The 1,153,433-nt window shown below is 44.7% G+C and overlaps 7 protein-coding genes and 2 long non-coding RNA genes across 10 annotated transcripts; 3 read left to right on the forward strand and 6 right to left on the reverse strand.

Moving 5' to 3' along the window:
• Positions 1–1,214: 1,214 nt before the first annotated feature.
• Positions 1,215–71,202, reverse strand: FOXN1 (forkhead box N1). Its single transcript, XM_066599602.1, has 10 exons — positions 70,828–71,202; positions 61,969–62,092; positions 39,687–39,835; positions 35,163–35,615; positions 31,966–32,091; positions 16,167–16,294; positions 14,319–14,415; positions 9,205–9,412; positions 6,101–6,595; positions 1,215–4,588 (listed from the first exon to the last, which is right to left on the reverse strand). Exons 2-10 carry the CDS (start codon positions 62,027–62,029, stop codon positions 4,338–4,340), a joined length of 1,968 nt encoding a protein of 655 aa, XP_066455699.1. The 5' UTR covers positions 62,030–62,092; positions 70,828–71,202; the 3' UTR covers positions 1,215–4,337.
• Positions 71,203–194,851: 123,649 nt separating this feature from the next.
• SLC13A2 (solute carrier family 13 member 2) lies at positions 194,852–248,775 on the reverse strand. The gene is made up of 12 exons (XM_066599604.1): positions 248,630–248,775; positions 232,768–232,896; positions 232,285–232,421; positions 230,429–230,736; positions 227,535–227,724; positions 225,742–225,864; positions 223,771–223,992; positions 221,364–221,464; positions 215,870–215,991; positions 204,501–204,662; positions 197,572–197,709; positions 194,852–195,362 (listed from the first exon to the last, which is right to left on the reverse strand). Exons 1-12 carry the CDS (start codon positions 248,729–248,731, stop codon positions 195,234–195,236), a joined length of 1,863 nt encoding a protein of 620 aa, XP_066455701.1. The 5' UTR covers positions 248,732–248,775; the 3' UTR covers positions 194,852–195,233.
• On the reverse strand, positions 221,907–676,696 carry LRRC75A (leucine rich repeat containing 75A). Its single transcript, XM_066599605.1, has 5 exons — positions 675,869–676,696; positions 616,550–616,678; positions 520,559–520,671; positions 403,707–404,702; positions 221,907–221,947 (listed from the first exon to the last, which is right to left on the reverse strand). The coding sequence occupies exons 1-4, from the start codon at positions 676,139–676,141 to the stop codon at positions 404,183–404,185; spliced, it is 1,035 nt and encodes a 344-aa protein (XP_066455702.1). The 5' UTR covers positions 676,142–676,696; the 3' UTR covers positions 221,907–221,947; positions 403,707–404,182.
• SLC46A1 (solute carrier family 46 member 1) lies at positions 299,203–327,398 on the forward strand. The gene is made up of 5 exons (XM_066599603.1): positions 299,203–299,514; positions 313,902–314,754; positions 320,154–320,237; positions 323,358–323,514; positions 326,205–327,398. Exons 1-5 carry the CDS (start codon positions 299,266–299,268, stop codon positions 326,260–326,262), a joined length of 1,401 nt encoding a protein of 466 aa, XP_066455700.1. The 5' UTR covers positions 299,203–299,265; the 3' UTR covers positions 326,263–327,398.
• LOC136624639 (uncharacterized) lies at positions 341,490–347,716 on the forward strand. The gene is made up of 6 exons (XR_010792364.1): positions 341,490–341,540; positions 341,619–341,688; positions 342,045–342,548; positions 344,620–344,664; positions 345,331–345,369; positions 347,684–347,716. It is a non-coding gene; the product is annotated as an uncharacterized lncRNA (long non-coding RNA).
• On the reverse strand, positions 362,982–364,363 carry LOC136624640 (uncharacterized). The gene is made up of 3 exons (XR_010792365.1): positions 364,303–364,363; positions 363,254–363,335; positions 362,982–363,020 (listed from the first exon to the last, which is right to left on the reverse strand). It is a non-coding gene; the product is annotated as an uncharacterized lncRNA (long non-coding RNA).
• A 148,116-nt stretch (positions 676,697–824,812) lies between the features above and the next one.
• On the reverse strand, positions 824,813–846,464 carry TMEM248 (transmembrane protein 248). The gene is made up of 7 exons (XM_066599607.1): positions 846,307–846,464; positions 836,140–836,316; positions 833,422–833,707; positions 832,773–832,923; positions 832,254–832,437; positions 827,217–827,360; positions 824,813–826,314 (listed from the first exon to the last, which is right to left on the reverse strand). Exons 2-7 carry the CDS (start codon positions 836,299–836,301, stop codon positions 826,294–826,296), a joined length of 948 nt encoding a protein of 315 aa, XP_066455704.1. The 5' UTR covers positions 836,302–836,316; positions 846,307–846,464; the 3' UTR covers positions 824,813–826,293.
• Positions 846,465–855,879: 9,415 nt separating this feature from the next.
• Positions 855,880–901,723, reverse strand: RABGEF1 (RAB guanine nucleotide exchange factor 1). The gene is made up of 9 exons (XM_066599608.1): positions 901,634–901,723; positions 894,398–894,580; positions 891,579–891,748; positions 879,676–879,842; positions 876,625–876,706; positions 862,933–863,065; positions 862,188–862,279; positions 859,256–859,512; positions 855,880–858,423 (listed from the first exon to the last, which is right to left on the reverse strand). The coding sequence occupies exons 2-9, from the start codon at positions 894,574–894,576 to the stop codon at positions 858,025–858,027; spliced, it is 1,479 nt and encodes a 492-aa protein (XP_066455705.1). The 5' UTR covers positions 894,577–894,580; positions 901,634–901,723; the 3' UTR covers positions 855,880–858,024.
• A 104,156-nt stretch (positions 901,724–1,005,879) lies between these two features.
• On the forward strand, positions 1,005,880–1,137,747 carry HIP1 (huntingtin interacting protein 1). 2 transcript variants are annotated; one of them, XM_066599609.1, is made up of 30 exons: positions 1,005,880–1,006,557; positions 1,043,770–1,043,833; positions 1,048,320–1,048,462; positions 1,051,057–1,051,113; positions 1,051,336–1,051,416; positions 1,054,621–1,054,697; positions 1,063,727–1,063,788; positions 1,079,115–1,079,255; positions 1,083,358–1,083,415; positions 1,086,577–1,086,652; positions 1,090,659–1,090,802; positions 1,091,666–1,091,763; positions 1,094,053–1,094,125; positions 1,096,559–1,096,742; positions 1,098,330–1,098,418; positions 1,101,617–1,101,733; positions 1,103,213–1,103,314; positions 1,106,956–1,107,088; positions 1,107,170–1,107,256; positions 1,114,031–1,114,120; positions 1,116,834–1,116,970; positions 1,117,648–1,117,758; positions 1,119,529–1,119,587; positions 1,125,102–1,125,195; positions 1,127,903–1,128,003; positions 1,129,661–1,129,766; positions 1,130,021–1,130,144; positions 1,131,883–1,131,944; positions 1,132,257–1,132,365; positions 1,136,615–1,137,747. In XM_066599609.1, the coding sequence occupies exons 1-30, from the start codon at positions 1,006,540–1,006,542 to the stop codon at positions 1,136,623–1,136,625; spliced, it is 2,808 nt and encodes a 935-aa protein (XP_066455706.1). In that variant the 5' UTR covers positions 1,005,880–1,006,539; the 3' UTR covers positions 1,136,626–1,137,747. The 2 variants fall into 2 exon arrangements, with proteins under 2 accessions (XP_066455706.1, XP_066455707.1); XM_066599610.1 differs by lacking the exon at positions 1,005,880–1,006,557 and adding an exon at positions 1,031,231–1,031,248.
• Positions 1,137,748–1,153,433: the final 15,686 nt, after the last annotated feature.

A 1,153,433-nucleotide genomic window follows, 5' to 3' on the forward strand; every position in this document is an offset into this window, starting at 1 on the left:
AATAGTGTGATTGGCTGAAGCCACGTGTGCTTTAGCCAATCACAGCCATTCAATGCTGTCATGGCTGCCGGCGTGTGTATTAGCTTTCTGGAAGCGGGGATTTCAAGCCCCGCATTCAGAAAGCTATGCTGCGCCGGGGACGAGGAGCGAGCAACAGCCTGCCGGAGCGAGCGACATCCTGCCGGAGCGCGACAGAACGCCGTGGGAGGTGAGTAATAAATTTTTTTTTTTTACACTTTTTTTTTTTGTATTACCGGCGCATAAGACGACCCCCGACTGCAGAGCAGATTTTTCGGGGTTCAAAAGTCGTCTTATACGCCGGTATATGCGGTATTTATGTAATTATGTTTTTTACTATCTATGTCCCCCCATGACATCATGTAAGACCTCTCGGGGACATTCACATGTTTTTTGAAATTTTTTTATTTGACACTTTCTCACTGTAGCTGGGACATCCATAGGAGCTCCAGTTACAGAGGAAAACAATCCCTGAAGTGACATTAGTCATTGGCACAGCTGGCCAGGTTCTAGTATGACCCTCCAATTCTGCTGTAGCAGGGAACCCCGGCGGTCACGTAACCCCCCGGCTCCCGTAGTAAAAGTTACATTTTTTACTTTCACTTTCTAGTACACAGTGCTCATTGAGCGCTGTGTCCTCGGGGAAGCAGAAGGCAGAAAGGGTTAACTACCCCTTCTGCATTCTCCTCTGGGTTATTAGCTGTCACGAACAGCTGATAACTTGTTCCTGCCTCTAATCTATTTACATATGGCTAAGATTTATGCCCAGGACCAGGCACCGTAAATTTACAGTGCCTGGTCTTAAATGGGTTAGTAAATAGAGGTAGTAAATAGAGATGAGCGAGCACGCTCGGATAAGGCAGTTACTCGAGTAACTGTATTCTTGTCTGAGCAGGCTCGGGGAGGGGGGGAGAGATCTCTCTCACTCTCCCCCCCCACCGCTCACCCGAGCCTGCTCGGACAACAATCCAATTACTCAAGATGCTCACTCGAGTAACTGCCTTATCCGAGTGTGCTCACTCATCTCTAGTAGTAAATGAAATTCTTCATAGTATGTTGGACATTTCAATAAACACAAACTGAGCTCTTTAGTCAAAGTATTCAACAACTGGGTTTGATGAACCCATCCATAGTACAAGACTGACTGGCTAAGTCATGCGAAAAACACAAAAATCCATAACAATGTTAAAATCCACTGCAGACAGATGAGTTTATTTCACAGACATAGAATTTTATACAAATGCAATCTATAAGTGAGACAGATTTGGGGCCTATTAACATCGGCTAGAATGGCACATAAATAGGATTGTGTCAAATTTAAAGAAATTCTGGTTGAATCAAAGCCAACGTTTCGACAATTCCCATTAATTGGATGACCTGTATCCTGCCCACTTATCCATCGTGTGAACTCCATCTGTGTTCTTTAATACTGCACATAAACAAATAGAACAATACAAATAATGGCACATTGTCCTCCTCCGACAGAGAACAATGCTGAGTGAAATAATGACATACTATTCATGAACTAACAGTGCAACAAGGCATTCCACCAAGAAGCAAGGAGTGCACAGCTGAAAGGGAAGCGCCACCTGCTTTATGTACGGCATATATATTCACATATATTCCTAGACAAGCTAGAAGTAACATGGATTTCTGCACAGAACTGAAATGCTTCTGAGTTCCTGGAAAGTTCTTTGCTTATATTAGGACTCTGAAATTTCCATTTCTGTCTCTTGTATGACATGAAGTCGTCTGCTTTTGCACCATTTTCTTTACAGTGAAATGAGTCTTTTGTACTAAAGTTTTTTCTCCTTTTGTTTTCCACGTCTTGATGAAATACCAGGGCTCTTATCACATGCAGGTTCTCCTCTATTCCGTTAGTCCGTAGAAAACATTCTGGTGTTGGACGTTACAGTGAAACACTAATCTCTGGAGCTTGATTTCAGAAGACTAGAGGGCGCCCATTTTCCAGGCGTCTTCATGCAACTTTATTTGTGTCTGGATGCAAGACACTTGATTTAATTTTGTTGACTGCAGTAACAGAACTCAGTAAAGGGAGGAGCGGAGACATTTTTCTGTTTATTTAACCCTTTCCAATCCACTGTCTGACGTCTTATGACATTATGATTTAAGGCTGTACAGCTATGATGTTGGAAGACGTCCGTCGGGGTTCTATTACTGTATATTGCCAGCCTCTCAGCTGACGGAGCCTATCCAACGTGTCACCTCATGCAGTACTGGCTTTAGCCAGCATATAGCACCGTTGTATAATAGCAAAAAAAGAGTAACCCCCTAGGAAAACCAGGATACAAATTGGATTGGAAAGGGTTAAGATCAGATAGCCACTTTTCTTAACTCGTTCAAGACCAGGGATTTTTACCTTTATTATTTTCAGTTTTTTGTTCCTGTCTTCCAAGAGTTTTTTTTACATTTTTCCATTGACATAGCCGCATAAGGGCCTGTTTTCTGTGGGATGACTTGTATTTTTAACAGAACCATTTAATGTACAATATAATGAACTGAAAAAATTTTAAGTGGGGAGAGAGAAATGAAAAAAAATGCACTATTTTTGGGGTGGTTTGTTTTTACACTAATCATGGAACTGTCAAACTGTTATATATAGTTTGTTCTGTGGGGTAGTACCATAGCGGTGATACCAAATGTCTACAGCTTTTTAATATTTATCTGCTTTTAACAAGTAAATATATTTGTTTTTAAACATAAAAGTTGCTTTGCATCCCAATATTCTGAGACCCATCGCTTTTTAGGTTTTCATCAATTGGCCTCTCTGAGGTCTTGTTTTTTGCAGGGTGAGCTATAGTTTTTATTTGTGCTATTTTGGGTTACATACAGTAGCATGTTTTTGATCACTTTTTATTACATTTTTTGGGGAGCCGAGATAACAAAAAACCCGCAATTCTGGCTTTCTGTTCTTTGTGCTTAATTTTTATTAGCTATTGTAATATTTTAATAGTTCTACAAACACAGTGATCTAAATTTGTGTCATTTAAAAAAAAAATATTTTAGATTTTTTTATGGGGAACAAAGGAAAATGGGGATATTGTGAACTTTTAAAATGTTAACTTTTTTTTTTTACTCTTGAAAAAACTTTTTAAAAAACTTTTAAAAAACATTTTTATATAATCCCCACGGGGGACTTGAACTTGTAATCACTAGTACATAGCTATTTTAAACATTGCCTATTAAGTCCTGCCAGATATCTCCGTATTACATTGCCATACAGAGGTATGCTGTATGGAGGCAGATGGAGTGCCTCTGTAGGAGGAACTGAAGGGACTCTGCTCTGTGTGCCTCTTTAGGATGCATTTGCAGATGGTGGCTTTGCTGGGGATTAACTCAACAGAAAATTTGGAACCATTTGGTGCAGATTCTGACGTGATCCAGAATAGACTTCACCTAGTCAATTGAAGGCATGACATTTTCTGCAGGTCTGTGTTAAAATCTGCACCAAATCCGCATTGCACCCTTACTGGTTCCATCCTGTATATGAGATCTTTGACAAGGTGCACAATGGCACGCAGCGATATTCTTTTATGTTAACCCCCTTGCAACCCAATTTGAGATTCACGGTTTCCTAGGGGGCCTTCTCTTTCTGCCATTATACAATGGCACCATCTGCTGGCTAGAGCCAGTACTGCGGTATGTGACATGCTGAAGAGGCCCTCGACAACACAGCGACCAATAATCTACAGTAAAAATACCCGGCCAAACGTCTTCCGACATCGGAGCTGTACAGCCTTTAATCAGAATGTCTTTAGACATCAGACAGTGGATTGGAAAGGGTTAAAATACAGAAACCAGCAGTCTCAGCATTCTGCATTGCCCTCTAAGAAGGATGGAAGGCATTATTGGTGTACCCAATGTATCCCTCTCATTTATGCATTTCAGTATTATTTTGACCTGCTTACACTTTTCTGTTAAGTTGCGCCATAATATATAATAGTATATTAATACTAAACCTGTAGGATGTCACATATATACATAAGTTAAATTACGATTTTGAGAACAAAAGAATGTGGTGTCTGTTGTTGTATTTGAGCTTTTTTAGCTTATTTATTTCTTGACCTATTTACTAAGCCTATACTTGTGCATTTCCTGTGCAATTTTACATATACTATAGTCTGTGCTTGGAGTAGGACATTGCTAGATGCCAATACCCTACATTGCATACCGTCCATCTTCTCTATAATAGAAGAATATTGCTTTTATCATTGATCTTTCATTATGCAAATGTAATATATATATAAATATTTGGGTACATTCTCTCATACTCAGTAAAGTCTATGAAGACAGCTGCTTTAAACAATTGCAACATGCTTGGATCCAGAGCCGTTGATGTAAGATGGCACCACAGTGTCCATCTCCAGGTATGAAGAATAAACAGTGGTGAGATGAATGTCACCCAATGCCATAGGTGAGTTACTGCTAGGGGAACTGATTCCATTGTCGCTGCAGTTTCCATTTTGCATGAAGTAATGTGGGGAGGAAGATATGAGATTTATTGGGTCCAGCGCCAGACTGTCATCCTTAAGTTCCTCCCATAGGTTTCCTGTCAATTAGAAGTCAGAAACATATTATAAACACAGTAAACTAGATGGATTTCGATATTCAAAAGAGATTTTGCCACTTTTTGCTATTGAAGACCTATCGTCAGGATCGGTTACCAATTGCAGATCCGAAATGATCCAGCACTCGGGATCTCCACTGATTAGGTGACTGTCCGACCAGCTGTTAATGCAGTGGGCCGGATATCTGCATTGGTTGTCAAGGCCAGGAGTGTAGTAGACAGTGTTACTGGGAGCAAAGCTGTCTATTACTCTTCTGGCCCTGACCACTGATATGAACGTCCAACCTCTGGTCAGGGCCAGAAGTGTAAGAAATGGCTGTGCTCCCAGTGATTTCAATTGGAGTGAAGCCATCTATTACACTTCTGACCTTGACCATTGGGGCCAGATGCCTGCATGGGTGGTCAGGACCTGAAATGTAATACATGGCTTCATTCACATTGATATTACACTTCTGGCCCCACTGCACTGATAATCAGCTGATCTGCTATTGATGATCTATTCAGAGGATAGGTCATCAATAATAAAAAGTGGCAAAACTCCTTCAAGGAAATACAAGTTTAAGATCATTAGCATTTAAATAATGGCAACCTGTAGCTTGCTCCAAGGAGGCTGATCTAAATGGGTGAAAGTGTACAGCTAAGTATGTCTCTGACATGTCAGTCAAGAGCACCAAACTAACTCATCAGTTAGTGAGTTAAACCCCATAAAGTTAGTAGATAGATAAGAAGGTTAACTGAAGCCACAACCCTTTGCCATATGCCCTATTACGGCATTCGGACGTCACACAAGGGCCCTCTGCCTAGGATCTCCCTCACTCAGCTAGAGCAGAGAACTGTTGCATATCTGTGGCTTCAGCTCTGATGTACAATAGCTGTCCATGCATTCCATGGATTGCCTTTTATTGCCTGTCGAACTTTACTAAACGTTTGGTTCCATACTGGACCAAGCTTTTAGCAAGGTTCAATCCAAAACAGGGTTCTACTGGTTTGGTTCTCTCAAAACTAGTCCAAAACACTGTCTAAAAGCCATAATTAATAGAGATGAGCGAATATACTCGTTTCGAGTAATTACTCGATCAAGCACCGTGATTTTCGAGTACTTCCGTACTCGAGTGAAAAGATTCGGGGGGCGCCGGGGGGCGGCGTAGCGGAGCGGGGGGGGTAGCAGGGGGGAGCCCTCTCTCTCTGCCTCTCCCCCCCACTCCCCGCTGCAACCCCCCACTCACCCACGGCGCCCCCCGAATCTTTTCGCCCGAGTACGGAAGTACTCGAAAATCGCGGCGCTCCGGCGAAAAAGGGGCGTGGCCGAGTAGGTTCGCTCATCTCTAATGATTAACATTAATGGTCTTTTAATCAAACACTCCCATTCTGCAATTTTTTGGGCAATCTACAACTGGACTTTGTTACATTATCGGTTTCCACATTGGCTTCCACCATTACATAGGTGTATGTCTTCACAATGACTCAGAGAAAGGGTATTAATTTACAGCATACCTTGAAGTTCAAAGTCCGTAAGAGAGGGGTTGAGGGCATCAATGTCATTGCTCAACTCGCTCTCGATCAGTTGGTCTTGCATGGTTCTGGTAGGGGAGTGCTCCATTAACATCTTTATGTTGTGAAGAGGAGGTGTGTGTGCAGGAATTGGAGAGTCCTGGGGATTAATGGGTTGAGTAGCCAGTTCACTTTGGTTCTGTGGTGGAGAAAAATGATTCCGTGGTATTGCATGAGGCTGTTGTATCATTGCTGGGGAGATCTGCGGGTATCCATGGGGGAGTGAAGTATAGCTCGGTGGTGGCTTTTTGCCATGCAAAGATTCAGAAACATTATGAATTGGTTGTAGTGATGCAGGCATGGCAGGGGAAATGTTCTGTTCATTTTGGATGGACATGTGCATTGCGGATGATGTGTTCATGATGCTAGAGGGGTTACAAACTAGGAGGGAAGATCTCAGTTTCTCTGTTCTTTCTCCTATCAGCTTGTCAAGATCCTCTGAGGAACAGATTAAAAGAAACCGGTGAAATAAAAGATGGCTGCATACATCACTCCATGCATAATATAGAACATCAGTTTCATTAGCTCCGTCCCAATTATCATTATCTGTTTTGAGCGAATAAAGGCCAATTTAAACGCAAAGACAATCTTTCAAACGATTGAAAGATTGAACGTTTTAGCGATTATTAATGTCCATTACCAGTTAATAATCTTCACTTGCGTGTAAAAGGACCTCTGGAAGCTGTTTGCAGAGCCCAGCATATAGGCTGGGCTCTGCACACAGCTGCATTGTTCTCACACAGGCTGCCAGCAGAATACAATGTAATCTCCCGGCTCCCATGGAGAACACAGCATGCGGTCTGTGTTATCTCTCTGTGGCTGAACTATGGATTTTAAGCTCACCTTAAAATCATTGTTCAGACAGAGAGCAATTATGCTCACTGATTGATAAGGCGGTGGGGTGATAACATGATCATTCTCTGTGATCTTTATTTCCTACAGCCACAGCCCCACTTATCCTACAAATAAACATATCTTTCATCCACATCTAGATGTTAGTCAACTGTTTTGTCATCTTTTTAATTTATTAATCTTTATCCTCTGAAACTCATGGTTTCTACTGTGTAAGAATTCTTTGGGATCAGACCCACAGGCATTTTATGAGTAATATATGTAGATTGCAGATTTAGGCATAAACAAGCACACACCTGTTGTTCAACATGCAGATACTAATAGTAAACTAATGCAATTCACCACATAGGTTAGAAGACAGTATGACAAACGCCCACCAAAGAGTAGCCATCCAGGATGAAAAACACTGCTGTTTATTACAATAGATTTGGCAGCAAGTGATAAGAGATTATCCATAAAAACATCACATTGGAATAATCCCTTTTTGCTTTCTCAGACTTCTGATTGGAGCACAAATTTCTAGTTCTACAGCAATATGGCACTTTGTTCAGGACTTTGGGAAAGTTATACGGGTTGTCGAGATTGGTGACCTTTCCTCAGGCAAATAAACCCTCGATTCCAATTAACTGTGATTCACCCATCACTGTTTAACATTTTATTTTATTATACCTACGTTAGCTTATCACTTTAAGTGTGTTTTTATGAGATATTCTTTAATGCTATTCAAATATATATATATATATATATATACGCGCACACACACACACACACCGTATATACTCGAGTATTAGCGACCCGAGTATAAGCCGAGACAATAAGTTTCACCACAAAAAACTGGAAAAACTTATTGACTCGAGTATAAGCTGAGCTATACTCGAGTATATACTAGGTAAAAAAAAAAACCCTCCATACTCACCTCCCAGCCGGGTCTGTGTCTGTGCGACAAGCTGCTTGAATTTTCCCCACTGTCATTCCCTGCCGTCCTCTCTGCTTGGCTTTGTCAGTGCTGTGTAAGAAAGCACTGTGATTGGATTGAGCGCCAGCCAATCACAACTGGCGCTCGATCCAATCACAGTGCTTGCTGACACAGCACTGACGGCAGGGGATTTGAAAGCCGAGCAGGGAGAATTCTAAAAGCTTGATTGGCTGTGAATGATCGAGCACCGGCTGTGATTGGCTGACGCTTGATCCAATCACAGCTCTTACTTACACAGCGCTGACAGCGGGGGATGACAGAGCTGAGCAAAGAGGATGGCGGGGAATGACAGCGGAAAGGATTCAAGCAGCCTGCAGCACCGCAGCCGGAGACACAGACGTCGGCTGGGAGGTGAGTATGGAGTTTTTTTTTTAAGCTTTCCCTGACTCGAGTATAAGCCGAGGGGGGCTTTTTCAGCACAAAAAAATGTGCTGCAAAACATATATATATATATGTCACAGCCGCAGCAGAGGATTGCGGAGTTCTCCCATTGTTTCCAATGGGTTCGGCGCTGCTGCCGCTGGCCCCATTGACAACAATAGGCGATATTGCTGATAGAAAGGACATGCTGTGATTTTTTTTCCTGTGTACCATCGCATCGTGGTGCCATGCAGGAAAATATTGCTAATGTGAATGAACCCATTCAAAAGAATGGGTTTCATATCTGTGCAAGATTTGTGCGTCTCGCAACGCACAAATCTCGCACGATTTTCTCGCCAGTGTGAAAGCACTCTAAAGCTGATGAAAATTTGAAAATTGCACGTTTTTCACACAAGAATGTATTATTTCACTGACTGACATTTTTACTCGCCTGTGTGAATACAGCCTTACATTATTATTATTATTATATACCTTTTTGTGATGTATTAATGAGTTTACAATCATATACACTGCTGTCTGGAAGGGGGGATTAACTTCTTTCTCATAGTGACCTCCTACAGTGGAGTCCGAAATACTAATTCTCCCGAAGACAGACTCCTGCCTTGTGTTTTGGTCTATCGGAGTACTTCGTTCTTTTTTTTCCCCCTTTGCATATTTGTATCCTGGTCTAAGTGGCTCCTGAGTTTTGGGGATTCCTCAGTATATATACCTTCCTAGACCTTTGGTGGAGTGGTGAAGGGACAATTGGTTGGTCACCTCCACCATTCCATTATCGTATTCCATGACCATCTCCAACGACTATTCGAACGATAGTTGTCCAATGTACAGTGACCCTTACCTGGCTTTGCCATGCTTTTCCTCACTGTTAGAGGATCTTTCCGTTTCCATTTCTGCAGCTCTTCTTGCATCTTATCAATCTTGGCTGGGTTAAGAGCCCACAAACATCCTTTTCGGGATGAACTTCCGGACTTATTCTCCACTTTTTCAAAACACTTGTTTAAAGACAGGTTGTGACGTACTGAATTCTTCCACCCATCCGGAGCAGTCTAAAAATTCAAGAATTTCCTGTAAGGTGCATGTTGATTTTACAATTCTCGGCACCCATAAAGAAAACATCATATACTAAGAAGACAAAGATACTATTATCAGATATGCATTATAATATTCTAAGATAATATTTATACGCAGCATAGTGTTTCCCCAAGACATAGGCTTTCATAATAGTCAGGGGCACATACACGATTTTTTAAGGGGTGTTCCCAATTACATTGGTGTCCATGGCAGTGGGAGCAAGCGTTTCCCTTTAGTTAATCTAAATAGTTCCAGAACTCTTATAGGAGTCAGGGATCTGATACAGAGCTCCAAACCCCCTGCTTCCCTTCTCACAACCATTTAGTGAAATGAGAATATCCTGTCTGCCTGCAGCTGATACATATAAAAATATGTGTTTTATGGAAAAGGAAATATGCAAAATAGCTTTCCTCTAGAAAGAAAAACTGTGTAGTTAGCTAGTTAGTAGAGATGAGCGAGCGTACTCGGTAAGGACAGATACTTGAGCGAGTATCGTCCTTACTGAGTACTTGCCTGCTCGCCCGCAAAGATTCGGGTGCCGGCGTGGGTGAGCGCTGTGTTGCGGGAGTGAGAGGTAGTGGGAGTGGGGGGTGTGGGGGGGGGGGGGGGAGAGAGAGATCTCCCTCCCGTTCTCCCCCACCGCTCCCCACCGCCCCGCCGACAGGTACTCGGTAAGGACGATACTCGCTCGAGTATCTGTCCTTCCCGAGTACGCTCGCTCATCTCTATTAGTTAGTTATCTCGCTTGGACGACGTGGGTCCATAATACTGATCTAGAATGACCCCGACCGAGAGCATGGTTCCATTCAGTGTTCTCCTTAAAGGACTCTACAGTAACCACGACCATGTATAGAAAACAGCTTTGATGGCTACGTTTTGTAGGAAGATAATTTTATAATGCGAGACTCTTAGAAATAAAACTATAATACCACAGAAAATATGAACCGAGCCCAGAATGGATCCACTTTGTACTTACCCAGCCCATAAATTGAATTGTCTCAGTCACACAAATGTCAAATACCATATATCACTTTTAATATAGTTGTGTCTGTTTTCCTACTTAATAGCAGACACATTTAATCTTCTATCAAGTGGTTTCCACCCCAGATAATTACATGGAATTTTCATTTCCATTAATGGACTGTAAATACTGAGAAAGTCTTAGATTTTTAGTAAATAATTGCTAAGGCCCGGGGCTGTTCACACAACTTGGGCCTTCAACAGAGGCTGGTTGGCAAATTTTAGCTTTGGGGCAAACAAACAACATTGGCCCATCAATAGTGAGCCATCTTCATCTTGTTTACCTCCACCAGCTGTAACATAAACCTAGCTCTAGTACCAAGTTCATTACAAAACTACAGCACCAGAAGCACTCTCTTATCATAAATACAGCACCAGAACCAACTTCAGTACAGAAATACAGCAACAGAAGCAAGCTTTCAACACAAATGCAACACCAGAACTCAGCTTATACCATAAATATAACACCAGTACCAAGCTTATAACATAAGTGCAGAATGAGAACCAAGCTCAGCACATAAATATAGCACAAGAAACAAGCACAATACAGGACTACCGTGGTCCAAATTGCCCCGATCCCGAAGTAATAAAAACTCACCTATCAATGCTCGCATACAGTCACTCAAAGAAGACTAAAAAGTAATGGACACAAGCTCCGAGAAAGTAATCGTTTCTCCTATGTAAGCACCCCCCCCCCCCCCAAAATAACTGTACACCTTATATGACCCCCTAAAAAGTATCACCCTTCTATGGCCCCCCGGAAGTAACTGTCTGTATACCTTCTGTAGCCCTCAGGAAGTACAGAAAATGCATCCTCCTCTGTGCCCAGCAGAAAGTGATTGTACCCTTTGTGCATATCTTTTTCCATTCCCTTACTACACCCCAAATAACAATTCAACCTATAATCAACAGCGCTGCAGCACGATACAACATGATATCAACTGCACTGACACTCGCAGCTCATTTAGTGGCGCTGCGTGCGCTCCTCCCATCTCTGGCCAGCCACTTCAGAGTACTTACGGTTTCACTCTGAGAGAAGGAAGTGGGAGGCCGGACACAGGAAGAGGCGGACACACTGTGCTACTGAATGTGCTGTGGATGTCAGCTCTGTTGATGAGATCTTTTACTCTGGGGAGGATTCAGACAGCCCTAAATGGGCGTGAAGGACTGTCTCGGGGAGTGCATGCTCCCTACTTGGTCCACCCAGTCAGCATTGGATTTGTGAAAAGGCGCATTGTCTTGTTGAAAGTATTGTTGACTATTCCAAGAGTATTGCTACATTTTGGCAGCAGATTATTGTCTATAATGTCAAAGTACTCCGCCGTGTTCATGGTTTTTACCACAACAACCAACAGACCAGTTTCCTTAATTTTACTTGAAAAAGTAGTGCAGTACGCCCTATTGGAGATATGAAGAGAGACTAAGAAGTGGCTGATTAGAAATTTGAATCACTTGATTGATTAAAACCTCCCCAGACCATAACAGAACCTCTGCCGTACTTAACCGTTGGCACGACACATTCAGACAAAAGACATAGTAACATAGCATGCTAGGCTGAAGGAAGACAAATGGCCATCCAGTTCAGCCTATTTCCACCCCCCCTTCCTTGTTGATCCAGAAGAAGGCTAAAAACCCAATGAGGCAGAAGCTTTTTTACCCCATTTTGTGGGAAACAATCCCCTCAACTCCATAATGGTAGTCAAAATAGTCCCTGGATTACCATCCTCCACACACAGGTGCATCTATATGATTTGAAGATGGAAGCAGTGCGATTCGTCACTCCACACAGCATTCTGCCATTGCTCAACTGTCTAATGACCACACTCCTTGCGCCATTGTAGACGGGCTGATGCATTGTGCTTTGTGATGAATGACTTCTGTGCAGCGGCATAACCAACATATCCAATGGCATGCAGTTCCCTTCACAAATTATGGCTGACACCTCCAAGCGTCTGCCTCTTCTGGAATAGGACACTTGACGTGCTAATAAGGCACAATCCATTCTACGGATACTCCCTTAAGAATCTTTATGTGTTAGCCAAAGAAGCGACAAAAATACTCTGTTTTTCTCTATAGGACCAGGAATGCCTGTATATTACATGGACAATGTATTGATTCTAATGAGTAATGTGTAATGCTTCATTTCCCCTGCTGGGGCACTGTATGGGTTTTGAACATTTGCTGCAAGGTTTTTTCACAGATTAAAGCTAATTTGGGGGGTCTGAATACCAGGACAAAAAGGGGCTGCTGCTAAGCAGACAACGCCTTACATCTCTAACCCCAAGGAATTGTCATAGCTTTCCTTGATTCCTGAACATAAAATTTATCCTAGTTTGCATTGATATTTACCCTGCTCCTATACTGCGGCTTAAAGGGGTTGTCCTGTCTCAACATGAATAAGGCCATACTAACATCCAATAGGTCCAGCATCTTGGATGCCTGACAATTAATGCCTGATGAGGTTTGCAAATGAATAGGCAACCATGTAATACGTGGTTGAGATGAGTTATACAGAGTGTGGGCCAATCTTTGTAGACTCTCTGCTTTGGCTAATCATTTTCTTAATTGTTTTACTAGGGAAGAAGAATGAAAAACAGCATGCCAGAACTATCAAATGACTAATAGTGGGGCTCCTAATTGTGTTACTAGGGATTGTTTTTTTCATTCTGGAGTCAGGTAGACCTAATATACAACTTCTATGGGGTGACCAAATGCTGAGAGAAGCAGATATAACTAAGGCTTGGTTCACATTTATATTTAACATTTTCGTTCTTCTATTCCGTCATGGAGAAGAAGTATTAAAAACAGCATGCCAGATCTATAAAATGATGGAAATCATTGGCACTTGACGGAACCCATTGACTATAATGACTTCTGTCCAGTTTCCTTTATCTTAGTTGAAAAAAATAGTATAGCATGCGCTATTGGAAATATGAACAGAGACTAAGAAGTGGCCGATTACAAATTTTAATCACTTGATTGCCCATAGCTGGAAAGTTAAAGGGATTGTATCAAGATAAATTATTATCATATATCCATAGGGTAGGTGACAAAAGTCTGATAAGTGGGGTCTCACCGCTGAGACTCTCACTTCTTGAGAAAAGGGTGCTGCGTCCTCCTCATTGCAGAGTCGCTGCACCCCTCGCAGTGAGAACGAGATTGAATGGAGATAATGCTAATGCATTTGCAGTGCCATTCCATTCAATGGAACTGCCAGAAATAGCAAATTTAAAAGTGCTTGGCCATTTCCAACGCCCCCATTGAAATGACTGAAATGGCAGCTGGGCACGGGTGCCCGTCGCTGCCATTATCCTAATAAAACTGCGGTTGGGGCAGAAGCTGAAATAACTAAATCTTTTAGTAATTTACAATTATGTTATTGAATGCCCTCTGTCATTCCAGGCAAGCTGAGATTTGTAGTGCTAGATCAACTAGAGACCATTGTCATTCTTTATGTATCGCCAAAAGCGCTAGTTAAGAAACTGCATCTGATTTTTGGCACAATGTACAAAAAGCCAGATGTGTCGTTTACTGCATGTTTTGTTTTTTTTTGTACTTGCTCTGGGTTATTAATTCCCTTTGGGGCAACAAATGTAATTATTACACATTCCTGACTGTTAATAGTTAATGAATACAAAGATGAAGAGGGTGCGCTAGAAGCGTGACTGTCAAGTCTTCTCGATGATTGTCATGAAAGTCTTCCAGACACAGGCATGGCTTCTTCACTGTTTGCGTAGGAGTCCTATTGGTTGTCGGCCTCATCTAGATGGCTGTGTATCAGACTTGTTATTCCAACTAAACTTTAACGAACAGATTATAGGGGAAGGTTTGGACGGGATAGACTAGTCATCATGATCTTACCTTGAAATAAGGAAAGTGCTCGGTCATAAAGTTGTAGATCTCGCTTACAGGAAGGCTGCCGGTTTTACTGTTCTTAAGAGCCATAAATATCAGGATGCTTTGGAGCAAAAAAACAGAAATCAATCTGTCAGCGTCACTGAATTACTATGTACAGAACAGGTCTTAAGCAACTGTACGGAGCTCCCATCTTTACTGACCCATGAAATAACAATGCTGGGGTACCTTGTATTAGAACACCACGTCGGGCCGTTCCTATATTATACCTCCAGGGAATGTATAATTGGGGTGGCCATTCTTGTCAATGGAATGAGCCCCTATTTATTCAACACTGTTTGGAAAGTGTCAAACTGTAGGGACATGCTCCATTACCAAGGGGAATAACATATTATTTATAGATTTCCAGGAGGAATAAGAGAGGAGCTGTATAGAATAAAAAAACTATTATTTTCAAAAACAGATATGTCAGGAAAGCTGACAGGTGCTCTTTAAAGATAATTAATGTGTCATCAGAAAATTACCAGTTTTATAAATCAAGTTTTCATGTTAAACGTAATTTGTAGACTTTTTGGTCATTTTTGTTAACAAAGATTTTTGTATATGATCTGTATTTTTTTTTTTTTAAATCCTGCATTTTTTGCTCTCCCTGGCTAAAGAGCTTAATGATAGACTGAGACTTCCTGTTCTATAGAGAAAACATTTCAGCAGTCGAGTCATTATCATTACTGGCAGGATTACAGAGAACACACGATCCACCATTCACAATAAGTGATGGTCACAGATCACCTCTTCCCTCTCCCTGCATAGTGACCTCTGCAGAGGTCACAGAACATACCTAGAACAGTCTCCCATACAAGTCATTGGGTCCCCCTCTGTCTATTGTGTGAATGCCCCATAAGGCTCCTATCTCTAAATGCTGTTAAAGGCAGCTTGGGTAAGACTGCTGAGTCCGCTGAGCTCTATCATTGGCTGCAGCAGCCTGTGACATTGCGTACACAGGATGATGCAGCATGTAAACAATAGTTCAGAGAGGAGACCCTGAGCTGCCTTTAGGAGAATTGCGGGGAGTCGGGAGAGGTATTAGATAAGATTTTGGAAGCTGGACAAGTGACCCATCTGCAGGCAAAAACCAAAAATTAATTTTGTTTTTGTTTTCAGCAATGCAAATGCTAAATAAAACAATGAGTCAACCTTGAAAACATTCTTGATAAAAAATCTACCCTTTTATGTATACAGCTCCCATGCAAACAAATGTCCTGTACATTACAAAAGAACTCTGTGAATAGCCTGGTCATGCAGTCACATTTTACACCCCTCTATGGTCTGAAGATTAGCTAGTAGAGGGGACAGCTGAAAAAGAGTTACACATGACCTGAAGATCAGACCATACACAGGGGCATATTTGGGCCCCTTTGACACCTATACAAGTATTTCTGTTATTCAGCTCAGAGTCAAACAATAAAAATATTGGAACCGCCAGATCTGAGCAATGCCAGATGGACCCACTGACTATATTGGAGTCCATTTAATTTCCAGCGTGCACGCCAAAATATTCCCACGTGAAATAGTGTAAAATGTTTAACATTTTTGGTCAAAATTGCGACTTTTTGATGTCACAATTCTATTGCAAGCCAGATCATAAATGTGTCCTAAAATGTTTAGTTGTGGTTAGTAACCATGGAGAGCTTTGGAGACACATTATTTTGCATAAGAGCTGCAAACCCCAAATGGTGTAATTTTTTTCAAAGCTGGTTCATTTTTATGATTGTAGCACTAAAACAACTGGTTGCAAAAGTGTGCATATCCATATTCTATATACAGTACATAGTGTTTTATAATAAGGTTTGCTACCTGTAGGAATAGATGGGTTTCGGGTACAAGGGCTGCTGGGATTCCAGGCCAGCTTGTGGTGCAATCCTCTGGTAAGGGTAATGTGATGTAGAAATGTATGTAACAGGATAGCTTCCTCCTGTGGAATACTGAAGGAGAGACAATGTATGGTTAGAACTGATGTATACAGCAAAGCTTGAAATGTAACATTTCACATCTCATCAATTCATTCTGCCCTCTAGTGAACTGAGAAATTGCATCTGTAGAATATTGGTTATAGGGGGTTCTGCCCTTAAACTTGTTGCAGTTTAAGTAGGACTGAAGACTGAATAATAGCAGATCTGAGAGTCCATAGATAAACATGAAATTGGCTCATCTGTGAAATTATGAATCTTACTTATTAATAACCATATGCTTGTATTCATCAAACACTTACAATAAATGCATTTATACAATAGTAGTGATATTCAGAATAACAGGACACCTTAAATCAATCACCTTAATATGCAGGACTTGATATCACTTGATATTATGGGTTTTGTAGCCAGTGAAACCTAAGGATCATTAAGCATTGCCCATTTGGTCCCACCCCTGAGCTGCTCACCAGCTGAAAATGGAAGCAATCAGTAAAGGCCCATTTACACTGGACGATTATTGCGAAAACGTCGCCCATCGGCAATCATTTTAGCGATAATTGGTGCGTGTAAATGGGGGCGGGGCACCTGCATTTCGGGCACCTTTCCCTGATCTTTAAAATCAAGCTCACTTGATTTTAGTAATCAGTTTTATCAGTAGTTCTCCAAGGGGGAGTGCCAATAGCATTGTTCCCCCCTTCCCCTGTGGAGAACAAAGGATCTGAGCACAGCTAATAGCCTGGGGCTATTAGCCTGCTTTCAGGGAAGGCTTCATTAACATACATAATTGGCATTTAAGTAGCTGAGAAGCTACTTGAATACCAATAATATTTTATGCAAAATAATCGCTCAAATCTGTAGCTCAAGCTGTCATTTCCTGCGGACATGAGGCTAAAAAGTAAGCATTACTTACCTGTCCGGACGCTGCGGATCTGCCCTCTGTCGCATCCGGATCTTCTTTCTTTGGCCAAGCAGATGTGCTTGGCACGCCGGCAGCGTGCTGCATGCATGCGCCGTGCACTCCATTTTTTTTAAACTCCTGCTCTCCCGCGCCGGAGAGCAGGAATTCAGCTGCGGGTGTGCCACGGATCCGGACGGCTTCCATAGGCTTCAATAGAAGCCTGCGGGAGCTGTCCCCGCGAGAGACCCGCACTAAAATGGAGCATGCTGTGGGTGTTTTCTCGCACACGCAATCCGCGCCTCAAGGGAAAATGACATCTGCAGGTATTTAACTACCTGTGGGTGTCCAATGCATCCCTATGGGGCGCGGATCACGTGTGCGGGTGACCAGCTGTTGATCTGTCCCCGTGGACATGAGGCCTAAGAGTTTAACTACTTTGTTATCTGCAGAATTGCAGGAACATTCAGGAAATCCTGCTGGCTATGAATCAGAGAAGTAACTTTTTCTTCAGTTTACTTTTACTACACTTTTATTTCTAGGTTTACTGTTCCTTTAAAAGCCTAAACCGTTGACCAGTTCGATTCACCTTGAAAAGATATAGAAAGGTGTGGAAAGGAGACAAAGGCAAATTATCGCCAGAGATTATCATTTTATATAACCACTGATTTATTACAGTCAGGAAATCTGGCTTCAAAGTACAGACATGCACTGCAGGTTTATGGAGGGTGGAATATAAGACCAATAAAATGGTTCTGCTCTGGTTTTTCATGAGGTTTTCCATGCAGGTACTTTTATTCTGCTTTAAAGTTAGCGTCATTGGATTTTGTTAAGACATTTCAAAGTCAATTACATTACACTAATTACATTTACAGCATTAAAAGTTTACACCTACTGATACACAGTGTCACTCAGTGGGTGTGGCGCATTGTGCCACTGACCAATTTCACTTTGGGTTATGTCTGAGTGTTGCGCCTGGGGGATTCCTGCTTTTCACCTTTTAACTCCTTTTTGAGGGATTTTATCTTCTCTGCTGGGGCCTCTAGGCTGTTACTTCAAGAGTAATCGTGCAGTGGAAGATGACACAGATAAGTCAAAAGCCCTGTAGTGCAGTACCAGAGGGACAGGCAGGTACATAGATGATATAACTGGCTGAGGTCAGAACAGGCGGAGTTCATGCAAAAATGGAAAGATAGGCACAAGGTCAGGCTAGACAAATCAAAGCCAAAGAACAAGCTGAGGAGTCAGGACAGGCAGAAGACAAGAAAGATGAGTGAATAGATCCCTGCCATTAGCCCTTACATGCTGGGATCAATGTTGATTGCAATATGTATGGACTTAACAGATGAAAGGAACTCCCTCTGTGACCGGATGCCTTTGCGATTGCCATGTAAATGAATAGAGGTAATACACTGCAATACAAAAGTACTGCAGTGTACTATCTGAGCATTTATTTGATTGCAGATTCAAGAAAGGTAATAAAAATATTAAAATTAAAAACACATAAGAAACAGTCTTTTTTGCACAATTTTCTTCAGATTTTGCTTAAAAAAAAAAGAATGAAAAAACACATTTGGTATCATCGCATCTAGAGTGATCCATACAATAAATTGAACACACTTCTTATCCTTCATGGCAAACCCTATAAAAAAAAAACTGAGCAAAATAGTTTTTTGTTTATTTCCCCTCCCCCCAAAAAATGCATAAATGTGATTTACAAAGTTCTATATACCCCCCAAATTATACCAATAATTGGGATTATTCACCCTAGAAAAAAACGGCTAAGGGGCCATCAAATAACTATGTATAAATATACTAGGAGACAATACAAGGATCTCTCCAATGATCTTAGCCAATCACAGACAGCTCTTGGCCATTCATAGAATTCCAGATGCCCACCGCAAATTCGGCAGCAATGACTGTCCATAGACACAATAGCTTAAAAGATTCTCCCCTGCCCACAAGCGGAAATCAACTGCACGGGAGAATCGCAGCATGTTCTATTCTATGCGGAAAATTGCATAGACGGCTTGCATTGCAGTCAATGGAAGCTGTCCGTCCCGTGATATTCCGCGCAGTGGGCACTGCGGAAGTACTGCGATAATCCTCATCACAGCCCACCGCCGGTGCGTCATGCCCTGCACTGCGTGCTGGCTCACCGGGCCAAGACGCTCGCGGTGGATCAGGAGAGGCGAATATGGGGTCTTTATGGGACGCCGGGTCTGATTCGACTGCGAGGTTTCGCTGTTGGATTCCGCCCTGGCTGTGGACATGAGGCCTTTGAATGTATTGTTTTTAAAATATGAAATGTTGATGTGGATACTTAGGCATCAAAGGCCTTGATAATGAAGGGGTTAAACATGCAGTTAGACAGCGCAATCATTTGTATGTCTGCACCTAGGAACACCGTCAGGGTCATTAATCACATACATTGTACATGAAGCTTCAATCACTTGCAGATATCTGCCCCTGGGTCCTTTTCCATTTGACAGGACTCCATAGACTTATCTTTTCATTCTACAAGTATAGTCTTAAAACATGAGGATAAAATGTCTCAAAAGAGCAATTTAAAGAGGTTGTCCAGTTATAAACTATTGATGGCCTTATCTGTAGCATAGATAATCATTAGTAGATGAGCAGGGGGTCTGCTGTCCATTACCCCCTTCTAGTTAGCTGTTCATTGGCTTAATGTACTTGTGCACTGAGCTATTTTCTGCATGAAGCAGACAGCTCTGTTCTTATTGTAGTGGCTGGGTTTGATATTGCAGGCCAAGTAAGTCCCCTTTGAAGTAAATAGGAACTTTGCCTGCAATACCAAACCTCACCACTGCAGTGAGAATGGGGTACATACTTTTTTATCACTTTTTATTTAGTTTTTTGGGGGTAACAAAAAACCTACAATTCTGGCATTCTCAATTTGGGGTACATACATCTCTGGAGTATTCCTATTGAGACCTCCATCAATCCAAAGAATGGGGTCTTATGTTCCCCACTGCTCCTCACTGCAGGCTTACTATACTCCTACAGTGAGGAAGAGATTGAATGGAGCAGTACTTTCAATAGAACTGCTGGATATTAGCAAAGTACAAGTGCTCAATAATTTCTGTCTACCCCATTAAAATGAATGGAGAGGTGACAATGTATACGCAGCAGCGCTCCATTCAGTTTGATATCACAGTGGGTTGGAGAAACGACCCCGCAGTGATGAGAGGACAGGGACATGGGAACCCTGTTCTCAGGATGAGTGGGGGTCTCATTGGTGAGACACCTGTTGAATATAAATTCACCCCCTATCCTGTGGATAGGGGATAACTTTAGATTTTTGGGGTAACACCTTTAACTAGTTAGATGCCATGGTCAAATCTGACAGCGCATCTAAATAGTGAGCTGGAGGGGGGCCTTCTGGATGCTAAAAAAAGTCAGGAGGAGACTACTATTTGGTGAACTTGAAGGGCTTTCCTTCAGAGATCTTGGAACCCTGCAGAGAACATCAGTGCCTGGCTCTTATCAGGAAATGTAATTTACTTTCTGGATCAAAGATTGCTAAAGCGAACAGGCAGAAATGCTCATCTATGCGCTGTGCCCAATTGGCTGTTTTCAGCTTTGGTCATGGTGGATGTATTCCATAGAAAGTGTTCATCAATCACAGCCGAATGGGCACAGCGCTCAGAGGAGCACGTCTGCACATTCATTTTAGCACTCTGTAGGGGTTTCAGCACTCAGACCATCAAAAATCAAAATTTGGACATGTCAGAAGTATATTAAAAGTAAGGTTCTATTTTAATTTACTGGTACCACCTCATTGACTGATCCTAATTTTTTACTGTAAAGACTTTTTGTTTTACAGCGTATTACCCGTGCGGGTTTTGCATGTGTAATACGTAATGTATTGCGTCCTGCTGTGTGCCCATCGTGTGGGAGATACGTGTGTGGTAAGTCGCTGGATGTGATTTTTCTCAGTAAGAGAAACCAAGTAATCTTGTAGATATGATACCTTTTAATGGCTAACAAAAATACATCATGTTATAGCGAGATTTCAGACCTCTTAGGATCATTCCTCAGGCATAATGAAATAGATCTGAATGGGGCATATATAAATACAAATGTACACACATGAAAAGGCACAGATATAGCGAGACTAATTTGCACTTAAAACAATACCAGACAAGATGAGCAGAGAAGTAAATACTTAATTTGTCCACTGTAAGGGAATGTGAAAGTTTTATCATCTCTAAATTTGTGTTAGGGGGGGTCACAGGCCATAGTAGTAAGCATGTGCTTTATTTTACACTTTATCAGTGGACTATTTAAGGATTTTATTTTTTTTATTCCTCTACTCGTCCTGTCAAGTCCAAATTAATCACATCATGTCTGTGCCTTGTCATAAGTATGTGTGTATATATACATATGCATGTCTCTTCGGATCTATTTCATTATGCCTGAGAAAGAACCCTGAGTAGGTTGGAAAGCTTGCTATACCATCATGTATTTTTGTTAGCCATTAAAAATGTATCACATCAACAAGATTACTTGGTTTCTCTTACTAAGAACAATCACATTTTATTTTACCCTGGTTCGTAAATTCTGAAGATATTTATAATGTATGGCCATATACTCCGTATTTTTAAAAAAATACCAAAGAGGGTACATCACTAAGTTTTACAGAAAACACTAAGCCGCACTGTTCCACAATGCAGAATGCTCTATAGGGGACTCTGCAACCTACAAGTAAATTACTTAAATCTCCCTTAGACGTGCAAAATGCTTTACTCATAAACAGCTTTATAATCTCTTTCCCTATTTTATAGGAACATACCAAACAAATCTGAAACATGTAATAATGATTCATTTAGGTTATTAGTCAGAAAACATGTCTCCCTGGATTGAAAATGCCCTACTGCCATCCTCAATGGAAAGAAACAATGCCCAGACTTGATAGCACATGCAAACCTTAAAATAGAAATCAGTGAGAACATTTTATGATCTTGTATGTAGTCTTGCCAAACACATGTAGTAGGTAATTTTTTTATATTTGATTGGGATACATTTAAGCAAATTGTATTTTATATATACTTCCCTACAGTACTGACTGTGGGACTAAGGAACAGACCCATTTCCATGATATATCTCTATATTTTTATAACCTAATAGGCCAATGGAATCCTCTTTGTATATTTTTTGTATTATACACAATGCCAAAAAAATAGGATTCATCACACGTCTCACTGCCCAGAAGAACTTATTTTCCCTAAAGCTCAAGTAAAACAAAGTTCTATGGAGTAAATGAGTTAAACGCTTTTGGGACATTTTGTACTTTTTTGCTGCAAGGCATTTCTGCAATAGGGTTTCCTTAAAAATTTGCAGCATCCATATCAAAGTAAATAGCTAGTTAAAGAATACCATGTATAGTGAAATCCATCAGACGGCATATTTGATGGTCAGTGTTCAGCCCCTCTCACTGCTCTCCTGAATGACCCTCTCTAGTTGAGTCATAAATCAGCTTCAAAGTTCTTTAGGGTAGGAGAGAGAGGCTGGAGACTGAGCCGTCAGATCACTGACAGATTACATTGTGAACTACATTCTGCTATCTATAAACTCTAACATTTTTGCTCCATTTGACTTCTACAGCTTTTATATATCAAAGCAGTTTTCCAAGATATATGTCATCTCTAAAATCAGGTCACCCTGTAAAAAAATAATAAACCAGCTCATACTCAGTTCTCCCCACTCCTTTCAATAACCCCTCTGGCAGCTCTCGGTCTCCTCACTGACGTATTGTTTATAGGCTGCAGTAGCCTGTGTACGGGACACCACAGGCTGCTGCAGCCAATGACAGATCAGAAATTAATTAGATTGTATGTCCCAATTTGGAAAACAGAGATGCAGAGCTTGCAAACACTTATACCCCAGGGCTGGGGAGTTTGCGAGCTGGCGATAGGGTTTGTTATAGCAACATGATGCCCTGGACACAGGCATATCGAATAGGCCATGTGAGTACAGTATTGGAAGTGGATCTGGTAATGTTATCATATGAGGATGTCTAGTGATGTCATATATGCACATGGAATATACTCCAGGCTATTGGCTGTTATGGACACTTCAAACTGGAGATATACATAATATATAAGTTGCTGGACATGGGCGGTCCTGATGGGAGGATGCTGGAACAGTGTGGATTGAATGGTCTACAGCCCAGCAAGTCTCGTTTGAAAGAATCTTATTGGCCATGTGTGTATAATTGAAAAAGGTTAATAGTAACTGAAACTCTGCATTTTTTATACATTGTTGGGATTTAATAAAGTATCCACTGGACATGTTGGCACTGATGGAGTTTTTGGAGTTGTACTGAGACTAGGAAGGATTGTCCTGGTAATTCGGTGCTCTGGTGCATTCCTGTGGTGAGCGATCAAAGAGGTGGACATCTGGTGCTGTCTATTTTACAAAAATTCTGCAATCACCCAGCTCTGTCATTGGCTGCAGCAGTCTGTGATATTTTATAGACAGGCTGCTGCAGCCTGTAAAGGTATATCAGCGAGGAGACCCAGAGCCACCAGTGGGGAATTGTAGGGAGCGGTGAGAGGCAAATACGAGCTGGTTTATTATTTCTTCACATGGGGGACCAGCTGAAATGCTTTTTAGCCAAAAATACATGCATTTAAGTAAAAAAAGGGTCCAAAGCTTTTAAATACCATTTAGCTATTATTTAGTTGCTTCTGTTTCCAGTATATCTGAGTGACCAGCATAGTTGCCATTACAGTTTCCACAGGACTTCTCAAATAGATTTCTTGGACTCCTCAGTGGAAAAACTACTTAGAGTATGTTCACATGACTGATTTTTGAGGCAGAAAAATTACATTCTGACTTCAAGAAAATCTTTGCGCTTTACCTGCAGAATTTCAACACGGATTGTAAATGGGAAAATTCAGTTTGGATTCTGAGCCAAAAATTGACGTACTGTATGAGCTACAGTGTGGATTCCCATCTAAAGCAATGGGAAGAGGAAATGAAGCTGATTTCACACACATTTTGGAAAACACATAGGAATTAGTGTGAATAACCAGCTGTAAGAGTAATGTTTTTTTGCCTCAACTAGGATCTGTGAAGGCGTGAAAGTGTTCCCCAACTCCAGTCCTCAGGGACCGCCAACAGGTAAGGTTTTCACTATTTCCTCAGTGTTGCACAGGTGATGTAATTATTGTCAGTGCCTCAGACATTGCCACAGGTGTTCTTACCATAGGATATCCTGAAAACATGACCTGTTGGTGGTCCTTGAGGACTGGAGTTGGGGACCCCTGCTTTGGATGATCTGGTGAATCCAGGTGATGTCCCAAAGATGTCGGTAGTGAGAAAAACTGAGATAGGCTGTTTGGTAGAGAGTGGCATCTTTGTGACTCATGGCGCCACAATCAAAAGTGAGACGGGTGCGTCCACAGATTCCTCTGACATAAGCGAACACTATGATAACTTCTGTGGTGGTCGAGATCCCTGATCTTGTCAAAACTCATTCTGTTCTGTTCAAGGAAGAACTCTAATTAGCTCACAACGAACGCAGTGACCACAATGCTGGATCGCGGCAGCAGCGAACAGGTAACTACACTTCCTTCTCTTATTTTAGTGTGGTGGGAGGTAAAGGGGAATGTTGTTCAGAAACCAGACAACCACTTTAAGCATACCCCACATCCTTTCAGGGAAGCCTACCTCATCTCGTTCTTCTCTGTCTACCCCTCTTCTACATTCCCGCTCAGGGGGGCTAAAACTTTTTTCTGCTTTCTATTGTCTTCATTTCCCCTTGGAACTCGACCCCTTCATACCCCCACACAACTTACACCTATCTGTACATATCTAGATATTAGCGGGTGAGCGGCTCATACAACTTTATATATAATACCCTATTTATCTAAAGGATTTCTAGACGATTGTACAGAACAAGCACTTATACCCTTTGTGTCACCCTTATTTCCTAATAGAGTGTAAAATCTTGGGAGAAGGGCCCGCGCTTCTATTGTTCGAATCGTCTATTGATCTAATACTGTATGTGATATCTTATTTTTGTCTGATCATGTTCCCTTTGATTTGTAAAGTACTGCAAAATATATTATAAATAAAGATGATCATCATCTGTGTGTTGACTTTCATCTCACTTCAAGCATTTCTTCATACTGTGGCATTTTCTCCGTGAGCCAGTGTATGTAGTTGCCGCACAGATGTAGAAACTGTTGTACCTCAAGAGATATGAAGGAGCCTCAATCCCCTCATGCTGCTGATTTGTGGGGATCCTTAGAGTCAGGCCCCCATTGATCAAACCCTGATGGACATCTTAAGGTAAGGCCAACAATCTTTTTGCTCCAGACAGCCCTTTTAAGTAGACAAATTTGCAATTTTGGAGCCTAGAAAACCTGAGCAATAACTTCTATGGTTATAAATAATTTAATTCTAACCTACTGAAGTTAGATCACATCCATACAGAGAGTAACTGGATGCTAGTAGCTCCAGGTCGTATTTTACACTAGGCACAAGAGGGCCAGTTACTTAGGGTGGAATTCTGCATGGGAGCGAACGCCGGCTCCTAACATATAACATTTTATTTATTTTTTTTCACCTGCTCCTGCCAGCCTTCCTATGAAATCTAATGTATTTTTTTGGCAGTAGGTGAAGTAAAGGACCAGGGCCGTGGCTCCTTGACTGTTCAGTACTGGTAGGCGAGGCAGCTTCAGCTGCCAGCTGCTCCACCCATCTGTACTTGCTCGAGAGGAAAGGAAGGTGTATTGCTTGCTTTTCTCCTCTCTGTATGCCTGTCTGGGTTGGAGAATGAGTGATTGCCAACCTGTGCTGTCTCAGTGTTGGACTGGGTCATTGAAGGATGCCCTAGCGGGCCCAGACACTGATGCAAGGGTTTCCCTGGAGTGGGTACAATGTACCTCATGGCTGAGAGAAGCTTTATCTTGTAGTTAGTGATAAGCGAGCATACTCGCTAAGGGCAATTGCTCGAGTAAGCATTGCCCTTAGCGAGTACCTGCCTGCTCGAGAGAAAAGGTTCGGCTGCTGGCGGCGGGTAGGGAGCGGCGGGGGAGAGCTGGGAGGAACGGAGGGGAGATCTCTCCCTCTCCCCCCACCCCGTTCCCCCTGTTCACTGCCACAACTCACCTGTCATCCACGCTGACAGCCGAACCTTTTCTCTCGAGCGGGTAGGTACTCGCTAAGGGCAATGCTCGCTCGAGCAATTGCCCTTAGCGAGTATGCTCGCTCATCTCTACTTATAGTCCATTCTTAGCCAGAAAATGGTTGGCTATTTTTTTTTCTTTTGCTGAACTGAATCAAGGTTTCTTCCAGAAATGTTATGTAACCTGCTTAAAAAAATGATCATCTTGATTTTCTGCATTTTCTTTTTGCATGAATACTAAATATTCGTGTTCACAGCAGGCAGGTTTTAGTACCGGAGCTTACACGATACACCTTGCAACGTGGTAATCTAGCACAGTATTTGAGAAATGTCCCCTAGGGTTGGAAGACTAGGGGATCCATGAGTGACAGCTTGTCAGGCTGCCAGTCTGCAGGTGGATTGATATTGGTAATATAAAAGATGAGCATGTTTTAGCTCATCCATGTTATGCTCCAGCCTTAGGCATTCTCTTGTTTGCTACATTTTCGCAACGGCTTATACCAACGTGCTGTAGTGAACCTGGCACCTGACTGTAAGAAGGGAGGAGGCCCCTTTTCTTCTTCACAATTATGAAATATGATTTTAGCAATACTGACTTCAGGACACCTACAATGCTGAACACGGTACCTGGAACAAGATGACAGCCGGTAGGCTGGGAGAAAACCCACGTGAATAAGCAGTTATTATTATGTACCCAGCTTGTAGTAAGAATACATTATAATACGGCCTCACCCAACAAGGATGTCCTGACATTTGAAAATTCTACAGCGAATACATTTTAATAACCACTCAGAGAGTAAATAGTTGGTTTACTTAGACAGAACGTACAGTGCATCAAATAGTGAATAAAGTATATTTTACTAAGCACTTAGGGAGTATTACTGGTTTACTAGTTGGCTATTTTGAGGCCATTTATGTAATACGGCGCTGTAACATTTAACATCATGAATCCAACAACAACAAAAAAATTCGGAACTTTATTTTTTAACTTCTATATCATTCTAGAAGCAAAGAAAGACTTGCATTCTATTACTCATGTGGAATCTGGCTCTGCCGTGTGCAGGCGGCCTAAGTCAGCACTTCTAGGGTATGATGACCTGCCGCTATTTATTTTTCCTCATATCGTACTGCTTGGCTGCTTTTAAGACCCCATTTACAATGATAGCTGATCACTCAAACGACAGTTTGAATGACAGTTTTGAGAGATCATCTTTGCATAGTCTATAGTAGCTAAGTAGCTACTAAAGAGCAGAGCTGGACACTTTCTCTATCACTCGGCAAACAATACAGCTGTTTTGCATAAGCAAACAGCTGCATTGTTCTCTGTGCTTACAGCTCATGCCCTGCTGTGAAGTACCAGCGGGACAGGAGCTGAAAGAATCTTATCAGCGCTGCCAACTGTGATAACAGCCTGCACCACTGGTAAGAGTTCGTCGCTCATTTCTAGAAAACTAGAATTGAGCGGGGAACGAATCGTGCATGAAAACTATAGGATGTCTGTCCTTTTAGACGCAACAGTTATCACACAAAAGACATCTTTGAGCGAGAATCGTTGTGTCTAAATGGGCCTTTAGCTACTCTCTATTAGGACAGAGCTGTGATCTGTGACTATGGTTTAACTTCAATTCCTAATCTGAAGTAGTCTGAGACACACCCCCTGTCTCATCATTATTTGTGTCTGCCACATCTGCAACCTAAACCAATGATTAGATAGGGTTTGTATCCCAGACTATCTCAAACTAGGCAGTGTGGCTAAAATACAGTCACAGATCACAGGGCTGTCCTAAAAAAATCAAGTGTTAAAAAGCAGCCCAGGAAAAAGATCTGAGAAAAAATAAATAGCGGGTTATCACTGAACCCCTGTCTGGAGGGTAGCTTTAAGGGTGGCTTCACATGAGCGTGTTTTTGTGCTATTACAACACATGCATTCCCTATGGTGTGTTCACATGTCCGTGTTTTACAGGTGTGGGCCTGCAAAAAGATAGGACATCCGTGCACAATAGGGAATGCACGCCTTACCTTCAATGGAGCCACGGCTGCTGCTGGCGGCTCCATTGAAGGCAATGGTCTGCTAGCACCCCTGAATTGTTTTTCAGGGAAAGGCTTTACATATAAGTAGAGATGAGCGAACGCGTTCGTCCGAGCTTGCTATTCGTGCGAATATTAGGGTGTTCGGGATGTTCGTTATTCGTAACGAACACCATGCGGTGTTCTGGTAAATTAAACTTTCTTCCCTGAGACGTTAGCGCTTTTTTTTGGCCAATATAAAGACAGGGAAGGCATTACAACTTCCCCCTGCAACGTTTAAGCCCTATACCACCCCCCTGCTGTGAGTGGCTGGGGAGATAAGGTGTCCGCCTGATATGAAAGTCTGCCCCTCCCGCTGCTCGCTATGGATGCATTCTATATGCGCTCAATGGGGCCAGCAGCAGCAGCGCTGACCCCATTGAGAACATATAGAAGACAAATCCTTCTTCTCTGGCACAGCTGTAACAGCTGTAGCAGAGAAGAACGATGTTTGCCCATTGAATTCAATGGAACCGGCAATACAGCCGACTCCACTGAATGCAATGGGCTGCCGGCGATCGCAGGATGAATGGTCGGAAAGGGGTTAAATATATAACCCCTTTCCTGCAATTCATCCAGAAATGTGTTACACTAAAAATATATACCGGCGTATAAGGCGACCGGGCGTATAAGACGACCCCCCAACTGTCACCTTATACGCCGGTAATACAGTGGAGCAAAGAATAAAAAGCATTACTTACGTTTTTAGATGATCTGCGGCGCTCCTGCAGGCTGTCACTCCCTCCTGGTCCACGGCAGACAAGCTTTCTCCACGAAAGACTTTAAATCCCTGCCTCCAGAAGCACATGTGCCTTCAGCCAATCACAGCCAATGACAATGATGTCATTGAATGGCTGTGATTGGCTGTGTTTCTGGAGGCGGGGATTTCAAGGCTTGAAATCCCCGCCTCCAGAAACACAGCCAATCACAGCCATTCAATGACATCATTGTCATTGGCTGTGATTGGCTGAAGGCACATGTGCTTCTGGAGGCAGGGATTTAAAGTCTTTCGTGGAGAAAGCTTGTCTGCCGTGGACCAGGAGGGAGTGACAGCCTGCAGGAGCGCCGCAGATCATCTAAAAACGTAAGTAATGCTTTTTATTCTTTGCTCCACTGTATTACCGGCGTATAAGGTGACAGTTGGGGGGTCGTCTTATACGCCCGGTCGCCTTATACGCCGGTATATATTTTTAGTGTAACACATTTCTGGATGAATTGCAGGAAAGGGGTTATATATTTAACCCCTTTCCGACCATTCATCCTGCGATCGCCGGCAGCCCATTGCATTCAGTGGAGTCGGCTGTATTGCCGGTTCCATTGAATTCAATGGGCAAACATCGTTCTTCTCTGCTACAGCTGTTACAGCTGTGCCAGAGGAGGACGATCTTTATGCTGACAGTGGTGGGGGGGGGGGGGCACTCTTGCCGCTATTGTGGCTTAATAGTGGGACCTGTGAACTTGAGATGCAGCCCACCATGTAGCCCCTCGCCTGCCCTATCCGTCACTGTGTCATTCCCATCACTTTCCTGAATTGCCCAGATTTTCACACATGAAAACCTTAGCGAGCATCGGCGAAATACAAAAATGTTCCGGTCGCCCATTGACTTCAATGGGGTTCGTTGTTCGAAACGAACCCTCGAGCATCACGGGAAGTTCGTTACGAATAACGAACACCCGAACATTTTGGTGTTCGCTCATCTCTACATATAAGCCCTTCCGTGAAAAACAAAGAAAAGTGGTGTTAACAAAAAAAACCCAAGAATTTTAGCATTAAAAAAAAAAACTTACGGTACCTGTCCGCCGCTGCCATGTCCCCGCGGGGATGAAGAACACATCTGCTGCATTCGGCAGATGTTTCCTTCATCTCTGTGAGGAAAAAAAATTGCTGCAGCACTTGCCACATTTGTGACAGATGCAGCAAAGGAATTCTTCATCCCTGTGGGGAATAAAGAATTCCCTTCCACAGCTGTCACAGATGACAGCTGAGGTAGGGAATCCAGCTGCCAGCATCCTGTAATTGTTTTTCAGGGAGAGGCTTTAAATATAAGCCCTTCCCTGAAAAACAAGGAAAAGTGGAGTTAACAAAAAAAACCCAAAACATACTCACCTCCCTTCAGCTGCCGGGGCTCTCTCTGCGCTGTTCCTTGCCCTTTAAAGCAGTTCTTTCAGCAGGGGGGGCTTGAAAATCCCCGCCTGCTGAAAGAGCTGCTTCTGATTGGCTGAGGCGATCAGCCAATCACAGGCAGCTCTCGCCTGTCTTTCATTCAGCGAGAGGTGCCTGTGATTGGCTGAGGTGCTCAGACAATCAGAAGCTGCTGTCTGTGATTGGCTGACCATATGAATTCTTTATTCCCTGCAGGGATGAAAAATTCCTTTGCTGTATCTGTCAGTGTTTTTCTTCGCAGAGATGAAGGAAACAGATGTGTTCTTCATACCCAAGGAAATACGGCAGCGGCGAACAGGTAAGTATTTACATTTTTTTTTTACACTAAAATTCTTGTTTTTCAGTGAAGAGCTTATATGTAAATCCCTTCCCTGAAAAACAATTCAGGGGTGCCGGCAGACCATTGCTTTCAATGGAGCCGCCGACAGCAGCTGGGGCTCCATTGAACGCAATGCACGGCCCTGCATTCACGCGTGTTTTTGCACATACATGGGTGCGCACCTATGTATGCACAAAAACTCGCTTGTGTGAAGCCACCCTAAAGGTTTGATTTTACCTTGTATGGTTTTGAGTCAAGAACTGATGAAATGGCTAATAAGTTTCAGATGTGTTCTTTTTTTTGCTCAATTATGCAGTGTTTCACGCATCTTATTGCATATCGTGTATGCATTTGCGCACCCGCATTGACTTCTATGGGGACCTTTGGGGTGCAAATATGCAGAAAAATAGAACATGCTCTATTTTTTTCTTAGCGCGACCAAAATGTTTGCGCAAAATAGGAAATGTGAATTAAAATCAATGGGTTCTATTCTCTGAATATTGAGTGCACAAATATACCTGTGTGAAGATAAAAAAAAAGTTTTAAAGGGGTAGTCTCATGAAGACAAGCATTGTTTATATGTACTATTAGGACATATGAACTTTGTCATGGGGTGAGTCCCCACTTAAGAGCCTCTACTCTTTGTGAACCGGAATGGAGAGTCCTGGCAGTTGCATTTTGGAAAAGGTTATCCCTTTAAGTAACGGATTGATTTTTTTTTGCCATTTCCTTTTGATGAGAAATATTTTTTTTTAGCTAGGAGTCTTTAATTTTTCCCACCGCCTCTTAGCTATCCGTTCAGTGCTGAAGTACTAGACTTTGTCTTTTCGTCTGTGAATTATTTGTTTATTCATAATTTACACTTGTGTGTATATATATATATATATATATATATATATATATATATATATATATATATATATCTATATATCTATATATATATATATATATATATATATATATATATATATATATATACACATATTCTTTTATAACTAAAAGCTCACTCACTGGTACACATGGATGCATTTCTTCCAAAGCTAACAAAAAGTCAGGTGAGTTTACATGTGGGATTTACCTGAGGAAATGTCTGTGGGGCACAATAGATCTGCTGTGTTGGGGATTGGGACCAGTACATCCTTTGTTCTTTTTCTTGCTGTCTCATGAGTAAAGATTGTGTCTTCAGCTTTACTTCTGACCCCAGCTGCGAATAGAATGACACATTTTAGCTTTATTATTTATTATTCTTATGTATAGATTTGTTATCACAGTCTTGAGAGTATTATGCAATAACTGCAAAGATAATGTTAACGGCAGCAGCAATACATGTAACATATATTGTGTATTTTATCGGTTCTTTGACACAGGAAGACAAAACTCTTAAATAGGTTTAATATGAACATGCTATATACGGTACACAAGGCAGACAGCACAAAGAAAAAGTTTGGAAAATTCCAAAAAAATAAAGTACAATGGCCATGTAGTTTTCAAATACTTATCCTAATAAGGACCCAAGCACACAACATTTTGTTGGCACTTACCATGTACTGCAGTATATGGAGGCACTGTAATCAATGCTTCTAGGGGAGAATACCTAGGTTGTACAGAATACAATGGACCATGCCACATATTTTTCTTGTGGATTCATAGGGAAGGTAATATGGAGACAGAATGCTATGAACACTGTATTATGTATCTCTACCACATGGATCCATAATAAGGTTGTATGTGTGCATGAGACCTTATAAGGTTATCTCAAGATTTTAAGATAAGCCCACAGTGTAGGTGATAAGTGTTTGGTTGGTGGGGGTCTGAGCACTGTGACCCTCGCTGATCATGACAATGAAGCTCCATCTCCCCTTCTTTGTATGGAGCATGCATGCTTCCATTGCATTCTCATCTATGGGACTGCCAGAGATTGCAAAGTGCCTTACTTGGCTTCTCTCCTGCAGTCCTATGGTGATGATTGGAATAGCAGCGTGCATGCTTGGATACATGGAATCCCCATTCTCCTGATTGGTGAGAGTTTAAGGGGTCAGACTCTTACCAATGCGACACTTATCTCCTTATCCAAGGGATAAGTTAAAATCTTGGGATAATATCTTTAAGAAGGCATTAAGAAATGGGTTCTAATATTTCTTAATATTTCCTTTAGAGGGGTTGCTCAGTTGTAAACTATTGATGGCCTATCCTATGGCTAGGCCATCAATAGTAGATTGGCAGGGGTCTGCTATCCGAGCCCCCCACTGGTTAGCTGCTCACTGGGCTGGCATGCTCAAGCACTAAGTTGATGTTGGCAGGAAGAGGGCAGTTCTATTCTCAGTACAATAGCCAGTCTTGGTATTGCAGGCCACTCACTTGATTGAGAACTTTGACTGTAATACCAAGCCTTGCCACTGTGGTGGGAACAGAGCTGTCTACTTTCTTCAGGAAGCAGCTCAGTGTACTAGTACATTGGCCTGGGGAACAGCTCATGAGTGGGAGTCCTGGGAGGCAGACCTCCACTGATCTACAATTGATGACTTATCCTAAGAATAAGCTATCACAAGTTTTCCAAACTTTCAACAAGGTATTTCAATCCTTACCAACAGGTCACATTTTACTGATATTATGTTTACCCCTTTGTTATTCTGTATGTGGCTTATTTTTACTACCATAAGCGAAACTAGAGCATTGCTAGTACTGTATGTACCCGTGCGATACTAAATACAGCAAGCATGCAGACCAATAGCACGTGCAAAGTAGCACAATCATAAAGACATGCAAACAGGACAGGATTTAGAAGAAAACACCCCAGAAAGTATAGCAAAACAATTCCCCACCATGCATAAGCCCTTCATACTTGCCCCAGAGAATGCTGACACAATGACCAGAAATGTCATCGATCTACCAGCACAGTACCAAGCCAGTGGCTATAAGACAATAGTGTAGCGACAACCACCTTCAAAAATAGTAAAGATGTAGAGAAGAAAAATCATATTATTTGACAGCATAAGATAGGTCTATTGTATGAAATCACCAGATTGTCATATTAAAGCCCTTTACATCAACTGCTTTTTCTGGTAAAGGAGACACTACTTTTTTTTAACTCTGAAGCCAATGGGTGTCTATATAATATGAGTCCGCTTCAGTGAGTAGAAAAAGGACTCCGCTGGAAGACATCCTCTATTAGCTTTATACACTCTATGTGGGCATATGGAAAGGATGTCTAAAACAGATAACTCTAGGAATATAGTTCAGTATTGCTTCACATTAAAGCTGCCTGTCCACAGGCGATAGTTCATTACGTTACCCGCTATGGAAAGGGCAGCCCCCTGTCCACAAGTGGAGAATCAATTCTCCGCTCGCGGGATTCAAATCATGGCATGCCGCGATTTGCCGCGATTCTCCGCGGTGAGCCTATCGGCTCACTGCAGCGAACTGACAGCTCTTCCCCCTGCTCCCCCACGGCAGAATATCGCTAGCGATATTCCGTCATGGCCGTGGACAGGGGGCCTAACGGGGTTGTACCAGAGTTACAAGTTATTCCCAAGTTATCCAAAGGATAAGGGATAACTTGTAGTTTGGTGGGCATCTCACCACTGAGACCCCTACCAATAGCAAGAACAGAGGTCCCATGTCTCCCATCCTCCTCACTGCACGCTTACTGCAACCCCGCATAGTGAAGAAGAGGTTAAATAGAGCAATGATCATGGAAGCATGCTGCCGCTCCATTCATTTTCAATGAGATTTCCAGAGATAGCTGATTGACAAATTCTTGGGTATTTTCATCAGCTGCATTGAAATGAATGAAGCGCAGACTGTGAATGCTCAGCCAGCACTTCATTCAATGTGATGTCACTGCGGCTGGGAGAGGCATTCCCACAGTGATGAGAAGAGGGGGACCCAGGATTCCGTCATTGCCAAGATCTCTTGGGATTCTCAGTGGTGAGACTCCACTGATCAGCAAGTTAACTTATAATTTTGGTACAACCCATTTAACATAATTTTCCCTGTTAAAGGGAATGTCTCATCTATCTCATTTTAATTTCAGAGGAGTGAGAGAGCAACTAACTCCCCCTTTCCAGAGCTGAGTGTGCATGTGTATGGGATAATAATGAGATGACTCAGCTCATATGCCCCAGTCTATACAGCAAAGCTAGCAAGTGACCTGCATAAAAAAAGAGACTGTCAGTCTATTATGTGCACTTAATTGTCACGTTTCTAATTAAAAAAAAGTAATTTAAAGCAATGTAATTTTTTAAGGGCACATTCCCTTTAACATAATAAGCTTACCATCATCTGTGAGCCTTCATCCCGGCGGCTGCTGTACTGTATAGAATTACACCATGATGTTTCACCAGCTATATCAGGAATGTGTGTGGCAAATGACTCATTATCTTCGGGACAGGTTGGACCACACACATTTTCAAAGTTGTCTATTCCATCCATGCTTTTGAAAGGTTTCTCCCCAAGCGACATTGAATGGAGACTATCTGGAAAAACGTCACCGAATTGTCTCTTGTAAGGATGAAACTGGGTTTTCTCTTTGATAAATTTTCCAAAACTAGTTTCTGTGTGGTCATCACAGCTGTACCTTCTGTATTCACCTCTTGGGGAGACTTTTCCTGAAAATCTCATAGCAATTTGGTCTTGGGGTGACAAGGACTGGTCAGGGCTCATGGATGAATCGGAGCTTTTTCTTTCAGTCTGACTGTTAGAGTCATGTGTGTTTCCACCATAATTGTCCTGAAACGGCCAAGAAACATGAGTGTTTTAGCAAAGTTTTATGATTAATATGATCTAATTAAAAACCACCCATTGCACATGTATAATGACATAAATTGCAATAAATTGCATGGTACTCTACATAAAGCTTTTTACGGCCAACCGATATACTTGACCATCTGAGGCATTGGTTTCCAATGCATTCGTTCACATGGGCAAATATACAGAGTGTAAAAACGTTGCACTATAAAAATGGAACATAGGTGGCCAAAATACGGTGGCGGCGAATATACGGTGGGTAAAAAGATATTTCTGGAACTATCTTTTGACTGATATATGGTGACGGCTCCCATAGACGCCTACGAGAGCTGGAAAAAAAAGGGAAGGGGAGGCATCTTAGCAGCGTGTAACGCTGCGAACAGCTTACAGGTGCCTCTATTTAGGCATTTGAAGGCATCCCGAGGATTTATGCTGAGCGAGGGTTTTCCAGGGTGCGACGTATTTTTTCGCTAAAGACTACGCTCACCGTCATGTGAAAGGACGTGAAAACGCTAATTATCTCTGTCCGTGATCATGGAAAATCGTCCATTCATGCAAATTTATAGCGCGGACGAAAAAAAAACATAAAAACGCATATTAAGTCAGTTTCTGGCATTAAAAAATTGCACATTTTTGCGCAAGTGGGAATTTCAGCAAATTTGCACCCAGACTGAGTCATTTCTGTATAACTTACACCGAAAACTGGCATACATTATACCAGAAATGAACGCCAGATAGGATGTGATGTACATTTCTGCTTAGGTACACCGAGGTGCCGAGATGCGTAAGAGCCACGCGTGTCTTTATGTTTTCGGCCAGTTTCACAAGGCACATATTTGCGCTTACAGTATGCAAAGAATAAAACCCATTGATTTCAATGGGATCGTTCTCATTTTCGGATTTGCACATTTCGGCCAGGTAAAAAAAAAAAATAGAACATATTCTATTTTTCTGGGAATTTGTGAACCAAAGGCCCCCACAGAAGTCAATGGGGAAAATGCAAATGTGTGCGCAATACGCAAGGACATGCACGAAACACTGCATAATTGCATATGGAAAAGAACACATCTGGAAAAGAACACATCTGGAACGCATTAGGACTAACCAGCCATTTCAATCGGTGCCTTACGGATGCAAACAGTACAGTAAAATACACCGATAGCGCTCCAAAAAGCATAATTCATTCTGCAAACAACGCTTATCTTTAGTTTTAAAGTTAAAATCTATTGCCTGTAAGGGAAATTCTTGTATAACAGAAATAAATGGAGGCAAACAAGCAGTACATGCATCTGATCAATACTAGTTGTGTATCTACTGCAGACTTCATACAGTAACTGTGTACATAGCCTTCAGCCGTCACATTATGCCCTAAGGCCAAGTAATCTACCTTCCTCTGCCAAATAGCCCGTTTCACAACAATGCTGTGTCTACAGTACATACATAAGCGTGTGCAAGTAGCAGAATAGTTTAGAGTGTCTCATTTGTATCTACAAGATATCAATTTGCATATGTACATGCATACGGTAAATGGACAAGTACACTAATTTGCTGTCCCGCTTACAGTTGCTAGTAAGTTGCACTACCTCCCTGTCGGTAATACTTTATACTACCGTGTTTCCCCGAAAATAAGACAGTGTCTTATATTAATTTTTGTTCAAAAAGCTTTAACTTTTTTACATGTATAGCTGCCTGGACACTATTTAAATTGACTTTTTAAATTAACTGTTAGCAGGGCTTAATTTTGGAGAAGGGCTTATATTTCAAGCATCCTCAAAAAGCCTGAAAAATCATTTTGCATACCAAAAATTCTGGAAAATCATGCTATGTCTTATTTTCAGAGTATGTCTTACTTTCAGGGAAACAGGGTATGTACATTACTGTGTTTGTAAATACTGCACTTTTATTTGTAAATTGCTACAAGTGCTTTGGTTTCTACCCCCAAGAAACGCTGCATTCCTTAAATTGTAATCTGGGTTGCCTTACCTTGTATACTAAATGACAGTTATGTTGTATGTATGTATGTAGTTATGTATCTCTGGGGTCATTATAAGATCGTACTGGCAATATATAGTTGATTGATCTAACTTCACCTGCAAAATGAAACTACCACATATTCCTGGATGTGCAGGTCATCTCTCAGCCAACCGGCGCCTAAGGCAGTGTATGTACTGTGCTTCAACCTTGAAATCACTGAAAATATGCATTCCAGTTCATCAGCCAGTCCTATATTGCTAAGCCTTGCCTAATTTAGGCATTTAAGAGTGGTTTCACATCTGAGGCAGGGATTCTGCTTTCTTGCTTCACTCAGGGAGCAGGGAAGGGGAATCCCCTCAGCCGAACGGTTGACGGAACCCAACAGCGCTGGGTAGACCCCATTGACTGTAATGAAGTCGACCTGCTTTCCGCTCAGCTGCCTGGCTTTAGTATGGAAGAAAATACACTGTATGCAGTGCTTTTTCTTCCAGTAGTTCAGCCAGATCTGTGACATAACCTCCTGCTGGAGGTTCCAATGCAGACGTGAAACCAGACAAAGGTAGGGTAGTAGTGTGCCTGTTACAGATCTGTTGTGTGTCAACTGTAAAGATCAACCGTGGAAGCTGGTGAAATCAAGTCACTTAAAGGGGTTGTCCCGCGCCAAAACGTTTTTTTTTTTTTCCATAGCCCCCCCGTTCGGCGCGAGACAAACCCGATGCATGTGTTGAAAAAAACAAACGGATAGTACTTACCCGAATCCCCGCGCTCCGGTGTCTTCTTACTTACCTTGCGAAAATGGCCGCCGGGATCTTCACCCTCGGTGGACCGCAGGTCTTCTGTGCGGTCCATTGCCGATTCCAGCCTCCTGATTGGCTGGAATTGGCACACGTGATGGGGCGGAGCTACGAGGAGCGCTCTCCAGCATGAGCAGCCCCATTCAACACGGAGAGGACCGGACTGCGCAAGCGCGTCTAATCGGGCGATTAGACGCTGAAAATTAGACGGCACCATGGAGACGGGGACGCCAGCAATGGAACAGGTAAGTGAATAACTTCTGTATGGCTCATATTTAATGCACGATGTATATTACAAAGTGCATTAATATGGCCATACAGAAGTGTATACCCCAACTTTGTTTCGTGGGACAACCCCTTTAATCTGGCCATGTATAGGATCTAATGTATATGGAGACAATTTGACTTTTTCGTGATATGTCTATTGAGGAATCAAGGGTGGAGCAGGTTGTATTGTAACTTATTTAATGCATAGTTCACCTGGTACTCGAAGAGTTTGGCCAAGGCAATATGTTCCATGGAGGAAGACCATGTGGCTGTTATAGGCACTTAGAGCGAATGGGCCCACCCTGGTCGGTCACATCACATTTCCTATTGGGTTCGCTTTTCTCTGTATACAACAACCTCAACTATATAGGATCCCCATTTACAATGTAAAGTCTGGTAATGGTATCAGATGGCACAGTAAGCAAATGGTGATCTTCAAAAATACTGGAGCTTCCCATGTGTTTCCTTTGTACTGTACCACTAAGTGCTATAACAGGTCTAGGAAGATGTATTGCATTTTCTGCTTGCTAGTTATAGCTTTGCTAATGACTCCTTTGGGATTTCTTTAGGGGTTAAAAAACTTCAACATCCAATTACACTTTTGAACTGTGACAGAATAAAATATCGATGGCATGTAAAGATTGGTGCTTTCCAACCAATTTTCTGAACATAGTTGCCTCATTTATCAAATCAATGTGTGTTAAGTAGCATTATTATGACCCTATTTACTAAGGCTTATTTGTCTATATGCCTAGATTGTCACTGTGCTGCTGGCACCGACAGGGAATCGGGAGCATGTGCTGCTTTTGGTAAACTTTCGGCTCTGTTCGAACTAATTTGGATTGAACCCAACTTTTTCCTAAAGGGAACCAACAGAACCAAACTTTTGAAAAGTTTGCTTATCACTATACTTCAGATTTCCAACTAAGATAGTGAACAATCATAGGCATTACAAAAAAAAAAATTTTTTTTTTCCTTTTTAGATCACAACCACACTCCTGATTTAATTTCTACTTACCAAGGATAAGCAAGATGTCAGTGATCCCGTCTGATCCTGTATGGCCTCATCTGTTTGGTGTATGGGAGAACCCTCGCTGTCTAAAGATCCTGATGTAAAAGTCATACTTGGCTGATCTTGCATCATTAAATTCTGATTGGATATAAAACCTGTAAAGAGAAGAAGGGTTAATAATAGACCATTAATATCCAACACCTGTGTAATAAATAACACATCCTATGTAATGTGCAGTATGTATAGGGAATCTGTGTCAATCCCCTTCTGCATAACTAGGAATCTATATCCAATGAAGTAAATACAATACATGAATGGATCATTTCCCCTGATGATTCTTGAGTTTTGGGACCTGCACCCCCATTGGGTATTAGCTCAAATACTATAAACTCTTTAATTCATGACCCTATTAAGTCATTTTTTTTGTTGCTTCAAAGCATTAAAAGGATTACAAATTTGTACAAATCATTGGGAGAGGAGGTTTCCCCGGGCTTCTGATCGACGTCTAACAATTTTAATAAAAATGCAAGTTCAAGTTGAGTTATGAAAAAAAAAATATTATTCATAGCTGACTTCACCTTAGGGCCTCGGGGGGGTATATGGACTACTGAATCGAGACTCGGTATGTAGAAGAGAGGTGTCATCTAGAGTTCAGCTATATTGCTGCATAGTATAATGTTGCAGTAAACCACTTAGCGTAAGATGAAAGTTGGAGAGAAGGTGGTAGAGAAGATCAGACCTGGGTGAAAGAGATGACGACAACGTCAGGTGTTCCTGGCGGAAGGATGCAGCCTCTACGAGGCGGGTTAAAGGGGTTGTCCCGCGCCGAAACGGGTTTTTTTTTTTTTCAATAGCCCCCCCGTTCGGCGCGAGACAAACCCGATGCAGGGGTAAAAAAAAAAAAACGTCCAGTACTTACCCGAATCCCCGCGCTCCCGCGACTTCTTACTTACCTTAGTAAGATGGCCGCCGGGATCTTCACCCACGATGCACCACGGGTCTTCTCCCATGGTGCACCGTGGGCTCTGTGCGCTCCATTGCCGATTCCAGCCTCCTGATTGGCTGGAATCGGCACACGTGACGGGGCGGAGCTACAAGGAGCAGCTCTCCGGCACGAGACGCCCCATTCGGAAGGGAGAAGACCGGACTGCACAAGCGCGTCTAATCGGGCGATTAGACGCTGAAAATTAGATGGCACCATGGAGACGGGGGCGCTAGCAACGGAACAGGTAAGTGAATAACTTCTGCATGGCTCATAATTAATGCACAATGTACATTACAAAGTGCATTAATATGGCCATACAGAAGTGTATACCCCCACTTGCTTTCGCGGGACAACCCCTTTAAGGTCAGGACTATCACTTTAAGGCTTCTTCAGACTGCTGTATTCGCGCACATTTTTACGCCCGTAAAACATATCCAGTAACCTGCTCGATCTTTCTGTCTATTGCACAGCAAGGCCTCCATAGAAGTCTATGGGAGGTACACAAATACGTGCACAAATGCGCAATGCACTAACCAATTCCATGAAAAACGGAACATATCTGGACTTCATAAGGCTAAATAGCCTTTAAATTTAAGGTGGGAACAGGTGAACTCTACGTGCAAAAAAGTACAGTACTATGCCTCAATACGTATGCAAAACAGCCTATATACAGCAAATATGTTGTGCCGAGGCAAGCGTATTTACGCATATGATCATCTGAATAAGCCCTCACATATTAATTCTGAGCTCCTGACAACAGGGTCACTTTAAAATCTGATCATCACTTGGGTCTGTATTGTTAAATAAACCCTTTGGCCGCTTTTACATGGACGAGAAAAACGCACAAGATTTGCGCATTGCGAGATGCACAAATCTCACATGAATATGAACCCTATTCTTTTGAATGGGGTCACGTACATGAGTGACTTTTTCCCGCATTAAAGTGCGTGAAAAAAAAACCGCACCATGTTCTCTCGGAACGCCAAGCCCATTGTTTTCAATCGGACTGTCAAAAACATTGCACGGTTTGCGAGGTGCGCGCGAGTGCGAAGCAATGCTAGGTTTCCCATTGAATACAATGAGAAACACTTGCCACAAAAACATTTGAGCCAAAAGCACCTCGCATCCACGGGAAAATCACACATTCCCCAGCCCGATATCAGGCCGAGTTTCACAGACTCATATCGTGCTCACCCATGTAAAATTCCCTAAGGCTGGGTTCTCACACGGTGGAATCCCGCCTGAAAACTCGTGGGTTTTGGAGTGGCTTAGCAGAACGCTTTTACATTGCAGCCGGTGCTCCCACAGAGGAGAGCTCAGCCGCAACAGAAAAAAAAAATTGACACGCTGCGGCTGGGGGAGCCGCGCTGCAGCGCCGGCTTCTGCCAGCTTTGCCCCGACGGATTGGCCGTCCTGTGTGGGCGAGATTTTTCACAAATCTCGTATACATGGCCGGCTAATCCCGGGATTAGCGGCCGCATGCGGATTTGCCACAGCGAAGTTCCGGATGGAATTTCCGCGGCAAATTCGCCCTGTGCGAACCCAGCCTAAAGGGGCTAAATATGTAAAATGTTGAAACGCTTTACAAAATGGAAAGACATATGCGCCTTTTCACGCTCGCAAAATAGCTTGCACAAATAGCTGACAATAGAACCGATTGGGTTTGCACAATATTTTAACACCTGCGAAAATATACATGACGTTCTATTTTTGTGCGCATTTGCACACCCTATGCACCATAGGAGTGTATGAGGAGGGGCAAATTCGTACACCGTCCGCACTAAATCACGCACTGAACTGTGCGATTTCGTGTTGTTAAATCGATAGCACTTGGGACTAATTAGGCTTCAATTATGGAGCATTTGTGTCCCGTGCTGATGGGAACGGGCCCAGCAGGATAAAAAAATACAGTAGAATGCGTGGATACGTGAACAAAAGCTCGTGATAGCGCTCTCTTAACTGCGCAATCACGTCATGCTCTTGCGAGTGTATATATATTTGTCTGCAGGATCCTTGTATCTGTGGCATAAATAGACATGCGGTGGAATTAGAATCTGCAGCGTTTTTTAAAAACGCTGCAAATGCATTACGGGAAATTTCCCCACCATGTGAAGGAATTTCTAGAAATCTCCTCCACTTGGTTTGTATTGTAAATACTGTAGAATCTGCACAGCAAAATCCTCTGCAGAAATCTGGCCAAGGCGTGAAGGCGCCTTAAGGCTGGGTTCCCACGGGGCGGATTCCCGACGCAAATCCCGCGGTTTGGCCGCAGCAAAAACCGTGAGATTTCCGCCGGGAGAACCGCCGCTGAAAAACCCACGGCGGCTTTGAAGCGGCCCGGCCGCTCGCTCTTACGCTGCGTCCGGCGCTCCCATAGAGGAGAGTGCGGCCACAGCGGAAAGAAAAAAAGAATGGACATGCTGCGGTCTGCAAAGCCGCGCCGCAGCAGCGGTTTCTGCCGGATTAGCCGCAGCGGATTTGCCGTCCCGTGTGGACGAGATTTCTCAGAAATCTCAGGGATTAGCGGCCGCATGGGGATTTGCCACGGCGAATTTCCGCACGGAATTTCCACGGCAAATCCGCTCCGTGTGAACCCAGCCTTATGGACTTAAAGACGCCGGAAATCCTGCACTAAAATTTAGGACAAAAACACATGGACTTATACACAACTGTGCGCGCTGCTATGCAGCATAGTTGCACATGAACGGGGTTTTTTTTTTTCTTCTCTAACTTTTCATACCGGATGAATGAATTTTTAATGCATGTCCATACAAATCATACACAACGACATGGCATTGTATGAAGTTTGAATTAAAATGGAAATGGCCATATCCTTCTGCAAGACAGATATGACTTGTATGGCAGGAAAGCCTAAAGCTGCTGTTTTAGTATTAAATGTCGGCAGCTGGAAATGCCTTTGACAAATGGCCTATATGGTTACCGCATTTTGTAAATGTTGCATGACTGCCCATTGCTCTGATTACCAGGTAAGTCGTCAGGGAGTATAGCAATGAGGATGAAGACGTGAGATAATGAAAGATAAGATGTGAGCTTGGTGATGCTGGATAATAGCAGCTGATTCATTAGTTTTGCATGGATGGGGAATCCTTGGCTGGAAGCCACACTGAGACAATATCTTCTTGTGTTTCCTAACTGATCACATAGGAAACAGTTCTAACCATGTAACACATGGTCACCTCCCGGCACCAGGCTGTCTGTAGTGACAAATTCAATCATTTATCTCACATGCAGTTTATTCTATACAGTCCTCTTATTGCATATTGTATAGTGTGATGACTTATATGCAGCACTATACTATATGGACATATATTAGTATAAAAATAATTCCCGCTGATTTATGCTTTGGTCACTGAGCACTAGGAAACAAACTTTTGAGAGTAGTGCACCAAAAGTTTGGGGCAGTTTCCCATTTCCTCTGCACTACTAGGGATTACCTAAGGGTGGCTTTACACAAAACAACTATTATTCAAACTATCGCTCAATTGGTTGTTGCATTTAAATACCAACGGGGTGACAAGTGATAATTCGCTCATTAGTTGCTAGTCGTTTAATTACAGCTCACCTAAAAATAGTTGCTGGTTCATTATCGGCTAGTGTAAACAGGCAATAATTTGTCTTTCAATGACTAGCCAATAAATCTTGCAGAAAGGTGTTTGCTTCAGACACCACAAACATGTACAATAATTGCTGTGTACATAAGCATAAGAACAATGGTTGTTCATACTCTAACAACTCACCGTAGCGACTATTTCCAGCAAATATGTGAATGATAGTTCTCCCGGGTAAATGTATCCTAACAGAGTGGGGGAAATTTACGTAGCAAATTGAGCCAAAAAGTGCAGTACTGCACATAAAAAGCATCTAAGTCATTATTTCTAGAAACAGTGGCTAAGAGAGGTCGTAAAAAAAAAAGTGCATTGTTTTTGGTGCAAATTAAGGTTTGCTCACATGAGCATTGGAGGTTCTGTTTAGAACTTTCATAGCCGATTTCCATTAAAAAACGGGACAAAATGGAGCTTTATTCCATCCACTCAAATCTGGCAAAATGTCAGCCAGGAACTGAACGGACCCCATTATAGTCAATGCGGTCCATTTGGTTCCATCATATGACGGTTACATTCAGTCTGACACTACTTTGTGCTGCCCACAGTGAGGACAGCATAACAAACATGACGGGTCCCTTTTAAAGGCAATTTTGCAGGTAAGCAGCTGTCTTAAAGGGGTTGTCCAGTTTTAAGCTATTGATGGTCTATCCTTAGGATAGGTCATTATTAATAATAGATTGGTGGAGCTCTATCGCCAGGGAGCCCTGCCAATCGGTTTATTTGGGCACTAAGCTGATTTCTGCAGGAAGCACATAGCTTTACTGTAGTGACCAGGCTTGGCATTGCAGGTATTGAAGTGAATGGGAACTTGGCCTGCAATACCAAGCCTGATTACTGCAGTGGGAACGGAGCTGTCTGCTTTCTGCAGAAATCAGATTGATGCACAATCATATCAGACCAGAGAACAACTCAACAGTGGGAATCCTGGGTGGAAGACCCCCACCGATCTACTATTGATGACCTAACCTGAGGATAGGCCATCAATCGCTTACAACCGGACAACCCCTTTAAGGTACCTATATGTTTAGCAACTATAGTTCAGATACAGTTGTTTAGTGTACAAACAACAGTCGTTCATTTGCTTTTACACAAAGCAATGATTGTTCATTAGCTGTTTGCAGAGATATCATCTATAGAGGGGATCTCCATGCAAATTTGTTTGCAAGTTGTTCAAATGCTAACGACTTTGACTTTTACTCCAGACTACTTTTGATCAATCATCAACTATTTTTTTGGAAGGCTGAAACAAAACAACTAGTGACTTATCGCTCATCACCCTGTCGGTGGACAAGTTTACCCCGAACAACTACTGTCTGAATTCTCTCTTTTGAGTGATTATTCGGCTGAGTTGTCCCACGTAAAGATACCTTAACCATGCGGCCATTCACAATCAACCTAAAGACCGCACTGAGTATCATGTTGTGTCTAAGGTGCCTGGGGCAGTATATAGCTTGCAGTCCAGACTCACCCGGGCTCTGATGGGGCCTAAGAGATCTCTCCGTCTCATTTGACCGTTAAAATCGAGACACAGTTGCGGGCCTTTTTATATATTTTATGGTGGGGCTCAGAAGTTTCATAGAACACCACTGGCTACGACCAACATTTCCAACCTATATTTTGAAAAATGACCAAATATCCTAATCCTGACCAGAAATGTTAAGACAAGGCAACAGATCCGGAACTGATATGACTAGATGTGTTTGACATGGAGCCACGAAAAGGACAACAACTGAATTTTAATTATAGATGAGTGAAGAATGAAGTTTTCATCAACGATACGTGAACTGCTCTATCTGTATGTCATTATCATCTCTATACTGTATGTAATGTTATGTAATTCCCATTTTATTTTCCATTCTTGTGCGATGAGATCAGTCGTGTCCTGAATACCAGCTGTGTAAAACCACAGCGTCACTAATAATTACAAAACCCAACTTCCTCTGGTTTATAGACACCATGCTAATTGCGTACAAATTAATGTTAATCACTACTCCCAACAGTGTGGATTTCTCTGGGTACATTTTTGGCATGAGAAAAACAGTTGCATACATTTACATAAAATATAGCCGTTTTTTAATGGCTGTTTTTTCAACTCAACAGGGGGTCGTGGCTAGCAACATGGCTGCTGTGGCATTCGCAAGACTGTCTAATGTTACTAGAAACAATAGACGGAATCTCAGGGCTCTGAAATATCATGTCGGTCATCGTAGCATCCCAATTTGTATAGTAATGAAAATAGTATGATGATGTGAAGTCAGTTTTACTACAGAGCAGATAAAGAAAATTGGCAATTTTACCTCTGTGGACATCAGGTTAAAAGAATATACATGGGGTGGAAAATAATATGGAAACACCATACAAAATGCATGGGATTTTAATCATTAGCACTGAGCTGCCCTTTTGACCCCTGCTTGGCTGAGAGCTTTCCCGACAAATTTGTATTTACTTCACCTCTTGCCCTGCTCTGGTGGTTTTGGGAGCCAGCTGGTAAAAGTAACCCCTGACTAATGGAACCTTGTTGCTTGGGTAGATGTTCACTTATGCCTGGCAGCATCTGTGTTATATTACATCCACTTATAATCGGTCTCTGCATGTTTTACTGAAATATGATTTATAATCCCATGTAATTTAAGGCATGCATTTCATATGGGGTTTCCATATTTTTGTTCACCCCCTGTACGCTATTATGACCAATTTCAGCTGAGTACATTTTAGCTCCATATTGGATCAGTATTAAAGATGAGCTGCGCGGGGGAGCGGTGAGTAGCGTCTGTCATCAGGAGTGAGCGGGGGGGGGGGGGGGGGAGAGATCTCCCCTCCGTTCCGCTCCGCTCTCCCCCGCAGCTCCCTGCCCACCGCTAGCACCCGAACGTTTCATCTCGAGCGGGCACGTACTCGGTAAAGGCAATACTCGCTCGAGCAATTGCCTTTACCGAGTATACTCGCTCATCTCTAATCAGCATATTGCAGACCGTAATACGGAGCTAATGTAAATCCAGATATCTATGGCTGTATTTTTCACTGCAGTTGTTTTTAAATTCTCTATGACTTTCTTTTTTCCATTTTTTGCCTTCGTCTTGCTAATATTTTCTATTGCGCACATATGGATCAGAATTTGGCCAATAGAAAACAAAGTATATAGAGCCAAAAACAGTTGAAATACTGCTGACATACATTGTAATATCATTTGTAGCATGTCAGGCCTAGTATTTATGATGCACCACAGAGTCAAAACCTAGGCTGTAGAACACATACAACCATAAATGCCAGGAGTTGTCAGGCTACTATACTGTAGCAAAGGTTAAAACAATGGATGGTGTTTGCCCCAAATGAATCCTGAGAAGTCTTATCAAAAAGACACATGTAACCCCTACCAAAATGGGGGTGTAATCAGGGGGCATGGCTAGCCGCTTAGCTTATCACCATCTATGATTTTACCTCCGTTATTCCAGTGACTCCTACAGTAATACCTCGCTCTCTTAGTGGCCCAAGCAGTAATAATGCTCCCTTGTGATGCCTTCATCAGGAATAATGCTTCCCCTTACTGCTCCCATCAGTAATGGTGTTCCCCCAGTCCCTCTTATACTGTATCTACTCACCTCTTCTTCTGTCCAAGCTGCTCCTCTCCAGTGGTCCTACCTTCCACTTCAGTCCTTCCAGACTTCCAGGTTGCATGGACACACGTGATCGTTGTGTCCAACTGGCCACAGCAGTCATATACTACATGTCCATGCAACTGGGAGTCAGAAAAGACCAGTCCGGACCAGAGGAAAAGCAAAGGAGGTGAGTACACAATTTTTACTTTATATCCTCACCCGGCCACCTTGTAAACTGGAGGCTTAGGGGGGTGTCTGTAGCAGCCGCTACTGGAGCGGTAGTTGCTGGCGGCCACAGGACGTGACTGGCCCACCAGGAATTTTCCTGGTGAATGGAATGGCTAATTGGCGCTTGGTGTCGCCGCACCCTGGTTGAGAATCACTGCTCTAAGTTCACATGTAATGCACAATACTATGGATATACTTCTGAACTAATGCTAGTAAAATATGCCTGTAGTATTAGGCCTCCTGCACACGGGTGAGTCAGACCCCGCATGCGGGATTCCCGCAGCTGAGTTCGACCCAGTGACTGGCTGGTGACCACAGCTTACCAGTCCGCCGTCTTCTCCTCTGCTGCTGATGTGCCAGCAGACACGTCGGCGCACATGTGCAGTGCAGTACAGAGGATGCCGCATCATCGGTTCCGTGACCATTCTCCAATGATGATTGCAGAATGGCTGCAGGACGGACGGCTTCCATTGACTTCACAAAATTGCAGCATGCTGCGATTGTTTTCTTCCGAGAGTGGAAAATCGCAATCGATTTTCGCTCGTGGGCAGGAAATCTCAATTTACCACAGCATGCTATGGGCTGGATTTGCTGCAGAATCCGGAGGCGAAACCCCTTTTCAGATTTCGCAATGCAAATCCTCCCGCAACCACTGCTGGCGACCCTGCGTACCTATCAGATGAATCTTCTTTTGTACTACGGATGTGCCGCCTGCACTCCAGCGCACATGCGCAGTATAGATCTCCCTGCGCCGTCGCTTAGGTGATGACGCGGATCCGTGACACTGCTGCAATGCTCATTGACTTCAAGGAAAGCCGTACCTGTGTATCCGTTCTGAAACAGATCGTCCGCAAATAAAATCCGCTTGTGTGCGTGGAGAGAGGAATCTCCATACACATCAATAGGCACATTGAGCAGCGGATGGCCCACGCCTGTGGACAAGCGCGGGATCCGCAATTCAATTTCCCCGTGTGCATGAGGACTTACTTTTAGAAATCTGAAAAAGTTCCAGAAGTTATAATTTGTTTGATGATTGTAATGTTTATGAAGTAAATAGAAAGGTCTGTTTTGTTGCCATTGGTTACAATATTGTGTCTTCACAAGTATTTGCTCATTGTTTCACATACTCATCCTATTCCATTATTATGTAAGAGAACATTATGAATACTGTATTACCAGTTCTGCTATGAGTAATACTTTGAAACCAAGATATGTAGATAAATGTGGATGATTATTATGTATACATATACCTGTCATGTTAATTATTTTTTATTGTCCATTGTGTGAAAGGAGTTTTCCATACTTTTACACTTATGATCTTTCCTTATGTTAGGACATCAATGTATAATAGGTAGAGATCCCACCCCTGTGACTACCAGCGATCAGAAGGTCGAAGGTGCCATGGCACTTGTAAGGTTGAACAGGCAAGGCTGCAGTATCAGCTACAGCCACACTTGTATGGACATGTGTATATTGACTTGCCTGCAGAGGCGTAACTAGAAGCTCTTGGGCCCCGATGCAAAATCTGTAACAGGGCCCCTTATCTGCCATGTGCTATTTTTAATACTGGTGGTCTTCTTATGTGATGGAGGGGCCTTTGGGCCCCCTAAGACTAGAGGGCCCAGTAGCGACTACTACCCTTGCAGCCAGGGGCGTAACTGTAGAAGATGCAGGGGATGCGGTTGCACCCGGACCCAGGAGTCTTCGGGGGCCCATAAGGTCTCTCTTCTCCATATAGGGAGCCCAGTACTATGAATAAAGCATTATAGTTGGGGGCCCCATTCCAGGTTTTGCATCGGGGCCCAGGAGCTTCATGTTACGGTTCTGCCTGCAGCCCCTATAGCTACACCCCAACGTACCTGGGTATTGTAGTTAAGTGGCTGCTGTGCTCTAGGGAGTACCACTGCCCATTCTCCCTGTTGATAGGTGGGGCTCCCGGGTGTGGGATTCCCATCGATCACATATTAATGGCCAATTCTAAGGCTACCATACTAACATTCTGTAAAACTCCTTAAGGGTGCGTTCACCTGTTCCGGAAACACAGCAAAACTGCAGGTTAGAGTAAGGCTGCCTGGCCATGGGCATTGCGTTTTAATGCAGCGGATTTCCGCCACATGAGCCAACGCAGGAGAACACTAAAGTCATTATGATAGGTTCATCGCGGCATGCTGCAATTTGCATACGCGAGTAGAAAATCGCGGCGGATTTGTACTCGTATATATCCTATGGAAAGATTTTCATGCACTACCCGCGTGCAGATTATCGCTGCTGATAACGCAATGAAATAACGCCCGTGGACAGGTGGCTTTACTGTTCAGTTACAGCAGAAAATCCACAACAGTTTTTTTCCTCTACATGTAAGCAGTATTTGCTTTAATCCCATTCACTTTAATAGTAAACATTTCTGCTGCATTTTTTCGGCAGCGCTTCCGCAATGTGTGAACGCACCCTTAATTATTTATAATACTTTTCGGACTATTAGATGCACTTTAAAAAAATAAAATAAAATAGATTCTATGGTGCAATCATCTGGTGTGCATAATATACAATCTGGGCAACTTTTGAACGAAAGTGTGAATTTAAAGTGGGACCTCACATCGGGAAACATTGTACCAACAATAGAGAAACATTAATTCAATTCAGAAGGCAATGATCTCTAGCGACCCCAAGGCATTGCTATGGTCATAAAAAGATTAGGTGCACAAACCCCAAGGCATATGTCCTTTCTCATGAACAAGCACAAAAAATGTATATACTGTGGTAACTTGGGGATTAGTCACTCATAGACCGCCATCTTTCCTTCTTAACATGGGTGTCAACACATCAGGAATTCACTCAACACCGTAGTTTTAGTAGAGAACTGGGTTTACAAGCCTTTTATTGCAGCAGTATTCACACGGTTGTAACAGGCATCACAGTGCACATGCCAAAACAATTTCTGGCTGTCTAGCCGCTTACTAACCTGTAGTTCTAACTATCAGGCCTAATGCCTCAAGGTATGCCAGCAATATGTCAAAATCCATACCATCCCATTTAGTGATCTCAGGGGTGTCTTCCCTGTCGAGACCTTGCCAGCCTCAAACACACATCCCCTCCAGAGGTCCCAGGGCAGCCAATCTTCATATGCTCCTCTCTGGGATCTTACTAGCCCTTATCCCAGATAGGGCAGTCTCCTCCAACATTGAGGAACTCTATACTGTGCAGCTCAAGGTATCTGGAGGTTTTATCTCTTCCAGACATACTCATACAGCTGTCCCTGCTGTCCCTGCTGATTAGCACAGAGAATGCCTGTTTTACAGCCTTCTGCAAACCATTCGGCATATTGCCTTGCCACAATACGTATAAACAATGCCACTTTGCCAGAACCAAAAGTTACCACCATTGAGTGATTAAATTTTACTTTGATACTGTTGCAGAATAAATTACCCTATACAAAGACTACTATTACCAGCAATACTATACCATTACATTACATAGTGATTGGATAATATTACTGTTACTAATTAAAAGCCACTGTTGAAAAAACAATATTACCCCCATGTAGTGACCATATAGGGGTAGATGCCAGTTATACGCAGACACTCTGCAGACTGTATAAGTAATTACAGTGCAATATAATCTGGTGATATCAGGTATGTTGAATCGTGGGAGTTCTTATATAAGAATTACCAAATAATATATAAAACAAGAAAAATGTAAATAAGGAATAGAATTAAAACATTACTTTCAAGATGGTAAAATAGGACGATCGCCCTGAAAAGAGCGGCTCCACGGAATTCCTACAGTGGGGTTACTGCTAGAATCCTGTATCAGAGGTCCTGAAACAAAACTTACTAGCACCAGCCTTCCTCTCACTCAGAGAGCCACAGAAAGCCTGAACATTCCTGCTGTGCCTGTCCTCCCATCATGCACTGCTCACAGGAAGTTGGAGGCTATTGATAGGGGAGGAAGTAGCCAATGACAGGCTAACGAAATTTGCCTCCATTTCTAATGCAATTGCAATGGTTGAAGCCTGGTTTGTCACCCAACCAAAGGAATTCTTTCTTGATGGGTTAAAGAAGTTGCAACACCTCAGTTAGAAGTGCATTGATATCCGAGGGGACTGAGTAGAATAACTGTGAAATTTCAGTCATATATCAATTTTCTGTGGTTAAAGCCAAGGAGTTATCAGCACCCCCTTGTATATTTTCTCTATAGAAGGGTGAAAAAGGGTGCAGCACTGTATACTGTATACATTAATTACTATAGACCCATGATGGTACTTGGTGATTCAAGCAGATGTGGGACTACCTCTTTAGAAATAACTCATTCTCTTTGTTACCAAATTGCTTTGGGGCCTTTCACACTGGCAGAATGTCTCCGCATTCTGCACCGCAAATCCACACCTTAATCTGCTATTTGCAAATTCCAAACCAAGATCCACAAGTCTCACTGCAGATTTTGAAGCGGAATTGCAGAACGAAGTCCTTTTCATTTTGCATCAAAATCCGTGCTGAGCCGTGTGTTTTGTGGTGTCACATGTATTGCAGCATGCATGCAAATTCCGCCCGTCTGAAAGGCTCTTTCTCCTAATTAGCTAATCATATTAATATTCGATATTCTCATAGTAAATTCAAAATAGAAAGTTTTCCCAGGTAGTAACTCCAACGTGACTGATAGTCTTCACTGATGACTGGAAATGCTGAGACCTGTCTGTGTGGAGGAGCATTACTGGATTGGTCATAAGGTTTGGCTCTGATGAGTGGTCCCATCCGACTCATTAGCATCAACTGCATAGTTTGCTCAGGATCGTGTTCTATCTTCCTTTCTTTACCGGGAAGGTGTGTTCCTTGTTCCACCCTAATTGTTTCTGTTCTTGGCTGTGGCAGCTTGTTTTATGCTGGGTGTGGTATAAACCCACATGAAAGTGCTGCAGACCCATCTTCTCCTGTTTTGCTTTCACAGTACAATATTCCTAAGAAGAACTATAGTACCTGCTCAGAACATCAATTATCCACCAATCCTCCGTCACTCCCACCAACCTGCTGGGAATTGCCTAAAACTTAAGCTCTGTAATTATCTGTGTTTTCAGGCAAACAATACAGAATGCTTTCTCCACGTAGCTGAATAGATATTCCCTGCTATGTGCCGACTAGTAGTCTGAGGAACCATATTACCCATGTTGTACCAGAGCTAAATTCGACATGTTACTGTTCTTTTTGTGCAATTTTATAATGCCATGGTCTGATCCTACAGTCTTCTATATGAGGTCTGCTACTAATTAAGCTACCAAATGTACATTAACATACAGAAGGAGACAAGTCAATGAAATTCTGAGACTGCAAAACTGCAGGATTAGGCTCCTTACACATCGACAATTTTGAAGTTGTGCCCAATATTCTGTCCAATGTACGGGAGACAGGACAAGAATAGGACATGCTGAGATTTTTGTTTTTGTGTTACTATTTGTCCGAGTAAATAAAATCCCATGTGCATACACCCATTCAAATGAATGGGCACTATCTCTGTCTGATTTTCAGACTTTTTTTCTGTCTTCTGAGACCCCCACCGATCCTAAGAACAGGGGTCTCTTGCCCCCTCTTCTTACCACTGTGAGCTTGCTGCACCCACCTGCAGAGACATCAAATTAAATGGAGTGGCGGTCATATATGCCCGGCGTTGTTCCATTCATTTCATTGCGGATGATGGAAATAGCCAAGTATAGGCACTCAAGTATCTCCGGCAGCTCAATTTAAAATAAATGGAGTAGCGCTACGCATGCACGACCGCTGCTCCATTCAATCTCCTCTTCGCTTCGGGGGTGTGTGCAGTGATCCCTCAGTGAAGAGGACAGGATCCTCATTCTCAGGATCGACGGGGATCTCAGTGGTGATACCCTCACCAATCATACTGCTTTCACCTATCCTACCGATGGGTGATAAGTTAATTGCTGTGCAACCCCTTTGTAATAAAAAAAGTTCAAAAAATATACAGAAAGAGCTCAAAACAGGTAAATGGGAAGTATTCATGTTCATATTCCCTTCCATGTAGTATCTGGGCAATTAATTAATTTACATATAAATAGGCAATCAAATTTTTAGAAGTTGGCCTGAATTGTAGGACAATACTAAAGGAAAATATAAAAATGTGTATATCACCCCCCTCCCCACTTGAAAAAAATTCCCACAGTTGAGTCGTATCTAGATTAGATGGTGATCATGTGGGATCTAACATTTTGGAAAGTACCAAGGTTTTATCAGCTTAAGTTCACTGAATATTAATCTATAACTAATTATGTTTTGAAAAGTGTAAAATATAATTTACCACTGAGTATAGAACAAAATATCACTGGAAGTAATTATAACCATTGTCTTCATTTACCGAGATGCAATGATTCAGATGCTGGAAGGAAAGTCCAATGATGAACAGAGGCTAAGGTGGAGACAGTGACTTTGTTGTGATCACAATCATAACTAGTGTCATATATGTATGTAATGTCTGCAAGATACACCGATGTATGGTGGTAGCACATTTATCACTATTGCCTTGAATCATTAAAGGGGTTGTCTCACTTCTAGCTGTTTTGTTGCTGGGAACAGACAGCTCTGTACATCGTGCAGTAGCCCGGGTCGCTACTGCAGGTTGAGTCCTACTGAAGTGAATGGGATGCAGCTTGCAGTACCAAACTGGACCACTGCGCAGTGTATGGAGCTTTCTGCTTCCTGCAGCAAAATAGCTTCAAGTGAGACAACCCTTTTAAGGTTCTGGATTCAAATCTGACCAAGGACAAAATCTGCATGGAGTTTGTATGTTTTCCCTATGTTTGCATGGGTTGTCTGAGTTATACAGTTTCCTCCCGCACTCCAAAACAGATATTTGTAAGTTAAAAGGGGTTGTCAATTTTTTAAAATTCAAAACCATATTGACCATGCAACAACATAACAGTCATATACTCGCCTCACCTGGTTCCCTGCATGTCCCGCGCCACTGCTCTGTTCTCTGTGCCGGGGGTTTGTTTACAGGCTGCAGTCAATCTGGGTATGGGACGTCACAGACTGCTACAGCTGGGTGTTAGTTAAGTGAACAAGCGCTGAGCTCTGTCATTGGCTGCAGCAGCCCATTAACAGGCTGCTGCAGCTTGCAAACAGTACATCATGGGGGAGACTATGCTGTGGGACATATGGGGAGCTGGGATAGGTAAGTTTATGACTGTTTGTTATGTTGTTGATACGTCTTAGACAACCCCTTTAATTGGCTTCCACAATTGACTGCCACTCCAGAATCTTCCAGGACTTCTTCTGAAACCGAGTCATGGTGATCAATGTCCTGTTGAAAGATGCAATGATGCCCAAGCTTCAGCTTCCTTACAGAAGGCATGATGTTTTCTCCTAGGATTTCCTGACACTTGATTGAATTCATCTTTCCCTCCACATGCTGCAGGTTTCCAATTCCAGAGGAAGTAAAGTACCCCCACAGCATCACCAAGCTACCACCATGCTTCACTATAGGCAGATTTCTCTTTCCAGGATATAAATCATTCCTCCACCTCAAGACACACTGCTGATGCATAGGTTTGAAAGTACCAGTTTTGTCTCATCACTCCACAGAACAGAGCTTCAGAACTAAGTATGACCCTTACTGTGTAAACAGAAACTTCAGTGGCTGCTCACGTCAGATCATGCTGCAGGGTTTTTTTCAGTCTCTCGAGAGCTTTTGACCACCTGTCTCTTCAGGAATCTGGTGGTAGCCTATGATAACATCTTTCTGCCATGTCCAGGTAGTGAAGGTAGGGTTCCTTTAACTGTGAGCTTGCAAACTGCTTAAAATGCATGTCTAGGAACATTTGGTGCCTTTGTTAGCTTTTTGTATCCTTTTTCTTGTTTGTGCAAGGCAATAATCTTTTCTCTTAACTTTTTGGACCACTCTCTTGATTTAGCCATACTTCTAACATGCAATCAAATGTCACAGTCAACAAAGCCCTAGCCAGTCCAGGTATGTGATATGTTTTATCTCAAGCACACCTGATGCAACTAAAGAAGCTCATGATTAGTTGCATCAGGTGTGCTTGAGACAACACCTGATTTACAAATGTGTCTTCTGAGGGATTCTATTGGGCGGGTTGAATAATTCTGTGACTTCAGTAGTCATTAAAAGTGGCATTTTGTGTTGAATTTGAAAAAAAAACACTTGTTATATTCATTGTGTGGAGTTATTTAAATTGCTCTTTCTTGATTGGCAAAGAAAATTTGGCAAAGAAAGCTAATTGGCTATGAGGATTAAATAATGTTGATTACCCCTGTATGTTGGTAGATGAATCTGAATCCATGTAACAAGCCCTTAAGCCTCTAGTCTAGGGCCTGAAGCATAGGACAAGCTCAATGTTATTGACTGTTGCTTTTCCAAATCTCAGACTCCGCTTCACTACATATTTATATTCAACTCCAAGTTTCTATTTCATGCAAATATACTAATGAACCGCTTATATAATGCTCTGTTGTTCGATTCTGTAATACACAGTGGCACTTTTGACCCTTTGGATATGATTTTGCGGATAGCTGCATAATATTTGACACTGAAGAGACATATTCCTGAAAAGGGTCGCACAATACGAAGACTATGAAGCTGAAAAAGTTTGTCTTCTAATCAAATTCCACTCTTCTGACAAGCTTAAACCTGACTTTTTGTATTGAAATTCATTCTAACTTCAAGTTCACATATTTCCTTACAAAATATTTTTAAATGATGGAAACCTAGTACTGTACTTACCAGCAACCCATATGATTAATAGCAATGCTAAATCACCTCAACAAGCATAGCTCATTGGTTAAGTGCACCCTATAGCAATGTGAACACGTTGGATGCACATTTTTTTCCTAACCTTTGGTCCAACTCTTGTGTCAAAGCCAGTTAAACACGGTAATTTTAATATAGACCTCTGTAATGCACACTATTTTAGGAAAGTGCTGCTTCATTAACTATATTCACATTGCCTATAGCAATGATTCTACTGTACATGGGTCCATGATGTAACGGAAGCAAAGCAAAAAATCACTGGACAAGAGACAACCATGAACCTTTGCCTAAATTTACTGTATAAGGCCAACAAAATTACTAATAGAAAGTCCTTTTAAAACCGTAATGTTTGGCCAAAAGTGATGTCTGGGTGTGTGATGCTCAACTTTGTAGCTGTACTACACAGACAATCCATTGGTTTGAATGAATATTGTGTAATGCTTAGTTTTCCCTGTGGTGGCACTGCATGCAAATTACACAATTATTGCCAGGTTCCAACCTACCCCCCCAAGAAATGCAGTTCAAGATGAAAAAGGGTCAGAGATAACTGAGGGTTTGGTGCAACCTGTTGGTAGGTGATGGGTCAAAGAAGCATGAAGTCAATGATATTGGTTTCTTTAAAAACACACTTTATTCTGGACCTGCTGATTCAGAATAAAGTGTGTTTTTAAAGAAATCAATGCTATCAACTGTACTTTTCTTTGAGCTAACACCTATCAACAGTTTGCACCAAAGTCTAAGTTCTCTTTGACCCTCTTTCATCTTATGTTGCAACGCTAACATGACCCATGGTCAACCAATGTACTAGGCCTGCAGCACCTATTTCTTGTTGACTGTTTTTAGACCTGATACACCTGGCATCATCCTGCATTAAAAGGGTTGCCCAGTTGTGAATTATCTATGACTTAACCTCAGGACAGAACATCAATAGTAGACCGGTGATGGCTGTCACCCAGGATCCCTGCTGGTCAACTGTAGTTGTGCAGTGAGCTAATTTCTGTAGTAAGCAGACAGCTCTGTTCTTACTGCCGTGGCCAAGCTTGGTATCGCGGGCCAAGTTCCCATTGAAATGAATTGGAATTTTACCTGTAATGCCAAGACTCGCCACTTCAGTAAGAATGGAGCCATCTACTTCCTGCAGAAATTAGCTCCCTGCATGACTGTGCTGGATCGGTGAACAACTGAGCAGCGAGGGTCCTGGGTGATGGACCCCTACCAATCTTCTGTTGATGATCTATTATGAGGATCGGTCATAAATAGTTTACAACTGGATAACCCCTTTATGTTATTCCCTTAGGGGTGCTCTGCCCAGTTCTTCTCCTCTTGTTTTAAAGAGTACAGGCACATTCATCTTCAGATTGCTTCTGCTCTGTCGGACGTTTTTGGCTTTTTCCGGCAGCTGAAGACAGCCCCATATAGGGCTATATAAGATGAAAGTGAAGGTACTCTTTAAGAAATCCATTCATAGACGTTCTTAAGATTATAGTTCAAAAATTTTTAAAAAAATGCGTGACAGACAAATCTACTTATATTAAACATCTCAACTACGGAATTAAAATTGGTTTAGCTTAACGTAATGTAAACTCTCAGATTAACACCCTTCATTAGCTTTGGCAAGTCATCTGATTCAGATCTCATACATTATTACTATTAGGAAAACGATCAGAGCCTTAAGGGACAAAGCCTTAGGATGAGTAAAGGAGGGGCCTTAGGTGGGGCCCTTTGATACCACAAATTTCACCCTTTTGATCTGCATGATTTATTGCCTTGTACTCCTGTTTAATTGTTTTAATATTAAAGCAGCACTTTGTTGGTTGGACAAACAACCTGTAAATGTTAGAGCTTAGACTGTCTTCTAATCAGTATACGTTTGCTAAATTCCTTCTAAGCTCCATGTTCTAGGAATTAGTATAAGTGTGTAGCAAAGTACGGGCTGGTGGACATATGTGCCTCCAGTTCTAGGTGCGAGGAGGGTGCCAACAAGTCCCTTTCCCTTGGCCAGGCCATCTTGTCCCTAGATGGGGAACTCTTTGCAGCAGTTGACTTAGCAGATGGAAGTTCAATATAAAGGCAACATAGCTGAACAACTGTTCTCAGATGTTTAGCTTTTCCATTACAGTCACTGAGATACGGATGCTAACTATATCACAGCACTCTAAAATGTAATTTCAGAATTATATGGCTGAGATAACCAATAAACCCATATACAGTCTATACATTTGACCCAACTCTCTACATTTGGAATCTGTGCATACTCATCCTTAATTGTTGCCCTTTGTTCTCAACCAAAATGTTCAGAGTTACTTCGTTGGACTCAGAGGCGTAACTTGAAGCTCCCAGGCCTCAATGCAAAGTCTGTAACAGGGCCCCCAAATATAATGCTCTATCCATTGTACTGGGCTCACTACATGGAGAAGAAAGGCCTTATGGGCCCCTTAAGGCTCCTGGGCCCGGGTGTAACCTCATCCCCTGCATCCTCTATAGTTACGCCAGTGGTTGGACTATATTTGCTGCCAGAAAACATTAAAGATACAATAGAGCCAAAAGACACTCTTGGTAAAATACATCTTGAAATCACAATGTGTTATTTATGGTTTTGCATAGGGCTGCAAGTGGACTAATTGTAATACCTTAAAGGTGATATCCAATTAAACGTTTTTAAAACTAGTAGCGATGTTATAAAATACCAAAACAAACCATACTCCCCTCTCTTCTCCCTGCATGAAACACTGCAGCGGGTCCCATCGAGATCTCTCTATTTGTTTATAGCAGAAGTCACATGACTGCTGCAGCCAACCAGAGGCCACAGCAGTTATTGCCTGTTACCCTTGCATCAGCACCCACATTCTGGGTACCATGATGCCAGGAGTTCCAAACACTGACTCTGTAGCCTCTGATTGGCTGCAGCAGTTATGTGACTTCTTCTATCCACAGAGACCAAGATCATCAAAGGGACCAGCCGCAGCTTTTCCCAAGGAGAGAAGAGAGGTAAGTATGGCTTATTTTGTTCTTTTATAACAAAGTCATTTGTTTATTATTATTTACTTTTTTTAGTCGGACAACACCTTTAACAATATCAAAACTATAGACAAATGACAGATATGCTTTCTAGGATACTGCTTTCTGAGTTTCCATAATTCGAAGAAAATGTGACATCAATCCAGAAGAAACTGCCAGCATTTGTACAAAGGTACTCAACTTTTATGTAGATTTTAGATTGTTCTGATATTCAGAAGTGGATTATTCACTAGAGTGTACTTGTACCTTTAAGCCTGTTCGGTTAGCCATGACTAACTAGGCTATGATTACGACTAAGGACGTGTACCTGCACCAGAAACACGTCAGCAGAAGCCGTCATGTTACGGTCGCTAATAGATATGTTTAACATGGCATAATAAAGTTTATGATTTTAACTTTCCAAGCTGCGAGTGAGCAGGCTTTTTCTAAAGCACATTTAACTCTGTGTGTCTCCTATCCCCCTTCCACTGCATAGGGTTCTATAGGCTGCAGCTGTAACCTTATCTTCTGTGTATGGACTTGTGTAAGGGCCCTTTTACATGAGACGATTGTCGGGGCATAAGCACTAGAGATGAGCGAACGTACTCGTTTCGAGTACTTACGCACCCGAGTACCGCCATTTTCGAGTACTTCAGTACTCGGGTGAAAAGATTCGGGGGGCGCCGGGGGGCGGGGAGAGGCGTGGCGGTGCGGGGGGTAGCAGCGGGGAACAGGGGGGAGCCCTCTCTCTCTCCCTCTCCCCCCCACTCCCCACTGCTACCCCCTGTGCCGCCACGGCGCCCCCCGAATTTTTTCGCCCGAGTACGGAAGTACTCGGAAATCGCGGTATTCGGGCGAAAAAGGGGCGTGGCCGAGCACGTTCGCTCATCTCTAATAAGCACCCAATATTCGTCCCAGCTATAATCGCTCCTGTGCTTTTACACAGGAGTGATCATCGCTCAGAGAATAGAGGTGGAGCGGTCCGGAGATCACTCCATTCACAGTAAACAGGAGGGCCTTAATAGATGAACAACTACCTGTTTATACAGTTTGTATGCTTGTAGAAACTGAACAACGAATGAGAAGCGAACAAATTATCATTCGTCCTTCAGTCGCTGCAAGCATTTACACTGAACAATACTACATTGTGGCCCCTTCACTCTGACAATTGGGTGGGACCCAGCAGTTGGACTTCACCAATCAGTAAGTCATGGTGATAAGCCCACTTTATCATATGAATACACCTTAAAAGCAGCTTATGAGTATAGCACACTGTGTCCTTCTCCTTCCCAATAATTAGTGAACAATGCATCCCAGATAAGCAATCATTTAGCCAATAACCATAAAGATACACAAAGAAAATATTACAACACAGGAAAACCAAATGTGTAGTACGTGTATCGTGTGCCAAATTTTACACCCAGGACCAGGGGCGTAACTAAAGGCTCAGGGGCCCTGATGCAAAACGTGAGCTGGGCCCCCCCTCTGTATCTGTACCCGTACCCATACCTAAACCATGCTGCACAGAGACATAACTTGAAGCTTCTGGGCCCCAATGCAAAACCTGTAACAGGGCCCCCAACTATAATGCTTTATTCATAGTACTGGACTCCCTATATGGAGAAGAGAGGCCTTATGGGCTCCCTAAGGCTCCTGGGCCTGGGTGCAACCGCATCCCCTGCATCCTCTATAGTTACGCCCCTGCCCAGGACATAGGTCCAAACTATATTTCAATAGCCCATTCTACCATAATTTAAACACAATGTATTTAAAACCAAGTGTCACAATTCTACTTTCCAAATGTCCTGCATGGTACACATCTTGTATTCTGTCAGGGGATCCCACTGTATGACATCGTTATGACTTAATAGGACAGATGAGAAGGATTGTCCAATGGACACCTTGTAGAAACTTTTTACAGTGCAATTTCCTTACATTAAAGTAATAGTTATCCCAGTGGTGGAAACTGATTTTTAGACCTGATTTGCTAGTTGCTACTGAAAACCCTTTGCAATATTGCTTGAACATATCGCCATATTGTTCTCATGCATGTGCTGTCAATGATAACTAGATTCTTTCTTTACCAGATTGTGTGTTCACCATCTCTTCTTCCAACTGAGAAAAGTTGTTCTTTTCAGTTTCCATGTGATCTTCTTAACACAAATTCGTTCCTTTAACATCCATTGATGTCTAAGCCACCTTTTCGTTCTGCGGAAAAAAGTAATGTATTTTATGGTATTAATGGTTCTACGTATAATGGAGTATTTCAATGATTGCACACCATCCAGACTTCTTCTAAAGATATAGGACGTCTATAATTAAGTCTAAGGCTGGCACATAATACCTTTTCGCTGACAAATTAGCTATAGATATTTAGGCCAAGTGATGGCCACAAAGTCTGCAATGTTACTGATACAGACTTAATTTTGCATAATTAAGTTCTCTATACAATGATATATTGATAGTAATACATCATATTATAATGGATTTGCATGAAGAGAGCAATGAAATCATATCCTTAAAGATGTCCACACTGCATGTGTTATGTTTTGATCGGTGACAAGTCCCAAACTTGTCATCAGTTCCATGAGATTTTTCATCAGTTGTCTATTTTTTGTCTTTCTATTAGTTAATTTTTGACCCTGTAATCAATGAGATGAAGGACGGTGAAAATGAGCATTATTATTTACATTCGTTATCCGACTGATCGCAATGTCACAATGCAATGAATCCTGCACTGAGCAGGGGGTTGGACCAGATGACCCCGGAGGTCCCTTCCAACTCTACCATTCTATGATTCTATGACAGAAGGTAGAGTAGGAAAATGTTGCATGCTATGCTTTCCTGTTTGTCGTAAATAGTATCCATCACCAGAATGGACACTACAGAAGAGTTTTTGCTTAAAACTGAATTCCACTGAAATCCATTATTATGTAATTGTAATGATTAAATGGCTGTACCAGTTATGGTTTGGGCAAATAGATAATTGACCCTGACCATCTACTATGTAGCTCCTCTACTACTCCACCATTGTTATGTGTCATGGCCCTATCTACACTTCCTACCTGGGGGTTAGTAACAAACATACATCTTAGCACTGGTACTTGTGGTGCTATTATTTGGACACAATACAGTACTGTTCAGTATTGAGCAAACCAAAACAGTTGAACCTTGTTTTGGGATGCATTTTGCTAAATGTTGAGTTTGGCAATAAACTGAACCTCAGTCAGTTTGTCTTAGCTGAACACGCTAAAAAGAAGAAAAAGGAAGATGATAAGGGAAGGAAAAAAATAAGTGAAAAAGGAGGAAGAAGAAGGAAAATGAATATTTTTCCCTTTCCCTTCCTTCTTTTTTCTTCTTTATTAACTTGGCTTAAAAACAGCTCAAAAGTAATTAGACACACTCCTGGGTAACCTAGAATGAGTGTTGTACAGGGCTTTTATAGCTCTTAGACAGAGTTATACCCCAGTTTTAGGGGTACAGCTGAAGTTCTGGTTTGAAGGTATTTAAACCAAACCTAAACTTTTGCCAAAATTCGCAGAACTAGCCAACGGAACAAAAGTTCGCTCATAACTAGTACTGTTATTTTAATATAATTTTGCACTGTTTTGTAGTAATTGAATGTTACTCTTGTGTAAGCATTACATGAAAGTAATATGTGGACACTGTATATTACTGGTATTTGGCACACATGCTGAGTCATGGGGCATCTACAAAACTTGATCAGGCCCTAATTGTAGAGAAGGTTTCCATTGAAGTCTCATTTTCAAGACATTTAGTATTTAATGATATGTACCATGCACAAGACACGAAGACATAGTGTGTAATATAGTTAAGGTTGTGGAATAATGACTAGAGATGAGCGAACCTACTCGGACACGCCCCTTTTTCGCCCGAGTGCCGCGATTTTCGAGTACTTCCGTACTTGGGTGAAAAGATTCAGGGGGCGCCGTGGGTGAGTGGGGGGTTGCAGCGGGGAGTGGGGGGGGGGGGGGGAGAGGGAGAGAGAGAGCTCCCCCCTGTTCCCCGCTGCTACCCCCGCTCCGCCACGCCTCCCCCGCCCCCCGGCGCCCCCCTCAATCTTTTCACCCGAGTATGGAAGTACTCGAAAATTGCGGTGCTCGATCGAGTAATTACTCGAAACGAGTATATTCGCTCATCTCTAATAATGACAAATATTACATATGATAAGTGAAAAAATATTACATCTTTATTAGTACACCTAAAGAATGCAGATAAAAAGACCTAAAACCACTAATGTGCATAAGATACAATCACCAGAAAGTGCACCAAAATACTTGCAGATTCACACTCCACTCCCTATCAATAAGCTCAGGGCTCTACAGGTAAATGCATGTATAAAAGACTACAGATACAACCAGTAACACGTAGATTAATATCTAACAAGATGTCAATTTGCTTTGATTTCATGGTCTTGCAGTAGGATTCAATACAAATAATACAGCAGACAAATCCATATGTACATAGAAGTGCCAAATGCTTTGTGGCAAGACCAGAGATGGAGAACAAGGTCGGCTCACATGATCATGTGAGCCAGCGTATCGCCACGTTAGGCAGCAATTTTTCAGTACGCATAACAGCGTATCTCACGCAGATTGTCATGCGCACTGTAATTGTGTATGTACAGCATTTATTACGCACCCTTAGAGAACAATAGGGCTCTATCACGTGGGATATGCGGTAAAGTAGAACATATAGGCAATGAATATACACAAGTGTGAATGGAGTCAGTGAAAAGTTTGTATTGAATCTTATTACAGGACCATGAATCTAAACTAAAAGCATTCTGACAAGTTATACTTTTATGTGTTACTGGTCGTATGTGTAGTCTTTAATACATGCATTTACCTATGGAGCCCTGAGTAGAGATGATCAAATTGAACCTGTAAAGCCCAAATTCAGGTTGAACTTTACTAAATGTTTGGCTTGGCGAGAACCCAATGATTCTATGAACCCAAACCTCAGGCAGTTCATTTAATCTAAACTAGAAGTTCATTAAAACGCCTAACACTAGTATCAAATACTGTCTAAGAGGAGGTGGGGGGTGGTAGTAGTGGTGGACCTTCAATGAATGTGGCTCAGTGGTTAGCACTGTTGCCTTGTAGTGCTGGAATCCTAGGTTCAAATCTGACCAAGGACAACATCTACATGGAGTTTTCCAATCCCATACAGATGTTGTCCTTGCTTAGATTAACCACTGAGCTACATCCATTGAAGAAACACCCATCCGCCCACAGCACTCAATGCTTGATAAGCAAATAGTGATGACTTAACTAAAGAAACTACATTCTATGGAAAGATTGGAAATGAAGCAAAACGAAGACAAATACATTAAAGTACATTTATACCACAATGATGATTGCTCAAAAGATGGCTTTTGAGCGATCATTTTGCATAAACTACTACTTGTTACTAATGCCTATTAGTACCAATTAGTAGCGTTTGAGCCACCAGGAGCTGTATTCAGGGAACAGACCACCCACTGTTCCTTGATTATATGCCCTTTGTTCTGCCATGGGGCTGACAGCTGAGAACAGCTGAGACAATGCAATCAGCTGTTATCAGTGCTCCCCAGGCAGAGCACAGCGTGCGGTCCTGTGAACAATGGATTTCAGGCAGAACTGAAATTCATCGTTTGGCAGAACAGTCAGATGGGCACATTTACACCCAATGATAATTATCGCTTAAAAGATGGTTTTTGAGTGAATTTTGAGCGATAATCGTTGTGTCTAAATGGGCCATTACTGCTTTCTATAAAAAATCCAGATGTTTATTCTGCATTTTTTCACTGATGAGGAGATAAGACAGCTGATGGTGCCTTTCATCCTGGCTGAATGGTATCTCTTAGAGGTTTTGAAGGGTCGGCTATATGTTGGATAATGTTCACATGGGAGGAATATATATTATTGTTTAGGTAAACCTTGATATAATGCTGATTAATATAATATGTTAATGAGCCTACTTTCTTGAATTTATGTTACTTTCTACTTTTCCTTTTCCTTTTGTTTGACTTGTAAGGGAGGATCTCCCATTGAAGATGTGTTTATGATGTTGTTTCTATATGCAAATAAAATTGAAATCTGTTAAACAAATGAACCACCCACACCCCTCATAGACCGTGTTCAATACTAGTTTTAGGAGTTTTACGAATGTTTGGTTTGAACTAATTCAGACCAAACCAATGTTTTTGAAAAAATTCAGTGAACCAACCAAATCTTTAAAACGTTCACTCATCTCTAGCCCTGAGCTTATTGATAGGGGGTGGAGTATTAACTTGCACATATATTGACGGTGATTGTGTCTTATGCCCAGTAGTGCTTTTACATATTTTTTATCTACATGTGATAGTTATCTACATGTAATAGTTTTTTAAAACTATTTCAGCATTTTTCATTATTCTGCAACAGTGGTTATATTGCACACTATTTCTTCTTGTCTTGTGCACTTGTCATTAAAGTGCAGCCACTGATGGAAGCTATAATATGGCAGTGCAAGACATTTTTTTTTCTTCTGATTAATAATATGATATGCATCACTTTAAAGGTACAATTAAACACATGTTACTGCGCTGCAAAACACAGGAAGATCTACATTGGTTACAACTGCGCCTGGAATTCTCAGTTTAGTGACTATGAGATGTCCAGCTGTAATCAGTGTAGCTCCTCCTGTGTTTTGCAATGCAGTAACCTGTGTGTGTTTGTGTAAAAGCAGCCTAACTGCAAACTTTCCAATTTCATTCATAGTTGATAAGCGGATGAATTGGCATACAATCAGAACTGAACACAAATGATGGATTCAATTCTGTAGTAGAAAGATAGAGCTAGTTTAAAGAACACTTTAAGTAAAGTTCAGTCGTAGTCAGTAGGACTTTTTAAACTGAATTGAAGAAGCTACGCAGATGAAAATTTCTTTAAGACTGTAAACAAGTTCGATTATTGACCTACTGCAATTGGATTCGACTGTAATTATACATAGCAGTAGCTTAATGCTAAGAAGATTCAATATACTGATGGCATTCCGAGAAGTTCCACACATTCTAGTTATGCGTACACTATGTAACTGTTCATGATAGGTGTCCTTTTAAAGGGAGTTCCCACCACACTGTCTTATGACCTAAAGATTCTAAAAATTGTACCTAAATCTTACATAGGTGCAGTTTGAATAAAGGGTAAAATCACTTCTGAAGTTTCTATTAGCAGTGAGTAAAAGGTTAATATACAACTACGCTAAGAAACATACTCTTTAGCGTCATGTGAAATAAAAGACTTTGCTAAAACAAACAGTAAATGGGATGTGAGTTTATCAGAAGAGCCAAATGATATTGTATTTTATAGTGTTTGATATATATACCAGGTAGGACCCTACCTATAGTATTTCTATTGTACAATAAGAGAAAAGTAATTTTTTTTTTGGCTTACTCTGTACAAGTCTCCTCTGAAAGACATGATATCACTATAGAGGGTGCAGAGCTAGCAGTCGCACCTAAGCACTATAATGTCTTATCACGGCCACTAGTAGTATGGTAGGTGGGTAACTTGTTAAAGATATTGCATTGGAGCCCAAGACCTTAAAGATTCTCGTCTGCATGGGTATAATGAAATGCCTTTTCTTAGGGCTCCAGCATGATATTGTATTAGCAGATGTCTGCTTCCTTCCCTTTTTGTCTGTTTCAAGATATCCCGAGATAAGCGTTGCGAGATGATCTGCTTTGAAAAACATATTTGTGTTTCTCTGTTGAGAAAGGTAATGCAAGTTTCCAAGTTTTCCCAAGTCAGTCACCTTACACCACTTGTCTCGGGATATTACGAAACAGGAAAAAAGGTAAGGAAGGACATATCTCGTACTTACGGATTGGTTACCTATAATAGATGAATTTATTGCTTAAGCTCTTATCACGGAAAAGCACAATTTTATTGAACGTAAGTGCCTGACTTGTGACTTAGTATGACTAAGGTAAGGATGTTGAAATAGACTGTTCTAAATATGATTTATGATCTGAGGAGGGAACATTATTTCTAAACTTAATTCTTAGAGTTTTACATTAATCTTTCGGACTGTAAATCCAGTAATATGATGGATTCTTCCGGATTATGGTTTGCATTAGAACACAATTTTCATTTCTGAAAACATTTAAGTTCTCTTCATTTTATGTTAAATATTAGCCACCTTTCTTTGATAAAGTATGTAAGTATTAGATGAAGTCTTACCGGTTGGGAAACTACTATTAAGCCTATAATGAGTTCTAAGTCATGGTTCAGGTGCCCCTGATGGCATATTTGGATTGGAATCCAGATAATAAGGCTAAATTAAACATGGTATTTATATATTGTATGGTTTGAGTGGCATCCTGGCAGATGTTTTTAAGGCTCTGTACACACTAGTGATATAGCTTCTGTTCGTGATGAAGATGTGATGCCTATGATGGATCCATTTTCAAACAGATCTCATTGAATTTTGATGGGTCTCATTGACTGCTAATTGGGTCTGTTAGGTTTCTATCAGGTTTATGGTGTTATTGAGGGCATGAATAACACTATTCTTGGTGTCAAAAATACTGTATGAAAAAATGCTGCAACGTAAGAATTAAAAAAAAACATTTTGCGACAAACCATTGACCCCAAAAATAAAGTCAATATTACTAACAACTATCTTCAACATAAAGAAGAACAGGGGGGCCTAGAAGTGACTATATGGCCCCATAGAGCCCTGATCTCATTATTGAGTCTGTCTGAGATTACATTAAGAGACAGAAGGGTTTGAGTAAGTCTACATCCACAGAAGATCTGTGGTTATTTTAACGAGATCCTTAGAACAACCTCCCTGCCGAGTGCCTACAAAAACTGTGTGCAAGCGTATTTAGAAGAATTGATGCTGTTTTGAAGGCAAAGGGTAGTCAAGTCACATCAAATACGGATTTGATTTAGATTTCTCTTTCGTTAATTCATTTAGCATTTTGTTAATTGGCCAAAAAACTATTAACACTTCTATTTTTGAAAGCATTCTAACTTTGCAGCATTTTTCCACACCTGCCTAAAACTTTTACGTAGTGCTATAGATGTATATATATAAGAATCTAGCTTGCCCTATTTACAGACCAAAAAGTGGTTCTTGATTCAACCATGCATGTAACAATAAGAGTTTTCAACTTGCTATATACATGTTCTGTGCTACTGTGCATTTACATCATGCTGACAATGAATAGGATCTTACGTAATCAGCTTCCTTTGATACTACTTTACTACTTTACATAACAATGGAATTATATGTCTCTTCTTATCCACTGCTACTTAAGTAAATGTTAGAGATTATCCTTGCCTTGTAAGGAGAAACTTATAAACATTCTTTGTTCAAACTGGCTATCAACTTTAAAAGTTTTTGGATGTAGGAATTCAGCATGTAACATGTATGTGGGGACAAGTTCGGGGGACTCATTAAATGTAACTATTCTTACACAACAACCAAAGCTATGACAGTATAGGTTTAGTTGATTTTTGGAAATTACCATTGCCAGAAATTACCATGTTTGATGATGATAAATTCCCAAAATGATTTTAATGTACTGATCTCAGAAAAGTTCCCACTGGTGTTCCCAAGGGGAATTTTCTGATGGTAATTACTATGAGTTGGCTTCAGATAAACTCCATTCTGCCTGGTTCTCAGTGCTCTCAGCGAGCAGAATAATGTAGCCTGTAGTGTTATTCTAGCTGGAAAAGAAACGGAATGAAACCTAACATTCTTTTTTGCTATTTTATTAAGTCATGACAATCCATTAGAATTTCTTAAAACAATCCCAATAGAAAAGGAAGTCATCACCGTAGTGCATTTTTGAAGTAACATTTCCAGTAGATTGTAATGATGCCAATTACTTCATTCATGTTTCATTCAGAAAATCAACAGCCAGTACATCTTTACCTTCATAGGTCATTCTGTAACTCAAATCACCAAATAGATTGCGCAAGTATACATTTATACACTGATACATTTGTCCAATGATCTTAAAGACATCGATAGATTTGGCACAGTAGATGGAAGAATAGTTGCTATCAAGGCATATTATTAGTTGCTTGTACAATGCATTGTCAGTCATGTCAATGAAAAACATCTTGAGACTGCTACGTAACAACTTGTTACTAAAGAGATCCTCAACCTGGGACTCCCAGCTAGCACCATGAGCAGATTTATAGTGTGGTCAAACTATAAATCTCAGCAGGTTGCTAAAGTTGAAGTTTCGCAAGCAAGCCAACCTATCATGTCTACAGACAATGTCGAAGGCTCTCAACCCTATCCTAAATACTACCATCTACTAGAATAAGCTGATCAGGTATATCTATTTATTAAGTTGCGCATTAAAAAATATATGCCCATCTGTCTATTGGGATGGCAGAGAGACTTTACAACATTATCATCTGCTACTTGAGGACATACAAAGGCAAATACTTGCTAATGTGTGTTTTTGCCTCTATTTACCTGCTGACATAATAATAGCTGAAAGTCAAAGCTATACAAGTTTTACATTGGGATACTGTATCTCTTTGCACTGACTCTTAGTTCATAAGTTCAATTACAGTATTGCTGGAGGCTCAGCTCATAGATTTCAGGAATTGCTTCTTGTGACCTTAGAGTAAAAGGTATGATGTCCAAGTACCAAAAACTTTGTCCCTGTTTGTCCTACTGTAAGTATCTAAAAAAGGGAACTCTGAGCTATTTCCTTGTCTACTCAGCCTTGTATGCGTAACAAATGTGCAAAAATGTGTAGAATTGCAAATCTTAATAGCTAAAACAAATCAGATTCAGTATACTGTATTTTGTGCAGTTTGATATTACTCTTTATACTGTAAAAAAAAACACAAACAGACAAAAAAATGCAAATACTTAATATATTAAAACACACAAAAAAACCCAAAAACTTTTTAAAGTCTTACCTTATTTTCTGTTCCTATATTCAGAGTTGCTTACTCCTTGTAGTGTACATTGCAAACTTGAGGATGGATCTTGCAGCTGAGTGTATCAAGGAGAAGGGTTGTATAAATACTGTATTCCAGTTGGGAATGTCACCCAATCTTTCCTTCGCATTAACTATCTGGGCAGTAGTAAGGCTCTTGTACTTGTACTCTTCTCTTTTACTTTGGCTTCTACGCATGAGTTGCAGAAAGTGAGTGGACGACGTAAGTTGTCTCCTGTTACTTTCCTAGTGAAGCACAACAGCGTGCTGCTGCTGTAGCCCAAGAATTAGATCAGGGGAATATGTCAGAAGCAGCGAGGATTCAGGTAGGAAAGAAGCATGTTGAAGTACATCTGAGATTACATCAGTGAAATAAAGCAAGCAGATGGCTGTGTGAGCCAATTATTATATCAGCTCTTGCCTCAGGCAAATCTGCATATAATATGAATAAAAAAGTGACTAAGGTACAGGTTCTTCAAGCTGCACTTCCAGTGAACAGAACAAACTGTATATTTAAGGCAGTGCACAAGACATTATATTATAATGAACACAACGTTTCACATTTTATGCTTTAAAAAAGACATTTTACGTATATGTAGCAGGGTATTACTTTACTACTCTTTGTCCAGCCAGATAGTATTGTTTAATAGTATTTCATTAACCGGTTACTGGTATGTAAGAGGGGCGAGCAGTATCCCACTACCCCTCTTACTATAGTGGCGCTCGGCTGCGTTAAACCCCAACCCCTCTAGTCTGGGATGCACGAGGAGTGGGAAAGGAGGGGAAGGTAAGTGCTGTGAAGCACTCAACAGGGGCTAAGCCCTGCCCCAGACGCAAACACTAGGAAAAGTTCTCAGCACCTCTGGCGCTTGATATAAAGGAGTGGAGCTGCATCACAGCTCTGTGTGGCACAGCTAAAGAAAGAGAAGCAGCACACCAGGGGCCCAGCAGAGAGTTATGCAACATACAGAGGGGAAAGGCGCTAGAGAGCAGCTTAAGTGATGGAGGCTGTCTCTGTACAGAACACAGCGTAGGCCATAGAGGAGACTGCTGTATAAAAACAGTGGCATTGGTGGCTGTATACCCTTGCTGGGAGCAACCAAGAGGACAGAAAGGACCTGAGGACCAGGTGAAGATGGAGGATCAAATGGGCCCTAATGACCAGGTGCTAGAGATAGAGAGATGAGCAAATGAAATCCAAGAGCAATCAGAAGAGCTGTAGTGCCAAACTAGAGGGAAAGCTGGATCGGGATGACAATACAGAGTCACGCATACGGTCAAGGGTGACGTCACTTCACTTCATGGCATTGGCAGCTGCGGTAAGTCAAGGTCATACCTCCCACCAACGAGATGTATATGGGGCCTCCAAGGTTATGTGTGCAAACCATTAAAGAGTGTCAGCAGGCTTGCTGCCAGGTTAGCAAAGGATATGAACACTGGTTGTTTGCACAATTAGGATATAATAGAGACTCAAGCAACTGATAGTGGATTATTATTGGAACATTAACTATAAGCAAACCTGGACATTTCTAAACAGTATGAGTAGAGTTTATGCAAACTGGTTCAAAAAATTGCAAGCAGTGGAGAATTATCTACTTAAACTGTGAGAAGTGGTCTTGTTTCTTATTGCACAGAAGGAAATATTAATGCTCATGTTAGATGTGAGGACACAACAAGCCCCCTAACGCAGTCAGCGAGAAAGTGTGTTGGTAAATCAGAGATAAATTGACGTTGAGCATCTTCTGCAAAGACACGCAGCTCCTATGGTGCATTATAGGTCTAGACTACAGGTAGTTGAGTTGGTATCAGACATATGAAGCAAATACCCAAAGCTACTCAGGTGACTTGTTGCTGCCCGGTTTGAGAGGTGATGTAAAGGCAATATACCTAAGCCTTGATTGTAACATTGCATGATATTTGATGCAACATTGTAGTGCTGACAATAAAACAACACATGCTTCCTCATCTGTCAGTACGGCGCCATCATGTAACATCTACCTGCTTCAGTTACTTTAATTTTGGTGTAAGTTAATTAGAGCAGGGGCACATTTTTAGGGAAGTCTTGCGAGAACGAAGGAGGAGATATATCTATGTGTGTTTGGTGCACTTTGGTGTGAGTGAGACCACTGAGGTATACAGATAATCGGAACCATCTACTGCTCCTAGGCTACGCCTGGCCTGGGAAAAGAATTGCTAGCATTCTCATTATTAGGAGATCATCGGTCTTTACCACCCAGCTCTACTGACAAGGGGAACATCTCCAAACACCAACAAAAGAATACACATCTCTCGGCTCTGCTTCACAGCTTATCCCACCATTATTGTATGCCGTGTTGGAAATGTTGAAGTTATTAAAGTTTGGTTTGGCAAGTAATGCCGTCAGAGTTATGTGGTCAAGACCCGTCAGACCCATCACCTACTCCTTCCACATTTTGTACATTGAAGGATCTTGCAACTGTGAGTTCACCTGGAACCACCTGCTGATGTATCCATGGATTGAGGTGAGCTACCACTCTGTCTGCTGCCCCGCTATCCCTGGACTATACTTCATATACATATATGTATAGTGCGTATAGAAGTTTTACATGTTCAACATGAAAAAAGAATATTCTGAACTCTTATTTAGTTCGACTGTGCAGGTCTTCAGTTAACGGCACAAGAGCTGGTGGAAACCCTGAAGGTAGAGAGTACATTGTACCACTGTGATGAAGGCATTATGCCTTATATGACAGAGTGGATGACTTGGGTGTATTTATGGTTCTTACTAAAATTATTAGCGCCCCAACTTGGTCATGTTAGAGGTGAGCAGATCATAACAGTGGTTCTGTTTCCCTCAGAAGAACATGGTTGTCTTGCTAGAGAGACCATTTAGCCTCTGTATAAGATTCTTGTAAGAGTTGGGAGGTATGCATTTCTCTATTAGTAGTGAAATGTAGGTCCCTCCAATCAGAAGACTCTTCAGCACGTTGAGAGGTATGCCTTTCTCTATCAACATTGAGGCGTACTTCCTTCCCTAAGATGACTTCAAGATGCTGGGAGGCATATCTTTTTCAGCAATTAAACAAACCTCTGTCTGTTGTGTCAACTCAAGGCTTCTAAGCATGGCAAGTCTGAATCTATTAAAAGACCGCAAGTCCTCTCTGTGTGAAGAAGACTCTGTTGATCTCTGGGATGCATGTCAAATCGCATTTTGCAAAAGATGGGTTCCCTATGGGAGCTACTTTCATTTTTTCTATGTAAGCGCATCTTTTTGATGGCCAGTGTATTTTTACTCAATTAAGACTTTCTGCATCAAGGCATTAGGAGCAAAACTTAGAAAAGCAAAAGAAATTTAAAAAGCCAAGTAATAAGCAAAATTAGCACCACTGTACAGGTACAAATAAAATTATTTCCTATTGCAAATTAGGATTATTTGTCAAATTTCCAAATTTCAGCTGTTTGCAAGAAAAACAATGAAAGGAGAACAATTTAAATCGCTCAGCACAACTAATATAACAAGTGGTTTCTACAAATTTAACACAAAATGCCACTTTTAATGACTGCAATATCAATTATTTAACCCCTAAATAGAATCCCTCATAAGGGACAACACACATTTGCAAATTAGGTGTTGTCTCAAGCACATTTGATGCAACTAATGAAGGGCTACATTAGTTGCATCAGGTGTGTTTGAGATAAAACACGCCAAATACCTGAACTGGTTAGGGGTTTGTTGACTGTGATATTTGATTGCATGTAAGTTAAGAGAGTAGTCCAATAAGTTTGGAGAAGTGATCATTAATTTGCGTAAACAAGAAAAAGGATACAAAAGCTAACAAAGGCACTGAATGTTCTTAGAAATACAGATGGAAGCATGATTCACAAGTTCAAAGATAAAAAAAACACTGGTTACATTACCTGGACATGACAGAAGAAGAAAGTTTTTACTAGCTACCACCAGATTCCTAAGGAGGCAGAAGGTTAAAAACTCTAAAATGAATGCCAAAGACCAGCAGCAAGATTTGACGGCAGCAGGCACTGAGGTTTCTAACATACTAAATGTTGAAAGCTTTCATGCCTGAACTCCAAGATGTTCACCTTTACTGACCCAAAAATCATATGAAAAACAGACTCTAATATGCTCAAAACCATGTTAAAAAGCAAAAGAAGTTTGGGATACTGTTCTGTGAAATGATTAAACAAAATTGGAACTTTTCAGACCTATGCAGCAGCAGTATGTCTGGAGGAGGAAGAACAAAGCATACCCTGAAAAGAACACCCTGCCCACAGAGAAGCATGGCGGTGGCTCAGTAATGCTCAGGGTTGGTATTGCTTCTTCTGGCACTAGAAACCTGCAGCGTGTGGAGGGCAAAATGAATTCAATCAAGTATGTGGAAATTTTAGAAGAAAATGTCATGCCTTCTGTGAGGAAGCTGAAGGTTGGGCATCATTGGATCTTGCCACAGGACAATGATCTCAAGCTTGCCTCAAAGTCCATCAAGACTTGGTTTCAGAAGGAGTCCTGGAAGATTATAAAGTTACTATCATAGTCACTTTACTTGAACCCCATAAAAATCTTTGGTGGGTGTTAGGGCTCTGGGTGTGGACCCACTGTGCTAACCAATAGAGATTTATATGCACCTGTACACCAATGAACCATAACATTAAAATCATCGACAAGTGAAGTGAAGAACATTGTTGAGCTTGTGTCAATGGTATGTCAAAGGGTGAGATATATTCCAAAGGGAATAGTCAGTACTTGAAGTTGATGATTTGGAAGCAGGAAAAATGGGCAAGTGTAAGGATCTGGGAGACTTTGACAATGGGTTATTATTATGGCATTCCATCATATCACAATCAGATGGAACTCGTGCAAGGAAATCACCCCTGTAAATATTTGTGTGTATTGATTTTTCATGCACAAAGGTTTCCATAGGCTTTAATTCTATGCGGTCTTGGTATTTTAGGTTTCTGTGAAACATACATATTGCAAATAAGTTATTCCCAAAGTAAGGAACAATTTAATAGCAATTTAGTAATGAGAAGTTATGAAAAACTGATAGTGTACAGAACTCTCCGGAGGTTCCAATAAAGGTACCTGAACAATTTGATGAATATCCAACTTCTCGTTTTATTTAGAATATTAAAATTTAAAATCCAGCTATGAATTCATGAATGGGTGAGTGAGTGCTGCCTCTGATTGGTTGAGTGCTGGGACCAATCAGAGGCAGCTCTCAGCTGTCATTCAATAGCTGAGAGCTGCCTCTGATTGGTTACAGTGCTCAGCCAATCAGAGGCAGCCCATTCCGCAGGCTGGGATTTTAAATCCCCACCTGCTGAATACTACTGAAAGCGGTTCAGGAGAAGAGCCGGCTGGATGTGGCTGAGCCTCGGCAGCTGCAGAAAGGTGAGTATAGATTTTTTTTTTACACTTTTTTAGGATGGTTTTCTCGGAAGGGCTTATATTTGAAGCCCTTCCCTGAAAATTAATACAGTGCCTGCCGGCAGCCCATTGCTTTCAATGGAGCCGGCTGTATTGCTGGCTTCATTGAATTCAATGGGAGAACATCGTTTTCCTCTGCCACAGCTGTGCCAGCTGTGGCAGAGGAAAATGATCTTTAGTATATGTTCTCAATGGGGTCGGTGCTGCTGCCGCCGGCCCCATTGAGCGCACATACACAGAACACAACGATTTGCCGCAGAACGCAGTTACATGCGTTCTGCGAATCGTTGTGTCCTATAATTTTCGCCGCATGCGTTTGTACGCATGAAAAAGTCACACATGTGACCGCTCCCATTACAAAGCCATGGGTCTATATAAATGCGGATCACAAACGCAGCTGTCACACGGGCGTACAAATGCCCATGTGACAGCCCTCAGGGTAAACCCCTTCATCAGTAGTGTGGGGATGACTTTACTCTCAGGGTAGGGAACTCATAACCCTAAATACTGGGTAACAGAGTCATGAGTTGGAGCAGAGTGGATGTTTAAGGGAGAAAAAGTTTTTATGGGGTGCCATTCAGTTAAAGGCCGCCAGGGCAGCCTGTTAAAATACAGCATTAGGAAATACAAAAGTATTGCATTATATTGTATAAGTGATCAAACATTTACCAGTTCAAGTCTCCTATGGGGACTTGTAAAGTAAAGTTTTTTTAAATTATAAAAGTAAAAAAGTATTAAAACTTAAATAGTCCTTTTCCCAGTCATTGCATCAAAAAAATAAAATAATCTAAAAGTTGATGTAGCTGCATCCATGAAGGTCCGTTTTATTAAAATAGCAAAATATTAATCCCGCATGATTGGTTAACTGTAAGATAAAAAATACACAATAGCAGAATTGCTCTGCCTCTAAGAAAAAATGGAATAAAAAACAATTAGAGATGAGCGAACGTACTCGTCCGAGCTTGATGCTCGGGCGAATATTAGGGTGTTCGGGATGCTCGTTACTCGTAACGAGTACCATGCGATGTTCGGGTTACTTTCATTTTCTTCCCTGAGAAATTTGCGCGCTTTTCTGGCCAATAGAAAGACAGGGAAGGCATTACAACTTCCCCCTGCAACGTTCAAGCCCTATACCACCCCCCTGCAGTGAGTGGCTGGCGAGATTAGGTGTCACCCGAGTATTAAAATCTGCCGGCCCGCGGCTCGCCACAGATGCGTTCTCACTTAGCTGAGGGAAAGTGCTGTTGATGCCGGGGCTGCTATAGGGAGAGTGTTAGGAGTGCTTTTAGGCTTCAAGAACCCCAACGGTCCTTCTTCTCTATATGCGCTCAATGGGGCCGGCGGCAGCAGCGCCGACCCCATTGAGAACATATAGAAGACAAATCATTCTTCTCTGCCACAGCTGTAACAGCTGTGGCAGAGAAGAACGATGTTTGCCCATTGAATTCAATGGAGCGGCAATACAGCCGCTTCATTGAAAGCAATGGGCTGCCGGCGTGCGCGGGGTGAATTGTCGGGAAGGGGTTAAATATATAAGCCCTTCCCTGCAATTCATCCTAAAATGTGTTAAAATAAAAAAAATTGTATACTCACCTTTCCGCTGCAGCCGGAGTCCAGCCGCGGCCGCTGTCAGTTCTCCTGAACTGCTTCTTGGCACTATTCAGCCGGCGGGGCTTTAAAATCCCCGCCTGCTGAATGATCTGCCTCTGATTGGTCACAGCCCTGACCAATCAGAGGCTGAAAACACTCACACACCCATTCATGAATTCATGAATGGGTAACTGCTGCCTCTCAGCGCTGAGCCAATCAGGGGCAGGTCTGACTCACATCCATTCATGAATTCATGAATGGGTGTGAGTGAGGCATGCCTCTGATTGGCTCAGCACTGAGCCAATCAGGGGGCAGGACTGACTCACACCCCCTTCACACCCACTGCAGGACGGCCACGCGGAGCTCCGGCTGCCGGCAGAAGGTGAGTATACAATTTTTTTTTATTTTAACACATTTTAGGATGGATTGCAGGGAAGGGCTTATATATTTAAGCCCTTACCGACAATTCATCCCGGGCTCGCCCGCAGCGCATTGCTTTCAATGGAGACGGCTGTATTGCCATCTCCATTGAATGCAATGCGCTGGACAGCTCCGGCCCGTTTCTAATGAAACGCAGCTAGGAGCAGATTTTCGGGCGATTTGCGGGCAACTTGCGCGCACCGGTCATGCGATTTGCGGAAGCGCATCCGTCATGCGATCCGCAAATCGCACGAAAAATCGCCCGTCTGACTAAGGCCTTAGTCAGACGGGCGTTTTTCGCGCGATTTGCGCATGCGTCCGGCGAATTTTTATCGGACACATGAGCGCTTTTTATGCGCTCGTCCGATAAATTATAGAACAGAAATCGCAGATCGCACCTATCTGCGATCTGCGATTCCTGTTCTCTTCTCTATATGTGCTCAATGGGGCCGGCGGCAGCAGCGCCGACCCCATTGAGAACATATAGAAGAGAAATCATTCTTCTCTGCCACAGCTGTAACAGCTGTGGCAGAGAAGAACGATGTTAGCCCATTGAATTCAATGGAGTCGGCTGTATTGCTGGCTCCATTGAATTCAATGGGCTAACATCGTTCTTCTCTGCCACAGCTGTTACTGCTGCGGCAGAGAAGAACGATCTTTATGCTGACAGTGCGGGGGGGGGGGGGCACTCTTGCCGCTATTGTGGCTTAATAGTGGGACCTGTGAACTTGAGATGCAGCCCAACATGTAGCCCCTCGCCTGCCCTATCCGTTGCTGTGTCGTTCCCATCACTTTATTGAATTGCCCAGATTTTCACACATGAAAACCTTAGCGAGCATCGGTGAAATACAAAAATGCTCGGGTCGCCCATTGACTTCAATGGTGTTCGTTCCTCGAAACGAACCCTCGAGCATCGCGATAATTTCGTCCCGAGTAACGAGAACCCGAGCATTTTGGTGCTCGCTCATCTCTAAAAACAATCAAAAGCTTGTATATTCTTCAAACTTGTACTAATACAAACTACAAGTTGCCCCGCAAAAAACTAAAAAAGTTAGGGGAGTCAAAATATGGCGGCATAAAGCAATTCTCTTTTTAATAACATTTTTTTAAGTATTACCATATAGAATAAAACTATATAAATTTGGTATTGCCCTAATTGTAGTGACCCACAGAATTAAGACATGTCATTTTTACTACACCATGAACGCTGTAAAAATAGCCCCCCCCCAAAAAAATGGTGAAATCGTGTTTCCCCCCATTTCATCCCACTTAGACATTTTTAAAAGACTTCTAATACATTATATGGTACATAAAATTGTACCATTGAAAAATACAACTTGTCCAACAAATACAAGCCCTCATGTAGATATGTCACCTAAAAAACTTTTAAAAGTTATGGTTTTTTGAGAGTGACAATACCAAAACTGCAGAATGTGACCTGGATGGATCAGTGACCCTTGGAAAAAGTTAAGTTCTATATTTTTCTCCTCATACGTTTAAGGGCTTTAAATGCTTTAAGGGCTTTTCTGTTTTCTTTTTTTAATTTCACAATTAACCTCCCTGCCCCACACACTATTTAATGAAACCACTTACGATGGTGCATGAATTCATGATATTACTGGGTCTTCTAGCCCAGGTGATGTTGTCTATACAGGTCATATGAGCAGGTAATGGAGAGACCAAAGCCTGTATACCGGACATCACTGATGGCATTCCTTTTCTGGGCGTGGATTCCCCATAGCTAAATGGGCACATGACTGCCACACCCAAGTAACCATAACAGTAAGGCAGAGGCGGCAGCATCAAAGGTGTAGAATAAAGTTTAAAATCCGTTTATTGCTTCCATATAGTAAAAGGCAATGTTTCGACTACATGTCTTTTTCAAGCCACACCCAAGTACCCAAACACTGGCTGGGAGGATGAGAGTGTCTCATGGCAAACAGCAGGGGAGTGGAGTAGTGGGTACATGTTTTATTTTTATATGATTCCCCTCACTGCCACCAATATTTTTGTGATCAGAAAACCCCTTTAAGACCTTCCACCATTTTTGTAGCCTGTCTATGGACCTTTTTATTTTATAAATGCTTTTTTGTAGGTGTGGTTTCTAGAAGTGAGTACAATATTCTAGAAGTGGTCTCACCAGAGTTCTTTACAGCAGGATCACAATCTCCCTCTTTCTACTGGTTATCTGTCTGAGGCACTAACAATAATTACCTTACCTGTGCAATACAATGGAAATTCTGAAAACCTGACCTGTTGTGGGAGGGGGTTCGTGAGAACTGAAGTTTTCGAAATACTACTCTAGGCCTTGTGTATATTTTCTTCGGTTTCTTTCAAAAAGCAGTTAGCCTATTGGTTACCTTCTGCTATCATTCAGGTATGCTACTTCAGCAAAGTAAATTTCATCATTTTCCAGTTTTTATTTGTACAATGTCTGGCAGAATTCTTGCATTCTGATTGACGGGATATATAGATAAAGTTTTTTATGAATATCCCATTACAGTGGTGTAAGTTCACTGCAATAAAAAAGGTTACACTAAATACATCCCATCTGAACAGACTAAATGCTTTCTCACTGCATATACAAGTAGATTTCTGTTGGCGTCTATCTATGTCGACATTTCATGTACCCAGAGCCACTGTCATCCTCCTGTAGATACGTGTGCTATACTCACCTACAACCTAACTACATAAATTTACCTGACTGGTCACGGAATCATGGCTTTCATCTAGAAATAGACCACCTGCTGGATCCCATTCAGCTGCGTGATAAGAACATATTTCACTCATTTTCCCATAGAGCAACTAAGATATAATTTATTGAAAGTTACACTTAATGTAATGTACATCTTATCTTCTGTCTCCCACTCATTGACAGAAAGTCCCTCTAGCCATTAACAAATAATATATTACTGTCACAGTTCAGCAAATTCTAAGCTCATGTTCAAACCCGAAAGGATTAATGTGCTTGGAAAAAGCATATGGACATCATGAAGGATAGTCCCCTGCTGGGGATCCCCTCTAGACAGTAGCTGCCACTCTAGGGGATTCAGTACAACTGCATATTCTTTTGACTATGCACTGTATAATACTAATTTTCTCTGGCAGCTATACATAAAGGAAAAACGTTTTGCTGCCTGCAGCTTTCCACTGGTGATAACAGCTGATATTGGAGGTTTGAGACCCACAGCAATCAGCTGATTATTAATGAGTCCTCAGTTACAGAACGTGGTTGGCAAGATAGGGCACTCCATTTGTGTAGGGCATTTCATGCGGAAGACAGTATATTAAAGGATGAGATTGGAGAACCTTTGTCTCATCTTCAAAGTATATTGAACTAACACAAAATTGAAATGCATTGTGGTGTATTTTTAAGGGGCTACCCAAAAGGGGTTAACACAGCCTCTATGACGTCCTCAGCCCCTAGGCATAGGGAATAGTGCTTAAGGGTCTTTCAGTCCACACACATTCACAGGTCCTACAGTCACTAGAGCTCGGCTGGAAGTTGGTGCAAGAGCTAGAGTATGGTGGCTAAAGATAAGTGCTCATGTGGAGATAGTCTAAAGGCCTAAGCAGAGAAGGTGTTGCCAGAGCTGAAAGATGTTGTGGACACATCTCTGAGTGAGAAGGGAGCATAGCAATTGGAAGGAAAGACACCAGGAGCCTCCCTGAACCTATCATGAATATCCCGTCATTGTGGGGGCACATGAAGTTCATGAAGGGCTGTAAATGGTAACCAAGCAGAGAAACTTAGTGGACATCGGTTAATGATGCATTTAGGTGGACCAGTGGATCCAACCCATTCCATGACAATATACTCTACACCAGTATTAAACCACCAACAACCTGAACAATGACTTGTTGACAACTAGGGTCCATGCACCACACATGAACCCTACCATCAGCCTGAAACAATTAGCACTGTGACTCATTGGACCACGGCACACGTTGCCAGTCCTTCGAGGTCCATTTAGCAACTTCACATGCCCAAGTGAGGTGCTGTGTCCTGTGTCATGGTGTTAACAAAGGTATTTTGGTGAGTCTTCTACTCCCATATCCCATAGAAGCTAAAGAACGCAGCACTGACCCACAGGATGTGTGTGTGGGTCCTCCTGCATTAATTGCGGATGTGCCTTCAGTGACGTATTCCTGGTACACAGGCAACACTATGGATCAAAGAATGTGAAATACCTGCACAACTTTGGAATGGAATGTCCTATCTATCAGTCACCAACTTTCGGACCCCGATAAATCAATTCGCCTTGCCTCACTAAGAAGATATTACCTCACAGCTTATACAGGTGCATGGATTCCCAAGCTATCACCTGAGGTAATGCCACTTCATAATAAATTTACATACTGCCATCTCAGGTCTTTTGTCACATCAGTGTATACCAAAAGAGTAGGTCAGTCCTACATATGAGATGTTCATATATAGATAACTTCAAATAAAAACAGTTATGACATGTATGTGCATCGATATAGATGGATTTATCAGCAATGTGTGAAGTTAACTCCTTTTAATATAATTTTTTTATCAAATTTGCAATAAATGTATATCTAAGATCTTTTCCTATAGAAAGTGTTCCCTCCTCACATTACTCACTGGGAGTAGAACCTGTTGTGTTATTCATCTGTCTGTGATATGGAATATAATAATTATGGTCAGTGAGGAAGTGTTTTGTGGTTTTATGTGTGTTCTTCTGCTCCAGAGAACAAATCAGTTACCACAAAACTATTAATCATTTTATATCCTCTTGTCAGTGTTTTCTTGCAGTCTTTCAAAACTGGAAAAACTCTTTACAGCATGGTAATCCCTTAATGAGTTTCACTTTTGTTATATCGGAGTGAAGTGTGGAAGTTAATGTTGGAAGACATTTTAGAGAAAACTGCTGTGCTGGAGTCATTGTAAAAGAGGACAACTCAAAAAATGTCTATTTAAGTTGCAAAGGAAAGAAAGATCATCACAGAAACTGTAAGAAATTGAATGATTTGTGCCAATTCCAGAAATAGAACCAGTCTTGCCCTATAACCTCCCGTTTTGGAGTGGAGCATAGCCCAATTACATGCTGCTTCAACTGATTGTCCCTCATAATTTGGGATCTTTAATGGTATTATTTAAAAAAATGATTATATAAATATTAATACTATCAATATTGTACTAGTGCAACCAACACAGTATTTAAAATAAATACATAATACTAAATCAGTATATTTCAACCCAAGAATATAACGAGAGGTGGTGAGATCTCCTTCAATGGAAGTGTTCAAACAAAGGCTGGACAAATATCTGTCTGGGATTATAATCTATATATTTAATCAATCCTGCACTGAGCAGGGGGTTGGACCAGATGACCCTGAAGGTCTTTCCAACTCTACCATTCTATGATATGAAAGATATTAGTCATTCAATACACACAATTTTTTTTATAGGATTTTCGGGAGTGGGATCTACCAAGACAGTCCTATTGAAGGCTCCAGCTGCAATCTGTCATCATGTGGGTATCTCATCTTCCCTGATATCTCTCTTCCATAGTTTTTATGTCTTGGTGGATTCTTTCTTTCTTTTTGCTAAAGTCACCAAAGTTTTCTGGCAAGCAATCCAAGTGGCTGTAAAGGTGGTGGATCTTGATGCTCATGTTACAGTCAAGATTTTTTAAATTGGAGAGCATGTCTTCTACTAATTCAGAGAAGATGTCTGCCTCAGGCTTCGGTCAGACGGGCGTTTTTTGCCGCGATTTGTGGATCACATGACGGATGCGCATCCGCAAATCGCGTGATCGGGGCCGAAAAATCGCCGGAAAAATCTGCTCCTAGCCACGTTTTGCTTGAAGCGGGCCGATTACAGGAGCGCTGTCCAGCCCATTGAATTCAATGGAGCCGGCAATACAGCTGGCTCCATTGAAAGCAATGGGATGCCGGCGATCGCAGGATGAATTTTCGGGAAAGGTTTAAAAATATAAGCCCTTCCCTGAAAATCATCCAAAAATGTGTAAAAAAAATAAATAAATAAATATATACTCACCTTGTCCCTGCAGACGGAGTTCAGCCACGGCCGCCGGCAGTTTTCCTGAACTGCTGTGAGTAGTATTCAGCAGGTGAGGATTTAAAATCCCCGCCTGCTGAATGGGCTGCCTCTGATTGGTCACAGCCCTCACCAATCAGAGGCAGCTCTCACTCACCTATTCATGAATTCATGAATGGGTGAGTGAGTGCTGCCTTTGATTGGCTCAGCGCAGGGACCAATCAGGGGCTGCTCTCAGCCAGCAGCCCATTGCTTTCAATGGAGCCGGCTGTATTGCCGGCTCCATTGAATTCAATGGGCAAACATCATTCTTTTCTGCCACAGCTGTTACAGCTGTGGCAGAGGAGAATGATTTGTGTAGTATATGTTCTCAATGGGGTCGGCGCTGCTGCCGCAGGCCCCATTGAGCGCATGTAGAGAACACCAGGAATCGCAGATAGGCGCGATCTGCGATTTCTGTTCTATAATTTATCGGACAAGCGCATAAAAAGCACTCATGTGTCCGATACCATTGCAAAGCAATGGTTCTATAAAATCGCAGATCACATGCGCATGCGCAAATCGCGCGTAAAATCGCCCGTGGGACCGAGGCTTCATGGTTGCCAAGAAGGCTCTTGACAAGTAAACAAATAAAGACCAGGCACTAGATTCACCCTTGTTCAATAAATTGATGAGATCTGAGAAATTTATGAGCCACCTAATATGGGAACCATCAAAAATCCCCAATTTGAGTTTTTTCATGCTCTGTCCAGGGAATTCATGTGACATGCAATCAAAGCACAAACCATCTTTGTCTAGTTCCTTCAAAAAGTGTTACAATGGAGGTGTTATGTCATCATATGTCGTCATAAGTAATTTAATGTTTCTTATAATAAATTACCAAAATGCCTAAAAAAATAAAGTCTAAAATGTAAGTACAGTAAACTATTTCTTTCTTCTTTAAAGGCTTTATGTAGGTTTTTGTGATAAAAAATAAAGTACACATTTAAAAATTCAACAATTGTGTCATCAGTGTTTCACCAATCTGAACATAAGTCATAATGTCCAAGGTACCATTTGAAACTGGCATCAAGAAAAAAAAAGGGAACAAGGAGATGACACACAATAACATCCCGTTTACCCATGTTGACGACTAGAGTTATTCATCGTGATCGGTTGGCAGGTAAAATTGGGCCAAATTTTACAGAAATTTTGCAAAAAAGTGGACTTTTTTGCGGTAAAACATGGGCATTGAAAGTTATGCATTTTCGAATTCTCCTTCAGATTTGCTGATACGAATTGCCAATTTTGCGAGCAGAAGAAAAATTGCAGCATGCTCTTTTTTACTGCAGAATCCTCGTGGATGGACTCCACTGATGTCAATGGAGGTGTCTGACCCGCAGTCCATACGACGGTGCGGGAAACACCAACAAAAAACTGTACTGTGCATGACGCCTGTGAGCCTCCACGGTCATCCACTGTACAGTTAAGTGAGGTATGCAGGGGCACCGGCCGAGCTCACACGGGCATGCGGGAGGCCCGCAGTGGATTCCGGCTGTGAGCTCGGCCAGTGACCTTGCTGACTAGGCAGATTCCTAGTGGGTTGTGTTTCTGCTTGGGACCAGTGGCCGCGCTGAACTGCTCACCGATCCTTCAGGGACAGCTGTCAAACCTATCGTTCAGTTTTGCTTTAAGACTTAAATTTTGAACAACTGCCAAAGGTCCCTTGTCCTTGCTGGATATCCACAAAGTGGAGAGCGTTTATTGGATTTCCGCAATACACCCCAGAAAAGCAGAGAGATAAGTTGATCAGAAGAGATAAAGGTTCCCACGCTCCAGGGGTACAGTATAAGACAATCAATTTATACAGAAGAGTACCAAAAAAATGGAACTGTGACTTTTTTTTTGTGACGGGATAGTTCAGTGTCCAAGAACCCCTCATAAATCCCAGTTGTACCTTGAATTTATCAAAGGTGTTGTATATAGAGTACATACTTACAATGTCTGGAACATTATTTTTGGTGGTACATAAAAGGAAAAAGAAGGTACAACGCGTTTCAAAAAGTAATGTTCTTCTTTGTCCAGCAGTGCTAACAACTGAGCCACCAGACTTGTTGATCTTCCCTCTCTTGTGAAGCAGAGCAGACAAGTGTGGTGGCTCAGTTTTTAGGACTGCTGCTTTGCAGTGCTGAAGTTTTAGATTCCAGTCTGACCCGGGGCAACATCTGAATGGGGTTTTAATGTTCTCTTTGTGTTTATTTGTGTTATTCTTCCCCTTCACTAGAGCAGAGCAGGCAGGTGTGGTGGCTCAGTTGTTAGCGCTGCACACCTACACACGCCTATCTCTGACTTTCCTGTGTAAAACGATTTTATGATGAGTTTTGCAAAAGATTAAGATCCATTTTAGCAAAAATTGGTACACTTTTGTCGCCCGTCTGATAACGACGGTCAACACTATTTATTACTATAGGGGGACAGTATAGCTCCTTGTTTACTACAGAGGGATAGTATGGTTTAATTTTACTATAGGGGGACAGTACGGCTTTTTATTACAAGTGTTGAGCGATTCATGAAATATTCAGGTCGGGACTGCCCAATACGATTTTTTTTTACATTATTGTGAATAAGACTCCCATTGACTTTGAAAAACTCCATCCAGATGTTGCCCTTGGACAGCTTTGAATCTTCAACTCCAGCACTGTAAAAAAGCAGGGCTAACATCTGGGCCACCCCACTTGTCTGCTCTGTGCCAGAGGCTGGGTCACTGAGCGTCCAGAAGGGGGCGGGGCAGTGCAGAAGATTTCTCTCCTCTCAGTCCCCCGCCCCTCTCCATTGAGACACACAGTGGCCGTTCGCTATGGAATGGCGGCTGTTTAAACTTAACGATGAGCTTCATCGTTCATCTTTTAGCAGCATAAGGGTGCCTACCCACTTGCGATTTTTTTTCCTGCGATGTTTTGCGTTTTTTCTCAAGAGCAATTAGTATAGAATGTGTTCTTGTCCATCTGGGGTTTTTTTTCCGTTTCGTGGGGTTTTTTCACTTAGGAACTGTCAGTTGCATATGTGTCCTTATTTTTCTCTTAATGCACCCATGATTGTCAATGGAGGGCTGCAATAAACGCGCAAAAAACGCGCGAAAACGCTGCGTTTTTCACGCGTGAAAATCGGCAACGCAAGTGGGTAGGCGCCCTAAAAGGTGAGCGATTAAGCTCATCGACAAGTTTAAAAAGCCGTCGTTCCATAGCAAACGGCCGCTGTGTATCTCAATGAACAGGGGCGGGGCCTTAACACCTAAGCTACAACACTTTCTTGTTTTGCTCCAGAGGACGGGAAAGAACAATACGAATTAACACAAAGAGAGCATAAAAACCTATCCAGATTTGAATTTACAGCTTCATTACGCCAATACAGCAGTGCTAACAACTGAACCAGCCCACTTGTCAGTTTTTGCTTTTGAATGGACAACTCTCATCATAATTTACCATTGTTCAGGTCGTATTAGGAAGTACAAAATTAAATAGCAGGGGCTGACTTGACTTTACAGTTTATCCCTTTATTGATCTTTGTTCTGGTGCTGTATTTATGTACTGAGCTTGTTTCTGGTGCTGTATTTATGTACTGAGCTTGTTTCTGGTGCTGTATTTATGTACTCAGCTTGGTTCAGGAGCTGTATTAATGTACTGAACTGTTCTAGTATTCATTATTACAATAATATATATTTGGAGTATTGTAATTGTTTTATTGGATTATTAGTTAAGAGATAAATTACTCCGGCGTGCAATGTCGCAGGCATTTTACCTGCATAATTTAATCCCCTAGGAAGGAAATCCCTGAAAGCGCCTCCTTCTGATAATACTGACACTGGCCACCATCACGTAACATAGTAACATAGTTCGTTAGGCCGAATGAAGACAATGTCTATCTAGTTCAGCCTGTCTATCCTTCTATGTTGATCCAGAGGAAGGCAAAAAACAGCAAGAGCAGAAGCCAATTAGCTCTTTTTGGGAAAAAAATTCCTTCCTGACTCCCTAATGGCAATCAGACTGTTCCCTGGATCAACCCCTAATAGTTCCTACCTGCCTGTAAACCCGAATTAACAATTAACGTGTTCTGTGCAGGCTGGTGAGATCTGAGTAGAAAAAGCTTTAGAAGTCTTATTTTATTGTATTTACCCAGAAGAAAACAGCCAATGATACTTTCAGCTCAAAAAGTCAAGCATGCATTACATGCCACTATTTTTTTCGGAGTATGGGAGGAGGGGGTGATATTGTATGTGGGCTGGTGAGGTTTATGTGCCAGTGCCGCTTTTTAATTCCAGTCCGGCCCTGGCCTGCATTTAATAGACAACTAAGCATTAAGGAGTGGGCTCAACTTCCAGCAGTAAGTAGTGCACCAGATGCCAAGCCACACAGTATAGCTAGAATATAGGCTTCCAACTGTATTGGCCTGGTAGAACGGATCCCCTCCTCAAAAGTGTCTATGCCCAGTGTTGTTCTGTCAGTGTCCCTTGTGTTGTGTGATTGAGGTGTATTGCATATTTGCAGCACTGAGAGGGTTAACTGTCTGGTATGTGAGCTGACTGTCTGGAGAATGCATCTGTTTGTTTGTCATGGGACATAACACAATGTGATATATGTGATTGCAAGATGAGCGCAAGAAGTTGTTCTGTTCTGGGCTTGCAGGAGTGAGTTAGTCTGTGGAGAGTCAGGTTGGTGGTCTGCAAGAGGACCACAAAGGCACCTTCAGCCTGTGTGGCTCAGAGTGGAAGAGGCTGAAAGAAGTTTGCAGCCTGCCCTGGGCCTGCTGTACCCAGGAGATATGAAAGGGCTCCTTCAGTACTGAGAAAGAGAGAGAGTGAGGAACCGCCATGTAGCGTACCCTTTCTATCAAATGTTAGCGTTGACCGGTAGAGTGTTGGAGAGAAGAGAGTGTGTTGCGGGATCAGGACCTACAGATAGTGGGACCGTGGCTTCTCCTGTCCACCCGTGAGTCCTGCGTGTCACACCACTCTGATGTTTGGCACTGTTTTTCTGCTGGTGTGTATTCTGAGGTTGTAATCAAGTTACTTTAAATAAAGCGACCAGTCACTCGTCCGTTTCCCAGAGGCTGTGTCTTAAAAGAATCTTGTGTGTGTGGATTTACTCCAACAACTAGGAATTCCCCCACGGAGGCCGCGCAAGGGTGAGTTTACGCCGCCATCCACGAATTCCCCCACGGCAGAAGAAACGGTGGTGTCATGCGTGACATAATAGACTAAAGTAATCCATTATTGGGTTCCCCGTTTATTAACCTGCCCTTGACCCTTGGACGTGTCACCGGTTACCCTCTGGGTGGGAGACAGTAGAGCCACCGTGACAAGGCCCCAAACTCTACCCTGCTGTCTCCTAGGCTGTGTCCCACTCCTCGGACACTGCACAAATATATCTATGCATATATATATATATATATATATATATATATATATGTATATTCATATATGTATTATTGTATATATAATATATATACACACATACACTTTTTTTCTTGCCATCACTGAAGTAATGGTAGGGAAGGGGCGCCGTTTTGCTATTTGCCTCAGACAGCATAAATGCTATTGGCACCCATTATTTGAGGGGTTAATATCAGGTAAGCTGAAGTTAGTACTCATAAGGCTACATTCACATGAGCGTGAATGAAGTCATACACATGTGTGATTTTTTCCCTCACAGTGACGCTGCGAGGTGAAGAAAAAAAAAAATTGCTGCTTTTCCTATTTTTTCGCATTCCTTCGACACAGTGCCCATTGTTTTCAATGGGAGAGACAGACACATCGCATGCCGTGCAATATGCGTGCAGATGCCACGTGATGTTTTCCATTGAAATCAATGGGAAACACTTATCGGTCCTCCGACGTGCATGAAATAAGTACTGGAGGATTGTAATTTCAGAGAAGTGATGCATCTGTGGGTAAAACGCATGTTGACAGGCACAATATTGGGCTGGGTTCTCGGCCTAATATCGCGTCTGGCCGGAAGAATGTAGCCTATAGGTGAGAACCTCCCTCCAAAATGGGGCAACTCTCGAACAGGACCACAAAGTTATGCCATTTCTTACCATTTCTCTAAAACTAGAGATGGTAAGGTGCTATTTTTGAATGAGTACCCCAAATAAACCCCCAAATAATTTTAAAGCATCAAATCAAAAAATAAATTTGCATATCTGCATATATAGCATATATTTTCCATATGTATTAATGAGATAGCAATGTCCAGTTTATACCAGCATGCAATTTCATAGTACAGGAGAGCGCACACAGCAGAGGGCCCATGAGCAAGAGCAGAATACGGGCCATTTGAATTTAATGGTTGTGGAATTCTAGTCCTACAGCACTTTTTTTAAGGCTCTTTATAAGCCAATCCACTAGAAATTATGAGCCATTCATGAGAATCATAAATGTGGTCTGTTATAAGGACTACTATTGTGGTGTCCTGCAGCGACCAAGACACAAGGCCCACGCTGAGGAGGCGGCGGGGTAGAGATGGCACTTGTCACTGTGGCTCTACCAGACTCCTCCCCGGAAGGACGCATACTACCTCGGCCAAGGCACTGCTAGCCCTCTTTCAGGCAATGCTGGGACAGCGGTTACCTGTACAGATGTGTAGTACACTGAAGAAGTAGTCACTTGTGATGCCACCGTTCCTTCACACCGTTGATTTTCCGGCGGAAGAAGTAATAAAGTCCACACACTGTTAACTTTGGAAACTTAATCATTCGGAATGGACAGTGACTGGAAACTTTACTTTTCACTTGTAGAATACACCTTTAAAGCCAGTGCAGGAAAGACAGTTTAGAAGACAGTCAGGGAGGAGGACACAGGATGAAATCGGGCCTACAGTTGCTCTCTGTATGACTCCTCTCCTGGACACACACACTCCGGGATGCAGAAAAACTCCGGAGGGGAACACAACACTCCGCAGATACTTACTCGAAAATTAGTAGCTTACTGGCTGCACGCAGGGCTCCTTCTCCTCTCTCACTCCATAAAGATGGTTCCTGGAATTGGGGACCTCAGGATACCTCTCTTCAGCTTTCATCTCTTCACTACATGAGGGTTGAAGGTACCCCCACTCTCACTCCTCTCTTAACCGTTGAAGCAGATAGAAGACCCAGACATTCCTCACTCACTCATATGTATAGTATTCAATCATCACATGACAAGATAATTGGTTACAATTTTCAGACATATCCCAGCCACTTTTAGACATTAACCTTTTACATGCTGCAGCTGTGCAATACACATAACTAGAGACAAGAAAATTTGCATAGTGCACCCACACTGAAGACATGACATGTACGACAATTATGGAGGGGCCAGATATATGTGTTTCAGGCCACTACACTATTATTTGTGTACCAAGATAGCTGTGGACTCCCTTGGCTGGCCAAGGCTGTTACTTTTGTGCAGGGTATAACTACACTGCCCTGCATGGATGTCACCAAAATATCTCACCGAGATGCAATGCCATTATAAACCAACATATACACATAAATAACACCAACAGATAAGGGATATACCAAAGACAGACTCCCTAACCAACATTGCAAGTGAATAATAAAGGCAACAGCAGCACTCACATGGATTCACTCCAGACCAGTCCCAGTCGTTCCACTGCAAGCAATGCAGCGAGGAGCAGGTAGATGCAGCAGCCCAGTTTAGTCAGGATCACAGCCAACTAATCAGTAGAAATATGCAGCAAAGACCAGGCAGCATCAAATGGATCTTCAAAACAATTTTCCAATCTTTATTCCTCCAACAAAGGTAAAACCTGCAACGTTTCGGTCACTATTGTGATGCTTGAGAAAGGTCACAATAGTGACCGAAACGTCGCAGGTTTTACCTTTGTTGGAGGAATAAAGATTGGAAAATTGTTTTGAAGATCCATTTGATGCTGCCTGGTCTTTGCTGCATATCCCTAACCAACATTGGCTTGGCAGACCTTATATAATAGCAGGGCGATTGAACCTAAGGAGCCTAGTTTGTCCCTAGATGGAGGATAGGGAAAGATGTACAGCAGATGGAAATGCTAACAGAACTAGGCTAAGGCACATAACAGGCAGGAGTCCACAGCCACACCAGACACCACAAACAGGACATGGTTCAGGTGTCCGCACACCAACAAACGAGGGGATTCAGGTGTCTGCAAACCAATAGATGGAGGGGATTCAGGCATCCGCACAAATATGGACAGAGGAGATACAGGTGTCTGTACATCTGCAGATGGAGGAGGAACAGGTACACCACGAGGAGGACATACACCTCAGACATCCAACCACCATCAGAGGAGGAAACAGAATTAGACTCAGGCATCAACCCATCAACAGATAGATGGAACAAACAAGAATCAGAAGTCCAATCACCACTTGAACGATTGGTACAAACAAGACAGGACCCATACCAAACATGGACATCACCAGACAAACACCCAAAAAGCATGCATGCACACAGAAGAATAACCCACACCCATGAGAGGCCGTGGCAGGAATAAATACACATCAGTTATGGTTAACTAGCGGGCTAGGGAAAACATCTCCCTGTGGGACAATCAGTCCACACACCACAGGAGATACTGAAACTGGGAAGAGGGGAACATTACACATTGAGGCATTTCAGATAGGCAACTCCCAATTCCTGATAAACAACTCCCCAGGGAACTTATGCAGTGACAGGAACGAGGCATTCAACAGCCCCTAAGCCACAGTCACGAGGACTAGGCTGACGTTGAGGCAGAACCCCAAGTTCCATTTACTGATTACGGAAGGTACGCTGCAACAAAGGCCTTCTGCGGACGTGCAAGTTGTACATATAATATACATTCTTGTGCCATAGAATACACCGGCACGGTACGCCAACTACAAAGTTGATATTTTCTATTGAACAGATTTGTACAACAACTGTTTACAATAAGATATTAAAACTTTTGATTGCTCTGTGATTATGGAATGTAGAACAACTGGTTTTTGCAGAGAACAGATTTTGCATTACAATTAGCTGCCACCCTTTAAATCAGTAACTTTGTCTACATAAGTTATTACAGGAACACTAAAATATATGTTCATATAGTGTAAATCAGGACTATTTTGATATTTCAGTTTGATTTACTTTTCATTAGTTTTTATTCATATAACCATAAATTTGCTTTTCAATACTCATCAATATCAATGAGACAAGCTTAGAAGAACAGGTTTAGGGAAAAAGGGGACAGGATTCCACAACACTGGCTCATGTACAGGTCAATGGAACCTAGGAGTTAGAGCCAGATGCTCTGTCTCCTAATGCACAATTATAAGCAGCCTGCGGCATGTACCATAGGCAGTCTATGCTGCTATTTGATAATTGTGAACACTCCTACAGTAAAATAATTTTTCTATATAATTGGAAGTACATTTTATGTAGAATATGTTTCCATACAAATTCAAATAAATGTCATTATTTCCTTACTACAAGGATGCAGGTTAGGTATTCTGATAATATGGCAGTTGACAGACGGAGGGGATCAAGGTTTTGCAGCAAACCCAAAACTTTACTGTTCATTTCATACATCCTCTCCATCCATAGAAGGCCACTGATACTTAAAATGTTGACAAATAGTTCCAAACAATGTAACATGTGAACTTAGTGACCACCACATGGCCAGCATCTTACACAAGGGCTTGCTGCCTGAAAGGATACCGTGAGAGGCGTAACTTGAAGCTCCTGGGCCCCAATGCAAAACCTGTAACAGGGCCCCCAACTATAATGCTTTATTCATAGTACTGGGCTCACCATATGGAGAAGAGAGGCCTTATGGGCCCCCTAAGGCTCCTGGGCCCGGGTTCAAGCGCATCCCCTGCATCCCATATAGCACACATGTCAAACACAAGGCCCGCGGGGCCACATCCAGTCCGCCACTCATTTTCTGTGGCCCGCCGGCTGTGCAGCAAGTTCCCTCACCCTCCGTGCTGCTGTCAGTAAGAAATCGTCTATCGGCTTGTTTTGTATAGCAGAGCAGACAAAGATAGATGAGTGCCAATAGCACATTGACAACGACTGCGAAGGGGGGAAGAAGCCTGCAGATAACATGATCTCTGGTGCGAGGAGAGCGGGGCTGAGGAGGAGGAGAAGCAGCTGCATGAAGAGAGCCAGTCAGCGCTGACCTTCTTTTACCAGCCCTCTCTCTGCTCATGGCAGCAGATCTAGGGATACATCAGGGGCCCAAGCATGCAGGAGGATAGAAGCCAGTATACCTGCCATTGGGACCACATTGGATACAGGTAAGTATACAGATTGTTATGTCTGGTATATAAAGATTTGTTTGCCTTGTGTATAAAAATGCTAAAGTGTCCTTGTATATATATGTGAATATATATGCATAATAGTGTGTGTGTATATATATATATAATATATGCATATATTTGCAGACGCACACTATTATACACATATATAATAGTGTGCGTCTATGTGTGTGTGGTGTGTGTGTATGCATACATACAAATATATAATATATGTGTGTATAAGGGCTCGGTCAGAGGAGCAGAGATCCGCATGGAAAAAAAACGCACCGCGTGTGTGAGCAAAAATCCGCACCTACCAGAGATAGAACATATGGGTGGCAATGGATGTGGCCATGCAGATTTTTACACACACACACACAATAGTATGCGTCTGTGTATAATATCTATCTATTTATCTATATATATTAGTGTGGGGGTCACTTTTTACTACTGCGGCCAATATAGGGGACACAATTACTACTGGACCCACCATGGGGGCAGTATTCCTACTGAGGCCACCAGTATAGGGACTAGTTACTAAAGAGGTCACTATGGGGGTTACTATTACTTCTGGGGCCACTATAGTAGCACTATGACTACTGCGGCCATTATGGGGATCACTATTGTTATTGGGTCACTATGGGGGTTACGGTATTATTGTACCTTGACGGCACCAGAAGTGGTGGGTGTCCACCAGGGTAAGGCTGTTTGACAGCCAGGTGACACCCCCTGTTTCTGATTGGCTGCAGGGCTGGTTTCACTTCCTCAGCCTCAGAGGTCCTGTGCACTGCGTTTTCGATATCGCATTGTCGCGCAGCCATTTGCCGCTAATGTGTTTGTGTCCCACGGCCATCTCCCCTTCCGAGCTATTGTGTGCATTGTCCTAGCTCTTGCCCCCACCCTCTCTCTCAGCGTAGCCTGTGGCGCCCTGCCAGCAGTGTTCTGGCCGCTACAGCAAATTTCTGCTGAGGCGGCCGTGCTCCTGCCCCCACTGCGACTGTAGGTTCCTGCAGGTTCCAAGTCCTGCCACGCCCCTGCTACTTACCCTGCTTTTACTGTAGCCGCCAGCGCCGTTCCAGTGGACTTCTCGCCACAAGAAGAATATTCTGCAGAGGCGGCTGTGCTGCTGCTGTGAGTGTAGCCGCCGGCGCACTCACAGCGCCGCTGTCAGTGTGGCCGACGGTGGCCTTACATGTCCCCTTACCAGGTCCCCGAGAAGTAAGACTGCAGTTAGTAGTCAGTGGCAGGACCTGTGAGCCTGACACCGGGGAGCACGACCTGCATCCAATCAGAAACAGGTGGTATCACCTGACTGTCCAGCAGCCTTCCCCTGGTGGTGTCAAGGTGCAATAATACTGGGGGTTATTTACTACTGGGGTCACTATGGGGACCTTATAACTACTGGGGCAACTATGGGGTAAGCCTATTACCACACGGGCCATTATGGGGTTCACTATTACTATACAGTCTTACAATTTGGAATCGGCCCTTTGAAGGCAGCCATAACGGTGATGTGGCCCTCAGGGAAAATGCGTTTGACACCCCTGCCCTATAGTTACGCCAATGGATACAGTCTATATCCTCACATCCTCAGTTAACTGTTCCAGTTCACTCCTGGGTCTCCGATTTCACTGTGCACGCTCCACTTCAGATACCAAGTCTTGAGTTATTGTTCAACCCACACCTAAGGGCCTTTTCCTCAGACAGACTGTTCACTTACTGACCTCAGTGGCAGTGAATGTCACATAAAAAGTACAACCAGTCTTTCCTGAAGTATTGCTATTTGGACATTGGCACTTTCTAGCAACTAATAGGCGTGATTGTTTATGGAGCAAGGCTCTCTCGCTCTGGCTCAGCAAGTCAGCGGATGAACGATAGTCAACGGTTTCGATTGACCAAGTAGTTTGGTTGTGATCAGGAAGTTCCAGAGATTTCTCTCACAGCTCATATACAGGCTGCAACCAAATTCTCAGCAGGCTTCTAGGGTTTTATCTTGTGGCTAACGATGTGGATCATACCCAACCTTGCTCCAACCTCACGCTTGCCCCACCATGGCAACACAACAACATCTTACATGCCACACCCCACCTTTTACTTCAAAACGGGCACAACATGTCCCACCGTTCATTCATCAGATGCAAATGCCCCATCTAGCACATTGACCTGGTGATGTGCACCTTCCCATAGCCACACGGTCTGGATATGAGACCAGGCATACAATATTGATGCAGGCCACCACAGAAACTATCATATATATCTAACTGCACGGTTAGTCACAAACATTAGCAGTTGCATAATAGCCATTGTTTGTACAGTATACATCAATAATAACTCTAGCAATTATACAAAAAATACACTTGGTGACTGAGATGTTAGAACTTTTTGGGGGTATTTGGGGATCATAGATTCTAAAAATGACGTTAGTTTTTCTCCATCAGGTCTGCTTATCAAAATCAGTAAATACGGCAGTTCCAGCAGCACTCCCAAACCACCAAAGCGGGGAGGTATCATGCGATGCACATGGAAGGGACGGATCAGGAGTCTTGATCCAAACATAGAGTCATGGAATGGTAGAGTTGGAAGGGACCTCCAGGGTCATCTAGTCCAACCCCCTGCTCAGTGCAGGAATGCAAATGTTATAATAAATACACAATGCCAGAATTGGATTTTTTTGAGCATCCTGTCACCCAAAAAATTGAATAAAAAGTAGTAATGTAGTAAAAAGATGTTACCAATAAAATCTACAGCTCACTCGCTGCGGGGTTCCAATGATTTCTCAAATACTGACCTTGAAGCGGGACTGGTTGATCCATGGAGACTAAATTCCCTTCTACACACCAGCTATACTAATCTCCCAATTGAATGTAAACACTCCATCATGGCAAAAGACACCATAGCCTCTTGGAAAATAACATGTAAAATGTTTGAACTGCCGTTTAGAATTTTCAAACATATAGATTTATGGAACGACCCAGAAGGGAGGGAAAACAAAATGTTTAAAGTATGGCGACATAATGGGATTATGAAAGTCCATCATCTCTTCCATTCAGAGACCCCTAGATACAAAACTTTTAGAGAACTATATGGGGAATATAATTTACCCACATCCCATTTTCTACCATTCGCACAAGTATGTAACTTTCTATGGGCAAGGCTAGTTGACATGATAAAAGAAACAATACTCAACCCAACTGATGTCCTGATAAAGAACCTTTCATATAAAAACTCAATTTCAAACTTATATACCAGACTTAGAGAGGGGTGGATGAAAGAAAGCGGCTCTGGGCTATTCAAAAAATTGGCCAAGATCTCCAGGATCCAGACCTACCTGAGGGTATAATAAAGAGTTGGAACTCTGTGAGGCAGGTGATATCCAATGAATGATGGCGGGAAACATACTTTAAACTAATCCAGGGGGCGATATACAGATTCGATAAGCCTCAGAATCCTGTCAGACTAGCTAGGCTACAAGCTTGCCCTAGATGTTCCCAACTAAACTCTGATTTCCTACATGGCATTTGGAAGTGTCCTAAGATTAAAAAATACCTGATTGGGGTCCAAAAACATATACAAGACATTGGGGGACAGACTTTACCACTGACGCCACAAATTTTCATACTCCATCAGCTACCAGATCAAACAAGAAAGGCCAAAATGACACACACAACTCTATTGATCAGCAAAAGGTGCCTTTTGAGCAGCTGGCTGCTAGCCAAACCCCCGGGGATAAATTATATTATTCAGCAATTAACCTTTTCCAATCCAATTTGTATTTTGATTTTCCTAGGGGGTTTACTCTTTATCTACTGTTATACAATGGCGCTATCTGCTGGCTAAAACCAGTACTGCATGAGGTGACACATTGGATAGGCTCCGACAGCAGAGAGGCTCGCAATATACAGTAAGAGAACCCCAACGGACGTCTTCCAACATCGGAGCTGTACAGCCTTAAATCATAATGTCTTTAGACGTCAGACAGTGGATTGGAGAGGGTTAAAACACCTGCTAAAAATGGAGAGAGTAGAGATAGAGAGATGCGGGGGGACCCAAGCCCCAAAAGTCTTTAAAAAGTGGAGGGAATTTGTGGAGAATTTTCTAGGTCCTAATGAAATCAAGGAGTGCATGTATCAATGTGTGAACACGACATGGTACTATAGCCAGTATGATATGAACCAGTTGGGAATTTTAAAGATTTCATGACATAATGTGGTAGGGAGTTGAGCGCGGAAGAGACACACTGTGGGTTAGTTTAGTTTAGTTTAATCAGTCATTAGTTATATGTTTTATTTCTGCTGTTATAGCTCTGTATTAAGAGTCAGGAGGTTTTGGGGGAGAGGGGTTAAGGGGAAAATGTAAAAATGGGAGATATGTATGGGAATATGACATTGTATTATAAGCAATAAACACCAAGTTGGATAATATACGATGAAAATGAGGAGAAAACGCTTCTGTAACAAAATTGTATATTATGAGATCAGAACTTTGTGTAATGGGTAAAGTATATTAGACATTAGAAAGTTCCATTGCGTGAAAAAAACGCAGCGATATCGCGTGAAAAAAAAAAGCGTATCAAGCCCTAAGGTGCCCAAAGGGTTTTGCATATCCAAGCGATTCTGACATTGTTTTTTCGCCACATATTGTACTTCATTTAGGTAGTAAAAATAGACAGATAGAATGGATACACCTGTTTGTTCCATGTTCAGAAACATACCCATTGTGGCCCCAATCTGCTTACTGGACACATGGCTAGGCCTATAATGGAGGGAACCACTCTTTGGCTTTCAGGACACACCTAAAATAAATTCCAGGCCCCATTGCTCACTTGTAGAGCCATCAAAATGACCTCATTTTGAAATTTAGACCTCCTAGCCCATTTATCTAGGTGTGTAATGAGCATTCTTACCCCACAGTATTTTGCAAAAATTATTATAAAGCAAGTGAAAAATAAATAAAAAGTAATTTTTTAAGCAAATATGTCACTTTCATGATAGTTTTCTCTGTTTCAAACAGGGCAAACTGGAGAGACGCACCCCAAATGTTATAGCACTAGCTCTTCCGTGATCAGCAATATACCCATTGTAGCCCCAATCTGCTTACTGGACGCACGGCTAGGCCTATAATGGAGGGAATGCCCATTGGCTTTCAGGGCACAACTGAATAACTTCCAGGCCCTATTGCTCACTTGTGCATAAAAAAAAACAATTGACTCCTTAAAAAGACTCCCCCCCCCGACCTTTGGTATTTCCTAAATCTTAGATAAAAGTAATAATGTAAAACTGTGTGATATGTCTGAAAACAGGGGTAGTTACCGAGACTGGTTGGGATGGGCACGTGGGGCAATAAAACCAGGTATCCTTCTTCCTCCCATGTTTGCTGCAAACCCAACACATTTTGGTGGGGTATTTCTTGACCTCAGTGGCAGGAATGGGGTGTACAAAGTGGTGCTCTGAGAACCTTTGCACCTCCACAGACTCATAAACGTGCATAGTTGCGGTGGTCTCACACAGAAGGTGCCCAACAAGCTGCTTGTAGAATTGCAGGAAAGTGAGTCTTCCCGGGTACTTTTTATAAAATTACCTAGGCATTATAGGTCAGGCACACATAGTTGTATGTGGAATCCGCTTGTGGAGGCCCACAGCGGATTCCAGCTGTGAGCCCAGCTGTGACCCTGCATATGGACATGCAATGTACTGTGCACGACTGCGTACTCACACAGGCAGTCATGCGCAGCACACCTTTTTTTTGTTTTGTTTTATATTTCCTGCACAGTCGCTTAGCAATGATGTGGGTACCTGCAGCCTGTACACAATGGGCTCTATGTTGCAGATATTTGCAGTAAAATAGAACATACAAATATTAAATCTTCCACCACAATATATAGCAATAGCTGTGGCCAGCTCGGTCAGTAGTCAGGCACATATCTCCTTCCACATATACTCATTCTTCTCCTTGTTAGGTCAGTCACTCTCAGAGCGGCATTCCCACACTTACAGAGCGTGGCAGGAAACTTACAAGGAGTATGTAAAATTGGCTGAGTAAAATGGCTACTCTCTTTTGTGGCGAGCACAGGTTAACCACGCTTTCCTGCGGACTGATTCCTTGGCTGGTGATCAATGACAGCATAACCTGACTGATTGGCCAGAATTTCTCCTCGTAGAGCAAATGGCCAATTCACCACTGAGCCTACTAATGCAGCACCACTCAGGAACTCTAAATCGCCCTCTGGCCCATGGATAGTCTCATGGCAGCTCCAATGAACCATGCTGCGGCTCTCCACTCAGACTACCTGTTGCTCTGTTCCCCTACAGCCCACCAGCACAATCCATGGTAACTCCACTCAGGCCTGATACACATTCACACTCTAAGCAAGCTCTTCAGGCACATCACATGGTCCAGCCACACACTTCACTTCTGGTGCCAAACTCACTCCAGGGCATTAACTGTCAACCAATGTTTCCATCCTTGTACTTTTTCCTTCCCCACAGTGGTCTCAATAGGACTGCCCCAGACATGCTGCTCATATCACACACACAGTGGACCCTGTTGTGGCCATACATATGTGGTCACTGACCAACACTCTAGAGAAGACAACAGATTAGCCGCTTGTTGTGTAAGCAAATTTTCAAAGGACAGATAAATAAAACACTCAAGCACGGACCTTCTCCAAGGAACAGCTGTAGAGCTACCAAAAATAATGCTGCAAAAGACAGAAGGTGTGCTGCTTGCTTTAAAGCAATGTCATAAATTTTGTGAAGGACAAAATCTTCCAGGTGAACAGAACAGCCAAACTCTGCCCTTATCCAAGGAAAATCTGTAGAGCTGCAGATGTTTCTTGTGCCTTGGAAAATTTTCATTTTGGGAGAATGAGGAGGAAGAGGAGTAAAACGTGGCAGAAACAGAAGGAGAGCAGCAGCAGTTCCAGCACCACCAGCACCTTGAGTGCACAGTGTGGTTTTTTATATAAATCTATGTTCAGTCATTTGTGAGTAAAAAGGTCCAGTGTGCTAACTAATCAGTGGAGTCTACCATGGGGGTGTAGAAGTTAGGTGAAATCCATGCCTGGTTCATCTCTATAAACGTTAGGCGATCCACATTGTCTGTGGACAGGCGGATGCTTCTGTCAGTTATCACACCCCCAGCTGTGCTGAACCCCCTTTCTGGCAGCCAGTAGGCAAGCACCTCTAAAGCACATTGGGTAAGCTCTGACCACTCGTCTAGTATAGAGATCCACAAGTCAGAGTGGCCAACGCCATGTCTGAGTACATCCTCATGGGATCTGACATACTCTTGGCCCATCATGGATAAGTGCTGCCTGTGACTCTGTTCTGTTACTGCAGGCTGCAATGGGCTGAAATAGCTTTGCCACACCTCTGTTATGTTCAAAAGAATTTCATTAGACAGCTACTTAAACAATAGACAAGACATAGTATCACAAAATATGAATAAAATGTGTCATCATGGTAAAGCTCTTAGATTGTAACATTCCATATCCTGTCAGGATAAGTATCTTTAAGTGTAAACACAGCTGTCATAGTTTTTACGTAACATATGAAAGATTGCAAAACAAAAACAGAGAGAATATGGGCAATATAGGAAGGGGAGAGCGGAAGAGGAATAGAGGAGGGGGCTTTGTCATGCCACCAACAATGACCCAAGTATTGTGAAATATTGCACAATCTAGGATTTAACCAGTCCCAAAGAAATCCACTCAATAAAATCTGGAGATGTCCGAATGGATATCCATGGTTGCCAGATGTTGTAGCAAAATGATAGAATTATTATCTTTGTCTGTTTGCATTTCCTCGCTTCATATGAAGGTATTCATTGCCTCTGTCCACATTACACTGTTAGGAACAATAGTGGAACGCCATAGCCTAGGAATGACTAATCTAACTGTTAGACTGAAGAAACCCCTTTTTGATATGAAAGATTTTACCAAAGAATATGGATAATAGTGCAGCCTCCAGAGTCATATTAGCTTTCGACACCCTCCCACATTGGTGATATAGCAGGGGGAGTGGACCCCTCCGGAAGGTCCACTCCCCCTTCCTCCCTGCTCCTGTCTTTTATTAACACACCTCTGTTAGACTTCCCATGCCACCGATGGAGCTGCTGCAGCAGCAATTCCTACTTGTCTGCCATGAGTCACAGAGCTGTGATCCATTGAATATGAACCCTCATCGCCATGGAGAAATGCTCTGCTCCAGCTAACAGTTTATACTGATACTGCTGCATTTTGAGGTCGCTCTCTACTGCCGAAATGAGATTTGGCAGAATGAAAGCACTCATATGTCTCAAAGTGCCTATGGCTGATGGCCCACATTCCTCAGGGTCAGGCCCAAGAGTGTCCTCTGGCTGGTCCGGCCCGGGGTGATGGATGGAAAGAATATTGCATAGCCCCTTTCCCTGGACTTATATTATCCCCCTCGTCTTCCTCTTGCTTTTCCTCCTCCATACTTATCCAATGGATAGAGAAACATATTGGAGAAGACATCTGTCTTTCTTGCCCAAAGTCAACTTCCCTGCAGTGTTGAGTAATGGCAGACTGGCCAGACAGTTGGGAGATCAAAGGGGTCTTGATGTCTTTCTGGAGAGGAAGGATATTACAGGATATAAATCTAAGGTTATTTGTTAATCCGGGTATACAGGCAGGTAGGAACTATTAGGGGTTGATCCAGGGAACAGTCTGATTGCCATTAGGGAGTCGGGAAGGAATTTTTTCCCCAAAAGGGCTAATTGGCTTCTGCTCTTGGGGTTTTTTGCCTTCCCCTGGATCAACAAAACAAGAGGTTAGACAGGCTGGACTAGATGGACATTGTCTTCATTCAGCCTTACGAACTATGTTACTATGTTACTATCAACATGTCATTGTCCCTGTGACCCTGTAGTGTCTGTTCCAGTAGGCAGACAACAGCGATGGTCAAACTGATCAGTGCGTTATCATGACAAACCACTTTGGTCGCTTCCTCAAAGCAGGCTAAAATGGGACAAAGATCTTTCATCTGCAGTCACTCCACAGGCATCAAGTGACCGATCTCCATGTAGCACCTGCTAACAAGATACATCATCTGGTACTCTGTGATTGCTCTCTGCTGCTGGCTTAGCCTCTGCAACATGCGCAATGTGGAATTCCACTGTGTAGACACATCACAGATGGGGTGGTTGGGTGGTAGGCTGAACTGTTGCTGCACCTTCACAACATGAGTTGTGGCTTGGTGTGAATGCTGAAAGTGTTAGCATAGTTTCCTGGCTTTTTCCAGTACTGGGTGTAAACCTGGTTATTGTTTAGGAAGCGCTGCACTACCAGGTTCATCACACGGACCAGGCTAGGTACGTATGTGAAATTTCAAAGGTAAAGGGACACTGGCAGGTTAGCCTAATTATCGCACACAACCTTGCCTAGCTTCAGATTGTGCAAGATCAGCCATGTGTGAGCTTGGGCCTGCAAAGTCATTAACAGCTCCTGTTAACCTGAGGCCAGGTTTTGCCAATGTGGAGGGTGTTGAAAGGTGATATGAAGAGGTGGAAGAAGGAGGAGGGGGTGAAGAGGGGACAGGCACAGATGAATGTCCTGCAAGTTTTGGGGGTATTGTGAAACTTGGACCACCATTTTTGGCTTCATGCCCCACCTGCAGGATGTTCACTCATTGTGCTGTTAAGGATATGTAATGCCTCTAGCCATGCTTGCTGGACCACGTGTCTGAGGTCAGTTGCACTCTGCCACTGACAGCGATCTGCAACACCACAGACACATTATCAATCATATAGCGGTGCGAGGCAAGAAATACCGTCTGGACATCCTGTACTGTGGGTTAGCATGGAACATCACGTTGTGGAAGGCGTCTGTGTCCACTAGCCTGAAGGGCTAGGGATAGAGGATTGGCTGATGGCCTGGAGCAAGCTGGAATATGAGGTAGATGTCAATGTCGAAGGAGGTGGTGATGGTGGAGACTCAACTTCTGCTTTACGTTTCCCACTCCAGGCTCTGAAGTCTGCAACCTGGTTCTTAATTGCGAAGAGGCATGAAGTAGCTATTGCCCCTACACAAAACTGCCTCCCTGTGCTCATAGGCTACTGCATGAACAGGGAGAGAGATGGAGGAAGAGGCCGCTACAGCAGTGGAAGGTGTAGGATAAGGCTGACTTTTTGCACTCGGGTCTAGGTGAGCTCTCCAAGGCAACAGGTGGTGGGAGTTGATGTGCCTGTTCATACACGTTGTGTTGAGCTTGTTTACGCTCTTGTGTTTTAAACACTAACTGCAAATCTTACAGATGACCACTCTTCTGTTATCAGCTGCGTTTCAAAGAATGTATAAGTCCTGTGAAAAGACCTAGCTGTGGGCCTAATATTGTTGCTGCTGCGACTAGTTGTAGCTGATGGTGACAGTATGGCCCTTACGTTTTTTTATGCGATGCTCTACTCTTTGTCTTAAAAGTTTGCTGCCCCTCAACACTTCTTCCTCCCCCTGCAAGCTGCTATCATGACTCTTCTACCTGTTCATGTTGGGTCAAGCGCCTCATGTTCTTCCACCTCTTCTTTCACTGTAGTAGACTAGTGTTAAGGCCTTTACATTGATTGTTTGTCTTCCCCATGTGAACTGCTTGTATGTGTTTATGTGTGTAGGTCTGGTGTTTGTTTTATGAAACCTGAGTGTGTCCTTGCCTTTGTCACCTTAACTTTTTCGGTGTTACGTGTTTACGTGTGTTTAGCCATCCAGGCTAAGCTCAGTTCCTCCCCACTTGATCATGGGAGGCAACTCCTTGGGGGAACACAGAGAAAGAGAGAGAGAGGCAGCATAGTAGAGAGCTGCTGCCACAAAGAGAAGGTTATCGAAGGTCGGGAGGTGAAGGACGATGTTGGATGCAAGTCAATGTGAAAGAAGTGTGTTAGCAGCAGCAGGAATAGAAACTGAGTCTTTTTCCACCCTGTATGCAGGAGATGGAGACAGGGCAGGCTCCTGGTCGCTGAGTCGCACAAGAGAGAGACTTTCTCAATGTGAGTGTAACTTGTCCCTGTGTAAAAAAAGAGTCAGGCAATCCGACAACAGATCCACCTTCCCTTCGTAAATAACCATCCGGAGTAACCCTCCCCCCCAGATAACTGAGACTGCGGGTGTATCGTGTTCAAGTGGAAGAGAGTCGAAACAAGTAGAAGTGATTCTGAATTGATTAAGAAAACTGTTATAGTACATGTGTCTCAAGATTTGCAAAGTATGAACTGTTTATAGAAGTTTGTTGCAAGAATTGAGTAAACTGTGTACCTTTGGTTTACTTCATCCGATCTGGTCTGAACTCTTTTATTTCATTGTCACCAGAACATTTCACTAAAAGGTAATGGCGTCAAATGAACATTCAAATTACTGCATTTTTAGTTGTTGTTAGAACTTATACCAATACGAAAACCGAACCAGGCTGTGTCGTGACCCTCTGGATAGGGACAGCAGAGCCACCATTGACAACTCACTAGTTCCCCGCTGTCTCCACACTTAAGGGTCTGCACTCGGCTACCACACAACCTCATTGTCATTCTCCTCCTGAGTAGACTTTATGTTACAGTGAGCTAGCATCTCCATTTCCGCATCCCCCTGAGTACACACTGCCTGTGGAAGGCTGACTCCGTACACTGACTCATCCTCAGGAGGATAACAAGAGAAAAATTCACATAAGCAAAGATCACAATAGTAAGGGGCGGTAAAGCCTGTACCCCTCACAGATCCCTTTCACAAGCTTAGAATCTATACTCAATGTGAAGCTGGTCATACACATTCAATAAAAATCATCAAAATCTGACAATTTTGGAAGGATCAAGCAACAATCTAATTTATTTTGGGGAATCCAGACTTTCCTGGTTTTGTTTTCAACATGCCGTATCCTTTTATCCAGTGGGAGTTTTGTAGGTTTGGCAGCAGCATGTCAGCCATGTCTATGATGGGGTTCAGAGAAATCTCATGTGCATTGCCACCTTTACTCATTGGAATCATAGAATGGTAGAGTTGGAAGAGACTTCCAGGGTCATTGGGTCAAACCCGCTGCTCAATGCAGGAGCACTAAATCGTCCCAGACAGATATTTGTCCAACCTTTGTTTGAGCAACTATTACTATAGTTTCTGAACTTTAAAAAGTGGTTCCTATCTATGAATGGAGTTAAGTTCTGTGAATCTTTATGTCTAGTGTAAAAGATATTCCTCCCCAACAATGACCTATGAGATATTCTAAAAGTTCGATATTGTCATCGAGAGGCTATCCTTGTTCCTCTGAGAGGTTACTGGTCCAGACTATCATTCTTGTACGGTAAACATTCTACAGAAGTACTTCTATTCTGGCTTTAACACTCTGTATTCTAAATATTTGTGGAAAACTAACACTTGGATATTCATGACCGTACATGAAATGTATGATGACATTGGTATAGTTTGGCATTAACATATAAGAGAAAAACGCCTCCAGATTTATCAAAGAGAAGATGTACAATGCACTATTTATTAAATGCGGCTCCCTTGGAGTTTCACAGAACACAATTTTTCTTAGTGGTTGAGTGATGTGAAACATCAATAAACAAGGTTTTGAGTCAGTGAATGAAAAATGTATTCATGAAGAAACAAAACAAGGCAGATTTCATTGATTTTCCTGCATTAGTTCAAAAGCATGTCAGTAAATTAACATTTTGGGCTGATATAAAGATTAAAAATGGTTATTTTTAGAAATATATTCTTTGGAATGATATAGTATTTGGAAAAAAGCAGGTAAACTGCATTTTACATTCAGAGTCAGGGTTAGACTGGCCCACCAGAGGGATTCTCCATTGAGCCCAAGCACTTATACAATAATAGGCTCCAAGAGTCCAGCAGAAGACAACCCTAAGGAGGTGATTTACAAGCAAATCAATTGCCGGAGTCTACTTCTTATGGGTCCATTCACAAAGAACCTATTAGATCTTATTGATGATATTTCCTGTGTGTGCTATGATAACTATAAAATAATCTTGAAGATATGATACCGTTTAATGGCTACCAAAAATACATGCTGTTATAGCGAGCTTTCAAACCTACTTAGGGTTCTTCCTCAGGCAGCATCCTGAGAGGTTTGAAAGCTTAATATAACATCATGTATTTTTGTTAGCCATTAAAAGGTATCAAAGCTACAAGATTACTGGGTTTTTCTTACTGAGAACAATCACATTTTGCTCTACTGGCTAACATGGTACCAAACTTTTTTCATGATAACTTTATTTACACTCAAGCCACGTGCCATCATCCAGCAAATCTGGGCAAGAGCTGGAGCCCACCATATCTGGGGTGGGGGTCTCACCCAGAGCTTCTTGTTACAGGTGACACAGCAGACAGGAGGACTGATGGACACGCAGAGCTGTGGAGAAAATCAGGACCTGGGATGATGCAAAAAGGGGTAGATTTCAGCAGTGGAGAATAAACTACATGCTAGTACTGAAGGATCTGTGATGATGTCAGACAGGTGGAGATCAGTTAAGGTCCTGTAATTATGGATTTTTGCGTGAGATGGTATAGCCAGGCAAACACTGGAGTTGTAGTTCTCACCTCTTCTGACTTCCCGTTATAATAACCTGGATGTGCTGGGATTTGTAGTTCTTTTATACTCTCTCCTTGTAATGTTTTCTAATATCACATAACTGCATGGGCATGCTGAAACTTGTAGTTCCACCTCATATTCCCGCTGTTATTTCTTCTGTTAAAGGGATATTCTGGGACTTTTTAAAATTTGTTCTATGGATCCTTGCTAATCAGTGGATTCATCACCTGTGAGTCACTTAGTGGCATTGTGTATTGTGATCACATATAAGCACCACAGCATCCTAGCTTGTGAAACTGCAGCTCTCCATAACATTGTTCAGGTCATGCTGGAAGTTGTAGATTCACATGGTAAGAACTTTGTGACCTGCTGACTTTGGGGATTTAAGTAATAAACTCAATTCCCCCGTTGTTTTCCAGTGTAAGCACTGAAAGCTGCCACTCAATGCATTGAGCGGAGCTGCTAAGTAGTCCGCCCATCACAAAATTAGAACGGCATTACTTAGCGTGCTACTTTCAGCAATGACCCCGGTGGAATGATGGAGGGAGGTAAGCATAGCACTCTAGCGACCCAAACTTGTCACTATAAAAGTATTGTATATAGTTCTATCAAATGGTTATGTTCCTTTTGGAAAAGTACTAAAATTGAGTTGGTGATTGGAGGACCATCCACTCGAAACCAGAGGGTACAGGACCCAGAGTCCTTATATAGATCCAACCTTTTCTGGAGAGTTCAGTTGCTATTGCGGTGGGTTCACACAAGCGTATGGTCACAGCATATTACTTGCACAGGTTTTTCATGCGTATTACCCTGTACCAATATCCCACTGACTTCCATGCTGCTACTTATATGAATTGCGCAAAATACATGCACAAGAAAAATTGCAGCATTTTCTATAAAGGTGCGTATTATATGTCCCTTCTCTACGGAAACTGAATTGATGAGAAACAAGGTGTACACTACTGTTGGCTAATAAATGGCTGTTGTAACAATTAGTTACTTGTTACTAACATTCAAAATACTGGAGTCACAATATTATTCTTAAAGGGGTTTTAATGTTTTAAGTTAATAATTAGAGATGAGCGAGCGTACTCGGCCACGCCCCTTTTTCGCCCGAGTACCGCGATTTTCGAGTACTTCCATACTCGGGCGAAACGATTTGGGGGGCGCCGTGGGTGAGTGAGGGGATGCAGCAGGGAGTGGGGGGGAGAGGGAGAGAGAGAGGGCTCCCCCCTGTTCCCCCACGCCGCCACGCCTCCCCTGCCCCCCGGCGCCCCCCGAATCTTTCCACCCGAGTACTGAAGTACTCGAAAATCGCGGTGCTCAATCGAGTAATTACTCGAAACGAGTACGTTCGCTCATCTCTATTAATAATGCTTGATCACTGTATAAGTTGAAAGTTCTATGCAGCAAGCAGGAGTTTGCGTGAGTAGCCCGAGTTGATGTGCCAACTCTGGCCAGGTCCCAGTGGGGGCTACTCTGCCTAAAAATAGTGGCTCCTGCGGCAGGTGGAATTACAAAGAGATTCTTGGTGAGAGCAATTGGTAGTTAGTATTAGTTCAATGTGACGCCAGTGCCTTTGAACCCATTGTCACAGTGAAATAAAGAGACACGTCTGAAGAGCTTTACTATAACCGAAGGCACACAGTTTACTTGAATTATATTAAATATCATACATTAATTCCTTAACCCTCTTCGGAAGTACAAAATAAACTGCCAGACTAAGTTAAGTGCTTGTTGACTAGGAGGATTATATGTGGAGGAATGGGGGGGAACAGTGCAGGCTCCTCTATGGACATGCTGACTCCTGACGAGGCAGGGACAAGTAAAACTCACAATTGGAGTGTCAAGGTCCTTCTCGTTTATCAGTAGTTCTTCCTGGGTATTTGTCTCTCTGGGCAAAGTTGATAAGCCTTCTGTCTGTCTTAGGCTGAGTTCACACAGGGCGGATTTCCTGCGGCTTTGCCGTTGCATATTCGCACTGCGGCAAAACCGCTGCGTCTGCAGTGCAATGCAGCACAAATGTGTTTTGGCAAAAAGCTGTTCTCACAGGACGGATTTATTCCGCAAAGCCGCAGTGCGGAAATGCAACTGTGGCGCGGTTTTTCAAGATGCAGCATGTCCATTCTTCTGTCTTTTCCGTGGTGGTTTTTTGGCCATAGACCTCTATGGACGCAGCAAAATCCGCTGCAAAAAGTAAAAAAGCTCTGTGGAAAAAAACCGCTTGCGGATTTTCCGCAAGAAAATCCGCAAGCCAAAATTAACCTTTGAAGCGGTTTTGCCACAGAAGCAGTTCTTCTGCGGCAAAACCGCAACGGAAAAACTGCGGCAAAACTGCAGCAAATCCGCCCTGTGTGAACCCAGCCTTACTGTTCTTCCCCTCTGTTGACTCCACGACTAGACTTTCTCCGGGGCTGGGCTCCTAGACTAACCTGGCCTAGGCTAGCCTGGACTAGACTTGCCTACATCCTCTTCTTTTCCATGTATACTCTGTTTACCTGAAAATAAGACATACCCTGAAAATAAGACATAGCATGATTTTCCAGAATTTTTGAGAATGCAAAATGATTTTTCAGGCTTTTTGAGGATGCTTGAAATATAAGCCCTACTCCAAAATTAAGCCCTGCTAACAGTTAATTAGAAAAAGTCAATTTAAATAGTGTCCAGGCAGCTATACATGTAAAAAAGTTAAACCTTTTTGAACAAAAATTAATATAAGACACTGTCTTATTTTCAGGGAAACAGGGTAGTAACACCTGTGCTAATGTCTGAGCCACTGAAAATAATTACATCACCTGTGCAATACTGAGGAAATCCTGAAAACCTGACCTGTTGAGGGATTGTGAGGATTGGGCAACACTGGTCTATATTGTCACACCCTGGTAGGTTATGTTAATTTTAAGAATCATCAATATGAATACTACCCTTTTTAGTATTTGAAGCACATGTTCAATTACAGATCTCCTTTCCTTCGTAAAGTGGCAGATGTTAAGCACCAGGGTATGCAGAAGTTCATGAAAAAGATCAAAGGGGAAGCATAGAGAAGTTTTTGATCTCTTTAAGGAGGTGGTGGTGGCTAGGGGAAAGGGTTTAAGACACACAAAAAGTAAGCAGAGAAAGTCTATTGTGGAGCTGATGAAGAAACTTTTAGTGTTCGCCATATAAAATTCTATGTGCAAAGTAATTTGCAATAAAGAACATATATCATGCCAATGAATTAAGTCTTTGCCTCTGCCACTCCCTTCCAAAAGCTCTTGTCTTTGTATCCTACCTCCAGATTCCACACCTTCTTCCCAATTTTATTTCCTTTTCTTTCATCCCCTTCAGTCAGTAATTTAGACACACCCGTCTGAAGTCATTATTCTTTTTTCTGCCCTGGCTGTCAAAAAATTTATTTCAGCATTCACATCATTAAACAGTGGCAATTTAACTAATAAAAATGGTTGTTCACACTCTGAAAACTTTGTTGTTTTCTGTGCACAAAGAATTGATTGGAAGGGATATGCCAAGATGTATTCTATAACTGAGTACATTATGAATACATGGCTATTCATATACTGTATATAAGAATCAGAAAGTATAGTTGCAAATTTGAAAGCAGTTTTTCACCGCAGACTAGAGGAAGCATACATGTTATTACCTGTAGTCTCCTCTGACTAACTGACAGGAAGACATGCACCATTTTTTTTTGGCAAAAGATATGGCTGGTAGCCAACTTCATTACACATTTCAATGCTGCAAAGAACCCAAAGCTGGAGAAGGCCAGTCACACACTCCCAAAATCTCTTGAATAATCAAGCCCCGTCGATCCCTAAAACAACTGTCATCCCTCCTAGCTGACTTTAGTGGTTACCTTGGCCAGAACCTTATTTGGAAACCTGACATACAGCTTGTGGTCATACAGCTAGTGATGCCACCCTGTAGAACAGCTTGTAGATTACTTTTTGTGACCAATGAGACCAATCTGGCCTTCTTAGAGTTTAGTGTCACAATCTGTCCCCCCAAAAACAGCTCCTTTTCACCTGTAATCCATATTCCACTGCCCAGTTTACACTGCATCATCCCATTGATCTGTCTTTTCTATATCTACAACTTTCCTCATGTAATGGCAACAACTTGAATGGTAACTAAGTTTTGATTTTGGCTAACAGTACCTCTACTCTGTACTCTTTATCTAACTCCACTGCTGACTAAAAGGATTGAAAATATACCCTGGTGGCTATCATTCTTTCTCTTTTGATTATGGTATCCTATATTTTCTTTACTCCTTCTTGGGCACTAAGCCCAGTGGTAAAATTACCAAAGCTTTTATTGGTGGCTCATTAAATGATCCCTCTATCCTACCCAACTTAATTTCTTTCCCCAACTTTCCCGCAAAACCTGTGGCCACTCCTCCGTCGATTTCAATTTCCTCAATCTCCTATCCCCCTTCAATTGGTAATTTGGAAAAAAAAGAAAACCTTTCCCAAAAATTAGGCTTTCCTCTTCTCAGGCTATCTATTTAACCATTCACTTAGGCAGTCTAGCCTCATAAGTGCTACCGGCCACTTGGCAGATACACAAAAACAATTACCCCTTCTCCCAAACTTTTTTTATGCACACTCAGTCTGTAGATGGCCTGCCCCACACTTGCAACATGTATGCTTAAATTTGAACTCAAACCCTCTGCTGCAATTTCTCTCATTGTATGCCCAGAAAATCAATATATTCTTTCCTGCCGCTCCACCATCTTACTGGTCAAACCTCCTGCTTCAGACTTATCCATTCCCATAAAAGTAAACCCCAAGTGCAGACTTTATTTGCGTAGAACACAATATCTTGATATTTACAATTTTTTTCGGAACACCTTTTTGTAATTTTTCCAACTTGAACCACTATAAATGGTTGCCTGAGCATCCAATAAGAGGTCCATATATTTTAGCAAATTCACACATTGCCATAGCTTTACCTCATCCATAACACTGGCGCACACTAAAAGTCTGTTCATCAACTCCACAATTTTCTTTGCAAAGACTTTCTTTGCTTCCTTTTTGTGTGGCTTAACCCCTCTTCACTAGCCACCACCTCCTTAGAAAGATCAAAAACCTGTCTGTACTTCCCTCTGATCTTTTCATGAATGTCTGCAGGAGATGCGCATACCCTGATGACCATTAGTAACAGTATCCTGTTGCCTTATCCCTAACACATTTCACACTTGAAGATTTCTTTTTACCATCCTCTCCACCAACACCTGCTTCTTGGATTTCCCTTTCATATAGTTCAAGCATTTGCACAGTACTTTCAATATCCTACCATCACCCAACACACACCTTCTCCCACTTCTTGTCTGAAGAACAAAAGTCAGACTCACCCAGTTCCTGAGATCCTGTCTCTATTCTAGTTGTTTGCACATCCCCAGCTTGATTCCTTCCCCAAAAAGTTTTACTTGCCCCACCAGTTTTATTTCTCCTACAAGACTCACTGGGTAAGTATCCATAACTAGAGCCTGGTAATTACCTTGGAGTGAAGCCTTATTAGCTCACTCATGCTGTGGGCAAAACACTTGGCTCTGAACTGATGCCCCCTTTTAGTCTTTGTGATAGGAATGCCCAATTTTAAACGGGTTGTCCAAGTTAAGGAAATCCATGTCCACAGGACACCATGCATAAAAGAAAAGTCAGCAGTTACTCACCTCTCCCCTCACTCCAATCTGTGCTCCCCTTCAGGACTTCCTGTGACATCACTTTTCATGCTGAGTCCATCTATGAACAAGCTACAGTAGCCAATGACAGTGCTCAGCGATCACGACTAAGAGCTGTCATTGGCTGCTACAGCAGGTTTACGGGATGTCGCAGCTGCCCGTAAATAGACAGTGGTGATTCGAGTTGGTGGAGGGGAAACAGGGGAGTGGAGAGAGGTGGGTAACTGTTGATTTTTTATTGTAATGCATAGGGGACCCGGTTGACAGGGATTTCCTTAATTCCGACAACCCTTTTAAATGCAGACCCATTTCTAGGGACGAGGTATGAAACATAGGGTGGGCTGGACTTAAGTAATATCTCCCCAAGCCTGGGTAAAACTGGCCAGTGGGAACAGTGGAACCCCCCTTGTTGGGTTGAAATTAAACATTACAAGAGAATGCTGATAAGTCTTTGACCTTTCCTGTTTGACCAACTTTTAGAAAAATAATACTTTTATCACAACAAAGTTTATTGTACATTTACGTGTCTGACCTAATTTTCCAAGTTCTAATTCGATAATTGAATTTTAAAGCCCTAAAACACACGGCATACTCATCTAAACAGTACAGTACATAAAGTAGAGAGCAGCACAGTACATGAGGTGCAAGCATAAAAGCAGAGCAGTGCAGTATATGGAGCATAGGTAGACAATAGTACATGACACGTGCCACGGATCAGCACTGTTTGTGGCATTGTATGTTGCATGTTGAATGTGATTTCATGTTACAATTGAAACTATTGTAACCTGAGGTCATTATAACTGGAGAAGCAACTGTAGTACCAAACCTTAGCCGTATAGGGAATGTGTCATCAGAAAATGACCTATTATATAAATTAATTTGTGTTAAATATATTTTTTAAAGTATTTTTGGTGTTTTCTTTAAACCTTTGGTCACAATCTATATTTAAAAAAAAAAAACATCCTAAAATCCTGCATTTTTCACATTGCCCAAAGAGCCTAATACTATGCTGCTACTTCCTGTTCTGTAGGGAAAGCTTTGCAGCAGTCATCTCACTGGCATCACAGGCAGGCCTACATTAAAAGGTAAACACCTATATGTAGATAACATAGGTAATTAGCTATGACTATTTTCCCCACTCCCTGCAAAATCACCTCTGCACAGGTCACAGAGCATGCCTAGAACAGTCTTCAATACAAGCCACTGGGTCAGCTCATGTTCGTTGTATGGCCCATGAAGCTCCTGTAAAACATGTCTTCTAACTACTCTAAGGCCGGCTGCACACGGCCGTGACGGGCTCCACCGCGTGAATTTCGCGGCGGAGCCTGTCACGGCGCCCCCCAGAGACCCCAAACTTACCTGCGGATCCGGCGTCCTCGCTCTCGGATGACGCGTCATGTGACACGCCGGCCACGTCACATGACACGCCCGGCCGCGTCATGAGACATGGCAGCTGCAGGCGGAGAGGTGATTTCACGCTATCTTCCGCTGTGCTACAGCGGAAGATAGCGTGAACGGACAGCTTCCATTGACTGCAAATAGAGCATGCCGTGGGTGAGGACGGGTGAATTCACGGTGCGGAATTCCGCGGTGGAATTCCGCACCGTGAGCATTAAGCTATTAGGTTCAATAGAACCTAATAGCTGCGGGCAACGCAGCGGATTTCCGCCGCAAATTACGCGCCGGAAATCCATTCGTGGGAAGGAGGCCTAAATGTTGTTAAATGTAGCTTAAGTAGGCAAGATAGCACCCCGTAGTCATGTACAGACAGCAGAATAAACATACAATCATAAAATAAAAACAGATTAGAGCAATGGAAAATGTTTCTCTATCTGGTTTTAATGAATAAAACTTTTTTGATGAGACTGTCCCATTAAAACACACAGCTATATCATTATTGTATCTGTTCTCCCTCCTATTACAATGGCCAGTCACAATCTTGCTACTTATTATGGGTACTGACCAGTCACGTCTGCTTCGTGCATGCAATAACTGCAAACCAAAATATAAACTCTCTAGCAATGTTCACACCACACTACCAGGAAAACCCTGCAGTAGGAGGAAAAAATAAGCAAAGGACGGAAACTTTCGCTAAGGGGAACTAGCGGGTGACAAATAGAGATGAGCGAGCATAGTCGCTAAGGACAATTACTCGATCGAGCATTGTCCTTAGCGAGTATCTCCCCGCTCGGAAGAAAAGGTTTGGCTGCCGTGAGTTGCGGCCATGAGCAGCGGGGGATCAGTGTGTGTGTGTGTGTGTGTGTGTGTGGGGGGGGGGGGGGGGCGGAGGGGGCTCTCCCCTGCCGCTCCCGGCAGCCGAATCTTTGCTCCCGAGCGGGCAAGTACTCGCTAAGGGCAATGCTCGATCGAGTAATTCCCCTTAGCGAGTATGCTCGCTCATCTCTAGTGACAAACCCTGCCTACTAGTGGATGGCCCGCGCTGATAAGGACGCATACACCCTCGTCCTGAGCAACCCTGATAAATGACAAAGGAAAATCCTTCATAAGAGTAAAGCAAAACCTTAAAGAATAAATCTCAGTAACAAATCTCAGAACTTATATAAACAGCCACTCAAAGAACCACGGAAATGAGATCCAGAGAGGTCCTCACTCCACAGCAGAAGGAGACTGCACTGAAATTGACCAGCACAGAACCTGGGCCATTAGGGAACTAAAAACCCTCCCTAATTGCCCCCAGGTGTACACCAATACCTGACACACCCATCAGAGTATCAAAAGCACAGTCAAGGTCAAACTGACACAAAATGACCATTGTATTTGTAACCACTAAGAGGCATCAGAACATGTGCGATGAACAACATGCGCATGGAAAAACACAGAAGTTATTACTGATTGCGGAAAGTGGTTTTCAAGTGAATTTGGGCTTTAAAATTATTTTCTTCTGACAATACAGTATTTCAGATCTCAATATTTTATTTTGCCATTTTCTGTAACTTTTTTAGAATTCTGACAGCAAAATAACTAAACTTAATTGTAAACTTCTGCTATTGGCAATAGACAGAGAATCCTGAAAATTTAAATGACAGTAGTAAGAATCAATGTTGCAGTTTCAAGCCCATCCTTCCATGCCTATAAACAAGCACACCCCTCCTAAACACATGCCACAACATTGTTAACCTATGTCTGCTTTCTGTAGAGAATGCTGTAGGGCACTGAAAGTTGGCATTTTGTATGGGATACGACAGGAAAAACTGGCTTAGTAAGAATCTACCAAAATATGCATGTTGTTGTCTGCACAGTCTACTCAATTGTTTCACATGTATACTATTGAATATCTGGTGCAGAATGGAGCATCAGACTACTTCCCATGTCCGTCCATCTTAAGATCCTTTCTTACAACTGTGAATGATAAATTGTACATTACTATATCCATAAAACACATTTGGAAAAATTAAAGAAAGATTTCTTGCCTACTGATTAGCTTAGTCCAAGTTCTCCAATATCCTCAGGTAGGTATGTCAACGCAAGATCTGTAAATTACTACATTAATTTACCTTTCTAGCATGTTTTTACAGTCTTTTTCTAAATTTATAAGAAAGCACAGGAATAAATCTCTCCGAAGGATTTATGGCAGGTTGTAACATCTGAGAAATCTGCAGCATGGAGAGTGGGGGCACCAGGCCAACATAAATTAGGAGACCATAAAACTCTCGCACACTTATCTGTGGACTAATTAAAGGAATGGTCCAAGTTATATTTTTTGTATTCCAAGTTATATTCATTAAGTGCTGCAGTGATTGGCTAAGCCTCAGCGCTCGAAAACCAATCAGAGCCAGCACTTCCTAGAGGCAGGATTTTTGAACCCCCTGACCAGGACGTGCTGGCTGAAGACTAAAAACAAGTGCCGCAGAACTCCCGGAGGAGAAGTGCGGCGGAGCGGACAGTGCCTGTTAGGTAATATATTGTTTTATTTTTTTAATGTAGTCAGGGCTTATTTTAGGGACAAACAGTTGGACTTCATTCTGTAAAAGTTGCATTGCACCGCACGAAAAACGTGATTTCATGCGATGCAACACAAAGGAAGGTTCCATTGGGAAACGTGGGCTACAAAACATCGCAAATCGTGGCTGTATAGAGCATGCTGCAATTTTTTTTCTCGTATGCAGCAGCCTACAAAACATCGCAAATGTGAAGGGACATATTAGAAAGCATGGGCTTCACATACATGTGATTTGTAGCTCCAGGCAGTTTATTTCACGATATGGCACCATTAATAATAATAATCTTTATATAGCGCCAACATATTCCGCAGCGCTTACAAAATCAAGGGGATACAATTGATGGAGAATAGGGGTGAGGGTCCTGCTCCAACAAGCTTACATACTACAGATAATGGGGGGATAACAGAAGGTAAAGGTGCTGGAGATGTGCACGGTATGGCGATGTAAAGAGTAAGGGACGCTATACACATAAACAATGGTCAGACTTAAGCCGTGTGATGGCTGAATCGGTATGACTGCAAGGGGCGGTTGATGGCAGCTAGCAGGGATTGCAGTCTGTAGGATGGGGAGTATGTTATCAGGCGGAGTACAGAGGGGTTTGGTTTAGGAGATATGATATGCCTTCCTGAAGAGGTGCATTTTTAGGGCACGCTGAAGTTTTGTAAGTCAGGGATTGCCCGGATAGTTTGGGGTAGTGCGTTCCAGAGGACTGGTGCTGCTCCGGAGAAGCCATTTAAACTAAGGGAAACTCAAAATGTCTGATATCGACTCTGTCAGATTTCCGTTCTCCTTTCTGTTATGCAATGAAAGAACAAAAATAAAATGATGTGCCGGATCTGTCAAAATAACAGAAACCTGTGGCGCCAGATGGAACCCATGGACTATTACAGTCAATGGGTCTCATTTGGTTTCCGTCATGGTTTGTGATATTTTTTCCCAGCATTTTAGATGGAACCTATGATGGAAACCATCCAAAGCAAATCTGAATAAGTAGCCTAAGGAACCCTTTATATCTGAATCCTAATTTCGGTCTTGCCACATTAGTTTTTAGTGTTCATGATGACTATTAATGATTGTATTTTAATCATGCATTTTCTGTTCAGGTGAGAGTTATATGGCAATTGTAAATAGAGAAGACAAGCAGACAAAATGTATCATACATGACGGTCTTGCCTAAGAATCTGATGTCAGTGTCAGTCACTCTCCTAGAATACATATCTGGTTAACATAAAATATCTGTGCTCAGTGGATAGGCATTTCAGGGTGTGTCACAGTCGTATACTGCTCACCATAGAGTTAAGCAATTGAATGCATATTGGCATGAAAAAAATATTTCCTGTTCAGTTAAAATCTAAACCCGAAATTACCATGATGGATTATGGCTGGTCTCTAGAGATGAGCGAATGTACTCGGTAAGGCCGATTTCGCAATCGAGCACCGCGATTTTCGAGTACTTCACTACTCGGGTGAAAAGTACTTGGGGGCGCTGTGGGTGAGCGGGGGGTTGCAGAGGGGAGTGGGGGGGGAGAGGGAGAGAGAGAGAGCTCCCACCTGTTCCATGCTGCTACCCCCCGCTCCACCACGCCACACCCCGCCCCACACTGCCCCCGAGTACTTTTCACCCGAGTAGTGAAGAACTCGAAAATCGCGGTGCTCGATTGCGAAATCGGCCTTACCGAGTACGTTCGCTCATCTCTACTGGTCTCACATCTGCATTGGAACCCCTGGTTAGAGGTTCCCCTGCTGATCCGACTCAAAATGTAGCACTTTTTCTTCCATCCAAAAGTCGGGCAGATGAGCAGAAACCGAATGGACCCCAATAAAGTCAGTGGGGTCAGTCTGGCACCGTTCCGTTCCGTCCTGAGATGGAGCCATTTGGCCATGGGTCTTCTCCTTTTCTGCTCCCGTGAAACCACCCTAGGATGATTTATTGCAAAATGAATTATTTAGTAATCCTATCAAACTTGCTAGGATGGTCATTTACACCCAACTATTAAAATATATGAACGATTGTGGTCTAGTCAGAACACTAATGTGACATTCATTCATCACATGTCTTGAAAGCAGCTCATTCCATTTAAGTGATTTGGATTGAGCTGCTATACCAGGAACTGTCACTATGAAATGTATGGCACTATACCTGGGATGCAATAAAGAGGCCACAGCACTCAAGCCATTCACTCCCATTGTACTGTGCGCTTCTGCGGAATCTGGGTACTCATTCCGTAGCCAAAATTTTGTAACAAATCTGTGATGTGTGAATACATCATAAAGGTGGTTTCACACACAGGTTTCAGTGGCAGCGGTTGTGGTAGTTTTTCATAGAGTTTGTTAAATTAAAGCCAGAAGTAATTCAAAAGGTATGGGAAATATAAAGGAAGGTCTTATACTTCTTCTTGCTGGATCCACTTTTGGTTTGGCTCACAAAATTGCACGAAAAACGACCTCAAAAACCTGTAAGTGAAACTATCCTAAGGATTTTTCTCTAACGTAGCTTTTACATTAGAGTGTAATTAGTATAATTTTAATGATTTTTCTTTAATTCCTTTGTTTATTTTTTATATCATTCACAATTCACACTAAATAACCTGCTAAATTAACTCTTAGGGATACGTAATACATGTACTTTTTGGTTTTTAGATAATGTGTTTCAAATGTTACATTATACTAAATAATCACATTAATTGTTACTTTTTCACATTTTTTAAATTCTTAATTACATTTTTTACTGCATCTTTATTTTAAATTCCATTAAAAGATTACTATTTCCATTCTTTATTTCTGAACGTATAATGTTCCATATGCTAATACATTATGCTTTGTGTCATTATGACATCCACAAGCTGACATACAGTAATGGTATTCCCAGGCTGAGTGTACAGAAAGCCCTGCATCCTCAGTCCTAGGCCCAGTGTTGTTCAACATTTTTATAAATGATCTGGAGGAGGTAATTGATGGGAAACTGATCAAATTTGCCGACAACACAAAGCTAGGAGGGGTAGCTAACACTAGGGAGAGAGAGTATTCAAAAATATCTAGAAAAGCTTGCACAGTGGGCGACGACTAACAGAATGGTATTTAACAAGGAGAAATCTAATGTCCTAGATCTGGGCAAGAAAAATGAAAAAAGCACATACAGAATGGGAGGAATTGGGCTAAGCAGCAGCACATGTGAAAAAGACTTGGTTATACTAATAGATCATAGACTGAACATGAGTCAAGAATGTGATGCAGCAGCCAAAAAGGCAAACACAATTCTGGGATGTATTAAGAGAAGCATAAAGTCTAGATCATGTAAGGTCATTATCCCCCTCTACTCTTCCTTAGTCAGACCTCATCTGGAATAATATGTCCAGTTCTGGGCACCCCACTTTAAAAAAGACATAGACAAACAGGAGAAAGTTCAGAGAAGAGTTACCAAGATGGTGAGCGGTCTGTAAATCATGTCCTATGAGGAAAGGTTAAAGGATCTGGGAATGTTTAGCTTGCAAAAAAAGAAGGCTGAGAGGAGACTTAATAGCTGTCTACAAATATCTGAAGGACTGTCACAGTGCAGAGGGATCAGCCCTATTCTCATTTGTACAAGGAAAGACTAGAAGCAATGGGATGAAACTGAAAGGAAGGAGACACAAATTAGATATTAGAAAAAACTTCCTGACAGTGAGGGTGATCAATGAGTATAACAGGTTACCACAGGAGGTGATGAGTTCTCCTTCTATGGAAGTCTTCAAACAAAGGCTGGACAAATATCTGTCTGGGATGACTTAGTGATCCTGCACTGAGCAGGGGTTGGACCTGATGACCCTGGAGGTCCCTCCCAACTCTACCATTCTATGATTCTATGACTAGTCACACCTAAGGAAATCCAAAGGAAGGAGACTATTTGACAACCACACACTTACTGTAGTTGACCTGTTCACTCATTAACCTTTTCCAATCCACTGTTTGACGTCTTGAAGACATCCGGCAGGGTATTCTTACTGTCTGCCCTGTTGTCGGGGGCCTCTCCAGCATGTCCCATATCGCAGTAATGGCTCTAGCCAGCATATGGCACCATTGTATAATGGCAGAAAGAGAAAGCCCCCTAGAAAAACCTGAATCCAAAATTGGATTGCAAATGGTTAATAGCATGGACTCAAGCAAGTGCCAGTAACATTCTCTCAAGGCTACTGTGGAGTGAGAGGAAAAGAAGGAGTCTGGGTGGAGCACCCCAGTGGAGAAAACTACGGCAGGGGTGCTACACTAAAGTGCTGTGTACTAGAGGAGGTGATAAATGTTGTGCAGGTGCTGCCAGCATAAAACACAGGTTGACCAAGTGTCAGGTTAGCGCTGGATGACGTTGCGAATGTAAATCAAGGACTCCAGCACTACCTGTAGGCAAGTGCCAACTAAGATGAAGAGCGAAGTCAGAGATGTAGAAAAAAGATGTATGCTTTTCTTTAAACCAGCAGGTAACTCATTTTAAGGTTTGCAGACCTCTTTATCAGAAAGCTGAGTAAACATATGATTCTGTGTAGGCAATTCTTGGTCCAATGCTGCATGAGTAATAGAGACCATGAGATGGCCAGCATAGGTGTCTTTGCCTTCTTCCATTTCTCCATTGTCTAATTCTGATGCACACGTGTCCAGTGCAACCACTTTCCGTAATGGAACATTGCGCATTTCTACACTTTTCTTTCATAGCTAGCATCAGGTTTTTCAACATTTTGTGCTACAGTAGCTCTTCCGAGAGATCAGAAGAGATGAAATGGCATTCACTCACTACATGCATCAATGAGCTTTGGGATCCCACTTATGAACCTGGTACCGGTTCACCAGTTGTCCTTCTCTAGATCACTTTTAGTAGGCACTAAACACTTCATACCAGGAACACCCTACAAGACCTGCCGTTTTAGACATTCTGTGACCCAGTTGTTTAGCCATCACAAGTTCATCCTTATCAATCAAAGTCACTCAGATCCTTACATTTGCCTGTTTTTTCAGATTCTAGCAAATCAACTTTCAGAACTGATTCTTCACTTGTTGCCTAGTGTATCTCCTCCTTGACAGGTCCTATTGTAATGAGATAATCAATGTAATTCACGCGTCAGGGGTTTTAATGTTATGGTTAATTGTTGTATGTTTGCATACTGTATGTCTCCCCTAATTTTTATGTCTCTCTTCTGAGATTTTATAGTTTGGAAACAATTGCGAAATATTTTGGTGGCATATTAGACATTAAAAAAAAATAAGCCTAGGGGACCACACCCAATAGATGTGTAATGTGTAGAGATAATTCACTTTCAGCCTACTTAACTCTTTAGCTACCAGAGGAGGCATGTAGTTGTCTAGTTTGTTACGTGACACATTTGCAGTTTCTGCCAGTGAAACAGAGGTTAAACTAGAAATACACAATTGTTCAGACAATGGATATACTTGCTGCACCTCTATCCATTTGTAAGATGGGCCTTGCCCAGGGCTCCACCCTTGTAATAAAAGTGCCATGAATACAGAGGACACACCCAACCTGGATGCCAGCACTATGTTTTTAGGTTATGTTAATGCAGAACTCAACAGTACAGATTGCCAAAAGGCTTCTTTGGAAATGTCAAGGTGCCTATTAAGAACCTTGAATTCTATGGTATCAATATTCATAGATGACCAAGATAGTGGAGAGTCGTCAAGGTCAACGCAACTGTATCGTAGGCTGTTGTCACTGCAGTGATTAAATATGTGTTATTCAGCCTCCTCGTACACAATCTCCCTGTAAAACATGTCCTCTCGTGTCTGCCGGTTTCATCATTCCTCCTTCCTCTTTTTATGTTCTAGTGAGGTAGTTAATTGAAGAACATGACATTATGTGAGATCCCTGGAATTCCACTGATGTCATTCATGAAATGTAGAAGAAGGTTGTCTTGTAAGAGGGGAGTAAAAAGTGACCTCCAGCAATGAGGTGTCTGGACATTTAACATGTCTTTCCCTTATCAATAAACCACTGACAAGATCCTTCCATAGTTAATATTTCTTCTAAGTTCATAGCCCATTTACTTTTTGCATATATATCATCACTCAATACTTCAGTGCCAGGAGTAAAGGTGGAGACATAATTTATTTAAATGGTTTAGGCAGCTCCCAGGCAATTAAGAATCATTGAAATCTTGGTGTTTTCAGGCCTGGGAAAGTCTAGATGATAATTCAACTACCAGTGGCTTCAAGCAACAACCACAAAGTCAATTGGCATCACCAATTATACGTACTGCCTCTGCTCTCCCATAGAAAGTGTGATGTCCTGGGATGTGTGGAAGGTGCTGGTTTCCACTGACAAAGTTTCTATGTTGCAGTTATATGCTTGTCCAGTTGCTAGTGATTCCCACAGAAGTGTGTTGCAGTCCACATATGCAAGTGAGCTATGAAGGACTGTTGCGGTTGTAACCAACGTCAACAACAAGTGGCTGTTACAACAAGGCAAAGAGAGTTTTGCTAGAGGTGCAAAAGAAATCATGAATGTGCCCCTAAATGACCTCCAGGCAGTTGGCCAGTAAATTGGGAAAAGAGGAAATGTGAGTTGTTTGTAGGTGGAACCTAGGCTTGCCAACCTGGCCAGTTACTTACTGCGCCAGCTGGTAATTAAGTCCAAAGACCAGTGCCGCTACTTATTTTTTCCGGCCATATTAATGGCCGGTAAAAAATGGTTGCCATCTGAGAGCATCTCTGGCCAGGCAGCAACCCAACAGCATCTAGTTTATCACTCTCTCTCTGTCTCTTTAGCTCCTATCTGGCTGCCGTAACTAGAGCTGTGACCTGTGACTTCTCCTCCTGGCATCTGTGTTCCTGCATGCAAGAAAGAGTATATGCAGAGGTTACTAGATGAAGAAAGCAAAGTTAGAGGACTGGTAGATGAAATAGTTAGGCTGACCGTTTGTGCAGAAGAAGCAATGGGGAGGCAATGGTTGTTAACAGAAAAAGAAGCTGCCAGATTATGCGCTCTTGCAGAAGATGCCGAGAGGTGACGGTCAGTGATGGAGGAAGTAGGCTGCAGACAAAAGGCAAAAACAAGAAGGTTCCTGAAAGAGAGGAGGTAGCCTGAAGTCTTCTTAAAACAGAAGGTAAACGAGAATGAGTACCTCAGAAGATAAGCTGAAACTGATCTAAGATGGGTACTGAAAGAACAAGTGGTTCAGTGCAAGCAAGAATGTGATGAGAAAATCTTGAGGTGGAAGCAAGTTTATAAAAATGAGAGGGAAAAAGCAAAAGGAGTTACTGGATGTATTGCTGAAACAAAAATTATTGGAAGGTGAAGTGCTCCAAGTGAAGACGAAGATGAAAGACGTCTTGAGGAAAAGGCTGTGATACAAAGGCTCGCCAAGCGCTTACAAACAGGTAAAATGCTTGCGGACTGTCAATCATGTTACTGTAAAGAATCTTAAGAGATTAGAAAGGTCTAAGAGTGTTGAAAAACTGAGTAGAAGAAATGAAGAATCTGTGGCAGAAACTGAGAAGTATGAGAATGGGGTTTTTGTGAAAAAGGCAAAGCATAGCCATAATCCCAAAATGCTGACACTTGGGTGTAAATCCAAGAGGTTAAGACAATCTGTTGTTCCAAAGCTGTGTGAAGATGCAACAGTGTCACCCCGCGCATCCTGCATGCTCCTTAGGCCTTGAGGAAGACATTCCGGTTGACACAGTAACACGCACTCTATATAAATTGCGGTTCTTTTATGCTAATTGTTTAACTGGAAACATCCAAAAAAAAACTACTAGGGCTGCTTGGCAACGTGAAATAAATGGGGTCATCCCTCTATTTAAATTGATATATATGGCCCAAAGCTGCCCCCCCAATTTGCTAAGATATGGGGCTGGTGGTTGACTGCCCTTATATCACATCAAGCGTATCTGACTCATTTCTTGGCCAGGGGGAAATTTGGAGGTCTCTCCATTTCTACTCCTCACTAGGCACAAGGATACTGAGTATAAATAGGTCATGGGAGAGATCTCTGTATTGTCCCCTAATATATTTATACATAGTTATTAGGTCGCCCCTCAGCTGTCTTTTTTTTAAACAAAATAATCCCAATTCTGATAACCTCTCCTGGTATTGTAGTCCGCCCATTCCATTTATTACTTTAGTTGCCCGCCTTTGAACCCGCTCAAGCTCTCATATGTCGCTCTTGAGTTTCAGTGACCAAAACTGTAAACAATATTCCATCTGTGGTCTGACAAGAAGAGGAACAATGTTCTCATCATGTGTCCCTATTAGAGATGAGCGAACGTACTCGTTTCGAGTACTTACGCACTTGAGTACCGCCATTTTCGAGTACTTCAGTACTCGGGTGAAAAGATTCGGGGGGCGGGGAGAGGCGTGGCGGTGCGGGGGGTAGCAGCGGGGAACAGGGGGGAGCCCTCTCTCTCTCCCTCTCCCCCCCACTCCCCACTGCTACCCCCCGTGCCGCCACGGCGCCCCCCGAATTTTTTTGCCCGAGTACGGAAGTACTCGGAAATCACGGTATTCGGGCGAAAAAGGGGCGTGGCCGAGCACGTTCGCTCATCTCTAGTCCCTATACTTCTTTTGATTCACCACATGATCTTTTTTGTCTTTGATTTATTGTACCTGAAAAATGGGGAAAAGTATGTTTAAAACTTTTATTGTTCTTTTTTTAATACTTGAAAGAAAATGATTAAACTTATTCTTACTTTTTTTTTCAGTGCCACTAGGGGACATGAACATGGGATTATCTGATCACTTGAACAGTATACTGCAATATTTTTGTACTGCAGTTTATTGCCCTTTTACCATCAGCCTATTTAGCCCTAACACCTTTCTGAGATTCTTTGCAGGCCTGGGAGCCTTCACAAGGCACCAGGCTGTCATGGCAACCCATCGACAAACCATGATGACATTGTGTGGGGCTGTTGGGGTGTTGGAGGGCCACCCCTCTGGCCAGCTGCTTAGATGCTGTGATCAGCATTGACAGTGGCATCTAAGCAGTTAAACAGCTCAGATTGAAGATACCACCGTTCGTGGCCATTGCAGTCAGCTAGTTACCAAATATGGAGCAGGCTCTGCTCCTGAGCCCCCTTCAACCCTTCCATATGACATAAGACCTACAGTTACATCATAGGTCATGAAGGGGTTAACTAATTTAATGTCAACACAGAACCCACTGTATATATCCACAAGATGTAAATAAAAACTTTGTGTGCAAAGGAAAGAAGGCTTCTCTAACGCCATTGGTGGATACACTGTAAATAAGCTATCAGAATTCTCTGCTGTACTGATGATGAGCAATAGAGATGAGCGAACACCAAAATGTTCGGGTGTTCGTTATTCGGAACGAACTTCCCGCGATGTTCGAGGGTTCGTTTCGAACAACGAACCCCATTGAAGTCAATGGGCGACCAGAGCATTTTTGTATTTCGCCGATGCTCGCTAAGGTTTTCATGTGTGAAAATCTGGGCAATTCAAGAAAGCGATGGGAATGACACAGAAACGGATAGGGCAGGCGAGGGGCTACATGGTGGGCTGCATCTCAAGTTCACAGGTCCCACTATTAAGCCACAATACCGGCAAGAGTGGGCCCCCCCCCCCTCCCAACAACTTTTACTTCTGAAAAGCCCTCATTAGCATGGCATACCTTTGCTAAGCACCACACTAGCTACAACAAAGCACAATCACTGCCTGGATGACACTCCGCTGCCACTTCTCCTGGGTTACATGCTGACCAACCGCCCCCCCTCCCCCCCACAGCGCACACCAAAGTGTCCCTGCGCAGCCTTCAGCTGCCCTCATGCCACGCCACACTCATGTCTATTTAGAAGTGCGTCTGCCATGAGGAGGAACCGCAGGCACACACTGCAGAGGGTTGGCACGGCTAGGCAGCGACCCTCTTTAAAAGGGGCGGGGCGATAGCCCACAATGCTGTACAGAAGCAATGAGAAATAGAATCCTGTGCCACCGCCATCAGGAGCTGCACACGTAGGCATAGCAATGGGGAACCTATGTGCCACACACTATTCATTCTGTCAAGGTGTCTGCATGCCCCAGTTAGACCGGGCTTTTTAATTCATAGACACAGGCAGGTACAACTCCCTATTGTGAAGTCCCTGTGGACCCACTGCCTGGGTGGGTGCCAGGAAGCCAACGGCGGTACATAGAAATATCCCATTGCATTGCCCAACACAGCTGAGGTAGTAATGTCGTGCGTAATACAGGTGGGCTTCGGCCCACACTGCATGCCCCAGTCAGACTGGGGTTCTTTAGAAGTGGACACATGTAGGTTAAACTCCCTGTGGACCCACTGCCTGGGTGGGTGCCAGGAAGCCACCGGCGGTACATAGAAATATCCCATTGCATTGCCCAACACAGCTGAGGTAGTAATGTCGTGCGTAATACAGGTGGGCTTCGGCCCACACTGCATGCCCCAGTCAGACTGGGGTTCTTTAGAAGTGTACAGATGTATTAAAAACTCCGTGTGCACCTACAGCATGGGTGGCTCCCTGGAACCCACCGGCGGTACACAAAAATATCCCATTGCATTGCCCAACACAGCTGAGGTAACGTCAGCTGTAATGCAGGTGGGCTAAAAATTAATTTGATTACACTGTAGGCGAGGGCCCACAAAAATTGCTGTATCAACAGTACTAATGTACATCCCAAAAATTGGCCATGGCCAGCCAAGAGGGCAGGTGAAACCCATTAATCGCTTTGGTTAATGTGGCTTAAGTGGTAACTAGGACTGGAGGCAGCCCAGTGTAACGAAAAATTGGTTCAAGTTAAAGTTCCAACGCTTTTAAGCGCATTGAAACTTATAAAAATTGTTCAGAAAAATTATTTGAGTGAGCCTTGTGGCCCTAAGAAAAATTGCCCGTTCAGCGTGATTACGTGAGGTTTCAGGAGGAGGAGCAGGAGGAGGAGGAGGAATATTAGACACAGATTGATGAAGCAGAAATGTCCCCGTTTTGGATGGTGAGAGAGAACGTAGCTTCCATCCACGGGTGCAGCCTACGTATTGCTTACGTATCGCTGCTGTCCGCTGGTGGAGAACAGAAGTCTGGGGAAATCCAGCCTTTGTTCATCTTGATGAGTGTTAGCCTGTCGGCACTGTCGGTTGACAAGCGGCTACGCTTATCTGTGATGATTCCCCCAGCCGCACTAAACACCCTCTCCGACAAGACGCTAGCCGCAGGACAAGCAAGCACCTCCAGGGCATACAGCGCTAGTTCAGGCCACGTGTCCAGCTTCGACACCCAGTAGTTGTAGGGGGCAGAGGCGTCACCAAGGATGGTCGTGCGATCCGCTACGTACTCCCTCACCATCCTTTTACAGTGCTCCCGCCGACTCAGCCGTGACTGGGGAGCGGTGACACAGTCTTGGTGGGGAGCCATAAAGCTGGCCAGGCCCTTAAAGACTGTTGCACTGCCTGGGCTGTACATGCTGCTCGATCTACGCACATCCCCTGCTACCTTGCCCTCGGTACTGCGCCTTCTGCCACTAGCGCTGTCGGCTGGGAATTTTACCATCAGCTTGTCCGCAAGGGTCCTGTGGTATAGCAACACTCTCGAACCCCTTTCCTCTTCGGGAATCAGAGTGGGCAGGTTCTCCTTATACCGTGGATCGAGCAGTGTGTACACCCAGTAATCCGTTGTGGCCAGAATGCGTGCAACGCGAGGGTCACGAGAAAGGCATCCTAACATGAAGTCAGCCATGTGTGCCAGGGTACCTGTACGCAACACATGGCTGTCTTCACTAGGAAGATCACTTTCAGGATCCTCCTCCTCCTCCTCCTCCTCAGGCCATACACGCTGAAAGGATGACAGGCAATCAGCCGGTGTACCGTCAGCAGCGGCCCAAGCTGTCTCTTCCCCCTCCTCCTCATCCTCCTCATGCTCCTCCTCCTCCTCCTGTACGCGCTGAGAAATAGACAGGAGGGTGCCCTGACTATCCAGCGGCATACTGTCTTCCCCCGCCCCCGTTTCCGAGCGCAAAGCAGCTGCCTTTATGGTTTGCAGGGAATTTCTCAAGATGCATAGCAGAGGAATGGTGACGCTAATGATTGTAGCATCGCCGCTCACCACCTGGGTAGACTCCTCAAAATTACCAAGGACATGGCAGATGTCTGCCAACCAGGCCCACTCTTCTGAAAGGAATTGAGGAGGCTGACTCCCACTGCGCCGCCCATGTTGGAGTTGGTATTCGACTATAGCTCTACGTTGTTCATAGAGCCTGGCCAACATGTGGAGCGTAGAGTTCCACCGTGTGGGCACGTCGCACAGCAGTCGGTGCACTGGCAGCTTAAAGTGATGTTGCAGGGTGCGCAGGGTGGCAGCGTCCGTGTGGGACTTGCGGAAATGTGCGCAGAGCCGGCGCGCCTTTACGAGCAGGTCTGACAAGCGTGGGTAGCTTTTCAGAAAGCGCTGAACCACCAAATTAAAGACGTGGGCCAGGCATGGCACGTACGTGAGGCTGCCGAGCTGCAGAGCCGCCACCAGGTTACGGCCGTTGTCACACACGACCATGCCCGGTTGGAGGCTCAGCGGCGCAAGCCAGCGGTCGGTCTGCTGTGTCAGACCCTGCAGCAGTTCGTGGGCCGTGTGCCTCTTATCGCCTAAGCTGAGTAGTTTCAGCACGGCCTGCTGACGCTTGCCCACCGCTGTGCTGCCACACCGCGCGACACCGACTGCTGGCGACATGCTGCTGCTAACACATCTTGATTGCGAGACAGAGGAGGAGGAGGAGGAGGGTGCTTTAGTGGAGGAAGCATACACCTCCGCAGATACCACCACCGAGCTGGGGCCCGCAATTCTGGGGGTGGGTAGGACATGAGCGGTCCCAGGCTCTGACTCTGTCCCAGCCTCCACTAAATTCACCCAATGTGCCGTCAGGGAGATGTAGTGGCCCTGCCCGCCTGTGCTTGTCCACGTGTCCGTAGTTAAGTGGACCGTGGCAGTAACCGCGTTGGTGAGGGCGCGTACAATGTTGCGGGAGACGTGGTCGTGCAGGGCTGGGACGGCACATCGGGAAAAGTAGTGGCGACTGGGAACTGAGTAGCGCGGGGCCGCCGCCTCCATGATACTTTTGAAGGTCTCCGTTTCCACAACCCTATACGGCAGCATCTCAAGGCTGATGAATTTTGCTATGCGGACGGTTAACGTTTGAGCGTGCGGGTGCGTGGCGGCGTACTTGCGCTTGCGCTCCAACAGTTGCGCAAGCGACGGCTGGACGGTGCACTGAACTACACTGCTGGATGGGGCCGAGGACAGCGGAGGTGAGGGTGTGGGTGCAGGCCAGGAGACGGTAGTGCCTGTGTCCTGAGAGGGGGGTTGCATCTCAGTGGCAGGTTGGGGCACAGGGGGAGAGGCAGGGGTGCAAACCGGAGGCGCTGAACGGCCTTCGTCCCACCTTGCGGGGTGCTTGGCCATCATATGTCTGCGCATGGTGGTGGTGGTGAGGCTGTTGGTGTTGGCTCCCCGGCTGAGCTTTGCGCGACAAAGGTTGCACACCACTGTTCGTCGGTCGTCAGGCGTCTCTGTGAAAAACTGCCAGACCTTAGAGCACCTCGGCCTCTGCAGGGTGGCATGGCGCGAGGGGGCGCTTTGGGAAACACTTGGTGAATTATTCGGTCTGGCCCTGCCTCTACCCCTGGCCACCGCACTGCCTCTTGCAACCTGCCCTGCTGATGCCCTTGACTCCCCCTCTGAAGACCTGTCCTCCTGAGTAAGCGTTGCACACCAGGTGGGGTCAGTCACCTCATCGTCCTGCTGCTCTTCCTCCGAATCCTCTGTGCGCTTACTGCCCTTACTACTACCTCACTGCAAGACAACTGTGTCTGATCGTCATCGTCCTCCTCACCCACAGAAAGTTGTTGAGACAGTTGGCGGAAGTCCCCAGCCTCTTCCCCCGGACCCCGGGAACTTTCGAATGGTTGGGCATCAGTGACGATAAACTCCTCTGGTGGGAGAGGAACCGCTGCTGCCCAATCTAAGCAGGGGCCCGAGAACTGTTCCTGGGAGTGTTCCCGCTCCTGAGCAGGTGTCATTGTAGTGGAGTGAGGAGGCTGGGAGGAAGGAGAAGCAGCAGACAGAGGATTCGGATTTGCAGCAGTGGACGGCGCAGAACTGCGGGTAGACGATAGGTTGCTCGAAGCACTTTCTGCCATCCAGGACAGGACCTGCTCACACTGCTCATTTTCTAATAACCGTCTCCCACGTGGACCCATTAATTGGGCGATGAATGTGGGGACACCAGAAACGTGCCTCTCTCCTAATCCCGCAGCAGTCGGCTGCGACACACCTGGATCAGGAGCTCGGCGTGTGCCCACACCCTGACTTGGCCCTCCGCGTCCTCGGCCACGTCCACGTCCTCTAGGCCTACCCCTACCCCTCAGCATGCTGTATTACCAGTGATTTGATTTCACAGGCAGCTAATAAATTGGCGCAAGACTGCAGGCCAAATATAATTTTTTCCCTTTTTTGAAAACGAAAGGCCCCACTGCCTCTAGTGAATGTATAATCTAAGTTTAATAACTGTGCTGTGTCCCTGCTAATGTGTCACAGAACGTGAGGGTAGCAGAGTTATTAACTGTGGCAGAGCAGGTATTTTTTTTCCCAATTAAGGAAAGCAAATGGCGAAGCCAGGAGTAAAACGTAGCTGGGTGCGTCTGATTTTTACAGGTTGCACACGCAGCCGACACGTGTCCACCGCCCTTAGGACGGACAGAGGCAGGACAAATAGAATTATTTTCCGTTTTTTTGCACCAAAACGCAGCACTGCGTATATTCTATGAACATGAGAAGTTTAATAACTGTGCTGTGTCCCTGCTAATGTGTCACAGAACGTGAGGGTAGCAGAGTTATTAACTGTGGCAGAGCAGGTATTTTTTTTCCCAATTAAGGAAAGCAAATGGCGAAGCCAGGAGTAAAACGTAGCTGGGTGCGTCTGATTTTTACAGGTTGCACACGCAGCCGACAAGTGTCCACCGCCCTTAGGACGGACAGAGGCAGGACAAATAAAATTATTTTCCGTTTTTTTGCACCAAAAGGCAGCACTGCGTATATTCTATGAACATGAGAAGTTTAATAACTGTGCTGTGTCCCTGCTAATGTGTCACAGAACGTGAGGGTAGCAGAGTTATTAACTGTGGCAGAGCAGGTATTTTTTTTCCCAATTAAGGAAAGCAAATGGCGAAGCCAGGAGTAAAACGTAGCTGGGTGCGTCTGATTTTTACAGGTTGCACACGCAGCCGACACGTGTCCACCGCCCTTAGGATGGACAGAGGCAGGACAAATAGAATTATTTTCCGTTTTTTTGCACCAAAAGGCAGCACTGCGTATATTCTATGAACATGAGAAGTTTAATAACTGTGCTGTGTCCCTGCTAATGTGTCACAGAACGTGAGGGTAGCAGAGTTATTAACTGTGGCAGAGCAGGTATTTTTTTCCCAATTAAGGAAAGCAAATGGCGAAGCCAGGAGTAAAACGTAGCTGGGTGCGTCTGATTTTTACAGGTTGCACACGCAGCCGACACGTGTCCACCGCCCTTAGGACGGACAGAGGCAGGACAAATAGAATTATTTTCCGTTTTTTTGCACCAAAAGGCAGCACTGCGTATATTCTATGAACATGAGAAGTTTAATAACTGTGCTGTTTTCCTGCTAATGTGTCACAGAACGTGAGGGTAGCAGAGTTATTAACTGTGGCAGAGCAGGTATTTTTTTTCCCAATTAAGGAAAGCAAATGGCGAAGCCAGGAGTAAAACGTAGCTGGGTGCGTCTGATTTTTACAGGTTGCACACGCAGCCGACACGTGTCCACCGCCCTTAGGACGGACAGAGGCAGGACAAATAGAATTATTTTCACTTGTTTTACAAGCAAAAGGCAGCACTGCGTATATTCAATGAATAATAACTGTGTTGTGGCCCTGCCTATACAATTCTTTCCCTGCAGTATCAATGGAGGGTGCAATGCTCTGCAGAGGCGATTTTCAGAAGCAAAAAAAATGCAGCACAGCTAACAGCAGCCTGGACAGTACTGCACACGGTTAAATATGGCCCTAGAAAGGACCGTTGAGGTTCTTGAAGGCTACACTCACTCCTAACACTCTCCCTGCCTATGCAGCACTTCTGTCCCTAATGCCGGGTGCAACGCTCTGCAGAGCCGATTTTGAGAAAAAAAAAATTGCCACTGCTAACAGCAGCCAACACACAGCTATCAGTGGCCCTAATAAGGACCTTTGGGGGGTCTTGAAGCCTACACTAACTACCAATTCTTTCCCTACAGCAGCTCCGGTACAAACAGCACTGTCCCTCATCTAACTCACACGGCATCTGAGGCGAACCGCGGGAGGGGCCGACTTTTATGTTCGGGTGACATCTGATCTTCCCAGCCACTCACAGCAGGGGGGTGGTATAGGGCTTGAACGTCACAGGGGGAAGTTGTAATGCCTTCCCTGTCTTTCAATTGGCCAGAAAAGCGCGCTAACGTCTCAGGGAAGGAAGTGAAAGTAACCAGAACACCGCATGGTGTTCGTTACGAATAACGAACATCCCGAACACCCTAATATTCGCTCGAATATCAAGCTCGGAAGAACACGTTCGCTCATCTCTAATGAGCAACTAATAATGTCAATATTTCAAAGCTCTTTATAAGGGGTTGAATACTGAAAATAATCAACATGTTACTCTACACTAACAATGTGCATTCAGAAGAGCTATTTTGCATACTTTCCTAAGGAGTTTTTCCTTAAAGTTTCTCAACCAGATGGATCTTCTCATGGAAAATCAATACCTTTGTTTGACCCGTTGCTTTACATTTTAAATTTATGTGCGCTTTTGTATTGTACATGTTCAACATATACTATATACACTTTTTTTGTACATAGCCTAAGGAATATTTTATGTAAATATATAATATAATAGTCTTTGAGGACTACAAATTATATTGCTGCTATTTGTAGTTGATTGCCTAATGCTGTAATAAAGTATAGCAATCTATCAACATAATAGATCAATGTCATATTAGCCATAAAATGTGTCAATATAAAGATGGTGTAATTATAATTAAACCTTTCAGGTTTAATTCAAATAAGCTCCATATAGTCATTATCACTTACGTTAAAGGGGTTGTCTTACTATTAAGTGGGGTTCCAGATAGGGGCAGAACCCTGTTGATCAGCTAGTGCTGACCTATCCTGAGGCTAAAGGCCCATTTACATGCAACCATTGTCATTTGGATGAACAAACCAACGACTCAACAACTTTTTTGCTTTCAAATGATGAGTGTTTACACGTAAAGATAATTGTTTGAAATCCTTGCCATTTCCCTCGTTTATTGGGTCCTTTGGGAGTGTTTATTTGTAAAGTGGACATAGATAAGATAAGTGGACTATTGTTTGCTCAGGTGGGCAGTGTATATGCAAAGAATCTCTAGGTGGTCGTTTTTTAATTAGTGCGAAGAAAAACCCATTGTCTTCTTTGGCAGTATGTGGATTGACTTTTGATGGAGTCATTGTGATTAGCTAGGCAAACAATCACCCCCTTTTCCCTCAAGTTGTTCGGAAGACTGAACAACTGAACAACTGCTGTTTAAACCTAAGGATAAGCGAATGAATTAGTGACTTTTTATGCAGGCTGAAACTCAGAGACCATCAACAAGGGAATGAATAGTGGATGATGGCTTCCCGTTTACACGTACCGATTATTGCTCACTTTCATTCATTTGAACGAATTTTGAGTGACAATTGTTGGACAATTAGTCATAAATGTTAGATGAAACACCAGTTTTAGCCTTTTTTTTAATACTTACTCTCTACTCATTCCTGCAAAAATCATTTTAGTGAATGAGAAAATGTGATCTTCACAAGATGGATGTGTGGGCTGGGCTGAAGGACCTATACTGTTTCTTATACTGAACTACTTGCATTGTATCTGAGATAAATGTATTATAATTAGAGATGAGCGAACGTACTCGTCCGAGCTTGATGCTCGGGCGAATATTAGGGTGTTCGGGATGTTCGTTATTCGTAACGAACCCCACACGATGTTCGGATGTTCGGGTTACTTTAACTTTCTTCCCTGAGAAATCTTTTCTATATGCGCTCAATGGGGCCGGCGGCAGCAGCGCCAACCCCATTGAGAACATATAGAAGACAAATCCTTCTTCTCTGCCACAGCTGTAACAGCTGTGACAGAGAAGAACGATGTTTGCCCATTGAATTCAATGGAACCGGCAATACAGCCGACTCCACTGAATGCAATGGGCTGCCGGCGATCGCGGGATGAATTGTCGGAAAGGGGTTAAATATATAAGCCCTTTCCTGCAATTCATCCAGAAATGTGTAAAAATAAAAAATATATATACACTCACCTGGTGCCGGCAGACGGAGTTCAGCGCGGCAGGCTGCAGTTCTCCTGAACTGCTCTGAACAGCTGTGAGTAGTATTCAGCAGCCGGGGATTTAAAATCCCCGCCTGCTGAATAAGATGCCTCTGAATGGTCACAGCCTGACCAATCAGAGGCCAGCCCTCACTCACACCCATTCATGAATTCACACCCATTCATGAATTCTTATATATTTAACCCCTTTCCGACAATTCATCCCGCGATCGCCGGCAGCCCATTGCATTCAGTGGAGTCGGCTGTATTGACGGCTCCATTGAATTCAATGGGCTAACATCGTTCTTCTCTGCCACAGCTGTTACAGCTGTGGCAGAGGAGAACTTGCTGTGTCGTTCCCATCATTTTCTTAAATTGCCAAGATTTTCACACATGAAAACCTTAGCGAGCATCGGCGAAATACAAAAATGTTCCGGTCGCCCATTGACTTCAATGGGGTTCGTTATTCGAAACGAACACCCGAACATCGCGGGAAGTTCGTTTCGAATAACGCGAACCCGAACATTTTGGTGTTCGCTCATCTTTAATTATAATCCCCCAAAAAATGCAGAAGTGGGTGGGGCTACGCCAAGAAAACACAAAGTTCTTTATGTTTATGGGGTTGGTGATAAGTATGTAAGGTGCTGAGAGGGGACATCTCAATAATATAAGTGAGAGTAAAAATAAAATAGAAAACTGGGCAAATGGCACAGCTCTTTGGGCAAATGATAGACTCTTGAGACCAGGATAATAATCTGACTTCTCTTTTTTGAATATAAAAACCTGCCCTTTGAGGTTTTCGGGGATACAGCCCCTGCTTCAAAATGGCTGGATGGAACACAACTTTGTATGCATGGGAGGCATAGTTGCATCCATAAATTAAAGAGCATCTTACGAGCTCCTGGTCTCAAAAGCCTGTCATCTGCCTAAAGATAAAGACCTGCAACATTTGCTTAGTTTTTCTGCTTTTATTTTTATTCTGAAATGTATTATAATTACAGATGAGTGAGCATACTCGCTAAGGGCAATTACTCGATCGAGCATTGCCCTTAGCGAGTACCTGCCCGCTCAGAAGAAAAGGTTCGGCTGCCGGCAGCGGGGGAGAGCGGGGAGGAACGGAGGGGAGATCTCTCTCTCCCTCTCTCCCCCCCCCCCCCGCTCCCCTCTGCTCACTGCCGCAACTCACCTCTCACCCGCACCGGCAGCTGAACCTTTTCTTCCGAGCGGGCAGGTACTCGCTAAGGACAATGCTCGATCGACTAATTTTCCTTAGCGAGTATGCTCGCTCATCTCTAATTATAATGCCCCAATTCCATGTCCAGAATGGCCTACCAGTGTACAGGAGAATCCTTTGGTGGGTCCAGACTCTAACAGAATAATGTCCTTCCCCCAATCACTTTTTTCTGTGGTATATTTCTTGTGGGTTGATTCACAGGTAATCTATTACATCTTATTGATGATATGTCCTGTGCAAATAACAGCGAAGTTACAGACATCATAGTTTTTAATGCCTTCCTTAAATCCTTCCTTTAAAAATTTACACCACCACCATGTATGAGGAAAGCTGCAACATAGTGGGAATAACTGAGATCTGGCTGGATGAAAGCTGTGACTGGGAGGTGAACTAATGCCTCATTTACACGGGATGAGCTGACAGGCAAATGGTATCTGACAGTGTGTCCCAGTGATGCTCGCTCCTGTTGTACACAGGAGCTAGTATTGCTGGCATCACTGAAAGCGTTCTTTCTCCACCCATTTACAATAGGCAGACACGGTTACAGTCTGTTCAGAAGGGATCATAAAAGCTGAAAAGAGGGAGGAGCTTGTCTTTATGTAAAAATTCTGTTTAAAGCTCGGGAGTAATATGGGAGGATATATGTTAGCGAGATGAATACATGGTGTCTATAATGGTAGAGACACAGAGAGATATATGGAAAGAGGGAAATACAGAGATAGATGAATAAATCATGTAGGAAAAATTGTAGAGGATGATGAGGAGAAAGCAAATCTATTAAATATATTTTTATTAAGTATATCCAATAGACAATGTGGTGCTAATATTCAAAAAGGGTCAAAAAGTGAACTTGTAAATCACAGGCCAGTAAGTTTTACTGCTATTGTGGGTAAGATGTTTGAAGGGTTTCTAAGAGACGCTATCCTGGAGTAACTCGAGGAAAAGAGCTGTATAACTCTGTATCAGCATGGGGTTATGAGTAGTCGCTCCTGTCAAATCAATCAGATCAGCATATATGACAAAGTTAGTTCTAAACTGGACCAAGGAGAGTCACTGGATCTTGTGTATCGAGACTTTTCAAAAGCGTATGAATACTGTGCCGCATAAAAGGTTGGTATAAAAAATGAGAATGCTTGGTCTGGGTGAGAATGTGTGTAAATGGGTAAGTAACTGGCTCAATGGTAGAAATCAGAGAGTGGCTCTTAATGGTACATACTCTGATTGGGTCATCATTACTAATGGGGTACCATTGGGGTCAGTTTTGGGACCTACTCTTTTTAATATCTTTATTAATGACCCGGTAGAAGGATTTTAAAGTAATGTAGCAATATTTGCAGGTGATACAAAACTATATAAAGTAATTAACACAAAAGATGACAGAATGTGGTTGCAAGTCGATATGGATAAGTTTGGAGCTTGGGAAGAAAAGTGGCAAATGAGGTTTAACACTGATAAATGTAAGGTTATGCACATGGACAGAGGATATACATGTTACCATTACACACTAAGTGGGAAACCACATCACTGAATGGCTGTGATTGGTTTATCGAGTGCCGGCTGTGATTGGCTGGCGCTTTATCCAATCACAGCGCTTCCTCACACACCGCTGACGGCAGGGGATTTCAAAACCAAGCCAGGGAGATGACAGTGGAGAGAAGACTGAAGCAGCTTGCCGTACCACTGGGGAGAGCATCGCGCCGGGGACACAGACGCTGGCTGAGAGGTGAGTATTGCGGTTTTTTTTAACCTACTGTATACTCGAGAAATACCTAGGCTTGTACTCGAGTTAATAAGTTTTACCAGTTTTTTTATTTATACTTGGGTCGGCTAATACTCGAGTACATTTCTCTAAACTTTCTTAGAATATGAGCATGCATAGAAGAAATTTTCAGCATATAAATCTGCACCAAAATCGTAAATAAAAATGTAATCACAATTTTGGTGCAAATTTTACTCATTGCATTGCAATGAATATAATGGGAGATGAAAATCTGCTGCTTTTCCATGACAGCTAGAATATGCTGTGGATTTCACAATCCTTGTATGACTAGAATCCGTTATTAGTAAATTCTGTTTATTAAAACACTATTCACCTACATTGTGCTGTACTTTGTGAATTTTGGTGCAACAATTTGGTTGTGTGGGAACTCACCTTTAGGCCTCCTTTGCACGATTGCTACAATGTTACAAATCGCATGTATGAGAAGCCCATGCTTTCCTATGAGTTCCTTCACACATGCGATGTTTTGTAGCATGCTACAAAATGACACAAAAACCTCACAGGTCTGGCGATATGCCCGTGACTCGTGAGGTTTTGTAGCCCATGAAGCCTTCCTCTTTGTTGTATCGCATCGCATGAAAATGCGGTTTTCGTGCGATGCGATGCAACTTTGACAGTAGCAAATGCTACTGTCAAAGCTATAATCTAAGCCCTAACTGCAGGGGAAAAAAATACACATACATCACCTTAGACGCGCTTTCAGCCCGGCCGCAGCTTCCCCCCAGGTCCCGGCACTGATCTTCTTCTCTTCTGGCCTGGGATTCAAAAATCCCTGCCTCCTGGAAGCGCTGGCTGTGATTGGCTGACACTTAGCCAATCACAGCAGTGGCGGGACTTCGAGAGAAGCTGCGGCGGTGCCCCGGACAGCGCAGGAGAGGTGATGTATACTTTTTTTTTTGCCTTTAGTCACAGGTTATTTTCGGGGAAGGGCTTATTTTTCAACCCCACCCCCCAAAAAAAATCCTCACATATGATGCTACAAAGTCACGCGACCTTGTAGCGCTACAAAATCGCGGTATTGCCGCGAGAAGACGCAGCGATATCGCACGGTGCAGCAATGCGATATTGCTGCGATTTTCTCGTGGCTATGCCGTGTTGCCCGTGTGAAGGAGGCCTAACGCTTTGATAAACTATCACCATTCACCCATATCTACTGAGATGCTCTGTTTCTTTGTCATTCTTTAGGTCTAGGTTAAATATAAGTGAATCGATGTATTAACATAATGAATATCTGCTATATTCTCTGTATCTAAAGATGCTAACCACGTTTGGTAATCCAACCATTTTTCATTTTTTTACAGTTCCTTCCATTGCTGGAAGATTTAAAGGGGTGTTCTAAGCAGCGTCCACTATCACAGCCAGGATACACTGGGGTCGGAGACAAAGCCACTGCTCTGACCCCTGTGTGGTCACCGACACTCGTAATCGCAGGCGCTCCGCTTCAAACCTGGTGTATTCCCGCTGTGACAGCGGGAGCGGTCTGGAAAACCCCCTTAACATTAAGAAGACCTTTAGCTATGGAGAAACAATGTGATTGCATTATAATAACTAGTTATTAAAATACTAAACTATGGTCATACAAATTATTAAATAGGATCAAGGTTCAAAATTTTCCTTTTGCCTGCTACAATGTCATATAACCTAATGTTACTGTAGTTCATTAACCTATAGGGACATTTTGGAAAAGAAGTCCACTATCCATATTTTTTCTCTAAGGGAAATCTGCAGCAGTGAGCAAATAGGAGATAATGGAAGTTTTTCAAAGGAAGCTGGCCATAAAATAATCTGTTTTTAAGTGTTATTATCCATAGTACTAGAGGTGGATGGCTCATTCTACAATAGTGATACTATCTCTTGTAGAACCCTCCCTGAGAACTAGAACTTCTCACAAAACTACAACCATTAGGGGTATGGAATCATGTTAGAGCTGGTAGAAATGACAATTAGCTACAATCTGCCAGTCTGCAAACTGAGAGAGATTTTCCAGCCAACAACATTCATCCTCTATGCGTGCTCTCAGTGTTTCTGGATCTCCCATAGAGTTGTATGGAGCTGCAGAACCTATGATGAGGCTTCGTTTACACAAGCGCTGTTTTAGCACAGTATAGGTGCGCAGAAAAATTGCGCCTATATTGCGCTACAAATCGCATGAATGGGCAGCTGCTCCAGGAGGAGTGAAAGAAGAACCCCCACAAGGCTTCTGGATTTCCCCATTGCAGGGCAAGAGAGAGCAGGGGTATGAAGGATTAACCCAAGGAATATCCCCATAGAGCAGACAGAGGGGGCGGGCTAGAGAGGGGGCAGGGCTATAGGGCTTCTCAAAGAGATTCCCCATAGCAAATATAGAGGGGTGTGGCTCGAGGGGTGGTGCCAGAGGGTGGATCCTCTAGCTCTGCCCCCTCGTCCCATGCTCTTGGAGAAGCCCTATAACCCTGCCCCCCTCTCCCTCCCCGCTATAGGGAAATCCCTTGGGGAGAGAGGTGGAGGGAGTCCCCTACTGCCCGCCCTGCTGCTGGGGAATTGCCCAGCAGCAGAGGCTGGAGAAATACCTTGCTGCTTACAGCAGGGCATTTAAAACATGCTGCCCAGAAGCACATTTTAAATGGCTCATTGTAAACTCCTGTTAGTCCCCGTAGGGATTAAGGGAACCCTTGGGGAATCCTTTCATCCCCGTGGGGACTAACAGGAGTTTACAGTGAGACATTCAAAATGTGATCCTGGGCAGCATGTTTTAAATGTCCCACTGTAAGCAGCAGGGTATTCCCTTAGTCGGCAGAAATCATCTTTTTCTGCACAGGAGTTTCCAAAGACTCCTGCTCCGATAAGAGTCAATGGAAACTCCTGCACAGCTCGCTTCAAAGATAGGTCAGGTCCTATATTTTCTCGCAGCACCTCAGATGTGGGCATTGTAGCCACACATGTCCTATCTTTGAATGGTGTGAGTATGTAGCCGTCAAAAATTCCTTCATGTGAACCCTTCTATAGGAAACCATTGGCTCTTATAAAAGCGCATTTTTCAAGCTCCTCTAATGCGCGAAAACAGCGCTTGTGTGAATGAGGCCTAAATCACAGCTCCATACAACTCCTTAATGCAGATGTGCTGTGGAGGAGAAACGGGAGATTCAAGACAACCATACTAAAAATCGATGGGAGTCTCAGTAGACTGACCCCTACCAATCTAACACTTCTTTTCATTAAAGGGGTTGTCCCGAGGCAGCAAGTGGGTCTATACACTTCTGCATGGCCATAATAATGCACTTTGTAATGTACATTGTGCATTAATTATGAGCCATACAGAAGTTATAAAAAGTTTTATACTTACCTGCTCCGTTGCTGGCGTCCTCGTCTCCATGGTGCCGACTAATTTTCGCCCTCCGATGGGCAAATTAGCCGCGCTTGCGCAGTCCGGGTCTTCTCCTCTTCTCTATGGGGCTCCGTGTAGCTCCGTGTAGCTCCGCCCCGTCACGTGCCGATTCCAGCCAATCAGGAGGCTGGAATCGGCAATGGACCGCACAGAAGCCCTGCGGTCCATGAAGACAGAGGATCCCGGCGGCCATCTTCAGCAGGTGAGTATGAAGACGCCGGACCGCCGGGATTCAGGTAAGCGCTGTGCGGGTGGTTTTTTTAACCCCTGCATCGGGGTTGTCTCGCGCCGAACGGGGGGGGGGTTTAAAAAAAAAAAAACCCGTTTCGGCGCGGGACATCTCCTTTAATGTTTTTGGCTCTTTAAGTAAACAGTATAAATACACATTGAATGTTATTTAGTAGCTTTATTTTGTTGATGTCTAGCTAATATTAATTTTTTTTACAAAATATTTGGCCTCAGATATCAGGAATCTCTTATTTTAAAATGTTAGCTGAGAATAAAAGTTTCCAGAAACTGCAATGGACAGTCAGCAACAAGTCTTTTCTTTCTGATAAATACAATGTGTCATACATGCAAAGTTTCCTTCAAGCTGTTCATTTTATCTTGAGAGGCCATGGTACTGTACAAGTAGTTTGGCGGATGCCAAAAAGAAGTGCAAAACAACCCCTTTAAGAATTCTTAAATCTTTAGTCCTATCTAAGGGCGAGCACCCACTGGCGTTTGCGTTTCCCGCGGGAAAAAAACGCAGCGTTTTCGCCGCGTGTCCCGCGGTTTTTTCGCGGCGTTTTCGCGGCGTTTTCGCGGCTTTGCCATTAATTTCCATGGAGAAAAATAAGGACACATATGCAACTGACAGTTCCTATTAGAGATGAGCGAACACCAAAATGTTCGGGTGTTCGTTATTCGTAACGAACTTCCCGTGATGCTCGAGGGTTCGTTTCGAACAACGAACCCCATTGAAGTCAATGGGCGACCAGAACATTTTTGTATTTCGCCGATGCTCGCTAAGGTTTTCATGTGTGAAAATCTGGGCAATTCAGGAAAGTGATGGGAATGACACAGTGACGGATAGGGCAGGCGAGGGGCTACATGTTGGGCTGCATCCTAAGTTCACAGGTCCCACTATTAAGCCACAATAGCGGCAAGAGTGGGCCCCCCCCCCTCCCAACAACTTTTACTTCTGAAAAGCCCTCATTAGCATGGCATACCTTTGCTAAGCACCACACTACCTCCAACAAAGCACAATCACTGCCTGCATGACACTCCACTGACACTTCTCCTGAGTTACATGCTGCCCAACCGCACCCCCTCCCCCCCACAGCGCACACCAAAGTGTCCCTGCGCAGCCTTCAGCTGCCCTCATGCCACACCACGCTCATGTCTATTTAGAATTGCGTCTGCCATGACGAGGGACCTCAGGCATACACTGCAGAGGTTGGCACGGCTAGGCAGCGACCCTCTTTAAAAGTGGCGGAGCGATAGCCCACAATGCTGTACAGAAGCAATGAGAAATAGAATCCTGTGCCACCGCCATCAGGAGCTGCACACGTGGGCATAGCAATGGGGAACCTATGTGCCACACACTATTCATTCTGTCAAGGTGTCTGCATGCCCCAGTCAGACCGGGCTTTTTAATTCATAGACACAGGCAGGTACAACTCCCTATTGTGAAGTCCCTGTCGACCCACAGCATGGGTGGCTCCCTGGAACCCACCGGCGGTACACAGAAATATCCCATTGCATTGCCCAACACAGCTGAGGTAGTAATGTCGTGCTTAATGCAGGTGGGCTTCGGCCCACACTGCATGCCCCAGTCAGACTGGGGTTCTTTACAAGTGGACACATGTAGGTTTAACTCCCTGTGGACCCACTGCCTGGGTGGGTGCCAGGAAGCCACCGGCGGTACATAGAAATATCCCATTGCATTGCCCAACACAGCTGAGGTAGTAATGTCGTGCGTAATACAGGTGGGCTTCGGCCCACACTGCATGCCCCAGTCAGACGGGTTCTTTAGAAGTGTACAGATGTATTAAAAACTCAGTGTGCACCTACAGCATGGGTGGCTCCCTGGAACCCACCGGCGGTACACAAAAATATCCCATTGCATTGCCCAACACAGCTGAGGTAGTAATGTCGTGCGTAATACAGGTGGGCTTCGGCCCACACTGCATGCCCCAGTCAGACTGGGGTTCTTTACAAGTGGACACATGTAGGTTTAACTCCCTGTGGACCCACTGCCTGGGTGGGTGCCAGGAAGCCACCGGCGGTACATAGAAATATCCCATTGCATTGCCCAACACAGCTGAGGTAGTAATGTCGTGCGTAATACAGGTGGGCTTCGGCCCACACTGCATGCCCCAGTCAGACGGGTTCTTTAGAAGTGTACAGATGTATTAAAAACTCAGTGTGCACCTACAGCATGGGTGGCTCCCTGGAACCCACCGGCGGTACACAAAAATATCCCATTGCATTGCCCAACACAGCTGAGGTAGTAATGTCGTGCGTAATACAGGTGGGCTTCGGCCCACACTGCATGCCCCAGTCAGACTGGGGTTCTTTACAAGTGGACACATGTAGGTTTAACTCCCTGTGGACCCACTGCCTGGGTGGGTGCCAGGAAGCCACCGGCGGTACATAGAAATATCCCATTGCATTGCCCAACACAGCTGAGGTAACGTCAGCTGTAATGCAGGTGGGCTAAAAATTAATTTGATTACACTGTAGGCGAGGGCCCACAAAAATTGCTGTATCAACAGTACTAATGTACATCCCAAAAATTGGCCATGGCCAGCCAAGAGGGCAGGTGAAACCCATTAATCGCTTTGGTTAATGTGGCTTAAGTGGTAACTAGGCCTGGAGGCAGCCCAGTGTAACGAAAAATTGGTTCAAGTTAAAGTTCCAACGCTTTTAAGCTAATTGAAACTTATAAAAATTGTTCTGAAAAATTATTTGAGTGAGCCTTGTGGCCCTAAGAAAAATTGCCCGTTCAGCGTGATTACGTGAGGTTTCAGGAGGAGGAGCAGCAGGAGGAGGAGGAGGAATATTAGACACAGATTGATGAAGCACAAATGTCCCCGTTTTGGATGGTGAGAGAGAACGTAGCTTCCATCCGCGGGTGCAGCCTACGTATTGCTTACGTATCGCTGCTGTCCGCTGGTGGAGAACAGAAGTCTGGCGAAATCCAGCCTTTGTTCATCTTGATGAGTGTTAGCCTGTCGGCACTGTCGGTTGACAAGCGGCTACGCTTATCGGTGATGATTCCCCCAGCCGCACTAAACACCCTCTCCGACAACACGCTAGCCGCAGGACAAGCAAGCACCTCAAGGGCATACAGGGCTAGTTCAGGCCACGTGTCCAGCTTCGACACCCAGTAGTTGTAGGGGGCAGAGGCGTCACCAAGGATGGTCGTGCGATCCGCTACGTACTCCCTCACCATCCTTTTGCAGTGCTCCCGCCGACTCAGCCGTGACTGGGGAGCGGTGACACAGTCTTGGTGGGGAGCCATAAAGCTGGCCAGGCCCTTAAAGACTGTTGCACTGCCTGGGATGTACATGCTGCTCGATCTACGCACATCCCCTGCAACATGGCCCTCGGAACTGCGCCTTCTGCCACTAGCGCTGTCGGCTGGGAATTTTACCATCAGCTTGTCCGCAAGGGTCCTGTGGTATAGCAACACTCTCGAACCCCTTTCCTCTTCGGGAATCAGAGTGGGCAGGTTCTCCTTATACCGTGGATCGAGCAGTGTGTACACCCAGTAATCCGTAGTGGCCAGAATGCGTGCAACGCGAGGGTCACGAGAAAGGCATCCTAACATGAAGTCAGCCATGTGTGCCAGGGTACCTGTACGCAACACATGGCTGTCTTCACTAGGAAGATCACTTTCAGGATCCTCCTCCTCCTCCTCCTCCTCAGGCCATACACGCTGAAAGGATGACAGGCAATCAGCCGGTGTACCGTCAGCAGCGGGCCAAGCTGTCTCTTCCCCCTCCTCCTCATCCTCCTCCTCCTCCTGTACGCGCTGTGAAATAGACAGGAGGGTGCCCTGACTATCCAGCGGCATACTGTCTTCCCCCGCCCCCGTTTCCGAGCGCAAAGCAGCTGCCTTTATGGTTTGCAGGGAATTTCTCAAGATGCATAGCAGAGGAATGGTGACGCTAATGATTGTAGCATCGCCGCTCACCACCTGGGTAGACTCCTCAAAATTACCAAGGACATGGCAGATGTCTGCCAACCAGGCCCACTCTTCTGAAAGGAATTGAGGAGGCTGACTCCCACTGCGCCGCCCATGTTGGAGTTGGTATTCGACTATAGCTCTACGCTGTTCATAGAGCCTGGCCAACATGTGGAGCGTAGAGTTCCACCGTGTGGGCACGTCGCACAGCAGTCGGTGCACTGGCAGCTTAAAGTGATGTTGCAGGGTGCGCAGGGTGGCAGCGTCCGTGTGGGACTTGCGGAAATGTGCGCAGAGCCGGCGCGCCTTTACGAGCAGGTCTGACAAGCGTGGGTAGCTTTTCAGAAACCGCTGAACCACCAAATTAAAGACGTGGGCCAGGCATGGCACGTGCGTGAGGCTGCCGAGCTGCAGAGCCGCCACCAGGTTACGGCCGTTGTCACACACGACCATGCCCGGTTGGAGGCTCAGCGGCGCAAGCCAGCGGTCGGTCTGCTGTGTCAGACCCTGCAGCAGTTCGTGGGCCGTGTGCCTCTTATCGCCTAAGCTGAGTAGTTTCAGCACGGCCTGCTGACGCTTGCCCACCGCTGTGCTGCCACACCGCGCGACACCGACTGCTGGCGACATGCTGCTGCTAACACATCTTGATTGTGAGACAGAGGAGGAGGAGGAGGAGGAGGAGGGTGCTTTAGTGGAGGAAGCATACACCTCCGCAGATACCACCACCGAGCTGGGGCCCGCAATTCTGGGGGTGGGTAGGACGTGAGCGGTCCCAGGCTCTGACTCTGTCCCAGCCTCCACTAAATTCACCCAATGTGCCGTCAGGGAGATGTAGTGGCCCTGCCCGCCTGTGCTTGTCCACGTGTCCGTAGTTAAGTGGACCGTGGCAGTAACCGCGTTGGTGAGGGCGCGCACAATGTTGCGGGAGACGTGGTCGTGCAGGGCTGGGACGGCACATCGGGAAAAGTAGTGGCGACTGGGAACTGAGTAGCGCGGGGCCGCCGCCTCCATGATACTTTTGAAGGACTCCGTTTCCACAACCCTATACGGCAGCATCTCAAGGCTGATGAATTTTGCGATGCGGACGGTTAACGTTTGAGCGTGCGGGTGCGTGGCGGCGTACTTGCGCTTGCGCTCGAACACTTGCGCAAGCGACGGCTGAACGGTGCGCTGAACTACACTGCTGGATGGGGCCGAGGACAGCGGAGATGAGGGTGTGGGTGCAGGCCATGAGGCGGTAGTGCCTGTGTCCTGAGAGGGGGGTTGCATCTCAGTGGCAGGTTGGGGCACAGGGGGAGAGGCAGGGGTGCAAACCGGAGGCGGTGAACGGCCTTCGTCCCACCTTGTGGGGTGCTTGGCCATCATATGTCTGCGCATGGTGGTGGTGGTGAGGCTGTTGGTGTTGGCTCCCCGGCTGAGCTTTGCGCAACAAAGGTTGCACACCACTGTTCGTCGGTCGTCAGGCGTCTCTGTGAAAAACTGCCAGACCTTAGAGCACCTCGGCCTCTGCAGGGTGGCATGGCGCGGGGGGGCGCTTTGGGAAACACTTGGTGGATTATTCGGTCTGGCCCTGCCTCTACCCCTGGCCCTGGCCACCGCACTGCCTCTTGCAACCTGCCCTGCTGATGCCCTTGACTCCCCCTCTGAAGACCTGTCCTCCTGAGTAAGCGTTGCACACCAGGTGGGGTCAGTCACCTCATCGTCCTGCTGCTCTTCCTCCGAATCCTCTGTGCGCTGCTCCCTGGGACTTACTGCCCTTACTACTACCTCACTGCAAGACAACTGTGTCTGATCGTCATCGTCCTCCTCACCCACAGAAAGTTGTTGAGACAGTTGGCGGAAGTCCCCAGCCTCTTCCCCCGGACCCCGGGAACTTTCGAATGGTTGGGCATCAGTGACGATAAACTCCTCTGGTGGGAGAGGAACCGCTGCTGCCCAATCTAAGCAGGGGCCCGAGAACAGTTCCTGGGAGTGTTCCCGCTCCTGAGCAGGTGTCATTGTAGTGGAGTGAGGAGGCTGGGAGGAAGGAGGAGCAGCAGACAGAGGATTCGGATTGGCAGCAGTGGACGGCGCAGAACTGCGGGTAGACGATAGGTTGCTCGAAGCACTTTCTGCCATCCAGGACAGGACCTGCTCACACTGCTCATTTTCTAATAACCGTCTCCCGCGTGGACCCATTAATTGGGCGATGAATGTGGGGACGCCAGAAACGTGCCTCTCTCCTAATCGCGCAGCAGACAGCTGCGACACACCTGGATCAGGAGCTTGGCCTGTGCCCACACCCTCACTTGGCCCTCCGCGTCCTCGGCCACGTCCACGTCCACGTCCTCTAGGCTTACCCCTACCCCTCAGCATGCTGTATTACCAGTGATTAGATTTCCCAGGCAGGAAATAAATTGGCGCAAGACTGCAGGCCAAATATAATTTTTGCCCTTTTTGGAAAACGAAAGGCCCCACTGCCTCTAGTGAATGAATTATCTAAGTTTAATAACTGCGCTGTGTCCCTGCTTATGTGTCACAGAACGTGAGGGTAGCAGAGTTATTAACTGTGGCAGAGCAGGTATTTTTTTTCCCAATTAAGGAAAGCAAATGGCGAAGCCAGCAGTAAAGCGTAGCTGGCTGCGTATGATTTAGCAATGTTTTTCACGCAGCTCACACGTCTCCACAGGCGTAAGGACGGACACAGGCTGGACAAATAGATTTCTTTTCAGTTTTTTCCCACCAACAGGCAGCACTGCGTATATTCAATGAACCTGCGAAGTTTAATAACTGCGCTGTGTCCCTGCTTATGTGTCACAGAACGTGAGGGTAGCAGAGTTATTATAACTCTTGGAGAGCAGGTATTTTTTTTCCCAATTAAGGAAAGCAAATGGCGAACCCAGCAGTAAAGCGTAGCTGGCTGCGTATGATTTAGCAATGTTTTTCACGCAGCTCACACGTCTCCACAGGCGTAAGGACGGACACAGGCTGGACAAATAGATTTCTTTTCAGTTTTTTCCCACCAACAGGCAGCACTGCGTATATTCAATGAACCTGCGAAGTTTAATAACTGCGCTGTGTCCCTGCTTATGTGTCACAGAACGTGAGGGTAGCAGAGTTATTATAACTCTTGGAGAGCAGGTATTTTTTTTCCCAATTAAGGAAAGCAAATGGCGAAGCCAGCAGTAAAGCGTAGCTGGCTGCGTATGATTTAGCAATGTTTTTCACGCAGCTCACACGTCTCCACAGGCGTAAGGACGGACACAGGCTGGACAAATAGATTTCTTTTCAGTTTTTTCCCACCAACAGGCAGCACTGCGTATATTCAATGAACCTGCGAAGTTTAATAACTGCGCTGTGTCCCTGCTTATGTGTCACAGAACGTGAGGGTAGCAGAGTTATTATAACTCTTGGAGAGCAGGTATTTTTTTTCCCAATTAAGGAAAGCAAATGGCGAACCCAGCAGTAAACCGTAGCTGGCTGCGTATGATTTAGCAATGTTTTTCACGCAGCTCACACGTCTCCACAGGCGTAAGGACGGACACAGGCTGGACAAATAGATTTCTTTTCAGTTTTTTCCCACCAACAGGCAGCACTGCGTATATTCAATGAACCTGAGAAGTTTAATAACTGCGCTGTGTCCCTGCTTATGTGTCACAGAACGTGAGGGTAGCAGAGTTATTAACTGTGGCAGAGCAGGTATTTTTTTTCCCAATTAAGGAAAGCAAATGGCGAAGCCAGCAGTAAAGCGTAGCTGGGTGCGTATGATTTAGCAATGTTTTTCACGCAGCTCACACGTGTCCACAGGCGTTAGGACGGACAGAGGCTGGACAAATAGATTTGTTTTCAGGTTTTTCCCACCAACAGGCAGCACTGCGTATATTCTATGAATAATAACTGTGTTGTGGCCCTGCCTATACAATTCTTTCCCTGCAGTATCAATGGAGGGTGGAATGCTCTGCAGAGGCGATTTTGAGAAGCCCAAAAAAAATGCAGCACAGCCAACAGCAGCCTGGACAGTACTGCACACGGATAAATATGGCCCTAGAAAGGACCGTTGAGGTTCTTGAAGGCTACACTCACTCCTAACACTCTCCCTGCCTATGCAGCACTTCTGTCCCTAATGCCAGGTGCAACGGTCTGCAGAGGCGACTTTGAGAAAAAAAAAAATCCCACTGCTAACAGCAGCCAACACACAGCTATCAGTGGCCCTAATAAGGACCTTTGGGGGGTCTTGAAGCCTACACTAACTACCAATTCTTTCCCTACAGCAGCTCCGGTATAAACAGCACTGTCCCTCATCTAACTCACACCGCATCTGAGGCGAGCCGCGGGAGGGGCCGACTTTTATATTAGGCGAACACCTGATCTCGCCAGCCACTCACAGCAGGGGGGTGGTATAGGGCTTAAACGTTGCAGGGGGAAGTTGTAATGCCTTCCCTGTCTTTCAATTGGCCAGAAAAGCGCGCTAACGTCTCAGGGAAGGAAGTGAAAGTAACCAGAACACCGCATGGTGTTCGTCACGAATAACGAACATCCCGAACACCCTAATATTCGCACGAATATCAAGCTCGGACGAACGCGTTCGCTCATCTCTAGTTCCTATGTTAAAAACGCAAACGCAATGCAAAAAAAACACCAGTGGACAGGAACACATGTTATCTCTATGCCTGTGCAGGAAAAACGCAAAACGCAAAACGCAGGTAAAAAAACGCCAGTGGGTGCTCGCCCTAAATGCTAGCCTACTCTCTGCAATTAGAAGCATTTCAGTACATTACACATGTATCTACATGATATCTAGATGATGCAAAACTGCACAGAAATTCTGAAGAAATTAGAAGATCCAACCTCCAGTCAATCCATTAGCTTTCATACTAAGTCATTAGGATTAAAAGGAAATCTTGGCACATTTGTGCAAGCTGCAATGCTGATCACAAAAAGCTGAAAAATTCATTAATTGCACCACACCTTGATTTTTTTTAGATTAAGCTCCAATCTTATGTCTCCAATGTTTTAGTTTTTGAGGAATGGTCCCAATTCTTGCATTCACAAAGGGATAGACCAGGTAGAAAACGCATATGGTCCTCCATGTAGAACTTTTGGGACAGTTCTAGCCATACTTTGGGCACTTCCTATTCATATAAAAAATAATCGGTATGAAAAATACATTATCTTTATACTATTCATAAATCATTAAGTTATACCATTCAGTCATATAATCCATATCTGCTCATCTCCACCCATCCTAATAGCTTTTACAAGAAGAGAAGCAATAGTTTTATTTCATCTTCAAAACATGCTGCTTATGCCTTAAATTGACTGGATACAAAATTGAGTTGTGTGAATGTGTCTAAGATAGGGAAAATAGATAGTGGGTGCCATAAGGAAAAGTCACTGCTGTAAAGGGAAAGGGATATGTTATTTGTATAGTGCCAACTTATTCTGCAGCGCTTTCAGGTAATTTTTTATTTATTACCCCCCAGCAAGATCATTAGGATACTCATTTTACCGACCTCAGAAGGATGGAAGGCTGAGTCAACCTTGAGCCGGCTACCTGAACCATGTGGGGATTGACCCTGCAACCTTCAGGTCATGAGTGAGAGCTTAGGACTGCATATTCCTGCCTTAACACAAATAAAATCTACATGAAGGTTAATATCTGAGCAGACCATGAGAACTCCGTTATCAATGCATCTGATTAGGTTCATCAATGGCAACATAAATATCCAATTACTAATGTCAGTAGAATACCGAGAAGTATAATTAAAGTGACAGATTGATTAATGAAACGTATGATCTCAAATTTTCAACTTTTAATATAGACTAAGTAAATTGATTTGGTTATATGAATATACACCCAAACACGGACGGGCAAGGGCGGGCATGTCAGAGATAATCCTTCACATGTGATGTCAGCTCTCTTTACCTGATAAACAAGATCCTAGCTCTAATTGCCGTTGTGTAGTAGAGAACAGAAACCATGTGCCAGGGAAATAAAACACACAGACACATATACAGATATCTCAATAAGACTGAAACAAGTGTGGGAAAATGAAAACAAAAATGTTGTTTGAAAGGTAATTTTGCATTGTAATTTTTGTTTTTTTCTTGATATAATACTTGTATGGCTTTACTATCTGATATATTTTACCCTCTCTTAAGAAATGCTTCTTCTGAAAATTATTTATACAGAATTCAATTTAAACTCACTACCTTTATCCACAAAGCCCTCCACAGCACAGCACCACCCTATATTGCCTCCCTCATCTCAATCCATCACCCAGCCCGGGCTCTCCGCTCTGCTAACGAAACCAGACTGAGCGCCCCTTTAATTCGAACTTCTCACTCCCACCTCCAAGACTTCTCCAGAGCAGCACCGGTCCTCTGGAACGCACTACCAAAGGCTACCCGAGCAATCCAGGACTCGCAGAACTTCAGGCGTGATCTAAAAACGCACCTCTTCAGGGAGGCATACCGCATTCCCTAAACAAACCCCTCTGTACTCCGCCTGATAACACGCTCCGTGACCTACTGACTGCAATCCCTGCTAGCCACCATCAACTGCACCTGCAATGAAGAATGAAGTGACAGCAGCAAAAATCAAGATGCAGTAAAACAGGTCCTTCTTTATTTCATCAAAAACTCATGCGACGTTTCGGCCATTGCAATGGCCTTTCTCAAACATGCGGTAATACCCATATACCCCCCTTATATATACATAAAATAGAGGTCCTATCAAAACAGATCATTGGTTGCAACACAGGCACTCCCTCTTACAAAGCTGTATCAAATTAGTACATAATTACCATCTTCTACTGTGTACACGTGCAGGCACCTCTTGGCATCCATCCTCCATCATGGCGACTGTATACATGTGCAAAGACTCGTCAATGTGTATGCCCCCCTCTCTACCACATCACTCACAAGGGGCATCTCCACCCATCAATGCGTGTCAGCTGCGAAGGCGGAGCAATACACACGCTCCAATGCAGCGCCGTTCCTCCACGCCAAAGCGGACCGCGTCATGATCACATGACTACGCCGCAACATATCGTGTCACCGTCACGTTACCGTGTCAGGGTGCAGCGTGCCCATGTCAGAAAGTCCTGTGTCTCTATCCGCGTCAAGGCGGGCTGCGTCACAATCATGTGACCGCATCACACTCACCTGACCCTGTTGGTTTAAACCACTCCTCCATCACGTGTTCTATGGACACGCCTACCTGCGTACCGCTCCGCAGGAGCATCCAGCATTATCTGCCCTAGACAAATGCACCGCCCATAAGCGTATGTTAAAAAAGGAACAAAGCCTCCCACAATCAAATAGAGCGCCCCCATTTGGACAACAAAATAATATAGATATTGCATAAATGAATAAAGTGTGTTACAATCCACAATAAGTTCGTCTATTTCAAAAGAATCCAAAAGAGTCCAGGTAGACTACTGCACCTGCAGTCATACCGATTCTGCCGTCACATGGCTAAATGTCTGACCATCGTCTATGTGTATAGAATCCCTCACTCTCCACCTCGCCATACCGTGCACATCTCCACCCCCCATACCGTGCACACCGCCAGCCCCTTTACCTTCTGTATCACCCCATTATCAGTAGTATGTAAGCTCATTGGAGCAGGACCCTCACCCCTATTGTATCAATCAACTGATTACTATGTAACTGTGGTTCTGTAATTTTTGTACTTTTGTCTTTCTGTATCCCCCCTGTCTATGTAAGCGCTGCGGAATATGTTGGCGCTATACAAATAAAGATTATTATTATTATTATAAATCTGAAAATTTAATTTACAAGTTATTCACCATGCATTAAATAAACTACTTAATACAATATGAAATACTTTATGCTGTGCATTGTTACAATCATGGCAATTTGTGTTGAGTAGACAAACAGTCAAACCCTGTTTTGTTTTATCCAAATCGACTAAAATAATCATCTGTTATTATTAGAGATGAGCGAACGTACTCGGTAAGGGCGATTTCGCAATCGAGCACCGCGATTTTCGAGTACTTCACTACTTGGGTGAAAAGTACTCGGGTGCGCTGTGGGTGAGCGGGGGGTTGCAGCGGGGAGTGGGGGGGGGGGGGAGAGGGAGAGAGAGAGAGCTCCCACCTGTTCCCCGCTGCTACCCCCCACTCCCCTCTGCAACCCCCCGCCCCACAGCGCACCCGAGTACTTTTCACCCGAGTAGTGAAGTACTCGAAAATCGCGGTGCTCGATTGCGAAATCGGCCTTACCGAGTACGTTCGCTCATCTCTAGTTATTATGGTTTAGTGGTTAGCACCATTGTGTTTCAGTGCTAGAGGCCTAGCCTCCAAGGTTCAAATCTAACAAAGGACAACATCTGTGTTACGTCCATGAGGCACTAAAGTGGCATGCCTCAGCACGGACGCAAGATAGTGTCCAAATGAAACCGCAAACACCTCTCATAGTATTTGCAAGGGCCAATTACACCTCTCCAGGTAAAGATGGAAGGACCCCTGTCCCTTACTAATCAGGGAAAGTTGGGAACCCCTGCCTAAAAGCAGGGTGATTGTTCTGATAAGGACAACCCCACTGTCTTCATCTAGGACCTGGCTATCCCTGATTAGGAACCTGGAGATATGTACAAAACACAGGACATGACACTGTTCACACACACTGAACACAGAACACGACAGTTCACACCTCATGTCTGGCCACCTGCACAGACATTCAGAACAAGTCGCTGTTCACACCAACACACCTGGTAATGCATACCACATAGAACAGGACTGCACATACACCACATGTCTGGCCACTTGCACAGACATACAAGACAAGTCGCTGTTCACACATACACACACGGCAATGCACATAGAGCACGAACCCCACCCAGAACTCACATGTATACAGATAGCAAACTATAGCTAGTCCAAGTGTCCTCACGCCAAGGGGATAGAGAGTCAACCACCGTGCTGACACAACAGGGAACAGTGTCAGGCCTCACCCATCTGACATGCATAAGACATCAGATGTCTGGAGGCCGCACCTGTAAAGGGATTGGGAGAAACCTGCGGGTGTATGCCCCTGTGCGGTCACCATACCACATACTACTCAATGCATGCACCCCAGAATGCAAGAATGGGAGGGACAACAGATGTCCAGACTGTCCTCAGGGAGGGAGAGAGACACTTAAGTCAAACATGCATAACACCAGCTCTGAGTGGGTTTACAACAGAGTAAAGCAGTAAAGCACTAACATGACCAGCATCTACTACAGAGATGCTGGTCTTTATGTGCAGCAGGTCAGAGGAGATTCGCTGGCAGAGAATACTACACCCAGCCAGCTCAATTAACTCTCACCTATGAAGCTGTGCTCATGGAAACATGTAGAACTACAGGTTGCAGACACACAACCTGATTGGTCAGATTTCAACCTAGAACCCCAGCATTGTAAGGCAACAATGCTAACCACTGAGCCACCTTCTTCTTGTGCCTTCTTTCATCTTCTTTCTCCTCCTCCAGAGGAGGAGAACGAGAAGAAACACAAAATGCAAACTCCATGTAGATGTTGTCGTTGGTCAGATTTGAACCAGAAGATCTTCTCTTCCTTCTTCTTCTCCCCCTCCAGAGGAGGAGAAAGAAGGCAGAAGAAACATGGGCTCACTCACAACTGTAAGTGTGCAATATCAGTACAACAGCAACAGTAACTGCTGTAGTATCAGTAATACCTCACAAAGGTCAACATCTTTGTGGAATGCAATACAACACGTGAACCTCACTTTGAGACTCACGCTCTTACGCTTGGCTTATGTCCGACAACCAATTGTACTTGCTCTTTATCCTCTAAACTTCACAAGTTCCCTCAAACTACATTTATGGAAACAAGCTTCTCCATAGGTGTAAGGGAAACCAATCTCACTTTGTCCGCTCTTTTCACATATCTGAAACTTACCTTTCAAAAACGTAACTTTGTGTGTTTCTATCATCTACTAAACTACCTAAACTAATTTCCATTTCAGTCGGTGGTTCCACCATAACTCCTCGTCAGCAAGCTCACTCTCTTGAATTTATATTTGAATCAGATCTTTTCTTCTCTCCTCATATTCAATCATATCACCTACAGCTCAGGAGGGGTGTCATCTCTCCTTAAGGAGGGCACCCAAAAAGTGTATAGAGACACCTAGGGGGTGTGTGGGTCAGGGGATCGTATAGTCTCTCCCCAAGGAGAGCACCTAAAAGTGGTGTGGGGACACATAAAAGATGAGTAAGGAGACTTATAAGGCCATGCTAACTCTTCTGGGTAATTTATGCAAATAATGAAGATGGAAAAATACCAGAGAAGGAGATACAACCCCCCCCTGACCCATGCCATAGGCCTCTCACAAACTAAGCCAGAAGCCTGCTGCACACTGATGAGGGGCAATCACCTCAAAACAGCAGTATGTGCATGGTTTTCTGGCTTAGTTTCCTTTTCCCAATCATTGTTAAGACTTGTTATAAAGTCACATTGATTTGAAAGAATGATGGCATCCTATAGGTGGCGCTGCAGAGGTATTTTTCTATCTTCCTTATTTGTATAATCTGCAGCTCCAAACATTTTGTCAATCCTCCCTTATTTTACTATGAAAGCAGTTTTGTTTCAATTTCTATAACTCATTACTGTTAAGTCTTCCCAGCTCTAAACTCCCAACTCTCCATTCTATCCTGAATACAGGAGCCAAGTTCATCTTTCTGCTCATTTTTGGGGGTCCATGGCTTTTTTCCAAAATGCAGTTTGCTCCAGGTATGATGTTTTATTTCAGGTACACAGATTTCTCTATAGGAGAGAAAACTGAAACACGCATCACAAATGTGTTATCAAAAAAGGCCCACAAAAAGCCTATGTGAAGGAAGCCTTAAAAGGAATGTGTCATTAGAGAATGACTTATTGTTTAAATCAAGCCTTTTATTAAACATATATTTATGATGATTTGTTTTGATTTTGAATGTTGCTATGTATGCTTTTAAAAGAATCCTAAAATCTTGCACTTTTCACTCCGGCTACTCTCCTACATACATTCATGCACGTGTTACCTTTCATTATGATGATGCCTCTTGCCTGTGATGATAATGAGACGATTTCTGAAAAGTTTTCTCTACAGAGCAGGAAGTATTACCCTATTATTGTTGCGGCGGTTCTGGGATCTAGTCTTTTTTTAGTATTCTGGTACAGGTCTTGTGTTTGCTTCTCCATCTTCTGACTCTGGTGGGAGTGGCATTGTGAGACTTGTTTGGTCTCACTTGTGGGTAATTTAGGGGGACAATTTAACCTGGCTTTGTGCTTAGCTCAGTGCCTTTTAATTTCCGTCTTCCTCTGACTATGGTTGAAGTCAGAGCTTGGCGCTGGAACTCCTGTTTGCCTAATTCTTCTCAAAGCTAAGTACTGTGGTCATTATCATTCACATCTTGTTTTTCTGTGGTTTTCTCCTAACCCACGTAGGCTCTGCTAGTAGCCTACGTACATGGTCAGGTTCGCCCTTGTCCGGGCAGGTCCCTTCCCTGGGTAAAGGATCTTTAGGGACAGTATTTTCCTTGTGTCAGTTTTCTTTATTGTTTACCATTATTTTTTGTGCAGTTGCAATCTGTTTAGTCACAGCTCATGAGTATTTCAGGGTTATGGATCTAGTGCCTGGTTGGAACGCGACATAGTAAACAGCCTACACTTATTCATTGGCATACCTTTACTTATATCTGTTATGGATCTCATTGAGGTTTTGTCAGACCAGCTAAGGGTGCTGGCAAGTGAAGTCGCTGAGATTAAACAGTGGTATCCGACTTTAGTGGCTCCAGGTAAGGAGCCTAAACTTGAGTTACCTGACTGATTCTTTTGAAATAGAGAGGAAATTGTTTCTTTCAGAGAGTCTTGCATGTTTTATTTCAGGTTACGTCCTGTTTTCTCGGGTGATGAGTTACAGAAGTTGGGCATTGTCATTTCCAGGAGCAGGGGGCTCCCCAGGTGTGGGCTTTTTCCTCGCCTTTCTCCTCTGAAGCTTTGTCCTCTATGGATAGGGTGTCACTGGCAGAAAGAAAACTCAGAGGATTTCTGTGCTGAATAATGAGCTGTCCTCTACTTCACCTTTTATGCCTGCTGATGAGGAGGGACCACTGCAACTGGGTCCATTAGTTGGCAATGTCAGAAAAGGAGAGAAGTTTCAGTTGAGAGGATAGTGCTTCTTATGCAATAATACTGGATATTTTTTTCAGAATTGTCCTCATCGTAGGTGTTGGCCGGAGGAACTAGGTGGTCTGGAGGTTGGAGGGAAGGTTCCTCGATGTCCGCAGATGGCATGGATGTCGTCCTCTAGACACAGAAAGCCTTCTTTAGGGTGATAGTGGTCCGATCACAGTTTTTCTAGATTGTGGAGCTGGTTTAACTTAATCCATCAGGAAACGGTCAAACACTTAGGGTTTCCGCCATTGACGCCTCTCCATTATCACAGAAGTGTTTAAAATTCTGTGTTCCAGGTGTGTGCTTAAAGATTGGATTATTCCATACAGAGACTATCACTCTATATATTATGGAGTCTCTACCAATGCAGGTAGTCTTAGATTTCCCTTAGTTGCATTTCCATAATCCTGTGGTGGATTGGGAAAAGAGAGCGATCTCTTAAGGTCTATTTACATGGGATGAATGTCAGGCAAACAATGCCCGACACTCATCCCTGTGTTTCCTCACTCCTGTGCTCCTGCACGGGAGCTAGTATCACTGGCTTGCTCACGGAGCTGCCAGCAGGGGGTGGGGCAGTACAGGAGATTTCTCTCCTTTCGCTCCCCCGCCCCTCTTCATTGACATAACACACTACTGAACAGCCACTATTTAAACTGAACGATGAGCAATGAAGCTCATCGCTCATTGTTTATGCAGCATAAAAGATCAGTGATGAGCTCATCACTTATCGTTCAGTGTAAATAGTGGCTGTTCAGTAGTGAATGGCCACTGTGTCATGTCAACAGAGAGGGGCGGGGGAGTAAGAGGACAAAAATCTCCTGCACTTCCCCGCCCCCTTGCTGGCCACTCTGTGAGCGAGCCAGCACTACTAGCTCCCGTATAACAGCACGGGAGCGCAGACACACAGGGATGAGTGTCGGGCATCGTTTGCCCAACAGTCGTCCCATGTAAATGGACCCTTAGTGTCCTTATTGTAAATCTTGTTGTATATCTGTAAACTTGTCTTCCATGTGAGTTGAACAATTGCCTGAATATATTGCTGATTTCTCTGATGTGTTTGCTCAAGAGGTGGCAGACAAATTACTGCCTCACAGAGAAGGGGATTGCTCTATCTCACACTGTAAGCTGCCAAAAAGCTGTATGTACAACCTAACTGCTCCTTAGAGACAGTTTCTTAAAGTTTATATCCCGGACAGTTTGAGAAAGGAGCACGTACGTTACTCAAATTCTCCACTGGCCGCTGGGGTCTTTTCGTCAAGAAAAAAGATGAGGGGCTTGTGGCCCTGTCTTGATTTCAGAGAGCTAAATAAAATCACCAAGCATAATCCTTACCCATTGCCTCTTATTCTGGACCAGTTTTATCAGTTGAATTGTGTCAACTGGTTCTTGAAATTGGACTTATGAGGGCATATAATTGGATTTGGAGTAAGAAGGGGGACGAATGGAAAAACACTGTTAACACACCCGGATGCCATTATGAGAACCTGGTGATGCCTTTTGGTCTAACAAATGCCTCTGCGGTTTTCCAGTCCTTTATTAATTAAGTTCTCTATAAATTTATTGGCCACTTTGTACTGGTATTGTTATGGTATACTAACTTTGATACGCCAGCTCGGGTTGCCCTGGATCTCACCCACAACCCTTGTCCCTGCCTGCTTGCCTCCACTCCTGGCTAACCCTTGGCGGGCAACTGGGCGGCGGTCCCTGCTCTCACTAGGGACCGAGAACGGACACTGGTGTATCAGATGGAAGGGTAGAATACTGACAGAAAAGGCAAATGAAAAGCAACCAACATGAACAAACTAATTAGAACCGAGGCAGATGGAAAAATCTGGCAGATAGTAGCAACTATAGCAGACAAGCTGATAGAGGCAGGAGACCTACAGAGGCAGACTAGCTAGCACACTGAGGGAAACCAATAACTAGCAGTGATTGCAAGTCTCTGCCAGACCTTTAAACAAAAGCCTCCGCCCAGGGGCAGAGGGAGGGAGACAGCCCACTCCCAACAGATCATAATGAAAGGGAGCTCGTGCACGGCAGCTGCACTCACAGGTGCGCGTGCACGGCGCAGCGCGCCACCAGCACCACACTGGCCAGGCACCCGGGGGACGCACCCCGACAGCGGGAACCCTCACACAGCTGCCCCAGGAGGACCAGCAGCTGCCGCATGGTAACAGGTATATCTCAATGATATTCTTATCTTTTCGCCAGATTTTGATTCGCACATTTGTCCTGTTTGTCAGTTTCATCAAGCATTGCGCGATAATAATTTGTTTGCAAAAAGGCAAAATGTGTTTTTTTTTCTGTGCAAGAAATCACATTTCTGGGTCACATTATTAACCCAAAGGGTTTCAAGATGGTTTCAGAGAACATCCGGGTGGTGCTGGACTGGGTGCTGCCAGAAAGTGTGAAAGCTCTTCAAAGGTTTTTGGAATTTGCCAATTACCATTGAAAATTTATTAGAAGATTTTCAGCGGTGGTTAAACCTCTGGCTGACTTGATGATGACATGTTGTTTTTCTTCTAAATGGTCCCCAAGTGCATTACGATCTTTTCATTCCTTGAAGAGATGTTTTGTGACAACTCATCCAGAACTTTCGTGGTGGAGGTTGACATCTTGGAGGTTGGGATTGGAGTGGTTCTTTCTCAGGGAACTAATACGTTGCAAAATCTTTGTCTTTGTGCTTTTTTTCACTACTACTAAGCAAAATTATGATATTGGTGAAAGAGAGCTGTGGGCAATTAGGTGGGCTTTTGAGGAATGGCATCATCTCTTCGAAGGTGCTCAACCTAAGGCAATTTTAGGTACCACAAAAACCTGATCTACTTAGAGTCAGTTAAAAGACTTAAACCGAGACAGGTGCGGTGATCACTATTTTTCTTGCGTTTTGACTTTGTAGTTACATATCATCCAAGCAGTAGAAACTTAAAAACCGATGCCTTTTCAAGGAGTTTTGTCATGGTTGTTTCGGACAAACCTCCTGCGTCCATTCTTTCTGAGGGGGTTGTGGTGTCTGCAGTTTCACTGAATTTGTAGGAACAGATCTCCCCTGCCGGGAGGTTGCTGCCTTTGCCAATACCTGTGAAACCTTGGACTCATTTGTCTATGGACTTTATTACGGATTTGCTGCCTTCTGAGGGTAATACTGTCATCTGGGTTGCGGTTGATCATTTTAGCAAAATGTGTCATTTTTTGGCTTTTCCTAGTCTTCCTAATGCTAAAACCTTGTCTAGATTTTTCATTAGTCATATTGTGAGATTACACTGGTTACGAGTAGAGATGAGCGAGCACAAAAATGCTCGGGTGCTCGTTGCTCGAGTCGAACTTTCCGCGATGCTCGAGGGTTCGTTTCGAGTAACGAACCCCATTGAAGTCAATGGGCGACTTGAGCATTTTTGTATATCGCCGATGCTCGCTAAGGTTTTCATTTGTGAAAATCTGGAAAATTCAAGAAAGTGATGGGAACAACACAGAAACGGATAGGGCAGGCGAGGGGCTACATGTTGGGCTGCATCTCAAGTTCCCAGGTCCCACTATTAAGCCACAATAGCGGCAAGAGTGGGCCCCTCCCCTCCCAACAATTTTTACTTCTGCAAAACCCTCATTAGCAAGGCATACCTTAACTAAGCACCACACTACCTCCAACAAAGCACAATCACTGCCTGCATGACACTCCGCTGCCACTTCTCCTGGGTAACATGCTGCCCAACCCCCCCCCCCCCGCATGACGCAGTGTCCACAGCGCACACCAAAGTGTCCCTGCGCAGCCTTCAGCTGCCCTTATGCCACACGCTGGCCTCATAGCCACACCACCCTCATGTCTATTTATAAGTGCGTCTGTCATGAGGAGGAACCGCAGGCACACACTGCAGAGGGTTGGCAGGGCCAGGCAGCGACCCTCTTTAAAAGGGGCGGGGCGATAGCCCACAATGCTGTACAGAAGCAATGAGAACTCCAATCCTGTGCCACCTCCGTTAGGAGCTGCAAACGTGGGCATAGCAATGGGGAATCCATGTGCCACACAGTATTCATTCTGTCAAGGTGTCGCATAGCTCAATCCAAACTGCAAGGGGAAAGCCGTCAGCGCTCTGCCCCCTACCCAAGTCAGTCAGTGCCTTTGTGCCAGACAGGTCAAACCCTGCAATGGGAACTAAGTTTGCACCAACAGCATAGGTGGGTCCTAGGAAACCCAAGACATGAACAAAAAATTGATCTGAGCGGCCAAACATGGCAGACTTGCACCGCGCCCACGGCATAGGCCTTGGCCCACAGATTCAGCAATCCTAGGCTGGAAGCGGACTTTCACTGCACCCAGGACATAGGCCTCTGCACAAATCTTAGTAGTTTGTCCCAATGCAGTGCCCCGGATAGTAGAGCTAATGTCAGATTAAATACAGCTGGGCTTTGGCCCACACTGCATGCCCCAGTCAGACTGGGGTTCTTTATAAGTAGACACAGGCAGGTACAACTCCGTGTGGACCGACAGCATGGGTGGGTCCCAGGAAGCCACCGGCGTTACATAAATAAATCCCATTGCATTGCCCAGCACAGCTGAGGTAACGTCAGATTAAATGCAGGTGGGCTTCGGCCCACACTGCATGCCCCAGTCTGACCGGGGTTTTTAATACACAGGCAGGTACAAATCCCTAATGTGAAGTCCGTGTGGACCCAAAGCATGGGTGGCTCCCTGGAACCCACCGGCGGTACATAAACAAATCCCATTGCAGTGCCCTGGACAGCAGAGCTAACGTCAGATACAATACAGGTGGGCTTCGGCCCACAGTGCATGCCCCAGTCAGACTGGTAATATGTACCTTAACAGTAACCGCGTTGGTGGGAATGTGGTGGTGACTGCTGACCTAGTAGCGCGGTTTTATTTAGTTGGTTTTCGGAATGTGGCCAGGATTAGGTGGGCCGTGGCGGGAGGATGGTGTGGGGGGGCTCTCTTGTTGTGTCGTTAAAGGTGAAATTCTTGGACTGCCACCAGACGGACCAATGCAAAGGTATTTGCCAAGAATGTTTTCATTGTTGGAGGAGGAGGGGGATGTTTTTGAGGCACTATGTGTCCTCTCCACGTGTCTGTGGTTATATGCACCTTAACAGTAACCGCGTTGGTGGGAAATGGCCTCGCCGCCATCATGTCTTTGGGAAGCCTCCGTTTCCACACCCCAGTGACATAGCATTAGCAGCGGTATAGGCAGAGCCCAGAATTAGTAACATTTCAGCGGTAGCATTAGGGACAGGCCCCAGTAACATATCACTAGCATCATTATAGGGGGAGCACAGTATTAGTTCCATTTCAGTAGTAGTAACAGTCCACACAGGTCCCAGTAACAATTACGAAGCAGCAGTATAGGGGGAGCACAGTCTTAGTTCCATTTCAGTAATAGTAGCACTGAAGACAGGCCCCAGTAACAATTCCGAAGTAGGAGTATAGGGGGAGCACAGTCTTAGTTCCATTTCAGTAATAGTAGCACTCAAGACAGGCCCCAGTAACAATTCAGAAGCAGCAGTATAGGGGGAGCGCAGTCTTAGTTCCATTTCAGTAATAGTAGCAGTCAAGACAGGCCCCAGTAACAATTCCGAAGCAGCAGTATAGGGGGAGCACAGTCTTAGTTCCATTTCAGTAATAGTAGCAGTCAAGACAGGCCCCAGTAACAATTCCGAAGCAGCAGTATAGGGGGAGCACAGTCTTAGTTCCATTTCAGTAGTAGTAGCAGTCAAACCAGGCCCCAGTAACAATTCCGAAGCAGCAGTATAGGGGGGGCACAGTATTAGTTCCATTCCAGTAGTAGTAGCAGTCAAGACAGGCCACAGTAACATTCCCGTTGCAGCAGTTTAGGGAGATAACAGTCTCTTTCACATTTCAGTAGTTGCAGTATAGACAAGGCCCCAGTTACATTTATGTAGCAAAAGTGTAGGCCAACCCCACACACCTTGCTGTACCATGAGTGCAGGCGAAGCCCTTAAAAATTACTAGGATTACACTGTAGGCGAGGGCCCAAAAAAATTGGTGTACCAACAGTACTAATATACCTCAGAAAAATTGCCTATGCCCAACCAAGAGGACAGGTGAAACCCATTAATCGCTTTGGTTACTGTGGCTTAATTTGTAACTAGGCCTGGAGGCAGCCAGGTTAAAATAAAAATTGGTTCAGGTGCAAGTTTCAACGCTTTAATGAGAATTGAAACGTATAAACATTATTTACAAAAGTAATATGACTGAGCCTTGTGGGCCTAAGAAAGATTGCCCGTTCTGCGTGATTACGTGAGGTTTCAGGAGGGGGAGCAGGAGGAGGAGGATGAATATAATACACAGATTGATGAAGCTAAAAGGTCCCCGTTTTTTATGGTGATAGAGAATGATGCTTCCATCCGCGGGTGCAGCCTACGTATTGTTTAGGTACCGCTGCTGTCCGCTGGTGGAGAAGAGAAGTCTGGGGAAATCCAGGCTTTGTTCATCTTGATGAGTGTAAGCCTGTCGGCACTGTCAGTTGACAGGCGGCTAAGCTTATCCGTGATGATTCCCCCAGCCACACTAAACACCCTCTCTGACAAGACGCTAGCCGCAGGACAAGCAAGCACCTCCAGGGCATACAGCGCGAGTTCAGGCCACGTGTCCAGCTTTGACACCCAGTAGTTGTAGGGAGCAGAGGCGTCACGGAGGATGGTCGTGCGATCGGCTACGTACTCCCTCACCATCCTTTTACAGTGCTCCCGCCGACTCAGCCTTGACTGGGGAGCGGTGACACAGTCTTGCTGGGGAGCCATAAAGCTGGCAAAGGCCTTGGAGAGTGTTCCCCTGCCTGCGCTGTACATGCTGCCTGATCTCCGCGCCTTCCCTGCTACCTGGCCCTCGGAACTGCGCCTTCTGCCACTAGCGCTGTCAGATGGGAATTTTACCATCAGTTTGTCCGCCAGGGTTCTGTGGTATAGCATCACTCTCGAACCCCTTTCCTCTTCGGGTATGAGAGTGGAAAGGATCACCTTATACCGTGGGTAAAGCAGTGTGTGCACTCAGTAATCCGTAGTGGCCAGAATGCATGTAACGCGAGGGTCACGAGAAAGGCATCCTAACATGAAGTCCGCCATGTGTGCCAGGGTACCTGTACGCGACACATGGCTGTCCTCACTAGGAAGATCACTTTCAGGATCCTCCTCCTCCTCCTCCTCAGGCCATACACGCTGAAAGGATGACAGGCAAGCAGCATGGGTACCCTCAGCAGTGGGCCAAGCTGTCTCTTCCCCCTCCTCCTCATGCTCCTCCCCCCCCTCCTCCTCCTCCTCCAAAATGCGCTGAGATATAGACATGAGGGTGCTCTGACTATCCAGCGACATACTGTCTTCCCCCGCCTCCGTTTCCGAGCGCAAAGCGTCTGCCTTTATGCTCTGCAGGGAACTTCTCAAGAGGCATAGCAGAGGAATGGTGACACTAATGATTGCAGCATCGCCGCTCACCATCTGGGTAGACTCCTCAAAGTTTCCAAGGACCTGACAGATGTCTGCCAACCAGGCCCACTCTTCTGTAAAGAATTGAGGAGGCTGACTCCCACTATGCCGCCCATGTTGGAGTTGGTATTGCACTATAGCTCTACGCTGCTCATAGAGCCTGGCCAACATGTGGAGCGTAGAGTTCCACCGTGTGGGCACATCGCACAGCAGTTGGTGCAGTGGCAGATTAAACCGATGTTGCAGGGTCCGCAGGGTGGCAGCGTCCGTGTGGGACTTGCGGAAATGTACGCTGACCCGGCGCACCTTTCCGAGCAGGTCTGACAAGCGTGGGTAGCTTTTCAGAAACCGCTGAACCACCAAATTAAAGACGTGGGCCAGGCATGGCATGTGCGTGAGGCTGCAGAGCTGCCGAGCCGCCACCAGGTTACGGCCTTTGTCACACACGACCATGCCCGGTTGGAGGCTCAGCGGCGAAAGCCAGCGGTCGGTCTGCTCTGTCAGACCCTGCAGCAGTTCGTGGGCCGTGTGCCTCTTATCTCCTAAGCTGAGTAGTTTCAGCACGGCCTGCTGATGCTTGCCCACCGCTGTGCTGCCACACCGCGCGACACCGACTGCTGGCGACGTGCTGCTGCTGACACATCTTGATTGCAAGACAGAGGTTGCGTAGGAGGAGGAGGGTGGTTTAGTGGAGGAAGCATACACCGCCGCAGATACCACCACCGAGCTGGGGCCCGCAATTCTGGGGGTGGGTAGGACGTGAGCGGTCCCAGGCTCTGACTTGGTCCCAGCCTCCACTAAATTCACCCAATGTGCCGTCAGGGAGATATAGTGGCCCTGCCTGCCTGTGCTTGTCCACATGTCCATTGTTAAGTGGACCTTGGCAGTAACCGCGTTAGTGAGGGCGCATACAAAGTTGCGGGAGACGTGGTCGTGCAGGGCTGGGACGGCACATCGGGAAAAGTAGTGGTGACTGGGAACCGAGTAGCGCGGGGCCGCCGCCGCCATCATGTTTTTGAAAGCCTCACTTTCCACAAGCCTATACGGCAGCATCTCCATGCTGATCAATTTGGCTATGTGCACGTTTAACGCTTGAGCGTGTGAGTGCATGGCGGCGTACTTGCACTTGAGCTCAAACAGTTGCGGTAGCGACGGCTGGACGCTACGCTGAGAGACATTGCTGGATGGGGCCGAGGACAGTGGAGTTGAGCGTGTGTGTGCAGGCCGGGAGACGGTCGTGCCTGTGTTCTGAGAGGGGGGTTGGATCTCAGTGGCAGGTTGGGGCACAGGGAGAGAGGCAGTGGTGCAAACCGGAGGTGGTGAACGGCCTTCGTCCCACCTTGTGGGGTGCTTGGCCATCATATGCCTGCGCATGCTGGTGGTGGTGAGGCTGGTGGTGGTGGCTCCCTGGCTGATCTTGGCGCGACAAACCTTGCACACCACAGTTCGTCGGTCGTCTGCACTCTCAGTGAAAAACTGCCAGACCTTTGAGCACCTCGGCCTCTGCAGGGTGGCATGGCGCGAGGGGGCGCTTTGGGAAACAGTTGGTGGATTATTCGGTCTGGCCCTGCCTCTACCCCTGGCCACCGCACTGCCTCTTCCAACCTGCCCTGCTGCTGCACTTGCCTCCCCCTCTGAAGACCTGTCCTTAGTAGGCTTAGCCATCCAGGTGGGGTCAGTCACCTCATCGTCCAGCTGCTCTTCCTCCGAATCCTCTGTGCGCTCCTCCCTCGGACTTACTGCCCTTACTACTACCTCACTGATAGACAACAGTGTCTCATCGTCATCGTCCTCCTCACCCACTGAAAGCTCTTGAGACAGTTGCTGGAAGTCCCCAGCCTCATCCCCCGGACCCCGGGAACTTTCCAAAGGTTGGGCATCAGTCACGACAAACTCCTCCGGTGGGAGAGGAACCATTGCTTCCCAATCTGGGCACGGGCCCGAGAACAGTTCCTGGGAGTCTGCATGTTCCTCAGAATGTGTCATTTTGATGGAGTGAGGAGGCTGGGAGGAACGAGGAGCAGCAGCCAGAGGATTCAGAGTTGCAGCTGTGGATGGCGTAGAAGACTGGGTGGTCGATAGATTGCTGGATGCACTTTCTGCCATCCACGACAGGACCTGCTCACACTGCTCAGTTTCTAATAAAGGTCTACCGCGGTGACCCATTAATTGTGAGATGAATCTGGGGACCCCAGAAACGTGCCTCTCTCCTAATCCCGCAGCAGTCGGCTGCGATACACCTGGACCAGGAGCTCGGCCTGTGCCCACACCCTGACTTGGGCCTCCGCGTCCTCGCCCCCGTCCACGTCCTCTAGGCCTACCCCTACCCCTCAGCATGGTGTATTACGAGTAGAGCAGAAACAGAACGCTGTAATTAAATGTGCCGCTTATTGGCCTGTGGTTCGAGGCTGACTTCGCTTACGGAACGCACAGCAGAGCCAGGAAACAATTATGCGCAAGCCTGTAGTGAGACCTAGGTGCGTATGACTGAGTTACTGGAATTCACAGCGCAGAAGCAGTCAAGTGGCCAAAGGCCAGTGGTAGGCCTTAAGTATTTTGCTTCTATTTTTTAAAATGGTGAGGTGAAAAACCAGACAGACACCGTATGCAGCATATATATTGTATACTGTTTCCCTGTGGTGGGATGACGGCGATCATGTAACGGGCACAGCAGAGCCAGGAAACAATTATGCGCAAGCCTGTAGTGAGACCTAGGTGCGTATGACTGAGCTACTGGAATTCACAGCGCAGAAGCAGTCAAGTGGCCAAAGGGCAGTGGTAGGCCTTAAGTATTTTGCTTCTATTTTTTAAAATGGTGAGGTGAAAAACCAGACAGACACCGTATGCAGTGTATATTATGTATACTGTTTCCCTGTGGCGGGATGATGGCGATCATGTAACAGGCACAGCAGAGCCAGGAAACAATTATGCGCAAGCCTGCTGTAACGCTTAGCTGGGTATTAATTACCGACTACTACCCCCAGCAGACACGCAGTAAACTGAAGACGGTCACAGGCCGCCCAAATATAGTATTCTTCCCCAATTTTTTTGAAAAAGCCCACTGTCTATATAGCCAGTATACCTCTTTCCCTGTACCACTGTCCCTGCCTCACCAGTACTGCCCCTATACTCTGTAAAATGACTGCAGACTGAGGATGCAATGCTCTGCACGCCCGATATACAAAAAAAAAAAAATTGTGCAACACTGCTAAAAGCAGCCTCAACAGTACTGCACACGGTCAGGTGTGGCCCTAAGAAGGACGGTTGGGGTTCTTGAAGACTGAAATAACACCTAACACTCTCCCTATAGGAGCTACAGCAAGACAGCACTGTCCCTGATCTCTCTCAGGGTGCATCTGTGGCGAGCCGCGGAAGGGGCCGATTTAAATACTCGGATGTCATCTGATTTGCCCAGACCCTCACTGCAGGGGGGTGGAATAGGGCTGGAACGTCACAGGAGGAAGTTGTAATGCCTTCCCTGTGCTTCTATTGGCCAGAAAAGCGTGCAAATTTCTCAGAGAAGGAAATGTAATGGAGTCGAGCACCGCGTGGTGCTCGTCTCGAATAACGAGCATCTCGAACACCCTAATACTCGAACGAGCATCAAGCTCGGACGAGTACGCTCGCTCATCTCTAGTTACTAGCCAATATCATGGGGTCCAGTTTATTTTTCCAGATTCTGGCATTTTATTTGCTCTTGGTTGGAAAATCAGCTCGCTTTTTCCTTGGAATATCATGCGCAGACTAATGGCCAGACAGAGAGATGTAACCAGAGTCTGGAACATTACTTACGGTGTTATGTCTCAGAGAATCGGGAGGATTGGTCAGGGGTTTTGCCTTTAGCTGAATTTGTACTGGACAGTAGATTGTTGGAATCTTTGGGGATGTTGCCTTTCTTTTGTATTTTTGGGTTTCATCCATGCTTTGGTCCCAGAGTAGGGGGTGCCAGAGAAGAATAAGTTCGCCTCTAACATCGAGGCAGAGTGGGAGAATATTTAAAAGAATCTTCGGGGGGGCGGTTCAAAATTTTAAGTGGGTGGCAGATAATAGTCGTTCTGAGGGGACTAATTTCTTGGTGGGAAACTTGATTTGGTTGTCGAGTAACAACCATAATCTATACCAGACTTGAAAATCTATGCCTGCTCATAGATTTTCTTTTCTGGTGCACAGGCAGGCAAAGTTGCATAAAATTTTTACAAATTTTGCAGAATTTTTCTCAAATGCACTTTGCATTAAAATTGGAATATAAAATGACATTTTTGGTAAAATCCCTTCATTGATTTTCTAGTAAAATGAGCATTTAAATTGCAGGTCCACTGGAAATCCACTCACACATCTCTGAGATACCCACTACTGGAAAATCAGTTTTGCAAAATAGATATTTAAATATTGAACATTGCAGTATTTTATCATTTTAAGCTTGGAATTTTAGTTTTAGGGTTCCTTCACACAGGCTGTTAAAGGCTGTGGTAAATCTGCAGCCTTTACAGTACAAGCCATGTGGACAAGATATAAAAAATCTCACCCGCATAGAGTGGAAAAATTCTGTATTAAGTATTTAAAATACCAATCTCCATATTCTAAATCTGCAATTTGTCAATTTATGCTGCACATTTTAAGTGTGGATTTCAACCTTTTGTACGGCAAAGGCTGAATTCCATGGCAAATCCACACCAAAATCCATGGCAAAATTCACTGCCATTTCATTGCAAAAAGCCCACAGCAAATATGGCCATTTAAAGACACCCTTAGATATTTTCAAATATCTGTAAATACTTTTAACATCTTAGTGACATGGCCCATTTTGGACCTATGGATGTTGCGATTTTCAGCATTGTTCATCTCCACTTTTCAAAAACTATAACTTTTTTATTTTATCGTTGATATGACCATATGAGGGTTTGCTTTTTGCATGGCGAGCTGTAGATTCCATTGGTACCATTTTTTGGGGTACATATAATGTACTGCATAACTTTTATTAATTTTTTTCGGAGGGCAGGGAGAAAAAAAAAACAATTCTGCAATTGTTGTACAATAACTTTCCCTTGACGGGGCCCTGTGAAAGCTTGTTTTTTGTGTGATAAGTTGTGTTTTTTTTACTGGTACCATTTTGGGGTACATATGACTTTTTCAATCACTTCTATTGTGTTTTGTTTATTGAACAAAAAAATACATTTTGGCTCAGTCTTTTTTTTAATGTTTGCTGTGCAGGATAAAAAGTCTGTTCCATTTACTTTATAGGTTATTATAAATACAATGACATCAAGTGTGGGTGTTTTTATACAAAGAAGTTGTTTTTTTTACTATATTTTTACCATTTTTTTTTACTGCCTGTATTTTTATTTTTTACATTTTATTAGGTCCCTATAGGAGACTGGAAGCTGTAATGCTATGATTGCACTGATAACACACTGCAGTATTTCTGCAAGAGTACATTGCAGTACAGAAGTATAATCGCTTCTCATAGCAATCACAGGCCACGGCAGATCAGGACACCATTGTCTGGATGCCGGTTGCCATGTCAATCCATTGGTCCGCCGCGATTGCATGGTAGTTGGCCGTTGATGTTGCAGAGGGAGGTACCCCCCCTCCTCTGTAAACCCTTTACATGCTGCGATCAACATTGATTACTGCATGTAAGGGGTTAAAAGTGGGGATGGGTGTTCTCATCGATCTCCCCTGTTGCAGCGGTAGGCTGTCTGTTGGTCACAGCCTTCTCCCGCTATGAATGGCTCAGATTCAGCTTCTGAGCCCGTGCCATCTGTAGGACATAAATGTATGTCCATTCGCATGAATTGCTTCCCAGCCAGAATGTACATTTACATCCTGGGACAGGAAGGGGTTAAATTAGCTGGTAACATCATATGCAAAATCCAGACATTGCTATGTATCCATGATGACAATGCTTATTGTCACCACTGTAATGAATAATCTCTGATATTTATTACCAGGAAAATAAGAAAGTCCATGAATGTGTATGATTGAGTGCGGGGTGGGGTCAGCTCATTAATAATTTTGCTGACACAGAGAATTAGTAAGATGTCATCTTGAAAGAGAAGAAAGAGGCTAAACCTGCAGTAAACCAAGATTTATCAACCTTATAAGTCCTACTTTTGACTTTCTCTGCATTATTGGTTTACTAGAACATTTTAATAGGAAATACACCCAAAAAAGAAGAGGATTATAAGCTCTTAAGAAATAACCTGTTCACCAGAAGAAAGTAGAGTCTGTTTAGAATGTCTAATTAAGTATATGTTTCTATTTTCCAGAACAAAAATAAAGTAATTATTAAAATATGTTGCGTCTACATTAGAGATGAGCGAACGTACTCGTCCGAGCTTGATACTCGTTCGAGTATTAGCGTGTTCGAGATGCTGGTTACTAGAGGCGAGCACCACGCGATGTTCGAGTTACTTTCACTTTCATCTCTGAGACGTTAGCACGCTTTTCTGGCCAATAGAAAGACAGGGAAGGCATTACAACAATCTGCAGTAATTTTACATAGTCCAGGGCCAGTAGAGGTGAGGCAGGGACAGTGAAAGAGATATACTGTGTATATAGGCAGTGGGCTTTTCCAAAAAAATTTGGGAAAAAACATTCTATTTGGGCTGCCTGTGACCGTCCTGAGTGTACTGCGTCTCTGCTGGGGGTAGTAGTCCTAATTAATACGCAGCCAGCTAAGTGTTACAGCAGGCTTGCGCAAAATTCTTTCCTGGCTCTGCTGTGCGTTACACATCACCGCTGTCATCCTGTCCAGAGGGAAACAGTCTGCAGTAATTTTACATAGTCCAGGGCCAGTAGTGGTGAGCCAGGGACAGTGAAAAAGATATACTGTGTATATAGGCAGTGGGCTTTTCCAAAAAAATTTGGGAAAAAACATTCTATTTGGGCTGCCTGTGACCGTCCTGAGTGTACTGCATCTCTGCTGGGGGTAGTAGTTCTAATTAATATGCAGCCAGCTAAGTGTTACAGCAGGCTTGCGCAAAATTCTTTCCTGGCTCTGCGTTGCCCATCACATCACCGCTGTCATCCTGTCCAGAGGGAAACAGTCTGCAGTAATTTTACATAGTCCAGGGCCAGTAGTGGTGAGGCAGGGACAGTGAAAGAGATATACTGTGTATATAGGCAGTGGGCTCTTCCAAAAAAATTTGGGAAAAAGCATTCTATTTGGGCTGCCTGTGACCGTCCTGAGTGTACTGCGTCTCTGCTGGGGGTAGTAGTTCTAATTAATACACAGCCAGCTAAGTGTTACAGCAGGCTTGCGCAAAATTCTTTCCTGGCTCTGCTGTGCGTTCCGTAAGCGAAGTCAGCCTCCAACCACAGGCCAATAAGCGGCACATTTAATTACAGCGTTCTGTTTCTGCTCTACTGGTAATACACCATGCTGAGGGGTAGGGGTAGGCCTAGAGGACGTGGACGCGGGCGAGAACGCGGAGGCCCAAGTCAGGGTGTGGGCACAGGCCGAGCTCCTGATCCAGGTGTATCGCAGCCGACTGCTGCGGGATTAGGAGAGAGGCACGTTTCTGGCGTCCCCACATTCATCTCACAATTAATGGGTACACGCGGTAGACCTTTATTAGAAAATGAGCAGTGTGAGCAGGTCCTGTCGTGGATAGCAGAAAGTGCATCCAGCAATCTATCGACCACCCAGAATTCTGCGCCGTCCACTGCTGCAACTCTGAATCCTCTGGCTGCTGCTCCTCCTTCCTCCCAGCCTCACTCCATTACAATGACACATTCTGAGGAGCAGGCAGACTCCCAGGAACTGTTCTCGGGCCCCTGCCCAGAATGGGCAGCAATGGTTCCGAATCCTCTCCCACTGGAGGAGTTTCTCGTGACCAATGCCCAACCTTTGGAAAGTTCCCGGGGTCCGGGGGATGAGGCTGGGGACTTCCGGCAACTGTCTCAAGAGCTTTCAGTGGGTGAGGAGGACGATGACAATGAGACACAGTTGTCTATCACTCAGGTAGTAGTAAGGGCAGTAAGTCCGAGGGAGGAGCGCACAGAGGATTCGGAGGAAGAGCAGCTGGACGATGAGGTGACTGACCCCACCTGGTTTTCTACGCCTACTGAGGACAGGTCTTCAGAGGGGGAGGCAAGTGCAGCAGCAGGGCAGGTTGGAAGAGGCAGTGCGGTGGCCAGGGGTAGAGGCAGGGCCAGACCGAATAATCCACCAACTGTTTCCCAAAGCGCTCCCTCGCGCCATGCCACCCTGCAGAAGCTGAGGTGCTCAAAGGTCTGGCAGTTTTTCACTGAGAGTGCAGGCGACCGACGAACAGTGGTGTGCAAGGTTTGTCACGCCAAGATCAGCCGGGGAGCCACCACCACCAGCCTCACCACCACCAGCATGCGCAGACATATGATGGCCAAGCACCCCACAAGGTGGGACGAAGGCCGTTCACCGCCTCCGGTTTGCACCGCTGCCTCTCCCCCTGTGCCCCAACCTGCCGCTGAGATCCAACCCCCCTCTCAGGACACAGGCACTACCGTCTCCCGGCCTGCACCCACACCCTCACCTCCGCTGTCCTCGGCCCCATCCACCAATGTCCCTCAGCGCACCGTCCAGCCGTCGCTAGCGCAAGTGTTGGAGCGCAAGCGCAAGTACGCCGCCACGCACGCGCACGCTCAAGCGTTAAACGTGCACATAGCCAAATTTATCAGCCTGGAGATGCTGCCGTATAGGGTTGTGGAAACGGAGGCTTTCAAAGGTATGATGGCGGCGGCGGCCCCGCGCTCCTCGGTTCCCAGTCACCACTACTTTTCCCGATGTGCCGTCCCAGCCCTGCACGACCACGTCTCCCGCAACATTGTACGCACCCTCACCAACGCGGTTACTGCCAAGGTCCACTTAACAACGGACACGTGGACAAGCACAGGCAGGCAGGGCCACTATATCTCCCTGACGGCACATTGAGTGAATTTAGTGGAGGCTGGGACAGAGTCAGAGCCTGGGACCGCTCACGTCCTACCCACCCCCAGAATTGCGGGCCCCAGCTCGGTGGTGGTATCTGCGGCGGTGTATGCTTCCTCCACTAAACCACCCTCCTCCTCCTCCTCCTCTTCCTACGCAACCTCTGTCTCGCAATCAAGATGTGTCAGCAGCAGCACGTCGCCAGCAGTCGGTGTCGCGCGGCGTGGCAGCACAGCGGTGGGCAAGCGTCAGCAGGCCGTGCTGAAACTACTCAGCTTAGGAGATAAGAGGCACATGGCCCACGAACTGCTGCAGGGTCTGACAGAGCAGACCGACCGCTGGCTTTCGCCGCTGAGCCTCCAACCGGGCATTGTCGTGTGTGACAACGGCCGTAACCTGGTGGCGGCTCTGCAGCTCGGCAGCCTCACGCACGTGCCATGCCTGGCCCACGTCTTTAATTTGGTGGTTCAGCGCTTTCTGAAAAGCTACCCACGCTTGTCAGACCTGCTCGGAAAGGTGCGCCGCCTCTGCGCACATTTCCGCAAGTCCCACACGGACGCTGCCACCCTGCGCACCCTGCAACATCGGTTTTATCTGCCAGTGCACCGACTGCTGTGCGACGTGCCCACACAGTGGAACTCTACGCTCCACATGTTGGCCAGGCTCTATGAGCAGCGTAGAGCTATAGTGGAATACCAACTCCAACATGGGCAGCGCAGTGGGAGTCAGCCTCCTCAATTCTTTACAGGAGAGTGGGCCTGGTTGGCAGACATCTGCCAGGTCCTTGGAAACTTTGAGGAGTCTACCCAGATGGTGAGCGGGGATGCTGCAATCATTAGCGTCACCATTCCTCTGCTATGCCTCTTGAGAAGTTCCCTGCAAAGCATAAAGGCAGACGCTTTGCGCTCGGAAACGGAGGCGGGGGAAGACAGTATGTCGCTGGATAGTCAGAGCACCCTCCTGTCTATATCTCAGCGCATTGAGGTGGAGGAGGAGGAGGTGGAGGAGCATGAGGAGGAGGGGGAAGAGACAGCTTGGCCCACTGCTGAGGGTACCCATGCTGCTTGCCTGTCATCCTTTCAGCGTGTATGGCCTGAGGAGGAGGAGGAGGAGGAGGAGGAGGATCATGAAAGTGATCTTCCTAGTGAGGACAGCCATGTGTTGCGTACAGGTACCCTGGCACACATGGCTGACTTCATGTTAGGATGCCTTTCTCGTGACCCTCGCGTTACACGCATTCTGGCCACTACGGATTACTGGGTGTACACACTGCTCGACCCACGGTATAGGGAGAACCTTTGCACTCTCATACCCGAAGAGGAAAGGGGTTTGAGAGTGATGCTATACCACAGGACCCTGGCGGACAAGCTGATAGTAAAATTCCCATCCGACAGCGCTAGTGGCAGAAGGCGCAGTTCCAAGGGCCAGGTAGCAGGGGAGGCGCGGAGATCAGGCAGCATGTACAGCACAGGCAGGGGAACACTCTCTAAGGCCTTTGACAGCTTTCTGGCTCCCCAGCAAGACTGTGTCACCGCTCCCCAGTCAAGGCTGAGTCGGTGGGAGCACTGTAAAAGGATGGTGAAGGAGTACGTAGCCGATCGCACGACCGTCCTCCGTGATGCCTCTGCCCCCTACAACTACTGGGTGTCGAAGCTGGACAAGTAGCCTGAACTCACGCTGTATGCCCTGGAGGTGCTTGCTTGTCCTGCGGCTAGCGTCTTGTCAGAGAGGGTGTTTAGTGCGGCTGGGGGAATCATCACGGATAAGCGTACCCGCCTGTCAACCGACAGTGCCGACAGGCTTACACTCATCAAGAGGAACAAAGCCTGGATTTCCCCAGACTTCTCTTCTCCACCAGCGGACAGCAGCGATACCTAAGCTATACGTAGGCTGCACCCACGGATGGAAGCATCGTTCTCTATCACCATCAAAAACGGGGACCTTTTAGCTTCATCAATCTGTGTATTCTATTCATCCTCCTCCTCCTCCTGCTCCTCCTCCTGAAACCTGACGTAATCACGCCGAATGGGCAATTTTTCTTAGGCCCACAAGGCTCAGTCATATAATTTTTGTAAACAATTTTTATACGTTTCAATGCTCATTAAAGCGTTGAAACTTGCACCTGAACCAATTTTTATTTTAACTGGGCTGCCTCCAGGCCTAGTTACAAATTAAGCCACATTAACCAAAGCGATTAATGGGTTTCACCTGCCCTCTTGGTTGGGCATGGACAATTTTTCTGAGGTACATTAGTACTGTTGGTACACCAATTTTTTGGGGTCCTCGCCTACGGTGTAATCCAATTAATTTTTTGCCCACCTGCATTAAAGCTGACGTTACATCAGCTGTGCTGGGCACTGCAATGGGATATATTTATGTACCGCCGGTGGCTTCCTGGGACCCACCCATGCTGTCGGTCCACACGGAGTTGTAACTGCATGTGTCCACTTCTAAAGAACCCCAGTCTGACTGGGGCATGCAGTGTGGGCCGAAGCCCACCTGCATGAAACATGACATTACCTCAGCTGTGCTGGGCACTGCAATGGGATATATTTATGTACCGCCAGTGGGTTCCAGGGAGCCACCCATGCTGTTCGTCCACACGGACTTCACAATAGGGAGTTGTACCTGCCTGTGTCTACTTATAAAAAACCCCAGTCTGACTGGGGCATGCAGTGTGGGCCGAAGCCCACCTGCATTTAATCTGACGTTAGCTCTGCTGTCCAGGGCACTGCAATGGGATACATTTATGTACAGCCGGTGGGTTCCAGGGAGCCACCCATGCTGTGGGTGCACACGAAATTCCCATTGCGGAGTTGTACCTGCCTGTGACTATTTATAAAAAACCCCGGTCTGACTGGGACATGCAGACACCTTGATAGAATGAATAGTGTGTGGCACATAGGTTCCCCATTGCTATGCCCACGTGTGCAGCTCCTGATGGCGGTGGCACAGGATTATATTTCTCATTGCTTCTGTACAGCATTGTGGGCTATCGTCCTGCCCCTTTTAAAGAGGGTCGCTGCCTAGCCGTGCGAACCCTCTGCAGTGTGTGCCTGCGGTTCCTCCTCATGGCAGACGTACTTATAAATAGACATGAGGGTGGCGTGGCATGAGGGCAGCTGAAGGCTGCGCAGGGACACTTTGGTGTGTGCTGTGGACACTGGGTCATGCGGGGGTGGGGGGTGGCAGCATGTAACCCAGGAGAAGTGGTAGCGGAGTGTCATGCAGGCAGTGATTGTGCTTTGTTGGAGGTAGTGTGGTGCTTAGCTAAGGTATGCATTGCTAATGAGGGCTTTTCAGAAGTAAAAATTGTTGGGAGGGGGGGGGGGCACTCTTGCTGCTATTATGGCTTAATAGTGGGACCTGGGAACTTGAGATGCAGCCCAACATGTAGCCCATCGCCTGCCCTATCCGTTGCTGTGTCGTTCCCATCACTTTCTTGAATTGCCCAGATTTTCACAAATGGAAACCTTAGCGAGCATCGGCGATATACAAAAATGCTCGGGTCGCCGATTGACTTCAATGGGGTTTGTTATTCGAAACGAACCCTCGAGCATCGCGAAATTTTCGTCCCAAGTAACGAGCACCCGAGCATTTTGGTGCTCGCTCATCTCTAGTCTACATGAAAGGGGTGATGGATTCCACTGCCAAGGGTTGCCTTCAAAAAAGATTTTAAGATGGCGAAGCATTTTAAAGAAATTGTATATTCTTATGTAGAAAGGTCGGATAAAATACAAGTGATAGACTTTCAGAAATGAGTTAGTCAACCAGATGACAAAAGATAAATCCCAACATGCACACAAGACCAATGAATGAGCAATTGAAGTGAACTCATGATGTACTCAAGTAATCCTAAGGGTAAAGGGTTTGTCTCACCAAAAGAAAGGATTAGCTATGAACAGGATAGGGATAATTGTCCAAGTGCTGAGCGAAGGGCCAACCACTTGGATCGCCATCAATCATTAGAATGTGGTTGTCCCACCAAAAGAAGTTGAAACCAATGAATACTTTGTAGTGAGTTCTGGGAGTGTATTAGCGAGCAGTGTATGCAGAAGTGAAGAGCAGTGAAGAAGTTGCTCTGCCACCTACAGATCAAAGCTGGTTGGTGTAGAATGGGTCCAGTAGACCTGACCAGCAGTGTCATCGCTAAAGAAGAATTATGACAGAGAGAGAATTTGGGGTCAGTCCCTCCCTGCAGCAATATCTGCATGTTGTCAAGATAGATCTGGATGTTATGCCTTGTTTCATCAGTTAATGGCTTGAGAAAGACCTTAATTAGGTTGAAACGTCGCCTATTTTTTAACTACGAAACAATAAAAATGTTCCTTTAACCGAGGAGTTTCACTTTGCATCACTTTATGCTGCCACTTCCTTGCTGTTTGTTATGGAATTTCTAAGGGGCCTATGTCCATAACCCGAAGTTGGCTTTGCATTTTTCTGATTATCTCAGAACTTTTTTGGTCTCCTCCCCTATAGAAGACATTTCCGTGGGGGTTATGTGAGTGCCATGGCTTCTTGCTATTTTCTGTTGTCAAGGTAGAGACAGAAAGTCCCTTGGCCATCAAGTTGACTATCAAGTGTATTCTTGTCATCAGGCAAGTAAAGGTTATTCTTGAGCAGTTGTTTTCTGCCTGTGACTGTCTTCTGTGTTCCTCTGGCCTGTTCATATTTGTGGACAAAGCCCCATCTATCACCTGCTCTACAGTATACTGTCAGGCATCCATTAGAAATTGTTGACTTTTATAATGTTTTCAATGGTAATGGGGAAAAAAAAGCCATTTCAAAGTTGTTTTTTGCAAGCTTTTCTTTACCTTGTACACTGTGCAGTTTAAATAACTTAATAATATTATGTACGTGAAGGAATGAGAAAGAGCAACATATGTGGTTATATGTAGCAAAATAATAGTCAGCACAGCAGCAGAGGGACTATAGTGCCCTAATTGAGTAATATGCTACTCCAGATATCTCAAATTGGAGTAGAATTTCACTTAGGTATCCCCAATGGACTCTGTCAAAGACATTCTTCGCATCGAGGAAAACAAGCAGACAAGGCATTCCAGTTTTTTTAATAACGTTAGCAATGTTTATGTTAGGGATTTGATGTGGATCTGCTGTGTCGCCCAACCAGTAGATGGAACAGACCGGCAAAGCAGACAGACAACTCTGGAAATCCGGATGCTCACCGCTGGAAGGCGTGACTTAGAATGCAAGGTGACCAGGGGATCTATCCCTATGCTGGAAGCAGGAGATGGAAAGTACCTGCCTATCAACAGCAGAGAATTCGCCCTGACAAGACAGCCCTGCACGGGAACCAAAGCGCTGATTAACCCTGTCAGTACTCATCCCAGGAAGCCAGGAAGTTAGATAACACCACGCCATCTGCAGAACCAAGGAGTGAGCAAGTTCAGGACCAAGCTGGAAGTACATGAGCAAACTGTAGACCAAGCATAAACTGCAAACACAGGAACAAACAGGAGCAACTGTGACACATGCATATATGAAGGTTCATACATCAACACTGCAGCAGGGGCTATCAGGTCGGAGGCCTCTATATAGTGGTGAAGAGATGACCAACAATTTGCAGCTGGAAGGAGGAGGAAGAACCAATTTAACCATGGCAGTGCTAGGAAAAAAGGCAATCACAGATTCAGAGAACGACGCCCACGTCTGCCAGACCTAACAGTTTATAAATCTATGGGTACTATCAACCAAGTACCTACTCTTAACAAATCCTACCTAATCTTCATAAAGCAGAGTCGGTAAAATATCCACCAACCTAGTGGCTAAAATCTTTACATATATTTTTAAGTCTGTGTTAAGTAATGATATAGGGCAGAAATTTCCAGGTCTATTTGAGATTTTCCCTGCTTTAGGAAGAGTAATAATCGCGTCATGTAACATTTCTTTGGAGATTCTACCCATTGCTTGTATATTGTTAAAATGAGATGATAAGACAGACTGAAAGACTTTATAGTAATCGCTTGTTAAACCATCAGGACCAGGAGTTTTAAGTGGCTTAAATAATTTAAGATAACATCATTGATTTCTACCACAGCTATAGGGGCAGATAATGTTTCTAACTGCTGTGCTGACATCTCAAGGAGCGAAAGGGAATATAAAAAGTTGGATATCTCCACAGTAGTGGGTTAGGAGTTGATGAATCATCTCGGAAATTATAAAGTGAAGCATAACATTTCGCTATAGTTTGAGGGTTGAATATTTTTTCATTTTGTGCATTACAAATATAAGATATTGTAGAGTTAGCAGCTCTAGATATGAGACACAATGCTAATAACACACTAGCTTTATTCTTTCGACTATAACACCTGGCTTTAATTTTCCGCAGTGCTTTTCTGTATTTATATAATTCTAGTTAATGTAACTGATCTTGGAGTTTATGTATCATGTCTGATCTAGCTGGGCAGTATTTTGCTTTGTTTAGTTGACTCAAGTGAAGAATATTATTTCAGAGATGTAATCTTAACTTGTTCGTCCCTCTATTACCTGCAGCTGCTAAGCTTATAAAGTGTCCTGTAATATAAGCTTTATGAACATACCATAGTGTGGATGGCTAAATTTTAGGCATGAAGTTGTTATGAAAAAAATCAAGGAGTGGTTAGGATTTTTTGGTCAATTATTTAGAGAAATGTAAAAAGTAATTGCTCAGTTTTCAAGGAATTGTAGGGGGTTATTGTATGTTTCAGGAATAAAAAAGGAGTTAGAAGTTTAGAAATGACCAAACTTTGAAACAACAGATTATCAGTGAAGAACATGTAGGTCTTGTGCATGTGTGAAAAAAGGTATAAACTTTTTCAGTAAAGTGTTGTAACCACCATACATCAAGAATTTTTTGTGCCAATTGATATGAATCAGTGAGTTTATCTGTCAATCTAGAAGCAGATGAGTCTAGAGATGAACATTTAACTCTGCTAAAATCTCTGTCAATCAGGATCAGACCCATTCTTATAATTGATTTTCTTGAAAAAAAGCACAATAAAATTTAGTTTGTTTTTTGTTTGTGGCATAAATGACTCATATAGTATAATTTCTATTATTTATTGTACAAACCAAAATCATTTATGTTCCCATTGAGTCGTTAAAAGTCTGAATTGGAGAAAAAGCTTAAAAGAATATATAAATTGGGTATTTCTGTACTCGCACTGACCCAACGAAGTAAGATAACCTGTTACTTTTACTGCATCATAAACTGCTAATGTCTTGCAGTTTTGGTGCACAAGGATGACCTGCAAATTATTAGACAGCTGGATTTCAAGTTATTGATGTACTTTTATTATATTCTTATGGTTAAATTCATACAAGACAAACAATTTCTTTACAGAAGTTTTCTGGTTTTTACCATGGTTTTGTTGTGATCTCACCTGCATTGTTAAAAAGGAAGAGTTCTGGAACATTTAGTAGAATTGCTTGTTTTAGAAGCCACCATTGTGATGCTGTACGTAAAAAATGCCAAAGTGGGAATAGGATATGCCAAAATATAGAAAAAAATCTTGTCATCCCATAGAAAACCCACAGCTTTTTGGGTAGTAAAAGCCTATACCCACCAAAGCAGAGAAAAGCCACCAAGTGTGAACCTACAAGCTTTTCGATAGTCTTTGTTAAATATTCATAAACTAAACTAAAATCCCTCTATAGCAAATTTCATATGCTGAGAATACAATGGCTGTAGAAATAGGTCACTGAAAATTCTAACCAAATGTAAAATTTTTAGTAGTCAGATAGGTAAGCACTAGGCAATGTATCTGGGTTAGCATCCTTTAAGAGTGCATTTACATGAGCGAAAAAGCTTGGACTGCTATCGCGTTTGCAATTTTTATGCGAGTGAGATGCGTTTTGTGAGAAAATCCCATAGCCCATTATTCCCTATGGGAGCAAAAAGGCATCGCATCACACTTGCATGATGCAATTTTTTTTTGCTCCCATAGGTAAGAATGGGCGATTCTTCAACAGAGAACATGCTATAATTTTTCACGCATACTGCTTCTTGTTGTAGAGCTGCAATTTAAAATTTGCACACGTAAACAAACCCATAAAAACAATGGGTTCTTTTCTCAAGCGATTTTCTGCACATCTATCAATGCGCAGAAATCGGGTGGGAAAATTGCCTGTAAATGCACCCTAACTTGTATGAAGTACAGGTCTACTTATCAATAGTGAAATTGCAGCCTGCACAGAAACTGTTAACAAGTACGCTGCTGTTGACGGATCTATATTTTGTTATTATATATGTCTGTATTTATTACTATGTAGGTGATCTAGATAAACAACACTGGGGGAAAAGGAGGGGAAAGTCTTAATAAACTACAACAAATTGAGAAGAGTGTATTATTGAGACACATACTGAATATTTTAAGATCCAGCAGCAGCATTGGCCCCGATTGTTGTCTCTTATAAGGAAAAAATGATTAAAGGGGTTGTCCCGCGCCGAAACGGGTTTTTTTTTTTCAACAGCCCCCCCGTTCGGCGTGAGACAACCCCGATGCAGGGGTTAAACAAGAACACTGGACAGCGCTTACCTGAATCCCCGCGCTCCGGTGACTTCTTACTTACCTGCTGAAGATGGCCGCCGGGATCTTCTCCCTCGGGCTTCTGTGCTGTCCATTGCCGATTCCAGCCTCCTGATTGGCTGGAATCGGCATGTGACGGGGCGGAGCTACACGGAGCTACACGGAGCCCCATTGAGAAAAGAAGAAGACCCGGACTGCGCAAGCGCGTCTAATTTGGCGATTAGACGCTGAAAATTAGACGGCTCCATGGAAACGAGGACGCTAGCAACGGAACAGGTAAGTGAAAAATTTCTTATAACTTCTGTATGGCTCATAATTAATGCACAATGTACATTACAAAGTGCATTAATATGGCCATACAGAAGTGTATAGACCCACTTTGTTTCGCGGGACAACCCCTTTAAAGGATAATTCCCATGCAAAATTCAAAAAGTTTCATTTAATTTCTATCACCAAGTCAAATATTACTGGGAAGGAGGGATTTTGTTGGACTTTGAGAAAAATCCTCTTTCATCCATTTTGATCTCTCAACCTTTATTCTTGACAGGGAATAAAATTTTGATGGATTCTGCCTCGTATGTTTACTTGCTAAGTGTAATTGCAGTAATGACCTGTCTGTCTGTATTTACTAGACAGGTGTGGCACTAAAATGGAAATTCTCAGAAGACATAAGACATCTCTATCTTGTCATTTCCACACGTACAGTAAGACATCTCAAGGATTTCATTATTTATGTAACATGTAAAATAGATATGTAAATTATACTTCTAAAATTATTTTACTTCTTGCAAAGATATGATAACATAGACATTCTACACAGATTTAGATCGTTCTCTGGGAAAAAGAAACTATGTTTTGTGTTACAAAATTGGTTATTGCTATATATTCCATAAATGGATCATCATTGAATCAAAAATGAAGAAAGTTTAAAGGGTTTTTCCCAAAATTTGAACTTTTTTCTCTATTGATGACTGACAGGTCAATAGATGATCTGCGGGGGTCCACTGCTCGGATCACCACCATTCAGCTAATCTCTAGTGTTGCTGTCACTGCGATCAGCACAGGAAGCAGAAAGCATGGACCATAGCGCAGTGGTCAGGTTGGTATTGCAGATGCAGCTCCTGTTAATTCAATGGGGATTCAAGTGGTGGACCCCTACCAATCATCTATTGATCGAATGGAGAAACAAAACTGGTAGCCCGACGCTGCTCTCCAATGAATTTCAACAGGCAGTGGCATAAGATTTATCCAGCTTTCTTTTTTTATTGTGTCAATTAAAACCAGCAGATATGCGTTTCAGGGTAGGCCCCTCCATCAGTCGAGTTGGGTTAGACATAACTCTTGGGGCTGGAGAATAAACTCAAAAGCGCTGGTGTTACCAGAAGGCACTGCGAGCCTACCAGGGAACACCAGGAGAAGTGAGAACAGTGCCTTCTGGTAACACCAGAGTTTGAATGGTTTAAGAAAAACAAAACAAAAAAAACCCCATTCATGTGCAACTATGCTCCGGTGACCGTAGTTGCGCATACGTCCAGCTGTATAAGCCCTAAGGCCTCCTGCGCATTGGCGGGTTGGACCCCACATGCAAGATTTCTGTAAGGGAGTTCGACCCGGTGCCCAGCTGGTGACCCCTGCATACCTGTCCAGTGTCTTCTGTCAGTGCTACAGATGTTCCAGTCGGCACTCCATCACGCATGCGCAGAAGCCACCAGTGCTAGCGATGACGCGGATCCCGCGATACTTTCGCACTACTCACTGCGGAAGTGCCAAGGGATGGATGGCTACCATTGACTCCATTGACAGCACGCTGTGATTTATTCTCCGCGAGTGGAAAATCGCAAATGAATTTAGCTTGTGGAGATGAAATCGCGATTTGCCATAGCATGCTGCGGAGTCTGGGGGCGGACACCCACCGCGGACTCCACAATGCAAATCCACCTGTGTGCAGGAGGCCTAAAGCTAACACAATCGTTATGGTCATATATGAAACTTCATCCTTAGGGCTCAGTCAGACGAGCGGTCATTTGCGCATTTCTATATGCGCAAAAAAAAGCAATAGAACCATTGGTTCCCAATGATGTGTTCACATGTCTGTCTTTTACAGGTGCAAAATCTTTGCACCCGCAAAAGATAGGGTGTGTGAGCAGCTGCAAGGTCTGTGCTGCACGTAAAATTTTACCACGGGGAGTCCCATCATCACTGAACATTGTGACAGCACTGTCACAGAGTTCAGTGACAAGGGGACTCCGCTCGACGATGAAGGAATCCCCTGCCACAGCCTTGGCAGAGGGTCTCAATCTTCTCCTATTGCTTTCAATGGGGTCGGCGCTGCAGCCAGACCCATTGAAAGCAATGGGCCGCAGGCAACCCCGGCAGGAATTTTCGAGGCAGGGTTTGAAATATAAGCCCTTCCCTGAAAATCATTCCTAGCTTGTGTAAAAAAAATAAAAATTATACTCACCTCTCTGCTGCTGTCGGGCTTGGCTAGTCATGATGCTTGGCTCCCCGGGACTGTACTGAAGTTCTTTTCAGCGGGCGGGGATTTTAAATCCCTGCCTCCTGAAAGGGCTGTGTCTGAATATCTGAGTGCTCAGCCAATCACAGGCAGTGCTCAGCTATTGAATTACAACTGAGCACTGGTTGTGATTGGTCATTAAAGTCAATGAATGGATGAGCACTGCCTGTAATTGGCTGAGCACTCAACCAATCAAACACAGCCCTTTCAGGAGGCAGGGATTTTTAAATCTTCGCCTGGAAAGTACTTCAGTACAGTGTCGGCATGGATGAGAGTACACGCGCCAGAGCGCTGATAGTATCAGAAGGGTGAGTATATATATTTTTTATTATTTACAGCACCGAGGGATGATTTTCAGGGAAGGGCTTATATTTCAAGCCCTTCCCCGAAAATCACTGAGGGGGTTGCCTGCATCCCATTGCTTTCAATGGGGCTGGCAGCTTTAGCGTGTGTCCCACTAAAAGCAATGGTCACAGAGCCATGGTCATGGGCATTTTGCTAATGAGTGGAGTGCTTTTTTTTTGCGCACATAGGTGCGCAAAAAGGAACAACGCTTGTCTGACTGAGCCCTAACACTGCTAGAGGTATTTCTAGAGTATTAATCTCAATTTTAATATGTATCAAAAATCTTGTTCTCGTCCTTCTCCAAGGATCATGGCCTTTATGGTGTACCTTCTTATACTATGTTAAATGCATATGTGAGAAGGGCGAAACCCTTTCAAAAATTCTACTGTGTTCTCAGAGGTTTCCCGCTTGTTATATCTAACAATTGTCTTGACTACCAGCTCTAGTGACGTATGCATGGCTATATAAATACTGTTGCTATAGATGTAGCAATCGTTAACATGACTGGCACATCGTGATAACTAGATTTACAGCCTTGTAGTACATTGTATTTACGATATCGTAAAATGTTACGTGTCAGCCTACGTGTGTGTTAGAGGAATGATGTCTAAAGAAGAAGGTATAATTTAACCCATTTACAAAGCTCTGTTGTAGTTGCATCTTAAATGAGCTATCCAAATTTAGACACAAGTTCATTAGATGGATATCAGAGGGCCAAAGAATCTTAAAGAAAGGCTAGAAAACATATATATTATTGAAGATCTCTGCTGTGAGAAACAGTTAAGGCCCATTTACACGGAAATATGATTGCTCAAAATTCACGCAAATTACAGTTTGAGTGACAGTTTTGAGTGATCCTCTTTGCATAACTCTAAGTAGCTAATTAGCTACTTAAGAGTTAATGCTGGCGGAGCAGGATACAACAGTTAGTGCCGAGAACAAAGTAGCTGTTTTGTATATGCAAACAGCTGCTTTGTTCTTGGAGTTTTCAGCTAAAAACTGCCAGCGGGATACCAGGTAAAACAATACTATCAGCGCCGACTGCCAAGAAAATCAGCGTGCGGCGCTGAGAAAAGTAATCAGTGATCACCAATGAACAAATAGTGTACGAACAGTGCACGATGGGCAGGCGTTTAGATTCAGCGATTATCGCTCAAAAGGCGGCTTTTGAATGAATTTTGAGCAACCGTTGTGTCTAAATGGGCCTTTACCCTAAAAAATTTATGACTGAGCAGTAATAGATCTAATTATTAATGAACTCTATCAAAAGTTTTGATCATTTTTGGGACAGCATGGTGGCTCAGTAGTTAGCATTGTTGCCTTGCAGCACTAGGGTCCTATGATCAATTCCCACCAAGGACAACAGCTGCATGGCGTTTAATGGAGTTTCTCCCTATGTTTGTGTGGCTTTCCTCTGGGTACTCTGGTTCCCCCACAAACTCCAAAAACATACTAATAGTTGAACATAAACAGTGAGCCCCAATGGTGACATACAGCTCTGCTAAATAAGTATGCAGTATATAAATGTGTAAAATAACTAATGGAGGAAGAATCTCATCTCCCAGGTGGACCTAAGGGCAGTGATTACTCTGAGCCTACATCCTTCTGGTGCCCCCCTCCAAGTTAGCGATTGCACATAGGCAGTCTTATTAGGTGTCATGTGAGAGGGAGGTCATCAAAATTGGAAGTAGTACTGCATGCCAGCCAGCAAAGGGAGCTTTGACATGTAGTAGCTAGTGCTAGCCACTTGTGGGAGCTTTGGTGTAATGTGGTATGTCTGACATTAGAGGGAGCTCCAGGGTTGAAAGAGCATCTGCCCTTGACATACAATGCGTCAAAAAGAAATGTTATTGAAAATTCTGCTAGAATTGTCTGGGTATTTACCAGATCTCAAGAATAAAATCCAATAGCCAATAAGTCAGACAGAAAGCCATGTGGAGGGCGTTTTTAATTTTTTAAATTCCCCGCTCTGTTTCATAGCAGGCTTGCATATGAATCGTCGCCCATACGCAATGTATTGCATATGGACAAAATTGAATATGCTGCCCATAGAAAAGAATAGGGCTCACGCCGCATGGTACACCAAGGATGGAGCATGCTGAGATCTATTTCTCGCGTGTATCTACATACTCATGTGAATAGATCAAGAAAGTCTATGTACTTTCACTGACTCCATTCGCCGTGCGTCACACGCCCGTACATCTCAGGCGTAATATGCAGTGAAAAGTGTGTAACATTCTTAATAAATCTTGCCCAATATTAATCCTTCCAGTATGGGAACCAGTAGGTAATGTACCTAATAAATAAGCATAATGTGAGCTGTACATACAGGTGTAGAAGAAAAACTTATGACAAACTCTTAATTAGGAGTAAACTTTGGCATGCATTGAACAGAAACGAGGATTATGAGTCGGACTGAAACTAAAATCATAATGTTTATTGTTGAAAGTGATTATTTCAATGGGATTTGTGCAACAGGACAAATGCACAAATCACTATGCCTTAAGCCTTAATTAAGAAACATTATATGATATTACGAAATAATGTCATGTGCCAATTAATTTAGCCTAATTTTCTCAACATTATTCTTCTGTAATTAAAATATATTAATACTCCTACAACTTGGTAGAATGTGTTGTTCCAATGATGTCACAGCCCCCCCTGCTGGTGATGTATGGGAGAACTATTGGCTAGCAGAATTTTAATTGCAAACATTATTGTGGTGTAAAATGAGTTACTTTCATGTGTTCATGGGATCTACCACCTTTACAAAATAAAGGAACTTTCTCCTTTTGACATATAGCAATCATTGGTATTATTGTATCTTGACGCCCCCTGTACGTGATAGGCTGGATAGCTTGTTGGGCACTCGGTCCTGGAAGCCACTAAGGCGGCCCTCAGTGGGCACAGAGACGGCGGGCGGCATGAAGTTGACAGCCACCTGCAGCACTAAGGTGATGGCCGGACGCCTTTCCCCACTGCGAACCACAAGCGCACAGTGGCCCAGCATTGCCAGATGTCAGCGGGGGATCAGCCGCTTGCAGCACTGAGGCCACGGGTGGCCGCATTTTCCTGTGGTGGAGCACAAGAGGTGAGAGCAGCAGCTGTGAGCAGGGGAGCGATCGACACGGAGCTGACAGTCCCGGCGCCGAACCACAAGCGGTGAGGGCGGCAGGTGTGAGCAGGAGACCTTGGGGTGTGGGTACTATTTCTTCTTAGGCTTACATTATTGGATGTTAATGCTGCCATGTTACAGTAGTAACATGGCAGCATTTACAGCTCATAATGTAAGCCTAAGAAGAAATGTTACCCTGACAATAAGCCTGCAGGGAACGCACAAATCAATCCACACTGTGCTACTAGGACCTACCAGCCTTCACCCAATAGGGAGCTAGGGGTTTGAGAGAGGAGTTCCTTCTATCAAACCCCTAGCTTTCGGTGGCGTCAAGATACAATAATACCACAATCATTTACATGACTGGCACATCATAATAATTGGGTTTACTGCATTGTAGTTCACATTGTAGTTGAGTTAAAGGGTCTTTCAAGAATCACAAATTATCCCCTATCTACGCAAGAACGGAGGTCCTATGTCCTCTACTGCTTGTCATTGCTGGGTCACTTCATCCCCACAGTAATGTCAGAATCTGCGGCTGCTGCTCCATTATTTTCAATGGGGCTGAAGGAAATACCCAAGCACTTACCACCCTCCTATCCCCTGCAGTCCCATTGAAAATGAATGGAGCGGCAGCATGCTTATTCCAATCAGGCTCCTATTCAATGGAGAGGGTGCAGTAAGCCTGCAGTAAGAAGGATGGGGACACGGAAGCCCCGTTCTTGGCATTGGTCGGAGTCTCAGTGGTGAGGTCACCACCAATCAGCAAGTTATCCCCTATCCTTTAAATATAGAGTTAATCTTTGCTACATATGTACTTTGTGATTTACCAAGGTTCTGTGAATTTGCAATTTCTAGATGCATTATTGTGCTTGACATGCCATCAGTGAGGTGAGCATTGAACTCTGCCGACCATAGATAAACCATAAAGTGGAAAAAATGCAAAGAAAAGGTGCTCAGTGTGACCAAGATAAAAAGATAAAGGAGTGACCTCAAATCCAGAAAGTAACATATACTAACAAATCTGTTGGGAGACTTAATGGATGGAAAAAGACCCCCTCCAATCCAGGAACGTTCTTCAGATAGAGTCGAGGATGAATGAAGGAATCCAAATATGCAAGTTTTCCAAAACTCTAAGGCCTCATGTTCACGGGCAAAAGAAGAATTAAAATCCGCAGCGGATTTTAACTCTTCTCCTGCACGCGGATCCGCATCCCATAGGGATGCATTGACCACCCGCGGGGTAGATAAATACCCGCGGATGGTCAATAAAAGTCATTTTTAAAAAAATGGAGCATGAATAAATCTGGACCATGCTCCATTTTCGTGCGGGTCTCCCGTGGGGACGGCTCCCGCGGGCTTCTATTGGAGCCTATGGAAGCCGTCCGGATCCGCGGGAGACCAAAATCAGAATTTACTCACCTGCTCCGGATCTTCCCTTCGCTGCGGCTTCATCTTCTCTCCGTCGCGGCCGGATGTTCTTTCTTCGTGCCGGCGCATGCGTAGGGCACGCAACCGACGTGCCCTGCGCATCCGCCAGGCCGAAGAAAAAAGATCCGGCCGCAACGGAGAGAAGATGAAGCCGCGGCGAAGGGAAGATCCAGAGCGGGCGAGAGGTGAGTTAATTCTTATTTTAAGCGCTCATGTCCGCGGGGCAGGAGGGACCCGCTACGGATTCTCCATGGAGAATCCGTAGCGGGCCTCATTTTCCCCGTGGACATGAGGCCTAAGGCCTCATGTCCACGGGGAAAATAAGAATTAAAATCCGCAGCATTTTTCCCGCACGCGGATCTGCGCCTTATAGGAATGCATTGACCATCCGCGGGTAGATAAATACTCGCGGATGGTATTTAAAAGTGAATTAAAAAATTTCTGGAGCATGAAAAAAAATGGACATGCTCAATTTTAGTGCGGATCACACGTGCGGGAGCTCATAGAGCACATAACTCAATTGATCTCCCGCATGAAAAATAAAAGACAATTACAGTGCATCCGCACTGCATCCGCAGCCCAAATCCGCGTTACAAATCCGCAGCGGATCTGATTTTCCCCGTGGACATGAGGCCTAAGGGTGGTTTCCTATCTGCGTTGGATCCTTCAGCTGGAGGCTCCGTCACAGATCCGGCAGCTTTTTCTTCTGTTCAAAATCCTGGCAGCTCAGCAGAAAGCAGACAGACTGCATTATAGTCCGGCACTGTTCGCTTCCATCCAAAGACAGAGACGTTTGGCTGCGGGGATTCCCTTTTCCTGCTGCCGAATGGAGCAGATAAACAGGATCCCCAACGCAGGTGTGAAACCACCCTAATAGCTGGATTTACATGCTTTTACATGCCATCAACGAGCAGAACATTGTACTCTCTGACCATAGATAAGATTTTTGTTAGTCTTTCTAGATGATTTCGATGGGATCCTATGACAATGCCATGGCTTATGTCATCCCCATTATCTTTTATCAGGGAAAGCAGTGATCAAAAAGAACTGGACTGGAATTGTGTAATCCTCTGTTTCCCAAATATAGTCAGAACTAGAGTTGTACAGAGCCGCTTATCTCCTCCTCCTTAAGGTGGCCATACATATCAGATGTATTCAGGGAGAATGCACCATTTTTGGCAGGACTCTTCCTTGATGACAGATATCGAGGGTCAAAAAGATTGTTTAGCTGGATTTCAACTGCCGTGTCCTTTTATTCTCAGTGAGATAAGTTTTGCCAGGATTGTTTGGCAACAGCTTTTCCCCTCTGTACATTTGGAACACACGTACGTTTGTCTAGGCCGAATGTACATGTCTATGGGGTGTTGACCAAGAGAACTGTCTGCTGAACAAGCCTTTGCCAGACACCTATCTAATGTGTATGTCTACCCTAAGAAAATTGTGCAGTCGGCAGTTTGGTCCATGTTAATGTATGTCTATGGGTAACTTTAGTACTGTCTGGCACTGCTGACCAAAAAGAATGAGGAGTCGGCTGCACTAACAATGCATTGTGCAAAAAATGATTTCTGCTTGTAACATCCTCTATTGCCTTCCATTGTTTAATAAGTACATTGCAAGCAGTATATGTATAAAACAGCACAGGACAATAAGGGACAGCACATTTGACAAATACTTTGGACCACACAAGCAGTAAGGACAGAGCACTACTGGGAGTGCAGATGGGGCAATCGCCCTGGACCTTTACCCACCAAGTGGTCTACATCACCTAGACCCCACCAGAATCTCCAACATAGTCACAAAAGACAAACATAGCAGTTTTAGCACCATTGCTATAAAATTATTTGTCATTGTGAGGGGTTAATTCAGGTTTATGCCTTTAAATTGATAAGTGTATTTCACAGAATACTTATGTGTTTATAATTTGCGTCTTCTTCTGCTAAAGGTTTAAGCTTATACGTGTAAGGGCCGACGCTTTAATAATAGACTACAGCGACTCCATTTTGTATCTTTTTGCTTGTTTGCTTTAATACATGTATCTGTATTAATTTCAACTTTTACCTAGAAAGATGTTAGATCCCAATTATAATGACCTTGAATATGTTCACATATGTCTTATCAGCTTTCTTTCTCTCTCACGTCTCCTTTCCTTGAGAAAGCTCACTCCCTTCTAGTAAGAAGCGTCCGAGAACATTTTGTTTTGATACAGTTGTCACCGGACATTCATGTAGGAGACGTCTTTGAAAGATATGTATTGTAATTAAAATCTGCAGATGTTATGTAGCCTTGGGCATGCCTGGGGCATGCGCAGTAATCAAATCAATACGTCAGCAAACCTTTTCTATATCTTCTGTAATTCTTTGAATAAACTTTCACTTCACTCATGGCAATCCCATCTTGCATGTGGCTGTCCATTTGTGTAGTCTGAGTACTCACCTCTAAAGACCAATTCGGAAGCAGACAGCATCAGCTCAACGGTCTGAGTTTGACCCCCCACATCATGCAGCCATCTTTTCCAATCTAAAGCTGCCATTGTGTGACCAGCTGACATGTAACCATGAAACCCTGAAGGCAGAATCTTCTCCTTGGTCACATAATGGACTTGATGAGAGAACTTTTCAAAAGTTCAGTTTGATTGGTTTGCCAAATTTGGGCAAAAAGTTTCGTTTGGTCCTAATCGGTTGAGAAGAAGAAGAAATCGTAGTGGATTCAGCCAAGACAAACTGCCTGAGGTTAGGGTTCACATCGAACCAAACCTTTAGCAAAGTTCAATCGAAACAGGGTTCGATTGTCTCGCTTCGCTCATCACTAGAGGTTAGTATAGTGTGTTTTTTACTGAATGTATCAGTAAGAAAGAGAAGGAACACTCAAACTTCATTGCCCACAGGTCTCTGCCACAATGGATCCTGGCTTTATGTCAGTTTGAGAAAATTGCATCCTGAGGGTAACAGGAAGGAATTTTGTCATGTGACCCTTTAAATTGTGCATTGTGTTCAATTTGACCACATTACAATGCCCCAAAGAATCCAAAATTCTCAACATTATTGAGCTATGGTATTCTCAGATGATGCAATGTTAGTGCATCTTGCATTGGCATACCATACATACACAGTGTGTACACATCAATATTAGGATATACTAGGACAACCGCTACATACTATAACGGATTATATTCTTTCATGTATTTTTATTCCTGTATTTAGATTGAGGTGCGAGCCTAGTATGCCAAATGAAGATGTTTAATTTAAATTTAACACCCCAATGCATGTATCATCAGTCTTGTAATATATTTGAGTTAAAAGTTTTTCTTTTACCACTAAAAATCAACTCGGAAGTGGCTGCCACTAGGGGTCTCCCTTACATCACCTTTGCAATCCCCTGCCTCTTCTTAGGCATTTGGCTTCTCTAGTAACAGGGACATGGGGACACTGCTAGTTACTACATACAGAAGAAGGGCAGCATTCACATGCTGTCTTGCAGCGGATTGAAGCAGGGCTACGTAAGGTTGCATGGGAAATGTGTGAGTCCTGGCCAGTACAGTACTGACAGAATACCTGCTTAGGAAACAACCCCCACCCAACCTATAAGTGGATGCAAACAGCAGGGCAACAGTAAAATAGGAAAATCTACATGCAAAACTAAATTGATAGAGCTCACACTGGGTGCAAACAAAAATGGCCAATGAAGACATGGGCAACTTTTTAAAATGTTTTGAAAACGCTTAAAAAAAATAAGAACCAATGTAAAAATGTAAACATTTATTTTAAGTTAAATTCATAAACAATGCTCTCTACAACATATCGTAACATCCGTTATAAGACATGTTCTCTTCCATCACTACTAGCATGGTCTACTGCTGCATTGCATTTCTTCATGTTCCTGAATACCTGCGGAATTGGGACATTCTGAACATGTAATTTGCAGCTCCACAGAAGAAGGCGCAGTAATTAGGCTGGTGCTTCCTGTGCCCATTTGTGAATGTCTTTCCATTCTAAGTCCAGAGTCCTGAACAGTCCTGATGAGATGGTGTTACAATATAGCAGGATACTTAGGGAATGAATGGGACTCTAGACGGGAATCCATTTCTGCATCTGGTTATATGTTTTCTCATTGGGTGGGAAATTGTTATGGCTTTACTGTGGAATTTGCCCAAGTAGGGAATGTACCCAGGTTAAACATAGCAAATCCCCAGCTGTTGATGGCCAATGTAATGACAAGAACTCCTATGATATTCAGCAAAAATCCTGCTTTCGCCTGCAATAAGGATACAAGAAGATCATATAGTTATAGAAGTGTCTTTTGTGTGTCAGGTTTATGTGAGTTTGCAATCAATCTACAAACTACATAAGAAAGGAACACTAAATTGTTACATTTTACTCATATTTAATACATATACAAAACGTAATTTTTTTTTCGTTTTTCACATCTATCTATCGTGTTTCCCTGAAAATAAGACAGTGTCTTATATTAATTTTTGTTCAAAAAGGTTTAACTTTTTTACATGTATAGCTGCCTGGACACTATTTAAATTGACTTTTTAATTAACTGTTAGCAGGGCTTAATTTTATAGTAGGGCTTATATTTCAAGCATCCTCAAAAAGCCTGAAAAATCATTTTGCATCCTCAAAAATTCTAGAAAATCATGCTATGTCTTATTTTACGGGTATGTCTTATTTTCAGGGAAACTGGGTATCTATCTATCTATCTTAACATCTAAGGAAACTAACATAAACAAGCTTATTTACTAATAGTTTCTAAAAGTTAAACAAGATAGTTTTAAAATGCGCCAGGTTTCTCACTCAATGATAAATCTGTTGAATTTTAATAGTGTTTAGTCTAAGTTTAAATCACTGATTAGTTTATGCCAAAAATTGCACCAAAATTGTGGAGGAATTTGCAACAATTTGGCAAAACCTTGGTGTGATTTAGGCCACGCCACTTGTTCAGACAAGTCGGAAAAAACATTGAAAGGGGCCTAAAAACACATGATAAATATGGTGCAAGCATGAAAGTTAGTTTCCTGGCATAACTATGGTGAAATCTATTGCATATACCATAGACATAGCTAGGGAAGTGCAGCCCGGTCACCAGAAACCAGGTGCTTAACAGAGAGAACGCCCCTGTCACACCCCTAGCTTCCAATTGGGTGAAGCCTACAAGGTCCTAGCAGCACAGTGTGCATAGCTTTTTGCCGGGCGTGCTGCCTCAGGGTGAGGATTGTTTTTCCACTTAGCCTTACATTCTGAGCAGTGAAGAAAGTAAGGCTAAGAAGAAAAGTAAGCCTCACGGTAAGGCAGCACTGCCGCAAAAAAAGCAATGCACACGCACCAGTAGGGACTCTCACCACTGGGTTCCACGGCACTTCAGAGGGATGCGTCACTGCCTACTGCCGGATGAACCCTCAGTCCCAGGCTGAGACTGCCTGCTGAGTCCATGCCGCCACCTGTCACACTGGATGCGTTCCGCCCGATCGCTGCATGAGCCCTCCGTCATGGACACGGCCTGTAAGTTTCGTCCTGGCTGCCTGCAGAGTGGATGCCGGCGCCTGTCATACCCCAGTTCCCTGCTGCTCTGTCCCATTCCTGCAGTGCTGGTGCACACAGCGGTGGCCGCCTCTCAGACAGTCTTCCCCCTGGTGCTGTAGCCTCCGTGCTGCCAGCCAATATCTGACACTGACATCAAGAGGAGGGGGTCTGCCTTGTGTGCCGCCGCTGGGGAAGAGCCTTGCACCTGGGCTGCATGGCTGCAACGCCAGGCCGATGTATGCTTCTCACTGTAAGCTATTGGATTTTCCTTTTGTGCTTACTAGGCTGCCAGGACCTGCAGCCCACGCCGCTGTGCAGCCAATCACGTACAGGGGGCGTCACCCCCCTGTTAATCTTGACTCCACCAGGACTTCCTGGTGGCGTCAAGATGCAATAATACCCTCCATTAAAATGGCTGCATGTCCTATCTTTTTGCGTTCCTCGGAACAATCGCCGCTTGCTTTTAATGGGACGGTAAAACACACAACACCCTGTACAATGTGCACGCGAGTGCGATGTTTCCCATTGTAAACAATGAGAAACACTTGCCGATCCTCTAACACGCCTAAAAGCCACGCCGGAGGATTGCTACTTTACAAAAGTGATGGGAGGCATTTTTGCCAGAAAAACGCTTTGTATCCGCGTAAAAACGCAAGTTGGCGAGCGCAATATTGGGCTCAGTTTCTTGGCCGATATCACACTTGCCTGTGTGTAGGTAGCCTAAGTCGAGATTTATGGGATTTCACACCCAACTCTCACTATGACCAAAGTGCTTAGCAGTGATTTCCCAACTACCTATACCTGCTGCGTAGACGTAACATGTAAATTGTCACAAATGTATACACAGGAATTCACACATATACTAAACATAAATCTAGTTTAGACTTTTCAAACCAGAAATTGTAGGTTCTTTGCAAATCAGGAGAGAAGATACATACCATATCAACAACCTTGAGCTGCCCATATGAGAAAGCGATGGCATTAGGAGGTGTGGCGACTGGTAACATGAATGCAAGCGAGGCAGAAAGAGTGCATGGAAGCATTATGTATAACGGATTGATATTAATTGCCTTTGCCTACAGGACAAAAAGAGAAGAGTTTTTCATTCTTTAAATATTATAGGTGCAGTCAAAATTATTCAACCCCCATTGGAAATTAGGTTCATTGGCCAAATTTACAAACTTTCAGATGTTTACAAAATCCAAACAATTTAAATAGCTCAACACAACTAACAGGCTTTTCTTCAAATTCATCACAAAATGTCACTTTTAACACTGGGTGTCATTGCCAGTTGTCTTTGATAGCTGAGACCTGCATGCAACAGTCGTGATCAGAGAGAACTCCAATTGCGGCTGCTAACACTTTAAATGTTACCGTTAATTCTAACAGTGGATCTTAAATTCCCCGATTGGGATTGCAATGTCCCGAACAACCCCCCCTTCCACAATGAGATCATGGGGAGCTGAAATGAATGTCAGCACATCTTAACAGAATGCTGGCCAAAATACAGTATACTGCAATACTATAGTATTGCAGCACACTATATAAGTGATCAAGCGATTACAAGTTGATTTCCCAATGGAAACTAAACAAAGGAGTAAAAATAAGTAAATAAAGATTCTTTAATTACTGAAAAAAATTAAAGATATTAAAGATGTAATCCTTCCCTTCACTTTTACAGTTGTCGCATCAACAAAACAATTAAAAATAGGTATGATTGCATTTCTAAAATTCCAGTTTATGAAAATAACACATTTTTAATGCTGCTTGGTGAATGCTGTCAGAAATAAAAATATATATATAATGCTGTCATTGTCACCCCATCACCAAGAAAAAAAATGAACAAAAAGTGATAAAAAAGCAAAGGCGCTGAATGTTCATATAAATACAGTTGGAAGCATAGTTGGCAAGTTCAAAGTTAAATGAACACTGGTTACACTGCCTGGATGTGCCAGAAGGAGGGAGCTATAACCAGATTCCTAAGGAGACAGGTAGTCAAAAACCCTTGAGTGAGTGCAAAAGACTTGTAACAAAATTTGATTGCAGCAGACACTGAGGTTTCTATTTGCACAGTGCATTACACTCATCACAGTGACATACTGTCTACTGTGTGTGCATACTATATCCGTATCCAGGGGCGTACCTAAAGGCTAAGGGGCCTGGGTGCAAAAGTTCAGCTGCCCCCCCCCCCTCCCCCTCCGTTTGTACCCGTACCTATACCTAACCTGTGCTAATTTACAAACATGATCTAGCCCCTTGGTGTAAGCCTTCTCATTAGGACTCCTTTCCTTGACTACGTAAAAACCTGTTGGTAATGTCTTAGGCTGCTTTCACACGGCCGCAAAAATTGCGCGAGATTTGTGCGCTGCAAGACATACAAATTGCACATGAATATGACCCCATTCTTTTAAATGCGATCATACACAGGAGCGATTTTTTTTGTTGTTGTTTGTTTTTTCTTTGCATCGCACGAGAATATGATGATGTGATGTGAGCTGGTTATAACACAACAACACCTCACATCCGCGGGGACGGCACACGTTGGCGAGTGTGATATGGAGCATAGTTTCACGGCCTGATATCAGACTCACTCGTGTGAAATTAACCTAAGGCCGACTGCACACGGCTGGATTTGCATTGCGGAATATGGAGCGGGCGTCCGCCTACATATTCTGCAGCATGTACTGCCCATAGCATGCTATGGAAAAGCCTTTTTTTCCTCTATACGAGCGTAAAGCAATTGTGATTTTCCGCTCACGGAGGAAAAATCACGGTATGCTCTATTTTAGTGCAGATTCTGCCCGGACGGCCTCCATTGAACTCAATGCAAGCCGTGCGACCCGCTGCCCTGACATTGCAGAAAAGTCGCGGGCACACGTGTCATCTCCTAGCGACGGCGCTGGAAAGTCAGTGATTAAAAGAAAAAAAAAACTGTACTTTATACCAGCTGCACATATATAATTATATACAGGAGATACACAGGTTACACCAGCATGGTACATACTACTATATACAGGAGGATATACATCCTGTATATAGTGATATGTCCCATGCTGGTGTAACCTGTGTATCTCCTGTATATAATTATGTGTATATATATATATATATATATATATATATATATATATATATATATATATATATACAGGAGAGGTATAACTTATACCAGCTGCACATATATAATTATATACAGGAGATACACAGGTTATACCAGCATGGTACATATCACTATATACAGGATGTATATCCCCCTGTATATAGTGGTATGTCCCATGATGGTGTAACCTGTGTATTCCCTGTATATAATTATATATATACAGCTAGTGTAACTTATACCAGTCATACATATATAATTACAATTCCTTCTCTACTCACCTCTGCAGCAGTGTCTGGGCAGCCTGTAATGGAAAGTCCCCCCCCCTCCTTTGATCACCTAACCAGGCTGATCACATGACCAGAGCCTGGTCATGTGATCTGCAGCCACAGGTCCTACTTCAGGTCCTGTGCATCCAGCGCTCCGGAGGTGAGTAGAGCCGCACTAGCCCCTTCCCCTGGTAATCGCTGGTCGGCAGAGACTGATAGACTGCAGCTGTGACCACTCACAGCTGCAGCCTATCAGTGGGAGGGCCACGCCGAGGGAGTCTGCAGCCTATAATTGGCTGCCGACTCCTCCAGTTGTAACAGCCCTCCCCTCTGCTCTTGCCGACCTGTGGCGCTGCCTCCCGTCTCTCTCCTCTCCCTCCTCCCCTCTCAGCCATCATGTGGCCGATAGCGCCGGTCCCCTGGGCCCCCTCAGCTGAAGGGCCGGGTTGCCGTTGCGAACCCTGCTTCCCCTCACCGTACACCAGTGTCCGTACCCATATCCAAGGCCCATTTACACGGAGTGAAGATCGCTCAAAAATTGCTAAAAAGCAATCGTTTGAGCGCTAATTGTTGCGTCTAAACGCGCGCCAATCGTGCACTACTGGCTGAACGTTAAATTCAGTCCAACCTAAAAATCGTTGTTCAGCCTTATCAGCAGTTCTCCGTGGGTAATGCTGATAGCATTGTTTCCTGCGGGAGAACAAAGAAACGGAAAGCAGATACGAGCCCTCGGGCTATTAACTGCTTTCAGCTAAGGCTTCATTTTCACACTTAATTGCTCTTAAGTAACTCCATAGCTACTTAAAAGTTTATGCAAGATGATCGCTCAAAGCTGTCAGTGAGGGCTCTTTCCCATGAGTGCATGTACGGCGACGGCGTTTTTATGTTTTCAGGCCTACTCCGTATAAGCACCTGAATAGGCTTTTTTTCGCAATCACGGCCAGCGTTTTCTCATCCATTCACAGGACCACGAGTGTCGTTTTTAGTGAAAAAGTACGCCGCACCCAAGACTTGGGTGCCGGCGGGGGTGAACGCTGTGTTGCATATATTCACCCGTGTGAACAACTGCATTGGAAACCAGTGCTTCACATGGGTACCGTATATGCGCTCGTGGGAAAAAATCCTCAAACTGTCTTTTGAGCGATCATCGCTCTGTGTAAATGGGCTTTTACGCTACACTAAAAGAATAGATAAAGCCTGAAGATACATGAAGAATAGTAAAATGTTGATATAAGGAATTTAAAAAAATATTCTATCACAGTTTTTAAAACCACATTGTAATATTTTCTAAATTAGTTAATAACTAGAGATGAGCGAGCGTACTCGGCCACGCCCTTTTTTCGCCCGAGCACCGTGATTTTCGAGTACTTCCGTACTCGGGCGAAAAGATTCGGGGGGCGCCGTGGGTGAGTGGGGGGTTGCAGCGGGGAGTGGGGGGAGAGGGAGAGAGAGGGTTCCCCCCTGTTCCCCGCTGCTACCCCCGCGCAGCCACGCCTCCCCCCGCCCCCCGGCGCCCCCCGAATCTTTTCACCCAAGTACTGAAGTACTCGAAAATCGCGGTGCTCGATCGAGTAAATACTCGAAACGAGTAGATTCGCTCATCTCTATTAATAACACATCTTTTACCAAGTACTATGTACAGTATTTCTTGATCATGTCAAGAGTTGCTATTACAAATCTGTTTATTGCTCACTTTGCAAAAATTTGCTATTAACACTAATTAAAAGCATACGAGTGGAATAAGATCGGACTTTTAAAGCACCGGCCTTAAAGGGGTTGTCCCGCGGCAGCAAGTGGGTCTATACACTTCTGTATGGCCATATTAATGCACTTTGTAATGTACATTGTGCATTAATTATGAGCCATACAGAAGTTATAAAAAGTTTTATACTTACCTGCTCCGTTGCTGGCGTCCTCGTCTCCATGGTGCCGACTAATTTTCGGCCTCCGATGGCCAAATTAGCCGCGCTTGCGCAGTCCGGGTCTTCTGCTGTCTTCAATGGGGCCGCTCGTGCAGAATGCCGGCTCCGTGTAGCTCCGCCCCGTCACGTGCCGATTCCAGCCAATCAGGAGGCTGGAATCGGCAATGGACCGCACAGAAGAGCTGCGGTCCACGGAGGGAGCAGACCCCGGCGGCCATCTTCAGCAGGTGAGTATGAAGACGCCGGACCGCCGGGATTCAGGTAAGCACTCTCCGGTTTGTTTTTTTAACCCCTGCATCGGGGTTGTCTCATGCCGAACGGGGGGGGGGGGGGGGGGGGGTAAAAAAAAACAAAAAAAAACATTTCGGCGCGGGACAACCCCTTTAATATTTTATTCCCATGGCACACAATATCTTCATATATTAGGTGCAGAAATGTACGCCAGGTCCAATGTGGTATATATCTCTGTTTACATCATTTTCTGGTGTAAATTATACATAAATGTGTCTGTCTGGGAAGCTACGCCCCCTATTCAGGAAAGTAGTGAGTGGCAGTGCAAACTGCCTAAAGTTGCAAACTTTTTGTACAAGCAAGTTTTGCGTGACATTTTGCAAGATTTTTTATACCTGAAACTGTTGGCACCCCATGATTACAAAATATATTTATCACCTGGGCAGGATACAAAGGGAGAGAGATTTATTAAACTACTTGTGCCAGAATTCTGTAATAAAAATGATCACACATTTATGTGGGAGTTGTACTTGTGCAGCGATTTGTAATTTTTTTTACCTTTTTGCTCCCTTCTAAAAACTTTTCTAAAAGTGGGCAAGGTCAGCAAAATGGGTGTGTGGCCTCTAGGTGGCTCAACAGATTTACTATAATTTACATCAGAAGCATGGGCGTAACTATAGAGGGTGCAGGGGATGCGGTTGCACCCGGGCCCAGGAGCCTTAGGGGGCCCATAAGGCCTCTCTTCTCCATATAGGAAGCCTAGTACTATGAATAAAGCATTATAGTTGGAGGCCCTATTACAGATTTTGCCATGGGGCCCAGAAGCTTCAAGTTACGCCTCTGATCAGAAGGTTGAATAAATTACAATAGAAATCCATAGCATTTTATGGCTGGTACAGATTTCACATTCTGGCTCACGGACTGGCCAGACATGTGCCAAATGTATTAATAAATTTGGCACACTCATTCCAGAGCACTTTGAACTTACACTGACATACTGTATAAAATACCGGTCTAAGTAGATTTTCCCCAAGATGTATATTCATTGTCTGTACTGACTGGGAGTGCACTAGGGAAAAAGCTTCTCTGAACAGGTTCTGCTGCTACATAGCCCATTGTTAAAGCGGTAGTCTTATTAAAGACATTGGTGGAAATCGTTAAAGTGACCCTCCAGTTTGCGGACAAAATTTTGTCCTGAGACTCGAGAGAGCAGATATATTACCTGCTGTTGGTCTTCTTTCCTGATGCCTCTATAAACCACTGTTTTGGATGGCACACACAATCTTTAGAATACCTTATTTCTACAGTGCATTGGTAGTGTTAGGCTAACAATGCACTATACCTGCTCTCTGATTGGCCTGCACTGCTCACATGATCAGTGGTGCACAGTGTGCATTAGGTATCTAGAGAATTGCACTGACCATTTTGGACAGCTGAAAACAGGATCCTGAATCAGAGGGACATCAGTTGAGAAGAATGACAGCAGGTAATATATCCTACCTCCTCCAGTCCAGGGATAGAATTTGTCCTGAAACTGGAAGCACTGGCATAACTATAGGGGATGCAGTTGCACCCAGGCCCAGGAGCCTTAGAGGGCCCATAAGGCATCTCTTCTCCATATAGGGAGCCCAGTACTATGAATAAAGCATTATAGTTCGGAGCCCTGTTACAGGTTTTGCATTAGGGCCCAGGAACTTCAAGTTTCGCCTCTGCCTAAGGGCGAGCACCCACTGGCGTTTTTTTACCTGCGTTTTGCGTTTTGCGTTTTTCCTGCACAGGCATAGAGATAACATGTGTTCCTGTCCACTGGCGTTTTTTTTGCGTTGCGTTTGCGTTTTTAACATAGGAACTGTCAGTTGCATATGTGTCCCTATTTTTCTCCTAATGCACCCATGAATGTCAATGGAAATTAACGGAAAACGCCGCGAAAACGCCGCGAAAAACGCGCGGAAAAAACGCGAGAAACGCGGCGAAAACGCTGCGTTTTTTTCCCGCGGAGAACGCAAACGCCAGTGGGTGCTCGCCCTTAGGGGTTAAGAGAAGTTGAGGAGCGCCAAGATAAAGTTTTGCACCTGGGCCCATGAGCCTTTAGCTACGGCCCTGAGCGGAGGATTGCTTTAAGATATGCTACCAATTTCCAGATGGTGGGGGTCTGACTGATGTACCTCCACTGACTACTATAATGAAATAACAGTGGCACTAGAAAATTACCATGCCACTTAATTTGCTGATGCTACCACTTGACTTGTTAGAGGCAGATCCGTAGACAGCCATTACATATAATGGTCATCCTACTAATAAAGTCAGAAAGGTGACAGGATGTCATTAATATTTTGATACGGAACTCTTACCATGGATGCCAGGATGGGTAAGAAAAGAGTTGTTGTGGCCACATTACTGGTACATTCGGTAAACGTAGCAACCAGCAGACATAAGACCAGGGCAATGGCTACAGGGGGTATACTCTCCAATGGTGTCAATTTCTGTCCAAGCCAAACGGATAATCCTGATTCCTGCAGGTATAAATAAAGTTCATGTTTAGGACATAATGCTATTGTATCTATTTGCTTATATAACCTAGACCCAAAGCCACCGGTAGAAGGGTGCCATGGCTAGTCTTTATATCTTAGACACAGCAAAGAAGTCAAGTTTAATGATGTCCTCTATAGTTTAATTGGTGATTGCTTTAGCAATGAATCTTCTACTATAAATAGAGATGAGCGAACACCAAAATGTTCGGGTGTTCGTTATTCGGAACGAACTTCCCGCGATGCTCGAGGGTTCGTTTCGAACAACGAACCCCATTGAAGTCAATGGGCGACCAGAGCATTTTTGTATTTCGCCGATGCTCGCTAAGGTTTTCATGTGTGAAAATCTGGGCAATTCAACAAAGTGATGGGAATGACACAGAAACGGATAGGGCAGGCGAGGGGCTACATGTTGGGCTGCATCTCAAGTTCACAGGTCCCACTATTAAGCCACAATACCGGCAAGAGTGCCCCCCCCCTCCCAACAACTTTTACTTCTGAAAAGCCCTCATTAGCATGGCATACCTTTGCTAAGCACCACACTAGCTACAACAAAGCACAATCACTGCCTGGATGACACTCCACTGCCACTTCTCCTGGGTTACATGCTGCCCAACCGCCCCCCCTCCCCCCCCACAGCGCACACCAAAGTGTCCCTGGGCAGCCTTCAGCTGCCCTCATGCCACACCACGCTCATGTCTATTTAGAATTGCGTCTGCCATGACGAGGGACCGCAGGCACACACTGCAGAGGTTGGCACGGCTAGGCAGCGACCCTCTTTAAAAGTGGCGGAGCGATAGCCCACAATGCTGTACAGAAGCAATGAGAAATAGAATCCTGTGCCACCGCCATCAGGAGCTGCACACGTGGGCATAGCAATGGGGAACCTATGTGCCACACACTATTCATTCTGTCAAGGTGTCTGCATGCCCCAGTCAGACCGGGCTTTTTAATTCATAGACACAGGCAGGTACAACTCCCTATTGTGAAGTCCCTGTCGACCCACAGCATGGGTGGCTCCCTGGAACCCACCGGCGGTACACAGAAATATCCCATTGCATTGCCCAACACAGCTGAGGTAGTAATGTCGTGCTTAATGCAGGTGGGCTTCGGCCCACACTGCATGCCCCAGTCTGACTGGGGTTCTTTATAAGTGTACAGATGTAGTAAAAACTCCGAGTGCACCTACAGCATGGGTGGGTGCCAGGAAGCCACCGGCGGTACATAGAAATATCCCATTGCATTGCCCAACACAGCTGAGGTAGTAATGTTGTGCTTAACCCTTTCCAATCCAATTTGTATATGGTTTTCCTAGGGGGCTTACTCTTTTTCTGCTGTTATACAACGGCGCTATATGCTGGCTAAAGCCAGTACTGCATGAGCTGACACGTAGGATAGGCTCCGACAGCAGAGAGGCTGGCAATATACAGTAAGAGAACCCCGACGGACGTCTACCAACAACGGAGCTGTACAGCCTTAAACCCTAATGTCTTCACAGGTCACACAGTGGACTGGAAAGGGTTAATGCAGGTGGTTTTCGGCCCACACTGCATGCCCCAGTCAGACTGGGGTTCTTTACAAGTGGACACATGTAGGTTAAACTCCCTGTGGACCCACTGCCTGGGTGGGTGCCAGGAAGCCACCGGCGGTACATAGAAATATCCCATTGCATTGCCCAACACAGCTGAGGTAGTAATGTCGTGCGTAATACAGGTGGGCTTCGGCCCACACTGCATGGCCCAGTCAGACGGGTTCTTTAGAAGTGTACAGATGTCTTAAAAACTCAGTGTGCACCTACAGCATGGGTGGCTCCCTGGAACCCACCGGCGGTACATAAAAATATCCCATTGCATTGCCCAACACAGCTGAGGTAGTAATGTCGTGCTTAATGCAGGTGGGCTTCGGCCCACACTGCATGGCCCAGTCAGACGGGTTCTTTAGAAGTGTACAGATGTCTTAAAAACTCAGTGTGCACCTACAGCATGGGTGGCTCCCTGGAACCCACCGGCGGTACATAAAAATATCCCATTGCATTGCCCAACACAGCTGAGGTAGTAATGTCGTGCTTAATGCAGGTGGGCTTCGGCCCACACTGCATGGCCCAGTCAGACGGGTTCTTTAGAAGTGTACAGATGTCTTAAAAACTCAGTGTGCACCTACAGCATGGGTGGCTCCCTGGAACCCACCGGCGGTACATAAAAATATCCCATTGCATTGCCCAACACAGCTGAGGTAGTAATGTCGTGCTTAATGCAGGTGGGCTTCGGCCCACACTGCATGGCCCAGTCAGACGGGTTCTTTAGAAGTGTACAGATGTATTAAAAACTCAGTGTGCACCTACAGCATGGGTGGCTCCCTGGAACCCACCGGCGGTACATAAAAATATCCCATTGCATTGCCCAACACAGCTGAGGTAACGTCAGCTGTAATGCAGGTGGGCTAAAAATTAATTTGATTACACTGTAGGCGAGGGCCCACAAAAATTGCTGTATCAACAGTACTAATGTACATCCCAAAAATTGGCCATGGCCAGCCAAGAGGGCAGGTGAAACCCATTAATCGCTTTGGTTAATGTGGCTTAAGTGGTAACTAGGCCTGGAGGCAGCCCAGTGTAACGAAAAATTGGTTCAAGTTAAAGTTCCAATGCTTTTAAGCGCATTGAAACTTATAAAAATTGTTCTGAAAAATTATTTGAGTGAGCCTTGTGGCCCTAAGAAAAATTGCCCGTTCAGCGTGATTACGTGAGGTTTCAGGAGGAGGAGCAGGAGGAGGAGGAATATTAGACACAGATTGATGAAGCAGAAATGTCCCCGTTTTGGATGGTGAGAGAGAACGTAGCTTCCATCCGCGGGTGCAGCCTACGTATTGCTTACGTATCGCTGCTGTCCGCTGGTGGAGAACAGAAGTCTGGGGAAATCCAGCCTTTGTTCATCTTGATGAGTGTTAGCCTGTCGGCACTGTCGGTTGACAAGCGGCTACGCTTATCTGTGATGATTCCCCCAGCCGCACTAAACACCCTCTCCGACAAGACGCTAGCCGCAGGACAAGCAAGCACCTCCAGGGCATACAGCGCTAGTTCAGGCCACATGTCCAGCTTCGACACCCAGTAGTTGTAGGGGGCAGAGGCGTCACCAAGGATGGTCGTGCGATCCGCTACGTACTCCCTCACCATCCTTTTACAGTGCTCCCGCCGACTCAGCCGTGACTGGGGAGCGGTGACACAGTCTTGGTGGGGAGCCATAAAGCTGGCCAGGCCCTTAAAGACTGTTGCACTGCCTGGGATGTACATGCTGCTCGATCTACGCACATCCCCTGCTACCTTGCCCTCGGTACTGCGCCTTCTGCCACTAGCGCTGTCGGCTGGGAATTTTACCATCAGCTTGTCCGCAAGGGTCCTGTGGTATAGCAACACTCTCGAACCCCTTTCCTCTTCGGGAATCAGAGTGGGCAGGTTCTCCTTATACCGTGGATCGAGCAGTGTGTACACCCAGTAATCCGTCGTGGCCAGAATGCGTGCAACGCGAGGGTCACGAGAAAGGCATCCTAACATGAAGTCAGCCATGTGTGCCAGGGTACCTGTACGCAACACATGGCTGTCTTCACTAGGAAGATCACTATCAGGATCCTCCTCCTCCTCCTCCTCAGGCCATACACGCTGAAAGGATGACAGGCAATCAGCCGGTGTACCGTCAGCAGCGGGCCAAGCTGTCTCTTCCCCCTCCTCCTCATCCTCCTCATGCTCCTCCTCCTCCTCCTGTACGCGCTGAGAAATAGACAGGAGGGTGCCCTGACTATCCAGCGGCATACTGTCTTCCCCCGCCCCCGTTTCCGAGCGCAAAGCAGCTGCCTTTATGGTTTGCAGGGAATTTCTCAAGATGCATAGCAGAGGAATGGTGACGCTAATGATTGTAGCATCGCCGCTCACCACCTGGGTAGACTCCTCAAAATTACCAAGGACATGGCAGATGTCTGCCAACCAGGCCCACTCTTCTGAAAGGAATTGAGGAGGCTGACTCCCACTGCGCCGCCCATGTTGGAGTTGGTATTCGACTATAGCTCTACGTTGTTCATAGAGCCTGGCCAACATGTGGAGCGTAGAGTTCCACCGTGTGGGCACGTCGCACAGCAGTCGGTGCACTGGCAGCTTAAAGTGATGTTGCAGGGTGCGCAGGGTGGCAGCGTCCGTGTGGGACTTGCGGAAATGTGCGCAGAGCCGGCGCGCCTTTACGAGCAGGTCTGACAAGCGTGGGTAGCTTTTCAGAAACCGCTGAACCACCAAATTAAAGACGTGGGCCAGGCATGGCACGTGCGTGAGGCTGCCGAGCTGCAGAGCCGCCACCAGGTTACGGCCGTTGTCACACACGACCATGCCCGGTTGGAGGCTCAGCGGCGCAAGCCAGCGGTCGGTCTGCTGTGTCAGACCCTGCAGCAGTTCGTGGGCCGTGTGCCTCTTATCGCCTAAGCTGAGTAGTTTCAGCACGGCCTGCTGACGCTTGCCCACCGCTGTGCTGCCACACCGCGCGACACCGACTGCTGGCGACATGCTGCTGCTAACACATCTTGATTGCGAGACAGAGGAGGAGGAGGAGGAGGAGGGTGCTTTAGTGGAGGAAGCATACACCTCCGCAGATACCAGCACCGAGCTGGGGCCCGCAATTCTGGGGGTGGGTAGGACGTGAGCGGTCCCAGGCTCTGACTCTGTCCCAGCCTCCACTAAATTCACCCAATGTGCCGTCAGGGAGATGTAGTGGCCCTGCCCGCCTGTGCTTGTCCACGTGTCCGTAGTTAAGTGGACCGTGGCAGTAACCGCGTTGGTGAGGGCGCGCACAATGTTGCGGGAGACGTGGTCGTGCAGGGCTGGGACGGCACATCGGGAAAAGTAGTGGCGACTGGGAACTGAGTAGCGCGGGGCCGCCGCCTCCATGATACTTTTGAAGGACTCAGTTTCCACAACCCTATACGGCAGCATCTCAAGGCTGATGAATTTTGCTATGCGGACGGTTAACGTTTGAGCGTGCGGGTGCGTGGCGGCGTACTTGCGCTTGCGCTCGAACACTTGCGCAAGCGACGGCTGAACGGTGCGCTGAACTACACTGCTGGATGGGGCCGAGGACAGCGGAGATGAGGGTGTGGGTGCAGGCCATGAGGCGGTAGTGCCTGTGTCCTGAGAGGGGGGTTGCATCTCAGTGGCAGGTTGGGGCACAGGGGGAGAGGCAGGGGTGCAAACCGGAGGCGGTGAACGGCCTTCGTCCCACCTTGTGGGGTGCTTGGCCATCATATGTCTGCGCATGGTGGTGGTGGTGAGGCTGTTGGTGTTGGCTCCCCGGCTGAGCTTTGCGCAACAAAGGTTGCACACCACTGTTCGTCGGTCGTCAGGCGTCTCTGTGAAAAACTGCCAGACCTTAGAGCACCTCGGCCTCTGCAGGGTGGCATGGCGCGAGGGGGCGCTTTGGGAAACACTTGGTGGATTATTCGGTCTGGCCCTGCCTCTACCCCTGGCCACCGCACTGCCTCTTGCAACCTGCCCTGCTGATGCCCTTGACTCCCCCTCTGAAGACCTGTCCTCCTGAGTAAGCGTTGCACACCAGGTGGGGTCAGTCACCTCATCGTCCTGCTGCTCTTCCTCCGAATCCTCTGTGCGCTGCTCCCTCGGACTTACTGCCCTTACTACTACCTCACTGCAAGACAACTGTGTCTGATCGTCATCGTCCTCCTCACCCACAGAAAGTTGTTGAGACAGTTGGCGGAAGTCCCCAGCCTCTTCCCCCGGACCCCGGGAACTTTCGAATGGTTGGGCATCAGTGACGATAAACTCCTCTGGTGGGAGAGGAACCGCTGCTGCCCAATCTAAGCAGGGGCCCGAGAACAGTTCCTGGGAGTGTTCCCGCTCCTGAGCAGGTGTTATTGTAGTGGAGTGAGGAGGCTGGGAGGAAGGAGGAGCAGCAGACAGAGGATTCGGATTGGCAGCAGTGGACGGCGCAGAACTGCGGGTAGACGATAGGTTGCTCGAAGCACTTTCTGCCATCCAGGACAGGACCTGCTCACACTGCTCATTTTCTAATAACCGTCTCCCGCGTGGACCCATTAATTGGGCGATGAATGTGGGGACGCCAGAAACATGCCTCTCTCCTAATCGCGCAGCAGTCGGCTGCGACACACCTGGATCAGGAGCTTGGCCTGTGCCCACACCCTGACTTGGCCCTCCGCGTCCTCGGCCGCGTCCACGTCCTCTAGGCCTACCCCTACCCCTCAGCATGCTGTATTACCAGTGATTTGATTTCACAGGCAGGAAATAAATTGGCGCAAGACTGCAGGCCAAATATAATTTTTGCCCTTTTTGGAAAACGAAAGGCCCCACTGCCTCTAGTGAATGAATTATCTAAGTTTAATAACTGTGCTGTGTCCCTGCTTATGTGTCACAGAACGTGAGGGTAGCAGAGTTATTATAACTCTTGGAGAGCAGGTATTTTTTTCCCAATTAAGGAAAGCAAATGGCGAAGCCAGCAGTAAAGCGTAGCTGGGTGCGTCTGATTTAGTAATGTTGTTCACGCAGCTCACACGTCTCCACCGCCCTTAGGACGGACAGAGGCTGGACAAATAGATTTGTTTTCAGTTTTTTTCCACCAAAAGGCAGCACTGCGTATATTCAATGAACATGAGAAGTTTAATAACTGTGCTGTGCCCCTGCTTATGTGTCACAGAACGTGAGGGTAGCAGAGTTATTATAACTCTTGGAGAGCAGGTATTTTTTTCCCAATTAAGGAAAGCAAATGGCGAAGCCAGCAGTAAAGCGTAGCTGGGTGCGTCTGATTTAGCAATGTTGTTCACGCAGCTCACACGTCTCCACCGCCCTTAGGACGGACAGAGGCTGGACAAATAGATTTGTTTTCAGTTTTTTTCCACCAAAAGGCAGCACTGCGTATATTCAATGAACATGAGAAGTTTAATAACTGTGCTGTGTCCCTGCTTATGTGTCACAGAACGTGAGGGTAGCAGAGTTATTATAACTCTTGGAGAGCAGGTATTTTTTTCCCAATTAAGGAAAGCAAATGGCGAAGCCAGCAGTAAAGCGTAGCTGGGTGCGTCTGATTTAGCAATGTTGTTCACGCAGCTCACACGTCTCCACCGCCCTTAGGACGGACAGAGGCTGGACAAATAGATTTGTTTTCAGTTTTTTTCCACCAAAAGGCAGCACTGCGTATATTCAATGAACATGAGAAGTTTAATAACTGTGCTGTGTCCCTGGTTATGTGTCACAGAACGTGAGGGTAGCAGAGTTATTATAACTCTTGGAGAGCAGGTATTTTTTTCCCAATTAAGGAAAGCAAATGGCGAAGCCAGCAGTAAAGCGTAGCTGGGTGCGTCTGATTTAGCAATGTTGTTCACGCAGCTCACACGTCTCCACCGCCCTTAGGACGGACAGAGGCTGGACAAATAGATTTGTTTTCAGTTTTTTTCCACCAAAAGGCAGCACTGCGTATATTCAATGAACATGAGAAGTTTAATAACTGTGCTGTGTCCCTGCTTATGTGTCACAGAACGTGAGGGTAGCAGAGTTATTATAACTCTTGGAGAGCAGGTATTTTTTTCCCAATTAAGGAAAGCAAATGGCGAAGCCAGCAGTAAAGCGTAGCTGGGTGCGTCTGATTTAGCAATGTTGTTCACGCAGCTCACACGTGTCCACAGCCCTTAGGACGGACAGAGGCTGGACAAATAGATTTGTTTTCAGTTTTTTGGCACCAAAAGGCAGCACTGCGTATATTCAATGAATAACAACTGTGTTGTCACCCTGCCTATACAATTCTTTCCCTGCAGTATCAATGGAGGGTGCAATGGTCTGCAGAGGCGATTTTGAGAAGCAAAAAAAAATGCAGCACAGCTAACAGCAGCCTGGACAGTACTGCACACGGATAAATATGGCCCTAGAAAGGACCGTTGAGGTTCTTGAAGGCTACACTCACTCCTAACACTCTCCCTGCCTATGCAGCACTTCTGTCCCTAATGCCAGGTGCAACTGTCTGCAGAGGCGATTTTGAGAAAAAAAAATTTGCCACTGCTAACAGCAGCCAACACACAGCTATCAGTGGCCCTAATAAGGACCTTTGGGGGGTCTTGAAGCCTACACTAACTACCAATTCTTTCCCTACAGCAGCTCCGGTACAAACAGCACTGTCCCTCATCTAACTCACACCGCATCTGAGGCGAACCGCGGGAGGGGCCGACTTTTATGTTCGGGTGACACCTGATCTTCCCAGCCACTCACAGCAGGGGGGTGGTATAGGGCTTGAACGTCACAGGGGGAAGTTGTAATGCCTTCCCTGTCTTTCAATTGGCCAGAAAAGCGCGCTAACGTCTCAGGGAAGGAAGTGAAAATAACCAGAACACCGCATGGTGTTCGTTACGAATAACGAACATCCCGAACACCCTAATATTCGCACAAATATCAAGCTCGGAAGAACACGTTCGCTCATCTCTAACTATAAATCATGATGAGCGAGATGTCTTTTTGGATTAGCTGAAAGGGAATGCATCCTCAGAAAATTATCTACTGAGTGGGTTTCTTCTTCATAATAATCCCCTTTATTTATATAGTACATACATTTATTGATGGTTCGGCCAGGACAAACATACTTTTAGCAAAGTTTGAAACAAAAGATGATTCGATTGGCTGGGTTGGCTCATTTGTGTCTATTCTGAAATTTGACTTTGGTTTCAGACAACCCCCTTAAGATGCGAACTAAACTCATATCACATGAATTATTAGATACAAATGTTTCTTTGATATGTCTTATATAAGTACCTGATACAACTCAGGGAAATTAACAACCGATTACAAATGCAAATATAACTTTTAAGACCACAATCACACAGAGCAAATTGTTCCTCTGCAGATTTGCTATGATCAGAGTGAAATCCACTGCACAATCCATATCACATGCAGATTTTGCCTAAACTCAATCCAATTTGATTCACTCCATTATTTTAATGGTCACATGTGCAGAATTAATCCCCAAAATTAAAGGGGCCTTCCTGTGACTTAAAATTGCTTCACAACCACTCTGTCCTTCCTGGTTGCTGCTGACCAAGACATGTGACTGCTGCATCCAATCACTGGCTAGAGAAGGTCACTGCTGTGACCAGTGATTAGCTACAGCAGTCACATGTCCTGCTCAGTAGCAACCAGGAAGGACAGAGTGGTTGTGAAGCAATTTTAAGTTGTGGGAAAACCCCTTTAAGAAATCTAGAGCATTTGTAACTTTTGTATTTAAATTAAGTTCATATTTGATCTCTAGGCTGATATTTTAGGATTACTGCTAATAAATATGCTATATTTTGATACACATGCTGTTCCTGAAAACTCTTTTAAATGTAAAAAGCCTTGTGGTTCAATAAATCTATACTAATGTACTATACACTATGTTGAGCTAAGCACTGGGACACTCATAGAAGGTGATGAAATGTGATTTTTTTCCCCGGCCTTCTTTCAATGCGGTTTTGGGCCGCCTTTGGTCTCAGTGATTGCAGTAACCTTCCTAGGCATGCTTTCCACCAAATTCTAATAGATGTGCAAAGGGATTTTCCTTCATGCCTTGAAGAGAGCATCAGATAGTGGTGTGGGGAAGGATGGGTGAGTTGGGCATGCACACCATAACAGAACCTCCTCCAAACTTCACTGTTGGGACGACACAAGAACAACTCTTCGGGAAACCACCACAAGTGCGGCCATCCAATTGGAAGATGGTGTGCTGTTCACAACACTTGCTTCTACTCATCTACAGTCCAAGAATGACGTTTCAAGCATCACTGCAGGCGTCTCTATGCATTTACTGCTGTGATGTCGGGCTAGTGTGCATCAGCTCCTCCATGGTAACCCTTCAAATGCAATTCCCTACGGATGGTTCTGAAGCTAATGGTTGTTCCAATGGCCTGTGAGACCTCCCAAGTGAGTGTTTCATCAGATGATGTGCATGATGTCTTCACAGCTCATACAAGGCTACATTGTTAACATTCTATCAGTTTACGAGATCTCCCCTAACGAGGCTGTACCGCACACACGCCAGATGGTTTTATTTCTGGATAACTTTGCTAACAGTGGACTGTGGAAGTCCAAAGGTTCTGCGATGTCCTGTACTGGTTGGCTGCTCAGGTGACATCCCAAGATTATACGCCATTGAAAGTTTGTCAACTCTACACCTCGTGGCATTTTGATGGTTTATGTACTTGGATATGCCTGTGTGAAACTCTCCTTCATCCCTAATGCTCACTCATCCGATTTGCATATCCCCTTCGTTTGACAGCAAAGGGTTGGTGGTTGGATGTCCCAATACTTTTTTTAAACAGAGTGTATAAGCTGTACGAGCTCGGGCTTCAAGGGCATTTCAGATTTTTGCTTCAGGTGATAAAACTGCACCATGTATGGTAGTCTCAATGATGCTACAGATGTAACAAAGTTTAACTTTAGTGTGATAACTCTCTGGGATAAGTCATCTTTCATTAAAGGAGATGTCCCGAGGCAGCAAGTGGGTCTATACACTTCTGTATGGCCATAATAATGCACTTTGTAATGTACATTGTGCATTAATTATGAGCCATACAGAAGTTATAAAAAGTTTTATACTTACCTGCTCCGTTGCTGGCGTCCTCGTCTCCATGGTGCCGACTAATTTTCGCCCTCCGATGGCCAAATTAGCCGCGCTTGCGCAGTCCGGGTCTTCTCCTCTTCTCTATGGGGCTCCGTGTAGCTCCGTGTAGCTGCGCCCCGTCACGTGCCGATTCCAGCCAATCAGGAGGCTGGAATCGGCAATGGACCGCACAGAAGCCCTGCGGTCCATGAAGATAGAGGATCCCGGCGGCCATCTTCAGCAGGTGAGTATGAAGACGCCGGACCGCCGGGATTCAGGTAAGCGCTGTGCGGGTGGTTTTTTTAACCCCTGCATCGGGGTTGTCTCGCGCCGAACGGGGGGGGGGGTTTAAAAAAAAAAAAACCCGTTTCGGCGCGGGACATCTCCTTTAAGCTATTGAAAAGCTATTGTTATCTTAATACAACGAAAGCCGTTGAAAAAACAATTAAAAGGGTAATTAAAGTGTGGCATAGAAAGCTATCTTAACATTTTAAGGTTTAAACCTTGCTATATTTGTACAAACGCAATAACTGGAATCCCACAAGCAGTTCATGTGTGTAGATGACTTACCTCACTGCCTTTAGCTAGGGCAAATCCTCCTCCCAAAAGAATAACAATGTTCCATGGCATTTTCTGGTTTACAATCGTCCAGTCCAAAAGTGCTCGGGGGCGTCGAAATTTACCCTTTTTACCTAATTTAAACACAGGAGCAAAAAAAAAAAATTAGATTTATAGATAATACTGCAAAAATATTGGCAGATACATTTTTGTACATTAAGTGTTTTATTCATGAGTTGATTAGGCAACCTATATTTGCCACTCTATTATTGATTTCCTATTGTTTATATAGGACTCACAATCTAAATTCCCTATCTCAAGTATTCACGTGTGTGCTTCAAGGGACATGTTTTTAAAGTATTGGAGGGAATCCAAGAACATGGAGGAATCCCACCAAAGTACAGGGGGGACATACAACTACCATGCAAATGAAGTCCTTGGCCAGACTTAAATCTAGGACCCAATACTGGAAAGTTCAGTGTATTACCCACAGACATAATCAGATGTGTGGTGTCCTTCACAAGGATCATGCAACACCTGCATTTAGTTGGCGCATTGGCTGGTGACTCCAGTATGCATGATTTATGTCTACATGTTGCCCTAAACTTTCTTTTGTAACTCAGCAAAATACGTAACACAAGTTGTTCAAATAAGGAAAAAATCTAAAGAGTAAGAAAGTTACTGCATGTAAGTACTCCAGTGTACATGTATGTTTGTAAAATCTGAATTTCTAAAGAATGGTAACAGGGCAGTGACATGAGGTCACTGGATCTAGTACTCCTGGATGATTCAAAAGTGAGGGCCACTCACATTATCTTCTGGATGTAAGGAGATACAAGTTGGAAACTTTGTACCACAATTAGATGAGTGTAGGAAAACCTTTTGGTACTATGGTGGTGCCTGTTGGCCAATGTGTTGGCAACCATCTTATAATCAGCCTAAGAAACTTCAATGGAAATGGGGTTATGGGATACATGATTTAAGGGTAGAATTGCATCAGAAATTGATAGGTTCAGTCAGTTTTTAAATACCTGCAACTGTTTTTGCGCTACACGCATGATTAGTATTAATAAAGTTCTGTTGAATTATGGGGTATAGAAAACACTAATTTCGTATCTTTTCAGGTACCATAATATGCCATTAACAACCCAGGACAAAATTAAATAACAGAAGATCACTTGCGGTAGCCGAGGCTTTCAATCGAGAACACCCATGAAGACAGCCAGCAAGTGCATGAACTGTTTCAGAAGTTCAGGAAAACTGGTAGTGTCCAAGTCATACTGGGAACTGCTTGCCCTGTATCCCATTACCCGCTTTCCATTGAAGTTACTTGGGCTGAATTCAATATGGCTGCCACCAAGATGGCCTGCAGACACCACTATAATGCCAAAAGGTTTTAGCCATCCATCTAAGTATTCTACAAAGTTTCCTACTTTTTACTTCAAAGCATGAGGGGGTACAAACTTTGGCAACCAGGTCCTCACAGATTCCTCCAGGGGTTTTATTTTTCTTGTAGTCCCCTGTTCACCCACAAAAGATCCTGTTACTTTCAAAGCCTGATACTGGTCTACTGTCAAATGGGCAATCTCCACTACTTAGTATCAATCAAACATCACATCAGTCATTGACACTGAGTGGTAGAGACAACCCACTCAACAGTTGACTAGTGTCAAGCCTCATAGGTATTGGGAGCTAGTGCAGGTGGACAGGGGTCTGCGAGAAAGATAAAAATACAGTCGTATCAAAGAGTGAAGATGCAGTTGTAAACCTATGCAGCCCATCCTGCTTGTCAAGGTCCTCTTTAAGGGTTGTTTTTTCAATTATGACATGAAAAGTATTTCCTTGCATCCTATAGGCGTAACAGCAATATCTTGAATTTATTTTTGTCATTTGGAACTCTCTTGATATATGACAGTATCATGAAATGCCAGCTGGTATACCAGGGCTGCCTATTCTTAGGGCAACATAGACTGGTGGTACAGAATAATCATACTTGTCAGCCAGATGACAGCAATAGCTGTCTCGGAGTGGGATCAAGATTGCAGATGGGGCAGGCAGTCATTGCAACCCTTAATCATAATTATGATTGTGACATCAAATTGTAGGTTAAGGACTAGAGTTGAGTGAGCATACCCTGCCGAGCTTGACGCTCGTTCGAGTATTAGCGTACTCGATGGTGCTCGTTACTCGAACGAGCATCAAGCCGTGTTCGACCCCGCCCCAGTTTTTGGCTCCTCCCCGCCTTGACGTGCCTGTTTTGGCTCCTCCCACCACGACGCAGCGCTCGTCATTGGCAAATTTTTTGTCTGACAGGCAGGAGAGAGAAAGAGAGAGACGGACGAACCTAGGAAAAAAAAGCTCAGCACCCGGCGTCCCACATACAAAAATGCTCGAGTCTCCCATTGTAGTCAATGGGGTTCGTTACTCGAGTAGAGCTCTCGAATATTACGAAAAGCTCTACTCGAATAACATGGACCCGAGCATTTGGGTGCTCGCTCCTCTCTATTAAAGACCAAACTGAATTCTTTAACCGGGAATTTGTTACAAAAAGTTCAAAACTTTGTACCCAGAGGGATTTATAATTCAGGGTCAAACACTAGAACTATTTAAAATATTTGCTGCGTTCACTGGGGGAAGGTTTATCTTGTTTCTACATCTGAGGACAGTTATATATGCCCTTTATAGAGAGATAATGCTTTTTTTTTTGCAAGTAAGCATTATTCCTATCTACGGAGATCTGACATCAGAACTTTATTGGTGCACACAGTAGAAGATTCTTTCAACACAGTTCACCTATGATAATAACTGATGAATAACAGGATATAAAATGCTAAGTCAAGTAAAATGTTTAATTCGTATAATCCCTTATCTGATCATTTCTGCAGAATCTGACACCATTTTATTACGGAGGATCAAGTCAATGACAATTCATAGAACAGGAAAGCTACCGTAAACAACTGCAGATAGAATTTGCGCTTCTTAAAGAAATATTAGGTTCTACCCTTCATACTCTGTATTACACGCAATATGGAGCCAAGGGGTGCAAGCATTATATTCACTATCCTACTAAAAGTAATTAGACACCTCAGAAAAGAATCAAAAGTAGTATCTATTTACATATGTTAATACTTAGTGAGGCTCCTTTGATACTAATGACGCTGGATACTGTCCGTGGCATACTGTACTTTCTAGTAACATCTGATACACTTCAGCTGGTATTTTCCGTCATTCATCTTGCAAACATCTCGCAAGTTCTCTCAAAGAAGATGCATCGACCCATGTATAATGATGCAAGGAAGCGCTCCCATTGGTCAGTTGAGCAATAGAAAAATGTTCCATGGAGTGATGAATTCAGCTACTCAATCTTCAAATTAGATGTTTGTACCTGGGTGTGGAGGAGCCTGGGTAACACCTTCTACCTGAGTGTGTTGTGCCAACAGGTAAGTAAGGTGGAGGGTCCGTTATAGTCTGCGGATTTTTTATGTGGCATGGTCTTTGACTGTTCGTTGTGGTGGCAAGGACTATGATGGTGTGCCATGACATTCTAGACAATAATGTGCTGCTGACAATATGGCAATACAGTTAGTCCCCTACTTGTGAACAGGTTCCGTTCCAGGAACCTGTCTGCAAGTCGATTTGTTCGCAAGTCCGAACAAATGCTTGTATGGAGCGGGATCGCAGGTGGATCCCGCTCCATACAACGTCGGGTGCCGGCTGTTTCTTACAGCGGGCACCCGGCGGCAGCAGTTCCGACGAGCCACGCCGCTTCTCGGAACTGTTAACACTTTAAATACCGCTCTGACAGCGGTATTTAAAGTGTTAACAGTTCTGCCGAGCGGCTCGTCGGAACTGCTGCCGCCGGGTGCCCGCTGTAAGAAACAGCCTACACCCGACGTTCAGGGGGCCCGTACAGCGTCCCACGATGAGATCGCGGGACGCTGTGTGGTTGCTAGGCAGCCGGGGACCTCCTGAAAGGCTCCAGGGCTGCCTATGCAGAGTGCCCATCAAGCGCACGGCTTGCTAGGCGCTCTGCATAGACAGCCCTAGGGCCTTTCAGAAGGCCCCCGGCTGCCTAGCAGCCGCGATCTGACCGGACAGGCTTCTATCAGGCTTGATAGAAGCCTGTCCGGTCCCTGCGCAGTATTATGTAATGCCATAGCATTACATCATACTGTGCAGAACAGATAGTTCGTATCTTGCGAAATTCGTAACTCGAATGTTCGCAAGTCGGGGACTATCTGTACTCTGGAAATGGTCAAACAAACATCTAACAAGACAACACGCCTTAATACAAATCCAACACTGTTTTATATTGGTTTGAGGATGTGGATATTCGACAATTGGACTGGCTGCACAACTGAACCCTGAACCTGAGCGCTACTAAACATCTTAGGGATGAACTAGAATGTCAAGTCAGGAAAAAAGAACAGCGTCCATCCTTTTTGAGAGAACTTGTCAGATGTTTGCATGATGAATGGGGGGAAGTGCCGGCTGGAAAGTATACCATATCCAATGTCATTAGGGCCAAAGGAGCCCCACTAAGTATGATCATATGGAAATAAATACTACTTTTGATTCTTGCCCAGGTGTCCAGTTACTTTTGGTACGATAGGAGACTGCTCCAAGTACTGCTTGAAGAGATACCAGGTCAGGGGACACACAGTCAGGGTCATATTTATATGGTAGCTCATGCTGCCCTTGGCACTAAGCATGAATATGCCTCTTTTAAATGCCCATTAACATTACCAATTATCATCATCATTGACTTGTTTCTGAACGATCGTAATGCCCACTGGTCAGTATTAAAGCACAAGGTCGACAATAAAACTGTCACTTATCATTGACTATCAATTGGGATGCCCTTACAAAAATGATCAAAGTGGATCCATTATATGTATTATGAATATTGTACACTACTCCAGTGTGAACAGAACCCATAGCTTTAAGGTTTATTTTGTGAAGAAAGAGTAGATTTCAACCCTTTATAGTACAGCAAAAAGTGGGTATTTGGAAGTATTTTCGGTCATTTTGCAAGCGTTCTTGTGTGTTTCTCATGGCAGGGCTTAAACATCTGGAATTTGGGGTTCTAAAGGTTAGTAAGTATGGCATTGATACTGGGTAAGGAATAAATCATAAGGACATGCAGTTACCACTTCTCTTGTCAATACTAATCCTGAGCACATACCTGGGCCGATTTCAATGTGGATAAGATGCTCCTTAGTTGCCATACCAAGAGTCAGCATATACCTAGAGCTGTATACGGGTAAGGCAGTGCGCAAGAACTTTTTCTGCAATGTTTTCTAAGGAAAAATGGTTTCACTACTTTAAATATGTTATTTTGGCATCTATGGAAAAAATTGGAAGAATGGCTGAATCACACTATTCTAGTCCATTCAACTTATTAAAACATTGGTGGAAATCTAAAATCTGCAGTAGTTATTGTTACTGTCAAAATGGATCCCTTGTTATATACCAGTATTAATGAAGTAAAATGTATGAGATTTACCTTCATGCTGGGGTTCCTGGCGCTTACGTGAGGGCAATTCAGACGGAAATAGAAACAACATGAGGGCTATGAATACTGCAACGGTTGCATCTGTGACATAGCTGAAAAACATATAAGGAGAGTTAAAGTTTAGGCCAGTTTCACACGAGTGTATTATTATATGTCTGTTGCACGAATGTATTACAGATGAAATTGCATTAATATTTCCCTCCAATATTTCCCTCCATTTGCTTTCATTGGTTTGACTTTCTACTTGGCAATTATGGATCTTCATTAGAGATGAGCGAGTATACTCGCTAAGGCACATTACTCGAGCGAGTAGTGCCTTAGCCGAGTATCTCCCCACTCGTCTCTTAAGATTCGGGGGCGGGCGGGAGGCGGGGGGTGGCGGGGGAGAGCGGGGAGGAACGGAGGGGAGATCTCTCTCTCCCTCTCTCCCCCCCCGCTTCCCCCTGCTCCCCGCCGCAACTCACCTGTCAGCCGCGCTGGCCCCCGAATCTTTAGAGACGAGCGGGAAGATACTCGGCTAAGGCACGTCTCGCTCGAGTAATGTGCCTTAGCGAGTATACTCGCTCATCTCTAATCTGTATTATTCCCAACAAAAAATAATTCCAGTGAATGCAAATACTGATCCAATACAGATGCAGTACAGGCGCATCCACATTTTAATCACTTTCCATAGACAGTAATGGGTATATTTTTAATCAAGAACAGACAAGGCTGTGAGAAACAGGCCCAATCACAGCTGAAGGGCCACAGCAGTTTTCTGAATTGACAGTTATGCTTTCATTAGGATGACAATAAGAGATAAATGGGGTGCTGTAATGACTCCATATGGTCAAACACAAAAGTCAAGTACCTTCCACAATTCCTGGTGGCACCAATTAGTACAATGGATTGGATGATATCCATATACTGAACATACAGGTACAGGGAAACCAACATAATACCATACTAGTTAGCATTTAATGAGATTTTCCTGGAATATGATACTGAGGGTCTATACCTAGGATACAGTAGGTCATCAATGTTAGATCAGTGTGGGGTACAAGCTTAGTGCTGATCGGGGTTCAACCTCAGGTTTTTCCACCGATAAACAGCGTGACCGTATGGATTTGCCATCAATGTTAAAGCCCTAAATACCGCACAAAAAATATTTAGTAAGGGGAAAAAACACACAAATGTGGAGAAGGAAGAACTTAAAGTCATATATTAGTAAAAAAAATGTATTAGCTCAGTGATGTGGGTAGTAATTCTATCAAATGACTAGTACATGCACTAGTGAAGTCATAAATTGCTTCTTCTTTGTCAAACATTGCTTTTATGTTTGTAACTAGAGATGAGCGAGCGTACTCACTAAGGGCAAATACTCGAGTGAGTATTGCCTTTTGCGAGTACCTGCCCACTCGTCTCAAAAGATTCGGGTGCCGGCGGGAGGTGGGGAGCGGCGGGGGAGAGCGGGGAGGAACGGGGGGGGGGGGGGGGGAGATCTGTCCCTCTCCCCGCTCCCCCGTGCTCACTCCCGCAACTCACCGCTCACCCCCCAAATCTTTTTTGAGACAAGCAGGCATGTACTCGAAAAAGGCAGTACTCACTCGAGTATTTGCCCTTAGTGAGTACGCTCGCTCATCTCTATTTGTAACCTTAGTTGTGGTGCATGAGTTCTCCTGGTTGGAATAAACACAGCCTATCTACTAGATGGGCTAGCAGAACCATACAACCAAGCCTTGAAGAGTATGCTTAGGACATTTGTACACAATGATCCAAAACAATGGGACAAACAGTTACCACGAGGTTCAGCAACCTAGGCCTGGCCACCTAGTGCTCTATCGCTTCCTTTATTTTTGGTTTTGCCACCTTGGAACAAAGTATTACAGCTGAGAAAAATGTGTTAACCCTTTCCAATCCACTGTCTGACGTCTGAAGACATTATGATTTAAGGCTTGTACAGCTCCGGTGTTGGTAAACATCTGTCGGGGTTCTCTTACTGTATATTGCCAGCCTCTCTGCTGACGGAGCCTATCCAACGTGTCACCTCATGCAGTACTGGCTTTAGCCAGCAGATAGTGCTGTTGTATAATGGCAGAAAAAGAGTAAGCCACTCTAGGAATACCAGGCTACAAATTGGATTGGAAAGGGTTAATATGTTTTGTTTTGTGAAATAATATCACTTACCATCACTGGTTTTATTGAGAGTCCCTGAAAAGGATTGTGAGAGTTTCCACTTATATAAAGTCACGCATAGCAATCAGAGGTAATGATCAAGAGACTGTGCAGAGAACATGATTATGGGTTTAAGGAATTTCTGGTTTTGCCCATGTAAAGATGCTTTCAATAAACACCATATTATTTTCAGCAAAGCACGGTCTATTGCTCCTTTGAAAATCACATTATTCACAGTACTTACTCTTTTCCACCTTTGTTAAAACTGATGGTTGCCCAACCGGGCATGAAGCCTGGGTGCCTTGTAAACCACAGAATAACCAGCAAGATGAACATAACTAGAACATTGATTTCTGCAAAGGTCATGGCTCCGAGCTTCTTGTGCTCCAAACAAATAACGCCATAGGCTCGCTTCTCTCTTTCCTTATCTTCAGGTTTTCCACCACAGCCAAAGTTTTTCTTAAATCTAGGAGGAGAACAATCAAATTGAGCCACAATATTATTGTATATAACAGTCAAGTCTTCTCTTGAGACCATTTCAGGTTCCTGGCATAAATACAAAATGTAAATTCGGCATGTAGCTAAAAAACATAGAAGAGGTCATTATAGATATGTCCATATTTTTATGGAGGTTTTCAGAATTAAAGATTTGGGGGGTGGGGGAGTAATGATCATGGAGGGAGAACATTTTTTACTTCTTATGGTCATTCATGCCATTGGGGAACATTATAGCCAGCCTCTCCCCCGCCTAAAATGGTTCTTCCCAGACACTAATAAACAACAGAACAGCAAATAGAGATAAATTAGACTAAAGGTTTATTGTCTGGGTAACAGTAATTTTATTGAAAAACTGAAAATTTAGAATCATGTGTGGTGGCCCAGAGTTGGGGTGTCTTTGTTATGTGTCAGGCTCATGTTTGTGTATCTGTGTGTACTTGTGTATCTGTGTGTTCTATGTTGATGCTAGCAAGCTTTGTACTGGCAAATCTGTCTTCCCTAACTTGTTGTTGTGTGTGGCATTGTGGGAGTTTAGGAGAATTTGGAAGACAGAATCGAGAGTTGGAGAAGTGCAAAGATGTAGTCGTTGGAGGAGAGCATGTCAGCAGGAGGTCTAACTTTCCGTGGGATATATCCCCTACAGACTGAAGCTCAGAGTAAAGGTTCCTGCTATGACAAGTTGGAAGAAGTAACTAGCAAGTAAGATAAAAGAGAGCTGTGTCTTGACCCACCATGTCAGGAGTGTACTCCTGGGGATCGCCTATCAGATAACTTGGACTGAAGACACCTAGATTTCAGGAAGAAAAGTGCCTCCTAGGAAAACGAGTGTGTGTGTGTTTAACAGAGTTGAATTAGAAGGAAGCCAGCCAGAAGTGTTATGTCTCAGACCGTCAACCTACTTTATTTTTGTAAAGTCAAAGTTGGATTATGTGAGTAAAGAAAAACTATCTCTTTCGACTGTGGACTCTGTTATTTAACTACAAACAACCGTTTGCTTGAAAGGAGGTACTGGCGCCACGTGACTCATTACCACCATTTACATCTGCCTGTTCTTTTTGCACTGAGCGCGAGCAAGCTGGGTCACGTTCCAATATTGTCGGGGGGAGATCACAGAGCCACCCATGATAACCATCTTGAGAACCCTGCATTCTCCTCCGCAACGGCCGGCTTTCCGCTTAGACGCTGCACATGTTTAGTGTTCAGCAATGTCTACCACAAAGCTATTGCCTGTTTTCCAATAATAGATGGAAAGAATCATCAATGTTTGAATGACTTTGCTTTAGTAAGGTCTAAAAAGTGATGTACACCATGGAACTAAGGCCCACAGTAGAAATTCAATTAGCCCCTCTTCTGCTATCTGTCAACCGATTTGCTCATTACTCCTCCTTAGCATTTTGGACCAAGTAAAAAGAAACCCTAAGAACTTATTTCTTATCTGAGATCCTATAGGGACTTGGGAAGTAATACAGCCCATACATGTAAAACCAGATATTTTTTGCATACAAATACCGCTAGGACTGGGCGGTGAAGCTGGTCTAATTAAAGGCTTTGCCGAAGTGATCTGAATGTCGCTGGGAAGAGGAGAGGAGAGCTAAATCATTTCCATTTTTTATATGGGAACAAACATATAGTCCAGTATATTATCCTAACTGAAAAGGTCAATTTAACATTATTTTTGGTTCTCACATTTAGTGATTAAAAAACAGCAAATACTTACTTAGTTCCCAGGAACAGAAACTGAAGCCATATCCAGGAGAGAGCAAGAAGTATAATCATCGTAGGGAAGGCAAATCCAAACCATGAAGCAAAATTGATTACATCATGGTTATCAGGAAACAGTCTGAAATACAGTAGAAAGAACACAGTACATTTGAGATGCATTATTCAAGAGCCAAACACCATAATGCACATTTTGTACTCAGAGTTGTATAGATATCATAGATAGTTTCTTAAATCTGGACCCCCCCTTCACCCTCAAAAAAACAAAAATGTAATGTCTAGAGATGAGCGAGCACCCAAATGCTCGAGTTCGTGTTATTCAAGTTGAGCTTTTCGTAAAATTCGAGAGCTCTACTCGAGTAACGAACCCCATTGACTACAATGGGAGACTCGAGCATTTTTGTATGTGGGACGTCGGGTGCAGAGCTTTTTTTTCCCCTGGGTTTGTCTCTCTCTCTCTCTCTCTCTCTCTCCCCCTGCCAGACAAAAAATTTGCCAATGGCGCGTGCTGCGTCGCGTCGGGGAGGGGCCAAGACAGGCACGTCACAGCGGGGAGGAGCAAAAGACTGGGGCGGGGTCGAACACAGCTTGATGCTCATTCGAGTAACGAGCACCATCGAGTACGCTAATACTCGAACGAGCATCAAGCTCGGCAGAGTACGTTCGCTCAACTCTAGTAATGTCATTAAATAAAAGCAGTTCCCATTCTGATGAACTCGGTGAAAATTATAGAAGAGATTATCGTGATAGAACAATTTAAAAAAAAAAAGATTTTCAGTAAAATTGTGCTTTTATCTAAAAGTAAGGCTCTGTCATGTGCTATACACAAAGTATAGAGCCTCTGATGTATGCAACTTTATGCCATACTATTGCATATGTTATGCCATTATAAAAAAAAACTGTGTATAGTGCTCAGTACTGTATTTTCCAGACTATAAGACCCCCTTTTTAGCTAGAAAATAAATCTTGCTAAAAAGTTCATGCATCTTTTAGTTCGCTGTCAGGGGTGCATTGCCAAACCACCTTGACCACATCCTTCATGACTGGGCAGAGCATTCGGAAATTGCTCTGGTCAGAACAAGGAATGAGGGCAAGGTGTCTTCCATGAGCGGCAACATCCTCCTTACTCCATCTGATTTCCCAACCTGGAACATTTTAAAGAGTGTATTGTGACCCACAGAGCCCAGCTTGTATGGCCTTCCACATCTCTCGAAGCCTCAACTTTAAGTGGGGCATGACTCACAATGTGGTTCTTTCTCCACCAAGAGCTCAAAGTACATGTTGATGGGCCTTTTGACAACGACATCCAGACTGTGGCACCAATGTTTAAAAGTTAATTAAAACTTTATCATCTTTGGGCCAACTCTCCATCCCCTTGTTTGCTAACAATGCCACTCCTCTGGTGAGGAGTGTACTGCATAAATTCTTTCTACCCAAAGGGTAGCAAATCCCTTTGCTTAGTAACATTGAGGATAAGATGAACAGGACTGGATCCTCTATCTCCCAGAGCCCCGTTGTATCTTTATTGCATGCACACCTTTGACTTTGTGGTAATTTGTGGTGTTGTCCATGTATCTTAGAGCAAAGTTTTAAAAAAGTATGAAATTCAACTAATGTACTGTTTTCAATCAATATTTTACCTTACCAATATAGATATGAAATCTAACACTCGTGAAAAGGAGGTCTCTCTGGAATTTCTTGATTACCTGTTACTATTTACATGGCATCATTTATATGTGATGGCTTTCAATTTATGCATTTCTGTTCCACTTGAAAAATACAAGTACCTACTCGTCCATCTGTCCTTTCATGACAAGGTTGGGTGTGGTGCCAGTTAGTGTTGCAATGCCACCAATGCTAGCAGAGTAACATACACAGAGGCTCATTCCTTTACAGAGTCTGAGGTGCTTCTGTAGTCTACGAGCTTGCTTCTCCTTTTTCAGTTTGTCATCGTCTAGATCAATATCAACTAATGTGGTGCCTAAAATACAAAGTTTGCAATTATATGTCCATTTAAAAAGTTTTGAAAAAAGTAAAATGGTATTTTAAAAAACCTATATATTTTAACACAGGAGGCTACTTCAGAGCTCACTTTCACTGCATATCCAATGCAAAAAAGTGAATCTTTACAGCAAATTTCCACCTAAAGCCTAATATTTGACATATTTTCTCCTTTGGTTTTCTTCCCACCTCGCTTGTTCAGTATATCATTTGCCGGCTCTATGTCTTCTCCTTTTCCCCTTGCTGTTGGAGTTGCTAAGAGTCTGGTCTTCTCCTTTTTCCATCTACACAGCCCCTACTGTATATACTATCAGCAGATTCAGTTTTCAGTAACATCTCTATACTGATGACACCCAATGATACACCACTTCCGAAGACATCACTCCTCTACTACTACCAATCACCAGTGATTGTTTATCTGCTGTCCCTGGCATCATGACCACCCTCTATCTGAAACTCAATCTTTCAAAAACAGAACTTGTGTTTTTCCCAAAAATGGATATTATTACCATTTCAGTGTGTGGTCCTACCATAACTTCTAGGTGGTTTGCCCACTGCTTTGAGGTCATATTTGACTCTGATCTTTCCTTTACTCCCCACACTCAATCTCTTGCTCACCCATATCACCTCGACCTCAAAATCATGTCCAAAATTAGCCTTTCTTTTTACTGAGGATACATCAAAGATTCTTATTGTTGCCATGATGCATCCTCATCTTATCATCTGGAACTTCACCTTACTAAACTCTCCCAGCTTCAATCCATTCTGAATGCAGCAATCAGGTTCATCTTTCTGTCAAACTGGTACATTGATGCCCTTCCCTGTGCCAAACTTTGACTGGTTGACTGTCCACTACAGAATACAATTTAAATGGTCAGTAACTTTTGAAACATCTTGAAAACTATCAATTTATACTATTTGCCTAGAATAATATTTTTGTGCTGAATAATCAATCTAAAGTGCTGGACTACTAGGGATCCCCCTTCCTCCTCAATTGCTGCAGATGGCAGAACGGAGAAGAGGAAGTGTAGGAAGGGAAGGAATCATTCTGCTCATTGAAGTCTATGAGAGCAGAGGGAAGATGAGGGAGAAGGAGAGAAGCAAAGACTTACACTCAAATATGCTTTTACAGCTAATGATGAGTTATTTACTGCTATTTATTCACATCTACACTTCTCGATACTACTGTACACTGTGTTACATGTTGCTGTTATGTCTCTTTCTGTGTGCCACAGACAGGTAGAGAACACAATTTGCAGTTTTCTGTGTGCAGTGTATAGAAGACAGCTAGAGATGAGCGAGCACGCTGAGTAAGGTGAGTTACTTGAGCGAGCCTCGCTCATCTCGAGTAACTGCCTCCTCCTCAGAACATGCTCGGGGGGGGGGGGGGGGGGGTAGCATGGGATAGCGGGGGGGGGGGGGGGAGACAGATATCTCTCTCATTCTCCCCCCCCCCACTCCCCTCCGCTAAAGACAGCATTACAGCTAGGCTCCTCTTAGCAGTTCAGAGAGAACTGAGAATACAGTGTGCAGAAGGATAAAATAGAGAACCATGCTAAGTACAAATCATGGAATCTCTAGGAATAGTGTTATTCCTCATGTACATACACACATGGCAGGTTATTCTGAAAAATCATCTGAAAAGTTAGGTATAATATAAACTCATCATTGTCATTCATAAAGCTCTTTACAGTGTTGCTCTGCCCTGTATGTCTTTCCTTATCTCTGTCTACTACCCTACCCATGCTCACCGTTCTGCTAATGATTTCAGACTAAGGCTTCATGTCCATTGGCAGATTGAATTCAATTGACTTCCATAGATTGTAAGCTCTTGTGAGCCGGGTCCTCACTCCTGTTCAAATTGTTGCTTTGTTTAATACTGTATGTAATTTCTGATTTTGTCCCTACATGTACCCTCTGATTTGTAAAGTGCTGCGAAATATGTTGGCGCTATGTAAAGATTAGTAATAATAATAAAAAATTGAAAGGTGGAGAAACAACCAGTGTTTTTTAAAGATGGCTTGGCTTCCTATTGCAAAAATGAGGGGCATAAAAAACTGAAAAATGCCAATATCTCTTTAGAGGGTTATTCCCACGAGTGTATATCGTCCGGCGTTTTCACAGCCGGCCGATACACGCTTCCATCTAAGCAATGCGGAGGGCATCCCACTCACCGGCTCTCTGCCTCTCTCCTCCACTCCTACGTTTCTAATGGGAGGGGGTGGGATAGGGGCAGAGCTAAGCTCCGCTCTGTCCCGCCCACTCCCATTGCTGGCTATGGAGAAGGGGCGGGGAGGCGGTGGGAGCTTAGCTCTGCCCCTGTCACGCCCATTCTAATTGCAAACCGCTCGGAGGGGAGGAGAGAAGTGGAGAGTCGGTGAGTGGGAGAGAAAGCGTATATAGGCCGGGCGTGAAAACCCAGCCGATATACACACGTCTGAATAAGCCCTTAAACATAATTACCAAACTACAATCTGATTTACTAATAAATGGCCAATTGTACATTTGGGGGGCAATTCTCTTTAAATTCGATCTGGCTAGTTATACAACCAGAACCAATGATTTACATCACAGATTATACATTTATTTAAACCCGCTGTTTTAGGTTTGTTTGCCATGATCTGTGCCAGATTTGAAAACCATGACTTATGTAATGTAGCATTGTTCATTTGTTCAAAACTCACTTTTCTCCTCTTTTATGGGTTCTGCATTTGTCAACGTTTTTTCTTGCATTTCAAACGCTTGATTTAAATTTCCATTTTGCTCATTATTAGGCGCTATTTTGACATCCCCATTTAGCTGGGTGACAGTTCCATTCTGCTGGCTCTCATTCTTCTCTGCTTGATCAGCAACTAAATCCTCTACTTTTACTTCAGAGCTATAAAGTTGCTCAAGCACAGCCTGCGCTATTGGTATCATCATGGCTGTTGTAGCAGTATTACTGATCCACATAGATAAGAAAGCTGTTACAATCATAAATCCCAGAAGCAACCTAGAAAAAAAGGAACAAGGACCATGAAGTTCATTCACATTAGTTTTCTAGTAGCCATCAGCTACTTTACATGAGTTTTAAAAATGTCAGCATTTTTCAAAAAACAGTGATCAACTGCTCCACATTTCATGGAGTTGATCCACAATGCTAAAGGCATTGCTTCAAGGGGTTCTGCTACTTCTAGCTGTTTTTAGACAGCTCCATACATTGTGCAGTGGCACAGGTTGGTACTACAGGCTGAGTTGCTATTAAAGTGAATGGAACTCAGCCTGCAGTACCAACCTGAGCCACTGCACAAGAATGGAGCTGTCTGAAAAGGGCTAGAAGTAGAAGAACCCCTTTCAAATTTTCTTAATTTTTTTCTTTTTCTAATTTAATGTAATAAATGTGAAAAAAATAGATTTAGAAAAAAAAACATTCTCCCACTCCTGCATATAACAATACCAAATATGTGTACTCCAATTAGGACCTAATGCACATGGGCGTATTTGCATTGCAGAATCCGGAGCGGGCGTCCGGCTCCAGATCCGCAGCAAATACTGCCCATAGATATGCTATTGCAAGTCACTTTCCCATGTCCACGAACGGAAATCAATTGTAATTTTCCGCTCGTGGATGGAAAATCGTAACATGCTCTATTTGAGTGTGGATGGCTTCCATCGAGCGCGCTGTTCGTCACTTTTCATTGATTATTACAATTACAGCTCCCTGTCATTTAATTAGGCTTGAACTAACAAAGTACCAAATAGAATTTACATGGGCCAAAATATCATTCATTGACTATATAGGGGGCATTAGGTTCCTTGGCGGGTATGTATTTGGTTGCCAAGTCCATTGAATGCACATGAATACATTTGAGTGTTTCAGGGGTCTTTGCTGCTATGCTCTCTCACTGGTTCAGCTGAACAGTTCTGCAGTGCTTCAGCAAGCGTATATCCGAAGGTCAAAACCAGCCAAAGATCATAGCAGCAAGTATTATTTTGAACTGTTCAGTTGAGGATCACTTGCATGTATTTATGTGCTTTCCGGAACCAATAAATGTTAAATGGGAGGGCAGAATGATCAAAAAAAGGTGGGAACCAATCAGCATTTAGTGGGAGGTGCATGCTAAACAAACACACACCTCCCTGCAAAGTTGTTGGTAGGTTGTTGAAAGACAATTATTACTATTTTTTAGGTGAGCTGAAACAAAGTCACTAGTGGACGAGTCCCACATCATGCAGTTGGTGGCCGTGTTTACACAGAAAAAGTGTTGTTGCTATTGAACAACTATTTGGAAAACCGGTGTCCTTGTAAAGCCACCCTAATAGATGAGTTTGCCGAATTCTCTAATACTACCTCATAAAATGAATGGGAGGGAATCTTCAAGTTCCTGGTTCAATTCATCTTTCCTCCCCCTATGGGTGTTTGTATACACACATTATATAAGTCCCAAAGATTATCTCTTTTATAACTCAACAGTAGCAACTACCCAGTTTCCCAAATGCAAATGTACCAAGAGCAACCACCCATCGTTCCTTAGTCAAATCGCATGGGACATAAACTCACAGAGCAGGTTTGACTCCAACAATCAGCAACACTCTCAATGCTATCCTCTTGTGCAAATTCCAGGTTTCAACTGAGATTGCCACCAGTATCCCTCCAACAAATAACATGTTAGTATCCTTCAGATATTGACTGCAGGTCTGAAATTAAAAAAAAGCAGCAAGATAAATTGGTTAATTTAACTGCATGGGATTTCCCAAACAGATTATAAATAGATGCTAATGGAATTTCGCCTACCTGCTGAATTTTGTGTTTGCCAAGACCATAAAATAATTATGCTTATACTACGCCGCGATGCCAAAGGCATCCAAAAAATTAGGCCAACAAAATCTATGTAGGTCAAAGCCATGGTTACATCAAGTGTGGTTTGACATCACTTGAATACCTATCATTAAGGCTGTCCGATGACAATGATGATAATGACAAATACCATTTGTTACATTAAAGAATTGTAACTGACGCATTGCATGAGAGAGGGTTCCTTACCTCTGTTGAGTCCATGATACCCATCATTGGAAAGAGGACCACTGGGAAGAGGGCTGTAACAGCCAACGGGAGTGCTTCTGTGCACCAAAATAGTGCCATTATAATGATCACATAGCCACAGCTTGCCTCCTGAATAAGAAGTTAAAGAAAAGTTAGCATAACATGATCCTGTAGGTATGAAACCCTTCCTATAAAAGACCAAGGATTCCTATAAAAGATCAAAGTATTGTGGGCTATTAGCCCATCATTGGTGAACATGTAAAGTTGGACTGAGCCAACAGAAGATCCCTCAGTGAAGGGTCACTAATATAGACTTTCTAAGACTAATAATATACTCATGAACAGGGGCGTAACTATAGAGGATGCAGGGGATCCGGTTGCACCCGGGCCCAGGAGCCTTAGGGGGCCCATAAGGCCTCTCTTCTCCATATAGGGAGCCCAGTACTATGAATAAAGCATTATAGTTGGGGGCCCTGTTACAGGTTTTGCATTGGGGCCCGGGTGCTTCAAGTTACGCCTCTGCTCATAAAGCTAAGAAACCAATGCAAAGCATGGAGTCAACGTCAGAGTCATGGAGTAGAAGTCAGATTCAGTTTTGGGTGAAGTTGGAGTCGATAGAAATGTGCGGAATAAAATAAAAATATTAAACATTAACCCGTTCCTGGTAAAGCCCCTTTTTGCTTTTTTTTCATCGTCATTTATAGGTACAGAAAGACAGGCTCGCCTAGGGTATTCAACCAGACCAAGCTAGGATCTAGTGAGAGAGATTGGTCTCTATGAGGAGTAATGAGAAGATATTGCTCAGGACTCCTTTATACAGATAGTCTTATTAAACTAAGGCAGTGTATGCTATTGATCTATTGGATAAACACGAACCGGGTTCCTATAGAGAGTAAGGCAGTGTACACCTCTAACATTCAGGTAGACACATGCAAGGTTCAGTTGAATTGAGGTTCCTGATGAAGTTGAGTTATTGACAGAAACGCGTCGAACTAAAAACCAAAGAATAGAATCGAGTTTAGGTGAACCAGAATTAAGAACCTAGAATAGGGATCTAGAACCTAGAAACAGTAAGGCATTCTAGTTTTCAATTGGGACCTTGTCATCGTAAATCCAATGTCGTTAACTAAGACCTGGATGATATTATGACCTATCTAGAATGAAATAACTAGTAATATTGAAATTGATCTGGTCAGATTTTGAGTCTATTACCTACATATCAGGAACGTTTGGACTCTATAATTGGAATTCGGATCAATATACACAAATTCATTTAGGATCTGAAACCCCTTATCTTGATAAGCAGACCTAATGGAGAAAAACTAATGTCAATTTCAGAATCAATGACCCCAAAATACCCCCCAAAAGTTCTAACATCTCAGCCACTAAAAATTGTGCGGCCAGTGCTGGATTCCGGGCAGGATGCCCTGCACGGAATCCGCATGTGCCATGGACATGAGGCCTTATACTTAGAAATAGCCATAAACTTAGAAAGCAAAATTTGACCATTTTGTCAGAATTCCTGTTGTTACTAAAATGAACTCTAGAACTAAATGGAAAAATGCAAATATCTACGTAAGGTAAAGAAGCAAACTTTGGCCACCACTTTAATTGTAAGGGGAGTGGGTGAGCCTTATGTTCTCCCTTACAATGCATGGACTATTCTTTATAAATGTAAATGGACCATATAGTTATCTAAGTGACTGCTGAGTGGTTTAAGATCATTTTCTTTTAAAGAAAAATCACTTGAGAAGATCCCCTCATTACAAACTAATGATTTACTAATATCTGGGCATTTTAACTTTTAGGTGGAAATGCTCTCTAATTCCTTCTAGCTCTCCATTTCTGGCATTGCAAGAGGAGGGGGTTTCAGCTTGGCATGAGGCTGCAGCTGTCAGAGCATGCTGGGATTGTGAATGCTACTAGACTGGTGGTTTCTAAATGACTAAGGTACTTGAAAGAGTGGATTAAATAAAAAGCATGGAAGAAATAAATTCATCAATCAATGTAACTTCCACTTAAAAATAACACCCAGTATTACATAGTATGTTAGGCTGAATGAAGACAATGTCCATCTAGTTCAGCCTGTTTCAACCACCTTGTTGATCCAGAGGAAGGAAAAAAGCCCGAAGAGGCAGAAGCCAATTAGCCCATACAGAGGAAAAATTCCTTCACGACTCCATAATGGCAGTCAGGAACTATCAAAGGTTGATCCAGGCATTATTCTAACTAAATATAAGACTTGGATTAACAACCCGCTGGTCACCTAATGTCTATATCCTGTAATATCCTTCCACTCTAGAAAGACGTCTAGTCCCCTCTTAAGCTCCTCTATGGATTTTGCCATCACCACGTCCTCAGGCAGAGAGTTCCACAGTCACACTGCTCTTACATTAAAGAACCCCCTTCTGTGTGGGTGATGAAACCTGCTTTCTTCTAGACGTAGCGGATGCCCTCTTGTTACCGACGCAGTCCTGGGTATAAAAAGATCATGGGAGAGATCCTTGTATTGTGCCCTGATGTATTTATGCATAGGTATTTGATCACCCCTTAGCCGTCTTTTTTCCAGGGTGAATAATCCTAATTTGGATAGCCTCTCTGGGTATTCCAGTTCTCTCATTCCATGTATTAATTTAGTTGCCCTTCTTTGTACCCCCTCCAGCACTGTAACATCTTTCCTGAGCACCGGTGTCCAGAACTGTACACAGTATTCCATGTGGGGCCTGACAAGTGCCTTATATAATGGGAGGATAATGTTCTCGTCCTTCGCCCCTATACCTCTTTTAATGCACCCCGAGACTTTATTTGCCTTTGCAGCAGCTGACTGGCATTGGTTGCTCCAGTTAAATTTACAATCCACTAGTACCCCCAGGTCTTTCTCCATATCACTTTCCCCTAGCAGTACCCCATTTAGTGTATATTGGTGACATCCGTTTCTTCTGCTCATATGCATATTGAATAATGGAGTTTGTGTATATCTAGAAAATAAATAGCTATGTTTTCCAGTTCATCACTGATTCATAATGCATTAGAGCCAAGGCCATTACTTTTATTGCAGCAATATAATGGTGCATTTGGAGGAAGTTTCAAGGTCTACAAAACTGATTTCTTTCAAATCCCTTTCATGCCAATCCAGTCAACAACCTGAGTAAGCTTATTTTCATTTTAATTAAGAAGTATTAAGGTTCAACTGCAAGGTGACGTGATTCTTAAAAGCTATGGATATTCACAATCAGGGCTTTTTTTTTTGCAGTAGGGTGTTATAAAAAAATTGGCACCATTTGGTTCTACAGCTTCTGTGTATCACAGTATATAGCAGAATGCTATTCATGGTGAACAAAATCTATCAATGAGCTCATTCTGCAGCCCCTCTCAGGCCTCTCTTTAATTTCTAAGTTGATTTATGACCAATCCAAAATGAATTATATATGTTAAACGGATTTCAAAAATGCAATGTTAACATAGCCTTAGGCCCAATGTCCATGGTCGGATTTGAATTGCGTGATCCATAGTTCAAGCCGCCCATAGGAAAACATGGGCGTCCGAAAAACAAAACGCAGCATGCTCCATTTCAGTGCGGTTCCCGCAAATGACATCGCGGTCAGTTCCACAGAAAGAGCAAGTAATTAAAAAAACAACTGTACTGTGCATGTCCAACAGCGAGCTGTGCGGACTATCAGTAGTAGGCATAACCCGAAAGAAAAGGGGTCTGTGCGGATGCCACCACCTGCACACACAGGTAAACAAGGTCTCCAACCGCAGTCAAGGGCCGGTACCATGCGGGGTTACGCACACGGAATCCAACCTACCTGTGGACATGAGGCCTAAGTTATAGTCCTCTCCTAGTCTCCTTGAACATGTAAATCAGTGATATGCTGTCAGAAGACATCACTTGAACTGTTCGCGGAGGAGGGGTTTGAGCTAACTCAATAGCAGGATGTTTTATTAGAAGTCCCAGAAGTCAGTACAACTCACAGAGAACACTTGTGTGGTTTAGCCTATTTCCACCGTTGTTTCATCAGTAGCTTATATACCTGGCATTTCCCAGGTTTCCATTTCTACAGCACATCCCTGGAGGCACTATTTTAGATTTCTTGGCATGACATATTTGGTCCATTCATCCAGTAATAACATTTGGATTCTGATTGTAGTCCTTGTGAGGATCACATTGAAAACCTTCCAGCAACAAATTAGAATGCCTTGCCTTGCTTTCTCTTAGAATTCTGGCCTCATGTTGTTCCTGGATCTCTGCAGCCCTTAATGTAGTGGCTCTTTCCTGCAATACTTTAAGTTGGTCCTCACCCTGTTCCATGGTTTCTGATACCCTTGATGCCCTGGGTTTTCCCTTATCTTTTTGAATTTCTGCTTCATACTTTTCTGACGTCTCTGCGGCCCTTGATGTCCTGGCTATCTCACTCTCTTTTTGGATTTGCGTCTCGTTCTTTTCCAAAGTCTCTGTAGCCCTTGATGTCCTGGGTTTTTCCTGTGTATTCTTAAGTCATTGGTCATATTCCTTGAGTGTTTCAATCACTTACTATAATTTAACTTTCTTTGCTTTGGGCTCAACTTATCTGATGGGTTTATGTTTTTTTTGGAGGAGGAATCCCAATCCACATGTCTAAATTATTTACCACACTGAATTATCTGAAAGCATCTTATTTTACCATAGATTATACATTTATTGAAACTGTGTTTGTTCCACATAGCAATCAATCATTATTCCTTAAGCTGTTTTAATAAACTGAAAGCTGTGCTGTGATTGGCTGCTATGAGCAACAAACAGTTGAAACCCCCTTAGTACTCTGGTATTTTAGGATGGATCATGAAGAGTATGTGTAGTATGTTTGGTTGAGATCCTTCAAGGCATGTTGGAGTCTGTAAAGAAATATAAACCATATACAAAACATTTAAAATTTGTGGCATTTACGGTAGTAGTAGAGTGGATAAGATTTTCAAAACCGTGTCCACACACTGCAGAAAAAATCCACACAAAATCCATGTGGAAATTGACCTACTTGAGTGGATTTTGGATCCACAGCATATCAATTACAGCAGCGTTTTTTTTCGTGCAGATTTTACCTCTTCAAATGAAGGGGTGAATTACGCACTAAAAACCACCTTAAAATCTACGTCAAATTCTGTACCGTGTGGATTTTCTGCTGTGGATATGCTGTGGAAACTCTATGTGAACATAGTTTAACAGGCTCTCTGATCAGAGAGCTTTATCCTCTCTGCTCCCAGCCGTCATCCTTGTGTTTAACCATCAACTCCTGTCTCAACCCTGTCACCCAATTGGTTCATCAAACACTGGCTCTGATTGGCTGAGCTGCGGCGCTCAACAGCCAATCACAGCCAGTGCTTCCTGGGGGCAGGGTTTTTCAAACTCCTGAACAGAAAGCGCTGAGGGAAAACTACAACCAATTCTACCAGGGACCTGAGGAGGTGTGCGGCAGAGTCGGACAGCGCCTCTTAGGTGATTTTTTTTTGTGCAGCTAGGGCTTATTTTCGGGTTAGGGCTTATATTTTCAATCCCGCCAAAAGAGAGCTACAAAGTTGCTCATGATACCAGGAGCATCATGGACAGTACAAAGGAATAAATGGAATTAAAAGATCCTCAGCCAGGTGAGAATTAACATGCAAATGAATCTGCTTGTGATAGTGTATATGCAAAAAATGGGAGACAATCTACCAGTATCATGTCATCACATCACTCCTTCCCCAAACTGGAGATGGTAGAGTGCAGGGATAGACTGTATTACTGTCAAAATGCTGGCTCCTTAATGGCTCACTCACACGGCGTATGTTGTCTGCATATTACGCATGTATTTTTCACATGCACAGTAGGCGGGGCAATTAGCCTAGTGAATACTATGGGGTCACTCACAACTGAGTTTTTTTTCATGTGCATGTCCTATTGTGGTGCCCATATGCACTTATAAAGGCCTCATGTCCACGGCCGGGTCGGATTCCAACTGAAAAATCGGCCCTGGGAGTGACCCCCAGAGACCAATACTTACCTCTCCGGATCCACCGCGAGCGTTTCGCCCGGCGAGCTGTCACGCATCCACAGTGCAGGGCATAACGCGCTGGCACTGGGCTATGATGCGGATTCCTGCGATACGTACATACTCCCAGAAGTGTCGTGGGACAGACGGCTTGCATTGACTGCAATGGAAGCCATCCATGCAATTTTCCGCACCAAATACAGCATGCTGCGATTCTCCCCTGCGAGCAAAAAATTGCAGATGATTTCCGCTCATGGGCAGGGGAGAATGTTTTAAACAGAGCGTGTCTATAGATGGACATTGCTGTGGAATTCGCGTTGGGCATCTGGACGCGTATTCCACAGCGAAAATCCATCTGTGGACATTGGGCCAAAGGCAATGGGAATTTAACATACACAGCAAATACACTTGTTCAGGGGCGTAACTATAGAGGATGCAGGAGATGCGGTTGCACCCGGGCCCAGGAGCCTTAGGGGGCCCATAAGGCCTCTCTTCTCCATTTAGGGGACCCAGTACTATGAGTAAAGCATTATAGTTGGGGGCCCTGTTACAAGTTTTGCATCGGGGCCCGGGAGCTTCGAATTACGCCTCTGCACTTGTTACATGTATAGTTGATGTGTACTACGTATTTTACGCACGTGAAAAACGTAATATGCGCGTGTCAGTGAGCCCTAAGTCAGTTAAGGGTGCTGCCTCAGGAACTTGTCTCACCTCGCCTCATATATGGTGCACCACTGAGCTGCAGGATAATATTGTGTCTTAAAAGTGTATTAAGGTGAAGTCCACACTATGCACAATAACCCTGAACTATCAGAGAGGGTTTCTAGAATGCAAAGTCCAAAGAGTTTATCTTTCATGTAAATACCTAGAGAATGGGCCAATCTACCTGATCAGTGATGATAACTAAAGGTTGCTGACGGTCTCAGAGACGTGGAAAAGTACTGCAAAATATTACAGTATCAAATAACTTTGTTCAAAGATGCAATACATTAGTGTATAAAACGGACACTTGGTAGGCTTTATCACATTTTCTAATGTTACTATTTGCCTTACTAATTGACTAGGTTCACTGTTTTCCTCGTTTATGCAAATGTGTTCACTGTTTTTTTCTCTTTTTGTTTGTGTGTAGTCCAGTAGATAAGAGTATACACAGCAATATTAACTGTTAGGCCCCCTGTTCATGGCCAAGGCGGAATATCACTAGCGATATTCTGCCACGGGCGAGGAGGGGGAGCGCTGACAGGTCTCTGACGTGAGCCTATATGCTCACCACTAAGAATCGCGGCAACCGCTACGTTTCTTCGCTCGTGGATGCTGGTGCTGCGCTTTTCATAGCAACCCTATGGAAAGCTTTAGAGAGCGTGATCCGCAGGCGATTTATTGTCCGCGGATCATCGCCCATGGACAGGCAGCCTTACCCGGATTAACTCGATTTTAGCACGGACCAGGAGGAGGTGAAATGAGCAAACTGCTAAAAGGAAGTGGGTCAGTGTGTGGCTGAAGCCACATGGCATGCAGGGGACCTGGGCTGCCTGTCCACGGGCGTTGCGGTATCCTGTGGTGGGGAGCTACCGCGAAATACCGCCGCCTGGGAGGAGGAGTCGGCAGACGGATCTCCGCTGTCAGCCTAGACAGACCGTGGAGAATTGCGGTAAATTCACAGCATGCTGCGAATTGCCGCCCGCGAGCGGAGAATCGCAATGATTCTCCACTCGTGGACAGGGGGAAGCGCTCTCCATAGTAACGCTATGGAGAGCTTTCACTGCGTTCCCCGTGGCCGGATTATCGCCACGGGGAATGCAATTGGAAGCTTTGGTGAGTCAGAGGGTGGAACAAGAGAGAAGTTGCCTGAGGAAACACTGCACATTGGACTAACTACAGTTCCATATACTGGTACCGTGTAGCAAGTCCCGGAAATTATACCCTTAGCCTAAGGAGAAAACAACTTTAGATATTCTGTGTGCAGTAGCCATGGGGGCTGAGAGGAACTTCAGCCCTGGTTAAGCCTGGGACACCTCTGGTGACTGTAGAGATTTGGTACTGTGATGAGCTGTTGTGATATCATGTCGATTTTGTGATAACTTTAGCCTTGTGAAAGGCCATGTTTTTTGAGACTGAGTTAGTCATGCAGGATCTTTAGTCTTGGAGAGATTTACTGTAGCTGGGATAGGCTGAGTTGTGAGAGATTTCTGCCCTGAGAGGAAGTATGACTAGTAGAGAAGAAGAAGGTTTATCCTGTGGCTCGTAAATGGCAGGTTATTCCAATGCTGGGAAACTAGTAGACTGATGATATTTAGAAAGAGAGTGGCAGCACAATGGACTTTTGGAAGTAAAGCCAGGTGTTTAAAGAGTATTTCTTCTATTGACTAAATGGTGTTGCATGTAACGTTGTGAGTTAAAGTTAACCTCTGACAAGCTAAAATTTGTCTCTGTGAAGTCAACATTGACCTTTGAGAAGCTGAAGTTGACTAGTTTTATTGTTTGTCAAGCCCAAATGTTTCTTCAAGCATGAGTTCTACTATGTGCAAGTCCACTGAACAACCGAGAGTTACTAGGAAACCATGATGCTATTCTGTATGTTTGCAACCACCAAGCCTACTGTGTCTTTGAGAATGCTCAGCAACTATCAAGTGTATTGTGCTAATGAGTTTAAACTGTAATCATTTGTCATTAGCGAACAGGGAAAGAATTGTGGGTGCTGGCTTAATTCCCATTAAAAATGAATGTGAGAGCTGTGCTGCTACTGCAATTCCTGCTCCTGTTATGGGTCCGTGGACCGGACGATCAGCTGATAGACGGGGGTACCAAGTGGCTCCCAGACAACTCCTTTAACTTAGACAATTAAAAAGAACTTTAGTGAGAACTATGTTTACATAGGAACTTCATAGGATACCGGCTTTCACCAAATCTCTCTCCTACTAGAGCTGCTCATGCTATAAATGCCTTTAGTGGGAAATGGAAATGTCTAGGATTGAAAACAGCTCAACCACAAGATAATAAGGACTCACAAGATATCACATCTGCATTGAAGGCTTTGTTTTGAGCTTCCCATGTGGATCTAGCACGAAATCCCAGAAGAAACAGTGCTGTCTCCTCTGCAGCCTGAACCAATGATTAGACATAGGGCCTGTCCCAAACTACTTCAGATTAGGCACTGTTAACTAAACTTTAGTCACAAATCACAGCTTTGTCTTAATAAGACTGAACGAAAGAGCAGATCTGAGGAAATATAAATAACAGGTAGTCATCTACCGTAGATAATGACTTATATATCAATTCTGAGCTCATGACTGGAGGGTTGTTTAGAAAAAAAACTTAATTTGGCCATAAAATTCTAGGAAGAATAAACTTAAAAAAAAATACTAGTTCCAACCTGCTCCCATACCCCCTCTCTACTGGTTCTCCACCAGTCCTCTGTTTACTTCCATGCCTACTTACAACACATCACTTGCTGATGCCATCTAATTGAGGCACTATGGATTACACATCACACAATCGACTGTTTGGCTGTTGCAGTCATGTGTGACCATTATGGATGATATGTTATCACACACTAATAAAACAATTACTGTATATACTCGAGCATAAGCTGACCCAAGTATACGCTGAGGCACCTAAGTTTACCACAAAAAACTGGGAGAATTAGGTGCCTCGAGTATAAGCCTAGCTAGACTAGGTAAAAAAACCCCACTATACTCACTTCAGGGCCGGCGTCAGTGTCCCCTGCGCAATGATCTCGCTGTCAGTGCGCAAAGCTGCTCTGTAATCCTCCACGCTGTCATCTCTCTCTGCTAAACGAGGCTTTGAATTTCTCACTGTCAGCAAGTAAGCGCTGTGATTGGATCGAGCGCCAGCCAATTACAGCCGGCGCTCGATGAACCAATCACAGCCATTCAGTGATGTCATTCACTGAATAGCTGTGAATGATCGAGCGCCGGCAGTGATTGGCTGGCACTTGATCCAATCACAGCACTTACTTGCTGACGGCCGGGAAGGTGGCAAATATCCTTTCAATAGTTTATAATGATTTAAAAGAGCATTGTTATAAGGGTTTTCTGAGACTCAAAAATTAAACAGAACATAGTGTAATAGCATTTAAAGCACCAGAGGGTGCAAAAACGAGTTATTTTATTATACTCACAAAGGTATAAAATTGAACAGCATATTAAGCACCATAAAGGCACAAAGGTCCATCTGAGTTTTGCAAGCTCAGCGAGCTTCTGAAGTAGGTAGTGGTGTTGTTTATGGCACATCGGTGGCAGACGGAAGTGGAGGCTGCATGCTTTTATAAAAGTAAACTTTACCTAACCAGAACTATGCAGATGACTTTTCACTCCATAGGAGGGCACTGGTACCTTAAATGTTACGAAAGCTCAACCAAAACTTCACATTAATAATATATCTCAATCTCGGACCGACAAGGCATTTCAGTCCCTCTTGTTCCTGTCCGTCTCCATCATAGTACTTCATACTTTATTTCCAGAAGTCCCCGGCATACACTATCATTGCAGCCTCAATGCATCGTACATGTCAGAGTACATTGAACAACCACACAGCATGCGGTACATTACTTCAATCGCCAATAACTTCCCTCTGTGAAGTGCCTTGCCACCCCAGTACATACATGTTACACAGTACATCATTTGATATTGCTAGTACTTAACAGTTTCCTAGAACATTATGCGCAAAACATCAGTTCTCATATCTCAGGTACATAGCGTACGACATCTGGCAGCAGCTAGTCACCTGTACATTAAATCCTGGACGTTGGCTTCTATCAAATCTACTTTACATGACATAGACCTTTACCCACCCTATAGGGACTGTGTCTCTTGAAATGAAATGCCAAACGCCGTTGATGCCATTTATATATGGAGGTCTCTCATTAATAAATCATGGCTTAACTTCGCCGTCACATCTGGCTCTAATATCAAATACAACTCTGTATTAACAGGTAAAGTCGCTACGCCCTCACATCTCAGTGACTGTCATAAAGGACACGCATCACATTACTTTGTCATAACATTATACATGAACATATAATAGCTACTAACCCTGCAAGGGCTTGCACCATGCATTAGCCCACGGGTGCCAAACTTCCCGGCATATCACAGTCCCTTAAAGTCCATATCCCCCACCCTGGACAGAGATGTTACTTTACACGGAACAAGTACACTTATATCCATGTGACATCCCTTCCACCAAGTATTGGCCTCGCCATAGCACTGGTCCATTTCTTATGCACTGATGGTCCTGTTACACTTCAACACTGATGCCTTGACTCCTGCCTGTGGGGTCCATTGCAAAAGGGATTCAGTCAATCCTCCATTCATACGTTTCTTCGGCCCCTAGGTTTTCAGGGCCGAAGAAATGGTAATTCATAAGAGAGGAGCTGGAGAGATAAGTACTGTCTTGTCACGGTAGCATTTACCAGGCTCTGGTCCCTGAGGGATGACAAGTAGCCAAGGCCAGAGTAGGATCGCAGGCCAGCTTCAACACTCATGTGGCAGGGAGTGCCAATAAAGGGGATGAGGGGGGTTGTAGTAGATATCACTCGTAACGCCACCATTCCCACATACCGTTATTCTATGCGGATAAACAGTAAGACTGGTGTGTAGCACCTCGGGTCCCTAGGAACGGTGAGGGCCTGGTATAACTTTTACTTGTGAATAAACTTGAAATAAAAGGTAATACAGGTACAATTCACTTTCAGCAGTTACAGGCTAAAGCTCAGAGGTAGGGAGGATACACGGGATCAATACGGCCCTACAGTCCACGTTATCTGTATGTCACCGGTCCGGGACTGAGAGCACTCCAGAGGAGGAAAGGGGGTAGGGGTCACTCCGCATACACTCAGACAGAAGCAATCATTAAAGTAGAAGCCTAAACTACCTCTGTACGGTGATCACAGCTATGGACGGCCGCACAGGAAAAGCCTGTGGTGTGAACAGGTACCTGGTACGGTGAGTTCCTGTATATGGAATTATTTGGGATTGCTCTCTCTCTCTCTCTGGGGAATTTAGTAACTCACTCATCTCATGCGATTCACATGCGGTACAGGAGTCTCTCATTCTCCTCCATATTAAGCACACGGAAACCAGAGGTGTCTCCCTTGCCCCTGCGGGTTCTCCACCGGATGGGGGAAGATGGAAGATCCTCAACTCCTGCAAAGGGAGCCTCTCCTTCTTCTCAATTTTCGACACAAGCAAGCTAAAGGTGCTTCCCTGTATCACTGTGAGTCCTCCAGCAGCATGGGCAGATGGATGATCATCAACCACCCTTTCCTGCTCTCAACCCCTCTCATTTATAACCTCACTTGCACCACATGATACATCTACATGGTGTTCTAGGCCACTACAACGGTTCACCCCTCTTACAGTTCTGCTACCAAAGGAGCAGAACTTGCAAAACTCGAGTCGGGCTGCAGCAGATGGACTTCTGAGCCTCTATTATGTTTTATGTGCTGTTTGATGATATACCTTTGTGAGTATAATACAAGGACTTGGTTCTATACACACTGGTGTATTATTTTGATTTGACTATTTAGTGATTAAAAGAAAAAGCATATGTGGGCAGTCTGAAGATCTGACAAAGAGTCTGGCTTCTTCTCTGGAGAGTGGAGGTGGAAATCACCATACATTCTGCACCCTGCCTTTTTTTGTGCATTAAGCGCAATTCGTACTTTGTGAACATAAACCTACTGAGAATCAGGACGTTCTCAAAGTGCTGCACTCTGTAAACAGCCATCTCCATTGGAGACTTATATATTAACCAAAATGTTAGTAGTCGTGGAATTTTTGCTAGAGATAGAGAAAAGTCACAATCACATTCTTCAGTAGCTTCCCGTCCAGTGCTGGAGCGAGCCCTGGTGCCTGCTACACCGAACTCAGGAGAAATCGGCTGGGGTTACATGCCGTTCGTTATGCACATGACTGCCTAGCCAATCACAGGCTTCAATGATCTAGCAAAATCATCACTGAAGCCTGTGATTGGCTGAGTGCTGATGAGCTCAATGAATGGCATGTGACGACAGTTGACATAGGTGGTGTCTGGGGTTCCAGTGTTGGACAATGAGACAACAAAGTTGGCTTTTTTCTTCCTTTTGACACATTCCACAGCAGTTCAAATTTCTTTTTAAGTCCCCAAAAATGCCTCTAAACTTCCTCTCTATAGTGATTTTTAGGCTCCTTTCAAATAAACATTTTCATTGTAGAGAGTCATGAACATTTCTAACGAATTAAAGGGGTTGTCCCGCGCCGAAACGGGTTTTTTTTTTTTCAACCCCCCCCCCCCCGTTCGGCGCGAGACAACCCCGATGCAGGGGTTAAAAAAGAACACCGGACAGCGCTTACCTGAATCCCCGCGCTCCGGTGACTTCTTACTTACTCGGTGAAGATGGCCGCCGGCATCTTCTCCCTCCGTGGACCGCAGGGCTTCTGTGCGGTCCATTGCCGATTCCAGCCTCCTGATTGGCTGGAATCGGCACGTGACGGGGCGGAGCTACACAGAGCCCCATTGAGAAGATAAGAAGACCCGGACTGCGCAAGCGCGTCTAATTTGGCCATTAGACGGCGAAAATTAGACGGCAACCATGGAGACGAGGACGCCAGCAACGGAACAGGTAAGTGAATAACTTTTATAACTTCTGTGTGGCTCATAATTAATGCACAATGTACATTACAAAGTGCATTAATATGGCCATACAGAAGTGTATACCCCCACTTGCTGCCGCGGGACAACCCCTTTAAGTGGAGGACCGATATGAAATGTTTAATAATTCAATGGGTATTTCCATTTCATAACCATGCAAATTTTAACAGAACACATGTAAGCTGCATGATACAACCTTCAATTAAATGCCCCGACCTGCAGAATCCAATTTCTCTAATAACCTAGAGCTGGGGTGCACAACCTGCAGTCTATGTGGCCTTTCTTTGCGGCCCTTCAAAATCAGAATACATAAATGCTTGTCTGAATAGTTCAGAAAGACATGGCTGTCAAAAGGCTGGCTCTGTTATGGGGTGAGTTATGGAGTCCAATGTGGTTAGCATCAGAGGCATTGTGTGGCTGACAATACTGGGAGTATACTGTCAATGTGCTATAAATGCCTCAGATGAGAATAGTACTTTAAGGCCTCTTTCACATGGCCGACAGGGATATGGCCGCAAGAAAATCGCACAATTTTGTTGTCCGTATGAAACCGGCCTAAAGAGCTTTTCTCACTATAGCAGTAGATTACGTCTGACTGCTGTGGCTCCCACCTCTGAGACTCCCATCGATCACGAGAATAGGAGTCCAGAGTACCCCATTTAAATGGACCAGTGGTCATGTACAGGGTTGGCGCCAGCACTTAGCAGACTCGGACTCCCTTTGTCTTGTTTGGTTGTGGGTCTCAGAGGTGAGATCCCCAGTGATTAGACACTCCTGGTATCCCTGGGTCTTGCTCCTGGCACCCCTAATAAATAGCTGATTTTGCTGGGGAAAGCCAATCCCAGCCAGGAGTTCTTACGGCAGGGGTGTCTGCAGGCAAAATGTAGTATTACATGGCAACAAAATGATGAGCATAAACTTCCCAAAAATGTTGAGCATTTTATTGGGCAGAGCTGTTTATTCAAATCTCTCCAAAGTAAATACCTCATAGCAATTTACAAGACGACTGCGTGAAACTTGCTTACCGTAGCGTCTCATTTTAGACAATGCAAAATATCATTAACATCATGATTTTACATCCCATATATTCTGTTAGATATGTAAATGCTTTCTGCTTTTAGTATATTTTCTTGGATGAAACTGTAGAACAGGGTTGTCAAACTCATTTTCAACAAGGGCCACATCAGCCTTATGGTTGCCTTCAAAGGGCCGATTGTAACTGTAAGACTATATAGTACTAGTGACCCCCATAGTGGCTGTAGGAGTACTATTATCCCCAATAGTGGTCCTCAATAAGTGTCCCCTATATTGGTGGCCACAGTAGTAATAGGGACCCCTCATAATGGCCCCAGTAGTGAGTGTCCCCTATATTAGTTGCCCTGTAGTAATAGTGACCCCCATACAGGCCCCCGTAGTAAGTATCCCCTATTAATAGTGGTCCTAGTATTAAAAGTGACCCACATAATGATGCCGGTAGTAATACGATAGCATATAGTGGCCCCAGTAGTGATAGTGTCCCCCAATAGTGGTCCCAGTAGTAAGAGTCCTGTATATTGGTGGCCCCGGTAGTATTGGTGACCCCCATAGTGGCCCCAGTAGTAATAGTGACCCCCATAATGGCCCCAGTAGTGAGCGCCCCCTATATTGGTGGCCTCAGTAGTAATAGTGCCCCCTATGGTGAATACATTAGTAATACTGTCCCCTATATTGGATCCAGTACAAATAAGTGACCTCTATAGTAGTCCCAGTAGAAATAACGACCCCCCTATTGGCCTCTGGCATTCTACACCTTTTCCCATGACATCTCCACTGCGTATGGGAAAGCGCAAGCAAACACCGGGGAGGAGAGGTCAGCAGTCGCAGACTCTGCACTGCTGCCGCCGGACCAGAGATGCGGGCTGGGTGAGTGGAATGCCTGTTAGTTTGTTGCACTGCCGGCGGGCCACATAAAATGAGGTCTGAAAATACCTCCTTAAAAAATCATTTATGCCAACTTTTACTATTTTAGTTGTTCACAGCAGTACATTGATTTATAGTCTCAATTGCATTATTTCTGTTTGCATGGTTTCCTTATGCAGATTGAATGCATCTGTTTGTGTTGTGTATACCTGAACAAAACACATGACTTCAGAACATAGGATTATATAGCAGTAGTGTCATCTGTTATCAGACGCATAAACTTAGTTCGTAACAAGAGGTGTACTTACAGTTGTTTGCACCACCAGGGGCAATGGGAGGAGAAATAGCGGGAGCAGAAAGATGATAAAATATTTTCTGTTTACCAGAATCCATTCGCAGACGCCCCCCATGTTGCCAAAAAGTAATTGTACTGAAGGGAAGACAAGTCTCTGGCATGCATCTATATATAGGGAGAGACGCTACTACGTAATTGTGGGCGTCTCTCATTAGTCTGGCAGTATAGCTATCTGCCAGTAAGGAAGGCGGTGACATCAGGAAGACTATATCATAATAATCACTCCGATAACAGGTAACAAACCATGTGAAAAGTTAATTGTGTCTCAGCCATAAACCACTGTCAATAATTTGTAGATATCTTCAGGTGCTGCGTCCTCTCTAGTCCCTCTGTCTTGCGTACCTTTAATTTCTATAGAGTTCATGAGGCTTGTTAGTGAAGTTGTTTTGCAGCGGAAAATAGAAAATAATTCCATAATTTCCCAGTGATAACTGCAACTTTTAAGTCCTACATTTTTAAATATAAAGTTTTTTACTTATAGAATAACTATAAATTTCGCAATGGCGACCAATGTTCTACTATTGCAAGGGCAGTAAGGAAGTCCGAGAAAATCTAAAACAGTATACTGCCATATAGCACTTAGATCAGTGGTGGCGAACCTATGGCATGTGTGCCAGAGGCGGCACGCAGAGCCCTCCCTGCTGGCACACATCACCATCGGCTGCTCACCACATTAGTGAATGCCTGCAGGGGCCACGGCTCCCCTGCAGGCATTCACTCATCAACTCGCTGCCATCAGCGCTGCTTTCTGCGCTGATCCCGGCGCACACTGTGACGTCAGTGTGCAGCCGGGATCTTCCTCCCCCATCCCTCGACGTCTCCTACTTGGTTCAGCGAGAGCAGGGGGAGGAGGCATCCGGCAGCACACTGACGTCAGTGTGCACCAGCGATCAGACAGAAGAGGAGCGGCGCTTCCAGGAGGAGGAGGGGTCTCAGGGGGGGACATTATTACTGATGGGGGATCGCTGGGGGTGGTGTATTATTACTGCTGGGGGGGCATTATTATTGCTGGAAGACCGCTGGGGAAGGGGGGGGGGCATTATTACTGCTGGGGGTCCACTGGGGAAGGGAGGGCATTATTACTGCTGGGGGGTGTCACTATTATTACTGCTGGAGGGGTGTCACTATTATTACTGCTGGGGGGCCGCTGGGCGGTGTCACTATTATTACTGCTGGGGGGCCGTTCTGGGGGGTGTCACTAATATTACTGCTGGGGGGTTACTATTATTCTGGGGGCCGCTGTGGGATGTCACTATTATTGCTTGGGGATCACTATTATCGCTGAAGGGGGGAGGGGTTACTATTACCGCTGCGGTATGTTTACATTTGGTGGAAATGGGCAGGGCTGTTTCAAAATAGACAGGGTGCAGAATTTGACTGCTTTTTGGATGCTTTTTCCACAGAAATTTCCGCTGAGGACATTCTGCAGTATTTCCGCATCCAAAAAGCAGTCAGAATCTGCACACTTTCTATTTTGAAGCGACTCAGTCATTTTTAGAACGACGGGGTAAAATCATACGTTGTAATAAGCCCCGCCCCCTGACATGTTGGCACTTTGCAGTAAATAGGTGGGTTTTGGGTTGCAGTTTGGGCACTCGGTCTCTAAAAGGTTCGCCATCACTGACCTAGATGATTAGTCATACAGTGTCTGGATCTATGTTCAATGGGCCCTAGCAGGTGCCAGGTCAGGGGCCGCAGGTGCAAGGATAGACCTAGGGGCGGAGGACTCTTGTACAGCCCAATCCTTAACTGGCTCCATCGTTGGGTTGACGCAGTGGTAGTCTTCAGGAGACTCTCCAATTGATAGTCTCACAGCTGTTGACTATGGGATCTCACCAGACTACGTCCAACTGCTCAATGTAGGCAAATTACAAGGGATAACTCTTCATCTATCACTAGTCTTCATACACTGTGACATTCTGAAGTGCATGTTGTGGCACCAGTCCTCTTCTATCTCCAAATCTCACAAAAGCCTATCTTTAAATTGAACATATATCCATTTACATTATAAGCAACAGAGCAGCAGGAAATATAAAACTGACAGACATCCATAAAATAACAGTATGGGCTCATGTTCACAACTGTGTTTTCACCGCGTATTACGCATGTGTTACACGGACGCGTGATACGTGATGAATGCAGTCAATGAAAGTTAATGGACTTTCATTGATTGATGCGCATGTGCGTGTAGACACTGTGTGTAGATACGCAAGAGAAATAGATTGCAGCATGATCTAAGATTGTATGCACATGTCAACATTGAAGAGGATACAGCACTCGCATGAGTGACGCAGCCCCTTCAATCATCCGATCGTAAGGGTTTCCTGGCAGCAGACTCCCCTCAATAAGATATTGATGGCCTATTCAGAGGACAGATCATCAATTTTTAAAAGCTGAATAGCACTGTTAATGTCTGAATTCCTAGTGGTCTAGGGCACTGAAGGGATCAATGTCTGTACTGTGGGGGTCTAGGACAGAGAAGGGATTAATATAAGCATCCTGAGTGATCTAGAGAAGATAAGAGTATTAAAAAAACAAACAATAGTGTAGACAAAGGGGCTGTAGTGCTGGATCCCGGGAAAGCTGCAGAGAGGTAAGCACTGCTCAGTTTACTATTTTACTACAGGCAGCCCTATTAAGGGGATATTTTTCAATAACTGGCCAACCCCTTTAACTGGTAAATTATTTGTACCCGAAAATGATGCCTACAAATCTGCAAAGGCAAAATTACAAAAATGTGCAGTCCTTAACATGAAAATCAGTTTATCACTTAAAGGGGTTGTTCAGAATGACAAAAATGTGGATACTTTCTGCCACTCAAGTAAACTGCACTACCACAGACAACCTGTGGACAGGTATATTGCTGTTTTTGAAACAAAGCAGCCATGTTTTGCATGTTAATCCTTGGAAACGCCTTTGGCTTAATACATATCAATTCTTGAAGGTCTCCTTTAAGAAACGGCAAGATAGCCTTTCCCTGCCTTTTACAAGGAAATGCTATGATGTTAAAGGGGTTATCCAGGCAGTGCCCCCGTCAGTATACTGGAGTTGGAACAGAAGTGCTGCTTCGACCCCTGTGTAGTGATCGGCACTCTTAATTGTAGGCGCAGCTCTCATTGAAATCAATGGCGGCCTGGGATCCCATTGATTTTAATGAGAGCTGAGCCTGCAATTACAAGCGTTGCCTACTACACAGGGATCGGAGCAGTGGCATCCACTCTGACCACGACATATCTTAGCAGGCTACATGATGAATAACCTCTTTATCATTGCAGTTGGTCAATACAGAAACAATGCTTCAGCATCTACAAACCCCAAACTCCACTGCACTGGTGGGTTGTGCAAACCCAGGTGTGAAAGAATTAAAATATTTAGGCCGCTCTCACACTGGATGCTTTTTACCGCGATTAGCTCAGCGTTCCGAACGACGCGCTAACCGCGGCACCACGCTCCCATTGATCTCAATGGGACCTCACAGGCCTGTGCTCAAACGTTGTCTTTTTAACGCCACGATTTTCGAGAGCTGTTGGCTCTATTTTTCCGCATTTTAGCGATTTTTAACTCACTTCACCTATCACAGCGATAGTAAAAATACAGTAAAAATAGTGACCCTCATAGTGGCCCCAGTAAATATAGTGACCTCCACAGTGGCCCAATTAGTAATAGCGACCCCCACAGTGGGCCAATTAGTAATAGCAACCCCCATAGTGGCCCAATTCATAATAGCGACCCCCACAGTGGCCCAATTAGTAATAGCGACCCCCACAGTGGGCCAATTAGTAATATCAACCCCCATAGTGGCCCAATTCGTAATAGCAACCCCCACAGTGCCCCTATTAGTAATAGCGACCCCCACAGTGGCCCAATTAGTAATATCGACCTCCACAGTGGCCAAATTAGTAATAGCGACCTCCACAGTGGCCCAATTAGTAATAGCGACTTCCACAGTGGGCCCAGTAGTAATAGTGACCTCCACAGTGGTCCCGGTAGTAATAATGACCCCCACAGTGGCCCCAGTAGTAATAGTGACCCCCCACAGTGGCCCGAGTAGTAATATCGACCCCCCACAGTGGCACCAGTAGTAAAAGCGACCCCCACAGTGGCCCCAGTAGTAATAGCGACCCCCACAGTGGCCCCAGTAGTAATAGCAACCCCCACTGTGGCCCCATTAGTAACAGGGTACCCCACAGTGGCCCCAGTAGTAATAGCGACCCCCACAGTAATAATATTAACCCCCTCAGTAGTAATAACCCCACAGTAATATTATCCCCCTCAGGAATAATATTATCCCCCTCAGCAATTTTAACCCCCCCCCCCTCCACCATAGTAATATTAACCCTCCTCGGTAATATTAACCCTCCCAGTAATATTAACCCCCATAGCAATATTAACCCCCCTCACTAATATACCCCCCCCAGAAATATTCCCCCCCCCTCAGAAATATGCCCCTCTCAGTAATAATAAGCCCCCCCTCAGTAGTAGTAAGCCCCCCCCTCAGTAGTAATAAGCCCCCCACAGTAATAATAACCCCCAGTAGTAATAAGACCCCCTGAGTAGTAATAAGCCCCCCTCAGTAATAATAGTTCCCCCCCAACCCATATACTTATCTCCTCCTTGCTGTCAGCGCCGATCCCCCTCTGCTCGCGTTGAGCCGGGGTGCACACTGATGTCAGTGTGTGCGCCTGGCATGTTTCCTCTCTGAGTCCTCTCCTGCATACCTAAAGAGCAGGGGACTTACGGAAGGAGGATCCCGGCTGCACACTGACGTCAGTGTGCGCCGGGATCAGTGCTAACAGCATAATTACCAGAGGGGAGCTGTAGCACCCCCGCTGGTAATCGCTACAGTGGTGAGCGGCGTCGGCACACTGCGGGCCACATAACATGAGGCAGCCGGCAGGATTCGGCCCGCATGCCTTGTGTTTGACACATGTACTTTAACCGTTTCTCATAGGGCATGATTTGCAGACCGCTCACCATTTAGCAACTCTTCTCTGAACTTGCTACAGTTTGTCTACGTCTTTTTTAACATGGGGTACCCAGAACTAGACACTGTATTCCAGATGAGGTCTGACTAAGGAAGAGTAGAGGGGGATAATTACCTCACGTGATCTAGACTCTATGCTTCTCTTAAAACATCCAGAATTGTGTTTGCCTTTTTGGCAGCTGTATCACAGTGTTGACTCATGTTCAGTCTATGATCTATTAGTATACCCAAGTCTTTTTCACATGTGCTGTTGCTTAGCCCAATTCTTCCCATTCTGTATGTGCTTTTTTATTTTTCTTGACCAGATCTAGGACTTTGCATTTTCCCTTGTTAAATAACATTCTGTTAGTCTACACCCATTTTTGCACCCACCCACTGCAAGCTTTTCTAGATCTTTTTGAATACTTTCTCTCTTTTCCCTAGTGTTAGCTAGCCCTCCTAGCTTTGTATCGTCGGCAAATTTGATCAGTTTCCAAATCAATTCCCTCCTCCAGATCATTTATAAAAATGTTAAACAACACTGGGCCTAGGACAGAGCCTTGTGGTACCCCACTTGATACATTCTTCCACTTGGATGTGCAGCCATTTATGACCACTCTTTGAGTACGATCACTCAGCCAGTTGTGAATCCACCTAACAGTTTCCTTGTCAATCCCATATTTGGTCATTTTTTCAATAAGTATGGTATGAGGTACTTTGTCAAATGCTTTACTAAAGTCAAGATCTACTATATCCACCGCATTTCCCTGATCAACCCAGTCAGTGATTCTGTCATAGAAGGAAATTAGATTCGTCTGGCATGACTTGTTTGTTACAAACCCATGCTGGCTCTGGTTAATTACTCCATTTTTATCCAAGTACTTGCATATATGCTGTTTAATAATTTGTTCAAAGATCTTTCCTGGTATAGAAGTCAGGTTCACAGGCCTGTAGTTTCCTGGATCCACCTTCTTCCCTTTCTTGAAGATAGGGACAACATTTGCCCTTTTCCAATCTTCTGGGAGTTCTCCTGTTCTCCAGGAATTTTCAAAGATTATGGCGAGTGCTTCAGCAATTACCTCCGCTGCTTCCTTTAGTATCCTAAGATGTAATTCATCTGGACCTTGAGACTTGAATTCATTTAAGTTAGCTAAGTGTTCCCTCGCCATCTCTTGGCTTATAGATAGCCTGCATTCTTTTATTCCCCCAATAGCACAGGGAAGATCAGTTGATGTTCCATCTACTTTGTGAGAGAAAACAGATACAAAATAGGAATTTAAAAGTTTGGCCTTCTCAACATCATTCTTAACCAATTCACCATTTTACATACACCAGGTGCTTTTTATAGGGACATCTGCTCTAAGGATGTGACTTGTCTGTGTTCCCTGGTGGTGCTGCTGTTGCTTGTCAGTTCTTGGGCATCTTTGTTTCCCACTTGCTCTGGTATCTGGCCAGTTCTGACACTCTACTACCAACACCGTGCACTGTGATTATGAGGCTTTATCTTCTCCCCTCATAGTTCTGATTGAGCATCGGTAACTCCATTCAGACTCTGACTAAACAGCACACACCATCTCTCTTCACAGGTGCATGCCTCCAAGGCATCCTGAAATCTGTGGGACAGTCCTGGATTTGGAATGCTGTCCCTCAGTCCCAGGTGGGACTCCTGGAGTCCCGTCCTACCATTGATTCCATCTGCAAACATCTGCACTGAGGTACCACACTAAGCACTCGAGGTTCTACCCCTGTTACATTTATTTGTCCACTTTTTGTATTTATTACTTTTGTTCATAATGGTCCCTACCCATATACGGACTGGTGTCATGACTAAACAACATCTTCCCCTTACCTGACTCCGTGGGTAGCACCCCAACTGGGGTATCACCATCTTACCCCGCCTGACCCTGCGGGCAGCACACAAAAAGAACTGCGAAATTCACCACTGCAGTAGTACCCCGTCCAGACCTCATTTCCACCTTCCAGGAGGAGCAGTAAAGTCACCGTGCTTAGCATCTTATTTTCCCCCACTGCTTACCTCTCCTAGGTCTGGGTCACTGCACTCTGCATAAAGCAGGAGTAGGCTGTCATAAAAATTTGCTACTGCTGTGCCTCTTTTCGTTATTCAAAAGTTGCGAGGTATGCAGGTGCATGGACTCGCTCAACTCATCATGCCAATTTTCTGTTCAGGTCAAACTCCTTCCGCAACCATACTAACCAGGGCTCTTGTGCACTTGGCTGGGGGATAAACGAAAAACAGGTTAAACTTTCCAGACAGGGTGATTTAAGGATGCAATGATTTTTAGTGGATTTTCATAACTTTTTTTATTTTTCCATCAATGCAGCTTTATGAGGGCTTGTTTTTTTGCTTTATGAACTGTAGTTTTTATTGGTACGATTTTGGAGTATATATGGCTTTTTAAAATTACTTTTAGGGCTTATTCAGATGATCGTATATTGGCCGGGTATTCACGCCCAGCCGATATACGGCGTCCCTCTCTGCAGAGGGAGGAGGCTGGAAGAGCTGAGAGCAGTGCACTGAGCTCCCGCCCCCTCTCTGCCCCTCAGCACTATTTAGAATGAGAGGAGGTGGGGCGGGTGCGGAGCTAAATTCCGGGACTTATCTCCGCCCAGTCCTGCCTCCTCCCATTGGAAATAGTGCCAAGGGGTGTTTTTACTGATTCCTTGAAGGTGCAGTGGGAGGCCAGCTGTCCGTCACAGCTGACTCCCACTGCAGATAGCACAGGCTCAGCTCCTGAGCCCATGCCATACACGGGAGATAAGTTTAAATCCTGTTGCATTAGGTACCAGGCAGGCAGGATGTAAACTTATGTCATATGGCATTAAGGGATTTAAAGGGTTGTGCACTTTTGACAAAAAAACAGATCAAGCAGATCTCAGTGACCCCTGCTGCGCCCCTGCAATCAACTGTTATCTGTAGAGAAACCTGGCAGTGTTAAGTTTCCCTACAGCGCCACCACAGTGGAATTTAAGTATTACACTGTGCCTATTCAAATCAATAAGTTGTCTGCAAGGAGCAGGACAAGACAGGTCCTCCAGAGTGAAGGACACTCTTTGTAGCTGCACTTTATTCTGGCAAAGAGATGAGGATCCTGAACAGGACTCTCTAATAGCGTGTATGTATGAAAATGGGTTTTCTAAACCAGAGAACTTCTTTAAGTATTCACTCTTCTGTATGCCGTATTAGAAATGTTTGTACAGGTGTGAGATTTAGGCCCCCTGCACACGGGCGGAAATTCTGCGGCGGGATTTCCTGCAGAATTTTAGCTCGTGGAAGCTGCCATAGGATTGCGTTAGAAAATGCAATCCTAGGCAGACGGCCGCAATTTGTCAGCGCGAAATCACGCGCAGAAAACAAATCGTGGCATGTTCTGTTTCTGTGCGGGGCTCCCCGGCAGCTGGCTCTGCTCTGCGCATGCGCTGGTTGGCCGGCAGCCGGCACATCAAAGAGCTGGAGCCGCTGGAGAGGTGAGTACCGCGCTGGTCCCTGCAGGGGCTCGGGTCGGGTCCCGCTGCGAGAATTCTCGCAGCGGGATCCGACCCGGCAGTCTGCAGGCTGCCTTACAGTGATTTCAGCCGATCTGCATATCAGAGAATCAGTAAAGATTTGCTCATGTCTACTGAACAATGTGAAGAAACTTTTCCATTAAGCATCAATGTAATAAAAAAAAAATAACGGACAGTTATATTGGCTTTAACTGATTGGCACAATCAATATAACTCAACAGAACTCTGTAAAGTTACTAGCTCTGATATGATGAAACATTGACTTCCTGCAAGACAGAAAGGCTACATGATGTGCCTCACTAATCTATTTATAACAGTGTAAGGATCCTAATCAAACAGGGAAGCTCATACTCAATATGCAAAGTCCAACACTTCTGTATCTTTAGAAAAGGAAGCACCATATAGTCATTCTTGGTCAAGTACTATTCGAGTGCAACTGGATGGAAAATCCAATTACGTTGCATGAGGTTATTCTGGGGTGAAGGCTGCAAAGTTTTATCCCTGAGGTGGGGATACTGGAGGCACATTGGTGAAAAAGCATATTCTGTTCAACTCCACTATTCTTCTCTCTAAACACCAGGGGACATAACTGATGCACGTAGTGAATGGTGTAATAGAATATATTTGTGGTGCACACAGTTATGTCACACCCTAGTGTCAATCTATGGTAAAATCAATCAATTAGTTTACAGTTATTGTTTTCTAGTGGTTTTTATCCAATGACTTTGCCCCCTAAGACTGGTCATCCATCTGGGATTTTTCTGCATATAGCCAACAGCTGTCTGAGAAGACCTTAAAGGCTCATTTACACGCAAAGACAATTTTTCAAGCGATTCAAAGATTGACAGTTTTAGCGATCATTTTGCATAAAGTGCTAATGGACACTAATGTCCATTAAGACCCTATGGCGCAACGATTATCGCTCAAAATTTGTTTAAACAATGGCATGTGAGCGATAATCGTTGCGTGTAAATACTACCATTGTTTACTCTTCGGCTGAACAATGCTTTTAAGGTGAGCTTAAAATCCATCCTTCAGCCAGAGAGTAGATAACACAGACCACACTCTGTGTTCTCCATGGTCTGTCGGAGATTACATTGTATTCAGTGGACAGCCGATGCAAGAACAAAGGAACTGTACGCAGAACTCAGACCACCTGCTGTGTTCTGCAAACAGTTCTCGGAGGCTCATTTACACACAAATGAAGCTGATAAAGTGCTAATGGACATTAGTGTCCATTAGCACTTTATACAAAATGATTGCTAAAACTGTCAATCTTTCAATCATTTGAAATATTATCTTTGCATGAAAATGAGCCTTTAATCATCCACAGGGCTGGCACAAAAAGGGCAAAGTCACAGATTTTTGTACAAGCACAAAAACTCCAGAAATCAGTATAGAACCCTTTATAAATGTGCCCATGGTGCAACTCTAATCTAATTTAGGCTTCTCTCAGACTTTGTTTTTCTTTCCATCTTGGGTTCCATCACACATGTCGAAATTGGCATTGAGACCGACCACTAGACGGAACCATTGGCTCTAATGTGTGAAAAGGAAAACATTGGTATTCATTTAACAAGGCTTCCTTCTCTGTCCATTATTTAAGAAGGATAGAAAAGTATAGTTGACTAAGCTTTTCTATCCTTCTTAAAAAGCAGTGGTCAGGCTTTGTATTATAAGGAAAGTTCCTAACCATTATAATCAGAAACCATAAATCAGCTCCGTGCACACGTGCTTTAATCTGCTGAGCAACTTATCAGCAAGAATCCTGGACAGCGGTACATCGCGATCTACTTTTGAGGGTTTAATCTGAGGATTGACGTGGTAAGTGGGCTGATGTATCTTGGCCAAAATCCAACTAATGCCTTGCATTTATTATCTATTATTCACATGCAGTATGGCTTTAAAATGCCAGGGGGAGCCCAGGGTGGCAGTACCAATGTGGTTCACTTTTTGAGGTGCAGGGCAACCCGACAAATTATTATGGCATCATTAATAGGTTGCTGGTCTACATGGTGAACTACATGTATCACTTTGTATCTACTCTGTGTTAGGGCTGGTAGGGGCAGATGGACAGAGGATCCCTACACCAGCCCTTTCCCGTGTCCCTACCTACTTGCAGCCCTGGGCTAAGCCCCAGGGAGACAACTGGGCGATGGTCCCTGCGCTGCACTAGTGACGGGGACCCATAGGAAGAGAGACAGGGATACAGGCCGGTAAGCACCGCGTAGCTGACTGGAAGCACAAATAAGCAAACCAGAGAGTAGTCGTTAAACAGGCGGGGTCAAACCAAAAGACACATGCAGAGTACAGGAGGACAAAACAGAGGCAGAGTCAAATGAAAAGCAGAAGTCAGAACACACTAAGGTCAGGTCAGATATTGCGGGTAAAGGCAGACAAGTCAAACCAAACACTGGCACTAGTGTCTGGGCCAGCAAGGTCTATATACAGAACTCCCCGCCCAAAGGGGCAGGACGAAGTCACATGACACCTGGAGGGGATCATAAAGCCGTCTCCCGACGGGGGCGCGCACCAGCCCGAGCACCACGCGGCCGACCAGCGGACAGACGCACCCGCGCACGACGCGCTGCCGGGACCAACCACCAGAGTGGGGAACCCCGGACAGAACTGCCAAACCGGGCCCCTGCAACACCCGGATGAACATCCCGCACCAACTGGACCCTGGCGCCCCCAGAAGTAACCCCATATCAAACACTCTGTGTGGGAGTATACACCAAGCAGCTACCCCCCTCTAGATTAAGAGGCTGTGTGAGTGGCTGTTTCATCGGTGTCCCTCACAGGTATAATTAGTTCCCTTATTTGGTAGTTTGTTACCTGCATGTTGAGGGAATGCAGTTTATCTGCCCTCCTTAGTTAGTAAGTATATGGCCATTTTCTGTGATTGTTTTTATGTTTTTATATTTCCCCTTCTGTGACATATTTAATCTGAGGATAGGAAATCAATAGTTAAATAATTAAAAGCTTGTTAACCCTTTTAGGCCCCATTTACAGGGGACAAATGTCGGACAAACGATGCCCGACATTCGTCCCCGCACATACTCGCTCCTGTACTGTTACACAGGAGCGAGTATCGCTGCCTCTCTGACAGATTTATGCAGCCTAAATGATGAACAATGATTGTTCAGTGTAAAGAGCAGCCATTCAGTACTGAACGGCTGCTGTGTTAAGTGAATGGAGAGGGGCGGGGCAGGGCGGGGAGAGAAATCTCCTCCAGCCGCCCTGCTGTGAGCCAACGATACTTGCTTCTGCGCAACAGCATTGGAGCGAGTACTTGCGGGGACAAGTGTCGGGCATCGCTTGCCCGACAGTCATCCCATCTAAATGGAGCTTTAAGTCCAAAAGGGCCCTTCTTCTAGTTGGGTTGCGAAATTAGTTACGAACAAAAACCTGTTTCTTTTATCTCAGTAGTTAAAGTACCTCATAATGATAATTTAGTTATGATCTGCTGTCTTATCTGTTGGACTCAGTAGCAGATTTTCCATAACCACCCTCTTGAGTAAATCCTGTTTCTCCACCAGTTCTTTGCTGTACTTCTTTAGTATACTCTACAGTCATGGCCAAAGGTTTTGAGACTGACACACATTTTGGTTTCCACAAAGTTTGCTGCTTCACTGTTTTTAGATCTTTTACTCGGATGCTACTAAGGTTATACTGAAGTTCAATTATACACATTTCAAAATAATAATAATAATAATAAACTATATTTGTATAGCGCCATCATATTCCGCAGCGCTTACATAGACAGGGGGGATACAGAAAGACAAAAGTACAAACATTACAGAACCACGGTTACATAGTAATCAATTGATGGAAACAATAGGGGTGAGGGTCCTGCTCCAACGAGCTTACATACTACAAGTAATGGGATGATACAGAAGGTAAAAGGGCTGGAGATGTGCACTGTATGGCGAGGTGGAGAGTGAGCGTTGTTATACACATAGATAATGGTCAGACATTTAGCCGTGTGATGGCAGAAACAGTATGACTGCAGGAGCGGTTTAAGATGGCTAGCAGGGATTGCAGTCAGTAGGTCAGGGAGCATGTTATCAGGCGGAGTACAGAGGGGTTTGTTTAGGGAATGCGGTATGCCTCCCTGAAGAGGTGCATTTTTAGAGCACGCCTGAAGTTCTGCGAGTCCTGGATTGCTCGGGTAGCCTTTGGTAGAGGTAGAGGACCGGTGCTGCTCTGGAGAAGTCTTGGAGGCGGGAATGAGAAGTTCAAATTAAAGGGGCGCTCAGTCTGGTTTCGTTAGCAGAGCGGAGAGCCCGGGCTGGGTGATGGATTGAGATGAGGGAGGCGATATAGGGGGGCGCTGCACTGTGGAGGGCTTTGTGGATAAAGGTAGCGAGTTTAAATTGAATTCTGTATTTAACGGGCAGCCAGTGCAGTGACCGTCACAGGGCAGAGGCGTCCGAGTAGCGGCTGGACAGGAAGATGAGCCTGGCTGCCGCATTCAGGATGGATTGGAGAGGGTAGAGTCTGGTGAAGGGGAGGCCGATCAGCAACGAGTTGCAATAATCGAGACGGGAGTGGATGAGATTTTAAACTTTTATTGACAGATTCATCAAGTTTAGGCAAAGACTAAAATTCTGGGCCCACTCCCAATTTTGTCTAAGATTACTGCCATGAATAAAGAATAGTATCTAAACATCTTCAAAGAGCAACTTCTCCCAACCAACCGAGGAGCAATTTGGTGATGAACAATGCTTTTTCCAGCATGATGGAGCACCATGTCACAAGACAAAAGTGATAACTATGTGGCTCAGTGAACAAAACATTGAAATTTTGGGTCAATGGCCAGGAAACTCCCCAGATCTCAATCCCATAGAGAACCTGTGGTTTATCCTCAAAATGTGGGGGACAAACAAAAACACAGAAATTGTGATAAACTGCAAGCACCGATTAGGAAAGAATTGATTGCCATCAGTCAGGATTTGGCCCAGAAGCTGTTCTACAGCATGCCAGGGCAAATTGCAGAAGTCTTGAAAAATAAGGGTCAACACTGGAAATATTGAGTCTTTGACTAAACTTGATGTATTTGGTAATTAAAGTTTAAAAATATATGAAATGCTTATAATTCTACTTCAGTATACCCTAACAACATCTGACTAAAAAAGATCTAAAAACACTAAAGCTGCAGACTTAGTGAAAATCAAATCTACGTCAGTCTCAAAAGATTCGGCCACAACTGTAGCAGTCTTTTAAAGTTCTGTTCACACCTATGTAATGGCATAAGGGAGTTATGACATAAGCGTGTCATGATCTTTTTTTCTACAGACGTCCAGAAACTCTGGTGACAAACAAATAATGCCAGTGTGAACAAAGACTACAACTAGACATACACATTGGTGGAAAATCAGCTAAACCCGTCAATTTCAGCAGGATCACACGATCATCTAATGTGTATGGGAGCCTCCCAACTCTCCCCTGATAGAAGATTGGAGATAAGAATCATTTGAAAAAGACTTGGGTATACTACCGTGTTCCCCCGAAAATAAGACACTGTCTTTTTTTTCCCCAAAAGAGGCACAGTGTCTTATTTTTGGGATGGAGGGGGCTATACTAACCTGGTCCGCGGCGTCCCGATGCCTCCCGATGGTCGTCGGTGGTGCTGCGGTAAACTGCGTCCTCCCCGTCTCACAGCTGAGCTTCTTCCTGGTGACGTGGCTTTGAATACCCCGCCTACAGCAAAGCGCGTGCTGTGATTGGCCAATCGAGCCCCAGCTAGTCAATCACAGCCGGTGCTCGATAAGCAAATCACAGCCACTCAGTGATGAAAACTGGGATAGGTCTTATAGTCAGGGTAGGTCCTATTTTCGGGGAAACACGGTAATAGATCACTGGTCTCATTCTCAGCGCATTTCAATTATAAAAATGTATGGTTTTGCCCATGTTCCATCTGCATCCCATTTTTTGGAGATTCAGATATAAAATATGATGGAGCCCTAGTATGGTTAGAATAACAAGGTGTATACAGGCCCTTACTCGCCTCTCTACATTCAAAACACAGTTTATTTATGTATGTGGGGAGGGGTAGGGAGAGATACTTCTGTCCTTCAGCCGACAGCTATCTGATATATGTGGCCAGCCTTAGTAATACTAGTTAATATAGAATCTAAATTCTGCTTTGAATTTAGATTCTATATTATCTATTAACCCTTTCCAATCTACTGTCTGACGTCTAAAGACGTTCTGATTGAAGGCTGTACAGCTACGATGTTGGAAGACGTCCAGCAGGGTATTCTTACTGTAGATTACTGGTCGCTCTGTTGTCGGGGGCCTCTCCAGCATGTCCCATACTGCAGTACTGGCTCTAGCCAGCAGATGGCGCCATTGTATAATGGCAGAAAGAGAAAGCTCCCTAGGAAACCCTGAATCCAAAATTGGATTGCAAAGGGTTAATGACGAACATGTAATTAGTTGGCCAATAAGTCTTGAGGAAATGTACTGGTAAACGACTTGCTGTTTATCTAGTTTGCATGTAGGTTTGATGTAATAATTCCAGAGAAGAAACTGATTACTCCAGGTCACGTGGTAGAACATTCCCCTGGAAGGCACATGTTAGCACACGAACCTAAATGTGATATGCCATTTAATATTATTAATTTATGACACATCTGCAGCATATTATCCTTTTTATGTGTTCCTTATCTTCTGTTTGTAATAGTGTTAATTTTTTAGATCAGTATAAAATAGTGGCTCTCAGTCAATAAAAAGTGTCATCATACTATATTGGCCAAAGTTATCCTACAGTTCCAAGCAATCAGGATAGATAATAATTAACTTCAGTTTCTTCTGGCTTCCCATACATATTGGTCATTATTAGACCTGGTTTCAATCCACGGAACCCACAGGAAGCAATACAGACTGAGGGCTCAGTCACACGAGCGTTTGTATGGCCGTTTGACAGCTGCGTTTGCGATCCGCATCTATATAGACCCAATGCTTTGCAATGGGAGCAGTCACATGTGCGCATCGCATGCGGCGAAAATTATAGGACACAACGATTCGCAGAACGCATGTCACTGTGTTCTGCGTAAATCAGTGTTCTGTGTATGTGCGCTCAATGGGGCTGGCGGGAGCACCCCGACCCCAGTGAGAACATATACTAAAGATCGTTCTCCTCTGCCACAGCTATTAAATGACGGCTGAGAGCTGCCTCTGATTGGTTACAATGCTCAGCCGATCAGAGGCAGCCCATTCAGCAGGCGGGGATTTAAAATCCCCGACTACTGAATACTACTGAAAGCAGTTCAGGAGAAGAGACAGCTAGACGCGGTTGACCCCTGGCAGCTGCAGAGAGGTGAGTATAGATTTTTTTTATTTTTTACACTTTTTTAGGATGGTTTTCAGGAAGGGTTTATATTTTAAGCCCTTTTACGAAAATTAATACAGCGCTTGCCGGAAGCCCATTGCTTTCAATGGAGTCGGCTGTATTGACGGCTCCATTGAATTCAGTGGGAGAACATCGCGCTCCTCTGTGACAGCTGTGGCACAGCTGTGGCAGAGGATAGCGGGCAGTGCTCTTTTTGAACGTACAAACGCCCATGTGACCGAGCCCTTTGGAGCGGATAAACGCTGCTAGCAGCGTTTTTTTCCACCATGCTGCCTGCTTAGGTCACGCAATTTTTTGAGCGCTCAGTTATGCGCACAAAAAATCGTGCGAAAAAACATCTGTGCGACTGAGCCCTGATAGCTGGAATCTTTTCACAGCCCGTGTCGTGGTTGAACAGCTTTAGGGCTTTTTCACACGAGCTTATAAAAGACGACGGCATTTTTACGCCCGCTCCATATACGTGCCTGAATGGGCGCTATTCCGCAATCACGGCCAGCGCTTTCTCATCCATTCACACGACCGTGAGCGTCATTTTTAGCAATAAAGTACGCCGCACCCCAGAAATCCCTCGCTCTGCCCAAATCCTCGGGATGCCTTCCAGTGGCTATATAGAGGCACCTGTAGGCTTTTCGCAGTGTTGGACGCTGCATAAATGCCTCCCCTTCCCTTCTCTTTCCCTGTTCCAATAGGAGTCTATAGGACCCGCCGGCGTATATTAGCCAAAAGATAGTTCCAGAACTATCTTTTGGATGAGCGTATATGCGCCGGCCGCGTATATGTTCTAGTTTTTATGCTGCCGGGGTATTTACGTGCCATATATTCGCCCATGTGAACGGATACATTGAAAATCAATGCCTCTTATGAGCGCGTATATACGCCCAGGCGTAAAAACGCGTCATATATGCGCTCGTGTGCAAAAGTCCTTAGGGCTTATTCAGACGGGCGTATATCGGTCGGGTTTTCACGCCTGGCCGATATACGCTGCCCCTCTCTGCAAGGGGAGGAGGTGGGACGGGACAGGAACTAGTGCACTGAGCTCCCGCCCCCTCTCCCTTCCTCCCCACTGTTTGCAATGGGAGGCCCGGGACAGGACTGGAGCTAACTTCCACCAATATACAGTAAGAGAACCCCGACGGACGTCTTTCAACATCGGAGCTGTACAGCCTTAAATCATAACGTCTTCAGAGGTCAAACAGTGGATTGGAAAGGGTTAATGGAAGCCGTCACTGCGGGATCCGCGGCAAAACGGAGCATGCTGCGATTTGTTTTCCGGAAAGGAAGGTCCAGAAAACAAACCCACATGCTTTCATTAAGTTGGGGGAAGCCATGATTGTCTACGGGCGGCTTGAGCCCCGGATCATATGCGTGAGTGCCCATGCACATCCTGGAATTCAAACCTGCCCGTGGACATGAGCCCTTACTGAAGATAAATGGCAATAGCATGTAGTTACTGTCTGGCAGAAACAGCAATATGGTTTCCTTGTTTCACACTGGTTGGACGTTACTGTGGTGCAGTCATGGGATAATAGAACATGCTATACATCAATCAAATAACACTTATGTATAATAAATGTACACAGACACAGAATTGCTGGATAATTAAATGGGAATGGTCTTCGTTATTAAGCTTAAATAGGTCTTGTCATAAAAAAAAAAATTCTATACTCACCTATTCCTCAACGGGCAGACTCCTTACCGCATCTTCTCCTCACTGATCTTAATCAATCCTCCATGTCAGCTCACCACAAGCCTTTGCTTCTTGTTATGAAGCCAGCATTCCTTGCATTCTTCTTCCAGCAGGTCAGTGAAGATCTCATCCCTGTGACGTAGCGTTCACTGTCTGGGAAGGAATGCTGATGTATTGCAGAGACAGTGCACATGCGCAGTCTCTGCAATAGCTTGGCACTCCCTGCCAGACTGTGATTTAGTGACGTAGCGTACATTGTCGGGCAGGAAGGAGACTGCCCAGGTCACAAGTAGCAGAAGAATCAGCCAGCCGTAGGTGAGGTGACCTGGAAGGAGAAGATTTGTTAAGTAGACGGGGGAGGAATAGGTGAGTATGGAATTTTTGTTTTTAATTACAGAACCCCTTTAAATACAGAAGTTTAAAATGAACTATTTCAAGACCATAACATATTAGCCATGATAGAGTCCAACCATAAGCTTAGACTCCCATAAACTTCCAGAGAAGTCCATTCCATCAAAGGAATGACTTTACCCCAGCTTCAAATAGAAGGGAGTGAAAAGTATAAAAACTGAAACATTGAAGAAGGGTGGTGGGAAAACCTTCACGCTGACAATCAAAGCTGATGGGCAATGACAGCCAACGGCCTTGAGCCCAGAATTATATATCAACTTCAGGTCACATAGTCTAACTGTGGGTCCCAATGACTTACTGTTGCCGGGAGAGCAGAAGAATCTGACTGCAGCAACCGAACTCAATAGGTCAAAAACTTTAACCTATCAGCCGATTATCTCCAGCGGAGAATGATCTGCCTAGAGATGACTAGAAGACAGCGGGAAAACACCTGGAAAATTCTGAAAGGAGTTCACAAGTAATGTTCAGGATCCCATGTGATACCCTCCTTAACCCCTTAAGGACATGGCCTATTTTGGGCTTAAGGACGCAACGATTTTTTTGTGGATTTTCTTTTCCATATTTCAAAAGTCATAACTTTTTTAATATTCTGTCAAAGCGGCCGTAGAAGGGCCGAACTGTCGTTTTTATCGGTGCAACTTTTGGGTACATTTGACTATATTGTAAAACTTTTATTATTTTTTTTATGATAACAGGGAGAGAAAACGCATCAATTCTAGCATAGATTATTATATATATTTTTTACAGCGTTAATCATGCAGCATAAATGACACAATCCATTCTTTCTGCAGGCCGGTACGGTTACAACGATACCAAAATTCTTACATTTTTTTTTAGGTTTTTACACTTTTCCGCAATAAAAACCTTTTTTTGGAAATCTTTTTTTTTCTAAATCGCTGCATTTAAAGTCCTGTAACTTTTTAATTTTTTTATGTACGGAGCTCAATGAGGGCTTATTTTTTGTGGGACGAGCTGTAATTTTTATTGGTACCATTTTGGGGTACATATGGCTTTTTTGATCACTTTTATTGTGTTTTTAGGGAGGCAAAATGCTAAAAATTAGCATTTTGCCTCAGTTTTTTAGCGTTTTTTTAACACTTTTTTTTCCCCGTACACAGTCAAAACCATGTGCAGCTTATTGTACGTGTCGTTATAGACGCGACAATACCAAATATGTGGGGTTTTAATTTTTTTTAACCTTTTTTTATGCTAATATGAGTAAAAGCATAAAAAAGGGTTTTTTTTAACTTTTTTTTACATTTTTCTTTTTTATTCATTTTTTTTATCTTTTTTTTTACACAATTTGAGTCCCTCTGAGGGGTTTGCAGCACAGAACTTATGATCACTGTGATAAGGCATGGCAGGGCTACTGCCCTGCCATGCCTTATCGCTTATACAGTGATCCTAGGCTATGCCACTGCAGGACACCAGTGTCTGGCATCCTGTTGCCATGGCAACAGGCTGGGCTCTCTGCGATTATATCGCGAGAGCCCGGTGACGTCATAGAGGGAGCTCGCTCTCTCTGTGAACCCTTCCCATGCCGCGATCTACATAGATCACGGCAGGGAAGGGGTGAACAGCGGGGGGCGCATCTCCGATGCTATCCCCAGGATGTAAGTTTATGCCCTGTTGCGGGAAGTACCCCGCTGCCAGGACGTAAACTTGCGCCCTGGAGCGTTAAGGGATTAAGGTCCGGGTTCCTGCCATGGGATTATAGAACATACTATGCATCACTAATATAACACTTATCCATACTAATACTATAAATGCAAATATAACTTTGTCTGTCTATTACCTTTTTCACGACTAAAGCGCTGAAGCGATTTGCTGAAACTTGTCCGGGATGATAGCTTGCATCCTGAGGAAGGACATAGGCTACATTTAATCCCGAAAATTTAAAGAGTTCTCTTGGAAGTGCGACAAGACAGATTTATTTGGTGATGCGCAGGTGCACCTCTGAGGCGGAGGGGGAAGGGGGTGCACATCATAAGTTATGCCTACAAAGACACAAGAGGCCAGACATCGTTGCTAGAGTATGCGATTATTAAGTATCGCAGAGAGGAGGGGAAGGGGGTGCATATTACAAGGTAGACCTCCCCAAACGGGCAGACGTCATTGCCGAACGTATGCAATTGTTAAGCTAGCAGGGATACACGAACGGATTCTAATCGCAGAATCTGCAATTGCCGTATGCGTGGAGGATCCGCGGCAAAACGCAAGCATTGGAAGGCATGTTGTTTTTAATTTTTCCTCCCATTGAAATCAATAGGAGTGATGCCTTCTATTACGCCTCCAGCTCTGACCCCAATGCGGACATTTGCGTCAGCTCTACTGATAACAGGCTGGAGGATCAACTGATTGGCGGGAATCCTGAGCAACGGATGTCCAACAATCGACTATCGATGATCTGTCCTATACATCTGAGTAATATGACAAGTTAGAGAGCAGAGAAAACTTAAATTGTCTATTTGCTGCACGCTAATACAGCATTTTCACACAATAAAGTACACAGGCCATTCAGAAAAATAAAAGGCACAAGGCATTCATAAAAGTACACAGTGGGTGTCCCATGAGTGTCCCCTCCTGACTTTTAGCTCAGAATGTTGCAGCACACAACATGACTCAGTAGTAAATGTCTCCCCCCAGTGGTCAGACTGAGATACACAAACATATAGTCTGCTGTAGTTATAATGGGGCATATTTTATATATTCTGTACATCAGATTTCTGGTCTACAAAAGGTGCAAATTATGGCACTCCAAGTTGCAATAAAAAAGAGTCTGCGATATTGCTCATAGTTTTCAATGGGGCCGGTGTCAGCCATGCCGACCCCATTGAAATCAATGGGAGAAGATCGGGAAAGGGATTTGGAATCCCCCATAGTGAGGAGAGAGAGGGGACGGCACTGCAGGGGATCTCTTACATATCTTCCCATATTTGGAGAGATATGGGGCAGGGCTAGAGGGCTTTCCCAGGGCTTCCCCAAGAGTGGGGCTAGAGAGGGGACGAGGCTAGAGGAGTTCTCATAGTGATTCTTTTCTAACCTAGAGAGGGGGCAGGGCTAAAGGGAAGCCCTGGGAAAGCCCTCTAGCTCTGCCCCCTATCTCTCCAAAAATCGGGAGATATGTAAGAGATCCCCTGTAGCACTGTCCCCCTCTCTTCTCACTATGGGGGATTCCAAAGCTCTTTTTCGATCTTCTCCTATTGATTTAAATGGGGCCGGCAACAATGAAAACAATGGGCGATATTTCAGGTTTTTTTTAATTGCAACTTGGAAATAGTTGCAATATATTGAAAATCATTGGTTTCAAAATCATGCATTTTCACTCACTCTCGCATCGCAGGTAAATCTATCACCAGTGGGTAAGAGCCCTAATAGCTATACAGTTGTGTTCTAACAAACTGATGTTATTGCTTGTTTTCTTGGCAGCATAACTATAATGCTAACAGGATAATTGCATTTAAATGAACCCCCTGCTTTTACCATCATATCATTTTATCCCAAATATTCTGTGTTGATTAATATATCTTTATAGCTCTTGGTGCTCTGTTTGTGATATAGAGCCCCAAATCAACTGCATAGACACAGGTTTAGAACATAAACTGCTGACTGCCTGCACTTACCACTAGAGGGAGCACGGAGCTTACTGAATATTGTCTTAGTGTCAGTGACTATGTAGTAAGTGTACTTTTGCATGTAGCAATAAATAGTTAGCAGGGGTGGTCAGTTTAAACATAAAGATAAATTGTTTCTTTGTGTTTAATCTGACCAACTGATAAGTTCTTTTTACAGGATCGTTCAGTTTACTGTATCAGTGAATGAGAACGACTGAACAATCGGTGTTTAAACCGAACGTTTAGCGAACTAACAAACGATAGTTTTCACACCAGGGGTCTGCAGTGTGATCAACTTTAGGGGTCTGGTCTCGGATCTGATTCATTTTAGGGGTCTGGTTTGGGGTCTGAACTAATTTTAGGGGCTGGTCTGCAGTGTGAATAAATTTCAGGTCTGATTAAGGGCTTATTCACACGACAGTTTTTATATTCAGCTTTTTGTGAGCCAAAACCAGGAGTGAGTCTAAAATATAAAAGACGTGCAAATCTTACCATTATACTTTCTCTCCACTCCTGGTTTTGGCTCACAAAAAACTGAACATGAAAACGGTTGTGTGAATAAGCCCTAATTGTAGAAGTCAGGTCTGGTGTCTGACTGAGTTTAGGGCTCTAGGGTCTTAATGAATTTTGGAGTCTAGTTTTTCCTCTAATAAATAATAATCTACAAAGTTTGCAAAATGTGAACAAGACGCCATCTTTACTGATGGTATTTAGCTATCAATTGCGATTTTAAGCTCGTGGAGGGAAAATCACAGCATTTTTTATTTTAGTGCGGATTCCACCATGGATTCAATGGAAGCCGTCCAACCCACGGCCCTTCCGCAGTCATCATTGCGGAAAGGCCACGGGATCCGCGTCACTGCCCAGCGACAGCGCAGCATTATCTGTACTGTGCATGTGCTGTGCTGTGTTCTTTATACCCCGCTCGGAGCGCTTGGCTGTATCACGGCTGGGCTCTCTGAGCAGAGAACAGCTAGATGCAGAAGACAAGCGGCCCTGCTTTTCTTCTGCATCCCCCGCTCGGAGCACTGGGCTGTATAACAGCTGGGCGCTCCGAGCGGGGAACAGCTGGATGCAGAAGATAAGCGGGGCCACCCTGCTTATCTTCTGCATTCTCCACTCAGAGCGCTCAGTTGTATACCAGCCGGGCGCTCCAAATGGGGAACAGCTGGATGTAGAAGAAAAGCGGCCCCTCTTGTCTTCTGCATCCCCTGCTTGGAGCGCTCGGCTGTATAACAGCCGGGCTCTCCGAGCAGAGAACAGCTAGATGCAGAAGACAAGCGGCCCAACCTGTCTTCTGCATCCCCCGCTCAGAGTGCTCAGCTGTATAACAGCTGGGCGCTCCGTGCAGAGAACAGCTGGATGCAGAAGACAAGCGGCCCTGCTTGTCTTCTGCATCCCCCGCTCGGAGCACAAGGTCATCGCTCAACGTTTGAGCGATCACCTTGCACTGTAAAAGCACACAGCGATTATCGCTCAAAAATCACTCAAAAGATTTTTTTAAGTGATAACCAGGCTTAAATGTGTTGTGAGTAAATGTCCTCTAGTGGTGGCTGCTGAGAGCCGGATCATTATCATTACCTGTCACACGCTAAGTGGACCCACTAAGTTAGATTAGTCTTAAAGTTAAACAAGTAACAGAGTCTAAGACATTATCCAGTTTTCATCCTAGGACTCCCTCTTAGGCCTCATTCAGACGAGTGCTGTCTGCACGCAGCATAGGCACACAGAACTCGCTTCTTTAAGAACCAATGGTTTTCTATAGAACCATTCAGATGAATGAATTTTAGACGCGCAAAATCCTTGCACTTAACAAAGATAGGACATGCGAGTGCAAGGTTGGATCTAAGCTCCGTGCTGCGTGCAAAGATAGGACTTGACCTGTCTTTGGTGCATGCTTTCCATAGACTCCTATGGGAGCTGGAAAGCACGCAACTCGCACCACGGATCACATGAATGGGCTACTTCAAGTAGCTGGAATTCACCCGTTCACGCGATCTTTAGTGCAGTATAACTGCGATCTTTTCATGCGCTTATACTGTGCTTGTCTGAACGAACACTTATGGTTATGCTCTTTTATGGAGTGAATTTCCAGGTCCAACAATGGCCTCCAATCAAAAAAGCTAACAGCTGGTAGGCGTCACTAGCGTTAAAGGATTAAGCTGAGATGATGTCATGCAGTTAAAGGGGTTGTCTCGCGAAATCAAGTGGGGTTATACACTTCTGTATGGCCATATTAATGCACTTTGTAATGTACATCGTGCATTAATTATGAGCCATACAGAAGTTATTCACTTACCTGCTCCGTTGCTAGCGTCCTCGTCTCCATGGTTCCGTCTAAATTCGCTGGCGGCTTGCTTTTTTAGACGCGCTTGCGCAGTCCGGTCTTCTGCTCTGAGCACGAGCCACTTCAGTGTGCTCGCCGCTACAGCTCTTCTGCGCATGCGCAGACGAGCTGTAGCTTCTCGGGAGCGCGCTGGAGCGGCCATTCTGCTACCATCCTCTGTTAGAGGAAGGTGCAGAAACTGGAGCTGCCCAGCCGAGAAGCCCAGCCCAGCAGAGCCGCCCAGCCCAGCCGCCCAGGTAAGTGATGGGTGACGGACTGACAGGGGTGACGCGTGACTGACTGCCGCTGTGGCCCCGGAGCCTACCGCTGGGTGACTGGTCGGCCGCGTTCAATCCCGGGGTCCGGTCGGCAGCTGCGGGGCGTCTGGTTGTCAGGGAGACACAGCTGGTAGCATCTCGGGAGCGCGCACGTCGGGCTACAGCAAGCGACGGGAAAAGAGCCGGCGGCCATCTTAGGGAAACTTTTTATAAGTTGCTGAAACGCTGGAACTGTAAGTACAAACCAGCTAGAAAAGTCATTTACAGGGGGGCTTAGTAATGTTTGCTTAATTAGGGGGACTGGGCAAAAAAAAATTTTCACTGCTTCCTCGAGACAACCCCTTTAAGTGGTTGTAGAAATGATCATACTGTCAAGGGCATAATTTAGCCAAAGATTGGGGCAGGTGACAGATTTAATTTTGGAAACAAACTGGATCACAATGTAGGACAACACAAACATACAACACAGTATGTCACTGGAATCCAGGAAAATTATTGCTCAGGAGACAGAATATATACTCACAGGTGACTGTGATATCACTAACAAGATGCAGTAAATCCTGTGTATCTCTTTTAATCTCCAAGAATGTGTGCTGTGAACAGCAGGTGGCAGCAGAGAGCTACAGTACAGCAAGACAAAGCTGGAGGCTGCAGCCTTGGGAAATGTGGCAACCAACCAACGAAGCAAACATGTAAACCCACTGCCATCTAATGAGCAGGGGTTGGATCAGTCAGCTACTGCAAGCCATACTGCTGCCTACTAGTTATTACATTGCCACTCAATGGGGAAGAGGCAATGGAACCTTTTTGAGAAGAGAAAGCCTTGCCAGGATCCCAAGAAGCTATTTTGGTCCATAAACCTGTACAGTTGACAAAATATGGAACTTCCAAAACATGTGGGGGCCCAACATGTGGAAAAAGAGATGGAGCACAAAAACAGAACATTAACAATAACTTTACTCAACGGCCGTTTCGATGATGCAGTCACTAAATGGAAATTAGTGGTGCATTCACTTGAAGTCTACCAACAGTTTAGAATGTTGCAACATAGTCCGGAACACTTTAGCAACTCTGATCTCAAATAAATGCCGGATCCGAAGCCCGCAGGGTGATAGGGGAAGGCAGGCATGACAGGGTTAACGGGAACGGAAAGGTTAACTCCATGGAAGTTACAGGGTGGGGGTCAGACAAGGGGGGAAGAAATGCATGAAAGAACTGGGAGGCGCTACATCCGAGGAGTAGCGGCAGTTGGAAGGAGAAGAAGACGGCAGCAGGACAGGGAATCCAATTTTGGATTCAGGGATTCCTGAAAGGCTTTCTCTTTTTTCTGTTATACAACGGTGCCATCTGCTGACTAAAGCCAGTGTGTGTGCGCCAGAGAGGCTCTGACAGCAGAGTGGCTGGCAATAGACTGTAAGAATACCCTGTCGGACGTCTTCTGACATTGGAGCTGTACAAGCTTTAATCAGAATGTAGGAAGACGTCAGACAGTGGATTGGAAAGGGTTAAGTTCTGCTAAAAACCAAGTGACTCTGACAGGTGAGCGATCTCTCGTACAGTGCCCTGTCGGCGGCCATGTGGACAATTATCACTTGAACTTGATGTTTCCACCGAGAATTTGTGCGATAATCACCCTGTGTAAAGTATACTAAACATTCTTTTATCAGATTAGCTGAAATGACTGGAGCTAGCTCAACTTCCATGGCCAAGTGTCTGGCTTTGCTAGTGAGAGCCTATGATGTGGGTCGAGAGGGGTATCATCTCTCCTTCAATGGAAGTGTTCAAACAAAGGCTGGACAAATATCTGTCTGGGATGATTTAGTGCTCCTGCATTGAGCAGGGGGTTGGACCCGATGACCCTGGAGGTCCCTTCCAACTCTACCATTTTATTATTCCTTAAAGAGAGCACCTGGAAGGTGTGTGAGGAGACTTATAACGCCATACATGTGCAGCATCCGAGAAGCAGGTCACGGCCTAGGAGACAGCGGGGTAGAGTTTGGGCTGTGTCACGATGGCTCTACTGTCTCCCACCTGGAAAGTAACCGGTGACACGTCCAAGGGCCAAGGGCAGGTTAATAAACAGGAACCCACTTAGGGTTTACCTGAGTCCTTTTTTATGTCTCATGACGCCACCGTTTCTTCTGCAGAGGGGATTCCTAGTTGGAGGAGTAAACCCTCTCTTCCGCAGCTTCCGTGGGGAAATTCTTAGTTGGCAGGGTAAATCCACACACACAGGGGTATTGTTTAAGACACAGCCTCAGGAAACGGACGGACAACTGGTCATTTTACTGGAACATTGGTTAACAGACTTCTTTTCAGTAGATGACAATTTAGCAGCGTCGACACTCACAAGCAAAAAAACATGCTGCCAAACTTCGGGGAATATTGGGCCAGGATATTAGGCCATCCTCTCAGCCTCTTCCATTCCGTGTCTGTAGGTTGAAGGTACCCACAGACAGCTGCCTTGTACGCCTCTTCTGAGAGCTCTCACTCCAGACTCTCTAGCATAGGGGTCCCCAACCCCGGTCCATCAGGGACCACCAACAGGTCATGTTTTCAGGATATCCTATGGTAAGAACACCTGTGGCAATGTGTGAGGCACCGACAATAATTACATCACCTGTGCAACACTGAGAAAATCCTGAAAACATGACCTGTTGGGGTTCCCTGAGGACTGGAGTTGGGGAACACTGATCTAGCATACCTTGCATACACATATATATAAAGTACAGTCACATGATCGACAAAGAGATACATAACCCAGACAGTCATCTCACATACCAGACAGTTAACTCATACAGCGCTGCAGCTATGGACTGCACATCATTCTGGCAACACAGAAGACAATGACAAGACAAATGCATGCATACAGTTATGGAGGGGCTCCGTTGTACTGGGTCACTACACATGCTCCTCTGGGAAATATTTGCATGTTTTTCCCAGAGGAGCATGCATAGCATCTGTATACAGCTCTGGGAAATTTGTCATTTATTTGCCAGGATGTCAAATGCAGATTCAACAAACCTATAATTACAAAATGCGTTTCCTGTCATCCAAGCGCCTTTGTGGAAATGGCTGCATGACATTTGTGATAAGGGAATCCGCTTCACAGCCCAGCGCCAGCGCGTCATGTGCTGCGCTGCGCATGCGTGCCAGTTCGCTGGGTGAGACACTCGCGGCGTATCCGGAGAGGTGAGTATAGGGTCTTGGGGGGGCGTCGGGTCTGATTCCGCTGCGATATTTTGCAGGCGGAAACCGACCCGGCCGTGAGCACGAGGCCTTCATGTTGTTCAAAGTTGTGAGTCCAGTCGCTACAAATTATTTACAGGCCTTACACAGCTAGCAGTGGTTTTCAGCAAACTGCAAAGTTAGTTGAAAAGTTAAATAAAACTACACAAAAAAAGAACTACCGTATACACTCGAGCATAAGCTGAGTTTTTCAGCACAAAAAAAAATAGGCTGAAAAGGCCCCCTCGGCTTATACTCGAGTGAGGTGTAAAAAACCCCCCAAAATAACGCAATACTCACCTTTCAGATGGCTACGCTGGGTATTATTGTGTTATGTCACCGCCGGAATACAGCACTGTAAAAAAAAAGTTAACGTCCCCAGTTTTGGATTGGCTAGGGGCGTCTTTCAACCATGAAGTGCCATCCTGAGGACCGCGGCAGCTGAGGGGGGACTGCAGCAGGGCCGCCGCCCTAAAGGGAGACAGCTGGAGCCGAGGGAAGAAAGCAGCAGGCGATTCCACTGCGGCACGGGGAGACAGCAGGAGCCGAGGGGAGAGAGCAGGAGCTGGCCTTACTCACCGCAGCTGGTGGGGAACGTTCTCTGAAGCCCAGGCAGAACACACAGCAGCCGAGGGGTGAGCCACTCAGACACTGGGTCTGTGACATTGCTGTCAAGCTCCCTAACACTCAGCTACACACGCCACATCCACTGGGTCTTCTCCCCGCTATCATCTCCCTGGCTCATTCAATTCCCCCGCCGTCAGCGCTGTGATTGGATCGAGCGCTGGCCAATCACAGGCGGCGCTCGATAAACCAATCACAGCCATTCAGTGATGTCACTGAATGGCTGTGATTGGTTTATCGACCGCCGGCTGTGATTGGCCGGCACTCGATCCAATCACAGCGCTGGCTCCTTCTCCTGCCGCACAGCCGCAGAGTAGCCGGTAGGTCTTCTCCTCCTTCCTCTGTTGGGAGTCCCCATCCCCCGGTGAGCGCTGCTGCCGGTCCTCCTGTCCTTCAGTACAGAGCGCCGCACAGTCTGCCAGGCCCAGGCACCCTCCGAAGCAATCCATGTGGATTAATTTGAGGAGTTGTTTAATCATTCAGTGTCATGGATGTCAACAGAACAGAGGGATAAGACCAAGACATTGAATGCACTGATGCCCAACCATTTTTCCTCCAAAGAGGTAGAGGAGAGTGGGTCAATGCACAGAGCAGTGTCGTAGCACAGTTAGGTGGTACTCGATGCAGAAAAGTTTTTTTGTCACCCCCTCCCAATCTTGAAATTATTAAAAGAAGGAAAAACATGATTTTTACCTTTATCATGATAAAAAAGGGAAAGGGCCGCTTCAAAACAGACAGGGAGGAACACACTGTGTTTTTTTCCTAGCTGATGCACTGGAGTGCGATTTGTGCAGATATTGATTGGACATAAAAACCGTACCCGCAGCTGATTTCATACTGTGCGGCACTCCCCCTCACTTCCTCCAAAGGCTTGCTGCTGTCAGCACTTCCCAGCTTCCGGTTCCCAGCAGCCTGTGGTGGCCTCACCTGACCAGACCGCGGAGAACTGGAAGCTGGGAGACACTGATGGCAGGAAGCCTATGAAGGAAGCAGGGGAGCGCTGCATTTTATGAATAGTTGTAGTAATAGTGTCCCCTATATCAGCCCTAGTAGTAATAGTGACCCCCACGGTGGCTTCAGTAGTAATAGCATCCCCTATATCAGACCTAGTAGTAATAGTGACCCCACAGTGGCCCCAGTAGTAATAGTGACCCCAACAGTAGCTCAAGTAGTAATATTAACCCCACTGTGGCCCCAGTAGCAATATTAACACCCTCAGTAATAATATTAACCCCACAGTGACCCCAGTAGTAATATTAAACCTCTTAGTAGCCCCAGGAGTAATATTAAACCCCTCAGTAGTCCACCCCAACCCATATATTTACTTCTTGTAGTCAGCGCTGCTCCTCCTTTTCTCGGCGCTGATTTCGGTGCACACTGACTGCAATATGTGTGCCCAAAACGCTTCCTCCCTTCTTCTCTCCTCCTGCGGTACTAAGGAGAAGAGGTCAGGGGAGGAGGATTCCGGGTGCATAAACTGACGTCAAAGTGTGCACACGGGATCAGTGCTGCTGAGTGATTATTGGCCGGGGAGCTGCGGCACCCCAGCCAGTAGTATTGTTGAGCTCCTTGGCTCCTGGGCCTGAGAGCGGGATGTACAAAGCTGCTGAGCACATGAGCGGCTCTGTGCAGTCCACTGCTGTGTGTGTGTGGGCAGGGGCTCCAACTGACACGGTAAGACAGATGAGATGTCCACTCGGACAAGACCTCTTACTGTCACCACCCTCAGTGATAGCACCCAGGGCGGCCTGCACCTGTTGCACCCCCCTTCCTATGCTACTGGCGCAGAGTCAGCTTTACACAGGCAATGTGTACTCAGGGAGATGTGGAAACTGGTGCTAGGTCCTGGTGCTCACTGTAACATACAGTCCAGGAGAAGAAGGATGACAAGAAGAAAAAGGAGATGGAAGAGGATGAGGTGCTTGACCGAATATGGACAGACAGGGAGAGTCATCACAGCCGCTTACACGGGAAGGAGGAAAAGGCAGACGTTGCAGGGCAGCTTCCTGCTATGACAGGGAGTTCGGTGTTGCAGAAAAGCGTAAGGGGCATAATATCACCATCAGCTACTAGTCACAGCAACAGCAACATCCGGACCCCAGCTAGGTCTGTTCACAGGACCTGGTAAGAGTGTAAACAACTTCAACACAACATGCATGAACAGCCACATGAATTCTCAAGACCCGTTCCTTGGAGAGCCCACCTGGACCAAGGGCAAAGAGTCAGACTCATCCTGCTCCCTCTTCTGCTGCTGTTGCTGTCTCTTCCTCCATCTCCCTCCCTGTTCATGCAGTAGCCTCTGAGCACAGACAGGCAGTTTTGTGTAGGGGCAGTAGCATGACTACTTCAGGCCTCTCCTCCGCAATTGAAAAATGGGCAGCAGGCTTCAGAGCCAGAAGTTGGAAACAAGAGCAGAAGTTGAGCAACCACCATCACCACTACCGTCCCTGGCATCGACATCTACCCCATATTCCAGCATGTCCCAGGTCAGCAGCCAGCCCTCCATCCCCCAGTTATCGGAACATAAAAAAATACCACCCCAACCATCCATGAGCACAGAGCCTGAACACGGACATTGTACAGCTGCTTGTAATGAAATGCTGCCCTTCAGGCTAATGGACACAGATGACTTCCGCAACAAGGTGCTGCATGCTAACCCAAAGAAGCAGATGCCAAGATGCCATTTCTTTGCCCAAAAGGCTGTCCCTGCCCTGCACCCCTATGTGAGTAATAACGTGTCGTTAGCATTGCCTGGCCCATGTGATGAACCTGGTAGTGAAGCACTTCATAAACAATCACCCTGATTTACAGCCTGGCAAAGGGAGGTGAGTGTGAAAAAAATAAAGATGGACAGGGGCGTAGCTAAAGGCTCAGGGACACAGGTGCAAAAGTTCAGCTCGCCGCCCCCCCCCACCACCACCACTTGTACCCATACCTAAACTATGGATAATATCTCCCTGTATATAGTGATATGGAGCAGGCTGGTATAGACTGGATACAGTATAAAGTATACCAGCTATACATATATGATTACATGATGTACATACCTGGTTACACTACATGGTCCGCTCCCGTGCTCCGCTATCAGTCACCACTGACCCGACCCGACAGTGCACTGAAAGACTGCAGTTGTGACAAATCACAGTCCGCAGTGGTACCACTCACAGCTGGCCTGTGGGCCACGACAGTAAAACAGTATGTGGCAGGTGCCCCGTGGGCCCCCATAGCTAAAAGGGCCGGGTCACAATTGCGACCCCTGGGATGCCTAGCAGTATGCCAGTGGGGATAGAGTCAGCAGAGCTATGGCTATGGAGCCATTCAGCTAGAGCCAATGATTCTATCCCATTACAGATTCTCTTTAATAGAAGTTAGTTAGTTATCTCGTTTGGACAATGAGGGTCCGTAGCGCCGATCTAGAATGACCACGACCAAGAGCATTGTTCTATTCAGTGTTGATGTTGGTGGAGGTACCGTTGCCTATCTGTTGCACCCACGAGCACCACAGACGACCAGGAGGCCTCCGCCATCCGGCAGGGGGTTGTCTCTCAATTTTCCTAGCAATTGCTGCGGTTAGAGCACCGTGGGCCGGGACAGCTTCTGACAAGTGTGCAACGTGACCAAAAAGTGCGAGTCATCTCCTTTTTATTGTTTTTGTGATTGACTCAAGCCCCGTGCAAGCCTGTATCTCGCTGTTTCTGATGAAGTTGAACCAACGGACACGGAGAATCTGGCGTTGGCATCGCATGTGAAAGGGCTCCAGACGCTCAGTGGCTTGTAACAGCAAGGTCCAAGTCTCTGAGTCGTACAATAATATTGGCATTACGCAGGTCTGGAAAAATCGAATCTTAGTCCTGAGTGTTATGTTCTGCCTCCACCAGAGTTTATCCAGGGACCTCATCGCCGAGGCTGCTAGCGCTATTCTCCACAGGATGTCTGGAAGCGCCCTTCCATCTGTGTGCTGAACACTTCCGAGGTACACGAACTCATTGACAGTGTCAACTCTGGGGCCGTTTACGTCTAGGTCCAGAGGGATTGCGCCGGCTACTAGATTTTGCTGCTTGTTTTTTTGCCAGGGGATGTGGAGCCCAAAACAAGATGCCTCAAAATCGAACTGTTCCAATGAGTGTCTCAGATTAATAAATGCGACATCCAAGAGTGCAACATTGTTGGTGTAGTCCAGGTCAGTGAAGTGGTACTCCGGAAGAGTGACCCCATTACATTAGACAATACGCTGAAGAATCCAGTCCATGGCCCTGCAGAAGAGTGTCGGAGCCAAGACGCAACCTTGTCGAACACCAGACGAGGTCTCAAAACTAGCAGAGGTTGAACTGTTGATACGGACTTTGGCGGATGTGCCCTGATGCATGCCTTTTAGTAGGTTTAGATGGGATGTGGGGAAGCCAATTCCACGCAAGGCCTTCCAGAGGGCTTCTCTGTCGACCGAGTCAAACGCCGCTTTAAGATCAACATATGCGACGAGGAGTGGTTTGTTAAATTCTCTATGTATCTCTAAGAGGAACCTAAGAGCGAGTATGGCATCCATGGTGGCGCGGCCTGCCACAAAGCCTTTTATGACCAACTTGCCGCCAATATAGAAGTTAAGTTTTATATCATCACTGAGTTTTCTCCCTATCCCCTTTCTTTGCCTCAATCTAACACGTTATTCCTGTTGTGCACATCATGAAATAATATTCATACAAATACTATAGATAGGGGGTTACTGTGTAAAAACCTCACAAAGCATACTAGCCTGTACTTAGTCATTTATTATGGCTCACAAAGTACAAATTAGCAAGTCAGTCCTATTAAAGTGGCTGTCAAGGACACTGTGCAAGCTGTCAAGCCACAGTGCAACATTGTATCAAGTCATAGCTTTTGTAACACATTCATAATGGGCGAAGCCTTAATTATGATAAATATCTGCCTCATTAGACAGGTCAGGTACGACAATGACCCAACTTTAATTGCCATTACAGAAATTGCACTAAGCAGCCTAATCAGAACAGCACTGTGAGTACATGCATTATTAATGATTATTAATTAGGAAATAAGTTCAAATTACTGCACCTTGCTGTGATTCTGTTTCTTGTATTTTTAGCATTGATTTTTCCATTACGCTGTTTCAGCATTTCTGATAACCGTTTCTTTTGAAGTTTATTTATAAAGAAAGCACTAATACAGTAAGAAATGCAAGCTGACTATGAAGCTTCTTTTAGGGCTGTAACAATTTGTGTTTTCAGCGTATTTTACTTGTGTTCTTAGAATAAATGCTAGTAAGGCTTCTTTCACATGAGCGCATATTAGCCGTCCGTTTTCACGACCGGATGATATATGCTACGCTGGGGGAGAAAAAACTGGTGAACGGTCGCACAAATCAAATGTTTGTGCGCCCGTTCATATGGCCTGGTAAGGCCGGCGCAAATGTGCCGAGCTCACTAGGCCATCGCCCATTTCCCCTCCCTCCCCATTGCAGGCTCACCTCTCTTTCCTCGCCGCTCGGTCTGTGCAATGGGAGGGGGCGAGACAGGGCGGAGCTAAGCGCCGATCCGCCCCGCCTCCTCGTATTGATGGCTATGGACAAGGGGCGGGAAGAGGGCGGGGACTTAGCTAGCTTTAAGGGGTTAAAAGTGATTGCTAGTAGTTCTGCCGACCAAGGTATTACGGGGCTGCAGCGTAATTTCCCTGCATTGCACTACAGCTGGCCGTGTGAATGGACAGAAAAATCGCGAATAATAGCTGCAATTTGGTCGGTCTATTCCTTTTTTTCCGATTTTCTCAATTTTCTCAGATGGTTGTGACTAGAGATGAGCAGGCATACTCGCTAAGGGCAATTACTTGATCGAGCATTGTCCTTAGCGAGTACCTGCCCGCTCGGAAGAAAAGGTTCGGCTGCCGGCGGCGGGTGGGGAGCAGCGGGGAGGAACGAAGGGGAGATCTCTCTCTCCCTCTCTTCCCCCCACTCCCCCTGCTCACTGCCGCAACTCACCTCTCACCCGCGCCGACAGCCGAACCTTTTCTTCCAAGCGGGCAGGTACTCGCTAAGGGCAACGCTCGATCGAGTAATTGTCCTTAGCGAGTATGCTCGCTCATCTCTAGTTGTGACTTTATTGCGCAGCTAACTTAGCTTTGATATTAACGCTCGTGTGAAGGAGGCCTAAGGGTGCTTGTACACCAGTGCTAATGGCAGCTGCTAACGCTTAATTTTTCCATTAATTGTCAGGCTGCATCGGGACTTGCAAATTTAATGCATGTATTTTGGAATGACAATCATTTTTGCACTGGGGTTTCATTAAGGGTGCATTCACACAAACGTATATCGGCTCGGTTTTCACACTGAGCCGATATACGTCATCCTCATCTGCAGGATGGGGGGGATGGAAGAGCCAGGAGCAGGAACTGAGCTCCCACCTCCTCTCTGCCTCCTCTCCACCCCTCTGCACTATTTTCAATGGGGAGAGGCGGGATTGGGTGGGGCTAATTCGCGGAACTTAGCCCCGCCCCGTCCCGCCTCCTTTCATTGCAAATAGTGCAGAGAGGCGGAGAGGAGGCAGAGAGGGGGCGGGAGCTCAGTTTCTGCTCTTGGCTCTTCCATCCCCCCCCCCCCCTGCAGATGAGGACGATGTATATCGGCTCGGCGTGAAAACCGAGCCGATATACGTTCGTGTGAATCCAGCCTAAAACTGTTGCACCTTTTCTCTTCTGCATATCAATGTATATAAAAAAATTTAGTCTAAGGGCTTATTCACACTTGTGAATATCGGCCGACGTTTTCACGGCCGTCGGATATACGCTCCCATCTGATACATTGGATCCAATGCATCGGATCACACAGGTGTATTCCTGCAGCTAAAAAGTGCCCGGCGGGCCAATATAGCGCTGGGCGCTTTTACGACGGGCAGCAAAGATAGTCCTGGAACTATTTTTTTGCCCAGAATACGTCGGCCATTGCATGGGCTCCTATGGGAGTCATGGCAGCGGCCGGGGAAGAGAGGTGGGAGGGAGTTTAGCAGCGTGATTGCTAAACTCCCTTTTCTCTCCTCCCCTCCAGCTGGCTGCGGACAAGGTACGGGGAGGGGGTGGTGCTTAGCTCTGCATCATCCTGCCCACTCCCATTGGAAACAGCCGGAGGGAAGGAGAGAGGAGGTGAGTCGGCGAGGGGGAGGGAAGGTAAGGCAAGGCAACGGCATTGCAGCCTCTGCGTATATACGCTGGGGTCCGTGCCATCTGAATGGGCGCACAAACGTTGGATTTGTGCGCCAGTTCACGTGTTTTTATGCTGCCGACGTAGAAACGCCTATGCTTGTGGGAAAGAGCCCTAAATCTCAATGGGAAATAGGAGATCCGCTAGTGAGACTGGACTGATGGCTTATGGCCCTTTTACACGGGACGACAGTCAGCTAAACGACTGCACGAGCGATGACATCACCGCTGGAGAGTGTTTAGACAGACAGACTTCGCCGCTGGATCGCTGGATTCTTGCTGGCTTCTCGCTCAGTGCTTTACCTTCTATGTGAGGTAGCGATAGTTTTTATGCTGACTGAAAGTCAGTGATAACGACTTGCACACAAAAAGTGAGCGTTTTTCTTGCATTTACCCTGCCCGATTATCGCTCAAATTTGATTGAACGAATTTGAGCCATCATTATTACGTGTAAATAGGCTATTAGTTTTCAACCCTTATCTCCTCTCCTCTGCATATTCCAAGATAAACTTTGTTTTGGTCATACATTAGCTGATAAGAAGGTGCAGGAGGTTGAATCTAAAGGCCCATTTAGACGGCACAAGTGTCGGGCAAATGATGCCCGACACTTGTCCCCGCACATACTTGCCCTCGTGCACCTGCAGGGAGCTAGTATCGTTGGCTCACAGCGGGGAGGCTGCAGGAGATTTGTTACGGCACTCTGCCCCCCGAGCGCCAGTTGGGGTGCCCTGATCTCCCGCACCCCCACTGTCCCTGCCTACTTGCCTCGGCCCTGGCTAACCCCAGGCGGACAACTGGACGGCGGTCCCTGCCCTGGCTAGGGACCTGGCGTCTGACAAGCAGGAAACTACCTAATGGGGGGAACAGAGTGCCGACAGAGGAGGCAGATGAATCAGACCAACAAAACTTACAAGGCTGGAGATGGAGCTCACAGGCAAACTGGCAGGGTGCTGGATAGCAACTAGTGCTGACTGGGCCAGACTAGATTAGAGGCAAACAGAACCAACAAAAACAGACTGAGTAATAGGGGACCAGAGGGAGCTGACCGAACACTAGGGACTGGCTGAGGAGAACCGCAGACAGACTGGCTAGGTGCATGCGGAACCAATAACTGGCAGTGAGCTCAGTTCACTGCCAGTCTTTTAACCACAAGGTTCCGCCCAGGGGCGGAGAGTGGGAGGAGGCAACTCCGCCCACTGCTGTCTAAGAAGAACGGAAGAGGGCGGGCGGCACCCTACGGGCGGACACGCCCATGCCGCCACCCACAGCTGCTGGGACAACCTCGACACAGGGCTCCAGGCCGCCGGAGCGACGCGCCGCGCTGTATGGTAACAAGATTTCTCTCTCTTCGCTCCCCCGCCCTTCTCCATTGACATAACATAGCGGCCAGTCAATACTGAACGGCTGCTATTTACACTGAGTGATCAGCTCATCGTCCATGGTTTATGCTGCATGAGCTAAACACTGATCGTTCAGTGTAAATAGCAGCCGTTCAGTATTGAACAGCCGCTCTATTAAGTCAATGGGGCGGGGGGGGGAGTGAAGACAGAAATCTCCTGCAGCCTCCCCACCCCCCTGCTGGCTGCTCTGTAAGCGAGCCAGCGATACTAGCTCATGTGCAACAACACGGGAGCGAGTGTATGCGGGGACAAGTGTCGGGCATTGTTTGCCCGACATTTGTCCCATCTAAATGGGCCTTAAGCCATCAGTCCAGCTTCACTGATAGATCTTCTACTGAGACTAGTGCTCCATTTAGACGGGACGAGCTGTTGGGCAATCGATGCCTGACACTCATCTCAGTGAAGTCACTCCTGTACTGTTACACAAGAGCAAGTATTGCTGGCAAGGCTGTAAGTGCTGCCAGCATGGAGGCGAATCGAGACGGGCTGCGTTCTCACCCCACCCTCCTGCATTCACTTTAAACAGACAGTCGTTCAGAAGTGAACGACCGCTGTTTAGATTGAACAGTGCTTTGTTCAGTTTTCTGCATGTAGAAACTAAATGACTGAACAATTCTTGTTCACTTGCTGCATGCGTTTACACGGACGAGTATCGCTCAAATTCCTGCGGGAGTGTGGGAATTAGAACAGTTGTGAATAATAATCGTCTTGTGTAAAAGGCCCTTAAGCCGCATCGATTTTCGGCCGTGTCATGGCCACAGCATGGCCGAAAATCCCGTGAACAAGAGGCGCCCATGACCAAGTCAGACGGCCGAGGCTGCGGAATACTTTCGGCAGAGGGTTGGGAGTTTAGCTCTGCTACACTCCCACCCCCTCTCCGCCCCTTGCTGGCTTACGACAAAGGGATAGGGCAGGAGCTTAGCAGAGCTAGTCCTTCCCCCTCTCTGCTCCAGTTTATAGGAGCTGCCAGCAGAGGGGAGGGGGCGGGACTTTAGCACATTAACTCCCGCCCCCTCCTATTGCAGACAGCCGGCAAGGGGCAGAGAAGGGGTAGGGAAGGAGGTGGGAGTTTAGCACCACCTCCCTTCTCCAGCAGCTGTCATAGGCTCTCACAGGAGTGTATGGCAGTGGCTGCCATATTACGGCCAGCGTAAAAACTATGCGCTATCTTTGCCAGAAGGACGTTTTTATGTATCGTCAATACGCCCATCTGAACTGATGCATTGGAAATCTTTGTTAGGTGCGATTATTTTGTACGTCTAAAATTCCTTCATCTGAACGGTTCGATAGGAAACCATTGGCCTCTAAAGCACTAAAACAGCGCTCATGTGAACGAGGCCTAAGAGAGCAATTATTGCTCCTGTATGAAAGCATAGGAGCGAGGATCATTGGGACACTTAAAGGGGTTGTCTGATTAAAAAAACATTTTAAATGATTAAAAAAAAAAGGCTGTATACTCGCTTGTCTTTGGTCCTCTGGAGAGCCAGCTTAGTAGCTACTGCTGCTCCATCCCTTGTTGCAGATAGTCACCAGAATTAAGGTGACTGCTGTGGCCAATCAGAGGAGACCTCCGTCAGACGTCTACAATGTGGGATGGACATGGAGCAGTGGGAGCTGCTCAGCTGGGTCCTGGGGTTGCCGAAGACAGGTGAGTATGTATTCTTTTTGTATTTCATCCCCTGTCCAGCCATTAATTACACAACCCCTTTAAGCGCTTGACAGACGTCCAGGGTTGCAAACCATCCAGGGATTCCTGGGCTGTCAGAATAAGGGCTCCTTCCCACGGACGGATTTCTGCCACGTAATATGCGGCGGAAATCCGCTGCGTTGCCCGCAGCTATTAGGTTCTATTGAACCTATCACCGTAAAATAACCCGTCCTCACCCGCAGCATGCTCTATTTACCGCGGGTGTATGCGCGGACGGCTTCCATTGCAGTCAATGGAAGCCGTCCGTCACGGTATCTTCCTCTGTAGCACAGCGGAAGATAGCTTGAAACCGCTTCCCCGCCTACCGCAGCCGCTTCATATGACGAGGCCGGCACGTCATGTGACTCTGTGGGCGTGTCATGTGACGCGGCCAGCGCGACACGCGCTCTATTGCGCATGCGCGACAAAGCGTCATGCGGGAGTTAGGACGTCGGATCCGCAGGTAAGTATTGGGGGCGCTGTGACGGTCCGTGTGAAGCCGGCCTAAGGCAATTTTATTTTAGTGTCTGTAAAAAATATGTGATTTGTCAGTGATTTTTTTTTAAGGCTATCGGTACTTAAGCAGGTTATTATGACTATAATTATCATTATTTTACAGCTCCCAGTAAATGCAGGTAATGCGTTCATGACCTTTAAACGTGTATCGCTTATAATCTTTATCATTTTCTAATGTGTCAATAAAAATGTTGTTTATGTTTTCTGGATAGGCTATCCAGAAAAAAAAAATCAGGTTGGCAACCTGCTGTCAACATGTTTAAAAGGACCTTAGTCTGCAGTCTCTATATACAGTGATATGTAGAAGCTGCAAAAGACAAAAGATGCAACATTTTTAATTCAACCGTATTGCAAAATTAATTGTCAGCTCAAAATACATGCATTTAAAGGGAACCTGTCACGTCCCCACAGCACCAAAAACTAAGCTATGGTACTGTTACAGAGTGTGACTTTAAAAGTATCTTTTAGATTGCGCGTGGCACGGAGAATCCAACTCTTTTCACAGTGCTGGAGGATCCATGGCAGAAATTCAAGGCAGACACCTAGATTTTCGCTGTGAATGCGCACAACAATTACCCTTTGTCAATCAATAGGGTTAATCTCTAGTTTTCCATGCATAATCCACAAGAATCATAAACCTCCTCATTAGGGCTTCTTCACATGACTGTGTTTCTGCACTGTGTTTCTGCAAGTAAATACAGGTGCGCTAAACACAGTGAATAGAGCCCAATGATTTCAATGGGTCCATTCCCATTAACGTGTTTTGCTATTGTGCGCGAGTTTGAAAAAAAAAGAGAAGATAGGTCCTGCCCTATCTTTCTCGCAGGTAGAAAAACTATGTGCGAGAGAGATAAGGCAAAATGGGACAAACACACATCCATGTGTTTAAAGGGGTTGTCCCGCGGCAGCAAGTAGGTCTATACACTTCTGTATGGCCATAATAATGCACTTTGTAATGTACATTGTGCATTAATTATGAGCCATACAGAAGTTATAAAAAGTTTTTCACTTACCTGCTCCGCTGCTGGCGTCCTCGTCTCCATGGAGCCCGCCTAATTTTCGCCGTCTAAAATGGTCGAATGGCCAAATTAGACGCGCTTGCGCAGTCCGGGTCTTCTGCTTTCTTCAATGGGGCTCCGTGTAGCTCCGTGTAGCTCCGCCCCTTCACGTGCCGATTCCAGCCAATCAGGAGGCTGGAATCGGCAATGGACCGCACAGAAGAGCTGCGGTCCACGGAGGAAGAGGATCCTGGCGGCCATCTTCAGCCGGTAAGTATAGAAGTCACCGGAGCGCGGGGATTAAGGTAAGCGCTGAGCGGTTTGTTTTTTAGGTCCCTGCATCGGGGTTGTCTCGCGCCGAACGGGGGGGGGGGGGTTGAAAAAAAAAAAACCAGTTTCGGCGCGGGACAACCCCTTTAAGCCCTCAAGATTAGTGGGGATTGTGGCAGGTGGGAACTGACTGATAGGAAAGTGATGATATGTTTTATGCCACCAGTTTACAAGATGGGAAAGCTCCTTTAAAGAGATTGGTGAGGATTAGGAAAACATGGCTGCTTTCAAAAACAGTGCCACACCTGTCCTCAGGTTGTTGAAACAGGTTAAATAGGCATAAATAGAGAAGACTTAAGGCCAATTTACACTCAAAGATAATTGCTCAAAAGATAGGTTTTGAGCGATTGTTTTGCTTAAACTGCTAATGGACACTAATGTCTATTAGCAGCTTATCACCTTCATTTGCATGTAAATGAGCCACCAGGACCTGTATGCAGAGAACAACAGGTGGTCTGTTCTCTGTATCAGCTCCTTTGTTCTGCCATGGGACTGCAAGCTAAATACAATGTAATCAGTGCTCCCGTGGAGAATACAGCAGCATGGACAGCAAACACAGCAAGCGGTCTGTGTTATCTTCTCTCCGGTTGAACTAAGGATTTTATGCTCACCTATAAATCATCGTTCAGCCGAAGAGTGAAAGATGGGAGCATTTACACACAACGTTATCGCTCAAACGATGGCTTTTGAGTGAATTTTGAACAATAACCGTTCTGTGTAAATGGGCCTTTTGATTAGGGAATGTGATAGGCCCCCTTAAAGCTGTCTTCGGACGGGTGAGAAAATCGTGCAAGATTTGTGCATTGTGAGACAAATATGAATCCCTTATTTTTTCAATTGGTCATACACATGAGCAATTTTTTTTCCCGCATCGTGTCACGGGAAAAAAGTCATGATGTGATGCAAGGTTTCCTTATTAAAAACAATGGGAGAAACTCTGCGACCCTCCGCTGCAGCTGTCAGCCGTGGCTGAGGATCGCTACTTCCCCAAAGTAATGCGAGGTGGTTTTGTTACAAAAACGGCTCACTTTTGTGGCAAAAGGGATATCAGGCCGTGAAGTTATCCTAAAGAGATGAGCTTGATGAGTATAAATTGTGCTCTATAGTGGGTGAGCAAACAGTGCAGTGACTGGCACAGGAGAGGGGGATCAGCGAAGCCGATGTACGAAAAGATGCGCCTGGCTGCTGCGTAAATGAAAAAGGTACATCTAGCTCGGACTAATAGAGTAGGCTACATCCCAAACTGTGTTACCTTGCTACTGAATCCAAACAACGACTGATATTAATATAATATACACTGAATGGCCACTATATTAGAGACACCTTCCCTTTAAAATTCGGAGTTCCTTGTATGAAAATTAGACACCTGATCCCGGACTTCAGCATAAAATTAAGCGGGCAAGTTTTCTGTGGATCAGTTTCAGTGTGAATCCACATTAGGCCACTTTCACAGCGGCTACAAAATAGCGCGATTTTAAAGCAATGCGACATTGCTACAAAAAGCATGTATGAGAAACCCATGGTTTCCAATGGGCTCTTTCCTATGAGCGATGTTTTGTACCTGGAACATTGCTAGAATACAAAATAACGGCATGCTCTATACAACTGCGATTTGTGGGTTTTTTTGTAGCCCGTGTTTCCTATGGATCCTTCCTTTCTGCTGCATCGCATCGCACGGAAATGAGGTTTTTGTGCAGTGCAATGCAACTTTTACATTAGGAAATTCCAATGTAAAAGTCCTAAAGTAAACCCTACCTGCATCCCAAAAGAAAATATATTATGTAAGAGGCGCTGTCAGCTCTGGCGCGCGTCTCCTTTTCAGCTCTGGCGCTTGTCTTTAGTCTTCTGCCAGCCCTTCCTGGATTGCAGTATGTCACAGAAGGGGAAATATAAAAACGAACAATCACTGTAAACGGCCATATACTTACTGACTCAGGAGGGCAAACATGTGCACCAACCTCAGCATGTAGGCAGCAAATGCCAAAGGAGGGAGCCAATCACACCTGTGGAGGACACCGGTGAAACAGCCACTCACACAACCTCCTAATATAGAGGGGGGTGGCTGCTTGGCGTATACTCCTGCACAGAGTAGATACAAAGTGCCAGACCATTCTGATACATGTAGTGCAGACCAGCAACCTATTAATAACGCCATGATAATTCAGCGGGTTGCCCTGCATCTCAATAAGTGAACCACATTGGTACTGCCACCCTGAGCTCCCCCGACATTTCAAAGCAATACTGCATGTGAATGATAGATAATAAATGCAAGGTATTAGTTGGATTTTGGTTAAAATACATGAGCTCACTAAACGCGTCAAGGCTCCTTGCGTGTTGTGAGTCCCTACACTAACATAAATACGTCACAGAAGGGGAAATATAAAAACAAGCAAACAATCATATATTAGGAGGCTGTGTGAGTGGCTGTTTTATCAGGTGTCCCTCACAGGTGTAATTAGCTCCCTCATTTGGCATTTTGCTATCTATAGAGACAGAGAGCCGGTGAGGGGGAGGGAAGTGGGGAACTGCTTAGATGGGAGCGTATATCGGCCGGCCGTGAAAACCCAACCGATATACGCTCGTGGAATAAGCCCTGAGGATGAACAAATAGAGCAATCCTGAACAAGACCTGGTCATCATTAGTAGACTAGCTGGGGAGTATTTCAAAAACTACGTACCTTGTGGGGTTTTCTCATGCAACAGTGTCAAAAGTATAGCAAACACTGGCGTAACTATAGGGGATGCAGAGGATGCAGTTGCACCCGGGCCCAGGAGCCTTAGGGGGCCCATAAGACCTCTCTTCTTCATATAGGGAGCCCAGTACTATGACTTAAGCATTATAGTTGGGAGCCCTGTTGCAGGTTTTGCATTGGAGCCCAGAAGCTTCAAGTTACGTTTCTGCATTAAGGGGTTAAGATAAACTTTTGGACCCGGGCCCATGAGCCTTTAGCTACACCCCTGATAGCAAGAGTAGTGTGATCGAGACTTAGGCCAGCCTCAACCACATGTCATGAGCCTCATTTCAACCAGATAGAAGTTAATTGGATAGTATTTTAATAGGATTGTTTCTCGAATTCTTGTACATTTTTACTAAGGCCAGGCTCACACAACCCTAAGCGAAATGCATGAGATCACAGCCTATATTGGAAAACAGCGGGCCAATATACACTCGTGAGAAAGAACCCTTAATCTAATTATGACCTGTTGTCCAGTGGTGAAACAAACCGTTGCTGCTGTGCAAACATGTCAGCACAGAGGGTTCAACGCCACCATGAAACGAATGCAGCTTACATGACACGATTTAACCTCAGCCACTGGCTGAAGTTTGTAAAACACATGCAGCTGATATGTGAAAGCTACAAGCGAACATGTCTCCCCAGCGAGCTGCTGAAGTTCGTCAATCATGTGCAGCTAACACGTGAAAGCAAAGTAGCAGAGCTGTGTGTGTGACGTGCATGTAGCAGAGCTGTGTGTGTGACGTGCATGTAGCAGAGCTGTTCCTGTGACATGTATGTAGCAGAGCTGTGTCTGTGACGTGTATGTAGCAGAGCTGTGTCTGTGATGTGCATGTTTACCGAGCTGTGTGTGTGACGTGCATGTAATAGGGTTGTGTGTGTGATGTGCATGTAGCAGAGCTGTGTGTGTGACGTGCGTGTAGCAGAGCTGTATGACGCACTAGTTAGTTTAGTTATCTCGCTTGGACGACGAGGGTCCATAGCGCCAATCTAGAATGACCACTACCGAGAGCATTGTTCCATTCGGTGTTGATGTCGGAAGAGGTACCGTTGCCTATCTGTTGCACCCACGAGTGTCACGGATGACCAGGGGGCCTCCGCCATCCGGCAGGGGGTCATCTTTCGATTTTCCTAGCAATTGCTGCAATTAGAGCACCATGGGCCGGAACAGCTTCTGACAAACGTGCAACATGACCAAAAAGTGCAAGTCGACTCCTTGTTATTGTTTTTGTGATTGACTCAAGCCCCGTGCAAGCCTGCATCTCGCTGTTTCTGATGAAGTCAAACCAATGGACACGGAGAATCTGGCGTTGGCATTGCACGTGAAAGGACTGCAGACGCTCAGTGGTATGCGACAGCAAGGTCCAAGTCTCCAAGCCGTACAATAATATTGGCATAACACAGGTCTGGTAAAATCGAATCTTAGTCCTGAGTATTATGTTCTGCCACCGCCAGAGTTTATCCAGGGACCTCATCGCCGAGACTGCCAGCGCTATTCTCCGCAGGATGTCTGGAAGCGCCCTTCCATCTGTATGCTGAACGCTGCCGAGGTACAAGAACTCACTGACAGCGTCGACCCTCTAGCCGTTTATGTCTAGGTCCGGAGGGATTGCGCCGACTCCTAGATTCTGCAACTTGGTTTGTTCCAGGAGATGAGAAGCCCAAAACAGGATGCCTCAAAATCGAACTGTTCCAATGAGTGTCTCAGATTATTAGCTGTGACATCCAAAAGCGCAACATCGTCGGAATAGTCCAGGTCGGTAAAGTGGTATTCCGGAAGAGTGACCCCATTACATTGGACACTACGCTGAAGAATCCAGTCCATGGCCCTGCAGAAGAGTGTAGGAGCCAAGACGCAACCTTGTCGAACACCAGACGAGGTCTCAAAACTAGCAGAGGTTGAACCGTTGATACGGCGGATGTGCCCTGATGCATGTCTTTAAGTAGTTTTAGAAGGGATATGGGGACGCCAATGCCACGCAAGGCCTTCCAGAGGGCTTCTCTGTCGACCGAGTCGAACTCCGCCTTAAGACCGACATAGGCAACAAGGAGCGGTTTGTTAAATTCTCTATGTATCTCTGAGAGGAGCCTAAGAGCGAGTATGGCATCCATGGTGGAGCGGCCTGCCGTGAAGCCTGACTGCTGGGGTCTCCGCTTGGAGGTCAGGAGTGGTTGTACCCTTGAGAGTAGAAAATGTGCAAAGACCTTGCCAGGAACCGAGAGGAGCGTTATCGGCCTGTAGCTAGTGCATGTTGTTTTTGGACCCTTTCCCTTGTACAGGGCGAGGATGATGCTTTACTTCCATTTGACGAAATTGCTGTGGATAACCATTCTATGCCTACGGATGCTCCTTTTCCTATTCAGAAAATTAGATACGGACGCGCCGCCGGCTCAGATGGCATTCCACCTGAACTGCTGAAATGTGCAATTGAGTTGATAAGCACTGCTTTACATCAACTATTTCTGCGCATCTGGTCTTGTGGGAAGGTCCCAGTGTATGGTGCACTGCACCACCAGAACCACTGGTACTAATTTCCTCATAATTACTAGTATAGGATATTAGGGAATTGCTCATAGCAAGTCCCTGATAAGCTAATTAAGGTAGATCAAAGGGGTACATTCGCATATTTGCTATTGAGGTGTGGTAAAAACTGCATCAAAACTGCAGATGCATTTTTCACAGATTTGTCCTGTAAAATCAATGTGTTTCCCTTATGAAAACCACATCTGCATCAAAAATAGTGTCGAAAGCGGATGCAGTGCTTGTGTTGTGATTTTGATGTGGTTTTAACCATACCTCAACTGTCCATGTACAAATCCATCCTGAAGTGCAGCTTCATTTTCACTTATGGATTAAATTGTGAAGAAGTGCTTACCTAAGCTTATATTCTGTTAACTCTGCAAGAGGAGGAACATCTCAGACAGAATGTGCTGTATCAGCAACTTCAGCGCCACAAAAACCTAACAGCAACGGTTGACTACTTGTTAGAAGAACTCCGGCAGAGGCATTTCTTAAAAACATTCCAAAATGGCATTGAACTGGTAAATATGAATTCATCGAGCTGCAGACTGCCGTGGTGAAATAACACAGGGACATTATTTGTCATCATACGCCAATCTTGCCTATTGCTACCAGGAATGTCTCCAAGTTGAAGCAGAAAGGCCTCATGTCCACGGACGGGTCGGATTCCGAATGCCTACAGCGGAATCCAACCCCGCCTGCGGCAGAGGACCCTGTCCGGGTCTTGTATATTCTGTACTGCGGACTCATGCGGAAGCGCTAGCCGGCGCGCCGGCGGGCATGTCCAGTACTTTTTTTTTAAACTGCTGCTTTTCCGCGGAATCCGAGGTTTGTCTGCAATTCAATTGCGGATGGGCTGCAGGTCTGACGGCTTCCATTGAAGTCCGTGTGGAACCGCATTGAAATGGAGCATGCTGCGATTTGATTTCCGCACCCAAAAGTCCACAAATCAAATCCGCATGCTCTAATTTAGATGCAGATACCCATGTTTCCCTATGGGCAGCTTGAACTGCGGATCGTCCACGTGGGTGTCTTGCACGGATTCCGCAATTCAAATCTGCCCGTGGACATTGGGCCTAAGGGTCCTTTTATATGGGACAACTGCCCAGTGCTTAAATGCCCAAGAGCTGTCCCAAAGATATACCCCACTATCCATTCCCCACAGTTATCCCACTAGCCGGTTGGTAAGGTATACAGTCCATCTACGGTATACGCTTATGGAGCTACAGATTATGCAGAATACAGTGATCCCTCGCTATATTGCGGTTCAATGATTGCGGCTTCAGTGCATCGCGGATTTTCGATAGACCAGATATAATTCTGTTTTCACTATATCGTGGAATTTTGCGGTACATACAGGAAATACAGTACGCCGCTAGCGCTTGCCAACGCAATATTGTACGCGGCACACTATTGGCAGATGGAATGTGTTCTGTATCGGGCGCTGATTGGCTCACTGACCGTAGCATCGGTCTGTTTGTTCACTTTTGCGATTGTTTGGCAGGTCACCCAGCAAATTGATTTGTGTAAATATAGTGCCGTTACTTCGCTGATTTTCACATATCGCGGAGGTCTCTAGAACGTAACCCCCGCGATAGACGAGGGATCACTGTAGTGTGATGACTGCTAACGGGCTGAAATTAGGTCGTTTTCCCAACGGCTGTCCTAATCTAGCCACAAATATCTTCTGCCTGGATCAAGAGTCGCCTAGTGTTGCAGCCAACAGCTCCTCCTTCTTTATGCTGCTTGCGGTTGCGGTTCCCAACCGCCTCCTGTCATATGTAGACACCACACCTTCCGCACAATCTGGGTATCTGTCACTGCCATCTGTAGGACTTGATCTGTCTATTTAAAAAGGCAAGCATGCAAACCCAGTTTTCCCATCCCTGACCAATCAGGTATTAATCTGTGTCTGATTCCCCCAGCTTTCCCGTCATCTCCTGTCCTGACCTCGGCTCGTATTGTACATGTTTGCTGCCTGTCCTGCCCCTCTATCTGTCTCATCACTATACAAGAACTCCCCCTGTCCTGACTGCGGCTTTGTATATTGTCCTGAGGATAGGTCATCAATAGTTTTTAACTGGAAAACCCTTTTAACTCCTTCATGACGCGGCCCCTTTTTCTTTCTCCATTTTCGTTTTTTCCTCCCCCCTTCAAAAAAATCGTAATTTCTTTATTTATCTATCGGCGTCGCTGTATGAGGACTTGTTTTTTGCGGGATGAGTTGTGTTTTTCAATGGTACTATTTACTACTGTACCATATAATGTACTGAAAAATTTTTTAAAAATTCCAAGTGGAGTAAAATGAAGGAAAAAAACAACATTCCGCCATCTTTCGGTGCGTCTTGATTCTACGGCGCACAAACTGCAACAAAAATGACATGATATCTTTATTCTATGGGTCAGTGCTATAACTACGATACCAAAAATTGTATAGTTTTTTTTTTTACTGCACTACTCTTTTTTTTCAAAGACATTTAATTTTTTAAAATTATTTTCTGCCGCCATCTTCTGCGCGCAATAACTTTTTTATTTTTCCGTCGACAAAGTTGTGTGAAGGCTCATTATTTGCGGGATGTCCTGCAGTTTCCGTTAGAAAACTGCAGGACATTTGAAATACATACAACTTTTTGATCGCTTTTTATTGTGTTTTTTCTGGAAGACAGGGTAACTGAAAAAGTGCATTTCTGGCGTTCTTAATTTTTTTTTTCAGACGATGTTCACCTTGCGGGGTAAATAATAAGCTACTTTGATAGATCGGACTTTTACGGACGCGGAGATACCAAATATGTATTTTTATTTTATGATTTAGATTATTTAATTATAAATATGGCAAAAGGGGGTGATTCAAACTTTTATTACTTTTTTTTTTTTACAATTAATGAAACTTTATTGATCTTATTTTTACTTTACTGGGGGACTACAACATGCGATGCTTTGATTGCTCCTGCAGTATGACATAATGCTACAGCATTACCTCATGCTGCCATTTGACAGGCAGTCTATCAAGCCACCCCACGGGGATGGCTTGATAGACAGTCTGCTAAGGCAGCCCTGGGCCCCGGCTGCCATGGGGTGTCTGTTTCAGAATTCCAGCAACCTGATTGGTGGATAGTGCTGAAGTGGGGCTGAAAATAAATATATGTGCAGGCGCGCCATATGGGATATTAGAGCATTGACCACAACACATAAAAAAGACAGTTTTCTGATGCGTTTGCGGTGCGAACAGCACCCTTAGGCCACTCTCACACAGGAGTTTTTTTTACAGCGTGTAGTGCGGTTTTTCAAACGCCTGTAAAACGCCTCTACTTATTTCAATGAGGCTTCTCAGATGAGCACTCGAGTGCAGCATGTCTAACGCCGCGATTTTCAAATGCTGTCTGCTCTATTTTAATGCATTTCAACAATTTTTAACGCGCCTCATCACCCGCTGCATTAATGGGTGCGTTTAAAAACACGGTCAAACGCATCTAAAAACGCAGTTTGAAAACGCTGTAAAACGCCAAATTTAAAAACATGGCGTATTGACAGACACCTGTGTTTGAGCAGCCAAAGGCCGGCTGCACACTGGCGTGAATGCAATTGCACGCACCTTAGCGCAATGTTTTTGCACTATGAAACAGGCCCTTTTGCGCGCGTATCGGCGTTATTTACTGTACTGTTCTTTTGCGTGCGGCAAACAAGCGCTTTGATTGACGGCTAGTGAGCTGAAGCATCCATAGGAGCCCCAGTTAGAGGGGCAAACACCCCCTGCAGCGACATCACTCACTAACAGAGCTGATCAGGGTCCGCTAAGACCCTTCGGCTCTGCTGTGACATGGGACGCCCAGCGGTCACGTGATCATCGGGTCGCACAGCAGAAGAGTTTCTCTCTGCACTACATAGCGTCTAAGGTCAGGCTCACATGGCCGTAGCAGATTCCAGCTGTGAGCCCGGCCATGACGTACGGCCGCAAAATTGTACAGTGCATGACCGTGTATTCACGCAGCCGGTCAAGCGCAGTCCGACAGTTTGGGTTTTTTTTTGTTCACATTTCTTACGCGTTTGCTTAGCGATGCCGCAGATACCCGTATGCTATGTCATTGTGTATGGGCTGCGGGTATATACGCGACCATAGATAACAATGGCTCTATATTGCGTATATCCATGGTAAAATAGAGCATACTGCGCTTTATTTTCCACTCATGGATTGCGCAATTCCGACACGCTAATGTAATCGGAACTGCGTAAGTCAATGCATTTGCGTATTACCGCGGATCATACGCTCGCCGAATCCACGGTTCAAATCCGGTCATGTGAGACCGGCCTTAAAGAACCATTAGACGCTGTGCGAGGCGGGGCCTATTAGGCTGAGTTACATGGAGGCCTTTGACAGGTTGCTATGGGAACCCATTGGTACCTAGTAGAGATGAGCGAATCTACTCGGCCACGCCCCTTTTTCGCCCGAGTGCCGCGATTTTCAAGTACTTCCGTACTCGGGTGAAAAGATTCGGGGGGCGCCGTGGGTGAGTGGGGGGTTGCAGCGGGAAGTGGGGGGGGGGAGAGGGAGAGAGAGAGGGCTCCCCCGTTGCCCGCATCTACACCCCCGCTCCGCCACGCCTCCCCCCGGCGCCCCCCGAATCTTTTCACCTGAGTACGGAAGTACTCGAAAATCGCGGTGCTCGATCGTGTAATTACTCGAAACGAGTATATTCGCTCATCTCTAGTACCTAGCCATCGCATTACGGGGTGACTAAAAGAGCCCCCATCATCTGCAGTTGCTATTGATCGTAGGATGTAAGGGGTTAAACTATCAGGCTCTGAGGTTTCTCCGCCTCTTTATATACATTATTGTATACGCCGCGGTCACCTATGTATTATTTCCGTATGCCTGCAGCGTTCACAGACTTCACAACACTTTATATGATTTTTAATTTACTGAAATGACTTTCTGGGAAAAATCCTTTAATTTTTCTGCCATGGCTGATAACAGCGAGCAGCAGACTGTACGTAGCCGCACATAAACAGTAGAGACACGTGACTGCCGGCAAGCAGTATATACAAGTACAGCTCTGGTTTGAGGGGGAGGAGACATGGCGGAGGGCAGGCAGCTGGGGAGCGATGGGCGTGGCTCTCCGTTGCTCCGCCCCTCTCTGCCTGTGGCCGCAGTGCGGAGGGAGCTTCCCTCCGAATGTATTCGGCTGAGCGTGATGTCTGACAACGACCTACATGACGCGGTGCAGCCGGACATGGGCGCTGCCGGCTCGGACAAGCCGCGGCCCCGGCGCTGCTACACGCGGAGGATGACGGTGGAGCCGGTGCTGTTCTTCGCCATGTTCTCTATGGCGCTGCAGGGTCCGCTCACCACGCAGTATCTGTGGGAGCGGCTGAGCCGGGATCTCGGCTACAACGGGAGCAGGAGCGAGGGCTGCACCAACAGCACCAATCCTATGGAGAAGGTGAGCAACCAATCAGCGCGCTGCTTCTATACTCCGCAAGACCTCGGGAGAATGAAAGGAGGAATCTGATTGGTTGCTACGGGCAACTGCTTCCCTTCTGATACTTAGGTGCCAGGAGAGTGATCTCACAGGGCAGAGGGGGGTATGGAGGGGTGCAGGGCACAGGGGGCACTGACTGCAGCAGGTGGCGTTCTGCCCCCACTAACATGTGGGATAACTTTAGGATTTGGCACAATCCCCTTTAAAGGGTTTTCCTTCCGCGAACCTTTATGGCCGGCGATGGGGTTTGTCACAAACTGCTATGGGGGCTTCTAGTAAGAACAAGTGTTCAAAAAAATCGCTCCAATGAGCGTAAACAAGCGAACAATATCTGCTCATTCAAGCGATAAATCGGCCTGTGTATAAGCCCCGGCCCCTCACACAGGCGCTGCTTTCCGCGATTAGCTCTGCGCTAATTACAGTATAGCGCTCTCGTTTCAATGGAGCCTCTCAGACAGCCGCTTGATTGCTGTGATTTCCATCGCCACGCGATCAGCCCTCTTTTTGGCGTTTAGCGCAGCTCATCACAGTGAAAGTAAAGTCGCGGCAAAACGCTGCGATTCAATTCACGAGGCTTTGCTGACCTCCTGTGAGGAAGGCATTGCCCCCTCCGCTAAATGCTGCATTTTCAGCGCAGCGCTAGACGCTATCGGTTGCTACCTTTGATTTCTGTTGGGCTTCTCAGACAAGCGTTAAAACGCAGCAGTTTTCAAGCGCCGTCCTGTTTTGATGCATTTCTGCGTTTTTAAAAACGCGATGCTTTGCTCATTGAAATGAATGTGGTTACCCCGTTTTTGACCTTTTTTTTTTTTTTCTCTCAGTTCCGCGTTAACGGCTTGCTTGGCTGCATTTATAATTGCGCTAAAAACAGTCAAACGCTGTCAAAAACGCAGTCAACGCAGGCGTTAAATGTGGCTGGGTATGGCCCACTGCCCACGGGCTTGGCGCGGCGTCTGCGCGTACCTGCCTACTTGATCTTCATCAGTGCTGCGGATGGTCCGCACAGCTCGCCGGCGGACATGTGCGGTACAGATTTTTTATTTTTTTTAACTCCTTTTCCGGCTGTCAAGTCTGATGCTTCCATTGACTTCAGTGGAAGCCGTCCATGCGGCACCGCAGGCAAATAGTGCATGCTGCAGTTTTTTTCCTTCTGTGAGTGGAAATCGCATTTGGTTTCCGCTCGTTTGCATGAAGAATCCCTTTTGCACGGCACGCTATGGAGGTATTTGCTGCGGAACCTGGAGGCGGTCGCCCGCTTCGGATTCCGCAATTCAAATCCGCTAGTATGCATTTACGCTTGTGCTGTATTCACACCGGGTAGGTCAGGGGCCATTTAAATTATAGAATTTATTATGGCATTGATCCGGCTAAAAATACCGGAAGAATAAGCGCTGCATGCAACACTGCTTCTTCCGTCCAAAAGCCGGGCAGCCGGTCGGAAAGGGGCCGGAGCCCATTATAGAGGATTAGGGGGGCCGGAGCCCATTATAGAGGATTAGGGGGGCCGGAGCCCATTATAGAGGATTAGGGGGGCCGGAACCCATTATAGGGGATTAGGGGGGGCCGGAGCCCATTATAGGGGATTAGGGGGGCCGGGCCATGGGGGTTGCTTTCTTGCTCTCTGAATGGAGCAGTGAAGCAGATGTGAAGCCCCCCTTGGTTTTAAAAAGTTGAATACCCTAATGAAAAGTAGCTCCTTGTAGGACAGTAGTGACTCTCCATGACACTACAGCGCATGCAAGAACAGTCCTATCCTTCACGCTGGCGAACGTAATTTTTGCCGCTATAAAATTGCACTTGTGATCATGAGATGTCTGAGCGTCAGCGATTGCTTTTTCGTGCAAAAACATTGCTGCCGCTTGAGATTTTTTTTTTCTTCTCGCGCTAGGCAATGGGAGTTTCCAATGCCGAAAACGCGTAACATGAAAACCGCAAGTTAATGCGTTACGATAAAATAAAGAGGCTCCATAGGGAAACATGGATGGATCTGGCTTGTGTTTATAATGGAAACCATGATGAAGTTGGGGAAAATAACTTTTAGGCTGAATTCGCACGGACGTATACATATAAGCGTGCGCAACTGCATTTTTTTACTATACTTTTTGCGCACGTAAATGATCAAAAAGCCATAGTACCGTATAGTGAAATATGTAATTGGTCAAATTGGTTCCATATGTCCTTGTGCAGGAAAATAGAACATGCTGCGTATGGTCTTTGCGTGACAGAATTGCGCACGCAAAATACATGCTAGTGAACGAGCCCATTGAAATCATTGGGTTCTAATTACCGTGGATTGCGTGAGCGAATACGATCGTGTGATTCCGGCCTTAAAGGGGATTCCCATCTTTACTTTTCGCAGCCGATGTTGGAAACTGCTGCTATGGTTAGCGGCCAACCGGCAGGAGCCTACGGGAGGAGCTGAGCGCTTCAGTCAAGTCGCATCATTGGCGCGAACAGGAGCTACAGAAGCGGTGTAGCACAGAGCGCTGCGCTATTTCTGCAGTTCTCATTCACTTAAATGAGGGCTATGGAAACGGCGCGCGATACTTTAAAAATGATTTCTTTTTTTTTGGGCAGCTCTAGAGTGCCCCAATCACAAACAGGCCCATGTTCCTCAGTTGCACGCAACCATGCAGAGCGACGCGTCATGTGACGCTAAAATTCCACATAGGTGTAATACCGCAATGTGTGTGTATAACTCCGCTACTTCATTACTGTACGTTATAGTGCTGTGTTCTCTGCTAGCTTCACACGAGCGTATGCTTTTTACGATCGCTTGCCTGCGCTGTGAATTCACGTGAATGGATGATTTTCCGCGATAAAGTCCCGAGTTATCTAGCGTTTTCTCATCCATTAACACAGCCATGTGTGACGTATTGTCAGGAAAAAAAATGTCGCAGACAGAAAATCCCTCACTCGGCATAAATCTCCGGATTGATTTCAAATGCCTAAATCGAGGCACCTGCAAGCTTTCCGCAGCGTTGGATGCTTCTAAACTTTTTTTTTTTTTTTTTTCCCCCCCCCTTTCTTTCTTTTTCCAGCTCCCATAGGAGTCTATGGGAGCCGCCAGCCTATATCGGTCAAATTTTTTTTTTTCTGCAATGTTTTTACGCACCATATATCTGCCCATGTGAACGAATGCATGGGAACCAACGTCTTAGATGGTCGCGTAAATTGGCCGGCCGTGAAAACGCGTCTGCATACGGTCATGTGAATAAAGCCTCATATACACTGCATCCGTATAGGACAACGTGACGCTTAGCACGTGACCTTCTAGTTGGGCTCCATTGCGGTTGTATAAATCATCTGTAGGTTGCTGTTTAGATACAGATACGTGTTTGTTTTCTTTCCTGGAGTTAATGACTATCTGTATGAAGCGTCCGTGTGCAGCGCTGTTGGCTGCTCATTTACATAGACTAATGGAAGCGGTCACATTCTTCGTATCTTTTTTTTTTTTTTTTTTTTTTCTGGGGGGGGGGGATGAATATCTGAGGGCAACTGTTTTTAACTATGCCCTTTAACTATGCCCATTGACTGGGGGTATCTTTATCTCTGAGGCCCCTTTTTACACGTCCTGATTATTGTGGAGGGCGCTCTTTAGATCGAGTGGTTTGAAGATTTTTGTCTAGGAACGCATACAGGGAAAGGCCGATCAGCTTTTTTTTTTTTTTTCCTGTGATGTTTTGCGTTTTTTCTCAAGAGCAATTAGTATAGAATGTGTTCTTGTCCATTTGGGGTTTTTTCCGTTTCGTGGGGTTTTTTCACATAGGAACTGTCAGTTGCATATGTCTCCTTATTTTTCTCTTAATGCACCCATGATTGTCAATGGAGGGCCGCAAAAAACGCCGCGAAAACCGCGCTGAAAACGCCGCGTTTTTCACGCGCGAAAATCGGCAACGCAAGTGGGTAGGCGCCCTTAGTCCGCTGCTCTATGAACGACAGCCTGAACGGAACGCTCTCCAGCTCGTTCACCTCTATTCACTGAACTATCATCACTCCTATGTGAGAGCACAGAAGTAGTCATTGCTGGGATGGCTGTTGGGTGCTTCAGTCTTCCCATGTAAAAGGGGCTTTAGACTTCAATGGCACTCTTAGCCTGGGTTCACACGGGGCGTATTCCCGCCGGAAATCCCGCGGTTTGGCCGCAGCAAAAAACGCGAGATTTCCGCCGGGAGAGCCGCCGCTGAAGAATCCGGGTCCATGGAACTGTTCATCTCTTTTGGACAGGGATTGAAAAATCCCTACTTCCTGGAAGTGCTGCCTCTGATTGGCTAAGCGTCAGCCGATCAGAGGCAGCGCTTCGAGGAGGCAAGGATTTTTTCAATCCCCGGCCAGAAAAGATGAACGACAGTGCCGGGGATCGGGAAGAAGCTGCAGTAGCGTCGGGCAGCACTTCTAAGGTTATGTGTGTGTGTTTTGTTTTGTACCTTGCAGTTAGGGCTTATTTTAGGGCTTTGACAATAGGATTTCCTACTGGCAAAGTTGCTTCGAACAAAACCCACATTTTCGTGCTATGCAATAGAGGAAGGCTCCATAAGGAAACATGGGCTACAAAGCCTGGCGAGTCGCGTTCATATTGCGGAACCCACAAGGTTTTTGTCTTGCAATGTCGCATGCTACAAAACATCAATAATGTGAAGGAACCCGTAGGAAAGCATGGGCCTCACATAGATGCAATTTGTAGCATTGTCGCATCGCGAGAAAATCTCCCGACTTTGTCGCCCGTGTGAAGGAGGCCTTAACCAGTCGAAGTGATTGGAGGTCCCCACAAAAATCACTTATGATTCAGATTGAAAAACTAAATTGCAGCCCTTTACCCTTAAAAATCCATCCTGGTGATTTTAGATTCTCCCCCCCCCCCCCCCCCCCCAGTAAGTACTAGTCCCTCAGTATATACGAGTCTGTAAATATCACCTTGGTTGGTTATTTCTTTCTATCAGAGGCTTCCTGGAGTCCTTCTCAGGTGGGTCATGTGACCTCATTCTGACCACCTGAGAATTACTTGGCTTCATGATCTCTGAAAAGAATAAAAAAGCCTGTTTAAGTCCGCATAAGGTTGGATTCTGGACGGCGGAATCTGACCCTGTGCCTATCCGGCGTCCATGCGTACCTGCTTCTTGTCGTCTTTTCCCGTACTGCGGATGGTCTGCACGGCTCGCCATTGGACGTGCGCAGTACATTATTTTATTTTTTTGTCATTGTGAAGGACTACGGGTCCATTGACATCAATGGAAGCAGTCCGTTCGGAGCCCGTGCAAAAACTGCAGTTAGCTTCCGCGAGTGTGCAGGAAGCAGCAGTTTTCCATAGGATGTAACGAACAGTATTTGCAAATCCTTATATCCAGCTGGCCTTATTCCTGTTTAATGGACCCCACCACACATAATGTCTAGAGGGGGACACAGAAGCTATCAGTTATTGGTGATTCGAGACCACTGTCAAAAGCTATAATGAAGCAGATGATAGTTCAGCCTCCTGACTGTATACTTACGGTCTGTAGTTTATTTGGGGGACTATAGAAGTTCATGATGGTGACCTCTCAGCAGGCAGAAATGGTACTGGCTCTAGCTGGTAATGTGATATTCTGATGCATCATGGGATTGATAGCACAGAATAGTAAGAGAAAAGCAGGGAGAAATCTTGGCATCAAGATGGTACCTGATGAGCATCAGACAGGTGGCTGCACTGCATGGAAGTGACTGTTCTGCACAGAGAAGTCCAAAGCGTGACAGTCAATCATTTGAGGTGGAAGGGGTAAAGATGGAAAAATGTGCTTTTGTCAGATTGGTTTTTGGTAACTTCACAGGGGATTTTCCGCAGACGAAGAATCCATTTATTTGGTACAGATTGCAGCGGGTTTATGAAGGTGTCATGTCTGCTGGGGACACGTGTCAAAATTCGCACTATATAGTGTGGATTTCTCTGCTTCAGAAAGCTTATACCACATCGTCTGCTCGTACCCTGAGGGGATTGATGATCTAAACTGATCTGTTCAGACAGAACCAGACTAAACTCTACAAAGAGCCTGTATCTGCTGATGTCGGCACCCGGGTGCTCCTGAGATGACGGCATCTATTAGTCAGCGTCCTGTCATCCTGCTCTATTAGACACGTGATAATATTGTAATGGTATAAAACAAGCTTTACCCCTTCACACATTACAGAGTGCCTTAAGGGTTTACTTAACAGGGGTTTTAGCCTATGAATCATTTCTATGCCAAAAGTCCTGAAAAGCTGTTAATGTCTTAAAGTAATCTACAGGGTTTCTAGAATATAAAAATGCCGTTCTCATCTTTAATTTTTCTTCCATCTGTCATGCTGGGGAAGGGCTCAGGTCCAGATCAGTCTCCTTCCCCTTCTGGCAGCTGACCACAAAGTCTCTTCTTACACTCCAATCCAGGTTTACAAACCTAACAAGCCTGGGAAGGTGGAGTTTTCTCAGCTATACTGCCATCCTTTCTCTGAGGGCTCCTTCACACTGGTGGGGAATATTGCGTAATTTTTCTCATGATGCAAAAGTGAGGGAAAACACATGATTATGTAACAATGATTTTAGGCCGCTTTCACACGGGTGATAAAATTGCACGATTCTTCTTGCGATGCAACAGCACTACAAATCGCATGTATGTGAAGCCCATGCTTTCCAATGGGTTCCTTCACATTAGCGATGTTTTGTAGGCTGCTCGTGGTATGCTGAATATTGTCGCAATTTGTGGTTTTGTATCCCATGTTTACCCATGGAACCTGTCGCTCTGTTGAATTGCACCAAACACTGTTTTCAGGCGGTGCAATGCAACTTTTGAAGTCGAAGTTCTACTGTCCCCCCAACCCCCCCCCCCCCCCCCTAAAATAAGCCCTGGCTACATTTAAAACCAAAATACATTACCTAATGAGCGCTGTCCGCTTCGCCGCACTTCTCCTCTCTTGGCGCTCCGGCACACTTGTCTGTAGTCTTCAGCCAGCGCTTCCTGGTGAGGGGGTTAAAAAATACCGCCTCCCGGAAAAGCTGGCTCTAATTCGCGGAGCCGTGCCGCTTGAGAACCAATCGCAGCTATTCAATGCAAATGCAATTGGTTCATGCAAAATCCATGGGCTCGTAGGCTGAGTGCCCTATTAGATTTAAAATCCATCCGTATACACCTTTTAAAGGGGTTGGACTAGAATATTAAGTTAATGCCTATCCACAAAATGGGGGTAACTTGGTGATCGGTGGGGGTCTCGCCATGGAGTTCCCTGTCAATCTCATGTCCTGCTCTGTTACTGGGGGGTCGCTTCTGCCTTGGCAGTAACGTCAATCTGAATGGAGCGATGGCCAAGCCTGCATGGTCAATGTTCCATTCCTTTCAATGGGAGTGGTAGACATACCTGAGCGAGTGCTTGATGGTCCCATGGAGAGTGGAGTGCTGGCGAACTTGTGCAACCAGTGCTCCATTCAGTCTCCTCTTCACTGCAGGTGATGCAGTAACCCCGCAGTTAGGAGGATGGATACGTGGGACCCTCATTCTTGAGGTCAGCGGGGGGCCTCAGCAGTGAGACCCCACCTATCAGTTATCCCATATGCACAGGATAGGGTATAACTTGATATTCTGGTACAACACTGTTACTACCATAGTAGCATCTCGTCACACTGACAGTCCCATAAAACTTCAGCCCAGCTGTCCTGTTGTATCCTGGTGCCAACGCGTCGTTCAGACTTAAACTGCCCCCCCACCACCATCATTTTTGCTATGTGGGAACATACCCTAATCCATTTCATTGCAGGTATGGCATCAGAGGAACGCGACCTGCTGTGTACTTTGGCCTGTAATGTGTCATTTTATTGTAGGCTTTATGGCTTGTTTATTAAAAAATTACTTTTTTAAATGAAGCACAATCCTCCCCCAGCCCCCGCTCCGTAATTAACCAACATCCATTTATTGCAAGGTGGACAATGAAAACAGAGTTCTAATAGGACTGCCATGTATTTACTTACCAGTAAGGGCTTATTCAGACGACCGTAAATGGAGGCAGTGAAAGTCTATGGACTTTTTCTTCCTGTACACTAGTGTGCGCCGACTGCAAATCCATACACAATTGAAATGAATGGCAGCATCCTCTCGTTCTCCACGTGTGATATGGAGCCCTTCTATGGGCTGTGTATGATGCGCTGTCCATACACAATACATTGCGTACAGGCTGCATTTCGATACGCATCCCCGCTCTGACCAGCAGGGAACTTAAAAATCAAGAAATCACACTGTGCATGTTCGTGACGCCAGATTCAAGGGCATGCAATGTGTGAAGAGTCGTTTACAGTCCAGAGAGGAAATATATCTTTTGGAAGGTGCGTAAAAGCCTCCAAACACATTAGACTTTAGTCGTCCGTATTCACGTAGAACAGTGGGTTCCAATACCTTTCTAATGTGTATGGGGGCTGCTTTGTTTTCCCACAGATTATGTTGAGGAAAGAAGAATTGAGGGCGTTGCATTTCAGCGCCAAATCACTTTCTGCAGAAGATGGGCCGCCACCATAGCCAGAGCAAGAATCTCCGGATTTTCATTTGAGCGAGCTGATGACGTCATCCCCAGCCTGTTTATGTGAAATGCGGAACGAGAACTACGCAATTGTCATGTGACACATCGAAGGATCCGTGTTTAAGCTGTCCGGCTTTTTTTGCATCGGCTGAAACTGTACGACAAAAGAGAAGCGCACGATTATCGTTCGTCATTGGCTCACGTTTAAACGGAGCGCTTTTTTTTTTCTGAACGGTAATGGTTCAGCCTAAACGGAGCTTTACCTCCCGAAACAAATGACCATTCAGCTGTGCTAAGTGTTCCTGTGTATGGGGGATCCGGTGAGCATGCTTTGCAATAGCCGCAGTTTGCTATGGATCATCCAGTTGGAATCCGCCGGTGTGAAGCCGGCCTGAAGAATAGTGTTTTCTCACGACTATCTGATACCGAGGATTAGTCACTCGACTAACAATGCATTGCTATATGGTAAACCAAAAGCTGAGTGTCTGGCTCCGGGTTTACGGCTTATTGTGCATACTAATTAATGTTTGTTATACAGCTTCTGTCACGTGGGACTAGTTATTGTGTTGACTAATGCAGTAAGCATGACAGAAGGGCACCAAAAGTCTCAGCGGTTCCTTCACAAACATTTTGTATGGAAGGTTCCAAAATGACAAGTCTTTTAAACCTCATAACTTGTGCAAAAAGCTCTGGGTCCTAGGACACACAGGGGTTAAAAACAAAGTGTACAAAGTTTTTGGCATCAGAGAAGCATTTAGCAAGTGCTTCCTGACAGCTTGGATACATGGATGATTAATAGCTTAATGTGATAGCTGGCTGTGACTCCCAAACCAGATAGGTGAGTATTTAACTTTAGCTTTACATTATAGACTAATAGCCTGACCGTGAGAGATGTACAATGTGCTTGAACTGTATCAGTAATTGGAAGTGGGAGGTTTGAATCTTGTCATCTTCAGGAAGCTATGTCAAGGTACTATAATATAGCATTCATCCTAAATTATATGGTATAGTCTAGAGTCCTAGATTACCTCTTGGTAATCTACAGTAGACTAGTAATTATTAGGAAATTTTAGTACAAGAGTTTCTGGTGGCGCACTGCGCCACACAGCTGTGCTACATGGTACATCCATTATGATCCCCACACATCTCACACACAGCTCTACTACATCTATCCTGATTCTCACACATTACACATACAGCTCTGCCACATGCATTCTGATTCAGCAGACTCCTAGATACAGTGATCAGCCCCTGGTCATGTGATCCCAGACTCCACCCACAAAGGTGATCACATGATGGTGATGTCATCACATGCCCTTTTAGCTGCTGTCTGTATATCCAGTATACAGTACTTTCTACCAAACTGCAGAATGGCTTCTCCCACAGTGGTGACAGTACCACAGGTCCTTCAGCCCACTGGATCTCTATGGTGGCGGTAGGACGGTGTCTTCTGTGAGGACCGCTGAGTTGTGTCTGAGATAACTGCTTAGTTGTATTCTCATTTTGGTATTTTTGTCTTGCCATTCCAAGAGTTTTAACTCTGGTCTTCTGTCGGTCAGGCTCTGTGTCTTTTAATGCAGTAGATCGCTGTTATGAAAAGAAACTATCGTTCATCCTCATATATAGATTAGATTGCGTCCGGCTGTTTACACAAGGAAATGTGTAACGAATTACTGGCTTTTTTTTTTTTTAAGTCCAGAAGCTCAAAAGCAGGCAGACCTCCTAGTCAATTGGGTCTGCCTGGCATTCTTTGGTTCCGTCCAAAAACAGAACCACTCAACCATGGGGATTCACCTCTCCTGCTTCCTGAAAGGAGCAGGAAAGCTGAATTCCCAGTGCAGGTGTGAAACCAGCCTTAGGCCCCTTTCACACGGCTGTAGGCGTTTTTACGCACGTCTACTTGTGCCCTAAAAAACGTGTGTGTGTGTGTGTACACAAATCTAATGTCTGTGCGCCCGTTCAAACAGCAGGGACCCCAGTGCATATCGCCTTCCTGTGAGCTGTTTGCAATGGAAGTAGGCGGGATGGGGGCGGAGCTAAGCAGCTGCCTCTTGTCTACAGCCAGCAATGGGAGGGGCAGAGCCTGGCTCCACTGCCTCCCATTGCAAACACCCGGAGGAGAAAAGAGTTTAGCAGTCACGCTGCTAAACTCCCTCCCTTCTCCGACCGTTGTCATTGGCTCCCATAGGAGTCTATGCGGCGGTCGATGTATTTCGGCCAGAAAGATAGTTCCAGGACTATCTTTTCGGCCTGGCGCTTTATTGGCTGGGTGCTTTTACGCTGCGGTAATACGGCCATGTGATCTGATGCATTGGTATCCAATGCATCACATCGTGGCGTATATCGTCCGGCCGTGAAAATGGCGGCTGATATACACTCGTGTGAAAGAGCCCTTAAATACTTAGATCTTGGGGTGAAAGCAGATGGTGCAGCTGGCTTAATGAGGCCAAACCACAGCTACTTGCAGCAGCCAATGGCCAAACAACTTACGGGCAAAAAACGTTTCACCATTGCCCACCATGCATGGGTGTGCCTTAACCGCATGGTGCTAGACGCTTTTGGCTTGTCCAACACTGAGCCCGTTTTTACGCAGTAGTTGTTGACAAAGTTCTGCGCTGCCAGAGTGGTAGTAAAAGTATGTATATTGCCTACATCTATCTAATCCTTGGACTTTCACAACTAGATAGGGACTTGAATGTGGCTTTATCAGTAAAGCCCAGTGTGACTCATCCACCCATAATTTTGCTAATGAGTAAAACATTTAACCACTTCAAGAAAATATTTTGCTTATTAATTGCTGATTTAGGAAATCTGTTCATACAGAACTACAGATAAGTGAACGACTTCAACTGATGTGCCAGTTCACCAGTCAATAAATACAATAATCTAACTTGCCCATCATTGCAGGGTTCCCCGAACGCCAGTCCTCAAGGAACCAACAGGTCATGTTTTCAGGATTTCCTCAGTGTTGCACGGGTGATGGAATTATTGTCGGTGCCTCAGACATTGCTGTGCTTACTATAGGACATTCTGAAAACCTTGAGGACTGAAATTGGGGAAACCTGCAATAATGGGCAAATTAGAGAATTGTATTTGACTGGTGAACTGGCCAATCAGTTGAAGTTCTTCACTTCTCTATAGTTCTGTATGAAGTTGCCCTGTGCCCTATAAACTTGTTTCATCATATAGTCCTGTGACCGTCTGAAAATGCTAAAGGGAAGGATGGAAAGTGCTTACTAAACACAAGATATTCTCTGCTAGAAGTGCATCTTAAACATGTCCAGCACTGCTAATATGGGGAATGCTACCTGCTGTCATCTGTACCTCTAGGGAAGATGGAAGACGGTAATTACCTTTTTTAATAAGAGTATTATAAAAACGGTCTTCACTGGATGCGATAGGAGCACCAGCAGGTCCAACCTTGGGCTGTTTGGGGATAAATTCATTTTTCAATAGCACCCTTAATATTAAAACCTGCTCGGCTCCAGTTGTCAAGCCATCACAGTCTGCCCTGCATCAAAGTCTCTCTGATATGAAGAACAGAACGGCCCAGCTCTGTTCTCTATACCCCGCTCGGAGCGCTTGGCTGTATAACAGCCGGGCGCTCCGAGCAGAGAACAGCTGGATGCAGAAGACAAGCGGCCCTGCTTATCTTCTGTATACCCCGCTCCGAGCATAAAGTGATCACCTTGCGCTGTAAAGGCACACGACGATGATTTCTCAAGACATCTTTTGAGCGATAATCATTGTCTAAACCAGGCTTAAAGGGGTTGTCCCGTGAAAGCAAGTGGGGTTATACACTTCTGTATGGCCATATTAATGCACTTTGTAATGTACATTGTGCATTAATTATGAGCCATACAGAAGTTATTCACTTACCTGCTCCGTTGCTGGCGTCCCCGTCTCCATGGTGCCGTCTAATTTCAGCGTCTAATCGCCCGATTAGACGCGCTTGCGCAGTCCGGTCTTCTCCCTTCCGAATGGGGCCACTCGTGCCGGAGGGCTGCTCCTCGTAGCTCCGCCCCGTCACGTGTGCCGATTCCAGCCAATCAGGAGGCTGGAATCGGCAATGGAGCGCACAGAGCCCACGGTGCACCATGGGAGAAGACCCGCGGTGCATCGTGGGTGAAGGTCCCGGCGGCCATCTTACTAAGGTAAGTAAGAAGTCGCGGGAACGCGGGGATTCGAGTAAGTACTGGAGGTTTTTTTTTTTATTTTTTTTTTTTTTTTTTTTTTTTTTTTACCCCTGCATCGGGTTTGTCTCGCACCGAACGGGGGGGCTATTGAAAGAAAAAAAAACCCGTTTCGGCGCGGGACAACCCCTTTAACATACCCCAAAAATGCCATTGTCACTAAATAATCAGTTCACCTGTCAGTGATCTCAATATTTTGGCCTCTGTCTATCTGACTAAAGAGTTAATTTTTTTTTCCGTCCCTTTTAATGTGATGTTAGTAGCACAAGAGTCGTAATAAATGTGCAAGCTCCATTGTACAACATATTTCATGCTGAGTCGGCATATAGTAAAATTGTGTGTTTGTACACCTCTGGTGGTAACTTGAAAGAAGCCGAAATATAACCTACACCAGTCTCTGAAGTTCAGGTGGTGACACATACTTGTACATGAAAGAAATGCCTAATGCACCAGACTTAGAAAGTCTCTTTAATAGACACTAACCCTTTTTTTTTTTTTTTTTTTTCAAACAACTTGTACTTCGATGATGGCCAGTACAGTGATGCTTACTTTTTTACGTCCAGAAAAATCCCTCTAAGCGTTGTATTTCTTCCTTCCAACTTGCTGTCTACTACCTGCAATCAGGTGACATTAGGATGGGCAGAAGGGGGTGGATAACATTTTGCTCATTGCATTGAAGAAGAGACTCGCACAGGTGTTGGTTGCAAGCTAATAGTCATTTTTTTGTTTATTTATTTTTTACCATGTTTAACTACAGAAATCGCATCTCCACTGCTCACTCCTGCTGTACACTCTCTTCTACAACATTAAGTCTGTTACATTTTAGAGATCAGAATGTGCAATTATCTGTGTGCACAGTATATAGAACATAGGACAGCTGGCCATTCCTACCAGTCCTGAGGATTGAGAATCTGATGTACACCGGGCAGAGGGGGAAATGGAGAAAATGCAACATCTAGAACGGCCAGACCTAGTGCTATTCCTTGTGTACACACACCCACACACGAGTGTAGCAAGAAGGAGCTAGGCAGAAGACCACTGAGGAAATGGGTTGAACCAGATATGGCATGGAAACGGTGCAGATTAGATGCTGCTGACCTAGTAACGCTGGTCAACAAAGGTTGTGTTGGCATAGGATGCTGATGTGTAGGGTAATGATGAGAAACTAAGGCTCTGGCGCAACCTGTTAGCAGTTGGTAGTTTCAACGAGAGTGAAGCAGATGGTATAGACTGAAGAAATCCTTTTATTTAGAGCTAACCGGTAATGTATTTGGAGGTAGTTGGACCTCTTCATCAGACAGCTAGATTGGCTATCCAACAGTGCTTCGATTCCTCATGTTCTGATGTATAAAACAATCATGGCTATTGATGGTCATTCATTTATAATATTGCACCTTGCTACTAATGCTTTATGGATATATGGTATCACCTCAGAAATTTGGCCTATGTAGAGATTTTCTTGATTCGGCCACCATTTACATCTCTGTAGAGCTCCGACCAACGTTCCTGATCCAGAATTCGATACACCTTGTTAGAGCGTCTAGTAGTTATGTTGGAACTGATCGTTATGCTACCTTTCCCATCAATATCTTCTAATGTTCTTCTTTTTTGTACATTGTATCTTGACGTATTTTCTGTTTGTAGGAAGTGGAAACCCTCACATCGCATTGGAGTCTTTACTTGAACTTGAGTGGGTTGCTGGTTGGCCTCTTCTCTGTCATGTTGCTTGGCCCTTGGAGTGACCACGTTGGACGTCGGCCGGTACTCATCGTTCCATTCATCGGACTGGCCTTACAAATTGTCGTCTACCTTGTGGTCATGTACCAGGAACTACACGTTGGTTATTTATTGCTCGGGCGCATTATTAGTGGCCTCAGTGGGGACTTCAACATGGTCCTCGCTGGCTGTTTTGCCTACATAGCAGATATCACAGATCGACCATCACGGACATTCAGAGTTGCCGTCTTGGAGGCTTGCCTTGGCATCGCTGGAATGATAGCCAGCATCATTGGTGGACACTGGCGGAAGGCGCAGGGCTACATTAACCCTTTTTGGCTAGCTTTCGCTGTGAATGTTTTTGCGGCCATCTATGTTTATTTTTTTGTCCGGGAATCCGTGAAGGACAAGAAACCATCCAAATTGTTTACTCTACGACATTATCAGTCGATTTTTCGCCTCTTTGGTTTGCCTGGAGAGAACGGCCGACGAAGCAAACTTTTCTTGTACAGTCTGGCTCTTCTGCTGGTGGTGACTGTTCACATGGGGGCCAAGGACTTGATGGTGATCTATGAGCTGAGCTTTCCTCTCTGCTGGGACTCTGACTTGATAGGCTATGGATCAGCAGCAGAGCACCTCACGTACCTCAGCAGCCTGGCAGGGTTGCGACTCTTCCAGCTGTGTTTGGCGGACAGCTGGGTGGCAGAGATGGGCTTCTTGTCGAATATCTCGGGCTTGGTGGTCATCTCCTTGGCTGTAACTACTCCAATCATGTTTACAGGTGAAGTATAATATATATGTGTCAAAGTCTTGGATAAGCATCTTGTTCTTAGAGACAGATTTGATAAGTAATTTCTCAATTTGGCATCCGTATACTGTCTGTATAAAGCATAACCTAACAGGGAAGCACCAAGTATACCCATAGTGTGAAACTCCCTTAAGTCATGTGATTTCAACCATGGCCACTTACCTAAGGCCGTCGCTGTTCTCTAGTGAATCAACAAGCGTCTTTTCATGGTTCGTTGTTTAAAGTGACCCTCCAGTTTCAGGAATTCTGTCCCTCGACCTCTTCTGTTGCCCCTCTGATCCGCTGGTTCCAAGCCCTTTTCTGGCTGTTCAAGATGGCTGCAGTAATTTTCTAACTACCTGTTGATTGGCCAGGGCTGATCACCTGATCAACTCTGGCCATTTGGAGAGCAGGTATAGTGCTTTAGTAGTCTCAACACTACCAATGCACTGAGGATTGTCTAAAGATTGCGTCAGCCCTATTGTAATACCAAAAACCAGGATCTGGAACCAACGACTGGGAGGGATGGCAGAGGAGAACTGCAGGTAATGTTAACACCCTTTCCGGTCCTGGACCAGGATTTTGTCCTAAAACTGACTATGGCTGCTACCGCACAAGGTTTGTGTGTTGTGAGACGCACAACTATGAACCCCATTTTTTTTTTTTTTTTTTTGGAATGGGGTCATGATCCTTTTCTTTTTTCCTTTTCTTGCACCACGGTCTGAAATAAATTTGCAGCATGTCCTCTGTTTAAGGGGAAAGCCTCACTGATTGTTCTTGCTGGCTCCATTGTAAACATCGCATGACGTGAGATGCGATGCAATATTTACCATATACAAAAATGCGCAGTAATCGTTACGTCTAAATATATGCTGTTTCCTTGATCGATTGTCTTCTCCAAAAAACTTACTTTATTTATTGTATCGTGTCTTTCCAAAATGACATTTAGTAAACCAGCACAACCCCCCCTCGGGCCTGTGTACACAGGACTGTGTATTAAAGCTCTATTACATAGTATTTAGGTCACACAAAGCTCGTTATTTGCCAAAGTAAACAGTCTTAATTTTGCTAATCTTTTTGCGTATTGTATTCTAGTTTTGCCCTTAATTTAAGTGGTCCACCTCCTTTATCTGCTCAGTCTCTGTGCTTCTACACTGAACCATTATCTAACTAGAATCACTGTTTGCTGATCAGCAAAAAAACTTTTTAAACTAATGTTTTAGTTCAGCTCGCTGTAGGAGTGAATAAGAACGGCTGAACGATCGCTGTTTAAACGCACGATTAGTCAGCGAGAACTATTTTTATACTTGTATGACCTAGTCAGTAAGCCAACGAAATAACGTTCGTTGGCCATGCTTACATGAACAATTACTTTTCACTCATTTAAACTTTTTTTTTGTTGTTGTAATAGGATGATCATTCTGTTTAAAAGGGCCTTTATACACAATGTCCCACACTAATATACATAATACTCCAAAGGTGGTCTAATGTAACTTGTAGAAGGGCAAAACGACGCTGTTTGTCCGTCCAAGCCCACTTTTTATGCATCCTATGATTTATTTGGCTTGGCAGCAGCTGCTTGGCACAGGTTGCTCAAGTTTTTCCTACTGTTATGCCATTTATTGTGTAATGAAGAAATGTCTTCTCACCCTAAAGGCCTAGACGTACATTTATCTGCATTGGAGAAGTGGTAAGGGCTCTTTTACACAGGCCAACAAATCACATAGACTTACGCAGCTGGAATCTGAACAATTATCGTTCAATGTAAATGTGTGCCCCGACTGAACGGCCAACAAGAATCTGTTCACTTCTCATTCATCGTTCAGTTAATGCATGCAGAAAACTAAACGGATCTGCCTGTGTAAACAGCGGTTGTTCACTTATGAACGACTGCCTGCTTACTGTGAATGGGCTGGAACGATTCTCGTTTTTGTTTTTTTTTTTGTTTTTTTCCCCCTGCCTCCACTCACTAACAAAAAAAAATAAAGGGTGATCAAAGTTATTCAATACATTACATGTACCTGAAATTAGTTCCTTAAAAAAAAAAAAAACTATAACTTGACCTGCAAAATACAAAGCCTCGCATAGCTACGGTGATGAAAATAACCGTTCAGTGTAAATAGCGGTTGTTCAGTAGTAAACGGCCACTGTGTATCTCAGTGGAGAGGGGCGGGAGAGCGAGAGAAGTCTCCTGCACTGCCCTGCTGGCCGCTCTGTGAACCAGCCTGCTCTGCTAGTTCCCGTGCAGGAGCACAAGAGGGCAGAGACACCGAGGCGAGCGTCCCAACATTCGTCCCGTGTAAATGCACCTTAACTCTGACAACCCTTTCATAAAACCACAATAAAAAGTGAGTTTTTCCAATTTTAACGTGACTGTTGGGTTAAACAGAAATGTCAGTCGGACCGGCTCCACTCTGCGCATGCGCAGGCTTGGCAGCAGCTGGCGCATAGCAGAGACGGAAGACGCCGGGAGCGGGTGAGCCGCAGGTCTCTGCAGGGGCACGGGTCCGCATCCCGCTGAGGGTATTCTCATAGTTGGATCCGACCCGGCTGTCTGCAGGCGGCCATAGTTCTACATATCCTACTTCCCCATAGACTGGAGAGACACAGCCTGATAACGTGCTGACAAAGGCTTTAGTGAGTATTGCTGAGTGCAGAATGTGGTTTTCCTGCCTGTCTGCGGTGGACATATAGTGTTAGGATGAAAGCCCCGAGCTGCTTACCCTTCTGGTAAGTAAACTCTGCCACAACCCGCTGATCCTGTTTAAGGAAGTGGCTGGCATCTTCAAGCACCTTGACTGTTCAGCGCAGGTGTAGCAAAAAGCGTTACAAAGGGCATTCTGTTGATTGAACTAGGACAAGCGGGCTGCAGACAGACTTATTCCGCTCCCGATACAGCATATAGATTTATTGGTTTATGTTCTAAGTATCCCTAGCTGTGGCAGCAGGCAGCCAAAATGTTACTTAAAGGCTATGGACACCTTTGACATATAAATGTTTTTTACATAAGTGCTTCCTGTAAGTTAAAATACCATGTTTCCCTTAAAATAAGACACTGTTTTATATTAATATTTGCCCCCAAAAGGTCTTATTTTTAGGGGGTGTCTTAATACTCACCTAGCAGGCGACATCTGGGTCTGTCCCTCACACTGGGCTGCGGCGCTCCGGCAGTCTTCAGTGCTGGGTACATTCTCTTCCTGGTAATGGGGCTTGAATACCCTGTCTCTAGCAAGAGATTGCTGTGATTGGTTAAGGAACACTGCCTAAGCCAATCCGAGCTGGCGCTTGATTAACCAATCACAGCCATTAAATGAATGGCTGTGATTGGTTCAAAGCAAGCTCTGGTCCGGCAGCAGCAGTGCAGAGGCTGACCGCTGACCTCTCCCTCCCCCGATCTGTGTGGACAGTCCTGTATGCATCACAGATGGTGAGGGGGAAAGTCCGAGGTCACAGACTTGGCAGTGGCTGCCAGACCACGGCTGCAGGCTGGGTGAGTGGAATGCGAGCAAGGATGCTGCCGAGCCAGAGACCAATAGGGGAGGGGGGGTTGCTACTGGGGTGAGTTGTTGTTCTTCCTGCTTACCTGAGCCCCCATAACAAATAGTGTTTAAAAAAATGTTACCCCACCCCCACACCATTTAAAAAAAAAAAGGGGGTTGTACTTCCTCCTCGGGAATAGAAAAGCTGAAGGAGAGAGATGCATTTAAAACTAAAACACTATTGTAACGCCATGCAACATGCTAATATATTACGCATGGTATAACTAGAAGATTCGTTTTTGGGGTAAATATTATTTGAACAAGCTGCCTTAAAACATGGCATATGACAATCAGTTAGGCCTCATGTCCACGGGGAAAATCGGGCCCGCTACGGATTCTACATGTAGAATCCGTAGCGGGTCCCTCCTGCCCCGCGGACATGAGGGCTGAAAATCAGAATAAATGAGAATAAACTCACCTCCCATCCGCTCCGTTTCTTCTCTGCGTCGCGGCCGGATCTTCTTTTCGGCCGGCGGATGAATTCCTCACGCCGGCGGCACGTCGTCGACATGCCGCGCGCATGCGCCGGGCACATCCGCCGAGCCGAAGCAAGGGAGATGCGGCCGTGAGGAAGAGAAGACCTTCCCGGCCCGCTGCGGGTGAGTAAATGCTTTTAAATTCCTATTTTAGGTCTCCCACGGATCCGGACGGCTTCCATAGGCTCCAATAGAAGCCCGCGGGAGCCGTCCCCGCGGGAGACCCGCACGAAAATGGAGCATGGTCCAGATTTTTTCATGCTCCATTTTTTTTTTAAATCCCTTTTATTGACCATCCGCGGGTATTTATCTACCCGCGGGTGGTCAATGCATCCCTATGGGGTGCGGATCCGCGTGCAGGTAATCCGCTGCGGATCCTAAATCATATTTTCCCCGTGGACATGAGGCCTAAAACTTTTTATTTTTTAACCTTATTTTTGCCCCCCTTTTTTTTTTCTTTCCCTCCCTTTAAAACCCTACAAAATGAATCTTTCAATTTTAAATACAAGAGCCCCATGTGTCCCGGGAAAAAAAAGAGAAAAAAAAAGCCAACTCCTTTAGGCTGCCTGTCCACGGACGATGATCCGCCGGCAGATCACACTGTGTGAAGCTTTCCGTAGTGTTGCTATGGAAAGTGCAGGGCCGGTATCCACAAGCGGAGAATCATAGGGATTCTCCACTCGCTGGACTTAAATCGCAGCATGCTACGATTCTCCGCGGTAAGCCTATCTGTTTCTGTTTGATAGGCTCACCACTGAGAGCTGTCAGCTCCCCCCTGCATTTTGGGTATAAAGCTGAAGTCTGTGTGTTGCACCTAATATGTTCGTCCTTCAGAGCTGTAATCCTATAGCACTGAACTGTCCTAAGTCTATGTGGACGTAGACCTACAAGACATTTTGGTGTCTTTTTATGTAGACTTAGTTGATTTCTCTTAGAAATGTTGAAGGAGCTGTCGGCTCTCCTGATCCTTCCGGTCTATAAATCCTTGTGTCGCCTTATACAATAACCGCGCTGGAGTCTCTCTTCTTAGAATTCTGTACCCCTCTGTTATCCCTCCTGGCAAGGTTTGAATAAACTGACAAATTTGTCAATATGGTGTGTCCTTAGTCTGATACTATGAACACTGATTGGAGAATGCCGGTGTGTAGGGACAAGTGTAACGCCCAGTTGTCAGTTTCCTCATACACTTCCCGGAGTAATAACAGAGGAACACCAAATGCAGAACTCTAGGAAAGCTCCTCCAGCACAACTTCATGGGGAATACTGTACAAGCATTGATTAAAACGGCCTTGTTAGGAGAGCTATGACTTACATGGTAAATGGTATGAAATAAGTTGTTTATGATCACATCTTCATGTCTTCGTTACTTTTCTTGCAGGTTACGGGCTGAGGTTCTTCTCCATGGCAACCACTCCAGTTATTAGATCCAAGCTGTCTAAACTGGTGGAAGAGGGAGAGCAAGGTGAGGATGCACCTGTCCCCGAGCTGTCTTATGTGAGGGGCATCTAAGTCATTAGCAATAAAGGGCACTTCTGGATGAGCACATGGAGAGAAACGGGTAACGGTCAAGTCAGGCGCTGCTTATCAAGGGGGGGGGGGGGTGACTATTAGTCAGACTTGTTAAAAATCATAGCTTTCTGTCTCCTATTGAGAGAAACGGGGATTAAGCTGCCCCAATTTCAGTCGATTGCATCCAATTCACAAATATCCAACACCCCGTACCAGAATGAGCGGGGCCCTCGAACTGTGAGGCATATGCAATATTTTATTATTGAACTAGTTAAAGGGATCACTTATCTGAAGTGTATAAGAGGACAAAGGTTCCTCATTCCCGTTAACCTCTGTCATCATAGCTGTTACTTCTGGAAAACCCAAGTACAACAACCCTTCGTGCTTCATATACGGCCTCATCAAGCTGTGGGATTCCCTGTCAGATGCTCCTGGATTGGAGAGGATGGCAGGGATAAAATATTGTAAGGACTGATTTGGCACTTCTGTAGTCTTTACTTCCTCAGTGTCGCTCCCGGCTGTATAGGGAAGTACTGCCGGCCCCATTCGCTTCTTAAAGAGATTCCTACTTTTAGTCCTATAAGCTAAGCCCATGGGCTGACAGTGGGTGACCGCTGAATCCGGGGATGTTCTACTTGCCTCCCCCATCGGTTTCCCAGTGTGAGCGCTGAAAGCAGTGCATTGAGTGGTGCGAAGTAGTCGCCCATTGTAAAATTGGAACTGGTGGACTACTTGGCATGCCGCTCAATGCTTTGAGCGGCGACTTTCAGCGCTGAGACCAGGGGATTGACAGGGGGAGGTAAGATAATACTTGCGTCCCCAGACTCCACGGGTCACCTACTTTCAGCCCAAAAACTTGGCTTATAGGGGTAGGTGACACGTTCCCTTTAATGTAGCTGTGCTGCACTGTGGCCCCTTCAATCTCAGGATCGGTAGGAGTCTCAAAGGGGGGGGGGGTTACCCGGGAAGATAATTTTCAGTGAAAATGAGCAGTTTGACAATGACAGTTTTGCTACAATCACTCGTCTCTATGCAGAATGCGTTTATTGGACGCGGTTTAGACAGCAGGATGTGCCGCTAATGAGTAAGCACATTCGTCTTATTGTGCGCTCGCACAGTAACTTATTTTGGTGCTGATTTTCAACAAATTTTAGACATGGACTTCCCAGCAGACTTCACCCTTTCAATTGCAGTTTGCTGGGGATCCGCACCAGTGGTAACGATTTGTGAACACACTAAAGGCCCGCGGGGTTTTGAACGATAGTTGTCCCGTGTAAATGCATGCAGAGACTGAATGAGAGCCGCCCAGTCATTCAGTTTCAGCATCCTCGAAAACCGAACGACAAGCTGTTCAGTACTGAATGAACGTTGCTTACAGTGAATGGAGGCTGCCAGAGAATGAATGCTCACCGTCTGCCCCATCTCCCTGCTGGCTGTGCTGTGAGCGATCCAGCGATACTCATTGCTGTGTAAGGGCTCATGCCCACGGCTGGGTTACATTCCACCTGCGAAATCTTGCAGCAGAATCAGACCTGACACCCCCAGAGACCCTATATTCGCCTGTCTGGATCCGCCGCGAGAGTGTCAGCCGGTCCGCGTGACGCGACAGCGCTGGGGTATGACACAAGTTCCTGCGATGAGGTGGAAATTGCATCGGCTGCCCCACATCTTCTTAAACTTCCCAGGACATTTCCTGTGTTGTTTCCCCCCCCCCCCCCCCCTCCTCCTCCTCATTGGGCGTTAGAACATGCACTATAGGCCATTTACACTGGACAATTATCGCTCAAAATTGGTTTGAGCGATAATTGTCCCGTATGAATGCCAAAAATTGTTACTATTCGTCCACTTCTCGTTATCGCTAACTTTCAGTCAGCATTAAAACCATTGTTGGATTGCGGGCTTCTGGCTGCTTGTAAACGCTCCCCACTTCACATAGAGGGTGAAGCGCTGAGTGAGAAGCCCACAATCCAGCGGTGAATTCTGTCTAAACGCTCTCCATGAGCGCTAACTACCTTATCGGTGACGTCAGCAGTTGTGCAGTCATTTAGATGACTGTTGTCCCGTGTAAGAGACATTAAAGGGGTTGTCTCGCACCGAAACGGGTTTTTTTTTTAATTTTTCCTTAAGCCCCCCCCCTCCTCCCAATTAGGCGCAGGACAACCCCAAAGGATGTGTTTAAAAAAAAAAAATTTTTATTACTTACCCGAATCCCCGCTCTGCGATGTCTTCCGTCTTCCTTCACCATGATGGCCGCCGGGATCTTCACCCACGATGCACCGCGGGTCTTCTCCCATGGTGCACCGTGGGCTCTGTGCGGTCCATTGCCGATTCCGGCCTCCTGATTGGCTGGAATCGGCACACGTGATGGGGCGGAGCTACGAGGACCAGCTCTCCGGCACGAGCGGCCCCATTTACCAGGAAGAAGACCGCACAGCGCAAGCGCGTCTAAAAAAGCAAGAAGACATCAGAATTAGACGGATCCATGGCGATGGGGACGCCAGCAACGGAGCAGGTAAGTGAATAACTTCTGTATGGCTCATATTTAATGCACGATGTATTTTACAAAGTGCATTAATATGGCCATACAGAAGTGTATACCCCCACTTGCTTTCGCGGGACAACCCCTTTAATTTACATCCATTTCAAGGCGATCTCCTCTTGAGCTAGAGAGGGGGAACTCCTCAGAAATAGTTTTTGACCGTGTCCAGCTATCCTCTTCAGGCAAACATCTTGGGGTGTCTTACAAATGGGCAATCCCAATACCTCATAACTCAATGACACCCCTTTGTGGCAGGCACCTAGGACTTAGTGTCTGGGGCATCCTTCTCTGAAATAGATGAGTGGGAGTCAGCAAGCCTTTTTCTGCCCACATAAAAGATCAATCGCTGTTGGCTTGGCTGATTGCCGATCATCATGCCATCTGACTATTCCAGCAAACGACGATTCATTTAATAGTCTTAATAGATTGTTCAGACCATCTAGAAAATGACCTCAGATTTTGAATAGTTTGCAGCACTGATTGTAATGAACCGGGTTCCTATGCTCACTGTGTCTCCATTGTTCTCATCCGCAGGGGCATTATTCTCCGTTGTTGCTTGTGTGGAGGGGGTCTCCTTCATCTTGGCCACCAGTATCTTCAATTCTCTGTATCCAGCTACGCTCTACTTCATGAAAGGATTCGCCTTCTTGTTTGGCGCGGTTGTCTTGCTGATCCCAGCCGGAATCATTGGGTAAAAATTTTTTTTTTTTCTTTAATCTTTTAAAAAAAAAGTGGTATTCCCATCTGAAGAAGCCAACACAAATCAGCTGCTTGTTGCATCAACATTTGGGTGTTATGGAAAGGGCATTCGCCTAGTAGGTGGTGGCTCCATGGGTGGAAGACACTTAAAGACACTTCCTGATACATGCGACACACTTTTAGGAGTTAGTAGATTAGGAATGCGCCAAGTAAATCAGCAGGATGAGTTTAGTTAACAAACAATCAATCACTCACCTGGTACAGAGCAAGGTAAATCTGGCTAGACATACCTCGCTGACACCCGCAGTCCGGGAAGGCTTGAAATAAATTCTTTTACTCCCGAATCCATGGATGGACACTGAGCCGCAGACATATAACAAGCAACACCAATAGTGGGTGCTTGAGACAAAATATGGTAAACCACAAGGAAAAAAAGAATATTTGTGCTCATGGGGAGAAAGAAGACTTATATACTCCAATATACTTTATTTAAATATTAATAACAGCAACGCGTTTCGGCGTTAAGATGAGCTTTTGATGAGCTTGAGAAAGGCGACATGTTATCGCCGAAGCGCATTGCTCTGTTAATATTTAAATAAAGTATATTGGCGTATATAAGACTTCTTTCTCCCATACTTTTAAGAGTGGTCACATGGTGGAATTTTCATGTAAATTCCACCCCAAAAAAAGCATCAATGTCTGTCTGTCTTGCACTGTTTTTGGCAGAGATCTGCACATGGAATTTTCCCTGTCAGTGGGCAAAGTCTGCAAGAACACTTGTTTCTGGGTCAGATCTGCACATGAATTTTGCCTATTCACAGGGCAAACTCTGCGTGTGTATCTGCACCAACACCCGCAGTTTGTGGTTTATTTTTTTTTTTTTTGGTTTTTTTTTTTTTTTTAAGAGGTGGAAAATTCTGCGGTGAAGTCTCCAGGGTGACTGTTCGTGCAATAAGATCGGTCTGAATATTTGCACTCTAGTTTTGGTATGGGGAAATCTGTCTGAGGCCGCCTGCAGACGAGCAGGTTGGATCCAGCGGAGAGAATTCTTGGCGCGGGACCCGACCCGAGAGCCTGCTGGGACGAGCGCGTACTCGCCCGCGCCTGGCGGCCCCGACTCTTTCATGTGCCGGCTGCCGGGCAGCCGGCGCATGCGCAGACCGGAGCCGGCGGCCGGTTGAGTAACGTGTCTGTGCGAGGCTCTGTGAGCCCCGCACAGAAATAGGACATGCCGCGGTTTGTTTGCCGCGCGAGATTTCGCGCGGCCAAACCGCGGCCGTCTGCATAGGAGTGCATAGTGTAATGCACTCCTATGCAGGCTTTCAGTGGCGGAAATACCGCGGGAAATACCTCCGCGGGATTTCCGCCTGTGTGCAGGCGGCCTGACTGCGGGGAAAATTTAGAAATGGAGGATTCCTGCTGGGTTTCTCTATGATGAGAGAATCCTTTTACTGAAATGTTATCGGAAAGATATTAATCCCAGGAAAACCCGTTTAAAGAGATGTCCTGTTCCTATACTGCATTATTTGCACCGGATTAAGGCTTTTTTTTTTTTTTTTTTAAATGGCTGCTTTTGTAAGGCCCGCCTCTATTCACTGTAAGCAGACAGTTGTCCAGAATCAAACGACTGCTGTTGACACAATGGCACGTCGGGACGATTATCATTCAGATTCCCAAGGGAGCCTGAATGATCATCATCCCTTGTAAAAGAGAGAGAACTCTAGGATCAGTACCAGGATGGGGCATCTAGCAGATCACCACAATCCAAGTCGTTTCATTACTTCTCAGTTGCTTGATCTGCAGACCACAATCTAATCCATCCTACACGCCCCTCCAATATTGTGTGACAGGGTAAATACATATTTGTAGTACATGCCTGATGCCTTAGCTGGACACATGGACTACATTATTTCCACTGGTATTTACTAAATGTCCTCCAGAAGTACATTTATCTGGTAGGGAAGTGCATAACCTTCAAAGTGACAATCCATCAGGAAACTGCAGGCGTCCTTTTTGTTTAAGAACGCCCCCCTTCCCTATAGATGGAAGAATTCTGCTAGATGGGATGATTCCAAAAGAATGGTGTGATGGTAAAGCTGGTTTATTCATACACTAATTGACAAGTCTGTAGTCCAGTTCTGCCCGGACACATCCTGGCATATCCTGTTATCGATTCCACTGCGCGGTGATGTGACGGTTCATGTCGTCCGGTATCCCCAACACTGCCCACATCGACCATCTGTAAGGAGCGGTAAGACTTTAAGGATGGTTCTATCTCTTCATGTCATTTTGCGGGTGTATGTAATTTATGCCGGAATCTGCTTTACCTTTGCACCATTCTTCTTGAATCGCCCATAACTACTAAATTTTGATATTACCATTTATACGCTTCCCCAGACCAACCATCGGTGAATCTTCATTCTGACATCGATGGGAAAAGTCTAAAAAATGTTCACAATCTAATTCCCGTTTCTGGTCTGTTCATGTGATCTAGATATTTTTAATGTGTTCCTCCCCTCTTTGGGTTGTCTTCTATTGAGGTCTATACCAATTCTTGTCCTCTCTAGTGCTATTATATAGCTGACACTTAAAGCTATGGTTGTCCAGCCCGGTGTACATAGACATGTTCTCCTGTTTCCAGTATTGGTCAGTAACCATTATTTTTTTCCTATTTATTGACAGGTTGGTTGAAATTTGCAGCCAGAAACCTCTCTACAGCCAGTTTGCAGAAATTTCCTGACTGCCTTAATGCTACGCAGCTGCACAACTGAGGGCGATGAATCCGCTGTGAAGGAGCCGATGATAAAACGGACTGTGTGACACCAAGTGTCACTTGTGATGGTTCTGGCCTCACCATGGACAAGCACTTGAAGACCTTACAAACCTGACAAATTTTTAGACTTTTTAACTAATAAACGTGACCATGTGGTCGGCCTACGCTGATGTATAACACACGGTATAATTTTTGTATGTAATGATTTAACCCTATACGGGCCAGAAGGCCAATTTAGGAAGCCAAGCAAAACTTGACCTTTCAGTTGAGTTTATAGTCTAAATCCTAAAATATGGTACTTGATTGTTGGCTTTAGTTGAGTCCTGTGGTCGTATATCTTGCGCCCCAGTAACATCCTAATGGCCCTTTCACACGGGACTATTCGTTCAGATTTCCGCGCCCCCGTCTCGTGTAAATGGGCCATGACACTTGGTGGTTGCAGGGCATTGTAGGTAAAAGTAAAACAAGTTCCTGGACTGCTATGTGAAGCAACAAATGGTCTTAACCCCCCACCCTCCATAAACTTATCACCACCCCACTTCACAGCACTGATGGCGATGTATTTGCTCACTTGCTAAGGAGTTACAGACCAGCCTCATGCATGAAACTTTTTGCCACTAAGACACTCTTCTTGTTGATCAACTTGCAGATGGAGCCGAACTAAATTCATCATTCACTAGCAAAGCGGTTATGACCACAAATTATATATTAATGCTGTGCCAACTGTCAGACTCCACTCTAATGTCCTAAAGTGATCAGTTTATGGTTTTTTTATAATTTTTTTTCTTTTTTAATAAGGTTTGTTTCTACTCTTTTGTCTTAAGTTAATAACTCTGAAGTCAGTTTTTGTAAACAAATAAGAGTTCTAGATGTAGCAATACCAGGAATTGTCCTCTGTGCACGCGAATACCGTCTGCTCATATCCTGCATGAGTATGTACGCCGCTGGGATAACGTCCTGCAGGATGACTCGAGCACTTCCTGTCCCAGTGCACTAAGCTGACACATTTCTGCAATAAGATGTGACTATATCCATTAAATCTGATGTATGTGAACTTCTTTCATTGTATCATAGACATTCCATTAAATCTGCTGCTAAATCTGCATGACTCTGAAGTGATGGATGTGACGTTTGACCTGCTTTTCAAAAGGTGTTTTCACATTTTACACTTGGGGTCCATTCGACTCAGAACCTGATGTGGTACAAGTAGAGATGAGCGAGCGTACTCGGAAAAGCACTACTCGCTCGAGTAATTTGCTTTATCCGAGTATCGCTGTGCTCGTCCCTGAAGATTCGGGTGCCGCTGCGGCTGACAGGTGAGTCGCAGGGGAGAGCGGGCGGGAGAGAGGGAGAGAAAGATCTCCCCTCCGTTCCTCCCCGCTCTCCCCTGCAGCTCCCCACTCCGTGCCGGCACCCGAATCTTAAGCCCTGAGCACAGCGATACTCGGATAAAGCAAATTACTCGAGCGAGTAGTGCTTTTCCGAGTACGCTCACTCATCTCTAGGTACAAGGTTTGTTTTTTTTTTCGTTTTTTTTACACAGCTCCCACTGACTTCTATGGATGTTACATAAATGGCAAAGCTCAGCAGGGCTGGGCTGTTTCAATCAACCGCATTGAGGGTGGCCAGGGCAGTGAAATTACTAACTCAAAATTACCTACAGATCCAAAGGTTGGACCGGCACCAGTTAGAGGTTTGTGGCATAAAGAGGTATGCCGATTTCAGACTTGGGTCAGTTTAAGACCAAATAAGGATTGGGGATTCCGCGAGTGTTTTGATCCGCGGTAATACGTGGATCAATCAAATGCATTGTATTATGCATTGCCGCTCACATTAGCGGGTCAGAATTGCGTGATCCGCTTTTGGTTAAATAGAACGCAGCATGTTCTCTTTTACCAGGGATATATGTGACGTAGAGCCAATTGTTCTCTAGGGTTGCGGCTATACCTGCAGCCCATACGAAATTATATTGCATATGAACTACAGGGATCCGCATCATCGCTAAGCGATGGTGCGGGAAATGTAAGCCAAAAGAGTGTACTGCGCATGACTGCCTACGTGAGTGTGCAATGCATTACGTGGCTGTACGTAGGGTCACAGACGGGCTCACAGCTGGAATCCACTGCAGGACTCCCACAGCAGATTACGCTTAGGCCATGTGAGCCTGTCCTTAAACCCTGTGAGTTGGCACCCCCATGGATTGGGCTTGTTTATTCTAACACCTCCTACAGGTACTTGATTGGATTGAGAACAAAGGAATTTGGAAGCCAATTGTCACTTTTGAACTTTCTCATGATTCTTAAACTATTTCTGACCAATTTACAAACCATTTTCACAGTGGGGCAGGTCACATCCTCCTCTGCCACTAGGGAATATCATGAGGGGGGTTGACACTTCATCTGTAACAATGTTTAGGTAGGGGGTACATATCAAAATAACAGCCACATGAATGCCAGAACCCAAGGTTACCCAATAGAACATTGCCCAGAGCCTCACACTGCCCGCACCAGCTTGTCTCTTCCACTAGTGCATCCTGGGCCAACTCTTTCCCTAGGTAAGCCATGTGCATCCAGCTGTCCATGATGTGATTCATCAAACTAGGCTACCTTTCTCAGTTCTGATGCCCCAATGCCCATTATAAGTGGTGCACAAGGGTCATCATGAGCACGGCAAGCTCTAATGCCAAGTGTGTTCTGACACCTTTCTATCATAGTGCACATTAAAGGGCCACTCCGGTGATTTCTTTTTCCATTAATTACATAGCTTATCTCCCCCCCCCCCCTGCCCCGCCTCGCGCCCCCCCCCCCCCCCAATTATAAGTGAACTAGTGTTACCTTGGTTACTTATTTCCTTCTTGCTGAAACCCCTGGCCTCTTCATGTGTTTTTTTTTTTTGTTTTTTTTCTTTTTTAAATCCTGACCAGCTGAGAACTACTTGGATGGTTGATAAGCATCTGAGGGGGTTGAACAGCATGGGGGTGGCTGCAATACACAGAGGAGACCTATAGAGTGTGACAGACAATCGGGTGAGGGGGCAGGGATGGAAAAATGTTTTTGTTAACGTGGACTTTTTTTTGAAAATTTTTTTTAAAGGGATTGCCTGCCTTTTTTTTTTTTCCTCAAAAACACTACCCATACTCTGGAAAGGTCACCAGTAGTTGATGCTTTAAAGTCCATCAGCTGATCGTCTGGCCTGCTGTCTAGTGCAGCAGGCAAGGTGTAATCAGCAGCCAGGAGGAAGTGCTTGTGCAGGCTTCACTACCATTGAATGCAATGGGAGAGCTGCACTGCTACAGCACTTCCTCCTCAGGATGGAATGTGACATCCTGACCAGCAATATTAACCCCTTCATGACCAATGACGTATCTATGAAGAGAGGTTGCATGGCAACCTCTCTTCATACAGTGCGGGCGTTAGCTGTTTATAACAGCTGACACCCGCGGGCAATAGCCGTGCGCGGCTATTAACCATTTAAATGCCGCTGTCAATTTTGACAGCGGCATTTAAATCCCCCGAACAATGTTTGGGGGTCCCGCACGGCCCCCCCCCCCCGCGGTGAGATCGGGGGAGCCGTGCAGGTGTCATGGCAGCCGGGGGCCTAATGAAAGGCCCCAGAGCTGCCTTAACAGACTGCCTATCAAGCCATCCCCGTGGGGTGGCTTGATAGACTGCCTGTCAAAAAGCAGTATGACGTAATGCTATAGCATTACGTCATACTGCAGGAGCGATCAAAGCATCGCATGTTAAAGTCCCCCAGGGGGACTTCAAAGTAATGTAAAAAAAATCAAAGTTTTTTTTAATTGAAGAAAAAAAAAGTTGTAAAAGTTTAAATCACCCCCTTTGCCATATCTATTATTAAAAAATCTAATTAATGTATTTGATATCGCCGCGTCCGTAAAAGTCAGAACTATCAAAGTAGCGCATTATTTTTTCTGCACGGTTGACGTCGTCCGAAAAAAAGGAACGCCAGAAATGCTCTTTTTTTTTAGTTATCCTGTCTTCCATAAAAAAATGCAATTAAAAAGCGATCAAAAAGTCTTATGTATTCCAAATTGGTACTACCAGGAACTACAGGACCTCCCGCAAAAAATGAGCCCTTGCTGAACTACGTCGACGGAAAAATAAAGTTATTGCGCGCACAAAATGACTGCAGAAAATAATTGAAAAAAATGACGTCTTTGAAAAAAAAGAGTCGTATAGTAAAAAAAAAAAAAAACTACATCTTTGGTATCGTAGTAATCGTACCAACCTATAGAATAAAGTATGTCTCTTTTTGCCGTTTGCGCGCCGTAGAAACAAGACGCACTAAAAGATGGCGAAACTTTTTTTTTCATTTTACTACACTTAGAAATTTTTAAAAGTTTTTCAGTACATTATATGGTACTTTAAATGGCACCATTGAAAAATACAACTCGTCCCACAAAAAACAAGCCCTCATACAGCGACGTCGATGGATAAATAAAAGGAGTTATGTTTTTTTATTTTTAAAGGGGGGAGGAAAAAACGAAAATGGAAAGAGAAAAAGCGCCGTGTCATTAAGGGGTTAATACATTCTGTACATAGTACACATTTTGGTATTCCACTTGGCGAACACTGTTTTGGGGGGGGAAAAAAAGACTTCTTTCTTATGTTGACATTTTTATCATTTAATGGTGACCAGATTTTCCCAGAGTTAAAGTGGGAAATGGGGGAGTGGTCAGGGGCGGGGCTTATCACGATGTATGATTTTTTTACCTCCATCGTTATAAAATGTACAGGCTGTTTTGAAAAGGCGGGGAGCAAATTCCTCAGCATTTCTGCATCCAAAAAAAAAGTCAAAAATCTGTACCATTGGTGTGGCTTTTGACTGAAAATTGTCCACGTACCCGCAGCTAGTTTCATACTAGGCAGTGCTCCTCCATAGGTTTCTCACTGTCAGAGCTCCCCGGCTTCTAAATTCCCAGCGGCCTGTTGTGGTCTCGTCCGACCAGACTCCTGGGAACTGGAAGCCGAGTAACGCTGACAGCAGGAAGTCTACGGAGGAGATGAGGGAGAGTGCCGTGTTGCATGAAATCAGCTGTCAAAATGCGCACCAATGGTACAGATATTGACTGTTTTTTTGGATGCAGAAATTCTGTGGAAATGTCTGCTCTGGACGTACCGCAACATTTCTGCCACGTGTAAACATACCGTAAGTCAGCGTGTGATATACTGTCATGTGCAGGGTGGTCCCAGTAGTTATAGTGTCCCCTATATAATCCCTAGAAATAATAGTGCCAGTAGTAAGTGACAACCCCCATAAGTAATAGTACACACACGGTAACTCAGGAACTAATAGAATTCCCCCTGAAACCCATTTGCTTACCACCTCCTGGTCTTCAGAGGGCCACTGCTGCTTTTCTCACCGCTGCTGCAGGTGAAAGTGTGTGCGCGCCTGCAGCAGCGCCTCCTTCCCTGCAGAACTAAGAGGTCAGGGGAGGAGTGGAGAAAGATTCTGGATGCACACACTGCTGTCAGTGTGTGCGTCCGTCCGCGGTGCTGCAAAGTGATTGCCAGCTGGTGCGCCTTTACGTAGAGTTGGAAAAGATAGTACTTGTCCTCGGCTGTTCCCATAGACTCCTATGAGAGCATCAGAATAGGGAAGGGGGAGGGAGTTTAGCAGCGGCTCGCGTTGCTAAAGTCCCACCCCTTGCTGGCAGCTCCCTTAGGCTTCTATGGGTGTATCTATTGCAGCGCTAAAGTCTCTGCTCCCCCCGGCCCACGGAATTCCGGGCTGTGGCTTATATGTCGCAACCCGGCCATGCAGATGGGAGATTTAGCTGCGATTTAGCTGCGACTTGGTCATGGCTTTCTCCCGTTCGTGTGATTTTATGTATGCTTTCATCCATTCAATTAATAGCTAATTACTCTCAAATATGAAGCAGGAGTTTATGGGCGTTTAAACATCAACTCAATCCCATTATTACTAGAAGGAATGTATCACCTACATCGTTTACAAATAAAACCCGACAGTGACACATTTTCTAATGTGTTTTCATTTTCTGATTGTAGTCTTTGTCTATTGTCTGTCCCTGACCATGGGGGCTGTCATCTTGCAGGAGCTACATGAGATATACTTTATAACAGCCTCCTGGGCCATTCACTTAAAGGACAACGGGGTTTATTTAATTTAATGGGAGACTTCCGGGACATGTTGCCTGACCTGTGAAGAGGTGAATGTGCAGGGAGGTGGTGTATAATCACAGCTGATCACCTATGGTGATAATTGGTGGATTCTGTATTATTAATGTATAAAGGCCCATTTAGATGCAACGATTATGGCTCAAAATTAGCTGAAAACCCATCTTTTGAACGATAATCGTTGCGTGTAACTGTGTCAATCTTTCACTTTTTTGCCGAATGATGAATTTCAGTTTGGCATGAAATCCATCGCCTGGCGGAACAGCTGATAAAAAGGACCGCAGGCTGTGTTCTGCCTGGGGAGCGCTGATTATATTGTCTCAGCTGTCAGCCCCAAGGCAGAACAAAGGGAATGTATTCAGGGAACAGTGGAGGGTTTGTTCGCTGAATACAGCTCCCGGCGGCTCACACTTTCCTAATTGGTACTGATTGGCATTATTACCAAGTAATAGTTTATGCGAAATGATTGTTCAAAATTAGAGATAAGTGAGCATACTCGCTAAGGACAATTACTCGAGTGAGCATTATCCTTAGTGAGTACCTGCCCACTCGGAAGAAAAGATTCGGGTGCCAGAGGGGAGCGGCTGGGGGGAACGGAGAGGAGATCTCTCTCTCCACCCCGCTCCCCCCTGCTCACTCCCGCAACTCACCGCTCACCCGCGCCAGAACCTGAATCTTTTCTTCCGAGCGGGCAGGTAATCGCTAAGGATAATGCTCGCTCATCTCTATTCAAAATCCATCTTTTGAGCGATCATCTTTGTGTGTAAATGCACCCTAAGTGTTTGCCTTTCACTGTATCCCTGCTTGTCTTGATAATGAGAGACTGCTGCAAAGTTTGTTCAAGTTTTTATCCCAGAACTGGAGGTATCAACCTATTATTAAGGTACTTTTACATGGAGTGAGAAATCCCTCGCCTGAGCAAGCAAGCAAACGATTAATGGCCATTTACACGGGACGAGTATTGCACAAAACCCGTTCAAATTAACAGATTTACGTGATAATCGTCGCATCTAAATCCATAGCCATTGTGCATTATTCGTTTACAGTTCGCTGGTCGCTCACTTTCAACCAGCATGGAAGTCATTGCTGGATCACTGACTTCTCGCTGAGCGGTAAGCCAGCGGTGATCTGCCTGTGTAAACGCTCTGCACGAGTGATAACAACCTAGCGGTGATGTCAGCGCTCGTGCAGTCACTTAGACGACTGTCATCCCATCTAAATGGGACATGACACAGTTTGGGCAGTCACCCTGCGTACCTGATTTCTCTGTATTGCGGATGACCGGTGGCCATTCACAATACAGTTTTGTTTTATTTTCATTGTCTGTATTACCTACGCCGTTGCTAAGCGATGACGCGGGTACCCACCGCCCATACGCAATGTTAATTGCTAGAGATGAGCGAGTGCACTCGGTTCGGGTGTTTTTGCACTCCAGCACCGCTTTTTCCGAGTAACTGACTACTCGGACGAAAAAGATCCGGGGGGCGCCGGGGGTGAGCGGGGAGTTGCAGAGGGAAGTGGGGGGGAGAGAGAGCTCCAGAGCTCCCCCCTGTTCCCCATTGCTACCCGCCGCTCCTCCACGCCGCCCCCTGAATCTTTTCGTCCAAGTAGTCAGTAACTCGGAAAAAGCGGTGCTGGAGTGCAAAAACACCCGAACCGAGTAGGTTCGCTCATCTCTATTAATTGCATATAGGCCGTGGGTTGGACGCCTCCATTGACATCGATAGAGGCTTTCCGCATGGAGTCCGCAGCAAAATAAAGCACGCTGCAATTTTTCTTCCGCTTGCGAAATACAGAATTCATATCCACAAGTGTGAAGAAAAAAAACAAATGTTAATGCCTTTCAACGCCTGCATTTTGCCGCATATCCTCTGTGCGGGTGGTGATTGCGGATCTTCCCCCACCCAAATGAGAATGAGTGATCCAGCGATTTTTTTTTTTTTATTTTTCTTTTTTTTTTAAATAAATGATAATCGTCCATGTAAAAGCGTCCTTAGACCTAGTGGTCAGTGTAAAAATGTAGAATTTTAGGATATTTTAAAAATACAGCTCATGAGACAATATTTGTTAAATATATATTTTTAAAGGGGTTGTCCCGCGCCGAAACGTTTTTTTTTTTTTTTTTCAATAGCCCCCTCGTTCGGCGCGAGACAAACCCGATGCAGGGGTAAAAAAAAAACCGTCCAGTACTTACCCGAATCCCCGCGCTCCCGCGACTTCTTACTTACCTTAGTAAGATGGCCGCCGGGATCTTCACCCACGATGCACCGCGGGTCTTCTCCCATGGTGCACCGTGGGCTCTGTGCGCTCCATTGCCGATTCCAGCCTCCTGATTGGCTGGAATCGGCACACGTGACAGGGCGGAGCTACAAGGAGCAGCTCTCCGGCACGAGCGGCCCCATTCGGAAGGGAGAAGACCGGACTGCGCAAGCGCGTCTAATCGGGCGATTAGACGCTGAAATTAGACGGCACCATGGCGACGAGGACGCTAGCAACGGAACAGGTAAGTGAATAACTTCTGTATGGCTCATAATTAATGCACAATGTACATTACAAAGTGCATTAATATGGCCATACAGAAGTGTATACCCCCACTTGCTTTCGCGGGACAACCCCTTTAAGGATTTGGGGGGATTTTTTAACATAACACTTGAATTATACAACAGGCCACTTTCTGATAACACATTTAATTCAAACATGTATCAACCATTGTCTATTGTCTAATCATGATAACCTAATTACCATTGTCTTCCAAGCCCTTTATTTGTCCTCTTATCACAGACTGGCTCAAGTAGCACAGGGAATTTAGGTATAGACCAGGTAGAGCTCAGATTGCAGCAGACATCTAGACACCATGGCATGAGACATCTCATTATATTCCTGGGCTGTTTGGGCATGCAGTTTCCATAAGGATTTAGAGTTTATTTCAATGATAATGAATTATTGGGACGGCACCACTTTGAATGGAGTCTTATGTGATGAGGATGATACAGAACATTGTTGTAACCTTGTTAAGGAAGGTTATATAAGCAACCACCCACCTGGACACTGATTTGAGATTTTCAGCTGGAGTTGGACTGCAGGTATGCTCCTTCATTGACTCCTGTATATTTCTCGTTCCTTCTACTTTCTTGAAGTTTCCTCCACATAATGTCACTTCTCCTATTTCTAGGCATTTATTCTATTGGAGGCAGACAACCGTTTGAGTTTCCTTGTGGACCTGCCCATAACTTGGACATGGACCTTCCACTATTTTTACCAGACTATGTAAGTCCGAATTTATCATCCAATATAGAAAGGGCTTAGAATGTAGGATTAATAGAAATTATTTCTGTAATAGTCATCAGTACACAGAATATAATCCAGCTACATTCTGTGCTCTTGGTGTAGATTATGTATCATACTGTCCAGGTATATATGTAATTACATAAACTTCTCCAAAGATCACATGATGTCACATCCAAACGAGGGTTATAGGGTGTAAAATCTGTAGAAGGGGAACATATAAAGGCTGTATGTTACGTTTTACATCTTGCATTCTATTTTATGCTAGTTATTCTCCATGGTGCGCCATTTCTGACTGTCAACTTCCAATAAGCAATTTTATTTTTCCCTAGAGCGAGTTGACGGTGTGCAACTGATGTGCGGTCAGTGGGTGGCCTATGGCCGATCTCTGAGTGTTACGTGATCTTCATTGTTCCCTTCTTGTTGTAATAATCAGCTATTTATCCATAGAGAAGGGAGATATAAAGAGAAACCACATTTTAAGGAGAACCGAGTCTGAGACCTCATCCAGACTTACACTGTAGTAATATGCAGAATGTAACAGAATTGTATCAATGCTTCAGGATTTATTGTTTTTTCAGCACAAGGAGGAATAATTTTCTTAAACAGGGAAAGTCTGCCCTGGAGATATCAGCTACTAATTGCTATAATATACTCACTATACTGTAGGCATGGGTTCACTTTTAGATTTGCTCTAGACTTTCCATAGTTGCCACAAATATGCACCAAAATCTATACCACATGTATCAAACTTAATCCGGCCCACCATGTCATTTTATGTAGCTCTGATAGACCTACCCAGGCACCCTATCTCCAAGGTCGGTGCTAAAGGGGTGGAAGGGAAGGAACCCCATCTTAGTGCATAGAGCTCCAATGCTATTTTAATCCTTCAGTGACTAAGCCTGTTTGCACCTTAATGACCAACTATTTTTTCCGTTTTTTTTCACCGTCTCATTCCATTGAACCATAACTTTTAATTTTTCCATAGACATAGCCATACGAGGTCTTGCTTTTTTTTTTGCAAGATACCGTATTTTCCGGCGTATAAGACGACCCCCAACTTTTCCAATGGGGAAACAACTTGTCATCCTATACGCCGGGAATACGCTGTAGAAAAAAAAATCAATACTCACCCCTCGTGGCGCTGCTGCAGGCTGATGCTCCCTCCTCCACGTCGACACAGCATTGCTTTCTGGATGCAGGGCTTGAATGCCCCGCCTCCACAAAGCTAATGCTCTGATTGGCTAACTCAGCGCGGCGCCAGCCAATGAAAGCCGACACTGCGTTAACCAATCACAGCCATTCAATGATGTCATTGAATGGCTGTAATTGGTTAACCCAGCGTTAATTCAAGCCCCGCATCTAGAAAGCAATGCTGTGTTCACGTGGAGGAGGGAGTGACAGCCTGCAGCAGCGCCGCGGGAGGTAAGTATTGTTTTTTTTTTCTACAGCGTATTCCCGGCGTACAAGACGACAATTTGTTTCCCCATTGGAAAAGTTGGGTCGTCTTATACGCCGGAAAATATGGTAAGTTGTACTTTTAAATGGCATCATTTTTGGGTACATATAATGATGTCCTATATAACTATTATTCATTTATTTTTAGGTGGTTTGGGGAGAAAAAAGAAATCCTGCCATTTTTTTTTTTGGATTTTATTTTTACGGCATTTTGTGTGCAAAATAATTAATGTGATAACCTTGTCCTCTGGGTGAGCCTGATTCCGGCTACACCAAGTTTATACAGTTTTTTTTATGTTTTGTTATTTTTGTATACAAATATACTTAAAATTAAAAAAAAAAAAAGATTTGATTTGTGACACTGCATTTCAGGAATCGTAGCATTTTTATTTGGTCATCGACGGAACTCGAGGGGAGCTTGTTTCTGAGGGGTGAACTCTAATCTTCAATTATCCAATTTTTAGTAACATGGAGCATTTTGGTTGCTTTTAATTCCATTTTCTTCTAGGGACAAGATTAACAAAATCTGTAATTCTGGCATGTCATTTTAACTGTGTTCACCATGCAGTATAAGGGCTGTTGTCGGCGGCTCCACTGAAAACAATGCTCTGCTGGCCCCCTGCATTCTTTTTCGCGGAAGGGCTTTACACAGGGGCGTACCTAAAGGCTCACGGGCCCGGGTGCAAAAGTTCAGCTGGGGCCCCCCCCCAGGTCCTATTTCCCCCTCGCCCAGTATCTATGTCTGAGGGCCAATGTCCACGTGCGGATTTTACTTATAAAATCCGCACGTGGACCCACACGGGAGATCCGTGCATCTTGCTGCCCATAGGGATGCATTAGCATCAGTAGGGCAGCTAAAAGCATGCAGATGGGATTCCTTCCCAGAGTGCGGGTCACACGCACAGGAAGAAATCACAGCATGCTCTATTTTCCTGCGGATCTGCCACATGGACGGCTCCCGCGGCTTCCATTGAAGCCTATTGAAGACGTTCGTATCCGCGGCATAGCTGCAGCTGTTGTTGTACTGTGCCATGGATACGCGGGAGAACAGGAGATTTTTTTAAATATTGGTGCACACGGCACTCTCCTGGTGTGCCGAGCACGTCCGCCAACCGGAAGAAAGAAAGATCCGACCTGCACAGAGGAGAGCCCCGCAGCGTCCGGAGAGGTAAGTATAATGTATTTTCTCTCTCCATGTCCGCGGGCCTGCACGGATTTCACTGCGGGATTCAGTGCAAGTGGGCATGAGGCCTAGGAGTGAGAGAGATAGGAGAGAGAGAGATGGAGATGGATAGATATGAGATAGATAGATGGATAGATAGATAGATGGATAGATAGATAGATGGATAGATATGAGATAGATAGATAGATAGATAGATAGATAGATAGATAGATAGATAGATGGATAGATAGATATGAGATAGATAGATAGAAATATATGCGATAGATAGATATGAGAGATAGAAAGATATGAGATAGATAGATAAATAGATAGGAGATAGATAGGAGATAGATTATAGATAGATAGGTGATAGATTATAGATAGATAGGAGATAGATAGATATAGATAGATATGAGATAGATAGAAAGATATGAGATAGATAGGAGATAGATAGATAGAAAGATATGAGATAGATAGATAGATAGAAAGATATGAGATAGAGAGATAGATATAGAGAGATAGATTATAGATAGGAGATAGATTATAGATAGATAGGAGATAGATTATAGATAGATTGATATGGAGATAGATAGATAGAAAGATATGAGATAGATAGATAGATAAATAGATATGAGATAGATAGATAGATAGATAGATAGATAGGGGATAGATTATAGATAGATAGATAGATAGATAGATAGATAGATAGATAGATAGATAGATAGATAGATAGATAGGGGATAGATTATAGATAGATAGATAGGAGATAGATTATAGATAGGAGATAGATAGATTGATAGAAAGATATGAGATAGATAGATATGAGATACATAAAAAGATATGAGATAGATAGATATGAGAGATAGATATGAGAGAGATAAATAGATATGAGATAGATAGATATGGAAATGGAAATAGATAGATATGGAGATAGAAAGATAGATAGATAGATATGAGACTAGGCAAGATAGATAGACAGACACATAGAAAGACAGACAGATAGATACATACATACCCTGGTGCCCGGACTACTTCTCTGCTCAGGAGAGCAACTGTACGCAGTGTCAGCAGGAACAGGAAGGAAGCAGCAGGGAGATGACATCTTCCCTGGCCACTCGATGTCTTGCTGTGCTGTGCCTGTGTGTCGGTAAGTCCTCTCTGCTTTTTCCCCCACTCTCTCCTCTTCCCCTGTCCTCTCTCCAAGTCCTGCCCCCTCCTACTCTCCTCCTGGCTTGTGCAGTCTGCCGGACCGCACTAACTTAGCAAGCGGCCACCGACAGTGCAAAGTGAAAGTCACCTGTATATGCTGCAGGGCGGCCTCTGGGCCCCCTCAAGCGCAAGGGCCGGGTCGCGGTTGCAACCCTGGCACCCCCTACCGCTACGCCTATGGCTTTACATATAAGCTCTTCCCTGAAAAAGAAAAAATTTATTTAAAAAAAAAATATATATATATACTTACCTGTCCGCCGCTGCCGTGACCCCTGCGGGGATGAAGAACACCCGACCCGAGAGCCTGCAGGGACGAGCGCGTACTCACCCGCGCCTGGCGGCCCTGCCTCTTTCATGTGCCGGCTGCGGCGCAGCCGGCCCATGCGCAGACCGGAGCCGGCGGCCGGGTGAGTGCGAGCCCCGCACAAAAATTGGACATGTCTTTCACCCCCACTAGTTAAAAGGATTCCCTGCTGCTACATCTGCCACAGATGTGGCACATGTAGCAGCGGAATTCTTCAATTCTCTACCGCAGCTGTCACACATGTCAGCTGCGGTAGAGGATTCTGCTGCCAGCAATTGATTTCAGGGAAGGGCTTTAAATATAAGCCCTTCCCTGAAAATCAAGTAAAAGTGGTTTAAAAAACGGGGCTCTAAATCAAACTCTCCCTGACAATCTTAGTCCGCCGAATAGTGCCTCCTCGACTGCCCCTATTTAAAGGGGAGCCGGCTGAGTGAACCTATAAGAGTGGAGGGACTCAGTGGGATATAGGGAGACGAATATGCCCAACTTTAACCTAACCCCCATCCCTTCTTTCCCTTTGTGTCTTAACCCCTGTTACTTCTTTATATATTGTTGCAGTCCAATTATTAGAACTGTATTTCTATAAACAATATATCTCCTATTTTTTGTGAATGAGAAAGGCTGCCTGCAGACGAGCGGGTCGGATCCGGCAGCGAGAATTCTCGCCGCGGGACCCGACCCGAGAGCCTGCAGGGACGAGCGCGTACTCACCCGCGCCTGGCGGCCCTGCCTCTTTCATGCGCCGGCTGCGGCATGCGCAGACCGGAGCCGGCGGCCGGGTGAGTGCGAGCCCCGCACAAAAATTGGACATGTCGTGGTTTGTTTGCCGCGCGAGATTTCGCGCGGCCGTCTGCATAGGAGTGCGTATTGTAATGCACTCCTATGCAAACTTTCAGTGGCGGAAATACCGCGGCGGGATTTCTGCCCGTGTGCAGGCGGCCTAAATGAGGAATTTTATCTCGTTTAAAATCCTTATATATGCAGGAGGTCTTGTACGGGCATAGTTTTTTTTTTTTTTATTGATATGCACCTAACCCACTGCTCATTTATTATCGACTACGTTATTTACTTTTTTTTTTATGCATCATTACTCTTTTGAAAATTAATAAAATTCATCAGAAACAAATTGAAATAGGGCTGATCCCTCTGCAGTATAACAGCCCTTCAGATATTTGTAGACAGCTATTAAGTCTCCTCAGCCTTCTTTTCTGCAAGCTAAACATTCCCAGATCCTTTAACCGTTCCTCATAGGACATGATTTGCAGACCGCTCACCATCTTGGTAACTCCTCTCTGAATTTACTGATTTTGCTGATGAATCCCATAACCAGGAAGTGATCTTCTGTGAGTGGCTGAGGACTGCAAGACGTGTGTCGGAGCTCCAGAGAGGAGCAGGAGGGACCTGGACCTTTTCTTTTCTTTTTTTATGTAATGCAGATAGGGCTTATTTTTGGGGGTTGGCTTATATTTCAAGCCTCCCCGAAAATCCCAAAAAATGAGGGTAGGGTGTATTTTCAGGGTACGTCTTATTTTCGGGGAAACAGGGTACATACAATCCAATAGATCACATGGATCAGGAGGCACATTTCAGCAGACAACGTGATGTTTTCCTTTTATAGGTCCCAGCATCTCGCCACATAAAGGAGCTGCAGACGCCGTCTTATGTTGAGGTTAGTAGACTGTTATATAATAATATACTATGTGATACATTTTTATCCTCCGTTTACCTGATGTGATTACTATTACAGGAAGAAGAGGCTGAAGTACAGCAGGAGGCAGAAGCTAAAGTGCAGCAGGCCGCAGTAGCCCATGAACAGGGTGAGTTCTGTCATTCTCATCTCGAAAGAGTTACATCTTCTACTGACATATTTGCCTCATCATATATTTACGCCATGACCCCCCTCTGTTGTGTAATATTACAATAATTGCTGACAATTCAAATTTTGCAGGGACAATCGTAAGAATTGTACCACAAAGGGGGTGATGTATGCACACGTTGGTATTTTGGGTGGTTCTCATTGGTTTGGAGTGTTCCTGTGGGTGGTTTTTAGATGACTCGAATTTGGAATTCAGAATGTTGTGTCGTCCATTGTGATGGGTGGTTTTTACTTTTAAATAAAATTATTTTTATCAATCTCATTTACACAGTTTTTGTTTTCTTTCATTTTTTTCAGAAACAAAACCAGAAACCGGGACGGAGCAGAACTACAATCCAAACGTGAAGTAAGTGTCCCTGTAATGTACAGCATAATGCATGAAGACGATGGAGGAGAGGTATCAAGATGGAGGTAAAAGAAAGTGGCGCAGTTGCCCATAGCAGGCAATTAGATCATGGCGCTTATATTTCAGAGGCCCTTCTTTCAGAACTTTTTATTTTTATTTTTTTAATGAATGGTTTTATAAAACTTTTTGAAAATATAACAAGAACATCCCTTAAAGAGAGCAACAATAGACATAGGGAAAAGGGGGTAGAGAGGAGAAGAACGAGAGAGAGAAAAACAAAACAGAACTTTCTTAATTACTTTGGGCTCCATTGCTCCCTTGCACTAGTTTTGATAAATCTCCCCCAATGGAGCAGTGACTGTTACCCCCTCATAATGTGTCATATTTCTTCTTTTTATTTATTTTTTCTCTTATAGATGGCTGAAGAATGCGATGAGAGCGCCGCGACCAACTGGGTATTTATCTCACATTGCACATGCCTGCTTGACAGCATGATATACAAATAGTCTGGGACAGGGGCATAACTAAAGGCTCAGGGTCTTGGGTGGAAAGGTTCAGCTGGGGCCACCCCCCTCCATCTGTAGTGGTACCCATACCTAAACTGTGCTGCATACAGTTGTAAAACAAACTTATACACATTACCTAGCCCCTTGGTGTAAGCTTTCTAAACATGGCTCATTTCCTGGACTATGTAGAAAATTGTTTGTAGACCCTTAACCCCTTGAGTGGCACGCCTGGAAATTTTCCGGAACGAGCTCCACTGCCGATAGCGATGTATCACTATGGGAGCTGCAGAGCACAATGCCACAAGCTGTGGCATTGTGCTCTGCCTGCACTGTCCCACAGAGAACAAAGCAAGGGCTTTGAAAAACCAGCAGAAGATATTGCCGATCTGCCGGCAATCTCCTGCTTTGTTTACAGGTTGCCATAGAGACCATCGGCTTGTCAGAAGCAAGCCGATGGTCTCTGTGGCAGGGAGAGCTAGTGCTTAGCTGTCAGAGGACAGCTAGGTACCAGCTCTTACAGCAGAGATCAGAGAACACCTCCGATCTCTGCTGTGTTAACCCTTTACATGCTGCAGTCTATGTGACTGCAGCATGTAAAGGGCTGTCACTGCAGCATGTAAAGGGCTGTCACCATCGGAACCCCGGAATGTGATCAGGGGGTCCTGATGGGTCCCTGTGGAAGTCCCCTAAAGGGACAAAAAAAAAAAGTAAAAAAAAAAAAAAAAAAAGTAAAAAAATTATTAAAAAAAATAATAAAAACACTTGTCTCCCTTTTACTTTGTAAAAAATCAAAAATACAATCACACATGTGGTATCCGCGTGCATCGTAATGACCCAGAGAAGGAAGTTAATACATTATTTAACCCCTTAATGATATGGCCCCTTTTTTTCTTCCCCATTTCTTTTTTTCCTCCCCCCTGTTTAAAAAATCACAACTTGTCCCGCAAAAAACAGGCCCTTATATGGCCATGTCAATGGAAAAATGAAAAAGTTATGGCTCTTGAGACGCAACTGCAAAATTAGTTGAAATTCAATGATTAGACCATTTTAAAAAACCTGCCCTGGTGGGTCTGACAGGGTGGTAGGAAACCCGCCACTCAAGGGGTTAAGCTGGGTTCATCATTATTGTTGAATTTTTGAACCACAGTTAGGCCACTCTCGCACATGCATTCAGTTAAACGCTGCTTGAAACCCGCGGCATTTTACCAAGGTTTTTTGAGCTGCGATTTTGAACGCATGGTACAGGGTTTGACAGTGCTTTTTAACAGAGCCCATCATTGTAATGGATGATGAGGTGCATTAAAAAAACACAAAAAAAAACGCTGAAAAATAGAACAGCACTTGAAAATCGTGGTGTTAGAGATGCCGCGTCCAGCGCAGGTCTGCGAGGCCCCATTGAAACCATTGGGAGCGTTGTATTGCGATTAGTGTGGCGTTCAGGATGCCGCGCTAATAGCAGTAAAAAGCTATTGTTAAAATCACATCACAAAACGCATATGGATTTAAACAATGCATGCATCTTGACTAGTTTTTTTTTAAACTGCATGCAGGTTTTTGATGTGTTTTTTCATTATGTGTAAATTGTGCAATCCTAAACAGGAAATAGTCAGGTTATACCAGCATGGTCTATATCACTATATACATGGTCCAGGCGTGTTTGACGCACGCTAGAGGATCGCGACTGTTTCCCATTGATTTCAGTTTGAAACATAATATCGCACTCGCATGCACATCGCACTGCATGTGAGTGCCATGCAATGTCTTTAAAGGTCCCATTGAAAACAATGCGCAATGCGATTTTTAACGTCGCAGAATCGCTGTGAAGGAAAAAAATGCTTATTTGAATAACTCTATTCGGAACAATGGAGTTCATATTTATGTAGCTTTTGTGCGTCTCGCAATGCAGAAAACTTGCGTGAGATTCTCACTCATGTCCATGTAGCCTCAATGATATTTCCTGTAAATTTCAAATAGAATAAAGTCCCAATAGTCCTAACCTATAATGTGTTTTCTGTTATAGAGCTGAATTAAGTGGACCTCAGTTTTGTCCTAAAATGAAGACCATGTAAGTTAGAAGAATCTGCAGAGCTGAATTCATACTGCTGGAGTATGATTGATACATGAGCTGACTGTGCTCTCTTCTGTTTTGTTTTATAATCCCCACCGCAATACTCTGTATAAGGCCTCCTACACACGGGGGCAGATTTGCATTGCGAAATCCGGAGCGGGAATCCGCCTCCGGATTCTGCAGCAAATCCAGCCCATAGCATGCTATGGAAAAAAGCGATTTCCTGCCTACGAGCGGAAATCAATTGCGATTTTCCGCTCAAGGGGAAGAAATTGTAGCATGCTGTGATTTTGTGCCCGGCCGGCTTTCATTGAAGTCAATGGAAGCCATCCGTACTGCAGCCATTCCACAATCATCATTGCAGAATGGTCACGGCAGCCTCGACACCGCCATAGCGACGGCATGGCATCTTCTGTACTGCACATGTGTGCTGGCACATCAGCAGCAGAGGAAAAGGAAACCCTTGAATTCTGCACCTCAAAATGCGACCATTGGGTGACCACAGTAGACTCATAGGATAGAGATCTTGTGGCAGAGTATCTTAAAATCATGGAAAAGCTGGTCATCTCATGACACCCATATCTGATCATATCTAGCCAAGAGGAAATGCATTGAAGGACACATCTGTATTTATATATGATCTGTCTTATGTTATATACACAGGGAGGAGGAGAAGGAGAAGAAGGTCATGGAGCTCCCCAGGTGAGGAATCAAGGCCTGTAACTTGCAGCCTGCAGGGAGTGTAGCAATGAGGGGATAGGATAGGGCGCACTATAGTTAGGGGTGGATCTTAAGTGAATCCCCACATACTTGTATTGGTAATGGTATTTTTCAATATATTTTAAAGCAAAACATTCTATGTGATTTGGGTTTTGCCTGAAGCTGCTCAGAAAACCAAAGAAATGTGAAAAATCACTTAAATTGGTTGTCCAGAGATAGTAGATTGTTCTTTACTCCTATAATAAACCAGGATCAACACCTTTTTACCGCAGTGTATTCTTCTTATCCTGGCTTTGCAAGTTGTACTTTGTAGAGAGTAATGAGAACATGTTTTCTTTCAGTCCTTTCTATATAACTAGATTGACCCGATGTTTGCTGCGCGCACATAAAATGTTTCAAAGGTGGTGGTTGTGAACTTCTAAATCTGCTTGGTTAGGTGATTATTTAGAGGGTCACTTTGTATTTGGAGCAGATATCTAATCTAAAAAAAGCCTACAGGTCTCTGTCTGTCTTTCTCTCTGTTTGTCTGTCTTTCTCTCTTTCTGTCTCTCACTCTGTCTCTTCACAGGAAATAAAGAGATGGATCAGCACTCCAGGGTTGTCTTCATAGTAAAAGGTATCTTTATTCCTCAGTACAACATAAAAACTGCAACATTTCGATCCGTCCTTGATGTTTTTCAAGCATGAAAGACAACCCTGGAGTGCTGATCCTTCTCTTTATTTCTTGTGAAGTTACTTTGGTGGATCCTTGGGTCTGGATCCCCTGCAGGATCGTGCACTTTTGGCCAGGTTGTGCTTTTTTGAATACTGGTTGTGTTGCTTTCCATACATCATTTTCTCACTCTGTCTCTCTCATTGTTTGTCTCTGTCTGTTTGTCTCTCTCGTTGTCTATCTCTCTTTCTGTCTATCTCTCTTTCTGTCTCGGTATTGCTCTGACTCTGTGTCTGCCTGTCTTTCTTTCTTTCTCTCTCTGTCTCTCACTCTCTCTCTCTGTCTCCCTATCGTTTTCTCTGGGTCTCTATCGCTCTCTGTCTGTCTATCACTTTCTGTCTGTCTATCACTCTTTGTCTCTCTATTGCTATCTCTCTTTATCTCTCTATCGCTCTCTCTGACTCTCTATGCTTTCTCTCTGTCTCTCTATTGCTATCTCTGTCTCTCTATTGCTCTCTCTCTGTTTCTCTATCACTCTCCCTCTGTCTGTTTCTCTAATGCTCTCTCTCTCTGTCTGTTTCTCTATTGCTCTCTTTCAGTCTGTCTCTCTATTGCTCTCTCTATCTGTCTGTCTCTCTATTGCTCTCTGTCTGTCTCACTATCTATTTCTCTTTTTCTATCACTCTCTTTCTCTCTGTGTTTCTATCGCTCTTTTTCTCACTGTCTCTCTCTATCACTCTCTCTGTCTCTATCACTCTCTCACTTTGTCTCTATAGTGCTCTCTCTCTGTCTGTCTTTCCATCATTGTCTTTTTATTGCTGTCTATCACTCTTTCTCTCACTATCTCTCTCTGTTTATATCACTCTCTCACTCTGTCTCTCTATCATTGTCTCTCTATCACTCTTTCTCTCACTCTCTTTATCGCTCTCTCTGTCTCTATCACTCTCTCACTCTGTCGCTCTATCGCTCTCTCACTTTGTCTCTCTATTGCTCTCTCTCTGTCTCTATCGCTGTCTCTTTCTGTCTCTCTATCGCTTTTGGTTGAGCAGTGTATAGTGCAGTTTGGCAGTGTATGCTGTGTTGCTTAGCAATGCTTCACTCATTCCAGTGCATGCCTGAAGCACAGCAGCGCTGCCCATAGATTTAACATTGTAACTTCCAACCCACCTGACAGGACCCTGCATGTATTAAACCTTTCCAATCCACTGTCTGACATCTAAAGACATTCTGATTGAAGGCTGTACATCTCTGATGTCGGAAGACGTCCGGCAGGGTATTCTTACTGTAGATTACTGACTGCTCTGTGGTCGGGGGCCTCTCCAGCATGTCACATACTGTAGTACTGGCTCTAGCCAACAGATGGCGCCATTGTATAATGGCAGAAAGAGAAAGCCCCCTAGGAAACCCTGAATCCAAAATTGGATTGCAAAGGGTTAAACTCCCATTTGATGATTTTATGGCACCGGTGATCATGTGTGTCATCTAATGACATCAACATCATACACCAAAGTTACAGCAAAGCGGTCAAAGTGTGGTGCAAGAAAAAGCATGTAGGCTTAATTATATTAGATGTCTTCAATGTTTCTGATTTTACTAAATTAACCAATTATTTCTGTTCATTTCTTGGTCATTTCTCTTCAACAGAAGAAACAGCAGGACAACCGGCATCCTATCCAGGTAAATGCAAGTATGGTTAATGCCTTTGATGTAAATACCTGTCTTCCTTGTCTCCTATGTAAAGCCTATTCTGCATCACTGTGGTATCACGAAAAGACTTCATGACATTCGTGCTTTCTTGTTTTCTTTCTTTCTTCAGAGTACGAGATCTACTGTCCTGATGAGGGGAATGATCTTTAAAATGTGAGTATCCAAAGTCCTTCTCAGAACATAACAGACCGTCCTGCTCCTCACGGAAAACAGACATTCCTAATATTCTTTTAGACAGACTGTAATATTCTTTTACACTCTTGGCCCGGAGTAATGAGCGCTGATGAACAAAATGTGGTTGTTCTCAGCAAGAGAAACCAAGTAATCTTGGAGATATGATACCATTTAATGGCTGATGAACAAAGCATGTTGATTGGTACTTGTTTACATTTCTATTAGGTTGTGCTCCTGGAAACCCATAGAACCCAGAAGCACAACCTAATAATTTCTTTATATGGGCCAAGAATTGCCGATATGCAGAAAGATGATCGTTAGTGCATCATTTGTCCCCATAGAGCCTCCTGCACATATCTGTGTTCATATGGGTGTTTTGCTGCAAGGCCCATTTATACACAAATGTAATCTTTCAAACGATTGAAAGATTAAAAGTTTGAGTGATCTTTTTGCATAAAGTGTTAATGGACATTAATTTCCATTAACACTTTATCATCTTCATGTAAATGGGCTTCCAGAAGCTGTTTGCAGAACTCAGTGTGTGACTAATCACACTCCCAGTGTGCACAGAGCTGCATTGTTCTTCAGGTGGCTCCCTGCAGAATACAATGTAATCTCCCAACTCCCGTGGAGAACAAGCATGCGGTCTATTGAGAAATACTTCATCATTTTGTGGCTGAACGATAGATTTTAAGATCACCTTAAAATGATCGTTCAGACGAAAAGTGCACGATGCCCGCATTTATATGTAATGATTATCGCTTATTTTCGGACGTTTGAAAACATTTTGAGTGATAATTAGAGATGAGCGAACGTACTCGTAATGAGTACTTACGCACCCGAGTACCGCCATTTTCGAGTACTTCAGTACTCGCGCGTAAAGATTCGGGGGGCGCCGGGGGGCGGGGAGAGGCGCGGCGGTGCGGGGGGGAGCAGCGGGGAACAGGGGGGAGCCCTCTCTCTCTCTCCCTCTCCCCCCCACTCCCCGCTGCAACCCCCCGCGCTGCCACGGCGCCCCCCGAATTTTTTCGCCCGAGTACGGAAGTACTCAAAAATCGCGGTATTCGGGCGAAAAAGGGGCGGGGCCGAGCACGTTCGCTCATCTCTAGTGATAATCATTACATATAAATGGGCCTTAAGTTTCAGATGCAGCTTTAAAGAGAATAAGACAATATGGAAGGTTTAACAATAATAGTTTATTCAAAATAAGTTATAATCGAGCTTAGTGATGAATAATTGTTCTTCTTTTGTAAATGATTCGTATACAATGGATAAAGATTACAACTTACATCACATCACTATCTGTATACAATGGATAAAGATGGCACCTTACATCACTTCATTATCTATATACAATGGTTACATCTTACATCACATCACTCAGAAGGCAGCATCATCTGAGTTGTATAACAACAGCCAGGAAGCTCGTTTCAATGCCGCCAAGAAAGAGAAATCTTCTCCAGGAAATTGGATCAACATGTGGAGCGTCCCAACTCCTGTCATAAAAGAGCTTGTATCTTAGCTCCAGAAAGTAGAACTTTTATACTTTGCTAGCACAGATGCCTATGTCTGATTCCTGACAATCCAGCCTTGTTTATTTGGAATACATAGAGTAACTAAGTGGAATCTTTTCTTGGTTATGATTACACAACAATTCCATAATCTAAGAAAAATACATAAAATTAATACAATTCACATAGGATGTAATATATAATTTTGGGTTTGAGAAACAGTGGGAGACCATCCAGTAAATATATCATACCAGGGGTATCCTGTTTCTGCTTGAATTTTAGTTGTTATACCTATTGTTCGTTTTAATGTAATTGTGGTTTGCTTTTGTAGTTCTCTTACTGATTGATTGAGTAACTTCTAAATGTTTCTTCAAATTTCTGTATCATGTTTTTAAAAATATTCCTCCATAATTGCTTGTTTGTCATAAAATCACATTATACCTGATCTTTTTCATGCAATATATATCTATATATCTATATCTATATATATAGCAGACTACATTGAGTATAATTCTATATATACACACTTGCATTAGAAGATGAATCATATTGTAAGGCAAAGTCACCGGATGGTTGCGTTAATCAAATCATACAAAAATCACTGGAGAGGTCCTACTCATAACTTTTAATATAATTCACAAAAATGCATGCACGATATATCAAAAGAAATTGTGCAGATTACGCATATATATGTACTTGTCCTGGGCCAGATAATTCACTAATTGACCGCATACTCTCAAACAGAAAATATTTTGTCCATAAAGCATAAGAGGGGACAGTCTGCTAGCGTGGCTAGTCTCGTGGCTCATACCTAATAGTATTCCCTATTATGCCTAATGGATAAAATATTTTCTGTTTAAGTATGAGGGAGGTGATAGTTTAGTAGGGTATTTGTATTGTATCATATTTTGAGATATCTTTAGTAGAGTTGAGAGAGAGAGAGAGAAAAAAAAAAGCAGCTCGGCACCCGGCGTCCCACATACAAAAATGCTCGTGTCTCCCATTGTAGTCAATGGGGTTCATTACTTGAGTAAAGCTCTCGAATTTTACGAAAAGCTCGACTCGAATAACACGGACTCGAGCATTTGGGTGCTCGCTCATCTATAGTGCTTATACATATGTGTATTCTGCGTCAATTTCTTTTGATAAATTGCCCTCGCATTTTTATTTTCAATTTAATTAAAACTTTTATTGTAAGTAAAAACTTAAATTGAACAATGTCAATACATCCTTATCATGACCCTATCATGAGACTTTGAGGGAGGAATAATGATAGCATCCACTGTGTCTGTAAGTTGAACAATTGGGAAACATCCATTCCCACCTGTTCCCATCCATTCCCACCCATGACACTTTATTTTTCATCATTTCCATATCAATAGAATTGAAAAAGCCTGCTCCAGTTCCATTTCCTCCCAACAAGGTATCATAGCATGCAGAGGCGTAACTTGAAGGTTCTGGGCCCCAATGCAAAATCTGTAACAGGGCCCCCAACTGTAATGCTTTATTCATAATACTGGGCTCCCTATATGGAGAAGAGAGGACTTATGGGCCACTGAGGCTCCTGGGCCCGGGTGCAACCGCATCCCCTGCACCCCCTATAGTTACGCCAATGATAGCATGTCTTTTTTTGCCTAGTGCACTTCTTTATGGAAGGAAATATTGAACTGTATTACTGTTTCCGGTGATTTTGGTGGATATATTTTGACAAGTAGCCGATATGTTGACCAATTTATCGTTATGTACAATCGGACTCATAGATAACACTGTTATGATTAGTATCCGACCAGTCCTGTTTGATTTTCACTTGCGTTTTAACATGTATGAATATTTTTAAAGGAAATAGTCATATTAAAAAGCTTATCTTCGCAACAAGGTTTTGCACTTTTTGCAGCCATAGCTGAATGTTCTTTGTCCAGTGATTTGCTTTACAGGTGAAATTGTCCTGTTGTCTTTGTTTTGTACTATTAGTCCATGACCAAGTTCATGTCTCATTTCCGTGCAGTGACTTAACATTTGTTAGTTCTCCACTCGGGGTAAGCACATTTACCAAATGGACCATAAGTAGCAGCACTCTGATGGCCAGGATACAAGACCATATTTAAATACATAAACAAGATATACCGTATATACTCGAGTATTAGCCGACCAAAGTATAAGCCGAGTCAATAAGTTTTACCACAAAAAACTGGTAAAACTTATTGACTCGAGTGTAAGCCTAGCTATACTCGAGTATATACTAGGTAAGAAAAAACAAAACGCAATACTCCCCTCCCAGCCGGCGTCTGTGTCCCCAGTGCGATGGTCTCCCCAGTGGTGTGGCAACCTGCTTCAGACTTCTCCTCGCTGTCATCTCCCTGCTCGGTTTTCAATTCCCCGGTCGTCAGCGCTGTGTAAGTAAGTGCTGTGATTGGATTGAGTGCCAGCCAATCACAGCCGGTGAGGAAATTCAAAGCTGAGCAGGGAGATCACAGAGGGGAGAATTCTCAAGCAGCTTGCCGCACCGCCGGGGAGACCATCACGCCTGGGACACAGACGCCAGCTGGGAGGTGAGTGTTGCGGGTTTTTTGTTTTTTTTTTACCTCACTCAAGTATAAGCCGAGGGGGGCTTTTTCAGCATTAAAAAATGTGCTGAAAAACTAGGCTTATACTCGAGCATATATGGTAATTATTCTCTGAGCTATACTCTTTCGGTGGGAACATATTCCCATTTTTCTTGACCTGGTTTCATTACAACTACAGGGATGTCTTTACCTCGAGCAATCAGCAATCACATCCACAGGTTCAGGACAGGTTTTTCCCACCCGCAGCCTGTACCCATAGATGTTCTTTCAGTAACCAGTTCATTTTCTCTATTGACCCTGCAGATAATAGGTAATATGGAATATCCATTCTAGATTATTTTCATTGCAAAATGCCTGTATTGTAGAATTCTTAAAATATGATCCATCATCACTCTGAATTTGCAAGGGGACACACCATCATATAATATTATGGTTTGTAATGTCTTTATTGTACTGTCTGCATTAGCCACTGTACATGAATGCACATCAGGTATCTACAGCTGTACATACATAATTACATCCACCATCTAACAATAGTGCTGCAACAAAATCTACTTGCCAAATCTAACCTGGTAACTTTCCTTTCGCTATTTGTCTCCTTAGGACTCATGCACATGGCCAAAAGCGTATAACACTGCAAGTCTCCAGCAGCGTTTTACACATTACAGCCCATATACTATGCCGGCAGAGACCGTGTATGGGCTGCATATGGCCCCGTGCATGCTCCTGAATCACAGGCTCATGGACCTGCGCCGTGTGATTTTTAAATTTTTTTCCCCATACACTGCCATTGACTCCATTCACCGCGTATCACTCGCTGAAAACACAATCATGTGTATGAGACCTAACTGTATGCGGTATTTGTCTTTGCTGAACATCCTGATATACAGGGCAGTTTAATATCAGTCCTTTTACCAAATCTAACCTGATGCGTTTTCTTTGAGATGTCCACATTTTTGATCTGCCCACTGAGCAAGTCCCCCCAATTCTGGATCTTTAATTGCCATCTAATTGAAATCTGCTACTGATATCCTTGCATTTTCATCAGTGTGATTATTGAAGAGCCTTTCCAGTGTATCTGAAGCACAATGAGCATCAACATGAAACATAGTAACTCATTTTTTGCACAATGGACCAAATGTCCTGTCACAATTCTTGTAAATTTTCCAATCATTCTTCGCCCATGTGGGTAACCACGTTGTCAAACCATTCGCGACTGACCCTGAGTCAGTATATAGATGGCACTCACCCAAGTTCTCTTGTGTTTTTGTACCTGTTCTATGAGTGTAATAGTATCCGGCACTGCTGCGATTAGGGGTATGCTCATTGAATTCTTGATAATCAACCATCATTCTCCAACTACCATTGCTCTCGCACACTGGCCATACAGGATGATTATACCCAATACCACTTGGTACAAGAAATCCAACAACTAATGAATCTTGAATTATATTGCTGATCTCTTTATCTCCCCTGAAAATGTGATAATGTTACATTTTAATCACTTTAGAAGCTGGTGGGATCTTCATTGGGGGTACTTTTATCTTTCCAGTCAACACTGGTTGAGCTGTTATAACAGACCAGACCTTTCATAGTTCATTTTAGTAATTTGGGATCCTGTGGATCATTTTTTAGAAATGTGAAATTTGATTTACTTATCACTTTATACAGATCTCATGTTAATAGTTAACATTTTTGTTTGGCGTGTTTCCCAACAATGCTATACAGTGCCATCAGAGGAGGAACAGACTCATTTGTCATCTGAGGAGTCTGAAGAAGAGGAGGTGGCACTTGCACCATCTTGAGACAAATGAGGCACCGTTACTATCTGGAGGATTCAATTGTCTCATGTAGGAGAAGGTAGAGGCCCTCTTTATCATCAGAAAATGGATGGCATGGTGAGGAAGAGGCCCTCATTACCCTATGAAGATGAAAATTGGAGTCATCCACCTAAGCGGGATGATATAAAGACCCCTATTAAATCTTGATGAGGAAACATCCTTGAAACAGAAAAGGAGGTATTATGCCAATACCATCAGGAAGAGTAATTATACTGAGGAGGAACCTCTATTATCAGGTACAGATACCAGGTTATCTACCACATGTACTATATTAGTATTACATTTTATATCCTATATCTGAAAAAAATCTAGTCTCTGGAGCCCATTGGTTACTTATCTGTATCTACAGGTTTTGCACAACTTTCTGTGCCCACATGAAACGGCATTTTATGGCTAGTGCCACAAGGCAATTCTGTCTGGGACTTGGGTCATGAGACCAGATTCACTTACTGCTAATGTAAGTGAATCTGGTCCCATTGTGGCCTACAAGTTGCCACATCCTGACAATTGCAGAATTCCAAACCTGCTGGATTTCCTGCCCTTGCCGGGTCATGATCACACAACTTTATAGTTACAGACCAACCACATTCACTTACCTCAGGTGAAGGGCTATAGTAGTGTGAGCTTTGTCCGCATGACATCTCATGGCCAAAGTGTCCATGTAGCACCGGCCTCTCACTGCAATAGGCCGACACATGAAGCTTCTTTTTCCTACTACTCATCTCTCTGATCATTAGAGGAAGAAGAGAACAAAGTTCTCATTAATTCATTGCTGAATTCCATTCCTTTTCTTCACAATGCAGTGCAGTTGCCCTCTACGGTTCAGACTCCTAAGGCCACTCTCTCACATGCGCCTTGTAATGCGGGATTTTGAACGTTGCAGTAGAAGGCTGCCATTGATTTTAATGGAAAACTTCGTATAGGGACTCCGTATAAAGAAAAAGGCCCGCGCTCTTTGGGACCTGAACACCAGAGTCAGGCTGTGGACACCACTAATTTCAAAGCTTTATTCTAACAAATCCTCTGTGCAACGCGTTTCATCGTTATCCACAACGACTTTATCAAGCACAATAACTCTAGCATCACACATTCACTATATATATAGATAACTCACCCCTCGTCGGCAGCATCCCATTTGTTGCGGTGATAATGGGGGTTGGCGTCCTAGGCGTCCGTCTGATGCAGGCGCCATGTCGGGATCAAATGACAGTATAGTTCTTCCGGGTAGGTGACGCGTGTAAGGTCTGGGTGGAGCTACATGTACTGATAATTCTATTTGCGCGGCTATTGGTTGCTGAACTGTCAATCAGGTGACGTCTGATGTTTACGCTATTTGCGTTAGATACGTACGAATAGTGTGTAGCCTTTATCCTAATGTTTGCCGCGGTGTGTATCTGTTGTATCCCTGGCAACCGAGTGTAAACGCTGCTTGCGTTAACTGCGTACGCATAGTGTGTAAGGTCCTTCATGGCTCGTACTGTGCTGTGTATCTGTTATACGACCAGGATAAATGTCTCTGGCCGTTTTTTGTTATTTTTATTGTTTTTATTAGAGCGCTTTTATGCGATCCTCATCTGTATATATATAGAGAAACCCCGATGATTTCTAATTATTTGTAATGTTATCCCGACATGGCGCCTGCATCAGACGGACGCCTAGGACGCCAACCCCCATTATCACCGCAACAAATGGGATGCTGCCGACGAGGGGTGAGTTATCTATATATATAGTGAATGTGTGATGCTAGAGTTATTGTGCTTGATAAAGTCGTTGTGGATAACGATGAAACGCGTTGCACAGAGGATTTGTTAGAATAAAGCTTTGAAATTAGTGGTGTCCACAGCCTGACTCTGGTGTTCAGGTCCCAAAGAGCGCGGGCCTTTTTCTTTATACGGAGTCCCTATACGAAGTTTTCTTCAAGTGGGTCCTGCTAGCCAGCAGGACACAGGAGCCCAGCAGCCGCAAGGACACGCCAGATTGTCTTAAAGCCGACGAGGATGTGGAGGTGCTGGTGAGACCTCTTTACAGGGGTGCTCGCCAGACACCGGGTGAGTCTAATTAAATCTTTTTTTACTCATCTATAGTAGTACTCTAATTCATCATTAGAGTAACTATATGGAGAATATATAGCTCCAAGCCAGTACGGGTAACGCCTCCCTGACATCTTTATTTGCATTGATTTTAATGGGGCCTTGCAGACCTGCACTTGAATACGGCGTAATCTAACACCGTAATTTTCGAGCACTGTCTGCTCTATTTTGCACATTTTCTTTCTTTTTAACGCACCTCATCACCCATCACAAGCATGGGGTGTGTTAAAAACAGCGGTAAAATTGTCACATTTTGCCAACATTATGTGTGAGAGTGGCTACAGGGTTTAATTAATCTTTTATGACATCATGATACAAGGTCGGAGCTGTCATTTGAGGATTCAGTCTTGAGTTGAGCTGTTTTCGCCAGATTGTTGATCATAGCTAAAACTCATCCTTTTATAGGAAAAAATGATTTAATGGACATTTATTGCTGCATACAATATTCTAATAATTGTCTAATCTGTTCCGGGCAGATACATCAGATCGAGCCTTTACACAGAATAGAGAAGATGGAGGTGAATGGGGCAAACCAGATGATCGTGTCCTTCATATACACTCATTGTCAAAAAAATGAAGCACCTAGAGGGAGTCGAATGAAACGTTCTCTGTGTGATTGTAACATTGATATAAATAAGTGTTTACAATATCAGCAAAAGGATAAGTTATTGCAGAAAACTGAAGGGAGGCTCTAGTACCCTGTTGTACCGCCCCTAGCTTGGATACAAGATGTGATACAGGTGGGCATGGAGGCTTTAGTACCCTGTTGTACCACCTCTAGCTTGGATACAAGATGTAATATGGGCAGGCATGGAGGATCTAGTACCCTGTTATACCACCTTTAGCTTGGATACAAGATATGATATGGGTGGGCATGGAGGCTCTAGTACCCCGCTGGGCCATCACTAGCTTTGATATAAGATGTGATACGGACCAGCATGGAGGCTCTAGTACCCTACTGGGCCGCCACTAGCTTTGATACAAGATGTGATACGGACCGGCATGGAGGCCTACAGGTTCCTTATGGCTCCTGTAACATATCGGTCCACATTTTCTGTAACGGAGCCTTTAGATTGTGCAAACTCATAGACTGTCAAAGTTGACATCCCAGATGGTCTCATACATGTTGGATTGGTGATAAATAAGTTATGCAGGCCAGTACGATTATATCAATGCCAAAGTTAAATAGTTTTTTAGTTTATTTTGACAACTTCTTACATGCTTCTTTATAAAAATGTATTTTTTTTTATCACTGCATGCAAAGGCCGATAATATTTTTCTTTTTTGTCAGCAGTGCTGTGTAAGGGTTTTTTGTGGGGGATGAGTTGTACATTTTAATAGCACCATTTGTAGATCCATGTGACGTTTTGATCACTTTCTATTCCGTTTTTTGTAAAGCCAGACAGGTAAAGCTATCTATTTTCACTGTTTTTGTATTTTTTTTTCATGGCATGCACTGTGCGGGTTAAATGTTCTAACTTTTTTCTCTGGGTCATTACAAATGCAGCGATACCATACGGGTGTTTTTTTTTTTTTAACCAATAAAGGCGGGACTTGGCATTTTTATTTTTCACTATTCTTCTTTTAGACTTTTTTAAAATTCTATCCCACTAGTGGACTTGATTATCACCATATTTTTTCATTGTTCAGTATAGTAGTGCATTGGAAAGCTGGCAGACCCAGAGGTTATATTCAGGTGCCACAGCAACCCATTGGGACCCTGCAATCACAATGTGGGGGACTGATGGGTGACAAAGAGAGGCCCTTCCCTCTGTTAGGCTTTTACATGCCGCGGTCACACTGAAGTTTCTTTAGTTCCCGGTGTCAGAAGAAGTGACAGGCTGTCTTCTGACAGCCGAGCACCGTCTCTCTCTTGCATAGGAGCCCTGATCCATGCTTCTCATGCAGACGTCATCAAAAGACTGTGCTGCAAAATAAAGCCCACTAACAGCCGTCATCAAAAGACGTATAGTCGGTCATTAAGGGATTAAGGCTGCTTTCACACCTGCGTTAGGGCACAGTTATGGGTTTCCATCTTTCTGAACTGCCCCTAACACAGGTGTGAATTCACCATAATACTCAATTCTCCGTTTCAGGAAACATGTGCAAAATATTGAATGCCTAGAAATACCTGACTAGGTGATCTGGTACTAGTAATTCTCAGTAGGAGTGTGTTATCCTCTGAGCGCTCTCAACTGTTACTGAATTAGGAAAGCATCATCTCCACTCAGAAAGAGGGTAGGAAGGATCCAATGGATGGATGTTCTTAAGGACAGAAATGTCCAAGAAGGTGGAGAAATATTGCGAAATGCGATTCTCAAGGCACAATGGTTAACAATCCCTAAAAGAAGGAAGAATGGGAAGCATTTAAAGAAACCAGGATGGATGAACTCAGAACTTGCACACATGTTAAAATAATCTAGAAGAAATATTGTTCCAGGGAAACACTGAGATTGGATGGGAGAAGATGTGATTTAGACAATAAGATTATGAGAAAAGAGGTCCAGTGAATCTTTCGTCTTGACAGCTGTCAACCTAGGGGATTGAATGAAACAATGTCATTCCCCCTGTTTATTCAATAATTACCCGGTCCATGGCCGGCATTATTTTGGTCTTGTATGTGATTTAATATGGTAGATATTTCCCTCTGTCTTATATTCCACCAGTGATTATCACTTCAGTTGCCTATCTTTGTACCCGCTCAAGCTCTGTTCTCTTTGTTGAGTACCGGTGCCCAAAACTATACACAATATTCCCTGTGTGGTCTGACCATTGATTTGTGAAGAGGTGGTAATAGGTGGCTGCTTCTTTGCTGAAGGGCCAGCAGTCTCAGGAAAAGAAGATAGAAGACTATTAAAGTTATTTTATTTTATTTTATTGGGAAATATGGAGTAAGGTTTGGGAGATTTCTGTGATTCCCATCACAGCTGCCCATGTAGCTATTTGTTCAGTTATTCCAAGCATAACCAGTAAATTTATAGCCTTGTGAAAATAACGCAGGCCTGGTTCGGGGTTCTTACTTCCAGAAGAAGAGGCGCATCCTTGATGGCGTTCTGTGAACAGGGATAAGAAGAATGAATTATGAATGTCTCTGTTGTGACTTATTTCCTATCTGTTATTTACAACCTCTCAAAACCAAAGCTATTGTCTTAGATCCAGATAGTATAAAGGCATACAGACGCATAATAGAGACCTTATTCTATAGGAGATCAGTACCTGCTTCCGCACGGGTTACTCCGTTTAGGAAACCTCCTTCCTGTACTTGAATTGTAAGTTTTGGTTTCTCTCTGGGAGGAGACTGGAAGAAAGGAAGAAGATAAAGAAGATCAAGCATTATCCAACTAGTTGTAACTAATAGGTAAAGATAACAAAATGTCATGTTTTGATCATTTTCCCTGTAGCAGGAGTTGTAGAATTACTGATTATTAGAGTCGGGTTATACATCAGGTTGGGTAGAGGAAAGAGCTGGAAAAGGACACTTAGCTATGTTCAGAGTAATGAGACCATAAAAAGTAATGACTCATCTAATGGAGATCCTCATCACCATTGCTGTGATCCGAGTTGGACAATATGGTAATACGTTTGCTATTCTGTGAACAGTGATAAGTAAAATGAATTAGAAATCATATATAACATTTCTATTATATATATTTACTATATGAAGACATTGCATGGGATCATTTCATGATAAATCCAGCAACAGTCCCATAGATCAAGGCAGAATAAACTGAGAATGATCAGAAAGCCTCCAGTGCTGGTAAACGCCGGACTAGGAGACGCAGCCTATGATTATCCAGCTAACCACATGTCATTGGAAACCACTCCTTCAAACCTCCTTTGTGTAGAATGTTACTCTACAACTTTAATTATGAACAGCATATATACTTAGATTTGGTAGCGGAAGTCATAGGGTGCTTTAGTTTTACGGAACAGCCAGGATTGAGTCTCATTTGCTTTGGCTGGCTCATTCCAGATGATGGTCTTTTAGTTGTGCTGCAGTTCTCTCTGATCATCTATGTGGATGGAGTTTGATGGCTACTAGATGGACCGTCCTCATTGTCCTCATCCTGGCTGAGCAGTGGGCTACCACATATCTGACAATATGCTGTCTCATCACCAAGACTTGTGGAGAATCCATATCTACGAAGACAGGAAAAACAGGGATTAGTAGGCAGGTATTGGCCAAGAAGACCAATTATTAGAGGATGAACTTATTTTATACTATAACAATTTGAACGATTTCATGAAATTTTTTTTTTTTTTTTTATAACCAAATGAAAGCTGCATTAATGTATTTTTCTGAAGCTGCTATATAAATTTGTACTGCCTAATATTTGTTATACTATTTATATAAAATATCACTTTACCTTTTTAGGCATCATTCACACATGTAGGCTGCCAGCAGATGGGTGGAAATTCCGCGGCGGGATTTCCACCGCTGGAAGCTGCCATAGGATTGCTTTAACAAACACAATCCTATGCAGACAGCTGCGATTTGGCTGCGCGAAATTTCGCGTGGCAAACAAATCGCGGCATGCTCACTGGCCGCCGGCACATGAAAGAGCCGGGGCCGCGGGAGAGGTGAGTGCCCGCGCTGCTCTCTGCAGACGCTCGGGTCGGGTCCCGCTGCGAGAATTCTTGCAGCCGGATCCGACCCGGCCGTCTGCAGGTGGCTGTAGTTGAACTTGTAATTGATTTGATAATTGTGGTACTGGTGGGCGCTCAGGGTGGACACGGATGACCTTTTCAGCATAGGACGTCCACAGTTGATCATGTCCATTTCCTTGCACTCCATCGATGAGCCAGCAGGCTGCATGACAAATCTCATGTGCCCATGTGTCTCTAACACGGTATAAAGGTAAACGTATACACAGTATGAAAGATACAATGTATCACAAGTGTCATTAATGTAAACCCCAAAGCAGCTCCATAACGTGTAGCGCGATTGTGAAACTTACCTGCAGAGTCACAGACGATTTCGGAGAGCTCAATAATTGAAGAACAATCCCCATCATCCAGTACATTACAACAGAGACCAGATGCTGCCATCAGATGTGTATTCCATTTTATTTGTGTGGAACCAGGTAGCTAAGGGAGCAAGTGAAACAAAAATCCATTAAATCTGCAATTTTTATCAAGTGGTGGTTAAAGTTAATTTTAAAAACCTTTTTCATCCCGAAATCAAGACCATGTGGATAAAACTTGGGAACCTCATTAGGGGCTTAGCTATAGGGATGCAGAGGTAGCAGGCCCATCCGGGCCCTGGTGCCTAAGAGGGCACAGCATGCCACATGTCAAGACACCCAAAATGGCACACGGTAGGCGAGAGGCTCTAATACAGATTTTATATTAGGGTTCAGAAGTGCCAAGTTGTAATTCGGACCAGATTTGGAGCCAACAATTGCTGCTAGGGAGAAATCCATAAAGACCACAAATTATGACTAGAGTTTAAGATGAATAGATGGACATCAAGATGTGTAACCCAGAGATTAAATACTGTACAAGATACCTTGTTCTCAAACATGGTTCGGTTGTATAGGTTGAACAGTTGTGTTCCCAGCTCCTGTTTGGTCGGGAAATGTGTAACATATGGGGATGTCACTGCCGTAATTTCATGGATAAAGCAGTTCTTGATGTTACATCTAGGTCCCCTGGAAAGAAGAAAAAAATTATATATCAATCAGTCCTTCATTATTTCAAACACTAATCCCAGGGAAGGGGGGGATCTGAATAAGAGGGGGAGCTTCCATAGGGGCATGAAGCAGCAGCTATAGGTACAGACCGGTGGAGGCAGGAAAGTGCAGCTCCCAGAAGGCGAATTACAGGAACATAAACTTCATATAACTTACCCTTCCTCTGAGGTGGGTTCATCTGTACATTCAAAGGGTTTGTTATCTGTATAGAAATATAAAGCAGTGAAGATGTTTAATTATGATACAATCAGTAGAGGAAGGTTTATATTAGCGAGTATTTATAATTCAGGAAGACAAATGCATTATAGTAAAGAACATCTTAGCTTTCCTCCATTTGGACACCCTGAAGAGGACCTAATATTAGATGTGACTTAGTGACTAACTCCATGTTATATTTCAGGCAAAATATATAATGAACTATGCCTGGATTTAGCAGAAGAATCATCATGAGAAGCTAATGTTTTAGGCTTATATTGGTCTCCGATGCAGACTAAAAAATAGAAAGTTTAATTAAACTTTTATTAAAAGTCATCTCTAAAGATCCAGATAATAGTTGTGGAAACTGACCAGTTATGTTGGTTGTTGGTGTTATTATGGTGCAATCATCCTCGTCATCGCTGTCACTAATGAACACTGGAGATCCGCACTGCTCTTAGCCATCGACGGCGTCTGTATCAGAAGTCCTGGGTCCTGTGAATAACATAAGAGTAGAGAGGAGTCAGCAATGTACTATGTCCAGTACTAGAGATGAGTGAGTATACTCGCTAAGACACATTACTCGAGCGAGTAGTGCCTTAGCCGAGTATCTCCCCGCTCGTCTCTAAAGATTCGGGGACTGGTGCGGGTGACAGGTGAGTTGCGGCGGGGAGCGGGGGGGGGGGGGGGAGAGAGAGAGATCTCCCCTCCATTCCTCCCCGCTCTTCCCTGCCGTGCCCCGCCCCCCGCCAACCCCCGAATCTTTAGAGACGAGCAGGGAGATACTCGACAAAGGCACTACTCGCTCGAGTAATGTGCCTTAGTGAGTATACTCGCTCATCTCTATCCAATACCAGAAATCAGGGTTGTTTCTATAAAACTCAGCTTATTACTCCTTACGTTTACGACTTGATGTTTCCTCACTTGTAAAATCATCATCTGAAATCACAATGACATCGTTGGATCTGTGAAATCACATATAGACCTATAAATGAGGGGATACAATTCTAATAGTGAAACCTCACAAGTCTTATTAACTGGATGAAATCATTGATATCAGTAGGTGAGAGAAGATGAAATAATGCAGATCCCGGGAACCAGCAGGGTCTTATATGTAGTAGATGCTGATGGACCTGAGCTCCGCACCAAGAAGATGTCATTGATCTTACCTGTAGACGTCATGGCTGGATGATGGTTTAGATGTAACTGATGAAGAGGGAAAAAATGAATGTATTAGCCAAATAATAGTAATAATCAAAAGAAAGCAAACGGCTTGAAACAAATCTCATCTACCAGGAGAATTCAAACTTGACTTTAGATGTTAGTGACCCGGGGTGCAAAACTACTAAACATGGATTACGCTGCTATAATCTTAAATCCATTTATTATAAAGGCATACAGCAGCGTAATAGAGTCCTTATAATATAGGAGATCAGTACCTGGTTTTCTGGGTGTTACCCCACTTAGGAAACCCCCTTCCTGTTCTTTATTCGGAAGTTTTGGTTTCTTTCTAGGATGAGACTAGAAGAAAGGAAGTAGATAAAGAAGATGAAGTATTTAACATCATGACTAGTATTAACCAACTAGTTGTAACTAATAGGCAAAAATAGCAAAATGTCATGTTCTGACTTCATTTTCCTTGTAAGAGTTAAGGACAGTTAGCCATAATCAGAGTAATGAGACTATAGAGAATTGACGGATCACCTGATGGAAATCCTCATCACCGCTGCTAGCGTCCGAATCGGACAACACAATAATACGTTTAAAACACTTTTTTGACGCCATTTCTGTAGCCACAGAATAGCACGATCCTCTCTCTATAACTCCTTCAACAACCCTCAATGGAATTATCCATTACATGGCATTTAGAACTGTCCGGTATGTTCTACGCCAGTTAAGTTTAGTGACAATATTAGTCATGTGACATTGATATTGTAATGTCATTGGTCAAATATTAATACATAAAGCAGATACAGGGGCAGCCTTAAGTTGAATAGTGCCGATTGTAGCACCTTCTACTGACTCCCCCATTATGGAGTATCATATGGGGCCCAAATAAAACCGTTATGCAATGTGCAGATACTGTAACACTTCCAGATTCCTGATGAACGCAGCATATTCTATGAAGAAGGAACACAACCGCATTCTGTGCCGCTGTCTTTCCATTGGTTCAGACGCCAACTGTGGCATCAGGGCTGCAGACCAGGGGTGGCCTTGTCAGTAGTGACAGGTAATCCACCCAATGTGACTGCACAAGTCACAAAGCCCGGAGTATGACTAGGAAGATTGTATGTGTATCAATTTACTGGTTAACATGTATATTAATGACAGAGCAATTATATTCGGATGAGGCCGTGTGTAGTGGGCGCAATGCAGGCATGACCTATAGATAGTAGCCTTGCTATATTAACATGTGCATGAGGCAGTTTACATACCGGACCATTGAATATTATTCTCAGTATCACTTATATGTAATTTTTGCAATTACCCAATATACTTTCTGGATCAGCTTCTCCTGGTTTCAAGATCTCTGCTTGCTGTTATTCAGTAGGATACAGGATCTTTACTTCCTGAAGACGAGGCGCATCCTTAATGGTATTCTGTGAACAGTGATGATAGAATAAATTAGAAATCATATATAACTTTTCTATTGTACATATTTACTACATGAATACATTGTCATCACTTACAATGGGCGCTGTTGCCATGGTGTGCGGGGGGCACTCAATCTATATTTGCCTATTAGTATGTTTTTGTAGTGTGGAAGGAAACACAGAAACACAAGGGAGAACATACAAACGCCATGCGGATGTTGTCCTTGGTCAGATTCGAACCTATGACCCCACCGCTGCAAGTCAAACATGGGGCCTACTATAGAAATAAATGTCTAAAATGATGGAAGGGAAAGACGTACAAGGCCTTACTGTTCTGGATAACAAAAAAACACTATGGGGGGCTTTTAATTTTTGTTATGGAGCCTCTTCTCTACACCAGTACATGGAAATAAAATATCACTTAACCTTTTTAGACACCATTCGCGCATGTAGTTGATATCATAATTGTGGTACTTGGTCACTGGCGGGCGCTCAGGATGGACACGGGGGACCTTTTCAGCATAGGACGTCCACAGTTGATCATGTCCATCTTCTTGCACTCCATTGATGAGCCAGCAGGCTGCATGACACATCTCATGTGCCAATGTGTCTCTAACACGGTCTAAAGGTAAAAGTATACACAGTATGAAGGATACAATGTATCACAAGTGTCATTATTGTCAACCCCAAAGCAGCTCCATAACATGTAGAGCAGTTTTATATTAACCCTTTCCAATCCACTGCCTGACCTCTGAAGACATTATGAGTTAAGGCTGTACAGCTCTGATGTTGGAAGACGTCCGTCAGGGTTCTCTTACTGTATATTGCCAGCCTCTCTGCTGTCGGAGCCTATCCAACGTGTCACCTCATGCAGTACTGGCTTTAGCCAGCAGATAACGCCATTGTACTACGGCAGAAAAAGAGTAAGCCCCCTAGGAAACCAGGATAAAAAATTGGCTTGGAAAGGGTTAGGTGCCTGTCTGTTAGGGACAGTAAAAAAAACTGGCAAAAATCCTCTGCCATTCTCTGGGTTTTTTTTGTGTATATCTTGGACAACCAGTGCTGCCTACTGACATTGGGGATGGAAGTGCTTGGTGGCATATAAAAATAAGCTTTTTAGGGCTTTAACATATGGCCATGTGAAAATTATGGCTACATAATGGGGCAAGAAGAAACTGTTGGTTTCTCGCGTGATAATACTACGCACAAGAAGAGATAGGACTTGCCCTATCTTTCTCGCATGTAGTTTTCCATACATGCAAGAAAGATAGGGCAGGCCTGCTTTTTTTTTTCTGACCCACACGCAATAGCATGGAGTTTGGATATTCAAAAAAAAAAAACCCAAAGCAGTGCATGCTCTAATACACTCTGTAACAACCCAGGGGTGCCGCGGCTCTGCGTCTAGTATGCTTGGATTCATAACATTATGTCACCACCCGCATATTCCAAAGGTGACATAATACAACGAATCCAAGCATACTAGCCGCGGAGCCTCGGCACCCCTGGCAGCCTCTCTGGATGAAGCTGGCTCTGTTGCCGCTGGCTCTCTGGATGAAACACGCCCCATCATTAAAGGGTTGTAAATGACTAGATTTTGTATATCGTGTAAACATTTTGGGTAGAGGTGCCCCTGTGAAAAAAAATCACATGTAAAAATTCATATTCAATGCAGAATATATAATATGTTGTGATAGGCCACGCCCCTAACCACACCCTGGTCACACCCCAACCACATCCCCTTTTGGTAGGGGCACCGGGCCGTAAATTCTTTTTTCCAGGGGTGCCCCGAGGCTGAAAAGGTTGGGAACCACTGTTTTAGAGCATAGCGACCCTGGGCTTTAACTGGTAGACCGCATCCTTTATTGCTAAGGTGTTGGACAAACGCACTTTCAGCCAACAGCTATCTCTCCCAATCCCCCTACACACATTGACGTTAAGCTCGGCCGAGCATGCATGGGCCTCTGTGTAGCGAGGAACAAAGCTGCTGCCAGACCTCCGGCAGTGGCTTATCTCCTGAGAACACAAGGATCGGGCAGTAGAAATCCAGCCATACACGTTAGATGATTGGCCAGTCCAGGCAGAATTGGCAAGTCAACAGAGTGATGCAGCAACAAGAAAGGCAAACACAATTGCTATAAACTAGACATCCAGTAGGTAGTGATATAAACCATACTGATATAACTTAGTATATCACTATATACAGGATGTATAGTCTATACCAGCTTTACATATATAATTATATACAGAAGATACCCAGGTTATACATCTCCTGTATATAGTGATATTGACCATACTGGTATATCCTGGTATATCACTATATACAGGGAGGTGTAGAGCTTATACTAGCTGTACATATAATTATATACAGGAGATACCCAGTTAGGTTGGTTTCACCCCTGCATTGGGGATATCACTTTTCTGCTCCATTCGGGGAGCAGGAAAGGGAATCCCCGTGGCCGAGTGGCTCTGTCTCAGACGGAAGCGACAGAGCCAGGCGGACTCATTGACTATAAAGGGGTCCGTCCGCTTTCTGCCCAGCCACCTGGCTTTTGGCTGGAGAAAAAGGCACTGCATGCATCGCTTTTTCTTCCAGTATTTTGAGGTGGATATGAGACTGAACTTCGGTCCGGAGCTTCCCACACAAATGTGCAACCGGCTTAACACCAGCATGGTCAATATCACTGTATGCAGGAAATGTATATACATCTGCTGTATATATTGATAACGACCATGTATATAGTGATACGGAGCATGCAGGTATAACCTGGGTATCTCCTGAATATGATGGCACGCTTTGCACACAATTAAAAAATGCATCAAAAACCTGCATGCGGTTTACAAAAATACACACATGCATTGTTTACATGCACATGCCGTTATTAATAGTGCATGCAGTTTCTTAAAACGTGTGCGGTTTTTGAATACTAAATGCAGTTTTTTAATGTGCTTTTTTAATTGTGGTTAACATTTTGTGCGCTACTGCGATGCATAAACATAGCGGTCATACATAATAATATTGCGTATAGGCAGCGTTGATTATGCACCCATACAGAACTATGGGCTTTCTCGGGCATAATACACCGCAAAATAGAATATGTTGCTTTCTTTTTTGCGCTTGTGTATCACGCAATTCCTACTCGCAAATGTGAGGGGATCTGCGTATGGCAATATATTTGATTGCCTGCGAATTACTGCATATCACATGCACGTACGCTACGCATATTCACGTAGTCCAAGAAATGTGTCATGTTTGGAAAGTTTATGCCAAGGGGCTAGATCAGGTAAGTAAATTCGTTTTGCAGCTGTATGCTGTGCGGTTTATATATGGGTACAGGTATGGGGTTGGGGGGACCAAGCTGAACTTTTGCACCCCAGCCCCTGAGCCTTTAGTTACACCCCTATCCTAGAAATGACTATAGCTGCAGGCTGAACTGCTTGTTTCTATCCGTTCAGCTCCCTCAGGGGTCAGTTTTTGGTTTACTTTACACTCTGTAGGTTTATTTTCATATGATGCATTTAGCTAACTGTGTACATAGGCCTTAGTGTCTAAAGAAATCTACAGAAACTACTCAACTAGGTCTATGAATGAGCTGCACTATGTGACCACAAGGTGGCAGGAAAGGACGATGCAAGAGGAATGGAAATAACACTTACAATTGATAAGAACCAGAAAACTCACATCAAACGGGGAAAAAGTTGCTGAATGTCTTCTGTAACCTCTTCGTGATACGGCCTATTTTGGACGTAAGGATGCAACAAGATTTGGGGATTTTCATCTCCACTTTTCAAAAGTCCTGACTTTTTTATTTTCTCAGTGACATAGAGGGCTTGTTATCTGCTGTTTTGTATTAGTGTACACTGCGACCAGTATGATTGGTATTGGTTTACCACAATAAAGAACGGATTTACTAAGTTTGTACCGAATACCTGGCCTGGATGTGGTTTACTGGTGTGGACCATCCATCTGGTGGAGAAAAGATGGCGACCCAATGATCTAACATTCCAAAAGTTGTCACAAGCTGTAATATTTATTGGTACCATTTTGGGGTACATATAACTTTTTTATCACTTCATTGTGTTTCTGGGAACCAAATTAACAAAAAAGCATTTTAGCTCTTTGTTTTCTTGCTTATTTTTTATTCTGCACAGCAAACACTAAACGAAAGTTCAATTCATTGTATGTGTCATCACAGATGTAACGATACTGCACATGTGGCTTTTTAACTAAAAAAGAGAAACTTTGCAAACAGTTGTTTTTTTAACATTTTCTGGGACTATTTCTTTTACATTCTTTTTTATATGTCCCTCTAAGGGACTTGAACCTGCGATCTCAAGATCACACAGATAATACACTGCAGTACTTCTATCACTGTTTCTTCCTATCACTGGTCATGGCAGGCCTAGACGCTATTGATTTGGCAAAACATGATTTCATAGCGGAGGGCAAATGATATCACTGAAGGAGCGCCGTTTCTCTGCTAACCTTCTAGACTCCATGATCAACAGTGATCGTGGCATTTAAGGGGTTAGCAGCGGTGATTGGTGTTCTCACTGATCCCCGCTGTTACAGCAGGAAGCAGGCTATCCGTCACAGCCAACTTCTGCTGCGGATGGCACGGGCTTAACTACTGAGCCCACACCATCCATAGGGCTTCATTATACATTACTTTTTGCAGTAACTCTTTCCCACCCAGGATGTACATAAACGCCCTGGAGCATATATATAATGTATAAAATATATATCAGTTTGTGATAAAGCTGATCATGACAGAGCAATAAACATAAATAACTGGTTATGATGGAACTCGGGCTGTTGTTAGTCCTCTGGCATCCATTCTTAAAGTGTAAATAGATGCTTTAACAACTTTTGATTGGTAGGCGTCCGGGTGCTGAGACCTCCACCGATCACTAATAAGAACGATCAAAAGTGAGTGCTGTGCCCATTCGGTTGTGTCTGGTTTTCCTTGTAGCAATATACTGGCTCCTTAGAAAGTTTATAGAGTCTGTACACCACTCACCAATACTAGCCAAATAGCCACAGCACTCAGGCCAACTTTACATGGGCAATTGCTAATTACGGCCTGATATCGCACTCGCCAACATGCGATTTGCCCAGGATGCGAGGCGTTTTCATATCAAAACCGCCTCGCATTACTTTGTGGAAGTAGCGATCCTCTGCCACAAAGGAGGATCACGAAGTGTCTCCTATTGTTTTCAATGGGAAGACCTCGCGTCCACCAAGCATGCTGCCGCCAGCCCCATTGAACACAATGGGCAGTGTGATTCAAGGGCACGCCCAAAGATAGGACGTGCCACGACTTGTTTCCTGCATCTCAATCGCCTGTGTATTCAAAAGAATGGGGTTCATATTCACGCGAGACTTATGTGTCTCGCAATGCACAAATCTGGTGCGACTTCTGGGCCGTGTGAAAATGGCCTTGGTCACTAGCGTACCACTAGGGATCACAATTGTGACCAGGACTCTCCGCTAGGGGGAAGCCTACGTGGCCCCCACCATAAGCTGTCTAACTGACAAGGGGTGGCTCCAAATGACACCCAGACAGGGGCAGCCGGCAGCTGATTACAGGCTACAGACTCTCCCGGCATATGGTCCTCCCTTCCACTGAGAGACTGCAGTTGTGATTGGTCACAACAGTGCACTGCCGGCCACGTGGTTGGTCCGGTCAGTGATGTCTGATAGTGGAAGAGTGGAGTGGAGCATGTGGTATGTCTGAGCTATGTCCTGCATGTAATCATATATGTATAGCTGGTATAAGTTATACCAGCTGTACATATAATTGTATACAGGAGATATCCAGGTTATACCAGCATGGTCTATATCACTCTATACAGGGGGATGTACATCTCTTGTATACAGTGATATGGAGCATGCTGGTATAACCTGGGTATCACCTGTACATGATTGCAAACTTTACACACAATTAAAAAAAGCATTAAAAAAACTGCATGTGGTTTAAAAAAAAAACAACAAAAAACCCACGTTTTGTTTAAATCCACATGCAGTTTTTAATAGTGTATGCAGTTTCTTAAAAACGCATGCGTTTTTTAATTGTTGCTTAAAAATGCAACCAAAAAATATGAACACAGCCTAAAGGCCGCCATCACACGGGCGTCAAAATCGCACGAGACTTGTGCGTTGTGAGATGTGCAGATCACGTACAAATATGAGCTTCTTTCTTTTGAATGGGGTCATACACATGAGCGATGCTTTCCACAATGGCACCATGATGTGATGTTGGAAACAAATCGCGCATATTCTATCTTGTGTGTACTCTCGCATCATACTGCCCATTGCTTTCAATGGGGCTGTTGGCAGCATCACATCATGTGCTCAGTGCACGCGATGTGAGGTCTCCCATTGAAAACAATGGGAGAAACTCTGCAAGCTTTCACCCGCAAAGTGATGCCAGCGTATTTTCACATATGCCTCACATCCTTGGGGATTTCACATGGTAGGGAGTGCGATATAGGGGCGGGATTCACAGCCGTATATCGCGCTTGCCCATGTGAAGTTTGCCCAAGGGGCTGCAAACATATTTTCATGTAGTCCAGAAAATGAGTCATGTTTAGAAAGCTTATGCCAAGTGGCTAGATTATGTATGTAAAGTTGTTTTGCAGCTGTATGCAACATGGTTTGGATATGGATACCGGTAGAGTGATGGGCGGAGCTGGACTTTTGCACCCGGGCCCCTGAGCCTTTAGTTGCTGTCCTACACTCTGTTGTATGCTTCTGTGCATTTGTGGTAGCAATTGATGGAGGTATCAGCACCTGGAACCCCAAGCCAAATTTCTGACAGCGCACTATGATATATTTTAGAAGTTTATAAAACATTTAGTTACACTGTAGTGGCCCAGTGCATGCTTTCTTGTGTGGATGCTCGGTGCGGGGCAGTCTTGTTGTGTGTGTGTTGTACAGCTGCAGCGGGTGAGAGGTTGATGTCTGCGGGGTGTGAGCTGACTGTCTGTGGGTGTCTCGGTTTGTGTCCTGTCATGTGGTATGAGAGAGGCTGTGGGTGTGAGTGATTGAGAGCGGGAAAAGGGTAGTTGTAGTTCTTCCGTCTTCTGGAGCTGAGAGAGCAAAGCTCAGAGATATATGAAGGCACCTTCAGTCCTCATGTGTTGAAGATAGAAGAGGAGGAGAGATTTCCTGAATGCTAGGATCAGCATGATCAGTAAGTAAGCCCAAGAGAGAGAGAGAGAGAGAGTGAGCGTGAGCCAGTCCTAAGGCTTTCCTACACAAGGCCCAGTGCAGAGGTACTCTTCTACTCAGTTGTTCACACCCAAGGGTCCTGAAGTCTGGGACCACTGGGTGGAGGTACGCATCTACAATCATCACATACACAAGCGTCTTGAAGTCTGGGGTTGCTGTGTGAAGCTACTCATCTTCAAGTCTGTCTGTATATATAGAGATATTCCTGATTCTTCCTGCACTTGGAGTACTGCCTTTTTATGCCTTGTAACGTTGGGGTGTTTATTCAAGTAAAGTTATTTCAGGACCTGACTGTTCCTGGGGACCTGAGGTACTATACTCCTGTTTGTGGCTCATTTATTGCCCCCCTCCCAATGTTTATGCCGAGGGGGACCCAAACGGTGGCATCATCCGTGACAACCACAATCCCTGTTCCACCATTAATTGGGCATCCCTATCCTAGGAGTATCCGGAAGAGGCCCAATGCTGCCCTGGCCTTGGCTGCATGCGTCCCTTCCGGAGGGAGCGTGGTAAGTGTCGCCATTACCAGCCAGCATTTTGCCCTCCCAGCTCTTCAGCATATGCCATGTGACCGGGGTCACCCTATAGAATGCTGCAGCCTACTCCTTCTTGGCGTTACTAGGAACAGGGCTGAATCTTCTGTGTGACACAGTTATGCCTGCAGTAATGCAGAGGTACTACCTAAAAAGAAAAAATGTCCTAACAATTTACAAATGTTTGAACTGCATGTTCCGACCATGACTATTCAAAATGGTGCTCAACCGCCAAAGCTCCTCTCTGGCTCACTCATTCCCACCAAAAGTCTCCTGCCAAGTATTTGGTGCAAAAAAAACGCACCCTGTCCAGGCACAAAGTAAGGAGGAGGACCCACCCCACCAAAGAGACTTTCAACAACTCCAAGGGGGAGGAGTAACCTGCCACTGCAGACGCCAGAAAACAGGATTTCTGCAGACCTCGCAGAGCCGAGATGTTGCATTCAGCAACCCCCACCAACCATTTAATCGCTGGTGTGGCTGCTGGTTACCCACCGCCTAGGCCACAATTATATTGGGACGATCCAGAGGACCCCCTGCAGCTGGACACTGCAAATACCCCCATGGCATCACCTCTGGCTGAACAAGAGGCTCCGGTTAAAGAAAAGTGGTGGCTTCACCTGGACCCCTCCAGGCAGCTAGGCCCCGGAGAACTGTTAATCGGGCGAGCACGTCCAGTATTCATCCCTGCAGTCCCGTCCACAAATATCATACAGCAAAGACCGGTGCACGGCTGATGCTGTACAGTGAAGAGGAACCGCTTCTTCCCTGGATTGTGATCCATCGGGCCAACAGGTTGGCCCGCTCTCTGATACTCACAGGGTTGCATTCTTTCCCAAGGGATTGTGAGGAGCCTGGGGTGCAAGTTTACTTCAGCACACGGGAACATTTCCACCTGTAGAGGGAGCTGCGTCCTCCACACACCTGTCCAGTGGGTTTTGAAGGATATCAACCACCCTGTGCGGCTACACCACCCCGGACTGAGAGGTGTTGTATTCGGGACCCTGTCAGCCCCTCATCATTGGCCTCCCTGGGAGTCCATTCCTGGGAAAGTACGTTGTTTCCCACTGGCTGGACCTCTGGCTCAGATGATGATGCAATCTGTGTGACCCAGGTGATCCGGCGGCGTGAGAGCCATGTTGAACTCTGTGCATAAGAGACTCTTTATGTAAGAGACATTGTTCCTGATCCCCAATTAAGCCCCTCTTTTGAAAAGACTCAAAGTTTTTTTCCTTTTCATAGTTTATGCTGTTTCATATTGAAAAGTTCATTGTTCTTATTGTTATGCAACGTTTAAGTAATGTGCAGATGGAAGTTACGTAATCATGCTTATTTCTCTGCTCTCAGTAAAGTAAATGTTTATGCTTAGTCTTAAAGGTAATATATTCATATCCAAAGTAAAATATATAGATATGCTAATTTAGAAATATGTAGTTTAGATCTGCCACTGTGTGCATGAAGCCGCGTGTATGGTATGTATGATTTATGTGTGTGACTGGAGGTTTTCTGTGTCCCCCATGTCGCGTTTCAGTGCTAGCTGCCTGTCTGGTCTGTCCCAGCAGGTGGGGCCTTCCTTTCACCTTGTTCTACTTTGTTCAGGGAGAGTGATGGTCATTCCACTAGTCTCTTGTTTTTCCTGCCAGTCGCCCTTTCTAATTTTTGTGGCAGTTACAGTGTGTTTTATCCTCAATAGAGAAAGTATGATCATTTCACTTATCTCAGTTCTTTAGTCTTTGGAGAGAAGTGTTCCTGAATTCTGTTCAGCCTAGTAGTAATTCTAAATGTACTGTACTTGCAAGTTATATTCCTTACATGCTGTCATAAACAAAAAGCCATACTCAGAAATGACACTTCTTGTAGTCTCAGTAAACCCGGAGTGGGTTAATCCTTCACATAGGTAACCAGGGGTAGGAGATGTGTTTATAGGTTTCGCCTTGCACACTTTGTGATTGCGCAGAGGCCTCTCAAGTGAACTGGAAGTCCCACACTGAAGATGAGACAACTCCAGATTCATATACTTTGCTTTGGAGGCGCTGGGGTCGGCTTATTTTCAAGTAGGGTGGAACTATAGTGGACCAAGGCATGCTTTCATGGCCCAATCCATGGTGTCGTACATGTATTTCTTGTTGTTTGCTGGGCTGTCTTGTTGTTCTGTTGTGTGTGTTGCACAGCTACAGGTGAGAGGTTGATGTCTGCGGGGTGTGAGCTGACAGTCTGAGGGTGTCTCGGTTTGTGTCCTTTCACGTGGTGTGAGAGAGGCTGTGGGTATGAGTGAATGAGAGCAGGAAAAGGGTAGTTGTTGTAGTTGTTTCATCTTCTGGAGCTGAGAGAGCAAAGCACAGAGGCATATGAGGGCACCTTCAGTCCTCATGTGTTGAAGATGGAAGAGGAGGAGAGATTTCCCAAACGCAAGGATCAGCATGATCAGCAAGTGAGCCCCCAGAGAGAGCGAGAGAGTGTGCCAATCCTAAGGCTTTCCTACACAAGGCCCAGTGCAGAGGTACTCTTCTACTCAATTGTTCACACCCAAGGGTTCTGAAGTCTGGGACCACTGGATGGAGGTGCGCGTCTTCAATTGTCACACATAAGCGTCTTGAAGTCTGGCATGGCTATGTGAAGGTACTCATCTTCAAGTCTGTCTGTATATATAGATATATCCCTGATTCTGCACTTGGAGTACTGTCTATTTATGCCTTGTAACGTTGGAGTGTTCATTCAAGTAAAGTTATTCCAGGCCCTGACTGTTCCTAGGGACCTCAGGTACTATACTCCTGTCTGTGGCTCGTTTATTGCCCCACCGATACCGATTCCAAGGGAAACCAGAACAGTGGTGTCACCCGTGACAACCACAATCCCTGTTCCACCATCTAATGGGCATCCCTATCCTAGGGGCGTTCGCAAGAGGCACAGCGCTGCCCTGGCCTTGGCTGCATGCGTCCCTCTTGGAGAGAGCATGGTAAGTACTGCTGTAACAAGCCAGCATCTTGCCCTCCCAGCTTCTCAGCATATGCCATGTGTCCGGAGTCACCCTACGGGACGCTGCAACACTTTACAAGATCCATGATTGACAGAACCCCATACCTCATAATGAGGTCCATGAAGTTTCTGTTTTCACGCCGAGCCGATATACGGTGTCCTTGTCTGCAGGGGGGGAGGATGGAAGAGGCAGGAGCAGGAACTGAGCTCCTGCCCCTTCCCCGCCCTGCGCCACTATTTGCAATGGAAGGGGCAGAGCTAAGCTCCGGGACTTAGCTCTGCCCCCATCTCGCCCCCTCCTATTGCAAATAGTGGCAAGGGGCGGAGAGGGGGCGGGAGCTCAGTGTGGCTACGAAGTGAGCGTGTGGCATGAGGGCAGCTGAAGGCTGCGCAGGGACACTTTTGCGTGCGCTGCGAATGCAGGGTCGTGCGGGGTGTTGGGCTGTATATAACCCAGGAGAAGTGGCAGCGGAGTGTCATGCAGGCAGTGATTGTGCTTTGTTGGAGGTAGTGTGGTGCTTAGCTAAGGTATGCCATGCTAATGAGAGTTTGTCCGAAGTAAAAATTGTTAGGGGGGGGGCCCACTCCTGCCGCTATTGTGGCTTAATAGTGGGACCTGGGAACCTGAGATGCAGCACAGCATATTACCCCTCGCCTGCCCTATCCGTTTCTGTGTCGTTTCCATCACTTTCTTGGGTTTTCCAGATTTCCACAAATGAGAACCTTAGCGGAGCATGGCTGATATACAAAAATGCTAGAGTCGCCCATTGACTTCAATGGGGTTCGTTACTCGAAATGAACTATCGAGCATTGCGGAAAGCACCCCAGCATTTTGGTGCTCGCTCATCTCTAATGCTTAACCATTACTTCATTCATTTGGAGACCTTTGGGACCTGCGTTCTCAGAATTCATGGTACAGATCCAACTACTTAGACCCCCAATCTGAAAGTCATTCTCAGTCCTGTGAATGGGGATAACGATCAAACTTGGCACAACCTCTTTAAGATGGTCATACACATGATTAATGGTGGTTGAATCCACTGATAATATAATGTGTACGTTGGCTCCCAACTTTTCCCCCTTATCTGCTGTCCGGAGAAAGGGTCGGTTGGTGGATTTTAACATGCTTAAAGGGGTTGTCCCGCGCCGAAACGGGTTTTTTTTTTTTTCAACCCCCCCCCCGTTCGGCGCGAGACAACCCCGATGCAGGGACGTACAGAAAGCTCACCGGAGCGCTTACCTTAATCCCCGCGCTCCGGTGACTTCTATACTTACCTGTGAAGATGGCCGCCGGGATCCTCTGCCTCCGTGGACCGCAGCTCTTCTGTGCGGTCCACTGCCGATTCCAGCCTCCTGATTGGCTGGAATCGGCACGTGACGGGGCGGAGCTACACGGAGCCGCTCTCTGGCACGAGCGGCTCCATAGAAGACTGCTGAAGACCCGGACTGCGCAAGCGCGGCTAATTTGGCCATCGGAGGCCAAAAATTAGTCGGCACCATGGAGACGAGGACGCTAGCAACGGAGCAGGTAAGTAAAAAACTTTTTATAACTTCTGTATGGCTCATAATTAATGCACAATGTACATTACAAAGTGCATTATTATGGCCATACAGAAGTGTATAGACCCACTTGCTGCCTCGGGACAACCCCTTTAATCCTTTTGTTCTCAAGGGAGATAAGCTGCCACCAGACATGCCTGACACAGCAGCTTACTCCCTCTACCTATTGATGACACATAAACACTTAGCAAAGCCGAGCATACATATGTATGCAAAGTTGGGAGTAATAGCTGTTGGCCAAATAAATATTTGGTTGACCAGTAGTATTGAGCGAATTTTTGAGAAGTTCGATTGGGCCGGTTTGCCAAATTCCAGCAAAAAGTTAGTTTCAGTCCAAGTTAGTTTGAACTTCAGCAATAATCTGTCAATTAGTCTTCAGCCCTTATTTTTCTTCTTCTGCTAATTTATGACCAGCCCCCAATTTCCTTGCCAACTGACTAGACCATTTTCCTTGCCCACCGACTAGACCATCAGGATGATTCCTTGCAATCATAACTTGTCTCTACAGAATTTGACACTTAGACAACTTTGACTTCTCTATTTCCCACCACCTGGCTTTATTTTTCAAACTTGCACGCAATGTCCCCATCCATGCCACAGTTACTAGTAATGCCACCCATACTTAGAAGTCTGATAGCATGTATGGTAACGTTGTTTGTGTTTGTCCCCCCCTTCATATTTTATCCATGATTTGGCTCCTATGATCAGCACGACACATCGGAGAGTCAGTACAGCTTGAACAGAAGAAGAGAACACCAGCTTCAACTGCAGTACAGAGAGTGAACCTGATATGACAAAGCAAGAACGGCTTACCACTGTCGCCAGTCTCTCCTCCGCAACCTCTATAACCTAATAAGTCTGGAGGTTAAGGACATCACAGAGTGACTTCTTCGGAGACATTCTCTATGAGTATAAGAGTTCTTTAGGGCTTTACGAGTAATAAGGCATTGGTGGCACTGGGGGTTGCGGGTGGAGTCATGTGGTTGATTAGAAGGCTCCATCAGGAACGCCTTCAGTGGTGTTCTGTAAACGTACCGGGGCTTCTAAATTACAAGCCCATGTGACACATTTACGGGATACCACCAGACCAGAAGACCTGGTAACATCACCTGTCAGATGCTGTTCCTGCACAGAATCCAACCCTGGCCGCGGCCGGTGAGCCCTGCATACCTGTATTCTCCTATCTGTGACGTCTCCACTTCTGGGTTTGTTGTACTGTGCATAGTCCTCACGGCTCGCCGTTGGACATGTGCAGTACAGTTTTGCTTTTTTTATATCTCCTGCTTTCTCATGGGATCCTTGGCATCACCACAGTATCAGCTGCAGGTGTGCCATGCAGCGGACAGCTTCCATTGACTGCAATTGAAGCCGTCTGTGGAGGAACTGCAGCAATATGGAGCACACTGCGATTTGTTTTCCAAACCAAAAGGTCCGCAAAACAAATCCGCATACTTTAATTAATTTGTGTACTCCCATGTTTCCCTATGGGCGGCTTGATTTGCTGATCTTCTGTTCAGGTGCCCCACGCGTATTCCGCAAATCAAACCCGCCCGCAAACATTGGGCCTTAGCCCTCTTTCCCATGAGCGTATATCGGCCTGCCGTTTTCACGGTCGGCTGATATATGCTGTGATCTGGTGCATTCTATTCCAATGCATCAGATCACATGGCTGTATTCTGTGACATAAAAGAGCCGACCGGCCAATATAGCGCCAGGCGTTTTCATGTCAGGCCCAAAAGATAGTCCTGGAACTATCTTTTGGGCCCGAATATGTCGGCCACTGCATTAGCTCCTAAGGGAGCCAATGACAGCAGGCGGAGAAGAGAGTAAGGAGGGAGTTTAGCAGCGTGACTGCTAAACTCCCTGCCTTTTCTCTCCTCCCCTCCGGCTGATTGCAATGGGAGGGGGCAGGATGGGGGTAAAACTAAACTACAGCCCCATCCCCATCCCTTGTTCACAGCCAGCAATGGGAGGAGGCGGGATGGGGTAACACTTAGCTCTGCCCCCTCACCACCCCCTTCCATTGCAATCAGACAGCAGGGGGCAGAAATTTCGTTGAGCTGGCAAGGGGGAGGGAAGAGCAATAGCATGGCAGCCGCGGTGTATATGTGCCAGGGCCCATGCCATCTGAACGGACACACGAACATTAGAGTTGTGCGCCCATTCACAAGCTTTTACGCCCCATGGTAGCGTATATCAGGTGGCCGTGAAAACGGCGTCTGATATATATGCTTGTAGGAATGAAGCCTCAGTTTCAGTAAAAACCCTTTAAATTGCTGCCAAAGGTTCAGTGAACAAGGCTTAATAAGGTTAATGATCATAATGAGCAATGTGGTTTTACGCCATATAAATCGGTTGGCAATAATCTGCGGTATCACTTGTTTCTCTGAAATAAGGTGACCGCTCAATTCCCTCACTTGAGGCATCAGAAGTATTTCATTGCATAGAGTGGATGTATTTGTAGTCTGTAGGAAATATCACTTCTGCTATCTTTATCATAATTAGTAATTTTTAAAAATATATATTTTTTTAGTCTATTAGTTCATTGGCTGAAATCTGTCTTGTCTTATCCCGACTCCAATACACCCCCAGGATGTTCCCCCACAAAGTATACCACAAAATGTATCCTACAAATGACTATAGCTGCAGGCTGAACTGCTTGTTTCTATCCGTTCAGCTCCTTCAGGGGTCAGTCTTTGGTTTACTTTACACTCTGTAGGTTCATTTTCATGTGATGCATTTAGCTAACTGTGGTAAGTAGTATACTACAATGGTACATAGGCCTTAGTGTCTAAAGAAATCTACAGAAACTACTCAACTAGGTCTATGAATGAGCTGCACTATGTGACCACAAGGTGGCAGGAAAGGACGATGCAAGAGGAATGGAAATAACAATTACATAGTAACATAGTTCGTAAGGCTGAATGAAGACAATGTCCATCTAGTCCAGCCTGTTTATCCTCCTGTTTTGTTGATCCAGAGGAAGGCAAAAAACCCCAAGAGCAGAAGCCAATTAGCCCTTTTGGGGAAAAAATTCCTTCCCGACTCCTAATGGCAATCAGACTAATCCCTGGATCAACCCCTAATAGTTCCTACCTGCCTGTGTACCCGGATTAACAAATAACCTTAGATTTATAGCCTATAATATCCTTCCTCTCCAGAAAGACATCAAGTCCCCTTTTAAACTCCTCTAAGGATTTTGCCATCACCACTTCCTCAGGCAGAGAGTTCCAAAGTCTAACTGCTCTAACAGTAAAAAACCCATTTCTATGTTGGTGATGAAACCTGCTTTCCTCTAAACGTAGCGGATGCCCTCTTGTTACCGTTGCAGTCCTGGGAGTAAACAGATCGCGGGAGAGATCCATGTGTTGTCCCCTCATGTATTTATACATGGTTATTTGGTCGCCCCTTAACCTTCTTTTTTATAGAGTAAATAGTCCCAATTTGGATAGCCTCTCTGGGTATTCCAGTCCCGTCATTCCATGTACTAGCTTAGTTGCTCTTCTTTGAACCCCCTCCAATACCGTAACATCTTTCCTGAGCACCGGTGAGCAGAACTGTGCGCAGTATTCCATGTGAGGCCTGACAAGTGCCTTATATAATGGAAGGATAATGTTCTCGTCCTTCGCCCCTATACCTCTTTTAATGCATCCCAAAACTTTATTTGCCTTTGCAGCAGCTGATTGGCATTGGTGACTCCAGTTTAGTCTACAATCCACTAGTACCCCCAGGTTTTTTTCCATATCACTTTTCCCTAGCAGTGCCCCATTAAGTGTATATTGGTAACATCCATTTTTGCTACCCATGTGCATGACCTTACAGTTATCAACATTGAACTTCATTTGCCATTTTCCTACCCAAGCCCTCAGCTTATCCAGGTCTGTTTGTAGCCGCACATTGTCCTCCGTGGAATTGATTATATTGTATAATTTTGTGTCATCTGCAAATATTGATATTTTGCTGTGCAGCCCCTCTATCAGGTCGTTGATAAATATATTGAACAGAGTGGGGCCTAATACTGAACCCTGTGGCACCCCGCTAGCGACGGTGGTCCAATCAGAGTACGAACCATTTATTACCACCCTCTGCTTTCTATCATTGAGCCAATTCTTTACCTAATTACACATGTTTTCACCCAATCCGAGCTGTCTCATTTTGTATATTAGCTAGAGATGAGCGAGCAGCAAAATGCTTGAGTGCTTGTTACTCGAGTCGAACTTTCAGTGATGCTCGAGAGTTCGTTTCGAGTAACGAACCCCATTGAAGTCAATGGGTGACTCGAGCATTTTTGTATATGACTGGTGCTCCGCTAAGGTTTTCATTTGTGAAAACCTTAGCAAATCACCAAAGTCATGTAAAAAACACAGAAATGGATAGGGCAGGCGAGGAGCAACATGCAGGGCTGCATTTCGGGCTCCGAGGTCTCACTATTAAGCCACAATACTGGCAAAAGTGAGCCCCCCCTCCCCCCCCTCGCACTGTCAGCATAAAGATCGTTCTTTATGATGTTAGCCCATTGAATTCAATGGAGCCAGCAATACAGCCGGCTCCATTGAAAGCAATGGGCTGCCGGCGAGCGTGGGATGAATTTTCGGGAAGGGCTTAAAAATATAAGCCCTTACCTGAAAATCATCCTAAAATGTGTAAAAATTAAAAAAAATGTATACTCACCTTTCCACTGCAGCCGGAGTTCAGCCGCGTCTGGCCGGCAGTTCTCCTGAACTGCTTTCTGTAGTATTCAGCAGGTGGGGATTTAAAATCCCCGCCTGCTGAATGAGCTGCCTCTGATTGGTCACAGCCTCACCAATCAGAGGCAGCACTCACTCACCCATTCATGAATGGGTGAGTGAATGCTGCCTCTGATTGGCTCAGCGCAGGGACCAATCAGGGGCAGCTCTCAGCTGAATGACAGGTTTTTTAAATCCCCGGCTGCTGAATACTACTCACAGCAGTTCAGGAGAACTGCCGGCCGGCCGCGGCTGAACTCCATCTGCCGGGACAAGGTGAGTATTTTTTTTTTTTTTACTTTTTACACATTTCTGGATGAATTTCAGGGAAGGGCTTATATTTTTAAGCCCTTCCCGAAAATTCATCACGCGCTCGCCGGCAGCCCATTGCTTTCAATGGAGCCGGCTGTATTGCTGGCTCCATTGAATTCAATGGTCAGTGCTCGTTTAATCGAGACAAGTACCGCGTGGTGCTCGTCTCGAGTAACGAGCATCTTGAGCACCCTAATACTCCCTGCATCAAGCTCGGACGAGTATGCTCGCTCATCTCTAATATTAGCCTATTATGTGGCACGGTGTCGAATGCTTTAGAGGAGTCCAGATATACGAGATCAATAGATTCTCCCAGGTCCAGCCTAGAGCTTACTTCATCGTACAAACTGATCAGATTTGTCTGACATGATCGACCCTTCATGAATCCATGCTGGTGAGGAGTTATTCCCTCGTTCTCCTTGAGGTGCTCATCAATGGCGTCTCAGAATCCCCTCGAAAATTTTTCCTGTTACTGAAGTGAGACTTACCGGCCTGTAGTTACCAGGCTCACTTTTGGTCCCCTTTTTGTAAATTGGAACCACGTTGGCAATGTGCCAATCCAATGGTACAACACCGGTCTTGATAGTGTCTAGAAATATTAGGTATAGCGGCCTAGCTATCTCATCACTTAGTTCTCTTAGTACCCTTGGGTGTATTCCATCTGGGCCTGGCGATTTATTGATTTTAATCTTCTTTAATCAGTTCCGCACTTCCTCTTGCGTTAGGTAGACATTTTGCGAGGGGTTTATTTTATTCCCCTGTATCTCGTGTGGCATTTCCTTTTCGTTTGTGAATACGCTTGAAAATAAACTATTTAATAGATTTGCCTTCCCTCCATCATCTTTAATGATATCCCCTGCATTATTTGTTAAAGGGCCAGTGCTCTCTGGTTGAAAAATAGTTTCGGGTTGTTTTTGCTCTCTTTGGCGATCAGTCTTTCCGCCTCCTCCTTGGCAATTTTGATCCTTTCTTTGCATATTTTATTTTTTTCCCTGTACAATTTTAGCGCTTCTTCGCTGCCTTGTTGCTTTAGTAGTTTGAACGCTTTCTTTTTTTCATTTATTGCCTCCCTTACCGTCTTGTCGAGCCACATTGGTTTCCTTTTAGTTGAGATTCATTTATTTTTGAAGGGAATGAACTGCCCACATGAGGTGATTAGGATCCTTTTAAACTTTTCCCATTTGTCCTCTGTACTGATATTTTTGAGGATGTTGTCCCATTTAATGTTACCGATAGTAGTTCTAAGCTCATCAAATTTTGCTTTACTAAAGTTTAGTTTTTTTGTCACTCCCTGATAAGGCTTCCTATTGATTGACAGCTGGAAGTTGATTATATTGTGGTCACTGTTCCCCAAGTGCCCCTCAACCTGTACCCCCTTTATTCAGTCCGGTTTGTTAGTTAGTACTAGGTCCAGAATGGCTCTCCCTCTTGTTGGTTCCTGCACAAGTTGGTTCAGATAATTATCTTTAATTACTCTCAAAAACTTATCACCCCTATGAGATTTGCAAGTTTCGTTCTCCCATGTTATATATGGATAATTAAAGTCCCCCATGATAATTACTTCATTGCGGTTTGACACCACTTCTGTCTGCCTTAATAGTAAGTTTTCAGTTTCTTCTGCTACTTTTGGTGGTCTATAGAAAACCCCTATCAGGATTTTGTTATTTTTTCCTCCCTGTATTTCTACCCACAGAGATTCCACCTGTTCGTCTCCTACACCTATATCCTCCCGTAGCCTTGGATTTAAGTTCGATTTGACGTACAGACATACCCCTCCCCCTTTCTGGTTCCTTCGGTTTCTTCTGAAGAGATTGTACCCCTGTAAATTCGCCGCCCAATCGCACTTATCATCAAGCCATGTTTCCGTTATTCCAACTATATCATAACTTTCATCAGTCATTCTCGCTTCAAGCTCACCCACTTTACCAATCAGACTTCGTGCATTTATGGTCATACAATTGATATCGTTATTTTTGTTCTTTAAATTCATTTTGTTGCTATATGTACTAATGGCTGACCTCACAGTTCTAACTGTACTAACCCCCCCCCCTCTCGACCCCCATTCCCATTTCTTTGACCCAGGTCGCTAGCTACACTGACTACCCCACTATTTCTCTTTTTGCCCTCCCCCCCCGGTCCCTAGTTTAAACACTCCTCCAGCCTTCTAGCCATCTTCTCCCCAGCACAGCTGCACCCTCCCCATTAAGATGCAGCCCATCCCTACGGTAAAGCCTGTAGCCGACAGCAAAGTCAGCCCAGTTCTCCAGGAACCCAAATCCCTCCTTCTTACACCAACTCCGGAGCCACTTATTCACCTCCCTAAGATCCTGCTGCCTTTCTAGTGTGGCCTTAGGTGCAGGCAGTATTTCCGAGAAAACTACCCTGGAGGTCCTCGCCCTAAGCTTGAACCCTAGGTCCCTGAAATCATTTTTGAGGGCCCTCCATTGACCGCTAATTTGTTCATTGGTGCACCATGACCGCTGGATCCTCACCAGCCCCTCCCAGTAATCTGTCAATCCGATCCGCGATGTGTCGAACTCGAACGCCAGGAAGACAACACACTGTTCGACGATCCTGGTCTTTATGGCAGATTGCTCTATCTGTCCCCCTAATAATTGAGTCCCCCACCACTAGGACCTGTCTAGCCTGCCCTACGCTCCCCGTCCCCTTCTCACTAGAACAGTCATCCCCCTGGCGTTCAGAGAGCATGTCGTGCTGCAGCGGTGCTGGCTCTGTAATGGCATCCCCCTCATCTGCCAACTTTGCAAACTTGTTGGGTTGTGCCAGTTCAGGACTAGCCTCCCTGGTTCTCTTCCCTCTATTCCTCTTTCTTTCTGTCACCCAGCTTCTTGCCTGCTCCCCCTGCTCTTCCGTACTACCATCCGCCCCCGCCTCTACCCCAGCGAGTGCCTGCTCAGTGAGCAGCAAACTCCTTTCCATGATGTCAATGGCTCTCAGTGTTGCCAGTTGCCCATTTAGATCCAGGATTTGGGCTTCTAAATGTTGGACGTGCACGCATTTTGCGCAACAGTATGCACCCTCGATCGGTTGATCAAGAACTGCATACATTGCACAAGTAGCACACTGGATGATATTGCCAGGCATGGAGCTCATCCTAATGGGGATCTATAATTTACTTGTGGAAGTAGTGAAGATAGACTTGTTCACACTCCGCTCACACGCTGTCGCCTCTGCGCAACTGCTCACACGCTGCCACTCACATGCTGCCTCCTTTGCGCAACCACTCACCCTCTGCCTCCTCTGCGCAACCACTCACGCGCTGCCTCCTCTGCGCAACCACTCACGCGCTGCCTCCTCCGCGCAACCGCTCACGCGCTGCCACCTCTGCGCAACCGCTCACACACTGACGCTCACACGCAACCACTCACACCCTGACGCTTGCACGCAACCGCTCACAGCTTGACGCTTGCACGCAACCGCTCACACACTGACGCTTGCATGCAACCGCTCACACATTGACGCTTACCCTCTGCTCAACCGCTCACACAACAAATTTTTTCCCCCCTCCTCACAAACACTTAGACCCACAGACACACACACTTACACTAGGTACGCAGAAAACACAACCAGGACATACTAGATACACAGAAGACAAACACTTAGATTCACACACACACACAGAGAAAATAATTATCGGCTCCTGCAGCTCCTCCACCTGCTCTCCTGCTGTTGTTCCGGGACCTGCTGGGACCTGCTCTGGTCCGCTTCTGCACTCCTCCTGCCGGCTCTTCCTCGGACTCCTGTCGCCTCTGGGCGCCGGTATCGGCTCCTGCGCTGCTCCGATGTCCCCTTCTGCCCCCCGCTCATGCCTCTGCCTCAGCGCGCTGCTCCTGGCGTCTGACGTGACTTCCACTGTCAGTACCAGTATTACAATTGATAAGAACCAGAAAACTCACATCAAATGGGGAAAAAGTTGCAGAATGTCTTCTTTAACCCCTTAGTGACACAGCCTATTTTGGACCTAAGGACGCAACAAGATTTTGGGATTTTCATCTCCACTTTTCAACTTTTTAAAGTTTTCTCATTGACATAGGGGGCTTCTTATTTGCTGTGTTTTTTAATGGTGCCATTTTGGGGTACATATAATATATAACTATTATTATTTTTTAAGGGTGGAGCATGGGATTTTGTTAAAAAGCCCATCGATTCTGTTTTTTTTGTTTTACATCATATGGTATAAATGACAGGATTACGTTTTATTCCTGGGGTGGTGCCATTATGACAATACCTAAATTATATATGTATAGATATATATTAGAAATGCAGTACCAGAAGTGGGCTCTAGGGGGCTTGAGAACAGGTTGTGAGAGGAAAATCTCCAGCACAGAACGTTTATTTCCTAATTAATCAGCCAACACCCGGATGAGTGCGGCTACAGTACAGAAAAGCTCATGAGTATCTGCACCCAGTATCCATTCTGGTCCATTGAAGACCAAGCACTGGGCTAGTGTGCAACTCCTGCTGCTACCTGAGAGAACCATGAGTCTGCCAAGGGTGGATGGCCCTTAGACTGGCATCCTTGATGGGTATGAAGTGATGGACTTCGAGTTTTGCTAAGGCATCAGGCCTCTTAGTTTAATGTAAAGCCTATGTTATGTAGCGTCCAGACGGCCAGGGACTTGTATATATTCATGTACACTGTGACGAACATCAACAATGTGAAGATTTTGTTATGACTGGTATTGATTTACGACAATAATAAACGAATTTACTGAGTTTGTACCAAATACCTGGCCTGGGTGTTGTTTACTGGTGTGCAACCGTCCAATAAGCTAACATCCCCAAAGTTGTCACAATAATATGTGCCATGTTTCCCTGAAAATAAGGCACTGTCTTATATTAATTTTTCCCCAAAAGAGGCACAGTGTCTTATCTTTGGGGGGCTTATACTCACCTAGTCCGCAGCGTCTGGGTCCCTGGCGCTGCTGATCTCCGGCAGCAATGCGGCAGGCTGCAGTGTCCTCGGCGTTCACACAGATCTCTCCTTCTGGTGATGGGCCTTTGAATACCCAGCCTCCAGCAAGCAAGTGCTGTGATTGGCTCACGAGCGCCATAGCTCAGCCAATCCGAGCCGGCGCTCGATGGGCCAATCACAACCATTCAGTGATGTCATTCACTAAATGGCTGTGAATGATCGAGCTCCGGCTCTGATTGGCTGGCACTCGATCCAATCACAGCACTCACTTTGCTGGAGGTGGGATATTTAAAGCCTCGTCATCAAAAGGAGAGTTTAGTATCAGTGCAGAGGACACAGCAGCCTGCCGCAGCCCCGGGACCAGTGCGAGAAACTCAGACGTTGCCGACTAGGTGAGTATTTTTTTATTTTATTTTTCATATTTTTTTCAATTTGCCAGGGCCTATTCTCAGAGGAGGGCTTATATTTTGAGCCCCCCCCCAAAAAAAAATTAGGGCAGGGCTTATTTTTGGAGGAAAAGTATATATATTTTACTTTTTTCTTCTTAACGTCTCCCCACATTTGTGCAATAAAGCCCCTTTTTTAATGTATTTTTTCCTGTTTGCATCACTGTATTCGAAGACTCATAACCTTTTTTTAATTTTTTCCTTGGACTGAACTCTGTGAAGGCTTTTTTTTTTTGCGTGACAGGGTGTAGTTTTTATTGGAACCATAGCGACAGAATAACTTTTTAAAACAGTTTTTTTTTTTTTTAAATCGTGGTTCAAAAATACAACAAAAAACATGAAGACAACCTAAGGGGCTATAAATGTTTTTTCATGTAGTCCAGGAAATGCTTGGAATGTTTATGCCAGGGGGCTAAATCACTTATGTACATTTATTTTGCAGCTGTATGCAGCACAATTTTTTATATATGGGTACGGGTACAGTGACTGGGGGGAGCTGAACTTCTGCACCTGAGCCTTTAGTTGCTTCCCTCCACTCAGTTGTTTGCTTCTGTCCATTTGTAGTAGCAATCAATGCAGGTATCAGCACCTGGAACCCCAACCATCAAAATCTCTGATAGCACACTGACATATTTTAGAAGTTTATACGAAAAAAAGGTTTGGTCCGGTGTTAGCCAGTAGAGCAAAGTGTGATTGTTCCCAGCAAGAGAAACCAAGTAATCTTGTGGATATGATACTTTTTAATGGCTAACAAAAATACATGATGTTAATGCAAGCTTTCAGACCTCACAGGGTCCTTCATTAAGGCATAATGAAATGGATCCATAGAGGCATGCATACATATACATACTCGAGCGAGTAGTGCCTTATGCGGGTACCTGCCCACTCGTCTCAAAAGATTTGGGTGCCGGCGGGAGAGAGCGGGGAGGAACGGGGGGGGGGGGGGGGGGGGGGAGATTTCTCTCTCACTCTCTCCCCCCCCCCTCCCGCTCCCCCCTGCTCACTCCCATGACTCACCGGTCTCCCCAGCCGGCACAGGAATCTTTTGAGACGAGTGGGCAGGTACTCGCATAAGGCACTACTCACTCGAGTAGTTTGCCTTAGGGCTCATGTCCACGGGCAAAATATGATTTAAGATCCGCAGCGGATCTCCCGCATGCGGATCCGCATCCCATAGGGATGCATTGACCACCCGCGGGTAGATAAATACCCGCGGATCGTCAATAAAAGGGATTTAAAAAAAAATGGAGCATGGAAAAATCCGGACCATGCTCCATTTTCGTGCGGGTCTCCCGCGGGGACGGCTCCCGCGGGCTTCTATTGAAGCCTATGGAAGCCGTCCGGATCCGCGGGAGACCTAAAATAGGAATTTAAAGTATTTACCATCCGGCGCGGGCGGAGAAGATCAGCTGTTCCTCACGGCCGCATCTTCCTTGCTTCGGCTCGGCGGATGTGCCCGGCGCATGCGCGCGGCACGTCGGCGACGTGCCGGCGACGTGCCGCCGGCGTCAGGAATTCATCCGCCGGCCGAAAATGAAGATCCGGCCGTGAAGAACAGCTGATCTTCTCCGCCCGCGCCGGATGGTAAATACTTTTAAATTCTTATTTTCGGCGCTCATGTCCGCGGGGCAGGAGGGACCCGCTGCAGATTCTACATGTAGAATCTGCAGCGGATCTGATTTTCCCCGTGGACATGAGGCCTTAGCGAGTACACTCGCTCATCTCTACTGCTGACCTGATGATCTCTTTACACTTATTCAGGGACCATAAAACCTTCATATCTATGTTTGTATTTCTGTTATAGTATTCTTTTAGGTGCAAATTATCTATCATGTATGCTATCTTACCAAAAGTAATTGGATATCTGGGCAAGAATCAAAAGTAGTATTTATTTACATATATTAACACTTAGTGGGGCTACTTTGGCCCTAATTATATCAGATACTCTCCGTGGCATACTATTTACTAATGTCTAATATACTTCAGGTGATATTTCTCTCCATTCATCCTGAAAACTTCTGGCGAGTTCTCTTAAAGAACATGCATCAGCCCATCTACAATGGTGCAAGGAGCCTCGTAATTGGAGAGTTGAGCTATGGATGAACATTCTATGAAGTGACTAATCACACTATTCAATCTTTAAACCCTTAGTGACGAAGCCTGTTTGCGCCTTAGTGACGGAGCCAAATTTTGGAAATCTGACATGCGTCGTTCAACGTAGCATAACTCCGTAAAGGCTTTACATATCCAAGTGATTCTGACATTGTTTTTTTGCCACATGTTGTACTTCATTTAGGTTGTAAAAAGAGACCAATATAATTTGTGTATATTTATTAAAAGTACCAATATTGGAAAAATGTTGAAAAAATTGTCATTTTTTCACATTTTCAACCGTAATATCTCAAATATGTCCAAACATACTGTACAAATTTTTGATAACATATATATTTCCATCTGTTTACTTTGTTCTGAATGCACACTTGAAAAACTTTTGTGTTTTTTTAACCATTTAGAAGATGTACAATTTTAACATTACTTTTCAGCATTTTGAGGAACACTTTGTTTTCCTGCACCAAGCCAAGTTTGCAAAGGCTCATAAGTGTCAGAATAATAGATACCCCCACAAATGAGCCCATTTTAAAAACTACACCCCTTAATGTATTCACTGAGGGGTGTCATAAGTATTTTGACCCCACCAGTTTTTTTCAGGAATTAATTCGATTTAGAGGAGAAAAAATAAAATTTCATATTTTTGCAAATATGTCATTTTAAAGACATATTTTTTTCCTATAGAGCCCATGAAAATGAGGATTTACACCCCAAAATGGATACCCCCGTTTCTCCCGTGTTCAGAAACATACCCATTCTGGCCCTAATCTTATGTTTGGATGCACAACGGGACCCAAAATGAAAGGAGCAGTCGGTGTCTTTCAGAACATAAATTTTGCTTGAAGGCGTTTTAGGCCCCATAGCACTTTTGTAGAGCTCTTGAGCGGCCAAAACCAAAAAGAACCCCCACAAGTGACCCCATTTTGGAAACTAGACACCTTAACGAATTTATCTAGGGGTGTACTGCCCATTTTGACCCCACAGTTTTTGAATGAATTCAAGCCAAGCAAAAGGAAAAAATTGTGATTTTCGTTTTTTTGTCAATTCTGTCATTTTAAAAACAGCTTTTTTTGTACAGCACACACATGAATGAAGACTTGCACCCCAAAATGGATACCCCTGTTTGTCCCGTGTTCAGAGACATACCCATTGTGGGTGTAATCTTATATCTGGATGCACAACGGGACCCAAAACGAAAGGAGTAGTCTGTGGTTTTCAGAACATAAATTTTCCTTGAAGGCGTTTTAGGCCTCATAGCACATTTGTAGAGCTCTTGAGCGGCCAAAACCAAAGAGAACCCCCACAAGTGACCCCATTTTGAAAACTAGACCCCTTAATGAATTTATCTAGGGGTGTACTGCCCATTTTGACCCCACAGTTTTTGAATGAATTGAAGCAAAGCAAAAGGAAACAATTGTGATTTTCGTTTTTTGAGCAATTCTGTCATTTTAAAAAGTTTTTTTTGTACAGCACACACATGAATGAAGACTTGCACCCCAAAATAGATACCCCTGTTTGTCCTGTGTTCAGAGACATACCCATTGTGGCCCTAATCTTTTGCCTGGATGCACAACGGGGCCCAAAATGAAAGGAGTAGTCGGGGGCTTTCAGAACAGAAATTTAGCATGAAGGTAATTTAGGCCCCATTGCCCACTTGTAGAGCCCTTGAGCGGCCAAAACGACAGATAACCCCCACAAATGATTCCATTTTGAAAACTAGACCCCCTAACGAATTTATCTAGAGGTGTACTGTGTATTTTTACACTACAATTTTTGAATAAATTTAAGCAAAGCAGTAGGAAAAAAATTAAAATTTGCATTTTTTTGGCAGTTGTATCAATTTAAAAACAGGTTTTTTTGTACAGCACACATAGGAATGAAGACTTTTACCCCAAAATTGATACCCCTGTTTGTCCCGTGTTCAGAACCATACCCCTTGTGGCCCTAATCTACTTAAAGGACACATGGCTAGGCCTATAATGGAAGGAGCACCCGTTGGATTTCAGGGTACAATGGAATAAATTCCAGGCCCCATTGCCCACTTATAGAGCCATTGAGCATCCAAAACGATAAAGAATCCACACAAATGACCCCACTTTAAAAACTAGACCCCTTAACGAATTCATCTAGTGGTGTATTGCGTATTTTGACCCCACAGTATTTGAATAAATCTAAGCAAAGCAGAAGGAAAAAATTACGATTTTAATTTTTTTGTCAATTTTGTAAATTTAAAAACTGTTTTTTTTTGTACAGTGTACATAGGAATGAAGACATTCACCCCAAAATGGATACCCCCATTTGTCCCGTGTTCAAAAACATACCCATTGTGGCCCTAATCTACTTACAGGAAACATGGCAAGGCCTATAAAGGAGGGAACACCCGTTGGATTGCAGGGCACAACTGAATAAATTCCAGGACCCATTGCCCACTTGTACGGAATAAAAATTGACACCTTAAAAAAATCCCCCCCCCCCCTCCACCATTTTCGGCGTTCCCCAAATCTTAGATAAAAGTAATAATGTGAACTGTGTAATATTTCCAAAGACAGGGGTAATTACGGAGGCTGGTTGGGATGGGTACATGGGGCAATAAAACCGTGTATACGTCCTCTCATGCTTTTTGGGGGTATTTTGTGACCTCAGTAGCGGGTATGGGGTATAAAAAGTGGCGTTTCGTGAGTCTTCGTAAGCTTGATGAGGTGCGGTGGTCTCACACAGAAGACTCTCAACAAGCTGCTCCAGGAACTGCAGGAAGGTGAGCGTTCCTAGGGGCTTCTTGTAAACTGCGTAATACAGGTAGCGGTCTGAATAACGCCGGGCTCACGCAGCCGTAGTTGGAATCCACTTGCGGAGGCCCGCAGTGGATCCCAGCTGTGAGCCCGGCTGTGACTCTGCGTATGGTCACGTAATGTACTGTGCATAACTGCCTACTCACACAGGCGGTCATGCGCAGTACACTTTTTTTTGTTTGTATTTCCCGCACCGTCGCTTAGCGATGACGCGGGTACCCGCAGCCCGTACACAATGTAGTTGCGTATGGGCTGCGGGTATATCCGCGACCATGGAGCACAATAGGCTCTATGTTGCGGATATCCGCGGTAAAATAGGACCTGCTGCGTTCTCTTTTCTGCGAGTGGATTATGAAATTCCGACCCACTAATGTGAGCGGAATTGTGTAATCCAATGCGATTGATCTGCGTATTACGGCGGATCAGACGCATGCGGAATCCATAATTCCTATCCGGTCATGTGAGACCGGCCTATGGTAGATCGCTACCTTTTTTTCACGTGACCGGGGACCACTCAACGAGGCCACCCGTCACTGCTCCAGGCTCTCGGTGACCGTTGGTCACTTGAAGCAAGGAGATTTTAAATTTCTTGGGCTCCCCGACTCCTGCGCATATGTCTGGTGTTTTGCCGGTGGTCGCATGCGCAGAATCCGGGAACGTTCACGGAAGAAGATTGCGTCGGGGTGCAAATACGGAGGCCTCCAGTAAAAAGTTTCATCTCCTCTCACCGATTGCATCGGTGAGGGGAGATAAACCTTCACCTTTTTTTAACTTTTACGTGATCGCCATTATCCATTGGATAACGGCGAACACGTGATCAGGAACCGCTCACTGTGGCTCTCCGTGAAATCTCCAGGCTCTCGACTACGTTTTGTAGCCAGGAGCAGGGAGATTTTAAATTACCACAGCTTTTGCGCATGCGCCTGCCATATTGGCGACGGGCGTGTGCGCAGAAGCTGGGGTAAGGTCCACGGATAAATCCGCGGGCCTTAGGTACGTCATTTCATCCTCCCTCATGGATATGATCCATGGGGGGAGATGAAACGCAAGTTTTTTTAAACTTTTTAAAAGTTTTTTAACCTTTTTTTTTTTTACTTTTTGCACTTTTTTTTTTTTACTTTTTACCCCTTTTATTATTTTATTTTTCTACTTTTTGCACTTTTTTTTTTTACTTTACATGATCACTGTCATCCATTGGATGACAGTGATCATGTCCCTTGTGACATTTGAATTTCCCGGGGCTCGAGCCCCTCTGTGCATGCGCCCGATGTCAATCATCAGGCGCGCATGCGCAGACGGGGATTTCAGGTCCCGGGACATCGCAGAGGACTGGGGGTGAGTATTTTCACCTCCCCTCATGGATCCGATCCATAAGGAAAGGTGAAACTTTACTTTTTTTTTACTTTATCAACTTTTATCAATGGATAGCGGCGGTCGCGGGCCCGGGGACCGCTCACAGTGGTCCCCGGTAACACCTCCTGGTTCCCGGCTACCTTCAGGAGCTGGGAGCCAGGAGATTTAAAATTTGCTAGGGGCTCCCGGGCTTCTGCGCATGACGTCATCGTCTGGCGCGCATGCGCAGAAGGCCGCCGGCGGGTCTGGGTGGACCAGATCTCCGGGGGACACCGCCGACAAGCCGGGTGAGTATTTTCAGCTGCCCTGATGGATCCGATCCATCAGGGCAGCTGAATATCTACATTTTTCACTGTTTTGTTTACTTTTTTGCGATCGGCGCTATCCATTGGATAGCACCGATCGCAATACCCGGGGGGACTGCCCGCATCCTGGGATGATCCTGGGATGACAGCTCCATGCTGTCGGCTACCTGCGGGCACCGACAGCATGGAGCTGTAACGTCCTCAGGCAAGTGGGCATTAATCCAAAGAGGATGCATAAAACCACGTCCTCTAGGATTAAAGCCCACTTTCTGAGGACGTAGTTTCCCGATGGGGCAGTTGTTAAGGGGTTAAATCAGATGGAAGGACCTGGGTATCAATGATGCTTGGGGAACTCCTTTTGCCTCAGTGTGTACAGCAGGGGTCCATTATGGTCTGCGGATGTTTTACGTGGCATGGTCTCGGTCCTGTGGTTGTAGTGACAAGAACCATGAACACAGAGGTGTACCATGACATTTTAGACAATAATGTGCTGCTGACAATATGGTTATACTCTGGCAATGGCGAGCCATACTGCCAACAGGACAACGTGACTCGTCACAAATCTAACATTCTTTTATGTTGGTTGGAGGATAGGGACGTTGCACGATTGGACTGGTCTACACAGAGTCCCGACCTGAACCCTACTGAACATCTTAGGAATGAACTGGAATGTCAGGTGAGGAAATATGAAGAGCGTCCAACTTCTTTGAGGGAACCCACCAGATGTTTGCATGATGAATGGAGGGAAATACCAGCTGAAGTGTATCAGACGTTAGTAGAAAGTATGTCATGGAGGGTATCCAGTGTCATTAGAGTCAAAGAAGCCCCACTAAGTATTAACATATGGAAATAAATACTATGTTTCAATCTTGCTCAGGTGTTAAAAATTACTTTTGGTAGGATAGTGTATGTAGGAAGAGAAACAAACCTCAGTAATGCAGAGAAACACTTTATGTTTATGAACTTAAATCTAGGTTATGAGAAATAACTACAATTAAGGCATCCTGGTAAATATATTTATTTTATTTGTCATATCCAAGTACATGATGTCTCTGTAAAATGTATAGAGTTTAGTAGAACAATATCATTATACCGTAGGAGAGTGAAAGCTATGAGAAGCTCTGCTTTGGAATGGCAGTACTATTGGCAATCATTCCGTTCCAGAGACTGGTAATATAGGTAGTAGTATCTGTGCTTTCCAATACACGGCAGGTATGAGCGACTCTCATCATACTAAATGTTGTCATGCTGTATACGTTTACCAGATACATCTGGATGCATATGAATTACAAGTCTGCATGCTTATGGGGAAATCAGAAAATACTCAGAAGTTTAATGTGTCTTTAACTCCATGTAAGACTTTATTGATGATCGATATAACTTAGCGATAAGATCATCCATTCAAGACAGATGTCATCAGTGCAGCTCTAATATTTGATGGATTTTAATGAAAGAAGTGAAAAAGGGTATTCCCATCATAAACATGTCTGGGATATCCTCAAATACCATAAATGCTTGATATGAGCAGATGCCAACTGTAGCACCCCTACCTTTTGGATGACCCCCAATAGCATCTTCAAGCTGGCCGCTTTCCCCATAAAGATGGTCAGTGGAGTGGAGGCTGTGCTTGCATGCAGCCCTCTCCATTGAAGTCTATGGGAGTAAACAGCAAAGTTCAACTTTTTCCGTAAAGGTCAATGGAGAGCGACACACAAGCATGACCATCTTTCCACTGATCTCTAGAGTGAGACCGTCTAGCCATTCTTCTCATAGCTGTAGGTTTGAGAAGTTTTTATAGTTATCCCATAAAATCCCTGCTAAAATTCTGCATGTGGCTACAAATAACCATAAGCTTTCCACTATGTCACACTCGCAGGAAGCTGAGATATGCTGAGTAATTAGGCAATGTCCCTACCAGGAGCATACATAGAAGTCAAGAAGACTCATAGCGAGGATCAAAGAGGCAGTTCCCATTATGGTGCTAAGTTTTATCATTCAAGACAGCACATTGACCTTACCCTCCAACCCTGTGATTCTCGATCATTGGCCCGAGGCCTCAATTATTTGGGTGTGTTGTACCCATAATTAACCTATTGCAGATATAAAAGACTTGAGCTCCCCAGAGTTCTAATAAACCAAACTTACAGCACAGTAGTAATCAGTGTTGTAAATTCAGTTCAGTAGAACTCTAGGGATCTTATCTATGGGTACAAGACAATTAGATCTTAAAGAGGACATGTAAACAGTTCGGAGCACCGAAAACCGCCTACAGCTACAGAACACTGATGTAGAGTTGATTCCAAAAGGTATCTGGTTATAGCTACTAAACAAAGCATACCTTTTAAAACTTATGCTGCATGCTATAATGGTGGTAAAACAGTCTGGTGGGCAGGCCGGACCATCTCTGCTGCCCCGAGTTCGTTGCATAACCCACCCTCTCTATGATGTGGATAATGTCTCCAACGTCATCCACAGGACCATCAAAATATCACAGTGGCGCAGGGAGATCACACACCGACACATGCATAGATAGCCCTCAGGTGGGCAGATTCATCTCTTTATCTGCGCATGCACCGGTCCATAATCGCCCTGCTCATGCGTGAGATTTTGGTTGTCCTGTGGATGATGTCTCTGAGGCAGACAGGAGCAGGTAGCGAATAAACTCCAAATGATTCAGTCCACCCACAGGCCAATCAACTTCCATTAGCATGCAGTGTGTGACATGTTAAAAGGCTGTTTACTAGTGTTGAGCAAACCAAACCAGTGAAAGCCTGTTTCGGGTCAAACTTTGCTAAAAGTTTGGTTCTGGGAGAAACTGAACCTCAGGTGGCTTGTCCCTTCTGAATGAAGAGGGGTAGGTTCTCTTGTGGGGTTTGAGATGAACTTGGGGAAAAGATTCTGAGCAAATCTAAACCTCAGGTGGTTCATCCCAGCCAATCATGGTAGTGGAGGAGGCAGAAGGGAGAATGGAAGCTCAGTGATTGTCGCCTTGCAGTTTTGGGGTCCTAGGTTTAAATCGGACCACAAGTAACATCTGCAAGGACTTTGTACGTTCTCCTTGTGTTTGTGTAGGTTTTATTTTCTCACACTACAAAAACATAGTAATAGGTGGCTAGACTGTTGTGTGCCAACGGGTACAGAAAATATCAAGTGATGTAAAGGGCTTTGTAATAAGCATGTGCTATATAAATAAAGGTGATTGTTACAAAGCATAGGCGGAACATACAAATTCCATGTAGATACTGTTGGATTTGAGCCTAGGACCCCAGTGCTGCAAGCCAACAGTCCTAACCGTTGAGCCACAGAAGAGCCGCCTTTACTACCACTAGCTTTTTTTCCCCCCCAGTAACGATAAACAGATACATTTTGGAATCAGTGCTTCATCAGTATTTTGTAGCTGTAGGCGGTTTTAGGTGCTCAGAAATGCTGACAAGCTCCCTTTAATGTGGAGTCAACTGGTGATCTTTAATTCGAATATTTAGGTGCACTTCTTGTTGCAGTCAATAACAAGAAATACACACAGTATAGAAATACAATATATTCAAAACGGTGCATTTATTCTTTAATTGAATATATTTCATTGTACATAGCACATTATAAAATTTTGTTGATGATTTATAATATAGCAAATGGTAAATATACGGTATATTGTTACATCCAGGAAAATGCATCCAAGGATATGTCTTTTTTTTCCCATGCAAAAGGCACAGTCACAAAAAATATCACTTCTTTTAAAATATGTTGGTAGAAGATAAAATCTCACACGTAATTACTCATCTTCACTTTCCTCAACACATAAATAATTATACCGGTATAAGATCCTTGACATTCTGATTACCGCTGCTCCGTCATTAATGCTTACATGAAACAGACAGAACAGAGGAGATGTTCTCACCCACCATCTTTTCACCACACTGAAGATGGTCAATTCGAACTACATAGATCACCCACATTGTAGACCTATCACACCCTAGGCTATATAGCATCCAAGACAGTGTGGTCGGCTGATGATAACCCCCTTCTCCTTGATGAATCTAAATAGGTGGGTCAAGACTCTTTATTAGAAATATGCATTTAATTCATGCAGCCTTTAACTTGTTTCCTACATTTGGGGGGTCCAGCTAATTCCTATGCATCTACATTCAAAGGTATCCATAAATCTCAGCAAAGTTCACCATACATGTAATATTGAAAGGCAGTGTAATTCAGAAATCAATTGTGCTGACTGATTCTAATAACTTTAGGGGAAACTTGAAGTTCAGGACTGGCTCCATGGCTCTTTTTTTCCCATACTCAACTCTCTTCCCCAGGACAGGCTTTGATTGACAGCCCAATGTCACCAATTGAGAATGAGTGGCGAGGATCGCCCACTTGATGAATCAAGAGCTCTTCGGGAGCTGGACCCAAGAAAAGCCCATGGAATAGAGTCAGTGGGGCTGCAGCTACAGAGCTATGTAGCCAGCCCGCTGATTTCATCCCTTGACAAGTCCTCTTTAAGTAGTCAAGTACTGCTCTTCAAGATCTCACTTACCCCTAGGAATACTTAAAAGTTTTCCCTGTTATAAAAATCCAAGAGTTGCATGCTCCAATAAAAACAGACCCTAAGGGTGGAATCACACATGCAGTTTTTGGGGTCAAAGCTAGGAAGGCATGGAAAAGGATAAGGGGAGTCTGATAGCTCTTCACTTTTGGTTCTATTCCTGCTTTGACTTAATAAACTACACCAACAGCGGCACGTGTGAGTCCAGTCTAATACATTCGCTGCATGTCTTTAAGTAAACAATACCACTTACCCTTAGAAAACGTACTTATATAAAACCTCTAGAGACACCAACGACCTCTAGATGAGTAAGGGTGTGAACAGTCTTATTAAAAGTAATCAGCACTTTAAAGTTCTGTGTAAAAATAGATACTTTTGTTTGGTCCACTTATCAGTTTCATGAGGATGGGTCTATCCAACTAGGTTCGTCAATGAAGCTTTCTACTGTAATGTATAAAACAGATGAATATGTAGTCTGTGATAGAGCTCTTATCACTAGGAAGAACTGAGTACCAATTACAGTTGTTACTGCTACATGTAGGGAATTTGGGGGAAGCAAATTCTATAAATTCTCCCTCTAAGTCTCAGTTATGGTATAATGGTCCAGATAAATGGAGGCCATAAAGCACTTTTTATAATCGGGTGGCTTAACGGGGTTTCCCTGGCAAAAACTATTGATGACCTATCCTCAGGATCCCCAGCAATCAGCTGATTCCATGCTCACCGCCAGTGTAGCAAGATGGATGTGCACCATAGGGGACGGGAGAGGAAGTACCCTAGCTGGCTTCACTCCCAGTTAAATCCATGGAAGCTGAAGCCGGCTATTATACTTCTGACACTTCCGACATCGGGGGCAAGCGTGGAAGTGTAATAGCTGCTTCAGCTCCCATTGATTTAATTGGAAGTGAAGCCAGGTAGGAAACTTCCTCTCCCATACCCTATGATGCACTACCGACCCGCTACACTAACAGCGGGCCATGCGATCAGCTCATCACCGGGGATCCTAATGATAGGTCATCAATACTTTTTGCCTGAAAAGCCCTATAATGTGGAAATAGCAGAGCTTATGTAGTGGTCTGAACATCTGATACCAGCTTTGGCCCCTGAGTATTGATCTTGGGCATATAGAATTAAAATCACTGACCGGTCAAATGAATAACATTATCTTGTGACAATTCCACTTTTCGAGGACTAGGATATAATAGGCAGTAAGTGCAGTCTGTTCTTAAAGTTGATTTGTTGGAAGCAGTAAAAAATGGGCAGGTGTAAGGAACTGAGTGACTTTAACAAGGGCCAAATTGTGATTGCTAGACAACTGGGTCAGAGCAATTCCAAAAAGGCAGGTTTTGTGGGGTGTTCCCAGTATGTAGTGGTTAGTACCTATCAAAATTCAACTAAGGAAGGACAAGAGGTGAATAGCGACAGGGGCGCTTGAGAATCAGAACTAAAGCGTGTATCAGTGGAAGTAGGTGGCCTGGTCTGATGAATCATGCTTTCTTCTACATCATGTAGACGGCCAGGTGTGTTTCTTACTTGCTGAAAAGATGCTACCAGGATTCCCTATGGGAAGAAGACCAGCCAGCGGAGGCAGAATGATGCTCTGCTGATGAACTCTGCCAAAATGCGAAAACTGTTCAGGAACATGAAGAATTCAAGGTGCTGACTGGACCTCAAAATTATCTAGATCTTAGCCTGCTTGAACATCTATGAGATGTGCTGGAAAGTATGATCCATGGAGGAGACACCTTACAACTTACAGGACTTAAAAGATCTGCTGCTACCATCTTTCTGCTAGATAGTTCAGCGGTCTTGTGAATTCAATGACTTGATGGGTCAGAGCTTCTTTAGTGGCATGAAGGGACCCACATAATATTACTTTGGTGGTTTTAATGTTATGCTTTCACTAATGTTTTAATGTAATGTAAGTAATAATTACCATCAGACTTCTCTTCTCTGTCCCTTTAAAGGCTATGGACACCTTTGCTCATTTTTTTCATATACGAGGAATATTTGTAATTGACTGTTATTACGAATTATTAACGGCTTCTTGTCTATGCTTGCTATATATTATAATATACTGCAAACTGGAGAACTAAGCTACTAGCAAAATATGTCAGTATGGCTGACTGAAGGGCTCCTAACCTCATAATAGGAGGGGGGTAAGGAGATGTTGAATCTGCAGCTTATAGCAGAATGAGGGGGGGGGGGGGGGATACTCAACCGGCAAAGATGTCCGTAGCCTTTAAGTGTTCTCACAAACCACTGCAAACTTTAACACAGAGTACTGTATATTAGCAATTTCCCCTGATATTAAAACGATATTTATAGCAGACTGTAGAGTCCCTTTAATTATTTGGACCTAAAACCAGACTGGGAGCATTGCCAAAGCAGTGATCTGTTTCCTCCATGATATCACATATGTCTGTGCATTCTTTTTTTTTCCCCATTAGTATTTTTATTGGAGAATTATCAAATTTATACATCTCAATGCCATATTCAAGTATATGAGCATTCTTTAAATGCACAGATATATGTGATATTTGCCCTAGAAAACCAAGTGTCTGAACATACCAAAGATACATTGTAAATTACCAACTGTGCCACAGTTGTGTGGGCTGAAAATCATACACTCATTGACAAAAAAAAATCCACCCAGATAGAAATGTTGGATTGCTGCAAACCTGGCATGCAGTTACATCTCAGGCTGATATATACATGATTACAGTTGTGGACGGATGAGACACTGGGTCTTGCCACCATAAGCCATAAAAGGGTTTCCCCCGTTGCCCTATAAAAAGGCTCTGAGAGGCTAGTTTTGTTTGGTGTACCTCTTGTTGACCATTAGACATGACTCTATGATGCACTCAAAGACATTTTGTCCAATTAACCGACTTTGATGGCACGTATCATTGGAATGAGAGAAGCTGAATGGTCATTTGGATGAATTGGCTGCCTTCTAGCCTGTCCTGACCAAGCTGTTAGATGTTAGGAACAATTGTTTTGTGAGGGTATGCACACACAATAAACAAGCAAACAGGCTCCAGACGGCCCTGACAGACCACCAGTAGAGAGGATCGTTTTATTTGCCAACAAGCATAAGCAGATCCAACAGTTTTGTTGTCCACCATCAAGCCGGTATCTGCCAGGACCATTTCCAGGCACTTAGGAGAAGGAAATTTGGTGTCATGGTGCCCATTACGTGTCCTAATATTAACACCCCAACAGCATTGCTTACATTTGCACTGGGTGTCATAAACAAGAAACATGGGCTGTTACTATATAGTCTTTAGCGATGATTCCAAGTTCTATTTGGAACCGACAGCGGTCATGTTCAAGGATGAAGGCTTCATGGTAAGCACTTAAATACTGTCTTTACTGTTGAGCAACACACTGCCCCAACTGCTGGTATGACGATGTAAGGAACAATCACATACTACAGTCAGTCACTTCTAGTAGTGTTCAAGGGACACTAACAGCTCAGCGATATGTTCAGGACATCCTTCAGCCACATGTGTAGCTTCTCATGGCAGGGCTTCCAGCGGGCTTTTTTTAGCGGAAGAATGCTTGCCCACACACATCAAGAATTTCCCAGGAATGCCTCTGCCAGGTTGCACACTTGATGGCTTGCCAAGTTGGCAGATTTATCACCAATTGAGCATTTATGGGACCATCTGGGACGCCAGCCTTGGCAACCTATACGCATGCAGGATCTAATGAGCTGCAGGATAACATGCAAAGCCTGTATGCCTCCATGCCCGACTGGATCTCATCATACACCCAGGCTAGAGGTAGTCTATCAGAGTACTAGAGCCTTCTTTGAATTGTAACATTTCCCCCACTCTAATATTGTAATCATTTACATAAATCATCATTATAGTAACAAATATAAAGTTTTTGTTGGATTCCAACAATTCCTTTTTGGTGCATTATGTTTTCTGTCAATGAGTGTGTTATACTATTCTAAGATTTGCCTTTACTTTGTAGATTATTTATACTGTAACATATGCTTTTGTAACATAAGTCTTTGTATTCTTCCAAGAAATACATAACGATGAACTGTCAATTTAATATTGTCACTAATGGTCAAAAAAACTCAAAATTTTCCATTTTTACATCAACCATTGTTCATTTGTCAAGATTTCTATTATCTGCAGATATTTTCACTACAGTGGTTTCACCTATAGGGAGGTTTCTAGAGATGAGCGAGCATACTCGCTAAGGGCAATTGCTCGAGAGAAAAGGTTCGGCTGCCGGCGCGGGTGACTGGCGAGTTGCGGCAGGGGGAGCGAGCGATGGTGGGGGGGGGGGGGAGAGGGAGAGAGAGATCTCTCCTCCGTTCCTCCCCGCTCTCCCCGCCCGCCGCCGGCAGCTGAACCGTTTCTCTCGACCGGGCAGGTACTCGCTAAGGGCAATGCTCGCTCATCACTAGAGGTTTCCTCTTGTGGGCAGACAGCTACTTTGTTTATAACTTTACAAACATTTTCCAATGATGTTTTCCATTCTTAAAGATCTATGAAAAAGGTTTTTGGTTCTTCAAAATATTTTCTGGTTAAAGTTTTTCTATCCTATCTTAACTTTTATTTGTACTGTTGAAAACTCTATAAAAAGTTCAGCACATAAAATGTTATTTATACCTGTATCATAAGTGCATCTGTGAGGTATAGAGTGGTCACATTACCCTTAGCAATTTGCAGAGAAACTCATTTTTTTTCAATGTTGGAAGTACAGACTGATGAATAGAAAACAGACTATATGAAGGTTAGTGTGCCCTGTCGTGGACCCTCTACCATGATTTCTTTACCGTAAATATGTTTTCATATGGAATGATGGCTTTGACTTGCTAAACCATGTGTGCCATCATATTAGCCTGTGTCTAAACCAATTGTATCACTTGATTCTACGTTTTTGAAATCAGAGGTTAACTTTTTTCTTAGGCATCCTCAAAAGGCAAAGTTTACAAACTATTGAAGGCATTTCGACATCTCTACATATTGTTCATCTGTTTTCCCTTCAAAATAAATACTATATAGTATTTTTAATATAATAAGCAAAGTATGGTTCACATAGTGTTTGGATCACCATCCAGCCTCTTGGTCCAGGAGTTCCATCTGAAATGCAGTAAACAGCTTTCAAACAGAACACTGGATTGCTCCATAGGCCATCATTACTGAAATGGAGATGAAAGCCACACTCTTTGGTCTCCTTTTCAGCTGACTACACTATTCTGTACGGAGACCTGATGAGATGGAGACCGAAGCTTTGAAGATTTATTTTCCATTTCAGTAATGATCATTTATGGAGCTCTCCAAGGTTCTATCTAAATGCAAGTTTGGCATTACTCGAACGAGTAGTGCCTTAGCCGAGTATCTCCCCGCTCGTCTCTAAAGATTCGGGGGCGGCGAGCGGCGGGGGAGAGCGGGGAGGAACAGAGGGGAGATCTCTCTCTCCCTCTCTCCCCCCCGCAACTCACCTGTCACCCACGCCGACTCATATGCTATGTGAATGAAGACTTATTGGAGAAGTTGGCAAACATTTCACAAACAATAAGTGGTTGTATGTATGTTAAATAACACATTTGCTACATTCCTAAGAGTTTTGGCCAACTTTGAAATAAGATTGAGGTATGATCATGAGCATGCCAGTAATTCAGAGCATGGATAGATAACTTAGCGGAATAATCTGACAGCATGCTTTGGTTCCTAAGAAAATAGTTGAATAGAAAGCGAAGTTCACTGACTGATCGTTTAGCTAACGAACGTACCAATAATGATCAAAATTGCATTGCATTGGAGAATAGTCAACATCTAATACATACTCGTAATCTGAAGGACAGACAGAAGAAAGTGTTTCCTCAACCTGTGGAGCTCCTCATTCTAATATCATTCAGTAAAATGTAATTTCTTAGTATGGTAAAGAATGTGAAAATAGAAGGTCGTTATACATTAGGAAGCATCTTATTAACTTTGGGGCTGCACACTCTTATCTTCTAAACTGCTAACCACTAGCTCATCTTCGGTCTCCGTTGACACATCTTGATTTTCTAGGTCACTTAACTGTCCCTCACCAAATTCTAAAATAGTTGGCAAGTTCCCCTGTTTAGGGCATCGTTTCTTGAGGCTAACTAAAAAAGGCTGTGGCAGGGAGAAGATGTCCACATTATTGCCAAGATCAATCCAAGTCATACTGGGGAACTTTTTAAGGTCCTTCAAAGCCTCAGTAATTTCCCTCAGGATGGATTTCGTCAAACGGTTTCCATTGAGTGCCAGAGTGGTAAGTTGTGGAAGGCCACTGAGGACAGGCAAAAGCTGTAAGAACATTTCATCTGTGAGTTCCGTAAAACAGAGTTCCACATTCTCCATGTCTTCTGAATTGTGCTGAAGATAAAGCATCACACGATCCAGGTCCTTCAAGGTTAGAGGAATGCCAGAAAGATCTACAGTGCCGTCTTGAGGTTTTGCCGATAGAATGGCTTTTAAGCTGCAAAAAGAAGAATCAATTAGGCCAAATTGTTCATCAGAATTGCTCACAATAACACACTAGCAGACATTTAAATAACAAAGACAGATTTTGCATGACGGTAAAACATGTGAAATGGATATTATGCAGTTACAAAAACATGGCTGGTTTCTTCTAGAAATAGTGCCACTCTTGTCCTTTCGTTGTCTGTGGTGTTGCAGCTCAGCCGCATTCACTTAAACAGAGCTTACTTGTAGGTGCAATACCAGATACAGCCTATGAACAAGAATGGCACTGTTTCTGTAATATATCAGTTAAAAGGGTATTCTGGTCATAGCAGGTTATCCTCTATCCACAGGGGGGATAATCTGCTACAATCGGAATACCCCTTTAACCCTTTCCAATCCACTGTCTGACGACATTATGATTTAAGGCTGTACAGCTCCAATGTTGGACGACGTCTGTTGGGGTTCTTTTACTGTAGATTGCCAGCCTCTCTGCTGTGGGAGCCTATCCAATGTGTCACCTCATGCAGTACTGGCTTTAGCCAGCATATAGTGCCGTTGTATAATAGCAGAAAGAGAGTAAACCCCCTAAGAAAACTAGGATATAAATTGGATTGGAAAGGGTTAAATGCTTTTTTCACAGAGACAGTTCCACAGGGGAATAACAGCTGATCGGTGGAACCCCCACCGATCCCGAGAATGGGGTGCAGTTAGTCTCCAAATGAATGGAGTGGCAGTCGCACAGGCGTCTTGCCACTCCTTTTCAATGAGAGGGCAGCAGATTGCTGGATGCTTGAATGCCTACACGACCGCCACTCCATTCATTTGGAAATTGACAGGACCCTAGTTCTTGGGCTAGGTGGGGTCCCGGTGGTTGGACCCCCACCAATCAGCTAGTTATACCCTATCCAGTGGATAGGGAGATTAACGTGTTACAACTTAAATACCCCCTTAAAGGAGATGTCCCGCGGCAGCAAGTGGGGTTATACACTTCTGTATGGCCATAATAATGCACTTTGTAATATACATTGTGCATTAATTATGAGCCATACAGAAGTTATAAAAAGTTTTTTACTTACCTGCTCCGTTGCTAGCGTCCTGGTCTCCATGGTGCCGACTAATTTTTGGCCTCCGATGGCCAAATTAGCCGCGCTTGCGCAGTCCGGGTCTTCTGCTGTTCTCTATGGGGCTCCGTGTAGCTCCGTGTAGCTCCGCCCCGTCACGTGCCGATTCCAGCCAATCAGGAGGCTGGAATCGGCAGTGGACCGCACAGAAGAGCTGCGGTCCACGAAGATAGAGGATCCCGGCGGCCATCTTCAGCGGTAAGTATTGAAGTCACCGGACCGCCGGGATTCAGGTAAGCGCTGTGCGGGTGGTTTTTTTAACCCCTGCATCGGGGTTGTCTCGCGCCGAACGGGGGGGGGGTTTAAAAAAAAAAAAACCCGTTTCGGCGCGGGACATCTCCTTTAAGTTTTTTAACCCTTGCACATTCTCCTTCAAGTTCTGTACAGCGGTCACAATGAACTGACCTATGTTAGTATTTGAATACATGTACTACACACACATAACTATACAGTATAAACTTGTCAAAGCCATTCACTGTGATCTGTTGGTTTGGCAGTCTAACGAAAGACTTAGTACAAGCTGTATTCACTGGATTATAATTATTTAGAGATATTCCAGCCTGAAGCAATTATCACCTATCCAGTAGGAAATGCTAGACTGGTGAGTGTCAGACCACTGGGATCCCCACAAATCGCCCCTCCCCCCACATGACAGCCTATACTCAGCTGTTTCTGTTAATCCTATAGATTGTGAATGGAGGATTAGGGTACATGCTCAGCAATGCTCTGTTCAAACTCCTCCTAGCCATGGTCTTGGCGATTGGTTAAGGTCCAAAGGTCAGGATTTATCCTATCTAGTGAAGGTTTCAGTCTGGAATACCCCTTTAAGTGTATGTATTGCACACCAAGAATTTAAAGCAGTCCATTATTTCTAGTCCTCAACATTTAACTCTAAATCTCTCACTATTTTAGTAATATTTCTATTGTAGATGTTTGTTCTACTCCAAGTTTATCTGGAATAACCATATTTTTGTGTGACTTTTTGAGTCCAACAATCAGTAATTGTATTCTGTGTGTTCATGGATCATTATATCCAACCAAGCATTGCTGGTGTTTGGTTAGATGGCACCATGTAGAGAATTTTTTTTTGTGTACCCCCTTTCAGTCAAAGGAAAAAATAAATAAAATATTTAACTTATAGATAGTCTGCCTGTATTCTGCTTATGCAGAAAGCAACAAGATAGCAGCATACTGACACCACCACAGCTCGGTGAATAAGTACGGTACCGAAGTCAAGCTCTCATAACATAAATACAATACCAGAACCAAGCGACTGGTCTGAGAGCAGTGCCTGGGAGTATCAATGGGGAGGAGACAGAGTTGGAAGAGTGATGATTCATGTAGTTCCACAAGACACTACTGCAAGAAGGAAGATGATCATCTATATAGGTGAGTCTGAAGGGGGGCAATCTCCCCAGCCTACATCTGCCTGGTGCCTCCGCCTACAAGCTGGTAGCCCGTGCCCTGTGTGACCGCATACATCACATTTAGCTAAGGCCGACCGAGCAACCAAGAGGTATATTTGGGGTACAAAAAATAAGGAAAGGTACACGAAACAAGGTAACGATGCACTTCAAAATCAATCTGCTATATCAGCTGAACCGGCATTGCTGTCAGTTCTTGGTCCCTTGAATGGTCTCTAGGTTACTTATCAGTGTCAATGGGGCATACACCCCAGTGCAAAACTATTTTTGCCTAGTTTTGAGGGCAAGGTATATGTTAGGATGTGATGCAAACTGTGGAGATGCATCCCTAAAGGGTATTGGCTTTTATTATTGCTGGAGCCATGATAGTAATGATGGATCCATTGTGTTACGGATCCTACATGCTTCTAATGGGTACCGTGAAAGCAATGAAAATGTTATTTCCCGTGATGCTATAGTCATATTGGTTATAAACTATCATTAGTACTTCCATTATAGTTTACAGCGCTGTAGTTATCTCTCTAGAAACAAAATGATTTTGCAGACTGCATAAAATAAGCAGCAGCCGCGTGTGTGAACACAGGAGAAGATAATCCTGTTAGATCACAGCTAAGCCGAGTTCATACCAATGATAAAAGGTTTAACCGTAAATGGAAAGTCAGATAAAATGGCTCAGTCTCTAGGCTGTTTACATGGCACCCGCTCCCGTATGAGTGATCTTCTCCAGAAAGAGTGACAATTGTACAGCTGGAGAACGACACTAAAAATGGCTGGGTAGAATATGTTCACATCTGAGTTCCTAACCAAAGGCACAACGTTCGACTGGATCTGCCATACTATTACCAATGGTACCCGACATGCCAGAGGAACCATTGTGATGTATGTTTCATACCTCATCCAATCAAAGACAATCACCAATGGGATTGGCTGATATGTTGGCCATTGTTCCACTGAATTCATCTTAGGATGGCTTTACCTGGAACAATAGTTGCTAAAGCGTAAGAACAACTGGTTGTGGAGTGCTTTTACAGACAGTGGTTGTTTACTTGTTCGAATTTGTGATGTGAATGAATACTTGGGAGCATTTACATGGCCTGAAATATCATTCGCCAACTAGGTAGGGAGTATAAGATTCTTTGGTGGACGTGTATTTGAAATTCTCTCCCTCCCCGATTCACACTCAATAGCTGCTGAATAAATATGTTCAAGTGGTCTTCGAGTGATCACTCATCGCTTCCGTCACTGGATCGACTGAACAGTCAGTGCTGCAGTCTTCTCGCCTGCATTAATGAGCATTTAGTGGGAGGGCAAAATGTCCAAAAAAGAGAGAACCAATCAGCGATTGCTGAAAGGTGCATGCTAAATAAGCACACACCTCCCTGGAAAGTTTTTGACTCCTTGTTGAAGGACAATGAATCAAGCAATGACTATAATTAGGTGAGCTGAAATGAAGCGATTAGCAATTAATTAATACATTTTTCACTTGTTATCCAGTTGGTGACCATGTTTACAAGGAACAGCTATCACTTATACCTCATTTAGACACAACGATTATCACTCAAAATTCGCTCAAAAGCCGTATTTTGAGCGATAATCGTGTCTAAATGGGTGGCCATCGTGCTCGATTCGCTCATTGTTAACTTTCAGTTAGCTGAAAGACAACGATGAGCCTTATCAGTGCCGCGTGCTAAGTTCTCAGCAGGAGAACTCCAGCTGTGTTCTGCATACCCTGCTTGGAACATACAGCAGGAGTATGCAAAAGACAGCGCTCCAGCTGTGTTCTGTATACCCTGCTCGGAGCGCTCAGCTGGATAACTCGAGCGCATAAATGTACACAACGATTATCGCTCAATAGGTTGCCTTTGAGCAAATCTTGAGTGATAATCGTTGTGTCTAAATGGACCTTTACATTCACTCTATCGAGCGACTATTCGGACAATAGTTGTTCTGAGTAAAGCTACCCTTGCATAGATACATTGTAGTATATCATAATGCACAGAAAAAAGAAGGCCCCATAGCAAAGATCAAAATAGCCCTAATTATGATGTTGGAGTTTTCCATCCAAGACAAAAAAGTCTAGTGTTATTTTCCACTGCACACTTTCTACAACTTTTGGGTCAGTTCACCACCGCCATGGTTCATAACAATGCCACAATTGTGGAAATGATAAACCTAGACATATTCTTGCTGCCTGGAGGCAAAGTGAATTGGACTAATCAAGTCTGGGCCCCCTCTCTACAAGAGCCATATTAAAAGTGCATGGTTTGCCGCTATGGTATGTATGCCCTTGCGTGCTTCACTCCTACCACTGATTAGCTGAGTTAATGATGCCAGTTGCCAATTGTACGCAGCGCAGGATTGATGCAAACATAGCAGAAGACCAGGCTGAAATGTGCCATATTCATTGTCATGGTGTTGGCTGCTCCATGACTTCTTACTTCTCTATGGGTCTGGGGTGAGATCAGCATGTCACAGTGGACCTTGTGATACACCCGGTGGTACATGCATGGTGTTATTCAACGCTGTACATCAAGTGAGTAACATCTCCTTTTGGAGCCAATGCTGATAGGCTGACTGGGTTATCTTTTAACCCAATGAGCCTTTCAGTTACAGTTGTAAAATAAATAAACCAACCCTGTAGCCCTAATGGTTCTGGTTAGAATACTAGTTAACTGGTCACATTATGCCAGTGTTTCTTTTCTAGTCTCAGTGTGTTAAGTGGAAGTTAGACAGTCAGTTCAGTATGCTGGTATAGTTATTGTCAGTATTCTAGGTAGTTGTCATCAGTTTAATCTTGGACTGGTTTCTGGTCTCTCTTCCACAGTAGGATCGCCTTTTTCAGGGCGGGTGCTCCACTTGAGGAACCAGTCCGGTTTGGGTGGTTCTAGTTAATTTATCTGTGAAGTCCTCCATATCTCCTTACATTTCATTCTTCTTTTACTAGTCAGTCCGTAAAAATCTGTAAAACCACCTATTCGTTTAGTTCCACCTTTGAGTTTTGTACTTGTCACATCTGGTTGTGCAAGCTAGTTGTGGCAGAACTGACATTCATTTGTTCCTCTCATGCTTATTTATCATATTACTGGAGAAGAATAAATTAAATTGAACTTTAACACTTTTGAGAAGATGTCAACTGCAATATAAATCTATGATATAGTATCTGGGTATTGATGTTACCATCATCTGATCAGAGCATCAACACTTCCCATGTTGCCTATGAGCAGCACCTTGTAAGATGTGCCCATTTCCCCTTTAAAGCAGTATGAATACATGGTTTTTTGCAGACTTTTCATCATAGTGACAGGTAATCATCCTTTGTGTTGTTACAATTCTGCTGCCTGTTTTCTTCCTTTTCTCTGCTCGCATTCTGTAATTGTTAATAGCTTTGAGTCCTACTGAGCAAAGAACACGAAAAATGATTATCATTACGAGAATATAAAATGAGTCCTATTAGAGACTCGGTATCTTTTCATCAATTTAGTGCAGTGTTTTGGGGATAATCAGCCAACTCTTTCTATGGACTGTCATTTCTAAATACAACTACACAATAAGGTATAAAAGAGGTCAGCGAGTGGAATTTATAGGAAAACTGAGGACGGAGGCAGAGAATGTCCTCTCCACTATCTGAAAGGGAGTTTTTGATGACGCACAGTTATTACACACAATTACACCCCAGTTCTTCTATCGTTACATAATGCTGTAATGTATGATGGATGAAAATGGAGGTAAGCAAAGCAAAAAGCAACCACTTTCACCGCGTTCTCAGTTACACTACAAGTTAAATGACTTTATTGGGCAAAACTAGTCGTGACTTATCCTCAGGATAGGTCAAAATAGCAGATTGGCAGGGATCCGCCGCTAGGGACCCCTGCCGATCAGCTGATGAGAAGGTTATGTGGACGGCCGTAACTCTCAAAACAATGTCTACCTCACAGTGGCCTATTTTAGAGGGCATCTCTCTCTCACTGAAGTGCAGGGGCGTAACTAAAGGCTCAGGGGCCCTGATGCAAAACGTGAGCTGCCCCCCCCCCTATCTGTATCTGTACCCGTACCCATACCTAAACCATGCTGCACAGAGGCATAACTTGAAGCTTCTTGGCCCCAATGCAAAACCTGCAACAGGGCCCCCAACTATAATGCTTTATTCACAGTACTGGGCTGCCTATATGGGGAAGAGAGGCCTTATGGGCCCCCTAAGGCTCCTGGGCCCGGGTGCAACCGCATCCCCTGCACCCTCTATAGTTACGCCCCTGCATGGAAGAGACCCTTTCACTTTTTTTTTTTTTTTACATTTTGTTAAGTTTGTGTCTTGTTAAAAAGAAATATTCAGGTTTTCCCCCATAATTCTGCACTCAATGCTGCATAATGAAAAAATGAAAACAGAATGTTAGAAATCTTTGTAGATATTTTAAAATGAAAAACTGACATTTTCTATTCAAACCCTCTGGTATGACATTTTTAATTGAACTCTGGGGCCTTACATTTCTTTTCATCTTTGAAATGTTTCTACACCCTGATTGGAGTCATCAATGGTAAATTCAGCTCATTGGACCTAATCTTAAAAGACATACCTGTTACGTCCGCCAAGGACGTGCTGGATCTGTAACCTGCTGATATGCACCCAAATGCCCAAAGTGCAACAACCAACATAAAAAGAATGGGTAATCTTTCCCTAACTACGTGACAATGGGGGAGAGGGCCCTGCCTAGCACGTGACAATGGGGGAGAGGGCCCTGCCTAGCACGGCAGACTGATCGCATCGATAGATATGGGCCTGCACTTGTTCCTGGGCCCTTAGTAACCCTGCGTGGACCAGGACGAAACGAACAGAAGAATAAACAAACAAATGCAAATAGGAAAAGTAAACCAGAATGCAGGACTTAGCTTTAGATGCCGAAGCAACACACTGGATAGTCCAAAAAGTAACAGAGCTGTCTACATAGTTCTCACTGTCAAGATTGACAGGGAGCAAATGAGAATACACAGCACTTTAGTATTAGCCCAGGTAAATACCCAGCTAATTACCCACAGATGTGACTACCGTATATCACACCTACTGAGCTAGAAGGTGCAGAACCAAGTCTAAAACCCGCACCGGATTTAGTCAATCTCGCAGTGATCTCAGCACTGCTGCAACAATACTCTGTCTATATAAGGTTTCACAGCTCACAATGCATGTCAGATCCAAAACCAAACCATGAGGAGGAAAGAACTCCCTGTAGAGCTCAGAGACAGGATTGTGTGGAGGTACAAATTTGGAGAGGCTACAAAAAATGTTCTGCCAGTAAAAGTTCCCAAAAGAACAGCGGCCTCCATAGTTCTTAAATGGAAGAAGTGTGAAACAAACAGGACTTTTCCTAGAGCTGCTGACCCACCAAAGTAAGTAATCAGGGGAGAAGGGCTTTGATAAGGGTGACCAAAAACTCAATAGTTTCTCTGGCTGAGCTCCAAATATCCTGTGTGCAGGTGAGAGAAACTTCCAGGTCAACCACCACTGCAGCCTCCACCAATCTTGGCTTTATGGCAGAGTGGTCAGAAAGAAGCCTCTTCTCAGTAAAAGACACATGAAAGCTGCCTGGAGTTTGACAAATAGCACCTGAAGGACTCTCAAACTGTGAGAAACAAGATTCTCTGGTCTAATGAAACCAAGATTAAACTTTTTGGCCTCAATTCTATGAGTTATGTCTAGAGGAAACCAGGGACTGCTCATCACCTGCCCAATACTATCCCTACAGTGAAGCCTGGTGGCCGTAGCATCATGCTCTGGGGGTATTTTTCAGCAGGTGGGACAGGAAGACTGGTCAGAGTTGATGGAAACCTGAATGGAGCAATGTCCAGAGATATTCTAAATGATAACCTGATCCAAAGCGCAAGGGACCTCAGACTGGGCAGAAGGTTCACCTTCCAACAAGACAATGACCCAAAGCACACAACCAAGACAACACAGAAGTAGCTTGGGGACAACTCTATGAATGCCCTTGAGTGGCCCAGCCAGAGCCCTGAGTTGAACCCAATCAAACATCACTGGAGAGACTTGAAAATGGCCATACACAGATGATCCCCATCCACCCTGACAGAGCCTGAGAAGATCTGCAGACAAAAATGGCAGAAAACCTCCAAAACCAGATGTGCAAACCTTGTGGCATCATACCTAAGAAGACTGCAGGCTTTGTCCGGAAACCCCCTTTTAACACAGCTTAGTCCCTATGGCATAACACATGTATTACTAACAATATTTTTAGACATTGGTTACTGAATAATGTGCTCTCATACAGAGGACCCAGTAAATGCATTAAGGGTCTAAAAGGTAGTAAAAGGACAGGGGGGATAACATTAAAGCCTTTCCTCAGCCAATAGACTCATATTTTCATGTCAACAAACTTCACACAGCCAACACTGATGGGTCTGTAGCGGCTAAAATTCAATGGCATTTTCGGGGGGAGAACACTACTGACGATCTACCCTCAGGATAGGACATCATTAGTCGATCAGTGAGGGTCAGGATCCCTAACGATCATCTGATTGAATTGACTGGAGCTCCCGGGTGAGCGCTGCTGTCACTTCAGTCCATACTAGGCACAGCGCTGTACATTGTATAGCAGCTGTACCTGGTTTTGCAGCTTAATCCCATTCTCTTGAATGGAACTGAGCTGCTTTCAGGCCATCTGACCGATTAATGTGACGCCACTGGCTTGAGAACAGGACACAGCGCTCACCTAAGCATGGCGGCCTCTTGAATCAGTTGATTAGCAGGAGTCTTGAGTAGTGGACCCCACCTATCAACTATTGAAGACCTATCTTGAGGATAGGTTATCAGGAGTGTAGACCCGGAAAACCCCTATAAGTGCAAGCAGTTTGCCTCTATTGGGTGCATATCACAGTTCAAAATAAACAGTTACTCAGCAGATTAAATACATGACAGAAGAAGGTTTAATTGCTCACAATATACCTGGATTAAGGACATTAGCCTGATCGAATTCCTTACAGCTCCTATAAACAATACTGTGGACAAATTCTAGTTTATTCGGACCCTCTGAGACTCTTACTTGTTGACTACGAACTTATAGCACTCCGCTACATTCCTCCTCCTTCTCTATCCCTTCATTCCTCCTCCCCTCCCATTCAGTGCGAGGCATCTCCTCTAACCCCTCTTTTTGACTTCTTCTCCCTCTTCCTCTGTTTCATACATTGGATCTATTTATATTTCTTGATGTTCTACTGATTTTAATCATCTGCCCTCATATAAATTACTTATTACTGTATCACTTCACAACCAAAATATGTAAATTGACATTTTGTGCCTGAAGAGTGTATGAAGTGGGCTCAGGAGCGGAGTCAGCTCGATACCCGGCGGCTATCAGCTGTGTTTCACAGCTCACAGCCATCTGCAACTGCCATAGAGTTAGATCTGACTGTGTCAGTTAACTACTTAGATGTCGCGGTCATAGATGACCACGCATCTAAATAGTGAGACAGAAGCGGGACTCCCTCCAGCACCCCATCAACACTCCCTGCAACGTGATCGCAGGGTGCCAATGGGCTAGCATGGTAGCCTGAAAACCTAGTGAAGACTCCCAGGACTGCCATGCATGGATGCCTATGATGCTCTGCCTGTGGCAATACTCTAGATCACTATATACTGCATTACCACTCTTTGCTGAAGTATTGCAGTATATAGTACAAGCGATCAAATGATTGCAAGTCCAGACTAAATAAAAAATGTATAAAAAGGTTTAAATCAAGTTTTTTTAAACGGTAAAAAATATTTATTTTAAAAGTTACAAAAAACTTTCCCCACTTTTCTCATAAAACATCTTAATAATTTAAAAATTCCATATCACAGTGTTCATGTGAAAATTATGCTGAATGACCTATTTTGGTGCGTATTAAGTGAATGGGTGGGTGCAAATACGTAAAATATTTGCACGCTATTTCAATGGGCCTGTCTATGTTCTTTTTTGTGTGCGCAAATATGCAATGAATTTGTGCCCATAAAAGCATGCCAGAACGGCTAGTAGCTAAGCTCCCACCCTGCGCCCTCCCATTGCTGGAAGCCGAGAAGGAGGGGAGAGGGGGCAGGAGCTTAGCGCACTAGCTCCCGCCCCATCCCACTCCCTTCCCTTGTCGAGTGCAGCGAGAGGGCGGAAAGGGAGAAGGCAATCCCCCTTCCCGAAGGCAATCAGGGCTCGCCGTATATGCGCCGGGCTGTCTGAACGGGCGCACAAACGGCAGATGTGTGCGCCTGCTAACACGATCTTACACACGCAAAAACGCCTACACCCGTGTGAATAAGCCCTAAAACTAAGCTTCTGTAACAAGGCTCATTGCCAGATCTAGAAAATGTTTCTAGAATGGATATTTATTGTTGCTTGTGCCTTCAAAGTTCCTCCTAAGGTCTCTACCCCCTTCCATGAAGAAGACAATATCTTGTTACCCTTGTGACCCACATGATCCACTAGAAAGTTTCATCACAAAGAGTTTCAGCTTGGACGGCGATGAAATAAATTCCCGACACACTTCAAGAATCTCTAATGAAAAGATACTCAATCCTAATAATATTAATAATGTGTTTAGACTGTCATCCAAATATTTCTCTGATGTCATCTGAAGATGCTGGTTAATTAGGAGGTGTCCGTGAAGTGCTGTCTACTCTGCTAATTTGATCAAATTTGCACATATCTCATCAAAGGAAAATTTGAGATGAAAGCTCGGGACGAAACCTGAGAAATATCAGGAACTGAGCCGTTTATCAGCAAAGCGAGCGCAGAATAGATGGCCGCGGGTGATAGAACAGCACACAGCATTGTTTCAGCTGCTCTGACACAGTCCAAAATCATATCGATGGGTTACCTGACTTTCCAAAGCAGCCATTGTGGACTCGGAAGGATGGAATAAAAGTTGGATTTCGCAAAACTTTGTGACGCATTTGTTTGAAACCAATCAAGGATGTGATAATATGAGTAAAGAATACATGGGAAGACGGATTTGTACATTTTTAGGAAATGTAGTTATAATGTGGTTATAATGGTTGTGGCTGTGATTGTTGCAATTCACAGTCTTGGGAAACCACCTGCTAATGGAGCTTAACCCCTTGGTGATCATCAATACGCCTTTGTACGGCACTAACTAATGGGCTTTAGACCTGCGCATACATCTTTTTAAGGGCTTATTCACATGGATGTTTATTGGCTGGGTTTACGCGTCCAACCAATATATGCTGCCCCACTCTGCAAAGGGTGAGGAGGCGGGACGGGGCAGGGGTTAGTGTGTTGAGCTCCTGCCCCCTTTTCCGCCTCTCACCACTGTTTGCAATAGGAGGGGCGGTGCTTAGCGCCGTTCTCCCACCCCTCCCATTGCAAACAGTGGCAGGGGGCGGGAGCTTAGCACACTAGCTCCCGCCCCACCTCGCCTCCTCCCCTTGCAGAGAGGGGCAGTGTATATTGGCCGGGTGTGAAAACCTGGCCAATATACGTCCATATGAATAAGCCCTAAGGTAGTGATTTGGCTGACTACTGATAGCCAGTCTCCTTCTATAACTGCCAGGAAAGGAGAAACGTCAGATACTGTCCATTTAGCCCCTTACGTGCCACAATCCATAGTAACTGTAGCTTGTAAGCAGATAACAAGGGGAGGGGGTTCCTTTCATCACCAACGGGCTCCCATTGGGCCTGACAAACGCCTCTGTGTCTGCCTTGTAACTCAGTCTATTAGACCCTGCCTCCGGCAAAGTCTAATAGGCTGATATCATAGGCACGGTAGAATGCAGTATATAAGTAATGCAGTGTACTATTCTAGCGATTGAACAGTAACATCTTCAAGTCCCTTTGAGGGACTAAAAAATAGTATCCTGAGAATATGTCATTAATAGTAAAGTCCTGACAACTTCTTTAACCCTTTTACGACCTATAATGTATATATCGGGTGTCACAAAGACAAGTATGAAGCGGGCTCGGGCGCTGAGCTCACTTCCTACCCAGCAGCTATCAGCTGTTTTTGACCGCTATCAGCCATTGGCAAGAACCGAAATATTTACCAAAATAACCAAGTCAGGAGAGACAACAGCAACTCTCTAAAGGGGTATTCTTGGATTTATACTCTACGCTCACCAATAGTCGATCAGCATGTAATACGCGGGTCTACAAGCCCATTGACTTCTATTGGGCCACTCACACCTGTGTTTTTATCACATGTATATTACGCTGCATGTCCTATTTTGGCGTATATTACGCACCAATATAGGCTGTGGGGATTTAACATACGTAGTAAATATGCATGTCACATGCGTAGTTTCTGTATGTACCGCATATTCTGCGCGTGATGAATAGGTGTAATACGCAGTCCCCATACATCTGTGTTAGTGACCCCCTACGTCCTGCTTCACACGAGCGTATGCATATTTGCACATGCACGAGCGCCCGCATTGTTGTGGAATTAATGTTGGTTTTTTTTGCACGCACATTGGCGTATTTTACTGTACTTTTTGCGTGCGCTAGGCATGTGCGTTTGAGCGTGCCAAAACCCCCCACTGATGCTAGGCGGCCATTGAAACGGCTAATTCGTTCAATGAATTCAAGATGTATTTATTCTACTGCACTATTAGGCCAGTTTCACGTGGGCGATAAAATTACGTGATTTTCCAGCGATGCGAAAGTGCGTGACATTGCTGGAATATGAAGCCCATTATTTTCAATGGCTTCCTTCACATGTGCGATGTTTTCCCTCATGTGATGTGGCGTGAAAGAAAAAATCGCGACATGTGCCATCTTGCTGCAATCAGCCTTTTTTTTCTCACCCATGTTTTCCTATGGAGCCTCGGATTTATTGCAACGCACCAACTTGCGATTTTCCCATGACGCGACGAGTTTTTAATATTAGAAACTCCTATTGTCGTCTATCGCGCGAGAAAATCGCGGGCAGCAGCGATCTGATGCGCAATGTTTTTCCAGTTAAAAGCATCGCTGACACTGAGACATCTTATGAGCAAATATGCGATAGTGCCACGATTTTCTCGCTCCGATATCACACTCACCCACGGGGACCTAATGCAGTGTTTCACTTGCGCATTCCGTGTGCATTCCCATTGACTTCTATGGGGGCTTTTGGTGCGCAAATGCACAAGAGAATAGAGCGTGCAGGCTTTCTTATTTTTTTTTTTCGTGACCGAAATGCGCAGGAAAATCTTCTCATGCGAATGAAGCCATTGAAATCAATGTGCTCTCTTCGTTGCGTATTGTGTGCGCAAATTTTGTGTGTGCATATATGCCCATCTGAAGTGCCTAAGGGAGTTATAGAAACCTTAAATAATGCTAAAATATACAGGAAATCATCAGAATTGCAAACATAGACGGTAACATTTTAAATAGGAGACAATTTACTGTTCATAACAAGCCGTCCGTTCAGATGAAGGATGGATGATTCAAACCGACTCGCAACTAAAGACAATCATTTGGACTTCACCGGATTGTACGTTTAAACATTACATGAAATGTGTCAAAGATATGAGGCATTCTGCATATTCATTCATAATATCCTTGCGTATATTAGACAGCAAAATGAAGCTGCCTAACACGTTGCACTTTTTTGTCTCACCACTAGGTGTCCTCGCATGCCCTGTAGAAAACCACCTGGTCAAAAAGTTTTTCTGTTTCGAATTATCAAGACCAAAACTCTGGATTTCACATCTACATATAGAGAGGAGTTTATCGTAGGGCCCTTTTACACGTAATGATTCTTGTTCAAAAAAGTGCTGAATCGTGCAAATCTGAATGATATTCGGTATGAACCCGGCCAACGACTGAGCACCAAACAAAAATTAGTTGGCCTGCCGTTCGTTGTTCATTTAATGCAGACCTAAAAATCATCGTTCAGTTGTTTGCAAGTCTTTACATGTAAAAAGCGATCATTCAAATGTTCCGATTCGCTGACACTGTCCAGTAGAAGACCAACGATCGCGCGAATGACGAAAATATGTAAACCATTATCTGCATGTGTAAGCCAACGGCATTTTAAAGCAAACAACTACAAGAGGGGGGAAGGACTTGTTATTTGTACAGCGCCAACTTATTCCACAGCGCTTTCAAGTATTTTGTTTATTACCCCCCACCAAGCTGGGTTCTCATTTTACCGACCTCAGAGGGATGGAAGGCTGAGTCAACCTTGAGCCGGCTACCTGAACCATGCGGGGATTGAACCCGCAAACCTCTGTCATCGTTTGCTCGTTCAAATGATTTCTTGCTTCGTGTAAAAAGACCCTTAGGTCTATTTCACGCGGACATTATTTTAGCACTCCGTTAAAAAAATTGCCGCTATCGGAGCGCTAAATTGCGTAAACGAAGAATAGCTGTGACCAAGTTACAGCTGTTCTCCGTGAGTTTACATGGCTGGCTGCGGCGTCTTGCAGTGCACTGACCCCGCAGCCCTGAAATCCCTCGGCCACCAGAACAATGAAAGGCATCCCTGCGGGGATGAAGGGAATCACCCGCTGTGGAGATGAAGGGAATCCTCACGAAGGGGGAATCTCTTAATTTCCCTCTGCCAGCTGGCTCACGAGTCGGCTGCCTCGTGCCGTTAAAGGATAGTACAAGTCCTAACCTTTGACAGAGAAAAATCCCGGCATCATAAAATCACACCTATTGCTCTATCTTTTGACGCACAATTTTTTTAGGCACCAACTCTGCGTCAAAATGACGTTTGCGTGATAGAGGACTTAAAGGCCCTTTTACACGCAACGTTTATCACTCAAAATGTGCTCAAAAGCCATCTTTTGAGCGATAATCGTTGTGAGTAAATGTCTGCCTATTGTGCACTCACCATGCACTTTTTATCCATTGTTGAGTTTAGCTCAGCTTAAAGTCCATTGTCCCGGATAAGACTGATAACATTCTTTCAGCTGCTGTCCCACTAGAGAACAATAGCGATGTATTTAGAGAACAGACCACCTGTTGTTCTCTAAATACATGCAAATGAAGCTAGTTAGCTTGTAATGGCCCAATTAACCCATTAGTAGCTAATGCAAAATGATGGCTCAAAACTGTCAGTTTCTGATGAATTTTGAGCAATCATCTGTGTGTGTAAATGCACCTTAAGGCTCCTTTTCATAGGTGTATTTGCGCGAGTGTTTGCACAAATCTTGCGTGCGCTATACGCAGAGAATACAACTCATTGTTTTCAATGCTCTATTGTGTTCACATTTGCGCACGAAGGTCCCCATAAAAATCTCTGGGGGGTGCACCAAGTACACAAGGCGATGCATGAAAAACAGTGCAAAACCACAGAGAAAAGAACATATCCCGACCTCGTTAGGCTAAATAGCCTTTTGAATCAACATGGGGGGTGTCAGCGCACATATGAAGAGGTCTTGTGTGCGCAAAGAAGTACCGTACAATGCACAGGCACAACAAATCATTCTTGTTCATAGTGCAAATCCGCTGCGCTGAAGTGTGCGCATCTGCACGTATGCCAGTGTGAAGGAGCCCTTAGAGCCCCATTACACAGCACGACTATTGTGCACGTAAATGCGAACAGCAGTCCCAATGATTATCCCTCCACTGCTTTCACACAGGAGCGATGATTGTTCACTGTATAACAGTGCCCTTAGCTACATCCAACCAGCCAAAGTACATACAAAGGTGTTATACAGAGGCGTAACTTGAAGCTTCGGGGCCACAATACAAAACCTGTAACAGGGCCCCCAACTATACTGCTTTATTCATACTACTAGGTCTACTATATGGAGAAGATGGGCCTTATGGGACCTCTAAGGCTTCTGGGCCGAGAAGCAACCGCATCCCCTATATCAGTGATGGCGAACCTTTTAGAGACCGAGCGCAAACTGCAATCCAAAACCCACTTATTTATTGCAAAGTGCCAACACGTCAGGGGGCGGGGCTTATCACGGCGTATGATTTTACCTCCATCGTTCTAAAAATGACCGGGCCGCTTCAAAATAGACAAGGTGCAGATTCTGACTGCTATTCAGATTCGGAAATACTGCAGAATGTCCTCAGCAGAAACGTCTGTGGAAAAAGCATCCAAAAAGCAGTCAAATTCTGCATCCTGTCTATCTTGAAACAACCCTGCCCATTTCCACCAAATGTAAACATACCCCAGCGATAATAGTGACCCCCAGCAATAATAATGACATCCCACAGCGGCCCGCAGTATAAGGCCGCCCACCCACTGGCGTTTGCGTTTTCCGCGGGAAAAAAACGCCGCGTTTTCGCGATTTTTCCGCGCGTTTTTCGTGGCGTTTTCGCGGCTTTTCCGTTAATTTCCATTGACATTCATGGGTGCATTAGGAGAAAAATAAGGACACATATGCAACTGACAGTTCCTATGTTAAAAACGCAAACGCAACGCAAAAAAAACGCAAGTGGACAGGAACACATGTTATCTCTATGCCTGTGCAGGAAAAACGCAAAACGCAAAACGCAGGTAAAAAAACGCCAGTGGGTGGGCGCCCTAATAGTGACCCCCCCAGCAGGAATATTAGTGACACCTCCCAGTGCGGCCCCCCAGTAGTAATATTAGTGGCGGCCCCCCAGCAGTAATAATAGTGACAGCCCCCCAGCAGTAATATTAGTGACACCCCCAGCAGCCCCCCCAGCAGTAATAATAGTTACACCCCCCCAGTGGCCACCCCAGCAGTAATAATAGTGACACCCCCCAGCGGCACCCCAGCAGTAATAATAGTGACACTCCCCCCCCCCCCAGCGGCACCCCAGCAGTAATAATAGTAACACACCCCACCGGCAGTAATAATAGTGACACCCTCCCAGCGGCCACCCAGCAGTAATAATAGATAGATCAATTTGGCTTTAGCAGATATGTTATAATGCCATAGATTTTAATGCTCAAGTAATATGCAAACTGCCAAGACACTAATATTACCTATTATTAGAATATTACCATTTCTTTCGTATTCTGTACACAGAAGCATATCTAGTGCAAGTGCAGAAGTAATACGGAATTACTGCAACATATCAAACTGCAAACAAAGTTCAGCTAAAGTTCTTCTTTCCAATAATGAACAACACATAGTAGAGAACATAGGACCATTGTGTGGAATACACCAAGGATCCAACCCCAGCTGGGGGTGAGATATTTAGAAGGAATTGCAAGTATGCTTGGATATAGATAACCAGGGTGGAGATAAGAGACAAACCCTAAAACTGTCATCTAGCAATTGGTTGTGTCCAAATAGTCAACTACTCCGCCATACGGAGGAGGAGGCCAATGGCTTAGGTCAAGTGCATAGTCCTCATATGACCTTCAGATGAGCTGAGGTCAAACAGGATTACTGCTGGTACAGGAGGACATACGACACTATATTAAAGCTTGTAACCCCTAAACATTGACTTCATATTTGCTCTCTGCGGCGACGATAAACCCTCCTAAGTACACGTGAAAGTCCAGGTGAAATCGGTTTTATCTTTGATTCCACAAAGCAGATAAACTTAATCCCTTCACTGCAGGAGACCTTAGGAAAGATGTAAAATGAGGTCAATCTAATTCAGCGCCTCTAAGGCTGGATGGGAGTTTGCACACTGTTTGGTAATAAGGTTTAGTGGGGAATACATTCAGGAGAGAATAATTGGAGAATGACTGTTTCATTGCCCACCGGTGAGTACTTACAGCTTCTTGCCCGAGTCCCATGTTAGAATGTGTAAACAAATGTGTCTTGGAATAGAGGTTACATATGCACCTAGAAGTAATGATGAAGTTCTTGCTTTGCAGCCACATACAGGGGAATATAATGATAAAGGAAGCATATAAACAGAGGGGTGCAAGCTATGTGGTCGCACGGGGGTGGGTGGGGACAGAAAATGACTTTCACCTGAGGGCTGTGACTACCACAAATGTTAAAGAGACTCTTTAAGCATAAGGTAGAGACTTTCACTCTGATTAGAGTGATCTATCTGCTGTGTGGATCTGTGCAGTACTTTTGGAGAAATTTGCATTTTTCCAGTAGCAGCAGATGCATAGAGGACTACCTAAAGTAGTCCTGATATTCATGAGCTGCTGGCTAGCTACACCCACCCCAACCTCCAGTCACTGGCTGACTGCTGTCTGCCTATTACTGTGCATAGAGAGAGAGTTATCATTCATTGGCTAAAACGTAGGGGAGGTGGGAGGTGGGCAGTGGCGTAACTATGGGTGAAGAGGATGCGGTCCCACCCGGGCCCTGCAGCCTTAGGGGGCCCATAAAGTCTCTTTTATCTATAAAAGCAGACTAGGACTATGAATGAAGCATCATAGTTGGGGGGCCGATGATAGATTTTATTTCGGGGCCCAGCAGCAGAGTGTGTGTGGCTAGCCTGCAGCTCATGAATATGCAGGACTAGTTCTGTGTCTGGATGCTACTAATAAAATTCAAGTTTCTTCAAAACTACTGCACGGATACATACAACAGACATGTCAGTCAGTGCAATCAGTGTCATAGGCACTACATTATGATGCTCTCATTGAGGACTTCAAAAAGATAGTGACAGATTCCTTATAAGTGGCTAGGGGATAACTTGACAATCGGTTGGGGTATCACCATTAAGACCCCCACCAATCTCGAGAACAGGTGTCCCATGTCCCTCTCTGCCTGTCACTGTGGGGTCACTTCTTCCCCCACGTTGATATCACAATGAATGGAGCGCAGGCAAGGCATACATGTTCAGCAATCTATATATTTCAACGGGGCTGACGGAAATACCCAAGTGCTTGCTGCTCAGCTATCTCCACAGTCCCATTGAACATGAATGGAGCATTAGTGGGCTTGCACGACCAGCACTTCATTCAGTCTCCTTCTGACTACGGGAGGTGCAGTAACCCTGCACTGAGGAGGACGGGGGACACAAGACCCCCATTTTCCACATCGGAGGGGTTTCAGCAATGAGACCCCCATTATCAGCAAGTTATCCCCTTATCTACTGGATAGGGGGATAACATGTAATCTTAGTATGACCCCTTTAATATTAAAGGGGTTTTCCACGTGTAATAGGATTTTTAAAAATTCAATCCAAATCTGCTCAAGTGGTTTACTAGAATTACAACATATCCCCTATACAAACTTGCAGATCAATGTGGGTCTTACTGTTGGGACTCCCAAAATCGCAATAACAGCGGCCCAGTGGCCAGTGTCCTACCCAGACAACCCCTTTAATTGTATAACTTTATTTACACAATAGAGCACTCTTTTCAGATGACTTTATTTAAAGTGTACCTGCCATTTCAGATGACTTTTTTTAAATTTTCAATAGGTTTTTATTAAAGTGTTAACAATTATTCACTTTTGCTCTTTCAGTAACAGTAACATACATTTAACTAGAACATATACAATATCTTTGCAAATCGTTCCATTTCAGATGACTTTTGAGAATAAACTGCAGCGTACACTATTGCTGTCCTAGGCACTTTTAGTGCTCACACCCCTTATTGGAGAGTCAAGCATGCATGGGATTTTGTTGGGGAGAAGGAATTAAGCTACTGCCAAAGTCCTCTTGCAGAGGCTTATCTCCCATGGGAACATACATATGGCAACAAAGCCAAGATTACTATATAAATATGATAATGGAACCAAGCTTATTACATGCATATGGTAAGAGAACTGTGCTCATTACACAGATATGGTACCAGAACCTAGCTTATTACTAAGATACAATAGCAGAACTAAGCTTACCACTTAAAACTAAACCAACTACATAGATACAATAGCATAACCTAGTTTACTACATTGAAACGCTTATAAAACCAAGCTAACTACATAGATACAATACCAGAGTCAAGCTTACTACAGAGAAACGCTTATAAGACCAAGCTTCCTAAATAGATACAGTAACAGAACCAAGCTTACTACATAGAAGTGCTTAAAAACCAAGCTTACTGCATAGATATGGTACCAGAACCAATCTAACTACATAGATACAATACCAGAATCAAGCTTACTACATAGAAATGCTTATAAAAACAAAGCTTACTACATAGATATGGTACCAGGACCAAGCTAACTACATAGATACAATAACAGAACCAAGCTTACAGTATCAGAGCCAAGATTATATTTGACTATTAGAAAAAAATATATCACTGCCATTGTAAAAAAAATCCGGCAAAAATAGCATGTAATAGACAATCAGTTGTGTCCTTTTTATGCAGTGAACTATATTTTGATGGTACAACTCTCATTTGTTACAGATTTTGAAAATAAGTCACAAACATTTGTCTATAAACAGCAATGTGCCTTTATTTACAGAGGTAGCAGCAGCAAAACTGAAGGTGTTCAGACCGCCCGGCGCTCTGTAGCTTACATTAATTGCGTAGTGCAGCCGCTGCTATTCAAAGTGAATGGCCGTGATGCTATGTAATTACTGTAGCCACTCTGCATCACAGCTCGGGGGCAACTCATTAGCAGAGGAGCACGCTAACGCACCATGCATTATTGCTGCTACATCACTACTCATAGCACTTCAGGATACATCCACAGTCCTGCATACGCCGTGTATTTTCTGGTGTGGATTTGCATGCTAAAAATCCGCAATGTATTACAAGTAGAGATGAGCGAGCGTACTCGTTAAGGACAGATACTCAAGTGAGTATCGTCCTGTTCGAGTACCTGCCTGCTCGCCCGCAAAGATTCAAGTGCCGGCGGGGGGGCGCCGGGGGAGAATGGGGGGAGGGGGGTTCTCTCTCTCTCTCTCTCCCACTCCCTCCTGCTCACTCCTGGAACACAACGCTCGGGCAGGTACTCGAAAAGGACACTATTCGCTTGAGTATCTGTCCTTAACGAGTATGCTCGCTCATCTCTAATTACAAGCAATGTGGATGAGATACCAGGAAATTCATCTACACGTTGCGGGAACAAGCTGCAGCTTAAATAGACCCGCGGTGCAGATTTCAAATCCCCAGCATATCAATTTATGTTGCGGATTTTCACTATGGATTTCATCTCCTCAGATGAGAGAGTGAAATCCACACTGAATCCTAAACAACGTATGATGCAAATCTCATGTAAGGCTATGTTTCACCTAGCTTCAGTGCCTGTCCAGGCTTCCCGACAAAATAACAAACAGTAGACAACTATACTATTATGTTTGGCCAAAATGCGGGAAACGAATGCTTGCTGCTTTGGTCTTCATTTCAGAAATGAGAGTCTTGGAGCCGTCCAGGATTTCATCTAAGTGCCGTTTTTGGCATGTCAGATGGAACACTTGACACCCCAAAACAGCTGTCTGTGTATGGATTCTGGCTTGACTTTCAATTCCCAGTCATTGTTACAAGGCTTGTATAAAGAGTCTAACATTGACTTGCAGAAATGCTACCTTCCAATAGGTGGTGCTGCAGAGGTATTGTTCCATCTCCCTTATTTGCAGATGGAACGCTTGGATGGGAAGCCTAGATAAGCACCGCAACAATGTATTAGTGTAGGAATGCAGTACCAGAAATAGCATCTAGGGGGCTTGGGAACAGATCTCAAGCACTGAAGGGGATTTAATTAATCAGCCAACACAGGGCTGGGTGTTGCTGCAGTACAGAAAAACTCATGAGTTTCTGATCACAGTGTCCAGAGCAAGCTATGATCCACTGCTGAGTGCCTGATGCTGGCTGAATAGACAAAAACCTGACAGGGGTGGATGGCTTCTGGTTTACACCCTGTAAGGCTGGGTTCACACAGGGCGGATTTGCCGCGGTTTTTCCGTTGCGGTTTTGCCGCAGAAGAACTGCTTTTGCGGCAAAACCGCTTCAAAGGTTAATTTTGGCTTGCGGATTTTTCAGCGGATTTTCTTGCGGAAAAATCCGCAAGCGTTTTTTTCCGCAGCGTTTTTTGCTTTTTGCCGCATATTTTGGTGTGGATTTTGCTGCGTCCATAGAGGTCTATGGACAAAAAATCGCTGTATCTTTGAAAACCGCTCCACAGTTGCATTTCCACACTGCGGCTGTGCGGGAAAAGTCCGCCCTGTGAGAGCAGCTTTTTTGCAAAACTCATTTGTGCTGCATTGCACTGCAAACGCAGCGGTTTTGCCGCAGTGCGGATATGCAACGGCAATCTGCGGCAAAACCGCAGCAAATCCGCCCTGTGTGAACCCAGGCTAAGGGTATGATGTGCCTGGACTTTATGCTATGCTTTTGAGGCACCCGTCTGTATGATAGACAGGGTTTAAACTTGATGGTATTTAGTGGCAAGACTGCCAGGGACTTGTATGTATTCGAGTACAATGTGACAAGTAACAACAGTGTGAAGATTGTGTTATGGTTGCTGTTGATCTACCACAATAAAGGAAGGATTTACTTAGTTTTTACTAAACTGGGCATGATTTACTGGTGTGCGACCATCCATCTGGTGGAGGAAAGATGGCTGCCCCCTACACTCCTGGACGCGCTATAGACTGGACCTTCAGTGCCTAGTGGCAGATACGGACCTGTGTGTACACAAAAATAGCACTATTTCTGGCCATTATATGATTTGTATCCCTATTTATCATCAGTTTGCCCCTCTGCAGACGCTATCACTGATTCTCAGTTTTCCCTGAGCTAGCGAGAGGAGACTAGCTGCTATGACGTCTCCCATACGCTGCACACATAGAAGAGCAGATTATCTTCTGTCTCTCTCTCTCTCTGTATATCACACACGGAGAAATAACAGCAGCATGGAGAACATTTTACAGTACAGCAATCCTGAGCAGTGATTTCAGCAGCTGTGATGTAGTGATCACTTACTATTAGCTGCAGCTTTGTCTATGTGAGTCTCTCTGCTTCTATCTCACTCAGTAGCAGTTCCCCCTCCCTCACCGCTCCATAGATTTTTACGGGCACCATGAAACAGCAACTCCTCCGCACACCCTGTAATCCGTTGTGATGTCTCCACTACTAGAGACAAATTTTACTTTACAACTGGCAGTGGACCGTAATTAGAAGGAAGGGAGACCCCTAGCAGGCAGCATTTTAGAATGACTTCTCAAGACAAAAACATCATTAGGTAAATGAAGTGATTCACACCTTTACTAGTTATTACACTGGCTATCACATAAGCAGGAGTTTGTTGAAAAGTCCATTAGGCCGCCTGCACACGGCAGAGCCGGATTCCGCATGTAGGTTCCCGCAGCAGATTCTGGCTCTGACCGCGGCCAGCGACCCTGCATAGCTGTGTTCTTTCATTTTCATCTGTACTGCGGATTGTCACGGCGAGCCGCCATCAGATGTGCGCAGTACAGATTTTTTTTTTAAATGTTTATTTTTCCCGCACCATCGCTAGGCGGAAGTGCCACCGGTCGGACAGCTTCCATTGAATTCAATGGAAGCGTTCCATGCGGAATCTATGCAAATATGGAGTATGCTGCGATTTTCCTCCACGAGTGGAAATGGCAGTTGATTTCCGCTTGCATGCGGAAAGAATTGATTTCCCATAGCATGCTACGGACGGTGTTTGCTGTGGATTCGCGGTGCAGATGCCCGTCGCGGATTCCGCAGCAAAAATCTACCGGCATGCAGGCTGCCTAAAGGAACTGCTATTTGGACAATGTATGTTGGCATTAAATACTATCTAGTAGTTTAATTAATCTATGGCGCAGCGTTCAAGGAGCAGGCCCACAATCTAGGAGATGGCATCATAGATATGGCTGATTATGTCATAGTGGCTCTATCATCTCCTCCCCTGAGGGTAGCTCAAGACCCGTCAAAATTACTGCTGGGGGAGGTCACAGGGAATGGGTAACTAGTAGAGATGAGCGAGCACCCAAATGCTCGGGTCCGCGTTATTCGAGTCGAGCTTTTCGTGCAATTTGAGAGCTCTACTCGAGTAACGAACCCCATTGACTACAATGAGAGACACGGGCACTTTTTTAAGGGGGGTGCCAAGCTTTTTTGTTTGTTTGTTTCTGTCTCTCCCTTCCTCGCGGGGAGGAACCAGAAGTAACACGTCACAGCGGGGAGGGGCAAAAAACTGGGGCGGGGTCGAACACGGCGTGATGCTCGCTCGAGTAGCGAGTATCATCGAGTATGCTAATAGTCGAGCGAGCATCATGCTCGGCAGAGTATGTTCACTCAACTCTAGTAACTAGCGGTTACCTTAAATCTTCTTGTCACTCGTGACGCCAGCGTTCCGTCCTCTATGGTGAAAATTGTTTTAGGAAATAACTTAGTCCCCACACAGGGATAACTTTTAGGACAAACCGGAAACGGTCGGTAATGTCTATTTACTGTAACTTGATAACAACATCCACTGTTCAATTGTAGATTTGGCACAGATACAACAGAAGGAGGTGGTGTGACAGTGAGGATACTTGTGGCAATACGGACAATACAGAGTCTAGTTATCTGTGAGATCCTGCTCCCGGCGACTCTCTTTCTCTTTCTCTAACTCTCTACTGGTTCACACTCATGCTTCCTGCGCCTTCATCCACCAAGCAATGATCCCTTCCTCACTCAGTGCTTAGTGGTAGCACTGACTCATCCCAGGTAGAATAATCCCAGGCCAAGCAGTAGGGAATCGCTCAGCTTCCTCCATTCTTCACACACACAGAGACTTCACTTGCTCACTTGTGCTCTCTGGCCAGCAGGATAGCAGAACACAGAGAAACACTGCTCCCCTCTCTCTCTACTCTCATACCTTGCAAGCAGAAATATATATCACAAGGTCACATGACATACAACATTATACATTTCTCAGACATAACCCAGGCGTTAACCCATTCAGTGCTGCAGAGGTGCAATACGCGTCAAATGCATGCTACATAGAAGACACTGACAATACAATTGTATGAGACAAACATATAACATTATGCAGGGGCCACTACAATGGCACTGTACCACTCTTTTATTTTGGCACTGTATGATACTGTTATTTATACCGTGTTTGACTATACAACATTTCAGCTGGTTAGTGTGCCAATTTCTATTTACAGCAAAATACAAAATGGTGAAAAGCAAATGAATATGACTATGGTATATTGTTTTTGCACCTATTTTGCCCTGATGCTAACAGTAGTAACAGTGGGAATATTCTGTCTGTAAAAATACAAAATTATTTAGTGACCTGTAAAGTAGGTAGAGCAGAATTTTGGAATTCTTCTGGATCTTATCTAGTCAATGGAGGAACCAAGTGGCACGTGACCAGCACAGCATCACATTACCAGCCACAGCAAGTACCATCTCTGCCTGCTGGGAGGACTGTGTAATTATCATAACCTTCTATAGTCTCCTAAATAGTTCTGGTGACTGAGATAGTGACTCCTTGAGAGCACATAAAGCCAAATAATTCTCAGGGTGTCACAATAAGATGACACAACCCAAATCAAGAGGAGGTTTCAAGGAACTTTCAGCTAGAAAGGAATAACTACACAAGATAATACTAGGTGACTTATATATACTGTGGGGACTACTCAAGGTAATACTAGTGGTCTTATATACACTGGGGGCCTAGTTACATAATTAATGGGGAAAAAAAATCACTGGAGTTATCCTTAAGGCCGAATGCACACGGCCGGGTTGGATTCCGCACGCGGGATCCTGAAGCGGAATCAGACCCTGTGCTGGCCAGTGACCCCCCAGCGTACCTGCTTGATTGTCTTCTGCGCAGTGCAGAGAATGCCGTGGCGGCGATGACGTGGATCCGTGGCATTTTAAAATTTAAATTTCCCAACCGATGTGCGCCGGACAGCTTTCAATGACTGCAATGGTAGCCGTTCATGCGAGTCCCACACCAAATTAGAGCATGCTGCGATTCTTCCTCCCTGAGCAAAAATCGCATGTGATTTCCGCTCATGTGCATGGAAGAATCATTTTACATTACATGCTATAGACGGATATTGCTGCGGAATCTGCGGCCAGACGCCCACCGCAGATTGCACAGCAAAAATCCACCCGTGTGCATAGAGCCTAAGGGTGCCTACCCACTAGCAATATTTTTTCTAGCAATGTGAGATCGAGTGCCTCACAGTACAGAGAAAACGCTGCAATATCGCTCATTGCTTTCAATGGGGCCGGCAGCAGCAGCTCCAGCCCCATTGAAAACATAGGGAGTACATTGCAGACCTCTGGCACAGCTGTGACAGCTAGGGCAGAGAATTCCCTTATCCCTACGGGGATGAAGAAATCCTCTGTCACCGCTGAGGCAGAAGTCTGTGATGCTATCCCATTGCTTTCAATAGGGTCAGCACTGCTGCGGCCCCAATGAAAGCAGTGGATTGCAGGCAATCCCCACAGCGATTATTTTCTGGGAAGGGCTTGAAATATAAGCCCTTCCCTGAAAATCAGCCCTAGCTGTAAAAGAAAAAAAATATATTATACTCACCTAGAAGAGCTGTCCGGCTCATCTCTCCAGCACAGCAGTCTTCTTCTGTTGGAGGCAGGGGATTGAAAAATCCCCACCCCAGAAAGCACTGATCTCATTGACTGTGTGCTCAGCCAATCACAGGCAGTGCTCAGCCATTCATCAATGATTGGCTGAGCGCTGTGACCAATCACAGGCAGCGCTTTTCTGTCATTTATTGGCAATTCAACTATTGAAAACCATTGGTTTCATAATCTCTCGCATCACAAGAAAAAATATTGCTATTGGGTAGGCACCCTTAATCACATTTAATTCTACTGTGTACATTTTCAAGAAAAAGAAATCCCAGGGAGGAAATACAATAGAAAGCTTTTAGGATTGACATCTAATGTAGTTTACTAGTTTCGTTAGGGAGCGCTATAAATCTTTTGCGGCAGACAGCAGATGTCTTGTAGGTACGTTAGGTCATTGCTTTAATAGAAGTCCTGTAATTTCTTCTCTCTTTTGCCAGAACTAGTATAAACAGCAGCAGACATGATACACAGACATCTAGAACCTCTCAATTAATCAGGAGGCTCATCGTGCATCCTTACCTGTCAGCTATGAGCTCAGTTTGAGTAATGGGAATTAACCAGCATAAATAAACCCAGCATATTTCATTGGCAGTTTTATTAATCACAGCAACCCAGGGGTTGAAATAAAACCACAACCCTTAGGCTATATTGAAAGGGAATTTATCTTTATGTTCTCGACTATAAAAAAAAAAACATTGGAAGTGGAAAAATTCTCCATATCACAGCAGGTGGTACTTTTTCATTTTATACATTGGTCCTCTCTGTGCCCAGGCATCACTCAGGCAATCATGTTGTCGGACTGGCTTGTGCGTGGCCCAGGGTCAGGGGCGTAACTATAGGGGATGCAACGGATGCGGTTGCACCCGGGCCCAGGAGTCTTAGGGGGCCCATAAAGCCTTTCTTCTTCATATAGGGAACCCAGTACTATGAATAAAGCATTATAGTCGGGGCCCTGTTACAGGTTTTGCATCAGGGCCCGGGAGCTTCAAGTTACGCCTCTGCCCAGGGTCCTTTGGGTTGTTCTCACACTATTTTTGGCTTTCTTAGAAATGTTGCATCCACAAATGCAACACTCAGCTGATGATAAATATTGATGGGTGTCATTCCACATAAGTGAAGAAAATGGATGATTACATACTGTTCTTGGAACATGAGCATCACCATTTGAAGTATTGAAAATGCTTCTAACTCATTGCTGTCACATGGGGTCTGTGCACTGGACAATGCTGCCAGCTGTCTCATTCATTCCCGAAGAATGCCCATGTCTTCTAAGAAGTTGCCCTATGCTTCTATCTGCTCCTATTCCCAAGAAAAAAATTTGACAGAACTTTTGGGTCCCCCCAGGCACCAGGGCACATATGCCTCGTGTGGTGCAGAGTGTTAAGGCAGCAGAAATGCAGTCCTAAGCTCTCGCTCATGACCTGAAGGTTGGACGTTCAATCCCTGTATGGTTCAGGTAGCCGGCTCAAGGTTGACTCAACCTTCTGAGGTTGGTAAAATGAGTACCCAGCTTGCTGGGGGGTAATAAAAAAATTACCTGAAAGCGCTGCAGAATATGTTTTATTTATTTATATATAACTGCTACCTCTGTACCTCCAACAACTAAGCTGTTAATACAACAAGATCAATTGTAAATGACACAAAGGAAAGAAATCCTATTTGAAGTAACAAGTACAAATGTAAAGAAGTAACAAAATTAGAGAATAATCTTCTTGACTACCATGTATGCAACAAATTAGTTCCAATTAACTGTAGCTACCAGCTAATTATTAACATGAGGATTCAGCCCATGTTTAGCACACGTCTTCACAGGGTATCACAATTGAATTTGTTTGACATGACGAATCCTCCTTCCTAGACTCGGCTAATATTAGCTTCCACCAAAAGCTTTTTTGATAAATGGTTTTCTGCCCATGTACACAATAATCACATCCCCACTTAATTAGTACAAGTAATCCCTTAGCAACCCAGGTTTCTATGAATAGAAGCAAGATGTTTATCTTTGCGCACCTGCTAATAAGACATAAAAATGGAACCTCCGAGCATAATAAGGTTAGGTCGGGTGAAGTACCAATGTAACCCATAACTAGTGCTCAGTGAGCTAATAACTATAGAGTCACATGAATTGTGTCTGGAAGTCACCAAGACATCGGCAAGGGAATAATGAATCATATTTCTGTGATGTATTCAGTATATTTTATGGGTCTATGTCTAGAACAATGTCACAGATTTCATAAAAGTGTCTGAAATACTGGTGAGGTGGCAGAGGATGATGAGCACACGTAAGCACTGCACTGGAAGTCAGCAACCTTTGATGTAGAAGAAAGAATTGATCTGCAAATGAGCAGTCCTGAAAGTTATATATACCTGCTTCCCCGAAAATAAGACACCTGTTTCCCCGAAAATAAGACAGTGTCTTATATTAATTTTTGTTCAAAAAGGTTTAACTTTTTTATATGTATAGCTGCCTGGACACTATTTAAATTGACTTTTTAAATTAACTGTTAGCAGGGCTTAATTTTGGAGTAGGGCTTATAGTTCAAGCATCCTCAAAAAGCCTGAAAAATCATTTTGCATCCTCAAAAATTCTGGAAAATGATGCTATGTCTTATTTTCAGGGTATGTCTTATTTTCAGGAAAACAGGAGTAAGTTTAAAAGTAAAAGTTGTGTCAACGTTTTTTTTCCCCCCCAGAAGTCAATAGTAAAAGCCTAAATGAGGAGCTTTGTAATTTATCACAGAAAAAAGGTCTCTTTTTCCAATTATCAGACGGATTTCCCCCCTCCCCTGCCTTATGCACTGTGCACTCTCTATTTAGGGGTAAAATCGGTCTACAGATATCAGCTTCATTAAGAGATCAGGTTATAGCTGCAGTGTACAGATTTTTATGGAGAGAGACGGAGGAGGACAAGTCGAGAGTTGCTACACAGTGAAACAGAAAGACACACAAAGACTCTGCTGCAGCTTCTAGTAAGTGTTTTATCTCAGTCTGGTGCTGGATTCACATCTACACTGCTCTGTACTGCCATATAATGCTGCTACTTCCATAGGTGTGTTACAGAGAGATAAGGAAGCATGAGCCCCTCTTCTCTGTGTGCAATGTATGGAGACATCATAGCTGCTAGTCTACACCTGCTATCTCAGGGTGAACTGACAATAAGAGACAGAACCTTCACTGCGGTAAGATAGAAAAGTGATGCTGCTTTCAGTTGGAACGATTATCATATAAGTGCAGACAACAACTGAACGATGAACGAGGAAAAATAACCGCTAACTCATTCACTTTCGGGCAATGAAACATTGAACGTCAAGCAAGTGAGAACTGCACGAATCTCAACGTGAATTGTGCAGTCTACACACACTGCCCGAGTGCGAATGAGCTGGTGATTTTCGTGTAAAAGGGGCATGAGTAGAGGCAGCAGCAGCTTCATGTATCTCTTTGACTGCGTCATGGCAAGTGTAAGGGCTCAGTCAGATGAGTGTTCTTTCCACGCATGAATAGGCGCGGGGAAAAAAACCCGTAGAACGCATGTATGAAATACACGATAGTAAAATTCGCACATAAATAGTACGAATAGGAGAGGATCACTATTCCCTGCTGCGGCTGTGACAGCTGCAGCAGGGGATTCCTTGGCTGTAACCTCCAGAGAAGGTCTGATAAACGTTCGCGTGAAAGAGCCCTGAGGACGCTGGGTATTCTCTCCAGTCTGGTTTGAATATACATGTTGGTGTGATCTTTCTGTCTGAATTCCTGTTGAATTATTGTCAGCCTTCTGTGTGACTATTATCTGACTCCGGATCTAAACCCTGACTGACTGCTGCAGGACATCTGTTTGACTCTTGTCTGAGCATCTGTCTAATGTCTGATTCCTGGTCTGATTTCTGTCTGACTCCTGTTTGACTCATGTGTGACTCATATTCTGAAGGTGTTTTTGGTCTCGTCGGCGACACTGCTTCTCTGTGAGGCCTTCTTCAGACAAGCGATTAGAGATGAGCGAACACCAAAATGTTCGGGTGTTCGTTATTCGGAACGAACTTCCCGTGATGCTCGAGGGTTCGTTTCGAACAACGAACCCCATTGAAGTCAATGGGCGACCAGAACATTTTTGTATTTCGCCGATGCTCGCTAAGGTTTTCATGTGTGAAAATCTGGGCAATTCAGGAAAGTGATGGGAATGACACAGTGACGGATAGGGCAGGCGAGGGGCTACATGTTGGGCTGCATCTCAAGTTCACAGGTCCCACTATTAAGCCACAATAGCGGCAAGAGTGGGCCCCCCCCCCCCCCCAACAACTTTTACTTCTGAAAAGCCCTCATTAGCATGGCATACCTTTGCTAAGCACCACACTACCTCCAACAAAGCACAATCACTGCCTGCATGACACTCCACTGACACTTCTCCTGGGTTACATGCTGCCCAACCCCCCCCTCCCCCCCACAGCGCACACCAAAGTGTCCCTGCGCAGTCTTCAGCTGCCCTCATGCCACACCACGCTCATGTCTATTTAGAATTGCGTCTGCCATGACGAGGGACCGCAGGCACACACTGCAGAGGTTGGCACGGCTAGGCAGCGACCCTCTTTAAAAGTGGCGGAGCGATAGCCCACAATGCTGTACAGAAGCAATGAGAAATAGAATCCTGTGCCACCGCCATCAGGAGCTGCACACGTGGGCATAGCAATGGGGAACCTATGTGCCACACACTATTCATTCTGTCAAGGTGTCTGCATGCCCCAGTCAGACCGGGCTTTTTAATTCATAGACACAGGCAGGTACAACTCCCTATTGTGAAGTCCCTGTCGACCCACAGCATGGGTGGCTCCCTGGAACCCACCGGCGGTACACAGAAATATCCCATTGCATTGCCCAACACAGCTGAGGTAGTAATGTTGTGCTTAACCCTTTCCAATCCAATTTGTATATGGTTTTCCTAGGGGGCTTACTCTTTTTCTGCCGTTATACAATGGCGCTATATGCTGGCTAAAGCCAGTACTGCATGAGCTGACACGTAGGATAGGCTCCGACAGCAGAGAGGCTGGCAATATACAGTAAGAGAACCCCGACGGACGTCTACCAACAACGGAGCTGTACAGCCTTAAACCCTAATGTCTTCACAGGTCACACAGTGGACTGGAAAGGGTTAATGCAGGTGGGCTTCGGCCCACACTGCATGCCCCAGTCAGACTGGGGTTCTTTACAAGTGGACACATGTAGGTTAAACTCCCTGTGGACCCACTGCCTGGGTGGGTGCCAGGAAGCCACCGGCGGTACATAGAAATATCCCATTGCATTGCCCAACACAGCTGAGGTAGTAATGTCGTGCGTAATACAGGTGGGCTTCGGCCCACACTGCATGCCCCAGTCAGACGGGTTCTTTAGAAGTGTACAGATGTATTAAAAACTCAGTGTGCACCTACAGCATGGGTGGCTCCCTGGAACCCACCGGCGGTACACAAAAATATCCCATTGCATTGCCCAACACAGCTGAGGTAACGTCAGCTGTAATGCAGGTGGGCTAAAAATTAATTTGATTACACTGTAGGCGAGGGCCCACAAAAATTGCTGTATCAACAGTACTAATGTACATCCCAAAAATTGGCCATGGCCAGCCAAGAGGGCAGGTGAAACCCATTAATCGCTTTGGTTAATGTGGCTTAAGTGGTAACTAGGCCTGGAGGCAGCCCAGTGTAACGAAAAATTGGTTCAAGTTAAAGTTCCAATGCTTTTAAGCGCATTGAAACTTATAAAAATTGTTCTGAAAAATTATTTGAGTGAGCCTTGTGGCCCTAAGAAAAATTGCCCGTTCAGCGTGATTACGTGAGGTTTCAGGAGGAGGAGCAGGAGGAGGAGGAGGAGGAATATTAGACACAGATTGATGAAGCAGAAATGTCCCCGTTTTGGATGGTGAGAGAGAACGTAGCTTCCATCCGCGGGTGCAGCCTACGTATTGCTTACGTATCGCTGCTGTCCGCTGGTGGAGAACAGAAGTCTGGGGAAATCCAGCCTTTGTTCATCTTGATGAGTGTTAGCCTGTCGGCACTGTCGGTTGACAAGCGGCTACGCTTATCTGTGATGATTCCCCCAGCCGCACTAAACACCCTCTCCGACAACACGCTAGCCGCAGGACAAGCAAGCACCTCCAGGGCATACAGCGCTAGTTCAGGCCACATGTCCAGCTTCGACACCCAGTAGTTGTAGGGGGCAGAGGCGTCACCAAGGATGGTCGTGCGATCCGCTACGTACTCCCTCACCATCCTTTTACAGTGCTCCCGCCGACTCAGCCGTGACTGGGGAGCGGTGACACAGTCTTGGTGGGGAGCCATAAAGCTGGCCAGGCCCTTAAAGTCTGTTGCACTGCCTGGGATGTACATGCTGCTCGATCTACGCACCTCCCCTGCTACCTTGCCCTCGGTACTGCGCCTTCTGCCACTAGCGCTGTCGGCTGGGAATTTTACCATCAGCTTGTCCGCAAGGGTCCTGTGGTATAGCAACACTCTCGAACCCCTTTCCTCTTCGGGAATCAGAGTGGGCAGGTTCTCCTTATACCGTGGATCGAGCAGTGTGTATACCCAGTAATCCGTCGTGGCCAGAATGCGTGCAACGCGAGGGTCACGAGAAAGGCATCCTAACATGAAGTCAGCCATGTGTGCCAGGGTACCTGTACGCAACACATGGCTGTCTTCACTAGGAAGATCACTTTCAGGATCCTCCTCCTCCTCCTCCTCCTCCTCAGGCCATACACGCTGAAAGGATGACAGGCAATCAGCCGGTGTACCGTCAGCAGCGGCCCAAGCTGTCTCTTCCCCCTCCTCCTCATCCTCCTCATGCTCCTCCTCCTCCTCCTGTACGCGCTGAGAAATAGACAGGAGGGTGCCCTGACTATCCAGCGGCATACTGTCTTCCCCCGCCCCCGTTTCCGAGCGCAAAGCAGCTGCCTTTATGGTTTGCAGGGAATTTCTCAAGATGCATAGCAGAGGAATGGTGACGCTAATGATTGTAGCATCGCCGCTCACCACCTGGGTAGACTCCTCAAAATTACCAAGGACATGGCAGATGTCTGCCAACCAGGCCCACTCTTCTGAAAGGAATTGAGGAGGCTGACTCCCACTGCGCCGCCCATGTTGGAGTTGGTATTCGACTATAGCTCTACGTTGTTCATAGAGCCTGGCCAACATGTGGAGCGTAGAGTTCCACCGTGTGGGCACGTCGCACAGCAGTCGGTGCACTGGCAGCTTAAAGTGATGTTGCAGGGTGCGCAGGGTGGCAGCGTCCGTGTGGGACTTGCGGAAATGTGCGCAGAGCCGGCGCGCATTTACGAGCAGGTCTGACAAGCGTGGGTAGCTTTTCAGAAACCGCTGAACCACCAAATTAAAGACGCGGGCCAGGCATGGCACGTGCGTGAGGCTGCCAAGCTGCAGAGCCGCCACCAGGTTACGGCCGTTGTCACACACGACCATGCCCGGTTGGAGGCTCAGCGGCGCAAGCCAGCGGTCGGTCTGCTGTGTCAGACCCTGCAGCAGTTCATGGGCCGTGTGCCTCTTATCGCCTAAGCTGAGTAGTTTCAGCACGGCCTGCTGACGCTTGCCCACCGCTGTGCTGCCACACCGCGCGACACCGACTGCTGGCGACATGCTGCTGCTAACACATCTTGATTGCGAGACAGAGGAGGAGGAGGAGGAGGAGGAGGGTGCTTTAGTGGAGGAAGCATACACCTCCGCAGATACCACCACCGAGCTGGGGCCCGCAATTCTGGGGGTGGGTAGGACGTGAGCGGTCCCAGGCTCTGACTCTGTCCCAGCCTCCACTAAATTCACCCAATGTGCCGTCAGGGAGATGTAGTGGCCCTGCCCGCCTGTGCTTGTCCACGTGTCCGTAGTTAAGTGGACCGTGGCAGTAACCGCGTTGGTGAGGGCGCGCACAATGTTGCGGGAGACGTGGTCGTGCAGGGCTGGGACGGCACATCGGGAAAAGTAGTGGCGACTGGGAACTGAGTAGCGCGGGGCCGCCGCCTCCATGATACTTTTGAAGGACTCAGTTTCCACAACCCTATACGGCAGCATCTCAAGGCTGATGAATTTTGCTATGCGGACGGTTAACGTTTGAGCGTGCGGGTGCGTGGCGGCGTACTTGCGCTTGCGCTCGAACACTTGCGCAAGCGACGGCTGAACGGTGCGCTGAACTACACTGCTGGATGGGGCCGAGGACAGCGGAGATGAGGGTGTGGGTGCAGGCCATGAGGCGGTAGTGCCTGTGTCCTGAGAGGGGGGTTGCATCTCAGTGGCAGGTTGGGGCACAGGGGGAGAGGCAGGGGTGCAAACCGGAGGCGGTGAACGGCCTTCGTCCCACCTTGTGGGGTGCTTGGCCATCATATGTCTGCGCATTGTGGTGGTGGTGAGGCTGTTGGTGTTGGCTTCCCGGCTGAGCTTTGCGCAACAAAGGTTGCACACCACTGTTCGTCGGTCGTCAGGCGTCTCTGTGAAAAACTGCCAGACCTTAGAGCACCTCGGCCTCTGCAGGGTGGCATGGCGCGAGGGGGCGCTTTGGGAAACACTTGGTGGATTATTCGGTCTGGCCCTGCCTCTACCCCTGGACACCGCACTGCCTCTTGCAACCTGCCCTGCTGATGCCCTTGACTCCCCCTCTGAAGACCTGTCCTCCTGAGTAAGCGTTGCACACCAGGTGGGGTCAGTCACCTCATCGTCCTGCTGCTCTTCCTCCGAATCCTCTGTGCGCTGCTCCCTTGGACTTACTGCCCTTACTACTACCTCACTGCAAGACAACTGTGTCTGATCGTCATCATCCTCCTCACCCACAGAAAGTTGTTGAGACAGTTGGCGGAAGTCCCCAGCCTCTTCCCTCGGACCCCGGGAACTTTTGAATGGTTGGGCATCAGTGACGATAAACTCCTCTGGTGGGAGAGGAACCGCTGCTGCCCAATCTAAGCAGGGGCCCGAGAACAGTTCCTGGGAGTGTTCCCGCTCCTGAGCATGTGTCATTGTAGTGGAGTGAGGAGGCTGGGAGGAAGGAGGAGCAGCAGACAGAGGATTCGGATTTGCAGCAGTGGACGGCGCAGAACTGCGTGTTGACGATAGGTTGCTCGAAGCACTTTCTGCCATCCAGGACAGGACCTGCTCACACTGCTCATTTTCTAATAACCGTCTCCCGCGTGGACCCATTAATTGGGCGATGAATGTGGGGACGCCAGAAACGTGCCTCTCTCCTAATCGCGCAGCAGTCGGCTGCGACACACCGGGATCAGGAGCTCGGGCTGTGCCCACACCCTGACTTGGCCCTCCGCGTCCTCGGCCGCGTCCACGTCCTCTAGGCCTACCCCTACCCCTCAGCATGCTGTATTACCAGTGATTTGATTTAACAGGCAGGAAATAAATTGGCGCAAGACTGCAGGCCAAATATAATTTTTGCCCTTTTGGGAAAACGAAAGGCCCCACTGCCTCTAGTGAATGAATAATCTAAGTGTAATAACTGTGCTGTGTCCCTGCTTATGTGTCACAGAACGTGAGGGTAGCAGAGTTATTATAACTCTGGCAGAGCAGGTATTTTTTTTCCCAATTAAGGAAAGCAAATGGCGAAGCCAGCAGTAAAGCGTAGCTGGGTGCGTATGATTTAGCAATGTTTTTCACGCAGCTCACACGTGTCCACCGCCCGTAAGGACGAACACAGGCTGGACAAATAGATTTGTTTTCAGTTTTTTCCCACCAAAAGGCAGCACTGCGTATATTCAATGAACATGAGAAGTGTAATAACTGTGCTGTGTCCCTGCTTATGTGTCACAGAACGTGAGGGTAGCAGAGTTATTATAACTCTGGCAGAGCAGGTATTTTTTTTCCCAATTAAGGAAAGCAAATGGCGAAGCCAGCAGTAAAGCGTAGCTGGGTGCGTATGATTTAGCAATGTTTTTCACGCAGCTCACACGTGTCCACCGCCCGTAAGGACGGACACAGGCTGGACAAATAGATTTGTTTTCAGTTTTTTCCCACCAAAAGGCAGCACTGCGTATATTCAATGAACATGAGAAGTGTAATAACTGTGCTGTGTCCCTGCTTATGTGTCACAGAACGTGAGGGTAGCAGAGTTATTATAACTCTGGCAGAGCAGGTATTTTTTTTCCCAATTAAGGAAAGCAAATGGCGAAGCCAGCAGTAAAGCGTAGCTGGGTGCGTATGATTTAGCAATGTTTTTCACGCAGCTCACACGTGTCCACCGCCCGTAAGGACGGACACAGGCTGGACAAATAGATTTGTTTTCAGTTTTTTCCCACCAAAAGGCAGCACTGCGTATATTCAATGAACATGAGAAGTGTAATAACTGTGCTGTGTCCCTGCTTATGTGTCACAGAACGTGAGGGTAGCAGAGTTATTATAACTCTGGCAGAGCAGGTATTTTTTTTCCCAATTAAGGAAAGCAAATGGCGAAGCCAGCAGTAAAGCGTAGCTGGGTGCGTATGATTTAGCACTGTTCTTCACGCAGCTCACACGTCTCCACCGCCCGTAAGGACGGACAGAGGCTGGACAAATAGATTTGTTTTCACTTGTTTTTCCACCAAAAGGCAGCACTGCGTATATTCTATGAATAATAACTGTGTTGTGGCCCTGCCTATACAATTCTTTCCCTGCAGTATCAATGGAGGGTGGAATGCTCTGCAGAGGCGATTTTGAGAAGCCCAAAAAAAATGCAGCACAGCTAACAGCAGCCTGGACAGTACTGCACACGGATAAATATGGCCCTAGAAAGGACCGTTGAGGTTCTTGAAGGCTACACTCACTCCTAACACTCTCCCTGCCTATGCAGCACTTCTGTCCCTAATGCCAGGTGCAACGCTCTGCAGAGCCGATTTTGAGAAAAAAAAAATCCCACTGCTAACAGCAGCCAACACACAGCTATCAGTGGCCCTAATAAGGACCTTTGGGGGGGTCTTGAAGCCTACACTAACTACCAATTCTTTCCCTACAGCAGCTCCGGTATAAACAGCACTGTCCCTCATCTAACTCACACCGCATCTGAGGCGAGCCGCGGGAGGGGCCGACTTTTATATTAGGCGAACACCTGATCTCGCCAGCCACTCACAGCAGGGGGGTGGTATAGGGCTTAAACGTTGCAGGGGGAAGTTGTAATGCCTTCCCTGTCTTTCAATTGGCCAGAAAAGCGCGCTAACGTCTCAGGGAAGGAAGTGAAAGTAACCAGAACACCGCATGGTGTTCGTTACGAATAACGAACATCCCGAACACCCTAATATTCGCACGAATATCAAGCTCGGACGAACGCGTTCGCTCATCTCTACAAGCGATGTTTTTGCGTAGTATAGTCGCGAAAAAAGATTGTGGCTATGCTGCTCTAAAGATCGCATGAACGGGTTAATTCCAGCTTCTTGAAGTAGCCTGTTCACATGAGCGAGGTGCATGCTTTCCAGTTCCTATAGGAGTCTATGAAAAGCAAGCAGCAAAGATAGGACAAGTCCTATCATTGCGCACACCACGGAGCTAGAGACGGACATAGCACTCGCAAGTCCCATCTTTGATTGTTGGGGAAACCATTAGTTCTATTTGGATGCAATCTTTTTGTTCGCCATGTTTGTTCTTTGTATGCCATTTGTGTTATCTGCGTTTGTACTAAATAAAAATATACATTTTATCTATCCATGTTTGTCATGGTATATTTTCATCCTTTTAAGACATTTATAAGGCCACACAGAATAAGCCCTGCAAGGACATAACAGGTCCTTTTAGGACATTAAATTTACACCTGTGTAAGCAACCTAAGGATGAGCCCTGCACAAATGTAACACACTGGTTAAATCTACAATAAATGCAATTTATACTAAAAAAGAAAAAAATTAAATCAACAAAAAATGCCATAAATACTATAAGGTTTTTTTTCTTAAAGCAAAGGCATCAAAATAAATAAACGTTACCAAGTAAGTCATGTATAGAGATGAGCGAGCACCAAAATGCTCGGGTGCTCGTTACTCGGGACGAAATTTTCGCAATGCTCGAGGGTTCGTTTCGAGTAACGAACCCCATTGAAGTCAATGGGCGACCTGAGCATTTTTGTATTTCACCGATGCTCGCTAAGGTTTCCATGTGTGAAAATCTGGGCAATTCAAGAAAGTGATGGGAACGACACAGCAACGGATAGGGCAGGCGAGGGGCTACATGTTGGGCTGCATCTCAAGTTCACAGGTCCCACTATTAAGCCACAATACCGGCAAGAGTGGGCCCCTCCCAACAACTTTTACTTCTGAAAAGCCCTCATTAGCATGGCATACCTTAGCTAAGCACCACACTACCTACAACAAAGCACAATCACTGCCTGCATGACACTCTGCTGCCACTTCTCCTGGGTTACATGCTGCCCAACCCCCCTCCCCCCTGCACGACGCAGTGTCCACAGCGCACACCAAACTGTCCCTGCCCAGCCTTCAGCTGCCCTCATGCCACGCCACCCTCATGTCTATTTATAAGTGCGTCTGCCAGAGGAAAAGCAGGCACACACTGCAGAGGGTTGGCACGGCTAGGCAGCGACCCTCTTTAAAAGGGGTGGGGCGATAGCCCACAATGCTGTACAGAAGCAATGAGAAATATAATCCTGTGCCACCGCCATCAGGAGCTGCACACGTGGGCATAGCAATGGGGAACCTATGTGCCACACACTATTCATTCTGTCAAGGTGTCTGCATGCCCCAGTCAGACTGGTAATATGTACCTTAACAGTAACCGCGTTGGTGGTAATGTGGTGGTGACTGCGGACCTAGTAGCGCGGTTGTATTTTGTTGGTTTTCGGAATGTGGCCAGGATTAAGTTGGCCGTGGCGGGGGATGTTTTTGAGGCACTACGTGTCCTCTCCACGTGTCCATGGTTATATGCACCTTAACAGTAACCGCGTTGGTGGTAATGTGGTGGTGACTGCGGACCTAGTAGCGCGGTTGTATTTTGTTGGTTTTCGGAATGTGGCCAGGATTAAGTGGGCCGTGGCGGGGGGATGGTGGGGGGGGGCTCTCTTGTTGTGTCGGTAAAGGTGAAATTCTTGGACTGCCACCAGACGAACCAATGCAAAGGCATTTGCCAAGAATGTTTTCATTGTTGGAGGAGGAGGGGGATGTTTTTGAGGCACTACGTGTCCTCTCCACGTGTCCGTGGTTATATGCACCTTAACAGTAACCGCGTTGGTGGGAAATGGCCTCGCCGCCATCATGTCTTTGGGAAGCCTCTGTTTCCACACCCCAGAGACATACCATTAGCAGCGGTATAGGCAGAGCCCATAATTCGTAACATTTCAGCCGTAGCATTAGGACAGGCCCCACTAACATATCACTAGCAGCATTATAGGGGGAGCACAGTATTAGTTCCATTTCAGTAATAGTAGCACTCAAGACAGGCCCCAGTAACAATTCCGAAGCAGCAGTATAGTGGGAGCGCAGTCTTCGTTCCATTTCAGTAATAGTAGCACTCAAGACAGGCCCCAGTAACAATTCCGAAGCAGCAGTATAGTGGGAGCGCAGTCTTCGTTCCATTTCAGTAATAGTAGCACTCAAGACAGGCCCCAGTAACAATTCCGAAGCAGCTGTATAGGAGGAGCATAGTCTAAGTTCCATTTAAGTAATAGTAGCAGCCTACACAGGCCCCAGGAACAATTCCGAAGCAGCAGTTCAGTGGGAGCGCAGTCTTAGTTCCATTTCAGTAGCTGCAGTATAGCCAAGGCCCAAGTTACATTTATGTAGCTAAAGTGTAGGCCAACCCCACACACCTTTCTGTACCATGAGTGCAGGCGAAGAACATAGAAATTGCTATGATAACACTGTAGGTGAGGGCCCAAAAAAATTGGTGTACCAACAGTACTAATGTACCTCAGTAAAAATTGGCCATGCCCAACCAAGATGGCAGGTGAAACCCATTAATCGCTTTGGTTAATGTGGCTTAAGTGGTAACTAGGCCTGGAGGCAGCCCAGTTTAACGAAAAATTGTTATAAGTTAAAGTTTCAACGCTTTTAAGAGCATTGAAACGTATAAAAAATTTTTAGAAAAATTATATGAGTGAGCCTTGTGGCCCTAAGAAAAATTGCCCGTTCAGCGTGATTACGTGAGGTTTCAGGAGGAGGAGGAATATTATACACAGATTGATGAAGCAGAAATGTCCCCGTTTTGGATGGTGAGAGAGAACGATGCTTCCATCCGCGGGTGCAGCCTACGTATTGCTTAGGTATCGCTGCTGTCCGCTGGTGGAGAAGAGAAGTCTGGGGAAATCCAGGCTTTGTTCATCTTGATGAGTGTTAGCCTGTCGGCACTGTCGGTTGACAGGCGGGTACGCTTATCTGTGATGATTCCCCCAGCCGCACTAAACACCCTCTCCGACAAGACGCTAGCTGCAGGACAAGAAAGCACCTCCAGGGCATACAGCGCTAGTTCAGGCCACGTGTCCAGCTTCGACACCCAGTAGTTGTAGGTGGCAGAGGCGTCACGGAGGACGGTCGTGCGATCGGCTACGTACTCCCTCACCATCCTTTTACAGTGCTCCCGCCGACTCAGCCTTGACTGGGGAGCGGTGACACAGTCTTGCTGGGGAGCCATAAAGCTGTCCAGGCCCTTAAAGACTGTTGCACTGCCTGGGCTGTACATGCTGCTCGATCTCCGCACTTCCCCTGCTACCTGGCCCTCGGAACTGCGCCTTCTGCCACTAGCGCTGTCGGATGGGAATTTTACCATCAGCTTGTCCGCCAGGGTCCTGTGGTATAGCAACACTCTCGAACCCCTTTCCTCTTCGGGAATGAGAGTGGGAAGGTTCTCCTTATAGCGTGGGTTGAGCAGTGTGTACACCCAGTAATCCATAGTGGCCAGAATGCGTGTAACGCGAGGGTCACGAGAAAGGCATCCTAACATGAAGTCAGCCATGTGTGCCAGGGTACCTGTACGCAACACATGGCTGTCCGCACTAGGAAGATCACTTTCAGGATCCTCCTCCTCCTCCTCCTCCTCCTCCTCAGGCCATACACGCTGAAATGATGACAGGCAAGCAGCATGGGTACCCTCAGCAGTGGGCCAAGCTGTCTCTTCCCCCTCCTCCTCATCCTCCTCATGCTCCTCCTCCTCCTCCTGAACGCACTGAGATATAGACAGGAGGGTGCTCTGACTATCCAGCGACATACTGTCTTCCCCCGGCTCTGTTTCCGAGCGCAAAGCGGCTGCCTTTATGGTTTGCAGGGAACTTCTCAAGATGCATAGCAGAGGAATGGTGACGCTAATGATTGCAGCATCGCCGCTCACCACCTGGGTAGACTGCTCAAAGTTTCGAAGGACCTGGCAGATGTCTGCCAACCAGGCCCACTCTTCTGAAAATAATTGAGGAGGCTGACTCCCACTGCGCCGCCCATGTTGGAGTTGGTATTCCACTATAGCTCTACGCTGCTCATAGAGCCTGGCCAACATGTGGAGCGTAGAGTTCCACCGTGTGGGCACGTCGCACAGCAGTCGGTGCACTGGCAGATTAAACCGATGTTGCAGTGTCCGCAGGGTGGCAGCGTCCGTGTGGGACTTGCGGAAATGTGCGCAGAGCCGGCGCACCTTTCCGAGCAGGTCTGACAAGCGTGGGTAGCTTTTCAGAAAGCGCTGAACCACCAAATTAAAGACGTGGGCCAGGCATGGCACGTGCGTGAGGCTGCCGAGCTGCAGAGCCGCCACCAGGTTACGGCCGTTGTCACACACGACCATGCCCGGTTGGAGGCTCAGCGGCGCAAGCCAGCGGTCGGTCTGCTCTGTCAGACCCTGCAGCAGTTCGTGGGCCGTGTGCCTCTTCTCTCCTAAGCTGAGTAGTTTCAGCACGGCCTGCTGACGCTTGCCCACCGCTGTGCTGCCACGCCGCGCGACACCGACTGCTGGCGACGTGCTGCTGCTGACACATCTTGATTGCGAGACAGAGGTTGCGGAGGAGGAGGAGGAGGAGGGTGGTTTAGTGGAGGAAGCATACACCGCCGCAGATACCACCACCGAGCTGGGGCCCGCAATTCTGGGGGTGGGTAGGACGTGAGCGGTCCCAGGCTCTGACTCTGTCCCAGCCTCCACTAAATTCACCCAATGTGCCGTCAGGGAGATGTAGTGGCCCTGCCCGCCTGTGCTTGTCCACGTGTCCGTTGTTAAGTGGACCTTGGCAGTAACCGCGTTGGTGAGGGCGCGTACAATGTTGCGGGAGACGTGGTCGTGCAGGGCTGGGACGGCACATCGGGAAAAGTAGTGGGAACTGAGTAGCCTCCATCATACTTTTGAAGGACTCCGTTTCCACAACCCTATACGGCAGCATCTCAAGGCTGATAAATTTGGCTATGTGGACGGTTAACGCTTGAGCGTGCGGGTGCGTGGCGGCGTACTTGCGCTTGCGCTCAAACACTTGCGCTAGCGACGGCTAGACGGTGCGGTGCGAGACATTGGTGGATGGGGCCGAGGACAGCGGAGGTGAGGGTGTGGGTGCAGGCCAGGAGACGGTAGTGCCTGTGTCCTCAGAGCGGGGTTGGATCTCAGTGGCAGGTTGGGGCACAGGGGGAGAGGCAGCGGTGCAAACAGGAGGCGGTGAACGGCCTTCGTCCCACCTTGTGGGGTGCTTGGCCATCATATGTCTGCGCATGCTGGTGGTGGTGAGGCTGTTGGTGGTGGCTCCCCGGCTGATCTTGGCGCGACAAAGGTTGCACACCACTGTTCGTCGGTCGTCAGGCGTCTCTGTGAAAAACTGCCAGACCTTAGAGCACCTCGGCCTCTGCAGGGTGGCATGGCGCGAGGGTGTGCTTTGGGAAACAGTTGGTGGATTATTTGGTCTGGCTCTGCCTCTACCCCTGGACACCGCACTGCCTCTTGCAACCTGCCCTGCTGCTGCCCGTGCCTCCCCCTCTGAAGACCTGTCCTGTGTAGGCGTTGCACACCAGGTGGGGTCAGTCACCTCATCGTCCTGCTGCTCTTCCTCCGAATCCTCTGTGCGCTCCTCCCTCGGACTTACTGCCCTTACTACTACCTCACTGCAAGACAACTGTGTCTCATCGTCATCGTCCTCCTCACCCACTGAAAGGTCTTGAGACAGTTGCCGGAAGTCCCCAGCCTCATGCCCCGGACCCCGGGAACTTTCCAATGGTTGGGCATCAGTGACGATAAACTCCTCTGGTGGGAGAGGAACCACTGCTGCCCAATCTGAGCAGGGGCCCGAGAACAGTTCCTGGGAGTCTGCCCGCTCCTGAGCATGTGTCATTGTAGTGGAGTGAGGAGGCTGGGAGGAAGGAGGAGTAGCAGCCAGAGGATTTGGATTTGCAGCACTGGACGGCGCAGAACTGTGGGTGGATGATAGCTTCCTCGAAGCACTTTCTGCCATCCACGACAGGACCTGCTCACACTGCTCATTTTCTAATAAAGGTCTCCCACGTGGACCCATTAATTGGGCGATGAATGTGGGGACGCCAGAAACGTGCCTCTCTCCTAATCGCGCAGCAGTCGGCTGCGATACACCTTGATCAGGAGCTCGCCCTGTGCCCACACCCTCACTTGGGCCTACGCGTCCTCGGCCACGTCCACGTCCTCTAGGCTTACCCCTACCCCTCAGCATGCTGTATTACCAGTGATGTCCCAGGCAGGAAATAAATTGGCGCAAGCCTGCAGGACAAATAGAATGTTTCCCTTTTTGGGAAACGGAGGGCCCACTGACTATATTCAATCAGATAAGATATGTGTTGCACAGAAATGCAGTTATATGAAGTGCAGCAGAGCGGAGACTTTTCACAGACAGCAAATAAATTGGCGCATATTCAATCAGATAAGATATGTGTTGCACAGAAATGCAGTTATATGAAGTGCAGCAGAGCGGTTACTTTTCACAGGCAGCAAATAAATTGGCGCAAGCCTGCAGAACAAATAGAATGTTTCCCTTTTTGGGAAACGGAGGGCCCACTGACTATATTCAATCAGATAAGATATGTGTTGCACAGAAATGCAGTTATATGAAGTGCAGCAGAGCAGTTACTTTTCACAGGCAGCAAATAAATTGGCGCAAGCCTGCAGGACAAATAGAATGTTTCCCTTTTTGGGAAACGGAGGGCCCACTGACTATATTCAATCAGATAAGATATGTGTTGCACAGAAATGCAGTTATATGAAGTGCAGCACAGCGGTTACTTTTCCCAGGCAGGAAATAAATTGGCGCAAGACTGCAGGACAAATACAATTTTTCCCTTTTTGGGAAACGGAGGGCCCACTGACTATATTCAATCAGATAAGATATGTGTTGCACAGAAATGCAGTTATATGAAGTGCAGCACAGCGGAGACTTTTCACAGGCAGCAAATAAATTGGCGCAAGCCTGCAGGACAAATTGAATGTTTCCCTTTTTGGGAAACGGAGGGCCCACTGACTATATTCAATCAGATAAGATATGTGTTGCACAGAAATGCAGTTATATGAAGTGCAGCAGAGCGGTTACTTTTCACAGGCAGCAAATAAATTGGCGCAAGCCTGCAGGACAAATAGAATGTTTCCCTTTTTGGGAAACGGAGGGCCCACTGACTATATTCAATCAGATAAGATATGTGTTGCACAGAAATGCAGTTATATGAAGTGCAGCAGAGCAGTTACTTTGCACAGGCAGCAAATTAATTGGCGCAAGCCTGCAGGACAAATAGAATGTTTCCCTTTTTGGGAAACAGAGGGCCCACTGACTATATTCAATCAGATAAGATATGTGTTGCACAGAAATGCAGTTATATGAAGTGCAGCACAGCGGAGACTTTTCACAGGCAGCAAATAAATTGGCGCAAGCCTGCAGGACAAATAGAATGTTTCCCTTTTTGGGAAACGGAGGGCCCACTGACTATATTCAATCAGATAAGATATGTGTTGCACAGAAATGCAGTTATATGAAGTGCAGCACAGCGGAGACTTTTCACAGGCAGCAAATAAATTGGCGCAAGCCTGCAGGACAAATAGAATGTTTCCCTTTTTGGGAAACGGAGGGCCCACTGACTATATTCAATCAGATAAGATATGTGTTGCACAGAAATGCAGTTATATGAAGTGCAGCACAGCGGTTACTTTTCCCAGGCAGGAAATAAATTGGCGCAAGACTGCAGGACAAATACAATTTTTCCCTTTTTGGGAAACGGAGGGCCCACTGCGTATATTCAATCAATAATATATGTCTTCTGGCCCTGCCTATACAATTCTCTCCCTGTAGTATTACTGCAAGGCGCAATGCTCTGCAGACAGCCGATTTTGAAAAGAAAAAAATATGCAACACTGCTAACAGCAGCCTGCACAGTACTGCACACGGATAGATGTGGCCCTAAGAAGGACCGTTGGGGTTCTTGAAGCCTACACTCACTCCTAACACTCTCCCTACCTAAGCACCACTTCTGTCCCTGTAGTATTACTGCAAGGCGCAATGCTCTGCAGACTGCCGATTTTGAAAAAAAAAAAATTGTGCAACACTGCTAACAGCACCCTCCACAGTACTGCACACGGATAGATGTGGCCCTGAGAAGGACCGTTGGGGTTCTTGAAGCCTACACTCACTACTAACACTCTCCCTACAGCAGCTCCGGCACCAGCAGCACTTTCCCTCAGCTAACTCACAAGACATTTGAGGCGAGCCGCGGGAGGGGCCGACTTTTATACTCGGGTGACATCTGATCGCCCCAGCCACTCACAGCAGGGGGGTGGTATAGGGCTTGAACGTCACAGGGGGAAGTTGTAATGCCTTCCCTGTCTTTCAATTGGCCAGAAAAGCGCGCTAACGTCTCAGAGAGGAAACTGAAAGTAACCGGAACACCGCGTGGTGCTCGTTAAGAGTAACGAGCATCCCGAACACCCTAATATTCGCACGAATATCAAGCTCGGACGAGTACGTTCGCTCATCTCTAGTCATGTACTAAATAATGTAAAATCACCTTAAAAAAGAAACATTTTACCTCCGTCCTAGAAGCATGGGGATGATGATGAAGATGCAGAAGGCCATAAATTAGTAAAGAGATTGGTTCCCAGATCACCTGTTTGACAGGACGGGTGCAGAACACAACTCTTACATAACTTCCATACAGAAGAAAAAATAGCGGTGATAAGGGCTCAAAAAAAAGAAGCTTTCAAAGAGTTTAGCTTGATAGCGAAAGAATGAAAGTGAGATGATGCTCCATGATGATAAGACATCACAGAAGGGATTAATGCAGTCTTGCTGTAATCATCATAGAGCGGAGAGAGTAAATTATCTGAGATAAGGGCGCTTTATCTTCAATCTATCTCCTACAGCAACACAGCAAAAAGTATGTAAGAAGGAACAGAGAATCAAATCATCTGCCTAGTGAAGCTTCTAAGCTAAAACACTATAAAAGGGCAACTATCACCTTTTGTTCCTATTCCAAAATTCAGTATCAGTTTGGTAATGAGTGTGAATTCTTTATAGATATATTTAACACCATCAAAACTTGGTATACATCATTATGCAGTGATATGTGAAATTAATAGACATCCATGGGGGGCCCCTATGAGCAGGTGGATTAAGCCCTTAGTGATGAAGCCTGTTTGCACCTTTATGACCAGGCCAAATTTTGGAAATCTGATATGTATCACTTTAACATATAATAACTCCGTAAAGGTTTTGCATATCCCAGTGATTCTGACATTGTAGTTTAGACATATATTTTTCTTTATTTAGGTGATAAAAATAGACCGATAGAATTTGTGTAGAAGTTGTAGAGAATTTTTTTTTAAATTGGCACTTTTTCAAATTTGCAACTGCAGTGTGTCAAATATGTGTAAACATTAGAGATGAGCGAGCACCAAAATGCTCGGGTGCTCGTTACTCGGGACGAAATTTTCGCGATGCTCGAGGGTTCGTTTCGAGTAACGAACCCCATTGAAGTCAATGGGCGACCCGAGCATTTTTGTATATCGCCAATGCTCGCTAAGGTTTCCATTTGTGAAAATCTGGGCAATTCAAGAAAGTGATGGGAATGACACAGCAACGGATAGGGTAGGCGAGGGGCTACATGTTGGGCTGCATCTCAAGTTCCCAGGTCCCACTATTAAGCCACAATACCGGCAAGAGTGCCCCCCTCCCCGCCCAACAATTTTTACTTCTGAAAAGCCCTCATTAGCAATGCATACCTTAGCTAAGCACCACACTACTTCCAACAAAGCACAATCACTGCCTGCATGACACTCCGCTGCCACTTCTCCTGGGTTACATGCTGCCCAACCCCCCCCCCCCCCCCCCGCACGACCCAGTGTCCACAGCGCACACCAAAGTGTCCCTGCGCAGCCTTCAGCTGCCCTCATGCCACACCACCCTCATGTCTATATATAAGTGCGTCTGCCATGAGGAGGAACCGCAGGCACACACTGCAGAGGGTTGGCACGGCTAGGCAGCGACCCTCTTTAAAAGGGGCGGGGCAATAGCCCACAATGCTGTACAGAAGCAATGAGAAATATAATCCTGTGCCACCGCCATCAGGAGCTGCACACATGGGCATAGCAATGGGGAACCTATGTGCCACACACTATTCATTCTGTCAAGGTGTCTGCATGCCCCAGTCAGACCGCGGTTTTTTATAAATAGTCACAGACAGGTACAACTCCGCAATGGGAATTCCGTGTGCACCCACAGCATGGGTGGCTCCCTGGAACCCACCGGCTGTACATAAATGTATCCCATTGCAGTGCCCTGGACAGCAGAGCTAACGTCAGATTAAATGCAGGTGGGCTTCGGCCCACACTGCATGCCCCAACCTGACCGGGGCTCTTAATTCATAGACACAGGCAGGTACAACTCCCTATTGTAAAGTCCCTGTGGACCCACAGCATGGGTGGCTCCCTGGAACCCACCGGCGGTACATAAATATATCCCATTGCAGTGCCCATCACAGCTGAGTTAATGTCATGTTTAATGCAGGTGGGCTTCGGCCCACACTGCATGCCCCAGTCAGACTTGGGTTCTTTAGAAGTGGACACATGCAGTTTCAACTCCGTGTGGACCGACAGCATGGGTGGCTCCCTGGAACCCACCGACGGTATATAAATATATCCCATTGCAGTGCCCAGCACAGCTGAGGTAATGTCATGTTTAATGCAGGTGGGCTTCGGCCCACACTGCATGCCCCAGTCAGACTGGGGTTCTTTAGAAGTGGACACATGCAGTTACAACTCTGTGTGGACCGACAGCATGGGTGGGTGCCAGGAAGCCACCGGCGGTACATAAATATATCCCATTGCACTGCCCATCACAGCTGAGGTAATGTCATGTTTAATGCAGGTGGGCTTCGGCCCACACTGCATGCCCCAGTCAGACTGGGGTTCTTTAGAAGTGGACACATGCAGTTACAACTCCGTGTGGACCGACAGCATGGGTGGGTGCCAGGAAGCCACCGTCGGTACATAAATATATCCCATTGCATTGCCCATCACAGCTGAGGTAATGTCATGTTTAATGCAGGTGGGCTTTGGCCCACACTGCATGCCCTAGTCAGACTGGGGTTCTTTAGAAGTGGACACATGCAGTTACAACTCTGTGTGGACCAACAGCATGGGTGGCTACCTGGAACCCACCGACAGTACATAAATATATCCCATTGCAGTGCCCAGCACAGCTGAGGTAATGTCATGTTTAATGCAGGTGGGCTTCGGCCCACACTGCATGCCCCAGTCAGACTGGGGTTCTTTAGAAGTGGACACATGCAGTTACAACTCCGTAAGGACCGACAGCATGGGTGGCTCCCCGGAACCCACCGACGGTACATTAATATATCCCATTGCATTGCCCATCACAGCTGAGGTAATGTCATGTTTAATGCAGGTGGGCTTCGGCCCACACTACATGCCCCAGTCAGACTGGGGTTCTTTAGAAGTGGACACATGCAGTTACAACTCCGTGTGGACCGACAGCATGGGTGGCTCCCTGGAACCCACCGACGGTGCATAAATATATCCCATTGCAGTGCCCATCACAGCTGAGGTAACGTCAGCTTTAATGCAGGTGGGCAAAAAATTAATTGGATTACACTGTAGACGAGGGCCCCAAAAAATTGGTGTACCAACAGTACTAATGTACGTCAGAAAAATTGCCCATGCCCAACCAAGAGGGCAGGTGAAACCCATTAATCGCTTTGGTTAATGTGGCTTAATTTGTAACTAGGCCTGGAGGCAGCCCAGTTAAAATAAAAATTGGTTTCAACGCTTTAATGAGCATTGAAACGTATAAAAATTGTTTACAAAAATTATATGACTGAGCCTTGTGGGCCTAAGAAAAATTGCCCGTTCGGCGTGATTACGTCAGGTTTCAGGAGGAGGAGCAGGAGGAGGAGGAGGAATATTATACACAGATTGATGAAGCTAAAAGGTCCACGTTTTTGATGGTGATAGAGAACAATGCTTCCATCCGCGGGTGCAGCCTATGTATTGTTTAGGTATCGCTGCTGTCCGCTGGTGGAGAAGAGAAGTCTGGGGAAATCCAGGCTTTGTTCATCTTGATGAGTGTAAGCCTGTCGGCACTGTCGGTTGACAGGCGGGTACGCTTATCTGTGATGATTCCCCCAGCCGCACTAAACACCCTCTCTGACAAGACGCTAGCCGCAGGACAAGCAAGCACCTCCAGGGCATACAGCGTGAGTTCAGGCCACGTGTCCAGCTTCGACACCCAGTAGTTGTAGGGGGCAGAGGCGTCACGGAGGACGGTCGTGCGATTGGCTACGTACTCCCTCACCATCCTTTTACAGTGCTCCCGCCAACTCAGCCTTGACTGGGGAGCGGTGACACAGTCTTGCTGGGGAGCCAGAAAGCTGTCAAAGGCCTTAGAGAGTGTTCCCCTGCCTGTGCTGTACATGCTGCCTGATCTCCGCGCCTCCCCTGCTACCTGGCCCTCGGAACTGCGCCTTCGGCCACTAGCGCTGTCGGATGGGAATTTTACCATCAGTTTGTCCGCCAGGGTCCTGTGGTATAGCATCACTCTCGAACCCCTTTCCTCTTCGGGTATGAGAGTGGAAAGGTTCTCCTTATACCGTGGGTCGAGCAGTGTGTACACCCAGTAATCCGTAGTGGCCAGAATGCGTGTAACGCGAGGGTCACGAGAAAGGCATCCTAACATAAAGTCAGCCATGTGTGCCAGGGTACCTGTACGCAACACATGGCTGTCCTCACTAGGAAGATCACTTTCAGGATCCTCCTCCTCCTCCTCCTCCTCAGGCTATACACGCTGAAATGATGACAGGCAAGCAGCATGGGTACCCTCAGCAGTGGGCCAAGCTGTCTCTTCCCCCTCCTCCTCATCCTCCTCCCCTCCTCCTCCTCCTCCTCAACGCGCTGAGATATAGACAGGAGGGTGCTCTGACTATCCAGCGACATACTGTCTTCCCCCGCCTCTGTTTCCGAGTGCAAAGCATCTGCCTTTATGCTTTGCAGGGAACTTCTCAAGAGGCATAGCAGAGGAATGGTGACGCTAATGATTGCAGCATCGCCGTTCACCATCTGGGTAGACTCCTCAAAGTTTCCAAAGACCTGGCAGATGTCTGCCAACCAGGCCCACTCTTCTGTAAAGAATTGAGGAGGCTGACTCCCACTGCGCCGCCCATATTGGAGTTGGTATTCCACTATAGCTCTACGCTGCTCATAGAGCCTGGCCAACATGTGGAGCGTAGAGTTCCACCGTGTGGGCACGTCGCACAGCAGTCGGTGCACTGGCAGATGAAACCGATGTTGCAGGGTGCGCAGGGTGGCAGCGTCCGTGTGGGACTTGCGGAAATGTGCGCAGAGTCGGCGCACCTTTCCGAGCAGGTCTTACAAGCGTGGGTAGCTTTTCAGAAAGCGCTGAACCACCAAATTAAAGACGGGGGGCAGGCATGGCACGTGCGTGAGGCTGCCGAGCTGCAGAGCCGTCACCAGGTTACGGCCGTTGTCACACACAACCATGCCCGGTTGGAGGCTCAGCGGCACAAGCCAGCGGTCAGTATGCTCTGTCAGACCCTGCAGCAGTTCGTGGGCCGTGTGCCTCTTCTCTCCTAAGCTGAGTAGTTTCAGCACGGCCTGCTGACGCTTGCCCACCGCTGTGCTGCCGTGCCGCGCGACACCGACTGCTGGCGACGTGCTGCTGCTGACAAATCTTGATTGCGAGACAGAGGTTGCGGAGGAGGAGGAGGGTGGTTTAGTGGAGGAAGCATACACCGCCGCAGATACCACCACCGAGCTGGGGCCCGCAATTCTGGGGGTGGGTAGGACATGAGCGGTCCCAGGCTCTGACTCTGTCCCAGCCTCCACTAAATTCACCCAATGTGCCGTCAGGGAGATATAGTGGCCCTGCCCGCCTGTGCTTGTCCACGTGTCCATTGTTAAGTGGACCTTGGCAGTAACCGCGTTGGTGAGGGCGCGTACAATGTTGCGGGAGACGTGGTCGTGCAGGGCAGGGACGGCACATCGGGAAAAGTAGTGGTGACTGGGAACTGAGTAGCGCGGGGCCGCGGCCGCCATCATACCTTTGAAAGCCTCTGTTTCCACAACCCTATACGGCAGCATCTCCAGGCTGATAAATTTGGCTATGTGCACGTATAACGCTTGAGCGTGCGGGTGCGTGGCGGCGTACTTGCGCTTGCGCTCAAACACTTGCGCTAGCGACGGCTGGACGGTGCGCTGAGAGACATTGGTGGATGGGGCCGAGGACAGCGGAGGTGAGGGTGTGGGTGCAGGCCAGGAGACGGTAGTGCCTGTGTCCTGAGAGGGGGGTTGGATCTCAGTGGCAGGTTGGGGCACAGGGGGAGAGGCAGCGGTGCAAACCGGAGGCGGTGAACGGCCTTCGTCCCACCTTGTGGGGTGCTTGGCCATCATATGTCTGCGCATGCTGGTGGTGGTGAGGCTGGTGGTGGTGGCTCCCCGGCTGATCTTGGTGCGACAAAGGTTGCACACCACTGTTTGTCGGTCGTCTACACTCTCAGTGAAAAACTGCTAGACCTTTGAGCACCTCGGCCTCTGCAGGGTGGCATGGCGCGAGGGGGCGCTTTGGGAAACAGTTGGTGGATTATTCGGTCTGGCCCTGCCTCTACCCCTGGCGACCGCACTGCCTCTTCCAACCTGCCCTGCTGCTGCACTTGCCTCCCCCTCTGAAGACCTGTCCTGTGTAGGCGTTGCACACCAGGTGGGGTCAGTCACCTCATCGTCCTGCTGCTCTTCCTCCGAATCCTCTGTGCGCTCCTCCCTCGGACTTACTGCAATTACTACTACCTGAGTGATAGACAACTGTGTCTCATCGTCATTGTCCTCCTCACCCACTGAAAGCTCTTGAGACAGTTGCCGGAAGTCCCCAGCCTCATCCCCCGGACCCCGGGAACTTTCCAAAGGTTGGGCATCGGTCACGACAAACTCCTCCGGTGGGAGAGGAACCATTGCTGGCCATTCTGGGCAGGGGCCCGGGAACAGTTCCTGGCAGTCTGCCTGCTCCTCAGAATGTGTCATTGTAATGGAGTGAGGAGGCTGGGAGGAAGGAGGAGCAGCAGCCAGAGGATTCAGAGTTGCAGCAGTGGACGGCGCAGAATTCTGGGTGGTCGATAGATTGCTGGATGCACTTTCTGCCATCCATGACAGGACCTGCGCACACTGCTCATTTTCTAATAAAGGTCTACCGCGTGGACCCATTAATTGTGAGATGAATGTGGGGACGCCAGAAACGTGCCTCTCTCCTAATCCCGCAGCAGTCGGCTGCGATACACCTGGATCAGGAGCTCGGCCTGTGCCCATACCCTGACTTGGGCCTCCGCATCCTCGCCCGCGTCCACGTCCTCTAGGCCTACCCCTACCCCTCAGCATGCTGTATTACCAGTAGTGCAGAAACAGAACGCTGTAATTAAATGTGCCGCTTATTGGCCTGTGGTTGGAGGCTGACTTCGCTTACGGAACGCACAGCAGAGGCAGGAAAGAATTTTGCGCAAGCCTGCTGTAACACTTAGCTGGCTGCGCATGAATTAGGACAACTACCCCCAGCAGAGACGCAGTACAGTCATGGCGGTCACAGGCAGCCCAAATAGATTTTTTTTCCAAAATTTTTTTGGAAAAGCCCACTGCGTATATAGACTGGATATGTCTTTCACTGTCCCTGCCTCACCACCACTACTGGCCGTGGACTATGTAAAATTACTGCAGGACGCAATGCTCTGCACGGCCGATATACAAAAAAAAAAAAAAGTGCAACACTGCAAAAAGCAGCCTCCACACTACTGCACACGGTTAGATGTGGCCCTAAGAAGGACCGTTGGGGTTCTTGAAGCCTAAAACCATTCCTAACGCTCTCCCTATAGCAGCTCCGGCATCAGCAGCACTTTCCCTGATCTCTGTCAGAATGCATCTGTGGCGAGCCGCAGGAGGGGCCGATTTATATACTCGGGTGACACCTGATCTCGCCAGCCACTCACTGCAGGGGGGTGGTATAGGGCTTGAACGTCGCAGGGGGAAGTTGTAATGCCTTCCCTGTCTTTCTATTGGCCAGAAAAGCGCGCTAACGTCTCAGAGATGAAAGTGAAAGTAACTCGAACATCGCGTGGTACTCGTTACGAGTAACGAGCATCTCGAACACGCTAATACTCGAACGAGTATCAAGCTCGGACGAGTACGTTCGCTCATCTCTAGTAAACATACTGCACAGATTTTCGATGAGATATATATTTCCACCTGTTTACTTTATTCTGGAAGCACATTTAGTTTTTTTTTTTTTTTTTTTAGCAATTTAGGAGATGTACAAATTTAACATTAATTATTACAAGTTTGAGGAACATTTTGTTTTCCTGCACCAAGCCAAGATTGCAAAGTTTCATAGGTGTCAGAATGATAGATGCCCCCACGAATGACCCCATTTAAAAAAATACACTCCTTAATATATTCACTGAGGGGGGTCAGGAGTATATCGACGCCACATTTTTTCAGGAATTAATGCAATTCGGAGGAGCAAAAATAAAATTTCAGATTTTTGCAAAAATGTCATGTTATTCAGTTGTTTCTATAGTGCACATGAAAGTGAGGATGTGCACCCAAAATGGATACCCCTCTTTTCTCCATGTTCAGAAATATACTCATTGTGTACAACAAGGTCCAAAAGAAAAGGAGCAGCCGGTGGCCTTCAGAACAGAAATTTAGCTTGAAGGTATTTCAGATCCCATTGCACACTTGTATAGCCTTTGAGCAGCCAAAACGATAGAAAAAGCTCATAAATGACCCTAGTTGCGGAATTTTGATGCACAAATGCGCAGGAAAATAGAGTATGCTGCCAGAATACACCCGTGTGAATCTGGCCTAAACCAAACGATTAACCAATAAGGCAAAGATAATTTTTATGCTTGCGTGAAATGAACGATGAAGATAAGGTCATGAATTATCATTCATAGTTCGATTGTTGACTACGTTTATCGATTATCGTTAAAATTTTATCGATCTAGCAATTTTTTTTGGTTTTGAACGATAATCATTCCATCTAAACGCACCTTTACTTAAGGTCAGCGCTGTCTAGAATGATAATGATTCGCGCCCCCCCCCCCCCCCCCCACGCGATGAGATTGGCTCCAGGGCTGTCATAGCAGAATGCCTATCAAACTATTCCCGTGGGGTGGCTTGATAGACTGCCTGTCACAATGCAGTATGATGTAATGCTAGAGCATTATATCATACTGCAAGAGTAGAGATGAGCGAACGTGCTCGTTTAGAGCAATTACTCGAACAAGTATCGCTTGGCGGGGGGGGGGGGGGCGGCGGCAGGTAGCGGGGGGTAGCAGGTGGTTACAGGGGGGAGCTCTCTCTCCCCTCCGCTCCCTCCCGCAACCCCCTGCTCCCCGGCGCCCACCGAATCTTTTCGCCCGATTAGGCAGTTACTCGAAAAAAGCGATACTCGTTCGAGTAATTGCTCTAAACGAGCACGTTCGCTCATCTCTATGCAGGAGTGATCAAAGCATCGCAAGTTGTAGTCCCACCAAAAGAAAATGTAAAAATAGGAACAATAAAGTTTTATTACTTATTTAAAAAAAAAAAAAAAAGGTATAATAGTTAAAAAAAAAATCCTTTTGCCATATTTACAATAAAAAAATAAATAATACAATAAAAACAAAAATACATATTTGGCATCACTGCGCCCATAAAATTTAAATCTATCAAAGTAATACATTATTTACCACACACGGTGAACGTTGTCCAAAAAAAATAAATAAAGAACACCAGAAATGCACTTTTTTGGCCACCAAAATCTAATAAAAAACAATCAAAGTCATATTATTCAAAAATACAAAGGAATTCAAAAGTACCAATGGAAACTGCAGATCATACCTCACAAAATTAGCCCTTGCACAACTATGTCAATGGAAAAATAAAAAAGTTATTGTGCACAAAAGATGGAAAAAAAATAATTGAAAAAAATAAAATATCTTAAAAAATATATATACAAGTAGTACAGCAAAAAAAAAATATATATAAGTTTGACATCGTAGCAATCGTACTGACCCATAGAATAAAGTTATCATGTCATTTTTGTTGCAGTTTGTGCACCATAGAAACAAGACGCACTGAAAGATGGCGGAATCCCACAATGAAATATATAGAAACACAAATTATATAAAAATCTGTGTACATCCATTAATGCAGCATTTGTAGGAAACCGTGTTATTTTCCCTGAAGCCATTGCATTTCCATCTTACTGAGAGAATTCTCCCCCGGGCAGTTGAAGTATATATGAATATCTTTATACATCCGTCATGTCAACTTTATGTTACCTTAATTTGTAAAAGCAGAGACTTCAATGGGAAACAAATTTCAGCGATCCTCCTAATTACTCTTACATGTAACTGCAGGCCAATCCTATTATTCACCATTCCGTTCTGCTTATCAAGGACTTGCTACAGAAATAATTACTTTTGGCACCTTTCATTAATTTTTTGGTGCCTTCCACCCCACCCACAAATTCTGTTTACTTCACTCAGTGACACCCGCTTTAACAAGTGGGAGTTTAGTACATTTCTCAGCTGAACACTAATTTTGCCTCTTGATGGTTGGCAGAGATGTGTGATTTACACAGCAAGGATAATTTCAGGATTCATTACGATCCGGAAGAAAATGTAACGGGGAATTTCCTCTCTGCGAGGAAGTCGAACGGTATATTGAAGCAGATCCAACGAGTGATGAAGGCAATTTCTAGCAATGCAGTCATCAAATATGTTTATGTGCCATTACCAAAGTGCTTAGTGATTTCCATTTCCAAATGTTTCACAATAACGGATGTTTTGTTGCCAATGAGTAACTACACTAATGATATGAACACATAAGTGATCATTAGTGAGCGCAGAATATTCCTAAAACACTGGAACGGTATATTGCTATATAACAGGGACAACATTGCGTCTTATCGAAATATTATTAGGGTGTTATTACGCAGCCCAATATAAGAAGCGCTGATCAACACGCATGTCGATCAGAGTTTTTTTATTCTTATTTACGTGGGCCGAGAATTGGCTTCCGGGGTGGAACAATCACTAATGCGATCATTCATCCCCATAGGCTGGCTGTACATCTCACTATGCTGACTAGCTAAGCATTTAAAAATGCCTAGTTCCTGCTTTTGTGTTCCCCTGGTGCGCAATGGGCATGCGTGTCAAATTCATTCATGAAGCAGGAAGCTAGGGCTCGAGGAAGAATGCTTCATCCGCAGAAGATTGTAGAGTGGATGGATCACGAGTCCGGGGCCAGGGCAGAAGAACTGGACAGATTCCTAAATCTAAGTATTTTACAAGTGGGGGCTAACAAATACCACTTGTTCATAAGTGGACAATTCCTTTAACTCCTGCTTAGAAGATTTAATGGGAAAGAACTAATCTATGTCCAAAGGCAAAACTATCACTATAGACATAAATCTAAAACATAACTTTTATTAAATCGTATCCTCTTTAAAAGGTAGATATAGGCAGGCAGGGGTCCATAATCACCTACAAAGATGGGATATACACATTAGCCGAGTGATACATTTAGGGTAATACGGGGCAAACGAGAATCGTAAGATTCTCAGCCTGTGTAAAAGAGCCATAATTAGAGATGAGCGAGCACGCTCGGATCAGTCAGTTACTCGAGAGAGCCTCGCTCTTCTCGAGTAACTGCATTTTTGTCTGAGCGTGCTCGGGGGGGGGGGGGGGGGAGCAGGGGGAAGCGGGGGGGGGGGGGGGGGTGGCGGGTCGTAGCCAAAGGGAGAAAGAGAGATCCCTCCGCTCACCGCCGCCCCCTCGAGCACGCTCGGACAAGAATGCAGTTACTCGAGAAGAGCGAGGCTCGCTCGAGTAACAGACTTATCTGAGCGTGCTCGCTCATCTCTAGCCATAATCAAAACTAATCAGACAATCTCCCTAATTACTTTACATGCCTTTAAAATACTCAATTAAACATACTGAGACGACAACATTCAAAATCCAATGATGGCCTGTATCAACAGACTTAATTTTAGGAATGCCACAATACAGAATATGCAACTGAAGTCATTGATGTAAACATCATTGTCATCTCTAATCATGGATCTGTCATCATGCTATGCAGTATACATGAATGCCATCTATCATTGCTGAAAGAGACGGGAGGAGGCAGGGGAGCACTTCCTTCATGAATACATGAATAATGATGAGTCCGTTATATTCTTTGATAACTACTATGAGTCAAATGACGATATTTTTTGTGCCATTTGGGCAAGTGGACCTCTCAGCATACTGTTCTACCTTTAAATAAGCACAGTAGGCTGACAGATCCACTTTAAAATCTTCAATAAAGTAGACTATTTGTCAGTAGATAAACTTATCTATGAATGAATAATGAACTCATAATTTAATCACTTTGAAAACTTCATCATTTCTTAAGCTTCTGGGTTTTATAAAAGGTATCACATTTCAATTACAGTGAAAGGAACTGCTAAAGATCTGAAATTAAATGTGTTATCAAAAAATTAATTTCCCACTTGCAGTTACAGCGTTATAATGACACTTTGTAATTTCCATTTTCGGCAGTAACTGTGGATATGAGATTTTATCTGCACAATAATCTTAAAGGGGTTGTCCCGCGAAAGCAAGTGGGGGTATACACTTCTGTATGGCCATATTAATGCACTTTGTAATGTACATTGTGCATTAATTATGAGCCATACAGAAGTTATTCACTTACCTGTTCCGTTGCTGGCGTCCCCGTCTCCATGGTGCCGTCTAATTTCAGCGTCTAATCGCCCGATTAGATGCGCTTGCGCAGTCCGGTCTTCTCCCTTCCGAATGGCGCCGCTCGTGCCGGAGAGCTGCTCCTTGTAGCTCCGCCCCGTCACGTGTGCCGATTCCAGCCAATCAGGAGGCTGGAATCGGCAATGGAGCGCACAGAGCCCACGGTGCACCATGGGAGAAGACCCGCGGTGCATCGTGGGTGAAGATCCCGGCGGCCATCTTACTAAGGTAAGTAAGAAGTCGCCGGAGCGCGGGGATTCGGGTAAGTACTGGACTTTTTTTTTTTTATAACATGCATCAGGTTTGTCTCGCGCCGAACGGGGGGGCTATTGAAAAAAAAAAAAACGTTTCGGCGCGGGACAACCCCTTTAAAGACATCAAGTTAAAGCTTTGGAACGATTGTATTCGTTTCCTGTTGTATGGCTACATCTCTGGGTACGAACAGAACATTTCCTGGCTTCGTCCTTGATTCTTGTCAATTAAATGGTATGTTAGTCATCCAAGAGCTACCCCCTGGTAAAATGATACCACCGTGACCTGCCAAGTACAGGAGTGCTAATACAATCAACTACAGGCGTATAGTAAGGAGGCATTGTGCTAGACCTTAATAATGCAACAAGTAGTGTTACTTCTGTGCAAGACCTGTTGATAGTGTCCTATATGGATGCAAGTATATATGCTTCACAAACGTGGATAATACAAAATATATACAGTATAGAAGAAACATAAAAATAGTGAATAAAGGGAAACTGACCCTGACCTCTCCGTTACAGGAAGACTCTACATAAAAGTGGGACAATCACCTTGATGAGGGCGACCCCATGACAGAAACCTAGGATGACCCTGGTCTTCTTTGGATGATGATAGTAGCAAACCTAAGATGATACTAGAATTTTTAATGACTAGTGCGGTTAACAAGATGTTAAACACCCCATTTAATTAGTAAACATGAGGCAGACTAATCTTAATGGAGGCGCAAGCCAGAGTCAGGAACTGCCAAGTGGACCAGAAATCCCTTTAGACAGGAATCAGACAGGATCCTTAGACAGGAGTCAGACCAGAGAGTAACCGACGTCCTCTGTAAGGAGGAGCCACAATAAATATACTTAAACTAGTCATGATTAGTTGCTGGTGCTGCCCCCCAGCCCACTGGCCAACCAATCTGCTCCTATACATGCATAGAAATGCTCCTGTCGGTGGTAGCCAATGGCAAAATAACAGTGATCATGTGCTGACAAGCAGGTCACTAGGTCCACAGCTGATGCCATGAATTCACCCCATTTCTGATGGAAATCGTAATGGTGAGCATGAATGCCATCTAGAAAGGTAATGCTATTAGCACTGGAACTAAAGCCAGGCTAGTCAGTGCAATTGCCTTTCCATAATTACTTACGGCTGCTAGACTTCGATAATTATCAAGAATACAGACAAAAGAAAGATTATACCTTCCTGCTGTGGTGTTAGAGGAGACGGTTGTGCGTTCTGCGGACAGCTAAAAATACCAACAAAATAGTCCTAGATTGCATCAAGCCAAAGACCTCACCAGAAGTCAAGATCACCAAGCAGAAACTATCATACTTTGACCATGTAATGTGAAAATTGAAAGTTGATCTCAACTGAACGGACAATTGAATTCAACTTTCTTGATTTCAGAAGTATAAGTTCATCCGGAAGAAAATGTAACTGGGAATTTCCTCTCTGCAAGGAAGCCGAACAGTATATGAAAGCAGATCCAACGGGTGATGAAGGCAATTTCTAACAATGCAGTCATCAAATGTGCTTATGTGCCATTACCAAAATGCTTAGTGGCTTCCATTTCCAAATGTCTCACAATAACGGATGTTTTGTTGCCAGTGAGTAACTACACTAATGAAAGGAACAAATAAGTGATCATTAGTGGGCGCAGAATATTCATAAACCGTTGGAAGGGTATATTGTTGTACGAAAGGGACAACATTGTGTCTTGTCGAAATAGTATTAGGGTGATATTACACGAGCGCTATTGGCCCCTGCTAGCGTTTTATAGATAAGTGCTGGGCTGAACATATGAGCGCAGATGCGACAGAAATGAGCTCTGATTAACATAAACTACATGGAAACAGCTCACCCATACTGTCAGCCATTCGAGACTTCAACTTCATCAGCAGGCTGGAAATAACATGAAATGAAGGCGCACAGACCACTTGTGGATCAGCAAGTCTTGTCGGTCCCAGAAAAGTAAAGATGAAGAAATCTGGTGCCAAGGATTAAAATTCCATGACTTTTATGTATTTATTTCAAAATGCATCTAAACACCCTACGCATTTCGGACAAACTGTGTCCTTACGGCCTTTTTACATGGGCCAAATTCTCAGCCCAATGTAAGGAGCGCTGATCAACACGAATGGTGATCAGGGTCTTTTTTATTCTTATTTACACGGGCCAAGAATTGGCTTATGGGGGCGAACGATCACTAATATGATCATCCATCCCCATGGGCTGGCTGTACAGCTCACTGTTCACACAGGAGGATGTACCACCAAGCAGTGAGAATTTTTAAGATTGCATAAATGAGCGAATCAACCAACCAACAAGTGTATATTTATTCATTGGCCGATCGATTGTCTCTTTACACAGTCCAATTGTCATAGGATGAAATATCATTCGGAGGAACGCTCAGGCCTGCTAATTGTCTTTCGTAAAATGACCATTACTCATAACTGTCTAGATAAAACATTGAAAAAGATACCACGCTATGGGCTGCAGGATGTCGCTCAAGGTTCATATGCTGGATTCTCATCTTAATTAATTCAAGCAGAACATGGAAGCATTCTCCGAGGAACAAGGAGAAAGGTTCCACCAAGATATGCAGCAGTTTGAGGGTCGCTATCAAGGACAACACAGCGAGAATATGATGGGCACCTACTAGAGATGAGCGAGCACCCAAATGCTCAGGTCCGCGTTATTCGAGTCAAGCTTTTCGGAAAATTTGAGAACCTCTCTCTCTCTCTCCCAGCAAAAAAAATTGTCGTTGACACGTGCGCTACGTCGCGGTGGGGAGGGGCCAAAAGAGGCACATCACAGCAGGGAGGAGCCAAAAACTGGGGTGGGGTCGAACACAGCATGATGCACGTTCGAGTAACGAGCACCATCGAATATGCTCATACTCGAACGAGCATCAAGCTCGGCAGAGTACGTTCGCTCAACTCTTGCGACTACATCTGTGGGCTCGTACGTAAAAGTGACCACAATCACACACAATCGTCAATCGAAAAGAACCAGACATTTTCATTAATTTTGAACTATATGGACATACTCTGCATTGTATAATGACTTTTGCTCAGGATTGTAAATAATTTCTTTTCTCACTGTATATGTCCTGGAAACATTCGAAAATTCAAATCATATATTTTTAATTATCGATATCCTGAACACAAAAGCAAACTTTTTTCTAAATGAAAGTTAATTTCCATTATATTTTACAATAAGCTAACAGGAACAAATAAAAATTTCTTAGACACAAAAAAATTGTTTTTTTTTTTGCTGCCTAGTAAATCGTCGCGTGTAAAAGGGCCTTAAGGCAAGCTAATAATTCCCTAGCTCCTTTAAAACTATTATGCAAGTTGATAAAAATTCTGGTTTCTTTAATGGCCTTTTTACATGGACCGATTAATCAGGCCCAAGCATTCCTCTGAATGCTCATTCGCCCGACCTATGAACAAAGGCTTGATAAATTGGCTGATCGGCTCATTTATGCAAGCATAACAATGCTTATTGAGGTCTACAATCAGCCTGGGGGACAAATGATTGCATCAGCGAGTATTCTTCCCAAAAAATAATTCTTGCCCTATGTAACAAAAAAAAAAGAACTCTGATCGACAGATATTCATTACACAGGGCCGAGAACTCAGCTTGAGAAATAAGACCATAAGATTACTACCTGTCAAAGTCTTGGCTCGTGCTGCTGCCACTAGGAGGTTCCTCCTGTATACAGCAGAATATGTCTAGTGTTGGGGAGAATAGTGGCTTCCACTATGGATTGTGATCCCATTTGGGGGAAATGGTGATGGGAGGATCGATAGATAGATAGATAGATAGATAGATAGATAGATAGATAGATAGATAGATAGATAGATAGATCCCCTCATTGGCTATTATGGATTTGTGCTGTAATTTGCACCAATTTCTGCCTAAATTATATTAAATTTCTTGGCTTGATGGTACTCCCAGCCCCGCTTGGCTAACCACACCCACTTTGCTTGTCACTTTTCCAAACCGGCTAGAGAAGTAAAAAGTTGCTCATATTTGCGGAAATAGAGCATGCACCAAAGTGTGAGGCTTTTTTTTTACACTGGCATGCATTGTTTAATAAATTCCCCTATTTATATGATAGTAGGGGTGGAGGAAAGGAGAATTCCCAGTGCTGAATGGCTCCATCTCACAATGGAACCAAAGAGCGCCAAACAGACGCCATTGACTATAATGGAGTCCGTACGGTTTCCGCTCAGCTGCCCAGCTTTTAGAGAAAAGAAAAAGAGCTGCAAGCTGGAGATTCCAACATATATATGTCAACCAGCCTTAGATATTCCAGTAAAAATGCAATTACTGGACACTTTAAAGGGATTGTCTGCAGTTTTTTCAAAATGGCCGCTTAGGTAACAGTATAAAGTAATAAAACAACCATTGATCATTCTGTAACTATCCCTCCACTCCAGGGCTGCCACAGTCCCCACTGTTACAGTGACATCGCATTCATCATTCAACTGGTTGCCTTAGCAGTCACGTGTGCATGGACAACAGCTGACCTCTAAAGCCAGCGATTGGCTGCAGCGGTCATCATGTGACCAATTCATGTGAGGTTATTGCTTCCTCTAAGATCCGGGACCAAAGTGGTGGCACTGGTACGGAGGGACAGCTGAGTCAATAGTTATTTTATTTTTTACCCCTACCTTCTTTGAGGCCATTTTTAAATATCCCAGACAATCTCTTTAGCTAGCCAATCACCCAAATTATTTCTTTTGTCCCTTCTGTCACTCTCTGTATTGGAAGCCACTCATGTAAATGTATGTAAATGTACAATCAAAAGACTAATCTACACATGACAACATAATTAAGCAATCTGGCTCCAGGAAGCAGATTTCTAGTTGTTACTCGGCCAAAAATATGTTTCTATTCACAGTTCTAACCATCAGATCGAGTCATGATTTTTGATAACCCCTCAGTTGTAATAAACTGCTATGTGTAAAGGTTATCGGAAGAAACAGACTTGATAGGTGGATTGATCTTCTATGACATTGGCCCTAGTGTGTTTTTGAGATAAGGAGTTTGAATCCCATGAGAAACAGGACTATATGGCCCTATACACTGAATGGCCGCTTCATTAGCGACGGCGGCCCACTGATGATTGGAGTTCCCTGTATAGATATTAGACATGTTATCCCGGAGTGCAGCATAAAATGAAGAGGGTTTCAGTGTGAATCCACATTAGGTCAGCCGACCACGAATGATCCGGATTCCGCATGTAGGTTCCCGCAGCAGAATCCAGCTGTGACCCCACATACATGCAAAATCTGCACTGCGGATGACCGCCAATGCTCGCTGTCAGTCATGTGCAGCACAGATTTTTTTTTAAACATTTGTATTTCTCGTGCTGTCGCTAGGCGATGACGCGGGTACCCGCAGCCCATCCGCAATGTTAGATAGATAGATAGATAGATTAGATAGATATGAGATAGATAGATTAGATAGATAGATAGATATGAGATAGATAGATAGATAGATAGATATGAGAGAGATAGATAGATAGATAGATAGATAGATAGATAGATAGATAGATAGATAGATATGAGACAGATAGATAGATCGATAGATATATATGAGACAGATAGATAGATAGACAGGAGATAGATAGATAGATATGAGATACATAGAAATATATGAGATAGATAGATAAATAGATATGTGACAGATAGATACATAAATAGATAGATATGAGATAGATCGATATGAGATACATAGAAATATATGAGATAGATAGATATGAGATAGATAGATAGATAGATAGATAGATAGATAGATAGATAGATAGATAGATAGATAGATATGAGACAGATAGATACATGGATAGATAGATAGTGATGAGATAGATAGATATGAGATAGATAGATAGATATGAGACAGATAGTTACATGGATAGATAGATATGAGATAGATCGATATGAGATACATAGAAATATATGAGATAGATAGATAGATATGAGATAGATAGATAGATAGATAGATAGATAGATAGATAGATATGAGACAGATAGATAGATCGATAGATAGATATGAGACAGATAGATAGATAAATAGATAGATAGATATGAGACAGATAGATAGATATGAGATAGATAGATACATAGATAAATAGATATGTGACAGATAGATACATAAATAGATAGATATGAGATAGATCGATATGAGATACATAGAAATATATGAGATAGATAGATATGAGATAGATAGATATGAGGCAGATAGATACATGGATAGATAGATAGTGATGAGATAGATAGATAGATAGATAGATAGATAGATAGATAGATAGATCGATAGATAGATAGATAGATAGATATGAGACAGATAGATAGGAGATAGATAGATAGATATGCGACAGACAGATAGATGGATATGAGACAGATAGATAGATAGATATGAGATAGATTGATAGATAGATAGATATGAGAGAGATAGATAGATAGATAGATAGATAGATAGATAGATAGATAGATAGATAGATAGATAGATAGATAGTGTAATTGTATTTGATTTCAGACCTGCTACAAGCAAATGCTGTAGGCAGTAGAACAGACTGTGCTCCATGATTAGACTCCGGGCCCGGGATGAGCTGGAAAGTCTCTGATTATCTTGTCGGAGCCAGCTGGACTTCCTGTCACAATTGGGAATGATTAGGAATGCATTCCAATCTGCTATGATTAATATTTCTAGCACATATTTCCTGTGGAGCTGCTCTTCTACATTTTACATTTGCAAGCCATTTGTCACCCCAATGTACAACTACATTTAAAGAAGGGAACCTGAAGAATGACTATTCCCTGAAAAAAAAAACTAACTCATTTATTGAACTCATTTCTTGAACTCCATTTGAAGTGAATAGAGTGGTGGCACACAGGCACTGCTGTCGAAACTTCAGGAAATGCCAGGGCTGGTATCTTGGGATTGATGGGGAACCCAGCATTGCCCCCCCCCCCTCCCCACCAATCAGCTTGCTGAGATGGAAATATCCCTTTAATTATCCCTGTACTGTGAAATGATTGCACTTATTACCTCTGTACTGTGACATCACTGGGTGCACTATGTTTGTATTATATTGCAATCAGGGCGGTTTCACATCTGCGATGGAGGTTTCACTTTCCTGCTCCATTCGGGGGAATCGGAAAGGGGAATCCCAGTGGCCAAACAGCTCCATCTCAGGCCAAATGGATCCCATTGACTATAATAGTCACTGGAAATGGCCATATACTTACTGACACAGGTGAGCAAACATGTTCCACAACCTCAGCATGCAGGCAGTCATACTGCCAAATGAGGGAGTGATTACACCTGTATCAGGATGGTCTGACACTTTGTATCTACTCTGTGCAGGAGTATACACCAAGCAGCCACCCCCCTCTATTTTAGGAGGTTGTGAGAGTGGCTGTCTCATCGGTGTCCTCCACAGGTGTAATTGACTCCCTCATTTGGCAGTTTGCTGCCTGCATGCTGAGGTTGGTGCACATGTTTGCCCTCCTGTGTCAGTAAGTATATGGCTATTTCCAATGACTGTTTGTATATTTCCTTTTCTGTGATACATTGACTATAATAGGGTTCATCCCCATGCCACCCAGCTGCCCGACCTTTGAACAGAAGAAAAAGGAGGTTCCAACGCAGATAAGAAACCACCCTTAGGGCGCCAACCCACTAGTGTTTTTTTTTTTCGCTGTGAATTTGCTGCGTTTTTTTCCAGATGTTAATGGGACTTTCTAATGTTAAATTCGCAACGCACAAGAAACGCAAAAATGGCAACTTGCGTTTTTTGTGCGTTGCAAATTTAACATTAGAAAGTCCCATTAACATCTGGAAAAAAAAAACGCTGCAAATTCGAAGCGGAAAAAAAAAACGCTAGTGGGTAGGCACCCATAGGCCAGTCTTACATGACCAGAATTGAATTGCGGATTCCGTGAGCATATGAGCCGCGGATTAATCAAATGCCATTGAATTATGCAATTCCGATCACATCAGCGTTTTGGAGTTGTGTGATCCGCGAGCGGAAAATAAAAGGCAGCATGGTTTATTTTACAGCGGATATCCACAATCATTGTTCTCTATGGTCACAGATATACCCACAGGCACGTCATCCCTAAGCAACGGTGTGGGAAATATAAATTAAAAAAAGGTGTAGTGTGGACCGCCTGAGTATGTAATCATGCGCTGTACAATTTTGCAACTGTACGCAGGGTCAGGCCGGGCTCACAGCTGGAATCTGCTGCGGATCTCTGCAAACGGATTCTGCTTACGTCCCCGTGAGCCCGGCCTTATTGTTGCTCCTGACCTGTTGGATCAGTTTGTTTATTTTCTCTGTTTTGACACAGGGTGTCTTGTTTTATGATAACACTTTATGCATTATCCCTATACTGTGATACACTGTGACTAATCATGTCCATTAGCCTTGCACTGTTCTTCCTGTTCTATTACTTCGCTTTGATCATTTCATCACATCACAATCTTTGCAGGGGCGTAGCTAAAGGCTCATGGGCCCAGGTGCAAAAGTTTATCTTGAGGCCCCCCAACTTCTCTTAACCTCTTACCACAGAGGCATAACTTGAAGCTTCTGGGCCCCAATGCAAAACCTGTAACAGGGCCCCCAACTATAATGCTTTATTCATAGTACTGTGCTTCCTATATGCGGAAGAGAGGCCTTATGGGCCCCTAAGGCAGCTGGGCCTGGGTGCTACCGCATCCCCTGCATCCCCTATAGTTACGTCAGTGGTCTTTAGCTATAAGTGGGTTTATTATCCTATGTAGGGATATTATTCTGTGTACTATTCATGTTTTCCCACAAATGACATTTATCACCTATAGAAAGGATAAGTGATAAAAATCTAATTTCTGGGGGCTCCAGAACTGGTATACCCACCAATCACCAGAATGGGGGCCCCAAGTAGCTTTTCCATTCTGCCTCACTGCATGACCGTAGTTAGGCTGGCTGCACATGACCAGATTTTAATTGCGGAATCCACGACCATCACCCATGTGGATGATCCACAGTATTCCACACCCAATGAAAAAGTAGAACATTTGCATGTTCATTCACATGAGCAGATAATGATTGCGATTTCCACAAGCGGATTTAAAATTACAGCATTCTCTATTTTTGTGCGGACTCCTCATGGATGGCTTCCATTGATGTCAATGAAAGCCATTTGACTCGCAGACCATACACAATATATTTAAAAAAAAACCTGTACTATGCACGACCGACGGTGAGCGTCCGCGGTCATCCGCAGTACAGGAAAAGAAGGTACGCAGGGTCACTGGCCATGGTCAGAGATGGATTCCGCTGCAGTCTCCCACCTGTGGAATCCAACCCGTTCGTGTGCAGGCGGCCTTAGGAGCATGCATGAATGTAGCAGAGGTTGTGCGTATACTCCGCTGCTACATTCATAGCCTATTGGACAGTCAAAGTATTCTTAGCATATGCAAAGGGAGCCATAAACTCATTTCAGGAGGTTGTGGTAGTGGCCTGCATCAGAAACCGTAAAATCAAGCGCAAAAATCGACCACAGATCAATCACAAAGTGCGGATTTAAAAGAATTAGACATGCTTCTATAAACTATTTCTATAAACTAGCTTGAGGTGTTATAGACAATTACTATATAATAGCAGTAAAATAATACGTCGGAAGGCAACAGCTACAGTAACGTTCAGTCAGTCAAAGGCTTTTGACTTCCTAACAACTACATTAGGCGTCAGCTTCACAAAGAATCAAGGCAGAATGCTCTAGGTACGGCATTTTTTTAGGCGGTTTGAGATAGACTCTGGAAAACTTGAAAAAACGTACATGTCTATTGTTTATACGAAATAAACGATTGTAAAAATATATATTTAAGGTGTTTTTTACAAACTAGAAAAAACACAAAAGAACTGAAAAAGAACTCTATGGCAATAAAACAAATTCACATTTATAACATTTTCTTTTTGCACTGTGTTTCATACACTAAAAGCCCAATTTCTAAAAAAGAGAACAACAATGGTATAAAAACCCTTATCGGTTTAAGAAAAAAAAAATCCCTTTACTTGGTTACAGCCGTTTAAGCAGCACAAGATGAAAATCACTAAAAAGTTTCTGGTCAGTAAGAAAAGGGGCAACTGTAGTGCCGCAGTGAATTTTTATGGCAGGTCACGCCTCTTTTACACAAAGCCACAGCCTCTGTATTCCATATTAATGCCCTTCAGTGACAAATCGTTTTGCCCCCAACACAACATTAGCCCCCACTGAGTCCAAAATTTGCCCCATTTGCAGGCCCCACAGTAATAATCTCTCTTTGCTGCCAAACATGTTGTAGGTCATGAATAGAAAAAGTTAAAATTCCTGGGACACCCCTCTAACCCATACTGTCCTGGCTAACTGGGGGGTAACTGGGACACGTACCACAGGCCAAGCATTATCCCTCCATTTAATATTTATTTCCAAGGTTATGTTCTCACTAGCGTTTTCTCAACTGATTAAATTTTGGTAAACATAGAAATCCGATAATGTAAGTTAAAAAGAAAGCATCTGTAAAGCTGTCCTAATACATCCGTTTTTCAGCATTTAAGTGGTGGTTGGTGATCCTTATCGTTATTTTCAGTTCTGCTACAAAGTCTTTATGGTACTTGATATTTCTGGACATCATACATTGTTTCTTCTATGTTGAAAATCTTCAATAAAAATAATTGAGTAAAAAACTCCATGCCGCCATCACAGATTTGAACCTACAACTCCAGCACTGCAAGGCAACAGTGCTAACAACTGAGCCACCATTCTCAAGTAGAAAGAGATGAATTAATGCAATGAGAACATGCAACCTCCATGCAGATGTTGTCCATAGTCAGATGTAAACCTAGAACCCCAGTGTTACAAGGTGTGGTGGCTCAGTTGTTAGCACTATTGCCTTGCAGTGCTGAAGTTGTGGGTTGAATGCAGAGCAAGGGTGGACACATTGCCAGTGTCGTCAATGGGGCCTGCGACAGCAGCGCTAGCCCCATTGAAAACATAGGGAGAATACCATGGACTTCTGCCACAGCTGTGGCAGAAGTGCAGAATGCTATCGCATTGCTTTCAATTGGATCGGCACTGCTGCCGATCCCATTGAAAGCTGTGCTTTCTGGCAAGCCCCGCAGTATGATTATCGGGGAAGGGCTTGAAATATAAACCCTTCCCCTGAAAATCATTATTAACTGGTTAAAAAAAAAGAAAAAAGTCTTTACTCACCTCTCCGCCGCTTAGACGCGTCCTCCGGCTGGCTCACGGACACTGCTGTCTAGCACTTTCAGCAGGCGGGGATTAAAAAATCCCCGCCTCCTGAAAGGACTGTGCTGATTGGCTGAGCGCTCATGGCCCCATTGAAAACACTGGCGATTTTCCAGCGTTTTTCTTGCGCTGCAAGGCGAGTGTTTTCACTTGCTCTCGCAGCGCAAGATAGAAAAACGCCAGTGGGTGTCTGCCCTAAGGGTGATGGCTGTATGCAGTTTTTCAAAGTTGATGTTGCTCTTAATGAAATGAAATTTGAACCTAGGGCCCCAGTATTGCAAGGCAACAGCGCTAACCACTGAGGCACATTGATCGACACTAGTGTGACAACACCCTTATATTCGAATATTAGAAATATAATATTTTATATTTTCTCCATGTAACGTCTTCTAATATTACATAACTAAAAGGGTGTTCTGGGACTTGTAGTTACTCCTATTAGATACTTCCACTGTAATTCTTCTGTTAACTTTTTTTATTTTTTCTATCGATCCCTGTCGATCAGCTGATTTTTGGAGCCACTGTCATTTAAGCCAGCACAGGAAACAAAGAGTGCTGACCACAGTGCAATGGCTTGATTAGGTATTGCAGGCACAGCTGCCATTGAACTCAATGAGGAGCTGCGCTGCACTACCAACCTGGGCTGCGGTGCCACAGTCACCACCATCTGCTTCCTGTGCTGACCACAGTGACAGCAGCACTGGAAATCAGCTGATTGGCAGGGATCCCAGGGCCTGCTGATGATCTATTGATGACCTGTCAATCATTATTTGAAAAAAATACTTCTTTAACAGAGCAAGTTACAAGGGGAGAATTTAACAAGTGGAACTACAAGTCCCACCATGTCCGTTGTGTTAAATGATATTAAAAAACATTTCTTGGAGAAGGTATTAAAGAAATAGAACTCCCAGAACATCCAGGCTATTATAATGGGAAGTCAGAAGAGGAGAGGACTACAACTCCCAGTATTACCCTGGCTACAAGATCTCACCAAAACATCCATTATCACAGATCCTTCACTCTCCATCATGGAGCTCCATGACATCATTGCAGGTCCTTCAGCACCAGCATACAGAGGTCCTGTTCCTCTCCTCAGCACTGCAGGTCCTTAAATTCCTTCTGTCTGCCTTGCAGACTTCCCAGTTCCTGCTCAGCCTGTAGCGAGAGGCTAAACCAGAATGGGTAATCCCAGGAAGTGGTGAGCCCTGGCACCCACCCGATGCTGGCGCAGAGCCTGGGTGATCAGACATACCTCCTGCCACCTGGGACTGCAGGACAGTGTCCCAAATCCAGGACTGTCCTAGAGATTCTAGGACTGTTGGGAGGCTCGGCTTAGAGGTCCAGTTGGCGGTCCTATCAGTGACTGACAAATGTCTGTGTATGACTGTGAATAGAGGGGTGTTGTCACTCTCACCAGTCAAGGTAGAAACCTACTGCAAACTGATAAGGGGCAAACACCTCAAAACAGCTGTCTGTGTATGGATTTCAGGCTTGGTTTGTTATTCCCAATCTTTGTTTCACAGACTTGTTAAAAAGTCGTACATTGATTTGAAGGAATGCTGCCATTCAATAGGTGGTGCTGCAGAGGTATTGTTCCATCTTCCTTATTTGCATGACTGGGAATAGAGATAGCTGTCGATCACTAATAGAGCCACCTACAGACTACTAAGCTCAGAACAAGCAGGACCTGAAATGCATAAAATACAAGTCATACTGTACGGCCAAAGGCCAGTTTGGGACTGCGGCCTCATGGAATCTGAGCGGAAATGGTTTTAAAAGGTCTATTGGGCGTTAAGTATTAGAGTATTGGCTTATTAGGTAGGTATTTAATAGATGTTCTTTGAGTTCACTACAGGGTCAGCTGTGAGCGGGCTGGAAGGTGCCGGAGGTTGCCCTGGTAATGGATGGTGATTGGTCTGAAGAAAATGGCGGGAAGAAGACTGAGGGATCCTTCTGTGAAGCTCGGGCCCTAGCAACAAGAGCTGATTGGTGGGAGTGATTGTGAGAGAAAGCTGATATAAGGAGGTGCTGACAGGGGCTTCAGTTTTATCTACAGCAATACAAGATAGTCCCTCCTGCCCGCCCTCTTGTTAGCTTCCAACTTGTGGCGACATGTTTAAATGGGGGAATGCCGTCCGCCTCCTGCGGGGGGTATAAAGATGGATTAAAGATTGGTTATTGGTATAGACTCAGTCCCCATGCCCCATGTTATATATGTTGGGTTTTTGAGTTATTAATATCTATAAGGTAACCCTGTTTAAAATAAATGCGGCGGCCTATCAAATCCATGCTGGCGTCTGTGTGTTTTCAATTCAGGTATATGTTTGGATATTAACCCCTTCCCTCCCCATGACGTAAGAGTACGTCATGGGAGCGGGGTACTTCCCGCAAAATGACGTACCCTTACGTCTTATGGATAGCGCGAGATCATAGCAGATCTCTCACTATCCCGCAGCGGGAGCTGGCTATCACTAGATGCGCCCACCCGCTGTTAACACCATTTACTTAGATCGCCGCAGGGAAAGGGTTCACAGAGGGAGTGTGCTCCCTCTGTGACTTCAGCCGGCTCTCGCGATATAATTGCGAGAGCCCAGCTGGTTGCTATGGCAACAGGAAGCCAAATACCGGCGTCCTGTATTGCCAGAGCCTAAGATCGCTATAATAAGCGATAAGGCATGGCAGGAGAGAAGTCCTGCCATGCCTTATCGTAGCGATCTTTAGTCCTGCAGTGTAAGTCCCTCAGAAGGACACAGATTGTGTAAAAATAAGAGCAAAATAAAGTAAAAAAAAAATAAAAAAATATAAAAAAAAAGTGAAAAAAAACCTTTTTTTATGCTTTTTCTCATATTAGCATAAAATAAAAATCCCACATATTTGGTATTGACGCGTCCGTAACGTTGACGCGTACAATACATTAAACATGCTTTTTATCCTGCACAGCAAAAAAAAAGCTGAGGCAAAATGTTAATTTTTAGCATTTTGCCTTCCAAAAAACACAATATGGCCGCCTGCAGACGAGCGGGTCGGATCCGTCAGCGAGAATTCTCGCCGCGGGACCCGACCCGAGAGCCTGCAGAGACGAGCGCGTACTCACCCGCGCCTGGCGGCCCCGGCTCTTTCATGTGCCGGCTGCGGCGCAGCCGGCGCATGCGCAGACCGGAGCCGGCGGCCGGGTGAGTGCGAGCCCCGCACAAAAATAGGACATGCCGCGGTTTGTTTGCCGTGCGAGATTTCGCGCGGCCAAACCGCGGCCATCTGCATAGGAGTGCGTATTGTAATGCACTCCTATGCAAACTTTCAGTGGCGGAAATCTCGCGGGAAATACTGTCGCGGGATTTCCGCCCGTGTGCAGGCGGCCTAAAAGTGATAAAAAAACGTATGTACCCCAAAATGGTACCAATAAAAACTACAGCTCATCTTACAAAAAATAAGCCCTCACAGAGCTCCGTCCACGGAAAAATAAAAAAGTTATAGGACTTTGAATGCAGCAATTTAGAAAAAAAAAATAATTTCCAAAAAAAGGGTTTTTATTGTGGAAAAGCCTAAAAAAAAATAACAATTTTGGTATCGTTGTAACGGTACCGACCCGCAGAAAAAAATGTAGTGTGTCATTTATGCTGCATAATTAACGCTTTAAAAAAAAAATCTATGGCAGAATTAATGCGTTTTCTCTCCCTGCGATCATAAAAAAAATAATAAAAGTTTTACAATGTAGTCTATGTACCCAAAAATCGTACCAATAAAAACTACAGTTCGCCACGCACAAAACAAGCCCTTATACGGCCGTGTCGACGGAAGAATAAAAAAGTTATGGCTTTTGAAAAATGGCATTTCCAAACTGACAGGTTCCCTTTCTACACAAAACAATATACACATTTAGGCCTCCTGCACACGGGCGGATTTGCATTGCGAAATCCGGAGCGGGATACCACCTCCAGATGCTGCAGCAAGTCCAGCCCATAGCATGCTATGAGAAAACGCGATTTGCCGCGCATGAGTGGAAATTGATTGCAATAGCCGTCCCATGGCCATTCTGCAATCATCATTCCAGAATGGGCGCAGGAGCCGCGTCATCGCTATAGCGACGGCGCGGCGTCCTCTCAACCGCGCATGTGCCAGCCGGCACTCTGGCGGGCACATTCTCAGCAGAGGAGGCCGCGTCATTGCCATAGTGGCGGTGTGGTGTCCTTTGTACTGCACATGTGCCGGAAAAAGACTGGCAGAGTGGTAAGCTGGGGTCAACGGACGGGCACCGAGTCGAACTCCACTGTGGGAATCCCGCGGCCTAATGCATCGTGGGAATCATGGTGCACGATGCATTAGGCCAATATGCAGACGGCCTAATGCAGTTATTGACCTCCATTCCTCCTGTAGGAGAACCCCTATCAGGAATATCTGTATTTTCTTGTATATTTTCAGGACCGTCCCTCTTCATGCTTCTACAGAAGAGAGAACACTGTAATCTTAGCAATGCGTCACATTTGCGTCATTCGTACCTGCTGTGTTTGATGTAATTCATGAGTTACAAGCACCTCAATTTCTCCTGACAGTTCTCTGAGTGGACTGGTGGCTAAGGTCATCTATAGGGAGCGAGGTCAGGTGCATCTGCCAGTGCGGTCCGCAAAAGCATCACTTCAAACAAAACAGTACTGACAGCTCTCATATTACCCATTATATGTATTCTAAGCAGCCCGTCCCATCTCCACATATTATCTCTCATGACACATCATCTGCTCACATCCAGATAACACAACAATGGCTCTGCATAACATCACTTAAGAAACACAATGCTACAAGCTGAATGTAACATTTTTAATCTTTTTGGAGAATTGTCCAGTTACTATAAAGATCAAATCACCAATTAACACCCTTTATATAATAAATGCTACATTATTTTTTATAACACTGGGTAGCAAAACACACTTTTATTTGGTTTCTGGGAAAGCGCTAGTTTTGTGTTGCCTAGGTCATATGTAGCTGGTAATGTGCTTTTATTGAGTCATGGCTTTTATTTTGTACCCATTGAGCCAATATTTTAGCTGGTCCTATATCCTATGCAGCATTTCACTGAATGCATTACATTAAATCGTGGCAGATTGCAAACAAACGTGTCATTGCACATGGAGCATGCATTTATTTGTTTTTGCAAGTCTAGAGCTGCCTGGAAATTTGAATTACTGTATACCTTCTACTGTCTACAGGAAACAATCCGACAAAGTATCTAAATTAATTTGCTCATGGTCTATACTTCAGAAAACCAATGCGGATTCTTTGTCTGATTGTGTCCTGTATATAACAAAGTATACTTCAGATTTCCAGGCAGCTCCAGACTTGCAAAAACAAACAGATGCATACACCATGTGCATTGACATGTTTGTTTGAAATTTGCCAAAATTGTGTGTAATTCGTGCAGAGATTTTGCTGCATATGATATAGGACCAGCTAAAATACAGGCTCAGTTAGCACAAAACCAAAGCTATATAAGCACATTATCAGTTGCATGTGACCTAGATAGCACAAAACTAGTGTTAAATTCCCAGGAACAAAAAAAAAATTGTTACTTAGGGCTCTTTCACACGAGCGTATATCAGCCGCAGTTTGCCCGGAACTATCTTTCCGTCCGGAATACGTTGGCCGCTGCATGGGCTCCTATGGGAGCCAATGACAGCGGTCGGAGAAGGGAGGTGGGAGGGAGTTTAGCAGCATGACTGCTAAACTCCCTCCCTCTTCTTTCCTCCCTTTCGGCTGTTTGCAATGGGAGGCGGCAGGACGGGGGCAGAACTAAGCTCTGCCCGCTCCACCCCCTCCCATTGCTGGATGCAGATAAGGGGCGGGGGGCATGTGCTTAGCTCCGCCCCGCCCACTTCCATAGCAAACAGGAAGGAGAGAGGAGGTGAGCTGGTGAGGGGGAGGGAAGGGGAGGCAATGGCATTGCGGCCTCGTCGTATATGCGTCGGGGCCCGTGCCATCTGAACAGGTGCACAAACGTTAAACTTGTGCACCCGTTCATGTGTTTTTACTGTGCTGGCGGGCGCACATAGAAACGCCTATGGCCATGTGAAAGAGGCCTCAGTCTTATCTGTTTATGAATAAATGTCAATGTTACTTTTTTTAGTTAGGTTTATTGATTTTATGCAAACAAGAATTAGGAAAAATCACAGGTTTTATAGCATAACAGAAATTTTTCGAATAAATCGTTTTTCTAGCCACAAACCCAAAGTTTTAAGCCACTGATAGATATTTTCTAAACATTTGTGACGTTAGACATCAAGAGCTAAGGGTTACTATCCAGGAACAAAATGTGTTACACAGTGCAATTTATTTCCACTCATTTATATAGCATCAACACGGACGAGCCCTTTCAGCACCACCTTTAATAAAATAATCAATCACACCCAATTGTATTACAACTAGAGATGAGCGAGCGTACTCGCTAAGGCAAACTACTCAAGCGAGTAGTGCCTTATGTGAGTACCTGCCCGCTCGTCTCTAAAGATTCGGGGGCCGGCGGAGGGCGGGGAGCAGCGGGTGAGAGCGGGGAGAAATGGAGGGGAAATCTCTCTCTCCCCCCTCTCCTCCTTGCTCACTCCCGCAACTCACCGCTCACCCCCGCCGGCAGCCGAATCTTTAGAGACGAGCGGGCAGGTACTCGCTTAAGGCACTACTCGCTCGAGTAGTTTGTCTTAGCGAGTACACTCGCTCATCTCTAATTACAACCAAATGTAACTTCCATTAAATGAAATAGTTCCACTCACCATACACCTTTATTTTGGATGCTGATTAGACATGAGCGAGTATACTCGCTAAAGGCAATTGCTCGAGCGAGCATTGCCTTTAGCGAGTATCTCCCCACTCGAGACGGAAGGTTCGGGTGTCGGCGCGGGGGAGCGGTGAGTAGCGGCAGTCAGCAGGAGGGAGCGGGGGAGAGAGAGGGAGAGAGAGTTCCTGCCAGCTGCAGGCACCCGAACCTTCCGTCTCGAGCGGGGAGATACTCGCTAAAGGCAATGCTCGCTCGAGCAATTGCCTTTAGCGATTATACTCGCTCATCTCTAATGCTGATCCTTTGGGGTGCTTTAGTTTATACAGCCAAAGATGGATTGGATCACTCTTGGATATAAACCTGTCTTCCTGGTAATCTCTTACATACCTGCCCCTACTAACTAGAAGCCCTGAAAGGGGTGATCTTGCTAAAAAAAAATCAATGCCAATGTTGACATGTGGAATTCTACCGCCGATTTCCGCAGCGGGAAATAAATTGCGGCATGTCCTATTTGCCACGGATTTACGCCACGGGAGGTCTCCATTAATATAGCCTTAATGGAGACCACGGAATTCTGCGATCACCAGCAGGCACTTTTTGTTTTTAATTGCGGTACTCCCACGGCGTAAATCCGCAGACGTATCCCGCGACGCTCGTGGGCATGAGCCCTAAATGACAAATTCAACTCTGCTATATCTGCAGAGAAATGCAAGAGGGAACCATATAAACAATACAAAGATTGGCTGCATCATTGGTATTACAGAACTGTAGAAATCTGGAGGGAAGTTCCATACCTGCATTTTTACTGAATACTCCATTCGGATTGTCTTTTTATGCTGGTGCTGTGAATTTTCTGATTATATCGGTTGGCTTAACACGCTGTTAACATTTACTGTTCTGAATAGCTATGTAAACAAGTGGGTTTTTATAAATGCATGCTCACTAAAGCCAAAAGCTGCAGAGCAAGCAGATGCAGTGTAAATGGCCCTTCTAAATAAGCTTACCTAGTGTTCTATAGAAAAAGGCTGCACACCTTCCAACTGGTTTGTGCTGTTTCAATATTTAGTCACTTAAAGGGACATTCCCATACCATTAATTGTCCTTTATCCACAGGATAAAGGATACAATGCTGATCCATGGGGGTCCAACTGCTGAGACCCCCACCAATCTAAGAATGCAGCCCTGGTGCATCCCGACAGCGGAGGTTGCAGAAGCGCACCATTCACTTCAGTGAGACTGCTAGAGGTAGCTGAGCGCGAGTTCTCTGCTGCCCCACATTTCAGGACACGACGAGGTTACGTTCTAGAGGGTAAATAATGAAAGTTTCATAGATGTGAGTCCCACTTCTGAGATTCACACATATGTCTAGTCCTGGTCCCCACTGCCCCCCGCCCTTGTTGAATGTGATGGTCAGGACATATGGAAACCGCCAACCTGACAATGCTATGTTATTTCCGTAACTCCCACAGAAGTCAATCAGAGTTACAGAAACAGCACAGCGCTGCGTTCTCGGTTGTTTCTGTAAGACTTGGCCACTGTATTTAGCCAGATGGGGGCCAGATCTACAGATAGATGTGAGTCTCAGAACCGTGAGTATGCCATGAAAGTCTCAGATGGGAATACCCCTTTTATGATGGCCGTTTGGTGTGGTTCAAGCTCACAATGTGGCTCTTCGACCAGAAAACATTGTATACCCTTGGCTTAGATTGACCTAAATCAAAATTGGGCACCGTCTTCTTGATCCTGTGTTAAGGCCCTTTTACATGTGACGATTATCGTTCTGGTTGTTTGAAACCCCACGCTCCCGGGGTTTCTCATTCCAATCATCTCAGATTTACTTGGGTTTATGTTTTCTTAAATTAGTCAGTTTCCCAGTCTGACAAATCCCTGTGTGATGATATTATGTAGACCCTTCCACACTAGCTCTTCATGAGAGGGACAGTATCACAGTTACTGCTGGTGATTAGAGGCTCCACGGTTATAAAGTAGCAGATCACAGCTCATCCTCCTGCTAGTATAATTATGGTTTGTAGTTTATTTAAGGGGAAATAAAATACAGAAGGTAATGGCAGTGTCCTCCCTGCCGGCAGAGATGGTACTGACTCAAATGACTCTGGGCAATTGATGCTGTGCTGATGCATCATGTGAGTGTAGGCATAAAGAGAAATCTCAACATCACGATGGTGTTTGATAATTATCAGACAGGAGGCTGCACTGTATGGAAGTGACTGCAATGTATATAGGAGACTCCAGAGTGTGAGGGGGGCAGTGATGGAAACATTGTTTTTGCTGAAGTGGCCGTTTAAAGAGACTCTGTCAGTTTCTATGAGCCTCATAGACTAAAGTTATAGCCTCATGGCAGTTGGAGTGCTGAGTCTAGGGAGGTCACTTTCATATTGACCTTCCTTCTCATTTTTCCCGGTCTCTACCAGCTTGGCTACATCTTGTTATATACAGTGGATTACTTATGCGTGGGCTAATAATGAGAGTGTAAGGGGGTGATGCGAAGGCATGAGAGAATATTCCTGCACCTGTGCTAATATTTTTTGGCACAAGTGATTTGAGAAAATATTCATTCGCAGGCGCAAAGCCCCGCCCCTCTCGCAAGAGTTACTGACAGCCGTATTTATTATATAAAGAATTAGAGCTGCACCACAAGGAGAGCGCAGTGGCAGCAGCGGAGGAAAAAGCAGCAGAGTGTGCTGCTTCATCAGTACCCCACAGGGCCGCAGGATTGAGGGAGGGGTTGGGGACAAGGAGAAAGGCCACAAAGAAAGTGGCAACGGACGGCGAGTGCAATGACCAGAGAGACAAAATGGTCTGACGATCTGGAGAGACAAAAATTACCACACACCCCGTGAACGAAAGGGTGTCTCCCTTCCCATAAGGGACTCAATCCCAGAATGCTGCTGACAGTACCATGGACCTGGGAACAGTGAGAGCTGCAAGAATGGCGTAAGAGCGGTCCAACATGACAGTTAATGTGTGCACACTAGGGACAGTGACTATGACAGACGAGCTCGGACTGATGGAGTATCTTTCCAGGGACTGTGATACGGGAAATGCAAGAATTTGGATGTTTCATGTTTAGTAAGATGGTGGAAATTATTTGATGGTCATCAAATGGGAGTTATAGGATGTTCACTGATATGATATGAAGTGTAAAACAGTGTGATGGGGGCAGGACACTGTAGGCATGACAGCGCTTGGCTCTTATAAGAGATGATGTTAGGTTCACGTGAGATTAAAGTTACTCAAGATCATATTTGCACCTTCAGTGCTTGTGAGCCCGCATTGGCATGGTGCTCCAAAATTTAGTGATGTGCACTGGCACCTATGGTGCAATACCTGCGAGGTTGACATGCCATGGGCCTTCGGTAATACGGAATACAATGATGAGTATGACGTACCACGAGGACAGCGGTTAGTGATGATAGATAAAAATACAAGTATGACATGTCTTGTCCTGCTGATGTAATCCCTTTATGTACAGTATAACGCCAAGGGAAGTAGAGGAGATGTATCCTGCACCTATGGTGCATTGATCCTGCATGTGTGGCGTATGGAGACTGTTCTATGGAGACACATGTTATAAGTGCTTCGAGATGACTAGTCCTTTTCTTATGAGCGTACACAGAATTAGTCCAGGGAGTGGCAGCTCAGGGGTTGGACAGCAAGGAAACAGGGAGGATCCTAAGTATGAGAGCAACATTCCTAAACCCAGCGCCCCAGGTCTCGTGAGCCCTTAGTTAATGAGGCCCATGGGAGCTTGGAGAGTCAATGGTAGTTGTGACAGAAGACCTCTAATGATTTCAGCTCAATGTCAGCGTGACCCCAGAGAAAGCTCCTTACAACTATATGCTTTAAATACTTGTTCCGCTTCTAGATATGCCTCAATAACAAGCACCCTTTTCCCTTAAAAAGCAACACAAAAGAGAGTTCTCGGCTTTCTTCGTTAATAGCAGAATTGCTATCTGAAAGTTGATCTTTTTTTCTACAGTTAGTCATCATCTTCCCTGATATCTTCTCTGTAACACGGGCCTGGAATTTCATGGATGAATGCACTGAATACATTATTTTTATGCCACAATAAAGTACAGTGTTTTTCATTTTAAATTATGAAGTCCCGTCAAGCTGCAAATCCCTAACAAAATCAAATCAGTTCATCCAAACTCCCTTTTAATTGTATTTAGTTATAGAAGTGGAATTGCACAGTCAGAAAACAGTTTAATAGTTCCAATTTAAAAGGAAATATTTCCAACAATCCATCTGCACATAGTGCAGCTTCTCCCACCATTTACACTCTCGCAGGTGGAAGTATCGGGATACGATGCAGCAGATGGAGTTACAAAAATATCCACTATTTATTTGCAAATGAAATTGAGCAAGGTTATAACAACAAGAAAACAGTTTACTTTTTACCATAGATTTTCCTACAGTACCATTAACTACGGCTAAGTAAATCCCAGGATTATTAATACTCTTATTCACAGTTCAAAATAATAATAATTTTGAAAACAGTAAGAATAATGATATAAAGAGATCAATATAGTGAAAGAGTCATACAGTCCGTACTTTAAGGGGTTAACGTTTTAGTACTAGCAACACAGTTCACGTGAGACACGGTATTCAACTCCGTCCGATGTGTTTCATTTGAGTTGATCCCAACCACTGAAACAGTTGAAGTCCTACGCAATAGTTCTTTTAGTTATTTGTCTGCATTCCTAATGGTGTGCACGACTACAGTTCAAATTGAGGTTGGCCTCACTTACTTACGTTCCGAGGGAGTATTGACTTTGACGAACTTTGGCTAATTTGGAGTTAGGAGCATTCCTCAACAATGGTTTCCAGAATCTTTATCACAGTCCTGATACCCCTCCAGGTTGGGACATAGTACAGTCTCTCAGGTGGCTTCAGGCAGTCTCCATTCTCCTCAGTCCTCTGCAGACTATTACACTGTTGCACCTTTCCCAGTAGCAGCTTCCCAGTTCCAACCACCACAATGTGGAATCAGGTCCCCTCTGGCAATCATAGCAGTGCCCCCAGCCCTCTGCACATCACAATGAGCTTTTGCCTCTCACAGTCCAGCACATCTCTTCCTTGTGTCACGGCTACAATTATTCATACATATGGGCTTTGAGTGGAAGTCAAGTGATCACTGCCTGCCAAACAGAAGCCACAGGATCACCACTTCCAAAGACTGGCATCATGGCACTCAGGATGTGAGCGCTGATGCCAGGAGAATGGGCAGTGATGCTGTGGCCTTTGATTGGCAGGCAGTGATCACCTGACTTCCGCCATCAGCGGGAGATCGCGGGGCTGCATCGCTAGGAGTGAGAATGGACAAGTACTGCTTAATTTGTTATTTTCATACATCTACACCTGACATTAAAATGTCAAAAAGTAACTGGCCAACCCTCTTTAAACTCCCTTAATTTATCTCAGACGTGTGACAATATAATCACGTGTTCCATGTTTTTTTTTCGGAGAGCACAAGATGAGTTGAGTGACTGTCCATTTTCTGTTTTCTGCCCTTATAGTTGCTCACTAATATCATTCTTCACCTCCAGATAAAGAGACCACTAGCTCAGTCTGTAATTATTGTTCTTCATAACACTGCTCGATTAAAAACCCGTAATGCAATTTGTTAAAATCACGGTCCACTGGGCTTGAAAATTGTCACGGTGAAATAATTAATAGAGTGAAGAAAACGCATTGTTACACAGTAACTCTGTCATGTTTCAGGCTGAGTCACACAATGAATTTACTTCTCTGAGTCTTTGAGATCGAAGCTACTGCAAACTTTCCTATAATTATTTCTTTAATTGTACTAATGAAGTTGTTCTCCTGGAGTCAGCTTTTTCTGAACATTGTACATTTTGCAGGACGATCCGGGCAAAAGATGAAATAACTGCGTCACGCACCCCCTGCCCCATGTGTAATACAATGGTGCAATTCAATACGTTTGTGCCTTTTTTCTGGCACAGCCACATTCAAAGAAATGGGGTTCAGGCTCTTTATCAAACTTCCTGGTGTTTTTTTTGCCACACCAACTTATTTACATTTTGCTCAATTAACAGACTTTGAAAGGTGACGCATCAATGGAATGAGAGAAGCGGGATGGTTGTTTCTAGGATTTGCCCACCATCTAGGCCATTCTGGCTGTTAGGAGGGGTTGGGAGCAGTGGTTACATGAAGTACGCATGCATGGCGAACAGGCTTTGGTCGGTCCAGACAGACCACCAGTAGAGAGGATCGCTTGAACTGCAGATAAGCACGAGCAGATCTAATAGTTAGTTAGTCCATCATCCAAAGACAGGTGGCGCCTTCATTACAGAACCCTGTCTCTGCCCAAACCATTTCCAGGAGCCTAGCATAAAGAAATTTAGTGTCACTGCGTCTATTACATCTCCTAACATTAACACCCTAACGCAGATATCTTTGTTTGCAGTGGTAACATAAGTATGTTAGGCTGAATGAAGACAATGTCCATCTATTTCAGCCTTTCCCCCCTTCCTCCTCCCCCCGTCCCCCTTGTTGATCCAGAGGAATAAAAAAAAAAACTGCGAGGCAGATACTTATTTAGTTCATTTGGAGAAAAAAATTGCTTCCAGTCTTCATAATGGCAGTCAGAATAATCCCTGGATCAATGTTTGAGTTCTACATAACTCCAAGACCCGGATCAACAACCCCGCTGGTCACCTAATGTTTATATCCTGTAATATCATAGCGCTCTAGAAAGACATTTAGTCCCCTCTTAAATTCCTCTATGGATTTTGCCATCACCATGTCCTCTGGCAGAGAGTTCCACAGTCTCACTGCTCTTACAGTAAAGAACTCGCTTCTGTGTTGGTGATGAAACCTGCTTTCCTCTAATCGTAATGGATGCCCTCTTGTTACCGTCGCAGTCCTGGGTATAAACAGATCATGGGAGAGATCCTTGTATTGTCCCCTCATGTATTTATACATAGTTATTTGATCACCCCTTAGACGTCTTTTTTCCAGGGTGAATAATCCCAATTTTGGTAGCCTCTCTGTGTATTCCAGTCCTCCCATTCCATTTATCAATTTAGTTGCCCTTCTTTGAACCCCCCCAAGCAATGCAACATCTTTCCTGAGCACTGGTGTCCAGAACTGTACACAGTATTCCATGTGAGGCCTGACAAGTGCCTTATATAGTGGAAGGATAATGTTCTCGTCCCTCGCCCCTATACCTCTTTTAATGCGCCTGGACTGTTATGGACTCTAACCATATTGTCTTTAACGACGATTCCAGGTTCTGTTTGGGAGCCGACTATGGTCATGTTCTAGTATGGAGGCCTCATGGTGAATGCTTCAATCCTTTGCTGTGGAGTAACACACTGCCCCAACTGCTGGTGTGGTCTGAGGGGCCATCGCATGCAATAGTAGGTCACCCCTAGTAGTAATATGAGGTACACTAACAGTTTAGGACATCCTGCAGCCACATGTGTTCCTCTTATGGTGGCTTTCAAGAGGCATCCAGCAGGATAATGCTCGGCTGCACACAGCAAGGGTGTCACAGGAATGTCTCCACAACATTGTCCCGCTTACTTGGCTGCCCGGTCCTCAGATTTATCACCAATCAATAAATTATAGGACCTACTGGAACGCCAGCTTCAGGCCTTAGTCAGACGGGCGTTTTTTCGCGCGATTTGCGGATCGCATGACGGATGCGCACCCGCAAATCGCGTGACCGGTGCGCGCAAGCCGCCCACAAATCGCCCGAAAATCTGCTCCTAGCCGCGTTTCATTAGAAACGGGCCGGAGCTGTCCAGCGCATTGCATTCAATGGAGACGGCAATAGAGCCGCCTCCATTTAAAGCAATGCGCTGCGGGCGAGCCCGGGATGAATTGTCGGTAAGGGCTTAAATATATAAGCCCTTCCTTGCAATTCATCCTAAAATGTGTTAAAATAAAAAAAAATTGTATACTCACCTTCTCCCGGCAGCCGGAGCTCTGCGCGGCCGTCCTGCAGTGGGTGTGAAGGGGGTGTGAGTCAGACCTGCCCCCTGATTGGCTCAGCGCTGAGCCAATCAGAGGCATGCCTCACTCACACCCATTCATGAATTCATGAATGGCTATGAGTCAGACCTACCCCTGACTGGCTCAGCGCTGAGAGGCAGCAGTCACTCACCCATTCATGAATTCATGAATGGGTGTGTGAGTGAAACCGGCCTCTGATTGGTCAGGGCTGTGACCAATCAGAGGCAGATCATTCAGCAGGCGGGGATTTTAAAGCCCCGCCGGCTGAATAGTGCCGAGAAGCAGTTCAGGAGAACTGACAGTGGCCGCGGCTGGACTCCGGCTGCAGCGGAAAGGTGAGTATACAATTTTTTTTTATTTTAACGCATTTTAGGATGAATTGCAGGGAAGGGCTTATATATTTAACCCCTTCCCGACAATTCACCCCGCGCACGCCGGCAGCCCATTGCTTTCAATGGAGCGGCTGTATTGCCGCTCCATTGAATTCAATGGGCAAACATCGTTCTTCTCTGCCACAGCTGTTACAGCTGTGGCAGAGAAGAATGATTTGTCTTCTATATGTTCTCAATGGGGTCGGCGCTGCTGCCGCCGGCCCCATTGGGGGCATATACAGAAGAGAACAGGAATCGCAGATCGCAGATAGGTGCGATCTGCGATTTTTTGTTCTATAATTTATCGGACGAGCGCATAAAAAGCGCTCATGTGTCCGATACCATTGCAAAGCAATGGTTTTATAAAATCGCCGGACGCATGCGCAAATCGCGGCTAAAAACGCCCGTCTGACTAAGGCCTCAGCTGCCTATAACTGTGCAGGATCTGCGCACTAATGTGCCTGCAGGATAACATGCGGAGCCTGCGTACCTCCATGCCTGACCATGCCATGCAAATTCTGCACACCGAATGCGAAGCAAATAGAACCCATTGATTTCATGCTCTATTTTTGTGCACAATTGCACAACAAAGGCCCTCGTCTGCCCGAAATCGGGCACTTAACTGCGTGATTTCGCTGAGTTAGACGAGAACACCTGGGCCTACTAAGTCTGCTAACCCGCCTACTAAGTCAGCTGACCGGCTTACTAAGTAAGCTGCCACGCCTATTCAAACATGGTGCTGTTGGGACTGCGCCGATATGAATGGTCTCGGCCGCCCTAGGGGTGCAATATGATATGATTGACCACATCACCTACAGAACTTGCAAATATATGAAAGCCGCAGGCTATGTTTAGATGACCAACTCCGCTTTGGAAAAATCGAATGCAGATTTCAATGGAATTTGCATTACAGCCACCGTGGATCTACACATGGACTAGTCATAGCCAATGGAATCCACGTCAAGAAGTGACATGCCACTTCAGATGTTCACTTAGGAAAAATGTGCAGATTTGCTATGGATTCAATGCAAAATTGGGCTGGATTCTGTGTCATGTCTGTGGCAACTTATGCCTCGTGAACATGGCCTCAGAGATGACCCTCCGGTAACAACTGAATTTTTAACAGTTGGATGGATATTGATTTTACGTGACATAATGTAAAGCAACAAACGATAGCGCTGTAACCATTCTGCAGGACACATTACCGACGGTAAAAGAAAGCCACATCACATTGTACGCGTACTCTTCTACCATTACATCTCACAGGATGCACCATGTGATTGCCAAAGGGAGACTTTTCTCTGTAAAATATCATTTGGGGTGTTTTTGGAACTTGTTACAAGGTTATAATTCCATTTACAAAATCAATAGAACACGAGTTGAGAATAGAAGCTATTGACTTTTTCTGCAAAGCAAATGCTCATGGAGCGAAATAAAAAAAAATGCAATGATACTCTCTGAGGTTAATATTTTATAGCAAAAATAATTAAGAAGCGAAATTACAATTAATTCTAGAACTGTAATAAACGTTTCATTAGAACAACTCCCTTTAATTAAAAGAACGGTTTTATTTTATTCTATTCTACAATCTTTAAAGAAGCACTCCGGGTTTTCTGTATTTGCCAAATTCGTCACAGTATCAGTGACCTATGAAGAATCCAGTTCTGTAGCTCACCCACTCCATTCTGCACTTTTCTTCTGGCCTCCAGGTCACATGACCAGCACTCTGACAACACTCTGTGTCCTGCAGTTAATGGGGCAGCTTTGTTTTAACTGTTATAAAGAAAAACTATTCCTTGACCGTTGCAATTAATCACAGTTCAGCTTTCAATTCGAAGAGCAGAGTATGAAATGAAAGCTGTGCTGTGATTGATTGATATGAGCAGGGAAGACAGTTTTTCTTTATGATAGTTGACATAAAGCTGACCAATTCAAATCCTGCACTGAGCAGGGGGTTGGGCCAGATGGCCCTGCAGGTCCCTTCCAAGTCTACCATTCTATGATTAACTGCAGGACACAGGGTGTTGTCAGAGTGCTGGTCATGTGACCTGGAAGGCGGAAAAAAAAAGTGCAGAATAAATGGTGAGGAGTGGATGGGGTACAGAACTGGATTCTTCATAGCACAGGTCACTGATACTGTGATGAATTTCTCAAATACAAAGAACCCGGAGTTCTGGTCATGTGAGCCTGAGGCTGGAACAAAAGTGCTGAATACACAAACTGGAGAGGATGAGCTACCGAACTGGATTCTTTAGAGTAGAAGCAAGTGATACTGTTAATGGATTCCTCAAAAAAAAAATAGACTGCTACTTTAAAAAAAAAAATAAAAACATTGGGAAATTTTGGGTGTTTTATCGGTTTAGGACATATGGAAAAAAGTAGATTAATTTTGAAAAATGAACTTTTCTTTCTTTCTGACAGAAGCATCTAGGAACATAAGAGGGGAGGAGACAGAACTAGGAGGACTAATGTAGTTCCACAAGATACTGATCCAGAGAAGATGAAGACCATCTGGCCAGTCGGACCTAAAGGGTGCGATCACCCCCAGCCTACATCTGCCTGTGCACCACCTTCAAGCCGGTGGCCAGCGCCCTGTACCACGGCACGGGTTGCATGTAGCTAAGGCTGACCAGGGTTGTGCAGATTATAAAGTCAATAAACTCACTTGGGGCAAACAGTCAAGAACAAGCTGCAGACATGCAGTAAAGATTTCCTCATTAATCTCGAGCTCAATTATACCCAGGTGTCTCATCAGCGATAACAGCCGAATTAAAAAGCACGACGCTCTGAAGGCACAAGCTGGAACATATTGCAGTACAGCTGGGCTGGGGTGGACTCAAGCCTTACTTTGTGTTTATAAGTTGAGATAATCTTTGCAAGTTCTTAATAGCAGCTCAGCTGTGAAGGAGTTTGATCATACTTTAAAACTCAAGGGTAAAACTAGGACAACACTTCTTTTACCAAAGAAAATAGATATTATTGTTCTTCGTAGAGTTGTTTTTTTTCCTGATTTTCTGTTCTTGTTTTGCCTGAAAGTTTACATCTGGGATATTTTGACTAATGGGTGCAGTAGGCTAGAAAGTTTTATAAACTGTGAATCTCAGTAACTGCAAAGAAATCAATAACTTTATGGAACTGGCTGGAAGGAAATTACAGCTAAAGTACAAAATGTTTGCATGGTAAAGAAGAGACTTTTAGGTTCTCTGTTTTTCAGGACACATTTACATATTTAAAGGAAAGCTGGGAATCTATATAGAGACATATATATATATATATATATATATATATATATATATAATTACACACATATACATATATATAAATACATATATATATATATATATATATATATATATATATATAGGCAAAAGCCCTCACTGACTGACTCGCCACTATTTCTCTAACTTCCTAGTGTCGTGTAAACCTAAAATTTGGCAAGACCATTCTTTAGGTCCTAAACAGGAAAACTTGATTATTCAATTCCACGTGGAAAAGTTAGTGCCCCCCTATGTAATGTACCTAAACTAATTCTAATGGAAAAAAAATTGGTACCGTGTTAGCCAGTAGAGCAAAATGTGATTGTTCCTAGCAAGAGAAATAATGTAATCTTGTAGATATGATACCTTTTAATGGCTAACAAAAATACATGATGTTAATGTGAGCTTTCAAACCTACGCCGGGTTCTGCTTCAGGCTTAAATGAAATAGATCCGAAGAGGCATGCATATTTATACACACTTATGACAAGACACAGACATAGATGTGATTAATTTGCACTTAAAAGAATATTACAACAGAAATACAAAACATCTTTAAACAGTCACTGATAAAGATGTAAAAGTTTTATGTTCCCTGAATTAGCGTTGGGGGGTCACCAAGTCAGCAGTGTTATCTGTGCTATAGATTTCTCATACAGCATTCTTGTATCTTGTCACCACCAGCAGAATGGGTGAAAAGCTAGTGATGGGCTGTATCCGCCCACATTCTGCTGATTGGCTGTGTGCAGCCAGGCCCTCAAAGGTCCCAGCAGTGTGGGGATTTACTTCATGCTGGGATGGCGTCTTAGGGTTAGGGGTTGTTTCAGTGTTAGGGATTACATTAGTAGTTGTTAATCCTTCCATGTCAGCTTCATTAACGTGGAAGTATTAACAGCTAATAATAGAACCCCAACATTGAAACAAACCCTAACCCTCCATGCCAGGCACACTGTCACCCAGCGCTGTCCCCAGAGTTTTCTTGCACTGTCCCCACTACGGTACAGCCTCCCTGTCCCCCTCTCTCCCTCACCCACTCTCACCCAGTGCTGTGCTGGTGTCACTGCTCCCCCACTTATGCTGTGTCCCCGCTCCCTTGCAGCCTTCCGCACAGTCTCCTCGTCCCTCCCTCCCTGTCACCCAGTGCTGTAATGCCGCTGCCACTCCTCCGCTCCTTCAGTGTCCGCCGCTGCTGCCCAGTGCAGGGAGGCCGCCAGGGAAGACGCTGTGCCGCTGCCGCTCCATTACTGTCTGCCGCTGCCTCCTTACTGTCCACGGACGCTGCCCAGTGCAGGGAGGCTGCCGCTGTGCTGCCGCGGAAGCTGGGTAAACTGCTCTTAGTGACTGCCAGGACCTGAGAGGGGGCGTGGCCGGTCTGTCAAGCAGCCTGTATTTTGTCACCACCCACACTTCCGGTGGTGACAGGACACAAGAATACCTTCTCATACTTCCCAGTCACGCATGAATCCTCGTGAACAATTTAACCCTTTGCAGTTTTGTTCACACTTGCAAGCAGGAACTGGGGATTCCACGAGCGGATGAAAAATTGCAGCATGCTCTATTGTACCGCAGATTCTGCACATATAAGCACCATTGATCTCTATGGATGCATTCAATCTGCAGTGCATATGCAATTACATTGTGTATTGCCACAGATTGTATGCAGGTTACAAGAAGACCAGATAACAAATGTTCTAAAAAAAGCAGGAATTTGTGGGCAGACAATGCAAGACAGAGTCTGGGGAGTAACACACCATCCAGACTGCTGTCTGCAACCTCTGCTTATTCTTCTGGGCTCTTCCTCAAGAAGGGTTGTGTTTTTTAAAGTGGTTTATACTACTTTCAAAATAAGTCAAGAGAGCGAGAAGGCTCACAGAACAGCTCTCACCATGACAGCACAAGAGAATGTCACCTGATTGATAGAACGGTGTTTCCAGGACATTTGGCAACTTTCTGATATGATTCCCTGCTTGCGTTTCTTCTTGCGCACGCATACACTACCCTACGCAATTCGTTTCGGCGGTCATTGGTAGGTCTTCCACTGCGAATATACACTCGTGGAATCCGACCCATTCGTGTGGGCCTAGCCTAATCTGCAATGCAACCGTAAATACAGATAAACTGCTGTGCCTGTATAATCTGCTGCACACAGTCTTATCCTGATGATCAGTGCTGGTCCCAGGTTTGCTGACAGTCCAGAAATTCCTGGACAGTCCTTAAAAATTGGGCATTTTTTGCAGTGTCTGTGTAAAAGAACAGATGCATCCATGTTTTTTTGAAACTATTGGTACTTGAGCATGTTATTATAAGTAATTATAGTAATTTTACAGTTCAGTTCTGATAATGAGATCATATCCGTATCTGACCTATAAATATGTATCACAAGTTATAATCTTTATCATTCATTATGGTTTTTCAATATGACCTGACTGTAATTAGAAGGTCCTGCAGCTGCTGGTACACACAGTGCACGAAGTGAATCCAACTGCATTGTTCACAGTTGATTAATGCTCCTTGTGACTCCTTACAGATCGCGGTGCAAGGCAGCATGTGTATCTTCTATCTTCTTCCCTTCCTCTCTGGTTCCTAAGATTCTGAAGCACCAAAGACCTGGAGGCATAGACAAAGATAGAAGATACACATGCTGCTGCGCACTATGATCTGTAAGGAACATAAAGAGGCACACAGCAATGTGGAGGCATACCTGACTTCTGAGTACTTTGGGGGGCCAAATTATACTAGGGACATCATTACTATGAGGACATACAATAGACTAACTACTTTAGATGGACAAAGGGGGTATTATAGTGGTGGCATGAAGGCACTTTCGCATGTAGCGGATTTTGGTGTGGATCTGCACCAAAATCCACCGCATATTCTATGGTCCACCTCAAAATCTGCGTCAAAATCCACATTTGGTGCCGATTTTGACATGTTTTTTGATGCAGATCTGCAGCTCGTTTGACCTTTCAATTGAAGAGATGGAGTCTACTGCCCCAAAATCCAAAGCCAATGGTGCAGATCTTCCACTATGGAAAACCCACACCAATTGAGCAATGTGCGAACATATGCTTAAGGAGGCTTATTACATAGGGCTTCAAAGACGACAATTATTGTGGAGGCTTAAAGGGGATATTGCAGTAGAAGCAAAAAAGTAACATTAGTATTGGGACATAAAAGAAGTTTATTACTTTAGGGGCACAAAGAAAGCATTATTGTCTAGACTTAATGGGGGCGTATTACCACAGGGGCACTACTGTTGGGCATAAATGAGGCTGATAACTTTGGGGACATAAAAGAGGTGTTATCGCCTGGGCAGAAAGGAAACTTATTACTTTAGGGGCATAAAAGGAGGCACTATTGCTGTTGAGAGGAACATTCCTGTGAGCAGCAGAATGGCAAGTTTATATGAAGAGACGACTTGTGACTGGAAGAAATCTTCAAATCTTCATGGTGATCTGGGCCCAGATAAAGAGGAAAAGGAAAAGTGGACAACTACAATCCACAAGACAATCCTTGTGATCAATGACTATAAGACTAAGTTCACAATTGTAGGAAAAAAGCAGATTTAGAATTGTGTTTTCAGCTTTTTATTGCGTTTTTTAACACCCAGCAATTGTTCCATTGCGGTTATCATGTGTTTTATGTATATTAGTACTAGTAAGAAAATATTCTGAATACAGTGTGTAGTCTGCATTTTTTTGTTTTCAGTTTTTCCTTGTCTATGGAGAAAAAGTACTACATTCAAAGATATTAAATATTATTCATTCACTATGGAGTGGCCCTGTCCTGACTGTATTATATGGGGCTTACGTAGTGGTAATATTAGTAATATGGCTCTTTGTGCAGTAGTTTTTATTCAGTAACACTATAGTGGAAAACTTAAGTCACCATGTAGTGTTAATAGTGTGATGCTATAATTTGGGCCTTGTAGAGTGGTATCATTGAAAATATTAGACTTTTATAGTGTGTTTTGTTCAGTAACAGTATCGTGACGATGCATATAGAGATGAGCGAGCATACTCGCTAAGGGCAATTACTTGATCGAGCATTGCCCTTAGCGAGTACCTGCCTGCTCGGAAGAAAAGGTTCGGCTGCCGGCGGGGAGCGGCTGGGGAGAGCGGGGAGGAACGGAGGGGAGATCTCTCTCCCCCCCCCCCCCCCGCTCCCCCCTGCTCACTGCCGCAACTCACCGCTCACCCCCGCCGGCAGCCGAACCTTTTCTTCCGAGCGGGCAGGTACTCGCTAAGGACAATGCTCGATCGAGTAATTGTCCTTAGCGAGTATGCTCGCTCATCTCTAGATGCATAATAACTGCTCCTGGTTTAGGGGCAACAATATTATAAGATAACTATATCTTTTAAGACCCCAGCAATGCCCCTGCCCCGGATCAGAGGCCACAACCAGGAACTCATAGTGCTGTTAGTGCCGTGACAATAAGTCATTGAGGTCAGAAACACATTTCTTTTTCTCGTAAGGGAGAGTACCTAGATGGTGAGTGATGAGAATCAAAAGGCCATTCATGCTCCTCAGGGTAATATGCAAATTAGAGAGATGGAATAAACCTCCACAGTGCCACCTATTGGAAGGCAGCATTCCTTTAGGTGGCACATTCCTTTAGGTCAGACTCTTTATACAAGCCTTGTAACAATGACTGGGAATTAAAAGCATAGTCAGACACTATGTACAGACAGCTGTTTCAGGGTATTTGCCCTTCATAGGGAGAAAATACTTTGCTCTCCCTAAGGAGAAAAGATACCATTTCTGACCCCCATCCCAGGCCTCTCACTAGCAAAGCCAGACTCCTACTGTACACTGATGAAGGGAAAAACCTCTGAAACAGCTGTCTGTACATGGAGTATGGCTTTGCTTTTAATTCCTAGTCATTGTTACAAGGCTTGAATGAATGCTGCCTTCCAATAGGTGGCACTGTGAAGGTATTATTCCATCTCCCTTATTTGAATAAGTCATTGAGTAATTGTCCTGTAAAAAACAGGGGGTCAGAACTGTATTAAAATGCTACTTCAAAACTTCATATGACCACCAGGTTTTAGCACAGCATATCATAAAGCAATTTTCACTATTTCATTTTTTATTTGCTTTTATTTTCATTTTGCAAGACTCTATCAGATACATAAATGGTAAGACAGCATTTCCAAGCAGGAAGAAGATCTCCAGTGACCTGATATCTGTCAGAATCTAAAAAAACAGCTGCACGTGCTAGGACTTCTATGGCCCTTAGGGAAAGTAGTAGTATTTCACCTTTTCAAACAGCCACCATGCAGTTATCTAATTTCTACAAAGGGAAATCCATTCGGAAAGGCTAAATGCTAATATGAAATTATGAATATTATCGGCTGACTATACAGGCTAGAAACCAGTTGGTGCCAGAAGCCTATAGATTCTGGAAGTGCTGCAATGATTGCAATCCATTTGCTACAGTAGAAAAGCCCTTTGGGCCCAATTATGGATGTGTCCTTTACAAGGTGCATTTAAGTTCTAAGGTCTCCTAATTGTCTTCTTGGGAATAGAATCAGCATCTGATACTGTGCCACATAAAAGGTTGGCATTTAAAATAAGAGAATAGGATAGAAAGCGGAAGTGGTTATTAATTGGACAGATTCTGATTGGGTTACCATTATTAGTGGGGTTCCACAGGGGTCAGTACTAGGCTTTATTCTTTTTATGACTGACTAGGGCAACGTCACATCTATGGATGAGCGAGCATACTCGCTAAGGCAAACTACTTGAGTGAGTAGTGCCTTATTCGAGTACCTGCAAGCCTGTCGCTAAAGATTCGGCTGCCGGCGGGGGGCGGGGAGCGGCAGGGGAGAGCGGGGAGGGACGGAGGGGAGATCTCTCTCTCACTCTCCCCTCCCCCCCCCCACTCCCCCCTGCTAACTCCTTCTTCAATCTTTTGATTCAGCGGTAAAAATCAGTGATCGAAAACTTTCGCTGATTGCACGTTTCGACTGCGATTTTTTCATATGCGCAAAAATTGCCATGTGAATGAATGCATTGCAATCCAATTCTTCACATAGTAACGATTTTCGACCAACGTCTTATCGTGGCTAAATAGCTACGTAAAAATGCTCGTGTGAATGAGGCCTTAATCATGCAGCATAAATGACATGATAATTTTTTTTCTGCAGGTCGGTACATTTACGATACCAACATTTTTTTAGGTTTTGCTTAAAATTAAAGCCCTTTCCCGAAAATCACTGCAGGGCTTGCCAGCAGCCCATTGCTTTCAATGGGGCTGCAGAAGCGCCAGCCCCATTGAAAGCAATGGAGGAACATTGCGCTCCTGTGCCACAGCTGTAACTGCTGTGCCAGAGGATCGCGATCTTCACTGTATGTTCTCAATTGGGTCGGCGCTGCTGCCGTCGGCCCCATTGGGCACAAACCTTGGTTTCACATCCAAAAAAAGCCAGAATGCCACAGTTACTTGCGTTTTTAAATGCGCTGCCCTATATTTACCACTGTGCATTTTTGTGCAGAGGTAAATATCGGTCATGTGACCGCTGCCATTGAAAATCATTGGTTCTAATAGATGCGGATCACAAACGCAAGTAACATGTGCAGCGAACAAACGCCCATCTGACTGAGCCCTGATAATGCATGCAGTACTTCTGTACTGCACTGCATTATCGCTCACATTGGCCTTGTATAACAGAATGGACCTTTATCCACAGCAGCTTGACACTGAACAAATTATCCTAGTATTTTTGCTTCAAACTTCTCCTTTCCATTATTCATATCTGTATCACCAGCCTGTAATAAGAATAAAGCATTTCCCAGGATGCACTAGTCCTTAACCTGTGACAGGAGAACTCAATAGACATTCCAGGAGAATAGTCAGGTTGGCAATCCCACGTTTCCACCAAATGCCTTAAGTGCTTTTGCTTGTACAGAGCACGTTCTGCTAGTGAAACCATCTGGTATTAAATACTCTAAGGGGAAACTCCGGTTCTGGCTTGCAGTTGATCCTTCTGTCTGTAATTTATGCTCATAGACAGATCAGTATAATTTGGCAGATGCTCCAAAACTTGCTGAGATTTTTCCTAGGCGCTACTGAGTGCTTCAATGAATTATGCACATTTCATATGTTATTGCAAAGTAGTGTGCTGTGTGGAGAACCGCACCACTATGAGCAGAAAAATACATTATACAGTCATTCATTACCATGGGGCAGGCAGTTCAGGGAAAACACTATATAACAAGGAACTGGTCTCCGATCACCTGATGGAAATATGAAGCTCAATGCATTTATGTAAAAGGGTTAATGAAAACCGTCCCTGTGAAATACCAGCAAAGTATTAATACGGTAACTATGTAATGTAATAAAAAAAAGATTTAATTTCCTTTATTTGCATTTTTTCTTTATTCGAACCATAGAAAAAGAATTACACAAATAAGCTACAAATCTTGAGCCACGGTGAAAAGAGCTACTTAATTCAAATACACTATGCAGCCAATTCGAGTTGATGGTTCTCGGCTGATAAGATGAAGCTTTTATTCATGAAGCTGATTCCCTGAAACTTGCTAACAATATTCTGCACTTTCCGCTGATAGAATTTTTATTTTTGCAGTCATTTGGGTCTGTGGAGCAGCTGCGTAGGGTCGGGATGCTTAGAGTTGACCTATTGTACGGTTTCTCCAACAAAGATGGCAAAATGCTTTTGTGTTCTCTAATCATAAACCAACCTCTCCAAGTACTAATCAGATTGTTTAATAGAAAAAGTATCACTAACCACAAAGAATCCAATTATTTCCTGGAACCAGAGTTATCCCCCGGGGAAATTAAGTATACAAGCTCGGATGCGCTTTCCAATGATCCCAATTTTGTTCTTTTGCATCTTTCTTGAATACAATTAAACTCGGTTGTGATAGGCTGCCAACTTCATCTTAACAGTACAAAAGTAACACAGCTCTGTTGGAGAGCAAATAGGAATTGAGTTTTGTGTTTCCAGATAACAGTACTTCTAAACGCCAATACTTTGGTCAGATCCATGAAATTATGGTAGAAGTCTAAAATCTACACATCTGATGGTTGGAATAACTGAGTCAAGAGTTGTTTCTTAGGTCCTTTCTCATGTTAGTTCTCTCCCAAATCCAACGACAAAAATACAATCCACTCATTGACACTATGTGTGAGATCTACCCTGTCTCCTTGAGAAATGCTGTGTTCTAATTTATACATTATCCTACCAAAAGTAATCACCTGGGCAAGAATCAAAAGTAGTATTTATTTAGATACGTTAATACTTAGTGTGGCTCCTATGACCCTATACTCTCCATGGTATACTTTCTACTAATGTCTGATACACTTCACCTGGTATTTCCCTCGATTCATCCTGCAAATGTTCTCTCAAAGAAGATAGATGCTGTTTATATTTCCTGATCTGATAGTCCAGTTCATCCCAAAAAATGTTCAGTAGGGCTTAGCTCAGGATATCTACAAAAACTTCTCAAACCTACAGCTATGAAAAGAATGGCTACATGGTCTCCCTGTAGAGATCAGTGGAAAGATGACCATGCTTGTGTGTTGCTCTCCATTGAAGGCTGTGGAAAAAGTTTAACTTTGCTGTTTACCCCCACAGACTTCAATGGAGAGAGGAGAGGGTAACATGCAAGCACAGCCTCCTCTCCACTGACCATCTTTATGGGGAAAGCGGCCAGCTTGAAGATGCTATTGGTGGTCATCCAACAGGTAGGGGTGCTACAGTTGGCATCTGCTGCTATAAAGCATTTATGGTATTTGAGGATATCCCAGACATATTTATGATGCGGATACCCTTTTTCACTTCTTTCATGTAAATCCATATTACAGCTGCACCGATGACATCTGTCTGGAATGGATGATCTTATCACTGAGTTATATCGATCATCAACGAAGTCTTACATGGAGTTAAAGACACATTAAACTTCTGAGTATTTCCCCATAAGCATGCAGACTTGTAATTCATATGCATCCAGATGTATCTGGTAAACTTATAGAGCATGGCAACATTTAATATGATGAGAGTCGCTCATACCCGCCATGTATTGGAAAGCACAGATACTACTACCTATATTACCAGTCTCTGGAACGGAATGATTGCCAATAGTACTGCCATTCCAAAGCAGAGCTTCTCATAGCTTTCACTCTCCTACGGTATAATGATATTGTTCTACTAAACTCTATACATTTTTAATAACTACAGAGACATGATGTACTTGGGTATGACAAATGAAATAAATATATTTACCAGGATGCCTTAATTGTAGTTATTTCTCATAACCTAGATTTAAGTTCATTAACATAAAGTGTTTCTCCGCATTACTGAGGTTTGTTTCTCTTCCTACATACACTATCCTACCAAAAGTAATTTTTAACACCTGAGCAAGATTCAAACATAGTATTTATTTCCAAATATTAATACTTAGTAACCCAGCCGTGTAAGAGTCATCCATATACACGGTCCCAAGCCCGGATAAGTGGGGAGGGTTAGGGAAAGACCTGGCGACCTACCCTGTAAAAACCTTGCCTTGGAAACCCTATGAAAGAGCTCTCAAATGATTCAGATATGATATCCGATGGCAGGACTTGGAGCCACTATTATGGAGTCAGAAGTGCTTATGGCAATGAAACAACTAGCCAAAAATAAAGCACCAGACATAGATAACATACTGGCAGTGCTACTGCTGCCCGTACTAGGGAAAACCATCATGGTGCTGGGCCAGGCAGTATGGGCAGCCACACAATGGCCACAGGACTGGAGAAGATCTGTCTTCATCACTCTATTAATGAAAGATGACCCCCAGAATTGCTCCAACTACTGATCAATAGCCCTCATTCCGCAGGCAAGCAGGATCCTTCTCAAAATTACACAGGAAAGACTGAGATCAATAGTTGAAGTGGCACTCCCTGATGAGCAGGTAGGATTCCGGCGAAGATGCGACACCCGCGACCATACTGCAAATCTGCGATGGACCATGGTTCAAAGCTCAAGAATACCAAAAGAATGTCTACATGTGCTTCATTGACTGCATCAATGCCTTTGACTGTGTCGACCATGACAAGCTATGGCACGCCCTACAAGAGCTGGGCGTATCGACACATCTAGTCCAGCTAATAAAATCACTTCATATCAGTCAAGAAGCCACTGTAAGAACACAGTATGGGGGCACAGATTGTTTTGGGATCGGCAAAGGCGTCCGCGAGAGCTGTATCCTCTCACCTTTCTTGTTTAACCTATATGTGGAAGTGATCATGCGTAAAATGGACCTAGAGGAATGAGTGGAAGACTTCATCTTCCTTGGCTCAAAAATTGACCAGGTTGGAGAATCTATGCCAGATATAAAACATAGGATAGCAATCGGGCAAAGTGCGATGCTAAACATGGACAAAATCTGGAAAAGTACAGATATCGGCGTAGCAACTAAACGCAGGATAGTGCAAATCACTGTTTTCCCCATGGTCATGTATGGATGTGAAAACTGGACTGCGAAAAAAAGCTGAAGGAGAATTGATGAGTTTGAGCTGTGGTGCTGGCGAAAGCGGCTGCGTATACTCTGGACGGCGAGAGTAACCAACAGAGAAATCCTAAATCGCATAAGATCCGATATATCACTGGAGGGCAAGATGGCCGACTCAAAATCACGGATTTCGGCCTTGTAATGTGAGCCGGGTCACTAGAAAAATCTAAAATGCTTGGACAGATCAGTGGCAAAAGAAGACCTGGCCGGCAAAGAACACAATGGCTGATACTGTCAAAGTTGGTACTAGCATGGATATCACACCACTGAAAGAAGCAGTGCAAAACCGAAAAACATGGATGGAGCTTGCCTTTAGGGTCGCCAAGGGCCGTGAACGACTAAACGGCTAATAGCAACAACAATACTTAGGGGTGCCACCTTTGGCCCTAATGACACTATATACTCTCTGTGGCACACTTTCTACTAACGTCTGATGCACTTGCGGTTGCTCTAACTGATGTGTCTGGATGGGCAACTTGTTGTTCTGTAACACGGATGAGCTATAATAGTAGATGACCTCTCCCAGCGCTATTGCTCTCTAAAGAGAAATAAAAAACCTAAAGTCCAGTGAGCAAAAGAACAAAAAATTGGACCAGTGAGCAGTGGAAAAACATCAACTGGTCAGATGAATTCAGATTACTATTGCTATTTATTGATGGGAGAGTCAGAATTTAATAAATTGATGGATCCCTCCTGCTAGGTGTCAACAGATCAGGCTGGTAGAATAGACTAATGGTATGGGGAACGGTAAGTGATGAATGGATGTCACAAGGAATTGTTGCAGTTCTGAAAGCCATAGAAGGTCCAATGCATTCAGTTCATACAGGGGGTGGACAAAAAATATGGAAAGAGCATACGAAATGGATGCCTTAAGTTACATGGGATTATAAGTGGAGGTAATATGACACAGGTGCTATGGGGCAGAAGTAAACATCTGCCCGAGCAACAAAGTTCCATTGGTTAGTGGTTTGAGCTACTCAGCTGCTGTTAATAGCTGGCTCCCAAAACCACTGAGAGCAGGGCAAGAGGTGAAGTAAACACAAATTTGTCTGGAAAGCTCTCAGCCAACCAGCGGTCAAAAGGGCAGCTCAGTGCTAATGATAAAAATATCATGCATTTCATAGGTGTTTCCATATTTTTGTCCACCCCCTGTACATTATAATGCAGCACCTTAAATCTATGGTAGTAAACAGCTGCTTTCCTGTAAAGCATTATTGTTTGTACTTACACTAATATCTCCACTTAACTTTAAATGAACAGTGTCAGGGCACATATTTATTGCTGTAACATACATATGAATGCATGAAGGTTTCCCACTATGTGCCCTCGGAATCTCATGCATCCGAATATAAGTAATATTCAGTTTTAGTGGCTCTACATTACTGCTAATCTGCTTTATTATATTAAAAAAGATTCTGCCCGTTCTCTAGGCTTCTACACTCCTGGCATAAAGATTTGCAGCTCATTGATATATGCAATGCTGTGAATGGGTCATATCACGAATACAAATTAGCTATAGGGCATAACAAATTATAGAGCACACACAGGCAACAAGTAGCTGATAAACACACGGTGAGCATTGTGAATCCATCTCCAAGTAACAATTCAAAATGAAATACATCATCATCTGCAGTATTTTAATTAAAAAGTAAGATTGGAAAAGTACAGTTTGTGAAGAATATGAATTAATACTGAACTTTTCTCTGGGAGATAGGTTAGAAGGGGCAACACACAGCAGGAAACTGTTTCTTAAAGGGGTGGTGCTAAGATAATTAATTCGATATCCACAGGATAAGGGGGATAATGATTAGAGATGAGCGAGCACCCAAATGCTCGGGTCTGCGTTATTCGAGTCGAGCTTTTCGTAAAATTCGAGAGCTCTACTCGAGTAACGAGCCCCATTGGCTACAATGGGAGACTCAAGCATTTTTGTATGTGGGACGCCGGGTCCCGAGCTTTTTTTTTTTTCTTCTTGGTTCGTGTGTTCTCTCTCTCTTTCTCTCACCTGCCTGCCAGACAAAAAATTTGCCATTGACGCACGCTGCGTCGCGGCGGGGAGTGGCCAAAACAGGCCCGTCACAGCGGGGAGGAGCCAAAAACTGGGTCGGGGCCGAACATGGCTTGATGCTCGTTCGAGTAATGAGCATCATCGAGTACGCTAATACTCGACCGAGCATCAAGCTCGGCAGAGTACGTTCGCTCAACTCCAATAACGATCTGATCGGTGGGAATCTGACGTATAGGACCCCCACTGATCACAAGCACATCCCTTGTGACCTCGGATGAATAAAGTGGCAAATAACTTTCTTACATGGCTTACACCCCATTTATCATGTATTTTTAGACACTTTTGAAAAATAGATGTAACACTGTGTACCAAAAATTGTGCCATGTCCACCAGTAGGTCGGATACAGACTATAGACCATATAGGGGTCCCATTTCCACATTTATCCTCACTTCCAGGTGGCTTCTCCCACCCCCGGTGACATCATTGAATGGAGCGCTGGTCACACACGTGAGGTCTCTCCCCCATTTATTTCAATGGGGCTGACAGAAATAGCCAAGCACTTTGTACCAAGATGGAACAGGGTAGAATACTGACAGGAAGGGCAGATAAAGAAAACCAACAGGAAATACACGCAGACCGAGGCAGATGGGATAACCTGGCAGATATAGCAAAAGCTGACAAACAGGAGACTGACAGAGGCAGGATGCTAGCACACTGAACAGAAGCCAATAACTGGCAGTGAATGAATCTCACTGCCAGCCTTATAAACAGAAGCCTCCGCCCAGGGGCGGTGAGAGGGAGGGAGCATGGAGCTGTACTCACAGGCGTACGCGCACTTCGCCGCCCGGACCCACGAGCACGCGCACCGCGCCGACCAGCCACCCGAGCCCCCGGCAGCCAGACAAAAAGCCTGGGGAATGCGTCCCAACTGCAGGACCCAGCACCCTGCCACCCCGGGAGGACCCGCAGCCACCGCATGGTAACAGTTATATTGAAAGTACAAAAAATTGTCTTCATGAAAATCAGCGCAGTTGATGGGCATACCCACCCAATCTTTCTGCATTCAGTGAACCCCTATCGTGGATGCGTGGACTGATGCAAAATCAATTCAGTTCCACTAAACATGGAATAGGCGGTCTACTGGCAAGTTCCTTTTGATTCACACATCCCCATTGACGGGGGAAACGACTTTATCACATAGTCCTGAAGGGCTGTAATTATTGTTTGTTGTGTTCGGTGTGCCCCATACGTGTTATAATTTTAGTATAAATATTAATAAAATTTGGTTTTAAATAATTTAGTCCATACTAAGGATGGTTGAGAATACCTGAGATGACTGATGATGTATAATGACGAGAGGGGATACGGAGTAACCAGGAAAGGAATAAATAAATTGCCTATGTACTGTTAAAATGTGAAAAATATGAAAATTAAAAATGACTCAGAGGAGTGTAGATGGCAGCGTTAACAGACATTAGTCATGTGCTGTAAAATGAAAGTAAGTAAGTGGTAACTATACTACAAAATGGGGAATGGAAAGATTAAAAAGTGAGGGATTAAAAATTGAGTATTAAAAAGTGAGTAAATAGTATATAAAAAATACATAACTATTTACGGCTATTATATCTTCTCTAGTACTTTGTTCGGGCCATTTAGCACAAATGTGTGGAGTCGGAATATCCAGTACTAGTGATGAGTGAGCATACTCGCTAAGGGCAATTGCTCGAGCGAGCATTGTCCTTAGCGAGTACCTGCCCGCTCGAGACGAGTGACAGGTGAGTTGCGGCAGTGAGCAGGGGGGGGGGGGAGAGGGAGAGAGATCTCCCCTCCGTTCCTCCCTGTTCTCCCCCGCAGCTCCCTGCCCGCCGCCGGCAGCCGAACCTTTTCGCTCGAGCGGGCAGGTACTCGCTACGGTCTATGCTCGCTCGAGCAATTGCCCTTAGCGAGTATGCTCGCTCATCACTATCCAGTACATTTCTTCAGATTGAAGTTTTGTAAGGTGACCTTGTGTGACCTTCTCTAGTGGTGTGATCCACATCAAAGTAGAATCCTTATTAAGTGCACTGGATGTGTTGTGATATGCTGTGATTTTGGAATCCATTCTGGATATTAAAATAGTGCTTGTTTATTGTCGTCCTAAGAGCATTTCCATTCCTTCAGATATATTTGAGGCCACACGGACAATCTAAAAGGTAGATTAAATAGCTCGAACCGCGACTGAGAAATTGTTTCAGACGGATAGATCTATTCTCACTCTCTCTAAAAATGTCCTTCCTTCCATGATGAATACTAAAACAACACTTACAATTCTGAATCCCACATTTAAGAAAGCCCTTTAAAAGTCCAGTTTTAACATTCTTCACTAGAACAAGAGGGATTTTTTGATTACAGAACCAAGATGAGGCAAAAATATTTTCCAAAGTTGTTTTTTCAAAAGATAACAATTGGCTGTTTAGAAACCTCACTAATGAGAAAAGGGTCACCCCTCAAGGTTCCCTTCCCAATGTCTTGAAATAATAGATTTTAGTTGAGAATGTTGTTAGTTAAAACTGGGGACAAAGAATGCCTTAGGGTTATTTCCTCTCGTAATCGCAGATCTCTGCAGGCATCTTCTGCGTCCTTGTGTTAAAACTCTTGAACAGGAAGATTCAACTAATTCTTTAGACCAGGGGTTCCCAAACTTTTTCAGGCATGGAGCCTTTTTTGAATCGAAAGTTACTCATGGAGCCCCAAGAAATGTTTAGTAAAAAAGAACTGGAGACAATATTATTTATTCTTTAACCCTTTCCAATCCTCAGTCTGACCTGTGAAGACATTATAATTTAAGGCTGTACAGCTATGATGTTGGAAGACGTCCATCGGGGTTCTCTTACTGTATATTGTCAGCCTCTCTGCTGTCGGTGCCTATCCAACGTGTCACCTCATGCAGTACTGGCTTTAGCCAGCATATAGCGCTGTTGTATAACAGCAGAAAAAGAGTGAGCCCCTAGGAAAACCAGGATACAAAATGAATTGGAAAGGGTTAAATCTTCAAAATGATATAACAACTAGTTAAGATATTTGAAAAATATTACAATGTTATATGTACACCCAAAGCTACTGTAAATTCTGCAGCAAATCTGCCCATATGGTAATAGTGACCCCCTATATTGGTGGCCACAGTAGTAATAGCATCCCCTATATTGGCCCCAGTAGTAACAGTGACCCATATTGCAGCGCCAGTAGTAATAGTGTCCCCTATATTGCCCCCAGTTGTAAGTGTCCCCTATATTGGCCCCAGTAGTAATAGTGACTCCTATTGCAGCCCCAGTAGTAATAGGCTCCCCCATTGAGGCCCCAGTAGTGGTAGTGCAGCCCATTGCTGCCCCAGTAGTAATTGGTTCCCCCATTGCCGCCCCAGTAGTAATAGGGTCCCCCATTGCTACCCCAATAGTGATATAGTCTGCCATTGCAGCCCCAGTAGTAATCAGGTCCCTCATTGCTGCCCCAGTAGTATTAGGGTACCCCATTGCTGCCCCAATAGTAATAGGGTCTCCAATTGCAGCCATACTCTTCAAATGCGCCATTGGTCCCCACACTACTCGACATTGTATCGGCATCCAGACAACCTGTACTGAGGAAATTAATATCCAGGACGTGCGGTAGGCATAGCAGCGTGGATCACATGACCGGAGCCGGCTCATGTTATCACGCTGCTATGCCGACCGCAGGTCCTGGACATTCATTTCCCCAGTACAAGCTGCTTAGACACCGCTACAACGGTGAATAGAGCGGGAAACTAGACCCTCCATCGGAGCCCTTGATAATCACTAGCGGAGCTCCAAGAGCTCCGCGGAGTATACTTTGAGAAACCCTGCTTTAGGGTATCCCTTTTCAATAGAACGCTGTTTTCAAATATTTGATTGTTTAATAAAAACCTCATCAGGTCAACGGGTTTGAAGAGTGTATATATTTGATATGGAATGACATATGCTTATATATGTATTATAAGTCATTCCAAAAATCCTCCCCTTAGATAGTTTATAAACCTTAAAATTATATCCAAAGGACTTTTCTAAATAATGGCCCTGGCATATGATCGCCATGGGTCCTGTACTGAGAAATCATTACTCTGCCTTTCAGTCCTGTTGGCTTAAATAGAAGTTATATCTAGTTTGCTTTGTTAAAGACCTTGATCAACTCTTTGCCTGAGCTTTCATTACACAGCTGACCAACTGTGTCTGTACTATGGAGGTCACAACCATGCAATACCTCATCGGGGGCATAATTAACCTAGTTTGTTCAGCAGTCTATGACTTCTAAATGTTTGCTGTAATTTGCTAAATCCCTAAGCACAAACATATATGTATAAATAATACTAAAAAAAACATCAAACTAAAGAAATAAAAGCAATATTATAACTGCAAAGGTATAAAAAAAATTGCACACAGAACTACTTAAATTAGCAACAACAAAAATGCACTGTAATATGCTAATTTTTTGTACCTTTTTTCAAAAGTCAATGGGGCACAAAACTACTTTGAGTACTTTATATGTCCCTGCGTTGGCTTATTTGAACTGCTGTGGTATTTCACCGCAATGATCGGATGGGCTATTGTTGTAATGTGATGATTTTCAGAAAATTCATTTCCCATTATGCAGTAAGAACCCATACAGATAATAAAACACATATTTAAAACCACTAAATACCAATAATATACACAATATAATATAAAGTACTTGTTGCGATTTTCTGCTAAATTTGTCATGGCTTACTGAATTTCCCAAGAGTGAAAAAATGAAACAGTTTAAGGCCGATTGTTACTCTGTATTTGATCTGTGCTTCGTGGACCGTAATACAAACCTAATGTAAATCTATGTATCTATTTAAATGGCCATATTTTTTAGAGTCGTGTTTTTAATTCAGCCTCCATATTTACATTCATTGCTATTATTTTCTTTTGCGCAAATACAGATCCGTATTTGTACAGAAGAAAATAAAACCAGCGACCACAAATAGGGAGACAAATACTTTGACGAAGCAGGAAGAAATGGGCATACTTGAGGACCGTAAATGGAGTGGTCAGCCAAGGAAACTTAGTGCAGCAGATGAAAGACGCATCATGCTCACTTCCCTTCGAAATTGAAAGATGTCCAGTAGTGCCATCAGGTCAGAATTGGCACAAACCAGTTGAACCGGGTACATCCACCTACTGTTCAGATAAGTCTGGCCAGAAGTGGTCTTCATGGAAGAATTGAGGACAAACAGTCATACATTTGATGTAGAAATAAGGACAAGTGATTCAACTGTGGACTAATACATAGGAAGTGGGGTATAGAGAAATGGCAGCAGGTGCTCTGGACAGAGGAGTCAAAATTTGAAATATTAGGTTGTAAAAGAAGGCAGATTGTTCGCTGAAGGGTGGGAGAGTGGTACAATAATGAGTGTCTGCAGGCAGCAGTGAAGCATGGTGGAGAGCAGTATAATGAGTGTCTGCAGGCAGCAGTGAAGCATGGTGGAGAGCGGTACAATAATGAGTATCTGCAGGCAGCAGTGAAGCATGGTAGAGAGCGGTACAATAATGAGTGTCTGCAGGCAGCAGTGAAGCATGGTGGGAGAGCGGTACGATAATGAGTGTCTGCAGGCAGCAGTGAAGCATGGTAGAGAGCGGTATAATGAGTGTCTGCAGGCAGCAGTGAAGCATGGTAGAGAGCGGTACAATAATGAGTGTCTGCAGGCAGCAGTGAAGCATGGTGGAGAGCAGTACAATAATGAGTGTCTGCAGGCAGCAGTGAAGCATGGTAGAGAGCGGTACAATAATTAGTGTCTGCAGTCAACAGTGAAGCATGGTAGAGAGCGATACAATAATGAGTGTCTGCAGGCAGCAGTGAAGCATGGTGGAGAGCAGTACAATAATGAGTGTCTGCAGGCAGCAGTGAAGCATGGTAGAGAGCGGTACAATAATTAGTGTCTGCAGTCAACAGTGAAGCATGGTAGAGAGCGATACAATAATGAGTGTCTGCAGTCAACAGTGAAGCATGGTAGAGAGCGGTACAATAATGAGTGTCTGCAGGCAGCAGTGAAGCATGGTGGAGAGCGGTACAATAATGAGTGTCTGCAGGCAGCAGTGAAGCATGGTAGAGAGCGGTACAATAATTAGTGTCTGCAGTCAACAGTGAAGCATGGTGGAGCCTCCCTGCAAGTTTGGGGCTTTATTTCAGCAAATGGAGTTAAGGAACTGATCAGGATTATTTGTGTGCTCTATGCTGAGAATTACAGGCAGATACTTATGATCATGCAATACCAACAAGGAGGCATCTGATTGGCTCCAGATTCATTGTGCAGCAGGACAACAATCCCAAAAATACAGCCAATGTCTTCTGTGTGAAGAAGAACAGGGAATCCTGTAAGTGATGATACTGCCCCACAGAGTCCTGATCTCAACATCATCAAGTGTTTCTGGGATCACATAAAGATATAGAAAGATTTGAGCAAGCCAACATCCACAGAGGATCTCTGGTTAGTTCTTCATGGTGTTTGGAACAACCTATCTGCCAACTTCCTTCAAAAACTGTGTGCAAGCACACCTAGAAAAATTGATGCTGTTTTGAAGGCAAAGGGCGGTCACACCACATATTGATTTGTTTTAGATTTATTTTTCGCTCTTCATTTTGCATTTTGTTAATTGAGAAAATAAACTATAAAAACGTCTATTTTTGAAAGCATTCTTAGTTTGCAGCATTTTTTCCCACATCTGCCTTTCGTACGGTACTATATATATAAATTAGTGTTAGCCCATTGATGGTTATAAAGAGGCTGCTCACACCCAGCGGCTACTTTATGACTTTATGGTCCTGTAAATAGTTTCTATGCAAAGTGCTTAAGATGGTTCACATAATACTTGTAGCTTCAGTAGAATGATGCGCATTGGAGGCAGTTGTGGTCATTAAGTATTTGTGCAGTTCCCCAGCATTTTATATGCTTTCATGAAACAGCAATTACTCTTGAGGTGGCGAATATCAGAAGCCATTTCAGTTTTCTTTATGTTCTAAAAAATTGCCAAGAAGTAATTAAAAAAGCAATTAACAAAGAGCAAACAGTTGATTCACGATCTCAGATGGTTTTAGCTCTTCTAGCTTGCAAAAGTGGTTGTTGACTTACGCTACATGTGTACTTTGGGGCATTTAATCCTAACAAGGAATTTTAATTAGCAATTACAAAGAGGATGAGGCCCTATGATTTTTGGTAATATAAATACTCTGAAAACCTAAAGGTGTCCATCAGGGGCGTAACTAAAGGCTTAGGGGCCCTGATGCAAAACATGAGCTGGGCCCCCCCCCCCCCCTCTATCTGTATCTGTACCCATACCTAAACCATGATGCACAGAGACATAACTTGAAGCTTCTGGGCCCCAATGCAAAACCTGTAAAAGGGCCCCCAACTAAAAGGCTTTATTCATAGTACTGGGCTCCCTATATAGAGAAGAGAGGCCTTATGGGCCCCCCAAGGCTCCTGGGCCCGGGTGCAACCGCATCCCCTGCACCCTCTATAGTTACACCCCTGGTGTCCATGCACAATAGAAAAAAGTAGGTTGATGGTTGAACAACTGATCGTTGGGTGAGCAATTGTTTTGCAGACACAGCTATACGCATTTTAGTCCAAACCAACTTTCATAGTCCTTCAAACTAGCCATACATGTTCAATGACATCAGGCGAAGCATGAACGATCTTTCTGGGAATGTTCTATCAAAGAATGATCGTTCATGGGTAAAATAAGTTTCATAAGAACTAAAAAAAAATCTTTTGTCAAAACTATTGGATTCAAAAATTTGAACCCGGCTGACCTTTTTTCCAGAAGATGACAGTGTGTCGTTGGTCAGATATAATGATTGTCCATTGTTAAGTTTCACTTCATGAGAGATCATTTTGGTTCAAATCATATGCGCATCTTTAAACATAGAGGTTGGGATGGCAGCTCTGCTCTTAGCCCAATAAATTATTCCTTTGTTTAGAGTTCTAAATGGTCATGTAGATTATGGATTATTAGCGCTGACCGATGTTGTTTCTCCTTAGCTGTATCACTGAGCATCCAAATGGTCTTTGCAGTTGGGAGGACTTCAAGAACATGGAAGCACACTGCAAAATAAAACGGTTAATATTTTACGAACTATCTCTAGTTTTACATCATGCTACTGTAAGGGACTCATCCCTAAGGGGTTAATGCTGCCTCTTAAAGGGACTAGTGGTGTGGCCAGGGGCGAATCCTCAAATTAGGCCTCTGGGTGGGGCAATGCCTTGGTTGTGGCAATGCCTTGGGACAGGATACGGATCCCCAACACACAGCAGGTCTATAAGATGCCTGGGACACTCACATGTTCCACGTCCAATGTTGTATACCTGATCCGTGCAGTAACTGTCTTGTTGGGGGGCTTTATATCGGGGAAACAGGACAAAAACTGAGAGGAAGGATGAGATCTCATCGCCACTCAATTAGAGAGGAAAAGACTGAACTACCTGTGGCAAAACATGTTTGTGGTCAGGGACACAGCATAGAGCAGATGAGAGTTATTATACTGAAGGGCAATTTCAGGTCACAGCGTCACGGAAGAATTTGGGAGTACAAATTTATGGCCATGTTTGATACCCTCAAGAATGGGATTAACCTCAGCCTGGGATTTTTGCATAAGTGCAAAATATGAAAGGTCTGAAGGAGGTCAAGAGGGATGTCCTCTTCCCAATCATAATTTTTTCTCTTTCTTTAAAATTTTATAAAAATTCTGAACTTGACTTGTAATAATGTTGCCATCCAATAGGTGGTGCTGCATCTCCTTCCATGTGAAGGTTGAAGGAGAGGTAAGACACGTCATAAAACTGTCCTGAGCTCAGTGGACTGATTTACGATTTATGTCTCGGCTCAGTTTATCTCTTGTTTTAGGTTTTCAGTGCAAAACAGTCTCAAATTTCTGTGTGAACATTTATTTAGATCAATAGCAATTTGCTCTCCTCCCCTCTGCATCTGAATGTTATAATTATGTGCCATCCAAACAAGTACTATTCATTAGCCTGACGAAGAGGGCAAGATATCCCCGAAAGCTTATGTGAAATGGTACCGATGTTAATGAAGAGTTTACCCACTTTTTTAGTGTTCTTTAAATCTTGTTTATGTTAATGTTTTATTCTCAGTGTTTATGCCTGTATTTTTATAGGAGGATGGTCTTCCAGATGGAGGAAGCAGAAATTGCTAAGGTGTCATGTTGAGTGGCATGGTTCTGTTCAGGTAGCCTTACAAGAACGCTGCATGTATCTATGGCCCCAAAAGATCTGTTGGTGGGTTAAAATTGGAGTGCACCAGAGGGGAGGAAACTCTCTGCACCCCTCATGCTGCTAGGTGCCATCTGATGGACCACAAAATGTATCGGGGGAATATTGCTGGACTGCAGCTTCTCAAAGGACAGTTTGCCCTACCATAATTTCGCTTCCTGCTTCATCTGGGGATCCTCCTTCATCGGTTCTGCCGGTTCTGCCTCGGTCAACAGTATTTGTTGATGAAGGACCCTCTCGTGGCTCCAGTACTGTTTTGACCATTTCAATAAACCGAGTTAAGTTTTAAGCAACATGTGGAACTACTGAGAGGTTTACATTATCCGCTCAACCTAGGATGGAGAGGAGAGCCCGGGAGGTTACACTCACACCCGCGGAACACACTAATCGGACCCAGGCAACTCAATACTACTACTGTAGGCAAGGTAAGCCCTGAACTCGAAGCCCAGCAGCGTATCCCTAGGGGCATGGAATGGTCCATCTTGACCATTTACAATATCCTCTGGGGCTGTATAGCACTACTTGGGAACTGCATGGCACTCCCTTGAAAATATATGTTCTCTATTTAATTAAGTAATCTATGACAATGCAGGCGAAAAAAAATCATTCACTTCTCAGCCCAATATACACAAATAATGACTCTGGGGGTATTACATAAAATCAGTACCCTACTTTTCAAGTGATCCTAGAGGAATTCTGGGACGATTTATTAGCAAAGAAACCCACTTTAAGGAGAAATCTCTTGCTAATACTTCAATACTACAGATCTGCTGTTTACAAAGGAAGATGAGGATGAAGACAGATTTATTAGCCTTTCAATGACAAATAAGCATAGTTTTGCACAAAACAATGCCCAATAATACACACTCTTCCGAATATCTTGTTTCTCCATACTATACGTTGACTTATCGTATACAAAACCGTTGCATCCAGATAACACACTGCATTCTTTAGTATTCTGCTAACAACCCATAGCATCATATTTGCTTGCTTTGAAAACACATGGTGCATATTAAATCTGTCAGCTGAGCAAGACAACCAGCCTGACATCTCTATGACTTAATTACATGATATGAGCCAAAAATATACAACTGAAGTGCAATATCAAGAATGGCTGCAGGTTGCAATCAACATTGGGACTGATGGCCAATATACCTGCAAGACCAACTGCAAAATGAGAGAAACTTAAAGAGCACTACCACTGAAAAAATAAAAATTGTCATATATTAGTAAATCAGAAGTTGGAGCAGCCTCCAAAGGTTCTGTTATGCTGTGACAGCCATTTTTGCAGCCCTATTGGCTGTCGTAAAAACCAACTCCTCTATTAGAAAGAAACACGATGAAGTAATTGTACTTGAAAGCTTATTTCAATGATATACATTCATAATACGTTGGCTCATCCCAATGTCTAGTGACATAAAATGTAATTGCCGATTAGCTGGTGGGTTCAGTGATGGCTTTATCACAAGGGCCTAGAAGCTTCAAGGAATACCTATACTCAATGGACAATTTTACGATTGGAGCTCCTCTGTGTGGAAATTTGCCAGAGTGCAGAATAAAATCAAGTGACTTGAGGCCCATTTAGACACAACGATTATCGCTCAAAATTCGCTCAAAAGCCGTCTTTTAAGCGATAATCGTTGTGTGTACCTGCACTGACATCGTGCAGTTTTTGTTAAGCCGTCGCTCATCATTGTCTTTCAGCATGCTGAAAGAGAACAATCAGCCTTATCAGGAATTCACAGCAGGATACAGCTGATACTACTGTTTCAGCTGTATCCCGCTCCCTGAACACAGGCTGGGTATGAAGAACAGAGCTGTCCATAACAGCCAGGCACTCAGAGCAGAGAACAGCTAGATGCAGAAGACAAGCGGGCCACCCCGCTTGCCTTCTGCATCCTCCGCTCGGAGCGCTTAGCTGTATAACAGCCGGGCACTCTGAGCAGAGAACAGCTGGATGCAGAAGACAATCGGCCCCACTTGTCTTCTGCATCCCCCGCTCTGAGTGCAAGGTGATTGCTCAACGTTTGAGTGATCACCTTGCGCTGTATATGGACACAACGATTATCGCTCAAAAGACATCTTTTGAGCTATAATCGTTGTGTCTAAATGGGTCTTAAGTTTTTTGTGATTCAGTTTCAACATAAATCCACATTAGAATGGGAAAATTGAGCAATTGGAGCAACTTTGAATGAGGTATGATCATCGGTGCTAGAGTAGCTGGAGTCAATACTTCATGCACAGCCATCCTTCTGGGGTTTTCTCACGTAATGGCACTGAGAATAAACCAAGAATGGTGTGATTGAGGAAAAACATACAGCAAAAGGGATCAGATGAGGATGTCAAGAATCATTTAGATGGACAAGCGGTACAGTGTCAATCAAATTGCAGCCAAATACAGTGCTGACGTTTCAGCCAATATGTCAGAACTAGAGATGAGCGAGTATGCTCGGTTAGGGAAATTACTCGAGCAAGCATTGGCATTTTCAAGTAACTGCCTGCTCGTCTGAAAAGATTCGGGGAGCAGTGAGGGTGAGCGGGGGAAGAGAGAGATTTCCCCCCGTTCCACCCCGCTCTCCCCCACCGCCCCCAGAATCTTTTCAGACGAGCAGGCAGTTACTCGAAAATGCCGATGCTCGCTCAAGTAATTTCCCAAACTGAGCATGCTCGCTCATCTCTAGTCAGAACACATATTTTATCATTCCTTAGTACAGATAGGCCATAACAACAGACGACCAGTTTGAATGCATCACTGTCTAAAAGAAACAAAGACCAGGCTCCAAAAGAGAACAGGAATTGGATCATTGAGCAATGGAAAAACATTGCTTAGTTAGATTAATCCAGATTTCTGTCGCACAATACTGATGAGCACAAGTCGATGACCCCCTTAAGTCAGGTGTCAACAGTGGAAGTACAGTAATACTGTGTGGAATATTCTTGGCTCACCCTGGGACCCCTAACACCTGTGTATGGCACCACTATGAAATGCTGCAGTTCTGAAGGCCAAAAGAAATCCAGCACATTACTAGAATTTTCCGGAAGGTTTTTTAATATGATCCTCACAAAGACTACAATCAACAGATGAATGTTATTATTGGACGAATCGACCAAATATGCAGCTACCGTTAACCCAAGACATTTTAAACTAAGCCTCCTGGAACGTCCTGCAGGAGTGGAAACCCAGGAAATGCTGGTTATATAAGCTAGTATTTATATAAAATATCTATTCCTATACATTGTGTGATTGCAATGTATGGTGACATGTGATATTGGTGGTTAGGAGGTGGGTCCAATCATAGTTTCTCAGGAGGACCCAGAAGCTTCAAGCAATACCAATATTCTATATGTCTTTGTTTGAATAATACAATGTATTTACTTTCCTATTAAAATAAATAGGAAATACAGTTAAAAATGAAATGCTACATGAAGTACCCCAGAGCTGGGGTCCCACAGCAGTGTTATTACTACCTTATGTGGAGTGTACATATGTATAGGTATATATGTGCATATGTGTGTAATTATGTATGTACCACATTAATTGGTCAATAAAGGGTTAATTTCTGGTGTTCCTACTACCAAACACTGTATGACTATACAAAATGCACCCAATCCTGCTCTATCACCTGTCAGTCACCCCTAGCTAGCCTGGGATTGGGTAGATAGGTTTCCACTAGTTTAGGATTAGTTAGAAGGGAGAGTATAAAAGACAGAGAGTGGGTGGGGTTAGCCAGTCTAGTTCAGGGGAGCCTGAGATAGAGACTGGAGAAGAACTAGGAGAAGATCTTACCACTCACTGGAAGTAGTCTAGTCCTGGAGATAGCTAGGGGAAGACAGCCAGAGATAGAGACCAAGAAGTTAGGAATAAACAGCTAACAGACTCCAGAGACAGTGTGGTGGGAAGTCAGAACAACCAAGTGTGAGTAACTAAATCAAGTTTGGGCTGTACTGTCAGTAGGAGAGAGAAACAGGGTGCAGCAGTGTTGAGTCAGCAGCTCAATCACCAGTTAACTCCTTACGAGCCAAATCTGCTAACGCAATCTATAGTGAATGATGTGCATGGAGTCTGTGATTTCAATGATATCACCGTAAGGAGAATGATGTAACTGTGGTGGTGATAAAGAACCAGCAAAATAATGTTGGAATTGTTTTCATCTAAAGTCTGCTTCCTGAAGTGCTTCCCACCACCTACAACTACTATATTGAGGTACCACACAACACTACAGGAAAGCCAGGACTACTTCTCCCATTATTGTTTAATTCTCCCATTTTTATATTTATTATTTTTTCCCGTAATGGGTCCCTACTTATATACAGACTTGCATCACGACAAAGTAACATCTTACCCTACCCGACTCCACGGGAAGCAGATTATAACGACTGCCTATATTTTATGTTTTGTTTGTTTTAATTATTTTTTTTACCATTGGCTGTAGCTCGGCCCAGTACACCTCCATTTTTGCCATCTGCCAGGGGGAGCAGTAGAGACCCGTGACTACCATCTTATTTTTACCCCACTGCTTAAACACCTCCTAGGTCTGGGTTGCTGCACTATACAATCAAGTGATAAGAATAGCAAAAAAGATAATTTCATGAGTTATCTCCGAATACATTGTACAGTTCCAATGCTAAAAGTAAAAGAACTAATTTTATCAGAAGCGTTAACGCCCTATTAACAATGAGATTGAATAACGAGGAAAGAAGAACCTCTTCAGCAGATAAAGTTCAGTAATAAAGGTTATTATAGGGAAAGAGGTTGTAACGACATGCAGGCAGGAGATGAACCAGCACATTGTAAGAGCTTGCTAAGAGCCTAGAAGAAGGAAGTGCTGATATAGGTTACATTAAATATCTGGGTCACTTAAAAGCCCAGGGCTCTGATAACAAGTCATGTGTATACAAAACAAGTTGGGAGGACTGCAGGAGACACAAGAAACAAGCAATGTGTTCAATGAAAACACATGCAGATCCCCCATATCAGGTTCACATCCATGAGTTGTCAAGATTTGCTGTTTCTGGAAAGGTGACTCACCAAGCCTGCGGCTTCCGCTTCACAATACCTTGACGTTTCCACTGTGAGTGAGGGCTGAGGTGGTAAGTCAGTTGTCTGCAAACTTTCTCCATGGCTCCAAGTGAATCTCCTTCCTGCAACAGGAATGAGAGGCAGGTTAAGGGAATATAGTCCATATATAATAACTTCAGGTAGTTTAGTAAAACAGATAGACTTCTTCTCTCGTTGCATAGCTAATATGTTGGAAGAAGAGCAAACGAGAGGTCATTCTGTGGTGGAATCCATCATAAACTCTAGGTGAAAGTTTTGGAGATTTGCACAAGTTTTACATAATTGACATCACAGGGAATATATTAAGAAGCCCAAAACATATTTTCATCATGCTATCAGATCTGAGGACAATTAAATGAAGACATTGGGGAAGATTTACTAAGACTAAATAGATAGACAGTGCAAGCCAAGAGTGTGCTTACATAGGCCAACTATCAGAGGTTAAAAATGCTTAAACGAGCGTGTTTGACCCATAGTTGTCCCATGTAGGGACAACACAGGACCCAATAGTACCATGTTTCCCGAAAATAAGACAGTGTCTTATATTAATTTTTGTTCAAAAAAGGTTTAACTTTTTTACATGTATAGCTGCCTGGACACTATTTAAATTGACTTTTTTTAAATTAACTGTTAGCAGGGCTTAATTTTGAGTAGGGCTTATATTTCAAGCATCCTCAAAAAGCCTGAAAAATCATTTTGCATCCTCAAAAATTCTGGAAAATCATGCTATGTCTTATTTTCAGAGTAAGTCTTATTTTCAGGGAATCAGGGTAAGTAGTGGCTAATTGTTTCATTTCCACTCACTGAAACGAAGCAACGAGTGCGTAAGTTCTCGCTCAGTAAACAGGCAGTCGTTTATCTATCTACACTTGAGTACCCGACAGTTGTCCCATGTAAAAGTAGCCTCAAGCCCCATTTACACACAATGATTATCGTTTGAACGAACAAAAGACTGAAAGAATTAACAACTTTTTTGCATAGAAGTGCTGAGCATTTAAATGTACACATACTCGTGTGCAATCCTCTCCATTTCCCTCAATACCTAAAGTAAACACTGTATATGCTGTTTGCTCAGGTGAGCATGTGTTTATTGGAGGAATCTCTGGCCAGCAGGGTTTTAATTAGTGTGAAGATAAGCCATTGTCTTCTGCCAGCAGGAGAAAACAAGCAGTCATTGTGTTTATGCCAGTCAAACAATCACCTCCTCCAGTTGTTCAGTCTTTCAAAGACTGAGCTAATGCCATTTAAATGAAGCGAAAAGCAAATGAAACTCAGTGATAAATGACAAATGAATGAATACTGCATGATAACTTCACATTTACACATAATGATTATCACGCAAATTCGTTCATTTGAACAAATTTTGAGTAATAATTGTTGCATGTAAATGGGCCTTTAGGCTAGACAGTCTTAAAATGTCCAACATTTTTATCACAGTGGCTGAATGACAAATCTGTTGAATTTTAAGACTGCCTTGGCTAACTTTATACCACCTATTAGTAGGCGTAATTTACAACAAAAAATGCCTCATTTTTTATGCACAATTTTTGTTGCACGCTGTCACATTTAGATCATGCCCCCTTTCTACGAAGGAATGCGTTATGTCAGACATAATGAAAAGAACCTCCAAAACTGTCTAAAACACATAGGAAATGTGGCACAAGACATGTTTGACATTTTTCTGGTGAGGTTTGCACCAAAAACTGTCAAATTTTCATCAATAAACAAGACCCATTGTATGATATTCCGTATTTATAAGTAAACTTTACCTGCAAACTAATGAAAGAAAAATATTAGAGGGACATTTATGACTAGGTTGGAAAGTTTTACATTACCTGCAAAGTCACTTGTAACTTTTTACCCATAGGAAGAAAAAAAAATAATCGGACCGAGACCACAATTTTTAATAATTACATACCTTCTCACTTTTTCCCTTAAGACACTTATCTTTTCCCACATAAGTTAACTTAGACAACAAAATGGATAAGTTTAATTCATGGAGGGCTATAGGTCGATTTGAGAGTTACATATTACATATTTAATGTACTCATCTCTCAAAATGTTTTTTTTTGTTTTAACATAATTGAAGAATGGTTTGTTCTGCTGACACATAAGTCATCTTGGAAGATTAATGCAAAAGGACTGGAATTTAGTCCAACCCTTGCATGAACTGAATCATATAGCCAAGAACTGATATCAACTTCGCTTTTATTGTGAGCCAGGAAATGACGCGTTTCAAGACTTGTTACAAGGCCTTTTCCTTAGGGTGCTTTTAGGCGAAATGATGATTGTTCAAAAAATCATTCAAATGAGCAAATGTGAACGATAATCATTGAGTCTAAATGCGAGCCAACGACTGAACAACAAACAAGAATTGTTGGCTTCTTGCTCGTTGTTCATTTTATGCAGGCATAAAAATCATCACTGCCTTGACACTGAATATATGGAACGACGGGACTGGAATACCAAGAGAGGCTATCAAAATTGGGATTATTTACCCTGGAAAAAAGAAGGTTAAGAGGCGACCAAATAACTATGTATAAATACATGAGGGGACAATACAAGGATCTCTACCATGATCTGTTTATACCCAGGACTGCGACGGAAACAAGAGGGTATCCTCTATGTCTAGAAGAAAGCAGGTTTCATCACCGAAACACAGAAAAGGGGTCTTTACTGTAAGAGCAGTGAAATTGTGGAACTCTCTGCCTGAGGACGTGGTGATGGCAAAATCCATGAAGGAATATAAGAGGGGACTGGATGTCTTTTTAGAGCGGAAGGATATTACAGCATATACTTTTTAGGTGACCAGCGGGTTGTTGATCCGGGTCTTACAGCAGGCTGAACTAGATGGACATTGTCTTCATTCGGCGTAACATACTATGTTACTATGAATGATTCTCATTGAACGCATCAACGATGAATCTGCCTTTTTAAACAGGCTGCACGAAAGCACAGGCTGTTCTCTTGTGCAAACGAGAATCATTCAGTCTAATAGGGGGTCTTAGATATGCTGGACTGTGATACAAATATTCCCTGGGAGACTTCCTGGAGTCACTTGCAAAGGAAGGAGTATCTGCAGATGACATCCGGAACTTCCTCAGAGAGCATTTGTGTCACAGTCCAGCATATTTGTCAGAAACTGCATATGCCAGGACTTGCACCCTTATCTTCCCTGCTGTAGTCTGTAACCTCACCATCATGACATTCGAAGTCTTGTTGTTCTGAGACTTCTCTAGCTGTGTGCTTTGCATATCCCTACTTATAGACTCTACCTGCTCTATGGCCATTTACAGTAGTTGTTGCTCTATTTAAGCCCTCAGCTTGGACTTCCTGTGCCTGAGTATTCTCGCTGTTAGTGCATTGTGCTCATCACTACTCTTTATCTCCAAAGTCAGCTTATACCTGACTATACCTGATCTTCAATCCTGTGTATGACTGTCTCTCCCATTGGATTCCAGACCCGAGCACTAAAATCGTTACACTATTTGAGGAAGAGGTGCACCTTGAAAAGCATTATTTGGTGGCTCACGATAAAAAAAGAGAAGTCATGTTCACTCTTGGGTCCATGAGTAAAGGCCCATTTAGACACAATGATTATCACTCAAAATTAATCAAAAGCCATCTTTCGAGCGATAATCACAGCGTCTAAACGCGAGCCCATTGTGCACTTTTTGTGCACTGTTCGTTCATCGCTGACTTCAAGCCAGCTTGAAAACCGTCGTTCCTGCTTATCAGGACCGCACGCTGAGTTTCTGCAGGTTGCGCTGGTAGCATTCTTTCAGCAGCTATCCTGCTGGAGAACAATGGACCTCCAGCTGTCATCTGCATTCAGCGAAAGGCTTCATTTGTACACTGATAAGCTACTAAGTAGCTCAGTAGCTGCTTAGTAGTTTATGCAAAATGATTAGTCAATGCTGTCAGTCAAACTGTCGTTTGAGCGATCATCTAAATGGGCCTTAAGGAGTATCTGCGGGTGACACCAGGAACTCCCTCAGGCAGCATTTGTGCCACAGTCCAGCATATCTGTCAGGAACCGGACATGCCAGGACTTGAACCCTGATCTTCCCTATTGTAATGTGTAGCCTTAGCAACATGACATTGGAAGCCTTGCTGTTCTGAGCCTTGTCTAGTTATGTGCTTTGTGCATCCCAAGATTTGTTAAGGACTCTACTCTATCAACTTATGGCCAATCACAGTAGTTGTTGGTTTATTAAAAACTTCAGCCTTGGACTTCCTGTGCCTGAGTTTCTGGCTGTTAGTGCGTTGTGCTCATCTTTACTCTAATCTCCCAATACTGCTTATACCCAACTGCTCCCTATCTCCAACTCTGCTTTTATCTGACTATGTCTGCCTCTCCTATTGGATTACAGACTCGAGAGCCAAGAATGTTACAGTATCTTAGGAAGAGGCATAAGCCTCAAAATGAGTCATTTGCTGGTTCACAATAGGAGCGAAGTTGGGTTCTCCCCTTGGCTCTATGATTCTGTTCATGAAAGGGTTCCTCTGAATTCCAGTGCTTTTTGCACTAATCTTCCAAGCTGTCATTGCACTCACTATTCTTGATTTACCGGACAGCAGAGATATGCTCATACACTCATCTGGTCAAACTCTGTTTTAGCTCATAGAAACTATAATTCCAGGTTTGCTCCACTTCTTACATTCACATAATAATCCATGACAAATATACATCAGGTGTATTTTCTTTTGGCATATGTCGGACTGTTATACTTTAATCTATTATAAAACATTTTCACTTACACTGTTTAATACATAAAAACATACCAAGTGGCTCCCCTACACTTATAGGCTGCTGGCTGACAGATCTGCAGACACTGTGATAACGATCTCCACAGTCTTTGTCTCTCTTTCTGCTACAGCATGTAGATGTGTGTTTGTGCACACATTATAGTGGTTTTACTAATTATTTGGTCTCTGAATGCCTGAATCATACTGGGGAAGCAGAGGAGCAGGTATTCAGATAATGTCTCCCTACTGATTGGACCACAGACTTTGCAATCAATGGGAAGTGGGGAAAGGAAGTACAGGGCAGTGAGCTACTGGTACAATGCTAGGCTTGCTTGATACCCTCTGCCTGAAAGTGGATTGCAAATTGCAAAACAGCAGAAAAATACCCTTCCCTGCAATTCATCCAGAAATGTGTAAAAATATATATACTCACCTTGTCCCGGCAGACGGAGTTCAGTGCGGCCGGCCTGCAGTGGGTGTGAAGGGGGTGTGAGTCAGAGCTGCCCCTGATTGGCTCAGCGCAGGGACCAATCAGGGGCAGCTCTCACTCACACCCATTCATGAATTCATGAATGGGTGTGAGTGAGTGCTGCCTCTGATTGGCTCAGCGCTGAGCCAATCAGGGGCAGCTCTGACTCACACCCCCTTCACACCCACTGCAGGCCGGCCGCGCTGAACTCCGTCTGCCGGGACAAGGTGAGTATATATATTTTTACACATTTCTGGATGAATTGCAGGGAAGGGCTTATATATTTAAGCCCTTCCCGACAATTCATCCCGCGATCGCCCGCAGCGCATTGCTTTCAATGGAGCGGCTGTATTGTCGGCTCCATTGAATTCAATGCGCTGGACAGCTCCGGCCCGTTTCTAATGAAACGCAGCTAGGAGCAGATTTTTCGGGCGATTTTTTGGCCCCGGTCCCGCGATTTGCGGATGCGCATCCGTCATGCGATCCGCAAATCGCGCGAAAAAACGCCCGTGTGACTAAGGCCTAAGGATGCATTTACACTTGTATTAGAGCTTTCTGCTGCAATTCCATCTGTCTGTTCCATTTTTGGAACAGAAAATCGGAATTAAAAGGTTTATGGGTTTTATTCTTCATTGATTTCAATAGGTTTTCAAAAAAACAGAAAGGTTTCAGTTTGTTTCTATTCCGTTAGGTTAGGTTTCAAGTGGTTTTTATGGAACAAGTAAGGCAGTCTGCACTGCTATTTGTTCTGTAAAAAATAAAATAAAATAAAAACCTAATAGAAAGGAAGCAAATTGGCAAACTGAAAGCTTTCAAATTTCTTGAGACCCATTGAAATCAAGAAGGGGGTGGGGGGAGGAGAAAGATCTTTAATTCTATTTTAATTATTTTTTTCTGTTCCAAAAGCAGAACAGAGATCCGGAAAGCCATAATGCAAGTGTGCATGTCCCTTTAAAACCGACTGTGTGCTTTACAATTCTATTAGCTTAATTCAAAAGGGCATATTAGACTGATAACAATACTGTACAGTAAACTATTCTGCTTATGATTAATGGTCTTTCAGCTATTTGGTGCTTATCTTACAGAATTGCTGTGGAAGAAAGAATGACTGAACTATATTATTGCAGATTATCTACATAAGCCGATTCCCAAAAGTTTTCAATTTCTGCTCATACCGTCATCCTTAAAATCAAAGAAAAACATTGCATAATATGTATATATAGTGCTGACATCTATAGTATCTGCGCAATAAAGACATCATTAATCTTACCTACGTGCAATTACTGCAGTTATTTGGGTGAGACCATATATTGCAGTTGATGTGTGAGAAAGATGGGGGTTAAAAATATGCAAAACCATATGCAGAATTGTTTTTTGGCTATGCACTTTTTAAAAGTAAAACATATACACTGTTATACAAAGATATCCTTATATATCCTTATAATATATGCCATAATTTTAGGCAGACCTCTAAGCATAGCGACCATCCAGTGCAAAAAACTTCCACCAGTCACTGATACCGTCACAATGTAGGAACACCAAAATCCTCTGTCCATCAATAATGTAGGGTATACTTAAAGGGAACCTATTGTGTACTTTATGCTGCTCTCACTGAGGGCAGAATAAAGTAGACATGCTGATTTCAGTAGTCTATCTATATGGGGTAGAGTGCAGTGGTTCTAAAGAACTTACAGTACGTTTCTGCAGCTTCCAGGACGAGAGGAGTCCAACTCATTCTTGAGGTGCTGCCACCCCTTCCATGATTGATAGTTCTCAGTATGCATAAAATAAAGGATCAGGGCAGTGGTCCACTAAATAACCTTAAAATCTATATGAGATATAGGATTATAGGGACTTACCCGGTACTCAGTGGAGTTCTCTGGAGGGGCACCCCACTAGTATCTCCATGTCCCGTCAGGCATATAACAATTGGAAGATGTTCCTTCGCAATCCTTCCCTCTATCCTGTGAATCAGGAAAGCTGCTTGGTGTTCTTGTGTCCTCTATAGAAGGACCCAATTGCAAGTAGCCCAGATAAAGCCGAAGAAAAACCACCTAGCGCTTCCAAGGACAGGTTGCAGAAATCTTTAGAAGATTTCTGCAACCTGTCCTTGGAAGCGCTAGGTGTTTTTTCTTCAGTTCTCAGTATGCAGTATAATTACTGAGGTGTAAAAAAAACTTCCAATCATGGAGGGTGTATGGGTTTAGCAACGCACCGTGAATAAACTGGTCTTATCTCTTGCAGAGAGCTACAGAAACAAGCTGTAAGTTCTTAAAAACCATTGTATATAACCCCATAAATGACAGACACCTGAAATCAGCATTTCGGTCACTACTTTATATTGCCCAGAATGAGAGCAACATGAGGTACAAGATGGGTTCTGTAGAAGTTATGTATAGCATATCTGTGCAAATGTAGCCATTAATCCCTTATTGCCACAGGATGCAAGTTGGGAAGGGGGTCCTGCAAATGGAAGTAAACTTATGTACTTTGGCTGACACAAGCTTGGAAGCTGAGCCCACTCCATCCACAGAGGAAGCTGCCTGTGAATAACAGTCGACCTCCCACTGCAACATGTGTTAGGTTTGGACTCATCACGAGAAAATATTTATTAGAGAGGTACTATTCCTGGCCAGAAAAACCATAGGCATGAGGTGGATGGCAAAGTGATTTCATATTGGATAAGATTAGTCGACACAATAATTCCCTACAGAAAAGTAGTATATCGGCATCGTGGATGTCCCGATAAATTCACAAAAGTTTGAAGCCTATGGATAAACTCACACTCCACAATTCAGGCAATATAAACATAGCAAGAAAGAAAGAAAGGACAATAAACACATAGTGAACCAAGAATGTTAGAAAATAATTTTTTTAAAATTTTCTTTATTATTATTACCTTATTTTCCATTGTTAATTGTATATTATAAAATAATACTGTATTGATGGAAATTTGTTATACGTCAAAAGCAAAGTATGAGTAATTGTATACATGTTATAATGTATGTTATATTGCTTCGTGATTTTGTAATAATGTAAAAAATAGCAAAGAAAATAAAAACAATTTCACACTTAATTAAAAATAAAAAATATTAAAAAACCCATGTGTTAGGTTGTGCTCCTGGGACCTGTAGTTGTATAGGTTTCTGGGAGCACACTTCCATAGGTGTGGGATGTTTGAGCTGACTGGGAGTGGAGTTCTCCAGCCAGCCAATCACCACCGGTCTGCTGCACATAAATACCAGCTTCTCTGGCTGGAGGGTGTTGGTTTCCCCATTTCCCTCCCAGTACCCTTGTGGTTGTATCCATGCATGTTTTTATGTAGGTATAAACAGTGACATGTTCTGTGTGTCTGTGCAGGTGGCTGGACATTAGGTGAACAGTCCTGTTCTGTGTGTATTGGTGTAAACAGTGACGTGTCTGTGTGTCTCTGTAAGTGCCCAGATATTATGTGTGAACAGTCCTGTTCCCTTGAGGGTTGGTGTGAACTCTGTCCTTTTCTGCTTGGACCGTTTTTCATCCAGGGCGAGCCAGATGACTAGGGTCTAGTATGGGGCAGTCCCTATCTTGCTAGAGTAGGGGCCCACGAGACTATGAGGACCCTTATCGTGGGCGTATGGGCTTAAGTATATTGGTCAAAATACGAACCAATACCTTGTACGTGTTGTAGCAATTCCATCTGTTTATGCGTGCAGGTATGCTAGGTGAGTGTTTTGGGTGTTTGTCAATCGTTGTGCCATGTCTGCTCATGAGTTCTGTTCACAGTTCACTAGTTCACTTTCTTTTGGTGTTTAATGCCTGTGCAGTTGCGTGAGTATCTCAGGTTTATGGATCCAGTGCGTCCTGTTTGGACGTGACACCATGCTTGGCATCATCACACCTGTAACAACCCATATAATAAATTAAACACACTTTTTATCCTGCACAGGAAACGCTATTGAAAAAAATAAGCAAAAGGAATCCAAAATGCTTTTTTGTTCATTTCACCTCACAATAAACACAATTTACCCCAAAAATCCAAATGTACCCCAAAAATTGTACCAATAAAAACTACAGCTCTTCACACACAAATAAAAACTCCAACAGAGGTAAGTCCATGGAAAAATAAAAGAGTTATGGGCCTTTGAATGCAGAAGTGCAAAAAACATTTCTTAAAAAAATATACCAATAAAAACTACAGCTTTACTACACTCAAAAATCAAGCCTTCGTATGGCCATGTCAACGAAAAAAAACAAAAAAGTTATGACTTTTGAAATGTGGAGATATAATTACCCAAAAAGTTGTTGACATATCCTTCAGACCAAAATAGGTCTCGTCCCTAAGGGGCTCAAATGGAATATGAGTACCATATTGCAGGGTGCCAAAATGGCTTGTAAAAATGTTGCAATACAGATCACTCTTGTACTAATCAACAGATGGGCCACGATGGAGAAACTACCTCAAATCCTTCAAAATCTAATGCAGAAGTCAGATCCTTAATGATATTTTAATAAAAGCTTGAGAGTGACCCCAGAGAATAATTTACCACTCCTGCATTCTAACACGGCCAAACCAAGAAGCTTCTCTGTAGTGGATGATACTTGAGACTTTTATTGATGCATATCAAGGCTTCTTCTTTAAACATAATTTAAAGCCGTGGGAGTACTTGAGATTTTGACTGGATAACAAATAACTCACAGGTCTCAATTTCTATCTAGAAAAATTATGATATCATTATAAATGCTTGACTTTACTAAAAATATCCTACATTTACACATAAGAGTATTAAAACATAGTATGCCAGAGTTGCTCTCAGCTGCATTTCCTGCTAAAAGACTCCAATTTGGCTTATATTCTTAGTCATGTTGTCAATGCCTGTTAAAAGGTCAAACGTTGACTTATAGGGTATTCACCTTCCTATAGGTGGTGCTGTGGAGGTACTTTTCCATACTGTATTTGCATACTTTTTTTTCCCAAGGAGCATAGCTTATGCAAAATTCCATATACCAACTTTGTGCTCTCCTCAAGAAGAGTAGACCAACACTGAAGGCCTGTCACCCAGTCAATCAGTACTGCAGTGACAAGGGGCACCCTGAAAAATCCTGTCTGTAAATGGTTCTCTTTTCCTTTTGGAGATGACTTTGGTTTGGCTTATATCCTTAGTCATGTTGTCAAGGCCGGCTGAAAGGTCAAATATTGACGTACAGGAAGACAACTTCCAATGACTGGTACTATGAAGGTACTTTTCCATTCCCTAATTGCATATTTTTTCCCAGAGAACACTGCATGGCTTATTTAAGAATCCCTATGCCAACTTGGTACTCTCCTCAAGGAGACACATTATTCCCTTAAGACTGCTAGAAATGTTCAATGTTATAGTGGGAGACACAGACAACAGGTCAGTAGTACTGGTAGTGGGGCAGCCTTATCATGTTAGGAATGTAGGAAGAGATTCTGGTAATGTTGAATGGTTACATCTGCAAAAGTAAAACCCAACGGGACATCTACATCTTCCATTGTAACATTCAACCCTTTAGTGACTGACCTATTTTTGGCTTTATTGAGGAAGCAGTTTTTTCACTATCTCATTCTAAGAGCCATAACTTTTTCCATTTTTTTTCCATTGACGGAGCTATGTGAGGGAGGGCTCGTTTTTCCCAGGATGAGTTCTAGTTTTTATTGGTACCATTTTGGGATACTTTCTTAAAATTCTTCTTACTGAGTGGGTTAAATATTGTGATAATTTTACAGGTCAGGTTCTTATAAATGTAATGATACCAATTATGTGTGTTTTCTACAGAGAACCTCTAGCTCACCAGATCGGCCCTCTCCCATCAGGTGCCCGAAGCAGTGCAAGATCACCAATCTACCAGCAGCAGGATATGGAACAACTCCAATACTGAGAGCTATGATTAAGACTACAGGTTAAAATGCGTAAAGGAATTCCATGAGAAGATGTTTTTATCACGTCTTGGTAAATAAAGAAATTGATTTTAGTTGCACATCCTGCAGAGTGCTGGAATTTTTCTATATCCTGCTGCTGGTAATAACGCTTTTTTTTGTTTTGTTTTTTCCGTTTTGTAAGGGAAAAAACGTGTGGGTTTTTTTTAAACTTGAGAATTTCTTTGTCGCACTTTGAGATTTTTTTTCTCAACATTTATTAATCCCACAAGGGGATTTGAAGATGTCATTGTTCAGTTGTTTGCACTACTTAGGTTCCTTTTACATGGGGTGATTGTTGGGCGCCTAAGCACCCAACAGTTGTCCTGATGATTACCGATCGTGTGCTTCTGCTCAGGAATGAGAATTGTTCAGTGAATGGAGGCAGAATGTGACGGAGATCTCTTCCAGCCGCCAGGCCGCCTCCGTGCACAGTAAACAGGCAGTTGTTTATAGATGAATGGCCGTGTGTTTTCATGGGCTCATCATCATTTAATTTTTATGCCTGCAGAAACTGAACGACGAACGATGAGCAAAAAAAATATTGTTTGTCGTTTGGTCATTGACAGTTTTTGCACTAAGCAATTATGGTTAAGTTTCACAAGACCCAGGGCCTTGTGTGGCAGAAATGCAGTCTAAGCTCTCACTCATGACCTGAAGGTTGTGGGTTTAATCCCGGTTTGGTTCAGGTAGCCGACTCAAGTTTGACTATGCCTTCCACCTGTCGGTAAAATGAGTACCCGGCTTGCTGAGGGGTAAAAGATGACTGGGGAAGGCAATGGCAAACCACTCTGCAAAAACCGTTTGCCAAGAAAACGTCATGTTGTGATGTCACCCGAGGAGCCAGTCATGACTCGGTGCTTGCACTCAGGGACTTTATCTTACCTTCACAAGATCTAGTGGTAAATGGAAGATAATTATTCCATGTAAAAGGGCCCTTTCTTCTTTAAATGACAAAATGGGAGGTTACTGTTAGTCCTGTTTCACACGGATGTCTTTGCGCACAAAATGTAAGTCAATGGATTTGTTCGCAAGCACATATCTTGTGTGCGTATTTCACTTGCGCTAAAAAAGCAGCAGGAAAAGAACACGTCTTGAACTCATTAACCCTTTCCAATCCACTGTCTGACGTCTCAAGACATTATGATTTAAGGCTGTACAGTTCCAATGTTGGAAGACGTCCGTCGGGGTTCTCTTACTGTATATTGCCAGCCTCTCTGTTGTCGGAGTCTATCCAACGTGTCACCTCATGCAGTACTGGCTTTAGCCAGCAGATAGCACCATTGTATAACGGCAGAAAAAGAATAAGCCCCCTAGGAAAACCAGGATACAAATTGGATTGGAAAGGGTTAATTGGCAATTTCAAGTAAAAATGAGTAAAAAACGCTATTGTGTATGAAAATACACAATGCACGATGCACAAAAACACAGCACAACTACGCTTACACTCGTGTGACATAGGCCTTAGGCTTTTTGCTACTGTACCAACCCATCCTTACCTTCAATCGCTCCTGCTATATACTTCAAAGTACACCCATGCTGGGCTAATCAAAACTTCAGTAAAATGGCATACCTGTGATTATTGAGGAGTGAAACCTATGGTGGGAACAACTCTGGAGAAACACTTCAACTTGCACTACTGTTAATTTTTTGGTAGGCACAATGATACATAATGAGCATAATGTTCTAGACAGAAAAGTGTGATCCCACTGGAGTCAGTGAACATCTCAGAGGGCACATAAACTGGCATAGAAAGTTATCTTAACTCGTTGAGTCTCAAGTTAAACTTTGCTACATCTGCATACTGAGAATCTAAAATATCAATCAAACCCTTTGGTTTCTGGATTAAATTTTGTCACGGGACTAAAGAAGGCAGTTATACTATCTGCTGTTGGTCTTCTGTTGCATTGCTTCTTTGATTTGCCAGTTCTGGCTCCTGTTTACAGCCATCCAAAAGAGCTGATGCAATTATCAGACTACCTAATCCCACAGGGCACTGATAGACTACTAATGCACTATACCTGCTCCCTGATTGGTCAGCGCTGCTCACATGATCAGAGAGCAGGGCAAAATGTGTATTAGTCAGCTAGGAAGTTTTAGCTACCATCTTGGATGGCTGAAAATAAGATCATGAATCAGTGGAACATCGGCAGAGAACAGCATCAGCAGCAAGTAATATACACCATTTTCCAGTCCCGGAACCGAAAATTCATTCTGGAACTGGAATGTTGCTTTAAGAAACTGTGAGTTTATTTGGTCAAAAGCATAATAAAAAACAATTGTTAAAGTAAAGAGAAACTGTAGCAATAAGTTACTTGCAAATTATTAATCTCAAGAAAACTACTGTGGAGGCTGTAAAAATACTCACAGCGAATGTACAGATTTCCAAATCCAACAATGTTACTATGGTCACAAGAACCCATTCACTGAGCGCCAATTATGCTGTTGCCTACTCTTGTATAAAAGGAAGACATTTCCAAACATACAAGTTTATTATGGAATTGTTGCATATGAATAAGGAGTCTTTCACACCGCAGGACGCAGCCAAACCCAAAACTGTGGAATTCCACACCAAAATCTGCAGATTTAACTGTGGATTTGATGCAGCATTGCAGGCAGATTTGAAGGCATTTTCAATTCTGCATCCAAATCTGCTGGTAGCCTGTGAATTTTGGTGTGGAATTTACCACGGCTTTCGGTGCGTCGTGCGGCCTTTCCCATCCCAGGTGAATGCTCCATAAAGGTTCTTTGGCTCAGTAGAGGTAAAACTAGGCATTACAATGAATATCACTGTTGCGTGTGCTGCTAGGCTCTGTGGTTCTGGGCTTCCTGACAGCACAGCCCTCACAGGGTTAATTGATTAAGCTGGGTTTATATGTGTGCACAGACCCAGGAGAGGGACTAGCAGGAAGTACCACACCCAGCCAGCTCAATCAATTAACCCTGTGAGGGCTGTGCTGCCAGGAAGCCCAGAACCCCAGATCCCAGCAGCACACGCAGCAATCACACTTATGGGTTGTGTCGTTTCTGGATGAATGACATTGTCGGATTCTTTGGAGCTCCCTAAACAGTCATCGCATGGTGTGAAAATGTTATTTGTCCTAAAACAATGCTCTGCTCGCCTGACCAGAAATGTTTCTACTTTGCAAACTGCAAAGGGAGATGGAAGTCATGGAGACCGTAATTGACTTCTTAATATTCTACTCAATCTCTCTTATGACTTCATGCATTGTAAAAATTTTCCATTACAATGCTACTTCCGTTGAGTTCATTGCTCAGCCATTTGTCCTCCTCCCCATAAAAAAAAAAACACCTTAATGTGTCCCTGGCACCTGCAGAATTGTCTGTCAGAAGAAACAGCAGACTGAGGTTAAAATTAAACCGAGAAATCAGAAGCTCTGAGTCACCGCAGACAGGAAGAAGGATAAAATGAATTAATGCTTCCTATTCAGGCTCTAATCTCCGTGCCGTGTCTATTATTAACCCATGTATTACTCTAGTTGCACCTGGAAAGTAAATATTGGTGAGCAGCAAAAATTTTCTGTCTTCAGCAAAAATGTATATGTTATGGATAATATAATATCCCATTGGGGAAGATACTGCATTGCTCTGAAAATTGTACAAATGACTGTGCTACAAATAAAGCACACCACAAGACAATGTTATGCTATGTTCTCTGCATCTCCAAAAATATCAGAATGGAAACGAACATCTCAGGTTATAAATATTCCCTCAATAGCTTAACACATTAACATAGAAGATATTTAATTACACAATGGAATTGTACACCTAAAAAATCTTAGGCCAATCCTGATGGGCATTGGCATCAATAGTCCTGGGTTGCATGCTGCGATCACCTTCTTTAAATCCCACCCAAAATTTTCTATGGTGTTCAAGTCAAGTGACTGATGGCCAATCCAGATTCCCAGCCTGTCTTGGAAGGCTGTGGGACATCAGAACTCTGTCGAGGAAGCTCCTTGACAAGAAGTTTCTGCTGACCCATTTCTAGAAGCCATTGGCACTCAAGGATTGCCCAATTCGGGAGCTGGTGGTAGGGTGGCATTTATTAAATTTTGATAGGATTCCCTTACAATAAAGTATTTAGGACTAATAGTAAACCAATGAAGCCCAATAAAGATGCAAAGAGGGCAATAAACAGAAAGAAATGTCTTCCAATAGGTGGTGCTGTGGAGGTATTGTTTGATCTTGCTTAATTGCATATTACCCAGAGGAGTGTAATTGGCCTTTTAAGTCTCCTCACTCACCGTTTAGGTCACATGTGTCAAACACAAGGCCCGCTGCCTCGTGTTATGTGGCCCGCGGCGTGCCGATGGCGCTCACCACTGTAGCGATTACCAGCTGGGGTGCCGCAGCTCCCTGCTGGTAATCGCGCTGTTACCGCTGATCCTCCACCCCTGAGTCCCCTGCTCATCAGTTCCATAGGACAGGACTTGGGGAGGAAGCATGCCGAGCGCACACACTGATGTCAGTGTGAATCCGGGCTCAGGGCAAGCAGAGAGGGAGCGACGCTGACAGGAAGAAAGAGGTGAGTATATGGGTTGGCTGCTTATTACTGAGGGGGGGGGGGCGGCTTATTACTGGAGTGGCGGGGGGCTGCTTATTACTGGGGGGAGGGTGCTTATTACTCGGGGGCTGCTTATTACTGAGGGGGGGCTGCTTATTATTACTGAGGTGGGGGCTTATTACTGAGCGGGGGCTTATTACTGACAAGGGGCTTATTACTGAGGGGGATTATTATTATTACTGAGGTGGGGGCTTATTATTGAGGGGGGGCTTATAATTATAACGTTGCTATGGGGGTTAATATTACTAATTGGGCCACTGTGTGGGTTGTTATTTTTACTGGGGCCACTATCAGGGTCACTATTAGGGATCATTCACACGGGTGTAATTGTATTTCGGTCGCACAAATACACTGCGTATTTGCGCAATCGAAAAGCGCTTATGCCTGTATATTTGCATACGCAAAAAGGAACGCAGGTGGGCCCACTGAAATGGTGCGCAAATATGCAGTGAATACACAGGTTTCCTGCACATTCACCACGTATTTGTGCGGCCCATTCACTTAATGGCTTATTGGGGTGCGTAGTAGGGAACTAAATAGGTCATGCTGTGTGAAAATATACATCATGTGAATGACTCATTGACATCAATGGCTTCTATTCACTGCATATTATGTACGCAAATATACTTGTGTGAACGAGCCCTTACTGTACTGTCTTAGACCCTCTGTACACAAGCGGAAATTCCGCAGCGGGATTTCCCGCAGAATTTCCGCCCATGGAAGCTGCCATAGGATTGCGTTAGAAAACGCAATCCTATGCAGATGGCTGCGATTTGTCTGCGCGAAATCTCGCAGAGCCCCGCAGAGAAATGTCACTCCCCGGCCACTGGCTCCGCTCTGCGCATGCGCCGGCTGCCTGGCAGCCGGCACATCACAACACCGGAGCCGCGGGAGCAGGTGAGTGCCGCGCTGGTTTCTGCAGGGGCTCGGGTCGGGTCTCGCTGCGAGAATTCTCACAGCGGGATCCGACCCGGCCGTCTGCAGGCCGCCTTACAATCTGCCCTTTGAAGGTCACCATAAGCCTGATGTGGCCCTCGGTGAAAATGAGTTTAACCCCCCTGGTTTAGGTGCTCCCCCTAAGGAGAAAAGATAAAGTTTCTGACCTGGTAGAAGGATTACACAGTAGAAAAGCAATATTTGCAGATGAAATAAAACTATGTAATTAACACAAGAGAGAACAGAATACACTTGCAAATGGACCTGGATAAGTTGGGGGCTTGGGCAGAAAAGTGGCAAATAAGGCTTAACACTAATAAATGTAAGGTTCTGCACATTAGCTGGGAAATACATGTCACCATTACACACTAAATGGGAAACCACTGGGGAACACTGACACGGAAAAGGACTTGGGGATTTTAGTTAGGTTTACAGTTAACTAGAGCAACGAGCTGCTGCCAAGGTAAATAGGATCATAGGGTAGGGGAGGGGGAGAGGTGTAGAGCACATGACGAGAACATTGTTCTTCTTCTTTACAAGTCACTGGTCAGACCACACATGGAATATTGTGTATAGAGGAAAGATGGTTTCTACACCGACACAGAAGGGGGTTCTTTACTGTAAGAGCAGTGAGACTATGGAAATCTCTGCCTGATGGACCAGATGGACCTTTGATTTTGATTTTCTTCATTAAGTTGAGTTTTAGTTGGCTGAGAGCCTGATGTTTCAGTTTAGTTTTGTTTAGGAAAAGTAATAATTTGGCGAATGTCTTTCTTGTGTCTTATATGCAATGTGAGCGGTTTCTGTTCATGTTTTTGTTACTGTTATGTTTTTCAATTTTATAATAAAAAGAGCTCCAGAATCTTCTGGAACTTCTTTAGAAACCAAACCTTGATGGGCTTTGAGGTACTTTTGGGATCATTGTCCTGTTGGAAGGTCCAATGATGCTTTAGCTTCAGCTTCCTCACAGAAGGCATGACATTTTCTCTTAGGAATTCCTGATACTTGATTGAATCCATCTTGCCCTCCACAAGCGGCAGGTTTCCAAGGCCAGAGGAAGCAAAGCAGCCCCAGAGCATCACGAGCCACCAACATGCTTCACTGTAAGCAACGTGTTCTTTTCATCATATGCTGCATTCTTCTTCGTCCAGGCATATTGCTGATCCACAGACCCCAAAAGATCCAATTTTATTTTGTTTCCTCCATAGAACAGAATTCCCAAACTTCTGTGACTTATCTTATGCAGTTTTGAGCATATTGCAGCTGACTTTTTTTGTGCTTTTGGGTCAGTACAGATGTACATCTTAAGAGTTCAGGCATGAAGACTTTCAACAATTACTTTGCACCTTAGTATGCAAAGGGAAACCTCAATGCCTGCTACCACAAAATCTTGCTGCAGGTCTTCTTCAGCCACTCAAGGGCTTTTGACCACTTGCTCTTTCGGAATCTGGTGACAGCCCAAGATAGCTTCCTTTTTCTGCCAGATCCCGGAAATGTAGCCAATGTTCCTTTAATTTGAAACTTATGAACTAATCTTCTAACTGTATCTCTAGGAACATGTAGTGCCTTTACTGTCTTTTTGTATCCTTGTTTTGTTTGTGCAAGGCAATGATCTCTTCTCTTAACTTTTTAAACCACTCTTTTTCTAACAAGCAATGACATATCGCAGTCAACAAAGCCCTAGTCAGTCCAGGTATTTGATGTGTTTTATTTCAAGAACACTTGATGTAACTAATGAACCCCTTGATTAGTTGCATCAGGTGTGCTTGACACAACACCCGATTTGCAAATGTGTGCTCTTATAAGGTATTCTATTCAAGGGATTGAATAATTCTGTGACTGCAGTAGTCATTAAAATAGTCCTTTCTTAACATCAAGTTTTTAATCAATTTTTGAGAGCAAATACAAAATATAAAACACTCTGAAAAGAGAATGTATTCAGGTGTAGACATATTAGCTTACAATCCTGTGTTTAATTTGGAAAACCCACTTTCTACATTAGTTGTGGTGAGCTATTTAAATTGCTTGTTTGATTGTTTTTCTGCAAACGGCTGAAAGTTTACAAATTGGGCAAAGAAACCTTATTTGCGAGGGGGTTGAATCATTGCAACTGCAACTGTACAATAAATATCAGCGTAAGCTCACGGAAGTGGAAAAACATAATAAATATTGCATATCAACTTTGTAAAAGTTCAAGACGGTACATTCCGAAGTAAGCGAGACATCAATGCAAAATGTTTAACAGCGACATCCTTTCTTGCAGAGAGAAGACTAATTAGTTTTTATCAATATTTCGCCAAGGGATATTTCAGAGTTTTGCAAGCCAGTTGTTTTACTAGAAAATCTATTATCACACAACAGTGACTTTAAGGAGAAGGTGATGACTGCTTTCTAACTGCAGAAAAATCTATATTCCCATCCACTGATACGAATCTTCCTAGCTGATACGAGAGTTGATGAAAGCACAGCTTGCATATAAGTAGCGTGACATGCTTGCTCTTCTGGGAAAAGACAGGTATGCCATATGCAAATCACAGAATCCCCACAACAGATCAATTATTCATTCTGCCAGATAACACTTTAGGATCGCCCATCTGGATCTATCAATTTGATGTCACTCATTGCTTCAGTGAGGGACTTTTGCAAAATCTGTGATTAGTTCCACATTAGCCGGAAATCTACATCCTGGATGTGGCACGACACACTCCAGATTCAGGCGTGAAATCTTATTTCAGAAAGGATAAATGAAATCTGTAGAAATATTTGCTGAACGGTTTCTTCCATTCAAGAAAAAAACACAAAAAAAAAAGTAAAGAAAAAAAAAAATAGGTAGGATTATCAGGGGAATGCGCTCCGGAAAAAAGCTAATTGTAAATCACCTAATTAATCAGCTGGGATAATGAAATATAAATATAGGATTTTTTTCTACAAGCCATCTCTATAGGTAGGAAAGAAAAATCAATATGCGTTGCCATTTACCAAGCTCTCAAGGCTGCACAAGGGTAGTAATTTATTCCATGGAGTTCTGATACAAAGATGAAAACAGGTCCATGTAGCTTGGCAGCGAGGCGATTACAATAGACATCCTTTCAGAAAGCAGGTAATGCCAAGCTCCTATGTGATGTATGGCATATAATGAAGGGTGTAATGGCCTTTGTTGTACACCGAATAAGTAGACCACTCAGAATGTTCTTAGAATCCATTATAGCAGCTGGGTCGCGGAGTAATATCTCTGAAAGGATTACCTATTTTTATGTCAGATGGCACTCTTGTTACATTAGAAGTGGGCAAAAATTGATGGTATCACGCCTGCCAATTTTCAGAGAGGACACGACCTTGCCCTTACTTAACACATTTTCTTTATGTAGAGATATACTGTTATGAGTGCCATCTAGTACCCTAATAAAACTACGCGCATTGCAAGATCACCAAGTAATGTCATACAGCACTAGCGTACTGCATATAGTGCACTGTTAGTGCTATTCATTGACCAGATACATAGTGCAAGCTACAATACTCAATTGTCCACATAAAGCCATGTAGTGCCCTTTAAAGCTATACTGTGCCTACCTGAACAGTGCCCATATTATGCCAAATACTGCCCCCATAAATCCTGACCCCGGAGCTATAATCTGTTCCACTTCTCAATAGGATGCGTATCTACACACATCTAATAATGCCGCACATTAGGGTGGATTCACACTAGCGTTTAACCCTTTCCAATCCACTGTCTGACGTCTAAAGACATTATGATTTAAGGCTGTACAGCTCCGATGTTGGAATACGTCCGTCGAGGTTCTTTTACTGTATATTACCAGCCTCTCTGCTGTCGGATCCAACATGTCACCTCATGCAGTACTGGCTTTAGCCAGCAGATCGCGCCGTTGTATGATGGCAGAAAAAGAGTAAGCCCCCCTAGGAAAACCAGGATACAAATTGGATTGGAAGGGGTTAATGTCCGTTTTGGCTTTCTGACTTAGTTTTGTTTTTCGAGCAGAGAGATGGAATTAAAACAAAATTAAATTGATTCATTTTTTGAGCACTATTGATTTCTGTGTGTTTTTAAAAACGGAAAGCAAATAAAAGACTTTCCATTTTCTGCCTTAGGTTTCCGGTTTTTTTTAAACAGAACAAAGAGCCCTGCAGTTTGCGTCAGGAATTAAAGTTGCAAGTAAACTATTGAATAGAGTTAGGGTGGCTCTACACAGGCCAACTATACAACTATCACTCATACAAATAATTTCCAATAAATCTTGTTATTTTGTATAGCACCGCAGCGCTTTCAGGTAATATTATTTATTACCCCCACACCAAGCTGGGTTCCCATTTTATTGACCTTGGAAGGATGAATCAAACTGGAGCCAGTTACTTGAATCATGCAGAGATTGAACTTGCAACCTTCAGGTTGTAGGCAAGAGCTTACACTCTGTGCCACACAAGTCTCTGTATGATAGTTGACCCCCTATAAACAGGATCTGGTGGTGCTGAGCAATAAATCACTCAGTAATTGCTAGTTGCTTTATTTCATCTTATAGAACTGAAGCTGCTAGTGAGCAACTCCTGCTCAGTGTAAACAGGCAGTCACTCATCTATGAACGACTGCCTGTTCATTGTGAATGGAGGCAAGCGAGTGGGAGAGATCTCCGGTGCTTGGGGATGGTCGGGCGCTTCTGTACTCTAAAGGCCTATTTACACCAGCAGATGATTGCTCAAAGATCGCTCAAATGACAGTTTGAGTGACAGCTTTGAGCGATCATTTTGCATAAAGTATTAAGTAGCTACTCAGCTACTTAAGTACCAATTAGGTGTGCAAATGAAGCCTTCCCTGAATGCAGTTAAAGGAGATGTCCCGCGCCGAAACGGGTTTTTTTTTTTTAAACCCCCCCCCCGTTCGGCGCGAGACAACCCCGATGCAGGGGTTAAAAAAACCACCCGCACAGCGCTTACCTGAATCCCGGCGGTCCGGTGACTTCAATACTTACCGCTGAAGATGGCCGCCGGGATCCTCTATCTTCGTGGACCGCAGCTCTTCTGTGCGGTCCACTGCCGATTCCAGCCTCCTGATTGGCTGGAATCGGCACGTGACGGGGCGGAGCTACACGGAGCTACACGGAGCCCCATAGAGAACAGCAGAAGACCCGGACTGCGCAAGCGCGGCTAATTTGGCCATCGGAGGCCAAAAATTAGTCGGCACCATGGAGACCAGGACGCTAGCAACGGAGCAGGTAAGTAAAAAACTTTTTATAACTTCTGTATGGCTCATAATTAATGCACAATGTATATTACAAAGTGCATTATTATGGCCATACAGAAGTGTATAACCCCACTTGCTGCCTCGGGACATCTCCTTTAATAGCCGAGGCTATTATCTGCGCTCAGATCCTTTGTTCTCCATGAGGAAACAATATAGTAACACAGTTTGTAAGGCCGAATGATGTCCATCTAGTCCAGTCTGTTTATCCTCCTGTTTTGTTGATCCAAAGGAAGGCAAAAAACCACAAGAGCAGAAGCCAAATAGCCCTTTTGGGGAAAAAATTCCTTCTCGACTCCCTTAAGGCAATCAGACTGTTCCCTGGATCAACCCCTAATAGTTCCTACCTGCCTGTATACCCGGATTAACAAATAACCTAAGATTTATAACCTATAATGTCCTTCCTCTCCAGAAAGACATCAAGTCCCCTTTTAAACTCCTCTAAGGATTTTGCCATCACCACGTCCTCAGGCAGAGAGCTCCACAGGCTCACTGCTCTTACAGTAAAGAACCCCTTTCTATGTTGGCGATAAAACCTGCTTTCCTCTAGACGTAGCGGATGCCCTCTCGTTACCATCGCAGTCCTGAGTATAAATAGATCATGTGAGAGATCCTTGTATTGTCCCCTCATGTACTTATACATGATTATTTGATCGCCCCTTAGCTGTCTTTTTTCCAGGGTAAATAATCCCAATTTTGATAGCCTCTCTGGGTATTCCAGTCCCGTCATTCCATGTATTAATTTAGTTGTCCTTCTTTGAACCCCCTCCAGTACTGTAACATCTTACCTGAGCACCGGTGACCAGAACTGTACGCAGTATTCCATGTGGGGCCTGACTAGTGCCTTATATAATGGGAGGATAATGTTCTCGTGCCTCGCCCCTATACCTCTTTTAATGCACCCCTAGACTTTATTAGCTTTTGCAGCAGCTGACTGGCATTGGTTTCTCCAGTTTAATCTACAATCCACTAGTACCCCCAAGTCTTTCTCCATATCACTTTTCCCTAGCAGTACCCCATATAGTGTATATTGGTGACATATCCATTTCTCCTGCCCATGTGCATAACCTTACATCTATCAACATTGAACTTCATTTGCCATTTTTCTGCCCAAGCCCCCAGCTTATCCAGGTCCTTTTGTAGCTGTACCTTGTCCTCCATTGCATTAATTATATTATATAATTTTGTGTCATCTGCAAATATTGATATTTTGCTGTGCAGCCCCTCTATCAGGTCGTTAATAAATATATTAAACAGAATGGGGCCTAATACTGAACCCTGTGGCACCCCGCTAGCGACGGTGGCCCAATCAGAGTATGAACCATTTATTACCACTCTCTGCTTTCTATCATTGAGCCAATTCTTTTCCCAAATACACATGTTTTCACCTAATCCGAGCTGTCTCATTTTATATATTAGCCTATTATGCGGCACAATGTCAAATGCTATCATTACTCCCCGTGGAGAACTTCTGATAAGAGTTAACAATGATTTTTAGGTTGGACTGAATTTAACTATCAGCTAGCATTGCCCCGAAAAGCACACGATGGGCGCACATTTACACACACTGATTATCGCTAAAACGATCGCCGATTTGCGATTTTTTAGCGATCATCGGCTGGTATAAATGGGCCTTAAGCTTTCAAGAATACCTGCTGTGCTACAAATAATGTAATTGCTTGTATCCCTTCATGGTAGATAAGAGGACTGGCTGCAGAATTCACTGGATACTTTCATTTGCTATCAGAGGGGTTTTCGCATTTCCACAATCCCTTTCTATGTGCTCTATTAGGGCATATTGAATTCATAAAAGGTCCTCCACTGATCAATGAGCCAGAATGATGAGCCTCTAACAGGCATATAATACTAAATTTCCTGTGTAGTGGTCACTGGTGTTGCTAGCTGTAGTCATTCACGACCCTCGGTGACCCTAAAGGCGAGCTCCCTTCATGTTTTTCGGTTTTGCACGACTTCTTACAGTTGTGTGATATCCATGCCAGTATCAGCTCTGACAGTATCAAGCCATCGAGTTTTTGGCAGCCAGGTCTTCTTTTGCCACTGATCTGTCCAAGCATTATAGAAGGTCACTGTAGGGGAGATGTACTGATGAAAGACAATTCTCCCAGGCCAAATATGCAGTTTAAGGCCAGCTTCACACCAGCATACGCATATTTGTACTTGCCTGAGCTCTGCATTTTTGCCAAATGATGCTTTTTTGCGTACATATCGGCGGATTCTACTCCAGTTTCTGTGCCCACAAGGCATGTTCATTTGCACATGGCAAACAAAGACACATCGATTTAAATGGCTAGTTTAAATACTCCAGATGTGTTCTTTTTCCAGATGTGTTTTACGCATCTGCTTGCGTATTGCATGCGCATTGTCCCCCTCCACTGACTTCAATGGGGGCCTTTGGTATGTAAGTACACAGAAAAATAGAGCATCTTCTAATTTTCTTTTGAGCAATCGAAATGCGCACACAAAACAGGGAAATGTCAATGAACCCATTAAAATCAATGGGTTCTATTCTTTGCATATTGCGCACGCAGATATGCTTGTATGAAGCTGGCCTGACTCGTATCAGAGGGGTTCTTGTAATCAGACAACCCTTTTTAATAACCTATTTTAGAAATGACAGCTCTCATGAAGCTAGACATTGTGATAAATAATGAAATAATACATGAAATATTAATGTCCTCTGCACGCCGTTAATACTCGTATGTTTCAAGCCATTGTAATACAAGATGATGCATTCCTTCACCAAGCAGCCTGTTTATCTGGCGGTAATATCAAGCATTGGTGACATTGCTGAAGGTTATCTATGTAAACCTAATAATGATACAGATGTATCAATATCCTGCTTCCTGGCCAATTTCCTGCCGTCCTATCATCATTACATGATCATAAACTACATTATCATGTTACTAGTAACGATCCACTACAGGAAAGTTGCAATATTTTGTACTCTTGCTTACACAGTGGAGAACTGCTTCCAGCGACTTTGGGAGAGGCAAGGTCATGCATGCTCCTCTGGGAAATTTAATATGCAAATTGGAGATGGTACAGTATCTCTACAGCGCCACCTATTAGAAGGCAGCATTCCTGCAAGTCAACATCTGACCTTTTAACAACCTCAAAACAATTTTGGGGGATTATAACCTAGAGCCAGAGTCTTCTCCGGAATCTTGTGGTTTTTGCACCTCATCAGTGTATAGTAAATTTCTGGCTAGCTGGTAAGAAGTCTATGATGTGGGTCAGGAGGGGGACAATTTTTCCTTGCAGAGCACATCTAAATGACACAATCAGCCAACAAGCATTTGTCGGCTCATCGTTCATCCATGTAAATGGCCCAATTGTTGTGTGAACGAGCATTCGTAGAAACGCTTAGGCCCATGTAGAGTCCTTAAGACTATTCTTTTTCAAGCATGAGATTAATGGATTCAGAGGTGTCTGGCATTAACTTATTACTATCTTCTTATAGGCATTGACCTCTGAATTTCTTCTAATTAGAAGAGCGGATGGATGGAGTGTTGGAGCTCCATACAAGGAGAACAGAACTGGTATTAATGGGTTGCATGGGTTCTGGAAATGTGTGGGAAGAGGGGAATGGGTGATGATGAACCTTGACCAATGGGCCTTTTTGTCCTCTCTACAATTGACCGTGCACCCAGAAGTCTTTCTGCATGTCATAGCCCCAATATGAAGAAGGAGTAGATCAGAATGAACATAGGAAACCAAGTGAAGATTGGAAGAGTCTTTTAGTTGAGGTCTAGTACAGATAATCCACAAATTTAAAGTTTGCCTACATTTTTCCAAGTGTAAGAACTGGGCTAAAGAAATACACTGCAGAGATTCTTAAGATTCTATATAATATATGCTTCATATCTACAACTCTGACCAACAAAACTGCTTGAAGATCCAAAAGCGGAATGTTAAATAAGTTACTGTAAATAACATTGAAATGAACTTCTGCGTTTCCTAGCATGAAGTGTAACAGAACTGTTGAGGTGCAAACCTCTGGAGTAAGGTTCTACATATTGGCATATCAATTGCAAATCACTCAACTCTTCACTTTGTAAAGCTGTAAAGTCTACCTTCAGAAACAGCACTCAATCCACATTGGCTTTAAAAGATTTATAGGAGGGTTTAATGAGCTTATAGATGAAATAAGCTCAACTTCTAATAGCAGAAGATAAACACAGCTCTTAGAATGAAAAAAATATAGGAATGGCAAAAACAACTGCAACTTTCTGCAACATGAAAGACAAGGATGCTATTTCCAAATACAGTATATACAGTATGTATTAGCTTAAAGGGATCATCTGGTTGTAATCTATTGATAGCCTATTCTTAGGATAGGCTGTCAACAGTAGATCAGTGGCGGTCCACTGCCTAAACCTGCCGCTGGTCAGCTGTTTGCTGGACCAGTATGTTCATGCACCTGACTGACTTCTGCAGGAAGCACAGAACTCCGTTCCCACCTAGTGGCCATGCTTGGTATTACACCCATTCACTTCAATTGGAATTTAGCCTGTAATACCAAGCCAAGCCACTGCAGTCGTAACGGAGCTGTCTGCTTCCTGCAGAAATCAGCTTGTTGCATGAGTACATTGGCCCAGTGTACAGGTGATCAGCATGGGTCCCAGTCAGTGGACCTCTGCTGATGGCTTATCCTGTGAATAGTAGGCCATCAATAGTTTACAACTCCTTTAAGAGGCAGTCAGAGGGATGTTATAAAAAAAAACAAAAAAACTTGCCTCATAATCATCCGCTACTCCAGGGCCACCACTCTGTCCTCCTGGCCAGTCTCTGTTTATATTGACTGCTGTGTCAACATGTTTGTATACTTATATGATCGCTGCAGCCAATGTCCTGCAAACTGCCCAGCCCAAACAGAATATCACCAGTAACAACCTATGTACAAGACAAGTACTATATGTTACCATGTTAACTGTAAAAGGAACATCACTGCGCCAGGATGCGGCAATGATGTCACAGGTCTGTGAGCTATAGCTCCGTTCATATCCGTTTTGTACAGGCTAACAGAGCTCTGATGTGAACATAGCCTAAAACACTCTGGACTGTAGACTCATACATTGCAGCAAGCTAGCAGACTGATTTGTTGCTAATGAATTAAGCTCACAGTTTGTTCTCATCTCCTCTGGAGTTCTGTCCAGGGGTGCCATCAGGCTTTCCATTTAAAATCCCCAAAGCAGCACCCCTGGACTGAACCTGGACAGAAGTATCTCTGCTATTAATTAAATCTGACCATTGGGTCTCCATTTAAGCAGGTTTGCATTTTTTCCCACATTTTGTACCAAAATGAATAGCTTGATCTGCTACGTAATTCTGCTATGTGGCAAGCTGTCCAAAGGAATCTTGTTCCTGCATGACAATGCCTCCGCTCACACTGCACAAGCGACCATGGCAAAACTGGTGGAGCTAGGCTTCCAGCTGGTTGACCACCCACCTTATTCACCAGATCCAGCTCCCTCCAACTATCATCTGTTTCCAAACCTGAAGAAACACCTCAAGTGTACCAAATTTCACACCATTTCTAATGCCATGGCTGCTACGGATGACTGGTTTGAGGCACAACCGAAATCCTTCTTTTTGCAAGGCTTACAGAACTTGGAATACCGATGTAAGAAGTGTGTTGACATCAGTGGAGAGGATGTGGAAGAAATGTAATCCAACGTGATTATCATGGCCACATAATGGATAAATATACACCCATGTGAAGAAGCCCTGGAGAGACACTGTATATTTCCTGTGTACCATAATGTCACACATTAGATATTATTGCAATTAAACCTCTTCAAATCATCACATTTTTACACACCAGATTCAGCACTAAACGCTCAACATTAACATACGTGGAACAGAGAGGCGTACTGTAATGTTCACTAAAAGCTGTGATGTGATTTGCATATCTACTGTCATGATATTCACACCAACTGTGTGAGACTCATACTGCTATAGGAAAAGACGTCTTCCTTATTTTAGTTATTATTTTTAATAATGTTTTCAGTCCCCATAGGGGCTGTGAACTGGCAATCATCTGGTTACTTAGACAATACACTGCCATACTTCACTATAGTAGTATATTGTATTCCTGCAGGCATTCTATTAGGAAGTGCCACATGCATATCTTAATAGGCAAAAGTACATGGTAGCCCCAAGAGCCTTCACAAGGCTTTGGGAGGCGATGACACTCGAATGGAACCCTGCAATCTTTTTTGAGAAAGTCAAACATGGCCATGATGGGAGAAACAAGGTGGACAGGAGGATGGAAATGGACAAGCACATCTGGACCATGCTGATTTCTCAATTTCCCAGTTACGGAAACAACATAGGCTTGCCGTTTGTATAATTCCCATTACACTTCTATGGCAGATACAGAAACAGTGCACTCAAAGCATCTTGGCTTTTTTAATCAACTCAACCTGCCCCATGCACGAGATATAGCCTGGCTACTGGTAGTAGGCCCCAAATTTAAGACAGCGGGGGGTCCCAGAGGTGGGACCTCTACTTACTGAACTTTTATGGCACGTCCTGTGGATATGTCATAAAAGTCTCAGATGGTAATAGGTACCAGTACCTGAAGAGCCCTGTGTGGGGCAGAGTGCTAGGGCAGCAGAAATGAAGGTTGCGGGTTCAATCCCAACTTGTGTCAGGTAGCCGGCTCGAGGTTGACCTAGCCTTCCATCCTTCTAAGGTTAGTAAAATGAGTACCCAATCTGGGGGGTAAAAGATGACTGGGGAAGGCAACAGCAAACTACCCCGCAAAAACAGTCTGCCAGGAAAACATCACAATGTGACGTCACCCTAGGAGTCAGTCATGATTCGGTGCTCGCCCCAGGGGACTTTACCTTACTGTATGCCAACCGGATACTTTCTTTTTTCTAGACAACTAATCAAAAAATCACAGAAAGCTACTTTTTTAATGGATACATTGAAAAACTATCATAACTAATAAATATTGCAAGTGAAGTTTTATGTGTCTGTAGTTGAAGAACACATTAGCAGGAATCCCTGTGAATGGTAAAATACTGATAATTACAATCACAATTAGCTGCACATGCTGCTTCAGCTTTACCTCTTCCCTCCCCAAATTCCCTTACGTCATAGGGATAGAGCAAGATCATAGCAGATCTCGCGCTATCCCGCAGCGGGAGCCGGCTGTCATTAGTAGCCGGCCTCCCGCTGCGAAGGTGGGGGGCATCAGAGATGCGCCCACCCGCCGTTAACCCCTTCCCTGCCGCGATCTAAGTAGATTGCGGCAGGGAAAGGGCTCCCTCTGTGACTTCAGCCGACTCTCGCTTTTTCTCATATTAGCATAAAAAAAAAAAAAATCCCACATATTTGGTATCGACGCGTTTGTAACGACACGTACAATAAATTGAACATGCTTTTTTTCCTGCACGGCAAAAAGCGTTAAAAAAACGCTAAAAAACTGAGGCAAAATGCTAATTGTTAGCATTTTCCCTCCCAAAAAAGGCAATAAAAGTGATCAGAAAAAATGTATGTACCCCAAAATGGTACCAATAAAAACTACAGCTCATCTCGCAAAACATAAGCCCTCATAGAGCTCTGCCCATGGAAAAATAAAAAAGTTACAGGACTTTAAATGCAGTGAGTTTCGAAAAAAATAATTTCCAAAAATAGGGCTTTTATTGTGGAAAAGTGGAAAAACCTTAAAAAATATAACAATTTTGGTATCGTTGTTACCTTACCGACCTGCAGAAAAAAATGTAGTGTGTCATTTATGCTGCATGATTAACACTTTAAAAAAAAAAGAAAAAATCTATGGCAGAATTGATGCGTTTTCTCTCCCTACGATCATAAAAAAAATAATAAAAGTTTTACAATATAGTCTATGTACCTAGTTCGCCACGCAAAAAACAAGCCCTTATACAGCCGCGTTGACAGAAAAATTAAAAAGTTATGGCTTTTGAAAAATGGAGATGAAAAAATACCAAAAATCGTTTGGTCCTCAACGCCAAAATAGACCATGTCTTTAAGGGGTTAAAAAAAAACTGATTTTTTTTTTCACAAACACAAAAAAGTTGCCTATTTTTCCAGGCTATTGGGAAATTAACGGATGGTCAGTGACGCTGCATAAAAATAGGGCTGTAGGATCTCAGCTCTCTATTTCTTCCTTTTTCTCTTTGGAGCTGCAGCACAATTGTCAAGTAAGACATGAGAGAACAAAAATTAACATATTTTTTATATTTTATGTCTAACCAGAATAAAACATTGAAAGGATTCTTCAAGATGTATGAATAATAGCTTCAGAACAAGCTGAAACATAGCCGCGCACTCCAGGTGTCAAAGCAATCCATGAACAGATCCTAGGAACCATTCTGTATGCGCTTCCTTATGTCTGCGTCTCATACTGATGGGCTACTCATGTACCAATCAAAGACATTTTTAACACACATCCTCAAACATTGGGAAAGGCAAATTAGGTACTCCAACCGTCACCACAAGAACACCAACAGATGCATGTCGTGACACATCTTAAACAAGAACAGACTTTTATCAGTTTCTTCTATGTGGGACTAAGCAAAAAGTGCTCCATAGTGTAACACCGCAATGTGAAATTAAACTGAAGAAATAAAAAATCGGTACCTGGGGCCATTTAAAAATGGCAATTCAGCAGGGTTCTTATAGCAGCAACCTTCCCGACAGTTGCATTATCCTCCAGTAAGGCCGGATTTGCATAGCTGAATCCACGGCCAGCATCCACATGGAGAATCCACAGCAAATGGCATGCTAAAAAAAAAGCGTTTTTTTCCTGCACACTCGCGGAAACGATTTAGGATTTCCGTGTGCAAAGGAAAAATCGCAGCATGCTCTATTTGCTGCGGACTCCATGCAGTCGGCTTCCATTGAAGTCAATGGAAGCCATCTGACCTGCGACCCATCTGCAATTAACATTGCGGATAGTCCGATGGTACCTGTGTCATCGAATAGCAATGGCGCGGGAAAAACAAACATTTAAAAAAAGGTCTGTATTACGCATGGCCAATGGCTAGCTTCTGCAGTCATGCCTGAAGAGAGAAGGTACACGGCGTAGCCGGCCAGGGCTGGAGCTGGATTACGCTTCGTGCTCCCGCATGTGGAATCCGGATCGCCCATGTGCAGCCGGCCTTAGAACAATAGAAGAGAAGAGAAACGGCAGGTGTTAGGTGCATTCAGACACAATTAAGAGACTGGGAGATTCACGTACTTCAATGCCTTCATCTTGCCTTTACCTTTGAAATCTTGAAGTCCAAAATATTGTCAACTTTATATTCTTTGTATACGACCTGCCATATCACCTGTGGAGGACTCAAAATTAGTGCAGAAGTGCAGCCTAGTTCTGAGTGCTTATTGTCTTGGACTCCCAAGATTTCAAAGGTAAGGTCAGATATAGGTGCCACTCCGGCGCTGAAACGAGTTGCCACTGACTCTCTTAATTTTGTCCAAGCGCACCTAACACCCACCATTTTTTTTCTTCTATGTGGGATGATTGTGAGACTTACAGTGAATATCATTGGCTGAATTTAACCCTTTGCAATCCAATTTTGGATTCAGGGTTTCCTAGGGGGCTTTCTCTTTCTGCCATTATACAATGGCACCATCTGCTGGCTTGAGCCAGTACTGCGGTATGGGAAATGCTGGAGAGGCCCCCAACAACAGTGCGGCCAGTAATATACAGTAAGAATACCCTGCCGGATGTCTTCCGACATCGGAGCTGTACAGCCTTCAATCAGAATGTCTGAAGACGTCAGAGAGTGGATTGAAAAGGGTTAAGAAAGTAGTAAAACTGGTAGGACTAGATTTGACCAGGCCAGTCAATATTGGAAATGTAGCATCCAAATAGCACAGTAGAAGGATTCCACTGGAGCTGGTTACAGACCACTACTGAGTGTAATGAATATCTATGGGGACATACATTACATATTGGTTCTTAGGATTTCTGCTCAAGAACCACTTCACAATATGCTGTATTAGAATTCTGTTGACTTTTTCCTTTTTTTGTTGGATCATTTGTGGAATTTGAATCACTGTCCAATCTAGATACAGAAATCACTTCATATACAGTAGATATGAGTCCAGTAGAAAGCAGTTACATTCAGCTAAAAGACTAATGGTCCATAAGACATATATTTCATATTTATGATACTTATGCATAAAAGACTTCTTATTGCTGCAAAGCCGACGGAGAAGACTAATCACATACTATCTGCAGATCTCATTTGCTATTATAGTAATGCATGTTGGCTGTTTTATATTTCATGATCCAGACCTGCAGCTGTCATTAGGCAATGAATTCCTTTCTGGATTCAATGTCTTGTAGGGATCTGGACTTGGTTGGTAAAAGTCAGTTTTATTCTGCTCCTATAACACAAAAGCCCAGTGGAAGAAAAGATCAGTGGCATTGGTTTTCATGACATTGGCCATCCATGATTTTTTATAATTGGTCATTTTCATATTTCAATTAATATATGATGCACTGGAATACAGACTGTTACATGATTAGTATCTGCCTCTGTGTTGAATAGTTGAAAGCTATAAAAACCTTTGTGCATCAAAAATTAACACACACATGTCTTACTAGGTCTCTGCAGAAAAAAATAATACACTTATCTGTTTTCTTTGCACTGAGTTTTCCTTCTCACACATTTAAAAAGCCTTATATTTTGCTTGCAGGCTCTCTTACATTCAGGTTTCTGGCTATAGGCATTTCCAGCACAGATCAACTGGTCTCTCTCATGAATGCATGCAAGCTCAGCTCCCCCTCCCCTCTCCTTTTTCTTAGGCTGTGTAGCATAACCACACCCACTCAATACTACACAGCTATCTCTTATCCTTTCTGAATACCTGCTGGTCCGTTCCCCCTTACTGCTAAGTTCAAATAATTCACCTGCAATTAAATTTTGGAAGTATATTAGCTGTACTTGTTCTGCTGTCCATCTGATCTGCTGCTTCCAGTCCCAATATTCGACCATCCAAGTCTGCTAGTGTAATTTCATATCTAGCTAATGCCCACTGTGCTCTGCTCTCTGACTGGCTTGTGCTGATCACATGAGCAGTACTGGTCTGTCAGAGAGCAGCTATAGTGAATTGGTAGTTTGGTACCAATACACTATGCGGATTAGATAGTCTGAAGACTGTGTGGGCCATGGGACCCAAAACCAGCAGATCACACAGATGGCATTGAAGAAAAAGTGTATATAATATACCCCTTCACCTAGGTCTGACTGGCAAATTTTAGCCTGGTGGGGAAAGCACACAGCACCGGCCTAGTAGAAGTAGCCGACCTAAAGAGGAAACGAGCGTATTTGCACAAAAGGTCGTCTAAAGTCAACCTATGGGCAGCTTCTGCTAACCATATGTGCAACATATTTGAGCCATGAACGAGGTTTAATCAGGTAGATTTGTGCGTATATCAGTCCATAGACTGTACGTTTTGTGCATGCAGGGCCAATTCACACACCCTACCAAGGTTTAAAAGGCTATTGGCCTAATAAGCTGTGAAGCAGTTGCTGCCATTCATTGTGAATGGTAGTGGTGCTATGCAATTAGCATAGCCGCACTGAGTTAGTTATTAGCAGACTAGCGCACTAACGCATCATGTGTTGGTACTGCTAGATCTGTATGTTATGAGCTTGATTCTGGGACTGTATGTATGTTATGAGCTTGGTTCTGGTAATTTATTTACCTACGGAGCTGTTCCGGTGTGGGCATGCAGCTACCTTGCTGCTTTCTGCACAAGCAGAACACAGTTCCTACTAGTGCAATTTATCTAGTTTTTTTATTATGATGGCATACAGTGGCACTGCAAAAAGATTCCGAACAGGGTGCCATCTAACCCAGTGCCAGCACTGCATGCCCTGATTCTAATATATATGTATCTTCAGGTACTTGAACCACATTGTGTCATGGTCAGTTTCTAGTTCTAATAGATCTATTTTTCTGTCCACGTCTCTAACGTATTCCTCCCTTTGATGCTTGATGACTGAACAGTTCCCGTAGAGTCAGCATGGGTTTAACGTGCAGAGAAGAGACTTTTATATGAATCATACCTTCCTCCCCTGTCTGCACAACAGACCCGCACTGTCTGCAGGGTATAAATTAGCCGGGAGAAGATGTTACCCGTCCAGATGGATAGTTTTGCCGAGAGATGGAGAAGAGAAAATCCCAAGAAAAAAATGCTGCATGCGTAGGTGCATAATTTTAATTTGCGCCACAGTAGACTGAGCACACGGAGAGACTTGTGTATGAAGCTCAGCACGTAGCAAACAATAGGAAGGAGATATAGAGGATCATTCTGGCTGCAGTGGAGGGATTAGTACTTCCATGAAGTTCAGTCTATACAATGCGCCCTTCTTGTAGATTATCCTTTTACTTCATTTTTCCGTTATGAACTGCAAACATTATATAACACTAAATAAGGTTTCAAGATAGCAATACTGTATACCATATTCCCATTTTATCAAGTACTTGTCCCCTCTGCAGACAACCTGGAGAGCTGGATTCTCAATGAGACTGCCTCGTATAGAGAAAATCTGTTTATTCTGTCGTTATTGTCAAAATCCTAAAATCTTATTTATTTGGGGTCCCGCAGGTAGACTGCAAGGAAGCTAGGGACATGCGACATTCCTCTAGCAGTACAGCTATATTCTTGACTAGCTCCTTCAAGTAACAGGCATAATTCCAGTAGTAACATCATTCTTAGGGCCGGCTTCACATGGGTGTATGCATTTTTGTGCACGCCTCAGCACAATGTATTTGAGCTATAAACTAGTCTTTTTAGCCCGCGTATTGGTGCATATTACTGTACTTTTGGAGCATGCAGGGCGTGTTCATTTGCACGCGGCAGACAAACAAGCCCCGATTTAAATGGCTATTTAGCGTAATGAGTTCCAGAAGTGTTCTTTTTTCAAGTGAATTTTGCAGTGTTTTGCAGAATTTTGCATTGCGCGTTTGTTCACCCCCCATAGACTTCTATGGGGGCCTTTGGTGCAATTGTATTAAAAAATATAATTTCAATAAAAATGATCTGACTAAAAAAAAGAAATCAATGGGAGCGATGCCTCCTATTACATTTATGGCTGCGCACTGCAGTCAAAGCCGGAAGTGTCATTGGAGGCATTGCTCCCAATGATTTCAATGGGACTGAAGCCATCTATTACAATTCCGACCCCAGAACAATGATGATGACGTTCGGTGCTATTGCACTGACAGTGGGCAGGAGTTTCAGCTGATCAGCAAGGATCCCAAGAGGTGGACCCCTACCGATCAACTATTGATGACCTATCCTGTGGATAAGTCATCGAAAGTAAAAGCCGAGAATACCCCTTTGAGCAGTTCCCTAATACACTCTAATGCAGGGCTTCTCTAAGTTTTCTTCCAGCAAACCATGAAGATGCCTTGGCCTCACCCTTTGTCAAAAGGATATGCCAGTACCAACTTCAGAGCCCCATTAACAGGCATTGTACTCCTGCCTCCTCTTCTGCTAGCGGGAATATAACTTTGTAAAGGGTCTTCTACATGACCGAATGATCGGGCAAGAACTTTCATTTGTCCAATCATTGGGCTCTATGAAACTACACCCGATCAGCCAATGAACGAGATCACACTAATTATATTATTAGTGTCATTATGGACGGGGATGTGCTTCCAAGAATTATGAAATTGTATGGGGGACATATAATCATGTTAATGATCGTCTGTCCACAATACGGAGTGCATTGGCTCATGTAAAAGCCTTTTAAATGAGAACTGGTCAAGTTGATTAACGCTGCTATACGGCTCAAACTGAGCTATGTAAAAGGACCTTATATCTAGAGCCAATTTGCATAGATGAATGTCTTGCGAGATTAAGCAATGTGTGATAAATCACAGGACAACAGAATCATCTTTCTGAACCAAGACACTTGGGAGGTACTAAATGGGGATCTACAGTGTGCAAGTATTGAGTTATATTTTATGCAGTAGTGTGCATAGAATCTGTGCTGGGTGCATAGCAAGAAGTATGTGTGCAAAAGACACATATTGTAGTTTTACTAGCAAGTTCTCAGACACTGAGCATGCAGGTCTGTCATAATAACTTATGAAATGTTTTACTGTGATAGAAGTATCACAAATGCCACAGACTGTGAATTCTTGACTTGTTTACCCTTGTGGAGGTGGGTATTATTGTATCTTGATGCCACCGGAAGTACTGGTGGAGTCAAGATACAGGGTGTTTGACGGAAGTTGACGCCCCCTGTTCATGATTCGCTGCACGCTCTCCCCTTTCTACAGGTCCTGTAGCAGGCCGCATTGCAGCAGCGCTGAATGTGATTGGCCCCGCTCCATGTCTGAGGTCCCACGGTGTCTCTCTGTGCTGCAGCCCATGTTTGCCCTTCCTCGGGCTCACAACTGCTGTAGCTGCCACCGGCCTCACAGCATCAGTGAAGTGCATGTGCTCCGCTCCCTTTTACTGGTCCATCGCTGACTCTCTTTTTTCACACTTCCCTTCACATTCCATAGTCGGCCGTGGAGGAAGGTGAGAGCCGGCGGTCCCCAGATGTGATCACTGGCCACGCATTTAGGCGACAGACAGCGCTCGGCACATGTCAGCACTGTAGTGCCACATGTAAGCGGTGCTGAGTGGGCGTGGTGCGCTGTGTGAAGAACGAAGCAGTTGTCCGGCAGTGGTGCCAGGGTCTATTTTCCCGACAAAACTGTGCATTCCTTTTTGCCCGGCCTGGAGGGTTAGGGTTAGGGATTGGTGTTCTGGTGAGGCTTACTTGACTAGCTGTACATGCTTCTATGTAATCCCCGTAACATGGAACCATTAACAGCTAATAAAGTAAGCCTCACCAGAACACCAATCCCTAACCCTAACCCTTCAGGCCAGGCAAAAAGCTATCCAGATGCTGCTAGAACCTTCTTGAATCTAGCCAATCAGAAGCTGAGGGTGTGACAGGGGCTTTCCCCTGTCAAATCCCTAGCTTCCGGTGGCATCAAGATACAATAATACCGTGGGGGTGTGAGGAGGTTGTCAATATATAACTTTTTGCACTGTAACAATAAAACAGAAGAGTTTGGAAACATCACTAAAGTGTTTCTCATTGTTCTCTTCTCCGATGCATCATAATAATTATTAGGTATAACTGATTAATAACACTGGTAGACCCCTTGAGTATCACCTAAATTACGTGATTACTTTAACGTACTGGTCATTAAATTCAAGGATTCACTTACTTTTTCTCCCTGCCTGCAGATGTTTACCCAATGTGTTCAAGAAGGCTACATCCATATGTGCAGATCTGCACAAAAAAACGCATCAAAATCCACAACAGTTGGTGCAGATTTTGACGGGGATCCTCAGCAGATTTCACCCTTTCAATTGATGGGGTGAATTTTGCTGTAGATCCGAATTTAGAAAATCCACCCAATTCCACTACATGTGAATGCACCGTAAAAGACATAAATGGCACAACTGTGTCTAGTTTAGTTAGATTTTGCTTGTCTTGAATTATGACTATGGTTGCCTGCACACGGGCAGGTCGGACCAGGGGTGTAACTATAGAGGGTGCAGGGGATGCGGTTGCACCCGGGCCCAAGAGCCTTAGGGGGCCCATAAGGCCTCTCTTCTCCATATAGGGAGCCCAGTACTATGAATAAAGAATTAAAGTTGGGGGCCCTGTTACAGGTTTTGCATTGGGGCCCAGAAGCTTCAAGTTATGCCTCTGGGCAGCATGGTTTAGGTATGGGTACGGGTACAGATACAGATAGAGAGGGGGGCCCAGCTCACCTTTTGCATCAGGGCCCTTGAGCCTTTAGTTACGCCCCTGGGTGGAACCCTGCATGCGGGATTCCCGCAGCGGAGTTCGCCCCAGTGCCCGGCTGGTGATCCCAGCTTACCTGTCCGGCGTCTCCTCTGCTGCAAATGTGCCAGCTGGAGTGCCAGCCGGCACACGCGCAGTTGAGAGGACACCTCGCCTTTCGCTATGGCGATGACGCGGCTCCTGCGGCCATTCTGCAATGATGATTACAGAATGGCCGCAGGACGTATGGTTTCTATTGACTTGAATGGAAGCCAGCTGTGCGTAGCCCACACAAAATCGCAGCATGCTGCGACTTCTCCCCCGTGAGCAGAAAATCTCAATCCCTTTCCGCTTGTGAGCAGGATATCGCGTTTTCTCATAGCATGCTATGGGCTGGATTTGCTGCAGAATCTTGAGGCGGAATCCTGCTCCGGACTTCGAAATGCAAATCCGCCCGTGTGCAGGAGGCCTTAGATGGCAATCAGTCTGAATTTTTTTAGCAATCAATGCAGAAATGCAGGTAATTCAATAGGGTTCACTTACTTTTTCTTGCAACGTTTATCAGCACTATAGGTAAGGATAGGAATGACACCTTGCTCTAATATACAGACATACTTAGTTTGCATTTAAGGAACATACACGTGTATATTTGCTACAGATGGCACACGCCGCACGGAGATAGATGCATTCTTGTTAAGTAAGCACGACGCGCTTTATAATAGCAGCTGATAATGAGGATATATATATTTCAATCCATTTGAATAGCGGTAATAGTATACCTCTGTGAAAGCATATATAAAGCAAGCATGAGATCACCTGCTTGTGCTCCGCCACCTGGCAGGCAGCGAATTCATTTCATTCCCTTTCATAATGACACAAGAAAGCAGGAGGCCAGCGGCGGACTGACAGATACATATAGCCTGTTTGCTTTCCTTGCCTCTTGAATGACTATGGGGCATATAGCAAAGCAAATAAAGTCACCACCAGTGGATTTTATGCCGCTCATTAATCATTGTAAGGGGCCTTTTGCATGGAATAGGCTGCACGATGCACCGTGGTAAATTCCCCACCAATCAGCAGGCTACCTGTGGATTTCGACTCAGAACAAAAAATGGCTTAAAGGCTATCCGTAATCCCACAACAAAACCCGCAATTAGGTCTTATTCACTTGAAAGCATTTGCACTGCGTACATAAATACGTTTATGTATTGCGGATCTTAGTATGCAACTCAGCAGATGCAGATTTTACCGCATTCTGCGGCGTAATTCCATGCTGCGTGAAACAATTTTAAAGGCTCATTTACACGTAACGATTATTACTCAAAATTTGTTCAAACCAAGAAATTTGAGCGATAATCGTTCAGTGTGAATGCAAAAAAAAACACTCACTTGTTGTTTGCAGTTGTTTAAAAAACCTTGTTGGCTCATGGCTTACGTGTAAATGCTCCCCGCTCAGCGCTTCCCATAGTTTAGATCCTTCTTTATATTTTCTCTTCCTGCTGTTGTGTTGCTCTTTTTACTTAAGTCCAACAAAATACACAAACTGATTAAGAATAATGTTGATACATATGGTACAATTCCTTTAATCAGTCATCAAAGTTAGGGCTCCTGCTCACGGATGGATATTTGCTGCAAAATCCGCGGTCGGCATCCGCACTGCAAATCTGTAGCAAATACCGCTCAGTACTTCCTAAGTAGAGATGAGCGAGCGTACTCGGAAAAGCACTACTCGCTCGAGTAATTTGCTTTATCCGAGTATCGCTGTGCTCGGGTCTGAAGATTCGGGTGCCGCTGCGGCTGACAGGTGAGTCGCAGCAGGGAGCAGGGGAGAGCGGGCGGGAGAGAGGGAGAGAAAGATCTCCCCTCCGTTCCTCCCCGCTCTCCCCTGCAGCTCCCCGCTCCGTGCCGGCACCCGAATCTTCAGACACGAGCACAGCGATACTCGGATAAAGCAAATTACTCGAGCGAGTAGTGCTTTTCCGAGTACGCGCGCTCATCTCTATTCCTAAGGAGATCCGCTGCTTCCTCCGCATGAGCGGAAATCAATAGCGATTTCCGCTCATGGAGGAAACATTGCAGCAGTCTCCATTTTCATGAAGTCAATGGAAGCCGTGTAACCCACGGCCATTCTGGAATGTCAATTCCGGAATGGCTGCAGATTTGCATCATCGCCTAGCAAAAGCGTGGGAAAATCTGTACTGCGCATGTATGCCAGCGCGATGGCTGTCCCATCCGCAGTACAGAAAAAGAAGAAAAGTGCAGGCCGTGGTCAGGACCGGATTCCGTGCGGGATTCCGCTGTTGGAATCTGGACCTGCCGTGTACAGGAGGCTTGATTGTGGATGAACCAGCAAGTCATTTTGTGGTGTTTAATGACTATTTATATCAGTAGACAAAGTGTTCAATTTCAATTTCTAACAAGTTCGAATTCCATTCCATTGAATCACCTGTGCCCCAATGCAAAATATGTAACGGGGCTTACCAAATATCAGGAGTTTTAATTTATAATACTGTCATCTCATATGGGGCAGGGAGACCTTTTGCCCCCCCCCCCCCCCCCCCTCAGGTTTCAGGACCTTGGTGCAATTCCTTATAGTTACACCCAAAAATGAAGGGTCATAAAGCTCTGCAAGACATGCATGCCTGCTTGGCATTGCTAGCCGGGGCTTACACATTGCAGTCACAAAACTTTAGTGTTCCATACAGATGAGAACCATGCGGCAAAGTGTAGCACGACTTGCCACACTTTCACAGAACATCCAGGTGAAGCAGATAAACACCATGTTTTTGCAGTGAAACCATGGCAATCCGCGGTCAACTGTGTTCAATTCTGCTGCACCGTTTTTGGTTGTGCATCCAACAATCACCCCCATGACTGAATCTGTGAACCCAACTTTTTATGCTCAGAAGTTCCACTATATTTTTGGAATCTGAGGTGGTTTGAGAAGATACGACATATAAGAAGATACATTTAAGAGGATCTTCACTTTAAATTTTCTCAGATTACATTGTAATCAGCTTACTTAGTAACCAAGCAAATTAAACAGGATTTAGTAAAATATGCACAAACACACAGCTAAGTACGTGATACCATATGACTCAAGGAAAGTAGGTTATTCTGACAGGGAAAAGAAGTATTCTGGCAAGCCAAGCAGCAGTAACCTTTTCATTAAGCCTGATGAGCCATTATTTTATAAAGACCTCTTCAAAAAAAGAGGCCAGAAGACATGCTGGTATTTGGAATACATGAAATGGCAAAAAAAGAGTCATGTTGACATTGTGAGAGCTTGTTACAAAAATCTGCCAAGACAAATTAAAATTAAACTAATTAAAAAAAGCCTGATGACAGAATATTTCAGGACCTGTCAGCTTAATTCATTAGTGTCACTGTAAGACCTTAGTCTTACCCAAAACATTCCCTCAAAAGCAAGTGAACTCATTAGTAAACTTGCATATATCAAATAAGAGATATGCAATTACTTGTGTTTATACTTTGAGTAATAACTGTTGGACTATTTAGTTAAGGCTGGCTTTACACGGGAGAACTATCAGCCAAAAAATAATTCAAAGGGCGATTTTAGCGATAGTTGTACCTGGCAGGGTATTGAGCAAGGAATCACTCATTAACTCCTAGTAGTGTCATTTTAGCTCAATGACTAGTGAGTAACTCTCGCTCAGTGTGAACAGGCAGTTGTTCATCTTTGAAGGATTACCTGTTCATTATGAATGGAGGTGAGCAGTGACATGACTGGCGCTCTTGTGTGAAAGCACCATGTAAAGCCACACTTCTGCCATCTTCTGCATTTGAGAATAGTAACCAATCTAGAACCTAGAAGAAGGACATTAATATGGCAGCGCTAGACTGGACTATGACAAAATCTTAGTACATGACCAGGAGCAGCCTAAGAAAGTAGAAACCTCTTGCATGCCAACACTATCTACAGCCCTTTACTCTTAGCAGTTGACTGCTATGGTTCCCTAGCAAAATTCAATATAGCAAGTATTCCAATTCAGTTCTCTGGAAGGAGAGGTTCTACTAGATTTGCCTGGCCAGAAGATCTTTCTCCATGCGCCATCATCTTTTGGAGCTACATGAATCGTCATCATCCTCCTGGCTCTGTCATCTCCCCTTTGAATTTCTGAGATGCCACTTTCAGTCCATTGGTGCTCCAACAACATGTTCACTTAGTTCTGCTACTGTATTTATGAACTTAGTTCTGGAATTTTATCTATGTACTCATGTTGGACCCTGCTGTATTTATGTAATGAGTTTGCTTTTGGTGCTCTATTTCTTATGCGCTTGGTTCTTCTGCTGTATTTATGTACTGAGCATGGTTCTGATGCTGTACTTATGCTATGAGCTTGGTCCTGGTGCTGTAGTTATGTTATAAGCTTGGTTCTAGTGCTCTATTTATACACTGAGCACGATTCTACTTCTGTATTTATGTTAGTAGCTCAGTTCCAGTGCTATATTATGTTAAGAGCTTGGTTCATGTGTTGTATTTACGTACTGAGCTTGGTTTTTATGCTGTATTTTGGTTTTGAGCTCAACTGTGGTGATATATTTCTGCTATGTTCTTGGTTCTTGTGCTGTATATACTGAGCTTGGTTCTGGTGCTGTATTTATGTCATAAGCTTGGTACTGAGACTGTATTTAAGTTATAAGCTTAATTCCTGTAGAATATGTATTAAGTGAGTTGTTCTGGTGTGAGAAGGCTGCTATCATTTGAATTTATGCACAAACAGAATACGGGCAAACTGACTATTAGTGCAATATATATATATTTATTCGTAACATTTCACTATTAGTGCAATATATATATATTTATTCGTAACATTTCAGCCGTAGCATTAGGACAGGCCCCACTAACATATCACTAGCAGCATTATAGGAGCACAGTCTTCGTTCCATATCAGCAATAGTAGCACTCAAGACAGGCCCCAGTAACAATTCCGAAGCAGCAGTATAGTGGGAGCGCAGTTTTCGTTCCATGTCAGCAATAGTAGCACTCAAGACAGGCCCCAGTAACAATTCCGAAGCAGCAGTATAGCGGGAGCGCAGTCTTCGTTCCATGTCAGCAATAGTAGCACTCAAGACAGGCCCCAGTAACAATTCCGAAGCAGCAGTATAGCGGGAGCACAGTCTTCGTTCCATGTCAGCAATAGTAGCACTCAAGACAGGCCACAGTAACAATTCCGAAGCAGCAGTATAGCGGGAGCGCAGTCTTCATTCCATGTCAGCAATAGTAGCACTCAAGACAGGCCCCAGTAACAATTCCGAAGCAGCAGTATAGCGGGAGCGCAGTCTTCGTTCCATGTCAGCAATAGTAGCACTCAAGACAGGCCCCAGTAACAATTCCGAAGCAGCAGTATAGTGGGAGCGCAGTCTTAAGTTATAAGCTTAATTCCTGTAGAATATGTATTAAGTGAGTTGTTCTGGTGTGAGAAGGCTGCTATCATTTGAATTTATGCACAAACAGAATACGGGCAAACTGACTATTAGTGCAATATATATATATTTATATATATATATATATATATATATATATAATTTTTTTTTTAATTATGATGGGTGGGTGTTAGAGATGAGCGAGCACCAAAATGCTCGGGTGCTCGTTACTCGGAACGAACTTTTCGCGATGCTCGAGGGTTCGTTTCGAATAACGAACCCCATTGAAGTCAATGGGCGACCCGAGCATTTTTGTATTTCGCCGATGCTCGCTAAGGTTTTCATGTGTGAAAATCTGGGCAATTCAACAAAGTGATGGGAACGACACAGCAACGGATAGGGCAGGTGAGGGGCTACATGTTGGGCTGCATCTCAAGTTCACAGGTCCCACTATTAAGCCACAATAGCGGCAAGAGTGGGCCCCCCCCCCTCCCAAAAACTTTTACTTCTGAAAAGCCCTCATTAGCATGGCATACCTTTGCTAAGCACCACACTAGCTACAACAAAGCACAATCACTGCCTGGATGACACTCCGCTGCCACTTCTCCTGGGTTACATGCTGACCAACCGCCCCCCCTCCCCCCCACAGCGCACACCAAAGTGTCCCTGCGCAGCCTTCAGCTGCCCTCATGCCACACCACCCTCATGTCTATTTAGAAGTGCGTCTGCCATGAGGAGGAACCGCAGGCACACACTGCAGAGGGGTTGGCACGGCTAGGCAGCGACCCTCTTTAAAAGGGGCGGGGCGATAGCCCACAATGCTGTACAGAAGCAATGAGAAATAGAATCCTGTGCCACCGCCATCAGGAGCTGCACACGTGGGCATAGCAATGGGGAACCTATGTGCCACACACTATTCATTCTGTCAAGGTGTCTGCATGCCCCAGTCAGACTGGTAATATGCACCTTAACAGTAACCGCGTTGGTGGTAATGTGGTGGTGACTGCGGACCTAGTAGCGCGGTTGTATTTTGTTGGTTTTCGGAATGTGGCCAGGATTAAGTGGGCCGTGGCGGGGGGATGGTGGGGGGGCTCTCTTGTAGTGTCGGTAAAGGTGAAATTCTTGGACTGCCACCAGACGAACCAATGCAAAGGCATTTGCCAAGAATGTTTTCCCTGTTGGAGGAGGAGGGGGATGTTTTTGAGGCACTACGTGTCCTCTCCACGTGTCCGTGGTTATATGCACCTTAACAGTAACCGCGTTGGTGGGAAATGGCCTCGCCGCCATCATGTCTTTGGGAAGCCTCTGTTTCCACATCCCAGAGACATACCATTAGCAGCGGTATAGGCAGAGCCCATAATTCGTAACATTTCAGCCGTAGCATTAGGACAGGCCCCACTAACATATCACTAGCAGCATTATAGGAGGAGCACAGTCTTCATTCCATGTCAGCAATAGTAGCACTCAAGACAAGCCCCAGTAACAATTCCGAAGCAGCAGTATAGTGGGAGCGCAGTCTTCGTTCCATGTCAGCAATAGTAGCACTCAAGACAGGCCCCAGTAACAATTCCGAAGCAGCAGTATAGCGGGAGCGCAGTCTTCGTTCCATGTCAGCAATAGTAGCACTCAAGACAGGCCCCAGTAACAATTCCGAAGCAGCAGTATAGCGGGAGCGCAGTCTTCGTTCCATGTCAGCAATAGTAGCACTCAAGACAGGCCACAGTAACAATTCCGAAGCAGCAGTATAGCGGGAGCGCAGTCTTCATTCCATGTCAGCAATAGTAGCACTCAAGACAGGCCCCAGTAACAATTCCGAAGCAGCAGTATAGCGGGAGCGCAGTCTTCGTTCCATGTCAGCAATAGTAGCACTCAAGGCAGGCCCCAGTAACAATTCCGAAGCAGCAGTATAGTGGGAGCGCAGTCTTAGTTCCATTTCAGTAGCTGCAGTATAGCCAAGGCCCAAGTTACATTTATGTAGCTAAAGTGTAGGCCAACCCCACACACACTTCTGTACCATGAGTGCAGGCGAAGAACATACAAATTGCTATGATTACACTGTAGGTGAGGGCCCCAAAAAATTGGTGTACCAACAGTACTAATGTACCTCAGTAAAAATTGGCCATGCCCAACCAAGATGGCAGGTGAAACCCATTAAGCGCTTTGGTTAATGTGGCTTAAGTGGTAACTAGGCCTGGAGGCAGCCCAGTTTAACGAAAAATTGGTTCAAGTTAAAGTTTCAACGCTTTTAAGAGCATTGAAACATATAAAAATTGTTTAGAAAAATTAGATGAGTGAGCCTTGTGGCCCTAAGAAAAATTGCCCGTTCAGCGTGATTACGTGAGGTTTCAGGAGGAGGAGCCGGAGGAGGAATATTAGACACAGATTGATGAAGCAGAAATGTCCCCGTTTTGGATGGTGAGAGAGAACGTAGCTTCCATCCGCGGGTGCAGCCTACGTATTGCTTACGTATCGCTGCTGTCTGCTGGTGGAGAAGAGAAGTCTGGGGAAATCCAGGCTTTGTTCATCTTGATGAGTGTAAGCCTGTCGGCACTGTCGGTTGACAGGCGGGTACGCTTATCTGTGATGATTCCCCCAGCCGCACTAAACACCCTCTCCGACAAGACGCTAGCCGCAGGACAAGCAAGCACCTCCAGGGCATACAGCGCTAGTTCAGGCCACGTGTCCAGCTTCGACAACCAGTAGTTGTAGGGGGCAGAGGCGTCACCGAGGATGGTCGTGCGATCGGCTACGTACTCCCTCACCATCCTTTTACAGTGCTCCCGCCGACTCAGCCTTGACTGGGGAGCGGTGACACAGTCTTGCTGGGGAGCCATAAAGCTGGCCAGGCCCTTAAAGACTGTTGCACTGCCTGGGCTGTACATGCTGCTCGATCTACGCACCTCCCCTGCTACCTGGCCCTCGGAACTGCGCCTTCTGCCACTACCGCTGGCGGATGGGAATTTTACCATCAGCTTGTCCGCCAGGGTCCTGTGGTATAGCAACACTCTCGAACCCCTTTCCTCTTCGGGAATGAGAGTGGGAAGGTTCTCCTTATAGCGTGGGTCGAGCAGTGTGTACACCCAGTAATCCGTAGTGGCCAGAATGCGTTGAATACGAGAGTCACGAGAAAGGCATCCTAACATGAAGTCAGCCATGTGTGCCAGGGTACCTGTACGCAACACATGGCTGTCTTCACTAGGAAGATCACTTTCAGGATCCTCCTCCTCCTCCTCCTCCTCCACCTCAGGCCATACACGCTGAAATGATGACAGGCAAGCAGCATGGGTACCGTCAGCAGTGGGCCAAGCTGTCTCTTCCCCCTCCTCCTCATCCTCCTCATGCTCCTCCTCCTCCTCCTGAACGCGCTGAGATATAGACAGGAGGGTGCTCTGACTATTCAGCGACATACTGTCTTCCCCCGGCTCGGTTTCCGAGCGCAAAGCGGCTGCCTTTATGGTTTGCAGGGAAGTTCTCAAGATGCATAGCAGAGGAATGGTGACGCTAATGATTGCAGCATCGCCGCTCACCACCTGGGTAGACTCCTCAAAGTTTCGAAGGACCTGGCAGATGTCTGCCAACCAGGCCCACTCTTCTGAAAAGAATTGAGGAGGCTGACTCCCACTGCGCCGCCCATGTTGGAGTTGGTATTCCACTATAGCTCTACGCTGCTCATAGAGCCTAGCCAACATGTGGAGCGTAGAGTTCCACCGTGTGGGCACGTCGCACAGCAGTCGGTGCACTGGCAGATTAAAGCGATGTTGCAGGGTGCGCAGGGTGGCAGCGTCCGTGTGGGACTTGCGGAAATGTGCGCAGAGCCGGCGCACCTTTACGAGCAGGTCTGACAAGCGTGGGTAGCTTTTCAGAAAGCGCTGAACCACCAAATTAAAGACGTGGGCCAGGCATGGCACGTGCGTGAGGCTGCCGAGCTGCAGAGCCGCCACCAGGTTACGGCCGTTGTCACACACGACCATGCCCGGTTGGAGGCTCAGCGGCGCAAGCCAACGGTCGGTCTGCTCTGTCAGACCCTGCAGCAGTTCGTGGGCCGTGTGCCTCTTATCTCCTAAGCTGAGTAGTTTCAGCACGGCCTGCTGACGCTTGCCCACCGCTGTGCTGCCACGCCGCGTGACACCGACTGCTGGCGACATCCTGCTGCTGCTGACACATCTAGATTGCGAGACAGAGGAGGAGGAGGAGGAGGAGGAGGAGGGTGCTTTAGTGGAAGAAGCATACACCGCCGAACATACCACCACCGAGCTGGGGCCCGCAATTCTGGGGGTGGGTAGGACGTGAGCGGTCCCAGGCTCTGACTCTGTCCCAGCCTCCACTAAATTCACCCAATGTGCCGTCAGGGAGATGTAGTGGCCCTGCCCGCCTGTGCTTGTCCACGTGTCCGTAGTTAAGTGGACCTTGCCACTAACCGCATTGGTGAGGGCGCGTACAATGTTGCAGGAGACGTGGTCGTGCAGGGCTGGGACGGCACATCGGGAAAAGTAGTGGCGACTGGGAACTGAGTAGCGCGGGGCCGCCGCCGCCATCATAGCTTTGAAGGACTCCGTTTCCACAGCCCTTTACGGCAGCATCTCAAGGCTGATAAATTTGGCTACGTGGACGGTTAACGATTGAGCGTGCGGGTGCGTGGCGGCGTACTTGCGCTTGCGCTCCAACAGTTGCGCTAGCGACGGCTGGACGGTGCGGTGCGAGACATTGCTGGATTGGGCCGAGGACAGCGGAGGTGAGGGTGTGGGTGCAGGCCATGAGACGGTCGTGCCTGTGTCCTGAGAGGGGGGTTGTATCTCAGTGGCAGGTTGGGGCACAGGGGGAGAGGCAGCGGTGCAAACCGGAGGCGGTGAACGGCCTTCGTCCCACCTTGTGGGGTGCTTGGACATCATATGTCTGCGCATGCTGGTGGTGGTGAGGCTGTTGGTGGTGGCTCCCCGGCTGATCTTGGCGCGACAAAGGTTGCACACCACTGTTCGTCGGTCGTCAGGCGTCTCTGTGAAAAACTGCCAGACCTTAGAGCACCTCGGCCTCTGCAGGGTGGCATGGCGCGAGGGGGCGCTTTGGGAAACACTTGGTGGATTATTCGGTCTGGCCCTGCCTCTACCCCTGGCCACCGCACTGCCTCTTGCAACCTGCCCTGCTGCTGCCCGTGCCTCCCCCTCTGAAGACCTGTCCTGTGTAGGCGTTGCACACCAGGTGGGGTCAGTCACCTCATCGTCCTGCTGCTCTTCCTCCGAATCCTCTGTGTGCTCCTCCCTCGGACTTACTGCCCTTACTACTACCTCACTGCAAGACAACTGTGTCTCATCGTCATCGTCCTCCTCACCCACTGAAAGGTCTTGAGACAGTTGCCGGAAGTCCCCAGCCTCATCCCCCGGACCCCGGGAACTTTCCAATGGTTGGGCATCAGTGACGATAAACTCCTCTGGTGGTAGAGGAACCACTGCTGCCCAATCTGAGCAGGGGCCCGAGAAAAGTTCCTGGGAGTGTTCCCGCTCCTGAGCATGTGTCATTGTAGTGGAGTGAGGAGGCTGGGAGGAAGGAGGAGCAGCAGACAGAGGATTCGGATTTGCAGCACTGGACGGCGCAGAACTGTGGGTGGATGATAGCTTGCTCGAAGCACTTTCAGCCATCCAGGACAGGACCTGCTCACACTGCTCATTTTCTAATAAAGGTCTCCCGCGTGGACCCATTAATTGGGCGATGAATGTGGGGACACCAGAAACGTGCCTCTCTCCTAATCGCGCAGCAGTCGGCTGCGACACACCTGGATCAGGAGCTCGGCCTGTGCCCACACCCTCACTTGGCCCTCCGCGTCCTCGGCCGCGTCCACGTCCTCTAGGCCTACCCCTACCCCTCAGCATGCTGTATTACCAGTGATTTGATTTCCCAGGCAGGAAATAAATTGGCGCAAGCCTGCAGGCCAAATATAATTTTTTCGCTTTTTTGCAAAGGGAGGGCCCCACTGCGGATATTCAATGAACAATACGTTTAATTAATAACTGTGGTGTGGCCCTGAAAAAGTGTCACACAACTTTAGTGTAGCAGAGTTATTAACTCTGGCAGAGCAGGTATTTGCCAGTCAGGAAAGACAATGGCGCAAGCCTGCAGTAAACCGTAGCTGGTTGCATTTGATTTTTGTACGTTCTCCACGTAGCACACACGTACACGGAGACCTTAGGACTGACACAGGCAGGCCAAATATAATTTTTTCCCTGCTTTTTTGCAAAGGGACGGCCCCACTGCGGATATTCAATGAACAATAACTGTGTTGTGGCCCTGCCTACACAATTCTGTCCCTGTAGTATCAATGGAGGGTGCAATGCTCTGCACAGACGATTTTTAGAAGAAAAAAAAAATGCAACACTGCTAACAGCAGCCAGCACAGTACTGCACACGGTTAAATTTGGCCCTAGAAAGGACCGTTGAGGTTCTTGAAGGCTACACTCACTCCTAACACTCTCCCTGCCTAAGCACCACTTCTGTCCCTAATGCCAGGTGCAACGCTCTGCACTGCTGATTTTGAGAAAAAAAAACAAAAACCACTGCTAGCAGCAGCCTGCACACAGGTAGATGTGGCCCTAAGAAGGACCTTTGGGGTTCTTGAAGCCTACACTCACTACTAACACTCTCCCTACAGCAGCTCAGGCACCAGCAGCACTGTCCCTCAGCTAACTCACAAGGCATGTGTGGCGAGCCGCGGGAGGGGCCGACTTTTATACTCGGGTGACATCTGATCGCCCCAGCCACTCACAGCAGGGGGGTGGTATAGGGCTTGAACGTCACAGGGGGAAGTTGTAATGCCTTCCCTGTCTTTCAATTGGCCAGAAAAGTGCGCTAACGTCTCAGAGAGGAAACTGAAAGTAACCAGAACATCGCGTGGTACTCGTTACGAGTAACAAGCATCCCGAACACCCTAATATTCGCACGAATATCAAGCTCGGACGAGTACGTTCGCTCATCTCTAGTGGGTGTTAAAAATGAATTCTTGCTCAGAGTGCCATCTAACCGAAGGCTACACTGCCTGTAATAAACTACGGTACATGTATCCTCATAAGTGTTGCTTTTAAAATGCGGAAAAAATGTTACCAGTCTTAGATGTTATCTCTTCTTTCGCCAAATACCCCTCAGCTTTGCCCAATGCTACTTTATTAATTAAATCTTTGCTTTACTTTTGATACAATATGGCAACCCTATAGAGGTTTATAAAAATAAATTAAAATACAGTAATATCTATAACATTAAAAAAGAACAACTATATTACTTCTGTTCAACAGACTTGCTTCTAATTAATGGAACTACAGTAAAACTAAATACATTCCCTTTAATCAGAAAATGTGTGCATCCAGTACATATATATATAAATGTATTTATACATTGTCACTGATAACATGAGTGCTTTTCAGCCCAAATCATGTATTTCCTTAATTAAACACTTCACTTGTATTACATTATTCTAAAAGCAGATAATATAAAGTACAATGTTTCCTTTTTCTACCGAAAGCCTCCAAATACCCTGCATTATTAAATTAACGCAACAGCAATTTCTTCCTTTTGAATATTGCATTGAATACGACCTTCTACTTTACAGACTGTCCTTCTGATTTCTCTGCACATGATTAAACTTGCATGTCATTAATAAATAGATAATGTGCTTGACATTATATATATTAGATCAAATATTCAATAAGCTTTACTAAATGTAGGAGAATTAGGAGCTTCATAGTAATCACTCGAGTCAGGACCTGAAATTAAAAAAAGATGGAAAAACAAAGCCATAAACATTTCAACGAAATGCCGATAGTCAACGCAATCATCTTCCCAATCACTACTTAAAGTTGGACATTCAAGAAAACAGACTGGAGAAGATTGTTGCCTTAGAACTTTGGTGCTGTTGGAACTTCCTACGAATTCCTTAGACCATCAAGATCACCAACAAAACACTCCTAGACCGCATCAAGCCAAAGTTCTCATTGTAGGGCAGAATTACAAAACAGAGACCCTCATATTTCGGCCATATAATATAAGCTAATTCATTAGAAACAGCGATCATGCTATAGGTGGTCAGCGGCAAAAGAAGAACTGGCCACCAAAGACCATGCTGACTTGATACTATCAAAGCCGACACCAACATGCAAATGATTGAACTGAAAGAAGCGGTACAAAACAGAACCGTGTGGAGAGGACTGATCCATAAAGTGTCAGAGAGCCTGCTTCAACTAAACGGATAAAGATAGATATAGTAATCACTGACTGTTGACTGCTTTGCGTATCCTGACTGTTAAATTCTATAGATCCTGTAAAGATCAACAGGAAGTGTAGAAAGTTATTTCCGATAGTATGGGTTAGGTGTAACTACAATGCTAGCAACTATTTATTAATGATGATATGTATTGTCAGATGTGGGATTTTCTAAGAGCTGTTATACCAGAACTCTTTGATCTATTTTACTTATTCTTTAAGTTCATCACTATATATAAAAGATTTGTAGAAATACAGCTAATGATCCAGTGAAGTGCAAAATGCATTCACTTAAATAGGAATTAGTAGCATGTTGTGTAATCCGATATAATGGATTGACTATTTTTTTCTGCTAATCACTTGTGTACAGAGATTGGCTCTTATGTTAATTGTATAGTGTTAACAACAACAAAAAAAAAAAGAATATAGTGTCAAATCCAACAAGGACGAAAGGGAAACCACAAGAACTAGGTAAAACAGAAAGAGACAGCATGCACAGCAGGGCAAAGGGCAAAGAAGGGTTGGGATCTATCCTTAATCTCAAAGAAGTTTAATCTGCCTAAGAAGCGGAGCACCCACCCTTGTAAAGGGCAATCCTGCAACAGGAACTTGGGGCTTCCCTGAAGCGCTCAGCCAATCATACTCAGAGCTACCAGCAGGCAGGGATTTTGATGATAGCTTAGAACTACAGAGCCGGAACAGTGGCAGAAGTCGCAGCTGAGTATTGAATTTTTTTTTTTTTTACACTATGAAGCCCTTCCCTGAAAAGCCATTGACGGCTGCTGGGGTTCAGCAACGACTTCTGCCGCTGTCCCCGGCTCTGTAGTGCTGCTGAGATATCAGCAGCTGGGGATTTAAAATCCCTGCTTGCTGGTAGCTCTGATTGTGATTGGCTGAAGCGCTTCAGCCAATCACAATCAGAGCTACCAGCAGGCAGGGATTTTCTTCAGCCAATCACAATCAGAGCTACCAGCAGGCAGGGATTTTAAATCCCCGGCTGCTGATATCTCAGAACTACAGAGTCGGGGACCAGCGCCAGAAGTCGCGGCTGAGCCCCGTTGGGTGTAACTGAAAGGAGGTAAGTATGCTTTTTTTTTTTACACTACTTTTCTTGGATTTTCAGGGAAGGGCTTATGTTTAAAGCCCTTCCCTGAAATCCAATGACGGGGATGACGGCAGCAGGATTCTCTACCGCAGCTGTCATGTGTGACAGCTGCGGTTGAGAATTGAAGAATTCCTCCGCTGCATCTGCCACAGATTTTAACTAGCGGGGGTGAAGGAAACTTCATGCCCGCGTGGGTCATGGCAGCGGCGGAGAGGTAAGTTTTTTTTTTTACACTAAAATGTTTCTTTTTCAGGTAAGGGCTTATATGTAAAGCCCTTCCCTGAAAAAGAATGCAGGGGTGCCGGCAGACCATTGTTTTCAATGGAGCCGCCGGCAGCAGCCGCGGCTCCATTGAAAACAATGCGTGCATTCCCAATGGTGGACGCATGTCGTATCTTTGCAAGCACGCACCTGCAAAGTACCGACATGTGCACACACCATAGGGAATGCAATGTTGCAAATACAAGCGTGTTTTTGTGCGTGCGTATGCACGCACAAAAACACATTCGTGTGACCCCACCCTAAACACAAGGATCTTCTCTGCCCCATGCATAAAAAAGCCATACTCCCCTTTTAAACCCTCTGACACTCCAGCGCTGCTGGCCCATTGATCCAGGTGAGCATGGACTTTTTTTAGTAAATCTATCACATATATATTTTTTTCTAAACCTGGAAAATCTCTTTTCTACCTCATTTAAATATTGTTATAACTACAGAATTTTTGTATCTAATGTTTTTACTGGTAAGCTAAAAGAAAATGAAAAATAGTTGGATTTAATGTGTCACATTGGGCCTTTTTTAGACAATCGACCGTGAGTCGCTCTGCATCTACCTAAGTTAAGGTAAAATGATTGAGTTTTGGTCTGGGCACAAAGAAACTCTCTGCTGATGGACAACTTGATTCTCTATTAAAATGGGAAAGACACATTTTTGGGGGGAAGTTAACATCTTCTGTATACCACAAATCCCTGCGATATAGGAAGGTAGAATGTAATTAAGGCAGCTGTAAAGAATAGTGATGTATTGTACATGAGGGAGAACAACAGACATCGAAAATCTATGTGAGCGATTTTCTGTACGTCTTCTTGATATGAAGTACCAGGCCTCATTGATTGCTTTAACATTACCAGTCTCCATCTATTTAATACAATGTGGCGCTCTCTCTCACAGTTACTTTACTTGTCACATGGGGAATTCAGCGATCAGCACAAATAGAAAGTGAAGCTGCTCATCGGAAAAAATGTCAGTGCTGGAAAGTCAATGTTGGAAACAGAAGCAATGATTTTATCATAATATGCAGTAAATAGTACATTTACCCAATGGCAGTCAGACTTCTATATGTATTAGTAGAAATAAGTGCAATAGGGTATTTTAATTTATTTTTACATTTAAATACAGGGTCTAATGAAAAAGACCGATCCAGCACTATATCTCAATACTGGTGTTCTATATTGAAATAACAATAGCATAGTTGAATAGGAAGGCATGGATGTGCTACATGATGCTTGGTGCACAATGCCTGGGGGCCCTAGAATATGGATTTCAATTTTGTGTTGTGTCCCTTGTAAGACGGAGAGAGTAAAACCCAACTGCAAAGTTTAGCAATAGCGTGTGAGAAGCAGAAATCAGCTTTTGACATTTCTCTATGTCTTGTGATATGGCTGTAGTAAGGAAATAAGGAAGATTGAACAATACCTCTGCAGTGCCACCTATTGGAAAGCCGCATTCCTGCAAGTCAATGTTAGACTCTTTATAGAAGCCTTGTAACAATGACTGGGAATTGAAAGCCAGCATCCGTACACAGACAGCGGTTTTGGGGTGTTTGCCCCTCATCAATGTGCAGTAGGTTTCTGGCTTGGCTAGCGAGAGGCCTGTGACGTGGGTCAGGAACACTATCTTTTCTTGGATGAGCGAGTGAGTAGACTTATAAGGCCATTCATGTATACTCGAAGTGGCCTTCTTCCGCTATGATAGGGGCAGATTATCCAGGTAGTCATTCACCACCGTCTGCAGGAGATTCAGGTACTGATCTGCATTGAGAGTTCCTGGAATGAACAAAGGTCCAACAAAGACTCTATGTATGTATTGTTATTGTTATTTCAATATAGGACACCAATACTGAAGTATAGTACTGGATCAGTCTTTCTTTTTACTATACTCTGTATAAAACAATACTAAGACTGTCCATAATTATTGGCTAGAACTTGCTTGGCCAGGTAGCAAGATCAGAGCCGAGTCAAGGGGTTAGTAGACTATGTTGACTCCTAGGATACCAATTGTGGGAGGTCCAATTAATTTTTTAGGAATGAAAAACTGACTTTCTTTGCACTATCGACTGCCCACTGTGTCCAAGGGGTTGATAAAGCTGTAAGTGCCATGGTCTGATAAGCCCCTCTACTAGTAAAAGAGCTTTTCATCCAACTTCAGCATAAACATACACTACCGTTCAAAAGTTTGGGGTCACCCAAACAATTTTGTGTTTTCCATGAAAAGTCACACTTATTCACCACCATGCGTTGTGAAATGAATAGAAAATAGAGTCAAGACATTGACAAGGTTAGAAATAATGATTTGTATTTGAAATAACATTGTTTTTACATCAAACTTTGCTTTCGTCAAAGAATCCTCCTTTTGCAGCAATTACAGCATTGCACACCTTTGACATTCTAGCTGTTAATTTGTTGAGGTAAGCTTGTGAAATTGCACCCCACGCTTCTAGAAGCATCTCCCACAAGTTGGATTGGTTGAATGGGCACTTCTGGCGTACCATACGGTCAAGCTGCTCCCACAACAGCTCAATGGGGTTCAGATCTGGTGACTGCGCTGGCCAATCCATTACCGATAGAATACCAGCTGCCTGCTTCTGCTGTAAATAGTTCTTGCACAATTTGGAGGTGTGTTTAGGGTCATTGTCCTGTTGTAGGATGAAATTGGTTCCAATCAAGCGCTGTCCACTGGGTATGGCATGGCGTTGCAAAATGGAGTGATAGCCTTCCTTATTCAGAATCCCTTTTACCCTGTACAAATCTCCCACCTTACCAGCACCAAAGCAACCCCAGACCATCACATTACCTCCACCATGCTTAACAGATGGCGTCAGGCATTCTTCCAGCATCTTTTCATTTGTTCTGCGTCTCACAAACGTTCTTCTTTGTGATCCAAACACCTCAAACTTGGATTCATCCGTCCACAACACTTTTTTCCAGTCTTCCTCTGTCCAATGTCTGTGTTCTTTTGCCCATCTTAATCTTTTTCTTTTATTGGCCAGTCTCAGATATGGCTTTTTCTTTGCCACTCTGCCCTGAAGCCCAAAATCCCGCAGCCGCCTCTTCACTGTAGATGTTGACACTGGTGTTTTGCGGGTACTATTTAATGAAGATGCCAGTTGGGTACCTGTGAGGCGTCTGTTTCTCAAACTAGAGACTCTAATGTGCTTATCTTCTTGCTTAGTTGTGCAACGCGGCCTCCCACTTCTTTTTCTACTCTGGTTAGAGCCTGTTTGTGCTGTCCTCTGAAGGGAGTAGTACACACCGTTGTAGGAAATCTTCAATTTCTTAGCAATTTCTCGCATGGAATAGCCTTCATTTCTAAGAACAAGAATAGACTGTCGAGTTTCAGATGAAAGTTCTCTTTTTCTGGCCATTTTGAGCGTTTAATTGACCCCACAAATGTGATGCTCCAGAAACTCAATCTGCTCACAGGAAGGTCAGTTTTGTAGCTTCTGTAACGAGCTAGACTGTTTTCAGATGTGTGAACATGATTGCACAAGGGTTTTCTAATCATCAATTAGCCTTCTGAGCCAATGAGCAAACACATTGTACCATTAGAACACTGGAGTGATAGTTGCTGGAAATGGGCCTCTATTCACCATTGTAGATATTGCACAAAAATCCAGACATTTGCAGCTAGAATAGTCATTTACCACATTAGCAATGTATAGAGTGCATTTGTTTAAAGTTAGGACTAGTTTAAAGTTATCTTCATTGAAAAGTACAGTGCTTTTCCTTCAAAAATAAGGACATTTCAATGTGACCCCAAACTTTTGAACGGTAGTGTAAATATATGGCTAAAAGAGTAAGTCTCTGTTAGACACCTGCAAAACACTGAACTAGTTGAAATCCAACATGTCCTCTATTTTTGTTTTAAGTCTTCTACTGGTGGGTGGTTAGGAGGCCCCCATGCATACTAGATAGTTAGCCAATTCCACCAAAATCAGCTGAATTAACTGACTCATCTATTGCCTATTGCTAGTTTAAAGGGGTATGCCTACGATTGACTTTTACACCTATCCATAGGATAGGTAATAAAAGTCTTATCAGTGAGGCTCTCACCGTTTAAACCCCCACCAAATCTGTGATGATTAGGCGTCTCATGGTCCCCTCTACTCCTTACTGTAGGATCACCGCATCCCCTGTAGTGAGGAGGAGACTGAATGGAGCAGCACAGTGCAACTCCATTCATCTTTAATAGGAGCCAGTAATAGCCAAGCACCTGTACTCAGCTATGTCCATCAGCCCCAGTGAAATGATAGGATATGTGATAAAAGTCAGTTTTAGGAATGCCCCTTTGAGAAAAACGAGGGATGGAATTGTGAGAGGATCTGCAGTAAAATTAATTTCTGACTTCAGACCAGATTACAAAAATTAATTCTTACCCCATACCAGACCCATACGATTACTGCAGAGCACAGATCAGATTCCAAAATTAATTAAAACCCTAGACCCGACCCTTAGAATTAATTCAGGCATCAGAGTAGACAGCTATTGTGCATTCCAACACCACACCAGACCCCTAAAATTAATCATACTCAAGACCAGCTCTGGAAATGAATTCAGACCCACAGCAGACACCTAAAATCACTTCAGACTCCAGAACAGACTCCTAAATTAATTCAGACCGTATTCCAGACCTCTAAAATTATTAAGACCCTAGACCAGCCCCTGAAATTAAAAGGACCTGAGACCAGACTCCTAGAATTAATACATAGATGAATGAAGGAGACATTTGCATTGTCCAATGCATTTATGACTTGGGGGTCCACACATATGTTATTCCTATTCTAGATTTTGACTGCAGGCCTCAAGTTGAGTCCTAAAATCCTGCATTTTTCAGACTGACCAGAGGATCTAATAGTCTGATACTTCCTGTTCTGTAGAGAAACCTTTGAAGCAGTCATCTCACTATCATCACAGGCAGGATTACCCTGGAAGCTAGCACCTACATGTAGGTTAGCACCTACACAGGATCCACCATTCACAATGGGTATAAGCTATGACCATCTACTCTTCTTCCTCGCAAAATGACATCTGCACATCTCTGAAACAGTCTTCCATACAAGTCAATGGGTTCCTTCCTGTCGATTCTGTCAATCGCCCATGAAGCATCTCTCCAAATGTTGTTAAGTATAGCTCAGAAAAGATGGCCGCCTCTATAGTCATGTATAGGCAACAGAATAAAACATGTAACAATATTACATGTTATTGTCACTAATTATTCAGAAGGGTTGTTGATCCAGGGATTATTCCGACTGCCAGACTTGGGGTTGGGAAGGAATGTTTTTTTCCATTAAATTAGGAAAATTAGCTTCCACCTCATTGTTTTTTTTACCTTCCTCTGGATCAACATTGGGGGGGTCATAAATAGCACTAGGTGGACATATTTTTTTCAGCCCAGCATTCTACTATGTTGACGTACAATGCATTTGGAAAGTCTTCAGACGCATTCACTTACTTTTACGTTAAGTTACATTGTTGCCAAGACTGACAGGGGGGTCACGCCCCCTGATGCTGATTGGCTGCAAAGCTTCTTAGGCAACAGGTGCTGGAAGGCCACTAAAGATTTCTTGAAAAGGGATACAGCGGCGGCCGACGCTGCAGCTGCGCACCCACATCTGCAAGGAAGTTTTTATGCGGCGGCCCCAGAGGCCGAACCTGGTGTCAGTGTAGAAGGGGTGCTCGGCGTCCGCTTCCCAGTTGGGAGTGGATGAGCAGCCCTCACGGAGCACACATGTGGCCGCCGGCACGGAGCTGACAGTCGGCGGCCGGGACGCAGGGCTAAAGTACCGGACGGGACGAAGGGCAGAGGCGCCGGATGTGTGGGATGGAGGGCTGAGGTGCCGTATGCGTTGGGTGGATGCCTCAAATGCTGGCCGGCACTGGGGTGAGACGCTGCACTGTCTGCATACATTTCTGCCAGCCGTGGATGGTTAGGCTGAGGGTTACAGTTCTTCTTAGGCTTAGATCATTAAATGTAAATGCTGGCATGTCACAGCGGTAATGTCACTATTTACAGGTAATAATGTAAGCCTAACAAGAACTGTAACCCTCAGCCTAACCATCCACGGCGGTAGAAATGTCTCCACAGGCTGCTAGGACCTTCCTAACTTGAGCCAATCGGGAGCTAGGGTTGTGAGAAAGGCGTTCCTCCTGTCAAACCCCTAGCTTCCGGTGGCGTCAAGATACACTAATACCATGGATGCTTATGCAGATTAATTTGACATTTTTTATATTCTCCTACATTTTGGACTAGCAGTGTTACTGTTGATTGCTACTCGCTTCTTTCACCTGCACTGAATTGCTGTTGTAATAATTTTTTACATTCTGTTTTCACTTTGTCATTTTGGGGTATGGAGTGCATAATGAAGGGGGGTAAAACTTGAATTTTTTTTTTAATTTACACAAGGCCACAACATAACAAAATGTGAAAAAAATGAAAGGGTCTGAATCCTTTATGTATATATTTCCTATTTAGGGATTTTTTTATGTAGTTCGTAATTTGAAATCATAGTTTCTGTTCCCCGGTGCATTTTCTTAAATAGATAATACAAATAATGTTTTATGGTAGGGTGAAATAGGGGACTTATGTCGCCTTAAGGCAATCGTAGAGTTTTTACATCATATCATGGTGTGACTCGGCCCACGTTTTTGGCATATTTGAAAAACGGTTGTAAAAATATTGATAAATCTTCCCCTTTGCGTTTAAAAACATTATTGTTTCTACCAATCAAGAATCAATGATTATTTACGTCAGTAAATATGGTGTTAATAAAGGCTTGGCGCTCGGAGATTCTGAGTCACATATCTGCAGCCTGTTCGCTATGGTAAAGACTATGATATTTTCTTATCTACGCAGTGCAGAGAGGAGTCAGCCCAAACACACACACCCACGCACTGGCTGATAGGCAAAGAGCCCAAACATTCACCCCCACACATATCTTTACACCAGGTGGGAAGCCAAATGAATCGTAGACCCTAGCACATGCACCTGGCAATGAGGAGAACGGCTGTCCCAAGAGATAGCAGGCACCAAATGAGATCTGCAAAATATCAATGCCAGTGACATCACGAACAGTCCAAAAAAAACCCCAACTTGCTACATCAGTAAATGCAACACTTTGACTGTACATTCCACTAAGACACATTGCATTTCACAATTTCTTCACACTGTATCAAATAAGGTGTGATTTTTAACAAATCCAAAGGAATGATTTATAGGCTGCGTAGACTGCAATACATTGTTTAATCTGTTGCAGATATCGGAAAACGTTGATAATTACACAGGAGGAATGACAGCTTGTTTAACCCCTTAAGGACCTGGCAACTTTTTTGGGGGGGGGGGAGATTTTCAACTCCACTTTTCAAAAGTCATAACTTTTTTTTTCTTCTATCAACATGGCCTTGTTTTTTGTAGTTTTTATTGGTACCATTTTTTGGATGCATATAGAGATGAGCGAGCGTACTCGGCCACGCCCCTTTTTCACCCGAGCGCCGCGATTTTCGAGTACTTCCGTACTCGGGTGAAAAGATTCGGGGGGCGCCGTGGGTGAGTGGGGGGTTGCAGCGGGGAGTGGGGGGGGGGAGAGGGAGAGAGAGAGAGGGCTCCCCCCTGTTCCCCGCTGCTACCCCCCGCTCTGCCACGCCTCCCCCCGCCCCCTGGCACCCCCCGAATCTTTTCACCCGAGTACGGAAGTACTTGAAAATCACGGTGCTCGATCGAGTAATTACTCGAAACGAGTAGGTTCGCTTATCTCTAGGTGCATATGATGTATTGTAAAACTTTTATAAATTTTTTTGGAGGGCAGGGAGAGAAAACACATAAGTTCTGCTATTTTTTTTACAGCGTTAATCATTAGAGTTGAGCGAACATAATCTGCCGAGCTTGATGCTCGTTCCAGTATTAGCGTACTCGATGGTGCTTGTTACTCGAACGAGCATCAAGTCTTGTTCGACCCCGCCCCAGTTTGTGGCTCCTCCCCGGTGACGAACCAAGAAAAAAAAAAAAAAAAAAGCTCAGCACCCGGCGTCCCACATACAAAAATGCTCGAGTCTCCCATTGTAGTCAATGGGGTTCGTTACTCGAGTAGAGCTCTCGAATTTTACGAAAAGCTCGACTCAAATAACGCGGACTCGAGCATTTTGGTGCTCGCTCATCTCTATTAATCATCTAGCTTAAATTTACATGGTAGATTTTTTTTCTGCAGGTCAGTATGATTATGACGATTAGAGATGAGTGAGTATACTCGCTAAGGGCAATTGCTCGAGCGAGCATTGCCTTTAGCGAGTACCTGCCCGCTCGAGACTGAAGGTTCGGGTGCCGGCGGCGGGCAGGGAGCTGCGGGGGAGAGCGGGGAGGAACGGAGGGGAGATCTCTCTCTCCCCTCTCTCCCCCCCCCCCCGCGCCCTCCAGCTGACTGCCGCTACTCACCGCTCCCCCGCGCCGGCACCCGAACCTTCAGTCTCGACCGGGCAGGTACTCGCTAAAGGCAATGCTCGCTCGAGCAATTGCCTTTAGCGAGTATACTCGCTCATCCCTAATGACGATATCAAAAAATTTTTTTACGTTTTTTTTCACCATAAAGCCCCCTTCTTTGGGGATGGGGAATTATTATTTTTACATTGCTGCATTTAAAGTCCCATAACTTTTTTGATTTATTCCAGGTCTGAGCTCTGTGAGGGCTTGTTTTTTGTACGACGAGCTGTAGTTTTTATTTGTGCCATTTTGAGGTACATTCGACTTTTTTTATCACTTTTACTGCGATTTTTGGGAGACAAACCAAAAAAGCATTTTGCCTGTTTTTGAGGGTTTTTTCTTACATTTTTTGCAATGCAGGATAAATAGTGTGTTTCATTTATTATACAGATCGTTACGAATACGATAATACCAAATATGAGGGATTTTTAAATTTTTATTTTATAAAAATAAGGAAAAATGCGCTAAAAGATTTAAAAAAAAATTTTTTGCACTGTTTTCATTTTATTTGTTTTTATACTTTTTATATCCCTGTAGTGGACTTCAACCACAACAGCTATGATTGCCATGATGAGGCATTGCAGGACTTCTCCTGTTGCCATGGAACCCATCGACCTTCAGTAATTACATTGCAAAAGTCCGATGACGACACAGAGGGAGCATGCTCCCTCTGGGAACTCTTTACATGCCACAATCTACATAGATTGCGGCATGTAGGGGGTTAACAGCAGGGATCGCTGTTCTTATGTATCCCCACTGTTGCAGTGCGAAGCCAGTTATCGGTAACAGCCGGCTGCCGCTGCGGGATGGCGCATGGTCAGCTTCTGATCCCGTGCCATCCACATGACATTATTTTACATCTTGGTGCGTTAAGTACCCCACAACCAGGATGTAAACTTACATCCTGTGGCGTTAAGGGGTTAAAGAGGTTGTCCGTAAGTTTGGGCATTTTTTCTATAGATGACCAATCTTCAGGATAGGTCATCAATAGATGATCGACGTGCGTCAGCCACACAGAAACAGTGCTGATCATTGGATTTCCAGTGCCACTGTCAGCATGGAAAGCGTAGAAAGCAGATTGTGCTATCCGTAGTGCAGCGACCCAGTTTGGTACTGCAGGCACAACCCCCACTGAACTCAATGGGATCTGTACCTGCCGTACCAAACCAGGCTACTGCAGAGTTGTTAACGCTATCTGCTTTCAGTGCTGACCACATTGACAAGTGGCACTGGGAATCAGCTGATCGGTCGGGATCTCAAGCAGTGGACCACCAACAACTATCTATTGATGCTCTACCGTGAAGATAGGTCATCAATAAAAAAAATGGCCAAAGTCCTGGACAAGCCCTGGACAGTTCCAGAATGATGGTGTAGACTTTTAATTCTATAGCTATGCTGTACGTAGTTTTAGTTTTTCTGGTTAGCCATAAAAGGTATCATACTTTAAAGGGATTGTCAAGGGTTAGAAAAACATGACTGCGTTCTTCCAAACACAATGTCACCCTTGTACGTGGTTTTGTGTCTTGTAATGCAGCTCAGCTACCATTTACTGCAATACCGAACACAACCCCACGTACAAGGGTAGTGCTGTGTTTGAAAGAAAGCAGCCATGGACAACCACTCTAATACTTATGTATTTTTGTCTTTTAAGTACAGCCTACCTCACAAAGGCCCGGTCAAGTTCTTCCTATTGCTTTCAATGGGGCCACAATGCAAGATGACGCAGCCAGATAGAACATGTGCTAAGTGCACGCGATGTGCTGCTCGATCTTACATTGAAAGCAATGGGAGAAACTCTGGGAACCCCCACCATTCATCCCCGAAGCGCCTCAAAGCCTCGGGGCTGTCACAAGTTGGGGAGCGCGATATGGGGCAGGATTCACGGTTACATGAAGTTAGCCTTAAAAACATAAACTGGACACATTAGTAAATGACTACTATAGTCAATGCAATGCAGCAATTGATTTAAGACTCCTTTTATCGCAGTGTTGTACCTTATTTAAATTCTGTACACATAACATCATCGCATTACAGGACTTTTTAGCTTTTTCTCCCCATTGAATAGCAACTCTTATCTTATTGTTGTACATGTCAACTCAGAGATTGTTGTTCATATGGACATTTCAGTCTATTCAAAGCCAATAATTGTAAGCTCTTTTTGGACTGACAGTCCGTCTTTTGGATGCCAATCACTCTGCCGCACATTCCTCTCAGACAAATGTTATATTGTTTAGTGTATGTGAGCTCTGCCCATTTTTAATTACCTCTTTTTCTACCATTTTTTGCCAGAGCTCCATGTTACTCCCTTGCATACTAGAGTATTTTGGGTCATGTGCTGTCCGTGCTAACCCATAGACTGCACATTGCCTCATTAGATGCCTATTGGGACATGTCCATTGATGGCGTTTCATGCAGACCATTAAAAAACTTATGGCATGTCCCATTCCTCTTCTTTTCACAGATGAGAAATTGGATGTGCCAATGCATGTCAATGAGCTTCTTCTGTGTAAATCGGGGAGCACATGGACTTGTGGAAATGTGCTGTCTGATGCGAGAAGCACCCAAGCCTCTTCGGCACAACTTGAACACACAGGTATATGAAATATTAGAAATGCATGTATGGTTATTGACCTTTCTAGCTATAGAATATCCATGTATTTCAGAATCATTATTCATGCCCCTTGTCTTTGAGGTTTTTATGATTTCTTACAGGTCATCCATGATATTTCTGCTGCAGTCAACAGCTTTATAAAAATATATTCCCCAAAAACAGTGAAAATCATAACGTGCCGTGAGGATATTCAGACCCTAAATTTATAGAAAATATATATAGTTTGTTTTTAATCCATTAATTAACGGAAATTAGTAGCGACTGCTGTGGGGCCCATGGGTCAGGGGGCCCAGGACTCCATGTCTCATGATTGCAAGTAAAGCCCTGCAAAATAATTTTCTCACATACCTATTTTTCGACAATATGGCTCTATTTCTGCCTCTTTTACTGCTGGTGATCCCACCAAGGACTTCCAGCCAGGACTGTTAGGACTAGAGCGTCTCTATGGAATACTGGCGAAGGAGTAAATTGGACATAACAGTGAGTGACTATATAGTCACCCAGTGGGGCAAATTTACTATTGAAAATTCGACAGTTTTCTGTTGCAAATTGTGCCAAAATATTGTCTTACATGCTTTGTGTCACATTTACTATGAGTTTTAGAAACTTTTAGACATTTGTTTTGCTGTGTTTGACAAAGGGGAAAATGGGGGCGCAGTCTAAGTGAAACATTGTACGCCAACTATTGTTTACAAAATTGCAATCAGAAATAGTGCAATTTTTGGTGAAAACTTAGTCAAATTCCCATTTTGGTCCATTTACGTAAATTTTAGCATAAATAATGGTGCATCTTCTAAGCTTCTTCTGCCTTCTCTATTGACTGTTTCCTGGCCTACATGTGTTTCTTCTGTACCATCTCTGGATAACCCCCTACCTCGTACACTAACAAACTGTCATATACTCACCTCTCCCTGCTCCCACTGTTTCTCTCAGTAGTCAATCAATGAGGTCTGTTATTGGCTGCAGCCCCTATGACATGTCGTAAATGGGGAGGGACTGCAGATGTCAACAGAGACCGGAGCGGGGCGTGGGGGGGGGGGGGGGGGGGCAAGCACCGCCATAAGTTACAGCAGGAGTGGCGAGAGATGAATATATAACAGCTTGTTATGTTAACGGACAGGGAAAGGGTTATCCAGAGATGGTACAACTCGGGCAACCCCTTTAAGGGAGTGACAAGGAGGATCATCACAAAATTGTGCTCCATGTTTTTTTACCACCCCCCCAGAGTATAATCCTGGATTCGCTATGTATATTACTGAACAGTCAGTCATATATAACAATGACTTTTCTTTCCAAAAGAAGCAATTTTTCTCCTGTTCATCCAGGGACTCTCTCAGTGTGATCGTGTTAGATAAAATCCTTGCTGCAGATAAACCTGTCATTTTCGAGAATCTTACACCAAGGGGATTAAACAGTTTAATCTACTTGGGAAAATAATGTATGCATATGAGATGACTGGCTCCAGTAATTTCCTGTTTTTCATTCCTCAAGGCAACAAGACTGCAGTGTATTTGCATGGAGGCAACCATCATGTTTAGTTCTCGTGACTCAAAACCGTATAGATACAAGATATCTCCTATATTGTCTGTTTCTGCTCCAGTACAAAAGAATACTATTTCTGATATTAATTGGTGGCCGAGCAAAACTGAGGATGAATTCTTCAGGTATGGGCATTTTGGATCCTACGGACTGACACTGAGTGGAAGATAGCGCTATGTGTCAATATTGGACCATACACACATGACATGGTCGAAGGTTCAACCCATATGTTAGTCTCCCTCTTACATTTTGTGAAGGAAGGCTGAACCTCAAAACATTCAATGACTTATTAGTGGTGGGCTCCACCAGAAGAACACTCGCCACTGCTGAAATCGCGAATGACCTACACTTGCACATGGACACTCACCTGTGCTCCGTAAATCCTCCATGGACATGATGGGAGGCTGAGCTGGAGGCCTCTTGTAGCATGCTGCCACACTCCATTCTCCTAGCTGAAGTCTGGGCCACCTGTCCTCTCCCAGCTGTGTTACACAGTGCACTATGTTTTCTTGCTTCTGCTGCCGCCTTTGGCGACCCAAGCACGCGGCTGAGAAGACCAGGTAGGATTCTTGCTCTACTTTCACCTCATATGCCAACATAGCACCTTATAGCAGAGCACTAGGGAGCTTGTGCAACACTAAAAGTGCCATTTAATGCACACTTTTCATTGCTTGTCCACCTAAATAATAGTACCTTAGTCCATAAATGATAGCATAAGCCATAGAGGTTCAAAATCCACTCCAAATTGCTCAGAGCAGTTCTTGTCTCTTACAACAGGCCTGTTAACTAACTGATTGTTTTCCTGCCAGTGTGCACCCTTAGTGTCTGTGTTGAGGCCAGCCTCACTTACAGTTCTGTTGCATGGAAATCATCGCTATTGCGACCCAGGTGATGTTGCAATGTGAGCTAGGATCAGAAGTGCTGCTCTCAACGGTGTTCTCTGTTCACAGCTTGGTAGCAGGCTGATATGTTCCTTAGGCTGCAGCAATCTTGCCCAACTCTCCTCTGTAGTCATCATTCTTTTGGTCTACTGGTCTGGTACTGTCTCCTCTCTCTAATCAGTGGTCAGCAACTCTTCTATCTTCCTCTCAGTCCCTATGCTCTCCTGCTGCACAGCAAAAATTGCTGATTTTAAGTTAGTGCCTCATTCACTCAATGAGCGTCTATTGTTTATGCTCAGTTCTGCTGCACCAAAATTTGATGCAAATTTTAGCATGCCCACAGTGATTTTGCTGGAATTTTTGGTGGATGTCACAGTTCATTTCTATATCAACTTTTTAACCCTTTAGGGAAGTCCCTTACATTTACACAATCAGGTACTGCAGTATGGTCTACTGCAGCAATAGCTGCCACATAACCAGGACCAATTCCAGTATAACACCCTGGGGATCCCACAGTGAAGCCCTTATCCTGAAGGATGAGGTAAAAGAGTGAAGACTGGGCTTCCTCAGGTGTCACCTCTGGATTTTGCCTAAGGTTAAACCAGTATGGGGCACAGCAGGGGTATTAGTATATCTTGACGCCACCAAGAAGTCCTGGTAGAGGCAAGGTTGATAGGGGGGGGGGGTGATGCCCCCTGTACCTGATTGGCTGCACAGTGGCCTGGGCTGCAGGTCCTGGCAGCCCACTAAGAAAATGGTAAATTTCCAAGGCCTTAATGTCAGAAGCTGACATTGGCCTGGGGCTGCAGCCAGGCAGCCCCAGGTGCAAGCTTCTTCCCCAGCGGTGGCATACAAGGTGGCCCCCCTCCCCCGGCAGCACCGAGGCAACAGCGACAGGGGCGGAGACAGTGCGACAGCCAGCCGGCGTTGTGTGAAGCAGCAGCAGAGCAGGAAATAGACAAAACCGTGGGGCACTGCAGTGTATCCAGCGGCGGCGTGGAGTGAGCAGGCAGCCGGGACGCAAGTGACAGTCTGTGGACGGGACGGAGGGGTTTATCCGGTGGTCGCCCGTGAGGCATCTGGTCTGACAGTCGGCCGGCATGCAAGACAGAGGCCCTGGGCAGGACAGATGGCTCATCCAGCGGTTGCGAGGGACACATGCCTGAGAAGTACCGCAGAACCGAGTGGTGAGAGTCCATGCTGCAGCATCAGCTTTGCTTGTTGCATGTCGTCAGGCTTACTTTTCTTCTTACCCTTACTTTCTTAAGTGCAGAGATTGTAAGGCTAAATGGATAAGTAATCCTCACCCTACGCCAGCACGGCCGGCAACAAAGTATGCAGATGCTGCTAGGAAGTCTTGACCCAATCGAGAGCTGGGGGTGTGAGAGGGGCATTCCTCCTGTCAAACTCTAGCTTCCGGTGGCGTCAAGATACACTAACACCCACAGCACGTTCCCATCTGCTGATCCTGACAGTGAAGCAGCAAAGTAAGATATCTGATTTGTGCAGAGCACACTGAGGAATAAGGGAGAGGAAGAATATATTTTCAAAAACATAAGGGGGAAGGAAAAAGACCCAAAATATGCAGGATACACATAACGTTTATGACCACACTGCATCTAATACATCTCTGCAACAGCTAAAAGGGTGATTGCACTTTCTTTATAACATTAGGTACTCTTTAGCAAGTGACCAGTGTACAAACCAAACTTAATAGTATTACGTGTATCACTGGTTAAAAACTTCTTCTACAGCTCCCGGCTGACTCTGTCACATTCGAATTGGAAAATAATACTCAGCTGTTTCAATACTTTGTATCAAATCAGGTCCCAAAAGATTAGGCGGTTACACAGACCTACATCACTGAGCAATTACCCAAAGCAGAACAAGTACATATTTCAATCGTCTGTGCAAATTAACAAACAATGCATCGGCACAAACACCATGTCTTCATTATGCAAATCTATTGAAAACTACGCAAGTTGCAATCAGCTACTTTTGTGTGAAAGAAAGGATCTGACAGAGAGATCTGTTTTCTTCTATAACACAAACATTAAAACACACCTATTACCTGCACAAAGTCGTTGCCGCTATATTGAGGAGTGAAATAATGCTCATCATATATATATCATGGAGCCATTATACACATCAAGGAGCATTAACATGTTCGTTCACAGTGAAGAGGGATCAGCCCTATTCTCATTTGTACAAGGAAAGACTAGAAGCAATGGGATGGAACTGAAAGGAAGGAGACACAGATTACATATTAGAAAAAACTTTCTGACAATGAGGGTGATCAATGAGTGGAACAGGTTACCACTGGAGGTGGTGAGTTCTCCTTCAATGGAAGTGTTCAAACAAAGGCTGGACAAATATCTGTCTTGGATGATTTAGGGATCCTGCACTGAGCAGGGGGTTGGACTCGATGACCCTGGAGGTCCCTTCCAACTCGCCAATTCCATGATTCTATGATATTCATTCATCACTCAATGCCACGTAAGAGTCACTATTCCATTGAATCTGTCCCTGATTCTGCTATAGTAAATACCCATAGGAGATGGCTGTTTTTACAAGAAATTTTGAGCCTGGGCACAAAGTAAAAATAGGATGCCGCCATATTGTTTAGGTAGGTGCTTAGAAAACATCATCTCCCATGTAGTATTGTAGTACAATGCAGCTAAACTGTAGGGTTTCTCCTTTCAGCAAAATTTTGGTTAATTTTAAGGGGTGATGTGCAAAATTTTGAATGCATCTGTGACTGGACAAGTGTGTGTGATCTTATTCATCATGTTTTGTCAGGCCTCAAGTATGCTTCCCTACTATGAATTTGTCTTGTAGAGATTAATCATTCGACAGCCATAGACTGCCACAGAGGGCCTTCGATTTTATAAGGAGCCTGATAAACATTTCTGGCCGCCTGCAGACGGCTGGGTCAGATCCCGCTGCGAGAATTCTCACAGCGGGATGCAGTCCCGTGCCCCTGCAGAGGCCTGCGGCTTACCCGCTTCCCGCATCTTCATCCTCTGCTCTGCGCCGGCTGCCTGCCAGCCGGAGCATGCACAGAGGGGAGTCGGCCCGTCACTACTGACGTTTCTGTGGTCGCACAGGGCATTGGCGGCATACCAGACAGATGTAGGCTGGGGCAATTACGCCCTTAGGTTCAGCCGGCCACATAACCTTTTTGCCTCCATATGGCAGCATCTTGTGGAGCTCCACAAATTACCCTCCTCATGGCTCTACCTCCTCACCTCTGATGGTCCAAGTCACCACTGCCAGCCCATTGGTGCCCCTGCAACTCAATTGCTTAGTTCTGCTACTGTATTTATGTACTGAGCTTGGTTCTGCTATTGTATATATGTATTGAGCTTGGTTTGTGGTGTATTTATGTTATGAGTTTGGTTCTTGTGCTCTATTTACATTTTGAGCTTGGTTCTGGTGCTGTGTTTATATTATGATCTTGCTTCTGGTACCATATGTATTCACCAAATTGTTCTGCTGTGAGTATGCTGTACAAGAAGAATACAAACTGCTTATTTGTGCAACATATAGTTTTTTTCTTATAATAGGGGTGCCAAAATAAATTCCATACAAGGCGCCATCTAACCTAAGGCACTGTACAGAGGTATACTATACTTCTAGAGGAGAATACAACGCGTCAAAGAGGCACACTGTGCATGTCCTGTGCATGAACCCTTATACCAAAAAAATTTCTTTAGACCAAGGGAATTGCTCACATATCGGATTAAAATCTGATGTGTTTTTCAGTGACAGATATCCAAGGCTCTAACCTTGGATTTCTGCCAAAGATTTGCGTTGGATGTTGAAAATCCATGTGAATTCCGACACGTGTAAACTTTTTGTTTTCGCACAGAGGATTGCCTACGCTGGATATCATTTGGAACAATAGTCTTCACAGGTTTTCGCAGGAATTGGTTGGAGATTAGATTAGTTATCCTACATGAATGGCGGGAATAACAACAAGCGTTGTCAGATCAGAAATATTTCAATGTACAGGATTTATTACTGCAGTTCAATGACCAAACCGGCTGTAAATATTTACAGCCACAGATATGGCTTATGTTTGGCATCTCCCCAGTTGGCTAATTACTTGCGAATACGAAACAGAGGCCAACAACAGCTTGTTCCTCAGACAAGTTTTCTCTTCTTTTCTACTTCGAAACTGCAATCTCTAAGTGCCCTCCCAATTGTTTTATTATAGCAGTAGAGCTGTAAGCAATGAAGTTAGTAGGTAAGCCAGATGCTGTCTCTGTACAACAGCACAGTAGATCATCCTCCGTTCTGTAGGCATTAGATAAGTGATGCCTATTACCTCAGTCTGAACAGATTGGATATTAACCTGTACAATCTTTTGCGAAGAGCAGGGGTGTCCAACAGGGACATATGTTTTTTTGCCTACAGAATTAATACCACCATTAAGCCAAGCTGTATGGGCATGTTAATGAGAAAGACAGAGAAGAGGACTTCTACTGTATGCAATGTATGTAACCAGCTAGAGAGGAGTAACCTAAAAGCTCCTGGACGCCAAACAAAATGTGTAACAGGCTCCCACCAAGAATATATCACTTACAATCCAGGTATCTTCTGGGACAGCCACAAATCAGAGCAGTAACCTAAAACAAAGGCTGGCAGGAGGTTTCGGCAATGATAAAAGTGACCTTTAGTCGAACAGAACAAGAGCACCTGAAGTAAGGAATAACTAAGATCAAGAGTATAGAGACGGTTACTGAGATTACAATTAATAGCTAGACTTCAATAGAGACAATTGCTATATCCGAATATTGCTTGTATATGTTGTGTTCAATATTGTATTATACAATATGATATAGTTGACTGTTCTCCTGCATCTCTTATATGTGGATCTCCTCAGAACATCATCTGGTAACAAAAGATACTGGAATACTTATCTAATAGGGAAAATCCAATAAATATGATAAGTTAAAGAAACAATTCTTCATTTCTGATTGCATAAAATTACAGTACCTCTGAATGAATGAATGAATGAATGAATGAGTAACTCCTTTCTGACTAGATTAGCACAAGGTGGTTACAGTTTAGTGCATTAGCCTTACTGTATATAACCTTAGGTATATAAGACATCCACCAGGTCTTTATTAAATCGAAATAATTAGAATAATAGAGACCTGGTAGGTGTCTTATATACCTAAATGAGTATTTTGTATCCATCTACACCATATTATAAGAGTTATCACAGATCCTAATAGGGAGTTGAGTAGTAAAACCATACTCCCACTACCCAAGTAAATAGAGTGTCAATATTCCTGTACTCTAATTTGCTATTTGGAATACTCCACTGAGCGATAATTATAACCATTCTTTTCTTGAATATGTTATTATACCGTGACCCAAGGGGATCCCAGTATTAAGGTGAGCACTGTAAGTGACGGTTGATCACCTGTTGGCAGCAGAAGTGTTACCAGTTTTTGAGTGGAGATTGATGATAAGTGCATAGGGGCTCCTTACAAGTGATGGTATGGCTCCCCTGTTGTACCATGTAAGTTGTAACCTTATTTTTTTTTCATGCTGATCTGTAATATAGAAGACCCGTTAGCTGTTTTAAACGCTCTCCTGAAAAAAAAAAGTTTTTTATATTATTGTTCTATCTACACTACTCTTTTTTGTAATGTAATGTATTACATGCTGCTACTTTTTTGCATAGCAGAGATAACAGTTAGGAGAGCAGAATCTCCTCTTCTCTGTGTGATGTGTGTGGCGACATCATAGCAGCTAGTCTCCATCCACCAGCTCAGGGAAAACTGAGAATTAGAGATAGAGCCTATAGAGGAAAAAACTGCCAACAAATGCAGAATATAATGCCCAGACATAATGTTACCCCTCATGTATACCAATGGCAACTGGTTCTGAAAAGACACCTGAAAGTTTAGGTACACTTTAAGCCAGTTTCACAGAATCATATTACAACTTTATTTAGGCTTCTGCATTGCAGTTCTAACATCAGAAACCTCTTAGTTCTACCGAACCAGACTTAGACTACCTTAGAGTTCTATGCTGATCTAATGACTTTAGACAATTTCTATTAACAGAGTGGAAGACTCCAGGTTTAATTTGCCTCATACATAAAAGTACTTCACTATAATCTGGAATCGAGCTATTTGTTCATTTAAGTCTCTGAATGCATATTCATAGGAATTCAAAAGTGGTTGATATACACATTGCTTGATATGTAGTAAAATGAACCCCTGCCGCTTGCCAGAATGCGTGGGCGCTGTGCTCCAGACAGAGCAGAGGTGAGACATGATTAGTATTGATGACTAATGTCTGAGCCAATTAACAAGCTCCCTGTCTGATAATTCATGAACTGCTGCTATATAAATTAAAGAATACTAATAATGGCTAAAACATTGTGATTGGCCAATGGAAAAACCCTTGATTTGTGATTAAATACTTATAGAATCAGCGGTAGCTGAGCTATATTACACGGCAGCTAATCATTTCATTCATAAATCAACTAAACTGGTGAAAGAGCTCATTTTGTTATATAATACATGGCAGTGGGCAATTTCCACTGAAGTGTATGTAAATACTGTAATAACTGTATAATTTGGGCAATTTGACTTCAACACACCATGATTCATTCAAACTTGTCTGAATTGATACTGATGCGGTTTTACTGACCTCTGCAGACAATCCTTCTTCATTTCTTACCTTCTCTTCTTTCTTGCCCAATCTAATAAATCCTCTTAAAGGCTATGTACACATCTGAACTCCTTTTTTACTCAATGTGTTTTTGGAAATTAAGACTTTTTGTAATTGGTTTTCATTTACAAGGTGCATTCACTGCCTTTCTACTGAACTATTACAAAGAGAGATCGTCTCAGCAGTGCTGGCAAGGCCCTCCAGCCAAAAATCTCAATGCAGCAGAGTCTTCAAACCAAGTATGAGGCTTTCTAAATACGTGAGAAGGAAAACCCAATACGAGACAACAGATAATTGCATCATTGTCTTCTGCAGGAGCTTAATAAGATAGGTATGTATTGGTTTTTCATGCACAAAGGTTTCCATGGCCTTTAAAAGTTTCATGTCAATAAAGGTGTAGTTCTGTGGCATACTCATACACTGAGAAAAATCCCAGTTACTTTCCCCTATGTCTTTACAAAGTGGTTCTGCAGCAGCTGACACAATATGCCACATACTGTAAATAACTAAGAATCTTATAAGTTTTTTTTAGAGTTTTGAGCATTAATTATATATGGTTATATAGATACATGCACATATATTAGGTGAGTTCTATGCATGCTGAATGGATGAATGCACACTGTTACATTCGGAATGAGTGCTGTGCCATTCAGAATCACTAGTTTTATTTTTCCATACAAAACTATGTATACTGTATAAACCAACACTACATAACTTCATCTACACTTTCTCAGACAAAAAGAACCAGCTTATTGAAATGGGAAAGCCTAAAAAGTAGATAAAAGCAGTTCAGTAGATTGCCTGTTTCCATATCTCCAATATCTTTTAATTATACCAGCCACATTGCAGTTCACTTTGTAGCAGTGGTGACTGGTATTGCAGCTCAATCCCATTCACTTAAATGAAACTGAGTTGAAGAAGGTCATGTGACCAATGAATGTGATGTCACAGGCCAAAGAAGAGCGGCCAGTGTACCTGCCCAAAGGCCCACAACCTCTTCAAACAGTTGATCAGCGGTAGCCCAGGGAGCCAGACCCTCATTGGTCTGATATTAACCTATGACCTATCATAAGTCCCAGAAAACCCTATAAAACTTCCTCATCACACTAGGCTACCAAGGATGCTGACATTAACTTTTTACTGCCCCAGACCATCAATCTCTTACTACCCTACATCATGAGGGAAACTAATATTAGCCTCTCACTAACTTAGACCACTGAGGAAGCTGAAATGAATCTTTCACTGTCCGTGACCACTAGGAATGTTTACATTAATCCCTTTACTGTCCTATACCACCAAGGATGTTGGTATTAAGCCTTTTTGCACCTTAGGCCATAGAGATATTGGATCATATTTAGCTGCTCTAATCTAATCTCTTCAGCCAACAAGCCACATTCACACAAAAATGTTACAAATATACCAAAAAACAAAACCTATGTGGTTAAATATTTCTAAGTTTGTGGTTTAGAAACATAGCCAGCCTTAGCTGTGTGCAAGCAGTGGGATCGCACATGGTGGCAACTACCAGCTTGTAAGGCGGCACCAGGCAGATGTAGGCTGTGGGTGATCACTCCCCTTACATATGCCTGGCCAGATGATCTTCTCTCTCTATATGGAAGTGTCTTGTGGAGCTACATGAATCATTCTCCTCCTGGCTCTGTCTCCTCCCCTCTGATTTTATGAGGTGTCATTGTCAGTCCATTGGCACCCCCACAACATACCTGCTTAGTTATTTTAGTATATTTTGAAAAATTTATAATGCTTGGACAGATCAGTGACAAAAGAAGACCTGGTCGCCAAAAAACACAATGGCTGATACTGTGAGAGCTGATACTGGAGTTGATATCAGCAGTGCAAAATCGAAAGACATGGAGGGAGCTACGAGTTTTTTTCTCTGGATGTATTTATATTATGAACTTGATTCTGGTATTGTATCTCTGTGCTGAGGTTGGTGTGTGCTGTATTTATGTGATGAGCTTGGTTCTGGTGCTGTATTTATGTTATGAGCTTGGTTCTGGTGCTGTATCTATGTTCCAAGAAAAGTTGAGGTGTTGATTCCAGTACATTATTCAATGAGATGTTCTAGTGTGGGTATGCTGCTATCTTGCTTCTTTCTTGACAAGTAAAATACAGACAGACTTCCTATCGGTGCAATATATATAGTTTTTGTCTTATGACAAGGTCTGCCAAACAAATTCCACACAGGGTGCCATCTAACCTAAGGCCAACACCGCTCAGAAATAACATATCCACGGTAACTTTTGATTCCATTAATACTACAAAATGCAAAATACAATTAGCAAAGTCTGGCAATTGAGATTATCCATACAGATGTGACCTCTATTATGAGTCACTGTGAGAGTCCTGAGCAGCTGCGGGGAGACGGTAACTAAATGGAAATTGGTTTGCAATAAAATTGCAATTTTTTTTTTTTTTATCGAAATGCTAAAGGGCATGAAAAATAAGTTGTAATTATGCTGTTTGCATCTGTAAATAAAGTTATTAAAACCAAACACTCCCTCATCTCTCGTCGTCGTAACACCTGCAGGAAACATCAGTTCAATGGAACATAATCTGTCTGCTGGCAGAATCCTCAGATGTTTAATTCATGGGCACAGTAATAAAGTTACTTATTTAGCTGCGGACTTCATAAACCAACATTGCACAGCTACCCACGCAGATTGCTGTATTCCCTGCAGCTTCTTTTTTTATTTACCTAAATCTTTCCTGTCGGCATCATCAAGACGTTCTTTTGATATCTTCTGACAGGTCGAACCGACTTTAGTGTGTCCGAAACAACCTGTGGGCTACAGAATCCTAAAAGAGAAAGCTGTGAGGCGCTCCAAGTCTCTTCAGCTCCCTTGGCAGCAACCTGAATTTAATTAATTTTTTTAAATGATGCGATCACAGCTTTAATTTGATAGCTAGCTTATGTATACTGTCAATCCTATATATACATTGAATATATACGAAGTAGGGTCACTTGGAAACATTTGTAAACTTCTCAAACTGGTCATACTGATTTAATGAGTTATAAGGGCTTCTGGGAATTTACTATTGATGATCTATCCTCAGGATATTCCTTAGTAGTGGTCTTCCCCATGTTTTACATTCGTAGCACACAGAATAGGTCATAGAGTGGATGACAAAATATGCCTCAAGTACCACCACCTCCTTTTTCTCCCAGTCATAGAAACACAGCAGTCATTCTGCATCAGTTGACCATGAGCAGCCAATCTCTACTTCACCCCATGCTAAATCCCCTACACCCTCCGAAGCAGTATCCATTGATCATTCAGTGTCATGGATGTCAACTGAAGAGGAAGATGAGCGTGGGCAAGTACTAGTGGTCAGCCCTCCACAGGCAATGTGGACTCAGGGCGATATGGAAATGGAAGTGCCATCTCTCTGTACTCACTGTGACATAGAGCCCACTGAGGGGAAGGAGGAGGATGAAAAGGAAGAGCACTAGAAACAGCTGTAACTCTAAAGGTGTTCCTTGGAGAAGGCCTGTGCTTGGCTGTTCTGTGCACCTTGTAGAAGTTGCTCTTTGATTTTAAAACAAGCAGCACACCTGCTGTCATGTGTAGCAAATTTTTTGGTAGCTCTACAGCTGTTCCCATGCTGGAGTGTGGTGTTCATCTTGCAGAATTTCTCCTCGTAAAATTGGCTGTCTCCCTTGGCACAATTTTTGATCTAGGAGACACTATGTAGACCTTCCTTTGTTTCAGTGACACCCCGGTGCTACAATTGATCTCTACACCACTGTACACTATTTTGACCAATTTTTGGAAGGAGCACAGTGTTCCCCAAGTGTGTGGCTGTATTCATTAAGGAGGGCCTAGTCACACGGGCGCGTCGGCGCCTGTACACAGGCGCCGATGCGCCCATGTGACTGAGCCCTTACTGCAGGAAAAAGATGGCCACACTTCAGGACGGACGACTCCCCGGAGCGCCGAAGAAAGAACACATATTTATTTCTCCGGGGCTGCATAGAGATGTTCGTCCTGAAGCGCGGCCGTCTTCTTCCTGCAGTAACACAGGCGCCGATGTGCCCATGTGACTAAGCCCTGAGGGTAAATTAGTGAACACAATTTTTACTCTCATTGACTGTAATAGGAGTCAGAATCGGCTGTCCCGATTCACAATGATTTTTCTAAAATTGGCCCAATATCGTCATGAACCAATTATTTCACTAGTCACTTATCACTAATCATCACTGTTCCTGGAGACCAGCATGTCCCAACTTGACCACCAGTTGGTTTCTATAACCCCCAGTGATCACAAGACCACCATAAAAATCACGGGATCGGTGATGGTTCCAGTTGCTGGATCCATAGCACGCTAACTTTTTATGACATATGATTGACATGCCATAAGTAAGTCTTATATGGTAAAACAGGTTTAATCTCAATCACATGTGCAAATTTCCATTTTCTAACCAAGATGATGTTATTTCTTAACAGACAGGGGGCACGGTTTATATTTTTCAATGCCCAGGACTGCAGTTTGTTTGGGTTGCAACTTCCAATTACGGACCTCATCCTAATTTTGCATTTCCTCAACAAGCTCCAAAATTGGTGCAGGTAGGCAGAATCACCCTGGGAAATATATTAGAAAGGATCACTTATACTTCTAGCTGTCAAATTCTCCAATTATATTCTTACAAGTTCATACTGAGAGTACTGAGTGCAGAAAAGTCAATACTATAGGACGGTTGGTTATAAATTGAAGCAAATTTGACGGTCCCATTACACATTGTATATGCAGCAGGCTCGCCAGTGCAAAAATGATGAATGTTTTAATTAACAGTCATTTTGGTGTAGACTAGAATAATGTCATGAATGAGAATGAATTCTTCAAAAATTATCAGTGCAGGACCTGCAGTACTTGGCATGCTGGGAAATCCGTTAAAAGCCCCTGCAGTGTGGAAGGATTGAATGAATTGTGTGCTTAAATCTAATTTTGAATACTTCTTGAAGGACAATGCTTTTGGAAATCAGATGATTACTATGTAAAGCACGGACACCACAGAGATCATAATAAAACAGCTGCATGTTATCAGGCCACACCATTTGGTGGAAACTGTGATCTACACGTAGGAACAAAAGCCGACTTCTACGGGGTGTATCGAACTTCTTTCACTTTTGGCATATGGTTAACGTAGGATTCCTCAGTAATATTGCCTGAAGATCATTAGATTTTGTTTCCACTGATCAGAAGAAAGCATGAAGTTTTTAAAGTCTCATAAAATTAGCTTTTCTTCGCAATTTTCTTTTCTTCTTAATTTCCTATTGGCATGCCCAAAATAATATTGAGGTCATCAAAACAACTATTGATCTGATATTAGCTGGTATCCTACTCTGTAAATCTGGTGCTGCATGATTACAGGGGCAGGGAAAAGTAGAATTATTATTCTACATGGAAGGTCCAAACTGTGACTGACGGGAAGGGAGGGGTTCGGCAACCTCATCCAACCATTTTATAGTCCCTCTGTTGTGCAATGCACAGTATCTTGAGGAGTTACTCACATGCTGTTTTTCTGGTATGTTGTTGTCATATCTGACCAGGCTTTAAGTAAATCAAAGACAGAGGACAGAGAAAGGCTGGAAGATGTAAAGTACACTGAAGGTTAAGGAGAAGATAGACATGCAAGACAACAGGTATGAAGAAGTAAGGATCTGTCCTTAATTATAATGAAGAACCAGCCTATAAGGCAGGGCACCCGCGCTGACAAGGGCGACCCCACAACAGAAACTTGGGGAACTTTCCTGCACATCCATTGACATAATAAGGCAGAAAGGGGCTAGCACCAAGGAAGGACAGGATAGACCAACTAGAATGCAAAACACACTGACTACAGGTTATGTACAAAATGGGCTGAGACATTACTAGAGATGGGGCAAACAGACTAGTACGAGAGACAAAGTGGACCAGCATCAAAGTAATACCCAGAGTTGCAAGACTAGAACGATTCATAGGAACAGGAGGAATCAAAATAAGAACCATTAGAGTGACATTCATAGAATGACATTGACGAATGACAGCCCAACCAGCCTACCAGTCCTAAAATAGAGAGAAAAAGTATACCCTCTGGTGCCCAGCACCAAAATGATAATGCATACGTGCTGATATCGTGGCATCACTTTGGACCCACGCATGTGCCTAGGGACCGTCAGTGCTAGCTCCATGACACTTTTTTTCTTCTTGTGAGTAAACTCAGATCTGGCAGGTACACAATATTGCCTCATTGAGTTTTGGGTTGCCAGGCCTCAGCATGCTGCTTGGAAATCAGTACTGGGCCTAGGATGCTGCTGATGCCAGATGGTTTAAGTACCAGTTAGAGTATTTATAGGTGTTATGACATGTTTTAAATAGAGATGAGCGAACGTGTCCGTTACGGACACATCCGCACCCGGACACCGGCTTTAGCGAACACTGCAGTGTTCGCGCGTAAGTGTCCGGGTGCCGCCGGGGGGCGGGGAGATGCGCGGCGGCGCGGGCGGCAGTAGCGGGGAACAGGGGGGAGCCCTCTCTCTCTCCCTCTCCCCCCCACTCCCCGCCGCACCCCCCCGCGCTGCCACGGCGGCCCCCGAACTTTTTCGCCCGAACACCGAGGTGTTCGCAAAGTTCGGTGTTCGGGCGAAAAAGGGGCGGGGCCGAACGTGTTCGCTCATCTCTAGTTTTAAACTTACACCCTATCCAAAGGATAGAGAAGTGTCTGACTGATGGGGTCCAATTGGTGAGACCAAAACCAATCACAAGAATAGGGTTCCCATGTCCCACTTTATGAATAGTGCAATGGTCGAGTGAGCAAGCTGCCTCTCCAGTCATCTCTACAGGAGTGGTGGAGATTGCAAAGTTCTGTACTCAGCTATCTCCACCAGTCCTATAGAGTTGAATGGAGCACCAGTGCACATGCTTGATTGCTGATTCATTCATACAGGTGGACACAGGACCCTCGCTCTTATCCTCAATCTTGTGAATAGGAGATAAGTTTAAAAACATAAAAAAACCAAAAAATGACAAGGGCAGAAGTTGATAGTCCAGTTGAGTCCAGATGCGCCCCGGCACATCCTCCGTTATTGATTCCACAGCAGCAGAGATACGTTGTTTAAGGTCATCCAATAACACCAACGGCGCCCACATCGAACACCTGTAAGGTGCACTGAAAACAAGAAGAGTTCTTCTATCGTTTCATGTCAGTCTGGCTGTTGTATAGCACTTCATGTAGGAAGAAACCAGCTTTATGTTTGCACCGTTCTGTTTGAATCACCCTGTCTATTCCCATGTGGCTTTACATAAAATAACTATCATCCAAATAATTACTCGCAAGAACAAATGCAAATGACAGTTGTTCTGTGTAAACATGGCCACCAACAGGGTGATGAGGGATAATGCGCTCACTACTCGTTAATCGTTTCAGCTCACCTACAAAGTAGCTGATTTAAAAAGTATTCTGGTGTAAAGTCACAGTCATTTATATTTTAACGACTTGCAAACAAATTTACATGAAGATCCCCACTAAGAATGATACCTCGGCAAACTCTAATGAACAATCATCGCTCTGCGGAAAAGCTTTCAAACAACTGTCATTCATACACTTCAGCAACTTTTCTGAGCGCCTATCTGAATGACAGCTATGCAGAGTAAAGGTACCCTAATCCAACTATGCATAGATTCATCCATTAAGTTACTTCTGGTATATAATATATGGCTATTTGGATTATCATTATATACTTTTTTGGGTTTATTTTAGATCAAATAAAATCCTGGTATTTGTATAGCGCCAACTTATTTTGCAGCGCTTTCAAGTAATTTATTTATTACCCCCCACCCAGCTGGATACTCATTTTACTGACCTCGGAAGAAAGGCTGAGTCAATCTTGAGCCGGCTACCTGAACCATGCGGGGATTGAACTTGCAACCCTCAGGTTGTGAGCGAGAGCACTCTGCACCACACGAGGCTCATAATGGTACATTCATTTATTCAGATTCACAGCTGAATAAATTAATGTACCATTTGGTCTACTGGATCAACTGCTATTTAAACAGTCATCTTGGTACATCTTGATTAGAGATGAGCGAGCCTAGTCGGTAAGGCAGTTACTCGAGCGAGCATCGCTCTTCTCGAGTTACTGCTTAGTGATCGAGCAGGCTCGGGTCGGCTGTGGGGCTGAGTGGGGGGAGCGGAGCTGAGGGAAGAGGGAGAGAGAGATCTGCTCGGATCACTAAGCAGTTACTCGAGAAGAGCGATGCTCACTCGAATAACTGCCTTACCGAGTAGGCTCGCTCATCTCTAATCTTGATCATGTCAGAGGTCTGCAAACTGGTTTATAAAGGCCATACAGTATGTGGCCGGCTTCACACAAGCGGATTCCAATTGCAGAATGCGCATGGAGGATCCGTGCCAAAACACGGGCATTTAAATACATGTTGAATCGTTTTTTCGCTCACACTCGCTCATATGAATTGCGGATTCTGCAACTGGAAGAAAAATCACAGTATACTCTATTTTGCTGCGGATTCCACGCGGACCCGCAGTCCATACACTATTAATATTGCGTATGGGCTGCGGATACCCACTTCATCGCTTTGTAGGAAATACAAAACGTTTTTAAAAAAACCTGTACTGCGCATGACCGATGACGAGCTGTGGTGGTCATTCGCAATACAGAAAATCCAGGCACGCGGGGTCGACAGCTGGGCTCACAGTCGGAATCCGCTGCAGGCCTCCTTCATGCAGAATCCAGTCCGCCTGTGTGAAGCCAGCCTAACTGTAGTGTAGAAGGAATGACAGCCAAATTGACAATATTATACCCTGCCCCGTAAATGCTTATGTATATGTGCCGTAGTTACATAAAAGAATGCCGTTTCCATAAACACATTTTTATGGCGCTCTCATCGCTAAAAACAACATGTTTACCTTCCTGACTTCAAACCTATCAAACATCACACTGAGATAAATATACTTTACGAACAGCATTCTGCAAAACCCGTGCAGGCTTGTCATTCAGAATCCCATCATCTACATTTCATAGGCTCTTAAAGAAGAAGTAATACATTTTTTTTACTGTGCAGAAATTCCAGTCACTACAGGATTTAGGCCTGCAAGTCCTACGGTCCCATGATTAAAGGGGTTGTCCCACGCCGAAACGGTTTTTTTTTTAACCCCCCCCCCCCGCCGTTCGGCGCGAGACAAACCCGATGCAGGGGTTAAAAAAACAAACCGGAGAGTGCTTACCTGAATCCCGGCGGTCCGGCGTCTTCATACTCACCTGCTGAAGATGGCCGCCGGGGTCTGCTCCCTCCGTGGACCGCAGCTCTTCTGTGCGGTCCATTGCCGATTCCAGCCTCCTGATCGGCTGGAATCGGCACGTGACGGGGCGGAGCTACACGGAGCCGGCATTCTGCACGAGCGGCCCCATTGAAGACAGCAGAAGACCCGGACTGCGCAAGCGCGGCTAATTTGGCCATCAGAGGCCGAAAATTAGTCGGCACCATGGAGACGAGGACGCCAGCAACGGAGCAGGTAAGTATAAAACTTTTGATAACTTCTGTATGGCTCATAATTAATGCACGATGTACATTACAAAGTGCATTAATATGGCCATACAGAAGTGTATAGACCCACTTGCTGCCGCAGGACAACCCCTTTAAGTTCTGTCCCGGGACAGGAAGGTGGAGAGGATACATTAACTGCAGGTTTCAGGTGGTGAAGATGATATTTTCTAATTAAATAATGTACTACTCTGTGATTGGCCGACGTAGATCATGTGATCAATGCTGACCAATCACAGAGCAGATAAAATGTATTGGTAGTCTTAAAGGGGTTTTCCAAGTTGTACAATTTCTTCAACCCTCCATGCAGTAAAATAACAAACAAGCATATACTCACCTCTCCCCATTCCTGCGTGTCCTGTGGTGCTTTTCATTCTCCCAAAGAGCTCCGCCCAATAAAAAAAAATGAAAAAATAGCAAGAGTGGCAGAAAAGGGCTAAAGTGTCAGATATTTATAAGTAAGTATGGCTTACACAGAAATATATAACTTTTTTACACAACGGTAGTGGCACATGACCTTTGTAAGTTCCATCCCATTTCCCTATGAAAACGCTGAGCTAAGAGAGCACAAAACAAGAAGTGTTGTCAAAGCAATGCCAGGCCAAAAGTGCTGCCATGTTAAAGCTTGACATTTTTAGGTGACGGTTACATGGCAACTCAGGTTGCTGGATTTTATGTGATCTGTCGGTCTTGGTGGTGGCAACTTGCATTAAGTTCTATTATATTGCAAGCTAGTAGGGCTATGCTGTGCTGTGGCTAATGTTGCCTTGTAGCCGTAGCCTTAGGTCTTGAAACCAGTACTGATAAGTCCTCACATGGGAATAAGGAAATGAGTAAATCTGAAGTATTGGCTGCTATCCTTTAATGCTTTTACTTCTTCTGTAGACACCAACCACTATGTATATGGTTTTATTGTACTGACCACCTCCATTGAAGTCAGTGGGGAAATAATGTCAAATTAATGTCATAAAAACATGGCATGATCTAAGTGGTACTTGAGCAATGAGAAAAATATATCTGCATTTTTCTCCCCAAAATTCTGCTGTCCATAGGCTCTCTGGTATTGCAGGTTATCTCCCTTCAAGTAAAACTGAGTTGCAATACCTGTTAAACCACATGAAGATCTTTTTGTCAAATCCAATGTAATTTCTCACAAAATCTGACAGTAAGCATTCAATCTTCCTGCAGTGCCACCACAGGGGAAATTAACGAGAGCTTCCAGACAACTTTTATTGAAGACCTATCCTCAGGATAGGAAAGTACTATATGCAACGCGTTTCTCAAGCCTGAAGAAAGCCAACATAGTATCACCGAAACGCGTTGCATATTGTCATTTGTATGTCCTTTGTACTCATTTTTTTTATTCTCTATGTAATATATTGAATATATATATTGTTTATACAACTACGGTTGTTTTTTTGTCTGAATTCCCTCTATATATGTTTCTTGTCGAGTACTTTTTGCATTGACCAAAAACTGCCATTTTTGGATTTGTCTTGCGGCTCTCCTATTACCCTAGGATGCCTATGTGCTCCTGACTCGTATCTTTTTTTTTTGCTGACCTGGACTTCAGGTATGGTGACAGCCTTCTTTAAGGGACTGTCCAACCGGGGTAAGTTGTCTTAATTATTCACTAAATATCTATTGCCGCTTGTACAAGGCAATATCCCAATATATTTCCCTTTTTTATGTCTATCCTCAGGATAGGTCAATAGTTGATCGGCTAGGTCCACAGCTTAGGACTCCATCTGATCAGCTGTTTAGAAACCTACTGTCACTGGCAAAACACATAGGGCAGAGCAGAAGAAGATAGCTCCAACTACTGTGTAGTGATCGGCGATGGTAATTAAAGGCACAACTCCCATATAAATTGGTTTTCTATGTAATGCAGAACAGGACAGGTCCTCCCCCCCCCCAAACCCCCCCCCCCCCCCCCACTCTTTGTAACTGCCCTCCAGTCTCATCAAAAGAAACAGAGGATTCTGCTGTATTATTTAAGAATTCCCAGATTGGTTACATGAAAGTGGGTATTTTGAAACTCAACAACTGCTTAACATTCTAACTTGGCTTTTTTGATAGTCCCATTCCTTCCTATGGAGTGGGACGGCACAAAGTCTTCTTGTTCTCACACCCTGGTCTTTTAGGGCGTTAAAAAGTAAAATGGGGTATGTTGAGGGACAATCCCTATATTTCATCTTATATAGGTGAAGAATCCCGTACATGGTTTCTTTCATGGCATGCTCATGGTTTATTATGGTGTGCTCATGGTTTCTCTCATGGTATTCATCCTTCTTGGTTACAGTCTCTATATTTCCCTTCAACCTCCGAGAATAATTATTGTTTCCACCAAGCTGGAACTTACAATATTTCTACAATAACATGAAGTCCCAGTCTTGTCATTTGTCATTCAGGTAGAATAATAGGCTTGATTTTGTTTTCACCTTATCTGCCTGTTCAGATAATGAGAGGCATATGGACGAGCTTCCAATTCGTAGACCGATAAAATCTCGAAATTAGGAGACTATAAATTAGGATAGATGACTGAATACAGAAATGAACAGCAATTCTACTCTTCAAAATAATCATTGCCCTCAACATCGCTTGTTCCTGATTACCGTGATTTTGTGGCACTTCTAAGGACTTAAACAAACAAAACATTAACTATCCACTCGGCGAAGGGGAAAACACCATATCCCTCCGAAATGATCACAACGGAATATTAATGTTATTATTCCTCATGTTGTTTTTCTCTCTCTTTCGCTTCGGGAACAGTAGATTGTAGTTTATTGTAGCTCTGTGGATGATATTGAAGACAAATTCCCCGAACTTCCCTTTGTACTGCACATTAACGGTGCTAAAACAAAATGATTTTCTGCTGTGGAATGCAACACTTTCCCATAAAATGTGCATAGCGGTGGAGCTCGGAGGCAGCGGTTTGGTGATCCAATAACTGTATAGTTCTGCTATAAATTTAAAGATATTCAATAATGTTTTTGTTTTTGCCTCACTTTTTCATTGTAATTGTGTCATTGCTCGATAGATGGAACCATTTTGAATATATTAGAGTTCAGTAGTTATGGTATTGACAGTAGAAAGCAAGCAGCCCTATCTACGTATCTGAAGCATTGGGTGAATGTGATTGGCAGCCATAGAATGGATAAGTGTTCGAGATTCAAAGACGCTTTATTGGCAGAACTAAATAGACAACGGTATTGCCAAAGCAATTAGAAAATAGGGATTAGGGGATGGTGGTGGCAGATTAGGGTTGGGGATTTAGAAGGGAGGCACTTCTGGGTTATAGGGGAACATGGCATATCATGTAGGGGTATCGTCATCCATGGTATATCACGTTCTTCTCAAGTCTATGGCAGGCACTCACTATTGTCCTGGTATGGCTGCTGTGTCTTCCTCTTCCCCCATCAGGATGTGTGGAAATTATCTTCCTCCACCATTGAGTTGAAGTTCAGGCAGGGATCAAAGAGTCTCCTAAAGTGCGCATTCCTCACTGCTAAGTATCTGGGGCATCGCAGCAGGAAGTGGGGCTCGTCCTTCATGGCCTCCTGAACGTACTGTTGGCACAGTCTGCTCTCCTTGGGCTTGTAAGTTCTGCCTATGCCATCCTGATTCGATGGCCAAGCTATGGGTGCTCAGTCTGTAGCGGCTTAGGATCTAGCATTCTCAAGGGTCTTGTAGGATTTCCAAATATGAGGCCCATTTGTAATCCTTCTGTGGCCCCTGATATATTGTCATTTTCCATGCTCTCATGGTATACCTCCAGTTACAAGAGTATTTCTTAAATTAGATATACACAGTTTGATAAGCAGCACTTGTTATGCTTATAGATGTGATTGTGTTGTGCTATCATATATTAGCAATATGGTCTGAGAGTCTAAGTGTAAAACTGTGATGGCTAGATGACTGGGTTGAAACACTGCCAAGATGGCAGTCTTGTCAGGGTCCCTGGAATGCAGTAGTAGTTGTTGTTGTTAGCCGTTTAATCGTTCATGACCCTCGGCAACCCTAAAGGCGAGCTTCCTCCACATTTTTCTGAGTCTGAGTCCAGTCATCTCATCCTCCAGTGATATATCGGGTCTTATGCATTTCAGTAGTTACTATCTGCCAAAAGTATTCCAAGGGAGGAGAAAAAATGAACAGGCAAAAGAGTCATGGGCACCTAAGGCTTAATGATGTGTGTGAGGAGCAAGACTCAAAAGCTACCGTAGCACATGGGACTATGAAGTAGCAGACAAGTCACAGTACTCAATATGACGACTCCTGTCCACCGCCTATAATAAAGATATGGGCATCAGAATTGGACAATGTATCAATAGAATAAGATGACCAAGTCTCATGAATCACTATTTCTAAACATCATTTTGATGGTAGGGTAAATATGCATTGCTTACCTGGCAAAGAGATAGAATCAGTGGGAAAAAAGTAAGATGTTCTGCTGGGAAACCTGGGGTCCTGGACTTTATGTGGATATTACTTTGACATATACAGTACCACCTACCTAAACACGGTTGCGGACCAAGTGCACCCCATTATGCCAACAATATTCTCTAATGACAGCGGCCGCTTTCAGCAGGATAATGCACCCAGAGGCACTGCCAAAATGTCTCAGATATGTTTTGAAGAACATGACAAAGAGTTCAAGGTTTTGATTGGCCTCCAAAATCCCTTCAAGTGAAACTGAATTGCAATGCCTGTTAAACCAGATGAAGAATGGAAGAAAAAAAAAGATCTTTTTTGTCAAATCCAATGTAATTTCTCACAAAATCTGGCAATAAGCAATCAATTGTCCTGCAGTGCCACCACAGGGGAAATTAACGAGGGCTTTCCAGGCAACTTTTATTGATGACCTATCCTCAGGATATGAAAGTACTATATGCAACGCGTTTCGGTGATTCTATGTCGCCTTTCTCAAGCCTGAAGAAAGGCGACATAGTATCACCGAACCGCGTTGCATATAGTACTTTGTACTCCATTTTTTATTTTTTCTATGTAATATATTAATTATATATTTTTATTATACAACTACGGTTGTTTTTCAGCAGAATTCCCTCTATATACATTTATTGTTAAGAGCGGGAATCAATTTTCCTCATCTTGCATTGACCAAAAACTGCCATTTTTGGATTTATCCTGCGGCTCTCCTATTACCCTAGGATGCCTATGTGCACCTGACTCGTATCTTTTTTTTGCTGACCTGGACTTCAAGTGCCGAGGTTTTCTACCCTATAGATTTAATGGTCTGATCTGATGGTCCTAATAAGCCAATAGGATCAGACGCAAAGGTGGTGGGAATATTCACACAGTGATTCTCAGATATGTTTGTTTGTTTGTTTGGAAACCGAATTTTAAAGAATTAAATTAAAGGTTACGTTTTAGGAATCTCTTCAGTGACCAATCGTATCAATTTATTGAAAGTATCATTTAAAAAGAAGAATTAACTGGGTATCTCTTACAAAGAATTATCAAGCCCAATGTTACTACATATTACCCCGTTTCCCTGAAAATAAGACATCCCCTGAAAATAAGACATAGCATGATTTTCCAGAATTTTTGAAGATGCAATATGATTTTTCAGGCTTTTTGAGAATGCTTGAAATATAAGCCCCGCTCCAAAATTAAGCCCTGCTAACAGTTAATTTAAAAAGTCAATTTAAATAGTGTCCAGGCAGCTATACATGTAAAAAAGTTAAACCTTTTTGAACAAAAATTAATATAAGACACTGTCTTATTTTCGGGGAAACACGGTATTAAAAGAGAGAAAAGTAGTAATAAGCTGGTACTGACCATCTGAAGGCTCAGCCCATGCATACCACTAGGAATAGGAATGTAAGATGCAGCACAATATGTCCACAGTTCTGTACTTCAGAAGTTCATAGCTTTGAGCATTAAAGGAAACAGACCACAGCATGAGCCGTTATTTTATCTCCCCATCAAAGATTGTTATTATTTTTCCACCTTTGAGAATACGGTGACTGAAGACAACAAACGTTATTACTGCAGTTTTATTTTACTTTTGCTTGTTTTAGATCCCAGTGCAGATCTATAGTTACAATACATTAGAAGAATGGCAGACACCAGTGGTATCAGAGATAGAGAATAAGAGAGAAGTCATTCTATGCCTCTTTAAATTGAAGAGATTAAAAACAAAAAAGTTTAGGTATTTTATATTATCTGGGTCAAAAGTAGATGCAATATGGTCATGAAATGCTGCTCACCAAGAAGTCATAGACTTCAACGGACAGAAGATGTTGAATGAAGGGCAAGCGTTGTCCAACACCTTCATAGTGGCTGTTCTTCCCAGAAGAACATGCAGTTTGTTTACAAACAGAGGCTGGACAGACATCTGTCTGGGATGATTTAGGATGCCTGTCCACGGGCGTGATTTCATGCCCTCTAAAGCTTTCCATAGCAATGCTTGTGGCACACTGTCCACGAGCGGAGAATCACTGCAGTTCTCTGCTCACGGCGGGCAATTCGCAGCATGCTGCGAATTGCCCCGATTCTCCGCAGTCAGAGATTCGGCTGCCTTTGGCTGTAAGGCTCCTAGCTGCAGCAGAGGTCCTCTCTCTACTCTCTTCATCAGGACATGCCATGCTCCACCCCTGAGCAAATCCTCCTTCTCTCAAGCCATCTCTGCCTAAATTCAGGAGAAAGTTGCCATTTTCTGTACAATTTCTTCAAGGCAGTTTCTCAAAAAACCCCTAAACTGACAAACATTGGGGGCAAGTTTTTTTTAACTTACTTTTGTCATTAAAGGGGATTTCAAGTTTTACAATTATCTCAGATCGACAAGGTGGGGAAAAGTATCAGATTTGTGGGGCTCTGAGTGGAACTCCCATCAATTATAAGGGCCCCGTGCCCCACTGTATAAACAGAACAGTAGTCAAACATGTGCGCTGCTGCTTCATTTAGCTCTATGGTACGGAGAAAGATAGCCGAGTACAGTGCTCAGCTATTTCTGGCAGTCTCATTGAGATGAATAGAGTGACATCGCAACTACTTAACCAACGCTCCATTCGTAACAGGTGACACAGGACCTTCATCATCACAATATAGAGATTGGAAAAAAGAGTTAGCATGATGTCCAGAAACAGTGCCACTCTGATCCCTGGGCTAAGTCTGGTACTGCAACTGTTATACACTTATATGGACCCTTCTTTTCTAATTCTGGACAATCCCTTTACCTTTCAGTTGTGGAAGAGTGTAAGATTTGGCAACAGACTGCCAGTGGACAGGTCAGAGGAAAAATGTCAGAAGGAGCTTAAGCTGGACATACACATTGGATAATAGTTGGCTGAATCTGCTGATATCAGAGGGATTTTTGACCTATCTTACTTATACGAGGTTCTCCTAACATTGGATTTCAACAAGTCTGGTACTTTGTTCTTGAGAGAAAAAATTGACCCATTTCCCAATTAAATAAATGTGCTTGTTGTTGGTGGATTCAGGAGGAAAAGCGGTTGGCCAACAGCTATCCAAGGTCTATGGCCAGCTTTAGCTGAATGCATCAGAGCCATATATAGTGGCTACACTGCCACAAAAGTGATACACTGTCTTCCTGCTTGAGAGAATATGGTGGTTGCTGGACATTGACTGAGAAGTCCCTTTCAGAGTTATATGACCCACTTCCTTCTCTTATAAAAGCATGAGGTGATTGGCTATATTCACTAGGTGGTCATTCCCTCCCAGTCAACCCTCCACACTTCTCTGAAATCTGCTGCAGCACAATTTTCCATATTCATTCAGGTACGGTTTCCTTCTAATACTGACTTATATCAGCTGCCATTTCCATGACTTGCATAATAATAATTGTATAAAAACTAATTACACTTGATTAACAAATTTCTAGGCTGACTTCAGTTGAGAGTCTATTAGCAGAAAATAGCCAAGAATTAAAGAGTTGAAACTCAAAATAACAAAGCCTAGAAGCAAAAGAGCGATGGCTCAACATTGGGTCAGTGGTAGAGAGTATCAAAATAATCTTTCCACAATTCAAAAATTCAAATTAATGGGATTGTGTTAGAGATGAGCGAACGTGTTCGGCTCCGTCCCTTTTCGCCCGAACACCGAACTTTGCGAGCAATTCCGTGCTCGGGCGAAAAAAGTTCGGGGGTCGCCGTGGCAGCGCGGGGGGGTGCGGCGGGGAGTGGGGGGGAGAGGGAGAGAGAGAGGGCTCCCCCCTGTTCCCCGCTGCTGCCGCCCGCGCCGCCGCGCCTCTCCCCGCCCCCCGGCGCCCGCCGAAGCTTTACGCACGGACACTGAAGTCCTCGGCAAAGCCGGTGTCCGGGTGCGTAAGTGTTCGTTAAGAACACGTTCGCTCATCTCTAGATTGTGTGGTTAAAAGAAAAAAATGTTAAATGGCTGGGCAAGTGATAATATAAAAAAGACTGCATATTCCCCTGTCTTCAGCCCCCCGTGACCTAGCTGTGCAGCTCCCGCTGCCTAATTCCCCATCATGGGCAGCCACTAGAAGCCACTATGACCAATCAGAGGCCGCAGCAAACTCCTGGCATCATGGAGCTCAGAATGTAAGTGCTGATGCCAGGAGTTCTGAAAGTGACACTGCAGCCTCTGGTTCACTACAGCAGTGACCTGACTTCCTGCAGCCGTCCGCAATGTGGAATGGGGCAGCAGGAGTCCCTCAGCTGGGGGAAAAGGGTGAAGACAAGTGAGCATGTAGTCTTTTTTATTTTATCACCTGCCTAGCCATTCCATTTTTTTTCTTATAATCCCACAACCCCTCTAATGAGGTTCCATACTCCATCTATACAGAATCTGGACATTTCTACTTTTAATTGCACTGTAAAGTTTGTTAATGCCAATGTAACATAATGTAACATGTCTCTTAACGCGGTATGAAAACTTTATGTGCCAGTTTATTTGCCCTTTCAGTTACTTGCAATGGATTTTGTTGTGTTAAGATACAAGAACAATAGCTTTTGAATGGCTTAAGACAGTAACCTGTTGCAGAAAGTTATCACAGTCATGTTGAATTTGGTTACAACCATATCATTGTACACACGGGATGTGTCATCAATAAGGTCTAATAAGTTATATGTGAATCAGTCAGTACAAAATAGTCCCTAATGGCAAATGAGTGACACCAAGTCAGCTCCAAATGGCAATGTCTTTCGCTGAACCTTTTAGGTCCATTATTGAGACAGGGCTTGAGCCCACGGGTAGATTCTGTGGTACACTGATGGGCAGCTCCAATTCAGAGTCTTAACAAGAAAACAAAGTAGACCATCCCATCTACACTCATTGACTGATACACCAAAAACTGGGAAAATCAGTGTGCATGGAAGTTTCAATTTCTTCCTTTCTTATTAGGTAGGTAAATGACACCACTGCTGTGACCCCTTCGTACCTTGACATGTGCACCCTCCCTTTCAGGCTTCTCTATGCGTGTCTTGGGTATTTTTTTTCTCACTGCTTTATATAAAACATTGCTGGAGATCATAGTAAGCCTTATAATGCATTATTATAAAAAAGCCATTATGTGTCTATTCTCAGAAAATTGTCTAATGAGAACAGAATAGGAAGAAAATCACTAAAAGCTACTCAGATAGTTGTATTCATTCCAAAGAGAAAAGGTAGAAACTTTTATGGCACTAAGGATTACTTGCTGAAGAGATTTCCAGCTATTTCTCCCTAAAGTTTTAAAGCATACCTGAGTTTTCTAAGATATAACGGATTCTCTTACCCTTTCCTTTGCTGCTGTTTGCACCCTGTTTAATATCTGCAAATTCTGATTTTGAGGTGTTCTTCCCCATTTTTCTGCGGTCCTGCTGTTTGCAATCCCCTTTCAGGGAGGAGGCGTGTAGCAAGCCTAGCATTCTGCTAGAATTTATGTCCTGACTTCCTTGGCTTTACTTCCCATTGTCAGTTTGTGCTGCTGGGACCTATAGTTCTTAGAGGTTCCAGGAGCACACTTCTGTAGTGGCCCAGAGTTCGGGACCCTCTTGTTCTGTGCTTGTCAACCCTGCATGGATTTGTCCTTGTGCATTCGTGTGAGTTTGTGTCTACGTGGTCATTGGTTTTTATGACATTTGTGGTGACCTTTTGGGGTCAATGTCTTGTGTTAGTGTCACTAATCTTGGTGGTGTCTGAATGACTGTCTTCCTAACCTGCTCTGTGTGATGTAATTAGTAGAGCGGTTGGGGTCGGAGTTGGTGTGTATGGAGGGAGAGAAAATGATGTAGTCAGAGGAGGAGGACATGTGAGCAGGAGGCTTTGGCTGAGACTCTTCTGTCTGGATAAGGCCCGGACTCGCCTCTTTTGGCTTTGAGATGCATCCCCTCAGGTGAACTGAAGTGAGCAGCAGTTCTTAGAAGACATCGGCGGAGAATGCTACACACTCCCCTGCTTAACTGCGGAGTAGAGGGACAGTACCGACTACAATACTTCATGTTGGAGGACAAGTCTGTTGTGAGTGCTTTGCCCCATGCATGTCACTAGGGCAGCAAGGAAAGGTCGTAAGAAGTAAGAAAAGATTGCTTGTGTTTGTCTCTCCATGTTGGGGGCGCTCTCCCCAGAACCTTCCATCAGATAACTGAGACTAATGACTACTGTATCTCGGGAAAAGAGTGTTTCCCATTTGATGCTCAATGCTTTGATATCTTCTTGGACTGTTTTGGGGATTCAGAAGTCTACATCCATTGATTGTGCATGCCATGATTGCCATTTGAGTCTCCCTCCGTGAGTATGTGTTGTGCTGCTGACTACAGTTTATACTCTTTGGAGTATTACATACAAGGGAAAAGAGTGTTTGTCTAACGCAAGTGTGTCAGATGGTGGTGAAAGCAAAAGTGCTGGAAGTATTGTACTTAAAGGGGTTGTCCCGCGGCAGCAAGTGGGTCTATACACTTCTGTATGGCCATATTAATGCACTTTGTAATGTACATTGTGCATTAATTATGAGCCATACAGAAGTTATAAAAAGTTTTTTACTTACCTGCTCCGTTGCTAGCCTCCTCGTTCCCATGGAGCCGACTAATTTTCGCCCTCCGATGGCCAAATTAGCCGCGCTTGCGCAGTCCGGGTCTTCCGCTTTCTTCAATGGGGCTCCGTGTAGCTCCGCCCTGTCACGTGCCGATTCCAGCCAATCAGGAGGCTGGAATCGGCAATGGACCGCACAGAAGAGCTGCGGTCCACGGAGGAAGAGGATCCCGGCGGCCATCTTCAGCCGGTAAGTATAGAAGTCACCGGAGCGCGGGGATTAAGGTAAGCGCTTAGCGGTTTTTTTTTTACGTCCCTGCATCGGGGTTGTCTCGCGCCGAACGGGGGGGGGGGGGTGTTGAAAAAAAAAAAAACCCGTTTCGGCGCGGGACAACCCCTTTAAGACTGTTGCAGTAATATGCTTGGAAAATCAAAGTTGAAAACAACCAGTAAAAACCGTGCGCCTCCGGTTTTAAAACTACAATTTGATTGTGGACACTTTTCTGGTTTTATTTACTCATTACTGGAAAGGGGCATTGGCGTCACGTGAACAGATAAGTTATCATTTCTCTACTCGCACGGCTGTTAGTTTCTACCCTTGTATGTTGCCAAGATAGACCGCGTTTTGGGATGTGATGAGAGGACATAGTAGAGCCATTGTGACCCACCATTTTGTTCCCCACTGTCTCCCTCCCCAAAGGTTTGACCCTGGCTGCTGCACTTCCACAGGTGTGGGATGATAGAGCTAGCTGGGCTGGTGTTTTCTCTAGCCAGCCCGGTCTACTGCATATATAAACCAGCCCCTCTGGCTAGAGGATGCTGGTTTCCCACTGCAAGTGGCCGGACATGGGAGGTGAACAATCCTGTTCAGTGTAAATGGTGTACTGTGTGGTATGCAATCCCTGGTGTTAGTGTGGTGTGAACTGTGTCTTGCGCTGCTTGGACCATTTACTATCTAGGGTGAGGTAGGTCCCAGCATGGGGCCGTCCCTATCGGGAAGATCGCCCCACTTGCAGGCAGGTTTCCTGGGGTTAGTTGTCTCGTTAGAATAGGGACCTGTGAGACAACAAGAACCCTTGTTGCAGGCTTGCAGGCTTAAGTGTTTTGGCCAAAACATGAACCAATATCTCGTACCTAATCTATTTAATCTGTGTACGCATGCAGGTATCCTAGGTGAGTGTTTCGAGCATTTGTCAGTCGTTAGGTTATGTGTACCCATGAGTCCAGTTCGCAGTTCACTTGCTTTTGGGGTTCTGTGTGTGCAGTTCTTTAGTTTACGGAGGAACTAGATGCAACAGGCGTAACAGCCATGCTGCATTGCACAGTCTTTTGTGCAATCAGCAGGGAGGCAGTATCTGTATGGTCACTCTTCTGGTTTCCCAGAATGAGTAGGCATTCAGAGACATCTGGCCAAATAGTTAGTAAATCCGCTATGTGTGTGTGTAATGTGTGCACACACATATAGACAAACACAAGCACACTGTAACAGCAGGAGAGGCAGATATTGTGGAGATCATTATCACAGTGTCTGCAGATCTGTCAGTCTGCAGCCTGTGAGTGCATGTGAACTGCCCGTGAAGACTGTTCTTCCCCCTGTTGTTATGGAAACGTCCTTGTTACTGTAGAAGATCCATACCCAATAACAGAGTGGATTGCAGAACAAAAATTCCTAGTGGCAGTCAGTTCAAACATCAATTGTAGAAGTTAACCTACAAAATGTTTAACACAAGTATATTGCACAAATGATGAGACTAAGTCAAACTACCGTGTTTCCCTGAAAATAAGACACTGTCTTATATTTTTTCCCCAAAAAAGGGCACAGTGTCTTATTTTTTGGGGGTGGGGGACCTTTTTCTTACCTGGTCCACGGCATCCGGATACCTCCCAATGGTGTTAGGCGGTGGCGCGGCATCCTCCTCGTCTCACAGATGCCTTCTGCTGGTGACAGGGCTTTGAATACCCCGCCTTCAACAAAGCGAGCGCTGTGATTGGCTGATCGAGCGCTGGCAGCCAATCACAGCCGGCGCTCGATGAGCCAATCACAGCAATTCAGTGATGTCATTCACTGAATGACTGTGATTGGCTCATCGGGCACCGGCTGTGATTGGCTGCCGGCGCTCGATAAGCCAATCACAGCGCTTTCTTTGCTGGAGGTGAGGTATTTGAAGCCCCATCGCCAACAGAAGGCAGCTGTGAGACGGAGGAGGGTCCCGGACACCGCCGCCGCTGACACCACCACCGCCGCTGCTGCCGCCGCCGCCGCTGACACCACCACCGCCGCTGACACCACTGCCGCTGCTGCCGCCGCCACTGACCATGTGAGTATTTTTTTTTTTGTAAAACCTGATAGGTCTTACTATCGGGGTAGGACCTATTTTTGGGGAAACACGGTAGTAGTTGAGCCTAAGTTGTCTAAAAAGTTAGTGCTCTGTAAGAAGAACATGTAACATGCAGGAATTTATACTAGTTCTTTGCATTAATACAGTAATACATTTGGAAAACTGTTGAGTGCATACCGTTTTAGGACAGTGGACATATCTTGCTAAGCTGATTATCAGGTCATGGGTGATGGGATCCACCAAATTTCGGAAACTTGCATATCGGTATAGAACATCATCTAATGATGTGGACTCCATGCCCAGATCCTAAATCAAAAAAGAGGAACAGTGAATAAATATGGATACAAAAGACCATGTATGAAGGGTTCAATAGTTAGTTTGTATCTTGAAACCACAAAGCAATTGAGCACATATATAGCTCTCACATCTTCATGTATGCTCACATGCAGAGGGGTAACTTGAAGCTCCTGGGCCCCAAGGCAAAACCTGTAACAGGGCCACCAACTATAATACTTTATTCCTAGTACTGGGCTCCCTATATGGAGAAGAGAGGCCTTACGGGCCCCCTAAGGCTCCTGGGCCCGGGTGCAACCGCATCCCCTGCATCCCATATAGCTATGACTCTGCTCACAAAAAACAGTCACACTTGCAGCCATACGCGGTCCCTGCCGGCAGAGCCGATGTTTACAAGCCCCCAGTAATACATGCTGGATTTGAGCTCTGTATGCACAGGATGCTGCTGCTTTCACTGGCATTCATGTGCCTGCACAATGGCATTCTCAATACTGCTTTCCCTTTCTACAATTCATTAGAGATCTCTTCTCATGCACATATAGAAACATATATTTGCCACTGAATCCTGTAATGTAAAAAAACCCATTACTAACTATATCTTTTTTATAGTATATTCTTGTATTGGAACGTGTACAAGGTATGTAGATGCATGCTAGTCAGAGGTACGCCAAACACCCTTTTGACATATGTTGGGTAAACAGAAATCTAGCATATATGTTGCAAGTTTTTGAAGTATATGTTATTGTTTCTCTGGGGGCCCTCAGAATAGGAAAGCGCACCTGACCACATATACCTGGCAGTCTTCAACTCAAAAGGTGGCTTCACACCCAGCATTTTCCAGATAATACACTGCAGTTTTTTAAGCCAAAGCCAGAAGTAGATCCAGCAGAAAGGATGAAGTAGAAGTTCTTCCTTCATAGTTCTTATTCTTTTGTAAATCGACTTTTGGCTTTGTCTAAAAAAAATAGCAAATTTCAAAAAATACTATGTGCGAAGCCCTACTTTGGGCATGTTCACATGGCAGAGTTCAGGGCGTATTTTCGAGCGGAATCCATGCCAACATCAGCTTGCAATGTGTCTTTTTCACTTGAATGGGAAACTGACGTTGCTGTTTTCATAACGGATTTTTTCCACTGCAGATATCAAATCAGCATTGCAGAAACTAAAGAAGTGACATGCCAATTCTTAGCGCTCAGTCAGAGGTGCGTTTTTTCATGCATAAATAGTTGAGTGAAAAAAAACGTAGAACGCATGTTTAAAAAGACGTGTGATCGAAGCTTCAGATGCGTTTTTAATTCACGCTTGTTGTATGGTCACATGATAGTAAAATTCACACATGGCCCCATTGAAAGCAATGGGAGAGGATCGCTATCCCCTGCTGCGGCTGTGACAGCTGCAACAGGGGATTCCTTGCATGTGAAAACCCCTGGATGTGACAACAGTGCCAACCCAATTGAAATCAATGGGAGACGATCGCGCTCCTCTGCCACAGCTGTGACAGTTGTGGCAGGGGATTCCTTCATCCCCGCGGAGAGCCCCCTCGTCACTGAACACTGTGATTGGTCAAAGCGCTTAGCCAATCAGAAGAAGCGCTTCCAGGAGGCGAGCATTTTTTAATCCCCGGCCAGAAGAAAAGGAAGAAGAAGAGTGCCGCAGACCCAGGGAGAACACGCGCCAGAGTTGAAAGCTCTTCTAGTTAATGTATTATTTTTTTCCCCCTGCAGCTAGGGCATATTAAAGGGCTTTGACAGTAGGATTTCCTAATGTCAAAGTTCCATCACTTCGCATGACCACTGCGTTCTCGTGCAAAGCGAAAAACGCTGTCCTATCTTTTGCAGGTGTGAATTTTTAGTGCTTGTAAAAAATGGACACGTGACCGCTTTCATTGGAAAGCATTGGTTCTAATAGAGACGTTTTTTAAACGTACCTATATATGCGTGAAAAAAACGCAAGTCTGACTGAGCCCCAAGGGCTCTTCCATGCTTGCGTTTTTCTTGCACATTTTTTGCACGCGATATCGCTGCGTTTTTTTTCATGCAAATGTCAATGGGACTTCCTAATCACATAAAAATCGCAAAGCACAAACTTTTTTTTGTGCGATGCATTTTTAACATTAGAAAGTCCCATTGATACTCGCAGTAAAAAAGCGCAGCGATATCGCGTGAAAAAAAAGCGCAAGAAAAACGCCAGTGTGGAAGAGCCTTACCGCATCAGAAATTCTGCATACTGATTTTAGCCCATTGACAAGCGCTAAATTCGTATGCAAATCCACTGTATACAACAGGGCAAATCTGTTGCAGAAATACATGGCTTAGATGCAGATTTCTGCTGTGCTTTTAGACACAGAATCTGTACAGAAAAATCCGATTCCGGCATGTAAACATATTCTAAGAATTAAGAAATATTCACTGACCTAATTTCAGGCCATTATATCTCGCAAGCCAATTAACCCTTTCCAATCCACTGTCTGACATCGAAAGACATTCTAATTGAAGCCTGTACAGCTCGATGTCGGAAGATGTCCAGCAGGGTATTCTTACTGTAGATTTCTGGCTGCTCTGTTGTCAGGGGCCTTTCCAGCATGTCACATACCGCAGTACTGACTCAGGCCAGCAGATGGCGCCATTGTATAATAGCAGAAAGAGAAAGCCCCCTAGGAAACCCTGAATCCAAAATTAGATTGCAAAGGGTTAAAGGTCCCTATTCCTTGCCACCCCAGATTTCAAACCACAGTGAGGGCAATGGCAGAGCAGTGAAATGTACAATCTAATATGCTGTTAGCAAGGCCATGCTATGCAAAATCTTGACTGATACTCTTGCGACCCTCAGTTTGGAGAAGTTGAGAAATTGTTCTAGAAAATCTGTAAAGCTGGTCGTAAGAATTCGTCATGCATTACAAGACACTGAAAATCCAGCAATATGCATATGCAGATGTACAGACCTGTATCTACTCTATTTTATGTATATGGCCAATGATGAACAGGCAGCCCCCGAAAGCAGCTGTCTGTGAGCTCTATATGCCAACACTGTAATAATGATCGTGTCATCATCATTTACTTTGTCATTTATTTCCCATCTTTTCCTTGACATAAACCGACATCTGAGCTGTAATGAAGAAACAAGCCCTTGGAAAGTCGGAAGCATCAACAAGCACCATAATAAATAACCACAAACCTTCAGAAGAATCAGGTTTCTGACAGATTTGTGCATGGCAGATAGCAGCAACCTAACCTTTGAAAATGTCACGTTATCAAGTCTGCCAGGCATGACACAAAGTTATAGCCGCATCTGAAAATAACAGTCCCAGCTCCTCGGTCCTGAATGCTGCACACTGATGTAGCATACATGGAGTACTGGAGCAGGGGCATAACTATAGAGGATGCAGGGGATGCGGTTGCACCCGGGCCCAGGAGCCTTAGGGGGCCCATAAGGCCTCTCTTGTCCATATAGGAAGCCCAGTACTATGAATAAAGCATTATACTTGGGGGCCCCTTTTCAGGTTTTGCATTGGGGCCCAGGAGCTTCAAGTTACGCCTCTGTACTGGAGGGATCCTATTCTACAGAGTTGGGCCTCATGCACACGGGCGGATTTTTGCTGCAGAACCCGGGGCTGGCTTCCGCCTTCCGGGTTCCACAGCAATAACCCTTCATAGCATGCTATGGGAAAATGATTTTTCATGCACACGAGCAGAAACCAATTCCAGTTTTCGCTCACGTGCAGGTCTGACAGCAAGCCACGCGCACCATCCACAGGCCAGAGAAGCCAGAAGAAGACAGGACTGTGCAGATGCCGGTGTAGAAGACGACAAGTACATAGGGTCACCCGCTGCAGTCAAGGCCGGATACCGTGTGGGATTCCACAGCTCTATTTTCATGGAAGCCGTCCAACCCGCGGCCATTCCGGAATGTCAATTCCAGGAATGGTCACAGGACCCGCATCATCATCTAGCGACAGGGCAGGGAAATCTGTCCTGCACATGTGCGACAGCGTGACGGCCAGACCATCTGCAGTACAGATAGAGAAGGAGAAATACAGGTACGCAGGGGTCACTGGCTACGGTCAGGGCCGAATTCCCTGTGGAATTCCACTTCCGGAATCCAGACCTGCCGTGTGACATAAAATAGACATAAGGCCTCACTCACACAAGCGACAAAGTTGCATGATTTTGTCGCGTTGCAACAATGCTACAAATGGCATGTATGTGAAGCCCATGCTTTCCTATGGGTTAATTCACACATGCAATGTTTTGTAGCCTGCGATATCCCGACACAAAAACCTCGCGAGTCTCACGCTATGTACGTGACTTGTAAGGTTTTGTAGCCCATGTTTCCCTATGCAGCCTTCCTCTCTGTTCCATCGCATCGCATGAACACACGATTTTTGTGCAGTGCGATGCAACTTTGACATTAGGAAATCCTACTGTCAAAGCCATAACCTAAGCTCTAGCTGCAGGAAAAAATAAAGACAGTATACATCACCTTGGAAGCGCTGTCAGCCGGCCGCATCTTCTCCCCAGGTCCCTGGCACTATTCTTCTTGATTTCTTCTGGCCGGGGATTGAAAAATCCCCGCCTCCTGGAAGTGTTGCCTCTCATTGATTGACACTTAGCCAATCACAGCCAGCGCTTGATGAACCAATCACAGCCATTCATTGAGCGCTGGCTCTCATTGGCTAAGCGTCAGCCAATCACAGCCAGCGCTTCCAGGAGGCGGGGATTTTTCAATCCCTGGCCGGAGGAGATCAAAAACAGTGCTGAGAACCCGGGGAAAAGATGCAGCAATGCCCTGGACAGCGCTTCTAAGGTGATGTATACTTTTAAAAAAAAACAATTTCTGCAGGTAGGGCTTATTCTCGGGGTAGCGACTTTATAGCACCACCTGTGACTTTGCAGCACTACAAAATCACGGTATCAATCTGTGAAAGTGCAGCAATATCGCACGGACCATCGATGCAATATTACTGCGATCTTCTCGCAGCGATGCCATGTCACCCATGTGAACGAGGTCTAAAGGGGGGGATAGATGTTCTGGATTTTGTCTTAAAATGTGACATTCTCTGGTCTAGTTACTGTGCGCCTGATTTACAAACCTTGTACACCTGTTTTTTTAATCTGTAGGCCAGGTCAAGCCATTTTAATTTTAGTCTAAATTTGTATTCATGATTTAGATGTACATATGATAAATCTACCCCAAAATATAACTATCTAATACTTTTTTTAACTCTTCTAACATTTTTAGGGAAATTTACTAAGATGAACTGTGCACCCGATAAATGACGAGGCTCTACTTTTCATAAAAGAGGTGAGGCCGGTGCAGAGAGCAGAAAAGTTCCAAGATTTTTGCCCAAGCGGACCTTGTACAAAATGTTGCGACTTTTCTACCCCAGTATTCTAGCATAAACCCTTTGTAAATGTCTTTGTTTGTGCTTTATTGTGAAGCCCTTCTCCTTAGGGCATGTTGGTTACTGTGAAGCCTTTTTAATTAAGGCAAGTTGAACTGACAAGGAGGACCTCTTGTATTAGCCGAAATCGAATTTTTAGAGCAGCTTTCAAGTTGGCACCATAGACATCAATAACATGCCATATAATGCACTTTCACAGCAGGTTACGCGAAGATGATAACTAACCATACAGAGGACTGAGCTCTCACTGCTATCAGCTTGGGGTTGTCTAAATATATTACTCTCAAGTTAGTAAAAAAGCAAGCTTGAAACAACCTCCCATGTATTTTCACATTACATGAAATAGCAGAAAATGTGTCTTAGAATCTTATGAATGTCAAATAAAAAAAAATTAAATAACTGCATGGGAAAACTAAGGATAAACTAACAAAGCAATAAGGAAATGATCCACAATAGTTCCTATAAGATGGTGTATGCGCCTTAGAAGTGACGTTCTAATCTAAGCGCTAATATAACTACATGTAATAGTATTCTGTATGTATCACTAGTAAAAGCAGAGAATTTTCTTCTCCCCAGGTAGCATAAGTAATTCAGTACATATCAGACTGATGTACTGACATTTCAATAGGGAATAGGAAAGCTTCATGCTTCTAGTCTACTTTTCTTGAGGGAACTTTTGAATGAGAGAGAGCAGGGACCCTCCTGTCCCCAGCAGATTGTTCGAACCAAAAGCAATGATCCCTTGTGTATACTGAAAACAGCACAACTCTGTACTATTCATTCCTCGCCTTACAGCTTAATTCTTTCCCATAGACACCTGTGAAGTGACTGGAATAGTTAAGTCATTCGCTCGGATAGAATTCCCAGACGCTTAATATATATATATATTTTTTAGCATAGCTATAACTGGTGGAGCCAGAAGTGGTGCTGCAAAAAAAATACTATTTTGCTATAATGTGAAACAAAAAAATAAAAATAAATTATTATGTAGTGTAAAAAAAACCTGTGGTCCTTCAAGTTACAATATTAATTGGTTCTGCAGAGGAGTAATGGGGGGGGGGGGGGGGGCATGTGCCCCAGGTGCAATGAAAGGGGGTGCGCCAGACCAACCTACAGTCAGGAGAAGCATTCAGCTGCTAGCTACAGGAAGTACAGGAAGAGATACATTTAGGGCTGAAAGACCTTTGATGTGATGATCAGATGACCAGTGACATGTGTAAGAGATCTGCTGGAGAATCTGAAGGACCTTTGATGGTATTATGAACATTTGATCAGTCATCACATGCATAGGAAGAATTAGACTCCAAGCTATGGTGTCAGGATAGAGTGCAGGGATTGAATATCCTGATGAGCAGGTGAAAGACACCTAATGCCATGTGGGGCATAAAAAAGGTTTTATTATCGTATGGGAGAAGGAGGGGGCACATAAATCTAAGAGATTGTGGACAAGAGAAAGGGAGGATCCATGTGGATCTGTGACTTTATCATAAGAAAATCCGTCGCAAAAATCAGCGGCAACCACACCGATTTCTGATGTGGACTTTCATTTAAAATTACTCTGTGAATATAGCCTAAGCAACTTTGTAGCACCACATGTGAGGATTTTCAGGGGGGCCTACCTCAAAAATAAGCCCTTGCTGCAGAAAAAAAAAAGTATGCATCACCTTAGAGGCGCTCTCCGGGGCTCCGCTGCATCTTCTTCCCCAACACTGTTTTTTATCTCTTCTGGTCGGGGATTGGAAAATCCCCGCCTCCTGGAAGCGCTGGCTTGATTGGCTGATGCTTAGCCAATCAGAGCCAGCGCTAGATAAATGGCTGTGATTGGTTCATCAAGCGCTGGCTCTGATTGGCTGTCAGACAATCAGAGGCAGCACTTCCAGGAGGCGGGGATTTTTCAAACCCCCGCCAGAAGGAATGAAAAACAACACATCAGAAATGAAAAAAAGCACATACAGAATGGAAGGAATTGGGCTAAGCAGCGGCACATGTGAAAAAGACTTGGGTATATTTATAGATCACAGACTGAACATGAGTCAACGATGTGATGCAGTAGCAAAAAAGTTGAACACAATTCCGGGATGTATTAAGACAAACATAGAGTCTAGATCACGTGAGGTATTTATCCCCCTCTACTCTTCCTTAGTCAGACCTCATCTGGAATACTGTGTCCAGTTCTGGGTGCCCCACTTTAAACAAGACATTGACAAACTAAAGCAAGTTCAGAGAAGAGTTACTAAGATGGTGAGCGGTCTGCAAATCATGTCCTATGAGGAACGGTTAAAGGATCTGGGAATGTTTAGCTTGCAAAAAAGAAGGCTTAGGTGAAACTTAATATCTGTCTGCAAATATCTGAAGGGCTGTCACAGTGCAAAGGGATCAGCTCTATTCTGATTTGCACAAGGGAAGACTAAAAGCAATGGGATAAAACTAAAAGAGAGGGGACACAGTTAAAAAAAAACAACTTTCTGACAGTGAGGGTGATCAAGGAGTGGAACAGGTTACCACAAGAAGTGGTGAGTTCTTCAATGGAAGTCTTCAGAGACGGACAGATATCTGTCTGGGATGATTTAGTGAATCCTGCATTGAGAAGGGGGTTGGACCCGATGAACTTGAAGGTCCCTTCCAGCTCTACCATTCTATTACAGAGTCCTAAACAAACAGGAAGTTTATGCTATTGTTCAAATGGTCACATGTAGCCAAAGCCAATTTCTTGGCACATGGTCTTGACAATATCCAAATCATCCAATTTCAGAGAACTACTGAAGGTGTAGAAGAATCACAAGTACTGAAGCTGTAGATCAGTGGCCCCCAATGTTTCTCACCTTACAGGCCACATTCAGCACTGGGAGTTGGCCACGAGCTACATTTTAAAAGGAGGCGTGGCTTAACATGGACTTTGCTTTGCCTTTTTTCAAATCTAGGCTGCTGTGCCTCAACCTTATTGCAGATTTCATTAACTCCTGTCTACTGGAGTTGATGGAATTTATAGGAATTTGGAAGGCTGGGGCACAGCAGCTCCAGAAGGGCTCAGTTATCAGGGCATTCTAATTCTAATCTGGAAGGCCAGGGAATTGCCAATAACTGCCACTAGCTTTCTCTGCTGCCCTGACTACCTCTAACTAGGCAAGTGGTAGGCCGCGAGTCTGAGCCGCTTACATTGCAGCTGTGTAATTACTCCGGTAGCGGTAAAGGGAAAATCCTGCTTCAGGGCCACAGGCAAGTAAAACAGTCGCTTGCCATAGCAATGTTGAAACCTGCTGGGTTGGAGGAAGGAGCTGCTCAGGGTGAGGGCCACCTCTTTCTGTGCTCAGGTCACCATTTGGACCTCCCATTGTGCAGGCGCAGCAGTCTCCAGTCTCTGTCCGAACTTACTTTCACTACCCGTTAGGCATCAGCTGCCTGTTAAAATAGGTGCAAGGGTTCCAGGTGTTGCAGACAGCCAGGAGCTACACAATTCATGGGCTGCAGATTGGGGATCCATGCTATAGAGGATTTGTAATTTACTTGTAACGTACAATAAGAATGTAACAATATCTAGTCAACTCCTGTGTTTCTTGTTATATTGTCACTAGCTACATGGGTAAGGTCTTTAGACATGGGAGCTCAAACTAAGGTTTGCTTCATCCTCCTTCTTAACTTGAATGGTGTGCACTCATGCAGGACTCTCCAGACACCAGCCTAAGGGCTCACTCACACGGGCATATTTTGCTAGCGCATAACATGCGTATTTTTCACATGCCTATTAGCCCATTGAATTCTATTGGGCTACTTACACCTATGTTCTTTCCAGTGTGTCCTATTTTGGTGCATATTAAACGGGTAATATGCACCAATATAGGCTATGGGAATTTAACGTATGCAGAAAATATGCATGTTACATGAATATTTGCTGTGTACTGCATTTTACGTACGTGAAAAAATATGGAATGCACGGGCAATGCATGCCCGTGCGAGTGGCAAATAAGAGTAAAATCCCTTAAGGCATTTTCAAATTTCTGTATTTCATAGATCTTCGATGTGGAGTAACCCTGCTAGATCTGGCGGTAGCCAACAGGTTGAGCGTAGGTCAATTAAGATTGTTTTGGGGCATTCACCACCTAGCCTAGCCTGAACATGCACCTTTGTTGGAGTGTAGTGAGCGAGTCCCCCCGGGATGGGTACCAATGTGGGTTAATATATTCTTTGTACAATGTTCTGGTACGGAATAAACAACCAACACCAGGGGCGTAACTATAGAGGGTGCAGGGGATGCGGTTGCACCCAGGCCCAGGAGCCTTAAAGGGGCCCATAAGGCTTCTCTTCTCCATATAGGGAGCCTAGTACTCTGAATAAAGCATTATAGTTGGGGACCCTGTTACAGGTTTTGCATTGGAGCCAAGAAGCTTCAAGTTATCCCTCTGTGCAGCATGGTTTAGGTATGGGTACGGGTACAGATACAGATAGAGGGGGGTGGGGGCAGCTCACCTTTTGCATCAGGGCCCCTGAGCCTTTAGTTACACCCCTGACCAACGCCATATATGTTCCTACAACAACAGCATTGCTTGCAGGTTTCCACTTCCACCCCTAAATGCATAAAGCAAAGTCCAAATCGAATACATTTTTGTAACCTTGGAATTTCACAAGTTTTTGGCTAAATCTGATATTGTTAGATATGAATATTACATCATTAGACAGGCTTTAACATATCAAGAGGGAGAAAGGAGGATAAACTTTTTGCAGCAGTAAGGCTTCATAGAATATAATTCCTTTTCACTGATATCAGTTGTTTTTCCAGGCGGAATAGATGCAAAGCAGAATGCAAAATGACAATAACACGGAGAAGCCTATTGTCAGATCTTGGGTACAGACTGTCCTCTGCAATTTATGGGCATCAGTCTTTTTTGCTTGTAGTTCTAGAGCGCTCCAAGGCAGCCTGAAGGTTTTTGATTAAATGAACTCTGGAGAGTTGTCAGACGCTAGGTGCCGAGTGCAGCATACAGGTCCTGCCATATTCCGCTCATTGGCATGCTGAATAGCACGGCCACACGCTGGTTTAATTTCTGACTATATTTTCTTTTATTGCGTCGGTTGGTAGAAGACATAAAACAAAAAAATTCTGATAGAACAGAGGGAAGACTGCAGTTAGCATCTACGGAGACTTTGAAGACTAACTACGGATGTAGCAATTGTTAACATGACCGGCACATCCTAACTGGATTTACAGCATTGCAGTACATTGTGGTGGAGTTATCATAATGCTTCAAATGTCAAGTTAATGTTTGCTACCTCTGTAGTTCCAGATCGCATTCTAGCAATGCAGCACTTTGCATAGAAAAGATGTCTGACAGCACATTGACCTATCACAAATGCCAATTTGCAGTTCATATAAGCCACTAATGCTGCTGATGTACTGACACAAAGGAATGGTCATTAATATGTGATTTCTGTAAGAGGTGAGAACAGACTGACATCTCACACATTCTCTCTACTGTACTGACCCTTGACTTAGGAGATCGAGGAAAATGCAGCAAGGGAAAGCTATTAAACTGACTGCATAAACTTATATGTCGTGTCTGATAAAGAATGTCAAAACTTTTGCACCTTAACCCTCTTTCCTACTCCATTAACGGGATGGCAATCTGTAGTCTGTAATTATCATCATTTACAGTTCGCAGTAATTGCTGCTAATGTCTTCACATTAGTATACGAGCTATACATGTCACGTAGAATCTTTATGGTTCATTAGAATTTTCCAGCATGTTTGCAACAGAATGTTGGCTGTCCGGATAAGTTGTCCAAAAAGAATAAAAATTCAGTGAGGGACCCTGCTACATGTCAAAAATAAAAAAAAGGGGGATGGAACTGATCTTAACAGCAGGGTGAACAGAGCCTAAGGGTATTATAACACATCTGTAATACGAATCCATAGTATGGAAGTGTTATAGATGACATTAAAACCGTATGTCATCAGTATTTGATCCATGTTTGCCTCTGTATTAGCGGTCAATGATTTTATTTTCTTACGGGGCAAACACCAATTCATATTCCCCTAAAAAAAAAAAATAATACCATTAGAAAGACAAAAAATAGGCTATTCTGCACTTTTTAAAAATGGAAGTGAATAATACAGCCATGTGTATAGATACATACCATGTTTCCCCGAAAATAAAACAGTGTCTTATATTAATTTTTGTTCAAAAATGTTTAACTTTTTTACATGTATAGCTGCCTGGACACTATTTAAATTGACTTTTTAAATTAACTGTTAGCAGGGCTTAATTTTGGAGTAGGGCTTATATTTCAAGCATCCTCAAAAAGCCTGAAAAATCATTTTGCATCCTCAAAAATTCAGGAAAATCATGCTATGTCTTATTTTCAGAGTATGTCTTATTTTCAGGGAAACAGGGTAGATATACATTTGCTCCATATTGTAGTCCGTAAAACACAGATCAAATACAGAGTTAAATACATTTATCTGAAACTTGCCTTATAACAGTAAGATGGCCAGGGTCAGGATAAACCCAAGTACCTAGTTCCTACTTAGAGATTGGAAACTTAGATAGCCAAATAGGTCCATTTATACGGAACGAATGTTGGGCAACCGATGCCTGACAATCGTCCCTGTGTGTCCTCGCTACCATGCTGTTGCATGGGAGCTAACAGAGCTGCCTCACGGAGCGGCCAGCAGGGTGGCGGGGCAGTGCAGGAGATTTATCACCTTTCGCTCCCCCCCGCCCCTCTACATTGACTTAACATAGCAGCTGTTCAATACTGAACAGCCGCTATTTACACTGAACAATGAGCGATCAGCTCATCGTTCATCATTTATGCTGCATTTGTGCAGGTGCACAGGAGCTAATATATGCAGGGACGAGTGTAGGGTATCATTTGCCCGACATTCGTCCCGTTTAAAAGGGGCTTAATGTATGACAAACTCTGCCTCATTTTTCTGTATCACATTGTGTTTTTCATTGTTACAATGTGTTTTCTTGATATTCTTGTTTGTGAAGCACTATGGAAGTTGATGACTTAATATAAGTAGATCATCGATAACATTAATGCTACTGAGAAGTCAAAAATATTGATGAGCTTGGGAGCTCGTTGATGCACGTGGGACACATAGGCTAGCCCACAAGGTCTGATCCCACAGAATAGTTACCTGATAGCACAAATTGCTGAAAAGGTTTCTGCTGACCAGGTGTCAGGACACACAGGGAATTGCAGCTTGCTGCGTATGGGGTAGAACAGACTGGTCAGAGAATCTCTTCTGACCCTTGCCCATCTTTGAAAGTGCTTAGAGTGGGCACATATCCAAACTAGACAATGTCACATTAGAAGAAGGTTGCCTGGTCTTTTGAATCGCGATTTCTTTTACATCATGTGGATTGTAGTTTGCATGTGCATTGCTTACCTGGAAGATGGCACCAGGATGCATTTTGGGAAGAACACAAGCCAACGGAGGCAGTGTGATGCTATGGACCTTGTCTTCCTGGGAAACCTTGGGTCCTGGCATTTATGTGGATGTTACTCTGACATGTACCACCTATCTAAATACTATACAAACCAAGTGCAACCTTTCATGGCATGGTATTCCCTAATGTCAGTAACCTTTTCAACAGGATAATGCACCTTACACACTGCAAAAATAGTTTGGAGGAACATGACAGTTCAAGGTGTTGATTGGCCTCCAAATTTCCCAAATCTCAATCTGATCAAACATGTTTTGGGTGTGCTGAAAAAACAAGTCCGATCCATGGTGGTCCCAACTCGAAGCTTACAGGACTTAATGGATCTGATAGGAATGTCTTAGAGCCAGATACCACGGGAGACCTTTAGAGGTTTTGTGGAGTCCATGACTTGAGGGTTCAGAGCTGGTTTGACAGCACCAGAGGGACCTATGTAAAATTAAGTTTTAATGCTATGGCTGATTTGTGTATATAATTAGTAATAATTCAAAAGTGATTGCATGCGTTGCTTCCAACAAAATCACCTTTAAAGGCCTTTGTCTATATATGTTGGGTTCCCCTTTAACCCCTTAGTGACCAAGCCTGTTTGTGCCTTAATGACCAGGCCAAATTTTGAAAATCTGACGTGTCATTTTAACATAAAATAGCTCCGTAAAGGTTTTGCACATCCAAGTGCTTCTGACTTTGTTTTTTCGCCACATGTTGTACTTCATTTAGGTGGTAAAAATAGACCGATAGAATTTGTGTATATTTATTAAAAGCACCAAAATTGGGAAAATTTTGAAACAACTGTCATTTTTTCACATTTTTAAATGGAATATCTCAAATATGTGCAAACATACTGTAAGAATTTTTGCTAAGATATATATTTCCATCTGTTTACTTTATTCTGGATGCACATTTGAAAAACTTTAGTTTTTTTAAAACCATTTAGGAGGCGTACAAATTTAACATTGATTATCAACATTTTGAGGAACACTTTGTTTTCCTATGCCAAGCCAAGATTGTAAAGGCTCATAGGTGATGACAGATATCCACACAAATGACCTCATTTTAAAAACTACACCCCTTAATATATTCACTGAGGGGTGTCAGGAGTATTTTGACCCTGCCGTTTCTTTTCAGCAGTTAATGCAATTTAGAGGAGGAAAAAATTTCAGATTTTTGCAAATATGTCATTTTAAAGGCAGTTTTTTTTCTACAGTGCACATGAAAATGAGGATTTACACCCCAAAATGGATACCCCTGTTTGTCCTGTCTTCAGAGACATACCCATTGTGGCTCTAATATTATGTCTGGATGCACAACGGGGTCAAAATGAAAGGAGCAGCCGGTGGCTTTCAGAACATAAATTTTGCTTGAAGGTCTTTTAGGTACCATTGCCCACTTGTAGAGCCATTGAGCGGCCAAAACGACAGAGAACCCCCACAAATGATCCCATTTTGAAAACTAGACCACTTAACGAATTCATCTAGGGGTTTACAGTGTATTTTGGAAACACAGTTTTTGAATGAATCTAAGCAAAGCAGAAGGAAAAAATTACGATTTTCATTTTTTGGCAATTGTATCATTTTAAAAACTGTTCTTGTTTTGTACAGCACACATAAGAATGAAGATCTGCAGCCCAAAATGGATACCCCTATTTGTCCCGTGTTTAGAAACATACCCATTGTGGGCCCGATCTGTTTATAGGAGACATGGCTAGGCCTATAATTGAGAGAACAAACAGCCTTTAGATTTCAGGGCACAACTGAATAAATCCCATGCCGCATTGCTCACTTGTGCAGAAAAAAAATGGACTCCCTGAAAATAAACCCCCTCCCTCTCTGCCATTTTTGGTGTTCCCTAAGGGCGCCCACCCACTGGCGATTTTTTTCCCTGCGAAATTCGCAGCATTTTTTTCTCTGCAGGGGTCTATGGGACTTGTAATGTTAAAATTGCGATCGCGCAAAATCGCAATTTACCGCGAAATCGCGATTTTGCGCGATCGCGATTTTAACATTACAAGTCCCATAGACCCCTGCAGAGAAAAAAATGCTGCGAATTTCGCAGGGAAAAAAAAACGCCAGTGGGTGGGCGCCCTAAATCTTAGATAAATGTAATAATGTAAACTGTGTGGTATTTGCGAAGACAGGGGTAATTACGCAGGCCCAGTTGCGATGGGCACATAGGGCAATAAAACCAGGTATCCCTCCTCCTCCAATGCTTCTTTGGGGGGTATTTCATGACCTTAGCGGTAGGGATGCAGTGTAAAAAGTGGCGCTCTGTGAGGCCTTGTAAGCTTGCGGAGGTGCGGCGGGCTCACACAGAAGGCGCTCAACAAGCTGCTCCTGGAACTGCAGGAAGGCGAGCATTCCCGGGGCTTCTTGTAAATAACATATTACAGGTAGCGATCTGAATAACGCCTGGCTCACACGGCCGTATGTAGAATCTGCTTGCGGAGGTCCACAGCCGCGTAACTGCGTGCTCACACAGGTGGTCATGCGCAGTACACCTTTTTTTGTTTATATTTCCTGCGCCATCGCCCAGCGATGACACGAGTACCCGCCGCTCTATGTTGCGGAATCTCCGCGTTAAAATAGAACATGCTGCGTTCTGTTTTCTGCGAGTGGATTACGTAATTCCGATTTGCTAATTTGAGTGAAATTGTGTAATCCAATGCATTTGATTGATTCGCATATTACCGCTGATCAAACGCATGTGGAATCCGTAATTTCTATCCGGTCATGTGATACCGGCCTAAGGTAAATCGCTACCTTTTTATCACATGACCAGGGACGAGGTCAATGAGGCCACCGTTCACTGCTCCAGACTCTCGGTAACCTTTGGTCGCTGGGAGAAAGTAGATTTTAAATTTCCTGGGCTCCCCCTGGCTCTTGTGCATGTGTTCAGCATTTGGCCGGTGGGCGCATGTGCAGAAGCCGGGAAGGTCCACGAAGGATGATTGCGTCGGGGTTCAAATGCGGAGGCCTCCAGTAGGAAGCTTCATCTCCTCTCACCAGTTGCATCGGTGAGGGGAGATGAAACTTCAACTTTTTTTTTTACTTTTACGTGATTGCCATTATCCATTGGATAACCGTGATCACGTGACCGGGGACCGCATACTGCGGCCCCCCCATGACTTCTCTAGGCTCTCAGCTACCTTTGGTAGCCAGAAGCAGGGAGATTTTACATTTACCGGACAATTCTTGACTTTTGTGTATGCGTCCTCATTTTGCTGACGGGCGCATGTGCCGAAGTTGAGAAAGGTCCGTGGATACAGATCTGATTGGGGGAAAATCTGGGGGCCTTAGTTATGTGATTTCATCTCCCCTCATGGATACGATCTGTAAGGAGAGATGAAACTTTAACTTTTTAAACTTTTTTAAAATACTTTTTAACTTTACATGATCACTGTTATCCGGTGAATTACAGTCATCATGTGACCGGGAACCGCATACAGCGATCCCCATCAACATCTCCCTGCACTCGGCTATCTTTGACAGCCAGGTGCAGGGAGATTTTAAATCTGCTAGGCTCTCCAGCCTAATGCACACGCACGCCACATCGGCGCATGGGCGGAAGCCCACTGCACGTCCAGACTGCCACGGGACATCATGGAGGATGGGGGAGAAAATTTTCAGCTACCCTCATGGATCCAAGCTGAAACTTTAACTTTTTTTTACTTCTTTTTGAGTTTTCCTTGATCGCCGGTATCCATTGGATACCGGCGATCACAGGCCCGGGGACAGCTTACCACGGTTCCCGATAATATCTTCTGCCTCCCGGCTGTCTTCAGCCGAAAGCCAGGAGATTTCAAATTTCCCAGGCCTCCTGACTTCTGCGCATGCGGCTGACGTAATGACGTCTTGCGCGAATACGCAAAAGATCGGCGTCAGGTCCTGGATGACCAGATCACTGTGGGACATCGCGGAGGATGGGGGTAAGTATTTTCAGCTGCCCTCATGAATCCGATCCATGAGGGCAGCTGAATCTTTAACTTTTTTTAACTTTATGTTTACTTTAATGTTTAATCACTTTTTATTCACATTTGTTGGGAGCCAGGATAACAAAAAAACCCTCAATTACGGCATTTTTTTGTGTACAGCCTTCACCATGCATGATAAATATTGTGATATTTTAATATTATGCTACACCAAATATGTGCAATTTCTTAATTGCTTAGATTTTTTATGGGAAAAATGTGGGAAAAACAGTTTTTTTCCCCCAACTTTTAATATACTTCAATTTTTTTACTTTCACTACTTTCCTTTTTTACAATTTTAGTTATTCTCACAGGGGACTTGAACTTGTAATCATTGGATCACTTCTACTATATACTGCAATACTTCGGTACTGCAGTTTATAGCACTTTTTGATGTTGTCTAATAAGCCTTGCCTCTCCCGCTGACTGTTTAGGCAGACAGTCAGCTTTGACCGTGGTATCTTAACACTTAACTCCTGTGACCAAAGCTAACTGATTGTGGCAGTTACCAGCGGCTGTCAACTGTCATAAACAGCCAATAGCTGACGGGTATGAAGAGAACTAGGCTCCCGAGCCTGCTCCATACACCATTCACAATCGGATGACATATTTACATTATGCGGTCAGGAAAGAGTTAAGGGAGCAACATGTTGTCATTGAAAATACATATTTGAGGATATAAATATTATTATGGAAGTACCAAACAGACTTTGATGAAACAAAGCCAATTAGAGCAGTTCTCAAGTTATAAACAGACAGGCATTGCATGGTATAATTATATATATATATATATATATACATACACATATATATATATATATATATATATATATATATATATTCCTGATAGTGCGACTAGCATTTTTAATTTCAAGTATAATGAAAACAAAGATCTGGTACCGTGTTAGCCAGTAGAGCAATTTCAAGTGCAACGTCTAGTATAGGAAATCAGAGACTCTAGGGAAACCTGCTCAATATTTGGATAGCTCCAACCACAAGCAGAGGAAATTCTATTAACTTCAATTCACTAATATTCCACATAATGTTTTCTGAAACCAGAGGACTTCTCTGACTTTAGTAAAAATGAAAGTCTGCATCCAGTGCATTACTTGTGCATAGAAAGTAGTCTAAGCGTGGGAATTTCAAGGCCTTCCTGAGTTCATAGTTAGTGGCTTACAGCCCATAAATTAAGGTCCATCACCCCCAGCTCTCTTTCTACATAAGCCAGTTAAGCAATCACTCAGAATTTGCAACTTTCTAAACTCAATTCAGTGACTTCTTTGTAACGATAACCATGCCTGCCATTGTACTTCAGTTTCTATAACACCGTGACATACAACTCAATATTGGAGATGACAGCGAGTCACCATCACAAAAATATATTCCTAGAACAATTTAGAAAAATATGTGCTGAAATACATAACAGACAGTCAGAATTAAGTTATCATTTCGTTACTCTACAGAAACTCTCAAAAATGTACATCCAAATGTCACCAGTAGTTTTATCCTCAGCCATTCCTGGGCATAGTCTAAATCTGCAGTCATCTATTACATTCTTCCAGATTAGAAGGAGATGGAAGGCGAGAGAAATGTATTTTCTATCAAATTTCAATGCCAAAAATAACTTCCTAATTCAGATTATAAATTTCTCTGCTTGGTAAGACCTTACAATCAATAATTTATGAACAAAGTAGGCACACAAAAATGGGGAAATATATGGAAATACCTGGATTCCTGCATTGATTTGTGGCCCGATTGCTATCTAAGGTTCTGGTCACATATCTGTTCCATTATGGAACAGAAGAATGGAAATAAAATGTTCATCAGATCTGTCCAAAATGAAGGATCCTTGATCAGACCAAGGGTCAGGGGTAGGCAGAAGACAAGAAAACTGCAGTCAAGTAATGAGTCAAGGTCAAGAAATCTGGGTGGTTCAGGCACAGATCAAATACCAGGAGGTAAGATAGAAACACACTTGCACCTTCACATAGTATAGATTCTGTTTACTCAAGCACCTACTAGTGGGGCCTTAAATAGCTAGAGGCCAATCTGGGTTGGCTGGGGATGGAAAATCTGAGTGCATGCTCTCACCCTTTAGGCAGTAGGCCATTCGCACGTGCAACCTATGGGGGCCAGGAAACTGACAGGAGATGTGGCGTCTGCTACAAACAACGTTCGAGACACGACACTGGCTACAACCCACAAACACCACCAGCCATCGTCAATGGCCATAACATTAAGCAACACAGAAACACCATCAACTAGAATGTGTTCAAAAAATATAAACATACTATCACTACTTCAAATGCCATTAGGTTAAGACATAATTCTAATCCAAATAGCAGTAACATCCTAAGTATATAACATATAAACATCCAAAAAGTTGATGAAATTCTTCTTCAAGTACAAATCCAACTGTAACTCATAGCAAGGTCTCATGAGACAAAGCATCATGGGACCTCAAGTCAAAGTGGAGTTTTCTATCATTTGATCCCACACAATTCTATTTTCCTTTCGAGAGCAAAGCCATAAGAACTTTATGAATTCCCAAAAAGACAACATTAAAGTGATGTGGGAATAGGGGATTTTTTGAGTAATAATTAAAGTGACAATTTCAATTATCTTCAAGGTTGTGATGAGACTCCAATAATTACATCACTAATTACAATTGTAAGGGTTTTTTCTTTTCAAAAACAGAAATCTCTTAAGTCATGAACAGAAAAGGCCACAAACTCTGTGTAGTTACTCTTGTTTTTTTTAATTTAAATGAATAATGACTTTTAATGTCCTACAATAAAGGATTAGTCTTAGGACAGATGAGAGTTTGCTCAACATCCTTGAGAAGGACATGTGATTTCCAGGCTGCCAATTGTACAACCTTGCTTTAAATTTTCCATTGACCTAAAACTACTAATTGTGTAACTTTCAAGGATTTATTTTTATGTTATAAGGACAACCAGCTGTGTAATGCTGCTGACAAGCCAAGTGAGAAAGACAAAAATGATTGGGAAAAGGAAGTTTTTGTTATATCGAAATGCAACAATTTTTACTCAGGCAAAGAGATGCATCGTTGAGGATATTTTCAGAGCCTGAAGAGAAGTCAAATACAGACCACACAATTCTGTCCCCCCAAATTTTGGGGGGTATCCTGTACTCTGAGGACCTCCTAGCAAAGCTTAAAGGAGACTACGAAAATTACCCTTTTCTGAGTCATCCTTAGAGGATGTGATGCTCTCTTACAAAGATGTTTGGTGGCAGGAACACCAACTATTTGTTCCCGAAGCTGGTCAACTCCAAGTCCTCAAACTACACCATGATTCCAATATTGACGGTCACCTTGGGGTCACAAAGACTTTAGAACTCTTGCTTTGTTCCTTGTCGTGGCCCGACTGCAGGAGGGATGTGAAGAGGTATGTCACCTCTTGTGAAGGATGTGCTCAGAACAAGATGTCACAGACTTGTCCTCTGGGTTTCCTACAACCTCTCCCAATCCAAGCCAGGCCATAGGGGTCTATATCTATGGACTTCATTGTGGATTTGCCTCACTCGAAGGGGATGACCAGCATTTTTGTTGTCATGGACCGACCTACAAAGATGACTCACTTCATCCCCATCAAAGGAATTCCTAGCACTGTGCACACCGCAGAGTTCATGATCGGGAGAATTTCAGACTATATGGAATTCCTGATGATGTGGTCTCTGACAAGTGGGTTCAGTTCACATCAAAATTGTGGAAACACTTTTGTACAGCCCTGGAAACCACCGTAAATCTTTTTTATGCCTTTCATCTCGAGTCTAATAGCCAGACCGAGAGGATGAATCAGACCCTGGAGCAGTATCTTTGCTGCTTCATTTCTCATCTCTAGGATGACTGTGTGGACTATCTACCAATGGTGGAGTTCACTTACAACAATGCCCAGCACAGTTCAACCACCCAAAGCCCATTTTATGCCAACTACGGGATGCACCCCTATTTCATTCCTGGCCTTCCTACCAAGACTTCTGTCCTGACGGTCAACCGCAGACTGGCTGCATTAGCAGATATTAAAAAGAAATTAAAGGAGGCCTTACAGGAAGCTCAGGATATCTACAAAGAAGTTGCAGACTGACACCAACAAGCAGCTCCTCCTTTCCAGGTTGGAGAAAAGGTATTGCTGCCCACCAAAAATCTAAAGACCCATGTACCCTCTCCAAAACTGGGACTGAGATTCATCAGTCCCTCTGAATTATAGCAAGGATCAACCAGGTGGCCTTCCATTTAAAACTCCCGGAAAGCCTCAGAATCCATCCTGTATCTCTGCTGAAGCCTTTTCAGGAGGACACTCTCACTGCAAGACAGCAACCACCTCCCACTCCTCTAAAAGTACAAGAACAGGATGAATTCCTTGTAGAAAAGATTCTAGATTCCCGAACGCACAAACGAAGACTTCAATACCTGGGGCAGTGACAGGGATATGGGCCGGAGGAGAACTCTTGGGAGCCAGATGAAAATGTGCATGCTCCAGAGCTCACTGGGGAGTTCCACAAGAGGTACCCTGGTAAACAGCGCCCTGGGATGTCTTGAGGTCATCCCCGAAGGAGGGGCCCAATGTCAGGAATTGAATGGGGAACTCCTGCGCTCCAGTCAGTGGCTCTCACTGCTGAGCTATCCAGCCTTTCAACAGTCCCCTTGCATGACTCTCAGCCTTGTTCCCTGATTCCAGTTATCTAGCTTCTGCCTCCTGGTCCTGATCCCAACTCTGCCTTTGATTACACTTCCTATATAAGTCTGGCCCTGCTACTCCCTAAGGCCTTAGTCACACGGGCGCATCGGCACCCGTACACCGGCGCCGATGCGCCCGTCTGACTGTCAGTGAGAAGACGGACGTACCTGCAGACGGCCGTCTCTCTGAAGCTCTGGAGGAAAGAACACATGACCGGCAATGGAGCCGGTCACATGTTCTTTCCTCCAGCGCTGCAGAGAGACGGCCGTCTGCAGGTACGTCCGTCTTCTCACTGACAGTCAGACGGGCGCATCAGCGCCGGTGTACGGGTGCCGATGCGCCCGTGTGACTAAGGCCTAAGTGTGAGATTATTCTGCTTCACAGCTTTTGATCCAGCTTCTATTTTGCCTGCTATTACTACAAGACTTTCCGATTCAGACTCCTGGCTTTCCTCCTGACTACATTACCCGCCTCATGCATTGTACTGCAAACTGAGACTTCCTGTTACCGAATCCTGGCTTCAATCTGACTGCTCTCTAGTGACCTGCATGTCTAATACACCCACAGCTCCTATCCAGGATCGCAGCATTCTTTTAAAGAGGTTGTCTGAGGTTTTTGGCATTTTTTTCTATTGATGACTTATCCTTGGGGTAGGCCATCAATAGATGATTTGTTGGGGTCTGCTTCTCGGGATCCCCGCGGATCAGCTGATTCCTAATGCAGTTTTCAATATGAACAGCACAGAAAGCAGACTGTCTTTCCATAGTGCAGCAGTGCTGGTTGGTATTGCAGGCACAGTTCCCACTGAATTCAATGTGAGCTGTGCTTGCAGTACCCAACTGGACTGCTGCAATGTTGTCAACGCTATCTGCTTCCAGCATTGACCACATTAACAGGGATGCCTGGAAATCAGCTGATTGGCAGGGATAGTGAGCAGCAGACCCCCACCAATCATCTATTGGTGACCTATTTTGAGTATAGGTCACCAATAGAAAAAATGACCAAAGTCCTGGGCAGCCCCTTTATGTCACAAAACACCTCATCTATAAAATTCTAAATCCAAATTTCAGTCAGAAAGTCATCTGTCTCTGAAAAATTCCATTTGTTTACTTCATCATCCTATTTTTAGCTAAGATTACATATTCCCTAGGGAAAATATCTCATTTTAGTTAATTTCTTGGCCAGGCTGCTTTGCAACAAGATCCTTAGTCCGCAGTTGTCTACTACGGCCACTTCTGCTATTTATTAATATTGCTATCAACATTTTGAATTAATAGCCTAATTCTAAAACTGGGATGGTAAGAAAATATTTAGTATATTAAATCGTCTTTTAATAGTATCAGCATGTAAACATTGGACTATAAATTCAGATTTTTGTTTTTGGCAGCGTCAACCTTGAAATATCTTTCCGAAAAATGGGAATGCCAGGAATGGGAAGGCCTTCTAGCTGTTCAAAACCAGCCTCCTGGATTTGGCCTAAAGACTGGGCCACATTGTGGAAGTTCATCATGAAACAAATGTAGTGCAAATAAAATAGAAACTTAGGTAAAAAACTAAGGGCTTATTGACATCTGTGTCGGAGATACCATAAAAAAACCACGGCAGATTTTTTTAAAAATCCAGGATGAAAGAGTGATGCATGCAAAGGGGGGCATAACGGAATCCAAATAGACCCATTTTGGGGTCAATAACATCAACTGCACAATTCTGGTTTGGCACGTCCTGGATGCGGGACTTTGGGTTTCACCATTGTTGGGCAACTGAAACAGAGCTGAACAACGGAAGCGAAAAGCACCAGTGCGAACAAACTCTAGGACATGGAATATGTACATTTTGCAGTACAAGCTTGTGAAAGACAACTTGGGCAGAATGGTGACAAATGATACCACAATTTGCAACAGTAGGCTCTATCAACGCACCATCTGCATGGAGTATGGAAACTACAACTTTTTTCTTGAAAAGGTTGTAGCTAAGTGGTAAAATCCTCCAAATTTACAATGTTGGTGCAAATTATTGGTGTACATGTACCACAGCCATTCCAACATGACTGGCATGCCTAGCAAGTGGTAGCAAATGTAATATGTCCCATTTTCATAAATTATCCCCAACTTCACCCTCTTCACGGACTCCTAAATCCATGCATTTATGGCAATTGATAAATCACCAACCCAACGTTTTGTCCACATTTTGATAAGCATATAACCTATGTTCTGAATATACAGTATACTGTGTACAGGGCAGATATCCTTATGATTAGTGATGAGCAAACTTCAAAAGTTCAGTGTGGCCGGTTCGCCGAACATTTGCAAAAAGTTTCGTTCAGTTCAAATTAGTTTAAACCAAACTGGAAGTTCACCAAAACCTCTATAACCGGTGTATAACATTGTCGAAGAGCCGTAAAAGCCCTTTTATGGCTCTTAGACAGTGTTATAAACAGGTGTTCAGGACTAGTGTTGAGAGAAATGGACCAGTAGAACCCTGTTTCGGATAAAAATGTGCTAAAAGCTTGATTCGAGTCCATGCCAAGCCAAGTTCAACCCGAAACAAAGTTCTACTGGTTCAACTTAAGATCAGAACTAAATTCAAAGTCTTCATCAGTGCTTTTTGTAACTGAACAACTTTTGTAAGAATTCTCACATCATTTTTGATGTACAAGAGCTTCCTGAGGGAATGGAGAGTACTTCTAATCACTGGAAGTGTTTAATAATCACCATGTGAAGATGTTCATTTCATGTTCATAGTAGAAAAAAATATGAAAGAGCTTGGAGTAAAAAAATGCTAGACTCTAATACACACAATTAATTACAATTAGGCACAGGATATTGGGCTGGCAAATGACAACGGGCTTTCAGCTTTCATTCAGGAATAGGATGAGTTATCTGAGCCAAGGGGGTGCAGCTGTCTCATCTAGCCTGGCTATCTACGGTCTTAAAACACAGCTATATAACATATCCATGTTGTGCAGAACTGTTATATGGCACCCATAGAAATTTATAGGCCTATACTGTAGCACAGTGAGAAAAAAAAGGTTTCCTAGAAGCCTTACTTTTAAAGGACTAAGGTTGCAGGGCTGGGAAACAGGACAGGCAAAGTAGGTATCTGCCAAGGGGTATTATTGTATCTTGACGCCACCAGGAAATACTGGTGGAGAAAAGAGTAACAAGGGGTGTTGACCCCTGTAGCTGATTGGCTGCCAACATTGCTCCCCTGCAGGTCCTGGCAGCTCAGTATAATAGTGCCGTCCCTGATTTAAGCTCCCCGCTGATGCTCATAGCAGCGTTCAGATGTTCAGCCAACTGAAGTGGATTAATGCTCTGCTGCTGACTCTGGCCCCGCCTGCTATCGGGGATGTGTTCCTGAGCTCCGCTGGTCCCAGCAGTGTGCTTATGTTCACCCTGCTGTCCGCTGCTTACACTGACCTTCTTCCTGCTGTCCCTGATGACTTGCTGTGCTCCTCCGGTCCTAGGAGAGTGGTGATGTTGAGGCGACTGCCTCAGCGCTCCTGCAGTGCAGTCAGAGTTGAGTGGTGAGCTCTGCAGCTCCCACTCACCCCCCCCCCCGCTATTGCCGCTCACTTGCAGCGCTCCACCGCTCCTCCGTTGAAGTGCTGCGCTCCTCCGCTGTACACACTCACACAGCCCACAATCTCAACCAGCTCTATTAAATGGGGGAGGACAGCAGGGAAGCCGGGGCCGGCTGCATGGAAGCCGCTTTCACCGTTGAAAGAGAAAGAATGCAGGGGCAAAACCCTCGCAACACCTTGGCGGCGGGGAATTCCAGGGTCCATGGGAGATTAGCTGAGATGCCTGCACAGCTACTAGCAGCGTGCATTGGCTGGCATACACATGCTGCTAGGAACTTCAATACTTGCGCCAATCAGGAGCTAAGGGTGTGACAGGGGTGTTCCTCCATGGAAGCCCTGTCAAACCCCTAGCTTCTGGTGGGGTCAAGATACAATAATACCCTACCAAGGTTGCTAACCTAAATGTTTCTTTTTTATGGACAACTTATCTGAAAATCATGTTCCTGGGACAATGATAGGGGCTAAATCTTTTTGAAACCTGTATGGACCCAATATTTAAAGGGGCTATCCAGTTGTAAACTATTAACGGTCTATCCTTAGGATAAGTCATTAATAGTAGATTGTGAGCGTCAAACACCTGGATCCTTGCTGATCAACTGTAAGATGAGCCTTCGTGCTTATGCACTGAACTGATTTCTGCAGGAAGCAGACAGCTCAGTTCTTACTGCAGTGGCTAGGCTTGGTATTACAGGCATTGAAGTGAATGGGAACTTGGCCTACAATAACAAGCCTGGCCACTGCAGTGAGAACGGAGATGTCTGCTTCCTGTAGAAATAAGCTCAGTGCATAAGCACAAAGGCCCAATTACCAACTGATCAGCAGGGGATCCCTAGCGTTGGATCCGGAATGATCTACTATTGATGGTCTATCCTTAAGATAAGCCATCAATATTTAAAACTGGATAACCCCTTTAAAGACTTCTTCACGTGACTGTATGCGCAAATACGTTTGCCTCAGCACGACATATGTTCGCATGAACAAGGTTGTTGAGGTTGATTTGTGCACGTGTCTGCACATAGTACTGTACTCTTTGCGCACCCACTGCCAGTTCACACGCGCGCGCAACACACCCCTTCTGGGGATTAAAAGGCTGTTTAGCCTATTTGCACCGGCCATGAATTTTTATGGGATTTTTGCTGCGCAAAAAACAGGAAAAAAGAGCAGGTGATATTTGGTAAACGTACAAAAAGTGCTTCTGAGAACTAACCCATTGAAATCATTGTATTGTATTCTCTGTGTTTAGCATGCGCAAAAACGTGCACTAACACATCCGTGTGTCTCTTCTTTAAGCTGGAGGTATGCTGACTGGGAAAAAAAAATTACTTTCACACACCAGTCTTCATCCAAAGTATGCTGGGGTAAAATATGCCAAATTAGAATTCACATGGCCATTTGCGTTTGCCAAAATCTCCTGATATCTTGTATATTCTGCCTATCGGCAGTTTTTTTATGCGCGTAAAAACACAGCGTATTTGTTCGTGTAAAAAAACTTGCAAAGTCCCATTGAGGGCTCCTTTAGGTGGGCGTATTTCAGCACATTTTTGCCTACAGAAAAATTCTGTAACACTTCTATTGAAGGAGAACTCACCACCTCCCGTGGTAACCTGTTCCACTCATTGATCACCCTCACTGTCAGAAAGTTTTTTCTAATATGTAATCTGTGTCTCCTACCTTTCAGTCTCATCCCATTGCTACTAGTCTTTCCTTGTACAAATGAGAATAGGGCTGATCCCTCTGCACTGTGACAGCCCTTCAGATATTTGTAGACAGCTATTAAGTCTCCTCTCAACCTTCTTTTCTGCAAGCTAAACATTCCCAGATCCTTTAACCGTTCCTCATAGGAAATGATTTGCAGACCGCTGACCATCTTGGTAACTCTTCTCTGATCTTGGTCCAGTTTGTTTATGTCTTTTTTTAAAGTGGGGTGCCCAGAACTGGACACAGTATTCCAGATGAGGTCTGACCAAGGAAGAGTAAAGAGGGATAATGACCTCACGTGATCTAGACTCTATGCTTCTCTTAATACATCCCAGAATTGTGTTTGCCTTTTTGGCTGCTGCATCACATTGTTGACTCATGTTCAGTCTATGATCTATTAGTATACCCAAGTCTTTTTCACATGTGCGGCTGCTTAGCCCAATTCCTCCCATTCTGTATGTGCTTTTTTCATTTTTCTCGCCCAGATGTAGGACTTTGCATTTCTCCTTGTTAAATACCATTCTGTTAGTCGCTGCCCACTGTACAAGCTTTTCTAGATCTTTTTGAATACTCTCCCTCTCTTCCCTAGTGCTAGCTACCCCTCCTAGCTTTGTGTCGTTGGCAAATTTGATCAGTTTTCCATCAATTCCCTCCAGATCATTTATAAAAATGTTGAACAACACTGCGCCTAGGACAGAGCCTTGTGGTACCCCACTTGGTACCTTATTCCACTTGGATGTGCAGCCATTTATGACCACTCTTTGAGTACGATCACTCAGCCAGTTGTGAATCCACCTAAGGGCGAGCACCCACTGGCGTTTTTTTACCTGCGTTTTGCGTTTTTCCTGCACAGGCATAGAGATAACATGTGTTCCTGTCCACTGGCGTTTTTTTTGCGTTGCGTTTGCGTTTTTAACATAGGAACTGTCAGTTGCATATGTGTCCTTATTTTTCTCCTAATGCACCCATGAAAGTCAATGGAAATTAATGGAAAAGCCGCGAAAATGCCGCGAAAACGCCGCGAAAAACGCGTGGAAAAATCGCGGGAAACGCGGCGAAAACGCTGCGTTTTTTCCCGCGGAAAACGCAAACGCCAGTGGGTGCTCGCCCTTACAGTTGCCTTGTCAATCCCATATTTGGTCATTTTTTCAATAAGTATGGTATGAGATACTTTGTCAAATGCTTTACTAAAGTCAACATATACTATATCCACCGTGTTTCCCTGATCAACCCAGTCAGTGATTCTGTCATAGAAGGAAATTAGATTCGTCTGGCATGACTTGTTTGTTACAAACCCATGCAGGCTCTGGTTATTTAGACGTCTCTTATAGTACACATAATACTGGTATTGCACATATTCATAAAAATACAGCTATATGAAGAAATTACACAGCACATAGCTTTTTATCTACTGCATTTAGTTTAAAAACTGGTATTAAATGGCATATATTTGTGACTAGCAGTATTGGCATGTCCCCAGCAGCTACACTGAACATTGTATCACTTTGTGGTGCAGATTATTTTTAACATTTTTTTTTTAATTTCATGTTAATTTATTTTTTTCATTCTGCCTTTTGAAAAAATAATGCTAACATGTTCACCCAGGCAGCGACTTTGTATAATAACTGAGTAATTGACCAGATCCAGCACTGTGTTGGATGGATTAGTTCTTGGCTGTGGCCCTCAGTTGTATGTGTATTGCATATAAAAAAAAAGAAGTGTATGCCGACAGGTCACAGTTGGCGGTTTTATAGATCAAAGTGGCTGGACTCCTGCCCAATGAAAACTGGCAGTGACTAAACTGGACTACATCCAAAGCGAACTATTGTGTAGCTTTTCCTTGGTGGCAAAAGTTAAATATATGCATGACTTGCATGTGAATAACATTCTCCCACTAGACGAGGCAATGTTTGTAGACATATATATAGAAGATCCAATGCAAAAACATTTGTGCACTGTTTCCAGTGCTGATTTTTAAGAAGAGGCTGCAGCACCACATATCGCTCATCATATTTGTAGACTAAGTGATTAATTTTTTTCAAAAAGTAGCAGTTGTGGGAACAAATCGATGTTTTGGGGGTCATTTCACACCTGCACTAGGGATTCTGCTTAAATGCTTCGTTAAGGGAGCAGGAAAAGGGAATGATTCGGCTGAACAGCTCCATCTCTGGATGGAACTGAACTGTGCCGGACAGACCCCATTGACCATAATGGGGCCTGTCTGCTTTCCGATCAGCTGCCCAGATTTTGGACAGTGTCCTTTATTCTGATCCAGATCTGTGACAGAACCTCTAATCGGAGGTTCCAATACCGATTTAAAACTGGCATTACATATTGATCCAATACATTTAGGGCTCAGTCACCCGAGCCCATTTTAAATGCATGTATAGGCACATTTTTTAAAACGGAGCTATTATAACCATTGCTTCCCAATGAAAGCAGTCACATGTCCGTTTTTTACATGCGTTTAAAATTCGCTCCTGGAAAAAATAGGACATGTTTTTCAATTCTCACAAAAACCCAGTTTTTGTGCAAATTGATGCAACTTTGATAGTAGGAAATCCTATTGCCACAGGCCTTAAATAAGCCCTAGCTCCAGGGAAAAATAAAGAATATTAATACATCACCTAGAAGTGCTGTCATCTCCGGCACATGTTCTCCCCAGGTCCATTTGGCTGTGATTATTATTTATAATTCTGCATTCATCATCTTGGTCTTATCACATGGTGAGAAGGAGGGTGGCTGGAACCTTTTTAAAGTGCTTCCAACGCCAAGGGACCCTGTCAAACTCCACAGGATAAGTCATCAATAGATCATCACTGTCACTGAGGATCCCTGCTGATCAGCTGATTACCAATGCCGCTGAGCAGGAAGAGGATTGCGCTGTCTGCAGTGCAGTGGCCCCGTTTGGTATTGCAGGCACAGCCCACATTAAATTCAATGGGAGCTGTGCCTTCAGTACCAGACTTGATCGTTGCAATTTTGTCAGCGTTCTCTGCTTCCAGCATTGACAGCGGGAATTAGATCATCAGCGGGGATCCTGAGCGGAGGACGTTTGCTGATGATTATTGATCGGTCATCAACAGAAAAAACCCTTTCCAATCCACTGTCTGACGTCTGAAGACATTATGATTTAAGGCTGTACAGCTCTGATGTTGGAAGACATCTGTCGGGGTTCTCTTACAGTATATTGCCAGCCTCTCTGCTGTCGGAGCCTATCCAATGTGTCACCTCATGCAGTACTGGCTTCAGCCAGCAGATAGTGTCGTTGTACAATGGCAGAAAAAGAGTAAGCCCCCTAGGAAAACCAGGATACAAATTGGATTGGAAAGGGTTAATTCTATGCTTGTAAAAGGGATTTGGAGCTCTGTATCACGGGTAAAAGAGCTCCAATACCTAGAATGATATATAAAGAAGTTAAGCAGCACTAAGTGTTGGATCTGGGAAACTGGATATTGCACTCGACCTGATCTGCACCATGGCAGAGATTTTTGTGTACATTCCTGACTTTTTTGCAGGTTTCATTATTATGCACCTTTCACAAAGCAGACATTCATCTAGTGTATTGATCTATTAATAACCTACTTCTGAAATCTCACTTTGTACATTGCTGTTTCAGCAGAATAAACAGAAGTATCTCCGTGAAGGAAGTACATGCAGTAATTTTAACTTCACATCCTTGAAACCCATCGTAAGCCGGTGTCAGGTGAACTCGTCTTATTGTTCGCACACTTTACCTTGGGAATCTGTAAGTCGAGCAAAGCTCAATTTTGTCAATGCAGCCGAGTTCCGTTTGGTACATATTTGATATCCTCTATTTTATGAGTTATTAGGGTACAATAAATAAATAAAACAAACTCAGCTCTGTTACCTCAATACATAAGGCTTCGCTCACATTGGCGTTTTTGGTTATTGAGCAAGAAAACAGGAACCCACTGGCCAAATGGCTTCATCCTATGATGCAACCAAATGATGCCGAATAGATCCCATGGACTATAATTCAGTTTCTGTTTGGCCGTCCCACTTTTTACAGGATGAAATAGTGCTGCACTATTGAATCCTGTATTTTAACCCCTTAATGACACAGGACATAAATTTATGTCCTGTGCATTCGGGGTTTCTATGGAGGGGAGTTGGGAGCTGATCCCACTCCATACAATGTGTTTCTCACAGGTGACACCTCGTTACCATCATGGCTGCTAATCCTGTAAATTCCGCCAGTTCTGACAGTGGCATGTAAATCTTCCGATCTTTTTTGTGGGGTCCTGATTGGACGCCCCTTCCCCGCAATAAGATCACGGGATGCTGTTTACTCGCCACGGCAGCCTGAGCTGCCTGGGGCTTTCTGGAGGCCTCCAGCGCTGCCATGGCTGATTGCCTAAAGATCGGAAAGTTTTATTAATTAGAAAAAATAAAAGGCATGAAAAGTTTAAACCCCCCCCCCCCGCCACACACACACACACACTTTCCCATATTTCAAAGTAACCAACTTTTTCCGAAGCCTTGCAACATGACTGGGGATGTAAGACAAACCAGAATGTGGTTATATCCCCTCATCAGTGTACACTCATGTTCTGGTCGGCTAGGTGAGTCCATCAATGTGAGTTCAGGTGTGAATGTAGCTGCTTGTGGAGAACACTACAAGAGTGTAGGGAGTCTTATATAGGACGTGCAATGCTTCCTGGGAAAAAGACATGCAAATGAGTCATGGCATAATCCTCCACAGTGCCAAGGGCAATAACACGACAACAGCTCTATGTACTGTACATGGATATTCTGGTTTAGCTTATACCCTGGTCATGTTTCAAGGCTTGTTAAAAGGTCACAGGATAATTACCATTCCAATTGGTGGCGCTGTGGAGTATTATTCCATCACACATTTGTATGGCTTTTGCATTAAATGGCCTATATAAGACTTCCCGCACCCTTGTAGTGTTCTCCATAGGGAGATCCATTATACTCCCTTCCTAGACAATCTTTAACCTTTTCCAATCCAATTTGTATCCTGGTTTTCCTAGGGGGCTTACTCTTTTTCTGCTGTTATACAATGGCGCTATCTGCTGGCTAAAGCCAGTACTGCATGAGGTGACACATTGGATAGAGTCCGACAGCAGAGAGGCTGGCAAGATACAGTAAGAGAACCCCGACGGACGTCTTCAACATCAGAGCTGTACAGCCTTTGTAATATACATCGTGCATTAATTATGAGCCATACAGAAGTTATTCACTTACCTGCTCCGTTGCTAGCGTCCCCATCGCCATGGATCCGTCTAAATTCGCTATCTTCTGGCGTTTTTAGACGCGCTTGCGCAGTCCGGTCTTCTCCCTGGTGAATGGGGCCGCTCGTGCCAGAGAGCTGGTCCTCGTAGCTCCGCCCCGTCACGTGTGCCGATTCCAGCCAATCAGGAGGCTGGAATCGGCAATGGACCGCACAGAGCCCACGGTGCACCATGGGAGAAGACCCGCGGTGCATCGTGGGTGAAGATCCCGGCGGCCATCTTAGTAAAGGAAGAAAGAAGTCGCTGCAGCGCGGGGATTCGGGTAAGTAATAAACTTTTTTTTTTTTTTAACCCATCCCTTGGGTTTGTCTCGCGCCGAACGGGGGGCCTATTGAATAAAAAAAAACAACATTTCGGCGTGAGACAACCCCTTTAAATCATAATGTCTTAAGACGTCAGACAGTGGATTGGAAAGGGTTAAATCAAGAGGGCTGACCGAATCCCTTTTGATGATTTTATTTCAGTTAATTCTAAAAAGCCAAATATAGGCACTTACCTACTAATGGAAGACAGACACAAATCTTAAAGGGGTTTTCTGAGGTATTTTTTTCTATGATTTTGGGCACCTGTTTCGGTGCTCCGGCATCTGACAGGTGACGTCACTGGACAAGAATACCTGGTGACATTTTTCTAATGCAAAACCCTGGTAGGTTTATGGGACACCACTGATGGCGTCCCTGTCGGGTCTTCTATTGACTGCAGCAGTAACGTGGGTAAATGAAATATATATGTGTCAATGGTTCAATAAAGGGCATTTAGGTGGGGTATAACTATTGTAGATATCATTCAGTCTATAAACCATACTCAGAACTAGGGGCAAGATATTGGACTTAGATCACAGCTATGAAGCAATTTGAGTTTTCACTTACAAGTAAGAAAACTTGAATAAGATGAAACCTATCAGACTTCTGTCCGTTTAAAGGGAGTTAATCACTGTATAAATAAAAAAGCTTCAGTTTTTTACCATTTGCAGCCTCTGAATGTAAAGAACGGTGTTCTCATTCACTGACAGCAAACTAGGTTCTTGAAAATTCCAGTGGATCAAAACACAAAGTAGATTAGGAAGATGTAACATTTTTCATTTACACAGTGATGAAGTTGTGTTAACCTAAAATCAAAAAACACATTTAAGCCATAACAGAGTCACTTCAAACACAGTTGGCATAACATCAGTTCTGGAATAGCTGGGAATAGAAACAGTAGGTGGCGCTATTCTAATATTAGTCCTGGATTATCGGGGGTAGAAATAGTAGGTGGTGCTATTCTAACCTTAGTCCTGGAATATTTGGGGATAGAAACAGTAGATGGCGCTATTCTAACCTTAGTCCTGGAATATCTGGGGGTTGTCACATCAGGTGGTGTTATTCTAACCTTAGTCCTGGAATATCTGGGGATAGAAACAGTAGATGGCGCTATTCTAACCTTAGTCCTGGAATATCTGGGGATAGAAACAGTAGGTGGTGCTATTCTAACCTTAGTCCTCAAATATCTAGGGGTTAGAAACAGTAGATGGCACTATTCTAACCTTAGTCCTGGAATATGTGGGGATAAAAACAGCAGATGGCGCTATTCTAACCAGTCCTGGAATATCTGGGGATTGACACAGCAGGTGGTGCTATTCTATGGAACCTTTTTTCTATTAGATCACAGAGGTGAGGGGGGAAAAAAACAAAGACATTATTCACAGAAAAAGACAAAAATACAATACCTGAAGGTCTGCAAAGCAGACACGGTCGCCATAGGCACGATCGCCATAAGGCAGACACAATCGCCATCGGCACAATCGCCGTAGGGCAGGCGCAATGGCCGTAAGCCCTGGAGATATGCAGTCAGGCAGACAATAAAGTGGAGGAGCAGCTTGTTCTTGGCAGGCTAATATGCAGTCACCCACTCAACCCAGCCCAGATTGGGGAGGAGTGACTGCATCAACTAATAGCCTGCACATGTGAACGATACCAAAGATGTCAGCCATAGATGGGTGGTGACCCACTATACAGGAATCCTTGCTGACCTTCAGGTATTGTATTTTTGTCTTTTTTCTATTAGAGTAAATACAAAAAATGTTAAGAATTTTGGGCCAGACATAACTATATACAATATTTTTCACGGGACAGCCCTTCTAACCATTGCCCAATATAATTAATTCATGTTTAACCCTTAATGCAAATTTCCTACAAACCCTTTTAAAATGTAACAAAAAAACATTGAATCCATTGTTCCAGCACTTGTATAGTCTGATTATAGCTGCAAACAGCATCAGTCCAATACAAATTGTGGAAAATGTCTATTTTATGGATAGTTCAGCATTAAAGATAACTATTATCACATGTGCATGGGGAAATAAATCAATCTAAAATTAGGAAAACAGGCCGCAGAAAAATGATAATACAAGGGTGGTTGCTGCAGATTATCATCAAACAATTATGAAGATTTCTGTGGATTCCAAGATGAAAGTTTAGTCTGCTGCAAGCCAAGTCTTACAAGACTGTTTTATTTCTTTTAGGGCTCCTTCACACTGGTGAGAAAATTGCGCATCGAAAACAATGGGCAATATCGCAAAAAGAAAGAGCATGCCGCGATTTGTTTTCTGCATGGCATCGCAACACCGTGTCATGCAGGAAGACATTGCAAATGTGAATGAACCCATTCAAAAGAATGGGGTTCGTATTTCTGCGAAATTTGTGAGTCTCGCAACGCACAAATATCGCACAATTTTCTAGCCAGTGTGAAGGAGTCCTTACTGAGAGCAAATAAACATAGTTGCCGGCACTTCGCTGTATTTTGTGTACTTTGAGGGCTTATTCACTTGTCCGTATATCGGCCAGGTTTTCATGCCCGGCCAAAATACGCTGTCCCTTTCTGCAGATGGAGATGGCAAGATGAATCGGGAGCAATGCACTGAGCTCCCGCCCCTCGCCACTGTTTGCAATGGGAGGGGCAAAATGGTGGCAGAGCTAAGTTCCGCCCCGTTCTACCCCCTCACATTGAAAAAAGTGTCGAGGGGCGGAGAGGGGGCAGGAGCTCAGTGCACTGCCCCCGGCCCGGCCCGCCTGCTCCCCCTGCAGAGATGGACAGCGTATATCGGCCAGGCGTGAAAACCAGGCCGATATACGCACATCTGAATAAGCCCTGATAGTAATAGTGCTGCAATGTATAAAGAAGTCATTCCTGTTTGATTCCATAATGGGTTAACCTCTTCCTGCTGCAGCCCCTTTTATTTTTGCATTTTCAATTTTCATCCCCACATTTAAAAAACATAACTTTTTTATTTTTCTAGATATATAGCTACATGAGGGCTTGTTTTTTTTAAAATAAGAGTTTATTTTTCACTGCTACCATTTAATGTACCATATAATATATTGGAAAATGTAAAAACTTTTAAGTGGGTTGCTATGGCAATGCAATTTCGCCATTTTTTGTGAGTTCATTATTACACTGTTCATGATCCAGTAAAAATGACAAGTTATCTTTGTTCCGTGTCTCAGTACGGTTACAGCAATATCAAATGTATATGGTTTTTAAATTGTACTACTCAAACATATTAAATACCTTCTCTTAAAAAAAAAGTTGCTTCCTGACAGCATCTTCTGAGGCCCCAATTTTTTAATTTTTCCATCAATGCAGCTGTGTGAGAGCTTGTTTTTTTGCGGGTGACCTTTAGTTTTCATAGCTAACATTTTGTTGGTATGTATTACTTTTTTGATTGCTTTTCATTCAATTTTTAATTTTTTCTTGGAGATAAGGCGACTAAGAAAGGGCAATTCTGACATCTTTTTTCTGATGGTATTCACTATGCGTGATAAATAATGTGATATTTTAGCAATTAGACTTTTACAGATGAGGTGATACCAATTTTGTATTTACGGTACCTTTCTTTTTGATGTGGCAACAGGGAAAAATATTTTCTTAAACTTTTAATACATGTTTAACCATTTCCAATCCACTATCTGACATCTGAAGACATTCTAATTGAAGGCTGTACAGCTCTGATGTAGGAAGACGTCCGGCAGGGTATTCTTACTGCATATTACTGGCCGCTCTGTTGTCAGCAGCCTTTCCAGCATGTCCCATATCGCAGTACTGGTTCTAGACAGCAGATGGCGCCATTGTATGAAAGGGAAAGCCCCCTAGGAAACCCTGAATCCAAAATTGGATTGCAAAGGGTTAATTTTCTATTTAAAAAAAAACAATCTTATTTTTACTATTTTTAGTATCTAAAATGTGAGCCGATTACAAAATCACTTTCCACAGTTTTTTTTAATAAGAAATGATTAAACTGAAGGTTTTAAAGGGGTTAAATAGCCTTTAAATTTGACAGCCTATCCTAGGGATAGTCCATTAATATGTAATTGGTGGAGATCCGCCACTCGGGATTCCTGCCAATTATGATATTCCTCTTAAATGTTTACATCTGAGCACAAACCCGTCAGTGCTCACAACGCTCCATTGGCTATAGTGGCCATTCTGAGTACTACAGACGTGTCCCATTCACGTCAAAGGGACAAGTCTGTAGTACTCAGAGCAGATGCTATAAATAATAAGGGGCTCCAAGTGCCGTGACCCCTTCAGTCAGTGGACTGGCAAGGATTCCAAGGGGTGGACACCCAACAATAAGATATATTGATGGCCCAACCTAAGAATAAGCCATCCATTTTTAAAGCTGTATAACCTCTTTAATCATACACTTGAGAATGACACCACTGGCCAAGTAAATGCAGAGCTTTAATCTCCCAGCTATCTGGACAATCTGTATCCACATGTTATTACACAGTGGAGTTCAACCCAGTGCCTGGCTGGTGACCCCTGCGTGACCGCATGCACATGGGCGGGTGGGACCCTGCATGCGGGATTCCCGCAGCAGAGTTCAACCCAGTGCCAGGCCTTCTTACCTGTCCGGCGTCTTCTCCTGTTCTGCAATGTGCCGACCGGCGCATGTGCAGTTGAGAGGACGCTGCGCCGTCGCCATAGCAATGACATGGCTCCTACAGACATTCTGAAATAATGCAGCTCCTGCGGTCCTCCTGGTATTTGTTTACAAACAACTACAATATTACCACTACAGCTAATGGGTTATCCCAGCAGTCATGTGCTGCGTTCTTGGCATCACCATCAGATGCTGGCAGCCATGATGCCAGGAGCACAACACATGATGGCTGCAGCAGTCACGTGGTTGCTGTTTCCTCACAAAGACTGGCAGTGTTGAGTCAGTATGAGCTTGACTGTGCATTATGGTCTTCTTTGACTCTGATGCTTGTGTCAGCTATTGCTGTACACCATGGGGCAATTAGGGAGGGTTTTTAGTTCCCTCCTTGCCTGGGTTCTGTGCTGGTCAATTTCAGTGCAGTCTCCTTCTGCTGTTTGTGGAGGACATCTCTGGATCTGGTTTCTGCGGTTCTTTCATTGGCACTTTACATAATTTCTGAGATTATTCTTTGAGGTTTTGGTTTATTCTTTTGGTGTTCTTTCCTTTGTCATTCATCAAGGTTAGTGAGTGGCAAAGGCATGAGGGTGGATGCGTCCTTAACAGGGTGGACCATCCACAAGTAGGTAGGGGTTGTCACCCTCTAGTTCTCCTTAGGGAACATTTCCCTCCTTTGCTTACTTTTTCCTCATACTGCAGGGGGTTCCTGATGGTGTGGTGTGAACATTGCTAGATAGTTTATATTTTGGTCTGCAGCTATTGCATGGACGAAGCAGACGTGACAGAGAGAACCACGAGAGCAGCAGTTCTGGATTACGGGGAAAGAGCAGGTTAGTGGTTGTTCTTTCATTGTTTTAAAACATTTACAGACTTCTTAAAACAAAAGTTCTAGGAGTCGGACAACCCCTGTAAGTCTACATGTGTTGCTCCCCGGTATTCTGCTGACAATTTGTAATGATCTAAAGAGCTTATGTGTATGATTTGATCTGGGTTATTCTCTTCGAAAACACAAAGAGTGAAAAAGAAGTAGACTGTCATAATTGGGATATATCATGTGGAGGTGGGAGTGAGAGGGAGTTCCATGTCTGCTGAGGTTTCCGTTAAACTCTAAATTGACATTAGATTACATTATTCTGACCACAGGTAGCAGTGCGGAGAATGCAATGGGCAAAAAAGAAGATAGTATACAACTGGAAGTGTGGAATCCTCAGTGACTCGGTGAAGCAGAGACGTCCATCACGTATTTATATCTCTGGAGAAAGAAGATGGGACTACCGGAGAAGAACAGCTGCTCAGACAGTGAGACAAGTGATGAATATTTTATCGATGAGGAATTCCTAACTCAGCAAAGCGCTTATAGTACTTTCAATCAGCAAGTTACCCAACTATGTGTTCTCTTTACGACTGTCACTTCATAAACAGAATAGGTTTCCAAGTTTTCTTTGCCTTCACAGATGAATAGCAAAATGTGTGAATTGCTTGGGCTACTGTATATGAAGCCAATTCGGATATTTATAAGTGTCTATTAAGCACTGCACATTCTAAATCGCACATGACCCACAAATCAAACCCTCAAATACCTTTGCATTGCCACTTTGTTTCATTGAATTGTAATCATTTTTTGCCACACAACCAAAGTCACTGTGTAAGTCTAGGCTCATACGAACCCATTCACAATGTTAATTGTGCTGTGACTCAGTCAATCAGAGCCAGCACTCAATGAATCAATCACAGCACAACTTTGTAGCAGCACTTGCGACTTTGTAGCGCTACAAAATCACAGTATCGCTGGGGTTTCTCGCATCCATATCATGTTGCACGTGTGAAGAAGACCTAAAGCTTACAGAAGCTAGATATTAGAACAATCCCATTGCCCTGAGTCTCTGAGAGTGGCGCAAACCATCATAGGTGGAAAAGATGGCGGTCCCCTTTGAGTGAGTAACCCCCAAGTTGTCACAATGCGTATAGTTTTGATACCCACAAGGGTAACTTCCTCTTTTCGGATAAACTCCTTACACTTTCCAAGATCTCTTATTGCAGGGAAAGAAATTGGGGAAAGGGGAGGAGGGGTGCTCTCATCTTTGTCACCTGAAGCTGGTCCATAGTAAGCAAGATATTGGACAAATTCCAAAGGGGAAAGCAGATAGACATTTGCCGTCCAAATCCAGCTTCCACTACCACCACCTGGGAAAGGAAGTACAGGAAGATGGACTGTTTAATATTCAATGTATTTATTCCTCATTACCCTACTATCCAATGCCAGGGGTGTAGCTAAACGCTCAAGGGCCCGGGTGCAAAAGTTTATCTTGGGGCCCCCCAACTTCTCTTAAACCCTTAATGCAGAGGCGTAACTTGAAACTCCTGGGCCCCAATGCAAAACCTGTAACAGGGACCTCAACTATAATGCTTTATTCATAGTACTGGGCTCCCTATATGGAGAAAAGAGGCCTTATTGACCCCTAAGGCTTCTGGGCCTGGGTGCAACTGCATCCCCTATAGTTATGCCTACAGTCATCCTAGGATTAGGGGAGTACAATATTTGCATTCGCCCGGCCCCCTGTCACTATCCTAAGCAGCACCATAACTTTATTTTATGGTGCTGTCTGGGGGTAAAAGGCTTTCTTTAAGTGGGGTAACCCATGTATAGCTACTACTATGAATAAAGCATTATGATTGGGGGTCCTGTTACAGGTTATTCATTTGGGCCCAGGAGTTTCAAGTTACGCCTCTGCGCTAAGGGGTTAAGAGAAGTTGGGGGCCCCAAGATAAACTTTTGCACGTGGGCCCATGAGCCTTTAGCTACACCCCTGACTGTATATATTTGGTGTCCGCAGGGTTAACTTAGTTTTATCCTGAAAGCTCTTTGAAATGGCTAAGAACTGGACTGAAACTATGAACCAAGTGTTTGGAAATAGAAATATGTACGTATATGAGAGGCCAGCCAATGTTGAAATGTGCTCCATTGTTCATCCTGGCCTCTGGGAAGTGAAGATCTTAAGAACTTGATGTAAGTATGTCTTCTGTCTTTTTCTCCATTTTATTTTATAACCACTTTTCTTTTGTCATTTTATTTTATCTTCTTTTTATCTTTTTGTAAGCACTGCATCTTTTGTATTAAAGCTTAAAACTTTAATAAGATTAGTCCTTTTTGCTCTGAACCTCAAAGTCTTTGATAATGTTAATCCCTCGAATGCTGGAGAATAATTTGTGTAAGGGGCTTCCATAGAGTGTTAAAAGCTTGCTATGTCAATGGACTGTGGGATGCAGCAAAAGTTCTGCCAAATTATTGAGTGAGCCTAAATTTGCACCAAATTTTAGCATGGCAGAACAAAGCATGCCCAAAAGACATTTACTGGTTGGATGTCACCTGGCATATAAAGAGATTCATTTTGTTATGTGCCAAAGGAGAACGCCGGGTGTCTAGAGGGGAGCAGGAGGTGTTGCTGGAAACTATTAGAAAGTGGTTCGACAGCCTGCAGAGGGACTGCGGAGTCTGAGGCAAAGGAAAAGCAGTGGGAGCACAGAGCCTGTCTGTGAGAGGATCTGCATGGAAAGTACAATGGGCAGCTTGGAGCCTGAAAGAAGAAACCAATTAACACCAAAAATTGCCCAAAGGGCAAGAAACACTCCAGTTTAATACTCTCATTAAAATCTAACTTTTATTGAACTAAATTAAAATACTAAGAAGCAAAAGAATTAAAAATACAAAAACGTACCTAGCAAACTTAGGAGCACCGAGCCACCTATAATGTATATCATTCACTGCTGCTGCAATATGCTGTATACTGTGCTTTATAGAGCTCTCTTAAATAGCGAGTAGCTATATAATATAGCTATTGTATTTTATAGATTTTAATGAGGGCATTCAACCGGGGTGTTGCTTGCCCTTTGGGCAATTTTGGTGTTAATTATGGTTAATAAGCCTGATGTACACCATGAGGCACTTTTTGTATACTAAAAGGAGAAAGGGATTGCACTATTACCCCCAACCCAGTCGGATATATGAACTGCAACCAGGAGCAAAGGACACAACACATTGGAGTTGCACTCCTGACCTAAGGCAGCCTTGGTCAGTGAAAACGGCAACTGTAAGGCCAGTCTGAGCTCTCATAATAAAGGGGTTGTCCGGTTGTAAACTACTCATGGTCTGTCCTCAGAATAAGTCATCAGTAGTAGATTGGCAGGGTCTATTGCCTGGGGCCCCCGACGATCAGCTGTTTGCTATGAAAGTGCGTTTCTGCACTGAGCTCATTTCTGCAGGAAGCAGACAGCTCTGTTCTTCCTCTAGTGGCCAGGCTTGGTATTGCAGGCAAAGTTCCCATTCATTTCCATGGGGACTTGGTCTGCAATACCAAGCCTGGCCACTACAGTTTGAACAGAGCTGTCTGCTTCCTGAACAATTCAGTTCAGTATACAGGTGCAAGCACCAAGAAAACAGCTGATCAACAGGGTGCTCGGGCAACAGGCCTCCACATCTACTACTGATGACTTATCCTGAGGATAGGCCATGAATAGTTTACAACTGGACAGCCAGTTAAGTGTACACATGAGTAACAGGCCTGTTACATAGGAAGGTGCAACACCAACAGGTTTGTACCATTTAGTGAAATTCCATGGCACGCTGTTACCGACTTAGCTAGTATGCAGGGGTGCAAGCCTATATATTAGCAACGCTTGCATTGGAGTTCAAACTTAGTGTCAACCTTTCAAGACAAACTGTGAATTGTGCTATTTCTGTTCAACAGGACTGATCTTGCCGCAGCATTGTTGACACATGGGTATTGTACCTAGTATTTATTAATAATCCTAGGATTTAGCTAGCTGGAGTTACCTTCCAGTATTTCCCCATATAAGTTGAATTGCTTACTTGCCATTATACCATCCTACACTTACATTTCTCTGCTCTTAAGAAAACATTTTATATTGTTGGTACTCCTTCTACTGCATCCTGAATCCTGCGTCGCAATGGAGATCTTCTGGCCTTACCAAAAGTGAGTATCTGGGGGGTATGGACTGTGTTGGAGAGTGATCTATGTTCAGTTTGCAACATGACAAAAGGATGGGTGCAAGATTGAGCGAGTGAAATAGAATAAGGGTTGTTGCACATCTGCACTTGGGGTTCCGCTTTCCTGCTCCGTTCGGGGAGCAGGAAAAGAGAATTCCTATAGCCGAACAGCCCTGTCTCAAGATCGAAGAGCACCCGACGGACTCCATTGACTATAATGGGGTCTGTTTGGTTTCTGCCCAGCTGCCCGGCCCTTGGACAGAAGAAAGAGCGCTGGATGCAGCACTTTTTCTTCTGGTCTTTCGAGCGACGGAACCTTCGGACGAAGATTCCATGCTAAGAAAGTTTGTATGTGACATCTTCGTCTTAACCTTCCTGTTGGTCATTACTGACTGGACAATGTCAGAGTCTACAGAGACACCCCTAAATGTCAAGCGTCACAACACAGAGTTCTAGGAAAAGATGCGCCAAAATTTTTATTTTACAGGAAATGCCAACATTCATTGAACACTCGTCCGGCGAACTGATAGGTCCTCCTTAAAGGAATACATGTGCATTTAAAGAACACACATTCCCATCATTAAAGGTCACAGATACGAATAAATTGCTAGATAGATCTAAAATAAATGGAAGACCTTTAGCTGTGCGCCGACCCAGAAGCAAGAGAACTATATGAAAAAAAAAGCGAATTATGAATCATAATCTAACACACTAGAAAGTGGAAATAAATAGCAAATCATAGAGAAGATAGCAAACCCATTACGGCGCAGTGATAAGCGGACATCCGACAGCTGGGCCCTAAGTGTGGTTCTGGCTCGGTTTACTGCAGTAGATGTAGCCCTCAATCACCATCAGAAATTCAGGCTGAGGCTAAATAATGTAGAGTCCGGGCGAAGGAAGGAAATATCCTCAGCGCAGGCTGGAAAATAACTTCGGATGCAGGAAAGGCAGCTGCATTAGGTAAGCCCTTGAGTAATGGACTCAGGAGAGTTAATGAAATTGTTTATGTGCTGCTGGATAAAGCCATATATACGCAGTTTACCCGTCTGTGCAAAGTGCTCATGTAAGAGATGCGATGCAGTTGTTTCTGGAAGGAAATGCATATGTCTATACGAGGTGTAAAGAGTAAAAAAAACTATAAATCTATGCTGGATTTTAGGGTTACTTCACTCAGGTGTCGTTGGGTGTATTTTTGCGCAACGCATGCTATACACCAATTTACTTTATTGGGTTTGTGTGTGGTCTGTATTCAGTAATTAAAAACTACAGTGATAGAAAATACATCCTTGTAAATGGAACTTGCAGAAAGTAAAGTTCACGGACTCAAGGCGCTACTCTTTTGACCAAGAAAATTGTCGAAACAACGGAATTAACCCATTATTCTTCTTTCCACAGTGCGGCAAGAACTCAGTTCCTAACATCTTCTTGCACTTTACCCTGCCATTTCTGAAGAAGGGGCTGTGTCCCTGAAACGCGTCGATACTGTCTGTTTTTTATGAAATCAATAGAAGAGGAATCAGGTTAATTCCATTGGTTCAACAATTTTCTGGGTCAAACGTTGCGCTTTGAGCCTACGAATATTATTTTCTGTGAGTTACATTATTGCGCCTCGTTAACTTTTTAATTCATACTCCTAGCAGAAGTTGTTCTACCCTTTTCTTCTTCTCTTTCAGTCTGTGTGAATGAGTCCTTACATCTTATTAACCTTTAAAGATTCACTGCTGTTTAGAAGTCTCAGAAGGTTTTGGACCAGTGTTTGAAAGTTGGCGCATGCCATTTTCCTTAGTAAATTTCTCCCACTGTATCGAAAAAAGTGATAGGCTTTAAAGGGGCCTTTAAAAATCGATGGCCTGTCCCCAGGATAGGTAATCAATAGCTGTTTGGTGGGGTCCACCACTTGGGATCTCCGATCGATCATCGAATTGAAGGGTCTGAAGTGCTCCTGTGAGGCCCACAGCCTCTTGACTGTTTACATCTAAGCATGCATGTGCTCATAATCAGAATGTTGAATTATTTAGAGGGGCCATTCTGAACACTATGTTTGTCCCATTCACAGGGGTGGACTGTGCCGGAAGCATATGGCCGTAGGATGTCTATCAGCGACAGACAGAAAAAACATTATTTGTAGTGTTTTGGGGTCAGGCTATGGACAATGAACCATCACCAGTTGTGTACAACTTAAAGGGATTTTGTCATTTAAAAAAAAATAAAAAATTATATTTGCCTGTTCCTTCCCTGTCAGTTTCCTTAGTACATCTTGTCCTTGCTGAGATTTTGCAGTGACCCGGGTTACCTCACTGCATGCTGAGCCCAAGTTGTTATGAAGACTGCATTCCTCAAATTCCTTCCGGACGGGTCAGTGAAGGTCACATCCGTATGCTGTTGCATCACTACCTGGGAAGGAATTGTAATCTATTTCAGAGATAGCTCGCATGAGCAATCTCTGAAAAAGATAGGCAGTCCTCCTGCTGGCCTGTGAGCTGTGACGTAACGTACATTGGTTGGCAGGCAGAAGACTGCCAACCAAATGTATGTAACCTCACAGGAAGGAGAAGAATCAGGCAGCTCAAGTTGAAGTGACCCCCCTAAGACTGCAGGAGACAGGAGAAGACAGGGGAGGTGAAGATCTGGTAAGTAGACTGACAGGGGAGGAATAGAGAAGTATAACATTTTTCTTTTTTAGTGACAAAACCCCTTTAGGATTGAATCGCTGGCTGGACAAAACCGATACACATACACCCAACCTTACCCAGCTCAGGTATCAAAAATGATTCAGAGTAATGGCAAAAATATCCATCTTCATATATCACCTCTGTACAAACTTTCAAGTCTAAATGTCAATGTTTCAGTCTGAATCAGACTTTTCAGCCTTCACAGAGGTGCTTTAATAAAGTGTATAGAGCTTGACACAAGTACAGTTAATAGGAAAATACTGTATTGTCCGTTTCTATCAATTTAACAGTGTAAGGCCTAATTAAAGGGAACCTGTCAAGTCCCCAATGGAGCCCAGGCTGCGGGTCCTACACCATAGTGACAGAGACGCTGACTTCAGCAGTCTGCTACTTTTACTATCCGCCTCAGGAGTTTTAGAAAACTTACATTTCAAAGTTTGCAGCGAGTCATAAAGATGAATCCAGAGCAGTTCATTACATTGCAGAGCCGTTAATTAATATTCATATATTCACTGCTCACCCTGCCAACCGCCCCACCTCAATGCCGATTGACCGATCTCTATATAGGCATTGTAAGTACTCTACAACCCCCTGAAGCTATAAGTGACAGATTACTGAAATCAGTGTGTCAGTCACTATGCTGCAGTCCTACCAACTGACCCAAATTTGACCGCACCGTCCCAGATTGAGGAAAGAGGGGTAGGTGTCATTAAATGGGTGCCGCAGAGGAAGCACTATAATTGGGACACTATTTTATAGTGGGGCCACTTTTATGTAGTGTGGCCACAAAGGGGGCATTATTATGTAGTGTAGTCAGAGGTAGCAGTATCACTAAAAGGGGCCACAAAAGGGGTACCATCACTATGAGGGGCAACAAAAGGGGCACCATCACTAAGTGAGGCCACAGAGGGAGCACTATAAATAATTGGAGCCCCATTATTAGTAAGTGGGGCCACAAACTGGGCAGATAAGAAAAACAAAAATGGATAAATTGTAGGGGTTACACGTGGCCAGGGGCATAACTATAGGGGATGCGGTTGCACCCGGGCCCAGGAATCTTAGGGGCCCATAAAGCCTCTCTTCTCCATATAGTAAGCCTAGTACTATAAATAAAGCATTATAGTTGGGGGCCCTGTTACAGAGTTTGCATTGGGGCCCAGAAACCTCAAGTTACGCCCCTGCACATGGCAGATCCCAAATTTCAAATATTGATGAGGATAGGTTATCAATATTTTAGTCCTGGAAACCCCCTTTAAAGTTAAACTATTCTATGGCCCCTGATAATTGCATTTTTCTGATGGCCATTCAATTTTATTGGATAGTAAGAGGTTAATGTGTTTCTTTTTAATGTCCCCCAGCGCCCTTGTGAACTACAGCAGTTGCTTCATCACCTGGATATTGCTATAGAGTTTCAAGGAAGGAAACCTACAGAAAAGGAAATGTCAAATGTTTTTGCAATTTCTATCTTGAACGGTCAGTGTATTATTGTGTATACATTATTGATGCATGTCGCTTAGAGACACCTTAAATACAAGATCATCAATTTCATTATGTATAAAAGGGTTTTATTATTAATCATCTGCCAATATGTATATCTACAGAAATCCCACCAATCACACTAGTGCAGCACTAAGGGATAGAAAAATGTGCGATAAAAGTACAGCCAACCTTCGGTTCCCACAAATAAGCTTTGAATTGGTGCTGTGCAGAAGACCGGATCTAATAGTAGCTAGGAATGTAATGCAAATGGAAAGAAAAAAAATATATTCATAATCTGCAAAATGTTTTGCAACTTAAGGCTGATTGAGACACAACGATTTTCGCTCAAAAATCGCTCAAAGCCATCTTTTGAGTGATAATCGTTGTGTCTAACTGCACTGATATCGTGCAGTTTTCATTAAGGAATCACTGATCGCTGATTATGTATCCCACTCCCTGAAGACAGGCGGGGTATGAAGAACACAGCGGTTCAGCTGCGTTCTGCATCCCCCGTTTGGAGCGCTCGGCTGTATAACAGCCGAGCGCTCTAAGTAGTGAATAGCCAGATGCAGAAGACAAGCGGCCCCGCTTGCCTTCTGCATTTCCCGCTTGGAGCACTCAGCTGTATAACAGCCGGGTGCTCTGAGCCGACAACAGCTGGATGCAGAAGACAAGCGGCCCCGCTTGTCTTCTGCATCCCCCACTTGGAGTGCAAGGTGATCACTCAATGTTTGAGCGATCACCTTGCGCTTTAAAAGCACATAACAATTATCGCTCAAAAGTCGCTCAAAACATTTTTGAGCGATAATCATTGTGTCTAAACCAGGCTTTACTTTGTGTGTCAAATCCTCGCAAGTTTGTATCTTTGGCTGCCTGTTAGGCCGGTCTCACACAGACCACTCACAAAAAATCGCGATATGTTCTAATTGCCGCAGAAAAACGTGTGGCCAGCTTCCATTGTAGTCAATGGAAGCCGACCGTCACACGATACTTCCGCTGTGAGCACAGCAGAAGTGTCGCATGATTACACATCACCGCCCACCGCCGGCCACATCACTTCCCACTACTGGTACATCATGCGCTGCAGTGCACTGCGCTGCGCATGCGCACCGGCTAGCTTCAGAGGACTCACGCGGCGGATCCGAAGAGGTGAGTATGGGGTCTTTGTAGGGCACCGTGTCGGACTCCACTGCGATATTCCACTGCCGAAGTCCGCCACGGCCGTATGCATGAGGCCTAGGGGCTCTAACACACTTGTGTTTTTCTTCCACATCTTTTGCACGCGATATCGCTGCGTTTTTTTCATACACATTTCTAATGTTAAAAACGCATTGCAAAAAAAACGCAAAGCACAAACTTGCGATTTTTGTGCAATGCGTTTTTAACATTAGAAAGTCCCATTGACATTCGTATTTAAAAAAACACAGCGATATCGCGTGAAAAAAACGTGCAAGAAAAACACAAGTGTGGAAGAGCTCTAACGGAGAGTTGCAAACAAAAAAACAAAACGCTCAGTGGCGTGCAGCTGCTAAGCGCTGGATCCCTAGAAGCCGGGCTGTTGTAAGGGACTCAGCTGCTCAGGTCAAAACTGCATTGGTACTTGCATGAGAGAAGGGGAAGAGCAGATTGGCATCGGGCCCACCTTACCATGCCATATCTCAGCCTGCTACTAATCAGAAGCTCTTTAACTGTGCAATCTGTTATTGTTCTTAGAACTCTGGACCTACAAATATTCAGCCGGTGGCCACCAGTATCTGCGGTAACACTCACATACAACCCATGCACAAGAGTGATGGATCATCGACTGCGATCTCAAAGCAGGGCCGTTGTTAGAGAAGGTGTAGCCCTAAGCAAAATGGGGCCCCAAATACTGACATACTGCGTTAACAACACAGTCACATTCAGGGTATTCAGGAGACGGCACACAGAGTGCTGCAGAGCTGAACTCTAGTACTTCCAGGGGTGTTAGGGGTTTACAAAAAATGTATTCATGTACTTCCTAATTATGAAATACTAGAGCTAAATATTACCTCCAAACAGTGATAACTATTACCACAGTACAGTGATTAAATATTACCTCCATACAGTGATAAATATTACCACCAAATAGTGATAAATACCTCCGTACAGTGATATTACCACCATACATTAAGTAAATATTGCCTCCAAACAGTGATAACTATTATCACCATACAGTGATAAATATTACCTCCATACAGTTATATTACCACTAAATATTAAGTAAATATTACCACCATACGATGATAATTACCTGCAAACACTGATAACTGTTACCACCATACAGTAATTAAATATTACCTCTATACTGTTTTTGAACACAACGCAGAATATAATCACCAACAATACCACCACACCGTGCCACTACCAGTACCACCACAAAGCGAGCATTAATATCAGAACATGCGGGGTCACAGGGGTATAGAAGACAGCAAAAAGCAGCTTCATGAATTGAAATGAAAACTTAAATGGGGTGTGATATCAGGCAGAGCGCCTTTAAGATTGCAATCAATACAAAGGAAAAACAGAGAGGGCTTCTGCTCACGGGGTCCGTATCCTGCACTTATTTCATTTAAACAAATAAATTTACCATCCAAGATTGTGGACTGAAAGAATTCCTCCTTTCTCCTTGACACTGCTAGGGGCGCCTCAAGGAGAGCCCCCACAATAGTAAGTTTTTATTTAACCCTTTCCAATCCAATTTTGGATTCAGGGTTTCCTAAAAGGCTTTCTCTTTTTGCTGTTATACAACAGTGCCATCTGCTGGCTACAGTCAGTGTGTGTGCGGAGTGGCTGGCAATGGATGGTAAGAATACCCTGTCGGACATCTTCTGACATTAGGGCTGTATAATCTTCAATCAGAATGTAGGAAGATGTCAGACAGTGGTTTGGAAAGGGTTAATACCTCTGAAAATATTACACTGTTCTAAGATCCTCTCTTTTCCCTCTGTATTCATTGTTTCTCCTGGCTCGCTCTAAGCACTCGGGAGCCTGGTGTTTTTCTCCTCTCCATTTGCATGGATTAAGGAAGTACAGACCCACCCATTGCTCAAGGGCGCCATCATCAGCTTGTGGTCACTTCTCTCCAAAGTGTGACCTTCACCTCGATTCTCGTTTTTTGGCACAAGCTTTTCCTTTTTGGAGCGCCGCCCACTTAACATTTGTTCCCTTCAAGATTGCGTCGCCCGGTACAGGTACAAACATCCCCTGGCACTCCTGGCAAACAGCTGGTTTTGAATGAGGGAACGGCGGTGGTGAGATAGTTCCCCTGAAAGTCATTGGAATGTTTATATATATATATATATATATATATATATATATATATATATATATATATATATATATATATATATATTATGTATAAACTTTTTCACACCCATTCACATCTTGTGTTGGGCAGCAACTCTTTCACTGCTGGAAAGGTGAAATGTTCCTCACACAACAGTGAAGACAATTTGGAGTTTAAGGGACCTTTCACACAGGACGGAATGTTCCATAAGGCCTCTTTCACAAGAGCATCATTTTGGTGCAGAGTTGGCATGCCAAAAAAAATTGTATCTAAAAGAATCTAGACAAACAATTTTTTGACGTGCCTATCTAGATTTCTCTTCGTCAGAGGATAGGATTTGTCTTACAGGTTACACCCGACAATTGTTGGGTAAACACGTGCACTAGCAACCGTCACTAGTGCTTGGGTAAGAGCACCCTAACAGGCCTGCAGGTAGTGATCACCTGCTCATTGCAAAACAATCAATAGAAAGAGTTTTCTGCCTTGCCTGTCCATTGAGGACAAATGCCTCTACAATAACATGGCAGTATACGAGAAGCCACTGATAAATCCTTGGTTTTTCAAGCTTCATTTGTATTCAAGTTATAAAAAAGTTATATCACCTGAAATCTCAATCTTTGCAATACTTTGTGAACACATTTTGATGATCTCATGTGCCATTCTTATGTTATGCAGGTTTGAAGACAACATGGTGAAGTCTACAGTGGATTTCACTGCAAAGGAGAGCAGAGCAGTGATGAAGTTCCGGTTTCTAAAAGGGATGTCGGCCAAAGTCATTCACGGTGGCATGGTGCAAATATTAGGCGACAAGCATCCTTCATACTGCACAGTGAAAAATTGGGTTGCCAAATTTAAAGCCAGGCACTTCCAACACAGATTATGAAGACCGTTCCGAAAGACCTCCAATGATGACCGTTCCAGGAACCATGGACACCATCCACAACGTGATTCTGGTAGACCAGTGAATTTCTGCTAAGACAATAGCTGAGGTTCTGAATATTTCCATAGAAAAAGTTGGGTCCATAATTTCTGATCATCTAGACATAAGTAAGGGGTCTAACAAGTGTCTCCCAAAATGTTTGGTAGCAGATCAAAAGTGTGCCCGAGCAAAAGCCTTAAGGCATTGAAGTCTAAAAGGCCTGGAAAGTTGACCGAAGGTGTTGTGTTCTTGCCTCATCCCACACAATTACCATCACCAAGAGCAGGTTAGCTGACCTGGGCTTCAAGGATCATTCTCTTTATTCATTTGATGTGGCACCCTTGGACTACCATGTGTTTTGAAGAAACACCCTAAACTTGCTTGCATTTCTGATGCAATTGCAGCTGCTGATGTCTGGTTTGATGCCCAACCAGAGGAATGCGTTGAAGAAGTTGCATTGATGCCCAGCCATTCTGCATGAGTTGGAGAAGTTGCATTGATATCCAAGGGGACTATGCAGAATAACTGTGAAATGTTATTGTTCTATGTCAATTTTTTGTGGTCAATGCCAATAACTGATCGGTACCCCGTTGTAGCTGAGAAGATTCCTGCAGGGAACGTAAGAAGCTGCCAGAGGGGGGAGGAGATTGCTTTTGTCCTGAGCTTGCCCCTAGTAACGCAGTTTACCATCGGCACCAAGGAAAACATGTTGAAGCAAAAAAAAAAATTTAAAAGGGTATTTTAAACTAGAAACACCATAAATTACTATATTAAAACAGCTATTAATAGCCCTTCTGGACTTCAGGTATGAATCATATAAAAATGATTAATTCGGTAATCCCTTTAAATTGTTTCTTTGAAAAAGTACTGACATTCCATACACAAGGAATCGTGCTAAGTGTAAACTTAGTTCTGCTACATTGAGAACCAGTTCTGCCGTTTCTGTATTGTACACAGCATGTGAGAGTTAGGGGTCAGGAGACGGGAAAGAATGATCAGAAAGGCACCACTGCATTCACATTAGCAAGGCTCTGCAGTTGGACATAGCACACAAAAGTTTCCAAATGAACTTATGTCTTTAAAAAAAAAAGGTTTGGTACCGTGTAGAGATGAGCGAGCACCCAAATGCTCGGGTCCGTGTTATTCGAGTCGAGCTTTTCGTAAAATTCGAGAGCTCTACTTGAGTAACGAACCCCATTGACTACAATGAGAGACTTGAGCATTTTTGTATGTGGGACGCCGGGTGCCGAGCTTTTTTTTTTTCTCGGTCTCTCTCTCTCTCTCTCTAATGATGCGTGCTGCGTCGCAGCGGGGAGGGGCAAAACAGGCACGTCACAACGAGGAGGAGCCAAAAACTGGGGCGGGGACGAACACGGCTTGATGCTCGTTTGAGTAACGAGCACCATCAAGTACGCTAATACTCGAGCAAGCATCAAGCTCTGCAGAGTATGTTCACTCAACTCTAGTACCGTGTTAGCCAGTAGAGCAAAATGTGATTGTTCTCAGGAAGAGAAACCACGTAATCTTGTAGATATGATACCTTTTAATGGCTAACAAAAAATCATGACGTTAAAGTGAGCTTTCGAACCTCTCAGGGTTCTTCCTCAGGCTTATGGAGTAGATCTGAAAAGGCATAAATTTATATACACATTTTACTCCTTTGCTCATCCTGTTCTGGCTTTGTTTTAAGTGCAAATTAATCACATCATGTCTGTGCCTTGTCATATGTATGTATATATATATATATATATATATATATATATATATATATATATATATATATATATATATGTGTGTGTGTGTGTGTATAAGTGTATGCCTCTTCGGATCTATTCCATAAGCCAAAAGGAAAAACCCTGTTTAGGTTTGAAAGCTCGCTATAACATCATGATGAAGCCTAAACATTGTATCATACAATGTGGTCATTATTATGACAACGGCCACCATAACTACACTTAGTTTTACTACTGATGATTACTTAGCTGCCTTGATTTTAACATTAACAGTTAATTCTGTATTTATTATGTAGTTTCAGGGGTTAATAAAAATAAAGTGTGTGTGTATATATATATATATATATATATATATATATATATATAATTTAGGGTATATAGGCAAAAGTCTACAATTAAATCTAGGAGTTTACTATTAAAGGGATTGTACCGGAATTGACCTATCCATAGTAAAGGTGATGAAAATGTGATTGGTTGGGGCCTCACCGCTGAGACCCCTATCAATCACTAGAGAAGAGATCTCGCGACCCCCCTCCTTCTTGTCACTGCGGGCTCGCTGTACCCCTGTAGTGAGGAGATTGAATGGAGTGATAGCCGCTCATGCACTGTACCACTCTATTCATTCCCACTACTGGAGACCGCCAAGTGCTTATAGTCATGTTTTTTTGTTATCCCCATTAAAATGAATAGTGCTGCACCTCGCATGTGAGACCACGGCTGCATTGAATCTGACATCACTGTGTTTAGGTGCAACGAGTCCGCAGTGACAAGAAGAGGGGGCATAGGACCCTCGTTTTCAGGATTGTTTGGGGTCTTAGTATTGAGACCCCCAGTGATCAGTATTTAATCTCCTCTATATGCATACATCAGTGATTCCCAACTGGTGTGCCATGGGAACCTCCCAAGGGTGTCCTATATGGCCAGCCTGCTAATTCTGCCTAAAGGCCGGTGTCGGTAATTATTTTTTTACCAGCCTATTAATGGTTGTTAAAAACTTATTAGGCAGTCTATGAAACTTCGGGCTGGGCAGCATCCCTACAAGCTGGCTGTCCTGTTCCAAGTCATTCATTACAGAAGCCCCGGATGCCACGCTGAAGCCATCGCCTGACTCCTCGCCCGTGATTTGTATGCGCTCTGTACATACACCTATTAGCTGTAGAACGGAATCGGGGGGAGACCAGCTGACCGCTTCAGCGTGGCTTCTGGAGCGACTGTAATGAGCAAGTTGGAACAGTATACCGGGCTTGTAGGGATGCTGCTTCACTGGAGCACAGTGGGGGGCAGCACTTGTTGTGAGACTGGCACTATGGGAGAATCTGAGGTTGGAGCCCTTTAGGGGTATCTATGGCAGGCAGTATGGGAGCATATGAAAGATGATGTGGGTGTCTAGGTCAGGCACTATGGGGGGTATCGGAAGCCTTGAGGTTAGGGTCCTTCAGGGGCATCTGTAAACCACTAATATTACAGGGGCCACAAACGGGTGCACTATTACTACTGGGGCCAATGGGAAGGGTGCCATTAGTACTGGGCCACTGAAAGGGGCTCTATTTCTATAGGGGCCAGTGGAATAACATATGCCATGATAAGCTATGCACCTAGCCATGCCCCTGACCACAGACCTACTTTTTGGTGGGGGTACAGCATGGGGAAAAAAATTCCCAGGGGTTACCCAAGGCAGAAAAAGTTAGGAAAACACATAGGTAAAAATCTGCTTTGGAACAACCTCTTTAAGACCTTGGTGGTGAAAAGCACAAATACCCATTCATTCAAAAAGAAGTCATCCAGATTTATCAGCACTGCCGCGGGGACTATTTCTTGCACTATTTAAAAGTTGCTATTAATTTGAGAAGCATGTGGCATGTTTTATTCCAAGTGTCACATGCCTTGTGATAAATTTTTTTAACACTGCAGCGGCTCTAAAATAGACACAACCTCTTCGATGCCTCTGATCTGTTGTGCATGTGTAGAAGTTCTATCTGTACACACTGCTAACGGTAGTCTGTTGTACCCAGACACACCCCGCACACCCCAGCCGCACCCCTTCTTAACCCTTTCCAATCCACTGTCTGCCGTCTGAAGACATTCTGATTGAAGGCTGTACAGCTCCAATGTTTTAAGACGGTACTCTTACTGTATATTAATGGATGCTCTGTTGTCGGGGGGGGGCTCTCCAATATGTCCCATACCGCAGTACTGGCTCTAGCCAGCAGAGTATAACGGCAGAAAGAGAAAGTCCCTTAGGAAACCCTGAATCCGAAATTGGATTGCAAAGGGTTAAAGGGAAAAATCAAAAGTGTCTTAGGGACCTTTCACACGGATGCAAATTGTTCCGCAGCACATAACTGTCACGGAAATCCCCAACAAAAGTTCAGAATTAAACTATTTTCAATTCTGCATCAAAATCCGCACATTAGCAATGCAGATTTTGGTGCCAACTTTTCTGTAAAAGGACAAATTGTACCGCGTCCTGAGGAACAATCCCGTCTGTATGAAAAGTCCCTTAAGGTGCTTTGACAATTTGCAAAAAGTTGGATTTTCATACAGATTTGCAGCAGAATTGTAGAAGATTTTGCTCTAAGCAAAATAACAGCGTTCGTACAGCACATCCGCTTCCATATATGCAAAATATACGCAGAGAAGCCCATTGATGTTAATGTATTCATTCTCAATAACTGTGTTTCGCCCGTGCGCAGAAAAAAATAGGACCTGCTCTATCTTTTTCTTTGCAGCGAAGGCCCCCATAGAAGTTTATGGGAGGTGCACAAAAGTGCAATACGCTGCTTAATTCCATTAGCAATAGAACCCATCTAGACCTCATTAGGCTAGGTAGCTTTTGTAAATCAGGGCGGGGGTGTTTGGCACACATATATGAACAGGTCCTGCATGCACAAAAGGTACAGTACTGTGCGCAGATATGCGCGCGAATCAAGCATGTTCATGGCACAACTAAGTTATACGGAAGCATGCTCAATTGCGCATACGGTCACGTGAAGCCGCCATAAGGGCTTATTCAGACGAGCCTATGCTCAAAAACACTTACCAGCGCGTATATTTTATGTGCGCAAAAAACATGTGCAAATACGGTAGCGTGATAAAACGCTAAGGAAGAATCTTGCTACGATATCTAGTTCATGGCTTGTAACGGCCTCCGTGCAGCAGCCCCCCAGCATGGACACTACGACATACCCTCCTGAACAATCCTAAGTGATTTCTGCTGCTGCGGAGACGATCCGCCACACACATGGCAGCTCGCCACCCTTGAGTTGTGCAGCCAGCGTAATAAGGTTAGTAAGCAGAAGGAGAGCTGGAAGTGGATGATAACCCGGCTTATTACACGTATCATGCAATCTAGTAGGCGGCTTCATGTTACCTAGTAACACTTATTTTATTAAGGGACGTCTGAGTAAACCAGAATGACAGCAGCACGTTCTACGGAGACGTGAGGGGAGGGGCTATGTACACAACGCTGCTATTATTTATTTATCGTATAGCGCCATCCGCTTTGTGAATAATAGGTGAGTTCTATCACTTATTTAAAGGGCTTGTCCAATAACCGGACAACTTTTCTGCAATAGCTCCAACTGCCTTAAAAAACAATTAGGGTGTTTCACGCGGGCGTATTTGTGGGCAATGGGCAGAGAATAATACCCTTTGATTTCAATGGGTTTGTTCTAATCTTACAATTGCGCACGTGCAGAAAAAAAATATCGGACCTGCTCTATCTTTCTGCACCAAACCTATGGGATGCGCAATTCTTTGAAAAAAAGAACACACCTGGAACCCCTTAGGCTAAAAAAACATTCAAAGTGGATCCTGTTTGTCTGCCGCGCGCAAATGAACATGTCCTGCGCCCCAAAAAAACTTGTATACAGCACAAATATGTTGTGCTGTGGTGTGCGCAAAACACCCATACGGCCGTGTGAATAGCGCCTTAAGGTGCTTTTAGATTGAATGACTGTCGTCCCAAAAATTATTCAAATGTGCGAAAGTGAACGATTATCGTTACGTCTAAACACGATCCAACGACCGAACAGCGAATGATAATTGTTCACTTTTCGTTCGTCATTCATTTGAAGAATTCTTTCTGCTGTGGAATTAAGGTCGTCTTGTGGAATTTTTTTTTGTGGATTTCTAACGTACAGGAGACGTCATTTCGTACCCAACGTCTGCGGAAGAGAACGCAAGTTGCGCAGAACGGATTCTGCAGTTAAAAATGCAGCAAAATTCGTACTAGTCGACAAAATCTGCATCTGCGAGGCATCCGTCCCTTAGGGCGCCTTCACACAGGCGAGACCAAGTCAGGTCTGACATTTTCGGGCACAACTCGAATCGCACAGCACATGGGCATTCTGTCCATGTGCTGTGTGATGTACGGGAGACCCCCCATCTGCATGTTCTAGTCTCGTGTGAGATGTGAAAATAGAACATGCTGCGACTTTTCTGTCTTGTAGCATCACTGCGAGAAAAAAAATCCTCAATGTAAAGACACCCATTATAAAAAATGGATTGTACTATCATGCAAATTTTGCACAAAACTCACACGATTTTCTGATACACCTACAAAATTGCGTGTTAAAAGATAGGACATAGGCGCGATTTTGTGACATTGAGATTTCTCGACATCACAAGATAGGACTTGACCTATCTTTTGACGGCACAACACTGGCAGCTCCATATTCTACTATAGAAGTCTATGTGAGCCGTCCGGCAAAGGGAGGGGGAAGGAGTATAACGCCCTTCATCTTAGGGGTTTGGTGTCAGTGCACTGCAAGACGCCTCAGCCAGCCGTTTTAAGTTTGTGAAAAATAGCCGCGACTTGGTTGCGCCACACAGGGGCTTTTTACCACATTTTGACCGCTGCGTTAATCGCGGTATAATGCTCCCACTGAAATCAAGCGGAGTCTGTTCTATATTTGTCTGTTTAGCGCACCTCGTCACCCATCACAATGATGGGGTGCACTAAAACATACTGTCAGCCACAGGAAGCTGTGGACAGAATCAAAAGTAGAATCGCGGCAAAGCGCCACATTTTATATCACAGTGCTTTACCGCGTTCATGCACAAGAGCAGCCTTAGGCTTTAATACAGTTTCTTGTGACATTATCGTAACCCTTAAAAAAACACGTAGAAAAGCCCACCATTTTTTAAAATTGGAAAACCATATAAACAAGTGCTTTTTAGGTGGCATTTCCTTGTTGCACAACAGAAAAACGTCTACGACTAAGGCTGGGTTTACACGGGACTGAAATCCCGCGAAAATCTTACAGAATGACTGCACGGAAATACCGCAAGATTTCCGTGGGAGAAATGCAAGGCCATGGGTTTTGGTGCGGCTTCGCCGCCTGCATACTGCTGCGGCCATCTCTTGCCATAGAGAGGAGAGAGGGAGCCACGGAAACGAAGAGAGAATTGACATGCCGCATCTTTGAATTATGCGCGACATGTCAGTGTCAGCGCGGCTTGGCTGCAATAGATGGGCCGCAACGTGAGGACGAGATTTTTGCAAATCACATCCAATTTGCTGGCTAATCCTGGGATAAAGAGTTGCAGGCGGAATTTCCGTGCGGAATGTCTGCACAGAAATTCTGCGGCAATTACGTCCCGTGTGAACTCAGCCTTACTGACAAACTAGAGAGAGGTCGCAGCAGGTAACCGGCACACATGACTCGCACTGCTATCTATAATGGCAGCACTGTTGTAGGCAACCTGCAAGAGTTTTAGTTTTTTTGCAACTGTTATATGGCAGTTCGTCTCAGGTCACAACACAACCACACTGAAAATCATCAGATGCTGTGTCACCGTGTGACATTGCAATCTCCATGTCACGCAGGCTTTATGCTGCTCTAGCCTAAGGCTGGCTTCACATGAGCATATATGTATTTGCATGCGCATAGCGTTTTTGTGGAAAGAACGCTGCTTTTTTGAGCACAATGGGATATTTTACTCTACTTTTTCCATGAGCAAGGCATGTGTATTTGCACGTGGCCAAAAAATATGCATCAATTGAAATGGCTAATTAGTCTAATGAGTTCCAATTGTGTTCTTTTTTCCTGCGCATCTATGCAGTGTTTCATGCATCTCCTAGAGTCTTTGCAATCCCCATTGACTTCTATAGCATGCTATGGAAAAACATTTTTTTCCTGCCCACGAGCAAAAAACGGGAACAAAATTGCAGCATGCTGTATTTGAAGGCGGATTTCGTGCGGATGGCTTCCATTGAAGTCAATGGAAGCCGTTCGACCCGCAGCCCTTCTGCATTCATCATTGCAGAAAAGTCACAGGATCCGTGTCATCGTCTCGTGACGGCGTGGCACTATCTGTACTGCGCTTGTGTGCCGGCTGGCATATCCGCAGTACAGAAAAGAAGAATCCGGACAGGTACGCGGGGGTCACCAGCCAGGCACAGGGTTGGATTCCACTGCGGGATCCCACATGCGGAATCCGACCCGCTCGTGTGCAAATGGCCTATGACCATTATCTCTGCCATACTGCCTTTGTAGTAGCTGTTCCTGCAATACTCACCCGGGCTGCTGCGCTATGGTCAGGGCTTTCTCAGCACTTTCTGCTTCCAGGGCTGACAGCATCCCCGGGAATAAGCTGATGATCAGGGATCCGAGCAGCAAGTCCCCTCCAATCATCTATTGATGGCCTGCTGTTCATCAATAGAAAAACTTTGAAAAGTCCTAGAATACCCCTTTAAACCTACAGTAGATTATGGGAGGTTCTCAATGGGGATGAGTTGTTATATTGGTGCTGTCCTCAATTTATTTGTATTTTCACAGCCGTTTTTAAAAAATGCAGCATGACTTATTTTTTTTTGTTTATCTTCTCCTCCAAATACGGATCAGTACGGTTGCAATGTCATCTGTCATTTGCACCTATTACGGATCTGTATTACAGACGTGTACAATACACTCATGGCCAAACTAGTATTTCTCTAACTTCTAACTTTTTACAACTATTTCATTAACTACACAAAACCTAACCATAAATCCGATGACCATGTAACATTACTGAGCAAATGTACACTTCCAGCATGTCTAGTAGTAGCTAGTAATACACAGATCATCATGTCAGGGTTGCCAGCACTCACCTGTCTCAGGTGTCTCAGCAGCTCAGTGGCCTCTTCCTGTCTCCCTTGTTTAACCAGCAGCATCATGTCCTGGATCATCTTGATCCTCCTATGATAAGGGGGTAGATTTGTGGCTCCGCTCTTTCCAAATTTATCCCCAGACTTCACCCCAAAAGACCAGAAGTCCCCTCTTTCCCTGGCAGGAGTGCTCCTCCGGGATCCCAGGGGGTGCTGCTGAGGGCTTTCCCCTCCAGCACTGGAAGCCTGGCAGACCTTGGTCTGCTTGGTGCCCATGATGGTGGTGATAATAATGATCCCTCAGGAGAGGCATCCGAAAAGATCCAGGTGGGGTCACACAGCAGGTCAAATGTGGAGATGAATGACCTCTTTAGAAGAGGCGGCTCTGCATGCAACAGGTCCGAAATCCACAGCACAATCACTCCAGCAGTGGCATCACAGAGATGAAGATCCTGCAGACTGGGAGATTCCAAAATTGCAACATTGTATCCAGCACTGTATATTTGTAAATATGTGTATGCTTCTTCAGATCTATAGCCTGATGATGAATCCTAAGAGGTCTGAAAGCTCACTGTAACATCATGTATTTTTGTTAGCCATTAAAAGGTATCATATCTACAAGATTACTTTGTTTCTCTTACTGAGAACGATCACATTTTGTATCTAGCAGACACAGTGGAGTTCCGCTCCTTCCTCCTGTTTAGGAAACACAAAGCTCTGCCCACCTACCTCCCAACCCCTCCAGGATGCACAACTTTCTACGACACATCCAGAAGTGCGAAGAACAGCAGCTGATGCCAGTGTTCAGACTACAAGCCAGCGATCAGCAATGTGCCCTCCAGCCAAGTCCAAGTGTCTGCTCCACACCAAACTGTTGCACGTCCTTCTGAAGCCCAAGGATCAGCAGCAGCAGAAGCTTTCTAATGACAGGGGGAGGGGGAAGCAGAGACACATCATTTGACACGCAAAAGTCTCAGCCTCTCAGCACAGACTCCCTGGCACTAGGAATCAATCCGATTAAAGTCTCAAGAGCCCAGGCGGCTGCTGCAACTTGCAGCTCACAGACAAAGAAGGGGGTGGCAGGGGGTTTCCTCTGGCTGCTGCCTAGGAGCTGGCACAGGCAGGTAGGGACTTGGGTGCCTATGAGCCTCTCCTGTAGGCAGCATCGCTTCCCATAGACACAGGGAGGGGGAAAAGAGCTGTGTCTCTTGTCAGGGAGAAGGCGTTTCCTGTGTGTGGAGCTGGCCACTCTCATGCTAGGAAGAGGTCTGCTGGGCATGTGCCAGGAAAAGCCCCTGGTAGATCCATCACTGATGAAATCAGGGAGCCCCTGCTGAGGATGGCTAAGTTGTCTCTTCTTAAAGGAGCCCTAGACTGCGGAGCTCGTCCAAAAGAGCTACTTACGGATGTGTGTCTAGATTCCTGGGGGCTGTCGGAGTTGTACGGATGAGCTAGAAAGTATTCATGCCATGCATGCAACGGCAAAATCAATGCAGATAGGGTAAACTTGCTAGCGGGGTGGGTTAAGAATGGGCGTTTGTGTGGCAGGTGCAGCGATTCTTCTATCTCGGACTCTTGGTGCCAGAGTAAAATCAGCCATGTATGTAACGGTGTATTTACACTGGCGATTTCCATGCATGATTTCAAGAATTACCTATTATTTGCTATGGCACGCAAGAAACGAATCGCACTGTATTTTCGTGGAAGCCTGTTCACACTGGCGTTTTACAGTGTTTTCGAACTGCGTTTTCAAACGCATTTAACAGCGTTCTTAAACACATTCCATCATTGCAATGGGTGATGAGGCGCATTAAAAAATTGCTGAAGCGCACTAAAATAGAGCAGACAGCATTTGAAAATCACCGCGCTCATCTGATAAGCCACATTGAAGTCAATGGAGGCGTTTTGCAGCCATAGAAAAAACGGCTGCGTGAAAGCTGGCTAAATGCGAGTTTGATGTGAGCGCAATGCGATTTTCGATTTTTTTTCTATTCAACAACATGTGATTTTCAGGCACGTTTTTCAATGGGCAGCACTTTCCAATCAAAGCAGAGTATAGTGTTTTAGCCTTCTTCAGATGGATGTATTTGAGCGTGGTTCTGAGCACATAATACAGAGAATAGAACCCATTGATGTCAATGCCTTTGTTCGCTTTAACATTTTTTGCGCGGTAATATCTTGTGTGTGCAAAAAAAGGGACTGCTCTATCTTTCTGCGTATTGTGTAGCAAATGCCCCCATAGAAGTGTATGGGAGGTTTGAAAATGTGCAATATTCTGTGCAATTCTATGAAAAACAGAACACATGGACCTAATTAGGCTAAATAGTCTTTTAGGTCAAGGCAGGGGTATTTTGCGCGTGCATGAAAACATGCCCCGTGTGTCCAAAAAAAAGTACAGTACTATGTGCCAATACATACACATATCAACCTTGTTCACTGTGTGAATATGTTGCGCTGAGGCTAGCGTATTTGCGCATACGCTCATCTGAATAAGCCCTTAGACTACTGATGCACTAAAGTGGAAGTGGGGTGACCATCTCTGTCTGGAACTAGAAGTTTAACCCTCTCCTACTTGTCTAAATATAAAAGGACACGTGTGTGTGTATATATATATATATATATATATATATATTTATATATATATACACTCTTAAGAACGGAATGAACTTGGAGGGGATTCTTTTGCATCAGTGGAGAATATGAGAACTCTGGCCTGGTGACCCCCTAACACCAATTTAGAGACCTTAAAACTTTCACATCCCTTATCAGTGGACTAATTATTTACTACTCTAATCATTCTGTTCTGGTATTGTTTTAAGTGCAAATTAATCACACCATGTCTGTGCCTTTTTTAAAGTTTTTATATGTATGTCTGTATATACATAAACCTCTTTGGATCTATTGCATAAAAGCCTGAAGGAGAACCCTGAGAGGTTCAAGAGCTTGCTATAACACCATGCCTTTTTGATAGCCATTAAAAGGTATCATATCTACAAGATTACTTGGCTTCTCATACTGAGAACAATCACATTTTGCTCTACTGACTAACACCGTACCAAACTTTTTTCGTTCAGTCTTTTCAATGTACATAGGGAAGAAAGAAACCCCCATTCTACCCATAAGAGGACCAGCAGCTATCAGATATTTATAGCATACTGTACACTTTCAATATGCCATAAATGTCTCAGATGCTAATACCCCTTTATGCTTTATTGCAGCTCTTGGGATTGGTTCAGTCTGACAAAGTGGCCTTCTGACCAGAAAAGATTGTGGCTTACCCATTTGGGACAATCCAAAATAAAAACAGAAAGCTGATTAGAAGAGAAACTGTGGTGTATTACATAGAATTAAATATTACTACAGTGATATGCCAAAAGTCCTGGGATAGCCATATGTAATTTGTTTATGAAGTAGCGTTATCTCAGGTGATGGCTTGGGAACACCCACACCTGTAAAAGAGGTGTTATCTTCTGAGTAAGGCTGAACACTGGGCAACATGCTCACAGCAAGAGGACTTGAATTATTGGAGTTTAATTGAGGCATGATAGTGGGTACCAGACGGATGGGAGATTCCATAGAATCCTAGAATGGTAGACTTGGAAGGGACCTTCTGGGTCTTCTGGTCCAACCCCCTGCTCAGTGCAGGATTCACTAAATCATCCCTGATGGATATTTGTCCAGCCTTAATTTGAACACTTCCATTGAAGGATAACTCACCACCTCCCGTGGCAACCTGTTCCACTCATTGATCACTCTCACTGTCAGAAAGTTTTTTTTCAATATCTAATCTGTGTCTCCTGCCTTCCAATTTCATCCCATTGCTTCTAGTCTTTCCTTGTGCAAATGAGAATAGGACTGATCCCTCTGCATGGTGACAGCCCATTTCTAAAGTTGTGCGGATAGTAACATTCCTCAATCCACAGTATCACTTGTATACGGGGAATAATGATCATGTCTGGGAGCATCTGACTAAAATTGTTCCTGCAAACAGAAAAGCAACTCTGGCAGAAATCACATCCAAATTAAATGCAGGAGGCCCCACACACATATTACGCAGGTTGGTGCAGTATTCTTTAGCTTCCATAGGATATGGTCCATCTAAACACGTCATTGGCCTGTACCCACTACGTTCCACTGCTTGCTGGCCATTTGCAGCCCTTCATGGACTTGAAGCAACCCCACAAATGATGAGATTGGCTCATTGAGTTTTTTCTGGAGAGCTCTTGGAATGGTGTGGCCTGCAGCCCAACCCCAATCAAGCATTTATGAGATGTGGTGAAGAGGTCTATTCATATTAGAGATCCTACGCCTCCAAATACCACAGAACTTTGTGTGGCTATCCAAACAGTATGGCTCAACATCACTCCAGACGTCTTATGCAACCGATACCACCTCGTTGCTGGGCTAGAGGAAGTCCTACAAGATATTAGTTCATGTCCAATGAACCTTGGGCATGTCAGTGTATATTCCAGTTTTTCTAGGGGTCAAAGCCTTTTCTCTTAGATTTTAGCAGGGTTTAGTTTCAAAATCCTAGTGGTCCGAGACCACCGCCCAAAGGAAAACTAAGACCTCACATATATTTATATGGCTTCCAGTGAATTTGATGTGGTACCATGCATGTGGTTTTGCTTTGCCTGCCCATCAGTTGACATAGTAAGGAAGGCATGACGTGGGAATTAACTTGGGTTTAGACACAGCAATTTGCCAAACTGTTCGGCCTAACCAAAAATGCTAATTGCTATGTGTAATTGGAAAACATAGTCCAATATACTAGACTGAAAAATGTTGTGACCTGTTAAAAAGAAAGAAACCCCATGATGAGGAAGAGCAGGTTTAATTGAGGACATCAGTCTGATTGGAGGGAAAATCTTGATGTGTAAACCCAACCGTACGTTTCACAGAGTGAAGAAGTCTAGTAAAAAGGAGGGCAGACTTTGATCTCCTGCCTCCGAGAGGGAAGCGGCTGCTGCTGCCACCTCTGACATAATAAACACGCCGTGATGTGCCAATCACACTTCCTCCAAACAACCATAAGTGACACCTTCTGGGGCTAATGGTTCGGGGGATGGGCAGTCTGCAATAAAAGGCAATTTCGCTGCTTGCAAAAAGAAAAAAGAAACTTTAATCTCATTAACTCATTCATCTTATAATATTAAAGTGCATATTTATAGCTAACCAGTTACATATATAAAGCACCGGAATATTCAGCAGGGCAGTTCACAGATTTTTAGCACATTTGATCTTGCAGCTCCCCCAAAAAAGTAAGTGAACCCTTCGCCATTACTTGCCCTTGGAAAGAAAAAAAAATAGATGCTGATAACAATGTTAGATCACTGCCGTTATGAAGTCGGGAAGGAATTTTTTCCCCCCAAATGGGCTAAATTAGCTTCTGCCCCATTGGTTTTTTTTTTGCCTTCCTCTGGATCAGTAAGGGGGGGTGGAAACAGGTCAAACTGGATGGACGTTGTCTTCCTTCCGCCTAACATACTATGTTTCTATGGTCTAATTTGTGAGCCTTGCTGGCAACTTACAATTGCAAGAAAAAATAAGTGAACCTTTTGTTAACATTGAATATATATAACATGGGGTGTGATTGCTATCTCAGTCACTATAAGGGATTCTTCAGAAGAGCGTATGCGCAAATACGCTCACCTCGGCCTACATATTTATGCAGTGAATGAGTTGCCTTGCCCACGTATTGGCACATTGTACTGTACGTGTTTGTGCACATGCGACACACCCTGGCTCTGATTTAAAGGGCTATTTAGTCTAATAAGGTCCAGATGTGTAGTCCTGTTCTCAGAATTGTGCAGCGTATTGTGCATTTGTGCACCCCTCATAGACTTCTATGGGGACATCTGCTGCACAAATATGCAGAAAGATAAAGCAAGTTCTATTTAATTTGCACGCGCAAATTAAAAAAATTATTAATGAGAACAAACCCATTGACCTCAATGGGTTCTATTTTCTGCATATTGCATACGCTAATTTCCGCGCACAACGCGTGGTGCAAATACTCTGACTGAATTAGCCCTAAGGGTGGTATCACATGAGTGCTAGCATCTACTGCTAACACTCATACTTACGACTCACTCACGCGGGCGTATGTTTGTTGCATATTACACATGTAATATGCCGTGCTAAGAGCCCACTTGTAAAAATTCGCAATTTTACGTTTTTCTGCTTGTAAGACATAGTCAAACACCACAAATTAGTTAATCACAGAATGGTAGAGATGGAAGGAACCTCCAGGACAGAGGCGTAACTTGAAGCTCCCGAGCACCGATGAAAAACTTGTAACAGGCCCCCAACTATAATGCTTTACTCATAGTACTCGGTTCCCTATATGGAGAAGAGAGGCCTTATGGGCCCCCTAAGGCTCCTGGGCCTGGGTGCAACCGCATCCCCTGCATCCCCTATAGTTACGCCCCTGCTCCAGGGTCATCGGGTCTAACCCTCTGCTTAGTGCAGGATCACTAAATCATCCCAGACAGATATTTGTCCAGCCTCTGTTTGAAGACTTTCATTGAAGGAGAACTCACCACCTCCTGTGGTAACCTGTTCCACTCATTGATCACCCTCACTGTCAGAAAGTTTTTTCTAATATCTGATCTGTGTCTCCTCCCTTTCAGTTTAATCCCATTGCTTCTAGTCTTTCCTTGTGCAAATGAGAATAAGGCTGATCCCTCTGCACTGTGACAGCCCTTCAGACATAGGTGTACTGTCAGGGGTCGCTTGGATCGCAATGGCGATCCGGATCCTTTCGCTTAATGCGGCCCAGAGGCACCCTTCCACCATATACAAGTACACTGTATGCGGCACGATTTAGGTATGGTACGAGGGGTGACCCGAGCTGAACTTTTGCACCCGGGCCCTGAGCCTTGAGGTACGTCCCTGCCTTCAGATATTTGTAGACAGCTATTAAGTCTCCTCTCAGCCTCCTTTTTTGCAAGCTAAACATTCCCAGATCCTTTAACTGTTCCTCACAGGACATGATTTGTAGACCGCTCACCATCTTAGTAACTCTTCTCTGAACTTGCTCCAGTTTTTCTATTTTAATAATTAATACCATTAGGGATTCTATTCATCCAGATAAAAGGATCCAAATGTGGACCATAGGAAAGAGCAAAAACAGTTGTTACAAAATGTCACAGAATACATACACTATCCTACCAAAAGTAATTGGACACCTGAGCAAGTATCAAAAGGAGATTTATTTATATATGTTAAACTTTAGTGGAGCCTCCTTTGGCCGTAATGCCATTGGATACTCTGTGGCATACTTTCTACTAATGTCTGATACACTTCAGCTGATGTTTCCCCCCATTCTTCCTGCATCTGGTGAGTTCTCTCAAAGTAGATGCATCGGCTCGTCCACATTGGTGGAAGGAGCATCATCATTGGACAGTTGAGCAATGAAAGAACATTCTGTGGAGTGGCGAATCACACTACTCCATCTTCACATCAGATGGACGTACCTGGGTGTGGAGGAGCCTGGGGAACGTGTTTTGCCTGAGTATGTTGTTATGCCAACAGTTAATTACATTGGAGGTTCTGTTATGGTTTGGGGATATTTACATGGCATGGTCTCGGGTGTGGTGGCAAGAACAATAAACACAGAGATGTGCCTTGACACTCAATTATGTGTTGCCGACAATGTGACAATACTCTGGAAATGGCTGGCAATACTAACAAGACAATGCGTCTTGTTACAAATTCAATGCTGTTTTACATTGATTTGAGGATATGGATGTTCCACAAATGGACAGTCTGCACAGAGTCATGACCTGAACCCTACTGACTATATTTGAAATGAACTGGATCATCGGGTTAGGAAATATCCTGTTTCCTCGAAAATAAGCCCTACACTGAAAATAAGCCCCACCCTGATGTTTTGGGGATTTTCTGGGAGGTTTGAAATATAAGCCGTACCCAGTAAATAAGCTGTATTACATTAAAAAAGGAATACTTACCTACCCTGTTTCCCTGAAAATAACACATACCCTGAAAATAAGGCATAGCATCATTTTCCATAATTTTTGAGGATGCAAAATGATTTTTCAGGCTTTTTGAGAATGCTTAACATATGAGCCCTACTCCAAAATTAAGCCCTGCTAACAGTTAATTTAAAAAGTCAATTTAAATAGTGTCTAGGCAACTATACATGTAAAAAAGTTAAACCTTTTTGAACAAAAATTAATATAAGACACTGTCTTATTTTCGGGGAAATGCGGTAGCAGGCTCGGTCCAGATCGTCCTGCTGCTGTCTACAGCTTTGTGATGCATCCTGCAATCCTCAATCGCCACAGAAGATCACTTCCTGGTTATGAGATTCATAAATCCCACCTCCAAGAAGTGATGGCTCTGATTGGTTCTCGAGCGCTGCTTAGCCAATCAATGCAGTGCTCGATGAAGTAATTCAATGACTGTGATTGGTTCATCGAGCGCTGCATTGATTGACTAAGCAGCACTCAAAGAACCAATCAGAGCCACTGTGGAGGCATGGCAGAATGTATGAATTGGCCAATCAATGCCGTGGCTCAATGCGTCAGAGCTCCAGAGAGCAGTGGGAGGGACCTGGTATAAGATATCCCCTGAAAATAAGACTTATCCCCTCTTTTGGGGCAAAAATGATATAAGACAGGGTCTTACTTTCATGGAAACATGGTATGAACAGCATCAATTTTCTTTGAGAGAAGTCGCCAGATGTTTTCAGGATGAATGGAGGGAAATACCAGCTGAATTGTATCATCCACACCCCGGTATGTCTATTGTCTATCTGATTTGGAGACGGAGTAATGTGATTCGTCAATTCATAGAACGTTCTTCTATTATTCAACTGTCCAATGACAACGCCCATTGCACCACTGCAGAAGGTCAATGCATCTTCTTTGAGAGAACTCACCAACTATGTGAAGCCTTTAAAGAAACTTGCAGGATGAATGGAGGGAAAAAACAGCTGAAGTATATCAGACATTAGTAGAAAGTATACCACAGAGAGTATCCAATGTCATTAGGGCCAGAGGAGCCCCACTACGTATTAACACAGGTAAATAAATACTACTTTTTATTCTTGCTCAGGTGTCCAGATGCTTTTGGTAGGATAGTGTATCTATACTTAAATGAAGATAACAACCAGCTCATAAATCACCGAGAACAAGTAAAGCCCTCACCGAAGTCACCTCATACGACAAGATGAGGAGAAGATAAACAAGATAGCAACCAGGAAGGAGAGGTATACCTAGCCGAATGTTTGCAAAGCAGGGACTGAGCCGAAGCGGCAAGAACAAACATTAGATCATGTCTTAAGTAGCCCAACCCTCTCTACCTCACGGTGAGGAGAATGCAGATTGTCAAGGGAACAAAAAACCCTGCTACTTTCTGACAGCTATTGGCTGCGCCTGCACAAAGATTCTGGTGCAATGACAAGTGTGCCAAAATTGTGGTGCAGCAATGCACTCCAGCTCAGGATTCTATCAGCTATGGCACAACTACATACTGATATCAGACTGATATGTACCGTTATTGCATGCCATCGCTGGTGGCTTGTAAGCAAGAGTTACAAGAGGACTGCTGCAGCTTCTGCAAGAGGGATTAACCCTTTCCAACCCACTGTCTGACGTCTGAAGACATCATGATTTAAGGCTGTACAGCTCCGATGTTGGAGGACGTTCATCGGGGTTCTCTTACTGTATATTGCCAGCCTCTTTACTGTCGGAGCCTATCCAACGTGTCACCTCATGCAGTACTGGCTTTAGCCAGCAGATAGCGCTGTTGTATAACGCAGAAAAAGAGTAAGCCCCCTAGGAAAACCAGGATACAAATTGGATTGGAAAGGGTTAAGGGCTAACGCCCACGGACAGATTTCTGCCACATTTTACGTGGCGGAAATCCACGTTCTATGGAACCTAATAGCTTTCTGCCTTGCAATGTTCACGATGCAGAATTCTACACCGGATTTCCGCAGCGTGAAAGAAATCGCGGCATGTTCTATTTGCCGCAGAAAAACATGTGGCAAGATTCCATTGAAGTCAATGGAAGCCGTCCGTCACACAATATTTCCGCTGTGAGCAAAGCAGAAGTATCGCGAGAATACGTGATACCGCCCAACGCCGGTGCGTCATGTGCTTCATATTCCGCTGGCAGAGTCCGACATGGCCGTGGGCATGAGGCCTAAAGAGGTGTGTACAGGTTTTAGCATTCCTTTAGAGCAATTGTCTTCTTTGTCAAAGAGTGTGACAACCCTGTAGAGCATTGTCTAGACTAGATACAGTTGCAGTAAACCCTCACCCTTAGATCTGTCTCATACGAGCATATGGTAATTGCGTATTACACGTGCAGGTTTCGCAAGCGTAATACGTTTTACCAATATCGCATAGCCGACCATGTTGCCTCTCACATGAATTGCGTAAGAAAAATCGCAGATAGTACATGGCGATGGGTGGCCTGCAGCCCATACGCAATGATGTTGCACACAGGCTGCATGCCACGCACGTATGTATATCTTGCAGTCTGCATGAGATACACTCGTGTGAGCCCGGGCTTCGTTTTTCAGCCTGCGGATGTAATTAAGAATGTTTCCAATTGCTCTCAGGATAGGAATACCTTGGGCCCGGTGATTGTGACACATAGGAGAGGTTGTATCAATAGACGCACATGATATGAATAATGCACAGTCTTTCCCTCAGTGTAGCCTACAACAGATTCATCAACAGGGAACACGACAAATGTTGGAAATCCTTGACTTGCATGTATCAAGGATAGCACAGAGGCTTCATAAAAAAGCATAAATACTGGTGTACAGACCTAGATAAATGTCCATACAAGTATGTTAGAAGGTTACACAACTTTTTTTTAAAGCAATTTTATATTATTGAGTATATCACAGAATAAAAATGCTTACATTTATACCATATTTTCCCCCAAATAAGACACTGTCTTATATTAATTAAGTTGCACAGTGTCTTATTTTCAAGGGGTGTCCTATAATACTTACATTCATTGAATGACATCATTGAATGGCTGTGATTGGTTAATCGAGTGCCGGCTTTCATTGGCTGATGGGGCGCTCGATTAACCATTTAGAGCATTAGCTTGCTGGAAGCAGGGTATTCAAGCCCTGCTACCAGGAAGAACTGCTCTGTCGGCGTGCAGGAGGACACGGAAGCCTGCAGCAGCAATGGAGACCAGCACAAGGGAGCTGAACGCTGGCTGCTAGGCAAGTATTGTTTTGGGGTTTTTTACATGTAGTGTAGCTAGGGCTTATTTTCAGGGGAAGGCTTATATTTCAAGGCCCCCTTCCCCTGAAATAAGGGTAGGGCTTATTATTGGGGAGAAACACAGTATTATTTCAGGTTGAAAGACCTGAAAGAGGCAGGAATACGCCGGTCTGTTACAGAAATTATCAGTTTAATTGCTTGTTAACATAAATTAGATTTCTATTATTGAGGCTGGATTCACACGAACATATATCGGCTCGCTTTTCACGCCGAGCCGATATACGTCGTCCTCATCTGCAGGGGGGGAGGATGGAAGAGCCAGGAGCAGGAACTGAGCTCCTGCCCCCTCTCTGCCTCCTCTCCACCCCTCTGCACTATTTGCAATGAAAGGAGGCGGAACAGGGCGGGGCTAAGTTCTGAGAATTAGCCCCGCCCCCACCCCACCTCTCCCCATTGCAAATACTGCAGAGGGGCGAAGGGGCAGAGAGGGGGCGGGAGCTCAGTACCTGCTCCTGGCTCTTCCATCCTCCCCCCCCTGCAGATGAGGATGATGTATATCGGCTCGGCGTGAAAACCGAGCCGATATACGTTCGTGTGAATCCAGCCTTAAGTATACAAAAGGTCATTACGCTCCTGCAATAATAATATTTTGGATTTAAGACAAGCAAAACGGAATACTGAAACAGAAAACAAACAAGGTAATAAAAGTCACCGATTAAAGGCCCATTTACACTGGACGATTATCGCTTTAAAAAAATCGCTAATCGGCGATCGTTTTAGCGATAATCGGTGCATGTAAATGTGCGCCCATCGTCAGCTTTTCGGCTGATCGTTAAAATCAGTCCAACATAAAAATCAGCACTCATTTGTATCAGTCGTTCCCCATGGGGAGTGCTGATAGCATTGTTTCCCCCTGGAGAACAAAGATCTGATCACAGATAATAGCCTTGGGGTATTAGCTGTGTTCAGTGAAGGCTTCATTGACATACATAATTGGTATTTAAGTAGCTGAGTAGCTACTTAAATACCAATTAATTTTTATGCAAAATGATCGCTCGAAGCTGTCGCTGAGGCTGCATTCCCACGAACGTATATAGGCTCGGTTTTCACGCCGAGCCGATATACATCGTCCTCATCTGCATGGGGGGGGGGGGGAGGATGGAAGAGCCAGGAGCAGGACCTGAGCTCCCGCCCCCTCTCTGCCTCCTCTCCGCCCCTCTGCACTATTTGCAATGAAAGGAGGCGGGATGGGGGCAGGGCTAAGTTTCAAGAATTAGCCCCGCACCGCCTCTCCCCATTGCAAATAGTGCAGAGGGGTGGAGAGGAGGCAGAGAGGGGGCGGGAGCTCAGTTCCTGCTCCTGGCTCTTCCATCCTCCCCCGCTGCAGATGAGGACGACGTATATCGGCTCGGCGTGAAAACCGAGCCGATATACGTTCATGTGAATGCACCCTTAAACTGTCGTTTGAGCAATCTTTGAGCAACTATCTGCTCGTGTAAATGGGACCTAAGGCAATCGTGTCTAAAAGATTCTGTCGCCATCATGTGGTAAATGAGAAAATTATTTGAATTTTCCAAACACGTTCAAGTTTTCAGCTGATGGCGGGTTTTTAGGAGCATTGGGGGATTAAAGTATGTGGGGAATTTACGACATAGTAGAGCGCATGGGGTGAAGTTCAAGGTCCCAAGCTGAAATAGTTTGAAGCGATGTATTCATACCAAAGTTTCCAAATGCCTAAAAATTTGTGTCTTGTACCATTTTCCCAGTTTGCAATTTCTTTAAAGCGGCACAGTTGTGAAACCCTCTCTGCCCATTGGGACAGAGAAAGTGCCTCAGATCTGCGCCACATAAGCGGGATTGGGAGCTCAGCAGCAGAAATCAGGAAAGTTAGTAGGTTTTTGTTAGAGGGGTACAAATAGGTGGAAGGTTTCCACGGAGGATATTTACTGGGGATAATTTGATGTGAGTTGAGCATATTTTGTTGATATGTTCTACTATTTGTGACAAATAAGGCGTAATCATCCGGCATTCCCACCAGATGTGTAGCAGAGAGCCACTATTAAGGCCACAACACCAACAGCAGTCTAAAGTCATAGGCTTTTATTTGGTTAGGCTAGCAGGCATCTTATACCATCTCGTAAGAATTTTATAGGAAATTTCCTGGATCCGAACACATCTACTAAATCCGTGAGAGTTGGTAAATATTTTGATGGTGTCTTCTCTGGAGAAGGTGGTTTTCAAGTCTCTCTCCCATTCCCTAAGGCAGGGGCCCCAAACAACGGCCCGCGGACCAGGACTGGGCCGTTGGGGGTTTTTTTGCCTGCCGTTGGCAGCTCACCCTGTTATTAATGAATATCGGCAGAGGTCGCTCCCCTGCCGATACTAGCAGCGTTGATCCCAGCGCACACTGTTACGTCAGGCTGGGAGTCTCCTCTCCACTCCCCTGATGTCTCCTACTTAGTTCCGCGAGAGCAGGGGGAGGAGGCAGCATCCGGCAGCACACTGACATCACAGTGTGCACCAATATCAGCACCACTAGCAGTGCCGAGCAGAGGGGTAGCAGCGCTTGCATGAGGAGGAAGGGGTAAGTTTATGGATCTTAGGGGGGGCGCTATTACTACTGGGGCTGATATAGGGGACTATAGTAATAGTGTCCCCTATATCGGCCCCAGTAGTAATAGCATTACTACTGAAGCCACTGAAACCACGTCCCTATATGACCAAAGCCCCGCCCCTGCCCGACCCCCACCGCGCCCTGGTCATGGAAAAATGGTCTTGCTTAAAGCTGGTCCCTGGTGCAAAAAAGGTTGGAGACCACTGGCCTAAGGTACTATGGTTTATTGGGAGCAGAATTTAGAAATAAGCCTTTATAACGTCTCGATGTCAATTTATGTGAGTGGGATGATGGTGACAAGTATGTTTCAAACCAGAGTGGGTCTCTAAGTTTGTCCCTATACTGTGCTTGAAATTTTTTGGTGGATTGAAAATTATCCAGCTTCTCCAGAAAAGTGAGTGCATAACTTTTGATTGTATGGTGATTAAACTTCAGGAACTGCTTTGTTGAGGATTTGAAAATTTCTAAAGTGCATTGATCAATTCAGGCATCAACAAGATCAGCTCTGCCGTAAATAACACCTCTTCAATGGGTCTTGAAGCTCTATGAGTAATCCCATGAGCTGCATGAACAAAGGTTAATAGGATCATGACTGACTTGCAGTCTTCGGAGGACAATCGCTTTGCTGAGAATCTTTTTATTATAGGCAATCTCCTTTCAAAAAACTTGTATATTATGGCTGTATTCACACTGTCAGGGCGCCCACCCACTGGCGATTTTTTTTTCTTTGCGTTTTGCGTTTTTTCTCAAGAGCAATTAGAATTGAATGTACTCCTGTCCACTGGCGTTTTTTTTTGCGTTGCGATTTTTAACATAGGAACTGTCAGTTGCATATGTGTCCTTATTTTTCTCCTAATGCACCCATGAAAGTCAATGGAAATTAATGGAAAAGCCGCGAAAACGCGGCAAAAAACGCCGCGAAAAACGCGGGAAAAACGCCACGAAAACGCAGCGTTTTTCACGCACGAAAATCGCAAACGCCAGTGGGTGGGCGCCCTCACAGAGTATCTCTTGTGTATATGTCCTCAAGAGAGAACATACTATAGAGGCAACTTATATAGTTGCTATGGGGTCCCTTGGAGAGAAGGGTCCAGCCTTTGGTTAGTCTCATCTCCTTTGCTACTGATTGGTGAGAGTAATTTTTATACTCACCTGCTCCCCAGTTCCCACGGTGTCCGTTCAGGGAGCAGGAAAGGGAAATCCCCTAATAGAAGTGCTCCGTCTTAGGACAAAACCAAATAGCACTGAATGGACCCCATTGACTATAATGGAAAAAAAGTCAGAAGAAAAGTCGGAAGAAAAAATGCTACATGCAGTACCCTTTCTTCCAGCATGTTGTGCCGGATCTACAGCGAAACCTCCAATCAAAGGTTCCAATGCAGATGTCAAACCACCCTCAGTTGGAAGCTGCAGTGTCAATCTCCAGAGGCCCTCCCTCTCCGATACTCACAAAGTCCAGCTGCAGCTCTTATTGGCTGAGTCTTCCTCTCTGCTCTCTCGGAAAGTGCCGAGTCACTGACTCAGCCCCAGGAACAGGACTTATCCTCTTGCCCTAAGCTTTCAGCCAGTGTACAGCTCAGGTCCTGTCAGTCCTCATATCAACAAAATTAGAGTGAGAAAAGTCATGTGACCCCTCTCATGAAGGTCCTAGCAGGGGCATAAAGTAAAGCAGTAATAATTGTATTCGTATTAGGACTCTAAGTGGTCATTCTGCTAAACTAATGAGAAAGAACACCTGTGTGGGTGTGGCAGGAAGAAAGAAAAATGTTGATTTCTGCCACACTCAGAGCTCCTGAGTCTCCACAAAGCTGGAGGAGACTGCCCATGCTGGAATGAGGGCATGTTAGATCTCAACAGGGAAAGACACCCCTGAGATCCCTCCCTGAATGGGATGGACTTTGATATGTTGCTGTGATACGTTGGGGCAGTAGGCTTGATAGTTAGGACTGAAGATGCTGTATTAGTTAGCAACTGGACAGCCAGGAATTGTTTTGGCAAGTGCACTGTGATGCCTGTTACGCCTGTTATGCCTGTTAAAGCTGCTGACGAGCTGCAGTAGCTGCAAGCCTGAGGTCCAGAGCGGACCAAACTGTGTCTGTCGCGAGTTTGACAGGGGAGGATGCCCCCTAGACACACTGGTTAGTTACGGTGACAAAGACACTGCAGGTTGTAAATGCAGAAGGAGAGTGAAGGAACTCTCAGGACTTTAAACCCAGTAGGGTAAATGATCTGTGTGTAAATGGAAATGCTAATGCTATGGCACTAAGCTGATGTAGTGAGGGACATACAATGTCTAGTCAGTGGTCAGTCAACCAGGTTTGGTTTTGTGTTCCAGATTTATGTGCAGTTTGGAAATACTGTGAACCATTGCTGTGTGCATTAAAACTGGCAGATGATAGAGATTTGAAGAAGTCCGTTTCTCAAGTGTCTCTGTGAGAGTGGCGCAATCCATCTTAGGTGAAGAAGATGGCGATCCTAGTTGGTGACTAATTTCTGAGTTATCACAAATATATATGTGCATTTTAGCTTTACAATATTGTCATTATAAGATATGGTGATAATTACTTTAAGAACCTTGGGAAAAACATTATGATGGAGTATTTCTTAAATGCATCCCCTTAATTCTCTTAATGGAGAAGCGTTGGACCATGATACATAAACATGCTGTTGGTACAACTGTGAATGTAAGGACAGCACCCAGGGAAGCACCAATTGTCAAGAAAGCTCTGGCTGTACAACACGTACATCTCACATTCATCCAGAGTGGCATAAACAGTCCAAGGACATTTTCTTGTTCTTCTCTTCTAATCACATTCATACAAATGATAAGAGTACGGCATGCTTCAGGCACACATCAATCTGTGCGTATTTTTAAGTTGGCAATTTTTTTGGCTATAGAACTATATAAGATATGCAGAGCGGCTCGTCTCCCACATGCTGTCACAATTCTTCATAAATTGAAGAAATTTTAGGGCTAGTACTCAAAAACAAAATGTAAGATTGATGAGAACATTTACATTTCTGACATTAAATTAATTTGACTTATAGGAACCCTCGTTTTACTTAAAAAGAGGATCCACATTATCAGCCAATTGTTCTATAGTTCCAATGCATCTAAAATGAAAATTGAAACAACTTTGCAAATAGTGTTGATTAGAGATCTCATACCAAGGCGCAACTTGTCATAACCAAAACTTGCAGGTCTCAAAAAAAAAATATCCAACCACAATTACTTTTTTTAGAAAGTTACTACATTTTGCACAATCTCACTCTAGTACCGTGATCCCCTAAAATAAGACACTGTCTTATATTATTTTTTAACGCCAAAAAGGGCACAGTGTCTTATTTTCAGTGATGTCATCCACTGAATGGCTGTGATTGGCTCATCAAGCGCCGGCTGTGATTAGCAGATGGCGGTGAGATTAGCCAATCACAGGGCTCGCTTTGCTGGAGGCGGTGTATTTAAAGCCCCATCACCAGCAGAAGCTGAGCAGGCAGACGGGGAGGACACTTGTGACAGCGCCGACGGAGACCACCGGGACGCCGCGGACCAGGTGAGTATTGATTTTATTTTATTTGGGGCACCTGAGCTAGGTCCTATTTCCGGGGGAGGCCTTACATTCAAGCCTCCCCAAAAACCAGATAGGTCTTACTATCGGGGTAGGACCTATTTTGGGGGAAACACGGTAGGTGAGTGATGTTAAAAATTGGAGGAACAACTTTCGACATATTTAAAGATGCAACAAATTTATCAACATCAAGAGATTCTGATAAATTTGTTGCAGATAATGGAAGCTTTTGGGAGAGTTTGTGATGCCGGCTTTCTGGTATCCTTTTTTTTTCTCCTTCAGTTTAAATTGAACATATTTATCAAGTGTCGTATGAGGTTGATGAATTGGTTGCATCTTTAACCCCTTCCCGCCCCATGACGTAAGGGTACGTCATCGGAGCGGGGTACTTCCTGCAAAATGATGTACCCTTACGTCATAGGGATAGCGCGATTTTTAGCATTTTGCATCCCAAAAAACGCAATAAAAATGATTAAAAAAACGTATGTACCCAAACATGGTACCAATAAAAACTACAGCTCATCTCGCAAAAAATAAGCTCTCACAGAGCGTTGTCCATGGAAAAATAAAAAGTTATAGGACTTTGAATGCAGTGAGTTTAGAAAAAAATAATAATTTCTAAAAAAAAAAAGGGCTTTTATTGTGGAAAAGGGGAAAAACCTAAAAAAATATAACAATTTTGGTATCGTTGTAACGGTCCCGACCCGCAGAAAAAAATGTAGTGTATCATTTATGTTGCATAATTAACGCTCTAAAAAAACCCGCAAACATCTATGGCAGAATTGATGCGTTTTCTCTCCCTACGTTCATAAAAAAAATAATAAAAGTTTTACAATGTAGTCTATGTACCCAAAAATGGTACCAATAAAAGCTAGAGTTCGCCACACAAAAAACAAGCCCTCATACGGCCGCGTCGACGGAAAAATAAAAAGGTTATGGCTGTTGAAATATGGAGATGAAAAAATACCAAAAATCGTTTGGTGCTCAACGCCAAAATAGACCATGTCATTAAGGGGTTAAATATGTCTAGAGATGTGGAGTACCTCTAGGCTACTGGAGTGAGATTGTGACTTAATAAACTTACAGAACTTGTGTCCGCCACTTCTTGTTGGAGCACTTCTCCTCTCAACACTACTGCATGTAAAATGTATTGGTTTCATTCAAGAATTCTAAGAACATCTGTTTGGCATTAAGGTGTCTGAATGATCAAAAGCAGGTGGTAAATTACTGTACTATGTGTGATTTACATAGGCGCCAGATGGATGTCCTGTCTCCAAAAGGTCCTATAGAATGAACCATGATCACTGATAAAAACACCCTTGGACAGGACCTACTGAAATCTCACAGCTCACTACATTGAATTTGGATTGTCCGTAGGTCTGATTGTTGCCAGGTATCTGACAAAGCACACACCGGTGTATGTTTGATTTTAGGCAAGTGGATCTGGAATGGCTAAAACCACTGTTAATCACTTTAAATTAAAGTTTGCGCATATATTAAAATAAAATAAGGTTATTATAATGAGATCGATAACTATACGTCCATGTTGCAGTCCTAAAAGGAGGTAATATCTTAGTTACAACTTTTAACATAACCAAATTGAACTCTATATAGATTTAATATTGATAGCTTAGTAGAAAGGAATTTAACGGAGAAGAGAAAGAGAAGGAAGAAGTAAGGGTCCATTCACACACGCATTTTGCATTAGCTACTAATGGGTTAATCAGCTTATTAGTAGCTAACTAGCTTCATTTGCATGTATTTAGCGGGTGGTCTGTTCTCTAAATACATCACTATTGTTCTCCAGCGGGACAACTGCTGAAAGAATGTTATAAGCGCTACCCGTAGAGAATTCAGAGTGCAGTCCATCTTATCAGGAATGATGGATTTTAAGCTGAGCTGAACTGAGCGATGGACGCAAAGTGCGCCATAAGTGCACGATGGGAGCACATTTACAAGCCAAGATTTTAGCTCAAAAGATGGCTTTTGAGCTATAATCGTTGTGTGTAAATGTACCTCAAGAGAGGAAGAGAAAGGGATAGAGAAAGAAAAGAAAAGGAAAGGGGGGGGGCGGGGTCAAAGATACATACCAGATGAGTAAATTTGGGGAAGGGGGGTGCCCGAAGGTATCACTAGTGGCATGAGGTTTAGATTAACAAGGCCTGAAAATCAGAGATGTTTTGAAACTTTAACCAAGGGTTCCACATTGCTATAAATCTCTCCGAGAGGTTTGAATCCTCAGCCAGCATCTCCCCTATTGACATGATCTCATTCAATTCCTATACCCACTCATGGGTAGTGAGTGTTTGTGGAGTCTTCCAATGCCTGGGGATAGCAGCACATGCTGCGATTAAGTAATGGCGTACGAGATCTTTTTTTATTGACGAGATAGATCCTGAGAGGACGGAGGGCTGGGCAATCAGAGGGGACGCTGTAATGGATCATCTGGTAACTCTTGTGTAGGTGGAGAACACTATGTTCAGAATGGTCTAAGTGAAGGACAGTTCCACCACGCGTGCAGCATGGTTCCAGTGCTCAAGTCACATGTCCAGCCATTCGGTGTAATTGATGAATAGATATGATGTAGCAGTGTCGGACATCGGTACCATCTTGCTATTAGCTTATAATTCTTCTCCTGAGCTTGAGCCTCGTGTGGTGCAGAGTGTAAGCTCTCGCCTACGACCTGAAGGTTGCAAGTTCGATCCCCGCATGAATCAGGTAGCCGGCTCAAGGTTGACTCAGCCTTCCATCCTTCTGAGGTCGGTAAAATGAGAACCCAGCTTGGTGGGGGGTAATAAAAATAATAATTACCTGAAAGCGCTGCGGAATAAGTTGGCGCTATACAAATACCATGATTTGATTTTTTTTTTTTTTTACAGGCCATGTACAGCTTGTGAGACAGTAGAAATGCCTTGCTCCACTCTCCTGTTTTTTTCAATGTGGCAAGCTCTTCTTTCCATACGCTCATAAAAGCAGGGTCCTGAGTAAATTGGTCCTTAATTAACCAGCCACACCGGATTGGAGGCTACTTTTGAATAAAGAAAGTTTCAAAGGGAATCAGAGGGGCTGTGAACGCAGAGTTGGATATGTTAGTGTTGAGATAGTGAGATAGTTGAGATAGTGTGAAATGTAAGAGAACCATGAGAGTAAGGGTGGCTTCACACGAGCGTGTTTTTGTGCGTGCATACACATGCACAAAAACACTCTGCTATTTGCAACAATGCATTCCCTATGGTGTGTGCACATGTCTGTGCTTTACAGGTGTGTGCCTGCAAAGATAGGACATGCGTGCACCACAGGGAATGCATGCATGGTTTTCAATAGAGCCGTGTCTGCTGACAGCGGCTCCATTGAAAACAATGCTCTGCCGGCACCCCTGCATTCTTTTTCAGGGAAGGGCTTTACATAAAAGCTCTTCCCCGAAAAAATAAATTTTAGTGTAAAAAAATAAAAAATATACTTACCTGTCCGCCGCTGCCGTGACCCCTGCGGGGATGAAGAACACATCTGCCACATGCGGCAGATGTTTCCTTCATCCATGCTAGTTAAAAGAATTCCCTGCTGCTACATCTGCCACATCTGTGACAGATGCAGCAGAGGAATTCTTCAATTCTCTACCGCAGCTGTCACACATGTCAGCTGCGGTAGAGGATTTTGCTGACGGCAATTGATTTCAGGGAAGGGCTTTAAATATAAGCCCTTCCCTAAAAATCAAGTAAAAGTGTTTTAAAAAACAACAAAAAAAAGATACTCACCTTGCTTTAGCTGCCAGGTCTCAGCAGCGTCTTCTCCTGCTGTCCCCTGCACTTTGGTGCTGATCTATCAGCAGGCGGGGATTTAAAATCCCCGCCTCCTGAAAGACCTGAATGTGATTGGCTGAGGTGCTAAGCCAATCACAGGCAGCTCTCGCTCGTCATTCATTCGGGGAGAGCTGCCTGTGATTGGTGTCCTGTTTCTGTTCAGAATCTGGTGCATTCTAGTGTCATCTGACTCAAGCTACCCCATGAAACTCCGTGTTGCAAGGCCAGAGAAAAACTCAGGATTATGGAAGAGGGGAGTCAGAGCGCCTCTTTGTCTGAATATAATTTTTTTTGCATACCAATCCCATGTGATGAGGAAGTCTGGGGCGAAGACAGCATTTAACGTCATTGTGGGGTCTGAATGAGGGTGATATCTATGATAAAGTTTTTAGAGAAATTCCCACAATGTCAGTTTCCAATTGGATCCACAGTTTGGACTCCCCATGAAAGTGCCAGTCATACAGTCGTAAGAGGACAGTAGCTGTTTGATAAAACTTAAGGTCAGGGAGCCATGCCCCTCCTGCAGTTTTAGGTTTTGAGAGAGTTCGGTACCTAATGTGACTGTATCTCCCTCCCCATATGAGTAAAGACAGATTGTAGGTGCTTGAAGAAGACCCTGTGGGGCTGGTTAGGCAAGGTCTGAAATAAGTACAGGAAATGGGGGATGACGTCCATCTTTGGAATATTTAATCAACCAAACCAGGAAAGGTACTTTTTGCCATAATTGTTCAAGTCTTTCATTGTGCAATCCAATAAGGAAAGATAGTTCAAAGCGTACAGAGAAGAGAGGTCTCGAGGGATTAGTATACCTAAATATTTGATATTGGAATTTCACCATTTGAATGGGAACTGCTGGGATAGGTGCTGAATTTCAGAGGATGGTAAGGTGATATTTATTTTAAAGTTACTGAGTTTCCCATATTTTGTACTTCTGCCAGAATAGATGGGAGGCAAATATGGGGCTGGGTGACATATAGAAGCAAATCATCAGCACATAGTGATGCCTTATACTGCTGGGAGCCAATGTGTACACTGGGATCTCGCCGCAGGGCTATAGTGTTCCATGACCAGTGCAAAGAGTAATGGAGATTCGGGGCATGTAAAGGAAGTATGTCTATCTATGTGAGTAATGCTCGGAGGAATCCCCAGTGCCCGTGGTCAAAGGCTTTTCCAGCATCTACTGAAATTAAACAAAAAGGGGGTTTAAGTTTTTTACCTTATCTAAAGCAGGGTTTTGTTGGTGTTATCTCTAGCTTCCTGGCCCCCACAAACTCCACCTGGTCTCCATGTATTAATGACAGGAGGATAGGATTAAGTCTGTTCACTAAGCATTTAGAGTATGGTTTAATATCTATGCTAATCAGAGAGCTGGGCCTGTAACGTACGCATTGCGAAGGATCCTTACCCAGTTTTGGATTTACAGAATGACTGCGGAGAGAGATTGAGATGGGAATGGTGAGATGGAATTATACACTTTGGTGAGGAAGGGAGTTAATTGCTTCCTAAATTTTTTATTGAAGCGAGAAGAGAATCCGTCTGGGCCTGGGCGTAGGTAGATTTAATGACTGTGTTAACTTCTTCCTCTGTAAAGTTCTGATCTAAGCATGTACTCGTCTCAGTATTGATTGTAGAGAGGGGGTTCTCACGAACGTATTCCTGCATTTTCCTATTTAAAGTGTTTAATGTTATATAGCTCTTAATAGTAATTTGGGAACATGTAAGCAATGGTCATCGGATTGTGGCTCTGTCTCCTGTGGGTGTTGTAAGAAAGGGGATGAAAGTGTGGGGTGTGCGAGGGTGCAGGAGTCTGGTGAGAGGTCGACCACATTTGTCTGCATGTTCGTAGCGGTTGGTAATGCGCGTATTTCTTATTAAGTAAGGTTTTAAGCTGTAGTTTGGTGTTAAGGAGATCTCTAAGGTCCGAGGGGGAATGGGCAGTTTTGTGAGATGTTTTTAAGTCATGTATTTTAGTCAGTAAAGAGGTTATTTTAAATGAGTTAGCTTTCTTCAGGCAGGTACCATGTTTGATAAGTATGCCTTGCATTACGCACTTTAGGGCTTCCCATTGAAATGGTAAAGATGTGGGATTGGAAGAGTGGTGTGCAAAGAATTCTGTAATCGTAGATCTAATTTACAAGGCACATACGGAGTCCTTTAGTAAGTTTTCATTTAGGTGCCACGTCCAAGGTTGTCTCAATGTACCTGGAATTTCTAAGAACAGGGAGACAGTTGCATGGTCTGACCATAGGATATTCCCCATAGATGCAGATGGTTGCCACGAAAGGGCATGGTGACTCAATAGAAGTAGATTGATGCGACTGTAGGATTGGTGTGCATGAGAGAAAAATGTGTAGTGCCTGTATTGAGGGTGAAGAGTTCACCAAATATCAACTAATTGTAGATTATGAAGGTGTTGTTTTACGGAGCGGGAGTTCGGTAGATAGCCTCTAGGATTTGTGGAATTAATTACAGGGTCTAGAGTGAGGTTAAAGTCGCCTCCAATCAGGGTGACTCTGTCAATTTGCGGAAGTGTGTCTCTTAAGGGCTTTTACCCACTAGCATTTTTTTTCCGCTGCGAATTCGCTGCGTTCTTTTTTCCAATTGTCAAAGGGACTTTCTAATGTTAAAAACGCAACTCACCAAGAACGCAAGTTGCATTGCATCGCGTTTTAAAGATTAGAAAGTCCCATTGACAATTGGAAAAAAAAAACGCAGTGAATTCGCACCGGAAAAGAAACGCTAGTGGGTAGTCACCCTAAGAGGCGAAGCTGATCGGTATTAGGGAGGTACAGGTTCCCAATTGTGATGATCTTGAGTCCTATTTGCACTTTGATAAAGAGAAAGCAGCCCTCTTTGTCTACCAAGCTGCCCATGACCTCGTGTTGGAAGGTCCTGTGAAGTCCAATGGAGACCACTCTGGATCTGAAGACCAGCTTGGCGCTGTAGAACTGCAGCATCCCGTAGGGTGCCCCTGGACACAGGGCATATGTTAAGGAATGGGGAGGGAAAGATGCTGGCTTGTCACAGCGGCACTTACCATGCACCCTCCAGAGGGACACATGTAGCCAGGGCAGCACTGGGCCTCTTCCGGACATCCCTAGGGTAAGGATGCCTAGAAAATGGTAGAAGAGGGATAGTAGTAGTCATGGGTGATGCCACCATTCCGATACACACTGGATTGACCTTCGGTGTAGAATAAATGAGCTGCAGACTGATATCACGTACCTCAGGTCCCTGGGAATAGTCAGGGCCTGGAACAACTTTACTTAAAACAAACTCCAGCAGTACAAGGCAAAATAGACAATCTTTCAAGTGCAGGCATTTAGACAGACTTGATTAGGAGTACCTCCACACGGCGATCCCAGGCTTCAGGACGCCCGTGTGTGAACAATTGAAGACGCGAACCTTCACCCATCGTTCCCAGACTTCAGGACGCTTGGGTGTGAACAATTGAAGAAGAGTACCTCCACCCAGCGGTCCCAGACTTCAGGACACTCGAGTGTGAACAGTTGATAAGAGTACCTCTGCACTGGGCCTTGGGGAAAACTCCACTTACTTCTCTCTCACACTCTCTCAAATTGGGGCTCACTCCTCTCTCATTCTAGGTCAGGCAATCCATGGAACCTCTTCTCTTCTTCCATTCTTCACTACATGAGGGTTAAAGGTAACCTCATGCAGCCGGCACTCTTGATCAGGAACCCAAAAGACATGGACCTCTTTCCGCTCTCAAACACTCATATTTATACTCTCACTCATACAACGTGACAGGACATAAATTGATACATTTACAGGCACTCTGCAGACTATTGCAAACACTTAAACCATCATGTATGACATTATGGAGGGTGCCAGGAAAGTATGTACTGGGCCACTACAGAACCATACTGGATAATAGCGATCATGAGTAGCAGGAATATGCCCTGTTTTGAAATATGTCTCCTGCTATATATTCACAGCAGGGATATGGGGCAGTGAAGCGCTTGCTTCTGTGTATGTGTTGGAGGGAGGAGAACAGCGGCGCATGCTGTTAACTTTGTATTGGCACCATGCTGACCTTATCTGCTGACAGAGAGGGGGCCTGTGGAGAGCTCAAGAATCTTGTAAGACTGTTCTCCCCAGCAGCTGCTGGGGTCAATTGGAGCCAACCTGTGCGCTTCTGTCACTGCTACTGCTGCTTAGGGTCTATCTTCAGTCACCAGGGTCTCAGTAAGCGGTGCCTGGGTCCGGAGCTAGTGTAGTGAGCTTCTTCACGGTGCCATGTCCAAGCCCCGCGCCGTCAAAAACCACAATTAACCCTTTCCAATCCAATTTGTATCCTGGTTTTCCTAGTGGACATACTCTTTTTCTGCCGTTAAAACGGCGCTATATGCTGGCTAAAGCCAGTACTGCATGAGGTAACACATTGGATAGGCTCCCACAGCAGAGAGGCTGGCAATACACAGTAAGAGAACCCCAACGGATGTCTTCCAATATCGCAGCTGTATAGTCTTAAATCATAATGTCTTCAGAGGTCAAACAGTGGATTGGAAAGGGTTAAAAAGGGGCTTCATAATTTTAGCCATGTAGCATCTCGATTCTAATATATGGCAGATCTGACAACTCGTGATAGTGCCTGACGATTTTGCTTGTAGATTAAGTAATTAATTGGAATATCTTATGATGCACCCGTTAAGGACGAAGCACCGTAAATATACAACAATTGGTCCTGGGCTTTAATCCTGGCCAATAAATGTTTCTGCTCCTGCAATCTAGTAGTGGCAGGTCAGATGTTCAACAGTCAGAGGACCCAGAGGAGAAGACAGAAGTGGTTTATAACTGATGCTGCCTTCTCTTTTGCCGGCTACATAGTGCCGAATGATCTCTAAGTAGAAATAAAGGTAGCGACAATGGGACCAGGTGAATACATGATCGCCAGTGACCACCCACATGGCAAGGTCTTTGGAGTCCAGCCATTGCATTGTCAAACTAGTGAATGCTTTCCCACGTAACTGGGGCTCCTGTGGATACTGCTGCTATGGATTACCCACAGTGAAAAATTGTGAAAATAAGAAAAATAAATAACAGTGTGAGTGTTCCCCAGGTCTCTAACATGATGCCATGGGGGACCATACTTGGTTAAAAAAATTTATTTTATTTTGTAATTTTTTTAACTAATTTTTGTAACAAATATATTTAGAGAAAAAATAAAACAACCGACCTCCCATGCCAATCTAAACCGCCACCATGTTTGCCCTGTAATCGGGGGGTATACAACTTATATGTCAAAACGCCCAAAACAAAATTGGAAACCCATTATTGTACTTTATTTTATGTACTACTAATTTTAAAATAAAAAAATAATTGAAAAAGACCTTTTTTTTTAACTTTTTGTACACATTACTCCTAACAAAACAAAAAAAGGAAAACATTTTAGTCAGACGGGCGTTTTTTCGCGCGATTTGCGCATGCGCATGCGTCCGGCGATTTTTAAAAACGATTGCTTTGCAATGGTATCGGACACATGAGCGCTTTTTATGCACTCGTCCGATAAATTATAGAACAGAAATCGCAGATCGCACCTATCTGCGATCTGCGATTCCTGTTCTCTACTCTATATGCGCTCAATGGGGCCGGCGGCAGCAGCGCCGACCCCATTGAGAACATATAGAAGACAAACTGTAACAGCTGTGGCAGAGAAGAACGATGTTTGCCCATTGAATTCAATGGAGCCGGCAATACAGCCGGCTCCATTGAAAGCAATGGGCTGCTCGACAGCGCTGGATGAATTGTCGGGAAGGGCTTAAATATATAAGCCCTTCCCTGCAATTCATTCAGAACTGTGTTAAAATAAAAAAAATATATATACTCACCTTGTCCCGGCAGCCGGAGTACAGCGCGGCCGGCCTGCAGTGGGTGTGAAGGAGGTGTGACTCAAAGCTGCCCCTGATTGGCTCAGCCTGAGCCAATCAGAGGCAGGTCTGACTCACACCCATTCATGAATTCATGAATGGGTGTGAGTGAGACCTGCCTCTGATTGGCTTAGCGCTGAGCCAATCAGGGGGCAGGTCTGACTCACACCCCCTTCACACCCACTGCAGGCCAGCCGCGCGGAACTCCGGCTGCCGGGAGCAGGTGAGTATATATATTTTTTTTATTTTAACACTTTTCTGGATGAATTGCAGGGAAGGGCTTATATATTTAAGCCCTTCCCGAGAATTCATCCCACACTCGCCCGCAGCGCATTGCTTTCAATGGAGCCGGCTGTATTGCCGGCTCCATTGAATGCAATGCGCTGGACAGCTCCGGCCCGTTTCTAATGAAACGCGGCTAGGAGCAGATTTTCGGACGATTTTCGGGCACCGGTCACGCGATTTGCGGATGCGCATCCGTCATGCGATCCGCAAATCGCGCGAAAAAACGCCCGTCTGACTAAGGCCTTAGTGTAAAAAGTTATTTTAAAAAAAGCCCTAATGTCACAAAAAAGCAGCAAAAATAATTTTGGCAGCCGAAGAAAAGAAAATGGGTCGTAAAAAACCACCGCATGCAGAAAAATCCCTAAAAAATGTTTGGTCCTTAGGTCCTCAAGGGGTTAATGCTCATTTTAGAACATCCAAGTTCTCTGCCCAATGGAACCAGTAATTAGGATCATTCACCCCCGTAGGTTGGCTGTACATCTCCCCATTCACACAGGAGTTGATCAGCGAGCATTTTTATGGCTACAGGAACTAAATGATCAGCTGAATCAGGAGTGTTTACTTGTTCTTCGTCGGCTAATCATTGGTCCTTCTACATGGTCCGCCTGTGGGGCATACATTGTACACATGACCACTCAGATAATCATAGGCTTCAGGGATCATTCTTCCATGGCCACTGAATCCTGTGATTGGTTGAGCGGTCATGTGCACAATGTACGGCATATGACTGGCTGCTGCTGGTCCTGAGTGGCAGGCATCAGGCCTCCAGCACTGGATGGTGCACCGCTGAAGCAGCGAAGCAGGTATTTTTTCCTTATTTTACACATTTCTGAGCCTGTGGTTTTTTTAGCCATGGAAACCCCTTTTAGGAGATACATTTGATTTATTATGTGCCCTATTGGAGGGCAGTGTAGGATAAGAGGGGGAAATGCGAAGATTGGGGAGACTATGTTTAAATCTAAGGGAGGGTGAGACAAACTAATATAGTCTTTGTGTAGTGGCCCAGAGTTGGGGCCCTACAACACTGTCATAGCTAACTCCTGTGGAAGTGTCTATGTACATCTGTTTATGGTTGTTGTATCATGTGTTTTGGCCTCATCTGGGTCATTAAGGGTTAATGTCTAGTATCTCTTCTGTTACACTGCATGTCTTTGCAGAATGTTTTCTAACTCGCTCTTGTACCTGTCAATCTTCCCCTGTCTAGTGTTGGGATTGGTTAGTGTAGCCAGTTACAGGAAAAGCGAGGGTGGAGCTAGTGAGTTGAAGTCAGGTGAAGAATGGAGAAGGAAGATGAAGCAAGGGAAGTGAAGCTCAAGAGGAACTGAGATGAAGTGAGGGAGGAGTAAAGTGGCTGTTCCAACTAAGTCTAAGTGCTGGAGGTCAGGGGTGGAGTCTTTTTCAACCCTTCTGGAATAAGGGCAGAATCTGGGCGGAAAGCAATCTTCCTGATCGTAAGTCTAACCTGTCCCGATGTAGCTAACAGTCAGTGTGTCTAATGGCCAGTCTGCACCACTCTCTTCATTCCTCCTCAACAAACCTCCTAAACTCAAAGCCTTCAAATTAGCCTAACAGCTCAGGTCTACTAGCGAGAGAGACGAGCCAGGACTGTGTTCTTTCCACGTGCATAAGAAGCGTTGAAGTTTCTACTGTCTGCTTAAACTGCCAAGGTAAATCTTGTTCTGTAGATTTGCATGAGTCAGTAAACTGTGTGCCTTCGGTTTTACTGCAACCTGTTTGGACTTGTCTCTTTATTTCATCGTTCCAAAGGCACTGGCGTCACATTAGACATTATACGATGTCAATCATCTTTGTGTAATCCGCCAACTGCGCGAGCCCCTGTTATATGCAGAGTAGCCACCACCGTGACCAGGCCAGAGTTAAAACAACCACTCCGGTTACTCCTGCAAGCTTCAGTTAATTGCATTTGTCCTATGAGGGAAGCATTTTGGTTTGTGCAAATCAAGTCATTGTAGATGTTTTTGTCATCTAGTCTGAAGAACATCTAAAGCATGAGGTTCTTAAGAGCCAAAGTATAGTTAGCCCATTAATTTTTATAAATGACCCAAGAATTAGAACAACCTCTGTACATAGAGAGCTAGGGCTAATCATTACTGTTAGTTAAGCGGGTGACAGACTTGTATAGTGTATGTAGACTGTAACGCATTGCGGGTTAACATAACCCTGTCCGAAGAGCCGAGGAGCAATCATCTACTCTTATGGGAGGAATCAGATGTCTCACAGTAAAGCTAATTAATCTCTGAGACATGACAGAAGTGAAATGATTGATTTGAAGAACATTTCTTCAGCCGTGTTCATTCTGTTATATCAGAAATTTCATTTTCACCAGCTATCAGAGGATGATGCAGGAATCAATATCTACTTTATATCTAATTTTCCCATGTAGAAAAAAAAAAAGAAGCCAACGTAGAAACTTCACCATTGTCCAAAAATACCTACAAAAAATGACATCATGAGGCATTTGGCTTGTTACTGGAAAAATGTACCCCTGTTTTGTGGACTTTACAGAATAGGCCACTGACATACCTATAGTGGATGCGGTTGCACACGGGACAAGGAGCCTTAGGGGTCTCTTAAGGCCTCTCTTCCCCATATAGGGAGCCCAGTACTATGAATAAAGAATTATAGTTGGGGGCTCTGTTACAGGTTTTGCATTAGGGCCCAGGAGCTTCAAGTTGCGCCTCTGGAATAAGCTATTATTTTTGCATACATGAAGACTAGTTAGGATGCATTTCCCTCACATTTTAGACGCCCCACTGTTCCATCCTGAGATTTATTGCTGAAATGGAGACCAATAAAGTCGCAGTTTGAGCAGCCTTCCATTTGTTTTCAGCATGTTTCCAGACAGAATAGTGAGGTGAAGGGAACTTGTCACATTAAATATGATGTCTGAGCTGTAGGCAGCATGTTATAGAACAGAAGGCACAGAGCAGACTGATATATAGTTCTATGGGAAAAAATTCTGTATACTTTCTGCTCTTTTTCTGTATGCTTAGGAGTCATTTTTCTATCCTTGCTGTTCTAGCAATAGTTATACAGGGTGATTCAAAAACAATGGTGGAAAAGTAAAGTTGAGTTCTTAATACATGAATTGACAAACAACAGCCAGAATAACATGAAAGGATAGCAGAACTCTCCTAGTTTTTATTGCACCTTACAGATGTTAGATGTGGGCACCACTGGTGACACTACAGATGTCAAGTTGGTAGTCCAGTTCTGCCCAGACGAAGCCCGAGATATCCTCTGTTATTGATAGCACTGCGGCACAGATGTATTGTTTTAGGTCATCTAATGTCACCAAACGCGCCCACATCTGTAAGGTGCAATAAAAACTTGAAAAGGAGTTCTTCTATCTCTATATGATATTCTGGCTTTTTTATGACTATTCATGTAGGAGTTAAAGGGGTTGTCCCGCGAAAGCAAGTGGGGGTATACACTTCTGTATGGCCATATTAATGCACTTTGTAATATACATCGTGCATTAAATATGAGCCATACAGAAGTTATTCACTTACCTGTTCCGTTGCTAGCGTCCTCGTCTCCATGGAACCGTCTAATTTCAGCGTCTAATCGCCCGATTAGACGCGCTTGCGCAGTCCGGTCTTCTCCCTGGTGAATGGGGCCGCTCGTGCCGGAGAGCTGCTCCTCGTAGCTCCGCCCCGTCACGTGTGCCGATTCCAGCCAATCAGGAGGCTGGAATCGGCAATGGAACGCACAGAGCCCACGGTGCACCATGGGAGAAGACCTGCGGTCCACCGTGGGTGATGATCCCGGCGGCCATCTTAGCAAGGTAAGGAAGAAGTCGCCGCAGCGCGGGGATTCGGGTAAGTACTATCCGGTTTTTTTTTTTAACACATGCATCGGGTTTGTCTCGCACCGAACGGGGGGCCTATTGAATTTAAAAAAAAACCGTTTCGGCGCGGGACAACCCCTTTAATCAGATTTACTTTTCCAGCATTCTCTTTAAATCGCCCTGTATATTGATCGTATTCCATATCCATTTAGCCTGTCGGACGGCACCAAGGCTTACAAAATCTATTATACTTTTCTATAAGCTAGGAAAGCATTTAATTTTAAAGTTCAAAATCCATGTCCTAGTACAGATCAGATAGTGGTCAAACAGCAGAAATGGAAATCTGGTCCATTACAACATTGTAGTAAAAATGAAAATGGTCTGAACAGCATTATATTAATGTAATACTTCAGTAATCGAATCCTCAATTCTGCAGAGGAAAATACAGATATGACCGCCTGCAGCCGCACATCAGCATTAGGCTTTATGGATCTTGTCTATAACCTGTATTAGAATAGGTCTTTATTATTATGGTGCATGTAATATCAGATTCAATATGTGTAAGTCACTCTATTTCCCATGTTTTATGAATAAACAAAGCTACTCACAGCCTTAGAGCGCCTGCACACGAGCAGAAATTCTGCGGCGGGATTTCCGCCCATGCAAGCCTGCATAGGATTGCGTTAACAAACGCAATCCTATGCAGACGGCCGCAGTTTGGCCGCGCTCTCAGAGCCCCGCACAGAAACGTCACTCACCCACTGCCGGCTCCAGTCTGCCCATGCGTCGGCTGCCCGGCAAGCCGGCACATCAAACAGCCGGAGCCGCGGGCGCGGGTAAGTACGCGCCGATGTCTGCAGGCGCTCGGGTCGGGTCCCGCGGCGAGAATCATCGCTGCCGGGACTGACCCGCCCGTCTGCAGGCGGCCTTAGGTAGTAAGAGAATACTATATGGGAAAATCATAATATAAAGAGCAAGATTTTACCACCTATAGGAAGCATGATAACTTCCACCAAGACTTGTGGCATAGCGAGGAGTATTCATTTGAGTCAGGGACGTAACTATAGAGGATGCAGGGGATGCGGTTGCACCCGGGCCCAGGAGCCTTAGGGGACCCATAAGGCCTCTCTTCTCCATATAGGGAGCCCAGTACTATGAATAAAGCATTATAGTTGGGGCCCTGTTACAGGTTTTGCATTGGGGCCCAGGAGCTTCAAGTTATGCCTCTGATTTGAGTCATACTGAAAGTAATACAAAGGTTGTAAGACGTTTTTTAATTTAATGATATAGCTAGTTTCAAATTGCACATGTTGGTAGAGCAACTCTTCCTCTATAATATACCACAGTAGCCCTTCTTCTTCACTGCAGGTAAATAATGAATTCCAAGCAGAAACAATGGGCCACCATTGAATTCTTGACAAAAGGGTTCAGGCTTTCCGACATACATAGAAGGCTACAAAATGTTTATGCAAATGACATCATTGACAAGAGCAGGCAATCGGCAAACTGGACTGGCCAGTGGTCAGGTAGTGGCCCAGTACTTGCTTTCCTGGCCCCCTCCATAACGTCATACATATATGTCTTATGTAGATGCTCTGTGCAAAACTGTCTTTTCATTCTGTTATGTGTATTGCACAGCTGTAGCAAATGAGAGGTTAATGTCTGCAAAGTGTGAGCTGACTGTCTGTAAATGTATCAAATTCTACCTTTTCACGTGGTATGAGAGAGGCTATAAATTTGAGTGATTGAGAGCAGAAGAGGAGTTTCATCTTGGCTTCCATCTGAGCTCCATCACGGAGGGTAAAGCACAGAGACACATGAGGGTACCTTCAGCCCTCATGTGTTGAAGACGGAAGAGGAGGAGAGATTTCCCGAGCACAAGGATCAGCATGAGCAGTGAGTGAGCCCACCCCAGAGAGAGAGAGAGAGCGGGATCCAGTACTAAGTCTTTCCTATACAAGGACCAATTAGGAGGTACTCTTCTCATTTGTCATGCACGCAGGCATCCTAAAGTCTAAGATCGCTGTGTGGAGGTACTCATCTTCAAGTTTGTCTGTACATATATGTCTATACCCCTGATTCTTCCTGCACTTGGAGTACCGTCTATTTATGCCTTGTAACGTTGGAGTGTTTATTCAAGTAAAGTTATTCCAGGCCCTGAGTGTTCCCAGGGACCTGAGGTACTATATTCCTGTCTGTGGCTCATTTATTCCCCCGCTGATGTTCATGCCAGGGTAACCCGGAAAGGTTGCATCAGCCGTAACAACCTCATTACCTGTTCTCCTGTTTATTGGGCACCCCCATTCTGGGGGTGTCCAGAAGAGGCCCAGCGCTGCCCTGGCCTTGGCTGTGTGCATCCCTCCGGGAGAGAGCATGGTAAGTGCCACCGTAACAAGCACGCATCTTGCCCTCCCATGGCGTATGTGTCCAGGGTCATCCTACGGGATGCTGCAGTCACTGTATAGCACTTTGGGGACAATGATTTGACGACCCAGAACACGTGAAAGTGGCTGTAAATGATTGAGTACAAGAGTGCATACCTGAATTTTTTCAAGAGGCTTTGTGAACGTTGGCACAAATTCATCGTTTGTGATAGAGACTATCTTGAGTAGTACCTTTTTATAGAGGAAGAGTACAATATGAACTACCTATGTCACTTAATAATAAAGTTCTGACTATTTTTGCATTACTATCAGTATAACTCATATGTAGCATTTTTGCAATTGGACTATAGGCATTTTATAACCCACTGATATTCTATATTTTTTTAACACCGGGCCAAAAAATAAAAATAAATCAGATTTTTCCTGGATATTAGGAACCTTACCACTGGCGTAACTATAGGGGATGCGGTTGCACCCCATCGCAGGAGCCTTTGGTGGCCCATAAGGCCTCTCTTCTCCATATAGGGAGCCCAGTACTATGAATAAAGCATTATAGTTGGGGCCTCGTTACAGGTTTTGCATTGGGGCCCAGAAGCTTCAAGTTACGCTTTTGTGTTAAGGGGTTAGGAGAAGTTGGGGGCCCCAAGATAAACATTTGCACCCGGGTCCATGAGCCTTTATTTTGAGCTATGTTTTGACGAAAAACTCTGGATTCTCCCATAGCCTCCTATGAGAGCTGAAAAAAAGAAAGGGGGGGGGGAGTTTACCCACGTCCAACACTGGGAAAGAAGACAGCTGGCTCTATGTAAGCATTAGCAGTCATTACGAGGATTTCTGCCGACTGACGGAATTCCGCTTCACAGGTTTTTTCCATTCGATACGTGTGAATGGATGTGAAAATGCTAATTAACCATGGCACTCGATCGCGATTACTTAGCGATCCATCGATTAATTAATTCTTCATTTCTATGATCTTCGGCTGCGTGCGGCCAGCGTGAAAACGCACACACTTGTGTTAATGAGGCCTTAGACAACACCACTGAAAAACTCATTTTGCTCAAGGAAAGTCTGCAGTCCTGCAGACTCGCGACACTTCCCCTTAATGACTGGTTAGCGCACGCCTGAGTATTGAACCACAGACTGCTGATACCATTCATAAACAAGCTCTCAGCCTGATGGAATAATTGGCTACTATTGATGAGACTGAAGAGCGTTGGGTTTAATCAATGGTTGTTGCATACCGGCTTTAAGATGATAGATGGGATTTGAGTGACGGGGAAGCATACACAGACACTGCGTGCTTCTTTAATACATTATAGTCTGCAGGTAGTGGATTTTTCCAATCGATAATCGTTACTTTGAAAGTCTGCTTGTATGTCTGAGATTGATCGGAGGTATCTGATTGGCTCCTCTAACAGTTCAAGGATAATCAGGATCCTGACTCTGCGTAAAGAAAGCTGAACATGGATGCATGCCTCCTCCATGGGAACAATCCTGATTACCCAACAATGCAGATCATCAGAAGAAACAGAAAGCAGTTTCCAAAGTTCGGTGTCAACAAAGGGTCCATTAACCCCTTCAGTGACAAGTTTACTATTACCATACTATGGCAGGGAAATCTGCGGGGCTTGCTACGTTGAGTATGCAGTAAAACCCTGGAAGATTTCAGATGACAGCTCAGTGCTCTGTACATTTCAGCACTAGAGCTGTCCACGGAAATCTTCCAGGGTTTAACTGCATGGTCAGTGCAGCAAGCCCCAGAGATTTTCTGGGTGTGCAACTAAAGGGGTTAAAGCAGGTGCGACGTTTCATGTGAGCGTAGCTTTTTGCAAGTATCAAGCTCCAAATTGCATGAGAAAGGCTATGCTTAGTCGAAATGTCGCACCTGCTTTAATGGAATAAATAGACCTTTTGTTGACACTTTGGAAGCTGCTTTCTACTTATTTTGAGGATCCTGACTCTTAAATTTGGCCACAGTCATCTCCCAGCAGTGTACATACATTGAGAGTTAGCTTCTAATATAAAAAAGCCTACAGTCACACTTTGACCCCTTTGCGTGACCTTTGGTGGATGATTTTGGTGTCATTCAATTTGTGACATCCTCACCACTGCCGTAAAATCATAATATTTGAGTTTGTCAGGCCAGGTCAAAGTTCCTATGGTAAGTCTAGCGGTGATTCGGCCAACAGGGCCACTAGGGAGAGTCAGGGCTCCTTCACACTGGTGAGGGTGATATCAGGCTGTGAATCACAAACCAATATTGCCCTTGAAATCCATGTGGAAACCCCTGGATGCAAGGCTTTTCATATGGAAACAACGTCGCATCTCTGCCGGGCTGAAGGAGTCCCCCGGGGCGGCTGTTACAGCCGCGGCAGGGGATTGCGATGTTCTCCTGTTGTTTTCAATGGGGCCAAGGCTGGTGCCGCTGCCGGTGTCATTGAAAGCAATGGGCGATATTGCAAAAGCATCACAACGCGGTGCCATGCAGGAAAACATCGCAAATGTGAATGAACCCAATTTATGTTTACGTAGCGAACTTCACGTCAATCAAACACCTAAAGTAATGAAAGATACTTTCAGAAAAGTTACTACTTCGTTCATTTTGGGGTATCATTACAATTATGATGGGAATCAGTGATAGCACCTTGCAGCATGTCAGTAGATGGTGTCAGGTCAAGGACTCATAGTATCAGTTTGTACTTGTTTTCATAAAAATAGCCAAGTCTTAGAAAAGACCTAAATTAGAAGACTAGATGACGGTCTACTAAGGCCCATAGGTAAAATGTTGTGTGGGGCCTCCAATGATATTGAAAGAGTACCTGCACTTTCACCTTCAGAGCACTTCTGCTCCGTCTGCCTTTCTCGGCATCTTTCAGCAGCTGAAGCCGCCCCATATAGAGCTTATATAGCGCTATATGGGGCCATCTTCAGCCGTCAAAAGGAGTCGAAAAAGGTCAACAGAGCAGAAGTGCTCTGAAGGTAAAAGTGCAGGTAAAAATGAAGAAAAGCAACTGTAGCTTAGAAAAAAAAACTGAAAGGCATGTGAAATATCCCAGCTGCAATAAGCTGAAAAATTACAACTAGTAGCACTATCACATTAGTCTTCCAAAAACTGAGCATCATACAATGCTCCAAAAATAAACATCCTCAGGAGGGTAATGAAGGCCCCTATCAAGCATACTATCATACCAATAGTAATTGGGCAGCTGAGCAAAAATTATTGGTAGTATTTATTTCCATATGTTTGGCCCTAATGACATTGGATACTCTCTTTGACATACTGTACTTTCTACTAATGCCTGATGCACTTCAGCTGGTATTTCCCTCCATGCATCCTGCAAACCTCGGGGGAGTTCTCTTACAGAAGTTGGACGCTGTTCCACTGTTCATGTTTCCAGATCCAACATTCCAGTTTATCCAAAAGATGTTCAGGAGGGTTCAAGCTGGGACTCTATGCAGCCAGTCCAATCGTGGGACATCCATATCCTCAAACTAAAGTAACACAGCGTTGGATTTTTCGACAAGGCGGACCATTGGAAGTGTGGCCGACCATTCCCAGAGTATTGCCACATTGTCAGCAGCACATTATTGTCTAGAATGACAAGATACATCTCCATATTACTGGTCCTTACCACTACTACCAATGGAGTGAGACCTCCACTCTACTTAACTGTTGTGCTGACACAACACACTCCGGCAAAAGGTGTTCCCCCAGCTCCTCCACACCAGGTACAAAAGTCTGCTGTAAATAAATACTACTATTGATTCTTGCTCAGGTGTCCAGATACTTTGGTAGGATAGTGTAGAAGCCCCATGACATTTACCCCTTTTACCCTCTATGTAAATCTGTTTTGGAATACTTAAAGAGGACCCGTCAGCTCTCCCGGCTTGTCTATTTCAGTCAATATTTGTAGTCATTATATAACAATTTTGTAGCATATTATTTTATAATTGTGTGTTCCAATGTGGCTCAATTATTCCTCCTGGAGATTTATGAATAACTTGAGTGTTATCAATCAGGGAGTGTCCCTGTATATTCTGTCAGTGTCTCATCAGTGCAGGGACACCCCAATTTTCAAGAGCAACTGTAACACCCAGTTATCAAATGATTCATAAATACTCAAGAGGAATAACAGAGGAACGACACAGTGCAATGTTCTACTCAGGAGGAATAATAGAGGAGTGGCACAGTGCAACTCTCTACTGAGGAAGAATAACAGAGGAATGGCATAGTGCAATGTTCTACTCATGGGGAATAACAGAGGAACGACACAGTGCAACGCTCTACTCGGGAAGAATAACAGAGGAATGGCACAGTGCAACGTTCTACTCAGGAGGAATAACAGAGGAACGGCACAGTGCAACGTTCTACTCATGGGGAATAACAGAGGAACGACACAGTGCAACGCTCTACTCGGGAAGAATAACAGAGGAATGGCACAGTGCAACGTTCTACTCAGGAGGAATAACAGAGGAACGGCACAGTGCAACGCTCTACTCAGGAGGAATAACAGAGGAATGGCACAGTGCAATGTTCTACTCATGGGGAATAACAGAGTAACAACACAGTACAACGTTCTACTCAGGAGGAATAACAGAGGAACAGCACAGTGCAGTGCTTTACTTAGGAGGAATAACAGAAGAGCAGGGCAGTGCAACATGCTACTTAGGAGGAATAACAGAGGAACGGCACAGTGCAAAGTTTTACTCAGGAGGAATAATAGAGGAACGGCACAGTTCAATGCTCTACTCAGGAGGAATAAAAGAGGAGCAGCACGGTGCAATGCTCTACTCAGGTGGAATAACAGAGGAACGGCACAGTGCAACGCTCTACTCAGGAGAAATAACAGGGGGATGGCACAGTGCAACGTTATACTCAGGAGTAGAGATGAGTGAACGTACTCGTTAAGGGCGATTTCGCAATCGAGCATCGCTATTTTCGAGTACCTGGCTACTCAGGTGAAAAGATTCGGGGGGCGCTGGGGGTGAGCAGGGGGTTGCAGAGGGGAGTGGGGGTGAGAGAGAGAGAGCTCCCCCCTGTTCCCCACTGCTACCCCCTGCTCCACCACACGGCCCCCCGCCGCCCCCCGAATCTTTTCACCCGAGAAGTCAGGTACTCAAAAATAGCGATGCTCGATTGCGAAATTATTCTACTTAGTGCAATATTCTACTCAGGAGGAACAACAGAGGAACAAAGTTCTAAGAAGGATGCTGCTGAATTGTTACTATCACCAGTTACTGAAGTAGATATGCCAGTAGTGGTCAGAGTTCCTCTATAACAGCCATATCGCTTTCTATATGCATTCCCCAATGAGTTATATACGGCCTGTATATGTTGCATATAGTATCAGTCATATCAATGTGATTTCTCATCCTTCTTTACTTCGAGTATCTTAGTAACAGCAAGGAAATAATATCATTTCCATAATTCCGTCAATTAAACAACCTCTTGGTTCTTCCCTCGATCACACGCTAACTCCGTGTTCCGTGACCTGTATGAAAGCACAAAAGGGCATAAAACTCTTCTGTGCTGTCTAATATTCTTATAATTGAATTGTGTCAATGTGTACGGTCTCCGAGAGGGGATTACAGTCTATGGATGGATGGGAGAATTATAAGCCTGGTAACAAATAAAGATGACTTGTGATTCTAGTCTAATTGATATTATTACCACATGTATCACACTGTTCCGCTGACTTAGACCGAGGACAAGAGTCTCTATTAATAATGACGGAGTAGAAGAAGGGAATGGAAGTAGCTCCATTTACAGCCTGCGGAGAAACGTGACTCATTGGTACAGCGGAGGACTAAACGCAGATACATAGATCTGTATTATTGCTGCAACGGGTTACACATGTTGTATGGAATATTATTGGATTATCGTTTGTTTTGCGACTCCGTAGAAAATCAGGCGCTGAGCATCCCAAAAATCCATTCTATTCAGCCTGTTCCTATATAGGTTGAGTATTTTTCGGATGCCTAAGGCAAAGTGTAAAACTGCTTCCAGGTGCAATCATCTAGCAATGGCATTACAATATAATACTACAGCCATGAGCAGTATACCCACCGCTACTGTGTGTGACCGGCTGCAGATCTCAACATGGCAGGTGGATTAAGCAGAAGAGATTTTAGAGGCCCTTAAGCAATGTGTCAAGAAGCCGTACACTCCACGTTTATGACATGGAGGTTAATTGATGACAGGTCCGTAACATACTGTGCATTCGGTTTGATAGCAGGAGGCAGATGGAAGTATTGTACGACTGCAGGAGGGATTGTATGCAGTCTGCAGGGCTGTAAGTAACGCTTGGGCTGCCCTGGGCACTAAGCTCTAATATGTGCCTATTAGGCTGCTTTCACACGACAAATCAGCGTGATTTTCTACAATGCTACAAATCGCATTATGTGAAGCCCATGCTTGCCAATGGGTTCTTTCATATGAGCGATGTTTTGTAGGCTACTACACTGCGAGATGTTTCCCTATGGAGCCTTCCTTTCTGTTGCATCGCACAAAAACGCGGTTATCATGCAGCACAACGCAACTTTTACCGCAGAAAATCCTACTGTTTATCTCTAAAATAAGCCCCAGCTGCTTAAAAAAAAGACAAAAAAACATCACCTAACAGCCACTGTTCGCTCCGCCGCATGTTTTCTCTGCAGGTTCCCGACACTTGTTTTCAGTCTTCAGGCAACACTTCTTGGACGGAAGTTTGAAAAACCCCACCTCCAGGAAGCGCTACCTCTGATTGGTTCTTGAGCACCGCAGCACAGCCAATCAAAACCAGTGCTCGATGAACCAATCACAGCCATTCAATGGTTTTTGAATCCCTGACCAGGAAGTGCTGGGTTAGAACTACAAGCCAGTCTGCCTGTACTGCCGAGGAGACACGCAGAGCCTCTTAGGTGATGTATTGTTTTTTTTTAATGCAGCTAGGGCTTATTTTCAGGGGAGGACTTATATTTAAACCCCTCAAAAATCCCAGCAAGAGAGCGCTACAGAGTTGTGTGACTTTGTAGCGACACAATATCGCAATATCGCCGTGAGAAAATGTGAAAGAGGCCTCAAAGGCGCACTTGTTATGCATCACTCATTTCTCATCAATTATTATGACTACTAGGAGTTATACCAGTGCGATTTTACGAATAGCAGTCCTGGAATATAGAAAGTGGGCCACAAAAATTAGCCCAGCACCGCACTCTTATGAAAGCTGTCCAAAAGAAAATCTGTGTTGCCCATAGCAACCAATCACAGCGCAGCTTTCATTTTACCGCAGCAGTATAAGTAATAGCAACCAATCACAGCGCAGCTTTCATTTCATTTCAGTTTCATTGCACGTATGCATTACTTGATCTACCATATATAACATAGGGATAGCATAACCAGCAACCATTTTACAGTTAAGCACAGGACAGAGAAGCTTCATCATGTTTACATGCCTATATAACACACGGTCTGTTAGGGACAGATATTCTACACAGGATATATTGCTGCTGGTGTGAAAGCCTGTATACCAGCAGATAACTTAAAGGGGTGGTCTCGCGAAACAAAGTGGGGTTATACACTTCCGTATGGCCATATTAATGCACTTTGTAATATACATCGTGCATTAAATATGAGCCATACAGAAGTTATTCACTTACCTGCTCCGTTGCTAGCGTCCTCGTCTCCATGGTTCCGTCTAAATTCGCCGGCAGCTTGCTTTTTTAGACGCGCTTGCGCAGTCCGGTCTTCTCCATTCAGCACGAGCCGCTTCAGTGTGCTCCCCGCTACAGCTCTTCTGCGCATGCGCAGACGAGCTGTCACTGCTCGGGAGCGCGCTGGAGCGGCCATTCTGTACCTTCCTCTGTTAGAGGAAGGTGCAGAGCTGCCGAGCTGTCCGGAGAAGGCGCCCAGCTGTCCTGTGATGGGCCGGGGGGCTGCCGCTGCGATGGGGGGGGCTGTCGCTAGGCCGGGGGGGCTGCCGCTGCAATGGGGGGGGCTGTCGCTAGGCCGGGGGGGGGCTGCCGCTGTGATGGTGGGGGGCTGTCGCTAGGCCGGGGGGGGGTGCCGCTGCGATGGGGGGGCTGTCGCTAGGCCGGGGGGGCTGCCGCTGTGATGGGAGGGGCTGTCGCTAGGCCGGGGGGGCTGCCGCTGCGCCGGGGGAACTAGCGCTGGGCCGGGGGGGCTGCCGCTGTGATGGGGGAACTAGCGCTGGGCCGGGGGGGGGGGCTGTCGCTGGGCCGGGGGGGGGCTGCCGCTGTGATGGGGGAACTAGCGCTGGGCCGGGGGGGGGGGGCTGTCGCTGGGCCGGGGGGGCTGTGATGGGGGGGGGGCTGCGCCGGTTACCTTCTGCCTGGCGGTGGGTGACAGGTCGGCGGTGTTCACTCCAGGGGTCCGGTCGGCGGCTGCGGGGCGTCTGGTTGCCATGGAGACACAGCTGGTAGCGTCTCGGGAGCGCGCACGTCGGGCTACAGCAAGCGATGCGAAAAGAGCTGGCGGCCATCTTGGGAAAAAGTTTTATAAGTTGCTGAAACGCTGGAACGGTAAGTAGAAACCAGCTAGGAAAGTAATTTACAGGGGTAATTAGTAATGTATGTTTAATTAGGGGGACTGGGCAAAAAAAAAAATTCACTGCTTCCTCGAGACATCTCCTTTAAATGGGCTTCTAATGGAGGCAGCAGGGAGAAAGTTGCTGCATCATGTTTATATGCCTACACGAAACGTCTGTGCATTGACAGAGGGTATACTTCTGCTGCTGTCACCGTATATAGCAGCAAAGCAGACAGACAAAATATACTTTGGCATGGAGAATATTGCAGTTCCCTGTTTGTGGTCTCAGACGTAGTTCAGGGTCGCCAGTCCAGCCACTACAAATTAAGAGCTTATGCAGCTAGCAGTGGGGTGTGGGGAATTCAATTACGCTGCTCCAAACAGGGACAGCCCACAAAGATACAAGTTATAGTATGTGGCCTTCTGTTCTCACATATTCTGGCTCCCAGGGATTGTGGCTTTCTTAGTTGGAGGTGCTTTATTGTATATATAAAATAAAAAGATATCCAAACAGGGAAACAGCAAATACACACAGTGTGTGTCAACAGCCTCAAACATCGTTCAAAGTCACCAGTCCAGCCACTAAGAATTATTTGCAGATCTTACGCAGCTAGCAGTGGTTTTCTGCAAACTACAAAGTTAGCTGATAAGTTACATAAAACTGCATGAAAAATAACTCCCCTGCCCCCTAAAAATACTATATATGAAATATTAAGAAAGCAGGGGATAGGGGACGTGCCGGTGGTGGCAGCGGTAGAGGACAGGTCAAATTGGCACTTCAAGAGGCTCCTACTGAAGCAACAGCTCCATGTTCTGCAGGAGGTAAGGTAAGCTCACTGTCATTCCTTAGAAATGGTTCTGCCCATGCGTTACATCCGCAGCACGCAGAACAGATCATAGAGTGAATGAAATAGCATGCCTCAAGTACCACCCCCTCCTCTTCCTCCCAGTCTCAGGCACACAGCAGTCTGTCTGCATGAGTCGGCCATGCGCATTCCCCCTAAACTTTACAGCGTGCAAAATCCCCCGAATTCTCTAAACCAGTCCACATGGATCAGTCTGAGGAGCCATTTGATCATTCAGCGTCATGGATGTTAACCCGGCAGTCCCGGTGCTCACTTTGCAATAGAGTCCACTCAGTAGGAGAAAGACGACAAAGAGGAAGAAGAGGTAGAAGATAATGAAACACACAATCTAACGTAGTGAGGCCGGGAGAGTCATCATAGCAGCTCATATGGGGAGGAGGAAGACACAGATATTGTGGGGCAGCACCCTGCCAAGACAGCGAGTAGGGTGCCACCACCTTCAGGTACTACTAGTCGCAGCAACATCAGCTAAGTCTGCTGACAAGAGTTGTGCAGCCTGGGCATTTGTTGAAACCCCACTTGATGACAGAAGAGTGGTCATCTTCAGAACTAAGAGTGGGAAATGGAGAGCAGAAGTTGAGCCACCACCATCACCACCACCTTCATCCACACTGATATCTACCCCATATTTTAGTGTGTCCTAGGTTAGCAGCCAGCCCTCCATCCCTCAGCTATCGGAACATAAGAAAAATACCACCGTAGCCATGCACGAGCACAGAGCCTGAACACAAGCATTGCACAGCTGCTTGTAATGAAATGCTGCCCTTCAGAAAACATATACATCTTCCTCAATGTGATGCTCCCTGCTAACCCACAGTACTAGATGCCCAGCTGCCATTGTTTTGCCAAGAAAAGCCAAGTGAGTAATAACGTGTCCCTGGTGTTGAAGGACGCTGTCAATGACAGCGTACACCTGACCATGGACCCGTACCACATGTGTCTGCTTTCATGTGGAGGTATACAATGTCTTTCTGTTGGATTCCATATCATTCGGAAAAAGAATATTAAGCAGGCTTGTTCGAGTTGAGAACAGTTTATCCTGTAAACCACTTGTAGGAAAAATAGTTCCTTAATATATCTGTAAATTGTCACCCTACAGAGGCAACATATGGCAGCATACAAAGTATCAAGGGCTTCATAGCACAGAGTGCAAGGGACTGTGTGTGCCTATGTAACGTCCCGCAGCAACCCAGATATGAGGCACATACTGAGGAGCTGGCAAGGTAGAGATGGCACTTCTCACGGTGGCTCTACCAAACTCCTGCCCAGAGGGACGCGTATGGCCTTAGCCAAGGCATCGCTAGGCCTCTTCCAGGCAATGCTGTGATAGCGGTTACCTGAATAAGTGCTGTGGTGGATCTGCAGAGTTGTCACGAGTGATACCACCATTCCTTTACTCCGTTGGATGTCCGACAGGCAAATAAGAAAGTTACCTGAATAAGTGCTGTGCTGGATCTGCAGAGTTGTCACGGGTGATACTATCAGGGTAATAAAAATATATTCTAAGTACAGCACCAATCGGGCCCACCCCACTTGCCCCGTTGCCGGCGGTAAGAAGAGACACCACACAGGGAGGTCTGGTATAATTCCTCACACGGGACATGGCTGCGCTTTGCCCACCTCGTTTTATTACAGATTACATGAGATCTTATACCCTTTTTCCCATCCCCACCAGGGGGTGATGGGCTCATAACCATATATGGGAAGTCCGGATTTTCAGCCTAAGACAGTGAAAATTATGTACATGGTTGAACATCTTGATATCTTGTTTCTGGGAAAATGGCCAAGTACACGCGTCCTTCATGTCTGGTTCTTCTTCTCTGAATTTCTAGAACATCTCTCTCAGCCTTCTAAAGCCTTGGAATATCTGATGTAAGGCGACATATAAGTTTTTTCTCTCATTTGGAATTGTATAGAACTTGCATACAGGTATAAAAGCATAAAAAACACATATGGCAATATATATATATACCCTCACAAACCCCCCTAAAAAACTTAATATGGAGATCAAGCATCAGACTTTGCACTCTTCCTCGGTCGTCTCTCCCTTGCGTCAGGGTTTCTCCACTGCCCGTAAGTCCCTACTCCTAAAAGGGAGGGATCCCTACCTCACCTCAGAAGGAGGCCATGGATTCCCTGGGCTTATTTCCGGGCATCCATACCCTCTATTTGTACAAGTTAACACCCCGCAGGGTGTGCCCTCGCCGGAACCTAAGGTCTTCTGCACTTTCCCTAGGCAAATGGGAAGTCCACTGACAGTCCATCTTATGAGACTGAGGCAGACACAGTACTAGTCCATCTCTCCATTCTTCTGGTAACATACGTGGTTGCCATTATCGGAACTGGCTCTTCATCTTTTTTCAAACAAGGGAAATTTTGGTCACATTAAAGGGATAATACACAAACAGGAAATTACATACCCCACCTCTTTCTGCTAAAACCATATCCAGGGCCACTCTATTTTGGAACGCCATGGATGCAGTAGGGCCCTAACTGGTTAGCTAACCCTTGTAAAGCATCTCTGGTGTAGTTTACAAACCTCTGCTCATTGTAATAGATATAATTCATCTAATCTACATTATTATTAACAGTGACAATAGAAAATAAGGACTCAAAACTTGCTTTAAACTGATCTCTAGAATTAAATTAATCTGGCACCCCCCTTGGCACTCCTATTGCATCTATGTGTACATGTGGATCAAGACTACCACCTGGAGCGTCAACTTCTCTCTTAGCACGATGCGGTGTTGGATTCTCACCCTCAGTGTAGGCTTCATATTGCACATTTCATTGTATTAATTTGTTCTGAAACAGGGGCTAGTGTACAGTAGTCAAAGGTGTGTGTTAGAGGAATTGTACCACATTATAGCATGTAAAGGATATACAGGATCATTAGTTTTTTCAGTGCGAAGTGTGGATCCAAGTGGGCTTTCCTTCGAGCTTGACTGCAGTTGGGTGAACAACATCTGGTAGGGACATTCAAACCGGGTTTCTCTCTCAAACTTTTTCACATAGACCCTGTCACCTGGTTTTAGATTGTGACACTCATCTGTAGGACCTGGGAGAAAAGCAGAGACTACAGAATACATTACTAACAATTCCTTGGAGAGACCTATGACAACATTAACAAGAAAATCATTCCCCAAACTCAGCTACTGTGGCATGTACCCTCCTAAGAAAAAGAAAAACTAATGGAAGACACTCAATTCAAAATTTACCCATTTTCTTCATTGCCTTTTGTATCTACTTTCCCCCTACTCCGTGGATGGTAGGGTGTGTGAAAAGCCTAGAATATACCCAAAACAGACATGATGTGTTGCATTATTTCACCTGTGAAGTGTGTACCTTTGCTTGACTCAATCACTTCCAGTGCCCCATATCTGCGGATTACCTCATTCATGAGCTTCTGTGCGGTTACCTGCTTATTTACTTTGGTAACAGGGTAGGTCTCCAACCTGAAAAGAAATCAACAACAAGCACATTTTCATGCTACCCAACAAGTAGGAGCTGAGTGTAGCCAATTTGCAATCCCTGAAATGGGTAGAGTGGCCCCGGCAAGTGTGATGTGGCAAATTTTACTTCTTCCCTGTTGCTTTACGGCAAAGATCATGCAAAATTGGACAAATGATGCAGCAGCTACAGAAAACCAAGGAGCCACCCGTCCTCGTTCAAGCATCAACATCATTGCTGCTTTGAGAGGTGCGTCTTTCCGTGCGTCAGCTGGGCCATTATGAGGCACAGGGACTATGGTAAGCAAGTTCTGTTGACTGTTCACCATACGCCGTCCCTTTTTAGTCAATTTGTCTTTTTCTTCCTTGCTGGCTTGTAACTGTAAAGTCTTTAGCATATCAAAGTCCAATGTTTTTATCAAAGTCCAAAATTATTATCAAAGTCCAAGTTTTTATCAAAGTCCAAGTTTTTATCAAAGTCCAAGTTTTTATCAAATTCTTCTTTTCTTCTTTTCTTCCACGGCTTGAGGGCCGCTGCTTTTGCTGTGTGGTCTGTGATGGCGTTGCCTCTCGCTTCTCCGGTGTAGGAATTGGTGTGAGCTTTCCACTTTGTCAGGTAGAAGTAGGGTCTCCATGAGACTGCACCGCTGCAACATTTTTAATTGGCTGTCCTGCTGAGGTAAAAAACTGTCTGGCCTTCCATGTTGGGCCTTAATCATGAGCTATGCCAAATGCATACCGGGAGTCAGTGTAAATGTTTGCCGTCTTACCTGTGGCCACTCCACACGCCTCCGTGAGTGCTTTTAATTCCGCTTCTTGTACTGCGACATGCGGAGACATTCTGCTTTTTAGGACATCTTGTTGTGTAACCACCGTATATCCAGTGTGGAGTCGTCAATCACCCTGGGTACCATCTATAAAAAACAACTCAAAATATGCATTATTAACAAGGGCTTTCAGTAACTTTTTTTTAAAACTTAAATTTTCTTGTTGCATCACTGCTAGACAATCAGGCTGGTATTCTATTTCAAATAGATCAGAATCTTGTTGCAAAAAATTTAAAAATTTAAAAATGACTTGCAAAAAAATTTAAAAATGGCTGATTTGCAATACCTAAAATGGCTGACTTGCAATACCTAAAATGGCTGACTTGCAATACCTAGATCACCTATGCCTTCTCCTCCCCCCCTTTAAACCAGGGTACTCAATTGGAACAATAGTAGCCGGGTTTAAGTTAGTATAACATTGTAAAAAGATTTGATGGATGCAGATAAGACCTGTAAGAAGTTAGCACCTATAACAGAAACATGAGTTACACCGGGGAAGAATAACCTACAAACACCTACTAATATTTGAAATGTGAGATCCCTTTAAGTGAATTCATTATTAGTCTGATCCTGCCTGCAATATCTTATAAAATCTGAGACAGGAGAGGAAAAAAAAAAACAACAAAACTTTTACTAGCTGTTCAAGATCCTCACCCCCTCCCTTGTACAAGAGGGATGAAACATTACTACGTACTATTACATCATCTAGCTCCACCCCTTCGATATTGGCTCCGTGCGTCCGTCTTCTCAGCTCCATTTCAGCGTAACAGTCCAAGCATCCACATCACAACCAAGCAAAGTCCCATGCATGGGGAGGACTTTTATCCCCAGTCAATTATCTGCATCACACATTCCACCACAGCCCGAACACGGGTCACCAACTCTCATCCATCCATGCTCTCAAGTCTGCTCCGTCACCCCCCTTGAAGGTGTACCAGTCCATACAGATGCACAGAAAAAGAAAAAAAAAAGTTTGACAAACATACATCATCAATTGAAAAACATTGAGGTGGGTGCTATCATTTTATAAAGTACATAATTCTATTGAGATGAGATTGTGAATGAGCGCTATCTTTGACAAATTATGTGAAAAAAAGTTTGCTGAGTGACTGAAATATTCTATATTTCTTATCTACTGAAGCTATTATATGCTGTATTAAACGCTGAAGTGTTTTAGAATCTCTGGGTATTTTTCAGCCCCCCTTGTGACCCTGACTGTTATCTCTCCGCGAATATGAAACACAGACTGAATAAGTTTTAGCTTAAACTATTGCCTGCATTTTGAAATCATAATTAACACATATCCTGGGACCTTGCAACATTCATTTTCAACCCCTGTATAAGTAAGAATATACATTAGAAATTACTATATTTCCCTGCCTACTAAGACAGTATAACTAATTAAATTCATTTCAATTCATTGCAAGCAAGCAAAGATATTAACCAAGGTTGTTATTGCATTTTCTCTCTCGCTGTTATCTTCCGACCTTGAAGACTGAACACAAGCTCGCAGCTACATGTCAACAAACTCTTCTCCCCTAAAAGCAAGCTCAGTTAACTATTTGCACTTACAGTATATATATATACACATATATATCCACCTAGTATGGATTATACATATTATCTATTATCTATCTTGTATTATACACATTTTCATCTCTTTCTTTGCCAACAAATCACATGCATTGTAACTTACTTATCGACTTGCTTGCTCCTTCAGCACTTTCTCTCCCCTACCTAACTGCCAATATAACCTTCAATAGACACTCTCCTGACGCCCTCTTGATCACTTACTGTACTTTTCAACATTTCACTTACGGATACTTTCTTAAACTAATAATGTGTACATACAACTTTCTCTGACTGTCTCTCTCTCTCTCCTCCTCCTCCAGCACTGTCTAGCAAAACCTGATCTTCCAAGGCACCTCTGGGTCCTAAAGACCTCCCTCCCAGACACCATTTTGTAATCTGCCATGCGGGTCGGTGTCACACATTTTCATTAGAGTTTTCTTACATTTTACAAATTCATCCACACGGCGGCAGCCCTTGAGGGGCTCTATCTTCTTTAATAAGATCTTACGCATATTAGAACATCAACAATAATAATAATAATAACACCCTCCATAGAATGCATCCCTCTTAATTTTCAAATTGTCAGCCCCTTATATACCGGCAGAACAACCGAAGGTCCCTTCTCCTTATGGAACCAGCCCCATAAAATGCATCTCTCTGAAATCAAATCGCTAGCCCCATATATAAGGCAAACCGACCGAGAGTCCCTTCTCTTGTGAAGCCTTATCTCACAAAATGCATCCCTCTCTGCTAAACCATTAACAACTAACTAAACTAAACTGAGGGTCCCTTCTCTTGTGAGACTAAATGAAAAGAAAGAGAGAAAAAAAAACTTCTGCAGATACACCAATCTCCACTATTATTAAAACGTTAAAACTTCAAAGTACAAATAAACTACAGACTAGTTTCTGGGTGACCGATTGGTGCGCATATCACGGTCAGTGGTCCATGACGGCAAACCCGGAGCCCACACGAGTTACCGTGTAGAACTCTTAACCCAACCCGTCCGGTCACAAACCACAGATAGTCAGTCCTGCTGCAAGACTCTTAGCGTAAAACACAACATAAATATATGCCGGTCTTACCTGGAGTTCTAAGTGAGTGCATCAGGCTCGGTTTGCAGCAGGACGGTTTCTCTGCGGCGTGGATCCGGGTGCAATGCGTTGTAAGCTCCGGTTTTGTCGCCGCACGTTCGGGCGCCATTTTTCAGGGTAAAATTTCTAAGTACAGCACCAATCGGGCCCACCCCACTTGCCCCGTTGCCGGCGGTAAGAAGAGACACCACACAGGGAGGTCTGGTATAATTCCTCACACGGGACATGGCTGCGCTTTGCCCACCTCGTTTTATTACAGATTACATGAGATCTTATACCCTTTTTCCCATCCCCACCAGGGGGTGATGGGCTCATAACCATATATGGGAAGTCCGGATTTTCAGCCTAAGACAGTGAAAATTATGTACATGGTTGAACATCTTGATATCTTGTTTCTGGGAAAATGGCCAAGTACACGCGTCCTTCATGTTTGGTTCTTCTTCTCTGAATTTCTAGAACATCTCTCTCAGCCTTCTAAAGCCTTGGAATATCTGATGTAAGGCGACATATAAGTTTTTTCTCTCATTTGGAATTGTATAGAACTTGCATACAGGTATAAAAGCATAAAAAACACATATGGCAATATATATATATACCCTCACAATACCACCATTCCTTTACTCCGTTGGATGTCCGACAGGCAAATAAGAAAGTCCACACAGAGCTGAATTAGATTAATCACTGGGAACGGGCAGTGACTGAAACTTTACTTATCCACTTGAAAACAACTTCCCACACCAGTGCAGGAAGAACATTTCTAAGAGGTCAGGGAGGAGAACACAGGATGAAACCAGGCCTACAATCTGAGTTATCTGTATTACTCCGCTCCTGCACACACACACTCCGGGACACAGGATGATACCGGGCCTACAGTCTTAGTTATCTGTATGACTCCACTCCTAGACACACACACTCTGGGACACAGGATGATACCGGGCCTACAATCCTAGTTATCTGTATGACTCCGCTCCTGGACACGCACACTCCGGGTCACAGGATGATACCGGACCTACAATCTGAGTTACCTGTATGACTCCACCGCTGGATATGCACACCGGAGGAGGACACAACACTCCGTTGACATTCACTTGCAGGTGAACAGTTCCCTGATCCCAACATCATAGTTGCGCTCGGCGCTACTGAATTTACAGGAAAAGAAGGCATAGGACTATACCCTGAATGGCCCCCCAATTCCTGTGAGAGGACTGCCCCCACCCCAACCTCCGAAGCGTCTTCCTCCACGAAAAAGGACTTCTGAGGGTCCGGCTAAGCAAGCACCGCAGTGGTGGAAAAAGCCCTCTTAAGTTGCTCAAACACCTCTGAAGCTTCCGAAGACCACAACGTCACGTCGACTCCTTTTTTCGTGAGATCAGTCAGCGGTTGTGCAATCACTGAAAAATTTCTGATAGATTTTCTGTAAAAGTTGGCAAACCCAAGAAAGTGCTGAAAAGCCTTCAAATTATCTGGTTTAGCCCATTGTGCGATTGCCACAACCTTGTCTGACTCCATACACACATCAGTTGGAGTAACGATATACCCAAGGAATGATACGCGTTTGATGTCAAATGAGCACTTCTCCAATTTAACATACAATTGGTACTCCCGTAGTTGCTCTAACACTAAATGGAGATGTCTGACATGCATGTCCGAATCCGAAGAGTACACCAAAATGTCATCCAAATAGACAACCATGAAAACCCCTAGATAATCGTGGAAGACTACGTTCATAAACCCCTGAAAAATGCAGGGGCGTTGCATAACCCGAAGGGCATAACCAGACACTCGAAGAGCCCCAATAGGATGTTGAACGCGGTCTTCCACTCGTCACCAGACTTAAAACGTATAAGATTATAAGCCCCCTGAAGGTCAAGCTTAGAGAACCAGCGTGCTCCCACCACGTGATTCAACAGATCAGGGATCAGAGGGAGCGAGCACTCTTTTTTATGGTGATCTTGTTTAAAGCCTGATAGTCAACACAAGGCCGCAAAGATCCATTTTTCTTTTCAACAAAAAATAGGCCTGCTCCAGCTGGTGACTTTGATGGTCTGATATGTTCCTTGGCTAAAGCCTCTGAAATATAGGATTTAAGAGCCTCATGCTCCCGACCCGACAGATTAAATATGGCCCCCTTAGGGATGGGACTATCCGGGACCAGATCAATTCTACAATCCCAATCGCGGTGTGGGGGTAATACCTCAGAAAGCTTCTTAGAGATCACATCTTGAAAATCCTGTAAATAGTCCGGAATACTAATAGTATGGGTGGAGCACAATGTAACAGGCACTAGATGATCCTTACAGGACCCTCCCCACCGAACTAGCTCCAGAGTAGTCCAATCGAACTGAGGATTGTGCGTCCTTAGCCACGGCAATCCCAAAACGATATCCACAGACATCTTCTCCATGACCAGAAATTAAATAACCTCTGAATGTAATGCGCCCTCCCTGAACCGAAGTTCTGGTGTCCTCCAACGCACTACCCCTGAGGACAGAGGGGTTGCATCGATACTGGTAAAGTGGATCGACGAACCTAACATGGTAAAACTTGATAACAGTGGTCTTATGAACTGCAAATGGATAAGGTTCGCGGCCGACCCAGAATTAATAAAGGCCTGTCCCACCCTATCAAAAGCCTTGTAAGACGCACTACAAGGCACCAGTAATTTAGGGAGTACCTGACCTCCTAGATGACCCTCCCGACAGTCACCTAGGAGCTGAAGTTTTCCTGCTGCTTCTGTATCCGCCTTTCCTGGCAGGATGCAATGCGATGACCAGCCTTGCCGCAGTAGAAACTGAGTTGGTTTGAAACCCGGAATCGCCTTGGTTCTTCAGGACTCAACTGGTCCACTTCCATACCATCAGCTCCCGGGGTTGATAATGGGGTACAGGCTGTAGAAGTCGCTAGAGACTTAGCACCACGTTATTGATGGTACTCTAGCTTAGCTTCCCTTCTAGACCTGAGTCTACTATCAGCTCTGACTGCCAATTTCATAGCCTGATTCAAAGTAGAGGGTGAAGGATGGGACAGCAATAGATCTTTTACTGCATCAGACAGGACTACCAAAAACAAATCTTTGAGCGCATAGTCATTCCATGCAGATTCACCTGAATACTGCCTGAAACTAGAACAATATTTTTCTGCCGACTGGCGCCCCTGGCGTAGGGCCAACAACTTACTGACTGCATAACCTGCACGATCGGGTTCATCAAAAATATTCCCGAGCTCAATTAAAAAATAGTCTACTGACTGTAGACAAGTGAATCATCCGGTAAAGAATAGGCCCATGACTGAGGCCCTTCTCTGAGCAGGGACATAACAATCCCCACCTGTTGGGGCTCGGACCCAGAGGAACGAGGTCGCAAGTGAAAAAACGTACAAGTTACAAGCCTCCCAGAAGACAAAGAATTTTTTCCGGTCCCCCAAGAACACCTCGGGTAAGGGGTATTTAGATTCAGGTACTGGATCAGCGGGCACAACCAACCGCTGCTCATGATGGCTGAGATGCCCCGACAGGTCCTGAACCATCCCGGCCAGGTCACGAATCTGACCGGTAATCGTGTTGTAGGACTCTATTCACACCGTGAACCCCACCTCAAAAAAACGCAGGAAAATATTTTCTTGGCCCAGTTATTATGTTACAGTACTAGTAGGGTGCACAGGTATGCACAGCGCAGAACTCCCTGACCCTCACCCACGCCAATGTACCTTCCTGGAGGTAGCCCCGAAGGTGGACAGGTCCAGGCCGCCAACACTGACCCTACGCTGCCTAGTGGCAGGACAGGAAGGAACCGCCGTACCTATGAGATGACAACGTACTAGTACCGACAGGCTAGGCCGATAGAGAAACTAACACGACAGGAAAGCCACAGAACACAGGTAGAACTGGATCGAGACAAGGTAACTGTCACTGCAGCAGGACCGAAGTCAGACACACAGGGAACGGATCCAATAACTGGCAACTGCTATCAGCAGCTGCCAGACTATGTTCATTAGTCTCTGCCCCTTGGGCGGAGACCAATCAAGCCGACTGACTGGAGCTCCCAGCCAGCCACTTTAACTCAGAGAGGTAGAGCGTGCGCGCCGGAGCAACACCGTCCCCGAATGCCAGCCTCATGGTAACACCACAGTTCCACCCATGGACATTGGGCCTAACATAGAAGGGATATAACAGCAGATGACTAGTTCTATTGCCATCTTCAAGAGAAAAAGAAAGACGAGACCTCAGTGGGCAAAAGAGTGCAAAAATTGTATCACTGAGCAGCAGAAAAACATTGCATGGTTAGATGAATCCAGGTTTCTGTTGCACCATGCTGATGGGAGGGTCAAAGTTTACCGCAAGAAGCATGAATATTGACCCCTTCCGGTCAGCAGCGCATGTTAGTGTAGTGTCCCAGAGTTAGTAGGGCCCCTCCATAATGTTATATGTCTGTCTCATGCCATTATCTTGTCAGTGTCTTAGTATGTGTAGTATGCATCAGAGTTATATGTATTGCACCTTTGCAGAATTAAATCGGTTAATATCTGGAAAATGTATCACTTTGTGTGTCATGTGACTATGTCCTATATATGTGTTTTAAAAGAATGCAAGTAAGTCAGTGAGTCAGTAAGTCAGTGAATCAGTGGCAGTGCAAGGAGTTCTTCTGACAAGTCTGCAAGTGAGCCACACAGACTGATTGGCCTGTGAGTGGAGAGAATGGAGGAAGGCAAGTTATTCCATTCTGATTGACATTGGACCAGCCTACCCAGGATATGCCGGTGCTACCACTAAGCATTCACTGCTTGGCAAGAAAAAGGCACCAGAAGCGTGAGTGTGGACCGGTAGAGAGTAGGGGAGAGAGTCACTGGGAGCAGGATCACACAGATAACTGAGACTGTGGGTCGTTCGGGAATACCCCGAGAATCCTCCCTGTCACAACACCTTCTCTGGTTGTATCTGTGCGTTGTTGTAAAGTAGACTTTGTTAAAGTTACAGTAAATGGACACTACTGACCATTACCAGTTTTGTCCAGAACATTTTCTTGTGTGTGGACTACTTTATTCTACCGTTAAGATTCACCGCAGAGGACAGAAGAGTAACCTCCCATTACTTTTCCCTGTGACCTTCCCCAGCAGTAACTTGGTCGGGGCTAACCCCAGGGGAGGAAATGGTAGAGCCCCGTGACAAGACCTTTATCTACTCCGCTGTCTCCTCAGCTGTGGGGCCGCTCTTCGGATGCTGCATCAGGGCTTCTATCTAATTTGCAACAACTATAAGATGCCATCCTGCCCACATAGGTCAGTATGCTTAGCCGCAATAAAATGTTGGCCGAAGATCATGACCATCTGAAGCATGGGATTTCAATGCAGACGTTCAGATGGACAATGTTCAGTCGCATAAAATTGGACGATCGGAAAAGATACATACACTGCAGATTCTGTTGGCTGAATTTTCACACAACCAGCAAAGATAGGTCTTGCCCTATCTTTTAACCCCTTAATGACGCAGCCCTTTTTTTTCCATTTTCGTTTTTTTCTCCCCCCTTTCAAAAAAAAAAACATAACTCCCTTATTTATCCATCGATGTCGCTGTATAAAGGCTTGTTTTTTTGCAGGACGACTTGTAGTTTTCAATGGTGCTATTTAAAGTACCATATAATATACTGAAAACCTTTTTAAAAATTCTAAGTGCAGTAAAATGAAAAAAAAAACGACATTCCGCCATCTTTCAGTGCGTCTTGTTTCTACAGCGCACAAACTGCAACAAAAACTACATGATAACTTTATTCTATGGGTCAGTACGATTACTACGATGCCAAACTTGTATAGGTTTTTTTTACTATACTACTCAAAGACATTTAATTTTTTTCAATTATTTTCTGCAGTCATCTTGTGCGCGCAATAACTTTTTTATTTTTCCGTCGACGTACTTGATCAGGGGCTCACTTTTTGCGGGATGTTCTATAGTTTCCATTAGTACTAATTCAGAATACATACGACTTTTTGATCGCTCTTTATTGCATTTTTTTCTGGGAGACAGGTTTACTGAAAAAGTGCATTTCTGGTGTTCTTTTTTTTCCGGATGACGTTCACCGTGCGGGGTAAATAATGTGCTATTTTGATAGATTGGACTTTTATGGACACAGGGATACTAAATATGGATTTTTATTTTATGATTTAGATTATTTAATTACAGATATGGCAAAAGGGGGGGTGATTTAAACTTTTATTACTTTTTTTTTTTTACAATTAAAAAAACTTTATTGATCCTCTTTTTACTTTACTTTTAAGCCCCCCTGGGGGACTACAACATGCGATGCTTTGATTGCTTCTGCAGTATGACGGAATGCTATAGCATTGTGTCATGCTGCAATTTGACAGGCAGCCTATTAAGTCACCCCACGGGGATTATCAAGCCACCCCCCGGCTGCCATGACACCTGCACGGCTCCCACCTATCCAACCACGGGGGGGGGGGGCATGCGGGGCCCCCGAACATCGTTCAGGGGATTTAAATGCCGCTGTCAGGATTGCAGCTATTGCCCGCTGTCAGAATTGCAGCTATTGCCTGCTGGTGTCAGCTGTAATAAACCAGCATATCCAATGGATAATGGCGGTCACGTAAAAGTCAAAAGACAGTTAAAGTTTGACGCTCCGTTCAGTTTGGGCCCTGTTGTGCATCCAGACAGAAGATTAGGGCCACAATGCATATGTTTCTGAACACGGGACAAATGGGGGTATACATTTTGGGCTGAACGTCTTCATTCCTATGTATGCTGTACAAAAAAAAACTATTTTTAAAATTACATAATTGCCAAAAAAACAAAAATCGTAATTTTTTCCTTCTGCTTTGCTTCAATTCATTTAAAACCGGTGGGGTCAAAATACGCAGTACACCGCTAGATGAATGCGTTAAGGGGTCTAGTTTTTAAAATGGGGTCATTTGTGGGGGTCCTCTGTCGTTTTGGTCGCTCACGGGTTCTATAAGTGGGCAATGGGGCCTGAAACACCTTCAACCAAAATGTCTGTTCAGAAAACCACCCGCTGCTCCTTCTAGTTTGGGCCCAGTTGTGCATACGGACAGAAGATTAGGCCCACAATGGGTATGTTTCTGAACACGGGACAAACGGGGGTATCCATTTTTGGGTGAAAGCCTCCATTTATATGTCTGCTGTCCAAAAAAAATGTTTTTAAAATCACATAATTGGTAAAAAAAAAAAAAAAAATCGTAATTTTTTCCTTCTGCTTTGCTTTGCTTCATTCAAAAACTGTTGGGTAAAAATTTGCAGTACACCCCTAGATTAATGCGCTAAGAGGTCTAGTTTACAAAATGAGGTCATTTGTGGGGGTTCTCTATCGTTTTGGCCGCTCGAGGGGTCTACAAGTGACCAATGGGGCCTAAAACTCCTTCAAGCAAAATGTCTGATCTGAAAGCTCCTTTCGGTTTTGGCCCCGTTGTACGTACGCACAGAAGATTAGGGCCACAATGGGTATATTTCTGAACACGGGACAAACGGGGGTATGCATTTTGAGGTGTAAATCCTCGTTTTCATGTGCACTATAGAAAAAAATTCTGTGTTAAAAATTACGTATTTGCAAAAATATGAAATTTTATTTTTTTTACTCTAAATTGCATTAATTCCTGAAAAGAAACTGTTGGGTCAAAATACTCCTGACCCCCCTCAGTGAATACACTAAGGGGTGTAGTTTTTAAAATGGGGTCATTTGTGGGGTTATCTATAATTCTGACACCTATGAGAATTTACAATCTTGGCTTGGTGCCGGAAAATAAAGTGTTCCTCAAAATGTTGATAAGTAATGTTAAATTTGTACGTCTCCTAAATGGTAAAAAAAAAAAACGAAAGTTTTTCAAACGTGCAACCAGAATAAAGTGAACAGATGGAAATATATATCTGAGCAAAAATTTGTACAGTATGTTTGCACATATTTGAGATATTACAGTTGAAAACGTGAAAAAATGACAATTTTTTCAAAATTTTCCCATTTTTGGGGTTTTAAATAAATATACACAAATTCTATGGGTCTATTTTTACCACCTAAATGAAGTACAACATGTGGCGAAAAAACAATGTCAGAATCACTTGGATATGTAAAGCCTTCACGGAGTTATGATATGTTAAGTGACACATGTCAGATTTCCAAAATTTGGCTCCGTCACTAAGGCGCAAACAGGCTTCGTCACTAAGGGGTTAAAAAGCAACCTTTAGTAATAAGTAGTAAAATATATTGTAGTAGCAATGAATTAAAAAGATCAGAGCCTCAATATAGTGTGAATGAGTGCAGTATATAAGACAACACCAGTCTAAAACAAACCATATCCTGTCTTGCTGATTATGGACAAATATCAAGGTCTCACCTCTCCTCTCCTCCCCGCTCGATCTTTGCAATGGTAGGGGGCGGGATGAGGGCGTAGCTAAGCGCCACCCACTCCCACCCCCTCCCATTGCAAAAAACGAGTGAGGAGGAGAGCAGAGAGAGAGCCTGCGAGCGGCAGAAAGGGGAAAGGGCTGATGGCATGGTGACCTCGGCGTGTATGCGCCGCGGCCCATGCTGTGTGAACGGGCACACTAACGTTATATTTTTTGCGCCCGTTCATGTGTTTCTACACCCCATATGGTAGCGTATGTCAGCCAACCGTGAAAACACCAGCCGAAATACCCTCGTGGGAAAGAAGCCTACCGCTGAAGACACCAGAGTTCTGCCATATAAAAACTAGCCTTTTATGTCATAGGAAAAAACACTGCAAAAATAATTTTAATAATAAAATGCAACAAATGGGTAAAATCCCTAAAAAGTGTCTGGTCCTTAACCCCTTAACGACCGGCCCATAGTCTTTTTACGTCCTCACTTGCTGGGCCTTATTCCCTGAGGACGTAGAAATATGTTTCCTGCAGGGGTTAAGGCCCTGCAAGCTGAGGACGTGACAGCTCCATGCTGCCGGCTCCCAGAGGTAGCCGTCGACCTGGAGCTGCCATTCCGGGCCGCGGGTCCCCTCCCCCGGTCACATGATCGCCGGCATTTACCGAATGCCGGCGATCATATAAAAGTTAGTAAAAAGTTTGAAAAAGTGAAAGATTCAGCTGCCCTGGTGGATCAGATACATCGGGGCAGCTGAAAGTACTCACCCACCTACGCCCCGATGACCGGCGGTGTCCCAGCCTCCAGGTCCCATCGGCGTCTTCTGCGCATGCGCGCCAGACGCTCAGAAGGGAAATTTAAAAATCCTTCTGCTGCCGGCTCCCATGTGTAGCCGAGAGCAGAGGGATGTCACCGGGAGCCGCTGTATGCAGTTCCCGGTCACATGATCGCTGCTATCCAATGGATAGTAGCGATCATGTAAAGTAAAAAAAAGTTTTAAAAAAGTTAAAAAAAAAGAAAAAAAAGTTTAAGTTTCATCTGCCCTCACGGATCATATCCGTGAGGGGAGATGAAATAACGTACCTAAGGCACCGCATTTATCCATGGACTTCACCACGGCTTGTGCGCACGCGCCCGCCGCCAAGATGGCAGACGCATGTGCAAAAGGCGCAGATTGCCAGGGTAATTTAAAATCTCCCTGTTCCTGGCTACCAAATGTAGCCGAGAGCCTGGAGATTTCACCAGTGCCCGCAAAACACGGTTCCTGGTCACGTGATCACCGTTTATCAATTGAAAACGGCGATCACGTAAAAGTAAAAAAAGGGAAAATTTCACCTCCAATCACAGATCAGATTCGTGAGGGGAGGTGAAATTACTTACCTAAGGCCTCCGGCGATGTCCCCCGACGGGATCTTTATCCACGGACCTTTCCCCAACTTTGGCGCATGTGCCCAATAGCAAAATGGTGGACGCAAGCGCAAAAGCTGTTGAGGGCCCTGGAAATTCAAAGTCTCCTTGCTTCTGGCTACTAAATGTAGCCAAGAGCCTGGAGCAGTGACCGAGGGCCGCAGTGAGCGGTCCCCGGTCACGTGATCGCCGTTATCCAATAGATAATGGCGATTACGTAAAATTTAAGAAACAGTTGAAATTTGATGCGCCTTTCCTTTTGAGCCCCGTTGTGCATACAGACATAATATTAAGGCCACAATGGGTATGTCTCTGAAAACGGGACAAAAGGGGGTATCCATTTTGGGGTGAACTTTTTCATTCTTATGTACGCTGTAGAAAAAAAAATGTTTTTAAAATGACACAACTTTCAAAAAAATTAAAATCGTTATTTTTTCCATCTGCTTTGCTCAGATTCATTCAAAAACTGTGGGGTTAAAATATACAGTACACCCCTAGGTGTATGTGTTAAGTGGTCTAGTTTTCAAAATGGGGTCATTTGTGGGGGTCCTCTGTCATTTTGGCCGCTCAAGGGTTCTACAAGTGGGCAATGGGGCCTAAAACGCCTTCACGCAAAATGTCTGTTCCAAAAGCCACCGGTTGCTCCTTTCGGTTTGGGCCCGTTGTGAATACGGACATAATTTTAGGGCCACAATGGGTATGTTTCTGAACACGGGACAAACAGGGGTATCCATTTTGGGGTGAAAGTCTTCATGCCTATGTGTGCTGTACAAAACAAACGGGTTTAAAAGTGACATGATTGCCAAAAAAATGAAAATCGTAATTTTTTCCTTCAGCTTTGCTTAGATTCATTCAAAAACCGTGGGGTCAAAATACACAGTACACCTCTAGAGGAATTCGTTAAGGGGTCTAGTTTTCAAAATGGGGTCATTTGTGGGGGTTCTATATCGTTTTGGTACATCAAGGGCTCTACAATTGGGCAATGGGGCTGAAATCGCCTTCAAGCAAAATGACTTTTGTGAAAGTCACCGTCTGCTCTTTTCGGTTTGGGCCCCGTTGTGCAAATGGACAGAAGATTAGGGCAACAATGGGTATGTTTCTAAACACAGCACAAACGGGGGTATGCATTTTGGGTGCAAATACGCATTTTCATGTGCATTATAGAAAAAAAAACCATCTTTTAAATGGCATATTTGCAAAAGCATGAAATTTTATTTTTTCTCCTCTAAATTGCATTAATTCCTGAAAAAAATCTGTGAGGTAAAAATACTCACGACCCCCCTCAGTGAATACATTAAGGGGTGTCGTTTTTAAAATAGGGTCATTTGTGGGGGTATCTATCATTCTGACACTCATGAGCCTTTGTAATCTGGGCTTGGTGCCGGAAAATAAAGTGTTCCTCAAAATGCTGAAAATCAATGTTAAATTTGCACGTCTCTTAAATGGTTAAAAAAAACTGAACTTTTTCTAATGTGCGCCCAGAATAAAGTAAACAGATGGAAATATATATCTTATCAAGACTTTGTACAGTATGTTTGCACATATTTGAGATATCGCAGTTGAAAATGTGAAAAAATGAAATTTTTTTCAAAATGTACCCAATTTTGGCGCTTTTAATAAATATACACAAATTCTATCGGACTATTTTCACCACCTAAATGAAGTACAACATGTGGCGAAAAAACAATGACAGAATCACTTGGATAAGCAAAACCTTTACGGAGTTATGCTATGTCAAAATGACACATGTCAGATTTCCAAAATTTGGTCTGGTCATTAAGGCGCAAACAGGCTTGGTCACTAAGGGGTTAAGGACCAAGACAGCCTCAAGGGGTTAAAAGCAGTGGGGACATAAGTGTTGGAGCTGACCACAGCAACCTGCCTAATCCCTGTTATTATTTCCTAATCAATGCTGGAGAGGGGAGATCTCTGCTGTCTCATCTGTACATGTTTTCAGAAGTGAAGTCAATTAACATATTAATCTGCATGTTCTAAATAATGGGAAAGGTCAAGCGGGTCGCAGCCTCTCTGCTAGAGCTTTCAAATTGCTTTCAAGACAAAATAGTAATTCCCTATTGGGAAATGATTTCTGGAGGAATTTTAGTTATAATTAGTAGCTCATATTAAAACAGATTAATGGCCATACTATGTATCAGCTACCATTAAAACCTCCTGTCTGAGGGTGCATTCCCACGAACGTATATCGGCTCGGTTTTCACGCCGAGCCGATATACGTCGTCCTCATCTGCAGGGGGGGGGGGGGGGGAGGATGGGAGAGCCAGGAGCAGGAACTGAGCTCCCGCCCCCTCTCTGCCTCATCTCCACCCCTCTGCACTATTGGCAATGGAGAGAGGTGGAACGGGGCGGGGATAATTTGCATAACTTAGCCCCGCCACATCCCGCCTCCTTTCATTGCAAATAGTGCAGAGGGGCGGAGAGGAGGCAGAGAGGGGGCGGGAGCTCAGTTCCTGCTCCTGGCTCTTCCATCCTCTCCCCCCGCAGATGAGGACGATGTATATCGGCTCGGCGTGAAAATCGAGCCGATATACGTTCGTGGGAATGCAGCCTAATGTCTGCATCACCAGAACAGCTTGACTCATCAAGTCATTGACTCCAGAAGACCTCGGAAGGGGTCCTCCGGAATTCCACCAAATTGTTCGTAGCAGATCCTAAAGGGGATACGTTATGAAAGTCTGATAGATGTGGGTGTCATCTCTGGGGCGTGCACCTACCTTTAGTTCTGTCCCGGCTGAAAGTGGTGTTTGAGGGCTTATGCCTCTTTCAGATGGGTGACGGTGATATCGCCTGAGAAAACCCAGCGATATCGCACAGAGGACAGATGCAATATCACTGCGATGTTCTCGAAGAGATATAGCGATTTTGTGACGTGACTTTGTAGTGCTCTTTTGCCGGGAAATAAAGTAGTCCATGCACAAAGTACACTTTTCTGAACAGGAACTGGGAATGTTCGGTTCTGCCTGTTTACTTAAACATGCATCAATGATAACAGTCCAACAATTCTTGCATTGGTGATGCAGGGATTATACATGGAGTTCATATCTTTACAGTCCCAGTTATCGCTAAGCGTTAACTCTCCCAGTAACTCTCTCTCTCACTTGTCAGTCACTCACATTCTCTCGCTTGCTAGCGGATCCTTTTTCCCTCTCCGGACTCATGCGGTTTCCATGTCTTTCTTGCAGTCTGGGTACATTCACTTCTTTTAGAGATAGAAGCTAAGGGCAATTTCCTTATAAGGCTAGGCCCAGGCAGGAACCACAGACCACCTCTCAAACTCCTCCATTTCTAATCCTCCGGCTCTTCTCTCTCAGAACTTCACTCTCTATTTTGGTTTCAGCTTCTCCCTTCTCTCTCTACCTAATTATGTGACCACTCTTTTATACCAGACCAGACAAAATGATACATTTTCCAGACATTACACAGACATTAACCCTTTCATGCCTGTATCCATCCAAAACACATAAACCTGATGCATTCCACAAGCAAGACAGTGCACAAGACAAACATAGAACATTCTAGAGGGGACCCCATTAACTCTGAGCCACTATAACTACACCTGCTTTGATTGACCAGTGTTGTCCACACGAGCAGTGTTGGCCAGTCAGAGTAGCATGTTGTATCTTAGACCAGCAATGCGAACTCCAAGCTCAGACAGTTGCTTTAAGGCCTTAGGGCTCCTTCACAGGGGTGCTTTGATTTTCGGTTGGCCCCATCACGGCTGCAGTGCAGCTGAAAAATCGCATGAACGTGAGGCAGCCGTGATGAAGTCACGGCTGCATCTCCCAATTATGTGCCCATTCGAACGGCCTGGGTGCGGCTAGTGTGCTAATCTCCCATCCAGTCCCAACTCTCCCTTTGCCAACAGCCGGCAATGGGCAGAGAGGGGGAGGGAAGGGGGAGGGAGTTTAGCGGAGCCGCTGCTAAACTCCCTTCCACCACCCTTTTTTGGCAGCTTTCATAGTCTCCCATAAGAGTCTAAGGCACTAGCCTATGATAAGTCCAGAACTATTTTTTCCAGCTAGCGTAAAAATGGATGATCAGAATGCGCACCGTATGCACTATCTTTTCCGGCCAGCCGTTTTTACATACCCGCAAATCGGCCATCTGAACTGATGCATTGAAATCTAATGCATCAGATGGTCACATATATCGGCCGGCTGTGAAAACGGGGCCAATATATGCTCGTGGGAATAAGCCCTAATTCATGCAAGCATATATATAAGCAGCTAATTTATGTGGGTTAAGAAATCACGACCAACTGAAGCATTGGATTCCAATGTATTCATTCAGATGAGTGATTTTTAGCCATGTACAAACATTGCGCCAGGAAAAATAGGACATCTTTTGGTGAGATGCGCTAGAGGCTCCCATAGTTTTGGTCTGTGAACACATTGCATATTTCATGGACTGAAACTGCATACTCCCATGTGAATGAGTATGCAGTATAAGTACTCCTTACCATGGCGCTCCATGCACTATGATGGGTTTCTCCCCTTCCACCTCTTTAGCACTGAGCTTCCTATCTTGGAGGGTGGCTAGGGGAACCAGGTAGGGCTGTCAGAGCTGTGCCGCCACCTGTGACTTGGGGGTATTGCCAGAGCCTAGAATCCAAGATGACACCCGCTCCCGGTGCTGGCACCGCCCCCTCTGCCAAGCACTGGATGCATCCTCCACGGAAAGTTGAGAGTCAGCCGCTGTCAGTCTCCTCGCCAGCTGGCCCCGCATAATATATGATGGCAACAAGGAGGCTGACAGTGCAGGAGCTGGGAAGGGGACAAGGAAGAGCGACGGAGGGGTAAGTGACACAAGGGGGGAGGGGAGATGATGGGCACCCATCCTTCTACCCAGCCAATCAAGTTGTGGGCATTGCTTGTGGGTGCACATTTTGTGTCCCCTCATTCTTCTGGTGAAGACAAGATACACCAGTACTGCAATGTAGCTTGATGAGGGGGCCGCACTGTCTACAAGCACATGGACAGAAGATCCACCCATGGGAATGGGCCCTAAGGACGTGTTCGTGCATGCGCAATACACAAAGAATAGAACCCATAAATTTCAATGGGTTCATTCACATTTCAGTATTTTGGGCATGTATTTCGGTCGTGCAAAAAAATGGAATAGAACATGTGCTATTTTTCTGCATATTTGCGCAGCAAAGGTCACCATAGAAGTCAATAGGGGGCGCACAAATGCACGCACAATACGCAAAGAGATGTGTGAGACACTGCGTAATTCTGCAGGAAAAAGAACACATCTAATAATAATAATCTTTATTTATATAGCGCCAACATATTCCACAGCGCTTACAGAACAGGGGAGAACAGATACAAAGATACAAAAACCACGGTTACATGTAGTAATTAATTGATTATGGCTAACAGGGATTGCAATTAGTAGGACAGGGAGAATGTTATCAGGTTGAATGAAAAGGGTTTAATTTAGGAGATATGGTATGACTCCCTGAAGAGGTGCATTTTTAGAGCACGCCTAAAGTTGTGTGTCAGGGATTGCCTGGATAGTTTTGGGTAGCATGTTCCAGAAGACTGGTGCAGCTTTAGAGAAGTCTTGAAGGCAGAAATGAGAGGTTTGTGTTAAAGGGGCAGTTAATCTGATTTTGTTAGCGGAGGGCGCAGGCTGGGTGGTGGATTGAGATGACAGTAGCAATGTAGGGCGGCGCAGTGCTATGGAGAGCTTTTAGGGAAACGTAGGGCTGACAAGGGAGTGAAAAATGTCAAAGAGTTGTTTAGGGTTGTGAGATAGTGAGGAGACGAGAGAGCCATTACATTTGGTGCGTCTATGTTTGCCACGCGCAAATGAACATACTTTGTGGACACAAACTATAGTAAAATATGCCTATGTGCGCACCAAAAAAGCATTGTTCGTTCCACAAAAACATTACATTAAGGCTCCATTCAAATGGATTTGCAATTAAAACCAAACCAAAAAGTGCAGTTTTAAAAATGTGTGCGTTGTTTGCCACATTTTACTAGAATTCTCGCAAAAACACACAAGGTCTTAGCGAAGCACTTTATGGTGCGGTTTTAATTGCAACAGAACCGTTCCATGTAAATGGAGCCTTAGGCGCACGAAAATTAGCCTATGCCCGTATGAAGCTGATCTTAACTGCGACCCAGTTGTCTAGCGATTGCGATTTGACCCTTGTCAAAGTTGTTTCTTACGCTTGCTCATTTTTCCTGTTTCAAACACAACACCTGACCATTCATGTGCTACCTTAGGGCTAGTTCACATCGGCGTCATTTTGACGCGATGTATGCACATCAAAAAATCTATTAAAAACAATTGTTTCCTATGGGTTCTTTTAGATGAATGATTTTTTGACTCGCCTAAAAAATCGTGCATCAAAAAATATTTCTCTCTGTCAAAAGATAGGACTTGTCCTATCTTTTGACAGAAAAATGCTAGTGGCTCCATTGACTTCAATGGAAGTCGATGTGAGCTGGCCGGCAAAGGGAGGGGGCGGGGAGTTTAGCAGTGCGGAACGGAGGGTGTTTAGCAGCACCGAGCGGAGGGAGTTTAGCATACGCCATTGCCACATGCCGCTATTGAGGCATTTACCTATCTGGCCGCCAAGGGATTTCAGGGCCGCAGCGTCAGTGCACTGCAAGATGCCGCAGCCAGCTGTGTAAAATCACGAAAAATAGCCGTGACTTTGTTGCCGCTATTCTTTGTTCATGTGATATTAAGCTCAGATAGGCCTTGTTTTTAAGCGTAGCTAATGGAGCGATAAAATGCTGTTCGTGTAAAAGAGGCCTTAGGCTGCTTTAACACATCTGAGAAAATCGCACAACATTGGTGCGTTGCCGGCTGATGCCGCCAGCTCCATTAAAGGCAATGGTCTGCAGGCACCCCTGAAGTGATTTTCAGGGAAGAGCTTTAAGTATAAGTTCTTCCTTGAAAATAATCCCTTTTAGTGTAAAAAAAAACAATAAATAAATAAAAATATATATACTCGCTCACTAAATGAATAACAGGCGTGAGCTGCCTGTGATTGGCTGAGCGCCTCAGCCAATCAGAAGCAGCTCTTTCAGCAGGCGGGGATTTTAATTCCCCACCTGCTCAAAGAACTTCATTGCAGAGTCGGGGACAGCGCAGAGAGGAAGCAGCTGAGCCCCGGCAGCTAAAGAACAGTGAGTATGTGTTTATTTTTATTTTTTACAGTACTTTAGATTGTTTTTTAGGGAAGGGCTTGTATTTAAAACCCTTTCCTGAAAAACAATTAATGGGTGCCGGCAGCTGGATCCTCTACCACAGCTGTCATCTGTGACAGCTGTGCTAGGGAATTCTTTATTCCACGCGGGGATGAAGAATTCCTTTGCCACATCTGTCACATCTGTGACAGGTGCAGCAGGGAATTCTTTATTCCCCTCGGGGATGAAGAAAACATCTGCCGCATGTGGCAGATGTGTTCTTCATTCCTGCAGGGGACATGGCAGCGGCAGACAGGTAAGTATATATATTTTTATCTATTTATTTTTTACACTAAAAGGGATGATTTTCAGGAAAGAGCTCATACTTAAAGCTCTTCCCTGAAAATCACTTCAGGGGTGCCGGCAGTCCATTGCCTTCAATGGAGCCCCCGGCAGCAGCTGCGGCTCTATTGAAGGCAATGCCTGCATTCCCTATGGTGCACGCATGTTCTGTCATTACAGGCACGCACCTGTAAAACACGAACATGTGAAGACACCATAGTGAATGCATTGGTTGTATAAGACGCGTGTTTTTGTGCACGCATATTTACACACATAAACACGCTCATGTGAAACTACCCTAATATGTGCTATTCTATATATAAAAAAAGGTTAATTGAACCCTAAACCATAAAACATATAAAAAAGTTAATTGAACCCTAAACCATTCCAAATACTAGTGTACAGATGGAAAAGTAACCGCCCCGAAAAGGGCAACCGCACACAGAAACATAAAGCCCTAAGTTTCCCTTAAAAAAACAGTGAGAGAAAAACAAGGGAAGTATGCAATGTCCAGGGTCAGGAGAAAACTGGATCTGATCCAAATAATGGATATTAGACAATAACAAAAGTATTTATTTCTATTGTTACGTAACTAGTATATTTGACGATGAGAGTGTCATACATGCATAGATATGTAAACATTTTTAATTGTGAAATTAGTACCCATAACACCAATTTATATAAATGATGAACTTACTCTTCTTATCCTACATGTTTCACTCCTAGGTTCAAATGGCGCATCAGGGACTACCAATGAAAAAACTTGTGTCACGGTCAGGCTGCATCAAAAATGATGTTTATAACCAAATCCTATATAATTTCAGATATAAATGTTATCAATAATGATGTATGTAATCAAATCTTCTATATTTTAAACTATGGATAAAATCTCATACTCTAGAGGCTCCTATTTTATATCTTCAACCAATATTCCTCACCTGAAGGGGTAGAAAAAAATAGATGTTATACCTGCTTCACCACCTAGGGTTCTAAGAGGTGGTAGTGAAAACCCCAAAAGAAAAAAAGGTATACAAACATTGTACTTATATATGCTGATCATGTAGTATTCCAGATATCTCAGTTATCAATAGATTAAAAACATCAAAACTATATATTGACTTAAAGAATCAAGTAAAGATGTCATAAAATAGAACTTTCAAGCATGTAATGGGTCAAGAATGGAACCCAGGACCTCCTAGTCAGTGGCTCTCACTACTAAGCCATCCATTCTGTTGTCAGTACCTTTGCCTTACTATTAGCCTTGTTCCATGATCCCAGTTATTTAGTTCCTGCCTTCTGGTCCTGACCCCGCCTCTGTTCCTGATTAGGCTCATTATAAAAGCCTGACCCTACCACTGTTTGATCAAGCTCCATGTTGCCTGCTCCTCCGCTATTCCTGCAAGACCTCCTGATACTGACTTCTGGCTTCCTCTCTGACTACGCTACTCACCTCATCCATTTGTACTGCAAACCGAGACCTCCCATTGTTGATTTTTGGCTTACCCTTGACTACTCTGCAGACCCGCGGCCATTACACCTATGGCTCCAGCCTTGTGCCCGAAACCACTACACAATATTATATATTATGCTATACTAGGACTGCATACACAAGTACCAAATGCCATTTGTTGCATATTATAGTGGCACAAAGACATATAAATAAAGTATACTCATATATGCTGCACTACACAATATTCCAGATATCCCAATTGCCAGTAGGCTGAATATATTAGAAACATATATAGACTTCAATGGTTCAGGAATTAAATAGAGATGTCATCAAATAGTACTTCTAAAGATACAATCTTAGCATGGTAGATACAGTGCTAAATTGGGACTTCACATATAAATGTCACAATACTGCATCATACCATGAATGCCACAAGTTCCATATTGTAATGATGGTCATAACCAGGATGAACAAATAGGGAAGGCATGAGTGAAACCAAACATAATAAATATAAAGGATACAGTTGGTACAACACCCTCACGTACCTTTAGGTATTACACAGGGTCTTCTTCTAATAGATAGATTCAGCCTAGAATGCTACTTCATGTTAAGTATGAGCGACAGAAATTGACCAAACAACCCCCCTTAATTCTCCCACTAAAACCACCTCATCATCACATGCCCACCCAGCCACGCCGCATATGCAATGAGGTGGCGCCTAGACAAAAATCAGATACAGTGCGTGAGATAGGGAAAATGCGTAATATCGTGAATTTTTTTAGTAGAAAGCATATGTTCCAAGTATCTTTATTGTGTGCGCAATTAAAGGACAAAAGTTTGCGCATGCGCTTATTTCCTTAGTATATATCACGGTAATAGGAAGGATAAGAGGAGTAAGGTCATCATTTGTATAAATTGGTGTTATGGGTACTAATTTCATATTTACAAATGTTTACATATCTGTTCATGTATTAGTTATGGAACGATGGAAATAAACACTTTCGTTTTTTGTCCAATATCCATTATTTGGATCAAATCTTGTTTTTTCCTGACCCTGAACATTGGGTACCTCCAACTTTTTTCCCCTCTCTGTTTTTTTTTTTTAAATTAAAGAAAAGGTAAGGTTTAATTCTTATGTGGGGTTGCTCTTTTCGATGCGGTTACTCTACTTTTCCATCTGTAGACTGGTGTTTGGGATGGTTTAGGGTGCAATTAAATTTTCAGAATGAATAAAAATTACATTTTAATACATCATACAGTGCACTCTTCTATTAGCCTTTGTAGTTATTGTGTCTGTAATTGGTATATGTTTGCCGCAAAGGGGTTTATATTCCGGGTAATTCTATGAGATTATTGTAGCAAATGGATAAAACTCCAATTCAAACAAATTGGTAAAGAAATATCAAATTATTAGAGCAAGCTGCAGATTTGTTGTGGTTTTCCCGCATTGAAGTGAACAGGCAAAAACATCAGAATCAAATACTACTTATCCGTAGAAGCATCACTAGGCAGAGAGGGTCATGGAAAAGCCTCTGCATGTGCAATAGTAGCACAACTTTCTGCTGCAGAAATACTTTTAACCCCCCTTTTAACTCCAAAATGCCATAATGGGGTCAGGAGCTGATTCACCTCATCTGCAGCAGGAGTAGCAATAACTGATAGCCAGGGTCCCTCTACAAAGGCCCGGATTGGAGATAATAGCCAACAGAGGGAGGGAGCTCACTGTTAGGTCATCAACTCTCTGCAGTGCAATAGGGAAGGGCTAATGCCTAACAATGACCTTCAGGTCTACCATGATTGGTACTGTCAAAGAAGATAGATACACATAATGCACTGAAATTCAGAAGTATTGCAGTGTATTATCTGAGCGATTATAGATTCATATGCAGAGATGAGCGAGTATACTCACTAAGGCTAACTACTCGAGCGAGTAGTGCCTTAGCTGAGTATCTTCCCGCTCGTGTCTAAAGATTCGGGGGCCGGCGGGGGGCGGGGAGCGGCGGGGGAGAGCGGGGAGGAACGGAGGGGAGATCTCTTTCTCCCCCATGCTCACCGCCGCAACTCACCTGTCACCCGCGCCGGCAGCCGAAACTTTACAGACGAGCAGGAGGATACTCGGCTAAGGCACTACTCGCTCGAGTAGTTAGCCTTAGCGAGTATACTCGTTCATCTCTATTCATATGTTCAAGTCGCCTACACTAACAGAAAAAAAAGTGAAAAAAATATAGTCCAATAATATGCAAGCAAAAATCCTTTTTAGGCCTTAGTCAGACGGGCGTTTTTTCGCGCGATTTGCGCATGCGCATGCATCCGGCAATTTTTTAAAACCCTTGCTTTGCAATGGTATCGGACACATGAGCACTTTTTATGCGCTCGTCCGATAAATTATAGAACAGAAATCGCAGATCGCACCTATCTGCGATCTGCGATTCCTGTTCTTTTCTCTATATGCGCTCAATGGGGCCGGCGGCAGCAGCGCCAACCCCATTGAGAACATATAGAAGACAAATCATTATTCTCTGCCACAGCTGTAACAGCTGTGACAGAGAAGAACGATGTTTGCCCATTGAATTCAATGGAGCCGGCAATACAGCCGCCTCCATTGAAAGCAATGGGCAGCCGGCGATCGCGGGATGAATTGTCGGGAAGGGCTTAAATATATAAGCCCTTCCCTGCAATTCATCCAGAAATGTGTAAAAATAAAAAATATATATATATACTCACCTTGTCCCGGAGTTCAGCGCGGCCGGCCTGCAGTGGGTGTGAAGGGGGTCTGAGTCAGACCTGCTCCTGATTGGCTCAGCGCTGAGCCAATCAGAGGCAGGTCTCACTCACACCCATTCATGAATTCGTGTGACTAAGGCCTAAAAATGCACATTTTTTGCTTACATATTTTTTTTACTCATTTTTTAAATAAATGGGCCACAAAATAAATTGAACACATTTTATCCAGCACAGCAAACAATGTAAAAAAAACAAAGCCAAAATACAGTTTTTGTTCATTTTGCTTCTCAAAAAACTCAATAAAAATGATCCAATACGATGCATGTATCCTAATATAGTATCAATAAAAACTACAGCATGTCAAAACAAACCCTTTATACAGCTCCATACATGGAAAAATAAAAAAGTTATAGCTTGTTGAATAAAATATTTTCTACATATGATGACACATTAGTAATTTCCACCTTTATTCTATTTTAGTCTATTTTATTGTATTTTGTTAAGTTATGTTCTTGGAAGTTGATAGGTTATAAGAACAGGAAGGAAGAAGGGGAGGAGAAAGAAACAAGGATATATAGAAACATATATACGTATAGGCGACAACTGAGGGTGGCTTCACACGAGCATGTGCCGTACATAGGTGCGCACAAAAATGCGCACCCACGTACGTGCACAAACACGCGTGAATGCAAGTCCGTGCCCATTGCCTTCAATGGGGCTGCGGCTGCTGCCAACGGCCCCATTGCAGGCAATGGGCTGCCAGCAACCCCTGCAGTGATTTTCGAGGAAGGGCTTTAAATATAAGCCCTTCCCTGAAAATCATCCCTGTTTGTGTAAAAAAAAAAATTATATATATACTCACCTCTCCGCCGCTGCCGTGTAGATATTCCCCACGGGAAGTCCTCTCGGCACTGATCACTGTGACAGCTGTGGCAGAGGATTTATTCATCCTCACCTGCTGAAAGAGCTTTAGAGCAGTGCAGGGAGAAGACATGTGCCTGAGTCCTGGCAACTGAGGAGAGGTGAGTATAATTTTTTTAATTTTTAACAAATTCTAGGGATGATTTTTCAGGGAAGGGCTTATATTTAAAGCCCTTCCCCGAAAATCTCTGCAGGGCTTGCCAGCAGCTTATTGCTTTCAATGGGACTGAAGAAGTGCCGGTACCATTGAAAGCAACGGGAGAAGATCGTGATCCTCTGACACAGCTGTCAAAGCTGTGACAGCTGTGGCAGGGGATTCTTTACTTCCCGCGGGGAGTCCTCTTGGCACTGATCACCGTGACAGTGCTGTCACAGTGTTCAGTGACAAGGGGTCTCCCTGCTGCGGATGATTGTTGCGCACCACGGACCTATGGTGCACGCATGTCCTATGTTTTGCAGGTACGTGTGTTTGCACACCTGTAAAACATGGACACGTGAACACACCATAGGGAACCAATGTTTCTAATAGAAGCGTGTTTTTGTGCGCATAACTGTATGCACATAAACACGCTCGTTTGAAGCCACCCTGACTCTATGGGTAAAACCCTAGTATACAAGGCGTTTGCATAACACCCTTACCTCCTATCTATATTTACTTCTGTTAGTAATATGCATAGTAATTACTGTATATTACACATATGAATCTTCCTGACAGGATGTGTGGAGAATACGTGAATATTTGTTGAAAATCTGGAACTGTTCATTAATGTTTTAACAATACACTTGAGACGCAACTTCCATATGTGAGTGAATACAAACCGTATTATATGATATTATTGTGGTACTGCCTTGTTTTGATATTATGAAAATGACAATAAAGAAGAGTTTTAAAAATATATATATATTTTCCAAAAGAAGGGTTTTTATTTAGCAAAAGTGGAAAACCTAAAAGAGCATATATATAATATAAACTGATATCATTGATGTAGTATCAACCTGCAGAGAATAGTTCTCAAGCCATATATACGACATGATGTGAGCAGTGAGAAACAATAGGTGTCATTTATGTTTTTTCATCCTGTCCTTTCCCAAAAATGTATAAAAGCTATACATTATATGTACCCACATCCAGGATTTCTGGTGCTTTTAACTTCTCTACATATGAAATATGTATACGCTGCCTTCTGTCTGAAGAAATGTCACAACTCTAATCTGATGAATAAATTATACACAGCATTATACAGAATTCTTATCTAAACAAAAGCTCTACGGAAGAATTAGTGCAGAACGTATATTACAAAAGTTGTATAACCCCACCTCTTACTTTACCCTTACCCATCAACATAAGAGTAACTTAGCTTGCTCAAGCTCCAAACAGGTAAGAAGTACAGTTGTGTAGGATATATATATATATATATATATATATATATCCAAGGAGAAATGCCTATTGCACCACCTGTGCCAGTAGAATTGAATGTGCCGGCCACATCCTGTTCTGCTAACCGTTATCAGAATATGCAGCTTGATACAAACACACGCTCATAACCTCAGGGCACATTTTTTACCGGCACATAACCCTCAGGCCTCATTTGACGACACGCTGCTCCCTCCGCCCCTGCCCCCTCCATCCAACACCAAAAGATGTAGTCGTTTTTCATCTGAAACCACGTGATGTCAGATGTCCATGACGAAAGAAACTCACGCAGGACCGGATGTAAAAAGACCATATTTGGACCACCCAATCCCATGCTTTGATTTCCAATCACGTATTGCTTCCTGCCTGCCCATAATGGGCAGTTAACCCCTAATGCTATAAAAGATGCTTTACGCCTACTAATAAACAGAGTCAAGGAAGACTTTCTACACTGACAGTCTTGTCTCCGTGTGATCTCTTCCATTGTGTGCACAGTCTCTGAACATAAATCTGGAAGGGTGCAAACATTCCTATTGATTACGCCGTGGACTCAAAATAAATCCACCACACAGTGGTATCTTGTGTAGCCCCAGGATATTGGGGGTATGTGGGAACATTTTACTATAAATTATATACACATTTGTAACAAGTATAGATGGTATAGAAATAGCAATTGTACCCAGGCCCCGTTGTCTGAAGGGCCTCAAAGGCCTCTCTCTTGCTCAAGGGGTTTATCTGGTTATAAAATGTTATTTTTTTCAAATTCAATCCAAATGAGTTGAAACAAAACAAACGGCATCTACCTGTCCTCAGCTACAGCCCCGTGGTCATTGTGGTCTTTGTTGTAGAGCAGACATTGCTGCAGCCAATCAAAGGCCGCACCCTCACTATTGTGAACTCCTGGAATCATGGCGCCCAGGATGTGAGCTCTGGTGCCAGCAGAACGAGTGGTGACACTGCGGCCGTTGAATGACTTTCACTGTTAATACAGACCGGGATCGTCAGGGAAGAACAGAGCTTAGTATTGTTCCTTTTATGATTTTACAGCATGGCCAGATGTTTAAAAAAATAGAATTTTTTTTTTATTTTAAGTTGGACAACTCCTTTAAAAATGAGTTTTCTAAGTTTGATTTTTTTTTTACATTCAGCTGCTCATGCCTTTGAACAATAAAGCAACTTATATTCACTTCTTCTGGATCCCCACACTTCCAGTGCCAATGCCGCCATTCCTTTTTCCCGCCAGGCCTGTTTACAAGCAGAGTCAGCCTGTGAACGGGACGACATAGGCCACTGCAGCCAATCATAGACCTCAGTGGTTGACCACTCAGGTCTGTGATTGGCTGCAGCAGCCTGTGATGGTTGACTGCAGTTTGTAAGCAAATCGCTAGCAGGGAAAATGGAGAGGAGGCGCTGGAGGAGTGGGGACCCTGGACAGGTGAATATAAGCTGCTTTACTGTTTTGGGGCATGAGTAGCTGGAAAAAAAAAATTAACTTGGAAATCCGTTTACGAAGCCACTAAATAGGACCATGTAGGCGAGGAGCTCGGTTACAGGTTTCGCAGTGGAGTCTTAAGTTCCGCTTCTGATTTAGAATTATATTGTGTGAGCTGATTTTTGTAAACCATATAACAAATGACTTGCTTAAGAATTGCGCTCGCTTCATGGAAATAAATGCTCTCAGATAAATTACATCATCCATACTAATTATATCCAGGGCCATTATGACAGCAATGAGTCACAGGGAGTTCCGCTGCTCATCCATCACTATGGCTCTAGCCCGGTTTGGTGGATGTCTATAACTAAACATTACAGATGTGCAAAGCTTTTAAAATTCAATTTCAAATCAATTTGCCAAATTCAGCTATGGCATTTGGTAACTAATCCATAATAATGGATTTGTCAGCTGGTGGCATATAACTTCATTACCCAATATAAATGGTACCTGGAGAAAGAGTTGTTGTTGCTCTCCATGTATTTCTCTTATAATTTATTCATTTCACATTTCATCAAGATTTCATTACTAGTTTATTATTAAAATTCTACTTAACCGCTTCGCGACCATCCACTGCCAATTTACGTTGCTGCTTGGTAGGCTCTGTGCAGAAGTCGCATAAATTTATGTTCTCTACTCCATGGGCGATTGTGTGTCCCAAAGTGGATGAAATGCCTGAAACAAGCTGTTACTAACAGCCTGTCGCTTGGGTGCCATCATTAGGACATGATTAGTTTAGAATCCGATGATGTCATCAGACTGACAGCCACTCAGAGTGCCTGCAAGGAAAGTTTTTAGTGTTGATGATAAAAAGGATAAAAAAGAAGAAATTTCCTTGTTTGATCTGGATGCACCCATTTTGACTGATTTAAAACCCGAAAGTAGGTTTCATCCTGTCGACGATAAAGGGAAATATGTGGAATTGTTTTATGAAAATGTTCTTAATGATTTTAAGAAAATGTGTAAGAAAAAAGATAATTTTTACAAAAAATCAAATTTAAGCAAATCACAAGAGAATCAATTAAAAAAGCTTTCAAAAGAAAAAAACATAGTTATAAGAAAAGCAGATAAGGGTGGTGGAATAGTCGTAATGGACTAGGATCAATACGATAAGGAGGCCCTTAGAATTTCAGAAAATGATAAATACTATGAGAAGATAAACTATGATCCAACGAAAGAGATTTCTGTAGCTTTTGGAGAACTGATAAAGAGTGCAGTAATCACAAATAGCATTTCGGAACAGGAAGCAAAATATATAAGTTGAGGTGTGGTGGAATGTCCCTATTTCTACCACATACCAAAAATCCACAAAGACATCTTTAACCCACCGGGTCGACCTATAGGGGTGGGTTTGAACTCGATCACTAATAGATTGTCTGAATATATAGATTTGCAGCTTCAGAGATATGTGGTGGAATTGACGTCTTAAGTAAAAGACACTGGGCACCTACTAAAAATCTAGGAGAATGTAAAATGGGACAACACATATATATGGTGCAGACTAGACGTTGAGTCATTGTATTCGAATATTCCACATGTGACAGGAATATGTAAAACAATGCTAGGATTACTTGGATGTCGAAAACCTTCCTAGAGTTTTTCTTTATTCAAGTGACACATACCGGATTTACAAAATTTGACCAGGTCATTAAGGCACAGACAGACACGGTATTTAAGGGGTTAAAGTGTAGCTAATAGAGATGAGCGAGCACGCTCGGTTAAGGCAGTTACTCGAGCGAGCATCGCTCTTCTCGAGTAACTGCATATTCGTCCGAGCAAGCTCAGGTGCGGTGGCTGGGGGGAGAGTGAGAGATCTCTCTCTCCCCTCCACTACCGGCTGCCGCTCCCCGCTCACCCCCGCCGCCCCCCCCCCCCCCGAATCTGCTCGGACGAGTATGCAGTTACTCGAGAAGCGCAATGCTTGCTCGAGTAACTGACTTAACCGAGCGTGCTCGCTCATCTCTATCAGCTAAACTTTAAGTAAACTTTTGGCATGTTATAGTGTTGTGTCAGAAGTTTTGATCTGTGGGTGTTCCCGGTGCTGAAACCCCCAACCAATGCTAAAACGAAGCGCTAAAAGCAATCTATCAAAAAACTGCATTATTAATCTGGCACGGTGAACGTCAGTGGGGAAAAAAAATACACAATGTCAAAATTGTGTTTTTTGGATCACCTCATCTCCAAGAAAAAATTTAATAAAAAGCAATTAAAAACTGATATGTACTCCAACATGGTACCAATAGAAACTACAAGATGTCTCGTAAAAAAACGAGCCCTTGGACAACTATGTGGACAAAAAAATGAAACAGTTATGGCTGTCAGAAGATGGCAGCAGAAAATAAAAAATCTTTGGAAAATAATAATATTTTTTAAAAGTAGTACAACAAAAGCTATATAAATTTGGTATCATAGTAGACGTACTGACCTACAGAAAAAAGTCCCTTTTGCTGCATTGTGTACACTGTAGAAAGATGGCGGAATTGGGCGATTTTTTCCATATCACTCTACTTTTTAAAAATTTCTGTGCATTATATAGCACATTAACCCCTTAATGACGCGGCCATTTTTCGTTTTCCATTTTCGTTTTTTCCTCCCCCCTTTAAAAAAATCATAACTCCTTTATTTATCCATCCACGTCACTGTATGAGGGCTTGTTTTTTGTGGGATGAGTTGTATTTTTCAATGGTGCTATTTAAAGTACCATATAATGTACTGAAAAACTTTTAAAAACTTCTAAGTGGAGTAAAATGGAAAAAAAACGACATTTTGCCATCTTTTAGTGCGTCTTGCTTCTACGGCGCACAAATGGCAACAAAAACGACATGATAACTTTATTCTATGGGTCGGTACGATTACTACGATGCCAAACTTGTTTAGGTTTTTTTTTACTATACTCCTCCTTTTTTTTTTTAAAGACATAAAATTTTTTTCAATTATTTTCTGTCGTCATTTTGTGCGCGCGATAACTTTTTTATTTTTCCATCGACGTAGTTGAGCAAGGTCTCATTTTTTGCGGGATGTCCTGTAGTTTCTGATAGTACCATTTTGGAATACATATGACTTTTTGATCGCTTTTTATTGCGTTTTTTCTTGGAGACAGGGTAACTAAAAAAGTGCATTTCTGGCGTTCTTCATTTTTTGTTTCGGACGACGTTCACCGTGCGGGAAAAATTATGTGCTACTTTGATAGATCGGACTTTTACGGACGCGGCGATATCAAATACATATTTTTAATTTATTATTTAGATTTTTTAATAATAGATATGGCAAAAGGGGGGTGATTTAAACTTTTACAACTTTTTTTTTTTTTCAATTAAAAAAAAACTTTATTGATTCTTTTTTTTACTTTACTTTGAAGTCCCCCTGGGGGACTACAACCAGCGATGCTTTGATCGCTCCTGCAGTATGACGTAATGCTATAGCATTACGTCATACTGCTTTTTGACAGGCAGCCTATGAAGCCACCCCACGGGGACGGCTTGATAGGCAGTCTGCTAAGGCAGCCCTGGGGCCTTTCATTAGGCCCCCGGCTGCCATGATACGTGCAAGGCTCCCCCGATCTCACCGCGGGGGGGCCGTGCGGGACCCCCGAACATCGTTCGGGGGATTTAAATGCCGCTGTCAGAATTGACAGCGGCGTTTAAATGGTTAATAGCCGCGATCGGCCGCTCGCGGCTATTGCCCGCGGGTGTCAGCTGTTATAAACAGCTGATGCCCGCACTGTATGAAGAGAGGTTGCCACGCAACCTCTCTTCATACATACCCCGACGCTCCATGACGTACCAGGTACGTCATTGGTCGTTAAGGGGTTAAATAGCACCACTGAAAAATACAACTCGGCCTGCAAAACACAAGCCGTCAGATGGCTAGCTTAACGGCCAAATGAAAGAGTAATAAATAGAGATGAGCGAACGTGCTCGTTTAGGGCAATTACTTGATTGAGCATCGCTTTTTTCAACTGCCTAATCGGGCGAAAAGATTCGGGGGGCGCCGGGGTGGAGTGGGGGGTTGCAGTGGGGAGTGGGGGGGGGAGAGAGAGAGGCAGTGGGGAGTGGGGGGGGGGGGAGAGAGCTCCCCCTGTCCCCCCCCCCCTGCCACCCCCGCTCCCCGGTGCCCCCCAAATCTTTTCGCCCGAGTAGGCAGTTACTCGAAATAAGCGATGCTCGATCAAGTAATTGTCCTAAACGAGCGCGTTCGCTCATCTCTAGTAATAAACCTGCATACCAGACAAGGAGAACCTAGGATGTAATAGGGACAGTCTACTGCATGGCCAGTACACAGGTAACATCTAACCTGCAAATAGTAAGTAAATGGTAAATTCATACCCCACTATTTTGTCTACTACAGCTTATTGGTTTTTTATGTTATATACAAACTCTTTGTGTTTTATTGTATTGATTCAAAGTCTTAAACAAATGTTTATTTAGGCAGTGATGGCGGATTGTATCACCTCTGTGCTACCGGTGTGTTACAATACGCTTGTCTGAAACTGGCCAAGATGTTGTACTGCTGAGGCCAGGGATCAGCTGCAGGGGTTAGACAGCTAGTGATTGTGCTGCCCGAAAGGAAACAGGAACCAGAGCAATGGAGGAGGAACAAAACTGAGATTTGGATTTTACATCATTCTTATACCTTAGGAAAAAAAGTACGGCTCCTGGCCAACCACTTTAATATATTGTTTTTGTGTCTGTTCGGCTTTTATTTGGAAATCTCTAATGTATCCAGGACATATAATGTGTATTGTATTAATGCGCATATTCTGAAATACAGCCGCACCAGATATAGAGTTACAGAATTAATGGGATTAATATTTCCTAAATAAAGTGGGATTTTGTTCAATAGTTTACATGTTTACTGCCTTTACCACGTTCTGTTCAGCACATTGCATACATTTTAGGCACCCCCTGTGTTCCTATGATTAGGAGATTAGTCACTTCGGTAGATATGTCTGCAGATATTGTAGAAGCTTATAAATCTTTTACATCTTTTAGACCAGCAGTATATGTAAGGCTGCCATACAAAATGCTACTATGGAGTCTATAGAGGAACGCATTGATATTGGCCACTTCTCCCTTGTCCATGTTTTGGTGTGGGGGTGGCTGTACATGGCCTTGATAGTTGCCCTAGTAATCCATCACAAGAGCAATTACAGATGACTCACTTGTCGGACTCGCTTGGTTTTTAGCTCACCTAACAACCAAGTAACTATCAGCCCGTGTTAACAGGCAGTTATTCAACTCTGTATGGAGGCGGGAGGCTGGAAGTGTCCGACTGTTGTCTCATGTGAAGCCACTCTATGACATAGAAAGACATTATTGTGTTTATTTATATATGTTTGAGCCTTTAACCCCTTAACGACTACCCATACGTCTTTTAACAATGGCTGCGTCAGAAGCCTGGTGCAGGTCTCTTGTGCCACAGAGGTTGGGTGCTTGGCTGTCGCATAGCAGCCTGGCACCTGCTCTAACGGCATTAACCGTTAAACAGTATCCCCACTGTTTAGTCCCTTACGTGCCACGATCAATGCGACTATGGGGTGTAAAATGCTGACAGAGGGAGGGGGGGGCTCCCTCTCTCACTCAGGAATACAATGATGAAAAAAAGTGAAAAACTAGTTGGTCATTAAGGCGCAAACAGACTTCGTCACTAAGGGGTTAAGAAAAGTTAACTGTGAAAGTGGCAGCAAGAAGGTCGGAGAATGTGTTGGCATGGGTGAAGTGGAAGAGGTGTGGGGGGGGGGAAGGAGGAAATATGAGGGTCCTAGCAGTCAGACTCCATTGACCTCAATCCTAGCAGTCAGACTCCACCAATTAGAAAGTTATCCTCATATCCTGTGGACAGATAGCACAGGTTAAGGATGCTCTAGGTCAGTGATGTCTGTTCACTGTACGTCTATAAGGGGTTGGCTGACAAATTTTAGCCTGGGGGGGGGGGAGTCAACAGTGGCTCTGATCCTTATGTACTTGAGCGATTATGCTGAAAACATACAAAGTCTGTGTTTTTTCAATACCTGTATCCAGTAATAAGAGCTTCTTAAAGTCAGCAAAACAAGCCGAGGCGGTGAGCAATAGAATATTGCATACTCCTGCTATTACATTGCACAATGCTGAGAACACAGTTCAGCCTCTGTGCACACTTGCAGAGCATACATTGTTTTAGCACAATGGTACTCCATAATTCATGCTGAACGTGCATCAGTTATGCAATCTGTACAACACAAAGTATCGAAATACAGTATATAAAAACAATGGACCAGGAAGCACAATATTTATATTTACCATAAAAATGTTACATGTTCTCCTTTTACTTATCTAATGTATCACGTTGGGAAAGTGTCATCAGAAAATGACTTATTCTATAAATCACATTTTTGTGTTAAACATATTTAAAGAACCTTTGATAATTTTTTTTTTTTTATTTTTGGTAACAATCTATATCTTTAAAAAAATCCTTAAATCCTACATTTTTCACACTGACCACAGAGCTTAAAACTAGTCTGTCCCGTTGTGATATGTAGAGAAAACCTTGCAGCTGTCGTCTCACTAACATCACAGGCAGGATTACACTGAATGGTAACACCTATAGGGTACTTTTGCATAAGCCAATAGCTGCCTAAATAATCCCTCAAACGAGCGATTACAGGTGGCCACTGGCCTGTGTAGGCACAGCACCCAACAGGGCACTGAATAAGAAGTCATTCAGGAGTTACTAGTCATTTCTTTTCAGTTCGCTGGAACGGGAACGACTGGTGAGTGACGTCTTGCTCAGTATAAACGGGCACTCGTTCCTCTATGAATGATTGCCTGTTTGCAGTGAATGGAGTGAATTAGCAAAAACAGCTGGTAGGTTGGCACAGCTTTACAAGAAGTAAAGTAGAAGTGGCAAGCCTGAAGAATTTATAATACACAGGATCCACCATTCACTAGTGGTGTAAGCTGTGGCTATCTAGTTCGCCTTCTTGAAAAATGACCTCTGCAGAGATCATAGACCATGCCTAGAGCAGTCTCCCATACAAGTCAATGGGTCCCCCCTAGTCCATGTAGGAATAGCCCATGAGGCTGCTGTAAAGCATATCTCTAAATTTGCACATAATAGAAATAAAAATTTCTACAATCAGAAAATAAAAACAGATTAGAAAAATGGAAAAAAAAATTCCATCTGGTTTTAATTAGTTAAAAAAAAACATTTGCTATATTCCCTTTAATTCAATTCCATGCAAACAAACAGTGTATGCATATGGGTGAAAGAGGGTTAAAATTTGGCCTTTTGTCTATGTTAAAATATTCCAATCTATTCTGTATTCTTCCAGCATACTTGAAGCCATTTACAGAACTGCCTTCATACAGAATTGTATAGCAGGGAATGAACTGAAAATTGCCTAGCAATAAAGATCATTTTTCAACATTTAAATGCTTTAATTCATTAATTTGTTCATTTAATAGATTTTTTCTGGGACTTGCCGGATATTACACAAAAGAAAACAAAAACACATCTTTACAGAGCGTCACAGCTCCAAATCCATTACTTTCCTTCACACATTTATAGAGATAAATGATAAAACTCTGACTGGGGGCTCACTGCATACTGATTTTGAAAGCTCCCCTTGGATACCACAGAATCCGCTCTATTCATGGCTGAGGGCAGACACGATTTTGTAATTTTCTTCTATGGCAGGAAGCATAGAAAAACAGATGAAGATATACTATATGCTGTAGTTTCTAAATGACGAGTTATGGCCCTCCTAATACTCAGGATTTTCTCCAATTGCCCAACAGTCATTTGACCTCGGTGAAAAGTTGTGATGCTTTTACTTCCCTCGTAGTGCTATGGACGAGAAACTGCATAAGAACCCATGAAAAGTCCTGAAAAGGCAGCCTATGCCTAAATAAATTAATCGGGGACATAACTAGAAAAGACTGAGCTCCATAGCAAACTTTTGAATGGGCCCCCACTACCAGCTCACTGTAAACGTAAGGACACAATTACCTACTTTAGGGATCCACTTTCCTGCTTCATTTAGGAAGCAGGAAAGGGGAATCCCCGTGGCCGAACGGTTCAGTTTTGGGATGGAACTAAAAAGTGAAAAACCTGGAGGGGCAGTTGGACTGCAAAAAGGAATTACATTGTGGAGTTGCACTCCTGACCTACGGCATCCTGGGTCAGTGGAAGTGGCAATTCTCACACAACAGAACGGTAAGTGGGGCCAGCCTCAGTAAAACCATCAGGTGTACACACCACTAGGGAACATTCAGTGTGGACAAAGCTAGTTATATTCCTGAAGGTTGAGAATGAAAATCCCAGAGACAATGAAAAATCACATCTCTATCTATACATAAATTTTTTTAGAGGCTCAATTCTGAGTTTTGCTATGGGCCCCATGAGTTCTATGTACGCCTCTGACTGTATGAGTAACCCCTTAATAACATGTGCATTTTTTATGAAAGTATCAGAGGGTAGTGCCCTATTATGGGGGGCATATGTGACTAGTGACTCACTACAGGACCATCGCCAGCTGACGATACAATACAGGAAGCATTGGCGTCTGGCACCTTAGTGCAAGGGGCCTAAGAGCATAGCACTACAATTTAACCTTTTCCAATCTAATTTTGAATTCAGGGTTTCTGCTGTTATACAACAGGGCCATCCGCTGGCTAAAGCCAATGTGTCTGCGCCAGAGAGGCTCCGACAGTGGAGTGGCTGGCAATAGACAGTGAGAATACCCTGGTGGACGTCTTCTGACATTGGAGCTGCATAAGCTTCAGTCAGAATGTAGGAAGACGTCAGACAGTGAGTTGGAAAAAGTTAAAGAATGTGAATAGCCAGTTGTCAGTTTATTCCTACATTTCCAGGTGGAATAACACAGGGGATAAATAAGGAGGAGGCAATGGAAGACAGGTGTTGATGGTGCAGAGTAGGGACTCATCTGTCCTGGACCGGTGATATTTTTATCTTCACTTCTGGTCCAGATACTGCCACAACAGTGATTTGTCTCCTGTCTCCTTCCATCTATCCTTAACCAATGCTCTGATCCCCAGGTGCCACCAGTGCAGGACCAACGGGCAACGTCTAATGACCTTGACTTACTGGCTCAAAATGCTGGTGCCCTGTGCCATTAGGAGCTGTTCTTTGGTCCAGTGCTGGTGGCTCAGAATACCTGGTTGGGTGGGCCAGAACCCCTTGAACTACTACAGCCCTATGGTGGTAGTTACACCAGTGAAATAGATATAACCAATGAAAATACATATTTACAAGAGGCGACAACTGAAGGACTTGACTGATATTTTTTTTTTACTTTAAGCATAAATATTTCTGATGATATTTGCAAACTTCAATTTGCATCTATTCTGCATCGGACCATGTTGTACAAGACTTTGCCCGAAACATGAATGCTTACTAATTTTTCAAAACAGAAGGAATAGTAGTTAATTCATCAGCAAGCATAAAAGCAATACTGAGTAGAAGCATATGGAGCAAGCAGTGAGGTATGTAGCAAGCTGTTAAACCTCCACTGAACAAGGAACAGGCAATTCTACGAAGTCGTACTTACTTGCGCATCTGGACACTAATTTATAAACATTTTCCTGAATGCAGCCTCTTAACAATCGACAGTTGAACACTGGAACATTTTCTGCTCCACAACATAAATAGAACACTTCTGCAACAAAAGACTAATGGATTGCCTGCTCCAATATTGAATTCCTATTTTGATGAGATTTGTTTGGTGAATGTTTGCCAATGTGATCCAACTACTGATTCCAAAAGAATATTTCAGCCTCAGGTTAAAATTTTATTCAGGCAGCCCAATATTCTGCAAGCATGTGTATATTCCAAATCAGTAAATTAAGGGCTGTCTGATCAGTTCCTCAAAACTCCAGGAAAGGGTTAACATAAAAGGGAGGCACAATGCTGCTGAAATCTAAAAATCAGTCATCTTGAATTGATATGAGCTGTATGTTCTGTGGGTATGGTTAGATAGATAGATAGATAGATAGATGATAGATAGATAGATAGATAGATAGATAGATAGATAGATAGATAGATAGATAGATAGATAGATAGATAGATGATAGATAGATAGATAGATAGATAGATAGATAGATAGATAGATAGATAGATAGATAGATAGACAGACAAGTGCGGAATATGATCCTAAAAAGGCCTCATGCCACGGCCAGGTCAGATTCCGACTGCGAAATATCAGACCCGGCGCCCCCCAGAGACCCATACTCACCTGTACGTATCCAACGCGAGTGTCTCCACCGGCAAGCCGGCGCACATGCCCAGTGCAGAGCATGACGTGACGATGCTGGGCTGCGATGCAAAGTGAGCACTGTGGAAGTATTGCGGGACCAATGGCTTTGATTGACTGCAATGGAATTGCGATTTTCCGCACAAAATAGAAAATGCAACGACTCTCCCTCACGAGCGGAAAATCACAGTTGATTTCCGTTCGTGGGCAGGGGAGAATCATTTAACATTGCACGTCTATGAACAGATATTGCTGCGGAATTACGCAGCGATAATCCGTACGTGGGCATTGGGCCTAATGAGTGGCTCTATACCACTTCAGTTGAGCAAACAATGCTTTACTGAATGTATGATAAAGAATATTATAGAACAGAATTATTTGGATACAATGCAAACAGTTTACTAACGTTTGACTAACATTATAACTTGGTCCGTACCCTACATATAGTTGCCTTAATACTGTGCATGCAATATAAAATAGGAGTCTCCTCTGAATTAACTTAGTCTTGCAAGAACTACAGTTAACCAAATCACTAAATCCGCTAACTGAAATATGCAGTCACTGTCCCCTGAAGAAATTATGAGCACAGTACCTTTGGGGAGGCTGTACAGTGCTGAAGTCAAAACAACCAATTTTACTGGTGAAGAGCCTTGGGATTGGTACTCACTGTTACACACTACCAAAACTTGAATATCTTGATACTGGCAGTCATAAATAGCAGAAAACAAAAAAGTGTGCTTACCACCTCCGCCTCATCCACCCGGCTTCAATAGTAGGCTTGGAATTCAGTTCTCAAGGCAGGATTGTGCAGTCCATCATGAAATTCAAGCAGAATAAGTCCCCAAAAGATTAGCCATCGGTAGTGTGAATAGACTGAGCCTTTATTAGAAAGTGTCACAGCATAAGTCACAAGAAGAGGACGCGTTTCGGTTTGTGAAAGACCTTGGTCACCTATAGACTCTTGCATAGACTGAAACACGTCCTCTTCATGTTACTTATGCTGTGACACTTTCTAATAAAGGCTCAGTCTATTCACACCAGCCTACTACCAAGGCTGTTGGTTTGACGCTCCTCTCTATCTTTATCAATATCAGTTACTACTGATCCTAGACTATACAGGGAATCTGGTTATCGGCTATATCTATGGCTATATAAGCCAAGACAGGAATGAGAGATTAGTAACTAGTTAGAGAGTTGTCTATATCCTAATTTTAGGCAGCTAATATATTCTAATAGTCTGTCACTGAGGGAAATACCAGGTACCCTGAAGAGAGATAGTGAATGGGGGTATAATGTGGAACTGAGTGACAGTAAAGAGATTAGGGTATTTATTGGAATACTTTATCTAATACAGGGGAGATTTATTACGTTATAGGGACTCCAATAGGAGACACCTTAGAAAGGCTCTCTCAACCATAAAATCAATTTATCTATGATCGATTGAGAAGCCTCTATGGGGTGATGCTGTGTGGTTATTATGCATGGCTCTCCCTTACCCCCACATGTTGGCTCAGTAAACATCAAAACATATAAGAACTAACACTTTGGGCTGTGTATATCAACTATTATGTTCTCAAAGACCGTTGGTGCTTAATACATTGAGATTAGAGATGAGCGAACGTGTTCGTCCGAACTTGATATCCGTGCGGATATTAGGGTGTTCGGGATGTTCGTTATTCGTAACGAACACCATGCGGTGTTCGGGTTACTTTCACTTCCTTCCCTGAGACGTTAGCGCGCTTTTCTGGCCAATTGAAAGACAGGGAAGGCATTACAACTTCCCCCTGCGTCGTTCCATCCCTATACCACCCCCCTGCAGTGAGTGGCTGGGGAGATCAGGTGTCCGCCTAATATAAAAGTCGGCCCCTCCCGCGGCTCGCCTCAGATGCCTTGTGAGTTAGATGAGGGACAGTGCTGCTGGTGCCTGAGCTGCTGTAGGGAGAGAAATAGCAGTTAGTGTAGGCTTCAAGACCCCCAAAGGTCCTTATTAGGGCCACTGATAGCTGTGTGTTGGCTGCTGTTAGCAGTGGCAATTTTTTTTTCTTCTCAAAATCGGCTCTGCAGAGCGTTGCACCCGGCATTAGGGACAGAAGTGTTGCATAGGCAGGGAGAGTGTTAGGAGTGAGTGTAGCCTTCAAGAACCTCAACGGTCCTTTCTAGGGCCATATTTAACCGTGTGCAGTACTGTGCTGGCTGCTGTTAGCTGTGCTGCATATTTTTTTTCTTCTCAAAATCGCCTCTGCAGAGCATTGCACCCTCCATTGATACTGCAGGGAAAGAATTGTGTAGGCAGGGCCACAACACAGTTATTAGTCATTGAATATACGCAGTGCGGCCTTTTGCTTGTAAAACAAGTGAAAATATTTCTATTTGTCCTGCCTCTGTCCGTCCTAAGGGCTGTGGACACGTGTCGGCTGCGTGTGCAACGTTTAAAAATCAGACGCACCCAGCTACGTTTTACTGCTGGCTTCGCCATTTGCTTTCCTTAATTGGGAAAAAAAATACCTGCTCTGCCAGAGTTATAATAACTCTGCTACCCTCAAGTTCTGTGCCACATTAGCAGGGCCACAGCACAGTTATTAAACTTCTCATGTTCATTGAATATACGCAGTGCTGCCTTTTGGTGGAAAAAAACTGAAAAAAAATCTATTTGTCCTGCCTCTGTCCGTCCTAAGGGCTGTGTGTACGTGTCGGCTGCGTGTGCAACGTTTAAAAATCAGACGCACCCAGCTACGTTTTACTGCTGGCTTCGCCATTTGCTTTCCTTAATTGGGAAAAAAATACCTGCTCTGCCAGAGTTATAATAACTCTGCTACCCTCACGTTCTGTGACACATTAGCAGGGCCACAGCACAGTTATTAAACTTAGATTATTCATTCACTAGAGGCAGTGGGGCCTTTCGTTTTCAAAAAAGGGAAAAAATTATATTTGGCTGCAGTCTTGCGCCAATTTATTTCCTGCCTGTGAAATCAAATCACTGGTAATACAGCATGCTGAGGGGTAGGGGTAGGCCTAGAGGACGTGGACGCGGCCGAGGACGCGGAGGGCCAAGTCAGGGTGTGGGCACAGGCCGAGCTCCTGATCCAGGTGTGTCGCAGCCGACTGCTGCGCGATTAGGAGAGAGGCACGTTTCTGGCGTCCCCACATTCATCGCCCAATTAATGGGTCCACGCGGGAGACGGTTATTAGAAAATGAGCAGTGTGAGCAGGTCCTGTCCTGGATGGCAGAAAGTGCTTCGAGCAACCTATCGTCAACCCGCAGTTCTGCGCCGTCCACTGCTGCAAATCCGAATCCTCTGTCTGCTGCTCCTCCTTCCTCCCAGCCTCCTCACTCCACTACAATGACACCTGCTCAGGAGCGGGAACACTCCCAGGAACTGTTCTCGGGCCCCTGCTTAGATTGGGCAGCAGCGGTGCCTCTCCCACCAGAGGAGTTTATCGTCACTGATGCCCAACCATTCGAAAGTTCCCGGGGTCCGGGGGAAGAGGCTGGGGACTTCCGCCAACTGTCTCAACAACTTTCTGTGGGTGAGGAGGACGATGACGATCAGACACAGTTGTCTTGCAGTGAGGTAGTAGTAAGGGCAGTAAGTCCAAGGGAGCAGCGCACAGAGGATTCGGAGGAAGAGCAGCAGGACGATGAGGTGACTGACCCCACCTGGTGTGCAACGCTTACTCAGGAGGACAGGTCTTCAGAGGGGGAGTCAAGGGCATCAGCAGGGCAGGTTGCAAGAGGCAGTGCGGTGGCCAGGGGTAGAGGCAGGGCCAGACCGAATAATCCACCAACTGTTTCCCAAAGCGCCCCCTCGCGCCATGCCACCCTGCAGAGGCCGAGGTGCTCTAAGGTCTGGCAGTTTTTCACAGAGACGCCTGACGACCGACGAACAGTGGTGTGCAACCTTAGTCGCGCAAAGCTCAGCCGGGGAGCCAACACCAACAGCCTCACCACCACCACCATGCGCAGACATATGATGGCCAAGCACCCCACAAGGTGGGACGAAGGCCGTTCAGCGCCTCCGGTTTGCACCCCTGCCTCTCCCCCTGTGCCCCAACCTGCCACTGAGATGCAACCCCCCTCTCAGGACACAGGCACTACCGCCTCATGGCCTGCACCCACACCCTCATCTCCGCTGTCCTCGGCCCCATCCAGCAGTGTAGTTCAGCGCACCGTCCAGCCGTCGCTTGGGCAACTGTTGGAGCGCAAGCGCAAGTACGCCGCCACGCACCCGCACGCTCAAACGTTAACCGTCCGCATAGCAAAATTCATCAGCCTTGAGATGCTGCCGTATAGGGTTGTGGAAACGGAGTCCTTCAAAAGTATCATGGAGGCGGCGGCCCCGCGCTACTCAGTTCCCAGTCGCCACTACTTTTCCCGATGTGCCGTCCCAGCCCTGCACGACCACGTCTCCCGCAACATTGTACGCGCCCTCACCAACGCGGTTACTGCCACGGTCCACTTAACAACGGACACGTGGACAAGCACAGGCGGGCAGGGCCACTACATCTCCCTGACGGCACATTGGCTGAATTTAGTGGAGGCTGGGACAGAGTCAGAGCCTGGGACCGCTCACGTCCTACCCACCCCCAGAATTGCGGGCCCCAGCTCGGTGGTGGTATCTGCGGAGGTGTATGCTTCCTCCACTAAAGCACCCTCCTCCTCTGTCTCGCAATCAAGATGTGTTAGCAGCAGCATGTCGCCAGCAGTCGGTGTCGCGCGGTGTGGCAGCACAGCGGTGGGCAAGCGTCAGCAGGCCGTGCTGAAACTACTCAGCTTAGGCGATAAGAGGCACACGGCCCACGAACTGCTGCAGGGTCTGACACAGCAGACCGACCGCTGGCTTGCGCCGCTGAGCCTCCAACCGGGCATGGTCGTGTGTGACAACGGCCGTAACCTGGTGGCGGCTCTGCAGCTCGGCAGCCTCACGCAGGAGGAGGAGGAGCATGAGGAGGATGAGGAGGAGGGGGAAGAGACAGCTTGGCCCGCTGCTGACGGTACACCGGCTGATTGCCTGTCATCCTTTCAGCGTGTATGGCCTGAGGAGGAGGAGGAGGAGGAGGATCCTGGCAGTGATCTTCCTAGTGAAGACAGCCATGTGTTGCGTACAGGTACCCTGGCACACATGGCTGACTTCATGATAGGATGCTTTTCTCGTGACCCTCGCGTTGCACGCAATACGTAGGCTGCACCCGCGGATGGAAGCTACGTTCTCTCTCACCATCCAAAACGGGGACATTTCTGCTTCATCAATCTGTGTCTAATATTCCTCCTCCTCCTCCTGCTCCTCCTCCTGAAACCTCACGTAATCACGCTGAACGGGCAATTTTTCTTAGGGCCACAAGGCTCACTCAAATAATTTTTCTGAACAATTTTTATAAGTTTCAATGCGCTTAAAAGCGTTGGAACTTTAACTTGAACCAATTTTTCGTTACACTGGGCTGCCTCCAGGCCTAGTTACCACTTAAGCCACATTAACCAAAGCGATTCACCTGCCATCTTGGTTGGGCATGGCCAATTTTTACTGAGGTACATTAGTACTGTTGGTACACCAATTTTTTGGGGCCCTCACCTACAGTGTAATCATAGCAATTTGTATGTTTTTCGCCTGCACTCATGGTACAGAAAGGTGTGTGGGGTTGGCCTACACTTTAGCTACATAAATGTAACTTGGGCCTTGGCTATACTAAGGCTACTGAAATGGAACTAAGACTGCGCTCCCACTATACTGCTGCTTCAGAATTGTTACTGGGGCCTGTCTTGAGTGCTACTATTGCTGACATGGAACGAAGACTGCGCTCCCGCTATACTGCTGCTTCGGAATTGTTACTGGGGCCTGTCTTGAGTGCTACTATTGCTGACATGGAACGAAGACTGCGCTCCCGCTATACTGCTGCTTCGGAATTGTTACTGGGGCCTGTCTTGAGTGCTACTATTGCTGACATGGAACGAAGACTGCGCTCCCGCTATACTGCTGCTTCGGAATTGTTACTGGGGCCTGTCTTGAGTGCTACTATTGCTGACATGGAACGAAGACTGCGCTCCTCCTATAATGCTGCTACTGATATGTTAGTGGGGCCTGTCCTAATGCTACGGCTGAAATGTTACGAATTCTGGGCTCTGCCTATACCGCTGCTAATGGTATGTCTCTGGGGTGTGGAAACAGAGGCTTCCCAAAGACATGATGGCGGCGAGGCCATTTCCCACCAACGCGGTTACTGTTAAGGTGCATATAACCACGGACACGTGGAGAGGACACGTAGTGCCTCAAAAACATCCCCCTCCTCCTCCAACAGGGAAAACATTGTTGGCAAATGCCTTTGCATTGGTTCGTCTGGTGGCAGTCCAAGAATTTCACCTTTACCGACACAACAAGAGAGCCCCCACACCATCCCCCCGCCACGGCCCACTTAATCCTGGCCGCATTCCGAAAACCAACAAAATACAACCGTGCTACTAGGTCCGCAGTCACCACCACATTACCACCAACGCGGTTACTGTTAAGGTACATATTACCAGTCTGACTGGGGCATGCAGACACCTTGACAGAATGAAGTGTGTGGCACATAGGTTCCCCATTGCTATGCCCACGTGTGCAGCTCCTGATGGCGGTGGCACAGGATTATATTTCTCATTGCTTCTGTACAGCATTGTGGGCTATCGCCCCGCCCCTTTTAAAGAGGGTCGCTGCCTAGCCGTGCCAACCCTCTGCAGTGTGTGCCTGCGGTTCCTCCTCATGGCAGACGCACTTCTAAATAGACATGAGGGTGGTGTGGCATGAGGGCAGCTGAAGGCTGCGCAGGGACACTTTGGTGTGCGCTGTGGGGGGGAGGGGGGGCGGTTGGTCAGCATGTAACCCAGGAGAAGTGGCAGCGGAGTGTCATCCAGGCAGTGATTGTGCTTTGTTGTAGCTAGTGTGGTGCTTAGCAAAGGTATGCCATGCTAATGAGGGCTTTTCAGAAGTAAAAGTTGTTGGGAGGGGGGGGGCCCACTCTTGCCGGTATTGTGGCTTAATAGTGGGACATGTGAACTTGAGATGCAGCCCAACATGTAGCCCCTCGCCTGCCCTATCCGTTTCTGTGTCATTCCCATCACTTTCTTGAATTGCCCAGATTTTCACACATGAAAACCTTAGCGAGCATCGGCGAAATACAAAAATGCTCTGGTCGCCCATTGACTTCAATGGGGTTCGTTATTCGAAACGAACCCTCGAACATCGCGGGAAGTTCGTTTCGAATAACGAACACCCGAACATTTTGGTGTTCGCTCATCTCTAATTGAGATACATCTATATTTACTGTACCATTAAAGATCATTGGTGCTCAACTTATAGAGACATATCTAGGTCCCTGAGGAGCTCCGGTGTGGAGCGAAACGCTTCGGCCCAGAACCAGATTCACTTTTTTGTGGAGCATTCATTAGCCTCTATCAACCTTTATGCCACAGTGATTATTATATCTCGATTACTGACATTCTCTTAGGTAGAACCACTATCTTTTTGCTGCAAGGAAGTGTCAAGAAAAAACTCCCTTATGCCTCAGGACGTTCCTGAGATCAATCACTTATGGTCTTATCTGAGTTTGGGCTAACCTCTAACGGTACCCATCATAGTCAGAGTAACTTTGGACAGTACATTCTCTAGTCCACACAGACACTGACTATACTTATTCACGTAGTAAGTGATCTATTAAGGACTTTGGGCGAACTTTTTAGTGGCACCCACCATGGTCAGATTAATTTTGGACAGTGCATTATTAGTCCATACATAAATTAGTTTGCTCATGCAAATAAGTGAGAAGTGACCAAAAGTGAGCTTATACCCTATATGCTCTATATCCGAGGTTCTATATCTTATATTAAAAAATTCTTTTGTACTATATGTGTCTGTTAGATTTAAATAATATTATTAAAAGTTAAGTTTTAAGGTCCAATTCAGTGAAGTGGTTCTAGTTTAAATTTGGACCATTCTTACCCCAGTGAAGAAAAATTCTCAGTCTATTCACACTACCGATGGTTAACCTTTTTTGGACTTATACTGGCAGTCAGTCTGTCTGCTCTCACTAGTGGTCTCTCTCCTGGTCACAGCTCAGCATTTATGGTTGGTCATTGCAGCTGAGGTTTCCTTTGATGATTGACAAACCTCTCTCTGGCACTTGCGTTGCAACAGCTGGGTAGCGCTACTCCAGGAATCCAAGTTGTGCTGTTTCTCTGGTGCAGGAAAACCCAGCTCTCCAGTATTACTGAGTCTGCTCACTACTCATAAGGCTCTCTGCAAAAACTGCTGAGTTACACCAGAGCCCGGGGACAATATCTATCTTTTATACCAAGCCCCTCAGCAAATCAACAGGCAAATCAAGTCCTGTAAATCCACAGCAGCAAAGTTAAAGTAAAAATACAGTCATATGACCTCTCTGAAGGTTCTGTAAGGACCAGGCACAATCTATGGACAGGTGTGGTGATGCCACGTTTTCTCATGCTTTTTTTTAGAAAAAAAAAATTTGTGCTTATAAACATATCAAGATCGTGTTCTTATGTAAAGTTTACAACACAATATCTGTAAAGCAAAAAAATCTTATCAACAAAAGCACAAATGAAGAGAAAAAAGGGGAAAAAGGAGACCAAAAGAACCATGCCTTATAATGAGATTATCTTCTTTCACCTTCGTAAAGCTAATGTTTAGGGATGAGCGAATATACTCGCTAAAGCACTACTCGCTCGAGTAATGTGCTTTAGCCGAGTATCTCCCTGCTCGTCCCTGAAGATTTGGGGGCCGCCGCAGCTGACAGGTGAGTCGCGGCGGGGAGCAGGGGAGAGAGGGAGAGAGGGAGAGAGAGATATCCCCTCCGTTCCTCCCCGCTCTCCCCCGCAGTTCCCAGCCCCGCGCCGGCCCCCAAATCTTCAGGGAGGAGCAGGGAGATACTCGGCTAAAGCACATTACTCGAGCGAGTAGTGCTTTAGCGAGTATACTCGCTCATCCCTACTAATGTTCCTTTAACAAAATACTCCATCTTACAAAAAATGCCTCTTTTTTCCCCACATCTGCCACCCCCAATGTGTATTCATATTCTTGATATAAATTGACATAATTTACTACCTCTACAGACTATTAGACCACGCGTGGCATCCAGTAATTGGCTGTAAATCCACCTATTTTTATGTTGAGAATCTTCCAGATTTAAATTGAGGTCTCCTTTCTCTGTTTCTTTAGTCAATTTGCCCATTACACCCGTCTGCCCTTTTTCCCGTTACACCCGTCTTTCCTTTTGCCCATTACACCCGTCTTCCCTTTTGCCCTTTACACCCGTCTTCCCTTTTGCCCATTACATCCGTCATCCCTCTCATCTGCTCTTTTTTGTGTTCATCTGGTCTTCCCTGAATTTCTTGTTGAGATTTCTCCTTTTCTAGGGACCCTTTTTCTGCTGTATACATTGGTTGCACCAGAGTGAATCCTTATATTTTGAAATTCATTACCTATCAAGACTCTTTTATTACTGGTCCCCTTTCTTTTTTAATTACTTAAATGTTTACACTGTTTGTACGTTTTGCTTTAAAGAAAATGTAATAAAACTTATGTAACCCACATTTAAAATGAGAAGGGCTAGCCCAACAGTAAAGAGTTTCCGACTTCCTGACACCCAATCTAATAGGTTAGAGACTATTCTTACAATGAAGTTAGAAAAGTTAGGTTAAAACTTTTAACTAGAACATCACAATCCATAATAGATGGCAAGTTCTGTACAATGTATCTCTCCCAGAGTAACTATGTGATGTCAATTAGCCATTGAACGGTCCTTATTAGGAAGGCAGAGCAGGTCAATGCCGGGATCTCAGTCTTAAGATGAAAACAAGGTGAGAAGAATGTGTAATCCTTCACCTTACTAAATCTGGTGTAAGTTATAGCACTTAATGAACAATTGTGGGAAAGTGATAATCCAGGGGGAGTTGTGATAGAGTAAGTCATAAAGTTCATACAGCAAAGATGCAGCAAAGCTCACGCACGTAATGACCGAGTCCAATTTAAAACTATTATTTTATCACTGTGGCATTTTATAAAATCTTCACAAGGCAGGGCACAGTCTTCTGTCTTTATTCATAAAGGTCAGGAATGAGTGTATCCAATATGACATCTGTCACTGTATTGAAAAACGAGGAAATGGTTTTAGTTAATAAAGGGTTAAAGATATATATTTTTTACTCTTGGCTTTTCAGAACCTCATCAGAATGCGAGACCAATCAATCAAAGAAATATTAATAAGCTGCCTGGAAAATCAGGAGATGTGGTGTATCTCGTGAAGGGTCATCAGTCATATGAGTTCTTCGTCCTATTGTACCTGGCACAGAAGATAACAGGCTGGAAGGTCAACGCTAATACCAAGGTAATCAATTTAAAATAACAGAGTTAAGAAGTTCAACTTGTCCCAGGAAAGAAGGAACCTTGAAGAAATGGCAAGTGGTGAGCGATTCACGCATCTTATGTCCGGGGAAGAAAAATATCAAGACGATTTAGCCAGCTCAGGGCTTTTGAAACTGTGGGATGTTTATCCAGGTACTCCAGGGACTTACAAAAAAAGCTAAAGCCAGGGAAAGGCACAAAATAACAAACTATCCAGTACTCTCTAGTTACATGTCCCAATAGTCCAGTGCAGACACCCCGGTCCCTGCTGCTCTGTTCCAGGAAGCTCCTCTATTCAACAGTCACATGACCGCTGCTGCTAATCAATGGACTCAGTGGCCCCGTGCCATTCATGCATTCCCTGCCCTTAGCCTCTCTTGTGTAAGTCTTAGCAAACCACATTAAGGCCTCACAAAGTGTATTTTCGATGCATTTCTTTAGCCAAAACCACAGTGGAAGGCTTATTCTTCTCCGTATTCACGGTTTGGTATAAGAATGTTAGGGACCTGGATAAACAAAGATGGCCACACCGATTCTCCAGCTACTTAATGCACACTGTATATTAGTATGCATTGGTGGTCTAAGACAGTGTTCCCCAACTCCAGTCCTCAGGGACCCCCAACAGGTCATTTTTTTAAGGATTTCCTCAGTGTTGCACAGGTGATGTAATTATTGTTGGTGCCTCAGACATTGCCCCAGGTGTTCTTGCTATAGGATATCCTGAAAACATGACCTGTTGGTGGTCCCTGAGGACTGGAGTTGGGGACCCCTGGTCTAAGACACTACATGCTGCTCTGACTGACCAGCACTCCTCATGTGGACAGCATTGGTCAATCAAAGCAGTTGTACTTAAACTAATGTACATCAGGTAAGAAATTGTTGCGACCCAAAGGGTCACTTTAAGGATGAGTCTACAAGTTTTCTGTGATGACAGCAGTGGTTTATGGCTGAAGTGTTTGCGCATAAGTTGTCACACCTGGGGCGTCAATACAAGTACAGCGTTTTCCTGCATAAGGGCTTGTTGTGTCGCACTGTGTGACAGAGCTGAGACAAGGTTGAACTAACACTGTTCCTGTGTGTGTAGATGAGCCACCATTGTGGTCCATATCCCGGTTAATGCAGTGCCACCCATGGAAAAAGTTGATTTTCGCTAGTGCGTAATCTAGTAGCATCAATATATGGTCCTATAAGTACGTTAGTTCTTATGCCACAGCCCGGAATTCCATCAGGCGGGGGAGAGAGATTACTGCTGATAAAGTCTCTCCCCTCCCTTTGCCGCCTGATTGAGGCAATAGAAGCTCCCATAGAAGACTATGGGAGCTGCCAGGAAAGGATGGGGTAGGGACTTCAGCAGCACTTGCCATGATAATTTCCCTCCCCTCTCTCCCCAGCCTGTGAGCTGCCAGCAAAGGGGGGGAGGTGGGAGGGAGTTTAGCAGTGGTTCACATAGCTAAAGTTCCTCCCCCTCCCCTTGCCGGCAGCTCATAGGCTGGGGAGGGAGGGAAGAGACTTTAGCAATGTGAACCACTGCTAAACCCCCTCCCACCGCTCCCCCCTTCCCTTTTCCGACGGCTCTCATAGGCTCCCATAGGAGTTTATAGGAACCGGCTACCTCTTCCTGGCAAAAGAGAAAGTTAGAATCCAATGCTTCCGATGGTCGCGATTTTTGGCTATCATTTTATCACGGCAAAATAAGCGATAAAACGCTCGTGTGAAAGAAGCCTCAACCTGTGCGCTAAATGCACATACTATAAACTGAAGGTTTTTGTTAATGCAATATGGATCAGTAGATATATCCCAGAAAGAACTCTAAGATGTGACCAAAAATAGTTAAAAACTTATGAAACCTGTTTATGATTATGGGATACAAGAGCAGGGAAACAGTACAAAGAAAGCAGCGATAAAGTATACAGATATTTACTCAGCAAAAGCTATTCATAATAACAAAGACAAGTACATGTGTAAATCATGGGTGACATCAGCAAGAGGTTTGCCAATCAGCCATTTGATATATGAGGTCTCAAAACAATATGAAGAATCTAAGCACATCCCCAAAGTGAAGGAACAATCCAAGGCCAAGTTGCAGATGCACGAGCCATGAAAATGTGTAATTAGTCAACATGCCATGATATAGTTTTGAAGATCATAACAGCATATGACAAAAAAGTTAGTACTGTATCAGCTAAGAGGAAAGGTGATTAAGAACAAACCTGTTACGTGTGCTACTGGAATCTGTAGTTCTAAGCTTCCTAGCAGCACAGACCTCACAGGGTTAATTGATTGAACTGGCTGGGTGTGGTACTTCCTGCTAGCCAATCTCCTGGGTCTGTGCTCACATATAAACCCAGCTCCTGGTCAGTCTCTATTCTGGTGTTCAGGGTGAGCAATCAATTAACCCTGTGAGGTCTGTGCTGCTAGGAAGCTTGGAACTACAGATCCCAGCAGCACACGTAACAAAACCCTTAAACTGGTCTTCCTACCTCAGACTTTTATAGCATAGTGGTAGAAAGCCCATCCCAGGATGGCGACTGTAATATATAGATATATAAATATCCATGCTCAGGATTAGTGTTGTGCGATTAGTGAACTAATTGGGTCAAGGGTGACCAACCAGATTAAAAAAAAATAATTGTAAATAGGGACTCGATTCCAACTTCCACTAAAATCAATAGGAATAAAGATTGGGTTCTCTAATTTGGCCTGACGGCGGTAGCAGTGGAGGTCCAGTGGCTAAAAATCCCCATCAAGGTCAGATTCGAACCTAAAACTCCAGGGTTGCAGGGCTGCACCACGAAGCCAACACACCTCCCCTTCCTGTTCGTAGCAGAGGTCTGATCTGATCTGATTCAGCAAAAATCTGCCCAATTTTATGGCTCAGCCAATCACGACGAGCAACACTATTCCAGAGCTGCTTGCTGCAGCCTTGCAGCTCACTGTTCTTCACTTTCGTTGGCTCTTTGTGGTCTTATTCTCTCTGTTTGCGCAGCTCAGCACTTCTCTTCACTATTATATATTCGATGACGTACCGTGATTTCACAGAACTTAAGTTTGCAACTTGTTAAAGATTTTTCCACTTTGTGAAACCGTCAGCAGATGATTGATGAAAAAGCGTACATTTTACGATGTAGGCTTGTGTGTCTGATTGAGAGGGGGAGCTTTGCGCCGTTTGTGTGAATGTAGATGATGTGAGGCATGAGTTTGTAATATAGGGTGAAAAGTAGTCCGGCACCAAAACCTTATGAAACAAAATCTTTTGATTGCCCCTAGCAACCAATCACAGCACAGCTTCCAGTTATTATACTGCACGGGTCAAATGAAAACTGCGCTGTTATTGATTGCTATAGGCAATACAGACAGATCTTCTTATAGACAGCTCCCATAAGAGTGTGGTGCTGGCCTAGTTTTCCATGGCCCACCCAGTAGATGCTATGGTGATGATAAGCAAGCATGAGGCATAGCATGTAGTTACATAATGCATCCACATGAGGGCAGAGTGGTTTGGATAACAAACTGCACCACTTTATTTTTCTGATGCATATGTATTAGGTCCACCTGATATGCCATAAAAGTCAGATAGGTGTGTCCCATTCAGATCAGCAGATGGAGCTAAGCCACTTTCAGATTATACAAATCTTTTTGCACTAACTAGTGATAATAACAGAGACAAGTTAACCAGAGCGGCCTGAACCAGACTGTTTCCCCCAAGCGGGGCATCCACCCTGAAAAGGGCAAACCCACTATGGGAGATAGAATGGAAAATAGGTCCGAGACTAACTGGTGACTAATACACTAAGCAGTAAGCCTTAGAGACTAAATAAACCTGAATATAACCATGAACTATACAAAGGAAACCTCTGGCACAGTATGTGGCCAGTACACAAACAGCGTAACCGATGCCCTTAAACTATGAGGCCAGTTTACATACTTAAAAAATAACCACTAATAAACGGACTGGGTTACCAGACAACCCAGCCAGCATATCAGCAGTGGCATTACAGAGAGATGTTAGTCCCTCAGTGTCCATTGCTGAATGATAGCGCGCATGCGCCACCTGGCACATCACATGGCCCAAGGTATTGTGCTCACATCACTCTGGACCTGGCCGAGAACCCAGAAGTAACGGTGCCATTGGCAAAAAAAACTGTTCTTACAAAAAGTGTCAGCATGCAACAAGTGTAGATTATGACACCCATGTTTAAACCTGTATGATGTGTTACAACAACTGGAGAGCCACAGGTTGCAGAACCTAAACTACCGTATATATGCTTATGTTATGCTTGGTTGATGTTATGTATGGGTGGGGTCACATTCTTTTTTATCAAAACTTCAGTTCCATTTTTAGGGCTCTTTCACAGGGGACAGAATATTCTGCCATGTGGAAAAAATCTGCACCAAAATCCATATGTCCATCAATATGTCCAAATATCCATATTGATGCAGAATTGAAAAAGGCAGAATTCAGCTGGAAATCTGCATGAAAATCTGCATTTAGTCCTGCAGAATTTAATGCAGGTTCTAACAGCAAAATATTCCGCAGCATCCTGCAAAATAATCTGTCCCATGTAAAGGCACACTTCTGCTGTAAATGAACATACAGTTCATTGAAATTGATGGTGAAGAGTAAAGTTACAATAAGGGATGAAGAGGTAGCAGTTACACCATGATATCTGAGTGGCCCAAAAGTGCCACAAAATACCAGTATTACAAAAGACACTTGGTAGTTGGCGGAGTCTTGTTATAGATTGTAGAGCCCAGTGTGGTGCAGAGTGCTATGGCTGCAGAAATGCAGTCCTAAACTCTCGCTCACGGCCTGAAGGTTACAAGCTTAATCCCTGCATGGCTCAGGTAGCTGGCTCAAGGTTGACTCATCCTTACGAGGTTGGTAAAATGAGTACCCAACTTGGTGGGGGTATAGTGGCCCGAAGTCTATATATCTGGCCCCTCCATAATTGTCATACATGTCATATCTTTAATGTGGATGCACTGTGCAAAGTGCCTTTCTTCTGTTATGTGAATTGCACAGTATAGAAGAGGTTAATGTCTGAAAGTAGCTGGGACATGTCTGGAAAAAGTAACAAGTTTGTCTCGTCAAGTGATTGTGAGTTAGGTGAAGTCGTCTTCTGTCATCTTCAACGGCTGAGAAAGGAGGCAGATTGCTGGCCACATGGGGGTACCTTCAACCCTCATGTGGTGAAGTGATGGAAGCGGTGAAAAGGTACCCTGATGCGCTGCAGCCCAGGAACCACCTCTGAGGAGTGAAATGAGTAAAGGAGTCCACCGTGCAGTGTCTACTTCAAGAAAATCTGAGTGTCAGCGGAGTGTTGTGTCCCCCCTCCGGAGTTATTCAGAGTCCCGGAGTGTTTGTTTTCCAGGAGTGGAGCATTACAGATAACTTAGACTGTAGGCCCGGTTTCATCTTGTGTTCTCCTCCCTGACCGTCTACTGAAAAGCTGTCTTTCCTGCACGTGCAAGTAAGCTGTATTTTCTGCAAGTATACAGTAAAGTTCACCGGTCACTGCCCGTTCCCAGTGATTAAGTTTTCAAGTTCAATTCGTGTGTGGACTCTCTTTATTCTACCGCTGGAGAATCATCAATATGAAGGAATGGTGGCGACACGCGTGACAACTCATCTAGTCCACTACACTTATTCAGGTAACCGCCACTCGGTGGGTACTATTGTACCTTGTCACTACCGTAAGCTAGGGGTTTGGCAGGGCTTGCATGGAGGAACACCCCTGCCACACTCCAAGCTCCCGATTGGCGGAATTCTTGAAGGTCCAAGCAGTGTGTGTGTATAGATTTTTGCTTCTCCTGGAGGGTTAGGGTTCATTTTTGTGTTAGGCTTGAAATGAAACTAACCCTAGCCATAACCCTTCATCCCAGGCAATCCATGTGGCTAGGATCTTACCGGTCATCTCACCTAATCTCCCCTACAGCCTGTAACCCCCCCGCCATTAAAGGGGTTGTGACACAAATCAGATTTTTATGCTTTAGCAGCCATTGTTCCCTGGTCTGCCTAATGGACACAGGGAACCCACGATCAATGGCTGCTAAAGCATAAAAATCTTACACTTACCTTTGTTCCTGATGTTGTTCTGCAGCGGGGTTATCTCCCAGCAGGCTCCTCTTCATCCTCTGATGAGCCGCCCCCTCCTCTGGGAATCTGCGCATACTCAGTGGAGAGGTTCCCTCTGACAGGAGTCAGGATGGGCCGCGTCTCCACTGCGCATGCACAGAACTCCGACTTCAGCCAGGACAGACGGGCCGCCCACAGCAAGCACTGCTTCTGACGTGCTTGCTGTGAGCGGCCCGTCTGTTCACCTCGGAAGTGGCTGACGGACGGAGCAGAGGAAAAAGCGGTCATTTTGACTGCTCCTGCTCTGCTTCTAGAAGCCACCAAAGAAGATGCCCGACGGAGAGGACATGCCTGGCGATCGGTCCTGGCCAGGCAAGGTGAGTAAAAAAATTTTTTTTTTCGTGTCAGAACCCCTTTAAGCTCTTCCAAGGCCCTTCACCCTTCATCCATGCCATGCAGGCAGCAGCCCCCGATGCAGCTGCGCATACCCCCAGCTTGAAGCGGCTTTCCTGCCGGGGCTTCAGAAGGTACAATAGTTCCTGGTGCCCCACAGTGACCAACACACGAGGCCCACACTGAGGAGCTGGCGGGGGTAGAGGTGTAACTTGTCATGGGGGCTCTACTAGACTCCTCCCCAGAGGAATGGATGGAACCTCAGCCAAGGCACCGCTAGGCCTATTCTAGGCAACACCGAGTGCGTACTATTGTACCTTGTCACCACCGGAAGCTAGGCTTTTGACCAGGCTTGTATGGAGGAACATCCCTGTCACACCCCTAGCTCCCGATTGGCTGAATTGCTGAAGGTCCTTGATGGTCCTAGCAGTGTGTTTATGGATTTTTGCCTGTCACTGTGTTGGCCAGCGCTGTGCTATGTGACAGAGCCGTGCTCCCTGTGTGTTCGCACCGCTGTCCTCCTCCTGTCTGTCATTTCGGCAGCCATGTGACTGTTCTCCCCGGCCTCTTTGTAAATTCCCTAATCGGGCGGCTGCTGTCAGTCACTGTCCCACACCGCTGTGGGCTCCCTTCTGCTGACCATGCTCTGCGGTGAAACACAGAGGAGTGGGGCTGTCTTCTGGGGCACCGGCGAGGAAACCGCTTCAAGCTGGGGGTATAAGCAGCTGCAGTGGGGGCCGCAGTCTGCATGGCATGGATGGAGGGCCAAGGGCCACGGAAGAGCTTAATAGTGGGGGGTTAAAGGCTGCAGGGGAGATTAGGTGAGATGGCCGGCAAGCTCCTTGTAGCGTAGATTGCTTGGGATGGAGGGTTACGGCTAGGGTTTGTTTCATTGTAAGCCTAACACGAAAACGAACCCTAACCCTCCTGGACAGGCAAAAATCTATACACACACTGCTAGGACCTTCAAGAATTCCGCCAATTAGAAGCTAGGGGCATGACAGGGGCTTTCCTCCATGCAAGCCCTGTCAAACCCCTAGCTTCCGGTGGTGACAAGGTACAACAGTAGCGGGGCACCACATGGGGTAATGAATAAATTATCTGAAAGCAATGCGGAATAAGTTGGCGCCATACAAATAACAAGATTTATTTTTATTATAGAATGTTTAAGGCTGTTCAAGTTGTGGGCTGCAACTAAAATGCCTTTCCTATGCAACAAAATAACTAACAGGAATATTTTTGCCTCTTCCTGCTCTGGGTCTCCCCTGTGTTGTCACGTTTACAGGCTGCCCCAGGATGTCACAGGCGCTGCCACCAATGACAGCTATTGGATACAGCGCTGTAAACTGGGCGGTACTGCAGTCTGTACACAAACAGGCGCGGAGCACTCAGCACCAGCACAGGACACAGTGGGAGAGGTGAATATTTTCCTGTTATTTTACTACAACTCAGACATCCCCTTTAAGTTATGCCTCCGTAGGTGAAGTGCATTTGTGGTGGTGAAAAGGCTGGAAAATCATGACACCGACACGGTTCTTTCCTTCCCACATATATAGCCTGTAGGGAGACCTGTCTATAAAACACCTCCACAATACATGCCCCACTACAATTATACTGCTGACACTTTATAGCCAAACCTGAAAAAGGCTGCCAGCCTGTCTGTTTACCGCCATCTGTCTTTGCTGGGCCCTCTCCCGGTAGAGGCTGTGAAAATAATGAGCATGCAAACATACTATTAGATCACGCATCGTGCTGTCTTATTCTCACCGGGTGTCGGATGTATTCCTTTATCATTCCGGCTTTAGTTTATAGAGAAATCGAAGCCGTACCCTTGGGGTAAATCTATTCCTGAAGTATTTTGAAAAGGTCAAAGTAAACTTTTCGCTTTTTTTTTTACCACATGTTGTCTTTTCTCCACTATAGCGAAAAATACAAATAATTTATGTTGCCAACAGAATTTGACAAATAACAAGAATTTCGTAAGCCAACGTTGTAACCCAACACCCCATTCTGATTAAGGGTGGATTCACACACAGAACATTCTATGGGGAAACGCTATGGTTTTGTGGCAAGTTTTTAAGCAGTTTTTTGAAGCGAAGCCAGAAGGAGATTAACAAGGAAGAGGAAATATAAAGGAAGGATTCATATTTCACCTGCTGGATCTACTTCTGGCTTTGGCTCAAAAAACTGCATCAAAAACATTAACACAGTAATTGACATGCTGTGGATTTAAAATCTGCACCGCAGGTCAATTTACACTGTGGACGTTTTTCACAGCATGTATGACATCTCTTGAAATCTCATCCACATTGTTTGTATTGTAAAACACTACAGACGTTCTACAGACAAAAATGAAAGCCTAAGGCTTGACTCACACGGATGTATTTGTGCGCGCAAAATTTACATGCGCAATAGTCAGAGAATAGAACCCATTGATTTCAATGGGTTTGTTCATATGTGCAAAATCATCCTCCAAAAACGAAGCATTGGAGTCAATGGGGGGGGGGGGTGCAAATGGGTGTCCAATACATAAGGAGATATGTGATATGCTGTGTTATTCTACTGGAAAAGAGATTTGTCGTCTCTCCTTAAGGAGAGCACCCAAAAAGTGTGTGGAGAAACCTAGGGGGTGAGTGGGTCGGGGGATGGCATTGTCTCTCCCCAAGGAGAGCACCCAGAAGGGGTGTGAGAAGACACCTGAAAAGGAAATGAGGAGACCTATAAGGCCATGCACACTCCTCTGGGTAATTTATGCAAATAAGGAAGATGGAACAATACCTCTTCAGTGCCACCTATTGGATGGCAGCATTCCTTCAAATCAATGTACGACTTTTTAACAAGTCTGTAAAACAATGATTGGGAATAGAAAACCAAGCCAGAATCCATACACAGACAGCTGTTTCGGGGTGCTTGCTGCTCATCAGTGTGCACTAGGTTTCTGGCTTGGCTGGTGAGATGCCTGTGATGTGGGTCAAGAGGGGTGTCAACTCTACTTAGGAGACATGCACCTTGAATCATTAGACTAATTAGCTATTTTAAGTGGCGCCTCTTTGTTTGACGCATGCAAATGAACTGTTCAAAAAGTACAGTAAAATATGCTGATGCTTGTGCGAAATAGCCTCGTTCAGTGTGCTGAGGTGCAAGCAAATGTGCACATGCTCATGTGAAGGGGGCCTAAGGCTGCCTTGACATAGGTAGTATCCACTGCGGAATTTCCATTAGTGAAATGGAAGTGGAAATTCCGCAGTGTTTACAGTACAAGCCATGGGGAGAGGATTTAAAAAATAGTGCACGGAAGGCCCCCGTCTGCCCGAAATCACACAGGGCACTGCGTGATTTTGCGGACTTAAACAAGAACACCTGATTCTACTAAGTCAGCTGATCCGCTTACTAATGTCGAGGGTTAATTTGTTCAAACAGACTGGTCAGTTATGTTGTCGGTTCCAAATTGACCTAAGCAGGAGGAGCGCTCCTTTGAGAGTCAAAGTACTGACCACACACGGTATATGGTGAAGTAATGAACTCTATTTTATTGTCTGTATCTCTTGGCTTTTATAGCCAGCCCCTTCTCGCAGGACGGGACGTGTGGCTAAACAGGGAATAACCTCGTGATTTCCATACATCTTAAACTCATGACTTTTACATCTTACAATAAACTTATGACATAATCATTCAATAAACTTTAGACGTGTGATATATGACTCAGACAAACACATCTTTAAGAAATTGCTGATAATTCTACTATAGTTATGAACATCTGCTCTTGTGACTTAATCCTTGTGATATATGACATTAAGAAATAGCTGATTTCACATGTAAGAGCTAGCAACTTCTTTGCGGTTAGGCTATGTCTTCCGAGACATCTGGCCTTAGAACTTCCTGATTCCACTTAGATCAGACGTTTGGCCTATTACTCAATAGTCATGAGTCCTTCAGAGCAGAATAGAATATTTGCAGTATTCAACCTTCTTGATTCAAATAGATTACTAAGCAAAATATATTAACTCCTTTTTGATTAGCGACATTTATTAATTTCTTTACAGCCCCTCTTGGCCCTTATCATTCCCCCATTTTGGACATCAGGAAGTCACACACAGGAATGACAATTATGGGGAATTTTGAGGCTGAGTTGATCCAGAGGAAGGCGAAAACCCTTTTAGGAAAAAGCCAATTATCCTTGTATAAAAGGGAAAAATTCCTTCCTGACCCCAAATATGGCGATCGGAACAAATCCCAAGATCACAGCCGACATCTGACTTTTTAAAATGTATTATTGTTTTCATGAATCTAAACAAATCTCTTACCATTTGTTTGTGTGAAATATAAAGTGTATGTTCGACCGTATCACAATAGGAACAATATTCATATACATTAAGAAAGGTATTTTCCTGAATGACATTGCTCTCCTCCACATCACCATCGTTATGCACTATTGAATATATATCGCGAAGTGTCTTTATTGGAGTGGGGATAGACAGTAAGCAAGTCCGTAAAATATCTTCCCCACTCCGCAGGTTGGGCATGCACATGTGGGAAATATTCAGTACGTCTTTTGCAAAGTATTCCCACATGTTGGGGTGTCCTTCTGCCCAAACAGTCCATCTTCTTCTTACATCGACAGTTGATGAAGAATTGTCCCGAAAAGAGAGTAGTCCAAGAAAACAAAGGGTAAATAATACACCTATCCAGACTTCAATGCTGGTGTCCAGGTTGCCATCCTCCTCCCCCACCCTGGGTTGGGCTTACTCTCCACCCCCCTCGTGGTGCTGAGGCGTTGGAACTTTCTTGCAGTGTGAGGCATGGATCCAAGTGGGTTTGCCTTCTAGCTTGACCGAGGTGGGAGTGGTTAACAGCACTTGGTATGGTCCGTCAAAGCGAGGTTCCAAAGTCTTTCTGACGTGTCTCTTTACCACCACCCAATCTCCGGGATTCAGAGAGTGGGATCCTTCCAAACTATCAGGGTCTGGAATAGAAGAGAAGACTAGGTCGTGTGTTATTTTTAGCTTTTGGCATAAGTCCTGCACAAAGGAAGTAACTTTATCATGACCCAGGGATAGAGCTTGGGGGTGATACAGTCCTAGCCTGGGCACGGAGCCAAAGAGAATCTCATAAGGAGACAGTCCTGTTTTCCTATTTGGTGTGGTCCGTACTGAGTAGAGGGCCAGAGGTAGGCACTCGGGCCAAGGTTTTCCTGTTTCAACCATGGCTTTCTGTATCTTAAGTTTGAGGGTGCCATTGAGCCTTTCTACTTTTCCGGAGCTCTGCGGATGATAGGGGGTGTGAAACGCCTGTTCTACTCCTAAGGCGGACATGACTTCCTTCATCACCTCACCAGTGAAGTGAGTACCACGGTCGCTCTCAATGGTCTCTGGTACCCCAAATCTGCACACTAACTCTGACACAAGTTTCTTTGCAGTGGCCTGGGCAGTGGCCTTCGTGACCGGGTAGGCCTCAGCCCACCCAGAAAAGAGGTCAATGCATACCAGGACATACTCATACCTTCCTGACCTGGGCAGCTGGATGTAATCTATCTGTAGTCTCTGGAAGGGGTACAAAGGTCGCGGAGTGCACTTCCGAGGGGTCTTTACTACTTGACCGGGGTTGTGTAGTGCACAGATTTCACAAGCCTTGACGTATGCCTTTGCCATCCTGTCAAATCCCGGAGCGTACCACATTTTCTCCACCAGGGCTACCATGGCATTACGAGAAGCGTGCACCTTTCCATGAGCCAAAAGGGCCATACTAGGATAGGCAGCCGCAGGTAAACACATACGGAAACCCATCATCCAACCTTCATTTCCTTTTACTGCCCCTGCACTTGCCCAGCGCTCCTGCTCTTGCCCTGAGGGGAGTAGGTCCACCTCCTTCTGTGGTGGGACAGAGAGGGTCTGGTCCTTGGCAGGGGGATCAGAATCCTCCTCCGCTGGGCAGGACCTGGTCTGAACTCTGCACACGGGTGCCCTCCAGTCCAGCAGGGCTGCAGCCTTAGCTGCTCCGTCTGCCTTCTCGTTGCCTCTGCTTTCCAAGGAGTCCCCTTGGGTGTGTGCCTTTACCTTTATTATGGCTACCTGCTTCGGGAGCATGATAGCTGACATTAAACTACTTACTGCCTCACCATTCTTTATCGGTCTGCCTTGAGCTGTTAGGAAGCTCCGCGCGCGCCAAATCGGCCCATAGTCATGCGCAACGCCAAACGCGTACCTGGAGTCCGTGTAGATATTAGCAGTGACTCCCCGGGCTAACTTGCAGGCCTCGGTCAGAGCGCACAGCTCCGCTTCCTGTGCTGACATATGTGGGGGCATGGCGCGGCCTATCAGTACTTCATTCATTGATACTACAGCAAACCCTGTCACAAATCTGCCCATCTCATTCTGGTATCGTGATCCATCCACAAACATTTCAAGGTGGGGGTTCAGGAGAGGCTTGTCTGTGACATGAGCAAATCCAGCTGTCTCCTGCTCCATCAGAGCAGCACAGTCATGCTGGTGCTCGGTGTCAAAAGCTTCCTCTTCGCCTAGGGAATTGACAAAAAGTTGATCCCCTGTGCTTACTCCCCCTTTTGAATCAGTGTCACCTAATGGCAGTAAGGTGGCCGGATTCAAAGTTGTGCAACGTTGAAATGAGACATTGGATGAAGAGTGTACTGCAAGTTCCATTTTGACCTGTCTAGCAAGAGAAAGATGTCTACGGCTCACCTGTGTCAGAATTCCATGTACGTCATGGGGCGTGAGGACCACAAGAGGGTAGTCTAGGACCACCTCAGAAGCTTTCTCAAGTAGTGCTTGTACAGCCAGAACTGCTCTTACACAGGAGGGTGAACCCCTGGCTACTGCATCAAGATGTGCACTGTAGTATGCTACAGGGCGCTTTTTGTCACCATGCTCTTGTGTGAGGACGGCAGTAGCATGTCCCGCCATCTCAGTCACGAACATCTGGAAGGGTTTATCATAGTCTGGCAGACCCAGTGCTGGAGCACTGGTAATCTGTATTTTCAGCTGATGGAAAGCTGACTCGGCTTCCGGAGACAAAGCAAATGGCTTAGAACTCAGGCAGTCGTACATAGGCTGCATGGTCATGGAGGCAGAGCGAATCCACGGCCGACAATATGAAACTAACCCCAGAAATGTCCGCAACTATGCATGGGAGGCGGGGAGTGGCATGTCCTCCACCACCTTGGTACGTTCTGGCGTGAGGTGTTTTGTACCAGGACCTAGGCAGTGACCAAGAAACACAACATGAGATTTGCAAAACTGTAATTTGTCTTTACTGGCTTTACACCTGCTGTCTGCAAGAAAACAAAGGAGGCTGAGTGAAGCCGCAACACAGGTGGGTCTGTCCGGTGCACAGAGTAGGAGATCATCAACATACTGAAGCAGGGCCACACCTGGTGGGACCGTCCATGCATCAAGTACAAGCCTCATACATCGGGTGAATTGATTTGGGCTGTTTTGTGCCCCTTGTGGTAGGACAGTCCAGCAGTACTGTTTTCCTCGGAACGTGAAGGCGAACAGGTACTGGCAATCGGGGTGGAGCGGGACGGACATAAATGCATTGGCGAGATCGATCAAGGTGTACCAACAGGTTCCGGAAGGTATGGTGGACAACAGAGTGTAAGGATTGGGGACCAAAGGTGTTTCTAGGATGGTCACCTTATTGATTTCTCTTAGATCGTGAACCATCCGGTAGGTATCAGGTTCACCTTTCTTCCCTTTCTTTTTAACCAGGAAGAGTGGTGTGTTAGCGGGTGAGACGCAAGGTTTTAAAGCATTCAAGGCACATAACTCTGTAATAGTGGAGGCTATTGCGTCTTCCTGTGCCATGGCTAGGGGATACTGGCGGATCATGGGGGCTTTTTCCCCATCTTTGAGATATACCATGACTGGGGGTACGTGGAGATGGCCCAAGTCTGTCTTCCCTTTTGCCCAAAGGGTCTCTGGCACTGCTGAGAGAACCTGTGTATCTTCTGGGGTCAACACATATACAGTACAAGAAGGAGGCGGAGTGACCAAGTCTGCTGCCATGAGACAGAATACTTGGTGGTCGGCCGCAGAGGTACTGACATGAGCCTCACCGGAAGGATGGAGCTGAATACAGCACCCCAGGGGTCCCATCACATCGGTTCCCATGATGCAATCCCCAGCGGGTGACACCAGGAAGCGAGTGAGGACACGTGACCCTTGAAAAGAGACTTCTATGGGCTCGGTCTCACGCATGGGTGTTGGTTCACCGGACACTCCAACGGCTATGGCTATGGAGTCTGAGAGGGGAATACTAAGGTCATTGACTTGTGAGGTACTGACACATGATTTAGTAGCCCCTGTGTCAATTAAAAAGGGCACCTCCTTCCCCTGGATTTTTAGAGGCTGAAAAATTTGTGGCCCACGTGCGTCAGTAACTATAAGGGACACGGGGGAAGGAGTGCCAGACCTTCATTGGTAATTGGTATACCCGTTGTTTCCCTGTGGGCGGGATGATGTGGTAGTGGCCGTACTTCCCTGTTGCCCCCTTTCGTCTGACATGTTCTGTCTAGGGCGTTTAGGGGCTCTACAATTACGGGCCAAGTGTCCAGTCTTCCCGCCTGGGGTCGTTAAGTCGGACTGTGTCCCCCTCCATGGTGTAATGTTTAATCATAACACACTTTGCGTGGTCTTCTGTGTCCATGACAAATCCTACAGCTTTCTTATATAGATCACGCGGTCTGGCCTGTCGCCAATCGGGGGTACATGCTTTAACGCGTTCAGACAGGCGCTTATCTATTCCTTGCATAAAGGCTTCACAAAAAGCAGCATTACGTATTGCTTTTGGACAATCATATAAACCCAGATCTCTGCCAACTTCCTCTAAACGGCCAAAGTAACATTCAATAGACTCGCCCTTGTTCTGTCTACACTGGGTTAGGGCTGTACGTCTCTCTTGGGCTTTATCCTTAAACCAGGTTTTAACCTTGTCCACATATTGAGTACCACTAGGTAATGTCTGGGGGTCATCTGGGCGATCTTCAAGACCACAAAATTGAGCAATACTATTGTAAAGGCCCAGAGGACATTTTACATTCATAAGACATTCCATGTCTGTCCAAGTGGCAGAGTAGTTTTTCTGTATGACTTCCAACTTTCTATGGAAAGCTGCTGGCTCTGTCTGGGGATCGGGCAGTTGCTGACACAGTGCCATCTGGTCTGTGGCGCTCCAGGGTCGCCATGTAGTGACTGTAGACCCGGGAGTTGGTCTATGTGCGTCCGTAGGTCTGTCATTAGAAGACGATGGTCTGTCAGTGTCCTCTTGTCTGACCGTGCCCAATGGTGGACTCGGTCTGTTTGGTTCTCTATAATGGGTAGTGGAGGTTGTAACTGGGAATAAGGGAATCGGTTGTCTACACTGATCCCTGGGACGTGGAGTCCCACATACTGTACAGAGTTCTTTAAAACAGGCATTCTGTTGACCACAACGTGGACAATCCCAAGCCGGACCTCTATTTACTTCAGGGCCCGGGGATCTTGATTGAGGGCTGTATGGAGGTGTATCCATCTGGGCAGTAGCCTGTGGATACGTAGGAGGCAAGGGTGGCAAATTGGGATACAGAGAATTAAAGGGATTATTAGGAGACATTGGTGGAGCGGCCGGGACGACAGGAGAGACTAATGGAACCGTAGGGGTTTCCATGGGAACGTCTATTGGTGGCCGGGGCATAGGACAATAAACTAAAATGCCCTCGCCTCGGGACTCGGAGTCCCAGTGTTCGTCTTCTGCTGTTTTAGAGCAGTCCAGAATAGCCTTCATGCCTTTTTCCAAACCCTTTTTTCTTATTTCCTTTCTATGCTTATCCTCATATTGTGACCAAAATTCATAATTGAATGTTCCCGCCTTCTTAAGGCCTATACGTTTGTAAACTTTATAGGCTTGTCTGCAAATGTCCTCCCCTTCTCTATCTTTAATTATCTCAATAGGAGTCTGATATATCTTAGATTGTTCAGACCCCATCTTGACCACTTCCGACTATTCTTCACTAAGTATACAGGACGTATATTTCACACAGTAAACTAAGATAATCACTGAGACTATCTGGGAACACACAGTTCCCTGTCCCGGAATAGATTTACAGAACTAAAACGTGGTCAACTTCAAACACTAGGATTCAGGGGAGACCAGACTTCGCCTCTTAGGGAACTTTTAGTAATATTATAACAGATCCAGAGTAACAATATGACTGCCAGAAATGAGACTATAACAATAACAATTATTTCAATCTCCAATACAGACAACATGACTCTTTAAGTCCCAATGAGTGAGTTCTTCCGTCTAGGACAGTTAAATGAACTTATTCACTCTAAAATATGGACGGGGCAGAAAATATAGGAAACAGGCAACAACATACCTCTAGTCCGTTAGAGACACAGAGATCAAAAGAATCCAGACTGTATAATAGTAAGATAAGCTCTTACCTGTACACCGGTGTTTTAGTCTGGGGTCTCCGGATCCAATATCCACGTCAACGGGCCAGGAGTTTGTTTCAGTCTACTGGTTGCGATGTCCCGTAAAGGTAAGCCCCGCCCCACGTTGGGCGCCAAGAACTGTCGAGGGTTAATTTGTTCAAACAGACTGGTCAGTTATGTTGTCGGTTCCAAATTGACCTAAGCAGGAGGAGCGCTCCTTTGAGAGTCAAAGTACTGACCACACACGGTATATGGTGAAGTAATGAACTCTATTTTATTGTCTGTATCTCTTGGCTTTTATAGCCAGCCCCTTCTCGCAGGACGGGACGTGTGGCTAAACAGGGAATAACCTCGTGATTTCCATACATCTTAAACTCATGACTTTTACATCTTACAATAAACTTATGACATAATCATTCAATAAACTTTAGACGTGTGATATATGACTCAGACAAACACATCTTTAAGAAATTGCTGATAATTCTACTATAGTTATGAACATCTGCTCTTGTGACTTAATCCTTGTGATATATGACATTAAGAAATAGCTGATTTCACATGTAAGAGCTAGCAACTTCTTTGCGGTTAGGCTATGTCTTCCGAGACATCTGGCCTTAGAACTTCCTGATTCCACTTAGATCAGACGTTTGGCCTATTACTCAATAGTCATGAGTCCTTCAGAGCAGAATAGAATATTTGCAGTATTCAACCTTCTTGATTCAAATAGATTACTAAGCAAAATATATTAACTCCTTTTTGATTAGCGACATTTATTAATTTCTTTACAGCCCCTCTTGGCCCTTATCACTAAGTTGTGCGAAGCACAAATCTCGCACAAATACGAACTCTGTTCATTTGAATGGGGTCATACACATGAGCGCTTTTTTTCGCGGCATGTTGTATTTTGAACGTCGCACCACGCACTGTTTTCAATGGGGCCAACGGTAGCATCGCACCACATGCTAAGTGCGCGCAATTCTATGCGAGGTGTCTCAATGAAAACAATGGGAGAAACTCCGCTATCCTCCGCCGCAGCTGATAGTCATAGCGGTGAATCGCGACTCCCCCGAGGTGATGCAAGGCGGTTTGGGCATAAAAATGCCCGGCATCCGTGGGGAATTCACATTTAGCGAGTGTAGGGCCCAGAGTTATTGGGGCCCCTTCATAGTGTTATATGTCTGTCTTGTGCAATTGGGTATTATTGTATCTTGACACCACCAGGAAGCTCGGGGTTTGACAGGGCTTGGATGGAGGAACGGCCCTGTCACATCCCTAGCTCCCCATTGGCTGTCCTGTCTAAGGTCCTAGCAGCAGCGTGTGTAGGGATTTTTGGCTGGTTAGTATTAGGGGTAATTGTCCTGTTAGGCTTACATGATTACTAGTACATGCATCCATGTAACATGGAAGCATTTACAGTTAGTAATGTAAGCCTAACAGCAAAGCAATCCTTAAGCCTAACAGTCCACGGCAGCCAAAAATCAGTACACAGCATGGAGCAATGTGTTTGCCACTAGCAGGCGCCCCCTTCCATCTCTCCTGGCCAAGCGGTCAGTCCAGACAGAAGGGACAAGGGCAGGGGGTAGGAGCAGCTGCAGCGGGGAAGGGCCGGACTCCACTGTTGTGCCGCTGCTGCTTCACCATACACGGCATGTGCTGCCGCTGGGGAGAGAAGGGCAGCGCTGATGAGTAGGACCGTGGAAGGGGACAGAAGCCACACGGACAGCGTTGATCAGCCTGGGGACAGAATGACAGCAGTGTTCTAAAGCAGCAGCAGCGAGGAAGGGGAGAGAAGGAAGCTGGCTGGTTAACACAGAACTGCAGCGCAGGGAGAGTGGGAGATTTCCTGCAGCAGCGGGGAGGACAGCAGCAGGCTGCCGGGGATATTCATACTTACAGTAGAAGCAGGGAGGACAGCAGCAGGTGCCCAGGGATATTCATACTGCCTTTCCAGGACCTGCAGGGCACCCATTTCAGCAGCCAATCGGGTTCAGGGGGCGTCACTTGCCTGTCACTGCTCTCTCCAGCTGTACTACATGGTAGTGTCAAGGTACAATAATACCATGCAATTGTCTTGTCAGTGTCTTATGTGTAGTGTGCATTTGCTATGTGTATTGCACCTCTGCAGCACTGAATGGGTTAATGTCTGGTTATGTCTGGAAAATGTAGTATGTTGTGTGTCATATGACTATGTTTGATATATGTGTTTGCAAAGTGGATGCAAGGGAGTCTAGCAGCAGTCGATAGTAATGAGTAGTTGGAGTCTGCGTGTCTTCTTGCAAGGGGTCTCCTTCTATTCTACTTGGAGGAGATAGCAAGTCAGCAAGTGTCAGCGAGTAAGCCACACAGACACTAGTCGGCGCGTGTGTGTGTGAAGAATGGAGTAAGCTGAGCGATTTCCTTCTGCTTGAGGGTGACTACCCACTACAGTTTTTTTTTCACTGCGAAATTAGCAGCGTTTTTTTTTTTCTGCAGGGGTCTATGGGACTTGTAATGTTACAATCGCGATCGCGCACAGTCGCGATTTCGCAGTAAATTGTGATTTTGCGTGATCGCGATTTTAACATTACAAGTCCCATAGACTCCTGCAGAAAAAAAAATGCTGCGAATTTCGCAGTGAAAAAAAACTGTAGTGGGCAGTCACCCTGACCTGGGATATGCCAGTGTTACCACAAAGCACTGAGTAAGAAGAAAGGACCATTGCTTGGCGAGAAAAGGCACAGGAAGTGTGAGTGTGGCCTGGTAGAGCGTAAGAGAGAGAGTCGCTGGGAGCAGTATCTCACAGATAACTAGGACTATGGATTGTCCGGATTACCCCGAGAGTCCTCTCTGTCACACCACCTTCTCCTGTTGTAAAGTAGATTTAATAAGAGTTGCAGTAAATGGACATTACCGATCAGTCCTGGTTTATCCAGAAGGTTTCCCTGTGTATAGACTAAGTTATTTACTTCACCAAGATTCACCACAGATGATGGAACGGTGGCGTCATAAGTGACGAAGAACCTTGAGGCAACTCCTGCTACTTTTTCCCTGTGCTCTCCTCCAGCAGTCAGGTCCCGAGCTACCCCCAGGGAAGGAGATGGTAGAGCCACCGTGACAAAATCAGCCTTATCCACCCAGCCATCTCCTTGGCTCTGTGCCCGCTCCTCGGACGCTGCAGTGAGCGCAATATTTGTTCGTGATTTACAGCCTGATATCGGACTTGCCCCGTGTGAAGTTAGCCTATGGGTACATTCAGATTTTGCTGATTTGCTGCGGACTTTGTCCCAGATTATAGTGAATTCTGCTACAAATCCACTCCAAAATCTGGGACAAAATTAGCATCAAATCAGTGATGTGTACACGCTCTAAGGGCTCCTTCACACAAGCGTCATTTTAGCACTCCAATAGCTGCGCTAAATCGCATGAGCGAAGAATAGTGGCTATTCTACGTGGGTTTACATGGCTGGCTGTGGTGTCTTGCAGTGCACTGACACCGCAGACCCAAAATCCCTCAGCTACCAGAACAATGAAAGTCATCCCTGCAGGGAAGAAGGGAGTTCCCATGGAGATGAAGGGAACCCCCATGGAGATGAAGAGAGTTCCCATGACTCCCTTCATCTCCACGGGGACTCCCTTCAACCCTGCGGGGATTCCTTTCATTGTTCTGGCAGTGGAGATGAAGGGAATCCCCGCAGAGATGAAGGGAGTCCCTGGGGACTCCCTTAAGCGGTTCCCTTCATCTCTGCATAGATTCCCTTCATCCCCGCAGTGTTAAACTCTAAGTTCTATCTTTTGATAGAGAGAAATCTCGGTGTCAAAAAAATATTTTGATCCTCAATTTTTTGGAGCGTTAAAAAAATCGTTCATCTGAAAGAACGCAAATGGAAACCATAGGTCCTTTCAGATGCGATTTTTTGACACTGCGTCAAAATGATGCTCGTGTGAAAGAGGCCTAAGGCTATATTCATACGGGCCGCATGCAGTGCTTTTTTTTCCCGCTAAAAGCAGGACAACTGAGCGGAAAGCGAATGGACCCCATTATAGTCAATGGGGTTCATTCGGCGCTGTTCGGTTCCGTCATAACACAGAGCCATTCGGCCAGGGGATTCCCCTTTCCCGTTTCCCGAATTGTGCAGGAAACCACAATTCCCGAGACAGTTGTGAAATCACCTTTAATCTTAGAACAACCTCTTTAAAAGGGAATCCAAACTGCAGGCATCATGTTATAGTTCAGCAGGAACTGAGCAGACTGATATCTAGTTTTATGGGGAAAGATTCTGTATAACTTGTATTTTATTCATTTAAACCTCTGCACATTCTAAGTTGAACAGTCCAATGGGTGGACCCAGGGGCATAACTATAGAGGATGCAGGGGATGCGGTTGCACCCGGGCCCAGGAGCCTTAGGGGGCCCATAAGGCCTCTCTTATCCATATGGGGAGCCCAGTACTATGAATAAAGCATTATAGGGGGGGGGGCCTGTTACAGGTTGTGCACTGGGGCCCAGAAGCTTCAAGTTACGCCTCTGGGCGGAGCTATCAGTGATTGACAGCTATCTGTACATAAACAGGCAGCAGGAGCAAACAAACAAACTCATGGACAGGCCATGAATGATTTAAAACTAGATAACCGCTTTAACCTCTTAAGGACAGGGGTGTTTCATCCAAAAAGAGCAGACACTTTTTAGGGATTGTACCCATGTTGTTTTATAGCCCTATTTTTTTTCTTTAGCTGCCTAAATTATTTTTGCTGCGATTTTTTTGTCTGTGACATATAGGGCTATTTCTTTTTAAATATCTTCTTTCACTTACTTTTTTTAGCTTTATTAGGGGGAAAAAGCTTTAAAAAAAAAAGTTTTTAATTTGTAGTTTATTTTTTAAATTTGCATATTTATGCTAAAACGCTAAAATAAAGAACAAGAATGGGTTCATCATTTTGTTTCAGATGTTTTGATATATAGTTTGTATAGTCTTCAGAATTAAGAATACATATGGCAGCAGTTTTGTTTGGCGTCAGGTCGTTTTCTTTTTTATATGTATATTTTTATTGTATTTTGTAATGTTTTTTGTATCTTTTTTATTTTAATTAGCATCTATGTCTCCATGATGTAATATAAGACCACTGGGGGTTATTCACGTTGTATTTTTTTTTTTAGTTTACACTTTTCCACTGTAACTTGAGCATCCATAGAAGCACTAGTTACAGGGCAAAACATCCCCTTAGTGTGACAGTAGTCACTAACAGAGCTGCTCTGGGTCTTCTAAAACACTGCAGCTCTGTCATGGCAGGGGGCACCCGTCGATCACGTGATCATGGGGTGGAATAGCAGAAGTGACACTTCCGCTTCCTCTATTAACCACAGACCAACTCACACTTCTCCTCTGGGTCCTCGGCTGTCACTGACAGGCAAGGACCTGACCTGCTCCTGCTATATTGCAGGAGAAAAAGCTTTAATCTTGCACCGTATTTTTACTTTTGGCCGGGATTAAAGCCCAGGACCAAGCACTGTAAATTTACGGTGCTTGGTCCTTAATGGGCTGTGAAAAGGTCACATAAGGATATGACATTGTTAAACTAATAAGCTCTAATACCTTACTATGATACAAAATAAAGATTTATTGGTGCCAATATTATGTAGGATCCCCAGGGTTCAAAACAGCATTATTGATTATTAAAATGTGTGATTATTATTTGTAAATGATGCTGCATTTGTGGCCACAATGTATCAGACCTCCAAGATTGGGTCTCCAACCTGTTTCTTGCTGTAAGTAAAAAACGAAAAATATGTTATCTGGGTTTGAAGAATATTAGAGATGAGCGAGCATACTCGGCCACGCCCCTTTTTCACTACCGTACTCGGGCAAAAAGATTCGGGGGGCGCCGTGGGTGAGTGGGGGGTTGCAGCGGGGAGTGGGGGGGAGAGGGAGAGAGAGAGGGCTCCCCCCTGTTCCCTGCTGCTACCCCCCGCTTCGCCACGCCTCCCCCCGAATCTTTTCACCCGAGGACGGAAGTACTCGAAAATCGCGGTACTCGATCGAGTAATTACTCGAAACGAGTATGTTCGCTCATCTCAAAAGAATATGCATTTCATAAGGGAAGCAGATCATGAACCTCCTCCGTTGAGCAATATGTGTTTCCTTGTCACACTGAACCAAGTGGAAAGATGAACAAACTATAGATAAGACTCTTCCATTTGATATGGAAATTCTGATCTAGAAACCTGCAGATGGCTGTTATGGCACCACAACCCAACACAACCAGGTCGGGAAATGGCAGTTTTCTATGAATACACTTGGTTTTCTTACATAATAGCTTGGTGTTTGGGCATCAATTTACCACAAACTACAACAATTGAGTGCAAACATTTAGATGTTATTATGGTTGTTGCCAGAGGCGTAACTTGAAGCTCCTGGACCCCAATGTAAAACCTGTAACAGGGCCACCAACAATACTGCTTTATTCATAGTACTGGGCTCCCTGTGTGAAGAAGAGAAGCCTTATAGGCCCCCTAAGGCCCATGGGCCTGGGTTCAACCGCATCCTCTGCACCCCCTATACTTATGCCCCTGGTTGTTGCCTATCTAAAGCTTGATGAACCATTTCCAAATGCTGATTTGCACATTCCAGGTTTTCATAGCCTAAGATTACCTACAGTTATGGTATTATTAGCAAATTAAATATTTGCGGATATCTAGAATACAACCTCGGGCAAACATCTTGCAGAAGCCAGTGCACCTGTTTCTGTGCTGATCTTTGGTCTATGTCAGGCTACATTCATTCAAGCAAGTGTGATATCAGGCCGGGAAATGTGGCCTGACATCGCACTGGTCAATGTGCGTTTTGACCACGGATGCAAGGCAGTTTTCACTGTTTGTGGTGCATTTATTATTTCCCTTTTGACTTGCAGCTAACATCTGGCTGCGGTTTCTTTTGCCTAAAAAAAAAAAACAGGAAAAACTCTACTAAAAAGTTGCATTTTTTCTAAAGATGCTGCATTGTGAAATCCCCCATAACCAGTGACCTGTATAAGTACTTCAATTGTCTTGCAAAACATGCAAACTGTGATCCCTCTAGTGAAATCACATTACTTAACATAATACAAAAGGGAATTAAGGGTGCCTTTACACGGGTCGGAATTAGCCCCCAGGACGCGCCCAAATCTTCAGCTGCGGAACTCCACACCAAAATCAGCAGGTCTAACTGCGGCTTTTTATATAGAATTGCAAGCAGGTTTAAAGCCATTTCCGTAGGTAGCCTGCAGATTTTGGTGCATGATTTACGCCCATATACAAGTCACTCTTCCGACCTCATCAGTGCAAACAATCTTGAGAATTTGTAGAAAATCTTGAAAATCTGTTAAAGGTTTTAAGGGACTATTCACGCAGGATGGAATTAGCCGCAGGACGCAGCCAAATCTACAGCTGCGGAATTCCACACTAAAATCTGCAGGCCTAACTGCGGATTTTGATGTAGAATTGCAGACGATTTTAAGCCATTTTCAATTCCACATCAAAATCCACAGGCAGCCTGCAACTTTTAGTGCAGAATTTACCGCAGATTGCGGTGCGTCGTGCAGCCTACTCCATCTTGTGTGAAAAGTCCTTAAAAAAGACTTGCTCACCATCTTAATTTTATCCCGGGGTCCTATGTTATGACTTTCTCAAGTGTTTTTTTTTAATATACTGTTAATTGGGGAAATTGCAGGAGATCGCGGACTGCGTTTTTTTTCCACACAGATGTAGTGTGGATTATCCGCGCACAAAAATTTTGCAACCTCACTTGCCTAATTGATTTTAACCTTCAAATCCGCAGTGAATCTGCAAATGTATTTGCGGATGCACTGCGGATCGTAAGCTCCTGTAGAGATAAATGGAGTACATCTGCGTGTGATCCGCGGTAAAATGGAGCATGCTGCGATTTATTATTCGTGTGTGGCCTTCGCAAATCAAATAAAAACAAACCCGCAGGTGTTAAATGAAGTGCGGATGCCCAATGCTTCCCTATGGGTAACTTGATTTATGGATTTCAGGCGCGGATTCCGCAAATCAAATCCACCCATGGACCTCGGGCCTTAGGGTACGTTCACATACAGTGGATTTTGGCTGCACCAAAATCTGCAGCGTGTTTTTAGCCCTTTTCTACGAACAACGCACCTTAGAAAAGATACTCCTATTCTTGCTGTGACAAGTATCACCTTGTGAAGGGAGTCTTCTTGGTTGAGATCGCTGCCCTCTTCTACAACAGTTGGGTTACTAAGGGCATTGACGACAGAAATTCAATAACAGAACATACCTGCCCCACCCCAAGGGTTGTTAGGAAAGGTCAGCAGTCCACAAAATTGGACAAAATGAAACATCCACAATTATATGATGTAAATGCATTTTTTTGGATAGAATTATATAAACCCGATCCCTGTCAACCGAGACAACAAAAACTGTCAAAACGAGCTGTTTAAAATTAATTAAGCTAATAAGAATGTTCAAGCTGTCTCTCTGACTTGTGAACAAATCCAGGGTGTGAATATGCTGGTGATGTGTCATTATTAAATGTCACCATCACTGCTGGTCGGTGACAATGCTGGCCACCTTAGTTCTGACATAGTCACCTGCTATCTGTGCGATCTATTGCTAGGCAACAGCCAGAACATATCCAATCTAAAGACAGGCAAATTAGGAGGAGTTGTGGTTTTGCTGCAAAACCCGGCAGATATGTAAATGATTAGAGTTGTGTTGTGTATAGATGAATGGTCTTTTCACCTGAGGCTCTAAAAGTGCTTCCACCCCTGGCCTATAAGAAGGCTCTCAGCGGCTCCTTGTGTGTAGTGACCTCTTCTTCCACTTGTGTGGAGCTTGTTGACCACTAGACGCCTCTACGACACAGAGAAGAAATTTCACTCCGTTACCCGAGTCTGAGAGGGGGGTAATATTGAGATGTGAGAATCTGGATGGTTGTATTAATGAATTGCCACCACCGGGGCCGTTCTGACCAGAATGTTAGGAGGTGTTGGGAGCAGTGGATGTGTGAGGGCACACAAGGTGACCGGGCTCAGGACCCCCTCGACAGACCACCAGTAGAGAGGATTATCTTACAAACACAAGCAGCTCAAACTATTTCGTTGTCCAATATCCAGAGACAGGTGCCATCATCATTACAGTCCCTGTGTCTATCGGAACTGTTGCTAGGCGCTTGGCTGAAGGACATTTGGTCTCACAACGTCCATTATGTGTATTGCCTTTGACACCCACCATCACATCTGTTTGCAGTGGTGTTGTGAATAATAAAACTGGACTGCTATAGAGTGGAACTGGGTTGTCTTCAGTGAGAAATCCAGGTTTAGTTGTGACACTGACGATGACTGTATTCATATCTGGAGACCTTGGGGTGAGCGCCTCAATCCTGCCTTTGCTGTGGAGTGGCAGACTGCCCCCACTGTTGGCATCAGGGACTGGGGGGCCATAGTATATGACAGCCACATGTGTTCCTCTCATGGTGGCTTCCAAGAGGCATTTTCCAGAAGGATAATGCTGGGCCGCACACAGCCAGGGTGTTACAAGAATACCACCACAACATTACCATACTTTCATGGCCCGCTCGGTCACCAGATTTATCACCAATACAACAAGCTAGAGGCGGTACAACAGGGTACTAGAGCCTCCATGCCCGCCTGTCTCATATCTTGTATCCAAGCTAGAGGCGGTATAACAGGGTACTAGAGCCTCCATGTCCGCCCATATCACATCTTGCATCCAAGCTTGAGTCAGCCCAACAGAGTACTAGGGTATGGAGGCTGTCCACCTGTAGCACATCTTACATCCAAGCTAGAGGCAGCCCAACAGGGAACTAGAGCCTCCATGCCTACCCATAGCACATCTTATATCCAAGCTAGAGGTGGTACAACAGGGTACTAGAGCCTCCATTGAAGGAGTTAGTTTTTTATAAACTATCTTTTTACTTCATCATTGTAATCACTTATATCAACATTACAATCACACATATAAACTCCTTCTAGCTGTTTTTTTTGACAATGATTGTACTTAACAATGACAAGTACTATATTACAGAAGATGTGTAGATCATTGTCAAAGTCTTTCTCACTCGTCCCTCTAGTATTTACAGCAGGAGGCCCAGTGATTCACAAAAGAAATATTTGCATTTGGCGCAGACAATGATTTCTGTGTATAACCGAGTGGAGTTGAGCAAGGGGAAGATGGGCCATGAGCTGTGTACTTGTGGAACATTGGATAGGCTGCACTGGTTTACATAAATCTCATGTCAACACGGATAGGAGAAATTGAGCATAATATAATCAAACAAGAATGGGAGATCTGAGCCAAAGGTTTAATTACTAAGACGCATACTTTCCTATTGCATTTCCTCCTGTATTGTATGTTATAAAGGACTGACACAAAGTGTGGTTCAATATACTTCAACATATACTTTGCAAAAACAAACAATGATTTAGGGGACATTTCTGAGCATCGTATTGTAAGGGGTCCCCCAACAAGCATAGGAATGGCTCCCGCAGCCCTCCCGGTCTGTGTTTACAGTGCTAAAGCCAATCAGAGGTCACAGTTTATAATCTGCATGTACCATTGATTTATGGAAAGTTGCTTAAAATCAGAGGTGCATTTTAGGCCCCCGTTACATCATTCAGAGTCTCCAAAGCAGTATGAAATACCGGATAAAATAGCAAGCATGCTGCACTATTTAGTTTGGGAACATTTTGGCCAACATGCTGGAAGCCGGACTGACTCCATTATAGTCAGTGCGGTCCGTCTGGCTCCACTTGAATACGACATGTACTGGATCTGATGGTTTCGGTATTTTTGCTGTTCAGCTCAGAGGATGAATCCGAACAATGGAAATCCAAACACATTTTTAAAAGAGGATTTAGGAGGGTTTTTTTCCCCCCATAATCTATATATTAACTAGTATTAGCCACTTTAAGACCAAGCACAGTAAATATACGGTGCTTAGTCCTGGGCTTTAATCCCGTCCGATGGCAAAAATACAGTGTGAGATTAAAGCCTCTGCTCCTACAATTGAGCAGGAGCAGGTGGGGTATTGGGCTGTCAGACACAGCATAGGACCCGGAGGAGAAGGGAGAAGTGGTTTTTAACCACTTCTGGCTTCTCCTTTCCAGGCTGCATAGCACTCGATGAGCGCTATGTACTAAAAAGTGAAAGTGGAATTACTGATTCCTTTATGCAACCCAGCAATCACGTGACCACCGGGATCCCATGTTATAGCAGAGCTGCAGGTCCTAGCAGACCGTGATCAGCTCTGCCAGTGACTATTGTCACTACAGGGAATGTTTTTCCCTGTAACTCGGGGCTCCCATGGATGTCCCAGCTGCAGTGGAATAGTGTGAGAGAAAAAAAACACACACAATGGGAATGACCCTTAGAGGTCTTATATGACATCATGGGGGAAATAGATGGTAAAAGAAATAGAATTTTTTTTTTATTTTTTTAAATTACAGAATAAAATAAAAATATATGTATAAAAAAGAGAATGACCCACCGTCGACGCCAACCAAAACAGTCACCGTACGCACCCTGTAACCCGAGACTATAAATTATATATCAAAACGAGGAACCCATTCCCATACCTTATATTAACGTACATATATTAATTTAAAAAATAAACAACTATAAATTTAAAAAATCTTTTTTTTCAGCTTTTTACCCCTCAATAAAGCAAAAAAAAAACTGAAAAAAAGTGGAAAATATATAACAAAATAGTCCTATATGTTGTGGAAAGGAAAATGCAGCAGAAATAATAGCTGATGAAAAAAGAATAGGGCAGTAAAACTACCCCATGGGTAAAATCCCTAAAAAGTGTCTGGTCCTTAAGGGGTTAAAAAACCATTTCCATGAATAGTATCAGCTTTCCATGTTATCTAGTGTGAGCGAGGAGAAGCAGTATCAGTCTGACTGTTATTTCTGTATGACATGATGTAATTTGATGTGATTTGCTTATTACTGTTTATCTCTGGAGATTGCTTAAATTCCTGGTTTGAGATGGAAGCATGGAAAGCAAGAACAAGGTCAGGACAGGCGGCAGCAGCTGCGGGCCTGAGAGACAGAAGCAGATCATGCTGTGTGCAGGCCCTCAACATATTACATTCTGCAAGATATACTGGAGTCATTACAACTCGCAGTCCGTGAGAAGCAGAAGCACGAGCCCCTTAACCTGTTGTGTCTATGGATGCACCGTAATGAGAACATTCTCTGAAATACAATCTGGAGGAAACCCAGGAGAAAGGGATTTTAGTTTACTGAAATTACGCAACAAGCTGCGATTTGTTGCTAAGTGTACGGACACTGAAACACATATGGTATGTGTCAAACTTGAATCCGGCCCACCACCTCATTTTATGTGGCCCACAAGATCCAGATGCAGAAGAACCTCTTCTAGATCAGAGGGACCCGAGCTGTGACCTTCTGGAACACTGTGGACTCATTTGTGACCAGGATCGCGTCCGTCACTGCAAGCTAAGGTGCATGCAGACTGAGGGCTGTGGCTGTTACTGCAGCCCTCGGAGCCTTTAGTGTTCACTCCCTTGTCTGCTTCTACCGTTGAGCCTATCCTGCAGTATAGCGCTACTTTCTGGGACTCAGACCATAAGGCAGGTGCTCGTCACCATCCTGCAGAGGACAGTCTGTTCCGGCCTGCCTGTTTATATCCTGTAAGCCTGCTGCACAGATCAGAGAGGATGTTGTGTTATACTGCTGTTTATTCCCGTGAGCATGGGCTCTGCTCTAAGGATTTTTTTGGAATCTTTTGCCAGATTCTGCTAACTCCCATAACCTTTCCTTTTCTCGGACAACCTAGCAGTTTAGAATCAAGTGTTTGTGTTGGAGGAGGACTTGTGCCCCAATTTTTCTGGATTAGGACCTTGTTCTGGTCTGTCTGTTCTTCCCCCAGTTTAACATATCCTTTAAAATACATTCCTACAATTACAAATGGGCCTTTAAAGGCAACCATAATGCTGATGTGGTCCTCGGTAACAATGAGTTTGACACCACTGCTCTAACAGTTGTGCTCAGAGCCATGTGTGATTGACCATCAAGCAGATTCTTTGGTTTCTAAGTGTCGCATTCTGGCATTGGATTGGAGTCTTGGTCGTAGCCAGCAAGGGTGGGCAACGTGGTCAGGCAAGCTGGGGGTTGGTACTTGGAGAGGGCAATGCAGTACAGAGGATTTAAGCAGAGAAGAAGTCAGGAAACAAGCCAGCAGTTGGTATATGGAGCGCAATCTTCTTTAGAGGGAGCTGGTATGTGGAAGAGCTGGTTTAAAGGCTGAGGATTCCATAAACACACAAGGACTTTTTCTGACTACGTCTTTGCTTAAATCCTCTGTACTGCCCCGCTCTCTCCATGTACCAACCCCCAGCTTGCCTGACCACGTTGGCCACCCTTGTTGGCTTCGACCCTAGACTCTAATCCAATGCCAGAACGCGATAGGGCCAGGTTTATATAGGGAGACTAATTAGGGAAAACACATGGTGGAGCCAGTCAGGGAAACACGGGAGCATGGAACTAGGAGCAAGGAACAAGGGCAAGGTTTAGTATAGGAGCTATGAAGAGGACTGATAACTCAATCAGAAGAGGGACCACCTGGAGTATAGGAGCTCCCAGGTTCAACTCCTGATACTAGCTTTCGCCAACTAGTTTATAGTAAAGAAAAAAATGACTACCATTTACTAAAATGTCTCGGTCTATTTATTTCCTTGGTTTCCCTCGGTCAGCATCAGCTTAGCCTATTAATTTGCTTTATAGTTTGAGATATCCATGGATAGGTCTGGCTGTTCTTCATGGTGGCAGAACAATGTAGTTTTGTAAATAAGCATAGGACTGTGACGCCTGGAGAATAACAGCTCTATATTCTGTGACCTTCTTTGGCAGGAAGCTCATGCAGAGAACTGTATGAAATGGGATTCAGTAAGCCATGGTGCCTGTCAACGTAATCTGCTGCCACACAGATGATAAATATAAGTGTCAACAATACAGTAGCTTTCGAAAAGGAGCATTTCTGTCACGGATTCCAAGGCTTAGAGCATGTGACACAGGGGCAGACCACAGGGTCGACGTATTCCCGACTCTGCGTTCTGCACTTGTTGCAAGATGGAGCCTAAATCACACCCAGACATAGTCTTGCAAACACTTCACCACCAACACTGACCATTTTACTGCAAAGCAGTCTGGACACCTAGGCTCTACTCACTGACTGGATACGAAACCTGACAGCTCTCAAGCAGCCCAAATTGCCACACTTATCGGGGTCTATGGGTTGTTTATAGAACTTCAAGGACGAACTAATAAAGATTTAAGACTTCCTTCCAAAAAGATAGTAGTGCTAGGACATGGTGGGGGATGGACAGTTCCTTGCATTTTCATATTTTTATGTCTTTCAAACCCAAGAAGATCAGTGGAATCCATGGTCTCAGAATACTGTTACGGATAACGAATTGTGGATCCACTGGACCAACCAACCAAGCCTAGACAGGACCTGGTTTGGTAGGCAGCTGACTCCTCAGGTAGAGGGCCTGCAGCCAGGAATTCAGTACAAACTCAGGACTCATACAGAACTCAGAATAGAGAGATGGATTACATACTCGCAGACAGACAAAACACCCAAAACACTCACCAGCATACCCATACAAATAAACAGATGGAATTGCTTTAATAAGTACGAGGAATTAGTTCATGGATTGGCCAAGTCACTTAAGCCGTGAGCCCACTTCAAGGGTCCTCATTGTCTCGTGGTCCCTACTCTAACGAGACAACTAACCCCAGGATACCTACCTACAAGCAGGGCAATTGCCCCGATAGGGACGGCCACGCACTGGAACCTAAGGACCTAACTAGCCATAGATGTCAAATGATCCAAGCAGCAAAAATATACAGGTATAGAATCAGAACTGGCGACAATGTCAGCACAGACAAATCAGAAGGCCTTAAAAGAAGCAAGAACACAAGACTGCTCACACTGCAAGAGGAAAACCAGCAGACACGGACAAAGAAGCTGGTATACATAAGCAACAGACCTGAGAGATTGGCCCACTGGAGCAAACCACACCCAGCACAAGCAACCACACCTGTGAAGTTGAGCTGCTGGGAAAACATGTAGAACCACAGATCCCAGCAGCAAGCTCTAACACATATAGTCCTCTGCAATCTGATAATTTGGGGTTTGTACCCTCAGAGTCTTAAAGGCTCCACAAACCGCACCTTTGACCTCCCACACGTGACATCAGGAAGGGTCGGGTGAGTGTATGCATAAAATCCACAGATGGATATACAAGTCAATATTTCAGCTGTATTTTCCTAGGAGGAAAACTATGACTGCCATATTTTATATTGTGATTTTACCCATCCATAGACACCAGACACCATATAGAAAAGATTGTTAGTTGATGGGATATGTGCTCCAGCTTGCTCCCATGGACACACAATGGAGAAAGTGGCTGCATTATGTTCAGCAGTGCTTTACGATTCTGAACATATAATTATCTTCATGCTATACCTCACCAGTGAACCATAATTCCAGTTATTCATTCCTCCTTTTGTAGTAATAGAGTAGTTAACCTCAGAAGTGGTTGTCTATCTGTGTGAATGGAGGGAAACAATGCGGAGCACTTCGCTCAATAGCATCATTTCCTGTGACTGCTGGTAAGTACTTTAGTGAGAGACGAAAGACCATAGTAATGTTATTGGTGTTTCCTGGGCAGCAACAAAAAAGAGAGGATGGGATCCCTATTCAGGTGAGCAGGAAGCCAATGAATATCAATGAGCCTGGGCAGAATGCAAACATAATGCCCAGTATCAGACATGATATCAGCGGGGGTGAATCTACTGCATAACAATTCCTCCTGTGGGTAATGTCACCATTCTTCATTTCTCTTAGAAATGCTAGTAGATATATATTAGTAGCTACATACTTCAATGTTGCAATATCACTATGTTTCAGGTTGTTGGCCAAACTTAAAATTTATGATGTACTAAATATTTAAAAAATTTTCTCCATAAGACTTGTGGCACATATTTGAATGGATGGAAACATGCTTGCTTGTGCCTTAGCGCTCTTGGGCCAATGGGGTTACCTCTGAGTTGGTGTTACAACTCACAAGATTCATCCTCACACACACTTATTTCTCCTTTGACAAAGAGATATTCCTGTAACTCACTGGAACTGCCATGGGCAGTAAAATGGCACCGCAATATGCCAACCTTTTCATGGCAAAACTGGAGAGTGACTTTCTGGCCTCCTGCTCCAGCAAACCACTAGCCTACTTCCGCTACATTGATGACATCATGATCATCTGGACCAACACTGAACAAGAACTGAAAAAATTCCATGAGAGATTCAATGCATTTCATCCCACCATAAACCTGACATTAAGCTGCTTGTATATTGAAATCAACTTTTTGGACACCACCATAAAAATTTGAAACAACTCAAAACAGACATCCCTATACAAAAAACCGATAGATCAGCCCACATACCTCAGATGGGACGGCTTCCACCCTAAACACATCAAAAAGTCCATCGTCTACAGCCAGGCCATCAGATACAATGGGATCTGCTCCAACCCAACAGACAGAGAGGAACATCTATACCATCTTAAAAGAACATTTATAAATCAGGGCTACCATCCCACCTCAATTGATGACGAAATCACCAGAGCCACCAGGATACCCAGGAATCAACTACTCTGATATACAGAGAAGGAAAGAAACAATCGTGTGCCTCTAGTAGTGACCTACAATCCGGAACTAGAGGTACTAAGGAAAACTGCAAAGAAACACCATCATACCCTACACAAGGATGACTGTCTGAAAACCATATTCCTGGACCCTCCCCTTCTGTGTTACAGGCAACCTCCAAATTTGAAGAACCTTATAATCAGGAATGCATTTCCCTCCAACACACAACGAGGAACTTATCCCTGTAATGTAAGGAGCTGCAAGAGCTGCTCACATGTACTGAGTGCGAACAGGATACAGATCCCCAACACACGGCGATTTTCGGCCGGCATGTATCACAGCATTACCGTTGCGGTAAAACGCTTGTAAGAAACTAACGGGTGTCACACGGGTGTAGGTGCAGGTGCACAATCGGCATTGTGAATTTGCATGTGCATATGTGTGTTTTAGGGCCCCTGCAGATGAGCGATTTTGTGCGCGTTTCTGAGCGCACAAAATCTCCCGTGAAAACCGCAGATAGTAGAAGCAAAAATATACGTGATGTGCTCTACTTTTGTGCATATTTGCGCACCCAAGGCATCAGCGGAGTTTGAATTCAATTGCCTGATTTTTCGGTGTTGATCGATAACATCGGGGACTAATTTGGCCTAATAGCCAATAAAATCAGTGCTGGGGCCCAAGTGAATGAGTGGTGCTTGTGCAAATGCATAAAGACTAATTCACTGCACAAATATGTTTTGTAGGCGTGAGCGTTTTTACACCTACGCTTTTCTGCAGGTTCCCTTACATGCGCAAATTGTGCGCATTTGCATGCACAAAAACAACACGCATGCATACACCTATTGATTGCAATTAAGTTAATTAGTTCAATGTGAGCTATTTTAGTGTGCAAATGTGCAGGAAACTAGAGGATGTTGTGCATTTCATTGCGCTAACTAAATAAGCGTGCAAAATACGCTTATGTGAACGAACCCATGGATATAAATGGGTTCTATTCACTACGTATTTCGTGCGCAAATTTTACATGGGCAAAATGCTACACCAATACATCCATGTGACACAAGCCTAAGGGTTTGTACACATTTATGTACTTTGCGCGCACATTTCAGCCATGCAAAAAAAAACCCATATATATAGCATGTTCTATTTTTCTGCGTATTTGCGAACCACAGGTCCCCATTGAAGTCTAATTCATTAGTTGAATTAGCCATTTCAATGGGTGCGTCTTTGTGCCCTGAACGCAAATAAATATGCCTTGCGGACGGAAAAAGTACAGTAAAATATGCCAGAATGTGCGCAAAAAATTTTGCTCATTCTGCAAACCCGTTGCATGCCCAATTGTGCATATGCTTGTGCGAAGGAGCTCTTAGGCCAGGTGTGTGCAAAGTAAGTTAAAACGAAAGCGAACAAGGTTACCAAACACATGATTGGCCAGCGCCATTTCTGTACTGCAGCTCTGATTCCATATATGACAGTTCCGAATATCTGCTAATACTCTTTATTTCTGCAAAGCTTGTCGGACGACTGAGGCTGAATATCATTAATATAATGTGATTGTCATATGGTTGGGCTCATGTCCACGGGCGTTTCTTCACCACGTATTACGCGTGCGATGCTCGGCATATAATACGCAGTGAATGGCATCAGTGAAAGTCAATGGACTGTCGGTGATGACTTCACCGTTACGTGTAAATACTGCGTGTAGATACGTTCAAGAACTAGATCGCAGCATGCTCTGTTTCTCCGCTCACCACGCAGCGTTAGCCCTATGCTTTTGTATGCAGCACTGTCCGTACGCAATACATTATGTATAGGCGCTGATTCATACGCACCCCTGCTATGAAGCAGATACTTGGGCATGCGCCGTACACATGCTGCCCATATGGAGAGACCCGCTGCGTTTACCATACACCCGTGGACATGAAGCCTTACTGACATGTCAGGCAGTCTATGTTAGTCCGCTTTCACACGGCAAAGAAAATCAGGCTGATTTGTGCGCAAGACCTAGGAATCTCGCACGATTATGAGCCCCATTCTTCTGAATGGAGTCATATACATGTGCGATGTGGTGTGTTAAAAAAAACATAGCATGTTCAAACTTTTCGTGTTCCTCGGAACTCATTAACCATTCAATGGGAGCTTTAATGCCTCACATGCGAGAGCGACGTGAGGTTTCCCTTTAAAATCAAAGGGAAACACTTCTGATACTTTGTCGCGCAGGAAACTTCAATACAGGCGCGATAGCATACCGTCGCGCCCTGTATAGTGCTTATACATCGCGCTATTGCGAGCGACTATGCCCGTCGGGGGTCGATTCTGTTCCATACAATGCAGGTGCTGGCTATTTCTTACAGCCAGCGCTCACCCGCACCAGCTCTGATAAGCAACGCTGCTCATCGGAGCTCTTAACAATTTAAATGCTGCTGTTAATTCTGACAGTGGGATTTGAATGCCTCAATCGAATTTCAGGGGTCTCAAATAACCACCTGCAATGAGATTGCGGGTTGCCATACGGTTGCCATGGCAGCTGGAGGCATTCTGAAAGGCAGCCCTGGGGCAGATTGCCTACCAAGCCATACCTGTGGCATAGCGTGATATAATGCCTGTCAGATCGCGGTATAATGTAATGCCATGGCATTCACAGCAAAAAACGTAAAAAAAACCCAAATTGCTTATTTTGTTCGTTTTACCTCCCAAAAAGCGGGAAAAAAAAAGTGATCAAAAAAGCCATATGTACCCCAAAATGGTACAAATAATAACTACAGCTCATGTAGCAAAAATCAAGCCCTCACAGAGCTCCGTCCATGGAAGAAAAAAAGTTATGAGACTTTCAATACAGTGATGAAAAAATGATTATAATTTTTTTTTAAAGTGTTTTTATTGTGCAAAAGTGGAAAAAGCCTAAAAAAATTATAATTTTGGCATCGTTGTAATTGTACCGACCTGCTGAAAAAAAGTCTTGTGTCACTTATGCTATATGACTGATGAAAGAAAAATATAAAATAAAAACCAATGGCAGAATTGATGTGTTTTCTCTCCCTGCTCTCAAAAAAAATGATAAAAGTTTTGCAATACATAATATGCACGCAAAACTTTTACCAATAAAAACTACAGTTCGACACGCAGAAAACAAGTCCTCAGACGGCCATCTATAAAAAAGTTATGGGTTTTGAAAAGTGGAAATGAAAATTCCTCCAAAATCGTTGTCCTTATAGCCAAAATAGGCCGTGTCCTTAAAGGGTTAATATAAACACAACAAGATATTGCATAACCTTTGTAATTATTTCCCGTGTGGATTTAGGGACATGAAAATAACTGTGTTACAGAATGGACTCTTACATCTCCCAGTGATCTACAGCATATAAATGAAAGATAGACCACAGCGACATCTAGTGGACAATCATGGAGTTGTCAAGCAGATTTCTCACTGCATAAGGCTGCCTGCAGACAAGCGGGTCGGATCCAGCAGCGAGAATTCTCGCCGCGGGACCCGACCCGAGCGCCTGCAGAGACGAGCGCGTACTCACCCGCGCCCGGCGGCCCCGGCTCTTTCATGTGCCGGCTGCCAGGCAGCCGGCGCATGCGCAGACCGGAGCCGTCGGCCGGGTGAGTGACGTATCTGTGCGAGGCTCTGCGAACCCCACACAAAAATAGGACATGCCGCGGTTTGTTTGCCGCATAGGAGTGCGTATTGTAATGCACTCCTATGCAGGCTTTGAGCGGCGGAAATCCCGCGGGATTTCCGCCCGTGTGCAGGCGGCCTAAGGCTGGATTTATCAGCCCGAGAAAATCGCGCAATTTTCATCTGATGCGATAGTCAGTAAAGAAGCAGATTAGGAAACCAATGATTTACAGTGGTTCCCTTCCTATTAGTGATGTTTTCTCTATGTTGAGAGAACAAAAAGTCTCAGCATGTTCTTTCTTTCTGCGATGTGCGATTTTGAAAAATCTCCCATGTTTCCCTATGGAGGCTTCTCTTTATCGCATCGCAATGCAACAAACTTGCATTGCAATGTGAATTTTACATTAGAAATGACTTTTGTGATAAAAAATAAATTGCACGTTTTTATCGCGGGCGGCAGCAATCTGATGCGAGATTATTCTAAAGCAAAAGCTTTACTGGCGCCCAAAAATCGTGGGAACAAAGATGTGATTTTGTCGCGATTTTCTCGCGTCAAAATCGCGATCGCACGTGTGAAACTAGCCTTATACTGACTAGAGATGAGCGAACATACTCGTCCGAGCTTGATGCTCGTTCGAGTATTAGGGTGCTCGAGATGCTCGTTTCTCGAGACGAGCACCACGCGGTACTCGTCTCGATTAAACGAGCACTGACCATTGAATTCAATGGAGCCGGCAATACAGCCAGCTCTATTGAAAGCAATGGGCTGCCGGCGTACGCGGGAGGCAGGCTGCAGTTCTCCTGAACTGCTCTGAACAGCTGTGAGTAGTATTCAGCAGCCGGGGATTTAAAATTCCTGCCTGCTGAATGAGATGCCTCTGATTGGTCACAGCCTGACCAATCAGAGGCATCCCTCACTCACACCCATTCATGAATTCATGAATGGGTGAGTGAGGGCTGCCTCTGATTGGCTTAGCGCAGGGACAGCTGAGAGCTGCCCCTGAGCCAATCAGAGGCAGCCCTCACTCACCCATTCATGAATTCATGAATGGGTGTGAGTGAGGGATGCCTCTGATTGGTCAGGCTGTGACCAATAAGAGGCATCTCATTCAGCAGGCGGGGATTTTAAATCCCCGGCTGCTGAATACTACTCACAGCTGTTCAGAGCAGTTCAGGAGAACTGCAGCCTGCAGCGCTGAACTCCGTCTGCCGGGACCCGGTAAGTATATATATTTTTTTTATTTTTACACATTTCTGGATGAATTGTAGGAAAGGGCTTATATATTTAAGCTCTTCCCGACAATTCATCCCGCGTACGCCGGCAGCCCATTGCTTTCAATAGAGCCGGCTGTATTGCCGGCTCCATTGAATTCAATGGGTTAACATCGTTCTTCTCTGCCACAGCTGTTACAGCTGTGGCCGAGGAGAACGATCTTTACGCTGACAGTGGGGGGGGGGGGGGGGTCTCACTCTTGCCGCTATTGTGGCTTAATAGTGGGACCTGGGAACTTGAGATACAGCCCAAAATGTAGCTCCTTGCCTGCCCTATTCGTTTCTATGTCGTTTCTATCACTTTCTTGTGTTTTGCAGATTTTCACAAATGAAAACCTTAGCGAGCATCGGCGATATACAAAAATGCTCGAGTCACCCATTGACTTCAATGGGGTTCGTTACTCGAAACGAACTCTCGAGCATCACTGAAAGTTCGACTCGAGTAACGAGCACCCGAGCATTTTGGTGCTCGCTCATCTCTAATACTGACTCATCCAGACACCCCCATTTGAGCAGTAGATGAAAAAAGTTACATTTAAAAAAATCTTTCTGTTGCCACTAGGGGGAGCTCACTGCATAGTAATCTATTATGAATCCTTATGAAACTGAGAACTTCCCACAGCTGCCGATAGACAATATTTAAAGTAGTATTCCTACCACGGGTGTTTATGGCACATCTGGGACCAATGCCTATCAGGAATGTAATGTGTGAATGAAATACAATTATTGGATTTTCTTGCTTTGGATATATACTGTTTGTTAATATGGTACCAATGAAAACGACGACTTGTCCCACAATAAATGGTGGAAAAACATAAATGTTACGGGTTGTTGAATGTGATAATGCAAATACAATTCTTTTTAATTTTTTTTAAAGAGTTTTTAATGTCCAAAAGTAGTAAAATTTATTTTAAAAATATACAAATTTGGTTTTGCCATAATCGTATTGACCAAATAAATAAAGTCGCAACAAATGGAGGATCTACAGTTTGATAGAAGCACACCTCCCAGGATGCACCGACATTTGCAGACTGATGGCACGCTTCGAGGTGTAGTAAGTTGAACTCCCCCACCAGCAGTATTTTACCCCTAGTCCTTTCCCCCTCCACTGGCATTTGCCCCATCACTCCCCTCAGGTCTGTATGTGATGTTGGAGCTGTACTAGCTCCTCTCTTACCTCCACTGCAGAGTGTCCCTCCGTCCGTCCAATATATTTTATTAAAAGATGGATATAATATAATAATAATCTTCATTTGTTCAGCGCCAACATATTCCGCAGTGCTTACATAGACAGGGGGGATACAGAAAGACAAAAGTACAAACATTACAGAACCACGGTTACATAGTAATCAGTTGATTGATACAATAGGGGTGAGGGTCCTGCTCCAACGAGCTTACATACTACGAATAGTGGGGTGATACAGAAGGTAAAGGGGCTGGAGATGTGCACGGTATGGTGAGGTGGAGAGTGAGGGATGCTATACACATAGACAATGGTCAGACTTAAGCCGTGTGACGGCAGAATCGGTATGACTGCAGGGGCGGTTTATGATGGCTAGCAGGGATTGCAGTCAGTAGGTCAGGGAGCATGTTATCAGGTGGAGTACAGAGGGGTTTGTTAAGGGAATGCGGTATGCCTCCCTGAAGAGGTGCGTTTTTAGAGCACGCCTGAAGTTTTGAAAGTCCCGGATTGCCCGGATAGCCTTTGGTGGTGCGTTCCAGAGGATCGGTGCTGCTCTGGGGAAGTCTTGAATTAAAGGGGCGCTCAGTCTGGTTTTGTTAGCGGAGCAGAGGACGCGGACTGGGTGGTAGATTGAGATGAGGGAAGCAATGTAGGGCGGCGCGGTGCTGTAGAGGGCTTTGTGGATGAAGGCAGTGAGTTTAAATTGAATTCTGTTTTTGACAGGCAGCCAGTGCAGTGACTGGAACAGGCCAGAGGTGTCCGAGTAGCTACTGGACAGGAAGATGAGCCTGGATGCTGCATTCAGGATGCATTGGAGAGGGTAGAGTCTGGTGCAGGGGAGGCCGATCAGCAACGAGTTGCAATAATGGAGCCAAGAGTGGCTGAGGGGATGAGGGCAACAGTGAGCTTCTTCAGCGTGTCCACGGTGAGAAGAGGGCGGATTCTTGTGATGTTCTTGAGGTGCAGCTGACATGTTCGGGCCAGAGATTGGATGTAGGGAGTAAAAGAGAGATCTGAGTCGAGTGTAACCCCAAGGCAGAGGGCATGCTGTCTGGGAGTTATGGTGGCGCCGCACACTGAGATGGAGATGTCAGGATGAGGTCGGTCAGTAGAGGGTGGAAACACCAGTGGGTCAGTTTTAGAGAGGTTTCGTTTTAGGTAGAGAGAGGACATAGTGTTAGAGACAGCAGACAGGCTGTCGATGGCGTTCTGGAGGAAAGGTGCAGAGATGTCACAGGAAGAGGAGTATAACTGGGTGTCGTCAGTATAGAGGTTGTATTGGATGCCAAAACTCCTGATGGTTTGTCCAATAGGGGCTGTGTAGATGGAGAAAAGGAGGGGGCTGAGGACCGAGCCCTGGGGGACCCCAACAGTAAGGGGAAGGGAAGAAGAGGTAGAGCCAGCAAAGGAGATGCTGAATGAGCAGTCAGATAGGTAGGAGGAAAACCAGGAGAGAGCAGTGACCTTTAGGCCAATGGAGCAAAGCACACTGAGGAGAAGTTTGTGTTCGACAGTGTCAAAAGCTGTGAAGAGGTCGAGGAGGATCAGTAGGGAGTAATCGCCCCTCAATTTGGCTGTCAGGAGGTCGTTTGATACCTTTGTAAGTGCAGTTTCTGCCGAGTGTAAGGGTCGGAAGCCAGACTGTAGGGGATTGAGAAGAGGGTTCTCTGATAGGTAGCTTACAAGGTGGGAGTAAACCAGGCGTTTCAATAGTTTGGAGATAAAGGAGAGAATAGAGATGGGTCAGTAGTTGGCAGCATCAATCGCGTCAAGAGTCGGCTTCTTTAGCAGTGGGGATATGATGGCGTGTTTGAAAGAAAAGGAAAAGATGCCAGAGGTCAGAGAGAGGTTGAACATAGTGGTGAGATGGGAGATAACCACTGAGGAGAGGGATCGGAGGAGGTGTGAAGGGAGAGGGTCACTAGCGCAGGTGGTGGGGCAAGCAGAGGAAAGCAATTTAGAGACTTCTTCCTCTGTCGTTGGTTGGAGTACAGGCAGTGAGCAGGAGCTAGATGTAGTGCTGACAAGACTAGGGTCAGGGCTAGTCGGGGCGTTGGGAAGTTATTTCCAGAAGGATGTCAATTTTCTTTTTGAAGTAAGCAGCCAGCTCTACAGCACTGAGATCCGTCACCGGGGGCTGCGGTTTAGGGCTGAGAAGGGAGTGAAAAGCATCAAAGAGCCGTTTAGGGGCTAGTGTGATAGTGAGGAGATGAGAGAGGTGAAGTAGACTTGTTTGGCATGGTGGAGGGCGAGGTTGTAGGTTCTGAGCATGAATTTGCAGTGGAGAAAGTTCGCGGACGTTTGCAAATTTCTCTAAGCCGTTCAGCGCTTCTTGAAACGCATTTGAGGCATGAGTCAGGGTTGCCGCGGTCTGTATCGGATGGCTTGGGTCATGGGGGGTGCAGCTTCATCCAGGGCATGTTTGAGAGCGGTGCTGTAGTGTGCGGCAGCCAGGTTGGGGAAGGAGATGAGAGAGATAGTGGACAGAAAGGACTGTAGGGATTCAGCAAAGACTGAGGATAAGACTGGATTCACCGAACGTATACACATTTGCGCATCAGAGGTTGCGTTTTTTACACGTGCTACTGTGGTTTTCACTGTACTTTGTGTGCGTACAAATTGTGCATATTTGCATGTGCAAAAAAACTCGCAATCACCGTCTCGTACACTGAAATGTCTAATTAGCGCAATTAGTTTCATATGTTCTATTTCTCTGCATAAACGTGCAGGAAAATAGAATATTCAGCGTTTTTTTTGCGCGACAGAATTGCGCATGCAAAAAACACACGTGAACGAAGCCATTAAAATCAATAGGTTGTAATCTCTGCGTATTGCACGCAAATTTTTCATGCACAAACACATCTATGTGAATAAGCTCTAAGATGGATATTATCACGCTAGGAGTTCGGCCTGGTTTGGTAGGCTGAGCTGTAAATAAGTTGAGCGCCCGTACTTTCAGTGTTGGACTTTCCTTGTTTCTTGTGTCATTAAAATATTCATGGGCTCCACTTTAATGTGATAACTAATGCCGGGTGTCACATTGCCAGTCATCAGTGAAGTGCAGCCCTTCCGAAGATGCTGTTACACAAGGAGCAAGGTGCTTCTTAGAGCGGATCATCATGTTATACTCTCCTTGCAAGGCCATTTGTGCTTTGCTATATCTCCCTCATTACCGAGGCTTATTACATACAACTAAAAACATTTTTGCTACAATGATGTTTATTACATGTATTATAGAAATGCATTGGGAAATTTACAAGGAACAATAAATGTATATATATATATATATATATATATATAGTGGCAACCTGGGGGTTGCTCGCTTACAGGATCACCATCTTTTCCATTCAGGATGGTGGCCATAGAGGCTCAGGAGACTCGGATCACTTGAAATTCTGGCTTCCACTGACTTTACTCCACATATCGCAGCAAACACTTGTGGTACATACACAATCTCAGGGTTCACAACCCACCGGGGTCTTTGTCACTATTCCCCACCCAGGGCGTCTAGAGGGCGTCCTCCTCCTGTCAGACCTTGTGACGGGCCCAAACTGGTTCATGTCAGACCTCAGGTTCCCAATTCCTGTTGTTGCCTCTGCAGCCTCTCTATCTGGCTGGCAGCCAGCTTCTCCATCAGTGTGGCAGGAACTGATCTTTTTACGTTGCTTCCTGACATACCCTCAGGTGTTTTCTTTTTCTCTCATTCTCTTGATCAGGTACAAGAATGCCTGTCTACAGGCCATTCTGTGTACTACCCTACTACAGTAAATTATATATATATATATATATATATATACACATACATACAGGAAGTGCACAAAAATATGGAAACACTGTATAAAATGCATGGGATTTTAATCATTAGCACGTAGCTGCCCTTTGAACCTCTGCTTGGCTGAGAGCTTTCCCACTAAATTTGTGTTTACTTCACCTCATGCCCTGCTCCGTCTGGTTTTGGGAGCCAGCTGGTAACATAAATATTAGCTGGAACTTTGTGTTTGATAGTTAACATGTTGATAATACTGTACTATATTCTGAATGTCACAGTTGCCTCTATTTGTTGCAGTACTTCCGACTCCAGAAGAGACAGATTGAGGGTATGACCATATGGAGCAGCATTGATGTGACTGCGACTGGTGTAACACAGGCAGTTAGCTTGGGATCAGCAGAAGATAAGCAATGCATTGTATTTATAATGTCACCTTCCTATCTAGATAACTAAATATATATAAACTGCAATTCAAAAGATATAAAACAAAGATTGTAAAATGTGGTTATAAAGGTATAAAACATCCACGTCTAGTTGTTACTGATGGGAAGATTCGTATCTTTTTTTCTACTGAGTAGAATCAGTGCAGTAAATAAAGGATGATGTAAGTCGGACAATTACCAGACTATAAGGAAAGAATAGCACAACTGCTCCATCTGTCTCCGGGTGTCACACGCTATCATTTCTATCCGTGTGCCAAGACAAAATTCACACACTGCTTGAAAGTAATGTTTTCTATACGACATGCACAGATGGCTCCTTACGGATTATATTAATGGCGGAACCAGCATAAAGTTATACGGATACTAGTCATGATCTGTATAGACTGATGCTGTTACAATACATTTTAAGGCTCGTTTCACACGGATGATTTTCTGCAGCTAAGTTACATGCGTCAAAAAACCGTGACTAATGATATTATGTTGATGGCATTTACCATCCGCTGATATAATATGGCCAGCTCTAGATAGTAAATAGGATATGAGCTTTGATGGATCAAGCAATAGTAAGACCAGGGGTTGCCTTCAGCAGACCACCACTAATAGCGCTAACAATGCCCTTATGCGAGTCATGTGATGAGTGTCACATCATAGACCAGCTGACGGGAGTGACATGGCCATCTTGGATGGTGGCACATTGGGGGTTCTTTCCATTTTTTACCTTGTAAATAGTATGCTTCATATTATATCAAATGCTTGTTTTGATTGTCTACTATGTGGCTGATGGGCATTGTGGGCAGAGGGCTATGGATATGGCACATAATTAGTGATATAATATGGCCAATATCCAGGTAAATGTATCCTGTCCAGCCGCTACTCGGACGCCTCTGCCCTGTGCCAGTCACTGCACTGGCTGCCCGTTAAATACAGAATTCAATTTAAACTTACTACCCTAATCCACAAAGCCCTCCACAGTGCAGCGCCCCCTATATTGCCTCCCTCATCTCAATCCATCACCCAGCCCGGGCTCTCCGCTCGGCAAACGAAACTAGACTGCACACCCCTCTAATTCGAACTTCTCACTCCCGCCTCCAAGACTTCTCCAGAGCAGCACCAGCCCTCTGGAACGCATTACCAAAGGATACCCGGGCAATCCAGGACTCCAAAAAATTCAGGCGTGCTCTAAAAACGCACCTTTTCAGGGAGGCATACCCTAAACCGACTCCTCTGTATGCCACCTGATAACATGCTCCCTGACCCACTGACTGCAATCCCTGCTAGCTGTCATAAACTGCCCCTGCAGTCATACCGATTCTGCTGTCACACGGCCAAACATCTGACCATTGTTTGTGTATAGAATCCCTCACTCTCCACCCCGCCATACAGTGCATATCTCCAGCCCTTTACCTTCTGTATCCCCCCATTACTTGTAGTATGTAAGCTCGTTGGAGCAGGACCCTTCCCTATTGTTTCCACCAACTGATTACGATTGTAACCGTAGTCCGGTAATTTTTTTTTTGTACTTTTGTCTTTCTGTATTCCCCCTGTCTATGTAAGCGCTGCGGAATATGTTGGCGCTATACAAATAAAGATTATTATTATTTATTATTATGCACTTTATTGACTAGCATATGATAATGTCATCGGGGAGTGCCTTATTAGTAGGTGTGTAGTGGCCCAGAACAATAGGGCCCCTCCATAACAGTATGCATGCATTTGTTTATGGTATTGTCAGTGTCTTCTGTGTTGCATGATTGATGTGTATTGCATAGCTGCAGCACTGACAGAGTTAACTGTCTGGTATGTGAGATATCTGTCTGGAAATGTATATTTTGTTTGTCATGTGACCTTGTGATATATATGTGGATGCAAGATGTATGAGGTCGGTTCTGTTCTTGCGAGGAGTGTTGAGAGTTCTGCAAGGGAGCCACACAGGCACCTTCAGCCTTGTGTGGCCCAGAATGGAAGAGGATGAGAGATAACCAAAGCTTACACTGGGCTGACTTCACCCAGATGCCACTGTTGCCATTGGGCATGGAAACAAAGAGAGAGAGAGAGAATATGAGGAGCCGCCATAAAGCACCCCTTTTCCAAATGTGAGTGTTGACCAGTAGAGTTGGAGAGAAAAAAGAGTGTTGCTGGGATCAGGACCGACAGATACCAGGACTGTGGTTTATCCTGTCCACCAGTGAATCTTCCCTGTCACACCACTTTGAAGTTGGCACTGTTTTTCCTGCTGACGTGTATTACCAAGTTATTGCAAGTAAACGAGCTTCACCGACCGTTCCCGGTTTGGCTCAGGAAGTTAAATCCCTGTGTGTGGACTGTTTTATTTCCAACATCAACTGGATTCACCGCAGAGGATGGAATGGTGGTGTCACGTGTTACAAAGAGGACTAAGGTAATCCATCAGTGGGTTTCCCTGTTTTCATACCCTGCCCTCAGCCCCTTGGACGTGTACCTGGTTACCCTCCAGGTGAGAGGCGGTAGAGCCACCGTGACAAGGTCCAAACTCCACCCCGCTGTCTCTGAGGCTGGGGCCCACTCCTCGGATGCTGAAGGTGCAAATGCACATGCTATGCAACGTGCTGGCAGGCATTTGATCGACCCTGGAACCAGAATCGAGCCTACATCTAATGGACGTATGCACACTATGACTCCAGTAACGCCGAACCTTAAACAGATCAATGTGTACGAGGGGGTGCTGATAAGTCTTTGGCTTTACCCAGAAACGAGATAGGAAGATGAAACTTTACATTTATTCCACATACTCTTCACTGATGCCAACACACTTCTTACATCAGTATTCCAAGTTCTGTAAGCCTTGCAAAAAGAAGGATTTCGGTTGTGCCTCAAACCAGTCATCCGTAGCAGCCATGGTATCAGAAATGGTGGGAAATTTGGTACCCTTGAGGTGTTCCATCAGGTTTGGAAACAGATGATTGTCGGAGGGAGCTAGATCTGGTGAATAAGGTGGGTGGTCAACCAGCTGGAAGCTTAGCTCCACCACTTTTGCCGTGGTCGCTTGTGCAGTGTGAGCGGAGGCGTTGTCTTGCAGGAACAAGATTCCTTTGGACAGCTTGCCGCGCCTTTTGGCCCTTAGAGCTGCCTTCAATTGGTCCAAAAGTTCAATGTAATACCTTGCATTGATGGTGGAACCATTTTGAAGGTAGTCCACTAGCAGCACGCCCTCCTTATCCCAGAACACAGACGCCATCACCTTAGTGGCTGATTTTTGCACCCTGAACTTCTTTGGGCGAGGGGAACCACTGTGCCTCCACTCTTTTGACTACTCCTTGGTTTCAAGGTCATACAAATAAATCCAGGTCTCATCCATAGTGACCAATCGATCCAGGACATTCTTATCAGTCCGGAAACGCTGACAAATGGACCGGGAAGTTTTCACTCAATGCTTTTCTGATCGGTTGTCAAACATTTGGGGCCCACTTTGCAGATAGCTTCTTCATGTTCAAATGTTCATGGATAATGACACAAACACGTTCACCAGAAATCCCCATGATGTCTGCTATTCCTTCAGCTGAAATTGGTCGATTCTCCAGTATGAGGTTGTGCACAGCATCGACGATCTCCGGAACAACAACCTCTCTCTCGGTCGTCCAGGACGTTCCTCATAATTGGTGCTGAAGTGGCCCGTTTTAAATTTGGCAACCCAGTTCTTAACTGTAGACTATGAAGGGCATTGATCCCCCAATGTCTGTGACATATCACCATAAATATCCTTCGCGGACTTTCCTTGCAGAAACAAGAATTTTATCGCTCCTCTACTCTCCTTTGCTGTGAATATCGCCTTAGACTCCGCCATTTTGTTTTCCCGTGTGCCTAGATCACTTTTGCCATAAGCTACAAGCACAAAATTTTGAAAACATATATTAGACACATAAGGCTTTCATGTGATGTAACATTCGTTACCATAGAAACAAAAAAAGAACACAAAGCCAAAGACTTATCAGCAGCCCCTCATATATATCGGGACAAATAACTATCATGCATTGCTTATTAATGAAACTTTCTATACTTGTGTATACATGCCAGTTGTAAAATATCAGTGTTATCTCTTAGATACACGATGATACTATGTATATAACTGAGGAACTGAAGCTTTAACCCTTTCCAATCCAGTTTCCCCGCCACTTGCACACTCCCCAACTCTTATTTATTTTGGGTGGGAAAGAGCTTTGTGGATTCCTTGGAATTACTCAACAGAAACACATAAAAATGCCATGATAGTTGTATTAGCAATTTTTGGGAAATTAGATCACGCGAACGTTGTTTTCGCGCAGTACAGCCACGTAAAAAGACTGCGCGACCGAGTTAACTCCTGCTACTTGTAGTAGCCCGTTCACACGATCCGTGGTGCGAGGTGCCACAGAATGTATAGGATACATGATGGCCTAAACTGGCATATACTTGGTATAATTATCATTCCACTGGAGTACGTTTGGATTTTAGAGTGGCCCACCAGCCATACGTGATATGCCTACGACATGAATTGTAGATAAGGTGAATGATTTAGGGCCATATAAGCATCTCAGTGGATTATTATAGCACATGAGTGTCAAATTCCAGGTGTTCTCGTTCTGTAAACAGACTGATAAACATTTGGATGTTGAATTAGTAACAGCTGTTTACTGTATTCCCTGCACATAGGGTGCAACAGGCCATAGACAAGAAGTTTCTGTTGGGATCACCCTTGTCAGGGCAGGTGTTCCAAGCCTGAGGCTTTATTCACACGAGCAGTTTATCGTGGCAATAAAACACTGGCCATCTGATGCATTGGATACCAATACATCAGTTCAGATGGCCGATTTCCCAGTGCGTAAAAACGGAAAATCGATCTTCACACGGACGGCAGCGCCTGAGTGAAAGAGCGCTGATAGTGGGGGCTGTTTTGGCAGGAACAGAGAATGGAGAGCTTGGGCTTGCCCCTCCTCCCTCCCTCAGGATTATACACTATACATGAATTTTAAGTTACTAAAAGTTAAGTTTTAAGGGTAGTCGATCATGCAAACTGATTATTTTTTGACTTTTTACTTAATTTTTTACAGTAGACCAAGAGCCAGTTTAATTTGTAAGAAGCAACAGTAGCTTATAGTGATATATTTAATTTAGATAATCTCTGCAGACAAGATTTCTAGAGGTTCCTTCCGCACATCTCGGCAGTATGAAGAAACTGTTGGTTGGCAGGTTTGCTGACCAAGCTGTGAAAAGGTGTAAATCCAAGAAAGTGATGCAATAGATATTATGTCTGAGGCAGAGTCCATTAATAGGAAATTAAGTCATGAGTCAGTGATAAGTTACGAATATTCAATCTGATGGAACTCATTATCCAACCCGTCTAAGGCTGCGCTAGAGAACAGGGCTCAGAGCTGCTGAATAGAATATTTTGTAAGAAAAGCTTTTTTTAAGGCCAATTTAAGGCAATCTTTTAGGGTGCATTCACACGAACGTATATCTAGAGGATACCGTGATTCACAAGAAAATGCAATGGAGCAAAGGAGGAAAAAGAAAAGAAAAACAACAAGGCTGGCTACACACAAGTAGAACAGTATTTACGTGCACATTTGCGTGCTGGCCGTTGCATTTTTACTGTATTTTTTTGCATATGCATACCTTGAATATTTATGCACACACACACAAAAAAAAACGGAACGCACAAGCATGCTCTCCTTGACTTCACTGTGCAATTAAGTTTAATATGGGCCATTTGTGCAAAATACGAACGATAATAGGACAGTGATTTATTTTTGTGACCAAAATACACACGCAATAAAACGCACGTGACCGAACCCACCAAAATCAATATTCTGTTCGCGGTGTATTGCGTGCACAAAATTTTGCACACGTCATACGTAGTGCAAATGCATTTGTGTGAATAAGCCCTCAAAAAGGTGGGAAAAAAAAGGAGTACTACAAAAACTATAAGGTTTGTAAGTAGAGATGAGCGAGCACCAAAATGCTCGAGTGCTCGTTACTCGAGTCGAACTTTCAGTGATGCTCGAGAGTTCGTTTCGAGTAACGAACCCCATTGAAGTCAATGGGCGACCCGAGCATTTTTGTATATGACTGGTGCTCCGCTAAGGTTTTCATTTGTGAAAAGCTTAGCAAATCACCAAAGTCATGTAAAAAACACAGAAATGGATAGGGCAGGCGAGGAGCAACATGCAGGGCTGCATTTCGAGCTCCGAGGTCTCACAATTAAGCCACAATAGTGGCAAGAGTGAGACCCCCCCCCCCCCCCCCCCACTGTCAGCATAACAATCGTTCTCCTCTGCCACAGCTGTAACAGCTGTGGCAGAGAAGAACGATGTTAGCCCATTGAATTCAATGGAGCCGGCAATACAGCCGGCTCCATTGAAAGCAATAGGCTGCCAGCGAGCGCGGGATGAATTTTCGGGAAGGGCTTAAAAATATAAGCCCTTACCTGAAAAAGAAAGATTTTAGTGTAAAAAAGAATAAAAATGCAGGCATTCTCTTCAATAGAGCCGCTGCTGCCTGTGACTCCATTGAAGACAATGGTCTGCTGGCACACCTGAATTCTTTTTCAGGGAAGGGCTTTACATATAAGCCATTCCCTGGAAATGAATTTAAAGGGATTTAAAAAACAAAAAAAATAGATACTCACCTCCTTTCAGCTGCCAGGGCACAGCAGCATCTTCTCCTGCTGTCCCCTGCACTGTGGTGCTGAACTGCTGTCATTCAGCTGAGAGCTGCGCTGAGCCAATCAGGGGCAACACTCATTCACCCATTCATGAATTCATGAATGGGTGTGAGTGAGATCTGCCTCTGATTGGTCAGGCTGTGACCAATCAGAGGCAGCTGATTCAGCAGGCGGGGATTTTAATTCCCCGGCTGCTGAATACTACAGAGAGCAGTTCAGGAGAACTGCCAGCTGGCCGCAGCAGAACTCCGTCTGCCGGGACTAGGTGAGTATATACTTTTTATTTTTACACATTTCTGGATGAATTGCAGGGAAGGGCTTATATATTTAAGCCCTTCCCGAAAATTCATTGTGCGATCGCCAGCAGCCCATTGCTTTCAATGGAGCCGGCTATATTGCCGGCTCCATTGAATTCAATGGGCTAACATCGTTCTGCCGGGACAAGGTGAGTATATTTTTTTTTAACTTTTTTACACATTTTAGGATGATTTTCAGGTAAGGGCTTATATTTTTAAGCCCTTCCCGAAAATTCATCCCGCGCTAGCCGGCAGCCCATTGCTTTCAATGGAGCCGGCTGTATTGCCGGCTCCATTGAATTCAATGGTCAGTGCTCGTTTAATCGAGACGAGCACCGCGTGGTGCTCGTCTCGAGTAACGAGCATCTCGAGCACCACAAAACTCGAACGAGCATCAAGCTTGGACGAGTATGCTCGCTCATCTCTATTTGTAAGGCTTTTCATATTTTACTGCTAACTTTCAGCAAACAAAAAAAAAATGGCTTTTTGCAAACGAGACAATGGGAGTTGTGCCAGAATTTTGGCGGAAATGCACTTTTTTTGGCACACATCAATTCAGACAAATTTACTATGGATTCTTGCAAAAAAAAAAGTTACATCTGTCAAGTGTCTAACATCATGTGTGAGGCTGAAAGAAAAAGCCATATCCAGTTCAGCCAATTATCCCCCAATGTTGAGCCAGAGGAAGGCCAAAAAAATAAAAATAAAAAACAATGTAGAAGCCAATTTTCTCCATTTAATTGAAAAAAAGAATTCTTTCCCAACTCCAATCTGGCAAACGGAATAATCTCAATTGCCACAATAAATTGATTCTCGAGAAAAGTGGTTGTGGCTCGCTGTTTTGTCAGAATTTATAGACATTTATGACATGCAACTTTTTAAACAGTTGCAAAATTGGTCACATTCTCACTCCAGCAGCTGGGTGCCAGACAAGGTGACTGCACATCTCTAGACATACTTAAGGAGGCACCTGTAGTCAGGGAAGACATATTAGAGCTTAAGCAGGTTCAAAGATGGAAACTAAAGTAATAAATGGGTGGACTACAATACCCAGAGAGGTTATCAAAATTAAGGTTACCTAGTTTAGAGGAGAAGGAAAAAAAAAAAAAAAACATCTGAGGGGCGACCCAATATCTATGTATAAATATATCTGGGACAATACAGAGATCTCTCCCATCATCTACTGTACCTATACCCAGTACTGTGACCGTAACAAGGGGGCGTCCTCTACATCTAGCGGAAACAAGGTTTCTACACCAACATAGATGGGGGTTCTTTACTGTAAGAGCAGTGATACTATGGAACTCTCTGCCCGAGTACCTGGTCATGGTAAATTCGATAAGAGTTTAAGAGGGGCCTGGACGCCTTTCTTGAGTGTAACAATGTTATATCACAGATTACTTCAGAAGGGTCGGTGATCCGGGGATTATTCCGATTGCCAGTTTGGAGTCATGAAGGAATTTTTTTTCCTTAAATAGGGAAAATTGGTTTCTATCTCATTGTTCTATTTTTATTTTTTGCCTTCCTCTGGATCAACATTGTGGGATAATAGGCTGAACTGGATGGACATATGCCCTTTTTCAGCCTTGAATACTATGTACAGTAAATTGGAGAGGGGAAAGGTGGAGGGGGGGGGGGGGGGGGGGGGTGAACTGCCAGAAAAGTGGCATCAAAGTCCCCTGATGATAAATTCCTCCTAATATGTGAAACCAGGCTTAGAAGGCATACCGATACATCAAGAGGTTACTGCTAACGCTCTTAAAGGGAACTTCTCATGTACTTTATGCTGCTTTCACTGCGGTCAGCATAAAGTAGTGACAAACATGCTGATTTCAGTTCTCTGTCACTTATGGAGTAATGTGCAATGGTTTTAAAGAACTTACAGATTGTTCCTGCAGCTCCTAGCAAGGGAAGTCCAATGTGTTCATGAGATGTCGCTAGCTTCTGCCCACTCCCCTCTGATTGCAGGTTTTTCTTAGTATGCAGTGCAATAGAAGACTGTTAATCACTGCAGGTGGCTATTACCAACAGTGCCTCATGAATATACTGGACTTATCTCCTCTTGCGGACTGCTGCAGGAACAAGCGGTAAGTTCTTAAAAAAACACTTCCCATTATCCCATAAGTGACAGATCGTTGAAATCAGCATGTCCATCACTTCTATATGCTGCCTTCAATAAGAGCAGCATAAAAAGGCCATAAGTTCCCTTTAAGGGAGATTTTAGTCAACGGTTAAAGTTGGCATGAATCACGAAAGAAAAATATTCTCCAAGAAAATATTTTTACGTAAGTGTTTTAATGTCTTGTGACCGATCGTCTTTATTAGCAGATATACAGTATATGAATTGAAATGCAGCAGTCACAGTACCAGGAATAGTTTTATTCAGAAAACCAAAAAAAAAAGAGCATTCCTCATGAATCGTGAGGACACATGGTTCCCAGCAATCCACGTCCAGACAAAATAACAGTGACAAAAATATAAAAAACTAAACAAACAGAAGCAGATGTGATTGGTCATGAGAATGATTCACGGAAAGTAACCTAATAGAAAAAAAAAAGTAAATATGGAAGATAGCTGGCGATGGGTCGACGGTGGCAGGTCTACAATGTCATACATGCTCCCAATAAGACCCATAAAGCTGCATGAGATGCGTAGTGAAAAATCATCAAATAAGCACATCACCTACCAAGCTATAATAAGACAGCATAGTTGTGGAGTGGCGGAGAACCAGGAGACCCTCCATCATCCTGCACTGAGCAGGAAGTTGGACCCGATGACCCTGGACCCTTCCAACTCTACCATTCTACGAAAGCCCGCAGAACAGTACTTGTATGATGGTAAACCCAATTAAAGAGAAATATTCATTTTACTACATTCTACATCAGAAACTGCATCCCACAATGTGTTTCGGGGTCCCCAATGGGCTATGCGATACATTCCGTTGGGATGCTAACAATAGCATTTAGACCTTAGCTACTTAGTCTTACAAGAAGTAGTGACAATAAGAGTCCCGACAGCGCTGTCAGAGCCGATTAGCTTTATTTTCACGTAACAAGGTCTAGTCATTTAGAACGATTCTCAATGCATCTTGCTTATCCCCCTACTTGAAGACGACATCTTGAGGTCTTGACGTTTCGGAATAATTAGCATGACGACACTTAAACATAGATGCTGCCCGTGAAAATCAGCTGCGCTATGTATTGAATTCACACGGAGAACAGACAAAAAGGTACTTAAAAGATATACAGAATCCAAAAAACAGACGCGTCATGAAGAACGGATGCTTTTAATATAGAGCTACCAGAATACAGGCCTTCTCCATGCAGCAGCCAGATTTCTTCCTTTCAAAACAAATGATTTTTTTCCCCAGATTTTTGAAAACAAAGTGCAGTTTTGCTTGAGATCAGGATCTCATTCATTAGACATACCCACCAATCAGGCAACTCGCACTGCTGACTAGAAACATCCACTAAACATATCTACACGAGGAAACGAGAGCTAGTCCACAGGTACACAGGGGGATGGGGGGGTAAGGGGGGCAAAAAGGCAAGTCCCTGCAATGCAGAACATTTGCACCAAGCTTCTTCAAATGTACCTATTTATATAAATATGTACAAATCAATTACAGGCACTTGAAATGTCTTTGGTTGGAAGAAACCAACATTGCAAATATTGTGTTCCTCCTTCCACCTCTAGAAGGACACATTCTCCTGGTGGGGTCAACAGGCAATGACTCCGGTTGTATCTACGGATGGTACAAGGGGATGTTATGCTTCAGAGAGGGCAACCTGCAAAATACAAGAAAACATCTCTTTAGGGTCATCTGGCAGAAACAAAACCACTGAAATAGAGAGAGAGATCTGCCCCCCGCTGACACCCAAATCTTTGCGGGCGAGCAGGCAGATGCTCGGTAAGGACGATACTCGCTCGAGTATCTGTCCTTACCGAGTATGCTCGCTCATCTCTAGTATTTACCTCTTACAACTATTTTTGATTAAACTATAGCAGATGTGTTGTAGTTTCTGGGTTTTCTGTCTCCTTTTAAAGAGGCCGTCTCAACAAAGCCTTTATCTATAATGCAGTCGTGGCATGTCCCAAAGTGTGGGGCAGCAGAGGAAGCGCGTGCACACCTCCATTCACTTCAATGGGACTGCCGGAGATAGGCGAACACTTGAATTCAGCCATCTCCAATGGTTTCCGTGAAATGGGGTACTGCCTTCACCTTCCTTGCAGGATGCTCCAGAGCCCTGTTCTTGGGATCTGTGGAGGGTATTGGCAATCAGACCCCAACTGATCAGCAAGTAATCCCCTGTCCTGTGGGTGCTATAACATGAGCACTAGCGCTTGTAATTTTGCCAACTGCCGAGATAACCCAGCAATTAGCGCTTGTGCACCCTGGACCAACCAGAGCATGTATTGGCACCCCAATTCTTCCATGCGTGATTTATACAGAGGAGCACATGATGGTCTTCACCACTTGCCCTGAACACTTTCCCTGCTTGTCACATATGATGAGCTCCATTCAAGATTTGTATCCCTCACCGGCGTCCCCTCCGATCTCCCATCCATTCCCGATTGCACCTATATGGACCGTTTGCCATTCATGTAGTCTTTTGCAAGTGAAACATTTCACTTCTACATATTAATAAATTGAAAGCTTGGCAACACCTGAGAACACACAGAAAATTACCTTTTCAGGGCAGAAGTCTGGGTTGTTTTGCCTCAACTTGCTTGGGCGACCCCTGATGACTGCATAGCAAAACATGGTGATAACCATCACAAACAGAAAGTAACTGGTGTCCATCAGATGCAGATTAATTAGAGAACGGTCATCCTGTTGTGAAAAAGAGAACCTGTGGTTAGCAGTAACCTTTGAGAACAAACGGCAGCATTCAGAGGATTTTGGAACACGTCAAATAGAAAAAAAACAGAAAAAAAAAAAACTGACTTATTGCATGATCGAGTGATAAGGAGTGCTGGTTCAGCCCAACGAAGGCCTACATATCTTCTAGCAGTAGTGTGCTCACATCTACTGTAACGAGCTGTCGTTTGCAATCTGACTGTGAATCCGGCTACATGTCCAAAAGATAAATATATTAGGCCGACCCCTAATAACCATGTGGTTTACATTTAGCTAAGGGCTCGTGCCCACGACAATGTTTGTACCGCATTATCACGCGTGCGTTGCCTGGACACGTGCTACAAAGTGAATGGAGTCAATGGACCTTCACTGATCCATGCATACCGACGTATAAACCCTGCGTATCAATACGTAAGAAATAATCGCAGCGTGTCCGTTTCTCTGTGTTCATATGCAGCCCGAGCCCAAATCACTTGTATGGGCTGTCTATGATACGCTGTTCATACGCAATACATTGCATATGGGCAGCGGTTTCATACACATACCCGCTCTGAATAGAGCAGGGAATTTAACGAGTATGGCAGAGAGCATGAGGCCTAAATATGACAAAATTACCATATACTGCACAACTACCATGTTTCCAGAAGATAAAACCCTGTCTTACATTAATTTTTGCCCCAAAAGAGGCGCCAGGTCTTATTATGCTTACCTAGCGGGCTTGGTCCACTTCCCTCCAGCTGCTCTTTAGAGCTCCGCAGGTTTCCTGCAGCCCTCCGTCCGCCTACAGATCATTTCCTGGCTACGGGATTCATAAATCCCACTTCCCAGAAGTGATGGCTCTGATTAGTTCGTGCTTATCAGCCAATCAATGCAGCGCTGGATGAACCAATGCGATTGCTTTATCAAACGCTGCATGGTTTGGCTAAGCAGCACTCAAGAACCAATCACAGCCATTGCATTAGTTCATAGACAGCTCGAGAACCAAATCACAGCCATTGCTTCCTGGAGGCGGGATTTATAAATCCTGCAACCAGGAACTGATCTTCTGTGGGCGGCTGAGGACTGCAGGAAGCCTGCCGAAGCTTCGGAGAGCAGCGGGAGGGACCTGGACCAAGCCTGCTAGGATACTTTTTTATGTAATGCAGCTAGGGCTTATTTTTGGGGTAGGGCTTATATTTCAAGCCTCACCTAAAAATCAAGGTAGGGCTTATTTTCATGGATACAGGGTAGGTGTAAAGGGTCTATTAGCACATTATAAATAGAAGTCTATGTATTACACCCTAGACCATTCATTTTGATGGCCAATATGTACTAGTGTCTCGCTCTCCTGTAGCGGCCACCCACACCAAGAATGGTTGACAACTGGATACAGATGTGGAAGATCATATAACATTCATGGATGTCTGTCAATCATACAAACCTAATCTTGGGCGAGGGGGAAGAATCCTTTAACAAGATACAAGTTTGAACTTGAGAAAATGTAATTAAGAAGAAAAAAAAAAATGTTGGACAAAGAGCTCTCCTTAAATCTATGTTGCTGAACTTGGCCATCCAGACGAGACTTTGGCTTTTTATCAAATCCTGAGTTGTGACACCAGAGCCAGACCCAATCTAGTGTCCCACTTCAGTCTTTAGTCACAGTCTGGTACTCAAGGACTTTGTGACCGGATGCAGGACATGTGTTTAATGAGCGTACGAGAGATCAGCAATCTCTTCAATCCAATGTAAATTATCAAGTAACTTTTCTTCTTCAAAGCTTAGAATTAAAGCAGCGTTCCCCAAAATTAATAGTGCACCGTGTTCTCAGAAAATAGACCTTACAATGAAGCAGATAAACTTAAAGGGATTGCCTGGGACTCTTACCATCGATGATTGATTCTTGGAATAGGCCATCAATAATCGACCAGTGGGGTTTGCCACTTGGGATCCCAGCCGATCAGCTGTTCGCCTGGTTGCTTTCAGTGTGAGCAGTGCTGGGAGCTGATAGCGCTGTCCATATTGCAGTGGCCCAGGTTGGTATTGCAGGCACAACTGCCATTGATTTCAGTGGGGCTGTGCCTGTAGTACCAACCCGGGGTGCTGCAATAGATTTACTGGTGATGACCATTCTCAGGATAGGTTAGCAGTGTTTGCAGTCCAGGATGACTCCTTTAAGTTTCTTGCACTACAACTTTGTAACTTTATCCCCTTTACTTCCCCTTGAACCCAGAATGGCTCCTGTTTTCTGAGCCTGCAGGCCACTTGTGGTCCGTCACGTCATTTTATGTGACCGGTGAGGTACAAGCGCTGAAAGCCTGGCTCTTAACTTTACTCGGAGGATGCAGCCAACATTTGGCAGAGGCACCGGTGCCAGCACAGGGAGGGGTGCATCTTGGATTCTGAGCTCCGGCACACCTCCACACCGTCCTGTTCAACAACTCACTGGTGGTGGCTCAGCTCTGACAGCCCTAGCCAGGAACTGTAGCCGCCCCTCCAATGTAGGAAGCTTAGTGCTAAAGAAGTGGGAAGGGGTGGCTATTATCTAACCTGAACCCAAATCACTGGTTGAATTACATTTTAACCATTTCAATGGTTGTTCTTGCATTTTGTTATGCGTTTGCTGTTATCTTCAGAACATTATTCTGTTATTCCAGTTATTCTGTTAAGTAGTAGTAATATTTATACAGTCTTACAATTACAAATGGCCCTTTGAAAGTAACCATAAGGGCTTATTCAGACAGGTGTCTGACAGTCGGGTTTTCACGCCCGGCCGATATATGCTGTCCCTCTCTGCAAGGGTAGGAGGCGGGCCAGGAGCTCAGTGCACTAGCTCCCAGCCAGGCCGCCTCCTACCCTTGCAGAGAGGGACGGCGTATATCGGCCGGGCGTGAAAATGATTGATACCCCCGGTTTATGGGAATAAGACAGGGTTCTAATGTTTGCCCGAATCACTTCACTCTGTCCACATCCTTTGCCAACCTCTAGGCTGAATGTGGTGGTCATGTGTCATTTTTCAACCGTACTGGAACTGCAACCCAAAAAATATTACAGAATAAAACAAAGCCATTATAATTATACGGCACTAAAACAGGCAGTCTGCTCACAAACAGTAAGCCTCCCGGGAGAGCGTGCAACAGGAGTCAGAGGACTAGAAACCATGGCAAAATACTAATTGGTCAGTGCAGCATCGCATCCTTCTGTTCTTCACATTTAGAAGAGCTTAAGGATGGGATTTCGATTAGATTTGACACCAATATCTGATAGTTGTTGGTCCAACTACTGGGACCCTCCATGTCGTCACCTAAAAGAAAGGAGGGGGGGGGGGGGAATAACATTTTCAGTTGCTTGTTTCTAAACTTTCTCTACTCCCAACTTCGTGTTATGCTAGTAATTGCATTGCAGCCTTTTGACTTTTTAATAGTGCTATACTACAGTCTGGACAGTGCTAGATCAGGGGTGGTGCTAGTTTTGGGGGGAAAAAATTCTAGGTGACATAACCACATTTTAAGATGTTGATTACAGCGGACTGGGAGTAAAAAAATGAATAAATCACACAACTTTACAAAATCAGGACAAAAATTAGATCCCATACAGAAAACCACATGAAACTGGAAAAAAAAAACAAAAAAAACGTTCTATACTAATCAGTGGTCACAGTAAACGGTCCAGGCATCAATCACCAGCCAACTATAAACTCAAACATTTCTCAATATATTAGTTACTGTAGCTTCCTAGGCAAGGAAAACCCCAAGAGAAGAGCCGAACAGTCTTACCAGTTCTTGTATTGGTATGAAGAGCAAGTTAAAGCGGTTGTCCCACTTCTGCAGGAAGCAGACCGCGCCACACACTATTTAGCTCCCAGATTGGTACTGCTGGCAGTTTCCTATTCCCACTTTACAAACTGCGCCGTTTGATACCCTCGGCCCAATAAGCCAATAATCATCCCTTTTTACACTGCTGATAAATGGGCCCCTTTTACCCCTGATAACGAGTGATATATGAGCAGACAGACTATTGTACACCTTATGTACCCACCAAGCCAACCACGTCACGGCTCTTCCTTTATGGGCTATGCACTGCCAATGTTGAAAGTAGGAGGTGGTCATAAAATGACTCGACTGTGTACTTACCGTGATTGTCACTAGGTCTTCTGGCTTGCTGACGCCCTGTAAACAGATCACATGGGCTTCTACATCAAGCCCCATTTACACAGGACGAATGTCGGGCAAACGATTCTCGACACTCGTCCCTGTGTTTCCTTGCTCCTGTGCTAGTGAAGCAGGCTGGTTCACGAAGCGCCCAGCAATGCAGGAGATTTCTCGCTCCCCCGCCCCCCTCCATTCACATAACACAGCGGCCGTTCACTACTGAACGGAGGCTGTTTAAACTGCACGATGAGCTTCATCGCTGATCTTTTATGCTGCATAAATGATGGACGATGAGCTCATAGCTCATCGTGCAGTTTAAACAGCTGTCGTTCAGTAGTGAATGGGCACCCTGTTATGTGAATGGGGAGGGGGGCGAGAGGAGAGAAATCTCCTGCACTGCCCCCCTGCTGGCCGCTCTGTGACCCAGCCAGCTCTGCTAGCTCCCATGCAGGAATACGGGAGCAAGGAAACACGAGGATGACTGCCGGGAATCGTTTGCCTGACATTCGTCCTGTGTAAATGGGGCTTTAGAAGCCCACGTGAAGCGCCGCCCTGTTTATGGGAAGTCACAGGATGACATGTCAAGGTCTCCTATTGGCTGCAGTGGTCACATGCGTAAACAATGTCATCACTGCAGCCAAAGTGGTGAGGAACATTGGCTTTTTTAAAAATATATAATACATCCCACCAATTAAAAACAGAAAGCTCCTTTAAGAAACTTCCTAAAAGATATACCCACCTCTGGAATAATAACTGTGAGCTTGGGGTTTAAAGCATGGTAGACCTTTCCAATAGCTCCCTTATAACACCAGAAAGGGTTATAGTCCTGCGCATACTTTGTCCCGGAGTCTCGGGCAGTGGTGAAGATTTTGTACCACGCGGTGGCATTGCTGTAGGTTTCAGGAATGCAATGAGGGGGTTGTCTAAAAAAAAAAAAAAAAAATTTAACTTTCAATAAAGCGGCCATCATTGTGTCTTCTGTAAAGCACAACCTTTTATCCAAAATAGAGCCAAAAGCATTAAATGTGTCACAGGAGAACAAAGTATACTGGAAAGGTGATTAAGCCGTCTGTAATGAATGAACTGTATGTGAATAAAACAATCTGTAATTCGAAGAGGAGGGCTTAAGTGCAGACTAGGAGCTTAGTGAAGCGCAGAAGAGTCGAGAGGCTGCAGAACTAAGATTTGTGACCTTTAGGGCATAAAAGTTCCTTTATATGAAAAGAACTCCATATGCATCGGGTCCTGAGGTACTTACACGGTGACGGGAAACACGTTGCTCATGGCCGTTACGGTCATACATGTGGTAAATACCACCTGCTCACAATGTCCGTGGAGAATACAGTCATCGGAGTTCCAGGCAGCCGGCAGAGTAAACGTTATATTCATCTCCTCGTGGGACTCTCTGCCTGAGAAGGGGAAAAGAAAAATGGTGCTCAAACAGTCATAAAAACAAAAAGGTCACGCAGATCAGTAGCAATCCGGAATCGGGGATACAAGTTTTACATGGAGAGTTAAATAAAAGGCAAAAAAGGTACAATACAGAAGAGAAAGCAAATTATAAGCGACTGTCAGAGGAAAGCATTACGGCATATAGCAGGGTCTGTGGGTCTCTCCATTGAGACTGGTATGTTCTAAAGGCCCTTTAATCCACCAATCAGTGAGTCCCAGAGTCCGGACGCCACCAACAAGAACGCCACGTGCCTCGTTTTATACAACTAAAATGTACACTGTACAAAGTAAAATTGGTTCTTTTTTGAGAACAGAGCCTTCATCATCACTCGGTAGTTACATTTCTCAGTATACATGGCCTAACAAACCAAATTTTGGCTTTCGTGATGAATAGTAGTAGACAAAAAAAAAAAAAGTTAAAAAATGACCTTCAACACACAAGATCTTACGGATACCTGAAAGACCAATCTGATGACCAAAAACTGTGGAGCTGAGGTGGGTGATGTTTCGAGAGTATCCCCCAAAAGGCTTCAGTGGATCCAATGTTAGGGTAACAGTGACAGAGATATTTATGGGTCCGGTGTCCTCTAGAGCTTGTGGCGTCTGTGTGGAGGAGCGGGCCTGGCCAGTGGTCACCGTACTCTCCGGCGGGGTGGTATCATTCAAGAGGTGCTTCAAAGTTTCATTCTCAGATATACAAAAGTCCAGGTTGTTAAACCTCAGAAGGAACGTATTCCAGTCCTGTGGACAGTAAGGCATGCACTTCATACATGAATGAGTATACAGCATGGAAACACATAACTTCCTTAGGTCAAGCTCCCATATATTCGGCCATCCGACTCCCCCCCTCCCCCTTTGGCGTGAAACACCAGAGGAAACGAACTCCAGTTTCTATGGGATTGTTCGGCACATCAGTTTTCGCTTTCCTTGCACAGGACAGAAACATATACATATTTATCTCCTATCGACAAAACAGGGAATAGATGTCTGATAACCGATGATCCGACCACCGGGTGGAGATGCAGAGATCAAAATACCCCAAATGCCCCAATATAAGTGTCATGGTGGTGCACGAGCTCGACGGCCGCTCCATTCACTTCTATGTATAAAATAAGAAACCAATAAAATCCCACGCTCAGTGTTTTACAGAAAATACTAAAAACCTAAATAGCAAATATCAAAAGGTGTGTGTAGGGGGGGGGGGGGGGGGGGGGAGGGGCTATTTCCAGAGATTCCACATTGGTATTCAGGAATGCCAGAATTAAAGGCATATTCTCAGTCAACACAAAGCTGAATCCTCGTGTTGATGGAGAACGCCATTGTAATTTTGGCATTCCAGGATACCAATGGGAAGGGATCACTGGAATCCACCCCCCCCCCACCCCCTTCCCAACAGAGTGAGGGCCTTGATATTTGCCATTCAGGTTTTTAGTATTTTATTTTAAACACTTTAAGCACAGTATTTTATTGGTCTTTTTTTAATGGTTTTATGTTTTATAACCAAGACTTGGATTCCTTCCATGTTCTCTTCTACGTGGATGTCCGGGTGACAATGTGTTATTTATCTACAAGCCTCCACAGACCACGGGTGTAGCGGCCCACCAGGAGGTGGGGCCACCAGCATCAGGCTAGTCTGTTCCTGCTATCTTATATTTCCTGAGCCCTGGCTTGCTTTTAAATATTTATTCACTGCTATGTGTCAGAGAGAGATAGTCAAGTGCATCAATCCTCTTTCATACCGCAGACGTTAACCCTTTCCAATCCACTGTCTGACGTCTGAAGACATTATGATTTAATGCTATACAGCGCCGATGTTGGAAGACGTCCGTCGGGGTTCTCTTACTGTATATTGCCAGCCTCTCTGCTGTCGGAGCCTTTCCAACATGTCACCTCATGCAGTACTGGCTTTAGCCAGCAGATAGCACCGTTGTATAATGGCAGAAAAAGAGTAAGCCCCCTAGGAAAACCACAATACAAATTGGATTGGAAAGGGTTAATGGAGTGGCCAATGTGCGTACGCACCACCATGTCATTCACAAGGGGCATTCAGTGTGTGCCGATCTTAGGATTGCTGTGGTCCCAGCTGTCAGATCTGGAGCAATCAAACATTCGTCCTTCTCCTGTGGATAGGGGATACATTTTTTTAGTGGGAAAAACCCTGTAATCCAATAGGTAAAGGGGTAGAAAATACAGATAGCAAGTGAGGCCTTTGTACTGCTAGCCATTATGGCCACGGTACTCTTCCTTTGTTCCCATTCTCTAGATCAGAAAGGGGAACATTTTCAAAACTCTGCTCAGTCTAGCTGGAATTATCACCTTAACTACTGAAATTCCTAAATCTATTTCCATCATTTCAGATTTTCTGAAGTTAAAGTGCAAAAAAAAAAAAAAAAAAATTTGAAAAATCTAAGTGTCAAATCAATTGAGAAGGCAATCTTATGAAATAATCTCATTGCATCCAATCATTCACTTCTTATTTTAAGGGGTTGTCCGGTTACTGACGATTTTTCTACTATAGATACAAGGGTGTTAAAATAAAAAGAACAGTACTTACCCATCCTCTACCACGGGAATCAAGCGCCGCTATTGCCTAGTGCCGATTGTGGAAATGACATCACAGGAAGTGAACCGACTGCTGCAGCCAATCAGAAGCTGGAGCATATCACCACTAGTACTCCTGGCATCAGCTCTCACATCCTGGGAGCCATGACGCCAGGACTTCAGAATGGTGACCCAGCAGCCTCCGATTGGCTGCAGCAGTCAGGTGACTTTCTGTGATGTCATCTCCACAGCAATCATTGGGAAGATGCTGTGACAATGGTGCTGGATCCCTGCGGCAGAGGACAAGCATGAACCGTCCTTTTTGTTATTTTAAAGACACTTGGGAGCTATGGCAGAAAACTTGTTGGTAATGGACAACCCCTTTAAAAGTATAGCCTATAAATTTGGTAGAATATCAAATGGTTTTTTTTTTCCCCTTTTAAGGCCTACTTGTAGCCCAGTCCCCTCTTACGCCATTTTTTTTGCATCTTATTTGGTCTTAAAAGGATGAAATCCAACACATACAGCTGTTGCTTCAAAATCGGCCATGTAAATGTTTCCAAAGGGTCTACACAGACTTCTTATATCTCAATGTATTGAAAGAGTATAGTTCCCAGTAAAAAACACTGTACCTCAGTCATCTCCGGTGACTTAATTTCCTTCATCTTGAAGAAGTAGCCAAGTGTGAGGAAAGCTATGGCCATACCACTGACACTGACCATAAAGACCACCAGAGGGGGCCGACTACTGATGCACAACTTCAGGTTCTCCAGGGGATGCAGATTCAGCAACATTATGATGTAGAAGCCCTGGGAAAGGACATAGAAGTCTATCACTGGGACGCATATACCTCGTGCTTAGAGCAGATCAATCATCCTTCTCCTACATGAGTATATAATTATACAGTATACCACGTATGAAGCTTTTTCAGCCTTCATGTACATTTACCCTACAGAATAATGGAGTCACGCCAGTATAAACTTTTACATGTGTAGAACAGGTATAAGGGAACACAGATGTGAACCAGGAACGGCAAGGCTAGACAGGCTGGATCACGCTTTCGGCACTGGCACACCACAGGTAACCAGATATTATTGCAGGGCTTCGCCTGTTTGCTTAATTTAACCCAAAGTTTGCAAGTCAAACATTAAGGACTTCTTACATCCCAATCATACTAGATCTCTGCATACCTATGTTCTTAATGGAGACCATCGGCATCATAGTGAATTCGAGCGTGCAATCATTTGGTGGTCCATCAGATGACATATTTTGGAGGTACTCACCTCTAGTAACATGGTATCTGTGAGGAATATCTTGGTGCCTCCTTACGGCATTGTATTACCATGTGTTGCTGTACCAGCTCCATGCACATGACCCTTCTGTGTGTATGAAGCCTTATGGTGGTCATACACCTCACACTGATGCCCCAATTGACACCTAGTATTCCCCAACACCCCCCCATGCACACGGGCCTAAGGGTTTTTTTTTTTCCTTTAAAGTGGTTTATACTACATTTCAAAACAGTAGTATAAACCAGCTGTGCCTAGAGAGCAGTATCCCGTTCTGAAGGCTCTCAGAACCGCTCTCACCACAAGAGATTGTCGCCTGAGCGATAGAAGCGTGTTGGGTTACTTTTCTGATGTCAGTCCCTGCTCGTGAGCTTTCTTCCACGTGAACGATACACTGTCCATCTGCTTGCATACGCGGCCATTCGCAATTAGTTTTCGCGATCATTCGCAGGTCTTCCGCTGTGGATATCCACACTGGGAATCCGACCTGCTTGTGTGAGCCCGGGCTTATATTGAGGTTCACAATATGCAGGACTAAATGACATAATTGCTAGTAGATGTTCTCATCAGTAACAATATGGATTGTAGACACACCACCGCTAACCGGAGCTGGGAACATGGTAAGCTTTCCAATGGTAAAATATGGAGCGTTACAAGCTGGACGCACCTACCGAGTTTCCCCAAAAATAGGACCTACCCTGATTTTCAGGGAGGATTGAAATAGAAGCCCTCCCCAGAAAATAAACACTGATCTAGTAGGCGGCATTCGGGTCCCTCTCGCTAGCCTTCGGCACTCCAGCAGTCTTCCGTATAGTCCTAGTGAATTACAACATTGAATGGCTGCGATTGCTTTATTGAGCGCCGTGGCTCAGCCAATCACAGCAATCTCTTGCTGGAGGCGGGGTATTTAAGCGCCGTTACCAGGAGCACAATCCTCTCTCAGCGCTGAGGACTACATGGAAGACTGTTGGAGCGATAGAGACCAGCGAGAGGGACCTGAACGCCGCCCGCTAGGAAGTATTACGACAACCTCCGAAAATAAGACACTTTTTTGGGGGGCAAAGTTGTTTTTTTATCTAAAGACAGTGTCTTATTTTAGGGAAACACGGTACTATTCATACCATGGAGAGCTACAAGAGATAAGGACGGCACAGTCAACTCCATGCGAACCTCACAGGCAGAAGAACAATGAAAGGGAACCAAGCGGGATGGAGGGGCTTACTGAAAACATCCTGCAGGACAGAACATCTTGAGATGCCAACAACTCATCTTCATCAATGGCTGAAGATAGGCACTGTGGTCCCTCCACCCGCTCAACTCTGTAGCGGAACCAACAGACTTCATTTCTGGTATGTGAAAAAACGCACCAATATCCCCTACAGGTGTATGTGCATTTCTTATGACGGTATTACATCCATGTTCACTGCATTTTATACATTTGCGCAAAAAAAAAAAAAAAACATACAAGGTTTAATTTTTTTTTCCCACATTGTCACCTCACAAGTGTAAAAAATACCCAAAACACAGCGAATATGTACGCACATTTGCTGAATTTTTAACTGATTCTTTAAAAGCTTTAAGGAGTGATTTTAGCCCGCGATACGGACCCGAGCGGGGCATGTGGCCATTTAAAAAGTAAATAAAAATTAATCCATGCAAAAAAATGCATATCTGAATACAGCGATGGAAATCAATGGTGTTGTATGCTGTCCGTGTAATGTGCGTAAAAAATATGGACAGCATACAACACTATTCAATTGTATTGGTGTATTTACGAAAAGGCATCTTTTGCGCAAAAAAACAAACAAATTGCGTATGCCATTTTGGTCTATCACTCCCATAAAGACGCAGGAAATACAGTTAGAAACATAGTGAATACGCTTTTTTTTTTAAAACACATACTACCATAAAAGAAAGGATAAAAAATAAAAAAAAATTTAAAAAAAGTCCTTCGATGGAGATTCCGTGTAACTAAATATTCGCACTCTCTAAAGACATTTAAAGGGGTTGTCCCGCGGCAGCAAGTGGGTCTATACACTTCTGTATGGCCATATTAATGCACTTTGTAATGTACATTGTGCATTAATTATGAGCCATACAGAAGTTATAAAAAGTTTTATACTTACCTGCTCCGTTGCTAGCGTCCTCGTCTCCATGGTGCCGACTAATTTTCGCCCTCCGATGGCCAAATTAGCCGCGCTTGCGCAGTCCGGGTCTTCTTCTTTTATGAATGGGATCGCTCGTGCAGGATGCCGGCTCCGTGTAGCTCCGCCCCGTCACGTGCCGATTCCAGCCAATCAGGAGGCTGGAATCGGCAATGGACCGCACAGAAGCCCTGCGGTCCATGAAGGCAGAGGATCCCGGCGGCCATCTTCAGCAGGTGAGTATGAAGACGCCGGACCGCCGGGATTCAGGTAAGCGCTGTGCGGGTGGTTTTTTTAACCCCTGCATCGGGGTTGTCTCGCGCCGAACGGGGGGGGGGGGGGGGGTTTAAAAAAAAAAAAAAAAACCCGTTTCGGCGCGGGACAACCCCTTTAAGTATCTGGGATTTTCAGGGTCCAGAAGGTAATACTACAGCCGAGCCGGTCACACGTCCCACAGTCATCCTTACTCTCTGGCGGTGTGGCGGTACTTGGTTGATGACCGCCTTGAGCTACAGGACTCCTTGTTCAGCCAAGAGTGTCCCCCCAGATCTGGCCAACACGTGAGCCGCCCGCTGCGGACCAGAAAATCGCAGCAGCTTCCCTTTTTACCATTGTTTCTGCGCAGATCGCTTCCCTTGAAGTCGATGGAAGACGTCCGATCCGTGGACCTTCTGCAGCGACATTGCGGGAAGGTCGCACATTCTGCTTCATCCCCTATGACGACGCGAGAAAAGCAGTTGTTTTAAAAAGAATTTTCAAAAATCTGTACTGCGCACGTCCGACGGCTCGCGATGCCGACCATCCGCAGTACAGATGAAAACGAAAGTGACGAGGTACACGGGGACGCCGCTGGATTCCACCCATATATTTTCTATACTGTGTCACCACACCCATAGAAAGGAATCTTTAACCCCTTCCCACCACAGGACATAAGGTTACATCATGGCAGGCTGGTACTTAGGCCTCATGTCCACTGCTAAAATGAAATAAAAAATCTGCAGCGTTTTTCCCGCACGCGTGATCCGCACCCCATTAGGGATGCATTGGACACCCGCAGGTAATTAAATACCTGCGCATGTCATTTTCCCTTGAGGCGCGGATTGCATCTGCGGGAAAACACCCGCAGCATGCTCCATTTTAGTGCAGGGCTCCCGCAGGCTTCTGTTGAAGGCTATGGAAGCCGTCCGGATCCGCGGCACACCCGCAGCTGAATTTGTGCTGTGCGGCGCAGAAGAGCAGGAGTTAAAAAAAAAAAAAATGGAGTGCCCGTCACGCTGCCGGTGTGCCAAGCACATCCGCCGGGCCGAAGAAAGAAGATCCGGACACGACGGAGGGAAGATTCGCAACATCTGGACAGGTAAATTTAATCTTTTTCGCCTCATGTCCGCGGGAAAGGAGGGACCCGCTGCGGGATTCTACATGAAGAATCTGCGGCGGGCCTGATTTTCCCCGTGGACATTGAGGCCTTAAAGCGACATGACGTAACCTTATGTCATGTTGATCTCGTGAGATCTGAAGAGATCCCGCGGCATCCAGCTATTACTGATAGCCGGCCTCCAGCTGCAACAGCGGCGGTGCATCAGGACAGCGACCCCAGCTGTTAACCCCTTACTCACCGCGATCTACAAAGGGATATTAAATACAGAATGCCTATTAATTCAATGGGCGATGCAGGGCTGAAAATCGGCCAAAGTTAGAACATGCATCACTGCTCCATCATGTCTCTCATACACTGCATACAGAGATCCCGCTCCCCTCTCACTCATATCCAGAGAAGCAGCAGCATGGAGGACATTGCACAGCAGTACTGGGTCCAGCACTGGTCAGGAGATTTCGTTTGTCTCTCTGCTTCCTCCTCTACTTTCCATAGACTTCTATAGGCAGCATGAAACCCAATTCCATAGTAAACGGATCCCTCTTGGATTTTTGCTGCACTTCAGAGTAAATAATCCGTGAGACAGAAGAGAAGAAATGGCCGATAAGTGGCTAAAAAGTTTTTCTCTTTCTTCTTCAAACAAAGGTAAGTTCCGCGGTTCCTTCTATTCATCTGCTCTATTGTTATAGTGACAAACCTGTTGAAACAGCCTGGTTAGTCCTGCACCAGGGTGTGCCAGCGGGCTCCTATGTGGCAATTGGGTCATTTTTAAAACAACCTGCCAAGGGGTTTTCTGTGTAATGGTTTTAACACAAGATCCACAGAATGAAGAGTGTATAAAACACAAATGTCCCTTCCATGCGGCGGAAGACGCAGCGGACACCGGCCAGACCGGAAGAGACATTATTACTGCATGTAGTGTTATCTGGGCGCCCAGCAACGATCCACGCGCCAGTCGGCCTCCAATAAAGATGATCAGATAACGCTATACCATCTCATGTTCCCGTATAGAGGCCGGCCGCTTACAGCCCGCGCGTCGCTGCTCAGCGCCAACCTGTTTACATAGCTGTCTTCTGTCTGGTTACCGAGAGCTCAGGAGGAATTAATAGATCAGGTTGTTTAAATAGTCACCTTTTATTGTTTATATGCATTGTCACATGTGCTCCACTGAGTACACGGATGCGGGGATCGGCAGCGGCAGTAGACACAATGTCTCTGCAAGCTATGTAGAAGGTGTTGAGCAGCCCACATGATCTAATAGGGCAACCATAGAATACATATGTGTGTGCGTGGAATCGAGGGTGCCATCCAGGTATCATGGCAGCTGAAGGGCTTTCTGAAGATCAGACATGTTTTTCTGCCTATTAAGACATGCTTGCAGCACATCTTAATAGGTCACTTGCAGAAATGCTAGTAGATGGTACCAGTAGAATCCACAGAACCCTCATAAACCCCACTGACAAAAAAAAAAATATATTCTGACCGCCATAACTTTTTCTAAGATCTATTTTTAAGCAGTAACGCAAAAAAAAACCCTGAATCAATTTGGTAGGATGGCAATTGTACCGACCGACCCACAGAATACTTCTGCTGTACTGTGTATGCCATAAGAACAAGACCCCCGTAATCTGCATCTGATAACATGTGGCACCTGCCCCGTATCCCTCCCCGGATTTCTTTCAGAGTCATTTAAATACCACTTGCACCAAATTGTACTATAATCGAAAAAAAACAAACTGAGTAAGAGCCATTCATCTGGAAATGTGAGAAATCAAGAATTAGAGGAAGGAAGGAAGCATCAGACATCAGAGTATTGTGTGAAATACAACTGTCCAGGAAATGACATGGCTGATATCAGTTATGTGCAAGCAGGCTACCAGCAGACAGCCAGCGGCCCGGGGCTCTTCATTTCTGGGTCATGTCATTAAATCTAAGTGTAATGTGAGGACGTGCCGCCCTCCGCTGCCACCAGAAACCTAGAAGAGCTGGAAAAATACAGCAAATGCAGGAAGTACACCTGTCCACAGGTGAGGAGGGCAGCCAGCTACCCCACTAAGCATTACAGCCAGCCTAGTAACCTCCACAAGGGAGATCTGCCCTCTAGTCCACAGCTGCTCTTGCTGATTTGCTGTGGATTTTGGCCTCTCTATTGAAGTCTATGCAGGAATCCGCAAGTTTTCCGCCCTAATTCCATTGCTGGACATACTCAAAATCTGAATTCCACACCGCAGGTCAATTTCCGCACGGATTTGGCGCCGTTTTTCAGAGCATGAGGACAGGATCTTGACAAAAAAAAAAAAAAAATTGCACTGTCTGTACCGCTTGTCCCGTCCCACCGCAGCTTTCGGGCACTGCCACCGAAGCGCATTACTGCTGTAGCAACACTGCGACCAGTAACTGGCTGCAGGGGGCGCATGCTCATTGTACAATTCCCCACTGAGGCAGTCGCAGGGTCAGCAGTGATCCTGCCATGGTTGGTGAAGCCTGTGAACGTGGCCACTCAGCCAATCACAATGTAAGGGACCGTCCGTCCGCGGGATCTAGGCTCCACAACTACAAGGCGAGCCTCTGGATCCGGCGGCTTTCTTTAGTGCTCATATTTTCCTGACTCGTCCTGGGCTGCGCCTGCACTTTAGTGCTATTACACGAGGTTACGCTGGTAGAGCAGCGCTGACTACTACGTGAATGCTAGTGACGGCTGCTGGTGGCGGTGCAGCTTTAGGGAATGTTTACACGCAGCGGAAATGCTGTGGAAATCCAAAGTAGATTCAAAGTCCGCAGCGTCAGGGCAGGTTGACGCAAAATCATATCCGCAGCTGTTCTCAGAAGATACGGCGGTTCCTTCACCTCCAAAGTCTGTGACTGTCAGCGCTGTGCGGCACACGATGGCATGTAGTAGACGTAGTGCTGCCGGTCAGGTGATGCAGAAGTAGCACTACCTGAGCAGCAGCGCTGTGCTCACTATAAGCTGCTGGGGAGCGCTGACAGACGAGGACAGCGCCGTGTCTTCTGAAATCAGTTGCAGAAAAGCCGTGGATTACAAGTCAAAATCCGAACGAGTTGGATTCTGCGTTAAGACCGTACATTATCAATCAACTTAAAAGCATGCCACACAGCACCCCCGAAACAGCTGTCTGCGTATGCAGTCTGGCTTAAGGCCCATCTACATGTGACAAGCTGTTGGACAAACACTCATCCCCATGTATACTCGCTCCTGCGCTATTACACAGGAGCAAGTATCGCTGACAGCGTGGCCAGCAAGGTGGCTGGGGAGCGTTCCCGCCCGCCTCTGTTCACTGCAAGCAAGCATTCATTCAGTCTCTGATCGAATCGCCGCGTGTAAAAGGGCCTTTAGTTTTCAGATTCTCAGCCATTATTACAAGGCTTGTATAAAGAGTCTAACATTGACTTACAGGAATGTTGCCATCCAATAGGTGGCGCTGCAGAGGTCTTGTTCCATCTTCCTTATTTGCATACATTTCCCAGAGGAGCATAGGTGGCCTTGTAATTCTCCTCGTTCACCTACTAAGCATCTCCTTAAAGGAGATGTCCCGCGCCGAAACGGTTTTTTTTTTTTTTTAAACCCCCCCCCCGTTCGGCGCGAGACAACCCTGATGCAGGGGTTAAAAAAACCACCCGCACAGCGCTTACCTGAATCCCGGCGGTCCGGCGTCTTCATACTCACCTGCTGAAGATGGCCGCCGGGATCCTCTGTCTTCATGGACCGCAGGGCTTCTGTGCGGTCCATTGCCGATTCCAGCCTCCTGATTGGCTGGAATCGGCACGTGACGGGGCGGAGCTACACGGAGCTACACGGAGCCCCATAGAGAAGAGGAGAAGACCCGGACTGCGCAAGCGCGGCTAATTTGGCCATCGGAGGGCGAAAATTAGTCGGCACCATGGAGACGAGGACGCCAGCAACGGAGCAGGTAAGTATAAAACTTTTTATAACTTCTGTATGGCTCATAATTAATGCACAATGTACATTACAAAGTGCATTAATATGGCCATACAGAAGTGTATAGACCCACTTGCTGCCTCGGGACATCTCCTTTAAGGAGAGATGATACCCTTCCTGACAAACAGCATGGCGGCGCAGTTCGCAGTGGCAACATGTGAACACGGGCTAAGCACATCCTGCAGCCCCATTACATACATGTGCGCTAACATCTATATATAGCGGGGCGGGATTATTATCCATATTGCATAATCCGGTTAATCTACAAGTATTGGCAGCAGTGGCCCCACCCAACCCTCCCGTCTAGATTAGTATCCCATTAGCATTGACTCTTATAACCCAGATCCGCAGCGTCGGGGCGTTCGCGCCGCCACCTATCATTCTGGTGCTGCCGACACGTGAGCACATCTACAGGCACACCAATGCCGATCAGATACAACACGCCGGGGACAGGCCCCTCCTCCAGCTGGGACATCACAGCCGCATCCTCTCATGCATACAAGTGCGTGGAAAAGTAAGTGAACCCTTTGCAGTTCCCTGGATTTCTGCAGACTCCTCCTCAACCTTCTACAGAACTTACCTGCACCTAGACAAAGTTTGAGGAGACGGAGGGGGAAGTAGCGGTCGTTCCATCCAAGGGTGCGGAGGGGGTTTACTCAATAAGCCCCCGGCACATTAGGCCGCTTTCACACAGCCGAGAAAACCGTGCAAAATTTGCATGTCGCGAGACGCCCAACTATGAACCCTACTCTTACGAATGGGGTCAAACACGATTGCAGAAAGAAAATTGCGCCATGTCCTACCTTTGGGCGTTCCCTCGAATCAATGGGGCCGGCGCAGCGTCCTACGGTGTGGGAGGGGCACGCCACTGCGATGTTACCCCCTTGAAATTGTAATTAGACACTCTATGGGTAGAGCATGCGATGAATTATATTGCGTGACGATACATACACAACCGCGCTGCGCATATGTTGGCGTGAACGAGCCCTTAGTAGTTCACTCAGAACACGCGTCTATCATTGTTACTTCCCGCGGCCGTATACGTAAGACACCGCGTGTACTACGCAGCATTTTACCGCTGTGTGAGACGACTATCGGCGCGTACTGCGGCGATCAGACGCGGCACATGACCACATATCTCACGCTCGCCATCATGCACAGTATGACTATTTTTTAAATTCCCCGCACGGTCTCATAGCGGCGCTGCATGTTATACGCCGCACAGTGTTTAATAGGCTACCACAGAGGACAATGGCGCGGTACGCCAGTAATACGCAGCAAAATAAAAAAATGGCGCGTTTTTTCACGCAAGTATTATACGCCATGTATATTCACAGATGTGAACGGATCAGCGTGCCTACAGGTGAAGCGCCCGCGCTCGCTAGAAGAGATGACCCCCCCTTGTCTTGTGAGTCTCCTCCTGTAACCCGGCACCGATCCATCATTAACCCCTTCATCACCAGGACCGCTGAGGCCAAAAATGTCCGCATCAAAATGTAATATTTCCAAAACATTCTAAAGGGTTAATTTCTTTAAGTGGATGCCCATTTTTTCCCCTACTGTTTGCGGCACAGCCTGCGCCCTCTTACGGTACCCGGGCAGGACGGGTGGCACTCAGATCTGCTCTTTATATGGAGAACGGGCAGCGTAGGAGAACAGTCGCAGTTTCTGCACCATCTTCAATTTGTAATTCAACGGAGCCGAACGTTGGCGGACGGCGCCGCTGGCGATAATGGGGTGTATTCGCTTTCCATCCGGTATGTGAGCGGTAGAAAAAGCGCTGCATGCAATAATCAGAATTATAAATATATATATTGGATGCAAAAGGGTTAAACAAGAGAAGCCCTCCGCAGGGGCGCCCACCCTACTGCCCCCATTACCAGGTTCTTGCCACGGTAACGGGCACATGCCAACCTCATCTCCCAGGCTGGCACTGAAGCAGAGCTGTTACACGTCCGGGCAGGAGGAGGGTTACTGTGGCACTGGGCACCTGCCATATCATACACAACATAGTATCACACTGCCCTGCTCACCTGAGAGGGCGCCCCCTGGTGTCCGCTGTCCCCCTGGTCCCTGTCTCAGGCGGCCGGTGTCGGGGCCCCGGGCTCGGTCATACCGCTGAGCTGCGCACTCTCCTCCGTTCTCCTTCACTTCCTCACTTTCTGTTTCCGGAGGTAACGCAGCGACCTGTCACACGCAGCCCCGCCCCCTTCCCAGCTAGGGTTTTTTTTTTTCTTCCCGCCCTCCACAGCTTTATTAACAAAACGGCATTGTGGACAAAACACTGATAACGACAGTTGACGTCTTTCCGACTTTTTTACGGCACTTTTTTTTTTTGCCTCTCAACTTTATTTGAAATAAACATTGTAAATTAGCCATAAGGAATTCAAGTCTAAAACATTTTATAAATGTAATTTGCCTTTGGCATTTAACTCCTTACTGACCAGCTTATTTATGGCCGTAATGACAGAACATTTTTTTTTTCCAGTTTTTTTCCATAGTCGTGCAAGGGCTTTTTTTTGTGGAACAGGTTGTTTAATCGCACCATTTTGAGATACGTATAATGTGATTTAAAATTTTTATACTTTTTTTTTGGAGTGGGGGTGGTTGAAGAAAAAAACCTGCAGAATCGTTTTATCGGACTGATAGTCCGAGTTTAAAAAATAGTTGGATGTCCTATTTTTGTGTGATTCTTGGTGAGGAATCACCCATTATTTTCTATGGGAATGTAAAAAAAAGCGGATCGCAGATCATGAGATTTGCACGCACATGTAATGCATTTTAACACGAGGACCAAAAAAAAAACCCAAAAAAGGAAGTGCCAGGCAGTTAAGAACATGACAGATGGATGTAAATTGCACATAAAAAAATCTGCAAGCGACCTGGGATACTTCACCGTCTCGGTGGGCGTTATTCTCGAGTAGCATCAGTTGACCAGCTTTACGAACAGGGCAATTAAAGTCCCAGAACTACTGCGCCATCGGTTCTCGCTGTCGCTCGTCAGAGGTCGCTGTTGATGAGGACTCTTTCGCCGAGTAATCTTTCATCCCTCCCTCACCTTACTTAGGGTGTTCACCGTCCTGTAGGAGCTCCTTATACAATCACACAGGACGCCAGAAACGCTCATCTCATTTCCCACACTTTCACTGCTGTTGCTACTACTTATAGCGCTCCGTCACGTGCCCTCTCCCCACAACACGGGAATCGGCAACATGGACGCTTGAAGGGGACAGCATTTACAAAATTGAAACAAAGCACAATAATGTAGGCAATGTTAACGCTCCCACCATTGTTGTAGTGAGGGTTACGGCACCCCCATTACATCTACATGAACTATAGGGTGCTTTTACACTGCAAGATTTCTGCCAGGAACGAGCACAATCAACTTTTTAACAAAATGATTGGCACTAGAGATGAGCGAACCTACTCGTTTCGAGTAATTACTCGATCGAGCACAGCGAATTTCGAGTACTTCCGTACTCGGGTGAAAAGATTCAGGGGGGCGGCGTGGCGGAGCGGGGGGTAGCAGCGGGGAACAGGGGGGGAGCCCTCTCCCCCCCCCCCCCCCACACTCACCCACGGCGCCCCCCGAATCTTTTCACCCGAGTACGAAAGTACTCGAAAATCGCGGCGCTCGGCCGAAAAAGGGGCGTGGCCGAGTACGCTCGCTCATCTCTAATTGGCACTCATTCTGCTCCATTTACATGGGCATAGCTATAGTGGGTGTAGAGGTAGCAGTCGCTACCGGGCCCTGAAACCTTAAGGGGCCCAAAGGCCCCTCTATCATATAAGGAAACAGCTGTATTATAAATGGCACATGGATGGTTGCATTGGGGCCCCCCTACATTTAGCCTCTGCCTAATCTTTTAAGATTCTAGCAATGTCCTTGCGTGATAGTGTTGGCCTTCTTAAGAGACCCAACAATGCAGAAGAAACTTGTGGGAGGGCCACCATGTTGAAGTTTTGCACCCGGCCCACAAGTCTTTAGCTACACAACAACACTGCTATCATTTAGGCTGAATGCCCACAGAGGATTATCACTGCGGAAATCATGGCCAGACACCCGCCGCGAATTCCACGGCAATAACAGTCCATAGACATGCTGTGTTAAATGATTCTCCCCTACCCTGAGCCGAAATGAACTGCGATTTTCCACTCGCGGGGGAGAATCACAACATGTTCTATTCTGTGTGGAAAAATGCATGGACGGCTTCCATTGCAGTCGATTGAATCTGTCCCGCGATTCTTCCGCTGTGAGCACTGTGGACATATCGCAGAAATCTGCATCACAGCCCAGCGCCGACGCATCATGCACTGCATTGCGCATGCGGGCTGGCTCGCCAGACCAGACACTCGCGGTGGATCCGGACAGGTGAGTATAGGGTCTCTGGCGGGGGCGCCGAGTCCGATTCCGCTGTGATATTTCGTAGGCGGAATAGGACCTGGCAGTGGGCATTAAGCCTTGGGCACATGTAGTTGCATTGTTATTGGCAGCACATTGCTTTTTACACAATGCAATGTGCTGTTGACAACAGATGATTTTTGGTGCTCTGTAAGGGACGTGAACCACCTGCTAAATGAGCATTTTCTTATTTGTTGGCTGAATGCCAGCCCCTTCAAAGCAAGCAATGATTGGAAACAAATATCCATCCACCCAATTATCTGCCCGTGTAAAAATGCCTTCAGTAAAAATAGGTCATTATTGGCTCAGATGGCATTTTGTGACGTCCCGTCATTCTGCAACCTTCTATCATTTTAGTGATGGGTTAATTACATACAATACAATTACTGATCACAGTGAAGTAGATACAGCATAATCATTAATACCATTTATAACATAAAATGCAGTATTGTAAGGTCCTCACCTTTCTGCCTAGCCTTACTTCTTCATATGAAAACCAGTTATGGACAAATAGTGGTATATTGGGGAAGGTGAGAGATTGGGCTCACTCTTCTCTGGGTGGGTGCTCCAAATTTTTTAAGATTGCACTAGATTCTACTAGGGTTTTTTTGGTAACATTTGTCTGCACATTCATCGCAAACAAACATTCCATTGTTTATTAATGATGTTACTAGATAGTCATTAAACTTTATAATTAGCTACTTTATCTATTGGATCAGTAACTGAGTTGTCAGATTTTTCCCCCCTACATTTTGTAGAACAAAGACCTCCAGCCCAGACCCAGGACCGGCTTGGGGGTCACACCTACTTCCTACAATTGGGACAACTACCTGTATTCCTTTGCTTCGGGAGGTAGTGAGCTGATACTTCTCTTTCGTGTCTTCTACATACTGTTCTACAAAGTCATTGCTGGCTTACATCTGCTTTTCCAAAACTGTTTAAGACTATGGAAAACTTTGCACATGGAAAATCAATATACACATATATTAAGCCCCTGCTGGAAAAAAATGATGCACTTATCGTTTTTTTTTACTTTAAGGTTTCCTTCTGATTTACGTAAAAAACATAATGCTCGCTTTGCCTGAAATCCCTTTACTGAGATTAGTGGCCGAGTGGGGTTACCCAGCACCATTTAGCTGGTCTCTCATCAACCAGTACCAGCTCAGCTCCGCCCCCTCTGTCAGAGGCTGTGTAGCCATGCCCACTACGTACTACACAGCTATCCCTCCTTTACCATTTCATAGCTGGTGAAAGATTGTTGGTGGAGAAGCAGATCAGCAGTTGATTACAACACAGTGCTATATCTAGATCAAATGACAAGGTGGTGGGAAATGAGCTGGGCTAAAAACATAGCCTAATTGCACTACCGGTATGAGCGGCTGATGTAGATGGAGAGCAAGGCATGACAAAATAGTAGTAGTACAAGGTGCAGGATGCTGGGGCATGGAGGGGCCTAACACTGTCATACTGCTTTCTCCCTCCAGACATATCAGTTTTTTTTGTTCTCTTTTACTACTTATGACTTTTAGTGAATGTAATAAATATTTCTCAAGCTCACGAGGATGGAGGGTCTGTATGCCATCTATTATACTGGGTTACTATGTTAAAAGATTATAAAGCTACTTTGATTTAGATGTACATGTAATCCCTTGTATACTTTGCCCTTGCACTTCATTGCTATACTCTGATATCTGTACAGGGTTTGCTCTCTCTATATATATATATATATATCTTACCTAAGAATACCTGCTTCATTATGTTGCTTTAGATAGATTTGGCACTTGCACCTTCATTTGTAATGCTGATTAAGGCTGAGCTGCATATACTTACCCTGTATAATTATCCTCTGTGAAATGTGGGTGCAGTTCGCTCCTGCTTGGCTTTCACACAACTATATCCTGTCCTGTTAATATGGGTTTTTTTATTCTTTAGGCCAAGGTATGTGCTTTTTATTAACAATTTTTTAACTTTAGGCCTCCTGCCCATGGACAGCCCGGACCCTGCATGTGGGATTCTCGCAGCGGAGTTCGACTCTGTGTCCCAGCAGCGACACCTGCGTACCAGTCCGGCGACTTCTTTCGGCGCTGCGGATGTGCCGCCGGGCTCCATCACGCATGCACAGTAGGTGCTGGCGCTAGGCGAAGAAGCGGATCCTACGACACTTCTGCAGTGCTCACTGCAGAAGTGCCGTGGGACGGACAGCTTCTATTGACTTCAATGGAAGCAGTCTATGCATAGCCCACACAGAATCGCAGCATGTCGCGATATCCCCTGCGCGAGTGGAAAAATCACAATCCATTTCCGCTCGTAGAGATGAAATTCTGTATTTCCATAGCATGCCAGGGGATGGTATTTGCTGTGGAGGCGGACGTCCACTGCGGACTCTGCAATGCAAATTCACGTGTGTGCAGGAGTCATTAGAGATATAGAAATAATGAGGGGAAGAGAGAAAGAAAGAAAATATACAGTTAGGTAATTCAGTAACCATTAATGGGATGTACCCTGTAATAACAGACAATGATAGGAGGGACAGAGGAGAGAGGACAAAATAAAAGAATGGAGGTGTAAGAAGAGGGGACCTCGCACCAAGTGAAAGGATGGTAAGGGTAGATAGGAGAGTAAGGTGGCACCAGAGGGGTTTTAAATATTTACTTATGTAATAATAGTGCCATAAAGTCCAAAAAGACACATTTTCCCATGGTGTTATGTAATATATAACATTTATTTTATATTATGCTTTGTTTTGCCATTGTCCGTTTTGACCTGCGTGTATCTCTATTGGTTCAGTCAAATAGGTGTTAAGCGAATTGGTGCAACACCAGTAATAAATGTGCCCCGATGTACTTGTGCAAAAGTGATGAGAAACTTTTTGTGTGTCCGTAAGAAAGTAAACTTTTAGGGCGGCTTTAGACATCCTGTAAGTTCTGCAGAATTTACACTACAAGCCATGTGGAATCGAGCTCTAAAATTTCCTACTCACGGAGCAGAACATTTCCTGAGCCATGAACGCTTTACTGGAACCGTCCTCATTGATTGACATCCTCCAGGGCTTAGGAAGTCAGCTCAGAAATCCCAATCATGCTCGATTAGGCTCCCTTCACTTGTACAGACTGGGTCTGACAGGACTTTGACAGCGCTGTGCGAAAGCCCCACTTGCAGAGCTCAGCAGTGCTTTTGCAGGATTTCTGCGCTGCTAGGGATGAAGGCATGATCCCAGGGGGGATGTCAATCAACGAGCACTGGGCACACTTACAGCAGTGACTTCGTGACATGGAAAGGCTTCGGCATCGCCCTGCTGACTCCATGGATGTCATTTGCATTCGGCACGTAAACGAAATAAAAGTGAAAGTCCGTGCTGAATGGCACATGAGCTATTTTTCACAACACGTGCATTTAGACACAAAGATGATCGCTCAAAAGATCAATTTGCATAAGACTACTACTTGGTACTAATGCCTATTAGTACCAATTAGTAGTGTGTGAGCCGCCAGGAGCTGTAGTCAGGGAACAGACCACCCCCTGTTCACGGAATACATTCCCTTTATTCTGCCATGGGGCTGACAGCTGATACAATGTAATCAGCTGTAAGCAGCTCTCCCGGGCAGAACACAGCATGCGGTCCTTGTCATCAGCTCTTCTGCTAAACGATGGATTTCATGTTGAATTGAAATTCATCATTCGGCAGAGAAGTGAAAAATGGGCAAATTTACACGCAACGCTTTGGAGCAAATTTTGAGCAATAATCGTTGTGTCTAAATGGGCCTTTAAGCAGCTTACAAATGCTATAGCATCATGCCGCTCGTTATATGCTGAAAAAACTGGTGAGAACTTCCCTTTAAGAATGTAAAAAGAAAAACTCAACAAAGTCAGCCTTCTTCATTTATTATGGATCGGACATCTACTTCCAGCATGCCAACAATCACTTCTTGCTTACATGTTAAATTGCTTAGGCTGCTTTCACACCAGTGTTAGGGTCAGTTCAGGGTTTCAGCATCCTTGCTACGTTTTAGGAGGGAAAAAAACCAAAAAAACTGAAGAAAAAAAAAACTGTTCTGTTTTTTCCCCCCATTGATTTTAATGGAATTACAAAAAAATGGAAAATAAATAGAAAGGCTTCCATACTGTCAGGTTTCCGGGTTTTTTTTGTGGATGGTAAAACGCTGCAGATAGCGTGATTTTCCCTTCAAAAAAATAAAAAAACGGAACAGAAGCAAACTGAAGCCTTTCCGTTTTTTTTTGTTAAATCCCATTAAAATCAATGCGGGGAACAAAAAAACGGATCAGTTATCTTCCTTTCTATTTCAGTTTCTGTCCTCCAAAAGGCAGAGCAGAGAGACGGCAACCCTGAACTGACCCTAACGCCGGTGTGAGAGCCGCCTTACATGGCCAATACACAGAAAGGTATCATCCTAACAGCTTAACATACAGTCTCTTTATATATACATTTGTACAATTTCTACAGCCAGCTACTTGCAGCGTTCTCATGGGAGTACTACAACATAATACACAGGGTAGCAGCACACCAGGAGTGTGAGATTTGGTAGATCAAATATCAGAATGGATATGTATATGGACACCAACCAAACGATAGGATAAATGTAATCTTCTGCCGTACCTACTGAAGTCAGTCTATAACGTAGAGGAAATGGAGCGACACCTATGTGATCAGCGCTGCTCCTCTCCCACTCAGCGCTGGGGTCATGGGAACAGGACATAGTACCCAAGAAATCCATCTGTACAACCCATAGAAAAATAAATATATAAGTGTAATATGTTAGCGTTACCCATAAAGATGAATGGGGATCCTCAGCTCACATATTAGGAAGCTGCAATCACAGCAATTGCCACATTTCGGAACAGTAGCCAAATCCCTCCGTTTGGGAAATGGGAGCATTGTGGCCAATTGGAGTAGCAGGAGAGGGGATATCAAACTCCTGATAGCGGCTTGCACAAACTCATCACGAGTTTACAGCCGCTGTGGGAATCTAGTTTCCACTATTAGGCCGGTTTCAGGTAGAAACATTTTAACTCCGTATTGGGTCCGTGATTTGCAGCCCATAATAAGAGGCTAATATAAATCTAGGAGTCCATTCACACGGCCGTGTCTGGGCAGGCTCACACGAGCGTCATTTCATTGCGTATTATGCGCACAATGTCCGCGCACATAATACGCGGCGAATGGATCAATGAAAGTACATTGATTTGCTCTGACCCACTCACCGCAGCGGTTTCGTTTTATTGTGTATAAGAAGTATGTAAAAAAAACAACAAAAAAATGAAAAAAAAAACAGACCTTCCATTTTTGGAACAACATTCTGTCCCGGGACCAGAGGGTAAGGGAATATATTACCTGCAGTTGTTTTTTGTTCAGTTCTGCCAGTTTCAGATGTCATTTTTGGGCGGCTAAGATCACCTTTTCTTTTAATTACACTATACACTACTCTATGATTAGCCAGTGCTGATCACGTGGGTGATCACAAAGCAGGTATAGCGCGTTGGAAGTCCTAACCATACCAGCTCACGATAGGCAATTACCATGTTTCCCTGATAATAAGCCCTCCCCTGAAAATATGCCGTAGCTACACTACATCTAAAAAAAAAAAAACAATACTCACCTAGCAGCCGGCATTCGGGTCCCTTGCGCTGGGCTGCGGAGCGGCTGCAGGTGTCTGTGTCCTCCAACACGCCGACAGAGCAGTTCTTCCTGGTAGCGGGGCTGGAATACCTCACCTCCAGAAAGCTAAAGCTCTGATTGGTTAATAGAGCGCTGTGTTAATGAAAGCCGGTGCTCGATTACCCAATCACAGCAATTCAATGGTGTCATTCAATGAATGGCTGTGATTGGTTAATCGAGCGCCGGCTCTCATTGGTTAATCAAGCGCCACGTCAACAAATCAGAGCATTAGCTTGCTGCAGACGGGGGATTCAAGCCCCGCTACCAGGAAGAACTGCTCTGTCGGCGTGCTGGAGGACACAGAAGCCTGCAACAGCGACGGAGATCAGCGCGAGGACCGGAACGCTGGCTACTATGTACGCATTATAAGACACCCACAGCTAATAAGACACTGTGCCTCTTTTGAGGCAAAAAGTAATATAAGACAGTGTCTTATTTTTGGGGAAACATGGTAGTCTAAATATGGAGGCGGCCATCTTGGTTGGGGGGGGGACAAAAATCAACTACAGGTACTATACCCCCCTCTAAATTTAATTTGGTCTCGGGACAGAATTTTGTCCTGAAACTGGAGGGTCGTTTTAAGGTATATTTATATAGACCGAAAATTCAGCTTATAGTACTGAACAAATCCCGTCTACATGAGCCGCAGTTTTCCTGCACAAAAACTGACCCGCAGTGCAGATTTTTACATTTTTCCACCAAATATGGAGCCGGCCAGAATCTAATCTCTCAGCTTTATATAGTCAGCGATTTGATTAATCAATACAGGAGAAATGCTGTAAATAGAATGATCTATAAAATGAATACCAAAGGCAAACCTTCACTTCACGTACCAGATCTGTGCCCGTAATCTAGCTCCGAGCCGCACACTGAGGCTTTAAGACAAGCTTCCTTTATACTGTATAAAAGCCAAGTTCAAACTAGTGTAAAACCACCGTGACCTACTGAGGGAAAACAATAGACAAAGAGGAGGGCAGGGAGACCTAAACCGTGCGGTCACATGCGTCGCAGAAAGACCGACGCTCTAGCAGTCTGCATGTACTACTAGCATGACGGCAATGTGCACTGTAGCGATGAAGAAACTTAAAGAAACCTCAAGTTTTAGGAAAGTTTTCTCTTCAAAGTGACATACTTTGATCTGACAATTGGTAGGTTAGACTATAGGGGTTGGGTGTTTGCCTCTTCTGTGGGCCAAGTGTAGGGAATACATTCGGATAAATGCACAAGAGAATGTAAGCAGTGTTCTAAAAAGTTACAATCCCAGTGATTAGTTATAGCACATACCTTTTATGTAAAACCTGAAGCACTGAAATGGTTAAAACTAAAAAGTATCTTCCTTCACCGCTTAAGGCCTCATTTATCAAAATTGTCTCGCAGTCAGCCCGGGTTCACACAGCTGACTGGTTGCGGGTTTTCCAAAGAAGAAAAAAACTGCACCAATCTGTGAGGATTTGCTGCTGATTTAACTTTTCAATTAAACTTTTCCATTTAAATCTAAGGGGTGAAAGCCGCTGCGGATCCACTGCTGAGGAAAATCCACAACAAAACGCATCCTTAGGCCCAATCTCCACGTGGTGATTTTAATTATAAAATTTTAATTATAAAATCCGCACGCGTCTCCCGTGTGGGAGATTTGCAGCTCCAGAGGCCCAGAGAGATGCATTAGCATCCGCAGGGCAAATAAATGCATGCAGATGTGATTTTTTTTCTTGCGTGTGGGTCGCACGCACGAAAAGAAATCGCATCATGCTCCATTTTCCAGCGGATCTCCCGCATGGACGGCTCCCGCAGCTTCCATTAAAGTCAATGGAAGTCGTCCGGACCCGCAGCACAACCGCAGCTGTTTTTGTGCTGTGCCGCGGATCCGTGGGAGAGCTGGAGAGAAGAAAAAAAAAGAAAGAAAAGTGTGCATGGGGTGCTGAAGAAAGAAGATCAAGCAGCGACGGAGGGGAGACCCGCAGCGTCCCAACAGGTGAGTATGCTATCATTTTTGGCCTCATGGCTGCGGGCACGGATGGAAACCGCTGCGGGATTCCACCGTGCGTAGCTGTGAACATGAAGCCTAGGGCTATGTTCACATGGGAAAGATTTACCGTGGATTTTCCTGCAGATCTGCAGCAGATTTCACCCTTTCAAAGAAATTCAGCTTGAAGAGGTGAATTCTGCTGCAGATCTGCACCAAAATCCGTGCAGCAAATTAGCTACATGTAAACAGATCCTAAACTGATCTGTGGTGCGGAATTTAAATCTGCATGAAAAATCCACAACAAATCTGCATTATTACTGTGGATTTTACCCATGGAAATACTGTAGATTTTTGGTGCAGAAAATCAGCCCAAAATCTGCCCCAAGACGGTTTTTGTCTTTAGCAACCAACTAGAGCTCAGCTTTCATTTCTTAAACTGCCTTTTTAACAATGAAAGCTGAGCCCTGATTGGCTGCCATGCTTAACAAGGGCTCTTCGAGTTAAGCAGTTTTGATAAATGAAGCCCACTGGGTCTTACTATTATGACGACATGTGCAAAGTATCTTTACTTTAAATTCCTAAAATCCCTGCTGCAAAGCACACTAGAAGGGTACGTTCACACGTTGCGGATTTTCCTTAGTGAAAATCTACAGCAAACACTATGGCAAAATCGACAATATTAGTGCGGATTTTGCTGCCGACCCGCAGCAGACTTCACCCCTTCAAATGCAAAGGTGAAGTCTGCTGCAGATCCGTAGCAAAAACAAGTGTCAAAATCCACACTGATGATGCGGTTTTTTACATTGTTTTTAATACAGATTTCCCGCCATGTGTGAACGCACCCTACAGTATATAAATATGATGGGTTAATACCAAAGGAAACATTTTAAAACAACAGGACGGCAGCACAATATTCCGAGGGTACACCAGATGTTAATATTAAATGGCGCAAACCGTATTTAAACTTGACGAGACGTTTAATAGGAATGATCTATAAAATACTCAGATACGCACTTGGGTACCATACTTGTGGTTCAATACATATATAGGGTAGAAGTGTCCACAGCTGACTGAATTTCACTAAAATTGACACCTAGGTTTCTATTCTCTTATGGTAACCAATGGAGCGGGATCCATAAAGGTTCTTCGTAAGGGGGGGGTACACTAGACCGGTCATAAACACATTTACGGTCCATGACTGCAGAACTCTTCTACATGGTATTTCTTGTAAGAGGAAATGGATAAATTAGCGTATTGATGATGATCAATTCCTGAGTTAGTAATATTGCCTCTGGAAAAAATATCCATCATGAAACACTGTAAGGTCAGGCGAAGAGGGGAGCGGATTTCCTAACGAGTGAGATTTGCGCAGTTGTCTACAGACAAGCAATCACAAGAGGACAAAATAATGATATAGTTCCCAACTTATGAAGGAGACAGCGGTAAGACCCAATGATGTTACCATCCGGGAAGTAGAGAAAATATAGACGTCTATTTAGGGTTTAAAACTCATTAGTGGTTGGTAGTTCCATCCGAATACAAGGAACACAAGATTGCTCCGCCCGTCTCATGATAATAAATAGATTAAATCGAAAGTCCCAGCAAACCTCGAGCCTACGTATGGACGTCATTAAGTAATTGTGACCTTTCAGGTCCATGATAATCTGATGCAGTGCGTCTCCAAAAAGGAGTTCAGCGAGCGATGAGGATTACCCTGCGTAGACCTGCGGCTGCAGCGGAGGGGGCAGGCGGTCGTCCTCCACGTTCTCAGAATCAATAGAGGCCAGAGCCTGGCTGTTAGCTTTTATGTGTAGTGGGTATTTTTCGACAATATCCTGGACTTCGCGGGTTACGTCTTCCGTCCAATCAATCAAGTCCTTCTCCAACTTCTTGGCCTCCGTCACAATGCGCTCCTGTCTCTCCGACAGCTGGGAGAGTAAGTCTAGGTTCCTGTGCATCTGTTTCACCCCTGGGCATGTGTCTGCGTCCCAGATATCGGAGTCTTGTTTTTTTGGAGAGGCTTGGCCAGACATGTATCTGTTGAACTCTTCCTCGCTTAGGTTTAGAGACTGGCCATCCAGCTTCTCAATGAAGGCTATAGCACAGCACTGTAGAGGAGACAGAAGCAACTATCATCAGGAGCGTGTACATCACCATCTTAATATGGAAGTGTAATTCTATTTTATGGTACCTAGGAGAATATATATATATATATATATATATATATATATATATATATATATATATATATATATATATATATATATAAAACAGAACTATAGGATAGAGTGAAATGTAAACAGACAAAGTAAACTTCAAAAACTATACCCATAAATAGGGCTGGACAATATGGTTTAAGGCTAAAATCTTGATTCCTTTCCAAACTTTTCTCAACTCTTGATTTTTTTATGCTAAACTATCTAGAAGAATACCAAGGAACTTTTTTTTTGCATTAGGCAAATCACATGCATAGCAATTCTTTAATATCTACAGATATTAGAATTATGAGAGACAATGCTGAGACCGACATACTAAAGGGGTTGTCTGACTTAATTTAGAATTTTGCACCCCCTACCCATAACTATATTTTAGCATTATACTCACCGTGGAGCCGAAGTGCCGTCACGGCACTCTGGCACCTGACCCATGACTTCACTGGCTTCCCAGATCTCTCTCTCGCATACTGTACCTCTAACCCGACATCCACCACACATTTGATCCTCCCCTACCGCAGCCCTCCCAGTCCAATATTAGCCCTGCCCACAAGCGCAGAACTAATGTTAATGTCACGATTTTGATCGAAATCAATCTAGTCCTACACTAAAAGAGCAAATTAATCAAGTTAATTCCATTAATAGCCCCCAGCCTTACCCACAAATAAATACACACGTTTACATATTCCAGTATCACAATCTATCCATCCCAGAGATGGTCACTCACCAGGTTAGTGAAGTAGTACCCGTCCTCCCCAGTCATCAGTCGGCTTGGATTACAGAATCTGGTGATGTACTGGATGTTGGATTGGAGACGTGGAGGATTTGCTTTAAGAACTATGTAGATAAGTGTGGGGAGGAAGTCGTCAGCAGAGGCAGGTTCATTTTTCGTGATCCTAATGGCATTGAAGATTTGTTTACTACACCCGGTGATACATGCAAGCTTGTCACGAGGAATCCGTTTTGAGTCCATTTCTATGATGTCTACGTAATAAGGAAACAACGAAAAATAGGGTTTCAGAGCTGGGTGACATTAAATATGAGTGTTAGGGCTCACGCAGACAGGTGTGTACATGAGCCCCTGTACAACTTCTGAAAAGTCAGGCTGAAATTGACATAGGAACATTCTTAAAGCCTACCGCATACCTAACCTTACAGAATAAGCTGTCATGTGCAAGTACATGAGGAACAACACTATTTAAGGCCATTATACGACTTATATATGGAGTTTTTAAGCAATTTTCCCAGATTCTTGGTCCTCCCAGAGCAGATAGGCGCAGACTAGCCGCTATAATGTCTCCAATACACATCACAAAAGGAAGACATCCTGCCCCCCTATGTCTCATACGCAGAGAAATAGCAGCATGTGAAACGTCATAAAGCAGTGCTGAGCAGTATAGATGTAATACCAGTAGTAGTAAGGCAGTAAGACACTATTAGTTGCAGAAGCATCTCTATGTTTCTCAGCTTCCTTCTGACTCTGCTCCTTCTCCTCTCTCTCCATAGACTTCTATGGGCAGCATGTAATCTGATCTGTCAGTTCAACTTGTCTACCATGATGGATTTTATCAGGTTTTCAGAATGGGTGAACAGTTTAGGAGGGAGAGGAAGAGAGCCAGGGAAGTTGAGAAAGAACCATGTTTCTCTGGTTAGATATTTCAGCAAGTGACTAACATATGCCCGTAGTATTGATTTATACAAAGTTTGTAGAAAGCTCAGTGACACTTAAGGCCCATTTAGACACAACGATTATCGCTCAAAAGCCGTCTTTTTGAGTGATAATCGTTGTGTGCAACTGCACCGACATCGTGCAGTTTTCATTAACCAGTCGCTGATTGTTGTCCTTCAGCATGCTGAAAGAAAACGATGAGCCTTATCAGGAACTCACAGCGGGATACAGCTGATACTATTGTTTCAGCTGTATCCCACTCCCTGAAGACAGGCGGGGTATGAAGAACAAAGCTGTCCTGCTGTGTTCTTCATACTTCACATGGAGCGCACAGCTGTATACCAGCTGAACGCTCTGTGAACAGCCAAGGTATGAAGAACACAGTAGTCCGGCTGTGTTCTGCATACCCTGCTCGGAGCGCTCAGCTGTATAACAGACTGTCGCTCAAAGTGGAGAACAGCTAGATGCAGAAGGCAAGCGGCCCTGCTTGTCTTCCGCATCCCCCGCTCGAAGCACTAAGCTGTATAACAGCCAGGCGCTCCGAGCAGAGAACAGCTGGATGCAGAAGACAAGTGGCCCAGCTTGTCTTCTGCATCCCCCACTCGGAGCTTAAAACGTTTGAGTGATTACCTTGCACTATAAAGGCACGCGACGATTATCGCTCAAAAGACATCCTTTGAGCGATGTTTTGTCTAAACCAGGCTTTAATATGTAGATTGATTAATATCGTAAAGATAAAAGAACTTTACAAGCTTTTTGGGTTTTGCTTGTCCCCTGTAATGTTTCTAGACCAAGATGATTTGCAGTCTGGACAACCCCTAACAGCTAAAATGGGGGTGGTCCATACTACATACAGAGGATACTTTATGAGGGAACATCCAGACTACACAGTCCGACTACAGTAATAAGGGTGGTCCAAATTACATAGCTCGACTGTTCCAGACGGGGATCAAGACAATACAGGTAGACTGCTGTCATAAGGAATATGTCATATTGCACGGGCATACTACTGTCATAGCAGGAGGTGAAGGTTTCATTTATATAGACTTTATAGCGCTCGCCTGACATTAGCTTTCAAGTTATTTATGCTGTATATACAAGTCCAACTTTTGTTGTTTTTTTTTGCACCCTCTTTCTTCTGTGTACATATTGGACAAATAAGCCTGAGGTTCCACAGGTTTCACTTCAGAAGTCTTTTCAAAACTTGTAAATTTAGGCACTGGGAGGGGAAAATAAAATTTACCTTTCTCAGCAGCAAATCTTTGAAAAAACTTTCATTCCTGTATGATCTCCTCTCACCTGCCCCTCTTTATGGAACGCTCAGCAGTTTTGCTGATGCACGTCTGCTGACATACCTGCCTTTAACCCTTTCCAATTCACTGTCTGATGTCTGAAGACACTGATGTCTGAAGACAATATGATTTAAGGCTGTACAGCTCCGATGTTGGAAGATGTCCATTGGGGTTCTCTTACTGTATATTGCCAGCTGCTCTGCTGTTAGAGCCTATCCAATGTGTTACCTCATGCAGTACTGGCTTCAGCCAGCAGATAGCGCCATTGTATGACTGCAGAAAAAGAGTAAGCCCCCTAGGAAAACTAGGATACAAATTGGATTGGAAAGAGTTAATATCAATTAGTTGTGGTGCTGCATAATAAACTGCTATCTGATGCTCAATCTGCTGATCAGCTTAGGTCCACTATGGCAATCTGCTATAATCGTAGGGGGCAGTTGCGTCCATCTGAAGATTTCCACTGGAGAAAATGTAATGCTATATGGCAGCTATCCAAATGAATGGCCAATCATATAATCCATGGATGGATGGATGGATGGATGGAGTCTTGCAGAGTGGGAGCCGTTGACATTTCAGAGGTCTCCACTCTGGCTTATGGACAAAGAATTTACCCCTTTTGTGACATTCATAACGGGGCATTTGGCAAAGGGTTGCTTAGTAAGACCACCTCTCAACAATAATTTTTGTCTTACACTGACCTGTTATGGCCTTTACTACCATATCGGAGACTTCCGGTATATCTTCATTTACAGGAACACAGAGCATTTGTGGTGTTACCCAATGTAAAGCCCTAAGGAGCAAACACAAAGGATAGTATGTGAGCACTCGGACTGAAAAAGCACAAAAGAAAAAAAAAAAAAATCATTTGCAAAAAACCCTGCGGACAGAGGTGGTGTTTTTTTTTTTTTGCTAGTGCATTATTTGGCTCAGTGGTTTTTTATTGTAGGGAAAGCCAGCCGTACGTTTGGGGACGTTTTTGCATGAACAGGTCTATAGGAAAAAAAGAAATGTTAAAAATATGTCTAGAAAAAAAAAACTATCGTAAAAATGCCACACGAAAATGGATCTAGAAAACATCGTGTAACAGTTTAACCCTTTCCAATCCCGTCTGACGTCTAAAGACATTCTGATTGAAGGCTGTACAGCTCTGATGTCAGAAGACGTCCGGCAGGGTATTATTACTGTCGATTACTGGCCGCTCTGTTGTCAAGGGGCCTCTCCAGCATGTTCATACCGCAGTACTGGCTCTAGCCAGCAGATGGTGCCATTGTATAATGGCAGAAAGAGTAAGCCCCCTAGGAAACCCTGAATCCAAAAATGGATTGCAAAGGGTTAATAAAAAAACAAAAAAAACAAAACTGTTTTTTATGCATGAATTTTTTAGAGCCAAATAAATGCCTGTAAACAAAGGGGGAGCCTTCCTGGGCCTTACATTATCCTCACCTGATTCTCTTCTGCACGGTTAGGTCTTTCTTCTCATCATCAGTGGTCTCTGGACAGAATACATGCTTATACAGGCGTGTCATGATGAACTTCTCAATTTGATCCATTGCTTCCTCCACTTTATTGGGTGGCACTAATTTGGAAAAGATGGCAGCAGCGTTACACATCGGTTACACAATTGCGAGCAAGAATATCTACCTAGAAACTAATGAACCTCATTAAAGTCTATGGCAGATCTGTAGAGCAGGTTCCTCAGTCATAGATAAACGGAATGAATGGAAGTCTGTGCACTTTGCAAATCGATTGTAAGAAGTTAAAGGGGTTGTCCCGCGGCAGCAAGTGGGTCTATACACTTCTGTATAGCCATAATAATGCACTTTGTAATGTACATTGTGCATTAATTATGAGCCATACAGAAGTTATAAAAAGTTTTTCACTTACCTGCTCCGCTGCTGGCGTCCTCGTCTCCATGGTTGCCGTCTAATTTTCGCCGTCTAAAATGGCCTAAAGGCCAAATTAGATGCGCTTGCGCAGTCCAGGTCTTCTCCTGTTCTCTATGGGGCTCCGTGTAGCTCCGCCCCGTCACGTGCCGATTCCAGCCAATCAGGAGGCTGGAATCGGCAATGGACCGCACAGAAGAGCTGCGGTCCACGGAGGTAGAGGATCCCGGCGGCCATCTTCACCGGTAAGTATAGAAGTCACCGGAGCGCGGGGATTCAGGTAAGCGCTGTGCTGTTCTTTTTTTCAGTCCCTGCATCGGGGTTGTCTCGCGCCGAACGGGGGGGGGTTTGAAAAAAAAAAAAAAACCCGTTTCGGCGCGGGACAACCCCTTTAATTGATTGTTACTAGCCATGTGCTTTAAGTTGGGGCTACATGGGTACTATGGCTGTGACACACTTGCATTTACATTAGGCCTGAGCTAAACTGAGACATTTTTTTGTAGCGTAGCTTTGCAGTCACGGAGTGCCCTCAGGTGCGTGCAACTCACAGAGTTCACCTGGACTGCAGCTTCATAGTTAAAACTGGAAGGTCGCCCTACAAAGTCTCCACATAACTCCAGCCTTAGAGTTTATTCACACGTCCGTATTTTGGCCGCGTTTTCACCCCCGGCCGATATATGGTGTCCCTTTCTGCAGGGGGAGGAAGCGGGCCAGGCCAGTAGCAGTGCACTGAGCTCCCGCCCCCTCTTTGCCCCTCGCTACTGTTTGCAATGGGAGGGGCTAGGACGGGGGCAGAGCTACGGTCTGCCCCGTCCCGCCCCCTCCCACTGCAAATAGTGGCGGAGGGCAGAGAGAGGGCGGGAGCTCAGTGCACTGCTACCGGCCTGGCCCGCTTCCTCCCCCTGCAGAAAGGGACACCGTATATCGTCAGGGCGTGAAAACCCGGCCAAAATACGGACGTGTGAATAAGCCCTTAGGTTGTATGGCAATACTGCAATCTCTGGTAGTGTGATGGGCGTCTCAAAGTCACCATGCAGCTCTATCTTTAATTGCAAAACTGTGCAACACTCAATTAACTTTATACAATCAATTAAAAATGGTGCCAACTTGTAGGTTGGTGTGTTTTTTGACCACTCCTGGACCAAACACGCACCACTACATATGAACCTCACTCTGCGTGATTGGTACCCTATACAAGCCTTATCTATGTGCAGGTATAGTACCAATTTGCCAACTTCCAATCAATGGTAGGTATGCGGTTGACTGATCAGCAATGCTATGCACTTATGTTACCTACCTTATATAGCATTTTGCCTTCCAGCACACAGCTGAGAATTGGTGCTTATAGCTGCCCTCTTAACTTTTTATCAGTAATTATGGTCTTATTATGGCGATATGTATATATTTTTTAACATGAGAAACTCAGATGAAACTCCATAGCTTGTAAATCTAAGTGAGGATCAGGTTCACCTTATGGAGCTAATCCGTCATTTTAAAATTGTGACGTAAGCCAGACTTTAAACCAGAGGAGCTAAACTGTCCACTGCAGACTTATATGCAGCCACCGACTGAACCCAGCCCAGATTGGGGAGGAGCGACTGCAGACTAACCTAGTCTGCAATGTGAACGATACCACAGAAGCCAGCCAATAGATGGGTGCGTCCCACAATGCAGGATTACAACTCACACTGACAGATGATACACACTAATAAAATGCGGGTGTTAGTTAGCATTTTGGCCAAGATACAGAGGCTGATGGGCCGACGGCAAGGCCAGACCGCGTCCGTCAGAACCTACACTATCTCACTGTAAAGTGAAATATGTTTTTGTGTTCCCCCTCACCTCTGTGATTTTAATTTAATTTACTTTACAGTGAGATAGTGTAGGTTCTGACATACGTCGTGTAGCCTTGCCTTTGGCCCGTCAGCCTATGCATCTTGGCCAAAATGCTAACTAACACACACATTTTATTAGTGTGTATCAATATTTTCTTTATGCAGTTTCCTATAGACTTCTGGGGGAGCCCAAGATGTCAGCCAGTGTGCCCCACTGTTTAGATACAAGGCAACCCACTGCCATGTCAGTGTGAGTTGTAATCCTGTATTGTAGGACGCACCCATCTATTGGCTGACTTCTGTGGTATCGTTAACATTGCAGATTTAGTTGCATGCAGTCGCTCCTCCCCAATCTGGGCTGGGTGGAGTCGGTGGCTGCATATACACTACCGTTCAAAAGTCTGGGGTCACCCAAACAATTTTGTGTTTTCCATGAAAAGTCACACTTATTCACCACCATGCGTTGTGAAATGAATAGAAAATAGAGTCAAGACATTGACAAGGTTAGAAATAATGATTTGTATTTGAAATAACATTGTTTTTACATCAAACTTTGCTTTCGTCAAAGAATCCTCCTTTTGCAGCAATTACAGCATTGCACACCTTTGACATTCTAGCTGTTAATTTGTTGAGGTAAGCTTGTGAAATTGCACCCCACGCTTCTAGAAGCATCTCCCACAAGTTGGATTGGTTGGATGGGCACTTCTGGCGTACCATACGGTCAAGCTGCTCCCACAACAGCTCAATGGGGTTCAGATCTGGTGACTGCGCTGGCCACTCCATTACCGATAGAATACCAGCTGCCTGCTTCTGCTGTAAATAGTTCTTGCACAATTTGGAGGTGTGTTTAGGGTCATTGTCCTGTTGTAGGATGAAATTGGTTCCAATCAAGCGCTGTCCACTGGGTATGGCATGGCGTTGCAAAATGGAGTGATAGCCTTCCTTATTCAGAATCCCTTTTACCCTGTACAAATCTCCCACCTTACCAGCACCAAAGCAACCCCAGACCATCACATTACCTCCACCATGCTTAACAGATGGCGTCAGGCATTCTTCCAGCATCTTTTCATTTGTTCTGCGTCTCACAAACGTTCTTCTTTGTGATCCAAACATCTCAAACTTGGATTCATCCGTCCACAACACTTTTTTCCAGTCTTCCTCTGTCCAATGTCTGTGTTCTTTTGCCCATCTTAATCTTTTTCTTTTATTGGCCAGTCTCAGATATGGCTTTTTCTTTGCCACTCTGCCCTGAAGCCCAAAATCCCGCAGCCGCCTCTTCACTGTAGATGTTGACACTGGTGTTTTGCGGGTACTATTTAATGAAGATGCCAGTTGGGTACCTGTGAGGCGTCTGTTTCTCAAACTAGAGACTCTAATGTGCTTATCTTCTTGCTTAGTTGTGCAACGCGGCCTCCCACTTCTTTTTCTACTCTGGTTAGAGCCTGTTTGTGCTGTCCTCTGAAGGGAGTAGTACACACCGTTGTAGGAAATCTTCAATTTCTTAGCAATGTCTCGCATGGAATAGCCTTCATTTCTAAGAACAAGAATAGACTGTCGAGTTTCAGATGAAAGTTCTCTTTTTCTGGCCATTTTGAGCGTTTAATTGACCCCACAAATGTGATGCTCCAGAAACTCAATCTGCTCACAGGAAGGTCAGTTTTGTAGCTTCTGTAACGAGCTAGACTGTTTTCAGATGTGTGAACATGATTGCACAAGGGTTTTCTAATCATCAATTAGCCTTCTGAGCCAATGAGCAAACACATTGTACCATTAGAACACTGGAGTGATAGTTGCTGGAAATGGGCCTCTATTCACCTTTGTAGATTTTGCACAAAAACAGGCATTTGCAGCTAGAATAGTCATTTACCACATTAGCAATGTATAGAGTGCATTTGTTTAAAGTTAGGACTAGTTTAAAGTTATCTTCATTGAAAAGTACAGTGCTTTTCCTTCAAAAATAAGGACATTTCAATGTGACACCAAACTTTTGAACGGTAGTGTAAGTCTGTAGTGGACAGTTTGGCTCCTCTGGTTTAAAGTCTGGCATGCTGCATATTGGTAGGTTCTACGCCCATTGTGCGGGTCTTATGGCGATCGTGCCTGCTTAGTGGCTATCATGCCGGTCTTATGGTGATCGTGCCTGCTTAGTGGCTATCGTGCCACTCTTTTTTTTTTTTTAATTCGTTTTTTTTATTAACATGTGCATTGCAAAATACAGATTACAGATAAATAATAAGAGCAGTGTTAGATATATGGTATACATATGTAATTTGCTATGAATAAATCAATACTGCCTCGCTGCTGTATTTCTTAAGTTGTATAAACAATTTCAACGGTAAACTTTTAACTTTTTAAACAACTTTGCTCTGTTTTGTTCTTGCTTCGATAGAGGTAGAATGCAGGACTGTAGGCGCTTCTTATTAAGGAAGAGGAGTGTAGGAAAGGGAAAAGAGAAAGAAGGGGGAGAGGGGGGGGGTAGGGAGGGCTTATGGTTGGTTAAGGGGTGGCGGGGAGTGGTTTGTGTGGTGGGGGTTCAGGGTTCACTCCATTAACAGGGTAGAGTGGGCGTCTAACCAGTTCCCCCATATTTTGTGAAATTTGGCTGGGCAGCCTCGGTTTTGGTAAATTATTTTTTCGTAGGAGATGACTGTGTTCACCAGCTGGATCCAGTGTGAGACCGAAGGGACCTCAATGGCCATCCATCTCATAGCTATTACTTTTCGTGCCAGGAATAATGCTTTTTCAAGAAAGATGCGGGTGTAGTGTGGCCACATCTCCTCTTCCAGCAGGCCGAACAATGCTACTTTGGGGTCTAGGTCAACAGCTAATGGAGACGGTAATAGTGAATTTGTAAGGTCGGTTATTTTTGACCAATAGTCGTTGACTGGTGGGCATTCCCAAATTAAATGCCAGAAGTTCGCCTCTGGTTGGCGGCATCTGTGACAGGAGCTTGAGGGTGTATTGCCCATTTGGTGTAGACGACTGGGGGTGAGATAGGCTTGGTGGATTATGTATAGCTGAATTAATTTATTGTTTATAGCCGGGGAGACGGACAGGTGGGATTCAGAGATGTCCTGCCATTCCTCAGGTGTAAGAGATGGGATGGCTTGTTTCCATTTGTCGTACACTGGAGGTGGGTTGGGGTCTATTTTGGCCGAGAGAAGGTGCGTGTATAGGGCAGAGATTAGTCCCTTAGGTCCTTGGGACTTGAGAATACCGATTGTGGGGAATTTGGATATGCGGGTTGAAGTGGGCGGGAATTGGGAATTTAATGCGTGTCTTAGCTGGAAATACCGGAATAGCTGAAGCCGCGGAGATTGTAGCCTGTCGCGTAATTGTGTGAATGTAGGGAGTGTTTCTTCTGTATATATGTCGCCCAGTGTGTGTACTCCCTGGGCCATCCAGTATTGTGGGTCTGGGACTGAGTGTAGTGCAGTAAGACCCGGGTTATCCCAAAGAGGGAGCTCGGGTATTATGTTTTTGTATTGCTGTAGCATCTTTACTTCCCTCCATACGCCAAGAGCTAATTTATGGAGCGGGACTGTGTCGGCAGGGTTGGTGCACTCTGGAAATTCTAAAAAATTTAGAAGATTATTGCCTTTTACTTGTTTTGCAAGTTGTTTATCTGCTATAGGCAGTTCCTTGTCCAGTACCCAAGCTCGTATGTTTCTCAGTTGTCCTGCCAGATAGTAGAGTCGAAGGTCCGGGAGGGCCATTCCTGCTTGTTCTTTGGGCCTTTGTAATGTGGTCAGGCCTAGCTTGGAGCGGGAGGAGTTCCATATAAATGTGATAAGAGAATTTAAGGATTGGAAATAGCGCTTGGGGACTCGTACCGGCATGTGTTGCAGTGTGTATAAACATTTGGGCTGGATAGTCATTTTAATAAGATTTATGCGTCCGGCTACAGAGAGCGGTAGCTTGGCCCATCTCTTCAGTTTGTGTTTGACATTGTCTAGAAGTGGGGTTATGTTTTCTGCTATGGCGTTGTTATGGTCGTGTGTCATGAATATCCCTAGGTATTTAAATGATGAGACCGGTTTTAGTCCGTACCTGGTGACACAGGGTTTTTTTGGGTTGAGGTCGGTGTAGAGGAGTGTTGATTTGGACCAATTGACATACAGTCCCGAAAAGTAGGAGAATCTGTCTTTGTGAACCATAGCTTGAGAGAAGGAGTGTATTGGGTCCGATAGGAAGAGTATTGTGTCATCCGCATATATTCCCACTTTACTCTCGAGGTCTGCCCATTTAATGCCCTTCACTTCGGGGGTGCTTCTCAGGCGGATCGCTATAGCTTCAATGGCTATGGCGAACAGGGCCGGGGACATCCCTGTCGGGTGCCTCTTGCCAGTTGAAATTCAGTCGACGGGATGCCATTTACGATTACATTTGCGCACGGGGATTTATATATGATTTTAATCCATTGTTGAAATATAGGTCCAAATCCAAATCGGACCAGACAGGCCTCCAAAAAGACCCACTCCAGCGAGTCAAAAGCCTTTGCCATGTCTAATGAGACCAGAGCCCAGGGCATGTTGTATTGCTTTCCCAGCTGGATAGCCGTTTGGACTCTGCGGATATTTATCGTCGTGGACTTCCCTGGCATGAATCCCGTCTGGTCCGGGTGGATGATGGAGAGGATTACCCGATTCAGCCTGGTAGCCAGGATTTTAGTTAAGATCTTATAGTCTGTGTTTACCAATGAAATTGGGTGATAGGAGCTACAGTCTATAGGGTCCTTCCCCGGTTTCAGTATCACCACTATGGAGGCTTTATAGAATGAGGGCGGGAGTGATTTATCTGTTTGGGCCTGGTTTAGTGTTTCCAATAGTAGCGGGGCTAATTGTTCGCTATATTTGCGGTACGTCTCTATCGGGAGGCCATCAGGGCCGGGTGACTTGTTGAGGGCCATGTCCTGAATTGTCTGTTGAATCTCTTCTAATGTGATTGGGGCTTCCAGGAGCTCAACCTGTTCCGCAGACAGGGTTGGGAAGTTTAAGTCCTCTAGGTAACTTAGAATGTCTGTCAGGGTGTTCTGGGAGAGGGAGCTATATAGGTTAGTATAGAATTCCCTAAAACAATTTGTAATGGATACGGCATCGGTCAGCTCCGCTCCGTGTTGGTTCCTAATTTTAAGGACCGTGTTAGTGTTGTTTTTGCGTCTAATGAGGTTAGCAAGTAAGTGGCTGGACTGGTTTCCCAATTCAAAATAATGTTGTTTGGTAAAAAATAATTTACGCTTAGTTTTGGCATGTATCTGGTGTTTGTGGAGGCGGAGCAGACCGAGCCAGGCAATTTGGTTGGCGTCTGTAGGGTTAGTTATATATGTTTTTTCGGCCTCCATTGTCTGATCCTCCAGCTCTTTGTCGGTTTGGGATGTCGACTTTTTAATATGTGAAATAGCTGACTTAAGAAATCCTCTAATGTAAGCTTTGAGAGTGTCCCATTTCAGGGCAGGGTGAGTATTGTCGTTGTGAGCATCTAAAAATAAGGGATATATGAAAGGGTGTTTGATCATCTGATCCGATCAGCTTCAACCAGAATGGGTGGAGTCTCCAGGTAGGGACTATGTTTTGTTGGGGAAATTTCAATGTTAGTAATATAGGGCTATGGTCGGATATGCCTCTTGGGCAGTGAGTAATGTTAGAGAGGGACAATGCCAGTTCTGCAGAGGTAAATACATAATCTATCCTCGTCAGCGCGTTATAGCCCGGGGAATGACAAGTAAACTCCCGTGTATCGTTGTGTTGGTACCGCCAAAGGTCGATCCAGCCGACACTTTCGATTAATTGCTTCAGGGAGGAGCTTGGAATTGGGGTTATGTTGGGAGGTGTGTGGAATCTGTCTATATTGGGGTCCATTACCTTATTGAAGTCGCCCATACATATTATCCCTGCCAGTGGGTATTGATGTGCGTATGTTATAGCGGTTTGGAGAAGATGGAGGTTGCTGTGTGGGGGGTTGTAAATAGACAGGATCACATAGGGTTTGGAATCTATTTCGCCATATATAAATATGAATCTCCCCTCGGGATCTCTACGGACATTAATAGGATTCCAGCGTAGCGACCTATGTACTAGGACAGAGACGCCTCTGGAAAAGGAGGTGTGAAAGGAGTGGGCTATCCACTGTACCCATGGTTTCGCCAAAGTATCAGCCCTTTCTTTAGTGAGGTGGGTCTCTTGTAAGCTTACAATATGTGGATTGATTTGCTTAATGTATGAAAAGACTGCCCTTCGTTTAAGCGCAGTTCCCAGACCCCGGACGTTCCAACTAAGGCATTTTAGGGACATATCTGATTACGTGGGTAGGTTCTATAAGTGTTACATCTATACCCATAGAATGGGGAGGGGGAAAGGTTGTTGGCATGTATGGGGGAAAGAGTTGTGTTAGCGCAGACCTGCAAAAAATATTAATACAGAGCAGTGAACAACAGTTTAAACTTTTAACTTTTGGCATCCCGCTTAAATTTCAGCATGGATGTCAAAATCAATATATGGAAAATTTACAAAACAGTTTAGCTACAATCTATTTAGAAGTAGCAGATGTTATATTGTTAGGGGGGGGAAAGAAAGAAGTATCCCGGTGGCCTATAGAGGTTGGTATCTATTCGCTAGGTCCCAAAGGCGGTTTGGAAATGCCCTGGTCCTGCATTTCACCATCTATAAGTCAGGGGGGTATCAGCCGCTTGGATTATAACTAGGCTCAAGTCCTTCTATAAATGCGGCGGGGTCAATTGTCCTTCGATGGCTCTGGGTGCATATCCAGCCATTCCATAGCCTCAGCGGGGGATTGGAGGAAGATCACTTTTCCTTGAGTTACGATGCGCAGGCGGGCTGGATATGCCATAGAGTATGGGATGTTTCGTCCCTTAAAGGGGTTGTCCCGCGCCGAAACGGGTTTTTTGTTTGTTTTTTTAACCCCCCCCCCCGTTCGGCGCGAGACAACCCCGATGCAGGGGTTAAAAAAACAACCCGCACAGCGCTTACCTGAATCCCGGCGGTCCGGCGTCTTCATACTTACCTGCTGAAGATGGCCGCCAGGATCCTCTGTCTCCGTGGACCGCAGGGCTTCTGTGCGGTCCATTGCCGATTCCAGCCTCCTGATTGGCTGGAATCGGCACGTGACGGGGCGGAGCTACACGGAGCCGGCATTCTACACGAGCGGCCCCATAGAAGACTGCAGAAGACCCGGACTGCGCAAGCGCGGCTAATTTGGCCATCGGAGGGCGAAAATTAGTCGGCACCATGGAGACGAGGACGCCAGCAACGGAGCAGGTAAGTATAAAACTTTTTATAACTTCTGTATGGCTCATAATTAATGCACAATGTACATTACAAAGTGCATTATTATGGCCATACAGAAGTGTATAGACCCACTTGCTGCCTCGGGACAACCCCTTTAAGTTTTCTTTTTGCTTCTGTGAAGGTGGCTCTTTGTTTTTGTAATTCAGCGGAGAAGTCCGGGAATATAGAGATTGTTGCATTATTGTATTTTAATGGTCCCTTCAGCCTAGCTTGGCGCAGTGCGGTGTCTCTATCTCTGCAGTTTAAGATCCTTGCTAGGAATGGACGCGGGGGAGCTCCCGGTTGTGGCGGTTTTGCTGGGACCCGGTGGGCTCTTTCCACTGTAAGTTGAGCGGAAAAGGTGTCGTCGCCCAATAGGGTTTTTAGCAGGTTTTCAGTGAATGTTTCTGGATGGGGTCCTTCTGATCTTTCGGGTAGGCCTATTATACGGAGATTATTGCGGCGTGACCGGTTTTCCAAGTCGTCCATTTTGGACTGGCAGAATTCTGTGGCTCGTGTGGCTTTTTTGACGGCCGCGGAAAGCGGGCGTAGGGAGTCTTTTGCGTTGGATATGTGGTCTTCCATCTCCTGTATTTTACCTCGCATGTTCTGTAGGTCTTGCTGTAGCAGGGAGACATCAGATTTTATTTCTTCTATTTTGTTGGTAAGCGAGGATTTGCAAATGTTTATTGCGTCTAGGATTTGTCGCATGGTCGGTTCTGAGGGGTGTCCCGTTTCGTCATTGGGCTCTCTCATCTGAGCAGGTCGTGCCGCTTTGGGGGTATGCTCGGGGGTCTCAGTGCGGGCGTATTCTTTCAGCTTATCGGTAGCCGACCCGCTTTTAGCCCGAGTGCTCATGATGGAGGATATTAAGTCAACTATTGTGAGGTGGGTTAGCTGACTATACTAGCAAATTGATGCTTTCCTTATAGGTTTTAGATATTTTGGCTGTAGGGTCTGAATGGGTGTATAGTTGAGACTGCTGTTAGAGAATATGGGTCTTTGTCTTCTCCTGCCTGATGTAGTGCAGTATGAGAAATATCAAGGCTGTTGTTTGTAGTAGAAGCCAGGTGGCGGTTTTAGCGATTTAGTGCGATTTTTTTAGAGTCTTAGATGTTGTTAACTGTAGAGCCTTTGTGGGTTATGCAGCTATAGTGTCTGTTAGAAAGTAATGCTCCCGCAGTTTGGGCTGCAACCATGCAGGATTTATCTGGTTTGGGGTCGTTAGAGAGGTAGGGGGACCACGCCAATCTCGCGTGGCGACACCACCTATCAAAGGCGGCACCGATCCGTCCAGGCGCCTCAGGCGTACAATTCAAAATATGGGGGACGCCTTTAATGGTCAGATGGACCGGGGTCCGTATGGATTTTGGAGGTGTTTAGGCAGTCCTTTCCTCTCTCCCCCTCCAGGACATCAATATATACGTGGAGGTGTGGGCGGCTGGGGTTAGAACGGGTTGTAGAGTTCTGGGCTGACTGCCCAATATATCGCTCCCAAGAGAGACGATACTGGGCAGATGTGTTGTCCCCCAGCCCCCGCAGGTTACTCACAATTCCGCTGCCGGCTCCGCTGGGCCGGGTCCGGAGGACAGGACAGGGTCTTCTGACGTGTTGAAGTCCTAAGAGGGCCGAGCGCCGCGGTCCGGTCGCCAGTCAGCGCTTCGTGGAGCAATCGGCGCCGCCGGTATGGTGTTATGGGCAGCGGAACGGCTGAGCAAGCCGCGGCCCCCCACGCAGATGCAGCGGTGGTTAACGAGCCCCGGGAGCTGAAAGGCCGGCCGCGCTCCCCGTCCAAGGAGGGGGGAGGGTGTTTCGTTCTCCCGTCAGCTGCTGGGGGATGCCTACGTGGTCCGGAGACAAGCGCCTGTACAGCTCGTGACTCCGGTCAGGGACCGGTACCAGGAGGCTCCTACTTAAAGGCTAGAGGGCGGGCTCCCCGATCGCAGGGGGAGCAGGCACGTCTCGGCTCACCGCCGAGCACGGAGCACCGACAGCGGAGGATCGGATGCGGTGGAGCGGCCGGCGCCGCGGCCGCGGCTCGGGTTGCACCGCGGCGGCTCGGCTCACGGTGCAAGGAGGCGGACCGCACCGCTCCTCAGGTTAAGGTCCGGGTCGGGAGCTTCCACCCCGCTAGGGTCGCGGCCAGCCGGCGGCAGCAGGGGAGATGAAGGAGAAGCGGTCCGGAGTGGACGCGGCGCTCCGGTAAGTCAAGGGTCTTGGAGGGGGTGAAGGAGGACGGTCCGGTGTGTAGGCAGGGGGTCAGCGAGATCAGCGGCAGGCGGCGGGCGGGAAGGGTAGCAGGGCGTTGGCGCGGCCTCACCTCCGTCCCGGCCCGCGGTCTTGTAGAAAGGGCTAGGTGGGTATAGTTGCTCCCAGCTGCGGTCCGATGGTTCCTGCAGGATCTATGGGTCCATAGGCGATGTTTTAAGCATCAAAGGTCCGTGAAGGCCAGGATTTTATACGGATTTTGGCAGTTTCCCCGGAGAGCTCTCCTCACTTGCGGCTTTCCATGTTGGCCGCCATCTACGCCCCCATCGTGCCACTCTTATGGCTATCGTGCCTGCTTTGCATCTTATCTAAAATTATGACGTGTTCAATATTACATGCAGGTTTCTTTCACAGTATGAAGGGGGCATAAAATACTACACTTCCGTGCACTTCTGGTTGTATATATATAATCTACTTCACCAGCTCTGGCAGTTCTGGACTTGTTTTTTATACTATATCATATATCTAGTCTATGTAACATCTGCATGTTATTCTAGCTTCCGCAGCATAAATCATCTAAAGCCAAGCAACTATCGATTCGTATAAGCAGGCAGTTCTTCATCTGTGAACGACTGTCTGTTTAGGGTACTTTTACACAGGACAGCCGTCCAAACGATTATCATTCCTGTTTCCTGTGTAAATAACTTCCGGACGCCCGCCTCCATTCAGAGTAAACAGGCAGGCAGTCATAGATGAACCACTGCCCATTTAACCCTTTCCAATCCAATTTGTATCCTTGTTTTCCTAGGGGGCTTACTCTTTTTCTGCCGTTATACAACGGCGCTATGTGCTGGCTAAATCCAGTACTGCATGAGGTGACACGTTGGATAGGCTCTGACAGCAGAGAGGCTGGCAATATACAGTAAGAGAACCCCGACGGACGTCTTCCAACATCGGAGCTGTACAGCCTTAAATCATAATGTCTTCAGATGTCAGACAGTGGATTGGAAAGGGTTAAATGGGCCGACAGTCACTTCATTTTTAGTGAGCTATAATACCAAGTGACTCCAACAAGCGAAGAAATTCTCGCTCACTTGTTCTGTCGGGTCCTGCGTTCACACAGGACAGCAGCCACCCATAATTATTGCTCTTTTGAGCAATTACTCAGGCGACTATTGGACGGTGTAAAAAGTACACTTACTCTGAATGGAGGGCGGCGTCCGAAAGAGATCCGCCACCATTCAATGCAATTATCACTCCTATGTGATAGCACAGGAACGATAATCATTGGGACAGCTGTTGGACACAAAAATGCTTGAAAGCCATTCAATGTAGAAGTACCCTTTGGGGTATGTTCACACGTTACAGATTTTGGTTTGGAGCCGCATCAAAATCAGCTATATATTTTGTGCTGTAGATTTTGGTGCAGATTTGTACAAAAAGAGTATCAAAATCTGCACCATTTGGTGCAGATTTTGATGTGGATCCACTTTTTAAATTGAAGGGGTGAATTCTGCTGCAGATCTGCACCAAAATCCACAACGATGCTACATATTTTGACATGGTCTTTGGAGCAGAAACTGATGGATTTTTCACTATGTGTGAACGTACCCTTAGAAGGACACCATGGAAGTAGTGTCATTTTGGACCTGGAATACTAATGTGTTAACACGGTAGTCAAATGAGTCATGACTATGCATATCCAGTGACATTAGCCACAAACTATTAGCATCTATCATAATGAGTTACCCAAGAAATGGAGTAATACAGTAAGATATAAGCTAATTAAACCTCATCCTATGGAAATCACAGCAAAGCAGCAAGTGAAACAAATCATGAAGCCCTTAATTCAGTGCAACCTCAGTCTTGTTGTTGGAGAATAGGAAGTTGTGCTGCGTCATTCGGAGACGGGAAGGATAACATTACCTTTCCAGTACATCTGCAGCTTGTCCGCGGTGTTCTGGTAAAAGTCCTGGGTGAACTCGGAGAGCTCATCAATATTTGACTCCTGGAAAGAAAGAGAAAAACAGGACAATGTATACACATATGGAACTTCTGCTGGTTTACATTACACTTGGTGAAACCGGCGCTGGTTCCGTCCTGGTTTCCATCTTCTTTGCAAAAAACTACTTGGGATGGAAACCAGGAGGCACCTTAACCCCTTGAGTGGCGGGTTTCCTACCACTCTGTCGTGCCCACCAGGGCAGGTTTTCTAAAATGGTCTAATCATTGAATTTCAACTAATTTTGCAGTTGCATCTCAAGAGCCATAACTTTTTCATTTTTCCATTGACATGGCCATATAAGGGCTTGTTTTTTGCGGGACAAGTTGTGATTTCTTAAACAGGGGGGAGGAAAAAAAGAAATGGGGAAAAAAGAAAAAAAGGGGCCATGTCATTAAGGGGTTAAATAATGTATTAACTTCCTTCTCTGGGTCATTACGACGCACATGGATACCACATGTGTGATTGTATTTTTGATTTTTTACAAAGTAAAGGGAGACAAGTGTTTTTATAATTTTTTTACTTTTGTTTTTTTTTTTAAATTTTTTTTTTTTTGTCCCTTTAGGGGACTTCCACAGGGACCCATCAGGACCCCCTGATCACATTCCAGGGGTCCGATGGTGACAGCCCTTTACATGCTGCAGTCACATAGACTGCAGCATGTAAAGGGTTAACATAGCAGAGATCGGAGGTTTTCTCTGATGTCTGCTCTAAGAGCAGGTACCTAGCTGTCCTCTGACAGCCAAGCACCAGCTCTCGCTGCCACAGAGACCATCAGCTTGCTTCTGACAAGCCGATGGTCTCTATGGCAACCTGTAAACAAAGCAGGGGATTGCCGGCATATCGGCAATATCTTCTGCTGGTTTTTCAAAGCCCTTGCTTTGTTATCTGTGGGTCTGTGCAGGCAGAGCACACTGTCACAGCTTGTGACATTGTGCTCTGCAGCACCCATAGTGATACATAGCCCGGAAATCTTCCGGGCTATGTCACTATGAGCAGTGGAACTTGTCCCGGAAAATTTCCGGGCGTGCCACTCAAGGGGTTAAGGGAGAAGATGTGAGATGGAAAACCTCTTTGGTCCCTGTTTCACAAAGTTTCCGTCCCGGTCAGTGGGTAGAAGCGCTGGAGATTTTCTATCTAATGTAAAAGACTGACCGGGACAGACACTAAGACGGAGACCTCACATACTCTCCCCTGTGCTGCCGCCCAGGTTTCATCCTGGCTTTTGTCTCTTTTGAGCTTTTTTCCATTTTTGTTTTTTCCTCCTCTCTTTTAAAAAATCATAGCTCCTTTATTTATCCATTGATGTCGCTGTATCAGGGCTTGTTTTTTGCGGGACGAGGTGTATTTTTCAATGGTACTATTTATTGTATCTTATAATGTACTGAAAAACTTTAAAAAAAAATTCTAAGTGGAGAGAAATGGGAAAAAAAAGACATTTCACCATCTTTCATTGCGTTCTGTTTCTATGGCGCACAAACTGCAACAGAAATGACACGATAACTATATTCTATGGGTCCGTATGATTACTACAATACCAAACTTGTATTTTTTTAAGATATTTAATTTTTTTAAATAATTTTCTGTGTCCATTTTCTGCGCACAATAACTTTTTTATTTTTCTGTCGACATAGCTATGTGAGGGCTCGTTTTGTGCGGTATGTCCTGTCGTTTCCGTAGATATCATTTTTGCGTACAAATGATTTTTTGATCGCTTTTTATTACATTTTTTCTGGAAGACATGGTGACCAAAAAAGTGCATTTCTGGCGTTTTTTTTTTTCCGGACAACGTACACCATGCGGGCTAAATAATGCATTACTTTGATAGATCGGACTTTTACTGACGCAGCGATACCAAACATGTATTTTTGATTTATTATTTTGATTTTTTTATTGCAAATATGGCAAAAGGTTTTTTTTTATTACTTTTATTACTTTTTTTTTTAAATGATTACTAAAACTTTATTAATCTTATTTTTACACTTTCTTTTAGTCCTCCTAGAGGACCACAACCAGCGATGCTTTGATCGCTCCTGCAGTATGACGTAATGCTATAGCATTACGTCATACTGCTTTTTGACAGGCAGTCTATCAAGCCACCCCACCAGGATGGCTTGATAGGCAGTCTCCCAAAGCGGCCCTGGGGCCTTTTTGAAGGCCCCCGGCTGCCATGACATCTGCACGGCTTCCCCGATCTCACCGCTGGGGGGGCCGTACCCCCTGAACATCGTTCGGGGGATTTAAAGGGTTAATAGCTGGGGATTTAAAGGGTTAATAGCTGGGGATTTAAAGGGTTAATAGCTGCAATTGGCCGTACGGCCGATTGCGGTTATTGCCAGCGGGTGTTAGCTGTAATACACAGCTGACGCCCGCGCTGCATGGAGGGAGATAGTGGCGCTAGCTCCCTGCATACACGTCCTGCAACGGTAGGATGTAAAAACACTATGGGGCCGTCACTAAGGGCTTAAAAGGGATTCTCGGAGAACTGCTATTTGCAAATAGCTTCCCCATGGCAAAAACATAAAAGATGATCCTCGCCTCTCTCAGCTCCATAGAAGTTCCTTGCCGGCAGCCAGTGCTTCCTGGAGGTGGGGCTTTTCAAACTCCTGACCAAAAAGTGCTAAGGGAAAACTACAAGAAAGTCTGCCGGAGATCTGAGGAGACGTGCGGTGAAGCCAGACAGCGCCTCCAAGGTGATGTATGTTTTTTTGTTGTTGTTTTTTTAATGCAGCTAGCTAGGGCTTATTTTTGGGGTGGGGCTTTTATTTCAATAGCTTTCGCTATGTTAAGCGTATGATAGCTTTTTAGTACTTTAATATAACTTTTTGTGACAAGTTATCGCAGCGAAGTTAAAATCTGCTACATCTGTACGTTCTGGCTGGAAATTGTGAGGACTGAGTGGTAAATGTACTGGCTATGTATTAACGTCACTGCCTAAAATAAACAGAATGAACGTGTCAAGGACAAAGACATACCTTCTTGTGGTGTACGGCTTCTAAGAAGACTTTGCACTGTTTGTAGACATCATGTCCCGCTTTATGGTAGGTCTTTAAAAATTCAATAAAATCCTTAGATACCCGATCGGTCTCAATGCTGTACTGGCGAGTGAGGGAAGGGCTGGGGGCTTTCGCTTCTTTCATATCTGTTTCCAAAAAAGAAGATGAAAAACATTTTAGTGAGATTCTTTGTGAACAATACTTTATAGAAACGTCACCCCAAAAGATTTGGATCTAGAAAGGAAAACTTTATTATGCAATTCTTCAGCTCTGTCACATCTGCACTGGAAGCTTCGTTTGTGGCCTCCGGCACAGATCTGCCCAAACATGCTGGAAACTAGTACGGCGTGCTGCGCCATTTCATCTAGGAAAATGCCAGAGGGTATGACAAAAGTCAGACAGACCCCATTTCAGTCAATAGGGTCCATCGAATGCTGTTCGGTTCCATCATCGGCCAGGTCCATTCTCTGCAGGGTTCCATTCTCTTGCTCTCATGACAGAACAAGGAAATGAAAACCCAAATACGGATGTGGAACGGGGCTTTAAAGCCCATTTACAAGCAAAGATGATCGCTCAAAACTTGTTCAAAAGATAGGGAGATTAACAGCTTTAGCGATCATTTTTGCATAAATTGCTAATGGGCACTAATGCCCATTAACAGCTTATTGCTTTCATTTGCATGTAATGGAGCCTCCAGGAGCTGTATACAGAGAACAGCAGGTGATCTGTTCTCTACATACAACTTCTTTGTTCTGCTGCGGGGCTGCAAGCTAAATACAATTTAATCAGCACTCCTGTGGTGAACACAGTATGCGGTTTATGCTATCAGCACTCTGGCCGAAGGATGGATTTTATGCTCATCTAAAAATCATCCTTCGGCTGAAAAGTAAACGATGGTAGCATTTACACGACTGTCGCTCAAAAGACATTGTTTAAGCGATAATCGTTGCATGAAAATGAGCCTTTACACGTTTTACCTCTCTTTTTGCCTAGATACAATTAGCTGTAGTAGAGTTTCATGCCATATTTCAAACACTTACACGAAGGGTCCAATATACCGAACCCAAGGTGTGGCCAATATTGCACCTCATCACTATAACAGCATAGCACAGTTATTACAGTCTGTCACCTATCACGGCACTGGTCATACTATCTGATGACTTCCAAATGTGTCCCTTCAATGAGAAGCAGTATCCCTCAGAGCTGTGTACCCTGCTTGTACCAATGAGGGCCAAGAACACCAAAACAGCCGTGTGAAGTCCCTCTGCCTTTTAAAGGAGTCCTTGGTTTGGCTGTTATGAAGCAGTCTACTTCCTTTTGGAAAAGAGCTAATTGCATACATAACTTTTTTTACCCCGATGGAGCACTGACTGAAAATAAGTCTCTATATACACCACAAAGCCCCATAAAGTAATTAGTGCACAAGTTCTGGGGTGTAGTTTCCCTGTTTCCTTGTTTCCCTGCAAGGCTCAAGGGGACTACTTGCATGTGGAGATATAATGAAGACTACTTCATTATGTGTGCCTGCCCGATGCAGTGAGTGGCAGGTTAGTGGGTGCAGAGTGAGGGGGAATTGCAAGTATAACAATTGAACCCTGGAACTTACATGCACTTATACATGCATTACTTTATTTTATATGGCTCACTTTAAAGGGAACCTGTCAGGACCTTGGAGCCCCGTACACTATGTAGAGGGTCCTGGGAGCTGCTTTTTATACTCCCCGTGCTCCACGGTCCAGTACTGTGTTCCCAAGAAATCAGCATGCGCCTAGCATGACTCTTTGGAAGGCTCTGCAAGAGCTCTCCCATAGAGGTCAATGAGAGATGTGTGTGTGCACAGAGCCTTCTAAAAAGAGTCCAACTCTGTGCACAAGTGGATTTCTTGGGGGCACAATACTGGAACAGGGGACCCAGTGAGCACCATATATACTCGAATATAAGCCTAGTTTTTCAGCATCTTTTTTTTATGCTGAAAAAGCCCCCCTCGGCTTATACTCGAGTGAGGTAAAAAAAAAACAAAAAAAACGCAATACTCACCTCCCAGCCTGCGTCTGTGTGTCGCACCCCCTCCCCCAGCTATACTCGAGTATATACTAAATTAAAGAAAAAATGTGATACTCACGTCCCAGCCGGCGTCTGTGTCCCCGGTGTGATGGTCTCCCCGGCGGTGCTGCAAGCTACTTGAGAATTCTCCCCGCTGTCATCTCCCTGCTTGGCTTTGAATTTCCCCGCCGTCAGCGCTGTGTAAGTAAGCGCTGTGATTGGATCGAGCGCGGGCTGTGATTGGCAGGGAGATGACAGTGGGGAGAAGTCTGAAGAAGCTTGCCGCACCGCCGGGGAGACCATCCCGCCAGGGACACAGACGTTGGTTGTGAGATGAGTACTGCGTTTTTTCTTTACCTAGTATATACTGGAGTATAGCTCGGCTTATACTTGAGTCAATAGGTTTTACCAGGTTTTTGTGGTAAAACTTATTGACTCGGCTTATACTCGGATGGGCTAATACTCGAGTATATACGGTATATTTAGAAAAAATTAAAAAAGCATCACCCTCCCACCACCCTCGCCTTTAAATCTCATAACATAGTTTATGTGGCTCAAAGTTCTTGACAGGTTCCCTTTAAATATACCTTTATTGCAACTGTAACTCTTTACAAGCACACTTCACTCTCTTACCTGATTATTTTTCTTTCTCATCTCTATCTAAAAGCCCAGAACATTCCAGAATGAATGCATAAAATCCCAGCACCTCCTTAAAAATGTAGCTTTTATATCTTAATCCGGAAAAATCACGATGTATTTACCGTAGCGCCATAATACACACACCATGGAAATGGTTTTTATGGATTAAGACATAAAAGCTACATTTTTAAGGAAGTGCAGTCATTTTGGAGTAACACAATTACCAGCAGGCCGCTGGGGGTTCCTTGCACTCCTGTGAATTAAAGAATAGGTCAGCTGACTTCTTTCTATTTGATATACTGACTCCCAGAACATTGCATACCAAATACAACGCCCCACAACTCCAGTAAATGGAATTTTGTTGCCAATTTCTGCTCGATCACATTATTTATCTAACCTGCAGAAATTCACCTCTCCGTTCTATTTCCATGTCACTAAGTGTGAGAGAGTATAGTGGATGGGACGCCATAAGCCGCATGCAATATTTTCTTGTCTGGTGAAGACAGACTTCTATCACATGGTGGATGAAACTAGATACATGTGATACGCAGACAAGAACCTAATCCCAGGCTACAGTCACAGGTGTTACATTCACCAGAAGCAAACCGGACGGCGATTTTTCAAGAAATCAGAAGTTGAGACTTGGATTTCCATTACTGACATGCCAGTGGATGGCAATGCGGATTAACACATTGTAATTCAATGGCTCTAATCTGCGGATCTCCCATACAGAATTAGCAGCAATAATGAACATGCGGTGGATTTTATAATTAGTTCGCTGCATCAGGTATGAGATATATTACTCACTTGTACTCGATCCTACCAAATGTAGTTGGAGAGATGAGCAAGGATTAAAAAGTAGTAGTTATTTCCATATGTTCATACTTAGCGGAGCTTCCTTTGGTCCTAATGACATTGGATGCTCCCCGTGGCATATTTTCTACTAATGTCTGATGCACTTCAGCTGGTATTTCCTTCCATTCATCCCACAAACATCTGGTGAATACTCTCAAAGATGATGGATGCTGTTCATATTTCCTGACCCGACGTTCCAGTTTATCCCAGAGATGTTCAGTAGGGTTCAGACCGGGACTGTAAAGCCAGTCCAATCGTGGAACATCCATATCCTCAAATCAGTGTAAAACAGTGTTGGATGTGTGACCAGGCACGTTGTCATGTTGGAAATATTGCCGACCATTCTCAGAGTATTGTCACATTGTTGGCAGCACATTATTGTCTAGAATGTCAGGGTACACCTCCATCCTTGCTACAACAACCAATGGACGAAGACCACGTGATGTAAACCATCCCTAGACCATAACAGAACCTCCTTTCTACTTTGGCACAACAAACTCTGGCAAAATGCGTTCCCAGGCATCCTTCACACCCAGGTTTGTCCATCTGATGTGAAGATGGAGTAGTGTGAATCATCACTTTATAGACTGTTCTTCCATTGCTCAACTATCCCACAGACACTCCTTGCACCATTGTAGACGGGCTAATGCATCTTGGGAGAACTCAGCAGAAGTTTGCAGGATGAATGGAGTGAAATACCGGCTGAAGCATATCAGCCATTAGTAGACAGTATACCCCGGTGAGTATCTGATGTCATTAGGGCCAAAGCAGCCCCACTGAGTATTAACATATGTACATAAATAGTACTATGACTCTTGCTAAGGCATCCAATTACTATTGGTAGGATAGTGTATTAAAGGGCTTGTACCAAAATATAAAGTTATTCCCCATCCACAGCACTTGGCACTTGAAATCAATGGAACAGTGGTGTGTATGTGTGACTTGCCGGTTCCTTGACGTGGGACTGTCAGGACCCCTCGCCGCAGGATCAATGGAGGCCCCAGAAATCAGACTCCACTGATCATTAAGATGTCTACAGCATAGGCGATAACTTTAGATTTTGGTACAACCCCTTTAACCGCGGCACGTCAGTCGATTGTGTCAGGATTTAGGCGTAGAATCCTTGACGTCTGAACAAGGCCGAACAATGACAACATACACAGGCACAAGGTTTAAACAGAGACACATATGTTATTATTCACCCACCTCTGAGCTTGTCATAAAGCACTTGTATATCAATGGAAGGGTAATAAAGTAAAACACGACAATGACATTAAAACAATGAATGATTAAAACAAATGAGAAACAAACAAAGGAACAGCAAACTAAAAGACAGCAAGTAATTAAACGTCAAGAGAAGCACATGCGATGCACAGACACTGCAAACAGCATATAAAGTGGTCTTACGCACACATGGGGGGTGGGGGGTGGGATTGGTGGTCTGGATTCCCACACTATCACTACCGGTAGGAGTATTGTAGGGATCTGACAATAAAGCTGCTATGTAAGTGTGCCCTGCCCTTACAGCTATATTCACACACTAACAGTATATGGACACACCCAGGTATTTTATATCACAACTAGAGATGAGCGAGCATACTCGTTAAGGCAATTTACTCGAAAGAGCATCGCCTTTTTCGAATACCTGCTGGCTCATCCCTGAAGATTCGGGGGAGGCCGTGGGGGTGAGCGGGGGGTTGCAGAGGGGATCGGGAGGGAAAGAGATCGATCTCTCTCAGTCTCCACCCCGCTCCCCTCCGCCGCCCCCGACTCTTCAGGGACGAGCCAGCAGGTACTCGAAAAAGGCGATGCTCTCTCGAGTAAATCGCCTTAACGAGTATGCTCGCTCACCTCTAATCACAATCTATTAGTCTTACAGACAAATGCATTTTCCTTCCTAAAAGGCTTTTCTAAACCAAAGCAAAGCCACTATAAAGTGAAGCCCCACCTTGCCGTATATCCTGTGTATAGGGACTACTCAGGTTTATTTTAGGCATCTATCCCTTGCAACGTCCTTTTACTACTTTTTAACGGCAATGTCACTGCTGCAGAGTATTCACATAACCCACTCGATGTACATGATACCTGCCGAAGATCTCCGGTCAGGACTGAAACGCGTCGTTCCCACTAATAACAACTTTTTAGAACTCCATAATCGTACAGCAGCTGAAAATGGGAAAATGCCTTGAAAAGCGCCTCAGTGTTGTGCCTACCTTGAAGCTTACCGCACTTTTAGAAGACTTTCTAGAATAAGCTGCCGTGTGTACGTGATGAACAACACTATTTCTGGCCATTATAGGACTTGTATCCTGTATTTAATCAGCATTTTTCCCTCTGCAGGCTGCAGCTCTAATTCTCAGTGTTCCCTGACCTGGTGGGTGGAGACTGCGGCTATGAATGTCCCCATACCCTGTACATGGAGAAAACAGCAGATTCTGCTCTCTGCAGCACACAGAGACAAACCATCATCCTAACGGACATTATACAGCAGTATTGAGCAGCGTAAATATGATTCCAGTAGTTGTAACACAGTAAGTCACTATTAGCAGCAGCTAGGTCTCTGTGACAGCTTCTCCTTCCCCTATCTAGAGATTTCTATGGCCAGCATGAGTCATCAACCTCCTCCACTAAAAAAAAAAATGTAATTTTAGGTAAAGGTTTTTCAGTTTTACTATTTATAACATTGGATGTCACATTAAAAGGGGCTTTCCAGGTAAATACTATTGATGACCTATGATAGGGCATCAATAATTTAATCGCTGGGCACCCACCACTGGGGATCCCTGGTGATCAGCTAAATGATCGTCCCTCTGTCAAAGCAGCAGAGCTATCCGTTGTCATCAGGGTTGAAGCAGAAAGTCTAAAAGACGGCTTCACTCCCATTAAAATCAATGGGAGTGCTGCCTCCCATTACACTTCTGGCTCTTCATTGCAGTGTAGGAGCCAGAAGTGTTGGAAGAATTACAGAAGGCTTCCTGCTCCAACTTGGATGATGATGTCCGGCCCCGCTGCACAACAGGCTGGATGATCAGCTGATCACTGAGGATCCCGAGTCACGGGTACCTGGCGATTTAGTATTGATGACCTATCTTGAGGATACAAGTTGTCTCAAAGTGTGGTGACCATATAAGCCCAACCTAAATTGGTTCAGTGGTTCCATCCCAAGATCCTTGAAGATCTTATATTGATATCAGATGATAATGCCCTAGGGGGCGCCTCATTTTTCAGTTTTTGTCATGCTGTAACTAAACGTCTACAGGAAACAGTGCCACCAACTGAAACAAAGTCAGCACAAACTTTGGACACTCCATTCAGCCCCAAGACAGTCAATTAGTGAGTTTCATGAGTTCTATAACCATTGCTAGTCCATTCCATCCCTTTTCTCCTGCTTGACAGTGCTCGAGATTTCCCTTAGGCTTTGTTCACACAAGCGACAAACTCGCATAATTTTCTAGTGTTGCAACAATGCTACAAATCGCGTGCATGTGAAGCTCATGCCTTCCTATGGGTTCCTTCACAATTGTGATGTTTTGTAGCATGCGACATTGCCAGTCAAAAACCTCGCGGGTTTCACGATATGCACGTGACTCACGAGGTTTTGTAGCCCATGCTTCCCTATGGAGCCTACCTCTCTGTTGCATCGCATAAAAACGCATTTCATGCGATGCGACTTTGACAGTAGGAAATCCTACTGTCATAGCCCCAAACAAATCCCTAGCTGCAGACGAAAAAACCCCACATACATCACCTTAGAAGCGCTGTCCGGCTCCGCTGCGCCTCTTTCTCCCGGTCCCCGACACTGTTGTTCATTATCTCTTCTGGCCGGGGATTGAAAAATGTTCGCCTCCAGAAAGCACTGCCTCTGATTGGCTGAGCGCTCGATGAATCATTTAATGGCGGTGATTGGTTCATCGAGCGCTGACTCTGATTGGCTAAGCATCACAGCGCCCAGCCAATCAGAGGCAGCGCTTCAGGAGGCGGGTATTTTTTAATCCCTGGGCAAATGAGATGATGAAGAACAGTGTCTGGGACCAAGAAGAAGATGCAGCAGAGCAAGACAGCGCTTCTAAGGCGATGTATAATTTTTTCCCCTGCTGCTAGGGCTTATTTTCGGGGTAGGGCTTATATTTCAAGCCACCCTCCCCCACTCAAACCCCAACCCCCCAAAAAATCCTCAAAAGTAGTGCTACTAAGTCACGCGACTTTGTAGCGCTACAAAATTATGGTAAAGCAGTGATTTTGTGTCGTTTGTGTGAAGGAGGCCTTATGCAATGAGTTTTGGTTTGTGAATACACTGCAGCAATGAAGAAGGAACAGATATTGTTGAAGAGTACTGACAACTCCGGAGGCAGTATATCATCACATTTGACATGGATTATACTGAAATGACGACAAGGTGGAGCTACACTTTTAATACAGTTTAAAGAGCTAACACACAGACACACTCCAATCTGCTACACAACAGCACCAACACACTAAATCAAGCAAGTAGCACTGGCTAAGCTATGTTACCTTCAGCAGGGGAGGTCAGCTCCCAGGTAGGGGCAAAAAGCCCCTTGAGGTCCCTGAGAATATCGGTGCTGCGCTCCCTCCCGCCCGCCTGCAGCAGCACCGGCTTACCAGACTTGTCTTCAGTGTCTGAATTATTTCAGGATCACATCAGATAGCCAAAAAAGGTCAAATGACCGGGAAGGGGAGAAATCAGGACAAGGGAAAATAAAAATGCAGAAAACAAGTTAATTGTGATTAATGAATGAAACACAAAGGTGCAAAATACAGCAATCCAGTACCAAGCAGCACCATGCAGCCGTCATCTGTAGGGATGGATTCCAGTTCGAGTTCCGCTAATCAGATTAACATTCCAAGCGACACGGGTTTATGGGACAGCGCCATAGTGCTAACACATCATGACCCCGCCAATGCAGGCAGGATGACTAAACGGACTAAAGGCCAAGGGGGCCTGCTGGCCAGGACTCCCAGGTTGTACTCTACCCGCCACACACTATTTGAGGTGCTCAACTATATTTTTGCAGAGCTGCAGCACCTTCTTCCCTGTGTCCACCATAAGGAGCTGTTGTTGTGGGTACAGAACTCATATAGATTCCACAGTCATAGTATAGCCTCCTGTCTGCTGCTTATCAGTCACCATCTTGATGTTAAAATTTGCCCCTGCTTTCTCCTTCCCTATTCTGTGTTATTAACCCCATGATGCATTAGCAAAGTATGACATGATTAGCCAGTACCATCTCTGCCTACTGGGAGGACACTATAATTATCACTCTTCTGTACAATCACCTAATTAAGCTACAAACCATAAGTATATATCTAGGAGGCCGAACTGTCATTTCCTTTATTAGAACTGTGTGACAGAAACCTTTAATCATCATCAGTGACTGTGATAGACGTTTGTGTCCCCCTCTGAAGAGGAGAGTGTCCTTCACACAGGAATTATGCTAACCTTCTGAGGGGAACATAAGTAATTCTCAGGAGGTCAGAATGAGATCACATAACCCACCTAGTCAGAAGTAGTGCAGGAAAGGAATTAAGTAATCAAGGTAATAGCAGCTGACTAGATAGATTATATATATATATATATATATATATATATATATATATATATATATATATATATATATATATATATATATATATATATATATATATATAATCTCTAACACACACACACACACAGGGGTTAGATACAGAAATGAAAAGAATTTCTCCAGAGTGCCTTTTTAATAGGTAATGCTTCATTTTCTTTAAACAGTACCTTCCGGTTTAACAAATGTTTGACATATCATAAAGACATTAGTTTTGATTGGTGAGGGTCTCAGTAGCTCCCGATCACTTAACCCTTTCCAATCCACAGTGACGTCTAAAGACATTATGATTTAAGGCTGTACAGCTCCGATGTTGGAAGATGCCCATTGGGGTTTTCTTACTGTATATTGCCAGCCTCGCTGCTGTCGGAGCCTATCCAACATGTGACCTCATGCAGTACTGGATTTAGCCAGCATATAGCGCCGTTGTATAACAGGAGAAAAAGAGTAAGCCCCCTAGTGAAAACAAGGATACAAATTGGATTGTAAAGGGTTAAAGTGCCAAAAGTGTTCAACCGAGTGCTGTGCCCCTTCATTTCAGTTACGCATGTCCCTCCAAGAAAGCGGTATACGGATCTATAGAAAGATTTTCTATGAATCAGCCCGCCGCTTGCTTCTTTCTCTGAGGAGAGCTTAGTAGAGCAGTGAGGAGGAGTTTCGATAGGACTAGCATCAGTAGTAGTATGAAAAAACACCTTTCCAGTACCTTTAAGCCAGTTGGTAGTCAGCTGCACTATATACACCCGCCTGTTTTGGTGACACTAGAAAACCTAAAACACATTTCCGCTACGGTGGAATTGATAATAGAGAATATGCCGGGACGAGTCTGGGACTACCGACTTGACATCTACCGTGTGACCAGTGGGGCACATATCGAACATCTGTAAGGTGTATTAAAAACTTTTTCTTCTCTCTTTTCAGGTCATTTTATTATCTGAAGTCGGCTTTATTTTTGCACGGTTCTTTCTGAATCCCCTTGTATTTCTCACCTTTAACTTGTGCAATGTGTTGTGGGCTCAGTCCTGGGCTGCGTGCTTGTTTAAATCATACACTCACCTTCAGTATAGGAAAACATGTGCAAGGTCACAGCTACTGTTTTAGTTGGCTGCTTACTGGTGTTTTTTCCTTAACCCCTTTAGCCCGGCTCCACACGAGCAATCGTGATTTTGTAGCGAGCGATTTGCATCTTATTCACTGCGAAATTATGAGCGCCAGCAATATTTTTTGCTTTAGAATAAACTCGCACCGCGTGACAGATTTGCCTGATTTATCATCGCATAAGTCAAGGGGACTTTGTAATGTTAAAATCGCGTTACGTTGGAATAAAAAGAAGCCTCCATAGGAATACATGGGAGATGAAGAATAGCACATCGCAGAAAGATAGAGCAAGACACGATTTTTTGCAACTATATAATGTACCGAAAAGCTTTTTAAAAATTTTAAGTGGAGTGAAATGGGAAAAAAAGGAGTTCTGCCATCTTTGAGGACTCTTGTTTCTATGGTGCACATACTGTAGCAAAAAAATGACATGATAACTTTATTCTATGGCCGAGTACGATTACTACGACACCAAATTTCTATCGGTTTTTTTTATTTTTTTTTTTGCTGTACTGCTTTTAAAATATGTTTTGGAAAAAAATATATATTTTCTGCCGCCATCTTCTGACAGCCATTACGGTTTTATTTTTCCGTCGACATAATTGTGTGAGGGTGCGTTTTCTACAGGACGCGCTGAAGTTTTTCTGACGATGTTCACCGTGCGTGGTAAATAATGCGATGGTTAGATCGCTCCTGCAGTAAGATATAATACCATAGTATTACATTATACCGCGATCTGACAGGCAATTTATCAAGCAATGCCACAGCTATGGCTTGACAAGCAGTCTTCCATTGCAGCCCTGGGGGCTTTCAGAAAGCCCCTGGCTGCCTCAACAACCGAACGACACCCCATGAATTAAAGGCATTTAAAGGGTTAACAGCAGCAATCAGTGGTGGTGCTGATCAGAGCTGTTACAGGCAGGCTTCGGCTTTAAGAAATAGCCAGCCCCTGCTTTGTATGGAGCGGGATCAACCTCCCCTTCCCCCCATCCCTCTCCATACAAACCCTGAACCGCTAATACATAAATGTATTTTCTGTAGCGTCATCTGTAGAGGGGGCATACTCTACATTTTTAGAAATGCTCTGACGAAAGGGGGAAATTTATAAGAGGTCATCTATGTGTAGGACACAATTTATTTTGACAGCGGTGTCTTATTTATAAGAGGAATGTAAAATACTTTTAAGGTAAATACTAACGACAACGTATCTTCAGGTTAGGTCATCAATAGTTGATAGGATTGGGTCCACCACTTGGGACTCTGGCCAATCAGCTGATGGGGTGCCCACTGTCAGCACCACTACACACAAGGATATAGAGCAGAAGCTACTGCTCCGACCCGTGTAGTGGCCAGCGCATGTAAATGTAGGGGCAGCTCTCATTGATTTTAATGGGGATACGCCATTAGTTACAAGCGCTAGTCACTACACAACAGCTTCTGCTCCATAGCCGTGTGCAGTGGCACTGACAGCAGGCACCCAATCAGCTGTTGGACCGTGGACCGTGAGTGGCGGACCCCATCTGATCAACTATTGATGACCTTGAAAATCCCTTTAATATACACTCGAACAGAAGAAACCAGGAGTAGCGCATTAGAATAGTCAGATTCTGCGCGATGCGGTGTATTGCTTTTGATAACTGTGGTTACCTTTCTTCGGCACACTTTTGGATGAGGCTGAAAAGAATTTCTTCACTGTTGTCACTTTTCTTGCCTTTTCATTAGACTTCTTTTCTTCAAACTTGGTAAAGCCAAGAGATGTTTGGCCTCCCTGCGCTCCCTGGCTGCTGGCATAAGCCTCCTCTTCTTCTCGCTGCAAGCTGTAATGGCAAATGTCAACAGATCAGATTTAAGTCCATGAAATGTTAAGCTAGTATCGTTTGTGGGGATTACCAAGTATGTTATGTGGATTTAAGAACTTATGTGGAAAAGGTCAGACATCTATCAAAGTGGAGCTCGCATATATTGATAGGGAAGAGTAGTAGTCAACAATCTAGTCCTGGGCTCGGAGATCTCCTATATAAGGACGTCTGAGCACTTCTACTGGTCTGTTTTTTAAACCTTGTATATCAAAAAGGTGTAAAATCCCTTTAAACCGCAGGAGATACACTGACCCACTAGGATTTAGTGCGCTCTCTGAACTAGATCAGCTGATCAGCGGCGCAGCTATCCTTAAGCCTGGTTTAGACACAACGATTATCACTCAAAAGATGTCCTATGAGCGATAATCGCTGTGTGCCTTTAAGCACAAGGTCATCGCTCAAACGTTCAGCGATCACTTTGCGCTCCGAGCGGTGGATGCAGAAGACAAGCAGTGTGTCCCCAATTGTCTTCTGCATCCAGCTGTTCTCTGCTTGGAGCGCCCGGCTGTTATACAGCTGAGCGCTCCAAGCGGGGTATGCAGAGCACAGCTGGACCGCTCTGTTCTTCATACCCCGCCTGTGTTCAGGGAGCGGGATGCAGCTGAAACAATAGTATCAGCTGTATCCCGCTGTGAATTCCTGATAACTGATCGCTAATCTTTCAGCATGCTGAAAGACAACAATCAGCGATTCCTTACCGAAAACTGCAGGATGTCAGTGCAGTTAGACACAACGATTATTGCTCAAAAGACTGCTTTGAGTGATTTTTGAGCGAAAATCGTTGTGTCTAAATCAGCCTTTAATGAAGACTTTATTATAATGGAAATCGTTCTCTAAACATAGCATTCGGCTGAAGGACATTACATGTATGGCCTTTGACACCCACCGTCGCCTCTGTTTGCAGTTGTGTCATGAACAATGAAACTGGATGCTACAGAGTGGAATCAAGTCGTCTACAGCGATGAATTCAGGTTTAGTTTGGGAATGGAGGATAACCGTGTTCGTGTCTGGAGACCTAGGGGCCGGCCCCTCAATCCTGCGTTTGCTGTGGAGTGGACCACTGCCCCCCGCTGGTGTGATGGTCTGAGGAGTCATCGCATATGACAGTCGGGGCACCTCTAGTCGTGGTAGGAGGGACAATAACAGCTCAGCGATATGTTCAGGACATCCTGCAGCTATATGTGTTCCTCTCCTGGCGGCTTCCAAGAGGCATCCAGCAGGATAATGCTCGGCCGCACACACAAGGGGGTCACAGGAGCCTCCACAACATTGTCGCACTTCTTTGGTTGCCCGGTCACCAGACTATGTCAAATAAAACATGTATGGGACCATCTGGGATACCAACTTCAACAGCCTACAAGTTTGCACAATCTAGAGGCTCAGTTATAGCAAACATAGATCAATATGCTGCAGGATACCATGCAAAACATGTATGCCTCTATGCCTGCCCGTATCACATCTTGTATCCAAGCTAGAGGTGGTACAACAGGGTACTAGAGCCTCCATGCCTTCCTGTATCACACCTTGTATCCAAGCTAGAGGAGGTACAACAGGGTACTAGAGCCTCCATGCCTTCCTGTATCACACCTTGTATCCAAGCTAGAGGAGGTACAACAGGGTACTAGAGCCTCCATGCCTTCCTGTATCACACCTTGTATCCAAGCTAGAGAAGGTACAACAGGGTACTAGAGCCTCCATGCCTTCCTGTATCACACCTTGTATCCAAGCTAGAGGAGGTACAACAGGGTACTAGAGCCTCAATGCCTTCCTGTATCACACCTTGTATCCAAGCTAGAGGAGGTACAACAGGGTACTAGAGCCTCAATGCCTTCCTGTATCACACCTTGTATCCAAGCTAGAGGAGGTACAACAGGGTACTAGGGTGTCCCTTCAAGGGGTCAGTTTTCTGCAATAAAATGATCTTTTTGCTCTGATATTGTAATCACATATCAACCTTAGGCCTCCTGTTCACGGGTGTTGTGGTATTCCGCGGCGGATCTCCCCCGCGGGAGCCGCCGCCCGGGAGCAGGAGCCGGCAGACGGTTCTCCGCTGTCAGCCTATCTGACAGATAGGCTGACCTCGGAGAATTGCGGCAATTTGTAGCATGCTGCGAACTGCCGGCCACGAGCGGAGAATCACAATGATTCTCGGCTCATGGACAGGGGGACGGCGCTTTCTATAGCAATGCTATGGAAAGCTTCAGACGGTGTGAAATCACGTCTGTGGACAAGGGGCCTTACAATCACAGAGAAAGTTTCATTCGGGCAGCTTGAACTGCGGATCCTCTGCGTGCATTCCGCAAATCAAATCCGCCCGTGGACATTGGGCCTTACTAAAACAGACACCATTTATTAGTCTATTTATCAATTTCCAGGAGGAATAACAGTGGAACAGCACAAGGCAGTTCTGAACACAACCATGATCGGCAATTGTTATTTCATGAAGAATAGAAGTATTGACTTAAACATCGGCGTCAGGATTGATGGGTCTTCTCTAAGTGATCTTGATGTTGTTATGGAGTCAGTAATCCCCTTTAACAACGTAAGGACCCTCTGCCCTAAATATACAAGAGGGGGTTACACGTGTGTGGAGGAGTACAAGTATACCGTTCCGCGAGCTCCCAGTCCTCCTGGATCTGCTTCTGCCGCGCCTTCTGGTATTCCTCCCTCCAACACTTGGAGCAGAAGCCTTGCCACGCCGGGTTGCCATAATAGCCACATCCTTTCTTACAGAGCAGTTCCGACTGGTCCACGTGGATGGCTCGCCGCTCGGATTTTAGGCTCATCTTCCTGAGTAAGACAAAAGTAAAATCTAAATGACTAAAGCAAAATGAATAAGACCGGCAGTAAAAATACCAATTAAACGACACAAAAAGAAACGTGTGAAAGTCCTTTAAAACGACCCGATTTTTGGGTCTGCATGTTTCTACAAACGCTCGTTCACCCAACAATCAGGACATGTAAAAGGACAAACAATCAGCTGATGGATTGAACGCTGGTACCTCGGCGGATCATGTTATACAAATGCTCCCTAGTCAGCCACACCTTCCCATGTAATTGGGAGATACGCAGGTAATCAATGACAAACGAGATAAACAATCGTGTTAAAGGGGTTTTCCCAATTTTTACCACCCAGAACGAGTAACACCGGAACATAGGTTTTGTACTTCAAAAAACTCTAGCTCGTTCCTCCATTGCCATTTTAATCAATGAGACCACTTTGTTTTGGTCCTGGACGAGAGGCACCATCACTTCTGATTATGTCTTGCGGGGATCATTACCCATCAGCAGTAGGGATTGGCTTGCATTGCACAAACTGGTGAGAACGGCACATATGCAGCACCCGCTCTATTGATGCACATGTGAGTGTGTTGTTCCGGACTGCACATGCGCATTGCTGACGATGCGCCCGCAAGGTAAAGAATGCTATGTCACTAGTGACATAGCGCACATGGGACCTCCGAAAAGAGAACGACACTGGGGTTGCGGGGTGTCAGATCTACATCAGGAAGGAAAATCGTGCAGGAAAATACAATGGCTGCTTGGTGGCAGTGCTGCAAAAGGTACATTGTGCTAATACTCTTCATAGCGGGACAAACCCTTTACTGACCGGTTGTCCCCTTGGAGCAGATAGTCTACCTACGTAGATATAAGGAACAGGCGCTGGGTGGATTATATGACCCTGTGAAAGGACTTGGCCGTAGTACAGCATTAGCAAAAGTTCTTGGTGGATGCAGAACTCCAAAAAAGTTACTTTTTCCTACTTCCACAAATGTAACATTCCACGAAGGAGGGAATAGAGAGGGGTTCGAGTTCTACAAGTGGAAGAGTAAAATGCGTGAGGGCGCCTTCACACTGGCGAGAAAATGACACGATGCCAGAGTAAATGAAAGCGCAGTATTATGAAACCAATGATTTTCAATGGTCTCCTTCACATGTACGATGTTTTCACTCATGTGATGCACGGCCGATCTTTCTGCATTTTTTTCTTTATCTCTCATGTCTCCCTATGGAGCCTTCTTTGTATCGCATTACAAAGCGCGAACGTACGATTTTCATGCAATCCTACTGACTTTTGCGCTAATAAAATTGCGGAAAAATCGTACAAGAAAATGACAAGTGACAGCGATGTTTTTGCAAGAAAATGAAGCGCCGACGCTTTAAAAAAAAAAAAAAGAATCGCAAAAAAAAAAAAAGCATGATTTTGCAGCGATTTTCTCACGGCAAAATCGCGGTCGTTAATGTGAAGCAGCCCTGAAACAGTAACAATCGTACTTCATTACACCAGGCACACCCGCCGCAGCAACGAGCTGCAGGTCTCACCCGCTACACAACATGCTCTACAACCGTTATATAACATAGATCCATAGTGAATGCAGAAGAAAGTATTACCGGTAGCCCTACATTCCTGTAGGATGCCTACTGCGCTGGTAGACTACGTGTAGATGTACCTGACTCAGACGCTCCGTCATCACTAAGTATAAAGCACACGCTGGCGGGTCATTATTATGGAGGATGTGATTACTGTAGCCAAGAGAAACAGTAACCAGGGATTAAAGAAGGGAAACAGTCGCCATGCAGTGCAGCCTGTTACACGTAAAGGAGGAACACAAGCACCCCGCCAATCAATGACAGCCATGTAAGGGGTTAAAATGGAAACTAACTTATAGTGCTGTCAGTGAAATCATAAAAAAATACCGCACCTGCGTCCTGAACATAACTTAGTTTATAGTGCCGTAGAGTGGTGAGGGGTTCTAACGGCCGGGACTGGAGGGCTCCCTCTTCCAGGCCGTTAGAGCCGAAGTCTGACCACCGAGCGCTGCTCTTGCTGGCACAGGCCTCATGCGCCAACCTTAGGGCGCTTTACATGGAAGAATCATCATTCAAACAAATCGTTTAAATGAGCGAAAGTGAACGATTATCGGTCTAAATCCACGTACAACTGAGCGACCAATGAGGATTAACGAGTTAAAAACCGAACCGGCCGGTCATCTATCTACTTTGAATGGAGCAGGTCCGGTCCGCCTGCATTCATGATCTATGTAAAAGCCCATCGCTGGGACACCCGCTTGGCATCTGCACCCAACAGATCGTGCCGTGTAAAAGGGCCTAAGCCACAATTCGTTGCCAAGTGCTGTTTTTTCTAAGCGCATGGACACCAACTCCATCACCGAAGAACTAGAAAGCCAAAAATGTCAAGAAGAGGCAATGACAAGCGGCAGGAATGAGACGTCTTCTGGGAATGAAGGTCCGGAGTTCCTGCAGCTCCTCAGGAGCAGAGAGAAAAAAGTGCGATAAATATAAGCGCAAAAATGACTTAGCAAGAAAACTGATCAGATTTTCACTGACCCACATCGCACTACAGCCTAACGCAGCCTCGTCGCCCTGCAAACAGCACCTCATGTCTCAGCTTCCTAAACGATCACTTAAGCCAACCTTCATTTTTGGGGTATTGGAGGCACGCAATTTAATCTGTACATTTAGCATATAAGTAGGGGCTTGCTCACACCGGCAGCATGGGGTCCGCTCTCCTGCTTAGTTAAGGGGGCAGGAAAACAGAATCCAGTGCTGAACAGCACTGTCTTATGACGGCGGATACATGGATCGCACTGATACAGCGCGGCACACAGCGCTACTCTGTCCTCTAGTTAACGGAACTCAGCGAGTGAGAGGAATGGATCCGCTGATGTGAAGCCCAGAAATCAGGACCAACATTTCCAAAAGTTTGTGTTTTCACAGTTAAGGCTTTGTGTTAGTTTATACAGCACTTTTTTGGGGTTAAATGTATGGAAATGTACGGCTTTATGTTTCCTAAGGACTCTACAGTGAAAAAGCGTACAAAAAAACCCCACAAACATGAGGAAGGTCAAACAAAGTTGACGGCATGAACTTTCAAACTGCGATTGATCAATCTACGGGTGAAGCAAACAATAAGTACTTGTATGAACACATATACGCCCGACGGGTGGTGATGCCGCGCTCACATCTGCAGTGCAATCAATGAGAACCGCACTTACAATTACGAGCGCCGGTCACTATACAGGGGTTGGAGCAACGCTTCTGCTCCGACCCAGTGAATCCTGGCGGCCACTTCCGGCATAATCCCTATAAGCGTGATGCGAGCAGGTGCGGCGGCCTGGGCCCAGCGGTCTGAGGCCCGGCGGTCTAGGGCACTGTTCACACTGCGGCTTATTTACTAATACCGTCCAAAAGGTAGATGGAAAGAGACTAAACCGTCCTAAAGTGCACCAGATGCATCACAGCAGCTCTGCGGCATGATTAACCTGTCAAAGTTTCGAACCGTCTATGTGTTGGCTTTGGCCACTGTCACACACACAGTTTTTTACCGCCTGAGGACGTGGTGATGGCAAAATCAATAGCGGACTATAAGAGGGACTAGACACCTTTCTAGAGCGCTACGATATTACAGGATATAGACATTAGGGGACCAGCAGGGTTGTTGTCCCGGGTCTTGGAGTCGGGTGGTAACTATCAAACGTTGATCCACAGATTATTCTGACCGCCATTATAGAGTCGGGAAGGAGTTTTTTCCCCCATAATGGAGTAAATTGGCTTCTGCCTCATTGGGTTTTTTTTGCCTTCCTCTGGATCAACAAGAGGGGGGTGGAGACAGACTGAACTGGATGGACATTTGTCTATTTTCAGCCTAGCATACTAGGTTACTACGCAGCGTGACACAACGCTCCCACTGATTTTAAAGGTCTCTCAGACTTTCACTCAAATGCGGCATTTCTAACGCCACGATTTTTGAGCGCCGTCTGCTCTATTTTTGTGCGTTTTCCAGTTTTTCAATGCGCCTCATCGCCCTTCACAGTGAAAAGCGGCATTTTCTGAATACATGTGTGAGAGAATAGCCTTAGTTTACACCAAAAATTGCACTAAAATTTTGGCACGATTTGCGGCAATTTAGGGCACACCCCTTGGAAAAATAGGGTGAAAGCGTCTAAAAACACATGGGGAATGTAGCGCAAAGCATGAAACTGGTGTAATTGGACAGAAAACTCATATTTTAGATAGAAGTCAGCCACAATGTGTTTAAGCCGAAGGTCTAATGTACGCGCTGGGAACGTATCCGCAGTGGGGCATCCGCCCCATAGAGGACAGAACGGGGATCTTTTTGGCCTCCGTTGTGCCGGTTCACCTTTTTATGTATGGAAAAGCGTAGTTTATGAACACTTTCTTATGAAGAGGCGTAGCACAAAATAACCACCTTCAGCCCAACGATTCGCCTTACGTGAGACCCCTTAGTGATGCTCCATCCCGGGACTTCTGGGCATTTACAAAGTGATATGTGACAACAGCGGTGGAGGGCCGTGACAGCACCATGGACAGAATAGCATCACAGCAGCGGCTGATTGGCCAGCATGGTCATGTGATAGGCCTGCACCATGGACAAGATAACATCCAGTAATCAGCGACTCAGAGCCGTGTGTCACCTGCTGCGGCATCATCACCCTGCTATGTAAACAAGGGTGACACCGAAGAGGTAAGTACATTACGTAGGTTGTTTTCATTTTATCCGACACATACGAGTTCCCCAAAAGACACGCAGGCTACGGGGAAAACAAGGACCAATCATCCGCGTGCCGAATTACATCACGTTTCCACATAGTGACATGAAGCGCTCATTTCTGTTTGGGATTTTGCCCCCTGATAGGGCTACATCCGCGTGCGGATCTGCGCCAAAATATGCAGTAGATAGATGTGGATTTTGCCGCAGTTTTTAGAGGTGGAGTTCACGCTGAAAATTCCGGATTCCGGCACAGAATCCGTCTATTAAACCACGGCAGAAATCCACAGCGATTCTACTGCAGTTTTTGCCGCTGCTCCGCACGTGCATGTAACCCTGTCAGTGGGCAAAACGCAAGTGACAAATACCCAACGCATTTCCATGCACATCTGTGGAAAAAGGGACGCGTCATTTGGGGATCAGCGTGAAAACGCGCCAAAAATTCTGTCAGTGAATTCTGCTAATTGCCAGGGCTAAAGCCGCGTGCTTATCGCCACCGCAGAACAGTTGTGGATTCCTGCAGCGGAATCCACCTTGTAAACATAAGGCCGCTCTTTACCGCAGCGTTTCAAGCGCCACTAATCGTAGGTACAACGCCTCCATTGATTTCCATGGGGATCTGTAGACCTGCGCTCGAACGCGGGGTTTCTAATGCCGCAACGCTCAAACGCTGTCTGCTCTATCATTACGCTTTTTAGTGAGGGGCCTGCGGCGCCCACCGGAGCACTGCGCCCATTCAGATGCCCTCACTGCCCGTCAGCTCCTCGCGGCTGCTGAAGACGAAGGCACAGTGGTCTATAAAGAATGTCTACAGTCCTCTATGTGTCTACTGTTGTTGGGAGGCGCCAGCAAGCAACGAAGGGGCCCAGTGCTCAGGTGAGAGCTGCAGCCCCTCGCTCTAGCAGTCTGTGGGGGGCTCCGCAGCGGGACCCTCACCGATCAAAGCTGATATGTTGTTCTGGCATGTCAGAAGTTTGTAAAAAGTGCAGTTCCAGTTAGGGCCCGCCCACGCTGCCCCCAAAGCCCGCCCACGCAGTACTCCAAGTAACATATGTACCCACAGGGTGTATCGGAGCCGCGGGCTGTAGTGGGTTACACACAGTGAGCCCCTGGATACATGCGGGTGTGTTTAACAAGGGTTACGGGAGTTCATGTGTGAGATTGTAAAGCGTCACCAAGTGCGTGCGATCCAAAAACGTATATATTTGCAACGTTTTTTCTTTGTCCAAAAGCCGGGTGGAAAGCGGGCGGACCCCAATATAGTTCATGCACCCACCCGGCACGGTGCGATTCCCTCCCGAGATGGAGACGTTCAGACGCAGGGTTTTCCCTTTATAACTCCCCCAAAAAAAGCGGAAAAACGGAATCCCCAGTGCAGCAACGGCGCCGGAAGAACAGATTTAAGGAAAAAAATCTGTACTGCGCATGTCGGACCGCGATCCGCCGGGACCGTCCACAATACAGATATTTACAGGCACGCACGGACGGCGGACGGTCACAGGCGGGTGTGATATCAGGCTGCGATCCTCCACTGTGGCTGATCGCTGCTGGCATCGCACTCGCCCGCCCCTCGCTCGCCGGGGGCATCTTTGCCGACTCTACTGATAACGATGGGCGTTGCGTTCCGAGGGATCGGCAAAACAAAAGACGTGACGCAACCGTCTCCAGCAACGCGATGCGGGGAAAAAAAATTAAGAAAATTAAAAACCGCTCCTGTCTACGACTCCACTCGGACGGGTTGGTATTCGTGCGTCGCATCACGCAACAATATGGCTGGTGTGAACGCGCCTTCGGATGGATCGCTCAGCCCCAGTAGATAAATACGGACTTAGATGAATAAATATTTACAGGACGTTTTCAAATTTTCCTAAATTCCCGTGAAATGTGCAAAAAAGCTGCATTGAATTAATATATATTATATCCCGGAGCGCGAACCTTTCTACCAAAACGGGACGACTGACTCCGCAGTCCTGACAGGACCGTTAATATAAGAAGAAGTGTCATGGCGCACTCGCTGCCGCGGAGAACGGCGAGGGCGGGCGTCCCAATATATCGGCAACACAGCAGCCATATGGAGTCATGGCGGTTACCGTCCGGCGCGATGGAAGCAATGCTAAGACCCATAGAAGTCCCTGGCAGGAGGGGCAGTCCCCAAGCAGGTGACACTGTTATGCCGGCACTGTGACTACATGACACTTGTCACTACAGCTGTGGGGTAAACACGTGACGCCGGGAGGTGACCCGTCCTATAGGTGGTCCTATCCCGCCCCTCCCCCTCACACACTGACCCCTCACCACATCCCACAGCTCACCTGGTCCCAGCTCAGGCTCCCTCAGCTCCTATACGTCTCCCCTCTCAGTCCGGAGCGTTACACAAGCCAGGCCTGACGTGCTGACGTCACACGCCGCTGCGTCTCAAGCCTCGCTACAGATTACACTTCCGGTTCTGCGCACTACTGTGTTATTGTTGTCATTGTAGCTACAGTGTAAATACAAGCCGGGCTGGCCTGGATCCTTTTTCTCTGGCTCTGCTGATATATAGTAGGGTTAAATTAAGGGGATCTGGGGTCTGTATTAAGGTATGAATTGATCACAAAGTTAAACAAAATACATTTTTGAAAAGTATAAAGTTTTACCAATATTAGTGGTTTTATGTACCCAAAAGTGATGACTGGTTCCATGAAATAGGGCGCTGACTGACACCTACAGTTAGGCTCCGCTACAGGATGTGAGCAGCAATGTCGGGAGAACGAGCAACGACCCTGCAGCGGTCACCTGACTTCTGGTGATGGTGGCACAGGGGTCAGTAGCGCTCTATTTATTATTTTAGTTCAGCCAGCCCTATTAGTCCCTTATCATCCCAGGACGTATGTTTACGGGGTTCCCGCAAATGGATGTAAACTTATGTCCTATGAATGGCACGGGATGAGAAGCTGAGCCCGCACCATCTGAGACTGACAGCCGGCCTTCTGCTGCAACAGCGGGGATCGGTGAGAACACTGATCCCTGCTGCTAATCCCTTACATGCCACAATCAGTGTTGATCATGGCATGTAAAGGGTTCATGGAGGGCGCTCCCTTTTGGAAGTCATCAACCCTTCCCTATGTAATTAGCAAGGGCCGATGAGTTGACATGGTAACTGGACGCCAGGCAATGGTGTCTGGGTCTGACATGGTCTATGATCACTATTAGCAATAATACAGTGCAGTACAAAAGTACTGCAATGTATTATCATAACGATCAGCGGTTCACAGGTCTCCAGCACAGTATCCCAGATGTGGTCTCGGCAGAGCTCTATAATGTGGGATCACAATCTCCCTCTTTCTACTGGTTATCCCTCCATCTGTGCAGCTGAGCATCCTACTTGCTCTCTCCTGACTGCACTGTGAAATCATTTTGAAGCTGTCAGAAATCAGAACTGCTAAATCTTTCTCCTCTGAAGTCCTGGATAACACAATAAGGAGTGTCAACTCTATTGTACACTCATTAGCAAACAGACAACCCTTACCTATTAAGTCTTCTCCAATGAAGATTAGGACCGAGGACAGACCCTTGTGGTCACCGCTTGTAACCCGCTCCTGTTCAGATTACATCCTGTAACAACAATGCTCATATCAATCACGGTTCCTGCTCCATTCCTTAGGCTGCCTTCACACGGCCGAGAAAATCGCATGATATTTGTGCGATACGTGACACAAATCTCGCATGAAACTGCAGAATTATGAAACCGATGATTTTCAATGCTTTCCTTCACATTTGCGATGTTTTCACTCGTGATGTTGCGAGGAAAGAAAAAAATGCGGCATGCTCTATTTTTCTGTGTTTTGCTTTTTTTCTGTCTATGGAGCCTCCTTTTTATCACAAAGCAGGAACTTGCGATTTTCATGCGATGTGTTTTTAACATTAGTACTGTCAGTGGGCGTACAATCACCCGATTGGTCAGGGTCCCGAGAGGCGGACCCCAGCCTATCCCGAGGATATGTGATCCATAGAATTCTCCCTGGGAGGTTGCAGCCATGGGAGCATCAGTCTTGTTGAGTTTAGGTTGAGTTTACATGGCCAAGGGCTGTGTCCAATAGCCGTGCTTATTGTTTTTGCCACTACGAACCCTTTAAGTGCCGCAGTCAATTTGATCGTCATTCAGGGGTCCCAAACAACCCTTCCCTTTTGATGAGATCGTGAGTTGCCATTTGGTAATTTTCATGGCAGCCTAAGGGTCTTCTGAAGACCCCAGGGCTGCCTTGAATGATTGCCTATCAAAGTGTGCTTGTGGCATGTCTGGATAAATTGCCTGTCAGAATACAGTATAATGCAGTACTATGGTATTGCATTATACGGTATGAGCAATCAAACCATCGCAAGTTCAAGTCCTCTATGTGGACTAAAAAAAATGTCAAAATTAGTTATTTAAAAAATACATTAAAATTAAATAAAAAATGTTTGTAGTCGTCTCATCAAAATATAAAGTCACTGTGTCCGCAAAAGTCCAGACTATTAAAGGGCCACTCCAGCAAAAACACATTTATCCATACCCTTCTCCCTCACCTGCTTGCCTGTCACATTCTGGAGGTCTCCTGTGCATTCCAGTCACTTTAATTCCTGTCTCTTGCTTATCAGACACTATCTTGACGGTGAGATTTTTTACTTTCATTTAATTTGTTAGATCAGGGGTGGACAACGTAATTATCATTACCTTCTATAGCCACCTATATAGACTAGTGGTGGAAAACCTATGGCACTTGTGCCAAAGGCGGCACGCAGAGCCCTCCCTGCTGGCACATGCCGCTGCAAACCACGATAGTGATTACTGGCTGGGATGCTGCAGCTCCCTACCGGTAATCACTGGCAGCGCTGATCCTGGTGCACACTCTGACGTCATTGTGCAGCCGGGATCCTCCTCCTAAGTCCTGTCCTACTTAGTTCTGAAGAAGAGGACGAAGGAGGAAACGTTCCAGGTGCAAACACTGATTTTAGTGTGCACCCGGGCTTAGCGCCGAGAAGAGAAGGAGCAGCGCTGACTACAAGGAAGAGGTAAGTATATGGGTTGGGGGGACTATTACTACTGACTATTGAAGGGGTTAATACTACTATTGGGGCTACTGAGGGAGTTAATATTACTACTGGGGCTACTGTAGGGTTAATATTACTATTGAGGGGGTTATTATAATTACTGCGGCTACTGTGGGGTTAATATTGCTACTGAGGGTCACTGTAGGGGTCACTATTGTTACTGAGGCCACTGCGGGGGACACTATTACTACTGGGGTTACTGTGGGGGTCACTACTGAGGCCACCGTGGGGGTCACTGGTATGGAGGCCACTGTGCGGGACACTATTACTACTGGGGTTACTGTGGGGGACACTACTGAGGCCACTGTGGGGGTCACTGGTATGGAGGCTACTGTGGGGGACACTATTACTACTGAGGCCACTGTGGGGGACTCTATTACTATTGGGGATACTGTGGGGGACACTTACTACTGAGCCCACTGTGGCGGACACTTACTACTGAGGCCACTGTGGAAGACACTATTACTACTGAGGCCACTGTCGGGGTCACTATTACTACTAACGCTACTGTTGGGGACACTATTGCTACTGAGGCCACTGTGGGGGACACTATTACTACTGAGGCCACTGTGGGGGACACTTAGGGTTGACACCTTTGTCATGAAAAAAATACCGACCATGGTAAAAGAAAAGGTGGCGTGGCTTATTACAGCATATTATTTAACCTCCGGGCACCCGATGGCCTCTAGTGATTGCAGCCTCACTGGCTGTTGCATCACTTGACACAGTTACCCCAGTAGAAATAGCGACCCCCCTGCAGTGGCCCTAGTAGTAATAGCAACCCCCACAGTAATATTAACCCCCCTCAGCAGTATTAATCCCCCCAGCAATATAAATCCCCCCCCTCAGCAATATTAACCTCCCCAGCAATGTAAACCCCCCTCCCCTCAGCAATAGTAGTAATTGCCTTAGTAGTATAAGTCCCCCCCAACCCATATACCGTAAGATGTGCCCCGTACTTCCCACCCAAAAGTCTTGGGAAAAAAATGTACACAAAAATAAGCCCTTGCTACACTACACTACACCTAAAAAAACAAACACCAATACTCAGCTGGTCTGGTGAGGCCACTACAGGCCGCTGGGAACCAGACCCTGGGTAGCACTGACAGCGGGAAGCCTTTGGAGGAGGTGAGGGGGAGCGCCACATAATATGAAATCACCTACGGGTGTGTAACTGATTTCTAGTCAAAATTCGCACCAATGGTACTTCATGGCTCCAGCTAGGAAATAAAACACAGGGCGTTCCTCCCAGTCTATTTTAAAATGGCCCTGTCGTTTTTATAATGATAGAGGTAAAAATCATACGTCTCGACAAGCCCCTTCCCCAGACATGTTGGCACTTTGCTATAAATAAGTGGGTTTTGGGTAGCAGTTTGGGCGCTCGGTCTCAAAAAGGTTCTCCATCACTGCAATAGACCATAAGTACCCAGTGAGGAGGATGAGCTGTGGTCTCCTTTATTATAACTGTGTGACAGGAGCTGTGTGATCATTACCAGTGATGGTGACAGGAGTCTCTATGTCCCCATACAGGAAGTTGCAGTGGTAGATCCATATAATCGCATCATGCAGACTTTTAAATGAACTCTGAGCTGGTCAGAATTGAGATCACATGACCATCTGAGGAGAAAAAAGGCCAGGAGTTTCAGCTAGAAAGAAATGACTAAGCAAGGTAAAACTAACCCACTTATATATATATACTGGGGGATAGCTACATCATGAGTAAATTAAAATAAAATCACCGGGGTGGCCCTTTACATTATCAATTAATCCTGTATGGTGAATGGTATCAGAAAAAATATGTGTAATGTTGGAATTGGGGTTTTTTAGTCACCCCATATCCAAGAAAAATTTTTTTTTTTAAAGGAATCAAAAAGTCATATTAATGGTATTAATTAGAGATGAGCAAACGTACTCGTCCGAGCTTGATGCTCAGGCGAATATTAGGGTGTTCGGGATGCTCGTTACTCGTAACGAGTACCACGCGATGTTCGGGTTACTTTCACTTTCATCTCTGAGACATTAGCGCGCTTTTCTGGCCAATTGAAAGACAGGGAAGGCATTACAACTTCCCCCTGTGATGTTCCAGCCCTATACCACCCTCCTGCTGTGAGTGCCTGGCGAGATCAGGTGTCACCCGAGTATAAAAGTCGGCCCCTCCCGCGGCTCGCCACAGATGCGTTGTGACAGAGATCAGGGACTGTGGTATCGTGTTGGAGCTGCTGTAGGGAGAGTGTTAGGAGTTAGTGTAGGCTTCAAGAACCCCAACGGTCCTTCTTAGGGCCACATCTAACCATGTGCAGTACTGTGGAGGCTGCCTTTTGCAGTGGTGCACATTTTTTTTTTTTACAAATCGGCCGTGCAGAGCATTGCGCCCTGCAGTAATACTACAGGGACAGAAGTGGTGGTTAGGCAGGGAGAGTGTTAGGAGTTAGTGTAGGCTTCAAGAACCCCAACGGTCCTTCTTAGGGCCACATCTAACCGTGTGCAGTACTGTGGAGGCTGCTGTTAGCAGTGTTGCACTTTTTTTTTTTTCCAAATCGGCCGTGCAGAGCATTGCGCCCTGCAGTAATACTCCAGGGACAGAATTGTGTAGGCAGGGCCAGAAGACATATTTTATTGATTGAATATAGGCAGTGGGCCTTTCCTTTAAAAAAAAAAGGGCAAAAATTCTATTTGGCCTGCCTCTGACAGTCCTCAGCGTTCTGGGTACGTGTGTGCTGGGTGGAGAACGTAAAAAAAATCATACGCAGCCAGCTAAGTTTAACAGCAGGCTTGCGCCAATTTATTTCCTGGATGGGAAATCACCGCTCTGCTGCAGTTAATAACAGTGCAACACTGCAGTTCTGTGACACACCGCAGGGCCACACAACGCATTTATTATTGATTGAATATAGTCAGTGGGCCTTTCCTTTAAAAAAAAAGGGCAAAAATTCTATTTGGCCTGCAGGCTTGCGCCAATTTATTTCCTGGCTGGGAAATCACCGCTCTGCTGCAGTTAATAACAGTGCAACACTGCAGTTCTGTGACACACCGCAGGGCCACACAACGCATTTATTATTGATTGAATATAGTCAGTGAGCCTTTCCTTTAAAAAAAAAGGGCAAAAATTCTATTTGGCCTGCAGGCTTGCGCCTATTTATTTCCTGGCTGGGAAATCACCGCTCTGCTGCAGTTAATAACAGTGCAACACTGCAGTTCTGTGATACACAGCAGGGCCACACAACACATTTATTATTGATTGAATATAGTCAGTGGGCCTTTCCTTTAAAAAAAAGGGCAAAAATTCTATTTGGCCTGCCTCTGACAGTCCTCAGCGTTCTGGGTACGTGTGTGCTGGGTGGAGAACGTAAAAAAAATCATACGCAGCCAGCTAAGTTTAACAGCAGGCTTGCGCCAATTTATTTCCTGGCTGGGAAATCACCGCTCTGCTGCAGTTAATAACAGTGCAACACTGCAGTTCTGTGACACACAGCAGGGCCACACAACACATTTATTATTGATTGAATATAGTCAGTGGGCCTTTCCTTTAAAAAAAAAAGGCAAAAATTCTATTTGGCCTGCAGGCTTGCGCCAATTTATTTCCTGGCTGGGAAATCACCGCTCTGCTGCAGTTAATAACAGTGCAACACTGCAGTTCTGTGACACTGCAGGGCCACAACACATTTATTATTGATTGAATATAGGCAGTGGGCCTTTCCTTTAAAAAAAAAAGGGCAACTATTCTATTTGGCCTGCTTCTGACAGTCCTCAGCGTTCTGGGTACGTGTGTGCTGGGTGGAGAACTTAAACAAAAATCATACGCAGCCAGCTAAGTTTAACAGCAGGCTTGCGCCAATTTATTTCCTGGCTGGGAAATCAAATCACTGGTAATACAGCATGCTGAGGGGTAGGGGTAGGCCTAGAGGACGTGGACGCGGCCGAGGACGCGTAGGCCCAAGTGAGGGTGTGGGCACAGGCCGAACTCCTGATCCAGGTGTATCGCAGCCGACTGCTGCGCGATTAAGAGAGAGGCACGTTTCTGGCGTCCCCACATTCATCGCACAATTAATGGGTCCACGCGGGAGACCTTTATTAGAAAATGAGCAGTGTGAGCAGGTCCTGTCGTGGATGGCAGAAAGTGCTTCGAGCAACCTATCGTCCACCCACAGTTCTGCGCCGTCCACTGCTGCAAATCCGAATCATCTGGCTGCTGCTCCTCCTTCCTCCCAGCCTCCTCACTCCACTACAATGACACATGCTCAGGAGCGGGAAGACTCCCAGGAACTGTTCTCGGGCCCCTGCTCAGATTGGGCAGCAGTGGTTCCTCTCCCACCAGAGGAGTTTATCGTCACTGATGCCCAACCATTGGAAAGTTCCCGGGGTCCGGGGGATGAGGCTGGGGACTTCCGGCAACTGTCTCAAGACCTTTCAGTGGGTGAGGAGGACGATGACGATGAGACACAGTTGTCTATCGGTGAGGTAGTAGTAAGGGCAGTAAGTCCGAGGGAGGAGCGCACAGAGGATTCAGAGGAAGAGCAGCAGGACGATGAGGTGACTGACCCCACCTGGTTTGCAACGCCTACTCAGGACAGGTCTTCAGAGGGGGAGGCAAGGGCAGCAGCAGGGCAGGTTGCAAGAGGCAGTGCGGTGGCCAGGGGTAGAGGCAGGGCCAGACCGAATAATTCACCAACTGTTTCCCAAAGCGCACCCTCGCGCCATGCCACCCTGCAGAGGCCAAGGTGCTCTAAGGTCTGGCAGTTTTTCACAGAGACGCCTGACGACCGACGAACAGTGGTGTGCAACCTTTGTCGCGCCAAGATCAGCCGGGGAGCCACCACCAACAGCCTCACCACCACCAGCATGCGCAGACATATGATGGCCAAGCACCCCACAAGGTGGGACGAAGGCCGTTCACCGCCTCCGGTTTGCACCGCTGCCTCTCCCCCTGTGCCCCAACCTGCCACTGAGATCCAACCCCCCTCTCAGGACACAGGCACTACCGTCTCCTGGCCTGCACCCATACCCTCACCTCCGCTGTCCTCGGCCCCATCCACCAATGTCTCGCACCGTCCAGCCGTCGCTAGCGCAAGTGTTTGAGCGCAAGCGCAAGTACGCCGCCACGCACCCGCACGCTCAAGCGTTAACCGTCCACATAGCCAAATTGATCAGCCTTGAGATGCTGCCGTATAGGGTTGTGGAAACGGAGTCCTTCAAAAGTATGATGGCGGCGGCGGCCCCGCGCTACTCAGTTCCCAGTCGCCACTACTTTTCCCGATGTGCCGTCCCAGCCCTGCACGACCACGTCTCCCGCAACATTGTACGCGCCCTCACCAACGCGGTTACTGCCAAGGTTCACTTAACAACGGACACGTGGACAAGCACAGGCGGGCAGGGCCACTATATCTCCCTGACGGCACATTGGGTGAATTTAGTGGAGGCTGGGACAGAGTCAGAGCCTGGGACCGCTCACGTCCTACCCACCCCCAGAATTGTGGGCCCCAGCTCGGTGGTGGTATCTTCGGCGGTGTATGCTTCCTCCACTAAAGCACCCTCCTCCTCCTCCTCCTCCTCCGCAACCTCTGTCTCGCAATCTAGATGTGTCAGCAGCAGGACGTCGCCAGCAGTCGGTGTCGCGCGGCGTGGCAGCACAGCGGTGGGCAAGCGTCAGCAGGCCGTGCTGAAACTACTCAGCTTAGGAGATAAGAGGCACACGGCCCACGAACTGCTGCGGGGTCTAACAGAGCAGACCGACCATTGGCTTGCGCCGCTGAGCCTCCAACCGGGCATGGTTGTGTGTGACAACGGGCGTAACCTGGTGGCGGCTCTGCAGCTCGGCAGCCTCACGCACGTGCCATGCCTGGCCCACATCTTTAATTTGGTGGTTCAGCGCTTTCTGAAAAGCTACCCACGCTTGTCAGACCTGCTCGGAAAGGTGCGCCGGCTCTGCGCACATTTCCGCAAGTCCCGCACGGACGCTGCCACCCTGCGCACACTGCAACATTGGTTTAATCTGCCAGTGCACTGACTGCTGTGCGACGTGCCCACACGGTGGAACTCTATGCTCCACATGTTGGCCAGGCTCTATGAGCAGCGTAGAGCTATAGTGGAATACCAACTCCAACATGGGCGGCGCAGTGGGAGTCAGCCTCCTTAATTATTTTCAGAAGAGTGGGCCTGGTTGGCAGACATCTGCCAGGTCCTTGGAAAGTTTGAGGAGTCTACCCAGGTGGTGAGCGGCGATGCTGCAATCATTAGCGTCACCATTCCTCTGCTATGCCTCTTGAGAAGTTCCCTGCAAAGCATAAAGGCAGATGCTTTGCGCTCGGAAACGGAGGCGGGGGAAGACAGTATGTCGCTGGATAGTCAGAGCACCCTCCTGTCTATATCTCAGCGCGTTGAGGAGGAGGAGGAGGAGCATGAGGAGGAGGGGGAAGAGACAGCTTGGCCCACTGCTGACGGTACCCATGCTGCTTGCCTGTCATCCTTTCAGCGTGTATGGCCTGAGGAGGAGGAGGAGGAGGAGGATCCTGAAAGTGATCTTCCTAGTGAAGGCAGCCATGTGTTGCGTACAGGTACCCTGGCACACATGGCTGACTTCATGTTAGGATGCCTTTCTCGTGACCCTTGCGTTGCACGCATTCTGGCCACTACGGATTACTGGGTGTACACACTGTTCGACCCACGGTATAAGGAGAACCTTTCCACTCTCATTCCCGAAGAGGAAAGAGGTTCGAGAGTGTTGCTATACCACAGGACCCTGGCGGACAAGCTGATGGTAAAATTCCCATCCGACAGCGCTAGTGGCAGAAGGCGCAGTTCCGAGGGCCAGGTAGCAGGGGAGGTGCGGAGATCGAGCAGCATGTACAGCACAGGCACTGCAACACTCTTTAAGGCCCTGGACAGCTTTATGGCTCCCCACCAAGACTGTTTTACCGCTCCCCAGTCAAGGCTGAGTCGGCGGGAGCACTGTAAAAGGATGGTGAGGGAGTACGTAGCCGATCGCACGACCGTGCTCCGTGACACCTCTGCCACCTACAACTACTGGGTGTCGAAGCTGGACACGTGGCCTGAACTCGCGCTGTATGCCCTGGAGGTGCTTGCTTGTCCTGCGGCTAGCGTCTTGTCAGAGAGGGTGTTTAGTGCGGCTGGGGGAATCATCACAGATAAGCGTACACGCCTGTCAACCGACAGTGCCGACAGGCTTACACTCATCAAGATGAACAAAGCCTGGATTTCCCCATACTTCTCTTCTCCACCAGCGGACAGCAGCGATACCTAAGCAATACGTAGGCTGCACCCGCGGATGGAAGCATCGTTCTCTATCACCATCCAAAACGGGGACATTTCTGCTTCATCAATCTGTGTATAATATTCCTCCTCCTCCTCCTCCTCCTGAAACCTCACGTAATCACGCCGAACGGGCAATTTTTCTTAGGGCCACAAGGCTCACTCATATAATTTTTCTAAACAATTTTTATACGTTTCAATGCTCTTAAAAGCGTTGAAACTTTAACTTGAACCAATTTTTCGTTAAACTGGGCTGCCTCCAGGCCTAGTTACCACTTAAGCCACATTAACCAAAGCGATTAATGGGTTTCACCTGCCATCTTGGTTAGGCATGGCCAATTTTTTCTGAGGTACATTAGTACTGTTGGTACACCAATTTATTTGGGCCCTCACCTACAGTGTAATCATAGTAATTTCTATGTTCTTCGCCTGCACTCATGGTACAGAAAGGTGTGTGGGGTTGGCCTACACTTTAGCTACATAAATGTAACTGGGGCCTTGTCTATACTGCAGCTACTGAAATGTGAAAGAGACTGTTATCTCCCTAAACTGCTGCAATGGGAATGTTACTGGGGCCTGTCTTGAGTGCTACTATTACTGAAATGGAACTAAGACTGCGCTCCCCCTATACTGCTGCTAGTGATATGTTAGTGGGGCCTGTCCCTAATGCTACCGCTGAAATGTTAATAATTCTGGGCTCTGCCTATACCGCTGCTAATGGTATGTCACTGGGGTGTGGAAACAGAAGCTTCACAAAGACATGATGGCGGCGAGGCCATTTCCCACCAACGCTGTTACTGTTAAGGTGCATATAACCACGGACACGTGTAGAGGACACATAGTGCCTCCAAAACATCCCCCTCCTCCTCCAACAATGAAAACATTCTTGGCAAATACCTTTGCATTGGTCCGTCTGGTGGCAGTCCAAGAATTTCACCTTTAACGACACAACAAGAGAGCACCACCACCATCCCCCCGCCACGGCCCACTTAATCCTGGCCACATTCCGAAAACCAACTACATAAAACCGCGCTACCAGGTCCGCAGTCACCACCACATTACCACCAACGAGGTTACTGTTAAGGTACATATTACCAGTCTGACTGGGGCATGCAGTGTGGGCCGAAGCCCACCTGTATTGTATCTGACGTTAGCTCTGCTGAGTAGGGCACTGCAATGGGATATATTTATGTACCGCCGGTGGGTTCCAGGGAGCCACCCATGCTGTGGGTCCACACGGAGTTGTAACTGCATCTGTCCACTTGTAAAGAACCCCAGTCTGACTGGGGCATGCAGTGTGGGCCGAAGCCCACCTGCATTAACCACGACATTACCTCAGCTGTGATGGGCAATGCAATGGGATTTATTTATGTACCGCCGGTGGCTTCCTGGCACCCACCCATGCTGTGGGTCCACAGGGAGTTGTTACTACATCTGTCCACTTGTAAAGAACCCCAGTCTGACTGGGGAGTGCAGTGTGGGCCGAAGCCCACCTGCATTAACCACGACATTACCTCAGCTGTGATGGGCAATGCAATGGGATTTATTTATGTACCACCGGTGGGTTCCAGGGAGCCACCCATGCTGTAGGTGCACACGGAGTTGAACCTACATCTGTCCACTTGTAAAGAACCCCAGTCTGACTGGGGCATGCAGTGTGGGCCGAAGCCCACCTGTATTGTATCTGACGTTAGCTCTGCTGAGTAGGGCACTGCAATGGGATATATTTATGTACCGCCGGTGGCTTCCTGGCACCCACCCATGCTGTGGGTCCACAGGGAGTTGTTACTACATCTGTCTACTTGTAAAGAACCCCAGTCTGACTGGGGCATGCAGTGTGGGCCGAAGCCCACCTGCATTAAACACGACATTACCTCAGCTGTGATGGGCAATGCAATGGGATATTTTTATGTACCACCGGTGGGTTCCAGGGAGCCACCCATGCTGTAGGTGCACACAGAGTTTAACCTACATCTGTCCACTTGTAAAGAACCCCAGTCAGACTGGGGTTATGCAGTGTGGGCCGAAGCCCACCTGTATTAAGCACGACATTACCTCAGCTGTGATGGGCAATGCAATGGGATATTTTTATGTACCGCCGGTGGGTTCCAGGGAGCCACCCATGCTGTGGGTGCACACGGAATTCCCATTGCGGAGTTGGACCTGGCTGTGACTATTTATAAAAAAACGCGGTCTGACTGGGGCATGCAGACACGTTGACAGAATGAATAGTGTGTGGCACATAGGTTCCCCATTGCTATGCCCACGTGTGCAGCTCCAGATGGAGGTGGCACAGGATTGGATTTCTCATTGCTTCTGTACAGCATTGTGGACTATCGGCCCGCCCCTTTTATGGGGGGGTCGCTGCCTAGCCATGCCAACCCTCTGCAGTGTGTGCCTGCTTTTCCTCTGGCAGACGCACTTATAAATAGACATGAGGGTGGTGTGGCATGAGGGCAGCTGAAGGCTGGGCAGGGACAATTTGGTGTACGCTGTGGACACTGTCGTGTGTGTGTGTGTGGGGGGGGGGGGGTTGGGCAGCATGTAACCCAGGAGAAGTGGCAGCGGAGTGTCATGCAGGCAGTGATTGTGCTTTGTTGGAGGTAGTGTGGTGCTTAGCTAAGGTATGCATTGCTAATGAGGGCTTTTCAGAAGTAAAAGTTGTTGGGAGGGGGGGGGGCCCACTCTTGCCGCTATTGTGGCTTAATAGTGGGACCTGTGAACTTGAGATGCAGCCCAACATGTAGCCCCTCGCCTGCCCTATCCGTTGCTGTGTCGTTCCCATCACTTTCTTGAATTGCCCAGATTTTCACACATGAAAACCTTAGCGAGCATCGGCGAAATACAAAAATGCTCGGGTTGCCCATTGACTTCAATGGGGTTCGTTACTCGAAACGAACCCTCGAGCATCGCGATAATTTCGTCCCGAGTAATGAGCACCCGAGCATTTTGGTGCTCGCTCATCTCTAGTATTAAAAAAAGTCCATGGTGTCCCATTTCATGAGTCGATGAATTGAAGCTCGCTATCACTGAAGAATTCAATTAGACTCCAGTTCAAATGTGTACGGATGTGTTAGATCATGTGGCTTCACGTTACCATGCTGTGCGTAATACACGATTTTAAATTACGCTCGCGTGAGCCTGCCCCAACTGGTTTTGTATTTGCATTGCATTAAAAATGATGTAACTACTTCTGCACCACCCTGCATTTGTTATAATAGTCTGTGAGGGTGGCATCACATCAGCGTTGGAACCTACGATCAGAGGTTCTGGCGCAAATCCATCTCAAAATACCGGAAGGAAAAGCGCTGTATTATAGTCAGTTGGGTCCATCGGCGTGGTTCTGTTCCGTACTGAGACAGAGATGTCCGACTACGGGAATCCCCTTTCCTGTTCCCCGAATGAAGCTGGAAAGCTGAACCGCAGGTGTAGGTGTGAAAGCACCTTGACTATTGGGCATTGACTCGAATGAGTGATCGTCTTCCAAGAAATCGGATCAGAACAGGACATACTGCGACTCCTTTATAGGAACCGTCGGTCCATGCAATATATGCATGTCTGTATAGCCCCATTGATGGTCAGTTGCAAATACTGACAGCACACTGATATGAAAGTTGCCCTTGTGAATAAGCCTTAACCCTTTGCAATCCAATTTTGGATTCAGGGTTTCCTAGGGGTTTTTCTCTTTCTGCCATTATACAATGGCGCCATCTGCTAACTAGAGCCAGAACTGCAGTATGTGACAAGCCGGAGAGGCCCCTGACAACAGAGCAGCCGGCAATATACAGTAAGAATACCCTGCCGGACGTCTTCCGACATCAGAGCTGCATAGGCTTCAATCAGAATGTAGGAAGACGTCAGACAGTGGATTGGAAGAGGTTAATGTGTTGTCAGCTGGTAGCTTGTAGCTTAGCCCCAGTCAAGTGAATGGAAATGAGCTGCATCGCCAGACACAGCTCGTGGACAAGAGTGGTGTTTCTGAAACAATCCCACATAACCCCTTCAACCCCTTCCCACTCCAGGGCGTAAGTTTACGTCTTGGCAGCAGGGTACTTCCCGCAACAGGGCATAATCTAACGTCCTGGGGATAGCGCGAGAACACTTATGATCTCGCGCTATGCTGCAGCGGGAGCCGGCTGTCAGTCATCGGAGATGCGCCCCCCGCTGTTAACCCCTTCCCTGCCGCGATCTATGTAGATCGCGACATGGGAAGGGTTCACAAAGAGGGCAGAGAGCTCGGCCTGGCGTCCTGTAGTGCCATAGCCTGTGATCGCTGTATAAGCTTATACGGCATGGCGGAGCAGTAGCCCTGCCATGCCTTATCACAGCGATCATCAGTGCTGTGCTGCAAGTCCCTCAGAGGGATTCAAATTGTGTAAAAAAAAAAAGATAAAAAAGAAAAAAATAATAAAAGTTTTACAATATCGTCAATGTACTCAAAAGTGGCATCGATAAAAACTACAGTTCACCACGCAAAAAACAAGCCCTTATACGGCCGCGTCGACGGAAAAATAAAAACGTTATGGCTTTTGAAAAATGGAGAAAGAAATCCGCCAAAAATCGTTGCGTTCATAAGCCCAAAATAGGCCATGTCATTAAGGGGTTAAAGACGTCTGTTAAACCCCCTCAAATGTATAGAACACTTGTAAAGAATATATCACTGAGGAGAAAGATAAAAGAGATTCCACTAGATGGCGCTGGTCACTCTCCAGTTCAGAAATACTTTTTGACAGTTCAATAGAAAGACTTTATGGAAAGGTTTTAGAAACCGTAACTTTATTCTTGTATGATATGTTTATTAAAGTTTGATAGCCCAGAGATAAGGATAATTGGGAAAGGAACATAGTGTACAGTACATCACAAGCTAACTACAAACGTTATGTGATTGTTCCCTGCAAGAGAAACCAAGTAATCTTGTAGATATGATACCTTTTAACCTTTTCCACTCCAATGCCTGACCTGTTCCGACATCATGAGCTTGCTCTATAGCTCCGATGTCGGAACAGGTCCGCAACTGCAGTGCAGGAGTGCATCCACACCCGATCGTCAGACACATCGGGTGCAGATGCACTCCTGCACTGGTCCTCGCCCCCGAGGAGAAGGCAGAAAGGGTTTTTAACCCCCTCTACCTTCTCTCTTACACCTTACATAGCGCTCAATTAGCGCTATTTAATGCAGAGAGAATGGGGAAGTAACACTTCCACATTCCGCCTGGCGATCATGTTACAGCTGGGAGCCTCCCGACCTCAGCTCTCACTCACAGCCTAGGTCGGGAAGATGAAGAGAGAATGCAGAAGTGTTACTTCCGCCCGGTGATCATGTGACCACCGGCACTCACCTGATCTCGGCTATCAGTCACAGCCAAGATCAGGAGGGTGAAGAGAGAATGCGTAAGTATTACTTCTACATTCCCCCGGCGATCATGTGACCGCCGGCACCCTCCTGATCTCGGCTGTCAAAGATCAGACAGGTGACGGGAAAATGCCAAATAAATTCAAATAAATTGGAGCTGGGGAAAATGGAGGGAGGAAAAAATGAATTGGAAAGAGTTAATGGCTAACAAATACATGATGATATAGCGAGCTTTTGAACCCCTCAGGGTTCTTCCTCCGGCATAATAAAATAGATCCGAAGAGGCATGATTTTATTTTCCACCAGAACAGGAGGAGTAGAGAAATAAATAAATAGTCCACTGATAAAGATGTGAAAATTTTATGGTTTCTAAATTAGTGTTAGGGGGTCACCAGGCCAGCAGTGTTATCTGTGTTATAGATGTCTCATACTTCCCAGTCATGCATGAATCTTCTTGAAGAATTTAGACTTATGTTGAAAGTGTCAAACGTTTTCATAAGTTTGTACTCCCAAATTCTTCCACGGCTTTGTGACTTGAAATTGACTTTTAATGTGGTGACTTTCATGTGTTCTATGTTGTAACTTTACAAACAGCCAATAAACAGTATATAATGTGCATCCCGGAGCATGCAGTAGCTCCCCCTGTCTGCAAGAAATTACAGGTTTTAGGCCAGAAAAGATATGACCATGTAAGAGTAATCTAGCTGATATTTCTGCCCATTATTCCCAGGGGTTAATAAAAATCACTTAACGTCTGGACATTTTACTCTGAGGTTAATATAGTTTACCTTAAAGACTCGTGAAAGTGGTCTGAACTGGACAGGCTGCTAGAACCAGTTTGTGGAGGGGATGTGAAATAAACAATATATGCAAACATCATAGAAGTCCTTGTTTATGATTTGCAAGACAATGCACTTCTATTACTTCCAATAGTTGTAGGATTATTATCACTACTTTGTATTTCTTTACATAAGAGCTTGGAAACATCACTTGAGTGTTTCACGTGTGTTCTTCTCCAATACATCGAATAATAATTAGGCATACCTTATTGATAAGGCTACGATACCCGTTGAGTATCACCTATATTGAACGTATACTCTAACAACCACATGTATCTTGGCTCATAATGCAGTGCACAATATAGACCCACGTTGTGCTGTGTGAAGTGCTGTATCTCAGATCAAGTTTTCCTTAAGAAGCAGTGACAATATTGTGGATGTCATGAGAAAAAGTTAGTAACCCTCTGGTTTGGGGTTAAAATTTTGTCCAGGGAATATATTACCTGCAGTTGCTTCGCCCACCTTGTTTTCAGCCATCGAAGATGACTGCAGTAATTTTCTAGCTACCTATTGCACACTGTGCGCTGCTCTCTGACTGGCCAGTACTGATCATCTGAGCAGCTCTGGCCAATCAGAGAACAGGTATAGTGCATTGGTAGTCTAATACTACTCCTGCACTGTGGGGATTAGGTACTTCAAAGATTGCATTGGTCATCCTGGACAGCTGGAAACAGGACCTTATTCTTAAGGATCCGAGGGACGGCAGAGAAGAACAACTGCAGGTAATACAACCCTTCAGTCTTGGGACGGAATTTTGTCCCAAAACTGGAGGTTTGCTTTAAATTATTCTAAGCCTATGGCTGGGTTCCCACATGGCGTATTCCTGGTGGAAATTTCGTGGTTTTCGCCGGGAAGGCGCTGCTTCAAAACCCACTGCACTTAGCTGTGGGTTTTGAAGCGGCTTGGCTGCACGTTTTTCCGTTGCGGTCGGCGCTCCCATAGAGGAGAGCACGGCCAAAGCGACTGATTCACCATCCTGTGTGGAGAGATTTCTGAGAAATCTCGTCCACATGGCTGGCTAACCCCGGCAAATTTCTGCGGCAAATCCGCCCTGTGTGAACCCAGCCTATGTAAAACCATAGACAATATATCGTATTATGATTAGTTGGGCCAAATGACAAACTTCATTCTCCTACATCATCACATTTCAAAATCGCTTCCATCCTGCTGATTGGGAATCATTTAATGGATATTCCAGGTTAACATATTTATTGTATATCTATCTATTTCCCTGTTCAATAGATTTGATAGACTTCATTGTACTATCAGTAGGCACCATATATATCCTTCGACCAAGGCCAAAGACCCACAAGCATATTCCATTGTCTGGCTGAGTGTCCCACCTGACTGCAGGTATTCTGACCTGAACTTTTAGCATCATAGAAATACATTAGAGATGAGCGAACACCAAAATGTTCGGGTGTTCGTTATTCGAAACGAACTTCCCGCGATGTTCGAGGGTTCGTTTCAAATAACGAACCCCATTGAAGTCAATGGGCGACCAGAACATTTTTGTATTTCGCCGATGCTCGCTAAGGTTTTCATGTGTGAAAATCTGGGCAATTCAAGAAAGTGATGGGAACGACACAGCAACGGATAGGGCAGGCGAGGGGCTACATGTTGGGCTGCATCTCAAGTTCACAGGTCCCACTATTAAGCCACAATAGCGGCAAGAGTGGGGCCCCCCCCCTCCCAACAACTTTTACTTCTGAAAAGCCCTCATTAGCATGGCATACCTTTGCTAAGCACCACACTACCTCCAACAAAGCACAATCACCGCCTGCATGACACTCCACTGCCACTTCTACTGGGTTACATGCTGCCCAACCGCCCCCCCTCCCCCCCACAGCGCACACCAAAGTGTCCCTGCGCAGCCTTCAGCTGCCCTCATGCCACACCACCCTCATGTCTATTTAGAAGTGCGTCTGCCATGAGGAGGAACCACAGGCACACACTGCAGAGGTTGGCATGGCTAGGCAGCGACCCTCTTTAAAAGGGGCGGGGCGATAGCCCACAATGCTGTACAGAAGCAATGAGAAATAGAATCCTGTGCCACCGCCATCAGGAGCTGCACACGTGGGCATAGCAATGGGGAACCTATGTGCCACACACTATTCATTCTGTCAAGGTGTCTGCATGCCCCAGTTAGACCGGGCTTTTTAATTCATAGACACAGGCAGGTACAACTCCCTATTGTGAAGTCCCTGTCGACCGACAGCATGGGTGGCTCCCTGGAACCCACCGGCGGTACACAAAAATATCCCATTGCATTGCCCAACACAGCTGAGGTAGTAATGTCGTGCATAATACAGGTGGGCTTCGGCCCACACTGCATGCCCCAGTCAGACTGGGGTTCTTTAGAAGTGGACACATGTAGGTTAAACTCCGTGTGCACCAACGGCATGGGTGGCTCCCTGGAACCCACCGGCGGTACACAAAAATATCCCATTGCATTGCCCAACACAGCTGAGGTAGTAATGTCGTGCGTAATACAGGTGGGCTTCGGCCCACACTGCATGCCCCAGTCAGACTGGGGTTCTTTAGAAGTGGACACATGTAGGTTAAACTCCCTGTGGACCCACAGCATGGGTGGGTGCCAGGAAGCCACCGGCGGTACATAGAAATATCCCATTGCATTGCCCAACACAGCTGAGGTAGTAATGTCGTGCGTAATACAGGTGGGCTTCGGCCCACACTGCATGCCCCAGTCAGACTGGGGTTCTTTAGAAGTGGACACATGTAGGTTAAACTCCCTGTGGACCCACAGCATGGGTGGGTGCCAGGAAGCCACCGGCGGTACATAGAAATATCCCATTGCATTGCCCAACACAGCTGAGGTAGTAATGTCGTGCGTAATACAGGTGGGCTTCGGCCCACACTGCATGCCCCAGTCAGACTGGGGTTCTTTACAAGTGAACACATGTAGGTTACACTCCGTGTGCACCTACAGCATGGGTGGCTCCCTGGAACCCACCGGCGGTACACAAAAATATCCCATTGCATTGCCCAACACAGCTGAGGTAGTAATGTCGTGCGTAATACAGGTGGGCTTCGGCCCACACTGCATGCCCCAGTCAGACTGGGATTCTTTAGAAGTGGACACATGTAGGTTAAACTCCCTGTGGACCCACAGCATGGGTGGGTGTCAGGAAGCCACCGGCGGTACATAAATATATCCCATTGCATTGCCCAACACAGCTGAGGTAACGTCAGCTGGAATGCAGGTGGGCTAAAAATTAATTTGATTACACTGTAGGCGAGGGCCCACAAAAATTGCTGTATCAACAGTACTAATGTACATCCCAAAAATTGGCCATGGCCAGCCAAGAGGGCAGGTGAAACCCATTAATCGCTTTGGTTAATGTGGCTTAAGTGGTAACTAGGCCTGGAGGCAGCCCAGTGTAACGAAAAATTGGTTCAAGTTACAGTTCCAACGCTTTTAAGCGCATTGAAACTTTTAAAAATTGTTTAGAAAAATTATTTGAGTGAGCCTTGTGGCCCTAAGAAAAATTGCCTGTTCACCGTGATTACGTGAGGTTTCAGGAGGAGTAGCAGGAGGAGGAGGAGGAGGAATATTAGACACAGATTGATGAAGCAGAAATGTCCCCGTTTTGGATGGTGAGAGAGAACGTAGCTTCCATCCGCGGGTGCAGCCTACGTATTGCTTACGTATCGCTGCTGTCCGCTGGTGGAGAACAGAAGTCTGGGGAAATCCAGCCTTTGTTCATCTTGATGAGTGTTAGCCTGTCGGCACTGTCGGTTGACAGGCGGGTACGCTTATCTGTGATGATTCCCCCAGCCGCACTAAACACCCTCTCCGACAAGACGCTAGCCGCAGGACAAGCAAGCACCTCCAGGGCATACAGCGCTAGTTCAGGCCACGTGTCCAGCTTCGACACCCAGTAGTTGTAGGTGGCAGAGGCGTCACGGAGGACGGTCGTGCGATCGGCTACGTACTCCCTCACCATCCTTTTACAGTGCTCCCGCCGACTCAGCCTTGACTGGGGAGCGGTGACACAGTCTTGGTGGGGAGCCATAAAGCTGTCCAGGCCCTTAAAGACTGTTGCACTGCCTGGGATGTACATGCTGCTCGATCTCCGCACCTCCCCTCCTACCTTGCCCTCTGTACTGCGCCTTCTGCCACTAGCGCTGTCGGCTGGGAATTTTACCATCAGCTTGTCCGCAAGGGTCCTGTGGTATAGCAACACTCTCGAACCCCTTTCCTCTTCGGGAATGAGAGTGGGCAGGTTCTCTTTATAGCGTGGGTCGAGCAGTGTGTACACCCAGTAATCCGTTGTGGCCAGAATGCGTGCAACGCGAGGGTCACGAGAAAGGCATCCTAACATGAAGTCAGCCATGTGTGCCAGGGTACCTGTACGCAACACATGGCTGTCTTCACTAGGAAGATCACTTGCAGGATCCTCCTCCTCCTCCTCCTCCTCCTCCTCCTCAGGCCATACACGCTGAAAGGATGACAGGCAATCAGCCGGTGTACCGTCAGCAGCGGGCCAAGCTGTCTCTTCCCCCTCCTCCTCATCCTCCTCATGCTCCTCCTCCTCCTCAACGCGCTGAGAAATAGACAGGAGGGTGCCCTGACTATCCAGCGGCATACTGTCCTCCCCCGCCTCCGTTTACGAGTGCAAAGTAGCTGCCTTTATGCTTTGCAGGGAATTTCTCAAGATGCATAGCAGAGGAATGGTGACGCTAATGATTGTAGCATCGCCGCTCACCACCTGGGTAGACTCCTCAAAATTACCAAGGACATGGCAGATGTCTGCCAACCAGGCCCACTCTTCTGAAAGGAATTGAGGAGGCTGACTCCCACTGCGCCGCCCATGTTGGAGTTGGTATTCGACTATAGCTCTACGCTGTTCATAGAGCCTGGCCAACATGTGGAGCGTAGAGTTCCACCGTGTGGGCACGTCGCACAGCAGTCCGTGTGGGACTTGCGGAAATGTGCGCAGAGCCGGCGCGCCTTTACGAGCAGGTCTGACAGGCGTGGGTAGCTTTTCAGAAAGCGCTGAACCACCAAATTAAAGACGTGGGCCAGGCATGGCACGTGCGTGAGGCTGCCGAGCTGCAGAGCCGCCACCAGGTTACGGCCGTTGTCACACACGACCATGCCCGGTTGGAGGCTCAGCGGCGCAAGCCAGCGGTCGGTCTGCTGTGTCAGACCCTGCAGCAGTTCGTGGGCCGTGTGCCTCTTATCGCCTAAGCTGAGTAGTTTCAGCACGGCCTGCTGACGCTTGCCCACCGCTGTGCTGCCACACCGCGCGACACCGACTGCTGGCGACATGCTGCTGCTAACACATCTTGATTGCGAGACAGAGGAGGAGGAGGAGGAGGGTGCTTTAGTGGAGGAAGCATACACCTCCGCAGATACCACCACCGAGCTGGGGCCCGCAATTCTGGGGGTGGGTAGGACGTGAGCGGTCCCAGGCTCTGACTCTGTCCCAGCCTCCACTAAATTCACCCAATGTGCCGTCAGGGAGATGTAGTGGCCCTGCCCGCCTGTGCTTGTCCACGTGTCCGTTGTTAAGTGGACCGTGGCAGTAACCGCGTTGGTGAGGGCGCATACAATGTTGCGGGAGACGTGGTCGTGCAGGGCTGGGACGGCACATCGGGAAAAGTAGTGGCGACTGGGAACTGAGTAGCGCGGGGCCGCCGCCTCCATGATACTTTTGAAGGACTCAGTTTCCACAACCCTATACGGCAGCATCTCAAGGCTGATGAATTTTGCTATGCGGACGGTTAACGTTTGAGCGTGCGGGTGCGTGGCGGCGTACTTGCGCTTGCGCTCCAACAGTTGCGTAAGCGACGGCTGGACGGTGCGCTGAACTACACTGCCGGATGGGGCCGAGGACAGCGGAGATGAGGGTGTGGGTGCAGGCCATGAGGCGGTAGTGCCTGTGTCCTGAGAGGGGGGTTGCATCTCAGTGGCAGGTTGGGGCACAGGGGGAGAGGCAGGGGTGCAAACCGGAGGCGCTGAACGGCCTTCGTCCCACCTTGTGGGGTGCTTGGCCATCATATGTCTGCGCATGGTGGTGGTGGTGAGGCTGTTGGTGTTGGCTCCCCGGCTGAGCTTTGCGCGACAAAGGTTGCACACCACTGTTCGTCGGTCGTCAGGCGTCTCTGTGAAAAACTGCCAGACCTTAGAGCACCTCGGCCTCTGCAGGGTGGCATGGCGCGAGGGGGCGCTTTGGGAAACAGTTGGTGGATTATTCGGTCTGGCCCTGCCTCTACCCCTGGCCACCGCACTGCCTCTTGCAACCTGCCCTGCTGATGCCCTTGACTCCCCCTCTGAAGACCTGTCCTCCTGAGTAAGCGTTGCACACCAGGTGGGGTCAGTCACCTCATCGTCCTGCTGCTCTTCCTCCGAATCCTCTGTGCGCTGCTCCCTCGGACTTACTGCCCTTACTACTACCTCACTGCAAGACAACTGTGTCTGATCGTCATCGTCCTCCTCACCCACAGAAAGTTGTTGAGACAGTTGGCGGAAGTCCCCAGCCTCTTCCCCCGGACCCCGGGAACTTTCGAATGGTTGGGCATCAGTGACGATAAACTCCTCTGGTGGGAGAGGAACCGCTGCTGCCCAATCTAAGCAGGGGCCCGAGAACAGTTCCTGGGAGTGTTCCCGCTCCTGAGCAGGTGTCATTGTAGTGGAGTGAGGAGGCTGGGAGGAAGGAGGAGCAGCAGACAGAGGATTCAGATTTGCAGCAGTGGACGGCGCAGAACTGCGTGTTGACGATAGGTTGCTCGAAGCACTTTCTGCCATCCAGGACAGGACCTGCTCACACTGCTCATTTTCTAATAACCGTCTCCCGCGTGGACCCATTAATTGGGCGATGAATGTGGGGACGCCAGAAACGTGCCTCTCTCCTAATCGCGCAGCAATCGGCTGCGACACACCTGGATCAGGAGCTCGGCCTGTGCCCACACCCTGACTTGGCCCTCCGCGTCCTCGGCCGCGTCCACGTCCTCTAGGCCTACCCCTACCCCTCAGCATGCTGTATTACCAGTGATTTGATTTCACAGGCAGGAAATAAATTGGCGCAAGACTGCAGGCCAAATATAATTTTTGCCCTTTTTGGAAAACGAAAGGCCCCACTGCCTCTAGTGAATGAATAATCTAAGTTTAATAACTGTGCTCTGGCCCTGCTAATGTGTCACAGAACGTGAGGGTAGCAGAGTTATTAACTCTGGCAGAGCAGGTATTTTTTTTCCCAATTAAGGAAAGCAAATGGCGAAGCCAGCAGTAAACCGTAGCTGGGTGCGTCTGATTTTTAAACGTTGCACACGCAGCCGACACGTGTCCACCGCCCTTAGGACGGACAGAGGCAGGACAAATAGAATTATTTTCAGTTTTTTTCCACCAAAAGGCAGCACTGCGTATATTCAATGAACATGAGAAGTTTAATAACTGTGCTGTGGCCCTGCTAATGTGGCACAGAACGTGAGGGTAGCAGAGTTATTAACTCTGGCAGAGCAGGTATTTTTTTTCCCAATTAAGGAAAGCAAATGGCGAAGCCAGCAGTAAATCGTAGCTGGGTGCGTCTGATTTTTAAACGTTGCACACGCAGCCGACACGTGTCCACCGCCCTTAGGACGGACAGAGGCAGGACAAATAGAATTATTTTCAGTTTTTTTCCACCAAAAGGCAGCACTGCGTATATTCAATGAACATGAGAAGTTTAATAACTGTGCTGTGGCCCTGCTAATGTGGCACAGAACTTGAGGGTAGCAGAGTTATTATAACTCTGGCAGAGCAGGTATTTTTTTTCCCAATTAAGGAAAGCAAATGGCGAAGCCAGGAGTAAAACGTAGCTGGGTGCGTCTGATTTTTAAACGTTGCACACGCAGCCGACACGTGTCCACCGCCCTTAGGACGGACAGAGGCAGGACAAATAGAATTATTTTCAGTTTTTTTCCACCAAAAGGCAGCACTGCGTATATTCAATGAACATGAGAAGTTTAATAACTGTGCTGTGGCCCTGCTAATGTGGCACAGAACTTGAGGGTAGCAGAGTTATTATAACTCTGGCAGAGCAGGTATTTTTTTTCCAAATTAAGGAAAGCAAATGGCGAAGCCAGGAGTAAAACGTAGCTGGGTGCGTCTGATTTTTAAACGTTGCACACGCAGCCGACACGTGTCCACCGCCCTTAGGACGGACAGAGGCAGGACAAATAGAATTTTTTTCACTTGTTTTACAAGCAAAAGGCCGCACTGCGTATATTCAATGAATAATAACTGTGTTGTGGCTCTGCCTATACAATTCTTTCCCTGCAGTATCAATGGAGGGTGCAATGCTCTGCAGAGGCGATTTTGAGAAGAAAAAAAATATGCAGCACAGCTAACAGCAGCCAGCACAGTACTGCACACGGTTAAATATGGCCCTAGAAAGGACCGTTGAGGTTCTTGAAGGCTACACTCACTCCTAACACTCTCCCTGCCTATGCAGCACTTCTGTCCCTAATGCCGGGTGCAACGCTCTGCAGAGCCGATTTTGAGAAGAAAAAAAAATTGCCACTGCTAACAGCAGCCAACACACAGCTATCAGTGGCCCTAATAAGGACCTTTGGGGGGTCTTGAAGCCTACACTAACTACCAATTCTTTCCCTACAGCAGCTCCGGTACAAACAGCACTGTCCCTCATCTAACTCACAAGGCATCTGAGGCGAGCCGCGGGAGGGGCCGACTTTTATATTCGGCGGACACCTGATCTTGCCAGCCACTCACAGCAGGGGGGTGGTATAGGGCTGGAACAACACAGGAGGAAGTTGTAATGCCTTCCCTGTCTTTCAATTGGCCAGAAAAGCGCGCTAACGTCTCAGGGAAGGAAGTGAAAGTAACCCGAACAACGCATGGTGTTCGTTACGAATAACGAACATCCCAAACACCCTAATATCCGCACGGATATCAAGTTCGGACGAACACGTTCGCTCATCTCTAAAATACATGATGCTCAGAGTTCGAATCAGGTTCCCCGCGGTCAGGCAGGAAACTCATCCATATTGCAGACACATAAGTGTGGCTGTAATACGTTTGTGTTAAATCAGCTTGTAAGGTGTTATATTAAATCCATGAGAAAAACCTTCAGGCTGGGTTCACGCAGTGCGGAATCCCGCCAGAAATCTTGCGGTTTGGCCGCAGCGAAAAGCACTGTTTCAAAACCTGCGCCACTTAGCTGTGGATTTTGGAGCGGCTTGGCCGCATGCTTTTCGGCACTCCCATAGCGGAGAGCGCGGCCACAACAGAAAAAAATTGACATCCTGAGGCCGGGGAATCCGCTTTGTCGCAATGGATTGGCCATCCCGTGGAAGCGAGATTTTTGACAAATCTCGTCCACATGGCTGGCCAATCGCGGGATTAGTGGCCACAGGCGGATTTGCCGCAGCGAAATTCCGGCCGGAATTTCCGCGGCAAATCCGCCCTGTGTGAACCCAGCCTCAGCGTGCCTATGAATACCATAGGAAGCATATGACAATATAGTATTGGAGCCATATTATGTGTATATACTGTAACAACAGGGCACATATGATGAGGAGCACTGTGATGTCTCTCAACTTCCGCTCTCTGGCATCCTCACACATGGCCATTTTCTCCTACCCTTCCATCTCTGCATTATAATAAACAGGTGGTTCTTTCTAATGGTCTGTTACTGCCCCCTTGAGATGGAACTTGGCCGGTACAACCAAAAAAATGTACCCTTAAGGAAACGGGGAGGAGTTGCAAAACAAGTATACTTGCACGATAAAGATAATGGTTCCACATCTGCATGGAATTGACGGTTCTCAATGAGAGGCGCAGCACTTGCACAGCAGAACCAGCTACCATACAGAAGACTTCTGGGTCTCTCTCTGCTTTAGCGTGCTTTTGCCATTCGACTGTTGGGGATTCCACTTTCCTGCTGCGTTCAGAGAGAAGAAAGGGGAATGCCAGCCGCCAAATGGTTCCAACTCTGGACGAAACAGAACGGCACGAGGCGGACCCTGTTGACTATAATGAGGTCCGCCTGCTTTCCGCCCCGCTGCCCGGCTTTTGTACGGAACAAACACACTGATTCAGAAGGATCACGATTTCATAAGACATTGATAACTGAAGACGTTTGAATACCTGCAAGCATTTTCGAGTTATGGCTCATGTCATGTTGAGTATCGATAAAGTTGTTATGTTGAATTATGTGGTATGGAAAACACTATTATTTTGTGCTACATACAAAGTATTATTGTTTCTTAGGATTTAGCTAGCTATAACCAAAACCGTCCTCGAATGCCACGGTTCAAAGGCCACCAAAATCCACCATCAATTCCCACATCCAAACACATTTAGCCACAAGGGCTACCACTAAAAATAAAATAAAAGTAATAGAACAAATCATGCATACCAAATGTATGCATAGAAATGTAAACTGCAATAATGCAAATGCAAAAACAGTTCCAGGGTCAGGTCACATATATGGCAGCAAAAATCCATCCTATCACTAGCCTAATATATAGCGAGCCAGAAAACCCTGGAACATCTGCCATATATGCTTTAAGTAGCCATATTGTAAGTCATTTATAAAATAGATTTTTTTAAGTAATACAATGAAAAAAAAACTATACGTTTGTTATTGCCAAAAATTGTACTTACGGGCAGAATCCAGTGGACACTTCACTTTTACCGCACCATGTACGCCATAAAAACAAATATACACCTCAAATGGTACAATTGCATTTTTATTTTACCCCACTTTTTAAAGATTCTTTGATATATTATATGGTACATTAAGTGATGCCATTAAAAGGATTGTCCAGTTGCAAACTGACATTTAAAGAAAACTAGATCCAAATGAGTTAAAACAATAAGACAAACCGTACTGACCCATCCTCAGCCACAACGGTCCAGCTTCACAGCCCCATACTCCACCCAGTCTGTTTGGATAGTGGAAGTCAGGTGATCGCTGCCTGCCAATCAGAAGCCGCAGAATCATTTTTCCCAACTTCTAGCATCATGGTGATGTCTGGCATCCTGGAGAACAGGAAGATCGCGGGGATGCAGTGCTGGACCGGTGGGGATTGAGGATGGGTAAGTGTCAGTTTGCAACCGGACAACCCCTTTAAAAAATACAACATACCCTCATATGGCCAAACGATGGAAAAATAAAAAAGTTATAGGCGGAGAGGAAAAAAAAGAAAATCAAGAGTCTCTGGTCCTAAAAGGGGTAAATGAAATCTGTCAGCAAGATTTTTGTCAAGCACAGCTATAGGTGGAAAATGTGAAGGGGAGTAAATACATATTCCTAATTGTTGCCTGACTGTAGATGATGGGAAGAATAAAGTCAGTCGTGTTAGATACTTTATTCTACTGCGAGATAAGCCGCTGTTCGAACTATCTGGTAGCTGCTTATCTCCATTTTCCCTATAGAATGAATATTCACACTGGACACTTTATACGACAATCAATGTAGGGCTAATTCTACAATAACAGGGATATCGGGCGTTATGGGACGCTCTGTGCTAGGGCTGCAGTGACCGGCTGCACCAGCAGGGGGAAGCAAATCCATGCAGTGCGATAAACTACCATTCTCGCGTACAGTAATCATGTCAGCAGTAGATGTGAGAGAATAATATTCTGTGTGTAATTTATGCATTTTTTTTACAATCTTTGTATCACTGCTAAGGGGCAATAATGACTTAATTATGGCACAATTATATCATGAATATGAACATAGCTTACAGCGGGGTTGCACAACTTGGCAGTAGGTAGAGGACAAAATTAAAATCAGCAAACCTCTTGGGGCCACAGATTGACTTTTAGGGGCTCATTTTGTAAGTAAGTCACTAAAAACTGATCTATTCTGTTATTGTAAATGTAAGGTCACAGACCTTCTAAGCATCTTAAAAGGGCAGGTGAGTATATTGCATATATCTACCATATATAGTCGAGTATAAGCCTTGTTTTTCAGCACATTTTTTTGTGCTAAAAAGCCCCCCTCGGCTTATACTCGAGTCAGGGAAGGGTTATTTAAAAAAAAAAACCTCCATACTCACCTCCCAGCTGGCGTCTGTGTCCCCAGCGGTGGTGCGGCAAGCTGCTTGAATTCCTGTGTTCCTGGCAGTGATGCGGCAAGCTGTTTGAATTCTCCCGGTTGTCCTCCCCCGCCATCTTCTCTGCTCGGCTCTTCCATCCCCTGCCGTCAATGCTGTGATTGGATCGAGCGCCAGCCAATCACAGCCGGCATTCGATCATTCACAGCCAATCACTGAATGACTGGCGCTCGATCGAATCACAGTTCTTACTTACACAGCGCTGACAGCGGGGGATTGAAAGCTGAGCAGGGAGATGACAGCGGGGAGAATTCTAAGCAGCTTGTTGCACAGACGGCGGCTGGGAGGTGAGTATGGAGGTTTTTTTTTAACCTAGTATATACTGGAGTATAGCTCGGCTTATACTCGAGGCAATAAGTTTTACCAGTTTTTTTTGGTAAAATGTAATGACTCGGCTTATATTCGGGTCGGCTAATACTCGAGTATATACGGTATATCTATATGTATTATATCCGCTTACAAAGATTTTTCGACAGTGGCACTTGTGCCGCTGTTTGCACCGCCGCTTCCGGGGCCTAAAGGGCATTCCCTGAATTGAATGACAGTCATGTGACCGGCCATGCAGTGCAGCAAGGGAAAGGATAGTGGGCCTCAGCTGCTCAAGGAACACAAATGGTGATATTGGTACATGACACCAGCCTGTAGCAGATCGGAGTGATGGGCAACTTTGTGGTTGCACTCCTACTTAGTCTTGCGACATAAAGTTGATGGGGTAGTAATCTCTGTCCTTGGAGGGCGGTGTAGTGTAGCTTAGTGCATATGTTTCTAGTGGGAAGGAGCTCCAGGGGACGAGGGTAATGGTGAAACAGTTGAACTTACGTTTATTCGGAGATAACTGGCAAATACAGTCTCCTATCCAGAATTCAGAGGTTAGATGAAATAAACAGTTTCTTGCTTTTCCTTTCTGTTTCTTGTTCCTTACTTTGTTCTGTAAGCTACACCTCTCATTAAGGGGGCCTTCACACTTGTGATCGAAATATCGCTGCGTTTTTTTAACCCAAATGTCAATAGGACTTTCTAATGTTAAAAACGCATCGCACAAAAATCGCACGTTTGTGCTTTGCCACTTTTGTGCAATGCATTTTTAACATTAGAAAGTCTTATAGACATTTGCGTTAAAAAAAACGCAGTGAAATCGCGATTGTGAAAGCACCCTCACCACCGCACTACTACTTGGTTACTCGCTAAATGTTAACCTGTTTACTCACTAAACAGATACTGACTACTAACTGCATATGGAGATGTTGGGGAGAGGGGGGGGGGTTGGTAGAGGATGGGAAGACAAGGAGGTGTTTTAGAGAGGTTGAGTTTGAGAGAAAAGGAGGACATGGTGTTAGAGACAGCAGACAGACAGTCAGAGATGTTTTGGGGGAAAGGTGCAGAGATGTCACAGGAAGAGGTGTATAACTGGGTGTCATTGGCATAGAGGTGATGTTGGAGGCCAAACCTGCAAATGGTAAGCCCAATTGGGGCTGTATAGATAGAGAAGAGGAGGGGGCCAACGACTGAGCCCTGGGGGACCCCGACAGCTAGAGAAAGTGGAGAGGAAATAGAGCCAGTGAAAGAGACCCTGAAAGAGCAGTCAGAGAGGTAGGAGGAGAACCAGGATAGAGCAGTGGCCGATAGAGCAGAACATAGTGAGAAGCAGATTATGGTCGACAGTGTCGTATGCAGCGGACAGGTCAAGGGGAATTAGTAGGTAGTAGTCGCCCCTCATCTTGGCCGTTAATAGGTCATTAGATACTTTTGTGAGGCTGGTTTTGGTCAAGTATAGAGGGCGCAAACCGGACTGGAGGGGGTTGAGGAGGGAGTTTTCAGAAAGAAAGCAAGTAAGGCAGGAGGAGACCAGGCATTCAAGTAGTTTGGAGATTAAGGGGAGGTTAGAGATAGGTATGTAGTTGGCGGCATTAGTTTGGTCAAGGGTCGGTTTCTTTAGGAGAGAGCATATGATGGAATGTTTGAATGTGGAGAGGAGTGCTGCCTGGAGACTTTTTCCTCTGTCGTTGGTTCGAATACAGATAATGAATGGGTGATGGGTACGTTGCCGAAAAGGCCACGATCATGGCTAGTTGTGCAATGTTTGGGGAATTATTTACGGATAGGTCAAATTTGTATTTGAAGTGGTGGCTAGCTCTCCAGCACTGAGGTCCGTCATAGGGGCCTGTTTTTTGGGGCTACGGAGGGAATGGAAGATGTCGAAGAGTCGTTTGGGGTTGTGGGATAATAAGGAGATGAGGGAGGTGAAGTAGACTTGTTTGGCATGGTGGAGGGCGAGGTTGTAGGTTTTAAGCATAAATTTAAAGTCTGTAGGCTGTTTAAATTTATGCCAAAGCTGTTCGGCACACCGGAACACCGCCAGATAAAGCACGTTTGGTGCATGAGCCAGGGTTGTCAGGGTCTGTGGTTGACAGCTCTTGTCATGGGGGGTGCCGCTTCATCCTGGGCACATCTGAGGGTGGTGGAATAATGTTCGTGAGCCAGGTTGGGGCATGAGAGGAGAGAAATGGGAGACAGGAAGGACTGTAGGATCTTGGTGAACTGTTGGGTGTGGATGGTCTGGAGGTGCGATAGATGGGGTGTCTAGGGAGATGTTAGGGTGCCTAATGGACAGGGATAGGAGATTGTAATCTGAGAGTGAGGAGTTAGTAAAGTGGGAGGAGGAGCAGAGATGGAGGAAGACTAGGTTGAGAGTGTTACCGTCTCTGTGAGTGGGGGAGTTGGAGAGTTGTGATAGGCCGAGGAAGTAGGTGAGGGTTAGAAGTTGGGAGGCAGGTGGAGAGATGGGGTTGTTTTTGGGGATGTTAAAGTCCCCGAGGATGAGTGGACACGACTGGAGTTCACACAACAGGAAGTGAGGGAGCCAGGCAGCAAAATGGTCTTGGAACAGTCGGGTGGAGCCCCGGGCCAGTAGATAACTGCAACACATAGAGGGAGTGAGCGGAAGAGTCGCAGGATATGTACTTTGAAGGACGAGAAGGTGAGGGAGGGAGCCGGGGGAATAACCTGGAAGGTGCAATTTGGCGATAACGGATTGGGAGTTCCAGAGGGCACAGTCCACTGCTAATTTTCATAAAGCACGGGAAGAACTTTGGCGGGAATATATCAAGATGGGAGTTTCAGTTGAGAAAACAAAATAAAAGTACCGCAGCATCCCTCGTTCACATGCACATACATAGGTATAATGCATTTATAGGACAAAAATACCATGGTGTATTTTCTTTGAATCGTAAGTGTCATGGGCGATTCAAAAGCTACACTTCTGAAGAACAATTCATCATGCTGACAGCTTTCATAAGTGAACATATTGCTAGAGGTGGCAATGAAGAGGACTTGTATTGCTTAAGACCAGTTTATGTCCCTCCTTTTCTAAACTCCACTCTCTACAGTGCAGCATCTGCCAATTCTGTACTTTCATGATAATGAACGGTGTCATAATTGAATATTTTTTAAATATTTTTTTCTCTATTGAAGTTATTTTGAAATAACATAATTAACATAGCATAACAAACTTGAGAGGTAACATCCTGTGTCTAGTACAAAGACTCAGAAAACATCAAGACATGTAAACAAATGAGTATTAAAGAGAATGCTTACTTCCTAGATAAATAGATGAACGTCCAAAAAAAATCATTGGAGAAAGACTAAAAGTAATAATAACAAGAGCTAAGGTGACTTGTCCACCATTGAACACTATAAAAGACAAGAAGAGGCAGGGTCAAACAAAATAAAGCAGTAAACCATATTTTTTCCTATGACGTATGGGCCCGACACAGCAACGGACCCCCGCCCGTAAGACAAAAATGATGTAGATAATGTAGACTTTATGGGAATTTTTAGCCAAATATGCTGTCCAAGGTTGTCAGGAAGAGAATGAGGAGGCTTTAGTATTAGTAACATATCTATGAGAATATAGTTCTTCCAAATGATACGTAAGATTAATGGAGTTAATACCTGCATTCAAAGAAGGTGCAATCATTAGACGGGAATGCCAAAAAAATGTGGGCAATAAACTCCCACCTCTTCATTCAGTTCTTATCTGTAAACAGAAAGCAAAGAGCCGACGCTACAAAATTACATGATATGGTATAAACAAAATAAAAAATCATGTTTCAAAAAGAATGCATGAGCGGTCAGGACCACCACATATAAAAGTAAGTACCCTCGAAGCCACATCCTCCCCAGCATGTCTCAGGAATAGATTGTTCATTTCAGCACGTCTAGTATGAGTTAGATACCAGCTCAAAAATATTTTTATGTAAGGATTCCCAGTGCCTGATTCCAAGGAAACCTTTTTAGTCCAAGACAAAGTTGGCTTCCAATCTTTCAGGTGGAACTGATGCTTGAAATCCTGTTCCCATAGTTGGATATGAAGAGATTTACTTTGAGAGGCTAAGAAAAAACAGTCAGAAAAAATAGAGCTGATCTTCGATACAAGAAGATAAGGAAAAATAAATAAAAGTGGACCTGGGGAATGTAGCTTTGTGAACATCTTGGGATCGAAGGGCATGTTGCAGTCTTAAATTGGCAAAAAGCGTACTAACAGGTATCTGGAATGTCTGACATAGTGTAGGAAAATCTAATATAGTTATTCCCATATAAATTGCCAATTTTTCTTATGCCCGGAAAATTCCAGGCTCCAAATTCAAAATCTGTGAAGATGGAGGATCAAAAATTTAGAGGAAGAACCAAGATCAGAACCAAAGCTGATGATGAGGAAGCATAATGCTGCCAGACATGGGGTGAGATTTGCAAACTCCGTAAAAGTGAGATGGTAACAAGGAGGATTTAACCCCTAAAGAGAAATTAGACCTAAGAAAGAAATTAGAGGGGATCCGAAAGAGTTATACTCAATCGAAAACCCATTTTTTTATTTGAAGATGTCCACCAATGCTTAATTTGGTCCAGAATTGCTGTTTGGAAATAAAGTTTACTGTCAGAGGCTTTCATACCTTCTATTTAATAGGGTTTAGCAAAAATGGAAAATGTGATTTCAGCATGAGTGCTGCCCAAAATATAATTATTGAGAATAGTCTGGAGTTTAGTGAAGAAGTTTGGGATAGGAATCGCAACCATTCTAAAAATATAAAGGATGCATGATAAAGCCATCATTTTAACTGTTGCTATCCTTCCTAACCAAGAAATAAAGGTTTTATGAAAAAATTATTTAAGAATTATGGAACGTAATTAAGAATGGGAAAATCCTTTTTGGTGAATGTATAAGAGCTAGGGCTTGTTATATGAATCTAAGTAAGGTGTAGAGTGATCATTCCATACGTATAGGAAGGAATCAATTATATGCCGCTTTGTTTTGTCGTCAACCCCTACAACCCAACAATTGGGATTATGTATGATTTACCCTATAGTATGAAATTTTCCCCAAATCAGAAAGTATAGATTAGGCCTGTTTTAAGAGGGGATATGATTTATTACAGCTAAAATGACGTCATCAGCGTACAGTCCTATTTTGTGTTCCTGATGTCCTAATGTTATACCTTTAATGTTCTTAGTTCTGACTTGCTCGACTAAAGGTTCTATGGGGAAGGCAAAGATGAGAGGTTAAAAGAAGCCAAATTTTCCCAACGTAACCACTAAATATCCCTAATGGATACGGTCAAACGCCTTCACTGTATCCAAAGCCAAGAATAGAGAGGGTATTCGGCAGGTTGCAAAGGGAGCTAGTCTCTGTGAAACAAAACTTACTTGATCTGTATCATTTAACGTTGGGAGAATTAATTAAGAGTTGAATGAATAAAATTTAACATTGGTGTTCAATAGGGATATAGGACAGAAATTAGCTGGGGAAGTAATTTCTTTAGCAGGTTTAGATATGGTAACGATAAAGGCGTCTAACATTTCTGAATGAAATATTGAAAATTTGGAACGCATAGCGCTCCAATACAAGATACGCCCTTCTGAAATGTGATTGAGCGTCCCATCTAGTAAAGTGCTCCTTGTGTGTATATATATATATATATATATATATATATATATATATATATATATCAATTTAAACATGTGTAACTAAGCTTGAAAAAGACATTATATGTCGAAACGCGTAGCTTAAACAATAAAAAAGTATTTTTTTATGGCGCAGGAATTTTTTCATTTTATACTATAATATTTATCCTGCCGACCGTGCCTGCAAGCACGAGCCCTGGAACTCCCTGGACGCCGCTCCTGGTATACACAGCCAAAGGAGAAAAAGAAACCCTGATACCACAGATCAGGACAACAGGTGCCGAAGGGTTAACTCCTCAAACTACGGTTTAACCCTTCGTGCACCAGGTAAGTCCTGCATATTATGCTATTTTAGCAAGTTTTTATAAAGCATGAGAGGCGCATCGATAATACTAATTACATTTTTTATTTCTGAATGAAAGCAATACCTATTCATTGCCTTATTAAACACCGTCACCAAATAGAGGGCTAGAAGTGAAGAGCATTTTTTGCAATAACCATTGGTGAAGCTGTCCAGATTTGGGGCTTTGAAGGGTACACATATAAACTGAACAATGGATACAAGGGATTGGCCTGAGGTAATCCGTCCCCTCTACACGAATTGGATATGGGAGCCATTTCCACTCCTTTGGGCGGAGTACTTCATGCTCATTTATGCCTCCAGCCTACCATCCGGGCTACGGGCCATTTTTTTCATCTCTGATTTATCATTCATCTTTTCTTTTGATGAGCAATTACTAAGCAGGCAGGACATTAAGTCTAGGGAGACACTAAAAGAAGGAGCAGTTTTAGTATCAATGCCAGCTCCAAATAATATTGGATGCTGAAAGCTCCTGTCACTGATACTCCGCGAACGATCTAGGCTAGCAGCAGATGGTGATAAAGACATCACAGACCTATAAGTCCTCATGGTGATTATCCATGTAGTGAGCAATGATCTTTAAGCACTAATTCTGCAACAATAGGAGTGGCTCCTTCCCATTTGACTGTATAAGGCATATACGGGATACCTGCAATCCCTCATGTAGGGTTGTTAATGATTAGACACCAGAACACTGTTGCTATCTGAGCAATCGATTTTGACTCTAGCGATAGGACAAATGAGTAACGGCTCCTGAGGAACTATCGTATTGGTAGGGAAACGCGTTGAACCGAAAACATATATCAATTTTAACCGAATATACATCTATTTGAACCAAAAACTATTGAAGAGAAGTAAATGAAATAATATAAGTTGAAATAAACTTTGATTATCCTAAATTGGAATATTTCCATTGGGAGTCAAAATGATATTAAATCTACGAGGAAAATAATCTAAGTCACTCGTAGATATGTACTTGAATGGTAATTAAAGGGGGTTTGTCATTAAAAGAAAAATTATCTAAACTTACCTATTCCTTCCCTGTCTGTCTCCTTATCACATCTTCTCCTGGTTGAGCTTCTCCAGTGCCCCAGGTCAGCTCACTGCAGGCTGGGACCAGCTTGTTAAGAAGGCTGCTCATCAGAAACTCCTTCCTGCTGGGTCAGTGAAGGTCAGGTCCCTGTGCTGTAGCTTCACTGCCTGGGAAGGAATTGTAAACTATTTCAGAGACAGCTCGCATGAGCAATCTCTGAAGAAGATAGGCAGTCCTCCTGCTGGCCTGTGAGTTGTGACATATTGGCAGACTGGTAACCTCACAGGAAGGAGCAGAATCAGGCAAGTGGAGGTGAAGTGAGCACCCAGACTGCAGGAGACAGGAGAAGATAAGGGAGGTGAAGATCTGGTAAGTAGACTGATGGGGGAGGAATAGATAAGTAGAGCATTTTTCTTTTTTAGTGACAGAACCCCTTTAAGGATTCACGTATGCGAACCAGAGATTACCAACTAGACAAATAATTGCTCTCTAGCTACGGACACCCACAAATGTGATAGTCCGTAGCATGTTACTGTAGCCCATTATTTTAAATGTAAATTAATAAAAGATAACAGGGATAGAAGATTAATATTCTGGAGGTAGTTTGAAGTGTCTTTCGATTAGGGATGATGTGTATTTCTATCTTCTTTATAGAGGGATGAGTAATATGAGGCCAATGCATTGACAATTTCTTGAGGATAGGTGATTTTGTGACCGGCAGCATCTAAAAGGTATCTAATCCTTTCCTTAGATTTAAGACTCTTACGTTATTTGGCCAGCAATGCCCCAGTGCATAAAATTGCGGGTTCATTTTTTGAGAACAATACGAAGACTCTGAAATTTGGCACACAATTTAAATATCTCTTCAGATCTATGAAGCATAGGATTATCTTTGTTTAGAGAGTAAATAGTTTTAATTTGAGCAGTAAGGGAAGTTAATTCTTCCTCTCTCTTCCTTTTAGCTCTAGAACGAAATGTTATAAATAAACCTCTCATATAGGCTTTGTGTTCATTCCACACTGAGAACACATTAGAAACTGAGTTAATGGTGAAAAACATTTCTAATGCGGATTTTAGATTAGATTCATATTCTGGGTGGGAAATGACATATTCACTTACTCGCCAGAGCAAGGAAGGAGAAAAATGGGCCATTTACACAGGACGATTATCGCTCAAAATTCATTCAAACAAATGAATTTGAGTGAGAATCGTGCAGTGTAAATGCACAAAAATCGCTCACTTTTCCTACACAGGCTTTTAAGATGACTTCTTAGTCAGCTTAAAAACGATCGTTGGATCGCAGGCGTATCGCTCCCTGCTCAGCACTTCATATAGAAGGTGAAGTGCGGAGCAAGAAGCCAATGAGAAACCCGCAATCTAGTGGTGAACTCTGCCCGAACACTAACGACCTTAGCGGTGATGTCTACGCTCGTGCAGTCATTTACGCAACTGTCGATCCGTGTAAGAGGGCCATAGGGAAGCCTCTCTCATAATGACGAAAACACTGGGGCATGATCTGACCAAGTGATGATTTTGAACTTGGTCTGTATAACCTCCCTCAATCCCCTGGCATCCAAGAGAAACAAATTGATTCTTGAGTAAGAAAAATCAGGCGAAGGCAAAAAGGTATAATTTATCTCATGAAGACAGCTCCAAGCATCACAGAGTTCCTCACTTGGCAAGCAAGGCTAAAGGGGAAGGTAGGGTGATCAATGAGTGGAACAGGTGGTGAGTTCTGCTTCAATGGAAGTGTTCAAACAGAGGCTGGACAGACATCTGTCTGGAATGATTTAGTGATTCTGCATTGAGCAGGTGGTTGGACCCTATGACCCTGAAGTTCCCTTCCAACTCTACCATTCTATGATTAAATTTAGAAGACAAATCCAAGAATGGATCCACAACTGAATTGAAGTCGCCCACACTTATTATAGTACCCCTTCACAGCTTAGCTGTTTCTCTCATGTGAGAAAAATCTAGCTTGTGGAAAATATACATTCACTAAAGTGAAAGGGGCATTATAAGTTTACGTCCTGGCAGCCTGGTACTTTCACATATGATCCCGCGCTATCCCGCAGCGGGAGCCGGCTGTCAGTCACAGCCGGCGTCCCGCTGCAACAGCGGGGGGGCATCGGAGATGCGCCCCCCGCTGTTAACCCCTTCCCTGCCGCGATCTACTTAGATTGCGGCAGGGAAGGGGTTAACAGCGGGGGCGCATCTCCCTCTGTGTCTCCGGCCGGAACTCGCGATGTCATCGCGAGAGCCCGGCCTGTCACCATGGCAACAGGACGCCAGACACTGGCGTCCTGTATTGCCTATGCCTATAATCGCTGTACAACCGATAAGGCATGGCAGAGCAGTAGCTCTGCCATGCGTTATGACAGCGACCATCAGGGCAGTGGTTAAAGTCCCTCAGAGGGACACAAACAGTGTAAAAAAACAAACATTAAAAAAAGAATTTAAAAAAAAATGCAAAAAAAGAGTAAAAAAAACATTTTTTTATACTTTTTCTCAGATTAGCATAAAAAAAGGTAAAAAAAAATTAAATCCCACATATTTGGTATTGTCGCATCCGTAACGACGCGTACAATAAGTTGCACATGCTTTTGACTGTGCACGGAAAAAAACGATAAAAGAAACGCTAAAAAACTGAGGCAAAATGCTAATTTTTAGCATTTTGCCTCACTAAAAACGCAATAAAAGTGATCAAAAAAGCCGTATGTACCCCAAAATGATACCAATAAAATCTACAGCTCGTCTCGCAAAAAATAAGCCCTCACAGAGCGCCGTACATCAAAAAATAAAAAAGTTACAGGACTTTGAATGCAGCAATTTAGAAAAAAAAAAGATTTCCAAGAAAAAGGGTTTTTATTGCAGAAAAGTGGGAAAACGTACAAAAAATGTAAGAATTTTGGCATCGTTGTAACCGTACCGGTCCGCAGAAAAAATGGAATGTCTCATTTATGCTGCATGATTAACGCTGTAAAAAAAATTAAAAAATCTATGGCAGAATTGATGCGTTTTCTCTCCCTGCTATCATTAAAAAAAAAAAAAAAATTTTTACAATATAGTTAATGTACCCAAAAGTGGCACCGATAAAAACTACAGTTCGCCACGCAAAAAACAAGCCCCCATATGGCCGCGTCGACGGAAAAATAAAAAAAATATGACTTTTGATAAACGGAGAAGAAAATCCGCCAAAAATTGTTGCGTCCTTAAGCCCAAAATAGGCCATGTCATGAAGGGGTTAATCTCACAAACAAGGATTATAAAGCGACCCAAAGGATCTAGGTATAAGCTCTGCTGAGAAAATGCTACCGAGTTACTGATTGCAATTAATACGCCTTGTTTTTTCTTATCGGGATTCTACAGAAAAAAAATATATGGGAATTTAGGATGAGAGCACTTCGGGTGCCTGTCTTTTATAAAAAGCGTTTCTTGGGCAAAAAATACATCAGCGTGTAGCTTGAGGGCCTCACGCCAGAACAAACTGCATTTAATTGGGCTGTTCAAACTCTTAACATTCAAGGAGGAAACATTAATAGACATGGCATAAAATAACAAAGAAAAGCTGCGCTGCCTTCACGGCGGACAGAGAGCGGCTAACACGTAGCATAATGACAAACCTCTCATTAAAATAACAAAATTAAAAATAACAAAAGAACAAATTAAAAAAACTGAAAAGCAATATAATAGTGTTCACCTGGTGCCCATTGCACAAAAGGTGAATATTATTTGGGGGTGTTGACATGTCCAAACATCATGAATAGCTCCATAATGCCAGTAAGTATTAAGTGAAAAGAAAAAATGTGAAAAGTGCACAAAAATAGCATTATCATTCAAGTTCTTATCAGTTCTAGTATTGCCAACTGTAGGTCATTCTTGCATAATCCAAGATAGAGGCCTGAGTTGTTGAGGAAAGTGTTGCACAGTCAACAGGGATGTCCCACTTTTCTGGGAGGGACAGTCCGTCCGTCACAGATGCCGCTACATAGAACACACTATTTCTTGAGACGAGAGGCTCATTAGGGAAGCCCCATTTATATTTAATATTGGCACCATGAAGAGCCGAGGTAACTGGTGAAAATTGCCTACGGAGTTGCAAAGTTGTTGGAGAAAGAACAGGTAACATCTGTATAGCATTGTATGGGCCTGGTAAAGATCCTCTTCACCTTCCTTCACTTGAAAGCTTTTATTTGCTTTGGTAAAAATGGATTCGAGCTAAAATGTCCCGTGGTTTAGCCTCTGAGACGGAGAGTGCTTAAATGGGTTTTGTCATTATAGAAAAAAAAAATGTATACTCACCTATTCCTCCCCAGGCAGACTATTTACCACATCTTCTCCTCACCTCACCTCCGGCTGGCTGGATCCTCCTCTTCTTGTTATGCATTCCTCGCATTCTTCTTCTTCCTGCAGGTCAGTGTAGGTTGCATCCCTGTGACGTAGCATTCACTGGCTAGGAAGGAATGTTGATCTATTGCAGAGACAGCAGACTTGCGCAGTCTTTGCAATAGCTTGTTACTCCCTGTTAGGCTGTGAACAAGTAACATAGTGTACATTGCCGGGCAGAAGAAGAATGCCTGTGAAATGGATGCTTTGTCACAGGAAGCAATGGAATCAGCTAGCTGAAGGTGAGGTGACCCCCCTGGGACTGCAGGAAACAGGAGAAGATGAGGTAAGTAGACTGCCTGAGGAGGAATAGGTGACTATAGAATTTTTTTTTTTAATGACAGCACCCCTTTAAGGAATTCTGTGCGCTCTGACAATAGTATATTCTGGTGGAGATAGAGATGGAAGTTTAGTCTGAAAGACCTGGAGTAAGTACTGAGGAAGATCAGCAGGAGACACAGATTCCAGGATCCCACAAAATTTTATATTGTTTTTTTATGACCTATCTTCAAGATCTATAACGTTTTTGTGTAAACGACAGACCTTTTCTTTTAGGGTATCATGAGCATCTACCAATTCCTTGTGAGTTGTGAAAAATTTGCCCATTTTTTGTTCAACATCTTCTAGTGAGATGGTCGATATTGGATGTAAGTTGGTTAAAAAAATCTTTGCACATCTTGAGAAATGTCTTTCTAAAGAGATAAAAGCAGCTCTTTTGATATGCTTGTTAAAGGAGTATCTGTACCTGGATATGATTGTAAGTTACAGTCAGGATTCTCCTTATTCAGGGCATGCAAAATAGGGCAGTAAAACGCCACATGGGTAAAATCTCTAAAAAGTGTCTGGTCCTTTAGAACCAAAACACCCTGGCCCTTAAGGAGTTACATAACTTAACATTTTGGGTGTTGCACTTCCATCACGTCCCGGAATGGCCTCGGTCATATCGGTAGTGCAGAAAAAAAGAAAAAAAATGCATATATCCATGCGCTCAAAGGTGTAGGAGGAGTAAACACAAAGTTGAAGTGTATGAGATGGCTAAAATCCAAACTTAGTCCACAGGCGGTGGTGGAACTTACTCAACTCCCCCCCCCCCCCCCCTACAAGCGGAATGGCTCATCAGATATCAATATCTATTAGTTCAAGGCAAAAGCTATAGGTACTACTGAGGAAAACCTAAACTTATTCCATAAGGTGGGAACAGAAACAGGTTCATGGTGTCCCTGATCGGGGCAGCATGAACCTGATGATGGGTTCCCTTTAAGTTCATTGTCGAAATTCATCTGTTCTACGGTTGTCGTCTTTCATAAAGGGAAACCTGTTGAGGGAATGTAAAAACCACCACAACGAATGCTTACATTGATTAGAATGTGATAGCATGAAATAACATGTCAAGACTTAAGAACTAGTACACTAAATTGGGGTGGCATTAACATAGATTAAGCAGATTTATCAATGTATTTATACAATTTTACTAGAGTAAATGCATTAAAACATGTTCGGGCTCAAACGCTTATATATGAAGCCCATATGGCCCTTTTCCCAACAACAATAAATGTATTGTGAAAAGTGTGTGTGTGTGTGGTGGTGGTGGGGGGGGGGGGTCAGAATCACAACTCATTTATGAACATTTTTTTGCCAGTTTTCTACATATAAGGGCTCCTGCACACTGGCGAGAGCAATATTGGGCCATGATTCACGGCCCAATATCGCCCTCGCAATCCTTCTGAAAACCCCTGGATGCGAGGCGTTTTCACATAGAAACAGACTCACATCCCTGCAGGGATTTCCTTCATCCCCTTAAGAGATCGCAATGTTCTCCCATTGTTTTTATTTATTGTTGGCACACCCTGTGAATGCTATATATCGCCCCAATTCACAACTCTTTTCATATTTGTTCTCATATACTGTACATCTGAATAAAATGGCATTAACATGAGTTTATTAACTATTTTACCGTAGGGCATTAAGCACGAAGTTTAGAAACAGATGATGAGTCTGACATTTACAATGTATAGTAGAGCAATTCAGTTGTGATACGATGAAGAATAATGTCATTCGGCGGTGGTGGTGGTAGGTGGAGGTCAGCAGAGACAGCCAGTGTTCTGGATAATCGGCCATTGTCTGGACATGACACTGCTGCAGCATTTATTGTCAGCATTGTGCCTGTAACTCTGAGTGACACGCATAATATATGGAAGTGTAACGCCCAATATGTTAAGTTATTTAACCCCTTAATAACCAGGATGTTTTGGTCCTAAAGGACCAGACACTTTTTAACGATTTTACCCGTGTGGTGGGTTTACTGCCCTATTTTCTTGCAGCATTTTATTTTTCCATGATATATATAGGGCTATTTTTATATATAGTTTTACAGAATTTTTTTTGTTTTATTAGAGGTAAAAAGCTAAAAAAAAAACCTTATTAATGTGTTCATTCATTTGACTATGGTATTGCAGATGCGCTTCCTTCCCACCCACTATATGTTACGTTCATGCAGGTCTTATTCACCTAGCCTACACAAACGCAAACTATAGAAGACTGATAGGCTGAAGGGAAGGATAAAGAGATATATTGCACTTGTTCGGACACCGTTCACACCAAACGACTGAATGTGCAAGCAACAAAGTGAAAACGGGGACATAGAACCTACACCAACATCTGGCAGCCACATACTTACCAAATGCTAATATACAAAGGAAGATGAAAATATAAATAACTAGAAAGTATTAGTACTTTGGCCAATGTACATAAGCTCACAAGCCCACATTAAGAGTCCTCGTTATCTTGTGAGTCTCTACTCTAACAAGATAACTAAACCACAAAAAGGGACCCCTGTCTCGATAAGGACAGCTCCATGATGGAACCTAGGGACCACCTGTTTCACCCTTAATAGGAATAGGCAAGAACACCAGATGAGGACATAACACACACCTGATATCTGCACACCTACAAACAGACAGAGAACAAGACACTGTTCACACCAGGTGTCTGCACACCAACAGACAGATACTGAACAAGACACTGTTCACACCAGGTGTCTGCACATCTACAGACACTGAACCAGACACTGTTCACACCAGGTGTCTGCACACCAACAGACAGACACTGAGCAAGACACTGTTAACACCAGGTGTCTGCACATCTACAGACACTGAACCAGACACTGTTCACACCAGGTGTCTGCACACCAACAGACAGATACTGAACAAGACACTGTTCACACCAGGTGTCTGCACACCAACAGACAGATACTGAACAAGACACTGTTCACACTAGGTGTCTGCACACTTACAGACAGACACTGAGCAAGACACTGTTAACACCAGGTGTCTTCACATCTACAGACACTGAACCAGACACTGTTCACACCAGGTGTCTGCACATCAACAGACAGACACTGAACCAGACACTGTTCCCACCAGGTGTCTGCACACCTACTGATAGATACTGAACCAGACATTGTTCACACCAGGTGTCTACACACCAACAGACAGATACTGAACCAGACATTGTTGACACCATGTGTCTGCACATCAGCAGACAGACACTGAAGCAGACATTGTTCACACCAGGTGTCTGCACACTTACAGACAGACACTGAACCAGACATTGTTCACACCATGTGTCTGCACATCTACAGACACAAGGGAAACCCACCAAGAACTTCCTGCATGCATTCACAGACACACATAGTTTAAATTTCCATTCCACACACATAAGGGGTAGAGCGTCAGACATCACCTATCTAACAGAGAAGGGACAAAGGTATCAGACATGACCCATCTGACAGCACAAGGGTGGCAAGGATATGAGCACTAAAGCCAGGAGCACCGATGGTGATGCTGCGGCCTCTGATTGGCTTTAGCACTTCAGAGCACTTTGCTGAGAGAAGGAGAAAGGAGGAAGAGTCTGGCCGGGTGTGCATGCTGTGCTGCTGTGCACAAGAAATTAGGTTGTGCATGGCTCTGGACAGAGTTTTCGTGGATGACAGCTTCAGCGGCCAATTGATGGGCCACAATTGTGCTTTGGGAGGCCAAAGAGGGGGCTCAGTTATGTTATGGGTCAGAGTCACAGAGGGACCACAATTATTGTGTCGACAGGGCCACAGTTACTTTATGGGGGGGGGGCACAGGTGTGCTGTGGGGGGGGGGGGGGGCACAGAGAGAGCCCCAATTCTGTGTGGGAAGCCTCAGAGGGTTCACAGTAAGGGGTACCACTGTGACTTGATCACACAGGGGCCCACATAATCCTGAAGCCAGCCCTGCAGGGTGTCCTGCTGTTGGAATACACAGGGTTTTTTGAAGTCATTGGTATATCAGTGTGGATGTTCAAAACAAAAGACATCCTTGATAGCCTTACTCCGCTCATATATTATATGAGGCTCCTGAAAAGATTTCCATTGGACATGTCATAAATATCTAAGTCAGGGTTCAACAATTTGTAGAAGTCCAAATTCCAACCTATATGCCACGTATGGTCTATTTAATAACTTGCAACACCAACTTGCAAACTTAGGGGGGTCGCTATATGATGTGCATAGTTTGCAGTCACACATGCTGTAAGGCCTGAGACGGACTAATGACTCCTATGCTACATCTTTGAATACCAGTGTTTACTATCACTGCACTTTGACATCATTTTGTATATGTTGATTGTACTGTAACATCACTTTGATTTATCAGTGTGGGTCTTATCCTTGTGAGAGCACTAAGTTTATTATCCCTATTCTGTTATGATATGCCTCCATTGTGATTCCCATACAGTGACATCACAAGGTGCAATAACTGTTTCATATGACTTCACAGTGTGCATTTACCTATAATGTGGCATTACTGTTACAGTGTGCAATAACCTATGACTTCAGTGTATTTTGCTCATATCCTTTGATATCATGATGTTTGATACTGTTGTTTTGTGACATCACTTTGGACATCATCCCTTTATTGTAATATATATTGTGACCATGATTACTGTATTGTGATATCACTGGTTGTAGTAAACGTTTCTATTACTTCACAGTATTTCTACACATACTGTGACATCACTGTTTTTTATCCCCCCGTGACATCACTGTGACCATGATATTTCTGTACTGTTACTTTACACTTGTCATTAGCTCTGTGGTGTGACATCACTGTTTATTACCCCTCTACTGTGATGTCACCATGACCATTATTTCTGTACTGTTACTTTACTTTGGTGGTTACTCTTGTATTGTGACACCACTCCTTTTATTATCTTTGTAATGTGACTTCTTACTGTGAAAACAACATAACCCGTGATCTACGACATAACTGTACACAGCACTAGTCACATTGTCGCAAAACAGGCTCAGGCCCAAACACTTGCAGTCAGTGCCCCCAGTACCAGTCAGTAGCCCCTAAACACTACCAGCCACAGTGGTCACTCTCAAACACCGCTGGCCATGATGTGCTGTCAGCCTTATACTCTGCAGGTGACTGATGAAGGGAATCTTACAGTTTGTGTATGGCAGTTACCATTGAATCAATGTTGGCATAACATATAAGTGACATGCCGCGGCTGGTGGACGGGCACAGATTTGGGGTTAAATCACAGTGTAAGCCCACATGAAGCGGCAAGCAGGCACACTGGCATTTGTTGATGGACGCCGAGATGTTAACAGCTCCTTCCTGTTAATTGGTTGCAGTAATGGGCAGCCCAGTAAGTAACTCTGTTTGGTAACTTATCCTGCACAGAGGATGCTGGTTATACTATTCTGTATCCTGGTCTTGAGTAGTGGTAGAGTGGTTATTCTGAGAATTGAAGTTATATGTCAGTTTATATCTCTCATCCCTGTGTTCAGTTCTGCTCCTTTATTGTATCTTCTCTCAGGTATTCCTTGGGAGTTTTTGGACTTATCCTTTTTGGCCTATACCTTGTGTTAGTCCCTACCCCTTATTCTATCTTGGGTCATTTAAGGAAAGCCCCAGGTTCCTACAGCAGGATTGCCCTTTTCAGGGTGGGTGCTCCGCATGTTAGGCAGTTAGGTCACTTTTATATCAGTTATAGGTCCCATCCCTTCATTGTCTGTTACTCTGGTGTATATCTCATCTCTTTGGCACTTTCTTATCCTTGGGGTCCCTATCCCGTCCTGGTCGGACGTGACAACAAAGGGTGTTACTACTGTGGATATGCTAGTAGACAAGAACTCAGCAAGTAATTCTAATACACTGTCATAGTGATTCAGTGTATGAATAAGGGTTCTATTTAGTAATACTAAATGTCATTGTTTGCTTGATGCTAATGTCTCCCTTTAAAGACGTAGTCATTCATCTGCTTTATTATTGACGTGAAAACAAATCAAAGTCCATTAAAGATTGTTTTATGGGAGATGGAGCGTCCCAGGGAAAGGAAAATGAAGATGCAGAGAATATAATAAAAAGCTGGTACAATATAAACTTGACCTTTTCAGACTCTGGATTTAAAGAGGTCCTATTTAAGGGCTCATTCACACAGGCATATGCAATTCAGTTCCATACGTATTTAGTGCATATACGTTTTTTTTAATGTGTGTATTCACTGCATTTTTTACTTGCACAAAAAAATAAAACACAGGAAGGACCAATCGGTGTAGCTTTTTATTTACATTGTCTCCTGGCTTCATGCATAAAAAAGCGCAGTGAACACGCATGTAAATTGCATTTGCTTTGTTATTTTTTAATGCTGCTTTAGACTTCAATGGGTGATTTTTGTCTAGAATACGGACCAAAATAGTATTCACACACAGAAAATATACTACTAGTCAAAAGTTTTAGAACATCTCAATTTTTCCATTTAGTTTTGACATTAACACAATTCAAGTCGAGCAAATAACGTGAAATCATTCAAAGGTTTAAAAGTAAGTTAAAAACAAAAATATTATGAAATTTTAACCTGAAATGCAACGATAGTCTGAATTTATGATTTTAACCAAAGGGCTTTTTTCATGGAACACGTGGAAGACAGCGGCTCTGCAGCACAGAAAGCAAATTATGGTTTGAAATTGGATGCAAACTATTCCTACAGGTGTTGCAATGTTTGTAGATGACTTTCAAACCCTCTGATTCTATATAACCAGTGCTGGAATAGACTGCATTACAACATCCTCTAGGGCAGGATTTGGACAGGTTTGCTCTTCAGGATAGAGAACATTGTTATCACAATGGCAAGAAAATGGCAATTAACCAAAGTAAACAGATAGACAATCACAACTCTTAGAAGTGTAGGCCTGTCCACATAGAGAACTTGCCAAGAAAGCCAGTCAGTACCATTAAAAGACACTTGGAAACAGGTGAAAACACTGACAGAAAGAGGTCTGGCAGGCCAAAGGCTACTACAAAATTAGATGACAAGTTTTTGGGAGTCAAATGTTTGCGTGATCCATGCCTTATAGCTCAAAGTCTTCAAGCACAGCTAAATGCAGCCAAAAATTAAGGAGTTTCCATTACAACTGTGAAGAGAAGACTTCTATCTGCAGGTGCGACAGATAAAGCATTGGTAAGAAAGCCACAGCTAAGATTGCAAAGTAAAAAAAAAGGCTTGCCTGGGCCAAGCAGCACCTCTAGTGGACAACTGAAGAGTGGAAGAAGGTCTTATAGGCTGATGAATCCAAATTTGCCATCCTTGGTATATCAAGCAGGGCTTTTGTACGATGTTGAACGTACCTGGTTCCTGAGTAACACTAACTATCAAACATGGAGGACAAAGTGTGATGTGGTAAGTATCTTTCCCTGGTCCTAGAGTTGGCGACTTGCACAGGCTGACTGGCACACTGGAAAAAAGGGCTACCACAGCATTTTTATATGCCACGTAATACCCTCTGGTGTACGCCTAGTTGCTGTGGATTTCAAATTACAGCAAAACAATAATCCAAAATGTACTTCTAGGTTATGTCATAACTTCTTAATAAAACAAGAAGCTGGTAGGTTTCAAAGAATAGAATGACCTGCACAGTCTCCAGACTTAACCCCATTGAGCTTGTTTGGAATGAACTGGACAGAAAGGTGTAGGCAAAGCAACCTACAAGTGCAGCACATTTGTGAGAACTTCTGCAACAATGTTGGGAAGAAATTTCTGAACAATATCTGAATGCAGTTGTAGAAAGAATGCCTGGATTGTGTAAAGCTGTTATGTCAGCTAGAGGTGGCTACTTTGAAGAGTCAAAAATCTAGATTTGATTTGGTGAAGCAAAGTTAATCCATTATGTTTATCCATTTTAGGCTGCTTACACATCTGTCGTAGAACCTCCATTGCTGAAGCAGCACAAGATACTAGAGGAAAAAGCACTGCATGCTGTGCTTTTTCATCCGGTAAAATGCTGGACAGCTGACGGGAAACCAAACGTACCCCGTTATAGTCAACGGTGTCTGTTCGGTGCTGTTAAGTTCCATCACAAGACGGATCCATTCGGCCAGGGGCTTTCCCATTACTGCTTCCATAAGCAGGATAACGGAATCCCCAACGCAGATGTGAAAGCAGCCTTAACTTGTTTATTTGTTCTAATCTTTCATTTCAAAGTACATTTGAAATATTAATGTAAATAATATCAATAAAAACCGGAAAAATTCAGGTGTTCTAAAACTCTTGACTGGTAGTGTATGGACGTAAAATACACAAGTCAGAGTACACCAATGCATGCTGTCCATATCACACACATAAAAATATGCATGTAATATGGTTCGAAAATATCGCAGTGTGAATGAGCCCTAAAACGTTTCCATGAAATAATTATATACGCTATTCTACCAAAAGTTATCAGACACCTGAGCAAGAATCAAAAGTAGTATTTATTTACATATGTTAATACCAAGTGGGACTCCTTTGGAGCTAACGACATTACATGCTCTCCATAGCATACTTTCTACTAATGTCTGATGCACTTCAGCTGGTATTTCCCTCCATTCATCCTGCAAACATCTGGTGAGTTGTCTCAGAGAAGACGAACACTGTTCATATTTCCTGACCCGACGTTCTAGTTAGCCCCGAAGATGTTCAGTAGGGTTTGTGTCGGGACTTCTGTGCAAGCCAATCTAATCGTTAAACATCCATATACTCAAAGTAATATAAAACAGAGTTAGATTTGTGACAAAACGCATTGTATTGGAAGTATGGCTCACCATTCCAGAGTATTACCACATTCTTGGCAGCACATTATTGTCTAGAATGTCATGGTACACCTCAGTGTTAATGGTTCTTGTCACTACAACCAAAAGATTGAGACCATGCCATGTAAAACAATCCCAGACTAATGGAACCACTGCTGTACCGAACTGTTGGCACAACACACTCAGGCAAAATGCATTAACCAGGCTCCTCCACACCCAGGTACATGCATCTGATTTGTAGATGGAATAGTGTGATTTGTCACGCAATAGAACATTCTTCAATTGCTGAACTGTCCAATGACGACGTTCCTTACACCATTGTTGATGGGCTGATGCATTTTCTTTAAAAGAGAACTCATCAGATGTTTGCAGGATGAATGGAAGGAAATACCAGCTGCAGTGTATCAGACGTTTGTAGAAAGTTCAGTATGCCACAGAGAGTATCCGATGTCATTAGGGCCAAAGGAGGCTCCACTAAATATTAACATATGTAAATAAATACTTTTGATTCTTGACAGGTGTCCGATCCCTTTTGGTAGGATAGCGGACAGTAGTCTTCAAAAGTTTAAGCACCTATTTTTAAAACATATCATCTATAGTTTCTAAGTGAAAAGATCCTCTGATGGTAATGATTATAGAGATGAGCGAGCACCAAAATGCTCGGGTGCTCGTTACTCGAGACGAATTTTTCGCGATGCTCGAGGGTTCGTTTCGAGTAACGAACCCCATTGAAGTCAATGGGCGACCCGAGCATTTTTGTATATCGCCGATGCTCGCTAAGGTTTTCATTTGTGAAAATCGGGGCAATTCAAGAAAGTGATGGGAACGACACAGCAACGGATAGGGCAGGCGAGGGGCTACATGTTGGGCTGCATCTCAAGTTCACAGGTCCCACTATTAAGCCACAATAGCAGCAAGGGTGGGGTGGGGGTGGGCCCCCCCCCAACAACTTTTACATCTGAAAAGCCCTCATTAGTAATGCATACCTTAGCTAAGCACCACACTACCTCCAACAAAGCACAATCACTGCCTGCATGACACTCCGCTGCCACTTCTCCTGGGTTACATGCTGCCAAATCCCCCCCCCCACGACCCAGTGTCCACAGCGCACACCAAACTGTCCCTGCCCAGCCTTCAGCTGCTCTCATGCCACGCCACCCTCATGTCTATTTATAAGTGCGTCTGCCAGAGGAAAAGCAGGCACACACTGCAGAGGGTTGGCACGGCTAGGCAGCGACCCTCTTTAAAAGTGGCGGGGCGATAGCCCACAATGCTGTACAGAAGCAATGAGAAATCCAATCCTGTGCCACCTCCATCTGGAGCTGCACACGTGGGCATAGCAATGGGGAACCTATGTGCCACACACTATTCATTCTGTCAAGGTGTCTGCATGCCCCAGTCAGACCGCGTTTTTTTATATATAGTCACAGGCAGGTACAACTCCGCAATGGGAATTCCGTGTGCACCCACAGCATGGGTGGCTCCCTGGAACCCACCGGCGGTACATAAAAATATCCCATTGCATTGCCCATCACAGCTGAGGTAGTATTGTCATGTTTAATGCAGGTGGGCTTCGTCCCACACTGCATGCCCCAGTCAGACTGGGGTTCTTTAGAAGTGGAAACAGATGCATTTACAACTCCCTGTGGACCCACAGCATGGGTGGGTGCCAGGAAGCCACCGGCGGTACATAAATATATCCCATTGCAGTGCCCATCACAGCTGATGTAATGTTGTGCTTAATGCAGGTGGGCTTCGGCCCACACTGCATGCCCCAGTCAGACTGGGGTTCTTTAGAAGTGGAAACAGATGCATTTACAACTCCCTGTGGACCCACAGCATGGGTGGGTGCCAGGAAGCCACCGGCGGTACATAAATATATCCCATTGCATTGCCCAACACAGCTGATGTAACGTCAGCTGTAATGCAGGTGGGCTAAAAATTAATTTGATTACACTGTAGGCGAGGGCCCACAAAAATTGTTGTATCAACAGTACTAATGTACCTCAGAAAAATTGCCCGTGCCCAACCAAGAGGGCAGGTGAAACCCATTAATCGCTTTGGTTAATGTGGCTTAATTGGTAACTAGGCCTGGAGGCAGCCCAGTTAAAATAAAAATTGGTTGAGGTGAAAGTTTCAACGCTTTAATGAGCATTGAAACGTATAAAAATTGTTTAGAAAAATTATATGACTGAGCCTTGTGGGCCTAAGAAAAATTGCACGTTCGGCGTGATTACGTGAGTTTTGAGGAGGAGGAGCAGGAGGAGGAGGATGAATATTACACACAGATTGATGAAGGAAAAAGGTCCCCGTTTTGGGTGGTGATAGAGAACGATGCTTCCATCCGCGGGTGCAGCCTACGTATTGCTTAGGTATCGCTGCTGTCCGCTGGTGGAGAAGAGAAGTCTGGGGAAATCCAGGCTTTGTTCATCTTGATGAGTGTAAGCCTGTCAGCACTGTCGGTTGACAGGTGGGTACGCTTATCCGTGATGATTCCCCCAGCCACACTAAACACACTCTCTGACAAGACGCTAGCCGCAGGACAAGCAAGCACCTCCAGGGCATACAGCGCGAGTTCAGGCCACGTGTCCAGCTTCAACACCCAGTAGTTGTAGGGGGCAGAGGCGTCACCGAGGACGGTGCTGCAATCGGCTACGTACTCCCTCACCATCCTTTTACAGTGCTCCCGCCAACTCAGCCTTGACTGGGGACCGGTGACACAGCCTTGCTGGGGAGCCATAAAGCTGTCAAAGGCCTTAGAGAGTGTTCCCCTGCCTGCGCTGTACATGCTGCCTGATCTCTGCGCCTCCCCTGCTACCTGGGCTGCGGAAATGCGCCTTCAGCCACTAGCGCTGTCGGATGGGAAGTTTACCATCAGCTTGTCCACCAGCGCCCTGTGGTATAGCATCATTCTCGAACCCCTTTCCTCTTCGGGAATGAGAGTGCAAAGGCTCTCCTTATACCGTGGATCGAGCAGTGTGTACACCCAGTAATCCGTAGTGGCCAGAATGCGTGTAACGCGAGGGTCACGAGAAAGGCATCCTAACATGAAGTCAGCCATGTGTGCCAGGGTACCTGTACGCAACACATGGCTGTCCTCACTCGGAAGATCACTTTCAGGATCCTCCTCCTCCTCCTTTGGCCATACACGCTGAAAGGATGACAGGCAAGCAGCATCTGTCCCCTCAGCAGTGGGCCAAGCTGTCTCTTCCCCCTCCTCCTCATGCTCCTCCCCCTCCTCCTCAATGCGCTGAGATATAGACATGAGGTTGCTCTGACTATCCAGCGACATAGTGTCATCCCCCGCCTCCGTTTCTGATTCCAAAGCGTCTGCCTTTATGCTTTGCAGGGAACTTCTCAAGAGGCATAGCAGAGGAATGGTGACGCTAATGATTGCAGCATCCCCGCTCACCATCTGGGTAGACTCCTCAAATTTTCCAAGGACCTGGCAGATGGCTGCCAAACAGGCCCACTCTTCTGTAAATAATTGAGGAGGCTGACTCCCACTGCGCCGCGCAAGTTGGAGTTGGTATTCCACTATAGCTCTACGCTGCTCATAGAGTCTGGCCAACATGTGGAGCGTACAGTTCCACTGTGTGGGCACGTCGCACAGCAGTCGGTGCACTGGCAGATTAAACCGATGTTGCAGGGTCCGCAGGGTGGCAGTGTGCGTGTGGGATTTGCGGAAATGTGCGCAGAGCTGGCGCACCTTTCCGAGCAGGTATGACAAGTGGGGGTAGCTTTTCAGAAAGCGCTGAACCACCAAATTAAAGACATGGGCCAGGCATGGCACGTGCGTGAGGCTGCCGAGCTGCAGAGCCCCCACCAGCTTACGGACGTTGTCACACACGACCATGCGCGGTTGGAGGCTCAGCGGCGCAAGCCAGCGGTCGGTCTGCTCTGTCAGACCCTGCAGCAGTTCGTCGGCCGTGTGGCTCTTCTCTCCTAAGCTGAGTAGTTTCAGCACGGCCTGCTGACGCTTGCCCACCGCTGTGCTGCCACGCCGCGTGACACCGACTGCTGGCGACGTGCTGCTGCTGACACATCTTGATTGCGAGACAGAGGTTGCGTAGGAGGAGGAGGAGGGTGCTTTAGTGGAGGAAGCATACACCCCCGCAGATACCACCACCGAGCTGGGGCACGCAATTCGGGGGGTGGGTAGGACGTGAGCGGTCCCAGGCTCTGACTCTGTCCCAGCCTCCACTAAATTCACCCAATGTGCCGTCAGGGAGATATAGTGGCCCTGCCCGCCTGTGCTTGTCCACGTGTCTGTTGTTAAGTGGACCTTGGCAGTAACCGCGTTGGTGAGGGCGCGTACAATGTTGCGGGAGACGTGGTCGTGCAGGCCTGGGACGGCACATCGGGAAAAGTAGTGGCGACTGGGAACCGAGTAGCGCGGGACCGCCGCCGCCATCATGCTTTTGAAAGCCTCCGTTTCCACAAGCCTATACGGCAGCATCTCTAGGCTGATCAATTTTGCAATGTGCACGTTTAACGCTTGAGCGTGCGGGTGCGTGGCGTCGTACTTGCGCTTGCGCTCAAACTGTGGCGCTAGCAACGTCTGGACGCTACGCTGAGAGACATTGCTGGATGGGGCCGAGGACAGCGGAGGTGAGGGTGTGGGTGCAGGCCAGGAGACGGTACTGCCTGTGTCCTCAGAGGGGGGTTGGATCTCAGTGGCAGGTTGGGGCACAGGGGGAGAGGCAGTGGTGCAAACCGGAGGCGGTGAACGGGCATCGTCCCACCTTGTGGGGTGCTTGGCCATCATATGCCTGCGCATGCTGGTGGTGGTGCCTCCCCAGCTGATCTTGGCGCGACAAAGGTTGCACACCACTGTTTGTCGGTCGTCAGGCGTCTCTGTGAAAAACTGCCACACCGTAGAGCACCTTGACCTCTGCAGGGTGGCATGGCGCGAGGGGGCGCTTTGGGAACCAGTTGGTGGATTATTCGGTCTGGCCCTGCCTCTACCCCTGGCCACCGCAGTGGCTCGGCCTGTGCCCACACCCTGACTTGGGCCTCCGCGTCCTCGCCCGCGTCCACGTCCTATAGGCCTACCCCTACCCCTCAGCATGGTGTATTAGCAGTAGTGCAGAAACAGAACGCTGTAATTAAATGTGCCGCTTATTGGCCTGTGGTTGGAGGCTGACTTCGTTTACGGAACCCCAGGAAATAATTTGGTGCAAGCCTGCTGTAACACTTAGCTGGCTGCGTATTTATTTGGAGAACTACTACCCCCAGCAGACACGGACCCAGAACACTGAGCAGAGTGACAGGCAGGCCAAATAGATTTTTTTCAAATATTTTTTTCAAAAGGACCACTGCGTATATTCAATCTATAATATATGTCTTCTGGCCCTGCCTACATAATTCTGTCCCTGGAGTGTGTGTCACGGAACTGCAGTGTTGCACTGTTATTAACTGCAACAGACCGGTGATTTCAGAGCCAGGAAATAATTTGGCGCAAGCCTGCTGTAACACTTAGCTGGCTGCGTATTTATTTGGAGAACTACTACCCCCAGCAGACACGGACCCAGAACACTGAGCACAGTGACAGGCAGGCCAAATAGATTTTTTTTCAATATTTTTTTCAAAAGGACCACTGCGTATATTCAATCTATAATATATGTCTTCTGGCCCTGCCTACACAATTCTATCCCTGGAGTATTACTGCAGGGCGCAATGCTCTGCACGGCCGATATACCAAAAAAAAAAAAAAGTGCAACACTGCTAAAAGCAGCCTCCACAGTACTGCACACGGTTAGATGTGGCCCTAAGAAGTACCGTTGGGGTTCTTGAAGCCTACAATAACTCCTAACGCTCTCCCTGCCTCCACACTTCTGTCCCTGGACTATTACTGCAGGGCGCAATGCTCTGCACGGCCGATATACCAAAAAATAAAAAATGTGCAACACTGCAAAAAGCAGCCTCCACAGTACTGCACACGGTTAGATGTGGCCCTAAGAAGGACCGTTGGGGTTCTTGAAGCCTACACTAACTCCTAACACTCTCCCTTAGCAGCTCCGGCACCAACAGCACTGTCCCTCAGCTATCTCACAACGCATCTGAGGCGAGCCGCGGGAGGGGCCGATTTTTATACTCGGGTGACTCCTGATCTCGCCAGCCACTCACAGCAGGGGGGTGGTATAGGGCTTGAACGTCACAGGGGGAAGTTGTAATGCCTTCCCTGTCTTTCAATTGGCCAGAAAAGCGCGCTAACGTCTCAGAGATGAAAGTGAAAGTAACCCGAACATCGCGTGGTGCTCGTTACGAGTAACGACCATCTCGAACACGCTAATACTCGAACGAGTATCAAGCTCGGACAAGTATGTTCGCTCATCTCTAGTAATGAACTTAAATCTCACATATTTGTACACATTTAGTGCATTATTCATGTTTATTTGCTTAATTTGCTATAAAGAAAAACTCATAAAAACCTGGCATGTCAAACAGCTTGTGTCAGTCAATACAAAGTCAGGATTTTGCCTCTGTGAATGCTTTCCGTGAATGATTCTAGTTGCGAAATATTTTGTAGTCATCTTGCATACACAGAATGTGTCATAGCCACCCACAGACTTTTAAATACACAGGGGCACATTTACTAAGACCAGCAATTTATACGTGCAATGCCTGCTAGAGTGAGCTGTGTCAGATTTATTAAAGAGCAATTCATAATTTGACTGAGGCAATATAACCCAAATTATGGTATCCCTTTACTAAAAGGTATAATCTTTATATTGAGATGCATTTAAAAGGGGTATTTAAAACCCAGTATTCCCCACATGGTGCTCTAACAGATATTAGCTATAGTCCATATGTTCTAGATAGCTAGGTATATAAAGAAATCCTATCTTCTATTAATGCGTACTACGGTAGCAGCAACTGTTGAGTTTACTGAAATTAAAAAGCAACAAACACAGCCATTTAGCCCCAAACCCCTGATGACGCCACTTAGGTGGTGAAACATGTTGAGGGGACTGTTGGTGCTTTTTAATAATGCCTGAACGGTGGCGTCACCCGTGACAACTCCTTCACCTGTCCTAATGTTTAGTGGGCATCCCCATGCTGGGGGTGTCCGCAAGAAATCCTATCTTCTATTATTGCGCATTACCATAGGAGCAATTGTTGAGTTTACTTAAAATTAAAAAGCAAGAAACACAGCCATTTAGCCCCAAACCCCTGATGACGCCACTTAGGTGGTGAAACATGTTGAGGGGGCTGTTAGTGCTTTTTAATTTTAGTAAACAATTGCTGCTGATACTTAATAATAGTTAGATAGGATTTCTCCTACTTTATGTACCTAGCTATCTAGGAAATATGGAAGATAGCTAATATTTGTTAGAGTAATATGCTGTGGATGCTGTTTTTTAAATACCCCTTTTTATCACATACCAATAAAGGTTATAGCTTTCAGTAAAGGGATACCATCATTTGGGTTATATTGCCTCAGGCAAATTGTGAATTGTCTATTATATTCTGGTTTCCCTGGGGTCTTGTAATACATGTATTAAAGGGGGCGGACTTCTTAATAAATTTGGTTTATCTCTGGCTGTGCATGTGCCAGAAAAGTCAAATCTATGCTAATTATGGTCTTGTGAAAATTTCCATTATAATTTATGCCAGTTTCTAGTTAATTATGGTGAATCTGTGGGGCCACTGGTGCCTTTAAGCTCTGCTCACTTTTTGAAAAGTGTCAACTACAGAAAAAAAAGGGCAGAAAAGAGTCAAATTTTTGCACAAGCATGGACAGGACCAGGGCTTTGTCTTATAACAGTTTGTTTTTCTCTCCAACATACTGTTGATGATTGTCGCCAGAATGTGATCCTTGTTAAGATTGTGACTTATGTTAATAGAAGGCAAGTAAGGTTTTCTTCTGAATAATCTTGTACTCAGATTGTGTGAATTTGAGCATCACTGCACAGTGAGGCCTCGGTCACACGGGCGTTTTTTCGCGCGATTTGCGGATCGCATGACGGATGCGCATCCGCAAATCGCGTGACCGGGGGCCCAAAAATCGCCCGAAAATCTGCTCCTAGCCGCGTTTCATTAGAAACGGGCCAGAGCTGTCCAGCGCATTGCATTCAATGGAGACGGCAATACAGCCGGCTCCATTGAGCGCATATAGAGAAGAGAACAGGAATCGCAGATCGCAGATAGGTGCGATCTGCGATTTCTGTTCTATAATTTATCGGACGAGCGCATAAAAAGCGCTCATGTGTCCGATACCATTGCAAAGCAATGGTTTTATAAAATCGACGGACGCATGCGCAAATCGCACGAAAAAACGCCCGTCTGACTGAGGCCTTAGTCACACGGGCGTTTTTTCGCACGATTTGCGGATCGCATGACGGATGCGCATCCGCAAATCGCGTGACCGGGGCCCAAAAATCGCCCGAAAATCTGCTCCTAGCCGCGTTTCATTAGAAACGGGCCAGAGCTGTCCAGCGCATTGCATTCAATGGAGCCGGCAATACAGCCGGCTCCATTGAGCGCATATAGAGAAGAGAACAGGAATCGCAGATCGCAGATAGGTGCGATCTGCGATTTCTGTTCTATAATGTATCGGACGAGCGCATAAAAAGCGCTCATGTGTCCGATACCATTGCAAAGCAATGGTTTTAAAAAATCGCCGGACGCATGCACATGCGCAAATCGCGCGAAAAAACGCCCGCCTTACTGAGGCCTGAGGCCTAAGGCTGCATTCAGATGGCCAAGTGCGCGTTGCAACTTGCAACAGCATAGTGACGTGCGCTGTCCAATGTGTCGGAGAGTGGGCATTGCATGGACCAGAATAGGAAAAGTTATGCTTTTTTTACATAGACCATTGGTCCATGAAAAAAATTGCTCATTTGCATATCCCTATATATCTTAAAGGGGTGTTCTCATCTTGGCTTTTCATAGCCGAGATGGAAAACTGCTGCCATGTTTACTGGCCACTTGACTGGAGCCTACGGAAAGAGTCAAGCACTTAGACCAGTGCTGTTTCCGTAGCTTTCATTGAAGTGAATAGGGGCTATGAAAACAGCATTGCATGCTGTGTTACGCTGTTTGGATAGCCCCCATTCACATCAATGTCACCTATGGAAACAGTACTCGGCTGAAGTGCTTGGTTCTTTCTGACAGCTGGTCGGCACAGTGAGCAGGTTTTCCCATCTCAGCCATAAAAAGCCAAGATGGGAACATGCCTTTAATGTGTCCAGGTCCTGTCTGAATTTTCTAAGTTACAAACTCAAACAGAACTTAGATGAAAAAATCATGCATATGAATGGGCCCTTAGATGATACCACTACTGCAATGGTAGCCAAATATTCCTGCATGATCTCGGTGGCAGTGAGGAACTTTTGCTTTCCACACCAGACCATGTTGTGTGCAGTTCTATCACATATTTTTCTGGGTCTTTTGTATCTAATAGTAAAGGGGTTTTCCAGACAAAGACTATTGATGAGTTACACTCAGGATATCAATAGTTAATTGCCGGAGGCGGAGACCAATAACTGGCAGTGCAGCGGACCGGATGTGTGTCATAAGAGATGGCAGCGGAAGTGCCTTAGCTGGCTTCTCTCCCATTGAAAACAATGGGAGCTGAAGTGACTATTAGACTTCCTCTGCTGTCCCCTATGACGCAATGACAGCAGGCCAGATGATCAGCTCATCGCCAGGGATCCCCAATGATTATCTGATTGTGAGCTTAAGTCATCAATGGGTTAAGCCAAAAAAAAACCCTTTTCTCTTAAGTTTCTCTTAACTTCCATTTCTCAATGCCATTTTGTACAGTGTAAATTGTAACCATTTAGATATCCTCCTTATGGTCTTATTCTGCTTTGTAGTAGTCAGTTACCGTTATCTTCTTACAGAATCCCATGGCTGAACCCATTTAACAAGCGTTTGTCCAAACGTTTGGATGCAGCTATATATGGTATTATACTACATATGGCAGCAGGACTAAGAAAAGCTGCAAGGCTGGAAATACAAAAGTTGTGAAGTTTAGTGTGAAAACATGTAATGATATGCAGTTATGTTGTAGTAGGGTTTGGAAAAATAAATGTGTGTCTATAGCAAATTGTTTACCCATAGCATCTATTGCTTCAAAACTGATTAAAGGGGTTGTCCAGCTGTGAGCTGGATCGGCATGTTCCAGAGCAGTGGACCCCCAGTGATCAGCTGTTGTCTAGGCTGCTGTACTTAGGCACCAAGCTGATTTCTGCAGGAAGCAGATAGCACCCTTCTTGCTGTAGTGGCCCTTGCTTGGTATTATAGTCCTTTTGATTTCAATGGGAAATTGGCCTGCAGTACCCAGTCAGGCCACTGCAGTAAGAATGGAGCTGTTTGCTTCTGGCACAAATCAGCTTTGTGTCCAAGTGCAGTGCCCTGGAAAAATACTGATCAGTGAAGGTCCTGAGCAGTGAACCCCCACCAAAAAATATAACTTTTAAAGATTAATACAAATAATATTTATATAGCGCCAACATATTCTGCAGCACTTTACAAATTAGGAAAAGCATACACAAGATAGGTAATAACTTGCAGTAATAAACCAGTGCGCATCTTGAACAATAGAGGTGACGGTCCTGCTCGCAAGAATTTACAGACTATAAGCAAGTATACACATAGGGTGCTATACATATAGCTGTGTGAGTCTATCATGAGCTGTGTTTGTGAAAAAGCTGATAAAAAGTGCAATAGGGTGTGTGGGGATGCAGTTGGAAAAAGAGGGTCAGGCTTCCAAGGAGGAATGTAGAGACAGAGTAGTTGGAGAAGAGTTTAGATTAGGGAATGTGTCAGACTTCTCTAAGGGCATGCTTAAGGCTGTGGGTGTTGGGAATTAACTGGATTGTCTGAGGTAGCGCATCCCAGAGAATTGGTGCAGCTCAGAAAAAATCTTGGCGACAGGAGTGGGAGTTTCAGATTAGAGAAGAATTTAGTCTGAGCTCATTAACAGAGGTGAGGGAGCGGGTAGGGAATTAAACACAGATGAACCAGGAAATATGGGGCGGTGCAGCATCATAGAGAGCCTTATGGATGAAACTCATGACTTTAAATTGTATTCTATATTTGATAGGCAGCCAGTGCAGTGACCGGAAGATGTGCCTGGCAGCTGTATTCAGGATGGATTGGAGAGAGTTCAATGATGGGAAGACCGATTTTTCAGGTGACATGTCTACATGAGGGCATTTGTTTTTTACGGGATGACTTCTATTCATTGGCACCATTTAGCGTACCATACAATGTATTGGAAGAGGTTTTTTTTAACCCCTTCCCGCTGCAGGGCGTAAGTTTACGTCCTGGCAGCAGGGTACTTCCCGCAACAGGACGTAAACTTACGTCCTGGGGTTAGCGCGGGATCATATGTGATCCCGCGCTATCCCGCAGCAGGAGACGGCTGTCAGACACAGCCAGCGTCCCGCTGCAACAGCGGGGGGGCATCGGAGATGCGCCCCCCGCTGCTAACCCCTTCCCTGCCGCGATCTAAGTAGATTGCGGCAGGGAAAGAGTTCACAGAGGGAGCAGACTCCCTCTGTGTCTCCGGCCGGCTCTCGCGATAAGATTGCGAGAGCCCGGCCTGTCACCATGGTAACAGGACGCCAGACACTGGTGTCCTGTATTGCCTATGCCTATGATCACTGTATAAGCGATAAGGCATGGCAGAGCAGTAGCTCTGCCATGCCTTATGACAGCGATCATCAGGGCAGTGGGTAAAGTCCCCCAGGGGGACACAAATGTTGTAAAAAAACAAAGATTAAAAAAATGAATTAAAAAAAAAGTAAAAAAAGAGTAAAAAAAAACATTTTTTATGCTTTTTCTCAGATTAGCATAAAAAAAGGTAAAAAAAAAATATAACCCCACATATTTGGTATTGTCACGTCTGTAACGACGCGTACAATAAGCTGCACATGCTTTTGACTGTGCACGGAAAAAAACGCTAAAAAAACGCTAAAAAACTGAGGCAAAATGCTAATTTGTAGCATTTTGCCTCACTAAAAACGCAATAAAAGTGATCAAAAAAGCCGTATGTACCCCAAAATGGTACCAGTAAAAACTACAGCTCATCTCGCAAAAAATAAGCCCTCACAGAGCGCCGTACATCAAAAAATAAAAAAGTTACAGGACTTTGAATGCAGTGATTTAGAATAGAAAAAAGATTTCCAAAAAAAAGGGATTTTATTGCAGAAAAGTGGGAAAACCTTAAAAAAATGTAAGAATTTTGGTATCGTTGTAATTGTAACCGTACCGGTCCGCAGAAAAAATGGAATATCTCATTTATGCTTCATGATTATCGCTGTAAAAAAAAATAAAAATTCTATGGCAGAATTGATGCGTTTTCTCTCCCTGCTATCATAAAACAACAAAAAAAAAGTTGTACAATATAGTCTATGTACAAAAAAAAGTGGCGCCGATAAAAACTACAGTTCGCCACGCAAAAAACAAGCCCTTATACGGCCGCGTCGACGGAAAAATAAAAAAGTTATGGCTTTTGATAAACGGAGAGGAAAATCCGCCAAAAATTGTTGCGTCCTTAAGCCCAAAATAGGCCATGTCATGAAGGGGTTAAAGTCGCGCAAAGTGGGAAAACACCCACGATTGTACCATTTTGGGAATTTCTTTATTTTTATGGCATTCATAGTGCAGTAAAAATGGCACGTTGTCTTTATTCTGTGGGTCGGCACAAGTACTGCGATACCAAATTGATACAGTTTTTTTTATATAGTAATACGTAAAAAAAATACCTTTAAAAAAAACAAACTATTGCTTTCTGTCACCATCTTTTTACCCTAATAACATTTTTATTTTTCTGTTGATGGGGCTGTGTGAGGGCTATTTTTTTCCCGATGTGGCCTATTTGTATTGGTAGCATTTTGAGGAACATATGACTTTTTGATTAGTTTTTATATAATTTATTCTTCGAGTGACTAAAAAAAACGCAATTCTGCTGCCATTATGTATTTTTTTCTTATGGAGTTAATCAAGTAGGATAAACAATGTGATAATAAATTGGAACATTACAGATATAGCAATACCAATTTTTAGATTTTTTTTTATTTTTTAGAGGTGATAACTGGGAAAGGGGTTGTGTTTTAACTTTTAATATTTTTTATTTTTTTAATTAAACAAATAAATGGAACAATATTTATTTTATCATTGCTTCACTTATTTTTACTCTTTTTTAATTAGTCTTCACAGGGGACTTGAACTTGCCATCGTTTGATCGCTTATATAGTAGAATGCAATAGTATGGTATTGTTTTATACTGTATTTTAACTGGCTGCCTATTAAAGACCTGCCACAGACACATCTTTAATAGGAAAATGATCATGGCAGCCCTGGGGGCCTTTAGAAGTCCTCAGGCTTCCATGACACCTGGATGGCAACCTCCACGATCTTATCGTGGTGAGCAGAGGCGTAACTTGAAGCTTCTGGGCCCCGATGCAAAATCTGTAACAGGGCCGGCAACTATAATGCTTTTTTTCATAGTACTGGGCTCCCAATATGGAGAAGAGAGGCCTTATGGGCCCCCTAAGACTCCTGGGCCTGGGTGCAACCACATCCCCTGCACCCCCTATAGTTACGCCCCTGGTGGTGAGCCATTCAGGACATTAAAATCCAGATTTCAATGCAGAACTGACAGCAAAATTTAAAAGGTTAACAGCCACACTCAGAGTTAACTCTGACAATACTGTTGCAAGCGGGTGTTGGCTGTCAAAGACAGCCAATACCCACTGTGTATGAAGCGGGTTCGACTCCCGAGCCCGTTCAATACACAGCATATGCTGTGGACCGCTATTTACTTCCTAACTGCACAGGTGTATGTGCATTTAGGACATAAATATTCATATGCGTCTTACGAAGAAATTAATTAGACTCTGTTCATGTAGCGTCTTTCCTTTAAGCGTATATGCCCAGGAAGCTTCTCAGATCTACAGAAATGTATCTATGGGCCCACATTCACCCAGTAGAGGCCAAAAGATGTGTCCTTTTGCACTCCGAAAAATAAAACACTTAATGGCACACAGCAGAGTCTTCCATCAGAGGTATACTTTGTGGAATACTCCGAAGTATATGACGGATGTAACACTCACACATGATGTGAACAGAGCCTCATTTAGTTAGCTCCTCATATTGGCTTCCAACAATGTCCAATTCAACTTTCAAACCAAAGTTTCTATTATTCAGAGCCAATCATTCTGTGATGACAGATACAATAATTGTGTTTTGAGCATTCTTTATTGGTTGAATTAATGTAATTATATAGAATTTCTTGTCCTTTATAGCCCGCTTGGCACAACAAATAATAGATTCTAATATAAAATATCCATTACAGATAATGAATATACAGCACAATGGTCCGAGGCAAGTAAGAACTTCCCACAAATATGGGGATAGTCAGAGAGAAATAAACGAAAAAGGGTCAGTTCATATCTCCGTTTTTTCAATTGACATATATTCAATGGGAATATTCCCCAACCTATACCTCCCATGAAAAGCTGAAAGTTGTGTTGCCGTGTAAGCATACAGTGGCATGCATCTAGCCATTGGCTCTAGAGATGAGCGAATCTACTCGTTTAGGGCGTTTTTTCACTCGAGCACCGCTTTTTCCGAGTAACTGACTACTCAGATGAAAAGATTCGGGGGGCGGCGTGGTGGAGCGGGGGGTAGCAGTGAGGAACAGGGGGGAGCTCTCTCTCCCCCCCCCCCCCCGCCACTCACCTCTGCAACCCCCCACTCACCCCCGGTGCTCCCCGAATCTTTTCGTCCGAGTAGTCAGTTACTCGGAAAAAGCGGTGCTCGAGTGAAAAAACGCCCTAAACGAGTACGTTCGCTCATCTCTAATTGGCTCCTATTTAAATAAACTATATACAGAATGTCCACAGAATGGATAAAAGAGGCAAAAGAGGTCTTTCCTGCATTGCATGAGGGTATGTATGTGGAGCATACTTGTTCTGCTAAAATAATCAAAGGGAACCAGTTTAAGACAAACCTTTACATGGGGCGACTATCTTAAATTCTTGCTGGAAACAGCAAATTCAGCATGTAATCATCCTATGTACTCTGCCTGTTTTTTTTTTTTGCCTTCCTCTGGACCAACAAAGGGGGGGGGGGGGGGAGGACTGAACTAGATGGAGATTGTCTTCATTCAGCCTAATAGACTATGTTACTACCGTATGTACTATGTTACACATTGCCTGTGGAGGGCTGACTGCTTGCACTGATCCACCCTCATCTCCCTCTTCGGAGGAAAGAATGGTTGGCAGCAGGCATTCAATGTCTTGGTCTTCTCCCTTAAATTGTTTGGACTACCCAGATAACATCCATGACGCTGAATGTTCAAACAGCTCCTCAGATTGATCTATGTGGACTATTTTGGAGGATGTAGGGGATTTGGCACAGGTTGAAGTAGAGAGGGGATGCTCATGGTGATTGGGGCAGACTGACTGTTGTGTGCCTTGAACTGGGAGGAAGAGGAGGTAGTGGTACTTTAGGCACGCTGTGTCATCCACTTTATGACCTTATCACCTATTCTGGGTGCTACAAATGTAACCCATGGGCAGAATCACCTTTTAAGGAATGCAGTGGGCTTGCCTTGCCTTCTACAGAACGCCGAGCTGCTGCTTTAGTGGGAACCACTTAAAGTGCCAACTTGGCCCGTACTCTACCACTTCCACCACCACTACTGACATGTCCCCTCCCTATTGCTTTTTCATGTTTCCTTTTTACTTTTTTTACTTAATCCTTTTTTGGTTTGCTTTTTAGTGTAGTTTTATGGATCTTTTCAGCTAACTTTGTAGTTTGCAGTAAATCACTGCTAGTTGCGTAGGGCCTGCAAATAATTCTTAATGGCTGGACTAGTGTCTTTGAATGATGTCTGAGGCCGCTGACACGCACTGTTTGTGTTTGCTGTTTCCCTGTTTGAGTTTCCTTTTGTTTTATATTAACTTAAAAACCACTGCCAACTAAATAAGCCACAATCTTTATGAGGAACGATATGTGAGAACAGAAGGCCATACAGTGCAGTGTGTATATTTGTCAACTGTCCCTGTTTGGCGCAGCCTAAATGAACTCCCCAAACTCCACTGCTAGTTGTGTAAGGTCTGTAAATATACTCATTGTAAAAAAATCCATCCCCTAGCAGGAGTTATCGAAGTTTCATGAAACTTTCTTTGTGTGATTGTAACGTTGATATAAGTAAGTGATTACAATATCAGAGCAAAATGATAATTTGTACCCTGATGTACCGCCTCTAGCTTGGATGTAAGATGTGATACTGTCAGGCATGAAGGCTGTAGTACCCTGTTGTTCCACCTCTAGCTTGGATACAAGTGTGATACAGACGGGCACGGAGGTTCTAGTACAGATAGTCCCCTACTTGCGAACATTCGACTTACGAATTTCGCAAGATACAAACTATCTGTCCTGCACTGTGCAGGGACCGGACAAGCTTCTATCAAGCCTGATAGAAGCCTGTCCGGTCAGATCGCGGTTGCTAGGCAGCCGGGGGCCTTCTGAAAGGCCCTAGGACTGTCTATGCAGAGTGCCTATCAAGCCTGATAGAAGCCTGTCCGGTCAGATTGCGGTTGCTAGGCAGCCGGGGGCCTTCTGAAAGGCCCTAGGGCTGTCTATGTAGAGTGCCTATCAAGCTGTGTGCTTGATAGGCACTCTGCATAGGCAGCCCTGGGGCCTTTCAGGAGGTCTCCGGCTGCCTAGCAACCACACAGCGTCCCGCGATCTCATCGTGGGACGCTGTACGGGCCCCATGAACGTCGGGTGCAGGCTGTTTCTTACAGCGGGCACCCGGCGGCAGCAGTTCCGACGAGCCGCTGTCAGAGCGATATTTAAAGTGTTAACAGTTCTGACAAGCGGCGCGGCTCGTCGGAACTGCTGCCGCCGGGTGCCCGCTGTAAGAACAGCCTGCACCCGACATTGTATGGAGCGGGATTCACCAACGATCCCGCTCCATACTAACATTTGTTCGACTTGCGAACAAAATGGACTTGCGAACAGGTTCCTGGAACGGAACCTGTTCGCAAGTCGGGGACCACCTGTACTCTGTTGTACCGCCTGTAGTGATGTGATACGGGCAGGCATGGAGGCTCTAGTACCCTGTTGTACCGCCTCTAGCTTGGATACTAGATGTGATACGGGAAGGTATGAAGGCTCTAGTACCCTGTTGTACCGCCTCTAGCTTGAATATAAGATGTGATACAGATGGGCATGGAGGCTTCAGTACCCTGTTGTACCACCTCTAGCTTGGATATAAGATGTGATACTGGCAGGCATGGAGGCTCTAGTACCCTGTTGTACCACCTGTAGTGATGTGATACGGGCAGGCATGGAGGCTCTAGTACCCTGTTGTACTGCCTCTAGCTTGGATACAAGATGTGATACAGGCAGGCATGGAGGCTCTAGTACCCTGTTGTACCGCCTCTAGCTTGGATACTAGATGTGATACGGGAAGGTATGAAGGCTCTAGTACCCTGTTGTACCGCCTCTAGCTTGAATATAAGATGTGATACAGATGGGCATGGAGGCTTCAGTACCCTGTTGTACCACCTCTAGCTTGGATATAAGATGTGATACTGGCAGGCATGGAGGCTCTAGTACCCTGTTGTACCACCTGTAGTGATGTGATACGGGCAGGCATGGAGGCTCTAGTACCCTGTTGTACTGCCTCTAGCTTGGATACAAGATGTGATACAGGCAGGCATGGAGGCTCTAGTACCCTGTTGTACCACCTCTAGCTTGGATGTAAGATGTGATACATGGAGACTCTAGACCCTGTTGGGCCGCCTCTAGCTTGGATGTAAAATGTGACACGGGCAGGCATGGAGGCATACAGCATCTGTATGGTATCTCGTGACATATCGGTCCACATTTGCTGTAACTGAACCTCTAGATTACGTAAACTTGTAGGTCATCCCAGATTATTCGATACAGGATCTATTAACGATAAATCTGGCAACAAGGCAGGCCACGGAAGTGTGACAATGTTATGGAGACATTCCTGTGACAACCTTGTGTGTGTGGCCGAGCATTATCCTGATGGATGTCTCTTGGAAGCCGCCATGAGAGGAAACACACATGGCTGCAGGGTGTCCTGAGCTGTCATTGTCTTTTGTACCACTACTAGGGGTGACTGACACCAGCAGTGGGGGCAGTGTGCAACTCCACAACAAAGGCAGGATTAAGGCACTCACCTTCAAGTCCATAGCAGTCCAGTTTTGTCATTCACAACACCACTGCCAAAGGCGGCCATTGTACATGTCAAAGGCACTACATGTAATGGGAGCTGTGGAAACCAAATGTCCTTCCGCCAAAGCTACTAGAAATGGTTCAGACAGACACGGAGCCTGTAACGATGGTGTCACCTGTCTCTGGATGGCGGACAACAAAACAGTTGGAGCTGCTTGTACTTGTTGGATGATCAAATGACCCTCTCTATTGGTGGTATATGAACAGTATATCTTCTATATTTGTCAACTGTCTCTGTTTTGCATAGCATAACTGAATTCTCCTCACCCTACTGCTAGCTGCGTAAGGCCTGCAAATAATTTGTAGTGGCTGAACCCACAACTTTGAATGATGTTTGATGCCACAAACTGTGAAGTGCAATATTCTCCAAAGTGTATTTTGTCTGTCTTCTTTGCTATTATATATGGTGACAGCAGCAAAAATATCCCCTCTCCCAATGTACAGACCACGTTTCGTATAGGCATATAAACATGTTGTAGCTTCTTTCTCTGCTCCCTCCAATAGAACCGTGTTTAAGTTCTCTGTTGGCACACAGGCTAGAATATATGTCCCTATTAACAACAGACCGTGTGTTATATAAGCATATAAATGTGATGTAGCCTCTCCGTCCTGTGCTTAGCTGTAAAATGGCCGCTGGTTACACTGTGCCTATGTTATATATGGCTAGGTCATGTGATTCAAGCTTCCAATGAAACTGCTGCTCAGCTGCTCAAATGTAAGCTGGAAAACACATTTGGTGATATCATCAAGGCTTTCTGGATTCTGATTCGCTGCTGATTCTGACTACTCGAACAGGCATTTTGGTTAATTCGGTTTTCAAGCAATTTTTGCAAAAAATCAGGTCAGACTTATCCGATTTGTTAGTGAAATGAATATGAATCCATTTCTATCCATTGCATAGCCATTTTATGCCTCTTTCATACATTGTCATTTTCTTTTAAAATAAGAATTTACAGATATTAAATAGTTGCTCAAAAAGGACCTTGATGGGAAAACATTCCAAAGAAGAGATTGAGAGAGCAGACTCACCGAGCCGGAGTCGAAGTGGCCTGTTCTCATTTGTTCTTACTTATTGTTTAGGATTCCTGTACCCTTGTGTTCCGAGAATTCAATCATGTACACTGCCACTTCGTCTGGAAGAAATCTGCTGATTGTTAAATCAAACAAACAACTAATTTGAAAACTCAAAGAAATACCTAGGAAAGCAAATCTTTAAGCTTTCACTAAAGACCCATTTAGACGCAACGATTATCGCTCAAAATTTGCTTAAAAGTTGCTCAAAAGCCATCTTTTGAGCAAAAATCATTGCCTGTAAATGTGCCCATCTTTCACTTTTCTGCCGAACGATGATTTTCAGCTCGGCATGAAATCCATAATTTGGCAGAACAGCTGACAAGAAGGACCACGCCCTGTGTTCTGCCTAAGGAGCGCTGATTACATTGTCTTAGCCGTCAACCCCCTGGCAGAACAAAGAGAATTTATTCAGAGAACAGCAGGTGGTCTGTTCCCTGAATACAGCTCCCAGTGGCTCACACGCTACTAATTGGTACTAATAGGGATTAGTACCAAGTAGTAATTCATGCAAAATGATCGCTCAAAAGCCATCTTTTGAGCCATCATCTTTGTATTTAAATGCACCTTTACAGATTCCATTTGGCTAAAATCAGTTATACTTTATCACATAACTGATCCACACGAGCACCATTAACCCTGTGTGGAACACAGGAGTGATATCTAGGCGGTAGTCTGTTGGATGGCTGTCGGGAGTTTATGCAGTAGACAGTCGTCCCGTTTAAAGGGACCTTGAAGGAGAAAGACAAATGAAGGACATGAGATGAAAATTGAGCTTTATTATCTTACAGACAATGTTCCAAACTACCGGCGTCAGCAGCTATACAAAGATGTAGACAGTTAAGAGTAGTGGAATGGACGGGACATAGTAACTCTCGGGTGTCACAGGCTGCTCATACTCATCTCTCCAGTTCGCCAACATCATGCGGTACTGTTGGGTATCCATCGTAGACAGCTGCCTTAAAGTGACCACACAGGAAGAAATCCACAGGGGTCAGGTCTGGGGAACGTGCTGGTCAATTGTCCACAAAAATACCTACCCATTTTTATTTTACTAATTGCATCAATTCTTTTGTGGCATTTTTTTTAATTGCCATCAGTGAATAAATGCATTGTTATGCTAATTCCTCTTAATTTGATTTCCTTCAATTACTTTCGCACTGGAACAAGCGGCTACACACACACATACCCTACCCATTTCGGTCCAGTGAATCTATAGTCTCTCATATGCTGGATGTATGCCAAAAGAGTGTCCTTTTGGCATATGCCCGGTTCATGGGGCCCCAGTAAGGAAAAAATGAGTTGTGAACTATTCTACGTCCGTTCCTCTGCCATTACTGGTTTGAGGGGTTGTAGGTTTTAAACTACACAAGAAAATAAAGCATTGGATAATCCAATTGGTTTCATTTCTTATTGAAGCATGAAAACACCAGCTCATGTTGTAAGCGTCTCCGGAGGCTGTTGTGACCTCTGCGCTCATCCTCCGAGTCGGCATTAGGTCATGCGGACCACTGGGACACGGATAAAAGGCAACAGACGGTGTGTCATCCAGTAAGGGGGGAAGATAGAGGACGTCATCATTCTGATCCAACTGACAAAACAATCGCTGGACTGTGTCCTTGTTAGAAAACATGGAGAGAACAAAAGAATGATAAAAGAACATGGTTACGTTATGGATGGACATTAGGCTTCTTTGATGAATTGCAAAAAATAGAACAGTTTTTAGTAAATTGCCCTATGTATAGATATTGCTGTAACATAATTTGTTATGGCGCCCCGGGGTGTTTGATTTTCCACTATTGGTTAGGTCATCAATACTTCATCGGCTGGAGTGTTAGCACCACAACATACAGAGGTACAGAAGTGGTTACTCATGGACCGGTTCCACAAGGCCAATTTTGTCGCAATGTAATAGTGCGACAAATCGCATGTATGTAGATTCATACTTTCTTATGGGTCCTTCCACACAAGAGATGTTTTGTAGCCTACATTGCGAGACTACAAAATCACGGCATGCACTATACAGCCGTGATTTACGATATTTTGTAGCCCATGTTTCCCTATGGACCCTTCCTTTGTGTTGCATTGCAACGCACCGCAATGTCATGGGGTGCAATGCAAATTTGGCAGAAATCCTACTTTAAATGCCCTAAAATAAGCCCTAGCTGCATAACCCCCCCAAAAAAGCACATACATCACCTAAAAAGCACTGTCAGCTTTGCCGCGTCTTCTCAATGAATGGTTGTGATTGGCTTATCGAGCGCTGGCCAATTAAAGGCAGCGCTTCCTGGAGGCAGGGATTTTCCAATTCCTGACCAGAAGAGATGCCTGAAGACAACCGACGGGGACCGGGGAGAAGACGTGGCAGAGCGGACAGCGCTTATTAGGTGATGTATGTGTTTTTTTTACTTCTGCAGCTAGGGCTTATTTTCGGGGTAGAGCTTATATTTTAAGCCCCGCCAAAAGTCCTTGCACATGGTGCTACAAAGTCGCCCGATTTTGTAGCACCACCGATGCGATATTGCTGTAATTTTTTCATGACGATATCGCGTCGCCTGTGCGGAAGTGGCCTTAACTGCAGGAGCAGCCCCCATTAAAATCGATGTCAGCTGCGCCTGCAGTTCTGAACGCCATCCAATGCACAGGAGTTGAAGCTAACTGCTTTCTGCCCTGTGTATTGTGGCAATGACAGAGGGCACCCAATCAGCTGATCAGCCAGGGCCCTGAGCGGTGAACTCCAGCCAATCAACAGTGTTAGAAGCAGACAGCACTGTCCGTATTGCAGTGGTCTGGTTTGGTACTGCAGGCACAGCTCTCATTGAATTCAATTTGAGGGGATCTAGCAGTATCAAGCTGAGCCTCGGCAGTGTTGACAGCACTATCTGCTTCCAGCACTGTCCGTACAGACAGTGGGCCTGGCCATCAGTGAGGATAGGTCATCAATAGTAAAAGTCCTGGACAACCCATTTTATTGTGAACACTGATAAAGAAATGCAACAAATCTTGGTTGAACATTGACTTATGGGGAAAATACCTTCAATAGCTGGCGCTGCAGAGGCATTGTACCATTCTGCATTTGCATACAAAATTTCCCAGAGGAGCATTGTATAGCTTATAAGTCTCCTCACTCTGACTAGGTGCTCTCCACAAGGAGAAACAGTACCTCCCATGATCCACATCACACGGTTCTCACCAAGCCAGCCCAAAACCCACTGATGGAAGGCAAAACCCCTGAAACAGCTGTCTGTTCTTGCTTATCTTTTCACGAAAGATTCTAGTTTGATTATACCCTTAAAGCTCATTTAGATGGGATGAATATCGGGCAAACGATGCCTGACACTCATCCCCGCACATACTCGCTCCTGTGCACCTGCACGGAAGCTAGTATCGCTGGCTCACAGTGGGGTGGCAGGAGGAGATTTTTCTCCTCGCGCTCCCCCGCCCCTCTCCATTAACTTAACATAGTGGACGTTCAATACTGAACAGCTGCTATTTACACTGAGCGATCAGCTCATTGTTCATCGTTTATCCTGCATGAATGATGGACGATGAGTTGAACGCTCATCATTCAGTGTAAATAGCAGCCGTTCAGTTCTGAACAACTGCTATGTTAAGTCAATGAAGAGGGGCGGGGGAGCGTGAGGACAGAAATCTCCTGCAGCTGCCCCGCCCCCATGCTGGCTGCTCTGTGAGTGAGCCAGCACTACTAGCTCCCATGCAACAGCACAGGAGCGAGTGTATGCAGGGACGTGTGTCGGGCATCGTTTGCCCAACATTTGTCCCGACTAAATGGGCCTTACGTCGTGTTGCAAGATTTATAGATAAGCTTCCTTGCTTGATTCAAGGACATATATACCATAGAGATAGACCATGCGGCTGCTATGTGGCCCTTGGAGACAGGGTGTCCTGTAATATTAGGTCCATCCCCTTTACTGAGTGTCTGGAACCAGTTCAGCACTCCCTTCTCTAAAGGAACTGATTTGCTTGAAAACAGGGTGGTTGGGAAATGTCTTAAGGGTCATGGAAAGGGAGTGGAGGGGAAGACAAACACCAGACGCTTATGTCTTGGGTGCTAAAATCTAGCACCTTAATAAGGGGCCCATTTTAATCTATTCTATGGGGTCCCCTCTCATCTATGTATGTCACTGTTTTAGTTGATAATATAGCAAAGAAATACTACATTCTTACATAAGGCACGAAATACCAGTATTTTTGGAAACCAGCCAAGCCAGGATGCTTGACAAGTGGGATTCAGACAAAAAAAGATAGGATATACTGTAGTCAGTTCCTGATGACTAATGCTTGGTATATACGGCTTCCTTACCTACCAAGGATTTTGCTCCCTCCATGATACTGACTTCATAACATGTAAATAGCAGGAAAGCCGAAAACAATATAAATAATAAGAGCCAAGTAGTTATATTGTTTGTTCTTCCTTAAAAAGCCCTGCAGGTCTCCTGAAGAATAATCCAACAACACTGGTAGTTTGGCTCATAGTCATCATCCCATTGATAATGATTGGGTGGTTTAAGAGACTATGAAGGTATGATCTGTGGGGGTGCCAGACCACGAACCACATGAATCTACTGCATGACACAAACTGTAGGTGTCTCCGCAGAGCATGTAAGTTCCTGCATAAGATTTCACAAGAATCATGAATGACAAAAGTCTGGGTGTTATGCAATACCAACGCTTCTTGTATAAAGGACCAGTCTAATCTTCCTCACAGAATTTTATATTAAAGGGGTTTTGCCACGTTTTACTATTGATGACCTATTCTTAAGATAGGTTATCAATATCAGATCATCGAGAGCCGCTCAGGATCCCCATCAATCAGTTGATCCTCCATAGGACACATCCGTCTGTCTAGAAATATTAAGGCCCTGTGCGACATCAGATCCCTACTGTTTGGAGTCATCAAAATATACATCCACCAAGGCCTCTCTTACTTAGGTGCTTTTTACAGTGAATGAAATCAATGGGGCCTCGCAGACATGCGTTCGATCGTGGAGCTGGACGGTGATTTCCGGCACCATGATTTTCGAGCACTGTCTGCTCTATCTTTGGCCATTTTACACCACACAATAGGATTTTAGATACACTTAAAATTAGATATTAACTCATTAGGGTTTCCAAGATGCACAAATAGAAGCAAAGTTTTGGACTTTTGTCCTTCTTCAGGCTTAACACCAGAGAAATATAACTGATGGCTTTTCTCATCCCGCGCTAGGCGCATACGCCATGCTGTTTTTTCTCTGCATAGGAGTTACTTTGACATTTCTGTTCTCTCTGTGGATGAATAATCTTACTTATCTGCAGTTATATTTCTCTGCAATGAGCCTGAAGAAGGACAAAAGTCCAAAACTTTTCTTCTATGTGTGCATCTTGGAAACCCTGATGAATTAATAAAGCTTACCTATTTTAAGTCCATCTAAAATTCTAGGCTGTTGTGTATTTCCTACTTATTGGATAAGCTGGTCCTCCAGCTGGTGGTCATCCAGCGGGGCTGGGCAACCACATCGGTGGTCAGGGCCAGAAGTATTAGGGGCAGCTTTACTCCCATTGATTTCAGCTGGAGCAAACTGTCTATTGCACTTCCATTCCTGACCACCGATGTGTACATCTGGCTTTGCTGCACTGACAGCGGGCTGAAGGATCAGCCAATCGGCAGAGATCTGGAGTAGCAGATCCCCATCAATCTCTATTGATAAAAGTGTCAAAACCCTTTTAAACATTTGAGAAAATTGATTTCCTTTGTGGCAATGACAACTTATAGTCATTGGATTCACACTGATAATAACATAAAAGGGAATATCTACTTATACAATTTCCTATTCTTCAAAATGTCTCCAAACCAGATATTCATTGCAAACAAGAGGTGAGCTGCGATCATTTACAGTAATAGCAAGGGCATGTAAAACAGCAATTTATTGTCACGTAGTGGATACATTCAAGCAGTTTTCTGGGGTTTTTCAAAAAGTAGGTAAAGGCAGGGAATATAATAAAATAAACTATGCATTACTAAAGTACTAAATGTTCCATCACTCTGCCGCAGCCCCCTGCTTCAGTCCGGGAAGGTACTGCAGGGGTCACATGCTGTTTATCACTCACATGACCACTGCAGCCAATCACTGGACAAGCATCACTGCCGAAGCCAGTGATTGGCTGCACTGGTCATATGAATAATGAATGACATGTGACTGCTGCAGAACCTTCCTAGACCAGAGCCTCGGGGACCCATAGGGTTGCTTTACATGGTACAACTATTGCCTAAACAGCCGCTCAAAATAGTCACTAAAGACTGCAAATGACTGCTGTTTGCTTGCTTCTACACAGAGTGACTTTTTTTTTTCAATTTCATGATTGCTGAACGAAATGTTAGGGAGCATTTACACAGGCTGAAAAATCATTTGTCAATCTGAGTTGACATGAGCTCCTTTGGTGGGTGTGCATTTGAAATTTCAGACCCCTCCCCAATCTGCGCTCATTGGTTGCTGGTTAGGATTAGAAAGACATGGCTGTGAAGGAGGGTGCAGTGATGGGTTGGTTGCAATGGTGTTGCAGGGGCAGGTCTCATGATGGCGACTCACTTCAGGCCTCAAGAGTACCCACAGCCCTGATTGAAAAAGACTGATTGGGTTCACTCACCAAATACGTCATCACCAACGGTGTTGTAATTGGCCAAATGGGTTGTGACTAGAGATGAGCGACTATACTCCCTAAAGGCAATTGCTCGAGCGAGCATTGCCTTTAGCGAGTACCTTCCCACTTGAGACCAAAGGACAGTGAGCAGGGGGAGCGGAGGGGGAGAGAGGGAGAGAGAGATCTCCCCTCCGTTCCGCCCCGCTCTCCCCCGCAGCTCCCTGCCCGCCGCCGGCACCCGAACCTTTGGTCTCGAGCGGGCAGGTACTCGCTAAAGGCAATGCTCGCTCGAGCAATTGCCTTTAGCGAGTATACTCGCTCATCTCTAGTTGTGACTAGTTGTCTAGTTGTGACTAGAGATGAGCGAGCATACTCGATAAGGCAAACTACTCGAGCGAGTAGTGCCTTATTCGAGTACCTGCCCGCTCGTCTCTAAAGATTTGGCTGCCGGCGCGGGTGAGAGGTGAGTTGCGGCGGTGAGCAGTGGGAATGGGGGGAGAGAGGGAGAGAGAGATCTCCCCTCCGTTCCTCCCCGCTCTCCCCTGCCGCTCCCCGCCCCCTGCCGGCACCCGAATCTTTAGAGACGAGCGGGCAGATACTCGAATAAGGCACTACTCGCTCGAGTAGTTTGCCCTATCGAGTATGCTCGCTCATCTCTAGTTGTGACCACATACTGACCAGCGACTACGGAATGCAGGTGGAAGTTCTATTTGAACAACCGTCTTCCTCTCTCAAACTGTCAGGTGATGCAGCATAAGATCAGCAATGCGCTCTTGGCGCTGGTCGCCCTTGAGTCCTTGCAGCATAGCTGTGAAGGAGGAACCCATTGGGTGAGTATCAATTACAGCAGTCTTTGTTAATTCGTCCAACTCGTAGCACCAGGCGTAGCTTGAGATCTACAAACTGGACAGGAGTTTACCCTCACTTCCCACCAATTGTTTCTATTTCTCTCTGGCACATGTAGTCCTGCCCCTCTATACATACACAGCTCATCCAGCGATATTTAGAGTGGTTTCACACCTAAAGTGGGGGTTCCGCTTTCCTGCTCCATTCGGGGAGCAGGAAACAGGAATCCCGGCAGCCATATGACTCTGTCTAAGGACAGAACCGAACAGACTCCATTGATTATAATGGGGTTCATCTGGTTTCCACTTAGCTGCCCGGCTTTTGGACGAAAGAAAAAGCATTGCATGCTGGGCTATTGCTTCCCTTATTTTGAGCCGGATCTGTGACGGAGGTTCCAACACAGAGGTGAAACCAGCCTTAGCCCTATGCTGCATCACCAGACCTGCACTTTAAAGACACAGCATCCAATAAATATAATACAAGGTGTTTTGTGGTCTTCAACAAAACAACAAAATTGTTTCAAGAGCAGAGCTCCTTTACTACAGCTGCTTTCTTCCAGGAACAGCGCCACACCAGTCTACAGGTGGTGTGTGGTATTGCAGCTCAGCCACATTCATTTTAGTGAAGATCAGCTGCAATAAAACACACAACCCATGGACAGATGTGATGTTGCTTACGAAGGAAGCAGACATGTGTTTTTAATCTTGGACAACCATATTAAGTATTTTAGAGAACTAATTAATTTGCAAATTTAATAAATGAAAAATCCAGAAATAATTTCAGGATTAAACTGAGAACACTTTGTAATAGGTCCTTGGATGCAAGAAGGCAAAATCTTTTCAATAACCTTGTTCTTGGTGGCACGGCCCTGCATTATACTGCTCCATTCTTCTAGACAGTGAATCTTATGAATTAGGTATCTATCACATAGCATTTGAGGCCGACTTTATAACTGAAGAGCACAGAGTATGCTCTCCCCGAAAATAAAGAAGACAGGCAGACTAAGAGCTTCTTAATGGTCCCACTGGACAGACTAAATCCGGCTCATCGAATGTCCTTTAATAATTCATCAGAAGAGCTTAGGCAGCATCCTGTAATAACAATGTATATCAGTGTCTCTATTAATTCTACAATCTCCAGCTCAACCAGTTCCTTCATTGTTTTCATGGTTTTCCTTTTTCACTCTCAGCATTTCTGTGCTATGAGAGCTGACCTCTTGTGTTGGGAACTCTCCTTGGCACTCACAAGACAAGTTGGGAGATACAAGCAGCTGCAAGTGAATGGGATCTTAAAAGTGGGGTAGCCCCCCCTTCCACGTCCGCACACAGCCCCTCAGTATCCAACATGCAGCTGGCAATTTATTATTCAGCTGAATGTAAGGGCCGGAACTGTGGGTTTACGGCTCTTTTTGCCAACAACGGCAGATCTTTCCCCTGATGTATTAACACTGCGCTGCCAAAAAATAAAGAGTAATATATTATCCCATGAAATACCATATGTCGCACTTTCCCAGAATGGTTAGCGTACCTGTGGCATGCAAGATTATGTCCAAGAAACAAGCAATGGACCAAGGTAGGGGGAAAGTTGGGTAGGACGAAGAAGAGGGGCAAAAAAGGTAATGCAACAAGAAGAGATGGAGCGGAAGAGTTGGTCTGTTATGTGACTCGGACTGCCAAGTTATGGTTTATAGCAGGTATGACCGGTAGTGCACACATTCTTGAAAGCTCATCACGCAATAGAGTCATGTGGTGCAAAATACCAAGGTGCCTTTTAAAGAGGACGATCAGCAGTAGATCAAGAATATAAGGAAAGAATATACAGAAGAGCTATATGCTAGCCAATCTGAACACCAAAAAGATGATGATAATGGCCAGATGGACGTAGAACCTAATATTTTGGAAGAAGAAATAGCATGAGGCAACTGCCAAATAAGAAAGCCCCAAAAATTGATAGGATAACTGTGGAGCTTTGGAAAGCAATACCAGTCAGTACCCTCACAGCCTTGTGCCAACAGATATGCTTCACTTGTAAATGGCCAAAGGATTGGACAAGATCAGTATTCCTCTCACTACCAAAGAAAGGTGATGCCTGAGATTGCTCCAACTACCACGCCATAGCACTGATCTCCCACACCAGTAAGATCCTATTGAAGATTATTAAAAAGCAGTTGCAGTAGGTCATTGATCGGGAACTGCCTGATATCCAAGTTGGTTTTAGGAAGGGGGAAGGTACTAGAGATCACATCACCAACATCAGATGGATCATGGAAAAGACTTTATGGTGATACAAACTGGTTCAGGATTGGCAAGGGTATGACAGAGGGCTACAAATTGTTTCCATTTCTCTTCAACCTTTATGCTGAGGTGATCATGAGGAAAGTAGACCTGGACTTGCCCAACATTGGAGTGAAGATCAGAGGAAGGACCATCAACAACTTGAAATATGCGAATAATACGACTGTCGGCTGAAAGAGAGGAGAACCTGATAAACATAATTTTGAAACTTGAGGAAGAAAGTGAAAAAATTATCGAATGTCCTGCACCTTAACATCAAGAAAACAAAGATCATGACAACAGCAGCTAATAGAAAACTGAAGCTTAAAATTAACATTGAAGAAATTGAAGCAGTTCAGGAATTCATCTTCCTTGGATCAAAAAAAAAATCGACCGCGATGATGAATCCATGTCAGAAACGTGGGATCGCATTGGACTGCTCTGAAATAGTTGGCATGAATAAGATCTGGAAGAGCAGAGATGTCACTCTAACTGCCATCTACTACTAGTTTGTGCCATCATCTTTCCTATGAAAATGTATGTGTCCGAGAGTTGGAGACTAAGAAAGGCCGCCAAAAGGAGAATCGATGCATTCAAAATAAGGTGCTGGCGGTAATTATATAAAATACCATGGACAGCCAGAGTAACAAAACCAGAAGAAAGGGCCAACAAAGAACACGCTGGTTCGACACCATCAAAATGCATATGTTACGGCACTCTGACCCCCGAGCGCCAGGTGGGGTGCCCTGAACTTCCCGCACCCCACTGTCCCTGCCTACTTGCCTCGACCCTGGCTAACCCCAGGCGGACAACTGGACGGCGGTCCCTACCCTGGCTAGGGACCTGGAGACTGAAAGGTGGAATCTAACTAGCGGGGGACAGAGTGCCGACAGGAAAGGCAGATGGAGTAACCAAACAGAAAATACAAGCACAAGGCAAAACTGGAAGAGGCTGACAGGCAAACTAGAAGCTGACTGAGACAGGCTGCAGACAGGACTTACTAGGAGCTGACAGAACCAATAACTGGCGGTGAGCTCAGGTCACTGCCAGCCTTATAACTGTGAACCTCCGCCCATGGGCGGAGAGGGGGAGGAGACAACTCCCCCACTCACAATACAAGAGAGAGGAAGTGGTGCGGGCGGCGCCCTACAGGCAGACCCTCCCACGCCGCCGCACACCGGCCGCCCCCACATCACCGGGAGAGCCCTGACCTCACAGCTCTGGGACGCCGGAGCCAAAGCCGGAGCAGCGCGCGCCCACCGCGGGACCCCGCGTCTCGCTGCATGGTAACAGCATATCAATATAGAAATAATAATAAGCTTTATTTATATAGCACCAACATACTTCACAGAGCTTAAAAAACAGGGGAGAGAAGATGCAAGAAACAAAGATACAAAACCACTGCTACATGAAGTAATCAACTGATGGAAACAGTAGGGGTGAGGGTCCTGCTCCAATGAGCTTACATACTACAGATAATGTGGTGATTCAGAAGGTAAAGGGGCTGGAGATGTGCACGGTATGGCGACATAAGCCGCGTGGTGGCTGAATTGGTATGACAGCAGGGGGCGGTTGATTGCGGCTAGCTGAGATTGCAGTCTGTAAGACAGGGAGTATGTTATCAGGGGGAGTACAGAGGGGTTTGGTTTAGGGGATATGGTATGCCTTCCTGAAGAGGTGCATTTTTAGAGCACGCCTGAAGTTTTGTGTGCCAGGGATTGCCCAAAAATTTTGGGTAGCGTCTTCCAGAGGACCTGTGCTGCTCTGGAGAAGTCTTGGAGGCGGGAATGAGAAATTCGAATTAAAGGGGTACTTAATCTGATTTCATTAGCAGAACGGAGGGTGCAGACTGGGTGGTAGATTGAGGTGAGGGAGGCAATGTAGGGCGGCGTGGTGCTGTGGAGGGCTTTGTGAATGAGGGTAGTGAGTTTGAATTAAATTCTATATTTGATGATCAGCTAATGCAATAACTGGCACATGGTAGAGGCGTCCGAGTAGTGGCTGGACAGGAAGATGAGCCTCGCTGCAGCACTCAGGATGGATCGGAGAGGGGAGAGTTTGGAGCAGGGGAGGCCGATCAGCAATGAGTTACAATAATCGAGCCGGGAGTGGATGGGGGCAACAGTGAGCGTTTTTAGCGTGTCCACGTTGAGAAAGGGGTGGATTCTTGTGATGTTCTTGAGGTGTAGCTGACATGTTCGAGAGAGAGATTGGATGTAGGGGGTAAAGGAGAGATCAGAGTAAAAAATAACCACAAGACAGCGGGCGTGCTGTATGGAAGCTATGGTGGTGCCACACACTGAGATGGAGATGTCAGGATGAGTTCAGTTAGCAGAGGGCGGAAACACCAGTAAGTCAGTTTTTGAGAGGTTCAGTTTTAGGAAGAGAGGACATAGTGTTTAGAGACAGCGGACCGGCAGTTGGTGGCATTCTGGAGGAATGTTGCTGTGATGTCGCGGGAGGAGGTGTATAACTGGGTGTTGCCAGCATAGATATTGTACTGAAAGCCAAAACTGCTGATGGCCTGTCCAATATGGGCTGTGTAGATGGAGAAGAGGAGGGGGGCCGAGGACCGAGCCCTGGGGGACCCCAACAGCAAGGGGAAGAGGAGGGGAGGTAGAGTCAGCAAAGGAGATGATGAAGGAGTGGTCAGATAGGTAGAACGAGAACCTAGAGAGAGCAGTGTCCTTTAGTCCAATGGAGCAAAGCATACTGAGGAGGAGTTTGTGGTCAACAGTGTCAAATGCTGTGGAGAGATCAAGGAGGATCAGTAGGGAGTAGTCACCCCTTGATTCGACTGTCAGGAGATCATTTGACACTTTAGTCAAGGCGGTTTCTGTTGAGTGTAGAGGGCAGAAGCCGGACTGTAAGGGATCAAGAAGAGAGTGTTCTGATAAATAACTTATAAGGTGGGAGTAAACCAGGCGTTCTAATAGTTTGGAGATGAAGGGGTCTGTATATATTGTGGGGTATTATCATCAAACACACTAAAGTATAACACACAACATACAGGTATATCCCCTAATTGGGGATTGTTCCTGCCAACAAACTCTAACCATTGTATATACGTGAGGGGCCTGTATTTTAGGCCCTCCTGAGTGCTCATTACTTATAGCTCAGTTCTCCAGGACACTATATTAGGTCCTGGGGTTTTTGGTGATTTCTGTTTGTCCAGCCCTATATTTTAACGGTAATTAATAGAGATGAGCGAACGTACTCGTCCGAGCTTGATATTCGTGCGAATATTAGGGTGTTCGGGATGCTCGTTACTCGTAACGAGTACCACGCGGTGTTCCGGTTACTTTCAGTTTCCTCTCTGAGACGTTAGCGCGCTTTTCTGGCCAATTGAAAGACAGGGAAGGCATTACAACTTCCCCCTGTGACGTTCAAGCCCTATACCACCCCCCTGCTGTGAGTGGCTGGGGAGATCTGATGTCACCCGAGTATAAAAGTCGGCCCCTCCTGCGGCTCGCCACACATGCCTTGTGAGTTAGCTGAGGGAAAGTACTATCGTGCTGGTGCTGCTGTAGGGAGAGCGTTAGGAGTCAGTGTAGGCTTCAAGAACCCCAACGGTCCTTCTCAGGGCCACATCTACCTGTGTGCAGGCTGCTGCTAGCAGTGTTTTTTTTTTTCCTCAAAATCGGCAGTGCAGAGCATTGCACCCGGCATTAGGGACAGAAGTGGTGTATAGGCAGGGAGAGTGTTAGGAGTGAGTGTAGCCTTCAAGAACCTCAACGGTCCTTTCTAGGGCCAAATTTAACCGTGTGCAGTACTGTCCAGGCTGCTGTTAGCAGTGTTGCATATTTTTTTTTTTCTAAAAATCGTCTGTGCAGAGCATTGCACCCTCCATTGATACTACAGGGACAGAATTGTGTAGGCAGGGCCACAACACAGTTATTGTTCATTGAATATACGCAGTGGGTCCTTCCCTTTGCTAAAAAGGACAAAAAATTATATTTGGCCAGCCTGTGTCAGTCCTAAGGTCTCCGTGTACGTGTGTGCTGCGTGGACAACGTACAAAAATCAGACGCAACCAGCTACGGTTTACTGCAGGCTTGCGCCATTGTCTTTCCTGACTGGCAAATACCTGCTCTGCTAGAGTTAATAACTCTGCTACACTATAGTTGTGTGACACTTTTTGAGGGCCACACCACAGATATTAAACGTATTGTTCATTCAATATACGCAGTGGGTGCTTCCCTTTGCAAAAAAGGAAAAGAAATTATATTTGGCCTGCCTGTGTCAGTCCTAAGGTCTCCGTGTACGTGTGTGCTGCGTGGACAACGTACAAAAATCAGACGCAACCAGCTACGGTTTACTGCAGGCTTGCGCCATTGTCTTTCCTGACTGGCAAATACCTGCTCTGCTAGAGTTAATAACTCTGCTACACTATAGTTGTGTGACACTTTTTGAGGGCCACACCACAGATATTAAACTTCTTGTTCATTGAATATACGCAGTGGGTGCTTCCCTTTGCAAAAAAGGAAAAGAAATTATATTTGGCCTGCCTGTGTCAGTCCTAAGGTCTCCGTGTACGTGTGTGCTGCGTGGACAACGTACAAAAATCAGACGCAACCAGCTACGGTTTACTGCAGGCTTGCGCCATTGTCTTTCCTGACTGGCAAATACCTGCTCTGCTAGAGTTAATAACTCTGCTACACTATAGTTGTGTGTCACTTTTTCAGGGCCACACCACAGATATTAAACTTCTTGTTCATTGAATATACGCAGCGGGGTCTTCCCATTGCTAAAAAGGAAAAGAAATTATATTTGGCCTGCAGGCTTGCGCCAATTTATTTCCTGCCTGGGAAATCAAATCACTGGTAATACAGCATGCTGAGGGGTAGGGGTAAGCCTAGAGGACGTGGACGTGGACGTGGCCGAGGACGCGTAGGCCCAAGTGAGGGTGTGGGCACAGGCCGAGCTCCTGATCCAGGTGTGTCGCAGCCGACTGCTGCGCGATTAGGAGAGAGGCACGTTTCTGGCGTCCCCACATTCATCGCCCAATTAATGGGTCCACGCGGGAGACCTTTATTAGAAAATGAGCAGTGTGAGCAGGTCCTGTCCTGGATGGCAGAAAGTGCTTCGAGCAACCTATCATCCAGCCACAGTTCTGTGCCGTCCACTGCTGCAAATCCGAATCCTCTGTCTGCTGCTTCTCCTTCCTCCCAGCCTCCTCACTCCACTACAATGACACCTGCTCAGGAGCGGGAACACTCCCAGGAACTGTTCTCGGGCCCCTGCTTAGATTGGGCAGGAGTGGTTCCTCTCCCACCAGAGGAGTTTATCGTCACTGATGCCCAACCATTCGAAAGTTCCCGGGGTCCGGGGGAAGAGGCTGGGGACTTCCGCCAACTGTCTCAAGAACTTTCTGTGGGTGAGGAGGACGATGACGATGAGACACAGTTGTCTTGCAGTGAGGTAGTAGTAAGGGCAGTAAATCCAAGGGAGCAGCGCACAGAGGATTCGGAGGAAGAGCAGCAGGACGATGAGGTGACTGACCCCACCTGGTGTGCAACGCCTACTCAGGACAGGTCTTCAGAGAGGGAGGCAAGGGCATCAGCAGGGCAGGTTGCAAGAGGCAGTGCGGTGGCCAGGGGTAGAGGCAGGGCCAGACCGAATAATCCACCAAGTGTTTCCCAAAGCACACCCTTGCGCCATGCCACCCTGCAGAGGCCAAGGTGCTCTAAGGTCTGGCAGTTTTTCACAGAGACGCCTGACGACCGACGAACAGTGGTGTGCAACCTTTGTCGCGCCAAGATCAGCCGGGGAGCCACCACCAACAGCCTCACCACCACCAGCATGCGCAGACATATGATGGCCAAGCACCCCACAAGTTGGGACGAAGGCCGTTCACCGCCTCCGGTTTGCACCGCTGCCTCTCCCCCTGTGCCCCAACCTGCCACTGAGATCCAACCTCCCTCTCAGGACACAGGCACAACCGTCTCATGGCCTGCACCCACACCCTCACCTCCGCTGTCCTCGGCCCCATCCAGCAATGTCTCGCACCGCACAGTCCAGCCGTCGCTAGCGCAAGTGTTGGAGCGCAAGCGCAAGTACGCCACCACGCACCCGCACGCTCAATCGTTAACCGTCCACATAGCCAAATTTATCAGCCTTGAGATGCTGCCGTATAGGGTTGTGGAAACGGAGTCCTTCAAAGCTATGATGGCGGCGGCGGCCCCGCGCTACTCAGTTCCCAGTCGCCACTACTTTTCCCGATGTGCCGTCCCAGCCCTGCACGACCACGTCTCCCGCAACATTGTACGCGCCCTCACCAATGCGGTTAGTGGCAAGGTCCACTTAACTACGGACACGTGGACAAGCACAGGCGGGCAGGGCCACTACATCTCCCTGACGGCACATTGGGTGAATTTAGTGGAGGCTGGGACAGAGTCAGAGCCTGGGACCGCTCACGTCCTACCCACCCCCAGAATTGTGGGCCACAGCTCGGTGGTGGTATCTGCGGCGGTGTATGCTTCTTCCACTAAAGCACCCTCCTCCTCCTCCTCCTCAACCTCTGTCTCGCAATCTAGATGTGTCAGCAGCAGCAGGACGTCGCCAGCAGTCGGTGTCGCGCGGCGTGGCAGCACAGCGGTGGGCAAGTGTCAGCAGGCCGTGCTGAAACTACTCAGCTTAGGAGATAGGAGGCACACGGCCCACGAATTGCTGCAGGGTCTGACAGAGCAGACGGACCGTTGGCTTGCGCCGCTGAGCCTCCAACCGGGCATGGTCGTGTGTGACAACGGCCGTAACCTGGTGGCGGCTCTGCAGCTCGGCAGCCTCACGCACGTGCCATGCCTGGCCCACGTCTTTAATTTGGTGGTTCAGCGCTTTCTGAAAAGCTACCCACGCTTGTCAGACCTGCTCGTAAAGGTGCGCCGGCTCTGCGCACATTTCTGCAAGTCCCACACGGACGCTGCCACCCTGCGCACCCTGCAACATCGCTTTAATCTGCCAGTGCACCGACGGCTGTGCGACGTGCCCACACGGTGGAACTCTACGCTCCACATGTTGGCCAGGCTCCATGAGCAGCGTAGAGCTATAGTGGAATACCAACTCCAACATGGGCGGCGCAGTGGGAGTCAGCCTCCTCAATTCTTTTCAGAAGAGTGGCCCTGGTTGGCAGACATCTGCCAGGTCCTTCGAAACTTTGATCAGTCTACCCAGGTGGTGAGCGGCGATGCTGCAATCATTAGCGTCACCATTCCTCTGCTATGCATCTTGAGAAGTTCCCTGCAAACCATAAAGGCAGCCGCTTTGCGCTCGGAAACAGAGCCGGGGGAAGACAGTATGTCGCTGGATAGTCAGAGCACCCTCCTGTCTATATCTCAGCGCATTCAGGAGGAGGAGGAGGAGGATGAGGAGGATGAGGAGGAGGGGGAAGAGACAGCTTGGCCCACTGCTGACGGTACCCATGCTGCTTGCCTGTCATCATTTCAGCGTGTATGGCCTGAGGAGGAGGAGGAGGAGGAGGAGGAGGATCCTGAAAGTGATCTTCCTAGTGCGGACAGCCATGTGTTGCGTACAGGTACCCTGGCACACATGGCTGACTTCATGTTAGGATGCCTTTCTCGTGACCCTCGCATTCAACGCATTCTGGCCACTACGGATTACTGGGTGTACACACTGCTCGACCCACGCTATAAGGAGAACCTTCCCAGTCTCATTCCCGAAGAGGAAAGGGGTTCGAGAGTGTTGCTATACCACAGGACCCTGGCGGACAAGCTGATGGTAAAATTCCCATCCGACAGCGTTAGTGGCAGAAGGCGCAGTTCCGAGGGCCAGGTAGCAGGGGAGGTGCGTAGATCGAGCAGCATGTACAGCCCAGACAGTGCAACAGTCTTTAAGGGCCTGGCCAGCTTTATGGCTCCCCAGCAAGACTGTGTCACCGCTCCCCAGTCAAGGCTGAGTCGGCGGGAGCACTGTAAAAGGATGGTGAGGGAATACGTAGTCGATCGCACGACCATCCTCGGTGACGCCTCTGCCGCCTACAACTACTGGGTGTCGAAGCTGGACACGTGGCCTGAACTAGCGCTGTATGCCCTGGAGGTGCTTGCTTGTCCTGCAGCTAGCGTCTTGTCGGAGAGGGTGTTTAGTGCGGCTGGGGGAATCATCACAGATAAGCGTACCCGCCTGTCAACCGACAGTGCCGACAGGCTAACACTCATCAAGATGAACAAAGCCTGGATTTCCCCAGACTCCTCTTCTCCACCAGCGGACAGCAGCGATATGTAAGCAATACGTATTATGCACCCGCGGATGGAAGCTACGTTCTCTCTCACCATCCAAAACGGGGACATTTCTGCTTCATCAATCTGTGTCTAATATTCCTCCTCCTCCTCCTGCTCCTCCTCCTGAAACCTCAGGTAATCACGCTGAACGGGCAATTTTTCTTAGGGCCACAAGGCTCACTCATCTAATTTTTCGAAACAATTTTTATATGTTTCAATGCTCTTAAAAGCGTTGAAACTTTAACTTGAACCAATTTTTCGTTAAACTGGGCTGCCTCCAGGCCTAGTTACCACTTAAGCCACATTAACCAAAGCGATTAATGGGTTTCACCTGCCATCTTGGTTGGGCATGGCCAATTTTTACTGAGGTACATTAGTACTGTTGGTACACCAATTTTTTGGGGCCCTCACCTACAGTGTAATCATAGCAATTTGTATGTTCTTCACCTGCACTCATGGTACAGAAAGGTGTGTGGGGTTGGCCTACACTTTAGCTACATAAATGTAACTTGGGCCTTGGCTATACTGCAGCTACTGAAATGGAACGAAGACTGCGCTCCCACTATACTGCTGCTTCGGAATTGTTACTGGGGCCTGTCTTGAGTGCTACTATTGCTGAAATGGAACGAAGACTGCGCTCCCACTATACTGCTGCTTTGGAATTGTTACTGGGGCCTGTCTTGAGTGCTACTATTGCTGACATGGAACGAAGACTGCGCTCCCGCTATAATGCTGCTAGTGATATGTTAGTGGGGCCTGTCTTGAGTGCTACTATTGCTGACATGGAACGAAGACTGCGCTCCCGCTATAATGCTGCTAGTGATATGTTAGTGGGGCCTGTCTTGAGTGCTACTATTGCTGACATGGAACGAAGACTGCGCTCCCGCTATAATGCTGCTAGTGATATGTTAGTGGGGCCTGTCCTAATGCTACGGCTGAAATGTTACGAATTCTGGGCTCTGCCTATACCGCTGCTAATGGTATGTCTCTGGGGTGTGGAAACAGAGGCTTCCCAAAGACATGATGGCGGCGAGGCCATTTCCCACCAACGCGGTTACTGTAAAGGTGCATATAACCATGGACACGTGTAGAGGACACGTAGTGCCTCAAAAACATCCCCCTCCTCCTCCAACAGGGAAAACAAACATTCTTGGCAAATGCCTTTGCATTGGTTCGTCTGGTGGCAGTCCAAGAATTTCACCTTTACCGACACTACAAGAGAGACCCCCCACCATCCCCCCGCCACGGCCCACTTAATCCTGGCCACATTCCGAAAACCAACAAAATAAAACCGCGCTACTAGGTCCGCAGTCACCACCACATTACCACCAACGCGGTTACTGTTAAGGTACATATTACCAGTCTGACTGGGGCATGCAGAGACACCTTGACAGAATGAATAGTGTGTGACACATAGGTTCCCCATTGCTATGCCCACGTGTGCAGCTCCTGATGGCGGTGGCACAGGATTCTATTTCTCATTGCTTCTGTACAGCATTGTGGGCTATCGCCCCGCCACTTTTAAAGAGGGTCGCTGCCTAGCCGTGCCAACCTCTGCAGTGTGTGCCTGCGGTTCCTCCTCATGGCAGACGCACTTCTAAATAGACATGAGGGTGGTGAGGCATTAGGGCAGCTGAAGGCTGCGCAGGGACACTTTGGTGTGCGCTGTGGGGGGGAGGGGGGGCGGTTGGGCAGCATGTAACCCAGTAGAAGTGGCAGTGGAGTGTCATGCAGGCGGTGATTGTGCTTTGTTGGAGGTAGTGTGGTGCTTAGCTAAGGTATGCCATGCTAATGAGGGCTTTTCAGAAGTAAAAGTTTTTGGGAGGGGGGGGGGGGGGCCCACTCTTGCCGCTATTGTGGCTTAATAGTGAGACCTGTGAACTTGAGATGAAGCCCAACATGTAGCCCCTCGCCTGCCCTATCCGTTGCTGTGTCGTTCCCATCACTTTCTTGAATTGCCCAGATTTTCACACAAGGAAACCTTAGCGAGCATCGGCGAAATACAAAAATGCTCGGGTCGCCCATTGACTTCAATGGGGTTCGTTACTCGAAACGAACCCTCGAGCATCGCGAAAAGTTCGTCCCGAGTAACGAGCACCCGAGCATTTTGGTGCTCGCTCATCTCTAGTAATTAATAAAAATTAGATTATTTTTTTTTTCGCGTCTTTTCTGTGAAGGGAGATGAAGGGGAGGTTGGAGATGAGTCGGTAGTTGGCAGCATCGGTCGAGTCAAGAGTTGGTTTCTTTAGCCGTGGGGATATGATGTTTTGGCATGTTTGAATGAGGAGGGAAAAATGCCAGAGGTCAGAGAGACATTAAATATAGTGGTAAGATGGGAGATAACCACCGGGGAGAGGGACCAGAGGAGGTATGAGGGGAGGGGGTCACTAGTGCAGGTGGTGGGACGAGCAGAGGAAAACAATCTGGTGACTTCTTCCTCTGTTGTTGGTCTGAGTACAGAGAGTGAGCAGGAGCTGGATGCAGTACTGACGAGACTAGGGTCAGGGCTAGTCTGGGATTGGAAGATTATTTCCTAATGGATGTCGTAAATTTTCTTTTTGAAAGCAGACATCTCTTCAGCACTGAGATCTGTCACCGGGGGCTGCAGTTTTGGGCTGAAAAGGGAGTGAAAAGTGTCAAAGAATTGTTTAGTATTGTGAGATAGTGAAGAGACTAGAGAGGTGAAGTAGACTTGTTTGGCATGGTGGGTGGCGAGGTTGTAGGTTCTGAGCATGAATTTGAAGTGGAGAAAGGCTGTGGACGTTCACGATTTTCTGCACAGCCATTCAGTACACCTAGAGCACTGCTGGATGAAGCGTGTTTGGGGCGTGAGCCAGGGTTGCTGAGGTCTGCATCGGAAGGCCTGGATCACGGGGGGCGCCGCTTCATCCAGGGCCTGCTTGACAGTGGTACTGTAATGTGCGGGAACTAGGTTGGGACAGGAGAGGAGAGAGATATGGGACAGAGAAGACTATAGAGACTCAGCAAAGTTTTGGGTGTGAACAGCCTGAAGGTTCCTGTATGTGCAATAGGTACGTGAGTGGGTCTGGGGAGATACTAGGAAGCTTGACAGAGAAAGAAAGGAGGTTATGGTCCGGGAGTGGGAGAGGGGAAAAAGTGAAGTGGGAAGCAGAGCAGAAACGGTGGAAGACCAGATCAAGAGTTTTGCCATTCTCGTAAGTGGGAGAGGCTGTGAGTAGTGAGAGACCATGGGGGGAGGTGAGCAATAGAAGCTGAGAGTCAGATGGGGAGATTGGGTCATTTGTGGGGATGGTAAAATTGCCTAAGATGAGGGTTGAGATTTTACAGGATAGGAAGTGAGGGAGCCAGGCGGCAAAGTGATCCAGGAAAAGTCGTAGCATATGTACCTCAAATGATGGAATAGTGAGGGAAGGTATGGAGAGAGAAGAGCACCTACTCCTCCACTATGCCTGTTTTCCGGTCTTGGGTTGTACGAGAACTGCAGGCTGTTATAAGACAATGCAGCAGGGGAGGCCGTGTCAGACTGCTGTATGTACGTTTCTGTGAGAGCTAGCAGATTTAGAGATTTAGTAGTGAAAAAGTCATGGATGGTGGGGAGTTTATTGCATGCTGACTGACAGTTCCAGAGCGCACAATTAAAGGAGTCAGTAGAGGGTATGCATGGGCTTGTAGTTGGACTTGAAAGGTGTCTAGGTGAGGCAGGTAGGGGGTAATAGTTAGGAGCAGTGGAGGGTGGACCAGAATTGGGAGAGATATTCCCTGCTGCTAGCAGCAGCAGGATAACGAGGGTTAGCAGATGGTTAGGAGATTTATGAGGGCGATAGTTATGTTTTGCAGTGGCATTAGGGGGTCATTATGTGCATCAAGCAGTTCTTGATAGAGAAGCATGGAGAATGTTCACCTATAAAATCACCAAAAGGTCGGACACGACTAAATGGATAGATTAATTGAATATAATTTACTTTTATGAGTTAAATGTGTTCAATGGGGAGGGGGCTGCTATTGATGTTGCTGGGGTGCATGTGCAGCCATTACCAGGTAGACTTCAAGCAACTACTTGCAAAGGGATTTCCCAGAAACAGTATTGAAGAACCCAACGAGAACCTATTGGGGTCTGTTTGTAACTGTTTGGATCTGTCATTACTTCGTTTTTAGTGTGGATAGAGCCGTAAAGGGGTTTTCCAAGTTATTACTTTTACACAGTTTTGTGCCCTTGTGCCCAAAGCTATATAAAAGTAATATACTCACTGTGACGCCAGACAGGTGATTTCACCCCGCCAGAAGACCGGGTGATTGTCACATCCATGCGGCTCACAAGCACCACGCTCAGCACGGACGCAGGGTGAGGTTCACAACTACTGCAGTTGATACTTCTTTCAACTAAAGAATAGTGCGCACCACAACAGGAGTATGTAAACCAGAAAGAAAAGACCATGCAACACAAAAAGTACTACTCTCAGCACAGCACCAGACAACGTACAGACAACTGGAAATAGACGCACAATACATTATGCTGAACAGCAACACTACTCCAGGGAGAAAGGAAGCCAGGCCCTAACCAAGCAGAGGGGATGAAGGGTCCCTGCCTAGAAGTGGCGTATTTGCCTCAGTAGAGGCGGCCCTACAGTCTTCATCCTGGGCCCTCATTGCCCCTATAGAGGCCCCCAAAGAGATAAACTGAACAGCAAAGAAATACAGAAATGAAAACAGAGATATAACTGAAAAGGAACCCGCAGCAACATATCTGCAAGTGGAAATAAACCCAGCACAGAAGAGCTCCAAACTCCAAGTACTCCACTATGGAACGGAATAAGCAGAGGACTAGTGCAGCAATTAGAGAAGCACACCTCTACTCTTCTCCAGACTTGACTAATCTAGCATGCATCCATGCAGCAAAGAAAGACAGCACCAGCAGTCTCTGCACATGGTCATTAACCCTTGTCCGGCATAACAAGGCAACAGGTCTTGACCTGCATTGAGGCCACCATGCCATGACGCTGTTGCGACCAACAAGCTGCGACTGTGATGTCCAGAAAACTTGTCACATGGGCTTTTAATGTAGAAGCCCCTGGCAGGTTTACAGGACAGCATCCAACGTCCCTGTTGGGCCTTCTATTGAATGCAGTGGTGACGTGGGTAAACAACCCATATCACTACTACAGCCAAAGTAAACAGAGACTGGAGCAGTGGCCAATGGCGGTGGGGGGAGTAGCACCAAGCGGAAGGTGAGTATAGAGGGGTTTTTTTTAAGTTATGTGTCTGTCCCCCCACTGCCACCAATGTTTGATGTTCTCAGAAAACCCCTTTAAAGAGAAAGCGTAATGTAAAGTGTCCAGGCAGCAGGTTATGACAAGGTGTTCACATGTGGAGGATTTGCTACGGATTTTCAGAAGTGGAAAAAAAAACAGCAAATCCACCAAGTGTGAACCCACCCTAATTGCACACAGTGGTTTGCTTGAGGCAGGGATTGCAGGAGATGGTAGATTTGCATGGTATACTGAGAAACAGAGCATGCTGTGATCTATTTGTTGCGCGTATCGACACACAGTGTCCACACACACATGTGCACGGAACAATGTAATTCCATTGACTTTCATTGACTCCATTCACCACTTATTAGGCATTGCACACGTAATACACAGTGAAAAAATGCCATGAACATGAGCCCTAAGAGCTGATGTGCAGACAAATGTTTAAGGGCAGGCGTTTTTGTGCACACAAAACCGCAGAGAATAGAACTCATTGATTTCAATGGGTTCCCTCACATTCTGCGTTTTTGCCCTCAATTTTCTGGCGTGAAAATATACACAACATGCTCTATTTTTGTTCGCACCCAAGGCACAATAGGAGTCTATGGGGTACACAAATGCCCACCCCAGCCGCATGAAATTGCACACTGAACTGCACAATTTTGCGGTGTTAGAGCTCCCATAGCACTTCTGACCCGGTGGTCGATCACAGACTGACGGCGATAGCTGAAACCCAGAGGAAATTGAAGGAGGAGACCTTGCAGAAAGCCCAGGATGCCTACAAGAGAGTTGTGGACAGACATTGCCAAGTAGCTCCCCCTCCTTCCAAGTGATAAGGTGGGTTTATCCACCAAAAATTAAAAATGCCATGTACTTTCTCCCAAGCTTGGACAAAGATGTGTCGGTCCCTTCCAAATCACAGCAGGGATCAGCCAGGTGGCCTTCTGCTTAAAGATCCTGGAGAGCCTCACAATCCATCCTGTTTTCCATGTCTGCCTGTTAAAAGCATTTCAAAAGAACAATTTCACTGGAAGATGGTAACCACCTCCGCCTCCCGTAAGAGTACAAGGGCAAGATGAGTTGCTTGTAAAAAAAGATCCTGGACTCCCCAAGGCACCGAGGCAGACTGCAGTACCTAGTGCAGTGGCAGGGATATAGGTCAGAGGAAAATTTTTGGGAGCCAGTCTCCAATGTCCATGCCCCTAGGCTGACAATGGAATTCTATGACAGTTATCCAGGAAAACCAGCCCCTAGAATGTCCAGAGGCTATCCTGGAAGGAGGGGGCAACTGTTAGGACTGAAACCTGGGACCTCCTGTGCTCCAGGCAGTTTCTCTCCTCAGTGAGCTATCCAGCTTGCTGGACAAGGTCCTCTACTGATCTTAGTGATATCCTACCTCCTGTTAAATCCACTTCCTGTCTCCCTGTCCTAGCTACACCCTGCTCCAGATTAAGCCCTCTACATAAACCTGGCACTGGCCCTTGTGTGATTATTGTGCTCCAAGCCTTGCTCAAGCTCTACTTGCTGACCCCCTGGCTTTCTTTCTGACTACGCTACCTGCCTCTTCCATCTGTTCTGCGAACTGAGACCTCCTGTTACTGACCCCTGGCTTCCCTTCTAACTATGCTACCTGCCTCCTCCAGCCGTACTGCGAACTGAGACCTTCCATTGCTGACTCCTGGCTCTTCCCTGACTACTCTCCAGACCTGCGGCTACTACACCTTAGGCTCCACCCTAGTGCCTGAAACTGCTACACAGCCTCTGCTCAACTAAACCGATGAGCATCTTTATCTCCACTCGGTTGAGCTTCCAAAATGAGATGATCCTAAACAATCTCCTGACAGATGGCTGCACAATTACACCGTTTTTCATGCATGTTCATGAGGAGTTCCATTAGACCTTTGGTGCGCAAATGCGTTCAAAAATAAAACATGTCACATATTTTTTGCCCGATGGAAGATGAGTAATGTGTGTGAACCCATTGAAATCTTTGGAACTGTTCATAATTCCCTCCACCTTGACTCTGATTATCAGTTGAATAACAAACTGACTTTTTTTCAGTTGTAAAAACTCTACTCTTCCTATCACACATCATATAAAATACTAGTTAGTAATCCTTAGCAAACGGGCTTTCCTCAGGCTGCATTTACAAGTCCATTTATAGACTGTATGGAGCATCTGGTGTGAACGTTGAATTATTCATGTCATTCATATTGCTATCTGTTCAGCCATTCATTTTATTAACAGGATGATTCAGACAGTAAAAAGGAGCTCTACTTGTGACACAGTTTTTGGAATGAGTCTGCATGTAGGATGAATGTGTTACACCGAATGTGTTACACCAGCAAATGCCCTTTGCGAAATTACATGGGCTTGTTACATAACCATAACGGAAGACAAATGTGAAGTAAAAAACAAAAACATATTAGCAACACCTATTACGGTGTCCTCATCTGCATGTGAGACGGGCACATCCATTCTCTCCTTCTCAACTCCTCACAGACCTAAGAACATGTAAGCAGTGGTTACTGGGTTCCCCTTTAAGAAATGGTCGCAGAATAATGGCTGTTGAATAGTTGACTATTTTCTTCAAAGCAGTGGCACAAACGCGTGATGGTTACAAAAACATGAAGAGGCACAGTAAGCTTGGTGGTTGCAGGTCACACTTGGTGGTGCAAAGTACTTGAAAGTTGCAGAAAGTAATTTCTTTGTTCACTTATGAGTGCTCTTCTAACGGTGCTGAAGGACCATGTAACGTTTGACAAATCCATCGAGAGTCAGGCTACTTCAAAGTGACATCCTGCTTTCACCCATCCACATTGCTGCTTTATGTCTCTAGAAGGCTGCCCACTCGTACATTCTAGGCATTTCTCGCATGGTCACATTAATTACTTCAAGTTGATCTGACCTCTATAGGTCCTTGCGACCAACAGGCAACTACATTTCAAAGGATTTACTCGCAAATTCCCTCAGTTTTGAGCATGCAAATGTACACTTCATTCAACTCTCTTCCCAGACTGGTGTGACTCAACTAACTGTTGCAAGAATCCTTCATCGCTTCATCTTCACACACCTTCTGTTGCAGCTGCAGTTTGTATGGGTGCCACTTGTGTGTCTCGAGGATCCTTATGGCAGTTGGTTGACTCACACCATGCTCTAGTGCCAGTCTCCTGTTGCTTCTTGTGGATTGGACAATAGCTAGCATGGCTATTGGGACCATTGGACTGGAAGCACTGCTTGGACAACTAGTTTTCATTCCTGGACACTACAAGGTTTTCCTGAATGTCTCAGTTACTTGACAGTTTATGTTCTCACCGTCCGTCTTCCTGGGTGCTCTTCAGTGAACCTAGGCACCTCACATAAACTTTTGTTACCATCAGGATTGTTACGTTCATGTGGGGTAGTAAGCACACGAACATTACCAAGGATAGGGAACACCAAGTGAAACAACCACTGATTTATAACTATCCCTATCTTCTACAAAGGAAGTGTTACGTTCATGTGGGCAAGTGAGCCCCGGGCCAACATGAACGTTACCAGGGATAGGGAACACCAGATGAAACAACCACCGATTAACACCTCTCCCAATCTTCTACAAAGGAAGATGACCAAGGACCTACCTGAGCAGGGACATTGCTCCAATAAAGGGCAGCCCAGTGGTCTTCAGATCTGGGTCCTTGCTGTTCCTAGAAACCCACGCACCCAGGTAGGACACATACACGTGCCATCACCGACAGAACAAGTGGAAAGGATAAGAAGACACTCAGAGCCATAATCACACCATACAGCAGCCAATACACAAACACTAGTAGCAGATGTTAATGCTATAAATGCCAAGTATTTGTTGACATTTTGGCCAAAATATGGAAGCTAGCGGGCCATGTCACAGCTTCTGGCTATACCACTAGTCCCTACACTAACTAGGAATCCAGCGACATAAGAAAACCACAAGACACAAACCTTTCTTGCAGCCACCACACATAGAACCTGCTCACACAACAGAGAGAGAGAAATGAGAACAGAGAAATCTGAACACACCCACACCTGGGAAGACAGCTTTATGTGTACTGGCCTGGAGTGATTGGCCGGCTGGAGACACACACATGCCCAGCCATCACAATCCCCTACACCTGAGCAGGAAAGCTCCACAGAACCTGTAGTACAACAGATCTCAGGAGACAGCTGTGACAAGGATGATCTCAATTTTGTCTTGGTTCTTGTACCTGAAAAGACATGTGATTAGTGTTTTCCATACCACATAATTCAACATAACAACTTTATTAATACTCAACATGACATCAGGCATGACTTGAAAATGGTTGCAGGTATTAAAGAAATGACTCAAATTATCAAATCACTTGTCTTATGAAATTCTACCCTTGAATCATGTATCCCATGATCCCCTTTCCATTGAAATCTCTTTGGCTAAATTCAAGATGGCTGCCAGCACGATGGCCAACAGACACCACCATAATGCCAAAAAGTTTTCCCCCATTTATCTCAATGTTTTACAAAGTTCTTTACCAATACCTCTTTTTGTTCAGAAGATGTACCAGATGACTCTGACTTTTGAATCACCCTGTATATTCATATTATGCATATGCAGGAATAACAGTATAAAATCAATAAACATTTTGTTAAAGCAGTACCATGTCAGATTGGAATGCCCAGGGCCCACCAGTAGAATTCATTCCAAGGGCCCCTGTATAGCTATATGCAAATATTACCTGATCTCCATTCACAAATTCCTCGCCACTCCATTTTCCATATACTTTAATAGAACGTGGTTGCATTTGGCCCTATCCACACTAAAATATATGGAGAATGCAGTGGGCCAGAATTACTAGACCCCATTCATCCAGTATGTGCAGATCCTATGTACAGCTCATACAGGGATATGTAGACAGTTGAATCATAGTACATCATCTTCGGATGGCCGCACTTGGGTGTGGCAGTTGCCTGGGGAGCAGTTTCAACGCGACTGCAGCACCCCAACAGTGAAGTTTGGAGGAGGTTCTGTTATGGCGTCGGGGTGTTTCTCTTGTTAAGGACTAGAGCCATTAGTAACAGTGAAGCCTACCCTCAAAACTAATGGGTACAGAGACATTCTGTGCAATGTGGCATTACCTACCCTGTGGCAATATTTTGGTGCAGCTTTGTGTCCCTACCAACATACAGTGCTGGGGTTTGGTTTGAGTGTCTGCTAACTTTATTGGCCAGCCCAAAGTCCAGATTTCTACCCCATCGAGCATCTTTAAGATGAACTAAAACTTTGTATCTGTACATTCCCAATACGTTCATGATCCCCTGCATCACTATCTGATGCTCTCGTTGGGAAGACCATCTATCTATCTATCTATCTATCTATCGTTCGGTTAATAGGTATAAACAATAGTATTTACGAACATTAACCCTTTCCAATCCACTGTCTGACGTCTAAAGACATTCTGATTGAAGGCTGTACAGCTCCGATGTTAGAAGACGTCCAGCAGAGTATTCTTACTGTAGATGACTGGCCGCTTATTGTCAGGGGGCCTCTTCAGCATGTCACACACCGCAGTACTGGCTCTAGCCAGCAGATGGCGCCATTGTATAATGGCAGAAAGAGAAAGCCCCCTAGGGAACCCTGAATCCAAAATTGGATTGCAAAGGGTTAATCCAAATGGCATAAGCAATTCTCGGGGACAAAACTAATTGAGGCTGATTGACATGCTTGAGATTGGTGCTCGTTACAACCGGCTGAGGATTCAACCCGTATAAATGCACCCTTTAGCTGATGTTGCTAAGACTATTGTCTGCCAAAAATGTGATTTGTCAGGTTGCATTTTTTTTTCACCCGTTGGCAAAACATACAATTGTATGGAATTTGGCCAGTCATTTTCCACTTTGGTCATTTTATTTTATTTAGGGTAGTTTCACGCGCCTTGTTTTTAGAAAAGTTTTTCCTCCTATTTATTGCACCTGTTTTGGGCCAAAAAAAAACTGCAGCCGATACAAATAGTGCCCTTTCTTTCACTTCTCATGTGTTTTTGGGTCAGTGGTATTTTTTTAGTTGCAGCAGTCTGTATGTTTGGATTTTTATTTACTAGCATTTAAGCACAGGCTTTTTTATGGGGCAAAAAACACAGGAGAAAAACATGTACCAGTTAAAAAGCACCAAAAAAAATGTGTGAAGGAGTCCTTAAAGGGGTTGTCTACTGTAATTGTAAAATTAGCTTCCTCATAGCATAAATTAACAAAGGAGCTAATACTCATACTCCTCTCTCCTGGGCTCCCCGCATGTCCCCTGCCCCCACTGACAAGTCTGACAGCTGCATTTAGATGTCATAAATTTTCTCCCAGTGATAAAATTGCAAGGTGCTGTTCGGGTATCATTGCCTTGTAAAGACCCACAGGGCTGCCATGTAGTTCTGCCTACTAATATGTGCTTGTGGCACATCTTAATAGAATGCCTGCAGAAATACCATATACTACAATGCTAAAGTATTGCAGTATATTGTATAGGTCATCAAACAATTGCAAGTTCAAGTCCCAACAGAAAAGTGAAATATTTTAATTATTACCAAAAAAATAAATATTAAAAATTTGAAAAAAACTTTTCCCATATTTATAATAAAAAAAGACAAGAAAGCACATTTGGTATTGCATCGTCTGTTAAAGTTCAATCTATTAAAATAAAGCATTATTTATCCTGCACGATGAATGCCATCAGAAGAAAAATTACATAACATCAGAACTGAGCTTTTTTTGTTACCCTGGCTCCAGGGAAAAATCGAATAAAGAGCAATCAAAAAGTTGTGTACGGAAAAATGGTATCAAGAATCACAGGTTGCCCCACAAAAAACAAACCTTCACAGAGCTACATTGACATAAAAATATAAAAAAGTGGCAGAAGATGGCGACCAAAAAGTAATTCTTTGAGCTCATATTTGCACAAGTGAACCCACAAATGTTTATGCAAATCTGATGTATTTTGCAAAAAAAACCCAACACATTGCATCGCTGCATTGGCTATTTTCATGCGCCTTAAAATTGCATGTTTTTTCAAAACTAAGGCTAATTTCGCACTGGCGAGTGCGATATCCGGCCGTGAAACTCATGCGATGTATCTGTGGATGCGAGGCATGTGTTAAAATTGCCTTGTATCACTTCAGGGAAATAGCGATCCTTTGCGGAGTGTTTTCTATTGTTTTCAATGGGTAAACCTTGCTTCGCACTCACGTAAACCTTGGGCGCTGTGTGATGCTGTGCCTGCCCTATTGAAAACAATGGGAGATGCGTTTTGAGGGAACGCCCAAAGATAGGACATGGCGCGATTTTTCCCCACACCACGATGCAGGAAAAATCGCTCATGTGTATGACCCCATTCAAAAAAAATGGGGCTCATATTTGTGCAAGATTTGTGCATACCATAACACACAAATCTCACTTGATTTTCTCGTCTGCGTGAAAATGGCCTAAAGATAGAAAAAGAGCATCACATTTGCATGAAACTTGCATTTACATGTGAGTGAGATGCAATTTTTTTCTGGCAGCCTTATGGCAGTTTCACACAGCCGTGTGCGCAACTACGTTCGCTGCTAGAGAGCACAGTTGTGCATGAAAGCTACATACTACATCTGGGAAAGATAGGGCAAGTCCTATCTTTCTCGCTCATACTATTAACAGGCGAGAATCCCGCTAATTAAAACAAAACCATTGAAATCAATGGTTTAATTTTGCCCCATTATGCAGCCATGATAATTACGGCCGCATAATGGGACAAATAGACACCCATCTGTTTAAACCCTTGGGAAATAATGGGCGATTCTCAAGGTGTACCTGCACTTACACTTCAGAGCACTCCCACTCCGTCGGCCATTTTTGGCTCCTTCCCGCAGTTGAAGACATCTCCATATAGCAGTATATGGGACCATCTTCAGCTGCTGGAGGGGGCCAAAAATACACCCAAGGGTTTTAAGGGAACTAAGTGATGTGATAGCCAGACCGCTATTTCTTATAATTATAGACACTATCAAGACTGGGGTTGTACCATTGGATTGGCACATTGCCAATGTGGTTCCAATATATGAAAGGGGTCCAAAAGAGAGCCTGATGACTACAGACCGGTAAGTGTCACTTCAATAACTGGAAAAATATTCAAGGGCTTTCTGAGAGATGCCAAACTAGAATACCTCAAGTAAAACAATGGTATAGCTCCTCATCAGCATGGGTTCATGAGGGGTCGATCATGTCAGACCAATCTGATCAGCTTCTACGATGAAGTAAGTTTTAGGCTGGGAGAGTCTATTGATCTCATATATCTGGATTTCTCTAAAGCATTTGACACCGTACCACATAATAGGCTGATAAATAAAATGAGGCAGATCGGATTGGGAGAAAACGTGTGTAATTGGGTAAGGAACTGGCTCAGAGATAGAAAGCAGAGGGTGGTAATAAATGGTTCGTACTTTGATTGGGCCACTGTTGCTAGCGGGGTGCCACAGGGTTCAGTATTGGGCCCCATTCTGTTCAATATATTTATTAACGACCTGATAGAGGGGCTGCACAGCAAAATATCAATATTTGCAGATGATACAAAATTATGCAAGATAATTAATACAACGGAGGACAATGTGCGGCTACAAACAGACCTAGATAAGCTGGGGGCTTGGGCAGAAAAATGGCAAATGAAGTTCAATGTTGATAAATGTAAGGTTATGCACATGGGCAGCAAGAATGGTTGTTACCAATATTCACTTAATGGGGTACTGCTAGGGAAAAGTGATATGGAAAAAGAACTGCGGGTACTAGTGGATTGTAGACTAAACTGGAGTAACCAATGCCAGTCAGCTGCTGCAAAAGCCAATAAAGCCTTGGGGTGCATTAAAAGAGGTATAGGGGCGAGGGACGAGAACATTATTCTCCCACTATATAAGGCACTTGTCAGGCCTCACATGGAATACTATGTACAGTTCTGGTCACCGGTGCTCAGGAAAGATGTTACAGTGCTTGAGGGGGTTCAAAGAAGAGCAATTAAATTACTAAATGGAATGAGGAGACTGGAATACCCAGAGAGGCTATCAGAATTAGGATTATTCACCCTGGAAAAAAGACGTCTAAGGGGTGATCAAATAACTATGTATAAATACATGAGGGGACAATACTAGGATCTCTCCCATGATCTGTTTATACCCCGGACTGCGACGGTAACAAGAGGACATCCGCTACGTCTAGAAGAAAGCAGGTTTCATCGCCAACACAGAAGGGGGCTCTTTACTTTAAGAGCAGTGAGCCTGTGGAACTCTCTGCCTGAGGACGTGGTGATGGCAAAATCCATGGAGGAGTTTAAGAGGGGACTAGACGTCTTTCTCGAGTGGAGGGATATTACAGGATATAAACATTAGGTGACCAGCGGGTTGTTGTTCGGTGTCTTACATTTAGGTAGAAAATATCAAACGTTGATCCAGGGATTATTCTGATTGCCATTATGGAGTTGCGAAGGAATTTTTCCCCTGAATGGCCTAATTGGCTTCTGCCTCTTGTTTTTTTTTGCCTTCCTCTGGATCAACAAGGGGGTTAAACAGGCTGAACTAGATGGACATTGTCTTCATTCAGCCTAACATACTAGGTTAAAAAGAGCCGACGGAGCAGGAGCGTTCCTAAAGGATCAAGTACTCTTTAAACAAGAATTACCCAAAACTAGGGCGTGTGGTCATTTTTATTTTTCCGAAAAATTGATCATCTGAATAAAAGGATTGAGGGCTTGAACACACGACCGTGATTTCCTCAGAAAATCACGCCTGCAAAATGTGACGAAACAAAAGCATTGATTTCAATGGTTTCGTTTTGACTAGCACAATTCATATTACTATGTACGAGAAAAGATAGGCCTTGCCCTATCTTTATCACACGCAGATAAAGCAGGACCCATCGTTCGTTTTTCTCTTGCGCGCAATAGTGCGGCATTTGAACAGTTAAGAAAAAATACAAATTTTTACTGGTTCACGCGCAAATACGCTCCGTTGCGGTGAGTATATTTGTGCATGCCCCCGTGTGTTTAAGCCCGGAAATACATGTGTCCGCTTCATGTGCAAGTTCTATCTATATTACAATTGGACAGAAATCGCTAGTGTGAAAGCACGTGAGAAAAGGTGTTAGATTTTTTTAAAGGAGTACAGCAAAACACTATATAAGGCCTTATTCAGACGAGCGTGGACGCAATTACACTTGGCGGCACGCAGCATAGTTGCGCCTTAACGAGGGGAATCCCTTCCACTTTGCCGGCTATTCAAACTCCACACCAGAACGCAGGAGTTTGAAAATAACCGCGGGAAGATGGGTGCTGCCTAGAGATGAGCGAGCATACTCGGTACGGGTGTTTTTGCATTCCAGCACCGCTTTTTCCGAGTAACTGACTACTCAGACGAAAAGATTCGGGGGACGCCGGGTTGCAGAGGGGAGTGGGGGAGGGGGGGGGGGGAAAGAGAGAGAGAGAGCTCCCACTTGTTACCCCCGCTCCACCACGCCGTCCCCCGAATCTCTTCGTCCGAGTAGTCAGTTACTCGGAAAAAGCGCTGCTCGAGTGCAAAAACACCCGAACCGAGTACGCTCGCTCATCTCTAGTGCTGCCCGATCTTTCCCGAACGTAGTAGGGCGGGTCCTATCTTTTCTAGGCTGTAAAATTAATGGACGAGAATCCCGCTAGTGAGAACAAAACCACTGAAATCCTATTGCTATCAGTGATTTCGTTTTGTCCCACTATGCAACGGCCGCATAAGGTGAGAAAACCACATTTGTCTGAATCCACCCTCAGAGCTTCTTCACACAAAACACATTTGCGCTGTGTATTACGCGTGAAGAATTTTCACAATTTGAACATGCACAATACGCAGTGAATAGAACCCATTGATTTCAATTGACTAGGTCACATGTGTGTTTCAGTCATGCAAAACCACTCACAGTGTGTCTTTTTTTTTGTGCATATTGCATATGTTAAACTTAAAGGGGTTTTCCAGGGAGAATACTACTGATGACCTATCCTCAGGATAGGTCAATAGTTGATCGGCTGGGGTCTGTTGCTCGGGATCCCGACCGATCATGCTGTCAACACAGCTACTACACAGAGGTTGAAACTGAAGCAGCAGAAGTCTCTGCGCCGACCTCTGTGTAGTGGCCGCGCTTGTAACTGCAGGCTGGAGTTTTTTCGAAATCAACGCAAAATGTGCCTGCAGTTTCAAGCGCCAGCCGCTAGACAGAGGTCGGCACGGAGACTTCGGGATCCTGACCACGGATGGATATTGGCTGTGGAATCCATGGAAAGGTTGGAAAAAGAAATGTGAAAAATAAAATCTGTACTGCGCATGGCTGACAGCGAGCTGCCAGGTCCATCTGCACTACAGATTACCCGGTGTCAGACCAGGTACGTGCGGACGCCGCTGCTGGCAGAGCCGGATTCCGCTGCGGGATTTCGCATGCAGAATCCAAGTTCTGCAGTGTCCAGGGGCCTTCCACTAATTCTACTCTCTACCTTTATGTATTTGTGACGCTGACACCATGTGCCCGCTCAGCTGATCGGTCACGGTCCTGAGTGACGGACTCTGGCCAATCAACTATTGATCCTGATGATAGGTCATCAATAATATTCTCCCTGGAAAACCCTTTTAATTGCCCATTGAAATCAATGAAAGCATGCTTATTAGAGATGAGCGGGGGTACTTGCTAAGGCAAATTACTCGAGCGAGTATTGCCTTTTGCGAGTACCTGCCCACTTGTCTCAAATGATTTGGGTGCTGGCGGGGGTGAGCGGTGAGTTGCAGGAGTGAGCAGGTGGGAGCGGGGTGGGGGGAGAGAGATCCCCCCATTCCTCCCCGCTCTCCCCCGCCGCTCCCTGTGAGCACCCGAATCTTTTGAAACAAGCGGGCAGGTACTCGCAAAAGGCAATACTCGCTCGAGTAATTTGCCTTAGCAAGTACGGTCGCTCATCTCTAATGCTTATGTTTTTTTTGCGCGCACAAATACGCAGGGCATGTGTTGGCAAAAAACCCCCAGTAAAATATGCACACACCCACTAATACGCAGTGCAAATAGACGCGTAAATACGCTTACTCCCGTGTGAAGGCGGACTAAATTTGGTGTTGCTGTATTCCTACTGACTAAAGTTATTGTAATTTTTTACCATAGTGTGTGCGTCATAAAAACAAGACCACCCCAATAAAAGACGCAACCGTGTCCTTTCCAGTTCTACTAGGCATTTTTAATAGTTCTTCAGCACTTTATACGTACATTAAAAAATACAATTTGTCCTGCAATACAAATGATCAGAAATTTAAAAAAGTTATGATTTTCTTTTTTTTTTTTTTTTTTAAATGGGGAGGAAAAAACAAAATTGGAAATAAAATAATCAAAAAACGAGAGTGTCCTGAAAAGGTTAATTTTCCCTATGATGAAGAGGAGGACTCTGCATAATGAATGTGAGTTGATAATCCGTCCATGATGTGACCATGATGATGCTGATGGTTGGCAGTGTGCGGACCCCGTTGTAGAGCTGTCGCAGCTAATCCCCTAATCCCGGCGGCGGCGGCGGGGCGCTCTGTTCTCCCAGCGCTGCAGCCGCGTCCTCCCCCCGCACCATTCTTATTTTAATGCCGGGTCACACTCGCTCTGCCCGGGCTGGGGGGGTCTCTATCCCACAATCCTCTCCCCTGGCTGCCGTCTCCATCCTGCGCCCCTCCTCTCCGGGGCTGTCTCGGCCTCTCCCCCAGCAGCAGGAAGAGAGTTGTCCGTCTGATGCCAGGCTGGGTGACTTCTGGCGGTGCCAGGCTCCATCTCTCCTGTGTGTGTCTCTGTAGGCATCGATCTGCTGCCAGTCTGCTCTGCCCCCTCTCTGGACTGTCTCAGCACCAGCTGCCCATTGCCTGCTTGCTACAGATGCTCCTTATTTGTGCCCTCCTCTCTCTGTCTCCATCTCTTTCCTCTTCACTTGTGACCACTTTATACCTCCCCCCCTCCTTTTTTTTTGCACAACACTTTTAGTTCTGTGTTGCCCCTTTAACTGGTGTGCCCCCTCCCCTGTAGCCTGGTGCTTGGGCTGTGCCCCCTCCCTTCTCGGGTGATGATGTTGCTGCTTCCAGCATTGTGATAACTCCTAAACTGCATTTTTGGGCACTGGAGGTGGAGCTTGTACCCAGCAGCAAGCAACAAGGGGGTCTGCAAGTGGCCTGCGAAGGAGCTCATTGGAAAGATGGACCTTAGCAAAATGGTGAGTATATGAGAAGTGTGTCCTCCTTGTATGTAGAGCTCCGCTGGGAGAGCACATGGAACTTTTTGTGCAAAAATGTAGATGATTGCTGCTCTGAAGGACCAGGAGGGGGCAGGGATGGTGTTCCTATAGAAGAACATATATAAACAAATGGTCCCCTTTGCTCTGGCCAAGCCTCTTCCTAGCATAGAAAGTTGGAGAACCACATGTGTCTGGTAATGCAAGGCTCCAGGACCCGCAAAACCTTAGATATTCAGTAGCTATCGGATGCTGGTTGCACCATCTGCTTCGAGGAGAGACTATTTATCCCGGGAATTGGCGCAGTGATGATGGCAGTAAAGTTGTTACTGTACGTGATGAGTCTCGGTGTCCTGGATGTCCCTATTGTTAGTTCTTTTCTCTGTGGCTGTCTGTTACTTTCTGAGTGAATGTTGCTGATTATTTACAAACACTGGAGTGCAAACTGTTACATTTTGTTATGATACTTTGTTTCATCTTTTAGTTCTTTTCTGTCTGGTTTGTTTTGCTTCTTCACAATCAGCATAGTGTTGTTGTTTGCTGCACTATTATATCGCCCGTAACTCAGGCTATAATCGCGCTATTCTTCACATCCCCCATCAGGGGTTCAGTCGCTGTTTTTGTCGCCCCTTTAATAGTGTAGTTTGTATGTTATTCATGCTGTGAAAATGATGGCAACTCCGAGGGACCCTGATTAAAGTCAGTTGGTCTGTCTGTGGCTGTTGGATGGCATAACCGTCACAGCGTCATGACTTCCGTTATCTACGGAAAAGAACCAACACAAGTATGGACAGAGCTTTAAGGCTGTATTTACGCAAATGATTTTCACGTACAAGTTTTGTCTGATTACGAGATGGGCGGAACGTCCACGGAAAAAGAGCCCATTATTTTTAATAGGTTAGTAAACATGAGCGAATTTTCTCTGGGATCGAGAGTTCGAGATGAAAAAAATCGCGGTATGTCCTATTTTTGGGCGATTCTTGTTCAAGAATTGCCATTATTTCCTATGGGAGCATTGGAAAATTGCATCACACTCACATGCCATGTGCATTTGCATGTGAGTATGATGGTTTTTTTTTACCATTTCAACTATTGGAACCACATGGGTTTTTTTTTTTATTCACGCATGTCCATTGGGGCAAATGATGTATTTTTAGCGCCAAAATACATCACAATTGAAGAACAATAGAGTGCAATGTAGGTCAGATATACACTGACGTATATCGCAATCGCCAATGTAGATATGGCCTAAGGGACCTTTGACGTGGTCAGAATTGTTCTACATCATGCTGGCCTGTGGAAGATCCCACACCAAAATCCACATGGCTATCGTTCAGATGTTGATGCGGAATATAAAATGATTTAGAGGGGTTTTCCAAGGTCTGATGCATTGGTGGCAGTTGGAGGATGGCTGTTATTAAGAAGAATCACCAATACTCATCTCCCCGCTGCAGCGCCGCCGCTCCCGTCCTCCAGTTTGTTTACTTGGTCTGCAGCAGTCACGTGGGTTGAGTACCCAAGTGACCACTGCAGCCAATAGGAGGCCCGCCGGTGACGTCCTGTAAACCAAACGGAGCAATCTACATTTGTGTATAGCATCCCTCACTCTCCACCTCGCCATACCGTGCACATCTCCAGCCCCTTTACCTTCTGTATCACCCCATTACTTGTAGTATGTAAGCTTGTTGGAGCAGGAGCCTCACCCCTATTGTTTCCATCAACTGATTACTATGTAACCAGGGTTTTGTTTTTATTCCCCCTGTCTTATAAGCGCTGTAGAATATGTTGGCGCTATTTAAATAAAGATTATTATTATTACATTAGAAGCCCATGTGACAGGCTTACAGGACGTCACCAAGTCAGAAGAACTGGTGACGTCACCTGTCAGATGCCTTAGTACCAGGGTGCTGAAGCTGCATTCTAGCACCACAATGAGTATATTGATTTTATATCGTTTTGGGCACAGGGGTGTGGAGGGGGGGGGGGCACAGGGGTGTAGAGAAGGGGGGTGGCATATATTGTATTTCAGCTGCACTTCAGTAGCGGGGAGCGATCCCAGCGACCTCATTGGTTGTTGGGTACCCCCCCCCCCCCTTTGGAGATGTGCACGAGTGCTACTTCACGAGACCCGCGGGGGGTTAGGGTTTAGGGTTAGGTTTAAGGTTAGGGCTAGGTTTAGGCTTAGGTTTAGGGTTAGGGTTAGGTTTAGGGTTTAGGGTTAGGTTTTGGATTAGGGTTAGGGTTTAGGGTTGGGGTTAGTTGCCGACCCTCCTACGGCCCTGCTGCTGCTTATTTAACTGGCCGGCCACTCGTGCACATCTCCAAAGGGGGTGTGTACCCAACAACCAATGAGGTCGCTGGAATCGCTCACAGCTACTGAAGTGCAGCTGAAATACCAAATATGCGGGGGGGGGGGGGGGGGCGGACTAATTAGACTGTACATACTGTTCAATCAGGGCGCGGGCGTGTTCCCCTCTGATGTGAACGTTCCTGGCATAGCAGAAAAGGACAACAGAATGTGCAGATATACACGTAATAGCGCTCCCCATACAGTGCAAATACGTCACACTATCGCGGGCATATCCATGCCTACGCTCGTCTGCAGGAGCCCTTAGGCTGGGTTCACATGGGTTGGATTTGCAGCGGAAATTCTGTGCAGTAAATGCGCCCGTGACTCCTAATGCCAGGATTAGCCAGCCATGTGGACGAGATTTTGCGAAAATCTTGTCCACACGGGGCGGCCAATCCATTGCCAGGCGGAATTCGTAATGCGGTGCGGAATTGACAGCCACAGCGGCCTCACTCCTCTCAAAGGGGAAAGAAAGCTGCAACGGAATGCCGGCGGCTGAACCAATCCAAAACCCACGTTGAAATGGCGCGGGTTTTGAAGCTGTGTCTCTCCTGCGGATATCTCGCAGCTTTTTGGTGCGGCTACGAGATTTCCATGGGATTTCCGTCCTGTGGGAACCCAGCCTTAGGGCTTAAACACTTGACAGTGTTTTTGTCACGGCCGCAATACTTAACGAAGTGAAACCATTGCTTTCAATTGTTTTGTTTTACGTAGCAGGATTCTTGCTTGTTAACACTATGCGCAAGAAAATTTAGGACTTGCCCTATTTACTTGCACATAGTTTTTCTATGTGCGAGAAACGATGGTCATGTGTGCGCAATACCAGTTCTTGCATTTCCACAGAACTGCTAGAGATAGCTGAATGCATGTACTTGGTTATCTCAGACAGTACCTTAGAGATGTATGGAGCAGTAGTGTGCATGCAAGACCACTGCAGTATTCATATAAGATCACTTGGATCACAGTGTTGGACCCAAACTCATCAGATGCTAATCACCTATCCGGTGGATAGGTAATAAGCTATTTTCGTAGAACAGCTCCTTTAAAGTGGTTGTACCATAATTCATTTTCATCACCTATATCCAAAGGATAGGTAATAAAAGTCTGATTGGTAGGGGTTTCACCATTATGACCCCCCACTGATCCCAGGAACAGGAGTTCCGTGTCCACCTCTTCACATCACTGCCGGCTCACTGCACCCACCCACAGTAATGTAGAGTTTGAATGACGCGGCACCACGCAGACGCAACTGTTGCTCTATTCAGTCTCCTCCTAATTCCAGAAGGTACAATGAGCCTGTAGTGAGGAGGAAAGGGAGACATGGGTCCACCATTGTTGGGATCGGTGGACTTTTTTGATGAGAACCCCACCAGTCAGACTATTATTGCCTACCATATGGATATTCGATATAAAACAATTGTGCTACAACCCCTTTAAGGTAACCTTAGATAACTGATGGTCTAACTCTCTTTCGACTGACAGCTACTGTATTCCTCCTGACCCCCCATACACATGAACGCCTGGCTCAGCATTGTCAAAAAAAATTTTCAGAATTCGATGGGTTGGCCAACCTTCATCTAATGTGTATGGGCACCAATACAGCAGCCATACTTTATAACACACACATTCATAAAGCCACAGTACCTCGGATCTCGGCTGAAGAACAGCTGTTAACAGTTTTAGAGATTTAGCCTGGAAGCAAATGAAATGTATTTGTGAATCCTTCAGAAAGCCTTTAAGAAGGTTGTGTCATTCCAGAGTTACTCCAGTCTCCAAACCCGAAATGGATAGTTTTGTTGGGGAAAGTTGGCTCATTTTCCCTGCAGTGGGCGCTACTGGGTAGACATACTACATTCGACCATTTATATGAAACACCATTCGTGTAGCGGATCTGCATTCTGGTGTGCAGAGGGGGTTCCCAGCGGTCCCATGTTTTATCAGACTATCCTGAACTAATCTCTAGCATCATAAGTAAACACATCATTGTATAAAGAGCCCAGGAGAACTTTTGCCTATGGCTTCATTGAGATCAGAGCGCGACCTGCATGTGTGCACTTTATGCTTTAAGGCCCTTGTACAGGGAATGATTAGCATTCAAAAAAGCATTCAAATGAGCAAAAATAAATGATAACCATTCAGTGCAAACGCAGCCAATGGTCGAACAGCGAATGATAACATAGGCGAGATTCTCGCACGTGATTTGTGCGTTGCGAGACACACAAATCTTGCAAGAATATGAACCCCACTTTTTTGAATGGGGTCATACACAAGGGTGTAACTATAGGGGATGCAGTTGCACCCGGGCCCTAGGACCCTTAGGGGGCTGATAAGGCCTCTCTTCTCCATATAGGGAGCCCAGTACTATGACTACAGCATTATAGTTGGGCCCAATTACAGATTTTGCATTGGGGCCCAGGACCTGCAAGTTATACCTCTAGTCATACACATTAGTGATTGTTTTCCTGCATCGCATCATACCGCTTATCTTTGGGCGTGCCCTCGCATAATATCGCCCATTGTTTTCAATGATGGGCAGCAGCATCGCACTAGGTGCTAGGTGCATGTGAGGTCTCCCAATTAAAAACAATGTGGGACGCTCTGCGATCCCCAGGCCCTACAGATGGGTATATGCGTTTTTGTGCACGCCTCAGTGCAATGTATTTGCGCCATGTATGAGGCTTTTTCTCGAGCGAATTGGCGCGTTTTAATGTTTTTTTGCACACGCAGCGTTTCTTTAGTTGCACGCAGCTAACTAACACAGCCTGATTTAAATGGATATTTAGCCTAATGAGTTCTAGATGTTCTCTTTTTCTCGCTGACTTCTGCAGCAAATTGCATGGGTATAGGGTGCACATTTTTGCACTTCCCATACAATTTCATAGGGACCTTTGGGGTGTAAATGCTCACAAAATACAGCAGGTCCTATTTTTTTTTGCTCCCGCACAGAAAGGAGATGTGAATGTACCCATTAAAATCAATGGCTTCTATTCTCTGCATATTGCACATGCAAACTTAGCGTGCTCAAATATGCGTTAAGGAGTCCTTCGGGTACAGCCCTGAGGGTACAGAGGGATGTTTTTTTCATATGGATGAATAGAAATTAATGCCACACTTTCGATCCTAATAAGGATATTTAACCCTTTACAATCCAATTTGTATCCTGGTTTTCCTAGGGGGCTTACTCTTTTTCTGCCATTATACAATGGCGCTATCTGCTGGCTAAAGCTAGTACTGCATGACATGACACGTTGGAGTGGCTCCGACAGCAGAGAGGCTGGCAATATACAGTAAGAGAACCCCGATGAACGTCTTCAAACATCGGAGCTGTACAGCCTTAAAGGGGTTGTCCCGCGCCAAAACGTTTTTTGTTTTTTTTTCAACCCCCCCCCCCCGTTCGGCGCGAGACAACCCCGATGCAGGGGTTAAAAAAGAACACCGGACAGCGCTTACCTTAATCCCCGCGCTCCGGTGACTTCTTACTTACCCGGTGAAGATGGCCGCCGGCATCTTCTCCCTCGGTGGACCGCAGGGCTTCTGTGCGGTCCATTGCCGATTCCAGCCTCCTGATTGGCTGGAATCGGCACGTGACGGGGCGGAGCTACACGGAGCCCCATTGAGAAAAGCAGAAGACCCGGACTGCGCAAGCGCGTCTAATTTGGCCATTAGACGGCGAAAATTAGACGGCACCATGGAGACGAGGACGCCAGCAACGGAACAGGTAAGTGAAAAACTTTTGATAACTTCTGTATGGCTCATAATTAATGCACAATGTACATTACAAAGTGCATTAATATGGCCATACAGAAGTGTATAGACCCACTTGTTGCCGCGGGACAACCCCTTTAAATCACAATGTCTTGAGAGGTCAGACAGTGGATTGGAAAGGGTTAAAAATGTGTCAGAATGCAGTCACTGACATTCATGGAGCGTTATCAGACATTTGTGGGATTTGGGAAATTCTTCTTTAATAAGTGGTTAGTATTTCCTGATACACAAGTCTGTTGTTGTGTCATCGAGTGCCAAAGGACTTGTAGGAGATGTCTCACACAACTTCTTTGGAACTAGATGACACAACGGCAGACTTCTACATCAGGAAATACTAACCACTCATGCCGTTTATTTGTCCTATTAGTCAACATAGGGATCGTAGATTGAGATCTGAACCCCCATCTTTGAGCCAGAACCGTGACCCCCTGTGTAGTGGATCCTGCTATGGCAGACCCATCCCATCCACACATTACATGGTTTGCTAATCATTTAAATGGCCATGAAGTGCTACATAATCACTGCAAGGGAAATGATCAGATTGACACGTCTTTTCCCGGCTATAACATCCACGGATTGGAGAATCCAAGTCATCGGTGATCAGCTGATCCCTGTGCCGGCTTCTAAATTTGAAGGGATCGTATTTGTGAGACAACCCCATTAGTGGAACACTAGTATAAGTGTATAATCGGAGGAGCGGGGTCTTTCTGTATAAAACTTTCAATATGTTATTTGAATGGTTAGAAGCAAAGTATGTAGAGGGGTCCGGAAAATCGTCAGACCCTCTCACTTTTTTCACATTTTGTTATTAAAATTAACAGGATAGGGAATAACTTGCTGATCGGTCGGGTCTCACCACCGAGACACCCACCAATCCTGAGAACAGGGGTCAGTGTCCCCTGTTCTAGTCACTGCAGGGATGCTTCTTCCACCTATAGTGACGTCCCCGCGAATGGAGCGCTGGCCGAACACATGCGGTTGGCGTTTGATTCAATTCAGTGGGGCTGACGGAAATACCCGAGCTATCGCCACAGTCCCATTGAAAATAAATGGAGAGGTAGAGTGCTTGTGCGACCAGCGCTCCATTCATTCTCCTCCTCACTACAGGGGGTGCAGCGAGCCTGCAGTGATTAGGATGGGGGGCACTAGACGTTCGTTTTGGAATCAGGGGGGGTCTTAGCGCTGAGATGTCTACCAATCAACAAGTTATCCTTTGGATAGGAGATAACTTGTATTTCTGGTACAACCCCTTTAAGGCTCTGCTCACATCTGCCATCATACAACGGATACCTCTGGTGCCTCATGGACACCACTAAGGTAGTTAGGGTTTATTTACTGATCTAATGGAAAGAATAGTGTTTAAAGGGGGCAGGGCATGGCTGTCTTTAGTGATTCTCCCATGAGCAAGAAGGTGACCTCCTGGCATCAGTGCTCACATCTTGGGCACCATGATGCCAGGAGTTCAGAGCAGTGACGCTGCAGCCTCTAACTGGGAGAATTTACGGAGCCGCTCAGCTGTTTCCTGGGGGCTAAAGAGAGGTGAGTTTTGCCCCTTTTTGATGCCATGCCCAGCTGTAAATTTTAGTAAGAAAACCGTTTTATTGCAGCAGTGTTACTTTTAAAATGATGGGCACCACATTGGCACACACTAGACCACATTATGAATTAGTGGGGTCTATTGAAAACCAGTGGTATCCATCATGCATCAAATTCGGCACTGCATCGTGGCCTCATTACCGATGTGGACAGAGCAGGGACCGTTTCTTAGCTATATTTATTTCCAATGAAGTTGGGCAATGACTGATACTAACGAGGTTGTCACTGGGCTTTACTAGAGTCCTGGTCAGCCTAATTATGCAATGATTCAGGAGTTCTGTCATGAGACACAACCGGGCAGATTTTCTGTTTGTGAGTTTGATTACCTGCAATGTTGGCCATCTTTGTTTTTTTTATTATATGTCCCATGGTGCTTTAACTGCGTGTGGCCGGCACCCTATCCATGTCCAGTGGCCAATGGCTAGAAGATTTTGCCATTAAAAAGGCAGTATTACTGGCAAAATCATGCTGCCAATGACTGCCAAGGGTGGGCAGGGTTTCAGCTGCATGCAGTTTATTGAACTGTGGGACCCTACCCTTAGTTTAGGTGCACACTAGCCCTACCTGTGAGTTGCCTCTGAGAGACTTTGGCGCAACTCATATTGGAAAGCACGTGCTGTCTGATATATGTGGACACAGTATACTGATATTTCTTGTCCATGATAGCACCCAGGCCCAAAATATGCCAATGTGCCAGAGATCTTATACAAACAAGTTACGGCCCATTCACACCTGTATTAGGGCTTTTTTTTTTTTATAGCAGAAAAATCGGATTAAGGACTTTTACCCACTAGCATTTTTTTTTAACTCTATGATATCGCTCTTTTTTTTTGCAATGTGACTTCCTAATGTTAAAATCACATCGCACTAAAATTGCAAAAGCACAAACTTGCAATTTTTGTGTGATGCGATTTTAACATTGGAAAGTCGCATTGAAAAAACGCAGCGTTAAAAAAAGCGCTAGTGGGTAAAAGCCATTAAGCAGAAATAAACGTTTCTATTTTTTGAAACGTCCATCTACTTATTGATTTCAATGGGGTTTCAAAAAACAGAAAGCAAACAGAAAGCTTTCACTTTGCTTCCATTCCATTAGGCTTTCGTTTTGTTTTTTTTACAGGAACAAATAGTGTTGAAGACTGCGGTATTTGTTCCTGTAAAAAACGGAATCCTAAGAGAACGGAAGCGAACTCAATGTTTTCCATTTACTTTCGTTTCTTTTTGAAACCCCATTGAAATCAATTGGGGAGAAAAAAACCTGCAAATGTTTATTTCCGTTTTAATTCCGTTTTTCTGCTCCAAAAACGAAGAACAGAGAAACGTAATTATGGCTGCAGCCCTAAACAAGGTGTGAATAGGTCCTTAGGTATTCTGTCATTTTCTTCCAGCTGTGAAACTACAAGCCTCAGCATGGCTTTCCAGACACTTTACTGGTACTACATGTAAGAGCTAGCAACTTCTTTCAAGGTCAGACTCTGGAAGTATCCTGGGACCAGATAGTAAGAAAAGAATACGGTAACCCTTTTCTTGGGGTTCACATATTTTTTGACTCTAAAACATTTTGCTGCTTTAAGCCGGATTCACACGGACGTATTGGAACATGAAACTTTTGGGTTCGCAACATGCAGAAAATCAGAGGCGTAACGTGAATTTCCTGGGCCCCAATGCAAAACCTGTAACAGGGCCCCCAACTATAATGCTTTACTCATAGTACTAGGCTCTCTATATGGGGAAGAGAGGCCTTATGGGCCCCCTAAGGCTCCTGGGCCCGGGTGCAACTGCATCCCCTGCATCCACTATAGTTACTCCTCTGCAGAAAATAGAACCCATTGATTTCAAGCGCATATTTTGTGTGCGCAATTTTGACGCACAAAAGAAAAAAAATTCTGCACAGGGAAAGAACACATCTGGCACTCGTTAAAGAATTTGGCTGTTTCAATGGCAGGGAGCATTGGTGCTTAATCATGATAAGAATAATCTATTTGTATAGCGCCAACTTGTTCTGCAGCACTTTTGATGCATGGGGAGCTCAATCAGGAAGGGGTGGGTGGGTACAGGAGGTATAGGGGCAAGGTGTGTACATGATGCGAGTTATCTCAGGGCGGAGAGGTCAGGGGAGTTGGTATGCTTCTTTGAAAAAGTGAGTCTTTAGGGCATGTCTGAAATTCCGTGCATCAGGGATTGTCCGGATGTCTTGGGGTAGAGTGTTCCATAGGCTTGGTGCTGCTCTGGTGAAGTCCTGGAGATGAGTATGTGAGGTTCGTATTAGGGGGAGTGCGTGGGATGGGTGATTTATAGACAGGAGGGAGGCGATGTACGGCGGCACGGCGCCATGGAGAACTCTGTGAGTGAGGGTGATGAGTTTAAATTGAGTTCTATGATACATGGGCAGCCAATGCAGTGACTGGCATAATGCAGAGGCGTCTGACAGGAAGATGAGTCTAGCTGCCGCTTTTAGTATGGACTGGAGAGGGGAGAGTCTGGTGCAGGGGAGGCCAATGAGCAGGGAGTTGCAGTAGTTGAGTCGGGAATGGATGAGGGCGACATTGAAAGTCTGTAGTGTGTCCGTGCTCAGGAACAGACGGATTTTTGCAATGTTCCTGAGGTGCAGGTTGCAGATTCGTGTTTTTTCGCTCGTGCAAAAAGGAAAGTAAGAAACACAGTTGTGTGTGCGAACACGCAAACTTCATTCCGCAAAAACGCAGCACAAATATACTGACAAATCCTCTGAAGAGCTAGCCATAGCGGGCACAGAGCTGTCATGTATATACAATACATACTCTAATATTTGCCACTGAATGGCTTTGAAAATGTTCAAACACGATCAAGTAGCGATAAACAGGTGGCAGACGTGAGGGATGTTTACTTGTGAAGAACGTGGGAAGCAGGAAGGCTAAGATTACAATTAATACAAATTAGGAGACAGCAGAGAAAAGGCCACCAGGCTGCACAAACTGTGGGCTGAACATGTGAAGGGCCTCTGAATGCCTGACCGGTGGCTGACGACCCAGGGAGCGACAGGAGAAAAGTGTCAGCTCTGGGAAAGCGAACACTGAGACACAACTAAGAGACATTTTACTCCTAACACCGGATGCTCATAGCTGTAATCGGGATGCACGTATTTATAGAAATCTTTGCTCAACTGTTAGGGCTTATGCCCACGAGCGATGCGGGATACACCCGCGAATTTACGCTGCGGGAATACCGCAATTAAAAACAAAAAGTGCCTGCGGCTGATCACGGATTTCCACAGTCTCCATTAATGCTATACTAATGGAGACCTCCCCCGGCATAAAACTGTGGGAAAATAGAACATGCCGTGGTTTTTTCCTGCTCACGAAATCCGCAGTAGAATTTCGCATGTGAGCATTGGCAAGCAGAAAGCTATTAGGCTCAATAGCTGCGGAATTCATGTGTGGATTTCCGCCACGGGAAACGCAGTACAAATCCGTCCGTGGGCATTCACCCTTAGGCTAGTTTGTATCATGCTTGTGATGTACTTTTAAGGGTGGACACCCACTCGCGATTTTTTTCCCTGCGATGCGATAGTGATGATTATGAAACCAATGATTTTGAATGGTTTCGTACTCATTTGCGATGTTTTAGTAGAGCTTCGCATCGCAGGGAAGAAATCTGCGATACCGCTCAGTGTTTTCAATGGGGCCAGTGGCAGCAGTGCTAGCCCCATTGAAAACAGGGAGTACATCGCAGGACTTCTGCCACAGCTGTGACCCCATTGCTGCTGACAGCCCTATTGAAAGCAGTGGTTTTTAGGCAATCCCCGCAGCATGATTTTCAGGGAAGGGCTTGAAATATAAGCCCTTCCCTGAAAATCATCCCTAGCTGGTGAAAAAAAACAAAAATTCTTTACTCACCTCTCCACCGCTCAGGTGCGTCCTCCGGCCGGCTCCCCTGCAGTGCTGTCCAGCACTTTCAGCTGGCAGGGATTTTAAAATCCCCACCTTCTGAAAGGGCTGTGCTGGTTGGCTGAGCGCTCAGCCAATCACAGGCAGTGCTTAGCTATTCATCAATGATTAGCTAGTTAACATGCTAGAATCCAGATAATAATCTAAATGAGCGATTGGGTCCATTTACACAGGATGATTGTTGGTTGCGTAAGCGCTCAACAGCCATCCCAATGATTATCGCTCTTACGCTTTCACACAGGAGCGATAGTCATTCAGTGAATGAAGGTGGAAGGTGTCAGAGATCTCTTCCGGCGACCGCCTCCATTCACAGTGAACAGGCAGGTGTTCATAGATCAATGACTGCCTGTTCAAATTGGCCGATAGTTGCTTGCTTTTTAGGAGAGCTACAAGTCGAGTGACTCCGACCAGTGAGCGATTCTCACTCACTTGCCCTGTTGGATCCCATGTTTATTTGGGATGACAGTCGCATGTAATCATTTGTATGAGCGATGACTCAAGTGACTATTAGCCCATGTAAATTAGTATGGTTGTACACATTAGATGTGTATCGGCCAGACATGCGGAATGTGTATAGCCACCCTTAGTGTAAGCCAGTCATTTAGGCTATCTACGGAGTATAGTTGCACATGAGGCAGGGTTTGTTTTTTTCTCGGGCCATTCAAACTCTGCGCCATGGTGCTCGAGTTTGAAAAAAACAGCAGGAAGCTAGGTCCTGCCCTGTCTTTTCCATATGTAGCATTAACTATGTGCAAGAAAGATAGGGCAAATACTAACTTTTCTTGCCCATACTATTAACGGATGAGAATACTGCTAATGAAAGTGAAACCATTGAAATGAGTGGTTTTATTTTGTCCCGTTATGCGACCGTGATTATCACCGCCACAAAAGGACTAAATCAAGCCATCTGAAGAAGCCCTTAGGTTAACTTCACACTGGCGAGTGCGATATGGGGCCGTGAATCCCACCCCCATGTGACGCCTGAAATATTTTGTTGGAACAGGAATAAGAAATATTGTAGCCATCCTTGCAAAATGAAGATCAGCTGTGCCCCGTTATTGGGAGGCTTCTCTAATTACCATTCACATGCTACAATGATAGTGAGCACAGAGCTTTTTACGTAAACTAAGCCCTGGCTGCACTGTATTTACTCGGGCTTACTTTGCCTACAGGACGGGGATCATTCTCACTGCACAGTCTATTGCATGGGCATATAAGAGAATAGCGATGTCCCTCCCTGGCACATTTAGCACATTGTATCCTTTGTACTATTTTGTGCATGATGTGTGTCTATGGCTGCCAGTTGTGCAGTCTGATTACACGTTGGGCATGTGTAATATCATGTGAACGCACCCACGGGTATTACCTGGACTGCAGCGCGTTTTACTTACATTTATTCAATAACCAGGATATAGTATGAGCATTTGACACAGGCAAACAAAAGGCAAAAACTAAATATCCAGGAGCTGTTGATTCTTGCAACTACTAATGTATCTTCTGCAACAGTTGTGTTCAGTTTAGGTCAGTCATGACTTTCCTGTTTTATCCATCCTTCATGTAAGGGCCGTGTTCAGTCAATACTTTATATACCACAACTGTTTCATTAAGAACTTTGAACAAATTTCACCAGTTCATTAAAGGATGAGGTCAGAGACTTGGAAGCTGATAAGCCGCACAGGGGCCCTTCTGACAAGGGGCCTGGCACCACCTTAAAAATAGTTTTTGGTGTCCTTGTTCCATAATTACAGTATTCTGGGTGTTACGCTGCCTTCACATCTGCGTTGAAACCTCAGTTTAGAGGTTCCATCGCAGATTCGGCACAAAATACTGGAATAGATAGTCCTACATGCAGCGCCTTGTCTTCCGGTAAAATGCCGGGCAACTGAGCTGAAACCGAACGGACCACATTAGGGTCAATGGGGTTCATTCGGCGCTGTTCAGTTCCATCATCAGATGGACCCATTTGGTCAGGAAACCCCAATTCCTGCTTCCAAAACTGAGCAGGAAACCAGGACCCCCACCACAAATGTGAAAGCAGCTTTCCATAGTCTTCTTAAAAATCATATAGAGATCTGGTCTTAAATATCCTTGGGATGACTTACTAGAGTTGATATGGACATGTCTCAAATAACAGTTGCTTTTTGTTGATCCATTATTTATACTCTTGCACATCTTTACACCCTGAAGTCTTACTATACGGCTGGCTGATATAAAACTCTTTAATGTTGTATAGTTATTAGAGGGGTTGTCCGGGTTGTAACATCTGCTCGGCCACCCGTTTGGTCTCTGTTGACAGCTGCAGTCCCGCCCCGTTTATAGGATGTCACAGGGCCTGCAGACGGGACACCAGTGGAGGACAACGGGAGCCGGAGAGGTGAGTATATCAAATTTTGTTATTTTACTACATGGAAGGCGTTGTCCACAGATGTTGCGACTCCTTTAAAGGAAACATTTGAACATTTAGCCTAGCCCTGTAGGTAAAATGGATGATTTCAACTAAAAGGACCGTCCGTCAGGTGAAATTTAACCACTAATGGCCTTTTTAGCTAACTGATGGCAGACTTTTATTGTCTGGAAAGTAGTCACCCACAATTGAAATTTTTGTCTGATACAAAAGATGTTTCATTCAACGAAAGACCTTTTGTGTAGAAACGATCTTTCATTGAAAGAATATTCCCAGAGAGATCTTTTGTCCATTGCCCGTAGTCCTTGAACATGAATGGCCAGTTTGAACAATTGTGATAACTGGAGATGAGCGAGCACCCAAATGCTCGGGTCCGCGTTATTCAAGTCGAGTTTTTTGTAAAATTCGAGAGCTCTACTCGAGTAACGGACCTTATTAACTACAATGGGAGACACGAGCATTTTTGTATGTGGGACGCTGCGTCACAAGCTTTTTTTTTTCTTGGTTTCTCTCTCCCTCTCTCCCCCTCCCTCTCTCTCTCTCTCTCTCTCTCCCTCTCTCTCTCACTCTTTCTCTTTCTCTCTCTCCCTCTCTCTCTCCCTCTCTCTCCCTCTCTCCCTCCCTCCCCCTCTCCCTCTATCTCTCCCTCTCTCTCTCCCTCTCTCTCTCCCTCTCTCTCTCCCTCTCTCTCCCCCTCCCCCCTCTCTCTCTCCCTCCCCCCCTCTCTCTCTCTCCCTCTACCCCTCTCTCTCCCTCTCTCCCTCTCTCTCTCCCTCTCTCCCTCTCCCCCTCTCTTTCCCTCTCCCTCTCTGGGGCGGGGTCGAACACGCCTTGATGCTCGTTCGAGTGACGAGCACCATCAAGTACACTAATACTCGAACGAGCATCAAGCTCGGCAGTGTATGTTAACTCAACTCTAGTGATAACCAATATGGACTAAAATGTGTATAGTGCTTATGTGCACTGAACATTTAGCAGGTGATCATTCATTCAATGGTTGTTCAATTAGTATCCTACTTCCATCTAATGTCTACGGCCAACTTAGGTCAGTGGGAGCGAAAGGAGTACCAATAGTCTGGGGATGGCGAGTAGCTGGATAAAGCCTTACTGAAAGGGGAGAATCGCATGGAAAGAGCCATCAGGGCTGATAAGTTGGTGCCAGTTAGTTGAGTGCTGCAAGAGTCAATATTGACTCTTAGCCGTATTGCTCATCTACACCAATACTAAATGCTTCCCACGGTTGCCTGCAGATGACTGTATTTGCTCACATTTCTGCGCACGTAAAATATGTGCGTGCAATGTACAGAGAATAGATCCCATTGATGTCAATGGGTTTACTCTCATGAACAGTTTTTGCTTGTATATTTTGTGCGCGGTCACAAAAATAGGTTCTGCTCTATCCTTCTGCATATTGCGCTGCAAAGACCCCCAGAAAAGTCTATGGGAGGTCCGCAAATACACTCACAAATACGCAATATGATGTGCAATTCTGTGAATAACAACACATCGGACCTACATAGACTAAATAGCCCTTTAAATTAGGGTGACGGTGTGCAAACAGGCCCTGCATGTGCAAAAAGTACATATGCGCCAATACGTACGCAAATCACCCTAGTTCACCGCGCAAATACGTTGCACTGAGGCGTGCGCAATTGTGCATATGTGAAGCCTGCCTACGGCTGATTCGTTAATGATGCTTTTAGATGGAACGATCGTTCAAAAAAATTGGTCAAATGAGCGAAAGTTAACAATAATCATTCAGTCTTAATGCGAGCCAACGACTAAACAGCAATTGTTTGCTTTTTGCTCATCGTTCATTTGACCCTTTCCAATCCACTGTCTGACGTCTGAAGACATTATCATTTAAAGCTGTACAGCTCCGATGTTGGAAGACGTCCGTCAGGGTTCTCTTACTGAATATTGCCAGCCTCTCTGCTGCCGGAGCCTATTCAATGTGTCACCTCATGCAGTACTGGCTTTAGCCAGCAGATAGCACCATTGCATAATAGCAGAAAAAGAGTAAGCTCCCTAGGAAATCCAGGATACAAATTGGATTGGAAATGGTTAATGTAGGCTTAAAAATCATCGTTGGCTCGGTTCAGTTTAAAGAACCGACCGTTCGGTCCTTCTTCAGTCCTGCTTATGTGAAAGTCTGAACTACACTGAAAGATTCTCATTGAATGAGTCATCGATGTATCTGTCTGTCTAAACAGGCCGCACGAGTGAACGAGCTGGTGATGAGAGTCCTTCTGTCTAAAAGGAGCCTCATAGTTGACATCTGACTACTGTGTTTTCGCAGTTGGGGCGTTTGTACTGCTCGCCGTGTCTCTGGCTGCGCACATTTCTCTACCTTTGCTTTGAGTGATTTATAACTGGAGGACTATTTATTTAAGTGTCGGGATGATATTTTTAGGCTGGGTATATTCTGTTTCTGGGACTTTTTCTTCTTGTTTTCACTAAGACTTTATAAATGCCTAAAAATAGTAAAATACCATTTCTTGTTCTGGATATGGTAACGGAAAATTAAACTGACTCAAAGCAGAAAAGTGGAAGCTGACGTTATAAGGGAATGGATAACTCATTGCTAAACACTCTCAAAAGTCAGAAAACCCAGTCCCCACATCATCATACATGGAAGGTGCTGATGATGATTGGGTTTGGTTATTGTAATATAAACATGTAGCAATCTTTAATATGTATTTTGTTACATTAGGCATCGTTCTTGATGTTTTAGCGCTCCTGGCCACACACGGGTATTTGCTGTGGAATCCGCGCCGGGCGTCCGCACCACGGATCCTCAGCAAACAGCTCCCATAGCATGCTATGGGAAATCGATTCTTCCTGCACACTTGCGGAAGCTAATTGCGGTTTCCGCAATCAGAGGAAAAATCGTAGCATGCTCCAGTCAATGGAAGCCGTCCGAACCGCGGGCCTTTCGCAATGTCGCGGGAAATGATGCGGGGAAAAGCTGGAGTTAAAGAAAAAAAATCTGTACTACGCATACCCAATGGCTCGCCGTGCGGATCATCTGCAGTACAGATCAAAAGAGAAGACAGCAGGTAGGCACGGGTGCCGCCGCGGGCAGAGCCGGATTCCACTACGAGATTACACATGCAGAATCCAGCTCTGCCGTGCGCAGGGGGCCTTAGTCTTTCCTGACCAGGAAGAGCAGAGCTGTTGCACAATTCAACCAATTATTATATAGGGATATAACATAAGTGATAGTATTAGGGCATATGGACGCCACAGAAGTAGGGCTCCCGCTCTGGATCCCTCTCTGTAAGCAAGTACAAGAATTTGCTCCATATGGTCAACTCCTGTTCTGGTGGGAGATAAGACTGTGAAGGGCGGCAGATGTGTAAGGAATACCATAAAGGAAGAGAAGGAAGTGCATTCAGCATTTTTCACTGGGAATTTGACCCAAAATCTGTGTCAGATCTGCAGCAAAATCTTTGCCTGAGGTATCCCATTGGTTTTTAAGAGGAATCAGTGCCATAGTGTATGTGGTGTGGATTTCAAATGCATGTGGCATGGGACTTCTCAACACCGATTCCACATTTTGGAAACTCATGCATGGACTTTCTCAGTGAAAAGGGCTAAATCCACATGTAGATCCATGGCAAACAGAAGTGCAAACCCGTGGCATAGCTGAGGACTTCTGCTGCTGATTAAGAAGCGGAACCTGTATGGAAAAATCCAACATGAATTCTGCCGTCTGAACATACCTGAAAAATGACCAGAAATCTTCTCCCAAATGCTGCTTTATTAAGATCAATGAAAATCCTCATATGTGTATGAATTGGATGTTCTTAAGACACCAGGTCCGTCTGACACTATTAATCTGCATGAACATCCCAGTCTGAGGATGGTTTCACATCTCTACTGGAACATCTGTTTGAAGGCTCCGTCACATATCCAGGACAAAAAGCTGGGCAGCTAAGCAGAAATTGAATGAACTCCATTATAGTCAATAGGGTCCAGGGGCGTAACGATAGGGAATGCAGGGAATGCAGTTGCACACGGGCCCAAGAGCCTAGGGGGGCCCATAAGGCCTTTCTTCCCCATATAGGGAGCCCAGTACTATGAATAAAGCATTATAGTTGGGAGCCCTGTTACAGACTTTACATTGGGGTCCAGGAGCTTTAAGTTACGCCTCTGATGGAGTCCATTCAACGCTGTTCAGTCCCATCCTAAGATAGAGGTGTTCGGCCACGGAGATTCCTCCTTCCGAAGGAAACTGGGGTATTATTGTATCTTGACGCCACCGGACGTACTAGTGGAGCCAAGATACAGGGTATTTGACAGGGGGTTGATGCCCCCTGTTCGTGATTGGCTGCATGCCTGTCTCCCCATCCTCGGGCTCACAGGTCCTGTAGGCGCCGGTGGCCTCCCAGCAGCACTGAACGTGATGGCCTCCGCGGTGACTCTCCCTGGCGCCTGCATTGTGCCCCCTCCGTTCCCATGACTTGGGCCACTGTGGAGGAAGGTAAGAGTCGGCGGTCGGCACTTGTGAGTGTTGCTGTGGCAGAAGTCAGCGCTGGCCGTGCAGTAAGGTGAGAGCTGGTGATCGGTACATGTGAGCGGTGCTGAGCGGCGGGGAAGGGGGAGCGTAGTGTAATCAGCGGAGCATTTTGCTGGCATCGTCGCCGAGGTGTATGTTCCCCGACTAAAGTGTGCATACATTTTTGCCTGCCCTGGAGGGTTAGGAGTTAGTTTTCCTGTTAGCCTTACATTCTTTGCTGTAAATGCTTCCATGTTACCGCTGTAACATGGAAGCATTGACAGGTAATAAAGTAAGCCTAAGGCCTCATGCCCACAGTCGTGACGGCCTCCGCCAGTGGTATATTGCAGCGGAGTCTGCCACGGCGCCTCTCCATATTCACCACTCCTAATCCGCTGTACATGTCCTTCCTGGCGCGCATGTGCAGTACAGAGCGCGACGCGCCGGCAGTGTGGGATGACATGGCTGGCGGTGGGTGGGGACGTGTATTCATGCGATACTTCCGCTCTGCTACAGCGGAAGTATAGCCTGATGGCCGGCTTCCATTGACTACAATGGAAGCTGGCCGCGCGTATTCCCATGGCAAATCGAGCATGCCGCATTTTCTTTCACTCTGCGGAATTCCGGAACATTGAGCTATTAGGTTTAATAGAACCTAATAGCTGCGGGACAATGCCATGGATTTCCGCCGCCTAAAACATGGCAGAAATCTGTACGTGGTCATTAGCCCTAACATGAACAGGAATTCCTAAACCTAACCCTCCAGGCCAGGCAAAAAGCAATCCACACGCTGCTGCTGGTAGGACCTAACTGAATTCTGCCAATCGGGAACTAAGGGTGTGACAGGGGTATTCCTGCATCCAAACCATGTCAAACCCCTAGCTTCCTGGTGGTGATAAGGTACAATAGTACTGGAAACTGGAACCCCCAACATAGATGTGAAACCACCCCGAGGCTATCACAGTTATCTGCCGCTGGCATGCTTTCAGCTGAATGAGCTTCAGTATCACGTCATGATGTCCTTTACCGCTGCTGAAAAACTTCCTGCTGAGAGTCGTACTAGTTCTTCTGTGTACCATTGCCCAACCATCTCACCAGTTCTCTTTTATGTATGTGGCTATACTTTATGGTGGTGACTGTTCTGCTTTTTACCGTATTTGATTGCTCTGTTGCCTTATATGTATCTGTTGTCTAGTCTTCAAACTTTCAGAGCAATCGGGCAGATTTACCAATACTGGCTCATGATCAGACAATGCAAACAGAATTTGGCCACTTTCACATCAGCGCTGGACCCTCCTAAAATATGCATACAAAAAAGCAGCATGCACTATTTTTATCCACTTGAAGTCTATAAAGAGTGATTAAAATACCGATGCATCCTCAATCCATCCATTTCTTTTCGGCAAAAAAAAAACCAACCAGCTTTTCAGCAGAGGAAAATACTATCAATGTAAGCAGATATGGAGGCAATGACAAATGAAATACTGATGACATACTAATACAATTGTATTGCTAATAGATCTGTATTATGGTCCTTTATGAATACGCTCGTGTGAAAGGGGCCTAAGGCTAAGTTCAGATGATAAGGATCCACCTATTACAAATTCCACAGGCAACTTATTAGAGAATCCGTGGCAGAAATCCGAGGATGAAACTAGGATTTCTGCTGCATACATGAGTCCACAATAGCTCCATTGTCATTCAGTGGGGCTAATCCATGGCTCCTGGCTCTACTGGGTGGACTCCATGAGGATAATGCACATCCTCATGAAAGCATTACATTAAAGTGAAGCTCCATTCCTTTGACTCATTTACTAGGCATTAGGTTTTAAAATGGTTGGCCTTAGTTGTATGTGTCCTGTGCTGTCGCACAGGGCATCGGCCACCAGCTAGTAGAAGGGGCACCAGGCTAGCCCCTAACTAATCTCCCTAAACCCACCCAGCCAGATGATCTTCCTTCATACAACAGCATCTTGTGAATCTTCATGAATCCTCCTCCTCTTGGTTCTTCTCCCCTCTAATGTTCCAAGGTGCGACTGTCAGCCCATCGGCACCCCCACAACACAATCACTTAATTCTGCTACTATATTTATATTATGAGCTGGTTCTGAGTCTGTATTTATGTTATGGTTTTGGCATTGTATGCATGTACTGATCTTGTTTGTGGTGCCGTATTTATGAACTGATCTTGGTTCTGCAGCTGTATTTATGGTATGAGCTTGGTCCTGGCATTGTGTTGATGGTATGAGCTTGGTTCTGGTGCTGAATTTATGGTATATAGTACGATCTTGGTTGTGGTGCTGTATTTATCTACTGAGATTAGTTATGGTGTGGTTTTCACGTTATGAGCTTGGTTCTGGTGCTGTATTTATGTTAGGAAGGTAATGTAGTTAAACTTTAATTTGGCTGACAACGGGTACAATCATTCTGAGCATGCCAGTGGGGAATGGTAGGGGATCTGTGAACAAATGCGATGATGCTTCATTTTGGTGTTTTGGCACCGTTTTCCATCAAAAATACTGGTACCGTGACAAAAACCCGTAAGTTAATGGAGTCCATCAGGAGTTGTCAGAAACTCTTTGAAACTAATTTGTTGGAGTTGTCGTTATAACATGGATGTCATGACGCTGATGTGGACAGAGCCTTAGATTCAGGGGCGTAACTATAGAGGGTGCAGGGGATGCGGTTGCACCCAGGCCCAGGAGCCTTGGGGGGCCCATAAGGCCTCTCTTCTCCATATAGGGAGCCCAGTACTATGAATAAAGCATTATAGGTGGGGGCCCCATTCCAGGTTTTGCATTGGGGCCCAGGAGCTTCAAGTTACGCCTCTGATTAGATTTATTAGTTTTTCTAGCACTTGGACATGATAAAAAGTAACGATAATAAAAGTGAGAACCTAAAAGTAAATGATACATACTTATGTGCTTTTTTTTTACTGAAAGTCTTTTTTTTGGCTTCACTGCTTTACGTTCTGTTGAACTTTAACTTATTTCTTATCTGCGAGCTACTTGTTTAGTGTTCCGATGCCGGTGTAGACTCATTGGATGAGAAAGAGTTAAATATTAATAATGAAATCTGTCATGGTGACTTAGGAGGTGGCTGTCTCCTACTGAGTTGACCTTTCGGAGAACACCTTTCTTTTAATGACATCAAATATAGATTCTGGCCTCTTTCAGGAAAGGAGATCATGCTGAGAAGTGGTGACGCTGAGCGCTGACTCTTAAATGTCTGTCTGTAAGGTGCAGTAACTAAGTGAGCTGGAACTAAGGAGTGGTGCTTCCTGTCTGGCGTGGGAAAGTCTCACATTGCGTTCTAAATATAGACCCCCTAAACACGAACGCCCATCCATACCTCCAGCCAGGCGCTAGACTGGGAATCTGGAATAAATAGGAACATCTCATTAGTCTATTGCGTTGTTAGAAAAGCAAAGCCGAAAACCTTTGACTGTAGACAGATGTCCATATTTAGCCTTTGGGTAGAAGATGCATGATGGTATCTTTCGTACAACCCTGTTTCCCTGAAAATAAGACATACCCTGAAAATAAGACATAGCATGATTTTCCAGAATTTGTGAGGATGCAAAATGATTTTTCAGGATTTTGAGGATGCTTGAAATATAAGCCCTACTCCAAAATTAAGTCCTGCTAACAGTTAATGTAAATAGTGTCCAGGCAGCTATACATGTAAAAAAGTTAAACCTTTTTGAACAAAAATTAATATAAGACACTGCCTTATTTTCGGGGAAACACGGTAGAACATAGTTTAAAAGGGTTCTCTACTTTAGACAAGCCCTGACAATAAGCAGATCACAAAGTGTTTGTTCCCTGACTGGGACCCCAGTGACCAGCTTCAATCTGCTGGGAAACCTAATAGCAAGTGTTCAATTTCCCTGAAATTAAACATGACATTGTGTCCATTCAGATCAGTGGGATATCCATATAATAGAGATGCGCTTTGTAAATGCTCTCTACTGTGGCCAAGAGATGAGGATCAAGAAGGAAGATCCCATGTCATGACCGCAGAATTCCCCATAAGAAAGTGGGCATTCCAAGGTAGACACCCCTTTGAAGAGACCCTTTTATTTCCCTCCATGGGTATTAAAAGAGTTGACCGGTTACTAGACAACCCATTTTTAATAGGACCCCCTGGGTGAAAATAATAAACAGAGGTATACTTACTTCTCCGCGGCCACCGGGCCGCTGCAGTCCTGGTGATTCCTGTGACAGATACAGGAAATCAAGTGATCACTGCTACCAATGAGAGACTGCAGTGTTACCACCTGTTCTGCTGACATCAATGCTCATATCCTAAGTGCCATGATGCTAGGAGATCAAAAATGTGATGCTGCAGCCTCTCATTGGTTGCAGCAGTCAGATGATTTCCTGTGACATCATCAGTCACAACAGAGGTCGGGAGGCTGCAGAGAGGTAAGTATATCTCTGTTTATTATTTTCACACAGGGGTCCTATTAAACTAACTTCAGTGCTCAGTCAATATTGTTACAGAGTTCCTCCTTGGTAAGCCTCTCTTTAAGTATCCCTGGCTTTTGCAGTGCAGTTGCTGGTTATAGCAGTAACAATGGGCATTCAAATCCAGTATATCTTAAGTTTTGATACCTTGTTCTCGATTAGTTTTTTTCTTTTAAGTGTGGATTTATTACTATGTGTATTCCTAGTCCAGTCTTATTTCCTAGCCTCTGGTTTTACCTGCTCATTCCTTGTCTGTATCTTCATAGCCTAGCATTATTCAGTTTGTTTGTATGCCCTTTTGTTTGTGGCCTTTTGTTTTCAGGGGCAGTATTTCAGATAGGATCTCCAGTACAAATAACTGAGGCCTACTTGGGACATTGGTGTCTGATGTTGAGGTCAGTGTCATGGAGAAATTTGGGAAAGACATAGAGAAAGCTAGGAATAGGGAAATTATTTCTCTGGTTGTTATATCTGTTCCATAGCCTTTGCTCCAGTCTTAATTGCTAGTTTATCCTTATCTTCCTCCTTATCCAGTTACCATCAACTTCTGCCCCTGTGATCTAATAGTGCATCACCAGTTTTGTATTATTGTTTTCTGTTGTCTTGACACATGCTTCATATCTAGTATTCTTGCGACAGTCCAATTGTTACACTGTTTGGCTCTTCTTTAAGGCCTCCTTCCCACGAGCGTGACGGGCTCCGCCGCGTAATATTACGCTGTGAAGCCCGTCACGGCGCCCCCCAGAGCCCCTATACTTACCTGCGGGAGATAGCGTGAAATCGCTTCCCCGCCCACCGCCGCCGCGTCACCGCCTGTCATCGCCCGTCACCGCCCACCGCCGCCGCGTCACCGAGCGTGTCACGTGACGCGGCCGGCCGCGTCATATGGCGTCATATGACGCGCGGCGGTGGGCGGGAAAGCGTTTTTTCACGCTATCTCCCGCTGGTTACAGCGGGAGATAGCGTGAACGGACGGCTTCCATTGACTGCAATGGAAGCCGTCAGTGCGTACAGCCCGTCCTCACCCGCAGAAAATAGAGCATGCTGCGGGTGAGGACGGGAGAAATCGCGGTGCGTAATTCCGCGGTGGAATTACGCATCGTGAGCATTGTGCTATTAGGTTCAATAGAACCTAATAGCTGCGGGCAACGCAGCGGATTTTCGCCGCGAATTACGCGGCGGAAATCCGTTCGTGGGAAGGAGGCCTAAAGGGGTATTCCAGGCTTTTTGAACTGATGACTTAACCTCTGAATAGGTCATCAATAGTTGTTCAACAGTGGTTTACCATTTGTGAACCCATCCGTCAGCTGATTGTCTGGCCCACTGTCCATGCTGTGGCTCAGATGTCGTCATCAGTGGTCAAGGCAGGAAGTGGGAGTGCTGGCTTCTCTCACACTGAAATCAATGAGAGCGCTGCACATCTCCTACACTTCCTGTTTCTATTATGGTCAGATCGTGATAATCTGATGTAAGAGAAGTGAAGCCGGTGCTTCCACATCCTGCCGTGACAGGATGATGACATCCAGCAGATAATAGACGGAGGTCCTGAACGGTGGACCACCGTCGATTAACTACTGAAGTAGTACCCGGAGGATGGGTCATTAGTTGAAAAATGCCTGGAGTAGCTGTTTAAGTCTTGGAGGTATCTGAGTACAGGGAGACATGGTTAGTACCCAGGAAAGGCAACTGCTCAAGGTGAAGTCAAGTTCTGGCTTAGTGTCCAGCTGGCATCATTACAACTGCCGTGTGTGATTTCCATTGTGTTCCATGAAGTAGGACTGACATGCTTTGTAACACATTGTGCAATTTAATACATCCCTACTGAACACAACTGTAACTTATGACAGATAGTATGTTACAAAAGTCATCAATATGTGATAACAGTTGCAGCGTAAAGCTGCAGAATCATAGAATGGTAGAGTTGGAAGGGATTTCCAGGGTCATCGGGTCCAACCCCCTGCTCAGTGCAGGATTTACTAAATCATCCCAGACAGATGTTTTTCCAGCCTCTGTTTGAAGACTTCCAATGAAAGAGAACTCACCACCTCCCGTGGTAACCTGTTCCACTCATTGATCACCCTCACTGTCAGAAAGTGTTTTCTAATATCTAATCTGTATCAACCTGTTCATGTGCTTGCTGGATTGAGGTAGTTATTGTTTTCCCGAACACAAGTCCATTTAAAAGTCACATGTACTGAGCCAACAAAATCACTCAGTAAGCTAGAATAATTTGGAAATTATGCTTTTGATGACCTCACAAACTGTAGTATTGTCCAAAGGTCTTGCACAGCTAATATAGGCCACTTGTATCAGATGCTCTAATTTAAAGTAGTCAGTGCTGGTGCTCACCATTAAATTGGCTATAATCCAAAAATCATGCTAGGGCTTATTTTCAGGATAGGTCTTACTTTCAGGGAAACAGGGTATTAACACCTTAGGCCTGCAGCTGTCTTACCTGTCCTCTCCATAAACATTCAAGCTCTCTCACCTGATCCTGCATGTTTATTTCAATGGTAAGAAGTACACATGCAGCCCCCAGACCGTATTGTGGTGGTTTACTTTCTGGTAGTACAAAATGATATGGCATGCCGAATTCCAACATCTCCAATAGTTCTTTGTCTCAACGTCTGCAGTCTGGAACCAGATAATAAGGTCTGAAATTGCACCATATGTGAAATTTTCAGGTTTAAAGTATTTTAGTAAGTTTTATTAATTTACCTTTGCAAACGAGGAAGGACTTTTCATTTTGTTGGTCAACACCTTTTAATCTTATGAGTGAAGGAAACATTAAAGTGTTATAAACTATTAATGGTCTCTCCTCAGGATAAGTCATCAATAGCAGATTGGCAGGTATCTGCTGCTTGTGACCCCCTGCCAATCAGCTGTTATCCAAGCCACGCTTGTGCACTGAGCTGATTTCTGCAGGAATTAGACAGCTCAGTTCCCCTTGCCATGACCAAGCTTGGTATTGCAGGCAAAGTTCCAATTCATTTCAATGGGAAATTGGCCTGCAATACCATGCCAGGCCACTATAGTAAGAACGGAGCTGTCTGATTCCTGCGGAAATTAGTTTTGTAGAGGAGTGCACTGGATTGGCAAACAGCTGATCAGCAAGGGGCCTGGCAAACGAACTCCTGCTAATCTACTATTGATGACTTATCCTGAGGATAGCCATAAATAGTTTACAAGCGGAAAACCCCTTTAAACGTTTATGATTGATATTAGATGATTCAACAGTTTCATTTTTTTCATAAGAAATGTTGACTCAAAGACTATTGGCACAGATGGAAGCATCTTTTTGCTTAATTTAATGTATTTTGGGCTGAAAATCATTTTTGCAATAGGTTTAATTAAACATGTTCCACCATTTAGCTTCATCATATTAGTGTATATAGCAGATTGCAGAAAGCATCTCCCTTTATGCTTAGTTTTCCTCTGCAGTTTATCTTTGTTATGGTCATAAATTAGCTGATAAGAATGTTCAGGAGAGGAAAGTTAGGGCGAAATCCTGCGACAGATCTCTGCCGTGGGAGCCGCCGCCCGGGAGCAGGAGCTGGCAGACCGATCTCCGTGGTGAGCCTATCTGACAGAGAATCGCGGCAATTTGCAGCATGCTGCGATTTGCTGCCTGGGAGCGGAGAATCATAGGGATTGTGGACAGGGGGGCTGCATTTTCCGCGGGGAATGCAATGCAAAAGCGCCCGTGGACAGGCAGCCTTAAAGGTTAAAAACCAAGCTGTGAGTCCAGCGCACTGACAGATCTGAAGGCAGATGCTTTCTGCGACTTGCTATATACAGTGATATGTAGAAGCTGCAGCAGACAAACGTTGCAAATCTTTAATGAAACTCTACAGAAAAAAATTATTTTCAGCCCAAAATACAGATATTTATGTTAAAACAATGCCCTCCAAGGTGTTGAAAGCCTTTAATTTACTTTCTCCTTCTGCAGTGATCTCACAGACCTGATATGAATGCAGTGCCTCTGCTATACCATCTTCCGTATCATATGTCAGCTCACCTTTAACTTCATGTTAGGTGCTGATAGAGTAGATGAGCGCAGAACAAGAGGAAGAAGCGCATAAATATCCCACACTTTAAAGGTTATTCCCATATTCAGCATATTACAAAGACAGCTTTTTATTGAAGTTCCTTCTGTGTTCACTCTGACTTCCAGCATGTATCTTTCATTTACTGTATATTAATATGACCACCTGTCGGGGCTCTTAAACTAGAATAGATTAATAAGTCTTTTATAGCAGTAACAGCTTTGACCCAGATATGCCTTCACAGCAGGACATTTGTACAAGGTTGTGATGCAGAAATATGCATATTTAGGAACATATCTGTGCTCAAGGGTCAGACTGACCTATGAGGGGTACATGCTGTATAGAAGGAATCTAGTGCTTGCAACTGTTTATCCAAGATGTAAGAATAGAGATTTCATCTTTTTTGTACTATTTACTGGGAATCTGCATGTCCATAATCAGGACGCATTTTAATGAAGGTTTCAATTAAATGACTGCAAGCAGAGGTCTTAAAGAGGTTGTCCAGTTTATACTATTTATGGCCTAGCTTTAAAGCCATCAATAGTAGATTCTATCGGGAACCCCTTTGATTAGCTGTTTGTTGGGTCAGTGTGTTTCTGCACTCAGCTGATTTCTGCAGGAAGTATACAGCTTCGTTCCCACTGCAGTGGCCAGGCTTGGTACTGCAGGTCATTTACTTCAATGGGAACTTTGCCTGTAATACCAAGCCTGGTCAATAATCAGGCAAGGGTCAGAACCAGGAATACACACAAACTGAGGCTAATGAGACCAATTGCATAGGCATCCTCCATGAGGCTGAAGATTGGTGGGGATGAGATTAGGGAGCACGCACTAGCCCTTTAAAAAAGGGAGCAGGAGCACACATGAGCCTTACCGGCAGAGGGCTGAGTGTGAGCAGCAGCATATGGCGGTGTCCGACCGCAAACCAGGGTGAGCAGTGGCGACTGTGCCATGACAATATTTGTGAGATTGATGAGACACTGACTATTGGATGAGCATAAGTTGTCTGAAAAGTTAGTGTTCCTTTAACCCTTTAAGTGTCAAGGTAAACTTTGCTAAATTAGTATGTGAGCCGGACTGTCAGGATGTCAGTATGTCAGGATGGTTTGCAGCCTTGAAATGCAAGCAATTTTTCCATTCCTGACTGCAGATAGAAATCTCAACTACAGTGAGGAATCGAAGTACAAAGTATGTTAAAAAGTTGCGCAACTTTTTATCATACAGTTAACAGGGTGAGACACTTATGTTCTTGTTGTTTTCTGGAAGGCATCACATTCACTCAGGACTTCATAGGTGATGAGAAACCATGGGCCGTGTGCAAGATATGGTGGGGAGAGGATGCTACTACTCCATCTGATTTTATACAGGAGTTATGCTGGGTGTTGCACAACTTTGTTCAGTGTTAAAGAGGTTATACCAAAATTGACTTTTTTCACCTATCCATAGGCAGGTGACCAAAGTCTGATTGGAGAGGTCTCACCACTAATCCCGAGAAGAGGGCTTCCCTGTCCTCATCTCCTCCTCATTGTGGGCTTACTGCATTTCCTGTAAGGAGGAGTGACGTTCGAACATGTACAGCGCCACTCCATTCGACTTCAGCGGCACTGCTGGTGATAGCCGAGCGCTTGCAATCTGCACGTCACTGGGGGGTGAAGCGAGCCCGGATGAGGAGGAGAGTGCCACAGGGGAGCCGTGTTCTTGGGATTAGTTAGACCAGCACGGATCAGACTTTAATCACCTATCCTGTAGATAGGTAATAAAATTTGATTTTGAGAACACCCCTTTCATTCTCATAAGACACTCCAGCCCACTTGCCTACATCATCAACTGCTAATTGCTGGCTTTTAATGAGATTTTCTGGTACTAAGATACTGATGACCTATCCTCAGGATCAGTTATCAAGATTGGTGGAACTCTGCCGATCAGCTGTTTGAAGAGACAGTAGGTCTTGGGTGAACACTGTGGCCTCTAGTCAAGGCTTGTGCTATCACGTTTATCAGTCACATGGCCTAAGAACAGCTCGGTCCCATTCAAGTGGGATGGAGCTGCTATACCAGGCACAGCAGCTATGAAGTAGCACTGTAACCACTTCAAACAGCTGGTCAGCTGGGGTATGGATCGGCGGACTCATACTGATCGAATATTGATGACCTATCTTGAGGATAGGCCACCACCAACATCATAGTCCTATTAATACCTTTTTATCTTTGTACCATCAACACACAGATGTTTGTAGGGAGGAATTGCAGAGTATTCAAGTCTATGCAACAACTTAGGAGTAAGCATTCTGTCCAACTCCTTGCATTAGATGTTGTGAACTCCATCACTTGCTAACATAACTTTGTCCATCTGTATGTATGTGAACTGTAGCAAAGAGGGAGTACTTTGTATTCTACAGTCATGTTTTTGGTGGGGCCTGTAATAAGTTCCATGGCAGTGTAGTAAAAGGTTTTTGTACTGCTCGGGGCGTTGTACACATTTCTCAGTTCCATGAGCTTTTAAGGAGTTTTCCAGAATGCTACATTTTTGTAAACTGCAAAATATGTATATTTTTTCATTTCGTTCAGACCCTTGCTATCCAAACCCCAAAGTCATGGACATATATAGGGCCGCGGTGTCTGTAATGACAGTACGTCCCTTGGTCATTGAACAGTAGTGTCAGAGATACGGCATGTTTGCTCATATGAAGGCAACTATTCATTTAATTAATGTGACAACTGTTAATTTTAGTATATGTAGATGACCATTTTAACTCTTTAATGACCTGCAACTTTTTCCGTTTTTTGTCCTAATTGTTTTCATCTCCGTGTTTTAAGAGCTATAACTTTTTTTCTCTTCCCTCGACAGCCATATAAGGCATTGTTTTTTTTTTTTGTAGGACGAGTTGCATTTTTAACGCTATTGTTTAATGTAACTTTTATGTTTCAGCATGGCAATACCAAATTTATAGAGTTTTTATGTTTTACTGAATAAATGATTAGAAACTGTAGCTCAATGTTTTTCCGAATGTAAAAATGCACTTGGGAGATGGAAACCTTGGACTTAATATCATATCGGCTGTTTTGGGTTCGGCCGGCTGCACACAGGCGGATTTGTATTGTGGAATCCGGAGTGGGCGACCTTTTCCGGATTCTGCAGCGAATACCGCCCATAGCATGCTATGAAAGAACTCATTATCCTCAAGTATGTTTTTACGTTCGGGGAGGAAAAATCGCAGCGTTCTCAATTTCTGTGCGGATTCCGCACAGACGGATTCCATTAAAGTCAATGGAAGCCGTCTGACGTTATGGAAAGGTCGTGGATTCCGCGTTCTTGCCTAGCGACAACACGGGAAAAGCAGGGATTTGAAGAAAACCTGTACTGCGCATGTCTGACGACTCGCCGTGTGGACTATCCGCAGTACAGTACAGAACAAGAAATGTCAGGTACACGCGGATACCAGCTAGGCACCGGGTCGGATTCCGCATACGGGAGCCAGTAGTGGAATCCGACCCAGCCGTGTGAAGCTAGCCTTATTGAGTTCTTCAGAGGAGAAGGATTTAGGGGTTCTGATTTCTGACAGCTTTAAAATGAGCCCACAGTGCGGTGAGGCTGCAACGAGAGCACGTAGGTGCTCGGCTGCACAGATAGAGGTATAACCAATAGAAAGAGGGACATTGTGATCCCTCTGTATAGAGCTCTGATGAGACCACATATGGAATACTGTGCTCAGTTCTGGTGACCTCCTCTACAGAAAGGGATTGATAAAATAGAACAAGTCCAAAGACAGACTTCAGAAATGGTGGGAGACTGGAAGAACAAAACTTATCAGGAAAGACTTAAAGAACTTAATTTGTATAGCCCGGAGGATAGATAGGAGGGTGGGCATGATGGAGGCCTTTAGATACGGGGGGATACCCATAAGAAACAGGAATCTTCTTCTGGTGGGCGAGGAGTTTCTAGTACAGGCTTCTGTTCCTAGGTAAATGTCTATAACATATATAATCATTACTTAAATGTATTTTATTAGCTATCATTTATTAGATTGCGGCTAAGTATCCACTTTAAAGAGGTTGTTCATTCGTAAACTATTGATTGCCTATCCTCAGTAGTAGATAGTCAAGGGGCCATTGCCTACTGATCAGCTGTTCGCTGAGCCAATGCACGTGCACTGATTTCCTCAAGAAGCAAACAGCTCTGTTCCAACTGCAGTGGCTAGGCTTGGTATTACATGTAAAGTAACCATTTAAGTGAATGGTAACTTGGCCTGTAATACCCAATCAGGCTACTACAGTGGGAACAGAGCTTTCTGCAGAAATCATCTCCAATGTGCAAACACACCGATCTACTATTAACCTATTATGGAGATAGGCAATCAATATTTTACAAATGGACAACTCCTTTAAGCAGTCCACTAGCTAGCATCAACCCAAAAAGTTAAAGCAACCCTCTGGTCTTGGACAAACAAATATGGCCATACCACTTTTCTGACTGCCTGATGCCCACTATGCATTAGTATGCATCGGTAGTCTAAGACACTCCATGCTGCTCTGACTGGCCAGCACTGCTCACATGAACAGCCCTTTCCAATCAAAGCAGGCGTAATGTCTTAGACTGTTGATGCATACTAATGTACAGCGTGCATCATGTGGTCAGAGAAGCGGTGCGGCCATCTTTGTCTACGATTAGAGGATTGCTTTAAGCACCAGCAGGAAATTAGGTGCAATGGTTACCTAACTATTTGGTTCTGCCAAGCCTTGCTTAAACTATATGCACATAGTATGTTGCCTTCACAGCTATTCCCTGCAGAGAGTCATTGAAACTGCATTAGTTCTCCTAGTCTCCGGTTGAGCCGGATGGTCCGTTCGATTGACATGCTCTCTACATGGACTTGAAAGCTTAGCTGCACTTGTCGTTGCACTACTTGAAATCAATATCAGATACGAGATATTCCCTGTAGAGAATTTACACTAGGAAAGAGCTTTCCCACCCCATCTGTATGACGAGCCGGACGGTGGGGCCTTATTGACCTGATGGTGGCCTAAATGCATCTGAATGTGGTTAAAAAAAAAAAAAAGACTCGCCGGTGGCAGCTCTGCGTAATCGTCATCCATATGGTGCTGAATCCGCATTGACTTTTAAGGGGATTTGATCCGAGCAGTTAATAATAAACAGCTGCACAATGGATACTACATTGACCTTTATGTGCTGTGAGCCAAACTCTTATATAATCCCAATCCAGGTCACATCATCCAGTTTAATTCCACTACGTAGAATGGCCTCTCAGAAATGATCTGATTATAGGATTTAAAGTAGTCGTCGCTGTTTGTTTGTGCTTTCAGTTTTTGACCTTTGTGGTGTACATTGTGCAAAACTATTTCCTGTCTCTAATGCCACAGAGATACTGCGAGTGAAACATAAAATTGCTGCCTTGTGTTGTGTCCCTGTCCGTCCAATAAAGCCTGATAGAACTAGTTCTTGCATACTTACCTGATTGCCTGTCACGCTCTGGAGGTCTCCTCTGTATATTGCAGTCACTTCTATGCAGTGCAGCCTCCTGTCTGATACTTATCAGGCACCATCCTGATAGCTTTGCTCTAATTTTCATATCAATCTCATGATGCATCAGCACAGCATTACTGTCAGGACCGGCGGCTCGCGGGACCACCAAGCCCACACTGCCGGTCCTGTCGCTCAGGCTGCTGCTGTGCGGTGTAGGGGAGCCCCAGTCCTGGTTACCTCTCCTTGCTGCCAGGTTGCTAGGGAGGCGGCGGGTGCCACTCCGCGTCCTTGGCGCCAATTCATCCAAGTGCGCGTCTTGGTCTCAGCCTGTCCTGCAGGGCTGGGGGCGGGCTCCCCAGCGCCGCTGTGAGTACTCTGCTGCTGTCAGACTCCCTGCCCCAATTAGCTGCTGGGGCGGGAGCTCTGACAGCATTTAAGCTTCTCTGTGTGTTCCTGTCCTTGCCAGTGTTAGGTTGTTCTCAGCTGCACTCGCGTCTTTGGAATTTGCCTGTCTACCCGTATCTACTATTGCTTGAACCGGACTCCGCCTTGCCTGACCATTTTGCACCGCGTACCCTCCTGTTGCCAACTCGGACCTTCTGACTATCCTCTGTGTTCAATTGTCTCAGTGTTTGTTCCGTTCCTGTGCCCGTGCCCCGCTTCCCTAGTAAGTGTAGGGTCCGTTGCCCAGTTGTCGCCATGGGGGTTAGCCCAGGGGGGCAAGTAGGTATGGACAGGGGTTGTGGGTAGGACTAGGGATTGCCCTCTGCCCGGACCCAGTCCCTGACAATTACATGAGTAGCTAGAGACGGTATCATTTTTCTGCTGCAAGGAAAACACTGATATTACATTCTGTATTCACCTAACTATTGTAGCTATTCTGTAGCTATTCAACTAAGCAACAGACCATAAATATGCAGTCAGGAGGAGGAGCTGTGATCTCCTCTATTATAACTGTGTGACAGGAGCCTCTACTCCAGTAAGTGTCATAGGAGTGTGTTCCCCTCTATGGAGACCGTCTAAGAAGAAAGAGGCCAGAAGTTTTAGATGGAGAGAAATAAATAACCAAGGTAACACTAGCCCACTAATATATACTGGGGGATAGCTACATAATGTAGGAAAAATAATTAACCAGAGGGGCTCTTTAAAGAGCCCCTCTGGTACTGGACAAACAAAGATGACTGCACCAGTTCTCTGTCTATCTGATGAACACTGCATTAGCATGCATTGGTAATCTAAGACACTACATGAAGCTTTGACTGGTCACTACTGCTCACATGGGTCTTTGGTTAATCAAATCAGATGTAGTGATTTAGTCTGATGTATACTAATACATAGTGTTCACCAGATAGTTGTCTGTCTTTGTCGAGGACTGTAGGGTCGCTTTAACACAACTGCAGTAGTGTGGACAGTAATGGTATGGCCACACGGAGCGGATTTGCCGCATGGACCCTCTACATGGAAAATCCATGGCATTTACTGTGGCAACAAATCTTAAAAAATCTCATCCACACAATGCAGGTAAAAATCCACTGAGGAAATTAAATTACGGAACTGATTTTGTATCTGCAGCATGTCAATTAGAGCACCGGATTTTCGGTGCGGTTCTGCTGCGGATTATCAGCTGCGGACATTACGCCGTAATTTCAACCTGTGTGGACATAGCGTAATAGATTTTGATGCTGCACTGACTTCTCTAGGCTTGAAGCTTTAGTGCTCCTGTCCACGGGCGATCTTCTATTGTGTTACTCGCGGCGATAATCCGGTGCGCGCTTTTCATAGCATCTTTCGGATAGGCTCACCGCAGAGAACTGTCAGTTCTCTCCCCTGCTCCTGGGCAGTGGAATATCGCTAGCGATGTTCCGCCTCGCCCATGGATAGGGGGCCTTAGAACTTTGAAAACTTATTGATGAAAAGAGTTAGGGGAGGATGCCAAGAATTGTTCTGACCAACAGATGGTGTACAATCAAGCAAACTGCTGCTGATTTCTGTTGCACTGTGTTGATGGGAGGGTCCAAATTTGGCGCAAGCAGTATGAATCGATAAACCCTTTCTGTGAGCTGCTCAGAGCATATGTGTGAGTATCTCTATCTAGTGTACGAAATGCATGCCTTAAATTACATGGCATTATAAATCATGTTTCAATAAGACAAGTAGAGACTTTTCAAGTGGAGCTAATATGATACAGATGCTGCCAGGCAGAAGTGAACATCTGCCTGAACAACAAGGTTCCATTGGTCAGAAGTTTGAGCCACTCAGCTGCTGTTACCAGCCGGCTCCCAAAACCATTCAGAGCAAGGCAAGAGGTGAAGTAAACACAAATTTGACCATAAAGCTCCCAGCCAAGCCAGGGTCAAAAAGGCAGCTCAGTGCTAGAGATTAAAATCCCATGCATTTCGCATGGTGTTTCCATATTTTTGTCCACCCCCTGCATATATACACTTTATTCCTTAGATAAATATATGTAACTGTCCAGTAGACTATTCATAGTAAGTGTCACTAAAAACCTACAAAGTGAATTGTGTCATGATAAAAAGAACACAGTAATTTCCACTTCTTTGAAATGATAATAGCCTTACTGAATCCGCAAGTAGATAGTGAGCGACCTACAGTAATGCCACGGACAGAAAGGTGGGAACAGCGACGTGGAGCAGTATGACACTTGGCAGGCGTAACACTTAACCTCAGGTTATATATGCACTGGCTGCCTCAATAGCAACAAGCTACTTATTTAACTGTCAGACGGAACACATAGAAAGCCGTGATAATTGCAGCAGCACGCAGGGAGCCGTCGACGGTGCGATATACAACTACTCTATTGATGCATTACTTCAGATGGAATGCGTGACGGCTGCCTTAATCTGTAAACATCCTCTAGAAGTCCTAACTAATCTTTGCTATATATTACTATGTTACTGTATGTTAAAGGGCTTCTCCAAGCACAGGAAATGCTACATTTATAACATTCCTGCAATTTGGATACAAAGAGTTGTACAAGACCCAGTGGGTTTCATTCACCTCATCCTCACTTTGGAAACAATAGATCAGTCTATGTAGATGCCCAAGTTATCCTCAATTCTATCTTCAGGATAGGTCATCAATGGTTGATCTTTGGGGACCCGTGGCTCAGGATCCCTTAGTGATCAGATGATCAAATTCTATTGATCACTTATATTTAGGATAGTTCATCAAAAGTTGATTGCCAGGAGCCTTACACTTGGGATCTCCAGCAATCAGCTGATCACCGGGCCCGCTGTCAGTGCAGCAAGGTCGGACATCATCATCTTGGTCAGAGAAGGAAGTGTCAGAGAGGGTTGAAGCCTCCTATTACTCGTCCAGGCTCCGACACTGGGGGCTGACGGGGAAGTGTAATAGCAGGCAGTGCTCCCGTTAATTTAAATGGAAATGAAGCCCTTTATGATGTCTCTGCCTTTGACCCCGATGGTGACATCTGGCCCTGCTGCACTGATAGCGGGTCCCTTGATCAGTTGATTGCTGGGGGTCCCAAGTGTTGGGTCCCTGGCGATCAACTTTTGATGACCTTTCCTGAAGTTAAGTCATCAATAGAATTTACCCAGAAAACTCCTTTAGAATGCCTTCACACGAGCGTGTTTTTGTGCGTACATAGGTGCGCACTCCTGTACGCGCAAAAACACGCATGTATGAAGGTCCGTGCATTGCCTTCAATGGAGCCGCAGCAATGATCTGTCGGCACCCCTGATTTGTTTTTCAGGGAAGGTCTTTACATATAAGCCCTTCCCTAAAAACCAAGGCAAATTAGTGTAAAAAAAACATACTCACCTTCCTTCAGCTGCTGGGGCTCAGCAGTGTCTTCTCTGCGCTGTCCCCGGCTCTGTAATGCAGTTTTTTTAGCAGGCGGGCATTTAAAAGGCGTTAGTAAATGACTTGTTGTGAGCAGGGGTGCATTGGAAACTTAAAATAGCCCCAGAACAAAATAAAAATCTAAACATGGCGTCATGTTGTAGGTTGGTCCGTACTACAAGCAGACGGGCCTATAAAAGTATCACCCGATCCTGGATCTGTGCCATTAATTGCTTGTTCCTATTGGCCTGGATGAGTTGAGCGCAGTGCACAACTGCACCATCTTAGCTCTTCGTTGTGCCAAAAAGGAAGTGGAGGGGTTGTTTTAATTAGAAGAGCCGCCTGGCATAGGCGTTAGCACCACCTCCACGGTACGCTGGCAAACTCACCGCCTGCTGTATTGAAAGGAACTCCCACCGCAATGAGCCTACAGATACTCTCTGGACCACCAGCAGTAGAGCAGCGTCGGTAGCAAGTACGCCATCTTGCATAAGCCCTAATTCAATCCAGCTGTGGATTTGGGCATATGCCCAGACACCAGCTCTGCCCAACCAGACCAGTTTATGACCTGACCGGCCTCCTGGGATTTTTCCCTGCAGGGCCTATGGCCAATTCGCCTCTAATTGCGAGTGACATTTAGTTCAGACTTTCGCCTCCCCATTTTATTCCATACAATAGTTGGGTATATGAGCTGTGGTCTTTGTAAATGCTCAGCCATCCAGCATTCTAGTAGTTAAGGCACAGCTGCCATGTTCACTGTCACTGTTAATGGATTGTTCTCTGTCTATTGTGTTCAAAGCCCGTCTCTCACCCGACTCTTAATGTTTCCTCTTTCAGACTGTGAGTATAAATAAAGCTATCAACACTCAAGAAGCCGCCGTGAAAGAAAAACATGCAAGAAATATCCTTTGAAAAGATACAACCAGTGGGATGCCGGAGTCCACGGAAGGTGTTCTGTGAGGGGGTGTGGGAGGAAGGGCTCCCAATTGAATGGGATTTTACAGCAGGCTGTGTTGCATTGTGATGGGGCTATATGTGCTATAAGACGGGGGTGGTACAGGAATACCAAACGCTTTAGCACATTAAGGATTTCTGTCCCTACAGGGTAGAGCTGGCAGCCTGTCAGGCTATTCTTAGAAAGAGAATTAATATTTGACTTATTCATAAAACATGCAACTTTAAGAGAACTATGCCGAAGACTGAACAGGCTGTGCATTCCGAGGCTGAACCGCTTCCTTACTTATCTTTCTTGGTAACCCATTTTGAGGTTAAAGTCTCGCACACAACAAAAGGCTGATCAGATCTCTGAATCATCTCACATACTACTTAAACATCAGAAAACGCCTCTGCTGCTGAGAGTAAAGGGGTCTAAGAAACTGTACCTCCGGTATTGATTAGCTATTAGCTTGTATTCCAATGTACCACAGCCATACTTGACATGAGTGCTCGCAACACAAACCTTTTATAGCCAAAGAGGTTTATAGAGGGCTGGAGCCATGTCGTCCCAATCACACGCCAGTGCAATTGGCGAATACAGAGTATGGAATAATTGATGTGCTTCTTTTTGATGCGCACAGCCGGTTCAGTCTTTGGCATAGTTCTCTTAAAGTTGCAAGTTTTATGACTAAGTCAAATATTAATTCCCTTTCTAAGAATAGCCTGACAGGCTGCCATTATTAGGAGAAACCTGCCCTCCCTGGGTTCGAAAGCCATTTAAGACGATTTCCGATAAAAAATTGTAAAAATTGAAAGAAAAAGTACGTGAACTCTGGAATTATCAGGATTTCTGCATTGATTACTGCTAAAATGTGGTCTGATTGTTAGCTAAGGTCGGATTCACATGAACGTAAGTGTATTTGCACACGCATCAGTGTATTTTACTGTAAATTTTTGCATGCACAAGTCATGCAGAATTACTCATGCGAGTCATGCACAATTGCATGCGCGAGAAAATATGCACCGACGCTCTCAACCATTGGAATGGCCAATAGTTTCATGAGTTCAAAATGTTCTCATTCCCTGTGCAAATGTACAAGAAAATAGAACGTGCTGATTTTTTTTTTTTGCGTGACCGAACTGCGCACGCCAAATGCGCGCATTTGAACGAACCCATTAAAATTAACAGATTCTATTTGCTATGCGATGCGAGAGTGAGTGAAAATGCAGAATTATAAAACCAATGATTTTCAATAGTTTCATTCCCATTTGCGATGTTTTCACTCATGAGATGTGGTGTGAAAAAAAAATAGCATTTTGAGATTTTTTTCCCAACCCCATATGGAGCCTCCAGCACGACGCACAAACTTATGATTTTCGTACGATCCGTTTTTAACATTAGAAACTCCTTTTGACTTTTGCGGGTGGCAGCGATTAGCGATTTTTCACAAGAAAAAGCATCGCTGATACTCAAAAATTGCCTGAACAAAGTGGCTATTTTGCCGCGATCACCAGTGTGAAGGAGCCCTAAGTCACAATTCAAAGCATCGCTTTTGTACCGGGACAAAATTTGGATAGGATTTGAATGGGGGAGTCATATTACCTGGCGGTGTCTTTACTCCTGGTTTGGCCACCAATCTGCATGTTCCTGGAGCCCTTCTTCACACTTCCAAAATGTCTGCGGTGATTTCTAGACTACCTAGTGCTCACTGAGCACTGGTGGTGCTTTCGTAGTGTAAGGCATTACGCGATGCTGTGATTGGCTAATGATACTCATAAGAGCATCTCTGGCCATCAGAAAGCAGTGTGTAGTGCCTAACCACTGATGCACAGTGTACATCAAGTAGTGACTGAAGCCACGTTGGAAGAATGAAAAGGCACCCTAGAAAGAAGTGGATTGGCAGAAGTACAAGAAAAAGGAGGTAGATGAGAAGTGTGTCTTTAACGGGTGCTCTGCCCATTAAATAAAGGTAAACAATGTCTGGCTACTGACAAATCTGTTATTCTCAAGAAAGTTTGGTTAGTGTGAACCATGCCTCGATGCGAACAATTTACTGGAAATGTGAAGCTTTTAATGGATACAAAAGCATTGCTTAAGACGTTCAGTCAACGGTTAGACAAATTACCTTCAAATAGAGAAAATCAGTGCAGACATCTAGGTAATTCCTAAGGGTTCACTTACTTTTTCATGCAACAATATTGGTAAAATCAGATGTCAGAACAGTGGTTATTATGTTTCTTTTGCTTGCACAGATATTAATATTTTACTATTTAGAAGCAAAATAACACTTTTCTGCAGAAGTGACAACAGGAAATACACCCTTGGTTTGACTTCTTGGTAAAGTGTTATTTTGCTGACCAGCGGGTGACAAAAATTATGACAAGTTATCAGCTTTTGCAAAATAATGTAAGTTGGGGTTTTCATTTCCTCTTCTATCACTAAAGACCGTAGGAACATACCGGTAGTATGTAAGGCTGAAAAAAGACATATGTCCATCCAGCTCAGCCTATTACCCCCCCCCCCCCAATGTTGATCCAGAGGAAGGTAAAAAAAACCCAATAAGGTAGAAGCCAATGTTCTTCACTTAGGGGAAAAAATTCCATCCTGACTCCAATCTGGCAATCGCAATAATCCCCGGATCACCGACCCTTCTGAAGTTGTTAATCATTATAACATATAATATTGTATCGCTCGTCCAGGCCCCTTTTAAAGTCTTTCATTGAATTTGCTATCGGAAGTCAGTATGAGGCCTCGGTCACACAGGTGTTTTTCCGCGCGATTTGCGGATCGCATGACGGATGCGCATCCGCAAATCGCGTGACCGGGGCCGACGATTCGCCGAAAAATCTGAAGCTAGCAGAGTTTTCGGCGAAACGGCCCAGCGCTGCCCGCTATCCTCTGCCACAGCTGTGGCACAGCTGTGGCAGAGGAGAACGATGTTCGCCCATTGAATTTAATGGAGCCGGCAATACAGCCGGCTCCATTGAAAGCAACGGGCTGCCGGCGAGTGCGGGATGAATTTTCGGGAAGGGCTTAAAATATAAGCCCTTCCCTGAAAACCATGCTGAAAATGTGTAAAAGTAAAAAAAAAGTATACTCACCTTTTTCTTACAGCCGAAATTCAGTCGCGTCCGGCCGGCAGTTCTCCTGAACTGCTCTGTGTAGTATTCAGCAGCCAGGGATTTAAAATCCCCGCCTGCTGAATGGGCTGCCTCTGATTGGTCACAGCCCTCACCAATCAGAGGCAGCTCTCACTCACCCATTCATGAATTCATGAATGGGTGAGTGAGTGCTGCCTCTGATTGGCTGAGCGCAGGGACCAATCAGAGGCAGCTCTCAGCTGTCATTCAATAGCCCTTCCTGAAAATTCATCCCGCGCTTGTCGGCAGCCCATTGCTTTCAATGGAGCCGGCTGTATTGCCGGCTCCATTGAATTCAATGGGCTAACATCGTTCTTCTCTGCCACATCTGTTACAGCTGTGGCAGAGGAGAACAATCTTTAAGTATATGTTCTCAATGGGGTCTGCGCTGCTGCCGCCGGCCCCATTGAGCGCATATATAGAACACAACGACGCGCAGAACGCAGATAGGCGCGTTCTGCGAATCATTGTGTCCTATAATTTATTGCACATCCGCATAAAAAGCGGACATGTGTCCGATCCCATTGCGAAGCATTGGGTCTATATCTACGCGGATCGCATGCGCATGGGCAAATCGCGGGAAAAAACGTCCGTGTGACCGAGGCCTGAAGGTATAAACACTTGCGGCTCTAATGTAGTGCAGGATTCGGCAGATGGAGTCATGATTTTTTCTTGGCCAGGGTCCCTTCTATTCTTTTTGCTTTTGAACATTTTTATGCTGTCCGTGCCCTTTTCCCTCAATCATCGGAATACTTCCTGGAGATAGCAGTGATGGCTGTCTGTATTCTGCTTACTTGCATTCTGGCAGTTTCCTGCATAGTTTTCATGTACAGTACACTGTCAGCACTCATGAAGCTAAAGGATATATCGACCTGCTATGGACACCCATCCCACTCATGTGACTCGGAGAAACTTTGCTAAAGCTGTTTACCCCCCAAAAAAAGTTAGGTTTATACATTGTGGATATTCTGCCGATTTTCCACAGCAAAGAATCTACTGCAAATCCGCAGCAAATGGTGTGGAGATCAGTGTGGATTTAAAATCCGCAGCATGGGATTTCTAAAATCTCATCTACAATGCTTGTTCTGTAAGTTCTGCGTATTAGGGCGTATTCACATGTCAGTATTATTCATCAGTATTTCGGGAGCCAAAACCATGAATGGCCTTATAAATCTCCTTACTCACTCTTCAAGGTGCTCTCCCTAAGGAGAACTGATTAGAAGACTGGTAGACCTTACCTTCATCATGTTATATCATATGTTCCAATCATTTGCACTTCTGGAAGTTTTGTGTCCTTAACATTTTTCTACCTTGTATTTTGGGAACGCACCATGAGAGAGGCGCTCAGACATTCTGGGCAGCTGTGAATCGGCTGCCTCTGTCTAGCAATGCGGTCCTCTGCTGGAAATTTTGCCATGTGTTTCACAAACTTCTGCGAGATGGACACCCAAATGTGAGTACAACTAAAATAGAGGCACCTGAGTTTCTTAAAAGTGACATACTTAGCTAGATTGTTACCTATGATCCTGGTTTGGTTAAACTCAAGCTCTCCTTTAAGGGGTTATACCAAAATTTCAAGTTGTACACTATTCATAGGATAGGGCATAAGTTGCTGATTGGTGGAGTTCTCACTCCTGAGACTCCGCCAGTCTTGAGAATGGGACTCCCATGTCCCGATCTTCTGTTACTGTGGTGGTCACTTCACCCCCCCACAGTTATGTCATTTTGGAAGGAGCTCTAGTTGCACATGCGTGGTCAGCGCTCCATTCATTTCAATGGGGCTGACGGAACTATGCAAGCGGGTGCTGCTCGGGTATCTCGGCAGTTCCCTTGAAAGTGATTGGAGTGCTGGTGCGCTTGCACAACCAGAGCTTCATTAGGTTTCCTCTTGATGCAGGGGGTGGGTCATTGCAATAGCCCTCAATAAGGAGGATGGGAGACATAGGACCCCGCTTCTGGAGATCAGCAGCCCCACCATTCATTAAATTATCCCCTATTCTGCGCATAGGGGATAACTTGAAATTATGGTACAACCCTTTTAAAGGAGTTTTCCAGGGTTAGAAAAAAAGTTTTTATTTCTTTGTTTATTTATTTAAGAAACAGCACCACTTTTGCCCATAGGCCGTGTCTGGTATTGCAGTGCAGCCCCTTCCACTTGAACTGACCCTAATCAACCATATAAGCACCCATAATATTTTTTTTGTGTTTTAACATGTTTTTTTATGTGTTATTATTCATAGAAAGCTAGGGGCAGGACAAAGAAGGAGGAGTTGCAGATCGGGTCAGCCTCCAAGATGGAGTATAAATGAAGCATGTGTTTGTATTTACTTTATGCCTGCTTGATAAAGGCCTCGTGTGGCTGAAACGTGCGTTGCTCTGCATTATTAAAGAATGAGATAAATAGAAACGGCATTTTATTTTGAATACATCTGGTGCCTTGGAGTTTTCACCATATATTACTAGCAATGGTGATTTGGTGAAAACACAGCGCCGAGTAGCACGGAGGAGCTGGTGGTGCATGGGGAATAAGTTTGCTTTCTTCCTGAGTTGCAATACTAGACACAGCCTATGGGCAGGAGGGGTGCTGTATATGGAAAATATTGATAAAGTAAAGTTAACAAAAAGAAACAATGAAGCAAAGAAAAAGTATATGAAATCTGACTTAATTTTTTGCTTTGAACCTATTTGGGTCCTGTTGGCCTAGTGCGGAGTTCTGCGTATGTGACTGCCTCCTCTGGTAGAAGTCTTCTTTTGCAGAGGATCTGAGTGGTTGCACTGGGACTGTATGATTGAGATTTCTGATGTCTTTTTCCCCCATTGATTATGAAGGTTTTAACTAATTTGAGCTTAACCCTGTCAAGCTCTATAGAAGTGGAGCTTCCATTCAAGTAGATGATGATATTTAGTTTGGACAGCCAAGTGGGCTTAGTCCCCCTAAGACTTGGGCTACATGCCGATTTTGGAAGTGTTACATGACCAAAACCACTGTATAGTGCAGCGACATCACATTGCCATTGAACTTAGTGGAGTTGCAGGCTACTGTGACCGTGACATTGCAGTTGCAAAAAGCCCTACCAGGCCACCTATGGAATTCTGCGACTCATACTTTGACTCTATTGAGTTAAATGGCAGTACAATGTCACAGCGGTACACAGTGGTTGTGGTTGCTGCCAAAATTGCCCTAAGTTAGAATTACCACTTTGTCACAAAAAATACCGGCCAAGCTAAAATACCGCATAGTTTGGTGGCGTGGTTAGGCGCGTGGCTTATCGCAATGTGCAGTTTTACCTTTGTTATTCTGGTGGCCCCCAACTAGTAATTGTGCCCCTCTCAGTGGCCCCTGTAGCAATAATGCCCCTATTAGTAGCCCCAATAGTGTTGATCTTAGTGGGCCCCGTAGTAATAGGGCCCCATCTTTGTGCCCTCCTCACCCTGAACCTCTGGCTGGGCAACAACCCCACACCATCAAGCATTTCACTCACTCCCTAGCTCCCTTCTAGCCTCCCCTCTAATCAGAGACTCTGACCCCTCTACAGGAATGCAGATATCCGGTACGGGGGGCCAGTGGTCAGAGTCTTTGGTCACAGCAGTGACAGCCAGACGGGAGCTAGAAAGTGAGTGAAATACTTCATAGTGTGGGATTGTTGCCTGGCCGGAGGTACTCACAGCTGGGAATTATTTTTACCGGCCATTGATATGGTCATTAAACATAAAAACCGGCACTGTTTTTGGACTTATTGTCTGGATCGGTGAGTTACCGGCCAGTAGGCATCTCTACTTGACTATACGTGTATGGTAAGCAAGTCTCATCAGATATATTACGTATATTTACAGTACCTAACCTTTCACTAGCTGGAACCCACAATGTCAGACTTCTTCGCCAAGTGAAGAAGTTTCCTAAAAAAAAAAAACTATGAAGGTTTGGCGTTTCCAGGAAGTTATGTGTCCTACTTTGTAGTCCCGTAGAATTTACATCTTTGGCATAGGACATGGTATTCATCCTGTGGTATTTTCCTTGTAAAACTCATAAAGTGTCTTTAATTTTAGGTTTTGAAGGACTCTTTGCGCTACAAGAATGAACTAATTGACATGAGCCGGATGTGGGTACGAGGACAGATGCTCCATACAATTTTATTTTGTCTTTAAGTCAACCAATTGCCATTATAATGATTTAGTGGTTGTTGTGGTGACGTGTTCTGCAGTCTTGTCTAGTAAAAACTAAAAGCTTCTCATTGAGAGCATAGTGCCTTACACAATGTCCTCTTGCTATCTGATACAGTTCCGTTTGGTTCCTTACAGCAGATTGTCATCCTCTTTCTCTTACAGGGGCATCTTAGTGATGGGTATGGCCAGTTATGCAGCATCTATTTGAAGCTCCTGAACACCAAGATGGATTTCCATACAAAGGTGAATAAGCCAACCAACTCCCCCCCCCCCTACCATTACAGACCAGGGTATGGCCAGTGCTTCATCTCCTCTAAAAAGTCATATTCTGAGCTGGATAATTATCGTTAAGAAGGACATATTGCTGATAAGAGACTCAGAACAACTAGTGCAGGAATAACCCTTGTATTTTCACATAGAAGAGTGTCTCAGACTCTGGCCAGAAGCCCTTTTTACCTTCTGAAACATGCTCACAAGGATTTAATCTCTCATGCATTATTTCCTGTATGTACCACCTTGGAGTGCACTAGAGAAGAATCTTGATAATACACAGAATTAGCAGTGTTAATGTGTTCATAAAGGCAGCTGTCATTGAATATTTTCCATAGGCAGTGAAAATTCTACTGTATGTTTGCAACAGACTAGAAGGAACCGCCAGGGAATGCACTAGAGATGAAACCCTATAACACACATAAGGCACAGCATGAACCCCTTGAGTGGCGGGTTTCCTACCACCCTGTAGTGCCCACCAGGGCAGGTTTTTTAAAATGGTCTAATCATTGAATTTCAACTAATTTTGCAGTTGCGTCTCAAGAGCCATAACTTTTTCATTTTTCCATTGGCATGGCCATATAAGGGCTTGCTTTTTGTGGGACAAGTTGTGATTTTTTAAACAGGGGGGAGGAAAAAAAGAAGTGGGGAAAAAAGAAAAAAAGGGGCCATGTCATTAAGGGGTTAAATAATGTATTAACTTCCTTCTCTGGGTCATTACGACGCAGGGATACCACATGTGTGATTGTATTTTTGATTTTTTACAAAGTAAAGGGAGACAAGTGTTTTTATAATTTTTTTACTTTTTTTATTTTTTATTTTTTTGTCCCTTTAGGGGACTTCCACAGGGACCCATCAGGACCCCTGATCACATTCCGGGGGTCCGATGGTGACAGCCCTTTACATGCTGCAGTGACAGCCCTTTACATGCTGCAGTCACATAGACTGCAGCATGTAAAGAGTTAACACAGCAGAGATCGGAGGTTTTCTCTGATCTCTGCTGTAAGAGCTAGTACCTAGCTGTCCTCTGACAGCTAACAACCAGCTCTCCCTGCCACAGAGACCATCGGCTTGCTTCTGACAAGCCGATGGTCTCTATGGCAACCTGTAAACAAACCAGTGCAGGAGATTGCCGGCATATCGGCAATATCTTCTGCTGGTTTTTCAAAGCCCTTGCTTTGTTCTCTGTGGGTCTGTGCAGGCAGAGCACACTGTCACAGCTTGTGGCATTGTGCTCTGCAGCTCCCATAGTGATACATAGCCCGGAAATCTTCCGGGCTGTATCGCTATGAGCAGTGGAGCTCGTCCCGGAAATTTTCCGGGCGTGCCACTCAAGGGGTTAATGTGTTCGTAAAGGCAGCTTTCATTAAATATTTTCTATAGACACTGAAAATACTTTAGTAGGTTTGCACCAGACCAGCAGAAAAAGGCTAGAAGTACACTAGAGAAGCTCTGTAATAGAGAATGCACAGTATTAATGTGTTTGTAAAGGCATCCCTCGTTGAATATTTTCCATAGACTCCTACTGTAGTTTGTCCCAGACCAAAAGGCAAGGCCAGGGAGTGCACTAGAGAAGAAGCTTGGTAATACAGAGAATGCACAGTATTAATGTGTAAGGCAGCTTTCATTAAATATTTTCCATAGACGCTGAAAATACTTTTTTAGGTTTTCACCAGACAAGAAGGAAAAAGCTAGGAGTGCTCTAAAGAAGAAGTTCTGTAATACAAAGAATACATAGTATTGCTTTGTTTGCAAATACATCTCTCATTGAATATTTTCAATACACACTGAAACTAATACTGTAGGTTTACCCCAAAAAAGAAAGAAAGGCCTGGGAGTGCACTAGAGAATCATAATGATAATCTTTATTTATATAGCGCCAACATATTCTGCAGTGCTTACAATACTGGGGAAAAAACACAAGACAACGGTTACATGAAGTAATCAGTTGATGGAAACAATAGGGGTGAGGGTCCTGCTCCAACGAGCTTACATACTACAAGTAATGGGGTGATAGAGAAGGTAAAGGGCTGGAGATGTGCACGGTATGGCGAGGTGGGGAGTGAGGGATGCTATATACACATAGACAATGATCAGGCCGTATAGTGGCAGAATCGGGATGACTGCAGATAGCGGTTGATTACGGCTAGCAGGGATTACAGTCTGTGGGACAGGGAGCATTTTATCAGGCGGAGTACAGAGGGGTTTGGTTTAGGGGATATGGTATGCCTCCCTGAAGAGGTGCGTTTTTAGAGCACGCCTGAAGTTTATTGTGTCAGGGATTGCTCAGATTTTTTTGGTAGCGCGTTCCAGAGGACTGGTGCTGCTCTTGAGAAGTCTTGGAGGCAGGAATGAGAGGTTCGAATTAAAGGGGCGCTCAGTCTGATTTCATTAGCAGAGCGGAGAGCCCGGGCTGGGTGATGGATTGAGAAGAAGCTTGGTAATACAGAGAATGCACAGTATTAATGTGTTCATAAAAGCAGCCCTCAATAAATATTTTCCATAGGCACTGAAAATACTACAGTAGGTTTGCACCATAGCAGAAGGAAAGGCCTGGGAGTGCACTAGAGAAGAAGCTCGGTAATACAGAGAATGCACAGTGTTCATAAACGCAGCTCTTAATTAACATTTTCAATAGAGACTGAAAATACTACTGTAGGTTTGCACCAGACCAGAAGGAAATGTTGCCCGTTTGCCTGGTTGTAAACTTGTCCTGAAGTGTAGTTTGATGTACAATTCGTTGTATTGCCACTTCATGGTAGGCAGTAGGAGAATTTCCTTATACATAGGGACAGACTTATATGGAGCTGGGAGAATATTCTCACTCTTGCTTTAACCAGTGATGGAAGTTGTCATTGCTGTCGCCTTCTGCTTCTGACATAATGGACTGAACGGTTTAAGGATATTTCCACAGTGCGGATCTACTGATCCTTTCTTCCTTTGTTGCGCTAATGGTGCATCCGTATGTGGCGCTTGCTAACCCGTACAGCACAATACCGTCATATGAAGTATTACAGTCATTTGTCTGTAGCAATCTGCACCAAGTGTTCTGCCTTGTAATTGTACATTTCCATATACTGCAAAGCCCTTGCGCTGTTATATATGTATCAGACGTTCCACTAGTATTGTTTCTTCTATGTGCAATCATTAACCATTTTTCCATTTTTTTGCTCCCAGAATCCTCGTTTCCCTGGTAACCTTCAGATGACTGACAGGCAGCTGGATGAAGCTGGAGAGAACGATGTCAATAATTTGTAAGTTTCTTTCCCTGCTCATTATGAAGCTTATTCTCTAGCGGGCATAAACCATTACTTGGGCGATCGAGGGATTTGTACTGAGCTGCGCTCCACGACTTCCTTCTCTAGTTCTTCAAGTGAAGCTTCACTCTTGGAGTCACTATAACTAATAATTCTGGAATTGCACTACGGACAATTTTCTAATATATACCTATTAGAATTGCTTGAGTAAAAAGTACAATTCGCTGTGGCTACAGTGTCAGGAAAGTACAAGCGCAATTTACTGCAGCCTCTCGCATCAGCCCACGAGATAGTCAGCCAGCGTCGCTAGGAAAGCAGCCATGACGAATTTCTGTTCCTCATCTCTGTTTCTTCTGTAATGCCTGGATTACTTGTTAGTAAAAGGAGAAATTCAGGTAATTAAATTTGATTTTATAAAATGGTTTCGGAATCAAAGCCTCCATTTACACGGCTCGATTTGAGTCAGATGGCGAGACACGATCAACAATATCAGCCTATGCAAACCGTAGGGGGAGATAAACAGTCGTTAAAGGGAAGCTGTTACCATTTTTGAGAGCACCATGAGACCGTGACAGTCATGCTGATTACAGTCGGCTGTAGATGTCCGTGCAGTAGTTTGGGAGAAACTGGCATTTTATTAGTTGCAATCAAACATAGAACTAGTCCTACATATTCATGAGCTGCAGCTAGCCAAGCCCTTCTGCTGATTGACTATACCATATATAGAGGGATAGCTGCCAGACAGCTGTCAATCAGTGGCAGGAGGGTGGGCATGGCTATCTGTAGCTCATGAATTTCAAGGACTACTTCCTGTAGTCCTGACTGTATTGCTGCTCTTTGGGGATGGTTGACAGTTAGTATGGTCTAACCTGGTGGACGTTTTAGTGAGGTCCAACACCACGTGTGACAGGAAGAGCACCCGTTGCGGTTTGTTCACCGACGGGGTTTGGAACACAGACTGTCAGCATTAAAGTTTGGTATGGCCGCGAGAGCACGCAAATCCATGACGCTGACCGGGCCATGTCTGGAACCTTCAACTGTGGATTCGGACATGGTGCAGGACGCCGATAGTTTAGAGTACTTCTGTATAGGCTACTGATAGGGCACTGCAGAAGGAGCAATAGGGAAGAGAAGCTTACCCGGTCCGCAGCTGTTCTGGATTAAGGCCGTCCCACGGGTTGAGATTCCTGGTCTTCAGCCGTGTCCCCCAATGAACGAGACTTAAAAAGAGATTTTACGGTAAGTACAAAAATCCTGTTTTCTCCCAAAGTCCTGCACAAATACACAGACCTATCACTGTAATCAGCGTGACCGTCACTACCTTATGGTGCTCTCAGAGAGGGCTGCAAAAACATGGCGACATGGCTGATACGTCCATGCTAGCCGATGGTTCCATTTTTTTTGCGATCGAAATGTCAGTTCAACCACTTGCGTGTTACAACCTTCCTGTGGAATAGAATGGCAATTAAATCCCTAATTAGGGCAGCTGTCTTCTTTTCCCTCTGTTGTACGCAGGGTAACTCCCTCCCTTTTTTTTTGAGGTGCCATAGAAGTCCATGGCAGCTTCCTGCATAACATGGATGAAGATAGGGCAAGACCCATCTTTTTGCGGATAAAGATTTTGCGCAGAAAAAGCACGTTTAAGGCCGCCTGTAGACGGGCGGAAATTCCACAGCGGGATTTCTCGGGGAATTTCTGCCACTGGAAGCCTGCATAGGATTACGTTAACAAACGCAATCCTATGCAGAGGGCTGCGGTTTGGCCGCGCGGCAAACAAACCGCGGCATGTTCTATTTCTGTGCGGGAAACGTCACTCACCCGCCACCGGCTCCGGTCTGCGCATGTCGGGCAGCTGGCACATAAAAGATCCGGAGCTGCGGGGCACGGGTGAGTATGCGCTGCTCTCTGCAGGCGCTTGGGTCGGGTCCCGCGGCGAGACTTCTCGCTGCCGGATCCGTCCCGGCCGTCTGCAGGCGGCCTATCTGAAGGAATCGATTGAAATCGAAGAAAACACTTTGTCAAGTTATACTGGCAAGATATTCATGGACGGAAATGCCTCCGCAAATACGTTCATCTGAATCTGCCCTAATGCAAATGTTTAGGTGACTCCAAAGCCTGTGTTCACCTTAATCACTATGGAGTTCTTTTGCTATTGGTACACAAGCATGAGAATGTATTGCGTCTAGAAGAACATTCACATACAAAATACTGTTGGGTTTACAGTTCTGTTCAGTAGGATATTTTATAGAAGGGTGTATACGGATAGTCAGACTGTGGCTTTGCACAAACTCTATATACAGTCGTAATCCCGCACCCATAGAGGTCTATAGGATCATGTTATCTGACAAAAATAATGACACACTCCATTGGATTCTACATGATGACGATGACCTGATGATCTGTTCAGTCATTGACGACTTTCGGTCACCCTGTGGATCAGCATATGCCATGCTTCCCTGTCTTTGGTCGCTTCCTTCAGATTTTCCACGGTCATGTTCATGTCAACCTTGATTGTGTCTAGCCGACGTGTTCTTTGGCCTCTTCTTCTGGATCCACTGACTGTGCTGAGCATTAAATGTTGTTTCCAGAGAATTGGCTTGTATGCCATGACCAAATATACATTATGCAAATATACTAGTATTTCTTCTAGAGTAGAATGCCTCTTGTTTTGTTGTACGGACCCTTGGCCACCATACAGGCTCATGTGTTGGGGGGGGGGGGTTACATCTTCTGTTGGCTTTCCATTATTATCAGTGTGTGCTTTCTGCATTTTGTAACAATTCGATTTGTTGAGCTTAGTTGCTTTCTGTTCCTGTGATTATATATTATATATTTATGTCTGTTGCTATGACACAACTTGCAATGAAATAGTTTGTAGCTGCAAACACTATTGAGCCTTTGATCTATCAAAGTGCAACAACTGTAAGACAAAGTAATCAAGTACCTTAAGCATAGAAATAGATGGAATTTAGAGCGGATGTCCAGGTTTATAAACAAGGGATTACTACAATAGTTTTTCCCTATTGACAGTCATTTCAGGCTGACTGCAGAGTACTTCAATGCGGTTATCGACGGGAAGTCCTAGAATCTGTCTGCCATAATATATAATATGATCACTGTTTTATCTTACAGTTCTGCTCTCATCCGGATATCCTTACATACATATATATTGCAGTTCTTTTTATACAATTTAGGCCGCCTGCACATGGGCGGAAATCCCGCGGCGGTATTTCCCGCGGGATTTCCGCCACTGAAAGTTTGCATAGGAGTGCATTACAATACGCACTCCTATGCAGACGGCCGTGGTTTGGCCGCGCGAAATCTCGCGCGGCAAACAAACCGCGGCATGTCCTATTTTTGTGCGGGGCTCGCACTCACCCGGCCGCCGGCTCCGGTCTGCGCATGCGCCGGCTGCGCCGCAGCCGGCACATGAAAGAGCCGGGGCCGCCAGGCGCGGGTGAGTACGCGCTCGTCTCTGCAGGCTCTCGGGTCGGGTCCCGCGGCGAGAATTCTCGCTGCCGGATCCGACCCGCTCGTCTGCAGGCGGCCTTAGGGAGATTTATCTAGGTATCTGTGCCAGTAGTCTGATGGAAAAAGTTGCAAATTTTGGTCTGTGTCGCATTTACACAAAACTTTGTGACTTTTTTCATTTTTAGGCCACTCGCAATTTTGGGAAATAGTTAGCAAGCTTTAATGGAAGTAATAGAAAGTGGGTTCTCCTGCAGCCTGAGAGAAACGGGCGTACAATATAGCGCAAATCTATTCTAGCTCATAGCTGGCATAGGTTTGCTTTTCTGTCACATGAATTGGTCAAAGATGGACCAATTTTTTTTGAAAGCTCCGCACTTCTTAATGAGTTTGGTGCCTCTTACTCCAGCGCTGCTGAAGATTGGCACAAGATCTCCTGTCTTTAGTGAATTCCAACCATTATTTTCTTTCTAAGTCTTGCTCTTTCGGTTGCTTCTTTAAGTTGGAATGTCACCAGGTTTATTCTATTGCATTAGTTCCTTTACATTGAACCTTTCTCGTCTCCTCTTTCTGCACAGAAGTCTTGCAGACATTATTGTGACTTTTCAGTTTTTCATTAATTTCTTATTGATTATTTAATTAATTGATTGATTTTATGGTATTTCTTATTTATATGGCTCCAACCTATTCTTTAGTGATGCACACACATATTTGATGTACACATTCACTCCCATTGGTGGGATATGTTGATTAGTCTGGGCTCTCTAATTTAGGACCCTTGTGAATGCCCAAAAAGAAGACTCCTCTGTATAGTCCTCCTACTTCTTTTGGGTATATTTGGGTGGCAAATTCTTTAAAGAAGTTTCTACGGGTGAAAAATCCATCCTGTCCCACTGAATGAGGTGGTTCCTGCAGCGTGCGCATGGATTTGTGAAGGGTCCATTCAAATGTATCGGATAGTTGCATTTTCTGCAATAGGATTGTATCTACACGGAGACTTTGTAGCACGATTTTCTAATTTTAACTTTACACTGACATCTGCAGATCACATAAGTGCACTCAGTTGCATACAACTCACTGTATTCCCCCAGACTGCAGTTATAGCTTGATAGTTAAAGGGAAATTGTTACCACACTTTTTACTACCCAAACCACCAATTATGTGCGGGTAGGACATGGTGACTGTGTGTGTGACTTATATACTGCATTAGCTTTCTATTGTGTTGAAATAAGGGTCAGAACTAGTGATGAGCGAGCATACTCGCCAAGGGCAATTGCTCGTGCGAGTATTGTCCTTAGCGAGTACCTGCCCGCTCGGAAGAAAAGATTCGGGTGCCGTCGGGGAGAGCGGGGGGACGGATGGAGGGGAGATCTCTCGTTCTCTGCCTCCCCCCCCCCCCCCCCCGCTCCCTCTTGCTCACTCCCACAACTCACCGCTCACCAGCACTGGCACCCGAATCTTTTCTTCCGGGCGGGCAGGTACTCGCTAAGGACAATCACTCGCTCGAGTAATTGCCCTTAGCGAGTATGCTCGCTCATCTCTAGTCAGAACTTTTTTCCACCGGGTATGCTAATCAGTAAGACTACCTTGTTTTGGAAGTGTTCCTTCTGAAACACACCCCTGGTTTGTTCTTTGTACGTCGTCTCCGGCCCTGCTTTCAGCAGATATTCCAGCAAACCCCACGCCTGCCCTGTATGTGAGTTGTGGCACAGGTGCAGCAGTAGCCAGTGATCCCAACGCTCTTCCTTGGCCCATCACTCATAAGACAGTGGAGGAGGACACCTCCGCAGTGTAAATTTATGACCATCTTTGATACTCTGAACACAGACCTAGATATTCGTCAGGATTTTATGTTGGACTCTAACATCTAAGAGGCCTGGCCTAGAAAGAGTGAGGGTGCCGAAGCTCTGGACCATCTATTTAGAGGCCATAGGACTCCCACCTCCTTATCTTTGGATTAATTAAGGACTTTTCTTCCCCCATCCTGGTCTGTTATCTTTTGAAATTCAATTTATTTCACTATGATGGAGATTTATGAAACGGTCTAAAAGAAAAACCATCTTTGTTGCCCCAGCATCAAATCACTGTTCAGGTTTCATTTTGTATTCTGCTCATATATATGATTCTTTGATCCTGTCTTGTTAGAGCCTGATGAAGAACCCAAAGTGATTCTAAAACTTTCTGTAACATTATTCTTTTCTCATAGCCATCAAAACTTATCATATCTACAAGATTACTTTGTTTAAAGACTAGCTGCACTTTCACTTTGGAACGCTCCTCCTCTGTCAGCTGTTTTTGGCTCCTTCTAGCAGCCGAATGTGTCCCCATATAGAACTAAATGGGGCTGTCTTCACCTGCCGGAAGTAACCGCATATGCGGGATAGGCAACGGCGATAAGAGCAGATGGCTATCAGTCAATGAGAAGAGAGTGGTTATAGGACAGAATCATGAATACACTGGACTGAAGTTGGCCGCAATAGGCACATTGACTCAACTGATCCTCATTAGCATACCCGACGGGAAAGATTTTGACCCTGATATGACGGAAAGATACTGCTGTATACAAAATCATAGTCAGCATGTCCTAGTGACACATAATACAGCAGTATTAATTGTTTGGGTAGTAAAATCTGGGTGACAGGTTCTCTTTCAAATTGGAAAGTCTTGCTGCAAAAAGTCTACATGCAGCCCCAGCCTAAATCTGATGCATGTGAATAAACCCTAAATACTGGCCAGAGGACTTCACATGGGCAGCAATGCAATTAATGACAAATCTAGTACAGAAAAGGTTAAAAGACGCTCTAGACCGGTGATCTCCAACTGATGGTCTTCGATCTGCTGCAAAACTACAATCCCCAGCATGAAGCGCTGCAGGAGAGTGTTTGAGAGTAGTGTCAAAAAACCTTTAGAAGGCATACTTTAACTCCAGTCCCTAAATTTTTAGTTTATGCCTCAAGATAAACTTCAACCTACATAAAGCTATGACAGTAAAGAGTATAAATTGCACAGTAAATAGCAAAATATTAATCTCCAGAGTTTTTGCAAGTTGTAAGATGCATGTTTCCGCCAGTTGAGGAGCAAGCGAGAATCCCGGTGGATCACAACCGTATTGGAAAGCTACGACTGTCATCATTCGCTTCTTATATAATCCCCTATGGAATGGGCTTCTTATCTATACATGGAATGGAACGGTGCCCTAGTTTCAGATTAACAAATGCAAACTTGCTATAGCGAACGGCTTGGCAACAAATTGGCTCTTTTTCTCTCCAGCGCTGTATGACGCTGCAGTTAGAGATGCAGATTGAATGACATTATGACCTACTCTCAGCTCGGGAACAGTTATCTGCCTATGTGCACTGAATGCTTTTATGTTTGCTTTCTCAGACGGAGAAATCGTGATCCATCTCACGGGCTCCACGCTCTGTGTTTTTGCATAAAGGAATTGCATTGATAAAACTGGCTCATTTCACTCCTGGATACAAACACATTACAGAGTCCTGAGCTGGAGAACTTGGCAGAAGTCTATTTTTTATCATTTAGTGCACTTCCTCATTGTTACAGAGTTACTGTCATATGGAGATGATTCGTTAGGCTGAACGAGCATAATGAGTTATATACTGGAAACAGCAAATCTGCTGCTTCCTATAGTCAATAATCACACGTTCACATCTGAAGGAACACTTTCATTGTATTGATGGGCACCATGGGTGGTATGCTGTTATGTTTGGAAACAAAACTCTGGTATTCCGTGGATTCCAGAATAAATACAACATTTTATTTAAATTTCATGGATGAAACATCTTCCAAAATTGCTCTTACATGTATCAAGCAGAGTTCTTATTCAAAGCATCTAGTTGCTATGAATGCTTGGGGCTTTCTTCTGCAACCCTGTGGAGAGTATACCAAGAATGGTTTGGTCCAGAAGAAACATCCAATGCTAAAGGGGGTTTTGTGGATGAAAAACTTGTTGATGAAAGGGGTTAAAAGAGGATGTCAAGAATCATTTTGATGAACAGGTGGTGCATTGTCAGCAAATACCAGGCGAATATAATGCTGGTGCTCCATGATGGCCCTGATGATCAGATACAGTGTCATTGTAAGAGAAACAGAAAGGCAAGACTTAAGTGGGCAAAAATTGGGTCACTGAGCAAAGGAAAGACATCACTTGGTCAAAACAATAGATGAATCAGATTACCGTTGCACCAGGCTGATGGAAGGTCAGAATTTTGTGCAAGCAGCATGAATTGATGAACCCTTCCTGTCAGCTAATTCTATATGAAAGACAGCATCAGAGCGCATATATGAAAAAGGTTAAGCCTTTATTTGCCCATGGTACAGGCGCCAGCGACGTTTCAACCCACAATGGGTTTTTCTCAAGCTGTCTAGATCATGTCATTACCTCCATCTAATTTGCGGCAACTACAAGAAGCCGTCTTGTCCACATGGGCAAGTTTTCTGTGGAAGGATTTCAACACCTAGTGGAATCTAAGCTACGACAAATTGCTGCAGTTGTGAAGGTCAAAGGAGGCCCAGCGTGCCATTCAGTGTAAATACATAATACATTACAGTCTGGCCCGATGATGCTTCTGAACGAGGTTGTCTTTAGAAGATAACACCTGTCCACTTGTCCTGTTAGGTATACATTATCGGCCCATCTACAATGGTACGAGGAACGTCGTCATTGGACATTTGAGCAATGGAGAAATGTACTATGGAGTGATAAATCATGCTACTCCATCTTCAAATCAGATGGCTGTACCTGGGTGTGGAGGATGCCTGGGGAACACGTTTTGCCTGAGTGTGTTGTGCCAGCATTTCAGTACGGCGGTGGTCCTGTTATGGTCTGTGGATGTTTTACATGGCATGGTCTCAGTCCATTGCTTGTAGTGGCAGGAACCATAAACATGGAGGTGTTCCTTGGCATTCTAGACAGTAATGTGCTGCTTACAATGTGGAAATATTCTGGAAATGCTCGGCAATACTTCCAACAATACAACATGCCTTGTCATGAATCGGACACTGATTTACGTTGGTTTGAGGATATGGATGTTCCACGATTGGACTGGCCTGCATAGAGTCCCAGCCTGAACCCTCCTGAACATCTTTGGGATGAACTGGATTACAGGGCAGGAAATATGAACAGCGTCCATCTTCTTTGAACTCGCCATACATTTGCAGGATGAATGGAGGGAAATACCAGCTGAAATGTATCAGACATTAGTGGAAAGTACTACAAAGAGTTTTCAATGTTATTAGAGTCAAAGGAGCCCCATAAATATTACCATATGTAAATAAATACTTTTGATTTGTGTTCAGTTGTCCAGTTACTTTTGGTAGGTGTATCATGGGGGAAGAGAACAAGAATGGTAATGTTATCAGTCTCTTCATACAAATATGGTTACTGCACATATATAAAAGGTGGCCGCATGCAATTATTCTGTAAAAATCAGTGTATGGAACATTTGGAAGAATGATTATACGTGTGACATAAAAGCGATATCCTGTAATATCCTGTCTTTACTTCTGCTCATAATGACTTTTTGTTTAATGTTCTTCAGCTTTCAGCTTACGGTGGAAATATTTGACTACATGGAGTGGGAGCTCAATCTCTTTCATACAGGTCAGTGTTTCTTGTGCTCCCCGACTGGTTCATGTAATTCATGTTTGTTGGTGTTCCCGCTGATGTACTGGAAGACTGAAGCCTGTCATTCCAAGTGTGAAAAGCCGCTCGGCAGGAATGGCATTTATGCCACGGACCTAATGATTACTCCACACAACTAGTGATTACGCAATGGAGGTTAATGGTATAGCGCACGTGGCACTGGATGTGTTCGCACGTCTAGCTTCCGTAGCCTTAATGTATCTGTAGGAATAGTTGCTATGGGTAACTTAGATGATACATATGGAATTGTATATATGTTTTAGAGGATGATTTAATGGAAGAGCCCTGACCTGGATGCAGCCATGAAGCTGCGTTTTAGGCTTCCAAGACAGCTAAAACAATAGGAAAGCAAAGAAAAAGCAATACAAAATATATATCGTGTAGATATAGTTCACGGGTCTGTTCTCGCTGCATAGCTGCTGCAGGCAAGATTAGGTGCTGCAGGGTGGCTATTGATTTCTTAGTGCTAATGCCTTATGGGCTTAGCATTGTATTGTTTGATGTGCAGTGATCAATTAATGCTCTTTGTGCAAGCAACATAATAACAAGAAAACTGAAAAAAGAATAAAAGATTTGTATGCATGAGTGTAGGAGTTACGTGAAAGAAATAGGCCTTTCTCGGTATGCCGATACACAATGGACAGGAAGAATAGGCCCTCCCGCTTGATAGTTAGGATGGATTTACACTGTCATTCGAATAGTTGCTCGATAGAATGTAAGCGGCAGCAGTTCGGTGTAGACGCGGCCACCAACCAAGTGACAAGCGAGAATTTATCCACTAGTTGCTTCCGTTGTGGTTCACCTACAAATAGTCGCTGATTGATTAACCCCTAAAAGACATAGCCCTTTTCTTGTCCTTGTTTTTTTTTCCCACTTTCAAACATTTTATATTTTTTTTCATCAAAGTAGTTGTCTAAGGACTTATCTTTTGCGCTACAAGTTGTATTTTTCAATGTGCCTTATAATGTACTGAAATGCTTTTCAGAATTTGGAGTGAAAAGGTAAAAAAACACCATTCTACCATCTTTGCGAAGGTTTGTTTTTACTGCAGAAACGGTGGCAAAAATGACATAATGATAACTTTATTCCGTGGGTCAGTAGGATTAACATGATACCGAATTTATGTAGCGTTTTTTGCTGTACTACTTAAAAAAAAATACCTTTGAAATTTTTTTTTTGCCATCATCCTCTGACCGCCATAACATTTTGCGCCAACATAGTTGTGGGAGAACTGTTTTCTGGCAGGATGCAGTGTAGTTTCTGTCAGTATCATTTTGGAGTACATATGACTTTTAGATCGCTTTTTATTAACTTTTTCCTGTTATTGTTTTTTTTTTTTCTGATGACATTCAACGTTCAGGATAAGTAATGTGTCACTTTCATAGATTGGACTTTTATGGACACAGCAATACCAAATATGTTTTTTTTTGCCTAGATTTCTTTATTATAAACACAGGAAAAGAGGATTTGTCTTAAACTTCTAAAATTCTTTACTTTTTACAATATTTAATTTTTATTTTTTTTATAGCCCCTATAGGGCACTTGAACGTGTGACTGTTTAATCACTTGTACCACATGCAGCAATACTTCAGTATTGCAGTATATGGTGTTTTTACCAGCATCCTATTAAGACAGGCCACAGGCCTACTAGGGGTGCTGTTATTATTAAGGCCGCAACTGGAGGCACTTATGGTATTGGTGGTCACAACTGGGGACACTTTTACTATTGGGGCCACTATTAGGTGTGGGGTACTATTACTTTATTGAGGCCACTACTGGAGGCACTATTACTATCACTTCAGGCAATTGAGGTGGGGGAAAATTAGTATTGTAGCCTTTACTAGCGGCATTAGTGCACCTGGGTCACAACTAGAGGCACTATTACTATTTGGGTCACAACTAGGGGCATTATTACTACTGGTGGCACTATTACCATTGGGGCCACTACTGTTGGCACAATTAATAGTTCTGGCAATTAGACTAACTGAGGTCATCACTTATGTTGCAATAAGCCACGCCCCTAACCACACCCCCTTTTCTCTGGCCAATTTTGTTTTTGTGACAAAGGTGGCAACCTGAGACCCACCCTGTATACCTCCATGAGAACCCACAAATGGATTATCATTCCTGCCCCTCAGTAGGTCCCCTCAGTTTCTCAGCCCCATCACAGCTCCTTTGCTGCAGTAGTATGATATCTCCTTACATACAATCAAACATCCCATTCCCTAAAAGTATATAAGAGTACATTTACACAGATGTCCGAGCATTGCATGTTCCTTATACTTCTGCATCATTTCCCTTAGAGGCTCGTTACGTTCTCTCTTCCGCTTTTCTAGTGTTTCATATCCTGTAGTCATATATATCCTGAATAGGAGAACAAGTGACCCATATCTTGTTGACACAGGAGATATGTTTATTCGATATGTAAATGAAGTAAGCATCTATTTGCATGTTCCTTTCAGTGAAGAATCACTTTTGCTTTCCATGGAGCATGGAGAACTCTTCTATTTACAGTAAGCTAGTCCTGCGAGCACAATGCCTGCATGTACAGAGCAGGTATAGTGCAAAGTATTTACCGTCCTCTATTTACTGTCCAGTAATAGCACTTGGCCAATTTAAGAAGGTCACTTTCAAAGTGGAACTAACTAATGTATCACTAAGCTAATATGTATGTAGTATTAATGAGATATGAGGTATCTAGTGTATCATAACGTAGCATTATCAAGAGTTCCTAGTGAATCAATTAATTCTAATGAATTATTCTGCCAGTCTATTAAAAGCTCAAAGGAGTTGTCCAGACGCTTGAAACTTTGGGTTAAAAAATGCTTACAATGCTTTAAAATAGCAGGACTAAAGGCCCAGCAATAAGTGCTCAAAATTCAGTCAAACGACCGCAAGTCAGCGATAATTGTCTCTTGTAAACACAGCCATCGTGCACTTTTTGGCTGGATGATGATTTTCAGGTGAGCTTAAAATCCATCGTTTAGCCCCAGAGAGATAACACAGACTTCACACTATGTTCTTAGTGGGTTCCGAAAGATTACATTGTATTCTGCCGACAGCCCCTGTGAGAACAATGCAGCTGTGTGCAGAGCCCAGCCCACATTCTGGGCTCTACAAACAGCTCCAGGAGGACCTTTTACATGCAAATGAAGCTGATAAAGTGTTAATGGACATTAGTGTCCATTAACACTTTATGCAAAATGATTGCTAAAACTTTTAATCTTTCAATTGTTTGAAAGCTTGTCTTTGCGTGTAAATGGGCCTTAATACTCACCTTACCAGTCCCATGCTTCCCCTGCAGCCAATCACTGCTTATAGCGATGACCTTGACGATGGTCACAATGGTCACATGATGAGTCAACATGTCATTGTTGGAGCTGGATGAACATAGACTTTCGAGGAACTAGAGAAGCGTCAGCAGCAGGGTAAAACAGTGCGAAATGCCAGGAGTTAGGTCGGCATCTGTAGCTGCATCCGGTTGTAACTGACAGCCGTGGTCACAACGCAACAGATGTGATCGAAGAGAACTCCGGTCCTGGCAGTTAACCCCTTACATGCTGCAATCACGTTGATTTCACTTGCTCATTTGTGATAGAAGATTATCCTTGTTTTTTTTTACTTCCACTGCTCGGAATACATTTAGTAATGATATTGTTTTGGAAATGTACTCTTTACGCAGATTCCTAATATCTCAAATACAGTTCATCTATCGGATAAACTAGAAATGCCTGATCAATAGATGGTTGATCGTATTGTTGGAAACAATGCTGAGATTGAAGGGCTATTTCTTACAGCTGACACACTGATCGTGGCTGTTAACCCTTTAAATGCTACTGTCCATTCTGACAGAGGTATTTAGATGCCCTGATCTGAGTTCGAGGGTCCTGAGCGGGCACGGACGGAAATTCTGCGGGAAATCCCGCTGCGGAATTTCCGCCCATGTGCATTTGGCCATAGAGTAAAGTTTTTATGCGATTTTTGCTGCATTGTGTACACAATTGAAACAAGACCTCCTCAAGGATGGCGGAATTGAGCTCTTTTTTCCATTTTACTCCACTTAAAATTTTTTTAAAGTTTTTCAATACATTATATGGTACATTAAATATTACTAGTGAAACATACAACTTGTCCTGCAAAATACAAGCCCTCAGACAGCGACGTTGATGAATAAATAAAGGTTATGTTTTTTTTTTTCAAGTGTTGAGGAAAAATCGAAAATGGAAAACAGAAAGGGGTTAATAGGGGAGCAATCACACTGAATATATAAATGTTGCTCCTTTGTTATCTCTTTTCTCAAAGATCACGGGTGATGGCTATTCCACCTAAAAAGTATGTTAGAAGAAGTGGGTTTGTGAAAAGTTTTAGTGATTAAACCCCATCTTTTTTCAATACGTAGGTCTAAAAACGGCAATTTGTCAGGATAGATCTCACTAGTGAAACGCATTCCTGTATTATTCTTATTAAGACATTGCATGGAGCATCCCCTGTAAACGATGTGTTGTGTCCTCTATGCATTATCCCCAAAAACCAAAATGTCCTCCCATCAGCACAGGAACAGTTTGGCATATGTGGGGGCACAGAGGCTCCCCATCACAGTGCCCCATAGCTGGTGGAAGAGGGTGGTACCAAATAAGAACACATCATTGCAAAGGGTAAACTGCCACAATTCAACAATGAACTCATTGGGCTGGGCATATTACGTGCCCATAGTTTGCAAGAAATATTTAACTGCCCTAACTAACCCCTTGACCATGTAGGATAGGCTGTATGATGCCTTTACATCAATGGATGCCAATAATATGTTGTCATCCACTGAGACACCATCAAGCTTGAGGAGTAAATGAAGGGTATCATGTAGGTAAGAAGGCAAGGCTTAAACAAAGTCATGGAAAACCCTATCAACATAAATGCTGATGTTCTGAGTGATAGAATTCACTCCTGATACTATTGGTCTCCCCTTCAGCTTGTGGAGACCCTTATGCACTTTGGGTAATGCATAGAAAGTGGGCATATACGGGCGACTGGGTATCTAAAAATTGAATTCTTTCTTATTAATCAAATGTGACTCTAATGCAGTCATAGGAATATTTTCCAGATCTAGCATTAGCCTTCCAGTGGGATTTTTTTTTCGAGAACCTCCTGGCAATCTTTGTCCTTCAACAAGTCCTGACACATGGGTACATAGTGTTTATGATTTAGGACGACTACATTACCACCTTTGTCTGAGGGTTTTATGATAATAGATGTATCTTTCTGTAATGTAGTTAAGGCAATGTTTTCAGCCTTGGTCAGATTGTATCCAAGGTTTCAGACACATTGTCCCATCGTCTCCAAGTTCTGAAGGAATATATCAATCTCTGGGACATCAACACATTTCTTTTGTGTCCAGCCTCATCCAGAAGGCCCACAAGATCTCTGAACCTACCCAAGTCATTAATTTCAATATCCAATCGCTTACATTCCCGTCCATCATTTTTCTCGAAGCACTTGTACCACTTTAGACGCATCCCGAATACATTGAGATCTTTAATCTGTGAAAAAGCATATATCTGTTTGTTGGAACAAATGACAATCCTTTACAAAGTAATTCAGTTACTGAAGGTAGTCGTTGGGATCAGGGGCGTAACTATAGAAGATGCAGGGGATGCGGTTGCACCCGGGCCCAGGAGCCTTGGGGGGCCCATAAGGCCTCTCTTCTCCATATAGGAAGCCCAGTACTATGAATAAAGCATTATAGTTGGGGGCCCCGTTCCAGGTTTTACATTGGGGCCCAGGAGCTTCAAGTTACGCCTCTGGTTGGGATAATTTATGGCCTGAGACCCATCAGCGTTGCTTATTTGTTCTCCAAGTGGCGGCTTCTTTCTCATGAGAGATATGGTGTCGTTCCCCCTGACTGTAAAAAATTGGAGGAGGGCGAAGAAGAGGAGGGGGAGGGTGTAGACGGTGAGGCAGGGGCAATAATAGATTAAATATCTCCGCCTTTTTGAAGCAGTTGGTCCAACTCTGTCCCTCATAAAATCCATAAAATGTTTTAAAGGTTAATCACAAGACACTTAGTCAGACATCTCAGTTCCAGAAGAAAAATCAGTAACCGTACAATCCCCAGACACCTCCCTCAAAAAATCAATTCCGTGTTTACACTTTTTGTGCTTATGCTCTTTTAATTGCTTATAAAATTTATCAACAAATATCTATAAGTTGTTTTCACATCTGGTGAATTCTGGGTCATCCTTAACCCTTTCCAATCCAGTGTTGGCTTTCGTCTGACATTAAGATTTCCCGCATAGCTCCGAACGCGGGCTGACACATTTCTAACACTATGCAGGACAGCACTCCGATATCACAGGCTGTTCTGCATATGTATGCTACAGAATGTAGGACAGCACTCCGATATCACAGGCTGCTCTGCATATATGTTACAGAATGCAGGACATCTCTCCGATGTCAGAGGCTTTTCTGCATATGTATGCTACAGTACAATATTGCGTTCACTGGCCTGGTGTCAAGAAAGGCAGCAAAGAAGCCATTTCTCTCCAAGAAAAACATCATGGACAGACTGATATTCTGCAGGAAGTACAGGGATTGGACTGCAGAGGATTGGAGTAATTTTCTTTGATGAAGCCCCCTTCAGACTGTTTAAAACCTCTGGAAAAAGGATTCTCCAGAGAAGAAAAGATGAGCGCTACCGTGAGTCCTGTGTCTGGCCAACAGTAAAGCATCCTGAGACGATTCATGTGTGGGTTTGCTCTTCATCCAAGGGAAGGGGGCTCACTCAGAACACTGCCATGAATAAAGAATGGCATCTAAACATCCTTCTAAGAGCAACTTCTCCCAACCATGCAGGAGCAGTTGGTGATGGACAATGATTTTTTCAGAATGATGGAGCACCGTGTCACAAAGCAAAAGGGATAACTAAGTGACTCGGTGAACAAAACACTGAAATTTTGGGTCCATGGCCAAACTCTTGAGATCTCAATCCCATAAAGAACCTGTGGTTTATCCTCAAAATGTGGGGGGACAAACCAAAAACAGAACTTGTCATAAACTACAAGCACCGATTAGGCAAGGATGGGTAGCCTTTAGAGATGAGCGAGTATACTCACTAAGGCACATTACTCGAGCAAGTAGTGCCTTAGCCGAGTATCTCCCCGCTCGTCTCTAAAGATTCGGGGGCCGGCGCGGGTGACAGGTGAGTTGCGGCGGGGAGCAGGGGGGGAGAGGGGGGGAGAGAGAGATCTCCCTGCTCCCTGCCCCCCGCCGTTCCTCGCCCCCCGCCGGCCCCCGAATCTTTAGAGACGAGCGGGGAGATACTTGGCTAAGGCACTACTCGCTCGAGTAATGTGCCTTAGTGAGTATACTCGCTCATCTTTAGTTGCCTTCAATCAGGATTTGGCTAAGACGCTGATATCTAGCATGCCAGGATGAATTGCAGAAGTCTTGACAAAACTGGGTTAACACTGTAAATATTGAGTCTTTGAATAAACTTGATGTACTTGTTAATAAAAGTTTAAAAACTTATGAAATACTTATAATTGTACTTCAGTATAATGTAGAAACACCTAACTTTGAAAAACAAAATTTCTATCAGTCTCAAAACTTTTGGACGTGACTATACATCCATATTAGCCATTGACTTCAGTTCTTATGTATTATGGGAGATTCCATTTGGACTCCAGCATGTAGCAGTGAATTCATTTCACATAGTTTTCTCAGAGTTGAGAAGTGATTTAATGGCTAGTTAAACACCAACTTCCTTTCTGTTGACCTCTACAGAATCTTAATGTGTCATGGGAAGTAACACCATTCTGTCATTGCATAACAGTGTAACGTTCGCACTGACTGCAGTTTGTCAGCGCTTCTGCAAAAAAATGTTACATTCCTCTACGTGACAAAAGGCAACGCTCTGCAATGTTGTACTTTACTTATTATTAGTTTTTTCTGCCTGGTTTATTTCATTTAAAGACGCTAACTGCTTTAGATAACCCCTTGTTATTTGCCTTAACCCCTTCCCGCCCAATGATGTAAGGGTACGTCAGGACAGGCTGGTACTTCACGCAAAATGACGTACCCTTACGTCATCGGGATAGCGCGAGATTATGACTGACCTTGCGCTATCCCGAAGCGGGAGTCGGCTGTCAGTCACAGCCGGCGTCCTGCTGCAACAGCGGGGGGGGCATCGGAGATGGGCCCCCCGCTGTTAACCCCTTCCCTGCCACAATCTAAGTAGATCCCTCTGTGTCTCCGGCCGGCTCTCGTGATGTTATCGCGAGAGCCCGGCCTGTCGCCATGGCAGCAGGACGCCAGACACTGGCGTCCTGTAGTGCCAATGCCTATGATCACTGTATAAGCGATAAGGCATGGCAGAGCAGTAGCTCTGCCATGCCTTATCACAGCGATCATAGGTACAGTGTTGTAAGTCCCTCAGAGGGACTCAAATAGTGTAAAAAAAAAGAAAAGAAAAATGTAAAAAAAAGAAACATTTAAAATTTTTTTTTAAAAAAACCTTTTTTGTGCTTTTTCTAATATTAGCATAAAAAAAGGTAAAAAAAAAATTAAAACACCACATATTTGGTATTGACGCGTCCGTAACGACGTGTACAAAAAGTTGAACATGCTTTTTATTTTGTACGGCAAAAAGCGTAAAAAAAAAATAAGCCCTTATAGAGCTCCGTACAAAGAAAAATAAAAAAGTTACAGGACTTTGAATGCAGCTATAGAGAAAAAAAGATTTCCAAAAAAAAGTGTTTTTATCTCACAAAAGTGTAAAAACCTAAAAAAAAATAAGAATTTTGGTATCGTTGTAACCGTACCGACCCACAGAAAAAATTTTGTGTGTCATTTATGCTGCATGATTAACGCTGTAAAATAAAATCTATGGCAGAATTGATGCGTTTTCTCTCCCTGTTATCATAAAAAAAATAATAAAAGTTTTACGATATAGTCTATGTACCCAAAAGTGGCACCGATAAAAACTACAGTTCGCCACGCAAAAGGCCGCGCCCACAGAAAAATAAAAAAGTTATGGCTTTGGAAAAATGGAGATGGAAAAATACCAAAAATCGCTTGGTCCTCAACGCCAAAATAGGCCATGTCATTAAGGGGTTAATAGGCATGTCAAAAGGCTAAATCCTTCACACCAACAGACACGTTAAATTTCAGTGCCCTTCATGAGTGTGCCCCTTTTACGTAAATTTAGTCGATCAAGACATGCTGCCACATTGATGGCACTGGGCTAAGGGAATAAAATATAGGAACGGTAAGTACAAAAAAATTCATGTAATCAGAACAGATTTTCTGGCCAACTGATCACCTGGAAGCCCGGGATTATAGTATAATATCTCAACTCCCATGTTTCCCTGAAAATAAGCCCTACCCCAATAATAAGCCCTACACTGATTTTTTTTTTATGAATGGGGGTGGCTTGAAATATAAACCCTTTCCCGAAAATAAGCCCTAGCTACACTACATGGGGGAAAAAAATACTCACCTAGCTGGCGGCTTTTGGGTCCCTTACGTCGGGCTGCAGTGCTCCGGCAGTCTTCTGTGCAGTCCTCAGTGCCGAGAGAGCATTTTCTCTTCCTGGTAACAGGGCTTGGATACCCCGCCTCCAGCAAGGGATTACTGTGGTTGGAGCACAAGTGTCGTGGCTCAGCCAATCAGAGCCGGCGCTCAATGAACCAATCACAGCCATTCAGTGAATGACATCATTGAATGGCTGTGATTGACTAACGCAGCGCCAGCTTTCATTGGCTGACGCCGCCTGAGTTAGCCAATCAAAGCATTAGCTTTCTGGAGGCAGGGATTTCAAGCCCCGCTTGCAGAAAGCAATGCTCTACCGCCTTGCACGGGGGAGCGAGAGTCTGCAGCAGCGCCGCCGGAGGTGAGTATTCCTTTTTTTTTCTTCGGACAACTGCATACCCGGCGTATAAGATGACCCCCGACTGCAGAGCAGATTTTTCGGGGTTAAAAGGTCGTTTTATACGCCAGAATATATGGCATATGAAAAAACTAGGTGGTACAAGCGAATTTTGTGTCATTGGAATGTAAATAATCTCTTGGTCATCCTTGTCAAAAATACATGCAGTTTTTGTAGTAAAAATAATCTGTGAATCCGAGACCTTCGTACGTGCGTTTAAAACGTCGAATTAACTTTTCAATGGTCTTGGTTGCTGCTTGCAGGGTACGTCATAACGGCACGGCCAATGGTTGGGCTGTAGGTGGGCGTGTTAAAATCGCAGCTTTGTCTTTCTGACAGCCAATCGCTCTGCTTTTAGCCGGCTGAATGCACGACCCGCCAAACAATTAAACACTCCCATCAAATCGCTGAACGGCTGAACAAATAGCGTTTAAACCAAACGGAATGCAAACTGCCGAACAATGCATTTTAAGCGGACTGAAAAGACAACGACGAATGAATAGGTAAACGAAAAATGCGCGATGGGCGCGCATTTACACGCAACAATAACACTGTTTTTCTACATTTTCGTCGCAGAAAGTAATCGATCTGTTTCTGTAAAATTAAAACCTGCTGATTCCTCTGGCAAAGCTGAATAATAGCGGCGCGGCGCATTTTGTAGTCATTTAACCCCTTAGTGACCAAGCATTTTTCGTTTTTGTTTTAAAAAATCGTAACTTTATTTATCCATCGACGTCGCTGTATGAGGGCTTGTTGTTTTTTGTGGGACGAGTTGTATGTTTCAATGGCGCTATTTAATGTATCATTTAATGTACTGAAAAACTTTTAAAAAGTTCTAAGTGGATTAAATATAGAAAAAATAAAAATTCTGCCATCTTTCAGCGCGTCCTTGTTTCTATGGCGCACAAACTGCAACAAAAAAATGACCCGATAACTTTATTCTGTGGGTCAGTATGATTGCTACGATACCAAACTTATGTAGTCTTTTTTTTTTTTCAAAGACATTTAATTAAAAAAAAAATTTTCTGCCGCCATCTTCTGCACGCAATAACTTTTTTTTTTTTCCGTCCACATAGTTGTGCGAGGGCTCATTTCTTGCGGGACGTCCTGTAGTTTGCGTTAGTACCATTTTGGAATACATATGACTTTTTGATCACTTTTTATTGCTTTTTTTCTTGGAGACAAAATGACCGCATTTATGGCTTTCTTAATTTTTTTTTTTGATGACTTCCCTGTGTGGGGTAAATAATGAATTACTTTGATAGATCTGACTTTTACGGATGCAGCGATACCAAACATGTATTTTTGTTTTATGATTTTGATTCTTTTGTTTAGTCTAACCAAGGACTTGTAAAACCACAGTTCATTAATTACAACTTACTGGTGGATGATCTGCAGTGTTTCTGCCACGTGGAAGCATACCCTATATGTTACATAAACCTACCCTTATAGTCAGCGCGCGGCATGTAACAGTGATTGTGAAATTGTTGCGCAATCACTTCTGTTATTCTCTTAATTAAGCAAGGTTAACGGCGAGTCGACTGGATTAATTGTATAGGCAGATTTCCAAAAAATACAATTTAACGCCAATTGGATTACATTATTCCCCATAATTGGAAAACCTTACGTGGCAGAAAAAAACGAATATCATGTTTGAATTCAGCGCACTAAAGTTACTATGAGCTGCTTATCTGCCATTCGGTTACAAAAATTGTGTTGCACAGTGTAATCGCTCAAAAGACGTCTTTGAGCAAATGTTGAGCGATAATCATTGTGTCTAAATAGGCCTTAACTCACACATAAAGTGTCCAGTGATAGCACCAGATACTACAATATAAAGTCTGTATATCCACAATGAGTATAAGGCTGGATTCAGACGACCGTATATCGGCTGGGTTTTCACGCCGAGCCGATATACGGTGTCCTCATCTGCAGGAGGGGGGGGGAGGATGGAAGAGCCAGGAGCAGGAACTGAGCTCCCGTCCCCTCTCTCCCCCCTCTCCGCCCCTCTGTACTATTTGCAATGAAAGGAGAGTTGAGCGGGGGCTGGACTAAGTTCTGAGAATTAGCCCCGCCCCCATCCCGCCTCTCCCCATTGCAAATAGTGCAGAGGGGCGGAGAGAAGGCAGAGAGGGGGCAGGAGCTCAGAGCACTGCTCCTGGCTCTTCCAGGCACCCCCCCTGCAGAGAGAGACGACGTATATCGGCTGGGCATGAAAACCCAGCCGATATACGTTCGTCTGAATCCAGCCTAAGATTCACATGGAGAATACTGCACCCAATGTGGCACAAAAGCACGGGGGCTGATGGGGTGACAGAGGGAGCCATGCCCCTCTTTGTAACCGCTTAGAGTCTGTGGTCAACATTGGCCATCATCTCCAGTCCAGACAGTTGTGACGGGCTATGATATTATGCTTTGAGACAGATCTCGCCGAGTTACTAGTTTGCAAATATGGAGAATAATGGCTATATTTTATCATTTTTTGAGTTTGCACGTTTGTTCATTTTCTTCACTTTTAAAGCAGCATGTCGTAATAAAAAATGAATCATAATCCTCCATACTAAATGGAAGCTTCCTCCCACGCAAGCTTGTTTTAGCATGTGTTATAATTGATTGACGTGTGCTGATTAAACAGCGTTAGGCTAATTTGATTCGTTATATGATTTCCTAATCAGTCATTAGGGTTTCATTAACAACAATTGTGCAATGTGTAGGCAGCAGTAAGTAATAAAGAATATACAGTTATTCCTTGGATCCAGTACCAAGTGGTCCATAAATACCTGGGGTATCATCATTGCTTAAAAATAGGCCTTTTTGATCTACCTTCTCCAGATAATCAGGAATTGTTATGCTTATTGTGCCTTGTAGTATTGTGCACTATTGTACAGGCTCCATCAGACTCCATAGCAGTAGATGATGTAACCTAATGTCAGCCTTCCATGCATGAGCATACATACGGGAAAGACTGACAATCACTGGGTAAGACCACCCGTTGGACTCCTAAGTGCACAGTGAGCATGGATTGACTGACTTTGGTGCCTATTGGCAGTTGCATGAGCTCTATTCATAAATCACTAGCCTCTCTCTAAATCCATTGGCTTCCATGCATAGGGAACCATAGCTATGTGCAACTTGTACAATCACCAGATTGCATGGTTGGCACCAGGCAGATGTAGGCTGGGGGCAAATACCCCCCCTTTAGGTTCTCCCAGTTAGATAATCCTCTTCCTCCTTCCAGCAGCATCTTATTGAGCTTCATACATTTTCCTCCACCTGCCTCTATAGTTCTGGGATGATGCTGTTAGCCTATTGGCGCCCATACAATACAATTTCAATAGGTTCTGCTGCTGTATGCACTGTATGTTATGAGTTTGGTTCTGGTATTGGATTTATGTACAATACATAGGTTGGTTCATGCTGACTTTGGTCCTGGTGCTATATTTATGCAATGGACTTGGTTCTGGTGCAGTATTTATGTATATGAGCTGGGTCTTGGTACCGTATTTATTCAGTGAGCTAGAGCTCTGCTGGTGCTGATATGCTATAGTGCTGCTTTCTGCAATATATATATATATATATATATATATATATATATATATATATATATATATATAGTTTTTTTTCTTATGGGGTTGCAAAGAAACTTTTGCATAGATTGCCATCTAACTTAGGCCTTGGTCAGATGAGCGTGTTTTATGCGCACAAAAAAATGCACCGCTCGTCTGTGCTAAAAACGCGTGAATGGGCAATGTTTCATATGCGTACCGCATGAAACATTGCCGTTCACTGGAGCTGCTGCGCTTAGAGAAGCGCAGCTGCTCCAGGAGGAGAGAGAAGAAGCCCTGCTGGGCTTCAGGATTTCCCCAAACAGAGAGTGAGCAGAGCTATGGGAGGGTTTCCCCATAGCACAGAGAGACGGAATGGGGCGAAGGGTTAATCTCCATTGCTCTGCTCTCTGTCCCTTGCTATTGGGTTATCCCCTATAGGTCTGCTCACTCTCACTGCTCTGGGGAGATCCTCCATAACTCGGCTAAATCTCCCTGCTATGGAGAAATCCCAAGGGATATCCCCATAGCGGAGAGTGAATGGGCAGGGCTATAGGGGTTCTCACATAGAATCCCTATAGAAAACAGGGTGATCTGTCTAACCCCGCCACCTTCTCCCACGCTCTCGGGGGGAAGACCTGTAACCCCGTCCCTCTCACTCTCCCCCCACAATGGGGAAATCCCTTGCGGAGAGAGGTGGGTGGAGTCCCCTACTGCCCCCCTCTGCTGGGGAATCGCCCGGCAGGGGGAATACCCCGCTGCTTACAGAGGGACATTTAAAAGGTGCTTCTGGCCATGGTGTAAGCATATGCTCTGCTTTAAGCAGCGGGGTATTTATTCTGTGCGCAGGAGTTTCCATTAACTCCTGCTCCCATAGGAGTCAATGGAAACGTCTGCCGTCGCGCACTGGAGATAGTGCATGTTCTATCTTTCTTAGGTGCGCAGCGTTTTGTGCCCCTAATTCCGCGCATATGAACGCTTCTATGGGAACCCATTGGTTCTTTTAGAAGCGTTCATTTTGCACACGCTCGTATGACCGAGGCCTTAAGGCCAGCAATGTTTTTGTGCTATCAGTAGAGTCAGGTGCATTCCACAAAGTCAATGGGAATGGCCTCACCGTGACTCTCATAGATCCACAAGCAACCTGAGTTTACATGGCTCAAGGACCAGCATGCTTTGGTTTTGTATAGAAGAGTCCCTAATTCCCTCCTAGAGGATCTGGTATATTTGATTAAAGAGTACATTTTTGTTCCAGCTGTTCCTTTGTGTTTTCTGTGGAGGAACGTAATAAATGTTCTTCCCCATGATACAGCGATGAAACGGTGCGCCTGCGGTGCCACCAACTATCACCTGCTCCTCTTACTGTTTTCAACTTTACCTTTTCCTAAACATAACCCAGGAATCAATTACCGTACTGAAAAACTAACACACACCTACTGGGGTTACCCAGGCAGAAACAAATCATGGACAGAGAATGGGCTAAAAAAATAATCACTATTCTCCTGTTGAATGCCCCCCCAGTCCAGCACAACTGCCCTGGTCCCCGCTGCTCTAGTCCTGGAAGCCCCTGTAGCAGTCATGTAAATAGTGAACGGCATGTAACACTGAAGGAGCTTCTGGGACTGGAACAGCAGGCATCGGTTCTGCTGCGCTGGATCGGGGGCCATTTAATGGGTGAGTGGAGTCTTTATTTTAGCTGTCAGGTGACTGGTTTATTGCTGGTGTTGAGCACCTTTTGTCACCATTGATGTAGTATACACTTATGTACTACCGTATGACGTGCTGTTCTCTAACTTCATTTTTCTTTGGTTTTTCCACAGTTTTTAAATCGTTGGACATGTCCCGTTCTGTGTCTGTCACCGCTGCTGGCCAGTGCCGTCTGTCGCCTCTAATCCAAGTCATACTAGACTGCAGCCACTTGTATGACTACACTGTGAAACTACTCTTCAAACTTCACTCTTGTGAGTATTCTTCACATTACCAAAAACAGACAGATGGTTAATAATACAAATAAATTAAAAAATGTTGTACTCCAGAATGCTGACAGGAGAGATCCATGTACTCCGCCCCATTACTGGGGGTATGGCACTTGTGGGCGGACAGTTGGTGGAGAAACTGCTCTTTGTCAATGTGTTCTATTGTGTTTCATTCGCCTACAATGAAGATCGATTGGTCATTGTGGTTGACTGATGAATTCAGTTTATCTGTTTAAGGACTCTGTCACACAGCCGTAGGCGTTTTTACGTACGCCCGCCGGCGCCATAAAAACGCGTGAACGGGCGCAGAAATCTAATGTTTGTGCACCCATTCAGACGGCCCAGGCCCGGCGCATATACGTCGAGGCCGCAATACCATTGGCTAAGCTGTCTCCCCATTCCCTCCACCTCGCCGGCTCACCTCCACTGTCCTCCCCTCCGGCTGTTTGCAATGGGAGGGGGCAGGGCGGAGCTAAGCTCCTGCCCCCTCCCTACACCTTCTCCACAGCGTGCAGTAGGAGGGGGTGGAGCTTAGCTCTGCCCCACCCCCTCCCATTGCAAAGAGCAGTCACGCTGCTAAACACCCACCTCCCTTCTCTGGCCGCTGTCATTGGCTCCCATAGGAGCCCATGCAGTGGCTAATGTATTTTGGGCAGAAAGATAGTTCCAGGACTATCTTTGCTGCCCGGCGTAAAAGCGTCCGACCCTGTATTGGCTGGCTGGGCGCTTTTACGCCGCAGGAAAATGTCTTTGTGATCTGATGCATTGGAATCCAATGCATCAGATGGTAGCATATATCGGCTGACCGTAAAAACAGCTGCCAATATATCGCGTATACATACTCTAAAATTTATAATGTGAAAGTGCGTCATAAGTGTAAATATCCCACATACGGTAGATTACAAAATTAACAGCGCCACCAGCAGCACGTAATATTAAACTGCACTTGTAGAAAGTTGTCAAGGAAAATGGTGAATAAATGATTTTAATCAATCAATCAATCAATCAATCAATATATATATATATATATATATATATATATATACACACACACACACACACACACACATACACATACATATAATCTGTAATTAAAGTATATAGACATATACAAAATGCAAGTGATCCAAGCCCAAAAGGGCCACTGCAAAGTAGCTATCCGGACGCTACACATGAATCAGCCATAACATTATGTTTAATCAGTTTTTAGTAAAGTTTTGTAAATATTATAATCTTTTTGTTTTTTCAAAGTTTTGTGAATATTCTAAACAGCCATAACATTATAACCAGATTACAAGCTTCCTCTCCTTTGAGTGGACATCCTCCATACCATATCTGGGTACAATTATCCCCTCTTTATACAAAAACTTTTGTTCCATGAACTTTGTCCTTTTATTTGACCAGGTTAAGGGCTCAGTCAGACGACTGTTTGTTTTTTTGCGCATCTATGTGCGCAAAAAAAAGTGGAGTATGGATGTGCAAAATGCGCATGACCGAAGCACTGCGCTTCTGAAGCAGCTGTGCTTGTAGAAGTGCAGCTGTTCCATGAAGGTCCCCTCAACACGGAACACTGTGACAGTGCTGGGATGAAAGAATCTCCTGCCACAGCTGTGGCAGAGGACCGCGATTTTCTCCCATTGCTTTCAATGGGGCCGGCGCAACTGCCGCCCCATCGAAAGCAACGGGATACAGGCAACCTCTGCATGGGGTTTCGGAGAAGGGCTTGAAATATAAGCCCTTCCTTGAAAATCATCCCTAGCTGCCGGAAAAAATCTAAAAAAATATACATCACCTCTCCGCCGCTGTACAGCTCTGACGCGTCTTCTCCCTGGCTCCCCGGAACTCTTCTGAAGCACAATCTCCTGGCTGGTGATTTAAAAATACCCTCCTCCTGAAATCATTGGGTCTGATTGGCTGTGTTTGAGCGCTGTGACCAATCATAGGCAGCACTCAGCCATTCGTTGAATTCAATGAATGGCTGAGCGCTGTCCGTGATTCAAGATTGTGCTTCGGAACAGTTCCGGGAAGCCAGGGAGAAGACGCGTCTGAGCTGGACAGTGGCGGAGAGGTGATGTATATATTTTTTTATTTTTTCCACCAGCTAGGGATGATTTTCAGAGGAGGGCTTATATTTCAAGCCCTTCCCTGAAAATCACTGTGGGGGTTGCTGGCAGACCATTGCTTTCAATGGGTCAGCAGTAGCACCAGCCCCATTGAAAGCAATGGGAGAACATCGCGATCCTCTGCCTCAGATGTGACAGCTGTGGCAGGGGACTCTTTTGTCCCAGCGGGGAGTCCCCTTGTCACTGAACACTGTGACAGTGCTCTCAAAGTGTTCAGTGATGAGAGGACTCTCTGTAACATCACACAATGTTACACGCAGCACGGACCTTTCCGGCACACGGATGCCCTATCTTTTGCAGGTGCGAGTATTTTGCGCCTGTAAAAGACGGGCATCTGAACACTTCATAGGGAACCAATGGTCCTAATAGATGCAATTTTTTTGCGAAAAAAAAATAAAATCGCTCGTTTGACTTCGGCCTTAAAAAAGGATTTTGCAAAGTGGATCTAAAAGGTCTGCACACCCCTGTAAAATGCCATGTGGTGGTCATGTTAAGAAGTTTGACACAGATGAATAATTTCACATGTATTTCCCCGATCAGTGTGACCCGTTATCTGTACAATTCCATTGCGAAACAAAAAAATCACGCACCGATACATTGAAATGGCCAATTAGTTAAATGAGTTCAAGATGTGTTCATTCTCTGCGAAAATGTGCAGAAAACAAAGCAGGCTGCCCTTTTTTTTACGGAATTCTGCAATCCAAATACTTGCAGTGAATGAACCAATTGAAATCAGCGGGTCTATTTTCTGTGTTTTGCACGTGCAGATTTTTCTTGCGCAAATACGTTTGTGTGAATCCGGCCTTATTTGGGAAGAGTTTAGTTCTAAAGAATCTTGAAGCAATCTGTTTATTGTCAGAGCATCAGCCGCTGATTCACTAGTTCCTGTCATGTCTATAAGACTAAACAGACCTTTCATGTTAATCTTTGGACCCTAGAAGAGAGGGAAGTGAACCCGTCTGACCTCCCGGTCCATTTGCACCATTTGTGGGTCAGCAGGAATACCAGAAAAAAATCAGTTCCAAAATGTGTCAATTTGGTAGTCTGAAAGTCTTAAGGCCCATTTAGACCCAACGATTCTGGCTCAAAAATCACCCAAAGCCGTCTTTTGAGCGGGAATCGTTGGGTCTAAACAAATGGACATTGTGCAGTTTTCGTTAATGAGTCGTTTATCGTTCTCTATCAGCAAGCTAAAAGAGAACGATGAGCCTTATCAGTCCTTCGCACTGAGTTCTCAGCGGGATACTGCTGATACTATTGTTTCAGCTGGTATGTTACTTGGAGAAAACAGCCAGAGTATGAAGAAGACAGTGCTGCAGCTGTGTTCTGTATACCCCGCTCAGAGCGCTTAGCTGTATATCAGCTGAGCGCTCCGTGAACAGCAGGAGTATGAAGAAGACAGCTCTCCAGCTGTGTTCTGTATACCAGCTGAGCGCTCCGAGAACATGGCAGAAGTATGCAGAAGTCAGCGCTCCTGCTGTCTTCTGCATACCCGGCTCGGTGTACTCAGCTGAGTGCTCCGAAAAGACAACAGCTGTATGCAGAAGATAACGGTCCGGCTTGTTTCCTGTGCACTACCCCGTAATTGCCATCATGTCTGACCACAATAGTCAATCTCTTGATTTAACCCATTATATGATCTGTGAGATTGTGGCTCCATCATGCCAGCAACAGTCTACAGTAACAACAGACATAAGGTGGCCGAACACATTAGACGATTTTGTTGCAATTGGCCAACAATTTAACACTATGGGGGCATCTGAACCTCTCCCTTAGATTCCATTCTAATGACATAACGCCTTAGAAATGTGTCTCCGCTTGAACTGATGTGTCATAAATATGGATCTTCAGCAAATGACTGGAGATGGAAAGTGGTGTTGTTTCCAGTAAATAACATGGTATATTGGAATTGATTAGACCGTATCAGTTATTTTGCAATTGTAGCAATGTATTTTGTCTTTTAGGCCTTCCTACGGATACATTACAGGGTCATCGGGATCGTTTTATGGAACAGTTTCAAAAGTGAGTATGTGAGTCTCCTTGTTGAGCGCTCCACAAGGGCTTAACCCCTTAACGCTCCATGACATACAGCTACGGGGTTTGTTTGGAGGGGGATCAGGGGTCAATCCTGCTACAAACAATGCAAGTGCTGGCTGTTTCTTACAGCTGACACTCACCCGCAACAGCCACGATCAGGACTCCCAACTGATTGCAGCTGTTAACCCTTTCAATGCCATAATCAACTCTGATAACTTTTAAATGTCCTGAACAACCCCCCCCCCCCCTCCTGCGAGGAGATTGCGGCAGTGTTGCTGTGTCAGCCGGAGGCCTTCTGAAAGCCCGCAGGGATGCCATTGCAGATCAACCCATGCCAGTGTTGTGACATGGTAGATTGCCTGTCAGATAACAATAGAATGTAATACTATTGTATAACATTATACTGCAGGAGCGATCAAAGTATTGAAAGTTTTTGTCCCTCATTTGGGGACAAAAAAAAGTAAAATATCAGTTCAATTAGTTTTATAAATTATTTTAATAATAAAAGTTTAACCGCCCCCCCCCTCTTTTACTATAATTATAATATAAAAAACTATTTAAAAAAACAAACAAACCATATTTTGTACTACTGCGTCCATAAAAGTACGATATATCAAAGTAACGCACTATTTATCCCGAAAGAAAAAAGTACATGAAGTCAAAATTTCACTTTTTTTTGTCATCCCCTCTCCAAGAAAAAAATGTAATGAAAAGCGATAAAGTTGTATGCACTCCAAAATGGTGCCATTAGAAACTACAGGACATCCCACAACCCCCCCCCCCTCTCTCGAAAAAACGCACCCTCACACAACTGTGTCAACGGAAAAAAGTTATGGCTGTCAGAAGATGGTGGCAGAAAATAATTTCATTATTTCCAAAGTTATTTTATTTTTTTAAAGTAGTACAGCAAAAAATAAAAAACACCATGTCCATTTGGTATCATAGTAATTGTACTAACCCATAGAATAAAGTTAGCATGTCAATTTTTACTGCAGCGTGTCCATCATAGAAACAACTCTCCACCCACCCCCCACCCCCAACCCCACCGGAATTGCTCTTTTTTTTTACATTTCACTACACTAAGAATTTTTTAACGTTTTTCAGTCCATTATATGGTATATTATATATTACCATTGAAAAATACAACTGGTCTCGCAAAAAACAAGCCCTCAGACAGTTAATGGATAAATAAAAGAATTATGATTTCTTTCAAAGTGGGGGGAAAAACAATGCTCCATGGAAAAAAGCTATGCAAATCAGTAATGGAATAACTCTTTCATAGCGCCACCTAGTGGAAGGTAGCTACCCTATGAGTCAGTATACAACCTTTTAAAAGGCCTTCCACCATGACTAGAGATGTAAGCAAAATCAGAATGCTCATCTACAGGCAGCTGTATTAGGGTTGTCGCCAGTCCTCAGTGTCTGGTTGACAGGCCGCCATCATCAACGTGAGTCCAAGGGTTAGTAATGCTTCTCCTTGAGAAGAACATCAAAAGCAAGTATAGGCATGTGAAAGTACTGCTTCAATGTCTCTTGTTAAAGAGGTTGTCCTCATGTCCTAGGGCAATAAACGTCATAAAGCGGGTGTCCTGCCCTCTATTAGTCAAATACTACAGAGACTTCACAGGTTGCCTGATAATTTTAGAGTAACTCGCTGCATGTTACTTGTGGATTTTGTTTTGGATTGTTCTGAGCAGTAACTGTGGATTTCACCCCATCCATATTGAAAATGGTTATATCAGCAGTGTATATCCATGAGTTATCTCCAGTTGCGCCCCTTGCGGATGGGTATCCGTCAGGTATAAAGTAGTCTTTGGTCTCGAGCCTACTACACTTCCTCCTCTCCTTCTCCCGAATGAAGTATTTATATATTGTATGATCCTTCAAAGGTTAAAATTTATACTATGATACTTTAAAACATTACCTAAAAATATTATGAGTTAATACTAGGAATTCAATTTACATGTTCTCCATATGTATTTTCCTGTAATGACCCTGCTTTGATATGGCCTGTTACGGCTCTTTACAACTTGCACTCCACTTGGGATCTCAACTGTCATTTGTTAAGTTGAGTGTATCTGGCTCCTGGGAATCATAGTGTCGCTGGCCAGAAAGGTGGATAAGTAATGTTCCCAATATTTCTGACTTAATGGCCTTTTAAATAATCTAGTAGGAAGAAGAACATTGGCAGGAAGAGTAGAAAGATAAAATGTGATAGGAGCCAGGAAGTTGGCTGGAGAAACAACCAGTTTACTTTACAAATATTCATTGAATGAACCTGTTTTGTTGAAAATGTTGATAAATCTGCGGGCATGTTGTTATAGAGAAGGAGGAGCTGAGCAGATTGATATATAGTTTTGCGGAAAAAGATTTGGCATAACTTGTATTGTATTCATTTAAAATCTCTGCTTAATCTTGGCTTAAGACTCCAGTGGGCGGTCCTATCACTGATTGACAGCCAACTCTCTACTCACATTCATACTGGACAGGCTGTCAATCATTTAGTCACTCCACCCACTGGACTCTTAAACCCAAAGTAAGTAGTGATATAGATCCCTGCTTACTTTGGATTAAGAGTCCAGTGGGCAGTCCTATCACTGATTGACAGCCAACTCTCTACTCACATTCATACAGGACAGGCTGTCAATCATTCAGTCACTCCACCCACTGGACTCTTAAACCCAAAGTAGGTAGTGATATACAGTAGATGCCTAAAATACAAGTTATACTGAATTGTTTCCCCATGAAAGTATATATCAATCTGCTCAGCTTCTCCTGCTCTATAACATGCCACCGTCACAGATTTTCAGAAGGAAGGAGTTCTATAGAGAAAAGGTTTATTCAAGGTAGTGTCCCTATGCTTAGAATGTTGCATTAACAGAAATATAAGCTGTGCTAAAGGGGGCACCAGCTTTCTCTAGTAGCCTAATATTATGGAAATCGGTGATGGTTAGAGACCCGACTTCTCTAATATGATCTTATCAGATGATTTATGGCATATCAGAAGAACATGTTCACTGGAATTCCCCTTTACCTTCCTTCAGCAAAGGTTGACTTCATGGCTTGTGGTACCAGCAATGATCTGAAAGGAGTAAATAACTTTGTTGTAGTCAAAAGTCTAATTCTTAGTATTATTTTCCTCATAGGTTGAAGGATTTATTTTACCGTTCGAGTAACCTGCAATACTTCAAACGGCTACTGCAGATTCCACAGCTTCCAGAGGTGAGAAGATGTCCTTGAATACTTTATGCCTTATGATTCAGGAGTGCGCAAAGACTGTAAATATGAATATTAAAGACTAACTGCACTTTTTAAAAACTTTTGGCATGCCAGAGCAACGGGTCAAAAGTTTTAATCTGTGGGGGTCCGGGTGCTGACTGCTCAAACAAAGAAGCTGCAGCGCTCATCCTAGTGATTTGCCCATTCAGCTGTCTTCATTGGCTGCAGACTTTTCTTGGTTGTCGAAGATGGACATATAGATTTCTATGGAAGGGAGAAAGAAGAAAGCCTCTGCTATTGGCTCATCTCCCAAGAACAAAAGAATCAGCAGTTGAAACCCAACTACCCAATCTTTATCTCCCCAAACATCTGCTGTTGGGGGAGAGTTAGGTCATGCCTATATACATAAGGTAGTTGGGCTATCCACATCTAACATGTGTGACCACTCTTACTCTTGGTATTGTAAGTTCTAAGTGGTTCAGTAGTTGTTGGATAATGAGCGATACTCTTGAAATAATTCTGTTGCTCTAGTGCTTTTCTTATAATGTGTTACGGATAGTGAAAGTGGACCCATTGTGCTAACCAACCAGCCTGACTTTTGGAACAGACCTGGTGTGGCTGGTAGCTAACCCCACTTACAAGGCAAACGCTTATTGGGAATCTTACCCTTAGCTAACCAGGAAGATGGGGAGACCCCTGCCTGAAAGCAGGGTAGGCGTCTTGATTAAAATGGCCCTGTACTGGACCCTCAGGGCTAACTATCCCTGACAGTCTTGGCAGTGGGGACGATCTACTGAACATAGGGCACATAGAACATGGCTGACTTACCAAAGAAATGGGAACAAACTCAAGGAAAATCTGGAGACGAACACACATCAATACTGAGGCAAAGAGGGAGATTCCCATCTCCCTTAAATAGGAAGATGATTGCCACTTAAGCTGCAGCTGTGCTATGAGCACTGAGCATGGTTAACTAGTGCAGTGCTGATAGAAAGTAGAAGAAACAAGTACATTAATACAGATGAGCAGAGTGATGCCTGGGTCCACCTGGAACAGCAAGAGGGCAGCAGACACGGGTAGCAGACCTAACACAATGTATGCATTCCAAAATTATTAATTTAAGTAGGTAAAACTTGCTCCACACGGCACCCGGGAGATCTTAACTTAGATCTGCCATGTTAATTCCCAAAATTAATGTAAAAGCTAAAATATTACTCCTATGTCACCCCTTAATACTTAATTAATTAAAGGGGTTGTCCCGCGCCGAAACGGGGTTTTTTTTTCAATAGGCCCCCCGTTCGGTGCGAGACAAACCCAATGCATGTGTTAAAAAAAAAAAACGTTTAGTACTTACCCGAATCCCCGCGCTGCGGCGACTTCTTCCTTACCTTACTAAGATGGCTGCCGGGATCTTCACCCACGATGCACCGCGGGTCTTCTCCCATGGTGCACCGTGGGCTCTGTGCGGTTCATTGCCGATTCCAGCCTCCTGATTGGCTGGAATCGGCACACGTGACGGGGCGGAGCTACGAGGACCAGCTCTCCGGCACGAGCGGCCCCATTCAGCAAAGGAGAAGACCGGACTGCGCAAGCGCGTCTAATTGGGCGATTAGACGCTGAAATTAGATGGCACCATGGCGACGGGAACGCTAGCAATGGAACAGGTAAGTGAATAACTTCTGTATGGCTCATAATTAATGCACGATGTATATTACAAAGTGCATTTATATGGCCATACAGAAGTGTATAACCCCACTTGCTTTCGCGGGACAACCCCTTTAAGTATGTAGCAGAGAAATAATTATTAATAAAAAATATATTGTAGCTACTTGTTTTTTCTTGAAGAAATGGCAATTTTTCCTCTTTTCAGTTTTCTCCTCCCCACTTTTGAATCATAACTTTTTTTATTCTTCTGCCGACACAGACATTTTTTTCATCATACAGTGCATCTCCCCACTGCCACCATTTATTTGGAAAACCCCTTTAATTGAAACACTTTTTGCCAATTAGCTCTTGGAGAAGTCATTAACGCAGATGTTCACTTACTTTTTTTTCTTGCACTGTGGATGTGTAGTTAATGTAATCAATAAATGACATGAGCAGTATGACTGTGTGTTAAGGCCCATTTAGGCACAACGATTATCGCTCAAAATGTGCTCAAAGGCCGTCTTTTGAGCGATAATCGTTGTGTCTAACTGCACTGACATCGTGCAGTTTTCATTAAGCAGTCACTCATCCTTGTCTTTCAGCATGCTGAAAGAGAAAGATCAGCCTTATCAGGAATTCACAGCAGGATACAGCTGATACTATTGTTTCAGCTGTATCCAGGTCAGTGAACACAGGCAGGGTATGAAGAACACAGTGGTCAAGCTGTGTTCTGCATACCCCGCTCGGAGCGCTCGGCTGTATAACAGCTGGGCGCCCTGAGCAGAAAACAATTGGATGCAGAAGACAAGTGGCCCTGCTTGTCTTCTGCATACCCTGCTCGGAGCGCTCAGCTGTATAGCAGCTGAGCGCTCCAAGCAGAGAACAGCTGGATGCAGAAGACAAGCAGCCTCGCTTGTCTTCTGCATCCTCCACTCAGAGCGCTCAGCTGTATAGCAGCTGAGCACTCCGAGCAGCAAACAGCTGGATGCAGAAGACAAGCGGCCCGGCTTGTCTTCTCTATCCTCCGCTCAGAGTGCAAGGTGATCATTCAACGTTTAAGCCATCACCTTGCGCTGTAAGGCACACAACGATTATCGCTCAAAAGACATCTTTTGACCGATAATCATTCGGTCTTAACCAGGATTTAGTTGGATTATGTTTGTCTACAACTGACTTAAATAACAATCAAACTACATTTTATTTGTAATGCAGTATTCCAGATAATTCCCCAGGGTTCACTAACTTTTTCCTGCAACTGAATGCACTAAAAGCTCAACTTAAAAAATATGCCATTTACTAATTATACATTTCCTTCAAGTCAACAATGTGGAATCCTAAAACAAATGTTAGTAAGAGAATGAATGCATTGCAGAACACATAAAGGTTTTCAATAGGTACAGTTGGATTGTATGTCATTGGGTTCTCTGTTCCTATGTTCAGTATTCCCCCTCAGCTTATTTGGCTGGTGCATGAGGCCATTAGAGACTTGGGCAGTGTTCCTTCTAAATGGGAGGTTCCAAAACAGTGTAAAAAATATTACTGCTTAATATGTAGCGCCACATAGTGTTCAAGTAGTGTTATACATTGTCCATATAAATAGTGTTATAGTGACTAGAATTTAGACACTATAAGACTCTAGTATTACATACAGTGTCCACGTATAAAAGGGCAACCTACAGACTTTCTTTACACTCACCAACTGCCAAGACCCCTATCAGGGTGAAAAGGTGGCAGAAATATCTGCACTGGGCATGGGCACTCTCTGTCACTAAGGGCAGAGCTCTGGGACTGCACACAGGCACAGATTTTCCCTGAATAGAGGGAATTTTCAAGCAGCGAGTTGCTCTGCCGTGCGCTTTTCAGGCTGCTTCATCAGCTTTTACTTTCATCCTAGTTGGATTTGCTGTTTGAGCAGTAAATGTACATTGTTACATTACAGTATACAAGTGTTGGGCGAAATGAAACAGTCGAACCCTGTTTCAGGTCAAACTTTTCTAAAAGTTTGGTTCCACATGAACCCGAATGTCGGACTGTTCGTCATGGCTTCATGCACTAAAATTCCTCTCCACGTTTTAGGGATACTGGAGGATTTCCAGTTCTGTTCAAAACTAATTTGGACCGAACCGAACAAGTTGATAAAATTTGCCAAACCAACCAAACTTTTGAAAAGTTTGCTCATCCCTACAATAGACTGATACTGCCTTCTCTATTTCACTTGTATTATTAGTAGATCCGGTCCCCCTCCAAGATATCAGAACCTCTAACCATGCTGTAAACCCATGAGCTGTAATTGTATGTAGATTATTGATGACATGTGTATTTATGTGTTCTATATTCATTTTCATTTACTCTTCTCTTGTAGAACCCACCAAACTTTTTGCGAGCTTCTGCCTTATCTGAGCACATTAGCCCGGTGGTTCTCATACCTACAGGAAACTCTCCTCCTGACAGTGAAACATTAGTGGAGACTGATGATCTTGTTGGGATGGACTCTTCATCTCACCAGGTAATAAAATGGTAAATCAGTTGGTAGAAGGGAAAGAATAGGTTGCTATAGAAATAACTGAGGTTACTTTAAAGGCGGTGAACACCTTTGGGGGAAGGAGGACGGGGCAGTTTTTTTCACTTAAATGTATTTTGGGCTGACAATCATTTTTTCAATAGGGTTTAGTTCAAATTGTACACCGTTTTGGCTTCTGCAGTTTCTGCATACTGCTGTATATGGACACTGCAGGCTAAACCTGAATAGGCGATCTGTCTTTATTGTGGTCAGAAATTACCTAACAAGAAGATTCCAGAGAAGAGAGAGCAGAGAGATAGTAATTTGTCAGTCCGGCCTCACTGACAGCTCTCCTATACAGACTTGGACTGCAGTGTCTATATACAGTGATATGCAGAAACTGCAGAAGACAAACAATGCAACATTTTGTAATGAAGCCCAGCTGCAAAACTGACTGTCAGCTCAAAATGCATGCATTTAAGTGAAAACAGTGTCCATAGTCTTTAAATTCTCCACTTTAGGGCTTATTTAAGTGGGTGTACTCATGTGCACCCCAAAGAATCTTGTGCAAAAAACCTCCCCATTTGTGTACTGTCCAATGCTAATGGGCCCAATATTACATTTGCTATAGAACATGCTGTGATTTCTTCCACACGGGCCATCTATCCTTGTGAAAAGTAGCATATGTGAATAGCATAATCGGTTATTATGGGTCCATGTGCGGTCCGTGGAACACATGAAAAATGAATAAAGCTGTAAGAGGCATTCTTCATTACACAAAAAGGGACTTTTATTTACTGAAACCAGAATCCCTTCGTATATACTGTATCCGTCTTCCCGGTCCATCATGCATGTTGTTTGTTTTCCAGAATATACCAGAAAATAAGTTTGATGATATATTTGGCAGCTCCTTCAGCAATGACCCTTTCAATTTTAGCAGCCAGAATGGCATGGCCCGAGATGACAAGTAAGTGACTAAGGGTATGGGGACAGAAGAGATGTAACCCTCGATACTCACAAATAATATCTGGGTAGGGAGGAAGTGACACTGGACCACACTATCTATAGGTGGCACATTTTTTGAAAGGCGGATTGAAGGGATGTATGATAACAGTTACTGTAAGGCTAATTTTACACGGGTGAGCAAGATATTGCGCTCCTGCAAGTGCGGTGTTCCCCCGCGAAGTGTTTTTGTGTAAAAATGTCTCGCATCACCTCAGGGAAGTAGCGCTCCTCCCGCGCGGCTGAAGTGCCTTTAATATGCTGGCTTTATTATAAGATAATAAATGAGAAGTTGATCATAATCCTTTTTGCTCTCCGCTTCTTTTTGTCATCTTGGAAAGTTGTGCAATTCTACCAGCAGTTTTTTATCGTTATACTCTGTCCCCCACACAGTAGTCACAGTAGGACTCAGCCCTCACATAGTAGTTATAACAGTACACCCCCTTACATAATGGTTACAGCAGGACTCCCCCATCACACAGTTGTTACAGCAGGACTCCCCATCATACAGTGGTTACAGCAGGACTCCCCCATCACACAGTGGTTACAGCAGGACTCCCCCGTCACACAATGGTTACAACAGGACTCCCCCATCACACAGTGGTTACAACAGGACTTCTCCATTACACAGTGGTTACGGGAAGACTTCCCCATCACACAGTAGTTACAACAGGACTCCCCATCATACAGTGGTTACAGCAGGACTCCCCCATCATACAGTGGTTATAGCAGGACTCCCCCGTCACCCAGTGGTTACAACAGGATTACCCCATCACCCAGTGGTTACAGCAGGACTCCCCCATCACCCAGTGGTTACAACAGGACTCTCCCATCACACAGTAGTTGCAACAAGACTCCCCCATCACACAGTGGTTACAACAGGACTTCCCCGTCACACAGTGGTTACAGGAAGACATCCCCATCTCACAGTGGTTACAGCAGGACTCCCCCATCATACAGTGGTTATAGAAGGACTCCACCGTCACCCAGTGGTTACAGCAGGACTCCCCCGTCACCCAGTGGTTACAGCAGGACTCCCCCGTCACCCAGTTGTTACAGCAGGACTCCCCCATCCCACAGTGGTTACAGACAGACTCCCCCATCACACAGTGGTTACAGCAGGACTCCCCATCACACAGCTGTTACAGCAGGACTCCCATGTCACACAGTGCTTACAGCAGGACTGTGCCATCACACAGTGGTTACAGCATGACTCCCCTATCATACACTGGTTACAGAATGATTTCCCTGTCATACAGTTGTTACAGCAGGACTTCCCCTTACACACTGGTTACAGCAGGACTCCCCTATCATACAGTGGTTACAACAGGACTCCTCTATCATACAGTGGTTACAGCAGAACTCCCCCATCATACAGTGGTTACAGCAGGACTTCCCTGTCATGCAGTAGTTACAGCAGGACTCCCCGGTCACACAGTGATTACAGCAGGACTCCCCCATCACACAGTTGTTACAGCAGGACTCCCCCGTCACACAGTTGTTACTGCAGCACTCCTCCATCACACGGTTGTTACAGTAAGACTCCCCCGTCACACAGTTGTTACAGTAAGACTCCCCTGTCACACAGTCGTTACTGCAGGACTCTCCCGTCACACAGTGGTTACAGCAGGACTCTCCCATCACACAGTGGTTACAGCAGGACTCCCCCATCACACAGTTGTTACAGCATGACTCTGCTTTCACATAGGGAGTCATGGATATGGATGTTTTCAATGACATCCGCTAGCTTCATGCACTCTGCAACAGGTGGAAGCACGTGGCAAGAAGCAAATCCTGATTCCCAAAACTGATTTCAATGGCGACCTGGAGGCCAAGTTTATCCAGCCCTGCCATACAGCGTGCTAGGGCAAGGTTCCAGTGGGGCATTCCTATCTAGAGAACAGATACACTTTTTATGTTTCTTTTATAAGAAATAATTACTGAGAGATTGTAACAATGTTATTACATCCCACCATATGTGTTTATATACTGATTGTCGGGCTGTGCTTCTTGATACATTTCTTGGGTTGTGGGAAGAAACCAAAAAACTTACATTTGTCCATGATGAAACTTAAAACTCAGAACTCTAGGGCTGCTGGGCAATATTGCAAATCACTGAGGCTCTGCGCTTCCCTTATGATATACCAGCTGTAGTGCAATGCTAGTGTGAATGAAGACGCTTCATGTTTTATTCATACTTGTTTTTATATTGTGTGCTGTGATTTACAGCTCAGCTTTCTCCCATTCTCCTCAGAGATCGGCTCATAGAACAACTGTATAAAGAAATTGCCATTTTAAGGGATGATTTGGGAAACTTCAAAGCAGAGGTAAGAAATTTCACTGGATACAAAAGCGAGTGTCAAACTAGGAGTAATTTCCTTTCTTTGGTCTCGGAGTGCACACTTTGATGTCACATTAGCCGTCAGAGATTGCCTGGCAGCAGAATTTCTTCTGAGAAGTGGGGACAGCTGCCTGGTATCTTCTGCCTGAATGAGCCGATCAACATGAGAAATGATGACAATGCCCTCTGTACTCCCAATGAGTGCAGCTCTACTTCACATGAACTCCTCATTTTGTCTGTGCCTAATGTTACGCAAGTCATTGAAAAACATATGTTATGCGTCCTACAGGCTTCTGGTGTCTGGTATATGATCCAATTAATTCAGCTCTGTTTCAGGCATTTCCGTTGTAAATAACGAGGCGCAATGAGCAACACTTAGCAAAGATACTTTCCCATCAGGAAAATTATGGCCGGCTTCACATGGGCGTATTCGTTTTTTCACATGCATTTGTACACCACCCATAGACTTCTGTGTAGTCCTTTGGTGCGCAAAGGCGCAGAAAGGTAGAGCATGTTCTATCTTTTTTTGTGCGGCCGAAGATGCGCATGCAAAATATTCGCATGGGAATGAACTCCTTGAAATCAATGGGTTCTATTCACTAAGGTTAACCATTTCCAATCCAATTTTGGATTCATGGTTTCCTAAAAGGCTTTTTCTTTTTGCTGTTGTACAACGGTGCCATCTGCTGGCTAAAGCCAGTGTGTGTGCACTAGAGAGGCTCCGACAGCGGAGTGGCTGGCAATAGATGGTAAGAATACCCTGTCGGACGTCTTCTGACATTGGAGCTGTACAAGCTTCGATCAGAATGTAGGAAGACAGTGGATTTGAAAGGGTTAAGGACTCTTTCACACGGGCAACAGTGATATCGCCGCGAGAAAATTGCAGCGATATTGCATCTATGTTCTGTGCAATATTGCTGCGTTTTATCATGGCGATACTGTGATTTTGTGTTGCTACGAAGTTGCATGACTTTGTAGCGCTCTTTTGCTGGGATTTTTTGGGGGTGGGTGTGGGGGGCTTGAAATATAAGCCTACAGTGAAAATAAGTCCTGGCTACAGTGACAAAAAAAAACTCCCAAAAAACACAATACATCACCTAAGAGGCACTGTCCGGCTTTGCTGCATACCTCTTCTGCAGCTCCGACAGACTTGCTTGTAGTTTTCACCCAACACTTCCTGGTCAGGGGTTCAAAATCGCGGCCTCCAGGAAGCACTGGCTCTGATTAATTCTCAGCCATCGCATTGAATGACTGTGATTGGTTGAATGAGCGCTGGCTCTGATTGGTTGAGTCGTAGCGCTCGAGAACCAGTAAGAGCAAGTGCTTTCTGGAGGTGGGTTTTTTTGAACCACTGACCAGGAAGCGCTGGGTGAAAACTAGAAGCAAGTCTGCTGGAGCTGCGGCGGAGCTCACAGCGCCTCTTAGGTGATGTATTGTGTTTTGTTTATTTTTTTTTAATGCAGCTAAGGCTTATTTTAGTGACATACAGTAGAATTTTCTACTGTAAAAGCTGCATCGCACCGTACATTTTCTGCGTTTTCGTGTGATTTCCTGCAACACATGGGAAGGCTCCATAGGGAAACATAGGCTACAAAGCCGCAAATTGTGGCAATATTTAGCAACCTGCCATTTTTTTCTCTCAATGTTGCAGGCTACAAAACATCACTCGTGTGGAAGAACCCATTGAAAAGCTTGGGCTTTACATACATGGGATTTGTAGCACTGTCGCATTGCGAGAAAATTGTGCAATTTTGTCGCCTGTGTGAAACCATTCTAAAGGGGTATTGCTAGAGTTGAGGGGGTCCCATTCATCACAAGAACAGCGGTCCTATGTCCCTCTTTCCTCTTCACTGAAACCTCCCAGTGTGGAGGAGCTTAAAAGTAGTAGCGGACCTTCTCGTGATCGGTGGGACCCTCAGCGATCCGACAATTATCGCCTTTTTTGAGGAATGGTGATAAATGTTAATTCTGGGGATACCTGTTTAAATTTCAGCATGTTTAATATCAATCTCCCATTTTGCTAAATATGTCATAATTGATGGTGGTGGTGGTGGTGGGGGTGTAGAGATCTGGCGAGTTGTCTTTGTAGGGCTTTGCACTGCATAATACTTTCCCAGCTGCCTTTGCGATCAATGTTAATCTGTGGTCAACGTTTTTTTTTAAACTAGCAAAGTATTGGTTCTACAGTTTTAAAAGGGGTTTTCCAGGCTCCACTCACTGTCACAGCCAGGATACACCGGGGGCGGAACGGAAGCTGCTGCTCCGTCCCCTGAGGAAGTGGCCGGCGCTCGTAATTGCAGGCGAAGCTGTCATTGAAATCAATACCTGGAAAATCCCTTTCCAGGAATACAAAAATGCTATTATTTTATCACACAGTCCCAATGTTATAGTATAATGATACTAAAACTCCACATTTCAGAGTCATCGGCTGGTTAGCAATCTGAAGGGTCGAATCCAAGAGCTGGAAGCGGAGTTAGCAGAGCAGAAGCACCTGAGGGAGCAGGCGGTGGATGAGAATGAGTTCCTGCGCACAGAGTTGGAGGAGTTGAAGAGGCAGAGACAGGACACTGAGAAAGCCCAGAAGAGCCTGACGGAGATAGAAAGTAAGGGGCCTTTAATTACCCCTTTATGGAACATTTTACCCTCTGCAATAAGTGAGGGATTATAATTATCAAAAGACCCTTTCCATGGGCTTTGTTACAGAAACATATATCTGGGCTTGTTCTTACAGGCCCAACGCCTGAGGCTGCTCTGCTGCTATGTCCTCTGATTCCAAGTCATCATCCATATCAGTGGTCACACATATACGCCACTCTATAAACCGAAGGCTTCAGTTGCCGATTTTTCAGGCTATCTTTTGATAAGATACGCTGGAGGCTCCCATAGGCTTCTATGGGAGCTGAAAAAAAAGGGAGGGGGAGGGAGTTTAGCTTCGTCCAATGCTGGGAAAAGATTATTTAAGCATTAGAAGTCATTCCGGGGATTTCTGCCTACCAAAGGATTTTGGCACAGCAGCATATTTTTTTCATCAGCACGCTGCAGTTGCCCGTGTGAATGGACGAGAAAATGCCAATTAAAATTGGGACTCAATAGCGGCTTTTCTTCATTTGTAAGATTTTACGGCAGAGGCAGGCGACCGTAAAAACGCATACGCTCGTGTGGATGAGGCCTAAGGCTTCATTTACATGAGCATATATCGACCCCGTTTTCACTTCCGGACGATATTCGCTAACCATCTGAGGCATCAGTTTAGATAGCTGTTTTTGCGGTGCGTAAAAACATTCATCAGGCAAAGATAGCGCATACGGTGTGCATTCCAGACGGCCGTTTTTACGCCGTCTGGAAAGGATAATTCTGGAATATGGGAGCCTATGGGGAGCTGCTGAAAAGAGGCTCTGCTAAACTCCCACCCCCTTCCTGCCCCCTCTTTGGCCCTTGCCGCCCCCTCTTTGACCCTTTCCAGCTTACAATAAGGGGAGGGGGTGGAAGCTTAATAAAGCTAGTCCCACCGCCTCTCCGTTCCAGCCTATGGGAGCTGCTGGCAATGGGGAGGGGACGGGACTTTAGCACACTAGCTCCCGCCCCATCCCGCCCTCTCCTTTTGCAGCCAGCTGGCAAAGGGCGAAGAGGGGGAGAGAAGAGGGAGGGAGTTTAGCAGTCATGCTGGTAAACTCCCTCCCACCTCCCTTCTCCGGCAACTGTCATAGGCTCCGATAGGAGTCTATGGCAGTGGCCGCCGTATTCCGGCCAAAGAAAGTTCCAGAACTATCTTTTCTGGCCAGAGTAAAAATGTCTGAATGTACATCGTATGCGCTATCCTTGCTGGCTGGCCATTTTTACGCATCGGGAATACTGCCATCTATGGGCATCAGATGGGCAGTGTATATCGGTTGGCCATAAAAACACGGCCGATATATGCTCGTGTGAAAGAGCCCTCAGCCATCGGCTGTTAATTTGAGATGTAGAGTAAATATGCAACTCTCATAGTTATTTAATGACATGATGGTCAAGTAGCAGATGGTGCATTGATTTGGGGCGGTGGGTGATACAGAGATGCAATTGTAGGACTGGTGAGATACTTGCACCTCTGATACTAGCGTTACCCTACGTCCCCAATGATTGGGCATTGTGTGGGCCACTAATGTGAAGAACGTATTAATAAATTATTAACTTCGTCCTTTTTCTTACAGGAAAATCCGTAGCAAATGAGCAGCGATACACCAAGCTGAAGGAGAAGTATGCCGAGCTGGTCCAGAGCCATGCAGATCTTCTGAGAAAGGTGCTTGATTCTACAAAGTACACAATTGCGCACACGGGGCCTGTTCACAGGGGTGCAGGACACACACACACAACTGTGATTTAAAAGGCTAATGAGGTCCAGATGTGTATTTTTTTTCAGAATGTCACATTTGCATGCTTACTGAGTGCGTATTTGCACACCTACAAATAGACCGCTATGGGGGCAAAAGCGCACAAAAGAGCATGCTGCATTTTTTTTTCATGCACAAAAGCGAGAATTGCGAGTGAACCCATTGAAATCAATGGTTTCTATTTTCTGTGTATTACACATGCAAATATGTTCGCCTGAAGGAGCCCTCACTTTACATGACTACTATAGGGCCCACTTCACACGGGCGTAGTTGCGCACGCAAAATTTGCATTCACATGCATGTATTTCCTGTGCATTTCGGTTGAGCAAAAAAAAAACCGCAGCATGCTCCAATTTCCACATAATGGGACAAAACGAAACCACTGATTTCAATGGTTTAGTTTTCGCTATCAGGATTCTCGTCCGTTAATTGTACGGGCGAGAAAACATAGGGGATGACCTATCTTACCGCAATTTTTTTCAAACTTCTGCACTATGGCACAGAGTTTAAACGGACGATGAGGAAAAAAAAACCTTGTTCGTGCACATCTTTCCTGTGTACCAACGAGCGTGGTTGCACATACGGTCGTCTGAAACCGACCTAACTCTGTATGAAGGAATAAGGAGGCTGCAGGAAACCACATTATTTCCTGGAGAAACAAAGGACAGATCAGATCCTGGCTTCTCTCACTAGAATGTATCAGAATCCTGATTTAAGGTGGTTTTAGACGATATGATTATCATTCAAACAAGTGAAAGTGAACGGTAATAGATCAGTGTAAGGCCGGCTTCACACAACCGGATCCCTATTGTGGAATCCATGATCAGAGGATCTACAGCAAACCGCACGGAAGGTATGTACTTTCACTTTTTCCTTCACACTCGTGGATATGACTTGCGTATTCCACAAGCGAAAGAAAAGTTACAGCATGCTCTATTTAGCTGCAGACGGCCTCCATTGAAGTCAATGGAGGCCGTCAGACCCGCAGCCCATAAGCAATTACCAATTTGTTTGTCCCGTGTTCAGAAACATACCCACTGTGGCCCTAATCTACTTACAGGACACATGGATAGGCCTATAATGGAGGGAACACCCGTTGGATTTCAAGGCACAACTGAATAAAACACCAGGCCCCATTGCTCACTTGTGCAGAAAAAAATGACTCCCTAAAAATATTCCCCCCCCCCCCTCACCCTCCACCCGCGTGACCTTTTTGATGTTCCCTAAATTTTAGATAAAAGTAATAATGTAAATCGTGTGGTATGTCCGAAGACCTGGGTAATTACGGAAGCCCGGTTGGGATAGGCACATGGGGCAATAAAACCGGGTATACCTCCTCCTCCCATGCTTTTTGGGGGGCGGTATTTCTTGACCTCAGCGGCAGGGATGGGGTGTAAAAAGTGGCGCTCTGTGAGGCTTCGTAAGCTTGTTAAGGTGTGGGGGTCTCACACAGAAGGCACTCAACAAGCTGCTCCTGGAACTGCAGGAAGGCAAGCAGTCCCGGGGCTTCTTGTAAATTACGGATTACAGGTAGCAGTCTGAATAACGCCGGGCTCACATGGCTGTAGGTGGAATCTGCTTGCAGAGGCCCGCAGCGGATCCCAGCTGTAAGGCCGGCCGTGGCCCTGCGTACTGCACATAAATGTGTACTCACAAAGGCGGTCATGCGCAGTACATCTTTTTTCGTTTGTATTTCCCGCACCGTCGCTTAGCGATGATGCGGGTACCCGCTGCCCGTACACAATGTAGTGGATTACATAATTCCGACCTGCTAATGTGAGCATAATTGTGTAATTCAATGCATGAAATTTTAAATTTCCCAGGCCCTTCCTGGCTCGTGCGAATGTGTCTGGCATTTTGCCGATGTGCGCAGAATCCAGGTAAGGTCTGTGGAGAAGGATTGCGTTGGGGTTCAAATACGGAAGCCTCCAGTAAAAAGTTTCATCTCCTCTCACCGATTGAAATGGACAAATACTTGGAACTGTGATTATGGTAACAAGTTATCACCTGAACCTCCCAGATTGAACTGGCCACTTAAGCAGAGCATCTACCCTGAAAAAGGGCAACCCCAATGTGGGAGAGAAGCCAGGAACCGGTCTGAGACTACCAAGTAACACTGCTACGGGACACCAAATCACAGAGTACTGGACCCTAAACCTCTAAGAACCGAACCTCTTTAGTAAACTTCTGTGCACAAGTCCACTGGACACAGAATGGCTGTGATTGGTTAATACAGCGCCGGCTTTCATTGGCTGACAGTGTACTCAATCAATCAGAGCATTAGCTTGCTGGAAGCAGGGTATTCAAGCCCCGCTACCAAGAAGAACTGCTCTGCCGGCGTGCTGGAGGACATGGAAGCCTGCAGCAGTGCTGCAGCGTGAGGACCCAAATGCCGGCTGCTAGGTGAGTATTGTTTTGGGGTTTTTTTTTTACATCTAGTGTAGCTAGGGCTTATTTTCGGGGGAGGGCTTATATTTCAAGCCCCCCTCTCTCCCCCAGACCCCCCTGAAAATCAGGGTAGGGCTTATCATCAGGATAGGGCTTATTATGTGGGAAACACTGTAGATACATAGATTTATATTAGCTCCGTATTATGTTCCGCAAAATATTATTCAAACTTAGACTAAAAAGTCTTAACGTAGCAGATTTATCACACTGACTCTGTTGGAAGATAAATCTGGCACTTTTTTAGTCTGTCTAGTCCAAGTTTATACCACCTATTAGTTGGCTTGGTTTACAAAACATTTTGCGACAAAGCTTTGGTGCATAGTTTGTTGCATTTAGGCCGCTCCTCTTAAGTGGAAAGCAATGCCCATTTTTGTGGGTGCCAAAAGAAGTGACCGAATGTGTATGAAAGACATCATAAATGTGGTGTAAAGCATATAAGAACATCTTGTGGTGTAAATTGTACCAGAAAACTGGAAATTTTTCAATGATAAATCTGCTCCGTGGTCTTTTTTGTGGCATTTTTGTGGTAAAAAAAACACCAGAGAAAAAAGTCTTCGTTGTACATTTGTTACTAAATTTAAGACTTCTTGAATTCTTGTGTTTTTTGCGTACGTGAAATTTCTCTGCATTCCTAATTGATGCCTCTTTTTCCTTGTTAGAATGCTGAAGTCACAAAACAGGTGACCGTGGCCCGGGAAGCTCTAGGGGACGTGGAACGCTCTAAAAAAGAGCTAGAGGATTCATACCAACGTGTCAATGAACATACACAGAGGAAGGTGAGCTGTCTGGGAACAGCCCTGGAAGGGGTCTCATGATGACAACCAAAGGACAAATACCCTATTAAGACTTATAGACATTAGGGAGGGACCCCCTCTTTGGGATAACACTCTAAGCCAGAATGGAGAGCTTCTTTGTATGAGAATTCCCCATTCAGGTGTATCTGAGCCATCCTTATATTACAGGAACATCAGTTCATCTGAATGGCCGCCTGTTACGTCCAACCCGAATGCAATGATAATGTTCTAACATGGCGAGTGTATATACACTTAATGCAAAAGTGGGCGACACAAAAATAGAATAAGGAAACATAAAAATGGGGAAACGGGGAATCTGTCCTTAACCTAGAGGACCCTACTTGAAAGTGGAGCACTCACCCTGATGAGGGCAACCCCATTTCAGGAGCCTGGAACCACCCTAATTTCCCTAGATGGTGACACGTTAGCTTTTACACAGATATATGAACCACAAAAGTACAGAATAGATGTTACAGCCGCCCAGATAACAAGTAAAACACTAGACAGACTTATCTTAACACTGATAACGGACTGGACTAGGAGCCACTGACTAGACCAAGAACACCTTTATACACGGAGTATAACCGGCATCTTCTGTGAAGAGGAGCCAGAATGAATATAAATATTCTATCCACATACCGATAGAGAAGTATCCCAATCGGCTACCAGTGTGAAGTGCTCTGATATGGCCGATGAGCCATGACACCGCCATTTTATCCTACATAGTGGCCACTGTTTGCCATGGTGGCTACATTTTTGGAGTGGTTGTTTATGATTAAAATTGAGTCATTCTCCTAATCCTAAGACATTTTTCAGTTCAACCAGCCATTTCTCACATTGCAAGTTCCCCGGTAAGGAGCTATTTGTAGTTAGGTGGTCCGTCGGTCCATTTGGGAGCTAGGGAGACGCAGCATGAATGCTCGTTCTGTGGCTGTAGGGTAAATGAGGTGTGACAGGCCATTAAGATCAGAGCAAACAACGAACGCCTGCAGATGCTGGAGAACACTCACGGCTGTGACTTCCACTCTTTGCTGCATGGCCTAATAGGACCTACAAAATGACATATGACGTTGTCTGATGCCGAAGCCGTCTCCCGATGGAAATGGTGTAATGGAAAGATACCGTGCTGCGGCTTGCTAAATAAATGGGAAAATCAGCAAGTAACGTAACAGGCAAGAGTCTGAGATGGCCTAATGAAGTGCAATGCAAGATCTTACATCTCTAGATTACCCGTCTCAGGAGAGGCTTGTGGAAAACGTCAATTCATTTGTAAACCATTTATATCGTTCCATCTTAGTAAATCTCCAGAAGGCTTTATTATAGGAACATGTTGAAAGTGCTGATCAGGGTATATCTACTAAATATGGAAAGGTCCTTTCTGTCTCGCTGTGTCTCCAATTACACTATAAGGCATTCCAAGGACAATCACAGGTAAATAACCTTCAATGTTTTCATTTATAGGCACAAGAACAGATACATCAGATGGATGAGTTACAGGGGGCGCTAGAGAGCAGACAACAAGAACTTCAACTTCTTCAAAGTAGCATAGACACCTCCAAACAGGTGAGACGTCTGATGAGCACCACAGCAATGATCATGCCAATGCTCTGTCACTTTAAGGCCGGTTTCACATCTATGGGAAATGGAGGTGCCGCTGTAGATCCGGCACAAATTACCTGAAGCAAAAGCTCTGCATGCAGCACTTTTTCTTCTAGCTAAAAGCCGGGTAGCTGAGCGGAAAGTGAACAGATCTCATTATAGTCAATGAAGTCCTTCCGGCGCTGTTCAGTTGCGTCCTAAGGGGGGTTAGGACCCTTGGGTTGCTTGGGACCCCGACCGATCAGCTGTGCAGGCGCATTCTGTCAGTGCCGCAATAACACAGAGGTCGGAGCGGTAACCTCCGTGTAGTGGCCGTCGCTTGTAACTTCAGGCACAATTCTCATTGAAATCGATGGGAGCCGTGCCTGCAGTTACAAGCGCTGGCCACTATAAAGAGGTCAGCACAATGGCTTCCGCTCCACAGAGGTCGGAGCAACTCGCATAAGAGAAGGTATGGTAGGTTCATGAAAACTTGCAAACTCAACAAAACCCTGACATTCATGGACCGTATACAGTATAGGCTGGGTGCTATATGACCAAGAGAGATAAATGCACTTAAAATATAAAGTCATTGCTATTATAGGGGTTGTCCCGCGGCAGCAAGTGGGTCTATACACTTCTGTATGGCCATATTAATGCACTTTGTAATGTACATTGTGCATTAATTATGAGCCATACAGAAGTTATAAAAAGTTTTATACTTACCTGCTCCGTTGCTGGCGTCCTCGTTCCCATGGAGCCGACTAATTTTCGCCCTCCGATGGCCAAATTAGCCGCGCTTGCGCAGTCCGGGTCTTCTGCTCTCTTCAATGGAGCCGCTCGTGCAGAATGCCGGCTCCGTGTAGCTCCGCCCCGTCACGTGCCGATTCCAGCCAATCAGGAGGCTGGAATCGGCAATGGACCGCACAGAAGAGCTGCGGTCCACGGAGGGAGCAGACCCCGGCGGCCATCTTCAGCAGGTAAGTATGAAGACGCCGGACCGCTGGGATTCAGGTAAGCGCTGAGCGGTTTGTTTTTTTAACCCCTGCATCGGGGTTGTCTCGCGCCGAACGGGGGGGGGGGGGGGGGGGTTAAAAAAAAAAAAAAAACCCGTTTCGGCGCGGGACAACCCCTTTAAGTTGATGTCATGTAGAAGGAGGGGGCATATAAAAAAGGTGTAAATTGAAGCACAAACTAACAAAAACAATCTAATCCAAGAGGATATCCCATTTGTGACACACATATGACTATTTACATCCTAGTTGCACATTCCCCGTGCAATTAGGGCATAACTAGTCATCCACAGCAGATGTTGTGTATAGAGCTTGCTCAGGAGTCGAATCTGCTCCATACAAAGTGGGTATCAGCTGTCTCTGACAGCCGACACCTGCCAGCCTCAGCCGTGATCAGAGAAAACTCTGATCATAGTTGTTAATTTTAAAATGCCTTTCTCAGTTCTGGCAGCAGCATTTAAATGTCCAAAACACCCCATACCTCCATGCAATCTTATCATAGTCTCAGTATCATGGCAGCTTAGGCTTTCTGAAGGTGCCCAGGGCTACCATTATCGTTTTCCTTTTAAAGACGTGTTTGTAGCACATGTTTAATAGACAGCCTGTTTAATTACAGCATAGTGCAATACCCCAGTATTGCATTATGCTGTATAAGCAAATAAACAAGTTCAGGTCCTATGTGGGGACTAATAAAAATAAGTAAAATAAAGATATTATAATTATTATGAAAATAAAAAAAATATTAAAAGTTTAAGAAAAAAACTATTCCTAGTCGTTGCATGTAAAAAAAATGAAAAGCTAAAAATTGGTATGATTAACTGTGGCAGAATTGCGCTTTTTGGGTCACTCATAGACTCATAGAATGGTAGAGCTGGAAGGGACTTCCAGGGTCATCTGGTCCACCCCCTGCTCAGTGCAGGATTCACTAAGTCATCCTAGACAGATATTTGTCCAGCCTTTGTTTGAACACTTCCATTGAAGGAGAACTCACCCCCTCCCGTGGTAACCTGTTCCACTCATTGATCACACTCATTATCAGAAAGTTTTCTCTAATATCTCATTTGTGTCTCCTCCCTTTCAGTTTTATCCCATTGCTTCTAGTCTTTCCTTGTGCAAATGAGAATTGGAGTCTGTGTCCAAGAAAAAAATTAATCAAAAAATCATACATTCCCCAAAGTTGAACCAATACAAACTACTGGACATTCCACAAAAAATGAGACTTCATCGACGGAAAAATAAAAAAGTTATACGAGTCAAAAGATGGCGACAGAAAGCAATTGTTTTTCGTGAAGTTGTTGTTTTTTGTGTTTTTTATTTAAGTATTACTATATAAAAACCTATATAAATTTGATATCATTGTAATCGTACTGACCCACAGAATAAAGACATGTTATTTTTACTACACCATGAACACCATAGAAATAACACTCTGCCCAAAATAGTAAATTTGTTGGTTTACGGTACGTTAAATAGTACCATTGAAAAATACTACTCATCCTGCCAAAAAAAACAAGCCCTCAAGTAGGTTTGTCACTAGAGATGAGCGAGTATACTCGCTAAGGCTCTACTCGCTTGTGTAATGTGCCTTAGCCGAGTATCTCCCCACTCGTCCCTAAAGATTCGGGAGCTGGCACTGGGTGGGGGAGAGCGGGGAGGAACAGAGGGGAGATCTCTCTCTCCCTCTCTTCCCCCCCCCCCCCCCCCGCTCTCCCCTGCTCCCCGCCACAGCTCACCTGTCAGCCGCGGTGGCCCCCGAATCTTTCGGGACGAGCGGGGAGATACTCGGCTAAGGCATATTACTTGAGCGAGTAGTGCCTTAGCGAGTATACTCGCTCATCTCTATTTGTCACCCGAAAAAATACTAAAGCATGTTATTTTGAAAGTGGGGATACCAGAACTGCAGAATGTGGTTTGGACACAAAGGGTTAAGTAAAGTTAAATTAAATTCCCTGAGTATAATAAAATAAGAAAGAAATAAATCCACAGAGTTATTAAGGAGTTGGACATCTAAAGTGGGCAGAGGAGATGAAGTATACTCCTGTAGTTCAAGGAGTGGATTTGCCCCAGCGACGGTTACATTAGTGAAGCCATGAGATGCAGTCCAGCTCCAAAGAGTCCAATTTGAAGTGTATTTTAGCATACCATCGTCCCATGTTGTTGGAGTTATTAACAAAAGCAAGGATTTCCAATGCCGATGGGGACTGAAGTATATTTTTAATGCTACTGTTTAATATACCATATAGTGCTGGGAAAAACTTTCAAACTTTTTAAAGTGGGGTGAAATGAAAGAAAAATTGCAATTTTGGGGGGGAGGTTTAGTTTTTAGGGCGTTCACGGTGAAGTAAAAATGACCAAAAAACTTTTATGTGGATCGGTACCATTACAGGGATATCAAATTTATATAGCTTTGAAAAAAAATTTCCTACTGCAATACCAGGCACAGCTGCTATATAATATACCGAAGTGATGGCGGCGCTCACTCCAGCGCTGCTAGCACTTCAATCAGCTGATTGGTGGGGATTCTGAGCAGCTGCCCCACCACACCTACTCCTGCCCTAACGTTGTACCTGAAGTATTACAGAACTGATGTCCCTCTCTGCTCCAACCTTACAGGATTGTCTCAGACAATTTAAAGAACTTGAAGAGGGTTTTCTACAGCGTTTGATGCAGGAGGTGGAAGGAATCATCCATGAAGCCCTCCAACAACTAGATGAACCGCTGTACACCAGCGGCAGCGTGTCTACAGGTGAGGACCCAGGGTTGGGGACATCTACCTACTGCCTGAGGAGTTGACTTCCTAATCCGCTAATCATGGATTATTTTTCAGACTTTCTGATCTCCAGAACAGTGGCGGCAGTAGACAGCACTGAAAAATTAGACGAGGCTTGGAAGAGACATATGTCTAATACTTCAGGTGAGAAGAAAAGATGGGAGAGGACCAAAAGCTGTCCAGAGTGTAGCAGGCAAGTGGAGGAAATGCATGGTAGTCAGACTCGGCAGGTTGTAGAAGAGCACAAGGGAAGTTAAAAATGTTACTAGGTTAAAGTTGTAAAGTCTAGGGACTTGTGGGGAGCCGTGCCCTTGGCATGCTGAGTGATCACACTTTATAAGACTCTATGTAGCCATTCTGTATCTGCAAGCCCACTTGAAGGAGCATATCTACAGTCACTCCTTTCTTTTATAAGGGACCCATGCATCATATAAACCAGCACAGGACATCTTTGGTCAAACGATCCTCAACCTCTACTCTAGGGACAGCTGTATAGAATGTACTACAGTGGGAGTGCACTTGACTACTTCAAGGGGTTTGCCCTAGATTTAAACTTACCCCCTATCCACAGGATAGGGCATAAGTGTCTGATCAAGGAGGGTCCAATCACTGGTATCCCCCAATGAGCAATTGAAGGAGGGCGCTGTGTTTCCACTTACGAATGGAGTGGCAGATGATCATGCTCCATTTACCTCTGTGGGACTACTGGAGATTGCCGAATTCTTCACTCTGCTTTTCTTCAATGGTACCACCATAGAGATGTATGGAGTGGTAGCATGCATGCTCAGTCGCGGCTATATTCATATGTGAATGAAAGATTAGAAGAAAATAAAGGGAGCGGAGCAAATCTATATCCCGATGTTTGGGTTTGAAAATGTTTTTGTTTTGTTTTTCTCCTCCCTTATTCTCTATATGGGAGTGAGCGTGATCGATTCCTGACAAGCCTGAGAAGGTGCAGCCAGGCCACGAAACGTGACACCTTCCAAGGGGGACGTGTAAGTACATGGGATACATGTAGGAAAACAATGTGGTTATAGGCGCAATCCCGTTTAACTCAAAATGGCACGAGACGTGTTTTTGAGCTCGACTCCTCTGTTTTTCTTAAAAAGTAATCCAGCATATAACAATAGATGTGTTTCGGGTGCCGTTGCGCCCCTTCCTCAGTATTTTAGCTGGGAATACACAGCCAGCATTGGGATTGCGCCTATAACCCCTATTTTTTTCCTACATTGATCTCATTCATATGTGAAGACACGGGGTCCTCTTTGTCATGATCAGGCACTTAAGTTAAAGTTTATATTTTAAGACAACTATCCCACCATACAGCATTGCTGTTATGTCACATTGCAATGTCAACAATGATGAGTAGAGTTGCCTGTAGATGCACTGGCCTATAGAGGAACAAGTGTCTGAATGCACTTTGTGTTCTACATTTGGCTGCTCTTTTAGGTTTTTTTCTTTCCGGATCCAGTTATCATATGTATGTGACCTCCAATTGAATTATATGTTCCATGCACTGGCATAACTATAGGGGATGCAGAGGATGCGGTTGCATCCGGGTCCAAGAGCCTTAGGGGGCCCATAAGGCCTCTCTTCTCCATATAGAGAGCCTAGTACTATGAGTAAAGCATTATAGTTGGTGGACCTGTTACAGGTTTTGCATTGGGGCCCAGGAGCTTCAAGTTACGCTTCTGTGTTAAGGGTTGTTTAAAAGAAGTTGGGGGGCCCCAACATAAACTTTTCCATCCGGGCCCATGAGCCTTTAGCTACGCCCCTGGTTCCATGCATTATATATAGTTGCTTTATATTTTAAACAAAAAAACATCCCTCGCCCTCAAAGATGATGGAGTTGTTTGGTTTTTTTTTAAATACATTGTATAGTACATTAGGTAGTATCACTGAAAAATACAACTGGTCCCCCCCCAAAAAACAAGCCCTCATACATGTACATCAACGAAAAAATGCGAGTTATGATTCTTTGAAAATTGAGAGGAAAAGCCAAAAGTAGGAAAAAAATGCTGTGTCCCAAGGCTAACTTCACACGAGCGAGCGCAATGTGGGGCTGTGAATCACTGCCCACCACCATGTAAATTCCTTGCAGATGCCAGGCGTTTTTATGTCAAAATAGCCTCACCTCACTTCGGGGATGTAGCGATCCTGTCAGGCGGAGGCTCATTGAATTTCTCCCATTGTTTTCTATAGCAGACCTCACATTGCATCGTGTGCACCTAGCACGTGGCGTGATGCTGCCGCCGGCCCCATTGAAGACAATGGGACTGCAATGCAAGAACACACAGGGAAATAGAACATACTGCGATTTGTTTCCCGTGTCGCAGTGCCAGGCAGGAAAACATCGCTCATGTGTATGACCCCATTCAAAAGAATGGGGTTCACATTTGTGCGACTGGCAACGCACAAATCTTGCGCGATTTTCTTGCCTGTATGAAGCCGGCCTTAAAGGGGTTCTGTCACTAGAAAAAAAATTCAATACTTACCGATTCCTCCCCAGGCAGCATACTTACCACATCTTCTCCTCCCTGCCGATCTTCTCCTGGCTCCTGCAGTGTCCCCCCCTGCAGGGTTACCTCACCTCCAGCTGGCTGATTCTTCTTCTTCCGGTGACGAAGCATCCATTGTCCGCAGTCTCCTTCCTGCAGTGCAATGTATGCTACATCACTAGTGATGTAGCGTTCATAGCCTAGCAGGGAGTGCCAAGTAATTGCAGAGACTGAGCATGTGCACAGTCTCGACAATAGATCGGCATTCCTTCCTAGGCAATGAACGTTATGTCATCAATAGTTGATCGGCTGGGGTCCGTCGCACGGGATCCCGACCGATCGGCTGTGGGGGCACATGCTGGCAGCGCCACAATGAGGCCTCGGTCAGACGGGCGTTTTTTCGTGCAATTTGCGCATGCGATCTGCGCATATATAGACCCAATGCTTCGCAATAGGATCGGTCACATGTCCGCTTTTTATGCGCATGTGCGATAAATTATAGGACAACAATTCGCAGAACGCGCCTATCTGCATTCTGCGATTCCTTGTGTTCTACATATGCGCTCACTGGGGCCGGCGGCAGCTCTCAGCTATTGAATGACAGCTGAGAGCTGCCTCTGATTGGTCCCTGCGCTCAGCCAATTAGAGGCAGCACTCACTCAAACATTCATGAATTCATGAATGGGTGAGTGAGAGCTGCCTCTGATTGGTGAGAGTGTGACCAATCAGAGGCAGCCCATTCAGTAGGTGGGGATTTTAAATCCCCGTCTGCTGAATACTACACAGAGCAGTTCAGGAGAACTGCCGGCCGGACGCGGCTGAACTCCGTTTGCAGGGAAAAGGTGAGTATACTTTTTTTTTTTTTTTTTTACACATTTTAGGATGGTTTTCAGGGAAGGGCTTATATTTTTAAGCCCTTCCCGAAAATTCATCCGGCGCTCGCCGGCAGTCCATTGCTTTCAATGGAGTCGGCTATATTGCCGGCTCCATTAAATTCAATGGGCGAACATCGTTCTCCTCTGCCACAGCTGTGCCAGAGGATAGCGGGCAGCGCTGGGCCGTTTCGTCGAAAACGCTGCTAGCTGCAGATTTTTCGGCGAATCGTCGGCCCGGTCACACGATTTGTGGATGCGGATCCGTTACGCGATCCACAAATCGCGGGAAAAAACGCCCGTGTGACCGAGGCCTAACACAGAGGTCGGGGCTGAAGCCTCCATGCTGACTCCTGTGTAGTGGTCGGCACTTCTAACTGCAGGTACAGCTCACCTTGATTTCACTGAGAGCCATGCCTGCAGTTACAAGCGCCACTACACATAGGTCGGAGCAGACACTTCCACTGATTCCGCTTCGACCTCTGTGTAATTGTGGCGCTGTCAGCGGGTGCATAATTAGCCGAGCAACAGACCCCAGCTGATCGACTATTGATGACCTATCCTAAGGATAGGTCATCAATAGTATTTATCCCGGAAAAAAAACAAACCTTTAACCCTTTTAGTGGCACGCACGGAAAATCTCCTGCACTGAAGGGGTTATTGACGTTCCGTATGGGCTCGTTTCTGTGGAGGGGATAGCATGGCATTATTTGGATCAGAGTTGCCGGAAAGACCCTTTCAGTAATACCTGCACTATAAACAGATTGACTGCAGTGGGCTTAAAGCAACCCTCCAGGCCTGGAGAAACAAAGATGGCCGCACCAGCTTCTATGACTACCTGATGTACATTAGTATAAGATACCACACCTGCTTTGATTGGCCAGTGCTGCCCACAGAACCAGTCAGAGCAGCATGTAGTGTCTTAGACTACCAATGTATACTACACAGTGTACTTTTTCAGCCGCCATAGGGCTTATTCACAGGACAGCGTTCATCTGCGTGTGCTGTTTGTAACTAGATGCAGACGGACAGCTCAGTGTCCTATTATAATTGATGGGGCCCATCCGGCGCCGCTCGGATCCAGCACGTGTCGTACCTGGCAGTTCCGCTATTTTGTTGTTCAGCACCAAGGATAAAGCCAAATAACAGAAGAAGACCAAAAACCTGTGTGAATGTGCCCTAAATACGCCCTTAGGCTTCATTCACATGAGCGCATAAACATCGCGTTTTTATGCCCGACCGATATACGCGAACATCTGAGCCCTTGGATTCAATGCATCAGTTCACACAGGCAAATATACGGCGTGTAAATAAGTCAGACTGTGAAAATTGGAACACATGCGACCGAAATATGTGCTGACGATATGTGCTGGCAAAAAGATAGTTCTGGAATTACATTTTACCCAATATATGGTGGAGGCTCCCATAAATTCCTATGGGAGCTGGACAAAAAAAGGGAGGGGGAGGCATTTTAGCAGCGGCCAATGCTGCAAAAAGCTTACAGGTGCCTCTATGTAGGCAATGGAAGGCACCCCGAGAGAGGTTTTTCCAAGGTGTGACGTACGTTTTCGCTCCCGGTCGTGTGAATGGGTGGGGAAAACACTGGCTGTGAAACAATAGCCGTTCATGCAATTTTATGGAGTGCCTGCGAAACCGTAAAAACGCATGCGGCCGTGTGAAAGAGCCCTTAGGCCTCATGTCCACGGGGAAAATCAGGCCCGCCGTGGATTCTTCATGGAGAATCCGTAGCGGGTCCCTCCTGCCCCGCGGACATGAGGCCTAAAAATCAGAAGAAACTCACCTGCTCCGGATGATGCGGATCTTACTTCCTTCGGGGCTGGATCTTCTTTCTCTGAAGAAAGAAGATCCGGCCGCGAAGAAGGGAAGAACCGCATCGCCCGGAGCAGGTGAGTTTAATTCTGGTACAGGTCTCCTGCGGATCCAGACGGCTTCCATAGGCTTCAATAAAAGCCTGCGGGAGCCGTCCCCGCAGGAGACCCGTACGAAAATGGAGCATGTCCATTTTTTTCCCGCACGCAGATCTGCGCCTGACGGGAAAAATGACATCCGCAGGTATTTAACTACCTGCGGTGTCCAATGCATCCCTATGGGGCGCGGATCTGCGTGCGGGAGAAACGCTGCGGATTTTAAGGCTGTGGACATGAGGTCTTAGGCGTGTGTCACATGGGCGTATTGTGCAGCGTTTTGCACGCGCAATACGCAGAGAATAGAGCCGGTTGATTTTAATGGGTTCGTTCCCATGCATGTATTTTGCATCTGCATTTCGGTGGCAGCATGCTCTATTTTCCTGTGCATTTGCGCAGCGAAGGAACACATATTGAACTCATTACACTAATTGACTATTTCAAGTGGCTGGGAACATTTGTGCACGCGAAAAGTACAGAAAGCACACAGTTTTATGCGCAAATATCCAACGCCCATTCTGCAAAAACGCAATGCAAATCCACCTGTAAATACATACACTCATCTGGCCTAAAACATGCACAGGCGTGCACAAAAACACACGTAAATGCGCTTACACCTGTCTCACACCAGCCCTAATATACCCAGTAATGTTTATAACTAAACCTACAGATTCCTATCTATGTAAGTGCGCAGTAACTGACATCAGCCACAGGGTGGCAGTATTGTCCATATGCAGATGCCAAGACTTCATTATAAACGAATGAGAAATATGCAGAACATTGTGAGACACAAGAACACTTTTATCTCATTGCCACCAGAAATGTAAGATCTCTGCATTTTCAAGATGTCTGCTTGCTGTCAGTGAATTTAAATATTTTTCTTTGCATCTGAATCTTACGCAGCTAGTTAAAGAGACTCTGTCTTTTTGTACACTTCTCTGAGGGCAGCACAAGGCAGTGACAGTGATAATGCTTGCAGTGCTATGTCTGCTGTGTAAATCTGTGCAGTAGTTTTTGAGAAACTTGCCTTTTATCATGTAGCTGTACAAGCATAGAGGACTACCTGAAGAAGTCCTGGTCATTTATGAGCTGCAGCTAGCTACACCCACCCTGCCCTCCAGTCACTGATATTCGCATTAAGAAAATGCAGCAATATCGTGTTACAAAAAATGCGTAAGTGTGCAAGACCCCTTACTATGCATAGGAAGACAGCTGCCAATCATTGGCTGGAGGGCGGGTCGGTGTAGTTATAGCCTGCAGCTCATGACTATGCAGGACTAGCTCTGTGTTTGGCTGCTACTAATAAAATGCAAGTTTCTCCCAAACTACTGCACAGATCCACACAGCAGACACATCACTGTAATCAGTGTGACAGACACTATCTCATGGTGCTCTCAGTGAGGGCTGCAAAAACATGGTGACAGAGTCCCTATAAGACAGTAAACTAGTTACATGTGTTACTACATCTCTGCATGCATTAAGTGTATTGTAACATTCATACTGTATTAGGATTACCATCTGGTGATGATCAGACCTTCAGTTTTGTTGCTGGCAGGGATTGTCCTGTATACTAGAACAACTTGTGTTTTATAGATTTATCTACTTATTCTATTCTCTCCATAGATGTAAATTCGCTGCTGCCGGACCTGGTCCAGTTCGCACATAGGATAAGTGATGTGATTATGCAAGGAGCCCAGACGAGGACATCAGACAGTGAGTAATGCTGCGTTACATGGGACATAATCCACTGCAGGCCTTCACTAAATACGGCTGATTCCCCATCTGCGTTGGAGCCTCCAGTCGGAGGTTCCATCACAGATCCGGAAAAAAAAGCGTTGCATGCAGTGCTTTTTTTCATCCAAAAGCTAGGCAGGTGAGCGGAAAGCTCATTGAAATGAATGGGCAGCAGTTTCAGCAATGCCGAAAATGCGGCACAACTTGGTGCCGCGTTTTGGGCAGCGCTAAGCACGAACGCTAGCTACACTATACGAGGGGAAAAAAATCCATACTCACCTGGCAGGTGCCATTGGGGACTCTCCAGACTACCGTTCAGGGTGTCAGGCACTTGTTAAGCTGGCAGAGGATCTTTTGCTGGCGACAGAGATTAGAATCTCCGCCTCCAGCAAGAGATTGCTCTGATTGGCTGAGCGCAGCTGAATGACAGCCCGCTCAGCGAATCACAGCCAGTGCTGGATTCTCCAATCACACCCAGTGCTGGATGCTCCAATGAATGGCTGTGATTAGAGCATCCAGCGCTGGCTGTGATTGGCTGAGCTGGCTGTCACTCAGCGTTGCTCAGCCAATCAGAGCAATCTCTTGATTGGCTGATCAATGTTGCTTAGCATAACGCATGACAACGCTGCTGAAACCAGGCTAAATCTGCAGTAAACGCAGCGTTGAAAAACGTTGCTTTTCTGAAAACACCTGTGTGAGAGAGGCCTAATACAGTCAATGGGGTCTGTTCGGTTTTGTCCAGAGACAGAGCCATTCAACCGCAGGGATTCCCCTTTCCTGCTCCCCAAACAGAGCAGGAAAGCAAAACCGCGAGTGCAGGTGTGAAACCGCCCTACTACCCACGTCATGGTCTATATAGGAAAATTGGAAGGTTCAAACCCATTTTACAGAGTCCAGATACATCTAACGTACACTAAAAGTGTAGTAACTGTGTAACTACATTGCCTATGTAATACTGGTCCTCAGTTACAGCCAGTGGTATAGTCCAGAGCTGTGTTCACCGCTCTGCTGGTTCTTTATCTGAACTTCTAGAATGCAGCAGGACTAATAGTTCTCCCTACATCAGAATACTGTACATGTCTAGTATAAAGACAGCATTTCCCAGCTGGAACAATTACCTCTGAAGCCTGCAGAATTATGAAGACAGCTCTGGAGAAAAACTCAGTGGGTTTCGTTACAGATCTGCAGCACATTTTCCCCCTTCAACTTGATTTCATTTGGAAGGGTGACATCTGTTGCAGATCTGCCTCAAAATCTGCAACAACCGGATTGTAAGTATTTACAAAATTTCTCATTTTGTATATGATGTTCAATGAAATTATGCTGTTTTGTTCTTCCCCAGATGAAAAAGTCATCACTGCTAATGAGCGACTATATTTCATACACCTGTGGTGGGAAGTGTTCTTTAGGGAATGCTTGCAAGTAGCGGAAATGCTGCAGAATTTCCACAGCACAAAGCTTCGCAGCCAATTCCACAGCATTTCTACATCCAAAACAGTCAAAATCTGCACCATTAATGTGGATTTTGGCTCGAAATCAGTTGACAATTCCACAGCTGATTTCAGAATATACCGCTCTCTTACCTTACCTCTGAAGTCTTCACATTTTCAGTATTCCTTCACCCGGTGGCTTCTGGTGAGTGCAGCACTGCTGGCCGCTTCCTGTGTCCCCTGACCAGCGATGGTGTGCTCACTAGAGGCCGCCTGGTACCCAGTGAAGAAAGCACCAGGAGCGCAAAGACTTCGGAGGTGAGAGGGAGCACTGTATCTTCTTAAGTCAGCTGCGGAACCACAGCTGGTTTCGAATCCCAATCCGCACCAACGGGCACATGTAATTTGGGGTGCGACAAAAAGGGAAAGTGGATGATGCTAATCAGAGAAGATGTCACCTGTAATCGCTGGAGGTAACTGCACTGTAACCACTATCACTCTGTAAAACTGCTATCTTGACTAATATTTGGTGAATAAATCATAAAGAGGTATCCCAGAGCTGAGCCACTGTATCCAAGCCTGCCATGTTATAAAAGTTGTCCTATGATACACTGTCTCATATCTATCTATTTTCTCTATTTATGGTCACCAATAGTCTTTGGCAGAGGGCCCCTAAAATCAATTCCTCTAGTGGACGCTAGGTTCGCCAGTCCAACAATGGCAGCACTGATCTTTCATTCAGCTGGCTGTGCGGGAGGGAGGTTGAAGGATTTTGGGAAACACTCATAGATGATGAAGCTTGTGTGAAGAAGGCTATGCTTTACCATTTGTTCTGCAGTGGAGTTCAGTGCTATGGCCTTCACGTACAGGAGGTCCAAGCAGATAGTATCTGGGGGCGGAGCTGTACACAGCCTGTACAGCTAATCTGCATACCAAAGTAAACAGACACGCCCCTCTGATGCAAGACATAAACAATAACAAAGGTCTCTCCAGGGATCACAGGAGACAATAAATAAGGCCACCCCCTTTATATACCAATTGGTGATATCCTGTAACTATGTTATACATTTTTATACATGACTACAGAAGACTATTGAATATCTATATGTATATTGTAAATCTGGTGGCTGCTTGGGGTGGGCCCTTTAAATTTTTTATCACCTTGACCATTAGAATGTCTTCCCAATTATTAGAGTATATAAACATGTGATTATAAACGTCAGTGCCAGTACCTTTATATTAGGTCATGTTTCTCTTCTCAGAGCTGTGTGATAGCTGCCGTACTTGTGGGACAGAAGCTTTGAACTATATCTCCTCCCTGAAGGACAAAGCCATGCAGAGCGAAGCCAACTGTAGCCAGATTACTGCCATGCTGAAGCACATTGCTGACATTGCTCAGGTAACCTACATATCATTATACCAGAAATCCTAAAAAAAAACCCACAAATGGTCCAGTATGGGGTTACTCTAGGGAGGGGTCTTCCCTCCCCAGACCTCTTTGTAGATAATAGGAGTAAACCGTATAGAAAATCTCAACATTTCTATTTGTTTGTAGAAGGAGGGTTTGGATATATCTAGCTGGAGGTGGAAAAACCAAAAATATTGCCTTGTAGAACGGAGCACAGCGAGTTTTTCCATTTCCTTTGAATAACGGTGGCTCATAAAATTGTACTTACACCATTAATTATAGATCCAATCCCATTGGGATAGGAAGGATTGATTAAGCATAGTCCTTAGTCATCAGGTCTAATTACACAAAGTCCTCTGTTGACATGACCTACTTTAGTCGGAATTGGTGTGCCAAAAGCTTAAGGTCCCAGCTGTAATTATATTTTGTGAAATTTCCATAATATTTTATAGAAATAGGAGCAATTTACAATTTCAGTGCTAAGCAATGTCAAGGGGATATAGTGAGGGTGAGATTACCATTTTCTCCTGAAACAGTGTAGGTATAAGGACCTCATTTCGCCTTCCATTAAAAACTCCAGTTTAGCCAAAAATGCTTCTGCCTACTTGTGGGTGAGATTTGTATGGCGTAATCTGAGCAAGTGACATTATTCATTCATGGTCATTCAGGAGTTGCGACCCCCATCACTTGATATTAAAGAGGAGGAACTGGGAGACCTGGTGGAGAAGGAGATGGCAGCCACTGCCGCAGCGGTTGAAGCAGCTGCCTCCAGAATTGAGGTAAGAAAAGTCAAGCAACAGCAAATAAAGTAATAGAAGTATTACACAGATGGAGCATCCTCTTGATTAAAGGGTTTTCTGGAACTTTGTTTATTGATAACGTAGTCTTAGAACAGGGCTTCAATATTGCATCGGAGTGGGAGGCCAACTCCCAACAATAAGCTGTTTGAAGGTTAGGTGATAAATAAGTGATCGCTGGGGAGTTGATCACTGGAACCCCCAGGGATCAGTGAACAGCAAACCCTCAAGTCTTCTATTCTCAGGGGGAGTCAGGGGTGTGCCATTCTCATGATCCCTGGGGATACCAGCAGTTGGACCCCCCGTGATCAAACATGTCTCACCTATCTTGTGGTTAGGAAATGTTTATGGTGGGATAACCCCTTTAAAGGGAACCTGTCATCGTCTATAAGCACCTAAAACTAAGTTATAGTGCTTATTGTTTAGGTGACGTGGAGTCCAGGGAGCCTCTTTTCATACTCACCTGGTACCCCATTCCTGCAGTGCCCCATCAGCTTGACCCTTTCCAGAAGGCAGTGTACACCCATTTATCTCTGAGAGTGTACATGAGTGATACTTATAGTTGATGACTAGTTCCCTTTAGGATAGGACTGCAGGTAAACTTACTGCATTATGTACCCTGTTTTCCCCAAAAGTAAGACAGGGTCTTATATTAAGTTAGGCTCCAAAAGATTTTACTTTTTACATGTATAGCTGCCTGGACACTATTTAAATTGATTTTTTTTTATTACCTGTAACTAAGGCTTATTTTTTGAGTAGGGCTTATAGTTCAAGCATCCTGAAAAATCATACTGCTTCCTCAAAAATCTTGAAAAGTCATGCTAGGGCTTATTTTAGGGGTAGGTCTTAGGTTTCAGGGAAACAGGTAAAACCATACTTATAGGGGTTGCACAAAAATCACATGTTGTCCCCTTTCCACTGGATAAGGGATAGCTTTCTGATCATTGGGCGGACTCACCAGTAAGACCTGCACCAATCTGGAGAACGGTGGTCCCATGTGCCCCTCTGCTTGTCACTGTGGGGTAGCTTCTTCCCCCACAGTCACATTAGAATGAATGGAGTGCTGGCTGAGCAAGCATGGTTGGTGCTTCATTCATTTCAGTGGGGTTGACGGAAATACTGGAGCCCTTGTTGCTCCGTATATCCACAGTCCCATTGAAGATGAATGGAGTGTCAGTGCACTAGCGTGAACAGCACTCCATTTAGTCTCTTCCTCACTACGGGGTGTGCAGTAAGCCCGCAGTGAGGAGGACGGGGTACACAGGACCCCTGTCCTGGATTGGTCGGGGGGGGGGGGAGGGGGGGTTGGTAAGACCCCCACTGATCAGCAAGTTATCCCTTATCCTTTGGATAGGCGATAATGTGTGATCTTGGTACAACCCTTTTAACATGACATGGCTCTGCCACTTCTGTATTAAGAGGATAATACCAGCTTGACAGCACAAATTATGAGATTATCTGCACGTAGTTAGGGATAAGAAGAAATATGACAAAATACACTATACTGTTACCAGTCATAGACACATGTTGCAGGCAGTAATTATCTCATGTCTAGACGAGTTTTCTTCCTTGGTGCAGAGCCAGTTCCACACAAGCATTGGATGCTGTAAATGCGGCTTGGGTCAGTTGACCCACGGTTGGGTTGGGACACTCATCCGTGTTAGAGGCGCATAAATGCCTTAAAGAGCACAGTTGTCAAAACGCCTCTGTTTTGATCATGATGACCTCATAAAAGTTTTCTTTCCTCCACAGGAAATGCTCAAAAAGTCACGGACAGATGATACGGGACTAAAATTACAAGTCAATGAACAGTAAGATATTTAGAATTTCCAATATGTGGCCATTGGGTGAGAATCTGCATTTTAAATGGTTGTTGGAGCTCTAGAAATATTTTTTTTTTCCAGATATAACACCAGTCTTGTCCATTGGTGTCTGTTATTGTTACTCAGCCCTTATCAAGTGAATGTGGCCGATCTGTAAATATCATCCATTGTGATGTCTCTCTGACCTGTTTGTAGTAAGCAGTGGTCTTCAGACAAGGTGATTCTCTCACTAGGAAACCCAAACATCACTGAATAACTTTGTAGTTTTTGTCTGGTTCCTTATTAACATTGATCCGTGTTATCTATGTTGCAAAACAAGGTCTGCCCAGAGCACACATGTCAAACACAACGCCCGCCGGCTGTGCAGCAAGCTAACAGGTTCACCCAGCCTACAGCCCCGGTCCGGCGATGGCAGTGCAGAGTCTGACCTCTGCCTCCGGTGTCTTGTGTGCAATGTCCTGTTTGCAACGCACATGCTGAGATGAGAGGTCAGTAGTCACAGACTCAGAAGCAGACCGGAGCTGCAGGCTGGGTGAGTGGAATGCCTGTAGAGACACTATGAATACTGGGGCCACTATGGGGGTCCCTATTACTGGGGCCACTGTGGGGGACCCTATTATTACTAGGTCTACTATGAGGGCCACTATTACTACCAGGGCCACTATTACTACCAGGGTCACTATTACTACTGGGGCCACTATTATTACTGGGATCACTATTATTGGGGTCACTTACTACTGTGGCAACTATGGGATTCACTATTATTACTGGAACCACTATGGGGGTTACTATTTTTACTGGGGTCATAATGGGGTTCACTATTACTACTGGTGCCACTATGGGGGTTACTATAATTACTGGGATCACAATGGGGGTCACTATTACTGAGATCCTTATTAATACTGGGGCTGCTATTATTACTGGGGTCCCTTACTACTGGGGATACTATGGGGGACCCTTTTACTACTGTGGCCACTACGGGGGTCACTATTATTACTGGAACCACTATGGGGGTTCCTATAATTACTGGGATCACAATGGGGGTCACTATTACTGAGATCCCTATTAATACTAGGGCTGCTATTATTACTGGGGTCCCTTACTACTGGGGACACTATGGGGGACCCTTTTACTACTGTGGCCACTATGGGGGACACTGTTATTATACAGTCTTACAATTACAATCTCCACTTTAAAGGCAACCTTAAGGCTGATGTAGCCCTCGGTAAAAATGAGTTTGACATCCCTGGCCTAGAGCATATTGGCAAAGACATCTGTTAATGGGAGATTGGTAATGCCCACAACCTCTCATTGTATTGTGTCTTTGAGGGTATCATTTGTTGAAGGCTTATAGCTGTATACATTGCCTTTCAGTAAACCCCATAAGAAGAAATCAGGTGATATCAGGTCTGGGGATCTTGGTGGCCATAGATTTTTCAAAATCAGTCACTGAAATAACTTTCGATTTCCTGCATGCTTGCATTAGAGGTGCGCCATCTTATAGAAGGTAACACTTCTGGTTAGCCCACATTTTTTCACCGGTTTGTGGATAGAGGATCTTGTCACCTTCTTTCACCATACTTATTCTGAAGAGACCAATGACATTCATTAAATGAGCATGTTCTCCAGTATTCACAAGCAATAAACACACGCTGCTCAGTTGAGTCCATGTTTGTGACACACACCTGTTTGGCGGTTTTATCTCGACTTCATGGGTATAATGCACTTAGTTGAAAGGTGCGATGGTCCAATAGACATAAGGGAGATTTATGAAATGATCTCAAACAAAAGCTCTTTATTGCCCACAACAACCAATCACAGCGCAGCTTTCATTTCTTAAAGAGCATCTGAAAAATGAAAGTATAATGGAAAAGGTTTGGTTCAATGTTAGCCAGTAGAGCAAAATGTGATTGTTACCAGCAAGAGAAACCACGTAATCCTGTAGATATGATAGCTTTTAATGGCTAACAAAAATACATGATGTTCTTGCAAGCTTTCGAACCTCTCAGGGTCCTTCCTCAGGCATGCATTAAACAAAAAAAAACAGGTTTTCTTTGAGACAGTTTTCATAAATCTACTTGTTTAAGATCTTCATCAAGGTCAATTTCATACGGACCCAGACAAAAAGTACGGGGTTGTTGATGAATGTTCGGGCTTCCTAGCGAGAGAATCACTCTGTTGTTGATTGATCCTAAATCATCTAATTAGGGCTCAGGCTACCTGCAGACTTTTTGTAACGTGACTTTCTGATTTTAACAATTGAGTGACAACTGCAGTTCCCAGGGGGCACTCGGTTACATGAAACTCACAGTATTCCCCTGGACTGAGCTGTAGCTTGATAGCTATAAGGGGTTATCCCAAAATCTACAAATATCCCCTGTCCACAGGATTCGGGAATAACTTCATGATCGGTGGATGTCTCAGCGGTGAGACCCTCACCTGAGAATGGAGTAGTGACGCCAGACTGAATGGAGTGTTGGCTGCGCATGCATGGCCGCTGCTTTATTCTTTTCAATGAGCTGGACGGAAATTGCCAAGGGCTTGTACTCAGGTAATCTCCCGCTGTCCCAATGAAACTGAATGGAGCATCAATCAGGCATGCACAGTGCTGTTCCATTCTGTCTCCTCCTAATTAGAGGGGGTGCACTAAGCCTGTAGTGAGGAGGAGAGGGGGATTCTTGATCCCCATTCTTAGGATCAGTGGGGGTCTGAGCAGTGAAATCCCCACTAATCATAACCATATCCCCATACCAGTTGGAAAGTTGCACCACATAATACTAATTCTGGTTAGTATTTTGCATCAATATTGGGAAGGCAAAACCAGAAATGGATCCTACAGTGAAAACTGTATTGCAAAGATCTGCTCCTCTTCTGATTTTGGTCCTGGTTTTGCCTTACAAATAACTGATGCAAAATATTGGCCAAAATATACAATAAGTGGCTTAGAGGGGAATGTCATTTATTTGCAAGAAAATGCCACCATCTTTCTAATCAGAAATCGTATTGTGAGCTACAACAAATATGACTGTGTTGCATGTTAGGGCTCAGTCAGACGGGCGTTTTTTCGCGCGATTTGCGCATGCGCATGCATCCAGCGATTTTTTAAAACCATTGCTTTGCAATGGTATCGGACACATGAGCGCTTTTTATGCGCTCGTCCGATAAATTATAGAACAAAAAATCGCAGATCGCACCTATCTGCGATCTGCGATTTCTGTTCTCTTCTGTATATGCGCTCAATGGGGCCGGCGGCAGCAGCGCCGTCCCCATTGAGAACATATAGAAGACAAATCATTCTTCTCTGCCACAGCTGTAACAGCTGTGGCAGAGAAGAACGATGTTTGCCCATTGAATTCAATGGAGCGGCAGTACAGCCGCTCCATTGAAAGCAATGGGCTGCCGGCGTGCGCGGGGTGAATTGTCGGGAAGGGGTTAAATATATAAACCCTTCCCTGCAATTCATCCTAAAATGTGTTAAAATAAAAAAAAATTGTATACTCACCTTTCCGCTGCAGCCGGAGTCCAGCCGCGGCCGCTGTCAGTTCTCCTAAACTGCTTCTCGGCACTATTCAGCCGGCGGGGCTTTAAAATCCCCGCCTGCTGAATGATCTGCCTCTGATTGGTCACAGCCTGACCAATCAGAGGCCAGTTTCACTCACACACCCATTCATGAATTCATGAATGGGTGAGTGACTGCTGCCTCTCAGCGCTGAGCCAATCAGGGGCAGGTCTGACTCACATCCATTCATGAATTCATGAATGGGTGTGAGTGAGGCATGCCTCTGATTGGCTCAGCGCTGAGCCAATCAGGGGGCAGGTCTGACTCACACCCCCTTCACACCCACTGCAGGACGGCCGCTCGGAGCTCCAGCTGCCGGGAGAAGGTAAGTACATATATATTTTTTATTTTTACACATTTTAGGATGCATTGCAGGTAAGGGCTTATATATTTAAGCCCTTACCGACAATTCATCCCGGGCTCGCCCGCAGCGCATTGCTTTCAATGGAGACGGCTGTATTGCCGTCTCCATTGAATGCAATGCGCTGGACAGCTCCGGCCCGTTTCTAATGAAACGCGGCTAGGAGCAGATTTTCGGGCGATTTGCGGCGACTTGCGTGCACCGGTCACGCGATTTGCGGATGCGCATCCGTCATGCGATCCGCAAATCGCGCGAAAAAACGCCCGTGTGACTAAGGCCTTAGGATGATCTCCATCAGTCCCATAGATTTTGGATAGCACACATGCATGTCGTCCACTGAGCCATTCAGATGAGGGACACAGAACAGCTGTTCTTATGATCGGTGGGTGTTATAGCAGTAGGACCCCCAACAATCAGACACTTACCATCTAGCCCGTGGATAGGTGATTGTTGATTTTGGGACAACCCCTTTAAGGTATATTCACTTGCAGCATATTAGTTCCATGCATCTAAATGGGCTGTTTCTGCAGTAAGTGCATGGATTTCTACAAGCCCCATTCAGATGAATGCACAGTTGGAGAAATTTTGGCAACAAATCTTCCTTATTTGAATTCATCCTCAGATGCCTTATTAACCTATGTAACCAATTTTATTATGGTAATTCATCCAATCAAAGTTGCCTTACTTTATTTTTAGATGCATTGAAGCAATAAAATAATTGACCACCACTGATCAAACCTTCTGACATGTCACTATGACATATTAACCCTTTGCAATCCTATTTTGGATTCAGGATTTCTTAGGGGTTTTTCTCTTTTTGCCATTATACAATGGTGCCATCTGCTGGCTAGAGCCAGTACTGCAGTATGTGATATGTTGGAGAGGCCCCTGACAACAAAACAGCCAGTAGTCTACAGTAAGAATACCCTGCCGGACATCTCTCCAACATCGGAGCTGTACAGTCTTCAATCAGAATGTCTTTAGACGTCAGACGGTGGATTGGAAAGGGTTAAAAGTTTTTGAAAAGTTTAGTTCAACTTTAAGTTTAGGTTCACCATAGCATTACTATACTGTATTGTAATTTAGCACTTCATTCTTTTAAGAATGCTATATTCTACTACGGCTCTATCATTCTTTATGGGGAAGGACAACCTTACAAATATACATGGTAACACTAGTCACTGGTAATTAACCCTGTAATGACTAGCAATTTTTCAAATTTTCTTTTTCATCACCGCCTTTCTTTTCTTTTTCTTTTTTTTTCGTGGGGGATAAGTTATATTTCTGAATGATCCTATTTAATGTCATGTATTGAAAAACTTTTAGAAAATAACGTGGGGTGAAATGAAAAAAAAAAATTCTTAAATTGCGCTATCTAATGATACATTCTCTGAGTGTATGTGTCCGTGAACACTGGTGGTGCACGGCAGATGCAATTGAGTCCAGATATACACTAACATTCAGTCATGAAATGCAGAAGTCACCTGAAAAAATATTAAAAGGTGATACTTTATTCTATAAGTTCATCTGTATACTACTTGTCCTTACTTTGTCATTGTGCGGATGTGTTTGTGTTCTGCAGGATCCTCGGCTCGTGCACAGATCTCATGCAGGGGATTCAAGCCTTGATACTGGCCTCCAAGGACCTGCAGAAGGAAATTGTGGAGAGTGGAAGTGTCAGTAAATCCTTTGCTTGTGTCTTGTTTTGCCTAATTAAGATTAAAACTAGAGATGAGCGAGTATACTCGCTAAGGCACATTACTTGAGCGAGTAGTGCCATAGCTGAGTACCTCCCCGCTCGTCTCTAAAGATTCGGGGCCCGGTGGGGGGAGGGGAGCGGCGGGGGAGATCTCTCTCTCCCTCCCTCCCTCTCTCTCTCTCCCTCTCCCTCTCTCTCTCTCGCCCCCACTCCCCGACGCAACTCACCTGTCACCCGCGCCGGCCCCCGAATCTTTAGAGACGAGCGGGGAGATACTCGGCTAAGGCACTACTCGCTCGAGTAATGTGCCTTAGCGAGTATACTCGCTCATCTCTAATTAAAACCCCTCATTGTAATAACATTGTATCACTTGTCTGTATTGTAAAGTGGGCAACATAATCAGAAATAAATAACATGAAACTGAAGGCCAGCCCTTCTATTCAGACATAATTATATGTGTGGGACAAGTATTGCACAGCATCGATTAGTACGCCGTTAACCTGATAAACCCGCCCTATTGTATCTTGGCATTGGCCCACATTCTTTGCTTGGACACCAATAGACGATAAAACTGTAATGTTAACTTCTTACAAGCACGAATGATAAGTGTTTCAGCCAATGGGAGAGCGTTTCATCAAGTGGAACCATTAATATACAGCACTGCAGACGTCTTAAATATTGTATGTTAACTAGAGATGAGCGAGCGTACTCTTTTCGGGTGTTTTTACACTCAAGTAACTGACTACTCGGATGAAAAGATTCGGGGGGTGCTGGGGGTGAGCGGGGGGTTGCAGAGGGGAGTGGGGGGGGGAGCTCTCCCCTCTTCCCCACTGTTACCCCCTGCTCCACCACGCCGCCCCCCGGGGCCTCCCGAATCTTTTCGTCCGGGGAGTCAGTTACTCGGAAAAAGCGGTGCTCGAGTGCAAAAACACCCGAACTGAGTACGTTCGCTCATCTCTAATGTTAACCCATTAGGTACCAGGGTGTTTTGGTCCTGACCAGACACTTTTTAGTGATTTTACCCATGTGGTTGGTTTTACTGCCCTATTTCTTTTTCTTCAGCTACCAAAATTATTTTTTGCTGCATTTTTTTCCTTGACCTATAGGGCGATTATTTTATATATTTTTTTCACTGACTTTTTTCCCATTTTTTTAGTTTTGTTAGGGGTAAAACCTAAAGAAAATGATTTCTTTTTAACTTGGTAATTTTTAAAATTAGTATATTTACTCTAAAATAAAATATGGAAAGTGGTTCCTTATTTTGTTTTGGATGATTTGATATAGAATATGTACAGTTTTGGATTACAGGGCGCATACGGCGATGGTTTTGGTTGGTGCCGGTGGTGGGCCATTTTCTTTTTTTCATGTATCGGTATATATTTTTATTTTATTCTGTAATTTTTCTTTACTCATTTTTGTAGCTATTTTTTTACCATCTATGTCCTCCATGACGTCATATAAGACCTCTGGGGGACATGCACATTGTATTTTTTTATTTTTAATCTCACACACCTCCACTGTAGCTGTGACAGTAATCTGCTAGCATCCTTCAGCTTTGCTGTAACGGGGAAATACGGCAGTCACATGATCGCCGGGTCACATAGCCGAACTTCCACTTCCACTTTCACTCTTTAGTACATAGCGCTCATTGAGTGCTATGCAGCCTGGAAAGGAGAAAGTGGTTAAAAACTGCTTGTTCCTTCTCCTCCGGGTCCTCGGTTGTGTTTGACAGCCAAGGACCCGAGCTGCTCCTTCTTTATTTCAGAAGCATAGCCTTTAGTCTGAGATTAAAGCCCAGCACCAAGCACCGTATATTTACTGAGCTTGGTCCTTAAAGGGTTAATGTATACATCTATAGCCTACTTTGCTTGTCAAGCTGACTTTTGCATTGAAGTCTTTGGAGATTTTCCACTCAACATCAGGCCTCTTTCACACGGGCACTTTGATTTTCGACCGCCTGCTTCACGGCCGAAAATCGCATTAACGAGAGGCAGACGCAACTGAGGCGCGGCTGCGTCTCCTGTTTTCTCTCCCATTCAGACAGACAGCCTGCACCGTATATATGCCGTAGCCCAGAATACCATCGCCCAGAGAGGGCGGGGAAAGAGTTCAGCTCTCCCTCCCCTGTCTGTCCCTTGCTGCCTGCCGGCAAAGGGAGGGGGTGGGAGCTTAGCGGAGCTAGTGTGCTAAACTCCCTCCCCATTTCTGCCAATTGCTGGCTGCCAGCAAGGAGAGGGGGCGGGGGCTTAGCAGAGCTAGTAGCGCTGCACTCCCTCCCCCTCTGCCTGCCAGCAGCTTCCATTGGCTCAGTGCTATCTTTTCTGGGCCGCGCGTAATAGCAGCCGCCAGAATCTGCATCGTATGTGCTATTTTTTTCGGAAGACCGATTTTACTTGCTGGAAAATCGCCCATCTGAATGAATGCATTGGAAACCAATTGAATGAATGCATTGGAAACCAATCCTTTTGATGGTCACGATTTCACTGTGATAAAACTCTTGTGTGAATATAGCCTTACCTTGATATTTCTGCAGTATATCCATCTATAGAACACCAGACTTCATGGCATGAATTGTTCTTCTGGATACAGTTGGTGCTCTTATTGTATTCTAGCGAGACACCAACCCTTCAGTCATGCTTCGTTCTACGTATTCACTGTGTCTTCTTCTGTTCCTTGTTCTGCAGGGTGCAACATCTCCCAAAGAATTCTATGCTAGAAACTCCAGATGGACAGAAGGGCTGATCTCCGCTTCTAAGGCAGTGGGTTGGGGCGCTACTGTGATGGTGTAAGTGAGAATGAGGTCCTTACTTACTTACAAGTATAAGTCCTTTTAGACAGAGAAATCAGCTTGTCTAAACAGACCCTATGTAATGTAGTGCTCTATGTTAATCCGGCGGCACTAGACATATTTCACCAGCCACTTTGGCTACATGTTTGAGAACAGTCATTGCTGATTTTATCTGATTCTTAGTTCATCAGCTCGTTGTGTCACTAGCTTTGGCTAGCTGTCTGCTTTATGTTGACACGGTTTTGCGCTTTTTAACGCACTTCATCACCCATCTTAATGATGGGGTGAGTTATAAACCACTGTCTTACACAGCGCTTTTTGCCGGCGCTATGTGTGAGAAGAGAAGTGAACGAGAAGTTTGCGATTCCCAACAATGATTTGCCTGTCTAAACAAGCTACACGAGTGCAAACGAGCTTGTGATGACGTCATCAGCTCGTTCGCTTGGACGGACGACAATCGTGAGGTTCTCATTCTGTGTAAAAGGGCCATTAGGCTTGCTGCAAAGTGCAGATGGGACACATTGTACTTTGATTTTGATAGCACAGCTCAGAAAGTTATTTTATCTAAACACATTTAAAAGCTATTGTTCTCTTACCTTAATACAATAAAGCCCATTGTAAAGTTATTGAAAGTGTAAATAAAGCCCCCACCCACCCCTGATAGCAGAGCCCTGATATGATATCTCCTTAAGGGGCTCCTGCACACAAGCGTATGCGTTTTTACGTTCGCTCGGACAGGCTGTGAATTCGCATGAATGGAGCTTTCTCTTGTCCATTCACAGGGCTGGGTGCAATGTTTTTAGTGAAAAAATATGCCGCACCCCGGAATACCCTCGCTCGCCATAAATCCTCAGGATGCCTTCAAATGCCTAAATAGAGGCACCTGTAAGCTTTTTGCAGCGTTGAACTGCTAAAATGCCTCCCTCTTTTTTTTTTCTTTCCCAGCTTCCATAGGAATCTATGGGCGCCGCTTTATATCGGTCAAAAGACATTTCCAGAACTTTCTTTTTACCCACTGTAAATTCGCCGCCGCTGTATTTCAGTCGCATATGTTCCATTTTTTTACGGTGCAATGTTTTTATGCACCGTATATTTGCCCGTGTGAACGAATGCTTTGGAAACCAATTCCCCAGATGGTCACGTATATCGGTTGGCCATAAAAACTCATATGTGCTCATGTGAATGAAGCCTTAGACTTGGGCTACCTGGCAATTTTGGGATCTAAACATATTTCATGGCCAAATATCACACTATAGCCCAGCTATATCTGAACCTAAAACAAACCAATGTGGTCAAGTTGTGACCTTCAAGTTACTTTGACCTGACAACCACAAAAAATCAGAGCCTCAAGGATTGTTGGGTTGTGACAACATTGGGTAACATATCAGGATGGGATGTAACAGGGCCATAGTGCAATCCTTGGCCACATGATGTGTGTTGCACCAATATTCATTGTATGTCATTGACATTCATATCAGTGACAATATGGCCCCGACCATCACTCAAAGTTGCATGTGGCTCACAAGGTACAAAAGGTTGTGGACCATCTCTCTTATACTATTAGCTTTATTTTTGCTTTTTCTACCTTCTTTTGTCTTCCCTATACAATCTCTACTTAGGGATTTCTTCTCATCATGTTGTTTTCTCCTTTCAGGGATGCTGCAGATCTTGTGGTCCAAGGACAGGGAAAATTTGAAGACCTTATTGTTTGTTCCCATGAAATTGCAGCCAGCACTGCCCAACTTGTAGCAGCTTCCAAGGTATAATACATATATTGAAATGGATTAATTACCCTTGATCTAGATTGAGCTTGTAATGGTCATTGCCTTCTCCAAAATCACACCAACAGTAGGGCAAATTGGAATTGATGATGTTCCCAACTAGACCATAGTCGTGGGTTCCACTATGAACCTCACAATTGCCTTTATGAGAAGAATAACCAAACTTATCTTGTTTAATCGGCCTTGCTTTCATCTTAATGGATTTAACAACACATCCTCTGTTATTTCTGTAGGTAAAGGCTGACAAGAATAGTTCTAATTTGACCAGACTACAACAAGCCTCTAAAGTTGTAAATCACAATGCTGCTGGGGTGGTAGCTTCTACAAAGTCAGTCAAGTCCCAGGTTGAAGAAGAAGGTAGGTAGAAACTTGTTCAGCTTGTCAGGCATAATTTTAAAGGGGTTCTACCAGAATCTCAAGTTATATCCTATCCACAAAATAGGGGCTAACTTGCTGATTGGTGGGGGTCTCAGCCCCAATCTCGAGAAAGGGGCTCCTGTGTCTTGCTCTCCTGTCACTGCAGGGGTTGCTTCTCACCCCCCATAATGATGTTACTGTAAATGGAGTTGGCACTCTATTTATTTCAATGGGGCTAATGGAAATACCTGAGTATGTGCTGCTTTAGTATTTCATCAGTCCCACTGAAAGTAAGGGCTCTTGCACACTTGCATTTTTCTTGCGCGTTTTTTTCACGCGATATCTCTACGTTTTTTTCACGCGATTGACAATGGGACTTTCTAATGTTAAAAACACGTTGCACAAAAATTGCAAAGCACCAACTTGCGATGCGTTTTTAATATTAGAAAGTTCCATTGACAATCACGTGAAAGAAACGCGCAAGAAAAACGCAAGTGTGCAGAAGCCCTAAATGATGCGCATGCACGACCAGCGATTTATTTAGTTTCCTCTTCACTTCAGGGGTGCAGTAACCCTGTAGTGAAGAGGACGAGGACATCGGACCCCTGTTCTTGAGACCGCCACCAATCAGCAAGTTATTCCTTATCCTGTCAATAGGGAATGACTTGAAATTCTGGTACAACTCTGTTAAGGGACCTTGAAACAAATATATGGCATAAAAGCATAAAAGCAATGCATTACAGAGTTTTGTTTGAATTCTGTCTGTTCCTTTTCTGAAGCATAAAAACGGAGTTTAAACTAAACTAATTACTTCTGGGTTTTTTTCCCACCGATTTCAATAGGTTTTCAGAAAACTGAATACATTGAGTTTGATTCTATTCTTTTATGGTTCTGATTTTTTAACAGAACCATAGTGAAACGGAATTATTCTGAAAGCATTCAATTTTTTGTTAAACTGATTGAAATCAATGGGAAAAAAAGCAGAAATGCTCAATTCCATTTAAATTCCGTTTTTCTGTTTCAAAAAAGGAACAGACCGAATTAAAATAAAAATTTAAAGCCTATGTACACCTTTGCATTTTTTTTAATCAATGTGTTTTTGAAAAGGAAGACTTTTTGTAGTTCGTTTTCGTTAAAAATTTATTATTAGTTGGTTTCTATGCTTGTGTTGTTTTCTAAGTCACTGCAGGCTGGAAGATTAAAATCTTAGCAAATTCCTAGCTTGTTCCCCTGTTATGAAGATCCATTCCCTTCCTTTCCACTGAACTACTCCAGAGGGCTGTATGACACTGCTAGGAAATGATGGAGGAGATCAGGAGGAGAGTGATCAGCATCTACTGAGAGGATAAGAGCTGTGTAGTACTGAGTGGGTGTGGTTATGCTACACAGCCTATGAAACAGGAGAGGGGGGGGGAGAGCTGAGCTTGTGCATATTCATGAGAGAGACCAGCTGATCAGTGCTGGGAATATCCCTCAGCCAGGAACATGAATGTAGGACAGCCTGCAAGCCACGTACAAAGTTTTCTAAGTGCATAAGTAGGGAAACTCAATGTAAAAAAAACAGAGAAATGCATCAGTTTTTTTCTGCAGGGACTTAATAAAACATGTATGTATTGATTTCTCATGCACAAACGTTTCCATAGCCTTAAAGCAGATGTGAAGAAGCCCTTACTTCTAACTTGCATATCAAGTTTAGAAGAGTGTATATCTAACATGTCTTCTCTCTTTCTACGAACAGATGCAATGGATTTCTCCAGTATGACCCTAACACAAATCAAGCGTCAAGAGATGGACTCTCAGGTATTAAATCATGTTTATTTTCAACTTTTCTAAGTTTTACAGCTCATTACTTCATTTACCTTAATTTAGTTTCAAATTTGACCCAACTAATAGTAAAACAAGCAAGAAAGAACATTCTATAAATGCGCATTGTCTTCTTTTCCATGCCTATGTTAACCTAATAAAAGGAAAACCTTGGAAAATCCACACTTTTGGAAACTCTTACAGTAGAAGCAATTTTACAAGTAGGACATTGTAGAACTTGGGACAAGTTCTGTTGTTCTACTCTAATATGATTGTCTTAAAAACAAATAAAATCTTTTCATTTGATAGGTTCGAGTCCTGGAGTTGGAGAGCCAGTTGCAAAAAGAGAGAGAAAAACTTGGAGACTTGAGGAAGAAGCACTACGAATTAGCTGGAGTCTCAGAAGGGTGGGGAGATGGTAAGCATAACGTCAATATTGGCTAACTTTTAACTTGATTTCTCATTTAACATGGCACGGAAGTCACAAAAATAGTTCACAATCATATTTGCATACAGACTAAAGTAAACAATGCATAAAGGTGAACTAACATCTGCTATGTATTAACCCATTTAGGACCAGGCACAGTAAACATACGGCGCCTGCTCCCAGGCTTAAAGCCCAGCTGTATGTAAAATTACGGCGGGGATTTAAGTTTCCTGGCTCTGCAATCAATCAGACACAGGGCAGGTTGTCAGCTGTTAGTAACAGGAGGAGAAGGCAGGAGGGGTTTTTAACCTTTTCTACCTGTTCCTTCCCCGAGTACACAGTGCTCAATGAGCGCTGTGTACTGAAAAGTGAAAGTGGAAATGTAACTTCCACTATGGGAGCCGGTGGATCATGTGACTGCCGGAATTCCCTGCTACAGCAGAGCTGCAGGGTTGTACTAGACCCTGACCAGCTCTGCCAGTGACTAATGTCACTACAGGGGATGTTTTACCCTGTAACTGGGGCTCTTACGGATGCCCCAGCTACAGTTGGAAAGTGTTGAATAAAAAAACCAAAAAACATGTAAATGTCCCCCAGAGGTCTTACATGACGTGACGGGGACATAGATAGTAAAAAACATAATTACATACAACAGTAAATAAAAATTACAGAATACAACAACTATATATACATAAGAAAAAAAATAACCCAAAACAGTCGCTAAATGCGCCCTGTGATCCAAAACCATACCATACATATTATATATCAAAACGTCCTAAACAAAATGAGGAACCCGCTCCCATACTTTATTTTAGTGTACATATACTAATTTTTTTTTAAAACTAGAAATGTAAAAAAATTTTTTTTTTTAGCTTTTTACCCCCAATAAAACAAAAAGAAACTGAAAAAAAGTGAAAAAGTTTAAAAAAAAAACTCAGCAAAAATAATTTTGATAGCTAAAGGAAAAAAAATAGGGCAGTAAAACCACCACATGGGTAAAATCCCTAAAAAGTGTCTGGTCCTTAAGGTACAAAACAGCCTGGGCCTTAAAGGGGTTGTCCCGCGAAAGCAAGTGGTGGTATACACTTCTGTATGGCCATATTAATGCACTTTGTAATATACATTGTGCATTAATTATGAGCCATACAGAAGTTATTCACTTACCTGTTCCGTTGCTAGCGTCCCCGTCTCCATGGTGCCGTCTAATTTCAGCGTCTAATCTTCCGATTAGACGCGCTTGCGCAGTCCGATCTTCTCCCTTCTGAATGGGGCCGCTCGTGCCGGAGAGCTGCTCCTCGTAGCTCCGCCCCATCACGTGTGCCGATTCCAGCCAATCAGGAGGCTGGAATCGTCAATGGAACGCACAGAGCCCACGGTGCACCATGGGAGAAGACCTGCGGTCCACCGTGGGTGAAGATCCCGGCGGCCATCTTCGCAAGGTAAGCAAGAAGTCGCCGCAGCGCGGGGATTCGGGTAAGTACTATCCGTTTTTTTTTTTTACCCCTGCATCGGGTTTGTCTCGCGCCGAACGGGGGGCCTATTGAAAAAAAAAAAAACCCGTTTCGGCGCGGGACAACCCCTTTAAGGGGTTAATTGGTGTTCTGCAAATAACCAAACAAAAACCAGTTCCTGTTAGTTCATTGTGCAAATACAGGATGGTAGAGTACCTCCACAGCACCATCTGTTAGAAGGCGACTTCCCTATTAGACAGTGTTCGACCTTTCAACAGGCCTTGACAACATGGATATAAGCCAAACCAGAGTTGTCTTCAGAAAGAGAAAACACCCATGTGCAGACAGGCTGCTTCGGTGTGTTTGCCCCCCATTAGTGCCTGTTAGTTTAGTAAGGTTATTCCCATACATAATCTCGCGGCTTGGCCGCAGCAAAAACTGCGAGATTTCCGCCGGGAGAACCGCCGCGGAAAAAGCCGCGGCGGCTTTGAAACGGCACGGCCGCTCGCTCTTTCGCTACGGCCGGCGCTCCCACAGAGGAGAGGCGCGGCCGCAGCGGAATGAAAAAAAGAATGGACATGCTGCATATTCTGAAACCGCGGCCGCGGAAGCCGCGGTTCCAGACGGACTTACCGCATCGGATTGGCCGTCCCGTGTGGACGAGATTTCTGAGAAATCTCGTCCACATGGCTGGCTAATCCCGAGATTAGCGGCCGCGGGCGGATTCGCCGCAGCGAAATTCCGCGCGGCAAATCCGCCTTCTGTGAACCAAGCCTTAAAGTATAGGCCATGCTGATTCCTCTAGAGTGTGAGACACTTCATGCAGGAGCTCTCCATTATGGCTGATTAGGTTGGCAAGTAGGAGATTCTCCGTTTGTCAGAGCAAATGCAAATGGATTGTCTTGATGGTTCAATCCCATTTCCATCGGGATAATACATTAAAATGTCAAAAGTATGGGATGACAGTATGTAAATTGATTATGAAGTTGTGCTACGTAGAAACCGCTCACAAACGTATAAGCTGTGAGTTGATGTCTTGTAAGTGAGGCTGATCAAAGGCCAGCATGCTCATAGCAAGGCAACGAGAATTATCAGAGCTCGAACAAGGCATGATAGTGAGGGGCAGATAGATGGGATGTTCCATTTCCATAGTTGTGCGGGCATTTAACATTCCTCAATCAACACTGTCACTTGTGTACTGGGAATACATCACAGAAGGCATTACCATCCACAGTGGACAGTGCTGTGGCCGCCAACGGGTGTTTAATGACTGCAACCAGCATCAGCTGGCTAGATTTGTCTGTATGAACAGACCGATGACATCACCAGAAATTACATCCACATTCAATGCAGGAGGCACCACATGCATACCCCATAGGTCAGTGCAGTGTCTTTAGCTTCCATGTATTCCATAAGAGCAGAAAACCCACCAAAGTGCCTCTGTTCACAGCATGACACTAGACACAGTGACTCACCTGGCCTCATAAGAATGTTAACTGGACCCTAGAGGACTAGCAACATGTGGCATGGATGGATAAGTCATGGTACCAATTGCTTCAGGCTCATGATAGGGTTCATGTGTGGCACAGACCCCATGAATCCATGAATGCCAATTGTCAACAAGGCACTATGCAAGCTGGTTCTATACTAGTGTGGGGTGTGTTCCTAGGGCATGGGTTGGGTCCATTGGTCTGCCTAAACATATCATTGACTGGTTCCTGCTACATTTCACTACTTGGTGACCATTTGCAGCCTTTTATGAACTTCATGTACCAACACAATGATGGGTTATTCCAGCAGGATAATGAGCTGTGCCATTGGGCACAAGTTGTCCAGAATTGGTTCGAGGAGCTTGCTGGAGAGTTCCTGCAAATAGTATCGCTGGCACGTTCACCTGACATGAGCCCAATTGAACATTTATGGGTTGGTGGAGAGGTCCATTCGCAGCCAAGGTCCTGCACTTACAAATGCCACAGAGCAATCTTAGATGTCCAGTTGGCATGCCTCAACATGCCTCCAATGTCTTCCATCCTCTTGTGGAATTGATGCTACATCAGGTTGCTGCACTTTGATGGACTACCGGGGTCCTACACAGCATAAGTTCCTGTCCCATGACTTTTGGCATGTCGGTATATATTTTTTTGTATTCCCCATTTAGCCTCTTCAAGAGGCTCTAAAAACAAAAATGTAATTACCCAGTTTTCCTTGTTTCTACTTTGGGTACCAAAGAGGAAATGCTAGTGACAGTATAGAAAGTGTAGAGATCCGCAATAGTATTCTCTAATGATTAAAGTCTGAAGTACTCCCTATGGTGTAAATACAAATTTTGCTTCTATTTCCTTTAACTTTGCAGTGCAGCTGAAAGACATTGAATGCAGAGCAGAAATCAATGTGCAGGGAACTGCTGCTTGTGACACAAAGTGTTGCTCATATCAGATTTTAACCCCTATGTTGCCATTATTCCATTACTAAGGCTTCCTTCACACTTCCGTCTGCTCATTTCTTCCATGGGTTGTGTTATAAATGCTAGAAAAAAATAGCGCATCATGCTGCATTAATTTTTTTTAGTTAAATGATGTAATCCCTGACTGGAACTGGACAAACCCATTATATAGTCAGTGGGTTTGACCAGGTGCCGCCAGTTTCCGTCATTTTCACTAATCCAGCTGCCATTTAATTTTCGTTCTTCTATTCCACAATGAAACAGAAGTTCAAAGTTTGAACGGAGCCCTAAATAACTTATGGCAATAATGTAATTTGTCCTTTCTTGTGATTCTTTTTCACCACAGCTGCTGAATAAGCTGTATTACAGCTTCCACTCAACGTACAGAACGCACACAGCAGATAACTTTGAAAGCACACGTCTTTGGCATTCAACTCAGATCTTCTCAATACAGCCTGGACTGGCCACGTCTAACTGGTTATGAGTATTCCCAACGGGCTACAGAAAGGATGTAGAGGAGTATCGATGGTGCGAAGGAAAGGATTCAGGAACCTTTATACTGCCCGCCACGCTCAACTACTACTCACCTTCAATGCTTGGAAGACAACTGTATTCCATTTCTTGATATGTATATGTTAATTCAGGATCACATGATGGGGGCCAGAAAAACTCAACAAGGTGCGGAGTAATAGCTCTAGCCTTCAACGTCAGACTTCTGGTACCTAAAAGAGACGACTAGGTGCTTAAATACCGCCTTCAGTTAATTCCACTCAGCTAAATACAATTCATTATTTGGTATGGAGGGATCAGGAGCACAATTAAGCCCCTAGGGGGCCTATGAGAGAGACCTACAGCTATTATTGTTCAGTCATATTTAAATTAGCTGGCAAAGAAAATGGACTGCTACTTTTGCCTTATAGGTTACTGGACAATAGTAGAGTTACAGAAAGGGAACTACTTGATATTACCGGTGCTGTAAACTTAAACATGCAGCAAAGTTTTCGGGAGGCATCGGGATTATACGAGGATATTGGTTTTAACTAAACATGTAGAATTGTTTGGAAGACATCAATATTATATATTGTATAAATGCACAGAGGAAGCTGCGACCACAATGTGAGGGAAGATTACAGATTAGCACTCATGACCTAAGATCACCCAGTCAACTTAAGACCCCAGCACAGATTTTTGTCCATGAAATGTCAACTTTTCAAGACAAATCCTGTGTGAATTCTTTCCTTTGGTCGGTGCTATATGGGTCTTTTCCCAGGGTCCTGTCATATCGTGCACTGCCATCTAGGTTTACAGCAAGAAGAGAGATGTGAAGGAATGTAGGCCATGGATTCTGAACACACTGTGACCATACGAGAAGACATTATATAGGCCATGGTGTTATAATGTTTTCACCTTCGTGCCATAAGGTTTGGCACTAGTAGATGTCACTATTGCATTTACACAAATAAATCCATCTTCATTTTTCCTGATTCTTTTTATTCTGTTCTATAAATGCCTTATTATTACTGATGGGATTCTACATATGGTCAGCCGCAAGGTTCGGGCTGTCCACCGGGGAATCGGAAGCGGGACTCAATGCAATCAGATGACTCCAGTTGAAAGAGGGGGTACCTGAATGAGACAGCCCTGTTAATGTGCTAGAACGCAGCCTTGTAGTAAAGTATGTACAGGTGTAGCAGAGATGAATTGGGTATATTTTTTTACACTGGAGGCATTTCTGGAAGTTTTGGAGTATTCCAGGCCCGACCAATCTCCTGCAATTTGGCCTAGAAATGTTGGTAAGTATTAGAGATGAGCGAGTATACTCGCTAAGGCACATTACTCGAGCGAGTAGTGTCTTAGCCGAGTATCTCCCCGCTCGTCTCTAAAGATTTGGGGGCCAGCGGCGGGGGAGAGCGGGGAGGAACGGAGGGGAGATATCTCTCTCTCCCTCTCTCCCCCCCCCCGCTCCCCGCCACAACTCACCTGTCACCCGCGCCGGCCCCCGAATCATTAGAGAAGAGCGGGGAGATACTCGGCTAAGGCACTACTCGCTCGAGTAATGTGCCTTAGCGAGTATACTCGCTCATCTCTAGTAAGTATGCATATCATTACAACAGATTGCAGCATATTATAAACTCAGCCTTGCCGAATTGATAAACTCAGTTCCGTATTTGTTTCTAAGTGTTTCTGAAACGTAATTTAGAGTATAAAAGTTATATTATTACTTTGATTAAATGTAAAGAAGAGCTAAAAGAGTTTTTAAGTTGTCTCTTTTGCTGCAGCTTTGCAGAATATCTGTCCTGGGTTCACGTTGTCCATGGTTCAGGCAGCATGAACCTGGTGACAGGTCCACTTTAAAGTTACAGGTCAAAGTCTAGTGCTGTGTACTCCTATGTCCTCATGAGTGGATCTCAACACTGCTCTGGACTTGTTCAGTCTTGTTATAGGGACATGATCCTAGTGGACAGGATAGTTTCTTACAGTTGCTAAAAATTCGATGGAGGTACTGACATGTTCTGAACAATTAACAGAAAGAGTTCAGCAATTTATTCTGTTTGCATCAAATTTGACCCTCCCATAAGCAAGGAGCAACCAAAATTTCTATTCATCTGACCAGGTGATGCTTTTCAACTGCTCAGTGATCCAATTTTGTGTTGTTTTGTTCACTGAAGCCTCACTTTTTTGTTTGCCTGAAAAAGAAAGATTTAGTTAAAAAAAAAATATATATATATATATACTTACCTGTCCGCTGCCATGACCCCCGCAGGAATGAAGAAAACATCTGCTGCATGCGGCAGATGTTTCCTTCATCCCCACTAGTATAAAGAATTCCCTGCTGCTACATCTGCCACATCTGTGACAGATGCAGCAGAGGAATTCTTCAATTCTCTACCGCAGCTTTCACACATGTCAGCTGCGGTAGAGGATTCCGCTGGCACCCGTCAATTGATTTCAGGGAAGGTCTTTAAATATAAGCCCTTCCTTGAAAATGCAGTAAAAGTGGTTTCAAAAGCAAAAAAAAGACATACTTACCTTCCATCAGCTGCCGGGGCACAGCTGCGTTTTCTCCTGCTGTCCCCTGCTCTGTAGTGCTGATCTATCAGCAGCCGGGGATTTAAAATCCCCGCCTGCTGAAAGAGCTGAATGTGATTAGCTGAGGTGCTCAGCCAATCACAGGCAGCTCTCCCTGAATGAATGACGGGCTGCTGCCGGAGGCTCCATTGAAAACAATGCGTGCATTCCCTATGGTGCACATGTGTCCTATCTTTGCAGGCACACGCCTGTAAAGCACGGACATGTACACACATAGGGAATGCATTGGGGCTAATAGACGCGTATTTTTGTGTGCGTGTATGCACGCACAAAATACACGCTTGTCTGAAGCCACCCTTAGACAGCAATGGCAATAGAATTGGGCTAAAGCACCATCTGTGCTAAGGAACAATGAGTTGTACGTTCGCAAACATTAGTTGGAGCACCAGTCTTGTATATAGCTGGAATTTGCTTGACTTCTAATCAGAAGGATTCTTGGAACCCTCCTATGATCCCTTTCCCTTTGTCAATGGGTTGTTTACAGCCGCAAAATCCACTTTTGCAGTATGTTTTTTCTCGATCATACCATACTAGCATAGGTTTATGAGGGGTCACTCCTGTCAAACCAGTCTGATCAGCTTTGATGAGAAGGTAAGTTCTAGACTGGACCGGGGAGAGTCATTGGATGTCATATATCTCGATTATTCCAAAAGGGTTGGATATTGTGCCGCATAAAAGGTTGGTATATAAAATGAGAATTCTTGGTGTTGGCGAGCATGTGTGTAAGTGGGTAAGTAACTGGCTCAATGATAAAAAGCAAAGGGTGGTTAATAATGGTACATACTCTGATTGGGTCACATTTAATAGTGGGTTACAATAGGGGGCAGTATTTGGCCCTATTCTTCGTAATATATTTATTAATGACCTGGTAGATGGATTGCACTGTAATTTAGCAATATTTGCAGAGGATACAAAACTATGTAAAGTAACAAGAGAGAACAGAATGCGGTTGCAAATGGATCTGGATAAGTTGTGGGCAGAAAAGTGGCAAATGAGGTTTTCACACTGCTAAATGTAAGGTTATAAACATGAGCAGAGGAAATACATGTCACCATTACACACCAAATGGGAAACCACTGGGGAACACTCACATGGAAAAGGACTTAGGGATTTTAGTTAACTGTAAGCTTAACTGGAGTAACCAATGTCAGGCAGCTGCTGCCAAGGCAAATAGGATCATGGGGTGCATCAAAAGAGATCTAGGGGCACAGAATGAGAACATTGTTCTTCCTCTTTACAAGTCATTGGTCAGACCACACATGGAATATTGTGGACAGTTTTGGGCACCGGTAGTCAAGAAGGACATATCAGAGCTTAAGCGGGAACAAAGGCGGGCAACTGAATTAATGAATAGACAAATTACAATACCCAGAGAAGTTATCAAAATTGCGGTTATTTAGTTTAAAAGAAGAGGCTGAGGGGCGACCTAATAATTATGTATAAATATATCAGGGGACAATACAGAGATCTCTCCCATGATCTGCTTATACCCAGGACTGTGACTTTAACAAGGGGGCGCCCTCTACGTCTAGAGGAAAGAAGGTTTCTACACCAACATAGAAAGGGGTTCTTTACTGTAAGAGCAGTGAGACTATAAAACTCTCTGCCTGAGGATGTGGTGTTGGCAAATTCAATTTAACAGTTCAAGAGGGGCCTGAACATCTTTCTTGAGAAATACAATATTACATTGATCCAGGGATTATTCTGATTGGAGACAGGAAGGACTTTTTTACCCTTAAATGGGGAAAATTGACTTCTACCTCAATGGGGTTTTTGACTTCCTCTGGATCAACATTGGGGTGGGAATAGGCTGAACTAGATGGACATATGCCTATTTTCAACCTAACATACTATGTTACTATTCTTGGTATACTCTCAGCACCGTTGCACAAAAAAGCCCCACAAGGTTGGCAGTGTATGGAATTCTTGCCCCGGCTAGTCTAGCATCGATGACCAGGCCTTGTTCAAAGTTGCTCCAATAGCTCATTTTTTTCCAATTTAATGTAGGTGTGCGCTTATATATATCAACAGAGATCCACAGCTGCATACTTGATTCTATGCTGCACTCCGGGGTCACATGTCTAATTTCCATACAGGAAAGCTCCAATTGTAAAAGAGCTGCTCTTTCTAATAAAGTAATCATTCAGTGTATATGAACATCTATGTGGAATGCTGGTGATTTCAGTTGACACATAGTATCTTTGACAAAGCCAGAGAACAGCTAGGAAGTATTACTGTGGGGACATAATAACCCATGAGAGAACTTTGCAGCTCTACTTCTCATTTTGCTTGTAGAATACATTGGGAAATTGCATATATTGGTGCACTTTACTGTCTGCAATTTCCACAACCTATAGACTTAGTACATAGGCTGCAATTTACTAAGGCCATTTTCAAATTAGCGTATTTTTAGTCCATATTTGATCCCTGTTTATGAAGCTAATGTAAATCTATGTATCTATTCACATGGGTGTATTTTTCATGGGTGTTTTAAAAACTCAGCATGTACTACTTTTGTTTGTATTGCCTGAAAAATACACATTATAGTCTATGGAAAGTCATAAAAATTTGGATGCATCTGTATCTCTTCAGTATTTGATCTGTATTTGCATTCATTGGTAATACTTTCTGTTGGGCAAAGATGGATCCATATATGTCCAGTAGAAAATACAAAGACAGCAAAAATGCTAGCAAATGCAGATGAAATACTGATGACATCCGGTGCAGTATCATCTGTAACACGTCCATACTATAGATCCATAGTACGGACGCGTTATATGCTCATGTGATATTGACTTAACATGTGATTGTTCTCAATATATGATACCTTTTATTGGTTAACAAAAATACATGAGCGTATTGCAAGCTTTCGGACCTGTCAGGATATATATATATATCATCCAGATCTGTGTATATATATATATATATATATATATATATATATATATATATATATATATATATATATATATATATATATATACACAAATGTACACACATGAAAAGGCACAGACTTAGCGGGAGTAATTTGCACCTAAACAATACCAGGCAAGATGAGCAGAGAAGTAAATACTTAATTACTCCACTGGTAAGAAATGTGGCAATTTTATGATCTCTAAACATAAAAGCCTGAAATTGGGTTGAAAAATGGTCATAGAAGATCCCAAAAGATAAGGTAATTGATAATCTCTTACAGAAAGATCTGGTCTAGCTGGTGGGTGGTCCACATTATATATATATATATATATATATATAATTAGAGATGAGCGAACGTACTCGTCCGAGCTTGATACTCGTTCGAGTATTAGCGTGTTCGAGATGCTCGTTACTCGAGACGAGCACCACGCGATGTTCGAGTTACTTTCACTTTCATCTCTGAGACATTAGCGCGCTTTTCTGGCCAATAGAAAGACAGGGAAGGCATTACAACTTCCCCCTGCGACGTTCCAGCCCTATACCACCCCCCTGCAGTGAGTGGCTGGCGAGATCAGGTGTCACCCGAGTATATAAATCAGCCCTGCCCGTGGCTCGCCACAGATGCATTCTGACAGAGATCAGGGACAGTGCTGCTGATGCTGGAGCTGCTATAGGGAGAGCGTTAGGAGTTATTTTAGGCTTGAAGAACCCCAACGGTCCTTCTTAGGGCCACATCTGACCGTGTGCAGTACTGTTAAGGCTGCTGTGAGCAGTGTTGCACTTTTTTTTTTTTGTATATCGGGCGTGCAGAGCATTGTGTCCTCAGTCTGCAGTCCTTGTACATAGTATAGGGCCAGTACTGGTGAGGCAGGGAAAGAGATATACTGTCTATATAGGCAGTGGGCTTTTTCAAACAAATTTGGGAAAAATACTATCTTTGGGCTGCCTGTGATCGTCTTGAGTGTACTGCGTCTCTGCTGGGGGTAGTAGTCCTAATTATTACGCAGCTAAGTGTTACAGCAGGCTTGCGCAAAATTCTTTCCTGGCTCTGCATTGCCCATTACATCACCGCCGTCATCCCGTCCAGAGGGAAACAGTCTGCAGTCCTTGTACATAGTATAGGGCCAGTACTGGTGAGGCAGGGAAAGAGATATACTGTCTATATAGGCAGTGGGCTTTTTCAAACAAATTTGGGAAAAATACTATCTTTGGGCTGCCTGTGATTGTCTTGAGTGTACTGCGTCTCTGCTGGGGGTAGTAGTCCTAATTATTACGCAGCTAAGTGTTACAGCAGGCTTGCGCAAAATTCTTTCCTGGCTCTGCGTTGCCCGTTACATCACCGCCGTCATCCCGTCCAGAGGGAAACAGTCTGCAGTCCTTGTACATAGTATAGGGCCAGTACTGGTGAGGCAGGGAAAGAGATATACTGTCTATATAGGCAGTGGGCTTTTTCAAACAAATTTGGGAAAAATACTATCTTTGGGCTGCCTGTGATCGTCTTGAGTGTACTGCGTCTCTGCTGGGGGTAGTAGTCCTAATTATTACGCAGCTAAGTGTTACAGCAGGCTTGCGCAAAATTCTTTTCTGGCTCTGCATTGCCCGTTACATCACTGTCGTCATCCAGTCCAGAGGGAAACATTATACATATATACGCTGCCTACAGTATCAGTCTGCTGTCTCAGCTCAGCCTTTAAAAAAATAGAAGCAAAATACTTAAGGCCTATTAGTGGCCTTGGGACACTTGACTGCTTCTGCGCTGTGAATTCCACTAGCTCAGTCATACGCACCTACGTCTCACTACAGGCTTGCGCAAAATTCTTTCCTGGCTCTGCTGTGTGTTCCGTAAGCGAAGTCAGCCTCCAACCACAGGCCAATAAGCGGCACATTTAATTACAGTGTTCTGTTTCTGCACTACTGGTAATACACCATGCTGAGGGGTAGGGGTAGGCCTAGAGGACGTGGACGCGGGCGAGGACGCGGAGGCCCAAGTCAGGGTGTGGGCGCAGGCCGAGCTCCTGGTCCAGGTGTATCACAGCCGACTGCTGTGGGATTAGGAGAGAGGCACGTTTCTGGCGTCCCCAGATTAATCTCACAATTAATGGGTCCACGAGGTAGACCTTTATTAGAAAATGAGCAGTGTGAGCAGGTCCTGTCGTGGAAGGCAGAAAGTGCATCCAGCAATCTATCGACCACCCAGAGTTCTACGCCGTCCACTGCTGCAACTCTGAATCCTCTGGCTGCTGCTCCTCCTTCCTCCCAGCCTCCTCACTCCATTACAATGACACATTCTGAGGAGCAGGCAGACTCCCAGGAACTGTTCTCGGGCCCCTGCCCAGAATGGGCAGCAATGGTTCCTCTCCCACCGGAGGAGTTTGTCGTGACCGATGCCCAACCTTTGGAAAGTTCCCGGGGTCCGGGGGATGAGGCTGGGGACTTCCGGCAACTGTCTCAAGAGCTTTCAGTGGGTGAGCAGGAAGACGACGATGAGACACTGTTGTCTATCACTCAGGTAGTAGTAATTGCAGTAAGTCCAAGGGAGGAGCGCACAGAGGATTCGGAGGAAGAGCAGCAGGACGATGAGGTGACTGACCCCACCTGGTTTGCTAAGCCTACTGAGGACAGGTCTTCAGAGGGGGAGGCAAGTGCAGCAGCAGGGCAGGTTGGAAGAGGCAGTGCGGTGGCCAGGGGTAGAGGCAGGGCCAGACCGAATAATCCACCAACTGTTTCCCAAAGCACCCCCTCGCGCCATGCCACCCTGCAGAGCCCGAGGTGCTCAAAGGTGTGGCAGTTTTTCACTGAGAGTGCAGACGACCGACGAACTGTGGTGTGCAAGGTTTGTCGCGCCAAGATCAGCCGTGGAGCCACCACCACCAGCCTCACCACCACCAGCATGCGCAGGCATATGATGGCCAAGCACCCCACAAGGTGGGACGAAGGCTGTTCACCGCCTCCGGTTTGCACCACTGCCTCTCCGCCAGTGCCCCAACCTGCCAATGAGATCCAACCCCCCTCTCAGGACACAGGCACGACCGTCTCCTGGCCTGCACCCACACCCTCACCTCCGCTGCCTCGGCCCCATCCACCAATGTCTCTCAGCGCACCGTCCAGCCGTCGCTAGCGCAAGTGTTGGAGCGCAAGCGCAAGTACACAGCCACGCACCCGCACGCTCAAGCGTTAAACGTGCACATAGCCAAATTTATCAGCCTGGAGATGCTGCCATATAGGCTTGGGGGAAACGGAGGCTTTCAAAAACATGATGGCGGCGGCGGCCCTGCGCTACTCGGTTCCCAGTCGCCACTACTTTTCCCGATGTGCCGTCCCAGCCCTGCACGACCACGTCTCCCGCAACATTGTACCAACGCAGTTACTGGCAAGGTCCACTTAACTACGGACACGTGGACAAGCACAGGCGGGCAGGGCCACTATATCTCTCTGACGGCACATTGGGTGAATTTAGTGGAGGCTGGGACCGATTTAGAGCCTGGGACCGCTCACGTCCTACCCACCCCCAGAATTGCGGGCCCCAGCTCGGTGCTGGTATCTGCGGCGGTGTATGCTTCCTCCACTAAACCACCCTCCTCCTCCTACGCAACCTCTGTCTCGCAATCAAGATGTGTCAGCAGCAGCACGTCGCCAGCAGTCGGTGTCGCGCGGCGTGGCAGCACAGCGGTGACCAAGCGTCAGCAGGCCGTGCTGAAACTACTCAGCTTAGGAGAGAAGAGGCACACGGCCCACGAACTGCTGCAGGGTCTGACAGAGCAGACCGACCGCTGGCTTTCGCTGCTGAGCCTCCAACCGGGCATGGTCGTGTGTGACAACGGCCGTAATCTGGTGGCGGCTCTGCAGCTCGGCAGCCTTACGCACGTGCCATGCCTGGCCCACGTCTTTAATTTGATGGTTCAGCGCTTTCTGAAAAGCTACCCACGCTTGTCAGACCTGCTCGGACAGGTGCGCCGGCTCAGCGCACATTTCCGCAAGTCCAAGACGGACGCTGCCACCCTGCGCACCCTGCAACATCGGTTTAATTTGCCAGTGCACCGACTGCTGTGCGACGTGCCCACACGGTGGAACTCTACGCTCCACATGTTGGCCAGGCTCTATGAGCAGCGTAGAGCTATAGTGGAATACCAACTCCAACATGGGCGGCGTAGTGGGAGTCAGCCTCCTCAATTCTTTACAGAAGAGTGGGCCTGGTTGGCAGACATCTGCCAGGTCCTTGGAAACTTTGAGGAGTCTACCCAGATGGTGAGCGGCGATGCTGCAATCATTAGCGTCACCATTCCTCTGCTATGCCTCTTGAGAAGTTCCCTGCAAAGCATAAAGGCAGACGCTTTGCGCTCGGAAACGGAGGCAGGGGAAGACAGTATGTCGCTCGATAGTCAGAGCACCCTCATGTCTATATCTCAGCGCGTTGAGGAGGAGGAGGAAGAGGGGGAGGAGCATGAGGAGGAGGGGGAAGAGACAGCTTGGCCCACTGCTGAGGGTACCCATGCTGCTTGCCTGTCATCCTTTCAGCGTGTATGGCCTGAGGAGGAGGAGGAGGATACTGAAAGTGATCTTCCAAGTGAGGACAGCCATGTGTTGTGTACAGGTACCCTGGCACACATGGCTGACTTCATGTTAGGATGCCTTTCTCGTGACCCTCGCGTTACACGCATTCTGGCCACTACGGATTACTGGGTGTACACACTGCTCGACCCACGGTATAAGGAGAACCTTTCCACTCTCATACCCAAAGAGGAAAGGGGTTCGAGAGTGATGCTATACCACAGGACCCTGGCGGACAAACTGATGGTAAAATTCCCATCCGACAGCGCTAGTGGCAGAAGGCGCAGTTCCGAGGGCCAGGTAGCAGGGGAGACGTGGAGTTCAAGCAGCATGTACAGCACAGGCAGGGGAACACTGTCCAAGGCCTTTGACAGCTTTCTGGCTCCCCAGCAAGACTGTGTCACCGCTCCCCAGTAAAGGCTGAGTCGGCGGGAGCACTGTAAAAGGATGGTGAGGGAGTACATAGCCGATCGCACGACCGGCCTCCGTGACGCCTCTGCCCCCTACAACTACTGGGTGTCGAAGCTGGACACGTGGCCTGAACTCGCGCTGTATGCCCTGGAGGTGCTTGCTTGTCCTGCGGCTAGCGTCTTGTCAGAGAGGGTGTTTAGTGCGGCTGGGGGAATCATCACGGATAAGCGTACCCGCCTGTCAACCGACAGTGCCGACAGGCTTACACTCATGAAGATGAACAAAGCCTGGATTTCCCCAGACTTCTCTTCTCCACCAGCGGACAGCAGCGATACCTAAACAATACGTAGGCTGCACCCGCAGATGGAAGCATCGTTCTCTATCACCATCAAAAACGGGGACCTTTTAGCTTCATCAATCTGTGTATTATATTCCTCCTTCTCCTCCTGCTCCTCCTCCTAAAACCTCACGTAATCACGCCGAACGGGCAATTTTTCTTAGGCCCACAAGGCTCAGTCATATAACTTTTTTAAACAATGTTTATACGTTTCAATTCTCAATTCAATAAAGCGTTGAAACTTGCACCTGAACCAATTTTTATTTGAACTGGGCTGCCTACAGGCCTAGTTACAAATTAAGCCACATTAACCAAAGCGATTAATGGGATTCACCCGCCCTCTTGGTTGGGCATGGGCAATTTTTCTGAAGTACATTTGTACTGTTGGTACACCAATTTTTTGGGCCCTCGCCTACAGTGTAATCCTACTAATTTTTAGCCCACCTGCATTAAAGCTGACGTTACCTCAGCTGTGCTGGGCAATGCAATGGGATATATTTATGTACTGCCGGTGGCTTCCTGGGACCCACCCATGCTGTCGGTCCACACGGAGTTGTAACTCCATGTGTCCACTTCTAAAGAACCCCAGTCTGACTGGGGCATGCAGTGTGGGCCGAAGCCCACCAGCATTAAACCTGATGTTACCTCAGCTGGGATGGGCAATGCAATGGGATATATTTATGTACCGTCGGTGGGTTCCAGGGAGCCACCCATGCTGTCGGTCCACACGGAGTTGTAACTCCATGTGTCCACTTCTAAAGAACCCCAATCTGACTGGGGCATGCAGTGTGGGCCGAAGACCACCTGCATAAAACCTGACGTTACCTCAGCTGTGATGGGCAATGCAATGGGATATATTTATGTACCGCCGGTGGCTTCCTGGGACCCACCTATGCTGTCGGTCCACACGGAGTTGTAACTCCATGTGTCCACTTCTAAAGAACCCCAGTCAGACTGGGGCATGCAGTGTGGGCCGAAGACCACCTGCATTAAACCTGACGTTACCTCAGCTGTGATGGGCAATGCAATGGGATATATTTATGTACCGCCGGTGGCTTCCTGGGACCCACCTATGCTGTCGGTCCACACAGAGTTGTAACTCGATGTGTCCACTTCTAAAGAACCCCAGTCTGACTGGGGCATGCAGTGTGGGCCGAAGCCCACCTGCATTAAACCTGATGTTACCTCAGCTGTGATGGGCAATGCAATGGGATTTATTTATGTACCGCCATTGGGTTCCAGGGAGCCACCCATGCTGTGTGTCCACAGGGACTTCACATTAGGGATTTGTACCTGCCAGTGTCTATGTATTAAAAACCCTGGTCAGACTGGGGCATGCAGTGTGGGCCGAAGACCACCTGCATTTAATCGGACGTTACCTCAGCTGTGATGGGCACTGCAATGGGATACATTTATGTACAGCCAGTGGGTTCCAGGGAGCCACCCATGCTGTCGGTGCACACGGAATTCCCATTGCGGAGTTGTACCTGCCTGTGACTATTTATAAAAAACCCCGGTCTGACTGGGGCATGCAGACACCTTGACAGAATGAATAGTGTGTGGCACATGGGTTCCCCATTGCTATGCCCACGTGTGCAGCTCCTGATGGAGGTGGCACAGGATTGGATTTCTCATTGCTTCTGTACAGCATTGTGGACTATCGCCCCGCCCCTTTTAAAGAGGGTGGCTGCCTTGCCGTGCCAACCCTCTGCAGTGTGTGCCTGCAGTTCCTCCTCATGGCAGACGCACTTATAAATAGACATGAGGGTGGTGTGGCATGAGTGCAGCTAAAGGCTGCGCAGGGACACTTTGGTGTGCGTTGTGGACACTGGTTCGTGCGGGGGGGGGGGAGGGGTTGGGCAGCATGTAACCCAGGAGAAGTGGCAGCGGAGTGTCATGCAGGCAGTGATTGTGCTTTGTTGGAGGTAGTGTGGTGCTTAGCTAAGGTATGCATTGCTAATGAGGGTTTTTCAGAAGTAAAAATTGTTGGGAGGGGGGGGGGGCCCACTCTTGCCGCTATTGTGGCTTAATAGTGGGACCTGGGAACTTGAGATGCAGCCCAACATGTAGCCCCTCGCCTGCCCTATCCGTTGCTGTGTCGTTCCCATCACTTTCTTGAATTGCCCAGCTTTTCACAAATGAAAACCTTAGCGAGCATCGGCGATATACAAAAATGCTCGAGTCGCCCATTGACTTCAATGGGGTTCGTTACTCGAAACGAACCCTCGAGTTTGTCTCGAGTAACGAGCACCCGAGCATTTTGGTGCTCGCTCATCTCTAATATATATATATATATATATATATATATATATATATATATATATATATATCATTGTCATATGATGCCTCCTTTGCCACCAATCAGATTGTAAAATTTCTGCTCTGGTAGATCTGCATTGGTTAACTGTAAGATTTGGGCTGTTGAGGGCTAAATCATGTGGCATTGGAAAACCCCCTGTTGCATCACTTCTTACAGAGATTCAAACCACCTCTAGAAGTGACATCACTTACGTTGGGCGCTGTCCCCATGTGGGCTCACAATCTAAATTCACGTATCAATATGTTTTTTGGAACTCGCGAGTCAACCCCCACAATGACATCTGACTGTCCTTCCTTCTGATGATTCCCTGCAGTTCAATAGGAAGGTACTTGACATCTCGGCGTGCTCTGTGTTCCTGGATCGAAGACTTTCTGTAATTGCCTTCTTGAAAACTTAGCCCTGTCACGGTTAGCAAAACTGTAGTTGAGATGTGGTTCCTTGTACTTTATTCTCATGTACCTATTTAGACATTTGTGCTATCAAGTACACATGAGTGAAATACAATTTTCTGGCACGAATTACAAAATCTTTGGCATCATTTTTAGGAACGCCTTTGACTCCGCAAGCACCTTGTAGAATGCTTTGTTTGGGTACTTGTAGGGGAATTATAACTCCATTTGAAGCATTCCCCCTGAGTTGTACTTATGTTACTTACTACATCATCAGAATCAGACCCGGCTTTAGCTTCGGTATCTGTCTCATGTTCACTTCTAATATGTCTCCCCTTATTGACATCGCTTTTGTCTTCAAATGGAGGTCCAGAAAGCTCACTTGACAAGTTTGCGTCAACTTCTAGAACATGGTGCATCATTTCCTCATTCATTAGCCTTCTTCATTGTGACATATTGTATCATAAACAAATTACTAATATAAGAACAAAAACGCTACAAAACCAAGGTGGGGTCCAACAGACTCCAAACACACTCTACTTCGCTCTAACACTGTATTGCATATAACTCCTTGACTCTGACAACGCATGATAGAGTGCGACTATTGTAAGGCCTCATGTCCACGGATGGGTTGGATGGGTTGGCTGTGCTCACATCTGTATTGGAGACTCTAAGGCTCATATACATGCAGTACTATCTATTCTGGTAAAATGAGACACCATGAAGAAGCCTGATTGTCCCTATTATAAGTCAGCGGGGTCCTTCAGGAACGGCTGTTGTCCATTGTGTGCCAAATACAGTTGCTTCATTATACGCAGAAACCGCAACACAGACGTGAACAGAGCCTTACTCTTCATGAATTGGAGTGTTAACTAAACAAATTATAATCCCATATGACCCCTTTAAATAAGAGCCATACAAATGATTTGTCACTTAAAGAGGACCTATCATGGGATAAAGCTAGTAGGCTGGTGCATGGCTCTGCTGTGGTAGTCCAATTGACTCCATCTTTGCTTTTTTTTATACTCACCTCCCTTTACTCAGACCCTCTTCTAGGCTGCCAGTGCTGGTAGTGTGTCAAATAGGCGGTCCCTGCCATTTTCTGTCAATGGCTGCATTGACAGTCCAATGTCACCCATTGAGAGTAAGTGGTGGAGATGGCATTTGACCGATTCATGGCACCAGGAGCCTAAAACAGCCCATCTGGGTGAACGGAGGTGAATATGAAAAAAATAAAAGACATTGATAGAGTCAGTGGAGCCGCAGTTGAGCAGCCATGGAGTCAGCGCCGGTGACTCTATCCCATGACAAATCCTATTTAAGCATTAGTTATTTGAAGCCAAAGAATAATTGAAAATAAACCTTGTGTCATTTCTAAACCCGCTTCTGTTAGACACTTTTAGGCTCCTAGGGTTTGGAAATAGTCATGTTGTCACACTTCAGTCTGTTTTCACCTCTTCCTTCTTTGACGGCTTCTTCTGTTAAATTCCTGACTTTCTCAATTTTGAGGTTGACCAAAATACAGTTTTTTCCCAATTCTCTCCTGTTATTGCACTGGTGTTACTCAAGCCTCAGCTAACTGTGCCCAACTGCTAATTATCCATAGATGGATGTATTACCCATGATGCGGAATATACCGCACTAGCAGAACATCGAACAGCAGCCTATAGAAAAGTCCAGACTGAGCCCAGCCTGGAGACAAGGTTGTCATTACTATGTTATAGGACAGGGGTCCCCAACCGCCGGGCCGCGGACCGGGGCCGGGCCGTTGGGTGTTTAGCGCCGGTCCGCGGCACCGCCGGGAACTTTTACTCTAAACACAAGGCCCGCGGGCCGAATCTGGCCCGCTGCCTTGTGCTATGTGGCCCGCGGCGTGCCGACGCCGCTGACCACCGAAGCGATTACCAGCGAGGGCGCCGCAGCTCCCCGCTGGTAATCGCGCTGATGCCGGCGCACACTGACGTCTGTGCAGCCAGGATACTCTTCCCCGAGTCCCCTGCTCATTAGTTCCGCAGGAGAGGACTCGGGGAGGAAGCGTTCCGGGCTGACGTCAGGGCAAGCGGAGAGAGAGCGACAGCAGGGAGGAGGTAAGTATATGGGTTGGGGGGCTGCCTATTACAGGGGAAGGGGCTGCCAATTACTGGGGAAGGGGCTGCCTATTACTGGGGGGTGGGGGCTACTTATTAGGGGAAGGGGCTGCCTATTACTGGGGGGGCTACTTACTACTGGGGGACCTGCTTATTACAGGGGGGACCTGCTTATTACTGGGGGGTTGCTTACTGGGGAGGGGGGAGGGAGTGTGCTTATTACTGGGGGGGAGGGCTACTTATTACAGGGGAAGGGGCTGCTTATTACTGGGGGGGGGGGGGGGCTGCCTATTACTGGGGGACTGCCTATTACGGGGGGGGGGCTGCCTATTACTGGGGGGGGGGGACCTGCTTATTACTGGAGGGGTTGTTTACTGGGGGGGCTGCTTATTACTGGGGGGGGGGTACTTATTACAGGGGAAGGGGCTGCCTATTACTGGGGGGGCTGCCTATTACTGGCTGGAGGGGACCTGCTTATTACTGGGGGGGGGGCTGCTTATTACTGGGGGGGTGTTCTTATTACGGGGAATGGGGTTGCTTATTACTGTGGGGGCTGGTTATTACTGGGGGGGGGGGACCTGCCAGGATACTCTTCCCCGAGTCCCCTGCTCATTAGTTCCGCAGGAGAGGACTCGGGGAGGAAGCGTTCCGGGCTGACGTCAGGGCAAGCAGACAGAGAGCGACAGCAGGGAGGAGGTAAGTATATGGGTTGGGGGGCTGCCTATTACGGGGGGGGGGGGGGGGGGGGGGTACTTATTACAGCGGAAGGGGCTGCCTATTACTGGGGGGCTGGTTATTACTGGGGGCTACTTATTACAGGGGAAGGGGCTGCCTATTACTGGGGGGGCTACTTACTACTGGGGGACCTGCTTATTACAGGGGGACCTGCTTACTGGGGGGTTGCTTACTGGGGAGGGGGTGTGCTTATTACTGGGGGGAGGGCTACTTATTACAGGGGAAGGGGCTGCTTATTACTGGAGGGGGCTGGTTATTACTGGGGGGGGGGCTACTTATTACAGGGGAAGGGGCTGCCTATTACTGGGGGGCTGCCTATTACTGGGGGGGGG

The sequence above is a fragment of the Eleutherodactylus coqui genome, chromosome 4, assembly GCF_035609145.1.
Source record: "Eleutherodactylus coqui strain aEleCoq1 chromosome 4, aEleCoq1.hap1, whole genome shotgun sequence".
NCBI lineage: Eukaryota > Metazoa > Chordata > Amphibia > Anura > Eleutherodactylidae > Eleutherodactylus > Eleutherodactylus coqui.

Coding starts and splice junctions, on each gene's coding strand:
- FOXN1 (XM_066599602.1), bottom strand. CDS start 62,029: ATGGAAACTGAAAAGAACAACTTTTCTCAGTTGGAAGAAGAGATGGTG. Junction 39,836..61,968: donor GATGGTGAACACACAATCTG/GTAAAGAAAGAA, acceptor TTCTCTTTACAG/GTTTTATATCCAATCAGAAT. Junction 16,295..31,965: donor CCCCACAGACATTTCCTCAG/GTAAATCCCACA, acceptor TCTCTCCTTCAG/TATTCCACAGGAGGAAGCTA.
- SLC13A2 (XM_066599604.1), bottom strand. CDS start 248,731: ATGGGGGGCGTCTGCGAATGGATTCTGGTAAACAGAAAATATTTTATC. Junction 232,422..232,767: donor GTATCATGGACTCAACAGAG/GTAAGGAACCCT, acceptor TTTTAATTTCAG/ACCTGCAGTCAATATCTGAA. Junction 227,725..230,428: donor ACCCATAAAAGAGGAGAAAA/GTGAGTTTTGAA, acceptor TTTGTATTTTAG/GCACCACATTAGTTGATATT.
- SLC46A1 (XM_066599603.1), top strand. CDS start 299,266: ATGTCTGACAACGACCTACATGACGCGGTGCAGCCGGACATGGGCGCT. Junction 299,515..313,901: donor GCACCAATCCTATGGAGAAG/GTGAGCAACCAA, acceptor TTCTGTTTGTAG/GAAGTGGAAACCCTCACATC. Junction 320,238..323,357: donor GGTGGAAGAGGGAGAGCAAG/GTGAGGATGCAC, acceptor TCTCATCCGCAG/GGGCATTATTCTCCGTTGTT.
- LRRC75A (XM_066599605.1), bottom strand. CDS start 676,141: ATGGGCACCAAGCAGACCAAGGTCTGCCAGGCTTCCAGTGCTGGAGGG. Junction 520,672..616,549: donor ATGTCCACTGTCCTAAAACG/GTATGCACTCAA, acceptor TTCCTGTTGCAG/GAAGGAGATTCACTTGGAGC. Junction 404,703..520,558: donor AAGCGGAAGCCGCAGGCTTG/GTGAGTCACCTT, acceptor TTCTTTTTGCAG/CTTAAAAGCCATTCTATCGG.
- TMEM248 (XM_066599607.1), bottom strand. CDS start 836,301: ATGTTGCTGAATCTGCATCCCCTGGAGAACCTGAAGTTGTGCATCAGT. Junction 832,924..833,421: donor TCATCAGATTGGTCTTTCAG/GTATCCGTAAGA, acceptor TCCCCTTCTCAG/GCAGAGAGTCCCACGAGGAG. Junction 832,438..832,772: donor AACGTGTTTCCCGTCACCGT/GTAAGTACCTCA, acceptor TTTTTTTTTTAG/ACAACCCCCTCATTGCATTC.
- RABGEF1 (XM_066599608.1), bottom strand. CDS start 894,576: ATGAGCCTAAAATCCGAGCGGCGAGCCATCCACGTGGACCAGTCGGAA. Junction 891,749..894,397: donor GACTGGGAGCTCGCGGAACG/GTATACTTGTAC, acceptor TTGCCATTACAG/CTTGCAGCGAGAAGAAGAGG. Junction 876,707..879,675: donor AAGCCGTACACCACAAGAAG/GTATGTCTTTGT, acceptor CTTTCTTTCCAG/GAGTCAAATATTGATGAGCT.
- HIP1 (XM_066599609.1), top strand. Junction 1,098,419..1,101,616: donor ATGCAGATCTTCTGAGAAAG/GTGCTTGATTCT, acceptor TTTCCTTGTTAG/AATGCTGAAGTCACAAAACA. Junction 1,131,945..1,132,256: donor GTCAAGAGATGGACTCTCAG/GTATTAAATCAT, acceptor TTCATTTGATAG/GTTCGAGTCCTGGAGTTGGA.